Raw genomic sequence first — 997,500 nt, 5'->3', positions numbered from 1 at the left:
GGTAAGTATACCAAACTAGGGACCGTCTGGTTTCCACACACCTTCTTTAATCCCCCTTGCTTTTCAGTTTTGTTATATACAGGGATGGAGACGCTGAGCAGTGCTCACCGGTGTCTCATCTAAAGTACCAAAACTGCCCATTTTTTGTAAGGGACTGTCTAATGCTCACCAAGGATGTTAAATGCCCCAGGTATATCCGCGGGTTCCTTCCAACATCACACTGACATAACCAATGAAGAGTCGCGTGGCCACCTGAGCATCAAACGCGGCCAAAAATTGGAGCCAAACAACTCCTCGCACAGCAGCCAGGATGTTCAATAGACAATGTGGGCTATGTGGGACTTTAAGTGAGACACCAGCAGGTATGCCCAGCGTCTCCACCCCTATATCGGAAAAAACAAATTGAAAAGGATTAAGAGAGGTGCATGGAAGCCAGCCAGCCCCAGTCTGATGTACTCACCCTCCAGTCTGCCACCAACCAAGTAGACCTGTCTCATGATATAAATTAAGAACAGGGGTTTAGTTGACACGCATTTGCAAACGCGTGTGTAAGCTGCAGAGCCACGACACGGCACCCTGTTTTATCTGCAGTCCTAACACTTTTAAATTTGAATGTCTCCACTCTGGGAGCACATGGCTGCTAATGGATAGATAGGAGGCAGGTGAGAGGGAGCAGCCCAAACTTTCCCCAACCTACCTCCATCCATGACTGGTCTAGTATCTCATTGCTCTAATAGCAATGTTCTTAAGATGGTACAAACTGAAAACGACCAGCTGAGAAGCATACACCTCCAACCCCTTGGTGGATGCAGTGCAAAACACAGATTGGGACTTTATTTGAGGCAATTTGGCTGTATAGCACAGTGCCTCCATCCCTAATTTCATAAAATATTTGGGACTTTACATGAGACAAGCAGGTCATGCTATGGATGTTCAAAAGAACCGGGCCGGCGTCATGATGCTTAAGGGGTTGGCGTCATGCAATACGGCACGAGGCATGAAGCCGATGTGCAAGAGGAAACACCCGCCCAGTCTCCCTCGTCATGTGGGGGAGGAGAGAGGGAGGGCGCCCAATGCGCATTGCAGCTCCCAGGTTAAGACAACAGGCAGCTCTCCCCACACAGCCAGACCGCATGGAAATAAGTTGACAATCTGACCATCCGTATGCAGCAGTGCTAAGAGTATATATAATTCAAATATGTCCTTATCTAATGTTCCTTAAGTTTTCCAGACTCAAAAAGGGGTCTGTCATCCATGGTAAGGATGCATGTGAGTACTTGAGTAGTAGAAACGCTACATATCAAACGGTCAGAAACCCCCCCATCCCTGAATTTGACAAGCTACATAAAAGAGGGTTGTGGGACTTTAAATGAAGCGCATGACGCTGTCATGCACCTCCATCCCTAATTTTAAAATGAAAGGAGAGGGTTGGGACTTTATATGAGGTATAGGACACGTGAGTAGATAATTGGCAAAAACATGATGACATATTTATTTGGGTACAAAAACAGGTAAATTAGCACATTGCAATGATACACACATGGAAATTGGAAAATTCATATATATACAGTGCCTTGCGAATGTATTCGGCCCCCTTGAACTTTGCGACCTTTTGCCATATTTCAGGCTTCAAACATAAAGATATAAAACTGTAATTTTTTGTGAAGAATCAACAAGTGGGACACAATCCTGAAGTGGAACGAAATTTATTGGATATTTCAAACTTTGTTAACAAATAAAAAACTGAAAAATTGGGCGTGCAAAATTATTCAGCCCCTTTACTTTCAGTGCAGCAAACTCTCTCCAGAAGTTCAGTGAGGATCTCTGAATGATCCAATGTTGACCTAAATGACTAATGATGATACATAGAATCCACCTGTGTGTAATCAAGTCTCCGTATAAATGCACCTGCACTGTGATAGTCTCAGAGGTCCGTTTAAAACGCAGAGAGCATCCTGAAGAACAAGGAACACACCAGGCAGGTCCAAGATATTGTTGTGGAGAAGTTTAAAGCCGGATTTGGATACAAAAAGATTTCCCAAGCTTTAAACATCCCAAGGAGCACTGTGCAAGCGATAATATTGAAATGGAAGGAGTATCAGACCACTGCAAATCTACGAAGACCTGGCCATCCCTCTAAACTTCCAGCTCATTCAAGGAGAAGACTGATCAGAGATGCAGCTAAGAGGCCCATGATCACTCTGGATGAACTGCAGAGATCTACAGCTGAGGTGGGAGACTCTGTCCATAGGACAACAATCAGTCGTATACTGCACAAATCTGGCCTTTATGGAAGAGTGGCAAGAAGAAAGCCATTTCTTAAAGATATCCATAAAAAGTGTCGTTTAAAGTTTGCTACAAGCCAACTGGGAGACACCCCAAACACGTGGAAGAAGGTGCTCTGGTCAGATGAAACTAAAATCAAACTTTTTGGCAACAATGCAAAACATTATGTTTGGCGTAAAAGCAAAACAGCTCATCACCCTGAACACACCATCCCCACTGTCAAACATGGTGGTGGCAGCATCATGGTTTGGGCCTGCTTTTTTTCAGCAGGGACAGGGAAGATGGTTAAAATTGATGGGAAGACAAATAAACATATCCAGGTGTTAGAATGGCCAAGTCAAAGTCCAGACCTGAATCCAATCGAGAATCTGTGGAAAGAACTGAAAACTGCTGTTCACAAACGCTCTCCATCCAACCTCACTGAGCTCGAGCTGTTTTGCAAGGAGGAATGGGCAAAAATGTCAGACTCTCGATGGGCAAAACTGATAGAGACAGCTGTAATCGCAGCAAAAGGTGGTGCTACATAGTATTAACTTAAGGGGCTGAATAATTTTGCACGCCCAATTTTTCAGTTTTTTATTTGTTAAAGTTTGAAATATCCAATAAATTTTGTTCCACTTCATGATTGTGTCCCACTTGTTGTTGATTCTTCACAAAAAATTACAGTTTTATATCTTTGTTTGAAGCCTGAAATGTGGCAAAAGGTCGCAAAGTTCAAGGGGGCCAAATACTTTCGCAAGGCACTGTGTATATATATATATATATATATATATATATATATATATATATATATATATATATATATATATATATATATATATTATACATACATACACAATAAATACCGTAACATTTATTATTTCATGTATATACAACAACGCTATCATAACACTGCGACACATGGTGATGGGAGCCATATCATATGATCAAAGTATAACAAATATTGTCCTATAATGAAACGTAGATGTAAAAATATATAACTACATCCATAAAGCTCTACTCCTTTTTTTTTTTTGTGGCTTCTTCCCACTTCCTCAGGAGCGGATGAATGAAATATATCTCTATCTTTGATTAATGGTGTATGAGTAGGGATTTTTCTTCATTTGGAGGAATGTGTAATTCCCATTTCACAAAATCCAACTTTCTATATGGATATGAAAAGGGATTCCAGCCATTGAAATCGCCAGTCAGGAAAACAGCCTCTGCTCCTGGGGCCCACTTTTTGCAATAGATCCCCCCCCCCCATCTGGCTTGGTGTGGATAACAAAAGATTGGTAACTTCTGGAGAATTTTTCCAGCCCACCTTCAAATTGTCATTATTTTTCTAACGTTTTTGAAACACAGCATACCTTCTTTTAAAATCCTCCTTGTATGGTGCGAGGTATGGGTCCTGCTCCACTAGCTTGTGCAGTTTGGGCACCAGCACGTCATCTGTGTCAGCCATGTTGTCCTCTACTTCAGTGGTTTTCAATTCCGGTCCTCGGGACCCACTAACAGGCCAGATTTTAAGTATTACCTTGGGGGATGCAGACTAGAATACTGCAATCACTGAGCAGCAAATTAGATCACCTGTGATGTAATTTAGTTATCTTGCAAACCTGGCCTGTTGGTGGGTCCAGAGGACCGGAGTTGAGAACCACTGCTCTACTTTAGCACAACGGACACCTGTGGCCCTCTTGCCGTCCATGCTGTTGTCACGTACCTGGTAGGTAGAGCCTGAATGTGCGGAGGAAGGCCTCTCTTACACCTCTGACTCAGAGCCCCTGATAGAGTAAACAGGAAGCGCAGAGTGCAGAGTCGCACGAGTGCCGGTGGACGTGCAGGCTGCAGGACTGCTGGTAGCGTAGAGTTCCAGACGGAGGCAGGTGTCCTGGGAGTAGTTGGATCAATGCAGCAGCTAGGGAGCCTCGAGGTATACTGGAAGGTAAGCAGAGTCAGACAAGCCGGGTCATACACAGAGAGATCAGATCAGGTACAAGTGGAGAGACTGGAGAATGGTCAAAGGACAAGCCGGGATCGGTGCAGGCAGAGAACTGGAGTAGTCAAAGGCAAGCCGGGTCAAGATCTCAGGAGCAACACAGGTAACAGGAAGCAGGACTGGCACGGAACGCTGTAGACGAGACAGCACTGATCCTGGGAGCAGATCTAGCTTAAATAGGCCTCTTGATGCTTAACTGTCATCAGGTGCGCAGCACACTCAATTCACATGCTGGGGCTTTCACATTTGGCAATTAGCCAATTAGCTTTGGGAAATTCAAGGGGCAGGGCCTTGCCTGCGATTGCCAACTTGTCTCCTGGCAGGACCTTCCTGACATGGCCCCCTCCCAATGGGCAGCCTCCGGATGCCCAACTGGGCCATCTTTTCCGGATGGGACCGTTTAAACTTCTGAAGGAGTCTTCTGGCGTGGATGTTATTTTCGGGTTCCCAAGAATTGTCCTCAGGGCCATATCCCTTCCATTTTATCAGGAACTGGATTTGGTTACCTCTTTTCCTGCAGTCCATAATTGCCTCAATTTCATATTCCTCTTCTCCCCTTACTATTGTTGGCTCGGGTGGGCCAGAGTTTCGTTCCGGGAAGGGGTTGGGAGAGGCAGGTTTCAGAAGGGTCACATGAAAGACCGGGTGGATCCTAAAGGAGGCTGGTAATTCCAATTCGTAAGCCACATTATTGATCCTTCTCTTTACAGGGAATGGCCCCACAAACCTAGGTCCCAGTTTCCTTGATGGACATGCTAATTTTAAGTTGGTGGTGGATAACCACACTTGATCGCCAGGTTCCAGAATTAATTCGCCACGCTTTTTCCTATCAAACATTCTTTTGTTGTACTCCTGTGCCTTGGCTATTGTTTCCTGTAGTAGCTTGTTGTTGGTCTCCAGGAAGGTTACGGTTTCTAGCACAGCTGGCACAGAGCTTTCCGGGATAGTGCTGGGTAGGAAGGATGGGTGGAAGCCATAGTTGGCAAAGAATGGGGATTGTTTGGTAGCAGAGTGGTTGGAATTGTTGTAGGCAAATTCAGCTAGAGGAAGTAATGATATCCAGTCATCTTGGGAAAAGGAAGAAAAGCAGCGCAGGTATTGCTCCAGGGTTTGGTTGGTCCTTTCCGTCTGGCCATTAGTTTGGGGGTGATAGGCCGAAGAGAAGGATAGGTCAATTTCCAGGGTTCTTGAGAGGGCTTTCCAAAACCTTGAGGTGAATTGAACCCCTCGATCAGATACAATGTTAGCTGGGATTCCATGGAGCCTCACTATCTCCTTGATAAAAATCCGTGCTGTCTCTAGAGCAGATGGTGTGCCTTTCATAGGAAGAAAATGTGCCATTTTGGACAGCCGATCAACGACTACATAAATGGTTGTGTACCCTTCTGAAGGAGGGAGTTCCACGATGAAATCCATTGAGATCATTCTCCATGGTCTGTCCGGGATTGGCAGTGGTTGAAGCAGACCCCATGCTTTGGTCCTGTTACCCTTGTTTCGGGCACAAGTGTTGCATGTCTCCACATACTTTCTGCAGTCCTTATCCAGATGAGGCCACCAGAAGGTATGCTGGACCAGCTCAATTGTCTTACTAGCTCCAAAGTGACCTGCTAATGCGTGGTCGTGGCATAAGCTTAAGACAGGGACACGTACTTCTTCTGGGACAAAGATTTTGTCTTGATGCCATAAAAGTCCATTCCTTACTTGCAAGGGTGTTTCGGAAGAAGCGGAGACTCCTACCGAAGCTTGCCTGATTTGGGAGAAGATGTCCTCTTGCAATAAGAGAAAGTTTCCAGAGGAAAGAATGGTGTCAGGAAGCTCTATTTCCTCAGGTTCACCAAACATGCGGGAAAGAGCGTCGGGTTTAGTATTCTTCGACCCAGGCCTGAAGGTTATGTGGAAGGAAAATCTTGAAAAGAACAATGCCCACCGGGCTTGACGTGGTCTCAGACGTTTTGCTGTCCTCAAGTATTCAAGATTTTTATGGTCTGTAAAAATTAGTATGGGGTGAGCTGCCCCTTCCAAGAGATATCTCCATTCCTCTAGTGCAGCCTTTATTGCAAGAAGTTCACGGTCCCCTACGTCATAATTCTTTTCTGCCGATGACAGTTTACGAGAAAAGAATGCAACTGGGTGCAGAAGGGCTTTGGCTCCCCGGCGTTGAGAGAGTACTGCTCCTACTGCCGTTTCTGATGCGTCAACCTCCAACACGTATGGTAAGGTTGGATCGGGATGTTTAAGAATAGGTGCAGATGTGAACAGTTGCTTAAGAGTCTCGAAAGCGGATTGGGCTTCGGGAGTCCAGGAAAACCGATTGCTATGCTTGGTCAACTGTGTGATGGGAGAAATGATGGCCGAAAACCCCTTTATGAATTTTCTGTAGAAGTTTGCGAATCCTACAAAGCGTTGTACTCCCTTCTTATCTGTGGGAGCTGGCCAATCCAGAATGGCTGTGACCTTTTGAGGATCCATCTTTATACCCTCTGTGGAGATTATTAGTCCCAGGAACTGGATGCTTTGGCGCTCGAACTCACATTTCTCTGGTTTGGCGTACAGGCCATGTTGTCGAAGGCGGGTCAGCACCTTTCTTACGTGTCCTTGGTGAATTTCTAAAGAAGGGGAAAAGATCAAAATATCGTCCAAGTAGACGATGACAAAGAGATCCAGAAAGTCCCTAAAAATGTCATTGACAAAATGCTGGAATGTGGCAGGGGCATTACATAGGCCAAAAGGCATCACCAGGTACTCAAAATGTCCGAATCGGGTACGAAATGCCGTCTTCCACTCATCCCCAGCTCGTATGCGGACCAGATTGTATGCCCCTCGGAGATCCAGCTTTGTAAAGATTGTGGCTGACCTGAGATTTTGAAAAAGTTCGGGTACCAAAGGTAGGGGGTACCTGTTCTTGACCGTGACTTTGTTAAGTTCACGATAGTCGACACAAGGTCGGAGAGAATGATCCTTTTTTTCCACAAAAAAGATGCCTGCTCCAGCTGGAGAGGTTGATGGGCGAATGAACCCTTTCTTTAGGCTCTCATCAATGTAGTCCTTGAGAGCTACGAGTTCCAGTTCAGATAAGGGGAAGATTCGTCCAAAAGGCACCTCGGCCCCTGGGAGTAGCTCAATGGGGCAATCATAGGATCTATGAGGGGGGAGAGTTTCTGCTCCTTTTTTACTGAAAACGTCTGAAAAATCCAGGTACGTGGTAGGGACAGATTTGCAAACCTCAGGGTCTGTATCCATATATAACAAGGCTGATGGGGAACATGGTGGTCCTGGCATGCAATGTTGTTTGCAGTAGGGTGATTTGAACTGGATCTCCTGTGTAACCCAATCAATGTGAGGGTGGTGTGCCTGCAGCCAAGGCATGCCAAGGATAATTGGGAACAAAGGTGAGGCTATGACATCCAAACGTAAGAGTTCCTGGTGGTTGTAAGTGGTGGTGACAGGTAAAGGGCTGGTCTCTTGAGAAACAAGTCCAGATTTGATGGTGGACCCATCTGCCAGATGAACAGAAAGCTTCCGGGCCTTGGACTGTAAGGGTATCCGGTGTACAGCGGCAAAGGATAAGTCTATGAAGCAGCTGCAGGCCCCGGAATCAATTATAGCCGGTACTTGAATAGTTCCTCCTGGAAGCTGTAACAGAAGAGAGAGAACCAGATGAGAAGAACCGTTTGGCAGGGCTGGGGACTTGGGAGAAGAGATAGACAACCACTTACGGAGTTTGGCTGGGCAATTTCTCACATAGTGGCCTGGTTCCCCGCAGTAAAGGCACAGATTGTTCTGTCGCCTGCGTTGTCGTTCCTCGTTGGTAAGCGAAGGACGGAGTAGGCCAAGCTGCATGGGTTCAGGCACATCCTGAGCAAGTGCTGAGGGTTCAAAAGAAGCTGGGCCTGGTGAGTTAGCTACACGAGGCAACATCCACACAGGACGATATGGTCCGGCAGATCTCTCCGCCCTGCGTTCTCTCAATCTCCGATCAATCTGGATGGATAACTTTATGAGATCGTCCAGCGAGTGTGGGACCCCAACTCTGGCTAGCTCATCCTTTAGGGCTTCTGAAAGGCCCATGCGGAACTGGTAGCGGAGTGCCGCATCATTCCAATTTGTGTCTGTACTCCAACGCCTGAAATCGGAAACATAGTCCTCGACCGCTCTGTGGCCTTGCTGGAGGGAATGGAGTGCGGCTTCTGCAGTGGTATTTCGCTGAGGGTCTTCATAGATCTGGGCCATGTCGCTGAAGAAAGAGGACAGGGTGTCCAGTGAAGAGGCTTTCTGCTCTAGAAGACGATGAGCCCATGCTTGGGGTTCCCCCTGCAGCAGGGAGATGACAAACCCAACTTTCGTGGTCTCCAAAGAGAAGGTGCGGGGCTGTAAGGCAAAATAAAGTTCGCAAGCGGTGCAGAAAGCCCTGAACTTGCTGCGATCACCCGAGAATCTTTCGGGGGTAGGTACTCTGGGCTCCGGGGGGAGCATCACAACTGTGGATGGTGCAGGGTTCCCAGCAGAAGGTGAGGACGCAGCATTAGAAGCTGTGGATGGTGTTGACAGCGTCTGAACACGTTCCTCCAACCGTGTATAACCTTCCTGCAGGCTCTTGACGGCCTGTGTGAGGCCGGCCAGGTGTAGGCATAATTCATCCAGGGGAGAGGTTCCTCGCTCAGGCTCAGACATGGCTGTCTCGTACTGTCACGTACCTGGTAGGTAGAGCCTGAATGTGCGGAGGAAGGCCTCTCTTACACCTCTGACTCAGAGCCCCTGATAGAGTAAACAGGAAGCGCAGAGTGCAGAGTCGCACGAGTGCCGGTGGACGTGCAGGCTGCAGGACTGCTGGTAGCGTACAGTTCCAGACGGAGGCAGGTGTCCTGGGAGTAGTTGGATCAATGCAGCAGCTAGGGAGCCTCGAGGTATAGTGGAAGGTAAGCAGAGTCAGACAAGCCGGGTCATACACAGAGAGATCAGATCAGGTACAAGTGGAGAGACTGGAGAATGGTCAAAGGACAAGCCGGGATCGGTGCAGGCAGAGAACTGGAGTAGTCAAAGGCAAGCCGGGTCAAGATCTCAGGAGCAACACAGGTAACAGGAAGCAGGACTGGCACGGAATGCTGTAGACGAGACAGCACTGATCCTGGGAGCAGATCTAGCTTAAATAGGCCTCTTGATGCTTAACTGTCATCAGGTGCGCAGCACACTCAATTCACATGTTGGGGCTTTCACATTTGGCAATTAGCCAATTAGCTTTGGGAAATTCAAGGGGCAGGGCCTTGCCTGCGATTGCCAACTTGTCTCCTGGCAGGACCTTCCTGACAGCTGTTCTCTAGACATCTCCAAAACTGACTGTCACTGTGCTCCCTCCCCCTCCCCGCAGACACACTCTGAGCTATTTCTCTGACGCTCTGACAATCGCGGTGATACCTCACATGTGTGATTTGAACACCGTTTTCATTTGCGGACACGACTTGCGTATGTGTTTTCATTTGTATGCAAGCTCATGGTGACAGGGGCACCTTTAAAAATTTTTAGTCTCTGCTCTAATGCACAACAAAGGTGCTTTATTAGGTTGAGGTCAGGACTCTGTGCAGGCCAGTCAAGTTCCTCCACCCCAAACTCACTCATCCATGTCTTTATGGACCTTGCTTTGTGCACTGGTCCAAATCATTTGGTGAAGTTGGGGATTATGGTGTGGGGTTGTTTTTATGGGCTTGAGCTTTAGTTCCAGCAAAGGGAGCTCTTAAGGCGTCAGCATACCAAGACATTTTGGACAATTTTATGCTCCCAACTTTGTTGGAACAGTTTGGGGATGCCCCCTTATTGTTCCAACATGACTGTGCACCAGTGCTCACAGCAAGGTCCATAAAGTTATGGATGAGTGAGTTTTGGGTGAAGGAACTTGACTGGCCTGCACAGAGTCCTGACCTCAGAACACCTTTGGGATGAATTTGAGTGGAGACTACAAGCCAGGCCTTCTCGTCCAACATCAGTGCCTGACCTCACAAATGCGCTTCTGGAAGAATGGTCAAACATTCCCATAGACACACTTCTAAACCTTGTGGACAGCCTTCCCAGAAGAGTTGAAGCGGCAAAGGGTGAGCCAACTCAATATTGAACCCTACGGACAAAGACTGGAATGCCATTAAAGTTAATGTGAGTGTGAAGGCAGGTGTCCCAATACTATTGACCATAATAGTGTATATTTGGTATTTCAGTTTTGTCTTTTCTACTTCCCTCTTACAATCTTCTTTAGGATAAGATGGTCCCTGTGTGCTTTATATCTCACTATTGGGGTGTTCTATTACTTGTCAGTACCATAGTCCCTGTACATGCACTGTGTTTTTTTCCTGTCACGCAGATTGTTCGCAGCCTAGCCAGTTCTCCCCCATACTGCCGGCTATATAGTGTTCTTCCTTGCTCAGTAGAGTCTTTTAAAAGGGACGGGGCCCCCGAAACGCATCTGCCTGCCCACTGTTCCCATTGTGAAGGTGCCTGCTCTGAGTGTATTGATGGCCATCTGTCTACTGCTACTTCAAAGTTCACAAACTTAAATAAGCAATTGTTTCTGTCCTAGATTTGGTTGAGTGCTGGTTTAAAGTTTTTTTTTTTTTTTTTTTTAGGTTCTAGGTGTATTTTTTATGGTTGTATCCCTTTACCTACTCAATTCTTCATCCCCTGCACCCCTTGTCCACCACTCACCACTGTATCCCCTGCACCCCTCGTCAACCACTCGCCACTATATCCCCTGCACCCCTTGTCAACCACTCACCTCCATCCCCTGTAAATGTGTGAATGGGGTGCGTAGTGAGGCAAAGTTTGTTAGGTCTTTTCTCAGAAAATGTGTTTTGGAAGTCCAGTGTTTAACCACTTCCCGTAAAACTATGTACCGGTAAGTCGACTTGAAGAAGTGGTTGTACCGGGATGATGCCTACCGGTACCGTTTTTTTTTTTTTTTTTTAGAGCTGGTGGTCGGCTTTCAGGAGATAACAACTGACGCGGCCGTTATCCCAGCAAGCGGGAGGGTTCCGCGGCTCTGTCTGGGTCTCCCTTCCCAGCAGCACGTCTGCCGGCTGGTTGGAGTCCTGCACCAAGCCAGATTCGGCTTCAATCGGGTTATGTAACCAGGAAGCAACGTCACTTACGGTTTACTCGGCTGCCAATGACTCTGATTAAAAAACATACAGTATTCAAAAATTCTGAAGTGCAATGGAGGGGTTTGGGGTCTTAGAGCCCAGATCCCTCCATAAAGAGTACCTGTCACTGCCTGTTACTGTCACAAGGGATGTTTACATTCCTTGTGACAGCAATAAGCCCCGGTTCACATTTGTGCGATCACGGAGATTGCATGTAATTCGGAGTGCATTGCTCCTAAATTACATGCAATCTCATGTGCGGTGCAAATTTCAGCCATACACTTTGTATGGCTGAATTTGCACCGATTCCGCACTAAACACGCACCTGACCCTTTTTTGTTATCCACAGCAGAATCGGATCGCATAGTGGTTCACACAAGTGCGATCCGATTGTGTGCGAACTTGCAGATCGCACTGCGATATGCGATCGCAACTGGGGTTGTCGTTAACTTTTAATTGACACCCCCTGCGTATCGCATATGACAGTGTGAACTGCCAGGGGTGCGGATGCGATGAGGGATCACGCTGCATATTCGCAGCGTTCCCGCATCGCACAAATGTGAACCGGGACTTAAAGTGATCAAATATATTTTTATTTTTTTAAACAGTGTTAAAAAGCAAAATAGGAAAAACAAAATTTAAAGCGCCCCCGTCGCTGTGAGCTAACACACAAAAAAAAAAAGGAAACTTAAGTCAAACCTGCAAATGAAAACAGTGTTCAAATCACACATGTGAGGTATCGCTGCGATCGTCAGAGCGAGATAAATCATTCTAGAAAAAGAACTCCTCTGTAACTCTTAACTGGTAACCTTTAAAAAATTTTAAAGCATCACCTATGGAGATTTTTGAGTACCATAATTTGTCACCATTCCACTACTTTGCGCAATTTTAAACCATAACATGTTGGGTATCTCTTTACTCTGCATGACATAAACTTTCACACTATACAGAAATTGGGTTAACTTTACTGTTTAGTTTTTTGAAAAATTAAGTGAAATGTATTTTTTCCAAAAAATTGCGTTTGAAAGACCGCTATGTAAATACCGTGTGAAAAAAATATTGCAACAACCACCATTTTATTCTCCAGAGTCTTTGCTAAATCTATATACAGTATATAATATTTGGGGGTTCTAAGTAATTTCCTAGCAAAAAATACTGATTTTAACTTGTAAACAACATGTGTCAGAAATAGACTTGGTCCTTAAGTAGTTAAAACCCCACTCCACCTTAGAGAATTAATATATTTCCCATAATTTTTTATAACAAAAAGTAGCTGGCGTTGCAATACTCGCCTCCTTTCTGATACTAACCCCGGAGACTCAATGCTCCCTTTCAGTGCTGCCTCTGGTCGTTGAAGTTGAATAATGCCTGGGTTCATTCAATCCCTCTTTGAGCCTAGTGTGACTTGCCCCCTGGAGTTTTGTATACATGTTGTTAGAACATGCAGTCCACCTTTAGGTTTTCCTTGGATAAAAGGTTTGATGTGTGTGTAACATCTAGCCATCACACCCTACTTAGTGGTAGTATGCTTATTTTTTTTACTTTTACCTATTGGTAAGCCTATAATAAGGCTTACCTGTAGGTACAATTAATATCTCCTAAACCTACATGGTTTAGGAGATATTTGCCCTGCATGCAGCCGCTGACGCTAGCAGCGCATGCGCTCTGAAGGTCCGGCGGACCTTCAGAGTTCCTTGCCGGGCACTCCCGCGCATGCGTCATTGCGGCTCCAGCCACTCACAGCGCTGGAGCCGCCAAACCCAGAAGAGACGCCGAGGGAGCATGACAGCTCCCACAGCGGTGTCCGGGGGTCCGTGTCGGGGCTTCATTTTAAGGTAAGTCATAATGAGCAAGTATGCGATGCACACTAGCTCATTATGCCTTTGTCTTGCAGGGTTTGTTTTTTTATTTATTTTTTTTATTTTTGGCAGTATACAACCTCTTTAAAGTCTAGTTCCAGCCTCAAAATGAAAATTTGACATCCGCTTGCTCTAAGTAACCTGAAAAAGAATTGGATAATCAAAAATTTTTTTCTCTTACGTCCTCCGACAGTCGCCGCCCACTTCATATTCATCACCAATGGGGGTTATGTCCTCTATTCCGTAGGAGTAGCTAGGCAATAGAATATGTTAGTACAAAGACTTTTAACATATCCCACCCCCAGGGGGTGGTCCCCTCAGTACATAACCCTCCACTTCCTGTATCCAACTCAGTTTCATTTGTCTAGCTGTCAGGAGTAGCTGGAAGTTTCTGTGCTGGGGCACCTTGTCTCAGCTCTCTTTCCTTTCTTTGGATTTTATTTGAGTTTTTTCTCTCTTTCTTGTTAGCTGTTATTTTACCAGCGTTAGTTAGTTCTTCGGAAGAAGAGGATCATGCGGGCTGCGTCTCGGGCTGACCCCCCTGGTAGCAGGCTGTGGGTCGGTGGTTTCTCAGCCCGCCATCGAGCGTTCAGTCAGGTATCGCTCCTGAGTTATCTGAACGACCCATCCCTGTTCCGTGCAGGGATGCTAGGTGAGGTGGCTACCTCACCGGACGCTGTGCGGTTTCTCAACCCACCTTCTGATGCGTCCTGGTTGCGACTCTCCCTGCCTCATGTGCAGCGGTTTGTTCGCCTGTGCGGGTCCCCCACGCCATGTAAGAGGTAAGTGCATTTATGTGGGGACCTGTCTGTCTGGGGGGTGTCAGTCTGGGACTGTGTACCTTGCCCTGTGTTCACACTATTAAGTTTTCCCTATCTCTCACATTGCATGCTGTGGGCTGCAGGAGGGGGGGCTGGCTGCACTCTGTGTCAGTTTTCTGTCTGTGTGAACGGCTGTGTGCTGTGGGGCTTGAGTTTCTCATGCTTGGGGCACATTACAGCGCCGCTGCGGCGGTTTACCATGTTCCTTTTTTGGGCAGATGGTGTGTTTTACTTCACCCTCATGGGGTGTGGGAGCGGCGGTTTCAGCGCCAAAACTGCGCCATTTTGGCTGCGATCGCTCCGGCCGCATGTTTTACATGCATGGCGGCCATTTTCTTGTAGCCTCCATAGGCTTTAGTAGAGCGCCCTGTATGCCAGCACTTCCTTTCCTTCAGGAGCACCGCAGGCAGCAGCAGCAGCACCGATCTCTCCAGGTTCATTTCTCTCTATTCCCTGTATCCTGCCTTGGTATACTTGTCCCTGTGGGGGTCCCTTGTGTGGGGTGCTTAGTGTGAGTGGGCTACGATCGCTGCGCTCTCTTAAAGGGGCGGTCACCCATTTATTTTTGCTACTACAGGGGCATGGATTCTCAGGAATGCTAGTTTCCTGCCAATTTAGTGGGGCCAGGGGACTGCGTTTCCCCCCCCCCGGGGGGGTTTTGGCTGCGATTGTGGCTAGCCTTGCGACTCAGGTGCAAATGCTGGTGGCTGCTCAATCCTCTAAAAGGCCCAGAGTTTCAATTTCCTCTGATTCAGAGGGTGATGGTACTGGGGCTGCTGTGGCAGAGATCTCCTTAGCGGGGTCTCGTTCCTCCCTGGACCTTATAGGGTCAGGAATGGAGGCTGAGGTAGAGGGGGTTGATAATTCTCCCCCTGGCTCGTCTGAAGAGCTTGCACTCATGGATGAATTGGTTGCTTCTATCAAGCAATCTCTGCGTTTGGAGGAGGAAACATGTCCTCCAGCTGCCTTGGCGGCTTATGGGACGCAGAAAAGGCGCAAATCATCGCAGATGTTTCCATGCACTGATGATTTTCAGTGCGCTGTGAAAGAACGATGGCGTAATATACGCAAACCTTTTGCTGTACCAAGTAGGTTTAAGCTGCGCTATCCTTTTACGCCCGCTACTGATGGGCGTTGGTGTGTCCCGCCTCCGGTGGACCATGCGTTAGCAGTTTTGAACAAGTCCACTGCGATTCCTGCTGAAGACACCCCGGTGTTCCGGGATGCCACGGACAAGAGGATGGAGTCCCTTGCCCGTCGTCCCTATTCTATTATGGGTTCTATGTTGAAAGCTTTATTTGCTTCACTTATGGCGGCCCAGGCGGTCGCGAGCTGGACGCAGGTGCTTAGGCGTGTCCTGGTGGCTGATTCTGCCCCCCAGGCGACTTTGGATATGGTGGATCAAATCCACCAGGGTGTCATGTATTTGTGTGATGCGGACCTGGATATGGTTCCGTTGGCTGCACGTGTACACAGTGTGGCGGTGTTATCTCGCCGCCTGGTTTGGTTGAAGTGTTGGTCTGTGGATCAATCTTCACGTAAGACCTTGGCCAATCTGCCTTTTGATGGTTCTCGCCTTTTTGGCGAATCCCTGGATGCCCTAATTAAAGGGGTCACGGGGGGTAAGAGCACGCTCTTACCTCAATCCCACAAGACTGAGACGGAAAAAAGAATGCTTTCTTTCGGCCCCCTCAGGGGTCCTTTCGTGCCTTTCGGTCACACTTTGGGGCAAGCCGTCCAAGGGTCAAGGCTCCCGCAAGGAGCCGTGGGCAGGTAAGCAAAAGTCCGGCCAATCCGGTTCTGCGGCCCACAACAGTGCGGCCTGAAGGGGCGCCCTCACCCAATTCACAGGAAATCGTTCGATCTGGCTACTAGATCGAGTTTCTCTCTCGGCCGGAGAGCAGATTTTTTCCCTCAAGTCTTCTGTTATCCCCGGAGCGTTTGCGGGACCTGCATCTAGCGGTGCAGGACCTGAGGGCTCAGGGAGTGGTGGTCCCGGTGCCTCATCGGGACAGATTTCGAGGGTTCTATTCCAATCTGCTCGCCGTGCCCAGGAAGGAGGGCAAGGTGCGTCCGATTCTGGACTTGAAGGCGCTGAACCGCTTTGTGCGGGTGCGCAAGTTCCGCATGGAATCCCTGCGGTCGGTGGTGGCTGCCCTGGTTCCGGGGGAGTTCATGGCTTCCATCGACTTGAAGGATGCGTATCTTCACATCCCGATTTTCGAGGGTCACCAGAGGTACCTTCGATTCGCCATAGCGGAAGATCATTACCAATTTGTGGCGTTGCCTTTTGGTCTCGCCTCGGCTCCGAGGGTGTTCACCAAAGTGCTGGCACCGGTTCTGGCTTTGTTGAGGGCCCAGGGCATTTCGGTTCTGGGGTATCTGGACGATATTCTGGTTCGGTCTGCGACCAGCCAGAGTCTGGAGAAGGATCTGTCCGTCACGTTGCAGACTCTGCAGGAGTTTGGTTGGACGATCAATTTTCCAAAGTCGACATTGTGCCCATCGGTTCGGATTTCTTACCTGGGTATGATTCTGGACTCTGTCCAGGCGAAGGTCTTCCTGCCGGAAGAAAAACTCGCAGCTCTTCAGGAGGCAGTCAGGTCCCTCAGGGACGTTCCATCTTCGTCCATTCGGACGTGCATGCGGTGTCTGGGATTGATGGTCTCGGCTTTCGAGGCGATTCCCTTCGCCCAGTTTCACACACGGGATCTCCAAGCGGAGATATTGTCCAAGTGGGACGGGCGTCCGCGGTCTCTGGATCTCCAGATGTCATTGAGTTCTCAGACCAGAAGGGATCTTCTGTGGTGGCTTCAATCCCCCTCAGTATCGGGGGGCAAGTCTTTTCGTCCCCTTTCGTGGACGGTGATCACCACGGACGCCAGCCCGTCGGGCTGGGGTGGTGTTCTGGGCGTTCTGTCCGCCCAGGGTGTTTGGTCGACGGAGGAATCCTCCCTTCCGATCAACGTTCTGGAACTGCGAGCGATACTCCTCTGTCTTCGTCGTTGGACGGACAATCTTCATGGCTACCCGGTTCGGGTGCAGACGGACAATGCCACGGCGGTGGCTTACATCAATCACCAAGGGGGCACCAGGAGTGCCCGGGCGGCTCGAGAAGTGGCCGCGATTCTGTCTTGGGCCGAGACGCATGTCCCGGCAATATCGGCAGTTCACATTCCGGGGGTGGAAATTTGGCAGGCGGTTTATCTGAGCCGCCAGACCCTGGACCAGGGGGAATGGTCCCTTCACCCGGCTGTCTTCCAGATGTTGTGCGCGAGGTGGGGTCTTCCGGAGGTAGACCTGTTCGCGTCTCGTCTGAACAACATAGTACCACGGTTCGTGGCAAGGACGCGCGATCCTCGGGCAGACGCGTCAGACGCGTTGGTTGCCCCGTGGCATCAGTACCAACTGATGTATGCGTTCCCACCGATTCAATTGCTGTCCAGGTTCCTTCGCGGAACCGACCACGGTGATTCTTGTGGCACCGGACTGGCCTCGCCGGTCCTGGTACGCAGACCTCGTAAATCTGGCAATCGACGCCCCGTGGCGTCTTCCTCTTCGAGAAGATCTTCTGTCGCAAGGACCGATCTTCCATCCTGCTTTACAGTCGCTGGCTTTGACGGCCTGGCTGTTGAAACCGAGGTCCTGAAGAACAGGGGTCTTTCCCCTGAGGTCATTCACACCTTAATAAATGCGAGGAAGTCTTCCTCGGGGAAGGTTTATTACCGTACTTGGAAGGCATATTTTGCCTGGTGCGAATCCAGGGGTTTCTCTCCTGACACTTATTCGGTGTCTAGGGTGTTGCCCTTCCTTCAGACGGGTGTTGACCAGCGTCTGGCTACGATCAAGGGTCAGGTGTCTGCTTTGGCCGTTCTTTTTCAACGGCCTGTGGCATCTGATTCTTTGGTTAGCACTTTTGTGCAGGGGGTACGTCATCTGATCCCTCCTAGGAGGGACCCTCTTCCCCCTTGGGACTTGAATCTAGTTCTATCAGTATTGCAGCGTGCTCCTTTTTGATAGGATCAGGGAGATCTCGCTGTCTTTGTTATCCAAGAAGGTCGCCTTTTTGGTGGCTATCACCTCGGCTCGTCGAGTGTCGGGGCTGGCAGCCTTGTCCTGCAAGTCTCCGTATCTGGTTGTGCATTTGGACAAGGTGGTCTTGCGACCTAACCCTTCTTTTCTTCCAAGAAGGGTTTCGGACTTTCATCTCAATGAGGACATTGTCCTACCTTCGCTTTGCGCGAAACCGAAGCATCCGACGGAGGTGTTGCTTCACTCCTTGGATGTTGTCTGGGCGATTAGAGTCTATCTCAAATCGACTGAGTCTTTTCGCAAGTCGGATGCCTTGTTTGTCCTTCCGGAAGGTCCTCGGAAGGGCATGGCGGCGTCGGCTTCTACAATCGCCAAATGGATCAGACAGACCATTGATCAGGCCTATGCTTTGAAGGGGAAAGTTCCCCCTGTACCTGTGAAGGTGCACTCTACCAGATCTCTGAGTACGTCTTGGGCCTGTCGTCATGGGGCCTCTGTGGCCCAGGTGTGTAAGGCGGCGACTTGGTCGACCGTACACACTTTCACGATATTCTACAGAGTAGATGTTCAGGCATCGGCTGATGCTTCCTTTGGCCGCAAGGTTCTTAGTGCGGCAGTTCCCTAGAGCCCTTGTTACGGGTTCTTTGGCTTTTTGGGATATTTGTTTTTTCCCTGGGTTTTCTTGCTCCTGTTGAGCGAGTGTTTTTGTTCTTATGCCCTACTGGTTTCCTTCCTTTGGTAAGGTTCCTTTCTCTGTTGGGGAGACGGCGTTGCCTTGGGCGCGGCTGCGTTCTTCCCACCCCTCATGTTTACACTGCTTTGGGACATCCCCATTGGTGATGAATATGAAGTGGGCGGCGACTGTCGGAGGACGTAAGAGAAAACGGAATTTTTGTAAAATCTTACCTGTAAAATTCCTTTCTCTGAGTCCTCCGACAGTCGCCGCCCCCGCCCCTCTTTTGGGGTTTTGATGTACTCTCTACTGCTATTCCACTGAAACTGAGTTGGATACAGGAAGTGGAGGGTTATGTACTGAGGGGACCACCCCCTGGGGGTGGGATATGTTAAAAGTCTTTGTACTAACATATTCTATTGCCTAGCTACTCCTACGGAATAGAGGACATAACCCCCATTGGTGATGAATATGAAGTGGGCGGCGACTGTCGGAGGACTCAGAGAAAGGAATTTTACAGGTAAGATTTTACAAAAATTCAGTTTTTTGCTTTACTTACCTTGTTTTTGAAGAAAATATACTTGCCTTCCTTCCACTTCCTCCCTCTGCGCCGTCTCTTCCAGCTTGCATTGACTCCTGGGAGCTGAACGTCATCGCTCCCAGGAGTCAATGTGCCTGCACCGGCCCCGCTTGTCACTTCCGGTGCAGACACATAATTCCCTGATAAAGAGCTTTTGAGCATGCCCAGAAGCTGTGCAGGGATGACGCGCCTGCCCTGGAAGTGAGGAGCAGGGGCGGTGCAGGGCATTCTTTGGACTCAGACGTCACCGAAGAGGACACTCTGGCTTCAGCTGCCCACACCTGAGATGGCAGCACTGGACAAGACATTTTCAAGGTAAGTATTTCTTCTAAAAGGTAAGTGAACCCGGGGACAGTTCAGAGGCCATCATTGCTGAAATGCACTAGCCCTGACTGTCCCGGGGGTATTTTTATCGGAAAAATTTTTTTGAGGCCGTAACTCCGCTTTAACAGGGATCTTCAGGCTGTGTGAAAAAAATGAGGTCAGCAGCTACAAATACAACAGTTGCTGACTTTTAATAAAAGAACTTAAAGAGGTTGTAAACTCGATTTTTTTTTCTTTTTTTCACCCTGCAAGAGAAAGATATAATGAGCTAGTATGCATCGCATACTAGCTCATTATGCAATACTTACCTTAGAACGAGCCCCCGCCGTGCCGCTCACTCACCTCTATGTCCAGTCGCCCGTCTTCCGGGATCGCGGCATCCGGCCATCTGATTGGCCGGAGCCGCGGTGACGTCACTCCCGCGCACGCGCGCGAGAGCCGACAGTCACGGCACGGGACTCTGAAGGAACGGCACGAGTGGCCGTTCCTTCAGAGCTCATGCACCAGTGACGTCACTGGCTGCATGTAAGGTAAATATCTCCTAAACGGTGCATGTTTAGGAGATATTTACAGTACCTATAGGTAAGCCTTATCATAGGCTTACCTATAGGTACAACTTGCAGAGGAGGGTTTACTTCCTCTTTAACCACTTACCGCCCGCCCGCCGTCATATGACGGCGGGACGGTGCGGCTATTATCCTGGGCGGACGTCATATGACGTGACCCAGTAAATGCACGGCAGGCGCGCGATCGCGGGCGCGCCGCCGTGCACTGCCGGTGTCGGCGTGTCCCCGGGACACAGCCGGTCACCGGCAGGGGGGAAACAGCCAATAGGCATGGCTGTTTCCCACGTGATCGGCTGTGTTCCAATGACACAGCCGATCACAATGGAGGCGGCCGGGAGATGACCGCGCATGCGCGATCGGGAGCGCGCAGCGCGGTCATGTCGGTGGCACTGTGTTCCGTAGGAACACAGCTGTCACCGGCGGTAGTAAACAGTCACTGACAGTGACTGTTTACTAAGTGATCGGCTGTGAATCCATTCACAGCCGATCACAAAATGTAAACACAGAGCAGTAACTGACTGTTACTAGCTCTTCTCCCCTCACACAGTTTCCAGTATGAGGGGAGCAGAGCTAGAAATAGTGAGTTACTGCTCTGTACACCTGTAAAAAGTAAAATCACACTAAAATCACAGTAATAAAGGTCCCCACACAGTCCCCAGCCCCCCCCAATGTCACCTGTCACCCAACAGTCACCTCATCAGTGCCCAGAAATTGACACCCATAACGTTCACATGTGAGCGCAGCGATCGCGGGCAAAATCACCGCGATTCTGCCCGCGATCCGGAAATCATTGCAAATTGCGGGACGCCTGTGCGTTGCCCGTGATTTGCAATAGCACCCCAAACGCTGTGCGATGTTGCCGCCATTTCCGCCTGCCAAATCGCAGTAACATCGCGCAAACATCGCATGACGCCCAAAAAAGTACAAGAGTTTCTTTGGGGCGTCATGCGTTGTTTGCGTGATGTTACCGCGATTCGGCAGGCGGAAATCGCAGCAACATTGCACAGCGGGCAACGCACAGGCGTCCCGCCATTTGCAATGATTTCTGGATCGCGGGCAGAATCGCAGTGATTCTGCCCGTGATCGCTACGCTCACATGTGAATGTAGCCTAAAGTTCACCGGTCACCAGAGACTGCCATCAGTACCGCCGTGCACCATCGCCCGTCACCTGTCACCCATCAGTGACCATCGCCCCGTCACCTGTCACCCCATCAATCACCGTCACCTGTCACCCCATCAGTCATCGTCATCTGTCACCCCATCAGTCATCGTAACCTGTCACCCCATCAGTCACCGTCACCTGTCACCCCATCAGTCATCGTCACCTGTCACCCCATCAGTCACCGTCATCTGTCACCCTATCAATCATCGTCACTTGACACCCCATCAGTGATCGTCACTTGTCACCCCATCAATCATCGTCACATGTCACCCGGTCAGTGATTGTCATCTGTCACCTCATCAATCATCGTCACCTGTCACCTCATCAATCATCATCACCTGTCACCCCATCAGTCATCGTCACCTGTCACCCCATCAGTCATCGTCACCTGTCACCCCATCAGTCATCGTCACCTGTTTGCCATATACATGCAATCACTTACTGACCGCCTAACGACTATATGCGTCGGCCATTAAAAGCTAAATACTGGGGTTATGGCAGAAGATAGCCCCCATAACCCCGGTATTTTTTGAAACGGCGGGCGGTCGGCTTTCAGATAAGGGTGGTCCCAGTGGCGGATTCGCCGCGGAATTACCCTTACGGTGCAGGGGAAGAGGTGCCCCCCCCCCCTCCTGCCGCGTCCCAGACGTTTTCCCAGCTTACCGGACCCGCCGGCAGCGGGGAAAACTATCCGGTCCCGGATCCTCAGAGACAGGAAGTCGAGTGAGGGCAAGATGGCCCTCACTCAACTCTATGGTCTTGGAGGACCGGAGCTACGTCAAAAGATGTTGCCTAGCAACCGGTTTAAAGGGCCGCTTTTTTTTTTTGCTTTTTTTTTTTTCCTCTTTCAACAATTTTTTTTTTTTTTTTCTTTTTTAGTGTAGTTGTGAGGTGTGAGGTCTTTTTGACCCCAGATCTCACAATAAAGAGGACCTGTCATGCCTATTTCTATTACAAGGGATGTTTACATTCCTTGTAATAGGAATAAAAATTATCAAAACATTTTTTTTTTTAAACTGTGTAAAAATAAAAAAATAATAAATAAAATAAATAGGAAAAAAAAAAAAAAAAAAAAATTAAAGCGCCCTGTCCCCGTTAGCTCGCGCGCAGAAGCAAACGCATACGCAAGTCCCGCCCACATATGTAAACGGTGTTCAAACCATACATGTGAGGTATCGCCGCGATCGTTAGAGCGAGAGCAATAATTTAAGCCCTAGACCTCTTCTGTAACTCTAAGCTAGTAACCTGCAGAAATTTTTAAAATGTTGCCTATGGGGATTTTTAAGTACCAATGTTTGGCGCCATTCTGTGAGCATGCGCAATTTTGAAGCATGACATGTTGGGTATCTAATTACTCGGCGTAACATTATCGTTCACATTATGGAAAAAAAATTTGCTAAATTTACTGTTTTCTTATTTTTTAGATCAAAAAAGTGATTTTTTTTCAAAAAAATCGCATTTGGAAGACTGCTGCGCAAATATGGTGTGATAAAAAATATTGCAACGATCTCCATTTTATTCTCTAGGGTCTCTGCTAAAAAAAAATATATAATGTTTGGGGGTTCCAAGTAGTTTTCTAGCAAAAAAATGATTTTAGCTTGTAAACACCAAGTGTCAAAAATAGGCCCAGTCTTAAAGTGGATAAATGGACAACTTTGTGTAAAGCGCTACTTGGATGTTAAGCCTATGTATGTGGCCAGGCTGTGAAAAAGTGTTACACATGTGGTATCGCCATACTCAGGAGGAATAGCAGAATGTATTTTGGGGTGCAATTTTTGCTATGTACATGCTATGTGTTAGAAATATTGCATAAATGGACAGCTTTGTGTAAAAAAAAATGTGTTTTCATTTTCTTTCCACATTTTCCAAAAACTTGTGGAAAAAAATGACATATTCAAAAGACTCATTATGCCTCAAAAATTATACGTTGGGGTGTTTGCTTTCCAAAATGGGGTCATTTTATAGGGGTTTCCATTGTCCTGGTGCTCCAGGGCCTTCAAAAGTACGATAGGTTGTCAGGAAATTATATGTGAAATTTGTGCTCCTAGAATGCCGGACGGTGCTGGTTGGATGTTAGGCCTCTGTATGTGGCCAGGCTGTGAAAAAGTCTCACACATGTGGTATCGCCATACTCAGAAGGAGTAGTAGAATGTGTTTTGGGGTGTAGTTGCAAGTATACATGTGCTGTGTGAGAGAAATAACCTGTTAATACGGCAATTTGTAAAAAAAAAATAAAATAAAAAAAAAAATCTTCATTTTGCAAAGCATTGTGGGAAAAAATTACAACTTCAAAAAACTCACCATGCCCCTTATTAAATACCTTGGAATGTCTACTTTCCAAAAAGGGGTCATTTGGGGGGTATTTGTACTTTCCTGACTTTTTAGTGTCTCAAGAAATGAGATAGGCCTTCAGTACATCAGGTGTGATCAAGTGTGATCAATTTTCAATGATTCACACCATAGCTTGTGGACTCTATAACTTTCACAAAGACCAAATAATATACACTTACTTGGGTTATTTTTACCAAAGATAAGTAGCAGTATAAATTTTGGCCAAAATTTGTGAAGAAAAATTACTAATTTGCAAAATTTTATGACAGAAACAAAGAAAAATGCGTTTTTTCATAATATTTTCAGTCTTTTTTTATTTATAGCAGAAAAAATAAAAAACCCAGTAGTGATTAAATACCATCAAAAGAAAGCTCTATTTGTGTGAAAAAAAGGACACAATTTTTGAATGGGTACAGTGTTGCATGACTGAGTAATTCTCAGTCAAAGTGTGAGAGCGCTGAAAGCTGAAAATCGGTCTGGGCAGGAAGGGGGTGAAAGTGCACTGTAGGTAAGTGGTTAAAGTAGAACTATAGGAAAAACTATTTTTTTTTTTCAATTTGAATAGAGTAATGGGCCATACACACTATAAGATTTTCTGAAGACTTTTTCCTTTAGATTTACAAAAACCATATAATATGAGGTCAAACCTAAACACTTTCAATTTGTATGCAATCTGGCAGGCCCTTGCACTACATAGAAAAGGTAAATCTGAATGGCCCTTTAAGCTGGATACACACTATCCAACTTTTGTGGTTAGATTTCCTTCAGATTTACCTTTTCTATGTAGTGCAAGGGCCTGCCAGATTGCATACAAATTGAAAGTGTTTAGGCCCATAAGGGAGGGTTATAACCCCTGTCAGGTCTTTTTTTGGCATCTGTGTCCCATTGTAGAGATTTCCCTTCACTTCCTGTCCCATAGCCAAACAGGAAGTGAGAGGAAATCCCTGCAAATGAAGGAAATTCCTTGGGGACCCCCAGGTTACCAGAACTAGTGTGCCCATTGGAAGATTTCCCCTCTATTACTTTTCTGGGGACAACCCAAAATTTGGAATTTTCTTTTACTTTCACTTTCAAAAATAATGGTAAACCGGACAAATCTCCCTAATAGGGATACAGACAAAAAACTATATTAGAAATTTGTGTTAAAAATATAAACAACGCTTAATAAAATGTTACTAAACCCAGGACCCTGCATTCACTATATGTGGTCCCACAGTACACAGAACATGGACATGCTATTATTTTAGTAAATATAAACTGCTAAATGCCTTTTTTTTTTTTTTTTTTTTTTTTATATAAATCTTTTTATTAAATTTTCATCACAGAAACATTGACAACAGGGGAATACAATTCCCAAGGTAAACAAGGATTGCAAGTAATACTGTATCACATAACATATGCAAACATAGCATTAGTTGAATTGATAACAATGAGTAGAAACGTAACTATATTCATGAACCTGTAGTCATAGGACTTCTTTCAAGGGAACCAGATAACACACAAAGTAAAAATCATCCTAGCTGCCACTATATGTCGTCAAAAGCATATCACAGTAAAAGTATACCCCTTTGTTAGATTAAACACTTCCGATACCCCCACGACCCAGGAAAGGACACCCCCATTGGGATCCATACTGTGTCCAAGCCTGGGCCACCAGGGCCCGGCCTGCTAGACTTGAAATTCTTCAGTAGATTCGGGGCGGGTTTATGATCTATTAAGCCAAGAAATCCACTAAATGCCTTTTTTCATCAGCAGTTATAGCAGTCTTGTAACTTCTTGAGGCGTTGCCTCAATATTAAAATAAAACTAAGCCCCTACGCACTTCAATTCATCCAGAATCTTCATCAGGGATAATAAAAGCATGGTAATATAAACTATGTAAATGCTTTACAGTGCTTTCAAGTAGAGATGAACAGATATTGTTCTTTTGCCAGCGAGTACTGATACTTTTGGTCAGGTACTCACCGATACCAAGTACTGATACCTTTGCAGGGCTGTTTGAGCCCATACAAAATGAATGGGCTCAAATCGCACTGCAAAGAATCGCATGCAATTTCCTGTGTGAACCAAGGCTGAAGTCACTATGACAAGCTGTTCATTTCCTCCTTTTTCCTATTTGTGCAGGTTAGAGTCACACATGTGGGCATATACTCTCCGGATAAATGCCAGCCCACTCTTTCCTCCTCCATGCTCACTAAACAGCTAAAACAATGTAGGTGGGGTATTACATGTTGATTTGTGGAGTCTTCACATCCCTGTAGTTCTAAGCACATACAAACCATAGATACAGGTTGGAGGGGCATTGAACAGGCTGTGATTGGCAAAACCTGCCGCAAAATAGCTCACACCATGTTTTTGCACAAAAATAATAAAGATTTAAGTTCAAAAATATTTTTTTTGCATGAAGATCTAAAACATTTATTTGATCTCAATTATGTATTTATGTTTTTCTCCCCTGTATTCTAAAGGCTGTTTCCTCCTTTTTTTTTTTTTTTGAGAACAGCCGGCAGCAGAGGAATTAAAGCTCCTCCCGCTGCTATTTCCCTGCAAATAGGCTGGGAAAGAGCTGGGTCACGTGACAGCTGTATATTGATTATGAAAAAAGGTACTTAGATTTTTTTTTTTTTTAACCACTCCAGCCCCTGTGGGGGTTTATGTAGTTATACCGGGATGATGCCTGCAGGTATCATCGTTCTCAGGCGGTGATGGACTTTCATTGTAAAAGTGATCCTAGCGGCTAATTACCTGCTGGATTGGCTCTACAGGTGGCAAAGCCTCGCTCTGCCACCTTCCTGGGCACTCCCATCCCGTTGGGGAGCATAGGACTGCAGCCAGCTGACCATAGAGATAGTTGAGCACCGGAATTTCCCTGATCATCTCTATAGTCTGAGAAACCAGAAGAATGAGTATTTCATCACCTACAGTTTGGCAGGATGTAAACAAGCAATTAATGGCTCGGGAAATCAGAATTAATCAGTATTATACCCCAGATCTATCAGTAAAGACTAAAGAGTACCTGTCGCTGCCCATGCTATCACAAGGGATGTTGTCCATTCCTCGTGATAGCAATAAAGTTGCTAAAAAAAAATGTAAAAAGACAGTATAAAAATAAAAAATGATGTAACCTAAAAAAAAAGTTTTAAACCCCCCCCCCTGCCCGCCCACTCACAAAGGCGAACGCATGCGCCAGTCCCGCGCACATACGTAAACAGCGAATGCACCTCACATGTGAGGTATCATCGCAAATGTCAGATCGAGAGCAATAATTCTAGCACCAGGCCTCCTGTGTAAATCTAAAGTGGTAACCTGTAAAAGCTTTTAAAGCATTGCCTACGGATAATGTAATGTACAATAGTTTGTCATGTTCCATGGGCATGCTCAATTTTAAAGTGTGACATGTTTGGTATCTATATACTCGGTGTAACATTGTCTTTTGTGTTTTGCCAGAAAATTGAGTAGAATATTGTATTGTGCACTAAAATTTATTAAAGTGTATTTCTTTCAAACAAAATTTGTATTTAAAAAACTTCTGCACAAATACCATGTGAGACATAAAATTTCAACATCAACCATTTTACTCTCTGAGGCCTTTGCTTAAATATTATGGAATGTTTGGGGTTTCAAAGTAATTTTTCAAGTAAAAAAATGCTGATTTTTCTTTTGTTCATTGACATACACAGCTCCATATGTTCTTTGACCCTTGGGTTATGCTGCTCTCTCTAGGAGTAGGAGGACACGAGGCAGAAAAGAGTTAGGAGTTTGACTACGCCCATAGGGCAGTCTCAGGGGTTATACTCTATACACTATCTGCTCTAGCTCTTCTGTTTTTTTCTGCTTAGTCAGTAGTAAGGACCTAGTTCCCTGCTGGGATCTCTGCTCCTGGCATTTTTTCCTTTTTAAACTGAGTTTTTTTTCTTCTTTTATTTTCTGTTCCTGTGAGAACTACAATCAATTTGGTTCCTGTGAGAACTATAATCAACTACCGGACCGAGCGACGGGCTGGATATTCTAGATCCTTACGGTTTTCCCAGTCTGGCCAGCGAGCGCGTGCAGGCCTCAGCTCCGAGCTAGGTCGGCCGCGACAAAGTCCCACTGGACAGGGACTGGCTGGCGACTTAAGCGCCTCCCGAAGATGCATATCCCTGGTCATGACCCTGGTCATGACCTGAGTCGCAGCGTACCTTTGGCTCGCAGCACCCCCCCATTCCAAGATGGGGAGGTGGTCTGCCCAGAGTGGTGCCCACACGGTTCCTTGGTGTGGTAAGTAGTGTCTCCCTTTGTGGTTCCTCGGGGTAAACGTGGGCCCCTCCCTGGGATGGCCAGACCCCTGGGTTCCCTTCCATTCCCCCCAGCCCCTCTAACAGTCACGGTGGTCTTTTGGCCCCAACCACGGTGGTTACTGGGCTGAGGGGGGAGCAGATATTTCATCACCTGCAGGTCTGCTCCTCACGTGGCCAGATTGGGCTGAAAATTTAGACAGCTGCGTTGCTGCTTACTCGGGGCTGGCCAAGTGCCTGACCAAGCTGTCTGAGCTAATGATATAGAGGCTGGTACTGCCAATGGATGTGCACCTCACGAGGCCGGATCGAGCCAAGAATTGAGGCGGCGGCTTTGCAGCCTACTCACGGTTGTCTGAGTGCCAGACCAAGCTGTACGAGCTGCTGATATAGCGGACGGTACTGCCAATGGATGCCCGCCTCGCACGTCCAGATCGGGCAAAAAATTTAGGCCTACGGCCTACTCACAACTGACAGGATTAGCTGTCCAAGCGACTGACCAAGCTGCCCGAGTGACTGACCAAGCTAACAGAGCTGCTGATTTAAGCTAACAGAGCTGCTGATTTAAGCTAACAGAGCTGCTGATTTAAGCTAACAGAGCTGCTGATTTAAGCTAACAGAGCTGCTGATTAAGCTAACAGAGCTGCTGGCAGACTCGCAACTCATGCGGCCGGATCGGGCCCCAAATTTAGGCCGCTTTGCGGCCTGCTCGCGGCTGGCTGCCTGAGCTGCTGGCCAAGCTGTCCAAGCTGTAGACCAGGCTGTTTGAGCTGCTGACCGGATTAATAGAGCTGTGGACGGGCGTCCGCTTCCCCCCCTCTTAGGGGGGGGGGGCATACGGTGTGCCTGGGGGTGAAGCAGCCATTATTGTGTAGGTGAGGGTACTCTGCCTGCGTGTCTCCTTCACAGCGGACCCCCTCTCCCCCATCTAAGGCTACGTCCTCTATGGAGGGCAAACCTTGGGTCTGATAGATGGTCCTTTTCATGACCTTTAGCACGCGTCTCCTTGCGGGACTGTTTTCTGCGACCTCCCCTGCTTGTTATGTTCTCAGGGTGAGCTTAGCATATAGCGACTCTACTGGGCCTTCATCCACGCACTTCAGGTGCTCTGATGGTGAGGATGATTCCTCTTTTACTGCACATGCGCATGCAAAGGCGCTGGTGGATGTACTGGTTGTATCTGTGCAGGAAACTTTAAACATGGGGGATGCAGCTGCTTCTGCGCCAGAGGCGCCGGTCCCCTTGGGGCCCGCAGATTGTCTAAAGCGGCAAAGGTATTTCCTTTTTCCCGCCTATTGTGACAAAATTGTCACGAGTCTCTGGAGTTCTAAACGCAATATGGCAGTACCTAAGCGTTTCTATAGACGGTATCCCTTGAGGAGTATATGTTGAGTACGTGGGCATTTCCACCTAGTGGACTCTCAGATCTCCAGGTTAAATAAATCCACCCTAATCCAGGTGAAGGAGTCTCCGGTTTTAAAAGGTCCTTTTGACAGGAGAGCTGAGACTTAGGTCCGTCACATGTTTACTGTGGCCGGTTCGGTCCTTAGGCCGGTGTTCACCATAGCATGGTGTCCCTGACTTTCCTCAGTGGACAAGGCTTTTGCGCCAGGATCTGGAGGGGGAACACATTAATCCTGCCTTTGCAGAGCTGGCGGACTAGTTGGTCCTCTCTGGATGCGGCTCCCTTAGTCTCTGTGCTGTCCATGACAGCAATGATTCTTGATATGGCTGAAATGCTGGTCTGCGGACCAGACTTTCCAGAAGGCCTTATGTGATCTTCGCTTTGTGGGGAATTGTCAGTTCGGAGCCTCCCTGGAAAGACCCCCTCCAGAGGTTCCATGAGGACCTGGTCTGGTATGCCGAGAGCGGGTCCTTCCAGACCTGCAGACAAACACCCCTTCTGCCTGAAGGGGTGCTCTCACCTGTATCTGGGTTTGGGGAGGACGTCTTCACTTCTTCCGGACCCATGGACCTCCCCGATTAAAGAGAAGTGGGTCCGGCTACAAGATCGAGTTTTCTGTCTTCTCCTCCAAAGAAGTTCTTTCCGTCCAGCCTGCGTTATACCCAGACTGCCTGCAAGGTCTCTTCGGGGTGGTGCAAGACTTGCTACTACAAGGGGTGGTTGCTCCGGTCTCAGAATCAGAACGTTTGTTTCATGTTTGCAAGTCCCAGGAAGGGAAGCAAGGTATGTCCAATCTTGGACCTCAAGCTCTAAACCACTTGGTGCGGGTACAGATGTTTTGAATGGAGTCTATTCGTACGAGCATTATCAAGAGGTCTCACCTCAACCCCTCGGATATAAGCTATAACAGAAATGGACCATCTGCTAGTTATTATAAAGAGTCATCTGTCTCTGTTAAAGTCCTCACGAGGGGCTCCAGAAGGATAGTGCCAGATGGGAAGTACTGTACTAAGCTGATTCAGGGGTCTTCACCACAGCTTCCTCTCTTCGAAAAACTCTCTCAAACAACCTTCACTCGAATCCCTCTGAAGCCAAGCTTACAGCTCTGGAAGCAGCTGTTTGATGAGGCCAGAGCATCCAGAAGCTCTCCTTCTGTTGCGGCTTCCGCCGATAGAGGGAGGGAGGAATCCAGACGCCGAGTGGCCATGGAGGCAGGCTGGAGGTGGGAGAGAAATCCGCGCTTTCAGCATCAGCGGCGGTGGGAGGGGAGTCAGAAGGCCCAGGAGTCAGCAGCACAGAGCTCCTGCCTGCTCATGAGGACAAGACACTTATGTCCCCACATCCAAAACTTCTGCACCCTTCTCTCACAGATTGTCTCTGCAACCACCTCCTAACTCTTTCTCTACAACAGCTAAACTCTGCATGCAATCTGCTCACCTCTCAGGAGCATCCAGTCTTGGGGTTCCACAGTCCATTTGCAGCTCCCCTCTCTCTAACACTGGACAGCAGTGGCAAAGATATCATCAAGCAAGGGGCATCGGCATCTGAGCACCAGGCTGTTTCTCAGCCAGCATGGGATGCTCTCTCCGAAGACCATAAACACACACTGTGCCCTGGCAACTGTCCCTCTCTGTCTGCCAAGTGCCATGCAGGGAGGTTCTGAGGGAGCTGCCAGGAGCGCGCTGTCACTTGTAGCACAGAAGCTGGGCTTCTATGTTTAGAAATGACAGTAAACGGCAGTGACAGAGCTATTGCCGGCTGAAAAAAAGCCCTGGCTGGGCCTATGTTAAGGTAGGGGGCCTTAGAACTGCAGCTCCAATAGGCTCTACATTATTCTGGCCCTGTTTTCAGCAGGTACAGTGCCCCTTCAAATGAACGTGCTGCTATGCCCACGCAAATGTGGCCATGGGGAAACCGCAATGGTGTGAACCTAGACTAAAGCTGGGTACACGGGATTGAAATTCAGCCTCTTCAGCTGAAACTGGCACTTGATCTGTGTGTAGCCATCTATGTTCAACATAAGTCAATCATTAGACGCTTCTGTCAAACAGTTTATTCGTGTATTTTGATAGGAGAGGAGTCCCGCCTGCCAGAATACAACGCCACAATGGGGACTTCTTCCCTGTCAAAATACACTGCTTGTGTGGATGCAGGAATCTGAATTTCTTTTTTGTTCAACCAGCAGACAAAAAAAAAAAACTCAGTGTGTACCCAACTTTCCACTTTTAGAGATGTATACAAACATACAAACCAGTAACTTTGGTCAAGAGTAAATGCCAGGCAAATATAAAAAAATTACCAGTCTGTAAGTCTGTAATCTCTACTACATTAGGTATTTTTAAGGTAAATGCAGTGCTAAGATGTGACGTAATAGAAGCCTTTAGTCAAAATGCAAGTTGCTTTAAATATTCTTTTGCATGACTCCTAAAGAGCCCCAGGGACTCTCCGCACTCATGCTATACATACAGTAGATACTCTTCAGAAGTATATTTTGTTCTTTTCCTCCCACCACCTGAAAGTTTACTGAAGACTTTTATCTTATGTATTAAAAACCTCCGTCTGGAGAGTCTCAGAATATGGCAGGAAGTCTTTTGCACAGATCTTGCATTAGTACTCGTATACAATTGTTTTGTGAAACTTTCTAGTGGCATATGGCAGAAGTTCATTTGCATCAGAACTTATACTGGTTTACCTTTTTCTGTACAGCAATAGACCAACCATGCCACTTCTGTGCATTGTTTATTAAAGAAAGGTGTAGTGGTTTTGCGCACACATTCTCTTGTTACAAATTATGGTCATGACAAAAAATGTTTCATTTTTTTTTTTTTTAAATATTGCATATGACCATTTTGTAGTTTCAATCCAGCCAACTGTTGGAGCTCCTTTCCATTTTTCACATTTTCCTGGGCCATGTAGGACTGACAAAAAAGCTGTTTTTTTCTGGCTCAATTGCAATAACTACACCTTTTTGTCAGGGCAGTGACCTATCTCTTAATAAACAGCAGTGCATGAGCACCCACAGTACTCTAGGAATTCTTTGTCACATAATTATCCTCTTCACCAGGACTGGCCTAACATGCCATGCTTCACTCCATGTCTCTGTGTGTAAGTGGCTATATTAGAGGAGAAGAGCTTTGAATCATCGTATTGGACCTGTGCTTCCCCAATGACTGGTGGTCTGATAAAACGATAATGGGTGGGGGAATTATGAAAAAGCAGCAGGAGATGTAGATATGATGCAGATCCAAGAGTTAAATCAGGTCGTATTAAGGAGTGTTATAGATTGTGTAACTTGGTAAAGGAATTATTATTGCATTGTTTCCGGTCATTTACTGATTAGAGCTGAATAAGCACCTAGGGAGGGAATATACTGGCTGCAATGGCCACACAGTAAGTACCAAAAGGGTGAAGGTTGGGCACCAGGGCCCTACAACGCCGCATGTGCATTTGTTTATTGTGCCCCACTATGATGTATTCATTGACTGGTATATTTGTGCTTAAATGTACATATGAAGTAGAAATTAACAGGGAACATAATTCTACAAAACGCTTTGCCTGTCATTTGTCTAGAACAGGTTTTACTGAATTATTATACAGGTTATTTTTATCCAGCTGCTATTGAAATTTGTAACTTGAAGATTATCTGTCCCTACCACAGTGCACACTTACCCACAGATGAACTTCTCAGTTATTTATTCTACATGGCTGAGAATCAATCTGTGTAGCGTACCATCAATCTACTTTTGTAGCGAATTGGGGACATCTAGTAAATTCTGGCTTTTGTTTCAATTACAAATGTTTTGGGTGGAGTCGATGTGAACATTTGTGTGCTAATCTGTTCTACACCCCAGCATGAATAAAGTACCTGTACACACAGAAAAACAAATATGCATACTCGTGTGTTAAATGTAACTGTATCTTGTCAGATCTCATTGTATGCACTGCCAAGCAGTGTTGAGCAATGCTGTTCCTGTTCTTGGGGAAGGGCTTCCATGTTGAATATGATCAGCAGTAAACTTTGTTAGTCAGAAAAAATTCCCCTGAGATAGTTATGGGTATGACTATGAAAACCTCTTCCTTGTTTCCTAACTTTGCAAACAACTGTGCATTGCTTCACTGTACTTAATATAAATGAGTTGTATGCAGGCAAGCTTGAATTGGCGAGGGACTGGAAATGAATCTGTATTTCTTGTTGCTATTAGCTGATTGGTTTGACAGTTGGTTTGTAAAAATGGATTGTGTTGCAGTATGATTAATAGTAAAATTCATTGATAACAATCTATTGGTTTGCTGATTTATATTAAAGCCTGAACAGTAAAAATGGAAGGTAAAATGAGTTGCTGTGGGCAGGCATCATGTTTACACAATGCACACTCAGTGAAGAGGTTTTAGCAGTGCAGGTGGTTAGACTGAGTTCATTGCAGTCTCACACGTCTGCACAGCGCACAGCCTTATGTGTAGACTCAGATGTTTTGTTTCCTGCTTTGTAAAAGTGGGTGTTGCTGTGGCAGTCACATGACTGTGATGTCACTTCTCACAAAGCTGGTATTTTAGGGACTTTCCTCTGCTGCTCCAACTTTCCTGGGGCTCTTCCCCTCCCTTTATTTTTGTCCTTTCCCTGCACGAAGCACTGTCAGCCCTTTGTACTCCTTCATATTGCAGTTTTCCCCTGGATATTTTCACACAAGTCACTCGGGCTAGTTTTCTGTAAGAGAGGTTTACAAAATCTGCCTGTCATATCCTTACATGGGCACACTACAAGCACAAGAAGTGTGGCAGGCTCTGTTGGACTAGATTTGCTAAATGACCAGCCTTTGAATCCTCCTCCTTGTCTTTACCCAGGACCCCTTTTCTGATTATCCTACAAGGCTGGAAGTGAAAAATGAACAACGGACTCAAAGTGGAACCATTCGATCATGTAAGTACTTTGACAATCCTCTTGATCTGGTTTGAGACCTGTAAAGATTTGGCTATTTGCACTGTTATATTGTAAGACATCTAAAACAGTCTAATAGCTACTAGTGAAGGGCCATGTTTTTTTACATTTTCAGTGCTGGAGCAGTACATTGATGCATCCTAAGGGCACTGCTTTTCCAGCTATTGCTGGATTAGTTTCATTTTGACAGTGAGATTGACATCAGTGCATACACAGAGCAATTGGCTGTTGTGCGTACAGATTCTGTTACTGTTCTGCTTGATGTCACTCGAGTTCAGTTTTACAGAGCAGGGGCCATTTCCAGCCACCTTGTGAGATCATGCAGCATGTATTGTATATTTGCAGGAGGGTGTCAAATGAGCATAAACACTTTACCCTTTAAATGTAGAGTAACACATAACAACCCATCTAAATCCATCCTGTACTGATCTTACTTTGACAAAATGAATTCTGAATTGCTGCTGTGAGTCACTGCAATTAGCTCTGAGGATTAAGAATTATCTATTAAATAAGCACACTTTATGTTTTTATTATTTGTAGAAGTACATGCAATAAAAACAATTTACTTAGTCTATGTAAAATTGGTTTATACTAGTAATATGAACAGCTGTGACCATGAAAATATATATTGTGTAATCACATACATACACAAATACTCGGCACAATACTTTCTGCCCCTCCTTTTTCTAAAGAAGTTCAACTGAACCAAGATGATTGAACACTTTGCTGGGAGTTTGAACTGATGCTTGTGTGATCATTGAGTTGCCTTCATGGCAAAACATTCAGTTTTCTATAATCCCCCATTCCTGGCAGCATATACTCCCCTTTCCTTTTCTCCACTGTTACTCCATTCATTGCTTCTTGCTGAAATAAATACACATTACATCCTAGTATGGAGGACCATGTGAGTCAATCCATGTATCAGTGCTGGCCAATCAGTGCTGCTGTAGGGGAGACCATAGTCCTCTGTAAGCTGCAACCCCAGTGGCTCAAAGCTTACACATGGTTTTGTGAAACCAAGAGAAATATTATAGTATATGTAGGTTTGCTTTAAAGTTAAAGCGTTGCTTTGCCATGCATGGGGAAAGCACATATTCATTTTAAGGGTATATGATGATATGTAGAGGGTATAATCCAGTCTTTTTATTGTGATTAAGAAAAAGATCTAAAGTCTGTGGAGACCCCTGACCCTGCCAACCACAGTGGGCAATAACTAGCGATTGCATAGGCTAGAACAGTGTTTCTCAACTCCGGGCCTCAGGGCAAACTAACAGGCCAGATTTTAGGTATTAAATGTAGGGGATGCAGACTAGATTACTGCAATCACTGAACAGAAAATGATATCACCTGTGATGTATTTCAGTTATCTTGCAAACCTGGCCTGCTAGTGTTCCCTGAGGACAGGAGTTGAGAAACACTGGGCTAGAAAACTTCTTCCAAACAATAATTTGGATTTCAAACATCCTTAATAAAAAATGATTGTGGCCCAGCTGTGCTAAAAAGCTTTGATTATCATGGTCTGAAGAATCAGTTCCCTTGGAAGATCCTTTGTACTTTGGGTAAAGGAAAGAAAACCTCAAAATGGCTTGTCTGCGGGACCACAGGCTGTTTGAGACTGATTACTTTGGATGCCTTCATGTACATGACTGTTAAGGCAGAGACCAGCTTTGTGTCCTATCCCATTGCAGTGGAAACTTGATTTACTTGGTCCCACTTCCTTAATGACACTGTCATTAACATCAGTGTTTGTTTGACACTATTAGGCATGCTAGCCATACACGGTTAAAGGTTTAACCATTATCTAACTGGTTTTGCCGTCTACACAAATGAGGTGGATAGAGGAATCCCCTCCCTCTGAGGCACCTTATTCTGACAGCGGCTCCCACTGCTCCCGGAATAGACTGATCAGTGGCTGCAGCCGTTGATCAGTAAAAAATTTCCAGCATGTCCCTTCGACACAAGGAACCCGCTGAACTGGCTGAATTTCAACTAGTGATCGCTTTTCAGAGGGAAGCAGAGGAGTGGCTTGCAGGTATTCAGTAGGCAACTCTACTGCCTCCTGAATGGCTCAAAAAATATATATATATTTTTTTGCACGCAGCTATTTTTAATTGGATTACCACACAGCAACTACAAACCTAGCTTTTTTGGCTCATGGCTTCGTCCTATTGACTTCTATAGGCATGTTTGATAGGCAGTGACATCCTGACTGCAGCATGTGTACAGCCCTGTCTGGCTGTATGTTCTCTTTTGGGTGGGCAGGAAAACTTATATTTCTCTTTCATTCGTTGACATAAATCGTAACTATTGGGTTATATTGCTTCCTACTCCTCAGCTTGGTATATAACTCCCCTATCTGCTCTAGGTAATCAGTTTTAATCTCACTCAGGGTATTGTAATGAAATCAAAGGTTTCTTTATTCCTCAAAATAAAGTAGACAGAAGTGTACAGAACACACAGTGTGGTTATGAGTAAGCGACTAACAATGTCGTGAAACGCGTCAACCGGACACGTCTGTTCTGTACACTGTCTACTTTATTTTGAGGAATAAAGAAACCTTTGATTTCATTACAATACCCTGAGTGCCGTCTCACATTTGGATTTTCATACTCCTGGACGGCGGATCTGACCTGCACCGGGTCCGGAACCTACACCTGAGCAGCTCTCTCCTCTACCTTTAATCAGTTTTAATCTGTTAAGTCAGGAGTAAGGACCTAGGCTCCCGGCTGGGATCTCTGGTCCTAGCACTTTTCTCCTTCCTTACATCTTTTTTGTTTTTTTTCAACTGCCGGGCTGGGTGACGGACTGAATAATCTGGATCTAATGGTCCCCCCAGCCCAGCCAGAGAGCAGACCGCATCTAGGCGCCAGGTCGGCTGCAACATAGCCTCAAGGACAGAGGCTGGCCCGCAAGTTAAATGTCCCCCAGGGTCGCATACGACCAGGCTTGGGTCTGAGTTGCAGCGGTCCCTTGGCCTACAGCTCCCCTACTTCGGTGGCGAGGATTCTGTCTAGAGCATTACCCGCACCATGGAAGGGTAAGTACAGTCCTCCCTCTCCCCTTTTTGGCGTTTTTTTTTTTTTGGGGTGGACGCGGGTAACCTTCAGAAACGATCAGACCTGCCTGTAGGTTCCCTCCCCCCATCCTTAAATCCCTCAGTGAGCTGGGCTTCCCCCACTCCATTTTCCCCTCTCTGGACCTGGAGTCTGGTGGGGGTCCCAGGGTAGAGGATGCAGCAGAGACCCCTGGGGTCTCCCCCGCTATCCCCACTCTCCAAGGGTCCTGGGATAGTGTGCGTCATGCCCTTGCAGTCTGGAGGGGTCCCAGTGTGGGAGACCCCTAGGTTCATGCCTTCCTGTTTTCAGTGTGGGTATAATGCAGGGGGGTCCCAGTGCAGAGTGCGCAGTGGAGTCTCCCCTAAACACTAGTTCTACCTTCAGGAGGGATTCTCTTGCAGAGGGTGCAGTGTGGCAGAGGGCGCAGGGAAGATCCTGGCAGCATGCTTCAGCGTTTGCAGCTGATGGTGGCCAATTTTACCTTAGTCTCGGAAGATGCTGGAGATGACCGAAGCCTTGTGGGGATGCCGAAGCTCCTCCTCTTCCTCAGTTTCATCTTCCTCTTCCTCCTCAGGTTCCTCTTCCTGTGCCCGGGACATATGAACAGGTATGGCATCCATGATGCTGGGTTCAAATTCTCGGCGCTCCTCCGGTCAGTAGGGTGAGTCCTTGGGGGTCCCTGTTATTTCTCTCTCTGCTGATAGGTACCCTGAGCCTTGAGGGGATCCTTTAGCAGTGCCATAATATTGTTTTTGTATTGCAAAATCTTCCTTTCCTTATGGAGCCTCAGGGTCACATCTCCTCCACTGGACCCCCTCATGGAGGTGGCAGGTCCCTTGGATCCCCAGCTTCCAATGGTTGCTCTGACAGCGGTCCTGCAGTCCTTAGTGTCCCAAGTGGAAGTAGCGTTTGGGCAAAGGCCCAGGAGGAAACATCCCCAGCCTTCCCCTGCTTAGTCTGTCTCATGTGATTCTGAGCCTGATGCCGCCATGGACAAGGCCTGTTCAGGGGGACTTAATATCACACTCCCAGATCCATCCAATAGTGAGTATGATTCCTCCATGGTCGCAGCAAGGAATGAAAAAGCGCTGGTAGATGCACTTATCACTGCAGTGCGGGAGACTTTAAAAATGGAGGATGCAGCTGATGTAGCCACGGACGTGGCTGTGTCGTTTGGTACGCATAAGTCACCTTGTACTCCAATGGTGTTTCCTTATGTGCCTTATTTTAACAGGTTTTCCTGTAAGGAATGGTAACAACCAAAATTATACTTTGTGGTCCCCAAAAGTTTTGCTGTACGTTACCCTTTTGAGGAGTCACTTTTAAAAAGCGAACTAGTTCACCAGCGGTGGACCCTCCTGTTTTCAGGTTGAATAAAGCAACCATGATCCCAGTAGAGGAATTCCTGTCCTTTAAGGACCCGGCTGACAGGAAAGTGGAGGCTGTGGTACGCAGCATGTTTACTATGGCTGATTCGGCATTGCGGACAGTCTTTGCCTCAGCCCTGGTGTCTCAGACCCTAACTGAATGGGCCAAGCGTTTGCGCCAGGGCCTGAGGAGTGAGCAGTTCCCCGCTGCTTATGTTGATTTAGCGGACCAGTTGTTCCATGGGCTGCAGTTTATTTGTGATGCAGCTTTGGATACAGCTCCTGTGCTGTCCATACTTTGTTTCAGCGTTGGTGATAATCACGTGCTGTGGCTTAAGAATTGGTCCGCACACCAAGTCTCTAAGAAGGCTCTCAATGATTTGCCCTTTCAAGGCGATCGCCTGTTTGGGGCTACCCTGGAGGACATCATTAAGGGTATCACGGGGGGCGTGGTTAGAGTATCTTCCTTCCACAGTCAAGGAAAGGGAAGGAGCCTTGTCACAGACGGGGCCCTCCTCCTCCTCAGCCCATAGAAAATTATTTTGTGCTTCTGGGGGAATAAGGTAAATAGATCTTTTAAATCTTCCCCGGGAGGTTCCAAGCAACCTTGGTCTGGTAAGCCTAGAGCTAGCTTTTCTGAACCAGCAAAGACCCTTTTAGCAGGAAGGTCTGCCCTCACCCATTATTGGGGTGGGGGGACATCTTCACTGGTTTCTGGCCCTGTGGACTTCTTTGAGTGTCAAGGAGATCCGCAAAATGTTTCTTTTGGGGGTACCCAGAAAGGGGGGCAAAGTTTGTTCTTTTCAGGTTTTTTAGGTCCAGAGTCTCCTTGTGTGGATTTAATCCCTGCAAAGGTTCAGGTGATGTCCAAACTACCTAAGGTCCCCCCTATCTCTGTCCAGGGAATTGATTTACCTAGGTCTGATTTTAATTCTGACCGGGGTGTTCCTTCCCCTGGACAAATTTCAGGAACCACAGGCTGTGATTCACCGGCGGCTGTCACAGAAACAGTTCTCTCTCCCGATTTGCATACAGGTTCTGAGTCTGGTGATATCCACCTTCAAGACAATAAGGCCAGTATCATCCTTGGCTCAGGCTTCTTCCGCAGTTCCTGCGAGGAATCAAGAGCGAGAAGACCAGTTGTCCCAAGGGCTAATCTACTATCCTGCTTTACAGTTGCTTGTTTTAATGGCTTAGCTATTGAAAGTCAGGTACTTGAGAGATATAGGTTTGCCTGGATCAGTGAACCCTACTATGGTAAAGGCGAGGAAGTTGTCTTCCAACAAGATATACCATCGTACACGGAAAGCGTACATTTCTTGCTGTGAGTCGATTGGTGCTCATCCTCGATCCTTTTCTGTGGCTTGGATCTTAACCTTTCTTCAAGGCCAGGTGTCTGCCTTGGCAGTCTTCTTTCAGCGACCCCTAGCCATGCACTCTTTAGTTCATACCTTTTATTCAGGGGGTTCGACATGTGGCTCAACCTGTACGGTCTCTTTTGCCACCATGGGATTTAAATTTAGTGTTTTCAGTTCTCCAGAAACCTCCATTTAAGAATATTCTGGAGATTCCCTTGTCTATGTTATCCCAGAAGGTTACATTCTTAGCGGCTATTACCTCGGCCCACAGGGTATCTGAATTGATGGCATTATCTTGACGCAGTCTCTATTTGGTGGTCCATAGGGATAAAATGGTCCTTCATCCCTGTTCATCATTCCTGCCCAAAGTTGTCTCTGACTTCCATTTGAATGAGGACATTGTGTTGCCTTCCTTATGTCCCAACCCGGCTCTTTCCAAGGAATTTGCTTTGCATACCTTGGATGTGGTTTGTGCAATTCGGGTGTATCCTTCTAGAGGTCAGACTCACTTTTTGTGGTTACGGACGGACCAAGAAAAGGGCTCGCTGCTTCTTCGGCTACCATCTCCAGATGGGTCAGACCGATGGTGACTCAGGCCTATTCTGTTAAAGGTCAGGTTCCACCTTTCCTTGTCACGGCACATTCTACTCGGGCACTGAGTGCTTCTTGGGCCTTCTGTCATCAGGCATTTATATTGCAAGTTTCCAAGGCAGCCACTTGGACGTCGGTGCATACTGTCACAAAATTCTGTAAGGTAGATACTTTGGCATCTGCGAATGCTTCTTTTGGCCGCAAATATTTGCAGGCTGCTGTCTAAGAGGGGCTGTTAAGAGGTGTTTTTCTTTAAACTTTTATTTTTCAGACCTGGTTAAGGCTCCTGTGTTCTGGTTAAGGGCACTTAAGTTTAGCCTTGGGTTATTTTCCTCACCCCTTTTTTTCCTTTTGGCACTGCTTTTGGACGTCCCAGTAGTTGCGATTTATGGAGCACTGTGTCCGTTGATGAACGAAAGAGAAAATGGGATTTTTCTTATTTACCGTAAAATCCATTTCTCTGAGTTAATTAGACGGACACAGTACCCACCCCTCTATGTAGTCCAGATACTTCTAAAACTGCTTGGTACTAAACTGATTACCTAGAATTGGGGGGGGGTCCCAAGCTGGGGATGACCCATGGGCATAGCCAGGTGTTTTTAGTTTTGCCTAGTCCTACTGTTGGAGGGAATATAACCTAGTAGTTAGCGCTGTGTCCGTCGATGAACTCAGAGAAATGGATTTTACGTTAAGTACAAAAATCCAATTTTTTATTGCCCCCTTGACACCCATCAAAACAAGGCCTTTTTTTGATAGTAAATATTTCAGGGAATGAAGGAGGAAAAAGGATTAAGATTAGGTTTTAAGAGTTTTTACACTGCAATAGTGTAGCTATTGCCACACTGCCACACGGTTGGCTGCTTGTTGCACCGAACTGTCAAGAGCAGTGCATTTTACCCAATGTGTTATGTACAGTTTGGTATGGTTTGTTCTTATCCTTCACTGTGTGGCAACTACAGTATTGATAAAGTAAAAGCTAAACTGAAAAATCCCCCCCCCCCCCAATTCCCTTACATAGATCTAATAGACCAGAGGAAGATAAAATTTCCAAGCCACTGCTGAAAAAGTACATTCTGTCAAAATGATCTCTGGTGCTCTCACACTGAAACTTGTGTACTGATTTCCAGATTTCTATCATTTACTGGAGTGAAGAAAGGGCGAAGCTGTTACATATAGTAATCACAAATTTGGTTTCATTTTGTCTTTGTGAGATTAGCCATATTGTACAAGCCTATTTCTTTGCCTCCAATTTTTCGTAAATGTGCCTCTAATTAGTTATAGATGTATATTTTTGTTAATTTAGTTTTAACATTAAAACAATGGACCTATTACAAGGTAAAACACTGGGATATAACATGACCAGATTTACCTAATAAACAATACTTACACACGGGCCAAATGTCTGGAGACACCGGTCGGTTCAGTAAAAACCAGCCGACATTTGGTCCTTGTGTATGCCAGCGGGTGCGACACAAGCTTGTTGGACCAGCATGCTGGAAAACAAATGGCTGAGAGCGCTGACTAGAGTGTTCTGGTGGGAGGGCTGTCCCCCTGTCTGAACACAACAGCTCAGCGGGGGAGATTACTGTACTAATGTTAGATCGCTAGCACAGCGGCTCCCACCGTAGCTGTCCGTCCACTGGGTTGAACAAAAAAAAAAACTATTAGTGTGTACCGGGCTTTAGGCTGGCCATACATGGTAAGAATTTGAAAGAAATTTGCACAATTCCCCCATCAACAGACAGGGTTGACAGGAGAATTAGCAATTGTGATTATTGCTGGCAGCTATAGTGATAATCGCAAAAGAATCCAGCAATCTGGATGTACCCAAGTTGATCGATCAACTTTGTAAGTTCAGCCTGCCAATTAACGGTTCGAATCTCGGCTGGTTCCTGCTGAACTGGCCGAGATTCGAACCATGTATGGCCTGGCCTTAGCTGAAGTCCCATAGCAAATATGTATATTTTATCAATACAGCTGTTATTGTGGTGATGCATAAAAACAACATTACTTGTTCATGGACAGTGTAGGATTGGTCTCCTTAACCACTTACCGCAAAGTGACGTACCCGTACGTCGGCTGACTTTGCGTGGTTATACCGGGATGATGCCTCTAACTAGAGGCATCATCGCAGTACCGTTGTTTAGAGCCGGCGGTTGGCATTCCAGCGGTAACGAACGATGCGGCTCAGAAGCAGCTCGATCGTTACCCCGGCGAGCGGGAGGGAACGACTCCCGCCGTCTTCCCGTTCTCCCGTCCCACCGAGCAACCAGCCGGCACCTCCGCCGGCTGGATGGAGTCCTGATCTTAGCCCGATGCGGCTTCGATCGGGCCTCCGATGACGTGACCCGGAGGCGGCGTCCATTACGTCACATCCGGTTTACTCGGCTGCTAAAGGCGGCAGATTCAAAAAGTGAGTGTATTCAAAAATGCCGTTTTTAGGTTTTTGAATACATGGAAGTGTAGTGGAGGTGTTTGAGGTCTTTTAGACCCTCGATCCCTCCATAAAGAGTACCTGTCACTGCATATTGCTGTCACGAGGGATGTTTACATTGCTTGTGACAGCAATAAAAGTGATCAGATTTTTTATTTTTTTTGAAAACCTGTGTTAAAATAAAAAAAAAAAAATAAAATAAATGAATAGGAAAAAAATAAATTAAATGTAGTCGCTCCCGTCGCCGTTAGCTCCCGCACGAAAGAAAACGTATATGGAAGTCGAGCCACGAATGAAATCACTGTTCAAACCACACATGTGAGGTATCACCGCAATCGCCAGAGCGTGAGCCATTCCAGGGGTGTGCGCAATTTTAAACTGTAACATGTTGGGTATCTATTTACTTGGCGTGACATCATCTTTCACAATATACAAAACAAATGGGCTAACTTTACTGTTTAGTTTTTTTTAAATGCAGTGAAATGTGATTTTTCGTAATTTTTCCAAAAAAATGGCGTTTGAAAGACTGCTGCACAAATACCGCGTGATAAAAAATATTGCAATGACCGCCATTTTATTTTGTCTTTGCTAATTTTCTAGCAAAAAATCCTGATTTTAACTTGTAAACAAAAAGTGTCAAAAATAGGCCTGGGGCTTAAGTGGTTAAGTTATCTTTGGCTTATGTCTGTTATCATTTTTTTTAATTTCTTTATTTGAACTTTGATTTTTCATACACAAAATTGATAAATAAAAAAAAAAAAATCACATATATCAAATATACATACAACCAATTCCCCCCCCCCCCCCTTCCCTCTCCTCCCATTCCCCCAAGTCTCCTCTTTTTCCTCTTTTAACTCACTTCCTCTCTTTCTTCCTCCCAGTCTCCCCCCCCCATCCCCCCGTCCCCCTGTCACCTGTTCAGCCCATATCTCCGCATATTTCCTAGTTTTCTTTAATTTTATCCAGCTTTCCCAGGTACTAGTGAATTTTCCTATATGGTCCTCATCCCTAATACTCGGGTACTCCATTTTGTAAATATATTCAAGTCTTTTAAACCATGCTCTTATTGTGGGACTTTCTGGATCCTTTTTTTTTTTTTTTTTTTACCTCAGTGAAGTAAGTGGAAGAGGGCTTTGTTTAGTTTCACATTTTCTATAGGAAATCACTTGCAAATTTTGTGGCTATTCTACGTCATCCTTTTTTTTTTTTTTTTTATCTCTGCTGCTTCATTCTTGAATTTGTTTCTGAATACTAACTAGGATAACACAAGTAGAACAGGGCAGCTCTTCTTATGAATAATAACCTCAGGACTTCCCATAATTCAGCAAAAACTGATTAATCACAATTATATACACATACACATTTTGGTAATCTACTAGTAGCTGCTGAGTCTGTATTAGTAGGATAACTATAAGCATATTTTGAAAGTAAACAAATAGGCACTTGTGTGTGGAGCAAGACCAGTCATTCTCAACCAGGGATCCATGGAATGATGGGGTTCTTCAAGAGTGCGCTAGGGGTTCCTTGAGCTGTGGCTGACTGACCCTCCATCTGATGGTGCCTGCCTGGTTCTGGGTTCAGTGTCACTTAGCAGAGCCAGCTGCACAACACTTTCTTATTATCTTATCTGTAAGGGGGGGGGGGGATTCTTCCCACTGACCACCAATGTAAGAATCATTATTCCTACTGACCTCCTTAAATTTTATTAGGGGTTTCCTGAAAATCGTTTGAAGGGTTACCCTGGGGAAAAAAGGACGAGAAAGGCTAAACTAGACATTTTGTTGCAAGAAAGTATCAAAGAATTAAGTGAATTCCTGTACTTGCCAAAGAAGGAATGCCAAAAACAAGCAGGCAGGTAGCCTGGGACAGATCTTGCTGTCCTATGTGGCACTAGGTACCAACTTGAAACTACTTCATATGATGGTTCCAGGGTGAAGATGTTTGGGGAGACTCTATGGTCTGCATGCAAAATGTCTGCCCAATCTTCAGGCATAAGGTCCAAGGCTAAAGCTGGTCATACACTAGCCGAAAAATAGTTTGAACTCATTTTCAAAACACAAAAAATCGGCCGTGAGAGCAGACGATAGTGCCATCATGTAATGACCAAATTTCGAATGATAAATCGTTCAATGGAAGTTTTTCGTTCAGTTTGTCACATATGCCTAGTGCAAACAGTTCGGCCTGAGAAACACAACCTTTCAATTTATCGTTCGTTCGGCAGAAATTTCCAAACTGTTCTTTCGATTTTTCGGCTCTGAAAATGTAAAAACTATTTTCTATTTGTGTCCATTAACTGGACGAAAAACTAACGATCGGGCCAAATGACAGATTTTTTTTTTTCGGCTAGTGTATGGTCAGCATTAGTCAGTTGCCCATTTGGAGACCTACTGTAGGCTGGGAGAGATGGTTTTGGAGTGGTAAATAAGGTGATCTAGAGAGTGGTAACTACTCTCCTGGCATGCAGATATGAGATGCGCAGGTGTTTGTACATAGTCGTTATGTTAGAGCATGTGCCGGCAGTATTTTGGCAGTATAGAAATGTTTTATCTGAAGGACTTGGAAATTCTTGCAAGCTAGGAAAAGGCTTAAACTAAGCATGCAGAAGAGACTAGGCGGTATAGGTGTGGTTTATGCTTCAATCTGTTCCAGAAAAGCAGGAAGTGCTGAGTAAGAGGGTTACAGATCTGTCCCCCTTAATGCAAGGTGAGCCAGAGTATATGGTCTATGGTGTGGGCATCCGCATTAATAGCCTCCAATCTGACCCGAAGGGGAACTTCCTGGTGGCAAGATATTTGAGGAGCAGTGCTAACTGCACTGCCCGATTTTAATATTTAGAAAAATAATCAATTTCTAGACCCCAATCCAATTTAGGCCAGGGTCGTGTGGATTTTGGTAGCAAAACATTTTAAGCTTCACAAACATGGGTAAACCGTTTGTTTTCTTATGGGTATATATTCCAGACATGCCAGTTATGTGTTCCCTGGTTCTACTGTTACCTTGCTCTTGTAAATAGTACAGGAAAAAGTTAGAGAAAATGAAAAAATGATGACAAGATTAGGTTAAGTCTTGAGCTGTAACTTTTCTGAATGTGTGGGTCAAACTTTAATTGGATTTTGTGCTTCCCCCTAACCAGTATTTTTGCAATGGAGATCCAGATGGTGGTTTTGATTATACCCCATTTATAGAGTCTCAGGATCCTGAGCAAGAAATACGTAAGTATTCTTTTTTTCTATATCAGTATCAAAGTGTTAATTAAGCAGCCAATCAGTTAGCATTTTCAGGAGGTCAGGTAGAGCTTTTTCTAAATTGTTTTGCAGTGATACATAGTTACACGTGTGTACTATTTGCATACCTGAATGTGAGGTATTATTTGATTGGGTGAGGTGGAGATTGTGGTGTCACAGCCCCCGTCTCTCCACCTCATCCAATCAGAGAATGATTCATCCACCATTGAGAAAAATGCATGGCGCCCGTGCTGGGTGTGAGAAAAAAAACTTTATCGGATACCTTGCAACAATATCACATGAGCTGTTTCCTAATAGATGGTAGGACAGCATCTGGGAAGCATGTCCTTTTAATTGGTTTTATTTATTTATTACTTTTTGATTTATTCATGCTTGGGACAAACATAAATTTACAGTACACTTGGGGGGAAAAAAACAAAAAGTGGCAAACTCGATGGACCACTTGGTCTTTTTTTTGCTGTCACTCTTCTATGTTTGCATGTGCTATGTTACTTTAACCCTTTTGCTGCCAGGCACTGTCCTCCACTTTTAAACTCATGTGGCCAGACCATTTTTTGCAGTGTTTCCATTCATTTTTATTTTTTCCTCCCAGCTTTCATAGTTTGGGAAAAAAAAAAAAACCCTAAACAATACATTTTCTGAAAGCACATGACCAGCAGATAAAAATCAGTAGCGCTTTTTTTAAGACCCAGTGATATTTGCGCAAATGTTTATCAAAACGGTATTTTCACTAGAAATGAAAAAAAATAAGAAAATTATTTGAAGCCACCATCTTAGGATTGGTAAGATGCTATATTTATATTTTTGGTTTTGGGTTTAAAGTCATTGTAAACCCATATTTATTTATTTTTTTAAATGGCAAATGTCCAACAATAGTTTTGCACAGATCATCCTTGATCCTCCTATTCTCGTGTCACCTACTGGCGCTGTAGGCTCCACCCCCTTTGCTGAGTGGCCACCATAGCAAGCCGCTTGCAATGGGGGTACCCATGCAGGCTCATTTCCGAGCCACGCTCTGTATGTCTATTGTAATTGGTAGCTGCGGGAGCCAATGGCTCCCAATGCTGTCTCTGAGCTATTGAGGAGGGAAAGAGCGAAGGGAGCGAGATCCGGTTTAAGTAAGTAAAGGGTTTGGTTGGAGGGGAGCTGCACTCAGACGGTTGTTTATCTTGTGCAGAAAATTCATTAAGGGTAAAAAAAATGAACCTTCACTCTTTAGAAAACACTTTAATACTGCCTTAATTTGGATGTACAAATCAAGATATTCCAAAGTATATAATACTCATTTAATCTTGGCACTTAAAACTGCACCTTGGCTACTCCTTTTCATCAATTTGTAGGATGTTCTTTGCAGAATCACATACTAAAACGGCTCCATATAGCCAGAAATATAATGAGTGCAATTTAAACAAATACTTTTAACACATGCTTTATTTTTTATTTTTTCCAAAACACATGCTCTTTATTTTGCTAATTAGGTTTCATTTTTCCTTGAGCTTGTGTTATCTGACTTTTTTTCTCTTTTCCTTTTAAGCAAATGGTCCACACCTGGCAATCATAGAGCAGCCCAAACAGGTAGGTAAATTACTGTACAGTCACATTGATCACTCATCTTTTTCTCAGAACATATTTTGCCAGCATGAAAGTGAGTGCATTTCTGCATCTTTGCTAATGACACTTTAGACATAGACCTAAATCTAACTCCCAAAAAAGTGCCCTTGACACTTCATGCTGTTAATCCCTTAAATTAATGTTTGCCTCTGTTCATTAGGTGTTGTATTAGATCTTTACGTTCAAGAGGCCGGGAATTATTATTAAATTGTTTCTTTAAAATGGACCATGAACTTTCATCATAGTATCTATTAGAATTAATTTGGACCCTTTATCCTTGTGTGGTCAGAGCCATGGTATAGATGAAACCCACAACTCTTTCATGCAAGTTAATTCATTTTAGATTTGATTCCCTGAAGACACTCCTCCTGCCAATAACATTTTGCTTTTGATGGCATTGGCTAACCAACACAAATAAACTTGTCCACTAGCATTCCCTTTTTGGAGTTATTTACAAAGGGAACTGCAGACCCAACAGAGGGTGCTTGGTCAGCACTGGTTCTACCAAAGGGTGTGCTCCTGTGAAAGGTTTAGAAATGTTGGTTTTCTGTATTCCATGCTAATGTATTGACCTTTACAGCGCGGCTTTCGATTTCGCTATGTATGTGAAGGACCATCCCATGGTGGACTACCTGGGGCATCCAGTGAGAAAGGGAAGAAAACCTATCCAACAGTTAAAGTGAGTTATTCTCATTTTGCGTACTAGCTTGTATGTCTCAGGAATTCCAGTGCAGGGAATACATTCAGAAATCCCAGTTCTATCAAGTCACCACAATCATCATAATCATTTAAAGACTGCTTACTAGATAGGTTTTTCCTCTTGTGATATACACAAATAAATTGGGAATCCAGCTTCATCAGAGTGATGCTTTATGACCTAATGGAGGAGTATAGGCACACTATATTGGATATAGGAAACTGGGGGTTTGTCTCTCCACCAGTATATACCCAGTGTCGGTTTTAGGTGATGTTGTTGAACAGAGCCTTATCGTTGTATAATACGCGTATCAGCCTTTTTCAAACTATATATTAAATAACAATTTTCTTGATGAGGTAAGTCCTAAATGGTAGCATACTGAAGGGAGCAGCTCTCTATCCTTGAGTGGGTTAACTTATTACCTACAGTCTCAGGTAAAAGTGCTTTCTGATCATTTTTTTGTTTTTCTCATATTTTTTTTTTATATCTTTATTGCAGATCTTTAATTATGTTGGCATGGCCAAGATTGAAGTGGATTTGGTTACTCACACAGACCCACCACGTGTTCATGCTCACAGCCTTGTTGGAAAACATGCCAATGAGACAGGAAGTTGTGTGGTGACTGTAGGGCCTAAAGACATGACTGCTCAGTACGTTTGTGCATAAATCAGATTTATTCTCCCTAACCTCTCCTACCTTCTCTTCTCCCTTTATAGATGATACAGAGGACAATTCACTAATGTTTTATTATATGCAATTTTAGTGTCACATGATTGATTTGCATAAATTATGGCATATGATCACTTAAGAACCAATTCATTAATTCTCAATTTTGAGATGAATAAAGACAAAGCTTCATTACATTTAATTCACTAAAAAATATTTATCTTTTGGTTCAGGCATTCAATATTTTAGGAATGTAGAAACTAACAATCAGGAAAACCCCACACTGGCCAGTAAGTGCAATACTATTTGCACAGGAATGTAAATCATTTGTAACAATACACTAGAGGGAGATCATTCTGTGAATGAAGGCACACTGAGGGCTTGTTTACACCTGTGTGGGCGAGTTGTAAAAACAGGTCATTCAGCTGCATTTTTACTGTCCCCTTAAGCTGAAAAGACAGCCAATAGTGTGGCATTTACAGGACTGTCAAACGCCTCTGAAAAGTGAACCACATGTTATAGTTTCACAATTCTTAGAGCCGGTTCACACTGCCACGACTTGTCAGGCGACTTGGTCGCCTGACAAGTAGCGCTCCATTTTGTGCAATGGAACCGTTCTAATCAGAGCGACTCAAGTCTCTCCGACTTAGAAAAAGGTTCCTGCACTACTTCTTTGCGAAGCCGGAGCGACTTGCGTTGACTTCTGTTATGAGAAGTCGTTTGCAAGCTGCGATGAAGTTGTGCTGCACGGGCGAACCGACTCTTAGTGTCTTCATTGATCTCACTCTCATGCTGTGTAAAACCTGTGAAACAAAAAAAAAAATACAAAATTTAGTACTACATATCACAATATAGAAAATGTTAACTCATTCTATAGGACCTCATGCACACTGAACATTTTTGCAGTTGCTCCTAGGGGCGTCAGGCCAATGAAATTAATTCACTCCCAAGCGCATGACGCCTGTAAAAGTGCCTTAACCCATTACACAATCTGGCAAGCATCCAGCGTTTTTAATGCCAAAATGCTACTGCTAGGAGGAAAGGCTTTTAAGAGAGTTTGCAAAACGTCCTGTGTGCATCAGGTGTAAAATAGGCTTTTTTTTAGTGAATTGAATACTTGAGATAAATAATATATAGTTATTTTAAGGCAAAAATTATTTTTGTTATTAAACTCTTAGTGAATTGATCCCACAATGTTGTGTTCTCTTATGTTAAAGAATTTTTTTAGTAATATTTATTTATTGTTTCTGTTGTTAAGAAAATCCCAAATTTTGGGTTGTAAACCGCAACAACCAGGGATTCCCTCACTTTGAAAGACATTTCGTCTCACCTGCTGTTTTGCTATGGGACAGGCTCTTGTTAATGGGACACAGCAAGAAAAAAAAAAAAAACCTGACAAGGGGTTTAAACTCTCCCTTACTCTATCCAAAATGGAAAAAAATGCCCTTAGTTCTACTTTAATGCTAATTGTGTGATTACCTAGTGCTTCTTTGTAAAATAGATTTCTGCAAACTTCATATGATCATTGCTTTCTGTCTATGTGGTCACCAGATGCAAAAATTTAACTTAATATGTTCTGTATTTGTGTTTAGGTTTAATAACTTGGGGATCGTTCATGTCACAAAAAAGAGTCAGCTTGAAATCCTGAAGGAAAAGATAAGACAGCAAATAATGAGAACCCGTTGTCTCACAGGTAAAACAATGAACTGTGCAGCAACTTTTTATATAGGCTGCTGTTATTGTTTCTATTCTCAGTTATGTTTAGTTTACAGTTAGTTTTTTTTTTTTTTTTTTAACAGTACATGCAAACATTTTAAAAATGCTGTCATATGTGCTCTGAAAATTAAACAGACTTTTTTTTATCAACTGAAATGAAATCCAAAACTGAAGCATGTGGAAATGTGACCCTGTTTCTTATCATGATGGATTTATCCTTTTGCAGAACAAGATGAGAAAGATATAGAGGCAGAAGTAAAAGATCTGAAGAAAGTTACAGACCTGAGCATTGTCCGGCTTCGGTTTACAGCATATTTGCCAGACAGCACTGGTGCTTATACTCTCCGTTTGAAGCCAGTAATTTCTGATCCCATCCATGACAGCAGTGAGTGATTTGATTTATACACTGTGTAATACAGAATATAGAGGTTAAACTAAATCCAGGCTGTTCATCAGATTTGCCGTTTGTTCTGGTCAGTTCCTCTTCTTTTTCATTCTGTCTATGCCAAGCATGGTAGCAGATGGATACTGTTGTAGTCAGTTTGCGTCTCCCTGATTCTTCTTTGAAGATACAGGAGTCTGTGCGGACACAAATGTGTCTATAGCCTCTATAGTCAGTTAAGTAGCCACATCCCTCCATGGCCAGCCCTGCAGTTGTGGCTTCCAGCTGAAGCCTCCTTTCATATAGCAGCTGCTGATTGTAACTGAGCTCTGAAGAGGGAAAAAGAGTTACATGTGGCTGGGTGCAGTACATCGTTAATGTTCACCACAAGAAAACTGTAAGAGACCAGGAGCAGCATCAAATGGAATGATCTTCTCCCTAACCGTGAGATGGAACTTTAACCACTTCTGGACCGGAAGGATTTGCCCCCTAATGACCGGGCCATTTTTTGGGATTCGGCACTGCTTTACTTTAATGGAAAATTGCGTGGTCGTGCGACACTGTACCGAAATAAAATTTATATCCTTTTTTTCCCCACAAATAGTGCTTTCTTTTGATCACCTGTGCAATTTTTTATTTTATTTTTTTTTTTATTTTTTGCGCTGTTAATAAAAAATGACCGACAATTTAGGGGAAAAAAACCCAATATTTCTCACACTCTGCTATTAAACATCCCCCCCCCAAAAAAAATTTTTTAAAAACCTAAATTTTTCATCCTTTTAGGCCAATTTGTATTCTACTACATATTTTTGTTTAAAAAAAAAATTAGCAATAAGCGTATTTTGATTAGTTTGTGCAACAGTTATCGCGTCTAAAAATTTGGGGAAAGATTTGTCATTTTTATTTATTTATTACTAGTAATGGCGGCGATCTGGGATTTTTAGCGGGACTGCGAGATTGCGTTGGACAGATCTGAACCTAACTGACAGTTTTGACACTTTTGGGGGGGGGGGGGGGGGAGTGACCAGTGACATTACTACAGTAATCAGTGCTAAAAATATGCAGTTACTGTAATAATGACTTTGGCAGGGAAGCGGTTAATCTAGGGGTGATCAAAGGGTTAAGTGTGAGCTTAGTGGAGTGTTTACTAACTGTATGGGGGATGGGCTTGTGAAATGACCACAGAGACCTGTGATCCTATATATCCTATACCTGTGATCATTTCAGAGAGAAGAACGGTCAGCTGTGTTTACAACAGCTGACCGTCGTCCTTTGCAACCCTGCTGCCTAGTGGGGGCAGAAGCGTTCGCCCCCCCCCCCCCCCCCCAGCACCACATGTGCGACCAACGTAGGGCCTACGTTGGTTCGCGTAGGAGAGCCAGCCTTCCGCCCTTCCAGGGTGGTTGGGAAGGTGGTAAAATGATCAACGCAACAGATTTATATACAAGTGAAAGAACTATTCTCATGGGGTCATTGCTGCTCCAGGGGAACTGCAATCCACAGGTGTGCCAAGAGTTGTACATCCAATACCTGACATGAGAGGTTCCTATTAGGGATCGACCAATTATCGGCAACACCGATATATATCGTGAGCCAATATGCACTTTCCCTGGTATATCGGAATCGGCCCCTGAGGTTACCGATATTGCCGATATTTCGGGAAAGGGCTGTACCGGAGTGATGCCTGCAGCTAGAGGCATCACCCCTGTAACCGGCGCCACTCGGCTGTCATTACAAGGAGCGGTAGGGGACATCTCTCCCCTCCTACCGCCGTCCGCGGCTCGCCGAAAATATTTTATTATATCTTTTCATGTGACAAAACTGAAGAATTCCACTTTGCTACAATGTAAAGTAGTGAGTGTTCAGCTTGTATAACAGTGTAAATTTGCTGTCCCCTCAAAATAACTCAATACACAGCCATTAATGTCTGAACCACTGGCAACAAAAGTGAGTGCACCCCTAAGTGAACATGTCCAAATTGGGCCCAATTTTCCCTCCCCGATGTCATGTGACTTGTTAGTGTTACAAGGTCTCGGGGAGAATGGGGAGCAGGTGTGTTAAATTATTTGGTGTTATCGCTCTCACTCTATCATACTGGTCACTGGAAGATCAACATGGCACCTCATGGCAAAATCTCTGAGGATCTGAAGAAAAAAAATTGTTGTTCTACATAAATATGGCCTAGGCTATAAGAAGATTGCCAAGACCCTGAAACTGAGCTGCAGCACGGTGGCCAAGACCATACAGCGGCTTAACAGGACAGGTTCCACTCAGAACAGGTCTCGCCATGGTCCACCAAAGAAGTTGGGCCCAATTTGGACATGTTCACTTAGGGGTGTACTACCTTTTGTTGCCAGCGGTTTAGACATTAATGGCTGTGTATTGAGTTATTTTGAGGGGACAGCAAATTTACACTGTTATACAAGCTGTACACTCACTACTTTACATTGTAGCAAAGTGTTATTTCCTCAGTGTTGTCACATGAAAAGATATAAAAAATATTTTCAAAAATGTGAGGGGTGTACTCACTTTTGTGAGATACTGTAAAGGCACATAATGTCAATAGTAATGTCATGTAGGTGTCATTAGCAGAGAACACAGGAAAAGTACCTCTGTGCCTTGTGATGGGAAATCAGATTAAACACTGTTTCTCTTTCGTTCATTGACAGACACAGCTCCTGATCTTCTTAACTATTGTGTTATACTTTCCTCTACAGGAGTAGGACACTAGGCAGAAAAAAGTCTGGCTATGCCTGTGGGCAGTCCCAGGGGGTATATTCCCTCTCTCTGCTGAAGGTACTTTTGTCTGCCTAGTCAAGAGCTAGGACCTAGTTCCTTGCTGGGATCTCTGGTCCTGGCAGTTTATTATATTTAGATTTTTCTCCTAGTTTCTTCCTGTGAGATCTACAGTCAACTGCTGGACTGGGCGACGGGCTGGATAATCTAGATCCAGTGGTCACCCCAGTCTGGCGACCGAGTGTGTGCAGACCTCAGCTCCGACAGCCCCCCTTTTCGATGGAGAGGAGGTTCTGTCTGGAGCGCCCCCCCGGGTTCTCATCTTTCCCGCATCCTACCCCTCCCCTCCACTTATGCTGGGGCTGTGTGGGTGGTCTGGTCCACCTCCTGGGGTGGGGGAAGGGCGCTATGCTGGTGATGGGATTGGGGGGGGGGGTGGTTGTGCTGCTGGCAACCGGACGAACGGCTGTGGGGGGTGTACCTGGTGGGGGGCTCCTGCCAGGCCTGTCTTTGAGGCCTAGGGATTCCTCCTGGGATCCTGGTGGTGCTGCCATTTTCTTGTAGCCTGTGTGCTGAATGCATGGCTGCCATGTTTGTGTAGTCCGGCAGCCATTTTGCGGTGGTTTGCCATTGAAAATAGCAGCTGCCATGACAGTGGAGGTCTGTGTGCGGCAATTTAGGCAGTGGGAGCCCCCCCCCCCCCCCCCCTTATCCCCTGGTGCTGACTCCTGGATCTTTTTACTTCCTGATCACCACGCGTGGAGTGCAGATTATTCTGGTGGCTGCAGGTGCCTGTTTCTGCTGGGTAGTGAGTCTAGTGGGGTCCTCTCCCTCTCTGCTGAGGATCGCTTGGTGCTTTGTGCCTGGCGACGGGGTGGTGCTGCCAGAGCGGTGGGTGTATTCCCTTTGTAGTGTTTTTCACTTTTTGTGGGGTCCCCTTTTCGTGGAGTCTTTGGAGCACATCTCCCCACCTGATCCCCTCTCTGAGGCTGCAGGGCCCTCCGGGTCCTAACCATCCATCGATGCACTGACGGCAGTCCTGGAATCCTTTGTGTCCTGGGTAAAGGAGACTTTCGGGCGACGGGCTAGCAAAAAGCGCCCCCCGCCTTCCCTGCCTCATCTGTGTCATCAGAACCTGAATCTGATTCGGCCACTGCGGACGTGGGTCACCCTGTTGGGTCTGCGACTGCGCCGGGAATTCTCAGATAGTGAGGACGATTCCTCCACATCTGCAAGCGCGCACGAAAAGGCGCTGGTGGAAGCACTGATTGTATCTGTGTGTGAGACCTTAAAGATGGAGTACACAGCTGCAGCTGCGACGGAAACGAAAGGTTCCCTTTGGCACTCACAAGGCATCCAGAGCGGCAAAGGTTGTTTCCTTTCCCGCCTATTTTTACACAATTGTTGCTGTAGAGTGGGGATGACCAAAGCGTCCCCTTGGGGTCCCCAAGCGATTTGCTAGGCAATACCCCTATGATGAGTCCCTTATTAAGAAGTGGACTGTTCCACCGGTGGTGGACCCTCCAGTTTCCAGATTTACCAAGGCAACTATGATTCCGGTTGAAGAGCCCCCGGCCTTTAAGGATCCGGCTGACAGGAAGGCGGAGGCTGTGGCCCGCAAAATATACACTCTGGCTTGTTCGGCACTGAGGCCGGTATTCACCATTGTCCTGGTGTCACATACTCTGACTGAGTGAGCTAAGCTTTTACGCCGTGACCTGGAGGGAGAACAACTCCCCCCTGCCTTTGCTGAGCTGGCGGACCAGCTGGTCCAGGGGCTGCAGTTTTTCTGTGATGCCTCTTTGAATGCGGCTTCCCTAGTGGCGTGGCTCTCTGTTTTCGGAAGTGGTCCTTCGGCGTATCTTTTGGCTCAAATGCTGGTCTGTGGACCAGACTACTAAAAAAGCCTCGACAGATCTTCCCTTTCAAGGAGATCGCCTGTTTGGAGCTGCCCTGGATGGCATCATTAAAGGTCTCACAGGGGGAAAGAGTACATTTCTTTCTCAGGCTACTAAGGGCAAGGACCCTCGTCGTAGACGTGGACCCTTCTTCTCAGCACATACGTTTTTTCGTCCCTCAGGGTCGACTGACAAGGGCTCGAAGCCTTTCAGGGCCTCCTCTGGAGGATCCAAAAGAACCTGGTCTGGCAAGCCTATAGCGGGCTTCTCCAGACCTGCGGACAAGGCTCCTTCAGCATTAAGGTGCGCCCTCACCTGTATCGGGGGTGGGGGGATGTCTTTGTTGGTTTTGGACCAGTGGACTTCCCTGGTACAAGACAAGTGGGTCCACAAAGTCATTTGGCCCGGCTACAAGATCGAGTTTTGCTCTTGTCCCCTAGCAAAGTTCTTTACTTCCAACTTGCGCCTGTCCCCCGGACTGCTTACAGGGTCTGTTTGGGGCAGTACAAGACCTGTTACATGAAGGGGTGATTGTCCCAGTTCCAACTTCAGAACATTTTCAGGGTTTTTTCTCAAACCTGTTTACAGTTCCCAGGAAGGAAGGCATGGTGCATCCAATTCTGGACCTAAAGGCGCTGAACTGATTTGTGCAGGTGCAGAAGTTCAGAATGGAGTCCATTCGCACAGGGGTGGCATCCCTGAATCGGGGGGGGGGGGGGGGATTTTCTTGCCTCTATTGACATAAAGGATGCTTACCTTCACATTCCAATATGTGCCGGTCACCAGCGCTTCCTACGCTTTGCCGTGGGAGAGGAGCGTTATCAGTTTGTGGCGTTACCCTTTGGTCTTGCCTCTGCTCCTTGGGTCTTCACAAAAGTGTTAGCCACAGTGCTAGCATTGTACGCCAATGGGGGATCGTGGTACTGGGCTTCTTGGACGACCTCCTTCTGTGAGTCTCCTACTGCTCTGGTGGAAAACCTGGAAATCACCATACAAACTCTGAGGGAGTTCAGCTGGATTCTGAATTGCTGGAAGTCTGTTCTGGTTCCTTCCACAAAGCTGGACTATCTGAGTCTGACTCTGACTCTGGACTTAGCCAGAGTGCTCCTTCCTCTGGACAAACGCCTGAAATTGCAGGTTGCAATCCGTCTCCTGCTGTCCAGCAGATGGTCATCCCTCTAGATCTGCATGCGGGTGCTGGGCCTGATGGTGTCTACCTTCAAGGCGGTCCTGTTTGCACACTTCCATACAAGATCCCTGCTAAGGGAGATTCTGGCCAAATGGGACAAGACTCCGCAGTCTCTGGACATTTAGATCCAGCTGAGCCGGGGAACAAAGGAGTCCCTAATATTGTGTCTTCGTTCTTCGGCACTTTGGTTGGGCAAATCCTTCCTCCCCTTGTATTGGACAGTGGTCATCATGGATGTCAGCCTGTCCGGCTGGGGAGGCTTCCTCTGCAAAAATTCTGCTCAAGGGCTCTGGACACTGGAAGAAGTGATTTTTACCTTAATGTGGGGAATGCACCCAGACTTTAGAACCACTTTAAATAAAATCTGATTTGTCCTTATTGGCTTTTCATCTATAGCACATAGAAAGCAGTTGGTGGAATGAGAGTCACCCTCCTTCTGCGAGGCATCATTGCAAAAGAAAGTGGCTAATTTTGCAGAACAGGACATTTCATTTTTGAGGGCTGTGAAACAAGAGTTCTAATAAGAATCCATACTAATTCATCAGTTTGTCTTGAGTGACCTCTAGGGGCTGTATGGCTAAATGCAGCTGAGATTCTAGGAAACAACACAGTGATGATACAAGCAGTATTTTCTCTTGCATTCTCTTTAGTAGATATAATTTTTCTTACATACTGAAGTACTTTAAATATGAGCAGTGATTTTATGCTTTTGTGTCACTGTGTAAGAATGTATTTTAAAATGTATTGTTACTTTATTCCCATTTTATTTTATTTAGAATCTCCTGGAGCCTCTAACCTGCGTATTTCTCGAATGGACAAGACTGCAGGGTCTGTAAAAGGAGGAGACGAGGTGTACTTACTTTGTGATAAAGTGCAGAAAGGTACCTTTTTACTTTCATTTCCTTCACTTTTAAGGTCTAAGTGATTTTCACATCCCAAAGTTTTGCTTTTTTCAACCACTTCAATACCGGACACCTACTGCTCAGGCAAATTTTCAGCGTTGTCACATATACAATGACAATCGTACGGTCACGCAACACTGTACCCATATGAAATTTTTGTCATTTTTCACACAAATAGAGGTTTCTTTTGGTGTTTTTTAATCACCGCTGTTTTTTTTTTTGCTAAATAAATTAAAAAAAGAAAGCTGAAAAGTTTTTGGAAAAAAAAAACAAACCTGAATTTTTCTTAGTTTCTGTTATAACATTTTGCAGATAAATATTCTTTCCTCATAAATTTAGGCAAAAATGTATTCTTCTACATTTCTTTGGTGAAAATAACCCAAATCAGTGTATATTATTTTGGTCGGTAGGAAAGTTAAAAGTCCACAAACTATGGTATATATATCTGAAAATCGATCAGTACTAATGGCCTATCTCATTTCTTGAGGCTGGAAAATGCCAGGACAGTACAAATATCCCCCAAATGACCCCTTTTTTTGGAAAGCAGACAGTCAAGGGAATTTAGAAAGAGGCATGCAAGTTTTTTAAAGTTGTAATCTTTTGTGATTGGCCACAGCTAATTACATGGTACAGATGGGCTGTGATTGGACCTGTCTGTACCATAGGATCACAGTGATCAACACAATAGTACACAATAAATGGCATAAATCAAAACCATTCCTTGTGTACAATTGTCATGTTATCTGTTGTGATTAGTCACAGCGATCACATGGTTACTGGCAGCGGGCCAGTACACTCATCTGTCTTCTGCTGTGTCCGGTGGAAACAGCAGGTGACAGATTGCTCCGGAGCGTGGGCTGATCCTGGGAGGACGTAATATGACGTTCTCCAAAAATAACACAGCAACCGTCTGGCCCACTGTAGAATGGGGTTTAAGAACGGGGTCAAGAATTGGGAAGGGGTTAGGAATTAACTTATCATTTTTTTAATGGAATATGGGTTTCTAATAACTTCTTAATCTGGTGAAGAGGGTTTACTTCCTAGCAGCCATGTGTATTGGCCTTTTGCCACAATACAGGTATGTTGCATGTAGAGCTAGAGAGGGTTTATCATATGGCAGGTAAGAGTTCCTTCCTGGTCTTCAGTGTTGCACAAAGCCTAAGGCCTGTCAAATAGTACCAGTATTTGATATCAATTCAAGGTACCTGAGCTTTACTAGCCAAAGTCAGTGGGTGAATTTATTAACAAACAAGCAGTAGTCATCGTTCTGGTCTTACAGCAGTCTCCATGATCAGAGAGTTATCAGCTTCTTGCATATGACTTTCTCTTCAAAGGCATAGAAAATAAAGATATATTCTTGTTTGCTGTTGGAAACATATATTATTTATTGGTTTGAATTCTTGTGTAAGTGCACCTTTTATAAATACCTTTAAACAAAATGATTGTTTGAAAGAGAATATGGCATTGTCTTGAGAGGTGTATAGACCTAAATAGTTTGCGCATTGTTGCACACTGGCTGTGGTTTATTACTGTGTCCCAAATGTTTACATTCTTCTCCTCTTCTGCAGATGATATAGAAGTGCGGTTTTATGAAGATGATGAAAATGGCTGGGAGGCATTTGGGGACTTTGCACCAACAGATGTCCATAAGCAGGTATGTTAGATTCCGATACAGTATTTCCAGATTGCAAGTTTGTGCTGGTGCTGTAACTGGCTGTAAGACAGAAGAGTAGGAAGTATAAACTTGCACATATTTGTTTTCTAATGTACCTTTTTTAAGGCTATTTCAAGCAAATGCCATTTTCATCAAGAATTCAAGCTGAATTCTTTTTAGTTTTGGACTTAGTGGACAAGGGTTAGAATCCCGATTAGATTTGTATTGCTATTTTTTTTAGCCATCTGGCAAATTGTGTGTGATCACTTAAGGCTCATACACACTATAAGAAAATCGGTCTAATGTTTTAGTCTGAGGAACTTTCGTACAATTTTCGTATAGCTGGTACACATTTTCTACAGCCGATTCCGACATTCTGAATGAAAGTTTCCAAGGGGACAAACTCCAAAATTTTTCTCGTATGGGAACAGAATGAACAATTTTAGTTTAAAGTGTTTTCGTTCGAGAAAAATCGGATCCTGATCAGAAAAAAATAAACAAAAAAACCTTTGTCGTACGAGAGTTTTTGTACGAATTTTCCTTCACCGGTTCCGATTTGCAGTGAAACAATGAGGAAAAGCGGACAATCGTTCGCCCAATTTTCTTATAGTGTGTACCCAACTTATGGCACAAAGGAAGCAAAATTTCTCTATCAGTAAATCACAGACAGTAAAATATTTTTTTTGTCAGTAAAATGGAAAGGGTAAGGACTTCTGATTTTATTGGTGTCTATTTGCCATTGGGGAGATCTCACATTGTGTTTGTTCACCAGGAAGTGAATGAAAACTTCCCAAACAGGGACACAGCAAATAAAAGACTAACACATTTTACAACCCTTTTCCACTATTTAAAAAAAAAAAAGTGTATATGTTGACAGGCTTAGAGCACAAGGTATGTTTATCCTGGTTTTCAGCTCACAGTCTGCTAGTACTAATACTGAATTTTATTTCATTGCATAGTGTTAGGGATCTAATAATCAAGCTAGTAATTTGGATGCTGTCTCTGGTAGTGAGGTTGACTATGTTTTTACAACAGAAGTGTAAAGGCTGATTGGTTTCTTTTATTGTTTAGTATGCCATTGTGTTCCGGACCCCTCCATACCATAAGCAGAAAATTGACCGCCCAGTGACAGTGTTCTTGCAGTTAAAACGAAAACGTGGCGGAGATGTCAGTGACTCCAAGCAGTTTACCTACTACCCTTTGGATCAAGGTAATTGATCATGTTGTCATGCACTAAGAAAATAAAATTATTTGTTAGCGGCTCTGATAACCTCTTGTTCTGTAGACAAAGAAGAAGTGGAGAGAAAAAGGAGAAAAGACATTCCATCGTTAAACCACAGCTTTGGTGGAGGAGCACCTATGGGGGGTGCAGGAGGAGGTGGAGGCTCTGGAGGTTTTGGGCATGCAGGAGGTAGGTGTGCTCACTAGTTCAGATGTTTTGTTTCTTTCCAATGCCTTCCTATGACACATCCACATAGCATGCTGCTCTAAAACCATTACCTCATTATTCACACCTTCCTGGCCCTTAATGTGTTATAAATGTAGTCAGAAATATTTAATGTGTTTAAATATTTATTCATTTTAAAAAAAACACTTTTATTGATTCAAGAGAAGGTTCTTTGGTTGCTCTGACTGATTTTTTTACTTCATAATTCACAAGGGAATAATATGAATTACTCCTATGGAGGCATACATAGTGGTTTCTTTACACACACCGGTCCGGTCTATCAGGGTGGATACGGGATGAAAGCTGACTCCTCTGAGACTTCACACCAGCCAGTAAACATTAAGAAGGAGGCAGACAAGACCACAGGCAGCCCCACACAGGAAAATGTTCCATCTTTCCAGAGAGAATACCAAGAAACCATACGTCAAGGTACAGAAAAAAAAAACATAGTCTTGTCAGAGTTTAAATGTATATATTATAGATATAGTGTTTTTTCCTTTTATTGTAGATTACCTGTTTAACACTGAATGTAATTGTTTACTGCAAAAATAACTATAAAAATTGGACTTACTGGTACCAGAGAAGAACGTCCACAAAGAATATATAAAAAGTATACATTTTATTACAAAGCATTAAAAAAGGTAGATAAACATTGATTCCAATATCCTGTGCAATTTGACCATACTAATAAACCAGCGTTATTATATTTGCAGAGGTAATGCAAGAGGTCATATTAATAAACCATCATTCTGCTTTGCAGAAGTGATGCAAGAGGTCAATGGATTTCGCCTATTAGTTTCCGCAGGACCTCATCTTCACAGCAAAGATAAAGTGGCCTAGCCAAAAGAAAAGGCACAGTAAACATAAAATACATAAAGCATCATAATATATTCAACATTTAAAATCTCTCTGTGTCAACTTATACATTGCTTAAACAATTAGCCTGGAGATAGTGGTATCATATGTGCTGTGACATGAAATATTAGAGAGTTGGATGCAACAGCAGATGTAACAAAATGTAAATGTGGACTGTTTGGAACTAGGACCTATGTATGAGACAGTATGGAATAGTGAGCAAGTAGCAGGCAATTCAATGAAATGTCAATCTGGGTGGCCTATATCGCCTAACTTACTTTAACCGCTTGCCGACCGCCGCAAGTAGATATACTGCGGCGGTCAGCCCCTCACAGGCAAAGTGACGTATATATACGTCACTAGCCTGTGAGGCTCTGGGGAGCGAGCGCGCGCCGTGCTCCCGCTCGGTCACGGACCCCCCCCCCCCGCGCGTGTGACCGGCGGACCCGATGTCCGCCGCTCACTCTGCGATCGTCAGGGGAGAGGGAGAAAGGCAGGCAGCTTGTGTAAACAAGCTGCCTGTCATTCTCCCCTGTGTAGAAACACTGATCATACGGTTCTACTATGTAGGACCGTTGATCAGTGTAACTACAGCTCAAGCCACAGCCAATCACAGTTAGAATCACGCCCCTAGGGACACACACAGCCCCTCCCTCTCAAATAAAGTTAACCCCTTCACTGCCAGTGTATTTTTACAGTAACAGTGCATATGTATAGCACTAATTACTGTAGAAATGTCACTGGTAACCCCAAAAGTGTCAAAAATGTCAGTCAAGGGTCCGATCTGGCCGCCCCAATGTCGCAGTACCGCAAAAAAAATCGCAGATTGCCGCCATTACGCGTTAAAAAAAAAACAACAAAAATGACAAAAATCTTTCCCTTTGTTAGTAAACGCAATAACTTTTGCGCAAACCAATCAAAATACGCTTTTTGCGATTTTTTTTTTTTTTTCACCAAACATATGTAGCATAAAACAAATTGGCCGAAAATGTTAAAAAATTTTGATTTTTACTTTTTTTTTGGGGGGAATTTCATATAAAAAATGTGAAAAATATTGTTATTTTTGCAAAATTGACGCTCTTTTTTTGTTTATAGCGCGTGATCAAAAAATCGCACAGGTGATCAAATACCACCAAACGAAAGCTCTGTTTGTGGGAAAAAAAGGACGTCAAATTCGTTTAGGTACAATGTCACACGACCGCGCAATTGTCCGTTAAAGTCACGCAGTGCCGAATCGCAAAATACCCCCTGGTCTTTTAGCAGCCAAATCCTCCGGGGCTTAAGTGGTTAATGGAAACCAGACAAAAGACCATTCAATTTTAGAAGAGGAACACGTGAATATCCTATCCCAAAATCCAAATCCCAAAGGACCAGACAGTTGGTATCAGCCTATAACAGCAATAACTAGGTTAAAAGCCATATAGTATATTCAAAGAAAAGTAACATCAAGCCAAATTATTCACATAGATCTCAGGCTACTGGGATGGCAGGTAATATTTGATATTACTTCTCTAAGAAGCATGTGTTCCTCTGCAGGTGTGTATATACAGCCAAAGACACAGTTCATCCACCCTAAACACATAAATTATGCCAGATCTAGTAGTTCCCAAAAGGAAAGATAGTACTACTATTTGCTAAACCACAGAGCCACTTATCTAGTGTATGTCCAACATCCATATCCCACCATCTGCAAGCAAGATCAATCATTTATCACATTATATATCCAGCTTGGCACCTCTTGCATCACTTCTGCAAAGCATAATGATGATGGTTTATTAGTATGGCCAAATCGAACAGGATATTGGAATCCATATTTTTCTACCTTTTTTTTTTTTTTAATGTTTTGGAATAAAATGTATACTTTTTATATATTCTTTGTGGTCATTCCTCTCTGATACCGGTAAAGTCCAATTTTTATTTTCAATAGTTTTATTGAGTTTTCATAAAGAAGGATACAGACAAATAACGACAGTGTTACACACTGCACAAGTAGATTATATACAAAGTATTACTTGTTGGAATACAATGCCAAATAATAGTCACATGTAATCTTGAATTAGGAGATAACATCAGTTCTAGACTTATAGTTGGGGTGCTATTCCCCATCCCCGGATACCCCATTTGATAAAAACTGTATCATGGGGAGGGTGACGACAGTCAACCACAGCTAGGTGTCAAAATTTTTACATTCAAAGATTATTATTTCTTTGAGGAACAAAAGAAGTATGCCAAGATAAACAAGTCAATGTAAAAAACGTCAAAAACAAAAACATGATGAAACTAATAATATCTAAAACATCCATTCATTTTGATAGCGAGCAGATTTTATACTGAGGACTGGAGAGGGCAAAACCCACCCGGGCCAAAATAAGCCCGAGAGGGAATGCACCCACAGGTCCCCCTGCCTCTAGAGCAGCTAATTTGAGGAACAATAACACAAGGAGAAGTGAATTGTCATGTTAACAACAATATGTCCTAAGAAGCTTAGTATCTTGGAAGCTGCGCACATACGCCCTCCTAAAGTCCAATTTTTATAGGTTTTGCAATAAATTGTTACACTGGATGTGGTATCTCTCTAAACAGCCAGAAATCACTCTTTTTTTACTGAATATAATTGATCAACTTTTTACAAAGAAGTAGTACTCATGTTTCTTCTCTCATCACAGCTCATATGTGCAGTATGCGAATGCTGTCCCTAGCCCAGCGTACCTCCAAGGCCTTAATGGACTATGCAGTAAGTGCAGATCCTCGCATGCTGCTGGCTGTGCAGAGACCGCTGACTGCCACTCGGGATGAGAATGGAGACACGTAAGCATTTTATTTCTTCTAGTAAATCCAAACATACACACCAGGTGAAAATGTTAGTTTTTGTACATGCAATAAAAGCATTTTCCTGGAGTCCATTGAGCAAGACAGGAATTTTTAAACTATTAAGATTTCCAAAAGCAATCCAGCTGAGGACTGGAATACACCTCAAATGCCAACAGGCCCATAAAACAAGAAAACTGGGGACCGCCTGCAGCTCAAAGAGGTGCTGGAGGGACCTATAACCAAAGCTGATATCAGATGGGGACAAAATAGAGTGCACCTTGGCAGGAAAAGGTAGACTTGGAACGTGGAAACAATAAGCTTGGATAATGGTCTGCCTGATCACCTTGGTGGAATGAGAAACCAAAGCACCCTTCAGGGGTTCATCCAAGATGGCAAAAAGAGAATTGGTTTCCTGAAAAAAACAGAGCGAGAGAGATTCTCAGAGCCTGAACCACAACCAGGGACATTTCCTGTTGGTGAACTGGAACAAGACAGAGGAACATAAGTGCAATGTCCTAGTTAAGGTGTAAGGCAGAACCTACCCAGGCAGAAAGTCCTGGGCCACAACACTACCTTAGTCCCTTTACAAACCACGAGGGGTTTAATGCTGGATAAAGCAATCAGATCATACACTCGCCTCAGAGAGGTAATGGTTACAAAGAATTTGACTTTATCCTGATAGTAGAGAAAATAATATACTCAGTGGTGGTTTCTAAAGCACAGAGGGAACAGGATTCAGGTTCCATGGAATCACAGAAAAACAGATGGGCAGAGCTACATGAGACCCCCTTGTACAAAGGTCCAAATCAAGGAGAGAAAGCTAGAGATCAGCGGACTCTGAAACAAAATCGAATTGACAGAAACCTGATCCTTGATAGTACTGAAAGCCAAATGCCAGTCCAAACCCAATTGTAGGAAGGAGAGCATTCATTCCACAGATTAACTCAGAAAACAGAAGCCCCAAATGAAGTATGTCATGTGGGAGGTAGACTTTCTAGCTTTTAGCAGTATAGGAATCAATGAAGAGATGTCCCTCTTCCCTAGAACCTAGATTGCTAAAGCTATCTAATTAAAGCCAGCAACCAGGAATCAGAATGGTAAATTGGTCAATAAACACAAGATCCTGATGATCCAGTAGAGCCCACAGAGAATCTGTCAGGAGTCTTTATGTCAGCATACCACATAAGCATTGGGAATTACTGGAATGCTCTCTATCTCAAGCCTGAGAAGAAGTCAAGAAGAGAGTTTGGGGGGGCAGGGGAGACAGAAATCAGTGAGTACTGATCCCACAGAGTCACAAGAACACAGCTGACATAAAAAAATACAGCAGCTTGTCCACGCATACTATAAGCAAGATATCAGTTATGGTAGAGGAGAGATCTCTTTAAAGGGAATTTGCCTCAAAGCATGTGTGTGCGCTCCTGTGTAATTCTGTGTAAAGCCCTGCAGTGTAATTGGCTGGCATCAATCCCCTATTGTAAAGGCAGGCACCAGCATGTATGCTTCCTCCTGATTTTTAGCTTTGTGAATTGAGCCTATTTTTCTCTGGTTTCAGTACAGACCAGTATTGTTGATTGTTGTTCAAGCACCTATTGGCCCATACACCTGCAATTGTTAAGTATTTGTGGTGGACCCCAGACCATAGAACACTGATGCAAACTAGTAGATGGGTCTTATGAACCCCTTTGCCTATTCTCTTCTATGTCAGTAGATCAAAATATAATCTGCCCTGGTCAACCTAGACTTGATTTGGTGCACAACTGATGATTCATTAGGTTACATTTACTTGTTATATAGCATTTTAGTCATATACAGATAACAAGAATTTTGTATGCATATAGAATTTCCTAGTGTAAAAGAAGCTCAGTCTTTTATTTTTTTCAACCAGGCCCCTTCACCTTGCTATTATACACGGACAGACAGCAGTCATTCAACAGCTGGTAGATGTTATAAGGGGGGTTCCAGATAAGAAAATCCTCAACATATGTAACAATCTTCACCAGGTATTTATCACTTCTGTCATTTTTGTTTTATCACTGGTTATTATGCTTTTCCCAAACTATATTTTAGTTTAGTTTAGTATGGATATTGTACTTTCTGTTTAGAGTACAGACTGTTTATTGATCGTCCAGCATTAGTAATGAACGTTAATGGATATGTATTCACAGCTAAAAATCTTGTCACTTGAAAATCTTTTCACATCACTACTAATGGCAAATTTAGCTGCAGCTGTATGTTGGACAGTTGTGGTTAGAGAATACTTTGGAGTGATCAATGTAAAATCATCCTCTAGTTCTGTGAGGTTACATGTAATTAGGCATTGAATGGCTTTCTATTAAGGACTTGCACAGCACATTACATTGAGGAAACCAAGATTGTATATGACTTTCATAAAGCAATAAAGTACCAGTAAGAAAAAAAACTAAGCCCATAAGGCCTGTCCACTGAACGAAGTACATTGAAAAGACAAAAATACTAATTATATGTTATATGGAATTCAGGGAAAAATGTAACAGAATGTTCAATTGTTTTTATAGCTGCTGTCTTCTACTTATAGCAGTTAGTTGCTCCATATCATCATATATTTCACTATGTTAAACAATGAAAGAAGCTGTTAGGCATTCTGCGGTCTCAGGGGCCCAGGGGGCTTATTTCAGCTATATACCTCCATTTATTATCCATTACAATTAACAGAACCCCATTGGCAGTCCGCACTAATTGGCAGCAACTTATCCCCGATCTGTCTGATGAGGACTGGGTGGGAGGAAGCTTGCTCCTCCCATCTCTCAGTATCTCTGGCTGTCAATAATAAATTGATTCATTTATACATGTTACATCAATCCTATTTGACTCCGGTTAGGCTGCACGCAGTGCACCACTTACCGGCCCCTGCATGTACTAGATGTACTTGTCTGTGCGTGTACTTTGCCCATGTCATGTGGCTGTGTCAAGTCATAGCTAGGTACTGGCAACCGGTGACCGGTGTATTTTCTGCGATCTTGTCTCCCTGTCTTGTGCACCCCATTGATTTGTTTGTTTGGGGTTTTGGATGAAGAGCAGTGGCCGAGGCATACTAGAATTATGTTAATGGAGACGCTATTCTTGGCCCGTAAGGCCGTGGCGCTTAAGTGGATGCAATTGGTAAATCAAATGTTGCCTTATGAAAAGCTTGTATTTGAACATAGAGGGTGCCGGACTAAGTACAATAAGGTCTGGGGCATCTGGTGCTCTTCTACCCTCACTGTATCCAGTGCTTAAAGACATCACTGAGAGTACTAATTATCTCACTGAGAAGGGTATTGAACTCGGCAGACTATAGGGCTGTTGGCTTTGCTACTTCTTGGCACTTATGACTTTGAATCTATCTGTTACTTTGCATTTTTACTAGCTCTATAATGATATGGAACGCTGCATATTTGCTGTTTTGATATGTATTTGTACTGTATTGTACCTTATTATTTTATGCGCTCATATTGAGCGCTTTGTTTACTGTACCAAATGTCTTATCTCCTTTAAAAAAAGGGATTAAAAAAACAATAAAAGAATGGTGTGGCTTTAGCCAATGTATAGCAATTGCTGTGCTAAAGATGCTTGTAAGATTGGTTTGTTGGGTTTAAATGTTCCCCCTATAGAATAGTAGAAAATAGTAAGATTTAAAGCAGTGACTTTAAAGGTGTAATATACCATGTGCAAAATCTATAGAAGCGATACATGAAAATAAAGAGCTATAGTATAATGCTACAGGTTAAGCGCCTTGCCATTTATGTCAGAATAGGTTACACGTTAGATTTTAAAGGATAAGTTCACCTTTGGGAGCATGTTACATGTTCCACCCAATTTTAACTTGGAACATGTAACTTGTTCCCTGTGCTGCAGCCGCCACCCACTGCTCCCCACTCCCTGTGGCAGCAGTACAAGGAGAAGTTCCCTGTACTAGCTGCCAGTTTTTAAAAGCAGCGCAGCTCCGCCCACATGGCCACATCATTCATACACAGAGCTCAGTGTTTGAATGAACTACACGTCCTGACAGCCTTAGTGGCTGTTGACTTTTAGTTCTCAATGAACTACCATGGTGCTGTGGAATGCCATGGTAGTTCATTGAGTGTTCCTGTCAGGAAGTATCAGCCTACCCGTATGAGTTGTAGGGGTAAGCCCATACACTGACTCGCTTCTCGGCCTTTTGGCTAAGATCAAGTGTAGTATCTGTTCTTATCAGTTGGTATGGGCCTTAGCTAGTACCAGTATGACCGAAACCCGGAGCGCTCTGAGTATTGAGGTATGGGGAGTAGGTCATCTGGGAAAGCATGTGGGGCCCGCCGCCTTCTGATTCGAATGGGTTGAACTGTCCTAACCAGTTTGAAGGGGGCGGGAAGCCGGTTCGGGGGGGCCGGTGGAACTGCTCCTGGATGTAATGGACTGAGGAATGGGATGGCGAGGGGGGTGCTTTCTCTCCTGGGTTGATCTAGCTTGTAGAGGGCCTGTCCCCAGTTGTAGGTAAGCTCTCCCCAAGCTGTCCAGGTTCTGATGTCTGCTGGTGGGGATAGGCTACATTTGGTCTGGCCGGGGGCTGAGATTGAAAAAGCCCGTAGTGTAAGTGCCCCTGGGGTGGCAGCCCAGGGGTGCCTTAATTTCTCACTGGTGAGGGGCAGCTCGCTGTGAGTTCTTTTGGCACCTTGGTCACTGCACACCTTTTTCGCACCTGCCTCTTGGGACAGGCCTTTTGGCTTGCACCAGAGGAATTTTTTATTCCGGCTGGAAGGCCTGCCTTGGTTCCTCACATGGCACCATAGCACTTTCCCCACTTCCCCTTCCCCACCTCTATGTTTTGTTTGTCCTTTTCTTTGGAGTCCGTCACCTGCACTGTCACCTTTGTTTTCTTTATTTGCACAGACTGGAGTGTGTGGGTCCTCGGGCCCTGCCTTAAGTCTTGGGAGGGGGTGGATATGGCCTTTTGGCTTAGTTCGCCCTCTCCCATGGGGTCTCCCTTCGGGGGAGCCCTACTTAGTACTCGGTGGGGGCTGTTTCGGCAGTCCCCCTGAAGAACGGGGTCTGTCTGGTTTCGGCCAGTCAGACCATGAGTACCTTATGTCCCTGTCAGGAGTCTTGCGCCCCGGGGGATTGAGGTTTCGGGTCCTACCTCTTCGGAGGGAAGACCATACGTTGTCGCACACCCTGTGCTTTTTTGTGTTCTCACTTTGTGTGTGTGCACTTTTTTATGCACCGGGTGGAGTCTTTTGAGTGTGTTGCACACGCTACGGGCTTTAAAAAAAAAAAAAAAAAATAAGCCCATACACTGACAGTGTGCAGGAGACCTGCATGGCATCAGCGATCTGCTGATCGCTGGTGTAATGCATTCTAGGCTTCTGCAACAAAAAATAATAAATGCACATTTTTAACCTGCAAAAAAATGTGCATTTATTTTTTTTAAAGTGAACTTATTCTTTTTGAATATGGAATAATATAAAATGTTTAAAAATTTAAGTTTTACCCTAGACCCACTTTGTTTTCTTTCACAGACTCCTTTGCACCTTGCCGTGATCACCAAACAATATCCAACAGTTGCTTTCCTGATAAGAGCTGGAGCAGACCCTACTATCCTTGATCGTTTTGGAAACTCTGTGCTACATTTAGCTGTTCAAGCCGGAGATGATAAAATGCTTCAGGTGCTCTTAGATCACCAATTCAGTGGCTACAAAAATCTCCTCAACATGCCAGATTATCATGGTAAGGACCATAGGCACTATAAAGTGGGAATTAAAGTGGTTCTAAAGCTGAAGGGCTTCTTTTTTTTTTTTTTTTTTACCTTAATGCATTCTCTGCATTAAGGTAAAAAACCCTCTGTGTGCACCTCCCCCCCAGCCCCCCTTAAAGTTATCAGAGCCCGGTCTTGTTCCAGCGCTGTGCACAAGAGCTGTGTCTCTCTCTGCTCTCCCCTCCCCATAGGCTCAGAGACAACAGCGGGAGTCATTGGCTCCTGCAGCTGTCAGTCACAGCCAGTGAGCAGAGAGTGGGGCAGTGAGCCAGAACCACACTCTGTGTGTCAATGGACACACAGATCGTGGCTCAGGATCGAGCCTGTACACGTGCCCCCCATAGCAAGCAGCTTGCTGTGAGGGCATTCTGCAGTGGGGAGGCGCCAAGAGCACCAGCAGGGGACCCTAGAAGAGGAGGATTGGGGCTGCTCTGTGCAAAACCATTGCACAGAACAGGTAAGTATAATATGTTTGTTATTAAAAAAAAAAAACCGTAAAATTCAAACCTTTTACAATCGCTTTAACAAAGAGTGGCCCAGACACAGTTACTTTCCAGTTCACCAGGTCCAATCTGGGGAGAATCATTGGCAGTTTTCTAAATTGAAATCTGCTGCAATATTTTTGTTAATTCGGCATGGAATTCGTGTCATTTTCTATTTCATTCTGATGATGCGGGTGGCGCAGATCAATCTGAAATAGGTATATCTGCTTTGTTAATGTGGTGCACGCCACTAGTGCTAGTTTCCTGCACCACTAAAATGGTGCAGGAAAGTTATTTCCTCCGCTTCTGTTTAAATCAGTTTTTTTGTCTTGGCAAGTTCTATTTTTTACTTTTTTTATGATTTCGACAGTCTTTTTTTTATTTTTTTTATTTTGATGCCCAGGTAAAAACAATTGTATTGCATCCATTCACATATATTTTTAATATAAATTAAGCCAATCATATACCCTGTGACATGACGTGATCCACTTCTACAGCGTCACTTGTCCAATGTCACCAGGGTCATTCAGGGGCTAACAAAGGTGGTGTAGTCAAGTGTTTGTACAAGAATGTCCTAAAAACTAGCTTTACCATTGGAAAAAATAGAGGTGTGTGGGGTGTTTCTTTTAGTAGTGTCTTTGTTGTTATGCACAGTAACTGTGCTACACAAAAACAGCTATATATATGTATATGTGTGTATATATGTATTTTTTTTTTGTTTGTTTATCTACACCGACTAAAGCAAGGCTGTGTCCTCTAAATAAAATTACAATCCAATAATTTTTTTATTTGTATACCTTATTTAGAAGTATATAACAAGGTATAACAAAACCATTTAACAACAATAAAATTATAACTGATATTTGGTGTCTCCTATTAGTTGCAGCATTGTGTGTGGCTTTAATGAATATGCTTATTTTCAGGTTTGTACCCAGTTCACTGGGCAGTAAAGGTGAAAAATGAAAAATGTTTGGAGCGGCTGGTGAAAAGCGGAGCTGACGTCAATGCTGCAGAGCGCAAAAGTGGGAGATCCCCACTTCACATTGCTGTGGAAATGAACAATCTAAATATAGCTGTTACTCTAACCAAAAAAGTAAGAAAAAAAGCTCCCTTCTATTTGTTGTTTGTAGGGATCTGTCAGTTGTACATAGCAATATAACCACACAGTGTGGTTGCTTTGTTTACTATCAAAAATGTGTTTTTTGTTTTTTTTCTAGCTGGGGGCAAATGTAAATGCTCAAACATTCGGAGGAAATACACCACTGCATCTGGCTGCTTGTATGGGTTCTCCAGTGCTAACAAAGATGTTGGTTAATGCAGGTATTTCAGACATGTTACTTAGTACATGGTTATTTTAATTAGCAATGTAAAGGTAACAAATTTTTGGTTGCTTTTAGGTCTAAAGCGATATTCTTTGACGTATCTTGGAATTTTATAGACAGCGAATACTACCTACTTTATATCCTTGAATATACCGTATTTGCCGGCGTATAAGACGACTGGGCGTATAAGACGACCCCCAACTTTTCCAGTTAAAATATAGAGTATGCATAAAACAGTGCAAGTGGATTAAACTTTTACAAATTCACTCTAAAGCTGAAAGGAAGTATAAAACAATAAATCCATGGGAGCTGCCATGCTCTACAACCCCCCTCCTTGCATCCCAGTCCCCTCCACAGTACCCCTCCTTGTTTCCCAATCCCCTCCACAGTCACCCTCCTTGTATCCCAGTCTCTTCTACAGTTGTCCCCCCCTTACTTGCATATTACTCCCTTTCACAGTGCCCTTTACAGCCCCTTACCTTACACAGCAGATAGAGGATGCAGCATGTCCGAGCATAAGGCAGGAAGTGTCCAACTTTCTATTTAACAGGCAGATTGGTTGCTAGGACCGCCCCTAGCAACAACAAATCACAGGCGTTTTAACTTAGACAGCGGCAGAGGTAGGGGCGGGGGAGCCTGGATGGGAGTTCTGTTAGCTTAGGCAGTCTGTGTGGCAGCATAGCTGAAGTGCTGTCACTCCCCCACCGCATATTCTCCAGTTCGGCTCCAGCATCCGCCGTATAAGATGATACCCGGCGTATAAGACGACCCCCGACTTTTGAAAAGATTTTCCTGGGTTAAAAAGTCGTCTTATACGCCGGAAAATACGGTACACCTTTTGAACATTACACAATTTTTTATATTGTGGCTGGTCCAGTTTTGAAATACTGACACCATAGATTATCTTCTTTAACACCATGTCTACTGATTTTCAATTATTGGTTTAAACCAACCAATATGTGGCAGGCAGTGTCACGACACAGTATAGATCAGCTTTTTGAATAGTGATGCTTTATCATTTATCTGGATTTCTTGTGATTCCTAGGTGCAAATGTCCTAATAGAAAATGATGAGCCTGTAGATAGCACACCATGCAGTGACAGTGATGAAACAGACAGTGATTCTGATGTGGATATGGATACAGACTCTGACCAGCAAGGAGACAGCGATTCAGAAGACAATGAATCTTTAGATACAAATCAGGGGATTGAAAGAATACACTACGGAGCTAAGCGGCGTTATCCGGGACACACTCCACTGGATCTAACCAAAAGTCAGAAAGTAAGACTTCATTTGTTTTTCATCAGATATTCTCAAATATTTTTTATAGAGTTCAGCTTGCAGGAAATAATCTGATCAATTTGTGTTAATGTTTTAAGAACTTTCTCTCTATGTATACTTTGTAATTTTATATATATTGTATAGTTGGGGGTCAGCTATACATTGTTGTGCATTAGTGCCCCTCATCAAAATGTAGGTCTATACATCTACACACCCCATGTGGCTGATATGTTATCACAAGCGTTTTTAAGTAGTCATTATAGTTGCTAATCTGTCCAGCCTAAAGAGGACATATGATCACTGTTTGTTATATGACTTTCACATCTTTAAATTATTATTCTTCTATATTTTTACTACCGTGATCAGTGTAAAGATTAAAAGTGCAGGAGGTGGATTACAATAATCTGGATATACACTATCCCTATATAAAGAAAATTTCAACATGTAACATGTTCCAGCATCTGCAGCTCACTCCCCCTGCTGCTGCCGGGGTTCCCTCATCAAGGCAACGTCATTCATTCACAGTTTCCTGTGAGTGAATGCCTACATGTACCATCAGCCATTGTGGATGACGGCTTGTATTATTCAGTGAGCTGTGAGGGCACTGGTGAGTAGTTTAGTTTATTGTCGCTTCTTGCTCTCAGGTAAATGCTAAGAGTCTGCAAGAGCTAGACACTGCACCTATGATCTGCTGATCATGGGTGCAAAGCTCTACAGACTACTTAGAAAAAAAATAATACATGCACATTTTTTTACCTGCAAAAAAATGTGCATTTATTTATTTTAAAAGGTGAATCTATGTTTTATAGGATAATTTCACCTTTTAAGAAAAAAAACTAAATGCACATTTTGTTGCATGTAAAAAAATGTGCATTTATTTTATTTTTTTTAAAGGTGAACCTGTCCTTAAAAGGATAATATCACCTTTTGGTAAAAAAATAATAGATGCACATATTATTACAGAAAGTATTTTTTCCCACAGAGCCTGCAGAGCATTGCACCCATGAATCAGTGAATTACAGGTGCAATGTCAGGCTCCTGTAGACAAGCATACCTTTGTACAGGCTGTCCGTTTGAAAGCTGCAGGACTTGTGAATGAACTATGAGAGCGCTCATCAGGGCCCTTGCACTTCGAGAACCACAAGCTGCCTGCCACGATGAAAGATGGGACTTGTGCTTCATTTATTCACAGATCAGGGTGGGGGAGGTGGAATTCTGGAGCTTGTTACACTGTAAATGTGGGTGTAACATGTTCCTAAAGATGACCAAAGGGTTAAGCATTAGTGTTCTCACAAACGTTTTACTTTTACAAAGAATATATACTCTCCTTTAAAATGTGCTATATTTGAAACTCACATTAAACATGGTCCTAAATTGTTTTTCAGGTGCGAGACATATTATCTAAACGCCCACCTGGTGACGCAGCTTTGAAGTCACATGGACAAGCACCAGGTAGAGCCCATCATCTTCTTTGTTCTGTGCTTCAAAGTAAATGATTACTAATTACAAATTTGCAAAAGGATTATTTGCACATAAAGTGGTTCTAAAGGCAAAAGTTTTTTTTACCTTAATAAATTCTCTGCATTAAGGTAAAAAAAAAAAACTTTTATTAGTGCCCCCACCAATTTTTGTCTAAAGTTTACCAGTGGCTGACCATCACTGCTCAACAGAAATAATCATTTGATCGACCTAAGGGACATGTTGGAAAATGTTGCTGCAGCCACTGACCAGTGTACTCTGACAGTAGGGTGTGTTGCTGTCGGAATATAATGTCTTAGAAAAATAAAAACTGGCTTTAAAAAAACGTGTTTGAATGGCCAGCTTTATTTGCTAAATCTGAAATGCCTAAAAATATTCCTGTTACCTAATTTCCCAAACCAGCCCTCCAATGAATTGCTTGACTGTGTCTGTCTTGGTTTAAAGCTTCACTCCAAGCTGCTCCAAACTTTTTTTCACGAACACATCCAGTGGCTGACATCATCCACCCGCCTCTCTGCATCAGCCAGTCAGCAGAAGCCTTGTATTCATTCATGTAATACAAAGCCTCCTGTGAATGGCTAAGCTGGATCCCCATCCCACTGCCAGAACACAGTGCTGTATACTGTAAGTAGCTGAAGCTACATACAGTTAATACACCACTAACGTGCTGTATGTGTTAGTGATGGAAATAGTCTGGACAAGCTTGGTCCAGACAAACTATTTAAAGTTCACTAAAACATTGAGTTAGGTTTTAAGATATCACTGGGAGTTAGTGGGTGTGCTGCATATGTGCCCCACCCCTGTTTTCTATTTCTTTTTTATATTTTTCCATGTGTATGACTGTTGTGCCAATATTGATATATTTTTTTTTAATTTACTTTGGAGACTTTTATGAGGTCAATTTAGATGTAAATTGCACTTATCTAAACTTGTAAATGTTAAATAAAAGCTCTCCTAAGTAATCAGGAAAAGCTCTGAATAATATGCTTTGTTATATTGCAGCCCAGCTGGAGGCTGTAATGAAGTATTGAAATGACCTTTTCATGTTGCATTCTAGTGAATGTGCTTTCTCTGGAAACCAATACTGTACAGCGCCTTGAGAAATTACTGAATGAGGGCCAGACAGGATCAGACTGGACGGAACTTGCTTCACGGCTGCGACTTCAGAGCTTGGTTGACACTTACAAAAACACACCGTCCCCTACAGAGAACCTCCTACGTAGTTATGAGGTAGATGTTCTTTTCAGCCAGGCTATTTTTTTGTGTGTGGTAAACTGTCTTTGATAAGTCTGCCTTGTCATTTTTAAAAGTAATGGATGTGCTTAGTAAACAGTATTCATTGTGGTATTTTTCCCATAGCTTGCTGGTGGAAGTCTCGGCGGGCTGATTAAAACACTAGAGTCCATGGGAGTGAATGAAGGCGTGCAACTTCTGTGCAGCTCAGAGACGTATGTGAAGCAGGCAGATCAAGGTATGCCTTTGCACAAACAGAAACTAGGCCATGTTTTCAATTATATGCTGTATAAAAAAAAAAAACAAGGAGCATGCCGATGGAAAAAATGTATCAACAATAGCATCCTAGAATACATTCTTACCATGGTAAACACGCATGGAAAAATGTCCACCTCTTTTTTCATGCTGACGCAGAATTACCCATTGCACCCAGACTGCAATAACTAAATCCGCTAATATTACATAGTTAACAGCAGTTACCCATCCTAACAAGGAACCCTGATTATCTCTCAGCAGTGTCCACAAGTCCTGCACAGATCTCTGAATGATTGTGTCTGTTATACTAATATAGAAAATTTCAATAAAGGAAGTATTGAGGCTGCCAACCTCCTCTCCTGAAAATAACATTTTCCTCACTTTTATGATGATGAAGTAGCTTTGGTACTTTATTAGCCACAGACCTGGAATAAGTGTGCAGATTAGATTTAACTCTGTATTTCTGATCTGCATGCTTGTTCCCAGTCAGTTTCTCAAGCCAAAGACTGGCAGGGGAGTAGCATTTTCAGGAGGAAACCAGCAATGGCAGCCAAAAGTTTCCTTTGAACGTGGAATTCCAGGAAATGTAAATTTCACCTTGCAGTGTACGATGAGTCCCAAATCTAATTGCAATCCTGTCTCTGACAACAAGATCCCTATAGATCAGGGTTTCTCAACCAGGGTTCCTCCTGAGGTTGCTAGGGGTTCCTTGAGCAATGGGCATTTTCTGCCTCTTAGATAAGTTTCCAATGACACTATTGTTCATTTTAGCTATCTGTAAGGGGGTAATTCTTCCCAATGATGACAAGAGTAAGGAGCATTCTTCCCACTGACTGTCACACTAATGTGTCATGAGTTGTAGATTTTTAACAGGGGTTCCCCAAGACCAGAAATTTATTTCTGCGTTGAAAAGGTTGAGAAAGGCTGCTATAGGTGGTAGAAGAATATGCATCTATTTGTAAGGCTTTGCTCCCTCACTAGTGGGATGAGTGAGGTGTCACTTGGTGGTGAGGGAACAGCATTTGTAAGTGAGGAAGCTATTCATTGCAGGTGAGTATGTATCCTATCCATACAGTACAGAACACAAGCAGAGTATTCACACAACTTGGGTTATAGCATACCTTTAGGCGATTGGTCACTGGCAAAGTTTTACAGTACATGCTGGCTGGATGCTTCTCCTATATTCTGGCCCCAAACCATAAGTTCTCAGTTTTGGGCTAGTGACTGAACATGATTAACCTTTTCTCAGAAAATCATCCTTGGCTATCTTATTTTGCCTTCAGATTCTTCAATCATTCCCTCACTGTATTTTAATGCCACCATAGAAGCAGTTTATCTAAATTGGCACAACCTTGGTGAAACCTTAGACCTTAACACCCCCCCCCCCCCCCAGTGGGGGTAGCCTGTAATGTTGCTTCGGGCACTGGATCCTGCATGGGTGCGTTGAGTCAGTTGTAGGGTGCTATACAGGTTCAGGGGCTCTGGTCCTTTTCTATGGGACCCAGTCCCTGAAAGCCCCTTTCAAGGGTATGAAGTAAACTTTTTTTAATTTGGTGCCTTGGTTACATCACACCACTGGTCGCCCACTTTACAGCCACCTCCTTCTAGTGCTCTAAATAAGGTACTCAGCCCCTTCCTCCACAAGGATTCGTTCCAGGATGGTCTACATCTGGGTTACCGGTGTTCTCCTTACAGACACACTTACCCAATATGCTACACACTTTTCTGTGAGTACCCCACATGTTTCAGCAATGGTGCGGACCAGGCAAAAGAGAGCCAATGCAGAATTGCAGGTGAACATTCACTCTGCCAAAGGCCCACACAACACTCAGAGTAACGATGCGTGCCCTTGCACCAGAGCAGGATCCAGCTTTAGTACCAATCTCTGCGTCTGATTTTACCTCTGTTTCAGGCATGAAACAAGTGGCCTATTTGAATATAGCATCTATATCACAATTCCTCAGGAAGACAGCCTTAATACAGCCATTTTTCCAGGGCTCACAAATGTCACACTTCTCTAATTCTGTTTCTCATTCTGCATCAGATCCAGATATGCAGATTCTAGAGGTCTGGCGCGGAAGGAAATGAAGAGGCTATTGAGGCAATATTGGAGGAAGCTTCAGAAGACTGTTCACCTTTGGACCCGGTCCACATATATATGCGAATTGGATGCGTTTTGAACCACATACAATTCGCATGACATGTGAACCTGCAGCCTTTTCAATGGAGCCAGTTCATATATGTGCGGGCCGGCTGTAGCATGTTTTTAAAAATACTCCAGTATGATATTGATCACCGTTCAGGTGTGATTCCCATTGTCGTATACTTTTGAGAATTTGGCCTGAACTGTTGAACAAAGTTGAACCGGAGGGGGCTGAAATACTGCTGTCAAAACCAGACCGCTCATATGTGAACCCTGTCTAAGACTGCCCCCAGATTAAAGAGGGAGCTTCATGCAATATCCTCGCTATTGTTGAAAAGCTCATTACCTTTGTCTGCAAAAGCCTTGGCATTGTACAGTCGGACTCTCTTCTGTCTCGCCATGCTCCTTTAGTTACAAAGAGATGTACTAAATCCTGTAAAACATTTTTAATAGTTTATGAAGCAATAAAATGTGCAGTCTGTGATGACTGGATCACTCCAGAAAGGATTGTCACTTCCCCAAAATCCTTGCTGAACTCTATCAAGTGGAGAGTTTACAAAATATTCAGTTCAGACTACTTTATGCCTTCCCTCCAGTGCGAATTCTGTTTTTGTCTGCTCCTGAAAAAAGAGCAACAGAGGAAACTGGTGATTTAATTAAACCAAACTGGCCAAGGAGAACCTGGTACACAAACATCCTTAAGCCTCGTTCACACGCAACTAATTTCCGCCGACCGGTCGTCCATCTTTTGTCCAGAGTGGTGTTTTGTTGGTTGGAATGTGCCTAGACTGCACACAAATTTTCTCGCCCGACAAAGTTCTACTTTAGAAGTGATGTCATGTGTTGGTTTGCTATCTTTGTGTTCTTTCTTCACTGAGCATGCCCAGACTTGCTCATTAGATTTTTCCCTGTCGAAATCTGTACTGACTGCACGAAAATCGGCCGTGTTTTGACGGCAGACAAAAATTTTATAGCCTGCACACCAGATTTTTTCGGCCGAAAAGTCGGAGTCGGTTGTCGGAAGCTTCATACGAACCAGCCGAAAATCGGCAGATCGGACGTTGGATGAAAATTCCCTGCCGATTTTCGACACGTGTGTACGAGGCTTTAGACTTGCAGCAGACAACCCCTGGCTTCTTCCCAACAGGCCATATCGGCAATCTGCACGTCCTCTCTTCTACAACCCCAATTCCAAAAAAAGTTTGGACGCTGTGTAAAATCTTCATAAAAACTGAATGTAATGATTTGCAAATCTCATAAACCCATATTTTATTCACAATAGAAATAATATCAAATGTTTAAACTGATAAAATGTCTAATTTATGGAAAAAAAAAAAAGTAATTTTGAAATTGATAGCAGGAACACATCTCAAAAAAGTTGGGACAGGGCAACAAAAAGCTGGCAAAGTAAGTGGCACTACTAAGAAAAAGCTGGAAGAACATTTTGCAACTAATTGGGTAGGTCAATTGGCAACAGGTCAGTAACCTGATTGGATATAAAAAGAGCATCTTAGTTGTAAAGATGGGCAAAGGTTCACCAATCTGTGAAAAGCTGCATCTAAAAATGGTCAAACAATTTCAGAATAATGTTCCTCAACGTAAAATTATAAAGACTTTAAATGTGTCATCTACAGTACATAATATCAAAGAATTCAGAGAATCTGTAGAAATGTCGCAAGGGACAATTCCCGAAACACAATATTGGGTGCCTGTGATCTTTGGGCCCTTAGACATGATTATGTGATGAACAACAGTGCTTGGACTCAGGGATATTTCCCAGAAAACCCGGTCTGTGAACACTGTTTGCCGTGCCATCCAAAAATGCAAGGTAAAGCTCTATCATGTAAAAAAGAAGCCATATCTGAACATGAACCAGAAACACCACCATCTTCTCTGAGCCAAAGTCAATTTACAATGCTATGTTGCAAAGTGGAAAACTGTCCTGTGGTTAGATGAATCGAAATTTCAAAATTATTTTTGGTAACCATGGACACTGCATCCTCCAGACTAAAGAGTAGAGGGACCTCCTAGCTTGTTATCAACACTTCGTTCAAAAGCCTGCATCTGTGATGGTGGTATGTGGGGTGCATTATTGTGGATGGAATGGTCAGCTTGTACATCTGGAAAGGCATCATCAATGCTGAAAGATTTATCCAGGTTTATAAGCAGCATATGCTCCAATCCAGACAACGTCTTTTTTAGGGAAGGCCTTGCATATTTCACCAGGACAATGCTAAACCACATAATTCATCTATGATAACAGCATGGCTTCGTAGTAGAAGAGTCCGTCTGCAGTCCAGACCTTTCACCATTTGACGATATGTGGCGCATCTTGACACACAAAATACGACAAAGAAAACCCAGGACTGTTCAGCAGTTAGAGTCCTATATCAGGCAAGAATGGGACAACATTCCTCTCCCAGAACTCCAGCAACTGGTCTCCTCAGTTCCCAGATGTTTATAGAGTGTTGTTAAACGAAGAGGGGATGCTACACTGTGGTATGCATGGCCCTGTCTCAACTTTTGTGAGGCATGTTGCTGCTATCAATTTCGATACTACCTTATTTTTATTTAAATAGTACATTTTCTCAGTTTAAATATTTAATATGTTTTCTATTGTGAATAAAATATTGGTTTATTAGATTTGCAAAGCATTGCATTTTGTTTTTATATAGATTTTACAGTGTCCCAAGTATTTTGGAATTGAGGTTGTATTTATTGTTCCTGGAAATTTTTTTACCCGATATGAACATGGACACTTCAAACCCAGGGATTATGTGCCTGGCATTCTGGTCTTCCTACAAACAGATCTTAACCAGAACTTGGCCTTAAGCACTCTCCACATCTATTGTTTTTTAAAATCCCCTGGCTTCACTCTCCCTTGTGAGCACCTTTCTTCACGGTGTATCTGGTAGTAGGTCCCTAGTGCAGCACCCTGTGTTTCCTTAGGATCTCAACTTGGTTCTCTCTGTCCAGCAGAAACAACCCTTTAAAACCTATCATAAATATTCCTTTAGAGTAGCCTTTTTGGTCACCTTACCGTCTGTCAGAAGTGGCTCTTTCCTGTAAAGAATCTTTTCTTACCCATTCCACCAGATCAGTGGGAGTTTCCTGGACATTTCAGCACCAAGGTCTTCTGTTCATACTTTTTCAAAGTTTTACCAGGTGTGGATGTACAGTCTTCTGAGAATGCAGCTTTTTGCCTCATTTTTGCCCATCCTTCTTATTTATTGCTTGAGGATACCCCATGGTGTTTGAATACTCTGCCTGTGTCCTGCACTGTACAATTAAAGTAAGAGGAATTTTGACTTACCGGTAAATTCCTTATCTTGGAGGACAGGACACAGACCACCCTCCCTTACATTCCTTGGTCTACTCTGATTTACTTGCTACAAAACTAAAGACCCACATACTTAGGTAGTTATAAGGAAGGCACCCAGGGGACTTGTCATCTACAGTTTTGCCAGTGTTCAATCACCTGACGTTACATGCCTATAAACCCATGGTGTATATTCTGCCTGTGTCCTGTACTATCCTTTTTTTTTTTTCTGCTAGCAACAAGATCGCAAGTGTGACATGGGCCTAACACAAACTAAAACCCCCTAAAACCCTGACCCCAGCTAAGAAAACCTAATCCCTAATAGTAAACTATGGCAGAACACTTCTCTTATCCTGTGCTGGGTGTAGCAATGCTCAGGCCCTGGATTGCATGACTGGTCATATATTTTGCAAAAGTGTCTTGCATGCATTCTAAAAGTAGTTCAGCACATGTACCTGTATAGAACTTGTATTTGAATTTAGTGCACACTGCGCCACTTTTAAAATCTGTGCAAAACACTTTTGCAAAATCTGTCTGCACGAGGGTTGCCCTATGCACATCAAAAAAAAACAATTTGTCTTTTATTAGCTCAACTTTCGTAAGATACGAACTGTCTGTTTGAAAAAAAAAAGTTTGTATCTATTTTTGAAATTTGCCGCAGACATTGAGCCAGAATGCAAAAGTGGTGCATTTTAGAATGACCTGAATTTGGCGCATTAGTCGATGTCGGAACCAAAAGTGTCGCAGATGCTTCATGAATTTGTCGCAACACATTACCAAGACAGATTACCGCCAGAAAAGTGGCACAGCAGCTTTATTGAATTCCCTCCAGTATTTACTGTTCTGAAATGAGCAGTAATGGCCCTGAATTTATTATCTGCGATAGAGAATCTCTGAGGCTCTATCTAGAATAAATGCCTAGCCTAAGGGGTGTCAAACTAGCGGCCCTCCAGCTATTGCAGAACTACAAGTCCCATCATGCCTCTGCCTGTGGGAGTCATGCTTGTAACTGTCAGCCTTGCAGTACCTCATGGGACTTGTAGTTCCGCAACAGCTGGAGGATGGCAAGTTTGACACCTGTGGAAGGTCCTTTTTCCAGATTAAGCAAGGGTAGTAATAATAACACTTAATGAAAATGAATGCCAGAATACATAATTTTAAAACCATTCATTTCATTTAAAAAGCCACATTCCAACACTCCAGAGCAAGAAAACAAAATCTTGATTAAACAAAAAAAAAAAAAAAACCTGCATAATAATTGACAGGGTGAAAGATCACTCCAGGGACGACTTAACACACCCCTTTCCCTGCAGACAGGACATCTGGAGATCTGGAAGTAGGTTTCAGCTGACTGCTGCTGTGGATACATCCTAATAGGCACATTCCCTGTATGTAAAATATTCTGTTCACCACTTAAGGTCCAGAAGGTTTTACCCCCCTTAATGAACAGGCCATTTTCTTTTTCATTCGTTGACGGACACAGCTCCTCATCTTCTTAACCATTGGGTTATACTGCCCCCTACAGGAATAGGACACTAGGCAGAAAAAAAGTCTGGCTACACCTATGGGCAGTCCCAGGGGGTATACGCCCTCTCTCTGCTATATAGGTACTCAATTTTTTTTCTGCCTGGTCAAGAGTAAGGACCCAGTTCTTTGCTGGGATCTCTGGTCCTGGTAATTTTTTCTTTTTAAATATAAATTTTTCTCTTGGATTTTCCCTGTGAGATTTCCAATCAACTGCCAGACTAGGCGACGGGCAAGATAATCTAGATCCAGTGGTCATCCCAGTCTGGCCAGCGAGCGTGCGCAGACCTCAGCTCCGCGCTAGGTCAGCCGTGCCCCACCAGACGGGGGCTGGCCTGCGAGTTAAAACGCCTCGCGAGGTCGCATACAATCAGGTCTCGGCCCAAGTCGCAGCATTCCTCCTTGCCCCCGTTTCAATGGCAAGGGGTTTTGTCTGGAGCAGTGCCCGCCTGGTTCCTGGTATGGCGAGTAGCTGTCCCCCCTCTCCTCCTGGAGGATTTTGGGGTGGACCCCCCCTTGGAAAGGTCAGACCTCTGGGTTCCCCCCTTCATCTGTCCCCTCATTCTACCCCCCCCCCTCCACTTTGCCCCTCCAGAGCGGCAAATGTGTTTCCTTTCCCTGCCTATTTTGACAGAATTGTCGCTAAAGAGGGGATGACCAAAGCGTCCCCAAGCGATTTACAAGGTGATACCCCTATGAGGAGTCCTTATTAAGAAGTTGCCTGTTCCACCGGTGGACCCTCCGGTTTCCAGATTGAACAAAGCAACCATGATACCAGTTGAAGAGTCCCCAGCCTTTAAGTATCCAACTAACAGGAAGGCGGAGGCTGTGGCCCGCAATATGTACACTCTGGCTGGTTCGGCACTGAGGCCGGAATTAACCATTGCCCTGGTGTCACAAACTCTGAGTGAGCTAAGCTTTTATGTTGTGACCTGGAGGGAGAACAACTCCTCCTGCCTTTGCTTAGCTGGCGGACCAGCTGGTCCAGGAGCTGCAGTTTATCTGTGATGCCTCTTTGGATGTGACTCTCCTTGTGGTGTGGCTCTCTGTTTTGGCAGTGGTCCTTCGGCGTGTCTTTTGGCTCAAATGCTGGTCTGCGGACCAGACTTCTAAAAAGGCCTTGACTAAATTTCCCTTTCAAGGAGGTCGTCTGCTTGGATGACATCATTAAAGGTCTCACAGGGGTAAAGACAAGGAACTTCGTCATTGAGATGAGCCCTCCTCCACTCATAAGAAGTTTTTTCATCCCTTAGGGTTGACTGACAAGGGCTTGAAGCTTTTCAGGGCCTCCTTTGGAGGATCCAAATAAACCTGGTCTGGCAAGCCGAGAGTGGGCTTCTCCAGACCCGCGGACAAGGCTCCTTCAGCATGAAGGTGCGCCCTTACCCATATCGGGGGTGGGGGGGGGGGGGACATCTTCACTGGTTTCCAGACCCGTGGACTTCCCTGGTACAAGACAAGTGGGTCCACAAAGTCATTCAGTCTGGCTACAAGATCAAGTTTTGCTCTTGTCCCCCGGCAAGGTTCTTTCCTTCCCACTTGCGCCTGTCCCCGGACTGCTTACAGGGTCTGTTTGGGGTGGTAGAATACCTGTTACTTCAAGGGGTGATTGTCCTGGTTCCGACTTCAGAACGTTTTCAGGGTTTTTACTCAAACCTGTTTACAGTTCCCAGGAAGGAAGGCAAGGTGCGTCCAATTCTGGACCTCAAGGTGTTGAACTGCTGTGTGCGGGTGCAAAAGTTCAGAATGGAGTCCATTCGCACAGTGGTGGCATCCCTGCATCGGGGGGATTTTCTTGCCTCTATCGAAATCAAGGATGCTTACCTTCACATTCCAATATGTGCCAGTCACCAGTGCTTCCTCTGCTATGCCGTGGGAGAGGAGCATTATCAGTTTGTGGTGTTACCCTTTGGTCTCGCCTCTGCTCCTCGGGTCTTTACAAAATGAAGTGCTAGCATTGTTACGCCAAACGAGGGATCGTGGTACTGGGTACTCCTTCTGCGAGCGGTGTCTCCTACTGCGGTGATGGAAAATCTGGAATTCACCATATCAACTCTGAGGGAGTTTGGCTAGATTCTGAATTTTCAGAAGTCTGCTCTGGTTCCGTCCACAAAGCTGGACTATCTGGGTCTGACTCTGCCCAGAGGACTCTGGCTTAGTTCAAACTCCAGAAATTGCAGGCTGCAACTTGTCTCCTGCTGTCTAGCAGATGGTCATCCCTCCAGACTTGCATGCGGGTGCTGGGCCTGATGATGTCTACCTTAGAGGGAGTTCTATTTGCACAGTTCTATACGAGGTCCCTGCAAAGGAAGATTCTGGCCAAATGGGACAAGACTCCGCAGTCTCTGGACAATCAGATCCAGCTGAGTCGGGGAACGAAGGAGTCACGGATATGGTGACTTCGTTCTCCGGCTAGGCAATACTTTCCTCCCCTTGTATTGGACAGTGGTCACCATGGATGCCAGCCTGTCCGGCTGAGGAGGCGTCCTCGGCAATAATTCTGCTCGGGCTCTGGACACTGGAAGAGTCCAGACTACCTACCGATCAATGTCTTGGAATTAGACTGTGCCTGGACCATTGGACGGATCGTCTTCAGAAATGTCCAGTGCGCATTCAATCTGACAATGCCACGGCCAAGGCTTATGTCAATCACCAGGGGGGCACAAGAAGTTTCCTGGCGGCTTTGGATGTAGCCGGAATTCTAAAGTGGGCAGAATGGTTCGTTCCAGCCCCTCCACCGTACACATTTTCGGGGTGGAAAACTGGCAGGTGGATTACCACCGAGGTGTTTGATCAATTGTTTCTCTGGTGGGGCATCCCCGAGGTGAAATAGAACATTGCAGAGGGTTGTGGCTCAGTCGCAGTATCCTCTGGCGGATGCCACAGACACCCTGGTGGCTGTATCATCTGATTTATGCCTTCCCTCCTTTCAAGCTTCTGCCAAGACTTATATGCAGGATCGAGAAGGGATCTATGCAGGATCGAGAAGGGATTACGGTCATCTTAGTGGCCCCGGACTTACCTTGCCTGGCTTGGTACACCGATCTGGTGCGGCTGGTCGCTGGCCTTCCTTGAAAGCTTCCTCTCAGGGAGGATCTGCTGTCCCAAGGACCAAACTTTCATTCTGCTTTAGTCGCTGGCTTCAACGGCTTGGCTGCTGAACGTCAGGTGCTGATGAATAGAGGTTTGGTGATTCCAGTGCTGTTAAAAGCTAGGAAATCTCCTTCTAGGAAGATCTACCATCGTATGTGGAAGTCGTACTTTGCGTTGTGCGTGTTTCTTGGGGTTCATCTTCGCTTTTTCTCGGTGGCTCGGGTCTTGACCTTCCTTCAATGGGGGGGGTTGAGCAGAAACTGGCCTTGAGTATTATCAAGGATCAGGTGTCAGCCTTAGCGGTATTCTTTCAACAGCCCTTGGCCACACACTCCCTGGTGTGTACTTTTCTTCAGGGAGTTAGGCACTTGGCCCTTTCAGTGCGGTCTCTGTTGCCGCCTTGGGATCTCAATTTTGTGCTCTCAGTCCTCCAGAAGCCTCCTTTTAAGAATCTTCGGGAGTTTCCCCTGCTAACGCTGTCCCAGAAGGTGTGGCCTTTGTGCCAGCTATCACCTCTGCATGCAGGGTGTTGGAATTGGCGGCGGCATCCTGTTGTTCACCTTACTTGGTGGTTCACTGAGATAGGTGGTCCTTCATCCCTGTCCATCGTTCATTCAAATTAAAGTCAGAGACAACCTTTGGAAGGAAGACATTGTGTTGGCTTTCCTTTTCCCCAGGCCAAAAACATCTGAAGGAAACTGCCTTGCATGCCTTGGATGTGGTCTGGGCAATTAGGGTGTAGTTGGCAGCTACAGTCTTTTCGAAAGTTAGACTCACTATTTGTGCTCATGGATGGGCTTCAGAAAGGGTTGTCTGCTTCCTCTGCGACCATTTTCAGATGGATCAGACAGACGGTGATCCAGGCCTATTCCATCAGGAGTCGGGTTCCTCCTTTTCCTGTCAAGGCGCACTCTATTCGGGCGCTCAGTGCCTCCTGTCAGTGATGTAGGTTTGCAAAGTTCTATAAGGTGGATGTGTTGGAGGCTGCTGTTTAGAGGATCTGGTCCTCTTTGAGTATGTATTGTTGTTTTTCAGGCGAGCTCCAGTTGTTTTGGTTGAGCTCCTGTTTACCTGGTTGGCTATAGTTAGCCTTGGAATTTTCATTTTTGCTGTTCCACCCCTCATTTTTAACACTGCTTTGGGATGCCCCAATGGTTAAAAAGTTCAGGAGCTGTGTCCGTCAATGAACGAAAGGGAAATGGGATTTTTGACTTACCGTTAAATCAATTTCTCTGATGATTATTGATGGACACAGCACCCACCCCTCTGTGGAGTTGTAATTCTTCTGACACTGCTTGTAACAAAACTAAGTGCCTATAGCAGAGAGGGGAAGTATACCCCCTGGGACAGTCCATAGGCATAGCCAGACTTTGTGTCCTACTCCTGTAGGGGGAAGTATAACCCAATGGTTAAGATGATCAGGAGCTGTATCCGTCAATGAACATCAGAGAAATGTTTTTTTTTTACGGGAAGTCAAAAATTGTATTTTTTGCGATACACACTGTGTTAATTTAACTGACAAATGTGCGGTTGTTCGACGCTGTACCCAAATATAATTGATGTCCTTTCCCCCCTCCCCCCGCCCATAAATGGAGCTTTCTTTTGGTGGTATTTGATCACCTCTGCCGTTTTAAATTTTTTCACTATAAACAAAAAAGGAGCGACAATTCTGAAGAAAAAAAAAAAAACAATATTTTTTTACTTTCTGCTATAAAACATTCCCAATTAAAATAAAAAAAAAATCACATTTTTTTCGCTAATATGTATTCTGCTACATATTTTTGGTAAAAAATATCCCAATAAGTGTATATTAATTGGTTTGCACAAAAGTTATCGCTTCTACAAACTAGGGGAAAGATTTGTCATTTTTATTTATTTTATTACTAGTGGGACTGTGACATTGCGGCGGACAGATTGGACGCTTAATTTACACTTGCGGGGGGACCAGTGACATTACAGTAATCGGTGCTAAAAATACACACTGTTACTGTACTAATGACACTGGCAGGGAAGGGGCTAGCACCAGGGCCAATCAAAGGTTTATGTGTGCCATGGGGGTGCTTTCTATCTGTGTGGGGGATTTACTTACTGGATTAACACAGAATCCCTGTGTTCATCACTGACAGAACAGCAGTCTTACTGCGGCAGATCGTCGTTCTGTCTCCATGGGGAGCGATTGCAGGTGCCTGGTGGACATCGTGTCCGCTGGACCCGCTGATTAACTCCCACTAATTGCTACACGAAAAAACGTACAGGTACGTCGTTTCGCGTAACAGAGCTGACCTACCACAGTATAACTATGGTGGCTGGTCAGTAAGTAGTTAAATACAAACTATATGATATTATTCACTATTTTTTCTAACCCACAATGTACAGACTTGGAAGGCTAAAGCATTACATATAGCAGTATCAATATTATTTTACAATCTTCTGTCGCTATCAAAACCAAAGTTACCTTTCGATAAATAAGCCCCAAAGTTTTGAAGCCAGGCAATTGACATTTTCAGGAGGTCAGCAATGACCACCTTTTGTCATACACACACTTTCAATATATATTTAGTACAGATTCTCTGTGAAAGTATAGATTATTTTATAAATCATTTTCATCAGTGCACTCATTCCAAATAAGACAGCGCAAAAAGCTCATCGCAGCAGTAGAAAAAAGAAAAAAAAAAGATTTTTAGCTAGGGGAAAAAAATGAGCAACACATCTCAAATGTGTATGTCTTTCCAATCAGTTCAGGCTATGACACAGCGACCAATAAAAAGAGAAAATGACACTTGTCTACTGCATAATTGTCAGGGGAAGCTTCCTCCCGGAGCTATTGATCTCATTTGTTTGAACATGTTGTACTACATGGAAGAGTCTGTATAAACAGATTCTTGGCTGATTCCATGAGAGAAGTGCCGACCGCTACAAGAATTCTCCACCCTCTTGTGTAAAACAAACATGCAATACTTGCATTTCACAAAGATGTGTTCCCTGTAGGGCAGTAAGATACCACTTCAATAGTAACAGAATTGACATGCATCTGTCATGTGTCAGACCAGTGAGTCCCCACAGAGCCACCAGACATGCAATTAGATTATACCCACTGATTGGGGTGCCTCAGAGCCTCTCTAAAATTCCAGAGGTGGAGGATTTGTGCATTACTTAAACTTTAGGAAAAAATCAATAAAATTACACACATGATAGAAGCATGACATCCGTGACAAAGTAAGCAAGCAAAGCATCTATATCCTACACAACTGCTGCTGACATTCAGAAACATGCAATGCTAATTTTCTACAATATACACTCTGTATTCTGTGCAAGCATGATACATTTCTTTAAAAGGAAGGAGCTAAAACCTTCACCTTATAAAACCAAGAGATGATCCACACATTCAGGAACACAATACACCTATGACAAACACCTGTAGAGTTGCTACTGGGCAATCTCTGATTTTGGGACATATAGAATGTTGGATTAGAAAGCAGATATAGGTGATAAAACTGGCAGCATGATGCAGTTGTTCTCAAAGAATTGCAGCTCCTAACCTTCTAGTCATTTAAACACAAGAAGAAAACACACTGTTTTTGGTGAGAATAATGAGACCATGCATTTGCAATTCTTTTTTAGCTAAAGGGATCATGGTTGATAGTGCCTATGGAAGTGAGTCTGTGGATATGGAAAAGTCTGCAGAATCTGAACCTCAGAAGCCTGTCCTCCTCGGGACCACCAGGTTGTCTCCAACACAGGAATTAACTCCAGGAAATGAGCCACCAAGCGGCCAGTGAAACAGACACTGAAACGGGAATCTTGGATTCTTCCCACTAACATTCTAAAGGACACAGTTTGGTGCTTTAAATGTTATCTGATAAAGTGAGCCACTGATTTTCATTTTTATTTGTATTTTAGTTCACTGCTTACATTGATCTAATGGGTATATTTCTCGCAATCACTTACCCGTGCTGCAAAGAAATGTTATTCCCAGCACCAGTGGATGGACACATTGGGACACAAAGTACTAAGTGCGGCACATTGATAAATATCTGGAAATCGGTCTTCAATTAATGATTTTTTGCTCTATTCTTCATCTGCGAGATGCTCAATGGAAAAAAAGACTTGTGAACAGTTGGTGAGATACTTGTACAGATAGCTAGAGGTGTAAACAGACACTTTTTATTCCCCAGGTAATGTTGGACATTTATCCTTCTCTCCATGTTTATTTGCTCTTAATACTATTATTTAAAATATGTCTATTTTTATTGTAAATAAATGATGTATATGTTTTTTTGCGGGTACTTTCCTTTCAAATCTTGCATTGGTAATCTTTTATTTTCCCTGTACCATCCTTGCAAAGGATAAGATAAGAATGTACTCTGTGACCCTGCCTCACAATGTAACAGCTGTTAAATACAGTATTTTCATGATAAACCATTACATAAGCCCGCTGCAATGACTCGCCTCAGGTGGTAAACACTCATGATGCAAATCCTCCCACATAAGCCTCATCACTTTAGCTGCAGCCCTCTCAAGTATACAAAGCAGATCTTTTTTTTTTTCTCAGTTTCCAGGAGGCATGGGGTGAGGAAGAACTTGATGTCACACTCCACAGTACAGGGCTGAGTGTAATCTGACACCTGAGTAGAAGGAATAGACACACTCCTGTCTACACAATCTCACTCGGAAACATGCGCATGGTCAGATCAGCAAGGCTGCCAATCACCTCCCGTGGGGGCCTTCCCTGTGGATTACCTGGTGTCTGAGAAAACTGGTAGAAGTGACACATGGAGATTACAGAGGAAGGAGAAAACGATTGAGGCATGTGCATGTTATAGGAGTATATTCAACACTTGTCTGCAGTGTTTGAATGTAACTGTTGTGCTAATGTTTGTGGATGTACGCTATTTACAGCCGCTACTATTCAGAGCCGACATGTAAAATAACAACAGTGTGTAATCAGCTACACCTGAATGTTTACACATTGTTTAACCACTTAAGCCCCAGAGGACTTGGCTGCTCAAAGACCAGGCCCTATTTTGCGATTAGGCACTGCGTGACTTTAACGGATAATTGCGCGGTCGTGCGACGCTGTACCCAAACTAAATTGACGTCCTTTTTTTCCCACAGAGCTTTCTTTTTTGGTGGTATTTGATCACCTCTGCGATTTTTATTTTTTGCACTATAAACAAATAAAAAGCGACAATTTTGAAAAAATAACAATATTTTACACATTTTTTTTATATGAAATTTCCAAAAAAAATGTAAAAAACTAATTTTTTTAACATTTTATGCCAATTTGTTTTCTGCTACATATTTTTGGTAAAAAAAAAAAAATCGCAATAACCGTATTTTGATTGGTTTGCGCAAAAGTTATTGCGTTTACTAACTACGGGAAAGATTTATGTCATTTTTGGTGTTTTTTTTAACGAGTAATGGCGGCAATCTGCGATTTTTTTAGCGGGACGGCGACATTGCGGTGGACAAATCGTACCCTTGACTGACATTTTTGACACTTTTGGGGGGTACCAGTGACATTACTACAGTAATCAGTGCTATACATATGCACTGTTACTGTAAAAATGACACTGGCAGGGAAGGGGTTAACTTTATTGAAGATGCAGGGGTTAAATGTGTCCCTAGGGGCGTGCTTCTAACTGTAAAGGGGTGTGGCTTTTTATGTAACCACAGAGACATACGATCCTACATAGCTGGATCGTATGATCTCTGCAGTTACACCAGGGAGAATGACAGGCGGCTTTGTTTACATCAGCCGCCTGCTTTTCTCCCTCTGCAGCGGACGATCGCGAGTGACCGGCGGACATCATATACAATTGTATAATGTATGGCCAGCCTTCGCCTCAGGCTTAGCTTATCTAAAATTTTTTTTTTTTTGCATTTAAATTTTTTATTAAATTTGAAAGAGTTACAGAGTTTAACATGACAAAAGGACACATTGCAACACGGATATGAACATCGCTTAGGGTTATTGAAAGAGATGAGGTTCATACATCATAGAGCAACCAATCAAGCATCACAGCACTTATCCGGTGTGGAGATGGTTGGAGGTAATGATTGCTGGTCTAGGGGGAGAAGGGGGAAGTGGTAGGAAGGTCATGTAAGAGATGAGGAGAAGGTAGCCAGAGGAAGGAGAAGAGGAAGAAGAAAAGGGAAACTGAGGCCGGAAGAGGGGAGACCCATAAGAGGAAGAGAGAGGAAGGAGGAAATGAAGAAGGATGTGGGAAGGGGAGGGGGAGGTGGAGGGGATAGGAAGGGGGGAATGGAGGAGGAGAAGTAGGGGAAGGAGGGGAGGAGAGGGAGATGTGCTTGGGGGGATAAGAGGAAGAAGAGGGGGGTAATGAAGGAGAGGAGAAAGGAGGGGGGTAAAGAGGGAGGAGGAGGAGAAGAAGGGAAAGAGGAAGAGGAAGAAGGAGGGGGAGGGATGAGGGGAGATGGAAAGGGAAGGGAAGAAGCAATAGAGGGAGAGGAGTAAGGGAAGGAGAGACCAGAATAGCAGGAGCAAATATGTTAGTAGCATAGTTGCACAATGACAAAGTGTGCCATGAGATATTACCATTACAGGGAGCCATATACAGCAATAAACAAGGAAAGTGAAGAAACTGTAAGTAACAAATTAACAACAATAACAGTAGGTCAGCAGAATAGTAAACAATCAAGCGTTATTCAGCAGGTTAGCAATTCAGCATTTACCAGAAATCCAAGAGGACCACAAGGACCAAGCTCGGTTAAACCTGGCGCCGTGGCCAGACTTGTGGGCAAGAAGACTTTCATAGGTGTAGTTAGTTTTTACCAGGGCAATGACCTCCGAGGCATTGGGCACAACATTGGACTTCCATTTCCTAGTTATGAGGCTGCGAGCAGCCAACAGTACGTGAGTAACTATGGAGCTGCAGTCAGTGAGAAATCTATCAATCCCAATATTCAATATTGCCAGTGCTGGAGAGGGACGGGTCAGCATCCCAGTGATATCTGAGATTATAGAGAGGATTTTATTCCAAAAACTAGTTAGGTGTCTGCAAGACCAAAATACATGAATGAGATGGGCTACCTCACCGAAACCTATCCAGCACAGGGATGAATAGTCGGGTACAAATTTAGACAAGCGGTATGGCGTGAGATACCAACGCAAATTAATCTTCTGTGACAATTCCCAGTGGTTGGTGCAAGAGGAAGACTGTCTAACTGAACGAAAGGCTGCTTGCCACTGTATGTCAGTAAATGATTCCCCCCAGATCCACCTCCCATTTCACAAAGGGGACAATTTTGCAATAGTCCAATTTGCGTTGGAGGAAGTTGTAGAAAAGGGAGGTTCCCTTAACTGAGCGTAAACTGCCCAGCAAGAACGTCCATCCCTGTGAGGACAAGTGGATATGTGGGGATGTGAAAGAGCGAAGAAAATGTGTGACTTGTAGGTACCGATCAGTGATCGGAAGAAGGAAGCAAATAGTCTTCCTGTAGGCGAGGGAATGATTTCAAAACATCACCCAGTAGTATATGATCTACAGTGGTTATGCCCCTGTCAGCCCAGCTTTTAAAGGAGGTATGGGGTATAACAAGTTCCAGCACACTTATAGGGATAGGGACCGGTACCTTCAAGGGTGGTAGTAGCACATGAGCTGTGAACTCACGCCACACCAAAAGCGAGGCTCGGACCGAGATAGGAAGCTGCCTTAATGGCATAGGGCGCCATACGTCTGCCAAAAGCACTGTCCGCAAGGGGAGGGGAGAGCAAAATTCCAATTCCATGGCACTCCAAACTGTATGGGACCCTGGGGCTATCCAATGTTTCAACTGGGCTAAGTGCGAAGCAAGGAGATAGTCCTTGACGTCAATCATACCCATACCCCCTGCGGACCAGCACTTAATGAGGAAGGAGTGGGCGCTCCTCGGTCTCTTACCCTTCCATACCAACCCCTTCAATGCTGTTTGCAATGAGGCAAGAATGTTACGGGGAACTGGGATCACCAGAGACCGAAATATGTATAGAATCTGGGGCAAGAGGAGCATTTTGAAAGAGGCAAGGCGGCCAGACCATGTAAGTTTCGTTTTCGAGATTCTATGACATTCTTGCGTTATTTTAGTTATCAAAGGAGGGAAATTGGCTTCAGCTAATTGATCCACCCTAGGGGTCAGTAAAATCCCCAAATATGGTATACTGTGTTGCTTCCAGGAATAGGGATAGGAATTTTGTAGCTTACGACAGTTTTTGGGAGATACCCAAGGGAAGGATCAATGATTTTGTGAAGTTAACTTTGTAGTAAGAAGCCAGGCTGAATTGTTGCAACAATGAATGCGTGGCTGCTAATGATTCCTCAGGGTCCGTCATGAAGATAATGACGTCGTCTGCGAACAGATTTATGACGTGTGTCCTCCGACAGCCGGTGCTTGTTCTTTACAGGGCTTCTGGACATCTGGGTAGAGGCCGCAGGGGACCGTGGTTGTCTCGCTTTCTGTGCTGAGGAAGGTGGAGGGCTGGATGAGGAGTGAGAGGTCCCGCTGGACGAGGCCGGAGATCCGCCGCCGCCATCTTGGCTGCGCTGCTTGTCCTGGGCCATAAAGAAATGTTGGAGCTGCCGTGGCTGGCCGGTCTCCTTCTTTTTGACCATTTGTTATGAAGGCAGGGACTTCCAGCATTCGATCGGTGGGGAACAGGTGTTATACGGAGTGCAGGGGCGCCGATGGATGCCAATTCTCTCCCTGGTCTGGCGGAGCTGTGTGCTCAGACGTCCATGCTGCTACATGGCGACCACGCCCCCTCAGCTTATCTAAAATTTTAAATGACAGAGTTACTGGTTTTGAAATTGTTATTTGTAGTAAGGTAATACAGTCAAGTTGAGCTTAAGAGTTCTTTGTAGGGTTTGCATTAAGGCATGGCTAAGGCAACTGTTTATTTGAGCTTGCAGCGTTTTAGTTATCCTTAGCTTAGAATGATCAGATTTGCTTTTAGCAGTGGCAGACCTCTGTCCCTCACCTACAGATCACTTTGAAACCTTCACCACTGACAGCTGAATGTTCCTAAGCAGTGTGCAGAACTGTCATCATTTCAGGACCGTAGTGATTGGAACTGTTCCTGTTATGTGCTTGGAATCTCACCAGCTGTAATTTCTGGAGCAAGTGAGCACCAACTACAAGCCACTGTGGTAGGCAAGGACACGTGTTCAGCCCAGCACAGAGAAGTAAAGTGGTCATAATTCAATTCTAATCTCCTACCTAATGGACCTGTTTGGCGATAATATTGTTATTACAGACCTAGAAGGGACTTAAGAGGACCCAGGGGCAGCGTTAGAGAAGGACACAGAAAATATGTCACCCCGGGCTCCTATACACCTGATATTAGAGCTTCAATAGGCTTGCCAAAATAATAAAATTAGAAAAAAAAAAATGAGCCCCCATTACCCTATGTGAACACACGCGTAGATCATATGTAAACAGCGATTGCACCACATGTTTGAGGTACTGCTGCCAGTGAGAGTAATAATTCTAGCATCAATGCTCCCGTTTAACACTAAACTGGCAATCTGTAATGGCTTTTAAAGCGTTGCCTATGGAGATTTTTAGGTACCATAGTTTGTTGTAATTTCACAGGCGTGCAAAACTTTAAATCTTGACATGTTTGGTATCTCAGCGCAACATGATCTTTTATACTTTACGCAGAAACTTGGTATTAAAATGCATTTAAGTGTATTTTATTTCTGAAAATTTGCATTTGATAAATGGATGCACAAATCATGCAGCATAAAAAAACTGCAACAATGACCATTTTATTCTCAAGGGCTTCTGCTTTCGAAAAATATATACTGTTTGTGGGTTCAAAGCAATTTTCTAGAAAAAAAAAAAATGCAGATTTTTAACATGTATGTCAAAATTGGCCTGGACTGGAATTGGTTAAGATAGGAGGAATTTTGATTTATCTGTAAAAAACATATATTGGATTGATACATATGATACAGGACACCTTCCGTTCCATTGCCTTTGGTAATCTCTATTGTTTGCTAAAAAACTGGAGACTCGCAGAGTGGGGTAGGGTTACGGGCACAGAGGAGGCATGTCCTCAAAAGCTTTACCGGTGCTAAATCACCTGATGGCAAGTGCCTACAACCTATGCTGTACTGTACAGGTAAGTCAAAATTCCTCTTTTTCAAGTGTGACAGTGTAGTTTTGTATAAAAACCTACATTTTATTCATGTAGAATTGTATGAGAAAACTGGCCATGCATGGCCAGTTTTCTCATTGATCCAAAATGGCACAAGAATTGTTGTACTGTGCAGTTTAGAACCCAATTCCATGCTTAATATTCCACTCATGCCTGAGAGTTTCCCCTCATATAAATGTAAATTTTGTTTATCATTCATCACAGACAACATCACTTATCCCACAGAGAACTTTCTTGGTGAAACAACTTCTTGCACCAAGTAAAGTACTCTTACCAAGTTTGATGGAAGACCTTACAGGAAGATGATTTCTTAGGCTTAAGCAAGGTGGGAATAAAAAAAATCAGGAAGTTCCTTGCCTTTCAGAACCTGAGCCTCAGCAGACAAACTATCAAAACCAGTGACCATGAAGCAGGATAGATCTTGAGATAAGGTCTGGACAATCTGGGAATCCTTGAAGAGTCTGCCAGAGTACCATGTCCCCCTGGACAAATTTGGTACAACGAGGATCACCAGAGTGCCCTCCCTCTCTATCCTCTGGGGCAGCCAAAGATCTTAAGGTATAAATCAGGTTCACTGAGTCAAAAGGGCATCTACTACAAAGGCCCAAGGATTCCTGGTCCTTGTCAGGCATCATCCACCTAAGAAAATGTCTTTGATGGCATGTGCATGCGCAATACATTCTAAAAGGTGGACCTGTGCAGTTGCAGGGTGCTAATTTTGAGCAGGGCACCTATGCCAGTTTCATGTTTCCTACAGCTACATCTAGTGGAAGTGCATCAAGTAGTGGCACTTACAAATGTAGTCTTCTGATGCAGATCTGCAGGTTCTATGGACAAAGCTCAGTCTTCCCTTCTAGTCTTGGTCAGGGGGTCATCAGGATCTGGGATCCACATCCTGGACTTGTATACCACCAAACTCTCACACTGTGGAAGTGGTTCTTTCTGGGTCAGTGCTTCCAGTGGGGTTCAATGCTTTGCTAGCCATATTAAAGGCCTTCTCTGCTGATACCTGAAATAAAATAATAATAAGTACCTGAAATAATAATAATCCGTGTAGTCCAGGCACAGTCCCGCAAACAGCTTTGAGGCAAGAGAGGTAACTGATCTGGGTAAATGCTGCTGTAAAATAAGCCTTCAGGGCAAGCAGAAGACCACCAAAGAGACTTGCTAGAAGGTCAATTTCAGTAGAAAGGAAACAATCTTTCTGAATACACAGAAATGCATCAGCTACAGAGCCAAGCAAACATTTAAGGCATGCTGTAAGTGGGTCTTGCAGGGCTGGGTTTCAGTTTGCTATTTGCTAGTGTCCAGTCACCTGGAAGTGGATCATAATCCACAGGTCTAAAAATGCCAACCCTTTGTCCTGTGGACCAGGATCACACCACAGAAAAGAATTCCAAATATGATTTTGCTGCCTTCTTTCTGCACTGGAATTGACCATACTGGTGTGAACTAGGCCATTAGAACCCAAATAATCTACTGTCCATGTGTTTTTGATGCAGAAAAAAAAAAAAACCCTCTAGTGTGAATTTCTGGGACTTGGTAGCAAGAAACCTAGGACAATCGAAAAGCAATTCAAACTAGGCACACCCAAACAACACAGGTGAGCCAGCCCAACATGAATATGTCAAAACAAAAAGGAAAACCAATAGCAATAAATAGCCATCTTCAGGACCTTTGATCCGAAACTAGCCTCTGCCCTGGCAGACACGTGAAACTTTGTAAAACTTAGAGAAAGTATGTTCAGAAGGCCTGATTACAGCCTTCTGTTACACTAAGGACTGATGAAAACAAAACAGAGTCCCTAAAGCCTCGTACACACGCACCGATTGTCGGCCGACCGATCTGCTGTCTTTTGTCCAGTGTTGTTGTGTTGGTTGAAATGTGCTCTAGACTGCACACGAATTTTGTCGGCCAACAACAACCAACTGCAGAAGTGATGTCATGTTCTGGTCTACTTTTCGTGTGTTTTTTTCTTCACTGAGCATGCCCAGTCTTGATCATCACATTTTTGTCGGCGAAATCTGTACTGACTGAGGAACAACTGCTGACGGCCAACAAAAATTTTATAGCCTGCACACCAGATTTTCTTCGGCCGAAAAGTCGCAGTCGGTTGTCGGAAGCATCATACTAACAAGCCGACAATCGGCCGATCGGACGTTGGCCGAAAATTTACGGGCAACAATCGGTGCGTGTGTACGGGGCTTTACTGTGTAACTTTAAGAGGAAAAGAAGGCACTTCATCTTGTAACTAATAGGCCTGCACAATAACTTCTGCAACAGTAAACAAGGAATCAGTCGGTCTACAAGAAGCAGTGGCAGAAAGATGGACCCTGATGGCCCTTACCACCTCCAGGGCAATGGAGAGAAATCTCCTTCGAGTAAAGCGATACCGGGCGCAGTGAATTAGGACATAGAAAAGGAACAGACAGTTACTTGTGAAAAAAAGAAAAGGAACAGATGTCTGACCTTTTGATAACCTATATTCAACCCCAACTGGTGAAACAAAAGAACTTGGCCTACTGAAAAGACCTGGAAACCCTCAGAGGCTCACATTAACCACTTGCCGACCGCCGCAAGTACATATACTGCGGCGGTCAGCCCCGTGCAGGCAAAGTGACGTATGGGTACGTCACTTGCCTGCAAGCCAGTAGGGGGCGAGCGCGCACCGCTGGAGGCACGCTCCCGCCCCTGCTCATTCACGGACACCCCCGCGCGTGTGCCACGCGCGATTGTCCGTTACAGAGGGAGAAAGGCAGGTGGCTAATGTAAACAAAGCCGCCTGTCATTCTCCCCTGTGTAAGTGCAGAGATCATACAGTCCTGCTATGTAGGATCGTATATCTCTGTAGTTACACAAACAGCCACATCCCTTCACAGTTAGAAGCACGCCCCTAGGGACACACTTAACCCTTCCTTCTCCAATAAAGTTGACCCCTTCCCTGCCAGTGTCATTTTTACAGTAACAGTGCATATGTATAGCACTGATTACTGTAGTAATGTCACTGGTACCCCCAAAAGTGTCAAAAATGTCAGTCAAGGGTCCGATCTGTCCGCCGCAATGTCGCAGTCTCGCAAAAAAAAAATCGCAGATCGTCGCCATTACTCGTTAAAAAAAAAAAAACAACAAAAATGACAAAAATCTTTCCCTTAGTTAGTAAACGCAATAACTTTTGCGCAAACCAATCAAAATACGCTTATTGCGATTTTTTTCTACCAAACATATGTAGCAGAAAACAAATTGGCCAAAAATGTTAAAAAATTTTGATTTTTAAATTTTTTGTTGGGGAATTTCATATAAAAAATGTGAAAAATGTTATTTTTGCAAAATTGTCGCTCTTTTTTTGTTTATAGCGCATGATCAAAATCGCACAGGTGATCAAATACCACCAAAAGAAAGCTCTGTGGGGAAAAAAAGGACGTCAAATTCGTTTAGGTACAGCGTCGCACGACCGCGCAATTGTCCGTTAAAGTCATGCAGTGCCGAAACGCAAAATAGGGCCTAGTCAGGAAGGGGGTAAAATCTTCCGGGGCTTAAGTGGTTAATATAAATACGTTTTCGTTCAACGACAACCTTGCAACAAGTAGAGTTAAGCATGGTCAGGATTACATAATCTGAAATGCTTAAGTCTCCCAAAAGCTCAACATGAAAGTCAGCAAAAGAGAATTGGAGTGGAAGATCAGACCTTGGGATAACATTTCTGCCTAATCTGGTAGAGGCCACAGAGCTTCAACTAATAGACAAACAAGGTCAGTATACCACACTCTGAGGTCAATCCAGAACTATGAGAATGACTGGAATGCCCTCAGCCTTGATCCTTCTAAGTAGATGAGGCAGTGGTTTAAACAGAGGAAAAAGTCAAGAGGTTGTCCCCAAGCAGGAAGTGGCGGGAAATGTCTTAACAGCAACACAGACAATAAGAATCATAATGATTAAAGATATTTGTGTGGGTGTGTATATGTATATATATATATATATATATATATATAACTATTGCAGCTAAAACACACCAATGTTTTGTATCAGCCCCAAAATTTAGGCACAAAAATCCATTAGAGAAATGGGGAGGAGGGAGCACTAGGACTTTGCGATACCAGGGAAAAATGTAACACGTAATGTAGCATAAAACACAAATGTTTTATTGAAAAATATTAAAATAACCCCTATGAACAACACAATTAGGGGGAATGAGGGAATGAGTATAACAGTTATAAGCAAACACATTGGACATTAAAAAAAGGTTTACTATAACATATAGCTAAATTCATGATTTGTAAGATTCCAAGAAGCCCTGACGCATTTCGACCTTGATGGTCTTCCTCAGGGGGATACCGTTAGATAAGTCAAGAAGCTCTAAAGTTTCTGATTTTTTTTTATCACAAACAGATAATGTGTGATGCTGGAGGTCCACAGAGAAAAGAGGAGGTGTTGGGAGGGATAAATTCATGCCCTGTGTGTGTGTGTGTGTCCCAAACGCAATAAATTACAGCCGGTCTGATAAGACTGCCTTTTAAGGTAGAGCTGGTGGTGCATGGAGGGGTTCTGACAACTACTTGTTTCCTTGGTTCAAATGCAAGTGTTTCATGCTGATCCTGTACGGTGAGCATGGATTTTTTTTCTGGTCTAGTAGAAGGTGTGTGCCATATCTTGTTTCCACTATGTGGTTACTAACCTAACCAAATGTTTTCTTTTTTCATACTATAAAAGGCAGTTTTACACTATCAAACTGGCTGTTATTCTTTGTGTTTGGGACACACACTGGGCCATAAGGTTTATCCCTCCTGGCACCTCCTTTTGTCTGTGGACCTCCAGCATCACACAACATGTTCTGTTTGTGGTAAAAAAAAATCATAAACTATAGAGCTTCTTGACTTGTTATCCAACAGTATCTACCTGAGGAAGGCCGTCAAGGTGGAAATGCGTGGGAGCTTCTTGGAATCTTACAAATCAGGAATATTGCTATATGTTGTATGAAAACTTTTTAATGCCCAACATGTTTGCTTATAACGTATATACTCATTCCCCCTAATTATGTTGTTCATTGGGACTTTTTAAATATTTTTCAATAAAACATTTGTTTTTTTATGCTACATTACGTGTTACATTTTTCCCTGGTATCGCAAAGTCTCAGTGTTCTCCCCTTCCCATTTCCCTAGTGGATTTTTGTGCACTGAATAACTGGGATGTACTAAGACCCCTCAGGTGTGATCTGAATGCTGGCAAATCTCTCTGACACCCAGGACAGGAATAGCTAGGTTGTTCATTTTTTTTTCCAACATTATAGCCCTGAATGCTGAAATGTTCCCTATAACCACTTAAGCCCGGAAGATTTTACCCCCTTCTTGACCAGTGTTTTTTTTCGATTTTTTTACTGCGTGACTTTAACGGACAATTGCGCAGGTCGTGCGACGCTGTACCTAAACTAATTTGACGTCCTTTTTTTCCCACAAACTGAGCTTTCTTTTGGTGGTATTTGATCACCTGTGCTATTTTTTGATCATGCGCTATAAACAAAAAAAAAGCGTCAATTTTGCAAAAATAACAATATTTTTCACATTTTTTTATATGAAATTCCCCCCAAAAAAATGTAAAAATCTAAATTTTTTAACATTTTCGGCCAATTTGTTTTATGCTACATATGTTTGGTTAAAAAAAAAATTGCAAAAAGCGTATTTTGATTGGTTTGCGCAAAAGTTATCGCATTTACTAACAAAGGGAAAGATTTTTGTCATTTTTGGTGGGTTTTTTTTTTAACGAGTAATGGCGGCGATCTGCGATTTTTTTTGCGGGACTGCGACATTGCGGCGGACAGATCGGACCCTTGACTGACATTTTTGACACTTTTGGGGTTACCAGTGATATTACTGCAGTAATCAGTGCTATACATATGCACTGTTACTGTAAAAATGACACTGGCAGGGAAGGGGTTAACTGTATTGGAGAGGGAGGTGTTAAGTGTGTCCTAGGGGCGTGTTTCTAACTGTGATGGGACATGGGACATGGCTACTAGTGTAAAAACAGAGATCAACGGTCCTACATAGTAGAACCGTCTGATCTCCATTGTTTACATTAGCCGCCTGCCTTTCTCCCTTTCCCGGCGAACGATCGCGAGTGACCGGCGGACATCGGGTCCGCCGGTCACACGCACTGACTTGTTAGGGAACGAGCCGGTGACAGCCGGTGACAAATCAGTCCGGCACCCCCATAAAGCGGTCACACTGCTACCACACGCACTGACTTGTTAGGGAACGAGCCGGTGACAGGCTAGTGACGTACCGGTACGTCACTTTGCCTGGCCGGGACTGACCGCGGCAGTGTGTATAATCTGAGTGTACCAACACATGGGGTTGTTTTCTTATCTTGTGTGGTTTTTATTTTCTCTTTCCCCTTGGTTTTGTTACTAGTTGTTTTTGCACTTGGATATACCCGATAAGCTCTGTTTTATACTATTCATAAAACTTACAATAAAAATAATTTGAAAAAAAAAAGATATCCACCTGTGCTTGGGCAAAAAGTTGTAACGGAGTTCCATGCTGTAATACAATCCCCCTACGTCTTTTAATGACAAAACACGAAGGGTGGAGCTAGGGTGTGTGATGTCATCACGTAATAGACCATGGCCAGCTTGTTGGATTTAAACTTTTACCGCTATTTGAAATGCTGAATCTGCTTACACTTATGTGAGTGTATTACGTTTTAACAAATGTGTGAACTAGATTTTGTTACACTATGATGCGGTTTTGTTTCCTTTTTGATTGATATATTCTGCAGAGTTAAACCTTCACTTTGGCGGAGAAGTCCTTTTTTTCCCCTAGGGGTGTGTTACAGCATACAAGTACCAGTGGAGTGGGATCCCAAAAGTCCAGTCATTGCTATATGACATGAGTACTTTTTGACCTCTTGGATTCTGGTGGTCAATGTTATGCAGTAAGGGGCTGTGTGCGCGGACTGAAGGTGCAGGATATTTTCTCTTGTGGGCATGATTACATTTTAAAGCACACTTTCAGGTGGTCATTCACTGGATAAGGTAAGCTTTAACGAGCAGGGTCCTCTGATTCCTACTGTATTAAAGTGTATTGTATTTGTACTGTCTAACCTCAAGTTGTAAAGCACTGCGTAAACTGTCGGCGCTATATAAATACTATATAATAATAATAATCATTCAGGACATCCCGGCTGACTTCGTCGTGGGGGCGGTGCGTGCGTCAGTCACTCACCGTCCGTCACCTTCCCGCCCACCGTCAGAGCGAGGAGGAGCAGCGGCGCACGTGGTCGGTCGAGAAGTCTCTCCAGTCTCGTCTTCAGCAGCACACAGCACAGCAGTCGGTCCGGTCGAGTGAGTCAGCCAGAGCCAGCCCAAGAGCAGGTAAGTGATGAAGCAGCCGCTGCCTCAGTGCCTCCGTCTCTCTCCTCTCTCTCCGCTCTCACCCAGGGCAGCAGCGGTGACTGTAAGGTGTCCATGTGTCCTCCTGTGCACGCTGGTCTCTGCATTGAAGGGGGAATGTACGCTGGCCACTGCATTGAAGGGAGCACGTACGCTGGTCACTGCATTGAAGGGGGCACGTACGCTGGTCACTGCATTGGAGGGGGCACGTACGCTGGTCACTGCATTGGAGGGGGCACGTATGCTGGTCACTGCATTGAAGGGGGCACGCACGCTGGTCACTGCATTGAAGGGGGCACGCACGCTGGTCACTGCATTGGAGGGGGCACGCACGCTGGTCACTGCATTGGAGGGGGCACGCACGCTGGTCACTGCATTGGAGGGGGCACGCACGCTGGTCACTGCATTGGAGGGGGCACGCACGCTGGTCACTGCACTGGAGGGGGCACGTACGCTGGTCACTGCATTGGAGGGGGCACGTAGTACGCTGGTCACTGCATTGGAGGGGGCACGTAGTACGCTGGTCACTGCATTGGAGGGGGCACGTAGTACGCTGGTCACTGCATTGGAGGGGGCACGTAGTACGCTGGTCACTGCATTGGAGGGGGCACGTACGCTGGTCACTGCATTGGAGGGGTCGCGTACGCTGGTCACTGCATTGGAGGGGGCGCGTACGCTGGTCACTGCATTGGAGGGGGCACGTACGCTGGTCACTGCATTGGAGGGAGCACGTACGCTGGTCACTGCATTGGAGGGGGCACGTACGCTGGTCACCGCTTTGAAGGTGGCATGCTGGTCACCGCTTTGAAGGTGGCATGCTGGTCACTGCTTTGAAGGGGGCACGCTGGTCACTGTGCATTGAAAGGGGGCACGCTGGTCACTGTGCATTGAAAGGGGGCACGCTGGTCACTGTGCATTGAAAGGGGGCACGCTGGTCTCTGTGCTTTGAAAGGGGGCACGCTGGTCTCTGTGCTTTGAAAGGGGGCACGCTGGTCTCTCTGCATTGAAAGGGGCACGCTGGTCTCTCTGCATTGAAAGGGGGCACACTATACCCTAATTACTTAAGGCCCCTTTCACACTTTTGCGACCTCAAAGCCATGCAATTTTTTACAGCTTTTTTTGCCGCAAAGCAATGTCTATTACATTTTTCTGTTTGCGACCCCCAAAAATTTTGAGCACCGGCCACCACTGCCTAGCATAGTACAGAAGAAGTGTCAAGAGCGTGCGTGTAGCTTTTTTATGGGCTAAACCATCCACTAATACCAGAAGGCATATCTCTGCTTGTGGTTGCACTATAATATCTGTCACCTCTGCTATACCATCCATTACTCCCCTCCAAAAAACTGAATTTCATCGCATCTCCAAAAAATATGATCGAAATCTGCATAGGTGGCAGAACACCACCAACAATCTGGGGGCTGACTGTGATATAATTTCGCCAGCTTACCTGGTGTATAATAGACCCTATGTAGAAATTTATATTGAATAAGCTGATCTCTAGATGAGACAAGTCTGGACAGATTAATATCCCATACTTCCTCCCAGTCGTCTCCATCTAATTGTGGGAGCAATATCTTCCACGCTGCCCGGCAGTGAGCGAGATGTTCCAAACCATCCTTAAACAGATTTTTATAGATATTAGATAATTGTTTAATCAAGTGAGATTTCCTAAAAAGAGATTCCATCTCTCCTATTTTGATCTGAAGCCCTGTAGCATCAAATTGGGCCTGAAAAGCATGCCTAAGTTGTAAATATCGAACAAAATGAGAATTCGGAAGGTTAAATCTATTTTTAAGTATCTCAAATTGGAGGATTCCCCCTTCCCCCACAATATCACCGACCGTCTTTATATTATATCGAGTCCAGATACACGGATCAAGATGTGAGGAAAAATGTGGAAGACGGGGGTTCCTCCATATTGGCACATGCGGTGAAAAAGCTCTGTCGCACTTTGAATGACAATTGCACGATCATGCAACACTGTACCCATAAGAAATTTTTATATTTTTCACACAAATATAGCTTTTTTTAAGGTATTTAATCACCATTAGGTTTTTTTATATTTGCTAAATAAACAAAAAAAGACCGAACATTTTGAAAAAAAATGTTTTTCTTCATTTCGGTTATAAAATTTTGCATATAAATAATCTTTCTTCATAAATTTTAGATCAAAATGTATTCTGCTACATTTCTTTAGTGAAATTAACACAAATTAGTGTATATTGTTTAGTCTGTAGGAAAGTTATAGAATCCACAATGTATGGTATATATAGATCTGAAAATTAATCAGTCCTAAAGTAATGATGGCCTACCTCATTTCTTGAGATCCAAAAATGTCAGGACAGTACAGATATCCCCCAAATGATCCCTTTTTGGAATGTAGACAGTCCAAGGTATTTAGTAAGGGGCATGGTGGGTTTTTTGGTTTTAAATTTTTTGGAAAATTAAGAAATTGAAAACTTTTTTTAACATACTGTCACAAGTGCAGTACAGCATTTTCATATAACTGGTGTGTTGTAACTGGTTTTCTCTTTTTTTATTTTATTTTAATTACATTTGTCAAGATTCTTTAACACACTGTGACCAAAGCAATACAGTGTTGCCATAATAGCACTTGTACTACTCTGGGGAAGCGATGAGGATTATTTTTTTATTTCACACACATTATTGCTTATACCAGTGAATTTCATTGGTATAAGCAACCATTTTTACTGAATGAAACAGATTCATTCAGTGTCTTATTTTATCTGTGATTGGCCAAAGATAATCACATGGCACATTTGGGCTGTGATTGGCCCTGTCTGTACTATGTGATCACTGTGACCACTTACAGCTAGCAACACAATTGTATACAATAGATGTAATGAAAGGAAGCCATCCGTTGTTTACAATTGTCATATAATTGGTCACAGCGATCACATGATAATGGCAGCTGGCCAGTATAGTGATCAGCGTAGCCCCTTCAAGGAGGACACCATATGATGTCCACTCAGAAGGACGAAAGGCCCGCACTGCCATCAATCTGATATAGGCTGGGCGGGAAGGTATTCATTTGGGAAATCTCTGTATAGCAGCCTCTGATAGCAGTAAAAGCTGATAGGGTTTCTAACATTTTCTATTCTATATATAAAAAAAAAAAGTTTGGGTGGAGATTCACACTCTACAGAAGCTTATACCTGACTGCTCTAGGGTTCTTTAATATAATCTACACATTCCCTTCCAAGGAATTTTCCACCTAAAAATATATTTTGAATGGAAAGCAATTTGTGTTCCTATTTCACCAATGAAAGTCTCCTTCTGAAAGCTGTCTTCTTGCTGTTTATGCTGCCATTACCATCAGAATAATGTATTAGTCCTATTGATTCTTCAAATGTATAGGTACAGCAGGGCAAGCAAACTGAAGGAGAATTTCATAAGCTATTGTGTAAAATGCAGCTTTATATACTGGTTGGGTTGCCTAGTAGCCAACAACCTAGTATAGAAAACATATGGTATTCTTAGCCCTACATACAGTTTAAGTTTTGGAAGTTGGGAATGGTTTAGGCCTTGCGTTGTGTTTTTAATTTTATTTTTTTGCTGTCTGTGTATTATTGGAGACATTTCCTCTTACTTCCTGCTGTGTCTCTGGGATACAACATTAAAGGAAATCTCCCCAAAGACAGGTGACATCCCCACTTAGACAGGTGTTATTGGAACAGACGTCCTATTGGCAGATATCATCTTACCCCTTCCTTGTCCCTATATCAGCTCTAAAACTTTTTTTTCAGTCTAGGGGCTATGGACTAATATAGAGGGGAAATTTTCCCAGTTGTGACAGAATGCTGGGAAGTGTTTTGAAACTTTCACAATCTGTCCAATAATGTAAAACATTTTTTGGCTTTATAAACATTTTACCTTAAGGCTCCATTCACACCTGGGCGTTTTTGTTTCAGGCGTTTTTTTCAGGCGTTTTTATGGGCATTTTTGCAGGCGTTTTACAGGCGTTTTTTGTGCAGGCGTTTTTAGATTGACTAGAGATCAATGGAAAACGCCTGTAATCTGCCCAAAAAGAAGCTCATGTACTTTTTTGAGCGTTGGGCGTTTTGCTTCAGGCGTTAAAACGCTCAGATGTGAACAGGGGCCATTTAAATGAATGGGGTTTTACTTGTTGGGCGTTTTGGAAACGTTTCTTTTGAGCGTTTTTGGAGCTGAAAACGCCCAGGTGTGAATGGAGCCTTACAAATTAAATATACTGATTTGTATTAATAATATAAACAAATCTTTTACCAAATTAAACTGAACAACAATTATTTCAGTAATGATAAACATTCTAAAGTGAAAAAGTACCACTGACTGGAGATGTCAACATAACTCACATAAACTATTATTTGAATATATAGGTGTGACAGCAGAGGTAATAATTTAATTATGAATAAAATATTCTCTTTCCCAGCAAACATCATTGCTAGGAAAGCATCAATTCTGGCGAGGTGGAAAGTGCATAGCGCATTCTTATCCTAATGCTACCTATAAATATGTGCTGTACTTTTAAGATTTAATTCTACTTACCCATGTAAGAAGCAAGCATTCCCAAACAATGTCCATGTTGTCTTCAACATAAAAATCTTTTTTTTTTTTTTGTTGTATTTTGGTGGGTCGAGAGAAGAAATGAGTAAGGAACATACACACATCTTGGCTTAGGATCTGTTGCTTTAGATACACAGACAATAGACACCTACATTTGAAGAGTCAATTTCATTTAATAAATGTATGGAAAATAAAACAACACAAATTTTTTATGCAGAAAACAGTTTGGCATTTCAGATGCATAAGTTACAATCAACTGAATTTACAGAAGGAAAGTTAAAAAAAAAAAAAAAAAAAAAAACAAAGTATTTAGCATTATTCAAAGATGCACTAAAGATGACCTTCAAGTGAGACAGAGGCAGGCAGCAGCCTGATTCAGCTATTACCAATGAGTCATTGCAATGAGTTTATTACTCCCACCTCTCAAGAGAGCAAAGGAATGAACAGATTAGGAAAGGAGAGAGAAAGGTACAGAACTATTGGAGGTTTTAGTGCTGTAGGGCTTGCCAACAATGGTAATGGATTGTGTGCAGGAAAAAAAATAGGTAACAGTAATGTGTCATACTAGATAGCTTTGTATCATAATGCCCCATCCTAGTGTGACGCAAGTTCTAGAAGCATGCAGGATATATCATGGTTCCGAAATTGAAGACAAAGTAAAGTGATAGAATTCCCTGATGGTGACAGAAAGATGAACATTTGGCTGAAGGAATGGCATTTTCTATAAAAGGGAATATCATTCAGTCTAGAGATATACTGACCCCAATATGAATGGATTCAGTAAGCAGCACCAGTTCTAAAATATGCAATGCAAAAAAAGAATTATTGAAGACCCAATATGTGATCTTTATTGAAAGGAAACAAAAAATTGTATCTATACATTTGCTGTCCACCTGTTAGCACAGCTTCAGCACTGTTTATATGCACAATGTATCTGGGTGTCATTTTCAGGAGTACACTCTCACACTTATGCATGCTGTATAAAACAATGGTTTGCTTCCTTTCCAGAATATACTGTATTGCAGTATATGACCTTACAGTGAGTGCATCCACATAACTGCTAATGCAGATTTTGAGGAATTTATCTTCCAGCCCTAAAATCAAGCCAATTACTCCTATTTGGAGAATACACAGAAAATAATTACCAACAAAACATAATGGCCTTCTGAAGCAGTAGCCTGGAAAATTGAAAGAAATATTATTCACAGTATCTGTTCTCTCAGTATAAATGTTGAATACTGTACAACAAGTGCTGTGCTGTTGCTTGGTAACCTGAGAGAAAAGAGTTTGGGGTTGGGTGTACCATGTTCTCCAATTTACTGCTGATCATGTGACTGTTGAGGTTAGAATGGCAACTAAATATATTGATGTTGCCTATACATTATATCGCACAACTCTCCCAGCAACCCGATAACATTTTTACAGTGACAACACAAAACCATTCACGCACATCTTATTTTCTAACCGTTGGCGCTGTGATTGTATTTGTATTAGCAAATACTGAAATTTCACTGTGATACCTACATGTAAAATATAACAGTTAAATCAATATTTTTAGGAAATTGTCATTGCAAAGTATTTAGTATCTTAGACAATAGCTTTAAATACGAACAAACAAAACTATGCAATCTAATATTTTCAGCCAATTAGTATTACAAATTGATTTCGCACAGAAAAAAAAGACAAAAAACTGATGTAAAGGGGCTTTTAGATACACTTGTTTGCTTTATCGCATATATATATATATATATATATATATATATATATATATATATATATATATATATATATAGCAAGGTTTCAATTGGGGTGCCTCCCACAGCCACCATACATACAGTACAACAAGTAAGACAGTTGCATACAGTACTGTTTTTTCTTCCAATACTGACCTGTTTTGGGGTGTTCATTATACACAGTGAAATGTTCCACTGCCATTTCCATTCCAACTCATTATCAGATTAGCAAAATTTTTTCTATTCTATTTTATTTCTATTTTAATTCTATTAGATTTGTCTGTTGTTTGTTAATAAATAAGTGATGATTGCATTTAATCTAGGACAGCCCTCTTTTTTTTTTTTTTTACATTAATAGGGACATATTTATGCACATAGAATGCAAATATGTTAGTCATTTTTAATGGAGAAGCAGTTTTTCTTTTTTGGAGGGACATTTGATTTAAACTTTCCAGGAATGAAATTCTGGCATAAAAGTAAAAAAGTATAAACAAAAACTAAAAAAAATTTAAGTCAAGATAATTTAAAGTCTTTAAAGTGTGTGTGCGCATACATATATAAATATACATACACACGATTATTTACAAATGTGAATAGGAACTTGGTGTTGGGAAAGCATAGGTATGTGCTGAACAATAATGAAAATATAGAACAGTGAGCATGTAGAAACATGGACCTCACATAAAAAAAAAAAAAAAAAAAAAAAAATTAGGTAAAATCAGTCAACCTTCACAATAACTGTGCTGTGAGCGGTTTCCCTATGCCTGGGATATCGGAGTTCATGATCAGAGACAGTAGTTAAAAATAGAGATGTCAAATGATCAATCTGACATGCTGCACTTCTGTAAAAGATACACTCCAATCAAAGTGAAAGCTAAGCCCTTGATATGCTTACAAATAGCCAACCTGCCCAAGGCATCCATTTTTCATTTAGGCATTCCTGCAATGTTTTGTATTACTGTGGCCTTGCTGACAGTAATTTTGTATTTGAGAATATCATTATCCCTTCAGCTTGAATATGTACTTGGGTATTCCTAAGTGCCCAGAGTTCTAAGGTTAATGGGAGGGTTCTGGGGCTTCTGCTGTCTTTTCTCTGGTCTCTGGTCCCTGCGCTCCGACTCTTCACTATACTCTTCTTGCTCCCCCGCACACCAATCTATGGTCCCTTTTAATGGCTGCTCTGCCCTCAATGCTGTCAAATAGGTAGCCAACTCTGGCCTGCACCAGTTATTCTGTAGAACCAGTTTTCCAGAGTGAGTAAATGGTTTGCTTCATTGCTTCATTTGTACACCAAGCAGGAGGCAAACAGAATAGATATCTGAGATACACTCAGTTGCAATCATTTTTGCGTGACATTAGCAGCTTAATGCCTTATTGTACCTAATGCCTGGGTTTGCACTTCCACATTTCTTAGAAAAAAGCACAGCAGATCTGTTGAGCCTCTTCCAGTCAATACTGATATGAATAAGAATCTCTCTACCCTGTCATACGATCATGTAAGGATAGTTAATTTAAAGCTACTGTATGTATCCCACGCCTGAAAACACTGTCAACTCTAATAAGGCTAGTTCTATACAAGGGCTATTCATGTCTGTTGTCCCCTTACGAGAGAATCTGCCCCAAACACCACATCTACAAGTCTGACAGATCAGAGTGCTTCTTGTATTTTTACAATGCATCCACCTCTCTGGTGACTATACAATACACTTGGAGCTAGTTTACACAATCACATTTAGTTTCAGGAATAGTGGCATCTTTTTTTTATATATGAAGATGATTATTTGTACTTTCCCATCAGGTTCTTACTAGTTGCTCTTTTATACTCCTTGTTCATGAATAAAAGCTGTGGAATATAATTGAAGATATATGCATACACGCATAGGAGTCTCATTAAGGTGGAACTTCACTCCCCCAATCAACATTGATTTTTTTTATATTAAAACTTTTATATTTAAACTTTTTTTTTTTTTTTTTTTTACATTCCTTCACTTACTTACATCTCAGGAGTCTTCAGTAGGGGAGGAGGGGTTTTCTCAGCTAAGCTCACTCTCCAGAATGCATGCTTGAGCTGAAGGCAGATGGATTCCAGGAAGTAAATGCTACATTAATAATTTGCCATTTCTCAAGATGGCCACGGCCAGAAATGCTAGGGGGGCGTTTATCAAAGTGATCTCTCAACAAAATAAAGTATGGAGACATGGATGGATGGATGGGGGGGGGGGGGGTTGCATTCAATAGTAAACCATAATTAAATAAGGCGCTTTTCCACTGCATAGAACCGTACCGGCTCGGCGCGCTTTTGTGCTTTTCCACTGCGGTACCGCATGGTATAGGGTCGGAACGGTTCGGTATAGGTTTGCTTTTCCACTGCATGGAACCGAACGGTACGGTACGGTACGGCTCTGAAAAAACAGTACCTACTCGATTGTGGTTCCAACAGGTACCAAACTGGTACCATATCCCACAATCCTTTGCATGCAGTCACTACTAGCCACTGATTGGTCAGAGAATCACACCCACCCCGTTGTTATCCCACCCACTTAACTTTAGTACTACTTTAGTGGAAAAGCAAACCTATACCGTACCGTTCCGACACTATACCATGCGGTACCGCAGTGGAAAAGCAAACCGGGCCAAGCAGGGCCGAGTAGAGCCGAGCCGGTACTAGCCGGTACTTGCAGTGGAAAAGTGCCAATAGTGGTTCTTGTTTGTGGTGCCCAGACACAGTGAAGATCCACTTTAAACTGATCATTATAGAATCAGTACGTGAATGGCCACTCGATATGACCTGATGCTAGTCATCACAGTATTCCTGGATATAATTCAAAAAGACGAATCGGCCTGCATAAAATTAGAATATCTACCAAGACAGATAAAATCTAGACATAATTATCCCCATACCTATATGTTTAGCTGAAATTCAAATAAAGAGAAAGCAATATGCAGCTGTCATACTTCCATTTCCAATCCAATCGCCTTGTCTGTGGAGACACCTATGATTTAGGGGCAGAGTTGTGTGCACGGAGCACTAGTGGTTCCTCTAATTATCAGAGATGCATTGCAGTCTCTTGGCTACTTATTATTCGATTATTAGGATCTCAGAAAGACATAATAACTTGTACATACCCAAGAAAATTGAATGTTTTTATGGCATCTTTAGGTACACTTAGGAGATTAATTTAAAATAATGTGCAGCCAGTGGCTACTGTGTTGCCTACAGCATAGTGCTGAGTAGATCAAGGAATATCCCCTCATTTCCAACATTGAAAAAAAAAAATCCCTGTAAAACACTATACCTCTTCCTGATTTATCCACAAGACGTAAACTCTACATACTGTACATTAATTAGACCATTTATAGTACGTTATTCTCCTTCTTTCACAAATGGCAAATATCTTAAAAGTAGTAAAACATTTTGCCTATGTCAATTTTATTTTTTTTTTTTTTACAGACCACACAGTATACAAACATGATACTGAAAATTACTTACACTTTTTTTCCCTCAAGAATAAAAAGACCCACACAAAATAACTAACCATGAACAGGTTATGGAGAGTTTTTCTCAATGCAGGTGGAATACTTAGAATATGTCTCTCTCAAACATTTTCACCAAACATTCAGCATGACTATCCACTATGTTTATTTTTATGTGAGATTATGCTATGCCTTACCAGCGATATTACACTGTTTAAGAACACTATATCTGCAGCCTCTGTTTGCCATGACAGTAGATGCAAGGGGACAAACAGCCAAGGTGGACATTCTATAAAGTGAACCCACATTAGTGTCTCTGAAAAAGTATCATAGCACTGACCTTTATTGTCTTTCAGACGTTAGTGATGCCACTGCTTCCCAGTGGTTTAATAAGCAGCGTTCTAATCACTGGTTCAATTGTGTGCTGTATAAATAATATTTCATATTCATTACCTCCTGTAAGAAAGACAAGACTCCTATCTGCTGGAAATGTTTAGTGCCTCCTCAGATGAGTCCCATTTCTTCTGGTTCAAGTCTGCATTCACTTGTATGGTTTTAGAGCATGTGCCTTTATAGAGCAACTGGTCTTCTTTACTTGACCGAGTTCAACACAGGCAACATTTCCAAACTAATAAGACATGAGACTAAAGTACGAGGTGTGTCTAAAAAGTTCAGTGAATGGTCTGATATCTCAATGGCAACATGGGCCAGGTCCAGAGACATATCAAAAAGCGCCACCTAGCGTGGAGTACATGTGACTGTCAGTGTAAACCCACTGTGGGCAGTCGAACGTAGTCATTGTGAGAGGTAGGGTCGCAGTGCAATGGAGCAATGAGTGAGCATAAAGTTCTGCAACAAATTGGGGAAATCAGCGATGGAGATGCATGAAATTGTGGTGAAAGTGTAGAAGACAAAAGCCGTGAGCACAAAATGTGTTTACGACTGGTTCACACACTTTTGCGATGAGACAGAAACGTCAAAGGATGAGCCACGTTTGGGTCAGCCGTCAACAAGCAGAACCCCAGACATGATCAAGCAAGTGCGACAAATGCTGGCACAAGATCGGCAACTGACTCTACGATTGATGGTGAAGGAATTGGGCATTAGCAAGGACATGGTGCGCACCATCGTCAGCGAAGGTTTGGGTAAGTGGAAGATCTGTTCCTGGTTTGTGCAGCACAACCTGACAGACAAACAGAAAGCAAAACAGATGGAAACCTCTGAAAGTTTCATTAATATGTGTGACCAGGAGCCATCCTTTCTGCAAACCATCGTCACAAAGGATGAGACCTGGTGCTACCAGTTTGATCAGGAGTCCAAGCCTAAATTCGATGGAATAGACGTTCACTCCCCTGATTCTGGCGCCTGCGTATTTCTTTCTGTTTCCCTGACTGAAGAGCATAATGAAAAGCGCACGTTTTGTGGACGTGGCAGCAATCCTAGGTTCTGCGATCAATTCCTAAAGAGGCCTTAGCTGACACTTTCCAGAAGCTTTAGGAATGTTGCCAAAAGTGTGTTGTGAGGGATGGCGATTATTTTTAAGGCCAATAAAGGTAATTTGTTGTATCTTCTATTTTGTTTGTTTTCTCATACCATTCACCAAACTTTTTAGACACACCTCAAGTATCAAGTAACTAGACTAAATATTTTGCTGAGTAGGACAGTTTGTCAAAACTAGAAGCTTGCTTTGGAGATAATTTAATAATGACTTTGTCAGGAAACCATTTCTCCTAATCATTTTTAAAATTTAATGGTGAAAGATGTTTTTTCCCACCAAATAAATAAATCTGATGAGTGTGTGGATTTGCCTCTGCTATAGCACCCAAAAAAAAAAAAAAAAAAAAAACATTATACACATATTTCTTAACAACCTAAGCTTGGGTTCATGGATGGAATTTATAATACATTTCACAGCAGGTTGTAAACAGAATTATGTTCTTTTAAATGCATATTTTTAACTAGATCACAATATGCTTATAACTCATGCAGTGTGTCAAATGTAAATATAAAACGGTGTGACTATTTGGTGTGTTTTTTTTTTTTTTATCTTATAGAAAATTTGCTAGAAAAAGACACTGTGCAACTGTTGAAAATTAATTCAATTAAAAAATGTTGTTATCTACAGCCTTAACTTATAGTGAATATATTGTTTTTAACAGTACAATAAGTATAGTAAACCAACGTTGTAATATTAATTCAATAATACAATCCCATATCATCAATACTTTTCTTCATGCAAAAAACGCTTAAATTCTCACAGAGTCTTGTAACCCCTAATGCACGTGAGAGTCAAATAAAGCTTTTGTTTATAATCCAGATGTCCATGAAGAAGAGTAATTGTTGCATTTTATTAGCACAATAAATGTGAGCACAATCACTTATCAGAATATTGTGGTTTGCTTTAGTACATATCAAAGTGTATGGTTTTGTATTTTTCCCAATTTTTCTGATACATTTGGAGGGGGAAAAGCACATTGTGAAAGGAGGAAAACCTGGACACATGGATTATGACAAAAAGCTTTATTTGACCCTCACGTTCTTTGAGGGTCAAAAGATTCAGTGAGAATTAAAAATAATGTTTTAAAGGAAGAATAAGACTAATGAAATGGAACTGTATTATTGGGTTAATATTAAAGCTCTGGTTTACCTATACTTACTGTTAAGATACCCGCCTGGAGTGGGCAGAGTAGTTACAGCTGCTAAGGTAATCGTATAGTTTCACCTGAGCGCTGAATATCTATCTTATAAAGTGTATAGTGTTTATTTCCTTCTATGAATCCAGAGATAGAGTCATTGCATGGAGCCAGTAATAACTGTTTTTCCTAATAAAGCAAACATTGCCTTTGTGCGACTCCACCAAGTACTGTTGTATCCTTATTCTTATAACAATTTTCTTCACAGCAAATTAAAAAAATTCAATTGAGGTTTTGTTTTAGCCATTTTAGATGTAGTCGGTGCTTGAAATGGCTACCATAAAGTAACAACTTTGGCTTTTAAAGCAAGAAATAGAGAAAGAAATAGAGCAATAAAGAAAGAAAATAGAACAATGTAGCAGAGGAGAGGAGGTCAAGGACCAGATAAAAAGAAATAATAGTTAAATCGATCTATTTAGCATTTCCTTTTTAAAAAACAATATCCTGCAATTAAGTTAGGCTAGGTTTATTTTTTTATACAATGCATCAAACAGGCTACAGCTTTTTTTTAAAGCTGTAAATAATTTCTCTTGAATTAAATTCATCTTTACACCCAAAGTACATTTTGTGATCAAGAGAAAAAAAAATAACAAAAAAAGAAAAGAAAAGAAAAGAAAATTACTACTGAGGCTAATGAACAGCTCAAATTGGTTCTTTACAGCAATATCACATTTAAACATGTGGTTAACCTACTGGCTTGGATTTCATAACGTATAACTATCACAAATGGATTATTAACCACATATAGATTATTATCAATAGCAGGCACTTCTATGAATATGACTTATGTGATTTTAAATTCATGTGATCATAAAACTATAAAAAAAAAAAAATCCACCACTTTATATTGCCCTGTGTCCTCATGAGCTTGTTACCATAAAACCACCTCCTGAAAATAAAATAATCTGCAATAAATTTACATAATAGGTATGCACTGGGTATAGCATTGCCCGGCTGTAGAAGCTAATGCCCTCATAGGTACATGATTAGGGCATTATGCTCCAATAACCTTACACATTCACATATATATTTGTACATAATCAAAAATGTTCATTTATGATTGTTTACAATAACTGATAGATGATTGCATGTATACAAATTGCCATAAAGGATGCATTCTGCTGCAGCTGCAGAAGGCATTATAAATACCCACAGCGCTCACGTGTCAAGATCATAGCTCTTCGGTAAGATCAGCTTAAAAATGATATAATGTACATCCAGCTACAGCATTAATTAACCTCTACGGTAATTTTTTTTGCCTTGTTTGGAAACATACTTCTGTTACAAAAACCTTTGGGTGTTAGCCATCATAGTCATATACACAGAGAGGGGAAAATGCTTAAAGAAGAGAAGTGTGTTTATTAAGCTGCTGAGCAGCTACTAATGAATGAGTGACACAGTCCTCTCAGGGTTTCCAGCTCTTAGGAAATCTCTCCTGCTAATGAGCAGTTTGTACTGTGGAAGATTAAAGTATTTACTTTGATGTCTGGATAAAAGGAGACAAAGAGGAGAATCTATCCTTAACATGCTAAATTTGCTATACAGGAAAGATTAATTATTTGTGAGTGGAGATGAATGTTTTCACATTAACAACATTGTTAAAAAATAATGTGGTGAAATACAAAATCAGTCTGCCTCTACCATGTGAGGTGGTAAATGTAAGATTTTAAAGTATGCTCATTTTAAAGTAGAAAGCACTGGATTGCAAGTGTGAAAGCTTATTATGACAAGTATAGCTGGGCTAAGGGACAGAAGTGGGAGGCAGCTGACTTACATGTACAGTCAGGTCCATAAATATTGGGACATCGACACAATTCTAATCTTTTTGGCTCTATACACCACCACAATGGATTTTAGATGAAACAAACAAGATGTGCTTTAACTGCAGACTTTCAGCTTGAGGGTATTTACATCCAAATCAGGTGAAAGGTGTAGGAATTAAAACAGTTTGTGTCTCCCACTTTTTAAGGGACCAAAAGTAATGGGACAATTGGCTGCTCAGCTGTTCCATGGCCAGGTGTGTGTTATTCCTTCATTATCCCATTTACAAGGAGCAGATAAAAGGTCCAGAGTTCATTTCAAGTGTGCTATTTGCATGTGGAATCTGCTGCTGTCAACTCTCAATATGAGATCCAAAGAGCTGTCATTATCAGTGAAGCAAGCCATCATTAGGCTAAAAAAAACAAAACAAACCCATCAGAGAGATAGCAAAAACATTAGGTGTGGCCAAATCAACTGTTTGGAACATCCTTAAAAAGAAAGAATGCGCCGGTGAGCTCAGCAACACCAAAAGACCCGGAAGACCACGGAAAACAACTGTGGTAGGTGACTGAAGAATTCTTTCCCTGGTGAAGAAAACACCCTTCACAACAGTTGGCCAGATCAAGAACACTCTCCAGGAGGTAGGTGTATGTGTGTCAAAGTCAACAATCAAGAGAAGACTTCACCAGAGTGAATACAGAGGGTTCACCACAAGATGTAAACCATTAGTGAGCCTCAAAAATGGGAAGGCCAGATTAGAGTTTGCCAAACAACATCTAAAAAAGCCTTCACAGTTCTGAAACAACATCCTATGGACAGATGAGACCAAGACCAACTTGTACCAGAGTGATGGGAAGAGAAGGGTATGGAGAAGGAAAGGAACTGCTCGTGATCCAAAGCATACCACCTCATCAGTGAAGCATGGTGGTGGTAGTGTCATGGCGTGGGCACGTATGGCTGCCAATGGAACTTATTCGATTGTATTGATTGATGATGTGACTGCTGACAAAAGCAGCAGGATGAATTCTGAAGTGTTTTGGGCAATATTATCTGCTCATATTCAGCCAAATGCTTCAGAACTCATTGGCCGGCGCTTCACAGTGCAGATGGACAATGACCCGAAGCATACTGCGAAAGCAACCAAAGAGTTTTATAAGGAAAAGAAGTGGAATGTTATGCAATGGCCAGGTCAATCACCTGACCTGAATCCGATTGAGCATGCATTTCACTTGCTGAAGACAAAACTGAAGGAAAAATGTCCCAAGAACAAGCAGGAACTGAAGACAATTGCAGTAGAGGCCTGGCAGAGCATCACCAGGGATGAAACCCAGCGTTTGGTGATGTCAATGCATTACAGACTTCAGGCTGTAATTGACTGCAAAGGATTTGCAACCAAGTATTAAAAAGTGAAAGTTTGATTTATGATTGTTAATCTGTCCCATTACTTTTGGTCCTTTAAAAAATGGGAGGCACATATACAAACTGTTTTAATCCCTACATCGTTCACCTGATTTGGATGTAAATGCCCTCAAATTAAAGCTGAAAGTCTGCAGTTAAAGCACATCTTGTTTGTTTCATTTCAAATCCATTGTGGTGGTGTATAGAGCCAAAAAGATTAGAATTGTGTCGATGTCCCAAAATGTATGGACCTGACTGTATCTTCTTTTATTTTTTCAAAGTTGTTGGCTTCCTCTAAAGTTCCTCCAATAATCCATCACAGTAGGCCCTCTCATAACAGAACATATATCATTTCTATAAAACAAGGGGTATTTTTCTAATTTTAGGATAGTTTATGTAGCCATCTTTCTGCCATTGGACCAGTGGAACAGGCTGGCGCTTTCTGTATTAGGAAGGCTCTACTAAGCTTTGCACTGTTCAGAGGAGGGCTCACCATAAACAATCTGGTTATATTGTTCCATTATAGTCTAAACAACTGGGCTATACAACTGTACTGTCTCCAAAAAGACCAAGAGATACTAGAAACCAACCACAAGTATCTATAGTGGGTAATCAGCAAGGTTTTCTTTAAACATGCCTGGAGTAAATTAAAGGAACATAGTTGGAGTTTACCTGATAGCATCCTATGTCTCCAAAACTGGGTTTGTAAAGAGTATTTTCAATTGTTCATGACTGAAGTCAACCCCTAATTTTCCACCTTACATAGTATCTACTGTTACAGTGGGTACGGAAAGTATTCAGACCCCCTTAAATTTTTCACTCTTTGTTATATTGCAGCCATTTGCTAAAATCATTTAAGTTCATTCTTCTTCCTCATGAATGTACACATAGCACCCCATACTGACAGAAAAACACAGAATTGTTGACATTGTTGCAGATTTATTCAAAAAGAAAAACTGAAATATTACATGGTCCTAAGTATTCAGACCCTTTGCTGTGACACTCATATATTTAACTCAGGTGCTTTCCATTTCTTCTGATCATCCTTGAGATGGTTCTACACCTTCATTTGAGTCCAGCTGTGTTTGATTATACTGATTGGACTTGATTAGGAAAGCCACACACCTGTCTATATAAGACCTTCCAGATCACAATGCATGTCAGAGCAAATGAGAATCATGAGGTCAAAGGAACTGCCTGAAGAGCTCAGAGACAGAATTGTGGCAAGGTACAGATCTGGCCAAGGTTACAAAAAGATTTCTGCTGCACTTAAGGTTCCTAAGAGCACAGTGGCCTCCATAATCCTCAAATGGAAGACGTTTGGGACGACCAGAACCCTTCCTAGAGCTAGCCGCCCGGCCAAACTGAGCTATCGGGGGAGAAGAGCCTTGGTGAGAGAGGTAAAGAAGAACCCAAAGATCACTGTGGCTGAGCTCCAGAGATGCAGTCAGGAGATGGGAGAAAGTTGTAGAAAGACAACCATCACTGCAGCCCTCCACCAGTCGGGGCTTAATGGCAGAGTGGCCCGACGGAAGCCTCTCCTCAGTGTAAGACACATGAAAGCCCGCATGGAGTTTGCTAAAAAACACCTGAAGGACTCCAAGATGGTGAGAAATAAGATTCTCTGGTCTGATGAGACCAAAATAGAACTTTTTGGCCTTAATTCTAAGCGGTATGTGTGGAGAAAACCAGGCACTGCTCATCACCTGTCCAATACAGTCCCAACAGTGAAGCATGGTGGTGGCAACATCATGCTGTGGGGGTGTTTTTCAGCTGCAGGGACAGGACGACTGGTTGCAATCGAGGGAAAGATGAATGCGGCCAAGTACAGGGATATCCTGGCCAAAAACCTTCTCCAGGGTGCTTTGGACCTCAGACTGGGCCGAAGGTTTACCTTCCAACAAGACAATGACCCTAAGCACACAGCTAAAATAACGAAGGAGTGGCTTCACAACAACTCCGTGACTGTTCTTGAATGGCCCAGCCAGAGCCCTGACTTAAACCCAATTGAGCATCTCTGGAGAGACCTAAAAATGGCTGTCCACCAACGTTTACCATCCAACCTGACCGAACTGGAGAGGATCTGCAAGGAGGAATGGCAGAGGATCCCCAAATCCAGGTGTGAAAGACTTGTTGCATCTTTCCCAAAAAGACTCCTGGCTGTATTAGATCAAAAGGGGGCTTCTACTAAATACTGAGCAAAGGGTCTGAATACTTAGGACCATGTGATATTTCAGTTTTTCTTTTTTAATAAATCTGCAACAATGTCAACAATTCTGTGTTTTTCTGTCAGTATGGGGTGCTATGTGTACATTCATGAGGAAGAAGAATGAACTTAAATGATTTTAGCAAATGGCTGCAATATAACAAAGAGTGAAAAATTTAAGGGGGTCTGAATACTTTCCGTACCCACTGTACATACAATCTAATAGAATTATCCAATCCAACTGTTTTTTTTTAACCCAAAGAATTGCAGCATGTGTATTGTAGCTCTCTGTTTATGTTTAGCTAAGGCTCCATTCACACCTGAGCGTATCGTTTTCAGGCTTTTTTTTTGGCGTTTTTCAGGCGTCTTTTTTGGGTGTTTTTTCAGGCATTGACATCTTACAAAAATGCTTCTAATCTGACAAAAAAGAAGCTCATGTACTTTTTTGGGCTTTAAGCGTTTTGCTTAAGGCGACAAAACACTCATATTTGAACAGGGGCCATAGAAATGAATGAGATTTTGCTCAGAGATGAGCGTTTTATGAGCTGAAAAACATTAAGGTGTGAACAGGGCCTTAAGGTCCCACAACATGTCCTAAAATACTGGGTGCCAACATACAACAGTATGAGCTGCCAAATAATGATCCTAAAAGTCAAAGCTTTCTTTCTCCATGAGAACTCATTCTAAAGCCTCGTACACACGATCAGATTATCGAACGATCTGTCGTCCGTTTTTTGTTGCATGCTAGTCTCATGTGGAAAGTGAAGAGGTTACTTTCATATGAAAATTCCTGTATGACAGAATTCAACTTCAGAAGTGATGTCATGTGTTGAATTGTTTTGTATGTGTTCTTTCGTTTCTGAGCATGCCTAGTCTTGCTCTTGTGATTTGTTTTCGGATGAAAACTGTGCTAATTAAATGAAAATCGGATGTTGTGTTGACGTACAATAAAAATTTTATAGCCTGCACATCCAGTTTTTGTTGCCCGAAAATCCGTAATCAGCTGTCAAAAGCACTATACTAACAATCCAAAAATCAGCAGATCGTTCGTCGGATGAAATTTTCCTTCCAATTTTCGTATCTTGTGTACAGGCCTTTAGTCTGGATACACACCATACAACTTTTGTTGTTTGATTTCCTTCAGATTTATCTTAAACTAGGAAGTGCAAGGGCCTGTCTGATTGCATACAAATTGAAAGTGTTTAGGTTTGACCTCATTATTATATGGTTTTGGTAAACCGAAAGGAAAAAAATCTAAAGAAAATTGTATAGTGTGTATCCAGCTTTAAGCCTCAATGATCACGGCAGCAGCTGGTAAGAGATCACAATTCAATCACACCTCACCTAATTTTCCCAAGTGTGAGCAGACTGTATGGCAATCCTGTTATTTAGCTTTGAGAAGAGACCATAATAACACTTTATCTGCATTTTCTTACTAGGTATATGCCTAGCCCAGGTGTAATCCACTGCAAAATCTAAAGGTTGAGACAACCCACATCAATAAATGGGCCTTGTCAAATTATCAGATATTGAGATAGCTGGTGATAGTGATTTTTGTGTACGATCAAATATTAGTCAAAGTAAAGAAAATGATATGTCACATTTGTACTTTTGCAGCAAACAATAAAAGTAATACAGTGAGGTTACTCTTGTAAGATTAATTATCATTGAGATATGACACCTCAGAAATCAAATAATAGATCCCATAACTGTAGCTGGTCTTGGTTTAAGTACAACATAACTAAATTCAAGATAAGAGTGGTACTCCTGTCTATTGTGCTACTAAGATAAATCGTTAAGTAAACAAACTGAAATTTCTCTATCGTTCATTGACGGACACAGCTCCTGATCTTCTTAACCACTGGGTTATACTGCCCCCTACAGAAGTAGGACACCAGGCAAAAAAAAGCTTGACTACACCTATGGGCAGTCCCAAGGGGTATACTTCCACTCTCAACTATAGGCACTCAGTTTTTTCTGCCTAGTCAAAAGTAAGGACCTAGTTCCTTGCTGGGATCTTCAGTCCTGGCAATTTTTTTCCTTTTTAATGGATTTTTCTATTTTTCCTGTGAGAATCTACAATTAACTGCTGGACTGATCAACGGGTTGGATATTTTTCAAAATCCAGTGGTCACACCAGTCTGGCCAACGAGTGCGCGCAGGCCTCAGCTCTCTCTGCCGCGACATAGCCCCAAAGGACGGGGGCTGGCCTGCGGGTTGACATCTCGCAAGGTCGCATACGACCTGGCCTCAGCCTGAGTCACAGCGTTCCTCCTGGCCAACAGCCCCCCCCCCCCCATTTTGATGGAGAGGAGGTTCCTACCCTGTTCCTGGTATGGTAAGTAGCTGTCCCCCCTCTCCCCCTAGAGGGTTTTGAGGTGGATGTGGGCCCCTTCCTGGGACGGTCCGACCCACCCGGGTTCTCCTCCTTCCCATGCAGCATCCCCCCTCCTCAGTCGTCCCTGCGGACACTTTGCCCCTCATCTGCCTACCCCCCCTTCCCCATGGGGTGGCCATACCACCTTTTCAGGTCAGTCTAGGGTGCTGAGCTAGCTATGGGGGGGGGGGGGGGGCGAGCCGCATCCCCCGCCTTCATCTGCCTCATCAGATGCTGAATCAGATTTGGCCGCCATGGACGCGAGTCACCCAGCTGGGTCTGTGTCCACACACCCTGATTTCTTTTTCAGATAGCGAGGATGATTCCTCTGCTCCTGTAGCCACATGAACAGGTGCTGGTGGATGCACTGATTGTATCTGTGCGTGCGACTTTAACAATGGAGGATGCGGCTCATAACGCATTGAAGGTGTCGGTTTCTTTTGGCACCCACAAGCCCTCCAGAGCGGCGAGGGTGTTCCCCTTTCCCACTTACTTTAAAAAAATTGTTGCTAAACGGTGGGGCTGTCCAAAACGCCCCCTTGTGGTCCCTAAGCATTTTGCTATGTGGTACCCTTATGAGGACTCCCTGGCTAAAAAGTGGACTGTCCCACCTGTGGTGGACTCACTATTTGTGCTCACGGATGGACATCAGAAGGGGTTGTCTGCTTCTGCTGTGACCATTTCCAGATGGATCAGACAGATGGTGTTTAAAGCCTATTCCATTAAGGGTCAGGTTCCTCCTTTCCCTGTTACGAGGCACTCTACTAGGGCGCTTAGTGCCTCCTGGGCCTTCCGTCATCAGGCGTCAGTGATGCAGGTTTGCAAGGCGGCTACCTGGTCATCTGTGCACACCTTTACAAAATTTTATAAAGTGGATGTGTTGGCATCTGCGGATACTTCCCTTGGCCGCAAGGTTTTGCAGGCTGCTGTTTAGAGGACCTGGTCCTCTTTGAGGGTGTATTGGTTTTTTGAGGTGAGCACCAGTTCTTGGTTTAGCTGCATGTTACCTGATTGGCTATGGTTTAGCCTTTGAAAAAAAATTTCTGCTGTTCCCACCCCTCATCTTTAACACTGCTTTGGAACATCCCAATGGTTAAGAAGATCAGGAGCTGTGTCCGTCACTGAACAAAAGAGAAAATGGGACTTTTGTCTTACCATAAAATCATTTTCTCTGATGTTCATTGACGGACACAGCCCCCACCCGTCTGTGGAGTTTGATTTCTTCTGACACTGCTTGTAACAAAACTGAGTGCCTATTGCTGAGAGTGGGAGGGAGTATACCCCTTGGGGACTGCCCATAGACTTAGTCAAGCTTTTTTCTGCCTAGTGTCCTACTCCTGTATTGGGCAGTATAACCCAATGGTTAAGAAGATCAGGAGCTGTGTCCATCAATGAACATCAGAGAAATGGGTTTTACGGCAAGTCAAAAATCCAATTTTTCTCATTAAATCTGGCACAGAACAATTCTTCATTATTTTTATACACTTCTGATTGCCTGCACTGTAGTATGGCTTTAATAGTTGGCATATGTTTTCAGCTGCAGTTTATAAAATTATGTTAGAGAGGAGGTCCACTAAAAGTGACCCTGCAGTTTTAGGTAAATTCTCCAGAACAATTAATCTGACTTCTTATACCTCTTTGAGACTCCAGCAATAACATTTCACTTCCACAGTGCGTGGGCACTTTGGAGCTCCTACCTACCTCCTGGGGGGTGTTACCACTTCTCTTGTTGTACTTTCTTTGATCAACAATAAATTCAAATCTAACGTGAAAAACAAGAATCTCCTCATAATTGCGGCGACAGGTGTATTTACTAGAGAACTCAAGCACAGAGATCATATTTTAGAGAAATAAGAAGCCCTAGTTTTCTCTCTTAAAGTAGAACTAAAGGCAAAACCTTTTTTCCATTTTGGATAGAGTAAGGGGTGAGTCCATTTTTAGATATTTTGCTTCACTTCTTGTCCCATATCCAAAACAGGAAGTGAGAGGAAATGTTTCCAAAGCGAGGGAATCCCTGGTTGTCACTGGAACTTGTACACCCATAGGAAGATTTCTTCTGTATTCCTGTTCTGGGGACAACCTAAAATTTGTGATTTTCTTTTCTTTTTCCTTTCAGGGATAATGGTGTACACGACAAATAAAGTTGGAGAAATTCCCTAAATGGGGGAACAGATAGCAGCAATAAAAACCTGACAGGAGGTTTAATCCCTCTCTGCTCTATCTAAAATTAAAAAAATAAATAAATAAACATTTGCCGTTAGTTATACTTCAAGTATTTATCAAAACCTAAACACCTGAAAATCTGTTTTGAGGGGACCAAGCTTGTCTGATGACAGATCTGTCTCAAATTCTGACTTCTGCTTCCAATGCCTTAAGTATTAACATCATTCCAAAGACTGTGATACACTGAATTTTTGCTGGTATTCATCATTCATTATTCACAAGATATGATTGGCTAGATCAAGTGCCCATGCTGAAAGAGTCACTACATTTCTGAACCATGCAGACAATGTTGCGCTGTTGTCTATTTCCTTAAAGTGTAAACCTCCATTTACAGTTTTAATGACAACTGACATTCAATTTTTTTTTTTTTTTTTTTTTAGTTTTTTTCCTTTTTTGTTTTTTTCAGCATGAAAGCAAATAACTTCCAAACCTCAAAAAGAGCATTAATACTACAAAATATCAGCATGACAATCTTGAATTCAATAAAGTAGTAAAAGTGCAAAAATATGTCACAAAAATGGAGGAAACCAGTTAAGAAATGGCACCATCCTGAATTGGGGAAGCCATTTTGTCAAAGCCCTCAGGAGAATCCGAGTGTTTTTGTCAAGTTCTGTCACTGCAAACTGTTCTCTCCTTTCCATGGCTAGAGCAGCCAGATCGCATACAAAACAAGAATAGAAATTCTGTACATGGCCCTTGTAAGTTTAGAACAGGAGGCATTCATCTCTTCATTGTCGCCATAAAAAATATTTGATTGTAGCAAAGTTTATGTGCTGTACTTTTTAATAGTAAACTCCACTTCAGTATGCAAGGAAACTTAGAATTTGTTATCGTTTTTGGTTTCCATTGATAAAATTTAAAAAATATGGTCCCGCTGGATTTGAATGGCTTACATATAAAATAAAAGATTTAAAATTGTTATCTAGACAGAGAGAAAAAAAAAACATTTTGAAAAGCTTTCACTCACATGCAGTTCTCTCTTCTTGCACAATTCAAGTTGACTCTTACATATAGGCAGTGTTTGTAGTAACTGTGCTGCTTGTCATCCCTTAAAGGAATCCCACTGCTCCGTTCAAAAACTCTGAGGTTTCAGCCTGTCACAATATGTACCAGCGGAAAGTATTAAATCATGCAATACTTATTGGTACCAGCTTAGAACCCAACATACCAGCTATAGAAGAAGTAGGGGCCTCAAACATTTCTTTCACCAAGATCTGAAGAGGCAGACAGCTCAAGACTTCTGCCTGGTGCTGCTGTGTGTCTGTCTGGAGCTGCCTCGTGAAGACGTGTGACATTTAGCTTTGGTGGCTGAAACAGGTGGGTCGAGATTTAGAGAGGGACTAGAACGTGATTTTTTTAGTCCATCCTCATCGTTTTCTGCTGAGTCAAATAAACTGTTTTCAAAAGCTTCCAAATCTTCCGTACCCGCCTTCAATTTGGCTCGAAGAAGCATGGCGTAAGTACCGTAACGAGATTTCTGTGCAAAAAAAAAAAAATATTTATAATACATACAAGAGGCTAAAAGATTTATTTTGTAACCCGTTGACAAGATAAAGGTGTACCTTTATTAAACAGAAGCTTTCTCTCAGTTCAGTTCTCGGCAGAAAATTATCTTTGCAGCCAGATTATAAAGCTGAAAACGTCTGTTCTCAGAGGGAGAACAAATGAGAATTTTTTCCTCTAAAAACAGCTGACCAGAGTAAAAGGGGATGGGCTGCCTGTAATCGCATGAGATTTTGTAAGATTACAATGCAGCCGAGATTAAAAAAATGAAACCAAAATTTAAAAAAATATGTAATTACATGGAAGATAATATGCATTATGCACCATGTGTAGATAACTACATACCATTATGTATGTTAGTACACCCCTCACATTTTTGTAAATATTTTTTTTTTTTTCCCTAAGTATTTTTATTGAAAAATTCAGAGAACAGCGTACAAAGAAAAAAAAAAAAAAAAACAGCCAGTACAGAAGGCGTCAAGTCATCAATAACAATAGCACGGTGACAAAGTATAGTAAAGCATTCAACTTGTGTAGAACAAACACAAAACAAAACAAAAAAAAAAGGAAGACCAGCAAACTTGGGCATGGTTATACATCCAAGCGATGGAGACAACATACACGATGTAGCAAGCCAAGATATCAAGGATCGTAAATGGTGGTAGGGTTGCAGAGTAGAGGCCCCCACAGCCAACCTACTGAATAACGAGTAACAGGATTTATGTGCCACAGCGGCACCATCAAAAAGTAAAGGTCAGCCAGGTTGATCGAGTACTTTGGAGAAATACGATCGCTATGAAGCGGTGTGCCTAGAATGTGGGAGGATCAGACTTTGGAGTAGCCTGCAAAGTATAACATAAGCCCAAGGATGAGTCACAGGAGAAACATAAAAGAGAGAAGAAAGAAGAGTAAGAGAGTTAAAGAGAATCTGCAGATGTAGACATGGACAAAGAAGAAAAGAGAGAAGGAGGAAGGGAGGTTAAAAAAAAAAAAAAAGGGGGGGGGAAGGGGGGAGGAGGAGGGTTAACGCAGGAGGTAGGATTGGTAAGTAAATATTTTATTATATCTTTTCACGTGACAACACTGAAGAAATTACACTTTGCTACAATGTAAAGTAGTGAGTGTACAGCTTGTATAACCGTGTAAATTTGCTGTCCCCTCAAAATAACTCAAAACACAGCCATTAATGACTAAACCGCTGGCAATAAAAGTGGGTACACCCCAAAGTGAAAATGTACAAATTGGGCCCAATTAGCCATTTTCCCTCCCCTGTGTCATGTGAGTTGTTAGTGTTACAAGGTCTCAGGTGTGAATGGAGAGCAGGCGTGTTAGATTTGGTGTCATCGAGCTCTCATACTGATCACTGGAAGTTCAACATGGCACCTCATGGCAAAGAACTCTCTGAGGATCTGAAAAAAAGAATTGTTGCTCTACATGAAGATGTCTTAGGCTTTAATAAGATTGACAAGACCCTGAAACTGAGCTGCTGCACGGTGGCCAAGACCATACAACGGTTTAACAGGACAGGTTCCACTCAGAACAGGCCTCGTCATGGTTGACCACAGAAGTTGAGTGCACGTGCTCAGTGTCATATCCAGAGGTTGTCTTTGGGAAATAGAGGTATGAGTGCTGCCAGCATTGCTGCAGAGGTTGAAGGGGTGGGGGGTGGGGGGGGTCAGCCTGTCAGTGCTCAGACCATTTGCCCCACACTGCATCAAATTAGCCTGCATGGCTGTCTTCCCAGAAGAAAGCCTCTTCTAAAGGTGATGCACAGGAATGCCCAACAGTTTGCTGAAGACAATCAGACTAAAGGCCCGTACACACGCACCGATTGTCGGCCGAACGATCGGCCGTCTTTTGTCCGGTGCTGTCGTGTAGGTTGAAAAGTGCTAAAGACTGCACACAAATTTTGTCGGCCAACAACAACCGACTGCAGAAGTGATGTCATGTGATGGTTAACTTTCCGTGTGTTTTTTCTTCTCTGAGCATGCCCAGTCTTGCTCATTTGCTGTTTGTCGGCCGAATTCTGTACTGACTGAGGAACAATCGGCCGTTCTGGTGTTGGCCAACAAAAATTTTAAAGCATGCACATCAGATTCTGTTCGGCCGAAAAGTCGCAGTCGGTTGTCAGAAGCATCATACTAACAAGCCGACAATCGGCCGATCGGACGGTGGCCGAATATTTACGGCCGACAAACGCTACGCGTGTACGGGCCTTTAGGACATGTATTACTGGAACCATGTCCTGTGGTCTGATGAGACCAAGATAAACATATTTGGTGTCAAGCGTGTGTCGCGGAAACCAGGTGAGGAGTACAAAGACAAGTGTGTCTTGCCTACAGTCAAGGATGGTGGTGGGAGAGTCATGTTCTGGGGCTGCATGAGTGCTACTGGCACTGGGGAGCTACAGTTCATTGAGGAAACCATGAATGCCAACATGTACTGTGACATACTGAAGCAGAGCATGATCCCCTTTCTTCGGAGACTGGGCCACAGGGCAGTCTTCCAACATGATAACGACCCAAACACACCTCCAAGACGACCACTGCCTTGCTAAAGAAGCTGAGGGTAAAGGTGATGGACTGGCCAAGCGTGTCTCCAGACCTAAACCATATTGATCATCCTCAAACAGAAGATGGAGGAGCTCAAGGTCTCTAACATCCACCAGCTCTGAGATGTCGTCATGCAGGAGTGGAAGAGGGCTCCAGTGGCAACCTGTGAAGCTCTGATGAACTCCATGCCCAAGAGGGTTAAGGGAAATAAGAGTGGCCACACAAACTATTGACACTTTGGGCCCAATTTGGACATTTTAACTTTGGGGTGTACTCACTTTTGTTGCCAGCGGTTTAGACATTAATTGCTGTGCGTTGAATAATCTTGAGGGGACAGCAAATTTACACTGTTATACAAGCTATACACTCACTACTTTACATTGTAGCAAAGTGACATTTGTTCTGTGTTGTCACATTAAAAGATATAATAAAATATTTACAAAAATGTGAGGGGTGTACTCACTTTTGTGAGATACTGTATATGTAGTTATCTACACACAGTGCATAATGCTTATTATCTTCATGTAAATACATTTTTTTTTTAACTTTGGTTTCATTTTCTAAACTTGGCTGCACTGTAATCTTACAAAACCTCAAAAGAATATAGGCAGCCCACCCCTTTTACTTAGCTCAACTGTTACACAGAGACACATAGACAACTGAATATATATAAATATATATATACACTATATTGTTAAAAGTATAAAAGTATTGGGGTTCCTGCCTTTACACGCACATGAACTTTAATGGGCATCCCAGTCTTAGTCTGTAGGGTTCAATAATGAGTTGGCCCACCCTTTGTGGACAGCTTTGCCAGAAGAGTTGAAGCTGTTATAGCTGCAAAGTTTAGCAGTGTGTTTATGGGAATGTTTGACCATTCTTCCAGAATCGTATTCGTGAGGTCAGGCACTGATGTTGGACCAGAAGGCCTGGCATGCAGTCTCTGCTCTAATTCATCCCAAAGGTGTTCTAACGGGCTGAGGTCATAAAGCAAGGTTCACAAAGACATGGCTGAGTGAGTTTGGGGTGAAGGAACTTGACTGGCCTGCACAGAGTCCAGACCTCAACTCGATAGAACACCATTGTGGGATCAGTGCTTGAACTCACAAATGCGCTCCTGGAAGAATGGTCAAACATTCCCATAGACACATTCCAAAACCTTGTGGACAGCCTTCCCAAAAGAGTTGAAACTGTTATAGCTGCAAAGGGTGGGCCAACTCAATATTGAACCCTACAGGCTAAGACTGGGATGTCATTGAAGTTTTTGTGCTTGTAAAGGCAGGTGTCCAAATACTTTTGACAATATAGTGTGTGTATATATATGTATTTATACATACATACATACATAATCTAGATAGATAGATAGATAGATAGATAGATAGATAGATAGATAGATAGATAGATAGATAGATAGATAGATAGATAGATAGATAGATAGATAGATAGATAGATAGATAGATAGATAGATACTTTTATTATTTATATTAATGTTTAACCCACCATTGCTGATATGTAGGAAGAAAGAAGTGTTCTTCCTCTAATCGCACCAGCTTCTCTCCCAGCTTCTCCACCTCTGAGCTGGAGAATCTGGGACGGAGATATTTCAGAGTAACGGCCAGTAAGATCTTCAGATCTCACATTCATAAACTGGACGTTTGTGACAGAACGGTCATGTACTGTGATGAGACGTCGAGAACGTGTTCTGTGCTCTTCATTTCAGCTTCATAAACTGGTATACAAGAAAGATCAGCCGTGATCATGAGGATCACGGCTTTTCTCTGTTTCATAAACAGACACCAAAATAAGACATTAACCATCATTTTGACATCTTTGACCTTCCTTGCCAGTGGAACATTTAGTCAGCTGCCTGTACAATTGTTCTCAGGGGTCATACTTCCAGATCAAATGGTTAAACAAATTTATTTGGAAGGCACTCTATGAACAGATACATGTAAATTAAGTGTAAATGTACAGTACTTCATTATTTTCTTCTGAGCATCCCATATTTTGTGTTCTAATTAAAGCTCATAACTGATTATTCACAATCGTCAGCTAAAAGTCAATGTGTCCTAGAACAAACATCTTGTACTGGCATCTACTGTAATGTGTGATGAGGAATTCTTGATGCATTTAAGAGCATCCTTCTTTCTTAAGTATACCACTAAGGAATGCTTGTTCCCATATATAGAATGTTAAACAAGGTTGAGCATAAATATGAATAATATGCAAGGGAGTACTAGATCTAATTTAACACGTATTTATTGAAGGAAAAACAAGATCAGGTAGGGAAATACAAACAATGTACATACCTTCCTGCAATTATGAGAAATATCATAATTACAATGATTCCAAGCATTCCAATAAATGAAAATGGTGGCCTACAGTCTATGGCATTATTTTCTGAGCAAGGGCCCTCTTCTTACCGCAGACAACATTACCTCCCAATCAGGGCTGGATTTCCCATTAGGCACTGTAGGCATGTGCCTACAGGCGCCCTTCATAGAGGGGAGCCTGTCTGTACATGGCCAGATCTAGGGCAGTGCTCATCTCCTGTATATCTTTCTCAGATTTATTTTGTTCAGCAGTTTTTGCAAACCTTAGCACAGTGTCCGGTCATTGTATATGATAGGTATACCCCCTCCCTGTATTTTTATTTACGTGTTCAATAAAAACTTTGCGTACTGCAATATTGTTTTTCTTGCGTCCTTTTCTTTTATTATTATTTAAATCATTTGGAATTCCCATCTAAGTTTAAGGGGGGCAGCAGCTGAACTTATTTGTAGTGTCAAGTATTGTTTATTTAATTTCTGGGCATAATCTCTGAGCTCTATGTGTTAAGTTACAGTCTGTTACAAGGTTATGTTTCTGTTACTTTTATCACAAGTGGAGGAAAACCTTTTTCAACTGAAGTGTTTGAGCTAGTGGGTGCTGACTAGCATTCTAATTACTAAGTGCCTTCTGGGCATTTTTTTTTTCCCTCTCGGGCCTGGTGTAGGAGGTGGCCCCATTAGGAGAAATGTTAAGGAAAGCCAAACTGTTAAGGTTCCTGTATAGAGGAGAAGTCAGTGTTACGATTGTTGCTAGTCACAGGTTCCCTTCTGTGCAAGAATTATTTGCTTATCTGCCTTTTGCTGGCAATATATGACTTGAATTTCGGGTGTTTCCTGTTAAACTGGTGGAAATTTGAGTTGCTTAACAAACTTTGATCTCAAAATTGAAGGAGCCGGGTAGGAATTTCTCAGCCAAACAGTGACTGCAGCCAATCAGAAACAACGGCTGCCAGAATACAATAATTGGCAGAGGCTATTCCTCCATTCACGCTGTTTAGAGTGGATGGGGTAATTCATTGATTTCTCCCATTCAGCCCACTGGGCGGAATGTGAGAAATCTTACCATGTATGACTAGCCTTGGCAGTGTAGATTTACTGCCCTCTTACCTTCTGCTGCAGACTGAAATTACCCCAATATGCTGATTAATTTTGTTTACTACAGTTACAACTTTTATGCTCAACACTGGTCCCTTGAAGTGTACTGACTATGCTTACAGATTTGCTGTTGCCTATCCTGGATTTAGGCATACTTATGTTAAGATCAATGATACCTACAGTCACAGTTGACACTGCAAGCTGCTACAGAGAGAGTTAGCCAGGGAACCCCATCATATTTTTGTTACTGAACCCTGTAATTTGTAGCAACACCCCTGACAACACCTGTTAATGATACACATGTTATACAAAATGAATATGTAATATTCAAGGCATGATAAGGCTACATTCACACTAACAGTGAAAACAGGGCGTTTGAGGGGCGTTTTAAACACTCCTTAAATGCCTGCATAGTGCTGTTCACATTATCAAATAATGAAGCGTTAGCATGCGAAAATACACTGGCTGAATTATTCAATTGCTAGTGTCATCATTGTCATCAGTGTCAACATTACTCTCTTACAATAATTCCCAATCTATGCATTAAAAGATTGTGCTACAGTTGTGCAAAGAATATTTGTATCTTGCAATAATCTCTATGTATAGCTAACCTAACACCTGAATGACTTGTGCACTCAACATGCCTGGATCTAGGGAGACAATACTTCATATGATGGCAGAATACCATATTTTATCACACATCTTCTAAAGGGAGAAAATAATAAAAAATTATGATTTTGGTGTTCTACAACATGCATAGTTATATAGGGGTGTATGGAACTCTGCAACCATTAGATTTGTGACTAAATGAAAAGAGATAAGAAATTAGCAGTTGGTGGCAAGTAATTGAAACCTGACCCTTTCTATAGTAGAGGAGGGGGAAAGAGGAGAGTTCATCCCCACTCATGCATACACTTTAAGATAAGGAAGTTAAAGGAAGTCAAAAAAGGAGAATATCGTGTCGCCGTCTAGGTTTAGAAAAAGTGAGTTACATGCCTCGTTATCGAGATTTACACTTTGGCAGTTTGAAAGAGCTATACCAAATTAATTATGTGTAATATGTACCTCAAATTCTAGGTAGTCTTCCTTCTGTTTAAATTCATCCATTTCTTTTCCTTTCACCTTCTTATCTGGAGGAGACGTACGATGTTCTATTAAGCTAGATGACATATTCTTGAACTTAGCTTCATGTGTTTTCACCTGTTCTTCCTAAATATAAAAACAAATCCATTAAACAGTTTGTGATGTAAATCAATGTAATACTTCCTAATCAATATCTTAATATTAAAAAAAAATATTTAAAAAGGGTCATAAAGTTTTGCACAAGATTACAATTTACAACAAACAGTTTCAAATTAAAATACATTTCAATAATATTTTCCCAATAACACCGCCAGCCTGCTTTACAAGCACTGATAAATATTTGTTGAAGATTGTTGCTTTGTTATATAGGACCCATAGAGTGCCATAATAGAACTGTTGTCAGTATTTATGTGAATTAATAAAGGTGAACCATTATGACATTACATGGCTGTAAAGCATTGCAAGCAAACCATGTACTGATAGATCTGCATGAAAAAGGCTGTTTGAAAAGGTGTAAATATGTAGGCTGAAAAGCCCACTTCCTTGTTTTGCATGCGAATGCTAGGTCTGCTAAATTTACATTTGAATCTGTTTGACAAGTAGAAAAGATACCTGTTGATTCTGCCAGAAATATTGTGAGTTGATAACTTCCTATGCTCTTTGCCAGTGTACAAAGAAAAGGTTATGATATGGAGACGAGGGCAGAGTTCTTTTTAATTAATCAGAAATGAAGTAGGCAGGGCTGACACCTCAATCTTAAGAGTTTTAGAGCTCAAAACATGCCGTGTTGTCAGCTCAAACGAGAAGGTAGGCGCACACTATATTTCTGTCATATCAACAATTTGTCATCTCCTAGATCGTAAGCTCTAACTAGCAAGGGCCCTCTGATTTCTCCTGTATTGAATTGTATTGTAACTGTATTGTCTGCCTTCATGTTGTAAAGTGCTGTGCAAACTGTTGGCACTACATAAATCCTGCATTAAAAGAATAATAATCTTCTGTACTTGCAGTGTATTTAAAAGGGACAACTTGGAAAATGTGCATGCATTGCAGGAAGGTAATATATATATATATATATATATATATATATATATTTTTTTTTTTTGCCTCGACATACACTATAAATACCTGGGACAGGCGTGTGAGGGCACTTGGAAGAAGTGGTCGGCTGAATTTCTTATGAGATCCAATTGCAGCTGGAAATGGAGGAGCAGAAAACATGGCTGCCACCACATTAATGCGTGTGATCCATGAATGCATCTGCTCTGTATTTCTGGGGGGAAAAAAACATTTGCAACATTCATCAAATAAAGCTGTCATACATTCTACTGCATCATCAGCCACATATACATTATTTTACTGAATGTTATACATCTGATGGCACTGCCAACAGTGACTACATTTGATAGGATGCAGTCACTGTTCATCTTATAAATTTCCATCTTGTTCAGCCACTTTTATAATCTTTTGTGGAGTCTGCTTGGTTCTTAGGGCCACCCATGGTTCATATTTTGGCAAGATTCAGGTGGAATCATCTGAAATTTGAGACGTCTTTTGGGGCCTCTACTGTCTTCTGTTCTTTTATCTAATAAAAGGACAAAGACACTGACTGCAGAATGCATTATTAGTAAGGAGGATATGGGCGTTTCTGTGAGACAGTAGCTTGGTCTGGGTAGGTGGTGTCAGCAAACACTAGGGAAGCACTCAGGGAGAGAAGCAGCTCTGGGGAAATATGAGGGAAGCACAAGGCGCCTCTAAGTGCAGCACTGACCATTTATTGTAACACAAGGGTTAAAAAAAAAGTTTCCATTCTAATAAGGCAAGGGTCTTCAAACTATGGCCCTCCAGTTGTTCAGGAACTACAATTCCCTTCATGCCTTGTCATGTCTGTGAATGTCAGAGTTTTACAATGCCTCATGGGATGTATAGTTCCGCAACAGCCTGAGGATCCCTGTAATAAAGCATAAAAAAAAGGTTAAAAACACTTACAGGGGTTTCCATTATAATAAGGCATATCACAGAGCCTATCCTTTTAACACCACACTGTCCTATATGGATGTGTGGAGGAGAGCCAGCCTGCAGCTGTCATGTATCCAGGACGACGCCAGCGAGTATGGGAGCAGAGAGACAGTGGTGCGGCCGGGCTTTCGAAAACCATGCTGGAACGCACACAGCCAATGTCGGGTGGTGGTGAATGGTAACGCATTTCGGAGCAGGCATGGCTCCTTCAGCAGATTTACGACCACTGGAAAGCCACTGGTTTATGAGCGCCGGGGATGCGGAGAAAAGGGAGGTGCTAAAAAGCTCAGGAATAGGCTGTGCATGGCTCTTTTGACAGGTCAACACCAACTGGCTGGTGGGTGGCGAGGTAGGAGTAGGAAAGGGAGGTACGAGTGTGAGATGTGCAACGGGCTGACAGATAGTAGCGTGACAATAGCCAGGGGGATGTTTATGATGTGCTCTGGTCGCACATGTAGTTGTGGTGATCGTGGTGAAAATGACAGAATGTGGAGGAGTTTGGAGGGCTTTGAGAGTGTTTAGAAAAGCAATAACAATAGAGATAAAAATAAGGAATAACATAAAATAATAGATAATAAAAATATATAAACGATAAAGATAAGAACAACAATCAGGTTTCTACAAAAGGGAATCTTTAGTATATATATATATATATATATATACACACAGTGCCTTGTGAAAGTATTCGGCCCCCTTGAACTTTTCGTCCTTTTGCCACATTTCAGGCTTCAAACATAAAGATATAAAACGGTAATTTTTTGTGAAGAATCAACAAGTGGGACACAATCATGAAGTGGAACGAAATTTATTGGATATTTCAAACTTTTTTAACAAATAAAAAAACTAAAAAATTGGGCGTGCAAAATTATTCAGCCCCCTTAAGTTAATACTTTGTAGCGCCACCTTTTTCTGCGATTACAGCTGTAAGTCGCTTGGGGTATGTCTCTATCAGTTTTGCACATCGAGAGACTGAAATTTTTGCCCATTCCTCCTTGCAAAACAGCTCGAGCTGAGTGAGGTTGGATGGAGAGCGTTTGTGAACAGCAGTTTTCAGTTCTTTCCACAGATTCTCGATTGGATTCAGGTCTGGACTTTGACTTGGCCATTCTAACACCTGGATATGTTTATTTGTGAACCATTCCATTGTAGATTTTGCTTTATGTTTTGGATCATTGTCTTGTTGGAAGACAAATCTCCGTCCCAGTCTCAGGTCTTTTGCAGACTCCATCAGGTTTTCTTCCAGAATGGTCCTGTATTTGGCTCCATCCATCTTCCCATCAATTTTAACCATCTTCCCTGTCCCTGCTGAAGAAAAGCAGGCCCAAACCATGATGCTGCCACCACCATGTTTGACAGTGAGGATGGTGTGTTCAGGGTGATGAACTGTGTTGCTTTTACGCCAAACATAACGTTTTGCATTGTTGCCAAAAAGTTCAATTTTGGCTTCATCTGACAGAGCACCTTCTTCCACATGTTTGGTGTGTCTCCCAGGTGGCTTGTGGAAAACTTCAAACAACACCACTTTTTATGGATATCTTTAAGAAATGGCTTTCTTCTTGCCACTCTTCCATAAAGGCCAGATTTGTGCAGTATACGACTGATTGTTGTCCTATGGACAGAGTCTCCCACCTCAGCTGTAGATCTCTGCAGTTCATCCGGAGTGATCGTGGGCCTCTTGGCTGCATCTGTGATCAGTCTTCTCCTTGTATGAGCTGAAAGTTTAGAGGGATGGCCAGGTCTTCGTAGATTTGCAGTGGTCTGATACTCCTTCCATTTCAATATTATTGCTTGCACAGTGCTCCTTGGGATGTTTAAAGCTTGGGAAATCTTTTTGTATCCAAACCAGGCTTTAAACTTCTCCACAACAGTATCTCGGACCTGCCTGGTGTGTTCCTTGTTCTTCATGATGCTCTTTGCGCTTTAAACGGACCTCTGAGACTATCACAGTGCAGGTGCATTTATACGGAGAATTGATTACACACAGGTGGATTCTATTTATCATCATTAGTCATTTAGGTCAACATTGGATCATTCAGAGATTCTCACTGAACTTCTGGAGAGAGTTTGCTGCACTGAAAGTAAAGGGGCTGAATAATTTTGCACGCCCAGTTTTTCAGTTTTTTATTTGTTAACAAAGTTTGAAATATCCAATAAATTTCGTTCCACTTCATGATTGTGTCCCACTTGTTGTTGATTCTTCACAAAAAAAATTACAGTTTTATATCTTTATGTTTGAAGCCTGAAATGTGGCAGAAGGTCACAAAGTTCAAGGGGGCCGAATACTTTCGCAAGGCACTATATATATATATATATATATATATATATATATATATATATAAAAAGAGACTATATAAAGTATATATGCAGCAGTATGTTAATGATAGTGGGGAGGCCGAGGAGACAGTGCCTGTCAGTCATCATTGAAGGGCCAACGTAGCATGGTCGGTAGTTATGTAAGCCTATAGTGTACTGTTATTATAGTATGCTTTTCAATTCGAATTCAAATTCATCCCCCCTGGTGACAGAACATCTAAGACATATTTCCAGTAGGTTTCCCTGCAGCAGAAGAGTTGGAATCTCTCTGCCTCGGGGAAGCTGCCAGGGACAGACTCAATGGCCCACACCCTCAGGCCGGTGGTGGATTTGTCGTGGTGTTCGGCATAGTGTCTAGGGACACTGTGTTCATCACCACAACCCCAGTATCCCATACACGTGCGATTAGAGCACATCTTTAACATACATTTGGCTATGTTGCGCTACTATCTGTCAGCCTGCAGCACATCTCACTCCTGTACCTCCCTTGAATGTGCCTACAATGGGGTTGATTTACTAAAACCGGACAGAGCAAAATCTGGTGCAGCTGTGCATGGTAGCCAATCAGTTTCTAACGTCAGCTTGTTCAATTAAACTTTGACCAAAAAAAAACCTCAAAACTGATTGGTTTCTGTGAAGAGCTGCACCAGATGTTGCACTCTCCAGTTTTAGTAAATCAACCCCAAAGTGTCAAAACACATTGCATCTGTCAGAATTAGTTAGAACCATACTAAACATCTAAATCACTGTAGCACTGCCCCCGTGAGGACTGCTAGATATTCACTCTGCGGGTCCCCCTGGTTACCAGCACACAGCTTTAAGCAATGCAATTTCTTACATTCCTCTTGGCTCGGTCTTTTCATTAATCAGTCCAGGGGTATTTGATAATTTTGTTACTTATTTTGAGATGGGGATAGGAGAAGGAAATAGTGGTATACTCCAATTTAACTATTCACAGTATCTTCTCTATGTCACGTTTAGGTATGGAACAGCCAGGCTTGGTGATTCATCCTGCCACATCAGATGAATAGGGATTGAGTCTCTTTTTTTCCTTCAAGACGACTTGAACAATCTCTTATCTTCAGGACACTCTCCCTAGCATTCTTTTTCTGCTGACACCTGTCCACTGATTATCTTATGAGCAGGGGTAGCCCCCCTTAGGTCAGACCCCTTGACACGAGTCCCTGTACTCATGATACTGCAGCCACAGGGTCTCCAGTGTCTCCCCTCTCAGTCAGCTTCCCTGGACCTCTGGGTTCAGCTCCTCTCAACCGCTCCTCTGGCCCTCAGGACAAGCTCCTGGGTCCGCATGGCACCTCTACAGAGGAGGAGGCCGCTGCCCCCTCCCTCCGGGGCTCCGCTCTCCCATGAAAGACCCCGAGCACATGTGCTCCTGGCTTTTTATACAGTATCCCCGCATGCACCAAGTCGACCTGCCCTCTGCCAATCATCAGGATTGTATCAAAGCTATACACCCATTCGTCATGTTTCCTCCCACTATCCAACATCCCTCCCTTTAGGACCAGCGTGAAACACCCTCCAGACTGAATAAATCTCCCACACTGAGCAGACCTCACTAACAGATCATGCTCTCTGGTAGGCAGAGAACAATATAGATTTACCTGCAGCCCCTCTGGTAAGCAGACAGAGCTCAAAACTATACCTTCTCACTAGCACATACCTAGGAGGGTGCCACACCACTAACAAATGTAACTGTATGATTTACCAGAATGAACCAACAAATAAGTGGATTGCAAGGAGCCAGGTAAAGTGGTCTGCACACTTAGGTAAAGTACAGTAATATATCATAGAACCAGATACTGAAAGCATGGATGAGAAGTACAGATCTGAAAATTATTGAAAGTGTTATTAGTACTCACTGAGCCTGAAAGAGGAATACTCTCCAGTCTGCTGTTCGCAGGTAGAAGACATTTGGCCTTTTGTTATAGTCGGATGCTCTTGTAGCCAAAGAATGATGTATGCTGATTGCATTTTTTAAGTCTTCTTCAGAAATAGGCTTTCCTGGTTTATATTCCTCCTAAAATACAGAGAGTACCAGTATTACTGCACCTAAATGTCAAAAGACCACAGAAAATAGATGTCATGCTATGTTAGATTTATGCCTGGAAGGTACATGCACAGCTACTATTTTATCTTAGTTTGAAAGTTAAGGTCACTTCAAGAGAATAAATAAGCAATTAGTAACATTGAGTAGTCCTATTTTTTCAATGCCAGACAGAGGCAATGAAGGAAGAACTTGATAAATCGAGTTCTCCTACAAACTCCTCCATCACCACACCAAACATCCCTACAGAAATTATTAATACAAGGGTTCTCCAAAATGTTTCTGCCCTTTTTTTCAAGTTTCACAGCCATCATTACCAAAGCATGACAACTCTTATATTATACTGCAAGGTCATCCCACTTGCCAGGCAGATTTGTCACATGACACTCTCAGACAACAATTACTACTCCTCTGGCCCTCACCATTTTCAAGGAAAACATAAAAAGTGCAGAAACTTTTTGAAGACCCCCTCATACTGTATTTTGTTCACAAGATAAGGTGCAAGGGGCCTGCAGGAACCAAAGTCATCTGTGGCAGTTGTGACACAGCAGTGGAAGGCTACCTTTCATGTGTGTTTTTTCTTCTAGAATAAGATTGCCTGTCGCCAAGTGGCACCTTGTGTGTTTTCTGAGTCCAGCTGACTTCTGTGGGACTGTTGTTATCTCTTACTGCCTGGACAGATTATCTGGATGCTGGAGCAGGGAGAGATTTTCTGGACAGAGGGTACATTGAGCGAGTAAAAAACTCCTGCTCGTAACATATCCTTACCTGGAGAGAGAATAGGGTGCAGCTGGAAGAGATCTACTGACAGCTGACACACAGCAAACGAGTGGTGTTCTGTGCAGGATGACACTCTTAACTGTAGTCGGTAAAAAGGTGTTGTAGGTGTACCAGAAGAGATATCAATAGGCATATTCTGACTGCTTAATAATTGTGGGGTCACAGTATCTGGTAAGTGATATTCACAGCTTTGTAAGTTACAGTTTTAGAATAATTTACTGCACCTTCTTTTGATTGCAAAAGCACTATGTTACTTTTGTACAGTTATTAGTACTGCCTTGAAGGAGTGTATGTCTTCCATATTTATATAGAAATGTCTTTCTTTTTTACATAAACAAAAATCCAAACAGTTATCTTCTTATTTAGCAATCATCCCCTGGGAGATGCCATTCTTTACTTAAAGGAAAAAATGCCTAACTTGACAAAAATTTGAATCAGTGTTTCGGAAGAGGAGTGACCAGTTTATAAACTGTACCACATGACTTAACTGTTATTTCCTTACAAACTGAAAAACCTCAGTTGGGAACCCACCAAGAGAAAAAAAAGTACAACAAAACATTTAAATAGTTTCCAACAGGCTTTTGGCAATTTTAAGGTAACAATTTAAAAAGAATATGGTACAAAAATAAAATACGCTGCACTATGGTAAAAACCTCCACACTGTCGACTTCAGCATTAAAAAATGATTCGCTCCGCTACGATTCTAAAATAAATAACTTTTTTGGGATATGTGGATACACAGTATGTTGGAACTGCTGATATGTAAACCTCTTATATTCCAAGAAAGCAATGCTGATGAATACTTTTACTAGTATTAAACCCAAAACCAGAAATGTCATATATTGCAGGCAGCTTACTAATAAGATGTGGTGGCTGTATTACTTTTCTTTTTTAGGCTTTTTTATCCTTCTTTTACCTGGTCATCTGGACAGAAAACACCTCCTGTATTAGGGCCCTATTCACACATTGCAAGTGCTTTTTGAGCACAGGGTAGCCCATTTAATAGTCACAAACCCGCCAAAGAAGCTCACGTGCCAAATTTCAGCACCGAGCCAGGAGCGTTTGGTGACATGCGTTTTGTCATGCAACAAATGCGCCAAAATTACACTGTGCTTGAGATGCCATTAAGAAATAATGGCATCGCAAGCATGTTGCGTACTTTGCTTTGTTTCTGAAAATGATCTGCTTATCTCTAACACATAATGTTTGCAGTATTTTAGTAGGGGTATATTTGAATTCTTTTGAACGCTCACTATAGGCTAACTGGATATTTAAGATCGTACATTTTATTCCTAGAAACATGGTAAGAAACGCCAGTGAATTTTAAGTGGAAATATTGATATATATTACAGAAAGCACAATACCTTTTGTAGATACAGAATCATTCCCTTCAATATTCCATGGAAAGTTTTCCATCCCCTCTTTCCTCTAGGTGCTATCAGAAAAAAATATAAATATTAGGTGCCCAAAAAGCGAATTGATGTCTTTACACGGTTTATGCAGTCAACATGGAGGCTGCAAGCATTACGATCATTAGAGTACTCTTGATACCTAAAAGCACATTTATTTGTGGTTTTAGGTACCTCAACCCCCACCCCCCAAAAAAAAAAAAACAATGGAGGCTTTCACTCAATCATATATCACATATCGTACCATATATTAAAAATACCACTGAGATATACAGTATAGCAGAGGCATACATTACAGTATGTGCAATACAAATGTGATCACGCCAACTGACATCAGTAAGACTGTATTTTTGCCAACTTTTTGAAAACAGTTTTTTGATGTTAGTCTGGAAACACACAGGTAGCAAAATGCAGCTCCCTGGAAGGTGGTACTAGCCCCAGCCAAACACCCCATAAGTGATGAATGTTATATACGTTACTGAGACCAACAGCTTAGAACACATGTAGACAGCCAGTCTAGCACTATGGCACAAATAACTTAATTTCATCACTTCAGGTTTCGGTTTGTTGTTTACAACCTGTTACCATTTGTAAAGCATTTGATCAAACTGATCTGTGGTCTTTTCATAAAGAGGACCTGTCATGCTTATTTTTTTTTTTACCATAAGGAATGTTGTTCATTCCTTTTGATAGCAATAAAATTATGAAAACATTTTGTAAAGTACCCCCCGTGTTTATGCACAAATCGGAATGTGTACATAAGCCCAGCACACATATGTAAATGGTAATTCCACCACACACGTGATGTTTCGCCGTGAGCGTCAGAGTGAGAGCAGTAATTCCAGCACCAGAACTCCTGTGTAACTTTAAACTGGTAACCTGTAGAAGCTTTAAAAGCATTGTCTATAGAGATTTTTAGGTACCATTCCTTGTACCCAATTTCAAAGCGTGACAAGTTAGGTATCAATTTAGTCAATGTAACATCTTTTATATTTTAACAAACAATTGGGTATTATATTGTGTCTGTGTGCACTAAAATGTATTAAAATGATTTTTTTTCCCCTAAAAAATAGCTTTTTAAAAATGGCTGTGCAAATAGTTTGCGACATAAAAAATTTCAACAACCATCATTTTATTTTCTATGGTCTCTACTTTCAAAAAATATTTAATGTTTGGGGATATTTTTTTTAGCAAAAAATGCAGATTTTAACATGTATGTGAGAAAGGTCAGCAATGGCCTGGGGGTAAAGTGATTAAAAATCCTACATGCTAAACCTGCTTTGTAATGTTTGGGAGAGGCTGTGGAGTTAATGTTTAACATAATTAACCCTGTCTGTACTGGGTTTGCAGTTCTTCATTATCAGCTGTAAACCGGATTTCAATGCTGGCTGTCCTAACAAAGGTTACAAATTTGGAAACCACCCTCCTGCATTCTGTATCAATGAGGGATAGCTAGAGTCTGCGTTGGGACAGAGCCACTGTGAGACTTTTCTAGAATTAGCCACAACATTTTTTCCTTATGCTGGCCATACATGTATATTTTGAAAGTTCAGCAGGAACCAGATGGCCTCCTGGCTATAATCAAGTGTAGTATCTGTTCTTATAATTTTCGGAAGGAAGAAAGCTGGCTCCCTTTGAACAGGGATGAAACCAATTAGTATTTTACTGATGTAATTAGGGGGGACTGGTGGGAGGGGAGCTTTTTCTCCAGGGTTGACTCTAGCCTGGTTTACCAGGCTTGTCTCCGGTCGTTGGCAGGGCTCTCACTAAGTTTTAATGTCTTTCTGATCCGAATAGGGCTGCATTTGTCTAGCCTGGGATTGGGAGGACCCCAGCTTCCAGTGATGTGCCCCCAGGGGTGCCCAAAAAACACTAAAGGGTTGCACCACACAATTAGTGCTTCACTGGCACAAGGATACGTTACTTCATTCTTTACTTGAACTTCACTTTTGGATATGGCCTTTTGGCTAGCCAGGGCAATTTTTACACTGGTCAAAAGTCCCACTGCTAAACTGGCTGTCTACTACACAGAGCACTTTTTTTGTTGACGTTTGTCACTATTTATTTACGGGCACTTGCACTGCATGTGTGTGTTGTCATAATGTTTTTTTGCACAGAGCTGGAGGGTGCCTCAGAGTGCATGCTGTGATGTTGGGGGGGTTCTTTGGCTTTTGGGAATATTGCCTCTCCTCATCCAGAGGGGGTCTCTTTTCAGGAGAGCTCCTCACCAAGTACTTGTTGAACCAGGTTAAGCTGGTCCCTAAGGAGAGAGGTCCACCTGGCTTTGGCCTAGGTAGACCATAACAGCATATCTTGAATCTATCAGGAGCCTTGCGGCCTGGGAGGTTCAGGGTTAGAGGCCCTTTCTCTTCAGAGAATTGCTCATACTGTACCCTGTGCCCACTTTTTTGTTCACAGGGGCTCAACAAACCAAGGAGTTAAACATGTATAGCCACTGTGGTTGAATAGAAGTGGATCTACTGACTGACTGACTTCTGTTCAACCACCCTGTCAGATTTTAGTTATTCGAACAGAGCTGCAGGCTAAAGCCTACACCTCTGATCTGTGTACTCTGATGCAGGAGGAAGTATCCCCAATGTCAGATTACAAAAACACAGCAAGGAGCATTCCCCATCCACCTCGAATGTGTGGATAGGGGAATCGGGTAATTTTTTTTCATACAACGTGCTGGTTGAATGAAAAAAAACAGATTCATCTATGACCAGCTTCAGAAACAATTTAAAGTAAGCAATATAGGTATGCCGTGTGCATAAAAAACAAAGTGGGGGTTTGTAAAACTGGAAAAACCCTTTAAATCAGAATATACAAAAATGTGTGACAATCTCACGATACGTGTGGTGCTTATAATTGCAGCTGACAACTTAGGAAGCCTAACAGTGTAAATTGCAAGTAAGCTGCAAAACCTAAAGAAAATTAGTCATGGCCTCTAATGAAAAACCCAGAATATGAATTTCAGCGGCTATAAGGAGCTATATATTTGGCTTAAAAAAAAAAGAAGATTACAAGGATCTGAGGTTTCAGCATTAAGAAATGATGTAGCCAGTGCTAGGACAACCAGTACTAAAGAGATCTTTACTGCATCTAATATGACTGCTGTCTTTATGCAAGGTATGAAAATAATGCTATGCAGGATATGAGGGTATTATTATTGACAAGCAATGCAATCTACTCAGTAATGTAGACTTGCATGAGTCAGCATTTAAAAAAAATATATATTGCAGAAATGTGTGAAGGCAACTACTGTGTAAAGAAACAAATTTAATCTACTTCTATTGTATTACACAGAATAACCCATGCTGACCAGGAGGAGGCCTGGTCTAACGATCTACTAGTTTTTCTGAAAATGAAGCATAAAAGAAAAATTGTTACATTAAAATATGGGAGGGCTTTCAGAAATACCTATGTTATGATAGGAAGAACAACATCTAAATCAATCAAAATCTTTAAGTATTCTTAGGCTATAACCAAGAAAAGATTAATGTGTAAATGCTATGTCATCTTGTTGGTGACATCATTGCAAATACCATTATCAAGAATTTATTGTAGGGAACACCATCATATAAGAAACAATATGTGGCTACTTAAAAGGTACCTTGGCTATCTTAAAAAGCTATTTGCAGTACTATGTACCAGTATAGGAATAAAAGAAGGACAGTTAAGACTCCTGTAAACCTCTACAGTAGTGGAAGAAACAGTAAGAGGTGCTGGAGACCAAGGAGACTGACACTCCTGATGTATTGGTTTCCCAGTGGACTTCATTGGATGTTTTTACTGCATCAGATCATGTTTGACAGCGCTAACAAACGAGTCCCGCGGTCAGAAAAAATGTCTCAGTGTAGAGGATACCTCCATCTCCATCCTCCTCTATGTGTGTGGATGGTGGAATCTGTGTTTTTTTTAATCTTTGCTTGGTAACTCTAGTCTAGCTACAGGGTTACTTTATGCAAAATAGATATAGAGTTTCAAATTGCAAATCATTTAAAGTGTTACTAAACCCAGGACCCAACATTCACTATAACTGGTCTCCCACAGTACACCGAACATGGAAATGCAGTTATTTTAGTAAATATTAGCTGTTAAATACCCTTTCTCATCAGCAATATATAGCTGTCCTATGACTTCTATCAGTGTCTGCACGAGCACTGGTTAAAGCTTGTAGGAGGAGTTTTCATTCTCCTATGAGGCTGCATGACCCCTGACCCTCTGTCTGATTGGCCCTGTGCTTATCACATGCACCTTCCCAAGAAAAAAAAAAAAATTCTCTAGCAATACACACCAAACTGCAGAGCATGTGAAAAGTGCCTCCAGGGCTCTGTACTATCAGGAGATGGATTGGGTACAGTAAAAGAAGGGGAGGATCAGAGAAGACAGGATCAAACAGCCTTTTTACACAATTTAGCGCATTAACCCCTTCGGTTTCACAGTGAGTATAGCAAGCATAAATCACTGCATATACAAACTGATTTTACTGATGTGTGTTTAGTAACACTTTAATCAGCACAACTAAACGCTATCAGCAACTGCAAAAACAGGCAAATTCTTGAAATGAAAAAGGGAGAAAAAAATGTGATACCAATACAACATTGCCTCTGTATAAAAATAATTGCAGACCACATCTAAAATGGGGTCAAGTTTTGAGTACCACATGGTTAAAATGTACACTGAAAAAGTTGAAATGTTAAGCATGTTCAGTTTGGAGAAAATATATGTTTTAGGCAACTTAATTAAAATGCTCAAGTACTGTATATTCAAAGCTAATATAAAGATTTGGAAAATGTACTTCCTATCTGAATGGCCACACAACAGAGAAGGGGGGTCATTTGTGGATGGAGATGATTTGTTCATGAGTAGAAGAGATTTTTTTGATTAAGATATACCGTGGAATACAGTATGTTACATGCAAAGTAATGGCAAAATGGTAAATATTGAAATTTTAAAAAAGACTGAATGATGAAACATATTTTAAATAGATTAATTGAGCTGACTCATTAGGGGCATGAAGGAATCAGAAACAGTTCCCTTCCCCCAGACCAAAGCTGCAGCACTTGAGAGAGGCTAACGTGATGAATACCACTCTATGCTACAAAATTTCTTTAAACAATAGTGTATGTTCTCTGAAAGTGGGACGTTAGAACAGAACAAAATAACTAGCTAAAAAATTACTGCTGGTAGATTCATACTCCCTATATCCTGCCCAGTTTGGGGTTTGACAGGTGCCAGCCATAACAGCCAGTCTTCACTGCTTTATCTATATCTAAAGGGCCACACTTTGATCACGTCACTCCTTCAAAAGAAACATTATTCTAGGTTGAAAGGTTGCAAAACAGACCTGGAATAAAGTCTCTTTTGAATGAGTGACATGATCAAAATGTGGCCATTTGTACATAGATATTATACAGTGGATATAAAAAGTCTACACACCCCTGTTAAAATGTCAGGTTTCTACGATGTAAAAAATGAGACAAAGATATATAATTTCAGATTTATTTCCACCTTTAATGTGACCTATAAGCCTATAAACTGTACAACTCAGTTGAACAACAAACTGAAATATTTTAGTTGGAGGGAAGTAAAAATAAAAAACAAATACAGTATCTAATGCCTTGGAAATTATTTTGTACCCTTCTCTTGACTGATACCTTTTAACAATGAGATCCCTCTGATGCTTTGGAAGCTCCCAACAGACCATGGCTTTTGCTGTAGGATGCGACTATGAAAATATCAGAACCGCTGAACTTTATTTGGGGTTAAACAGAGGCACTTTAAATGATGGCAGGTGTGTACTTACTCCTATTTACCGTGAGTTTAAATGTGGTCGCTCAATTCTGAACACGGCTACATCCCTAGTTATAAGAGGGTGTGCACATTTATGCCACCACATTATTTTAGTTTTTATTTTTACTCTCCCCCCCCCCCCCCCCACACCTTGAAAGATTTCAGTTTGTGTTTCAATTAAGGTAAAATTAAAGGTGAAAAAAGTTCTGAAATTATTTATCTTTGTCTCATTTTTTTACATCACAAAAACTTGACATTTTCCAGGGATGTGTAGACTTTTTATATCCATTGTAGCTAGAAAATAACCTAGAAAAAAATTAGCAATCACGGATAACAAATATAAATAAATGCTGGAATGCCTGTATTCTAGGCTGTAAAATGTAATTAATGTACATTTGACCTCAAAAGAGAAGCTTATTGCTAATACCAGAGCATCACACTGTAGTCATTATCAGCATTTACGTTCCCATATTGAGCACTATCCTCTACAGTAATTTGTTATTAGAGATCGCCCCTCTTCTAGGTTGAATGACACTGACTGGTATTCAACTAGGAAAACTAGTCATAAAACATGACACAGTACCAAGTCCCTTTGACCCCTGAAACTCTGATATAATATAAAATTGAATCTAGACTTTATATGTTCTACTTTTGCCGCTTAACATTTTCACATTAAAATTTTAAGTGTGAATGCAGCCTTACGCAATATGCCTGCTGATACCGGATAACTTTTCTTAGGATTGCAACTTGAATTTGCAAGGTTTCCCTAAATTCCATTCTTAACAACAGACATAAATATTTAACAACAGTGGATCTGAACAGGAAAGTAATACATTCCTGATACTTACTTTTTTTGCAGTCAGGATCTGCATGAATTTTGCGCACAAGCAGTCCATACTTGTATGTGGTGATATTGGGATCTTGAGAAAAGTCAAGGAATGGCTTCCCACAACTATTTATGCGTTTTATGGATTTAGGGTTTGGATCTGCAAGTTCTGAAAGTGATTTCCTGAGTTCTTCTTCATCTCTGCAGAGAAAAAGAACAAAAAATCTTAATATACTGTGAAATCACATTAATCAAGTAAAGGGGTAAGGCAATGTTCATATTCACCATTTACTTTTCTATTAGACATGGCAAAACATTCTTAATACACATAAGAAAAATTTAAGCACAATAGGTGGTTAAGATTGGCATAAAGACAGTAGAAATCCACTTTTGGGACATGGAACATATTTTAGTGTACTAACCACTGCCTAGGATATGAACTTAGCAACCACTCAGCAGACATTCTGTATCTTGCGTTATATACACCTGCTGTGTTTTAAACTTCTGTTAAGCAAGGAGCACAGGCTGCCAAATCTCCATAATTTGCTCAATTAATATTCATTGCATTCTATGGTAACATTTTATTTGTATTGTATCTACTAGCTAACACTGCATGCAGTGTCAGGTGCCCCTCATAAAGCTGAGATCATCATGTCATGTGGATTGGGGGGGCTGACAGGTCAATGTACCTTAAATGCACCTGTGCCTAGATTATGGGCGTTAAAATATTTTCATTTTTTAAGAAGCAGTAAAATAGCTTTAAACAAACCATCCCTGTAGCTGCAAAGATCCTGCGGCAATAGAAAGTAATAGGGAATAAGGTAAGATTTCAGTACTTCTGCTGAGGAAGTTCTCCATAATCCATAAAGCTAATCTATAATATGCTTGTTTGCAAATTGTAATTATAAATTCTTTATTGTACATAGTTTGAGCACAGGTTTACATTAAGGCAGGGGCATTGTGTTACACCAGGCATGCCTGCATCTGCTGATGAGAGCCCCAGGTTCTGACACCCCAAGCTCCTGCAATTTAAGGCAAGTACTCTGAAAAAATTATCCTCAGATCTGTACAACAGGTTTGATGGGCTGCGGGCAGAGACAGAAGCTGGCAGCTGCATAACCAATACATTGAAGAAAATAAACATGTGCAATTACTGCAATGACAAAGTCTGGTAAGTACATTTCAAGGAAGGAGGGGTTACTGTTTTGGGAGGAAGGCAAATTTTTGCTTGAGAGGGACTCTATGTATTACATGACCTTTGCAGTCTGTGAGTTATCTACTCTTGAGCTCTGCACTTTTTTATGCAAGGCATATCCAACTCCTGCATATTATGCATTCCTGACCTCTACATTGTGTGTTCTCTTGACATCCTAAATCTAAGCAATAGCCACCTGCAACCTAGCAACTGAGGACGCTAGGTGATATAACTGAAGGTGTCCTAGCGAGCTAGGAGGCAAAGCAGCCTTATGCTTCAACAGAGGACACAAGGCTGCAATAGCTGCTTGTGTTCTAGCAATTTAGGATGCTAGGCAGCAGGGCCAGGACAAGGGATGGGCCGGAGGGACGGCTGCCCTGGGCACAATTGTTTATTGCAGGGATAGGGGCACCCTGACCCTAACCCTAAGGAAAAGAGAGGGGCGCAGTTTGGCATCTTTGCCCTGAGCACTGGATGACCTTGTCCCGGCACTGCTAGGCAGTAATGGCCACCTGCTTCCTAGCAACCAATAGGCTGCATTAATGTTGTACATTTATATACATGTAAACAGCGTTCAAAGATTACAGGCATACAATATAAGAGCATTTTTATGCAGGACCTTGCTGCCAGAAAGATCTTGTGAACTAGTTGTTGTACCGTTATATGACCATGTACAGTACATGTATCTTGATGGCTCATTCACACAGATGCAGAGTCCTATACAGCATAAGGAGTTGTTGAATTAAAGGCTGTATGGACTCACAGGCATGGCCCAATTTGACAGGCGCAGTGACTGATGCATGGCACCCCGCAGACATTGTGCTTTGGGGCCATGCACCCATCCCTGCTTGCTTGTCAAACTGGGCTGTGCTGGTGAGCATGTATAGCTACCACATCGCTATTCACTTATTATGTCTGCATTAATCTCCACGCTAGTCTAAAAGGTTAAGCAAATCGCTCTTCAATGATGTACAGGGTTCTTCGCCTGTGCAAATGAACCCTTTTTGTGCATTGCAATGCGCTGTGCTACCACAGCCCATTCAATTTAAACTGACTGAAACGCAGGCAAAATTGCTCCTCCTCTTTATATTTTTTACTGCAGCGATGGTAACTTCTGTAGATGTGTTGGGTGCAATTCAAAATAAATCAACCATTTTAAAATGGACAGCATTGTGCTTTGCAATAACAAAATGCAAAAGCGTGAATTACCCTTTTTATGAATTATGACACAGATAGAGTGGAAACATCTGCATATCTGCACAGCTGGAGGTTCCCAACAATAATGAGAAGCCAGTAAGTGGCAAAGCAGGCCACCTGTTTTACTTTCTGATTACATAAATGCCACAAATCTTCTTTAGGTTTTCTATATAGAGGGAGGACCTAATAAACATTCCATTTAGTCTGAATCCAATCAAGCTCTGCATGCACCGTTATATGTAAATCTAAAGGAGATTGTAAAACCAAAGTGTAATGTCCTCATTGGTGGGTACTATATAATCTGTTAAAACAGCACAGATATATTATAATAAAGTAGATGCCACCACAAAACCATGCAACATGTGCACGCACTGTCTGTTGATCTAACCAGTAATTAGTTTGACAAAAATGAGTATATCATGCCAAAAAATATGAAGCATTTAATAACACCATCTGACGATTTACGTGTATAGAAGGAAATCAACAGCTCTAATCAAGCTAAAAATGAAGAAAGCAGTTCAAGGCTACAAATATCCCCACAATAATCCAAAAGCTGAATATAGAATTTCCTTCTATCGATGGTGAATATGAAGCCAAAATATGCTTTGTTTGCATTGATTTTATTTCCACTGACAGACTGACATGCTTTGTCATAGCTACTGGCATGTCTCTAACTTACAGCCAAGTAAAGGATTTATTTTAAACACAAATATGTGTTTGTCTCCATCATTTGCACAGCATGTAAAAAATATAGCTAATATCCTGTTTTATTTGTTTAAAGCATACTACTTCAGATGTATGACAATATAATCAAAGGCATTAAAAAGACTGTACTATGCCATCAGCTGTGATATCATTTCTGCAGGCAAAGCATGTGCTTTGCAGTGTTTAAATACATACACACACATATGCACAGAGAATGAGAAAGAGCGTAAAAGAGTGATAAAAGAAGAATGAACGCAAGGGAGAAAAAAAGAGAGATGGAAAAACAGAGGGCAAGAAATAAAAGAAAGTGAAAAGGGAAAGTAAGTAAAGGAAAAGACAGAAATAGCAGGAAAAAAGAGAGAGAGAGAGAGAGAAAAGAAGCCTTACAAATTAAATCCAATATGATGTTTTAATAAAGATAAGCCCGGAGGGCTAGAACTTTGGGCTTATATGATTTCCCTTTACTTATATTATAATGGCACCTTCGAAACACTCCTCCACTTCCTGACCAGCAAGGTTTTCTTGGGCAGAAAAGCTACTTCCTATTCATGTTAATGAACGCATTTATAGGATAACTGAAATAGGATACCTTATGCAAAATTACAAGATGTGAACAGCAACGGATAATTTCAAGAATGACTGTTAATAACTGATAATAATTAATTTCAAGCCTGTTAAAAAAATATATATATATTTTCATGGTTATTTTTGAGAAATTCCACAATGTTGGTTTTGAGTGCAGGACAATTGCAGTAAAAAAAAAATCTTAGTGATCAGAAAGAAGCACCTATCAAACATTTACAACATAAAACCATTTGCAAAATATATTAATGATCATGCTTTACAATTCCAAAACAAGGATATTTACAAATGATAAACCCAAGAAAATTACATTTTGGCTCCTTTCACACGGCCGCTCCGTGTGAAAGGTCCGCTGCGGGACTTTTTTTTTTTTTTTACCACGGAGCGGATGACATTTCTGTCATCCGCTCCGTATGCCCGCATATCATCCCATCCATTTGCGGATGATATGCGGACATAATGTATGTCTATGGCACTGCGGATGTCAGCGGATGACACCGCTGACATCCGATTTTCCTTCCTTTCCGTGTTTTACACGGAAGAAAAAATGGGTTCTGTTCCATTTGTAAAAACGGAACAGAACTGAATGGAGGAAAATCGGGTGTCAGCGGGTGGTATTCCGCTGACACCCGCAGTGCCATTCACTTACATTATGTCCGCAAATCATCCGCAAACGGATTGGATGATTTGCGGACACACGGAGCGGCCGTGTGAAAGGAGCCTTTCAATCCAGAACTATTTTTAAAATATATTTACCAATATATTCTAACCTCAACCTTGCCTAGCTAAGCATAATCTTTAAATTTTAACCACCTCAATACCACCGTACATATTTGTGGCATTGCACTTATGTAGTTATACAGGGATCATACAGCACCTACCATTTTATTCTCCAGGGCCTCTGCTTAAAAAAAAAATCTATATCATGTTTCGGGGTTCTAAGCAATTTTCGAGCAAAAAAATAAAAATAAAATGCAGATTTTTACATTTATGTGAAAAAGTGGTTAAACTAAACCTTAAAATGGAAAACTCAAAAAGGAAACTTCTCTAAGGCTTGGTTTACACTAATGTGATTTCAGATGCAACTTTAATTGCATGACAATGGAAATCACATTATTGTGAGCATTCACATTGATAGAGCGCTTTTGCGAAAAGGTACATGTGCTACTTTTGTGCAGCTTCAGCAAATTTTGGCCTTATAGACTTCAATGGAAACACACCAAAATGCAAGTACATGCATTTTAAAAAAGCACAAAGCTTTAAAAACGTACTACAAAATCACACTGAAAATTGGATCATGCTGCAGCTGCACTAGTCTGAAACTAGAATTGTCATTTATGACAACTTAGTAATACATTTGAAAGGGTATTTTGCAAATGGAGAGGAGCTACAAACTGATATATATATATATTTAAATGTATTTATTTACTTTTTCTTTATGTACAGTGCCTTGCGAAAGTATTCAACCCCCTTGAACTTTGCAACCTTTTGCCACATTTCAGGCTTCAAACATAAAGATATAAAACTGTAATTGTTTGTGAAGAATCAACAACAAGTGGGACACAATCATGAAGTGAAATGAAATTTATTGGATATTTCAAACTTTGTTAACAAATAAAAAAACGAAAAATTGGGTGTGCAAAATTATTCAGCCCCTTTACTTTCAGTGCAGCAAACTCTCTCCAGAAGTTCAGTGAGGATCTCTGAATGATCCAATGTTGACCTAAATGACTAATGATGATAAATAGAATCCACCTGTGTGTAATCAAGTCTCTGTATAAATGCACCTGCACTGTGATAGTCTCAGAGGTCCGTTGAAAGCGCAGAGAGCATCATAAAGAACAAGGAACACACCAGGCAGGTCCAAGATACTGTTGTGGAGAAGTTTAAAGCCGGATTTGGATACAAAAAGATTTCCCAAGCTTTAAATATCCCAAGGATCACTGTGCAAGCGATAATATTGAAATGGAAGGAGTATCAGACCACTGCAAATTTACTGGCCGTCCCTCTAAACTTTCAGCTCATACAAGGAGAAGATTGATCAGAGATGCAGCCAAGAGGCCCATGATCACTCTGGATGAACTGCAGAGATCTACAGCTGAGGTGGGAGACTCTGTCCATAGGATACTGCACAAATATGGCCTTTATGGAAGAGTGGCAAGAAGAAAGCCATTTCTTAAAGATATCCATAAAAAGTGTTGTTTAAAGTTTGCCACAAGCCACCTGGGAGACACACCAAACACATGGAAGAAGGTGCTCTGGTCAGATGAACCAAAATCAAACTTTTTGGCAACAATGCAAAAGGTTATGTTTGGCGTAAAAGCAACACAGCTCATCACCCTGAAAACACCATCCCCACTGTCAAACATGGTGGTGGCAGCATCATGGTTTGGGCCTGCTTTTCTTCAGCAGGGACAGGGAAGATGGTTAAAATTGATGGGAAGATGGATGGAGCCAAATACAGGACCATTCTGGAAGAAAACCTGATGGAGTCTGCAAAAGACCTGAGACTGGGACGGAGATTTGTCTTCCAACAAGACAATGATCCAAAACATAAAGCAAAATCTACAATGGAATGGTTCACAAATAAACATATCCAGGTGTTAGAATGGCCAAGTCAAAGTCCAGATCTGAATCCAATCGAGAATCTGTGGAAAGAACTGAAAACTGCTGTTCACAAACGCTCTCCATCCAACCTTACTGAGCTCGAGCTGTTTTGCAAGGAGGAATGGGCAAAAATTTTAGTCTCTCGATGTGCAAAACTGATAGAGACATACCCCACGCAACTTACAGCTGTAATCGCAGCAAAAGGTGGTGCTACAAAGTATTAACTTAAAGGGGCTGAATAATTTTGCATGCCCAATTTTTCAGTTTTTTATTTGTTAAAAAAGTTTAAAATATCCAATAAATTTCGTTCCACTTCATGATTGTGTCCCACTTGTTGTTGATTCTTCACAAAAAAATACAGTTTTATATCTTTATGTTTGAAGCCTGAAATGTGGCAAAAGGTCAAAAAGTTCAAGGGGGCCGAATACTTTTGCAAGACACTGTATACAATCTTTGCTTTACAAATAAACATTGAACACAAGAAAAATGATTGCAAGAGACTAAAGGCTAGAAAAAAAACTTGCACATCAGTAATTGTCTATTTCCAGGCAGGTTGGTTCAAATAAAACCTCTACAAAGTTATCCAGTAACGGATAATGACTCTGTGTGTGTGTAAATTCCACCTGTTGAGCTGAGCAAAAGGGGGGCTATTTAAACAGCAGGTAAGAAAACTGAAAAATTAGTCAAAGGTAATCCAAAGCACCACCTGCCACAAAGGATACAAAATACTAATATGCAAGATTTCCTATGTACTGGGCTAAAATGAAAAGAGAATAAAACCTGTACGTCAAAATACTACGTAAAAAAAACACAATGTCGCCTGTTGTTACCGCTTATGTTCATAATCATTCTGGAACTCTTTCTGAGAACAATAAGATCCCACCCTGACATACAAGGTCTACACACGAAATAAGCTGACCATAAAGTAGCCCCCCCATGCTTCACATTCAATATTTTCTGTCACCTTCCCCCGAATATCCTTAACCAACCTTCTGTCAGAGCTGAATATAGAGTCCTTTCAAACTTCAAAGTGAATTATTCCAAATCAAAAGCTATGGGTTTTGAAATCTCCAGCAATCTCAAAAAAAAAATCTGCACCAATTTTCATTTCAAATGGACAAACTCCTATATGATCTAGTTTGGAAAAAACATTCTCAGTATTTTTTAGCTTAATTTCAGTCCACTAATCAGAGCATTCAACTTCTTGCTTCAGTATGTTATAGTATATGTTGCCATTCATGGTTCCCTCAATGAACTGTAGCTACCCAGTTCTTGCAGCACTCATGCAGCCCCAGACCATAACACTCCCACCACCATGCTTGACTGTAGACAAGACACACTTGTCTTTGTACTCCTTACCTGGTTGCCGCCACACATGCTTGACACCATCTGAACCAAATAGGTTTATCTTGGTCTCATTAGACCACGAGACATGGTTCCAGTAATCCATGTCCTTAGTCTGCTTGCCTTCAGCAAACTGTTTGCAGGCTTTCTTGTGCATCATCTTTAGAAGAGGCTTCCTTCTGGGAAGACAGCCATGCAGACCAATTTGATGCAGTGTGCAGCTTTTTGATCTGAGCACTGACAGGCTGACCCCCCACCCCTTCAACCTCTGCAGCAATGCTGGCAGCACTCATTCGTCTATTTCTCAAAGACAAACTCTAGATATGACGCTGAGCACATACAATCAACTCCTTTGGTCGACCATGGTGAGGCCTGTTCTGAGTGGATCTTGTCCTGTTAAAGTGCTGTATGGTCTTGGCCACTGTGCTGCAGCTCAGTTTCAGGGTCTTGGCAATCTTCTTATAGCCTAGACCATCTTTATGTGGAGTAACAATATATTTTTCAGATCCTCAGAGAGTTCTTTGCCATGAGGTGCCATGTTGAACTTGCAGTGACCAGTATGAGAGAGTGAGAGCAATAACACCAAATTTAACACACCTGCTCCCCATTCACACCTGAGACCTTGTAACACAAACAAGTCACATGACACAGGGAGGTAAAATGGCTAATTGGGCCCAATTTGGACATTTCCATTTAGGGGTGTGCTTACTTTTGTTGCCAGCATTTTAGACATTAATGGCTGTGTGCTAAGTTATTTTGAGGGGACAGCAAATTTACACTGTTATACAAGCTGTACACTCACTACTTTATATTGTAGCAGTGTCATTTCTTCAGTGTTGTCACCTGAAAAGATATAATAAAATATTTACAAAAATGTTTGGGTTGTACTCACTTTTGTGAGATACTGTAAATGCTGTAGTATCATTTAACAACACCACATCAGCATCATAAATCACCCATAAAATAAAGTCTACAGATGAGTAATTTCCCCAACCACCTTGCCTTTAATTTTCCCAACCACCTTGCCTTTAAATAATAGTGACAAGTAATTCTTCTTTAGATCCCACCAAAGTCTTTTCACCACATGTGGTAGAAATGCTCACTCACCAATCATAAATGGCATAACGAGCTGGCAGACAAAGTCAACTGGATGGAATGGATGGGATGGATCCAGTATCCTCATAAGCTCCAATGCAAATCCTCTCTTATCAATGACACAAACCAGAAGCCCAAAGGGATAAAATCCTCATAGTGCAGTAACTTTATTTAAAATAGAGAATCATATAAAAAAAAACATATTGCACTCACATTTTCAGGGTGCCTAAAAGGCACCTTCACAAACAGCTCTCACTCAGTACCCTCTTAACGCCGCTCACTACTTGAGAGACGGTGTGCGTTCCACAGGCCTGGAAATGACATGGGGGGCAAACCGGAAATGATGAGAGCAATGTAGCCTCAATGCATTTCGCACATCCATGCATCTTCAGGAAGCTTCGGTAGAGGTATTTAACCACTTGCCTACAGTGCACTTTCACCCCCTTCCTGCCCAGACTGATTTTCAGCTTTCAGCGCTCTCACACTTTGAATGACAATTACTCAGTCATGCAACACTGTACCCATAAAAAATTTGTGTCCTTTTTTTTCACACAAATAGAGCTTTCTTTTGATGGTATTTAATCACTACTGGGTTTTTTTATTTTTTGTGCTATAAATAAAAAAAGACTGAACATATTTTCTTTGTTTCTGTCATAAAATTTAGCAAATGAGTAATTTTTATTCACAAATTTTGGCCAAAATTTATACTGCTACTTATCTTTGGTAAAAATAACCCAAATAAGTGTATATTATTTGGTCTTTGTGAAAGTTATAGAGTCCACAAGTTATGGTGCTAATCATTGAAAATTGATCACACTTGACCACACCTGATGTACTGAAGGCCTATCTCATTTCTTGAGACACTAAAAAGTCAGGAAAGTACAAATACCCCCCAAATGACCCCTTTTTGGAAAGTAGACATTCCAAGGTATTTAATAAGGGGCATGGTGAGTTTTTTGAAGTTGTCATTTTTCCCCACAACTCTTTGCAAAATGAAGATTTTTTTTTTTTTACAAATTGACGTATTAACAGGTTATTTCTCTCACACAGCATGTGTATACTTGCAACTACACCCCAAAACACATTCTACTACTCCTCCTGAGTATGGCGATACCACATGTGTGAGACTTTTTCACAGCCTGGCCACATACAGAGGCCTAACATCCAAGTAGTACCGTCCGGCATTCTAGGAGCACAAATTACACATATAATTTCCTGACAACCTATCGTACTTTTGAAGGCCCTGGAGCACCAGGACAATGGAAACCCCCATAAAATGACCCCATTTTGGAAAGCAAACAGCCCAACGTATAATTTTTGAGGCATAATGAGTCTTTTGAATATGTCATTTTTTTCCACAAGTTGTTGGAAAATGTGGAAAGACAATGAAAACACATTTTTACACAAAGCTGTCCATTTATGCAATATTTCTAACACATAGCATGTACATAGCAAAAATTGCACCCCAAAATACATTCTGTTATTCCTCCTGAGTATGGCGATACCACATATGTAACACTTTTTCACAGCCTGGCCACATACATAGGCCTAACATTCAAGTAGCACTTTTCACAAAGTTGTCCATTTATCCACTTTAAAGGCCCGTACACACGTACCGATCGTCGGCATACAAACGTCGGTGGACGAAGGATCTGCCGATTGTACGCGTGTTAGTATGGTGCCTCCGACAGATGTCTGCGCACAATCCGCGGACAAAAGTCTTTCTTGCAAACATGAAAATTTTTGTATGCCGACACCAGAACGGACGATTGTTCGCCTGTCAGTACACAATTCGGCCGACAGACCGCAGATTTGCAAGACTGGGCATGCTCAGAAAATAGAAAACACAGGGAAAGTTAACCATTACATGACATCACTTCTGCAGTCGGCGGACAAAATTCTTGTGCTGTCCTTGTGCTGTCTTTGCACTTTTCAGCAGACACCGACATCCCGGGGAGAAAAGAGGAACATTTGTATGCCGACCATCGGTACGTGTGTACGGGGCTTAAGACTGGGCCTATTTTTGACACTTGGTGTTTACAAGCTAAAATCATTTTTTTTGCTAGAAAACTACTTAGAACCCCCACACATTATATATTTTTTTTTAGCAGAGACCCTAGAGAATAAAATGGAGATTGTTGCAATATTTTTTATCACACCATATTTGTGCAACAGTCTTCCAAATGCGATTTTTTTGAAAAAAATTCACTTTTTTTAACTAAAAAATAAGAAAACAGTAAATTTAGCCCAATTTTTTTCCATAATGTGAAAGGTAATGTTACGCCGAGTAATTAGATACCCAACATGTCATGCTTCAAAATTGCGCATGCTCACAGAATGGCGCCAAACATTGGTACTTAAAAATCCCCATAGGCAACATTTTAAAAATTTCTGCAGGTTACTAACTTAGAGTTACAGAGGAGGTCTAGAGCTCAAATTATTGCTCTCGCTCTAACGATCGCGGCGATACCTCACATGTATGGTTTGAACACCGTTTACATATATGAGCGGGACTTGCGTATGCGTTTGCTTCTGCGCGCGAGCTAACGGGGACAGGGCACTTTAATTTTTTTTTTCCTATTTATTTTATTTATTATTTTTTTATTTTTACACAGTTTAAAAAAAAAATGTTTTGATCATTTTTATTCCTATTACAAGGAATGTAAACATCCCTTGTAATAGAAATAGGCATGACAGGTCCTCTTTATTGTGAGATCTGGGGTCAAAAAGACCTCACACCTCACAACTACACTAAAAAAGAAAAAAAAAAAAAATTGTTGAAAGAGGAAAAAAAAAAAAGAAAAGAAAAAAGCGGCCCTTTAAACCGGTTGCTAGGCAACGTCTTTTGACGTAGCTCCGGTCCTCCAAGACCATAGAGTCGAGTGAGGGCCATCTTGCCCTCACTCGACTTCCTGTCTCTGAGGATCCGGGACCGGATCGTTTTCCCCGCTGCCGGCGGGTCCGGTAAGCTGGGAAAACGTCTGGGACGCGGCAGGAGGGGGGGCACCTCTTCCCCTGCACCGTAAGGGTAATTCCACGGCGAATCCACCACTGGGACCACCCTTATCTGAAAGCCGACCGTCCCCGCCATTTAAAAATATACCGGGGTTATGGCAGCTATCTGCTGCCATAACCCCAGTATTTAGCTTTTAATGGCCGACGCATATAGTCGTTAGGCAGTCAGTAAGTGATTGCATGTATATGGCAAACAGGTGAGGATGACTGATGGGGTGACAGGTGAGGATGACTGATGGGGTGACAGGTGACAATGACTGATAGGGTGACAGGTGACGATGACTGATGGGGTGACAGGTGACGATGACTGATGGGGTGACAGGTGATGATGATTGATGAGGTGACAGGTGACGATGATTGATGAGGTGACAGGTGACGATGATTGATGAGGTGACAAGTGACGATCACTGATGCGGTGACAAGTGACGATGATTGATAGGGTGACAGATGACGATGACTGATGGGGTGACAGGTGACGGTGATTGATGGGGTGACAGGTGACGGTCACTGATGGGTGACAGGTGACGGGCGATGGTGCACGGCGGTACTGATGGCAGTCTCTGGTGACCGGTGAACTTTAGGCTATGTCCACATGTGAGCGTAGCGATCGCGGGCAGAATCACGGCGATTCCGCCCGCGATCCAGAAATCATTGCAAATGGTGGGATGCCTGTGCGTTGCCCGTGATTTGCAATAGCACCCCAAACGCTGTGCGATGTTGCAGCGATTTCCGCCTGCCGAATCGAGGTAACATCACGCAAACAACGCATGACGCCCGAAAGAAGCTCTTGTACCTTTTTTGGGCGTCATGCGTTGTTTGCGCGATGTTACCGCGATTCGGCAGGTGGAAATCGCTGCAACATCGCACAGCGTTTGGGGTGCTATTGCAAAAAACGGGCAACGCACAGGCGTCCCGCAATTTGCAATGATTTCCGGATCGCGGGCAGAATCGCTGTGATTCTGCCCGCGATCGCTACGCTCACATGTGAACGTTATGGGTGTCAATTTCTGGGCACTGATGAGGTGACTGTTGGGTGACAGGGGACATTGGGGGGGGGGGGGCTGAGGACTGTGTGGGGACATTTATTTGTGTGATTTTACTTTTGCAGGTGTACAGAGCAGTAACTCACTGTTTCTAGCTCTGCTCTCCTCACACTGGAAGCTGTATGAGGGGAGAAGAGCTAGAAACAGTGAGTTACTGCTCTTTGTTTACATTTTCTGATCGGCTGTGAATGGATTCACAGGCGATCACATGGTAAACAGTCACTGTCAGTGACTGTTTACTACCGCCGGTGACAGCGACTGTTTACTACCGCCGGAACACAGTGCCACCGACATGACCGCGCTCCCGATCGCGCATGCGCGGTCATCTTGTGGGCGCCTCCATTGTGATCGGCTGTGTCATTGGAACACAGCCGATCACGTGGGAAACAGCCACGCCCATTGGCTGTTTCCCCCCTGCTGGTGACGGGGGGTGTCCCGGGGACACCCCGACACCGGCAGGGCGGCGCGCACGCGATCGCGCGCCTGCCCTGTTTTCTGGGATCACGTCATATGACGTCTTCCCAGGATAATGGTCGCACCGCTCCGCCGTCAATTGACGGCGGGCGGGCGGCAAGTGGTTAATGTACAGTAGAAAGAGGTAATTCACAAACAGCACATAAAACAAACGCCTCCCACCATGCACTCGGCGGGCATGATAACATCACAGGTTAACCCTTCACCCAATGCGCTTTACATCAAACAGTGTAGTCAGGGAAACAGGAGCACAACAAGTGATGTCTGCTAAGGTTTAAATAGACTCTCCTACCACTGCTGCTAGTTAGCTGGCAAGACTAAAGAGAACAATCCTGTCCCTCCCTAAGACGAAAGGGGAGATCAGGTTTCCTGACCCAGTGAAATATCATGAGGCAACCCATTTGACCAGAGTGGTTAACTGGCGTATGCAATGTGATACGAAACCTTGGATTACATTTGAACAAGCCTTTTTAGACCTCTGCTTAGCAGGCCTGCCTTGGCTCCCAGATAGATCAATCTCAGAACACACTAAACTACATCCACTTATAAAGGCCTTCTGATCCCCTTCTCTTTCTCTTAGTTCTATGTTTCCTATATTAGGTTCTTCAGACTTCAAACATACCTGGGATGACCGCCAATTTAACACCCTTATCCATCAGGTTACCTTTCAGTTGTTGTTCCTTTAATGCCGCCCTACGAATAATTGAGAACTGGAGCATAAATTCCCAAATACTCTAGACTTTTTTCATCATGCTCAATTGGGAGCTGTGCACTCTACCTGATAAATATAAAGATGTGAGAAAACTGTCCTAATCTGAGCAAACTTGTCCTAACAGAAAACCAGTGAGGTATACCCTGTAGCAAATGTATGCTTAGTTAGTAGAGACAGGGAGCCGACAAGATCTCCCATTCACACAGCGCCGGGAAGAAAATCTAAAAACGACATTCTCTTAATCACAAAAAGATAAGATAATCCATAAAATAATTAAAAAAATAAGATAATCCATAAAATAAGACACTGTGACTCACTGAAGCAGAGGGAGAAACAACCCCCTCTTACCATTACCCTAACCCTCCCCCTTTTCCTCTCTCCCTCTCTTTTCTTCTTCACCATCTTTGTTTCTCTTCTCCTCCCCTTCTGGTTTGTAGCTTTTCCAATAAATATATATATAAAAAAAGTTATTCAAAAAGTTTAGTTTAGCTCTCAGTTACTATGAAAAGGTTACAAGACTCGTGCTTTTGACATACGCATGTTCAGCTTTGCAAGCCCCAGCAGCTTACCTGTTTTGAGACAATACTGATTTTTTTTCAATATATTTGGTACTTTGGGATACTATGTGTAGCAGGAATCCCAGCCATTTTGCTAGATGTGGGTCCGCCTGGTTTACCTCTAACAACAACAGCACATTTAAGCATGTTCTCCAAGTGTGAGCAGTGAGACAATGACCAGTCCAGTATCTTTGGGTTTTTATATTTATTGAGAACTTGGATGGGAGAAGGGATGAGTGGGATACTCCTTTGGCTCAACTTTGCAAAATTTGCTGGGGACAACTGAAAAATGCTTGTTGGCGCTGACTTGATGCTGGCTTGATGCCGGTCAACGCTACCTGTTAACACTGAACTGACTTCTTATCACCTCTTTGTGACTCAAAGTCCTTTTGAAGCTCCCTTTGGCACTCCTTGCTGAGGTAGCTACTTTATCACTGCTGCACTGCTGAACACTTGTACGCTTCAGGGCCCGCACCGGCACCCTCTCTCACACACTTATCTTCAGGGCTTAAACACTGGCACCCCCTTTTCTAAGCCTTCTCTACTGATTAGCTGGCTCCCGGATTCCTCTGACCTTCTGGAATGGTCCCCTATACTAGGCAGACCCCTGGGCAGTTTACAGTACTCACGACACTGCTTTCCTAGAAACCTCTGCCTAGCAGTTCCACTCGGTTCACAGCACACCGGATCCCTCTCTGCAGCTCAGCTCAACCTTCTGTCCATTAGGCCGACTGCCCAGGACACTTTCCTTACACTGACAGAAGGAAAGACAGCCGTCACCCTCCTCCTGGGACTCTGCTTCCCACCAAAGATGCTCTGTCATGTGTGCCCTCCCTCAGACTTATACCCCATCCCAGGATGCATTGCGGCAGATTCTGCCCTCTGGGATAGATACAAGCCCAGGTGTGCTATTGGCCAGGTTTCCCCCACTGTCCAATAAGAGCCCTCATTGGACATAGCGGGGAGACTCCCCAAACTCAACAGGCACACCTGGAAACACATAACAGTCTAGCTGAACAATCAGGCCCCCCTGATAAGCAGACAGGGCCTCCCTTATGGTTTTCATAGCACCTACCAAGGAGGGTGCTACATATGTATATTGGTATTCTGTACTGCCGCTTTTCCTAAACATAGAATTTATAAAGCAAAACAAAAAACATCATCATCATAAATCTCAGAGCAGAGAGTCCAATTCCCAAAATCCTTGCCCAAATAATCACACCAAAAATTGCTCTCCCACTGTAGGTGCATAATGTGATAAAACAACCCACATGATATCCACATACAAATCCTTCCAAAATGATGTTGATTAAAATGAATGCCACCTTTCAGACCAAGTTTCATGTTACACCTGTTTTTAGTGTAACATGAAACACAATCTGTGTGCACAGCCCTCCACCACCAAACTGGCCCTAAAGACAAGATTGCAGGGTTCTTCCCCTCACAAGCTTATGTAATATTAGAAATTGATTCCTCTATGCATGGCTCCACCTGCACAGCCAAGTCATTCATTCACAGGAATATGTGAAGAACTACGAGTCCCAAGAGCAACAGCAGCAGAGGGGCTGTAGTTCTCAACGGAGCACAAATGTGCTGATGTCACCACACTTGCAGTCTATTGATACTTCCTCCAGTTCCATAGCTGAAGGCCCATACCTCTGTACAGGAGCTGAAGAGTCTGCAGGAGCCAGAGAATTGCAATCCTTGCCACTGATTACAGTTGTAATGCTTACCAGGTTCAAATATAAATGCACATTTTTACTTTTTGCAAAATGGGTGCATTACTATTTTTTTTTTTGCAAAAGGTGGAATTCTGCTTAGGCGCACATTCGTCTTGAAACATTTTAGTACCATCTCTTATTTACACACCGATCAGTCATAACATCATGACCACTGAGAGGTAAAGTGAATAACATTGATTATTTTATTACAATGGCATCTGAAAGTGGGTGGGATATACTAGGCAGTAAGTGAAAAAAATGGGCAATTGTTAGCCTTCCAGTGACAGATTTTGAGCCCTTGTGAATGTTTACCATCCAATCTCCAATATATATATATATATATATATAAATAAATGTAGTCCAATCTGCAACACTAGATTTATTTTAGAGAGTTATAAACTCATTAATATACAACAGTCTTTTATTTACTGACAGGAGAGGAACAATGGCTGGAGATGCAACATTAGCTTGCTCACAGAGGTTATCCTTTGAGAGGATGCAGGGGTTATTATGAGAGGTAATCAATCATGCAAACAGAAAAAAGAAAAGGATTCCTTTTGTGTTACAGTACCACCACAATTCAGGGCAGATCTTTTCAGCCATTAAAATACATTGGAGAATTTAAGGTGAGGGTTATCCCTAAGGCTCCATTCACACCTAGCGTATCATTTTCAGGCGTTTTTTTCTGGCTTTTTTCAGGCGTTTTTTGCAGGTGTTTGGAGGAAGGCATTGACATCTAACAAAAACGCTTGAAATCAGCCAAAAAATAAGCTCATGTACTTTTTTAACCTTCAGGCATTCTTCTTCTGGAGATAAAACGCTCAGATGTGAACAGCGGCCATTGAAATAAATGGGATTTTGCTTGTTAGGCATTTTGAGACTTTTTTTGAGGCATTTTACAAGCTGAAATAAGCTCAGGTGTGAACAGGGCCTAGATTGAGAAGTTCCAAGTCCTTCCTTTACCATCCTACAGGAAAGGTATAACTATTAGGGTCCATGCACACTGGCTTAAAAATTGCTGCTACTACAGGAGTTTTGTGCTTTGCCTGTAGAAGCAGCTCAATGTTAACCTATGTGTCTACGCACGTTATGACAATTACAGGCATACGCTCAAAAAAAAAACCTTTGGTTTGCATTTCTGATTTGAGCTTTCTGGCAGAAAAAATGCTAAACTCTGCTAAACGCATCTAAATAACGTAAAAAAAAAAAGCTCTATATGGGCGTTTTTTTTCTGCCAAGGGAAATGGTGTTTTTTTAAAGCACAGTGTACATGGAGCATAAGGGGTATGATCATTAAAGCAAGAGTTCCAGGGTGAAAACACAGAGAGTTACTAAATTTTTGAGATTTAAAAGAAATGGTTTCTTTCCCTGTTTGTGATGTATACAATGCTCTAGTATGAAAAAAGGCACAGGGTTCATACATCTACAATCAGGGAAATCAATAAATATAAATGGTTTTTGCACATGTCAATGCATACATGTAGTTTACATACTTAAAAGAGAAGTTTGAAAATAGCAAAAAAAAATAAATAAAAAAAATCATACTCACCTAGGTGGCTGCAGCACTAATCCCAGCGCTCAGTTCTCCCACTCCGCTCTAAGCAGAGAGCGGTGACTGTCAGTCAGCAGCTCTCTGCTCTGCCCCTCTAGCGCTCACTGGAGCGCTGGGCTGTGAAAGGGGCAGGAGGGGGTGGCTCAGGCTCTCAGAAGCATGCTGGGAGGCTGAGCCAGCTCCCTTTCAAGGCATCTGGGTCAATCCAGACTGTACAGTGTAAGTGTAACATTCATCAAGTAGGGAAATAGGAAACAAGTGATTCAATTGAATGAAAATGAATCAATCCAACTTAATTACAAAGTGACAATACTGTCAGCACTGTGGGACCCCCACCACCATCCATCACACTATATGAATTGACCTTACTAATATGAGGTCATTACAAAGCATCAAAGAAACCATAGAAAAGCTTTGAGAGCTTGTTCAAACCACAATTTCAGTGTTCCGGATGCATTTTTGCATAAACATTTACAATGTTTTTTTATGCATTTTCAATGCAGTCTAGTGTGTTTTTTCCTCTTTTTTATTTTGACACTTGAAAAATCTTTATTTTTATTAGAACAATGTGCATTCTGGTGTGGTCCAGTGCATTTACACATGTTTTGATGTGTTCTGGATGAAACAAATGCAGCAAGTTGTACTTTTGTTAAAAGCACTGGAACTGTCCACACTGGTGTGAACTAAGGTCATTGGAATACATAGCAAACACTGTGCATGCAGTCTGGGAAAGTTAAAAAAACACACACTGGAAAGCATCTGGTGTGAACCAGCCTTATAGAGATTGCAAAGGCAGAATGTTTTTTTTTTTTTAATCCTAATGCATTCTATGCATTAAGATAAAAAACCTCCTGTGTGCAGCAGCCCCCCTCAGCCCCCCTAACACTTACCTGAGCCCTTCTTTATCCAGCGATGTTGCCGTAGTGTCTTAGCTGCCCGGGACTCCCCTCCTCATTGGCCAAGACAGCAGTGAGGTGTGATTGGCTCCCGCTGCTGTCAAAGTCAGTCAGCCAATAAGGAGAACAATGGGGCGGGGCCGAGTCGCAGGTCCGTGTCTGAATGGACACATGGAGCTGTGACTCTGCTCGGGTTCCCCCATAGCAAGCTGATGCAGTGAGGGCACTCAAAAGGAGGAAGGAGCCAGGAACACAGAAGAGGGACCCGAGAAGAGGAGGGTCTGGGCCACTCTGTGCTAAACCACTGCACAGAGCAGGTAAGTATAACATGTTGGTTATTTAACCACTTGCCGACCGCCGCAAGTACATATACTGCGGCGGTCAGCCCCTCACAGGCAAAGTGACGTATGGGTACGTCACTAGCCTGTGAGGCTCTGGGGAGCGAGCACGCACCGCCGGAGGCGCGCTCCCGCTCCCGCGCGGTCACGGACCCCCCCCGCGCTTGTGACCGGTGGACCCGATGTCCGCCGGTCACTCGCGATCGTCGGGTGGAGAGGGAGAAAGGCAGGCGGCTGATGTAAACAAGCCGCCTGTCATTCTCCCCTGTGTAGAAACAGTGATCATACAGTTCTACTATGTAGGACCGTTGATCACTGTTCCTACAGCTCAAGCCACAGCCAATCACAGTTAGAATCATGCCCCTAGGGACACACATAACCCCTCCCTCTCAAAAAAAGTTAACCCCTTCACTACCAGTGTAATTTTACAGTAACAGTGCATATGTATAGCACTGATTACTGTAGAAATGTCACTGGTAACCCCAAAAGTGTCAAAAATGTCAGTCAAGGGTCCGATCGGTCCGCCCCAATGTCGCAGTCCCGCAAAAAAAAAAAGCGAAGATCGCCGCCATTACGCGTTAAAAAAAACCAACAAAAATGACAAAAATCTTTCCCTTTGTTAGTAAACGCGATAACTTTTGCGCAAACCAATCAAAATACGCTTTTTGCAATTTTTTTACCAAACATATGTAGCATAAAACAAATTGGCCGAAAATGTTAAAAAATTTTGATTTTTAAATTTTTTTGGGGAATTTCATATAAAAAATTTGAAAAAAATGGATTTTTGTAAAATCTTACCGTAAAATCCTTTTCTCTTAGCTCATCGACAGACGTAGTCCTCGGTGATACACCACCTTCGGGTTATGTTACCTCCGCAGGAGCAGGACTAGACAGGAAATTAAAAAGCTCTGGCCACACCCTAGGGGCAGTCCCAGAGGGTATATCCTCTCTCTCTCTGCCTCAGCAAATCAGTTATGTGAAAAAGCAGTGCTTAGAGAATTTAACCCAACCCAACTCCAAAACAGAGGGGCGGGGACTACGTCTGTCGATGAGCTAAGAGAAAAGGATTTTACGGTAAGATTTTACAAAAATCCATTTTTCTCTAGCGCTCATCGACAGACGTAGTCCTCGGTGATACACCACCTTCGGGACGTCCCAGAGCAGTATCACAACTGAGGGGTGGGAAAATGGAAATCAAATCCCAATCTAGAAGGCCCAACCGGTGCCAACTAGAAGTTTACAATGCTCATCCTTAATGATGAGACTCAACAAAAAAATTTTCAAACAGAAAAAAACCCTCGAGGTAGACCACCGGTCTCCTCAAATTGCGGCCTGCAAAACCTTGCGACCAAATGAGGCATCCGCCGATGCCGTCACATCAATTTTATAGAATTTAGTAAAGGTATGTACCGACGACCAAGTGGCCGCCTTACATACCTGGACCACTGACGCCTGATGGCGAAAGGCCCAGGAAGTACTGAGCGCTCGAGTGGAGTGCGCCCTAACAGGGAACGGAGGACTCTGACCCTTAATAGAATAAGCCTGTACCACCGTTTGTCTAATCCATTTGGCAATGGTCGCGGCAGATGCAGGCAAACCCTTTCTGGGGCCATCCGTGATCACAAAAAGTGAATCCGTCTTACGGAATGATTCCGTAGCTTTCAGGTATACCCTGATTGCCCGAACCACATCCAAGGAATGCAACGCATGTTCCCGATGATGCTTGGGCTGAGGACACAAGGAAGGTAGTACAATATCTTCATTCAGATGAAAATCTGAAACCACCTTAGGAAGAAAAGATGGCTTAGGATGAAGTACTACCTTATCCCTATGAATCACTAGGTATGGGGACTGGCATGATAATGCAGCCAGTTCTGACACCCTGCGAGCAGAAGTAATAGCCACCAAGAAGACCACCTTCTGGGATAAAGTAAGCAAGGGAATCTCCCTGATGTTTTCAAAGGGAGGTTTCTGTAGAACCGACAAAACCAAATTAAGATCCCAGGGCGGTAAGGGCGCGCGGACTGGAGGAGCCAGGTGCCGCACCCCCTGGATGAAATTCCGCACCAAGGATTTGGTAGCTAAAGGTTTCTGAAAGAAGATTGCTAATGCTGAAACTTGACCCTTGATGGTGCTCAAGGCTAGCTTCTGCTCAACCCCTTGTTGCAAAAAGGCCAATATTCCTAACTAGACAGAAAATAACTGATTTGCTGAGGCAGAGAGAGAGAGGATATACCCTCTGGGACTGCCCCTAGGGTGTGGCCAGAGCTTTTTAATTTCCTGTCTAGTCCTGCTCCTACGGAGGTATCATAACCCGAAGGTGGTGTATCACCGAGGACTATGTCTGTCGATGAGCGCTAGAGAAATATTGTTATTTTTGCAAAATTTACGCACTTTTTTTGTTTATAGCGCATGATCAAAAAATCGCACAGGTGATCAAATACCACCAAAAGAAAGCTCTGTTTGTGGGAAAAAAAGGACGTCAAATTCGTTTAGGTACAGCATCGCACGACCGCGCAATTGTCCGTTAAAGTCACGCAGTGCCGAATCGCAAAATACCCCCTGGTCAGGAAGGGGGTAAAATCTTCCGGGGCTTAAGTGGTTAAAAAGCAAAAAAAAAAAAAAACTTTACAATCACTTTAAATCGTTCTATAGGTAAACAAAGCAAAATGTAACAATCACTGTATGACAAAAACACATCAAAAAGTTTCTCTTCAATAGCAGGAAACATTGGATACCTCCAAGATTGGTCTATGAATCCTCTATGAAAGCAAGAATGGACTCTTTTTGAAAATCTGAGTTAATCAACCAATCCAGTAAACATCGGGTATGTCTAATCGCCTGTTTGGGCATGTGTTGGAAATTGGAAATACAAGGATAGAGTATCTGTAATAAGAGGCAATGTTCCTTAATCACCCCAAAGACTGGACAACTGTGAGCAATACATTTAGTTGGGAAAGATATACATTTAGGTCTGCCATCATTCCTCTTTGTTGGCCCCTATTGCAGAAAGTGGTGTGTGGGTGGTGGGTTCCCCCAGTGTAAACAGAAGGGTTACTTTGCAATGAAGGTGTTTGGGTTAGTCTGTATTCATTTGAACACATTTCCTGTTACCCAGCGCTTAACTCATGTGCAAGTGATTTCCTGTACAATTTTTGAATTTGAAAGAGGGTGGCATGCTCAAAACAGTCATTCTACAATTGTACACAGTGAACTGTTGAAATATTTCCCTGATAGGCATTAAAGACTTGTGTATGTGCATACTATAGTGTCACATCCCTCTTTATGTGTTGACACAAATCAGGTCCAAACCAGCTCCCACTTTTATATATAAACACATACAGACGCACAAGATTGCTATACGGACCTTCTATACATGTCTGTGCAGAGTAGATGTGCACGAATGCTGTAGATGAATAACCAAAACTCCTGGAAAATATATTCCAAGGCTGGCAACAATTCTATCAAAAAATGTGATGCTTAATTAAAAGCTGAGTGATCTTATGTGAAAACATTTATAAACAGAACCCTAAATGTTAAATTCACTTACCATATTACATGAAAAGAAGCTAGCACACGTTTTAAATCATAAATGGTAAGGCATGATGACTCTGCAAGAAGGAAATAACCCATACTACATTTAAACAAGTATTGAAATTAGTGATGACCGAATTGGGACAGTCAGCTGAAGATTTGCATGCAGGAGAATTAGCGACTGTCCTAAATGTCTGACCTGTGGAGAATTATACAACTCATAAATCCAGGCAGTCATGATTGTGAACTATAAAATTATTTGCATAGAGAAAACTGCACAGATATATTAAAAGGAATCAAACATTTACAGTTTTTCTGTATTCTCATCACTACTTGTAATGTATTTTGGTTGTATATAAGTTGTCCTAAAAATATGCTAATAAGGATTTATAGTGGCTGGCATTTTTTTTTTTAATTAAAAAAAAAAAACCTGCTATACTTACCTGCTCTGTGCAATAGTATTGCATAAGGTGGCTCAAACCTTCCCCTTCTGGGGTCCCCCACTGGTGCTCTAGGCTCCTCCTCTTTTCTGATTGACCCATAGCAAGCTGCTTACCATGGGATCACTCGTGTCGGCTCAACTCCGAGCTCAGCTGTATCTATTGACACACACAGCATGGCTTGGCCCGCCCTACATTCCCTTCTTGCTGGATTTGACTGATAGCAGCAGGAACCAATAGCTCCCCCTGCTTTCAGCTAAGCCTGTGAATGCAGGAAGAAAGAGCAGAGAGGTCCCACCAGTGGGGACATCCCTGAATCAACAGTGGTGTCAGGTAAGTGCTTGGAGGTGGGGGGTGGGGGAGGGGCACAAATAGTGGAAGGTTTTTTACCTTAATGCATAGAATGCATTGAAATAAAAAAAAACTCTGCCTTTGGAATTACTTCAAATGTGCAGTTTGTAAAAGCAGGGTGGCTATGTGAAAGAATATCAGGATGCAAGAGAAAAACAACAAAAATGTGTCAATGTCCATGCAGACCCTACCAATCTAAATAGGATTTACACAGAATGAAGTCTACACTGGTAGAAATTAAGTTTTTTTTCTCTATCACAGCATGGAATGCTCCTTTCGCATGGGTTGGCCTGCCAGCAGCAATACAGTGTCCCTGTCACCTTTGTCTGATACAAACATGTCTGCATGCACAATAATATATTACAGATATTGCAGAACAATGTGCATTGAAACAGCGATCAGAGTTGTTAGTGTTGGCATAGTCAGCTTGTATGCAGGGTTTTTTTAAAACAGGTTATTGTAATTTACAAAGTAATTTTCAATGTTTTTGAATGTACAGATTTTATTTAAAATAATATCTAGTGATCCTGACTTGACTGTCACTGAAGAAGATTCTTCCCAAAAAAAGCAGAGGACAAAGAACTGGTCCTAACAGCACTTGATTGCATTTGGCTTCTGCTGCTGCCCTAGGCCTTCTTTAAAGAGGAAGCGAAGGGAGACGAGATGCATATGTGCACTGCACTGTATTAATAGAGGACTCAGGAAAGTATTTAGGGGGTGGAGGAACAGAAAGCTGTAAACCATTTTTACTCTAATGCAGGGAATGTATTAAGGTAAAAAAAGTTTTTGCTTTAATAAAAATATACCATTACCAATTTGAAACCACTTCTTATAATACTGCTCAAGGTGCTCTGCTGGTAAAGAATTCAGCAATGTAAGGGTGCAGGCTGCCTTGTGCTTGATCTAACAAGCAGTGAAGCATTAGGGGATGTGAGAAACTGTACACCACTAGCTCAACAGGTGGAGAGGAATGTGAATGGCTTCAGCCTCAAACTCCTCATAAGCGCCGGCCCTCTGATGCATTTGACCCCTCCCACCAGAGCTTATTTATAGAGCCCTTCTTGAACAAAACGAATAATTTAAAAAAAAAGATGATAGAAATTGTCACATGATAAGCTCATCCAAAATATGCTTTCTTGTTCAGTACACAAAATTAACATGCACAACCCGCTACAAAAATATCACCCCCAAGAAAAATTAAAAAGGTAACAACGTTGACTCCCAACATCACACTTCCAAACACACACAAAGCACGTCCCGCAATACCAGTATCTTACCAAAGTGCTCTCACTTCTTTATGGCTATCTGGCTGCACCCATTGATGATCCATATCTGGAATTTGTGTGCCAATGGGAATTGGAAACCCAGTTCACGCCTCAACAAGCAAAAAAAATAAAATCATTCTCTTGTCCCACAAATTATCTATTGCTAACCAGTACCAGGAAATAGATTACAAAATGCTTTCTAGATTGTATTGCATACCTTATGTGCTCCACAAAATGGATGATCGAGTTCCAGACACTTGCCGGTGCTTCAACCAAGTTGTGGGCATGATGTCGCAAATTTTCTGGCACTGTCCCAGCCTAAGGCCTTTTTGTGAGAATGTGACAAATACTATCAAACATTTGACCTTTGTTGATCTTAGGGAGAACTCGGCTGCATGTCTCCTTCACGTGATGGAAAGACCCATCAGGAAATATAATCAATCACTCACTATCCATCTTGTTAATGCAGCCAAGGCCTGAATCCCATTGCTTTGGTGGCTGACACAGCCACTGACTCGAGTCCTGTGGTACTTCAAAATCAACGACATCCTCTGTATGGAGTAACTGACTGCCGCCCTTAACTCAGAGGAAAACCTTAGGGAGAGGTAGAGGTCCTGGGGATACTTCACTTGAGGGCACCAGAATCAGGGTGATGTCATCCACCCAACCTATACTAGGGTGAAGGGGAATAGAACTACAGGACGGCTGAACACAAACACAAACACATTTTGTCCAAGACCACATAGACGTTTTCAAGGTATAATTGTTTTTGCAGTCAAGTCAATGCAAACAACCCATGCAGATTTAAAGAAGCAGAGTTAGGGCTCTTTCACACGGTCCGCCTCCGTAGGCGGATCCACGCTGCTCAGCGGGGATGGATCCGCGATTCCCGCTGAGCCGGCGGATGACAGCTCTGTCTCCGCTTGCTTGGGAGGTGTCACAGCCCCCGCTGCTCTCTATGGGGAATCGGATGAGAGCAGACTGGCCATCTGATCAGATCCCCAGGACGGATGGAAAATAGGGTTTCCATCCGTCCGGATTTCACGGACAGGATCAGATGCGGATGGCAGCGGACATGTCACCGCTGACATCCGCTGCTCCATAGGGCTGAATGGGGCATCCGATCAGATCCGCCTAAAAAACTGACAGGCGGATCTGATCGGACCGCCCGTGTGAAAGAGCCCTTAAACATAAATATTTTTACATTATGTCAGTCTGGTTAGATTAAAGGTGCTTTAACATGCAGACTTTTACAGACTCGACAGATGCCTTAGTTGCACAGTCATCACTGGGGCCCAATAATACCTCAGAGTAATGTAAACTAATAAACTTCCAGGCAAGTAATATAAAACCTAATAACACACTGTTCCGTATGTGGAGAGATTTAATCTCCTCATATGGAAAGGCTTCTTGGGAGTAATAGGACTATGAATACATTTCCTCAAGAAATAGTTCTGGTCAGCTTAGTAGGTTGTTTAAAAAAAAGAGATGGATGAATTCCTAAATGCACAAAATATAACTGGTTACTAACATTTATAGGTAAAAATAGCAGATTGTTTATCCAACCTTCATGGGATCAGGAAGGAATTTTTTCCTCAATGAAGGAAATAGGGCAATACTTCTTGTTTTTTTTTTTGCTTTCCTCTGGATCAGCTGAGAGTATAGGGTTCTCTATATGGAGATTTTACATTTATTTATCTTTCATTTATATTTATCTATTGTTTAAACTAGACGAACTTCTGTTTTTATCAACCTGCCTATGTAACTGTATGTAATAAATTGTAAAAAAAAATGTAATCGAATACAAGCATTGAGTGAAAACAAATAAAAACCTAAGGTGTGGAAAGCAACATTTATTCAACAGATACTATGTAATATATTAGCAATACAAAGTGCAACCCTATAACTAAACATGAAAATCCATCTCACTGTCCCAGGGTATAATCCACATTGTTTCCTTCCTAAAAAATCCCTGATCACCTTGTTGTGAGGTCCAATTAGGGTGATAAATCCACTTTATCTTTAGGCTTTGGAGAATTAAACTGTGGTACTGTTCAAAATGCTGTGAAAGTTGGCTTGTGGGATTTTGCATACAATATAATGGAAATTCTAACCTGCCCTAACTTGAAACTCACTCTTAGTCTTTCTAATGTAAAGTTTGCTACAAAAGCAACTAAATTACATAATCAAAAGGAGCATGATTCCCAATTGGAAAAGGTCTTGGTTTTCTCAAAATAAGCACAAATAGAAAATGAACCACATCTATCTGTAGCACATAATTTACTTTTATTAAACCATGGCTCTTTCCACCGAATGTACTAAGATCTCACCAAGTGGTCTTTTAGATTTTTTGCCTGTAGTGCAGTGATCGGTGGCCTAAGATCTACAATCTTTGCCACTTGGGGATTTATTGTTAGTATATGCTAGTGTTTCACAAGCATCCTTTACAGCTAATCCCATAGATGTTCGAACAAAGTAATAATTCAAGATAAAGAAGTACCTTTATTAGAGGAATTTTTGGCTGTAAACTTATGCACGAAATATTTTCTACTTTCAATAAATGCTCTAAACTTAATAGCCGTTCAGTTTGAATAATACTACAAAAAGCTATACAATATACAGAGCGACTTAGAATGTCCATTTACCTTAGGAGAGTTGACCGAGGCGATTGCCCAGATGAAAGTTGGAAAGAGCCCAGGCCCGGATGGGTTCACACTACAATACTACAAAAGTTTCCAGGCAGTTCTCTCGCCAAAATTGCTTTTAGCTCTAAATGCGATTCCCGACATGTCGACACTCCCTACCAGTGTTCTGGAGGCCCACATTGCAGTAATTCCCAAGGAGGGCAAAGATCATACGAGAGTTGAAAACTATAGGCCAAACTCGCTGTTAAACGTTGACATCAAACTGTACGCTAAGATGATGGCTAATAGAATCCTGCCCTTGCTTCCCTCATTGATCAATCTTGATCAAGTAGGTTTCATTCCAGGTAGGGAAGCTTGTGACAATACTGTCAAGGCACGCAACATTCACCACTGGCTGTCGAGTAGTGGAACTTAGGGATTCATTCTATCCCTTGACGCTGGTGTTTGATAGAGTGGCCTGGGATTAAATGGGGGGAAGTTTTGAAAGCTTTGGGCTTTGGTTCCCATATGCTCTCAAGCATTATGGCCCTGTATACCATCCCCTCGGCCCGAGTTCGGGCGAACAGCCACCTATCAGACACCTTCACCATTAACATTGGGACAAGACAAGGCTGTCCCCTTTCACCCTTGATCTATGTGCTTACAGTCGAACCCTTCCTCAAAATGATTAGGGCAAATAATCGGGGGTTCAGAACACTGAATATAAAGTAGCTGTGTTTGCTGACGATCTACTGTTTTTTCTTACAAAACCACATACTTCCCTCCCTAATCTACTTAAAGATTTATCCCACTTTGGCCATCTATCTAATTTAAAAATTAACTATGCGAAATCTCAAGCCCTCAACATCTCTCTTCCAGGTTCCTGGGTTGTAAGAACAACTTTCCTTTCACATGGGCAACCGACAAAATAACTTATCTAGGTATCCAAATACCATTCAGACTGGACAAACTCTTTGACCTTAATTTTATGACACTTCTTGCAAGAGTTCAGGAGGACTTGAAGAGATGGATGCACCTCAATATTTCTAGGTTTGGGCGCTCTGCTCTCCTCAAAATGAATGTCTTCCCGAGATTGCTCTATTTGATGCAAACTATTCCTATTGCCCTACCGACGATTTTCTTTTCCCAATATAAATGCATGTGTATGAAGTTGATCTGGAAGGAGTCCCCACCTTGCATCGGCTACTCCAGACTAGCTCTGCCGAAGATGAACGAGGGAGTCGATCTTCCTGATCTTTTCAAGTATTACCTAGCTTGCATCTCACCCGAATTCTTGACTGGAATGTCCATAAACATAGAAAAGCCTGGGTATCGCTAGAGTAGGCCCAGGTTCCTATACCTCTCCACATACCCCCTTGGCTGTGGCCTTCACACCTTCCAGCCCAAATTGATAGGCCCGACATTTTTTTTGTTTTAGAATTGCATGTAAATGTGATGCCTTTTCATCTTCCCCAGGTCCCCTTACTCCTTGTAGGGTAACCCCGATTTCCCCCTGGGCCTGGAGCCTGCATTCCTGATTAAGGAATGGCCCCACAGGGATATCTTAGCACACCAGTTCCTAGAGAAAGGCAAAGTTCTTTCTTTATCTATAAAGGAAGCTACAGTGGGTACGGAAAGTATTCAGACCCCCTTAAATTTTTCACTCCTTGTTATATTGTAGCCATTTGCTACAACAACTTTTTTTATATGAAATTTTCAAAAAAAAAAATCTAAAAATAAAAATGTTTTAATATTTTAGGCCAATTTGTTTTCTGCTACATATTTTTGGTAAAAAAAAATCGAAATAAGCATATTTTTATTGGTTTGCGCAAAAGTTATTGCGTTTACCAACTACGGGAAAGATTTATGTCATTTTTATTGTTTTTTTTAACTAGTAATGGCGGCGATCTGCATTTTTTTTTGCGGGACTGCGACATTGCGGCGCACAGATCGGACCCCTGACTGACATTTTTGACACTTTTGGGAGTACCATTGACATTACTACAGTAATCAGTGCTATAAATAAGCACTTTTACTGTAAAAATGACACTGGCAGGGAAGGGGTTAACTTTACTGGTGATCAAGGGGTTAGGTGTGTCTCTAGGGGCGTGATTCTAACTGTGGAGGGGTGTGGCTTGTGATGTAATCACAGAGACATGCGATCCTACATAGCAGGATCCCATAGCCTCTGTGATTACTTTAGTGAGAATGACAGATGGCTATGTTTACATCAGCCGTCTGTCCTTCTCTCACTGCAGCGGGAGATCGCAAGTGGCCGGCCGGACAACGAGCGGGGGCGCGCCTCCGGCGGCGTGGGATTGCCCCCTAGCTCCTCCCAGGCTAGCGCTGTACATGTACGGCACTTTGCCTTGGAGCGCCAGACTGCCGCCGTACAACTGCGGCGGGCGGTCGGCAAGTGGTTAATACTTGGTTGCAAATCCTTTGCAGTCAATTACAGCTTTAAATCTGGAACGCATAGACATCACCAGACGCTGGGTTTCATCCCTTTTGATGCTCTGCTAGGCCTCTACTGCAACTGTCTTCAGTTCTTGCTTGTTCTTGGGCATTTTCTCTTCAGTTTTGTCTTCAGCAAGTGAAATGCATGCTCAATCGAAAACAGGTCAGATCATTGACTTGGCCATTGCATAACATTCCACTTCTTTCCCTTAAAAAAACTCTTTGGTTGCTTTCGCAGTATTCTCCGGGTCATTGTCCATCTGCACTGTGAAGCGCCATCCAATGAGTTCTGAAGCATTTGGCTGAATATGAGCAGATAATATTGCCCGAAACATTTCAGAATTCATCCTGCTGCTTTTGTCAGCAGTCACATCATCAATAAATACAAGAGAACCAGTTCCATCGGCAGCCATACATGCCCACGCCATGACACTACCACCACCATGCTTCACTGATGAGGTGGTATGCTTTGCTTTCATGAGCAGTTCCTTTCCTTCTCCATACTCTTCTCTTACCATCACTCTGGTACAAGTTGATCTTGGTCTCATCTGGTCATAGGATGTTGTTCCAGAACTGTGAAGGCTTTTTTATATGTTGTTTGGCAAACTCTAATCTGGCCTTCCTGTTTTTGAGGCTCACCAATGGTTTACATCTTGTGGTGAACCCTCTGTATTCTCTCTGGTGAAGTCTTCCCTTGATTGTTGACTTTGACACACATACACCTACTTCCTGGAGAGTGTTCTTGATATGGCCACCTGTTGTGAAGGGTGTTTTCTTCACCAGGGAAAGAATTCTTCGGTCCTCCACCACAGTTGTTTTCCGTGGTCTTCTCGGTCTTTTGGTGCTGCTGAGCTCTCCGGTGCGTTCTTTCTTTTTAAGGATATTCCAAACAGTTGATTTGGCCACACCTAATGTTTTTGCTATCTCTCTGATGGGTTTGTTTTGCTTTTTTCAGCCTAATGATGGCTTGCTTCACTGATAGTGACAGCTCTTTGGATCTCATATTGAGAGTTGACAGCAACAGATTCCAAATGCAAATAGCACACTTTTATCTGCTCCTTGTAAATGGGATAATGAGGGAATAACACACACCTGGCCATGGAACAGCTGAGCAGCCAATTGTCCCATTACTTTTGGTCCCTTAAAAAGTGGGAGGCACATATACAAACTGTTGTGGTTCACCTGATTTGGATGTAAATACCCTCAAATTAAAGCTGAAAGTCTGCAGTTAAAGCACATCTTGTTTGTTTCATTTCAAATCCATTATAGAGCCAAAAAGATTAGAATTGTGTCGATGTCCCAATATTTATGGACCTGACTGTATTTCTTTCATGTATTTTTAACTCCAGACACAAATCTATCTAGTTGGTCATGTCATTGATATAGCTCAGGTGAAAGCAAGCATCATATGGGCATATGCCATCCCCCAAAGAAGTGCCACAGACCTGATAAAAGTATTCGTAGTATTTATTAACCCGCATATAGTCTGTCTCCTGTTTCTGTTTCCTGTTTTAATTACCACCTGTTGCCACCCATGAGCCAACAGTTCATTGATTTTAGTGACAAGGGAAGGAAAAGACACAGAGGCATAATAGCATATATCTCTTAATTGTCTGCCTCACAGCCTCACAATACTCAGCTATCATCATAAAATTCCCACCCTTGTCACTAGGTTTAATCACTAAATTTTTCAATGATTTCAATTCGTCCATGGCTTTCCTTTTACTAACAGTGAGATTGTCTTTCCTCTTTATAGACCAATTTGTTCCATGAATAATTGGATATACTTATTATAGCTAAAGAGAGGAATTTTCTTAGATTTTTGTTTGAAATTAAGCCATACAACATCAGCAGCATTTCTTTAACTTTCAGTTACACTTACCTCCCTATTTCAGAAGAGCCTCTAAATTTTTAAACTCTGGAAAAAAAATCTAAAAAGTCAGCAGCTACAAATCCTATAGTTGAGGACTTTTAATAAAAAGACAATTACCTGTCCAGAAATCCAGTGACATCCTCACTTGGACTGGTTATTCCTCTGCCTTTGGGTTCCTGGAGCTGGCATCCTAACTGTGGGCAGCCGGCTATGCTGCTTTTGGCTCCACAGCTGGCTGCCCACTGCACATGATCGAGTTGCTCTGCACTTTGTGAATGGTCCTGCAGTCTTCTGGGACCTGTGAAATGTCCCAGAAGACTGCGGGGAGGGAGTGAGAGTGGAGAACTTCCGTTGGGATCCCATAGAAGCAGGAACATGTCAAAACTCGGTACCCGCCCCCCCCCCCCCAAAAAAAAAAAATTGACATGCCAAATGTGGCAGGGGAGGAGGGCTTAAAGTGGAACTTCCCCTCTTGGATGGAGTTCTGCTTTAAGTACCAAGGTGATTGTTCATACCTGACCTCTTGTTGGAAATACATTAGATTTAATCTAACTATGTAAAAAATAAAGCATTGTCTTTGTAGACCATAAATTTATTGCTGCAGCACATTAACAAGGATAGTCTTTTATTCAATACATAGATGTGATCAGTGTTTTGTTGTATATTTGTGAGGTTAATGACATTTATACTAGTTACTGGGGGCTTGCCAACATCTCTTGGTTGCTCTTCGTTTTGTCTGACCTTTGTTGGAGCGGGGGTCTTCCTGTTTTTTTTTTTTTTTTGGGAAACAAGGTGGCAGTGTTCTTTAAGCCAGCCATAGAATCAAACTGCTGAACCAGCCAAGATTTGAACCATGTATTGGCAGGCTGATTGTACCAAAGTTGATTAAGCAATGAACTTGGGTACAACCAGCATGTGGGATTCTTCATGTGATTATTTCTAGCAGCTATAATCGCTAGCAATAATCACTGTGTGTTCTCCCTGCTGGGGTGGCTTCCCTTGCCGGGAAAACACAACAGCTCCCCACTGCATTCCCTCACTGACTGTGTTGATGGGGGAACTGAGCAATTTTCTTTCCTGCAACTCGTGGTTGCAGGACAGAAAATCACAATGTCTATGGCCAGCTTCAGGCTTAAATTTACATGATTCCCCCATCAACACAGACTGTGCTGATAGGGGAATCCCTCTTGCCCATCAATTGTCTGCTCCTGGTGGGGGAGCGGGGGAAGCCTCCCCCTGCTGTAAGAAGATCGTGAATATCGCTAGCGGCTATAGCATATATAACTTCCTGTGAGTTAGCTGCACTGAATGCAGTTTGGTGGGCTTTCAGAAAGTGCACAACACCTGCAAGATATAATAGTGGGTAAACATCCAAAGGGGATTGGCCCCACCGAAAATTATGATCCTGATTGTTGTTCAAAATCTCCAATATTCTATTCAAAAGAAAAATGTAAAATCCTGAACCAATTAATTTAATTGTGGCCCCTGACCGGTTACCAAATCACTTGTGGAGTGGCCCTCGCTCTTCAAAAGGTTGAACACTCCTGCTGGTAATGGAAGTTAAATGTCCCTGTGAGTAGCTTTATTCCAGTTTGTGAACATTCTGAACCTCTTTGGCTGCTTTATTACTCTACTGCCACTTACTGTGTGCTTCTCTTTTCTTACAAAGATTGTCATTAACCGCTAACATCTGCTGCCAGCTTCTATGTAGAACTGTGTGAACTGTCAACTTTATATATCTGTGCTTCACTTTACCTGCTGTATCCTACTTATAGGTGCTGGATGTTCCTTTTGAGGATGATTGCTCAGCAGAATACAAGTTGCCTATCACATGTAGTGTTGTTACTGGATGCAGATCTAGTAATGGAGCATCTCAGCCACCCTGTTTGCAGGTCCTGTGATGCTTATTCAGCTTCAGTAGCACTTTAGTAAGGCAGGCCATACATTATGCAATTTTCTTTCCTTCAACCACTTGATTCCTACATCAACACAGTCAGTATTTATGAGGAAATCTGTACCACAGTGCTATTGTATTCTGCCGGCAGAGAGGCTTTCCCCCCAGCAGAATACAATGATCAGCTATAGCTGTTGCCAGTCATCAGGGAAAAAAAAAACAAGACAGGGTGGTTGTACTGTTGATCAATGGATTGACTTCAATATTCAGTACAACCAGCCTGCCGATAGATGGATCGAAGTTCAGCCAGTTCAGAAGGAATTTTGATCTGTTTATGGCTGACTTTAGATACCAGTATCACAAGGTGTGATCAATGATTGTTGAGCAGTATGACTCAGGATTGAGAGACGTGTTGTCACCTTTTTCATTTTTCTGGTGGGAATTATTTTGTATGGGGTTGTGCTTATTGAATTTTGTAGCAAACAATAAAGCATTTTTAGATTAAGCTTTACATGTGACCATTTCTGTCTTTTTTAACTTCGATTTCAGAAATACTCTATAATATGCTCAATATTTGAAAAGAAAACAGAGAAGCATTAGTATATGACAAATGTATATGTACAAATAAAAGAAATGTCTGAACTCAAAAATATAAATAAAACATGATGTGCTAGAGAGTAGTGACCACATGTGAACCCCTAACCTTTTCAATTTACAGGATTGTACAGATAGTTAACCACTTTACCTCTGCCTGCAGTAATATTACTGCGGCAAAGTGGCTCGTTATCGTCTGACGACGTAGTACTACGTCGTCAGACACTCCCTTTTCTCGGCGGTGCGCGCGTGCCGCCGGAGGCTCGCTCCTGCTGTATTCAGTCACAACGGGAGTGGGGCCAGGGGAGGAGCAGCGGCGATCGCCGCTGCTCTTCCCCGATCATCGGGGATCTAGTGTGGAGATCCGCCTGCTTGTGTAAACACAAGCGGGCGGATCTAAGTGACAGGCAGGGTCAGATTGCAGGGTTCAGCATAGCTGAACCCTGGATCTGTCCTTGTGTCACATAGTCCCCTCCCCCCACACACGTCAGTAAGCACCAGGCATACATTAACCCCTCCCTCTCCAATAAAATTAACCCCTTCCCTGCCAGTGTCATTTTTACAGTAACAGTGCATATATATAGCACTGATTACTGCAGTAATGTCACTGGTACCCCCAAAAGTGTAAAAAATGTCAGTCAAGGGTCCGATCTGTCTGCCGCAATGTCGCAGTCCCGCAAAAAAAAAATCGCAGATCGTCGCAGTTACGCGTTAAAAAAAACCCACCAAAAATGACAGAAATCTTTCCCTTTGTTAGTAAACGCAATAACTTTTGCGCAAACCAATCAAAATACGCTTATTGTGAATTTTTTTTACCAAACATAGGTAGCAGAAAACAAATTAGCCAAAAATTTAAAAAAATTTTTGATTTTTACATTTTTGGGGGGAATTTCATATAAAAAAATGTGAAAAATATTGTTGTTTTTTTCAAAATTTACGCTATTTTTTTGTTTATAGCGCAAAAAGTAAAAATTGCACAGGTGATCAAATACCACCAAAAGAAAGCTCTGTTTGTGGGAAAAAAAGGACATAAATTTTGTTTGGGTATGGCGTCGCACGACCGCACAATTGTCAGTTAAAGTCGCACAGCGCCGAATCGCAAAAAGTGGCCCAGACGTAAGACAGCAAAATCCTCTAGTGGTAAAGTGGTTAAGTGATATTAGGTGTTTACATGGGGTCAAACCCCTCTAGCACCACATACTGTATGTAACATATAAATGTTGTTCGTATTTGACCAAAAACATTTTTTCATTTCTATTGTGCAGGACAAGGATGTGACCAGACCTGGTTCTGTAGCCTCCTTCAGCTCAGTCAGTTTATCTAATTTAAGTAATCTGTGTGCCAGTATGCCTTTGGTATTTGCTAGTATAGTGGCGACTGTCCAGGATGGCATTACTGGACAAACCTAGTAAGCCTAAATATGTATTGCAGTATATACAAACAAAAATAAGTTTCCGGAACAAAAAAAAAAAAAAATGTGCTGAATTAGGACTGTTCTTCAGATAAGAAGTGTAAATGTATATGTACAAAATACAGTTACCTAAGTAGAGTTTTCTTTCATGCACACCAGTTCTTAAAGGCTAAATCCACCTTTTACAGGAAAAAAAACCCTAAATACACATATATTTGCAGGAAAAAAAAAAGTGCAATTTTTGTTTTTGCAAATTAACCTATAAAATCCCAGTATACAGTGCTAGTTTTTTTTTCGTTCGACCCAGTCGGCTGAATAAAAAAACGGACAGATGGCTGTACCAACACAAGCGATATTAATGTGACAATCTTCCCTGCTGTGCCTTTGTATTTCCGCCAGAACACACTGATCAGCGCTCATAGTCACTGGCTGACCGTCAGACTAGCTTCTACCGAACAGGCAGCTATACACATTGAGCTGGCTGATTTTCGACCGTGTGTACCATGCTTTATGGTGAAGACGCAGTGGTCGTTGGGATCAGAGCCGCCTAGTTTCATGGGAGAAAGTGCTGTCTTGTTCTTATGGGGCGCACATGTGCAATGTGCACTCTCTCTTGTTGCCTATGCTGAACTCAGTGTCTGTGGTGGCATCAAGCTAGGGTTTTCTACTGAAATCTCTCTTCAGGGGAAAAGATTATGCCTGCAGGTACACAGTCACAAATTACCATTAGTCAAAGAGGTGGCTTTTCTCAGTATAGTTATCAATTACCTGTTTTTTCTCCATCAGTAAAAATGTTGTCAATAGAAATAAGCTGATTTACACACTGTTACACATTTCTTAACTCAGCCTTTTTCAACCAGGGTGCCCAGGCACCCTGGGGTGCCTTACTGTTTCTTCAGGGGTGCCTTATCAAAATGCCTAAAAATGTATCAAAATTTGTATACACTATTATGACTTTCTAGACACTGCCATCCTAGCAACCAATGACATCTTTAGTTAATAGTGAGGATGTCTGTTGCCTCCACAGCATCCTTGTTTGACCCTCCCGTGCCCCTTTAGCTTAGCACTGGGTTGACATTAGCTGACTGATGGAGAGAACTTGAGGGAAAAGAGAAACATTGGAACACTAGTCAGTACCAGTGTGCAAAAGTGTATTTGCTTTGGAAGTATAAATCACCTCTATTGTTGGGTGTCCTACATATGGATGTTGCTGCATTGTGTAAAGCTATTAGAATAGTTTGTTAAATTTTAGAATGGGGTGCCTCAAGACTGTCCAGAATTTTAAAGAGTGCATTGACTGCAAAAAGGTTGAGAAACACTGTCTTAACTTACTGGAATGGATAAAACAAGAAAATGTTGCATGTAAAAGTGATCTTAGCAGAGGCATTGCTTAGGGTGCCAAAAGTTAAAGGCTCCAATTCAGCACTCTGCGTGTACAACAGCCAAATTTAACATCCTTGGTTATAGCATCACACTGCTGTGGGACATTGCAATGTTCTCTTCAACTCATCCAGAGGGTACCAACGGCAGATGAGGAGCAACACAGTTGATCCATGTTGTTTTCACAATGTGTGCTTGCATGCACAAAAAGCTACAAAATCTGTGTGAAATAAGGTGTGCTTCTAATGGTCAAAAGAATGTGTTTTTCTGCCCAATTATTGCCAATAAAGATTTAAATCAGGTATATCACATGCATTGATGTAGCCTTGCACAGGGCCTACAACAAAAACTGTTCTGTAACAAACACAGCACTCATACAGTCTAGAAGATGGATCCTATAGTAAAAATGAATGCATCTCTTAATTCTATGTGTCTTTGGTTACTATATAACTGACTGTTTTGTGGTAAATCTGAATTGCAATAGACAGCTTTGATTACAGCTGTTGTTTGAAATACATGGTAACGATGAGCAAATCTTTACCATTCTTATCTACCCCTAATCCACCAACAAAAATCTTGTTGATTCACTTAAATCTGGATTTAAACAGCTTAAACAACTGATCTTGCATTTATTTGCAATCAAAACCTATGGTTAGACATTATACTGTTGAGATCTTGAATACGTCAATATTTTATTTCACATGTTTTCCCTGGAATTCCAAAAATAGGAACCATCACTGTAATCTAATGAGAACTTTAACACAGTATACGAAGCAAGTTTTGTTACAATTGGTCTGATCCCATCCTGGTCCAAAAGCTGAATGGGATGAAGGCAGGGTTGTTTAGTCACACCCCTGGAAGGTAGGTTATCATACAAGCTACGTAGAAGCAATGATAATCGTTTTTTGGGAAATGCACATGAGAACAGGTCAGGGCCAGCATACAGGTAGCCTGAATGTGCCCCTTGCAGTCCATCTGGCTCACCATACAACAAAGAGTGGCAGGATCAGAGTCTACAGATGATATGCAATTGTCTCCACCAATCAGGGGAGGAAGGATATCTATCTGTCCTTAAACAGCACAGATGACCTATTACATACTTTAGTGGACCCCTTTAAAGCAATAAAAATACTAATAATATATATAACCAATCTATCCTACTTTGTTTATTTTTACTCACAAACTCCCTTGAAATAGATGCTTATTAGGAAAGCGCCCAGCATCTGTTCTGTGTCGCCATAGCAACACTGACTAGGACAGCTGAATGCATAGATTACGTGGCAGTATCTCTAATCCCACCGAAATGACAGGCTGCCGTACACAATGAAAGGACTGGACAAAGACTATAGCCATCTGAACTTTCATCTCCATCCATGCTATCAGCCTCTAATACAGATAAATGACTCCATAATCTACTTGCAGAAAATATTTGGTACTCTCAAGTACTATGCTCATATTTTGCTAGCTGACATTGAATATTTTTTTTTTTTTTTACACCTAATAAATAACAAATAATACCTCCGCTCAAAACTTAGATTTCAGTAAATGTATTGTTCTTTATGCCGCAAGGACTCCGGTGGCAACATTTTTATGCAGTAGTCTGTGTCAGCCTCATAATTGATGTGTTAGTGCTCATTCACAAGGGTGCACATATTAATATACCCATGCAGACAGCCGTGTTTATCTGCCCGGGAGGCACAGGTAGTACATGCAAACAGCCTGTTAAAGCCCAAAATCTACCCTTGCAGCGTTAACCCCCCCCCCCAAATTGTGTTTAGGGGGCAAACAGGCAGGATTATTACCCTATCTCCTAGTCCGACGCTGTGCTCAAGCTCTTGAAGTTCCTGTTTATGGGTGGTCCTTCAGCAATAATCACATACAATGCAGGACTATTAACTCTGCATTGTGCACGGGGTTGGGGGGGCTAGTACTGATGTAGACTTCCATCTGGATTCCCCAGGGCTATTAACTCTGCATTGTGCATGGGGTTGGGGGGCTAGTACTGATGTAGACTTCCATCTGGATTCCCCAACTATACAGTGCAGTCAGAAAGTATTCACAGTGCTTCACTTTTTCCACATTTTGTTATGTTACAGACTGATTTCAAAATGGATTAAATTCATTATTTTCTTCAAAATTCTACAAACAATACCCCACAATGACAAAATGTTTGTTTGAAATCTTTGCAAATGTAATAAAAAAATCACATGTACGTAGGTATTTTTAGCCTTTGCCATGACACTCAAAATTGAGCTCAGGTGCACCCTGTTTCCACTGATCATCCTTGAGATGTTTCTACAACTTGGAGTCCACCTGCGGTAAATTCAGTTGATTGGACATGATTTGCAAAGGCACACACCTGTCTATATAAAGGTCCAACAGTTAACAGTGTATGTCAGATCACAAACCAAGCCATTAGGTCCAAGTAATTATCTGTAGACCCCCGAGACAGGATTTTATCAAGGCACAGAAGGGTACAGAAAAATGTCTGCAGCATTGAAGGTCCCAATGAGCACAGTGGACTCCATCATCCATAAATGGAAGAAGTCTGGAACCACCAGGACTCTTCTTAGAGCGGGCCGTCCGGCCAAACTGAGCGATCGGGGGAGAAGGGCCTTAGTCAGGGAAGTGACCGAGAACCTCAGTAAAACGCACATGACAGACCATCTGGAGGTTGCCAAAAGGCACCCAAAGGACTCCCTGACCCTGAAAAACAAAATTCTCTGGTTTGATGAAAGAAAGATTAGGCTCTTTGGCCTGAATGGCAAGCATCATGTCTGAAGGAAACCAGGCACCGCTCATCACCTCCCCAATACCATCCCTACAGTGAAGCATGGTGGTGGAAGCATTATGCTGTGGGGATGTTTTTCAGCGTCAGGAACTGGGAGATTAGTCAGGATCGAGCAAAAGGTAAATGAAGCAATATACAGAGACATCCTTAATGAAAACCTGCTCCAGAGCGTGCTGGACCCTAGACTGGGGCAAAGGTTCATCTTCCAACAGGACAACGCCCCTAGCCAAGATAACAAAGGAGTGGCTATGGGACAACTCTGTGAATGTCCTTGAGTTGCCCAGCCAGAGCCCAGGCTTGAATCCGATTGAACATCTCTGGAGAGATCTGAAAATGGCTGTGCACAGACGTTCCCCATCCAACCTGATGGAGCTTGAGAGGTCCTGCAAAGAAGAATGGGAGAAACTGCCCAAAAATAGGTGTGCCAAGCTTGTAGCATCATACTCAAAAAGACTTGAGGCTGTAATTGGTGCCAAAGGTGCTTCAACAAAGTATTGTGCAAAGACTGTGAATACTTATGTACATGTGATTTGTTTTGTTTTTTCTATTTTTAATAATTTTGCAAAGATTTCAAACAAACTTCTTTCAAGTTGTTATTATAGGTTATTGTTTTTAGAATTCTGAGAACAATAATAAATGTAATCCATTTTGAAATAAGGCTGTAACATAACAAAATGTGGAAAAAGTGAAGCGCTGTGAATACTTTCTGGATGCACTGTATCTTCAGTAGAATTTTGTGGCTTAAGTACTGCTTGAGTAATGACTTGTAACAAGGATAGTCTTTCAGGCTTATTCAAAGAATACATAGAAGTACAGTAAAGCAGAGCAATTCATTTAATGTAGTAAGCTGCTATAGGTTACTGCACTTTGCACATTATTATTACTCATGTAGCACTGCGCCCTAGAGGACTGCTGAGAATTACACTTTTCGGATTCCTCTGGGTTACCCTTAGCAACTGATAGCAGACAAACAGCATTGAAAGTCCTTGGCTCAGTCAATAATGAATCCAGGGTATGTTGGTTTTTGTGGTTTTATTTAGAGCTGGGATGGGAGAAGGGATAAGTGGGATACTCCAATTATGAACTATGCACAATCTTGAGGACAACTCACTGTAGAATGCGGCAAGGCCACTACTTCACCCTGCCACTGAAGTGAAGATAGTTTTAAATATTCTTGCTTGATTATCCTCTTCAGGGTTCTAAACTTGGCACCCCCTTTACTTTCACTGCCTGTGTGTGCTGACTCTATCCACTGGAGTGGTTCCCTTCCTGGGCAGACCCCTGGCAAGCTTCCCGGTACTCACGGACACTGTTTTTCCAAAGGTTGCTCTGCCTTCACCTTCACCAGTCAGCTTTCCTGGACCTTCGGATTCAGCACCACACTCCTGGTCCACAAGGCCGACCGCCTGTGACCACTATCCTCAACAAACAGAAGGAGAGACAGACGTCATCCTCCTTCTGGGACTTGGCTTCCCACCCAAAGACCCCCCTGCCACATATGTCCTTTGCTTTTATAGCCTATCCCAGGATGCACCACTCTCTGTGCCAACCCACTGGGACAGCTACAAAAGCCTGTGTGTCACTGGCTGGGTTTCCTCCACTGTCCAACAGGCCTCCCTATTGGATTCAATGGGGACACTCCCTCAGGCAACAGGCCTGACTAGAAATCCTGCTCCCTGATAAGCAGGCAGAGCAAATTACACTCCCTACCTAGCACCTATCTAGGAGGGTGCTACACTCACAACCTTGCAAATTATTATTACTCACAACCTTTCTTTACATAATATTCACAATAATATTCACAATACACCACCATGTTCCATTTCCATGTTCTGTAACAAGTTCCATTATCAGCATTTTATAAATGTGTGTGTGAAGGCAGAACCACAAAAACAAAACCACAAATCGTAAGGAGGTAGCTGCTTTGCTAGTGAGCACCTGTCTCCGGCTCCCAGCATTTGCCTGAAAAAAGTACTGGCACAAGGAATGCATTCTTCTTTACCACTTCTGGACCAGAAGCTTTTACCCCCTTAATGACCAGGCCATTTTTTGCGATACACACTGCATTACTTTAACTGACAATTGTGCGGTCCTGCGATGCTATACCCAAATAAGGTTGATGTCCTTTTTTCCCCACAAATAGAACTTTCTTTTGGTGGTATTTGATCACCTCTGTGATTTTTATTTTTTGCACTATAAACAAAAAAAGAGCGACAATTTGGAAAAAAACAAAACAATATTTTACTTTCTGCTATAAAGCATATCCAATAAAAAAAATTAAAAATCAAATTTTTTCATCATTTTAGGCCAATTTGCATTCTGCTATATATTTTTGGTAAAAAAAAAATACCAATAAGTGTATATTGAGTGGTTTGTGCAAAAGTTATCGCATCTACAAATTAATTTGTAGAAGAAACAAAAAACAGTGTCCCTGGGGAATTTGAATGGACCAGGCTGGAAAGAGTAAGTATAATGAAAGAGTATAGAAAAAGTAGATAAAAAATAGCATTTATTAAGCAATTTAAAAGGAACATATAATGACAAATCACATATATAAAGATAAAATATTGGAGAACATGATAATGTAAGCACGTTCAAATGGTATTACATATATCCTGATGAGCACCCTTGGGTTATTGCAGCGGCAGTCTGTGCGGTCTATACAGGATTATATTCCCCTGTTTGTGGGTGTTGAACCATTCCCCTCTATGTGCTCCTTGTGACCACTGCGTGGATACGGCTTCTTGGGAGAGACAGGACCAACAGTGGGGATTTCCAGGACCACTTTGACGTGGGGGGGACCATGCTCCCTTGCATATTATACCACACCTAGTGGCCCTCTCTATACAGTTTTTCCTTTTTTCTTTCCACCGGTGCAACACAAGTGGGCTATACTAACGGGTTTTGCTGAATGGTTGGATAGATACTCGCTCCATTTTCTGGCTCATTGTCGCAAGAATTTATGCACATGCATCCTGCCGGATGTTGATGCGGTGATTGTATGGCTGTGTACATTTTCCCTGAAGAAGGAATTTTCAAATTCCGAAACATGTTGGACACACACACCTGTTTCAAGAACCTTTGATCTACAATCCTCATCAGGATATATGTAATACCATTTGAACGTGCTTACAGTATCATGTTCTCCAATATTTTATCTTTATATATGTGATTTGTCATTATATGTTCATTTTAAATTGCTTAATAAATGCTATTTTTTTATCTACTTTTTCTATACTCTCTTATTATACTTACTCTTTCCAGCCTGGTCCATTCAAATTCCCCAGGGACACTGTTTTTTGTTTCTACTACGAATTAGTTTGGGGAAGGGATTTCAGGCTGGGTTTGGCATATTTCCGTATCAACCCCCCATTTTCGCATTTACAAACTAGGGGAAAGTTTTTTGTTATTTGTATTTATTTTTTTACTATTAATGGCGACAATCAGCGATTTTTAGCAGGACTGCAACATTGCGGTAGACAGGTCGGACACCTAACTGATATTTTTGACACTTTTGGGGGGACCAGTGACACTACTACAGTAATCAGTGCTAAAAATACACTGGCAGGGAAGAGATTAACACCAGGGGCGATTAAAGGGTTAAATGTATCCCTACAGGGTGCTTTCTAACTGTGTGAGGGATGGGCTTGCTGCATGAACACAGAGACCTGTGTTCCTAAGTAGGAGGAACACAGGGTCCCTGTGATCATTACTGACACAGCGGTCTGCTGTGTTTACAATGGACTGTCTGCGTTCTGTCTCCACGGGAAGCGGACATCGCAGCCACTGGATTGGCTCCCCCCTGTGGCCAATTGGTGAGCCCGTGACCCCACCAGCGGTCCCGCGAAGCGATGTACATGTACGTAATTTTGTGGGAAACAGTGTCGACCTGCTGCAGTAAAAACTACGGCCGCTGGTCAGCAAGCGGTTAATAACACAAATTAAGAAAGCAGCAGCCATCTATCAGAATTAATTTTTCATACATCTGACACTGTCCATGTATCCACTACTATTTTGTACTGCCTTGTGAATCTACATGTATTCTATATCTATTTGGTCATAATTTCTTAAAGCAAGACTTTAGTCATAACAACTTAAAAAAAATAATGTTCTTCAGCAAGGACATACATTCCCATTATTAATTATGCTACCAAAATTAGTGTGTGCTGTAAATTGCCTCAAGCATTGCTCCTGTTTTTTTATTGCTTGAGGCTGCCATTTTGCTGAAGCCCAGAGCCCCTGAACAGCAGTAAATCATAAAGCGGAACTAAACCCATTGATTCAGCAGTTTCATAAAACAGTTACATTCCTGGAATGGCGGGATTGCTAACTGTCACGTTTGCTTGTGTTCTCAACTAGACTGTCAAACCATCGAATGGCTGGAGTCATAACTGATCATATGTGCAGCACCATTGCAGTTGCAGATCAAACAGAAGCAGCTCCCTTGGCTGTAAAGGATAGGAGGGTTTAATTCAGCTTTATATGATGACAGCACCGGAAAAATCCATCTCAGAGCAAATTAAATCAAATAAGATAACATAAAAAAGTAAATCACAACATAGCACATAACACACTGAATGACATACAACAATATAAATATAGCTCTGCTGGCCCAGAATAATATTATCGGCACACAATGTTGTCAGACCTATTCAAGAATCCTATTGTTTGCCTGCTATACAATATTGTTTTCAGACTCTGCAGCCTTGGTATGCGGATGAACAGGCACGTGCCTTAAACTAAATTCTTTTTTTTTTTTTTTAAAGGACACGGTCAGGATCTTCTAGTACTGAAAGCAAACGCACTGACTTCACTGGTTGCATTTCATGAGTGGACAAACATGCAAGCACAAGAACCAAATTTATGCTTTTTGTTGCTAGGCAACAAGTGAACCTTGCAGTGTATTTTACATAATGTCTAACAAACGTTTCCAAGAGAGTTCCACACAGAACAAACGATGCATGATAACAAAATGAACTAGTACAAAGAAATGAAATAGTACAATACAGGATCTCCTGGAGAGACTGGTAAAAAGGAATTAGCTCAGAATGGAAAGGGACTGACTTGAGGACATTGGCTGCTGCCAGGAAAAATTGCTTCAGTGTTAGAAGTGACAACATTCCACACAAGAGTAGAGCTACGACCCCAATGCAATCTGCAAACTGTTTTTGTTTGAAGCAAAGTATTTTATACATGGTATATTATATACCTTACGGAAAAGAGAACAACATTGTTGAAAGGTGTTTATTTAAATTTTTGCATAACAGTAACAAAAAGAAAACACAAGGGCAACATTGCCCATAAAACAAGTGTAAGGCAAGCATGTAAATTACACAAGGGTATCAGAAAACATTCTAACCTAACACCCCAGAAGGGGGGGGGGAGGGGGGGGGGAACAGAGAGGGGCCAGAAGGCCCAAAACAAGGGGGGGAAGGGGAAAAAACGTGATGCATACCACAAAGAGCCAGGAGGGCCAAGCAACTGCGAGGCTACACTCCCAACCGGTTGTCACAGAGATGGGGGGGGGGGGGGGGGAGGAGAAGGAACACACCAACAAGACTAACCATACCATACACACCCACACATCCACATTCACACACCATCCCCTACCTCCAGGTACCCACCCCCCAAGATAAGGGGGGGGGGGGTATAGAACAAACAACTCATGTAATAAAACAAATATAAATCGCATAACATCCGGGGCTACTCAGACTCAGTCGAGAGATAAGCTGGAGGGCAGAGGGGCATCTGCCCAATACGAGTCTTCCACATCAAGCCAGGGCTGCCAGACATTAGTGAACTTTTTAGGACACCCTCTACTCTTATAAATTAGCTTATAAAGCGGAACATCACTGCGCACCAAAGTATAGAACTCCTGCATGGTAGGCGGTTCAGCCCTCCTCCAATGTAACAAAATAAGTTTCCTGGCATAGAACAGTAAGATGCGGAGCAGGATCCTAGGGCGTACACGATGTATAATGTCATTCAACACTCCCAGCAGGCCTACCTCAGGAGTAAGAGGGACCGACAGGTGCAGTTTATTAGTAAAAAAGGCAAAAATAGATGTCCAGTAACCTTTAACATGGGGACAGGACCAGAACATGTGGAGCAAGTCCGCAGCAGGACAGCCGCACCTAGGGCAAGCGGCTCCCGGGGCTACCCCCATACGGACCAACTTCTGGGGTGTATAATGCAGATGATGGATAAATTTAAACTGTATTAACCTATTATTCGAACTAATAAGATCCTGAAAACAAACCTCCGTGGCCTCCTCCCATGTCTCCTCTGTCAGGCCGGGCAAGAGCGCGACCCACCGGCCCATGGCCGTTTTAAACGGGTCAGCACCCGCCGCCTGCAGCCTCATATAAAACGTAGTGACCATTTTATTAATCCCTTCAATAGACAATAACAGCTCCATCGGGGATTCCCCGAGCTCCAGGGTCAGTCCCGCAAACTGTGCACGGGCGGCGTGGCGTAATAACAGGTATTTAAAGAAAAAACGGTTGCTCACACCATGGTGGGCCTTCAGGTCATCAAAGGAAACAAAATGAGACGACCGAAAGACGTGAGAGACATGGGTCACCCCAAGTCCAGACCACCAGCCCGAATCCGGATGACCATAGAGCTCGGGGAAGTTATGATTATCCCATAATGGGGCATTGGGAGACACAGCAGGCGTCCCCACTAACAACTTATTACCAGCATGCCAGGCCAACCACCCTACCTCCATAGGAGAGTTACGGGAGCAGCGTCTAGGGACAGATCTGTGCAGGGCATCCGTAGCCTGTGCCTGCGAGCCATGCATGGCCAATACGAGAATGGTGGAGGAGTTACCCGGAGAATCGCCGAGGCCATCATACAAGTACGTAAGCTGGGACGCAATGAAGTACTTATAAAGGTCTGGACACGCCAGGCCCCCCTGGAATTTGGAGGCCTGGAGAGAGGACCTGGCTATGCGAGGGCGGGAGCCCTGCCAAAAAAAGGAGGTAAGGGCAGAGTCAATTTTGTTGAACAACCGCCTAGGTAGAAAAACTGGGGAAGCCCGAAAAACATAAAGGAATTTAGGTAAGTAAATCATCTTAAAAATGTTAATCCTGCCAATGAGATTCAGTGGCAGTGAAGACCAGGTACGCAACCGAACCTCCATGTGGGCGATAATAGGCTGTACATTCAAAGAGCTATAGACCTGGAGATCCGTGTGTACCCGTATCCCTAAGTATTTAAACGCTGTAGAGAGGGAGACGCCAAAACGCTGTAAAAAACTATAATCCGCGGGTGGGCCAAGCGGAAAAGCCACCGATTTATCCCATCCCACTCTAAGGCCGGACACCCCGCCGAACTCCTCCACCACCCCCAGCAAGGCTTCAAAGGAGGACTCGGTGCCATCCAGATAAATGAGGGCATCATCCGCGTACAGCGAAATTTTCTCCTCCAGGCCGCCACAAAGGATACCACCCACCGTCACCGTCTGCCGCACCGCCAGAGCCAACGGCTCAATGGCAAGGGCAAACAGTAGCGGCGACAGAGGGCAGCCCTGCCTAGTACCACGGTGGAGGGAAAAGGTCGCAGACACATCCTTATTCGTACAAATTCTGGCTAGCGGCCTTGAGTAGAGCAGACGCACCCATCTGATAAACTGGAGGCCAAACCCCATCTTCGACATAACCTGCCAAAGGAAGTCCCATCGCACAGTATCAAAGGCCTTCCGAATATCGAGTGACAACACCAGGCCACTCCTCGCCTCCTTAGTTGCAGTGTATTGGTGTACATGGAGCCTGCGAATATTATCATACGTGCTCTTCCCAGGCATGAACCCATTCTGATCGGGATGGATAAGGGTAGTGATAGCTTTAGCGAGGCGGGTAGCCAAAAGTTTTGCAAGAATCTTCACATCACTGTTAAGCAGCGAAATGGGTCGATATGAGTCACACAGTAAGCCGTCCTTGTCCGGTTTGGGGAGTACCACGATGAGTGCCTCCCGCATAGATGCCGGGAGTTCACCCTCATCCAGGGCCACCTTATATAGGTCCCGCAATCTACTGGCAAGATCCCCGGGGTACTCCTGGTACCATTCCGCGGGCAAGCCATCGGGTCCAGGTGTCTTATTAGATGGCAGGGAGCCAATAGCCGTCTCGATCTCCTTAGTTGTCAAAGGAGCGTCTAACATCAGCATTGTTAGTGAAATGGAAATAAGTTACTATCATATACACTCACCGGCCACTTTATTAGTTACACATGTTGCTTTATAACACAAATTGGGGACAAAGAGAAGGCAAATGTATTAAATACTTTTTTCAGCTCTGTGTATAAAAAGGAGCATGGGGGAGTTCATGACCATAATGAGGATGGTATTGACACAGCCCCAAATGATCCACAATGGTTTAAAAGTGATATGGTCCAGAAATATTTATACAGGAAAAAAAAAAGGGGGATAAAGCGCCTGGACAAGATGGAATACACCAACGCATCCTAAAATAATTGAGTGCTATAATTTCAAAGCCTTTAGTTACATAGTAGTTGAGGTTGAATAAAGACAACAGTCCATCCAGTTCAACCTGTGTAGGTGTGCATGGACATATTCATTTCCCATAACCCTGCATGTTGTGATATTTGAGATGCAGGTCCAAGAGTCTTTTAAAAGTAGCTCTATTCCCCACAGTTACCACCATTTGTGGAAGAGAGTTTCACAATCTTATTGCCCTTACAGTAAAGAACCCCTTACATAGCTTAAGGTTAAACTGCCTCTCTTCTATTCTCATTGTGTGGCCACGTGTTTCTAATTTTTTGGGACTCGTTAGGACTAGAAAATTACCACTGGATTGGTGTAGGGCCAATGTGGTGCCTATATTTAAAAATAGATCAAAGTCTTTGCCAAGTAACTATAGACCTGTTAGTTTAACTTCTATAGTCAGGGAGATACTGGAGAGTTTAATAAAAGACCACATAGATGAGTTCTTGCTGAAAAAAAATATATATTTTAAGCAACACACAGCATGGATTCATGAAAAAAGTCAGAAGTTAAACCTTGGACTGAGGGGTGGCTGTGGATGTAGTATACTTGGATTATGCAAAAGCATTTGACGCAGTTCCCCACACACGGCTAATGTGTAAGGTAAAGTCTTGGCTAAAAGATAGAATTCAGAGAGTAGTGGTTAATGATTCTTACTCTGAATGGTCTAAGGTTATCAGTGGTGTACCCCAAGGTTCAGTGTTGGTACCATTACTTTTTAATATCGTTATAAATGATATAGCATCTGGGATTAAAAGTACCATTTCAGTCTTTGCAGATGACACCAAGCTTTGCAGTGGAATAACTTCCTTACAGGATATCTCCACCTTACAAGCTGACCTCAATGCACTGTTTAATTTGGCAACTATGTGGCAAATGAGGTTTAATGTTGATAAACGTAAAGTTATGCACTTGGGGGCTAAGAATATGCATGCATCATACATGCTAGGGGGAGTAGAACTGGGGGAATCCATAATGGAGAAGGATCTGGGTGTTCTGGTTGATCCAAAGCTTAATAATAGCATGCAATGCCAAGCTTTCCAAAGAAAGCAAAGTCCTTTCTTGTAGTAACAGAGGCATGGACTCTAGAGAGTGATATCATTTTGCCCCTGTACAAATCATTAGTAAGACCTCATCTGGAATATGCAGTTCATTTTTGAGCACCAGTTTTCAAAAAGGCTATCGGGGAACTGAAGAAAGTGCAGAGAAGGGCAACCAAACTGATAAGAGGCATGGAGGAGCTCAGCTATGAGGAAAGATTAGAGGAACTGAATTTATTCTCTTTTGAGAAGAGGAGAATAGGGGGGATATGATCAACATGTATAAATACTAAGGCATCCATATAGTGAACTTGGTATTGAGTTATTCCCTTTAACCACTTAAGCCCCGGAAGATTTTACCCCCTTCCTGACCAGGGCGTATTTTGCGATTCGGCACTGCGTGACTTTAACGGACAATTGCACGGTCGTGCAACGCTGTACCTAAACAAATTTGACGTCCTTTTTCCCCCACAAACAGAGCTTTCTTTTGGTGGTATTTGATCACCTGTGCGGTTTTTTGATCATGCGCTATAAACAAAAAAAAAGCGTCAATTTTGCAAAAATAACAATATTTTTCACATTTTTTTATATGAAATTCTCCCCAAAAAAAAAAAATGTAAAAATCTAATTTTTTAACATTTTAGGCCAATTTGCCATTTTAGGCTACATATGTTTGGTAAAAAAAAAAAAAAAAAAAAATCGCAAAAAGCGTATTTTGATTGGTTTGCGCAAAATTTATTGCGTTTACTAACTAAGGGAAATATTTTTGTCATTTTTGTTGTTTTTTTTTTTAAGAGTAATGGCGGCGATATGCGATTTTTTTGCGGGACTGCGACATTGTGGCAGCCACATCGGACCCTTGACTGACATTTTTGACACTTTTGGGGTTACCAGTGACATTTTTACAGTAATCAGCTCTATACATATGCCCTGTTACTGTAAAAATTACACTGGCAGTGAAGGGGTTAACTTTTTTTAGAGGGAGGGGTTAAGTGTGTCCCTAGGGGCGTGATTCTAACTGTGATTGGATGTGGCTACTGTTGTAAGAACAGAGATCAACGGTCCTACATAGTAGAACCGTGTGATCTCCATTCTTACACAGGAGAAGAGAGGAGGCGCCGCGTCATCACATCTAGACCAGGCAGCGGTCCGCACTGCAGGCGGACCCCGCCATACAGCTCCTCCGTGAGGGAACTCGCTATTATTGTCTTCACAACTGTAAGTGCAACCATTTGTTTTTAATAAATATCTACTGTTGGTAATGCACTATTGCGGTCCCCTCTGTTGTGTCCCCTATTATTGAGGTCAACCAGACTAAGGAGTTACAGCAGCCAATCAGAGTCTAGTCACCTTTGGCAGGATCTTCTTTCGTCAGGCTTTCTGACTGGGTCTGTTCCTCTTGGACACAAGCACTACATCAGCCATCCTAGAGTCCAGTAACCCCCGGCAGGACCACTCATCACCATAGAACCAGGCTTCTTGTTTGGCTTTTGTCCGGTAAGAGTCTAGGGAGCACGAGTGTGTCAGAGTGCCTTCTGTATTTCTGGGAACTTTTCTACCTGGCTGCATGACCTTTGGAGCGGTCATATTCATATATGCCCTTAACGTTTAACTTCTGGTAAGAGGCCAAGCTGGTGGTGGGACTTTGCACCTTCCAATCACAGTTCACCTTTCCCCAAGCTGGAAGTTTATGTCACCATTTTTTGCACTTTATTTATGGACTTATAACATGGACGTTTATTGCACATTGGTGTATCACTAGTCACCTTCTGTACATTTTTTGTTTTACACGAATTGCATACGTTTTCATTTTTTTGCATTATTATTGCATTTTTGGTTTATTTGTTTGCATCATTTTGTATGTTGCACATATGCACTAGGGCAGCGCACCTGATTTCTTTACATATTCTAAGAATGACAGGCGGCCTTGTTTACATTAGCCGCCTTGCCTTTCTTCCGGTGTAACGGACGATCGCGAGTGCCCGGTGGACATCGGGTCCACCAGGCACAGGCGCGGGGGGGGGGGCGTGACCGTGCGGGAGCAGGAGCGCGCCTCCGGCGGCGCGCACTTGCTCCCTAGAGCCTCACAGGCTAGCGATGTAGCCCTACGTCGCTTTTCTTGTGAGGGGCTGACCGCCGCAGTAAATAGGCGTGCGGCGGTCGGCAAGCGGTTAAGGTCAACACAGAGGACAATTGGGCACTCTTTACATCTAGAGGAAAACAGATTTCATCTCCAAATACAGAAAGGTTTCTTCACCGTAAGCTGTGAAAATGTGGAATAGACTCCCTCCAGAGGTGGTTCTGGCTAGCTCACTAGATTGCTTTAAAAAAAGGCCTGGATTCTTTCCTAGGTGTACTGTACATAATATAAATGGGTACTAACATTTATAGGTAAAGTTGATCCAGGGAATGTCCGATTGTCTCTCAGGGGATCAGGAAGGAATTTCTTTCCCCTGCTGTAGCAAATTGGATCATGCTTTGCTGGGGTTTTTCGCCTTCCTCTGGATCAACTGCGGGTATAGGATTGTGTATATGGGATTGTATGGTTGGGTTTTCTTTACTGCTTTTTGTTTTTTATTGGTTGAGCCAGATGGACTTGTGTCTTTTTTCAACCTGACTATGTAACTATGTAAATTGCTAAGCAACCAATCACATGGCAGCAACTCAATGCATTTAGGCATCTAGACATGGTGAAGATGACTTGCTGAAGTTCAAGGGGAGCATCAAAATGGGGAAGAAAGGGGATATAAGTGACTTTGAACGTGACATGGTTGTTGGTGCCAGATGGGCTGGTCTGAGTATTTCAGAAACTGCTGATTTACTGGGATTTTCACACACATCCATCTCTAGGGTTTACAGAGGATGGTCGGAAAAAGGGAGAATATCCAGTGAGCGGCAGTTGTGTGGAGGGAAATGCCTTGTTGATGTCAGAGGTCAGAGGAGAAAAGGCAGAATGGTTTGAGATAATATAAAGGCAACAGTAACTCAAATAACCACTCGGTACAACCAAGGTATGCAGAATACCATCTCCGAATACACAACACATCGAACCTTGAAGTAGGTGCCACTCCTGTCAGCTAAGAACAGGAAACTGAGGTTACAATTTGCGCAGGCTCACAAAAATTGGTAAAGAAGATTGGAAAAAAGGTTGCCTGGTCTGAGTAGTCTTGATTTCAGCTGCGACATTCAGGTGGTAGGGACAGCATTTGGCATAAACAATAGGTTGGTGGTGATGGTTTAATGGTGTGGGAGATGTCTTGGCACACTTTGGGCCCCCTTGTACCAATTGAGCATCTTTTAAATGCCACGGCCTACCTGAGTATTGTTGCTGACCATGTCCATCCCTTTATGACTACAGTGTACCTATCTTTTGATGGCTACTTCCAGTAGGATAATGCATCATGTCACAAAGCTCATATAATCTCAAACTGGTTTCTTGAACAGGACAATGAGTTCGCTGTACTCCAATGGCCTCCACACTCACCAAATCTCAATCCAATAGAGCATCTTTGGGACAGAGTGGAACGGGAAATTAGCATCACGGATGTGAAGCCGACAAATTTGCAGCAACTGTGTGATGCTACCGTGTCAATAAAGACCAAAATTTCTGAGGAATGTTTCTAACACTTTGTTGAATCTTTGCCACGAAGAATTAAGGGAGTTCTGAAGGCAAAAGGGGGTCCAATCCGGAACTAGCATAAAATGGCCGGTAAGTGTATGGTAAAGGGACACAATGTTTCAAATGTTTTCAAATGCTATTCTGCCTATTTTGTACATGGCTGACATGTAGATTTCATTTGATTGGTGACATTTTCTAAAAGTGACCAACAGAAGATGTCTATAATAAAATGTGTGAAACATATGATAAAATATATAATATATAAAATAAACGCAGGATAGTATTACAGTAATGTTGTTCAGTATAAACTATAGAAAAACATTTTGTTGAGTATTTTCGTAAGTAACAAGCAATGTAACTTCCTCATGATGTTTTACTTGCACACCGGAAAGCTACAGAATACCCTATTGTTTATAGACAACTGCTTTTTTAAAACGTTTATTAAAGAGGTCCAGAACTGTGAAAGATGTGCCCAAAAAAGGGCAAGGAGAGGAAAAAGGACCATCTCCAGTATTGCCTGTAGAATTCCTGCAGCTGGTCTTTTCCTCATTACTATTTTACCATGGTTTTATATGCACTGTGTCTGTGCCATAGAAATTAGTATTAATATATGCTTTTTTTTTTTATTCCCACACTTCTCTTTTAAGGAGGGACTTAGAGTAGATGCTTAGAAGACAGTCTACTTTAAAATGAATGTTCAGAAAATAGCATTCCTTCAAAGTGCAAAAATTAACTCTAAGTGCCGGTTCACATTTGTGCGATGCGGGAACGCTGCGAATATGCAGCGTGGTCCCGCATCGCATCCGCACCTCTGGCAGTTCACAATGCCATATGCGATACGCAGGGGGTGTCAATTAAAAGTTAACGACACCCCCAGTTACGATTGCATATCGCAGTGCAATTTGCAAGTTCGCACAGAATCGGATCGCACTAGTGTGAACCACTATGCGATCCGATTCTGCTGTGGATAAAAAAAAGCCTCCTGTGCGAGTTTAGTGCGGATGCGGTGCGAATTCAGCTATACAAAGTGTATGGCTGAAATTTGCACAGCACATGAGATCGCATGTAATTTAGGAGCAGTGCGCTCCGAATTACATGCGATCTCCGCAATCGCACCAATGTGAACCGGGGCTAAAGTGCAAATAACCTATAGTGTTGCTATGCATTTATGTGTGTATTCACCATAGTAAAATAAAAATCTTTTATATTCAAAATTGCCTATGTGTCAGTCTTTAAAATAAATATAAAGATTTGTTAACAGAGGTCTTGTCATTTTGGTGAGTGATCCATTTCGGTGGGGCAGAGGCACGTGAGCACTGATGATCTGCACTGAAGGAATGTAAACAATTGTGTGGCACTTTACTTCACGGGACTGTTAATAAATGGACTTGAAATTAAAGTGGTTGCTAATAGTGTCCCTATAAAGTGTGTTCTAATTTTGTCACCTTTATATATTTTAGAGCCTAGCATAGAGGCATTTTTAATTGTAAAAAGGGTGGATACATACACACACATATATATATATGTGTGTGTGTAGTACTGTCCCCATAGGGCTTGCTGTGTGATGACTTTTTGGGCCTACTCTGATTACCTGCAGACAGTCACTCACCCATCCTTACTCCCAATAGCTTGTTACTCAATAAACAGTCCAGGGGTTTTGGATTTGATTTTTATTGTGGAACTTGGATGGGAGAAGTGTATAGTGGGATACTCCAAAATTATTAACAGTTGACAAGGATAACAACCAGGATACTGCTTTTACCATACTGCCATGGGTATGGAAAGGGTTAAGTCTCCTTGCTCTCTCTCCAGCAACAGACTTGATGAACTACATTATCTTCAGGACACTCTCTAGCATCCCCTTTACTAACACCCATCCACTGACTCTTCTAGCTGAAGGGATGGCCCCCCTCTGGACAGGCCACTGATCTGTACTCACTGTATGCAGAATCAGATCCTTTTCAGTGTCTCCCTTCCAGTCAGCTCTGCAGGACCTCTGAGTTCAGTTCCTCTATACTCTTTAGGCCCACAGTTTGACCACCTGAGGCCACATGGCATCTTCTACAGAGGAGGCAGCCGCACCCTCCCTCTAGGACTTTGCTCTCCAGCTGAAAGACCCTGAGCACATGTGCTCTTGGTGTTTATACAGTATCCCAGCATGCACCAAGACATTGTCCTCTGCCAATCACCAGGGCTGTACTAAATGCCTGTGCACTCATTTGTCAGGTTTCCTCCCACTGTCCAATATGCCTCCCTATTGGACCAGTGGGAAACACTTCAGACAAACTGAGCTGCACCTCAGCACAATGAGCAGACCTCACAAGCAGATCCTGATCTCTGGTAGACAGAGAACATAGATTTACCTGGCAATCCTTCTGGAATACTGTAAAATCAGCCCTTATTCCTATACATTCCCATCAAAAGCTTCTGCTCGTTTCTGTGTCATTCTGGGTCATTTCAACTGCATCCTGTGTCTGCCTCTTGTCTAAAAGCAAACTACAAGTCCCATGAAGCCTAGCATCGCATGTATAATAAGGGCTGCTGTTTCTTCTGCTTCTTCCTTAGCTCCACAATGTAGGAGAGGCTGGCAAAATAGAGAGGTAGGTGGGGATGTGGGCAGGACATTCAGGAGAAGGTGTTGAGGGAGTAGTTTCTGAGCACAGTGTTTCTGCTTGACTACAAAGGCAGTCAAGAAATCAATGGGAGTGTGTTGAGAGCGATCACTGCAAGCTCCCTTCACACTGACCAAACTTTTCCTGAGCAAAACTTCTGATTAGGAGCCAGGGAGACGGGTTCCAGATCATGTGACTGCTGTGACAGCCCTCAGAGTGACCACATGATACAGAAAATGTGTCAACCCCTAGCCATTAAAGCATACTTTATGGGCCACTTGGAGGCAGCGTTAAGGGGTTTAATACTGATAGTTGCCAGTGAAGAAGATATAAACAAACAAAAGCTCTTTCATGTTCATTAAATTGGGAATCACAAAATGTCCAAGATTGTTTCAGATATATATGCTGGTCCATGAAGACAGCTGGTTACAATCTGCAAAGAACATATGGATAACCCCAGGTGGCTTGTTTCTGCACTATAGGTTTTGATTACATGTGATATTTAGGTAATTTACCCTCGTCCATTTTTTTCCCATTTAGAAGATTATTACTGTAAAATTACAAACAACAAAGCCCACAGTGATATAACGTGACAAGCAGAGTTATTATGAAGAGAGAAGAATCGCCTACTGACTGCCAGATGGGACATGTCTAGCTTTGGTTGTGTGCTTATTCTCAGAAGCCTGAGGATACAAATGTGTATGCAATCACACAATGAACAATTAAAGCGGTTGTAAACCCTATAACAAAAAAAGTAAAAAAAAAAAACCTGCAAGACAAAGGCATAATGAGCTAGTATACATCGCATACTAGCCCATTATGTGTAACTTACCTTAAAACGAAGCCCCGACACGGACCCCCGGACATCGCTGCGGGCGCTGCCATGATCCCTCGTCGTCTCTTTCGGGTTCGGCGGCTCCGGCGCGCTGATTGGCCGAAAGAGACGGCTCCGGCGCGATGATTGGCTGGAGCCGCGATGACGTCACTCATCGCGGGAGTGATGTTTCCGGCAAGCTCCCGGCAACTTAATTGAAGGTCCCCCCGGACCTTCAGAGCGCATGCGCCGCTCGCGCGAGCGGCTGCATGCACTGTAAATATCTCCTAAACCGTGCCGGTTTAGGAGATATTATTAGTACCTACAGGTAAGCCTTATTATAGGCTTACCTGTAGGTAAAAGTGTCAAAAAGCGGGATACTATCGCTTTAACAAAATGATCTCAGCTACTTTTGGAGAACTATGCCAAATGTGCACATGATAAGAAAAATGGGTCCTCCTGTGTAAATGTATGTACAGTTTATCTTACTAGTCTGTGAGGTTCCATTCACACCTGAGCGTATCATTTTCAGGCGTTTTGTTTGGGCGTTTTTCATGTATTTTTTCAGGTGTCTTTTGCAGATGTTTGGAGGCAGGCATTGACATCTGACCAAAAACGCTTGTATTCTGCCAAAAAAGAAGCTCATGTACTTTTTTGAGCTTCAGATGAATGTGAACAGGGGCTATTGAAATGAATAGGATTTTGCTTGTTGGGTGTTTTGGAACTATAGAGGTGAGCATTTTCCGAGCTGAAAAATGCTCAGGTGTGAACACGGCCTAAGTAGAACTAGCTTCAATGGTTTGGGACTCACCATGCTTTGGCATGTCTGGTTCAAATAAAGAGCATACATTAAATAGCAGACATTCAATATACAGTCAGGTCCATAACTATTGGGACATCAACACAATTCTAAATTTTTGGCTCTATAGACCACCACAATGGATTTGAAATGAAACAAACAAGATGTGCTTTAACTGCAGACTTTCAGCTTTAATTTGCATCTATTTACATCCAAATCAGGTGAACGGTGTAGGAATTACAACAGTTTGTATATGTGCCTCCCACTTTTTAAGGGACCAAAAGTAATGGGACAGGTTACCAATCATAAATCAAACTTTCACTTTTTAATACTTGGTTGCAAATCCTTTGCAGCCAATTACAGACTGATGTCTGGAACACATAGACATCACCAGACGCTGGGTTTCATCCCTGGTAATGCTCTGCCAGGCCTCTACTGCAACTGTCTTTAGTTCCTGCTTGTTCTTGGGGCATTTTCCCTTCAGTTTTGTCTTCAGCAAGTGAAATGCATGCTCAATCGGATTCAGGTCAGGTGATTGACTTGGCAATTGCATAACATTCCACTTCTTTCCCTTAAAAAACTCTTTGGTTGCTTTCACAGTATGCTTCGGGTCATTGTCCATCTGCACTGTGAAGCACTGTCCAATGAGTTCTGAAGCATTTGGCTGAATATGAGCAGATAATATTGCCCAAAACACGTCAGAATTCATCCTGCTGTTTTTGTCAGCAGTCACATCATCAATAAATACAAGAGAACCAGTTCCATTGGCATCCATACATGCCCACGCCATGACATTACCACCACCATGCTTCACTGATGAGGTGGTATGCTTTGGATTATGAGCAGTTCCTTTCCTTCTCCATACTCTTCTCTTAACATCACTCTGGTACAAGTTGATCTTGGTCTCATCTGTCCATAAGATGTTGTTCCAGAACTGTGAAGGCCTTTTTAAATGTTGTTTGGCAAAATCTAATCTGGCCTTCTTGTTTTTGAGGCTCACCAATGGTTTACATCTTGTGGTGTACCCTCTGTATTCACTGTGGTGAAGTCTTCTCTTGATTGTTGACTTTGACACACATACACCTACCTCCTGGAGAGTGTTCTTGATCTGGCCAACTGTTGTGAAGGGTGTTTTCTTCACCAGGGTAAGAATTCTTCGGTCATCCACCGCAGTTGTTTTCCGCGATCTTCCGGGTCTTTTAGTGTTGCTGAGCTCACCGGTGCATTCTTTCTTTTTAAGGATGTTCCAAACAGTTGATTTGGCCACACCTAATGTTTTTGCCATCTCTCCGATGGGTTTGTTTTGTTTTCTCAGCCTAATGATGGCTTGCTTCACTGATAGGGACAGCTCTTTGGATCTCATAATGAGAATTGACAGCAACAGATTCCAAATGCAAATAGCACACTTGAAATGAAATCTGGACCTTTTATCTGCTCCTTGTAAATGGGATAATGAGGGAATAACACACACCAGGCCATGGAACAGCTAAGCAGCCAATTGTCCCATTACTTTTGGTCCCTTAAAAAGTGGGAGGCACATATACAAACTGTTGTAATTCCTACACCTTTCACCTGATTTGGATGTAAATACCCTTAAATTAAAGCTGAAAGCCTGCAGTTAATCACATCTTGTTTCATTTCAAATCCATTGTGGTGGTGTATATAGCCAAAAATATTAGAATTGTGTTGATGTCCCAATATTTATGGACCTGACTATATACTGTGGTTAGGGTCACTACAGCCTGCAAAATATGTGGATGAATGCTTGCAAGTGATAACCCCCCAAAAAAGGGGCAATAATCTTATACTTAGTTTCTCAGTTTGTAAAAATGTTTGGTTACAAAGGTTTACCCTTACGGTACAGGCCGAGGATAACAAACTCTCAGCTCAAGTCACATGAGAGAGTCGTAAAAACAGAAAGCGTGCATTGACTAATGCTGCTGTATCATCAGCATTTATACTTTAAGAGGCTATGACTAAAAATAACCATCTTATCTGTGTTTGAATGAAGTATCTTATTCACTCTCAAAATTTCCATGTCTGACTTCACATGACATGTGAGATACATTTTAGAGTCAGTCCTTCAAGCGAGTGATATGTGTTTACTTTTTTGAGTATTGCTTGGGTTTCTTTTCTATACTTAACACCACAGCTCAAAAAAGTTGTTTTCCAGCCCTCATGCTTTCTTAAAGTCTATCACTTACTGGCATATGTTACTTTTGGAAAGATTTGAGTTGCTAATGTTGCTTAACAGCAGTTTTATTTCTAGAACAATTTCGGGACAGGAAAAGGCAAAAAAGAAAACCCATGTTATACCCAGGGGGTCAAGTACCAACAGGTGGACAGTATCCTTGTACCAGCCTGCCAGAACACACTGATCAGCACTGATAGCCACTGACTGCCAGTGCTGATCAGATGCTGGTTGGATGGTGGTTTTTCAGCATACACATTCGACAGAAGCTGGTCGTGGCACTTGCTTCTGTAGAAAAGACAGCTGTACACACGAGTGTTAATTTCGTTGATGTAAATATTTTTTTCAGCTGCATGTTTTCAGTGACGAAAAGGAAACAAAAATAAAATTAGAATTGAGATGATTGATGAAAACTATGATGAAAATCATTTCCAATTTTCATCAACAAATGAAAACAGAGGAGTGATGTTTACCAACCTGAACTTGCTTTCCTTGGAGCTCTGTCTGTCTGTTAAAGCCCCAGCCTTCTGACTCTATCAGAAAGCTATATTGGCTGAGAGACGCAGGCTCCCATCAATCAATCCTTCTTTCCCTGCAGTTCCACAAAATCTCTTTTGTGCCTTTTGCTGGCCTTTTCTAAATCCATTTCTAGACTATAATAATAGTACATTGAGGTTAAAACATGTATTACACTATTGCACTACCACATAAGAAGAAGTAGGGGGCATCTATTAAGCTGCTGAAAGAAAAAGGTTTTTCCTTTTTTTTTCTTAACCACTTAAGAGGATTTGGCTGCTCAAAGACCAGGCCCTATTTTGCGATTCGGCACTGTGTGACTTTAACAGACAATTGCGCGGTCGAGCGACGCTGTACCCAAATGAAATTTTTTTCATTTTTTTCCCCACAAACAGAGCTTTCTTTTGGATGTATTTGATCACCTGTGCGATTTTTATTTTTTGCGCTATAAGCAAAAAAAAAGCGACAATTTTGAAAAAATAACAATATTTTTCACATTTTTTATATGAAATTCTCAAAAAAAAATGTAAAAATCAACATTTTTTAACATTTTAGGCCAATTTGTTTTCTGCTACTTATTTTTGGTAAAAAAATTGCAAAGGGCGTATTTTGATTGGTTTGCGCAAAAGTTATTGCGTTTACTAACTACGGGAAAGATTTATGTCATTTTTATTGGTTTTTTTTTTTTTAACTAGTAATGGCGGTGATCTACGATCTTTTTTGCCGGACTGCGACATTGCGGCGGACAGATCGGACCCCTGACTGACATTTTTGACACTTTTGGGAGTACCAGTGACATTACTACAGTAATCAGTGTTATAAATATGCACTGTTACTGTAAAAAATTACACTGGCAGGGAAGGGGTAAACTTTATTGGTGATCAGTGCGTTAAACGTATCCCTAGGGGCGTGATTCTAACTGTAGCAGGGCATGGCTTGTGATGTAACCACAGAGACATACGATCCTATATAGCAGGATTGTATAGTCACTGCAGTTACTTCAGGGAGAATGACAGACGGTCGTGTTTACATCAGCCGTCTGCCTTTCTCCCTCTCCAGCGGGAGATCGCGGAGTGACCGGCAGACATCGGAGCCGCCCTGCAGGCTACTGGGCGAGCGACGTAGTCCTACGTCGGTTTGCCCAGGAGCGGCTGACCGCCGCAGTAGATAGTCGTGCGGCGGTCGGCAAGTGGTTAATATTTAATGTTGGAAATATATTCAGAAAATATCTGCAATGGCATTACAGCCAATGGAGTTTACAGTTTTTTTTATATATTTTAAAGTTGCACTTCTGTTTTTCAAAAAGCAATATTTATGTTTGTTTATGAAACGTGGTTTTATTTAGAGAGACATTATATATCACAATGGGTAAATCTGTGTCTGTAGTGTATGTTCAAATCTTAATACCATAAGGCTGCATTCACATGTCAGCGTATGGATCGCGGCGCGATTCCGCCCGCGATCCGGAGATCATTGCAAATCGCGGGACGCCTGTGCGTTGCCCGTGATTTGCAATAGCACCCCAAACGCTGAGCTATGTTGCCGCGATTTCCGCCTGCCGAATCGCGGTAACATCGCGCAAAAAAAAAATAGCGGGAAGCATTACGCCCAAAAAAGTACAAGGAGCTTCTTTGGAGCATATTGCGTGCCGCAATTTTTTTTGCGCGATGTTACCGCGATTCGGCAGGTGGAAATCGCAGCAACATCGCTCAGCGTTTGGGGTGCTATTGCAAATCACGGGCAACGCACAGGCGTCCCGCGATTTGCAATGATCTCCGGATCGCGATCCATACGCTGACATGTGAATGCAGCCTAAATAATAACATGTTATTAGGTTTTTACTCATGGGGTATATAAGGAATTTGAACATTCTAGAGAAGTGCTTAAATAATGCTAAAATAATTCAGATGGCTAAAATACAATTTAAATTAAAATGGCATTTTAATCAACAGGCTATGACTAAAACGAAGTCTAAATTTCATGTCAACATTAACACTGGTACACACGAGCCTGAAAGATGGCCGGTTACTGCTGAACCGGCTGATTTTGGTCCGAGTACACAAGGCTTAAGGGAGGGTTATAATCCCTATCAGATTTCTTTTTGCTATCTGTGTTCCTGATCCATAGCCAAGACAGGAAGTGAGCAGAAATCCCTGCAAATTAGGAGACACCCAGGTCGCCAGAACCAGTATTCCCAGAAGAAAAATGGGCTTTTCTTTTACTTTCACTTTAAAATTACAATGGTAAGCAGGGCAAATAGGGATGGGGAATCTCCATAACCTAATACAGGCGTGTCCAACCTGCGGCCCGGAACTGCAGGCAATGCGGCCCACTGCCCCCTGGTGAGGCTGCATTGGATGGGCACTGATCAGGCTGCATTGGATGGGCACACACTGGTGAAGCTGCATTGGATGGGCACTGTTTAGGCTGCATTGGATGGGCACGCACTAGGCGGCAAGTGCCCTGCGATCTCCCGGCTGCTGCGGGAGACTTAGGATGTCTGCAGTCAGTGACAGAGCCGCTGCTTCCTGTATAGTTCTCGCTCTGTCACAGGCGGAGTGATATGAAATGCACTCGGCCTGTGACAGGAGCCATACAGGAAGCAGCGGCTCTGCTCTCTACTGCAGCCGCTACTTCCTCCAGCAGTACCCGCATGACCAGCAGTACCCGCCAGCAGTAACCGCACCAGCAGTACCCGCCAGCAGTCTGCAAAATAAGTAGAAAAGGTATTTGCATTAGCGTGTGTAAATTGTTGCAATATGTTTTTTAATAACTAGTTGTGTTTTGTCATATGTCATGTCCTTGTTCATACATGTATGAGTAAGGACATTACATTTTCTATGTCACATGTGCTAGGGGTGCAACCAGCTCCCAGCACATAACTGTAAATATTCCAGCATGTGCAGTGTTTCTGACTTCTACCACCATGACCACTTCAAATCACGGAAGTGGTCATGGTGGTTAGAGTGTTCCTTTAATATCTCTCAGAAGGAGCAAACCTCTGTATACTGATTGCATTTCATTTGATCATCCTCTAGTTGTGTTAAATTAGTGCTGGATGACGGGGCTCGGCGGCGCGGGAAGGCCACTGCAAGGTTTTATTACTTATATACCTTAACTATAGTATATATTTTACAGTGGGTACGGAAAGTATTCAGACCCCCTTAAATTTTTCACTCTTTGTTATATTGCAGCCATTTGCTAAAATCATTTAAGTTCATTCTTCTTCCTCATGAATGTACACATAGCACCCCATACTGACAGAAAAACACAGAATTGTTGACATTGTTGCAGATTTATTAAAAAAGAAAAACTGAAATATCACATGGTCCTAAGTATTCAGACCCTTTGCTGTGACACTCATATATTTAACTCAGGTGCTTTCCATTTCTTCTGATCATCCTTGAGATGGTTCTACACCTTCATTTGAGTCCAGCTGTGTTTGATTATACTGATTGGACTTGATTAGGAAAGCCACACACCTGTCTATATAAGACCTTCCAGATCACAATGCATGTCAGAGCAAATGAGAATCATGAGGTCAAAGGAACTGCCTGAAGAGCTCAGAGTCAGAATTGTGGCAAGGCACAGATCTGGCCAAGGTTACAAAAAGGTTTCTGCTGCACTTAAGGTTCCTAAGAGCACAGTGGCCTCCATAATCCTCAAATGGAAGACGTTTGGGACGACCAGAACCCTTCCTAGAGCTGGCCGTCCGGCCAAACTGAGCTATCGGGGGAGAAGAGCCTTGGTGAGAGAGGTAAAGAAGAACCCAAAGATCACTGTGGCTGAGCTCCAGAGATGCAGTCAGGAGATGGGAGAAAGTTGTAGAAAGTCAACCATCACTGCAGCCCTCCAACAGTCGGGGCTTTATGGCAGAGTGGCCCGACGGAAGCCTCTCCTCAGTGTAAGACACATGAAAGCCCGCATGGAGTTTGCTAAAAAACACCTGAAGGACTCCAAGATGGTGAGAAATAAGATTCTCTGGTCTGATGAGACCAAAATAGAACTTTTTGGCCTTAATTCTAAGCGGTATTTGTGGAGAAAACCAGGCACTGCTCATCACCTGTCCAATACAGTCCCAACAGTGAAGCATGGTGGTGGCAGCATCATGCTGTGGGGGTGTTTTTCAACTGCAGGGACAGGACGACTGGTTGCAATCGAGGGAAAGATGAATGCGGTCAAGTACAGGGATATCCTGGACAAAAACCTTCTCCAGAGTGCTCTGGACCTCAGACTGGGCCGAAGGTTTACCTTCCAGCAAGACAATGACCCTAAGCACACAGCTAAAATAACGAAGGAGTGGCTTCACAACAACTCCGTGACTGTTCTTGAATGGCCCAGCCAGAGCCCTGACTTAAACCCAATTGAGCATCTCTGGAGAGACCTAAAAATGGCTGTCCACCAACGTTTACCATCCAATCTGACAGAACTGGAGAGGATCTGCAAGGAGGAATGGCAGAGGATCCCCAAATCCAGGTGTGAAAGACTTGTTGCATCTTTCCCAAAAAGACTCCTAGCTGTATTAGATCAAAAGGGGGCTTCTACTAAATACTGAGCAAAGGGTCTGAATACTTAGGACCATGTGATATTTCAGTTTTTCTTTTTTAATAAATCTGCAACAATGTCAACAATTCTGTGTTTTTCTGTCAGTATGGGGTGCTATGTGTTCATTCATGAGGAAGAAGAATGAACTTAAATGATTTTAGCAAATGGCTACAATATAACAAAGAGTGAAAAATTTAAGGGGGTCTGAATACTTTCCGTACCCACTGTATATGCGGCCCGAGAAAATTTCTGTACACTCAATATGGCCCAGAGAAGCCAAAAGGTTGGACACCCATGACCTAATAGGTGTTCTAATCCATCTCCACTCTATCCAAAACTATACAACAAAAGTTTTGCTGCTAGTTATACTGATAGTAAATGATCACTTTATAAAACAACCCATTTTGTTTAAAATTGAATTGAAAGGCAAAACATTTGTGTATAAATATAAAAAAACATTATACCTAAAAATAAATACATTTTTCCATTTTTTATATTTGATCAGCTGCATAGGAGCTGGGGAAGGAGAAGCAGCAGCAGCAGCACACTGAGCTTCCCAGTGAATGGCTGTGCAGCGAGATGATGTCAGGACAAGTCTGATCTTTGGAGGAGAGCAGGTTGAGGCCCCAGCATAGCTAAAGAACTAACCACACTGTACTCTCCTGCTTAGTGTGGTCAGTTTCTAATAGGAGAGCAGAAAGACTGGCAGGAACACCAGTGATTTCACATAAAGGAAGCAATACAAACAGAACAGGATACATTTTCATACATGTACATGGTGCAGCAGGCACATATCTGGAATATTAAATGCTCGGGTAACAAACCTGTATGTCTATAAGACAGCTGATTACTTGAAAGCAATGAACAACCTTTGATATATGTTATCCTATCTTGATGGCTAAGACAGAGAGGAGTAATTGCACTAAACCACTGATCGCTCCTTATAACAACTAACATATTTATCTAGCTATAACAGTGATAAATCTCTAAACTGTCATAATAAAAACACGAAAGATCAAGCTTGTAAAAAATGCTATAAAATGCATGTAAAAAAAATGCTACATTAATGTCTTCAAACAAGCATTCCCTTAAAATATATGATCCTTTCCCTTTAACCTTATCGCTGCTAGGGGCTTCACACTCAAGCTGCAGCCACGGGAATCGTGTGTAAATCTGACAGGCAAACTTCGGGCGGCTGCGCAGGCCCCCCACCTCTACATATACGCATGTATGAACATAAACACATGCGTCGAGGCACCTATGTGTGAAAAACATTGATTGCAATATACGTTTCATATCACCGTGCACGCAGGAGTGAGAGCAATAATTCTAGTACCAGACCTCCTCTGTAACACTAAAACTGATGCCTACAGGGGGCTTTTGAAGCGTCGCCTATAGAAAATATAGGGTATTGAAGTTTGTCGCCATTTCATTGGCGCACGCAAATGTAAAGGTTTGACATGTTGGGTATTTACTCGGCGCAACCTCGTTTTTTTTTTTTAAGTGTTAGCAAAAATTTGGGTAATTTATTGCATTTGCTTGCCCTAAAATTCACAAGTGTGTTTTTTACTGAAATTTTGCATTTCCTAGACCTTTGCGGTAATATCGTTTGACAAAGAATGTGAACTACCACTTTCTCTTACGTCCTCCGACAGTCGCCGCCCCTCATAAGTCATCACTATTGGGTATTGACTTCCGCTCCGCAGGAGTAGCTAGGCATAAGATTTTGTTAAAAGACAAAAGCATTTAGCATAGACACACCCATGGGGGCGGTCCCACTGGTCAGTACCCCCCTGCAGTAATCCCTCCCAACTCAGTTTGTCTCTGCCTAGCGTCAGGAGTAGTCAGGCTTCCCTGTGCTCGGGCTTCAATCTCAGCCTTTCTAATCTTTTCTTTGATTTTTATTTTCAAAATGTCAGTTTTTTCTTTGCTTTACTAGCTGTTTATTTTGTCAGCCTTAGTTTAGTTGGATCTTCGGATGAAGATAGATCATGCGGAGCTGGGAATCGGACTGGCCGCCCTGGCTCTCCAGGGCAGAGGGTCAGATGGATCCCCAGTCCGCCATCGAGCGTTCGGCTATGGTTCGCCCTGGCGTTATGAACGACCCATCCCTGCTCCCGGCAGGGATGCAGCCTGTGAGGTGGCTACCTCACTGGACACATCTGCGGTCCTGTGCTGCAGTGTCCTGCGTTTTTTGGCTGACGGCATTCCCTGTCATCTGAGGACAGAGGCTTTCCGTTCATAGAGGCACTCCACGCCATCCGGTACAGGTAAGTACTTTCTGTGTGGGGACCTCTGTCTGGGGTGGCAGTCCTGTGTTGCTGTGTGTCTCCTCATGTCTGTGCGTTTGTAGGGCTCCCTGATGCGATCCCTGCGGGGGTCTTCTTTATTACACTGCTGGCACTGTGTGGTGTGGGGGCCCCTCTTCTGTGTCACTTTTAGTGTGTGAGGCGACCGCTGCGGCTAAAAACCGCGCGGTCCGCCATTTTCGATGTGGGCAGCATGTCTGGCTTCACGATGGGCTTTTACAGTAGCTTGCTATGTAGTGTTTTGGCGCCATCTTGTGTGTGGCAGAACGATCGTTCCGAGCACATGTCGGCGACCATCTTGCCGAAGCCTTCAATTCACTTCTATGGGCAGCCATTTTCCCTGGGCCTTACAGCATATAGTTCAGCTTCTGGTGACCTCACTTCCTTTTCCTCTGGAGCAGCAATCGGTGTGGTAACACTCTGTGGGGCTCTGCAGACTGTCTCGTCCATATCTCTCTGTTCTGTCCTTCCTGGCTCAGTTTTGTCCCTTTTGGGGGGTCTGTGTACACAGTGATTATAGCGGTGGGCTGCGCTATCCGCAGTGCTTTTAAAGGGCCAGTACTTTTACTCATTGTTTTGGGCAATGGATTCTCAGGAAAGCAAATTCCCCCCAGACTTGGTGGCGGACCCCAGTTCTACTGAACCCCCGTGTTATGCCTAATTTGGCCGCTGTGGTGGCGTCTTTGGTGTCAAAAATGGAGGTGCTGATGGCTGAACGTGCTGCTAGGAAAAGGCCCAGATTATCTTTCTCCTCTGATTCAGATGGTGATGTGGCTGCTTTGGCTGGCGTGCCCTTTTCAGGGTCTCGCTCGTCCCTGGACCCTCTTGGGTCTGAGGGGGAGGCGGAGGTGGAGGGGGTTGATGATTCTTCCCAGGGGTCGCCTGAAGAACGCCCACACATGGATGATTTAATTTCTTCTGTGAAAGAAACACTACATTTGGAGGATGAGCCCACTCCTACGGCTATTGTGTCCCTTATTTGGTACACATAGGGCCCGCAGGTCGGCGCAGGTTTTTCCCTGCCCTGCTGAGTCTCATCACACAGTGAATGAACAATGGCGCAGTTTGAAACGCCCCTTCACGGTGCCTAGTCGGTTTAAACTGCTGTACCCCTTTGCGCCTTCTACGGATGCGCGCTGGTGCGTGGCCCCCAAGGTGGATCACGCTGTGACCATGTTAAACAAGGCTACTCTGGTTCTCACTGAGGTTACCCCGGTGTTCCGGGATCCTACAGACAGGAGGTTGGTGTCTCGTGCCCGCCATGCCTATACGGTGGCTGGCTCTATGCTCAAACCTATTTTTGCTTCTGTCATGGTGGCTCAGGCGGTGGCGGTGCTTAGACGCACTCTCGTGACTGATTCTGCCCCACCTGCTACGCTGGAAATGGTGGACCAGATTCATCAAGGGGTCATGTTTTTGTGCGATGCGGCCTTAAATGAGGCCCCTTTAGCTGCACGCCTCTAGTGTCGCGGTGCTTAACCGTCGACTGATCTGGCTGAAGAGCTGGTCGGCTGACCAGATGTCACGGAAAACAGTGGCTGACTTTCCTTATGCTGGGTCTCGCCTTTTTGGCGAGGCTTTGGATACTTTGGTGAAAGGAGTCACTGGGGGCAAAAGCACTCTGCTGCCCCAGAATCCGAAGCACAAGTCCTTTCGCGGCAAGCGGGGTCCCGCCTTTAAACCCACTCAGGGGTCCTTTCGTGTCTTTAAGTCACAATTCAAGGGCAAACCTTTCAAGGGCCAAAGTGGCCAGAAGAAGCCCTGGGCGGGTAATCAAAAGTCCGGCCATGCCGGCACGACGGCTCAGCCCGCCTCTGCCTGAAGGGACGCCCTCACCCGTTTCAGGGGTGGGGGGACGTTTGCGCGGTTTCCTCCAACCTTGGCTGCTCCGTATTCCGGACAGGTGGGTTCAGGAAATCATTCGATCAGGATACAAGATCGAATTCCTTTCACGGCCGGCGAACAGATTTTTTCCCTCAAATCTTCAGTTGACCCCAGGGCAGTTACAGGACATGCATCAAGCGGTGCAGGACCTCCTGGCCCAGGGGGTGATTGTCCCGGTGCCTCATCGGGACAGGTTTCGGGGGTTTTACTCCAATCTGTTCACTGTGCCCAGAAAGGAGGGCAAGGTGCGTTCTATCCTGGACTTGAAAGCTCTGAATCGATTCGTGCGCGTTCGGAAGTTCCGCATGGAATCCCTCCGCTCAGTAGTGGCCTCCCTGAGTCCAGGGGAATTCCTGGCCTCTATCGACCTGAAGGATGTGTATCTGCACATCCCCATTTTCGAGGGTCATCAGAGGTACCTTCGGTTCGCCATTGCGGAGGACCATTATCAGTTTGTAGCGTTACCTTTCGGTCTCGCTTCGACTCCAAGGGTCTTTACCAAAGTGCTGGCGCCTGTTCTGGGCCTGTTGAGGGCACAGAGCATTGCGCTCTTGGGATATCTGGACGATCTCCTGTTAACCGCTTGCCGACCGCCGCAAGTACATATACTGCGGCGGTCAGCCTCTCACAGGCAGAGTGACGTATCGGTACGTCACTAGCCTGTGAGGCTCTGGGGAGCGAGCGCGCGCCGCTGCGCTCCCGCACGGTCACGGACCCCCCGCGCGTGTGACCGGTGGACTTGATGTCCGCCGGTCACTCTGTGATCGTCGGGGGAGAGGGAGAAAGGCAGACAGCTGATGTAAACAAGCCGCCTGTCATTCTCCCCTGTGTAGAAACACTGATCATACGGTTATACTATGTAGGACCGTTGATCAGTGTTCCTACAGCTCAAGCCACAGCCAATCACAGTTAGAATCACGCCCCTAGGGACACACACAGCCCCTCCCTCTCAAATAAAGTTAACCCCTTCACTGCCAGTGTAATTTTACAGTAACAGTGCATATATATAGCACTGATTACTGTAGAAATGTCACTGGTAATCCCAAAAGTGTCAAAAATGTCAGTCAAGGGTCCGCCCCAATGTCGCAGTACCGCAAAAAAAAAAATCGCAGATCGCCGCCATTACGCGTTAAAAAAAAAACAACAAAAATTACAAAAATCTTTCCCTTTGTTAGTAAACGCGATAACTTTTGCGCAAACCAATCAAAATACGCTTTTTGCGATTTTTTTTACCCAACATATGAAGCATAAAACAAATTGGTCCAAAATGTTAAAAAATTTTGATTTTTACTTTTTTTTTTGGGGGAATTTCATATAAAAAAATGTGAAAAATATTGTTATTTTTGCAAAATTGACGCTTTTTTTTTGTTTATAGCGCGTGATCAAAAAATTGCACAGGTGATCAAATACCACCAAAAGAAAGCTCTGTTTGTGGGAAAAAAAGGACGTCAAATTAGTTTAGGTACAGCGTCGCACGACAGCGCAATTGTCCGTTAAAGTCACGCAGTGCCGAATCGCAAAATACCCCCTGGTCTTTTAGCAGCCAAATCCTCCGGGGCTTAAGTGGTTAAGATCGAGTGCCAGTCAGAGCCTGACGTGCGATCTGTCAACTACGGTAACGGTACAGACGCTAAAGGAGTTCGGTTGGACCATCAACGTTCAGAAGTCGACGTTGTCTCCTTCGGTTCGTCTTCCCTATCTGGGAATGGTTCTGGACTCTGCCAAACGAAGGTTTTTCTGCCGGAGGACAAGCTCCGGACCCTTCAAACCGAGGTCACGTTCCTCAGGGACAACCAGTCCTCATCGCTCAGGACCTGAATGCGGTGCCTGGGGTTGATGGTATCAGCCTTCGAGGCGATCCCATTTGCTCAGTTTCACACTCGGTCTCTTCAAGCAGAGATCCTGGCCAGGTGGGACAGACTTCCTCAGTCCTTGAACCTGAGGGTTTCGTTGAGTCGCCAGACCAGAATGGATCTTCTGTGGTGCCTTCAGTCTCCGGCTGTGTCAGCAGGAAAATCCTTCCGTCCGTTGCTGTGGACGGTGATTACCACGGATGCCAGCCTGTCAGGCTGGGGTGGAGTCCTAGGCAACCTGTCTGCCCAGCGCACTTGGTCAGGGGAGGAATCCTCCCTTCCGATCAACATATTGGAATTGAGAGCGATCAAACTCTGTCTCTTCCAGTTGTCGGATCGACTTTGGGGCCATCCTGTTCGGGTACAGACGGACAATGCTACCGCGGTGGCTTACAACAACCACCAAGGGGGCACCAGGAGTGCCCAGGCGGCCCAGGAGGTGACCGACATTCTGTCTTGGGCCGAGACTCATGTCCCGGCAATATCGGCAGTTCACATTCCGGGTGTGGAGAATTGGCAGGCCGACTATCTGAGCCGCCAGACCCTGGAACAGGGGGAATGGTCCCTACACCCGGAGGTCTTCCAAATGCTGTGTGCGAAGTGGGGATCCCCGGACGTGGATCTGTTCGCGTCTCGGCTAAACCACAAGGTGGAAAGGTTCGTGGCAAGAACGCGCGATCCGCGGGCGGACACCTCGGATGCGTTGGTGGCCCCTTGGCATCAGTATCGTCTGATGTATGCCTTTCCTCTGATTCAGTTGTTGTCCAGGTTCCTTCGCAGGCTAGCCTCGGAACCGCACTTGGTGATCCTGGTGGCGCCAGACTGACCACTCCGGTCCTGGTATGCCGACGTTGTTCACCTGGCGGTCGAGCCTCCTTGGCGGCTTCCACTGCGGGAAGATCTACTGCCTCAGGGACCGATCTTCCATCCTGCTTTACAGTCGCTGGCTTTAATAGCGTGGCTGTTGAAAGCCAGGTCCTGAAAGACAGGGGTCTCTCCCCAGAGGTCATTCCTACTTTAATCAAGGCTAGAAAAGCCTCGTCTGGTAAAATTTATTACCGCACCTGGAAAGCCTATTTTGCCTGGTGTGAGTCCAGGGGGTTTTCTCCTCGCTCATACTCAGTGACAAGAGTGTTGGCTTTCCTTCAGACTGGTGTGGACCAGCGCCTGGCGCTGGCCACGATAAAGGGCAAGGTTTCTGCACTGGCTGCTTTTTTTCAATGCCCTGTGGCGTCTCATTCCTTAATTCGCACCTTCCTTCAAGATGTGCGACATTTGGTCCCTCCTCGGAGGGAGCCTTTACCTCCATGGGACTTGAACTTGGTTCTGTCCGTGTTACAGCGTTCTCCCTTTGAAAACATCCGGGAGATATCGTTTCCTCTGCTGTCTAAAAAGGTTGCCTTTCTGGTGGCGATCACTTCAGCTCGCAGGGTATCGGAGTTGGCGGCGTTGTCTTGCCGCTTCCCTTATTTGGTGGTTCAGAAGGATAAGGTGGTCTTGAGACCTCATTCGTCTTTTCTCCCTAAGGTGGTCTCTGATTTTCACCTTAATGAGGACATTGTTTTGCCTTCGCTCTGTGCGAAGCCTAAGCATCCTAAGGAGGTTGCATTGCATTCCTTGGATGTTGTCAGGGCGATCAGGGTATACCTGTCATCCACTGAATCCTTTCGTAAATCGGATTCCCTCTTTGTCCTTCCTGAGGGACCTCGGAAGGGCATGGCTGCGTATGCAGTGACCATTGCCAAATGGATCAGACAGACCATTGAACAGGCCTATGCTTTGAAGGAACGGGTTCCACCCTTCCCTGGTAAGGCGCACTCTACCAGGTCATGGAGTACGTCCTGGGCCTACCGGCATCAGGCCTCAGTGACCCAGGTGTGCAAGGCTGCGACTTGGTCGTCGGTGCACACCTTTTCTAAATTCTATAAGGTGGATGTTCTACAATCAGCTGATGCCTCCTTTGGCCGCAAAGTTCTCAGTGCGGCAGTGCCATAGGGGACCCTTGTTTTTTTGTGGGTCCCTGGCTGTTGGGGTTGTTTATACCCTGGGTTATTTGCTTTCCTGGGCTGTTGCTCCTGTTGAGCCTTTTCTGTTGCCCAGACGGTTCTCTTACTGTGTGTGTAAGGTTCCTTTCTCTGATGTGGGTACTGCGTTGCCTTTTATACGGTTGCGTCTCTCACCCCTCATGTCTACACTGCTTTGGGACATCCCAATAGTGATGACTTATGAGGGGCGGCGACTGTCGGAGGACGCAAGAGAAAACTGAATTTTTGTAAAATCTTACCGTAAAAATTCCTTTCTCTGAGTCCTCCGACAGTTGCCGCCCCCGCCCCTCTTTTGGGGTTTTTTCTTGTACACCTACTGCTATTCTACCAAACTGAGTTGGGAGGGATTACTGCAGGGGGGTATTGACCAGAAAGGAATTTTACGGTAAGATTTTACAAAAATTCAGTTATTTAATTCTCTAGGGCAGAGGTCTCCAAACTATGGCCCTACAGTTTTTCAGACAATTCCCATCATGTCTAGTCATGTCTGTGAATGTCAAGAGCTTTACAATGCTTGTGGCCTGTAACAAGGGATGTGAAGTTCTACAACAGCTGGAGAACCATAGTTTGAAAAACCCTACTATAGGGCATAGTTACTCAACCTGTGGCCCTGCAGCTTATGTGGAACTACAAGTCCCCAAGAGGTATTGCAAGCTGCTGACAGTTACAAGTATGACTCCCAAAGGCAGAGACATAATGGAAACTGTAGTTCAGCAACAGTTGGAGGGCCATGGGGTGTCTGCTTTCAGAAAATATGTAATGTTTGGGGGTTTTACATCATCTTCAGGGCTAAAATTATTTTTTTAAACATGTGTGAAAAAAACCCCCGCAAAAACAGCTCTGGAAGCGAAAAGGTTAAACAGTTCCTAGTGTCCACAATTCTAACAAAATAAATCTACTTCAACAATATTTGTTAACTTGTTTGTTCCAAGACTCTGTAATGGGCAAATGGCACAAAATATACTTTGGAATAGTTGTTAGAATACATTAGTTCCCCAGCAATATGAACATCAAAAAGATGCGGCCTGAATGAATGAATATATCACTAATTAACCTGGAAATTATATTCAATCCCCAAGAAGGAGTGTAAGTTTGTGGCCAGGCAAATGGAAGTCTGTCATCCAATGACTCCCCGTCCTTTTGGCAACTGTGTGAAAATGGATGATGCCAAGATGTGAGCAAGTTGCTTTTTTTTGCAGGTGAAAACACTAATGAGTATTTGTGACATTGCAGCAGTTTGCTGCTCAATCCAAAAGCAAATTGAATAATTGATGGCAATATCATGCTTGGGTTTTATATTAGCCTAGCTGACAGCCAACATGCACACTCTCTCAGTGCTCAACAAAAAGTTTACACAGTTAAAGGGCTCAAAACACATTAAGTACTTACCAAAGCATTCAGTAATACTGTTTGCTGCATTCTGATGAAATGAAGGATGACTGCAGAGTGTAATAGGAAAAGATCCTGCAATATCAATTTGTTCTAGTGGAAATAAGTGGGTTCTCCCCTGGGAGAGTGGCAACAAAGTTAGCACCTAGGATATAGAAATAATAAAGCAGCAGGTGCTCCTTGCTGGTTGTACCTGGTACTCCAGACCGAGTAAGGTTAAATGAAAGCTGAGCAGAAAATCAAATATCCACTTCGAACTGATCAATAACTGCTGCACAGCAACTACAGTCCAAGCAAGACAAACATGATGAAGCACAAGAAGCTTGTCTTCCTCAGGAAAGGCCTTTTTAAAATATAACTTTGTCCCTGTGAGTTCATTTTAGAAGCCTCAAGAGTGCTTTTGTGTGTGTGTATATATATATATATATATATATATATTTACACAGTATCTCCCAAAAGTGAGTACACCCCTCACATTTTTGTAAATATTTTATTATATCTTTTCATGTGACAACACTGAAGAAATGACACTTTGCTACAATGTAAAATAGTGAGTCTACAGCTTGTATAACGGTGTAAATTTGCTGTCCCCTCAAAATAACTCAACACACAGCCCTTAATGTCTGACCCGCTGGCAACAAAAGTGAGTACAACCCTAAGTGATGTAAGGTTCTGGCACTCTCAGTGCCTCCTATCACATAATTTCCGGGTGCGTTCCATCTACCTAGATAGATGAAGCACATATAGGTGTGTTTCCCTTTAAGAGTGCTGACATCATCATGAGGCGCCGGACTGAACAGCTATTTAAATCACCAGCTTTCACTCACATGTGTTCGTTCAACCTGCTGTGTGCCTAGATGTGTTTTGATGCTTATATGCCTTGATGTCCACCTTACCTTGTCTTGTTGCCGGAGCTTCCAGCTTTACCTTTTGCCTGTATTGAACCGGAACCTCGCTACGGATCCCGTATCTCGCTACCGGATCACTCCTTACTACTGGACTTTGCTACTGCTAGACTATCTAGTGATAAGTACCCCACAGGGGATTCCTTACTAAACCTATACTTTCACTATCATCTGTTGCATATACAAAGCCTATCTCTATCTAAGCTATTTCTGTCATCTGCATATACAAGGACTAGCTCTATCTAAACTATTCCTGTCATCTGCATATACAAGGACTATGTCTATCTAAGCTATTCCTATCATCTGCATACTACCATCACCTATCACTCTCCTAGATACTATTACTAAGTGCTCACCATATCATAGCCTGTCTCTCATCTATATACTCTCTCATATTCTATCACTCCAGGAACATTTTATTGAGTGTGTATATTTGTATGCTGAATTGAGACTATCCACATATGATGAGTCTTGGGAGTTGGGATTGGTATCTCAGCGTTTCTCTACATGACTACTGAAGTGGAATATTTCTGCAGCTGCAAATCCACATTATACAGAAAACGCAGGAGCGTTACAAGTGACAATGTCCAAATTGTGCCCAATTCGCAAATCTTCCTTCCCAAGTCATGTGACTCGTTAGTGTTACAAGGTCTCAGGTGTGAATGGGGAGCAGGCGTGTTAAATTTGGTGTTATCACTCTTATTTTCTCATGCTGGTCACTGGAAGTTCAACATGGCACCTCATGGCAAACAACTCTCTGAGGATCTGAAAAAAAGAATTTTTGCTCTACATAAAGATGGCCTAGGCAATAGGAAGACTGCCAAGATCCTGAAACTGAGCTGCAGCACGGTGGCTAAGACCATACAGCTGTTTAACAGGACAGGTTTCACTCAGAACAGGCCTTGCCATGGTCGACCAAAGAACTTGAGTGCAAGTGCTCAGCATCATATCCAGAGGTTGTCTTTGGGAAAAAGATGAATGAGTGCTGCCAGCATTGCTGCAGAGGTTGAAGGGGTGGGGAGTCAGCCTGTCAATGATCAGACCGTACGCCACACACTGCATCAAAATGGTCTGCATGGCTGTCGTCCCAGAAGGAAGCCTCTTCTAAAGATGATACACAAGAAAGCCCGCAAACAGTTTGCTGAAGACAAGCACACTAAGGACATGGATTACTGGAACCATGTCCTGTGGTCTAATAAGACCAAGATAAACTTATTTGGTTCACATAGTGTCAAGCGTGTGTGGCGGCAACCAGGTAAGGAGTACAAAGACAAGTTTGTCTTGCCTACAGTCAAGCATGGTGGTGGGAATGTTATGGTCTGGGGCTCCAATAGTGCTGCTGGCACTGGGGAGCTACAGTTCATTGAGGGAACCGTGAATGCCAACCTGTACTGTGACGTACTGAAGCAGAGCATGATCCCCTCTCTTCAGAGACTGGGCCTCTGGGCAGTATTTCAACATGATAACAACCCCAAACACACCTCCAAGATGACCACTGCCTTGCTAAAGAAACTGAGGGTAAAGTTGATGGACTGGCCAAGCATGTCTTTTGACCTAAACCCTATTGAGCATCTGTGGGGCATTCTCAAACAGAAGGTGGAGGAGCACAAGGTCTCTAACATCCACCAGCTCCGTGATGTCGTCATGGAGGAGTGGAAGAGGACTTCAGTGGCAACCTGTAAAGGTGAACTCTATGCCCAAGAGGGTTAAGGCAGTGCTGGAAAATAATGGTGGCAACACAAAATATTTACACTTTGGGCCCTATTAGGACATTGCCACTTAGGGGTGTACTCACTTTTGTTGCCAGCGGTTTAGACATTAATGACTGTGTTGAGTTATTTTGAGAGGACAGCAAATTGACACTGTTATACAAGCTGTACACGCACTACTTTACATTGTAGCAAAGTGTAATTTCTTCAGTGTTGTCACATGAAAAGATATAATCAAATATTTACAAAAATATTAGGGGTGTACTCACTTTTGTGAGATACTGTATATATATATATATATATATATATATATATATATATATATATACATACATACATATACACTCACACACACGTGCATATTTCATTTTGGTATTGCTATGTGGAAGGTAGTTTCATTCAAAATGTACCTTTGCATATTTACAATGCAATTTAATTCTGATGGCTTAACATTTTTAAGCTTTAAGTTGCCATGCAACAGCCTTTGCAATAAAAAAAAGGAGGGCAAGCAAGAAGGCACAAAGCAAAATGTATCAGTTTAGATATAAAATATTGTTTCCTTACATTTACTAAGGTCTTTGCTGTTACCACTTCCACTTGCAAAAGCCTTGAGCTTTGATGAACTGAGCTTTCTAAATCATTAATGTCAGAGCTGTGAGTTATAACAGTAATAATAGGGTTCTGGGTACATTGACATTTAAAATTAAAATAAGGACTACAGTATATTTTGTGCTGATGATAAAAGAAGTGGTCATATGCAGAAACGGTTATGCTAAACCACTAATACTAAATCAGTTTCACAAACATCTGACCTGTCAACAAATAACTAAACTCCAGTAAAAGACACTGCAAATTTCACAAAAAAGTGATTAAAGATTTTGGTTGTCAGAGAAGGGGGAGGAGGAATGTATTGATAGCTGACATCTAGAGGTACCTGTACATACCTGCAGCAGTCTTCTAAACTTACCTGTCAAAGCCAAAGCAACATTTTCGAGTTTCTGATTTTAGAGTTTGCCGTTAAACCACATGTTCCCAATGGCCCATCACTATGATGTGCAGCCTTATATAGCAAATACACATTTAGAGAAGGTAGGGCTGGCAAGCTATGGCACTATAAGGCAGTGCTGACACTTTGTCCAAATGGCCTTCAACCAAGACTTTATAGGATATTGCAGGAATTTCATACCTGTAGCAGTCCAAATAACTTCCCTCCAACAGGATGCTATATGATAGAATAGGCACATATTTGGAATATGAAGTATTGGAGTAACATATTATTTAAAAGAGATCTGCTTAAAGACAACCTGTGAGGATAAAAGTATAGGAGCCACCACAGCCAACATGTTTTTTTTAGAGTGCAGGCTACAGAGCCGATGTCCAGATTCTGGCCTCACTACCTAATGAGTTAATGGACTGGAGCAAGCATGTTGGATAAGAATTTGGACTTTCTGGATATCACTGGCTGAAAAACAGTTGTTCCAGATCAGTGAAGCAAACATTGGAACAACAATCACAAACTTGCAGGTAAGCAATAAAATAAGTAAAAAATAAGCATGGCCCCCAAGTTGCCATGGTTTTAGTTTACTTTAAAGTCAAAGTAAAAACGTGGTCACTTTGTTTTATTTTGCAGCATAAGGTTTTATTAGCTTTGCAAACATAGAAAAACACACAGGTTTTAAATATAGCAAGAATTTGAGGCTGGGAGAGGCACTTTAGTCATTAGTATCAATCCATCAATATAAGTCCACTAATCAATATGTTCACAGTATAAATAGTCCATTGTATCCTGCGGCATTGAAGCCTTATCAAGAGATTGTATGTATCATAGACCAACAGGGTGCAATCTAGTCTTGTCACCGTACCAATGGTATTAGGACCTAAGCATGTGCAGAACCATTGCCTTCAGCAGAGAAAAAGGTAGAAAATAACAGTATAGAGAGAACTCTTGAATGAGAATGTCGTGAGAACCTCCATCAGCACAACTGAGCTTCTTTGAGTTGTCATTGAAAGGACTGGTTTGGAAGATAATAGAAAAGTTGATCCAAGAGTACCACAATGGCACAAATTTCAGATACCTATCATAAAGGCAAGCAGTTAGTCCCTCCATCCTCGTATTTGAATGAAGCTCCTCTACCTATTCATTAATGGTAGAAGTGGTAGTCTTTTTCCAATTGCTGTATATAAGTACACACGCTTCAGACAGGAAAATCAGAGAATACCTTATTTAAGCCCAGAAATGAACCCAAGTATAACCGAAGAGTGCCACTTCTGGGGGTTCTGGCCAGGTACAACTAGTGATCCGATGGCACAAAGTAAAGATGGTGTTTCAAAAGGGTCTAATGCGAGAACAGGTACGCCATAAATGTAATAGAGTACCCTCCAATTTTGCACATTGCCAGCACTGGTCGGAGATTAAAGAGATGATCTTGTATAACAATAGTAACAATAGTTTACAAAGCCATCCACAACTCTGCCCCCAGCTACTTTACTAACCTGATCTCAAAATATCAACCAAGCCGCTCTCTTCGGTCCTCCCAAGACCTCCTGTTCTCTAGCTCCCTTATCACCTCTTACCATGCTCGCCTCCAGGATTTCTCCAGAGCTTCTCCCATTCTTTGGAACTCTCTACCCCAATCTGTCCGACTGTCCCCTAATCTATCCATCTTTAGACGAACCCTGAAAACTCTTCTCTTTAAAGAAGCCTACCCGGCTACTAACTAATAACACTGTTTCACTTGCTCCATCAGCTCATTAGTGGGGTAGTCCAGCTCCCTCTCCCAGTCTCAAGTGTAAAAGGGGCATTTTGAAAAGTCATAGGAGAGCAGGACATTGTATAACTGAGACACTACGTGCGGGCAACCCAAATTATGCAGAGGTTCAAAGTGCCTCAGATCCCTATGGAGAAGTCCAGTCCAGCTTTGAGTAAAAGTGTTTCTCAGTTTCAAATACTGTAGCCATCGACTATTTCCTGTGTCTTCAGCGGGAAGAATTTGCACAAGGGATTTCAGTCCAGATGAACTGACTGCCACCTTTCTGATTGGTGAAGGACCAGAAGCTGACCAGCAAAAAAAGCTCTGGCTGTGGAGCCCTGGGAAAAACGTTGGAATGCCCGGGATCGATGTAAGAGGCCCAACATGGGATGAAATAGCATATTTCCGAACAACAAAGTCCCAAACATGTAGCAGAGATGCTATTAGAAAAGGAAGGGATTGAAGGGATGGCCAGAATGCGGGGCAAATCCAAAGTAGACTAGGGACGTCAAGGGCACAGGTGAAATACCTTGTTTGATACATAACCAAAGAGTAGGAGAACCAAGCAGGGATTCTACTAGGACTGCCGTTATATAGTAAAACTTAAGGTAAGAGAGGAGGCGTGTCGCGCCGCCACGTGACGTCACACACAAGCCCGGTCTGCAGACGGGATCTGTGTATTGATTCGAATACAACGCTCGTATCCCCTGCATTAAAGTAAGTGCAACACTTTTTCAATAAACATTTTTCTCGGGGTATTATGCTATGGTCTTCTTTCTTTGCCCCACATATGTTCATTTGTGGAAGCCATAAGAAAATAAGAACCGATAGCTGGAGCGGGATTGCATCATCTGATAATTGATCCATGCATGAAGTTTACAACAGTGGATTCAGTTTGTGCCTGTTAAATCCTAGAAGTTGGTAAGAGGCCATTCTTATCTTACCACGGGGTGATCCATACTAGATATCTCCCTCGTGCCATCCTATAGTGAATTTTTCTGCACACGATTATAATACCTTTTGGTAAGGAGGCAAGCCTTTTGGTGGCGGGATCTTCAGTCACGGAGCACTGGATTAAGCACTTTCAGTTTTCATTGTTTTTCAGCACCTCGTTGAGAACACATTTTGGACTTGATTATTTGAATAATTTTGGGACTTTTTGTTCATTTGTGCACTCATCCATATACGTGGTCTATTCACGTCACTGTGGATGTTAACACATTGGACATCATTGGTCCTAATTTTGAAACGCACACTTTACAACATTTGTTACGTGCACACTGTGATTTGTCACTTTGGACAGTGGTCCTTTATTTCAATCACATTCACTGTTTCACACTTTTGTGTACTCACCATCAATTTGCACTATATTGCATATGTTTTGTATATATACTTTGTATATTGTTGATTTATATTTAGCGCACCTTTAAATTTATCAAAACTTAAGGTGCGGCAAGCCCACAGTGTTTCCTTTGACCAGAATGTCATGGCGTAGCCGTATGTAGGCAAGCAACGTAATTTTCACAGACTGAAAGAACAAAAGAGGGACATGTATAGATAAAGTCTTAAAAAAAAGTGTACAAGAAGCAGGGTAGAATGTCAATTTTATAAAGAGACATCATCCCTAGTCAGGAATCACACAGGGATGACCACTGGTGATAACTGTTTTATTTTTAAAATGTCAACCAGAGATGCAAGTAGATAGTCTTCAGAATTTGAATAGGATTTATAACTTGCATAACCCTCAATAATCTAGCTGAAATATGAAAAGTTAAGTAATAGAAGAATTGGATTGCTGACCTGACAAACAAATACATTTGTCTTCTTTTTCTCTAGGAAAGGGGAAACCAGAAATCAGATTGTTTGCTATAACTGTCATTTTGTACTGCTGCAATTTTCATTAATAAACCCAAGTGCCTGTCCTCTAAAACTTACAGAATTCCTGGGAGTGATGAACAATGCAGAAGTAAATTATTTAATGTAACATTAAACATTCTGTGACTTGTATAGTACAAATATCTATATATGTAAACAAGTAGGTTAACAGCTCACTGGCTGCATCTCTTGTTCTGGATTTTTACACATAGCTCCCAAGCTCCCAGCAGATACCTGATAACATATTGTGTGCTTGGCACAGGAAAGCAGTGCAAGAAATCCCTGGGTAATGGGATTAGTCTGCCCCTATGCCAGAGAGTCTGGTGATGCATAGCTAGGCAATAAGCAGCTCAGCCCCTGTGGCACTGAAGACAGTAGATGTATGTCTAATCCCTGCAAGGGCTGCCTAATAACTACAGAAAGACGAAGATGACTTACTGCAGCATTTAAACCGAACAAGCGACAATCTATGCTTAACTATACATAGTATGCTGCAAATTGTCTAATGTTTAAATGTTATTGGGATGTGTAAAAAAACAAAAAGGAGAGTAAGAGGGAAAAAAATCCTCTCTATGCACAGGTGTAAAGTGGGAGGCTCATTAAAATTCACTTGTCACATTAATCAATTAAGAATAAATCAGCAACTCCAAATCACATTCATATTTGCAACAATAAATTATAAATAATAATAAATAATGTTCTTCCCATCCTAACTTCTGACCTAGGAAACTTAGATCACAAGGTTTGTAGCTACCAATCATTACTTCAATAAAATAAGTGGATCAAAAAGCTTTACCAGTGTACATAAAATAAAAGTAAGAGAAATTTCCAAATTTTGAGTTGTCATTATATCAGGGACAGAGGGGAAATCTTCGAATAGGGTTACTAGATCCGGTGACCCTGGTGACAGATTCCCATCACTTTGGAGGAATGTTCGTACCTCCTGTTGGGGCTTTGGGACAGGAATTAAAGGGAAATCTCCCCAATGGGCCACAGATGGCAAAAAATAAATGGACAGGGGTTATAACCCTCGCCTATCCAAAATGAATAAACAATTTATTTTGGATCTACTTTAATACATCTGTTGTGAGAATGCAATGGTAGAAGAAGGCAAAGACACAAAATGCCCTTCACTGAGGGTCCACTTGCAATTGCCCTTTATCTGTAGACTGCGAAGACCATTTCTTAGTGCTGCTAAAGGGGCAAGTAAAGTTTAGTGATGCAGGTTACCATGCACCTTTATTGAGTTATCAAAGACATTTTCTTGTTTTATTGCAGCTTTCTGCAGTGCTAGATTAAACAAACATGCATTGCAAAGCTCAAATAGTAAAAAAATAATGCATGGTACTGCATGTAAATACAAACCCGATTCCAAAAAAGTTGGGACACTGTAAGTAAAAAAGGAATGGACTAATTTACAAATCTCAAACTTATATTTTATTCACAATACAATATAGATAACATATCAAATGTTGAAAGTGAGACCTTTTGAAGTGTCATGCCAAATATTGGCTCATTTTGGATTTCATGAGAGCTGCACATTCCAAAAAAGTTGGGACAGGTAGCAATAAAAGGCCGGAAAAGTTAAGTACATATAAGGAACAGCTGGAGGACCAATTTGCAACTTATTAGGTCAATTGGAAACATGATTAGGTATAAAAAGAGCCTCTCAGTGTGGCAATGTCAATCTCAGAAGTCAAGATGGGCAGAGGATCACCAATTCCCCCAATACTGCAGCGAAAAATAGTGGAGCAATATCAGAAAGGAGTTTCTCAGAGAAAAATTGCAAAGACTTTGAAGTTATAATCATCTACAGGGCATAATATCATCCAAAGTTTCAGAGAATCTGGAACAATCTCTTTGCGTAAGGGTCAAGGCCAGAAAACCATACTGGATGCCCGTGATCTTTGGGCCCTTAGACGGCACTGCATCACATACAGGAATGCTACTGTAATGGAAATCACAACATAGGCTCAGGAATACTTACAGAAAACATTGTTGGTGAACACAATCCACCGTGCCATTCACCGTTGCCGGCTAAAACTCTATAAGCCAAAAGAGAAGCCATATCTAAACATGATCCAGAAGTGCAGGCATTTTCTCTGGGCCAAGGCTCATTTAAAATGGACTGTGGCAAAGTGGAAAACTGTTCTGTGGTCAGAAGAATAAAAATTTGAAGTTATTTTTGGAAAACTGGGACGCCATGTCATCCGGACTAAAGAGGATAACGACAGCCCAAGTTATTATCAGCGCTCAGTTCAGAAGCCTGCATCTCTGATGGTATGGGGTTGCATGAGTGCGTATGGCATGGGCAGCTTACAGATCTGGAAAGGCACCATCAATGCTGAAAGGTACTGTATATCCAAGTTCTAGAACAACATATGCTCCCATCCAGACGTGGTTTCTTTCAGGGAAGACCTTGCATTTTCCAACATGACAATGCCAGACCACATACTGCATCAATTACAACATCATGGAAGAAGGATCCGGGTACTGAAATGGCCAGCCTGCAGTCCAGGTCTTCCACGCATAGAAAACATTTGGCGCATCATAAAGAGGAAGATGCGACAAAGAAGACCTAAGACAGTTGAGCAACTACAAGCCTGTATTAGACAAGAATGGGACAACATTCTTATTCCTAAACTTGAGCAACTTGTCTCCTCAGTCCCCAGACGTTTGCAGACTGTTATAAAAAGAAGAGGGGATGCCACACAGTGGTAAACATGGCCTTGTCCCAACTTTTTTGAGATGTGTTGATGCCATGAAATTTAAAATCAATGTATTTTACCCTTAAAAGTATACATTTTCTCAGTTTAAACATCTGATATGTCATCTATGTTATATTCTGAATAAAATATTGAAATTTGAAACTTCCACATCATTGCATTCTGTTTTTATTCACACTTTGTACAGTGTCCCAACTTTTTTGGAATCGGGTTTGTAAATGCGATGGGCTCTGACTACAACTGATTGAAATATGTTGTAAGAGCAACAAATCGAGGAAGAAGAAAAAATAAATATGTATGTAGGATGTTCTCTTTGCCATTGCATTTGGGCTAAAAATTCATACTTTGCTTTTTTTCAGCAGTATTTATTCATTAAGGGCTCTTTCACACTGATACATTTTTCTGCATTTTTACATTGCAAGAAAAAAAGTGCAAGAAAAAAGGCCCCTTTCACACATGGGAGTCCGTTGGAGGACTCGGTTTTACTCAGTGGGGGATCGATCCGCCGATCCCCCGCTGAGCAGGCGGATGGCAGCTCTGTCTCCGTGCTGTGTGCGGAGACAGAGCTGTCAGGTCCCCGCTGTTCTCTATGGGGGAATCGGAGGAGATCCAACCGCCTGTCCGTTCTGATCCGATCCGCTTTACGGATGGAATATAGGGTTTTCATCCATCCAGGTTTGACGGACCGAATTGGATCGGATGTCAGCGGACATCCGATGCCCCATAGAGATGCATGGGGCATATGTTCAGATCCGCCTGAAAAACTGACAGGCAGATCTGAACGGTCCGCTAGTGTGAAAGGGGCCTAAATCCTATGGGACTCTTCACACCACTGCATTATGGGTGTGGTGCATTTCGAAAAGTCCTGCATGCTGCATCTTTGGTGCGGTTTTGAAAAATGCACCAAAAATGCAGCTCCCCACTGAAATGAATAGAAAAGGCAACAAAAAATGCACCAAAAACACACAGTGTTTTGCGTTTTTGGTGTGTTTTCTAGTCACTGACCAATTTTTCACGGGTGAAGGCAACTAAAAAACGCACAAGAAATGCACTGGAAATGCATCTAAAGGCCCGTACACATGATAAGAAAATCAATAGGAAAAATTCGTCCGACGACCGATCTGTCGATTTTCGGATTATTAGAATGGTGCTTTCGACAGCCGACTCCGACTTTTTGGCTGACAAAATCCTGATGTGCAGGCTAAATAATTTTTGTCGTCCGTCAAAACAAAGTCCGATTTTCGTCTCATAAAAAAATCTTAAGAGCAAGACTAGGCATGCTCAGAGACAAAAGAACACATACAAAACAATCCAGCACATGACATCACTTCTTAAGTAGAATTCTGTCGTACGGGAAAATTCGTATGAAAATAACCTCTTCACTTTCCACATCAGACTAGCATGCCACAAAAAACGGACGACAGATCGTTCGATAATCTGATCGTGTGTACGGGGCTTTAAACACAAAAAAATGATGGTAAAAACCCATACGTGTTTTAACAGTGATTTTGCTACAGAGCAGTGTTAATGGGCTATTATTTTATTATTATTTTTATTATATAATGCCGTCATTTAGGCAGGATGTTTTTGAAGTGAAGGAGGAAGCCAATGCAAGCACAGGTAGAACATGCAAACTCTATACAGATAGTGTTCTACTCGAAATTACACACATTTCAATGTTGAGCTTTAGAGACACCAGAAAAAAATCAAAATGCTTTTATTATAATTATTTAGTAGATATCTCTTAGTACTCATAGTGAAAGCTTGACGTAGATGGAATAAAACAAATACAGTAGGAAGATACCTGTAGACTAATTCTCTCTCACTCTCTCTCTCTCTCTCTCTATCTATATATATATATATATATATATATATATATATATATATATATACACACACACACACACACACACACACACGTGTGTGTATAAATACATACATAAATATGTATTCATATGCCTTAAAAATTGATCTTTTGTCATGTCGACTATACCGCACAGGGTCTATAGACGGTTTCATCCGATAATAACCGCTTTCCATTCACCCAGCTTAGATGAAATGTATGTATGTAGTGCGTTAGCTTCTAATTGCCAGCTCAAGTACACAAGCATATGGTGGACTCATTTTCTAGCTGTGACCATTCTGCTACTCTGCAGTGACCTCCTATTATTTTGGAAGGATTTCTTTATTTTAAAATTAAATAGAAGCTCGTCACAAATCCACATTGGATGCTTGAGTGCACTGATAATATTGAAGAAAAAAGGACACCTATTTACCCTGAGCCTTACAGCAGCTTTGCCTTTTCAGCAGAGTTAACATGCACAAACTGCTGTAGAGTGACTGTCAGAGCAGGGACCTGCCAAAATGTCACCCTAGATCTCCTCTCTGCTCAGTCAACTATTAATGTTATTTTTTATACTGCACAAGGTACTGTAAATAGCTTCACATTGTTTTTCTATAAATTCTTTATTTTAATCACCCTTCGAGCAGAGCAGATAATTTCGGAAAATAATATCACGGTAGTAGACAGATCATGCATTGTCCATAAGGGGTATACAGTAGGTATCAAATGCGCCTACAAATTTACATTTATTGAGATCTGTGTCATGCATAGTAAACAAGTTAATTTCATCTAGCAACTGCTGATCCATCTCACATTTTCTGTTTTCTCACGGGAAGGAAGGGTACATATATGAGAAAGTGGCTGGGTTGGGATAGGACAAGAAGGGAAAAAAAAGGGAGAGAAGAAAGGGGGAGAAGGGGAGGGGTGGAAACGAGAATGGGGCATCTCCCACAGTCTGTCACCCATAGGTCCAGTCTATGTGTCAGCTCTCAGGGTTTCAGAGTCTGTGTAAATGAACCAGGGGATTCAGATTTTGAAATGTTTTTCTTTACGTTCTCTCAAATTGGCCGTTAGCTGCTCCATCAACTGTATGTCAGCTACTTGGTCCAGCCATTTCTCAAAAGTAGGTGGAGAGGATTTCTACCACATAGCTGGTATACAGGCCTTAGCAGCTGCACTCAGAAGGTGTTCAGAAAGGGAATTTTTGCAGTGCTTTACAGACATCGATGTAACCTGCAACAGACAGAGCATGTCTCAGAGGGGTTTTGTCCAGACATAAACGTTCCAGAGGAGTGAGTGGACATAGGGTCTGGTTGCGGTGGAAAATTGATCTTAGATGTGAGCCCAGTTGTTTACATCTCATGAAGTGCAATTCAGATTTGAATACTGCCTAAATAGCCAATTCTGACATCAGCTTATTTTGATTTGCAAAGTGGGTTGCTCGAAATAGGCCATTTGTATTTAAGATGTAAAAATAAGGGTCCGTCACACTGTGGGAGAATTGTGGAGTGCCCAGGACCGGTACCATAGGGCTAGGAGCTGGAGAGAGACTTGTGCTTTTGTAAAGGGTCTTGAGTAATAAGATGGCAGCACTTGTAAGCAGATGATCAGATATGGCACTGGAGAGTGTGGTTGGGATCGCTGCCCAGGGTAAGCCCTCAATGAGAAATGAGAAGCAGGATTATTCCAGGTCAGTCCAGGGCTTACTGTTTTTTTTGGATACAGGTCCAGGAGTCTGGTCATGTGGACCGCTATGTGGTATTTTTTTAAAGTTCTTTATTTAAAGGCCTGCCTTAGGTTAAACAGAGCCAAATAAAAAATAGCACATATTCTGTTCGAAATGCATGCCCTAGCAAAGTCAGGGTGGCTCTATTGATCCTGGCCTTCTTCCCTTTCCAAAGATAGGAAAGAAATCTGGCTCTCAAGTCCCCCAGGAAGCTAGTTGGAAGTTTAATCAGAAACGTCTGCAGGAGATATAATAGGCGTGGTAGAATATTTTAATTTTCAGGACGATATTGCACCCAAACCAGGTAAAGACTTCTTTGTCCCATTGCTGGAGGCCCATCTTTATAGCTTTTGCTAGAGGGTTAAAATCAAGCTCAAAGATTTACTCTAAGCATGAAGGTATATTTGTCCTGAGGTATCTAATATGTGATTCAGACTATTTAAATGGGAAGGTGTATTTGATACTTAGGTGTTGAGATAAAGCAACTGTAATATTCATCACTTCCAATTTAGAGATAATAATAACTTCACATTTTTATCCTACAATACCCATACAAGGATACGAGTTACCTAATATATTGTGATACAGAGAAAAGATTACTTGAAAATAAACCACGTTAAATTCAGTTTTGTAAACAGTGAAAATAATTGGATTAAAACCATGTGTTAGGTGTCAGGTTGCTAAAAGAACATGCAACCATGCTGTGCCATCGGTTGCTAGGATGCAGGCAGCGCTGGCCAGCTTGTGTCAAATTGTAAACAAGCTCACGGCCTTTCTTGGTGCCATTAACCAAATATGGTCATGGACATTCAACAGCCATATGTGGAGCTGTCATTTGGTGCAAGACTGCAATGGGAGAGGACTGTTGCTTGTGGGTCATCATGTTTGTGTCAGTGGGACATAGGTCATCCTGATTAACTCTAGATTGTAGAAATTGTAGATTGTAAATCTAGACTGTAGATTGGCTCTACATCACTGGATGAAAGTGATTGAAGATGGATTTTCAGTGTGTGTGTGTGTGTATATATATATATATATATATATATATATATATATATATCAGACATGGGAGTAAGTCACACATGTGCAAGTCACAAGCAAGTCTCAAGTCCTAACCTTCAAGCCTCAAGCAAGTCCCAAGCTACTGGGGCGAAAAGCAAGCAAGTCAAGTCGAGTCCCTGCTAGAAGTCAAGCAAGTCAAGTCAAGTCATTTATTTTGGTCAGGTCACAAATCAAGTCAAAATACTGATCTACCCCAATTTTCACCTTTAAATCAGTTAAAAGTCAGTGGTCAGGAAAGGTTGTGTTTTATTTTCAACATTAACAAAACTGCTTAGTGCTTTTTTCTTGGCATATTAAAGAAACACTTTGAATGCCCAAACAGCTCAAAATCCTTTGTCCGGTCATGTTTCAACACCACAGTCACTAAAAACATGTTAAGTATTTCCATTGTTAAACAGCCAGTGTCCTAAAAATCAGAACACACTGAGGTGTTTTAAGTGACTGTGGTGTCAGAAACATAACAGGCACATTAATTTTGCTTTAACACATTTTGAGAAAATGCAAATATTTAATAACGTAAAAAAGTAAAGTCATTTCGAGTCATATGTCTCAAGTCAAAGTCAAGTCTCAAGTCATGAATACCAAGTCAAAGTCAAGTCGAGTCTTTTATTAATTTTAGTCAAGCAAGTCTCAAATCCTCAAACTGGTGACTTAAGTCTGACTTAAGTCAAGTCATGTGACTCAAGTCCCCCACCTCTGATATATATATTGTGACAGGAAGTCAGGTAAATCTGGGAATGTAGTCACTGAGAGGAGACACATTCCCACCTGCTTTGAAAGTTCACTGATACTATAGGGTGTTGGCTGCAGAGAGAGCCAGCAGGAAGTTGAAAACCATTCAGCTGTTCAGAATGAGGAGATCAAGGACTCTATAATTTGTCCAGAGAAAATCTATTGAGTGCTGCCTCCTGTCGCTGTGTGAGCTGGGAAGAGGAAGACAGACATACGTGTACCTCCCGACGCCGTGTGGGCATGGGAGAAGGACTGCTGCCGCCTGTCGCCGTGTGGGCTGGGAGAGGGGGACAGTCGGATGTGTGCCTCCCGACAAGCTGGTGAGCATGGGAGAAGACCCCCTACAGCGATGTGAAGCTAAGGAGGGTAACCACGAGTGAAGACGTCTCAAAGGTGAGAAGACAAAGTGTTCCATGTGAAGAGTGTGAAGAGAAGTGTTCCATGTGAAGAGTGTGAAGAGTAAAGGGACCTGTTAAATGAACTGTGTTCAATGTGAAGAATCTGAAGAGTAAAGGATCCTGTTATAAATGAACATGTGCTGTGTGAAAGAAAACAAAGGGACATGTTCAATGGACAATGTTTGTGCTGTGTGAAAAGCAAACAAATGTCCATTTGTTTGCTTTTCACACAGCACAAACATTGTCCATTGAACATGTCCCTTTGTTTTCTTTCACACAGCACATGTTCATTTATAACAGGATCCTTTACTCTTCAGATTCTTCACATTGAACACAGTTCATTTAACAGGTCCCTTTACTCTTCACACTCTTCACATGGAACACTTCTCTTCACACTCTTCACATGGAACACTTTGTCTTCTCACCTTTGAGACGTCTTCACTCGTGGTTACCCTCCTTAGCTTCACATCGCTGTAGGGGGTCTTCTCCCATGCTCACCAGCTTGTCGGGAGGCACACATCCGACTGTCCCCCTCTCCCAGCCCACACGGCGACAGGCGGCAGCAGTCCTTCTCCCATGCCCACACGGCGTCGGGAGGTACACGTATGTCTGTCCTCCTCTTCCCAGCTCACACAGCGACAGGAGGCAGCACTCAATAGATTTTCTCTGGACAAATTATAGAGTCCTTGATCTCCTCATTCTGAACAGCTGAATGGTTTTCAACTTCCTGCTGGCTCTCTCTGCAGCCAACACCCTATAGTATCAGTGAACTTTCAAAGCAGGTGGGAATGTGTCTCCTCTCAGTGACTACATTCCCAGATTTACCTGACTTCCTGTCACAATATATATTTATAATTTTATATATATACACACACATATATATATATTCAAAATTATTAGCCAGAATACCCTTTATTTTCTGATTTCTTTTGAAATGTTACTTTTGCTTTTGTACATCCTTTAGGTGTGACACTTCACAGGCATATTAAAGGCATTCTCCCAAGCATGTTATTAAAAGTTATTATATATGTGTGCGTGTAGGAAAATTTCGGCTTAAACCTGTGAGTCTTTAATTGGTGCAGGGTTTATTAGAGTTCAGGGCAGCATGACTCATACAGACAGCTCTCTGGTGCCCTCCACTCTCCCCAGTTCTGGAAAGTTGGAGAACATTCTGGAAACTAGAGGGTGGGGGCTAGGAGGGCTGTTCTGCATATTTAGGGGAGCTTTGCCAAATCCCCAGGAGGTGGGCATGGCATGGGACTAAGTGAGCTCTTAAATAGGAATGAGTCATGCTGGGAAGGGAGAATCAGTGGAAGATGGAGATGCAGTGCTGAGGGGACTGTTGGTGGCCCTTGAGGGACCCCTTCCGGGGAGGGCTCTACCCCTGGCTGGGGCTCAGGTGCTGGCCTGGGAGGATCCCGACAACAGGAGAAGTTTTCAGCCAGAGAAAGTGTGAGTACTACAGCACGGTGCAGGGACCTACAAGGGGGGAGACTGCCACATGTAGCAGGTCTTTCTGGAATAAAGTGGTGTGCTTAAATCTTCCCTACCTTGCTTACAACGCATTGTACTACTTTATTAGAGTTCAAGCACTGATGTGGACAAGAAGGCCTGGTTCGCAGTCTCTGCTCTAATTCATTCTAAAGGTGTTATGTTGGGTTAACTATCAGCCTAATCCTCTTAAACTGAGGTAACGGTGCACTTGATGTTGCAAGCATTGGACCACGCAAGATTTGTTTCATTATCACAGTGGTGGATTTGGACTTCGATATATTTGGGACTGTCAGTAAAATTTTATTTCTCTTTCCAATTGACATGATGGTACACTTCTATGAATTTCTGGTTGTCACTATAAGCGCACCAATGTGATTTTATATTTGTATACAATTTGTCTAGTTGTTTCTTGCCAGCTGCTAATATCAGATCTACCAGTGTGATTTCTGTTTAGTTTAAGAAACTGAGACCCAAACGGTCACCTTTTATACAAAGCCTGGGAAGAGCTGCTAAAAAGCTGTCACATCACCTCTAGAGTCTTCCTCCTATTGGCACTGGCAGGTCTTATTTTGGCTGATAAAAAGTACATTGTGTGCTTCCAGTTAAAGCTGACCAATCAAAAACGGATTGTGGGTGCACAGGGCAAATCCTATCAATCAAGAGGAGAATGGCAAGAAAATTGTATGAAGGATTGAAGAGACCTGCACCATTCAAAGGCATTCAGAATGATCCTGGGATCCTTATAACTGCCTTTCCTCAGCAATCATGAAAATAGATGAATAATAGGAAAAAGCTGGAGGGGGATCTGCAGACTCTGGAGGCTCACTGCACAGAGCATTGACATTGTTCTTCATTTGTTTACTCTTTAACCTTAACCCATGCACAGCACATCATTACCTATATCAACTGCAGACATAACCATTCGTTAGCGTTCACTTAAAGTGTAACTATAGAAAGTTTGTAACAATTTATCAGTGAATGATTATGAAGCATACTGCATCATTTTAGGACAATTTGCCTTTTCTGTCTGAATAAAAAGAGCTTGCAATTCTGCCAGTGTCAGGCACTTTAACAAAGTGACAGTGCAAGTTTCCCTACACTAAAACTCATGGAAGCGTTTTTCTTTTATTGAGGTTTGTGTAGTCTTTCAGGCAGAGGAGGGTTTTCTGCTGCATCACATCTTTCCTGGAATGTTGTTACCAATGAGAAACCATTTCTTCTGTGCCAGTCAGTGCTGAACAAAACAATCTCCTCCCCTGGCATTGTGATTGACAGCATGGAGCTGTCCACCAGGCCTAGGTAAAAAGATCAGTGTAAGGCAGACAGTGCTAATTTCTTTACTGCAACCACGGGTTGTAAGCTGTCCCCACCGGGAGAAGACAGTGATTATTGCTAGCAGCTGCTAGCCATAATCGCAAGTGTATCGGGCAGGATAGTTGTACCCAAGTTAATCGATTGATCAACTTGGTACATTCAGCTTGCCCATACAAGATTCGAATCTCGGCCAGTTCCTGCTGAACCAGCCGAGATCCAAACCATCTCTGGCCAGCCTAATTGACATAGGGCGGCTTCTCCGATCCTTTCAAGATGACATCCTAATGGCTACACAGAGGATTTACAGCTTTCTTGAATAAGATAAGTAAAAGAAAAAAATGCAGTAGACAGCAAAAAGAGCAGGGGGAGCAGAGTATCTCAATGTATTCTTAGAGTAGATCTACTTTAAGCATTTGTCTTCATATTTTATATTCATACACATTTTTAGATTTATACAATATGAACAGCACTGTAACAGAAAAGGTTAAATAAAATATTTTATTAAAAATGCTGATATTTTATAGCAGTAGCGTCTAAACAGTGGCCCGAGTGTGACCTTATGCTTGCCTCCAACTGGCACCAACAATGAGATACCATTCCTTTCACTGATATCAGCAATGAGCTACCATTCCATTCACTGACTTCAACAATGGAGCTAACATTTCTCCCTTTGACACAAGGGGGCACTTATACTCCCACTGATACTATTGTAACAGGAATAAATGCTACTGGACTATGAAGGACTCCTTTTCTCCGCAAGATGGCAGCAGCAGGTGTGCTTTTTGTAGGGATCCAACAAAGACTGCAGAATGCTGGGAAAAGTAGGTTGAGCAGGGGGCAGAGCCATTAGCACTGATAGGAAAATAATACTGTACCCAAGTGCACCTGAGAGCAGGAGGAGCTGACAGAAAGGGGGTATTAAAAAAAAAAAGCCCAGGAAGTGAAAGGGAGGAGTTGAAGATAGCGGCCATCTGGAGAGCTGTTGTTGAGTAGAAGTGCTGTTTGTGACTTACTCGGGGAAGGAGGAGCCGGCAAGTTGATTCTGTGCTAAGCACTGCTGTACCCTGACACAGATTGCTGGACTGAGCTATACAAAGCCTGCACTGTTTGTTAGCTGTTTCAGTGGTCTGAACAGCCAATCAGTGATCCAAGTCACAACTGCCCAGGCCTGCTGCAGGAGCAAGGGAGGTGTCTCGCTGCCATGGTATACATCGTCTTTTCCACCAGAAAAAGTGCATCTGGCCCTCCAATGTCTCAGCTAGTCGTTGACAGAAGTCCCTGGGAGAGTAGTGAGAGGGCCACAGACCCACAGTCAAGCTGGAAATACTGACATTCTTTATATTGTTCACTTGCAAGAAGTTTGTGTTAGATTCAAAATACTACACACAACTACCTTCAAATCATTTAGTGGAGGGGGGGGGGGGATTATGGTGTGGGTGGTTTTTCAGGGGTTGGGCTTGGCCTCTTAGTTCCAGTGAAGGGAAGTGTTAAGGCGTCAGCATAACAAGACATTTTGGACAATTTCATGCTCCCTACTTTGTGGGAACAGTTTGGGGATGGCCCCTTCCTGTTCCAACATGACTGCGCACCAGTGCACAAAGCAAGGTCCATAAAGACAAGGATGAGTGACTTTGGGGTAGAGGAACTTGACTGGCCTGCACAGAGTCCTGACCTCAACCTGATAGAACACATTTTGGATAAATTAGAGACTGTGAGCCAGGCCTTCTCATCCAACATCAGTGCTTGACCTTGCAAATGGGCTTCTGGAAGCAGTGGCGGCTGGTTCTCAAAATTTTGGGGGGGGGGGCGCAAAAAAAAAATGTAATAGGTATTGCTTCGCGTCAGAAAACACGGTAATAAATTGCGTGACTTTGAGGTCATGGTACAGGCATGGCACAGGTGATGGTACAGGCATGGCACAGGTGATGGTACAGGAGATGGTATAGACATGGCACAGGTCATGGTAAGGGCATGGCACAGGTCATGGTATAGGCATGGCACAGGTCATGGTATAGGCATGGCACAGATATGGTATAGGAATGGCACAGGTCATGGTACAGGCATGTCACAGGTCATGGTACAGGCATGTCACAGGTCATGGTACAGGAGATGGTATATGCCCCCTTTCAATGCAGAGACCAGCGTACATGCCCCCTTTCAATGCAGTGACCAGCGTACATGCCCCCTTTCAATGCAGAGACCAGCGTACATGCCCCTTTTCAATGCAGAGACCAGCGTACATGCCCCCTTTCAATGCAGAGACCAGCGTATATGCCCCCTTTCAATGCAGAGACCAGCGCACATGCCCCCTTCAATGTAGTGACCAGCGTGTGTGCCCCCTTCAATGCAATGAACACTGTGCTGTGCCCCCTTCAATGCAATAAACACTGTGCTGTGCCCCCTTCAATGCAATAAACACTGTGCTGTGCCCCCTTTAATGCAATGAACACTGTGATGTGCCCCCTTCAATGCAATGAACACTGTGCTGTGCCCCCTTTAATGCAATGAACACTGTGCTGTGCCCCCTTCAATGCAATGAACACTGTGCTGTGCCCCCTTCAATGCAATGAACACTGTGCTGTGCCCCCACAATGCAGAGTTCAGCGTGCGTGCCCCCTTCAATGCAACTGTGCTGTGCCCCCTTCAATGCAATGAACATTGTGCCATGCCGTGCTCCCCATCAATGCAGAGTTCAGCGTGCATGCCCCTTTCAATGCAGAGCGCCACAGCATTGTCCCTAATCATTGCAGAGCGCCACAGCATTGTCCCCAATCAATGCAGAGCACCACAGCATTGTCCCCAATCAATGCAGAGCGCCACAGCATTGTCCCCAATCAATGCAGAGCACCACAGCATTGTCCCCAATCATTGCAGAGCGCAACAGCATTGTCCCCAATCATTGCAGAGCGCCACAGCATTGTCCCCAATCATTGCAGAGTGCCACAGCTTTGTCCCCAATCATTGCAGAGTGCCACAGCATTGTCCCCAATCAATGCAGAGTTCAGCATGCGTGCCCCTTTCAATGCAGTGTGCTACCTAAACCCCCCCCCCCCCGAGACCAGTGCACTTACCTGGAGCAGGTCCCGGACTCCTGGTGAGCGGCTTCTTCTTCTCACTCCGGCTTCGGCGGGCGGCTTTCGGCGGGCGGCTTCCGGCAGTGCGTCTTCTCGAGTCCTCCTCCCGCTCCCTCCTCAGCTCGGCCAATGGCATTGGGTTTGCCATGCGGCCAATCAGGAAGCCGGTATTAGACCGGCTTCTTGATTGGAGGAGGATAGGTGTGACAATAGCGAATTTTAATTCGCTATTGTCACACAATGGGTGGCCTCGGGATGCACTGCTCTGCGCCCCGGGACCACCCTTTCCATCGCCCTATTAGAGCCTCTGGCTCTAATCAGGTGATTGAAAAAAAACCCCATTGCACTCCATGCGTCCTGTGCCCTGCATGCAGATTAGGGGGCCGGACGCATGGATGGGGGGGGGCGGCGCCCCTGTGCCCTCAACACACCAGCCGCCACTGTCTGGAAGAATGGTCAAACATTCCCATACACACACTCATAAACTGTGTGGACAGCCTTCCTAGAAGAGTTGAAGCTGTTATAGCTGCAAAGAGTGGGCCAACTCAATATTCAACCCTATGCACTAAGACTGGGATTCCATTAAAGTTCATGTGCGTGTAAAGGCAGGCATCCCAATACTTTTGACAATATAGTGTATATGGATTGGGCACTAGAATGTTAAAATGCATGCACTGGAGACTGGGCCCTAAAGGGTTATGTGCTGGGTACTGACTGCTAAGCGGTTAATGCTAATGCACTGCAGGCTGGGCTGTAAAGGGTTCATGCGCCGTGGCAGGGCACTGCAGGAGACACTGAAGGGTTAAAACACATGCAGAGAGAATTGGGTGTTGAGGAGTTAATGCACATGAACTGGGTACTTAGGAATTGAGAGACATGTGTTGGGGTCTAGGCACAAACCGTTGATGCATATCATTTTGGGAATGAATGATGAAGGTTTATTGCTTATAGGGTGGGAACTTGGCATTGAGCGGTTAACATACATGTCCCCATTGGTTTGGACAAGGATTAATTGACGTGCACTGCTGCCTGAAGAATTATTTCACATGCTGGGGGCTGGGCATCAAGAGGTTAACAGATGTACTGGGATGTGAGCAGCCTTTCTCAACCTTTTCAACACAGGAACCCTTGAAATTATTTTCAGGTCTCAGTGAACCCCTGATAAAAATGACTATACAACTCATCATACATTAGTGTGATGGTCAGTGGGATGAATGCTTCTTACACTTGTGGACATTGGGAAGAATTACCTTCTTCTTCTAGATAGCTAAAAAGATCAATGGTGTCAGGAGAACTTATCTGAGAGGCAGAAATTGCTCATTTCTCAAGAAACCCCTAGCAACCTCTGGGGGAACCCTGGTTGAGAACCACTGGCTTACAGATTAATGTGCATGGCTGAGGACTAGGCTCCCAAATGGTAAATGGACTTGAGCTGCAGAGTGGTCTTTTTATAAGGTAATATTCAGGAGATGAGGCCTGGGTGGCGATTAACACACATTAACTGGGCACTGGGAGATGATTGGTTAACATATTGACTGACGACTGGGCACTGAGGGGTAATGTGCATGCTTTGGGGAATGGAGCACCAAGGAGAGTTTTATTGAACTTTTTTGAAATATGGCTGCCATGGATAAAAACTGTACCCTGTACTAAGGGTTGGGCACTAAATATAAAGGACTATATTACCTTTAGATAGGCTATTCACCCTTCAGTCCATCATGAATGCTGCCGCCAGACTCATCCACCTTACCAACCGCTCAGTGTCTGCTACTCCTCTCTGCCGATCCCTCCACTGGATTCCCCTCAACCAATCAATTAAATTCAAACTGGTAACAACAACTTACAAAACCATACACAACTCTGTCTCCAGCTACATCACTAACCTGGTCTCAAAATACTAACCAAAACGTTCCCTTGATTCCTCCTAAGACCCCCTGCTCTCTCTATCTCCCTCTTCACCTCCTCCCATGCTCGCCTCCATTACTTCTCCAGAGCCTTTCCCACCCTCTCAAACTCCTTACCCCAATCTGGTTATCTCCTACTCTGTTCACTTTTAGAAGATCCCTGAAACCCTTCTCTTCAGAGAGGCCTACCCTGCCCCCACCTAACAACTGTACTTTTATTTTCTCCATCAGCTCATCTACCACAGTTATTAACTTTTGCATCTCTTGACCCTCCCTCTTAGATTGTAAGCTCTAATAAGCAGGGCCCTCTAAATCTTACTGTATTTAATTACATTGTAATTGTACTGTCTGCCCTTATTTTTGAAAGCGCTGTGTAAACTGTTGATGCTGTCTAAATCCTGTAATAATAATATGCAAACCAACCATCAAATGTAAAATTGTATCATTATGGTGAGGTCTGCTGCCTTTTCCCCTTCCTCATTCCATATATTCCAGTGACAGATTTCTAAATATAACCTATTAACAATTTGGGCTAAATGCTTTCATGTAGTTTATTAACAATTTGGTTTCAGTATTTAAGTCAACAACTGATTTCCTAAGGCAGACACCTTCTGCTTAAGGTCACTGTAAATCAGCGGGAGGTGTGCTATGCCTGTGTGCACCATCGCCAGTGACATTTATGACATGCGGACATGCAGGTGCTTCTACATATGTTGTGAGCAGCCTAGACAAAGGCAGTTTTATGTTTGATTACAAAAAGAGTTGTTTTTTTATAAGATGCATAGGTTTGTTGTTTTTTTATTAGATGCATCTCGTTACTCTTACATGCTTATTTTAGAAGCTCTGTTTCACTGATTTGAACTGTACTTTCCTTGTCATCAGTAGCCAGGACCGCTGATAAGGCAGTACAGCCAGCCCTACTGTACTGGGCCCAGACCTCATCAGTTCAAAAGGGGGGCTGAGGCACCTGCTGAGTAGGAGGGCCACCTGCAATGTCTTATTGCAGACACCAATCCTCTTCCGTCTCCCACTGGAGCACTGCCAGCTTCTTCACCTCTCTCTCCCTCTGGCTGCACTACATGGAGATTGGTTCTAGCACATGTGCCCCTTCCATCTGCCACCTGGTTCTAGCACATGCGCCCCTTCCATCTGCCGCCTGTGTCAAACTGTGTTTACTATGCTTTAGTTTATGAATGAGCTGGAAGCTTCAGAGTGCTTCCTATTCATTCATCAGTTTAGCTGAGGCTGTAGAGAAAGGGACTGATAAATCTATGTCCTCAATCACTTTCGGAGGGGCCTGTCAGGTAGGCTTAATGGGGACCTGTGATTTCTAACAGAAGCCCTGTCTGTAGCTATTGCAGACCTAAGACAATCAAAGCGTGTTGTGAATGGATATAACCTGGTTTTGATAATTTGCTTATTTTTACTATCTATATTATGCATCTTTTCAAATTTATAATATAGGAAAATACAGTAAAGGAATACTTCATATCGTCAGGATTAATAGAAAAATGTATCTTCTCAGTAGTGATTATAGAAAAATAAAGCATTTATATACTGTACTGTATGTATTAATCTGTTTAGAATACCTATTGCATTACATTTTACGTGTACAGATAAATAGTGCAGCAACAAAATCCTTTTTGTTTCATTTTTTATTACATTTTGGCTTATCCTTAAATTTATACATTAGAATTGAATTTTATTAAATAAACTATGAGCATTTAAGTGTATTTGCAATTTGTTCACCGCAAATATGCAATGCCAGGGATGCCTTAAGCATGATTCTTCAGTCATGGTATAATGCATACATTAATGTTTAACAGGACAATTAAACTGGCATAGCCCCAGTAACACATACTAAGCAACATGCTGGCCTTTTCTCTGCGATACACTGCAACAATTTATTATGGTTCATAGCTCCCCAGCATCTTTAAAGGGTAACTCCACTTTCGTAGGGAAAAAAATCAGCAAATAAAGAAAAAACAAGATAGCATATACAATTGCGACACAAATCATATTGTGATTGAATGTTATTAAAAATCACCTTTCCTTTTTAATCTGCAGCTGTTGTAATTTTCTGAAAAGGGAGGGAGGAGAGAGAGAGAGAGAGAGAGAGAGATGCATGCTGTCTGGAAGACTCCACAAGTAAAGTATGACCTGCTGGGGTGAGCTGGCCTGTAACCAGGACTTTGCAAGGTTTGTTTGGTTGGGATGCTAACATGATTTAAAGGACTTGTGCTATACTGAAGAGCAGAGCACCTCGTGTTGTTGGTAAGAAAGACAAAGTCTGTCATTGTTTGTGTTGCTTTTGCTGAAATAAGCCTTTCTAAGTTGGCTGAACTGACTCACAGGGGGGAGTAATAGAAATTGACCAAATAAAAAATAGAAATATCCACGCTCAAAAAATAAAAATAAGAAAGCAGCCATTTATAAAACTGTGATACCAGTCAAGTAATTAGGTGAAACAAAATGAAGCAGCGCTGCTTCATTCAGTAAAAGAAATTAGTCCAGGTTTTCTAAACTATCTGTTATTCTCCAAAATTCAGCTGGTAGCTTTGGAAAGAATACACATATAAATCATTTCTCCTGATCTGAAAACAACTTTACCATGCAGATGTCATCTCAAGGCTATAGGTACCTTGAGAGGAAAGTACGTTGTAGCAAATACATGCTACATTTTGTATAGAGATGTATACATCAGACCAAGAGGAGGGGCAACTGAGGCTGCATAAGGAACAGATTTGGTCTCAAAAGAGGGATGGTCCCTCCAAATGAGGGACAGTTTGGTGTTATGTAGTTATCCTTTTCACTTGCTAGTGACATTATTGGATTCCACTAGAAGCAAATCAGCAAATAAAAGCACACAAAGCTGAGCCTTTAACAACTATTTTACAGATTATCTGCAGCTTTTCTGCACACACCATGTGTTGAATAAATCTTAATGCTTGCTTCAAACATGTAGGGTGGTGGAGCTAGGATTGCATACAATATTGGTGGTCAAGATCTAATGACTTTGCAGATGCTATATCTTGGCTACCTTTCTGCTTGATTATACACTGGTGGTCGGCACAAGACCACATAAAAGATGTAACGCAGTCTTCGAGTATTTCTTTAACTAAAAAGGCACACATGGGATGGTAATGCAGCACAAATTAATGATGGCAGATTTAAAAACACAGTTTCCCAATAATTTCTGAAAGGCGGACAGGCTTGGACTCTGCCATGCCAAAATTGGTATAATTAGATTTGCTTCTAAACTAGAGTCTCCTATAGCAAGCACAGGCTGCTCATATTAAGAACAGCATACAGGTAAATATGAGGGATGATATTAATAATGGAGCTAAGGACGAGGCAGAATCCCTATGGGTAGAGCTTCAAAGGGATGGCACGGCGGGGAAGGTAATATTGGGCGTATGCTATAGGCCCCCCAACCAGAGGGAGGAGGGTGAGGCGGACCTCCTTTTACAGATAGGATTGGCAGCAAGGATGGGAAATGTCATTATAATGGGGGACTTTAATTATCCAGATATAGACTGGGCAGAAGGAACCGCGCACTCAGCCAAGGCTAGGCAGTTCCTAAATGTTTTGCAGGACAATTTCATGGGTCAGATGGTGAATGCACCGACAAGAAACAATGCGGTACTTGACCTACTGATTACCAACGATACAGACCTGATCACGGATATAGAAATACGGGACAACTTGGGAAACAGTGACCATAGGTCAATAAGTTTCAGTATTAATTACAGTAATAGGAAGCAGAGGGGTAATATAAGGACACTGAATTTCAAAAGAGCCAATTTCCCTAAACTGCGCTCACTGCTAGAAAATATCAATTGGGATAGAACCCTGGGAACAAAGAACACGGAGGAAAAATGGGAGTGCTTCAAGAGTATACTAAACAGGGTGATTGACCAGTGCATTCCAAAGGGAAATAAATTTAAAAGAGCAAAAATAAACCCTGGATGGCTAAACTCCAACATAAAAATGCATATTAGTGCTAAAGAAAAGGCCTTCAAAAAATACAAGACGGAGGGGTCATTGGCAGCATTTAAGCACTACAAAGAGTGTAATAAGAAATGTAAAGACGAAATCAGGGCGGCTAAAATAGAACACGAGAGACATATAGCGGAGGAGAGCAAAAAGAACCCCAAGAAGTTTTTTAAGTATATAAACAGTAAGAAAGCGAGGCCAGAACACATTGGCCCCATAAAAGATGATAAAGGAAATATGGCCACTGAGGACAGAGAAAAGGCGGAAGTGTTAAATCATTTCTTCTCTTCAGTCTTCACAAAAGAATCGGGGGGCTACACGAACCCAGCTTGTAAGGCCGAACTAAATAATACACCTCAGGAAGTGCCACCATGGCTAACAGAAGATAGACTTAGAGCCAAACTAGAGAAACTTAACATAAATTAATCCCCGGGACCGGATGGCTTGCACCCGAGGGTTCTTAATGAGCTCAGCCAGGTGATTGCCAGACCATTATTCTTGATCTTTAAGGATAGTTTACAGACGGGTATGGTGCCAGCTGATTGGAAAAAAGCCAACGTGGTACCAATATTTAAGAAGGGGCCGAGATATATCCCGGGTAACTATAGGCCGGTCAGCCTAACATCTGTAGTCTGCAAAATTTTGGAGGGGATGTTAAGGGACCACATACAAGACTTTAGTAATGAAAACGGTATTATAAGTAGTAATCAGCATGGATTCATGAAAAATCGTTCGTGCCAAACCAATCTATTAACCTTCTACGATGAAGTGAGCAGCCACCTAGATAAAGGTAAGCCAGTGGATGTGGTGTATCTGGACTTTGCAAAGGCCTTTGACACCGTTCCCCACAAACGATTACTGTAAAAACTAAGGAAGGTAGGTATGGATCAGAAGGTGAGTACCTGGATAGAGAACTGGCTCCAGGGGAGACTACAGAGGGTGGTGATTAATGGGGAGTACTCGGATTGGGCCGGTGTGGAAAGTGGGGTCCCCCAGGGTTCTGTCCTGGGACCAATCCTGTTTAATTTGTTCATAAATGATCTAGAGGAGGGGATATCTAGCACAATCTCAGTATTTGCAGATGATACTAAACTAGGCATGCCAATATCTTCTATGCAGGATGTGGAAACCTTGCAAGCAGACCTGAACAAAATAACGGGGTGGGCAACTACATGGCAGATGAGGTTTAATGTTGATAAATGTAAAGTAATGCACTTGGGGGCCAGAAACCAGAAAGCAAGCTACTCACTAGGGGGGGAACCTCTGGGTGAGTCTAGGATGGAAAAGGACTTGGGGGTACTGGTAGACAACAAGCTTGGCAGTGGCATGCAATGCCAAGCCGCCGCAAGCAAAGCCAACAGAATACTGGGATGTATAAAAAAGGGGATTCACTCCAGAAATAAAGAGATTATTCTCCCACTCTACAAGACTCTGGTCCGGCCACATCTGGAGTATGCTGTCCAGTTCTGGGCACCGGTCCTCAGGAAGGATGTGCTGGAACTGGAGAAAGTCCAGAGAAGGGCAACAAAAATAATTAGGGGAATGGAGGACATCAGCTATGAGGAAAGACTACAAGCCCTGAACCTTTTCTCTCTGGAGAAAAGACGATTGAGGGGGGATATGATATCAATGTACAAATACTGTACTGGTGACCCGACCATAAGGAACAAACTATTCAGAGAAAGGAGATACAATAAGACACGTGGCCACTCACTAAAACTAGAGGAAAGGCGGTTTAACCTTAAAGTGCGTAAGGGGTTCTTCACTGTAAGAACGGTAAGGATGTGGAATTCTCTTCCACAAGCAGTCATATCAGCAGGGAGCATTGATAGTTTCAAAAAACTATTAGATGGACACCTTAAAGACCACAACATACAGGGGTATACAATGTACGGTTAAAAGCAAACACACACACGCATCATAGGTTGAACTGGATGGACTGATGTCTTTTTTCAACCTCACTAACTATGTAACTATGTAACTATGTAACAACTTCCAAAATCCAAAAAACTGGCACTTTCCAGAAAGATCCTGGTCCTACCACAGTTTATCTTCTAATCCAGCTGGTCTTAGTTTCTTTATGTGGTCTGTAATCACTCTGTGGTGCTCCAAGCTCTTCTTCCCTACTTCCTGCTTCACTCCGAGAATTTACTAAAGCCAGCCATACATAGATCTAAATTTGCCTGGTTCTGCAGTGACTTGGTGAATTTCAATTTATGTATGGGCACCCTGATTGTACACAAATCAATTCACTGATCCACTTGTGTACAACCAGCCTGTCATTTTTTTGCAAATGACTAATGCCACCAGCTAAGCCAGCAACACTAATCATTGTGTTCTACCATCAGGGAAGGCTCCCCCATGCTCCCAACTGGCAGAACACAATAGCCCTATGGGAGGGATTCCCTCATCAACACTGACTGTGTTAATGGGGAAATCAAGCAATTTTCTTTCATCACTGGTAGAAAGATAGAAAACTGCATAAAAGTATGGCCTTTTTTAAGGCAATAAATTGGAATTCTGATTGGCTGCTATTGATTAATACAATTTGCCCACTGGATAAGGTAATCAAATGAATACAGACCACAAAGTCCCCATATAACTTTTTTGCGCTATCTCTGTATGGGTCCCATAATTGCACTTCGTTCACTAAACATAAAAATAATTCTTCCTTGTAACATTTTCAAGTTTCAATAGCATCAAAATATATTAAATATGACACACACTAATCAGATATGACAGACTTTAAAACTATTTAAAATCTTCATTGCAGGACATGTACATATACCTGGTAATGCCTATACAGCATATAACAAAAAATATCAGTTATCGTCTTTGTATATGAATCGTTCATTTTCAGATATTACAATATAAATGTATTGTGACAATGCAACCATAGTAGCTGTATACTGGGTGCAATATTGTATGCTAACAAATTCAAGGTTGTCATGCCAAGTCGTAGGTTGGCCATTGGATAGAATTTCAAACAATTCTTATTAAAATTTGCATGAAAATTCTCAGAACATTTGATTGTCATTTGAAAGATTTAGTTTGCTTTTAACATTTGATTTTGGAATGAATAGACTTTACTGAATGAAAACTACATAGACTGTTAGAAATGTATTAGTTCGAGAAAAAATTTCTCATAACTGTGGTCAGAAACGAACATTGATTTGATCCACTAATAAAAAAAAAAAGGTACGGCTGAATCACCTGTTGTTTATTAAAGTGAGATAAAATACTACTCTAATGCCGAACACACAATGAGATTATCAGATGAATGATTGTCTATTTCTTTGCATGATAGTCTCCATATCGAAAGAGCTTGCTAAAATTCTTGTATGACAGAATAAAAATTCAGAAGTGATGTAATGTGTTGTATTGTATTTGTATTATATTTTCGGACGAAAACTGTACTGATTAAAAGTAAATTGTACGATCTGGTATCGTACGTGAAACATTTTCCTGCTTATCCCAAAGAATAATTTTGCATGAATTGTTGTGATCGGCTTTCAAAAGCTGTGTGCTAATGATCAGATTATTGTACAATCGCTTTAAAAGCATTATTTTTCGTACAATTTTCTGATTGTGTGTATGGGCCCTAAGTACACTCTGCATTTAAAAAGAAAGCTAGCCAAAACAAAAGCTCTAACAAAGATTTATGCAAATTAAAAATGTCATATTATTCCTAGTTTTCTGCAAACAAAGGCCGAAAGTCTTTGCCAATAATACGTTAGCGTGTTATCTAGAATTTCAGCTCAGCAGCATGGCTTTATTGTGAATTATCACTGCTGAATCTTTGCAGGTTTCTACAGAAGTAATCAAGCAAAGAAACAAAAACTGCACATAATGTAATCTCAAGAATAGGATGTTTAACACCAGGTCAGTGAATCTCTACATCTTATTAAGCACTTGCCGACCAGCCGCAATTACTTATACTGTGGCTCAGGTCGGCTCTGTCCAGGGAAACAATGTACCTGTACATTGTTTTGCGGGACAGCTAGTGGGGGGCGCACGCCGATTGCCCACAAGGGGAGCCATTTAGTGGGTCCAGCAGCTGGGATGTCCGCCGGACACCCACGATCGCTCCCCGTGGAGAGAGAACGGCGGTCTGCCATTGTAAGCATGGCAGACTGCTGTTCTGTCAATAATGAACACAGGGATCCTGTGTTCCTCCTAATTAGAAACAGAGGTCTCTGGGTTCATCCAGAAAGTCCATCCTCCACACAGTTAGAAAGCACACCCTAGGGACACATTTAACCCTTTGCTCTCCCCTGTTGTTAACCCCCTCCCTGCCAGTGTCATTAGTATAGTAACAGTGCATATTTTCAGCACTGATTACTGTAGTAATGACACTGGTCCCCCCCCAAAAGTGTAAAAAATGTCAGTTAGGTGTCCGAACCCGCTGCAAAAAAAAAAAAAAAAGACATACAGTATCTCACAAAAGTGAGTACACCTTTCACAACATTTTAATAAATATTTTATTATATCTTTTATTGGGACAACACTGAAGAAATGACACTTTGCTACAATTTGAAGTAGTGAGTGTACAGCTTGTATAACAGTGTACATTTGCTGTCCCCTCAAAATAACTCAACACACAGCCATTAATGTCTAAACTGCTGGCAACAAAAGTGAGTACATCCCTAAGAGAAAATGTCCAAATTTAGACCAATTAGCCATTTTCCCTCCCCGGTGTCATGTGACTCATTCGTGTTACAAGGTCTCAGGTGTGTAACAGGTGTGGTAAATTTGGTGATATCGCTCTCACCCTCTCATACTGCTCACTGGAAGTTCAACATGGCACCTCATGGCAAAGAAGGATCTGAAAAAAATAATTGTTGCTCTACAAGGCCTAGGCTTTAGGAAGATTGCCAAGACCCTGAATCTGAACTGCAGCACGCTGGCCAAGACCATACAGCGGTTTAACAGGACAGGTGCCACTCAGAACAGGGCTCGCCATAGTCGACCAAAGAAGTTGAGTGTACATGCTCAGCGTCATATCCAGAGGTTGTCTTTGGGAAATAGACATTTGAGTGCTGCCAGCATTGCTGCAGAGATTAAAGGGGTGGGGGGGTCAACCTGTCAGTTCTCAGACCATAAGCCACACACTGCATCAAATTGGTCTGCATGGCTGTCATCCCAGAAGAAAGCCTCTTCTAAAGATGATGCACAAGAAAGCCTGCAAACATTTTGCGGAAGACAAGCAGACTAAGGGCATGGATTACTGGAACCATGTCTTGTGGTCTGATGAGACCAAGATAAACTTACTGGAACAGAAAATATTGGACCCACACTGTGAATTGAGTACACCTCAAGATAAACTTATTTAGTTCCGATGGTGTCAAGCATGTGTGGCACAACCAGGTGAGAAGTACAAAGACAAGTGTGTCTTGCCTACAGTCAAGCATGGTGGTGGGAGTCTCATGGTCTGGGGCTGCATGAGTGCTGCTGGCACTGGGTAGCTACAGTTAATTGAGGGAACCATGAATGCCAACATGTACTGTGACATACTGAAGCAGAGCATGATCCCCACCCTTCAGGGACTGGGCTGCAGGGCAGTATTCCAACATGATAACGACCCCAAACACACCTCCAAGATGACCACTGCCTTGCTAATGAAGCTGAGGTTAAAGGGGATGGACTGGCCAAGCATGTTTCCAGACCTAAACCTTATTGAGCATCTGTGGGGCATCCTCAAACGGAAGGTGGAGGAGCGCAAGGACTCTACTAACCACCAGCTCCGTAATGTCATCATGGAGGAGTTGAAGAGGGCTCCAGTGGCAACCTGTGAAGCTCCGATAAACTCTGTGCCCAAGAGGGTTAGGGCAGTGCTGGAAAATAATGGTGGCCACACAAAATATTGACACTTTGGGCCCAATTTGGACATTTTCACTTAGGGATATACTCACTTTTGTTGCCAGCAGTTTTAGACATGAATAGCTGTGTGTCGCTCTTTTTATGTTAATTGCTTAAAAAAAAAAAGCAGAGGTGATCAAATAGCACCAAAAGAAAGCTCTATTTGTGGGGAAAAAAAGGACATGCATTTTATATGGAAACAGCGTCGCACTTGTGCAATTGTCAGTTAAAGTAAAGCAAAAAATGGCCTGGTCATTAAGGGGGGTAAAATCTTCCGGTCCAGAAGTGGTTAAACAGAAAATGATTGTTCTTACTAAACTGATAATAGGTACTGAGATACCTACATTTTTGGTAGGTATAATTTTTGTATCTTTATTATAAATGTTTAACGTAAACTTGTGGTCAGCCTAAAGACATTCAAATATTTACATATTGTATTTGGACATACTGGTAATGATGCCTATATGTAGGAAAACGGGTAGGCTATCATTGTTGACCTCCTTCTGAAATTGCTAGTTTCTTGGCAGTCTCTGAATTCAATACGTTCTATGTTACTGACCTGAGACAAGCATGCAAATCAGAAAAATTATAGTAAAGTCAGAGCTACTTTGCATTTTTGTTTAGGTCAGAAACTCAAAACACACTGAAGCTACTTATTCAGCATAATTAGCCAGGCAACTAGCTTTTTTTTAGAAAAGGAATAAAGAAAGGCAAATTCCAACGTTTCTTGGTACTGGTCTTCTTTAATAATGCTACTACTTCAATACAACTAATTGTTGCAGAGACTTGTACCCTTAACACTACTTATATACTGGTGCCTGCAGCAGACATGTAAAACGGTTTCCATCCTCCAACATGAGGCCACATACACAATTACACACCTAACTACTTTCTGAGACAAGGAGGGGATGAAGAGGAATGTTTTTTAGCCAAACATTTTCTTTGTCAAATGAGAACTTTACCAGAGCCCTGATAACAGTACAAGGGAAAATTAAAATTGTCGAGAGGGACGGTTGGGATATATGCACATATGATACATATGATACAACTTTGGGTCCTCCTAAGGATGCATTCCTTATTCCCTACCCCGTACACATTATTAACGATATACTCTACTACTATACCATGTTCACATTCTATGTACCATTATATTTCTGTGTGGCTAGGGGGGAGGAAAGGGCTAAAAATATTCCGAGGGCTTTGACCATCTGTATTTCTAATCCAGAATTATTACATTTATCATGTAATACAATGTCAAAATCAAGGTGTCTAAAAAGCACAATCATATTTTCAGTCATATACCTCTAACCACCCACTTCAACACATTCTGTACTATATTTTCTTCCTTTACGATGCCAAACCTCCTGTTCGATTAAGTATTACAATACCAATATTGTATAAACTATACAAATGCAAAACTAAAAACAACCAAGACAAAAACTGCAACAACCAAGCACTAATTCAGTTCTTGAACACACTCATACAGCTTAAAGAGAAACATTACTTACATTGTCCACTGTAACTTCTCATTCTTAATTGAGCTGTATAAGGCCTGAAAATAATACAGAAAATAAAACATAAATATATGTTTAATACGCAAAAGCATTAGGTATTGTGTGAAATGCAGTAACATTGAAAGTCTTTTGTTTTTAACGTAGTAACTACAAGTCAGAGATTGATAAAATGCAATTAAAAACATAGACTCTCAAATATTTTGAAAAACTAAGTAATAGGAATACACTGTTACTAGCACATTTATACGGATAAATAAATTTGGACCTACAGTAGGGTCTATGGCTTCAGTTTCTCTTCCAAAAAAAGACAGGTTCAAAATACCAGGCCATTAAATGAACTCCAATCTATGCCAAGCCAAAACTTTTTTTTTGCTTAGTATTGAATGAAGGATTAAAAGCCCTGGCAGATTAGAATGCTATCCAAGGCATTATAATCAAGATTTCCAATCACTTCCTGTTCTGCTGACAACGTTTTTACTAGACAGTAAAGCCTCATACACACGATATAACTAAAAAAAAAGAAACTGACAGCTCAGGTCGGAGCCGCTGTACTAACAATCGGTAATTAATGCAGTGACCTCCCCTGCTGCGCTATTGTGTTCTGACCCCCCCCCCCGCCAGAAAACTCCAGTCAGCACTCTCACCCATGAGAGCTCTGACTGGGAGCCGGGGGGGGCCCTTTTTGGTCATGTCCTGTTGACAGAAGCTGGTCTGACTCCAGTATACACGGCCAATTGTCGGCAGGTTTTTTTTGTTTTTTTTTTCCTTTTCCAATAAAATTTTATTGAGAATAGGTGTTTAACATACAGTAACGATAATAATACAGATAAATCTTATGTAACACACATCTTGTTAACCACTTTACCACGGGAGGATTTTGCTGTCTTCCGTCCAGGCCACTTTTTGCGATTCGGCGCTGTGCGAATTTAACTGACAATTGCGCGGTCGTGCGACGCCCTACCCAAACGAAATTTACGTCCTTTTTTTCCCACAAACAGAGCTTTTTTTTGGTGGTATTTGATCACCTGTGCGATTTTTACTTTTTGCGCTATAAACAATAAAAAAAAAGCTCTTATATTGAAAAAATAACAATATTTTTAACTTTTTTTATACGAAATTCCCCCCCAAAAAAATGTAAAAACCAATTTTTTTAAAAATTTTTGGCCAATTTGTTTTCTGCTACCTATGTTTGGTAAAAAAATCACAATAAGCGTATTTTGATTGGTTTGCGCAAAAGTTATTGCGTTTACTAACAAAGGGAAAGATTTCTGTCATTTTTGGTGTTTTTTTTTTAACGCGTAATGGCGGCGATCTGCGATTTTTTTTGCGGGACTGCGACATTGCGGCGGACAGATCGGACCCTTGACTGACATTTTTGACACTTTTGGGGGTACCAGTGACATTACTGCAGTAATCAGTGCTATATATATGCACTGTTACTGTAAAAATGACACTGGCAGGGAAGGGGTTAATTTTATTGGAGAGGGAGGGGTTAATGTATGCCTGGTGCTTACTGACGTGTGGGGGGGAGGGGACTGAGTGAGTCATGGACAGATCGGATGTCCAGCTATGCTGAACAGTCCGATCTGTCACTCCCTGTCACTATGGAGATCCGCCCGCTTGTGTTTACACAGGCGGGCGGATCTCCACACTAGATCCCCGACGATCGGGGGAAGAGCGGCGGCGATCGCCGCCGCTCCTCCCCTGGCCCGACTCCCGCTGTGACTGAAAACAGCGGGAGCGAGCCTCCGGCGGCGCGCAAGCGCCGCCCAGAAGGGGGAGTGTCTGACGACGTAGTACTACGTTGTCAGACGATAACGAGCCACTCTGCCGCAGTAATATTACTGTGGGCGGTGGTAAAGTGGTTAAAGCAAACATTTTAACTCAAGAATAATGCATATCAAAAATACAAGAACGGTTAAGGGAAAAATCAACGGGAAAGAGGACAGAAAATTTCCAACAGCAAAACAGACAAAAAAAAAAATGTATATATATATATATATATATATTTTGTAGAGTAAGGAAGGGTAGAGTCCCTTTTAGATCTTTTTTTGTTGTCTGTGTCACAGTTGCAGTATTCCCCTCACTACCTGTCTCATAATCACCACTGTAATGGGGTTGCAGCACGGTGGTGGTTGTGGAGTAGATTTGCACAAGCATGTCTAGTATTTTTTTCTGAGTACTGTGTTATAAATGATGTAAGCATAATTGCTTTTGTATTACACTGGTCAATATAATATGCTACATTATAGATGTGTTTTTTTTTGGTTTTGCCATGAAACACTGAATGCCACAAGGGCAGTGGAATATCTGGGGAGTATCGTTGAGAAGGAGGGAGACATCTGAAGGCAAGAAAGATATCTGCTTCAAGCCTGATTTGACCCATTGTCAGGTGTCAGAATATCTGGTGAGCATAGAAACAAAGGGGAGATTTAAAGAAGGATTTACATGTTGTGGGGACTATAATGTGTTTTGATTTTCACGCTTACATGGACTATAAGTCTATTTGATTATACCAGGGAAAGTGCTTATAGTATACTTTTGGTTTTAGGAAAAGTGTGCTGGTTTCTGGTTCACTCTGTTATACATATACAGGGGGATAAGATACTACCAGCTGCTGATAGGATAGTTTGGAACTGGAACTGGAAGGCTGGATAACTGAAAATTCTAAATGTAACATGTTCCACCCTAAATACACATGTAACCTTTTACTAAAGCTAAGAAAATTCTCATAAGAATACAACTTCGTAAGTAATGTAATGTGTTGTATTAGTTTCTGAGCATGTGTGGTCTTAGTCATATAATTTTTATACAAATACCATACCAATTAAAACGAAAATCATTTGTTCTGTTATCGTACGAGAAAGATTTTTGTGCTTGTCCCTATTTTTGCATGAAGTGTCATGATTGGCTCTCAAAAATTGTGAACTAATAATCAGATCCGTATCTCTCCAAAAGTGGTATATTTCATCTGATTTTTTTTTAATCAAGTGTACTAGACATTAGACTTTAAAAATATCTGACAGGGGTTTTAATCCTTCCCCACTCTAGTTGGAAAAAAAGTTTTCTGGTTTGACATAAAAAAAATTACTAATGCGGCTAATAATATCTTGATCTGAAAATAAGCCTGTGGATGGGCAAGCATCATAGAGGCTCATTAGTTGTATATCCTAAGCCATTTTTATTCACTAAACTTCCTTTTTTTTTATTGCCTTTTTTAAATGACAGCCTGGTAGATTTAAAGTAGGTCAGGTGCTGAAACTGTTGGCTTCAAAAGACACCTGAGGTCTGCAAAGGTTCTCATTTATCATAATAAATAAATAACAAGTTTGGGTGTTCATCTTTATATAGGACAGTGTAATTGTGATGTTGATGCTTAAAATTGCTGGTTGAGACCTATTTTGTTTACAGACCAAAAGTGAGGTTTGTAATACAATATTAATAGTAAGGTGTTTTTGTTTTTTTTTTTTTTTTCATCAACATGTTGCATGGCCGTTTTAGCTTATGTCATACTAGAAGCTATGGCTATTGGTAAAGTGCAGTGGTATATAGCAAGCAAAACCCATTTTAAAGAAAGGTAATCTAGAATCTGATTGGCTTCCATAGGTTACAGCACTTTATATGTCTTCACATTTCTTTGTACTGTCTAGTTGTTTAAGAGCATGCTGCCCTAGGCAATTACACAGTTGCTTAGAAACAGGGCTCACAACATCTACAGCCACAACGAGGACTAAAACAGCTACACATATTAAAAGGACTGACAGTGTCACATGTTTTACACAGTGACATACCCAGCTCAACCTTCACATCTGCATTAGCATCTCGTGACAAAGAGCAATTTTAAGCAACAAGTGACAGCAATTAGTAAGCGAATATTATTATCCAGCAAACACTGCAACTGTGCTAAAATAAAAGGAAAAAACAAACATTTTATCCTAATCTAAGCTTTCTGTAAGTCACTGCAGCCAATATCCAGAGAGCACCTCACGTGGATACAGAGGAGTTTCTTCTTTAAGTCTATGGTGCATTAGATTTGTGTCTCTGCTTTTTGCATCACCAACTACATTCAGGCTTCCAATGCATTTTTGTATCTGACTGTCGAACCAGTACAACAGAATGTAACTGCTGCCCCAAATATGCGCAACAGCTTATGTGTTTCAAGGGCATACTATCTTCTTGAGTTCCAATCCCAACCAAAAATAAAAAAAAATACATCTAATGCAGGCCTCACATGTAGAGAATTAATAAACCGCAATATATAATATTTTTGTACGGAGGTTTATATATGCTTTACCCTCCTTAGCATTAATCTAGAAGTGCTCTACTCTGAGCATTTATGGTTTAAGGCTGTCAGATTCTGGCTACAGGCAGCCAGAAACCTAGAAAAATAAAAAGAGTACTGATTTGTTTGCAAGCAATGCAAAGGAGACATCAGGGGTCTAATAGACTCCTGATGACTCCATAAAAAGTGGACCTTTTACATATAACATAACATCACATATGGGCTTGTCACCCTCTTTGTGATAATAAGCAGGTAAAAAATAAAATGTTAAAATACAAAGTAAATAATAATAAAAAAAAAATTAAAAAAGGATACCAGTACCCCATGCAGGCACATAAACAGCAATCGGGCAACACATATTGTGTATTGCTGTGTATGCCAGAGTGAGAGGAATACTTCTAGTCTTTTCTAATCTTTTTTAGTAATTAAGTAATTCTAAACTGATGAGCTGTAAAGGTTTTAAAGTGTGGCCTATGGACAAATATGAATACTGTAATTTTTGTCATTTTGCAGGCGCACAATTTTTAAGCCTTACAGATCTGATATCTATTTTCTCCAAAAAGTCTTGTCTTTTAAGTTTTCAAAAAATGCAAATAATGTTGGATCCGTGCACTAAAATAAATGTAGTTTTTTTACAACAATATATTTGAAAAACAAAAATGCACAAATATTGTGTCACAGAAAAATATGCAACTGTCAACATTTTATTTTACATTTTTTTGCATTCAGAAATAAAGAAGGTTGTGTAAATGGGCTTTTAGGTCCTTTTTAGGTCAAACATATGCTTTAAAAGTGCACCTTTTTCTGCATATTTTTTTCCAGGGGGAAACACAATGTCAAGGGAGTTAATGTATTTTATATTAGTTGAGGAAAGGATAGGCCTTACTTAATTTTTCCAACAAGGTGGAAAATAATGTCCTAAAATGATGGTTTCAACCATCTGAAATATGCTTTACTGATTCCAGAACTAGTGTAGCTCTGAAGGAACTAAAAGACTCCTGAAGATCACTGTGGACCATTTAAAGCCTTTACTAAAGCAGAAAAGAAGCCATTACAACAGTAGAAAAAACTGCTGGATTTGATAGCAGTTGGGAAACATACAGTATGCCTTGCTATTAGTAATGTGTGGCTGTTCAGATACTCTGACCTATTAGACATATTTTTTTTTTTAATTCAGTCAGTTTGAGAAAATAAAGGCTGTCATAATTGGTTCTAGTGCAGGAATTTCTGTAGTGTGGAATAGAAAAATGGCCTTTTACGAGCAGTTTGCCCTGAGTTTAATTTATACCTAAGGTACTTATTATACTAGGAAAACTCCATATATATAGTGAAGTCGACATCTCATACATGTGAAAAAAGGAATAAGTAGAAACAACAAATGAAATCATAGATCAGATTTCTAGCTACCTCATGCTCTCTTTCAATTACTTCCACTCCAACAATATAAAGAAAAAAAAAATCATTGTTCTCTGTGAAATAAACGTGCTTTCTTTCCTGTGTTATTATCACGTGCCTGTCAACTTGCCATGACGCTCATTGAACAATAAAGAAGTCAGCAATGGTTTGTGTAAACCACGTGACTGCATTCTACCTTCTGCATCTTAATAAAGCACATTGAAGAAAGTGCTCAGTTTGATGAAACACTAAGTACAAGGAAAGCTCTGTGGGCTCTCATCTATACCGTCGCTAAGCAACTTTCTCCAATCTGACGCACTACATAATGAACTGATATTTTACTCATTTACTTAGAATGCATGTATGTTCACACTGACCACTATGAATAGGACTGTTCAATGCCAAATGGAAAAGATTGCTCTTGACAAAAACAAAACATTTTGGCTTAAAACTCATTACACACTATTTTTTTCCTCTTACAAAGATTTAGTAGGGGTCTATTGTTATTGTCTATTTTGGGTCTAAGGCAAACTGCTACATCATCACCAAGCTAGTCTTCATTAACAGTTACCTTTTTGGAGTTTTATAAATGCTCAATTCACTTTAAAGTATTACAACCAAGAACATAAATGCATTATTGTGCAGTTTTCCAGTCCTGTGGTGGCTACAATATTTTTCAGGCATTTTTCCTTTAATTTCACTTAGTGACCCTTCCAGTAATATACTTACTGTCCTAGGGCAACTTTACTTATTTTCTGTATTGTAATTATAGAGGAGCAGCATTTTCACCATAAAAACAGAAGTAGGTTTTGATTACAGAACATCTCCCTCTCTCCACATCTTCATACCATCAGGGGTCAGGGGTTCTGTGGCTCAAACTGTAAAGGGCTGATAATACTGCATTGTGGACAGGACAACACTGGATTTTTTGGCAGAATCAGGCATTTTTGAAGTTAGGCTGGCCATACACTATACCATTTTCTTGTTCAACTTTCCTTTAGATTTACCAAAACCATGTAATATAGGGTCAAACCTAAACACTTTCAATTTGTATGCAGTCAGGCAGGCCCTTGCACTACATAGTTTAAGGTAAATCTAAAGGAAATGGAATAAGAAAATTGTATAGTGTATGGCCAGCCTTATTAAATAAATACAACAAAATGCTTTAAATGGTATATTTAAGGCTGAGCCAGGGGCTATAGATAGAAACTAACTCTTATAGTGGGTCCCCTTCCAAGGATGCTGCAAGGATTAAAATGCTTGTTTTGTTTATGGGGATAAGAATAAGGATTGAAAAGCCAGCATTAGCCTATGCAGGATGCCAAAGGCTGACCCACATGCTGGAAGTTTTTGGCAGGGAAGAAGAGTCCTAGCTGCCAGGGGAGAAAGGAAAAAGGTATGTAATTCACTAATAAGGAAAGTAAATAATTCCAGGACAAAATGAGGATCTTAACTCTTGCAGTGTGCAGGGAGACACATTTTAAGGGTTACTTTACCTACAAGTTCAGCTTTAACAAATCAAAAGGGAGCAAAGAGGAGATGATCATATATATATATATATTTTACACATACACAGTATATATATATATATATATATATATATATATATATATATATATATATATGCGCATAGTAGTTTTTCTATAGCGATATGAAACAAGACCTAAAGTAGAACTTTGATCCAAAAACAGCAGGAACTGCTGAGATTCGAACCGTTAATGGGCAGACTGAATGTATCAAGTTAATCGATTGATCAAGCCTAATGGATTCTCTTGCAATTATTGATAGCGGCTGCTATAGCCACACGCCATCATCACTGTCTTCTCACACGGGGACGGCTTCCCCCGCTGGGAGAAGACAATGGCCACATTAACGCAGTCTGTGTTTATGGGGAAATCAAGCAAATTTGCTTTGTGTATGGTTGGCTTTAGGGTGTCACCCGATACACACTACAGGTCCCAAAGTTTAACTAAAGGCAAAACTTTTTATTTTCGTTTTGGACAGAGTGGGGAAGGATTAGAACAACTGTTAGGATTTTTATTGCTTTCTGTGCCCCTGTTAGGGCAAATCATCCTCCCTATTTGCACTATTTACCTTTATCACTGAAAGCAAAAAAAATTAAGGAAAATCCCAAGTTTTGGGTTGGCCCTAAAACAGTAATAAAGAGGAAATCTTCTGCTGGAGATGCTAGTTCTGGTGACAACTCACCATTTCACTTTGAAGGGAATTCCCTTCACTTCCTGTTTTGGCTATGGGGCAGGAAGTGAAGGGAAATTTCCACAATAGGACACAGATGTCGAAAAAAAAAATGACATGAGTTATAACCCTCTTTTACTCTATCCAAAAAGTTAAAAGGGTTCCCCTTAGTTCTACTTTAAGGTGGATCTTTAATTAAGCAAATGTGAACAGGCAGGTATTTAATGCAGACAAGGCATCACATCTAAGGATTAGTAAGCTGCAATATAAAAAAATTGCTGCTCTTGGGTTTAGATACACTTGAAGTTTAGTCTGAAGTCTATACTTCCAGTTGTATCAAGTTCTGGTGTCCCCCGCAGTGCTCATTGGTTCCTCTTGCCAACCCCAATACAACTACAGGGTCTTGTAGGAAGAAGGCACCAATGATCTCAGAAAGGGACACAAAAGATTGTGAAATATTCAGTTTCAGAAGAAAGTTTTTTGGAAATGTTTCATCAGTGGAGCAGTAGAAAAGGGAAGTAAGAAGTAAGGGGTGAAACAGTCACACACAAAAATGATTGTCCAAGTTGGGATTGGAGTCTGAATTGCTATGTTTGCTATGATCATAATAGGCTAAAACCTTCCAGTTTTGGTTACTTCTTAGCTTGCCCAACATTTCACCTTTCAGTATATCCACATTAACCCTTCTCCAGATTTCCAGTGTTCAAGCTCTGACTGTATTATGTGAATTTCACAGTAAACCTAACATAAGAGATATTGCACAAAAATTTTGAAATGGGGCAAAGTCCTTTGATTCTCTCCCATGTGTTAACGTTGAACTTAAAGCGGAGCTTCACCCAAAAGGGAAAGTTTTGCTTTAAGGCCCCCTCCCTCTGCTCTTGTTTATGAAAAAAAACTTTTGGGGAGGGGGTACGTGATTTTGACAGGTACCCACTCCCACTTCTGCTCTGACCGCCTTGGCGATCAGAGCGGAATCCCCCCTCCTCACAGTCTTCTGGGACATGTCACAGGTCCCTGGAGACTGCTGGACCATTCACAATGCACAGCACATCTCACGCATGCGCAGTGTGCACCCAGCTGTAAAGCTGCAAGCTGTCCCAGACAGGTAGCCACAGTTAAGATGCCATGGCTGGGGACAGAAGACAGGAGATGAGAATGGCTGGGGTAAACACAGTGCTGGATCGTGGGACAGTCGAGTTGCTTTTAACGGTTTTTTAGCTGCTGACTTAAAGTTTTTACACAGGAGACTGGAGCTCCTCTTTACCTAACTAGTATGTTTTCAGAGCTTTTGGTTGTTACTAAAGCATATGAAGTTAAATGAACCAGCTTCTCTGGCATTTCCTCCGCACTGCTCTTCTCTCTCATCTGCCCCCCCCCCCACACTTCTATGCCAATCTTAAACCTATGCTTCTGTGTCCATTAATTATGCATCTGCGCACATTAGGTCACAGTGCACCATCTGTACATATCTGCCTAAATAGTTTGTCTCAACCCTCCAACTTCCACTTTTGCTGGACAGCTTGGTCTGTTAAAAGACATTGAAAAATAACACTTACTGACAGAATCAACAGATAGTACAGCTATAATACAGAGGGCTACGTTCTATTTTATTTTTTACAGGTACTTATAAAGACCTGCAATTTCCATATATTAGTCCCTGCCCTCAAGGAGCTTACAATCTAAGGTCCCTAACTCACATTCATACATACACATACTAGGGCCAATTTAGACAGGAGCCAATTAACCTACCAGCATGTCTTTAGAGTGTGAGGAAACCCGGAGGAAACCCATGCAAGCACAGGGAGAACATGCAAACTCCAGACAGGTAGTGCTGTGGTTGGAATCCATTATATGCCATTTTTGGTTTTGACCAGAATTCCACATTTAACTGGCAATTCCTCTTCAATGTGGCAGTGCTCAGCACCACAAGTGGCAGGAGAGGTAAGTGTATACTTTCTCGGTTGCAGTGTTGGATTTGGAAAAAACTTCATCCTGCGATTTCCCTTCAGTGAAATGGCAATCAGTGGCAATATTGGTAAGTATAGTATACTGTATTCTCTCGTTAGGAGGCACATCATTTATGGGGATTTTTCCCTTTAAGCACATTGTTTGCAAACCATTTGGTACACGCAATAGCAACTGACAGCATATTTTATGGACTTACTTTTATATCAGATTTATGTGTGTAGAATGTGTTAAATCATTCCTTCTGTAATATCGGTAACCACAGGATCACATTCATGAATGATGAAGTAAAGAAACATTAATTACATAAGCATTAGAAAAGAAAAAGAAACCAGCCCCCTCCCCTTCTCTGTTTTTTTTTTGGGGGGGGGGGCGGGGGGGTTCACATGTCTCAAGCATAGTACACAAGCAAGAATATAAAGTTCTTTGTGTCCATGTCTTAGCACAACACAGTTGTACTTGGTGGGGCACAGGAGAACCTTTCCAACTAAACACTTATGTGGGCACAAAATATTCTACTTCAAAAGCTGAATTAACATCTGTAATATGTTAAATCTAAATATTTGCCATATCATATGCTATTAGAAACTAAAGGATAATATTTGTTTCCACTCTGTTTTTAAGGAAACATATTAGAGGACAATGAAGGTTACCATTGCAGACCTCTACGTCTGAATACACTAGTTGTCTGGTCATGCTGACCCAACAACTTTATTACTTTTTTAGTTACTGAATAAAAACATTCATGTAGATCATTTTAGAACCCCAATTCCAAAAAAAGTTGGGACGCTGTGTAAAATCTACATAAAAATAGAGGGTAATAACTTCTCATCAAGATATAGAAATATTACAGAATGACCTGAACAAAATAACAGAGTGGGAAACTACATGGCAAATAAGGTTTAATGTACAGAAATGTAAGGTATTGCACTTTGGGGCAAAAAACATAAATGCAAATTTTGCTCTAGGGGGGGAACCTCTGGGGGAATGCAGGGTTGAGAAAGATCTGGGGGTTCTAGTGGAAGATAGACTAAACAATAGCATGCAATGTCAAGCTGCAGCTGCCAAAGCCGGCATAATATTAGCATGCATGAGGAAGGGGATATATTCCAGAGATAAAGCTATAATCCTGCCACCTTCAAAAACCATGGTCTGCCCACATCTGGAGTATTCTGTCCAGTGCTGGTCACCAATCCTCAGAAGGGATGTGCTGGAACTGGAGAGTCCAAAGAAGGGCAACTAAACTAATTAGGGGATTGGTGGACCTTAATTATAATGAGTGATTACAAGCGCTAAATTTATTCTCCTTGGACAGGGGACACCAGAGAAGGGACATGATAGCGATTTACAAATACCTTAATGGTGATTCCAGCATAGGAAAAAAACGATTTAAGCCTTGTACACACGCACCGATTGTTGGCCGTGAATTTTCGGCCAACGTCTGATCGGCCGATTGTCGGCTTGTTAGTATGATGCTTCCGACAACCGACTGCGACTTTTCGGCCGAACAAAATCTGGTGTGCATGCTATAAAATTTTTGTTGGCCATCAACAGAACGGCCGATTGTTCGTCAGTCAGTACAGATTTCGGCAGACAAAAATCAGATGAGCAAGACCGGGCATGCTCAGAGAAGAAAAAACACACGGAAAGTAAACCAGCACATGACATCACTTCTGAAGTTGGTTGTTGTTGGCCGAAAAAATTTGTGTGCAGTCTAGAGCACATTTCAACCAACACAACACTGGACAAAAGATGGCCGATCGGTCGGCCAACGATCGGTGCGTGTGTACGAGGCATCAGTCTCAAGGAGTGTAAGAGGACACGTGGCCACAAAATGAGATTAGAGGAGAGGCGGTTTAACCTTAAGCTGCGTAAGAGGTTCTTCACTGGGTGGTGAGAATGTGGAACTCTCTTTCACAATTGGTGGTAGCTGCGGGGAGTATGGCTACTTTTAAAAGGCTCTTGGACGTACATCTCACAGATCACAACATTCAGGGTTATGGGAAATGATCTGGATGGACTCTTGTCTTTATTCAACCTTAACTACTATATAATTTTTAAAACTCAAACTCATATTTTAGTGCTTGGGCACAATTACTATTTTCAACAAACCAATCTCTTAGCATTCTACGAGGAGGTAAGCTGTGAGCTAGATAGGGGGAGACCAGTGGATGTGGTGTACTTGGATTTCGCTAAGGCGTTTGATACAGTTCCCCACAAGCGCTTAATTTATAAAATAAGGTCTGCAGGTATCGAAAGCAGGGTTTGCTCTTGGATACGGAATTGGCTTAAAGGGCGTGTCCAAAGGGTGGTAATAAACAGCGCATACTCAGACTGGTCTGAGGTTGTAAGCGGGGTGCCCCAGGGCTCAGTCCTGGGACCAACCTTGTTCAATTTATTCATAAACAGCATTGAGGACGGGATCAGTAGTGCGTTATCAGTTTTTGCAGATGACACAAAATTGGCCAGGGCAATAACTGCACAGCATGAAGCAGATATCCTACAGAATGACCTGGACAAAATTACAGAGTGGGCAACGACATGGCAAATGAGGTTTAACGTGGAGAAGTGTAAGGTTTTGCACTTGGGGACTAAAAACATAAAAACACAATACACGTTAGGAGGGGAACCCTTGGGGGAATCAAAAATGGAGAAGGATCTGGGAGTCTTGGTTGATGATAGATTAGGCAACAGCATGCAATGTCAAGCGGCAGCTGCCAAAGCCAGCAGAATATTAGCATGCATAAAGAAAGGGATGTATTCCAGAGATAAGACTATAATCCTTCCACTTTATAAAACTCTGGTCCGACCGCATCTGGAGTATTCTGTCCAGTTCTGGTCGCCAGTCCTCAGGAGGGATGTGTTGGAGCTGGAGAGAGTCCAGAGAAGGGCAACTAAACTAATTAGGGGATTGGAGGACCTTGACTATGAAGAGCGTCTACAATCGCTTGATTTATTCTCCCTGGAGAAGAGACGTCTGAGGGGGGACATGATAGCAATTTATAAATATCTTAATGGGGATCCCAGCTTAGAAAAAAAGCTGTTCATTCGAAGGGATTGCATGAGGACTCGAGGGCATACAATGCGATTAGAGGAGAAGCGTTTTAACCACAGGCAACGTGGGGGGTTCTTTACTGTTAGGGCTACAAGATTGTGGAATTCTCTACCACAAGAGGTGGTTTCTGCGGGTAGTATGGTGGCTTTCAAAAGACTCTTAGACTTACATCTCAAGGATCAGAACATTCAGGGGTATGTGAGATGAGTACAGCCACACACACCTACACAGGTTGAACTGGATGGACTATTGTCTTTATTCAACCTCACCTACTATGTAACTATGTAACATTCTTTGAAACAGAGCAAATTTTTACATTTTAAGCTCAGTTCTACTGTAACCACAAAATATATAACTTTGAACTATTTCTCAGTATGTTTACAAATTATAAACAATAAAAAACAAGGCAAAACTAAAGAGCATTTGAAGCATAAGGCTCCATGTACACGGGACGCTGGAAATGGCCGTTTAGGAGCAGTTGGGCGTTTTTTTTCAGAAGCCCCTGAACGCAGCTCCATGTTATCTTATCTGTCCATGTACACATGGTCGTTTACAGTCATTTGCAGGCAGTTGCGTTCAGGGACTTTTTTTAGAACGCAATTATTTGCATTCGAACGTGTGTTTCCCGGCGTTTCAAACGCACAAACGCGTCCGAACGCGATGACCCGCGTTTAGCGTTCGCGTTTTTCCATTTTAAAGGGGAATAATTTTTTTGACCTCTAGGAACGGTTCTAAACGCAAACGCCTGCAAACGCCCGCTAAACGCGGGTGCAAACACGACCTAACGGACGTTTCAAACGTCCTAAAAATTCCAGCATTCAAAGGGACTTTTAACAACGTCCCGTGTACATGGAGCCTTAGTATTCACAATAGTGTAGGGCTAAAGCATTAATAAACCCCAAAACAAACATTATATTGCAACTTACTAATTCTTAGATGTGAAGGCTGCACTAGTTTTCTTTTTTATGATTTCTTCTGTTGATCCAGCCAGTAAGCTTGTTGTTTTCAAAAGAACAAGCTCTTCTGCAGATTGTATCAGTTACAGAGATGAGACAACCCCTTTACCACTAACAGGGGTGCTAAAATTGATCAGCATTTATGTATTCATGTATCTCAAAAAGGGAAAAAAAAAAACAGCTATAACTGCTTTTAAATTTTGCTCCAATGTTTATGTATTTAAATCTGCTAGTATAGGAAACACTACCCTCCCCCAGCCCAGCCTGAAAATGCTGCTGTCCACATGTGCCCCCTGTGCTCCTTCATCCAAAGTGGGGAACTCTAATACGAGAGGTGTGTTATTAGCCAGATCACCAGGTGAAAACAGAGGGGGAAAAAAAGCATAAAGCATAATGCAGCCACCACGTCAAAGGATTGGTAAGCTGAAATAAATTACATTTTTGGTTTTGGATTTAATACAGCTTTAAGCAACTGTCCTACTACAAAAGCTACAGCATCATAGATGGATTGCCGGTATTTTGTTTATAAAAAAGAGGCAATTATGGGAAGTAAGCATCAGTGTCCATTCACACTGGTACTACTTGTCAGGCGACTTGGTCAGCCTGACAAGTCGTGCACCGTCGCTCCCACTGTGTAGTACAGGAGCCGTTCTAATAGGAGCGACACAAGTCGCTCCGACTTAGAAAAAGGGTCCTGTACTACTTCGGGGCGACCTGGAGGCGACTTGCATTGACTTCCATTATGTGAAGTCCGTGCAAGTCGCGCCGAAGTCGCGCTACACGCGACTTCACAGGTCGCCCCCTAAGTCGGAGCGACCTAATGTGAACGGGGACTCAGACTAACATAACCCAAAACAATGATTTTTAAAGCTTTTTAAAAGCTCAATGCATTTGCTTACCATATATTTTAGTAGTGGCTAGCACAGTAGAACCTTCTTATTACAGAAGGTATTCATATCTCATTTTATCACATTAATCCAAAAGTAAGAGTATTATTCTTCATTGCAAGATAGTAGAAGGAGCCATGCAAAAAATATATATTTTTTTGCCTAATAGTCAACTGTACATCCAGTATATAGTACAGATGCAGTTTAATATTATAAATCCATTCCAAATTACCTAATATCATAGAGCCATTCCAAATTACATAAAGTTGTTTCAGGCTTTTTGCCCATCAGTTGAGTGTATTGAAACCATGGCTTCTATGGAGTAGGGCTTGGGGCCCAATAAAAGGAATAGTTTGCATGACTCCACCCATCTAAAAATACTAATTCTCTTATTTTTGGAATATGTGATGGAATCAGACATGTAAATATGTTGCGTTAAAGAAGACTCTTCTGGATTATACTTTATTTGTATTAGTGGCTGAAACACTGGTTTCACAGAGTGTCCCTGCCATTGACATTCTAATGTTTCTTTTACAGCATCAACACTCTAATGGATAATGGAACCTGCCAAAAAGATTAACTTTTATCAGTACACTCTGTTCTCCAAAGGCTTACACATTTGGGAGCATTTTTTGCTACACAAAGGCCATACTGCCCCCTCCGGTATAAATTATAACAGTTTAATTTAAAAAAGACGCATGACAGAACTTTTTTTTTTTTTTAATTATCAAATGTTACTAGGGTCAAAAAACATCATCTTGTTTTCAATAAAGAAAAAAATCAAAACTTGTGTTTCATGTTCTTTAAAACACTAATATACAGTATCTCACAAAGGTGAGTATACCCCTCACATTTTTGTAAATATTATATTATATCTTTTCATGTGACCACACTGAAGAAATGACACTTTGCTACAGTCTAAAGTAGTGAGTGTACAGCTTGTATAACAGTGTACATTTGCTGTCCCCTCAAAAGAACACAACACACAGCCATTAATGTCTAAACCACTGGCAATAAAAGTGAGTACACCCCTAAGTGAACATGTTTAAATTGGCCCAAAGTGTCAATATTTTGTGTGGCCACCATTATTTTCCAGCACTGCCTTAACCCTCTTGGGCATGAAGTTCAACAGACCTTCACAGGTTGCCACTGGAGTCCTCTTCCACTCCTCTATGATGACATCACGGAGCTGGTGGATGTTAGAGACCTTGCGCTCCTCCACCTTCCGTTTGAGGATGCCCCACCGATGCTCAATAGGGTTTAGGTCTGGAGACATGCTTGGCCAGTCCATCACCTTCACCCTCAGCTTCTTTAGCAAGTCAGTGGTCATCTTGGAGGTGTGTTTGGGGTCATTATCATGTTGGAATACTGTCTTGCGGCCCAGTCCCTGAAGGGAGAGGATCATGCTCTGCTTCAGTATGTCACAGTACATATTGGCATTCATGGTTCCCTCAATGAACTGTAGCTCCCCAGTGACGGCAGCACTCATGCAGCCCCAGACCATGACACTCCCACCACCATGCTTGACTGTATTTGTCTTTATACTTCTCAACTGGTTGCAGCCACACACGCTTGACACCATCTGAACCAAATACTGTAAGTTTATCTTGGTCTCATCAGACCACAGGACTTGGTTCCAGTAATCCATGTCCTTAGTCAGCTTGTCTTCAGCAAACTATTTGCGGGCTTTCTTGTGCATCTTCTTTAAAAGAGGCTTCCTTCTGGGACAACAGCCATGCAGACCAATTTGATGCAGTGTGCAGCATATAGTCTGAGCACTGACAGACTGACCACCCACCCCTTCAACCTCTGCAGCAATGCTGGCAGCACTCATACGTCTATTTCCCAAAGACAACCTCAGGATATGACGATGAGCATGTGCACTCAACTTCTTTGGTCGACCATGGTGAGGCCTGTTCTGAGTGGAACCTATCCTGTTAAACAGCTGTATGGTCTTGGCCACCGTGCTGCAGCTCAGTTTCAGGGTCTTGGCAAACTTCTTATAGTCCAATTTACCACACCTGCTCCCCATTCACACCTGAGAAGGCCTTGTAACACTAACGAGTCACATGACACCGGAGAGGGGAAATGGCTAATTAGGCCCAATTTGGACATTTACACTTATGCCCCATACACACGTGCAGATTATCTGCAGACTTTTGTCTGCAGACTTACCTTTTCTATGTAGTGCAAGGGCCTGCCGGATTGCATACAAATTGAAAGTGTTTAGGTTTGACCTCATATTATATGGTTTTGGTAAGTCTGCAGACAAAAGTCTGCAGATAATCTGCACGTGTGTACGGGGCATTAGGGATGTACTCACTTTTGTTGCCAGCGGTTTAGACATTAATGGCTTTGTGTTGAGTTATTTTGAGGGGACAGCAAATTTACACTGTTAAACAAGCTGTACACTCACTACTTTACATTGTAGCAAAGTGTCATTTCTTCAGTGTTGTCACATGAAAAGATATAATAAAATATTTACAAAAGTGTGAGGGGTGTACTCACTTTTGTAAGATACTGTAAAATAGGAAGATGCAAACTTAGGCTGGCCATACGTTATACAATTTTCTGTACAATTTTCTTGAAATTTATCTTCAACTATGTAGTACAAAGGCCTGAATAATTGGATACAAGTGAAAGTGTTGTTTAGCTTTGACCTCATATTATGTGGTTTGTGGTAAATCTAACAGAAAATTGTACATGTATGGCCAACCTAAAAGTACACATTAGGCGGAGAGACCATTGAGTGGAGCTGGATTTCAAGTAGAGGCTGTGTCGATGAGCCATACATTTATATAAAAACACAAGATTAGGAGCAGCTTGGCTTATAAGCAATGAGACCTATCTCTATAATGCACCATTTTAGCAAAGCTATTTTATTCATTTTATTAAAACTAAACCAGTTAAAGAAAAAACTAAATACCAAAGAAAGCACAGAATCTGCAAAATGCCCTAATAATTTGCTGAAATTTATAAACAGTGCTGTGGAAATCTTCCTTGCAGTGGTGTGACACATGGCACAACAAATGCAGACAGATTTATGTACTTGTTGGCAAGGTACATGAATCTGTTGCATAGTTGTCTGAGACAAAATATCTGCATTTGCAATAAAATTTACACCAGCAAAAAAGAAAAAAAAAAAGGTCTTGGTTACCACCACTTCCCTGATCACTTATATGGCGGTATTTCTTTAAGAATTTGTCTCAGCGACAGGCGGTAAAAAAAAAGTGTTGCAAATAGGAACTGCTCGAATTTGGTGCACACATTGGTACTAACCGTAAAACTGTCGCATAGGTTTCAAAGATTTGGTGCTGGGCTTCTGGATAGCACCAGAAAGGAGACTCAAATGCCATACCTTATCAGTCTTATTACATTTACCTTTAAAATTCTACCTATGCATCATATATTTGTAGACAAAGTGCCCACTATGCAAAGCAAAATTTTATGTAGAGCTCACAGTATTTATAATGGCAGACAGACAATCTTTCCATGTTGATGACAATGTCCAATTAACCTGAGCCTGGGCCACATGAATTCACTTCTGCAGAGGTTGCCTTGGCAACAAAAAGACCACAAAGTGGAGCTAAAGTATGTATTTCATGTCATTCAGAGAGGAAACTATACATATAGAGGGATTTTTACTTACATAAATATTGGGTTGATCTACAAAAGGTCATTATGAAAACTGCTTCATTATTTGTCATTATTGTTAACTAACATAGTAAATATGAATTGTGCATGTACCATGTATTATATATTCCTCATTTGATTATTAGCTGCAATGCAATACATACAGTACATGTGCTAAAAAATGAAGAACACCAACTGAAAAATAAAGTTTTTGTCATGCAAAAAGCTTTCTGGATCTCAGCTTCTAACAATATCATTATCTCCACGTGTTGGTTGATTACCAGAGAGAATAGGCAATTTCTAGTCACCTGCCATTAATCACAGCCAGTGAAAAGAAGTGTTAAATAGATGCAGGCGAAGAATATAGCTCCATGATGTATACAATCAGTAAGTTCTATTGTATTATAAGCAACCACAAAGTTCACATTGTTAAGCTAGTGATACATTATACAATTTCCTTGTACAGTTTTCCTTTAGATTTACCAAAACCATAGAATATGAGGTCAAACCTAAACACTTTCAATCTGTATGTGATCAGGCAGACCCTTATGTAGTTGAAGTTAAAACTAAATGAAATTTAATAAGAAAATTGTATAATATATGGCCAGCTTAAGACAAGTTGTATAGCAAAATCAGTTAATGATCCAGTAGCCCAAGTTGGGTCAAGTAGTTATACTGTATGGTATATGGACTAACTTATGCTGCGATAATGACAAACTAATTGCATGAAATAATACACAAGTTCCTAAGGAAAAATAGAAGCTGGGGCATTTCAGGACTAGTGATGGGTGACCTGGTTATAAATGCATTTGCCAGAAAAGTAGAGGACATGACATTGTTAATCTTAATAATTAGCTTCAGGAGTTTGGAGAAATAATTCAAAATTGATAAACAGGCTTAAATGAAAGAGGACAGCTTTGTCTAAAAGTCATATTAACTGTAACAATAGCAACAAGGTGTAGTGGGGGCTAAGCCTTAAAAGAACACATATGGAGGAAAAAAGAGAAAATGAAAGTAAAAAACTATATTTATATATAAGTTAAGAAAGAAAATGGGATTTTCTGGGCATTTAATAAATAGGAAGAGGGTACATGTGTCAGTTGGGTTCAGTGGTGATTACCTGTTTAATACTGAAAACCAATAGACTATTATGCTAATACATAGTACATCAGTGTGTATCCTAACTTTTGATGAATAACAAATCACAGCATTCCCCCACCTGTTGCTCTGCAAGTAAAAAAAAAAAAAAAAAAAGTCATCTTAAAACTAAAAAGTGCAATTTTATTGTTTAGGATAGACATCACTGTTAAAGGTTGTCAAAATATCAAGCAAAATAAGGTTCATCTAATGAAACTTTACTACTCATCTAAAATACAGTATATAACAATCCTTCAATTTCAGCAGTGATAGAATTTCTAACTTTCTAACAAAAAAAAAAAAAAAAAACTTGGATGGCTTAATAGTTAGATGACACAGAAACATGTTATAGAGGGAGCACTTCCTGTTGAATGTGAGCTATTTCCCATTGAGAGATTCTTTATTAAAAAGATGGCGTTGAAGGCAGTGTTCTTACCTACAAACAAAAGGAAAGGCTAATGGAGATGACATGAGAAAGTGAAAACAGCTGACAAATAATATACCATCCAAGATCCTACACAATATAAAATGGAACTGAGGACACCAAAAAATACATCATAGCCCGAGGGGTCTTTTTAATAAGGACAGAGCATGGCAAGACCAGCAATAAAATTGATACCTGTTGTTACAGATAAATCACTAACATATATATATATATATATATATATATATATATATATATATATATAATATATAGGTTCGGAATACGGAATTTTGGCAAAAAGCCCTACTTGTTCTGCAAAGCACCAAAAAAAATCACAGATCTCCATTTAATGAACACAAATATCTATAAAAAATAGCTTCAAAATATGTCAAGTAATCCTTGTCCCTGAATTGCTAGAATTCTTAAAAGAAAAAAATAATCCAGAAAGAATGTTTATGTTGCACAGAAACCAGATTGATGTGTCTACTAATGATAGCTTCAAATCACAGCCTGTCTTTGAAGATAGAGACATACACAATCAATCTCCTGGGACAACAACTGGCGTGTAAAAGAGAAGCTTATTTATAAATGATGCCGATGTACTTGTTTAAATTCTATGTAGCAATCTCTCATGTTAGTTCACACTAAATGTATTAATGGGATTTTTTTGCATTCTCTGTCTTACTGAAAGTAACATTATCAGCTGTATGGACTCATTCCAACAAACTGTCAATAGGAGCCACATGGCCAATGTGCCTATTTTACAGTGACTTTCTCTCGTACAACAGGCATTTATGTAAATACAGTGATGCTTTTATAGTATATCATTTTATTGTGATACAAGCACTATGTCTAATGTAGACTAAAACTAGTAACTACAGTAGGTATATACAGTAATAGCATACTCTGGTGGTTTTTTGGTCATTGTACATTACCAGACAAGACAGGTTTATTGGCCAGACACACTGGCAAAATGCTTCAGTAGATTAGGTGAATGGGAGTAATGGTAAGATAGAAACAAGAAAGATAAGCTAAAGGAATAGACAGAGAAAAGGGAGGAACACAGTAGAGAGGGACATGATTTCAATCAGGCAGCTGAGCACAGAAAATGACAATAATACTGATAACAAGCAAATAAAATGTTACACAAAACATAGAAGAAAAGTCAGCGATCAATTCCTCACTAGGATGACAGACAGACCCCCACGGCAAAAACAAAATTCAGTCATTTACCGGTTTCTTTTTCCTTCTGTTTTGCATTCGGCTCACAACTAGATCAGTGTATAGCACAGGTTTTAGGGTCCGGGAGCGCTGGGGCCAGCCATAGCACAATGTCTCCATTCCCCTGTAATTACGACCATAGCGTACTGAGCACATGGACCGAGAACGCAGACGTCCAGCGCTGCTGTTGATGCTGTTCACCCCAATCATCTTTACGATGAGATCAAAATCTGTGTGTAATGTTTCTTAGCCCTTACAAACTAGCCAAAGGGAAAACGCAGAGGATAAAAAAAAAAAAAAAAATAGAATCCTTTCCTGCAGAGATGCTGCTGCCCTACAGATGAAGATTTACCAGAGAATCCTTGACACTGACGTTACACTAAGATATTATATTGGCATCCACCATTAGAAGGCAAGGGACCAGGTTGTTGCCTGTTGAAAATCTCCCTTCTTCATTGCTACCATACAGCTCGCAAGTGCTTTCAAGTAGATGATATATTTTTTTTTTTTTTTTTATCCTCCTGTGCTTCCCTTCCACAGCCAGTCACCAATGACAACAGGAACAAGCTCTTGTGTGGATAGAAACTATTCCTCCTCCCCCTCCCACCCTACGCTGCTTTCTGCTGCAGATGAAGGCCAGCTGTGATCTCTATAAGGAGTGAGTCAATCTCACAGAGCAGGGCAGACAGGAGGAACAAAATTACACTCACTGCATTCAGCCAATGGCAGGCCTAGGCTAGCATCTCCACAGAAAAGGCAATTAGTATTCACAGCAGCAGAAGCTTTGTGGGAAAGAGTGGGACAAGTAACTCAGTAATGCTGCATAGCCCCAGAGTGGTAAACAGGAAATAATGGTCATGAAAAGAAAGGGTTAAGTGGAAATCAGCAATTGGACATTGGTTTCTAAGCTATCATGGTAAACACTGTGCGGTCATAGGCTACAGTCTAATAACAATGCAGACATGAACAAGTAGAGATGTTTCTGGTATGCAGGGTAACCAATATAACTATTAGTCTACTGTTTATTTACAAATTATCCATAGCTGGCAATAATTTGGAACAGATTTAATTGACAGAAGCTATAGGGATGCCATTCTGCTGTACATGGCTCTGTTTCTCCATGTAGAAGTTTGAGCGAACTGCGGAGTTCTCAAGCCAGTTGTCATTATTCGTTTATTTACTACCAGACCTTAAATTGGTTAACCACTTGACCGCCGCAAGGTTTCACCCCCTTCATGACTAATGCTGACCATACACTAGCCCGAAAAATCATTCCAACTCATATTCCAAAAAAACAAAAAATCAGCCGTGAGAGCAGACAATAGTACCATCATGTAATGACCGAATTTCGAACGATAAATCGTACAATGGACGTTTTTCGTTCAGTTTGTCAAATATGCCTAGTGCAAACAGTTCAGCCGAGAAACACATTAACCTTTCAATTTATCATTCGTTCGCCAGAATTTTCCAAACTGTTCCTTCGATTTTTTGGCTCTGAAAAGTTAAAAACGATTTTCTATTTGTTGCCATTAACTGGACGAAAAACTAACAATCAGACCAAATGACAGATTTTAAAACATTTTTTGGCTAGTGTATGGCCAGCTTAAGGCTAGTCATACATTATACAATTTTCTGTACAATTTTCTTTAGATTTACTTTCAACTATTTAATACAAAGGCTTGCCTTATAGGATACAATTGAAAGTGTTGTTTAGTTTTGACCCCATATTATATGGTTTATGTATGGCCAGCCCAAGCCATTTTTTTGCTATTCAACACTGCGTTGCTTTAAGTGGTGATTGCATGATGGTGAATCACTGTGCGTAAGTGAAATTTTAATAATATCTTTCACACAAATATAACTTGTTTTGCTTGTACTTGATCATCGCTGTTTTTTTTTTTTATTTATTGCGATACAAATAAAAACCAGTCTGAAAATTTGGGAAAAAAACACCAATACTTTATAATTTCAATTATAAAACATATCCAATATATGATCAAAAAAACTAAATTTCTTCATAAATTTAGCCAAAAATGTATTCTGCTACATGTCTTTGGTAAAAAAAAATAAAAAAATCCCAATACGTGTATATTAATTGGTTTGTGTGAAAGTTGAAGCATCTGCAAACTATGGTATATATACTGGAATTTATGCAGCTATTACTATACTGGTAATGGCAGTGAGCAGCAACTTATAGTGGGACTGTAATAGCATAGCGGGCAATCTGGCGCTAGTTGACCCCTGGCTGAGAGTAACACTAACTGACACTGACATGAATAGTGACACCAATACAGTGATTTGTGGTAATACTGTACACTGTCACTGTACTAATGACACTGGCTGGGAAGGGGTTAACATGTAGGCACAATCAAAAGGTTAACTGTGTACCTAACAATGTGTAAAATATGTGCTGCTTTTACTTTACTATATGTTTTTTCTCTGCTTTGCAGGGAAAAGAAACAGACATATCGCTGTTCCCTTTACACAGAGTTCTGTGCTTTTGCAAACACAGAACTCTGTGTGTGACTGGCCGCGGCAGATTAGCTGACCTCAGCAATATCAACCGTACAGAAAGGTTGTGACGTGCAGGTATGTCGCTCGTTCTGCAGTTGCTGCCTGCTCGCAGTACAACTACTGCAGGCAGGTGGCAAGCGGTTAAACAGTTTATATATGATAACACAACTTTTCAATCCCATTTGGGACACATTTAAATGCAGGTATGTATACAGTATCTTACAAAAGTGAGTACACCCCTCACATTTTTCGTAAATATTTTATTATATCTTTTCATGTGACAACACTGAAGAAATTACACTTTGCAAGTAGTGAGTGTACAGATTGTATAAGTGTACATTTTTTGTCCCCTCAAAATAACTCAACACACAGCCAATAATGTCTAAACTGCTGGCAACAAAAGTGAATGTGTCAAAATTGGGCCCAACGTGTCAATATTTTGTGTAGCCACCACTATTTTCCAGCACTACCTTAACCCGCTTAGGCATGGAGTTCACCAGAGCTTCACAGGCTGCCACTGGAGTCCTCTTCCACTTCTCCATGACATCACAGAGCTTGAGGATGTTAGAGACCTTGCACTCCTTCACCTTCTGTTTGAGGATGCCCCACAGATGCTCAAAAGGGTTTAGATCTGGAGACATGCTTGGTCAGTCCATCACCTTTAGGCCCCGTTCACATCGGGGCGACGCTATTTCGCACCGCGACCTCCGAGATAACATTGAAGTCTATGGCGGTCGCCTCCTGGTCGCCCCAAAGAAGCTCCGGACCCTTTTTCTAAGTCGGAGTGACTTGTGTCGCTCCTATTAGAACGGGTCCGCAGCTTCCCTATGGGAGGCGACCTACGGTGACCTGTGAGGCGACCAGGTCGCCTCACAGGTCGCCTCAGTGTGAACCGGGGCTTACCCTCAGCTTCTTTAGCAAGGCGATGGTCGTCTTGGAGGTGTGTTTGGGGTCATTATCATGTTGGAATACTGCCCTGCGGCCCAGTCTCCGAAGGAAGGGGATCATGCTCTGCTTCAGTATGTCACAGTACATGCTGCCATTCATGGTTCCCTCAATGAACTGTAGCTTCCCAGTGGCGGCAGCACCTATGCAGCCCCAGACCATGACACTAGCACCACCATGCTTGACTGTAGGCAAGACACACTTGTCTTTGTGCTCCTCACTTGGTTGCCGCCACACATGCTTGACACCATCTGAACCAAATAAGTTTATCTTGGTCTCGTCAGACCACAGCACATGGTTCCAGTAATCCATGTCCTTAGTCTGCTTGTCTTCAGCAAACTGTTTGCAGGCTTTCTGGTGCATCATCCTTAGAAGAGGCTTCTTTCTGGGATGACAGCAATGCAGACCAATAGTGTGCAGCCTATGGTCTGAGCCCTGACAGGCTGACCCCCCCCCCACCCATTCAACCTCTGCAGCAACAAAAAAAAATCAGTATTTTTGAAACCACTAGAGATGAACAAAAATATTTGCATAGATCATAGTTTAAAAAGACTAGATGAGTGCAAAAAATTCAAAGTGAAAAGATGTGAGTATCTCAAATTCCACAATGAAACAAAAAATCATTAAAATAAACTTACTGTAAAATACAAATTTCAAATTGATTCCACAAATCCATTCATGTGAGAAGAGAGGTTCACCACCCTTTTAAGAGATCCCAGCTGTAAAACCACCACCTCAACGATAAAGATGCAGGCTTACCAGCTTCACATGACCTTCTAATTAAATAAAAGGTCAATAGGGCATGCAGCCATACAACCCAGGCCATGGTTTTCCCCAGATTAATTCTAAAAGATCTCCTCCCAGGTAAAAATGTACAGAACTGGTCCTCCAAAACTTGCTCCTAGAGATCAATTCCATGGATGTACACCCAAGACATACAAATAATGTTCCACAAAGTGTAAAATCCTTACTGAGTGTTTATTTAAAACAAGTGATTGCACTTATATTAATGTAGCAGAAAATTGCATAAAAACAATGTTTGCCGGCCGGCATACAGCAATGCAACCCGCACTTCCGGGAACAGGGACATGCAATGACGTTAGCATGACGCTCCGCCCTACGTGTTTTGTCAACAGTGAAGTCATCCAAATTATTTTCCTTTAGTGCTCTTTCACATGGTCCGCATTCCGTTGTGGACCGTGCTCTGCTCAGCGGGGATCCATCCGCCGATCCTCGCTGAGCCGGCGGATGACCGCTCCGTCTCCGCACTGTGTGCGGAGAGGGAGGTGTCAGAGCCCCGCTGCTTTCTATGGGGAATCGGATGAGAGCGGACCGCCTGTCCGCTCTCATCCGATCCCATCTGATCCGATCCCCAGGACGGATAGAAAATAGGTTTTCTATCCGTCTGGATTTCACGGACAGGATCGGATGCGGATGGCAGCGGGTGTCAGCGGACATGTCCCCGCTGACATCCGCTGCTCCATAGGGCTGAATGGGGCATCCGATCAGATCGGCCTAAAAAACTGACAGGCGGATCTGATCGGAACGCCCATTTGAAAGAGCCCTTAGAGTTAATAAAGTATTCTGGATTTGAATTACTTTGAAAAAGGCTATTCAGGCTTTTTTTTTATGAGCAGAGGCTTATACAGTATCAAAAAGACTTACATCTGTGGTGCTCGCTTGTGTACTTTGTGTGCATTAAATCCTGCATTTGCCAATATTGGCACGTGCTGGCTATACACACTCATGTATCTTACCAGATCCATGTTTATACCTGCTGCCCAAATGTGATTTAGACACAGCACATCAGCTTGCCACATGGCTGGCTATGGGAGGGGTGGGGGTTTAGGCATCATGTGCCTCTTTACTTTCGATGTGATTGGCCCCCAGGGCTCTCCTACACCCCCCTACATCCCCCAGTGCTCTCCTACACCCCCTATACCCCCAGGGCTCTCCTACACCCCCCTATACCCCTCAGTGCTCTCCTACATCCCCCAGGGCTCTCCTACACCCCCTACACCCCCCAGTGCTCTCCTACACCCCCAGGGCTCTGCTCTAGGGTCTATTGTTGCTGGAGGGGGAGGCATTTTGTGGCAAGTAGTCTATCATTGCTGTGGGATCTATTGTTGCTCGGGTCTATTATTCTGGGGGATCTATTGTTGCTTTAGGGGATCTATTGTTGCTTCAAGGTACTTTACCTTGATTACTGAAGGCCCCTTTCACACTTGTGTGACCTTAAAGTCACGCAATTTTTTGCCGTGTTTTTTGCCGCGAAGCAATGCCTATTACATTTTTCTGTTTGCGCCCCCCAAAAAATTTGGAGCACCAGCCGCCACTGGTACAATGTACCTCATACTCACATAGGCAGGGAACCCCTTGCCAGGCTGCATGCTCAGATAAGGGTCTGGTATGAATTCTGTTTTCATTTTGGTGCAGGTTTCCCCTTAAAATCTACTCCAGACCCGAAGGGCCTGGTATGAATTTTTGGTGGGACTCCAATGCTGTTTTTTAACAGTGGCGTTTTTTTCACAATTTTTCATTGCCAGCTGATAGCTGATGACTCATCCATTGTGAAGGATGCAGTGGCTGGCTTGCTGGCCCACTCCTTAACAACCAGCTACAGCATTCACTGGTTGTTAAGGATGCCAGTGACCCCACTCCTTTACGCTAACGCAACTTGACCTTAGCAAACAATGCTAAAATATTAGTGTTTTTTTGTCCAGCATTTTTTAAAGCAGTTTTTAGCTTACTAGTGTGCATGAAACCTTAGACCAACCTTTCTCAACAAGGGTTTTGTGGGTCCCTAGGGCTGCTCTAAACGTTTCTAGGGTTTCCTTGAGCAATGAGCTACTTCTGCCTCTCTGAGTATTAACCAATGACAAGAATAGACTTTTTAGCTATCTGTAAGGGTGGGATTATTTCCAATGACCAGAAATGTAAAAAGCCCATTGACCATGACACCAATGTACTGTAAGCTGTAGGTGTAATAATTATTAGCAGGGGTTGCCTGCGCCAGGAAAGTTATTTCAAAAGGTTCTTCAATGTTAAAAAGGCTGAAAAGGCTGCCTTAGACCATTGGTCCTCAACCCTGGCCTACAGGGCCCACTAACAGGTCAGATTTTCAAGATAACTGAAATACATCACAGGTGATATCATTTGCTGCTCAGTGATTTCAGTACTCTAGTCTGCATCTCACCAAGGTAATACCTAAAATCTGGCCTGTTAGTGGGCCCTGTAGGCCAGGGTTGAGGACCACTGCCTTAGACTGTTTCTTTTCCACTCACTTTAACATGCAAAGCTGGGTGGGAAGACACAGATCTTCCAAGTGGAGAAGAATAGGGTTGACAAACTTGTTGAATTATCTAATGCTGGTCCTACACCATTTGAACGTTTGGATGAGAAAGTATAACAATTGATCATCTGACCTTTCGATAGTGCCTTCATAGACTCGTTGGATGACTTTTCTTTTCGGTATCATGGCAATTGCTTGATTTTAATAGAACATTCTACTTCTGGATGACTTTGACAAATGCATGCGTATAAGACCTAAATCAGTATTAAACCCAAAACCAGAAATGAATTATATTGCAACTTACCAATCATTAGCTGTAGTTTTCTTTTTTTTTAGACTTTTTCCTCTGTTGTCACCTGGTAATCATGCCAGTAACACACCTCCCGTATTAGTGGGACACATGATGAATGAGCACAGGAGGTGCAGCAGACCGCAGCATTGTCAATTTAGGAAGGGGCTGTTAATTGCAATAGCAGATTAAAATACACTAAGTAATTGAAGCCAAACTCCAGCTCACACTTTATAATCACTTAGAGCAAACTGTTTTGTTTCCTTTTGGAATAAGGGGTTTTATATGAATAAATAAAAGTTGATCAATTTAAGCACCCCTGTCAGTGTTAAATGGTTTGTCCCATCTGTGTAAACTGATACATTTTGCTGGGGAGCTTTTGCCCTTGCAAAACAACAGACTTGCTGGCTGGATCGCCAGATGAAAATAGAGGAAAGAAAGCCTAAAAAAGAAAATGAATGCAGCCATCACATCTATATATTAAATATTTGCTTTTGGGTTTAAAACTACTTTAAGAGTTATTCTCTGCTGGGAGAAAATTCAACTATTTAGAATTTGTTAATTCCCATTAGATTAAAAAAAAATATTCCATCATTGTCCTTGACTTTTTACGCTTGCTTTGGTCAAAACCAATTGTCAAATCATCCCTTTTAACTCTTAGTTAAAGCATCTTACTCTTAGATGTGATGTCTTGCATTCCTTTTCTATTTTAGGCTTTCTTTATTTATTTTCACCTGGTGATCTGGCCAGTAAGTCTGTTGTTTTAGAACAGAACAAGTTATGCTGCACATGTAGCAGCTAGGAGGGTTGAGAAAAAAATTAACACTGATAGGGGTGCTTACAATGCTAAGCTTTTTTTTAATTTCTGTGAAACCTTTATTCTAAGAAAAAAAAACTGTTGTTATAACTGTTAAAAAAAATGAGCTGGAGTCTGGCCTTAATTTGCTAGTGTATTTAAATCTGCTAGTACATCTAACACTCCCTTTCCCCTACACTGACAATGCTGTCATCCAAAAGGTGTCCCAGTTGCAGTACTGGCCAGATCACTAGGGTAAAATAGAGGGAAACAAACCTACGTATTACATTTTTGGTTTTGGGTATAATACTGCTTTAATCTCGATTGAATGTTCTGAAAATGACACATTTCAAATGAAATTCATCATGTGCAAGGCTAGCTTAAGCTATACAGATGCCAGGGGCTGGCTCAGTCCACTGTGCTCCAGCTATTACTAAAATATACATTTTTTTGTGGACTGACCTTTTAAGTAATTGATAAACTCACATCATACAAAACTATCAATAAAGGCTGCATTACATGCTGTTCATACTCACTAAGTCACTATGAGATAAATTTTTTATATTCTGCAAAAAAACTGGTTGATCCTGCTGTTCTCTATCTCCGTCTTCTGTTCACGTATCCAATTCAGCTAGGGAGTTTGCAGAGCAGTGTTGGCAGCTCTGCACATACTCACTTTTCAGTGAGTTTCTATGCTGAGCATTTCCTCCCAATCACACCTGTTCACCCCATGTGCCTATAGAGCAGGTGTCTCCAAACTTTCTAAACAAAGGGCCAGTTTACTATCCCTCAGACTTCAGGGGCTGGACTGGAGCCAGTGGGAGTAAAAAATGTCCTGGCGTTGGTAACAATGCCCCATTCATTGGTGTTAGTGGGAGGAATAGTGCCCCATCGTTAGTGTCAGTGGGAGGAATAGTGCCCCATCATTGGTGTCAGTGGGAGGAATAGTGCCCCATTGTTGGTATCAGTGGGAGGAATAGTGCCCCATCGTTGGTGTCAGTGGGAGGAATAGTGCCCCATCGTTGGTGTCAGTGGGAGGAATAGTGCCCCATCCTTGGTGTCAGTAGGAGGCATAGTGCCCCATTGTTGGTGTCAGTGGGAGGAATAGTGCCCCATTGTTGGTGTCAGTGAGAGGAATAGTGCCCCATTGTTGGTGTCTGTGGGAAGAATAGTGCTTGATTGTTGGTGTCAGTGGGAGGATTAGTACCTCATTATTGGTGTCAGGGGGAGGAATAGTGCCCCATCGATGGTGCCTGTGGGAGGAATAGTGCCCAATTGTTGGTGTCAGTTGCAAGAATTATGCTCCAGTGTTGGTGTCAGTGGCAAGAATTATACTCCATTGTTGGTGTCAGTGGCAAGAATTATACTTCATTGTTGGTGTCAGTGGCAAGAATTATTCTCCATTGTTAGTGTCAGGAATAGTTCCCCAAGGGCCAGATAAAGGCAAGCAAAGGGCTGCAGTTTGGAGACCACTACTATATAGTCTCACATGTAGGCGTAGTGGTAAATGACAGCCCACTCCCTCCCTCCTCCTCCATGCGCACTAACCAGCTAAACACAATGGGGGCAGGATATTACATGTAGATTAATGGAAGCTTCACCTTCCTCTTATTCTAAGACACAGACTGGAGGGGCATGACATACCCTGTGACTGGCAGAAATCCACCCACACACACCATGTTATTGCCAAAAAATAATAAAGATTTGATTTCAATTTAAAACAGTTTATTGATATTCATTATTTAGGTTTACTCTGTATTACAAAGGCTGTAGGAAGGAAGAAATACCAGAAATCGCTGGCAAGTAATTTGCATAGCACAGTCAAACCCATATCCCAAGAGAATAAAAACAAAATAATTTACCTAGGCTAAGCCAATGGTTTGCAAAAGTTAACATAATGCTCCCACTTCACCTGATCACTCAGGGGGTAAATCTTTCAGAAAGAGTACCATACCTGCAGAGTGAAGTGTCTCTGCAAAGAGAAGCCCCAACCCCTATAAAGTCACTGTAAGGCCTGGTTTATACCTATGCAGTTTGCCTTTGATCTGTTTCTGTAGTCCTTTTTGCGATGCACTTTGCGTGTTTTGCACACTCGTTTTTGGCTTTATTTCCTAAAGACTCTTCTGCCTTTGACAATATAACTTGACGAGTGAACAGAGTTTAGGGACCCAGTTATACCCCTCAACCCAGAAAAAACACTCACGATATACATAAGCAGTTATACAGAAATGTTGTCATTATTATGCTAACATTTATAAACAAACAACAACTTAAATAAGACCAGATAAACATTGTTTTGCCAAAATCCCCTGAAATTCATAATCATATTGTATGTAGACCTGGAATGGAGACATCAGACAATCTCTCTAGTGGGGCCCCCTAGTAGCTGTGTGGGCTGCTATGGCAATTTGTTTTGCCAATGCTTAAGAAAGAAACTGGCAATTTGTCCATTCAGAGCCAGAAGGAGCAACAGCAAGGTTAGTATCAGTGGGCAGAGAGCCAGAAGGAGCAGTGGCAAGGTTAGTATCTGTGGGCAGAGAGCCAGAAGGAGCTGTGGCAAGGTTAGTATCAGTGGGCAGAGAGCCAGAAGGAGCTGTGGCAAGGTTAGTATCAGTGAGCAGAGAGCCAGAAGGAGCAGTGGCAAGGTTAGTATCAGTGGGCAGAGAGCCAGAAGGAGCTGTGGCAAGGTTAGTATCAGTGGGCAGAGAGCCAGAAGGAGCTGTGGCAAGGTTAGTATCAGTGGGCAGAGAGCCAGAAGGAGCAGTGGCAAGGTTAGTATCAGTGGGCAGAGAGCCAGAAGGAACAGTGGCAAGGTTAGTATCAGTGTGCAGAGAGCCAGAAGGAGCAGTGGCAAGGTTAGTATCAGTGGGCAGAGAGCCAGAAGGAGCAGTGGCAAGGTTAGTATCAGTGGGCGGAGAGCCAGAAGGAACAGTGGCAAGGTTAGTATCAGTGTGCAGAGAGCCAGAAGGAGCAGTGGCAAGGTTAGTATCAGTGGGCAGAGAGCCATAAGGAACAGTGGCAAGGTTAGTATCAGTGTGCAGAGAGCCAGAAGGAGCAGTGGCAAGGTTAGTATCAGTTGGCTGAGGGTCCTGTTGACAATGAGACTGTAACTTGGCCCTGAATGAACAAGATGGTAGTGTCTCTTCAACTAAATATTCATTATTATCATCATCATAGATTATTATTTTAAAAAATTACCAACAATTCCACAAAGGTAATAAAGTATAATTCACTGCATGCAACAGAAATTAACATTGGAAATAATACTTTTTCGTTTTTTTTTTTTTTAATAACAGAACTGGCATCGGCTTACCACCTACCTACCACAAATTGGCAGAATAATAATAATCAAGCTCCATGATGTCCCAATTAAGATTTCCAAAAAGAATGAGTCACTGCTTTACATTATACTATTATTTTATTAACTGCTGTTAAGCAACCAGCTACAGTTCGAATAACAATAATTTTATAAGGTCTACAATGGTACATTTCCAGTAGTATATCAAATCTTACACAAAATCACCTTAAAGCTGCTAAAATTTCAGTAAAGATGAATTACTGCTTTCCTGCTTGAAGTGAATACCAACAATTAGCCTGGCATACTGTTATGCCAAAATGAGGCATTATTGAAGCAAGCAGTGTAACCATCTGAGGTTTTTGTTGTACCATGCTATTATCAATGGTGCTGGCATGTACTAGCAATATGTGACTGAACAATGTTATGTTCTTAGGTTACTTTTACATAAAGATTATGGTTTTACACTACTGTATCTACAATTTTCCTCTAGCTTTACAATTGCAGAGCTGTGAGTTGTCAGAGAAAGTAAGGAAATCCTAAAACGAGTGGAATCCTCCAGGAGAGGTTTGACCTTTTCACATCTGTAAGCACATTTACCTTTACCACTATAGTAAGATAAAAGGGTGGGTGCATTTCCTTAGAGGTAGAAGGATTGTGTGTGTGGTTTTTTTTTTTTGTTTTTACGCAGCAAGTTATTGAATTTGCTGAGATATGTGGCAGACTGGTTGCTTTCCTGCCCAGAAATAATTCCAGATCACCAGTTATAACATCCTCTCTTTCATCTGTGAATATTGAAATGACTGCCACTTTGTTGGTCCTGTACCAATCCTACACTTTAAACAAAACCCTATACTGCTTAGAATTAACTCTTAATACAGAATCTAAAACTATCTTACCTCAATAATTTTACTCTTCAATTAACTGCGCAAGCTAAGTTTGGCTTTATGAAGGCTCCTGTGACTGTGGAAGGAGTCCAAGAGACAACAATATATTTTCCAGGTTCAAAATTACAGTTGGCAGGCCAGGTTCAAAATTACAGTTGGCAGGGTTTCTGGTTGCAGAGCTAGAGTGGAGCTTCAATTAGAATGGGGCTAATCTCCCAAGTATGAAGCTGGAGCTGACATTCTGGAGCTGCTCTTTTCAGTGCTTTTTTCACATTACTGCTTATACATTTAAAAAAAATCATAGGTCAACGTGTAATTCAATTTGTAGCAGCAGATGTCTGAATAATGGAATAAAGTATTACTTAAATGTATTCACTACAGTTAGGCCCCTTGCACATCAACGTCATCATTTACCGATGTCTACTCAGGCACTTGTGACACCCATACACAAGGGGCCAAAAGCTGTGTGTAAAGACCTGAGTAAAATGGGAGTAAAGGTAAGTGTATAGAAGAGTACAATTCTTCTTCATTGCCAGTATTGTAATATACTCATTTATACTCGTGTAAACAAGCTTATAGATGAGGAAACACGTGTATGCGAGTAAACTACTGCATTCAAATGTTCTATTTTGTTTTACTGCTCTGTACTCATCACTGTATTACTGATCTTTACTCAGCTGTGTGCAATGTCCTATAGACAACAATGCATCTCATTTCATATCAGTAAAAAAGCTCAGCGTTTTTTACTCCCATATGCAACAGAGAATAACCATGAAGGTACAGAGAGAGCATGCAAATTCCAGGCAGGTAGTGCCATGGCTAGGTTTCGAACTGAGAACCCTAGTGCTGCCAGGCGGAAGTGCTAACCACTTAGCCACTGTGCTTACTTGCTTGGACTTTTTTTCCTAAATATTCAATATTAGTGTACATCCTGTGATATACCGTTTTTATCGGCCTATAACACACACTTTTTTCTCCTAAAATAGAGTGCAAATAATGCGTGCGTGTTATATGCCAATATTTTTTTACCAAAGGAAAAGGGGAATGGGCCTTTCCTGGCCCTGGTACCAGCCCTGCCAGCAAACTCTAAAGTTAAGAAAAAATTACTGCCGGCCCCTGTTTTAGATTGTTCCTATATTGTGCCAGTGTCATTGTAAATCAATACCTCTAAATACCTTATAAGCTCTGTTCTTTCCGGCCACTTTCCTCCTTCAAGTGTAGCTTTAGATTGGAGGAGGAAAGTGGTCACGTGACTGAACATGAAAAATCAAAGGAGAGCGGTCACGTGACCGGCCATAAAAGAACAGAGCTAATAAGGTATTTAGAGGCATCAGTTTACAATGGCACTGACACAATATAAGTAGGATCTATGAAAAGGGGCTGACAGTGATTTTTATTTTACTTTAGAGTATGCTGGCAGGGCTGTTGTAGAAGACTGAGGAATCTCCTGGGAGTGCATGGGGGGCTGTGCAATGTAAAGGGGGCTGTATAAAAAAAAAAAGCGCTGTGTACTCTGCGTGGGGGGGGGGGTATGTATAATGAAAGGGGCTGTGTACTGTGCAGGTGGAGGAGGCTGTGTAATGTAAAGGGGGGAAGGGGGTGATGTAATGTAAAGGGGAGGCTGTGTAATGTAAAAGGGTGCTATGTAATGTAAAGGGGGCTGGGCAATGTGCAGGGGGATGTGTAGTTTGCAGAGGGTCTGTGTAATGTAAAGAGGTCTATGTAATATGCAGAGGGGATGTGTAATGTGCAGGGGGTCTGTGTAATGTGCAAGGGAGCCGAGGAATGTAAAAGGGGCTGTTTATGCGTTAATATTGCTTTATTTACCTTATAAGTGGTAAAAATATGCATTAAGGGAAGAAAACCTGCTGCAAGCAGTTCCCTCCCCAGCCCCCCATACTTACCTGAGCCCGATTTCGATCCAGCGATGTGCATGAGACCTGAGGCTCTGTTGGTGCTCTCACTCCTCATTGGCCCATACACAGCAGCAGGAGCTATTGGCTCCTGCTGATTTCAATCATAGCCAGTGAGGAAGGAGCAGGGGGTTGGGCCAGTGGCGCTCAGTGTGTCTTGTAAACACACAGAGTCCGCTCAGGGGTAAGCACACACAAGTATCCCCATAGCAAGTGGCTTGTTATCAGGAGACTCAATGAAGGGGAGGAGCGCCAGCAGGGGACCCAAGAAGAGGAGGATCGGGGTGCTCTATGCAAAACCATTTCATGGAGCAGGTAAGTATAACATGTTTGCAATTTTAATTAAAAAAAATTGTGCATGTACAATCACTTTAAATATATCAAATATTCTGGATCTCTGGGCACTTGAAGTTCCCATTGGTTCCAGCAACTGACTGGAGCAGTAATGTCACTGTCACTACTGCAATCATGCAGTGGCAAGAACAGCAAGCTAGGGCTATAGAGGAAGAAATAGCGGAGAGGAGGTAAGGGCTACGCTCTCTCCTCTGGATTCTTTCTCTGAACACTATGCATGTGTTTGGCTAGAAGGAGATAGAAACTACAGACTTCTGCTGCAATGAAGGTCTAAAGCAAAAAAGAAAGGTAAGAAAGGTGAGAAAAGGGGGAAGGAGGTAGACTGGACTCCAGGTATTATCACTTTTATTGTCATTGCCTGCATATTGTAACAGATACCCATTTCTTGCATAATGTAATAATTGTCTACTTGTTGCCTATGTAATGCCACAACTTTTATACCTTTGAGGTAAAGAATTTACATAAATAAATAAAAGCTGATCTTTTCAAGCGCCTCTGTCAGTAGTAAATGGTTTGTCTTATCCCTCTTACTGCTACATCTGCAGGACAGCTTGTTCCACTGGCTTTATCACCTGGTGGAAGAAAGTCTAAAGAAGAAATTGAATGCAGCCACCCCATTTTAGAACTGGAAAGCTGCCATAGAATAATTGTTTGCATTTGGGTTTAATACTGCTTTAATGTTTGTTGCCCATTTGCTGCCTATGTATTGTCAGGATATGTGGACCATATTACTATGTCCTGAAGATCTATCACTGTTAAACCACACCCCTAATATTTATCCCTACCTCCAAGTCACTGCCAACTACAGTGCTAATATTCCCACAAACATATTCATGATAGCTTCTCCACAATCACAGGCTCATAGCATTCTAAAAAAATGATCAGCTATGCTATCGGGAGGACAAGGACTGAGGTGGAATCTCCCTGAAGGGGAGATTTCCTGATTGCTGAATGAAAAGCATAGCCATGAAAAATATTTTAATAATTCAAATAAAAGACTCAAAATGTATTTATTTTTTTTAAATCAGCAAGGTCTTAGTTTTTACTAAGTTAATAAAATAAATGGATTTTTGTAAAATCTTACCGTAAAATCCTTTTCTCTTAAGCTCATTGACAGACGTAGTCCTCGTTGATTAATAACAACTCGGGTTATACTGCCCTCTACAGGAGTAGGACTAGACGGGAAAGAAAACATTCTGGCCACACCTTAGGGGCAGTCCCAGAGGGTATATCCTCTCTCTCTCTGCTACAGCAAATCAGTTATGTCACAAAGCAGTGTTTAGAGAATTTAACCCAACCCAACTCAAAAACAGAGGGGCGGGTACTACGTCTGTCAATGAGCTTAAGAGAAAAGGATTTTACGGTAAGATTTTACAAAAATCAATTTTTCTCTGTCGCTCATTGACAGACGTAGTCCTCGTTGATTAATAACAACTCGGGACGTCCCAAAGCAGTACCACAAATGAGGGGTGGGAAAATGGAAATCAAAATCCAATCTAGAAGGCCCAAACCGGTGCCAACTAGAAGTTTTAAAGGCTCATCAATCACACGATGAGACTCAACTGATATTCCAACGGAAAAAAACCCTCGAGGTAGACCACCGGTCTCCTCAAATTGCGGCCTGCAAAACCTTGCGGCCAAATGAGGCATCTGCCGATGCCATCACATCAACTTTATAACATTTTGTAAAGGTATGTACCGACGACCAGGTGGCCGCCTTGCACACCTGGACCACTGACGCCTGATGGCGGTAGGCCCAGGAAGTACTGAGCGCTCGAGTGGAGTGCGCCTTAACAGGGAACGGAGGATTCCGACCCTTAATAGAATAAGCCTGTACCACCGTCTGTCTAATCCATTTGGAGATAGTCGTGGCAGATGCAGGCAACCCCTTTCTGGGGCCATCCGTGATCACAAAAAGCGAATCCGTCTTACGGAACGTTTCCGTAGCTTTCAGGTATACCCTGATTGCCCGAACCACATCCAAGGAATGCAACGCATATTCCCGAGGATGATTGGGCTGAGGACACAAGGAAGGTAGCACAATATCTTCATTCAGATGAAAGTCTGAAACCACCTTAGGAAGAAAGGATGGCTTCGGATGAAGAACTACCTTATCCCTATGAACCACTAGATATGGGGAATGGCATGATAATGCAGCCAGTTCTGACACCCTGCGTGCAGAAGTGATAGCCACCAAGAAGGCCACCTTCTGAGATAATGTAAGCAAGGGAATCTCCCTGATATTTTCAAAGGGAGGTTTCTGCAGAACCGACAAAACCAAATTAAGATCCCAAGGTGGTAAGGGCGTGCGGACTGGTGGAGCCAATTGCCGCACCCCCTGGATGAAATTCCGCACCAGGGAATGAGTAGCCAAAGGCTTCTGAAAGAAGATTGCTAATGCTGAAACCTGACCCTTGATGGTGCTCAAGGATAGTTTCTGCTCAACCCCCTTTTGCAGAAAAGCCAAGATTCGGGTCACCGAATAGGTACGTGGGGGAAATCCCAAAGATTCACACAACGCAATATAAGTCTTCCATGTACGATAATAGACTTTGCTGGAAGTCGCTTTCCTTGCTTTAATTAGAGTAGGAATAACTGAAGCTGACAACCCTCTGCCCTTCAGTACCTGGGTCTCAATGGCGAGGCCATTAAAACCAGCGACTGTAAAGCACGATGGAAGATCGGTCCTTGAGACCGCAGATCCTCCCTGAGAGGAGGTCTCCAAGGAGCGTTCGCGACTAGCATGTCCAAGTCGGCCCGACGAGGCTAGCCTCGAATTTCCAGGATAACTGGAGTTCCCTCCATCTCTATCCTGCGGAGAAATCTCAGCAGCAACTTGAGAGGGGGGAAGACGTATAGTAGCTGATACTGCCTTAGTAGGCCGTTCAGCGCGTCTGATGCGTCCGCTAGAGGAACGCGGCCGCGCGTTACCAACCTCCGCGCCTTCCTGTTGAGCAGATATGCCAACAGATCCACCTCCGGGATGCTCTGATGAAGACACAGATGGTGAAATCCTTGGTGATCAACCTAAGTCATCACCCTGATATTGTCTGACTGGATCCGAACCAGGCTGCCCTAGAGCTGCTTTGTCCAGGCAATCCGACAAAGTCTGATCGCTCTCTGTTCCCACACATTTATCAGAAACTTGATTCTTATCAGGAGTGATGATTTCTCCTGGTTGAGCATTAGAGACCGAAGTCCCCAGACTAGAGGCTCCTTGGTCTGTTTGCTCAACCGGATCCGATTCCTGTAGGGAACTGAGACTAATCTTTGGAAAAGGTAAAGAAAATGATCTGTTCAGGGAACGGTAACTACCGCTCCCTGTAGCACCTAAATGTTGGAAGGGAAGAATCGCACCGGTAGCAGTGATCGATACTCGATCTTGTGTCACGATCAGTATGATCTCCTGAACCCCTTAGTCAGAGATTTAGGAAGGCTCTAGCTCTGAATACCGGTGAAGACGTCCCCCCACCCTCAAGCCGGGTGGGGGCGCACCTTCAGGCTGTATTAGCCTTAACTTCAGGTTTGGCTGAGTCGGCCTTTTGTTTGCCCGACCAGCGCCTCTTGAACCCTCCTAGAGGGGCTTTGCCTTTCCCGCTCGCCCCAGCGGAGCGAACAAACCCTTTATGAGCGGCAAAGAAAGGTCCACGCTTGTTACGAGGTCCTTTAGCTTTAGCAGCCTGCGGCAAAAAAGTGCTCTTGCCCCCAGTGACATCCTTAATGATCTCATCTAGGGTGGCCCCAAATAGGCGATTCCCCTGAAAGGGGAGATTCGCCAAGGCTTTTTTGTAACCTAGATCCGCTGACCAGCATTTTAACCACAGCACACGTCTGAGGATTACCGCTGACATAGATGCATGCCCTAACAAGGGAGTGGCATCCAGGGCTGCGTCACAGACGAACTGCAGTCCTTGTATAATTTGTTCCATCAAATCAGATGCTGCCTGGGGGATACCTTTCCCCTTTAGGTCATGGCGTACCAATCTTGCCCATTCCGTTAATGTCTGTGAAACTAAACTAATGACAATCACTGGTCTAAAGGCTGACCCTATCAGGGAAAAAATAGTGCGGGACTCCGCTTCCATCTTCCGATCCACCAGATCCTTAAAGGACGGAGCGTCCTCCAACGGGATAACAGTGGCTTTATTCAGTCTGGAAATAGGTGGATCCACCACTGGTGGTACCGTCCATTTCTTAATGAGGGATTCCTCAAACGGATAGCGTCTAGCAATGCGCTTGGAAACAGCAAAGGTACGTCTTGAATGATCCCATTCTTCTTTAATCTTATTACCAAAACATTTGGGTAAGGGAAAAACCTTCGCCGTCTTGGTAGGTTTACTAGTACCAAAGGGAATTTCCATCTCAGTTGCCTCTGCCGGTAAAACCTCAAGTCTTAAGGTTTCCCGGACCGCCACAACTAGTGCGTCCACCAATGCTTCTTCTTGTGCTATGGCGGAGGCAGGAACGTCCTCCTCACTGTCTGAGGGAACTTTACCTGAGACAACAGCCCCTGCAGAGGGACCTGCAGCTGCAATGACCATCTCAGAATCTGAATCTGAAGTATCAGATGACATAGGGGTAGGCGGGGGTCGCTTTCTTGACCCCCGTCCCTGACAGGCCGTCTCCACCCGAGACACCAAAGACTCCAAAACTGCTGTGAATGCATCCATACTCTGTGAACTGGAGGGTCCTGCGGCCACTTTGAGGGAAACAGGTGGGGGTACCTGTGTGGCAGGGTCCATGATTATTCTAGACACTTGCCGGAAAAAATTAATTTGCCAAAAAAAAATAAAACTTTTTTTTTTTTTTTTCTTTAGACCCCCAGCGCCACAGCTCCCCTCAGTGTTACCTGCTTAGGGACCCCTACAGAGCGAGAGAGAGAGACCCCAAGGCTCACCACTTGATGCTCAGAAGTTTCAATACAACCTGTTCCAGCACTGTCTATTACAGACAGGAAGTCTTTGGCTGGCTTTCCCGGGTAAAAGGAGGCGGCTCCGCCCCTTTGCACGCCTTCCGGCGCCTCCCCTTAGCTCCTCGAGGTGTTTGGTCACCTCAAAAATGGCCGCCCCCATGCTGGAGACACGAGGCTACGCCGGGTAAAAGGAGGCGGCTCCGCCCCTTTACACGTCTTCCGGCGCCTCCCCATAGCTCCTCGAGGTGTTTGGTCACCTCAAACATGGCCGCCCTCCTAACTAGACAGAAAAAAACTGATTTGCTGTAGCAGAGAGAGAGAGGATATACCCTCTGGGACTGCCCCTAAGGTGTGGCCAGAATGTTTTCTTTCCCGTCTAGTCCTACTCCTGTAGAGGGCAGTATAACCCGAGTTGTTATTAATCAACGAGGACTACGTCTGTCAATGAGCGACAGAGAAATATAATTATTCTAACAAAACAGTAAACAAAACCATCAGTTAAATTAGGACCTAAAAAGGCAGGCAAAGGACTAATCATAAGTATTGCATGTAGTTTCCCTGTAGCTGCTGTTTCCCTATTACTAACCTATTATGCTGAGTTCTGCAATGTGTCTTTGTGTGGAGGTGTCCATCTTGTTAGGGGCAGGGCTTTGCTTCCTCATGTCAGATTCTCCAGCAAGGAGAACAGTGAGCAAATTGTGCGCAAAATCTCTTGATACTAGAGGTCAAAGAGACTGGGGAAGATTTACAAAAGATGGAGTGTGCAAAATCTGGTGTAGCTATGAATAGAAACCAATCAGCTTCCAGATTATTTTTGTCAGAGATTAATTAAACAGAATTAAAGCGTCTGTTACCCCAAAATGTCATATTCCTGATGTATGCCCGTTGTACTATGTACAGGGTCGGTGCTTCCACAAACTAGGCAGCGGCCTAGGGCGCACTGCCACCTAGGGCACACTGCCACCTAAGGTACAGCCACAGGCCAGCACTCTCTGGCAGTGAGGAACGTCATGAATGATCCTTGTGAGCTGAGGGGAGGGGCGGCAGTGGGGGAGAAAGACGGGACAGAGGAAGATGCCGGGTGTCTGGGGGGGTGTTTCCCAGCTTTAAAAAGGCAAGACACGTGTCAATGAAAGATCATCAGGTGAGGTGGGAGGTCTAAACCTTGATCGGATCGCTGAGTGTAGCGTAGCAGTTGCCTGTCCTTACAATCTTCCTCTCAGTCACTTACTGCAAGCAGGCTGGCGGCTGCTCAGAGACACCAGGGAGTTCCAGTCCAGCCCTTTTTCCCATGTGAAGCTGTGGAGGAAGAAACAGTCTCATGCCATGTTTGTGAGTGTGACCCGGCCATCACATGTGCAATCACAATCCCGAAGCCTGCTCAAGTTCTAGTGCATGCTGGCATTGCTAATCTGTCAGTGTTGCTGGTGGTTGTGCCAGAGCGATCAGTGACAGGATATCCTCTGAGCTGTGTATCTGTCACTGTGTGATCACTAAGTTCGGGTGTTCTCTGTGTGTGTGTGAGTTGCCTGCTGTCACAGTGTTTTATCTTCCCCTATTGCCTGAGGAATTCAAGCATGTCAGAGTGTGAATCCTCCACTCACTGCAACGGTCACCTTGCCAGCCACAGATACAGTTTGTGACACTGATTAGCAGAACCTGGGAGGGAGGCAGACTTTACCAGGGGACATACCTCAGTCCCACACTGACAGCTGAATGTGCCTGCCTGTGTATGGGCTGATAGTGTGATCATAGGGTTTGATTATTCGATACCGACCCATGACAGTGACAGCATTATTCTCATTTAGAAATGAATTCAGCTTTGTACTTAATTATTTTGGTAACTTTAATATCATTGACCGAAATCAAGGGTATGGGGTGAATTATGTATCTGTGTGTTTTAGATAGTACCACCAATACCTGGGACTTACAGATAGTACACTGCGAAAGCTGGATCAGTATGCCGGATAAAATATGACCTTCTGGAGCCCAGTACCGCAGACAAAATATTTGTGCTGGTGGCATCTTATGGTACTTATTTTTGAAAAAAAAAAATATCAATTTCAAGTTGTTTTAATGTTTTCTACTATTTTTAAAAATGTTGAAGTTTTATTTTTTATTTTTTTTAGGGGGGCAAGTAGCTGGTCTTGCCTAGGGCACAAAATAGTCTAGCACCGGCCCTGCTCGGCAGTGACGGGGGGTTCTGTGGGCAGGTCCGTCCGACGCCCCCCCACCGATGGAGCACCAGCCACCACTGGCTTTAACCCCTTCAGCAACTTGGAAAGGGGGGTGGGATGGCAATTTTTATTTTGCCTAGGGTGGCAAAAATCCTTGCATCGGCCCTGACTATGTATGCGGTTATATGAAAAAGTATCCTGTTCGCTTTGTATGCTTCCTTTATGTAAAATCACTGGTGTTCCTGCTAGTCCTGTTTTCCTATTAAAAATTTACCAAACTAAGCAGAACACACTGTGTTCAGTTCCTTAGCTATGCTGGTAACTCAGTGTGCTCTACTCCAATATTCAGACTTGTACTCACACGCTCCTGCTGCACAGCCATTCACTGGGAAGTTCAGCGTGCTGCTGCTTCTCCCCCCCCCCCTGCTCTTATGCAGCTGAGAACAGAGGGAATGTGATCACTTACAAAAGGGAAAACATTTATTTAAAGTATTTTTTATAACTATCCAAAAATGTTTTCCCTTGTAATTTTATTTTAAACTGAATGGGTTTTTTACAAGGGGATCATTTACAATCACTGGTTTCTATGCAGAGCTGCAGCAAATTTTGCACTCTCCAATTTTAGTAAATCAACCCCACAGTGTCTTAGATCTAACACTGCAGCCTAAGCACACTCATGTACCAGGAAGTGTGTGTGTGTGTTTGTTTTTTTTTTTAAGGAAGAATTCAATAAAAAGGTACATTTTCAGGGTATTGCTTAGGCAGAATTAACACTTCTAAATTTTCTTTACAACATATTAAAATTTCACTTTTGAGTTCAGATCCACTTTGAACATGTAGTATTTATTCACTAGCTATGTAAAACCTGCCAAAACATTTGCAGCAACAAACAAATGCCAGGCAACTAAAGAAGGTTCACCCACATCCAAAATCAAGTAGGACCCCAATCACCACCCCTCAGGCAGGAATAGCTAAAAACAACGGTCTGTGACATAAATTATTTTTCAGATAAGGCGAGTAAGCTTCTTTTGTACATGTCATTCTTCCATCAGCCAGGGCTTGTATAAAAATCTAAATCAAGCAAGTGTAGCACCCTCCTAGTATAGGCGCTAGGATGTAAATAGTTAGGTTAGTGTAATTGGTCCTCCACCTAATGGGGGAGCTAGAGGCAAATATATCTTTTAGCATTCGGTTTATCAGATTACAGATCACTTCCCCTAAGGCTCCATCTTAGATCAGTGTGTGAAAAGTTTTGTTTCTACTGCAAACTCCTAACCCAATCCAAGTTCCTCTAAAATAAAACTACAAAATAAACACCCCTAGACTGGTCTTTGACTCCAATGATCTGAAGTGTATGTGTGTGCATCTGGCTGCAGAAATACCTTGTGCCTGAGGGGGTGAGGCTGCATTGGATGATGGGCACAGGTCAGGCTGCATTGCTGGGCACTGGTAAGGCTGCACTGGATGGGCACTGGTGAGTCTGCGTTGGATGGGCACTGGTGAGGCTGCGTTGGATGGGCACTGGTGAGCCCTGCATTCTTTATGTAGCGCACTCCTGAACCCTGCATTCTTTATGTAGCGCACTCCTAAGCCCTGCATTCTTTATGCAGCGCACTCTTGAGTCCTGCATTCTATTTGTAGCATTCCCCTGAGCCCTGCATTCTTTAAGTAGTGCACTCCTGAGCCCTGCTTTCTATACGTAGCACACTCCTGAACGCTACTTAGCCCTGCATTTTGTATGTAGCGCGCTCCTTAGCCCTGCATTCTTTATGTAACACACTCCTTAACTTTGCACTTTGTAAATAGCGCACTCCTGAACTCTGCACTCTGTTTTTTTCTCTATCTTATCTTCATAACATTTGGTAGTCATATCTCAAATTCTAAGAAGTATCTTTTTTGTTTATCTCATGGGCGAAATGTGAGAAATATGGTATATATCATACAATCATTCCATAAACACATACACTGCATATATAATTTGAGTGAAATATGCTTATTTAATGTTGGAGTGGGCTTCCAAAAAAAAGCAACAATGGTAATGTCACTGGTTGCTCAGGAAGCTCACACAGTGTGCAGACATCAATTTATTTCGACGTTTGGCGTCATCAGGAAATCCGGTTAACTGTGGAGCTTATGTTCTCTGGTAACTCTTTAACCATGGTCCACACTATGTTATTTTGCTGCTTTCCACCTACAATCTGCACTAAGTCTCCTGGCAGCTCTCTACCACACTACAACCCCTGGTAGCCCTTCCCCTACCATCAACACCATGTTATCTGGCAACCATTGTTCACACTATGTTCTCTTACAACTGTCACACCGCTGTACACATTACACTTTCTTATGTATCTCTCTTCACTGTTCACAATGCACTAAACCTTAGCTCCTTCTTAATTCAACTCAGTAACTCAGAAGTATGGAAGAGGACCAGTGTGACAGGCACTAGGCAATCAGCATTTTCCTAAGGAAATGTCAGAATCAGAAATGGAAGCCTCCAGGTTTCTTTCCGAACATATTTTCTTCATATATAATGTTACTTAGAGACATAAGGAGGCCCTCATTATGAAACAGCCAACTGCTTTGTTGCCACAATGTATCTTTGGCTTCAAAACCTGGAGGTATGGGCCAACAACAGGCATGCAACTAGCAAAGTCAAAATTTCTGAACAACATAACTAACGCCATTGGATCAGCATGCCCTCCATGCAACTAACATTTTCAGAAGGAGAGCCTTAGGACATTCTAAAGATGTATTTGCAGTAATAAAATACTCTTAAAACTTTATAAGATCGGAGCAAAATCATGTTTATTTTCTCATTCACATGGGGCCATTGCATCCATGCCCTGTGCAGGGCCATGTTTTACCAGCACAAGGATGCACAGGTGGGGTGTGCATACCTGTTCCGGTGCTCTTATTGTTGTCTATTGGGACACAGCTGCTACTTCCAACCTAAAATCTGTGCAGGTGCATAGCCTCAAACGCCTGTGCATCTCCGAGCTGGTAAACAAGACCGTGCATGTGGCGCAAATATAATCGCCCGTGTGAACGAGGCCTTATGCATAAGAGAATGTGGTCCACAGACTGCAAATATGTTCCATTAACAGGTATGCAAAGTAAAAAATTCTAAATACTCAAGAACAGTAGGCTTTCTGAAACAATCTCCACTAAATCATGATTTTATAACTGCCTACTGCATTTAAATGACTATTTGAAAACTAATATTACAGTGTTGGTGATTGTGATGTTCTCACTTGTTCAAGGTAATTATGAATTATGAATATACCAGGGTATAAAACACGTAAGGATAAACTTTAATTCACAGTTCAAACACCCACACAATTATTCTTGATTAATTTAACCACAGTTTGTGTCACTGGTTTCAAATATGAACTTATATTCAACTTATAATGGGAAAAATAGTATGCTCTTACATGACTAAATAGTCCTTTCCCGAAGCACAGACGTAATGTACTTATTCAAAAAGCTTTCCTTTCTGTTAAAGCTTTAGAGTATAATACAAATAAAAGCATGAGTAAAAGGGAGGTTTACAAACAGCTGCAGTCTTTCGTTATATTGCATCAACATGATTGCCAGAGGGGTGCTTCTGAATCCTCAAATAAATGGATACTTTCTTGAACTGTAAGGAGCCTATTACTCGTATAGTAATTTTTCAGTTTGTAATTTTAAGGCAAATTTACCCTAAGAAAAACGCAGCAAAATATTTCCAGAGTCAGTGCTGAGTTACATAGTTACATAGTTGGTGAGGTTGAATAAAGACAAAAGTCCATCCAGTTCAACCTGTGTAGATGTGTGTGGCTGTAATCATCTTGCATACCCCTGAATGTTCTGATCCTTGAGATGTACGTCTAAGAGTCTTTTGAAAGCCACCATACTACCCGCAGAAACCAACTCATGTGGTAGAGAATTCCACAATCTTGTAGCCCTAACAGTAAAGAACCCCCCACGTTGCCTGAGGTTAAAACGCTTCTCCTCTAATCGCATTGTATGCCCCCGAGTTCTCATGCAATCCCTTCGACTGAACAGCTTTTTTTCTAAGCCTAGATCCCCATTTAGATATTTAAAAATTGCTATCATGTCCCCCCTCAGGCGTCTCTTCTCCAGGGAGAATAAATCAAGCGATTGCAGACGCTCCTCATAATCAAGGTCCTCCAATCCCCTAATTAGTTTAGTTGCCCTTCTCTGGACTCTCTCCAGCTCCAACACATCCCTTCTGAGGACTGGTGACCAGAACTGGACCGAATACTCCAGATGAGGTCGGACCAGAGTTTTATAAAGTGGAAGGATTATAGTTTTATCTCTGGAATACATCCCTTTCTTTATGCATGCTAATATTCTGCTAGCCTTGGCAGCTGCCGCTTGACATTGCATGCTGTTGCCTAGTCTATCATCAACCAAGACTCCCAGATCCTTCTCCATTTTTGATTCTCCCAAGGGTTCCCCTCCTAACGTGTATTGTGCTTTTATGTTTCTAGTCCCCAAGTGTAAAACCTTACATTTCTCCACGTTAAACCTCATTTGCCATGTCTTTGCCCACTCCGTTATTTTGTCCAGGTCATTCTGTAGGATATCTGCTTCATGCTGTGCTGTTATTGTCCTGCCTAATTTTGTGTCATCTGCAAAAACTGATATTGAACTACTGATCCCGTCCTCAATGCTGTTTATGAATAAATTGAACAAGGTTGGTCCTAGGACTGAGCCTTGGGGGACCCCGCTTACTACCTCAGACCAGTCTGAGTATGTTGTTTATTACCACCCTTTGGATACGCCCTTTTAGCCAGTTCCGTATCCAAGAGCAAACCCTGCTGTCGATACCTGCAGACATTATTTTATAAGTTATGAATTATGAATATACCATTTGTATTTCATAAAAACAATGTGTAAAGGCACCTAGTCCCAAATCGGTGCTAAACCTCATTAACTGCTGCCCCTTTAAATATGATTGCACATTACATAACTGAAATAATTGTAAAGTAAGGCGCTGTTAAATGTATACAGGTGTATCTTAAAGTGTCTATGTGCATTTGTTAAATTAAATAAAAATATCTAAATTCATAACTCTAGATACAAAAAATCTAATCAAAGCAAACCATAAATATATAATGATGAAATTGTATACACACAAAAAATTCCGTGCATGTGTATACCAAAGTGCTAAGTGCTTAAAAAACAATAAATTGCAAAAATTTCTGATTATACAAAAATACGTAAATAGGTGAATCCATCACACTGGGGAAGAGGATTCCCCCATCAATATCAAGGAAGAGGGAGAGACCAACATTCCATGCCTTATTATCAGGATGAATATAGGAACCCCCATTATGACCTTCCTTACCCCCCAGAAGATTGGAGTCACACCCAATCAGGGCAATTCCAATGCCAGGGGGAAGAGAGGGGATAGAATGACAGCTATTGGATATGGCCCCAAGAAAGACAAACACTGGAAGATGTAGGAAACGAGGATGTAGAGGAGAGAGGAAGAAAAAGGAAAAGAGATGGGTAGATATTGGCATATTCAATCTGGCTGGGGTACAATTTTCTAAGTCCAAATTGGAAGTTCTCCAAGAAGGACTGAAGTTTGCTCCCGCCAAGTTTTTAGATACATTTGAAGCTTTCATAGATGTAGAGAAGTCTTAAGGAAATTAAATATAAAGACATTTTTTATGAAACACAGTAAAAAAAGAGGGGTTGAGAAACCCCTGGAGTATGAACATAGTGGACTAAGGAACAAATCCATCTTTAACCCGAAATCAAACACTTATCAGTACATACAAGTTTTCAGAAATATGGTATAGCAGGAGGTTAAGCAATTGAGAGTGAATAGGATTGGTGAATGCCTAGATGTGTTCTTGCAATCGTTAGCAGCTGGAGGTAGATCCTTTTTGAAGGATAGTAAAGACACTATCTTGTCATTACAGAAAATAGAAGTAAATGATTCTACTATACTGACAACGGTGGACGTGGAATCTCTTTATACCAACATCAGACAGGGTGACGCCATGTTGGCAGTCAGGTGGGCACTAGAGGGCTTTACAAACCTCAAACAGATCCAAATAGAATTTCTGCAGGAAGGCCTACAGATGGCCATGTCAAACAATTATTTTTGGCATAGGGGGGACTTCTTTAACCAAATTAAGGGGGTAGCAATGGGGGCCCGTTATGCCCCCAGTGTTGCCAACATTGTTTTGGCTAAATGGGAGGAAGAGCAGATTTTTACCAGCCCAACTAAAATACTACAGGAGATATATAAATGATATCCTAATAGTATGGGAGGATGACCAGCAGGGACTCACTGGTTTCCTAGATGACTTGAACCACAACCAATATGGAATCAGGCTTACAGGAAATATGGACAGGGAGAGCATCTTGTTTTTGGATCTTGAAATCTATAGGGATAAAAGCAGATTAAACACCAGAACCCGGGGGCGTGGCCTGAAGCTCAATGGAGTAGGACGCATAGACCGTGAGCTCCGCCGGCATCATCCTGATTAAACGATCCTGCTCCCTTCCCGACGATCGACTTACCTTGCATCGGTCTCCTGTCCTGCACGGAACCGGTGGCTACATGTCTCCTCCTCGGCAGAAGTCGGCGAATGGCGCGGCCCCGTCTACATCCTCGGATGTTCCCGCCACTGATCTCGACCTGCCAGGCGACCCTGACGGCGAAAATCGAGGAGGTGAAGGTAGATGTCTCCCTCATCCGGCAAGACATGCAGCGGCTCCGGGAGCGAGTGTCGGAGACGAAGCGCCGCCTGGGCCACGTGGAAGACGCGGTCCCCCCTCTGCAGGCCTCCTCTGACCAGGCCGAACGCCACATCTCCATGCTCCTAGCTAAGCAGAATGACTTGGAGAATCGCATGCGTCGCAACAATTTGCGATTTGTTGGCTTACCTGAGGGTGCTGAGGGAGCCTCCCCAGCCACATTCCTTGAGGATCTACTGGTTGCTACTTATGGCCGCGAACCCTTCTCCCAGTCATTTGTGGTGGAGCGGGCCCACCGAGTGCCGTCCAAGCCGCCGCCTCCGGGAGCTCCTCTGCGGGTGTTCATTGCTAAGTTCCTGAACTACAGGGATCGAGATGCCATCCTTCGCCTGGCCCGGGACAAAGGCAATATCCCTCATCTCAACTCGCAGGTGTTGGCCTTTCCTGACTTCTCCGCGGAGGTACAGCGTCGTCGGGGCAAGTTTGTGGATATCAAGCGGAGGCTGCGGGCCTGCAACTTGAAGTATGCTATGTTGTTCCCGGCCTGGTTGCGGGTGGTCGGGGAAGACCGGGTGCACTTTTTTGAGGACCCGAACGAGGCCGTGGCGTGGCTGGATAGACTGCGCCCTGCTTGAGCTGTAAGTACTTTGCCTCTCCCATGGTTCTCGCCCATTGCCTGCCCTTTGCTTGCCCATGGCTACTCTGGATTACCTGGAACCTTTCTCGTTGGGGAATGTATTACACTCTTTGTGCCTAATGGGGGGTCTTTGAAACGTTTACCTGATGTTACCTGTGACTCTTGCTCTTACTCTTGGACCCCCCTTCTCCACCCTTGATTGCTGCTTGGAAGCCGCCTTTACTTTTTTCTGTGTATCCGGCCTGACTGCAGAACTTTCAACAGACTGCCGTGCGGACTCATCTCCGGTTTGCTCCATCCACATGGCCCCTGGGTGCCGTGTCCCCTGGGAGCTATTAACCGGAGGCATCCACTGCTCTCTTTTGTTTTTCAGAGAATGTTTGCCCCCCTGCTGCTACGTGCCCGTGTTGCTGCCACATATTGGGCACTTGCTTTTTCAAGTTTGGTACCCCGGCCATGGATGTGTTGGATCCTCCGGGGTCTTCGCCATGGCTGGGATTTTTGTTTTTTTTGTTTTTTATGGCTGTTTTTTGTGTACTGTATATGACACGATTGCACTATAACTATGTATGCATATGTCTGTGTAATGCGCTATATTTCTGTTTTTTTATTTTCTTTACCATGCATCTCTCTGATATGTCGGATGGTTCTTTGCTGTGTCCTCCAGTAGGTTCGGTCTCCACTGACAGGTACCCTCCTTCTATCATACTTTTTTGTCTGTTCCCATGGCCCCACTGAAGGTACTGCTTTGGAATGTCCGGGGCGCAAGGGACAAAATTAAGCGAACAGCCCTTTTTACTTTTTTGAAGGCCCAATCGGCCGATATTATTGTATTGGTTGAAACGCATGCCACTGGCTCTTTGGTTCGTGCACTCAAGAAGCCGTGGATGGGCTGGGCCTTCCATGCCACGTACAGTTCCTATTCCCGTGGCGTTTCTGTGCTGGTGGCTAAGTCCCTCCCATTTGCTGTTTGCTCAGTGGAGACCGACCCTCAGGGTCATTATGTTTTTTTACAAGTGACTCTGGCAGGTTCCCCTCTGTTGCTCATGGCATATTATGTGCCTCCCCCATATACTGGTACTGCCCTGGGGGCGGGCCTTGATTTCTTGGCCCGTCACCCTTCGGTGCCTGCGATTTGGCTTTGAGATTTCAACATGACTATTGACCCCATGCTGGACAGGGTGGGCTCCGACTCCCCTGCTCGACCATCGGGTGGATTGACTCGATTTGGGCGAGTTGTAGCTCAGTTCTCCCTTGTTGACACATGGCGCCACCTCTATCCCACCAAAAGGGCTTACTCCTGTTTTTCTGCGGCTCATGCATCCATGTCCCGCATAGACTATATTTTTATTTCACCACAGCTTGCTCCCTGTCTGCTGGCAGCGGGCTTTTGTCCTCGTATCCTGTCCGACCACGCCCCTTACTGGGTGGTCCTGGACGTTTTGTCCAGACCCCCGCTCAGTAACTGGCGTCTCAATCCGTTCTGGCTTGATGTACTCCCTGACACCGACCCCTTGGGAATGGAATGGGACTCGTTTTTTGGGATTAATGACGGCACCGCGGATGTCCTGACGGTATGGGATGCGTTTAAATCACATGCCTGCCTACATATTTCGGCCGCTATCTCTGGGTTCAAGCGCCGGTCTCGAGCCTCCTATGCCCAGGTATTGGAGGATCTAGCCTCGCGTGAGGCTCAGTATGCCCTAGCACCTACCCAGGAAGCTCTGAGTAGCCTTCGGCTACAGACGAGGGTGGCTGAACAGCTTAGCTATGAACGAGCCCGCCATAAAATGTTTTTTGCTAGACAGCATATTTTTGAACAAGGTGAACGCCCAGGCAGGCTTCTAGCGTACCTGGCTCATTTTGACGCTCGTCCCCCCGTTGTTATCTCCCTAGCCGCCCCTGATGGCTCTCTGATTAGTGATGCTGCTCGGGTTGCTGGTATGTTTGCCGAATTTTTCCGTGACACATACTCCTCCAAGGTGGCCTATGACCCCCCTGAACTGTTTGCTCTGTTTAATGATATTTCCCTCCCTCAGCTCTCGGCGGATCAAGTGGCGGCCCTTGAAGCCCCCTTCTCCGCGGAAGAGGTGCAGGAGGCGATTTCTAGTTTTGCTCGCTGTAAGGCACCGGGTACCGATGGACTCCCGATCGAGTTTTATACTAGTTTCTTACCTATCCTGGTCCCTAGGCTTTTGGCCCTGTATCGATCTATTTTTGAGGGAGCTGCTTTGCCGGACTCTATGCATGAGGCCCTCATAATACTGCTCCCGAAGCCGGGGAAGGATCTTCTCCAACCTGAGTCGTACAGACCTATTTCTCTCTTACAGACTGACGTGAAAATCTTGGCCAAGATTTTGGCTCTCCGCTTGAACCAAGTTATCCTCACGCTAATACACTCTGACCAAACCGGTTTTATGCCCACGAAAAACACTGCGTACAATACCAGACGACTTTTTATGAACTTACAGGCCTCGCACAATCGGATTGGGTCTCGTGTGGTGGTCTCGCTTGATGCGGCTAAGGCCTTCGATTCTGTCGAATGGACCTATTTGTGGCATTGTTTACGCTCCTTTGGCTTTGGCCCGCGTTTCATCAAGTGGTTGACCATCCTATACGATGCCCCTCGAGGGCGCGGGTGTTGGCGAATGGCTGGACTTCTGATGTGTTTCCCCTTTCTCGGGGCACGCGTCAGGGATGCCCTGTCTCTCCTCTATTGTATGCGCTTGCGGTGGAACCCCTGGCGGCGGCGCTCCGTCCGCTCGCATCCAGACATCACGGGACTCTGCGTCGACCCTCTAGTGGAGACAGTTAGTCTGTATGCCGACGACATGCTCTTGTACCTCTCTGATGCGGGTCCTTCCCTGGCTTCGGCTTTACAGGTGATCGAACGGTTTGGCCGGTTTTCTGGCTTACGCATCAACTGGGATAAATCCCAGATCCTTCCCATTGATGTTTTCCCCCCCACGTTACACCAAGCCTCTTCGCACCTGCAACGGGTGAGTAAGGTCAAGTATCTGGGAGTCTGTGTCTCTCGCGATCTGTCAGAATATATCTCGCTTAACATTGAGCCAGTAATTGCTCTACTTAAGGCCAAATTGCAAACATGGGCTAGGCTTCCTTTGGGGGTGATGGGGCGCATAGGTCTCCTTAAAATGATTTTGCTGCCTAAAAGACTGTACGTCCTCTGGCACTGCCCGGTGTATGTACCTCTACGCTATTTCAAGGTCCTGGAGTCCCTTTGGAACTCCTTCATTTGGGGCACCTCCCAGCGCAAGCTGTCCTCGCGGGTGCTCCGACTCCCCACCTCCCTGGGGGGCCTTGCCGTACCGGACCTCCCTCTGTATTACTTAGCTGCCCAGCTGTCCCATTTTTTCCACCTGGACAAACAGGATAATTTGCGGTGCCGTCTTTTGGTCTGTCAGGATCCGGGTGCTGATGCCCCTCACCCGTTTTGTGACCTTTTTCGGGGGGTGCGGGGTTCTCCTAGGTGTCCTCCTAGAGGGGGACTCCTCTATAACTATAAACGGATATGGGATGTGGCATTACAGAAACTGGGATGTGAATCTCTTCATGCTGATACTCCGCTGTGGTTGAATAGAATGTTGCCTAACTCCTGCTGCGCCCTGATCCGAAGGTTTGGATTTCTAAGGGTGTTTTCCTGCTCTCTCATGTGCTACAACAGGGATCAGTGAAAACGTATAGTCAACTTAAGCGGGAATTTGACCTTCCGCCCAGCATGTTCTTTCGTTACATGCAACTTCACCATGCTTTGCGGGCCCAGTTCCCGGTGACGTGTCCGGCTGTGGAACCACTGGACCTGTCTAGGGTTCTCATGGGGACGGATCACTGTAAACTGATTGCCCTCTTGTATGAAATGTTGGTGACCCCTGCGGCTACTAAAGCTGCATACCACCTTAAATCTAAGTGGGAACCCATGCTGGGGGAAGTTCTAGATGAGGACTGGGAGGATGTGTTGCTCTGTGCCAAATTTGTTTCCCCCAAGATGTCTGACCGCTTTACTCATGTGTGTATCCTCCACCGGGCATACCTTACTCCTGTACGCATGGCTAAATTTTGTCAGACCCGGGCTTCCCACTGCCCTAAGTGTCTGTTGTCGGCTGGCACATTTGACCATCTTTTGTGGCATTGTCCGCGTGTGAGGGGGTTCTGGGCCCAGGTTGTCCAATTCCTCCACGACCAGATGGGTGCTCCTGTGACACTCGACCCCAGGCTGTGCCTTCTTGGGCTGTTCCCGGACGTTGAGCTGAATAAACACATGGTTACCTTTTTACATGAAACTCTTTTTTTGGCTCGGAAACTTCTGGCTAGAGGTTGGATCCAACAGGCGGTGCCCACTCTGGCTGCCTGGATCAATGAAGTGAATGTTACACTCCCGTATAAGAAGATTATCTATGTCAATAGGGGATGCCCGGGCAGGTACCATAAGGTGTGGGACCGGTGGGACAGACTAGCAATTTGATGCTATCTTTTTGTTTCTACTGACTTGTACCATGGCACTTGTTTGAGATGATTTACGTTTTGTTTTTTCTGTCTTACTGCCTGACACTATATGTATGTATGCTATTGTTCTCTGGTTTTGCTGTTTACTGCCCAGTGTTTGCCATAACTGTATATGTTTTGTGTTGTTTTCAGTACACAATAAAGTTGTTTTGATTTAAACACCAGAACCCATTTTAAGGAAGTAGACTGCAATTGCTATATTTCCAAAAGAAGCTGCTATCACCCTTGTTGGGTAAAAGCAATCCCCGAAGGCCAACTTACAATATAAAGAACTTGAAAAATGCATTAGAAAATATTGGGCCATCCTCTTGAAGGATAACACCCTTAAGGGCATATTTCCCAGTCGCTCAATGTTCATATATAAATGGACATCGGGCCTGAGGAATATGATTTCAAAAAATGTACCAGACCCACCCAAGAGAAACAGGACCTTCTTGGAGAGAAATGGTTTTTACAGATATGGTAGGTGCAGAGCATGTCGAATAAGTAGATTCAAAAGGAGAAAAGAATTGTGTTTTTCTCCCTCAGAGGGCAAGGAATACACTATAGACAAATCTGTCACATGTGGAACTAGATATGTCGGATATCTGTTGATCTGTCCCTGTGGCTTCAGATTTGTGGGTCGTACTACCCCGCACGTGGGCCACATGGATGGGGGAACACATGACTAATATTCAAAAAGGGTACAAACAACATAGCGTTTCAAATAATTTTAGATTATTTCACAACAGAGATCCTTCTCTGCTGTGGTTTTGTGGTATAGACAGAGTCTTTAAACATTGGAGGGGAACTGATATGTGGGAACAAGTATCTCAGAATGAGACCTAATGGGTTCATCACTTAAATACACTTAGTCCAGGAGGGTTACATTTGTATAAATGATTTTTAACATGCTCTCTGGGAAGGGTAGGTGTTATATAGAGATTTGGCATATTAAGGAAGGGCGGCCATCTCGGCACCGAACTTGCCCACTAGGGGAGGAAGTGGGGATATTGGCCCAAATTTTACTTATTCCTTTGGGGTCAACAAGTAAATTGTAATCCATAAGGTGAGTAGAAAAGTCCATCAAGGAGATAGGGTGTTGTTTACGGGAGTCTTCCTATGTCCCCTTGAACTATATATATATATATATATATATATATATATATATATATATTGTAGAGAGTCTGAAGAGAGGGTTAATTATAGAGGGCAGGTACTTCCCTTGCAGACCTGCTTATTAAGCACCTGATCTGAAAGTGTCAGTGGAGCTGTGTGTGAAGCTGTATGAGAAGCTGTTTTTTGAGAGCTGCATGCTAGGAGTGAAGATACCAGCACGCTGAGAGGGAAGCGCCATTGTTGTCTGCGACCTGTATTGGGTGAGCCAAGTCTTAGGAGAGACTGTAGCTCTGGCTAGAGTTGTGTTTGAAAAGTTGCCTTTAAAGCCTGTTTGCTGCAAAGACTGTGCTTTATCCTGCTGTGGAACATTATTTCAAGACAAGCCTGTCATTTTCTGTTTTGTTTTGCTGAATAAAAGCACATTTAATTTCATTGGACTGTCTCTGAGCCGGCTGTTCACCCCTCTGATCCCGTACAATATATATATATATATATATATATATATATATATATATATATATATATGTATATGCATATTTTTCTTAATATAGATGCATGAGTCTTGGACTATGGGTACTCATTGTTTGTCCCAAAAGGATGTTTTTAAGAAATATTAGATATCTATATAGGTTTTTAAAAGGGATATATAGGTTCTCCTTGGTTACGGATGATCTTTTATAGATACTATCCCCCATATTGGAGGAAGGAGATGATTTTCCATCTCTCTTCATATATTGTGCACCATTGTCATTTAGAGGATTGTATTTTTAACATACCATATACATTTCCTTTTTTTATTTTAATTTTATTTTTAATCCACATTCACTTTCACATTGCATATATAATGTTATATTTAATAATTTTATTATCTTTACTTACATTTATATTTGAATTAGTTTACATTTGTATTTTTAATTTTTACTAAATATTTTAAATATTAAACGTTTTTTAGCTGAGGATATGAATAAAGGCAAATAAAGGATGTGAGTGCAACATTCTGTAATTCTGTTGGGTTGTATCTATAAATAAATTGTAAGAGCGTCACCAGTGAGACAGTAGAAATTACATCCTGCTATACGAGCTGAAAAAGTATAATGAGTCAGTGTATAGCTGTTTATTGAATAAGCAGGACAATAAAGTTGATCTGCGCTACATGGAAGCTATCCAATCACATGAATCTATTGGCTATTTTAATCCCATAGACCAGGGATCCTCAGACTACGGCCCTCCAGCTGTTGCGATACTACACATCCCATGAGGAATTGTAAAACCCTAACATACCCAGACATGATGGGAATTGTAGTTCCTGAAAAACTGGATGGCCATAGTTTGAAGACCCCTGCCATAGACAGACATTGAACCGAACACTGTCTGAGCTTCCTGAGCAACCAGTGATGTAATTTCCTACATCTCTGTGGAATACACGCCTGTCCGCAACCTCAGGGGTATGGTGAAGGGTGATCTTGTCATCTGGTGGCACAGAGGGGATGCAATTTCTGTCCTGCCTCTTTAACTGGTGCCGGTCTGGGCACAATTTTTTGTAAGCAATACCATTGTTGCTTTTTAGTGGAGGCCCACTCCAACATTAAAACGAAGTTGCCCTATTATTGGTTTCTGTTTCTTGCTTTTTTATATCATTTTAGTTATCTCAGAGGGAAGCGAGCAGTTCCTGGATTGGAAATCCAGACTTGTGAAAAGGCTGTGTTGGTCCCAGGGACTTTTGATGAGCGTAACTGTGAACTGACCCACAAGGAGGAACGGCAGTGACTCTTCAGGCACAGTGTTGGTGTTAGGGGCTGCAAAATTTTCTTTGTATTTAAATGGTTTATGGACTGCTATATCTGCTAAATTCACCTATTTTTGTATAAGAATTTTCTGCAATTCATTGTTTTTTAAGCACTTAGCACTGTAAGATGCACATGCACGGAATTATTTGTGTGTATACAATTTCCTCATTATATATTTATGTTATGTTTTGATTAGATTTTTTTGTATCTAGATTTATGTATTTAGACATTTTTATTTAATTTAACATATGCACATTGACACCTTAAGATACACCTGTATACATTTACCAATGCCTTACTTTACACTTATTTCATTTATATTTTATATCAGGGGTACTGAATTAAAATTCACGTAGGTCCGTTTAGTAAAATCTTCTTCCAGCGGAGTTCCGAATCGCATGTTTGTGATTTGATACAGATCCTTTACATTACAACACCCTCTCCTAAGCGTTCCCATCTGTGCAGCTGGGGAAAGCAGGTGAAATTGCACATGTTCCCGCCCGCAGAGAAACACGCCCCACTTCAGCAGAGCTTGGTGCTGCGCAATTTAAAAAAAGGGGCAGGGACTTGTTTCCCTGCATTTCTCATAGGTAGTGCAGCCCATTAAAATGAATGGGCTAACCCACCTGTGACATGCGAAAGCAAATGCGCATGCACAGATCTGAACTGAGCCCCATATCACAATCCCATCCTTACATCAGTTCCACAGTGTCCACTGCACATCACAGTTCTCTTCCCTTCACATCAAGATCCCCCCTTTGTGTTCTCATACCCCCTTAACATCAACACCCTTCTTAGCCCCCTCATTACAGTACTCATATCAACCACATTGTCCTCAGCCCCCCATTACAGTCCCCAACTCCCCCACATTATTGTCCTCAGCCCCCCAATAAATTATTTAGCTCCCCCACATTCCTGTCCTCAGCCAATCACATTCCTCTCCTCAGCCCCCACATTCCTGTCTCCAGCCTCCTCCATTACAGTACTCAGCCCCCTATTACAGTACCCAACACCCCTACATTACTATTTTCAGCCTCCCCATCACAGTATTCAGCCCACCAAATACAGTACTCAGCTCCCTCACATTATTGCATTATTGTCCTCAGCCCCCAAATATGGTATTCAGTTCCTCCATATTACTGTCCCCCGCCCCCCACATTACAGTTCCCAGGCCCCCCATTACAGTACTCACTTCCCCTCTTTACAGTACTCAGTCTTAACCCCCACACACACATTAGAGTACTCTTCTTTGCAGTACTCCGCATCTCTCCCCCTTCCTACATTACATCCGCCTACCTTACACAGACAGGAGGATTCGAGACACAGCAGGTCTGAATGGAGGACGGAAGCTGCAAGATGGTGATTGGTTGCTTAGACTGCCCTTCATCTTGGCAACCAATCACCGGCTTGTTCACCTCGGGGAGTTCCCGCCCTCCCTCCAGAACGGTCCCGCCTCCCCCTGTTGGCTCTGCAAGGCTGCAAAGAAAGCGTGACAGCTGAAAGGAGAACAGGCTCCTAAATGACGCGACCGCTGCGGTCCGGGAAAGATAGTGATGGGGGCCGGACTCGGACCGCGGGCCGCCATTTAGTGATGCCTGTTTTATATAATATATACCAGTTTTTTGTTTTTTTTTATCCAAACAAGAACTTTATTGATTTAGGAATAACAGCAATAACAATTAACAGCAGTCCAGCACCAGTGTTAAACAACTATACCAGTTTTGTAATTTCAACTTGAAAAAACAAAACAACCTTACCTTGGTGTAACATAAGAAACAGTTCTTGTGTTACACCAAGGTAAGGTTGTTTTGGGGCCTAGAGCCTCCTTTTCTTCCCAAGATGGTTTCTTCATTTCACTTTACCTGGGGCAATAGCTTATCTTTTTATCCTGCTATGTTAATCCTACCAACTGAGAAACACAACATGCAGAAGTAATGGCGAGGATAAAGGCAACCATGTGAGTGTAAACAGGGGAATATCCCTTATAGGCTCAAAGGATGATCTCTGAAAGACCAACATGACTAGATTGAGATCCCATTGATTCAAGGGACAATGTGAGTGACACCCTGTATAAAGGCCTTCACTAATGAGTGGAAAGCAAGTGGCCTCTGAAAGAGAACTAATAAAAGTACTTCCTGGCATGGAACTTCCTATCTTCACCACAAGCGAAGTAAGCCTCCTAACTGCGATGATGGACCTTGTGAGAGCTCAATTTCCTGGGTTTTAGTAATAACTAAACAGGCCTTTGTCCTTCAGGACTTGAGCCTTAAAAACCAAGCTAGTAAAGCCAGTGACTGAAAAGCAGGATCACAGACTGATCCCCTGGGACAGAAGATGCAGAAGATCTGGGGAGGCCCACAGAGAGTCTTCAAGGAGCCAGACAATGGTCAAATACCATGATGGTGCAATGAGTATCACTGGAATTTCCCTTCCTTTTGATCCTGCAGAGAAGGTGAAGAAAGAGCGTCAGAGGGGGGAAAGCATAGATTAGGTTAAAATTATATCAAGTTGACGAAACATCCACTGTGAATGCCTGGGTATCTCTGGTCTTAATGGCAAATTTGTCTAATTTGCTTTTTAACCTGGAAGTCAAGTGGTTCACTACCGGCATTCCCAACACAGAAATTACACTTTGCTATAATGTAAAGTAGTGAATGTACAGCTTGTATAAGAGAGTACATTTGCTGTCCCCTCAAAATAACTCAACACACAGTCATTAATGTCTAAATCGCTGGCAACAAAAGTAAGTACAACCCTAAGTCAAAATGTCCAAATTGGGCCCAAAGCGTCAATATTTTGTGTGGACATCATTATTTCCAAGCACAGCCTTAACCCTTCTGGGCATTGAGGTCCCCAGAGCTTCACAGGTTGCCACTGGAGTCCTCTTTGGCTCCTCCATGACAACATCACAGAGCAGGTGGATGTTAGAGACCTTGCACTCCTCCACCATCCATTTGAGGATGCCCCACAGATGCTCAATAAGGTTTAGGTCTGGAGACATGCTAGGCCAGTCCATCACCTTTACCCTTAGCTTCTTTAGCAAGGCAGTGGTTGTCTTGGAGGTGTGTTTGGGGTCATTATCATGTTGTAATATTGCCCTGGGGCCTAGTCTCCAAATTGAGGGGATCATGTTCTGCTTCAGTATGTCACAGTACATGTTGGCATTCATGGTTCCCTCAATGAACTGTAGCTCCCCAGTGCCGGCAGCACTTATGCAGCCCCAGACCATGACACTCCCACCACCATGCTTGACTGAAGGCAAGACACACTTGTCTTTGTACTCCTCACCTGGTTGCCTCCGTACACGCTTGACACCTTTTAAACCAAAAAGGTTTATCTCGGTCTCGTCAGACAACAGGATATGGTCCCAGTAATCCATGTCCTTAGTCTGCTTGTCTTCAGCAAACTGTTTGCAGGCTTTCTTGTGCATCATCTTTAGAAGAGGCTTCCTTCTGGGATGACAGCCATGCAGACCAATTTGATGCAGTGTGCGGCATATCGTCTGAGCACTAACAGGCTGACCCCCCCACCCATTCAACCTCTACAGCAATGCTTGCAGCCCTCATATGTCTATTTCCCAAAGACCACCTCTGGATATGACGCTGAGCATGTGCACTCAACTTCTTTGGTCGACCATGGCGAGGCCTGTTCTGAGTGGAACCTGTCCTGTTAAACCACTGTATGGTCTTGGCCACTGTGCTGCAGCTCATTTTCAGGGTCTTGGCAATCTTCTTATAGCCTAGGCCATCTTTATTTAGAACAACAATTATTTTTTTCAGATCCTCAGAGAGTTCTTTGCCATGAGGTGCCATGTTGAACTTCCAGTGACCAGTATGAGAAAATGTAAGCGATAACACTAAATTTAACACACTGCTCCCCATTTACACCTGAGATCTTGTAACACTAACGAGTCACATGACACTGGGGAGGGAAAATAGCTAATGGGCCCAATTTGGACATTGTCACTTAGGGGTGTACTCACTTTTGTTGCCAGCAGTTTAGACATTAATGGTTATATGTTGAGTTATTTTGAGGGGACAGTTACACTATTATACAAGCTGTACACTCACTACTTTACATTGTGGCAAAGTGTCATTTCTTCAGTGTTGTCACAAGAAAAGATCTAAAAAAAAATATTTACAAAAATGTGAGGGTGTACTAATTTTTGTGAGATACTGTACATGGCAGTCAGGCTGGATCGTGAAGTACTGTTCAAGTCAGAATCAGATATGCATTGCTTTGACCTGCGTGACTTCTGGTACCCACCTGTTGACTGTGGCGTTGCCTGACTCAATCTATGTCAGGTGACCTTGAAACTGAAAGGTCAAGTGTTCCAGAACAATGATTGAGAGCTGGACTTCCTCCTATCATGTACCAAGAAATGATCTACAATGGCTTAAAAGTCAAAAGGTAAAGAAATATTTAGAGAAAATAAAGGTGGATAAAGCAGCTGGACCAGATGGCATCCACCCACGGATCCTAAAAGAATTGAGCTCTGTCATTTCAAAGCAATTGTTTCTAATTTTTAGGAACTTGTTAATGACTGAAATAGTAACACTGGATTGGCGTAGGGCCAATGTGGTGCCTATATTTAAAAAAGGATCAAAGTCTTTACCAAGTAACTATGGACCTGTTAGTTTAACTTCTACGTATAGTCGGGACAATACTGGAGAGTTTAATAAAAGACCACATAAATGAGTTCTTGGTGAAAAAAAAAATATTTTAGAGTGGTTGTAAAGCCAGAAGTTTTTTTTATCTTAATGCATTCTATGCATTATGATAAAAAGCCTTCTGTGTGCAGCGGTCCCCCTTCACCCCCTAATACTTACCTGAGACCCCTCTCGATCCAGCGATGTATATGAATGCCTTGGTCATCCAGGACTCTCCCTCCTGATTGGCTAAGACAAAGCAGCGCCGCTATTGGCTCCCACTGCTGTCAATTAAACTCAGTTAGCCAATGAGGAGAAAAGGGGCTCTGTGTCTTAATGGATACACAGAGCTGCGGCTTGGCTCAGGTGCCCCCCAAAGCAAGCTGTTTTTTTGTGGGGGCATTCAACAGGAGGGAGGAGCCAGAAGCTCCAGCCAGGGACCTGAGAGGAGAAGGATTTGGGCTGCCCAAAGCAAAATCACTGCACAGAGCAGGTAAGTATAACATGTTTGTATTTTAATAGAAAAAAGACTTTACAATCTCTTTAAGCAACAGACAGCATGGATTCATGAAAGTCAGAAGTAGTCAAACAAACCTGATTTCTTTTTATGAGGCGGTAAGTAAAACCTTGGACAGAGGGCTGGCTGTGGACGTAGTATTCTTGGAATTTGCAAAAGCATTTGACACAGTTCCCCACACACGGCTAATGTATAAGGTAAAGTCTATAGCAGGGGCGGACGTACAGGGGTCGCAAGAGTCACCATCGTAACAGGCCCCCTGTATGCCCGGAGAGGAGGAGCGGCAAGAGAGGCTGAGACCGAGCTCCCCGATCTTCAGCCGAACTGTATATCGGCACTGAGGGAACTGCTCACACATTGGAAAGTGAAAGCACAGTGTGTGCTCTCTGCCTCCCTCTACAGTGAAATACCGAGCAGGAAGTTAAGGTACAGTACTCTCCAGTTTATTAAAAAGGCTATCTGTATGTGTGTGTATTTATATATGTATGTGTGTACATGTATGTATGTGTGTCTGTACAGGTACGTGTTTATATGTGTGTGTGTGTATGTGCTTATATATGAGTATGAATATGTGTGTGTATGTGCGTACATGTGTGTTTACATGCGTGTGTGTATGCACATTACTTTTGATCCTGACCCCCTATATGTATACATTCAGAAGTGATTTTTTTTGTTTATGGCTTGTGTTTCTGTGCCCCACAGAAACACAGGGAAAAACAATTCCCTTATCTTTTTTTTTCTTTAATTGTGCTGCACCAAAAATGCACCATGTTTGTCAATATGTAGGGGTACCATTAAGAATGAATGACACCCCTGCATGTTTGTCTGGGTGTCAGGAACACGCGCAATTTTGCGCGTATTACGTGACACAGAATAATGTGAACCAAGCCCTAGACTGGGGTGCCTCCAGACTGAAAATAATTTCAAAGGCGCCCTGACTGGAAAAAGATTGAGAAACACCGGCATAGAGAGACCCATCTCTCCATTTTCCCCCTGCAGCTGCTGAATGCCTATGGGAGGGAGAGGAGGAGAAGCAGGGGGAGGGAATAAAGAGATCAGTTCTGTGATATGCATCTAGCCCCACAGCTCCTCCTATGCAGCTTCTTTCTGCGCCCCCCCGTGTGCTCTCCAGCCCCCCTGTGCTTTTTCCTGCCCCCCCCTCATCCCCACAGCTCTGCAAGGTCCCCCCCTCACCTCTCCCGCTGGCTACTGCTGTGGGGGGATCTGTCAGGATGAAGCCTTTTCTGAATGGAGAGTCAGTGATCCGTGCCAATCACTGACTCGGTCTATTCATAACTGAAACATAGTAAACTGTGTTTACAATGCTTCACAATGTGAACGAATGGGAAGCTCTGTACAGTGCAATTCCTATCCATTTATTCTGTGCAGCTGAGGCTTCAGAGAAGGAGATGGAAAGCTGTGTCCTCCATCTCCTTTCTCAAAGGTGGAACATCAGAGGTCTGTTTAGACTCCTGATATTTCACCAAAGCCCCCCAACAAGGCTCCTAAAAAATTGTAAAAAAAATTAAATAAAAATAATGTTGTAAAAAAATGAATACAAATGGTAGAAAAACTAAATTAAAATAAAAAACTACTGACACCAGTGGCAGAACTACCATACAAACATCGCACTTGCGACCAGCCCTGGCGTTCCGCCACCGGGCTGGGAGGGAAGGGCCCCGTCCGGGGGTCAGGGGGCCATTCTTGGTTTCTTGCATCAGGGCCCTGAAGGTTCTAGTTAAGCCACTGGTCTATAGGCTTGGAAAGATCAGTTTGTAAATGGATAGAAAACTGGCTAAAAGACAGAATTCAGAGATTAGTGGTTAATGATTCTTACCCTGAATGGTCTAAGGCAGCGATGGTGAACCTTGGCACCCCAGATGTTTTGGAACTACATTTCCCATGATGCTCAACTACACTGGAGAGTGCATGAGCATCATGAGAAATGTAGTTCCAAAACATCTGGAGTGCCAAGGTTCGCCATCACTGGTCTAAGGTTATCAGTGGTGTACCCCAAGGTTGTGTTGGGACCCTTACTTTTTATTATATTATATATTTATTTTTGCCTTAGGGACAGTGAACAGATTTGAATTAAAATTTCCAGGACAGGGGCAATGACCTTTTGAGAGAGGAGTTGCTCCAGTACAACGAGAAGGTCCATCCACTTTCAAGGAGAGAGTTTAGCAAATTTGACAGCATGAAACGAGGAGAAGGCAGAGATCAAAACACTAATTTGTAGTTCCTGGGTAAAACGTTCTGGGCCCAAGCATCTGAAATGTCTGGGACCACAGATGTCCCCCCAATTTATTAAGATGAGGGCTCTCATGGACTTGGCATGTTCTGGAGGCCAGGGCTTATGACAGTCCCAATTTCCTGGCTTTTTTTTTTATTTCAAGAGCAGAGGGCTTACCTGCTAGAGATTTTACCTTATTGATTTGTAGCAAAAAGGCAATCTTGCTCCCTGTAAGTTACTTTATTTAGATATCTAAGGATTTGCCAAACAGGTTCTCCCATCTAAGGGCATCAGCTTGAGACATTTCCTGCATAGGAGCTCTGCAGATCAGTATTTGAGCCAAAGGACCCATCTCATATGAACAAAAAGGAGATCTATCCTGGGTTCCTGACAAAGACTTTTGGCCAGACCGTCTACATAATAATGCAGGGCCACAAGAAAAAGCTTGAAGTGCTAAAGTATGTATCTGCAGTCCAGAGACATTGATTTGAGCCAGACAGCTATTGTATGGAACTACCATAGTGACAATGGAGGTTGCATAGCAGGGCCTGCCAGGGCAAACAAGGCTTCAAAGAGGTCTTCTAAACTCTTGTTTTTGGGGTTCTTGAATATAGGAACATGATCAACAGGGACCATCAAGGTTTGGTTGAGGCAGGAAATGGCTGGGTGTACAACAGAAACAGCTCACTTCTTCAAGGACCCCATTTAATAGGACATTGCTGAGCAAAACGTTTGGGAGGGATGACAATTTTTTTTTCTTTATCTTTTTATTACATTTTTATGTATAGTACAGCAAACACAACATATAGAACCAAACAAAGAATATTTGTATGTTGCCCACACAGGGGTCAGACAGTGAAGGCACAAAATATCTAAAACAGTTAGGAGAGGCAACACCAAAAGGACAATAGTGTGAGAGTAACTTTCACTATTAGATAGCGATAAAGGACCGATTGTTTCTCTCTGACTTGTGTGCTGACTGACGACTGCTCCTCTGCTCCCTGCTTGCCAGGAATCAAAGCACAGCAATCCTTGGTTGTACTGGGCCCCTTTGTCTGCAGTGACTATTACAGAATGCGCACCTTTCCTGCACTGCAGTAAAGGTCATCAATATCCCTAGTGGTTTATCCCTCACAACACATGATGGAGCATATGTTCAAGGTGTCTGGTTTTGCAGGCTCTGCCAACTCTAGACCAGTAAATGGATCAGATGGGATCTATAATGTTGAGCTAGATAGTCCCGTTTCTTTTTTTCAACCTGACTAAGTAACTAATGTCTCCCTGTGTGGCAGACACACACACTGTATATACTCTGGATGTGTATAGCACACTGTGGCTAGCTAAACACGTGTGCCAAGGTGAGCGTCCAATGCGGGATCCCTCGCCCACAGCAACATTACAGGCTGGTCCAGCATGTTGTTCCTGGCAAGGCTTAGGTACGGTCCCCCAAGGCTCAGTATATGAAAAGGGGTTGCTTCTTTTGGAGCAGAGAAATCCTCAAGAGACTAGCAAAAAAACTGAAGGCATGCTGGTTGTTGGGGGTGTTATACAGGGCTGTTCTTGCAGCTATGCTTTGCCAGTGCTTAATCGCCTGAAGGAAGGTAGGTACATAACCTATTGGTTTCAAATTTACCATTCTGTATCCCACTGGTGGAACTACCAGGGTTGTAGCGGTCATGCTTGCATGGGGGGTGCATATGTATGTATACTATTATTATAGAGGATTTATATAGTGCTAACAGTTTGCACAGCACTTTACAATTTGGAAGTTCAGTTTTAAGGTGGAGGTGGAGTAGGCTTCCCTAAATAAATGTGTTTTCAGGGACTGCCTAAACTCAGACAGGGTAGGAGCTAACCAGAACCAGAACCAGAAAGGTTCTGCAGAAGTCTCAGAGATGAGCAGAGGAAGAAGTAATGAGGAATCTAGAGAGCAAGAGGTCTTGGGAGGAGTGAAATGGGCAATAGCTTGAGATGTGGTTGGTGATTTTGCTAGGGGCAGTGTTGTGGATGTCTTTCTTACATATTCAGCTGGAGATATTGGTAGTTGATTATTGATGTTTCAGGGAAAGATGGGATTAAAAAAAAAAAAAAAGTGTGTTCTTTTACATGACCAGACATTTACAAAATACAGGACAGCTGAGCTGATGTATACAAACTCTTTGTATAACAAATACTGGATTAGAAACATTTGCAATAACATCAATTCACAAAGGTTTTTAAAAGCTATGCTAGGTTTATCACAGACCAACTAACGTACCCTGAACAGCAAAATTTGTACTATGACTGTGATCTGACAATATTATCTTACAGACTACATTAGCATTAAATTGCTATCAGACATGCACATGATTTATTAAGCATATAGCTGTTGTATTCATGGTATACCCTAAACAGATGATAACTGTGTAAGCAGGACTACTGCAACAAGACCTATTCCTATTTGTAAGTGGAAAAAAAAGATCGTCACAGTATGATCACTGTTAAAAATGAAACAAGTCCCTAGCTCATGTGTCACAGTCATACAGAGTCATTGGTTCTTTGTAAAACCTATTCAGCCAGATCCCTGAACGTCGTACGCAATAGAATGTCTGTTTCCATCAGAACCTAATCAAACAGGTGTTTTGCTTCATAACAGTTTCTTTGGTGTGGAAAGGGAAAACAGCTGCTAGCACAGGAAACTAAAAAAACAAAAACAAACAAAAAAAAAAAAAAAACTGCTATGATAATGTCCTTTTCTCAAAGTCAGGAAAAAGTGCTCACTAGTTCCAATTTTTTTAAGTCCATTTAACTGTCTGTACAGTCTCAGTACTGAGACTCACTTGCTAAAGGGTGAAATGGTAAAAAAAAATGGAAGTTATGAATCAGTTTCACTGAATAGGAGAGTATGCAATCAAAGTATATCTAAAGAAAAAACTGTTTTTTTTGTTTTGTTTTTTTAAACGGAATAGTTAAACATGTCAAGATGTTTTTTTATGTTTTGCAATCTGTGTGCCTATGCATTCTGGGATATACGACCTGTGCTCTGGGCATAGGTCCCTGAGCACATCCGGCCCTAAAATGCGAGTACACCCGGTACAGTATCCAGCTGCAGTGTATTTCAGCCTCTAATAGACTTTTGCAGGCTACAGGTAGCGGGAGCTGAATGCTGCACCTGTGCCTCCTGGGCACATGAAAAACATGCCGGGATTTAATGCACAGGCTCTAAATGCCCAATGTGCACGCGGTCTTACACCATTTCAGTGTAATTATTTTGCAAAAAATGTTAGCATCAAGTGTATTCTAATTAACCTATAATTGCTCTTTCAGCATACAGCAAGAAATTCCACATTAGGAGCTGCCATATTTATAGCCATATACAGTACGTGAGTGTTTGTACATAAAGCATCGGTTTGTAGACATGCATTTTCAGTATAATCATGTATTCCCATAGTATCTTGTGTGGTGTATTCTCTTTCAAAAGCAGGAGGTTGCAGTGGTTATTATGGTTGCCCCTTTTATGAAAGGTATGATTTGAGTGTCAGTTGTATACAGCTTAAATAATAGAACTGTCTGAACAAAACTGCCCAAGTACCATGCTTGTGATGAGCATAATCAGTTGTCAATGTAATAGTTTTTACCAAATCAATAAATCCTTCATTCATACCTACCATTTCAATAGGGTGATGAATTATGGAGAGTTCAGCTGTTTTCTACATATAATTACATTGCTAGCTCTACTGAGTCTACCTAAACTGATCTTTTGATTGAATCACTATTTTTGTTAGTATACCAAAATAAAAACCTAACAACAAAAATGTGGACATTTAAATGCTATATATATTTCCCCATTGTACAACATGCCCTAGACAATGCAAAGTACACATCAAAGGATGTAAAGGTCTGTCAAACTGGAGATGTTTCAGGATAAGAGTTGGGAGTTTCTTTGAAGTGACCCTATAAAGAAAGGTGTATGGGAGCCGCCACAGTTAAGTTGTTTTTTTTTTTCTTTTTTAAATACGGTGCAAGCACCTGGTTTAAAGGTGTGTGCTACTGTTTATAATTTAGATCCCAGTGAGTCACTAACTTGGAACATGCATATAGCATGGGTTTATGACTTTCCAGATTTCAGCAGCTGCATGCTTGTTCTAGGTCAATGATTTACTAGATGCAGAAGTCTAAATGCCGGCAGACCTGTAGCATCTTTGAAAAAACAAGTCAGCAAAGACAGCTTCCATATTTCTATTCTTACAACTCCATTGTCTAATCTAAATAATGATTTAACTAAATGTCTAAAATCAAATTTAACTAGGTGGCTACTAAAAATACTAATGCACTTTGTCTATTATCCAAATACAAACAACAATGCAAACAGTGCTGGGATTACCCTAGGCCTATCTGTGTTCAACCCCCTACACTAGCTGTTTCAATTCAGGAGTTTACCGACAAAAACTGGATTTTTGACTTGCCTGTAAAATCCCTTTCTTGGAGTAATTCCCAGAACACAGGATAGTTAATAGTTTGACCACTGGTTATGTTCCATCTCCAGATGATTGGACACTGACATATAGCACAGCTTTACCCAGCTCTGCATAACCCCTCCTACTACAGGCATTGCCTAAATGTTGTCAGCAAGCAATATCAGATTGAAACCAGAAGGGAGGGACCTGTATCCTCTAATGAACTCCAAGGATTTTACAGGTAAGTCAAAAACTCAGTTTGCCTAATCACTCATCACAGGACACAAGAGGTAATTCTTAGACCACTGGGATTTCCAAAATCAATCCCACGAGGACGAGCAACAATAAAAAGCAGCTAATATGCTCACTGCAAAACCTCTTAACGTGAAATGAGGAAGAACAGAAAACAGAAAAGGCCCTTACAGATTCATCTGGAGGACTTTCTAAAGGAGCCCAGCATTCACTGAGGCCCGAACATCCACCTGCTAAAACTCATTAAACATCTGCAGAAGACCAAGTGGCAGCCTCACAGGCCTAAGAAACTGAGGCCTGTTACTTCTGATTGAATGGGCCTTCACAGGAAGGGGGACCAATGATTTGTAGAATCAAGCTAGTGATTATAGTTCGAGAGGCAGCCTATCCCTTCTGGAAGTCTTTAGGCAACGCAGAAAGAGAAATAAATGTAGATTGTTCCCTAACCAGTTGCTATGGTAGCCTCTGAAGGATCGACAATGCCAGAATAAGGCCCCAGATGGTTAACAGAGAGTGTACCGGTGGTACAATATGAGCCAACCTTTGTACAGAGGCTCTGAACAAGGAATAGGAAGCTAGTATTCTCTGGAAACGAAACCCGATATTTGATAGCCCTCAATGCTAAGAACCTATCCAATCCTGGCTCAAGGAAGGATAAAATCCATCCCATGGAGTATTTACTGGTATGAAACCTCCTCTCTTTCCAGGTGCAGTTTTAAACCATGTATAAAGAGGGTTTTTCAATCCTGGAAGTCAGTTGGCCCTGTGGAGCACAGGAGCAGTGAGTAAGGGTGCGAGGTGGTTGTGCATTTGCACTGGTGGCTGCTGGGTATCCGTGCCCCACCGTGACATCACGCTCTGATGGGGTAGGAGAGATATAAATGCTGACAGGCCGGTGATCATCTTGCCAGAGTCATGAGGCTGCCTATAACTGCAGTAGCTGCAAAGTGTCATCCATGTAAGTGCTATTACATTTTGATTTTTTAATAAATCTGCAACAATGTCAACAATTCTGTGTTTTTCTGTCAGTATGGGGAGCTGTGTGTACATTCATGAGGAAGAAGAATGAACTTAAATGATTTAAGCAAATGGCTGCAATATAACAAAGAGTGAAAAATTTAAGGGGATCTGAATACTTTCCGTACCCACTGTATATATATATATATATATATATACACACACACACACACACACACACTGAAAATTTCTTATCAAATGCTCACCGTAATTTTCCTTTCCTGATGGACTCCATGCCAGCATACGTATGGGTTAACCCCACCTCCTCTCCTACCCTATAGGACCCCACTCCCATAAATCTTTGCTCCGGGCCAGCGGCCGTGTTCCGTAACTAAATATGTAAAATGCACCGCGCTAACGTTAGTATAAAAAGCTGCCACCACTACAATCGACATAAGATTGTCTATAAAACATATACATAAATGTACAGTGCGAAATATAAAGTGAGTATATATAACTGTGATGAAAACATCAATAATCATACAATATCATAAAAAATTAGTCCATGAATCATGTAATACGGTAAACCAACGTGGAAAACACCAAAGTGAAGCTGAAATGTTCTGGTGTCCAAATTTATTAGTGAAGTCAGACCCAGCACCAAAGTAAAGAGGCAAATACGCTCACCAGATGGTATGGACCCAGATACCTTACAGTAGATGGGTCATGCAGGCTAAAAATTCCTCCACATAGAAAAAGATTGATCATGGAGAAGGGTGATCGAATGAATCCGTAGAGTTCTGGATTAGGTGGTCTCATTCTCCGGATGGCACACCGACATGGGAAATAAGACAGAATACACAAACATAGTGTAAAACTGCTAAAATAAAATGTATTCTTAAGGTTAAAAACACTTACAGACATCTGTGAATAGCCGGCTTGTATAAATCCAAATGTTAGACAACAAGAAATGACGGCCATAACGCGTTTTGTCACAAATGACTTTTCAAAGGAATGATCCCTAGGGTCAAGACCAACTGGAATACCTCCGCATGGAGAGCCAACTCGTTGTCTAGCCGAACTCTGAACAGGAAGCTTGCCTGTAAATTCTGAACTCCTGGGACATAAGTTGCGGATATGCTGGTTAAATTCCTCTGGGCCCAGGACATAATTGGCTCCACTTCTCGCAGAAGGTACCGACTGTGGTTACCCCCTTGCTTCCTTATGCAGGCCACTGCCGTTATATTGTCTAATCTGAGCATCACTGATGTTCCCAGCGCATGGTGACGAAAGGCTCGGAACAAACAGAAGGCTGCCCGGAGCTCCAGGATATTTGACACTATCCCCTGAGAATAGAAATCCTATCTGCCCTGTGCCATCTCTGACAGACAGTGGGTTCCCCAACCTGTGTTGCAGGTGTCCGTCGTTCTGATGACCCATGAAGGGGGGGCAAGGGAGTGGCAGTTGAGCAGATTCTTCCATTAAAGCCACCAAGGAAGGCTCTCCTTCATGGACAGAGTTATGAAGATACGTTGGTGCTTGCTCCCTGGTTTCCATTGTTGTTGAAATCCCCTTGGGAAGGGCTGCATTCTCCACTGTGCCCATTTCACTATGGGTATTGTGGCCACCATGGTGCCGATGACCCTTAAGCACTGTAGGGCTTGGAGATGAGAAGAAGAAAGAGCTGGCCGAATTCTGTCCCAAATCATAGAGATTTTCTCCAAGAGAAGAGAAATGGTACCCTCTATCGTGTTGAATTGGGCCCCGAGGAACATGAGGTACTGCGTGGGCACCAAGTAACTTTTCTCCAAGTTAAACAGCCATCTGAACACCTGATGACTTGATCCCTGTGTTCCAATAGCTGTTCCCTGTCTCCAGACAGCACCAGAAGGTCGTCTAGATAGTGATGCAGACGAATACCTCTGGATCTTATCAGGGCAACGACAGCCAATAGGAACTTTGAAAATACCTGTGGAGATGTCAAAAACTTGAACGGGAGACAGGTAAACTGGAGGTGTGTCTGACCTATGGCAAATCGGAGAAACTTTTGGAAGTCTTCTGCCACAGGAACATGGAAATGGGCATCCTTTAAATCAATGGACACAAGCCAGTCACCTATCTGGATCGACTGCTGGATTGTGGATAGAGTCTCCATTGTGAACCTTTCCTTCTTGATGGAGAGGTTCAGATAAGTGAGATCTATGACAGGTCTCCATGTGCCAATCTTCTTGCGAAACATGAAAATGGACGAATAAACCCCTTGGCTTCTTTCGTGGACCGGAGCAGGGATGGCGGCGCCCTGAGCTAGCAGAGAGTCTATGTAAGAAAGAAGTGTTTGCCTCTTCTCTTCTGAATGCGTTAGGGACCTGGGCACTAACCTGAACTTGGGGGCGCTGCTGAAGAGCCAAGCATGGCCCGAGGAGACTGTTTTGACGGTCCAAAAGTCCCGGATTGAGGCTGCCCAGACATGAGGGAAGTGGAGGTGATGAGCCCCCACCCAACATGCCTGGGCGAGCCAAATCTCAAAAAGTCTTAGTAGCCTCCTGGCCGGGAGCTGGAGTGCCCTTAGAGGACATCTGAAATGATGATGGCTTTGTCTTCCAGTTTCTTCCAAATTCACACCCAAGCCTGTAGCTGTGTGTGTCCCTAGCACGATCTAAATTTTGCCTCCTGGGCTGAGACCTCTTCTAGTTCATCAGGCGTTTGTCCTGGGGAAGAAAACCCGACTTACCCCCATGTAGCCCGGGCTATTGCATCATCCAACTTATTGCCAAAGAGTGAGGAGCCTCAAAGGGGATTCTGCACCACACCTGCTTGGTGGCAGGGTCAGCTAACCAAGGACGCAGCCATAGGGCACATTTGGCAGTGACTGAGGCAAGCATAACCCGAGCCACCAGGTGGATAATGTCAATGGAGGCCTCCCCCTGGAAGGCCAACGCTAGCTTCAACTCTTTAATAGCCAAACCACTGGCCAACTCTTCAGAGACACTCTTCAGGGACTCGTCAACATTATCCATCCAAACCCCCTATTACTTTGGACAAAATAGCAAGAGCCAGAGCTGGCTTGCCTACTTTACATTGTAGCAAAGTGTAATTTCTTCAGTGTTGTCACATGAAAAGATATAATAAAATATTTACAAAAATGTGAGGGGTGTACTCACTTTTGTTAAATACTGTACATAGAACATATATACTGTGGAGGTCATAGAGGCTGGGTCCTGGATGGGTGTTACATTTCACCAATATTTGGGCTGTGGTCCCTTTAAGGGAAGTATGGGATCACAGGAAGGCAAGGGTTAAGCCCTCTCCCAGAGAGACCAGCTCTTAAAAGACAGGAAGTAGTGTCAGTGGGGGTGGGAGAGTAGGAGCTGGACATACACCTGGGAGACTGAGCTGCTAAAAACAAGTGTGTTTGTGTGCTGCATGGAGGCTGGAGACAGGCAGCTGCTTGGGACTACATACCTGGGGTAAAAGCGCCTGCCAAAAGCCGGTATCGTATTATAATTTACCATTTATGCTGGAGTTAAGTGGACTTTTAAGTTATACCTGTTTTCTGAACTTTTTGCTGCTGGAAGCTTTATTTCTGTTGTGGAAGAAAATAAACCACGTCTTGTTTAAGTTTACCTGGCTTGTGCACTCGATCCTTTGAAGCTATCACCCCAAATATCACAATACACATACTTTATATTTACAGACAGAACTACTAATAAATACAACTTAAAAACATGTATACATTTTCCTTTATGTATTTCCTATATTTAATGAATATGCACACTTTTGCTAGTAATTACATTTCTAAATAAAATGTAATGGACAATATAAACAAGACTGCACCCAAGACATACATTTTGTCTTGGATTGAGAATATTAGGATTTAGCTCTGAATCTGCTACTTAACTTCAAAAGCCTTTTTTTTTTTAATAACAGAATGGTTGGCATGTTCCATCTGAAGGGTGAAGCTAATATTGAAAACAGCAGCAGTTCTGATCATCTGTCCATATTTGTGTTCCAGTTTTCTTGAAACACATAATATTTTAACCCAGTCACAAAAATTTACAATAGTATGGAAAGTCATATGAAAGGACTTACTGGGCACAGTATAAACCTGTTATACTGATGACATGTTTCTAAACATACAAAGAAAGATGCGTTGTTATATGCACTGCCAAAACAATTTACACAATGACAATTATCTAAATTGATGTTTTAGGGCATGGGGGTACTACATATGGTCCACTGGCTGTTGCTTGCCCTCACTGTGCTTTTGTGCTTCCCAACATGCTAAACCAAGTCTTTAGATTGGGATAGGAAAGGCGTGCTGACGTCACCACGTGATACCCGGAAGTTGGGCGGCTGCGTCCTGTGGATTCTGCCGTTTACAGCGCTGTTCTTTTTTATACATGTGAGTTTTATACCTTGTTTAAATAAATATTTGTTGCTACATACTTCACTATGGTGACCCTTATCTTTATATGGTGAATTGCGGGGGAGTTGGCTGCCCGTGCTACTTCTGAATACTGTGGTATATACCTATCTGGCTCGGCTTAAAGTGGAGACTCGTGAGGGATCCTTTAGAGCGGATTGGTTTCAGAACCCCCATTATATACTTTGAAGAGCTTGATTATATACTCCATCTGGTAAGCGCATTAGCGTGGCTTTTGGCACTTTGACACCGTGGAGGAAGACTCATTTAACTGTGGTGGAGGATTTCTTTTCCCTACACATTCAACACTTACTGTTTTGGACTTTCTTTTCCTTTATATATTTAAGGCTTGATTTGGTTTAGCTACCTCATTTATATACGGGGACTCACATTACCTTATTTAATGTGATCCTCTGTTACTTGATTGTTTATTGTTATTTATCCTTTGTTGCTTGATTGCTTTTTGTTATTCACATCACAATATATGTATATGTTGCATTAACATACATCACCATTAGCGCAGCTTTATTATTGATATTGTTGTTTTGGTGTTTCCCACTGTAGCTGCAGCTTTTTATTTTCATTTTTATTTTGTGTTTAGCGCAGTTATTTTTGTTATTACTGAAGTCTTTAGATTGGTTTAGCCTTCCAAAAAAAGTGTGTTGAAAGAAAAGATTGCTTCTTGTTCCTGGTGTTTTGCATACTGTAGAACTGTTATGTTAAGGAGGTTATTCTGATGTATCCTCAAAAAAATGTCACTAATACACCAATACAGTGGCAAGCTAAAGTGATCCAAAGTACTGTACCACAGATACTGTGGTATTGTGGCATAGGAAAAGGAACAATATATGTCGTAAAAAATTAGAATATAGATGCATGTGCTGGCATAGGGGTTTAACAGACACAGGAGCAGCACAATGCCATCATGCTTTAATTGAGCTAAATGTGTTGCTTCCCATTTAGCAGTTTATTTATTTTAATGCAAGAAATATAGTCTGACAATGTTTCATTAAGGACGTAGCCAGACTTACTATCAATAAAAATGTATTTTCCTTCCAAGGTGCCTGACCATACACAGCTGCAGCGTGGAACATGTTGCTGTGGTATGTGATATACTTCTTGGGTACAATGCCTGAAGTGGTTCAATGACAGAAGTAGTTTGTTAATTCTCCGTGTAAATTGGCATCACATCAGCCTACTAAAACATACTCGTTTTAATTAAAGCATTATCTACGCAATAACCACTAATAAAATGATATCATATCATTTAAATCTTGGCCATGCATCTCTAGTTTAAAATATAAAAAAAAAAAAGCAAAACTTTTTTTTTTTTTTTTTTTTTTAGTTTTGGATATAATGTAGAGGGATTAGGACAACGAATACATTTTTTTTTGCTGTCTGTGTTCCTTTTAGGGAGATCCACCCTCTCTGACTATCATCGTTACTATTATCATTTTAAAGTGAAAGTAAAGGAAAATCCCCACTCCCCAGAAAAGTTATAGAGGGGAAATCTTCAAATGGGGACACTAGTTCTGGGGACCTGAGGGCCCCAAAGGATTCCCTTAGAGCCGGTTCACACTATTACGACTTGCCAGGTGACTTGGTCAGCCTGGCAAGTCGGGCACCGTCGGGTCCATTGAGTAGTACAGGACCGGTTCTAATAGGAGCGACACAAGTCGCTCCGACTTAGAAAAAGGGTCCTGTACTACTTCGGGGCGACCTGGAGGCGATTTGCAAAGACATTCATTATATGAAGTCCGTGCAAGTCGCGCCGAAGTCGCGGTGCACGCGACTTCACAGGTCGCCCTCGAAGTCGGAGCGACCTAATGTGAACGGGGGCTCACTTTACAGGCATCTTCTTCCACTTCCTGTTTTGGCTAAATCTTCCCAGAGGGACACAGATGGCAAAATGAACTGACAGGGGTTATAACCCTCCCTTACTCTATCCAAAAAAGAAAGCTCCCTAGGTAGGCATAGTCTCGTGACATCTTGTCCGGTAGTGTGCAGGCACCATCTTAGATTATATAAAGTGAATGTACACTCGTGGCTTACAGCCACTATATGCAATCTCTAATGAAAAACCTGTCAGTGTAATTTGTTATTTTATTTTTTTTAATACATTTATCAGTTTTACACTATGGAGCTTTTTCTACTTTTGTTACTCTGAGTTGCCTAACTTACTATATTGCCGATCTGGAAATTGATGAGTTGTCAGCCCTGGAAAAATACTTGGAGTAGAGTTGCAGGATTGATCCTGAGCTTATATGACCTCCAATTATAATAGTGGGATCCAACTATGAAGGGTACACCCATTATTGAGCACAGTGGTAATATTTGAACACGGTGCAGATTTTAACATTATGCACGTATTTTTTGTGTGATATTATTGGGACTTTTATATATGGGCTACACACATGGATTTTTGATTGTTTGGACACTTTATTGATCCCATGCTATTGAACTTTCTATACACATTACACATTCTTGTATTGTATTTTTGAAAACGTCTTCTAGGACGAAACGTCGCTAGGTCACGCCGTGCTGACGTCATCCCTGGAAACGTTCCAAGCGAGCGGATGTGCCTTGCCGTCCGGCCGGCGGCTTTACATGCTCTTTGTTTTTAACGATATGTAAGTGTATCTCTTTTTTTATAATAAATTCGTGGTTACGATATCACACTATTGGCGCTTTTTTCTTTATATTTGGGTTTGACATTTTGCCCATCTGCTGGGTACACTGGCTCATCTGTTTTGGATCATCATCCAACTTGACCCTGCTATTTGAGATTATCTGCTATCGGCGGTGAATGTTGGTGGATTGGATCTGGTCTGATTCCTATTTGAGCAATTACTATTTCTATCTGGTAAGGGGCCCAAGTTGTCAGTGTTGGTGGTCCTGTTGTGTTTGGGATTTCTCTTTATCTGCCTTGTCCATCCTCAATCTGGTAAGCGGCTCAGAAATCGGTGGCGGTTTCCTACTATTTTTCCTCAATTGTCTTCCTTGTTCACCTTTGGGGAGTGTCATTTATGCTTGTACACAAGTACACTTCTGGTAAGCAGTTTCACAGCTGGTGATGGATACATACACCTTTCATGTGGTGCACTCTTAGGGTGTATAAGGAATAGCACATATTGTTACGGTATTATGCTATGGCGTGTTCTCTTTTTTCCATGACCCTATGACACAATTTCTTGGGAGTTTAACACATGAGTTTCTACAATCAAGTCATCTTTGAGATTCATTTCTGCAATCACTTACTGTTTGACTGGTAAGCACAATACCTAAGGGATTTGGATTCCTTGAGAGCGGATCACATTATTCACACTATTTTGGGATTTATCTTTACACTAGGACTTGATTTATTTTTGGACATTGATTTGTTTCACATCATTTAGAGCGACTTATTTGTGTATATATATATATATATATATATATATATATATATATATATATATATATATATATATATATATATATATATAGGAATTTACACATCTATGTATATATGCACTTGCACATTATTATTGTTAACACATGTATGGTGTGTTTAGGTTTAATGACGCACATATTTTTTAGTTGAATGTTAAGGAGTGCTTCATTATATATATATATATATATATATATATATATATATATATATACATACATACATACACATACAATTGCATACATTTCAGTGATTTTAGAAGACATCAATGCTAATTCTTAACTGGCTGTTTTCTTAACAGAGGCAGGTCATTGCATTATTTTTTTTTGTGCTTGGAATATCTAATATGTAAAGCTCTGTGTAGACTTCTGGGAAAAGTAGTGGCCCAGTCTCACAGGTAGGAAATTCATTTTCTGGAAGTGTTTTGACCTGTATGGGACACCCCCAGTGTTGTTGGCTGCCATGTGGTGCCCTACTATATTAATGTGATTGGCTTGTGGTTCCCTCAAAGTGCTTCTCTAATTACAAAACTAGGACTGACCATGTGCTTATAATAGACAGATCCTCAAGTACTACTTCGCAATTGTTTGCGCTTCAGTTTTAGCAAGGTATTGCAATGGCTTGTCTAAGTTTGTTCTGAATCAAAGTAGCCAAGTATTTTGAGGATCTAGAAAGTCTTGCAACATAAACATCTGACCTGGAGAGAGGGGGAGTAACATTTTTAAACCTTTTAAGGTTTTTTTTCCCCGCAAAAAGGTGGGATTTTAACTTTGAATCATCACTTTCCTACACATCCAATATGATCCAATTTCATCTGTCACAAAAGTGCACTATTTATTAATTCTTTTACATTTTTGCACAAAATCTCTACTGTGCATACTTCACTTTTTTTTGTTATGAATATAGCTTTACAAATTAAAGACTGGTCAACGTGAAATGTACTTCCTTTTTATCCATTCTAAAAATCTGGAAAATAAATGCATTTGCATTTTGAAATTTAACTAGCTCTGCACAGGTTTTGACATTTACAGATGGTGGTGCTGTTGGGGGGGGGGGGGGTGACTGCCACCTCAAAATCCCAGATGAATGCTATTGGGACAGTTACACCATCTCATCTACCTTGTTTTTTTTCAATCAGATCATTTTTATTAAAGAAAAAATGAACACTACAACAAGATAGGTACAATAATCAGAACTCAAACACACACACATATACACATATAAAAATACCTTCAACTCGTCACATGCATATACTCCAGCATATAACTATTTTTTCCATTTTACATCCTAACAAACTACATTCTTAACACATACCAGCCCCCCCCCCCCCCCAAAGAAAAAAAAAAAAAAGCACCTCTGCCAAGATCGGTATATACTCGAAAATCAATATAGTTTTCTCCTAACACATTACATTGGTCTACCTTTTAGGGTCTCTGAGAGTCAACAGTTTTATAAACTTAAGGAGGTGTGCCTCCAAAAATCCTAATAGCGGCCATCTGTGCCGGGGCCAACCCCGGGCCAGCTAGCCATTGTTCCCAAATACGATCAAATTTTTTAAGGCTGCCTCTATGTTTGTATGTAAGATATTCACGAAGTACTGTTCTGTTTACCTCCTCAACCCACTCGGAATGACTGGGCAGAGAAGGAGAAAGCCACTTTCTCGCAACAAGCTTTCTGGCTAAAAAAAGCACTCCAAGAATTGCCGTCTGTATATTTGAAGAATAATCCTTCCCATTCAAGCAACCTAACAATCCTATTTTTGGTTCATAAGGGAGAGTAATATTCCATGTATTATTAATAGTTAATATAATTGTTTTCCAGTATCGGGTAAGTTTGGGGCATTTCCATAACATATGAATAAGCGTACCATTATGAATTTTACAATGAGGGCATAGCGGAGAGTCCCTCCTTTGCCATTTGTATAAACGAGTAGGAGTATGGTATGTACGATGCACAATAAATAGCTGTGTTATCTTCTGTGTGGATGAGAGGGAGACCTTAGTCACATTTTCCAGAATATTGGACCATTCCTCATTAGACATGGGACCAATATCCTCCTCCCATCCCTTCCTACATGTTAAAGACATCCCATTGGATATTTGATTCAAAAAGGAGCTATACAAAAATGAGATAGTACCTTTTTTAATATTCTTTCCCAGAAGCCTATATAGTATCACCGGATTAGACAGAGTCCAGAGGGAAATCTTTGCCTGTGCAGATATGGCATGTCTTAACTGTAAATATTGGAAAAACACAGCATTTGGAAGTCCAAACTCCATTTTAAGTGACTGAAAATCCTTCAGTGTTGTACCCTCATATACTTGTGGGATATATCGCAATCCATATTCAGACCACGTAGAAAAACCTTTCAATTTAAATAATTCAACAAAGTTATAATTATAGAAAAGCCAAGAATATCTCGTATATCCCTCGTATTTGAAGTGTTGCTTTGTTTTGATCCACAATCTATTTAGCAGGAACAATGTAGGACACATTGTCAGTTTCCCCATTTCTCCTGCCTCCAGACACTCCACTACATCTTTATTAGCCAAAATAGAGGATATAATCTCCCTGTTTGGTTCCCGACACTCAACATTTCCCCAGACTGCTAAATGCTGAAGCTGAGCAGCCATATAGTAAAAGTAAGGATTAGGGACTGCAAGACCTCCAGCCTCATTCACTTCCTGTAGCTTTTCTAGTTTTATACGGGGAATTTTTTTCCTCCAAATCAACGCACGAAATAAGGTATTACACCTCCTAAAAATATGTAGGGACATTATGTAGAGCATACAACAATTGTGGATTCCAAATCATTTTAATCAGGTTACAACGACCCACTACCGAGAGAGGTAATTTAAGCCAACTGGTGGTTTGTTCCTTGAACTTAGCCAATAGAGGTTCAATATTGAGTTTGACATAATTATTAAGGTTGGAATGGACAATACCCAAATACCGAAACGGTTCCACTACTCGGATCTGAGATGCCATTTGCGGCAGTGGAGCAGTGAGGGGGTCTAAAGGTAATAATACAGATTTATCCCAATTAATTTTAAATCCAGAATAGGATCCAAAAGTTTGTATAAGTGTCATCAGTGATGTCAAAGACCTATTTGTATCTCCCAAAAATATAAGAGCATCATCTGCATATAATGCTATTTTTTCTTCTAAGTCCCCTCTACGGAAACCAGTAATATGGGGATGTGCCCTAATGGCTGCTGCTAATGGTTCCACCGCAAGGGCAAATAGTAATGGGGATAAAGTGCATCCCTGTCTTGTCCCCCTATAAAGTGTAAATGAGGAAGAAAGTGTATTATTTACCCTGATACGAGCTTCAGGGGCTCTATATAATAATTTAATCCATGATATAAATGAGTCCCCTAATTTAAATTTCTCCAATACCGACCATAAATAATGCCATTCCACACTATCAAATGCCTTAGCAGCATCTAAAGATAAAACAGCTCTATGTCCCTGATTGGTAACAGGTATTTGTAAATTAAGATACATTCTACGAATATTATTAGCTGTAGAACGGTTTGGAATGAATCCAGATTGATCGGATGTATAATTTTGCTTACGATTTTTGACCGTCATATAGCAAAGACCTTAGTGAGTAATTTTAAATCAGTTGTTAAAAGGGAGATAGGTCTATATGACTCAGGATATTCAGGGTTCTTCCCAGGTTTCAATAGTAGCACGACCACCACCTCCTACATTGAGCTCGGTAGTGAGCCACATTTTTGGGCTTCTAAGAAAGTATCCAAGAGTTCTGGCAATAATATGCCTTCAAATTTTGTATATAGTTCCATCGGTAAACCATCAATACCAGGGGCCTTAGAATTTGGGAAAGTGGCCAAGGCACACCGCAGTTCCTCCAATGTAATGGGGGCGTTCAGATTCTGCCTATCCACCTCACCAACTGTTGGTAGGGATATACCGTCCAGAAACCGTATTAGGTCTGGGCGGGTATAGGATACCTTACAGGAGTAAAGGTCCTGAAAATAGGACCTGAACTCCTGTACAATAGATGGGAGTGTCACTAACCACCTCCCCCGTACCTGTCACTATCCTATGTACTACCACAGATGGACGCTGTGCTTTAGAAATAGAAATAATAGATAACATATGTCCTGTCCGCTCCCCCTCCTCAAAAAATGCTTGTGACAAGAATCTCTTATTAGATGCCTGTTGAAGCTGTACCTCCCTATATACCTTTAGTGCCATTGTCCATTAATTTTCTGTATCTGTAGAGGGCGCCTGTATGAAGTCTCTCTCCGCTCTATCTCATCATCTCATCTTCCTTGTTGAGTAACATTTTGAATGGCAAGGGTCTATTTAAATATCTCATCTATATAAAGGTGACTTGTCAATCCCTAAGTGGAACCGTCAGCCCCCTTATGACAATAATAAATGTGACTTAAAAGCTAAAGTAAAAATAGGTCAAATTCAATTAATTATTTAAATACAGAACACAATGGCATCGTAGACATATCATACACATATGCACAGGATGCCCAATTGACCCCTGCTGCACTACATTAAATGAAGTAGAAAAAGATTTTAGTGTAAGTTGCTAACTTACCTGTACATTTTTTCAGAGATTTGTTTTTTACTGTTTCACAAAAAAAAAAAACTGGTAATGTTCACATTACCAGTTACCTTCAATATAGTTTTATAATAAATATTTAGTATGAGCTATGCTTTTTTAAGGTGCATAAATAACAATTTATGTTTTTTTTTTTAACTAAGTACTTAAAAAGACTGCATATCTCATTAAACTTTGGAATACTGAAAAATGAGTGGAGTAATCAAAGTACTAATAACTCTACCACTGTGTGTATGTTTTATAAGGCCCCTTTCACACAGGCTTTCCAATCAGGCCCACCTGTCAGTTTTTCAGGCGGACCTGATCGGACGCTCCATACACCACGGAGCAGCGGATGTCAGCGGTGACATCTCCGCTGACACCCGCTGCTATCCGATCTGATCCTGTCTGTGAAATTCAGATGGATGGAAACCCTATTTCCCATCTGTATGGAGGATCGGATCGCCTGTCCGTTTTAATCTGATCTCCCATAGAGGAGAGCCGGGATCTGACAGGTCCGTCTCTGCACAGTGAGTGGAGACGGACCTGTCTTGCGCCTGTTCAGCAGGAAACAGCGGACCGATCCCCGCTGAGCAAAACAGAGTCCGACAGGCGGAAAGCCTAACCCTAACTCAAGCTTCAAATGTGCAGGAATAAACTGTAAAGAGTATTGTCAAGACTGTAAGCACATTTTGCAATGTTGCATAACAATTTGTAATACCACCTATGATATAGTGGATCTAGGTAAATTGTTTGTATAAAGCACATTTCCCTTTCAGTGTTTACCATGACATTTTTACAAATATTTAGTGTAAACAGGAGAGATCTCATCATTTGCTTTCCATTAAACCTTTACAAATGTTTCTTTCAATAATACAGCAGACTAGAACATCAATGCGTATTCTAAAGCATGTCTTTACCGAACAAGAATTCATCATCCTGCCATAGATTGAGAAGGTCTGTTTTTAAACCTCCTGAATGTGAAAATTACATATTCTAGTTTGGGTCTACATTGGTGATTCCAATCTATTGCTACTAAGACATTTAAAGTGGAACTAAACCCATAAACTTAACTGTTTTCCCAAAACAACTACATACAAAGCAAGGTGTGAATGATAACTGTCACACGTGATTGTGCTCTCAACCGAACTGTCAAACCATCAAATAGCTGGAAAGGGAAAAAAGTGGAAGTAAAATCTATTACTGTATACCCAAGGTTTAAAAAGCTGCTTCTCCCCTCCTTTTACTCATGATGCATACTTCTTGTAAAAAACTCTGTGTAAATACCTTCTTTTTATCTCTTTTAGTAAAGCCACATGATCTCTAAGCTGCAGATCACCCTTTGTTTATGTGAGCCTCTACTTCATCTTTAATACTGCTACTAAAGCTGCTAGTGATCAAAAGTAGAACAGAAGGAAAAAAACTTTTTTTTTACTCTTTGTAGAGTAGCATAGGGTTATACCCAAGTTGGGTTTTTATTTTGCCATCTGTGTCCCATTGGGGAGATGTTTGTTCATTTTCTATACAATAGCCAACCTGTGTCACCAACAAAAACAAAAGAAACGTGTAAAAATTACATAAAACATTCAGCGCTCCTCTGTATTATGTAATGACAATTAATCCATGGATAAACCCACTGAGAGTCTGTGGTATAACATCAATGCTAGCAATAGTAGATGAATGATAGAGGGGTGGGTGAAGAATGGATGGTTGGATGATGGATGAATAAAAGGTGGGTGGATGGATGGATGGATGAATGTAGAGATAGATGAAATGTTGTTCATTTCGGCAGCTCCCGTAAGATTTCGGCAGGATCACGTCATGTAATACTGAAAAATAATTTAAAAAGGGGGCAACGTTCTTGGTATGAACCTCAGAACCCTGCTTTTTGCTATGTCCAACCTATGTCACCAGAACTATGTCCCAATTGGAAGATTTCTCCTCTATTCCTATTCTACTGACCACTCAAAATTTGGGATTTTACTTCCAATCTGGGTAATAACAGTCACCAGGACAAATTAAAAAGGTGAATCCCTCTAACGGGGACACAGACAGCAATAAAACCCAGAGAGGTGTTCTAATCCCTCTCCACTCTCTAAAACTCAAAAAAAAAAGTTTTGCCCTCAATTATACCTGAATCCCTAGGTGTAGCAAATGGTTGCTACACAAATGGAACAGATTACACAAATGTGGTAGCATCTTGTAGTGATCAATTGCACATGAATAGAGCATTGTAAGTTAATGCAAAATTTGACATGCTTCTTGTGTAGGCTGCTCCACAGGAACCATTTGTTAGCTAGAGATTAAATTGCTAGCAATTTTAATAGCAATATTAACCTACTAAATCACCAGCCTATTTAGGTGACTGCTGGCAAATAAGAAAATGTCTTCTTAGCAAGAAATAAATTCACCGGTGTAGCCCTCGCATTATTTCCATGATTAAAACATTCAACCTTTTCACCACTCGCAAGTCCACTATCCGCAGTCAGAGAGAATACCAAACTATAAATTGGAGTTAGCACAAACTTTCATTAAACAAATGCACATTTTGGCACATCTATCTTCAGAAATTTTCCATATGTCCCACGCAGCATTTGGTACTCCATCAGTAAATTAAATGTCAAAAAGAGCTAGAAAAGCTGAAAGGCTAAGCTTTCACCACACACATTTATAAAATTTCACAGTGAAGCACTTCCAAGAACCATCCCATAGCAGCTGTGCATCTTGTATCTTCCTTGTGGTTTTATCTGCATAGCCCTAAATTCCCAGCATGTTAAAATGTTTGTTACCCCAGCATTTCATATTTCTGTGCTGGGAACTCAGCCTGTTCTCCAATGACCAGACTTGTCCTGACACCCCCACCCCCCCCTGCACAGTCATTTACTGGGTAGATCAGTGTACTGTTGCTTCTCCTCCCCCAGGTTGACAACAGAGGGAATGTGATCACTTATAAAAAAGGCGAAAAAAGTGTTTATGTTTTTTTATATCTATACGCAAATGTTTTGCCTTTCATTTCTATTTTAAACTGAAAGGGTTGTTTTAAAAAGTGATCATTTACAATAACTTAAATGTCTGGGCATGATGATTGGCTGCAGAAACATTAAGTACTGCATATTCTCCCCAGATTTCCACCACAAGGTGGTGATAGCTCTTTGTTTGGCTCCAAGTCCCACTGTGTTGTCAGACCTCACAAGTAAAGGTATACGGCAAGCTAAGGGCTAGATTACACAGGCATTTGAGACGTGCTGAGCATTCATACTGACTTAATGTAAAGTATTAATATTATTATTATTATATAGGATTTATATAGCGCCGACAGTTTACGTAGCGCTTTACAACTTGAGGGTAGACGGTACAAATACAATACACTTTAATACAGTACGAATCAGAGGGCCCTGCTCGTTAGAGCTTACAATCTAAGAGATATAAAAGCAAAAACACAATTTGAGCTCAAGCTGACCTTAACTGACCCCAAGGGCTTGGGCACACTAGCCCTAATACTTTATCATGCATATGTTTACTTTAGCTACACAGACATATTTTATTTCCTTCAACCATAACAATTTCAAAATATATTCTGACTTTTCTGTTCTCCTAAAGGGAGCCAGTCACTCAATCTTAATCACCTCATAAAAGGTTACCTTTACGCTCCATTTACACTAGTACGACTTGTCAGGCGATTTGTGTGCCCTCAAGTCGCCCCAAGTCGCTTGTCATAACAAATGCAATGTAAATGAATGAGAGCCGTCTTAATATGCACTACTGAAGTCGCTTCGACTTCAGAAAAGGGTCCTGTACTACTTCAAGGCGACTTGTATCCGACTTGTGCCAATAGACTTCAATGGGAGTCGCCTCCAAGTCGGATCCTTATCTTTTGTCAAGCGACTGTGATCCGACTTTCAAGGAAGAAGGAAAATTAGCCAGGCATTCCCCACATTGCAGCCATGCCTACAGTTCCTATATACCATTATCTCTGCCTGGTCTGTGTGAGTGGCACAGGTGGACACAGATAAGTGGCACTGGTGGGCAGTGGCACTGGTGGACACTGATACGTGGCACTGGTGGACACGGATACGTGACACTGATACGTGGCACTGGTGGACACTGATTCGTGGCATTGATACGTGGCACTGATATGTGGCACTGGTGGACACTGATTCGTGGCACTGATACGTGGCACTGATATGTGGCACTGATGGACACTGATTCGTGGCACTGATACGTGGCACTGGTGGACACTGATTTGTGGCACTGATACGTGGCACTGGTGGACACTGATATGTGGCACTGGTGGACACTGATTCGTGGCACTGATGGACACTGATTCGTGGCACTGATACGTGGCACTGGTGGACACTGATTCGTGGCACTGATACGTGGCACTGGTGGGCAGTGGCACTGTTGGACACTGATACGTGGCACTGGTGGGCAGTGGCACTGGTGGACACATACGTGGCACTGGTGGGCAGTGGCACTGGTGGACACATACGTGGCACTGGTGGGCAGTGGCACTGGTGGACACTTACGTGGCACTGGTGGGCAGTGGCACTGGTGGACACTGATACGTGGCACTGGTGGACACTGATACGTGGCACTGGTGGGCAGTGGCACTGGTGGACACTGATACGTGGCACTGGTGGGCAGTGGCACTGGTGGACACTGATACGTGGCACTGGTGGATACTGATACGTGGCACTGGTGGGCAATGAGGAAATAAGTTAAAAAAACAGAAAAGGGGAATTAGGTCACAACACATCATATTCTGATTGGCCAAATACAAAGTCGTCTATCATATAAGTCGCTTTAAAAAATTCACAAGTCGCGCTGAAGTCGCGGTAAAGTTGCAGTAAAAAGTCGCTCTGTCATGGGGCAACTTATGGTCGCGGTAGTGTGAGCCGAGTCTAACCTCAAATTAAAAGTAAACCTCACAACTTATTTAAAAAACAAACAGTGTGGAGAGCAGATTTACCATCAGCATGGAAATTGATTGGCATTGCAAGTAAAGCAGAGAGGGATGTTTAGACGTTCACCAGTAGAGGCTCCTCCAGTAGAGGCTTTTTACTTCTTTTGAAAACTGTTGCTGCAATCTTCAATGCAACACAGTCTAACATATAATTCACTTGTTATCCAGGTTGTTTTTTTTTTTTTATTGGAAAAAAAAAATACAGTTTATTTCACCTAAAATAAATGTTAGACCAAAACGTATTTTCTTGTTTCTAGTGGGGAAGTATTAGAACATCTGTCAGGTTTGTCTGCTATCCAGAGTTGCATTGAACAAAAGTTTCATCAGTTTTTCTGACAACAGTTTTATTAGACAGTGCCAAAGGTTCTAGCCCTTCCTCACTCCAACTTAAACTAAGTAAAAAAAGTTTTTGCTTGATATTTACCTTAAACCTTTTATTCCCTATTCATGTTATGTTCCAAACAATCTGTGACAACCACCAGAAAATAATTTGCAACTCTTGCATTGCCTGACTGGTACCTAATGCCTAAACAGGTGTACAAATTGTCAGAACATTTAGAAGAAATATTTTTTGCCACATTGTTTTCCAAATAAACATCCTAATACTCTCCAGATATCTGTCAAAGATTTACCTTGAGAAGCTCCCGTGGAAAGTCTTTTCCTCCATTTAATCCTTCCAAATTTCCAATGAATTCTGAACACGACATTCTTTTGCCAATGTTCTGAAAGATAAAACAGTATTGGGGTAATAAACACAATAATTTGTAGAATGAATTGGAGCTTGGTTCCTTGAGAAGCATTACAGAGCATGGAAAGAGGAGACGTTGTAGTAAGCCTTTAACCTGCTGCCTGTCTATTTATAAAAAAACATGCTGTCACAGAGTACCTGTATACATTAACAGCCTATCAGTTTGTTTGTCCCTCAGCCAATAAATTCCACTTACTTTCTTTAAAGTAAACAGGGTGTTATAAAGCAAGGTTTTTGCTTCTCATTAAATTGCAGCGGGTAGAAAAACAAGGCTACTCTGAAGAAAACAAAAAGCGCTAAACTATTGTTAGCACTTGATCCAAATATGCATTATTTTCACTGATCATGTTCATTTATGTTTACATTGAATTTACTTTTTAAACTATACTTGAAGTCCAAAGCAAGTTGAAAAAAATCTAGGGTTGTGACAAAAAAAAAAAAAATCATTGCTTTCTAACTTTTAAAGGCCCCTGCAAGCCCTAGAGCACAGGGTCCTCAATATACAAACATCTACTAGAAACGACAGCGTTTTTTTTCTCTAAGGCTCCATATTGGTTAGAAGGACATTTATTTCACTATTTGCTTTGAAGTAAATCTCAGTGTTCACCAGGGATATATTTCTAGAGTGTAAAATGTATTAAAATATAGAAAATCAAAAAAATGTAACAATATTATGTACAATGTCAATCAAATCACATGGATTTTCTAAACTTTGTTGCTCCCTCTATGTGAAAGTAGCAATGGTAAAGGGCCTCATTTTACTTTGGAACTGTGAATAATAATGGTGGCATTAATGCATTCCACAGAGAACCAAGCATACATGTTTAGACTATTTGTTGAATCAAATTGAATTATCTCTAGGATTGCAAATTTAGAAAGTGTCTTGGATATAATGATTGTTTTTTTATAACCCTGTTTTAGGACTCTTGCACACTGCAGGTTGAAAACACTCAGGATAGCGTTTTTTTTTTAATGATCTAAAATGCAGTCCATTGTTTACAGACCAATGTGCCTATACACAAAGGCACGTAAATAAGTGCTGCATTTTGATAAGTAGAAAATATGCAATGAGTTCACGGTCAGTATTTTGAGTGAATACGCGCAAATATGCCTAACCCTAAACACCCGAATATAATATAATCGAAAATGTTGATGCTCAAACATCAGTATCATGTGCAAGAGGCTTTTATGTATTTTTCAATTTTCCTTAAACTTTTACCTTACATAAAATATACCTTTTATATCTACAATGCCAGCTGAACTTACATGTCCATGTAGGTCTGTGTTTAACAGCATCAGTGCACATGTCAAGGTATGAACTCCATCTGAAATCAAAATAGAGATATGAGAAACCAGAGAGCCAATATTTAAGAACATACTGCTTTCACAATCCATTTATAACTATTAAACTAAACATAAATTACTGTATCTTATATACTATTGAAGTAAATAAAACAGAAAATGAGGACATAATAAATAATTAAAAATAGTATCTAAACCCAAAAATGAAAATGATTAATTCACCACATCTAAGTATTGATAAGCTGTAATGTTTTAGTTCTCTCTATTTTCACTTTGGTCATCCTTCAACCTAGAAACTTCTGACAGGATAATAAAGAATGTATCTGAAATAAATTTGCTTAACCTGAAAAAAACTATTTGAGATACCATGACAAAGGACTGGTAAGCTTAAATAAACTAACCTTTCTTCTTCGGTTTTATTTTAACTTTGAAGATACATACATGCTACAGAGAATACGGAAGTTGAATTTGTATTCAATAATAAATATATGGAACTGGGGAAGGAAAAAGGGAATCAGGTCACGTAGTAGGACGAAAATGAGTACAGACAGCCAAAACTAATATGAAAATAAAATAACAAATATTAAACCATAATGTAAAAGACCTTGAAAGTACGACAAGAAAAAAAAAAACACAACATAAGAGTGACTGCAAGAGAGAAAAATTAAAGTAAAGAAAAATGGAAATCTGAATATAAAACAAATTCAAGTAAATTGACTAACAATGCACGGAAACACAGCCAATGGATCTCAGGGTAAATCAAATTGATGATGGGCTTCTGGTCTTTTTTATTTCACTTGACATTGAATAAGTGGAGAATAGGTGTCATCTGCTAAATCAGGTCAGAACAAATGTCACTCAGATCAGTAAGCAAGCTTTACGCAACCTGCCTATGACTATACACATAGATGAAAAATACATAGTCAAAGAGTAAGGCCAGCCATAGGCAGATTAAAATTTGGCTGGTTCAGCAGGAACCGGCCGAATTTCAATCCATCTATGGGCAGGCTGGTTGTACTGAAGTTGACCAATCGACTTCAGTACAACCAGGCTGTTAAACTTTCCTTGTGCGATCAGTGTCGGCGACTATAGCTATCAGCAGCGTTCATTGTTTTCTGACAATAGCACAGCGGGAGAGATTCCCCAATCAACACAGACAGTGAGTTTTGAGCAATTTTCTTTCCTACAATCTCCAATGGAGTCTCAGATTTTTCCTCAGATTTTAGTCATACAAGTTTATGGGTTTAGTAAGGGAGAGATGCGGGCAATTGCTTTGTTTGGTTTGCGCTACATACTGAATCTGAAAAGAGGAAAAAGCAGCATTAGAAAACAACTTACTGAAAGAGCAGCTTGCAGTGGCGACCAAGTGTTTAGAAGACACTGCAAGTAAGACAAATGATTTAGAAATTAGGGCACTCAAAGTCAAACCTACAGTGGCTTTGAAGTGTGTTCAAACCCCTGTAGGCAAAGCTGAAGATTTGAATGAGCAGTGCACAGACCTCATGATCAAATCTAATGATGCTCTTATAAAGGACAAAGGCCCTAAGTCTGTAAGCAGTAGTAGGACATGTGCCACTAATATTTCCCATAAATGGGAAGCTGGAAATCTGATCAGCTCAAATAGAGATGGACGAGCTGGATTAGATGAAAGGAAGGAAAGACTTAGGTTTTTTTGTAGTCATAGACTGGGGCACATTGGTAGGGAGTGCCATGTTGTCAAGAATGGACAACAGCAGGCCAGTGTTCCCAGGACAGCCCCAGAGAGAAAGATGCAGGTTTATTCTTTCTGCTGGAAATCTATGCCTTTTCGTGGAACAGTGGTCACCCTACAAAAGTTTTGCATTTTAAAATGGGCAGATAGAGAAATGTGAGCAGTGAGCTATGCTTTTGGCACAGTAGAAAGGAACATATAATTTGCTTTGTCTCTTACACTTTTAAGGTAATAAACATTTGAGAGGTAGAGCAGGCAGAGGAGATGACCAGGCCACAGGGGATGAGGCAGACCAGAAGAGGAGATGAGAACCTGAGGAAGACGCGGATGATTTCCTGATGGTGGCTGAATTTGAGTGGACTTTCATCCGAGCATTCCTTATGACCAGGAGGACAAGGGACTTTCATCTACTTTCTTTCCATCTATGTTACACAAACTGCCAAAGACATTGTAACCCTGCTCAAAAGAATTTTCCAGCTTGTCCAGGGACAAGTCTTATCGCCCAGAACATACTAGGGTTGAAAGAGATTTTTTTTCTCTCATTTACAATACGGGGGGGGGGGGGGGTTATTTTGCCCTTTCCTGCACAAAAGCTATGAAAGCTGCTGAGAATTACTAAGTTTCCAGTTTTTCACATATCATGCTATAAAATCAAGAGGTGGAATGTGTTATGGATTTTTTTTAGGTGATTTTATAGCATAGTTAAATGCAGGAAGCAGTCTGGAAGATCCTGGATCCTAGAAGATAAATTCATCATAAAGACAAAAAAGAAAAAAATGATCTGATGCATCAAAAGCGAGATGCCTCCATCCAGTGGCGGCTGGTGCATTGGGGACGCAGGGGCGCTGCCCCCCCTACCCATGCGTCCGGCCCCCTAAACTACATGCAGGGTGCTGGACGCATGGATTCCAATGGGTTTTTTTTTTTTTTTTTTGCAGCACGTGATTATAGCCAGAGGCTCTAATAGGCTTCAGAAAGGGTGGGCTCGGGCGCAGCGCACTGCTCCCTGAGCCCACCCAGTTGAGTGACAATAGCAAATTAATATTCGCTATTATCACACGGATCCTCCTCCCAGCCAATCAGGAAGTGGGTCCTGAGACCTGTTTCCCAATAGGCCGAAAGGAGAGGCCAAGCTATTGGCCAAGAAGGAGGAGGAGGAGGGAGGAGACCCAGGGGAAGCCACCGCCGCCTGCTCTCCACTTTAGTCCAGGGTGAGTGAGCCAGCGATGGCGGGAGGGTGAGGTATGTTGTGCGAGCGAGCTGGTGTGGTCCAGGGGGGGGTATGGTGTGGTCCGTCTGTCACCCCCCTGGCCCATGGAGCACCAGCCGCCACTGCCTCCATCCCTAAATACAATAGAATAGAAAATACATGGGTCATGTTACTTTAAATGAGGCAACACACAAAATAAACATATTAGTAATCTCTACCACCACATGGGGCCAGTAGGCTGACTTCTCTGTCCTGCAGGGAGCGGCCGACTCTGTGCTCTGCTGCGCCCAGCCTTTGCGTGGCGTTTTGGCGGTCACCCATCCGTAGCCTCTCTTCACCAATGGGCGATATTTACCAGATTACTGGGGCTTTTTTTGATCTCATTCGGATGGTATCTTTATTCACACTTATACTATGGGTCTTTACATTAACACCATTCAAATAGATATAGCCTGGAGGCGCTACTACACATTCTCATACTTTGGACACTTGCTAACTGATCTGTCCTCTGTTTGCCCGGGAATCCGGTTGGGTTACTCTGCCACAGTCCCCGGGGTAGGCATGTCAGGAAAGGAATCAGCATTCAGCAACAATAGAATGCTGGATGCAGAGCAGGTGTGTCACCACGCCCATCTCCCCAGCCCTGGCCCTATATAAGACACTCTCTGGCTGTGCTTCAGTGCTGGTTTATCATCAGCTCCTGTACCCGTGACCTGTTCGATTGCCTGTTGTTCCTGTTTATCCCGGCTAGCTCCTTTGACTTACCTGCATCTCTCCTCCGTTTGACCTTGGCTTGCCTGACCACCCCTTACTCTAAAAGACACCTCTGCTGGATCTCCTGTGTACTGACCTTGGCTTGGATCCCACGGACCCTCTCTCTTGTGTGGCCCTCTGTACCTTCATCTCCTCGGACTGATTATCTGTGTATGACCCTCGGCCTGGCATTAACCTTTGTCTCTTTTCTCTGAGCATCTATAGATCTCCTGGAAGCGGTCCTGAATCACCATCCATCCATCCATCCGGGATCCATCCGCATCCAGTGCTCCTTGGGACGTGTCATCTCCTGTTTCACCACCAGGGGTGATCAGCACCGAGCTGCAAGGGAAGCCCTCTCAGCACTTCGGCCTCCACCAAGGTAACTGACAGCATAAACCAGCCATGTCAGAGGCCGACAGAGGTGCTTCCCCGCTCGAGGCTCTGTGCCAACAGGTTTCAGCCCTGACCCAGGCCGTACAAAGACTACAAGATGGTTACTTCCAGCTGGAAGGTCGGGTACTTAACCTAGCCGGCTCCTCCTCCCCGACGGACCCTACTCAGCCTGCCACTAGCTCGCTATCGGCTCCGTCCCAACCGGATCAAGCTAGCTCCGCCCATTCAGTTTTAGCTCCGCCACCAGAGCCACGGGTGCCCACGCCAGAACGCTTCCGTGGGGAGCGAAGGAAGTTCAGGGCCTTTAAGAATGCCTGTTTGTTATATCTGGCTCTCCAGCCTAGGACCTTCTCCTCTGAATCCATTAAAGTAGGGTTTATAATTTCCCTATTGGCTGACGAACCTCAGACTTGGGCACACAACCTCCTGGAACAGAAGAGCCCGATCCTAAATTCCGTAAGCTCCTTCTTTGAGGCTATGGCCCAATTATATGAAGATCCCCAGCGCACGGTCACCGCAGAGTCTGCCTTACATGCCCTACAACAGAACAAACGCCCGGCCGAGGACTACACTGTAGATTTCCGTAGGTGGGCAGCCGACACGGACTGGAATGAGGCAGCATTGAAGTATCAGTACCGACATGGCCTCTCTGAAGCTCTAAAGGACGAGCTTGCTCGAGTAGAGACACCAGCATCCTTGGAAGATTTAATCTCCCTTGCCATCCAGATGGACAGGCGTCTCCGGGAAAGACGCTCAGAACGCCTCCAGGGGGCTCGAGCTACTTGGGTCATGCCTAAAGTTCCATTTGCTGCCTCTCCTCTTCCTGGACCAGCTGTCAATGCCTCTGCAGATTGTGAACCCATGCAGATTGGGCTAATTCGTTCCTCCCTAACCCCCGAAGAGCGACAACGTCGCCGCCAGGCGAACCTCTGCCTATACTGTGGAGCTCCTGGCCATTTTCTCCGCAACTGTCCTGTGAGGCCTAGTAAGTGCTATTCACGGTCTGTTCTGAACTGTCAGGTCTCTGAGCCATCCCCTGCTCACCTTACCCTTCCTGTCTCCCTACAGGTAGCCAAAGAGAGGATCCAGCTGACGGCAATTATTGACTCCGGAGCTTGTAGTTGTTTCCTGGACTGCACTCTAGCTAAGAAACTAGGAGTCCCCCTGCAAGTTAAGGAGCAACGGCTTCAAGTCTTTCTGGCCGACGGGTCCTTGCCTATCTCCGGACCCGTGACCAAAGAGACCTATCCGGTTCTTACTATCACAACCCCGGGCCATCAAGAGTTCATCCGCTTCAATGTCTTGTCCTCTCCCTTATTCCCGGTAATCCTAGGCCTACCTTGGCTCCAGGCTCACAATCCCCAAATTTATTGGGTAAAGAAGAAGATCTCCTTCTCATCCAAATACTGCCAGGATCACTGCTTCCCTCCTGGACCCAATGCCCCTGCCGCTTGTCTAGCCGTCCAGCCGGTCCCAGACCCCCTTGAAGACCTTCCTGAAGCTTATCGGGACTTTAGGGATGTATTTGACAAGAAAAAGGCTGATGTTTTACCCCCTCACAGGCCCTACGACTGCCCTATTGAACTTCTCCCAGGGGCAGAGATCCCTTTCGGAAGAATATTTCCCCTGTCTGAGAAGGAATTGGAAACTCTTCGAACCTATGTCAATGAAAACTTGGAAAAGGGGTTCATCAGGCCCTCATCCTCTCCAGCGGGTGCTGGAATCTTCTTTGTTGAGAAGAAAGATGGCACATTAAGACCCTGCGTTGATTACCGGGAGCTCAACAAGGTGACCATCAAGAACCGCTATCCTCTCCCTTTGATTCCAGAGTTGTTTCAGCGCTTCCGGACTGCCCGGGTCTTTACTAAATTAGACCTCCGAGGGGCATACAACCTTATCCGCATCCGAGAGGGGGACGAGTGGAAAACGGCATTCAGGACCCGGTTTGGCCACTTCGAATATATGGTCATGCCCTTCAGGCTGTGTAACGCCCCGGCCACTTTTCAACATTTGGTGAATGACATTTTTCGAGAGTTTCTGGACAACTTCCTAATTGTGTACCTAGATGACATCCTGGTCTTTTCTTCCACTCTGGAACTCCACCGGATCCACGTTAAGAAAGTACTAGCCACCCTGAGGAAACATGGGCTCTATGTGAAACTGGAGAAGTGTGAATTTGAGAGAGAGTCCATCCAGTTCCTAGGGCTCATTATCTCAACAGGGGGTGTATCTATGGACCTGCAGAAGGTGAAAGCAATTCTGGAGTGGCCAGCCCCCACAGACAAAAAAGGAGTTCAGCGATTTGTGGGTTTCGCTAACTTTTACAGAAGGTTTGTGAAGGGGTTTTCAACAATTATTACACCCATCACCCAACTTACGCGCCAGCAGATCCGCTTCCGCTGGTCACCGGAGGCTCAGTCAGCCTTCGATGAGTTAAAGAACCTGTTCGTGACCGCACCTATTCTCCAACATCCGGACCCAGCTTTACCCTACATCCTCGAAGTGGATGCCTCGGAAGTAGCCACAGGGGCTATCCTGTCCCAGCGACAAGGCCCAAAGGCCTTACTACATCCGGTAGCGTTCTTCTCTCGGAAAATGTCACCCCCAGAGAGGAATTACGATGTGGGAGACCGGGAACTCCTGGCCATTAAATGTGCCTTAGAAGAATGGAGGTACCTGCTGGAAGGTGCAATGCACCCTATTATGATATTCACGGATCACAAAAATCTAGAATATCTCAGGGCCGCTAGACGCCTAAGACCTCGGCAAGCCCGGTGGGCTTTATTTTTCTCACGCTTCAATTTCCATATCACCTACAGGCCAGGGTCGAAGAATGGAAAAGCGGATGCCCTGTCCCGGATGTTTCCAGACTCTCCCAGCACAACGGAGCCCAATACCATCTTGTCAGCTCAAAACTTTTTCCTGATCCACGCTGACCTACAAACCTCAATTCAACAAGCCTCTACCCAATGTACAGGACTTGAAGCAAAGTCTCTAAAGAAACGGGATGGACTCCTCTGGTACCAGGAAAAAATTTTTGTTCCCGCACAAGTGAGATTGATGGTCCTCAAAACCTTTCATGACCACAAACTTGCCGGACATTTTGGGGTGAGAAAAACCTACGAACTTATTCAACGCCGCTTTTGGTGGCCTCAACTGCACCAGGACTGCAGAATGTATGTGAATTCCTGCATTACGTGCCAACGGAGCAAAGGGGCAAAAGTCAAGTCATGGGGCCTGTTGAGGCCATTACCGATTCCAGAGCAGCCCTGGAAAGGTTTATCTATGGACTTTATAGTTGAACTACCGCCCTCAGAAGGGTTTACCACCATCCTAGTAGTCGTAGATCGACTTTCAAAAATGGCTCATTTCCTGCCCATGGTGGGCACTCCTTCTGCCTTGGAAACAGCCAACGCATTCATCAAAGAGGTGGTCAGGTTACATGGACTTCCGAATAATATAGTATCAGACCGAGGCGTTCAATTTACCTCTAGATTTTGGAAGGAGCTCTGCAAGGCCTTGGCGGTTGGAGTGTCCCTGTCCTCTGCCTACCATCCACAAAGCAACGGGCAGACGGAAAGAACAAATCAAACTCTAGAACAGTACCTCCGATGCTTTTGCACCAGCTCTCAGGACAACTGGGTCTCCCTGCTCCCATGCGCAGAATTCGCTTACAATAATTCTGTACACTCCGCAACCAACCAAACCCCGTTTTGGGCTAATTATGGCTTCCATCCTTCTTTCTTGCCCAACTTGGACCAGGAAATCACGGTTCCCGCAGTCCTGGATCGTCTGGCTGCCATTAAAGCTAATTTTCAGTTACTACAGGACAATATTGAGAAAGCCCAACAGGATTATAAGAAATTCTTTGACCTCAAACGGAAGGTGAACCCTGCACACAAGGTGGGAGATAAGGTCGGGCTCTCGTCAACTAATTTAAAACTTTCTTGCCCATCCAAGAAGTTGGGGCCAAGATTCATTGGTCCTTTCGAGGTCAAGAGAGTGGTGAACCCTGTGGCCTTTGAATTAGTCTTGCCCGGTTCTTTCAAAATTCACCCGGTGTTTCATGCCTCGCTACTGAAGCCCGCAATACCGAGCCCATACCCGGGGAGAGAAGAGGTACCACCTCCTCCAGTTGCAGTGGAAGGGGAGCCTGAATTTGAGATTGAGACTATCTTAGATTGCCGACGGAGAGGCAATCGCACTCAATACTTAATTAAATGGAAAGGATACCCCCCAGAGGACAATTCCTGGGAACCATTGGGTAATATCCATACTCCTAAGCTTCTGAGAGAATTTCATAGCAAATTTCCGGAAAAACATGGTCAGAGGGCATCCAGAGGCTGCCCCTCGGGGGGGGGCACTGTCAGGAAAGGAATCAGCATTCAGCAACAATAGAATGCTGGATGCAGAGCAGGTGTGTCACCACGCCCATCTCCCCAGCCCTGGCCCTATATAAGACACTCTCTGGCTGTGCTTCAGTGCTGGTTTATCATCAGCTCCTGTACCCGTGACCTGTTCGATTGCCTGTTGTTCCTGTTTATCCCGGCTAGCTCCTTTGACTTACCTGCATCTCTCCTCCGTTTGACCTCGGCTTGCCTGACCACCCCTTACTCTAAAAGACACCTCTGCTGGATCTCCTGTGTACTGACCTTGGCTTGGATCCCACGGACCCTCTCTCTTGTGTGGCCCTCTGTACCTTCATCTCCTCGGACTGATTATCTGTGTATGACCCTCGGCCTGGCATTAACCTTTGTCTCTTTTCTCTGAGCATCTATAGATCTCCTGGAAGCGGTCCTGAATCACCATCCATCCATCCATCCGGGATCCATCCGCATCCAGTGCTCCTTGGGACGTGTCATCTCCTGTTTCACCACCAGGGGTGATCCGCACCGAGCTGCAAGGGAAGCCCTCTCAGCACTTCGGCCTCCACCAAGGTAACTGACAAGGCATTTTTCCTTGATCCCCTGCTCCAAGGCTGCTGATTTCATTATTTTTTTCTTCAGTTTTTTATTCTTTTTGAGTTGATCTATATATTTCTTGCATCTGCTCTTGATGAGTGGACCAGCTCCACGAAACGCGTAGAGTGTTAGGATGACAAGCGATTTTATACAATGCGATAACATTAATGCCTATACTGCGATGAATATGAAATTACATTTTCTACCTATTTATTGATTGTGAGTGTTAGGATGACAAGCGATTTTATATAATGCGATAACATTAATGCATATACTGCGATGAATATGAAATTATATTTTTATACCTATTTATTGATTGTGGATTAGCTCATTATATATAATAATTTTATGTCTGTTATATGATTGTACCATTAAATCAGTTTTTTTTCTACCATGTAATAAAAGTACTAATATGTTTATTTTGTGTGTTGCCTCATCTACAGTCCCATGGCCCATGTATTTTCTATTGAATTCATCATAAAAAAGATACAAGTTAAGTAGCTGATTAGTATACTTATGCTTATCCCATACATTGTCCAGTGCATCCGGAAAATATTCACAACACTTCCATTTTTTTTTCCACATTTTGTTATGTTACAGCCTTATTCCAAAATGGATTAAATTATTATTTTCCTCAAAATTCTACTAACAATACCCCATATTGACGTGAAAGAAGTTTGTTTGAAATCTTTGCAAATTTAGTAAAACTAAAAAAATGAAACAAATTACATGTACATAAGTATTCACAGCCCTTGCCATGACACTCAACATTGAGCTTAAGTACATCCTGTTTCCACTTATCATCCTTGAGATGTTTCTACAACTTGATTGGAGTCCACCTGTGGTAAATTCAGTTGATTGGACATGATTTGGAAAGGCACACACCTGTCTATATAAGGTCTCACAGTTAACAGTGCATGTAATAGCACAAACCAAACCATGAAGTCCAAGGAATTGTCTGTAGACCTCCAAGACAGGATTGTATCGAGGCACAGATTCGGGAAAGGGTACAGAAAAATGTCTGCAGCATTAAAGGTCCCAATGAGCACAGTGGCCTTCATCATTCATAAATGAAAGAAGTTTGGAACCACCAGGACGCTTCCTAAAGCGGGCCATCAGGTCAAACTGAGCAATCGGGGGAGAAGGGCCTTAGTGTAACGCTCCTGCGTTTTATGTATGATGTGGATTTTCAGCTGCAGAAATATTCCACTTCAGTAGTCATGTAGAGAAACGCTGAGACACCAATCCCAACTCCCAATGACTCATCATGTGTGGATGATCTCAATTCAGCAAGTAAATACACACACTCAATAAGATGTTTCCTAGAGTGACTTATGTATATAGTAACACAGTGATGATAGGCTGAAGAGACAGGTTGGGTAGAGATGGTAGATGACAGACACTTGAAAGGAAATGTTCTTGGAAGTAAGATAGTAGCAGATGGGATGCAGATAGGTTTAGCAATCATGTATGGTAGCAGATGACAGAGTAGCAGGTGGACATACAAGAGAGATCAACCCAGTGCAAGAACAGGTGGTAGTAGGCTCAAGAGCTAGCAATCTTAGATAATGCAGATGTAGTAATAGTCCTTAGTATGCAGAGCTAGATAGTGTAAGCTTTAGTATGAAGGTTATAGAGGTTTCCCCTGTGGGGTACTTATCACTAATAGCAATGTAGCAGAGAAGAGGTTCGGCAAGAGCGGATGATCCGGTAGCGGGATACAGGGATCAGCACAGCGTGGTTCCGACAGCGAGGTATGCTTGCAAGCATGAGAGCTTCAAGACAGGTTTAAAGCAGGTTGAACGAACACATGTGAGTGAGAGCCGGCGATCTAAATAGCCATCCAGTCCGGCGCTCAGTGATGACAGCATCAGTCTTAAAGGTGTATGCGCACCTTACCAAAAGAGAATGGTGGGGCGCATACACTTATGAAAGAGTAATTAGGGTACCCAAAGGTACCAGAACATTACACTTAGTCAGGGAGGTGACCAAGAACCTGATGGTCATTCTGACAGAGCTCCTGCATTTCTCTGTGGAGAGAGGAGAACCTTCCAGGAGAACAACCATCTCTGCAGTACTCCACCAATCAGATCTGTATGGTAGAGTGGCCAGACAGAAGTCAATCCTTAGTAAAAGGCACATGACAGCCCCCCTGGAGTTTGCCAAAAGGCACCTGAAGGACTCTCAGAGCCAGAGGAAACCATATTTTTGTTCTGATGAAACAAAAATTCAACCCTTTGGCCTGAATGGCAAGCGCAATGTCTGGAGGAAACCAGGCACCCCTCATCACTTGGCAAATACCATTCCTACAGTGAAGCATGGTGGTAGCAGCATCATCCTGCAGGGATGTTTTTCAGCGGCAGGAACTGGGAGACTAGTCAAGATTAAAGGAAAAATGAATGCAGCAATGTACAGAGATGAAAACCTGCTCCAGAGCACTCTGGACCTCAGACTTGGGTGAAGGTTCATCTTCCAACAGAACAATATCCCTAAGCACACAGCCAAGATAACAAAGGAGTGGCTACGTGACAACTCTGTGTATGTCCTTGAGTGGCCCAGCCAGAGCCCAGATTGAACCCGATTGAACATCTCTGTAGAGATCTCAAAATGGCTGTGCACCGACACTTCCCATCCAACTTAAAGGAGCTTGAGAGGTCTTTCAAAGAAGAATGGGAGAAACGGTCCAAAAATAGGTGTGCCAAGCTTGTAGCATCATACTCAAAAGTACTTGAGACTGTAATTGGTGCCAAAGATGCTTCAACAAAGTATTGAACAAAAGCTGCAAATACTTATGTACATGTGATATTTTTTGTTTTTTATTTTTAATAAATTTGCAAAGATTTCAAACAAACTTATTTCACGTTGTCATTATGGGGTATTGTTTGTAGAATTTTTAAGCTCTTCAAGCTAAAATACACTGCAAAATCCCAATATGACAATGAAGAAAAACGTCCCTCAGAGTCAACATTCACATCATATTTCTGATAATCTAAGGATTCATGTACCAGTACACTCAACCCTCGAGAGAATGAGGTGTAAGCATAGGCGTGTGCAGGGGGTGTGTCAGGTGTGCCCAGGCACACCCTAATCAACACCTGCATCAGTACGTTGGTTGCATGTGTCATGGCTGTGTGGCTCTGACATTCTCTCAGAGCCTAGCCAGTGCAGTCCCCCCCCCCCCCCATCCCTCTGCACAAACAGGAGAGCAGAAAGCCTTGATCTACTCCTGCTTCTGCTCCTCCCCTCTCACTCCAAATCCTGTGGCTGTGCTATGCATGTGAAGAGAAAGTGTGGGCGGGAACTTTGAAACAGAATAGCCGGCAGCAATCTCCTTTACATTGATTCTCTGCCTGAGCCTCCGGGGATAAGCCTATGAGTAAACACTGTGACCGAGCTCTCCCTCCTTCCTTCTGTCTCCCAAATCTCTTACCCCCATTTGCTCGCCCTCTCTCTTTTTTTTTATTTTGTGCTTCAACAGTAACTTATCAGAACCTCAATATGAAGGTAAAAAAAAAAAAAAAAAAAAATTTCTAATCAGTGCAATAAATTTCAATATACATGCTTCACATACTTTAAATGGTCACACAGAGTTTTTTTTTTTTTTTTAAAGCTATGGCAGAAGAAATCCAGCTCAGAGGGGGGCAAACTTGGTATTATACATTGCAAAGCAAGCTTACTACAAGTTGTTTCCTTAGTTTAGTTCCCTTAGTTAGATTTTTAAGTTTTGCAGGTACTGTATGTGTTTTGTGTTATAGGTTCAGGGCTGGTTGACACCACACTTTTTTCGTGATCCAGATGGGTTTCTAAATGCACGTGTTTTCAATGCATTCCAGTGTCCCCCCCCCCCCTCGTTTTTTCTTTATTTGACAAAGTTTCGGTATTTTTTTTTTTTATGCGTTCCAGTGTGTTTTGCCATGTTCCAGTGCAGTTCCATACAGAAAAAATGCAGCATGTTCTACTTTTGTTGGCTGCACTGGAACACACTGCGCAGGTGTGAACTTGGGACATCAGAATCCATGTAACATACTGTCCATGTGTTTATTGATGCAGAATAAAAAAAGCAAAGGACTGTATCTGATGTGAACCTGTCCTTGATCATCTGCCATCACCAAAAAGCAACAGAAATTTCTCAGTGAAGCAGAAACTCTTGCAATGTCTGGTTGTGAATCTCAGAATTGTCCAATGTGAGGAAAATTGCACAGGTGATCAAATACCACCAAAAGAAAGCTCTATTTGTGGGGAAAAAAAAATACATCAATTTTATTTGGGTACAGCTTTGCACGACCGCACAATTGTCAAAGTAACACAGTGCCAAATCGCAAAAAATGGCCTGGTCATTAAGGGAGAAAATCTTCCAGTCCAGAAGTGGTTAACAGGGCTAGAAAGGTTAGGCTTAGATTGTGGTAGCCAGTAGATTTAGAGATTTTAGTATTAGGATGAACTTCCACATTAATGTGGACACTGATATCAGATATATACAGAATGTCAGTTTAGGGTGGAGTAATAATTGATGTTATTTTTATGAACATTGTACACCTATTGTTAGTCATGTTGTGGAGTGCATCAAGATAGCACAGGGTAACACACCTAAATTTGTTTAGGTTTAGCGCAGTAAGCAGATGATATGCGGTCTAATTATAAGAAATAAACAATTAGTGAAGTCACATTGGAATTCCTAGCTTGTAACAATATCATGTCCCCCAGCAAAATAGGAATGTACTTGAAGAGCAAACGGATAAACCAGGGGGGGGAAAAAAAAACCTACACCAAGTGACTTTTGACAGCCATGTGTGCCGACAAAGGATTCCACATGGATCAGTCACCTGCCTCACCATCCTGGCGATGGCGTACAGCTTGCTCATTACAATCTAGCCACGCAGAGGCCTCCCTGGCAGATTCGAAGAAGTGTGCCTGTCCGGCAGCTGCGACTTGTAGTTTTGCAGGGTAGAGCATAGCATAGGGGAGTTTCAAGTGACCCAAGCGTCTCTTTACATCAGCAAACTTAGCACGGCGTCGCTGCACTTCTGCAGATAAATCAGGATAGAAATAGTGCCATTATATTGAATGGTAGCATGTTCCCATGCACAATGCAAGACCGACTCTCTGTCTTGATAGTAAAGAAGGCGAGCCAATATCGGTCTTTGGGGGGGGGGGGGCCCAAGGGGAGCGTTGGTAATTACACCAAATTACTGTACTATCATTACTACTAGAAATAAACTTTAACAATTATAACCACCACCAGATCACATATAATACAATAGTTTGCTAGTTTTATGAATGCCTGTGAAGAGAAACCTGATTTGGCTAATGTTTCACTAGGTATCACAGAATAACATTTTCCCCTATATAGAATTGCACGATTCTAGATAAAATGAGAATCACAATTTTTTTTGCTTAGAATAAAGGTCACAATTCTCGGCATAACATCTTTTACATTATACAAAAAAAATTGGGCTAACTTTACTGTTTAGTTTTTTTTAATTAATTAAAGTGTATTTTTTCCACCAAAAACTGTGTTTAAAAGACTTCTGCACAAATACAGCGAGATGTAAAAGATTGCAACGATCGCCATTGTATTCTCTATTATTATAAAAGGAATGTTTGTTGGGCGCTTCTGCTGAGAAAGCAGTCCTCCAGCTGCAGAGAGATAACACAGGTAGGGGAGCCCAATCAGGAACGATGGATAAATCCGAGGCTGCGGTGGAACGCATGCCTTGCTTGTGGACCGCACCGAGCGTAATGACGTTAAAGGGGCGGTAATGCGTTTTGGTGCATGCGCAATAGTACTCCATCAGTCCGATCTGTGTCATCTCTCTGCTGCTGGACAGCTACAGGATAGGATGAGTCGAGGGACCAGGAAGAGACCCCGAGCTGTGACGATACATGTTATCCCTTCTGTAAGTCTGCTTGTTGTGTGTACAATAAAGTGTTGCTAGCTGCACTGAGAGGCGCCTTTCTTCTTCCCATTTTATTCTCTAGGGTCTCTGCTAAAAAAAATATATATATAATGTTTGGGGGTTCTAAGTAATTTTCTAGCAAAAAATACATAATTCAACTTGTAAGCAACAAGTGTCTGAAAAAGGCTTAGTCTTTAAGAGGTTAAACTACCCTCACTTACAGACCGAAGTTCATTCCTTTGATCTAAAACAGGGGTGTCAAACTCAATTTCCGTGCAGGCCGCATCAGCAGTATATTTGCTGTCAAAGGGCCGGTTGTATCTGGGGTGCGCTGTGCAAAGAGTGCTGGGTTCAGGAGTGCATTATGTACACAGTGCAGAGCTTATGATTATGGTATGTACAGAGTGCAGGGTTCAAGAGTGCATTACATATAGAGTGCAGAGCTCAGGATTATGATATGTACAGAATGCAGAGCTCAGGAGTGCGCTGTGTGCAGAGTGCAGGGTTCAGGAGTGTGTTACGTACAGAGTTCAGTAGTGTGCTATGTACAGAGTGCAGGGTTTAGGGGTGAAATTCACGGTGTGCAAACCCAACCCCCCTCCCTGAAGCTTCCTCACAGCCCTCTTCCCTACCTTGCCTGGCTCTAGTACCTCCCTGTGTAGGTGGCTGTGCCTAAATTGGCAGGGAATTGACGGTGAGAGATGGAGGTGGGGGAATGGAGTTCTGACACATTCTGGCTGAAAAACTGGGTGCGAGGTTCACATGACAAGGCCTGGAGAGCTGGCCAAGTGTTTGACATATGTGATCTAAAAGAACGAAATTATACATTGTAAAGCATTGTGTTTATTGTTATCTAGCTGCCTTAACAATGTTGATAAACATGCACTGGAGGCTCTTTTTTTTTTTTTTTGACAGCTGTGAGTGAACAGCTCTGTAAGAATCGAGGACATGCCATTTTAAGATCATGAGGGGGGTGAATCGAGATTTTTTTTAACGAATAATTATGCAGCTCTACCCCTATAGTACCCAAGTTCCAACCTGTAGCAGAAAGTAGGATAACACTGATGTTCGTAAATCAAGGTCTCAAACACCTGCAGTTATTGGTTGTCCATTGAATCACCTCAGTCATTTACCTCAAACACTGCTTACCCTCAGCACGATCTGTGTGCATCTGACTTTGCCCACCCCTCCTTCATATACCTTTTCAATCACACATGTCTGCAGAATGCTCAAACATTGTTCGACTTCAAAGTAAGGAAAAAAGGACAGCATGGCTCCTTTATTTGTTCGTTATGTGAAAGGATGTATCCTGTTATATCATTCTCTCTAATGATCTTTTTGTATAATAAGTACTTGGATTGGAGTCTGAGGCTCTATGGGCGTTGTGTACGACATATTCTATACCCATTGTCCTTTTATTATAAACAGAAAATGTCAATAAAACATTGAAAAGAAAAAAAGGACAGCATAAATACTGACATGTTAAACATTTCAAGTAATAAATAAATAAACTATATGATCAGAAATCAATATATTTTTTTCCACATTAGGAACTGTTCAGTTTAACCACTTGCCTACACAGTGCACTTTCACCCCCTTCCTGCCCAGACCGATTTTCAGCTTTCAGCACTCTCACACTTTGAATGACAATTACTCAGTCATGCAACACTGTACCCATAAAAAATGTGTGTCCTTTTTTTCACACATATAGAGCTTTCTTTTGATGGTATTTAATTACTACTGGGTTTTTTTATTTTTTGTGCTATAAATAAAAAAAAGACTGAAAATATTGTGAAAAAACGCATTTTTCTTTGTTTCTGTCATAAAATTTTGCAAATTAGTAATTTTTCTTCACAAAGTTTATACTGCTAATTATCTTTGGTAAAAATAACCCAAATAAGTGTATATTATTTGGTCTTTGTGAAAGTTATAGCGTCCACAAGTTATGGCGCTAATCATTAAAAGTTGATCACACTTGATCACACCTGATGTACTAAAGGCCTATCTCATTTCTTGAGACACTAAAAAGTCAGGAAAGTACAAATACCCCCCAAATTACCCCGTTTTGGAAAGTAGACATTCCAAGATATTTAATAAGGGGCATGGTGAGTTTTTTGAAGTTGTAATTTTTCCCCACAATTCTTTGCAAAATGAAGATTTTTTTTTCAAATTGACGTATTAACAGGTTATTTCTCTCACACAGCATATGTATACTTGCAACTACACCCCAAAACACATTCTACTACTCCTCCTGAGTATGGTGATACCACGTGTGAGACTTTTTCACAGCCTAGCCACATACAGAGGCCTAACATCCAAGTAGCACCGTCCGGCATTCTAGGAGCATAAATTACACATATTATTTCCTGACAACCTATCGCATATTTTTGAAAACTGTGGAAAGAAAATGAAAATGGATTTTTTTTTTTTACACAAAGTTGTCCATTTATGAAATATTTCCTGACAACCTATCGCACTTTTAAAGGCCCTGGAGCACCAGGACAATGGAAAACCCCATAAAATGACCCAATTTTTGGAAAGCAAACAGCCCAATGTATCGCTGTGATTCTGCCCGCGATCGCTACGCTCACATGTGAAGGTAGCCTTATGGGTGGCAATTTCTGGGCACTGATGAGGTGACTGTTGGGTGACAGGTGCAATTGGGGGGGGGCTGAGGACTGTGTGGGGACGTTTATTTTTGTGCTTTTACATTGACAGGTGTACAGAGTAGTAACAGTGAGTTACTGCTCTGTGTTTACATTTTGTGATCAGTGACTGTTTACTACTGCCGGTGACTAGCTGTGTTCCTAGGGAACACAGAGCCACCGACATGACCACGCTGCGTGCTCCCGATCGCGCATGCGCGGTCTTCTTCTGGGCTTTCCTATTGTGATCGGCTGTGTGATTGGAACACAGCCGATCACGTGGGAAACAGCCATGCCCATTGGCTGTTTCCCCCCTGCTGGTGATGCGCTGTGTCCCGGGGACACAGCGCGGTCGCGCACCTGCCCTGCCTGAATGGGCGGACGTCATATGACGCCCGCCAAGAACAATGGCTGCACCGTCCGCCGTCATTTGATGGTGGGCGGGCGGCAAGTGGTTAACAATACTCCTGCAGCAGTAGTGTCCAAAATTAACCACCTTTGTAAAGTGAATCTTTTTATAAAAGCACAAGATATTATAGTTTGCTTATTAATGCAACGCAAGTTTAACAGGCCTATGGCTCTGTTCACACTAGTGCAGGCTTTGCGGTCTGCTTTGCTTGGGCATGGCAGCCTATTTATTTGAATAGGCTGTTGAGCTGTGTGAACCACAGAAAACATGGGATTTTTGACTTACCTAAAATCATTTTTTCTGAAGTTCATTGACAGACACAGCTCCTGATTTTCTTAACCATTGGCTCATACTGCCCCCTACAGGAGTAGGACACTAGGCAGAAAAAAAGTCAGGCTACGCCTATGGAGAGTCCCAGGGGGTATACTTCCTCTCTCTGCTATAGGTACTCAGTTTTGTTACAAGCAGTGTTAGAAGAATTAAAACTTCACAGATGGGTGGGTGCTGTGTCTGTCAATGAACATCAGAGAAATGGGTTTTACAGTAAGTCAAAAATCCCATTTTCTCTTTCGTTTATTGACGGACACAGCTCCTAAGCTTCTTAACCATTGGGACGTCCAAGGGCAGTGTTAAACATGAGGGATGGGAAGAGCATAAAAGAATTCCCAAGGCTAACTATAGCCAACCAGGTAAACAGAAGCTCAACCAAAACTACTGGAGCTCCCCTAAAAAAAACAATATGCCCTCAAAGAGGACCAGATCCTCTAAACAGCAGCCTGCAAAAACCTTAGCCAAGGGAAGCATCCACAGATGCCAAAACATCAACTTTATAGAACTTTGTGAATGTCCCCTCTCCGGTGGGGCTATGTTGTGGCTGTCCTAGCGTGGAGCTGAGGTCTGGGTGCGCTCGCTGGCCAGACTGGGGTGACCACTGGATCTAGATTATCCAGCTCATTGCCCAGTCCAGCAGTGCATTGCAGATCTCACAGGAAAAAAACAGGAGAAAAATTTCTATAAAAAAAAAAAAAAAAAAATTGCCAGGACCAGAGATCCCAGCAAGGAACTAAGTCCTTACTCCTGACTAGGCAGAAAAATCTGAGTACCTATAGCAGAGAGAGGGAGTATACCCCCTGGGACTGCCCATAGGCATAGCCAGACTTTTTTTCTGCCTAGTGTCCTACTCCTGTAGGATGTAGTATAACCCAATGGTTAAGATTATCAGGAGTGGTGTCCGTCAATGAACGAAAGAGAAAAGGTCTTTTTGACCATGTGGATTCCCTGCGGTTACTGCACCTGTGATTGTGCAGTGCAATTCAGCTGAGGGGGGTGGCAGGTATCGATCCCTGCACCCACAACAGAAATGCGCGGCCTGCAGTAGTGTGAACCAAGCCTAAAGCTGCCTCAGTCTTTCACAGTTATATAAGCTCTTCTACTGTACTGAAATTACTTACTCTGATTTCACTGCATACTGTGAGCTTTCAGAGTGTGCAATAAAAGCTGCAACAAGTCAGATAGAACCCACCTCATTCCTGCTAGAGGATGGCGTACATGGTCTAGCCCAGGGATGACCAACCTTTTGACTTTCCTGGGCCACAGAACAGAAATGGGAATTTTTCAAAAAATACTTTATGCAAACTCACTGCAAAGTATATTCCCATGGGTAATAAGTTTAAAAGGCTAAAAATAAAACCTATGTGGTTCACGGCAAACGTTAAAAAAAAGCTATAGATGAAAAGAAAAGCGCTTTTAAAAAAATATAAAAATGAGGGAACACTATCATTGTTTAATTGTTGCAAAGAATATAACAGAATATGTAAAAAGGAAATCAGGGACGCAAAAATTCAAAATGAACGACAGATTGCAAAAGATAGTAGGACAAACCCCAAAAAATTCTTCAAATATATTAACAGTAAAAAGGTTAGGTCTGAGCATGTAGGCCCTTTACAAAATAATCAGGAGTGGGTGACTGGGGACAAAGAGAAAGCAAATGTATTAAATACTTTCTTCAGCTCTGTATATACAAAGGAGCATGGGGGAGCTCATGGCCATAATGAGGACGGTATTGACACAGCCCCAAATGATCCACAATGGCTCAAAAGTGATATGTTCCAGAAATATTTAGACATAATAAGGGTGGATAAAGCACCTGGACCAGATGGTATCCACCCACGCATCCTAAAATAATTGAGCGCTGTAATTTCTAAGCCTTTGTTTCTAATTTTTAGGGACTCATTAAGGACTGGAATAGTACCACTGGATTGGCGTAGGGTCAATGTGGTGCCTATATTTAAAAAGGGATCAAAGTCTTTGCCAAGTAACTATAGATCTGTTAGTTTAACTTCTATAGTGGGGAAGATATTGGAGAGTTTAATAAAAGACCACATAGATGAGTTCTTGCTGGAAAAAAGCAACAGACAGCATGGATTCATGAAAGACAGAAGTTGTCAAACAAACCTGATTTCTTTTTTTGAGGAGGTAAGTAAAACCTTGGACAGAGGGGTGGCTGTGGACGTAGTATACTTGGATTTTGCAAAAGCATTGTAAGATTCTGGTACCTTCGGTACCCTTCCAGCCCATTTCTTCCGCATTGCGTTCCACCATTTAGGTAGGTGGAACGTATATAGCTACCTGTCCCTTTAATTCTCATGACGTCATCACTAGGCGCCACTCTGAGCGGCTATTTCAATCGCCGGCTTTCACTCACAAGGTGTTCGTGCAAACCGCTTGTTATACAGCCTTGTCTGACGCTGCCGAAGCCTCCAGCTATTTCCCCAGTATCTGGATAGACCGGAGTCTCGCTACTTGATCCTGTATCTCGCTACTGATCCTGTATCTCGCTACCTGATCCTTATCTCATTACCGGACCCCTCATCTCTCTAAACCAACTAGTGATAAGTACCCCACAGGGGATTCCTTCCTATCAATTTACACTATCTACTCTTGCATACTAAAGACTGTTGCTATCTATGCATTACTATTTCTATCATCTGCACTGTTACATAGATTGCTAGCTCTTGAGTCTACTACCATCTATATCCTTGCACTGAGTTAGCAATTCCTGTACACTTCATCTGCTGTCCCCTACCACCTGTTATTTGTACATGATTGCTAACCTATCTGCATACTATCTATCACCATCTGCTAACACTCCTGAACATTACTATTGAGTGCCTATAATTGCTATCACTACTCACGCCTGTCCTTTCAGCACATCACCTCTATACTATCGTATACAACCTATCACTCCAGGAACATCTTATCTGAGTGCCTGTATATTTGCATGCTGAGGCAGGCTGGGCCACAATGATGAGTCTGGAGAGTTGGATATGGAGATTCAACACATCTCTACACGACTACTGAGTGGAAATTCTGCAGCTGCAAATCCAGTTCACTAAACAAACGCCGGAGCGTTACAGATTGCACGAACCTGAAAAAAAAAATGGATTCAGCAGAACTAGCCACTCATGTGTTACAACTAACACAAAAGGTAGATGCATTAATCCTTTCCCTTGCCGAAGTGAAAAATGAAAATCAGACTTTGAGACAGCAGATAGCCCGTGTTTCACAGCTCACTGCTGCTCAACCTCGTGAGCCAAAAATAAACCCTCCTCTAGTGTTTACAGGTGATCGGAAAAAATTTAGTGAATTTAAAAACGCATGTCAAATGCTTTTTAATTTAAAACCTCGTATTTACACTACAGACCAAATTAAAGTCTGCACCACTATCTCATATTTGTCGGGTGATCCACGAGCTTGGGCAGACTCTCTCTTTGAGAAAAATGACCCTCTTCTTAACTCCTATCCTTTATTCTTAGCAGAACTCGCTAGCTTATATGAAGACCCAAATAGGCAGAGTACTGCTGACAGCCAATTGAGGGCTTTAAAACAAGGAAGGAGACCTGTTGAAGACTTCGTAGCAGAGTTCAAAAGATGGACCCTTGATTCAGGGTGGAATGATGCATCTTTGCGAACCCAGTTCAGACTCGGGTTATCAGAAGCCGTTAAAGACGAGCTCGCCCGAGCGGATTTACCTGGCACTTTGGATGCCTTAATACAACTCAGCATCAATATTGACAGGTGACTGCGAGAAAGAAAGGCTGAGAAAATGGGAGTACCATTATCCAATCCTTCTCGGGTTTCGCCCGTTGACCCTACTCCTATGGAGGTAGGAACCATACGCCCACCATTATCGTCTACTGAACAAGCCAGGAGAAGATCTGAAAATCTCTGCATGTACTGCGCCTCCCCGGATCATTTGATAAGCGTCTGTCCCCTTGTCCGCAAAAAAGAGGGTGAGTGTTCAAATGTCTTGCTGGGGGGATTAACAACTTCTTTTTCTAATCCCTATCTTTTTATTCATTTGACCTTACAGTGGGACCACAATAGGATCACCACCAAGGCTATGATCGACACAGGATCTTGTGGGAACTACATTGACACTAGTTTTGTTGCTTTAAATAAAATACCTATTATTTCAAAATCTAAACCTGTCTCTGTTAGTTTTATTAACGGTATTCCGTTATCTTCTGGTCCAATTACCAATCAGACACAAGCACTCCTTGCTACTGCTAACGAGTCTCATGCTGAGACCACCACTTTTGATGTATTACCTTCACCACATTTTCCCATTATTTTGGGACTTCCCTGGTTACACATACATCAACCAATCATTGATTGGAAAACACGGACTTTAACCTTCCCCTCTCACTACTGCGAGACCACGTGTAACCTTCAATCATATAAAAAAATCCTGTCCATGGTGTCAGATGAAATTTCACCACCACCATGTTATCAGGATCTATCAGAAGTCTTCCTTGAGAAAAATGCTCAAGTATTGCCTCCCCATAGGGACTACGATTGTTCTATTGATCTACTCCCTAATAGTAAACTACCTTTCGGTCATGTTTATCCTCTTTCTCAGGATGAACTTTCTCATCTCAAGGAATACTTGGATGAGAATTTAGCGAAAGGGTTTATTAGACCCTCTACTTCTTCCACAGCTGCAGGACTTTTCTTTGTCCGCAATAAGGATTTAAGTCTCAGGCCTATTATTGACTATAGGCAATTAAATACCATTACGATAAAGGATCGCTATCCTTTACCTCTCATTCCCGAACTCATTGAACAAGTGCGCGGAGCTACCTACTTTTCAAAATTGGACCTAAAAGGGGCATACAACCTCATCCGAATCCGTAATGGGGATGAGTGGAAGACGGCATTCAGAACCAGATAAGGATTATTCGAATATCTAGTGATGCCTTTTGGGTTGTGTAATGCTCCCGCAGCATTTCAGCGATTCATAAATGACATCTTCAGAGACTTACTTGATGTTTGTGTTGTGGTATATCTGGATGATATACTCATTTATTCTCAGTCCTTGTCCGAACATGTAAGACTTGTGCTATCGAGATTACTCGCACACAATTTATACGTAAAATTGAAAAAATGCCTATTTCATAAGGAAGAAGTACTATTCCTAGGATACATCATATCTAAGAACGGTATCAAGATGGATATGAGCAAGATATCGTGTATACTGGATTGGCCTGTACCAACAACTCGTAAGGCATTACAACGATTCCTTGAATTTTCAAACTTCTATAGGAAGTTCATCAAGAACTTCTCTTCTATTGTGAGACCGCTCACACAACTTACAAGTGTAAAGAAACCATTCAAATGGTCTGAAGAAGCAAATAAAGCTTTCCGCTTGTTAAAATCAAGCTTCACTTCTGCTCCTATACTACGCCATCCAGACCCATCCCTCCAATACATCCTGGAGGTAGATGCGTCAAATATGGCTGTAGGAGCAGTTCTTTCCCAACGACCAACGAATACTTCACCACTCCACCCAGTTGCTTTTTTCTCTAAATCACTAAGTAGCCCAGAGGTGAATTACCCAGTGGGTGAAAAAGAGTTGCTTGCCATAAAACTGGCACTAGAAAATTGGCGACATTTACTTGAAGGTACTCGATTGCCAATACTCATATATACAGATCATAAGAATCTCCAATACCTTCAGACCAACAAGACTCTTTCCCACCGGCAGGTACGTTGGTCATTATTCTTCAAGATTATAGATTCAACTTCCTAGTGACCTACACGCCTGCAGACAAAAACAAAAAAGCGGATGCGCTATCACGGCTAACCGAAGATAACTGCGCCGAAATCCCTTCACTTCCTATAATACCCCATGACCGTATTATTGGTGTTGTTCGTTCCTTGAAGGAAGAGATTCTGCACAGTATAGGACTGGATTCACCACCACCACAACTAAGTGCTGATGCAGAAGGCTTCCTCTACTTTAACGACAAACTCTACATACCTCCTGGTATGCGTACCAAGATCTTGGAATTATCACATGACGTACCTATGGCAGGACATATGGGTATGACTAAGACATTCAATTTGCTCACCAGGCAATTTTGGTGGCCTGATATGAAGACGTCTGTACAAAAATTTGTTTCCTCATGTGACATCTGTGCAAGGTCCAAAATTGACACTACAAAACCATCTGGTCTACTTTGCAGTCTACCAATACCCAAAGTTCCATGGGAAGTTGTGTCCTTAGACTTTATAGTAGAATTACCACCTTCCAAAGGATTTACTACCATTCTAGTGTCAGTGGACCATCTGACAAAGATGGCACATTTCATTTCTATTCGCAGACTACCTTCATCTAAGGAAACAGCGGAATTACTAGTGAAACATGTGTTCAAGCTACATGGAATTCCAAAGACTCTTTTATCTGACCGAGGTTCACAGTTCATCTCCAAGTTTTGGCAAGCTCTATGTCATATACTACGAATTGAGCGAAAACTTACTTCTCCCTACCACCCTCAGACCAATGGACAAACTGAAAGAGTCAACCAGTGCATTGAACAATATTTGCGTTGCTACACCTCATACCTACAGGATGATTGGGTGGACCTCCTCCCTCTGGCAGAATTTGCTTACAATAACGCAACCCACAGTACTACTAAGCAAAGTCCATTCTACCTAAACTATGGGTTTCATCCCACACTTCTTCCACCACGCATACTGCCATCAAGTAACCCAGTAGCCTCTGACTATCTTACCCAAATAAAAGACTCTCTGGGTTTACTTAGCACCACCATCTCACATGCTCATAGCCAACAAAAAAGGTACTACGACCTCCGTAGAAGACCTTCTCCTCAATATGCTATTGGGGATCTCGTTTGGCTATCTACGAAAAACTTAAGGTTAAAGATCCCCAGTAAAAAGCTTAGGCCTTTGTTTCTAGGACCTTTCCCAATTGAGAAGCTCATTGGGAGAGCTGCAGTTCAACTCACCTTACCGGCAGATCTTAAAATACACCCCATCTTTCACGTGTCGCTACTGAAACCACATGTTCCCAACCAAGGAATAAGACCTACCATCTCGCCTCCACCTCCAGTACAAGTTGAGGGCGGAGAAGAATTTGAGATTAAGGAGATTTTGGATTCTCGTATCCACAGAGGGAAACTCCAATATCTCATAAGATGGAAAAACTATGGACCCCAAGACGACACCTGGTTGGATACTTCTGACGTTCACGCTCCCAGGCTTATACGAAGGTTCCACTCCAAATACCCGGAGAGACCAGTGCTATAGGCCTTCCGGAGCCGGCCTTAAGGGGGGGTACTGTAAGATTCTGGTACCTTCGGTACCCTTCCAGCCCATTTCTTCCGCATTGCGTTCCACCATTTAGGTAGGTGGAACGCATATAGCTACCTGTCCCTTTAATTCTCATGACGTCATCACTAGGCGAAGCTCTGAGCGGCTATTTCAATCGCCGGCTTTCACTCACAAGGTGTTCGTGCAAACCGCTTGTTATACAGCCTTGTCTGACGCTGCCGAAGCCTCCAGCTATTTCCCCAGTATCTGGATAGACCGGAGTCTCGCTACTTGATCCTGTATCTCGCTACTGATCCTGTATCTCGCTACCTGATCCTTATCTCATTACCGGACCCCTTATCTCTTTAAACCAACTAGTGATAAGTACCCCACAGGGGATTCCTTCCTATCAACTTACACTATCTACTCTTGCATACTAAAGACTGTTGCTATCTATGCATTACTATTTCTATCATCTGCACTGTTACATAGATTGCTAGCTCTTGAGTCTACTACCATCTATATCCTTGCACTGAGTTAGCAATTCCTGTACACTTCATCTGCTGTCCCCTACCACCTGTTATTTGTACATGATTGCTAACCTATCTGCATACTATCTATCACCATCTGCTAACACTCCTGAACATTACTATTGAGTGCCTATCATTGCTATCACTACTCACGCCTGTCCTTTCAGCACATCACCTCTATACTATCGTTTACAACCTATCACTCCAGGAACATCTTATCTGAGTGCCTGTATATTTGCATGCTGAGGCAGGCTGGGCCACAATGATGAGTCTGGAGAGTTGGATATGGAGATTCAACACATCTCTACACGACTACTGAGTGGAAATTCTGCAGCTGCAAATCCAGTTCACTAAACAAACGCCGGAGCATTACAAGCGTTTGACACAGTTCCCCACACACGGCTAATGTGTAAGGTAAAGTCTACTGGCTTGGAAAGATCGGTTTGTATTTGTATAGAAAATTGGCTAAAAGATAGAATTTAGAGAGTAGTGGTTAATGATTCTTACTCTGAATGGTCTAAAGTTATCAGTGGTGTACCCCAAGGTTCAGTGCTGGGACCCTTACTTTTTAATACCTTTATAAATGATATAGGGTCTGGGATTAAAAGTAGCATTTCAGTCTTTGCAGATGACACCAAGCTTTGCAGTGGAATAACTTCTCTACAGGATGTCTCCAACTTACAAGCTGACCTCAATGCACTGTTTCATTAGGCAACTATGTGGCAAATGAGGTTTAATGTTGATAAATGTAAAGTTATGCACTTGGGGGCTAACAATATGCATGCATCATACATACTAGGTGGAGTAGAACTGGGGGAATCCATAGCGGAGAAGGATCTGGGTGTTCTGGTAGATCATAAGCTTAATAATAGCATGCAATGCCAAGCTGCTGTTTCCAAAGCAAGCAAAGTCCTTTCTTGTATTAACACAGGCATGGACTCCAGAGAGAGAGATAACATTTTGTCCCTGTACAGATCATTAGTAAGAGCTCATCTGGAATATGCAGTTTAGTTTTGGGCACCAGTTCTTAAAAAGGATATCGGGGAACTGGAGAAAGTGCAGAGAAGGGCAACAAAACTAACAAGAGGCATGGAGGACCTCAGCTATGAGAAAAGATTAGAGGAACTGAATTTATTTTCTCTTGAGAAGAGGAGATTAAGGGGGGATATGATCAACATGTATAAATACATAGGGGGTCCATAAAGTGAACTTGGTGTTGAGTTGTTCACTTTAAGGTCAACACAGAGGACAAAGGGGCACTCTTTACGTCGAGAGGAAAACAGATATCATCTCCAAATACGGAAAGGTTTCTTCACCGTAAGAGCTGTGAAAATGTGGAATAGACTCCCTCCAGAGGTGCTTCTGGCTAGCTCACTAGATTGCGGTGAAAAAGGCCTGGATTCTTTCCTAGGTGTACATAATATAAATCGGTACTAACATTTTTTTTTTTTAGGTAAAGTTGATCCAGGGAATATCCGATTGCCTCTTGGGGGATCAGGAAGGAATTTTTTTCCCCTGCTGTAGCAAATTGGATCATGCTTTGCTGGGGTTTATTTTCACCTTCCTCTGGATCAACAGCGGGTATAGGATTCTGTATATGGGATTGTATGTTTGGGTTTAAAATACTGTTTTTTTTTTTTTTTGGTTGAACCGGATGGACTTGTGTCTTTTTTCAACCTGACTAACTATATAACTATGTAACATTGGAAGAGAAGGAATGGTCTTGGACCAGACATAAAATACACTATCAATAGCTGATGAACAGAAAAATTCGGGCAGATCAAAAGTTAACGATCACTTATATAGATAATGTACTGTACCAATAGTATCTCACAAAAGTGAGTACACCCCTCACATTTTTTTCTTGAGTACAGTCTTGTTTATATTGTCCATTACATTTTATTTAGGAATGTAATTACTAGCAAAAGTGTGCATATTCATTGAATATAGGAAATGCATGAAGGAAAAAAATGTAAACACGTTTTCAGTTGTATTTATTAGTATTTCTGTCTGTGAATATAAAGTATGTGTGTGTATGTGTATATGTGTTATATGTACAGTATCCCACAAAAGTGAGTACACCCCTCACATTTTTGTAAACATTTTATTATAACTTTTCATGTGACATCACTGAAGAAATGACACTTTGCTACAATGAAAAATTAAGGTATATTCCACGCGCCCAGGAGTTTTAGAAATAGTGGGTATATTTAATATAAAATAGACTCTGGCTGAAAGGAATAAAATTAGCAGTCGCTGAATGTATGGGAAGTGATTGAAATATATATGATCTCAAGGAAAGATCAAATACAGCGCTTGCTTAGAACTCTGTATTCTATGTATGTATTGCCAATATAAATATCAAAGCATCAGATTCCCACAAGACATCAACTTAAATTCCACTAATTGGTACTGCAAATCAGTGCAGAGTTGTGCAAAATCAGTGCAAGATGACACAGCATAAATATATAAATACTAAACTTTTAACTTAGAGGTGTGCTCACTTTTGTTGCCAGGAATTTAGACATTAATGGCTATGTGTTGAGTTATTTTGAGGGGACAGCAAATTTACACTGTTATACAAGCTGTACACTCACTACTTTAGATTGTAGCAAAGTGTCATTTCTTCAGTGTTGTCACATGAAAAGGTATAATAAAATATTTACAAAAATGTGAGGGGTGTACTCACTTTTGTGAGATACTGTAGCATGAGTATTAAAATTTTTTTTAAATTATTTTTTTTATCATAAAAGTAAAAGAGGACAACATAAAACTAGTGTGACTGTTTATGGTAAACTAAAACATCAATAACTGTTTGATGGATGTAGTAGCAATTCTCAATTAATTCCTAAGGTGCTTATTTAGATATTTTGGTTCTAATTTTTCCCTTTGCATGCTTCATCCTTGAAAATGGTGGATCAAAAATATACTGTAGGTGCTGCTGAAAACAGATGACATGTATAAGGCGTGATTATGAAGAGTGGGATATTTTTCTTTGGAAAGATAAAACTTATAAAAATCCAGTAAAGAGATATTGTGTTGACTAAATGTAAATGCATTTTTACAAAAAATTCCCCCAAAAAATCAACATTTTTAGGTTTCCGATTTTGTGTTGGGCCACATTCATAGTCGTTTTGGGTCCCAGGTGGGACATCCCTGTTTTACAGTGTCTTGCCCACTGCATCTAATAAGTAAGCTTTATATGTTGCCTGCGCTCTTTACTAATGCAGCTGTCCAGCGACACTGTCAAGTTTTTCTACAGCCATGTGTGTACACTTTAAAGTAAGTTTACAGTTTTGTCTTGGAATGCATTCATATTGGTCTTGGGCAACAGGTTGGATACCCCTGATCTAGCCATTTCCCTTTGCTGCTTTATTGTCCCTGGCTTGCTCCATTTATTCAGTGGATTTCAATACTGATAATGTTATGACTCTTCTGTATTGAAGCTGATCTCCATATTTTAGTAAAGTTTAAATAGTTTGTTTGGAAAAATTTGGTCCAAACTATTCCAAATACTACTAGATGTGTCAACTGTGTGCATTGTATAAACTGTATGTAGGTAGCCTCAGTCACATACAGTATATAGGGCTGGTCTCTGGCAGCAGGCACATCTAGTACTGAAGGTAATAGTTCCCTTGGATCAGCATTTTTTTAAACAAACTATTTAAAGCGGAACTTCACCCAAAAGGATAACTTCTGCTTGTTTGCATCCTCCCTCCCTCCACTGCCACATTTGGCACTTTTTTTGGCGGGGAGCAGGTACCTGGTTTTGACAGGCACCCAACCTCATTTCCTTGTCAGATCACCATGTCAATCTATGAGAATGTTTGGCCCCTCCTCCTTCCCCCCCACACCCTTCTGGGACACACACAGGTCCCAGAAGACTGTGGGACCATTCACAAAGTACAGCGCGGCTCGTGCATGTGCAGCAGGAAGCCGGCTGTCAAGCCAGAAGGCTTCACTCTTGGTTTACCTTACCTAAGATGCTGGCCCCTGCACCTGAAACCAACTGAATGAAACAGCTTGGATGTGGACATCTCTGGATCCCTGGACAAGAAATGCCTCGTTTCCACTGAGTGGTACGGTACGGTTCGGTTCAGTACGGTACGGTTCGGAACGGTACACATTGCGTTTCCACTGCCAATAGTACCCTTTCATGATAGGCGTGGTGTAGCAGGAAAGCTGTGATAGACGATTCTCTGTCAACCAATCAAAGTTCTGCAGAGTATAGCTCCACCCTGTTGGTACGGTACTAATGTGCTGGTACCCCAACGAAAGGGTACCAAAAAGTGGTACGGTACAGTTTTGAATTAGGGTACCATTACTGGACCGAACCGTCCCAGAAAGCTCAGTGGAAACAAGCCATAAGTGTCCTTATAATAAAAGTCAGCAGCTACAGTATTTTTAACTGCAGTGCTGACTTTTAAGTTTCTTGTTTTTTTTTTGGGTAGAGACTGGAGCTCCTTTTTAAACTTCACTAAAAGATGGAGATCAGCTTAGCCACTTAAGCCCCGGAAGATTTTACCCACTTCCTGACCAGGGTTTTCTTGCAACGCTGTACCTAAACGAATTTGACGTCCTTTTTTTCCCCACAAATAGAGCTTTCTTCTGGTGGTATTTGATCACCTGTGTGATTTTTTGATCATGCGCTATAATAAAAAAAAAGCGACAATTTTGCAAAAATAACAATATTTTTCAAATTTTTTTATATGAAATTCCCCCCAAAAAAATGTAAAAATCTAAATTTTTTTAACATTTTTGGCCAATTTGTTTTCTGCTACATATGCTTGGTAAAAAAAATTACAATACGCGTATTTTGATTGAATTGCGCAAAAGTTATTGAGTTTACTAACTAAGGGAAAGATTTTTGTAATTTTTTTTTTAACGAGTAATGGCGGCGATCTGCGATTTTTTTTGCGGGGCTGCGACATTGCGGCGGACAGATCGGACCCTTGACTGACATTTTTGACACTTTTGGGGGTACCAGTGACATTACTACATTAATCAGTGCTATAAATATGCACGGTTACTGTAAAAATGACACTGGCAGGGAAGGGGTTAACTTTATTGGGGAAGGAGGGGTTAAGTATGTCCCTAGGGGCGTGTTTCTAACTGTGATTGGCTGTGGCTACTGGTGTAAGAACAGAGATCAACGGTCCTACATAGTAGAACCGTGTGATCTCCATTTTTACACAGGGGAGAATGACAGGCGGCTTTGTTTACATTAGCCACCTGCCTTTCTCCCTTCACGGCGAACGATCATCGGGTCCGCCGGTCACACGCACTGACTTGTTAGGGAACGAGCCGGGGCGCGCGCGCGCTCGCCCGCTATTGGCTCACAAGCTAGTGACAGGCTAGTGACGTACCGATACGTCACTTTGCCTGGCCGGGGCTGACCGCCACAGTATGTACTTGCGGCGGTCGGCAACCGGTTAAAGGGTCTAACTTGCCTGTCCTCACTGTACACTGAGCACTTGCAGGTCAGTAAACAACTTTGGCATCTTCTGAGATAAATTAACTCCTTTGCATGAGCAGGAGTTATGCCACCTTGGCCGGCCAAACAAAATGGCCAAAGTAGGTAGAAAATGGGTCATCAGTTGCTGGGGAGGGAGAATCAGGACATTGCAGCATTGGAGTGGAGGTGAGTGTACTTCTGCTTTAAGCCTAATCCAAGAATATGGCATACTTCCCCTACCTTAGGTCTGTCTCTTCCTTGCTGCCTGTAAGTACCCGTTGTTACAATCTGACTGTAAATCTACTTTAGAGCTACCAACAACTAAAGTACAAGGGCCTGTCTAATTGGATATGAATTAAATTGATAGATGAAGTAGGTCATCATAATACATAGTTTTGGTAAATCTAAAGGGGATTGTACAAAGACTGTACAGTCAGTTTATAATCTGTATAATGAGCTCATTCACGCTACCGCATTGCAGTGCATTAAAGCATAGGTGTGCGCAGCCTATTGCATTAGGGTGTGCACCCCAAAGTTTAAATACACATGCATGTGTTTGCCTACATGTACATGGCCCGATACATTACTCTACCTGCTGGCAAAGTGAAATAGAAGTGTGTGGCACTTCTTATATGGCAGAGCAGGTCCGAGGGAGATCTTTCCCATCTCCTCACTGGCAAACAGAGCGATAATGCTAATGTGCCCTAGGTGATTAGGGTGTGCCCAGGCACACCCGGCACACCCTGTGCGCACGCCTATGCATTAAAGTGCACATGCTACCACAAGCATTTTGTTAATAACATCCTAACACATATCTACAATGCACAATGCCAAAAAAATAAAACTATAGACCACTATAGACTCTGTTGCACAATTTACATATTTAACTGCATGTCAACATTCTAATGGTTAGACTATATGCCATTTTTTCCCAACCAATTTAACAGGGTTTGTCCCAACACAACAGCCTTCAGAGATCAATTGGATGGTAATAAACATTATACAACATGCAAAATAGTTTTATTTTCAGCTTAGATTTTGAAAAAGCATGTAATTCTATCTGCTGGTTCCACTAAAGCAGGGTTTCTCAACCTTTTCACCTTGAAGGAACCCTTGGCAAAAAGTTTGAGATCTCTGGGAACCACTGAAATAATTTGGATATTTACAGCTCATGGGACAATAGTGTGATCAGCCAGCTGTTGATATAACAATAATTATTCTTAGAAACAGCAATAAAAAAATAGAATAAATATTAAAACTTACCTCCTTAATGTGAAACTTGTGCTTGCTTTTTGTGCACGGATGCTAAATTCTGTATGCTGGGCGGAGCAGTGTACAAGGGGCAGCAGGGCAGAGAACAGGGGGTCCAGAAGTTCACAGTACAGGAGGGCATCAGGGCACAATATAGGGGGGTCAGGAGGACACATTAAGGGGGGGGGGTCAGGATGGCAGAATACTGGGGTCAGAAATACACAGTAAGGGAGGGGGGTGTTAGGGGAGCACAGCGGGTGGGGCAGGGGGTCACAATACAGGAGAGCCAGAAAAGCATAGTTTGGGGGGGGGGGGCACAATACATGTAGGTTGGGAGAGCACAGTATGGGGGAAGGGAAGAAAGCAGGAGGGTACAATACAGGGGGCAGGAGGGCACAGTATAGGGGTGGCAGGAGGCAAAAGTATTGGGGGCAGGAGGGCACATTACAGGAAGGCAAAAAGAGCACAGTATGAGGGAGGTGTCAGGAGGGAACAGTACAACAGGGCACAATACAGGAGGGCACGAGGGCACAATACAGGAGGGCATGAGGGGATTATAGTACAGGAGGGCACAAAGTACAGGAGGGCATAGAGTGCACAAGGTACATAAAGGTACAGAGTACAGGAGGGCACAGAGTACAGAAGGGCAGAATACTGGGGTCTGTAGTATGTAGTGCAGCAGTGGTTTTCTCATGCAGAGCAGTGCAGTATCGAATCTAGTGGGCTGATCCCTGCCCGCCTTCCTCTCTCGTCCATCAGGTGTGGTGTCCCACAAAAATACATGGGATGGGCAGGAGGAAACGGCTGGCTGGGATCGGTGCAGGATAATGATGTATGTTGCTTCCTGAGTGGCTCTGCAGTGGGAGGAACAGATGGAATGTTGGCTATGTGGGGACGCGATCTACCTGTCATCTGCTTGTGATGGATGGGTAGTTTGCAGTGGAACCCCTGGGGCTTCTACTCAGAAACCCTGTTTGAGAAACCCTGAAAGAATGGCTTTGGCCAAGAATTTTTAAACAATATACGGAATTTACCCTTTACGCACTATAGGGTGAAAACTATAGGCTGAAACAGTATTGTTCACAATTGCAAATATTTCTTGGTATTTCCGAAAGCCTTCCCATCCTCCACATTTACTTGGTGAATACAGCAAAAATTCTGTGTATTATACTATCAGTATCTTAGAGATACATTTATCCAACTTTGTCTCTTTCAAATTATTAAGCATGTTTTCATAACTGAATATTTTAGGTATAAAATTTGTTTTTTCTGGACCTCCCCAATGCCCCTCCCCCCATTTCCCAGCCCTGTATCACTTGTCAAATGTAGAAAAGTTTAACATGGATCAATATCATTCCAATTTACTTTTACATTATCTGTCACACTCATCTGTTCTGGGTTTAGCATGCTTCGGCTGATGCTGCACTCAATCAATGAGGGGGCGAAGTCAATGTTCAAATGTATTAATGTTAGCAGCTGGACCCCCTGTGCTCTGAGCAACTCCTTTATGATCTTCAGTGGTGTGCCTCCAACGATCCCCAGTGTTCCCAGCATTCCTCCAGCCTGTATCCTATTCCAGTGTGACCTCATGCACTCCAGCCTGCATACTGTTCCAGTGTGACCCTGTGCACTTCAGCCTGTATCCTGCTCCAGTGACTCTGCACAACCTAGCCTATATCCAGCTCTGGTGTTAAGACTCTGCCTGCCAAAGACTGTTACTAACCTGCATTCCCAGAGCTGAATGAATCTCTTAACTGCTTAGCTGTATTCCGTTTCCAGTTGCTGCCTGGCTGAGTGGGTCAGAGGGCTGCAACCTAGAAGCCATCAACAAAAAAACTAGCACCCCTTGTAGGGTGCTCTGGTGAGTGCCAGATGGCCCCTCAGACCCTGTGCGTTGCTGCTTCCAAAGGCCCTCACTGTTGCCACATACGTGCACATGCTGAGTTCATCTCTTGTGGAGTTACCAGGTATCCTGCCCTGCAGAGGCTCCACTAGAATTTCACCTACCTTGTGGCCAACACCACTGCCTAGTCCCAGCTGCTACAAATAAATCCTGGTTAGCCAGTCTGCCCCCTTGTGGGAACAGATGCTGGTTCGTTACATTATCAAAATCATCACAAATAATAAAACAACATTTGTGAAAACATAGTAGAACTGGGTTTGTAGAAATTAGGAAACAGCAGACTGGATTCTGAACATTAATGAAGGTCTCCTATAGCTTCCAGGTTAGAAAGACCTTCCATATGGTCCTTGCTAGATGGTTTATGTCTAAATTAAGAATTCATAAAGCTAATTTAACTGTATCTTCTGCATGTTTCTGAGAGTACCAGCCCACTGGAGATTTCTGAAGTGGGATTGCCAGATATAGTTCCATCTTATTTAAGATAATTATTTTATAAATTTGTTTCAAGGCACAGAAAATGATTCCACATACTTTATATTATCAGCACTGTGGACCATAGCTATAAGTTCCCGTCAACAAACTTTGGCATTTGAACAAACTATTACCAGCGTCATCACTAAAATGAAAAGAGCCCAACCGAAGTCTCTGTAAAAATTACTGAAGGACTTTTAGCATGCAGGAAAATGGTAAGTGGTATAATTTTTTTAAAATGTCCTGTTCTTTGCCTGTAACCTTGAGGTGAGGACCACTGCCCTCTGTAGTGATTTGACAACTCTCCTGCGAGAGCAGCAGTCCGAAACAACTCACAGACTGTGGCATAACTACAGATCATGGGACCCCATAGCAAAATTGTTATGACCCCCCTTCCCTCCCAGCAACCTCCCTACTCCCTACGTCATCGCTCTTAACATAAAGTATGTCTAAATTAAGGACAGGTACAAGGAGAGCAGTCAGCATAGTCAAAACATTAATAGGGACCAGGGCCATGGACAGAAGTTGTCAGGGATGAGGGGACAGTGCAAGAAATTCACTTTTAAGATTAATTTTCCAGCTAACCACTCTGTCTTCAGTAGCAACCCAGTCTTTTTCAGCACCTCAGATCTCAGTGCCTTAGAGTAAATTCTAAGCCCTCCCATGGCCACAGTAAGTGCTGAAAGAGGCGGTCTATTATTCAAAAAAAGAAAAAGTTATGGTAGCATTAATAATGATCATCACAATATTTTATCATATCATAATTATTGCACAAAATGAGTCTATACCCTTAAGGGCTCGTTTACACCAGAACACGGTGCAGGAAATCCACGCGCTGTGTGGGTTTCCCACATCTCTTCTTCTTTCAAAACGTACTGGGTGTACGATCTGCTGCGGGTGTCAATATAATCCTAATATCACTCCAGACACAGATCACAAATGCAGTAAATTGTACTTTAATACCATGTTATCTGGTGCAGTGCGTTTTTGAAAAGTAGCGCATGAACCACTTTTGGTGTAGTCCAGTGCAATTTTAGCCCATTTAAATGGGCTGAAAATTGCACTTTACTAAGTCACATCACACAAGAACATGGACCGCTTAGGACAATAAATCTTAATAAACACAGATAAGACAGTTAAACACATCCATCTTACTGCACAGTCTGCAAAGGGGAATCTGTGACTTGTAACAATTACAGGTAGTCCCCGGGTTACAAACACCCAACTTAGAAACGAATCCTACTTACAAATGGAGGGAGACAACAGGAAGTGAGAGGAAATCTGCCCCCTGGAAGGGAAATTCATTCCTGTATGAGTTATCATGGCAAAAAGGTGTCTCAAATGAAGCTTGATCACCAATCCTTGTTTCCCCAACAACCCAAAATGTTCAAAATCCAATTGTCATAGGGAGAGAAAGTGAGGTGAAATCTTTTGAACAGAGGCACAGACAGGAAAAAAATGTTACAGGGGTGTTAACCCTTCCCTATGCTATCCAAAAAAACATAAAAATTTTTTTTGGGCTGGAGCAACACTTCAAAAATTTACCTGTTCCGACTTACAAACAAATTTAACTTAAGAACAAACCTACAGACCCTATCTTGTTTATAACCCGGGGACCGCCCGTATTCTGAAGTCTCCTCCAATGTGTCTAACATCTGCTCTTTCACTGCTTGCTAAATTCGTTTCCCAGTTTCACATTTTATGGTTCATAGGCTATAGTACGGCTTTCTTAAAGAAAATTATCCTGGCGGAGTTCTTATGCACACCTCTTTGCCCTAAATATTGCCCCTTTTTTTACCGCCTAACTTTTTTCTGATACAACACTTTGATTAACCACCGTGGTGCTGTACAACCATGAAATATTATATTTAAAGGCTTGATATGTGCCATGTATGTTTATATTTTTTATTTAATCTTATAAAAACATGCAGTTCTCTCTTCTCTTGGATGAATGGTCCATTGTCTTCTGTTCCAAAGGGGCATAATTTTGTAATGTCGCTGTATATATTTTGTTGCAGTATGATAGTCAGTAACAGATCATACAAATAATATGGCGCTTTATTTAGTTCCACAATGGTGCCGCAGGGTGTCTCAGATCTTGAGGAGATGTGAAGCAAAGGCCAACATACTGAATCAGCACAGCACACTTGTGCTGCTGACCATGCAGAGCCTTATCTGCTGATTCGCTGCCCTATTTCCTTTACATTCTGTATTACTCAGTTCCTCAAAAAGCCTTTTCAAACATGAAATTCTCCTTGTCATGAGTCACCAACTTGTGGGATGAACAGGAGAGTAAAGAAACTGACAGTGAAGTAATCTCCATGGCAAAATAAGTGGGAAGGCAGAAGCAGTGACATCATCCACAGTATGTGCTGACATCCAGAAGAGCGGCTAATAATGGAACTAAGCTGGTGCAATAGATATACTGAGTGTTCTTAAGTCAGTGGTTAGTAGTGACTGTATTGGTTTCCGGTAATCTTTTTTTTTTTTTTTTTTTTTTTTAAGAAAGGCATAGGATAAACATAGTCACGTGTCATTATCTGTAATATTCTTAACAGTTTCTACCTGCAGTAGAGCATTTTCAATACCTACAGCCTCTACTAAAGTCAGAAATTCAACACTTCTAGGTGTGTCGAATGCCTCCACCCCTCACTGCTTGCCATGGTTCTTTCATCCAACCCCTATGTCACTGTTGTGTCGTGCAGTGATAAAGGGGTTGGAGGAAAGAACCACCGCAAACATCAGGGGATCCAGATATTCGACACTCCCAGAAGATATCGCTGCAGGGAGTTCAGACTCACTGCCCTCAGGAGAGGTAGCTATATGAAATCTTGTATGGCATGCAGGCATTCAGATTATTGCATTAAAATGTTGCTTTACGTTTTTAAAAATGGTATGTCAAGGAAGTTGTTGGTTTCCCTGGGAGTTGATAAAAGAAATATCCAGGAAAGTCCATAAAAATGTTGGAGATAAAAGTCCTGACTGCAATGGGGTGATTTCTCATCAGATCAGAGTTGGATGGAGTGGTGGGAGCCAGGCCATATTATATATAGTACATACAGTATAAACATACAATATATTTTACAGGATCAAATATTGGAACACTGTTGTATGGATTTGTAAGAATCCACTAAATGTTAGATTTTGTGTAGATCGACTGCAAAGTAGTTTATGGCAAACCACCAAAATAAAGAGAATTAGTAAACTTTGAGATAAACCTCTGTGTTCATTGTACCAACATTTCCATCCCATCACTAGAATAGTTCATAAAAAAACTTGGAAGAGACTTGCTACTTTTTTTCTAACCTGTGTCTGAGAGAAGATGGCAGATGTCTGCCATGACTGATACTTTGATTTGTCTAGTCTAAAAGCACTTTATTTTCTTTAGGATTCTGAACTAAGAAAGAATCCTCCTATTCAACAAAATAAAAATGAATATAATCCTCTTATTTTTGGGAGATAATGAAACGTGCAAAAACCTTCTTTTTTAAGAATGCTCTACCGTACTATGTCCCTTCCTACGATCACCATAATGGTTATACTTTTTCATTGGGTCCCAAACCTTGCTTCATAGAAGCCATGGTTTACATACATTGAACTGATGATGGGCAAAAAGCCTAAAACAGCTATTGTATATGCAGTTTGGAATAAATGACTTTATAATTTTTGGCTATATTTGCACTATACAGTGGCTTGAAGAAGTATTTATACCCCTTGAAATGTTTCAAATTTTGTCAAGTTATAACAAAAAAACATATTTTATTGGGATTTTATGTGATAGACCAACACAAAGTGGCACATAATTGTGAAGTGGAAATGATAAATGGTTTTCAAACTTTTTTTTTTACAAATAATTATCTGAAAAGTGTGGCATGCATTTGTATTCAGCTCCCTTTACTCTGTGAAGCCCTCAGAGGTATGTTAGCGAACCTTAGTGAACAAGAAGCATCAAATAGGCCAAGGAACATATCAGACAGGTCAGGGATAAAGTTGTGGAGAAGTTTAGGGTTAGGGTTAGATTATAAAAAAATATCTCAAGCTTTGAACATCTCACTGAGCACTGTTCAATCCATCATTTGAAAATGGAAAGAGTATGGCACAACTGCAAACCTACCAAGACATGGCCGTCCACCTAAACTGACAGGCAGGGCAAGGAGAGCATTATTAAGAGAAGCAGCCAAGAGGCCCATGGTAACTCTGATGGAGCTGCAGAGATCCACAGCTCAGGTGGGAGAATCTGTTCACAGGACAGCTATTAGTCATGCACTCTACAAATCTGGCCTTTTTGGAAGAGTGGCAAGAAGAAAGCCATTGTTGAAAGAAAGCCATAAGAAGTCTTGTTTGCAGTTTGCGAGAAGCCATGTGGGGGAACACCGCAAATGCGGAAGACGGTGTTCTTGTCAGATGAGACCAAAACTGAACTTTTTGGCCTAAGACCAAAACTCTGTGTGTGACGGAAAACTAACACTGCACAGCACCCTGAACATGGTGGTGGCAGCATCATGTTGTGGGGATGCTTTTCTTCAGCAGGGACAGGTAAACTGGTCAGAGTTGTTGAGAAGATGGATAAAGCCAAATTTAGGGCAATGTTAGAAGAAAACCTGTTAGAGTCTGCAAAAGACCTGAGACTGGGGCAGAGGTTTACCTTCTAGCAGGACAACAACCCTAAATATACAGCCAGAGCTACAATGAAATGGTTTGGGTCAAAGCATATTCATGTGTTAGAATGGCCCAGTCAAAATCCAGACCTAAATCCAAATGACAATCTGTGGCAAGACTTGAAAATTGCTCTTCACAGATGCTCTCCATCCAATCTGACAGAGCTTGAGTTATTTTGCAAAGAAGAATGGGGAAAAATGTCACTCTCTAGATGTACCAAACTGGTAGAGACATACCCAAAAAGACTTGCAACTGTAATTACTGAGAAGGGTGGTACTAAAATGTATTGACTCGGGGGGGGGGGGGGGCTGAATACAAATGCATGCCACACTTCAGATATTTATTTGTAAACAAATATGAAAACCATTTAACGTTTTCCTTCCACTTCACAATTATGTGCCATTTTGTGTTGGTCTATCACATAAAATTCCTATAAGATAAATGTACGATTTAGTAACATGAGCAAAATGTGGAAAATTGCAAGGGGTATGAATGCTTTTTCAAGGCACTGTACACTAGTGTTTCTAGATGTGCAACTAGCCATACAGAAATTATTTGCTTAGCTCTGCCCACTGTCCTGAAATTATAAATAATCCTCTTATTTTTGGGAAATGTAATGGAATGGGACATGTGAATACCTTCTTTTCCAAGAAGTCTCTACTGTGCTACACATTGATTCATTTGGATGGTGTTTTGAGTCTTTTATTAATTTTTCACTGGTTACTAATTCAACTTAACCTTCAAATATAAATGATTATCCATGTTTGTTTTAAAACTACTGTTAAAGAGGAAGTAAACCCTCCTCTGTAACTTGTACCTCTAGGTAAGCCTATGATAAGGCTTACCTATAGGTACTGAAAATATCTCCTAAACATGTACCGTTTAGGAGATATTTACCTTACATGCAGCCAGTGACGTCACTGGCGCATGCGCTTTGAAGGAACGGCCGCTGGTGCGGTTTCTTCAGAGACCCGTGCCGTGACTGTCGGCTCCCGCGCGCGGGAATGACGTCACCGCGGCTCTGGCCAATCAGATGGCCGGATGCCGCGATCACGGAAGACGGGCGACTGGACATGTCGCCCGTCATAGAGTTAAGCGGGCGGCACGGCGGGGGCTCGTTCTAAGGTAAGTATTTCATAATGAGCTAGTATGCAGTGCATACTAGCTCATTATGTGTTTCTCTTTCCGGTTGCAAAAAGAAAAAAAACATTTTTTTCTGGTTTACAACCTCTTTAATGCAACAGAACAAATATCTGACGTGGAGTTGTTGCCCATTGTAACTAGATTATCAATTTTCCAGTGCGGGTTGAAAAAACTAAAAGAAACATGATTGCGAGGGGGAAAATAAAAACAGATGCTTTTGTTAAACAGCACAATATGTTATATTTGTTATACAGTATGTAAGTCCACATTGTTCTTTGAATAAAAACATTTGCAGACATTTTTTTTTTTTATTCATCGTGAAATATTGTGAGTTGTAAAACTAAAGTGAAGCTAGATTAGCAAGTATTACAGTAAGATGGCTTGCTGTTCATAACTGGCCGGGGAGAACATTTACTGCCTATATGAACATATTTCATGCAAGGCTGAACTAAATTAACATGACAAATTATTATGATCTGCTTGGTCTTGCTCTGCTTGGAGCGCAAAAACTGTATTAACCCCTAAAGATCTCTGCTGCTCGATAAAAAATTACACACGTGGGACTAAAATGCCTCCAAACCCCAAACTCTTAGCCCCCGTTCACACTGGGGCGACCTGTGAGGCGACCTGGTCGCCTCACAGGTCGCCGCAGGTCGCCTCCCATAGGGAAGCTGCGGACCCGTTCTGATAGGAGCGACACAAGTCGCTCCGACTCAGAAAAAGGGTCCGGAGCTTCTTTGGGGCGACCAGGAGGCGACCGCCATAGACTTCAATGTTACGAAGTCCGTGGCGGCCGCTCCGAGGTAGCGGCGCGCTGCTCGCACCGCGACCTCGGAGGTCGCGGTGCGAAGTAGCGTCGCCCCAGTGTGAATGGGGGCTTATAAAAACACAACAATGTACACAACTTCAAATACTAAAATGTATAAATAATTTTATTGATAAAAGGAAAAAAAATACAATGATTATACTTCTAAAACTGAACTCCAGGCCTATTGAACATTACATATAAGAGTATATAATTGTGCTTGTATGTCTTTCAGCTTCCACAGATAATTGTATTACCATTGTAATGTCCCTGGGGCAATGTTCTCTGAATCCTAAAGTCGGCCATACATGAATCGAAATTCAGCTGGCTCAGCAACCTGTTGTAAATTTCTGCACGATTAGCGCCTCTGGTTATAGCCTGTGGTACTAATCAGCATAAGGCTCCCCAGTATCAGAACGCAAAAGCACAGCAGGAGCTATTCCCCCATCCACGTCGAGCGTGTGGATGGAGGAATCGGATCCTTTTTTTATCATTCAACCCGCGGCTTGAAAGAAAAAGGAATTACTAATGTGCGGGCTGCCATAGACCATTCTACCTTATAGGCTTTCAATGCATCAGCAGAGTAGTCTGACTACAGCCCTCAGGACCAGCAAAGGACTACAACAAGACATAATCACTTTCCATATAATGGTCAACTTTAACGTTTTCTATTATTCATTTGGCCACTCTGTCCACGACCCCTTATTTGATTAATTGATTATTAAGTACATACAACTACTAAAAACACGGCCCAAGCCATCCCATTATGGAGCACCACACCAATGCGTGCCAGGAGAATTGTTCCACAGGTGGACATCTGTGTGTGGGCCTAAAGCACCACATATGGCAAATTTCAGTGGTCAAATAAAACAAAATCTGTTATGAGAAAAACAGGGACTACCATTGCCAACCTTGCCTTTGAGAATGTTAGTTCCCTGGCTATTATGCTGATGCTTTAGCATCAGTGCTTTGGGAGTTTCTGACCTGGAACAAAAAAGAGATCAGCAACTTTAACACTCAGTTGCAGCATGGTTGTTTCACATTTGTGACTGAAAAATATTGTAAACAAAGAGCAGACAGCTAGCACTTGTAAAAGAGGGTCAACCCCCATATGTTTCTTAGGACAGTCCCTTAAAGGAACTACAAACACTACATTGAATTCTCTACCTTTGGAACAAAATAAGAGATCAGCAACTTTGACACTCAGTTGCAGCATGCTCGTTTCACATTTGTGACTGAAAAATATTGTAAACAAACAGCAGACAGCTAGCACTTGTAAAAGAGGGCCAACCCTCATACGTTTCTGAGGACAGTCCCTTAAAGGCACTACAAACCCTACATTGACTTCTCTACCTTTGAATTGTGTTTCGCTTGGTCCCTCACTAAAGGTTCTCCAAACTTGAAAAAGTAAATGTCAAAAGGCTCTGGCCACTTCAAAGTTTTTTGCTTTTCTTTTTTTATTTTATTTTATCAATCAATCATATAACAGGTGCTCACTTCCAATATATTATGCCTTAAATAATTATGCCCTATATAATTTTGCCTTAATACATTCCCTGCATTACGGTAAAAAATGTCCTAGCATTTGTATCGCCCCCTCATACTTACCTAAGCCCTTTCTCGATACAGCGCTGTGCCAATTTGCATTGGTGCTGGTCCCTTTCTCCTCAAATGACAGAAAGGACGCAGCTCCTGCTGCTGTTGATCAAATCCTGTGAGGAGGGAGCAGAGGGCAAGTTTAGGCATGCTTTGTATGCCTACGGATGCACACGGCTTGGCTTGGAAGCAGGTCTGTGCGTGCGCCCCCCTAGCAAGATGCTTGCGATGACGGGGCACGCAGAGGAGACAAGAGCGCCAGAAGGGGACACTAGAAAGGGAGTTTTGGGGCTGCTATGTGCAATATCATTGCATACAGTAAATAACTGCAACATGTTTATTATTTTAGGAAAACAAATTTGACTGCTGTAACTCAGTTTTGTAAAGGATTGTAAACCTTCCACAGTTTATGCATATGCAATACAATACCTTAATAACTTTCCAGTTTTTTTTCTATAAGTAAATGTAAACACAACTATACCATACTACTAATGTATAATATTCTTTGAGTTATGTTCATAATTTTTAATCTTGCAGGGGTTAAAGCCCAACTAAACTTTGAGTGTAAACTAGCTAAATACATTCCATGGGCATAAAAAAGTTGTACGAAGTCCTACCGTTTTTCTGTAAAATTAAATACAGGTTATCTCTTTTATCTCTTTGCAAAGACCCTGACACCCCCCTGCTGAGCCAGAGCTCTCAAATCTGCAGAAATCATGAGATATGCTGATTGCTTCCACACCGACAGCAAGGGTCCTAATTTGTAGCTGCAGGGGAATGGTGTTTTGTTTTGATGCATGGGTTTGTTGACACCATGTGTAATAACAAAGTCACTGCATAGGGCACATAGGAAACAGTAGTTTTCTATGTGGCACATTAATACCTCAATGTTGTGTACATATGCGTATCAGCATGTTGTGTTAAAATGCAACATGTCTACATTTTAATGGTAAACAACACACATGCAAATAAATGCAATGCAATTGAAAGTAAATGATAAAACATGCATTGTTAGTATTTTGACTCTTCTATGGACCTTTCGTTTCACAATGGATGACATGAAAACGCATGACAGCGCTTATTAGAATGCAACAAAACACAGTGCGCAAGGAAATACATGGTAAATCAACACATGCGCATTTTCTTATTCAAACTTTTTATTAAGACCCCGTTCAGACAGGGGCGACGCGACCTCGGCGCGACATGCACGGACTTCATATCATTGAAGTCAATGCAAGTCGCCTCCAGGTCGCCCCAAAGTAGTACAGAACCCTTTTTCTAAGTCGGAGCGACTTGTGTCGCTCCTATTAGAACGGGTCCTGTACTATTCAATGGCAAACGACCCACCGCGACTTGTCAGGCTACCAAGTCGCCTGACAAGTCGCGCTAGTGTGAATGGGGTCTAAGAGTTTAACAAGCACGAACAGAAACAACCGCATAATTTCGCATATAGGATATTGAATTGCCTGACAAGGGGCAACAGCATTTGAAGCATAGCACATACAAAGATACAATACAAAAGATATGCTGGATACATCCAGCAAAGAAATAGGCCAGAAAAACAAAGAGCATCAAAAACACACATGCATTTTCAAAGGGCTGCAGTGATTTTTCATGTGCACTCTGATATGAAATGCCCCTGAACCTTGGTATTTTGTTTTAGATTTCACCTTTACCCAAAATGCCCATAAGTTGTTACAGAATGAGATTACATGGTAAAGCATAACTCTGTTCATAGAGACATGACAACGTATGTGACTGGTAAAAGGATTTGACTTGTAAAGGTTAACCAGTTGCAGACTCTGGGTGTGTACTAGACATGCCCAAAAAAATATCAGTGTACACAGGGCGTGTCTAGTACATCCAGTCGTTCTCTCTGCTGCCGGGATCTTCCCTGTCCCAGTACATGCCAATTCAACTCCGATTAATCACAGCTGCATTGCCGAGTACACAGAGAAGGTCCCAGCAGCAGGAGCTGTAAAAAAAAAAAAAAAAAAGAAAAAAAAAAGTCTGGCAATGTTTATCAACATCATTGCACCGTGAATACAGAAAGCTGCAATGAAACATTGTTTCATTTTGCAACTTTCTGTTTATTCATTTACAGATCAACGGGATGAACTTCGATCTGCAGATCAAGGTGTCCATTTAAAAAACAGAGAAAAGCCGTGATCCTCAGGATCACAGCTAGGCTCTGGTGTCTACCAATTTATGTAGCTGCGATGAGGAGCAGAGAACATATTCTCAGCCTCATATCACAGCACACAACCATTTTGTCCCAAGCCACCAGTTTGAATATCTCACTTTACTTTTCACTGAAATATCTCACTCCCAGATTCTCCAGCTCAGAGGTGGAGAATCTGGGAAAGAAGCTGGTGTGATGAGAGGAAGAAGACTTCTTTCTTCCTATATATCAGCACCAGTGGGCTAAAATGTATATATATATATATATATATATATATATATATATATACACACACACACAAACAGATGAGAGGAAAGGAATATATATACACACACACACACATATATATATATGAACATATCTCTATCTATCTATCCACACCCACACAGTGTACATATATATTAGTGATCGACCGATATCGCTTTTTTGTTGTAGATACCGATACCAATTTTTTGCCGATCGTATATCGGTATCGGCCGATATTGGCTGATATTTTCACACATTTAAAATTTTGCAAAACAAACACAAATTTCAACACAAATCTGTTCATAAACATGTTAATCTTTATTTATTAACATTTTTAGCATTCTTCACACCTTAACTGCATGAAAACTGATAGGAAAAGTGCACTTGCAGGGACATCAGTTTAACATCATCTGATTGTGCATTAATGGAATGCATAATAAATAAACTGCTGCAGTACTGCACTCACTCACTGCAATAAATCCCTACTGCAGTGCAGTCAGTCCAAAACTGCTAGAAAAAAAAGCTAGACAACAGCTACACAGTGGATTTGAATGGAGTCAGTGGACGACTTCTGCAGTCGGGCACTCACTGCAACTGCAGCAGACAGTGCAAAACTGCTGGAAAAAAAAGCTAGGCAACAGCTATACAGTGGATTGTATTGGAGTCACTCAGTGAACTACCTCTGCAGTAGGGCACTCACTGCAACTGCAGCAGTCAGTGCAAAACTGCTAGAAAAAAAAGCTAGGCAACAGCTAGACATTGGATTGGAGTCAGTGGACTACCTCTGCAGTAGGGCACTCACTGCAACTACAGCAGTCAGTGCAAAACTGCTAGAAAAAAAAGTTAGGAAACAGCTACACAGTGGATTGGATTGGAGTCAGTGGACTACCTCTGCAGTAGGGCACTCACTGCAACTACTGCAGTCAGTGCAAAACAGCTAGAAAAAAAGCTAGGCAACAGCTAGACATTGGATTGGACTCTTTGCAGTAGGGCACTCACTGCAACTACAGCAGTCAGTGCAAAACTGCTAGAAAAAAAGCTAGGCAACAGCTAGACATTGGATTGGATTCTTTTCAGAAGGGCACTCACTGCAACTACAACAGTCAGTACATAACTGCTGGAAAAAAAGCTAGGCAAAAGCTACACAGTGGATTGGATTGGAGTCACTCAGTGGACTACCTCTGCAGTAGGGCACTCACTGCAACTACTGCAGTCAGTGCAAAACTGCTAGAAAAAAAGCTAGGCAACAGCTAGACATTGGATTGGACTCTTTGCAGTAGGGCACTCACTGCAACTACATCAGTCAGTGCAAACTGCTAGAAAAAAGCTAGGCAACAGCTAGACATTGGATTGGATTCTTTGCAGTAGGGCACTCACTGCAACTACAACAGTCAGTGCAAAACTGCTAGAAAAAAAAGCTAGGCAACAGCTAGACATTGGACTGGATTGGACTCTTTGCAGTAGGGCACTCACTGCAACTACAGCAGTAAGTGAAAAACTGCTAGAAAAAAAGCTAGACAAAAGCTAGACAGTGGATTGGAGTGGACACTACTCTTTTCAATACTCCCAGTTAAGTAGAACAATATTATAATGCAGAAAGCAGAATATCACCTGTTAAAGGTCTTCTGTTTTGTTCATACAATGCTGCCAATTCATAAACATGCTCAGGTGGAGTGAAGGACAGAGGAGCAGAGAGTGAGAGGTATCTTCTAGCATGGAAAGCAAGTTTTTTTGTAGCATGCCTCATTTTCTTTCCACCACTGAAGAGGATGACTTCTTTTGTCAATTACTGCTTCTTTCAAATAAAGATGAAGTTCATCATCCAGGCTCATAGTTGCAGATTCAAAAGAAATTGAATCCTCTGCATGAGGTCCCAATAAAACACTGAAAATGTTCTGATCAATTCGATGACGATGAAGAAGATTCTCTTCTGTTTGTTGATGTACTTTTGGACATTTTTCAGTTTTTGCAGCATGCTGCTCTTTATAAAAATAGTGTTCTGGACTTGTCTTTTCGGAAGGAACCTCCTGCACCACCTGTGAGTATCTTCTATCAGCCATTGTTTTGCCTTAGTCAATACATCCTCAGAAGAGAAAGCATGGTTCTTGTATCGAGGATTCAAATGACTTGCAAGAACAACATTTTTAATCTCTTCATGCTTCTCAAAACATATATCAATCAAAGCTCTTTGGCTTGACAGACCATCATTTGAATATTTGAGGGTGTTGTGTGCCAGGATGGCACAGAGGTCTGACATATCAGCAAGCCTCATTCCTTTCCGCATGTTTGCTCCACTGTCTTGAAGTTGCACAAGCATCACTCAGTCTTTGTTGATTCCCCATTCCTCAAGCATGCCTAGAAACATTTCTCTACTGTACTCCCCAGTGTGGGATCCTTGCATCACTTTTGTATTCAACATCAATTGCCTTTTAGTCCATCCACTGTCAATGAAGGGGCATGTAAGAATCATTAGTGACTCTGACTCTGTTTGTGACCAGCAGTCTGTCGTGAATGTTAGTGAGTTGCCAGCATTCTCTGGTTCCAGCATAGCCTTTACTTTGTCAACGACCTTTTGGTGAAGCTTTGCCAGCATTTCGGTTTGATAATACTTCTCACTCTTCAGTGTGTAGCTTGGCTCAAGTATGGACATCAACCGCTGAAAAAGAACCCATTGTAAATGGCTGGTTATCAATGACAATCCTCTCTGTGATTACTCTGTCCAGCAGTTGGGATCTTCCATCTGAATCTAGACAGTGACGTGTTTATTTTCACAAACATATCTGTTATTGTTGCCTGGGATAGTGGAGGAGGTATTGAATCAAAATCACATTGATATTCATTTTGTTTTTCCTGTGCTGCATGATACAATTCAATATGATGAACTCTTAGATGGGCCCAAAGATTTGACGCATTTTTGTTTTTTGCAGTTACTGATCCCATGCTTATGTTGTTTGTACGTGCTTTGCAGACTGCTGCTTTTCCTGGAGAAGGTTGACACAAGAAATAGTCTCAGACCACACTTTTACTTTTTCTATCCTCATCCATCCCCATTTCAATTTGAAAGACACAAAAAAAGATTTAAAAAATGGCTTGCTGAAGTTGCTGCTGCTGCTGGCACCCTGTTGTGGGATGGTGGCTGACGCCTGGCAGTGTGAATTGCTTGCTACCACACTGTTGTGGGTTGGTGGCTGATGCCTGGCAGTGTGGGTTGCTTGCTGGCACCCTGTTGTGGGTTGGTGGTTGACACCTGGCAGTGTGGGTTGCTTGCTGGCACCCTGTTGCGAGTTAGTGGCTGACGCCTGGCAGTGTAGGTGGTTGCTTGCTGGCACCGTTGTGGGTTGGTGGCTGATAACTGGCAGTGTGGGTTGCTTGCTGGCACCCTGTTGTGGGTTGGTGGCTGACACCTGGCAGTGTGGGTTGCTTGCTAGCACCCTGTTGTGGGTTGGTGGCTGACGCCTGGCAGTGTGCGTTGGTGGTTGACGCCTGGCAGTGTGGGTGGCTTGGTGTCACCCTGTTGTGGCTGGCTTGCTTGCCGGAACAGTGTGGTGGGTGGCTGGCTGGCTTGGTGTCACCCTCTTGTGGGTGGCTGGCTTACAGGAACACTGTGGTGGCTGGCTGGCTTGGTGTCATTCTTTTATGGGTGGCTGTCTTGCAGGAACACTGTGGTGGGTGGCTGTCTTGGTGTCACCCTGTTCTGGGTGGCTGGCTTGCAGGAACACTGTGGTGGCTGTCTTGGTGTCACCCTGTTATGGGTGGCTGGCTTGCAGGAACACTGTGGTGGCTGGCTGGCTTGGCGTCACCCTTTTATGGGTGGCTGGCTTGCAGGAACACTGTGGTGGGTGGCTGGCTGGCTTGCTTGCCCCCCTGTTCTGGGTGGCTGGCTTGCAGGAACACTGTGGTGGCTGGCTGGCTTGCAAAAACACTGTGGTGGCTGGCTGGGTTGCTGTCACCCTGTCATGGCGGTCATTCCCCATCCGGGGGTATCGGTCTGCGGTCCTATGAGGAGCATCAGGAGCACTTTCTTGCACGTTTCCTTCTACCGGAGGAAGTGCCTTTGACTAATCCCTATACCTTATGCTTGGCTATGTTACTGATTGGTTTATATCTTATTTGTTCCTTTATTTTGAACAATTGATATTTTCACAATTGGCCACAGCAGCGCATGCTCCTTTGAGTTGCCTCAGCAGGTCGTCCCTCGTGATTACTTTACTGTTACTGGCTTGCACCGTGCCTGGACTGCAGCTGGCTGTATATGAGGCTGTCTGAGGCGTGGGAGGCGGTCCTAAGGTAGAGAACGTGTGCAGTGCGCGGTGAAATGGCATCACGTATGGGCCGCGCAGGCGTGGGAGGCGGTGTTAGAAGGCAGAACGTGTGTGCGCAACATACGCAATGACGTCACGAAAATATTGGCAATATCGGTAAAGCCAAAGGCCGATTCCGATATATAAGGGAAAGTGCATATAGGCCCCCGATATATTGGTGTTGCCGATAATTGGTCGATCTCCAATATGTATATATATATATGCAGAGGCGGCTCTAGGCTTTGTGAGGCCTAAGGCAAAACTTGGACATGAGGCCCCACTCACGCTCATAATGGGAAAAATAATTCAAGCAATAAAAATTAACTGTATAAATTGCATATATTAAGAGCCTTAACCTTTGTACTATGAATTCACAGTTTCTAGAATTTTCTCTAACCAATTCTTCTTTAATCAAAGATCATTAAACATCGGGTATGTATGTATATATATATATGTCTGCTCTTACATCACAGTCTCCAGCATTTCCCTGTAGGTCATGATTCCCTGAGTCCCTCCTTACATCAGAGTTCAGTGTCCCCCCTTACATAAGAGTTCTTCTTTAAATCAGATTCCCCCCCAGCATCTCCTCCTTACATCAGAGTCCACAGAATTCCTCTTTACATTAGAGTCCCCCTCTTAAATCAAATTTCACAGAGCCCCCTTAACATCAGAGTCTCCAGAGTTCCCCCCCTACACTGTAAGAGGTAACTCTGAAGACTCTGATGTAAGAGTTTAGGGGGAATGTTGGGGACTCTGAAGTAAGGGGAGTTCTGGGAACCCCAATTTAAGGGGGAATGCTGGAGACTCTGGTGTAAAATGGAACTCTGTGGTAACCAAAGCTCCCCCTTGCATCAGAGTTTCCAGAGACCCCCTTACACTTCCCTTCCTCAGTCCGCCAAAGTCTAGGGCATGACAAGTCCCACTGAAGAAGGCTGCCATACCTGAGTCCCCACAGAGGGCACTGTAAATTCCAGTATAGTGCACTGCCATTCCTCCCTGAGGAATGGAAGCCTGCTATGCTTGGACTTGTACTGCTCTCTGTAGGGGACTGAGGCATGGCAGCCTGCTATTCTGGAACTTGTAGTGCCCTCTGTGAGGGACTGAGGATTCCTCAGTCCTCCACATTCTAGGGCACTATAAGTCCCAGCATAGTGGGCTGTCATTCCTCAGTCCCTCACAGCTGGGGGGAAAAACAACAGAGTTAAACATCTAAATGACAACTCCAACCAAAACTACCAATAATTTATAGAGTCCATATGCTATATAATGTCACAGCCCCGCTACCCCTCACCTTCCACCTCGGGTGCTGTCATTGTGTAGGGCAATGGGGTTCCAGCTCCACCATGTTTGGCTTTGATGTCAGATATGCAGGACTGGCTCAGCTCCACTCTCTTCCCTGGCAACTGACTCTGGCGTCACGGGGGGCCTCTCCTCCTCCCCCAGCCACCCAGGGGCCCTCTCCTTCTCCACCAGCCACCCAGGGGCCCTCTCCTTCTCCACCAGCCACCCAGGGGCCCTCTCCTTCTCCTCCACCCCCCCAGGTACCCTCTCCTTCTCCTCCAGCCACCCAGGGGCCCTCTCCTTCTCCTCCAGCCACCCAGGGGCTCTATCCTTTTTCTCCTCCAGCCACCCAGGGGTCCTCTCCTCCTTCTCCTCCAGCCACTCAGGGTCCCTCTCCTTCTCCTCCTCCAGTCAACCAGGGTCCCTCTCCTTCTCCTCCTCCAGCCACCCAGGGGCCCTCTCCTTCTCCCCCAGCCACCCAGGGGCTCTCTCCTTCTTCTCCTCCAGCCACCCAGGGGCTCTCTCCTTCTTCTCCCCCAGCCACCCAGGGGCCCTCTCCTTCTCCTCCAGCCACCCAGGGGCCCTTTCCTTCTCCCCCAGCTACCCAGGGGCCATCTCCTTCTCACCCAGTCTCCCAGGGGCCCTCTCCTTCTCCCCCAGCCTCCCAGGGGCCATCTCCTTCTCCCCCAGCCACCCATGGGCCCTCTCCTCCCTCAGCCACCCAGGGGCCCTCTCCTTCTCCCTCAGCCACCCAGGGGCCCTCTCCTTCTCCCTCAGCCACCCAGGGGCCCTTTCCTCTTCCCCTAGCCACCCAGGGGCCCTTTCCTCTTCCCCTAGCCACCCAGGGGCCCTTTCCTCTTCCCCTAGCCACACGGACCCTCTCCTTTTCCTTTAGCCACCCAGGGAACCTCTCCTTCTCTTCCAGCCACCCTCTCCTCCCCCAGCCACCCAGGGCCTTCTTCTTCTCCTCCTCCTCCACCAACCATTCTAAGACTCTCCCAACTTCCCTGGGGCTACTCACGTAGTAGACACTACAAATCTATGACCAGCCTGCAGAGTGACAAGTCTGGGCCTGGTTACCTGTATGTTCCTGGGCCAGGGCAGATCTCAACTCCCAGAGCAACAACCGATGATAGCAGAGTGAGCTGACCGGGCAGTCACTTCCTACTGATGTAGGTACACGCCCACCGATTCCTCCACATCTTAGGATTACATGATCAGACGGCCAATCCCCAGGCAGAGAAGTCGGAGTAAGTGTCAGTGGACAACAGACACCTGGCAGCCGCAGTGAAGGGACTGCAGCACACTGCTGCAACTTTTATATCCGAGGATTTAAAACAATCTTTTACTTGGGAGATTTCCCTGACTGCGCCCTTCTAAATGTTGTCGCTCCGCCACTGGCCGCGAGGCCCCTGTAGGTGTGAGGCCTTAGGCAACCGCCTAATTTGCCTAATTAGAGAGCCGCCTATGTATATATGTGTTAGCTACCATGTGTCTGTACATGTCATTAATGCTCTTTTTATCTTTGGTTTCACGTTTTAAACTGGACGGCACTATAATCTCACAATATCCCCCCAAGATTACAGGCTGCCCATCTCCTTCTTTACAGATCTGTTTTTAGAGGAAAAACGTCTCCTCTGTTTTCCCTCAGAGAACTGAAGTTTTCGACTTCATAAACAGGCTGCAGGGGGGATCATTTTCCTCTGAGAACTGCTGAGAACTGAACTGAGAAAAAACTTCTCCATTTAATAAAAGGTACACCAAGGCCAGTTTTTTTTTTTTTTATAAATATTTAAAAAATGTTTCCTGCTTTTTTCATTAATATACACCTTATCACACTGAAAAAAAACCGCAAAATTTAAAAAAACCTACGTTACTTCATTGGAAAATAACTTTGCAATGCTTTGTACCAGAATCATAATTTTAGTGTTGTTTTAAACAGGACAAATTACAGAATAAAATGCTTTCTTTTTATATGCAATAATACTATTTATTTTTAACTAACGCTTCTCAAAATAAGAAAAAGTGCCTTTTGTTTAACTTTATTACGTTTAATTGTCTAAGGATTGCGAAAAAAAATCATTGTTGCAGGACAATATTCACTAAAAGAAAGCCTTGTTTATCCTTAAAAAAAAACAATATATGTACTACGTTATCTTAAGTAATGACATCATAGTCACCAAATAAATAGGCTCATAGCAGAAGTTAGAAAATTGCTTTGGTTAATAAGGGGTGAAGAGGTGTGAGAGCCAAAGTAGTTAAGAAGGGTACATTCTAGTCTATGCTTGAATTTGCAATTTTGACTCTGGCAGATATGCAAACCTGTTCCAGGTGTACCTGTACTCCAGAATATCCCTTCCTTTATTTTGGAAAACCTTTTATATGTGCATTACATGCTATGCTTGTACAGTGTTGTAGGTACAAGAAAGGCACGTAGGGCAAATTGGGCAATTCAATTTGGTAAATGTTCTTGCATTATTATTAGAGTTGAATGTTAAAGTGAACAAATTTCTTCAGCATGTCAAAGCTCTTGCAATCCAGACAACAGTGTAATGAGACAATTTGTCACATTTGTCAGCACTCATGCACATAATAGTCTACACAAACTTACAACACATATTGTAACCGCATTTACTTGACACACTGGCACACTGAGCAGACAGTTGGGGGCTGTGGTTCAGGTGTTTTCTAGCTTCAAAATTCATCAAGATAAATAAAAAAACATAAAAAAAAAACATAAGCCAGTGACCGAGAGGTCATAATGAATGCACTTTATCACAGGTAAGCACAGGTTAAGAAATGGCATATCCAATGGGCAATTCACAAGGGTTTCCCACCATTCTTTATCAAGGCACTAGGGGTTCTTGATTACCTGAAAAAAAAAAAGGATTCAATCTAAGAGCATCATGGCTTAGGTTTTGTCTGTATGGGCAGTGGGTGAGCAATTGACTTTCTTCCAATGGCAGGGTTTTCAATTCTGACTAGAGAATATTAAAATTGCCTATGTTCACCGCTATTTGCCTGGGTTGTTAAAGTCAACAAATCCAAACACTTCCAAAACTATGCCAGTTGGTTGGCTTATTCTGTCTCTAGTAGGTGAGACTGTGGTTATAATATTAGTTTGAAAGATCATTTAAGGAAGGATATAAAAAGTTAAGTTCTGTAAAATATGTTGTTGCTTTACAAATACAGTAAGTGGACTGATGGGCAAAAATAAACTTTTCATTTTTGCCATGTCCCAATGCTCTCATAATCAAATCTTCAATTTAACAGATACTGACCTTCAGATGAAATACTGTTGGTGTTGCACTGATGATAACGTTGGGAAAAATGAGCCAAAATTCTCTCTCTCTCTTGTGTCTCACCCATAAGAGCCAACTCCTTCAAAAACATCCTAGGAGTAAAAAAAAAAAACACTGCATTATAGTCTCACAACAAAAAAAACAACTGTGAAAGGAGGAAGTACAGTCAGAAATGATATATTTTGTGTCTTGTAGTCTGCTAACCTGCTGGCATCTTATATTGCTAGGGGGCTTCAGCGGTGTGATCTTACCTCCTATTTCCTAGCTATGATTATACCCATCACAGATATTTGGGTGTTCTCACTCTTTCCTTGCTTTCTCCACAATATATAATACAAAATTCAAAAGGCAGGTTGGGATCCCTAGTTATGGCTACAGCCGCAATGCAGGCCTGGGAAATTTTGCACTTCATCTTGTTACTGGAGGCACATGTTAAATAATAAAAATACTAGATTAAACTCTCCAGCATCCATCAAATATGGAAATATCAAGTAGTGTTTGGTGGTTGGTACTTTCAATACTGCCTTTATATTTTCCCCATCTATTGTTTTTGTCTCATGAAGAACAGAGACGGACCAGCCAAAAACAAATCAAGGGCAATAGGCTAGATAGATATTGTAGAAATGTTGCATATCCTATAACTCTAAAAACTGAAAGAAAAATAGTGGCAGCCAGCACAAAAGGAAAACCATATCCAGAAATGCAAAATAAAAAGAACAGTGAAGCGCCTAATAATAATAATGGTAACTAGTACACATATGCACAAAAGAAATGTGAAAGAGATGTAATGACAACAATCTTACAAAAAACCATACATAATTGTGATTGATGTACACATGAATGGTGAAACAGGACAATCCTGGTAATAAACAGTCTCTAAATCTGATGATAAGGAGAAGTGATCATAGGAAGCCGCTCCCACTGTAGAGCAATAATCCACCACCGTGAAGAAACAACAGGGGTACTCTTACGAAACGAGGTGGACCCTCAAATTAATGAAAGGTCAATCGAGCATTGAATGAGTATCTGGTGTCAGATCAGCAGGTATCCAGTCACTATAACTCCTTTATCTCATAAAACGGAATGGAAATAAACTTTTCAGTTGGAAATGTCCCCAACTCCTTCAAAAGTACCAAGCGCATTATCCCGCAGTGTGGTAAATGTGAAGAGCAAATTGGACATCATCTGTGTAGTCGTCATTGTCTTCCAACTCTTGCTGACCCGGAGTGAGAGACCAGAGATAGAAGCAAGGATGATTGCACTTTAATTGGTCAGTATATCCTAAATTGTTATTTAAGTTTTAGGTATCTGAGCTTGGGTTTTCAGGTCTGCACACCTGATGTTGCCTTCTAGGTAGGGTGCCTTTCTTCCTGTTGGTTTTTTAGAATGCTATATATTTTGCACAGCGCAGACACCCAAAATCCAAGGTGGCTGGGAAAGAAGCTACAAACTATGGCAGGGAGGGCTCACTGCTTAAGTCCCTAAAAATACAACCCCAATTCCAAAAAAGTTGGGACACTGTGTAAAATCTACATCAAAACTGAATGCAATGATTTGCAAATCTCATAAGCCCGTATTGTATACACAATAGAAAAAAGAAAACATATCAAATGTTTACACTGAGAAAATGTACCATTTTAAGAAAAAATTAGGTCATTTTGAAATTGATAGCAGCAACACATGTCAACAGAAGTTGGGACAGGGCAACAAAATGCTGGCAAAGTTGGTGGTACTAACAAGGAAGAGCTGGAAGAACATTTTTCAACTAGTTATGTTAATTGGCATCTGGTCAGTAACATCACTGGGTATTAAAAAAGCACCTTAGGGCTGGCCATACACTAGCCAAAAAATCGTTCAAACACATTTTCGAAAAACGAAAAATCGGCCGTGAGAGCAGATGATCGTGCCAACTTGTAATGACCGAATTTCGAGCGATAAATCGTTCAATGGACGTTTTTCGTTCAATTTGTCACATATGCCTAGTGCAAACAGTTTGGCCGAGAAACACATTTACCTTTCAATTTATTGTTCGTTCGGCAGAGTTTTCCAAACTGTTCCTTCGATCTTTCGGCTCTGAAAAGTTAAAAACGATTTTCTATTTGTGCTCATTAACTGGACAAAAAAACGAATGATCCAACCAAATTATAGATTTTTGAATCATTTTTCGGCTAGTGTATGGCCAGCATCAGAGTGTCTCAGGCATAAAGATGGGCAGTTTCACCAGTGCAAATCTGCACCTAAAAATTGTCGCACAGTTTCAGAATAATGTGTTCCTCAACTTATAATAGCAAAGACTTTAAATATATCATCATCTACATTACATATGCAAGGTAAAGCTCTATCACGCAAAGAAAAAGCCATATCTGAACATGATTCAGAAATGCTGCCATCTTCTCTGTGCCAAAGTTCATTTAAAATGGTCTGTTGCAAAGTGGAAAACTGTTCTGTGGTCAGACGAATTGAAATTTGACAACCATAGGTGCGGCGTCCTCCAGGAGAGGGACCTTCCAGCTTTTTATCAGTACTCCATTCAAAAGCCTGCATCTCTGCTGATATAGAGGGTGCATTAATGCATATAGAATGGGCAGCTTGCACATCTGGAAAAGCACCATTAATGCTGAAAGATATATGCAGGTTTAAGAGCAGCATATGTTCCCATCGAGATGACGTCTTTTTCAGGGACGGCCTTGCATATTTTAGCAGGACAATGCTAGACCACATACTGCATCTATAATAACAGCATGGCCTCATGGTAGAAGAGTCAAGGTGCTTAACTGTCTTGCCTGCAGTCTAGACTAGAAGAATGGTCAGAACTCTGGCAACTGAAATTTAATGTGGATAAGTGCAAGATAATGCACCTGGGGCGTAAAAACCCAAGGGCAGAATATAGAATATTTGACAAAGTCCTGACCTCAGTATCTGAGGAAAGGGATTTAGGAGTAATTATTTCAGAAGACTTAAAGGTGGGAAGACAATGTAATAGAGCAGCACGAAATGCCAGCAGAATGCTTGAATGTATAGGGAGAGGTATAAGCAGTAGAAAGAGAGAAGTGCTTATGCCGCTGTACAGAACACTGGTGAGACCTCATTTGGAGTATTGTGCGCAGTACTGGAGGCCATATCTCCAGAAGGATATAGATACTCTAGAGAGAGTTTAGAGAAGAGCTACTAAACTAGTACATGGATTGCAGGAAAAAACTTACCAGGAAAGGTTAAAGGACCTTAACATGTATGGCTTGGAAGAAAGAAGAGACAGAGGGGATATGATAGAAACTTTTAAATACATAAAGGGAATCAACTCGGTAAAGGAGGAGAGCATATTTAAAAGAAGAAAAGAAAAAAGAGGACACAGTTTTAAATTAGAGGGGCAAAGGTTTAAAAGTAATATGAGGAAGTATTACTTTACTGAGAGAGTAGTGGATGCATGGAATAACCTTCCTGCAGAAGTGGTAGCTGCAAATACAGTGAAGGAGTTTAAGCAAGCATGGGATAGGCATAAGGCTATCCTTCATATAAGATAGGGCCAGGGACTATTCATAGGATTCAGATATATTGGGCAGACTAGATGGGCCAAATGGTTCTTATCTGCCGACACATTCTATGTTTCTATGTTTCTAGACCTGGCAACAACTGAAATTGGTGCATCTAGAAATGCCAAATGTATTAAAGAAGATCCAGGACTGTTGAGCAGTTAAGTCCTACATCAAGCAAGAATAGGACAACATTTGTCTCCCAAAATTCCAGCAACTGGCCTCTACAGATCCCAAAAGTTTGAAGAGTTTTGTTAAAAGAAGAGGGAATGCAGCACCATGGTAAAAATGGCCCTGTCCCAACTTTTTTGAGACTTTTTGCGAACATCAATTTTAAAAATAACCACATTTCTTTCTTTAAAATTGTACATTTTCTCAGTTTAACATTTGATATGTTTGCTATTTTCTATTGGGAATACAATATGGGTTTATGAGATTTGCAAATCATTGCATTCTATTTTTATGTAGATTTTACACAGCGTCCCAACTTTCTTGGAATTAGTGTTGCAGACCCCTGCTTTATTCACCCTACCAGTCTCCTCTCAAAAACTTTTGGATTAAATGCATTTTTAACAATCAAGCTTTGGAGCTGCAGCAATTCTTTTCTCCATGTTGTTACAGGTACACCGCAAATTTGTTGGGAGTCTGTGGAGACATGCAAATATCTTCCAATGTTAAGTTAAAACTATGTAGAACAGGAGGAGGCAACCTTTTGAACACAGTCTACAGAAAAATGTTTTTAAAAGAAACAGAGTGTCAGTTATATAAAAAAGTAAAGTTCACACTCTCAATGATGAAAAATAATTTTTGCACAGTAAACTCTGTAAACTATTTGCATTAATTTACCACTTACCGACCAGCCACGTAGACCTACGTTGGCTGACTTTAAGTGGTTGTACTAGCTAGAGGCATCCCCCCGGTACTGTTTTTTAGAGCCAGCGGTCGGCTTTCCAGCGGTAATGATTGCTGTGGCTCGGGAGCCGCTCGATCGTTACCCCAGTGAGCGGGAGGGAACGCCCCCCCCTCCCCCTGCCTTCCCCGGCTCTGCCAGGGTCCCCCGTCCCACCGGGAGACCCGAGCAACCAGCTGGCGCGTCTGCCAGCGGCGTCCATGACGTCACATCCGGGTTACTCGGCTGCTAAAGGCGCAGGATTTAAAAAGTGAATGTATTCAAAAATGCAGTTTTCGACGTTTTGAATACATGGAAGTGTAGTGGAGGGGTCTAGGTCTTTTAGACCCCCGATCCCTCCATAAAGAGTACCTGTCACTGCCTATTGCTACAAGGGATGTTTACATTGCTTGTGACAGCAATAAAAGTAATCAGTTTTATTTTTTTTTAAACAATCTAAATAGAGAAAAAAATTTTTTTAGCCGCCCCCGTAGCCGTGAGCTCGCACATGAAAGAAAACATATACGGGAAGTCGTGGCGCAAATAAAATCGCTGTTCAAACCACACATGAGGTATCGCTGTGATCGCCAGAGCGAGAGCAATAATTAAAAAAAAAGAGCTACACTCTAACTCTAAACTGGTAACCGTTAACATTTTTAAAGCGTCGCCTATGGAGATTTTTATTTGTCGCCATTCCGCGGGTGTGCACAATTTTAAACCGTAACATGTTGGGTATCTATTTGCTCGGCGTGACATCATCTTTCGCAGTATACAAAAAAAAGGGCTAACTTTACTGTTTCATTTTATTAAATGCAGTGAAATGTAATTTTTCAGAATTTTCCCAAAAAAATGGCGTTTGAAAGACCGCCACGCAAATACCGTGTTACAAAAAATATTGCAATGACCGCCATTTTATTCTCCAGAGTCTTTGCTAAAAAAAAAAAATATATATATATATATATATATATATATATATATATATATATATATAATGTTTGGGGGTTCTTAGTAGTTTTCTAGCAAAAAATTCTGATTTTAACTTGTGAAGAAAATTTGTCAAAAATGGGCTCAGTCCTTAAGTGGTTAATTGAAGTAATAAATGAACACCAAGCTTTCAAAGATGGTAAATGGTAACTTACTCTTGTTCCAGAACACATATGCTGCGATGTAAGTACAGTAAGGATGAAAGGATTATGTCAGCCGAGGACTTCAAGGAAATATACAGTTGGAAGTAAAGTGTGAGGTGACTGTGGTCGTCCTAATAAAGTTCCCTTTAGATCAGACCCATTTTCTCCAACCTCAGACCCTAAATCAGCCCCAATTCCTGCACCTTCACCCCTCAGATCAGCCCAGTGGCTGCACTTTCGTATCTGAGATCAGTCCAGATTCCTGGACCTTCACACTTCAGATCAACCCCAATTCCTGCACTTTCACACATCAGATCAGCCCCAGTTCCTGTCCCACCTGGCATAAATGGACCAAGCTGTTTCCACATAGATACTCCAGAAATGAACCCCAGCCAATGCTCCGGTTTAAGACAGTGCTGCCTGCATCATGCAGTAGAATTTGAGAATAATGGTGTCTCAATTCCTGCATTTCCAACTTTCTTTCTCTGAGTTGATAGTTACCAATAGCTGTTTGGAAGTTGTAGTCCCAAACAAAAGTTCTAAAATAGTAGCTACCAAACCTTGTTTTAAAGTAGTAGTTCATTTTACTGGGAACTACTACTTTAGAACAGAGTTTGGTAACTGCTACTTTATAACCAGGTTTGTAACTACTACATTAAAAGTTTTAAAGGGAGCTACTACTTTAGAACAGGGCTGTGGTGATTACTACTTTATCACTTCTGTTTGTCCTTGAGTACTAGTTACCAAACTCTTTTCTAAAGTAGTAGCTCCCAAACCCTGTTCTAAGGCTACATTTGCATGGATGTTTAGCTACAGTGTGATTGGCAGCAGCAAGACTGCTGATTCTTGCTGCTGTTTTTGACACCAGTAAGCAGGCATCACTTCAGCCCCAGTTCCTGCACCTTCACACTCCAGATTCGCTCCAATTCCTGGACCTTCACATTCCAGATTATTTGCAATGCCTGCACCTTCACGCTCCAGATTAGTTCCAATTCCTGCACATTCACAGTCTAGATTAGTTCCAATTCCTGCACATTCACAGTCTAAATTAGCTCCAATTCCTGCACATTCACACTCCAGATTAGCTCCAATTCCTGCACCTTCACGTCTCAGATCAATCCCAATTCCTGCACTTTTACACAGCAGATCAGACCCGATTCCTTCACCTTCACACCCCAGATTAGCTCCAATTTCTGCACATTTACACTCCAAATTAGCTCCAATACCTGAACCGTCAAACTCCAGATTAGCTCCAATTCCTGCACCTTCACACTCCAGATTAGCTCCAATTCTGTACTTTCACTCAGCAGATAAACCCTATTCCTGTTTCTTCAAGCCTCAGATTAGCCCCAATTGCTTCACCATTACACCGCCCAATTAACCCCAATTCCTGCTCCTTTAGCCTACCTTCTCATGGCTGTTTAACCAAGGTGTGAATAGCAGCAGCAAGACTCTGCTGATTCCTGTTGCTGTTTTTAACACGAGTGAGCAGCTAGCTGAGGTAGCTGAGCCTGTACAGTACACTTTTATGACAAGCTGTCGGCGGCCGTAGCTATTGGTGGCTGTTCACACAACCAGCAATTACCTGTAGTGATTACTGCTGGATGCACAAAAAAGCCATTCAGCAGCCATCTGGTAATCACTGGCTGTGTGGACAATCAAGAGTAGCTGCAGCCCCTAGCAACCCATCATGATAGTGTACTGTACAGGCTCGGTGGCTGCAGCTAGCTGCTCACTGGTGTCAAAAATTACAGCAGAAATCAGCAGAGTCTTGTCACTGCCATTCACACCATAGCTAAATGCTCAAGTGAATGTAGCCTAGATTAGTACTTGCCATTAGTTGTTATGTCAGAAAAGCTTTTAAAACCTTCCTCCCTCCACATTAAATCCTCTATTACATTGAGGTAATGAGGTCTTTTTTGGAAGGGGTTAAAAGCCATTTGCAGAGAAACTTCTCTGGCTATAATGGCATCCTCTCCAAGCTGAGCCAGGCACATGGCAGCTGAGGGAGAGAAATGTTTAGAGGGAGAGCAGGCACACTGATAGTAAAAGCCTGGTTATGAGCCAGCTCAGGCTAAATAAGTACTGTACCACAGATGAGGAAAAACACTGAATATAATTAGCCCTCCAAAGTGAGTACAAGCAGCCTGGGAGCTCTGACTGATCCGGTCTAGTCTGTTCTTCAGTGTGGAGAGAAGGCAGGAACCCGCACTTGCGGGAAAAAAGGTGGGCAGGAATAAAGATGTGCAGGCACAAGTCGCTCTTAACCCAGCAGTGCTGTGTCCTACACATGCAGCTGTGGCTTTGGCGGAAGCCAGCTAGTTATAATGTGTGGAAAGTGGGTCTCCAAGATTTCACTTGCGTGCTGTTGTAAATACTGTAGCGTGCCACCTCTGGTACGTGTGCTGGGGGTTGCTGACCCCGATGCAGAAAAAGAAAGTCTGTCTAAAGGGTAATCGATCATGCATTTTTAAATATAATGTATTATCTTACAGCATTTGATTCTAAAACTATTACATTAAAAGTTACTAAAAATTTAAAAAATATCTAGAAGTGTACACAAACCTCGTTTCCTCTACATGAGCTCTCTATGTTTAAGGAACACATGGCAAGCCTTTAGCTATGCAAGATGCAATAATAAAACTGGTTGAGCGGAATGTTAATCCCTTTGGAAGATAAGCACCGATGTTATAAGAAAAAAAAAAAATAATAATTTGTCCGTGTCTTATGGTCTATGCTCTAAATGCCACTCAAAAAAAAAAAAAAAAAGTATTTTCTCTCATTGCACACACAAAAGCCTCATTAAGACAAATTTCTCTTTTAAACAAGGGTATCAAATTTTTACGGAACATCTGTGTGTATTGTTCATGTTACTTAATAAGAACACATTTTAGCGATACAGAACTGGGGCTTGAACCCAGAGGTTTGCTTTGATTCTGGATCCTACTCACATTTGCCATTTTTTTCCCTGTAAAACAGGATCTGATCTCAAAAACTGAAGATTTTCTATATTATAGAGGACATCTGCAAATAGTATTCTGCCTAAGCACTCTAAAAAACATACTGCTTGTCTGGAATTTCTCCTAAAATTAGCAGTGCACTTCCTGGTATGTGAATGAGCCTAGGTATTCCTGTGCCTATAGCCTCAAAGCTGTACACTGTATTTGCAGTGTGAGATCCAAGACACAGCTGCATGTGACTGCTATTCTCAAAAGATTTGGTGATATCACTATTATACTGCTCAAATGTTTTCCTTGCTGGAGGCTCTAACATAAGGAAGCAAAGCACTGCATTTAGCAAGCATGGCTTCCTCCACTGGAGAAAGTGCAGAACAAGACATAATAAGTTAGTAATAGGCAAACTATTAGTTGCAGGGAGACCAAAGACAATGCTGAAGACTAGTCCTCTGCCTATCTTTGTTTTGGACAGAGCTTCCAAAGTTTAGTTTCTCTGAAGGCTACATCTACACTAGCCTACCCTGACCGTGATAAACTGAAAAACGCAGCGTTTTTGTTGCGTTTTGGGTTTTCTCGTGGCCAGCAGTCAAAACATTCCGAATTCAAGAGAGGGAAGTTTAGCCTAACCTAAACGTGGCAGCTCCTAAACTATACATGGGCACATCGTTTTTTTATGGAGTTGAGTTTAGGAGCTTTGGCAAAGAAAACGCCAAAAGCTCCTACACTCAACTTTAGGAGCTGCCAGTGTACATGAAGCCTTAAGGCTATGTTCACATCTTGGCGTTGCTATTTTTAGGCGTTTTTTAGGCATTTTTTCCAGGAGTTTTTATGGGCGTTTTTTCAGGCGTTTTTAGGTTAACAAGTGACCAAATGAAAAAAATAAAAACACCTGTAATCTGCCCAAAAAAAAAGCTCATGTACCTTTTTGAGCATTGGGAATTTTGCTTAAAACGTCAAAACGCTCAGATGTGAATAGGGGCCATTGAAATGAATAGGATTTCTCTTGTTGGGCGTTTTTTGAGCTGATCCTAGAGCAGAAAAAAAGCCCCAAAACGCCTACATGTGAACTTAGCCTAAAAGAGAAGTAGAGGATTTTTTTTCAAAAATCATACCTAGGTGGATGCAGCATCAGTCCAATGCTCCATCTATCCTACCCCCCCCCCCCCCAACACTGAGAACCGAGTTACTAAACACTGCTGATCGCTTGATTCTCAGAGCTCTGTGAGCAGAGAGCTGGTGACTGTCAGAGCTGTCTGCTCTGCCTCCCCTGCGCTCAGTAGAGTGCTGAGCTGTGGAAGGGGTGGGAGGGGCTGACTCAGGCTCTCAGGGTTCTGGGTGGATCCTGACCATATGGTCACTATCTTTACCTAGCCTAGACCAGCTCTGTGACGTCAGCTGACAGCGGCCCCAGGAGCGCATCACCTTTAATGGTGATCTAAAGTCACAGCTTACACTTTCATTTTCTAACATCAGCTGCATAATAGAAATACAAATGATTGTTATTTTGACAATCCAAAAAAAGCTTAATTGAAAAATCTCCTTTCATGATGTAATTGTTTCCTGCCTGATGGCCATCTCTCTCAACAACTTCCTGAACTCCCTGCATTCTTTGGAGCTTCTCCTTTGCTCATTCCTTTGGTTTACCTTTGATTTCTAAGGACTACATATTACATGAAATCCTGTACTGATTCCTGAAACGTCTCCTCTCATCACCTCCGTAGTTCAGACAGCAGACTTGTGTGGCATAAGAACACGTCACAAAATTCAGTGAAGCAAATGTGTGCTTGATCATTAAAGGGCATCGGCTTGATATTCATAGACCCCAGGTTATATGCTGGTAACTTCAGGTAATTGGACACTGGCAAAGCATTTGAGGACATGTGCCCCAGGCCCACCTAAAACCCTACCCCACTTTGTGAGTCCTAGTTTTTTGCTAGTGTCCAAAAGTGATGCACCTCTTTCTCCCTTACGGAGAAATCACTCTTCGCTTATCTAGTTTAATATTTTACTTTAGATTCTTTAATCAGAAGTGACATCTTCACTGCCTTCTAATAAAATAATAGAATTAGTGCATCTGAGTGATCTCTGTAAACCTTGGAGGTCGTACCTGAACCCCACACCGTAGGGATAGCCTGTAATGTTGCTCAAGGTTTCTGGATTCTGCTGGGGCACTCACCTCGGCTCTTGGTGCAACACATATAGTTAACCGCAGGGTGCTATACAGGCCCGGGGCTGAGGTCCATTCCTATGGAACCCAGACCCTGAAGATGAAGACCCCTTCAGGGGTATGCCCACCTTGACAGTATCATAGGTGGGATACTCATTCTTTACAGGACACGGCTCTGACAGTGTTGTGTGTCTGCTGACACATATTGAGATATCATCTCTATTTTTGACAGATTTTCTAATCTAGTCTTGGTTTATCCCCACATGCTGGCCCTGCTCTGGGGTTTTTGGCTGCTCCAAACAAAACAAGGTGGATAAACCACCTATCTCCTGGGCTCAGAAAAGCCGACTCCTTGACTGCTCTGACCACGGGACTTTCCAAATGGCGTCTTGGATGGCTAGGATCCTGCTGCCTTAAAGGACTGGGGAAGTCCAACAATACTGCAAACAAGAAACACAAAGAAAGGCACACCGACCTAGCGCATTATCCTCAATATAGGCTTTATTGTTAAAACAAAGAAATGGCTACTCACAAGCAAAGGTATAAATCAATCACATTGGACTCAAAATCTTGAGTATCAAGAGCTCTGAGGAAGAGGCGTATGCCTAGAAACGCGTCAACCGTCATCCTAATAGGACAAGGGACATTCATATGGACTACTCTCGATACTCAAGATTTTGAGTCCGATGTGATTGATTTATACCTTTGCTTGTGAGTAGCCATTTCTATGTTTTAACAATAAAGCCTATATTGAGGATAATGCGCTAGGTCGGTGTGCCTTTCTTTGTGTTTCTTGTTTGGGGTTTTTGGATCTTGTTGGAGGAACTGTTTTGTGGGGGGAACCCTGGGACTCCCTTTCCTTGTTTATCTCCCCTTCGCTGCTGCCAACTATCCGGTCCTTTGATTTTAAAATTCTGATTGTTAGATCTTTCATTGGCTTCCATGATGTGACTACAAGACGTTTGGGTTTCACCTTCTGTCATCATATTTCTACGCTTTTGATATTTAATCTATTTAATAAAAAAATATTTTCTAATAGCTATGAAAAAATGCGAAAGGAGTTGCTAAGAATGGCTCAAGCAAAGGTATTGAAAAAATATTGAAAATCGTACTTTATTGATTGGAGGATAAACAAACATTCAAAATATTTTACATACAAAGTATGTGTATAAAATTGAGATATCAAATGAGTGGTTCAGAAATAAAAATGGAAATTGTTCATGGGCCCATGAGCTGCGTACCAATTGTAATGCGTCCAAACTCATAAAAACACACACACTGGGGATGGCCTCTAAGGCACCACCCCACACCCAGACCGCCACCCACCAATGGCCATTGGTCTCAAAACTGCTGATGATGACCAAAAATCCCCTCTTGCTGTGGAGAGACAGTAGGGACCGGAAAAAAATATAATGATCAATCAATAAATAAATAAATTGATGGAAAACTTGCAAAAATTGATGAAAATTAAATTATGTGGTAACCAATAAATGGGGGCTGCAGTCCATGTAATGAAGGAAGAGCTGAAGCCACCTCAGCAATCTTGATGTCAGACAGGATCAAATGTCATTTGTCATTCAAATATTCACCACTAAGGCAAGTGATGGGTCAAGATAAAGCTGCTGAGCTCCTAAGGTAAGGTGCAGTTCTGTTAGCATCAGATGTCACCTGGTAGTGAGAGCAGGCTGATGAAGGTACACACATGGAATCGTCAGTTTAAAGCCAGTAACATGCAAATATTGCAATAGATTGACCTCATGAACTCAACTCATGCCCTGGATCTGGCAACAAATGGAAATAGTCCAAGATTCACTTTAAGGCAAAGGTAAATACAGCGCAGTCCAGTAAGTCTTCTATGATGGGGAGCTGCATTTCTAGAGTTGCTTTACAGTGAAATTAAATCATGTAGTTCCTTACCAGGGGTAGGGTCAATGAGGAGGAGGTCTATTTGCAGATGCAAGTTATGGCATCAATATTACAGTCCCATCCGTTGCTAGTAACTCATCATACCATACCAGGGTGTCACAATCGACCTTAGGGGCAGGTTGGCTTCTGGAGCTCGTACCAAATGCCACAGAATGGGCTAAGCATCCGAGGTGAGGATGAAGCACTCTGGTGTAGAGGGGGGAAAAGTCGTGTAGACCGAGGGTCTTGTTTCACCGCAGCGGCAGGAGCGATGCCGTGTAGGTCCGGGCAGGGGGCAGAGCCGCGTGTGACGTCAACGCATTTCACGTGACCCAGCACGCTTTGCCCTTCACAATATTTTTTTGACTTCCACTTGTAGGTCGCTATAGTCCCACCCTGTGGGGAACTTTTCTCTTTTTTCTTGTATATCAGGGATGAGATCTACTCTGTAATCCAAACCTATATCCCCCCGATTTTCCCTTTTTCTTTATTCTAGACACAGCCCAAGCAAAAGTCTTTCTTCCAGAAAACAAACTGTTCTCACTCATGGGCTTCAAGGTCAAAATGACATGCCATTCACCCAGTTCCATTCAAGGCCTCTCCAACACAGCATCTTGTTGACATGAAACAAACAATCTCCTTCTCTTGACCTCCCTATGTTTTCACAGATACCAGCTTCTCAGTTTGGGGAGGAAGGTTCTAGTTCCTCACAATTGAGGGAACATGGTTACTGGGGGAAGCCCTGCACCCCATCAACTTCTTGGAGCTCAGAGTAAAAAAACTGTCTTTGCATCACTGGACTCCCCTTCTTCAAGGACAGTTGATTGTCCTACATCAAACACCAGGGGGGTACCAGGAATCATGCAGCCTTGAAGGAAGTAAACCTGATTATCATAATTCTCTTCACTCAATTCAGGCTATTTCTGCCTTTCCTCCAGTGCAAGTTCTGCCTCAACTGCTCCACAAAATAGAGTAAGAGAATGAACCATTGATTCTAATTGCACCAAAATGACCCAGAAGAACCTGGTACACAGACATATTCAGACTTCTAGGAAATAACCAATGACCTCTTCCAAACAGGCCAGATCTGTGTTCTCATGGTCCCATGTTCCATCCTGCTTCTCAGACTATAACTTTAATGGCATGGCTTTAAAACCCAGGTCTGCAAGAACAGAGGGGTCTCTGAGTCTTTCATTACCACATAACCACAAGCAGGGAAAGCTACTTCCAGAAAGATCTACTATTGTACCTGACAATCCTTATTTGCCTGGTTCAAACACAGGCACTTTAACCCCAGTGATTACTGTGTCTCAAATTGTGGCCTTTCTACAATCGGGACTGGACCAGAACATGGCCTTGAGTATTCTTATTGACAATTTTTGGCCTTGTCCATTCTTTTTCAAAGGGCTCTAGCTTCACTCTCCCTTGTAAAACCTTTATTTAAGGTGTATTTGGCATCAAATCCCCCTTGCAGCAGCCTGTGCTCCCTTGGGACCTCAATTTGGTTCTCTCTACCTTGCAGAAACCACCCTTTGAACCTGTCAGGGAACTCCTTGGATGATCACTCCTTCAAGGTAGCCTGCTAGGTAGCTATTATGTCAATAAGATTGGTCTTTCAGGTAGCAGTTCTCTCTTGTAAGCAGCCATTCATCATTCTTCACAAGGACAAAGTGGTCTTGCACCCAAGAGCATCCATTTTTTATAAGGTGGTGTCTGCCTTTCACCTCAAGGAAGACTTTTCTTCTTTGTTCCCTGCTGCTAAGCACCCAAAGGATATTCTTGTCCACTGTCTGGACATGGTCAGAGCCATCAGAGTGTACCTAAGAGCTGCATCTTCTATCAGAAAGACAGACTCCCCATTTGTCCTACCTCCAGGAATTTGCAAGGGACATCCTGTTTTAAAATTCACCAATGCTAGGTGGATAAGAGAATGAATCTCAAGAGCTTACACCACAGTTTTGTAGGGCGCCACCTGGTCTTCTGTTCATACCTTTTCCAAGTTCTAACAAGTGGACATCCAATCCTCTGTGGATACAATAAGGTTCTTGCAGCAGCACTCTGAATAGGTCAATTGACTCTGGTTATTGTTGGGCCTGTTGGCATAGTTTTGTTTGCCTAATTGTTCCTCATCTTTCTTATTCATTGCTTGGGGACATCCCAGGGCCTATGAATATAAAGCCTATGTCCTGTACTGTACGGTTAATCTAAAAGGAGGTTTTACTTACCTGTATATGTAATATCTTGGAGTAAAGTACAGGACACAGGCCACCCTCCCCTCTTTTCCTGTGCTACTCTACATTTCTTGCTAAAAAAAACTGAGGACTCAAGGAGTGGGGTTGGGTTATAGGAGGGGGTCTAGTAGCAGTGTCCTGATAAAGCTTTGCCAGTGTACATACATCTGAAGATACCAACCTATAACTCAGGGTCTAGAAAATATCAAGTCTGTGTCCTGTACTGTACTTCAAAAATTTTTATTTTTTATTTTTTTATCAAACTTCAAAATTGTTTCAAATAATAGGAGTAGGCTAGAAATAATTGAAATACAATGTGAAGATATCGGTACACTGTAGTCATAAAGGGATGGACATGGTCACCAACAATACTCAGATAGGCTGTGGAGTTTAAACAATGTTCAGTTGGTACTAAGGGGGCCAAAGTGTGCCAAGAAAATATCCCCCACACCATTACCCCACCACCAGCCTAAACCGTTGATAAAAGGTATAACGGATCCATGCTTTCATGTTGTTTATGCCAACTTCTGACTCTACCATCTAAATGTCGCAGCCTAAATCAAGACTCAGCAGACTAGGCAACGTTTTTCCAGTCTTCTATTGTCCAATTGTGGTGAGCCTTTGCGAATTGTAGCCTAAGTTTCCTTTTCTTAGCTGACAGGAGTGGTACCTGGTGTGATATTCTACTGCTGTAGCTCATCTGCTTCAAGGTTCGATGTGTTGTGCTTTCAGAGATAGTATTCTGCATACCTTGGTTGTAATAAGTGGTTATTTGAGTTACTGTTGCCTTTTTATTATCTCAAACGAGTCTGTCCATTCTCCTCTGACACCAACAAGGCATTTTCTGCCACACAACTGCCACTCACTGGATATTTTCTCTTTTTCAGGCCATTATCTGCAAACCCTAGAGATGGTTTTGCGTGGGAATCCCAGTAGATCAGCAGCTTTTGAAATACTCAGACCAGCCCATCTGGCACCAACAACCATGCCACGTTCAAAGTCACTTAAATCCCCTTTGTTCCTCATTCTGATGCTCGGTTTGAACTTCAGCAAGTCATCTTCACCATGTCTAGATGTCTAAATGCATTGAGCTGCTCTATGTGATTGGCTGATTAGCATTTTGCGTTACCAAGCAATTGAACAGGTGAACTTAATAAAGTGGCTGGTGAGTGTATATATATGTACACTGCTCAAAAAAATTCAAGGACTTTTTAATCAGAGTACAGAATCAAGTCAGGTAAACTCCTGGGATATTGATCTGGTCAGTTAAGTAGCGGAGGGGGTTGTTAATCAGTTTCAGCTGCTGTGGTGTTAATGAAATTAACAGGTGCACTAGATGGGCAACACTGAGACAACCCCCAAAACAGGAAAGTTTTACAGGTGGAGGCCATTGAAATTTTTTTCCCTACTCATTTTTTCAGACTGTTTTTCACTAGTTTTGCATTTGGCTAGGATCAGTGTCACTACTGATAGCATGAGGCGATACCTGGACCCTATAGAGGTTGCACAGCCAATCCAACTCCTCCAGGATGGCACATCAATGCGTGCTATTGCCAGAAGGTTTGCTGTGTCTCCCAGCACAGTCTCAAAAGCGTGGAGGAGATTCCAGGAGACAGGCAGTACGCTAGCAGAGCTGGACGGGGCCGTATGAGGTTTTTAACCCATTAGCAGGGCTGGTATCTGTTTGTTTGTGCATGGAGGAATAGGATGAGCACTGCCAGAGCCCTACAAAATGACCTCCAGCAGGCCACTGGTGTGAATGTCTCTGACCAATCAGAAACAGACTTCATAAGGGTGGCCTGAGAGCCCGACATCCTCTAGTGGGCCCTGTGCTCACTCCCCGGCACCGTGGAGCTTGATTGGCATTTGCTATTGAACACCAGAATTGGCAGGTTCACCACTGGTGCCTTGTGCTTTTCACTGATGAGAGCAGGGTCTCCTTAAGCACATGTGACAGATGTGAAAAAGTCTGGTGAAGCCATGGAAAACGTTATGCTGCCTGTAACATTGTTCAGCACAACCTGTTTGGTGGTGGGTCAGTGATGGTCTGGGGAGGCATATCCATGGAGGGATGCACAGAGCTCTACAGGCTAGACAATGGCACCCTGACTGCTATTAGGAATCAGGATGAAATCCTTGGACCTATTGTCAAACCCTACGCTGGTGCAGTGGATCCTGGGTTCCTCCTGGTGCATGACAATGCCTGGCCTTATGTGGCAAGAGTATGCAGCCAGTACCTGGAGAATGACCCCCCACTCTCGTCTGACCTAAATCCAACAGAACACCTCTGGGATAATTTGTTTCGGTCCATCCGACACCGCTAGGTTGCACCTCAGTCTGTTTAGGAGCTCAGTGATGCTCTGGTCCAGATCTGGGAGGAAATACCTTAGGACACCATCCGTTGTCTCATTAGGAGCATGCCAAGATGTTGTCAGGCATGCATACAAGCAAGTGGAGGCCATACAAACTACCATTGAGTTGCTGCAATAAAATTTTAGCAAAACAGACTAGCCTGCTGCATCATTTTGTCACTTTTATTTTGGGGGCGTTTTTGAATTCAGTTGTCTTAAGGTTGATCATTTTCAAAATATATAGTGTCTTCTCTTTAACTATTCACCCATGCACACCATCCAAGGCTGCTTGTTCACCAACCTTTCAATGGAAGTAGAGGTGTTCTAAGAATGCACCCAGTATACCTAGTGTATAACTCTTTCACGTACCAGTAAGTGCATTGCTGTTTTTCAGGAAGAATTCATGACAAAAGGTAAATCTCAGGGTACTGCTTAGGCACAATTTTCATTTCCTAATGTTCCTTAGAACAAATATTCACTTTTATGGTTCAGGTCCAATTTAAAAAGGAACCTCCCATGTATTTACAGACTATACACAAAACTATGTAACCATGTGAATAGAATAACTGCTTTCAGTACTATTCAAGTGGTGTTTTTCTTTTTCTTCCATTCTGGAAAAGCATTATTTAAAAAGTTACAGAATCCAGTAGAAAATATATTGTTAAAATCTATAAAATGTGTTGCATAAAAAAACAAAAAAAACTGTTCTCCTAATATCATGACATTGGCACTAAAAAATTGGCAAGAATTTTTTTCACATGGTCCATCAAATTACAGGAAACCCATATTTCAATGATCCCATACACCAAGCATAAAGGATCCCTTACCTATATATAGTATCTAAAATGAAATACATACATTTGCAAAATGTTTATGATTTTGCTAAACCTCATTATAATTCATCTGTGCTTTCCAAAAGATCCAGCAAAACAGCATTACTCGATATGATGCCAGCATTCTGTGGACTGGAGATATTTCATAAATATTCATTACAATACTTGAAATATTTATAGAGAATGGGAATTTATTTGTACCTCTAAATAAACATGATTCATAAACCGGAAAACATTTTAAATAAGTAGAAATAAATGACAAAACATTGTTTTTAAATAGAGGTCATGTAAGTCTAGCCTTGTTATTTCCATCCTGCTGTAGGAACAGGTGGAAATTTTAACATATCTTTAATATTTATCACAAGCTGATGAGGGTACAGCTTCCATTTGCCACCACCGAGAAACAGACTTTGTTATTGTTGCTTGTTTGTACTTATTATTTAGCCTCCATTTAATCTGTGCGGGTCTGCGTTCAGCATGTAGGCAGCCTATTAATTTCAATTGGGCTGCCCTACCCGCAGAAACAAGGAAAAAAAATCCACAAAACTTTTTTTTAGAATTATGCTGCATTGAATCGCGTGACATCATAGCACCATGTGGGGTAGTGCATGCAAAAATTAGCCCCAGTTCCTGATGTGTGGGGGTTCCATTACTTATTAATGTAATATGAGAACTGAACATGTCTCTTTCACTCCCGGTAGTGGACAGAATAAATGAGGCACAAAATAAAGGCTTGCATATGCAGGAGTAGGACCAGGCATTACCAAACAACAGGTTTCCTTTATAAAACTTTATCCACGTTTTTTTTCTAGTCTTGGATAGAGTGGATACTCCCATTTTCTCACTGCAAAATGAGAAGAAGGAGCATGGATACCTGCTAATAATCATCAAAGTCAGGATTAATATTTGCTGTGGGAGATTTATGCCACTTTTTGTTGTGTCCATGAGACAGGATGAGAAGTGAAATCTCACCAGAAGGGACACAAAGAGCAACAAAAATCAAACAGGAGTTCTAAAATTGTCCATTGTATCCAAATTTAGCTAAATAAAGTTTTGTCTGAAGTTGCATTTTAGCTTTGTAGTAAACACAGGGCATCTCGACAAGAACAGTAAAACAAGTTTAAGTTAACTGCATGCTGTTACGCTGAGGCAAACTAGCAACAAACATTGGCCAGCGCTTATTATTAAATGCGAACGCTGGTAATGCAGATTGTATAATTGTGGCAATTTTAGAATGATTGAAGATATAATTGCATGGAATTCACTGGTCCTCAGCAGTTTATACTTTTCATTGTTTCCAGATTTTGAGTGATCAGTTTCCTAAAACTGTAGGGAAATTTAAAAGGGTTTGGTCTCCCCTGCAAGTTGTCCTGTCTGACTGGTTTACCAGGTCTCCTCTACCATAAACCATTCTGCTCTCCACGCTGTCGGTCATTCTTCCTGGCACAGCTCAGATGGTCCCCCATGCCTTGCTCCGCTTGAAATACTGTTTCCAGGGAAACACAGATGCTTCCCTGTTTCCTGTTCTCCTCCCATTAACTTTGGTGTCTGGTTGACCAGACAAAGCAGCCTTGATGCTCAGCACCTTGTTGCCTGGCAATGTGGATGTATCCTAATCCTGTCTCATTTCCCATTGGTCCTCTGTCTGTTAGCGCCTAAATTAAAATGTGTAAAAATAAATTTCTTGCGCAACCACTGTGAAGTCCCAAAAAAATTAGTGCCATTTCAAAATATCCCAAATACCTGCTGCTGCTATAATCTTAAAGTGTTCCATACCCCACATATAAAATATTAAATCTGATACTGTGCTGCAGTTATATACACATATTTGTTAACATGGAAAAAACAACCAAGGAAAAAAAAACAGTCCTGTGTAATTTCAGAGAATTTTGACAGTCGCAATGTATTATTTGTGCCAATCTTGTGCTTCACATCAAATCTTCAACAGTGAAAACCACCATGTGCTGCACACTCCACCACCTCTAACTACTCACCTGATGCTTAGACCTATTAAGCTAGGTCAAGGTGCCCCTCCCAATTTAAGGAGATATAGCCTAAATTACTGTTGTAAGCCTAGATGAATCCATATACTTCTACAAACATCTCATACACCTTGAATTTTGCCCAAGATTTACTTTATCATATTAAAATCTCCAGAAGTGCTTAAAGCATTAAGAACTAAACCCTCATATTGTTTTCTGTATGAAAATATAAACCTTAAACTTTTAGTAACAAACACACTCACATGGTACTGTGCACTAGACTAGTGCACTACAGGTTAACCGCCTATACTGTCCGTATAAGGCATAAATGACAGCCGCACTTCATCTGCTCAAGTTTGCACTGTCCCCTTAAGGTGTGGGTGGAAGACGCAATATTTGCCACATGAACCTCATACCGTCCCCTTAAAGTATAACTAAAGGCAAACCTTTTTTTTAAAGCTTTAGAGTTGAGAGAGATTAGAACACTTGTGAGTTTTATTGCTGTCTGTGCCCCTGTTAAGGAGATTCACCATGATACTTAACTATGCCATTCACTATGATAATTAAAAGTGAAAGTAAAAGAAAACCCTAAATTTTGGGTTGTCCCCAGAAAAGTTATAGAGGGGAAATCTTCCAATGGGTACACTAGTTCTGGTGACCTGGGGGTCCCCAGGGAATTTCCTTAATTTGCAGGGATTTGCTCTCACTTCCTGTTTGTCTATGGGACAGAAAGTGAAGGTAAATCTCTGCAATGGGACACAGTTTCACTTTTTTAATTGAATTTCTGAAATTAATTAACTTTTTGATGATATTCTAATTTTATTAGATGCATCTGTATAGGATCAGAATATTGCGTTTGATAGGGAAAAATATGTGGCTAATAACTATACAGGAAAAATTTACTTATTTGCCTCCTATATGCATTGGCCTGTTATGCTTCATGGAAAATCTGTCCCTGCTTGTCCATACTAATGGAAATCCTGTGTGAATTCCATCATATTTGTTTGATAGGCCAGAGGAAATGCAGTAGCGCTGTGTTTGGCTTCGGAAAATAAGGATGAATCCCAAACAGACAAACCTGAGGGCTTGATCCAGAGTCATTCCCGTGAAGACAAAAAACTTCAAATATTCTTCTGCGACCATCTTACTGAACTCATTGCTGTAAATTAAAAACAAAATTATTACTGGCCTTTTGGTCATATAGAAGGAAGAAGGCACAAAACATATGCACAAGTCCAATATTTTATACAACCAAGTTTCCAAAAGCATGGCAAGGCAAGGCAATGCATTGTAATGAATGTGAGGAAGTGATGTGTTTCACTATCATAGCAAAAACACAATTCAAACGCATCAAGAAACATTTATACAGTCTTTTTTCTACTTTTGCTTATTTCATGTTTTGCATTTTACACTGTTCATGTAGCACAAAAGCCTTGGTACAACCTCAATAAAAGGCTTAAGACCTAGGAACATCCCCAATTAAAAAGATGATAACAACAGTTTGAGGCCCCTTTCAACACTTAGGCCCTGATCACACCTGAGAGTTTTTCAGCTTGTAAAACGGTCATCTCTGAAGTCTCAAAACGCCCAACAAGCAAAATCTCATTCATTTCAATGGCCCGTTAACATATGAGCGTTTTGCCTCCTGAAGCTCAAAAAAGTACATGAGCTTCTTTTTTGGCAGATTACAAGCATTTTTAATAGATGTCAATGCCTGTTCCAAACACCTGCAAAAAACACCTGAAAAAACGTGAATGGAGCCTTACTACTGCTTCCATAAATACACATTCTCTAGTCATTGTGTCACCAGGGAAAAGTCGGTCTCTGTCAGACACTCACAGGGCACCTAGAATATACGGTTACTGAAAGCTATTTTTGTTTATGCTCCATTTTATCATTCAGTACCTCGTTCACTTTCACAATCATCATTAGGCATAATTTTACATTACGACCGGACCCATCCTATTTCTACAGCTGCTAAACAGCTACCCATCCTTATCAGAGATCTGTTTTCTAGAGGGTAAAGTACAATCAATAGAGAATGCTTTGGGGCCAATGTTCAGGAGCTCAGTATGTCAAGTCCCATCAACTGTTCTGGTTGTAACATTCCTCCAGTGTACAGATATGGATGTATTCTTGTGCATGATGAGTGTAGCACCCTACAGGTAGGTGCTAGGCAAATGTATAGTGGGCCTTGTCTGCCTAACAGCAGGGCCATGATTTATTTTTGTCAGGGTGTCATGGCTTCCAGGTGTGCCTGCTGAGAGGGGAGTCTCCCCACTGGTTTCTGTGAGAGGCTTCTCATAGGGCAGTGGAGGAAACCCAATCAGGGGACACATTCAGGCTTGTAACTACCCCAGAAGGCAGGTTATGCAGCAAGGGATTCTGGGAGTGGGTATAGGTTTGAGGGAAGTGCGGGATTGGGTGTCTTTGGCGGGAGCAGAGTCCCAGAAGGGAGAGAACGGCTGTCTCCCCTCCTGTTTGAGGAAGAGGATGTCTCGGGTGCTGCCTGAGAATCCAGAGAGTGCTGATTTGAGCTGAGGGGGATCCGGTGTGCCGAGAACCAGTGGAGAGCGAGAGTCCAGACCCAGGAAAGCCTACACAGGTCGTGAGTACTAAGGATTGCCCCTGGGGGTCTGCCTGAAGTGTTAGAGGGGACCACTCCAGAGGTTCTGGGATTCAGATATTAGCTAGCGGACAAAGGGGGTACCTAGGTTGAGGACCCTGAAGTGACAGAGGGGGTACCTAGTCAGGGGGCCCTGAAGAGTTAAAGGGGGTACCTGCAGTTTTGGCCCTGAAGAGACAGTGTGCAGTGTCTTAGTTAAGAGTTGCAGCCACACATGATTCCACAACAGTCTACCTCAAGCCAGTACAAGGCTGGAGGAAGAAGTCAGTGACCTTGCGGTACAGTAGTGTTTGTAGTTCATTGTTCAACAGTCCTAGATATTCTGGACTCAAGGTTGAGGATCTAGCACTTCTATCAAGTTAGAGTGTGTTCTGAGTGTCAGTGAGCGTTGGCTAGCGTCCGCTGGTGTCAAGACAGCATTAACAGACGTTTCCTGAGAAAGTCCCAAGTTGTACTTAGCTGAGCCTAAAGGAGTATCCCACTCATTCCCTTCTCCTTAATTACAATAAAAGAACAAAACAAAGATGCCGGAGTTGTCAATGTCTCAGTTCTCACACCCAGGGTCGCTCAAATGGGCTGGAGAGGTAACCGGTAACAATGGCAGACTCACATCAGGCCCAATGCCTGGAAAACCTGCTACATGAGATTTGCATATTCCCATCCATGTCAACATGTTAGAGAAGTGTGCAAATATGATGTTCTTCCATGTTCAGTAATGATGTGAGGAAACGTCTGACCATCACCTGTTGTGGCAATATGATTTTAACATGAATCTGTGGGCAGATTATGGACATTCATGTATTTATTTAATATTACCAAGCAGTAAAAGATTCTAGACAAGCCTCCATTGACTTTAGAAAATGCATAAACTGTGGAGCAATTTACAACATATTCCCAAATACAAAGCAGAAGCACTCTTGTTGGTTCTCTAGGAGGGGAGGGGGTCAGATTGAGCTGAGCTGTGTCAGTATTAGGACTTGTGTTAGCCCTTTGTGGCTGAGCAAAATGCACCTGGGACAGCCTTTACCCAGAAACAGCAGTGATTGGCAAGCTCCTTGCTGCCTGTGTTTAAAACATCTATTTAACACACCATTAGTGCTTGTGATAACAAAGCCTGACTGGTGTGCTCTTTCTTGATCCAGCCTGTATTTTTCTGTGGATATCCATGCATGACCCAGCTTTTTCTGAACTTGCTTTCTCCTCTGTGATTCTGTACCACTTTGGACTCTGATCGACTAGTGGGTGACCCCCCTCCCCCAGGCTTGGATGTTTAATGTGGAACCAAACCATTCAGCCCTGCAAACAGTAGATGCCTTCTTTGAAGCATTGGGCTTACTATATGGTGACCCAGATTGTGCTGCTGCTGAAACAGCCCAGAGTAACTTACAATGACTCCACTGAGATATTGTGTTCAGATTTTGACAGGAGGGCCCTGGAATCTGGATGGAATGATGCATCACTCCACAGGCAATTCCAAATTGGCCCTTCAAGGCAATTAAAAATGCATTGGTTAACTACCTCTTTCCAGCTTCTCTGCAGGAGGCCATGAAATTGGCCATGAGAATTGACCATTATTAACAGGAGAGGAGACTAAAACTTGGCACAGCTGACACGAAACCTGTGACTTCCTTGACATTAAGTTCCACCCTCTTCAGTGCCATGTTTGAGGATCAACCTATGCAGCAAGGTTCCTCCTGTTTATCTGCTCAGGAACACATTTGCCATCGCAACTTGGGGCTTTGTATTGTGGCCTCAAAGCTTCACTCTTGCCCCACATGTCCAGGAAATGCCAGGATTCTAGGTGATTGTAAAAAGGTAACCCTAGGCTGGCTTTCATCACTGCAAAAGGACAATTGTTTAAGGATCCCTGCTGTTATCCGCTATTGGTTTGGGTCTCATGAGCTATTGGCCTTTGGGGATTCCGGAGCCACGGAAATTTTATTGATCAAGCTCTAGTCACCTGATTGTCTCTGAAAAATTATGCTCTGGAATGTCTGGTCCACCTGTTTTCTTTGGATAATCCACCTCTCTCACAAAACTAAGTGCTATGGGCCACTGATCCTTTCCAGCTTCAAGTAAGCACTTCGCACAGGGAGACGTTCTCTCATCTTGTCATTAATTCTCTTTGGTTCTAGGCCTTCCATGGCTTCAGGGTCACAATCCAGTGATTGATTGGAGCACAGGGACTATTTTGGCATGGTCCGATTAGTGAGTACAAACCTGCATGCCACATTCTAACCAGATTGCTGCCCTGCCAACAGATTTTGCCTTGTTACAAGGACTCCCTGGATAGATCTCCCAAGGTTTGAGTGACTCTTTACCACCTCATGACAGTTATGACTGTTCCATTGATCTCTTACCTGATGCTACAACTCTTTGGGGGTAAGTACTGCCATTGTCTGCCCAGCCAGTCTAAGCTCAGCCTGTGCTTACTGCCTTTATTCAGGCTACCCCTGTATCAGCAGTTCCAGTCTGGCTTTGCCATGTGCCCCCTGTGGCACTCAGGCCAATTCCTATGCCAGTTGCTCCAGTTCTGTCTCTTCACCTGCCACCTCTGCTCAGCTTGTCACAGTACCAGCTGTAGGTTTTCTGTCCTAAATCAGCCCCAGCTTGTGAACCTCACACTGTTCAACTCAAAAGGGAGTCCCATCTTCATCATCCAAGTAAGCATGGGAGTGTAGGAGTTACCCCACAAAGAAGGGGTGGTAATGTCAGTTACCAGACTTGCGCTGGCCCTTTAAGGACCCTGGTCCTGAGAAAGTCTTTACTCGGAAACAACAGTGATAAGCCAGCTTCTTGCTGCCCATGTTTAAAGCACCTGTTTCACACACCACCAGTGCTCCTGATGGGGGACGATACCTGGTGTGCTCTTGCATGATCCAGGTTCTAGTTGTTCTGAGGATATTTGTGCATGCACTGACTCTGCTGTCTCCACTGTAGTTCTGTACCATTTTGGACTCTGATCGACTCGTGTATGACCTGGCTTGTCTAGAATACACTTCTGCCTGACCCTGCTGTAATATCACACTCTGTTACCCTTTAGTTTGCACCAGTCCTTGTTGCCCTGCTTACATCTGCGGTGGTGCACCACAAGTACCAGTCAGCCTGCTCTGCCTACTCTTCTGTTTATGGTATATGCCATCTATTATTGAACTGTCTGCTTTGTAGCACTGTTGAACTTTTTTCAGACATCTATTCTCCTAAACCTGACGAGCTGCTGACAGAATTACTTGAATTACATTGGGGCCTCTGTTGTGAACCTTGAAGGATTAGTTGTGATAGAGATCAATGAGTGCTTGTTTTCAAACTCATTTAATGCTTGTTAGGAATTATAAATACTGAAATGTCCATACCCTTGCACATGTTCACTCTAAGTAAGGTTGCTTCTGCCTATAGCTCTGCAGCTACTTAGAACATAACTCATAACCTGACCTACACTTAAATGAGAAGTATAGCCAAAGCTATTTTGGCTGTACTTCTCCCATTGATCACAGGAGTGCGGTTTGTTCTGCACTGCTGTGACCCGTTCTCAGCAGACAGTGGGCTAAATCCTGCTGTCAGCTGACATCACAAAGCCGGTCCAGGCTCTGAAAAGATCCCAATCATATGGCTGGGATCTACCCAAATACCTGGCAGTTGGCTCAAGGTCTAAGCGAGTCAAGAAGGATGTGAGCTAGCTGCTTCTGCCCTTTGCACAGTCCAGCACTCTTTAGTATAGGCATCAGCTCTCTACAGGCTGAAGACAGGGAACTGAGTGATCAGTGGTCCTTGATAGCTCAGTTCTCTGAGAGGCGGCGGGGAACAGCCATTTGTACGGAATTTGTTAATAACATGAAAAGCAGCCACCAACAAAAGACCTCCCCAGCAACATTTAGTCATCTGCAACAAACCCCCCCCCCCCCCAGAAATACTAGACCCCGGACAGCAACAACAGATTCCCCCACAGACAGCATTAATAGATCCTCCACCAGCCAGCTACAATTGACTGTTCCCTCCCAGGATGCAACAGTCCCTCCCAGGAACAATTGACTCCCCAGCAACATAAGATCAACTAAAGCAACAATAGATCCCCCACCAGCAGCAATAGACCTCCCCAGCAAAAATAGACCTCCTTCTGCAAAAATAGATCCCTTTCAGAAACAAAAGGTCCCCTAGCAGCAACAATAACCACCCCACAAAAATATATTCCCCCCAGCAGCCAGCATGAATAGACACTGTAGCCCATCCCTGCACCCCTTGCCATTACATACATTTAGTGCTGGAGGTGCCGCAACTGTGTTCCCACTAAAGAAAAGCCCTGCAACTGAGTATGATTTTTTTTTTTTAAAGCTATGCCTCTCTTAATATTTCACTAGACCAAAAAATGTGAACTTAATAAAGCAGACTTTATCTTGAAAAGTATTTGCTGGAAAGATTGTTATGTTAACAAATTAACAGTATAAGTGTTGTCTCAGATGACAGAAAGAACTTTAAAGCGGTATTAAACTCAAAAGCAAACATTTATTATATTGCAGCTTACTAATTCTTAGACATGGTGGCTGCATTATTTTTCTTTTGTAGCCTTTTTTATTTTTGCCTTACTTGCTAGTAAGTCTGTTATTTTTAAACAGAACAAGCTCATCTGCTAATTTAGCAGTAAGGAGTGTTAAAAACAAGCTTATATTTATTTATGCAAAACCTTTATCTCAAAAGAAAACAAAAACTGTTGCTGTAACTACTTTTGTAACTGCAGTGTGAGCTGGAGGATGGCTTTAATTTGTTAGTGTATGTAAATCTGCTAGTCCATCTAACATTTCCCTCCCCTTAGAATAACAATGCTGCTGTCTGCTGTGCCCCTATACTCCTTCACCCAGAGTGGGGACATGCTAATACAGGTAGTGTGTGACTGGCCAGACTAAGCCTAAAAAAGAAACGAATGAAGCCACGAAATCTAAGGACTGGTAAACTACAGAACATTACATTTTTGGTTTTGGGTTTATTACCACTTTAACATTGTGCCACAAATGCTGTTCTTACATGAAATCTTGTTACAAATGACAGATGTCTGATATGAATTTTGGTGCACTTGGGAAAGCATATGTTTGCATGCAACCTGTAAATGCAGACATGAGGTACTAAAGAACTGCTGAAGGTACAACATTGGGGTTGATCGGAGATGAAGTCGAGGTGTCACCACATGACAGATACTGGGTAACAGATCTTTGTTATATATAGTCCTTACAATACCCACACGTACTTCTTCCCTAGGTGCCTTGCTACATCAGCTTTCTTGAACCCATCAAGATTGTAAAGTCTCTTTGCCAAGCGTTTAGCTGCTTCCTGATCAGCCTTATGCCCGTTGGACAAAGTGTCTGTACTTCCTAATGCCAGTCGTTCAGTGCTGTCCATCTCCGAATCAAAATCTGATGCCATATTGCCAAGAGGTGGTTCACTACATGAGGAACAAAAATTATAAAATGTAGAAAAATAAATTCTTATATGTTTAATATAAATTATATAGCACAGTTAAGCATCAAAAATCTAAGAGGAAAAAGACAACATTTGATCAATTAGGATTCCAGGCATTTACCATTTAAACCTTTAATTATTGATTTAAAGTGTCATTAAACCCAAATCATCAAAAACGGTCAATACATGCTATATTAACTGTGTTCATACTTACTCATCCACTAGAGCATCTGTTTGCTGTAGAATGCAAAAAATTCTGGTTGATCCTACTGTTTACAGTCCCTCCCTCTTTGTCTGTGTCCTCACTGTAGCCTGAGAGCTTGTAGACCAGCTGTTGATATCTACAGAGCATGCTCCAGTTTCAGTTTCTTTCTATGCTGCACATTTCCTCTTTCTTTTCTGTGCAGCCCATGTGAGTGTATACATAGTGGTAAATGAGACCCCCCCCCCTTCCTCCCTCCTTCTTCATGTCCTAATATTGCTAAACACTATGGGGGTGGGATATGAGATGGTGATTGATGGAGGCCTTACCCAGTGGCGGCTTGTCAATAGGGGGCACAGGGGCGCCACCCCCAAGGCTAGTCATCACCAAATTCACAAAAAAGAAAAGGGTTCCCTTGTGTGCGCGGGGCGCCGACACACTGCTGTCTATGGAAAGGGAAGGGGTTTTGCCAGCACGTGATTGTGTCTGGGAAAGCTTATTGGCCGCCTTAGAATTGTCCTTGGGGCACAGAGTGATGCTCCCTGAACACTCCCACTGTACATTGGCTTTCGGTGATTGGTCCAGGACGGTGCTTTGGGCGTCACTGTCTTCTTCCCATAGTGGAAGCCGAACGTAGAGCCTGTCTGAGCCTCACCGCATGCAGACGTCGCTCTACTGGCTCTCTGCAGTGCACTGTGCTATTGTGGACTGGAAACTCTACAGCTACACCTACAAGAGCACAGCTTTGATAGTCCGAGGGAGCCCTCAGCCCAGGCCCCAGTCGGTCCCAGACTTGTTGGACTCTGTTGCTGACTTGCTGCTGCCTGAAACAGAAAAGGTAAATGGAAGCAACCCCCCCCCCCATCTCCAAGCTCACTTGCCCAGTCACTGCTGCCCCATCAGGCAGGATCTCTCTGAGCACAGGGAGCTGGGAGGAGCTGGCATTTATACTCCCTGGGCGTGACCAGGAGCTCAGGGGATGCTGGGAGCCAAGATGATTGTGGGGAGCTTAGTTAAAGGGGCTTTCACCTGAATCTGGATAAAGGGGCACCCCACTACAGTAGAACTTGGAGAATGTGTGAACAGAGCACCAGATGGAGACCTTGCAAATCTGGGAAGCAGATGCTTGATGCTGAAAAAGTCTAAGACACCAACAGCCCTGGTGGAATGGGATCTGATAGGGTAGGGAGGACCTCTGCCCCTAAGGGTATAAAGCCCTGAAGATGAGTTGCCTGATCCACCTGGCAATAGAGGAAAAAAAAGCAGGATATGCCCTAAAAGGACCCACAGGCAGGATAGATGGGGAATCAGCCTTGAAAAAAAGGCTGTGGCTGCAAAGTAGTCTCTGATAGCTCTGACCACATCCAAGCACTGTAAGGCAATTTCCCTGTCATGATATGGGACAGGACAAATATACTGTATTCCCATTGACAATATGTTTAAAAGGCTAAAAATAAAACCTGTGTGTCTCACGGTCAAAGTTAAAAAAGCAATGAATAAAAAGAGCTTTTAAAATATATAACAGTGAACACTATCATCATTTAAATGTTACAAAGATTATATCAGAAAATGTAATAAGGAAATCAAGGCCACAAAAATTCCAAACGAACGACAGATTGCAAAGAAGAGTAGGACAAACCTAAAATATACTTCAAGTATATTTATAGTACAAAGGTCAGGTCTGAGTATGTAGGCCCTTTACAAAATAATCTGGAGTGGGTGACTGCGGACAAAGAGAAGGTAAATGTATTAAATACCTGCTTCAGCTCTGTGAATACAAAGGAACACGGGGGAGATCAAGTCCATAATAGGAATCATATAAACATTTTAACAAACCACTATGGCTCGAGATTGATATAGTCCAGAAATATTTAGACAGATTAAAGGTGAAAAAAGCACCTGAACCAAATGTGGCATCCACCCACGTGTCCTAAAATAATTGAGCTCTTACATTTCAAAGCCATTGTTTCTGATCTTTAAGGACTCTTTAATGACTGGCACAGTATCACTGGATTGGTGTAGGCCAATGTGGTGCCTACATTTTAAAAGAGATCAAAGTCTACCAACTAACAACAGACCTGCTAGTTTAAAGAGGAGCGCCAGTCTCCCCCCAAAAAATTAAAAGACAGCAACTACAAATACTGCAGCTGCTGACTTTAAATACAAGGAAACTTACTTGTACAAGGATTCAGCAATGTCTGCACCCGAGCCGATTCTTTCCAATCGGCATCTTAGGTAAGGAAAACCATCAGTGAAGCATTCCTGGCTTCACAGCCAATTTCCTACTGCGCTGCACTTTATGAATGGTCCTGTAGTCTTCTGGGACCTGTGTGTCCCAGAAGGCTGCGAGGGAAAGGAAGAAGGAGAAGGGGCTGAACATCCTCGTAGATCACTGCAGCAATCTGACCAGGAAGTGGTAGCAAGTACCTGTCAAAACCAGGTACTCGCTCCCCCCTCCCCCCCAAAACATACCATTGTGGCAGTGGAGGGGTAGGGAGGATGCAAACAAGCTGAACTTTGCTTTTTGGGTAAAGTTCCACTTTAACCTGTATAGTTGAGAAGATACTGGAGAGTAATAATAATTAATAAATAATGAATTAATAAAAGACCACACAAATGGGTTTTTGCTAGAAAAAAAAAATATGTTAGGCAATAGACACCATGGATTCATGAAAGACAGAAGTCAAACACCTGATTTCCTTTTATGAGGTCAGCCAAAACTTAGAGAAAGGAGTGGCTGTGGATATAGTATACTATATTACTGTATATACTACTATACTATTATACGCTTAAAAAAGCTTTGACACAGTTCCCCAACATGCAGCTAATGTTTAATGTAAAGTCTACAGGTTTGGACAAGTCAGTTTGTAAATGGATAGAAAACTGGCTAAAAGACAATATTCAGAGAGTAGTGGTTAATGATTCATACTCTGAATGGCCTAAGGTTTTTAGTGGCATACTCCAAGGTTCCATATTGGGACCCTTCATTTTAAATATATTTATAAATTATATAGGGTCTGGGATTAAAAGTACCATTTCAGTCTTTGCAGATCACACCAAGCTATGCAGTGGAAAAACGTCTTTGCAAGATGTCTAACTTACAAGCCGACCTCAATGCACTGTTTAATTAGGCAAGTATGTGGCAAATCAAGTTTAATGTTGATAAATGTAAAATGATGCACTTAGGGGCTAAAATATGCATGCATTATACATACTAGGAGGAGTATCAATGGACAATATATTGGGGAGAGGCCTCAAATAACTTAAACCACAGTCACTTACAGGTTAGGACCCCTAGTTTACCTTGGAGGTCAAGGCAAAAAAGGTACATCAAAATGTGGAAAATGCAATTATTGCAACTGGATATGAGTCACTAATAGGATACATCTACCCAATGGACAAATATGGTCCCCCCTGAGAATTGTCAAACAATAGGAGTTGTTTACTTCATGGAGTGCCTATGTAAGGCATTCTATCTAGGAAAAACAAAAAGACCTTTCCATAAGCGTATCCGGGATTATGCATATGAAATTAAAATTGGCCTGATGGAATCAGCCATTAGTCACCACATCGGCTTATACCACAATTTTAATTTGAACTATATGAGGTTTTTTGCTTTGGAGCATGCGAAAGAGTCACAGAGGGGAGGAGATATTGACAAACGACTGTTACAGCTGGAAACTCAGTGGATTTTCCAGCTGAACGCTACTAGGCCTCCAGGTCTTAATAAATACATTAGCTATAAATGCTTTCTGTGATTCATCTATCCTCCAAATTGTTTTTCAGATATCCTGGATCTGTTAGACCTCTGTAATATAATTATTTGAGTTCCTCCACAATAATTTATCCAGTTATTGATTGTCTAAAGATATTTATGTTTCATAGTATTTTAGAGTAATTTCGGAGGATCAGGCTTGTCTCATCAGGAAAAAGATATTCAAAAGGCCCGGGACAGAGGATGGTTTTTGCATCATGGGGGGGGGGGGGAGTCTGTCCTTTGGCATCTAATTCGGAATGTGTAAGCCCTTCTGGGGGGCCTCATTTATGGGAAGCTAATGGCCTAGGCATGCATGGTTGCAGTTGGTATAAAGCTATATTCTAGCATCTGTGTAGGGTTGCTGTAAATGTTGCACACTGTGTTTTTCATAACCTAAAAACTTCTTGCTGCTGGTCTAAATGCCTTGATGGGTAATAACGGGTGGATATATATGGCTGTCAATGTTTATCCATAACAGGATATTGAATTGTTATTTGTTATAAATCGCCATTTATATGCTATTTATTCTTTATGCAAGTTGGTGCCCCATCCATTTCACCTATGGGCTTTCTTGATTTACTAATTATACATATAGGGACCAGAGCAGTATATAGTATATTTGTGTGGACCTATGATGTTCGGTGTTGTAGATCTATATTTCAATTACAAGATGGGGTTTTCACCTGTTTATCCTCTATGGAGATAAGCATTTGTTTTTCCTCCTAGCAAAGGAGGGACAACCCTCTTTTTGAATAATGTCCATTTGCCCTGTATGTCTGGTCTCTGATTTGGGCTTGTGGTGGGACGTGGTGGTATCCCTTTCCTGTCCCCCTGCCTCTTTCGTTGCAGTCCGTTGCTGCGGGCGTAGTGAATGACGTGGCGGGTGGGCGGGGGGCGGTGGCCGCGCATCCCCCCATTATCGCAGCCATCGTGACGGCTGAGTAAGAGGGGACTGCAAAAAGTGTAAAGAGGTAATATACTTGGTTGCTCAGATGCAGTTAAAGGAACATATCCAGAGTAATTGTATTGCCTGATGGGCATCTCTCTTTTTTTGTGTGTTTTTTGCTGCCTACTCCAATAGATGTTTACTGAGCTTAATGTAGTGATCTCTCTCCCTTTGGAATTAGTCGGGAATTTATCTGAAGTTTCCCTTCCTCTCTGTGTTGGAGTTTAGGTATGTTTATGAATGCTCTGTTTGGGTGGTAGATAGTGTGGATTACACGTAGGAATGAGAGGGTAAAGAAATATGTGGGATTTTTTCCATTTCCATTTTCGTTTTTCTCATCAGTACTATTTGAATTGTGTTATGGTGGAAGTGGAGCCGTTTGTCTCCTCCTCCTTTCCTGCCCTTTTTTAGATGCCTGATGGATGCCCCCCTTTTTTGTGTTGGTTTTGAGTTAACCCTTGATGTTCCTGGCTACTAGTGGCTATTTGACCTGATCGATAGGAGTACACTGTGACTTTCTCTGAAATTGCTTTTATTCTCAAATGTAAGATGGTATAAATTAGAGTGTAAATTATGAAAATGATTCAAATGAAATATTCTTTGTACTAGTTTGTTTTTTCCTTTATATTTTTAGTAACTCATCTGAACCCTCTATCTAAGCACCCCTAAGGAAAGCCATAAGATATAACGCGCCAGAAGGAGTCCCGCCCTCATCACATCTTGGCTTTACTGTGCTACATAGCAGATTTGGAAGGGGAGGAATCTGTAGCTTTGAGGGTGTTATCAGTGCTTTAAGTGGCCCAAAAGAGGTGCCGGTACTCTATTAAAGCCTATAAATTTTGTCCCCCCCCCCACCCCACATCAGGGTCCCTACAGAGCACCCCCCTCTGGCCTGGGCTAGGACTCCGGAGCAGGGGGACTCACTGGTGGTGACTGATCTGGCTCTGGAGTGGGAAATATTCTTGGGGGGGGGACAATTGAGGCCGCAGATGTCCAAAATGAGCGTACTGGTATGCTAAGGCGCACGGAGAGGAGGCGGTATGCTCAAGAGCCATATTTGGAAGTGGCGGTACTGAGTACCATTTGGCCCACTTAAAGCACTGGGTGTTATTATGCGTTACCTTGTATAAAATGCAATATCGTCCTTTGATTTTAGGAAATGTCATTTTTCAATGACTGGAATTTTTATTTATCAATGTTTGTAATTCAATAAAGAAAATATTTTACTAAATGTATGTGTCCCGCTGTTTTCTGCTCTTGTATTTCTATCAATGGACAACTGGGAGAATCAATGGTGGAGAGGGATCTAGGTGTTCTTGTTTATCATAGGCTTAAGAATAGCATGCAATGCAAAAGCTGTGGTTTCCAAATCAAGCAAAATCCGTTCTTGTATAAAGAGGTACGGACTGCAGAGAGAGACATAATTTTCCCCTTTGCAACTCATTAGTAAGACCTTATCTGGAATATGCAGTTCAGTTTTAGGCACCAGTTCACAAAAAGGATATTGGAGAACCCGAGAAGGTGCAGCGGAGGACAACAAAACTGATATTAGGCATTGGGGAGCCTATCTACGATGAAAGATTAGATAAATTGAGTTTACTCTCTCTTGAGAAGAGGTGATTAAGTGGGGGAGGATATAATCAACATGATAATACCATAAGTGGTCCATATAGTGAACTTGTGTAGAGTTATTCACTTGAAGGTCATTACAGAGGATAAGAGGGCACTCTTTACATCTGGAAGAAAATAATTGTAACCTTCAAATATGAAAAGGCTTCTTCACAGTTAGAGTTGTGAAAATGTGGAATATACTCGCTCAAGAGCTGGTTCTGGCCAGCTCAGTAGATTGTTTTAAAAAGATCTGGATTCTTTCCTAAATGCACAACATTTAACTGGATACTAATATCTATAGGTAAATACGAGGTACTGATATCTATAAGTTGCTCCAGTTAATATCCAACTGTCTCTTGGGGGATTAGGAAGGTAGTTTTCCCTTCGCTGGAGCAAATTGGATCATGCTTTATTAAGGTTTGTGATCTTCTAGATCAGGGATCTCCAAACTGCGGACCTCCAGCTTTTGTAGAACTACACGTCCCATGAGGCATTGTAAAACTCTGACATTCACAGACATGACTAGGCATGATGGGAATGGTAGTTCCTGAACAACTAGACGGCCAAAGTTTGGTGACCCCAGCTCTAGATCAACTGAGGGTATAGGATTGTGTATATGGAGGTTTCCTACTTGTGTGTGTGTTTTTTTTCTCTGTGGGTTTAACTGAATGAACTTGTGTCTTTATTTCAACCAGACTAACTATGTAACTATTTAACAAAGAGAAGGAAGAAAAAAAGTCTTCATTGAGGAGGAAAGAAGAGATCACCTTAGGTATAAAGGTTGGTCTTGGTCTCAAAACCATTTTTTTTTTTTTTTTGTACAAAACAAGAAAAGGCTCTTTACATAAAAGTACCAATTCAGAAACATGCCTAACACATATAATTGCTAGCAGGTGGCAACCGTACAAGTGAGGATGTCCAACAGAATATCTCTAATTGGTTCAAAATGAGGTCCACAAAGTAAAGAGAGGTTCTGAGAGGCAATGGTTCCTGGAAGAGAATGGATAAAGCAGAAACCTGATCCTTAAGGGTTCTCAAGGCCAGATACTGTGTACCACGTTCTTCTGGGAGAATTTGGTGCAATGGAAATCACAGGAACCCTTTCCTCCTCCATCGTTTGCAGCAATCATGGGAGGCACCTTATGATTGAAAAGGCATAAATCAGCTTTGAGTCCAAAAAATCACCAGAGCATCCAATGAGAAGGCTACAGGATTCCTGATCTTGGCTACAAACCTGTTTAGCTTGATGTTGAATCTGGAGTCCAGGATGTCCACATCTGGTTTTCCTTTCCTTTGACAGAGATTTAGAAAGATATCTGGTTGAAGAGACCACTCCCCCAGTTCTAGACACTGATTGCCTTGGAGGGTCACCTACCCATTGTCCACTCTAGAGTTGTAAAAGTCCAAAAGAGTTGGAATGTGAGTTTCTGCCCAGGAGAGTATCAAACTAGTTTGTTTAGGGCAGCTTTACTTCTGCAAGGTCACCCAGTCAGGATACAGACCAGTCAATGCCACAGCAGTGGCCTACATAAACCATCAGAGGGGCATCAGGAGGTCAAGTGTTGTAGAGATAATGTAAAGGCTTTTAGTTCCAGAATGTTGATGGGAAGTTTTGATTCAAGTGGGGGTGGGGACCATGTTCCTTGGGACAGTTAGGGAGCTGTAAACACTGTCCCTGCCTATATGGCTGGCATCTGTTGTCAACAGGCATGTGAAAGAAAGACTTCACCAATTCCAGGGCAGAACTGGAAATACATTTCATCAGGGAGAGCTTTGTCTAGCAGGACAGAAGGTCTGAAGTAGAATTGGGTAAAGAGAACTGCCTCAAAGGAGGCTAGCTTTTATACGAGGCTATAAGTAGTATATGCGCAGAAGTTTAAAGAAATTCATCTCTTTCATGGATACTCGGGGTGCAGAGGGAGACCCAGAAAGTAGTGCTACCATTTGGAAGTGCTGGTCCCCCACAGCAAAATGCAGAATGTGTTGATGTGAGGGTAAAATGTAAATAGGCATCTTGTAGGTCTACTGATGCCAGAAATTCCCCTTGTCTGAAGGAAGAAACTAACAGATCTCATTGGTTCCATCTGGAATTTTGGTACATAAAGAAACCTGATTAGAGATTTTAAGTGGAGTATGGGGTGGATGCCCCCATTGGTTTTGGGACTGTGAATAGAATTGAATAGAAACCTTGAAACTGGTACAAACACTTCTTTATTTAAAGTTGGTGCAAGGCGGTCATTAAATTTGCCTTCTTTTGGTCTGAATCTGGCACACTGGAAGGCAAAAAGAGAGAAAACTCTATTTTGTACTCCTTTAAAATGACAGATTGGACCCAGAAGGTTGGGTATCATAGATAAAGCTTTAATAGACATTACTCTGAAGAGTATGGGTTACCCTTCACTGTGAGAAGGGCTTCTGCGTAGGCTTGGTGGATTAGGCAGTCCAAGGCTTTTTTGTGGACAGCCCAAAATTTGAGATTTTCTAGTTTGTGATAGCCTGGAAAATAGGTATGACAACAAGAGGTGGTTGTAGGACTGGGACTGCAGCAGTAAAAAAAAGGGTAAAAAGAGGGCTTCAAAACACCTCCTTAAAAGAGGGAACATGTACCACCTTAGGGTTGAGCCAGTCCTCATAAAGTGCACAATTATTCAGAGCATGTATTGAAAAAGTCTTTTTTGAATTAGTCAGTCTCTTGATGCCCATAGGAGCCTTAAGCTCTTGGAAAGTCTATTGCTGTTAGGCAAAGACTAGTGTGTACCACGTCAATTAGTGTATCCACAATAGAAAGTATTTGGAGTCAAGAGGGAAGACAGCGCAGCGCCTTCTAAGTGCAGCAAGACATTTATTGAAGTATATGCAGCAGTATTACACTCACATTTAGTCGGTGAATAAGAAGGCCTGAAGAAGGAGCTCATGCTCCGATAATGCGTCGCCGTAGCATCCCGCATCACCGCCAGGAGTGACGTCAGGATCCCAGGACCCACGAGTGCCAGCGTTCCACCAGTTGACGAGGAGCCCACGGACACCACCGAGGCCATCCCTGTACACACGGAGGAACCCCCCTGCCGCTCTCACCGGGATCCACTGCCTCCACCACCAGGACCCGCTCCAGTGATGCTCAACATTATTTGACTAACTGCATCTTATTCACCGACTAAATGTGAGTGTAATACTGCTGCACATACTTCAATAAATGTCTTGCTGCACTTAGAAGGCGCTGCGCTGTCTTCCCTCTTGTTTCCCCCCAGAGATCTCTTCTGTCTCTTCCGCCGGCAGCCGCTACAGTGGACAGCTACCCCCTGAACTGTTTGGGGGTCCCCCCACCCCTGGTGTTTCCCTTCTCCCTTCCCCCCCTTCCCCGGGTCCCCAGGACCAGACTTTTTTGAGAGCTCTTCTTGCGCCAATTCACCACCAAACCATTGAAAGTATTTGGAGTGAAACCCTAACTTGTGTCTCATAAAATGCAGGGGAGGGAGAATCCTCAAGTAGGGAGGTTCTTTGCTACAAAACGAGGGTCATTAAAGTAGAACTATAGGCAAAACTTTTTTTTTTTTCATTTTGTATAGAGCAAGGGAGGACTATAACCCGTTAGATTTTTTTTTTTTTTTTGCCATCTGTGTTTATGCCATCTTTATTCCAGAGATTTCCCTTCACTTTCTGTCCCATAGTCAAGCAGGAACTGAGAGGAAATCCCTGCAAAATCAAGGGAATTCCTTGGGGACGCCCAGGTCCCCACTGGAAGATTTACACTCTATTACTTTTTTGGGGACAACCCAAAATTTGGGATTTTCTTTTACTTTCTTCAATGATAATGGTAAACAGGACAAAGACGAAGTGTAAGTATTCTTAACGGGGCACAGACAGCAATAAAAACTGACAAGCATTCTAATCCATATGCACTCTATCCAAAGCTAAAAAAAAAAAATAATGTTTTGCCTTTAGTTACAGTGCATCCGGAAAGTATTGACAGTGCTTCACTTTTTCCACATTTTGTTATGTTACAGCCTTATTCCACAATGGATTAAATTTGTTATTTTCTTCCAAATTCGAAAAACAATACCCCATAATGACATGTGAAAGAAGTTTGTTTGAAATCTTTGCAAATGTATTAAAAATAAAAAAAACATCACATGTACATAAGTATTTACAGCCTTTGCCATGACACTCAAAATTGAACTCAAATGCATCCTGTTTCCACTGATCATCCTTGAGATGTTTCTTCAACTTGATTGGAGTCCACCTGTGGTAAATTCAGTTGATTTATCATGATTTGGAAAGGAACATACCTGTCTATATAAGGTCCCACAGTAAACAGTGCATGTCTGAGCACAAACCAAGCCGTAAAGTCCAAGGAAATGTCTGTAGACTTCCGAGGTAGGATTGTATCAAAGCAAAGATCTGGGGAAGGATACAGAAACATGTCCACAGCATTGAAGGTCCCAATGAAAACAGTGGCCTCCATCATCTGTAAATGGAAGAAGTTTAGAACAACCAGGGCTCTTCCTAGAATTGGCCGCCCAGCCAAACTGAGCGATTGGCAGAGAAGGGCTTTAGTCAAGGAGGTGACCAAGAACCCAACGGTCACTCTGACAGAGCCCCAGCGTTTCTCTGTGGAGAAAGGAGAACCTTCCAGAGGAATAACCATCTCTGCAGCATTCCACCAATTAGTCCTGTATGGTAGAGTGGCAAGATGGAAGCCACTCCCCAGTAAAATGCACATGAAAGCCCGCCTGGAATTTCCAAAAGGCACCTGAAGGACTCTCAGGCTATGAGAAACAAAATTCTCTGGTAAAGTGAAACAAAGATTGAAGTTTTTGGCCTGAATGGCAAGCGTCATGTTTGAAGGAAACCAGGCACTGCTCATCACAATACCATCCCTATAGTGAAGCATGGTGGTGGCAGCATCATGCTGTGGCAATGTTTTTCAGCGGCAGGAACTGGGAGACTAGTCAGGATCGAGGTAAAGATGAATGCAGCAATATACAGAGACATCCTTGATGAAAACCTGCTCCAGAGCGCTCTGGACCTCAGACTGGGGCAAAGGTTTATCTTCCAACAGGACAACAACCCTAAGCACACAGCCAAGATAACAAAGGAGTGACTATGAGACAACTCTGTGAATGTCCTTGAGTGGCCCAACCAGAGCCCAGACTTTAATCCGTTTGACCATCTCTGGAGAGATCTGAAAATGGCTGTGCACCCATGTGCCCCATCCAACCTGATGGAGCTTGAGAGGTCCTGCAAAGAAGAATGGGAGAAACTGCCCAAAAATAGGTGTGCCAAGCTTGTAGCATCATACTCAAAAAGACTTGAGGCTGTAATTGGTGCCAAAGGTGCTTTAACAAAGTATTGAGCAAACGCTGTGAATACTTATGTACATGTGATTTTTTTCATTTTTAATAAATTTGCAAAGATTTAAAACCATTTTCTTTCTCATTGTCATTATTGGGTATTGTTTGTAGAATTTTGAGGAAAATAATGAATTTAATCCTTTTTGGAATAAGGCGGTAACATAACAAAATGTGGTAAAAGTAAAGCGCTGTGTATACTTTCCAGATGCACTGTATACTTGAATGATTTTCTTCATAATATCCTCAAGCAGGGAGGTTTCACCTCTGACTCCAGAAGAGGGTCAGGGTGAATAAGGGAAGTACAGCTATTCTGCCTCTGGAAAATGAAGGTTCTAAAAGTACACAGTTTTCTGAAGAATTCAGACATAGTGCAAAAAAAAACAGTTTTAGTCAGACAGGCCACATGGTGCATGCCTGAGATGGAGCTAGAATCAGATGAGGGGAGAGATACCATAATAGGATGTTGCTTCGGGACAAAGGGACAGCTATCACCATGAGCTTCCTGTAGGCTGCCTGCAGAACATATGCTATTTGTTTATTTTGTCCTATATCCCTTGTGCCTATGATCTGCCATAACCGAGGCAATGACTGTATTCCTGTGGCTTTGTCTCTGTAGAAGATGGCAGTAGGAACGCAGCAACAAGCTGTGTGCGTTTTTACCGCAAGAGGAGGATGGGAATGCATAATCCATAAGGTGTGACACAGTTGCCTAATTTTTTTTTAGACTAAGTCTAGATAGGAGGTGAAAAACATCACATTTAAAATTACTTTAAAAATTATTTCAAAACATTAGAGACAAAATGATCAGCGGTACCATAATAAAATGAATAACTCCTGGCTAACTGAATTCATTGCACTACTTGCCAAGGCGAGTTCCTAACACAGGATCCCGCGCCTGAAGCAAACTTTACCAGCCAACCCCACATAGCTGCCACACCAAGAGGAACTGATAGAAAGTCCAGGGCAATAAGCAGTCAGATCTTGATAGAAGCTTCAGAGTAAAAAATTGAATAGTTTAAAAAAAAAATATATATCACCTAAGGACATTACTGAAAAACTGGAGTCTCACATAGTGGATGGGGTTATATGTGTATGCTCTTGGGGTGGCCCTAGCAAGGTTTTTGCCAGTGTCCAATCACCTGAAGGTAGCTGCACATAAGCCATGCTCTACGAATACAAGCTCTGTGTGCTGTCCCCTGTGACCAATGCCATTAGCTGTATTTTTCTTTTACTGTGTTTCCCTGAAAATAAGCCCTACCCTGAAAATAAGACCTAGCGTGATTTTCGGGGAGGGCTGCAATATAAGCCCTACCCTAAAAATAAGACCTAGTAAAGTCCTTGTAAAATCATGTAATCCGTTTTGTAAAAAGATTACTGTATTTACCGGCGTATAACATGCACCTCAATTTTAAGAGGGAAATTTTAGGAAAAAAGCTTCAATTTGAAATAAACAGCTTTGAACTCAGAACTTTTTTTTTTTTAATCAAATGCAGCCTCATCAGCGCAGTGTCCATAAATGCAGCCTCGCCAGCATAGTGTCCAACAATGCAGCCTCGCCAGTGCAGTGTCCTGTGTTGCTGCCTCGCCAGCGCCGTGTCCAGTACTGCTGCCTCGCCAGCGCCATTGCACAGAGCAGGGCCAAGGAGAAGGGAGGACGAGCGGCCACTGTCATCTGAAGTCCCGGCTAATATGATAGATGTCACACGTCCTGGCATTGGGCCACTGTGCTGTCTATCATAGGAGGCGGGATTTCCTATAACAGCGACCGCTCATCCTTCCTGCTGCTCGGCCTGGCCCACCTCTGCCTCTCAGCGCTGCCTGGCCTTTTTTTTAAATATTTTGGCGTGTTATACGCCGATAAATACGGTATATAATGTCCAGTGTGTCTCCTTTTGTAACTTTATTGTCGAAAATACCTTTTTTACAGTGCCGCTGGGTGCTCACGTGACCCACCAGAGATCTTTTTCTCTCCTCCCAGCTGGTGTGAGAAGCGCCTCCGTCTGCAGTGCTTGGAGCGGGACTGATGTCAGTGGGGATCTCGGCCCCTCCCTCGTATTCGTAGTGGGGAAAGAAGAGCTCCGGAAAGGTCACATGAGCATTCAGTGGCTCTGTAAATCAGGTATTTTCCACAATAAAGTTTCAAAAGGAGACACACTGCACATTATATAATCTGTTTACAAAATGGATTACATCATTTTACAATTAATTTAACCTAAGGTTTATTTTTGGGATTACAGAATGTCATAAAGCTGTTTCCTGAGCTGACGGAGAGAGAAGAGAGGGGACACAGGAACTTTTTTAAAAAACATTTTATTCATTTTTTTAGAACATAGAGAGGGGTAAATGACACAGCATAAATAAATAAGACATCCCCTGAAATTAAGCCCTAGTTTGTTTTTTGTAGCCAAAATTAATATAAGACCCAGTCTTATTTTTGTGGAAACACGTTGTGTATGTTATGCTGTTGTGGTCTGGTCTTGTGTACCATTTGGTTACAGGTTTATGCTGTCCTGTACTGTACAAACAAGATAAATAAAATGCATGCAAGAGTTTTAAAAGCTTATAGTAGAACTATACAAATAAAGTAAAAGCACAAACTATTAAATAAACTAAAACTAGTAAACAAACTAAAAAGCAACTTTTGCTGCAATATTTACTATCAATCCATAGCTGAATAAACCCAGTGTCAGGGTGCCAGGAAACCAGACCACACGGGGATGCAGGTAAAATAAAGCAGTTTAATGGAGCAAACAACAATAAATGCACAGCGAGAGTGAGGAAGTGAGAGCAGGAACTAACCGGGGTCAAGTCCAGAAGTTGGTAGTCATCCAAGCCGGGGTCGAGTCCAGAAGCGGGTAGTCTGCCGATGTCAGGTCATCTGCCGATGTCGGGTCGAGAGCCAGCAGAGTCCTCAGCCAGGCTAGGTCATACATGGCGGAACACAGAGAACAGAAGACTGCTAGCAGGGATGCACCTTGGAGCACAAACAGAAGGGCAAGGACTGCAACCCATCAGGTGATATAGTCAGGTGTGCAGCTTCCTCATTGTGAGACACCCAGGCAAGTGATGATGCAATCAGAGTTTATAAGAGGCAGCAGTTTGCACATGTCCAAGATGGCTGTCAACAGGAGGGCAAGGTAAGACCTTGACAGTACCCTCCCCTTAACGGACGCTCCTCCGCAGAGCAAAAAACGATTTCTGAGCAAAGCGAGCATGGAAAGCACAGAGAAGGGTGGGAGCATGAACATCAGTGGAGGGAATCCAGGAGCGCTCCTCAGGACCATAACCCTTCCAGTGCACCAGGTATTGAACCTGACCTCGGAACAGATGAGAATCTAAGATGCTGCTAACCTCATACCGTGGGGATCGAAAGTTTTGGCACCCCAGGTAAAAATTTATATTAATGTGCATAAAGAAGCCAAGGACAGATGGAAAAATCTCCAAAAGGCATCAAATTACAGATTAGACATTCTTATAATATGTCAACAAAAGTTAGATTTTATTTCCATCATTGACACTTTCAAAATTACAGAAAACAAAAACATGGCGTCTGCAAAAGTTTGGGCACCCTGCAGAATTTATAGCATGCACTGCCCCCTTTGCAAGGCTGAGACCTGCCAGTGTCATGGATTGTTCTCAATCATCGTCTGGGAAGACCAGGTGATATCAATCTCAAAGGTTTTAAATGACCAGACTCATCTGACCTTGCCCCAACAATCAGCACCATGGGATCTTCTAAGCAGTTGTCTAGAAAACTGAAAATAGTTGACGCTCACAAAGCTGGAGAAGGCTATAAGAAGATAACAAAGCATTTTTAAATGTCAATATCCTCTTTTCAGAATGTAATTAAGAAATGGCAGTCATCAGGAACAGTGGAAGTTAAAGCAAGATCTGGAAGACCAAGAAAAATATCAGACAGAACAGCTCGCAGGATTGTGAAAAAAAGAATTCAAAACCCACGTTTGACTGCACAATCTCTCCAGAAAGATCTGGCAGAAACTGGCGTTGTGGTACACTATTCAACTATAAAGAGATACTTGTACAAATATGGTCTTCATGGAATAGGCATTAGAAGAAAACCTCTTCTACGTCCTCACCACAAAAATCAGCGTTTGAACTTTGCAAATGAACATATAGACAAGCCTGATGCATTTTGGAAACAAGTTCTGTGGACCGACGAGGTTAAAATTGAACCTTTTGGCCGGAATGAGCAAAGGTACGTTTGGAGTAGAAGGGGCACAGAATTTAATGAAAAGAATCTATGTCCAACTGTTAAGCATGGGGGTGGATCAATCATGCTTTGGGGTTGTATTGCAGCCAGTGGCACAGGGAACATCTCACGAGTAGAAGGAAAAATGGATTCAATAAAATTTCAGCAAATTTTGGATGGTAACTTGATGCCATCTGTGAAAAAGCTGAAGTTACAGAGAGGATGGCTTCTACAAATGGATAATGATCCTAAACACACCTCAAAATCCATGGGGGATTACATCAAGAGGCGTAAACTGAAGGATTTGCCATGGCCTTCACAATCTCCTGACCTCAACATAATTGAAAATCTATGGATAGACCTTAAAAGAGCAGTGCGTGAAAGACAGCCAAGAAATCTCAAAGAACTGGAAGACTTTTGTAAGGAAGAATGGGCAAAGATACCTCAAACAAGCTGTGATACTTGCCAAAGGGGGCAGTACAAGATATTAACTCTGCAGGGTGCCCCAGGGTGCCCAAACTTTTGCAGACACCATTTTTTTTGTTTTCTGTTATTTTGAAAGTGTAAATGATGGAAATAAAATCAAACTTTTGTTGACATTATAAGAATGTCTAATCTGTAATTTGATGCCTTTTGGAGATTTGTCCATCTTTTCTTGGCTTCTTTATGCACTTTAATACAAATTTTTACCTGGGGTGTCCAAACTTTCGATCCTCACTGTACTCCTCATGATTGCCCACAGGAATGGGATGAGGGCGAAGAAGTGAAGAAGTATAGCGATTGCAAACCAGTGGCTTCAAAAGTGATACATGAAAGCCATTGGAGACACGCATGCCAAAGGGAAGACCAAGGGCAAAGGCCACCGGGTTAACCATACGGAGGATGCGAAAAGGCCCAACAAAACGGGGTGTCAGTTTTGGAGTGGGCACCCTGAGGTTGAGATTATGGGTCGACTACCACACACTCTCCCCAACCTGGTACAAAGGAGCAGATAAACATCTCCAGTCTGCCTGGAGCTTCTGACGCTGTGCAGAGACCCATAAAGACTCTTGAATCTGTACCCAAGAGGAACAGAGGGCATGAAGATGATCCTCCACAGCTGGGATGTCCTGTGGCGAGAATGACTCAGGCAAGACAGCAAGTTTGAACCCATAATTGGCCATGAATGGAGACATTCTGGAAGATGAGTTGATGGCAGAGTTCCTGGCAAACTTCGCCCAGGGTAGCAAATCAACCCTATTGTCCTGATGGTCAGAGATAAAGCAGCAAAGAAATTGCTCCCGAGCTTGCTTGGAATGCTCAGCGGCACCATTGGACTGCTGATGTTAGGCCTGAGGAGAAGGATAGTCGAATACCCAACTGGGAGCAAAAGGTGCACCAGAACCTGGAGACAAACTGGCTCCCATGGCCTGAGACCGGTTCGACAACCATGAAGATAACTGTGTAACCTTGAGACACGGGAAATTCAACAAAATCCATGGCCAAGGGAGAGGGACGCTCCCCATTGGGAATGGGATGCAGTTGGCCCAAGGGAAGTTGCCGTGATTTGTTCTGGGCACAGACCGAACAATCAGCTACATAAGCAGCAATATCAGTGTGACGACATGGCACCAGAACTGAAAAGTAATAGCCCAGGACATCTGGTTCTTACCAAGATGACCAGCAGTCTTGGAATTGTGGTACATGCGCAACAGTCTGATACACAACCCCTCAGGTACAAAACATTTGCCAGCAGGTCTCTCAGTGGGAGCATCAGGTTGGGCAGCCAAGATCTGTTCCCCGAGAGGAGAGGTTAGGTTGGTGCGGATGGCAGCCAGGATATGATCTGAAGGTATGACCGATGTCAGCACGGAGTCCTCCCTGGACAACTCAGAATACTGGCGAAACAAGGAATCAGCCTTAACATTCTTGGAGCCGAGCAAATAGGAGACCACATAGTTAAAACTAGACAAGAATAAGGCCCATCTGGCCTAACGGTGTCTGAGCCTCTTGGCCTCTGAGAGATACGTTAGATTCTTATGACTGGTGAGAATGAGAACTGGAACCACAGAACCTTCGAACAAGTGTCTCCACTCTTTGAGAGCCAGAATAATGGCCAAGAGCTCTCTATCTCCAATCTCATAATTGCATTCAGCTGGAGTCAGCTTCTTGGAGTAGAACCCACAAGGAAGTAAGGGTCCATCAGGTGTCCAACGCTGAGACAGGAGGGCACCTACTCCTGTCTCAGATGCATTCACCTCTAGGACCAAGGGCAAACCAGGATTGGGATGAGACAGAATGGGAGCCGAAGCAAAAGCAGACTTGAGGGCCTCTAAAGCTTGGATGGCAGCAGGCGTCCAATTGTGGGAATCGCTGCTCTTCTTAGTCAGATATGAGAAAGGTTTGGCCAAAGAGGAAAAGTTACTGATAAATTTCTGATAGTAGTTGGCAAACCCAAGGGAACGCTGAATGGAACGGAGACCACTGGGGCAAGGCCATTGTAGAACAGCCAAAACCTTCCAAGGGTCCATGGAGAACCCTTCAGCAGAAATTATGTAGCACAAGAAAGCAACCTGAGACAGGTGGAATTCACATTTCTCAAGCTTACAGAAAAGCCCATTCTCACATAACCATTGCAGCACCCGACTGACATCCAAGTAGTCTGATTCAATGGAGTCAGAGTAAATCAAGATGTTGTCCAAATAGACTACCATGCATTGCTGCAACATATCAAGAAAGACATCATTGATGAACTGGAAGACAACGGGCGCATTGCACAAGCCAAAGGCCATCACCAGAGATTCGTAATGATCAGTTCTGGTATTAAACGCGGTCTTCCACTCGTCGCCCTCCTTGATCCTTACAAGGTTATACGCGGCCCTTAGGTAAAGCTTTACCGTTGCTCCCTTGAGGCGGTCCAACAATTCAGTAATCAACGGAATCGGGTACGTATTCTTGACTGTGATGCGATTGAGGCCCCTATAATCAATGCAAGGTCTCAACTCACCCCCCTTTTACTTTACAAAGAAAAAAAGCGGCACCCGCTGGAGAAGTACATTTGCAAATGTGCTCTTGGGCAAGTGCATCTGCAACATACTCCTCCATGGCCTTATTCTCCACAATCGAGAGAGGATAAGCCCTGCCATGAGGGGGAATGGCACCAGGTTGCAAGTCTATGGCACAATTGTATGGACGATGAGGAGGAAGAGTACCAGTGCATACTTTGCCAAATACATATGATATTCAGTAGGCAACACTGAATCAGAGGAGGTACAAAGTACCTTAACATGTCCATGGATACAAACAGCGCCACACTGTGGAGTCCAAGAGAGGATCTCGCCGACTGCCAATCAAAGGTCGGATTGTATTTCTAAACCTACGGGTACCCCAAAACAACAGGGAAGTGTGGGGACGAAATCACCTGGAAACAGGTTGACTCCCTGTGAACAGCCACGATTGCCATTTAAACCAAAACAGTCTCGTGGGTAACCTGTTCCGGTTGCATGGGTCTGTCATCAATCGCCTCGATAACTAGTGGAGAAACACGAGGCTTAAAGGGTATGGAATTCACAGTAGCAAATGTACTGTCCATAAAATAACAGCCAGCACCGGAGTCTACCAATGCCTGAGTAACTGCCAAACCCACTGCCCAGGGAAGGACAACTGTGATTAGCGGTTTATCTTTACGGGAAACCAGGGACGAGGAAATTCCACCTAAGATCTGCCCCCAACAGGACCTTAAGTGCGAGCATTTCCCGGACGGGTAGGACAAGTTTTCAGGAAATGGGTAGATGTATAGATGCGCTAAACCTGGATGATAAAAGCAGCACCTGAATTCCTGAACCTTTGGAATAGAAAATAAACTGATATATGAAGGTGCGTAAATAGAAAAGGCGATCAAATACATAGACTATATAGTGACACAAAAAATTAGTCATAAATTGCTACAAAGCAAAATACATATAAGAGAAAAGTGTTGCAAAAACAACATATTTTCAATTAAACCAAAATTAGTAAAGGAATAAAGTGCTGAGTGAGGTGAAAAAAGTCCAAAGTAAGAAGCCTCTTAAGCCCCGTACACACGTACCGATTGTCGGCCGTAAATATTCGGCCGAAGACCGATCGGCCGATTGTAGGCTTGTTAGTACTCTATGATGCTTCCGACAGCCGACAGCGCATTTTCGGCCGAACAGAATCTGTTGTGCAGGCATTAAAATTTTTGTTGGCCAACACCAGAACGGCCGATTGTTCGCCAGTCAGTACAGATTTCGGCCGACAGACAGCCGATTAGCAAGACTGGGCATGCTCAGAAAAGAAAAAAGACAAGGAAAGTTAACCATCACATGACATCACTTCTGCAGTCGGCTGTAGTTGGCCGACAAAATTCGTGTGCAGTCTTTTGCAGTTTTCAACAGACACGACAGCCCTGGACAAAAGACGGCCGATCGGTCGGCCGACGATCGGTACGCGTGTACGAGGCTTTAGAATGTGAAATCTTCAGGCAAGTCCATAGGATTTCAAACTGCAATCAGGTTAAAGGTGGCTCACTTATTTAACCCTTCGAGTGCTGCATGAAGATCCCCTGTGTCCACACAATAAGGTGGCTGTTAACCAGATACAGAGTATCAATGGGCTCATAGAAACATAGCCTCAATAGCCAAGCTGTGGGATGTTCATTAATACAGCAAGTATCACTCAGAACTGCAGGACAAAAACGCCACTCCTACACCACGCCGTGATCAGGCAGTAGCTTTCAGCGTCAGCCACATACTCTTCGCAATAACACCAGGAAAACCAGATGGAATGCAAATAGGAAACAGAGCAGCTGATAGTGCATTACCTTTTAAACAAAACGGTTGCACTTACATTTAGTTGATGAAAACGTCGCTAAACAGACAGATTATTGTATGGATTGCTCGGCCTCCTGCAGTGCGGACCGAGCAGCATGAAGGTACAGCCCTTCACCCTTGGTGAGTAAACCCCAGCTGCATGGGTTCACAGCCAGACGCACCATCCCCAGGAGGCGTGGGAGGAATGGGTGGGAAAGAAAACACAGGAGCCAATCTGGTAGGAGGTCTCCACCGGCGCTCAAACGATGGTCTCTCCCTGAGCCTGGGGAGCCTGGTATTGACCAAAATCAGGAAGGAAATGAGAGCATCGAGCTTGTCAGAGTGATCCTTGGCCACAATCTCGTCCTTCATCGCATCGGAGAGACCATGAGAGAAGACAGCCACCAGAGCCTCATTATTCCAGCCCACCTCTGCTGCAAGGGTACGAAATTGGATGGCATAATCAGCAACAGTTCATATACCCTGTTGAATGGACAGGAGCAGCTTAGCAGCAGAGGCAGAGTGAGCAGGCACATTGAATACCCTACGAAAGGAGGCAACAAAACTCGGGTAATTGAGTATGACAGGATTATCGTTCTCACATAAGAGATTCGCCCAGGCCAAGGCCTTGTCTGAGAGCAAGAGATTAGGGAGCCCACCTTGGACCTGTCAGAAGGAAACGCCTGAGGAACCATATCATAATAAATGCCCACTTGGCTTAGGAAACCACAACACTGACTCGGTTCACCCCCATAGTGCTGCGGGAGAGGGGCTGAACCAGTCATCCCTCTGGTAACAGCGACTCCAGCTGCAACTGCAGGAACAGCAACAGGAGCAGCAGCAGGTGCAACAACAATAGGAACCACCAGCCTAGCAGCACAAGGAACAAGGTGTGCTGTGCGTGCAAGCAACGTCTGAGCGAACTGACCTAAAAGGTAATCTTGTTGATCGAGCCTGGTAACCAGCATGGGGAGTGTAGGAGCACCTGCATCGTCAGGATTAATGGCCCTTATGTACTGTCAGGATGCCAGGAAACCAGACCACATGGGGATGCAGGTAAAATAAAGCAGTTTTTTGGAGCAAACAATAATAAATGCACAGCAAGAGTGAGGAAGTGAGAGCAGGAACAAGCCGGGGTCAATGGAACTATAAAACCAAAAGACTTGTCTTGAGGATTCTTTGTTATTAACTTTTGCAGCCCAATCCTTCCCATAGCTTGTAGTTTTAAATAACCTAGGCTGTACCTGTTTTTGCACCATATCATTCACGTCTTGTGGTTTATTACTGTCCTGCTAAAATATACAAGGCCTTCCCTTAAAAAAAAGTAGTTGTCTGAATGGAAGCATATGAAGCTCTAAAACCTGGATATGTGTTTCAGCATTGATGGTGTCTTTCCAGATGTGAAAGCTGCCCATTCCTTTTGGGTTTTCTCCTTTTCTGATGTGTACCACATTTACAGTATCTCACAAAAGTCAGTACACCCCTCACATTTTTGTGAATATTTTATTATATCTTTTCATGTGACAACACTGAAGAAATGGCACTTTGTAAAGTAGTGAGTATACAGTTTGTATAACAGTTAAATTTGCTGCCCCCCTCAAAATAACTCAACACACAGCTATTAATGTCTAAACTTCTGGCAACCAAAGTGAGTACACCCCTAAGTGGAAATGTCCAAATTGGGCCAAAAGTGTCAATATTTTGAGTGACCACCATTATTTTTCAGCACTGCCTTAACCCTCTTGGGCATGGAACACTTGTGCAAAAGTGCTTACATCATACAAATAAAGTGTCCAGTGCTTCAAAATATTAATTAAGTTTTCATTCATCAAATTTTTGGCACACTCCTCTTTGCAGATCCTCTCCAAGTCATTAATGTTTTGAGGCTGACGTTTGGTAAATCGAACCTTCAGCTCCCTCCACATATTTTCTATGGGATTAAGGTCTGGAGACTAGTTAGGCAACTCCATAACCCAAATGTGCTTCTTTTTGAGACACTCCTTTGTTGCCTTGGCCGTGTGTTTGGGGTCATTGTTATGCTAGAATACCCATCCGCAAACCATTTTCAATGTTCTGGCTGAGTGTTCTTGGGGTCATAGGCAGCATTCCTCCTCTTTAAAACACAGTGTGTTGAGTTGATGCCAAAGAGCTTGATTATGGTCTCATCTGCCCACAACACTTTCACCCAGTACTCCTCTGAATCATTCAGATGTTTATTAGTAAACTTCAGACAGACCTGTACATGTGCTTTCTTGAGCCAGGGGCGGATCCAGAGTCTAGTCTTGGGAGGGGCACTGCCAGAAAAGAATGTGTTGCTTACAGAACTGTTTTTAACGTATTATACGGTCCTAACCTTGTTTAAAACAGTGACACATTTATCATTCCAGATTAGAATATTACATTACAAACAGACAAACAGACATGATACAGGAGATGGTCAGAGACTGCAGATATGATACAGGAAATGGTCAGAGACTGCAGACATGATACAGGAGATGGTCAGAGACTGCAGACATGATACAGGAGATGGTCAGAGACTGCAGACATGATACAGGAAATGGTCAGAGACTGCAGATATGATACAGGAGATGGTCAGAGACTGCAGATATGATACAAGAGATGGTCAGAGACTGCAGACATGATACAGGAGATGGTCAGAGACTGCAGACATGATACAAGAGATGGTCAGAGACTGTAGACATGATACAAGAGATGGTCAGAGACTGCAGACATGATACAGGAGATGGTCAGAAACTGTAGACATTATACAAGAGATGGTCAGCGACTGTAGACATGATACAAGAGATCAATGTATCAATGCAGCCTCACCAGTGGTCATCAAATGCAGCTTCCCCAGTGCCAATCAAATGCAGTCTCATCAGTGGCCATCAAATGCAGCTTCACCAGTGCCCATCAAACGCATTCTCACCAGTGTCAATCAAATGCAGCCTCATCAGTGCCCAACAGTAGTAAAAAAAATACTTGTCAGGGATTCCAAACCATATATCTCTATCCAAAACTACATACACTTGCAGCACAAAAATTAGCCAGATGATAAACAAAAAAATACATGTGCTCGTAATAAAAAGGTGATATCAATAACCAAATAGGAGCAGCCAGCACAGTTTCCTGGTAAAAACAATATCAATAATAATAAATACATTTAGCGCTTTAAACGTGAGTAAATAAAGTCCATAACATTAGGAGATGAAAAGTTGATAGATAGGGATCCAGTAACTGTGGTTCCACACGACAGGTGTTAGTGAAAAGCCGCCACTGGTAGAGGGGACACACACTGACCCTTACCCCAAATGTTGGACTACTCAAAAGTAGTAAATAAAGCGTTTATGTAATGAACTTCAAGCTGTCGTACCCCTGGGGTCTTTTGGTAACTGTGTCCAATCAAACTATAACACACTCCTTCCAGGACAATACTCTATTCTTTTTTGTTGAAAATGTGAAACCAGGGTTCTTAATTCTCTCCTCAGCTCGCGCCTCACTCTTCAAATTTTTGGCAAAAAAGAATAGAGTATTGTCCTGGAAGGAGTGTGTTATAGTTTGATTGGACATAGTTACCAAAAGACCCCAGGAGTACGACAGCTTGAAGTTCATTACATAAACGCTTTATTTACTACTTTTGAGTAGTCCAACATTTGGGGTAAGGGTCAGTGTGTGTCCCCTCTACCAGTGGCAGCTTTTCACTAACACCTGTCGTGTGGAACCACAGTTACTGGATCCCTATCTATCAACTTTTCATCTCCTAATGTTATGGACTTTACTCACGTTTAAAGCGCTGTGCTGCATTAATTTTGAATGAGAAACAACCATTCCCAAAACAACCATTCCCTGCCCTTTGCCATTAATGTTAAAGCGGAGTTCCACCCATTTATTATGAGATGAACTGACTGAATCCCCTTTAAAAATGCTTTTACCAATGCAAACTATTTTTTTTTTTGTAAGGAAATACTGTTTTTCTTCGTTATTCATCCGCACTTCCGGGTCCTGTTGCCTATAGGTGATTGCGTCACTCGGCGATTCGCAAGGGCTCCTGGGATAGCGGAGTCATGTATCCCAGCAGCCCTTGCGAATCGCCTAGTGACGAAATCTCGCATTATTGCCAGACCAGCATCAGCTGTTATCAGGGATGTATTGCATTCAGTCCGCGCTCTGCCCCGCCTCCTCTCAGTGACCTCTACGGCATTTAATGCTTTCAGTCCGCGCTCACAGAGAGGAGGCGGGGCAGAGCGCGGACTGAATGCAATACATCCCTGATAACAGCTGATGCTGGTCTGGCAATAATGCGAGATTTCGTCACTAGGCGATTCGCAAGGGCTGCTGGGATACATGACTCCGCTATCCCAGGAGCCCTTGCGAATCGCCGAGTGACGCAATCACCTATAGGCAGCAGGACCCAGAAGTGCGGATGAATAAAGGAGAAAAACAGTATTTCCTTACAAAAAAAAAAATTGTTTGCATTAATAAAAGCATTTTAAAAGGGGATTCAGTCAGTCAGTCAGTTCATCTCATATGGGTGGAACTCTGCTTTAACATTAATGGCAAAGGGCAGCCTGGGCAGGGCGCATTTTTTTTTTTTTTCTTACATCCATTAAATTGTACTTACTGCTCAGATTCTTCTCCTTCGGTCAGGTGCTGGGCTGCTGGCTGCCTCACTGCCTGGCTACTTGGATAGAAGCTGCTGGAGCCTGGAGGGGGGAGGTGGGTGGAGCCAGCACTCAGCGCGCGAGGAAGGACTCGGAGGCTCCGCTGTGGATGCTGGGGCATCGCTCTCCTCCACTCCTTAGGACCGGTGAGGTGACGTCACTGATTGCTAGACGCCAATCGGCGATTGGCATAGCAACCAGTGCACTCACTGCGGCGGGCGGGCCGCGGCTGCTGTATAGGCCAGCAGCGCGGCGGCGGGACTACAAGAGAAGCTTTCAGCTCCGCCGCGCTGCTTGCCTGCTCCTGCAGTAAGAGTGCCGTGGGTAATATGTTTTTCGGGGGGGGGGGGCAATTGACCCGATGCCCCCCCCCCCTGGATCCGCCACTGTCTTGAGCAGGGGGACTTTGTGGGCGCTGCAGGATTTCAGTCCTTCATGGCGTAGTGTGTTACCAATTGTTTTCTTGGTGACTTGAGATCATTGACAAGATTCTACCGTGTAGCTCTGGGCTGATTCCTCACCGTTATCATCATCACTGAAACTCCTCAAAGTGAGATCTTGCATGGAGCCCAAGACCAAGGGAGATTGACAGTTATTTTGTGTTTCTTCCATTTGCCAATAATCACACCAACTGTTGTCACTCTCTCACCAAGCTTCATGTAGATGGTCTTGTAGCCCATTCCAGCCTTGTATAGGTCTACAACCTTGTCTCTGACATCCTTGGGCAGCTCTTTTGTCTTCTTGACCATGGTGGAGAGATTTGAATCTGATTGATTGATTACTTCTGTGGACAAGTGTCTTTTATACAGGTGAAATGCAAATCAATTTATAACTTTTTTTAAATGCATTTTTCTGGATATTTTTGTTGTTTGTCTCTGACTGTTAAAAAACCCTACCATTACAATTATAGACTGATCATTTTTTTGTCAGTGGGCAAATGTACAAAATCAGCAGGGGATCAAATACTTTTTCCCCTCACTGTAATTAGTACAGCGGCTTCGACTGGAGCTGACAGTTTGTTTTAGTTTAGCCCGCTGGGTTGAACGAAAAAAAAAAACTCAGTGTGTCCCATGCTTAAGATGATCTTTTTAAACATTATCATGTTACTAACCTGTTGCCAATTAACCTACTTAGTTGCAAAATGTGCTTCATTCTTCCAGCTCTTCCTTGTTAGTACCACATAGCTTTTTGTTGCCTTGTCCAAACTTTTTTGAGACGTTTTTTTTCCATCAATTTCAAAATTACCTTTTTTTTTCTTGAAATGGTGCATTTTCTCTGTTTAAACTTTTGATATGTTTTCTATTTTCTATTGTGAATAAAATATGGGTTTATGAGGTTTGTAAATCATTGCATTTTGTCTTATGTAGATTTTATACAGCGTTCCAACTTTTTTGGAAATGGGGTTGTATATATGTGCATATTTCTATATTTTTTTTCCTTTGGGAGGGGGGTGGAAGACAGGGGTTTTAAAATACTAGACTTGTGTTTTAAGAAAGGATATTATTTGCCTTTGGGTTCATGGGAGAACATATTTTCCAGTAAATATAATTTGTTGCCTATTGTTGAATATAGTGTTTTGCACATTTTTCTTTTTTTTTGTAAAAAACACACACAATATATGATTATCTTCCCTTTAAAGGGGGTGTTGATGAAATGTTTGACGCTTTCCAGTTAATTGCAAACTACAGTTGAAAACTGTTCGCTAGACTTTCAAGTTTCCATAGCAACAACATCATGCACTTTAACTATGACTGTTATCTTGCATGCAGTAAAGAAAATGTCCTTATAACTTTTTAGTTAATAAAGTCACTGAAAGCAGCTGGAAAAAGTAGTTTCATGAATCTTTCCAAACACAAATAAACGGAAGTAAAAATTACTACTGACATAATAAACATTTATTTTTTGATCTACATACACAGTATCTCACAAAAGGGAGTACACCCCTCAAATTTTTGTAAATATTTTATCCTATCTTTTCATGTGACAACACTGAAGAAATTACACTTTGTTACAATGTAAAGTAGTGCGTGTACAGCTTGTATAACAGTGTAAATTTGCTGTCCCCTCAAAATAACTCAACACACAGCCATTAATGTCTAAAACTTTGGCAACAAAAGTGAGTACACCCCTAAGTGGAAATGTCCAAATTGGGCCCAAAGTGTTAATATTTTGTGTGACCACCATTATTTTCCAGCATTGCCTTAACCCTCTTGGGCATGGAGTTCGCCAGAGCTTCACAGGTTGCTACTGGAATCCTCTTCCACTCCTCTATGACGACAACATAGAGCTGGTAGATGTTAGAGACCTTACGCTCTTCCATCTTCCATTTGAAGATGCCCCACAGATGCTCAATAGGGTTTAGGTCTGGAGACATGCTTGGCCAGTCCATCACTTTTACTCTCAGCTTCTTTAGCAAGGCAGTGGTCCTCTTGGAACTGTGTTTGGGTTCATTATCATGTTAAAATACTGCCCTGTGGCCCAGTCTCCGAAGGGAGGGGATCATGCTCTGCTTCAGTATGTCACAGTACATGTTGGCATTCATGGTTCTCTCAAAGACCTGTAGCTCCCCAGTGCTGGCAGCACTCATGCAGCCCCTGACCATGACACTCCCACCACCATTCTTGACTGTAGGCAAGACACACTTGTCTTTGTACGCCTCACCTGGTTGCTGCCACACACGCTTGACACCATCTGAACCAAATAAATGTATCTTGGTCTCATCAGACCACAAGACATGGTTCCAGTAATCAATGTCCTTAGTTTGCTTGTCCTCAGCAAACTGTTTGCGGGCTTTTCTGTGCATCATCTTTAGAAGAGGCTTTCTTCCGGGACGACAGCCATGCAGACCAATTTGATGCAGTGTGCAGCGTATGGTCTGAGAAATGACAGGCTGACCCCCCACCCCTTCAACCTCTGCAGCAATGCTGGCAGCACTCATACGTCTATTTCCTAAAGACAATCTCTGGATATGACGCTGAGCACGTGCACTCAACTTCTTTGGTCGACCATGGCGAGCCCTGTTCTGAGTGGAAACCACTGTATGGTCTTGGCCACCATGCTGCAGCTCAGTTTCAGGGTCTTGGCAATCTTCTTATAGCCTAGGCCATCTTTACGTAGAGCAATAATTAGTTTTTTCAAATCCTCAGAGAGTTCTTTGCCATGAGGAGCCATGTTAAACTTCCAGTGACCAGTATGAGAGAGCGAGAGCGATAACACCAAATTTAACACACCTGCTCCCCATTTACGCTTGAGACCTTGTAACATTAACGAGTCACGTGACACCGGGGAGAGTAAATGGCTAAATGGGCCCAACTTGGACATTTTCACTTAGGGGGTACATTGCAGCAAAGTGTCATTTCTTCAGTGTTGTCACATGAAAAGATATACAAAAATATTTACAAAAATGTGAGTGTACTCACTTTTGGGAGATACTGTGAATATATATATATATATATGTATATATATATATTTGTCAGGTCATGCAATGTGTATAAAACTAGCAACACAGTGAAACTGCAACTACTTTGGGAGCTTGACAAACACCTGCATTTGTACTTTAAAGTGGTTGTAAACTCCAGACACAAAAAAAAAAGGAACAAAGCACATCTGCTAAAGTGTTTACTAGCATAAATCCAAAGTACTGAGTGTGGTTCTTTTCTGATTTCTCTGTGCTGTCTGCAGGAGTCCCTTCTGACAGTTTTTCCCAACACCACAGCCTCCCGGGCAGATGGCTGCCTCCTCCAGCCCACAGCAGGTGACTCCTAGTCCTAGCTTTGTATATGAATAGGCTAAATGAGCCCGTAAGCCTGTGTAAAGGGATGTGGGGAGGGAGGTTGTCCCTTCCTTCTACTCAGCTGCTCTAGCTCTGAAGTGTGTGACACCAGATCCCCATCTGCTAGAGCTGATAAAAATCCTTTGATCTGTGTTGTTTTAGAATGATCTGCAGAAAAAAATGACTGCAAATAAACAGGTGCAACTTATGAAGAAGGGTTTGTTACATCTCTGTGTATCATTTGAGGCTAGTAACTTTCCTGGGTATATGTGAGTAATTACAACCTTTTTACCAATTATTGCTTGCCTAGGGAGGTCCATGAATGCCTTTCCAAGGCTGTGTACTTGACCTTTCAATAGTATTCACAACCTACTTGAGGGAGGATGACACGGAAATGCTAAAGCATGCATGCATCACTTGCCCTATAGTTACAGTAGAAATATACAAAGGACTATATCCTACATGATGACCAAAAAGCTGAAATCTCAGTTGTACCACAGCAGGAACTGTGGTGGGACAACTGGCTTGGTGACAGGGAATATTCAATGAAGGTCACTGAAGACTGTCCTACTCAACTCAAAACCAAATAAAGTCAAGTTATCCATTAAAGGGATTGTACACCTCTTTTTTTTGAATAAAATAAAAAAAATATTTATACTCACCTGCTCTCTGCAATGCTATTGAATATAGCGGCTGCTTACCTTCTCTTCTGGGGTCCCCTGCTGTGTGTGCGCCCATGGAAAGCTGCTTGCTATGGGGGCACACGTGCGGGCATACTCCCAAGCTAGGCTATGTGCATCCAAGGACACATCGATCTCTACCCCCCTTCTCACAGGATTTGCTGACAGCAACAAGAGGTTATAGCTCCCTCTGCTTTTAGCAAAGCCTGTCAGAGCAGAGATTGGGGAGAGAAGACTTGAAACTGGGCACAGAGCTGGTTTGATAGAAGACACAGGTAAGCTTTAGAGTTTAGAGTCATTCTAAAGTGTAACTAAAGGCAATTTTTATTTTTTTTAATTTAGATAGATTGGAGAGGAGTTAGACCCCCTGTCAAGTTTCCATCTTTCCTGCGTATAGTTATCATTAAAAGCAAAAGAAAAAATCACATATTTTAGGTTGATACCAGAACAGTAGTTATGGAAATTTCTAAATGAGGACATTGGTCCTGGTGACACCCTGGGATTCACTCACTTTGGAGAGTTTCTCTCACTTCCTGTTGTTGTGACTATGGGACAGAAAATGAATGTAAAGCCCCCCCCCCCCCCCCCCCAATAAGACACAGATTGCAAAAAAAAAAAAAACAGAAAGGGCTTATAATCCTCCCTTACTTTATCCAAAATGAAAAAAAAAAAGTTTTGCTTTTACTTTAAAGCCGATGTCTCTTAGAGGAACTGAACTCTGGAAGCTGGGCCCAAAGCAGGACAGGCAGGGAGTAAAGAAATAGTCACCAGTACCATTACATGTTGGCTCTTTGGAGCAGATTTTTTCCTTGTTACTGAATTACCTTGGCCTGTTCAGCAATGTGTTTCTGTGTGGATGCAGCTATCTTTTGTTTTCATATTAGAGCCTCCAGGATGGATAACAGTGAGTAGAACAGTAAGGACATCACTGAATCTTACTGTAAATTTCCTGAAAAGAGTGGTCAGAAACAAAAGAGCTTTAGATCTCACAATGCAGACATACAGCCATGAGGATGTAGGACATCCCAGCTCCACAAATCCCAGGCACCAGGTAGCCATGGCAACTAAAAATTGCTTCCTGGCGCCTGGGCTTTTGTCAGCCTATCAGTACAGCCTCATCAGTGCCTCCTCATCAGTGCCCATTAGAGCAGCCTGTCAGTGCCATCTACCAGTGCCCATCAGTGCAGACTATCAGTGCCTATCAGTGTCCATCACCATCAGTGCAGCCTATTAGTAGCCATAAACGCGTCTTCATCAGTGCCCAACAGTGCTGCCTATCAGTGCCACCCTTAATACCTCCACATTAGTGGCATCTATCCGTTCCCATTAGTGCCCATCAATGCCACCTATCAGTGCAGCCCATCAGTGCCTCCTCATTAGTGCCCATCAGTGCTTCCTTATCACTGCCCATCAGCCCTGCCTATCAGTGCTGCCTATCAGTGCCCATCAATGCCACCTATCAGGGCCCATCAGTGCCCATTAATTCTGCCTATCAGTGCCGCCTCATTAGTACCAATCAGTGCCCCCCTAGTCAATGTCACCTATCAGCGCTCATCAGTGCATCCTCATCAATGTCACCTATCAATGCCCATCAGTGCAGCCTCATCAGTGCCGCCTATCAGTGCGGATAAAATTATTTTTTGTTTTCAAATATTCGGCCTTTATTTTTTTTTTCATTTGCTTATCAAAAAAAAAAAAATCCAGTGGTGATTAATACCACCAAAAGAAAGCTCTATCTGCCTAAAAAAAAAAAAATGCATGACAGTGCAATTATCATTCAGAATTTGACAGTGCTGAAAACTGAAAATTGGCCTGGGCAGAAAGGGGTGAATGTGCCCCACATTGAAAGTAGGCAAGTGGTTAACATCTAAAAAAAATAAAAAATAAACTTTAGCTCTGCTGCAGAGCTAAATTTTTTTGCTCTTCTTCACATACCGGCCCCTCCTTGTATTCCCCGTGTGTAAACCTGTGTTGTGCATCTGTAAAGATAGACATAAGGGGCCAGGGCTACATAAGAGAAGGGGTTTTGTCGTTGAAAAGAAAGCTTTGTTAGTAAAACTGGCTCCTAACTTTTTCAGCTGGCTCCTAGATTCAAAGCAAATTTGTCACGCCCTGTTTGCATACTAAGAAGCGCACTGTCATATTTCACACAAAACTAATTTTCAGGGTACTGCTCAGGCACTACAACCTAGCTCTAAACTGTCCCTCATTTGGAGAGATTGTCCCTCTTTGGAAACCAAACCTCTCTTGTCCCTTGTGCAACCTCAGTTGTCACTCTTTTGGTATTATGTGCATATCTCTATAGGAAATGTACTATTTTACTTCCAAAAGCATTAGGGTTCATTCATTTTTCATCCATACGGGATGCACAGGTCTTCCATGCAGACCTATGTGAGCAGCCTGTTAAAATAAATCACAGACCTGCCTAAATCACAGACCTACCTGCCTGGTAGACAGACTGCCTTCTGATTCATACATCAGATCCACAGATATTGGGAGTGCATGTGGGGATCCATGCAACCTGCCTCAGATAATTCATTTGAACAGGTTGTCTACACAGCTTTACATGAACACCTGTGTATTCTGCGTGAGTGAAGATGGCCCCTTCACACGGGCACAATGTACACCCGTGTGAAAGAACCCTGATACTGCACTAAAAATCTTATCCAATCTTCATTTTACTACATTTGCTATTTTGAAAAGCTGATATAAAGGAAGAATAGAGGTCAAAAAAGCATGTGTGTAGTTTAGCCAATCTTATTCTTTATATTAGATCTTTGTGGACCATGGCCATGTCTTTTGCTTACATACTGTGTGCCAAAAGGTGTCCTGCTTTAGGATTTTTGAAAGTTAGGAGGTAAGCAAATACCATATCTAGAAGTTCTATATGGCTCAGCAAACCTTTACTTTTTGTGCTCAGGTTTACTGTAAGATGAAAAAGAGTGGATGGCTTTATCCAATTACCCAATATGTGTGTGATAGCAGTGTGTGGACCAGTGACACCAATACAGTGATCAGTGCTAAAAACATATGCACTGTTACTGTACTATTGACACTGGCAGGAAAGGGGTTAACATCAGGGGCGATCAAAGGGTTAAATTTGTCCCTAGGGGGGCTTGCTAACTGTGGGGAGGTTGCTGTGACTGGGGGAAGACAGATTACTGTGTTCCTGCTTAGCAGAAACACAAGATCCCCATCGTCTCCCCTGTTAGAAGGGCGATCTGCCTTGTTTTCATAGGCAGACCGCCGTTCTGCCTCTCTCAGGAACGATTGCTGGTGGCCGGACACGCTGGTTGGCTCCGCCCCTCTCTAATTAGTGCGCGATCTGATCTTCAGCGCCACCGAGAGGCTATTGCACAAAATGACGTACACATACAGTGCCTTAAAAAGGCATTCATACTCCTTGAAATTTTCCACATTTTGTCATGTTACAACCAAAAACGTAAATGTATTTTATTGGGATATTATGTTATAGTCCAACACAAAGTGGCACATAATTGTGAAGAGGAAGGAAAATGAGAAATGGTTTTCAAATTTTTTTACAAATAAATATCGGAAAAGTGTGACGTGCATTTATATTTAACCCCCTTTACTCTGATACCCCTAACTAAAATCTAGTGGAACCAATTGCGTTTAAAAAACACCTAATTAGTAAACAGAGTTCACCTGTGTGTAATTTAATCTCAGTATAAATACAGCTGTTCTGTAAACAAACAGGATAAAAAACATCCCAAGCTTTGAACATCTCACGGAGCACTGTTTAATCCATCATCTGAAAATGGAAAGAGTATGGCACAACCACAAACCTAACAAGACAATGCCATCCCCTTAAACTGACAGGCGGGGCAAGGAGAGCATTAATCAGAGAAGCAGCCAAGAGGCCCAATGGTAACTCTGGAGCAGCTGCAAAGATCCACAGCTCAGGTGGGAGAATCTGTCCACAGGACAACTATTAGTTGTGCACTCCAAAAATCTGGTCTTTATGGAAGAGTGGCAAGAAGAAAGCCACTGCTGATGAAAGCCATAAGAAGTCTTGTTTGTGAGAAGCCATGTGGGGGGACCAGGCCCGGACTGGGACAAAAAATAGGCCCGGGCATTTTGGACTGAGCAGCCCGCGAGGGGGGGGGGGGGGGGGGCGTGGCGTTCGTCGGGATGGTTGATGACAGGTTTTAATGTTCCAGGATGTGTGGATTCGATTACGGTACCTTTTTTAGTTTAATCTTCAATTTAGATCAGAGCTGCCATATGATGCTGTTTTTTTTGTCTTACTTTAAATTCTGTTTTGATGGTTGAGTCCTAAAAATAGTATGAAGCAGATCAGTCCCAATTCCTGCACTATCACACCTCAGATCACCCCCAATTCCTGCACTATCATACCTTAGATCACCCCAATTCCTGCACCTTCACACCTCAGATCAGCCCCTGGTAGGCTGGCACTGGCAGCAACAATTTTATTCAAATCAGGATTTCTTCTGCAAATAGGCTGACCTGGCACTGGCAGGCATAGTACTAGACTAGTACTATGCCTGGCTGCCAGTGCCAGGCCAGCCTATTTGCAGAAGAAATCCTGATTTGAATTAAATTGTTGCTGCCAGTGCCAGCCTATTTGCAGAATAAATCCTGATTTCTTTGAATAAAATTGTTGCTGCCAATGCCAGTCCAGCCTATCTGCAAAAGAAATCCCTAAGTAGAAGTCACTCCTCTCTCCAGTCTTCCACTTACCTTGGGTGTGCTGTGCGGTGTGGCTGCAGAGTGTTCCCGCTGGACATAGTACAGGAGATGGTCAGAGACTGCAAACATGATACAGAAGATGGTCAGAGACTGAGGACATGATACAGGAGATGGTCAGAGACTGAGGACATGATACAGGAGATGGTCAGAGACTGAGGACATGATACAGGAGATGGTCAGAGACTGAGGACATGATACAGGAGATGGTCAGAGACTGAGGACATGATACAGGAGATGGTCAGAAACTGAGGACATGATACAGGAGATGGTCAGAGACTGAGGACATGATACAGGAGATGGTCAGAGACTGAGGACATGATACAGGAGATGGTCAGAGACTGAGGACATGATACGGGAGATGGTCAGAGACTGAGGACATGATACGGGAGATGGTCAGAGACTGAGGACATGATACGGGAGATGGTCAGAGACTGAGGACATGATACGGGAGATGGTCAGAGACTGAGGACATGATACGGGAGATGGTCAGAGACTGAGGACATGATACGGGAGATGGTCAGAGACTGAGGACATGATACGGGAGATGGTCAGAGACTGCGGACATGATACAGGAGATGGTCAGAGACTGCGGACGTGATACAGGAGATGGTCAGAGACTGCAGACATGATACAGGAGAGACTGCAGATGTGATACAAGAGAAGGTCAGAGACTGCAGACATGATAGAAGATAGGACACTAGGGGGGCTGGAGAGCACAGGGAAAGCAGATAGCACTGGAGTAGCTGAAGGGCAAGGGGGGGGGACTGGAGAGAATTAAGGAAGGCACAGGGTGTGGATAGCACTGGAGTGGGGGGGGGGGGCGGGCAGGGAAAACCAGGGGGATGGAGAGCACGGGGTAGGGGGACTGGAGAGCACTGGGGGGAACTGGAAATCCCTTAGCCAGGGAGCACAGGGGGGTGGAGAGCACTGGGGGAGCCAGAGAGCATAGGGGGAGATAAAAAGCACTGTGGGGACTTGAAGAGCAGGGGGGGCTAAAGAGCACAGGGGGGCTAAAGAGCACAGGGGGGCTAAAGAGCACTGAAGGGGGGGTTGAAGAGCACTGGGGGAGGGTTAAGATCACTGGGGGGGCAGTAAAAAAAGTTGAATAGGAGGGGGATGGGACAGCTCAGCTGCATATAGAGAAATTGATATTTCTCCTGCAGCCGCAGAATGCCTGCAGAAGGGAGGAGGAGAATCAGGCATCCATCCAGCGGCAGCAGGATCTGGAAGAGGGAAACATCAAATCCTCTATATGAAGCCGCCCCATTCCCCTCCTATTCAGTAGCAGTACACACGGCCGGTGACACAGGGGCTGCACAGCACTGAAGACACTGGCGTCGTAAAGGAGCCGCACTTACCTTCTCTCCCTGGCCGCCGCCGCCGCCCCCGCCCCCCCCCCGCGAGCAGCCCGGAGTCAGAGTGAAGGAGCTGCCATCTGCAGCTGCTTGCTTCGATGGCCGATGCTGCGAGTGCGGGCTGTGCTGCTGGCCGCGCCAGGCAGGACACCGGCGCGGCGGGAAGGAGCACACAGACACTGACACAAACTTCAGGAACATACTTCTCTTCACTTCCGGCTCCCTAGCCAACCAGCCTCCTGCTCAGAAGGCTGATTGGCCGCGGAGCCGGTGTAGCTGGCAAGTACACCGGCCGCCGCAGTGAGGGAAAATGAATGTCTGGCTTCTACATTCTACTATGAGGAGTCCGACTGAGTGCGAGCCGGCGCCGCGGCCCACCGGGAATGTGCCCGGTGTGCCCAATGGTCAGTCCGGCCCTGGGGGGGGACACAGAAAACAAATGGAAGAAGGTGCTCTAGTTAGATGAGACCAAAATTGAAATTTTTGGCCTGAAAGCAAAACGCTTTGTGTGGCAGAAAACGAACACAACACATCACCCTGAACATACAATCCCCACCATGAAACATGGTGGTGTCAGCATCATGTTGTGGGGATGTTTTTCTTCAGCAGGGACAGAGAAGCTGGTCAGAGTTGATGGGAAGCTGGGTATAGCGAAATACAGGGCAATCTTAGAAGAAAACCTGTTAGTCTGCAAAAGACTTGAGACTGGAGCGGAGGTTCACTTTCCAGCAGGACAACGACCCTAAACATACAGCCAGAGCTACAATGAAATAGTTTAAAGCATATTCATGTATTAGAATGGCCCAAAGTCCAGACCTAAATCCAATTGAGAATCTGTGACAAGACTTGAAAATTGCTATTCACCGATGCTCTTCATCCAGTCTGACAGAGCTGGAGCTATTTTGCAAAGAAGAATGGGCAAAAAAGGAACTCTCTAATAAGGACGTACCTAGAGCATTTGGCACCCGCGGCAGATCCTGTATCTGGTACATCCCCCACGGATCCTATATCTGGCACCCCCTCCTCATTCCCCCCCCCCAAAACTTTACAAAGTAAAAACACCCCACTGTGCCCTCTGCAACCCCCAATATCTCTTTGTCACTACTGTGTACCCCCTCTCCTCTGCAGCAGACAATAGAGACCAAGAAAGCATGCTGTGCTGCTGATGGGGGGGGGGGTCAGGGTGTGGTTTTGTTTCAGCTCCCTGCAAGGATTGGAGTCTGACTGCAGGCCCACCCAGCCTCCTCAACAAATAAAAGTAATGCAGCGGCTTCAGCGTCGGGTCACCATGGCCAAAATAAACAGGTAGGAAAAATGAATATGTCCAAGTGCCAGCCCAGACACCCCCAATGAATAAGAGGCACAGGCCTGAAACACTGGGGCGGGCGCCGCTGCTCTTTAGATGTGCAAAGCTGGTAGAGACATACCCAAACAGAAGTATTGACTCAGGGGGGCTGAATACAAATGCACACCACACTTTTCAGATATTTGTAAAAAAAAATTACCTGTTTATCATTTTCCTTCCACTTCACAATTATGTGCCACTTTGTGTTGATCTATCACATAAAATCCCAATACATTTTAGTTGTAACGTGACAAAATGTGGAAAAATTTTAATGGTTATGAATACTTTTTAAAGGCTATGTATGCACAACAAGAGATATTAGATATATTCAATACAGTACTGAAATGCTTCTTGATGACATATACTGTAAATACAGTACATGCCATTGCAAAATTCTATGATCAGATTTTGTTTACCAAAACTAATAAAAATACAATATGAAAAAAATATTTTTGCTAGTATGTGGCTCTGAAGCGATTCAATGCACAAGAAACTTGACCTTTTGAACAGCAAGAATAACAGGTCCTCTCTAATGTCTTTTTTCAACCTGACTAACTATGCAACTATGTAATACAAGGCCTGGTTCATCTCTTGACAAGCTTCTGAGCGCAATAGCTGCAAACATCAGATTTCACAAATCAGTGGTCAGTGTCATCTGAGGCTATTTTTATTTTATGTGCGTATGTGGCTGTGTTTATTTGAGAGGCTGTGAGCATGGCTGTGTGGTTGCATGCAAGAAAAAACACACACACTCATCCAAGCTATGTAAGGATTGGGTGGCTGTGTGTAACACTATGACACAAGGGAACAGAGTGGTTTGACATATGCTGAGTAATGTTTCCAGATGCTGCTATTTACAAAATTAATCCCACAGCTGTCTTCTGTCTGTAGCACCTATTACACACAGACCTAACAGAATCACAGGCTTTACATTGCTTTTCCTTATGCTACTTACAAATTTTAATCAACTCCTAATGAAACACGCTACAGAGACATGCAGCTCTTATTAGCTGTATAAAATCAATGTCATATATTTGTGTTATTATCTGCGGCAATTGCTGGTATTTTAGACATTTGTTACCAGATGAGCGATCACCAAGGACCAATGACTTTTCATGTCGTTAGTTTATCTTAAAGCGGAGTTCCACCCTTAAAAGACACTTTGCCCCATCTGCTTGATCTGTGTCACCTGAAAAATAAATGGATAATCACGATTTTTTTTTCTTTACTTACCTTGTTTTCGAAGAAAATATACTCACCTTACTTCCTCTTCCTCTCTCTTCGGCCGTGGCCCACGCTGTCACTTCCTGCTTGCATTGATTCCTGGGAGCTGAGCGTCATCGCTCCCAGGAATCAATGCGTCTGCACCGGCCCCGCTCGTCACTTCCGGTGCAGACACGTTATTCACTGCTAAACAGCTTCTGGGCATGCCCTTAAGCTGTGCAGGAATGACGTACCTGCACCGGACATGACAAGCGGGGCCGGTGCAGGGCATTCTGGGACGAAGAGGACACAGAAGAGGACGCTGAAGAGGACGCGCTGGCTTCAGCTGCCCACACCTGAGATGGCAGCGCTGGACAAGACATTTTCAAGGTAAGTATTTCTTCGAAAAGGTAAGTGCGACCTGGGACAGTTCAGAGGCTATCCATTGTGGAATGCACTAGCCCTGACTGTCCCGGGGGTATTTTTAGTGAAAAAAACTTTACGAGGGTGGAACTCCGCTTTAATGCATTCAATAGATCTTTTTTTATGTAAGATTTGCATCAAATAAAAACAGAATTTTAAAGCAGAACTTCACTCTCTCAATCAACATTGACAATTAGTATTCCTTATGCTGCTAGCATTAATAAGTATATAGGAAAATATATCATATTTCCTTGTTTTAAACTTTTTTTTTTTTAATTTCTTTAGTTATTTCCTGGTGTCAAGACCAAGGCAAATGATGCCATGCAATGCAGGAGTCTTCAGGATGGGTTTTCTCAACTAAGCACACCCTCCTGTTTCCATGCTTGAACCAAGGGCAGATGGATGCCAGGCAGTAAATGGTACGTGAATCCTCTGTCCTTACTCTAGATCAGGGGGTCTACAAATTTCTGAACAAAGGGCCAGTTTACATTCCTGGAGGTTTTAGGGGAGCCAGACTAGGGCACGTGGGTTTGAAAAACACCCTGGTGTCAATGAGAGTTAACAGTGGCTCATCATTGGTTTTAGTGGAAGAAATATTGCCCTATTGTTGGTATCTGTGGGAGGAATGGTGCCCAATCATTGGTTTCTGTGGGAGGAAAGGTGCCCCACCATTGATGTCATTGAATGGCATGGTGCCCCAAGGGCCAGATAAAGACAAGCAAAGGGCCACATCTGGCTCATGGCCACAGTTTGGAGACCACTGCTCTAAATGGCCACAACCAAAAATTCTAGGGGGTGTTTTTAAAAGTGATTTCTCAGCAGAATAAAACATGGAGAAATGGATGGGTGGGGGAGTTTGCTTTGAATGCCAGTGTCGTTTATACAGTAACAGTGCATTTTTTTAGCACTGATTGGTGTCACTGGTCCCCAAAAAGTGTCACTTAGTCTCAGATTTATCCGCCGCAATGTCGCAGTCCTGCTAAAAATCTCTGAACGCTGCCATTACTAGTAAAAACAATAAAAAATAAAAATTCCATAAATGTATTCCATGGTTTGTAGACACTATAACTTTTGTGCAAAAACCAATCAAAATATACCTATAAGGATTTTTTTTACCAAAAATATGTAGCAGAATACATATTGGCCTAAACTGATGAAAAAGTTTGATTTTTTTTAATTTTTTTATTGGGAATATTTTATAGCAGAAAGTAAAAAAAAAAACATTTTTTTTTTTCAAAATTTTCGGTCTTTTTTTGTTTATAGCGCAAAAAATAAAAACCGCAGAGGTGATCAATTACCACCAAAAGAAAGCTCCATTTTTGTGGGGAAAATTGGATTTTTGACTTACTGTAAAATCCATTTCTCTGATGTTCAATGACAGACAAAGCTCCTGATATGCCTAACCATACAGGAGTAGGAGACTAGTCAGAAAAAAAAGTCTGACTATGCCAGTTCCAGGGGGTATACTCCCTCTCCCTGCTATAGATACTAAGTTTTGTTGCAAGCAGTGTCAGAAGAATTACAACTTCACAGAGGGGTGGGTGCTGTGTCCGTCAATAAACATCAGGGAAATGGATTTTACGGTAAGTCAAAAATCCCATTTTCTCTTTCGTTCATTGACGGACACAGCTCCTGATATTCATAACCATTGGGACGTCCCAAAGCACTGTTAAACATGAGGGGTGGGAACAGCAAAAAAATTCCCAAGGCTAAACAATAGCCAACCAGGCAACAGGAGCTCAACCAAAACAACTGGAGCTCACCTGAAAAAGACAATAAAAGCTCAAAGAGTCCTCTCAGCAGCCTCTCAGCAGCAGCCTGCAAAACCTTGCGGTCAAAAGAAGCATTTGCAGATGCTAACACATCCACTTTATAAAACTTTGTGAAAGTGTGCACTGATGACCAGGTGGCCGCCTTACAAACCTGCATCACTGACGCCTGATGACAGAAGGCCCAGGAGGGACTAAGCGCCCTAGTAGCAAACCTGCATCACTGACGCCTGATGACAGAAGGCCCAGGAGGGACTAAGCGCCCTAGTAGAGTGCGCCAGGGAAAGGAGGAACCTGACCCTTGATGGAATAGGCCTGAATCACTGTCTGTCTGATCCATTTGGAAACGGTCACAGATGAAGCGCACAAATAGTGAGTCTGACTTCTTGTAGGACTCTGTAGCTGCCAGGTACACTCTAATTGCCCGGACCACATCCAAGGCATGCAAAGCAATTTCCTTTGGATGTTTAGGCCTGGGACACAGGAAAGGCAACACAATGTCTTCATTCAAATGAAAATCAGAGACAACCTTTTGAAGGAACGATGAACAGGGGCGAAGAACCACCTTATCTCTGTGAATCAGCAGGTAAGGTGAATGACAGGATAACACCGCCAGTTCCGACACCCTGCGCGCAGAGGTGATGGCCACTAAGAAGGCTACTTTCTGGGGCAGCATAAGCAGGGGAATCTACCAAAGATTTTCAAAGGGATGCTTCTGGAGGGGCAAAAGCAGCAAATTGATGTCCCAAGGCGGCAACGGAGACCGCACTGGAGGAAACAAATGTCGAACACCCTGAAGAAAGGTACGCACCAGGGAGTGTGTGGCCAAAGTTTGATGGAAGAAGACCGCCAAAGCCGACACCTGCTCCTTGAGGGTACTCAAGGCCAATTTCTGTTAAACCCGAATTGAAGGAAGGTCAATTTTCGAGCCATCATGAAGGAACCAAGATGAACTCCAAGAGACTCACACAACGAAATGTACATCTTCCACCTATGATGGTAGATCTTCCTAGAGGTAGGTTTCCTAGCTTTTACCAGTGTAGGAATCCTTAACTCAGATAAACCTCTATCCTTAAGCACCTGGCGTTCAACAGCCAAGCTGTCAAAGCCAGCAAGTGTAAGGCAGGATGGAAGATCGGTCCTTGGGACAGCAGATCCTCCCTAAGAGGAAGCTTCCAAGGAACATCAGCGACCAGCTGCATCAGACCGGCGTACCAAGCTCGGCGAGGGCAGTCCGGAGACACTAAGATGACTGGAATCCCTTCTGCCTCAATCCTGCGTAGAAGTCTTGGCAGAAGCTTAAGAGGAGGGAAGGCGTAAATCAGACAATACTGACCCCATTTGGCAACGAGTGCGCCTGTGACATCTGCCAGAGGATTCCGTGACTGAGCCACAAACCTCTGCACCTTTCAGTTGAGCCAAGACGCCAACAGACCCACCTCGGGGGTGCCCCACCAGAGAAACAACTGATGTAACACCTCCGGATGAAGGGACCACTCCCCTTGGTTCAACGATTGCCACACAATCTGAGTTCTAAGACATTGATCAGTAGTCTGGAATCTGGAAGAGTCCAGATTCCCTAAACAGAATGCTTGCCGAGGATGCCTCCCCAGCCAGACAGGCTGGCATCCGTGGGGACCACTATCCAATAAAAGGGGAGGAAGGATTTGCCCAGCCGAATGAAGCCTCCATATCAGGGACTCCTTCGTTCCCTGACTCAGCCGGATCTGATTGTCGAGAGACTTGTCCCATTTGGGCAGAATATCCCTTTGTGGGGACCTTGTATAGAACTGTGCAAACAGAACTGCCTCGAAGGTAGACACCCTCAGGCCCAACACCCACATGCAAGTCTGGAGGGATGACCATCTGCTGGACAGCAGGAAATAAATTTCAGACTGCAATTTCTGGAGTTTGTCCACAGGAAGGAGCACTCTGGCTAAAGCCGAGTCCAGAGTCAAGCCCAGATAGTCCAACTTTGTGGACGGAACAAGCGCAGACTTCTGAAAATTCAGAATCCAGCGGCTCCCGCAGAGTTTGTGATGTAATCTTTAGGTTTACCACCAGAGCAGTAGGAGACTCCGCTCGCAGAAGGAGATCATCCAAGTAGCCCAGCACCACTACCCTCATTGGCGTAACAAAGCTACCACCAGGGTTAACACTTTTGTGAAGACCCGAGGAGCAGAGGCGAGACCAAAGGGTAACGCCACAAATTGATAATGCATCTCTCCCACAGCAAAGCTGAGAAAGCGCTGGTGACTGGCACATATTGGCACACTTTGGGATCCCTCAGGCCGGGGGGGATTAAATAAGGATTTGGAGATCCTTGGGGTAGTTCATTGACCCGCTTAAAACACAGTCAGTATTCGGAGTCCAAATTTATGAACTCGTCAGTCTTTTGGTTGGCAGTTAGCTAGTTCCCCTGCCAAATTTAAGTAATAAGTTAAAATCGGGGAGACATGAAGTGGTTGTGTTGGAGGTATAGTATTTGCAATTTGATCGCATATTAATGTATGATCATGCGATGCATTACCATGCAATTACCGATTTTAGAATTCTCTTATTAATTATATACATTTATTTACATATATACTTTTTTTTATTTTTTATAATAATGATTTTTTAACATTGGGGACAGTGAAGGTGGAACCTCACTGTAGCCAATAAGAAGAATCTCCTCCACTGAGGGGGTCATGTGTAGTAAGTTTAGGTCCTGAGAATAATACTCTATCCATCAAATAGCAGATTAATAGATGGTATGGATAAGTACTAATATAAGAAACACGTATTCGGGCGAATGATTTGAAAGGGCACTAATAAGCACAGAAAATACTTTTTAATCTCAACCCCCTCCTACCCACCCTCCAAACCTCTTTTTTTTTTGCTATATATATATATGTGTATTTTTATTGTTATTTTTACTTTCACTTTCATTTTTATTTCTTTTATTTTTAATTAAATCTTGAATCCTATTTTACTTTTATTTTTTAAATTTATTTTCAGGTACCTTGGTCTCCGTATCTCACCTAGAGTGGGGGATTATATGTCACTAATCCTGCTCTCGTTGCTCGCCAGAGTCATGACACATCTCTAGGCGTGGTGACACCTACCTCTTTCTTTAATAGGTCGAGTAAACCTAATAAAAATGAAAATTCTTCCTGTATTTTTGTATCTTCTGCGCAATTCTCCAATTTGGGTTCCTTGTTCATATTTCAAGCGTGTGAATAGTCTGTTTAGCCCTTTCCTATGGCCATCCTCTCATCCCAGGATAGGGCTCAAGAGCCTTTTGGGCAGGGGGGACTGGCTTTGCCAGACCTCTTCAAATATTTTTTAGCGGGCCAAATGGTGGTCGTGAGGCGCTGGCTATTACGTGATGACAGCGATGCAGCAACTGTGCTTGAGGCTGCTCTCCTGGGATCATACGAGAGCCTGTTCTACCTGGTCTACAGTGGCATCACCCTGAACGGGGTCGATGCGCGCTACTATACGTGCATGGGATAAAGTACAGACACTCATGCTATCTGGGGTTCAGGCCCATTCCCCAGATACCTCATTATGGCACAATACCCCATTTTGAATCCATCTCAATATCACCTGCCTAAATGGTATTTATTCCGTTTCCTGCAATTGCGGCATGCTTTTCTGGTCCAATTTGGCTACGAAACACTAGAGGTTAGATCCTCTGCTATAGAAGGCATGCTACAGGATGAGTCACTATGAAAACCACTGTCACAGGTTTATAAGGAACTATTTGGGGAAAGGCGAAAGCTCTGGTTAAATGTAGGGACAGGTGGTTGGCGCTGGTGCCCGATCTTCAGGGGGAGGAGTGGAATGACATTTGGGAACATCCGTTCCAGGTGCTGGTGTTGGCCAGGGATCAGTACATACAATTTAAATTCCTTCACAAAGCCTATTACATCCCTGCCGGAATAGCTTCTATGTATGGCACGGTTTCTATATATATATATTTTTTTTTTCTTTGTTTTGTTTTGTTGTGCTACCATATACATTGTATTAGTATTTACGTCCAAGGGTTGGGGAAGGGAGGAGCCACCCCCCCCCCCATTTTGGACCGTTCGGCAACACCCATACCTAAAACCATTTCCTGTCATAAGCTTGTATAAAAGAAGGGTGCTGGTAGTCTTCTCCTGTGGCTCTGAAGAAGAGGAATTCTTCAAAATGCATCAGCCAACGGGGTCTTCGGTTTCTGTTGTATATCTTGATACAATTGGATGGATATTGCTTAGATCTGTGATACGCTTTTAATCACTAGCAACATTGTGAGTATAATACTTACCATGTTTTTTTTTCAATAAATAATCGTTTCGGGATAATGCACTAGGTCGGTGCGCCCTCTGTGTGTTTTTATGGTTGCAGTGATTTAGACTTCCACAAGTCTTTGAGGGCAGCAAGGCCGTGGTTATCCACTTCCAAGTATAATGGAGATCTAAATTCATCCATTTGGAGTGGCCATTTTCCTAAGCGCAGGAGACTTGTGTTTGTGACTGTTTTACATATTGGAATGTGTAGGCATCTTTGATGTTGATAGAAGCAAGGAAATCCTCCTGAAGCATGGATGCCACCACTGTGTGAATGGACTCCATTCGGGAATTCTGCACCTGCACAAAGCAGTTCAGCACCTTGAGGTCCAGGATTGGACACACTTTGCTTTCCTTCCTGGGAACTGTAAACAGGTTTGAGTAAAAACCCTGAAAACATTCCGAAGACGGAACCGGGACAATCACCCCTTGAAGCAACAGGTCTTGTACTGCCCCAAACAGACCCTATAAGTGGTCTGGGGGCAGGCGCAAGTTGGAAGCAAAGAACCTTGCTGGGGGATAAGAGAGAAACTCGATCTTGTAGCCGGGCCAAATGACTTTGTGGACTCACTTGTCTTGTACCAGGGAAGTCCACAGGTCAGGAAACTAGCAAAGACATCCCCCCACCCCCGATACGGGTGAGAGCGCACCTTCATGCTGAAGGAGCCTTGTCCACGGGTCTGGAGAAGCCCGCTCTCGGTTTGCCAGACGGGGTTCACTTGGATTTTCCAGAGGCGGCCCTTGTCAGTCGACCCTAAGGGATGGAAAAACGTATGAGTATACCACAAGGTTCCTTGCCCTTAGTAGCCTGCAGAAGAAAGGTACTTTTCCCCAGGGCCGCTGATAGGGGGAGACCACCGGTTCCTCCTGTATGGGGCCCGAGCACACAGGGAGGCCCACACAGGGAGGGGGATTAGTGATGAATGACATTTACAGAAATCTTACTCAAGCAGCTGAAAGCTGATTTCTCCCCCTCTCCCTGCTGCCAGCTTTTATCTGCTGAGAAAGAGACAGTTGTTCCTCACTAATGGCCCTCCCTGTGTGGGTTCTCTCTCCCAGCCCTGGCTCTAATGTTACAGAATGTTTGTACAGAAGTTTGGTTGGTGCCCATTGGAAGACTGGCACTGTGTAGCGGAGGGGACAAGGAGCATCTTGAGCTGGTATGTAGCGGATTCTGGAATGTGTCCATGCAGCTGCAGGCCTAGAGCCAGTGTGGCCACTGTGCTGACTTTCTTGTGCAGGCGGTGCGGAGTGAATGTCGGCTCAGGGAGTTGAGTAAGACTTTCAGCAAGGCAGAGGGGAATTTATGGGCTCCTGAGAGGGAGGCCTATAGTGTGTCCAGTGAAGGGGAGGTTTGAGCCTTTGATATAGGGTCACCCCACTTCCAGCATCGATTTGGGTCCTTGGAAGAACGAATGGATGTGTGGAAGTCCAAAGAGGGGACAGAATGGGACTGGGGATCAGAGGAGAGGAGCAGCTCTGCAAGTCCCAGTTTGCCTGATGAGGAAACAAAGGAGGCTGTGGTACACATGCAGTGTGCCAAGTACTTGGGGTTCTGTGGGGCCAATGCCACGAGGGTCCCAGATTTGTCCCCACCTCGTACCTACAACTGGGCTCGGGATCAGAGCGAGGCCTATGCGAAACGCATCAGAGGGGAGGAGACCTTATAATCCCCACCTGGGAGAGGGAACAGGTAGACCCTTCCCAGGTTCTCAAGATGCCAGCGTCTTATCCAGAGAAAAGTGGCCCTGGAGTATGGGTATGACTACCCCTACGCTCCTCCGGAGATCATGCAGGAAGTTGAGGCCAAGAGAGTGGAGTGGTGTGACAATGCGATTTGGGAGTTTCTATATATCCCCAAGCCATTTCGTAACAAGGAGAGGCCTGAGTTGTGGAACACCTGCTCTGTGAAGGCGAACTGGAACCTAGAGTGGGCCATCCACATAGATCATGTGGAAGTCCGCGCCCAAACGGAACAGGCCATGCTTGGTCTGCTCACATCAAGGACTCTAAGGGGAAGGCTGTCCGGATCCCTTATCCTGATCACTACTGTTAAGTATGTAGGATCCCACCCCTGCAGAGACGTTTCTATGTTACAAGGCTGGCTAGCCTAGGAGTTCCTTGAAAAGAAAAGGGGCTGGAGAGCCCGATGTTCAAGTTGTTGTTGGGGCTAATAGCTCCATTTCCATATTCCCTTCTATCCTTGCAAGAAGGATTGGGAATCAGAACTACTACCACTGTGTAGCATCATCAATGAGGGCCAACCCTCTAATCCACAAAGACTTTCTGTTTAGAGAACTTCAAAAATCACTTAGTTCTATGCTCCAGCTGCTATAGGGAGCTGTTTTTGCCGAATGTTCTACCGGAGATCCTTTGGGCCAATGGGCCAGGATCACTCATTGGAAGGCATTAAAGGACACTTTGTGACAAAACTTGGGCCAATGGGCAGAGAAGGTTGTAGTACAGAAGAAGAGGACAACTTTACAAAGATACTTTGCTCAAAGGACACTCTGTGAAGATCCTGTTAGGCCAGGGGGCCAGTTGGAGGAACATTGTGTGAGTTGCCATCTTCAAAGAGGAGGTAGAGGCTCATTGTCTCTTCAGAGGAGGGGATGCCAGTGTGATGGACCCCTTGAAGAGACTAACAAAGCTCACAAGTTCGACAAGCTTGCTCAGGCTCCAGCAAAAATAGCTGGTCACATAAGAAAATATGTTACCTCTGTGTTGCAGGAGGAAAGGACACTGTGAACACCAGTCGGGTGGACTCTGCATGTCTTTATTATGAACTTGTGGGTCTGACTTTATTAGGAAGAGAGTCAGTGCCCTAGTGTCGGATAGGGACTGTGCCTGTTATTCAGTCAACAAAATGGTTCTTAGTAGGAACTGATATGGAAGTGTTAGATAGTCAGCTTGGCAGGGTTTGTTGTTATCTGTTTCAGGAATAACAATGGAACTTCGAGTCAAGTGTGCCCTTAGGGGGCCGGAACTGAAGAGAATCTCTACAAGAATGTTCAGTTAGAGATAATATGGTGAGAAGGTCGCCTCTGAGGAGAGGGCAGTCTCACTGCTGTAAGTAGCAATGCATCAACTCATGCTTAACCCAATTTCCTTTGAAGGCTTGCTTGGGATTTCCGGGTCTGGCTAGGCCCTCCACTAGTTAATGCAAAATTCTCATGCAATGTAGATACTGTTTTTAGTTAGCTAGACAGGATGAAGTTTACCTGTCCAAGCAGATTTTTGTTTGGCAGGGGGTCCATTGGTTTAAATGCACCTGCTATGTGTACATAAATGTGTAAATATTTGTACAGCAGAGTCATATATTTTTCCACGTCATTTATTGTATCCACTGGCCACATACGGGGTATGCCCCATGGCCCTGTACATTTGTTACTTCCCTTTTCCCCTTTCCAGGTTTGTGGGATACTCCATTGAACTTTTTGGTAGAAGTATTTTTGCAGGGGGGGCTGCCCAGAGCCATTGAGGACATTGGCGGGGGTGAGTGTAGCACCCTCCTAGGTAGGTGCCAGTGAGAGAGTATAGTTTTTGGCTCTGTCTGCCTATCAGAGGAGCAGCAGGCAAATCTATATTGCTCTCTGCCTATTAGAGTGCAGGATCTGTTAGTGAGGTCTGCTCATTGTGTTCAGTATGTGATTCATTATGTCTAGAGAGTTTTTCACACTGTTACATTAGGGAGGCATGTTGGACGGTGGAAGGAAACCTGATAAATGGATGCATAGGCTTTGGTACAGTCCTGGTGATTGGCAGGGGCAGGTCGCATCGGTGCATTCTGGGATACTGTATAAAAGCCAGGAGCACATGTGCTGCAAGGTCTTTGGCTGGAGGGAAGAGTTCCGGAGGGAGGGGGGCAGCTGCATCCTCCTCTGTAGCCGTGGCACATGGTCACAGGAGGTTGTCCTGAAGGCCGGAGGAATGGATGAGAGGAGCTGAACCCAGAGGTCCAGGAGAGCTGACTGAAGGGGGGACACTGGAGACCTTGGAAAAACAGTATAGTGAGAACATGGACTTGTGTCAAGGGGACCTGAGGGGGGCCACCTCACGTGTAGGATAGTCAGAGGACAGGTGTCAGCAGTAAAGAGAGAGAGAGGATGCTGAGGAGAGTGTTCCGAAGATAATCAATAGTTCACCATGTTGTCCTAGGAAAGAGATTTAATTCTAATTCCCCTTTAGTGGCAGGGTGAATCAACAGCCTGGCTTGAACTGAAGATAAGAGTCCTCAACCAATTGTGCATACTTAATTTGGAGTATCCCACTATTCCCTTCTCCCATCCCTAATTTATCAAATAAAATACAAAACAACTACATTCCCCTGGACGGATTATTGACTGAGCCAAGAAGTGATAGACTGTGAATGTCAAAGTTGCTATTGGTAACCCAGAGGGACCCATAAGTGTGAAATTCAGCCGTCCTCAAGGGGGCAGTGCTACACATATCAAATGTTTAAACTGAGAACATGTACCATTTTAAGAAAACAATAGGATATTTTTGAAATGGATGACAACAACATGTCTCAAATTTGTGACAGGGCAACAAAAAGCTGGCAAAGTAAGTGGTACTAATAAGAGAGCTGGAAGAAAAATGTTCAACGAATAATGTTGATTGGTAACAGGTCAGTAACATGATTGGGTATAAAAAGAGCATATTAGCGAGTCAGAGTGTCTCAGGAGTAAAGCTTGTTAGAGGTTCACTAATCTATGCAAAGCTATGCCTAAAATTGTCAAACAATTTCAGAATAATGTTCCTCAATGTAAAATTGCAAATAATTTAAATATATTATAATCTACAATATATATCATCAAAAGATTCAGAGAATCTGGAGAAATCTCTATGCACAAGGGACAAGGCCAAAACGGCATATTGGATGCCCATGATCTTTGAGCCCTCAGACAGCACTGTATTAAAACAGGCATAATTCTGGGATAGACAACACTGCACGGGCTCAAAAATAATTAAAAAAATCACTGTGTGTGAACACAGTTCGTCATGCAAAAATGCATGGTAAAGCTCTATCATGCAAAGAAGAAGCCATGTTTGATCATGATCCAGAAACACCACCGTCTTCTCTGGGCCAAAGCTCATTTAAAATGGTCTGTTGCAAAGTGGAAAAATGTTCTGTGGTCAGACTAATCAAAATTTGACATTCTTTTTGACAACCATGGGCGCTGTGTCCTCCAGGCTAAAAAGTAGAGGGACCTTCCAGCTTGTTATCAGGCTCAGTTCAAAAGCCTACTTCGCTGATAGTATGGGGGTGCATTAGTGCATATGGAATGGGCAGCTTTCACATTTGGAAAGACACCATCATTGCTGAAAGATCTATCCAGGCTATAGAGCAGAATATGCTTACATCTAAACTACGTCTTTTTCAGGGAAGGCTTTGGATATTTCAATAGAACAATGCTAAACCACATACTGCATCTTTTACAACATCATGGCTTTGTAGTAGTAGAGTCCGGGTGCTTGACTGGGCTGCCTGCAGTCCAGACCTTTTACCACCTGAAAATATTTGGTGTAACGTAAAATTAAAAATACAACAAAGATGGCCCAGCAGTTAGAATCCAATATAAGGCAACAATGGGACAATATTCCTCTCCCAAAACTCCAGCAACTGGTCTCCTCAGTTCCCACATGTTTACAGAGTTTTTTTTTAAAAGAAGAGGGGATGCTACACCATGGTATGACATATGTCCCTGCCCCAACCTGTTTTGAGACATGTTGCTGCCATCAATTTCAAAATGACCTTATTCGTTTTCTTAAAATGGTACATTTCCTGAGTTCAAACATTTTATATGTTTTCTATTTTCTATTGTGAATAAAATATGGGCTTATGAGATTTCCAAATTATTAATTTCTGTTTTTATGTAGATGTTTACACAGTGTCCCAACATTTTTGGAACTGGGGTTGTATATTCAATAAGTGTGAAGCCACCTAAAATACAGCTAAAAGCACCAACATTACAGTCCAAACAAGTCCCTGATCAAGTTACTATGTGATACACAAGCTTAAAAAAAATAACTTTTATTTTCCCTGTTTAAGCCAAATCTTCCACTTATGTCTTACAAGCTCCCCCTCCGAGACACAGCAGCACGCAGTGGCAGAGTTTCAGCAACAGATGCAGTGCTGTCAATCCAGAAAATAGTGGGTAGGCCTAGATGTGGCCAGGTGCTAATTTGACCAGCTATAAGCTTGTACATCAGCAATGTCAATGTTAAAAGCCATGCTCCCTGCAAAAATGTTCATCCCATTGTAGTACAAGCAGGCATAGACTACATGAGGGTGGCAACTCTGCTCACAGGAAGCTGCAGGAAACACAAACGGGCTCAACATGCTCAAGCGAAAAGATTAAAGGCTAAATCCACCTTTTTGACCATGTTTTATGTTACACCCATATGCAGGATGTGGCATGAAACATAGTGAAATCCTGAAATCCCCTCATCCTTAAACCACCCTCTCCCTCTTACCTAAATCCCAGGGTTCTTCCCTCTGCAGCATTCAGATTTCCGATTGAAAGACTATAAAACCCATCTTCCACCGTGGCAGTGGGACACTTAGATCTCAATAGACTACGAATGCAGCGACATCACTACACTTGTAGTTCATTGATTACCTCCTCCAGCCTCAAAACAGTAGGTCCATTCCTCTGTAAGGACCTGGGGCTAAAGAAATAGTCTGCAGGAACTTGTGCATTACACCCGCAATCCACTGATTGCAGCTACAATACTTTGCGGACTCCTATACTTTGCAGACTCCTATACAAAAAAAATAATTACTATACATCTTTATTTTTTAATATTTATTAATAAATACATTTATTATTATTTTTTTACAAAAGGCAGAACATACCTTTAAGAAGCACATAAACTGTACCCTAGGGCAATGTTATAAAGAAAGAGGGTTCCCGAGTCATATTTCATTCAATTTCATGAATCCAGATGGATTTATGAAATTGAATGAAAGCCATGGCATGCTTTCAACTTACACACCCCTAGATGTCTGAGATATGTAATGGGATTGGCAGACAAGAGAATCATTAGGCCTGACAATTGCTCTTCTTTGTGGTTGCATAATGGAAATTCAAAGCCAATTTATAAACCTAATAAAAAAAAGGCCTTATAATATCCCCAATATGATACAGCTATACAAACTAAAGATTGGTTTTGAAAACACTACAATAAAATCATGTCTTCCATTAATCCCACTAGATCTAATCAAAATTTTATAAATAAGGGTACATTTTGGTCATATTGAATTCCTTGCTTCTGAGCAATTTAACCTTATATTGGCAATCACCTGTTAGCAGATCATAGAAATCAACGTGCAGCCTATGAGGCGAACGACAAAAACATGGATAAATAGCTCAGTTTGATAATAAATCACCCTTGTACTTTACCTAAAAGCTCAGTTCAATGCAAGCAAACAAGATAACAAAACACACACGTGTACAGTCATGCACTGGAACAACAGAGCACAAGTCCTGTTTAAGTACCACATCCTCTTTTGACTTTAGCATAAAAAAAAATACAAACAAAAAAAAAAAAAAACAGGTAATGGTCAATGTTAAAGTTTACAGAATCTCTATATAAGATGCCAACATCTAATGCAAGAAAATGCTTCCTCGTATTCACAGCTCCCTCCAGTGGAAATATATGGATTTGTGCTGTTTTTAGGCACAAATAAATCACAAGTTAGCACTGCAGTCCACAATACGAAGACTTATAAAAGATTATCTACAAATATTATGTATTATACTGGAACTTGTGTAAAATGTATAAAGTGCAATGCTGTGTCTTCTTTGTAGTTTGAATGGCTGTATCCCTTTTATATACGTTATATACAGCGAACGTTTAAATATTATACAGGATTTATATAGCACCAACAGTCTGTGCAGCGCTTTACAACACAATTAACACAGTTACATATTGTACACAGTTACATATTGAATAATGTACATTTTGTGTGAAAAAATGTTAGCATTTTTAAGCTGTTTTGCTCCAAACTGACAGATTTAGTTTTTTATGATAGTGTAGCCAAAATAACATCTGTCTGCCTCTTTTCTCTGTTGTGCTACAACCGTCAGCACTTTACCAACGATATTGAAGCTCAGAACTGTTGCAGAAATTAGAAGTGCTAACGTTCATATTTTTAAACACAAGCAGATATGTTAATTTCATTAAATGCTAATTTATTACCCTAATTGTGCATCCATAAATTAAGGAGGCAACAAGGAATTTAAGACTTTTGGGTTATTTTAACATATCACATACATTTTTGACATTTGGGCATCTAAACAAAACTAAGAAAGGGGTACCTGTGGCCACTGATGATGGACTTTTTGCCAACTTCAAATCTATGTGACCACTGTCATAGAGACAAAAGCTGTGGGGAAAATCTAACCAACAGGGACACAAATAACAGTGTGTGTGTGTGTGTGTGTGTGTGTGTGTGTGTGTGTATCCCCAGCCAAACCTTTTTTCTTAGTTATGGAAAGAGTAGGGAAAGGGTTAGCACACAGGATAGGATAGCCCTGTCAGATTTTTTTGCCGTTTGTGTTCCTGTTGTGGATTTTCCCTCACTTCCTGTTTAGTACAAATGTTGTCAGAGGAACAGAAAGCAGGGGGAAAAATTCTCTAACAGGGTCCCAATTAGCATTAATCAGACACTACTTAATCAAAACTGAAAAAATTTGATTTTTCTCGGATATTCTATGATGGACACAGCTTCAGATCTTCATAACCATTGAGTTATACTGCCCCCTACAGGAATAAGACACTAGTCAGGAAAAAAAGTCTGGCTACGCACATCGGAAGTCCCAGGGGGTATACTCCCTCTCTCTGCTATAGGCACTCAGTTTAGTTACAAGCAGTGTTAGAAGAATTACAACTCCACAGAGGGGTGGGTGCTGTGTCTGTCAATTAACATCAGAGAAATGGATGTTACAGTAAGTCAAAAATCCCATTTTCTCTTTCGGTCATTGACGGACACAGCTTCAGATCTTTATAACCATTGGGACGTCCCAAAACAGTGTTAAACATGAGGGGTGGGAACAGCAAAAAATTCCCAAGGCTAAACAGCAGCCAACCAGGCAACAGGAGCTCAACTAAAACACTGGAGCCTACCTGAAAAAAACAATACACCCTCGAAGAGGATCAGGTCCTCTAAACAGCAGCCTGCAAAACCTTGCGGCCAAAAGAAGCATCCGCAGATGCCAACACACCCACTTTATAAAACTTTGTGAAAGTGTGCACCGACGACCAAGTGGCCGCCTTGCAAACCTGCGTCACTGACGCCTGATGACGGAAAGAAAGGTTCTCAAAGAGAGGCTTCTGGGGGACCGAAAGCACCAAATTGAGGTCCCAAGGCGGCAACTGAGACCGCACTGGAGGAACAAAATGTCGGACACCCTGAAGAAAGGTACGCACCAGGGAGTGAGTGGCCAAAGGTCGTTGGAAGAAGACCGCGAAAGCTAACACCAGGCCCTTGATGGTACTCAAGGCCAAATTCTGTTCAAAACCCCATTGAAGGAAGGTCAAGAAGGCCACCGAGATGGAGCAAGGATGAACCCCAAGAGACTCACACCATGCAATGTACGTCTTCCACGTATGATGGTAGATCCTCCTAGAAGTAGATTTCCTAGTTTTTAACAGTGTAGGAATCACCGACTCAATTAAACCTCTAACCTTCAGTACCTGGCGTTCTACAGCCAAGTCGTCAAAGCCAGCGACTGTAAAGCAGGATGGAAGATTGATCCTTGGGACAGCAGATCCTCCCTGAGAGGAAACTTCCAAGGAACGTCGGCGACCAGCTGCATCAGATCGGCGTACCAAGCCCGGCGAGGCCAGTCCAGAGCCACTAAGATGACCGGAATCCCTTTTGCCTTGATCCTGCGTAGAAGTCTTGGCAGAAGCTTGAGAGGAGAGAGGGCGTAAATCAGATGATACTGAACCCATGGGGCCACCAGCGCGTCTGTGTCCTCGGCCAGGGGATCCCTTGACTGAGCCACAAACCTCTGCACCTTTAAGTTGAACTGAGATGCCTACAGATCCACCTCGGGTGTTTCCCATCGGAGACAAAACTAATGGAACACCTCCGGATGAAGGGACCACTCCCCTTGGTCCAACGCCTACCAACTGAAGTAATCCGCCTGCTAGTTTTCCACCCTGGAAAACGCCAGAGAGGGCTGGAGGAATGAACCATTCTGCCCACCTTAGAATGCTGGCTACCTCCAAAGCCGCCATGACACTTCTTGTGCCCCCTTGGTGATTGACATAAGCCCATGACACTGTCGGATTGAATGCGCACTGGACAACCCTGAAGACGATCTGTTCAATGGTCCAGACACAGTCTGAGTTCCAAGACAATGATTGGTAGTCTGGACTCTTCCAGCGTCCAGATCCCCTGAGCAGAATGCTTGCTGAGGATGCCTCCCCAGCCGGACAGGCTGGCAAACTGTTTTGACCACTGTTCAATACAAGGGGAGGATCCAGAGACTACGGAGTCTTGTCCCATTTAGTCAGAATCTCCCTTAGCAGTGACATTGTATGAAACTGTGCAAACAGAACCGCCTCGAAGGTAGACACTATCAGGCTTAACACCCGCATGCAAGTCCAGAGGGATGACCATCTGTTGGACAGCAGGAGATGAATTGCAGCCTGCAATTTCTGGAGTTTGTCCAGAATCAGGCCTAGATAGTCCAGCTTTGTGGACGGAACCAGGACAGACTTCTGAAAATTCAGAATCCAGCCGAACTCCCGCAGATTTCGTATTGTGATCTCAAGGTTTTCCACCAGAGCAGGAGACTCCGCTCGCAGAAGAAGATCATCCAAGTAGCCCAGTAACGCGATCCCCCATTGGCGTAGCAAAGCTAGCACCGGGGCTAACACTTTTATGAGGACCCGAGGAGCAGAGGTTACCAAAGGGTAATGCCACAAACTGATAATGCTCCTCTCCCGCGGCAAAGCAAAGGAAGCGCTGGTAACTGCCACATATTGGAATGTGAAGGTAAGCATCCTTGATGTCGATAGAGGCGAGGAAATTCCCTTGATGCAGGGATGCCACCACTGTGCGAATGGACTCCATTCTGAACTTCTGCACAAAGCAGTTCAGCGCCTTGAGGTCCAGGAGTTCGGTGAGTAAAATAAGTATTTGATCCCCAAGCAAAACATGACCTAGTACATGGTGGAGAAACCCTTGTTGGCAAGCACAGAGGTTGGACATTTCTTGTAGTTGGTGACCAGGTTTTCACACATCTCAGGAGGGATTTTGGTTCACTCTTCTTTACAGATCTTCCTTAAGGTTTCTTGGTTGTCTTTGGCAACTCAAAGTGTCAGCTCCCTTCAAACATTTTTTATAGGATTTGGGTCTGGAGACTGACTCGGCCACTACATGACCTTAATTTACTTCTTCTTGAGCCACTCCTTTGTTGCCTTGGCGGTATGTTTTAGGTCATTGCCATGCTGGTAGGCCTATCTTTAGTGATGTGGCTGAGGGAAGAAGGTTCTCATCCAAGATTTTACAATACATGGCCCCGTCCATTGGCCCCTCAATGCGCAAAGTCGGCCTATAACTTTACCAGAGAAACAGCCCCAAAGCATAATGTTTCCGCCTTCATGCTTGACTGTAGGGATTGTGTTCTTAGGGTCATAGTCATCATTTTTCTTTCTCCAAACACGGCGAGTCGAGTTAATTCCAGAGCTCAATTTTGGTCTCATCTGACCACAGCACTTTCTCCAAATTCTCCCCTGAATCATTAGGATGTTTATTGGCATGACTGTACATGTGCCTTCTTGAGGAGGGGGACTCACCATGTTTGGACATCAACTGTTGGGTAGCATGTGCAGCTATTTAACTATCCACCACCGTGGAAGATTCCACTAGCTTCTTGGTCCAGACTCTTTCATATAATCCTTGGGGTAACCTCTGTGAAAATATGTATCTTTATAGCAGGGCAAGGCATTGTTAACTTTCATTTTCCAAAAAGATATAAGAGGAGGGGTCAGTTTTTTCCAGCAGAGCGTAACAGCTTTTCTGGCATGAAATAATCTGAGGCCAATCATGGTTCTCTCCGCCAGCCTAGGTACTAGATCCTCTATCAGGCCTAGCAGGCACACCCTAGGGAGGGAGCAATGGAGGTGCTGGCAAGCGAGTTCATTTCTGAAAGTACTTGCTTCCAATATATAGTTATTGCAGGACAGGACCAAAATATATGAATAAAGTCCCCCCCTGGGATGGTCACATCCCCAACATGCTGAAGAGTGGGCAGGCCCCATTTTGTGTAATATATAGGGAGTGAGATCATCTCTATGTACAATCTTGAACTGAATGAGACGATCTTGCAAAGAAATATAGATTTTCCTACAGCTTACCTGTATAATCCGTAGCCGGCACAAAGGGATAAAGTAACTTAAACCGACTAGGTACCGTGAATGGACGTTTTAAAGTGCGCCACAGTTCATTCACAGTGTAATGAAACTCAGCGGGGCAGGGAAAAACCTGCCCCGACTTGCGGGTCCTGTGTGTACCAAAAGAGGACACAATACCCGGAGGACTGGACTCATCCTCCAAGAGTAGTGTTTCTTTCACAGAAGAAATCAACTCATCCATGGTCGCGCGTTCTTCAGGTGACCCCGGGGGAGAATCATCAACCCCCTCCACCTCCCCCTCAGACCCCAGAGGGTCCAGGGATGAGTGAGACCCTGAAAAGGGCACGCCCGCCGCAGCAGCCACATCACCATCTGAATCAGAGGAGATGGATAATCTGGGCCTTTTCCTAGCAGCACGTTCAGCCATCAGCTACTCCATTTTGGACACTAAAGACGCCACTATGGCGGCCAAATCAGGTATAACAGGGGCCACAGCGGGACTGGGGTCCCCCACCAGGGCTGGAGGGAATTTGCTGTCCTGAGATTCCATTGCCCAAGTCAGAAAACAACAGTGCAATAAAAGGTACTGGCCCTTTAAAATCGCTGCGGAGTGCGCAGCCCACCGCTATATGTACAGTGACCAAAAACCCCCAAAAGGAGAAGAAACTGAGCCAGGAAGGACAAAACAGAGAGTTATGGAAGAGACAGTCTGCAGAGCCCCCACAGAGTGTTACCACATCGATCGCTGCTTCAGAGGAAAAGGAAGTGAGGTCATCAGTGTAAGGTTCTGGCACTCTCAGTGCCTCCTATCACATCATTTCCGGGTGCTTTCCATCTACCTAGATAGATGAAGCACATATAGGTGTGTTTACCTTTAAGACTGATGCTGTCATCACTGAGCGCCGGACTGAACAGCTATTTAAATCACCAGCTCTCACTCACATGTGTTCGTTCAACCTGCTGTGTGCCTAGATGTGCCTTGATGCTAACCTGTCTTGAAGCTCTCATGCTTGCAAGCATACCTCGCTGTCGGAACCACGCTGCGCTGATCCCTGTATCCCGCTACCGGATCATCCGCTCTTGTCGAACCTCTCCTCTGCTACATTGCTACTAGTGATAAGTATAAACAAACTGAATATCTGCGCTACCAAAATGAGCAGCTGGCATAAACCACAATGTGATACAAGGAAATTAAATATAAAATGCAGCGCTGTTGATTGATTCTGTATATAAATATAATATTTATATACAGAATCAATCAACAGCGCTGCATTTTATATTTCATTTACTAGTGATAAGTACCCCACAGGGGAAACCTCAATAACCTTCATACTAAAGCTTACACTGTCTAGCTCTGCATACTAAGGACTGTTACTACATCTGCACTATCTAGATTGCTAGCTCTTGAGCCTACTATCATCTGCTCTTGCACTGGGTTAGTCTCTCCTGTATGTCATCTGCTATCCTATCATCTACTACCATACATAATTGCTAACCTATCTGCATCCCACCTGTTACTATCTCATTCTCAAGAACATTCCTCTCAAGTGTCTGTCACCTATCGTCTCAACTCAACCTGTCTCTTCAGCCTATCACCTCTATACTACTATATACATAGATCACTCCAGGAACTTCTTATTGAGTGTGTGTATTTACTTGCTGAATTGAGATCATCCACACATGATGAGTCTTTGGGAGTTGGGATTGGTGTCTCAGCGTTTCTCTACATGACTACTGAAGTGGAATATTTCTGCAGCTGTAAATCCACATCATACATAAAACGCAGGAGCGTTACAGATTGAACGAACCAGATAAAATGGATTCAGCAGAAATGACCACTCAGGTGACACAGTTAACACAACAAGTAACTGCGTTAATACACGCACTTACTGAATTAAAAGAAGACAATCAGGCTCTGACGCAGCAGGTGGCCAGACTGACACAGCCTACTGCTGCTCAACCCCCAGAACCTCTTGTCCTTCTACCAGACAGGTTTGATGGTTCCCGTTCCTCTTTTCTTTTTTTTCGTATGGATTGTGAGCTCCTATTTATCCTTAAGCCTAGGACCTATCATAATGACTTTATTAAAGTGCATGCTGCCATTAATTTGCTTTCTGGCAAAATGAAAACGTGGGCATACCAGAAACTGCAAGAAAAAAGTCCGATCCTAGACAATTGGGAATCATTTGCAATTGCAATGCACTCCCAGTGTCTCACCTCCCAAAAATCTACTCCTAAACCTGCTCCAGGTAACCGCAGACCCCGGCTACCTAGGGAAAAAAGGAAACCAAATGAATATGGTGATCCTGCCTGGTCATGGTCCAAGCCTGCCTTAAACAGTCAGCCTTGTCACTCTGACACATCTCATTTGAACCCTGATCCTACAGAGATGGATGAGGAGCCTATGGAGATTGGTGCCGTACATACTAAGTTGTCCTTACAAAAAAAAAAAGATCACAGGAGAATCTGTGGCCTTTGTTTTTATTGTGGAGAAGGGGGACATTTCATTACATCCTGCCCAACCCGACCCCATAGGCCTAAGGCTCTCCCAATGGAGGCCAGGCGAATCCGAACTGTCTTCCCTGAAAAACAGCCTGGAAATTACCAAGGCTGTTGCCAGCCCTGTCCCCGTTCTATATCAGAAAAGGACACCCAGAAATTGGCAGATGTTGGTATAGATACTGCTATTTTTGCAAGCACATTTCTAGCTTCCAATGAAAACATTGAGATTCTTGCACCTGACTGCGTACGCGCTTCTAATGGCACGGTGGTATGTAGGAAGGATCTGAGGATGTTTGAAGAAGCATTGGTTGCTAGGACTACTAGGATTACTTCGGATGGTTATGCGTCCGATTCTAGTGAGGGGTTCATGTAGCAGACACCCTAACAGCAAGTGATCCGATTCTCAGATCGGTTACCAACCTGATCCGATTTTCATATCGGCAACAAGTGATCCGATTCTCAGATTGGTTACCAACCTGATCCGATTCTCATATTGGCAACAAGTGATCCGATTCTCACATCGGTTACCAACCTGATCCGATTCTCATATCGGCAACAAGTGATCCGATTCTCAGATCGGTTACCAACCTGATCCGATTCTCATATCGGCAACATGTGATCCGATTCTCACATCGGTTACCAACCTGATCCGATTTTCATATCGGCAACAAGTGATCCGATTCTCACATCGGTTACCAACCTGATCCGATTCTCATATCGGCAACAAGTGATCCGATTCTCACATCGGTTACCACCCTGATCCGATTCTCATATCGGCAACAAGTGATCCGATTCTCACATCGGTTACCAACCTGATCCGATTCTCATATCGGCAACAAGTGATCCGATTCTCACATCGGTTACCAACCTGATCCGATTCTCATATCGGCAACAAGTGATCCGATTCTGACATCGGTTACCAACCTGATCCGATTCTCATATCGGCAACAAGTGATCCGATTCTCACATCGGTTACCAACCTGATCCGATTCTCATATCGGCAACAAGTGATCCGATTCTCAGATCGGTTACCAACCTGATCCGATTCTCATATCGGCAACATGTGATCCGATTCTCACATCGGTTACCAACCTGATCCGATTTTCATATCGGCAACAAGTGATCCGATTCTCACATCGGTTACCAACCTGATCCGATTCTCATATCGGCAACAAGTGATCCGATTCTCACATCGGTTACCACCCTGATCCGATTCTCATATCGGCAACAAGTGATCCGATTCTCACATCGGTTACCAACCTGATCCGATTCTCATATCGGCAACAAGTGATCCGATTCTCACATCGGTTACCAACCTGATCCGATTCTCATATCGGCAACAAGTGATCCGATTCTGACATCGGTTACCAACCTGATCCGATTCTCATATCGGCAACAAGTGATCCGATTCTCACATCGGTTACCAACCTGATCCGATTCTCATATCGGCAACAAGTGATCCGATTCTCACATCGGTTACCAACCTGATCCGATTCTCATATCGGCAACAAGTGATCCGATTCTCACATCGGTTACCAACCTGATCCGATTCTCATATCGGCAACAAGTGATCCGATTCTCACATCGGTTACCAACCTGATCCGATTCTCATATCGGCAACAAGTGATCCGATTCTCACATCGGTTACCAACCTGATCCGATTCTCAGATCGGTTACCAACCTGATCCGATTCTCGCATCGGCAACCAGTCTCATCCGATTCTCGCATCGGCAACCAGTCTTATCCGATTCTCGTATCGGCAACCAGTCTTATCCGATTCTCGTATCGGCAACCAGTATTATCCGATTCTCGTATCGGCAACTAGTCTTATCCGATTCTCGTATCGGCAACCAGTCTTATCCGATTCTCGTATCGGCAACCAGTCTTATCCGATTCTCGTATCGGCAACCAGTCTTATCCGATTCTCGTATCGGCAACCAGTCTTATCCGATTCTCGTATTGGCAACCAGCTTTTTTCCGATTCTTATATCGACAACAAGCCTTAGAGGCCTTCCGGAGCCGGCCTTACGGGGGGGGGGGGGGGTACTGTAAGGTTCTGGCACTCTCAGTGCCTCCTATCACATAATTTCCGGGTGCTTTCCATCTACCTAGATAGATGAAGCACATATAGGTGTGTTTACCTTTAAGACTGATGCTGTCATCACTGAGCGCCGGACTGAACAGCTATTTAAATCACCAGCTCTCACTCACATGTGTTCGTTCAACCTGCTGTGTGCCTAGATGTGCCTTGATGCTAACCTGTCTTGAAGCTCTCATGCTTGCAAGCATACCTCGCTGTCGGAACCACGCTGCGCTGATCCCTGTATCCCGCTACCGGATCATCCGCTCTTGTCGAACCTCTCCTCTGCTACATTGCTACTAGTGATAAGTACCCCACAGGGGAAACCTCAATAACCTTCATACTAAAGCTTACACTGTCTAGCTCTGCATACTAAGGACTGTTACTACATCTGCACTATCTAGATTGCTAGCTCTTGAGCCTACTATCATCTGCTCTTGCACTGGGTTAGTGTAACGCTCCTGCGTTTTACGTATGATGTGGATTTTCAGCTGCAGAAATATTCCACTTCAGTAGTCATGTAGAGAAACGCTGAGACACCAATCCCAACTCTCAATGACTCATCATGTGTGGATGATCTCAATTCAGCAAGTAAATACACACACTCAATAAGATGTTTCCTAGAGTGACTTATGTATATAGTAACACAGTGATGATAGGCTGAAGAGACAGGTTGGGTAGAAATGGTAGATGACAGACACTTGAAAGGAAATGTTCTTGAAAGTAAGATAGTAGCAGATGGGATGCAGATAGGTTTAGCAATCATGTATGGTAGCAGATGACAGAGTAGCAGGTGGACATACAAGAGAGATCAACCCAGTGCAAGAACAGGTGGTAGTAGGCTCAAGAGCTAGCAATCTTAGATAATGCAGATGTAGTAATAGTCCTTAGTATGCAGAGCTAGATAGTGTAAGCTTTAGTATAAAGGTTATAGAGGTTTCCCCTGTGGGGTACTTATCACTAATAGCAATGTAGCAGAGGAGAGGTTCGGCAAGAGCGGATGATCCGGTAGCGGGATACAGGGATCAGCGCAGCGTGGTTCCGACAGCGAGGTATGCTTGCAAGCATGAGAGCTTCAAGACAGGTTAGCATCAAGGCACAAAGCAGTTTGAACGAACACATGTGAGTGAGAGCCGGCGATCTAAATAGCCATCCAGTCCTCAGTGATGACAGCATCAGTCTTAAAGGTGTATGCGCACCTTACCAAAAGAGAATGGTGGGGCGCATACACTTATGAAAGAGTAATTAGGGTACCCAAAGGTACCAGAACATTACAGTACCCCCCCTTAAGGCCAGCCCCTGAAGGCCTCTGGAGCTGGTTTGTCTGGGTACTTCGCATGAAAATTGCGGATTAATCTAGAGGCATGTATGTCAGAGGTGTTTAGCCAGGTGTCGTCTTGGGGCCCATAGTTCTTCCATCGAACCAAGTACTGAAGTCTTTCTCTGTGGATACGAGAATCCAGAATCTCTTTTATCTCATATTCTTCTTCACCTTCAACTTGTACAGGAGGAGGAGGTGGGATAGTAGGCCTTATTCCTTGGTCAGGAACATGGGGCTTCAGTAGCAACACATGGAAAATGGGATGAATTTTGAGGTCTATTGGCAATGTAAGCTGTACTGCAGCTTTTCCAATAAGTTTCTTGATTGGGAAAGGTCCCAAGAACAGAGGTCCAAGCTTTTTGCTAGGGATTTTCAGTCTTAAATTTTTTGTTGAGAGCCAAACGAGGTCCCCGATAGCGTACTGAGGAGAAGGTCTTCTGCGAAGATCATAGTACTTCTTTTGTTGACTATGACCGTGTGCAATGGTAGTATTAAGCAAACCCAGAGAGTCCTTTATTTGGGTAAGATAGTCTGAGGCTACTGGGTTATTTGAAGGAAGGATGCGTGGTGGAAGAATAGAGGGATGAAACCCATAGTTCAAGTAGAACGGACTCTGCTTGGTTGTACTGTGGGTTGCGTTGTTGTAGGCAAATTCTGCCAGAGGGAGAAGATCCACCCAATCATCCTGTTGGTAAGAAGTGTAACAACGTAAATATTGCTGGATGCATTGGTTGACTCTTTCAGTCTGTCCGTTGGTCTGCGGATGGTAAGGAGAAGTGAGCTTCTGCTCGATCCGTAGTATGTGACATAGTTCTTGCCAGAACTTGGAAATAAATTGTGATCCACGGTCAGACAGAAGAGTTTTTGGGATACCATGTAACTTAAAGACATGTTTCATCAGGAGTTCTGCCGTTTGTTTGGACGAAGGTAGTCTGCGAATAGCAATGAAATGTGCCATTTTTGTCAGATGGTCCACTGACACTAAGATGGTATTAAATCCTTTGGAAGGAGGCAATTCCACTATAAAGTCCAAGGACACAACTTCCCATGGAGTTTGGGGTATTGGTAGACTGCATAGTAGACCGGATGGTCTCGTAGTGTCAATTTTGGACCTGGCACAGACATTGCATGAGGAGACGAATTTTTGTATAGATGTTTTCATGTCAGGCCACCAGAATTGCCTGGTAATCAGATTAAGAGTCTTTGTCATACCCATATGTCCTGCCATAGGCACATCATGCGATAATTCCAAGATCTTGGTGCGTATGGTAGGTGGTATGTAAAGTTTGTCGTTGTAGTAGAGGAAGCCTTCTGCATCAGTATTTAGTTGTGGTGGGGGTGAATCCAAACTTATACCATGCAAAACCTCTTCCTTCAAGGAACGGACAACTCCAATAATGCGTTTGTGAGGTATTATAGGAACGGAAGGGATTTCGAAGTAGTTTTCTTCAGTTAGTCGTGATAGTGCATCCGCCTTTTTGTTCTTATCTGCAGGTGTGTAGGTCACTAGGAAGTTAAACCTTAGAAAGAATAGTGACCATCGTACCTGTCGGTGAGAGAGAGTTTTGTTAGTCTGAAGATATTGGAGATTTTTATGGTCCGTGTATATAAGTATTGGTAATTGGGTGCCTTCGAGTAGATGTCGCCAATTCTCCAGAGCCAATTTTATAGCAAGCAGTTCCTTTTCACCCACGGGGTAATTTATCTCGGGACTGCTTAGGGATTTAGAAAAAAAGGCGACTGGATGAAGTGGTGAAGTGTGAGTTGGTCGTTGGGAGAGTATTGCTCCTACTGCCATGTTTGACGCATCTACTTCCAGAATGTATTGGAGGGATGGGTCTGGATGGCGTAATATGGGAGCAGAAGTAAACCTTGTCTTTAACAGGTGAAAAGCTTTATTTGCTTCATCTGACCATTTGAATGGTTTTTTTAATGCTAGTGAGCTGTGTGAGGGGTCTCACAATGGCAGAGAAGTTTCTGATGAACTTCCTGTAGAAATTCGAAAATCCAAGGAATCGCTGTAGCGCCTTGCGTGTGGTTGGTGTAGGCCAATCCTGAATGCAGGATATCTTACTCATGTCCATCTCGATTCCTGTTTTGGATATGATGTAGCCTAGAAACAGTACCTCTTCTTTATGAAACAAGCATTTTTTCAGTTTCACATAAAGGTTGTGTGCAAGCAATCTCGATAATACTAGTCTTACATGTCTTATGTGTTCAGACAGGGATCGTGAATATATAAGTATATCGTCCAGATATACCACAACACAGACATCTAGTAAGTCTCTGAAAATATCGTTTATAAATCGTTGAAAAACTGCAGGGGCGTTGCATAGCCCGAATGGCATTACAAGATATTCGAACAATCCGTATCTGGTTCTGAATGCAGTCTTCCACTCGTGTCCAGCACGGATTCGAATGAGATTGTATGCTCCTTTCAGATCCAATTTTGAAAAATAGGTAGCTCCACGCACCTGCTCAATGAGCTCCGGGATAAGCGGTAGAGGATAGCGATCTTTTATTGTAATAGCATTCAATTGCCTATAGTCGATGATAGGCCTGAGACTTGAGTCCTTATTGCGGACAAAAAAGAGTCCTGCTGCTGTGGAAGAAGTGGAAGGTCTAATAAAACCTTTCTTCAAATTCTCATCCAAATAGTCTTTGAGATGGGAAAGTTCATCCTGTGAAAGAGGATAAACATGACCGAACGGCAATTTGCTATTTGGGAGTAGATCAATGCTGCAATCATAGTCTCGATGGGGAGGTAGTGCTTGAGCATTTTTTTTCAAGAAAAACCTCAGAGAGATCCTGATAACATAGTGGTGCAATCTCATCTGTCACCACAGACAGGATCTTCCCGAAAGACGGGAGGTTACACGTACCCTCGCAATAGCAAGAGAGGAAGGCCAGGGTCCGTTCCTTCCAATCTATGGTTGGTTGATGTGTGTGCAACCAGGGAAGTCCCAACACAATGGGAAAGTGGGGTGAAGGTATTAGATCTAAGGTAGTGGTCTCCATATGAGACCCGTTAGTAGTGACTAGGAGTGCCTGTGTCTGATCAGTGATTGGACCAGAGGATAAAGGAACACCGTTAATAAGACTTACTGAGACAGGTTTAAGTTTAGAAATAATAGGAACTTTATTTATGTCATCCGCGAACAAGTTGATAGTGTGGGATTGTCGGTTCAATTTGAAACCAGTTATATGTGGGTGTGAACGCACGGCTTCAGCCAGTGGTTCTATGGCCAAATTGAAGATGGACGGTGACAGGGGGCAGCCCTGACGGGTCCCGTTTGTAATGGGGAAAGCTTTGGAGAGCATACCGTTGGTCAAAACTTTAGCCGAGGGGCAGGAGTAAAGGGCCAGGATGGATGACATAATTGGGCCCTGGAACCCAAATTTGTGCAGTACTGCCCTGAGATACCCCCAGTGGACCCTGTCGAACGCCTTCTCCGCATCTATGGACAGAAGAAGAGAAGGCGTCCGACCGGCCCCAGCATGGTGGATCAGATTAAGCATACGTCACGTAGCGTCCGATGGCTGTCTGCCCTGCATAAAGCCGGACTGGTCTGGGGCAATCAAAGAAGGGAGAATACGTTGAAGTCTGAATGCCAAGAGTTTGGCATAAATCTTAACGTCAAGGTTGAGGAGGGAGATAGGGCGATAATTGGAAGGGGAGTCTGGGGATTTGCCAGGCTTGGGGATAGTAACCACATGGGCCAACAGCATCTCCTTGGGGAAGGAGCCACTGACAGCTGCGGCTTGGAACGTCGTTAGGAGGTGTGGGGACAAAATAGGGAGGAAGGACTTAAAGTATTCCGAGGATAGGCCGTCCGGGCCCGGAGATTTGCCAAGGGGCAAGGAGCGGACCACAGCCGAGATCTCCTCGGTAGTGAAGGGTTGGTTCAGGGATTCCAATTGCGTGGAGGATAGGGAGGGAAGACGTAGCTTGGACAAAAAGGAGTCTATAGTGGTGTTCGTGGGTTGGGGTGTAGAGGTGCAGGACCCTAGATTGTACAGGGAGGAGTAGTAATCAGCGAATGCATCAGCAATTGCTTGAGGGTTAGTCAGAGTATCGTGGGTATGTGGGTGGGTAAGGGACGATATCTTGGTCTTGGTTCTACGGGCTTTCAGGCGGTTAGCCAAGAGCTTGCCAGCCTTGTTGTTGTTAGCATAGTAGTTAAGCTTCAGCGTGCGCATGTAGCGGTCATGTTGGGAGGACAAAAGTTCCTTAAGCGAGTTGCGAAGGTTAGAAAGTTTGTCGGCCAAGGCAGGGGAAGGGGAGGATTGATTCTGGGCATCAAGGGCACGGATATCTGTAAGGAGGGTATCAAGTTTGGAGCGGAAGGACTTACGGAGCCTGGAGTTCAACTTCAGGAGGATACCCCTAATAAATGCCTTGTGGGCGCACCAATTATTAAGGGGGCTCGTGTCTGAGGGTAAGTTTAGGGAAAAGAACTGCTGTAGGTGTTGGGAGACCTCATCGCGAGTGGCGGGATCATGGAAGAGAGATGCGTTGCATCTCCACACTCTTGCTAGGGAGAGGGAGTTACTATCCTCAAGTGTGAGGGAAATCGGGGCATGATCCGACCACACGATGTCGTGAATAGAAGAGCCAGAGACTATTTGTAGTAACCATTTGTCCACTAGGAAGTAATCTAGACGGGAGTAGGAATTGTGACTGGGGGAGTAGTAAGTGTACGACCTATCTGTGGAATTTAGACAACGCCAGACATCGTACAAATCCTCAGACTCAAGCAGGTCCGCCAAGGCGGCGGGCCTCCTGTTGTGAGAGGAGGAGGTGTCGAGGTCAGGGTTGACAGGCGCATTCAAATCCCCACATAATAACAGGTTACCATAGTTGGAGAGGGAAACTTTTTTCAACAAATTACGCAGAAATTTCTTTTGACGCATGTTAGGGGCATATACAGCTACCAAAGTGAGAGGCATGTTATTAATGACACATTTCAAAACAATATACCGACCGTTCGTATCAATGGTAGAATCTGTGAGGGTGAACGTGACAGTGTCTCTTATCGCTATGAGAACTCCTCTCTTCTTCTCTGCGGCGGAGGCTCGGAATACATGGGGGAAGGCTGGGTGGGAGCATTTCGGAGATGACTGGCTGTCGAAGTGCGTTTCCTGAACTGCAAGGACATCCGCATGGAGGTCTAGAGCTTCCTGCCAGAGGGACCTCCTCTTTGCCGGGTGGTTGAGACCACGGGCATTTATCGAAACAAATTTAACCCCCATGGGGAGAAGCCAACAAGAGATTTAGCAGCCAAAGGTGGTGGAAAACATCAACTTGCAGCAGGCCAATAGTTCGCAGAGCACAGGCAGGCCGGTCTGAGGAGTAGTAGTGGATCGGAAGGATGGCAGTCCAGTAGTGACGGGGTATGAGCAGAGCTACAGTCCAGGAGATAGGGACAAAAGGTAGAGCATAGTCAGCAAAAGGGAGGGTGGTACCAGAACTGTGGTGGGTAGGATACAGGCGTGGGAGCAAGGGGTAGCCATAATGACCTTGTATGGTACATCCAAAAAAGATTAGGAACAACCAAAAAAGGGGTAAAAAAGTGGCCCCAGTGAGGCCAGAGCAGTAATCACTGCGAGCAACGGGGGGGGAACGGGTACATCAACAAGTACCCGCAAAACACTCAGGATTCAGGTCGGTGGTGGGAGGAAGGAAGCATTCCTGGTTCCCTTGGTTTTCTTGGGCGGTTTCTTGTAGGAGACTGTGTGCCATTCTTGGCGGAGATGTTCTGGAGAAGGAGCAACAGAGTTGTCGCGGGCAGGTTGCTCTTCAGGCAGAATGTTACAGGTCCGCAATAGGCGGATGCCGTCTTCTAGGGAGGAAACATAATGTCTCGAGCCCTCACGGGTGATTTCAAGCTTGGCCGGGTACTTCCAGCGGTAAACAAGCTGGTGGTTCCGCAATGCCTTCGTGATAGATGAGAGGTTGCGGCGCCTCTGCAGGGTAAACTGGGAGAGGTCCGGCAGGACTTGGAGATTCGCAGCCTGGGGGGGTAGTTCCGTGCGTTTGCGGAAAGCTGAGAGGAGATGTTCCTTAACTTGGAAAAAGTGGACACGCAGCAGCACGTCACGGGGAATCTCAGAAGGCAGAAAAGAGGGTTTGGGTACTCTATGGATCCTATCAATCGTGAGATCCGCAGTGGAGAGGGATGGGAGTACCGCTAGGAAGAGGTCCTTGGCAAAGTGTGGGAGTTGGTGAGGCAGGATGGTCTCCGGGACTCCCCTGATTTTCAGGTTATTCCTGCGGGACCTATCTTCTAAGTCCGCGATCTTTGCTTGCATGGAGGAGATGATGTTATGGTGAGAGGCATGAGAGTCCACTAAGGTGTTGAAGGAAGAGGTGAATTCTCCCATATGCTGCTCAACAAGGTTAACCCTTTCACCAAGGTGGGAGATGTCTGCCTTGCATTCTCTAATACAGGATTGCATGTCCAACTGGATGGATGATCTGAGGGTTCTCAGCATGTCCAGCATGAGGGTCACTGAGAGAGGCTGGTCAGATGGGGTGAAGTTGCCAAAGGGATCTGGAGAGGGGGCCGCAACCGTGTCCATAGGGGATGAGTAGGCCTCATGGAGCTGGTGGTCAAACCGCGGCCTAGATTTGGCCGGGCTCCTCGATGTAGGGGAAGACGGCTCAGACGTGGGGGAAGGAGAGGAGGGCAGAAGACTTGCCTGGAGTAGAGGATGCCGTTGCTCCTTGTCCGGTCCGTCCATGGATGGATGCGCCTGTGAAGTCTGAGGCGGAGGGCCGGCCGCGGCGCCATCTTGGCAGCGATCGCGCTGCATGGGAGAGAAGAAGGTGGACAGCTTCGGTATGTGCAGCGGATCGAGGCGGCGTCTCCGCATAGCAGGAGTCCCGGTAAGCGGAGGGTGTCAGGCAGCAGCAGCTGGCGTGGAGATCGGGAGCTGGAGGCTTGATATGTGCCGATATGGTCCTGAGTGGAGCGGAGCTCAGAGACTATGCGGCCATGCTAGACGGCGGTCGCCGTGCCCCTTAGGAACTTTATTTAAAGCAGCAAAACGTATGTCAATATAATTTCCACAAGATCCTGTGTCAATCATGGCCTTAGTAGTAATCCTGTTCTGGTCCCACTGTAATGTTAAGCAAACAGAAAGGTAAGGGTTAGTGATTGAAGTTGTCAATCCCCCTAGGAGGACATGTGAACACTCACCCTTCTTTTTGTAGACTAGGGGACAGACGTTTATCTTGTGATCCGGGGATGCACAGTACAAGCAGAGATTACCAGATCATCTTTTGGCTTTCCATAGTTGATAGAGGTGGGCGTATGGTTCCTACCTCCATAGGAACGGGGTCAACGGCCGAAATCCGAGAAGAACTGGATAATGGCATTCCCATTTTCTCAGCCTTTCTTTCTCGTAGTCTTCTATCTATGGTGATACTGAGTTGTATCAATGCATCCAGGGTTTTTGGCAGATCCGCTCGGGCGAGCGCGTCTTTAACGGCCTCTGATAGGCCAAGCCTAAATTGGGTTTTCAGAGATGCATCATTCCATTCTGAATCAAGGGTCCATCTCTTGAATTCTGCGACAAAGTCTTCTACAGGTCTCCTACCTTATTTCAAGGATCTTAATTGAAGATCGGCAGTACTCTGCCTATTGGGATCATCATATAGGCTAGTGAGTTCTGCTAGGAACAAGGCATAGGAGTTGAGAAGCTGGTCGTTTTTCTCAAAAAGAGAGTCTGCCCAGGCCCGAGGATCGCCTGTTAGGTAAGAAATAATAGTACAAACCTTAATGTGATCAGTAAGGTAGGTACGGGGTTTTAGCAAGAAAAGTAACTCACATGCGTTTTTAAATTCACGAAATTTTTTGCGATCGCCTGTAAATACCAAAGGAGGATTTATTTTGGGTTCAGGGGACTGAGCAGTGGTAAGTTGTGTCAGTCTAATTACCTGCTGCGACAGAGCCTGATTGTCTTCTTTTAATTCAGCAAGTGCGTGTATTAACCCAGTTACTTGCTGTTTTAATTGTGTCATCTGAGTGGTTATTTCTGCTGAATCCATTTGTGGTTCGTTCAATCTGTAACGCTCCTGCGTTTTACGTATGATGTGGATTTTCAGCTGCAGAAATATTCCACTTCAGTAGTCATGTAGAGAAACACAGACACCAATCCCAACTCTCAATGACTCATCATGTGTGGATGATCTCAATTCAGCAAGTAAATACACACACTCAATAAGATGTTTCCTAGAGTGACTTATGTATATAGTAACACAGTGATGATAGGCTGAAGAGACAGGTTGGGTAGAAATGGTAGATGACAGACACTTGAAAGGAAATGTTCTTGAAAGTAAGATAGTAGCAGATGGGATGCAGATAGGTTTAGCAATCATGTATGGTAGCAGATGACAGAGTAGCAGGTGGACATACAAGAGAGATCAACCCAGTGCAAGAACAGGTGGTAGTAGGCTCAAGAGCTAGCAATCTTAGATAATGCAGATGTAGTAATAGTCCTTAGTATGCAGAGCTAGATAGTGTAAGCTTTAGTATAAAGGTTATAGAGGTTTCCCCTGTGGGGTACTTATCACTAATAGCAATGTAGCAGAGGAGAGGTTCGGCAAGAGCGGATGATCCGGTAGCGGGATACAGGGATCAGCGCAGCGTGGTTCCGACAGCGAGGTATGCTTGCAAGCATGAGAGCTTCAAGACAGGTTAGCATCAAGGCACAAAGCAGTTTGAACGAACACATGTGAGTGAGAGCCGGCGATCTAAATAGCCATCCAGTCCGGCGCTCAGTGATGACAGCATCAGTCTTAAAGGTGTATGCGCACCTTACCAAAAGAGAATGGTGGGGCGCATACACTTATGAAAGAGTAATTAGGGTACCCAAAGGTACCAGAACATTACAGTTAGTCTCTCCTGTATGTCATCTGCTATCCTATCATCTACTACCATACATAATTGCTAACCTATCTGCATCCCACCTGTTACTATCTCATTCTCAAGAACATTCCTCTCAAGTGTCTGTCACCTATCGTCTCAACTCAACCTGTCTCTTCAGCCTATCACCTCTATACTACTATATACATAGATCACTCCAGGAACTTCTTATTGAGTGTGTGTATTTACTTGCTGAATTGAGATCATCCACACATGATGAGTCTTTGGGAGTTGGGATTGGTGTCTCAGCGTTTCTCTACATGACTACTGAAGTGGAATATTTCTGCAGCTGTAAATCCACATCATACATAAAACGCAGGAGCGTTACAATCAGAGGCTGAACTATAAGCTGCAAGACCCAGGGAAAATGGCTGCCCATAGAACTGAATGGAAGGCTTCGGCAAGATGGCCGCCAAACATGTGTTTGGAACTATCGTTCTGCCACACACAAGATGGCGCCGAAGAGACAAGAACTCACTGCTCAAGGTGGTATAATTGCCTGATGACTCACACCGGTGCATGCCCCGGCTCGACTTCGTGAAAACTTGATAAAGGAAAAGGAATTGGCAGCAATCCAGGTTGAGTCAAAATCCAGATTTATTGACTGGACATCCAAATATGACAATCGTGACAAGGTAGACGCGTTTCACACACTGACTGTGTGCTTAATCATTACAAAGAAAAATGGATATAACATCTCAACACACAAAAATCCAATCATCAATTAAAAAACAGGTGATACAAATAAGGGGTAAACCATTTTCCTAATTACCGAGGACACTGATAGACCCATAAAACATCTATGAAACCAGTGAAAAATCGAATGTGAATGCTGTGACACAAATGTGTATGAAAAAATATGTAAATGCAAAAAATCTGAAAAAATCTAAATATGTATAAATTATGTATGAAAATGAAATGTGTTGTGATTAAAGATGTGGATAAATTTACCATTGTTTAATATGTGTCAATTATAAAATGAGAATAAAAGCGCAAAATAATGCACAACAAATATACAAAAATACAAGGAATAGTGAATATATATATTGATATCTGTACAATCCGATTATGTGAATATAAAACTATGAAATAGTTTGTTATTAAATTTTCAATTTAAAAAAAATTGTCAAATATATAAATCTATTCGTGCATATTAGTTGTATAGGTCAGAAGAAAATCGATCGTATAACAGATGGCGCCAAAACAGCATGCAGTTAAGCCCATAGTGAAGCCAAACATGCTTGCCCATACTTAAAATGGCGGACCGCGCGGTTTTTACCCGCTGCGGCCGCCGCACATGCAGTCTGTACCCCTAAAAACACCGAAGTGACACAGGGGAAGGGGCCCCCAAAAACACACAGCACCGCAGCCCATGTACAAGCGACCCCCACAGGGATCGCATCAGGGAGCCCCACACAGGCACAGACATGGGGGACACACAGCAACACAGGACTGCCACCCCAGACAGTGTATGGTTATGAGTAAGCGATTTAATTCGTGAAACGCGTTAACCCGGCACGTCTGTTATGTGCATTGTACTGTCTGTCTGCTACATCGAAGAAGAATAAAGGAGTTTTGATTGTTTTCATCTTACTTTCCTGAGTGCGGTCTTTTTTGGATTCTTCATAGCTTGGACGGCGGATCTGACCAGCACCACCCATTGAACTGACACCTGAGCGGCTCTGCTCTTTGTTGCCAGGATGAACACATGGCCGAACGCTCGATGGCGGGCTGGGGATCCCTCTGACCCTCTGCCCTGGAGAGCCAGGGTGGTCAGTCCGATTCCCAGCTCCGCAGAATCCATCTTCATCCGAAGATCCGACTAAACTAAGCTGACAAAATAAACAGCTAGTAAAGCAAAGCAAAAACTGACATTTGTGTTTTTAAAAAAATCAAAATCAAAAGAAAAGATAAGAAGACTGAGACTGAAAGCCCCAGCACAGGGAAGCCTGACTACTCCTGACGCTAGGCAGAGACAAACTGAGTTGGGAGGGATCAATGCAGGGGGGTATTGACCAGTGGGACAGCCCCCATGGGTGTGTCTATGCTAAGTGCTTTGTTCTTTTGCTAAGTCTTATGCCTAGCTACTTCTGTGGAGCGGAAGTCAATACCCAATAGTGATGACTTAGAGGTGGCGGCGACTGTCGGAGGACGTAAGAGAAATTGTATATTTGTTTATTTATTTATTTATTATTGTTATCAATCAGACACATATCACTTTATAGCATTGAAGTCTAGCACCCCTTGTGCCGATTTTGTGTTCCTTATCCTGCTGCTGCAATCATTTTTGTAGTCAATTGGCAGCAGGTGTATACTTCTTTGCTTGGAAAATAGCTTTAAACCTCCTTGACGCTAGTTCCATTTTTCTATCAATTTTCCCTAATAACTTCATGCCAAAACGTACAGAAGGATACTTTTTTCTTCTTACTGATTGAGCCAGATCCTTCAGGTCTGTGACCTTTCCTGTTGGCAAGAATAGCTTTGCCTGTATTGTGTCCAAAAGGAAGCCTAGATATTCCAGACACTGGACCGGCTGTAATGCTGACTTTGCCAAGTTCAGAATCCAACCCAGATGTTCTAAGAACTGAACTGTCCGCAACACATTCCGGGTTAGAGCCAAAGCCGATCGGTCTATTATTAATAAATTGTCTAGATATCTTATCACAGATATCCCTTGAAACCTTAGAGCAGCCAATACTGGAGCTAGGATCTTTGTGAACACTCTTGGAGCAGTGGCCAAACCAAAGGGCAGAGCCACAAACTGAAAATGACGGTTTTCTACTGCAAACCGTAAAAACCTTTGATGGGCCTGAAAGATAGGCACGTGAAGGTATGCATCCTTGATGTCTATGGTTGCTAGAAATTCCTCTCCTTGCAGGGAGGCCATGACTGAGCGAAGTGACTCAATTCGGAAAAGTACAAATGTTTAGAAACTGGTTCAGAGCTTTGAGATCCAGAATAGGTCTCACGTTTCTGTTTGGCTTGGGGAATACAAAAAGGTTTAAATAAAAAACCCTGAATCTTTCATCCAGAGCCAGAAAGAGAGAACTTCTTTTTAGAGGATCTGCTGGTATGTTTGACTTTACAAACCGAGGATGCGGGAACACCCAAAATTCCAGTTTGTACCCCTGCGAGATAGTGGAAGTAACCCAGTTGTCTTGAGGTATTTCTACCCAGACCTCTGAGAACAGTTGCAGCTTTCCCCCCACCCGACTGAGTGGGGGCGCACCTTCACAAGGTAAGTTTAGAGCTAGACTTGGTAGGTCTCTGGGCCCAGGGTTTCTTCTGCCCTTGCCCTGAAGGCTTGGTTCTAGATCCAGATGGCTTGGGCTGTCGCAACTGCCTGAGATTAGAAGCACTAAGAGTCTGAGTGCTGGGAATCTTAAAAGAAGGACGTTTGCTTTTCCTTTTAACAGGTAGCAACGCACTCCCCCCCCCCCCCCCCCGAATCATTTGGATATACAGTGGGTACGGAAAGTATTCGGACCCCCTTAAATTTTTCACTCTTTGCTATATTGCAGCCATTTGCTAAAATCATTTAAGTTCATTCTTCTTCCTCATGAATGTACACATAGCACCCCAAACTGACAGAAAAACACAGAATTGTTGACATTGTTGCAGATTTATTAAAAAAGAAAAACTGAAATATCACATGGTCCTAAGTATTCAGACCCTTTGCTCAGTATTTAGTAGAAGCCCCCTTTTGATCTAATACAGCCAGGAGTCTTTTTGGGAAAGATGCAACAAGTCTTTCACACCTGGATTTGGGGATCCTCTGCCATTCCTCCTTGCAGATCATCTCCAGTTCTGTCAGGTTGGATGGTAAACGTTGGTGGACAGCCATTTTTAAGTCTCTCCAGAGATGCTCAATTGGGTTTAAGTCAGGGCTCTGGCTGGGCCATTCAAGAACAGTCACGGAGTTGTTGTGAAGCCACTCCTTCGTTATTTTAGCTGTGTGCTTAGGGTCATTGTCTTGTTGGAAAGTAAACCTTCGGCCCAGTCTGAGGTCCAGAGCACTCTGGAGAAGGTTTTTGTCCAGGATATCCCTGTACTTGGCCGCATTCATCTTTCCCTCGATTGCAACCAGTCGTCCTGTCTCTGCAGCTGAAAAACACCCCCACAGCATGATGCTGCCACCACCATGCTTCACTGTTGGGACTGTATTGGACAGGTGATGAGCAGTGCCTGGTTTTCTCCACACATACCGCTTAGAATTAAGGCCAAAAAGTTCTATTTTGGTCTCATCAGACCAGAGAATCTTATTTCTCACCATCTTGGAGTCCTTCAGGTGTTTTTTAGCAAACTCCATGCGGGCTTTCATGTGTCTTACACTGAGGAGAGGCTTCCGTCGGGCCACTCTGCCATAAAGCCCCGACTGGTGGAGGGCTGCAGTGATGGTTGACTTTCTCCCATCTCCTGACTGCATCTCTGGAGCTCAGCCACAGTGATCTTTGGGTTCTTCTTTACCTCTCTCACCAAGGCTCTTCTCCCCCGATAGCTCAGTTTGGCCGGACGGCCAGCTTTAGGAAGGGTTCTGGTCGTCCCAAATGTCTTCCATTTGAGGATTATGGAGGCCACTGTGCTCTTAGGAACCTTAAGTGCAGCAGAAATCTTTTTGTAACCTTGGCCAGATCTGTGCCTTGCCACAATTCTGTCTCTGAGCTCTTCAGGCAGTTCCTTTGACCTCATGATTCTCATTTGCTCTGACATGCATTGTGATCTGGAAGGTCTTATATAGACAGGTGTGTGGCTTTCCTAATCAAGTCCAATCAGTATAATCAAACACAGCTGGACTCAAATGAAGGTGTAGAACCATCTCAAGGATGATCAGAAGAAATGGAAAGCACCTGAGTTAAATATATGAGTGTCACAGCAAAGGGTCTGAATACTTAGGACCATGTGATATTTCAGTTTTTCTTTTTTAATAAATCTGCAACAATGTCAACAATTCTGTGTTTTTCTGTCAGTATGGGGTGCTATGTGTACATTCATGAGGAAGAAGAATGAACCTAAATGATTTTAGCAAATGGCTGCAATATAACAAAGAGTGAAAAATTTAAGGGGGTCTGAATACTTTCCGTACCCACTGTATATGACAAATTATTGTCCTATGGACAGAGTCTCCAACCTAAGCTGTAGATCTCTGCAGTTCATCCAGAGTGATCTTGGGCCTCTTGGGTGCATCTCTGATCAGTCTTCTCCTTGTATGAGCTGAAAGTTTAGAGGGACGGCCAGGTCTTCGTAGATTTGCAGTGGTCTGATTCTCCTTCCATTTCAATATTATCGCTTGCACAGTGCTCCTTGGGATGTTTAAAGCTTGGGAAATCTTAATGCATCCAAATCCGGCTTTAAACTTCTCCACAACAGTATCTCGGACCTGCCTGGTGTGTTCGTTGTTCTTCATGATGCTCTTTGCGCTTTAAACGGACCTCTGAGACTATAACAGTGCAGGTGCATTTATACGGAGACTTGATTACACACAGGTGGATTCTATCAATCACCATTAGTCATTTAGGTCAACATTGGATCATTCAGAGATCCTCACTGAACTTCTGGAGAGAGTTTGCTGCACTGAAAGTAAAGGGGCTGAATAATTTTGCACGCCCAATTTTTCAGTTTTTTATTTGTTAACAAAGTTTGAAATATCCAATACATTTCGTTCCACTTCATGATTGTGTCCCACTTGTTGATTCTTCACAAAAAATTACAGTTTTATATCATTATGTTTGAAGCCTGAAATGTGGCAAAAGGTTGCAAAGTTCAAGGGGGCGAATACTTTCGCAAGGCACTGTATGTTCAAACAAACAAGGTGTGCTTTGACATAGATAATACACCTGCTGTCTTTTGTAGAGACCCAACATGGCACTGTATCTGTTATACGTAAAGGGAACAGTGCTTAAAAATATTTTTACAAATATTTTTAAAGTGGACTTACCTGTCCCGCCGCAGGATTCTGTCTTATACCAAGAACCCAATCTTCACCCATCACGGTGAGTTTCTGTCACTTACCGACCTTCAAGGACTGGGTTCCCTTGTATTGAGGGGCCACTCCCTTGGACCTGTAGAGCACCCTGCCGGAGCATCTTTAGGGTTTGGTTTTACCAAGGTTCCGGATCCCAGGGTCTAGTGCCTAAAAAGGACAACATTATAGGCAAAATCTTGCATCGCCTTTCCCGAGGCTCAGGTATCATCCTTTTAGTCTTTTACTTTTTTGGATGGACCTGATTGCTAATCACCTTAGATTCAGAGATCTTTGATCAGGGTTTGTAGGATAATCTTCCTCTTTGAAGAAAACATAAAAATATGAACAGCTTCTCCACCATGACCATCACCTTTAAGATGCTGGCTAAAAAACGGAGGTACTTCCTGTATGGGAGTGGTTATAATCCAGTGTCCATTCACCTATATGTGGCGTATAACCATATAGTAATGAATATGGCTGCTCTGTGTCCCATGATGTACAATAAAGAAATTAGAGTTTTGAATGGAAAGTCTCATACATCCAATAGGTCCTTGGGATCCAACTCAGGAGCATCCATGGACCAGCTCTGGCGAAGCACCGATAGCTCCGGAGAGGATACCCTGAGGAAATGCCCATAGAGGGTAGAGGTGGGTTTCTCCGAACATTCATAACTGTAAATTCCTTCAAGATCTGAGGACACTATCTGAGCCTCCCCAGAAGGGAATTGACTCCTGAAAGCATGGGATAACTGTAGATACCGAAAAAAGGTACGTAGGGGGAATGTTGTGGTTAGAGACAAAGTAATCAAAGGGGTGTATTGAGAGATCCAACGTGACATCTTTCCTCTTTAAAATCTTCAGCTCATTTTTTAGCTAAAAGAAGTAATAAAATATTTCAAAGAATCTTTAAACATTTTGGTACACCATTTGAGGGGTTTGTTTATTAGATTTCTACCAGGACCCTGTAGGTTTTTACATCTCTGGTGCTGAGGGTCCTACAGCAGGGCAACCTAATCTAATTCAATGGTGTAGACCAGAACTCATGAGTTTCTCAGAATAGAACTGGATGATCTAAATGCTCTGTAGTTGATGAAAACTCTTGACCAACTTTGAGATGCTACACTGAGATAATGGTGTGGTATGATTTAACATGTGTACATAAGGGTGGAAAGAAGTATTTTAAATAAAACTGTAAACAATGTTTTAATATTTGGTAAAGAATGTAATAATATTTAGGGTCCACGCGCACTGAGCTCAAAAAACGTTGCTTCTACAGGGAGTTTTGCGTTTTGCATGTAGAAGCAGCTCAGTGTTAGCCTATGCATCCATGGACATTAGGACTTTTAGAGGCAAAATTTAAGCTCAGAAGCAGAAAAAGAACCCCTCTGATTATCAATTCTGAGAGGAGTTTTCTGGCAGGAAAAAAAAAAAAAAACGCTAAACACTTCTAAACACCTGTACAAAAATGCTTTATATGAACATTATTTTCTGCCATTAGAACTGGTGCTTTCTAATCCCAGTGTGCATGGGTGCATTTTTGGATGTTACTGGAGTTCCAGTTATAGAAAGGAAGTTTCGCTTATGTGACTGACTGATTGTGATCTTGTACATGCATTTATGCTGCACATGATTGGGCAGCCTGGATCTCTGGTGAGTTGGCAATTTATCTGACTAGGACTTAGGAGGATTGCTATTACCAGGGCCGTCTTTAATTCAGGGCAAAAGGGGCAGCTGCCCTGGGCCCAATCATTGCTCTGGGGCCCAAAGTAGCTGCCCCTTGAGCTTGCGCTGCTGCCCACCAGGTCTTTCTTTCAGCAGGCGTTCAGCCTCCTGAGTTGGACACTTCAGATCCCTCGCTGCTCTACACATCTCTATATGAGAGCAGAGGAAGGAGAGGGGAGGGGGCGGGAAGGTACACAGACACAAGCTGCTGAGTGAGCTCTCTGTGAAGCCAGCAGCCTGCACGGATGTCCTGTGTAAGTTGTAGCTGCTGTTTAGTAGCCCCATTCTGTGAAGTCTTCCAAATGTAGGGAGAGGATTGGGGCCGGAGAAAAGCTTTGTACTGAGGGGGCGGATTGTCGGGGGTTAGAGCTCTAAACTGGGGGGGGGGGCTATGTACCTTGGGGGGGAGAACTTGGATGTACAAAGCACAGCCCTCAACCCTGTACTCTGCACACAGAGGTCCCCCAACCCTGCACTATGCACGCCGAGGACCCCCAACCCTGCACTCTGCACACAGAGGACCAACCCCTCAACCCTGCACTCTGCACATAGAGGACCAACCCCTCAACTATGCACTCTGCACAGAGGACCACTCAACCTTGCACTCTTCACACAGAGGACCCCTCAACCCTGCACTCTTCACACAGAGAACCCCTCAACCCTGCACTCTGCACAAAGAGGTCCCCTCAACCATGCACAAAGAGGTCCCCTCAACCCTGCACTCTGCACAAAGAGGACCCCTCAACCCTGCACTTAGCACAAAGAGGACCCCTCAAAACCTGCACTCTGCACACATAGGACCCCCAACCCTGCACTCTGCACACAGAGGACCCTTCAACCCTGCAATCCTGGTATATAATAATGCCTCACTGTTAGTGCAGTTTAGCCACACCTACAATTTAATGCAGAGGTAATTAAGTGCCATAACCTCAAGCAACCAATCAGTTAGCTGTAAGGGTGTGCAGTAATCTATAGCAACCAGTCAGTGAGCAGTAATGATGTGCAGTAACCTGTAGCAAACAATCAGTGAGTAGTAATGATGTGCAGTAACCTCTAGCAACCAATCAGTGAGCAGCAATAATGTGCAGTAACCTTTAGCAACCACTTAGGAAGCAGAAATGATGTGCAGTAATCTCTAGCAACCAGTAAGTGTGCGGCAATGATATGCTACAACCTCTGGCAACCAATCAAAATCGCTGCCTAATCTGCTGCAGTAAACTGATTTTCAGTATAGATGCTATTTATTATATGTCTCAGGGGTGGGGGCCCAAGAAAATGTTTGCCCAGGGTCCAATCAATATTAGAGATGGCCCTGGCTATCACTATTACCCAGTTTTATGAATGACATTAACTTTGCTATCAATTTTATATTTGTGAACGTCATAACACTATGAATGCCTTAGTGTTACTCCACACTGCAGCCTGCATTTCAGCTTTCATTCATACAAAAAGCAGGCCATGGTGTGGAGTAATGTCCCACTGAGTTCTCTCCAATTAACTCATGATCGGTGGTGAGCCCAGTTACATAACTTTGCAAGTTGTGTAAGTGGGCTAGCCTCCCTGCATTTTTTTAAAACTCCATTTATTTGTACAGTGCTCTGCCTACTTTGTGTTCCTGCTAAGCACATTTATGAGTTACCTGACTTCGCTTTATACAGTGCTTCAAAGCAACAGTATGCCTGTGGTAAGACCATAATATTTAGAGCCCTAATAGATAGAATATGAACAGAATAAATTATATGTAGATCATGTAACAAAAACCTACCTGTGTATAATGGCATCGGCAATGATTAAACTGTCCTCGGATGGGGAGGGGCTAAGCAGCTTGTCTTTCCCAACTCCAATAACATGTACTGTCTCTTCCTCTTTCTCACTCCAGGCTGAATCAGTGGTGGAACTCGTCCCAGAGTCCAGCTCTAGGTGAGCCAAGGGTGCAAAGTTGTCTTCAATAAGCTGAGCATTCTTACATATCTGCTTCTGTGTTTCAGAGGTTAATGTGGGAAGGTCAAATGTGAAAAAGCTATTCTGGTTTTGTACAGAGGAAGAAAGGATGTCAATGGAATCCAAGCTTGAATAGGATGTACCCTTAGCTCTGTGAGATTCCATGATGCTCTCAAAATGCTTGCTGAATGAGTCCATGCCATCTTCTGACAGTCGATGACATAGACGGAATGTAACTGGAGATCGAAGGGGGATCGGTATAGCCTCCCTAAGAAATGAAAAATAAACAAATGCACAGCATTACAATTAAATTGCAATTTAACTTGGAATATGTTAGTATATTTTATAAATACATTATACATTAACCATGAGATCTCCTACTGTACTAAAAAGTACAATTTAAACAGATCATAGATTGAAACTAAAAAGTATTGTAAGTAGTACCCCTGTCTTTGTCCTGCTAAATAAAATGTATAGCTCTTAGACATTCTTTTAAATATATTGCCAGAGATGAGAAATGTTAGAGGCACCACATCCCTGAATAGAAATAGATACAATTGGAGGGGCAAAGTGGGACTTTGAAGGTGCAAATGATGGAGAAAAATCTGGATTCTCATAAAAAAATCACATTTTATTCCACATGAAGGACAAAAGACATAACAGACAATACTTTTAAAATAGTAAAAACACAAGAAAGCACTCGATTATGTCAACTCTACATGTTTCGCCATCTTCATAATAGCTTATTCAGGAGTTTGATAGACATTTCTCGAGAGTGAACATTCTAAATTTACAAAAGAAAAAAGTGAAAATAACAATACGAAAAAGCAAAAAAGGGGCATATATCAATGGTCCTATATTGAACGCCCAAAAATTGTAATTTCAACAAAAATGACATTTATACATGAACAGAATATACCTTGAGAAAACCTGGACCCTTAAATGCCGGGGATAGCAATGACGTGGATACAAGGACAGGGGTGGGTGGAAGGGAGGGAAGGCGGAGAAACCTGACCTCTAACGTTGACCCATAGAGGAGATGCGAGCCAAGCCAAAAATGACAAAAAGGAAACTGCGGCTGAAAAATGGGGAAAAAGAATTTCATAAGTTTCATAAACACATAGAGTATGAACGAGATATATTCAAATTTTGGATTAACAATGAATTTACCCTTTACTTCAAAATTTGAAGAGATGATAAGCTTGAAGGGGCCTTTTTGGTGATCATATAGTAATTAAGGCCAACTCCCTACCAAATTAAGGGAGGATGATCCCCTTTGGGAAGAGGTATCAATATTTCCTAGGAGAATTGAACAGAGGAATAAGGGAGAGGATGTAAGATTCTGGTACCTTCGGTACCCTTCCAGCCCATTTCTTTCGCATTGTGTTCCACCATTTAGGTAGGTGGAACGCATATAGCTACCTGTCCCTTTAATTCTCATGGCGTCATCACTAGGCGCCGCTCTGAGCGGCTATTTCAATCGCCGGCTTTCACTCACAAGGTGTTCGTGCAAACCGCTTGTTACACAGCCTTGTCTGACGCTGCCGAAGCCTCCAGCTATTTCCTGTATCTCGCTACTGATCCTGTATCTCGCTACCTGATCCTTATCCTCATTACCGGACCCCTCATCTCTCTAAACCAACTAGTGATAAGTACCCCACAGGGGATTCCTTCCTATCAACTTACACTCTTGCATACTAAAGACTGTTGCTATCTATGCATTACTATTTCTATCATCTGCACTGTTACATAGATTGCTAGCCCTTGAGTCTACTACCATCTATATCCTTGCACTGAGTTAGCAATTCCTGTACACTTCATCTGCTGTCCCCTACCACCTGTTATTTGTACATGATTGCTAACCTATCTGCATACTATCTATCACCATCTGCTAACACTCCTGAACATTACTATTGAGTGCCTATCATTGCTATCACTACTCACGCCTGTCCTTTCAGCACATCACCTCTATACTATCGTATACAACCTATCACTCCAGGAACATCTTATCTGAGTGCCTGTATATTTGCATGCTGAGGCAGGCTGGGCCACAATGATGAGTCTGGAGAGTTGGATATGGTGATTCAACACATCTCTACACGACTACTGAGTGGAAATTCTGCAGCTGCAAATCCAGTTCACTAAACAAACGCCGGAGCGTTACAAATTGCACGAACCCGAAAAAAAAAATGGATTCAGCAGAATTAGCCACTCATGTGTTACAACTAACACAAAAGGTAGATGCACTAATCCTTTCCCTTACCGAAGTGAAAAATGAAAATCAGACTTTGAGACAGCAGATAGCCCGTATTTCACAGCTCACTGCTGCTCAACCTCGTGAGCCCAAAATAAACCCTCCTCTAGTGTTTACAGGTGATCGAAAAAAATTTTGTGAATTTAAAAACGCATGTCAATTGCTTTTTAATTTAAAACCTCGTACTTACACTACAGACCAAATTAAAGTCTGCACCACTATCTCATATTTGTCGGGTGATCCACCGGCTTGGGCAGACTCTCTCTTTGAGAAAAATGACCCTCTTCTTAACTCCTATCCTTTATTTTTAGCAGAACTCGCTAGCCTATATGAAGACCCAAATAGGCAGAGTACTGCTGACAGCCAATTGAGGGCTTTAAAACAAGGAAGGAGACCTGTTGAAGACTTCGTAGCAGAGTTCAAAAGATGGACCCTTGATTCAGGGTGGAATGATGCATCTTTGCGAACCCAGTTCAGGCTCGGGTTATCAGAAGCCGTTAAAGACGAGCTCGCCCGAGCGGATTTACCTGGCACTTTGGATGCCTTAATACAACTCAGCATCAATATTGACAGGCGACTGCGAGAAAGAAAGGCTGAGAAAATGGGAGTACCATTATCCAATCCTTCTCGGGTTTCGCCCGTTGACCCTACTCCTATGGAGGTAGGAACCATACGCCCACCATTATCGTCTACTGAACGAGCCAGGAGAAGATCTGAAAATCTCTGCATGTACTGCGCCTCCCCGGATCATTTGATAAGCGTCTGTCCCCTTGTCCGCAAAAAAGAGGGTGAGTGTTCACATGTCTTGCTGGGGGGATTAACGACTTTTTTTTCTAATCCCTATCTTTTTATTCATCGACCTTACAGTGGGACCATAATAGGATCACCACCAAGGCTATGATCGACACAGGATCTTGTGGGAACTACATTGACACTAGTTTTGTTGCCTTTAATAAAATACCTATTTTTTCAAAATCTAAACCTGTCTCTGTTAGTTTTATTAACGGTATACCGTTATCTTCTGGTCCAATTACCAATCAGACACAAGCACTCCTTGCTACTGCTAACGAGTCTCATGCTGAGACCACCACTTTTGATGTATTACCTTCACCCCATTTTCCCATTATTTTGGGACTTCCCTGGTTACACATACATCAACCAATCATTGATTGGAAAACACGGACTTTAACCTTCCCCTCTCACTACTGCGAGACCACGTGTAACCTTCAATCATATAAAAAAATCCTGTCCATGGTGTCAGATGAAATTTCACCACCACCATGTTATCAGGATCTATCAGAAGTCTTCCTTGAGAAAAATGCTCAAGTATTGCCTCCCCATAGGGACTACGATTGTTCTATTGATCTACTCCCTAATAGTAAACTACCTTTCGGTCATGTTTATCCTCTTTCTCAGGATGAACTTTCTCATCTCAAGGAATACTTGGATGAGAATTTAGCGAAAGGGTTTATTAGACCCTCTACTTCTTCCACAGCTGCAGGACTTTTCTTTGTCCCCAATAAGGATTTAAGTCTCAGGCCTATTATTGACTATAGGCAATTAAATACCATTACGATAAAGGATCGCTATCCTTTACCTCTCATTCCCGAACTCATTGAACAAGTGCGCGGAGCTACCTACTTTTCAAAATTGGACCTAAAAGGGGCATACAACCTCATCCGAATCCGTAATGGGGATGAGTGGAAGACGGCATTCAGAACCAGATACGGATTATTCGAATATCTAGTGATGCCTTTTGGGTTGTGTAATGCTCCCGCAGCATTTCAGCGATTCATAAATGACATCTTCAGAGACTTACTTGATGTTTGTGTTGTGGTATATCTGGATGATATACTCATTTATTCTCAGTCCTTGTCCGAACATGTAAGACATGTAAGACTTGTGCTATCCAGATTACTTATACAGACGCACACAACTTATACGTAAAATTGAAAAAATGCCTATTTCATAAGGAAGAAGTACTATTCCTAGGATACATCATATCTAAGAACGGTATCAAGATGGATCTGAGCAAGATATCATGTATACTGGATTGGCCTGTACCAACAACTCGTAAGGCATTACAACGATTCCTTGGATTTTCAAACTTCTATAGGCAGTTCATCAAGAACTTCTCTTCTATTGTGAGACCTCTCACACATCTTACAAGTGTAAAGAAACCATTCAAATGGTCTGAAGAAACAAATAAAGCTTTCCGCTTGTTAAAATCAAGCTTCACTTCTGCTCCCATACTACGCCATCCAGACCCATCCCTCCAATACATCCTGGAGGTAGATGCGTCAAATATGGCTGTAGGAGCAGTTCTTTCCCAACGACCAACGAATACTTCACCACTCCACCCAGTTGCTTTTTTCTCTAAATCACTAAGTAGCCCAGAGGTGAATTACCCAGTGGGTGAAAAAGAGTTGCTTGCCATAAAATTGGCACTAGAAAATTGGTGACATTTACTTGAAGGTACTCGATTGCCAATACTCATATATACAGATCATAAGAATCTCCAATACCTTCAGACCAACAAGACACTTTCCCACCGGCAGGTACGTTGGTCATTATTCTTCCTAAGATTCAACTTCCTAGTGACCTACACGCCTGCAGACAAAAACAAAAAAGCGGATGCGCTATCACGGCTAACCGAAGATAACTGCGCCGAAATCCCTTCACCTCCTATAATACCCCATGACCGTATTATTGGTGTTGTTCGTTCCTTGAAGGAAGAGATTCTGCACAGTATAGGACTGGATTCACCACCACCACAACTAAGTGCTGATGCAGAAGGCTTCCTCTACTTTAACGACAAACTCTACATACCTCCTGGTATGCGTACCAAGATCTTGGAATTATCACATGACGTACCTATAGCAGGACATATGGGTATGACTAAGACATTCAATTTGCTCACCAGGCAATTTTGGTGGCCTGATATGAAGACATCTGTACAAAAATTTGTTTCCTCGTGTGACATCTGTGCAAGGTCCAAAATTGACACTACAAAACCATCTGGTCTACTTTGCAGTCTACCAATACCCAAAGTTCCATGGGAAGTTGTGTCCTTAGACTTTATAGTAGAATTACCACCTTCCAAAGGATTTACTACCATTCTAGTGTCAGTGGACCATTTGACAAAGATGGCACATTTCATTTCTATTCGCAGACTACCTTCATCTAAGGAAACAGCGGAATTACTAGTGAAACATGTGTTCAAGCTACATGGAATTCCAAAGACTCTTTTATCTGACCGAGGTTCACAGTTCATCTCCAAGTTTTGGCAAGCTCTATGTCATATACTATGAATTGAGCGAAAACTTACTTCTCCCTACCACCCTAAGACCAAAGGACAAACTGAAAGAGTCAACCAGTGCATTGAACAATATTTGCGTTGCTACACCTCATACCTACAGGATGATTGGGTGGACCTCCTCCCTCTGGCAGAATTTGCTTACAATAACGCAACCCACAGTACTACTAAGCAAAGTCCATTCTACCTAAACTATGGGTTTCATCCCACACTTCTTCCACCACGCATCCTGCCATCAAGCAACCCAGTAGCCTCTGACTATCTTACCCAAATAAAAGACTCTCTGGGTTTACTTAACACCACCATCTCACATGCTCATAGCCAACAAAAAAGGTACTACGACCTCCGTAGAAGACCTTCTCCTCAATATGCTATTGGGGATCTCGTTTGACTATCTACGAAAAACTTAAGGTTAAAGATCCCCAGTAAAAAGCTTGGGCCTTTGTTTCTAGGACCTTTCCCAATTGAGAAGCTCATTGGGAGAGCTGCAGTTCAACTCACCTTACCGGCAGATCTTAAATTACACGCCATCGTTCACGTGTCGCTACTGAAACCACATGTTCCCAACCAAGGAATAAGACCTACCATCTCGCCTCCACCTCCAGTACAAGTTGAGGGCGGAGAAGAATTTGAGATTAGGGAGATTTTGGATTCTCGTATCCACAGAGGGAAACTCCAATATCTCATAAGATGGAAAAACTATGGACCCCAAGACGACACCTGGTTGGATACTTCTGACGTTCACGCTCCCAGGCTTATACGAAGGTTTCACTCCAAATACCTGGAGAGACCAGTGCTATAGGCCTTCCGGAGCCGGCCTTAAGGGGGGGGGGGGTACTGTAAGATTCTGGTACCTTCGGTACCCTTCCAGCCCATTTCTTTCGCATTGCGTTCCACCATTTAGGTAGGTGGAACGCATATAGCTACCTGTCCCTTTAATTCTCATGACGTCATCACTAGGCGCCGCTCTGAGCGGCTATTTCAATCGCCGGCTTTCACTCACAAGGTGTTCGTGCAAACCGCTTGTTACACAGCCTTGTCTGACGCTGCCGAAGCCTCCAGCTATTTCCTGTATCTCGCTACTGATCCTGTATCTCGCTACCTGATCCTTATCCTCATTACCGGACCCCTCATCTCTCTAAACCAACTAGTGATAAGTACCCCACAGGGGATTCCTTCCTATCAACTTACACTCTTGCATACTAAAGACTGTTGCTATCTATGCATTACTATTTCTATCATCTGCACTGTTACGTAGATTGCTAGCCCTTGAGTCTACTACCATCTATATCCTTGCACTGAGTTAGCAATTCCTGTACACTTCATCTGCTGTCCCCTACCACCTGTTATTTGTACATGATTGCTAACCTATCTGCATACTATCTATCACCATCTGCTAACACTCCTGAACATTACTATTGAGTGCCTATCATTGCTATCACTACTCACGCCTGTCCTTTCAGCACATCACCTCTATACTATCGTATACAACCTATCACTCCAGGAACATCTTATCTGAGTGCCTGTATATTTGCATGCTGAGGCAGGCTGGGCCACAATGATGAGTCTGGAGAGTTGGATATGGTGATTCAACACATCTCTACACGACTACTGAGTGGAAATTCTGCAGCTGCAAATCCAGTTCACTAAACAAACGCCGGAGCGTTACAGAGGAAAAGGAATCTTTAGATATATAATCCATAGGTAAAATACCTATGGTAACACATGATGAAAAAATATATGTGTACAAGATATTTACCCTGGTGGTCCGGTGTTGCAAAAGCATTGGCACAGATATAGCATAAGGAAATCCCATGTGGGTTGCCTAATTGCAAAAGACCCCCTCCGGTATTCACTCCAACAAGGAGCTAAAAGAGGAAGAAAAGGCAAAGTTTATCCTTGAAAAATGGTGGATAGCAATCAAAGTGAATGCTTGAAGTAGAAGAGAATCGCCATTACCGCATGTTTGTCCGTGAATCGTCCTATTCCCCTAATAGGACGATTCACGGACAAACATGCGGTAATGGCGATTCTCTTCTAAAAATCGCACAGGTGATAAAACACCACCAAAAGAAAGCTATGTTTGTGGGAAAAAAAGGACGTAAATTTCGTTTGGGAACGGCGTCGCATGACCGCGCAATTGTCAGTTAAAGTCGCACAGCGCCGAATCGCAAAAAGTGGCCCAGACGTAAGACAGCAAAATGCTCTAGTGGTAAAGTGGTTAATGGCTATGTGTTGAGTTATTTTGAGGGGGACAGCAAATTTACACTGTTACACAAGCTGTACACTCACTACTTAACATCGTAGCAAAGTGTCATTTCTTCAGTGTTGTCACATGAAAAGATATAACAAAATATTTACAAAAATGCGAGGGGTGTACTTACTTTTGTGAGATACTGTAGTTTCATTGATTTGTTTTAGAATTTGTTTCATTTAGTTTCCATTATTACTTTTCTGACTTATTCCGATTTTCGATTCAAATTCAGTTTGGTCGAAAAATGATCGACTGATTCAAATTGTATGTGAAGAATAGCTGTTTGTTAAGGAGTGGGCTGGAAAGCCGGCTGCCGTGTCCCTAACAACCCGCTGACAGTTGAGATGTCGGCAATGGAAAATGCAGAAAAAAAAAAACCCAGAGTGGGTCTCCCACCCCCCAATCCTCCCAAAGTCCTTAGGTCTGGCATGGATTTTAAAGTGTTACTAAAGTCTCGTTTTTTTTTTTTTTCTTTTTTAATAAAATAACAAACATGTTTATACTTACCTGCTCTGTGCAATGGTTTTGCACAGAGCAGCCTTGATCCTCTTCTTTTGGGTTCCCCTGCTAGTGCTCCAGGCCTCTCCTTTTTAGCAGGTGCCCCCATGGAAAGCACTATGGGGTTTCATGGAGGCGTGTGTGCTTGCTCCCGAGTCCCGCTGCTGCCTCTATTGACACAGACAGCAGGACTCGGCCCCACCCCCCGATCCTGTGTCACAGTTTTTGATTGACAGCAGCAGAAGCAAATGGCTCCCGCTGCCATCAATCAGTCCAATGAGGAGGGAAACAGTGGCTGGAGCTGCTGCTCTCGTGCACGTCGCTGGATTGGAACACGTTCAGGAAAAAGGTGGGGTCTGTAGCCAGCTGAGCTGCAAACCTCTGGTCAGGTTTATCCCTAAACTTGGTGGGTGATTGCTTCTGCCTACGTCTGGAGGAATTTTCAAGAAAGTGTGGAAGGCTCAATGCCTGTGTTATGAAAAGTTATCTGACCCCAGCCAATCCCTTGGAGGTTGACTCAGGAGTGGTTGGAAAAAAGATAAATATTTAGGAGGATATGATCAGTCTCTCTCTTCCTCCTGGGCTTCCCCCTGGGAGGGGGCCTTTGTGTGTTCCAGAGAACTACTGCTACGAGGCCTCAACATGGGATATGGGCTGAGGGCCTGAAAGAAACCTGCTTGAAGGAAATGTACCTGTGGAAGCTGGGCTGGAGAGGGAACCCTTTCACTAAAGAGTGTTGCAAGGGAACTGGGTCAAATCTGCCTCTGGACACTGTGAGTAGGACCTTTCACCTATAGCTCAAGGTATGGAAGTACTTCTTGAGGGTTGCACTCCAAAACTTGCTGCAAGGACTGTTACTGCTGTCATAGGGTCTCAAATTTACTGGCTGCCCCCTCTTTTTTTAGCATTACTTTTGAGGCTGCTACTATAGGGGCTTATAGTGCTGGAGCAAGGATTTTTCAGGGAAGCTGTTCTCCCAAGGTTTTGTGCCTTGAGTGTGCTGCAACCATCAACCCACCTCCCTGCATTTTGTTCCAAACATTAAATAAATCTTCAAAAGACACCCCTAGACTGAGTCTGATTTTGTTGGTGTGCCTCTGGCACTGAACACTGGTGGGCAGCCTCTGAACAGGTAAGAGGAACCCACGTTATTTCCGGCAGCCACTCCAGGGGTAAACGCTACATGTAAAAGAAAGAAAAAGATATACTTGAAACTACAGTATAGTACAAAAAGAATGATACATTGACCTATTACAAGCAAAATTTATTTTTAATCAGTTACGAGTTGTTGCATGCATTCTGATTGGTTAAGCTACCTTACTTTGCATACTATTTACAAAATCCCAATTATTTTTTGCTATTAAAGTGGGAATATGGGAAAAGGAGACAAACTGAGCTAGTTTCCCCCTTGCATTTCAATCCATGATATCCCAAACTGTAGATGGCACTGTCATTCTACCCATCTTTTACAGGTCCCTCTCAAAAAATTAGCATATTGTGATAAAGTTCATTATTTTCTGTAATGTACTGATAAACATTAGACTTTCATATATTTTAGATTCATTACACACAACTGAAGTAGTGCAAGCCTTTTATTGTTTTAATATTGATGATTTTGGCATACAGCTCATGAAAAACCAAAATTCCCATGTCTAAAAATTAGCATATTTCATCCGACCAATACAAAAAAAGTCAATCTTCAAATAATTATGTTCAGTTATGCACTCAATACTTGGTCGGGAATCCTTTTGCAGAAATGATTGCTTCCATGCGGCGTGGCATGGAGGCAATCAGCCTGTGGCACTGCTGAGGTGTTATGGAGGCCCAGGATGCTTCGATAGCGGCCTTGAGCTCATCCAGAGTGTTGGGTCTTGCGTCTCTCAACTTTCTCTTCACAACATCCCACAGATTCTCTATGGGGTTCAGGTCAGGAGGGTTGGCAGGCCAATTAAGCACAGTAATACCATGGTCAGTAAACCATTTTCCAGTGGTTTTGGCACTGTGAGCAGGTGCCAGGTCGTGCTGAAAAATGAAATCTTCATCTCCATAAAGCTTTTCAGCAGATGGAAGCATGAAGTGCTCCAAAATCTCCTGATAGCTAGCTGCATTGACCCTGCCCTTGATAAAACACAGTGGACTAACACCAGCAGCTGACATGGCACCCCAGACCATCACTGACTGTGGGTACTTGACACTGGACTTCAGGCATTTTGGCATTTCCGTCTCCCCAGTCTTCCTCCAGACTCTGGCCCCTTGATTTCCGAATGACATGCAAAATTTGCTTTCATCCAAAAAAAAGTACTTTGGACCACTGAGCAACAGTCCAGTGCTGCTTCTCTGTAGCCCAGGTCAGGCGCTTCTGCTGCTGTTTCTGGTTCAAAAGTGGCTTGACCTGGGGAATGTGGCACCTGTAGCCCATTTCCTGCACACGCCTGTACACGGTGGCTCTAGATGTTTCTACTCCAGACTCAGTCCACTGCTTTCGCAGGTCCCCCAAGGTCTGGAATCGGTCCTTCTCCACAATCTTCCTCAGGGTCCGGTCACCTCTTCTCGTTGTGCAGCATTTTCTGCCACACTTTTTCCTTCCCACAGACTTCCCACTGAGGTGCCTTGATACAGCACTCTGGGAAGAGCCTATTCGTTCAGAAATTTCTTTCTGTGTCTTACCCTCTTGCTTGAGGGTGTCAATGATGTCCTTCTGGACAGCAGTCAGGTCGGCAGTCTTACCCATGATTGCGGTTTTGAGTAATGAACCAGGCTGGGAGTTTTTAAAAGCCTCAGGAATCTTTTGCAGGTGTTTAGAGTTAATTAGTTGATTCAGATGATTAGGTTAATAGCTCGTTTAGAGAACCTTTTCATGATATGCTAATTTTTTGAGATAGGAATTTTGGTTTTTCATGAGCTGTATGCCAAAATCATCAATATTAAAACAATAAAAGGCTTGCACTACTTCAGTTGTGTGTAATGAATCTAAAATATATGAAAGTCTAATGTTTATCAGTACATTACAGAAAATAATGAACTTTATCACAATATGCTAATTTTTTGAGAGGGACCTGTAAGTCCTGTTGCATTCAACTACAGAAAATCTCCAAAATTTGCCCTTTCCTAATTCTGGAGACTTCCAAAGCCTTGACCTCATTATTTCTTGCCTTAACTACTGCAACATCTTTCTCTCTAATCTTCCACAACAAGACACTTGCCTCTACAATACATCAATAATACTGATACAAAACCCAGAATACAATATACAGTACTAACAAAGGGCAAGAATCAAGGAGGCCTAGCGGTTCCGGACTTCAAAAAATATTACGATGCAACACTACTTTCACGAGTGATGGAATGGGGGAAGTTAAAAAATGAAAAAGGTTGGGTAAAAATAGAATGCACTATGAGTTGCACCCAATTAGGGAAAATTATATGCATCCCTTCACAATATAAGAAACTGAATATGAATACACATTTGATTACACATCACGCAATAAGAATCTGGGATATAATTCACAAAAAACTTAAATGGAAATACAATTCACCATTAATTCCTTTAAGAGATACAATTTTTTTCCCACCAGGTCAAAAAAAGATGGGAGGAAGTTGGATCACAGATGAGGACGCATGGGTTAGGGACATTATAAAAAAGGGGAAGTTGTGCACAATAAATAATTTAAAACAAAAAAATGGAAGATAAATGAATGGCGGTATTGTCAGCTAAAACATTTCGTGTCCATCCTACTAAAACCGTTAAGATCGGGAGATGAATTGCTCCCATTCGAACAAATCTGCTCTTCTGAAAAATACAAGAACAGTATTTCAAATATATATAAAATATTGGTGGACATGATGGGTCCGAGGGTACCGCCATATATTGAAAAATGGGAAAAGGAAATAGGAATACGGAATAAAGATGATCACCTAGGAAAAAGTCTTAGATTAATACACAGTTCTTCAGTAGATGTGAACACAGCGGAAATGAACTATAAATGCATCGCAAGATGGTACAATACCCCAGATAGAACCCACAATTATCAAAAAGAGAAATCAAAATACTGTTGGAAGGGTTGTATAGCAGTTGGCACAATGGCCCATCTATGGTGGGAATGCCCAAAAATAAAAAAATTCTGAAAGGAGGTTCAAGCTCAAATTAAAGAAATTACGAAAATAGAGATTAAAGAAGATCCTTGGTTCTGTTTATTCCACGGCACAAAGTTCAATAAAAAAATATAAAGCGACATTAATTCCCCATTTGATGAACGCTGCAAAGGGTCCGAACCCATTATTCTGGCAGAGAAACGAAGCACCGACATTAGGCGATTGGGTAAGAAGAGTAGAAAAAATAAGAATATTGGAATACCTAAAAGAGTGGGAGGAAGATGAGACTATAGAGTGGGAAGACACCTGGGAGGATTGGATAGACTTTAAGAAAACAAAGGGATATACTAAGTGGAATAAAGAATAGGCAATAAGAAAAATAGATTCAAGGAAGTAGTCGGGGGGGGGGGGGTAAAGGGTAAAATAGGGAGGGTGGGGGTAGGGAAATAGTTGGGTGATGTACTGTTTTATATATGACACGAATTTGTGTTTTTGTATTTTAAAAACAATAAATAAATTTATTAAAAAAAAATAATACTGGTCTAGGACTTTTCCATCTTTCCCAAAACAACTCAGTCTGCTCGTCTTCACTGCCTCTCAGTCACACGAAGGAAAAACGTTAATATGCTTTACATTATAAAGCTGAGCTCCAGGCAAAACAATTAGGCCTCATGTACACTTTAGTTAGAAAAAGCTGCTTCTACAGGTGTTTGAGCTTTTTTTTTTTCTCTGCATGTAAACTCCCTTACATGTAAACCTATGTATCCATGCACACTATAGGCACTTACAGGAGTTTAGAGGCAGAAAAACAAAAACATCATTTGTATGCTCAGGAGAGGAGCTTTTGATTGAGCATAACACCTTAATTGCCTAAATGCGTGTATTAACGTGTCCAAACATGCGGTAGGGCTAGGCACTTTTAGCACTTTTGCGCATTTCTTTAATTTCAATGGTCAGAATGGCCAACAAAATGAATAAATGCCCAAGCACTTCACACGCTTAAACAAAAAACAGCAGCTTGCAAACAGTGTGAACACCAGTGAAATATTAATAAAGGTTGCAGCGCTAAATCAATATTATAAAAAGTATGTGAAAATCCAGTCCATCAATGTAGCAAAAAGTCCAATCGAACCATAAATCCAAATGGATGGCGATATTCTGTGTCAATGTACTTCAATACCAACACCAGCTAGTGTTCCTCCACCAAAGTAAAAAGTGAAAACTCACCAGACCCATCTGCTGTCTTATCAGGACAGCTGAAAGCGTGTAAGATGAAGCCAGAGAAATTAAGTGGGGAATGATCATCTTATCCCTCCACCGGACATACTTTCCTCAGTTGTTAAATCCAGAAAACCAGTATGGCGAATTACCAGGCAAGAGAGAAAAAAGATGTCATATAAAGCCACCAGACTAAAAAGAATGTTGGCTTATGGACCTCTGGCATATAACCCTGCTCAGCTGGCTTAATATGAGCAAAATGAGGTTTAATGTGGAGAAGTGTAAGGTATTGCACTTAGGGACTAAAAACATAAATGCAAAATACGCTTTAGGGAGGGAACCTCTGGGGGAATCAAAAATGAAGAAAGATCTGGGAGTCTTAGTAGAAGATAGAGTAAGCAATAGCATGCAATGTCAAGCTGCAGCTGCCAAAGTAGGCAGAATTTTAGCATGCGTAATAAAGGGAATATATTCCAGAGATAAAACTATAACCCTACCACTTTATAAAACCATGGTCCGACCACATCTGGAGTACTCTGTCCAGTTCTGGTCGCCTCAGAAAGGATGTGTTGGAACTGGAGAGAGTCCAGAGAAGGGCAACTAAACTAATTAGGGGATTGGAAGACCTTACTTATGAAGAGCACTTACAAGCGCTTGATTTACTCCCTGGAGAAGAGACGCCTGAGAGGGGACATTATAGCAATTTACAAATACCTCAATGGTGATCTCAGCATAGAAAAAAAACGATTCAGTCGCAAGGAATGTAAGAGGACACAGGGTTTTTTTTTTTACAGTAAAGGTTATAAGATTGCGGAGCTCTCTACCAAAAATGGTGGTAACTGCCGGGAGTTTGGCTACTTTTAAAAGACTCTTGGACGTACATCTCAAAGATCAAAGCATTCAGGGGTATGGGAAATGAATACGCCCACACACACCTACACAGGTTGAACTGGATGGACTATTGTCTTTATTCAACCTCAACTACTATGTAACTATATGTAGCTTTGGAGAGAGACAAGTAAACACTACAGATATACACTATATTATTAAAAGTATTGGGATTCCTGCCTTTACACGCACATGAACTTTAATGGCATCCAAGTCTTAGTCCGTAGTGTTTAATTTTGAATTTGCCCACCCTTTGCAGCTTCAACTCTTCTGGGATGGCTGTTTACAAGGTTGAGGAGTGTGTCTATGGGAATGTTTGACCATTCTTCCAGAAGCGCATTTTTGAGGTTAGGCACTGATGTGGACGAGAAGGCCTAGCTCACAGTTGTCACTCTAATTCATCCCAAAGGTGTTTTATTGGGTTGAGGTCAGGACTCTGTGCAGGCCAGTCAAGTTCCTCCACCCCACACTCGCTCATCCATGTCTTTATGGACCTTGATTTGTGCACTGGTCCAAAATATTTGGTGGAGGGGAGATTATGGTGTGGGGTTATTTTTCATGGGTTGAGCTTGGCATCTTAGTTTTAGAGAAGGGAATTCCTAACTGGAACTTTGTGGGAACAGTTTGGGGATGGCCCTTTCCTTTTCCAACATGACTGTGCACCAGTGCACAAAGCAAAGTCCATAAAGACATGGATGAACAAGTTTGGGGTGGAGGAAATTGACTGGCCTGCACAGAGTCCTCACCTCAACCCGATAGAAAACCTTTGGGATGAATTCGAGTGGAGACTACGAGCTATGCTGAAAAGGGTGGGCCAACTCAATATTGAACCATACGGACTAAGACTGGGTTGCCATTCAAGTTCATGTGCGTGTAAAGTCAGGTCTGCCAATACTTTTGGTAATATAGTGTATGTGCTTTGTTCAGTATAGTGTATGTGCTTTATTCAGATTTAATGACTGAGGTTTAAAACCACTTTAATTACACTGGTTAGGAAGGTTCTCAGACACATTGATGTTTGCATACCAGAGAAAAAAAAAAAAAAACATTGTTTGTTTGATAAATTACTGAGCAACAGAATAATTTCGCAGCATATGTCTGGTCTCATCTATCGAACCAATCTATTCACCTTATACTTCCCAGCTAATGTGCTACCTGCTCACAATCTCATCCTGTGCACATCTCCCTAATTGTCTGGAATTCTCTTTCTTTTTGTATTAAGCTGGTCATGCAAATAGATTTTGTTTTATTCAGCCTGTAGGCTGAACAATAAAACTTTTACAGATTCCTCCATCCACGCTAAACAGAGAATACCCTACTGGACAAATATCCCACCGGCTGTCACAAAACCCAAACAATATAAAATATACAGTCAGGTCCATAAATATTGGGACATCAACACAATTCAATTTTTTTTGGCTCTATACACCACCACAATGAATTTGAAATGAAACAAACAAGATGTGCTTTAGAGCCGGTTCACACTGGGGCGACCTGTCAGGCGACCTGGTCGCCTGACAGGTCGCCTGCCATAGAGAAGCTGTGGACCCGTTCTAATAGGAGCGACACAAGTCGCTCCGACTTAGAAAAAGGGTCCGGAGCTTCTTTGGGGCGACCCGGAGCGACCTGCATTGACTTCAATGTTATGAAGTCCGTGCCGGCCGCTCCGAGGTCGCGGTGCGAGCTGCGCACCGCAACTTGTGAGGTCGCCCCGGCAAGTCGGATCGCTCTAATGTGAACCGGCTCTTAACTGCAGACTTTCAGCTTTAATCTGAGGGTATTTACATCCAAATCAGGTGAAAGGTGTAGGAATTACAACAGTTTGTATATGTGCCTCCCACTTTTTAAGGGACCGAAAGTAATGGGACAGATTAACAATCATAAATCAAACTTTCACTTTTTAATACTTGGTTGCAAATCCTTTGCAGTCAATTACAGCCTGAAGTCTGGAACGCATAGACATCACCAGACGCTGGGTTTCATCCCTGGTGATGCTCTGCCAGGCCTCTACTGCAACTGTCTTCAGTTCCTGCTTGTTCTTGGGGCATTTTCCCTTCAGTTTTGTCTTCAGCAAGTGAAATGCATGCTCAATCGGATTCAGGTCAGGTGATTGACTTGGCCATTGCATAACATTCCACTTCTTTCCCTTAAAAAACCCTTTGGTTGCTTTCACAGTATGCTTCGGGTCATTGTCCATCTGCACTGTGAAGCACCGTCCAATAAGTTCTGAAGCATTTGGCTGAATATGAGCAGATAATATTGCCCGAAACACTTCAGAATTCATCCTGCTGCTTTTGTCAGCAGTCACATCAATAAATACAAGAGAACCAGTTCCATTGGCAGCCATACATGCCCATGCCATGACACTACCACCACCATGCTTCACTGATGAGGTGGTATGCTTTGGATCATGAGCAGTTCCTTTCCTTCTCCATACTCTTCTCTTCCCATCACTCTGGTACAAGTTGATCTTGGTCTCATCTGTCCATAGGATGTTGTTCCAGAACTGTGAAGGCTTTTTTAGATGTTGTTTGGCAAACTCTAATCTGGCCTTCCTGTTTTTGAGGCTCACCAATGGTTTACATCTTGTGGTGAACCCTCTGTATTCACTCTGGTGAAGTCTTCTCTTGATTGTTGACTTTGACACACATACACCTACCTCCTGGAGAGTGTTCTTGATCTGGCCAACTGTTGTGAAGGGTGTTTTCTTCACCAGGGAAAGAATTCTTTGGTCATCCACCACAGTTGTTTTCCGTGGTCTTCCGGGTCTTTTGGTGTTGCTGAGCTCACTGGTGCGTTCTCTCTTTTTAAGGATGTTCCAAACAGTTGATTTGGCCACACCTAATGTTTTTGCTATCTCTCTGATGGGTTTGTTTTGTTTTTTCAGCGTAATGATGGCTTGCTTCACTGATAGTGACAGCTCTTTGGATCTCATATTGAGAGTTGACAGCAACAGATTCCAAATGCAAATAGCACACTTGAAATGAACACTGGACCCTTTATCTGCTCCTTGTAAATGGGATAATGAGGGAATAACACACACCTGGCCATGGAACAGCTGAGCAGCCAATTGTCCCATTACTTTTGGTCCCTTAAAAAGTGGGAGGCACATATACAAACTGTTGTAATTCCTACACCTTTCACCTGGTTTGGATGTAAATACCCTCAAATTAAAGCTGAAAGTCTGCAGTTAAAACACATCTTGTTTGTTTCAATCTTAAATCCATTGTGGTGGTGTATAGAGCCAAAAAGTTTAGAATTGTGTCGATGTCCCAATATTTATGGACCTGACTGTATATATCAGAGCACTCTGGGTAGGGTTCCTCAAATTATTGCAGCAGCTGAAAACCTCTGCCACTGCAGCAGAAAACCTTTTAAAATCAGCACTAAAAAACTGAATTTTTGTAAAATCTTACCTGTAAAATTCCTTTCTCTGAGTCCTCCGACAGTCGCCGCCTCTTCATATTCGTCACAATGGGGTTATGACCTTTGCTCCGTAGGAGTAGCTAGGCAACAGAATATGTCAATATTAAGGCTTTTAACATATCCCACCCCCAGGGGGTGGTCCCCTCAGTCAATACCCTCCTACTTCCTGTATCCATACCTCAGTTTCAGTGGAATAGCAGTAGAGTACACAACCAAACCCCAAAAGAGGGGCGGGGGCGGCGACTGTCGGAGGACTCAGAGAAAGGAATTTTACAGGTAAGATTTTACAAAAATTCTGTTTTCTCTTACGTCCTCCGACAGTCGCCGCCTCTTCATATTCGTCACAATGGGGACGTCCCAAAGCAGTGCAAACATGAGGGGTGGGAAACGCAGTCGCGCCTAAGGCAACGTCGTCTCCACATCAGAGAAAGGAACCTTACCAAGGGAAGGAAACCAGCTGGGTAGCATGAAAAAAAGGTGCTCAACAGGAGCAACAACCCAGGAAAAAACAAATAACCTAGGGATAAAATCATATCCCAAACAGCCAAGGGTCCAAAACAAGGGACCCTAAGGAACTGCCGCACTAAGAACCTTGCGGCCAAAGGAAGCATCAGCCGATGCCTGAACATCCACCTTGCAGAACTTCGTGAAGGTGTGAACGGACGACCAAGTCGCCGCCTTACACACCTGGGCCACAGAAGCCCGATGATGACAGGCCCAAGACGTACTCAGAGATCTGGTAGAGTGCGCCTCCACAGGCATAGGAGGAACTTTTCCCTTCAAAGCATATGCCTGTTCAATGGTCTGTCTGATCCATTTGGCGATGGTAGAAGCCGACCCCGCCATGCCCTTCCGAGGACCCTCTGGAAGGACAAATAAGGAATCCGACTTGCGAAAAGATTCAGACCCTGATCGCCCGACCAACATCAAGGGAGTGCAAATCCACCTCCTTCGGATGCTTGGGCTTCGCGCAGAGCGAAGGTAGGACAATATCCTCATTGAGGTGAAAATCCGAAATCCTCTTCAGAAGAAAAGAAGGGTTAGGTCGCAAGACCACCTTATCCAAGTGAACGACCAGATACGGAGACCTGCAGGACAAAGCTGCCAGCTCCGACACCCGGCGAGCCGAAGTGATCGCCACCAAAAAGGCAACCTTCTTGGACAACATGGACAACGAGATCTTTCTGATCTGTTCAAAGGGAGCATGTTGTAACACGGACAGAACAAGATTCAAGTCCCAAGGAGGCAGGGGTTCCCTCCTAGGAGGGACCAGATGTCGCACCCCTTGGACAAAAATGCTAACCAAGGAGTTAGATGCCACAGGACGTTGAAAAAGAACGGCCAACGCAGACACCTGACCCTTGATCGTAGCCAGCGCCAAACGCTGGTCAACACCCGTTTGAAGGAAGGACAACACCCTAGACACCGAGTACGTGCGAGGGGAATGCCCCCTGGACTCACACCAGGCAAAATAGGCCTTCCAAGTATGGTAATAGACCTTCCCCGAGGAAGACTTCCTCGCGTTGATCAAAGTGTGAATGACCTCAGGGGAGAGACCCCTATCCTTCAGGACCTCGGTTTCAACAGCCAGGCCGTCAAAGCCAGCGACTGTAAAGCAGGATGGAATATCGGTCCTTGAGACAGGAGATCTTCTCGAAGAGGTAGACGCCACGGGGCGTCGACCGCCAGATTCACGAGGTCTGCGTACCAGGACTGGCGAGGCCAGTCCGGTGCCACAAGAATCACCGTGTGCGGTTCCGAGTTCAACCTGCGAAGGAACCTGGACAGCAGTTGAATCGGTGGGAATGCGTACAGCAGTCGGTATTGATGCCACGAAGCTACCAACGCGTCTGACGCGTCTGCCCGAGGATCGCGTGTCCGTGCCACGAACCTTTCCACCTTGTTGTTCAGACGAGACGCGAACAGGTCCACCTCCGGAAGACCCCACTTCGCGCACAACATCTGGAAGACATCCGGGTGGAGCGACCATTCCCCCTGGTTCAGGGTCTGGCGACTCAGATAATCCGCCTGCCAGTTCTCCACCCCCGGGAATGTGAACTGCCGTTATCGCCGGGACGTGTGTCTCGGCCCAAGACAGAATGTCAGCCACCTCCTGAGCCGCCCGGGCACTCCTGGTGCCCCCTTGGTGGTTGATGTAGGCCACCGCTGTGGCATTGTCCGTCTGCACCCGAACCGGATGGCCCTGCAGCCTGTCTGTCCAACGTCGAAGGCAGAGATTTATCGCTCGTAGTTCCAGAATGTTGATCGGAAGAGAGGATTCCTCCACCGACCAAGTTCCCTGGGCGGACAGAACGCCCAGAACACCACCCCAGCCCGACAGGCTGGCATCCGTGGTGACCACCGTCCATGAGAGAGGACGAAAAGACTTGCCCCCCGACACCGTCGGGGACTGGAGCCACCACAGAAGATCCCTTCTGGTGCGATTACTCAATGAAATCTGGAGTTCCAGAGATTGCTGTCGCCCGTCCCACCTGGACAGGATCTCCGCTTGGAGACCCCGCGTGTGAAACTGGGCGAAGGAAATCGCCTCGAAAAGCTGAGACCATCAATCCCAAACAGCGCATGCATATCCGGATGGACGAGCACGGAACGTCCCTGAGGGACCTGACCTCCTCCTGAAGAGACCTGAGTTTGTCTTCCGGCAGGAAGACCTTCGCCTGGACTGAGTCCAGAATCATCCCCAGGTAGGGAAGACGAACCGACGGGCACAGCGTCGATTTTGGAAAGTTTATCGTCCAACCAAACTCCTGCAGAGTCTGCATTGTGATGGACAGGTCTGACACCAGACCCTGGTTGGTCGCCGACCGAACCAGAATGTCGTCCAGATACCCCAGGACAGAGATGCCCTGGGCTCTCAACAAAGCCAGAACCGGTGCAAGCACCTTGGTGAACACCCACGGAGCCGAAGCGAGCCCAAAAGGCAGCGCCACGAATTGGTAATGATCCTCTGCAATGGCAAATCGAAGGTACCTCTGGTGACCCTCGAAAATGGGGATGTGAAGATACGCATCCTTCAAGTCGATGGAGGCCATGAATTCCCCCGGAACCAGGGCAGCCACCACCGACCGCAGGGATTCCATGCGGAACTTGCGAACCTGCACAAAGCGGTTCAGAGCCTTCAAGTCCAGAATCGGACGCACCTTGCCCTCCTTCCTGGGCACGGTGAACAGATTGGAATAGAACCCCCGAAATCTGTCCCGATGAGGCACCGGAACCACTACTCCCTGAGCCCGCAGGTCCCACACCACCAGGTGCAGATCCCGCAAACGCTCCGGAGACAGTTGAAGATTTGAGGGAAAAAATCTGCTCTCCGGCCGAGAGAGAAACTCGATCTTGTAGCCAGATCGAACGATTTCCTGAACCCACCTGTCCCGAACACGGGCCAGCCAGGGTTGAAGAAAACCAAGCAAGCGCCCCCCCACCCCAGAACCGGGTGAGGGCGCCCCTTCAGGCCGCACTGTTGTGGGCAGCGGATCCGGACTGGCCGGACTTCTGCTTACCTGTCCACGGCTTCTTCTGGGAGACTTGGCCTTTGAACGGCTTGCCCTTATAGTGCGACCGAAAGGCACAAAAAGGAACCCTGAGAGGGCCGAAAAGAAGCGGTCTTCTTACCATGAGCCGCCGTAGCCTTGTGGAATTGGGGCAAGAGCGTGCTCTTACCACCCGTGATCCCCTTAATCAGTGTATCCAAGGAATCGCCAAAAAGGCGAGATCCGTTATAGGGTAGATTAGCCAAGGTCTTGCGCGAAGACTGGTCCACAGACCAACACTTCAGCCAAATCAGGCGGCGTGACAACACCGCCACACTGTGCACACGTGCAGCCAACGGTACTATATCCAAGTCTGCATCACACAAATACATGACACCCTGATGGATTTGATCCACCATAGCCAATGTCTCTGGAGGGGCAGAGTGAGCCACCAGGACGCGCCTAAGCACCTGCGTCCAATTTGCGACAGCCTGAGCTGCCAAAAAAGAAGCAAAAATAGCTTTGAGCATAGAACCGGTAACCGAATAAGTGTGACGGGTAAGAGACTCCAGCCTCCTGTCCGTGGCATCCCGGAACACCGGCGTATCCTCAGCAGGAATCGCAGTGGACTTATTCAAAACCGCTACCGCGTGATCCACCGGAGGTGGCACACACCAACGTTCATCAGTAGCGGGCGTGAAAGGATAACGCAGCTTGAACCTACTTGGCACAGCTTCCGCAGATTGCGCCACTGTTCACTAACAGCACGCTGAAAATCATCAGTGCAAGGAAAAACCTGTGAAGATCTGCGTTTCCGCTGCGTCCCATAGGAGGCTAAAACAGCAGGAGGACATGGCTCATCCTGCAAACGCAGTGTTTGTTTGATAGAAGCAACCAACTCATCCATGAGTGCAAGCTCTTCAGACGAGCCAGGGGGAGAACTATCAACTCCTTCCACCTCAGCCTCCACTTCTGATCCCACAAGATCCAGGGAGGAACGGGACCCGGATAAAGAGACCCCAGCCATAGCAGCCCCATCACCCTCACCCTCGGAATCAGAGGAAATTGAAACTCTGGGCCGTTTAGTGGATTGAGCAGCCACCAGCAGTTGCACCTGAGCAGCAAGGTTAGCCACAACAGCAGCCAAATCACCCCCTGGGGGGGAAGCAGCAGCCCCTTGGCCTCCCACCAAAGTGAGAGGAAATTTGCTTTCCTGAGAATCCATGCCCCCAAAAAATTTTGCAGGAGAATAAAGGGTAACTGCCCCTTTAAAAGCGCGGTCAGCGCAGCCCACCGCACTCACACACCAGCACAAGCCGACCCCCACAGGGAAAAGCACAAACTCAGGCAAGGATTCAGGACAGAGAGGATAAAACCTGCAGAGACTACCGCTGCTGCTGCTGCCTCGATCGGTGCACCCAGGAGAAGAGGAAGTGATGCAATACAGGGCGCTCTATTAAAGCCTATGGAGGGCTACAAGAAAATGGCCGCCTGCAGTGCCAGCATGAGGCCGGAGCGATCGCCGCCAAAACGCCGCTCCCGCACACAGTGAAACACCAGTACACATGCAGTACAGTAAAAACAATGGCGGACCGCAGCAGCGGTCGCCGCAAGTATGCACAACATGATCCACATCATGCCCCGCAGCACACAGCCTGTCACACAGTAAAAGACAGCACACATTCTGACACAGAGACAGTGCAGTATAGCCCCCCTCCTTGCATTCCACAGAGTGCAGCTAAGACAGATAGGGAGTCCAACAGTGTGAACAGGGGCAGGGTTACACAGTCCCAGACTGACACCCCCCAAACAGACAGGTCCCCACACAGATACACTTACCTCCTAAATGGCGTGGGGAACCCGCACAAGCGATCAAGCCACTGCACATGGGACAGGGAGAGTCGCAGCCAGGACGCAGGAGAACTGCGGAGCGATACCGCAAGGCGTCCAGTGAGGTAGCCACCTCACCATAGCATCCCTGCAGCGAACAGGGATGGGCCGTTCATTGTGCCAGGAAAAATACCTGACTGAACGCTCGATGGCAGGCTGGGAAGCCACTGACCCACAACCTGCGACCAGGGGGGTCAGCCCGAGACCCAGCCCGCACTATCCTCTTCATCAGAAGAACTAACTAATTCTGACAAAAGTAACAGCTAAGTAAAGAGAGAGAAAAAAACTCAAATAAAATCAAAAAAAGAGAAAAGACTGAGACAAAATGCCCCAGCATAGAGACATCCAGCTACTCCTGACAAGCTAGACATTGAAACTGAGGTATGGATACAGGAAGTAGGAGGGTATTGACTGAGGGGACCACCCCCTGGGGGTGGGATATGTTAAAAGCCTTAATATTGCATATTCTGTTGCCTAGCTACTCCTACGGAGAAAAGGTCATAACCCCATTGTGATGAATATGAAGAGGCGGCGACTGTCGGAGGACGTAAGAGAAAAGTAAATGTCCCTTTAAATGTCAAAAAAATCCTCATAGACTTTGGATCCAATAAAGTACATCTGCTAAAAGAATCATTTCTTTATTCTTGAGCTTTTGATAGAACTCCTCCTGATGAAATAAATGTCAAAGGAAAGAAAATTAGGAAACCGTATTGTGTAGTATGCTCTACTCCATATGTGCAACACCTAAAACCATGTATTGTGCTCACATTTAATTACCTCTACGTGCTCCTTTTTATATATATAACCTTACCCTCCAAACAATAATGCAAAAAGATCTCTGATTTGGAGAACTGATCTATAGCTTCTGTTGGTGGTAGAGATTTTTACAGGGCACATTTGGATTTGTTTTCATTAAGGAAGAAGCCCATTGGACAAAACGCGTTGGGGGTGACATCAGACATTGGAAGAGATGTGATTTCATTCGCTGGAAATGCCCTGGTGGCCATTTTGAGTATGGTGGAAAGGCCTTTTAATTCTGTCTGTTTGTAAGTGAATTGGTATTGTAATAAATGGTAATAAATGTAATAAATGGGCTGCGCTATGGAGCCTTTTGTAGGTGCAAGGTGAGGATTTTTCCATAGAAGAGTGATGCACAGCAATTGAACAATAACAGAAAATTGAGATGGATGGAAGGCATGCATTATTTTTTGGCGGGTAAGGGTGTAAAAAAAAGGGCACATACATTTTTAATTAAATGTGAGCACAATACGTGATTTTAAGTGTTGCAAATGTGGAGTAGAGAATACTACACTATACTGTATAGTTTCCTCTTTTTCTTTCCTTTGAGATTGCTTTCTTTAGGATTAGTTCCATCAAAGGCTCAGGAATAAAGAGACAGTTCTTATAGATGTACTTTATTGCATCCAAAGTCTATGTTGATTTTTTTTGAAAGGACATTTAACCACTTGCCGACCAGGCCATACCCGAATGACGGCTACAGCGCGGCTGGCTTATTCTGGGAGGGAGTACAATGATGTCCTCCCAGAATCATGCTTCCCGGGGGGCGCGCACACACAGAAGTGTCCGAGCTCGCCGGGTTCAAAGGACTCGGCATATCATGGATCATGTTAATGGGCCACTGACAGCCACCCTATACTATGTGATCGCTCCATCCAATGACAGAGCGATCACAATGTAAACAAACAGGGGTTCAAGCTGTCTCCTCTCCTCACACCGATACTGCATATGTGGAAAGGAGAGAGATTTTGTTCAGAACAGTAGGTCCAGTGCTTTTTACAGTGCCCAACAGTGCCACTACAGTGCTCATCTATGCACCATCAGTGCCACCTGTGCTACTACAGTGACACTACAGTGCTCATCTGTGCCATCAGTGCCACTACAGTGCCCATCAGTGCCACAATAGTGCCCATCTGTGCCATTAGTACCACTACAGAGCTCACCTGTGCCACTTCAGTGCCACATTAGTGCCACTACAGTGCTCATCTGTGCCCTACAGTGCTATCAGTGCCACTACAATGCTCTACAGAGCCACACCAGTGCTCATTAGCACTACTACAGTGCCACTACAGTGTCCCTCAGTGCCAATACAGTGCCCATCAGTGCCATCCGTGCTCATCTGCACCACTACAGTGCTCTACAGTGTCAGTCAGTGCCAATACAGTGTCAGTCAGTGCCACTACAGTGCCCAATAGTGCACATTAGTGCCCATAAGTGAGTGCTCATCAGTGCCACCCTATCAGTGGATCCTCATCAGCGCCCATCAGTGCCAGCTATTTAGTGCAGTCTCAGTGCAGTGCATTAGTGCACATCAGTGCAACCTCATCAGTGCACATAAGTGCACCCTCATCAGCACCTATCAGTGCAGCCTCATCAGCACCCATCAGTGAAGCCTCTCTTCTCATCAACATGCCAATCTTCTCATTCATTATGTCAAGATCAAGATACCTAATGAATATGCGGTTCCTTCATTACAATGACAACACCCAGTGCCCTCCCCGAAATGACCCAGCATACAACAAATAATTAAAAATTTGGCCACTTCTAAATTTTTTCTCTGAGAAATTTCCCCAGTTATTTACCCCCGTCCAAAATATTTCTGTGGATGAGCCATTTGTCCATTTCACAGGACGGCTGGGCTTCAAGCAGTTTATCGCCAGCAAAATGGCCCGATATTGGGTTAAACTCAACAAATTATGCGACAGAGCCATGGTGTACATCTACGCCTTCTTGGGAAGGACACCCAGCTGGATCCCCCTGAATGCCCAGAGTACATTGGAGCCAGCAGAAAAAGTTGTTTTGGAGTTTGTATATCCACTCCTGGAAAAGGGTTACCATCTATACAGTATGTGGATAATTTCTACACAAGCTTGCCCCTCTTCCGCAATCTTCACTGGAAGAAGACTCCAGCATGTGGGACAGGGGGAGCCAATAGGAAGGGCTTCCTGCAAAGACTTGTTAATGAAACACTGCGATGAGGGGAGACAGCGAGTTTGCGGACTGATGGGATATTGGATATCAGGTGGAAGGACAGACGAAACGTCTACATGCTCTCATCCATTCATAATGACACCTATGTGGAAATCCCCAGAAGGGAACGGCCCAATCAAGAAACCATGTGTCCATGACTATAATTTGTTCATGGCGGGAGTCGACTTCAATGATCAAACCCTACCTTCACACAAGAAAAACCCGCCATTGGTATACAAAAGTCAATTTATTTTTTCAGTTTGTATAATAGCTATATTATTTACCGTAAATCTACCGAGACCCCGAAATTATCACCTCCTTTCATACACCGAAGGCCCACCAGAAAGTATTCGCTCAGACTCAGTGAGCAGACTCCAGGAACGTTATTTTCCTGAGAATACCCCCCCCCCTCGTGAAACAGTCCAAAGACGTCAAAAGAAAATACCGAATACTGAAAATACATATGTGAGGGGCTTCAGAATTGTTTTTCTGGATAAAGAAAGCTGGATTTTTGTAAGAACTTACCCTAAAATCCTTTTCTCTGAAGTTCATCTACAGACGCAGCTCTGCTTAATCATAGACTATAGGGTTATGCTCCTCCCACTAGGGATAGGCACTAGGCGGAAAAAAAGCTTGTCCACACCTATAGGGGCTGTCCCAGCAAGCATATCCCCTTAGGCTCTGTTATACTCAAACTGTTGTGTTGCAAGCAGTGACAGAAAAAAAGACCCCATAACTCAAAAGTAGAGGGGCGGGTGCTGAGTTCGTCGATGAACTTCAGAGAAAAATGGATTTTTGTAAAATCTTACCGTAAAATCCTTTTCTCTTAGCTCATTGACAGACGTAGTCCTCGGTGATACACCACCTTCGGGTTATGTTGCCTCCACAGGAGCAGGACTAGACAGGAAATTAAAAAGCTCTGGCCACACCCCAGGGGCAGTCCCAGAGGGTATATCCTCTCTCTCTCTGCCTCAGCAAATCAGTTATGTGAAAAAGCAGTCTTTAGAGATTTTAACCCAACTCAAAAAAACAGAGGGGCGGGGACTACGTCTGTCAATGAGCTAAGAGAAAAGGATTTTACGGTAAGATTTTACAAAAATCCATTTTTCTCTAGCGCTCATTGACAGACGTAGTCCTCGGTGATACACCACCTTCGGGACGTCCCAGAGCAGTATCACAACTGAGGGGTGGGAAAATGGAAATCAAATCCCAATCTAGAAGGCCCAACCGGTGCCAACTAGAAGTTTACAATGCTCATCCTTAATGATGAGACTCAACAAAAAAAGAGAAAACAAATTTTTTTTTTTTTTTTTTTCAAACAGAAAAAAAAAACCCTCGAGGTAGACCACCGGTCTCCTCAAATTGCGGCCTGCAAAACCTTGCGGCCAAATGAGGCATCCGCCGATGCCGTCACATCAATTTTATAGAATTTTGTAAAGGTATGTACTGACGACCAGGTGGCCGCCTTACATACCTGGACCACTGACGCCTGATGGCGAAAGGCCCAGGAAGTACTGAGCGCTCGAGTGGAGTGCGCCCTAACAGGGAACGGAGGACTCTGACCCTTAATAGAATAAGCCTGTACCACCGTTTGTCTAATCCATTTGGCAATGGTCGCGGCAGATGCAGGCAAACCCTTTCTGGGGCCATCCGTGATCACAAAAAGTGAATCCGTCTTACGGAATGATTCCGTAGCTTTCAGGTATACCCTGATTGCCCGAACCACATCTAAGGAATGCAACGCATGTTCCCGATGATGCTTGGGCTGAGGACACAAGGAAGGTAGTACAATATCTTCATTCAGATGAAAATCTGAAACCACCTTGGGAAGAAAAGATGGCTTAGGATGAAGTACTACCTTATCCCTATGAATCACTAGGTATGGGGACTGGCATGATAATGCAGCCAGTTCTGACACCCTGCGAGCAGAAGTAATAGCCACCAAGAAGGCCACCTTCTGGGATAAAGTAAGCAAGGGAATCTCCCTGATGTTTTCAAAGGGAGGTTTCTGTAGAACCGACAAAACCAAATTAAGATCCCAAGGCGGTAAGGGCGCGCGGACTGGAGGAGCCAGGTGCCGCACCCCCTGGATGAAATTCCGCACCAAGGATTTGGTAGCTAAAGGCTTCTGAAAGAAGATTGCTAATGCTGAAACTTGACCCTTGATGGTGCTCAAGGCTAGCTTCTGCTCAACCCCCTGTTGTAAAAAGGCCAATATTCGAGACACCGAATAGGTACGTGGAGGAAATCCTAAAGATTCGCACCACGCAATATAAGTTTTCCATGTGTGATAATAGACTTTGCTGGAAGTCGCTTTCCTTGCTTTAATAAGGGTAGGAATGACTGAAGCTGACAAACCTCTGTCCTTCAGTACTTGGGTCTCAATGGCCAGGCCATTAAACCCAGCGACTGTAAAGCATGATGGTAAATTGGTCCTTGAGACCACAGACACTCCCTGAGACGAAGTTCCCACGGAACGTCTACGACTAACATGTCCAAGTCGGCCAGGCCGGCTTGAGGAGGCCAGCCTAGAATTTCTAGGACCACTGGCGCTGATTGGATCTGAACCAGGCGTCCCTAGAGGTATCTGGCCCCGACCATCCGAGAAAGTCTGGTCGTTTTCTGTTCCCACACATTTATCAGATACCTGATAGTTATCAGGAAAGGTGATCTTTTCTGGTTGAACCTCAGGGACCGAAGTCACCCGACTAGAGGCTACTTGGCCTATCTGGTCAACCAGATCCGATTCCTGTGAGGTATCGGGACTAATCTTAGGAAAAGGTAAAGGAAAAGATCTATTCAGGGAACGGTAATTACCGCTTCCTGTAGTACTTAAATGTTGGAAGGGAAGAATCGCACCGGTAGTAGTGGTTGATGCTCGATCTAATGTCCTGAATACCGGTGAAAACGTCCCCCCACCCTGAAACCGGGTGGGGGCGCACCTTCAGGCTGTGTACTCCTTTGCTTCGGGTTTGGCTGGGTTGGTCCTTTGCTTGTCCGACCAGCCCTTCTTGAACCCTCCTGGAGGAGTCTTGCCTTTCCCGCTAGTACCAGCCGGGCGCCCTTTATGGGCGGTAAAGAAAGGTCCTCGCTTGTTGCGAGGTCCCTTAGCTTTAGCAGCCTGTGGCAAAAAAGTGCTCTTGCCCCCAGTGGCATCCTTAATGATTTCATCTAGGTTGGCCCCAAATAGACGATTCCCCTGAAAGGGGAGATTTGTCAAGGTCTTCTTGGAACCTAGGTCAGCTGACCAGCATTTTAACCATAGCACACGTCTGAGGATCACCGCTGTCTTAGATGCATACCCTAATAAGGGAGTAGTGTCCAAGGCTGCGTCACAGATAAACTGTAGCCCTTGTATAATCTGTTCCATCAAATCAGATGTCTCCTGGGGAATATCTTTTCCCCTAAGATCTTGGCGTACCATTTTCGCCCATTCCGTAAGTGTCTGGGAAACTAGACCAATAACAATTACTGGTCTAAAAGCTGACCCTATCAGAGAGAAGATGGTGCGGGACTCTGCTTCCATCTTTCGATCCACCGGATCCTTAAAGGACGAAGTGTCCTCCACTGGAATAACCGTGGCTTTATTTAGCCTGGAAATAGGCGGATCCACGACTGGTGGTACCGTCCATTTCTTAATGATGGATTCCTCAAACGGATAGCGTCTAGCAATACGCTTGGAAATAGTAAAGGTACGTTTAGAATGCTCCCATTCTCCTTTAATCTGATTACCGAAACATTTAGGTACAGGAAAAGCCTTCATCGTCTTGATGGGCTTATTAGTACCAAAAGGAATCTCTGTTTCAGTTGCCTCTGCCGGTAAAGCCTCAAGTTTTAAGGTTTCCTGCACTGCCACAACTAGTGCGTCCACCAATGCTTCTTCCTGAATAATAGCAGGAGAAGAAGCGTCCTCCTCACTGTCTGAGGGGGCTTTACCTGGGATAACAGCCCTTGCAGAGGAACCTGCAACTGCCGTGACCACCTCTGAATCTGAGTCAGAGGTGTCAGATGGTATAGGGGTAGGCGGGGGTCGCTTCCTTGACCCCCGTCCCTGACAGGCCGCCTCCACCCGAGCCACCATAGACTCCAAAATTGCTGTAAATGACTCTATACTCTGTGCACCGGCGGGTCCCGTGGCCCCCTCGAGGGAAACAGGTGGGGGAATATGTGTGGCAGGGTCCATGATGACTCCAGTTACTTCCTGGATAATATAATTCAAAAATAAAACTTTTCTTTTTTTTTTTTTTTTTTCGACCCCCAGCGCCACAAAAGCCCCTTAGTGTTACCTGCTAGGGATCCCTATCGATCGAGAGAGAGAGAGATAGACCCCCAGGCTCACCACTTGATGCTCAGAGTTTAACTGCAACAGGTTACAGCGCTGTCTTAACAAACAGGAAGTCTTTTGGCTGGCTGCCCAGGAAGAAAGGAGGCGGCTCCGCCCCTCTGTACGCCTTCCGGCGCCTCCCCCAAGCTCCACGAGGTGTTTGGATCACCTCAAACATGGCCGCCCCCATGCTGGAGACACGAGGCTACGCCAAAATGGCGGCTCGTGCGATCCAGCAAAAAAAATGGCGGCGGCCCGTACTGAATAGCGGTGTGCTGCAGGGCACACAACACTCTCACTGCATGGGGATATGGCGTGGTTGGCGGTACCGGCCCTGGCGGACCGCATGGCCGTTCGGGAGGCCTGCTAATAGCTGGAGATCTGATTAGGAAGGCAGTCTACATGTCCGTGGCTTCTGACTGGTAGGTAGCTTATTCTTAAACCCATAAGATTCCCAGAATGCCACAGATTACATCTTTAAAACATGTATACAATTAGATTGTTAGCTCCCAAACCAAGCCTCCTGGCTTTTTGCACACATAAAATCACACTCAAAGTAGGAGGATCTGTGTCATGTTGTAGGATAGAAAGGGACTCTATCTTACCATACAGAGAGGGGCCCGCGTTCACCACAAAACCCGTCAGGGGGAAAATACTACTCACCATACCGGAACCAGGCGGGCACCAACTCCTGACAGTACCCCTCTCCACCGGGGCGGGAGGGCTGTCGACCGATACGGATGCCGTGACTCATGGTCTTTGGCGTTTCAGCGAGACGTTTAACTCGCGTGGACAGTCCTTTAATGGGACTTTGTCGCGGCCGACCCAGCGCGGAGCTATGGCCTGCACGCGCTCGTAGGCTGAACTGGGGTGACCACCGGATCTCAACATCCAGCCCGTCGCCCAGTTCAGCTTTCTTGCTTGAAGATCTCACAGGAACACTGGAGAAAAAAGCTGTCTAAAAAAATCCTTTAAGAAAAAATTCTTGCCAGGACCTAAGATCCCAGCAAGGTGTCTAGGTCCTTACTCCTAACTAGACAGAAAATAACTGATTTGCTGAGGCAGAGAGAGAGAGGATATACCCTCTGGGACTGCCCCTGGGGTGTGGCCAGAGCTTTTTAATTTCCTGTCTAGTCCTGCTCCTGTGGAGGCAACATAACCCGAAGGTGGTGTATCACGAGGACTACGTCTGTCAATGAGCGCTAGAGAAAAGGATTTTATGATAAGTTCTTACAAAAATCCAGTTTTCTCTATCATTCATCGACAGACGCAGCTCTGCTTAATCATAGACTATAGGGATGTCCCAAAGCAGTAAAAATATGAGAGGTGGAAACAAAACAGGAACAAAAAACCTGAATGCCCCAATGGCCAAACGTAGCCAACCAGGTAAAACAGAGCTCAATCAGGAGCTCCCCCAAAACAACGAACCGTCAAAGAGAAACCAAAAAAGGAGGTTCTCTCTTAAACTGCAGCCTACAAAAGCTTGCGGCCAAAAGAAGCATCCGCTGATGCCAGCACATCTACCTTGTAGAATTTTGTAAAGTTATGCACAGAAAGTTGCCGCCTTGCAAACTTGTAGCCCCAACGCCTGATGGCGAAAAGCCCAGAAGGCACTTAGCACTGTAGTAGAATGCGCCTTCACTGGAAAAGGAGGAATCTGACCCTTCAGTGAACAGGCCTGTACCACCGTCTGTCTGATTCATATGGAAATGGTTGCAGCAGACGCAGCCAGTCCAGTACTAGGTCCATCCGTAAGGACAAAAAGAGCGTCCGATTTTCTAAAGGAAGCAGTGGTCGCTAAATAAACCCTGATAGCCCAGACCACATCCAAAGAATGTAAAGCATACTCCTTAGGATGCTGAGGTTTAAGGCAAAGGGAAGGCAGTACAATGTCAAATGTTAAATGAAAATTAGAAATCACCTTAGGAAGGAACGACTGATTAGGTCGAAGTACTACCTTATCTCTGTGAACCACCAGATAAGGTGAGCGGCAAGACAATGCCGCCAATTCAAATACTCTGCGGGCAGAAGTGATCCCCACCAAGAAGGCAACCTTCTGAGACAAAGCAAGCAGCGAAAACTCCCGAATTTTCTCAAAAGGAGGTTTTTTAAGAACAGACAGCACCAAATTGAGATCCCATGGCAGTAACGGGGATCGCCGTGGAGGCGCCAAATGGTGCACACCTTGAATAAACGTCCGGATAAGGGGCGTTGAAAATAGATAGCCAAAGCCGAAACTTTGCCTTTGATAGTACCCAAGGCCAACCGCTGTTCAACTCCTTTCTGTAGAAAAGCCAAAACCCTGAAACAGGAAACAACCAAGGGTGCACATTCAGCGATTCGCACCATGAAATGTACGATTTCCACGTGCGATGATATATCTGTCGAGAAGTCGACTTCCTAGCTTTCAAGAGAGTGGGGATTGCCGGTAAAGCTAGCGTCTGTAAAGCAGGATGGAAGATAGGACATTGGGACAACAGATCTTACCTGAGAGGAAGCCTCCAAGGGGTTTACCGGTGGCCAATCTTATGAGGTCTGCATACCAAGACAGACGAGGCCAGTCTGGAGCCACCATAATGACCAAAATGTTTTCACCCTCTATCCTGCGCAGAAGTCGTGGCAGAAGTTTCAACGGGGGAGATCCATAAATAAGCCAATACTGACCCCCAAGGAGCCACCAGGGCATCTCTGGTGTCGGCCAGAGGATCTCGAGACCTGGCTATGAATCTCTGCACCTTCTTGTTGAGGCGGGAGGCAAACAGATCGACCTCGGGGGTCCCCCACCGAACACACAGTAGGTGAAACACCTCCGGTTGTGGGGACCACTCCACTTGATCAAACACCTGACGACTCAGGTAATCTGCCTGCCAGTTTTTAACACCTGGGGTGTGTACAGCAGAGGGGGCTGAAACAAATCTTTCTGCCCAAGTCAGAATCTCGACCACCTCCTTGGCTGCCAGGACACTCCTGGTGCCCCCCTGGTGATTGATGTAAGCCACAGCCGTGGTGTTGTCTGATTGAACCCGAACTGGACAATTGCATAGACGAGTAGTCCAATGACTCTAAGTTCCAAAACATTGATCGGAAGTTTTGACTCTTCCACCATCCAGGTACCCTGGCATCCAGGTATCCCAGTATCGCAATCCCCCTCCGGCTCAGCATTGCTAACACCGGAGCCAGAACCCTGGGGGAGGGCGCCCCTTCATGCAGATGAGGGCTTGTCTGCGGGTCCGGATTTTTCACCCTTGGACTTACCGGGCCATGGCTTTTTGGACCCCCCCCCCCAAAGATCTAAATAGTTTACCTTTTTGCTGTGACCTGGTGGCATGAAAAATAAGTTTATGAGCAGTAAAGGAAGGTCCACACCTAGGGCGCGGCACTTGCCTTTGAAGGATTGGGGGAGATTAGTGTTCTTACCCCCCATGATACCTTTGATCAACTCGTCCAGAGAGGCTCCGAATAGCTTCTCCCCCATAAAAGGGTAATCAACAGCTTTTTTAGAAGCCTGGTCAGCTGACCAGAATTTCAGTCATATCAGGCGTCTAATAGCAACTCCCACTGCTAACGTCCTGGCCACCAATAAGGCCAAGTCCAGGGATGTATCACACATGAACACCAGGGCTTGGACCAACTGGTCTAACAGTTCCAGAACTGCAGAGGGAAGCTGTGTCGTATCCAAGTTACTCTTCAGCAACTTCACCCATTCAGTAGCAGTCTGTGCTATGAGAACATTCACAAAGTTAGCTTTTAACATGTGACCCGTCACCACATGTACATGGCAGGATAAGGATTCCACCTGTCTATCCACGGGATCCTAAAAGGTCGGCGACTATTCCACCAGCACCAAAGTCGCTTTATTCAATCTGGCCACCGGGAATCCACCTTCGGTGGTACAGCCCACCTGGTATCCACCGCCTCTGCAAAGGGAAAACGGCGTGCAAAGCGCTTAGGCACCACCAGCATGTGCCTAATGCGTCTCCATTGTTCATCCAATAGAGTGAAACAAGTCAGGACAAGGGAATACTTTATTTGCGATATTTGCGGGAGCCAAAAGACACCTGCGTACCTGACACTGTGGGTTTAATCAGCCAGTTTAGGAGTTTACCGCACAGAAACAAATTTTCCACCAAGGGGCGTTCTCGCATGACAGTGGAGGAGGACAGGTCCTCTTCACCATCAGAATGTGAAGACATGACCCTTCATGTCTGCCTCATGTCTGCATCTGTGGCAACCATATCTGTGTCAGAATCCGAAGATCCTGCAGATGGAGGGTAGTATGGAGGACGTTTGCGGCTAGCAGCACCAGAACAAACCGACTGCACTTTTGACATCAGGCTTTGCAGAAAAAACGCAATCTCTGGCTGCAACTGCGAGCCGGAGGGTCCCACAGTGATTTCCAGGGGATCTGCAGGTGATATTTTATCCTGGGACTCCATTTGTAAACAAAAATTTTTTTATTTTTTTAATTCGTTTTTTTTTTTTGTGCACGGTCCCTTTAGGACCGCGAAAAACGCGGTCTCACCGTTATTACTGCAGACTCCAAAAACCTGAGCAATGTCTAAATATAGAAGAACAGGAGAGGAAAACCTACAGGGGACCCCCAGAAACTTTACCAGCTCCATATAAAAAAGTGCAGTCCTAGTCAGTGTCAAAAACGAATGCAACACAGAAGAAACAGGAAGAGGAAGCAACTCTGCCTCAAGCAGAGAAAAAAATGTCCCGCCTCCAGACCACAAGAAAACGGCTGCTATACCTTCTCAATGGGGAAAATGGCTGCCCATACAAACTAATGGGGGCACAGAAGTCATGAACCACAGCAAAATAGCGGCCCCCATGCCTGCCATGCGGTCTCCAGGACCCCCAGAGGGGTCCCAGAACAAAAGGCAACTAAGGGTCCCCATTCAATGCCCCCCCCCGGACGATCCATCCCCAGCAAATATGTGCCAAAAACTGGCCGCATTATTACCGCCCCCCCACAGTAAAAACCCACAGGGGGGGGGAGCAAGGGGTACGCCAGTAAGGTAGTGGGGGGACATGTTACTCACCATACCACTGTACCAGGTGGGCGCCACTCCGAAACAGATCACCTCCCACCCAGGATGGGGGTGCTGTTAGCCAAGGGGGGGCTGCGACTCAGGGCATTGTTCCAGGTCATCTGTGTCCCGGCGAGATGATCCACTCGTGGGCTCGTCCACCTCCATTGGGGCACTGTCGTGGCGAGGCCTAGTACTGGACTATAACCTGCTCACACTTGCAGGCCAGGCTGGAAGACCTTAAGGATCTATATTATCCAGTGCGAAAACCACAGCCGGCTGTTGCTTGTAGTTCCTCTGGATCTTGGTCCTCAGGAACCAACTAGAAAAATAAAAAAAATCACATTTCCCTGTTAGAGCTAAGACGGAAGTCTCAGCAGGGAACTAGGTCCTATCCCTGTCACTATGCAGAACAAACTGTTTGAGTATAGCAGAGCCTGAGGGGTTATACTTGCTGGAACAGCCCCCTATAGGCGTGGACAAGCTTTTTTTCCGCCTAGTGCCTATACCTAGTGGTAGGAGCATAACCCTATAGTCTATGATTAAGCATGTGATATGTTGTCGGGAAATTATATGTGTAATTTATGCTCCTAGGAGGTGCAACTTGCATGATGGGCCTCTGTATGTGGCCAGGTTGTGTAAAAGTCTCACACATGTGGTATGGCTATACTCAGGAGGAGTAGCAGAATGTATTTTGTGGTATGCTCATGCTTTGTCTTTGAAAATTCTTATAAATGGACAACTTTGTGTAAAAAAATGCGTTTTCATTTTCTTTCCACATTTTCCAAAAACTTGTGGAAAAAAATGACATGGTCAAAAGACTCATATTGCCTCAGAATATATGTTGGGGTGTTCGCTTTCCAAAATGGGGTCATTTTGTGGGTGTTCCCATTGTCCTGGTGTTCCACAGCCTACAAAAGTGTGATAGGTTGTTAGGAAATTATATGTGTAATTTATGCTCCTAAAAGGCATGGAGGTGCTACTTGCATGTTGGGCCTCTGTATGTGGCCAGGCTGTGTAAAAGGCTCACACATGTGGTATCGTCAGGAGGAGTAGCAGAATGCATTTTGGGGTGTAATTTGTGGTATGCACATGCCATGTGAGAGAAATAGCCTGTTAATATGACAATTTTGTGAAGAAAAGAAAAATCTTCATTTTGCAAAGAATTGTGGGGGGAAAAAAATGACAACTCACCAAAAATGAAAACTCACAATGCCTCTTACTAAATACCTTGGAATGTCTACTTTCCAAAAAGGGGTAATTTGGGGTGTATTTGTACTTTCCTGGCTTGTTAGTGTCTCAAGAAATGAGATAGACCAGTACATCAGGTGTGATCAATTTTCATTGCCCCTGTAGCTTTGAGACTCTATAACCTTCACAAAGACCAAATAATATACACTTATTTGGGTTAGTTTTACCCAAAAAATGTAGCAGTATAACTTTTGGCCAAAATTTATGAAGAAAATTTACTATTTGCAACATTTTTTAACCACTTAATCCCCGGAAGATTTTACCCCCTTCCTGACCAGGGCCTATTTTGCGATTCGGCACTGCGTGACTTTAACGGACAATTGCAAGGTCGTGCGATGCTGTACCCAAATGAAATTGACGTCCTCTTTTCCCCACAAACAGAGCTTTCTTTTGGTGGTATTTGATCACCTGTGCGATTTTTTGATCATGCGCTATAAACAAAAAAAGAGCGAAAATTTTGCAAAAATAACAATATTTTTCACATTTTTTATATGAAATTCCCACCAAAAAAAATGTAAAAATCAAAATTTTTTAACATTTTAGGCCAATTTGTTTTCTGCTACATATGTTTGGTAAAAAAAAAAAAATCGCAAAAAGCATATTTTGATTGGTTTACGCAAAAGTTATTGCGTTTACTAACTAAAGATAAGATTTCTGTAATTTTTATTGTTTTTTTTTTTTAACGAGTAATGGCGGCGATCTGCAATTTTTTTGCGGGACTGCGACAGTGCGGCGGACAGATCGGACCCTTGACTGACATTTTTGACACTTTTGGGGGTACCAGTGACATTACACTACAGTAATCAGTGCTATACATATGCACTGTTACTGTAAAAATGACACTGGCAGGGAAGGGGTTAACTTTTTTTGAGAAGGAGGGGTTAAGTGTGTCCCTAGGGGCATGCGTCTAACTGTGATTGGATGTGGCTTGTGATGTAACAGCAGAGATCTACGGTCCTACATAGCAGGACCGTATGATCTGTGCTGTTACACAAGGGAGATTGACAGGCGGCTTTGTTTACATTAGCCGCCTGCCTTTCTCCCGGTGTAACCGACGATCGCGAGTGAGCGGCGGACATCGGGTCCGTCGCTCACAGGCGTGGGGGGGTCCGTAAGCGAGCGGGAGCGCACCTCCAGCTCGCTCGCTCCCTAGAGCCTCACAGGCTAGCGACGTAGATCTACGTCACTTTGCCTGTGAGGGGCTTACTGCCGACATAGACGTTAGGCAGTCGGCAAGTGGTTAACAGAAAGAAGAAAAATGCATTTTTTTTTCATAAGATTTTTGGTATTTTTTCTTATTTATAGCGCAAAAAAAAAAAAAAAAACAGTGATTGGCTGTGGCTCTAGCTGCAAGGACACTGATCAACGGATCTACATACCAGATCCGTTTTATCAGTGTCTTTGCAGCGAGGAGAATGACAGGCAGCTTGTTTACACAAGCTGCCTGACATTCTCCCTCTCCCCCGCCGATCGCCGAGTGACCGGCGGACATCGGGTCCGCTGGTCACACGCGCGGGGGGGTCCGTGACCACGCGGGAGCGGGAGCGCGCCTCCGGGGGCGCGCGCTCGCTCCCTAGACCCTCACAAGCAAGCAACGTAGCCCTACGTTAGTTTGCCTGTGAGGGGCTGACCGCCGACGTAGATAGTCGTGCGGCGGTCGGCAAGTGGTTAAATACCACCAAAAGAACGCTGTATTTGTGTGGAAAAAAAAAGGCAAAAATGTCATATGGATACAGTGCTGCAAAATGAGAAAGCACTAAAAGCTAACAAATTGGCCTGATTAGGAAGGGGAGTTTAAGTGCCCAGTGGGTAAGTGGTTAAAGGGACATTGACTCATTAGCGCTGATTTTAAAATGAGTACTCAAACAATGCCTACATCTCATTGAATGCAGTCGTCATTGGGCCGACAATTGTCCAATCAAAGACTATAAGGCAGGAAGATGCCGATAGGAGCACCCACGGAGAATATTTTGGCCCAATCTTTAGGAACTAGCCAAAATTTGCTCTGGGTATGGCCAATTTAGAACAGGCTACCACCTGTAGGACTTTTTTTTAAACTTGTTTTATTATTTTTTTAAACAGCCCATTCACACTGCAGCGGCACGACTCTGTACTACTTCGGGGGCGACTTGTGAAGTCCCGTGCACCGCGACTTCGGCGCGACTTGCACGGACTTCATATAATGAATGTCTATGCAAGTCGCCCCGAGGTTGCCCCGAAGTAGTACAGGACCCTTTTTCTAAGTCGGAGCGACTTGTGTCGCTCCTATTAGAATGGGTCCTGTAGCAGTCAATGGACCGCGACTTGTCAGGCTGACAAGTCGCCTGACAAGTCACTCTAGTGTGAATGGAGCCTAAAGGTTTAACAAGATAGTTACAACATTGTAACCAAAAACATAAAACATTAAAAAAAAAAAAATCACAATAGAAATCACAAGAGCAAAAACTCTCCTAATTCACAAGCCTGGAGGCCAGTTCCAGGTCCCGCAGGACAGTACCGCCCATAAACTAAACAATCTCTCTCTCCCCCCACCTCTCTCTGTAGATTAAGAACCCATTAGGAGACCTGTGTAGTTTATACGTCACAAAAGCAAGGCCCTGAATGGACAGTAAGAACTTCCAGTATCATCCCCCCCCCCCCCCCCCTACAGCCAGTGCAGCCAATGAAATTCATGTGAATTAAGAACCAAACCAGGATGGATAACTTTGTGGAGCCTCCATAGGCTTGAGCTGAGGTGCAAAGTCCTATCACATAACATATACATTCTTAGTACCTCCCAACTCCTCAAAAAGGATGAGGGAATTCATAGTCGCAAAATCCACCTTTTCAAATTGCCTACCTTAACCATTTTTTTATTGTGCAATCAACTTTCTGCCCAGACTTATTTTTTTATCTAATGTAACTAGTATTTCCCATCTCCTGGGACCCATTTTCATTGTTGCAATTTTCCTGCAAAAAAAACAAACCACACAGGAACAGCAAATAAACAACCTTACCCTTGTATTGTATGGTACAATTTCCATCTATGCATTTCTGTGGGTTGTGTTATAGGAATATGCAGTTTTCAGTAAAAGCATGCTTATTGTTTTCATTGGCCGAAAATGCAAGCCAGAAGCAAAACACATGCAAAGCAAAATGCATATATTAAAAATACTACTTGCCTCTCAAAATGAATGGAGATATGTACATATTGACTTGTTATGTGACTCCCCTTTAATTAGCGATATATGGAAGATAGCTGAATAGCATATTTGTTCACATATGTGAGCACCGAGTAAGGCTTAGGGGTCTAGTTATAAAAACAAAATCTGTGGTGCAAATGTTGCCTCAGCTGTCACAGGTAATCCCCGTATTGTGTCTAATATGTTTATTTTCTTATGATCCTCAGCTCCATGTAATGGCCTTAATGTGCTAGTTTCCTGAAATACCTCAATCAGGAAAGTACAGCATTATAACCACTAGATGGTGTTGACAATCATATGAAAATAAAAATATTAGACACAAAATAGAGATCATGATGGCTGGGAGAATGCTTAGCAATTTCATTATAAATAGACCCCCAGTGTTTAGCACAATTGATAGTTCACAGATATCCTAAGATCATGATCTAATTCAATCTTTCTCAAACTTTTTACAAGAAGCAACCTACGATACCTGTTAAAAATTGTCATAGACAATATAATAAAAAAACAAATGTTTTTGATGAGTACTAGACACCCAGGTCTGATATTTCTACCACCCCCTTGTCCTATACAACAAATATATTTACAGTAACAATAGTTAGAAATGGAAAGAAATGAAACATGGGTAGTGAAGCAGTGGGTAGTGTCCCTTTATACTTGTCAGTGGAGAAATGTGTCCTCATATTAAAGGTAAGTACAGTGGCTAGTTGTATAATACACCCTTACCTTGAAAATTACCGTAGGGTCCACTTACATTGCTATTCAGTGCAAGAAATGCCTCCTTACATTTATGGGGAGTAAGAAAAGGGTAGAGCAATAAGGAAGAATAAAATATAAATTGCAATTGAGAGGAAGAACATACCCTTACATTTGAGGTTAGTGGAAAGAACACCCTACTACACTAATGGATTAGTGGGAAGAATGCACCATTGCAAGGAGAAAGAATGCTCTATACATTAATCTGTGCCACTCAAGCTTGTTTGATAAGGGTACCCAAATAAAATTGATGTCCTTTTTTTCCCCAAAAATAGAGCTTTTTTTGGTGGTATTTGATCCCCACTGCGATTTTTATTTTTTGCGCTATAAACATAAAAAGAGCAACAATTCTGGATTTTTTTTTACATTCTGCTATATAACATTTGCAATAAAAAAAATGTAAAAATCATTTTGGGCCAATATGTATTCTGCTACATATTTTTTCCCAATAAGTGTATATTGATTGGTTTGTGCAAAAGTTACCGCATCTACATACTAGGGGAAAGATTAATGTCATTTTTATTTATTTATTTTTACTAGTAATGGCTGCGATAAGTGTTTTTTAGCGGGACTGCGACATTGCGGCAGACAGATCGAACACCTAAATTACATTTTTGATAGCTTTGGGGGGGGGGGGGGGGCAGGTGACATTACTACAGTAATCAGTGCTAAAAATAAGCAATGTTACTGTACTAATGACACTGGCAGGGAAGGGGTTAACACCAGGGGTGATCAAAGGGTTAAATGTGGCCCTAGGGGGTGCTTCGTAACTGTGTGGGGTATGGGCTTGCTGCATGAATACAGAGACCCGTGTTTCGAAATAGGAGAAACACAGGATCCCTGTGTTTAATACTGACAGAACAGCGGTCTGTGAGCGGTCTCCACAGGCAGCGCTCACGGTAGCCTGGTGGACATTGCAACCGCCAGACCCACAGATTGGCTCCCTCTTTGGCAAATCAGCACGTGCGTGCGTACCCACTACCGGTCCCCCGAAGCGACATATAGGTATGTTCTTTTGGGGGGCAGAGCCGACCTGCCGCAGGAAAACTACAGCGGCTGGTCGGCAAGTGGTTAAAAAAACTATACGGTATATCACTTTAAAGGAAGTGCTGTGAATATCAAAAGGAACAATATATTATTCCAATATAAAGCCATACACATAATCAGAAGCCCATAAACGTAAAACACCCTGTGCTGAGTTTCATGAGAAAGATAAGTGAAAGCTCTTTTAAAATTTTGTGGAATTCTTCCTTATTCCAAGGACTAGTTTCAAACCACCAAATCAAGTGCAGCAAGTGATCCCGCTTCCAGTGGATGGCAAACTCACCAGCTATTGTTGCCTTCCATTCGCATGGTCGGCATAATCGCTTGTTTGTTAGTTAGACAATTCCAAGACATGGCGGTGGTCAGTCGGCTGCAGCAGGAGCGCTTCTCCCTACAGGTGTAATATTCTATGTCTGAGATACTGAATTTTGAGTTTTCACTAACTTTAAGCCATAAACCTAAAAAAAGAAATGCTTAAAATATATCACTCTGTGTGTAATGAATCTATATAATATATGAGTTTCACTTTTTGAATTAAATTACTGAAATAAATTAACTTTTTGATGATACTCTAATTTTTTGGGATGCACCTGTATAGGCAGAATCAGGTGAGATGTAAATTGGCCATTGCTTACTACTGAAAGAATCCCACTTGGAATAACTCTAGTGTTTTCAAGTGCATGAAGGCATTGTCAGGGAGAGTACTGTGATCTCTGTGAGAAGTATAGAGTACACCTATGAATGTTACACTTCTACAATACTTAGCAGGCATGCACTTAACTAGAAAAGATATATCAAATGCTATGTCCCCTTTAGAATTTAACAGATGATTCTGATTACCACGTTTTTCATGAGAAAACTAAGAATTGAAAACTCTGCAGCACCAACTGTTGGTGAAGCTGGTATTGAAGTTCATATATCATGTTTAAACTATTATATCAGCTGAATTATAGTATACCAAGGGGGAGCCCACATAGCAGTATAAACAGCATCAAGAATATGTTGCTTAAAAACACATTGCACTGAAAAGCCTCTCCCTGATACCAAACCTTGGCATCTGTTCAAGATCTGTTCAAAAAAAGAAAACATTTAATTCTCCAATCTAAAAATGTAAGAAATCATCTTTCCTTATAGAGTGTAGAAATTACATTCTGTTAGTACAAATCAGCTATCAAAAAAAATGGGAATGTATTATATTATAAATAATATGAACTCCATTATTATTCATGGAAAAAGCACACATTTTTACCTAGTTTACGTTACATAATATTTAAATTTACCACCAAAGAAAAACTGTCATGGGGTAAACAATAGTTTTGGGGCACGAGGTTTGTTTTAGTCTGCGTGATACTCTCCCTGGGACAAATTAGCTTGATTGAAAAAGAAAATGATTAGACACTTGCCATAAACACTCATTATGCCATCAAGGTACATTATTTCTCCTCACAATATATATAGGATGTATTTTTATGGGTGCATGTAAAATCTGTCACTTAGCCTATTCTGATATTAATGTATCAAAAGCTTGGAGCATTTTTTTACCTCTTCATTTCTCCAATCTTAGTTGGTTCAAATACTTCATCTTCATCCTCATCAGCATTGTCTTGAACTATATCATTAGGAAACCCAGGAATTTCAGGAATGGCAACCTCTTCTTGCTGTTCTTGTTTCTCTGCACTGGTATCGGTGATGCTCCTGTTGCTTTCACTGTCTTTTTGGCTGCCAATGGCCGAATCTAGTCCTTCATTTTCTGCCAGTATATCATCAATATTGGTTTCGCGATAACACCTCAATGGTACAGCGTCCAGATCTGTTTCAGAGTATTTGATAGTTCTGCGTATAATGCCTGTCTCACAGACTTCGTGGATTTGATCAGACGAAAAGGTTTTCTCGATTTCAACTTCCACATGGCACAGACTATGCTCACACACATCAGGCTCTGTAGAGGTATGGGTGTTCCTTGAACTGCCAGGGCTAATTGGTGAACATGGAAGTGATGAATACTCAGGTGGCTGCACGCCTGAAAAATTAAATGTGTACTTAGGATTTAGGACAACAGCATATTTATTCAACCGTTCAAGATACTGAAATAAAAGTAATGAAATAATATTTTTTCTTACAGTTTTTCTATTACTTTCTGCTTTTTCAGGATGCTAAACAAATACCATATAGGTATTTAAATGCTAGAATGTCTTTGATGGAACCCTTTTTTTACTGATAGACATCTCTCATGACTGGTAGTCTATAGTTAAACATAAAATATTGGGATAAGAAACAATTGGTTGAAGTTCAGCTTCAAATACCCTGACCCCATTATAAAGAAACTAAAATGGCTTTTGGTCAGTTTTTATTGCTGATTTATAATCTTTATTTTACAAACATTTAGAACAAAGTGCACTCATGCAATTGGTGTAAGCCCTGGTTCACACTTACTCGGGCTGTGCGGCCTGCATTTTCCACAAAAAAGGTGCTTTTGATCATGCGATTTCCCTGCAGTTCTGGCACCTGCAAGTGTGATGTGGGTTGTGATGTGTGGGGGTGCCAAAAAAAAAAATGAATGGCAGCCCCGTGCATCTCAGCAGAGCAGTGCGATTTGGCTGAGGGTGCGGGAACAAGTGCGATTCCGCACCCACAACCACCCGCTCACATATGGGCAAGTGTGAACCTAGCCTTACAGAGCATTATGGGGTTCCTACAGAGAAAGCACAGCAGTAGCAGTTTGTTTCCTGTCTCTCTCCAGATAAAAAAGACTATAGAGAGTCCTGCAGAGCATGCAATAGAGAGTCCTACAGAACATGCAGGGATGAGGTATCAGCTATCTTTGGCTTTTTTGCTTAAAGGGTAACTCCACTTTCATGGGGAAAAAAAAGCAAATAAAGAAAAACCAATATAGCGTATATAATTGTGACACAAATTATATTGTGTTTGAATGTTTTTAAAAATGACCTTTGACATTTGATGTATCACTGAACCACACCAAAGGAAGAAGGATAGCACAAGATTTGATATCACCCCACCGACAGTTTATGGACACTATTTATTTATTTATTTTATTTCTCATAACTAACTTAATACTATTTGTTTGGCGCCTACCTTCAAGGTTAGTTTGAAGGTTTGGTGCCTCAGGCCAAGAATGGGTGGGACTTTAAAGGCGAGTGACAAGGATTTTTGTAAAATATAACAATTTATTTAAATAAATAAAATAAAGCGCAAGAGCAAAAAATAAGTAGAGTTCAATATTGTGTATTGGGTTAACCACTTTACCATCGGAGGATTTTCCTGCTTTATGTCCAGGCCACTTTTTGCAACTTGGCACTGCGCAAATTTAACTGACAATTGCGTGGTCATGCAACGCCGTACCCAAACAAAATTTATGTCCTTTTTTTTCCCCACAAACAGAGCTTTCTTTTGGTGGTATTTGAGCACCTCTGCGCTTTTCATTTTTTGCGATATTAATAAAAAAAGAGCGAAAATTTTGCAAAAAAATTTACATTTTCTACTTTGACAGTTAAAAAATATCCAATATATTAAATTTTTGTCATATATTTAGGCCAAAATGTATTTAGCTACATGTCTGACAAAAAAATTCTCAATGAGCGTATTTTTAACTGGAAGATTTTACCCCATTCCTGACCAGGCTATATTTTGCGGTTCGGCACTGCGTTACTTTAACCACTTGCCGACCGCTCACGTTGAGCCTACTGCGGCAAAGTGGTTCGTTATCGTCCAGCGACGTAGACCTACGTCGCTGAACTCCTCCCCTTGTGGGCGGCACGCGCGCGCCGCCGGAGGCTCGCTCCCGCTGTATTCGGTCACATCACCGCCGCTCTTCCCCGATCGTCGGGGATCGAGTGTGGAGATCCGCCCGCATGTGTAAACAAAGCGGGCGGATCTCCCAAGTTACAGGCAGAGACAGATTGCAGGATTCAGCATAGCTGAACCTGCGATCTGTGCCTGTGTCACACAGTGCCCTCCCCCCACACACGTCAGTAAGCACCAGGCATACATTTAACCCCTTGATCACCAATAAAAGTTAACCCCTTCCTTGCCAGTGTCATTTTTACAGTACTGATTGGGGGTACCAGTGACATTACTACAGTAATCAGTGCTATAAATATGCACTGTTACTGTAATAATAACACTGGCAGGGAAGTAGTTAACTTTATTGGTGATCAAGGGGTTAAATGTATGCCTCATGCTTACTGACGTGTGTGGGGGGAGGGGGTTGTGTGACACAGATCGCAGGTTCAGCTATGCTGAATACTGTAATCTGTCCCTGTCTGTCACATAGGAGATCCGCCCGCTTTGTTTACACAAGTGGGCGGATTACCTCACTCGATCCCCGACGATCGGGAAGAGCGGCGGTGTTTACCGCCTCTCCTCCCCTGGCCCGACTCCCGCTGTGTCTGAATACAGCGGTAGGTCTACATCGCCAGGCGATAACGAGCCACTTTGCCACAGTACCAGCTCAGTGAGCGGTCGGCAAGTGGTTTTAAAGATTGCGCACGCAGCCCTACTAGGCGCATGCTCATCAGGCACACAGCCGAATCATTTTTTTTTTCTGGCAGTGTCACATGGTATTACACAGTGCTACTGAGCATGTGCGAACCGCTATTTAAGGCCGGGGAACTGAACAAGGAGTCACTTCCCTCTTGGAGAGGGAGACGAGCACACCAGCAGAGACGCTGCTCCTGGAGTACCTTCCTTCTGATGACCAATCTTGGACACCTGAACAGTGAGTTTAGTTGAACAACCTTGTGGAGCTCCTCCACAAGCTTAGGAGGAACCCACTCAACACTCTTTCTAACAAATAAATTATTTTTGAAAAACTGTCACAACTTTTTTTTTTTTTTTTTTTTTTAGTCACCTTTTACATTTGGATGAAACCAGGGAAATACGTGGACCCCACTAGTACAGCTGCGAACATTCTGCAGCTTGTGAGTACATAATCTGAATATCATTAATATTATTTAAAGAGACATTTTATGTGAACTATTCATTAATACACTATATAGCATTGCCAGAAGCAGCACTCATACAGTTCTCGTTGCAATTTGAGGATCAGCAAAAGTCTTTTCAACATAGATCAGGCAAACACTTAAAATGCATGTACTACTCACTATGCTACAATAGGAAATTGCCCCCTTGCTTGCATATGTTTTTGACTGAATACATTCTATTGTAATTGCAGATATGGTGAATAATCCTTGATAAAGGCATACTACCATAACCAGCTGAAACGCGTTGAAATTTCTAGGATATTTCTTCTCTGCAAAATTCCAGGCTGAACTACACGCATGGAACAGCAGAGAACAATATTCAATTAAGTCACCATATCACCTTGTCACAAACTTTCAGTACTTACTCACTTTCACCAATGGGTCTTTAACCCAATACACAATATTGAACTCTACTTATTTGTTGCTCTTGCGCTTTTTTTTATTTACTTAAATAAATTGTTCTATTTTACAAAAATCCTTGTCACTCGCCTTTAAAGTCCCACCCATTCTTGGACTGAGGCACCAAACCTTCAAACTATCCTATACCCAAGGGATGTTGGCAAAACCAACTACATAGGGGTTCTATTAGAGAATCGCAACCCTTTATCCCATTTTCAAGGTTGTTCTTTTTAACCAGTTAACGACCGCCCACAGCAGATATACTGCGGCAGGCAGCCGCTGTTGGGCAAAGTGGCGTAGGGGTACGTCACTCGCTCAGCCGCCCCCGCTCGTTCACAGGCATCTTTGCACGAGTGACTGGCGGCTCCGATGTCCGCCGGCCACTCGCGATCTCCCGCTGGAGAGGGAGAAAGGCAGGCGGCTGATGTAAGCACAGCTGTCTGTCATTCTCCCTGGTGTAACTGCAGAGACTGTACGATCCTGCTATGTAGGATCGTATGTCTCTGTGGTTACATCACAAGCCACACCCCCCCCACAGTTAGAATAACGCCCCTAGGGATACATTTAACTCACTGTTTACCAAAAAAGTTAACCCCTTCCCTGCCAGTGTCATTTTTACAGTAACAGTGCATATGTATAGCACTGATTGCTGTAGTAATGTCACTGGTACTCCCAAAAGTGTCAAAAATGTCAGTCAAGGGTCCGATCTGTCCGCCACAATGTCGCAGTCCCACAAAATAAATTGCAGATCGCCGCCATTACTAGTTAAAAAAAAAAAAACAATAAAAATGACATAAATATTTCCCGTAGTTAGTAAACGCAATAACTTTGCGCAAACCAATCAAAATACGCTTATTGGGATTTTTTTTACCAAAAATATGTAGCAGAAAACAAATTGGCCTAAAATGTTAAAAAATTTTGATTTTTACATTTTATTTTTGTGAATTTCATATAAAAAAATGTGAAAAATATTGTTACTTTTTCAAAATTGTCGCTCTTTTTTTGTTTATAGCACAAAAAGTAAAAATCGCACAGGTGATCAAATACCACCAAAGAAAGCTCTGTTTGTGGGAAAAAAAGGACATCAATTTCATTTGGGTGGAGTGTCGGACGACCGCGCAATTGTCCATTAAATTCATGCAGTGCCGAATCGCAAAATAGGCCCTGGTCTTTGAGCAGCTAAATCCTCCGGGGCTTAAGTGGTTAAGGATATTTTCTGATACTGCACTGAACACTTTGTCTTTAACCCAAGCACTTTGTGTCACGGCCCCATTTTGTACATTCAGTTCATACACTCCACGTATAGCACCAGTACCCACTTTAATTGTCATCGGCTATTTTATATATGCATGACACCATTTTATATTTTGATATTTTTTCTACAGTGCACTATTTTTATCTAGCATGCATTGTATAACAGCACATTAGCACTGTTTTATTTATATTTACATATTTCCATTTTCTGTTTATTTCACTTTGATTTATTGTCTCACTTCACAGTGGGTGAAATTCTGTAGTTGAGACTGCTATTCGTGCAGGTCTTGTATTCTATTGCATTTATTGCAAGGTATTCTTATGTGCTCATGGTTAAGTAGTAGCGCCTCATTTTCCATTTCACATTTAGGTTTTTATAGCTGTCTGTGCCTATGTTAGGGAGATTCACTCTCGATTTGTCCTGTTTCACCTATAGGTTAAATTTATGATTCAGGGGATTTGTACCCTTTAGTTGTAAAACAGCTATTAATAAAATTTAAAAATTTGTACAAAAAGATAACTTTCTCTTAGTAGTTTCTTAACATGGTATGTGGCATGTGTGTCAATGTGATTGTTTAGTGTTTTTCTATCTGTTTGAGACTCAGCTTTAAAGGCTAAGTTCACCTTTTATTTCTAAATTTTTGCTCCCCTGTGTACCATTATACCATTAATGTACCTCTTTTGCCAAAAAAATAAAAGCTTTCTTGGATTTTTAGAACAAGGCTTTACCTTAGCCCTTGGTGTGTTCCATAGAAAAGTTCATGACATCCTGGTATGTAGATTTGGAATGTGAAAACCAGTAAGACACAGGAAGCAGTTTACCGGCTGACCTCATTAGCACACACCCTGCACCCATCAGCTATGCTTCCTGTGTCTTCCTGGTTTTCACATGCCAAATCTACATACCAGGAAGTCATGAACTTTTCTATGGAACATACCGGGGGCTATGGTAAAGCCTTGTTCTAAAAACTCAAAGAAGGCTTTTATCTTTCAGCAACAGAGGTACAGCAATGGTATATTAGTACATATTGGCTGGAATTTTGGGGGAAAAAAAGGTGAACTTAGCCTTTAATGTTGTACCCAGACATGTTTGGTTTTAAATATCAAAGAATTTTTTTTTTTTTTTTCTTCTACAGGTATTATTAGCCACTTTTATTTTGAGTTAAACTTTAGCTAAACACAGGCTTTGGAACAAAACGTATGCCATTTCACTTTTGGATAAAGCTGCTTGTAAGCTAAATCTTTACCATGTTATTTATAAGAATGACACACTTAAAAAAAAACAAAAAAAAAAAAAAACCTTCTGCATTTTGACATACAGTATCTTACCAGTAGTTTCCATGCACGGTGTATTGCATGTGCTGAATATAAAAGTTCCATTAAAATGTGCTGTCAACGAGATTTTTTTCTACTGAATTAGAAACCAACCTGTGATTAGGCAGTGACAGAAACTGCACCAAACTGTGATTAGACGGTGATCAGTAGTAATGAGCTGAACACCCCCCAGTTCGGTTCACACCAGAAAACCGCGAACAGAGGAAAAGCTTTTTCGAACAGTGCCGAATCGCAAAAAGTGGCCTGGACGTAAGACAGCAAAATCCTCCGGTGGTAAAGTGGTTAAGGAGCACTGATTTACTGATTTTAATGAGGCTTAAAGTGAAACTATAAAAATGAAAAATTCCTTCAAATATCGTGCCTGGGGGATCCCCTGAATGTGCCTGTAAAGTAGTGCATCTCTACGATGTATGTTAGCCTGCTGCAGCTACTGACATTTCTAAAGCAAAAAATGTCATATACAAACATACATACAAGTTTCAAATCGCATGTACTTGTCATACAGGTGCAGAAAAATTGTGCCTTGCTTGTTGATGGTGCCTGAACACCATAACCCCTCGCAGTTACTCTTGCTGGGTGCAGGAATGGGACATGCTGCTAAAAATTCCATGCAAATTTGAAATTGCATGTGCTATACAACTGCCAAAAATTGGGCCTTTGCGGAAGGTGGTGCCTGAGCACCGTAACCAAGACCTCGCAGTTACTCTTGCTGGGTGCAGGAATGGGACCTGCTGGTAAGAATTCCATGCAAATTTGAAATCGCATGTGCTATACAAGTGCCAAAAATTGTGCCTTTGCAGAAGATGGTGCCTGAGCACCGTAACCAAGGCCTCACAGTTACTCTTGCTGGGTGCAGGAACGGGACCTGCTGGTAAGAATTCCATGCAAATTTGAAATCACACGTGCTATACAAGTGCCAGAAATTGGGCCTTTGGTGTTGGCAGAGTTGTATAAAGTACTCGAAACCCATACTTGAGTAAAAGTACAAGTGCTCGATCAAAAAGTGACTTGAGTAGAAGTGGAAGTGCTCGATCAAAAAGTGACTTGAGTAGAAGTACTAAAGTATTCCAAATTTTTTGTACTTAAGTATTGCAAGTAGTTTTTTTAAAGATTTTGCTACTCAAAGTAAAAAGTACCAGTAGTTTTGAAAAAAAAATTGCTACTCAAGTACTGAAAGTAAAAGTACAAGTACTGTGTTATGTAGTTATTAAAGAAAGAAGTCAAAAGTTTGAACATCATATTGTTTTTTATTATTTCAAATGCAGCTTTTATTTATACATACAGTAGCATTTATTTTCGTATGCGCTGATAATACACATGTTTTGAGCTTCATGAAACCTGCCATCTACTGTTCTGGCAGTGGTAATTTTTATAATAGTAACAAGTAACTATGCAGCACAAAAAAAAAATATCGGAGTAGAAGTATTGAAATCATTGAAAAAATGTAGTGAAGTAAAAGTGGAAGTAGGAGAACAAAATTCTATTCTAGGAAAGTACAGATACCGCCTTTCGGTACTTAAGTACAGTAGTGAAGTAGTTCTACTTAGGTACTATACATCTCTGGGTGTTGGTGGTGCCTGAACACCGTACCCCTCACAGTTAGCAGGGCACAGGGACAGGGCCTGCTTTTAAAAATGACATACAACATTTAAATTGTATGCACCTGTCATACAAGTGCATAAAAATTAGGCCTTGGGGGTTGGTAGTGACCTAAACAAAAAACATTATTGGAAGCTAGCAGAATCCAGGTAGAGGAATAGGATAGGCTGCATATGCAGTCTTCAAGGGATGGCAGACCCCTAGCAAATTCAATCTGTTACATCAGCATCAGGGGCCTGATAGCTCTTGTTGATCCAGGACTGGTTCATTTTGATGAAACTCAGCTGATCAACAGAGTCTGTGGACAGACGCACTCTATTGTCCGTCACAAAACCTCCAGCAGCACTGAACGTCCGTTCGGAAAGCACGATGGAAGCAGGACAGGCCAGTAGCTCCCCTGCATATTGAGTAAGTTCTGGCCAGGGGTCCATCCTCAAGACCCAGTAAGCCAGTGGATGCGCAGCTGGAAAGGTCTCCAAGTCTGCTCTTGCGCCTAGATAATCATGCACCATATGATGAGGACGCTGGCGATGGTTGCTTAAACCTAACAGCCCTGGGTGCTGCTGAGGACAAAAGAACTGTTAAAAGGCATTGTTCAGCTGGCCGCCTTCTCCACCGCTCCTCCTTTGGCTGGACGATGCCTCAGAAACACGTCCGGAGAATGTTGACCTCACAGTGTCTGGAAAGGCGGTACTGAATTTTTTTTTCAAGGCCTCCTCAAGATGTTTTATCCCCTGCTTCCTCTGCAAAGGCAGGATGAGCTCTGCAACTTTACTCTTGTAACGTGGATCAAGAAGGGTTGCCAACTAATAATCATCCCTCTCCTTGATAGCACAAATCCTCAGGTCCTTTCGCAGGCTTTGCAGAGTCAAGGAGCCCATGCAATGTAAGTTGGAGGAGGCATGAGCTTCTGAGTCCTCTGGGTCACTAAGGATGACATTGTCAGCAGGAGCAACCTCTCCCCAACCATGTACAACTCCTGGGGTTTCTGGGGAATCAAAACTATCCCTTGAAGACTGCTGTATGCTATCCTCTTCCTCTACATCCATGCTGCCGAAATCCTCCTCCTCCTCCTGTGTGTTTTGTGGCCCTGCAGGAATGATATCTGCATAAAGAGGGCCATGTGAGGAAAGGAAGTCCTCTTCCTGCCGATGTTCTGCCTCAAGTGCCCTGTCCACAATTCCACGCAGCGTGCTCTAGCAGGTAGACTAGCGAGATAGTGTCACTGATGCATGCATTGTCCCGGCTCACCGTCCGAAAGGCCTCCTCAAATGGTGACAGGACGATGCATGCATCCTTAATCAAAAGCCACTGGCGTGGCGAAAAAAAGCCAAGCTCCCCTTACCCTGTCCTTGTGCCATACTCACACAGGTACTGGTTAATGGCCCTCTGCTGCGTGTGCAGCCGCTGCAGCATTGCCAACGTTGAGTTCCACCTGGTGGGCATGTCACAAATGAGGCGTTTGGTGGGCAGATTGAATTCCCATTGAATGTCAGATAAGCGAGCACTGGCATTGAACGAAGGGCAGAAATGGCCACAGAATTTCCTGGCCTGCCTTTCTTGAGTATCTGCTCAAGAAATGCTGCACCACCAGATTCAGAACATGTGCCAAGCATGGAAGATGTGTCAAGTGTCCCTGTCGGAGGGCGGAGAGAAGGTTGGTGCCATTATCGCATACAACCATTCCTGGCTCAAGCTGTCGTGGCATCAACCATCTCTGAGCCTTCCCTTGCAGAACTGACAGAATCTCTGCACCGGTGTGACTCCTATCCCCCTAGTCAGACCAACTGAAGCACAGCATGGCATCTTTTAGCCTGACTGCTTACGTAGCCCCTTGAACACTTAGGGAGCACTGCTGCCGCAGAGGAGAATTGCGCAGAAGAGGACATGGAGGAAGAGGAGGTGGTGGTGGAGTAGCCAGATGTGGCAGAACCAGCGCCAGCTTTTTGGAGGCGTGGTGGCAAAACAAGCTGCAAGACCGAACCCTATCCTGCATCCTTCCCAGCTGCCAGCAGAGTTACTCAGTGCACCGTGAAAGAAATGTAATGTCCCTGTCCATGGACCAGGAGTCAGCAGTGCCTTTTTGAGACCTGCCCCTGTGGTGCAGCACATTCCACAAATTTGCAAAAGGGAGCCCGAGTCTACCAGCTGAAAAGGCAGCAACTGTAATGCTAGCAATTTGGCCAAGCTAGCATTAAGACGCTGAGCACGTGGATGGCTGGGACAGTATTTCTTACTACGGTGCAAATACTGGAGTAATGAAATTTGCCTGCTGCTCAAATTAAGCGGTGGTGTACTGCAAGCAGATTGGGTGCAACTCTCTGTGCCACTAATTGCTATACCATCATCCCTCTCAATGCTGGTATTTGAGAAGGCAAGAGGTATAGTAGGTTTAGAGATCGCAGATGAGGAGCAAAGTGATGTATGCTTGTTTTCATCTGGTGCCTCTTTCAGGTGCTGTTGCCAACGGACTGCATGGCAGGTAGTCATATTGCCTTGTCAAGCATGGGGTGCCCAATCGGCTGGTGTTCTGGCCGCGCTTGATCCGCTTTAGACAGATGCTGCAAACAGCAACGCTGCGGTCTACGGCACAGGTGCTGAAAAAAGCCCACACTAATGAACTTTTTGGAGTCCGCTGGGAATTTGCAGCACCCTGCACCTGTGGAGCTCTGTGCTGTGACGCAATAGGTTGGCTACTGCTAGGCCGGCCCATAGAGCACATCCTGCCTCGTTGCAGTTGTGCGTCCACCTCATCCTCCCACTCCTCCTCTATCCTGTCAGGCACCCAAGTACAGTCAGTGACCTCATCATCCCCTTCCTCCTCGTCACTGGACCAAACTTGGCAATATGCTTCAGCTGTGGCAACATGACTGCTGGTCTTTTGTCCGTCGTTGTCACCCCCTCTCTCTAGGCTCATGTTATTCCCTTCATCAACCTGGGAAACAACATCACAGCTTTCAAATTGCTGCACATCCTCCAGGAGCATGTCCCTGACACTATGATCAAATAGTTCAGGTGACTCCTCCGTGCACGATGGTGGGGCAACTGAAGGAGTAGCTGTCGAGAAGGAGCCTGTGGAACGGCCGCTTTGGCAGCTGCGGTGGATGGCAAACTACAGGGAGCGTGGGTGTCAGAGGAAGAGGAGGATGAGGATGGCTTATTGAACCACTCCTCCAACTCTTCCACGTGTTGTGGATGAATAGCACGGGCAGCACCGGAAATAAAGGACAGGCGTGCCCCGTCTGCAAAGAATTGCACGAGGAAGATGTCGAATGTGACCACCACCACGTTTCACAATGGACACAGAGGCTGCTTGCCCTCTTTTCGTGGCCTGTGAGCGTCGGCCTCTCCTTGTCGGCCTTTCGGACATGATGTTGACACAGATCAATATAGGGTATACGCAACTGACCAATAGATACTCAATGACCTGATATGATGTAATTGATAGCCCTATAGATGAGCTGTGGTGGTTATAGATGTACGCAAGTGACCGATTATCAATACTCTCACTGATATCTGATGTAAACTATAATCCTATAGATCAGTGATGGCGAACCTTGGCACCCCAGATGTTTTGAAACTACATTTCCCATGTTGCTCAACTACACTGCAGAGTGCATGAGCATCATGGGAAATGTAGTTCCAAGACATCTGGAGTGCCAAGGTTCGCCATCACTGCTATAGATGGATGATCTGTGATCCTATAGAAAGATCTACAACTGAGGAAAGGTTACTTTGGCTTATATCTGCAGTGATCTCTACTCCTACAGGTATGTGACCCCTATAGAAAGATCTACAACTGAGCAAAGGTTACTGTGGCTTATATCTGCAGTAATATCTACTCCTACAGGTATGAGACCCCTATAGAAAGATCTACAACTGAGCAAAGGTTACTGTGGCTTATATCTGCAGTGATCTCTACTCCTACAGGTATGAGACCCCTATAGAAAGATCTACAACTGAGCAAAGGTGTCAGGGTTCAGCAGCAGCTAGGGAGACCAGACACATGTAGCTATACATCTAAACGGAGACCAAACAATATAGATAACGTTAAAGTGAGATTTATTACAGTGAACTACACAAACAAGCATACACAGCAATAGTGAACTAAGGAAATGCCAGCAAACAAAACCCAACCACAAAGACAAAATAACTAAAGAACCTAAGAACCAACTATCTACAAGTATATACAATATAAGAGACAAGGTTAACAGGGAAGCAAGGAAGAGGGCAAGCAAGACTGAATACTAGGCAGAGAGCAGGAACAAGGCAAAGGGGGTACAGGATGGATCAGGATCACAGACACTCGGTTAGGCAGCAAGGAGGCAATCAAAATAGTGATGCACCTGGGAAAGGGAGGAGCAGCCTTAAATAGCCACCTGGCAGCTGAACACAGTTTAAGTGATCATAGACACCTGCTGGCTTCTGGGAGACACCTGCTGGTGGACACTGGAAGTGCAGCATTCAGCCTAGGGCAACACAGTGCCACCAGCAGGTGAACTCAATCCTAACAGATTCCCCCCCTTAAGGAGCGGCTTCCAGACGCTCCATAAGGCTCCACCACTGGGGTCTGCAAGCTGACCCACTGCCAAGGTCTGAAGGCTGGCTGAGAACCACACCACCGGGATCCCAAAACTGTCTGGGTTTCCTGCTTGTCAGATCCTTAAGGAGTCGCAACACCGAAGGCTTATTCTTAAAAGCAGCCCATGTCCCAATGTTGAGCCACTGAAAGATACCTGAATGCTTATGGCCAAAGTCCCTGGTCCATGCAGGTACCCTGACACAAGGGTGTCCCATCACATCTGGACCTCCTCTCACACTGTTAGAGACTGATCTGCATTTTACCTGCCACTCAGGTCTACCCAAGGCATAGGTTACCCTACTCGGGTCCCCAAATGCATCAGGGATCGCAGAGGTGACCCCTGGGTCAAGACAAAGTTCACATGGAACACTGTCCTTTCCCATAGGCCCTCTACTTCTGGGGCTGTAACATCAGATGCAGTTCTCATATTCAGAGTGGATATCTGGACCTCTATCTGGACCTCCTGGCCTTGGCATAACAGGATCAGCTGGCTGCGAAAAGAACTTAGAAAGAGCAACAGTAGGGATCTTAACCCACACAGAAAACCCATTTGGACCACATAACACTGGAACTTCAGAATCCTCAGACATATTAGCAAGTGGGAGTTTAACCCAGTCAGAGTCCAGCTTAACAGCAAGTGGTAAATTGACATAGTCCGGCGGGACAGCGGCCCCGGTGTCAGCATAGTCCGGAGGGACAGCGGCCCCAGTGTCAGCATAGTCCGGCGGGACAGCGGCCCCGGTGTCAGCATAGTCCGGCGGGACAGCGGCCCCGGTGTCAGCATAGTCCGGCGGGACAGCGGCCCCGGTGTCAGCATAGTCCGGCGGGACAGCGGCCCGGTATCTGCATAGTCCGGCGGGACAGCGGCCGGCAAGTCACCCGTGGCAGGTTTGGCAACAAACGGCAGGTCAATATCGGCAGGCGGCAGCATGGAGGAGGTCTGGACACCATCGGCAGGCTGCAGCATGGAGGAGCACTGGATCTCACCAGCAGGCGGCAACATGGAGGAGGTCTGGACACCATCGGCAGACGGCAACATGGAGGAGGTCTGGACACCATCGGCGGGCGGCAGCATGGAGGATGTCTGGACACCATCGGCGGGCAGCAACATGGAGGAGGTCTGGATCTCATCAGCAGGCGGCAGCATGGAGGAGGTCTGGACACCATCGGCAGGTGGCAGCATGGAGGATGTCTGGACACCATCGGCAGGCGGCAACATGGAGGAGGTCTGGACACCATCAGCAGGCGGCAGCATGGAGGAGGGCTGGATCTCATCAGCAGTCAGCAGCATGGAGGACGGCTGGATCTCATCAGCAGTCAGCAGCATGGAGGACGGCTGGATCTCATCAGCAGTATGGAGGACGGCTGGATCTCATCAGCAGTCAGCAGCATGGAGGACGGCTGGATCTCATCAGCAGTCAGCAGCATGGAGGATGACTGGAGCTCATCAACAATCAGCAGCATGGAGGACGACTGGATCTCATCAGCAGTCAGCATGGATAGTGGCAGAGTTGTAAGAGCAGGAAAAGAGTTCTGTTCATTTTTGGGCTTAGATACTGGAGTCCTGTGAGTATTTGCATTGTGCTGACCAGAGTGTACTGCTGATGGAGATGTAGTAACAGTACTGAGGGGAATAGAGGGAAGAGTAGCAGAAGTATAGGAAGAGGCCCGAGACATTGCTATGGGTAACAGAGGAATAGATTCTTGATTTCTTTCAGCAGATATAACTTTATGTGACTCATCTAGAACTGGGGATAGGATCTTTGACCAAGCTTGTAGCAGAGGGTGAACTAGAGGCAGTTTGTCTTTCCTTCCCGAGCTCACTTTGCTCAATTAAAGACTGCACAGCAGCAATGCAATCCAACAACACCTGCTGTGAATAGGCTGAATACTGATGGAAGAAAGAACCTGCACAATATTTCAGCAACCATCCCAAAAATCCAGCCTGGAACATAGTAAATGGAGGAGTGAAAACATCCTGGCCCTGTGAGATCGACCAAAATACTAGCTCAGAACAGACCTGAATTAAAGGCTGAACTTGTCTAAAGCCTAGTACACACGCAACGATTATCGGCCGACCGATCGTCCGTCTTTTGTCCAGAGTGGTGTTTTGTTGGTTGGAATGTGCCTAGACTGCACACGAATTTTCTCGCCCGACAAAATTCTACTTCAGAAGTGATGTCATGTGTTGGTTTGCTTTCTTTGTGTTCTTTCTTCTCTGCTGAAATCCAATTGGGAAAAGACCGCTCCAGGTGGGCTGGATGTCAGGTGCTGGTCGGATCCGTCAATCCGGAATCACATGAAGCAAAAAAAGGAGATGACCGCACTCCGATGTAAATCAAAAATTGGAGTAAAATTTATTCCACATCAAACAAATAGGCAAACTGGAACAACACACTGTGGATGCAGGACATGCATCCACAGTGTGTTGTTCCAGTTTGCCTATTTGTTTGATGTGGAATAAATTTTACTCCAATTTTTGATTTACATCGGAGTGCTGTCATCTCCTTTTTTTGCTTCATGTTCTTTCTTCTCTGAGCATGCCCAGACTTGCTCATTAGATTTTTCCCTGTCGAAATCTGTACTGACTGCACAAAAATCGGCCGTGTTTTGATGGCGGACAAAAATTTTATAGCCTGCACACCAGATTTTTTTCGGCCGAAAAGTCGAAGTCGGTTGTCGGAAGCATCATACTAACAAGCTGAAAATCGGCAGATCGGTCGTCGGATGAAAATTCCCTGCCGATTTTCGACGCGTGTGTACGAGGCTTAAGGGAGAATCTGCCCTCAACAGCTAAAGCATGTGCTGTCAGAATGTTTTCCAACAGTTCCTCCTCAGTGAGACTCAAAGCCTGCAACAATGAACGACAAAAATCTTTATCTTCTGCTGCATGCACACGACAAATAACCTGTGCTCTAAGCATTTTCACAAAAGGAAGATAAAGTCAAAAGCAACTGGCTTCCAGCTCCAAAGTGTAGCTGATCTGGTCGTAGTGGGCGTCACTATTATGTCAGGGTTCATCAGCAACTAGGGAGACCAGACACATGTAGCTACACATCTAAACAGAGACCAAACAATATAGATAACCTTAAAGTGAGATTTATTACAGTGAACCACACAAACAAGCATACACAGCAATAGTGAACTAAGGAAATGCCAGCAAACAAAACCCAACCCCAAAGACAAAATAACTAAAGAACCTTAAAACCAACTATCTACAAGTATATACAATATAAGAGACAAGGGTAACAGGGAAGCAAGGAAGAGGGCAAGCAAGACTGGATACTAGGCAGAGAGCAGGAACAAGGCAAAGGGGGTACAGGATGGATCAGGATCACAGACACTCGGTTAGGCAGCAAGGAGGCAATCAAAATAGTGACGCGCCTGGGAAAGGGAGGAGCAGCCTTAAATAGCCACCTGGCAGCTGAACACAATTTAAGTGATCATAGAAGCCTGCTGGCTTCTGGGAGACACCTGCTGGTGGACACTGGAAGTGCAGCATTCAGCCCAGGGCAACACAGTGCCACCAGCAGGTGAACTCAATCCTAACAAAAGGCTACTGTGGCTTATATCTGCAGTGATCTCTACTCCTACAGGTATGTGACACCCTATAGAAAGATCTACAACTGAGCAAAGGTTACTGTGGCTTATATCTGCAGTGATTTCTACTCCTACAGGTATGTGACCCCTATAGAAAGATCTACAACTTAGCAAAGGTAACTGTGGCTTATATCTGCAGTGATCTCTACTTCTACAGGTATGTGACCCCTATAGAAAGATCTACAACTGAGCAAAGGGTACTGTGGCTTATATCTGCAGTGATCTCTACTCCTACAGGTATGTGACCCCTATAGAAAGATCTACAACTGAGCAAAGGGTACTGTGGCTTATATCTGCAGTGATCTCTTCTCCTACAGGTATGTGACACCCTATAGAAAGATCTACAACTGAGCAAAGGTTACTGTGGCTTATATCTGCAGTGATTTCTACTCCTACAGGTATGTGACCCCTATAGAAAGATCTACAACTTAGCAAAGGTAACTGTGGCTTATATCTGCAGTGATCTCTACTTCTACAGGTATGTGACCCCTATAGAAAGTTCTACAACTGAGCAAAGGGTACTGTGGCTTATATCTGCAGTGATCTCTACTCCTACAGGTATGTGACCCCTATAGAAAGATCTACAACTGAGCAAAGGGTACTGTGGCTTATATCTGCAGTGATCTCTACTCCTACAGGTATGTGACCCCTACAGAATGATTTACAACCGAGCAAAGGTTACTGTGGCTGATATCTGCAGTGATCTCTATTCCTACAGTTCTATAAATATTTTAGAATGTTGCAGAAACTGAACGATGAACAATACTGTGACTGGTAACTGATGTAAAGAAAGAAAGCTCTCTACCTCACACAGGAACCTTGGCCCTCCCTACACTGCTACTCACTCACTGGCGCTATATTGTCTAATTTGATGTAAAGAAATCAATCTATCCCTAACTAACACAGGAACCTCGCCCTCCCTACACTGCTAGAAATGTCTCTCTGCACTGTCTGACTCCAAAAAAAAAAAACGACTCTGTCCCTGCCTTAATCGCATGCCTGTCCCTGTCTGATCGCCCGCACAATCACACTACACACTGCGGCTGCGTGAGCAGCCTTTATGTAGTGTGGGGCATGTACTTGGCCCCTGTGCCATGATTGGCTAAAGGCAGCCTGCCTTTAGTCCAATCATGGCAGAGATCATTTGATTGGCCAAAGCATGAGGTCAGGGTGCATGCTTTGGCCAATAACATAACGCGCTGCACGCGTGGCATGCGTGCAGTGCATTATGGGAAACTCAAATTTCCCAGGAAGTAGCACATTTGTTCGTCATTCGACGAACGATCGAATTGGCGATGTTCGAGTCAAACGTAGCCTCGACTCTAACTAAAAGCTCATCCCTAGTGATCAGCAGCAAATTGATTTAAGAATCATCACTCTCATCCTATTAGCATTTGTGATTACATGTACACTGCTGCATCTGATTTGCCCCTATTGCTGCCAATAGGTTAAAATACCTTATTAGCCTGTCTGCGGGGAAACATAAGCAGGAGGAGCATCTAAGTCTTCTACTGCTGGTCACATGTTCAAAAAAAAGAAAAAAGAAAAAGTATTTGGCATACAGAGTAAAAAAATAATTCATATTTATTTATTTTTTGGCAATAACATGGTGTGGGCAGATTTCTGCCAGTCACAGGCTGTATCACGCCAATCCAGCCTGTCTTAGAATAGACAGAAGGAGAAGCCTCCATCCATCGACATGTAATATCCCACCCCTAATGTGTTTAGCTGGTTAGTGGGATGTCATTTACTGCTCAGCACAGAAACTCACTGAAAACTGAGCATGTGCAGAGCTGCCAACATTGTTCTGCAAAATCCCTAGCTCCATTGGGGACTTGGGCAGAAGGTGGAGATAGAGAACAGTGGGTATAAACAGCATGTAATACACCATTTATTGATAGTTTTTATGATGCGGTTTTAGTGACACTTTAATTTTGACACTTAACTTACCTGCCCTGTGTGACTCTGGAGATCCATAGAAGAACTCCCATTTTGCCTTTGCAGTCTTCTGTGCATGAAGAGAAGCCTCCTTTGGATATCCCCATGTGTCTGCCTAAACACATTAAAGAAAAACACACCACAGTTGAATTGTTGTTTCAACAACATCTTTAACAATTACCAGTGCTGGCGCCAAAAATCAAAACTAGTACCTGCTGGCTAAGTTCTAGTCTCCCTGGACTTCTTGGCAGTTGTTCATTATGTCCTTCTGGAGTTGACGATGTAAGCTCATCTTTACAGAAATTAGAATCTCCTGCAAGCCGTTTGAGCAAGGGACTTTGAGAAGGACTCAAGGGTTTATCTGAAGATGATGTAACATTTGGTGTAAGACTCCTTTTATTAACATGTTTATTGGGAGAATCACTATGAAGGCTCAGGTGACAGTCTGGCACACTGACAGAGCTGGGACTCTCTCTACCTGATTCATTGTCTAATAGCCTCCGGCATATTTGAGGACTGTCAGAAACCAGCTGCGCTCTACTCCCTTGGGGAGAAGCTGTAAACTGTGGTGATCCAATATTATCACTATTTTTATGAGCATCTGTCGTCTCCACGTTTTCTCCAGGGCATGCTTCTGGTTCAGTGGCAGTGCTAGCAGAGCATTCTACACTCTGGGGTTTGCCTTCCTGTAGCACACTTGGACTGGAGTCAGGCTCTGCCTGGATCCCGTTTAATGTCTGTACACTTGATTTCTTAACAAAAGTAAACGTTACAATAGAACTTTGTCCCACAGTCTGAGGAAGCACGAATGGTCTCCTGCTACCTGGAGAGTATAAAGGATTGCTTCTCAATGGGCTGCAGGGTGCAGTAACCCTTCCAGACTTATGTACCACATCTGAAACATTGCAAACCAATGACCCTGTGCTATTATACATTCCTAGGTGAGCTCGTCTGGCTTCTGGTGTAAGGCTCTTTCTCAATACTTGAATTCTGCGAGAGTTGAGGTCTGGAGTAAAACAGCGTTGAGGACTGAAAGCTACACCAGAATTGAAAGACTGCAGCCATGGTTTCCCTTCCACTTCTCTGAGCACTCTTGGAGATGAAAGTATGCAATCTCCTTCAGGGAGGAAGCGCACAACTCCACTTGTCTGAGCCATGTTCCACGTTATAGCAGATCAGTTACATTCATCTGGCGTAAACTGAAAGGTTCATAAAATGTACATTCACATGTAGATCTTTGCATCTTTGTTGCATTCTGAGAAAAAAAAAAAAAAAAGTAAACATGAAACCATCTCTCTTTAGGTGTTAAACATATAGGGGTCTATGTAAAAAAAAAATTGCTTTGTAAATGTCTCAGCATAAACAATTTTAAAAATCAAATTGCTTAATGATTTTTGGCCAAAATGTATTCTGCTACATGTCTTTGGTAAAAAACAAAATCTCAATAAGTGTAAATGGATCGGTTTGCGTAAAATTTATAGCGCCTACAAGCTATGGCATATACACTGTATACTGGAATTTTTATTTATTTATTTTATACTAGTAATGGCAGTGATCAGTGACTTATAGCGGGACGGTGGGCAATGTGACATTTTGTGGGAACTAAATAACTGCCACTGACATCACCAGTGCCAGTATTACAGTGATTAGTGCTGATAATGTGCACTGTCACTGTACCAATGACACTGGGCAGGAAGGGGTTAACATCTAGGGTGATCAAGAGATTAAATATTTGCCTATCAAGTGTTTGTGTGTGTAATATGCAGTGCTTTTACTGGGGATTTAGTAGTTTTCATTCCCTGCTTAGCAGGAAATGAAAAACCAACTAGGCGCCCAATAACTTTTACAGCGCTTAGAAGAGCAGAGCCCAACCCACTCCACCTCTGTCGCCACCCACTGCTGTAAGCAATTGGGTCGGCTACACACAGAGGAGGGTTCTTACTTTTCTGGGGCAAATTAAGCCAGAAGTGTTGAGAATTTTGTCACTTCCAGTCATGATTTTTTGTTTAGGGGAGGCAACCAATCAAACATTGGAAGGCAGAAGAGGAACCACAGGTACAGTAGACCCCTGATCTCTCAATAAAGAGTACCTGTCAGTGCTCAAGCTATCACAAGATACATCCCTTGTGATAGCAATAAATTTGAATAAAAAGAAAGTGTGAAAAATACATTTTAAATAAAATAACTAGCAAAAAAAAAAAATGGTAATCTATAAAAGCTTTTAAAGCATCACCTATGGGGATTTTTAGGTATTGTAGTTTGTCTCCATTTTATGGGCCTGCAAAATTTTAAATCTTGACATGATTGGCATCTATTTACTCAAGGCAACATCATCTTTTATATTTTACCAAAAAAAAGTGGGCATTATATTGTGTTTTTGTACACTAAAATACATCTAAGTGTAGTTTTTCCGTTTAAAAAAATCAGCCGAGTAAATATTGTAAAAACTCTGCTTGGCGACATGTCTTTTTTTTTTTAAAGGTATTTTATTGAACAAACAAAACAATACATAACAGAGAAATAAAAGGAAGCATGTCAATTGAGGAGCCAATAAAAAAAAAAAAAAAAAAAAAACCCCACACACAAGACTCCATTTTACATCAAAAGCCATGACAAATAATATACACAACTGTCAGCTGTAACATTAGTAGAGAGCCCTCCCAGCTAAAAGAAAAAATCTCCCAGAGGCAGTAATGACCATCGACTATGTAGAGTCAGAAACCGAAGAAGTAGTCCGGTCAGAGTCCACCCAAAAAGCCCAAATTTTCCGGAACTTCTTAGGGCAGCCTCTGGCCTCATACGTCATTTTATACAGAGGTAATGCCTGGTTAATGAGCGCAATCCATAATGGAACGTCAGGGGGAGCAGCAGATTTCCATCTAGTAGCTATAGCCTTCCTAGCATAAAAGAATGTTAAGCGGAGAAACAATTTAGTACGAGCAGGGGCGTCCTCGTCATCCACATAACCCAGCAGACAACGAAGGGGGCTGCAAATATTGGATAGTTGAGAGATATCAGCAATAAAAGCTGTGACTTCCGACCAAAAGGCACGGATAGGGGGACATTCCCAGAACATATGGAAAAATGAGCCATCTGCAACAGTACACTTGGAACATAGCGGAGAAGGCAATGTACCTATTTTGTGCAAAAATACGGGGGTGTAGTATGCTCTATAAAGAAGCTTCAATTGGATAACCCTATCCCTAGAGGAGATAACAACAGGTATTTGTTCCGGAAGGACGTCTTGCCACACCTCCTCCGACAGTTCTGGGATATCCTCCCGCCACCGAGACTCAACCACCGCCAGCCTTTTGGAATGAGAATGTAAAAGTCGAGTATAATATGTAGAGATCAGCTTCTCGTGCGAAGAGTCAGAGAGAAGGTTTTCCAAGGGGGTAGGTTCAAGCGAGACATCGCGAAGGCCAAACTGGGCGGCCGCCGTGTGTCTCAGTTGCAAGTATCGGTAATAAGCCGTGGAGGGCAGGCCAAAAGTAGATTGGATGTCCGCAAAGGACCTAAAGGTTCCCCGGGTTCCCCAGAAAAGACCGTCATCCCGACCAAAAAACTCCTTCAGCCGCGGGTTGCACCAAAGTGGTGCAACCATCCAGGGTTGCAGCCGCAAAAATTCAGAGGGTGACAGAAACAAGAGCAGCGTTCGGTCTGCCCATAACGGATCTACGATGTATCAAGTTTTGCAGGGATTCATAGGAGGTGAAAATAGCTGCTTCCAAAGTAGCCGCAGCATTAGCATCCTCCGGGTGGAACCACCAATGAGCATGGGCCAATTGAGAAGCAAAGTAATACAGACGCAAGTTAGGCGCAGCCAGTCCACCCGCGAGCACCGGCAGCTGTAGAGCATCTCTGGCCACACGCGCCGCCTGACCCCCCCCAAATAAAGGAAGTCAAGAGCGAGTCAATGGCCTGAAAGCGGCGCTTGGGGACATAAACCGGGGAATGGCTGAGCACATATAAGAAACGGGGGAGAAAAATAATTTTAAAAATGTTAATCCGGCCTAGCACCGTAAGGGGAAGCGTAGACCAAAGCCGCAGCGAGGACCTAAGACGGGCAACCAGGGGATCCAGGTTGTTGAGAAAGAATCGAGACAAGGGGAGCTGAATCTCAATCCCCAAATATCGAAACCGGTCAACAACCTGGAGAGGACAAGAGGCGAGGGAAGGGGGCAGGGCCTGGGGGTCCAGGGGGAACAGAGAGCACTTACTCCAATTCACCCTGAAACCAGAGAAGTGACCAAAGCGTTCGATAACAGTCAACAGAATAGGGAGGGATTGATGGGGATCCGCCAGGTATATCAACATATCGTCCGCGTATAGGGAGACCTTTTCTTCCAAGCCATTGAACACAAAGCCCACAATACCCTCACAAAGGCGGATCTGCGCAGCCAAGGGCTCAATGGCCAGAGCAAACAACAGCGGGGATAGCGGACACCCCTGCCTAGTGCCCCGAAAGATGGGAAAGGGGTCTGACACAAAGCCGTTCACCCTAAGACGAGCACGGGGCAAGTAATACAGAAGACGGACCCAATTTATAAATCCGGGCCCGAAACCAAATTTCGCCAATACTTCCGATAAATAAGGCCATTCCACGGAGTCGAAAGCCTTATGAGTGTCCAGGGTCACTACGACCCTGGACCCCACAGAGGCATGAGTCGTCTGGAGGTTAGTAAAAAGTCTACGCAGGTTGATCAACGTAGAGCGGCCAGGAATAAATCCCGACTGATCCTCACCCACCAAATCCGTGACAACCGTATTCAGACGCCTCGCAAGTACTTTGGCAAGAATCTTTACATCAGTATTAATGAGTGAGATCAGGCGGTATGATTCACAGAGAAGGGGATCTTTACGTGGCTTGGGGATGAGCACAATGAGAGCTTCTGTCATAGAGGGTGGCAGACGTCCTTCCTTCAGAGCACAATTGAACACCGTCAGCAAATGGGGGACCAGCAATTCCCTATAGTGCAAGTACCATTCAATAGGAAAACCATCCAGGCCGGGTGTCTTATTGTGTGCAAAAGTGGCTAGGGCCTTGTTTATCTCATCCGCAGTCAGAGGCGAATCCAGAAAACTAGATTGGCCGGCCGACAACTTAGGCAAAGTAATATCATATAAGAAATCATCAAGTTCAACAATGGTATAATGAGCTCTAGATTGGTACAAGGAGGAATAGAAAGCAACAAAACTGGCCAGAACATCAGGGGTTTGTTCCACAATGACACCGGCCTGGCTGGTAATCCGAGGAATGACACAGGGCTGGAACTCCGGCCTAGCTAAATAAGCCAAGAGGCGACTGTTCTTATCACCTAGTTCAAAAATGCGCTGATTTTGATACAGGAGTTTCTTCTGTGTACTTTCAACAACAACCAGATCCAAGTCTCGGGCCCTAGCTCGCCAAGAAGCATGATTCTGGGGGGTAGGGTCATCAGTATATTGTCGTTCAGCCCCATGCAGCGCCAGTTCGGCGTCAACCAACTTGGTCTGGCAAGCCTTCCTGGCACCGCCCACGGCAGACAAAAAGGTACCTCTCATGGTCGCCTTAAAGGCCTCCCAGGTCAACAATGCAGAGCCAGACTGTTTATTAAGTGCCAAATAGGAGTTCATCTCTGCCAGCCCCTGGTCAGTCACTGCCTGGTCTGCCAACCACAGGGGGCTGAGCCTCCAAAGTCTATAATTAGGGGGGGACCCTAAGGCGAGATCCACCAGCAAAGGGGAGTGATCGGACACTGCACGGGGCAGATACCTGACACCCGACAGAAGACTCAGCAGTTCCCGAGGGAGCAGGCAGAGATCAATGCGGGACAACGTGTTATGAGAGCTAGAGTAACAGGAATACTCAGTAATCCCCCCATGTTTCCACCTCCAGGCGTCCAGGAGATCCAACTTGTCCAAATAGGAGCATAGTTGAGTTGGTGCGGAGGAGATAGCACCAGACCTGTCCAAAGCAGTATCGAGGACCGTATTAAAGTCACCCGCCATAATAAGGGGGCCCTCAGCCATTTCCAAGACTAGACCCAGCACACGGTCGAAAAACTGTCTAGTAAATGGCGGAGGGACATAAACGTTGCACCTCTTTTAATCCTTTTCAATTTGGTTTTTCATAAACGTTAACCAGAGTGTAGGGTTTACCCAGAAATTCGAAGACAAGGATAATAAAGCACCCAGAAGGGTCAGTCTTCAAATGCTTGATGGTGACAGGGGCCGATTTTGCAATCAGAATCGAAGTGCCACGGGCATACGAGGAGTATGTAGAGTGTAGCGCGTACGCCACATGCGCCCTCTTAAGGGCCATCACCCTAGACCCCTGGAGATGGGTTTCCTGTAATAGAACAATATGTGGGTTATGACGTTTCAAATATTCAAAAACCAGGGAACGCTTGACTTTAGAATTAAGCCCCCTGACGTTCCAAGAGATCATTCGGAGAGTAGACATAGTGATACAATAGAAATCAGCATTGGTGTCCGGGCGGGTCCCAAAAAAGGGGGAGACCCCCCCGAGCACCAAAAGTACATAGCATGGCAGGCAAAACCAACGGCAGACAATATGCATGGGAGGAAAATGCAGACACAAGAACCATAATAATATCGAGTACAGCAAGGCAGAAATAAAAATCATCATAGCACTGAGTCGTGAGAATAATCCCTGATAAGAGTCCAAAAAGACATGACGGAGCAAACACAAATCAAAAAAAGGGGGAAAAAATCCCCAAAACCCCAAACGAGCACAGGAACAGTAGTAACCAAACACCCATCCCACCCTAACCCACCCGGCCCTCAGTCCCCAACATTTGAGAGCTTCAAATCCCATAACCAAGGACAGTGTAGTTCAGGGAAACGTGGATCTGCTCGTCCTGAAGCAGACAGAAATGATAGCAACTGAAAAAGGAAGAAAAAGGGGAAGGGGGAGCAACCGACCCCAAAAAATGCCCTTCCAGAAGAACAAGGAGGGTCCCCCATATTCAGGAGGGCACCCGACGACCAGGAAAAGAGTTGCAAGGAGGATCACAAAATGCAGAGGTGCATCCCTACGACATCCAGAAGGAAAAAATGTAACCCAGCAGCAGTGTCAGTACACAGACCAACGATCACCGAGGAGGAGACCTACGATCCTGGGAAAAAATAAACAAGGAGGCTGGCGCTCTGAAGCACTGGGAAACAGCTAGTGTGCAAGCAAAATCATAAAGCGAATAAAAACAGAAAACAATATATAACACAGATACCTATATAGCAATAGGCTGGGGTGAAGTCCATGTAATGAGGGAATGAAATGAAGGTCTGCACGAAGGGCCGGCTCTGCTGCACAGGAAGTCAATCTGTCAAAAGGATGAAGCAAAAAAACAAGCGGAGCGCCTCTAAGTGCAATACGTTTAATGGAAGTAAAACATACAACAGGTGGTAACTCACTAGATGTGGATGAAGTAAAGGCTCAAAACAAACGTCCTGGGGTCAAGCTGTCCATGTGGCTACTGCCGGGAGGAAGGATGTTGAGAGGATCTGATCCGGTAGATGAAACAGCGGGGAGATGCCGGCTCTATCTTCCCCGGGACCGGGCTCTCAAGGCAGGCGGGGACTCAGCTTCAGCCGTAGGACGTAAGCACGGTCAGGGGTGCACACGACGCGTTTCAGAGCGTGCGCCAAGCTCGTGGAGAGCGTGCGCGCTCTTTTTTCAAGTGTAGATGCGGTGACCGCTGTGAGCCAACAGATTTGTGAGCCTTTACTTCATCCACATCTAGTGAGTTACCACCTGTTGTATGTTTTACTTCCATTAAACGTATTGCACTTAGAGGCGCTCCGCTTGTTTTTTTGCTACGATCCTGGGAAGGAGGCGAGCGGCGTCCCAAGGAATCCACCCATTGCGCAGCATCCTGTGGATCTTGAAAAAAGTGGACTTTACCTTGATAGATGACCCTCAAACGAGCAGGATACAGGATACTATACGGCAATTGCAAGTCCCGCAGTCTTCTCTTAACTGCCATGAAGGAGGCCCTCTGCTTCTGGGTAGCAGCAGAGAAGTCCGGGAAGATGGAAATAGCTTGGTTATTATACAGGATTCGGCCCTTGTCCCTAGAGGCCTGGAGCACAGCCTCCCTATCACGGAAATGCAGGAGCTTAATGAGAAGAGGACGGGGCGGGGCCCCAGGTGGTAGGGGGGCGCAATGGCACTCTGTGCGCCCTTTCAATGGCAAATAAGGGGGAGAAAACCTCCTGTCCAAAGGTATCAATAAGCCACTTTTCCATGAATGATTCAGGATTTTTCCCCTCCGATCCCTCCGGAAAGCCCAGAAATCGCAAATTATTGCGCCGGAGGCGGTCCTCCATGTCCGTTAGTTTGTCTGTGGTAGCAGCATGACCTCTCTGTAACTCTGACACATTGGATTGCATGGGGCGGTGGGCATCTTCCATGTCACTAATACGCTGCTCCGCGTTGCCCACCCTGTGACGAAGGTTGTGCACATCTTGTTTAAGGAACGACATGTCCATCCGGACAGATTCAATCTGTGTAGCAAGTGATGCCTGACAGTGCTGGATGGCGTCCATTATGGCAGACAGGGTAGGTTCAGGCCTATCCACAGACAGATCAGGGTCTGACAGCACAGGGGAGCCCAGGGGAGGAGAGGGCGCGCTACTCATAGTCACCGTCGACGGAGACGATCCTGGAGGGGCCGCTTCACCATCCGCAGAAGCCGATGTCGTCCGTGCAGCTGAGGAGCGATCGATCTGGGAGGAAGGACCCGCAGCGCACTGAGGGCCGGCGCCATCTTGGCATCGTGGCAGCGCGAAGTCCGGCGGATGGTAACCGGGCGCGTCTGGACCGGGAGGACCAATTTTGACCATCGCCGCGGGTACACCAGGATACCCTGGAGTCTGGGGATGTCTGATTCGGGTGAGTAGGATGTCGGGTTCCAGCAGGATCATGGAAGGATCAGGGCATACAGGACGGAGCTCCGGAGCCGCGCTGCTTTCACATCCGAGTCCCGGCCACGCCCCGCTTGGCGACATGTCTGAACCAATCTCTTTACGCCTGTAGAATGACACTTCCGATCCTGTCACTTAACTCCTGCCAGATGACATCCCCGATCCCCATAACGTCATTGACCAAACACAGTCATCACCATATTTGGTCAGTGATGTCACCCCGGGACACGCAGACCCTTTGTTTACACTGCGGCGGCAGGAACTTGGAGATGTTATTTGGCAGGAATGAAGCGAAAGGACTGGAAGCGTCAGCTGACTTTTTTCCTTCAGCGGGTCAGGGGCCATCGTTCATCGTGACTGATGTGGATCTGCATAGCTGACAGAGGATTTACATTGTGTGTGTTTTTTAAGGACTTTCAAAAACAGTGTGTATTCATTTATTTTTGTGAGTGAGTAGGGGTATTGTGCAACCCTTACTCATTCACATAGGGGAGAGGCAATATTTGGGCCCCCCTATTTTGAAAGCCTGCCACCCACAGACCCTACAACCACTGGGCCAAGGTTGTGGGGAAAAGGCCCTTAACCTCATCAACATGGTAAGAAGGCGGTACCCTTACAAGGTACTCCCTCATGTGGAGGGCATGTGGCCTTGTATGGTTGAGGTGGGGGAAGGGCAATGTTCATCTTTCCCCTTTTTCCTGGCCAGCCAGGCTGCATGCTTGGATAGGGGTCTGGTATGGTTTTTTTTTTTCCCACTATCCCCGCCCCTTTGTTTACATTCACCTGTTTGCTTGGAATCCCTAGCTGACAACTGAATATGTCGGACGGGGATAAGCCAATTGTTGTTAGGATGCAAACAACCAAGAGCCATGAGTAGGAACCTGTCGCATTTAGCAGCAGTAGTAATACTGCTGCTAATTGTTTCACATCCCACTGCAGCTGGAGAATTGCTCTGCCAATTACGCTTTAATTTGGCTGTTTACACAGGAATCTCCATACTTGTAGAGGTCTCCCTCATATTGTTTCTTCTCATGGTCAAATGTTCTTCAACTCTTCTGGGATTAGGATTGAATATTAGGGAAAGTTAGACTTGCCCAGCGAAATACCACAAATAAGCGAAATACAACAAATAGAAACTGACATTACACCCATTACAGGTATGACTTGTGACTCTTGCACTAAGCTGAGACATTCACAAAGACATTCTTTAATATAGATAAACCCTTTAAAGAAAAGTATTGGACACAGTAAAATCATCACGATGCAGTGTGTAAAATCTATATAAAAACAGAATGCAATGATATGACACCCTGACTCTGTAAGATGGTCTTTTTTTATCCAATCATGTTAATGACCTGTTGCCAATTGTTCTAATTAGTTCCAAAATGTACTTCCAGCTATAACCCCAAAAAGCAACATAAAAACAAAATGCAGTGATTTGCAAATCTCATAAACCCACACAATAGGAAAAAGAAAATTTATGAAACATTTAAACTGAGAAACTGTACAATTTTAACAAAAAAAATAAGGTAATTTTGAAATTAATGGGAGCAATATGTCTCAAAAAAGTTTGGACAGGGCCACGTTTAACATGGCGTAGCATTCCCTTTTCTTTTAACAATACTCTATAAACGTTTGGGAACTGAGACCAGTTGCTGAAGTTTGGGGAGAGGAATGTTGTCCCAATCTTGCCAATCAACCTAATTAGTTGCATGTTTTTCCAGGTCTTCTTTGTTAGTACCACTTACTTTGCCAGCTTTTTGTTGCCCTGTTTCAGCTTTTTTGATATGTGTTGCTGCCATCAATTTTATAAAAATGTCTTTTTATTTTTTTTCAAAATTGTACATTTTCTCAGTTTAAACATTTTATGTTTTCTAATTTCTTTTGTGAATAATATAGGAGTTCAAGAGATTTGCAAATAATTGCATTCTGTTTTTATGTTGATTTTTGGGGTTGTAAGTGGTACTAACAAGGTAGAACTGATAGAACATTTTGCAACTAATTAGGTTATTTGGCAACAGATCAGTACCACGATTGGATAAAAAAAAAGCATCTTAGGGCTCTTTCACACGGGCGGTCCGATCAGATCCGCCTGTCAGTTTTTTAGGCGGATCTGATCGGATCCTTCATGCAGCTCTATGGGGCAGTGGATGTCAGCGGAGACACCTCCGCTGCCACCCGTATCCGATCCTGTCCGTGAAATCTGGACGGATGGAAACCCTATTTTTCCATCCATTCAGGTATCGGATCGGATGAGAGCGGACAGGCGGTCCGCTCTCATCCGATCCCCCATAGAGAGCAGCGGGGGCTGTGACACCTCCCTCTCCGCACTGCAAGCGGAGACGGAGCTGTCATCCGCCGGCTCAGCGGGGATCGCGGATCGATCCCCGCTGAGCAGCACGGATCCGCCTACGGAGGCGGACCGTGTGAAAGAGCCCTTAGAGAGTCAGGGTGTCGCAGAAGTAAAGATGGGCAGAGGGTCACCAATCTGTGAAAAGATGCATCTAAAAACGGTTGAACAATTTCGGAATAATGTTGATCAACATAAACTTGCAAAGACTTTAACCACTTCCCCAAATGGATCCATACATCCTTGAGGTTCAGTGGCAATACATAGTATGAGTAAATAGATACTATTTACTCGGTGTAACATCATCTTTCACATTATGCAAAAAAATTGGGCTAACTTTACAGTTTTGTTTTTTTTTAATTAATGAAAGTGTTTTTTTTCCAAGAAAAAATGCATTTGAAAAACTGCTGCGCAAATATTGCGTGATATAAAAAATTGCAACACACACCATTTTATTCTAAAGGGTCTCTGCTAAAAAAATATATATATATATATATATATATAATGTTTGGGGTTCTAAGTATTTTTCTAGCAAAAAAAAAAGGAGATTTTTATATGTAGGAGTGAAGTGTCAGAATAGGCTTGGGAAAGAGGTTGTTAAATATCATCATCTACAGTACATAAAATTAATGAAAGATTCAGAAAATCTGGAGAAATCTCTGTGTGCAAGGGACAATGCATTATTAAATGCCTGTAATATTCGGGTCCTCAGACAGCACTGCATTAAAGTGTTACACAACAGTAAAATCAGTCTGTATATGCAGTAAAGCATGCTTGTTATACTCAGTGTGGAACCTAAGAGGTTAATACTCTGTATTGTGTAAAAAGGCTGCTTGAACCTGTATGCACAGATCTTCCTCTTCTTCCTAGCTGTGTATTGCTACAAAGTTTTTTGTTTTTTTTCTTAGGAGAGTGCATGTGATCAGCATAGGGCCAATTGGCTCTGTCCAAACAGAGGGTCAGGGGTCATGCAGTCTCATAGGACAGCTCAGTGCAGTATGAAAACTCCTCCTACAAGCTTCACCAGACACTGATAGAAATCACAAGTCTGCTATATACTGCTGATGAGAAAAGGTATTTATTTAGCAGTTTATATTTACTAAAATAACTGCATTTCCATGTTCTGTGTACTTTGGGAGACCAGAAATAGCGAATGCAGTGCCTTGGGTTTATTACCACTTTAAAAACAGGAATGTTTCTGGGATGGACATCACTGCATAGGCTCAGGAATACTTTCAGAAATCGCTGTCTGTGAACAAGGTTCACTGTGCCATCCTAAAATGCAGGGTAATGCTCTATAATGCAAAGAAGAAGCCATATCTGAACAAGATCTGGATATGCCGCCATCTTCTCTGGGCCAAAACCCATTTAAAACGGTCTGTTGCAAAGTTGAAAACTGTTCTGTGGTCAGGCGAATCGAAATACTGTACAACATTCTTTTTGGAAATAATGGGTGCTAGGTTTTCCATACTAAAGAGGAGAGGGACCTTCTAGCATGTGTAGCAGACTGTCATTCTTTAATAATGCAGACTTACCCTCTGCTCCTTCAGGCTGTCTGTGCACCTTTAAGACTGCTTGCAGAAGGGATCAGCCTCTCACAGGAAGTGGAAGAACAGAATTGTGGGAGATATAGTTCTGTATTGAGAGCAGACTTATCTGGATTACTGAGGAAACTGCACTCCAAGAAAGCAACGGGGGAAGGGCAGGACCATAGCAGAGCCTATAAACTTGTCTGCTTCACAGCGCGCTCTCTCTCTCGTTCCTGGGACTCGTGGAGGACGGATCAGCCTGAGAGGTGTTTGAGGCCTGGTGCATGTGCATGTGGCCTAGAGAGAGCGCGGAGCCCATCCTCAGCAGCGGTAGCAGAGCCAGTGAAGCCGAACGAAGAGCGGCGGACACTGAGCTAAATTGAATAACCGGAACAGTGAGAGCCAAGTACTCCTGGTGACGCAGCATCGTGAGGAGAGATCCCGCCTGGGGAACGGACAGTCACGAGTGGACACTGCTGTTTTGCAAGAGTGCCTGATGACACCTAAAATCGCAAGTATAACCCTGCATCCATAATACACTGACAGCAGCCAGATAGGATCTCATAGCCATCACTATATGTGGATATCACATAGAAGAGTGATGAAGAGCTCCAACTGCCGGCGAAGATTCTGCAAGGCCTTGCTAAAGCAGGAACTTCACTTTTACAATTCTTAAAGGGGATCCCCTGATATAATGATAGAACCTTATTAGTCAATTCTGAGATATTGCTAGTACTGACTTTAGTAGAAGTAACATACGTTTTATGGTTACTACATTTAATCATAGCCCTGACATTTAAAGCAGATACTTATTTCAGTTACTCCCTTTTTTTTTTTAAAACACTACTTTGTTGGTTAAACACTTATTCCTGCAATGTCGGTCTTTTAAGCCCCTTTTGTATTATTGGGGTTTAGTGGATTGACACTGTAACATACGTTATTACAGAATTCTATGCGTCCTTATTAAGTTGTTTGATCTACCCTTTCTATCCCAGTAAACAGTTAAACTTGTATTATATGGTATCAAAGTGTATTTTTAAACGTGCATACACCTGAAAAATTACCAGGTGTGCATGTGGGGCTGAGCTTGATCTTGGGGGTTGAAAGGCAGAGCAAGGGACCTCTTTTACTTTAGCGGCTCCTGAGGGGGTAGCGCTACACATGTTATCAGCACTCAGTTCAAAAGCCTGCATTTCTGATGGTATGTGGGTGCATTAGTGTGTATGGAATGGGCAGCTCTGCAAAAGCACCATCAATATTGAAATATAAATCCAGGTTTTAGAGCAGCATATGCTCCCATACAGACATCTTTTTCAGGGAAGGCCTTGCATATTTCAGCAGGACAATGCTAAACTGTATACTGCATCAATGACAACAGCATGGCTTCATTGTAGAAAACTCAGGGTGCTCAACTGGCTTGCCAACTGAAAATATTTGGAGCATCTTGAAACAAAAAATACAAGAAGAAAACCCAGGACTGTTGAGCAATTATAATCCTATAGCAAGCTTTAATGGGACAACCGTTCTCACCCAAAACTCCCAGTAGCTGGTCTCCTCGGTTCCTAGACATTTACAGAGTGTTGTTAAAAGAAGAGGGGATGCTACACCATGGTAAACATAACCTCATCCTAACTTTGTTAAGATGTGTTGCTGCCATCGATTTCAAAATTATCTTTTTTTCTAAAGGCCCGTACACACGATAAGAAAATCAGAAGTAAAATTTTGTTTGACGAACGATCTGCCGATTTTCGGATCAATAGTATAGTGCTTTCGACAGCCGATTACGAATTTTTGGACAAAAACTGGATGTGCAGGCTATAAAACTTTTATTGTACGTGAACACAATGTCCGATTTTAGTTTAATTAGGTGTCCTTTTATGAAATGGAGATGAGCAGTGATCCTGCTGATCACAGATCATTTCCGATCATTCTCAGTTTATGAAACAGAAATGATCTGGGGAGAACATGTTCTCTGCTGATCATCTCTTCACACAGGAATCTGTCATTGACTGACACAGAAACAGCCAGGTCATGAAGCTGCGATCCCCGCACTTCACTGGCGATCTGTGCCAGAATTCACACTCCCAGATTCACCAGCCTGGAGCTTGTGAAGCAGGGAGTGAAGACAGAATCAGGGGAGAACTGAGGAGGAAAAACTATGATTATGGACTTCCTTCTTCCTCGTTCAGACCCCCAACACAGTAATCATGTCTCCCTGCCATATTTATGTATATATATACATGTATATATATACACACATACATGTAGATATACAGTAAAACCTTGGTTTGAGAGTTACTTGGTTTAAGAGCGCTTTGCAAGACAAGCAAAATTTTCAAATAAATTTTGACTTGATATACAAGCGATGTCTTGATATACAAGTAGCCTCAAGTCACAGCTGAGTATAAAAGAAGAGAAGAGAGGCGCCTCTAAGTGTAGCAATATGGTTAAATTTAATGAAGGTACAACATTTAGCAATTCACATGGTTGATGATTGGAACAGGCACATCTAAGATGCAGGCATCCGGGGTAAAGCTGTCCACGTAGGACCATCCTCCGCACTGTCATCTACGTCATCCTTTCCATGCTGCCCCTCGCTTTCAGATCGCTTTACTGCAGGGTGGTCTTCCCGGTCAGGATTACAGACTAGCAGCCGGCAGTGCAGAAGATGGTCTATGTGGACAGCTTTACCCCGGATGCCTGCATACTTAGATGTGCCCGTTTTATTCATCAACCATGTGAGTTGCTAAATGTTGTACCTTCATTAAATGGGAACCATATTGCTACCCTGTAGCTCCTGCTGGATTTTGCTTCCAATCCCCTTGTGGAAGCGGCTATTTGTGGATGGACATTGTATGGTTACACAAACTATTACAATGCTATAATCTTTTTATATGGACTATAAATTGAAGGATTTATGAATAAATGGTTGTGGAAGGAATCATCTGAGTTTCCATTATTTCTTATGGGGAAATTCACTTTGATATAAGAGTGCTTTGGATTACAAGCATGCTTCCGGAACGAATTATGCTCGCAATCCAAGGTTTTACTGTATATTTAATGTGTATATATATATATATAATGTATGTATGTGTGTATTCAGTGTGTATATATATATATATATATATATATATATATTTATGTAAGGGGACAATTATTTATTAACCTTAGGGGGGATCGTGTACTCAGCAGTGATAATTTATCAATGCTTGTTAAAGCGCGCCAGGGATTTTCTTACTACCGTAATCTCGCTTTGTCTCATGAGATTACAGGCGCTCCATTCACTTCTACACAGATCTCGGCGAAAACAGTTCACCTCTGATCACCCTGTTCTCTGCTTCATAAAAAGGGTGCCAGAGGTGATCATTTTCCCCGGAGAACTGCAGAGAAGCCAACAGAGAAAAAAATTCACCCGTTCATAAAAGTACACCTTAGTACAGTTTTCGTCCGAAAAAAATCATTAGAACAAGACTAAGTATGCTCAGAAACTAAAGAACACATACACAACAATTCAACACATGAAATCACTTCTGAAGTTGAATTCTGTTGTACGAGAATTTTCGTATCAAGTAACCTCTTTACGTTCCATATGAGACTATAATGAGATAATCTGATCATGTGTACGAGGCTTTTTTTTCTAAAATGATACAGTTTCTCAGTTTAAACATTTGAAATGTATATATTTTTTATTGTGAATAAAATATTTTAAGAAAAAAATGAGGTAATTTTGAAATGGAAAAAAAGTTGAGATAGGGAAACAAAAAGCTGGAAAAGTACAACCCCAATTCCAAAAAAGTTGGGATGCGGTGTATACTTTACACAAAGAATGCAATGTACACTGCTTAAAAAATTAAAGGAACACTTTGAAAACACATCAGATCTCAACGGGGAAAAATATCATGCTGGATATCTATACTGATATGGACTAGGTGTTAGGAACGAAAGGATGCCACAACGTTGGATGGAGGGCTGAATTCAAAGACACCCCAAAAATCAAAGTGAAAAAATTATGCAGCAGGCTAGTCCATTTTGCTTAAATTTCATTGCAGCAACTCCAAATGGTACTCAGTAGTTGGTATGGCCCCCACGTGCTTGTATGCATGCCTGGCAATGTCGGGGCATGCTCTTAATAAGACGACGGATGGTGTCCTGGGGTATTTCCTCCCAGATCTGGATCAGGGAATAACTGAGTTCCTGAACGGACTGAAGTGCAACCTGGTGGAGTCGGATGGACCGAAACATAATGTCCCAGAGCTGTTCTATAGGTCAAGTGAGCATGGGGGGCCATTCAATGGTATCAATTCCTTCATCCTCCAGGAACTGGCTGCATACATTTGCCACTTGAGGCCGGTCATTGCCGTGCACCAGGAAGAACCCAGGACCCACTGCACCAGTGTAGGGTCTAACAAGGGGTCCTAGGATTTCATCCCAATACCTAATGGCAGTCAGGGTGCCATTGTCAAGCCGGTAAAGGTCTGTGCATTCCTCCATGGTTATGCCTCCCCAGATCATTACTGACCCACCACCAAACTGGTAATGCTGAGTGATGCTATAGGCAGCATAATGTTCTTCACAGCTTCTACAGACCCTTTCACGTCTGTCACATGTGCTCAGGGTGAACCTGCTCTTATCTGTAAAAAGCACAGTGTGCCAGTTGCAGACCTGCCAATTTGGGTCTTTAATGGAAAATGCCAATTAGGCTTCACGGTGCCGAGCAGTGAGCACAGGGCCCAATAGAGGATGTCGGGCCCTCGGGTCAACCCCGTGAAGTCCTGTTTCTGATTGTTTTTCTGAGACATTCACACCAGTTTGCATGCTGGAGGTCATTTTGTAGAGCTCTGGCAGTGCTCATCCGGTTCCTCCCTGTACAAAGGAGCAGATACTTGTCCTGCTGATGGGTTAAGCACCTTCTACAGTCCTGTTCAGCTCTCCTAGAGTAACTGCCTGTCTCCTGGAATCTCCTCCATGCTCTTGAGACTGTGCTGGGAGACACAGAAAACCTTCTGACAAACGGCATGTATTGATGTGCCATCCTGGAGGATTTGGACTGCCTGTGCAACCTTTATAGGGTCCATTTATCGTCTCCTGCTACCAGTAGTGACACTAACCCTAGCCAAATAAAAAACTAGTGAAAAACAGTCAGAAAAGATGAAATTTCAGCAAAATGGACTAGCCTGCTGCATAATTTCTCTATCGTTCATTGACAGATGCAGCTTCATATCTCCTTGACCATTGGGTTATGCTACACTAGGCACGAAAAAGCTTTACCGTGCCTATGTGGCTGTTCTTGCAGGCATAACCCCACAAACCCTGCTACAGCCCTCAGTTGGTTTCTGCCTAGTTTAGGCCTACATCTTTCTTCTAAGAGGGCCCAAGAGCATCTTGGCGGCCCGGGAGGTGGCCGAGCTCCTGGAATAGGCAAAGAAGTTTGTCCCAGCCCTTTCTGCTGTGCACGTACCAGGTGTGAAACTTGGCAGGATGTTTTCCTGAGTCAATCTGTTGACTCCAGACTTGCTTCGCCGGTCTTGGAATGCAGATCTGGTAAAGCCAGTCGTCAATGCTCTGCTGTCTCAAGGGCCAATCTTATGTCCTGCTTTACAGTCACTGGCCTTAACGGTGTGGCTGTTAAAAGCTAAGTATTGAAGGATGGTTCCTCCGTGGAGATCCCCGTTATTCCGTGGGATCTTAATAGGGTTTTATCTGTGTTTTTCAAAAAACTCTTTTTGAGTACATCAGAGAGATTCCTCTGCTTACATTGTCACAGATTGCCTTTTTGGGTGGCTGTTGCTTATGTCCACAGAGTGTCGGCATTGGCGGCATTGTCCTGCCGCTCATCTTATTCGGTGGTCCACAGAAATAAGGTGGTGCTTCGACCTAATCAGTCTTTGCTTTCTACGGTGGCTTCTGATTTTGAACGTATGACATTGTGCCGCCTTTACTCTGTCCCAAGCCCGCGCATCCCAAGAAAATTGTTGTGCATTCTTTGGATGTGGTTCGGGCAATTAGGGTTTACCTGGTGGCTACTGACTCTTTCAGAAAATCAGACACTTTCTTTGTCCTTACTAAAGGACCTCGTAAAGGATTGGCTGCGTCTGTTGTGACCATATCCAGATGGATCAGGCAGACGGTAGTTCGGGCTTATTTTACTGAGGGGTCAGATTTCTCCTTTCCCTGTGAAGACGCATTTTACTAGGGCGCTAAGTGCCTCTTGGGCTTTTTGCCATCAGGCGTCAGTGTTGCAAGTTTTCGAGGCGGCAACTGGGTCATCGGTGCACACGTTCACAAAATTCTACTAGGTGGATGTGTTGGTATCTTTGTATGCCTCTTTTGGTCGCAAGGTTTTGCCGGCTGATGTTTAAAGAGGACTTTTTTCTCTTTGAGGGTGTATGTTTTTTCTAGGTGAGCTCCAGTTGTTCCTGGTTGAGCTCCTTGTTAACTGATTGGCTACATTTAGCCCTGGGAAATTGTGTTCTTCTTTGCATTATTTTTTCCCACCCCTCATGCTAATACTGCTTTTGGACGTCCCAATGGTAAAGATGATATGAAGCTGCGTCTGTCAATGAACTTCAGATAAAAGGTTTTTACGGTAAGTTAAAAAATCCATTTTTTTCTCACTTTGATTTTAGGGGTGTCTTTGAATTCAGCCCTTGGTAGGTTGATAATTTGCATTTCCATCAAACAACGTGGCATCCTTTCATTCCTAACACATTACCCAGTCCATATCAGTATAGATATCCAGCATTATATTTTTCCCCATTGAGATCTGATGTGCTTTCAAAGGGTTCCTTTAATTTTTTTGAGCAGTGTATATTGGTTTATGAGATTAGAAAATCATTGCATTCACTGCATTTTTTTTGAGCAGTGTATTTTCTCAGTGTAAACATTTGATATGTATTTTATTTTCTATTGTGAATAAAATACAGGCCTTTGGGATTTGTAATTCAATTGGGATAACATACTAAACATTTTATATAGCAATAAAGACAACTTGCATAATAAAGAAATTTGCAGGTGAATTATTCTTTATGCCCAGATACATACTAAAATCAGTTACAAATGTAAGAATTGTATTGTCCACAGGAATAGGTAAACATAAGAAATTATAAAGGAAATAATTCAGAAATTTTGTGAATATGATATTCCAGAAGATCCTATATTTTTCCTTTTTCATGCACAAGAAATGCCAGATAGACAATATAAAAAATTTAAACTAAAAATTTTTTTTTTCTTAACGTGGTGATGTATTAAAATAAACTGGAAATATGAAAGAAAGAGTGGGGAAAGAGGAGCACGATAAAGAGTTTGACACCAAGGAGTTAATAAAGAGGGGTCATGGCACACATATACACAACTGAGATAGAAAAAAATCTTTTTTTTTTTTTTTTTAATCTCTCTTTTTCTTCCGACCTCTCCCCTCATCTCCCGCCCCCTTGGATTCCCCTCCGCTTGGGCTCCCCCTATCGGGTGAAATTTTCTTCATGAGGAGGAAAACATTATGAGGACTAATAGAGGAACATTAGCAGGGAATATACAACAGAAACGAATAAACCCCTCTAGAAGGGGTATTGATGTGCCCTCAGAAGAGGGAATAGTTGGGGCTTGGGAACCAGTAAGGGGGAAATCATTTTTTTTTATTTTATATCTCCTCTTTTTTTTTATTTTATATCTCCTCTTTCTCTTTTTTTTTTCTTCTTTCTTTTCCTTTTCCTATTTTTTACTTTTTCATTCTTTCTTAATTACCTTTTTCTATTGATATAAGATATCTTTAGGCGAGTAAAAAGGAGAAAAATGGGAGAAACAGAGGGAATTAAGGTAATTTATTAATACGGAAGGTCACAATTCAAGAATAAAAAAAAAAAAAAGATATGGTTAAATTTGACGAATAATGAATGTAAACGGGATTGTATAAGGAATACGTTGTATTATTTGTAAAATGTAAATAAGAAATGTCCCCTTTTGTTTCTCTGGCATAAATAAATAAAATTTATAAAAAAAAAGAAAAGAAATTATAAATGTTTGCATTATACTTTTCTTTTTTAGGTTTAACTTGATGTGCTCTCTTTTTTTTTCTTTTTACTAAACTGTGTAACTATGCTACTTATTGACCTTAAAAAAAGAGTAAAAATACCAAGCTGTGTATTATACATTACATACACTTCAGAAACAAAAATAATCCACTGTGAAAAACAACATGACTCAGTGTATGGTAATTGGTCAGTTTCCATCCTGCACAAGTTATAAACATCTCTGGTTGAGTTTGGTTTCTATAGACCAGGGTTTCTCAACCGGGGTTCCTTGAGCAATGGGAATTTTTTGCCTCTCAGATAAGACCCCGCTGACACCATTTATCTATTTAACTATCTGTAAGGGGGTAGTTCTTCCCAATGACTACAAGTGTAAGGGGTAGTCTTCCCACTGACCATCACACAAATGTATCATGAGTTGTAGATAAGACATTTTTAGCAAGGGTTCCCTGAGATTGGAAACTTTTTTCAAAGGTTCTTCTGTGTTGAAAAGGTTGAGAAAGGCTGCTATAGACAAACCTATACTTTGAGCATATTTCATTATTTGGAAGAACCAGTAATTTAACTGTATAGTATGTGGGAGCCTTAAGGGTTCATATACAGGAGCCTTCCTGCAAATGAGACATGCATTGGCTCTGGAAGTTTAGCTCCTGGGTAAATCAAAACTAATCTTGACAAGCACTGTTAAATCCAGGTCACAAAACCAAGTTTAGCAAAAAGTGTTTATTAAACTCTCCTGCGGTTACATAACATGTTGTAGTTCCAAAATATGGCTACTTATTCTACATCACCTTATGTCTGTTCTATTTACTGTGATGTGGAAGTCATAATGCATCTTTAGCAATCTATACAGCTTGCAAAGTAGATGGCCAAATTAGGCCTGAATAAATTCAAAGAAAAAGCAGAAAACAGAAATTTTAACTTACTCTAAAATTCTTTTTTTCTTATGCTTCATACACATAGGCAGAAAAAAACAATGTTTTTTAGGGTATTTTTCAATTTTGTATGCCACTGAATGCAGCTCAATTTAAGCCAACATTGTGACATTTAGATTTGTATTTTAGAGCAGTGTTCAGGGGCATAAAAAAGTCCCAAACCTACACTCAGAGAGGCGCTTACTAGCATATTTTACGTGCAAAAACGCGAGTTTATGTAAATTCTACAGAAAAGAATAGTCATTTATTCTAGCCACTAGAATGAATTTACGCTCATACGCTTCTACATGCCATCAGTCTGTAAACACGCATAAACGCAAGTAATTACATACCCCATCGGTCATTTTTTACACTTGATTTGCCTGCCAGCTCCTGGCAGGAAAATTAAGCGTACATAGGAGTATTTTATTACACCTGAGTGGATAATGCATTAAGCTGGCCATGCAAATTTTTGTTGTCAAGGTGAATTAAAAGATTTCCCCCATCCACCTTGTTTGCCAGGACATATTTACACTCAAAGAAAATTTACCAACATGTCCCTTTGACAGAAGTTCACCAAATGATTGACTTCTGTCACGTGGGAAAGGACACACACTGATCAAAATTCGGGCCAATCCCTGCTAAATTGTCCAAATTTCAATCAATGTATGGCCAACTTGAATACATTAAGGGACACAGGATTAAGTATTCCAGAACATTGTGTTATGCAGCTGCCTTCAGGACTGTCAAAAAAAGCTGCAAAGAGTTTAGCATAATCCCTCCTTCTCTTAGTCTGCCTCGGTTTTGTAGCAAGCAATAGAAGAAATGGATCAGAAGAACAGAGGTGAAGGACCTGTGTTATATCCTATATATAGGATTATATGCTGCTACCTTTCAGTAAATGGATAGTGGGAAAAGTTTTACTAGGACTGCCTCTCAATGTCCCGTTATAACCCTGCCCAGTTTGTGAGGCTCTTTTCTTCTTTTTAACAAGCAGCAAGGAGATCACTAAACTATACTCCAAGATATGGAATTTAAAAGTACATCAAAATTAAATTCATGCTGATTGTACAGAAGACGACACAGGGATTGATTCTTAGACCATGGTACATTCCTAAGCAATAAATCAAGGGATGGGCAGCAGCAATAGGCCCACAGGAAAAAAAAGAGCAGGCAGCAGACCTGAAAAGGCAGTTTATGGTAGAAGCACCTTACAGCCAATGTATGGATCAGTGGCCTCTGCGTCTGTGCCTTGTGGGGAGAAAACAAGACAGCCCAACTGTAGACGGGCACACCACTAGATCAAAAGAGGACTCATGTAAGTATAAGGGGAGTGAGGGGGCGATGCAAATCCTGGAACATTTTTTACCTTAATGCAGGGAATGCATTAAGATAAAAAATGTGTCGCCTCTTCAACGACTTTACAACCAAAAAAAAAATTCTCAAAAAATACACAATTAATTTGGGTAAAGGGTTGCATGACCAAGTAATTGTCAGTCAAAATATCACAGTGCTGAAAACTGGAAAATGGTCTGGACAGGAAGGGAGTTTCACATGCCAGTCTTCAAGTGGTTAAGCTCTGGAGTAACGCCAGAAGACTGACTTTTCACATACCTAGTCATCATATAGATAAGGTACATTCTTCTTCATTTTTAGCTGATTGTGTAAAAGCAACTGCAGCCAGAGGGAAATCAGACATGGACTCTGAAGGGGACAGGGCATAAATGCATGCTTGCGGCCCCTTTGTTCTCTGTTGGCTAACAATCTTTGCTGAAATTTTTCCTATTCACTAAAACATAGTTGCTGAAATTTCCTCCCTGGATAAAGAGAAGAGCCCGCACTGAAAAGGTTAAGGAGGACTCTGAAGAGTGTTGATACTCAATCATGGGACAGTGGCCTGGGCTTTCAAAGTCAGGTCTAGATGTCAAACAGCAATCCCCCCCAGGACTGTTAGTAGATCGTGGCCAAGGCCCACAGGACCACTGCCCTTGTGCCTATGATGCGCCATACTAAATATGCAAGTGAGGTATTCATTCAAGGGGTGCCATGTGTGATCCAGTCACTGTAAGGCAGCAACAAGGAGGAAGTATCCAGGACCTTGTGGGGAGCCAGCTAAAACTTAAGCAGTAATGCAAAAGGAAGTGTGCCTACCTGACAATTTTCTAAAAGCATTGTAGCACCAAAAATGTGTGTCGCAGCCCCCAGGACAAGCGTGACAAAGGTAAAAATGTGTCATGGTGCTCCAATGGAGTTTCTGTAACACAATTTAAAGTGCCATAGCAAAGTGTAATCCCCAGAGAAGGAATACACTCAGAAGGGTTACAGCTCCTTTAAAATCAGGGATAAGCCCTGTTATTCACCAATTGTAGACTGCATGGGCAACAGTAGCACATGCTGGGCTTTGAGCGTATAGCAAACAGACTTCGCGCCTCCAGCACCCAAGCCCCCTAGGGGTCTTCAAGGACACAGCAATTAAAAAAATAAAATAATTTGTCCACATAAAACACTTGCTTGTGAATAATAGTGGAAGGGACAACTGGTGAAAGCAGTCCATTCTCAAAGCTTGAGAAAGAAGGAGTTTTTGAGAGGGTACAGTCTTCTACACTGTAAGTGTGGTATTGTTACTTAAGCCTATTACACACTACTAGTTTTTCAAAAACTGACAGGTCCAATATAATGTTAGTACATCAATCTCCCCTGCTGTTCTATTGTGTTCTCCCAGAAGGATGCCACCCTGCCAGAACACTCCAGTCAGTGATCTCAGCCAATGGCTGAGAACGCTGATTGGGAGCCGGTCCACTGCTGGTTTTCTAGCATGCTCATCTGATAGAAGCTGGCCAAATGGTTGGCTTCTGTCGGACCGGCTGCCATACCCACGGGCCGTATGTTGGCCTGGTTTTATTGAACCGGTCAATGTCACCCGACATTCAGCCCCTGTATACTAGGCTTCTCCACCACTGGGGGCAGCGTGGCCACAGACCTGAAAAGCACTCTGTGGCTGTGTTACACTGAGAGGGTCTATGAGAGCACGTAACACAGAGTTCGATTCACAATTACATATTATAGGAGGCCCCTTTTTCACTCAGCAGGGTTCAGGTACGGCCTCCAAGGCTATGCCGAGTACCAGCCAATCTGGAAAGCTGTAAAATGAGCCCTAGTGCTGTGTAGCAACTGAAGAATCTTGCGAGTAAAAAAAAAAAAATATTTTGATAAAAAGGTAGAAAAAAGTAAGAAGTAGGTTGCTTCTCTCAGAGGATAGAAGACATCTGTTCTCCTAGGATATTAGCAATAAACAGAGGCAGGCTGCGAGTAGGAGGGGTTATACTGAGCTGTCTTCACAGCTTTGTTTGACAGTATCCAATCACCAGAAACCAGCACCTGAATTCTTTATCCTTTGTATGTTTAGGAATAGAAATGTGCACATTCATGAATTCGCAAGCATTCAGTGATAAAAAAAATAAAAAACTTTCTATACAAACTAAACACTACCATGGTTTGAATCAGTCTGCTTGAATGGACATGTAACATTATTGATTGCCGGCATTCAATAATTCTAAAACCTTTTTTTTCTCTTTTTTAATCACAACCAATATTTTGTATTTTTCCTCTATCTGATCAAATGCTAGATGGACTGGTGTCTTTTTTCAACGTAACTATGTAACTGCCTCTCATCCCAGTAATGTTTACTCACCTCAGGCTAGACAAAAAATGTTCATACTTTCTTCTGACCCCACTGAAACACACTTTTCCAGATTTTCTCTTGGCCCACTACATGGCCTGCTTGGCACTGCTAGATGCCTGATCTCTACAGGTTGCAGAGCTGTGGCTAAGTCCGTTACACATCTGCCTTGTAACTGCAAAGTTCTAGGCTCGGCTCTCAGGATTTTTTTCCAAGCCAAACTGTTACACAAATTTTAAATTTGCATGGCAACATGAAAGCTGCTACTGCCAACAGCTTCTTATGTTAGCTCCCTAGCTGACATGCTTGTTCTCTTACTCAAAGGAAAAGTACAAAGCTCATTTGACTGTACTTCCGTGGATCACACGAGTGCAGTTCATTCTGCACTCCTGTGACCCGTTTTCAGCAGACAGCGGGCCGAAGCCCGCTGTTGGCTGACATCACAGAGCCAGTCCAGGCTGAGGAAAGATTGCAACAATATGGTCAGGATCTGCCAACAACCCTGGACTGGCCCCTGGCTCAGCCTCTCAGCGAGTTGCTGAGAAGCTGAGCCAGCTGCTCCCACCCCCTCCACAGCACAGCAGAGAGCCAGTGACTAACAGTCACCGGCTCTGTGCTCATGGAGTACTGAGAACTCAGCGATCAGTGGTGAATATATATACACCTGACTGAGCCTACACGTGCTGCAGTAAATGTACTGTGGTTAAAAAAAGTTTTGGTCAGAATTAGAAGGTAAACAAAGCAAAGCAAAAATACTTTTTCATCTATTTACTAAAACCTATATGAAACACACCCTCTGCCAAATCCTACCACTTTCTTAGTCAAACTTGTCCAGAATAGATTTCCTCCACTACTTTCTTCAACAGCTCAACCCAATCTCTTCTGACCTACTCCATATTCCCTTCTGTACTCTGGTCCTGTACTGATATTTTCCTTCTCTACTCTGTCCTTATCTCCACTGCATTGAAGAAACACAGCTTGACTAAAAAAAAAAAAACCTGATGAGGTAATCCCAGTACTTACAATGTTGTGGGGGTAGCTGTGGAAATGATTAAAGGAAGCTTCAATAGAGGTAGATTCATCTACTTGTATCTAAAACTAAAGTGTAATTGCTGTTAGTAATACATAAAAGTGTTTATTAACTGCATTTAGCTCAATTTTAAGCATGAAACCATACTTCCTATACTAAAAAGGCCACTGTTCAATCCTCTATGCTTTCCACTTGTTACCCTATTAATTTTCTCATACACACATTTAAACTGCTTGAGCCCTTGTCTATAAACAAAAACTTATCCCAATCCTCATATGCAGCCATGCAAGCACCTGAACATGTACTCACAAAAGTGGTGTGCAGCACCTTCCTAGGTAGGTGCTAGGATAGTTAGGTAAGTTTTAGTGTGTGTTTTTAATAGGAAAATTTAGTTGCTACACTGTAGTCAGTGTGACTAATTTTGGGTTAGGTAAAAGCATAGTTTGGCTCACTGTACTTAGTGAGTTTGATTTTTTAGTTAGGTCTGCTCTGTGTGCTCTGCTGCTGCCAGTCTGCTGGATAGCTCCCTCTGTATTCAGGTAACTTGAGAAGTTTCTGGATGACAGGCACAGAGTTATGCAGATGGCAGCTTGAATATGGATGCGGCCCCTGCCTATCCCAGAGAGGCAGGCTCTGTTGACATGCTGGGAGATTGTTTTTTTTTTTGGGGAGCACACAGAGCTCTGGGTTTTTCCCCAGAGTGGATGAGTCCAGCCTGGAAGCACGCTGCCCTCCCAGGCAGAAAATGCTGTTGGTGAGACCAAGATGCTAAGAAGAAGCTAACTGAGGTGAGCTTTCTGCCAAAGATCTGTCTGGTATCACTGGAGGGTGTTTTTTTTTCCCGAAGATTGGGAGGAGGCTACCATCTGTCCCTGGGCCTTGTGAGTACAGACACAGAGATCTTGGGGACCTTGTGCTCCAGCCAACCCTTTGTGCCTTATAATCAGCTGTGGGTCTGTTAAAAGGGACACTGGGTGGTGTGCTGAAGAGCACTGTCCAAATAATCTCCTATTTAAAGTGACTTTGTTTTTGTGGCTCTTACTACTTCTTAAGCTGAAGTCTACATTTTCTTTTAAGCCTGGACTTTGTTATAGCTTGCTCAGAAGGAATACCAAGTCCTCAAGTTGTACAAAGTTCTTACCTTTGAAGTATACAACCACTTCCCTCAACCCTATCCAAGTTCTCAAAAAATAAAAACCACAAAAACAACATCCCCTAGACTGGCCCTTGAAGATAGAGTATATGAGCCTGTTGTGTGCCTGGCTGCGGGGCTGTTTAGGAAGACCTAGACAGCAATAATACTGCGGCTCCTCTGGGAGAAGCCCTACAGCGGTATGGCTTCTTTAGATCCAAATCAAAAGTTGATTTTCCCTGCATCTTTACCTTGACAACCGCATTTAAAAACCTGAACTGTCTTTTGTGGTAAGAGAAATATGTAGAATTCCATTGCCAACCAAACTGTCATGCTGATCAGTTGGCTGAAGGAAAAAAGAACTAACAGATTCCTATATGCACACAAAAGAGGTGGATGGAGAATATCCCCACCCTGCCAGGACATTAAATTCTGACAATGGCACCAACCTCTGTCAGAATACACTGAGCTGATGCAACCGCTGATTGATGTCCCATCAACAGAAGTTGATTAAACAAACAATTGACCACCCTGCTGGACCAGTCAAATTTCAATGAGTGTGTGGCCAGCTTAAAAGAGAAGTACAGGTTTTGGCTTTTTTAAAGATAAATACTTATCTAGGTGGATGCAGCATCGGTCTGATGTTGCATCTGTCCCCTGGCACCTCTACACTAAGAACCAAGCGATTGAACACCACACATCATTGGTTCTGACAGCTCCCCAAGCAGAGAGCTGCAGACTGTCAGTCAGCAGCTCTCTGCTCTGCCCCCTCCTCACTCACTGAAGCGCTAAACTGTGGAGGGGCAGGGAGCGGCTGGCTCAGGTTCTCAGCAGTTCGCTGAGAGGCTGAGCCTGGGTGTCGGTCCAGACACCTGGTGGATCCACTCCATTATCATGATGATGCGGTGCCTGGACCGACTCCTGGGACGTCAGCAGAGAGCGGACTTCAGCCCGCTCTCTGCTGAAAATGGGTCACAGGAGTGCAAAACAAATTGCAAACAAGCTTTGGCTATACTTCTCCTTTACTGCTTTAAAGCAAATCTGCTACAAACCAAGGCAATTACAACTGAGCATATGATAAAATGCATAAACAGATATTACCTTTAATGAAAACAAAAGTATATTCAGAGATATAGACAGCCGTAGTTATATACTCTTTTTGTTCTGTAAAATATAAGCTAACCCCCCACTGCCTTTGTAAGTTAATACGTTACCTATCATTAGGGTAACCAATAGAAAGAGGCTTGGTATATGTTTAAATGAGTTGCTTGAAAATTATTACAGATAATTCTTTTTTTGATATACTCATTTTGAATTGTCTACATTTGTGAGAGGCTTATTTAAAGTCATTGACCTTGAACATCCATGTAGTATGTGAAGTCAGAATATGATCTGTATATTTGTTCCAGGTCAGTGACACAGAAAGGATTGAAACCAGAGGATCGAAATGCCAGGAAATCAGCATTTTCAATAGGTGAGGTTAGTATTGGCAGCTTGCTATTTCTATCTCCATTTCTTTTAAAGTGGATGTAAACCCCATTCATGGGCAGGCACATATCTGTAGTGTTTAATTGTCTCTCTCCAAAGCCCTAAGTAACGTGCCTTTCTGCTGCTCGGTTCCTCTGTTATCAGCATGATAACTTCTGACAAGTTCTCCGACACAGGATGTAAAAGGGGTGGGAGCACAGAGATAGATTAGCAGAGAGCTGGTCTATTCACAGCACAGCTCTACATATGTTTCTTCCTTCCTCTGCCTATGTGGAGGGGGGGGGGGTGTGTGCCCTTTCTCTAATCAGCTGTCACACAGTGTATGCCAAGACTCCTGCTAGAACAGGAAGAACAAATTCTAACACAATGTTCACTTTCTAAGTGTAGAAAACTGAAGACAGCAGATATACAAACGACATTTATGTAGGGAAATTTTTTTCCTCTCTGTGTATCATCTGAGGCTGGGTATATGAGAGGGTTTACATCCACTTTAACGTTCTGCTTGTACTAACTGGACAAAAAGTGAGTATCTGTAGAATAAACTGTTTTTTTTAGATGCAAAAAGTACTTTGCGGAGTTCCTCTTTAGGTGCCAATCCTAAAGCCCTGTTTAATTATTGCTGAGGACAACCATTTTTTTTGTGAACATCTTTCAAGGCTTCTATTCCAAGTAATTCTACTTTTTACTTCTCGTCTGCATGCTAAATCCTCAAAAGTGAGTATTCAGGATATGCTATATAAAAAAAGCAAATGACTGCAGATTTCACAGTTCAGATAAACCTATTTTGCAATGTTTGGACAGAAATAAATACTTTATCATGTCTGCACAGCTGACTGCTGTCCAAATTTTGTTGAGGTCTGGCTGAGCAGTGTGAGGGGATATTCAGTACAATATATTTCAGGCTGGGCCACTCTTTTTAGAGATCAACACTTTCTTAGTCTGAAAATTACCATTTCACCTGCATTTGTCCTTCTGTTATACATAGCATAAATATGCATGGCTTCAGTATGGATAAACTGCTTTTTGAAGATGCTTTTACATTAATTCCACATGAAAAAAAATACTGAAATGTAAAAAGGTACACATGGACACTGCATTTTCAGTGTTCATTCCTGCCAGCTCTATCAGGGTTTTCACAAAAATCTTTGTAAATGAGGCTTCAGTAAACAATTATAAGCATATACCTTGAGAAAAAACTGAATTTTTGTAAAATCTTACCATAAAATTCCTTTCTCTGAGTCCTCTGACAGTCGCCGCCCACTCATACAGTCTTCACCAATGGGTATTGACCACTTATCCACAGAGCAAGCTAGGCATAAGACTTGTTAAAAACAAAGTAATTTACATAGACACACCTGTAGGGGGCTGTCCCACTGGTCCAATACCCCCCTGCTATCAGCATTCCCAACTCAGTTTGGTAGCAAGCAGTTAAAGTCCAAAAAACCCCAACAAGAGGGACGGGGGCGGCGACTGTCAGAGGACTCAGAGAAAGGAATTTTACGGTAAGAATTTACAAAAATGTAGTTTTCTCTTATGTCCTCTGACAGTCGCCGCCCACTCATACAGTCTTCACCAATGGGATTTCCCAAAGCAGTGTAGACATGAGGGGTGGGAAACGCAACTGTCACAAAGGCAACGCAGCACCCAAGTCAGAGAAAGGAACCTTATCTGAACAGAAAGGTAAATCCTCTGGATAACAGAAAAGCTCAACTGGAGCAAACAACCCAGGAAAGCAAATAAACAAGGGGGAAACAATCCCAACAGCCAGGGACCTGCAAAACTAGGGCCCCCTCAAGGCACAGCTGCACAAAGAACTTTGCGGCCAAAGGAAGCATCAGCAGATGCCAGAACATCAAGTTTGTATAATTTTGAAAAAGTGTGCACAAACGACCAAGTCGCAGCCTTGCACACCTGGGCCACCGAAGCCTGATGCCGGAAAGCCCAGGTAGAGTGTGCCTTGACAGGGAAGGGCGGAACCCGTTCCCTAACCGAATAGGCCTGCACAATCGTCTGTCTGATCCATCTAGAAATGGTTGCCGCAGACGCAGCCATTCCCTTCCGAGGTCCCTCAGGAAGGACAAAAAGAGAATCCAACTTTCTGAAGGATTCAGTGGACGTCAGGTAGACCCTGATCGCCCCAACAACATCCAAGGAATGCAAAGCACACTCCTTAGGATGCTTAGGATTCGCACACAGCGAAGGCAAGACAATATCCTTGTTAAGGTGAAAATCCGAAACCACCTTAGGAAGGAAAGATTGGTTAGGACCACCTTATCCCTATGAACCACCAGGTAAGGGGAGCGGCAAGACAAGGCCGCCAACTCCGACACTCTGCGGGCAGATGTGATCGCCACCAGAAAGGCAACCTTTCTCGTCAGCAGAGGTAGAGAAATTTCCCTGATGTTTTCAAAGGGAGGACGTTGCAAAACAGACAAGACCAAGTTTAAGTCCCAAGGAGGTAAAGGTGCCCACCGAGGAGGAGCCAAATTAAGCACACCTTGAATAAAGGTGCGTATCAACGAATCAGACGCCAAGGTGCGCTGAAAAAGGATAGCCAGTGCAGATAACTGGCCCTTAACAGTGGTCAGCGCAAGACGCTGGTCCACACCAGATTAGAGGAAGGCTAACCCCCTCGCCACCGAAAAGGAGCGAGGATGGATGCCCCTGGATTCACACCAGGCAAAATAAGCCTTCCAAGTACAGTAATAGATCTTACCGGACGAGGCCTTCCTAGCCTTGAGCAGGGTAGGAATGACCGCCGACGAGAGACCCCGATCTCTCAAGAACTGGCTTTCAACAGCCACGCCGTTAAAGCCAGCGACCGTAAAGCAGGATGGAAGATCGGCCCTTGAGACAGCAGATAGTCCAGTAAGGGGAGTCGCCACGTACCAAGACCGGCACGGCCAGTCTGGGGCCACCAGAATCACCAACTTCTGTTCCGAGACCAGCCTGCGAAGGAACTTGGACAACAACTGAATCGGAGGGAAGGCATAAATCAGGCGATACTGATCCCAAGGCACCACCAGCACATCCGAGGCGTCTGCCAGAGGGTCGCGCGTTCTTGCCACGAACCTTCCCACCTTGTTGTTCAGCCGAGATGCGAACAGATCCACATCTGGGGTTCCCCATCTCGCACACAGCATCCGGAACACCTCCGGGTGTAGGGACCATTCCCCCTGGTCCAGGGTCTGGCGGCTCAGATAGTCGGCCTGCCAATTCTCCACACCCGGAATGTGAACCGCCAAAATCGCCGGGACATGAGTCTCGGCCCAAGCCAGAATCTCGGTCACCTCCAGGGCCGCCCGGGCACTCCTGGTGCCCCCTTGGTGATGGATGTAAGCAACCGCAGTGGCGTTGTCCGTCTGCACCCGCACAGGGCGACCCCGAAGCTGATCCGACCAACGGAACAAGCACAGCCTGATCACTCGCAGTTCCAAGATATTTATCGGCAGGGAAGATTCCTCCTCCGACCAAGTGCCCTGGGCAGACAGAATGCCCAGCACCCCAGCCCGACACGCTGGCATCCGTGGTGATCACCGTCCACAACAACGGGCGGAAGGATTTTCCCCCCGTCAGAGCCGGGGACTGAAGCCACCAGAGAAGATCCACTCTGACGTGACGGCTCAGAGATATCCTCCTTTCCAAGGATTGAGGAAGCCTGTCCCATCTGGCCAGGATCTCCGCTTGAAGAGATCGCGTGTGGAACTGTGCAAACGGTATCGCCTCGAAGGCCGATACCATCAACCCCAGGGACCGCATGCAGGTCCGGAGTGATGAGGAGTCGTTGTCTCTGAGGGATATGACCTCGTTCTGCAGAGTCCAGAACCATTCCCAGGTAAGGGAGACGAACAGAAGGGGACAAGGTTGACTCCTGCACGTTGATGGCCCACCAGAACTCCCGGAGCGTCTGAACGGTAGTTGACAGATCGCGTAATAGGCTCGGGCTGGCAATCGATCTTAACAGGAGATCATCCAGATATCCCAAGATCGCAATTCCTTGTGCCCGCAACAGGGGCAGAACAGGAGCCAGCACCTTGGTAAACACCCTTGGAGCCGAAGCGAGACCGAAAGGCAACGCCACAAACTGATAGTGTTCCTCCGCGATTGCAAATCGGAGGAACCTCTGGTGACCCTCGAAAATGGGGATGTGTAAATACGCATTCTTGAGATCGATGGAAGCCAGGAAATCTCCCGGGCTTAAAGAGGCCACCACCGAACGGAGGGATTCCATGCGGAACTTCTGAACCCGCACGAAGCGGTTCAGAGCTTTCAAGTCCAGAATCAGACGTACCTTGCCCTCCTTTCTGGGCACAGTGAACAGATTCAAGTAAAACCCCAGAAATCTGTCCCGATGAGGCACCGGGACAACCACCCCCTGGGCGAGGAGATCCTGAACCGCCCGATGAAGATCACATAACCGATCTGGGGTCAAATGAAGATTTGAGGGAAAGAATCTGTCAGCTGGTCGCGAAAGGAATTCGATCTTGTATCCCGACGGAATGATTTCCTGAACCCACCTGTCCGCCACCCGGAACAGCCATGGTCCTAGAAAACCGCGCAGACGTCCCCCCACCCCTGGAACGGGTGAGGGCGTCCCTTCAGGTCGAGGCGGCGGGACCCGCCGAGCCAGCGTGGCTTGGTTTTGGCTTGCCCGCCCAGGGCTTCTTCTGACCACCGTGGCCCTTAAAAGGTCTACCCTTGTCCTGCGCCTTGAAGGCACGAAAGGACCCCTGATTTGGTTTAAAGGAAGGGCCCCGCTTACCGCGGAAAAAACTTTTCCCTTGGGGTTCTGGGGCAGCAGAGTGCTCTTGCCCCCAGTAACTCCTTTAACCAATTCGTTCAGGGATTCTCCAAAGAGACGATTCCCCGCATAAGGAATGTCAGACACCGTCTTCCGGGAGGACTGGTCAGCCGACCAGCTCTTCAGCCATACCAGACGACGGGTCAGCACCGCGACACCAGATAGTCGTGATACTAGAGGAGCCTCATCCAAGGCCGCGTCACACAGGTACAGAACCGCCTGACGCATCTGATCCAACATCTCCACAGTAGTCAGAGGGACGGAATCCGCCTCCAGAGTGCGTTTGAGCACCCGGGCCCAATCAGCCACAGCCTGAGAAACCATAACAGATGCGAAGACGGGCTTCAGCAAAGAAGCCAGTGATTCCACCCGCCTATCTGTAGGGTCCCTAAACACCGGAGAATCCTCCGAGGGCATAAGAGTGGCCTTGTTCAACCTGGACACAGTGTGATCCACTTTAGGGGACACCGTCCAGCGCAAATCCGTAGGAGACGCGAAAAGGTAACGGAACCAAAACCGTTTTGGTACCACAAAAGGGCGTTTTAAATTACGCCATTGTTCGTTCACCGTTTCGTGAAACTCAGCGGGACAGGGAAAAACCTGTGCCGCCTTCTGGGTCCTGCGAGTCCCAAAGGAAGACTGCTTACCCGGCGGGTTGGGCTCATCCTCTAAATGTAGTATCTCCTTAATAGAAGCAATGAGCGCAGCCACAGCAGCACGTTCTTTGGCCGTTTCAGGGGAAAAATCATCACCATCATCCTCTTCCACCTCCCCATCAGAAGGAAAGGACTGAGACCCCTCGGGGGGGGGGGGGGCACTCTCCAAGGAACCATATCAGATTCAGAATCAGAAGGCGGCGAAGGCCTAATGCGCTTTCTAGAAGCCCCTTCTGACATCAACAAGTCCACCTTGGATGCTAAAGTAACCAGTGCAGCAGCTAAAGAAGGAGAAGAATCAGGAGTGCCTGATTCATTAACCAAGGCTGGGGGAAATTTGCTGTCCTGGGACTCCATGACAAGCAGGGCTTTTTTTCTCAGAGAATAGGTGCAGGAACTCCCCCGTTCTAAGTCACTTTGTGTCTCCGCCCCCTACCTACCTCTGAGCACCCTTGTTTCCACCCCCCCTACCCAGCTCCCAGTACAGCCCCTTTTGGAGAATATAGGTCCAAGTATCATTTCATAGTATGGAATTTGGTAATGAGAAGAAGAAAAGTAATAAAATAGATCCCCGCAACCAGCAGCAATAGACCCCCAGCAGCAACAATAGATCTCCCAGCAGCAAGCATCAATGGACCCCTCCCTAAACAGTAGATCCCTTCCAGTAACAATTAACCCCCAGTAACAAAAGATCCTCCCCCAGCAACAATTGATTGGCATGCAAAAATAGATCCCCTCCAGCAACAATAGATCCCCCAGCAGCCAGCATCAGTAGACCCTCCAGTACACCCAAGAACCCTTTGCCATGGCATACATTCAACACTGGAGGTGCCGGAACTGCGTTCCCCGCATTCCAGCTGAAAAAAAGCCCTGATGACAAGTATAAGGGCGCTGGCCCTTTAAGACGCGATCGCGGCGCTCACTGCAATGTACTGCAAGTAAAAGTATCCCACTGAGAGAGGAAAGACACCGAAAGCAGAGAAATACCCCCAGAAAAAGCAAAAAAGGCCCCCAGGAATGTTACCACGCTGCTCCACGATCTCTCCTCATGTAGAAAAAGAAGTGATGTCACACCGACAGAGGACTATTAGATTTGGTCTAAGGAAGAATGGTTGCCAATGCAAAAGAATGGGAGGCTCCGGGAAAATGGCCGCCGAACATGTGTAAAAAGGAAGTACCTTGCCACACACACAATATGGCGCCCGAAGGCGCCAAAAACACTAGAGAAGCTGCAGCAGTGCCCACAGTGAGGCCAAGCAGCTGCCCACACCAAAAATGGCGGTCCCACGGTTTTTACACCGCAGCGCCATGACTGTACCCCCAATTACACCAGTATAGTGCGGACAGGGTTAGGGACCCCCACACAGCAGAACATGCTCAGAAGCCCCCGCAGGGACCGGGAGGGATGCGAGCCCCGGACACAGCCATGAGGGGAGACAGACACACAGAATGTAATCCCCAGACAGAGGCCCCACACAGATAGCAATACTTACCGCTTCACAGGGCGTGGGAGCCTCCAGAACGTGGGAACCCCCCACCCCAGACGGCGGGGTGTCAGCCAAGAAGAGGACGCGTCTCACGGTCAGAACCGCATGTTGAGGCATCCCAGCGAGGCTTGTGCCCCTGAGGACAGGGGCAGGTTGTTTGCGAGGCCAGGGCGCACATATAGCCTGCTAAACGCTCAATGGCGGGCTGGGATTCCCTAAGATCCTCTGTCCTGAAATGTCAGGACGACCAGTTCGATTCCCAGCTCCGCAAACGCTGTAGTCTTCCGGAGAACTGACTAACTAAGCGCATATCAAATAAAAAGCTAGTAGTGTAAAGAAAAAACACATTGCAGCAAATAAAAGTATTAAAATAGAAGAAAGGCTGAGACCGTAGCCCCAGCACAGGGAAAGCCTATCTTACTCCTTAACTAGGCAGAAGACAAACTGAGTTGGGAATGCTGATAGCAGGGGGGTATTGGACCAGTGGGACAGCCCCCTACAGGTGTGTCTATGTACTTTACCCCCTACAGGTGTGTCTATGTATTACTTTGTTTTTAACAAGTCTTATGCCTAGCTTCCTCCTGTGGATAAGAGGTCAATACCCATTGGTGAAGACTGTATGAGTGGGCGGCGACTGACAGACGACGTAAGAGAAATAAAGGCTTATCCTGGAACAAAATACCATTTCACATAGGTTATGTTGCACTCACCCCCCATAAGGGCCGGTGGTTTGCCACATGTTTCTTTCCCAGGGTAATGCAACAGCACCCAGGCACAGAGCAACATTCTTCTGGCTCAATAAACAGTCCAGGCAGGGTTGCCCTTTTTAAAATATATTGCTGAGTATCTCGGACAGGGCATAGGGAGTTGTGGTATGCTCCATGAAAGCTAAACAGTAATCAAAGAAAACTGTTTATTTTGTCCCTACTCCTTAGAACAGTCCCTTTAGTAGTGATGGCACTGATGCATGAAGGATAGCGGCAGCAACACTGACCAAGATCCTATACTCAGGTCGGTACTCACAATATGCAACCTTCTATCCCACAGTAAAATACGGGGCTGAAAGTGATGTGAAAAGAAATGCCCTGGCATGGGCGTGAGGAAAAACTACCTGTGTTGGCGATGTCACTGGAAAGAAAAAATGCCCCTGCATCTATCACTAAAAGTAAAAGAGGCAGAAGTGATGGCAGTATCACTCTGGTCATGTAGGCAGCTCAAGAACCTGGGACTAACATCTTTTGAGCACCCCCTTCTACATGATAACATGGTGCTCCTCCTTTCCCTTTGTCCTGGCCCTGTATACAGCTGTCTAAAAGTCCAGTTCACACCAGAATGCAGTGTGGTAAAGGCTTGTTCCATGCAAGTTTCCGAAAACTCTTAAGGGGGCTCAGTTATTTCCGGTTTTCAACAAACCTTTCTTTTGTACTCCAGGTTTGAAACATTATCGTTTCTTACATGAAGGAATTTGAATGTTGTGTTGCAATTTATTGGATATAATTAAAGGGTGATTTTCTTGACCATAAGAACAATCATAGCGGCTGTTCAGCTGTTTGATCGTTCTTACAGGCGGGAGGGGACTCCAGCTACCCTTTGGTCCTTCTACCGGCTCGCCTGTACGATAGGCGAGCCGGAGAAAGAATAGGCCACCGGCGGAAGTGTCACCATAGAGACTGTGAGGACCAGTTGGTCCCCGCAAGTCTCTATGACTCTCAGAGGCCCAGGCGCGACGTGATGACGTCACACCCAGCCTGGCAGTTTTCTTTTTTTTTCTTTATTTCAGGCTTTCTAGCCTTTAGGAGAGATCTGAGGTCTTATTGACCCAAGATCTCCCCATAAAGAGGACCTGTCGTTCACTATTCCTATTACAAGGGATGTTTACATTCCTTGTAATAGGAATAAAAGTGATCAAAAAAAAAAAATTAAAGGGAAAGTGTAAAAATAAAAAAATTAAATAAACAATAAAAAAAAAAAAAGTAAAGTGCCCCCGTCCCCGTGTGCTCGCACGCGGAAGTGAACGCATGTGTTCGTTGCGGCCACATATGTAAACGGCGTTCAATCCATACATGTGAGTTATCACCGGGAACGTTAGAGAGCAACAATTCTAGCCCAAGACCTCCACTGTAACTCTAAACTGGTAACCTGTAAAAAAAATTTAAAGCGTCGCCTATAGAGATTTTTTAAGTACTGAAGATTGGCGTCATTCCACGAGTGTGCGCAATTTTAAAGCGTGACATGTTAGGTATCTATTATTCGGCGTAACATCATCTTTCACATTATACAAAACTTTAGGCTAACTTTAGTGTTTTGTTACTTCATAAAACATTTTTTTCCCAAAAAAACACGTTTAAAAAATTTCTGTGCAAATATCGTGTGACATAAAAAGATGCAATGTTCACCATTTATTCCCTAGAGGCTCTGCTAAAAAAAAAATACATAATGTTTGGGGGTTCCGAGTAATTTTCTAGCAAAAAAAAAAAAAAAAATGGATTTTTGACTTACCATAAAATCCTTTTTTCTTAAGTTCATTGACGGACGCAGTCTCTGATGCATATCAGTAGGGTTATACTGTCCCCTACAAGAGTAGGACACTAGGCAGGAAATAAGTTCTGGCTAAGCCTATGGGCAGTCCCAGGGGGTATACCCTCTCGCTTTCTGCATAGGATGCCAGTTTTGTATCAAAGCAGTGTCAAAGAAATAATACCAACCCAACTCAAAATAGAGGGGCGGGTACTGTGTCCATCAATGAACTTAAGAGAAAAGGATTTTAGGGTAAGTCAAAAATCCAGTTTTCTCTATCTCTATTGAGGGATGCAGTCTTTGATGCATATCAGTAGGGACATCCCAAAGCAGTGCCATAAAATGAGGGGTGGGAACAGCAGAAAAAACAAGTCCCCAAGGCTAAACATAGCCAAACCAGGCAACACAGGACTCATCAGAACAACAAGATGAGACCCACCTGAAACAAACAGTAAACACCCTCAAAGAAGGCCAAAAAGCCCCCTAAACAGCAGCCTTCAAAACGTTACTGCCAAAAGAGGTATCCGCAGATGCCAGCACATCCACCTTATAAAATTAGGTAAAGGTGTGAACAGATGACCAGGTAGCCGCCTTGCAAACCTGAAGGTCAGATGCCTGATGGCGAAAAGCCCAGGAAGCACTAAGCGCCCGAGTAGAATGCGCCTTAACAGGGAAAGGTGGAATCTGACCCTTAATTGAAGAAGCCTGCACAACTGTCTGTCTGATCCATCTGGAAATAGTCACAGCAGACGCAGGCAGCCCTTTCTTTGGACCATCCGTGAGTACAAAGAGCGAATCTGACTTTCGAAAAGTAGTCGCCAAGTACAACCTGATTGCCTGAAACACATCCAGAGTATGCACCGCAAATTCCTTAGGGTGTTTTGGCTTAGGACACAAAGAAGGTAACACAATGTCCTCTTTTAAGTGAAAACTAGAAACCACCTTCGGAAGGAAGGATGGATCCGGACGAAGTACCACTTTATCCCTGTGAACCATTGGGTAGGGAGAAAGACAGGATGCCGCCAGTTCAGACACGCGCAGAAATGATAGCGACCAAGAAGGCCACCTTCTGGGAAAAGGTAAGCAGGGAAATATCCTGAATACTTTCCAAAGGAGGTTTCTGAAGAACTGACAGCACCAAATTAAGATCCCAAGGCAGCAACGGAGGTCGTACCGAAGGCACCAAGTGTCGCACCCCCTGGATGAAGTTACGTACCAGGGAATGGGTGGCCAATGGCCTTTGGAAGAAAATTGCCAAGGCCGAAACCTGACTCTTGATAGTACTCAAGGCCAACTTTTGATCAACTCCCCGTTGAAGAAATGCCAAGATCCGAGCCACCGAGTAAAAGTGAGGGGGAGCCCCAAGAGACTCACACCGTGCAATATACAACTTCCACGAATGATGATAAATCTTCCTAGAAGTCCCTTTCCTTGCTTTAAGCGGAGTGAAAATCACTGAAACAGACAATCCCCTGTCCTTCAGCACCTGGCTTTAAACAGCCAAGCCGTCAAAGACAGCAACCGTAAAGCAGGATGCAAAATTGGCCCTTGAGACAGTAAATCCTCCCTGAGAGGAAGTGTCCAAGGAGCATCTGCGACTAGACTGACCAGGTCGGTGTACCAAGCTCGGCGAGGCCAGTCCGGAGCCACAAGAATGACCGGAATCCCTTCTGCCTTGATCCTGCAAAGAAGTCTTGGCAGCAACTTGAGAGGAGAAAAGGCATACATAAGCTGATACTGACCCCATGGGGCCACCAGCGCATCTGCGGCGTCTGCCAGAGGGTCCTGGGCCACAAACCTCTGTACTTTTCTGTTGACCCGAGATGCCAACAGATCTACATCTGGAGTGCCAAAACGAAGGCACAACTGCTGGAACACCTCCGGATGGAGAGACCATTCCTTCATCCAAGGCCTGTCGACTGAGGTAATCTGCCTGCCAATTTTCCACTCCTGGAATGTGAACAGCGGAGAGAGCAGGAACAAAGCGTTCCGCCTAACGAAGGATGCCTGCCACTTCCAAGGCCGCAAGGACACTTTTGGTACCCCCTTGGTGATTGACATAAGCCACGGCCGTGGCATTGCCCGATTTAATGCACATTGGATAACCCTGCACGTACTCAGTCCAGTGGACTAGGAAAAGCCGGATCACTCTCAGCTCCAGAACATTGATCGATAACCTGGATTCCTCCAAGGACCAGACTCCTTGAGCAGACAACCTGCCGAGAACTCCCCTCCCCCACCCGGACATACTTGCATCCTTGGTGACAATTGCCCAATATATAGGGAGGAAGGATTTTACTTGCTTGAGCATCGGGGACCGAAGCCACCAGATCAGGGACTCCTTGGTTACCCGGCTCAGCTGGATCTGAATGTCCAGGGAATTTGGATTCTTGTTTAATTTGAGAAGGATTTCTTTCTAGAGGATCCTCGTGTGGAATTGAGCGAAGGGGACCACCTGGAAGGATGACCACATCAGTCCCAGAACTCTGCTGGGACGACCATTTGCTGGACAGCAACAGATGAACCGCAGTCTAGAGTTTTTGGAGTTTTTCCAAAGGAAGAAACACCCTGGCTGAGGATTCCTATGTCCACAGGAGTCCAAAGTCAGGCCCAGGTAGTCCAGTCTCATGGAAGGGACCAAGGACGACTTTTGAAGGTTCAGAATCCACCCAAACTCCTCCAGGGTTCTCATGGTGTTTTCCAAATTTGTTTCTAGCACCGTAGGAGACTCCGCACAGAGAAGCAGATTGTCCAGATAACCCAGGACCAATATCCCCGCTGCTGCAACAGCGCCAGGATCAGAGCCAAAACCTTTGTGAAGACCCAAGGAGCAGAGGCGAGACCAAAGGGCAACGCCGCAAACTGATAGTGATCCTCTCCCACAGCAAAACGGAGGAACCGTTGGTGTCCTGCACAGATTGGTATGTGAAGGTAGGCATCTTTGATATCTATGGAGGCCAGGAAATCCCCCTGATGTAGGGAGGCCACCACTGTGCGAACCAATTCCATCTTGAATTTTTGAACTCACAAGCAATTTATTGCTTTCAGGTCCAGGATTGGACGTACCTTGCCTTCCTTCCTGGGAACCGTGAACAGGTTTGAATAAAAGCCCTGAAAACGTTCCGCACACGGAACCAGAACTATTATCCCCTGTTGTATCAGGTGCTGAACTGCCCCAGAGAGCGCCAGCATACGATCTGGGGACAGTCGCACATTGGAAGGGAAAAAACCTAACGGAGGGACGGATCGAAACTCAATCTTGTATCTGGATCATATGACCTCCTGAACCCATTTGTCTGGTATCCGGGATAGCCACAGGTCCGGAAATCGGCAAAGACGTCCCCCCACCCAGATATGGGTGAGGGTGCACCTTCAGGCTGAGGTGGTCTTGTCCACAGGTCTGGAGAAACCAGACTTTTGTTTGCCAGACCAGGGTCGCTTAAAACCGCCCGAGGGAGCCTCAAAGGGCTTCGCCTTATCGACTGACCCTGAGGGACGAAAAAACTTCTTGTGTGCTAAAGAGGAGGGACCCCGTCTACAACAAGGGTCCTTACCCTTGTTAGCCTGTGGAAGAAAGGTACTCTTCCCCCTTGTGAGACCCTTAATGATGTCATCCAGGGTAGCTCCAAACAGGAGATCTCCTTGAAAAGGCAAAACAGTCAAGGCCTTCTTTGAAGTCTGATTTGCGGACCAGCACTTCAGCCAAAGTATACGCCGGAGGACCACTGCCGAAACCGGCAGTTGGTCCAATATGGGAGCAGTGTCCAGCGCAGCATCGCAAACAAATTGCAGCCCCTGCACCACCTGGTCCAACAGCTCCTCAAAGGCAGGAGGGACTTGTCTCAGCTCCAGGTCATGGCGTAGTAACTTAGCCCATTCAGTCAATGTTTGCGTGACAAGGGCAACCATAATCACCAGTCTCATTGCAGACCCCGCCAGGGAGTAAAATTTGTGGGTCACAGACTCCACCTTCCTATGCTCCAGATCAGATGAGGCAGGGGTAGGCGAAGGGCGTTTCTTAGCACCTTGCCCTTTAAAGGCCACCCGGGACTAGTGATGTCGCGAACCTAAAATTCGCCGTTCGCGAACGGCGAACGCAAACATCGGCAAATGTTCGCGAACCGGCGAACCGGGCGAACCGCCACAGACTCTTTCTGGCCACAATAGTAATGGAAAAGTTGTTTCAAGGGGACAAACACCTGGACTGTGGCATGCCGGAGAGGGATCACACAAAAAAAAAGTTCTTAAAAATTGTAATTTTTTGATAGAGAGCCAATTATTGGAAAAATTAAAAAAAAAATAAAAATAAAAAATGTCTTTGGATTTCATGTCTGGGGGGTCTAAAAGGTGTACCTGTGAAGTTTCAGCTCTGTAGCATGTCCGGAACCAGAAAAAAATACGAATTAGGGTTAGGGCTAGGCTTAGGGTTAGGGTTATTTTTATGGCTAGGCTTAGAGGGTTAGGGTTAAGGTTAGAGGGTTAGGGTTAAGGTTAGAGGGTTAGGGTTATGGTTAGAGGGTTAGGGTTAGGTTTAGTGTTATGGGCTAGGGTTAGGGTTACGGTGAGATACTTAGGGTTAGAGTTAGTAGCCCTACCCCTACCCCTCTAACTCTAACCCTCTAACCCTAACCCTCTAACCCTAAGCACTAAAAATAACCCTAACCTTATCCCTGACCCTAGCCCTAACCCTAATTCTATTTTTTTTCTGGTTCTGGACATGCTACAGAGCTGAAACTTCACAGGTACACTTTTTAGACCCCCCAGACAATAAATCCAAAGAATTTTTTTTTTTAAGTTTTTTTTTTTTTTAAGTTTTCCAATAATTGGCTCTCTATCAAAAATTACAATTTTTAAGAACTTTTTTGTGTGATTTAGTGTATAGGGGGTCTAAAAAGTGTACTTGTGAAGTTTCAGCTCTGTAGCATGTCCAGAACCAGAAAAAAAAGATACATTTTCAGTAGAGCAGGGATGGTGGGAACCCCTTTTACACCTATATGAATTTTTTTTTCTGGTTCTGGACATGCTACATATATTAAAAAAATACTCAAATACCAGCACTCAAAGGGGCTTTTGGGGACTATATATATGTATATATATATATATATATATATATATATATATCTCTATCACAGAACAAAAAAAATTACACAAATACCAGCCCTCAAAAGGGCTTTTGGGGACAATATATATATATATATATATATATATATATATCCAAAAAAAACCTCAAATACCAGCCCTAGGGCTTTTTGGGGTGCTGTCCTTACAGCAGGAGTGTACCAAGAACACTGGCTAACAAGACTGGGAACTGTCCCCAGCTATAACAGCAGCAGCAGCACCAGCACTTTCCCTGCTCTCAGTAACACAGAAATGATCTAAAATGGATGCTGCCCTTGCTTATTTATAGGAGGTGGGAGGGTGTGGGAGGTTAGGTATGCTGATTGGCCTGGAATGTGTCTGCTGACTGTGATGTTCAGGGTCAAAGTTTGCCTCAATGATGATGTATAGGAGGCGGACCGAACATCGCATATGTTCGCCCGCAGCGGCGAACGCGAACATGCGAAGTTCGCCGGGAACTGTTCGCTGGCGAACAGTTCTATACATCTCTACCCGGGACACAAACGCTTCCAGGACTGCCAAAATTGCTTCTGTATATAGCTTGGGTCGGGAGGGCCCTGCGGCCTCCCAGAGGGGGTCAGGAGGGGACACAAGGTCAGTAGGATCTATGTTGCATCAGGGGAACCCGTCAGCAAAGGCTGAAAAAGTTGACACACAAAAGTTTTTTTTTTTTAAAGTCCCACCGCGCTACAGGGCCCCCGGAAGGATAGGCAAGCGCACTGGAGACCCGCAGCAGAGAGAGAGAGAGAGACCCCCAGACTCCCTGTACCCAGATGCAGCAGGCAGCCCAGAACATCTGCACAGCATGTGTCAGCAGCAGCTCGATCCAAAGAAGGAAGGATCTGAGAAACAGCCCAGGATATAGGGAGAGGCTCCATCCACAAAAAAAAAAAGCCTCCAGGAACTCCCATTCTAATTCCTACAGAGAGAACCACTACAAAATGGCCATGCTGGGTGTACCAAGATGGCCATCAATCTCCTCAGCACATGAGGCTACAAGAAAATGGCGGCCCCGCAGGGCCTGCAGAGCAGCTGAGGACCCTCGTGGGGACCCCCCAGACTCCAAAACGGGATTGATCGGCAGGTGGGCCCTGGAGGAACAGGCAGAGACCCCCACCCGCATGATTGTTTGTCTGGCGCCGGCGGTGCACCCCCCGCCCCCACATCCAGCCCGGAGCGCGGTCCCAGTCCCCGGGAGTAGGCCCAATCCCAGTGTGAGGTGCGGGGGAGGGGGGTTAGGTAGAAGAGGGGATGCATGACATTACAGAGGGGAACCCGGGAATGTGAGGGTCGGACCGTCCCAGGGAGGGGCCCGCGTCCACCCCAAAATCTGCCAGGGGAAGAGGGGAGAACATTTCCTCACCACACCGGAAAAGGCGGGCGTCATCTCCTGACAGAACCCCTCTCCGCCAAAGTGGGGGGCTGTCGGCCAAATAGGAACGCTGCAACTCGGGCCTAGACCCGGCCGTATGCGACCTGGCAAGACGTTTAACTTGCGGGGCCAGTCCCCGTCCACTGGGACTATGTCACGGCCGACCCAGTGCGGAGCTAGGGTCAGCAGGTGCTCGCTGGCCAGCTGGGGTGACCAATGGATCTATACATCCAGCCAGTCGCCCAGATCCGGCATAGCTGCTTGTAGATCTCACAGGAAATCTGGAGAAAAATCTAACAAAAAAAAAGTATCTAGAAAAAAAAAAACTTTACCAGGACCAGAGATCCCAGCAAGGAGCTAGGTCCTTACTCCTAACTAGGCAGAATAAAACTGACACCCTATGCAGGAAGAGAGAGGGTATACCCCCTGGGATTGCCTATAGGCGTAGCCAGAACTTTTTTTCTGCCTAGTGTCCTACTCCTGTAGGGGGCAGTATAACCCTACTGATATGCATGAGAGATTGCGTCCATCAACGAACGATAGAGAAATTATGATTTTTTACATGTAGGAGCGGAGTGCTAGAAATTGCATGGTATGAAGTGGCTAAAAGACCACTGTGCAAATGACCTTATGAAACATTAATGCAGAACTTCAGTGAAAAAAAAAGTAAGCAGGTAGGCTTTTATTGCAGAAGAGACCTGCACTGTCTCTTCTGCCAATAAAAGGGCCCTACCTGCCTGTTTGCTGTCATTAAGTTTAATAGGGCAACGACACAACCCTGACTCAAAAGCTTGCTCACAGTTGTGGCATTGTCCTGCGATGTAAAATTGTCATTTGGCAACTAGAAAAAAAAAAAAAAAAAAAAAGATACCCCGCCCCAAAAAAACAAACAAACAAACAAAACAAACAGGTGTTCAAGAGGTGACAGTACCGCCTCCTGAAAGCCCATCAGTCACTGCCATACTGCCCTCTGCATTCCACCAAGAATCACTTTTCAGAGGGCAGTAAACAATAATGCAGGTCTGGAAGAGACCTAGAAAACCAGAAATCTCAAGTACATTCTTTACCAAATTACTGCTGCCCGAATGTGTGTCCCCAATCCCTCGGTACCTTCTGTTCTGCTAGAAGTGAAGCAGCTCTCCTTTTAAATCTCCTGCCTCCCCAATGGCATTGGCTGCAGTATGGTCCACATCATGGGTGAAGTACACCAGTGTGTCCCGCCCACCTTCACCAGTGTGTTCTGCCCTCCTTCACATCTTGTTTCTCTGCTCTCCAGGAAGGAGACGTTTGCAGTGTTACCCTGCATACTCTCTTCCACTCACATCAGACAGACGGCTGTTGGAGGGAAAGAGAAGAATCCTCTACTCCACCAGCTGTTGCGGCCCCTTCTTTCTCTAGCTCTATTCTCTAGTTGAATGACAGGACTGGTGGCAGCAGCCTTACCCCTGTCATTCAGGCATCATCAAGCTCCCAGCGCACCCTCTCTTAAAGATGACACTGTGCCCAGAGCAGGAGCCCCTTTGACCCCCCCCCCTTTGTCCCGGCCCTGATTGCTAGCAGTTCAGATAGTCATGAGCACTCATACAGGTCTGTACTATGTTCTAAAGTTGTAAGAATAACAATATTCTGCAGAAAAATGCTATTATTAGTTGCATTAAATCAATTTGTAGCAATCAGTTGTTACACAGAACACTGGTAAACCATATTTCTTTGCCCCTCACGAAGCTCATAGTAATTACTGTTATGTCTCCAAACTCTGTAAAGGGTAGTAAATATTTGGTGATGCTGCCAGTCTCTTTCTGAAGGTCAGCCTTCCTATTTCATACTGACTTATTTTGTTTTTACTTTTTTACTTGAAAGCTACAGGATGCCATGCTGATGCATGGTATGGCTGTAGTACTGAAGTAAAGATTACTGCTGTTATGCCCCCCAGCAATCCCTTTACAGTTTTAGTGGCACCGACTCCTGGCAAGAGTCATGTTGTCTGTATAGCAGTTGCAGATGCTGAGTGTAATTTTTCACAAAATGATCATGACTTTCAACAAAAGGATGTGATCAATGATTATATACTATTTACTACTAATGTATAGAATAAAGCAAAACCCCTAAACATATTTACTGTGAACATTGTGTGGTAAAAATAACAGGAACTGCCCCTTACAACTTATTTAAGAAAGTAGTGCTGCCTTCGCCATTTATTAGGTTACTAAACTGCTACAAATATTCAGGTCAGGCAATCTTTTTTTTTTCCCAAATATGGCTTATTGAGGTAGAAAAACAATATAACAAGTGCGGCTGGCACAATCAGAACAGCAATATACAATAAAATAACATAATTAGTACAGTGTGTTGGGTCAGAGCGGCTAAAGCCGTGACATCAGTGCACTTAGTGGTAAAAGACAAACAAGCAGGAGATATGCAATCACCAGCAGGTAATACATATGGCAAAACCAAGGGATGGTATTGGTACAATTCAAGGATTCCATTAAAAAGCAAAGGAAAGGGTGGGGAGGGGGGTGGAAGGGGGTAAAGAGAGGAGGGGAGAGCAAGGGGGAGGGGTGGCAGAGGGACCAAAGGTGGGATAGAATAAGACAATAACAGGATGAATTCCACATCAAGTACCCCAGGAGTATATCCATGCCATCCAAATGTTGTCAAATTTTCAGGGGCAGATCAGGCATTCTTACTTCAGTATTTACCTATTTACAGTATTCTGGGTTAGTGACTCATGAAGTTGGCAATAGACAGGATGAGTGAGACAAGTAAAGAGATACCTTCTAACAAAAAAAAAAAAAAAAAACAAAGTTGCCAATGGTGGTGCCTGTATTTCTATCAGGACTAGTTCACTTTACCTTGCTATCTGCTTAATTAATTGAACAACATTGTTGGATGTTATTATGAATAGGCTACAGAACATAGTAGGCCCTGGAGGCAGTCAGAGAGTTTGGTAGGTAGATATGTTCATCTAATAATTACTTTCAAGCTCAAGTAATGATGCTAGTATTGTCAAGCGATAAAGGACTGTTATATTGGAAAGGTAAATGGAGTTTAATCCAGTGGAGTAAACAGAAGGTCCTGCCAGATTTTCAGCAACAAACAGGACTCTTCTGTTCTCAGCAAGGATCAGATTCAATTAAATGTGACATAAACCCCTGAGTTATGTCCCAAGGAAAAAGAACAGTGACTGTGCAAACACATTCAGCTTCCCAAGAAAACATAGAAGAGGAACTCCAAGGACAGGACTATTCCTTTCAGCTCAATCCAATAAGATTTACCCTCCAGAACAATAAACATCTACATTTTACTGGCCATGCTGGCTTTAGTCAATGTCTGTTTTTTGTTTTGTTTTCCTCTATTTAATGCAGTTCAAATGGGCTTTTGAATATATTGTGGATTTTTTTCTTAAATTAAATTGAATATTTTGAAAAAAAAAAAAAAAAAAAACCAAAAAGAAAAAAACACGTCATCAAGGCACCCTAATGGTCTGTACACACGATCCAAAAATCGGACAACAGATCGTCCTTATTTTTTTTGCATGCTAGTTGCATTTTGAAAAGGGACAGGTTACTAAAGTTACGAAAATTCTTGTACAACAGAATAAGAAAATTGGAAGTGATGTAATGTGTTGTAGTATATTTGTATTGTATTTTCGGATGACAACTGTACTGATTAAATGAAAATTGTACGATCTGGTATCGTTCGAGAAAAATGTTCGTGCTTATCCGATCGGGTAATATCGGATGAACAGTTGTGATCGGATCTCGAAAGCTGTGTACTAACGATCAGATTATTGTACGATTGTTTCAAAAGCGGTATTTTTCATTCGATTTTCGGATCGTGTGTATAGGCCATTAGTGTAGTGCAGGGGTCTCCAAACAATGGCCCTCCAGTTGTTCAGGAACTACAATTCCCATCCCTAGTCATGTCTGGGAGTGTCAGAGTTTTACAATGCCTCAAGGGACGTGTAGTTTTGCAACAACTGGAGGGCCGTAGTTTGGAGATCCCTGGTATAGGGCATGCCTTTTTAGTTTTCTCCATGAACTCACAGAGGATTTAATTAGCATTATTAGTACATTGTTAGCTAAAACTAGGTTGAAACACTGAAAAAAAGATACTGCCCTAATTTACCAAAAGAAGCATGTCTGTATTCTGCAACAAATAATGTGACATAAATTTAACACAACTCTCGTTTCAATTCTCATTTGATTTCCTTACTCTGGACTTAAAGTGGTTGTAAAGTCAGGTGTTATTTTTTACCTTAATGCGTTCTCAGCATCATGGTAAAGAAACATTCTGCGTGCAGTCACCCTCTCCCCTCGAATACTTACTCGAGCCTGATCTTGCTTCCTCCGCTCTCTCTCCTCACTGACCATAGAGGCAGCAACGGGAAACATTGGCTACTGCTGCTGTCAATCACAGTCTGTGAGGAAAGGGTGGGGGGGCAGCTTGCAATGGGGGCACTCATAAGGGGGAAAAAGCGCTGTTTCAGCCCGCCTAGCTGAATGACGTCAGTGTCCCCAGGGCCTTCAGGGATATGTGACATGCATATCTCAGGAGGCACGGGAAGCCCTGCATGTCACCCCTTTCATTAATAGCAGATGGGGCGGACCTGGAGGTGCTCCATCAGTATGCTGCACCAATACTCATAAGAGCCAGTGCAGTCTCTTGATGACGTCACAGATGAACATGGCGGCGTGGAACCTGGCGGCAGCTGCAGAGAAGGGGATCTCAGCAAGACAACACTGGATCCTCTGTATGGATAAGTGTGTTGCTATGGATATTTTTGGGTTATTTTATAGCATATTTATTTGTTAATTGTTAGATTTTAAGACCATGTGCTGTTTTAAGTAGCTAGGGCTCTCCCTATTGATATGCAAATGAACCACAAAGAAGATTTAATTAATGAAAAGCCCAACTTGAGTAACTGTTTACTTATTGCATACATATTGTACATGCTTGTTTTGCTAGAAAGAATAATTGCCTTGTGTATGTTGTAGGCATATTTTGTTATTCTTTGCATACTATAAATTGTGTATCCTGCAGTTGTACGTATGTGTAGTTTTCTCTGTTCAGTAAAGCACATTATTACACTACAGAGGTCTAAGCTTCCTTGGCTTTTACAGCAAGAACCTTTACTAGACACGCAAGCACAACAGTAAGTATCTGAAGTGTGGCAAACTCAACATCAGGTTAAAAAAAAAAAAAAATAGGAGGGAGGGTGAAATTCCTCTTTAACCCTTTGGTGCCAGCTGCACGTAAATATGCTGCCTTTCGGCATCTGGACCTTGGTGGCGAGAAGCCGCATATTTACATAAATTCGCCATCAATAGCGCTGTGCCGAGAGTGCGCACCCTGCGCGCTCCTGGCACAGTGACCGGAGCCTAACCTAAAGCTGCTGATCACTGCTTGCGATCTGGAATTTTTGGATTATGTAACCACCGTGACAGGCAGTCACATGATCTTAAGCCACGCCCCCACCTTCCGTCATCTTAAACCTTATAAAGAGCTGGGAGGTGCCGCACGAAGAGGTTATAAAACAGTAAAGAGCCTTAAATAATATTGTATTAGTATTGCTGTAATGACAGCAGCAGTTTTTTAGTATTTCTTGCTTTTCAGAGCAGCCAGTACGAGGGTGATACATCAGCTTCCTAATAGCCAAAGTGAAAAAACACATCTCTGGACACATTATAGAAGTGCAAAGAGAGAGAGCTGGCCATTGAATGTTGTAGACTTTAGCTGTGCAGTCTGCCAATCAGTCACATGATTACATTAAATCAGATCTGCTTCTGGAACTGTAAATGGCAACTGATCAGCACAGAACAACTAAATTCTGTACCATCCTAGTGGACAGCAGGGAGGATTATATAATATCGGCTGGTGTGTACAGCAACCTATCTGACAGAAGCTGGCCTAACATCAAGCTTCTGTCGAGTAGTCGTGCTGGAAAACCAGCAGTCGATCAGCATCTGATCAGCGCTTGCAGCCAAAAGTCCCCCTGTCAGAACACAATAGCTCAGTGGAGAGATTGCTAAACTAACATTGCATAATTAGTGCAGCAAGCTCTTTCGTTTTTTTTTTTTTTTTCTTTTCTGTTCAGTCTGCTGAGTTGAATTAAAAAGAAAATTACATGTGTGTACCAGGCTTTACTCTCTGCTCCCAGTGCATCTGAATAGATGGCCACAAAGGGTGATAATGAGAGAGGAGAATGAATTGTACAAACATGCATAAAGGCTATGAATGCAGATGGGGATCTCTGGAATGATTCTAAAGTATTTATTGGGAGTAAATGTAAAAATAATTTTAAAGAAACAGAATGAAACAATTGAGAATTTAAACTCAAAGCATATATGTAATTTTCGTTTTGTTTTTTTTTACTTTAGTTACATTTTGTGCTCCCTTAGCTGTTAAAGCAAAAAGCATTTAAGAAGATGTGCTACAGACCTTTGGTTCAGCTAACCAAAACATAAGCTCAATTCACTAAGCTGTAGCACAAGTTTTTTTTTTTTTTTTAAAGTACATTGGAGCTATAATTAGTCATGTAACATACACACACTGTATTGTCAAAAGTATTGGGACACCTGCCTCTACATGCACATGAAATTTAATGGCATCCCAGTCTTAGTCCGTAGGGTTCAATATTGAGTTGGCCCACCCTTTGCAGCTATAACAGCTTCAACTCCTCTGGGAAGGCTGTCCACAAGGTTTAGGAGTGTGTATATGGGAATGTTTGACCATTCTTCCAGAAGTGCATTAGTGAAGTTAGGCAGTACTGTTGGAGAGAAGGCCTGGCTCACAGTCTCTACTCTAATTCATCCCAAAGGTGTTCTATTGAATTGAGGTCAGGACTCTGTGCAGGCCAGTCAAATTCCTCCACCCCAAATTCACTCATCCATGTCTTTATTGACCTTGCTGCATGCACTGGTCCAAATCATTTAGTGGAGGGGGGATTATGGTGTGGAGTTGTTCTTCAACTGGGGCTTGGCCCCTTAGTTCCAGTGAAGGGCACTCTTAAGGCATCAGCATACCAAGACATTTTGGATAATTTCATGCTCCCAACTTAGTGGGAACAGTTTGGGGATGGCCCCTTCTTGTTCCAACATGACTGCATACCAGTGCACAAAGCAAGGTCCATAAAGACATGGATGAGCAAGTTTGGGGTGGACAAACTTGACTGTCTTGCACGAAGTCCTGACCTCAACCCGATAGAGCACCTTTGGGATGAATTACAGTGGAGACTGCAAGCCAGGCCTTCTCGTCCATATCAGTGCCTGACCTCAAAAAGGCGCTTCTTGAAGAATGGTCAAACATTCCCATAGATACACTCCTAAACCTTGTGGACAGCCTTCCCAGAAAAGTTAAAGCTGTTATAGCTGCAAAGGGTGAGCCAACTCAATGTTGAACCCTACAGACTAAGACTGGGATGCCATTAAAGTTCATGTGCACGTAAAGGCAGGCATCCCAAAACTTTGGGGAATATAGTATATATATATATATATATATATATATATATATACATATATATATATACACACACACACATATAAACACACAGGGCTTCTTTTCAGCCAGAATGGTGTTTTCCACCACCTCTGATGTTAGTCGTATACCCACCGCTCACTGCTGTCACCCACACACAGAAGCTCGGCTTCTGTGTGCACAGTTAACAGGCTCCTCTTTCTGTGGTGTGCACAGCCCTCCCTGCCCTGCACTTTGAAGACTTCAACTCTTCAGTCTACATTATTTTAACAAATTCTGTCAAACATATCATTGCTTTTCTTGGGAATATGAAACTCGCATAAACACAGCATTATGTTACTTCTTGAAGTTTTATCCCAATCACATAAAATTATTTTTAGCGGTCTATATTCAACGTGAAAACCTTTAACAATATGCAGCTTTGAAACAAAAATAGGCACCATCCACTCTTTCAGCAAGAAGCCAAAGAGCAGGTTCATTACTCACAGCGCAAAGGCTTCAAGCTGGATTTCAGGCAGGTATAATAAAATATATATATATACGGTATATCACTTCTTTTTCCAGTTGCGTCTTTTTAATGTGGAATTGAAAAATGAAAATAATGCTAGGATTAGTGTTTTTTCTTTTGTTTATTTTTTTGTTAGAAGAGACTTTGTACATCTAAATGTCCAAAAACTACATTCCCTTTTTTTCTAGCAATTATTTCTTATTTTATGAGGAGTGCAGTGCAGTGTACACTAATCATCTGCAAGAGAGGTCATCTAAGCACCAGGACAATGCAATTAATGTCACATATTCATTGTCTGTTTGTCTTTCATAGTTTTGTTCCTACCTCACTCCATGGCAAGGGGATTTTCTATGTACAGTGCATTGCGAAAATATTCGGCCCCCTTGAACTTTTCAACCTTTTGCCACATTTCAGGCTTCAAACATAAAGATATAAAATTGTAATTTTTTTTTGAAGAATCAACAACAAGTTGGACACAATCATGAAGTGGAACGAAATTTATTGGATATTTCAAACTTTGCTAACAAATAAAAAACTGAAAAATTGGGCGTGCAAAATTATTCAGCCCCTTTACTTTCAGTGCAGCAAACTCTCTCCAGAAGTTCAGTGAGGATCTCTGAATGATCCAATGTTGACCTAAATGACTAATGATGATAAATAGAATCTACCTGTGTGTAATCAAGTCTCCGTATAAATGCACCTGCACTGTGATAGTCTCAGAGGTCCGTTTAAAGCGCAGAGAGCATCATGAAGCATAAGGAACACACCAGGCAGGTCCGAGATACTGTTGTGGAGAAGTTTAAAGCCGGATTTGGATACAAAAAGATTTCCCAAGCTTTAAACATCCCAAGGAGCACTGTGCAAGCGATAATATTGAAATGGAAGGAGTATCAGACCACTGCAAATTTAAGAAGACCTGGCCGTCCCTCTAAACTTTCAGCTCATACAAGGAGAAGACTGATCAGAGATGCAGCCAAGAGGCCCATGATCACTGTGGATGAACTGCAGAGATCTACAGCTGAGGTGGGAGACTCTGTCCATAGCACAACAATCAGTCGTATACTGCACAAATCTGGCCTTTATGGAAGAGTGGCAAGAAGAAAGCCATTTCTTAAAGATATCCATAAAAAGTCCTTTTAAAGTTTGCCACAAGCCACCTGGGAGACACACCAAACATGTGGAAGAAGGTGCTCTGGTCAGATGAAACCAAAATCGAACTTTTTGGCAACAATGCAAAACGTTATGTTTGGCGTAAAAGCAACACAGCTCATCACCCTGAATACACCATCCCCACTGTCAAACATGGTGGTGGCAGCATCATGGTTTGGGCCTGCTTTTCTTCAGCAGGGACAGGGAATATGGTTAAAATTGATGGGAAGATTGATGGAGCCAAATACAGGACCATTCTGGAAGAAAACCTGATGGAGTCTGCAAAAGACCTGAGACTGGGACGGAGATTTGTCTTCCAACAAGACAATGATCCAAAACATAAAGCAAAATCTACAATGGAATGGTTCACAAACAAACATATCCAGGTGTTAGAATGGCCAAGTCAAAGTCCAGACCTGAATCCAATCGAGAATCCGTGGAAAGAACTGAAAACTGCTTTTCACAAACGCTCTCCATCCAACCTCACTGAGCTCGAGCTGTTTTGCAAGGAGGAATGGGCAAAAATTTCAGTCTCTCAATGTGCAAAACTAATAGAGACATACCCCAAGCGACTTACAGCTGTAATCGCAGCAAAAGGTGGCGCTACAAAGTATTAACTTAAGGGGGCTGAATAATTTTGCACGCCCAATTTTTGAGTTTTTTATTTGTTAAAAAAGTTTGAAATATCCAATAAATTTCGTTCACTTCTTGTGTCCCACTTGTTGTTGATTCTTCACAAAAAATTACAGTTTTATATCTTTATGTTTGAAGCCTGAAATGTGGCAAAAGGTTGAAAAGTTCAAGGGGGACGAATACTTTATGCACTGTAGTTAGTCCCACTCTGCTTCTTCTTCATGCTTTAGCCTCCATTCACAACATGTACTGTATTCTGTTGGAGCTAGACACACTATAATTTCTGAGATTCAAATGTGTGGGTTTTGGGACTTTACAGTACTCAATATAACAGTCATATGTCCAAAGGTACACAAAATAGGAAGTATATATATATATTAAAAATATACAAAAGTTTATTTCATACAAAGTTTTTTTTTAAAACGAAGCACACACATTTGTCCAAGTATTGGCTACAATTATTTAGGTACAAAGTATTTAACTGAACTTCAATTTCTGACCAGTTTTGCCAGATCGGCTTCTTCAGGGAAATGAAGATGTACATATACACTAATACACTCTTCCCCTTTTATTAGTGTATATGTACATCTTCATTTCTCCTGAAGAAGCCGATCTGGCGAAACCGGTTGGAAATTGAAGTTCAGTTAAATACTTTGTACCTATATAATTATAGACAATACCTGGACAAATGTGTGTGCTTCTTTTTAAAAAACTTTTTTATGAAATAAACTTTTGTATATTTTTAATATATATATACTTCCTATTTTGTGTACCTTTGGACATATGACTGTAAGGCTCCATGTACACGGGACGCTGGAAATGGCCGTTTAGGAGCAGTTGAGCGTTTTTTTTAGAAGCTCCTGAACCCATCTACATTTTATCTTATCTGTCCATGTACACCAGGTCGTTTGCGGTCGTTTGCAGGCAGTTGCGTTCAGGGACTGTTTTTAGAACGCAATTATTTGCGTTCGAACGTGTGTTTCCCGGCGTTTCAAACGCAAAAACGCGACCGAACGCATCCGAACGCGATGACCCGCGTTTGGCGTTCGCGTTTTTCCATTTTAAAGGGGAATAATTTTTTTGACCTCTAGGAACGGTTCTAAACGCAAACGCCCGCTAAACGCGGGTACAAACGCGACCGAACGGACGTTTCAAACGTCCTAAAAATTCCAGCATTGAAAGGGACCCTTATATTGAGTACCGTTAAAGTCCCAAAACCCACACATTTGAATCTCAATTCATAGTGATGTTGGTACTCAAAAACTTTTATTATTTGGTTCCATCCACAGTTTTTTCACTATAATTTCTGACCTATCTGATGTTGATCTGTAATGATATGCACAAGTTTATGGGTTAAAGCTTTTTACGATCTGCAAGATGTCATTTGGATCGAGTCACTCTCTGCCAAGCTAGCGAGACTGTAAGTTAAGTTATCTCACCACAACTGAATCAGTTATAAAGATCACACTTTCAGTGCTTAGATTGAGGAAACAAAGGTAAAAAAAACAATTTAGACTGCCCATAGACAGAGCTCATTTCCTGCCTGCAACCATGGGTTGCAGGAAAAATTCACTTAATTCCCCCATCAACACAGGCAGTGTTGACAGGGGAATCCCTCTCGCCAAGCCATTGTGTTCTCTCGGAGGGGGAGAACACAATTATAATTGCTAGCAGCTATAACAACTATAATCGCATGTAAAATTCGGTAGGCTGGTTGTACCTAAGTTGATCAATGGATTCTAACCATCTTTAGTTCCAGAAAAAAAAAATCAGCCATTTCTCTGGAATATACTGTGAGATGTGATATAGGCATACAGCAGCTTTGAACATAGCAGCCACTGTCATACAAGCCTGTACATGTCTGCAAATTAATCATGGCACAACATCTTACAGCCTACAATACCAATACTATAGGGATTGCCTAATGCACAGGTGTCAAACTGGCGGCCTTCCAGCTGTTGTGGAACTACAAGTCTCATAAGGCATTGGAAGGCTGACAGTTACAAGCTACAAGCATGACTCCCACAGGCAGAGGCATGATGGGACTTGTAGATCCGCAATAGCTGGAGGGCTGCCAGTTTGACACCCCTGGCCTAATGGGACTGTTATACAAGTCATTTGTGCATAATATATATATATATATATATATATATATAGTAGAAGCTGCCTGAATTACTATTTATTTCAGGTACTTATATAGCCCCCAACAATCTACGCAGCTCTTTACATATACAAGCCTGATTCCAAAAAAAGTTGGGACACTGTACAAATTGTGAATAAAAACAGAATGCAATGATGTGGAAGTTTCAAATTTCAATATTTTATTCAGAATACAACATAGATGACATATCGAATGTTTAAACTGAGAAAATGTATAATTTTAAGGGAAAAATACATTGATTTTAAATTTCATGGCATCAACACATCTCAAAAAAGTTGGGACAAGGCCATGTTTACCACTGTGTGGCATCCCCTCTTCTTTTTATAACAGTCTGCAAACGTCTGGGGACAGAGGAGACAAGTTGCTCAAGTTTAGCAATAGGAATGCTGTCCCATTCTTGTCTAATACAGGCTTCTAGTTGCTTAACTGTCTTAGGTCTTCTCGCATCTTCCTCTTTAGGATGCGCCAAATGTTTTCTATGGGTGAAAGATCTGGACTGCAGGCTGGCCATTTCAGTACCCAGATCCTTCTTCTACGTAGCCATGATGTTGTAATTGATGCAGTATGTGGTCTGGCATTGTCATGTTGGAAAATGCAAGGTCTTCCCTGAAAGAGATGACGTCTGGATGGGAGAATATGTTGTTCTAGAACTTGGATATACCTTTCAGCATTGATGGTGCCTTTCCAGATGTGTAAGCTGCCCATGCCACACGCACTCATGCAACCCTATACTATCAGAGATGCAGGCTTCTGAACTGAGCGCTGATAACAACTTGGGTTGTCCTTGTCCTCTTTAGTCCGTATGACATGGCGTCCCAGTTTTCCAAAAAGAACTTCAAATTTTGATTCATCTGACCGCAGAACAGTTTTCCACTTTGCCACAGTCCATTTTAAATGAGCCTTGGCCCAGAGAAAATGCCTGCGCTTCAGGATCATGTTTAGATATGATTTTTTCTTGTCATATAGAGTTTTAGCTGGCAACGGCGAATGGCGCGGTGGATTGTGTTCACCGACAATGTTTTCTGGAAGTATTCCTAAGCCCATGGCAGCTGCCATAATCCCGGTATTTAACGTCAAAGGACCAACTTAAATACATGGTGGGCGGTCCGTAAGTGGTTAAAAGGTTCAATGGAATTATGAAGCTGATGAAGAAAAACTGCTGGTTAATGTCAATCAGCTATGGTCTAGAACAGCCTTTTTCAACCAGTGTGCCCAGGCACCCCAGGGTGCCTTAGCAAAATGACTAAAAATTGTATACAAGCCAGCATGTGGATGAAGCCTGCCTTTTAGTTACACTAAGTCACAGCTTTTCATTGTGCACGATAACAACCTTGTAGCTGCCGGCGTCATAACAACCAATGACATCATCAGCTGATAAAGAAGATGTCAGTCACCTGCATAGCATCCGTGTTTGACCCTCCCCTGCCCCTCTCCATCAGCTGTGGGGTCACATTAGCTGAGTGATGGAGACAAACTGAGGGAGAAGATAAACATCGGGATACTAATCAGTCACAGTGTGCAAAACTATATTTGCTTTTGGAAGAATAAATCAATTCTAACGTTGGGTGTCCTTCTTAGACTTATGGATGTTGCTGCATTATGTAAAACTATTAGAATAGTTTTTACATTTTAGAATGGGGTATCTTGAGACAGTCCATGATTTTTAAAGGGTACCTCAAGATTTCCATAATTTTTAAAGGGTGCCTTGACTGAAAACAGGTTGCGAAACACTGGTCTAGAACATGGGTGTCCAAGCTTTTGGCTTCTCTGGGCCACATTGAGTGTAGAGAAATTTTCTCGGGCCGCATATAAAATAGATACTATTAGTTAAGGTATATAAGTAACAAAACACCGCCTCACCCTTCCCGTGCTGCCGCGCCCCCCCCCAGCAATAATTTAACACAACTAGTGGATGATCCCCTCCGAGGCTGCCTCTGTGGCCGTGCCCCCGACTCGACTTCCTTTCACACCAGCAAAAAAAAAAAAAAATTGTCAGGGGGCAGTGGGCCGCATTGCCTTAGGGTTCCAAGCCGCAGGTTGGACATGCCTGGTCTAGAACTTTTGATTGCATATCATCCCTTTCTAAGCCTTCTCATAAAGTACTGCAACTAGATATCGCGCTCTCAAACAATTGATTGCTACCTATGAGTAGAAACTCCTCCATATCTGCCAAGTCTCTACAATCAATATCTTACATTCTCAGCGAAAAACTTATTAAAGCCTTTGCCCAGAACAAAGCAGAAGCTGCAAAAAACTGCACTGAACTGCAAAAACTGCTAGGAATCACAGATAAAAGAAGAGATGGAAGCAGAAACTGCACACAAGAAAACAGAGATGGAAGTAGAAAGAACAGATAGAAGCAAAGGTGAAAGCAAAGGCTGCATGCAAGAAAGCAGAGATATAAATTTTGGAGATACAATGTGAGCTTGCCACAGCCATGGCATGGTTAAATGTTTTAGAACAAGCTGCTAGGGAAAGTTAAGGTTGTAACTACAGCAGACACTCAGTTGCATCGTATGCATCATATTTCCCATACTATCTCCCAAACTTCAGCTCCCAGTCACAGCAGCTGCATCCCTCAACTAAGTACTCTGTGTCTACCACCTCTCAAGACAATCTGCCCATTCATCCCTCAGTGCACCACAGCAAACTGTAGACACTGCTATGCAGAGATTAGATAATACACCTTACCATGGGGCTAATTACCTCCTACTAAGTACACTGCTCCACAGCAGCAACCCAACATTACAATTAACTCTAAGCCATTGTCAATTTTGAACACCTTTGCACCACTGTTCTTCCCAAAGTTACTCAATCTTAGCACACCTTTTTAATGTAACTGACTTTGTTTCGCATGTAGCTGTACATCCAAAGTCTGAAAATATAGACATATCAAAGTTTGCTAAATAAATGCTCAACAAAACTGCTCGCAAAGACTGGTGTCACTGTGTTCGATGACAAACCCGATAACTACAGAGGCTGGAAATCCAGCTTCAAAGCCACCATCAGTGAAGTAGATGTAACAACTACAGAAAAACTAGATTTGCTTATCAGGTAGCTAGGTCCCCAATCTGCTGAATGTATCACAAGACTTAAAGCTGTTCACATTGACAACCCTGTTGCAAGTCTTAACGCTACTTGGAAAAAGACTTCAATATAGCTGTAGAAGCCCAAAAGCCATTGAGGATGCTTTATTTAGAAAATTGTAAAGCTTCTTTAAAATATCTAGCAGAAACAATCTAAAGTTGCAAAAGTTCAGTGAGCTCTGCTATACAAAGTACTTTCTCTTGTTGTTCATTATGCAAAGATAAAACCTCTGAAAATGTAAGCGTACACCCTAACTGATGAAGATCCTGGCCCAAATTCTGAAAATCCTTCTGTACAGAATGCACATAATTCTGGGATAAATCATTTGTGCCAAGGTGCACAACATCAACATTGCACTCTTCACTAGCTTTTTTGACAGTTTTTAAAATGTGCCTTTAAGCTCTCCTAACAGTAGCACCAGGTAAACACCCAACTTTCTTCAACACTTCCACATGATTTCCTCAAGAAACGCCTTTTACAACTGAATCACCAACAAGAAAAGGACTTCTCCTTTTAGGAGCCTCATCCATAACACTTGCCTAGTTTTCATACTCAGATAAAACAGTTACTTTTGGCACACCAATTTTTTCTCAGGGTCCTCTATGCTATGCAGAGAAGGGTTGCCAACCTTTGTATCTGTTTCTAGCTTAGAAGGAACACTATAGGGGTTATGAGGTGTCAGACCATAAATTACAAGTTTATGGTCCATAGGCTTCACGCTTCTCGACCCAACAGTTTTCCATGCTGCCATTCTACTGCGCAGTGTTTGAGGAAGAGATTGGTTTTTGCAGGGCAGCTCAACAAAACAAATTGACATTTTTCTGATCTCAGACTGCAGAGTACAAACCAAGGAATTCAGACAAACAGTGTCATCATGTAGACTAGAAATCTGCATACAAATAGCAAAGCATCCCAACTTCCCATCAAAAATGAATGTCAAATAAGTACTGCACTGAACTAAACCAGGCATTTTTTTTTTTAATTGGATTTTTGTCTTACCGTAAAATCCATTTCTCTGATGTTCATTGACGGACACAGCTCTTCATCTTCTTGACCGTAGGGATGTCCCAAAGCAATGTCATACACGAGGGGTGGGAACAGCAGAAAAAACAAGCTTCCCTAAGGCTAAACATAGCCAACCAGGTAACTTGGAGCTCAACTGTCAACAACTGGAGCTCACCTGAAAAACACACACTCAAAGGAGGACAAGTCCTCTAAAGAGCAGCCTGTAAAACTTTGCAGCCAAAAGAAGCATCCACAGATGCCAACACATCCACTTTATAAAACTTTGTGAATGTGTGTATAGACGACCAGGTAGTTGCCTGCAAACCTGCATAACTGACGTCTGATAAAAGAAGGCCCGGGAAGCACTAAACGCCCGAGTAGAGTGCGCCTTGACAGGGAAAGGAGGAACCTGCCTCTTAATAGAATAAGCCTGAACCACAGTCTGTCTGATCCATCTGAAAATGGTCACAGCAGAGAAGCAGCCAGCCCCTTGCGAGGTCCATCCATGAGGACAAATAGTGAATCTGATTTCCTAAAAGACTCCGTAGCTGCCATACACCCTTATTGCCCGAACCACATCAAGGGAGTGCAAGGCAACTTCCTTAGGATGCTTAGGCTTGGGACACAGGGAAGGTAATACAATGTCTTCATTCAAATGATAGTCAGAGACAACCTTCCGAAGGAACGACTGACATTGACACAGAACCACCTTATCCGTGTGAACTGCCAGGTAAGGTGAACGACAAGATAACGCCGGCAGTACAGACACCCTGCGTGCTGAAGTAATGGCCACCTTCTGAAACAATGTAAGCAGGGGAATCTCCTGAATATTTTCAAAGGGAGGCTTCTGGAGAACTGACAACACCAAATTGAGGTCCCACGGCGGCGATGGAGACCGCACTGGAGGAACCAAGTGTCCCACCCCCTGGAGAGTGTGACCAATGGGCATTGAAAGAAAACCACCAAGGCCGAGACTTGGCCCTTGATGGTACTCAAGGACAGGCGCTGCACAAACCCTCGTTGAAGGAAATCCAAGATCCGAGCCACCAAAAGGAACGCGGGTTAACCCAGAGGCAGAGGAATTCACACTACGCAATGTACATCTTCCACGTACGATGCTAAATCTTCCTAGAAGTAGATTTTCTCGCTTTAAACAGCGTAGGAATAACTGAGTCAGACAACCCTCTGTCCTTCAGCACCTGGCTTTCAACAGCCAAGCTGTCAAAGCCAGCGACTGTAAAGCAGGATGGAAGATTGGCCCTTGGGACAGCAAATCTTCCCTGAGAGGAAGTCTCCAAGGAGCATCGGCGACCAGCTGTACCAGATCGGCGTACCAAGACCGGCAAGGCCAGTCTGGAGCCACTAGGATGACCGGAATCCCTTCTGCCTTGATCAGGCTAGAGGAACCCGAGACCATGCCACAAACCACCAAACCTTCCTGTTAAGGCGAGATGCCTACAGATCCGCCTCTGGAGTACCCCACCGGAGACACAACTGATGAAAAACCTCCGGATGAAGAGACCATTCTCCCTGGTCTAACGCCTGTCGACTGAGATAGTCCGCTTGCCAATTTTCCACCCCTGGAATGTGCACAGCAGAGAAGGCTGGAACGAATATTTCTGCCAACCTTAGAATGCCGGCTACTTCCGGAAGCCACCAGGACGCATCCTGTGCCCCCTTGGTGATTGCCATAGGCCACAGTCGTGGCATTGTCTGATTGAATGAGCACTGGACACCCCTGGAGACAACTAGTCCAATGATCCAGACAAAGTCTAATCGCTCAGAGCTCCAGTACATTGATTGGTAGTCTGGACTCTTCCTGAGACCAGACCCCTTGAGCACAAACTGTGCCAAGTACGCCTCCCCATCCTGACAGGTGCGTGCAAGTCTGAAGAGATGACCGTCCTCTGGCTGAGGATGAGCCCAGAACCAGACCCAGATAGACTAGGCTTGTAGACGGAACAAGGGCAGACTTCTGAAGATTCAGAATTCAACCGAACTCCCGAAGCATTTGCAGAGTAATCTCCAAGGTTGTCCAACAAGGCCGACGAAGACTAAAAGCAGATCGTCCAGGTACCCCAGTACCGCGATCCCCCACTGACGCAGTAATGCTAGAACTGGAGCCAACACTTTCGTGAAGACCCGAGGAGCCTTGATGTAACAAATCTTGCACTGCGCCATAGAGATACTTTAAGCGATCTGGGGACAAGTGCAGGTTGGAAGAGAAGAACTTTTAAAGAGGATATGATCAAAACTTGATCTTGCAGCAGGAGCGAATTACTTTGTGGACCCACTTGTCCTAGATCAGGGAGTTTCATGGATCCGGAAAGCAGCGAAGACGTCCCCCCACCCCAGATACAGGTGAGGGCGCCCCTTCATGCGGAGGCATTTTTTGTCTGCAGGTCTGGCAGCACCTGCTCATGGTTTTCCCAACCAAGACTTTTTGGAACCCCCAAGCGGAGGCCCGAAACTTAAAACTTGTCTTAAAACTCTGAGGGACGAAAAAATTGCTAGTGAGCCGAAAAGGAGGGTCCCCGTCTGCGACGGGACTCTTTACCCCTGGAAGCCTGAGGAAGAATAGTACTCTTTCTCCCTGTGAGGCCCTTGATAATGGCATCCAAGGAAGCTCCAAACAGGCGATCACCCACGAATGGAAGATCATACAAGGCCTTCATAGAAGCCAGATAATGCGTCACAGGACCAATGCTGAGACAGGCAGTCTAGAAAGCAGGGGAGTGGCTGATCCGCCAGCTCCACCAAGGCTGGGGGAAGATGCTTCTCCTCGAGGTTCCGACGTAAAAGCTTAGCCCACTCAGTCAGACTTTGCGACACCTGGGCAATAGTAATTACCGGCTAATCACCGAACCAGCCACAGCCACATATGGTGGGCCAGAGCCTCTGTCCTCTTATTAGCTGGACCTGTAAAGGTCGGGGACTCCTCAACCAGAATGAAGGTAGCTTAATTTGACGTGGAAACCTGCCAGTCGACTAAAGATGGAACTGTCCACCTGTAACGCAGTCAATCGCAGGATACTGCAAGGATACTGCAAGCAAAATCGCTTAGAAACCACTGCGTTTTGGACAACCCCACTGTTTTGTGACAATGTTGTCAAGGTAAGCCGAAAGAGGAACACCCTTGCCGCTTTGGAGGGCCTGAGAGGGGCAAAAGGAACCGGTTCCTCCGACGCGGCATCAGCCTCAACCTCCATTTTTAAAATTTCACGCACTGACACAAACAGTGCGTCCACCAGCGCCTATTCAAGCGCGGCTAGAGGAACAGAGGAATCATCCTCACTATCTGAGCACTCAGAGTACGTGGACACAGACCCAGTAGGGTCGCCTATATACTAAGCTCACCCTGAAAAACAATCAGGGGAGGCCGCCGACTGCGATCCCGCAAAGGGGACAACAGCCAAGGGTCCACAATGGACCACCTATCGGACCCTGGAAAAAAAATAAGGGGGTTGCCCCCTGAGCCCTCAATAGAGGACATACTGTAGCCCTCTTAAAACCCTCACTAAAACAGGGCAGGTGTCCCACACAATAATGGCGGCAAAGCTGTCTTAAAAAAAATGAAGTGCCCTCACAGCACTACCCCTTTCAAGGGAGGTGCCAAGCTGACCACATGGCCTAGCAATCTAAATTTTTGTGGAGGTCCAGCCGCAATTGCAATGAATCCTTAGCTCGGCAGGTGCCCAAAAAAAGAGTGGGGGCCTTAGCTACACAAACTGAGGCCGCCCCTCAACGGTGGCACCCAACTTGGCTGCATGGCCTTGTAGGGCGCGGCCTAAGTTTTTGAAGGCGCCCAGCCACCAGGATGCAAGCCCTAGTGAAGCCGACCACCCAGAGGCAGCAGAGGGGAAGGCAGATGCCCAAGCAGGAGGCAGTGGCATCAGCCACCCTCACAGGGGCCGCCTCCCATAGTTTCCAGCGAGAAGGCTATGAGTAAGACCCACAGTGACCGAAATTTTAGAGGAGCTGGAGGGGGAAGGATGGGAACCTGGGGGTGTGACCATCCCAGGGATAGTGGCGGACAGCTACTTACCCCACCAGGAACAGGGTGGCCATCGCTCCGGACAGGACACCACTCCATCGTAATGTGGGTGCTGTCGGCCAGGAGAAAATGATGTGACTCAGGCCGAAGCCACTTCATATGTGCCCTCACGAGACGTTTGCCCGACCTAGCGCAGAGCTACGGTTTGCATGTGCTCGCTGGCCGGACTGGGGGGACCCTAAGGTTCTATATTATCCAGTTTGTCGCCCAGTCCAGCACTTGATTGTAGTTCTCACAGGAACAAAATAATAAAAAGAGGAAATAATTCCATGTACTGTAAAAAGAAAAAATTGCCAGGACCAGAGATCCCAGCAAGGATCCTTACTCCTGACTAGACAGAAAAAAAAACAGAATACCTATATCAGGAAGTGAATTATACCCCCAGGGACTGTCCCATAGGTGTGTTCAAGCTTTTTCTCTGTCTAGTATCCTACTCCTGTAGGGGGCACTATAACCCTACAGTCAAGAAGATGAAGAACTGTGTCCATCAATAAATGAAAGAGAAAGAAAGGTTTACCTAAATTCAAACACAGGTACTAGCCAAAGATAGTTGGCTGTCCTCCAAACTCCTGATGTTTTCAAACTACTGCTGTTCAAACTATGCACTTCTGAACTGCTGCACTTGCAAAGAGCAAACTCTACAGAGTTGCTACACCACCTAAATACAACACTAATGGGGCTCCAATTAGGACAATAGCTCACCTCTCTTACATATGTTAATTGAAAACACTCAGTACTCAACACCTCAGCAGCACAATAACAATTACTCCAGTACTTCTTAAACAATCACCAATAGCAACCCAGCCAAAAAATACTTTAAAAATTTAGAAATTATTTAAACTTACTATATCCTGCTACTGCTTTCAAACTATGCACTTTTGTCCTGCTGTACTTCTGTACTGCTGCACTTACAAAGAGCAACCTTTACCGAGTAAACTCTTGCTACCGCTCCTAAATACAATACTAATTAGGCACAAATTTGCTAGAAAACTACTTAGAATCTCCAAACATTATATAGTTTTTAAGCAGAGGCCCTACAGAAATGTTGCATATATATATATATATTTGCATATTTTTGCATCACACGATATTTGCACAGTGTTTTTTCAAATGGGGTCATTACACCCCCTTCCTGCCAAGGCCAATTTTAAGCTTTTAGCGCTGTTGCATTTTGAATGACAATTGCGCGGTCATGTAACACTGTGCCTAAACCCAATTTCCTGACCGACTCCATGGCAGCATACGTTCGGGTAGGCCCCGCCTCCTCTCCTACCTCATAGGACCCCACTCCCATAAATCTTTGCTCCCTTTCAGCATCAGTGTTCCTTTTTCGTCCTCCTCATACATACGGTGTTATGTTCCTACTATTTCAGTCCTATACCTGGAAGCAGAATGGGGCAGAATGGGGCGAGGCGGCGTATTTAAAGCCTTTAGCATGTCAGAGCTGGTGGGAAGGTCGGCACATATATACAGCCTCCCCCAGACTCTGACTGACGTTTTTTAAGGTAAGAATCCTATTTTAAAGACTTATTGGCGGTTTTGGCTCTGCTTGGGGAAAGGCTTAGCACAATATGTATCCTTTTATATTAAGCTGTGAAGAGTTTCTTCGCCCCTTCTGTTGTATCGATCATGGACGCATCTCCGCCCCCTAGTGGCCAGCCCGCTCATACCAGGTATGTGCTGGGCATTTAGGGGGGGGGAAGGTCTGTGTGTTTTCTCTTATATATCGCTACATGTGTCTCTCTCCAGCTCTTCCAGGTCTGATCAGCAGCCTAGCGCACGCAGCGATGACAGACGTTCAAAGTCGCATCACCGGCACTCCTCATCTAGGTCCAGGCGCAGCTCCCCCCATAATAGGGGACGTGATGGCAAATCTTCTGGTTCAACACATCATGGACGTTCGGAGCACCTGCACAGGAAGAAATGCTGGGGATGTGGTACCATAGTAACAGATGGTTCATCTCTGTGTAAACCCTGTTATGCCCAAGCCACGGGTGAAAGGGAGAAGTCGAACCATCATATTGAGGAGGTGGTGCGCAGAGTCCTCAAAGACTCTCTAGCTGAGTTACAGAAGCCAAGTACTTCTGCAGGGCCATCCCGCTCTCCGGAAAGAGATCTTCTGGTTCAGGATCCTTTTGAGTCCTCCCAACCCAGCCATCCTTCTATCCTTCCGTCAGAGTCCGAATCTGATTCAGATGACTCCGGTTCAGGATTTGAGTTCAGCCTCGTCTCCCCTCTAGTGAAGGCGGTGAGAGAAGCCCTTGAATGGGAAGAACCAGCTGTTTCCTGCCCGAAACAACGAAAATATTTCAAGCAGCTAGGCAAAGAACGCTTGGACTTTCCATTTCTAGGGGAGCTGGGAGATATAATTTCCGAAGAGTGGAGCAAAGTGGAAAGGAAAAATTCCCTGACCACAAAAATGGCGAAGTTGTATCCATTTAAACAAGAAAAGGTGAAGTACCTGGAATCTTCCCCAAGTGTGGATGCAGCTGTGATGCGTTTGGTCAAGCATGTCACCCTTCCAATGGAGGATACAGCCTCATTTAGGGATCCGTTGGATAGGAGGATCGACGCTGACCTTAAACGAGCATACCTTTCAGCCGGCATGGCCTGTAAGCCAGCTTTGGCTACGATTTCAAAAGCCATGGAAGTCTGGATCAACGCCCTGGAAGGCACTCTTGGAGGAGTTTCGGAAGAAGTACTCCAGAGCTCCCCAATCCAGGAACTGAAGATGGCCATGGGCTTCTTGGGGGAGGCGTCTCTAGACACCATTCGCCTTTTGGCTCGAGTTATGCTGGCTTCTGTTACGGCTAAACGTGCCCTTTGGCTTCGTCCTTGGGTTGCCGATGCTGCTTCCAAACAGGCATGGTGCCGGATTCCCTTTGAGGGTTCTTCCCTCTTTGGGAACAAATTGGATGCAGCCATAACTCGGGCCACGGGTGGAAAATCTGGGTTCCTCCCTCAGGATAAACGCCCAGGCGCTCAGAAGCGCTCTTTCCCAAGAAGACAAAACACTAATCGTTCCAGGGAAGCGCGCAGCTACAGACCAGGCAAGTCCTACGGAAGAGGATGGAAGTCAAGGCAATCCACCTTCCAGAAAGGCTCAAAAGGCTCTTCGTCTGGTGACCGGGAGGCCACCAAATCCTTTTGAGGTTGGGCCCGTCCAGGCCTTCCCGGTAGGGGCCAGGTTGCTCCAATTTTGGGATGTCTGGGCGGCCTCGATCCAGGATCCCTGGGTTTTAAATATCGTGTCCCAGGGGCACTCGTGGGCGTTCGACAACGTTCCCAAACCCAGGTTTGTCGCAACCTCACTTCCTCCTTCAGCAGAAAAAAAGAAGGTTCTTCTCGCTTATGTGGACACCTTACTGGCTCAGCGAGCCGTTGTGCCAGTTCCCGATGCAGAAAGAGGTTTGGGAGTCTATTCACCTCTGTTCCTCGTCCAGAAAAAGAACGGCACCTGGCGCCCGGTAATAGATCTTACATATCTCAACAGATCTATCCATCAAGAAAGATTCAAAATGGAGTCCCTAGTCACAATACAGCATTCGATTCTCCCAGGAGACTGGCTGGCATCGATAGATCTAAAAGATGCGTACTTCCACGTTCCTGTGGCAAAAGAGTACCATCAGTTCCTCCGGTTTGCTGTAGGTCATGCTCACATGCAATTTACGTGTCTTCCCTTCGGGCTCTCAACTTCGCCTCGCACGTTCTCCAAGACCTTGCTGGCGGTTGTGGCTCTCATCAGGACCAGAGGTGTCAGATTGCATCATTATCTGGACGATCTCCTCCTTCTGTCCCAGGACAGACTTCAGTTACTCTCGCATCTGGAGCAGGTGATCTCTACGCTCCAGGAATTCGGCTGGATTCTGAATCTAGAAAAGAGCCATCTGGTGCCTACGCAGTCGCTGGTGTTTCTCGGTGCACTGTTCAACACGGTGAAGTGCACCATTTCCCTGCCAGAAGAGAAAATTCCAGTAGTTCAGAACAGGATGGCTCTCGCTCTCGCTGCCTCCCGTCTCACTGCTCGTCAGTGTCTAAAGGTAGTAGGGACGCTCGTAGCTACCTCACCCATGGTGAAGTGGGCTATGTGGAAACTGAGACCCTTCCAGAAGGGGTTTCTCCAACAATGGACGATGGAGAACTTGTCACAAGTTATTCACCTGACCCCATTCATGAAGGGGTGCCTTCCCTGGTGGTTACGCCGTACGAATCTAACCAACTGCCACTCAATCGCTCCAATTTCCTGGATTACGATAACCTCCAATGCCAGCAGTACCGGTTGGGGAGCCCACTGTCTGTCAGAAGTGGCACAAGGCAGATGGAACTTTCCCGGTCAACGAGTGGTGTCCAACATTCTAGAACTACGAGCTGCCCTCAAAGCCCTTCAGGCTTTTCACCATCTAACGCAAGGGGCCTCAGTGCTGCTAAGGATGGACAACACCACGGCAGTGGCTTATGTCAAGAGGCAGGGAGGAACTCGCAGCATGTCTCTCCTCCAAGAAACAGAGCCGATTATGACATGGGCTCAGCATCATCTGGCCAATCTTTCAGCGGTCTTTGTTCCGGGAGTGTTGAATGTGGAAGCAGACTTCCTATCCCGTTTCCAACTAGACAACAACGAGTGGTCCCTCCATCAGGAGGTGTTCAACTGGGTCCTGTCCCTGGGGATATCGCCAGAAGGGGATCTGTTTGCGAGTCCACGCAACAAGAAGCTTCGGAAGTACTACACGAGGTTCAGAGATCCTCGAGCCTTCGGAGTGGATGCCCTCACGGACAGATGGAACTTCCAGTCTGCTTATGCTTTTCCACCAGTACCAATAGTACTCCAATTCCTGCGGAGACTGAAGATGGAGGAAGTAGAAATTGTAGCAATAATTCCCTTCTGGCCCAACAGGCCCTGGTTTCCCCTGCTGTCCCTTCTCAGCTTCAGGGATCCAATCCCTCTACCTCTCAGGTCGGACCTTCTATCTCAGGGTCCTACTCTGCACCCATGCCCTGCGCGTCTACACCTCAGGGCTTGGTTCTTGAGAGGGGGAGGTTGGAGGCTCTCGGATGTCCAGAAGAGGTGATCCCGACTCTCATGAGTTCAAGAAGAGCTAGCACCAACAGGGTATATGAAAGGATCTGGGCTAGGTTCGTGAGTCATCAAGCCCAGAGGTCAGGTCCAGTAGGTACACCTACTATTCAGCAAATTCTAAGTTTCTTGCAATCTGGTCTGGATCTGTCCCTCTCGGTTAGTTCTCTCCGGGTGCAAGTCTCTGCCATTTCAGCCTTCACCGGAATTCAGTGGGCAAGTCATCATCTGATTCAACAATTTTTCAAGGGCGCAGTCAGGCTCAGGCCTCAGAGAAGGCCCAGATTCCCAAAATGGGATCTTCCATTAGTTTTGGACTTTTTCTCTTCAAAGGAAGTTGCCTCCATGTCAATCAAGGAGCTTACGTTGAAGACAGCATTTTTGGTGGCCATTACCTCCGCTAAGAGGGTCTCTGAGATACATAATTTAGGTCACAAAGAGCCTTTTCTGACCTTCTTTCAAGACAGAGTGGTCCTAATCCCTATGCTGGTGTCAAATCCAAAAGTGACCTCTGTCTTCCACGAAAACTCTGAGGTAGTCCTTCCCACCTTCAGAACTGATGAGGAATCTTCAGTCCATCCTCTAGACGTGGGCAACACTCTAAGTCAATATTTAGAGGCCACATCCTCCTTCCGACAATCGGATTTCCTTTTTGTTCTTCTCCATGGCAAAAAGAAAGGAATGCGTGCCTCTTCTAGAGCAGTGGCTGCGTGGATCGTTCAGGCTATCCAATGGGCGTATAGAGCAAAGGGCTTGGCTCCTCCAGAGGCGATTACAGCTCACTCTACAAGAAGCATCGCTACGTCTTGGGCAGCTTCCAAACACGTCGCGCCTGATGTGATCTGCAAAGCAGCATCCTGGTCATCTGTCAATACCTTCCTTTCCCATTATTGTATTGAACCTGCTGCCTTATCTTCCGTTAATTTTGGCGTTCAAGTCTTGTCAGTTGACAGTGCCAATTAAAGTTTTCTTTGTTCAGCATCTTCCCACCCGGGAGTGTATAGCGAGTTATTTCCCGAACGTATGCTGCCATGGAGTCTGTCAGGAAAACGGAAAATTGATATCAAATACTTACCGTAATTTTCCTTTCCTGATGGACTCCATGGCAGCAGGAGTCCCCTCCCAATTCCTGAGTAGGCTAGTTACAGAACACTGATGCTGAAAGGGAGCAAAGATTTATGGGAGTGGGGTCCTATGAGGTAGGAGAGGAGGCAGGGCCTACCCGAACGTATGCTGCCATGGAGTCCATCAGGAAAGGAAAATTACGGTAAGTATTTGATATCAATTTTCCATTTTATGTCATTTTTTTCCCACAAATAGAGCTTTCATGCTTTCATGCTTTCATTTGATGGTATTTGATCACCACAAGTTTTTTTCTTTTTTGCTACACAAATAAAAATAGACCGAAAAGTTTGAAAAAAAAACTTTTTTTGTTTATGTTATAAAATTTTGTAAATAGATCAGTTTTGATGAGGCCACACTGACAGGCACTGATGGGGAGGCAATAATGGGGTGGCACTAATATGCAGCATTGATGGGCACTGATAGGCGGCACTGATGGGTAGCACTGATAGGCGACACTGGTGGGCAATAATGGACACTGGTGGGCATCACTGATAGATGGCAATGGTGGGTAGCACTGATGGGGAGGGCACTGGTGGGCTCCCTGGGCCCTGATTGCCATCCCTGGTGGCTATGGTGGGAATCCCTGGTGGCCATGGGTGGGCATCCCTGGTGGCTCTAGTGGCACCCCCCCCCCCCAAGGGTCTGCGCTGGTAATCAATGGTCTGATTACCAGCACAGACCCCCCCCTGTCAGGAGAGCCGCAGATCAGCTCTCCTCAACTCGTGCCTGTCATTCAGGCACGAACTGAGGAAAGCCGATTAACGGCCCTTCCTTTTTACTATGTGACCAGCTGTGATTGGTCACAGCTGATCACATGGTAAAGTGCCTACATCAGAGTGACACACCGCAGCACCGATCGCTGCTCTGCGCAACCCCCTGGGGCACGCAGATCGCATTATCCTGCCCGCCATCATATGACGGCGGGTCAGGATAATGCAACCACCTTCCCGCCGTCAATTGCCTATAGGGCGAGCGGGAAGTGGTTAAACAGCCTAAGGACAGCATGTGGTTAAAGGTTTTGTACGTTTTTAATGCTTTCCCTCAAAGCAGGATGAAAAGACCCTCTACTCACTATATATGGTATTTGTTTCTTTACATGTTTTGGTACATGCCCCCCCCCAGGGTTGCTAACCGTCCGTAAATTTATGGACTGTTTGTAGATTTCAACTGATTTATAGACCTTTTCGTAAATATCCATTATGGACGGCGGCCACCTGTAAAAAATATGGCCACGGGCCAGCTTCAGAACTGCGCATACAGGTTTTCCAGGGATGATGTTTGCACTCAGAATCTGGTGCAGCTGTACATGGTAGGCAATTGGCTTTTAACTTCAGCTTGTTCAATTAAACTTTGACAATAAAAAATGGAAGCTGATTGGTGTTTTTGCAGAGCTGCACTAGATTTTGCACTCTCCAATTTTAATAAATCTCCCCATGTGTTTAACTCTGACCCCTGAACTCTATGCGTTACTTAATTCTGACCCCTGAATTCTGTGCATTTTTTTAAAACCCCACTCCAGGATTGATTTTGATGAAAACTCTGAAATCACCCGCTGTCTTTCATTGCCCCTCCATTCCGTTCTCACTCCCATCATCAGCAGCAGATGCTCGCTGACACAGGAGAGTCACAGCTTTGAATGCCAGTTCACATTTCTGTGATCACAGAGATCGCATGTAATTCGGAGCGCACTGCTCCTAAAATTACATGCGATCTCTGTGCGGTGCAAATTCAGCCATACAGTTTGTATGGCTGAATTCGCACTGCAATCGCACCCAACTCACAAAGGATCATTTTTTTGGTCCGCAGCAGAATTGGATCGCATGGTGGTTCCCACTAGTGCGATCCGATTCTGAGCGAACTTTCAGATCGCACTGCGATATGCGATCTGATCTGGGGGTGTCAACTTTTAATTGACACCCCCAGTGTATCGCATATGGCAGTGTGAACTGCCAGGGGTGCGGATGCGATGCGGGAACACGCTGCATATTCACAGCGTTCCCGCATCGCAGAAATGTGAACCGGCACTTTGATACACTAGAATGAGGAAGGGGAGATCAGCATTTTAAACATTTTTTCTGTTTAATCTTTACCTCTGCACTGTTTTCTCCTGACCCCTGAATTCTGTGTGTTTCTTAAAGTAGAATTAATCCCACACTATCCCAACAAAAAAAAGTTTATTGCAGTTTAATAATTCTTAGATGAGCTGGCTGCATTAATTTTATTTTTTACATTTTCTTTTCCAATTATTTTCACCTGATGATCCGGATAGTAAGTCAGCCAGTAACTGTTATTGTTTAAAGTGGTTGTAAAGCGTTACATTTTTTACCTTTATGCACTTCCTCACATGTTGTAGAATAAGAAGTGCCTGTGTAATAAAACACTAATGCTGTCATCAGATGGTGATCCATCAGGTGGTATAGTTATGGGCCATACACACTATACAATTGTCTTTAGATTTTTTCCTTTAGATTTACCAAAACCATATAATGAGGTCAAATCTAAACACTTTCTTTTTTTTTTAATCAGATAATTTTTATTGAGAAAAAAACTTTTTCACATACAATACAAAACCAACATCAAACTTACAAGACAAAAACAGACGAAGAGGTCTCCAATTCCCAAAAATCCTACTTAGAGAGGCATAGACTATGTATATGCGGCAGTGGAGGATCCGCCGCCTCGGACACCACAGTACGTTAATACATTATCTAGCAAGAAATTGCAGTGAGGTATCAATAATCTTATACTTTAAGCATCATACATACAGCACAGATTTCTAGGAGAAGACGCCCCCCCGTCACTGACAAAAAACAAAACAAGACACTGAAATTCCGGTGAGCTACTCCATGCACGTGCGCTACGGGGAACCCCCAAGTACCAGCCGCAAGGAAGATGTGGTAGACAGTTCGAGGAGCCCCCCCGGCGCCGACCCAGAGAAAAACCCCAGGGTCGCAGCCACCTTATGTTGGAGGTCGTCAAACCCCACCCATAATCCTATTGGACACCAGGTGAAGTGGGGCTAGACCCGGGACATCCAACCACGGGCCCCATATGCGCTCAAATTTCATTACATTCCCTCTGTGTTTGTAAGTGAGATGTTCCCTGTTTAAGAGTACCTTAACCTCCTCAATCCAGGCGTCACGCGTAGGAGCCTGAGCAGAGATCCATTTCCGGGCTATCAGCTTTCTAGCAATAAAAAGTACTCTAAGGATTGCAGTGTGTATCTCGGGGGGGTAGAGTTCCTCATCCAGCCATCCCAGTATACACAACTTGGGTTCCACAGACAATGTCAATTTCCAAACATCGTTAATAGAGCGTATGATCTCATGCCAGTAGCGATGCAACTTCGGACAGCGCCACAGCATGTGCAATAGATCGCCCGTGTGAACTTTGCACCGAGGACAGAGGGGAGTGTCCCTCCTCTGCCAACTGTGCAACCGCTGCGGGGTCTGGTAGGTGCGATGTAATATAAATAATTAAATGAGTCTTTGCGAGGAAGACAGCGAGACCCTGGGAACATTGTCCAGGATGCCGGTCCATTCCTCAGCGGATATGGGACCCACATCCTCGGCCCAGGATTCCCTGCACTTAAATGCCATAGCTCTTGATATCTGTCCCATGAAGGCCGTATAGAGCGAGGAGATCTGCCCTTTCTTGCTTGTGGTGTTAACCAGACTCAGGAGGATAGTTGGCCGGCACAAACCCCAGGGAGAGACCTTAGACTAAGTGTCTATGGCATGACGCAACTGCAGATACTAAAAAAAGAGGGAGTTAGGCAGTCCAAATTCGGTGCAAAGAGACTGAAAATCTTTAAGCTCAGCCCCCCTATACAATTGGTAAATAAAGCGGATGCCATAGTCACCCCATCTCAGAGAGGTCCGCAATTTTTCTAACTCGGGATAGTTAGCGTTATTCAGGATACGGGAGTACTCGGAGAATCCAACATAGGTAAAATGTGTCTTAGCTCTCTGCCACACCCTGTCAAGAAGCGTGAGAGTGGGACAGCCAGGCGAACCTCGCTGGGTGCCCGACTCCAGCGCCTCGACAAGCGACCCACTAGCCAGACGAGTCTCAAGGATCCGTCTGACAGGATCAGTTGCGTCATCCAGTAACCATCCCATCACATGCTGTAGTTGGGATGACAAAAAGTAATAGAAGGGGTTCGGAACGGCCAAACCACCACTATCCTTGGTCTCCTGCAAAGTTTCTAAACGAATCCTGGCGGACTGCTTCCTCCAAATGAGTGCACGGTAAACCGTGTTGAACCGCTTGAAAACATGCACGGGGATCCATACCGGTGCCTTATGCAAAACATATAAAAGTTGTGGATCATCTTGATCAGATTACATCTGCCAACCACTGACAGAGGCAACCTGACCCAGCTAGTCAACTTATCACGAAACCTATGCAAAAGGGGAGAATATTAAGCTTAACATATTGCCCCAGATCAGGGTGGATCACCACTCCCAAATAGCGGAACTGGGTCACCACCTCAATCTGCGACGCAACTGGGGGCAATACCACCTCTAGGGGGTCAAGCGGCAGCAAGACAGACTTATCCCAATTTATCTGGAAACCCGAGAAGGATCCGAATCTATAAATCAGGTGCATTAAAGCGATCAGTGAGCCCGAAGCGTCGCCCAAAAATAATAGCGCGTCGTCAGCGTACAATGCAATCTTGTCTTCCTGTTCCCCCCGTCGGAAGCCCACAATAGCCGGGGCAGCCCTTACTGCCGCCGCCAGAGGCTCCACCGCTAGGGCAAACAGCAGGGGGGACAACGGACACCCCTACCTAGTGCCCCTGCGCAGCAGAAATGAGTGTGAAAGTGAGTTGACGCGGAGACATGCAGTAGGTGCAGCATATAGGATTTTCATCCATTTGATAAAGGAGGGTCCCAGGCCAAAGCCCTCTAGGGCTGCCCACAGGTACTGCCATTCCACGCTATCGAATGCTTTAGCAGCGTCAAGTGATAGTATAGCTCTTTGGCCACAATTATCCGGGGGGACCTGCATATTCAGATCTAACCTACGTATATTGGTAGCTGTGGACCGGCCAGGTATAAAACCGGACTGGTCACCATGCACCAATTTGGCAATAACTTTCGACAAGCGAGTGGCCAGCACTTTAGCCAGCAATTTCAAATCAGTGGGTAATAGAGAAATCGGTCTATACGATTCTGGACGAGTCGGATCCTTCCCGGGCTTCAGGAGAACAACCACCACTGCCTCATACATGGAGCGCGGGAGCTCCCCCGTCTCATAAGAGGCCTGTAAGACAGTAAGCAAATCAGGCAATAAAACCCCTCCAAAAGTTTTATACATCTCTAAAGGTATCCCATCCGTCCCTGGGGCCTTAGAATTGGGGGAAGAAGCCAAAGCCTCCTGCAGTTCCTCCAGCCGGATAGGAGAATCCAGCATTGCCCTATCCCGGGCAGACACCCTCGGTAGCCGAAGTTCCCCAAGGAAGGTCTGTAGGTCCTCCGGGTCATAGGACACCTTGGAGGAGTACAGATCTTCAAAAAATGACCTAAATCCCTGCAAGACTTCCGCAGTGTCCCTGACCTCCTGATCTGCAGAAAGAACCAGCCTGTGTATTATGGATGGAGGGCGTTGTGCTCTAGAAATCAGGGCAAGCATGTGACCCGTCTTCTCCCCCTCCTCAAAGTGAGCCTGGGAGGTGAAGAAGCGCTTGTGGTCTGCCTGCTGATGTTGTACAGATCTATAGAATCGTTAAGCTTCCAACCAACGGCCCTCCGAGGCCGCCGTGGGGGAAGCTAAGTAGTTACGCTCGGCCTGAAGCACCGCCTCACCAGCTTCTTTTGCCCAGCGCCTACTATTAGATTTAATAGACGATACCTCCTTGATGCACATCCCACGTAAATATGCTTTCATAGTGTCCCACACAATCCCGGGAGCTGCAGAGTGCCTGTTCTCGGTAAAAAAGTGCGTCAGTTGGGTGGTAAATGCTGCATGGTCTGGGAACAATGAAAGCCAGAATGGGTTCAGCTTCCAGTGCATGGGCAATCTACTTCCTGGAAAGCTGAGCTGGAGCTGGAGTGGGAAGTGATCCGACAATCCCCTAGCTAAATAGGTAACCACCGGAGAAAGGGCATGGGTTAGGTCCGAGCCAAAGGCAAGGTCAATACGGGATAGTGAGGAGTGAGACAGGGAATGACAGGAAAAACCAGCATCGAGCGGATGCAAACTGCGCCAGAGATCCACCAGGCCCAGCTCCCCCATAAATCGAGCAAACAGAGTGGGCCTCCTGGAACCCCCGGGGCAGTACTTTCTATAGACATCCAGTGTCGGGTCCAGCACGTTATTAAAATCACCCAACACTAGTACTGGCACTTGGGGGTCTTTCCCGATAAACCGAGACAGGCACTCTAGCACCTCAAAGGAGAAGGGAGGTGGGATATATACATTAGCTATAATACACTCAAATGCGTTCCATACTCCAACCAAGAAAATAAATTTGCCCTGAGAGTCCACCAGGGAGTCCCGCAATTCAAATTTGGTAGATGCTGAAAGTAAAATTGAGACACCCCTAGAGTATTGGCTGTGATAGGAATGAAACTGGATCGGAAACCACCTAGAGCGGAGTCCGCCAGAAGATTCTGGAGTAAGGTGGGTTTCCTGCAGGCACACCATCGCAGGACCTTGGTGCGACAAGAGGGGCATTACAGCAGTGCGTTTACTAGGGTCCCCCAGTCCCCGTACATTCCAGGAGAGCAGAGAGTCATTAATGGTCGCCATGGTAGCTAAGCAATGCAGGAAATTGGTAGGACGAGCCTACAGGTAAACAGTGGGGAGGATCCCATAGGGGAAATCCGATACTCAGGAATCGCAGAGGAGGCCCAGGGGCACAAATGTCAGTATAGGTAGCACAGAAAACAGGGCGTGCAGGTAGAGTTCCATGGGGCATGTCACCGGAAAAAAAAGCAGACAAAAAAACAAAAACCAAAAACACATAACGAAGAGCAGGAACAAACAAACACGGTGAGTTGTAGCCGGGGAGGCCACATTCACCCATGCCCCTCAGGGAACAGTTATCCAGCCCAAGATGGGCGAGGGGGTAGTAGAAGAGGGCCCGAACTTGCACAACTATAGAGACCCGGTTCTTCCCTTCCACGGGCTCCAGAAAGTGAGACAACAGTTGCACCATAAACTCTGATTAGTGCACGGCTCCGTGAGCTCTCAACAGGAGATTAGAAGACCCATACATCGTAGAAAGACCCTTGCTCCTCGTGGGGGTGATCATTCCGCCGCAGCTCTAAGCTGCAGCTTCTGGCGGTCCAGCCAATTCGTAGCAGAAGTGGGGCTTTCGAAGAAGTGCACCGTTCCATTCGCCACCACGCTTAGTTTGGCCGGATACATCATGGAATACACCAAGGGGATGGCGCGCAGGCGTTTTTTAACTTCGGTAAAGCGCGCCCTCTGCTTCTGCAGAGCGGCAGAAAAATCGGGATATATGGAGATTTTAGCACCCTGAATCTCCATGCGAGGCTGTTGCCGGGCAAGTCTCAGGATAATATCTCTATCTTTATAGTGAAGCAACTTCAGTAAAAATGGTCAATCAGGGCCACCTGGTGGAGGAGCCCTGAAAGGCACCCTATGTGCCCGCTCCACAGAGAAAAATGGGGAGAGATTGTCTTTCCCAAAGGTAGTTAGTAACCATTGCTCGATAAATTCCACCGGAGTTTTACCCTCCGCTTTCTCAGGGATGCCCACCAGGCGCAGATTACTGCGACACAGCCGGTTCTCCATGTCCTCCAGTCTATTCATCGCTTCAGAGACCCCAGAGGAGTTCATGCGCACATCTTGGATCAGGGGGGGTAAATCATCCTCAACAGCGCTCACCCGGCCCTCCAAGGCCGTGGTCCGCTCTCTCATCTTTTGCATGTCTTGCCTGATATGTAGCAGGCCCTCCTTCATACTCTTAACTTCCACAGACAGCTCAGATAGGGAGGCGCCATAAGTATGTACAGCCGTTAGGACATCCTGTATAGTGGGGACGGCCTGGGGGACATCATCCATCGGAGCTGCGCCCTCTGCACCCTCCGGCTGAGTACTCACTGTGTGCCCAGGAGGAGATCCGGCCTGGATAGCCTCGTGCGGAGACAGCGCGGCCACGGGCGGAGAGGGAGGATTCCTGGAGGACAGTGAAGGAGCCGAAGGAGAAGATGCCGGCTTGTGCTTAGCAGGGTCCTGGGCAAACTTTCCCAGCTTAGCTATGGCAGTCGGCGGCGGTTTCTCACGAACTGCACGCTGTGGGAGCGGGCCGGCGCCATCTTGGATTTGCCTGTGCTGTCTTCTTTCCTCCTGGTCATGGCGGAATAAGGCAGTAAGGAGCACCAAACAGCCACCGGGATGTGAGGAGCAGCGGTGCGGGTCGGTTAGGCACTTTCAGCGGGTGTTAGGGTCCGATCAGCAGGATAATGATAGGCAGGATAGCGGAGCCGACTCGAGACACATCCGCTCACATCGGCAGTTCAGCCACGCCCCCCAAACACTTTCAATTTATATGCAATCAGGCAGGCCCTTGTACTACATAGTTGTAGGTAAATCTAAAGGAAATCTAACAACAAAAGTTGTATAGTGTGTATTCAGTTTAAGAGTCCAGTCCATACTACACCAAACAGAATTACAATCTGATGACAGCCTTAGTGTTTATTACAGGTGCTTCTTCTACAACATGTGAGTGGCCAATTACCTTTTAATAAAAAATGAATATGCTGCACTTAGGTGCATCCTCTGGTGTTATTTTGTGTTATTACAGATATTTCTTCTATCTGCTAAACAGCTGCACTAAGTCTGTGTAAAGCCAGCTAAATTACCCCCAATTTACCTTTGTGGATGTGATGAACTTTCATCTAGGACTTGGCTAATTTAGAGTTTAATGGTTACTCTTGCTCTATAACTGTTCTCTTGTTTATTTAAGAATACTAATTTAAGCCCTACTCACTGTAACCCCAATTTGTCCACACCTACAGTTCACAACAGCACGCATAGCGTGCCACATCATTTCCCTTCTCATGGCTTCCATGTTTTTTTGTCGTAATACCTTAAATGTTTGCTTCTTGTTCTAAAAATCTGTGATTATTATTTTCAGGGCATGTTAAAAATTGGGGCATGGTTTTGTGGGTGCGGGTTTAAAATGGGTGTGTGGTTTCGTGAGAATAGTTTAAAAGTGAGTGTGGTCAATAGTGTGTTCCCAGATTTCTATTTTGAAAACCTTATTCTGAAGGTGTTGGCTAAACAGAATAATTTAGAAGGTAACATAGTTCACATAATTGAAAAGAACCATTATCCTTTATCGTTCAGTTTAACATATTGCACACTATCTATTGATAGCTAAATTTTTGGACTAAGCTGTGAGAACTGCAGACTGAAATTAGGTGTTGATTTTAATACAACAACCATTTCCCTGCAGAAATAGTGTAACTGTCCGTGTAACATTAAATCTAATAATATCAAAGCTCACTTTTTCCTCTATGCTAGCCTTATAATTTCTATTTTAAATGATGACATTATAAGTCCATCCTCCCACTGGCAGAAAAGAATACGGCAGTGGATTTAAGACTAGTAAAGTCCACTAATCCTTTTCTCAAATTCCAGCTCAATCAGCTAAGTACCTCAAGCCTATACTACTTATATCCCATATAGCACTGGCAGGATAACAAGACTAATTCATCTGCTAAGTCATAAAGGCATTAAATAAAACTAGGAAACTATAAAAAAAAGTTAAAATGATACATTTAGGATGTACTTGAAGTATCTAGATACTACATTTAGGAAATAATCCGCTGTCAGACAGAGGTTTACCTAATTGCACAGTGCAATAAATAAAAAAAGTAAGTCATTATGCATAAATTGTTATTCATAACTTTTGGAGCGGAACTTTACTCTGTAAATAAAGTTTGGGTCCATGCCAAAGCCCCTTCTCCTTCCCAGTGCAATAATAACAGCAGGTTATTTTTTCAAGGGCCTTTTCTGTTTTTTTTTTTCTGTTGGCTCTGCTCCCTGCCGCCCTTATAGCCACCTAGGCCAGAATGACATATGCAGCTTCAGCCGCCCCTCTCCAGAAACCCCCGCCACATATCCCAGGAGGCTATTAGACCCTGTACATAGATTGGCCGGGGAGGCTGGAACATTGAAGAAGCATTCAGCTGAAGAGAACCAAGATGACAAAGTCACAGATAGTTAAACAGCAGATCACTGTAGGACAATGCTTGATCTTGGACCGGTGAATGCATATTTTAAAATTAATTAATTCAAAATTAATTATCTGCTAAGGGGTTTGGGTAACAAATAAATGATTATTCTGGTCAATGAAATGAATTAACACCCAAGTGCTTGACGCGCCTAAACGTGTTACACGCGTTTACAAGCTTTAAAAAACACCACTGCTAGGAGGAAAGGCATCTAGGAGAAATGGCCAAAGCATCCAGTGTGCAAGAGGCCTAAGACTATCAAGCTCAACTAAGTGAATCATTTTCAATTTCTCATTTTCTAAATACGAGACTTGGATTAAACAGACTGCATATTGCATGCTAACATCTCTGTTCAGACAGGTCTTGAAAATTTCAGCTCATCAGCATTCACAGAGTAAGCAAGAGAGAGACAGACATGTTTTTTAAGCATTCTTCAGAAGCCTGTTGCAGTGACTGAAGGTGAAGCCATTGCTAGAATTAAGAAAACTAAAGCCTTTTTAAAGCAAAAAAGGAATGAATAACTGAAAAGTTTTGGTTTTACCTTTTTCTTTTTTATGTGGAAAAGAAATCACCAGTACATACAAATGATGTTGGTTTATAGTAATATGAATTTTTAAATTGCTTTTACAACTGATGCCTGCATGCCTAGTAAACATATTTGAGGGACAGTTCATTGAGGTGAATGTAAACCCTAAGAATATAGTGTGTTTTTATTTTTATTTGCTCTCCTTTTCATCTGTTAAATATACCACTGAAAGTGTTTTGTTATATCTTCAGTAAGTATAAAAAACTGTTGGAACTGGCAGAAGTCTAATAACCTGGTAACTTCCTATACACTCTGCCACTGCAGCACTGTTCTCAGTTATCAGTCTTGTCCAGTTCACACATTGGGTCCTAGGGCAACAACTCCCCTCCTATATACATAGTACTGTAACAGAAATGAATCCTAAAACAGAAAATGTGTAACCGGCACAGTCATCAGGTGAAAAGAAAGGTAAAAAAACAGAAAAAGTAGCCAACACATCTAGGGACCAGCAAGCTGCATTATATATATATATATATATATATATATATATATATATATATATACAGTGGGTAGGGAAAGTATTCAGACCCCCTTAAATTTTTCACTCTTTGTTATATTGCAGCCATTTGCTAAAATCATTTAAGTTCATTCTTCTTCCCCATGAATGTACACATAGCACCCCATACTTACAGAAAAACACAGAATTGTTGACATTGTTGCAGATTTATTAAAAAAGAAAAACTGAAATATCACATGGTCCTAAGTATTCAGACCCTTTGCTCAGTATTTAGTAGAAGCCCCCTTTTGATCTAATACAGCCAGGAGTCTTTTTGGGAAAGATGCAACAAGTCTTTCACACCTGGATTTGGGGATCATCTGCCATTCCTCCTTGCAGATCCTCTCCAGTTCTGTCAGGTTGGATGGTAAACGTTGGTGGACAGCCATTTTTAGGTCTCTCCAGAGATGCTCAATTGGGTTTAAGTCAGGGCTCTGGCTGGGCCATTAAAGAACAGTCACGGAGTTGTTGTGAAGCCACTCCTTCCTTATTTTAGCTGTGTGCTTAGGGTCATTGTCTTGTTGGAAGGTAAACCTTCGGCCCAGAGTACTCTGGAGAAGGTTTTTGTCCAGGATATCCCTGTACTTGGCCACATTCATCTTTCCCTCGATTGCAACCAGTCGTCCTGTCCCTGCAGCTGAAAAACACTACCACAGCATGATGCTGCCACCACCATGCTTCACTGTTGGGACTGTATTGGACAGGTGATGAGCAGTGCCTGGTTTTCTCCACACATACCGCTTAGAATTAAGGCCAAAAAGTTCTATTTTGGTCTCATCAGACCAGAGAATCTTATTTCTCACCATCTTGGAGTCCTTCGGGGGTTTTTTAGCAAACTCCATGCGGGCTTTCATGTGTCTTACACTGAGGAGAGGCTTCCGTCGGGCCACTCTGCCATAAAGCCCCGACTGGTGGAGGGCTGCAGTGATGGTTGACTTTCTACAACTTTCTCCCATCTCCTGACTGCATCTCTGGAGCTCAGCCACAGTGATCTTTGGGTTCTTCTTTACCTCACCAAGGCTCTTCTCCCCCGATAGCTCAGTTTGGCTGGACGGCCAGCTCTAGGAAGGGTTCTGGTCGTCCCAAACGTCTTCCATTTAAGGATTATGGAGGCCACTGTGCTCTTAGGAACCTTAAGTGCAGCAGAAATCTTTTTGTAACCTTGGCCAGATCTGTGCCTTGCCACAATTCTGTCTCTGAGCTCTTCAGGCAGTTCCTTTGACCTCATGATTCTCATTTGCTCTGACATGCATTGTGATCTGGAAGGTCTTATATAGACAGGTGTGTGGCTTTCCTAATCAAGGCCAATCAGTATAATCAAACACAGCTGGACTCAAATGAAGGTGTAGAACCATCTCAAGGATGATCAGAAGAAATGGAAAGCACCTGAGTTAAATATATGAGTGTCACAGCAAAGGGTCTGAATACTTAGGACCATGTGATATTTCAGTTTTTCTTTTTTAATAAATCTGCAACAATGTCAACAATTCTGTGTTTTTCTGTCAGTATGGGGTGCTATGTGTACATTCATGAGGAAGAAGAATGAACCTAAATGATTTTAGCAAATGGCTGCAATAACAAAGAGTGAAAAATTTAAGGGGGTCTGAATACTTTCCGTACCCACTGTATATACTGTATATACATATATATTTTTTTTTTTTTGGGGGGGGGGTCGGGTTTAGATAAGCTTTACCTTATATCATATGTAATGAGAGATTGATGCACGTTATTTTTTTGTTTAGAATGTTTATGTTTGTGACCCTTGGGCCGTTTATAAGAAAGGTTAGAATAAACCCAAATATCCACTCTTTCAAACTTTAAAATGGATTCACAAAAATCTTTCACAGGGACTAATGCAACAAGGGAGGGAGAAGAGGAAAGGCTACTATCCAGTGGTTGCAGGAGGAAAATACAGTGGATCACTACCAATAAATGATACCCCTGCTGCACCTGTGAGTCAGCAAGGAAGGAATCAGATCAGGGTGTTCAGCCCCATGCCATACAATTCCATCCTATGCCACAGTTGCCACTGCGTTCCGCAAACCAATTTGGGGGGTGCCATTACCTTTATATTGACACCGGTCAATATAGCGGTTCGCAGAGCGCAGTGTGAATTGCACAGGAATTGCTGTGGTTCCCGCACCATATCAGTGTACACCCAGCCTAAAACAAGTAAATATATCTGCCTAAAGTATCTATTTATATCTGCAAACAGCATAAGATTTAAGATTTAAAAATAGTTAATGTTGTTTGAGAGAGTTTAGTAATGCTTTAATTACTTTTTTCTTCTACCACCTGCATTCTTCAATAAAAATGTTTCAAGTAAATGGGTTTGAAAATGATAACATTACTTGGTGCACAAATTCCAGAAGATCTCATTCAAGCCAAAGTTTTTAAGTTCTCTCTCCTACTTTGCACTTCACGTTTTGAAAAATAAAAAATTGAAGTATTTCTAAAGGCAAGATTTAATAAACCCCAAACATGTCATACAGTACTTACCTGCTCTGTGCAATGGTTTTATACAGAGCAGCACCAATCCTCTTCCTTTTTGGGTCCCACCTGATGGTCCTGGCTCCTCCCCCCCTGCTAAGTAGAGTGCCCCAATAGCAAGCCTTTTGTTATGGGGATCACTCGAGCAGGCTCGCTCCCAAGCCATGCTTCTCTGAATTGATATTGCATATTCACATACACCCCCACTCTCTCCTCATTGGCTCACACATCAACATGAGGTATTGGCTCCTGCTGCTGTCAACCACAGCCAGTTAGCCAATAAGGAGAGAGTGGGGGTGGGGTAAAGCCGCACTCTGTATGTGAATATGCAATATCCATTCAGAGAAGCATGGCTCGGGAGCGAGCCTGCTCGAGTGCCCCCATAACAAAAGGCTTGCACGTAACAAAAGGCTGCATGTAAGCAAAGCCCAAGAGCCGCTGCTTACATGCACATCACTAAAACAAGATGGGGCTAGGGTAAGTATAAGGGCGGCTGGGAGGGGGGCGGGGGCAGCTGCACCCAGAGGGTTCTTTACCTTAATACAAACAATGCATTAAGGTTAAAAAAAAAAAAAAACTTGAACCACTTTAACATGATGACCAGATTATTGTAACTTCTATAAACCCTACCCATATTGATAAGAAATGATTTCATGAAAATATATTACAGGGCCATTAAGCAGTTGAAGTATTTGGATTATTTTTGAGGAATAAGGATATTGTTTAGCGTCACTCCATTCACACTTCTCTGTTCCTGTGCTATGTGTTAGCGAATGCATACTAAGTCACATGTTGCGTTAAAGCAGCCAATTAATTTTGCTGACACAGGAACTGACTCAAAAAACGGACCTGAAGCATTTTTCTTAGATGCAGCACAGCACAATGCAAGGCAATGCATGTGTGCCACAGCTGTGTTGCCTTTCAAAGTGAATGGCACCAGAACACATAAATGCGCAGTACATGTTGCCATAACAGGGGCGTTACTTTCATGCATTGTATGACAAAGATGTGTTGCCTCAAATAATTTCTCACTGTATTCAAAACCACCAAAACACCCCTGCATCCATCATCTGTGACACTTGTCATAGATCACTCCTTATTTACTCCTAGCCAAAAAAGGAATTCAAGTTAACAAATATTATGCTGCTTAATTCCAGTAGTCTTTGCACCAAAAAATATGCGCTCCCACTAAGTTAGGTGTGAATGGGGCCTGAAAGTGAAATTGGTGTGCTTACACAAGAGAAATGAGGCTCCATTCACATCTGTGCGTTTCTGAACAAATGGCAAACCACACAGAAAACACATGCTGCTGCACGTTTCAGAAATACGCTGCAAATGCGGATCATGCTTTCATTGTCATTAAATGTTAAAGGCACCCGAGCATGGATAGCAAAGCATGAGTTTTCTCTGTGACATACGCTACAAAATGCGGAAAAAACGCATGTGTGACTGCGAGTCCCCACTACGCGGAGATGTGCACGGGGTTTGAATGTCCATTGCACTACGTAGACAGGCCCTTGCACTATGTAGCTGATGGGAGATCTAAAGGATATTGTGCAATCAGATTGTACAGAAGGTGGACAGAAATAACACAAGAGGTGTAATGATAGTAATGAGGGAGGTCTGGCCAAGAGTCAGGCAAACACTCCCTAACACGCCCTCTTCTGTGATGCAGCAAGGAAGTGCACGCTCGGATACGATCTACAAGAAGTGATTGAATCTAGAAACATTTTTAAAAATCCAAATAGACAGATGTGAGTGATGAGCACATTGGGGCAGCTAGGCCATAAATGACAATAAAAAAAACGCTTCTACTTAATATGAAAATTAAATTCTACCCAAAAAGGTGGACTTAGCCTTTAAGTAAATACAATTCAGGGAGGATGGCAGAATTTGCACATGGAGGTGGTTTTTGTCATGGACGAGGGGATTGTATTGGGACGAGGGTATAATTTTGTATTGGGACGAGGGGATCATTTTTGCTTAGGAGTGCATTATTCACTCTTGACCTATTAACTCTGTGCGTGTGTGAACCACTATGCGATCGCCGTGGGTCGCCTGCCATAGATTAGCACAGGACCCGTTCTAATAGGAGCTACACAAGTCGCTCCGACTTAGAAAAAGGGTCCTGTACTACTTTGGGGCGACCTGGAGCGACCTGCATTGACTTCAATGATATGAAGTCCGTGCATGTCGCTCCGTGGTCGCGGTGCGCGCTGTGCACCGCTACTTCACAGGTTGCCCCGGCAAGTCGGATCGCCTCAGTGTGAGCCGGCTCTTAGTAAAGTAAATTTGTAATACAATTTTGTTGTTAAAAAATACACACGCAGAAATATTTACTAATTACTACATAATGAACCTCTGCATTTGCAATTGTGTTTCAGTAATCTTTATTGAGTTTTACAAAGTTACAATAAATGGTAACAAACAAACCATTAAGTATCCACATTGCTTGGTTTGAATGTTCATGTTAAATCACTAATAGGAAAAAGGAAAAAAAACAGGGGAAGGAAGTTCTCCTTCTGGAACAGTATAGACCCCTCTCCAATTGTCAACTGTAGAAATAAAGTGGAAGTAAAGGCAAAAGCTAACTAACTCTACTCCCACCCATATTCTAAGCTTAACCACTTTAGCCCCGGAGGATTTTCCTGCTTAACGTCCAGGCCACTTTTTGCAACTTGGCACTGCGCGACTTTAACTGACAATTGCGCGGTCATGCAACGCCGTACCCAAACTAAATTTACGTCCTTTTTTTCCCACAAACAGAGCTTCCTTTTGGTGGTATTTGATCACCTCTGCGCTTTTCATTTTTTGCGATATTAATAAAAAAAAGAGCTAAAATTTTGCGAAAAAATTGACATTTTCTACTTTGACAGTTAAAAAATATCCAATATATTAAATTTTTGTCATATTTTTAGGCCAAAATGTATTTAGCTACCTGTCTTTGACAAAAAAATTCTCAATGAGCGTATTTTTAACCAATTTAAGACCGGAAGATTTTACCCCATTCCTGATCAGGCTATATTTTGCGATTCGGCACTGCGTTATTTTAACGGACAATTGCTCAGTCGTGCGACGCTGTACCCAAATTAACTTTATGTCTTTTTTCCCCCACAAATAGAGCTTTCTTTTGGTGGTATTTGATCACCTGTGCCATTTTTAATTTTTGAAAAAAAGAGCGACAATTTTGAAAAAAAAAAAAAAAACCCCAATATTTTTTACATTCTGATATATACCATTCCCCCCCAAAAAAATGTATAAATCAAAATTTTGGCCAATTTGTTTTCTGCTACATATTTTTGGTAAAAAAAAAATCACAATAAGCGTATTTTGATTGGTTTGTGCAAAAGTTTACTAACTACGGGAAAGATTTGTAATTTTTATTGTTTATTTTTTACTAGTAATGGCGGCGATCTGCATTTTTTTTTTGCGGAACAGCAACATTGCGGTGGACAGATCGGACCCCTAACTGACATTTTTGACACTTTCAGGGGGACCAGTGACATTACTACAGTAATCAGTGCTATAAATATGCACTGTTACTGTAATAATGACACTGGCAGAGAAGGGGTTAACTTTATTGGTGATCAAGGGGTTAAATGTATGCCTCATGCTTACTGACATGTGTGGAGGGAGGGGGTTGTGTGACAGAGACACAGATCGCAGGTTCAGCTATGCTGAATCCTGTAATCTGTCACTGCCTGTCACATAGGAGATCCGCCTGCTTTGTTTACACAAGCGGGCGGATTTCCTCACTCGATCCCCGACGATCGGGGAAGAGCGGTGGTGATCACCGCCTCTCCTCCCCTGGCCCGACTCCCGCTGTGTCAGAATACAGCGGGAGCGCGCCACCGAGAGGGGGCGGGATCCAGCGACGTAGGTCAACGTCGCTGGACCCAGGAGAGCCACTTTGCCGCAGTACCCTCAATGTGAGCGGTCGGCAAGTTGTTAATCTATCTATCCCTGTAAAGAAAAGATCATTATATTTACCTATTTTGCAGCCGCCCCAATCTGGTCCCAGGTTGGGCTGTCAGCGGTGGCTTCGGTGTGTAGGAGAGGCAGCTGACAACGGAAGCTCCATAGTAACTCTATGGGTGACGTCACTTCCCAGGCATTTCCGGACCATAGTTGCTTTCTCCTGCACATAGAAGGTGCTGCTGGAGACCCGACCGGAGCAGCTTTAAAATAGGTAAGTATATAGATCTTTTCTGTAGAGGGTTATATAGCTCAGGTTTAGAACGTGGGTGGGAGTAGGTTTAGAGTTAGTTAGGTTTTGCCTTTACTTCCACTTTAAATTTGGCCCACATTTCTGAGGTGTTAGGAATGTTGAGAGGAGGGCAGAGACATACAGTATGGCACAGTCTTGCAGATCCTAGGGTGTCAAAGGCATATGAATTAAATAAAAGAAGAAAGAATAAAACAAGGGTAAATAAAAAAAAAAAAAAAAGAAGAAGAAAATAAATTTAGGTAGGTTAAAGGTTCCAATGTGGAGTAGCTAGAGGCTTGTGACCTTCGGTGGAATTATAGGCATGTAGAGGCTGATAAAAGAAGGAATGAGAGTGAAGTGGGGGGGGGGGGGTGAAGGGGAATATCTCCATACAGTTAGCTACCTAATTTCCTAAATTTACAGTCATGCTTACAAACATACATCCATATACTGACTGCCATTCTAAACAAATGAAGGTACAGTAATGTAGCCAATGCAGCCACTACATCTAATGATTTGTAAGCTGCAATATATTACATTTTTCCTCTTGGGTTTAATACCGCTTCAAGTACAGGGATAATATAATTATTTTCACTAGACTTAGTCAGCATAATAAGTATTATAGGGTCACAGTTTGGCTACCAGGGGTAAATACAAAGCTAAATCTGATATTAATTATTTTGTTTTCTCTTTTTCTCCAGTGACTGACCCAGAAAAATGTATGGCAGTGGGCATCCAACTACACTGTTCAAAAAAGTTAAAGGAACACTTTAAAAACACATTAGATCTAATTGATGCTGGATATCTATACTGACATACCCTGACATCACTGAGTAATGTATTAGGAACAAAATGATGCCACATAGTTTGATGGAAATGAAAAGTATCAACCTACAGAGGGATTTCAAAGGCCCCCCCGAAAATCAAAGTGAAAAAATGATGCAGCAGGCTGGTCCATTTTGCTGAAATTTTATTGCAGCAACTCACAATGGTACTCAGTAGTTTGTATGGCCCCTACGTGCTTATGTGCATGCTCCTAATGAGAAGACAGATGGTGTCCTGGGGTATTTCCTCCCAGATCTGGACCAGGGCATCGCTGAGCTCCTGAAAAGACTGAGGTGCAACCTGGCAGTATCGGACGAACCAAAACAATGTCCCAGAGGTGTTCTATTGGATTTAGGTCAGACGAGCATGAAGGGCATTCAATGGTATAAATTCCTTCATCCTCCAGGAACTGGATGTATACTCTCGCCACATGAGGCCAGGCATTGTTGTGCACCAGGAGGAACCCAGGACCCACTATACCAGCATAGGGTCTGACAATGGGTCCAAGGATTTCATCCTGGTACCTAATGCCAGGGTGCAATTGTCAACACTGTAGAGATCTGTGCATCCCTCCATGGATATGCCTCCCAGACCATCACTAACCCACCACCAAACCGGCCATGCTGAACAATGTTACAGGCAGTAAAATGTTCTCCAAGGCTTCTCCAGACCTTTTCAAGTCTGTCATTTGTGCTCAGGGTGAACCTGCTCTCATCTGTGAAAAGCACAGGGCGCCAGTGGCGGACCTGCCAATTCTGGTGTTCAATGGAAAATGCCAATCAAGCTCCACGGTGCCGAGCAGTGAGCACAGGGCCCACAAGAGGACTTCAGGCCCCCAGGCCACTCTCATGAAGCCTGTTTCTGATTGTTTGGTCAGAGACATTCACACCAGTAGCCTGCTGGAGGTCATTTTGTAGGGCTCTGGCAGTGCTCATCCTGTTCCTCTTTGCACAAAGGAAAGATACAGGTCCTGCTGATGGGTAAGGACCTTCTACAGCCCTGTCCAGCTCTCCTAGAGTAGCTGCATGTCTCCTAGAATCTCCTCCATGCTCTTTAGACTGTGCTGGGTGACACAGCAACCCTTTTGGTAATGGCACATATTGATGTGCCACCCTGGAGGAGTTGCACTACCTGTGCAACCTCTATAGAGTCCAGGTGTTGCCTCATGCTACCAGTAGTGACACTGCCTTAGTCAAACGCAAAACTAGTGAAAAACAGTCATAAAAGATGAGTAGGGAAAAAAATGTCAAGGGGTTCCACCTGTAAAACCATTCCTGTTTTAGAGGTCGTCTCATCGTTGTCCATTTAGTGCACCTGTTGTTAATTTCATTACACCAAAACAGCTGAAATTGATTATCAACCCCCTCTGCTACTTAACTGACCAGATCAATATCCCAGGAGTTTAATTGACTTGATGCTATACTTTGATTAAAAAGTGTTCCTATAATTTTTTTTGAACAGTGTATATTCCAAAATGTATCTATCCCCCTACTAGCTTTTTAGTCTGCAAGGGCATTTCAGATAAGCAAGCATCCCTTATATACAGTAATTACACAGGTTGTTTTTAACTTACATTTTCACTGCATTTTACAAAAGTGGTACACAGTACATATAATTTGAAACTGATGATTTTATTTGTGGAACAAAACTGCATGTAGTAAAATCTGAAACAAGAATCAGATTCTGTGCCAATGCCCTGAGCCAATTTTTTTTGCCATCAAATGCTAATGTGTTATAACTGTTTCTATAATAAGATACCGAGGAATAAAAAAGACATGTAGACATTTTTGTAGCTGCATAAAAGCAAAATCCTGGGCTAGATAAACATTTGCAATAGATGCATGTTTATGGTTTTACATGTCAAAGGATTTTTAATTCTGTTCAGCCAATCTTGATTTATACAAAACGCACAGACACATAACAAACATGGTTATATCTTGGGTCACTGTAACTATGCATAGCTCTAAAGGATGGAAATCACTGTAGTAGACACCAGTACTACAGTAATCACCAGCTTCTGGGTCCCATGCGCATGGCTGCCCTGCTGCATTGTGAACACAGAAGGTCACCTGCTCAGGACAGGCACTATTTAGAGAATGCTTTGTATTTTCTCAATGAATGCAAAGCATTCTCTGATTGGGCAAGGTGTAGAGTGTGACGTTCACCTGATCCATTTTGAAAGGAGTACCTCTTATCAATTGACAGACACACTTGTACTGGTCAAAGTACAAGGTAAAATACTTTATATTTACTTTACAGGAGGAATTTTATGCATCCGACACTTCCCTTCACTGCACTTAAACCCCCCCCCCCCCATCCCTCACCCTAATCCGCTGTCATGTGGTTCAAGATTGCTGTGTAAAGCTGGCCATAGATGGATTGAATCTCAGCTGGTCCAGCAAGAACGGCCTAAGATTCGATCCATGTATGGGCATGCTAATTGTACCCAGGGCTGAAACTAGGGGGGCAGGGGGGTAAGTGCCCCAGGCGCTACCTTGAGAGGGGTGCCATGGCTGACAGTGTATCTCGGCAGGTACTCAGAGAGGGAGCAGAGCAGTAGGTGAGTTGCCTGTCTGGCTATGCTGTGCTTTGCTCAGGAAGACACATGTGCCCCCTCCCCACTTGTGTCAGATCTGAAGGCTGGCAGTGTCCCAGGTCAATGACCCCAGGGACCCCAAAGTGTCAGAGGAATTACAAGATCTTGTGCGAGTAGGACCAAGCATAGGAATGTGCCTGGGAGACAGCAGATCCCCTGGGCTGAACAGGAGCTTCGAAAGTATGTCCACCCACGTGCCACATTGATGTTAAAGGGAATTGATGTGAAAGGGGACAGTGATATAAAGGGGCAAACTGATGTAAGAGGAGGCTCTGGAGTGAGAGGGGAAACTAAATTAAGGGGGCACACTGATGTCAGGAAGGGCTCTTATGTAAAGTGGGGAATTGATGTAAGAAGGGGCCCTGAAAAAGGGTGGGACACTGATGGCAGGGGGGAGGGGTGGCTCTGATGTAAGAGGGGACACTAATGTAAAGGGGGATTCTAACGTAAGGTGAGCCATTGATATAAGAGGGGGACACTAATAAAAGAAAGGACACTGATGTAAAGTGAGGCACTGATGTACTGGGGGACACTGAAGGGGGGACACTGAATGGGGGGACTCTGATGTAAGATGGGGCATTGATGTAAGGGGGGACACTGATGTAAAAGGGAATACTTATGTAAGACCGGGCATTGATAAAAAGGAGGACACTGATGCAAGGTTGGACTTTGATGTAAGGGGGGATTCTGATGATAGGAAGGACTCTGTTAGGGGGGATTCTAAAGTAATGGGGAAACTGATGTAAGGGGAACACTAATGTAAGGGAGCATTGATGTAAGGGGGACACTGATGTAGCGGGGGCATTGCTGTAATACAACAATATTGTAAAAAAAAAAATTTCAAATGTAAAAAATAATGAAAGATTGGAAAAGAAATGATAAAAATAATAAACTACTGACATCGTCCTCTTTCAGGGAAGGTGGGTGCCAAACTTAGTTTTTGCCCTGGGTGAAAGATTGTCTAGCTTCGCCGCTTATTGTACCCAAGGTAATCCGTCGAACGACTTGGGTATAACCAGCATTTTGGATTTTTAGCATGCGATTATTGTTTTTAGCATGCGATTATTGTCAGCGAATATAGCCGCAAGCAGTAATCGCTGTGTTCTCCAAGCAGGGACGGCTCCATGTGCCTCCCGCCGGGAAAACACAATAGCTCCCCGCTGGAGCGATTCTGCCATCAGCAATCTGCCATGAGCAATTTTTTTTCCTGCTAACCATGGTTGCAGGAAAGAAAAATTGCATTATCTATGGCCTGCTTCACTAGTTAGTTGAAACTTATTCAGGGCTACATCCCCGCAAGTATTGGCCACTCAGGCACCAAATACTCCGCTGTAGGGAGGCAGGAGGGTGTTATGTGTTTATCCACACACACAAAAGTACTGGGTATTTCCGAGACAGTGAAGGAGTGTGGGGGAGGTAAATTAAGGTTGCTTAAATTCCCTTACGTAATTATACCTGTTATTTGTCAAGTAAAAGGCTTACATAAAATTTTCTTTGCAGGTTAAAAAAGAAGCTACAAACACTGTATTAATATAATAGAATTATAGTTTTGAATGGTAAATGTTTTTTTAAAAAAAAATCTTTAGCAATTTCAATTAGTAATATATTATCATTTTAAGGTGCCAAAAGAACCAATCAATTATAACTACCAGGGCATTTTAGACAATAAACACATACACACACTTGAGTTTTTTTTATTCAGTACTATGATGTTTTACTGAATAATCCTGAAAATGTTTAAGCATTTGGCTAATATGCATAACAGCAAGACTTATAAACTACATAGTACTGCTAAAAGCACATTGTCTGCTAAAGACTAACTGATGAAAACTGTAAACAAGCACTAAGTACCATTTAATTGTATAGATAGTTAAAAATCAGACATCATTTGCTACAGCAAGGCAATTGCAACAGTTTCACCAAATCACCTTATTAGCATACAGTACGAATATCATATTTACAGGTATCTAATTATATACATGAAAGTGGTAAGAATGTCTCTGGGGCGAAAACATTCCAAAAGCACAATCAAGACGCATTATTATCTGGGAAAACGTTTTGGGGAAAATCCCAAACCTCAGTTTTAAACATGCTGTACAGTGTGCATACAGCCTTCTCTGATCTCTGTTAGCCTCACAAACACCTTGCTTTGTCATCCTTGCAAGGTTTTTTTTCATTCCCACATTCTCAATAAACAAACACATACAAAATTCCTCTAGAACAAGAACATAGGTTTTAGGAACCAGTTGTTCTAAATTAGCTAATATATTTGAATAAAAACAAGCCTGTTGGATTTTTAATCTCATCTATTAATGTGTGACAGGTTGACGGGCAATGAAGGGTTCAGGGAAAAATAAAATGCAGGCATGTCATCTGTACTAATAATCTAGCAAGATTGCCCTGTGATTGAACAAGACTTCTTAGCCACATTTTTATCCTTCATGCCTATTGTATAAAGCAAGAAAAAGAGAAGCTAATTAAGCTTGCACAGTTCATTACTCACCCTTGGTGCTTTAAATATTCCATTTTGTATCATCGCGTTTGCCTTTTTCCTTATCAGCCTGACAAGAAAGATATCTGCGGCCGATAGCTGTGCCTGGACATATAAATTAACAGTATTAATTCTTTTCCATTCAGCAGTTATTTTGCTGTTAGAGTTTACAGCCTTCTACTGCAGGATTAATCTCAGTCTTTCCTCACTCCCTCATCCATTGTCATTCAAAGCCAGAACGCTACTAACAGCCAATCAGCTGCTGCTCACCATACTGGGGGCCTGCTTTGTCAGTTAAGACTCTAGGTGGCAGATGGAAGAAGTGCTTTTGTCCTGGTGGCTGATGGCAAGGTCATAAACAAGTACCAACAACTCTCTATTGAGAATGTAACGAGCAATAGCTAATTTCTCGGCAGCTACTAAAAGTGAAATACTGCAATTTTAGAACACTTTGAAGAACAGAAACATAACCATGTATTTTTAGAACAGGTAATTCATGTCCTAGGAATTCTATAAAATCCTACTGTATGATAGACAGGCAGAAATGGTATTTATACATGCTATAAGTAGGCAATCTAAAAGAAATGTATCAAAGTACAGAATTGTTTACTTTACATAAGTGTGTCACAGACATTGCTGTTTAAGGTCAAATTGTATGCAAGACTATGTACTGCAAAGGTGGTTTGCTTATTGGTTGGAGCAGTGTTATTAGGTACAGAGGTTCTGTCCTTGGCTGTGCCTCTCTCTGATAAGACTGGATAGTTGAATCAGGAAAGAAATATTCCATGCAAACTGTTCTCCTGTGAATGACAAGAACTGCTGGACAGCAGGCAATGTAAGAGTTATAAAAAGGGTTTCAATCTCAAGGTGAGAATCAGGAGTCTGGGAATATATGCTGCTGTACAAGCAAACCCTAAAGAGACTGTAATTTGCAGTTAAGTGTTGCATTTATGATGAACAAACTCAACAATGTAATAGGAGTAGGTGAAATTAGGGGGATTTTATTGAGAAGTAGCTGAAATTAAATGGGAAACACTCATTAAAACAGGGGTGTAACTGGCAGGAATGTTCCTTCCAGAAACAAGTAACCCTTCCAATTGGTGTGCAAAAAATATTTTGGGTAATGTGTTCTGTCCATAGTGACAGCATTTTAGTTACAGCGTGTTATTACTAAGACTATATTAGACTTTATATTGGGGGCCAATTGTGCCAACAGGCCTAACAATATCAAGGGTCAAAAGCTCAACCTTCAGACTGCCACTGCAAGAACCTTGCAACTGAAAGCTGCACCCACAGAAGACTGGATGTACATATGGAAAAAAATTGAGGACCAAGTGCTGTCCTTACAAAGCTGGGCCACAGAGGCCTGGTGCCAGAATGCCCAGGAAACACCCACCAACTTGGTTAATCTGTCATTTAAACACAAAAAAGGAGTTTCCTCCTTTAGTGTGTAAGCTCTAGCTATCAGTTGTCTTATCCACTGAAGGATAGTAGACCTAAAAGCAGGAGGTACCGTGCGAGGTCCTGAGGATAGGACAAATGGGGAGTCTTACTGATAGAAGCTGTTGCTTTGAGGTAGACTCTGATAGCTCTGACCTTATCCAGACAATGAAGAGCAATTTTCTTTGGGTGTTTTAAAGCGGAAAACAAAGATGGAAGGACTGTGTGTTCATTGTGGTGAAAGACTGACACCACCTTAGGAAGGAATGATAGCCTAAGGCATAGAACTACTTTGTCATTGTGAAGAATTAGGAAATGCTCCTTACAAGAGAGAGTTGTCAGTTCAGTGATACATCTGCCAGATATGATAGCAACCAAAAAAGCCAAGGGCAAAGACAAGCAAGTTGGGGTCCCAAGGAAGCACAGCGTTAAACCAAAATCCCAGACACACCTTAAAGTGGAACTTTTTTTTTAGAAAATTTAGTCCTGCTAGGTCAGTTCAGGCTGGTCCCTTTTGCAGGTATAGCTATGTAAAATATTAAAAATTACATACTTTCTTTCTGCACATACTCAGTTCCCCTCTATTTTTAGGCACTGAATTCGTAGAGGCCAATCTGCTGACAGCCTAAAGAATTACGGCTGTTCAGGGGCACTGAGCGTTAGCAAAAATGGCAATTTTTAGCACACACAAATTTGGTAGCAAAAATATTAATGTGGAATTTAGTTTTTTTGCTAAAGAACATTATTTTTCTCAAGTTGTTATGAATAAAGTTCCACTTTTTTTTCAAGTATTGGACAGGGCTAAAATCTGTCTTTTCAGAGTGCTTAAAGCTAAGTTCTGGTCAACACCCATTTGTAAGCAGGCCTGAATGCAAGGCACAGAGTAATCTCTGATTAGGTGTTTTAGCAGAAGGGGATTCCAGTTTTGTAGAACCATCCTTATTGCTCTCAGCTCCAGTATGTCGATGGGGAATTTGGCTTCCACACACATACATTGTCTGGAGGTTTGAAAGACCAGCAGTTGTTCTTCTTACTTTGCAGTGACAAGGAAGGAAAGACTTCCCTATTTCTAAGGTTGGGCTGGAAATCCACCACGCTAAGGAATTTCTTACTTACAGGAGCATAGGTAGATTAAGAGAAGGAGGTCTATAGGATGTTGTGCTGGAGAGAAACTGTGTGAATAGCACAGCCTTGTAGGCCTGGAACTCTTATGGAGAATCTCAATTTGGGATCTCTCTTTGACCTCCATTCCCAAGCGTGAGCTATGAGAGAGCAGTTTCTTCTCTGGAATCAAAATATTTGCTTGGGATGTGTCCAAGACCAGACCCAAATATTCCAGGTAAAGAGAAGGCTGGAGAGGCAATTTTTGGAAGTTTATCACCTAGGTTTGCAGCATCTGAATTGTCCTGTGGGCGTTTGCAGATAGCTTAAAAGGGAGACGAGTCGAGTCCATAAGAAGAAGGTCACCAAGATAACCTGTGACCTGGATGCCCTGAGTTTTTAGGAGGGCAAGAAGATGTGCTAGGACCTTTGTGAATACTTTGGGAGTAGAGCAGGGATATGTAAAGTGTCACCCTCCAGCTGTTGCAGAACTACAAGTCCCATGAGGCATAGCAAGACAGCCAAAAGCATGACACGCAGAGGCATGATGGGACTTGTAGTTTTGCAACAGCTGGAGGGCCACAGTTTGCAAATCCCTGGAGTAGAGGATAGGCCAAAAGGCAGTGTGGTAAACTGGAAATGATTGTCTAACTACAAAGCACAGAAAATGCTGATGAGGTGAATAAATGTGAATATAAAGATAGGCATCTACGGATGCCGGGTATTCCCCTTGTTCCAGAGAGGCAATAACTGACCTTGTGAACTCCATGCAAAATTTTGGTATTTGAACATATTTGTTGAGTGATATTAAGTCCAGAATAAGTCCACTGAGTTTTGATACAGTGAACACGTTTGGATAGGATCCTTTGAGTTTGTTTTGTGGGGGTATTGGCACAACTACTTCCTGGGACAACAGATGTTTCAGAGCAATCTGCAAATCTGACCGTTCTTGGACAGATTTTGGTTGATTTAAGAGAAGAAAGTGGTATGAATTTTTAACTATATGTTGTACATCTTTGAAAACAGTGATAACTGATTGCAGAGCTGGGCCTGCAAGTGTAAAGAGAACCTTTAAGATCATCTCAAACTTACTATCCGCAGACTATTTGAATGAAGGAACATCTTCAATTGGTACAGTGAAATGTTTGTTTAAGCCAGAGAAGACAAGGTCAACTGCGGATGCAGACCACTACTTACCAAACTCTTTTTCCACTGTATAGAGTTCAACAATGATTAATTTGAGGGTATGTACATCCTAATCGGAGGAAGGGTTTCGGAATTACAGTTCTTAAGACTAGCCTCCCCCCCCTCTATTCAAGGGACCAAAAGTAATTGGACAATTGATCCAACAGCTGTTTCATGGACAGGTGTGGGCTACTCCTTTGTTATTTCTTCATTAATTAGGCAGGTAAAAGGTCTGGAGTTTATTCTAAGTGCGGTATTTGCATTTGGAATCTATTGCTGGGAAGCTACATCATGCGTTCAAAGGAGCTGTGAATGCAAGTGAAACAGGCTTCAAAAACTAAGAAGAAAGAAGAACACTCTGGTGAGCTCAGCAACAATATAAGACCTGGACGTCCACAGAAGACAAAAGTGGTGGATGCTCTCTTTGGTAAGGAAAAACCCATTCACAACATCCACAAAAGTGAAGGTCACTCTCCAGGAGGTGGGCGTATCATTGTCAAAGTTCACAATCAGAAGATGACTTCACGAGAGCAAATACAGAAGGTTCATTACAAGGTGCAAACCATTCATAAGCCTAAAAATTAGAAAAGACAGTTTAGACTTTGCCAAAAAACATCTAAAAAAAGCCAGACCATTTGTGGAAAAGCATTCTTTGGACGAATAAAACTACATCTGTACCAGAATGACAGGAAGAAAAAAGTGTGGAGAAGGCTTGGAAGAGCTTATGATCCAAAGCCATCTGTAAAACAGAGTGGAGGCAGTGCAATGGCATAGGCATGCATGGCTTTCAGTGGCACTGGGTCATTAGTGTTTATTGATGATGTGACAGAACCAGCCAGAGGAATTCTGTAGTGTTTAGAGATATACTGTCAGCCCAGATTCAGCCAAATGCAGCAAAGTTGATTAGACGGCGCTTCACAGTACAGATGGACAATGATCCACAGCACACCGCAAAAGCAACCCAGAAGCTTTTGAAGTAAAAGAAGTGGAATATTCTGAAATGGGCAAGTCAATCACCTGATCTCAACCCAATTGAGCATCCATTTCACTTGCTAAAGGCAAAACTAAAGGCAGAAAGACCCACAAACAACAACTTAAGACAGCTGCAATTATAGCCTGGCAAAGCATCAGAAAGGAGGAAACCCAGTCTTTAGTAATATATTGGGTTGGTGAAATTCTCGCGCTGTCACTCTATATGAATCCTAAATTCCTTTAAAGCTGCAGGTACTGTTATTGGTAACCTACGCAATTCAGAAATTTATAACAGGGGGGAGTACCGCGCTTAAAAGGTGCTTAGTGCATGTTATTCATACTAATTACATTTAATAATTTACTTTCAGTGCTTTCAAATGTTTATAATAAAATCCCTTGTGCTAAAATTATATAGATATTCTCCAGTGCATAAAATTATATAAATATTCTCCAGTGCATAAAATTTAAAAAAATTCTCATTAATAAATAAAATATTTCTTACAAGTGATGTAAATATGTGCTATAAACAATCCTTAAATATATCAAAATTTGTTAAAATAAAGTGCCAGTGATAAATTATGTGCTTATAAGTTTCCAATAATTAAATAATTCAAAAGTGAAAAAGTGCCAAAGTGTCCTTATATATATAAATAAAATGGTGTATATTCAGACGCCTTTTCTTTCAAAATTCATGCAGGTGCTCTTCCATGCAGTGGCCACTAGGTGTCCTAAGCGCTCACCTCAATTGGCTTTATAACCAGCTTTGTATGGTATCATATGTAATGTTTCCTCCTTTTCTATGGTTGATGGGTCCGGTCACTAATTCTCACACTTATCCCTTTTACCACGATATTCCAGGGGGTGTGTGTGGAGCCTTTGAATCTCCAAAATAAATGGGGCCACAATAGTGAGGTACCGTTTGGTGATTTTATTAAAAGAGATTAAAAATAACAGACTCACATTTTCCTTCGTCTTTGCCAATGCATAACAATTGTAATGTCGCTACGTCACTTCCGGTTTGGCGTCCTACGCGTTACGCTGCGTGCCCACACAGCTTCTTCCATTGGCAAAGACGAAGGAAAATGTGAGTCTGTTATTTTTAATCTCTTTTAATAAAATCACCAAACGGTACCTCACTATTGTGGCCCCATTTATTTTGGAGATTCAAAGGCTCCACACACACCCCCTGGAATATCGTGGTAAAAGGGATAAGTGTGAGAATTAGTGACCGGACCCATCAACCATAGAAAAGGAGGAAACATTACATATGATACCATACAAAGCTGGTTATAAAGCCAATTGAGGTGAGCGCTTAGGACACCTAGTGGCCACTGCATGGAAGAGCACCTGCATGAATTTTGAAAGAAAAGGCGTCTGAATATACACCATTTTATTTATATATATAAGGACACTTTGGCACTTTTTCACTTTTGAATTATTTAATTATTGGAAACTTATAAGCACATAATTTATCACTGGCACTTTATTTTAACAAATTTTGATATATTTAAGGATTGTTTATAGCACATATTTACATCACTTGTAAGAAATATTTTATTTATTAATGAGAATTTTTTTAAATTTTATGCACTGGAGAATATTTATATAATTTTATGCACTGGAGAATATCTATATAATTTTAGCACAAGGGATTTTATTATAAACATTTGAAAGCACTGAAAGTAAATTATTAAATGTAATTAGTATGAATAACATGCACTAAGCACCTTTTAAGCGCAGTCTTTAGTAATGCCCATGGGGTTCCAGACTTCAGGCAGCTATTGCCAGTAAAGGATTCTCAACAAAATATTCAAAATTAACATTTTATATAGGATTATATTCATTTGTACAATTACATTTGAGCCCCTGAAAATGGGGGGGGGGGGGTTGGGGGCTGTGTATAAAAGTGGTTGTAGTTCCTACCATTTCTGCTTGATATTTATGTTCAACCCCTTGCATTAAAGCTGGAAGTCTACACTTCAAATTCATTTGGATTGTTTTGTTAGTTTTCTGGTGGCATACAGAGCCAAAAGTATGAAAATTGTGCCTGTGTCCAAATATATGTGGACCTAACTGTATATGTGCTTTGCTCAGATTCCATGACTGAGGTTTACAACCACTTTAACCACTTCACCCCCTTAATGACCAGGCCCTTTTTTGTGATACGGCACTGTTACTTTAACTGAAAATTACATGGCCGTGCGACGCTGTACCTAAATAACATTGATTTATTTTTTTCCCCCATAAATAGATCTTTCTTTTGGTGGTATTTGGTCACCTCTGTGGTTTTTATTTTTTGCACTATAAACAAAAAATAGCAACAATTTTGAGAAAAAAAGCAATATTTTTAACTTTTTGCCATAAAACACATCCAATAAAAAAATGTAAAAAAATCTTTTTTTTTTTTCATAAATTTAGGCCAATGTACTACATATTTTTGGTAAAAAAAAATCCCAATGAGTGTATACTGATTGGTTTGCGCAAAACAAAATGGACACCTTACTGACACTTTTTTTGGGGACCAGTGACAATATTACAGTGATAAGTGCTAAAAGTATGCACTGTACTAATGACACTGGCAGGGAAGGGGTTATCAGGGGCGATCAAAGGGTTAAACGTGTCCCTAGAGGGGGCTTGCTAACTGTTAGGGGGTTGCTCTGACTGGGGGAAGACAGAGATCAGTGTTCCTGCTTAGCAGGAACACTGTTCCTTCAAATAGAGATTAAGTTCATCATCCAGGCTCATTATTGCAGACACAGAAGAATCCTCCGCATGAGGCCCCAATAAAACACTGAACATAGCATTTATTTGACCACGATAAAGTTTTTCTGTCCGTTGTCTTTTTGGACATTTTTCTCTTTTTGAAGCATCCTGCTCTCTTTCACATTAGAAACCTGCTCTTCTTGACTTTTCTTTTCAGCAGGAACCTCCTGCACCTCCTGTTGAATATCTTCTGTCAGCCATTGATTTGCCTTGGCCAATACATCATCAGAAGAGAAAGGATGGTTCTTGTATCGAGGACCCAAAAGACATGCATGCACAACATTTTTATTCTCTTCATGCTTCTCAAAACGTTTGGCGAGGCTGTCCCTCATGGCCTGCCTACATGTTTTAGTGCCATGTGTGTCGGGTCCTTCATTCTGTTGAAGAAGCATCTTCAGCACTCTCACACATGGGATGACAGATGACACAGATGAGTCGTAATGACTAACCTCTATTGTCACTTCCTCTATGGGGAGGAGAGTGTCATGTACCTGGGTGTCCTTAAATCGGGAGCTTCCCTGTTCCATAGCTTGCAGCCTTATCTGTTGTGCCACAAAGAAGCTCTGGAGTTTGTGCAGTGATTTTCCAGCCTGATGCTTTACTTTTGGACTCATTAGCTCCACCTGCTGCCAGCTGCAAACAATGTACAATTTACTCAGCTTTCAAAAAGCAGCACTTACTGTTCCTCAATGCCCGTTTGTTTGGACTATCTTCCTGTTCCTGGGTGTGCTGCTTGCTCTTTGATAGACTTTCGTGTATGAACTTTTGCCTGTATTCTTGACCCCTCTTCAGCCTGCTGAATCTGTACTTCACCGCCAGCTTGTGTATGACTTCTGCCTGCCTGACCATTCTTTGGATTACCTTTGTATACCGCTTTGCCTGATCTGTTGCCAGCCTGATCCCTGACTATGTTTTCGCCTGAATCCTCAGCACTCAAACTCCACTTCAGACTTTACCTAACAAGTACCTAACAGAGAGTCTCAATGATATTGGCTACAATGTCCCACTGATCAGCAGTAGGACAAGAAAATCCTCCATATTCCCCTGAATAAATGGTAAGAGCTCGCTTCTGCTCCAGAATTCTTTGCAACATGTGAAGTGTTGAGTTCCATCGTGTTGGAATAGCGTTAATCAAGTTGTTTTTGAGTAGGCCAAGGTCTTCCTGAATGCACATCAGTCGCTGTGTGGCAAGGATTGAATGGTGGTAATAGCCTGCACACCTTTCAGCATGCTAATTATGTCAAGCAAAGCTCTCTGGTTTGACAGACCATCATTTACCACAAGTTGGAGGGTGTGTGCCATGCAACTGAGGTCTGACTCTTCAGCAAGTCTCATTCCTTTCATGTTCGCTCCGCTGTCTCGAAGCACAAGCATCACTCGGTCTTTGGTGGTTCCCCATTCTTCTAGCATGCCTAGAAACATTTCTTCAATGTACTCCCCAGTGTGGGATCCTTGCATCACTTTTGTATTCAACACCAAATGCCTTCTTGTCTATCCGCTGTCAATGAAGTGGCAGGTAAGACTCATTAGTGATTCTGTTAGTCCTGACCAGCAGTGAGTTGTGAATGAGAGTGAGTAGCCAGCATTCTCCGGTTTCAGCATAGCCTTTACTTTCTCAATGACCTTTTGGTGAATCTTTCCCAGAATTTCAGTTTGATAAAACTTGTCACTCTTCAGTGTGTACCTTGGCTCAAGTATGGACATCAACTGCTTATGATTACTCCGTCCAGCAGTTGGGATCTTCCATCCGATTTTAACCATCTGTTTTTTTTCTGAAACATATCTGTTATTGTTGCCTGGGATAGTGATGTTTCACCTTGTGATTCATTTTTTTTTTGTGCTGCATGATACAATTCAACATGATGAACTTTGGGCCCAAAGATTTGACGTATTTTTGGTTTTTGCAGTTATTGATCCCATGCTTACATTTTTTGTGCACGTGTTGCTGCTGCTTTTCCTGGAGATGGAGATGAGAAATAGTCTCAGACCACACTTTTAATTTTTCTATCTGCATCCATCTCCATTGAAATTTGAAAGTATAGGCTTAAAAAAAACTGGCTGGCTGGCACCCTGTGGTGATGAGTGGCTGGCACCCTTTGGTGGGTGGGTGGCTGGCTGGCACCCTTTGGTGGGTGGCTGGCTGGCACCCTTTGGTGGGTGGCTGGCTGTTGCTAGCACCCTTTGGTGGGTGGCTGGCTGGCACCCTTTGGTGGGAGCCTGGCTGGCTGGCACCCTTTGGTGGTAAAACTGTTTTCTGCCTAGTGTGCTACTCCTGTAGGGGGCAGCATAACCCAATGCTCAAGAAGATTCTGGAGCTGTCAACGAAAGAGAAAGTGTATTTTTTCCATAAAAATGTAAACTGAAAAAACGCTGCGCAAATAAACATGTGCCATAAAAAATTGTTACATGTAAACAAAAAGTGTCAGTAAGGACCTGGAGCTGAAGTAATTAAAAAAAAAAAAAAACATCCTTTAGAGCAGAAAAGGTGGTCCTTCAAACCTTCAAAATGAAAAAGTACAGGGTTTACATGGTTCTGCAAATAAGAGATAACAAGAGAATTTGGGCAAGGAGTTAGGAAAATTGACAGATGTTAACTGGGGAAACAAGCCAAGGGTTACATCCTCCACCCTTCTACCCTCTCTAGTAGGGTCACTTCTGATACATTTACTGAATGCAGGGTATGTAAACAAAACCCTCTGGAGGCAGGAAGTTCCCCCAATGCTCAATGTATGGGTCTCTAAAATAAATGAGATCAGGAGCTTGAAAGGCTCTCTCAGACACCAAGAGGAAAAAAATATATCTAGGGATTGAAACAATTAAATTTCTGCTAACAGGGTTCCCAACAGGGCTTCTATTGCATACCACCGCTCCCCAGCGTACCTTGCCTCCGTAACCCCTCCCACCCATTCTTTACTCTCTCCTTTTTCTCCCATCCTTTACCCAAGTAAGTTCTTATTTTATCTATCTTTTCATGCCCCGTTCCGCTCTTTCAGCTTGTTTACTATTGAACTTATTTACATAGATGCATAAATATTAAAACCACGCATAGTATGTGTAACTTTTTTTGTCATAAATATACCTTCTTCAAATGTACTTACCATACAGGCTCACAGTGTATCTTTGTGATCCATACCCTAATCAGTGCTAAAAAATATGCACTGTTACTGTAATAATGACATTGGCAGGGAAGGTGTTAACCTAGTGGGTGATCAAAGGGTTAAATGTGAGCCTAGGGGAGTGTTTACTAACTGTGGGGGAGGGGCTTGTGAAATGACCATAGAGACCTGTGATCCTCTATAGAAGGATCACAGGCGATCTGTCATCATTTCAGAGAGAAGAACGGTCAGCTGTGTTTACACGCCCCCAGCACCAAGAATGCGACTGACGTAAGGCTACGTCGGTTCGCGCAGGAGGGCCAGCCTGGTAAAGTAAATGTGTGGCGGGCAGTCCGGAAACAGTTAATCCCACAAAAAAAAAAAGGTATAAAATATGAAATCTTGAAGTTTCAGTTCCCTGGAATAAAAATTCTCTCCAGTGATACTATGGCTTTTCTTAAAGTGAAGTACCAAAATTGTATCACATATTTCAAAATGTGATCTTATATGTGATTTATAAAGAACTAATGCTGCCCATAATGTTTGTCTTCCATCTTTATTACTTTTTTTTCATTATAGAAAAGGAAAAAAAATTCTACAGTAAACGGGCCTCTATAAAAAAAAAAAACTATGAGATGCTTAAAAAAATAAAAGAGAAAGATCTGCCACATAGATCGTCTAGATGTATGTCTAGTTGCCTCCATCCCTGAATATGTGTTGCAAAAGGAAGAGAAATGTGGGACTTTAATTGAGTGCAACTAGGCATATAAGTTTCCAGAATGAAGAAAATCATATAAAACCCTAATAAGGGGGACCTGTATAGAGCTAAAATAAACTCAGATGTACAGTTTATAATATACCGTATTTATTAATCACATATACATTTATTGCAAATAAGGATAAATACACAATACATATACAATAAAAATATAGTAGATTACATATGACACCAAATTCTCTATAGGTACATGATCTGGAAACATAAAAACACTTAAATTTAATATCTGAGTAAATGTAGGCTCGACGCGTTTCTTGGACCTCTTGGAAGCTCCTGATGAATGGACGGAGGTCCAAGAAACGCATCGAGCCTACATTTACTCAGATATTAAATTTAAGTGTTTTTATGTTTCCAGATCATGTACCTATAGAGAACTTGGTGTCAGATGTAATCTACTATATTTTTACAGGAAGAGAGGATTGGGGGAAGGAGGACAGAAGAGGACACAGGAGACAGAGAGCAGGGCTGTGGCTGACGGAGGCACATAAACTGACCACGAAATCAGGGTTCAGCAGCCATGTGCTCTTGTGCACTTGGTATCACTTCGCCTGGGACAGGAGCTGGCTCTACAGAGGAAGCATCATGGCTCCTGCTTCCGCAGGGGAGTGTTTCCTCTTCTGCTGACACAGAGTCCATGCACTCTGACCCGCTAGGATGGTGGGTTGGCAACCTGTTTATCACGATCAATGTGCTTCCTTAGTTTGAGGTCGACGGTCCCCTAAAAAGGCTCCGCGGGCCACAGGTTGAACAACCCTGCTATAAATGTTTTCTGATAAACATCTACACATTGGAAACCTTATTGGCCACAACAGAGGGGTTCAGATTGTCTGAAAAACGCAACATTTTCTATTATAAAGTAAAACAAGGCAGATATCAAAATCAACTGACTTCAAATCTGTTTTATTATTAGTGGTCTAAATGTGGACGTCCTGTTTAAACTATCGGATGGCTACATTTTCAGAAAAGGACAGTTTTGTAGCTTGCTCACAAAGAAATTGGTTAGCTGTGTAAATAAGAGGCCAATGTTTATCTGCCCATCCATATAACACATCAGCAATAACATTTTAGCTTTTCTGACATAACACCTTCTGATATTTGTTTACCCTCATTCATTTGGAATGAAGTATTTAGGCAGAAAGGAAATTTAGAAGCATATGGCCTGGTTTAACCTGTATTGGTACAGACTGATTGTGTAGCAGTTTGTTTGGCCAGCACGACTCTTAGTTAATATTCCCTGTTTGTATCTTACATCCATTTTCTGCAGCAAGCACAGTACTGTGTACCTCTAATTACAATCAAACAGCAGGTTCCATTTTCTAGGTTGCACTAGGCAAGATATAAGAAAAATGCTATTTTTATCTTATGTTTTACCCATACATTTAACTCCATGCTTACACAAATATGCACCACAATAGTTTTACAGTTTGATCTATATGTATTTGTCGATATGTTTTTTGTCAAGCATAACAAGATAGTAAAGAAAGCAGCCATTGAAGCTCCTGTTTGCACTAAGAATATTCTATTTACTTTTTTTGTTATCTAAAACTGTGTATCTGATGTAAAGTAGAAGGTATACCATCAATTATCCATAATGGCAAAGATATTCAGAAAGTATTTAGCGATGCATGTGACAGGTACAAATCAAAATGTAAATGGTTAAAAAATGCAAACATAATGGCTAAATGTTTGTGGACATTTGCCCACAACACCTTTATGAGCTTGCTGGACATCCCATTCCAAAACTATGGATATTAATATGGATGTGGCATTCTCATTGCATCTATAACTGTCTCCAAACTTCTGAGAAGGCTTTACACTAGATTTTGAAATGTTTCTGTGGGAATGTGTGTCCATTTAGTCAAAACAGCATTTGTGAAGTCAGATACTGATATTGCACGAGAAAATGTCTTACAATCAGCATTCCTATTTAGCCCAGAGGTGTTTAAAAGGGTTGAGGTCTGTGCTTATGCATGCTACTCAAGTTCTTTTACACCAAACCCAACAAGTCATTCCTTTAGGGTTTGTGCACAGAGGCATATCTTTGTATGCTGTAGCATTAACAGCACTCCAGACTGGGAACATGTAATCATTTGGTTTATCAGTAAGTGTGATGTCAGGTGTCCAAAACCTTATTAGCGGTGACTTTAATGCCATTTTATCTTCTAACACAGACAGTTTGCATCTCTTAAGGGTCATGTCGGCAGGTCTTGTTACCTAGGCACAGACAATTTTTCTCACAGAGATCTGGATATGGAACAACCTGTGGTAAGAACCTTTTCCTGCTACTCTTCCACCCATGGGTCAGCCTCTTCTAAAGATTTGGCATTTGTCAACCCAACTGTCCTGCCTGACATATTAGCAGATATCTGCCCTCTGGTTTCTCTGGCCAATGTCCTTAAAGATTGTACCACAGATCCCCCACAGTTGTATGGGATGCCTTTGAGGCATCGGCCTGAGGACTGTATATTTCTATTATTAAGGGAATACATTCTGCCGATGCACACACTCTCCATGAGCTAAAGAGATCAGTTCAGGAGGCCAGCACCTCTCATGCTTCTAATTTTACAACACAGAACTTTGGTAACTTGATGGTCAAACAGCACAATCTTTTTTGTATGAAACAGATGTACTTTGAATAAAAAGATAAAAGTACAAGTTGCCAACCCTACAGAATCATAATGATCATCCTGGTGCAGCTATTCCAAAGTACCTTGCTCCAGAGGGACAGGAAATTACTGAGCCTGCTGACATCATAGAAGCCTTTCCACAATATATAAAAACCTAAATTATAGCTCCCAGTCACAACAGTCCCAGTCGCCTTTGATAGGTCTGTAAGATGAGATAACATTGGGCTGGCTACCTGATGCTAAGCATACAATCTTGACCTCTGATGTCTCTGAAACAGAAATCAGCTCCTTGCAAACTGGGAAGTCATCTGCCTTTAGATTATCTCACTATCAAATTCTACAAAAAGTATGCCACTGTATTAGTCAATAAGCTTAAAGTCATCTTTCATTATTGCCAGAATTATTCACTACCTCCCATTATGACCAAGAACCTATGTGGCTCTTATTCATAACACCTCAAAAGACCTAGTTCTGTTCCTCTTACAATCCCAAAAATATTACAATTCTGTCTCAACAACGTCGTCCCCTCAATCATTGATCAAGACCAAGCTTGGTTTATCTTAAAAGTGATAATAAACACACTGTTTAATTTACATTGTCCCTTCTATTCCTGTATGTGGATGATGGCACTTTAATTTAGTGGAAAAAAAAAGCATCACAGTACCTTTTTTTCCTGATCGATATACAGCTGTCATATGACCCAGCTCTTTTCCAGCCTGTCTGCAGGGAAACATAAGCAGGGGGAGCTTCTAGTCCTCTGCGACTGGTCACATTCAAAATAAAAAATAAAAACAGTCTCTGGAATACAGAGCAAAAATAAATATTAATAAATTGTTAAAAGTTGGCATACAAATATATATTTGAAAACAAATCTTTATTATTTTGTGGAAATCACATGGTGTGGGCAGATTTCTGCCAGTCACAGGCTGTCACACATCCCTCCAGCCTATGTTTTTTAGAGAGAGGTGAAGCAATTAATTATCTGCATGTAATATCTCATCCCCATTGTGTTAAACTGGTTAGTGGGCACGGAGGAGGGAGGGAGTGGGCCAATGCCACTTCTGCTTTCCTGAAACGCAGGAGGGAACGCATTACGGCGTCCCCTGGTTTTTGATAATGCTTGAGATTACTTACTCAATGTAAGTGTGTTTTTTGTATACATTTTTAATAAAATTTTCTGTACATACTACACTATGAGAGCCTTCTCTTATACCTTTACATGGGCTGCCATGAGCATTTAGATATACAGGAATATCACCATTGACAGTCGTCCCTGGATTGCCTTTCTCCAAGTGGAAACTTACATTTATGCCTATTTTGATTACCTGTAATGGGGGTCAATATGTTCTGGTGAGTGTGTTGCATATATGAATGTTGGTGGAGAGGAGACACACCAGGTCACGGGTGATCCGTAATTTTGGGCATTTGGATGCTACTAACCACTCATGGGACTGTTATATATGCTATCAATTGGTTTTGTGGGACTTTCGTGCACTTTAATTCACTTGTCACTTTATTTTGTGGTCAGCAAGTCTAATTTGTTGCAGACACTTTTCTACTGAGAGTGCGATCAATTTATTTTTGTTTTTTATTTGTCAAGCTTTGCTTTATGACGTGCTGCTTTCACTGTATATATTTTATGTAATTCATTTTTGTAGTTTTGCATTTCTGTAATTGTAACTTTATTTGGGTATTTGAGCAGGTGTTGGGGTATTCATTTATTTGTTCACACTTTAAAATGTTAATTTACAAATATACATACTTCCCACACTAACTCAGGCAGGAGAGTAGTAGCTTTCCTAGATATAGAAATGGCTTTTGACACTTTAGAGGGGTCTTACCTGCAGACTGTGGTCTAGGTCTTGCTCATTACTGTGAAAAGGTACAGGTTTGTGATTCACCAGTGACAATGCAGGCAGATAGCCACCCCCTTGCAACTTATTTTTGATCCCACTGTAGCACAAGTGGGCACAGCCTACATGAAAGTGGCAGATTAGCTCTGAATTCCAAAGTGTACTTCACTGTACTTCATTGTTGTGACCACAGCTAGGGGAGTCAATAGTGGAGAAGGATCTGGGTGTTCTGGTAAATAATAAGCTTAGAGTGAAAGAAAAGTTAAAAGTTAAAGATCTGCTGACAGGCAGGGTTTATATAACAGAAGAGACCCTAGAGGTATCTTCTGTCGTAAATCTCCCTCTTTCCTGTCAGCGGTAATGTGATCTGAGCTTGCGCATGTGCATTCAAACAACAGTTACAGCCCGCTCCGTGTGCCACTGCAATGTAACTCCCGCGCATATAAGCGGGAGTGATGTCACCGTGGCCGGGCCGTTCAGGTAACCGAACTTATGACACCCGTAAGGAAGACCAGGCGAAGATAGAAGCGCTTATTAGGATATTACCAAAAAGTCAATTTATTTCAGTAATTCAATGCAAAAAGTGAAACTCATATGTTTTATATAGATGTGTTACACACAGTGCGTGATATAATTCAAGTATTTCTTTCTTTTAATTTAGATGATTAAGGGCTTACAGCTAGTGAAAACTCAAAATTCAGTATATTCAGAAAATTAGAATATTACATAAGACCAATAAAAAAATGATTTTTAATACAGAAATGTTGACTTACTGAAAAATCTATGGGGACCCTGCTCTAAAGGGGGATATATGGGGACCCTGCTCTAAAGTGGGATCGATAGGGACCCTGGCCTGCTCTAAAGGGGATTTATGGGGACCCTGCTCTAAAGGGAGATCTATGGGGATCCTTGCCTGCTCTAAAGGGGGATCTATGGGGACTCTAAAGGGGGCGGTCCTATGGGGCGGTAGGGGCGTGACCTAGGAGGGGGGGTGAGTTCCTGCACCTTTTCTCTGAGAAAAAAAGCCCTGTATAAATCATATAGTAGGTAGGTAAGGTTGAATAAAGACAATAGTCCATCCAGTTCAACCTGTGTAGGTGTATGTGTGTCAGTGTTAATAATTATTTCCTATATCCCTGTTTGATGTGTTCTTTAGGATGCACGTCCAAAATGATTTAAAAAATTTCCATACTCCATGCTGACACAACCAATTGTGGAAGAGAGTTCCATATTATTATCGCCCAACAGTGAAAAACCCCCTGCGCAACTTAAGGTTAAACGGCTTCTCCTCCAATCTCATTATGTTGCCCCCTGTCCTCTATCACTCCCTGACAGTAAATAGATTATTTCCTATGCTGGGATCACCATTGTGGTATTTGTAAATTGCTACCATGTCCTCTCTCAAGCGTCTAAAGTGAATAAATTTAGTGCTTGTAGTCGCTCCTCATAATTGAGGTCCTCCAATCCCCTTTTTATGCCCGTTGCCCGATTTTGGACTCTCTTGAGGTCCAGCACATCCCTTCTGAGGACTGGTGACCAGAACTGGACCGAATACTCCAGATGTGGCCTAACTAGAGTTTTTTTAAAGTGGCAGGATTATAGTTTTATCTCTAGAGCACCTGTGTCAAACACAAGGCCCGGGAGCCGAATCCAGCCCACCAGGCCATTTCATGTGGCCCTCACACCTCTCCTGCAGCTGCACCCCCCCCCCATCTCCGCCCTCACCTTGACAACAGAGAGGACGACAGAACTCCTTCCACAGATCCTGCACCTCTCTGTGCCGCTGCAGCACCCCTCTCTGCCTCCCTTGGTGTCAGCATTCAGCAGACTCTGGCAGCTGACTCCAGCCCTCCTCTGGTCCTCCTCCAGATCCTGCACATTATACTTCCCAGCTCTGCCCCCAGCTTCTTTCTGGAAGCAGAACAATATAAGGGGGGTGGGCTGTGATAAAAGGGAGGATGGGGAACTCTTGACTTTTGATAGTGGAGTGCTCTGGACATCTAGTCTTACAGATACAATTGGCCCTTTGAGGGAAACCAAAATGCTGATGCAGTCCATGCCCACATTTAGTTTGACAGAGTATATCCTCTATTTTATGCATGCTTATATTCTGCCAGCTTTGGCAGCTGCAGCTTGACACTTCATGCTATTGCTTAGTCTGTCTTTCACTAGGACCCCCAGATCTTTCTCCATCCTTGATTTCCCCAGAGGTTCTCCTCCTAGTGAGTAGTTTGCATTCATGTTTTTTAACCCCCAAGTGCATTACTTTACATTTCATTAAATCTCATTTGCTATGTAGTTGCCCAATCCATTATTTTGTTCAGGTCTTTCTGTAAAATTTCTATATCCGGATGTGAAGTTATTGCCCTGCTTATTTTTGTGTTGTCTGCAAAACAGATTGAGCAATGTATCCCATCCTCTATATCATTTATGAATCAATTAAAAAGAATTGGTGCCAAGACAGAGCCCTAGGGTACCCCACTTATCACTCCAGACCAGTCTGAGTACACGTTATTTATCACTACCCTTTGGACGTGCCCCTGTAACCAGTTTTCTATTCAAGAATAAACCTTATGGTCCATGCCTGCAGAACTGTATCGAATGCCTTTACAAAATCCAGATATACCACATCTACAGGCCTCCCCCTATTTAGATAGCAGCTCACTTCCTCAAAGAATATTAACAGATTTGTCTGGCAAGAACGACCCTTCATAAATCCATGCTGATTACTACTAATGATACTGTTTTCTTCAGCGAATTCTTGGATACATCCCTTATCATCCCCTCCAATAATTTACATACTATTGATGTTAGGCTGACCGGCCTGTAGTTTCCAGAAATATATTTCTGCCCTTTTTTTGAATATTGGTACCACATTGGCTTTTCTCCATTCAGCTGGTACAATTCCTGTCAGTATGCTGTCCATTAAAAATTTAGGAATAGCTACAACCTAGCTGAGTTCTTTGAGGACTCAGGTGTAAGCCATCTGGTCCTGGTGATTTATTTGTGTTAAGCTTTTCTATTGACCCAGGCCTCTGTTAGCCACAAGGGTATGTCCTCATGTGTTATTAACAATCCTGTCATGGTCGGTATATCCCTCCTTTTCCTGTGTAAAAACCAAGAAGAAGAAAGCATTTAGTACAGTTGCCTTCTCTGTGTCATCTGTAACCATCCTCCCATTATCATCTTTTATATGGGCAATGAGCTCTGATCTTGCTCTCTCCTCTGCTATGTGTCTGATTTTGTTCTTAAACTTCTTGTTGCATTCCTTGTAGTGTTGGAATGCTGACAATGCCCCCCCCCCCCCCCCTCGCTTTATATTTGTTAAAGGCCACTTTTTTCTCTTTAATAGGACTTTTTACGTTACAGTTTAGCAAACCCGGTTCTGCCTTTGCTATTCTATACATATTGCCCATTGGAATGCACTGTGTGATACATTTGTTTAACACGTTCCTAAAGCATTCGTATGTTTCTTCCATGTTCAATGTTTCTAGGATTTGGTCCCGATTGATGTCTTGTAGTATTGAATGCAGTTCAGAAAAGTTTGCTCTTTTGAGATTTAGAGTTCTTGTGCAACCCTCATGCCACCTTTTCTTATGATTTACGCTAAATGTGGTCATCCTGTGATTGCCAAATCCCAAGTTGCCACGTATTGCCGCATCTGAGATCAGACTTGGATCATTCACAATTAATACATCAAGCAATGCATTCTTTCTAGTAGGGGGATTTACCAATCTATTCCCAAAGTCCCTGAAATCATTTTTTAGGACTCTCTACCTTCCTCTTACTTTGTCATTGGTACCAACGTGTACCATGACAGCTGGGTCCTCCACAGTTCCACCTAATAATTTGTCCACACGATCTGCCAAACCTGAGCGCCCGATATAAGATACTGTTCAGCGACCACAGTCTTTGTGGCAGATTGCCCTGTCTGTCCTCCTAATAATTAAGTCCCCTAAGGCTACCACCAATATAGTCAATATTAAGGGGGTTGGTTCATACACTGGCCTCTATACATATAAATAAATCTCTGTATATAGTATCTGAATAGGTACCTATTGATCCCAGTATGCGATATCTGAAAAAATCAGGGGATGTGACTTGGATGGACCCAGAGATGTGGATCCTATACCAGTTCACAAGAAAGGGTGATCACATATAGGTACCACAGATATATAATAGTGATGACAGAGATACAAAAAACTAGTGAAAAAATAGAATAATGTTTATTGAGCACTTATGCCCGGTGAAGGAACACATCACATGAGTGAAAACAAGACATAATAAAATCAATTAAAAACACATGAAACAGTGGATATACATCAACCGCTCTGATGAAACCGATGCAAGGTCGGTGAAACTAGTCAGCGGCAGCGTCAGCTGGATTTCCTCAACTGAACCTACCTCCCTGGTACACTCCAGACCCCCAAACACCGGCGCAACCTCAGCTCTCCCTGCATATTGCTCGCCATACCGGAGTTGACGTGGGGCCGGCATACACGGACCCACACGTCGTTATTCTGAAGGAGGCTTGAGACACGCATTGAATGGAAAACGCCGACGGAGGACTGTAAGAGCCAGCGGGGGCATGTTACCCAGCATCGAGGTATGAACTTTGTTTTCACCTAGCCCGCACTCACTACGGTGCACGCCGCCTCCCCTGCCCAGCATGGAGGAGTTCAACTTGTTACATCTTGTTACAGCTCTGTATACTTCTGTGGCTCGGCATTTCATCACTCTACGGACAGGCTGCATTACATTTAGTTTCAATAGCGGCTTTTACTGAAAGGGAGTGCACTTTCCACGGGCTGTTTGCACCCTTAAGTAACACCATCATTAACTGTACTTCCACCATTATTCCTGGAAATTTCCTTTCATCACGTTACAATTATACAAGCTTATCATCGGATAACCAGACATTTTTTATCTAAATTCCGGATTTTTCCTAAGTGGAGTTTATATCACTTTCCAGGCCTGTTGGTCCTGCCACCGCATTCCAGTCTCATGACTTCTCACCTGTATGATTATCATCTGCTGTGCCATTGACCACCTCAGGACCTGTGTAGTGTTCCATCGTTCACTTTACATGATAGGTTGCTTTATGTGGTGCACCGCATGATTCCTCATATGTTCACGGTTCAGTTGATGTATATCCACTGTTTCATGTGTTTTTAATTGATTTTATTATGTCTTGTTTTCACTCATGTGATGTGTTCCTTCACCGGGCACAAGTGCTCAATAAACATTATTCTATTTTTTCACTAATTTTTTGTATCTCTGTCATCACTATTATATATCTGTGGTACCTATATGTGATCACCCTTTCTTGTGAACTGGTATTGGATCCACATCTCTGGGTCCATCCAAGTCACATCCCCTGATTTTTTCAGATACCACCAATACAGTGCCTTGCGAAAGTATTCGGCCCCCTTGAACTTTTCGAACTTTTGCCACAGTTCAGGCTTCAAACATAAAGATATAAAACTGTAATTTTTTGTGAAGAATCAACAACAAGTGGGACACAATCATGAAGTGGAACGAAATTTATTGGATATTTCAAACTTTTTTAACAAATAAAAAACTGAAAAATTGGGCGTGCAAAATTATTCAGCCCCCTTAAGTTAATACTTTGTAGCGCCACCTTTTGTTGCGATTACAGCTGTAAGTCGCTTGGGGTATGTCTTTATCAGTTTTGCACATTGAGAGACTGAAATTTGTGCCCATTCCTCCTTGCAAAACAGCTTGAGCTCAGTGAGGTTGGATGGAGAGCGTTTGTGAACAGCAGTTTTCAGTTCTTTCCACAGATTCTCGATTGGATTCAGGTCTGGACTTTGACTTGGCCATTCTAACACCTGGATATGTTTATTTGTGAACCATTCCATTGTAGATTTTGTTTTATGTTTTGGATCATTGTCTTGTTGGAAGACAAATCTCCGTCCCAGTCTCAGGTCTTTTGTAGACTCCATCAGGTTTTCTTCCAGAATGGTCCTGTATTTGGCTCCATCCATCTTCCCATCAATTTTAACCATCTTCCCTGTCCCTGCTGAAGAAAAGCAGGCCCAAACCATGATGCTGCCACCACCATGTTTGACAGTGGGGATGGTGTGTTCAGGGTGATGAGCTGTGTTGCTTTTACGCCAAACATAAGGTTTTGCATTGTTGCCAAAAAGTTAGATTTTGGTTTCATCTGACCAGAGCACCTTCTTCCACATGTTTGGTGTGTCTCCCAGGTGGCTTGTGGCAAACTTTAAACTACACTTTTTATGGATATCTTTAAGAAATGGCTTTCTTCTTGCCACTCTTCCATAAAGGCCAGATTTGTGCAGTATACGACTGATTGTTGTCCTATGGACAGAGTCTCCCACCTCAGCTGTAGATCTCTGCAGTTCATCCAGAGTGATCATGGGCCTCTTGGCTGCATCTCTGATCAGTCTTCTCCTTGTATGAGCTGAAAGTTTAGAGGGACGGCCAGGTCTTCGTAGATTTGCAGTGGTCTGATACTCCTTCCATTTCAATATTATTGCTTGCACAGTGCTCCTTGGGATGTTTAAAGCTTGGGAAATCTTTTTGTATCCAAATCCGGCTTTAAACTTCTCCACAACAGTATCTCGGACCTGCCTGGTGTGTTCCTTGTTCTTCATGATGCACTCTGCGCTTTAAACGGACCTCTGAGACTATCACAGTGCAGGTGCATTTATATGGAGACTTGATTACACACAGGTGGATTCTATTTATCATCATTAGTCATTTAGGTCAACATTGGATCATTCAGAGATCCTCACTGAACTTCTGGAGAGAGTTTGCTGCACTGAAAGTAAAGGGGCTGAATAATTTTGCATGCCCAATTTTTTAGTTTTTTATTTGTTAACAAAGTTTGAAATATCCAATTAATTTCGTTCCACTTCATGACTGTGTCCCACTTGTTGTTGATTCTTCACAAAAAATTACAGTTTTATATCTTTATGTTTGAAGCCTGAAATGTGGCAAAAGGTTGAAAAGTTCAAGGGGGCCGAATACGTTCACAAGGCACAGTATGTATGCTACTGAGTTGGCTTCATTAAAACAGGTTGAGCACTATTTGACATTGACTCTTAATGCAATTAACAGAATTGTCAGGACTATGTAAAGTGCCCCCCTTAAACATTGCCGTTACTGGTGTGTGCTCCATTTGGTGGCGGGTTCAGCCTTGCCAGAATTATGCAGGAAACTTTGGGCTGGATAACCCTATGCTCAATACTGCCTGCACACACCAAGTAATGTCAATAACAGTCATGGACTCTGTTTGGGTCTAGATAGAACTAAGGTAAATGTCCCAGGTGTCCAGGTTCATTGACACAAATGGTATATGACATGGAATAAGTATGTAGATCTGAAAATTTAGACTAGTTATATGCATATTTCCTGGAGTCAGTGGTTTAACCACTTGCTGACCCCCCTATAGCGGTGTTACTGCTAATGGGCAGCAGCTGTGCACCGGATCATGTATATATACCGGATCCCGCACTTTCACCTGCAGGGGAAACACCACTTCTGTGTTTATTCACAGCAGAAGTCGATCTGTGGGTGCTGGGCACTTGATGCCCGTCGGCACTCGCCGAACGTCGAGCAGAGACTCAGAACAGAGCTCTGCCTTTGTAAACAAGACAGAGTTCCTTTCTCCTGGGGGGGGGGGGGGGGATGGATTCTGTGTTCCACCAAAGCAGGGACTCAAATGCATCTCTTCCCCTAGTAAAATCAGCACATATAGTAAACACAAACACTGTCTAGGCACACATTTAACCCTTTGATCACTCTAGATGTTTAGTACAGTGACAGTGCATATTTTTAGCACTGATCGCTAGTACTAAGTGATGGGTTACTATATATGATCGCTGTATTAGTGTCACTGGTTCCTGCAAAGTGTCAAAAGTATCAGTTAGTGTCCGCTTGTTGGCTACAATATCGCAGTCCCACTATAAGTCGCTAATAACCACCATTACTAGTATAAAAAAATAAAAATAAATACGTAAAAATTCCAGTATATATCTTATAGTTTGTAGATGTTTTAGTGTTCATGTAAACTACTCAATATACGCTTATTGTTTTTTTTTTTTTTTCTACCAAAAACATGTAGCAGATCATATATTGGCCTAAATTAATGAAGAAACTTGATTTTTTTCCTATTTTTTATTTTATGTTTTATAGCAGAAAGTAAAAAAAAATATTGCTTTTTTTCAGCATTGACAATCTTTTTTGTTTATAGTGCAAAAAATAAAAAACACAGTGGTAATCAAATACCACCAAAAGAAAGCTCTATTTGCGGGGAAAAAATTACATAAAATATATTTGGGCACAAAGTTGCATGACCGTCAGCTAAAGTAACGCAGTGCCGTATTGCAAAAAGTGGCCTGGTCATGAAGTGGGGTAAATGTTCTGGAGGTCAAGTGGTTAAAGCGGTATAAATACACTGGCTGTAGGGAAGGAGAAAATATCATGGAATTAAAATAAACCAGCTTTTAGTCTAACTGGTTGGTTACTGGAGTTGAAAATCTGAAACAGTTATGAAGAAATATTAAAAAATAAGCAGTCTTCCTACCAAAAAGCAAAGTTAGAAATAAATACAGTATATATTATGAAATAGAAATGCTTTACCTTGTATGCAACCGTAACATGAAAAAAATAACACTAGCAGGAAACATGAAAAGCATGCATTAGGAAAACTGAAACCTAAAACAAGTGAAATCTAAATAAAAAAGAAAATGTAACTTATCTTATTGATTTGTGCTTTACAATGTACTGCTCGGTTCATACTCAGTTCAATAACAAAGGCAGGAATATTTTGGGAATGAGATCATCCATTAACAAACTGGTGGCAAGCATGAAAGCGGGTAAGGGATGGGATAGACACAACACGCAATCGCATGCAGCTAGTAGAATAGATTCTTCTATATCTAATACCATTTAAAGTGGAGTTTCAGCCCAGGGAAAAAAAAAAATTAAAGACAGCACAAATACTGTAGCTACCAACTTTTAATATAAGGACAATTTCCTGTCCAGGGAGCCCGCGATGTCGGCACCCCAAGCTGATCCCTCCATCAGCTTCGGGTGCAGGCACCGGCATTGCAAGTAAGGGAAAACGGGCTTCACAGCCAGTTTGCTACTGTGCACCTGTGAGTCATGCGGTGCTTTCTGAATGGTCCGTCGTCTTCTGGACACACACAGGTCCCAGAAGGAAGTGGGGGGGAAGGAGGAGGGCCGGATGCAACCATGGAAGTGACGTACCTTGCCGTGGCGATTATAGGATGGAAGCCCTGAAGACAAAATGCAAAAAAGGTACCAAAAAGAAAATATCCAAAAATGAAGGGGCCTGGGATGGTCAATTGACACGAGATGTCTTTTTGCCTGGAACTCCGCTTTAATATGGCCCCCATATCAGTTATTAACAGTGTTACTTTGTTAAAATTTAAGCCATTAAGAACCACTGCTTTTGACTTGATAATGGACAAAAAACAAAAAAATGTAAAATTGATCTAGATATCTACTGTGCATCTGGGCTAATTAATCGTATTCATCTTGAACAGAAAAAGCGAGAAAACACCAAGAATAATTTAGATACTCAAACCCATTTCTACATTTCCAAGAGATGGCACAGGAAGAAAATATTGGCAGTCATTTTGGCAACCAGTCACAGATAAGCTTTCATTTAGTTAATTATACAACTGTTAACACTGATTTCTAATTTGTTACATGTTTTAAAGGACAACACTCAAATTCCCCATGTTATAAACTATGCACACTTTCCTATACATGTAGCCAGTCTGGTGTTAATTGCCCAGAAGAGAACTATGATATTAAATGAAAAACAAATTTGGCACAATCTCCAAAGGTTTCATTTTGTAACGCTTAACTTAAATAGTAAGTCCACTTATATTGAGAAAAAACATTCCCCTCTGGTTGATCTACTGTATGAACATTGCTGGGATTTTACTAAAGTTAAGCTGGCCATTCATTATACAATTTTCTTATTTAATTGCCTTTAGATTTACCTTCAACTATGTAGTGCAGGGACCTGCCTGACTGCATATAAATTGAAAATGTTTTGGTTTTACTTCATGGTTTTGATAAATCTAAAGTAAAATTGTAGAATAAAATTGTATAATGTATGGCCAGCCTTTGTTGCAGAGTCCTACCTTGTGTTTCTCTGAAGGAAAAACAGTCTGTTTGTTCGTGTCAATGTGCAAAGTGAATGTGAATGGGAGAGACATTTTTAATTATTAAGCAGCTGATGCTCTTGCTGAGTTCTAATGAGGAATATTGGAGTTTCTGAATCCCTTTAGACGTGATTAAACTGGTATTAAACCCAAAAGCAAACATTTATTATATTGCAGCTTACCAATTCATAGGTGCGAGGGCCGCATGTGTTTTCTTTATTCTAGGCTTTCTTTCCTTTATTTTCATCTGGTGAGCCAGCCAGTAAGGGTGTTATTTTTTCAAAAGAACAAGTTCTCCTGCAAATGTAGCAGTTAGAGTGTTGAGACAAACCATTTAACACTGACAGGGGTGCTTACAACGATCATCTTTCATTAAGGCCTATAAAACCTTTATCCCAAAAATAATTGTAATTGTAATGTATGAAGTGTGTTACTGGCCAGATCACCAGGTGAAAACAGAAAGAAAAAAGCCAAGAAAAAAAAGAAAACAAATGCAGCCACCACATCTAAAGATTGGTAAGCTGCAATAGATTACATTTTTGTATTTGGGTCTAATACTGCTTTAACCCTTTGGGAGTATCTCATAAAAAATAAAATTGTGTTGAAGACGCGCCTAAAATCTGATTTGTATCTTAGTACAGACTTCTGGGAAAATCAGAGAGCCAATCACACAAGTAGTAGCTAAGATCCAAGATCGACTGCCATGTTAATGTCTTACTTATACAGTGTTAAAACTCAGCACTCGTGTGCATCCTGCAACACAGTACAATTTTCTGTCCAGCAAGTCTAATATTCTCTCTTATTATATAGATATTTTCCATAGTGAATAAACATATCTAGACGGGCTGAAGGGTTGCATTACAAATGCTACACTGAGAATATTATACTTGCAAATGGTCATTATTATTGGATGCAAACCAGACATGCTTGCTCTTTTCTATTTTTTTTTTCCTTTGTTTTCCCTTTTTTCGTTATTCTTTTGTTTTCCCCTCCTGAGATTATGTCTCCTTTTCAAACATCTTTATCTGTACCATGCTTTTACCTTGTGCTTTTGTACAAGTTGTATGTATCAAAATGTTAATAAGCATACAATAAAAATAAATTTAAAAAGTACGATTGAATCCTCATTGTGATACTCTTCTTTGCAAAAAGTGCTATCTAACCTGTAGCTAATTTAAAGCGGTATTAAACTCAAAACTAAATATTGAATATATTGCAGCTCATCAATCATTAGATATGGTGTCTGTATTAGGCTCCATGTACACGGGACGTTAGAAAAAACGTCCTGCAAAGCTATTTCTGACGCCGGGAAAAAGCAGCTGTTAAACGTGCTTTCAGTAGCTTTTTCCATTTGCGTTATTGCACGTTTGGCCACGTTGCTTTTAGCAGCGTTTTTCTGCCTCCATTCAAAATCAATGGCTCCCTATGGGAGCCTATTGATTTGAATGGAAGGCGCACCGCAAGTCAGATCAGGATGATCCGACTTGCGGCGCGACCTGCACTGTGAGAATCTTGAGGGGGAACTCCACCCAAAAATGGGAAAAAAATTGCGTGGGGTTCCCCCCCAGGTTCCAAACCAGGCCCTTCGGGTCCGGTATGGAATTTGAGGGTAGCCCCACGCCGAAAAAACGGCATGGGGTCCCCCCCAAAATCCATACCAGACCCTTATCCGAGCATGCAGCCCGGCAGGCCAGGAAAGGGGAGGGGACGAGCGAGCGGCCCCACCCCCCCTGGACCACACCAGGCCACATGCCCTCAACATGGGGGGGTGTTGGTGCTTTGGGGCAGGGGGAGCTCTGCACCCCCCACCTCAAAGCACCCTGCCCCCATGTTGATGAGGACAAGGGCCTCATCCCCACAACCCTGGCCGGTGGTTGTGGGGGTCTGCGGGCAGGGGGCTGATCGGAATCTGGAAGCCCCCTTTAACAAGGGGGCCCCCCAGATCCCGGACCCCCTCCCTGTGTGAATGGGTATTGGGGTACACTGTACCCCTACCCATTCACCCCATAAAAGATAGTGAATGTAAATAATGACAGGAGACGTTTTGGAAAGTTTATTAAAAATCTTCATCCGGCTCTTCGGGGTCTTCTCCTCTCCGGGGGTCTTCTGCTCTTTTGCTGAGACCACGCCCCTTGTGTCACATGTGACGTCACATGTGACACAAGGGGCGTGGTCTCCCGATGACGTCATCTGGCGGCCACGCCCCTAATGGCTATATAATAAGCTGCAGAGACCAGAGGCCGGCATAATCGCTGGAGACGTCGTCGGAGGAGGACCGGAGGAAGAAGGAGAGCCGACAGCCGACAGCACAAGAGCAGAAGACCGGAGAGGAGAAGACAAGAAGAGAGGACATCAGAAGGGCGGACAGCAAAAGAGCAGAAGACCCCACGGAGAGAAGACAGCAGAAGACCCCCGGAGAGGAGAGGACAGCAGAAGGGCGGACAGCAAAAGAGCAGAAGACCCCACGGAGAGAAGACAGCAGAAGACCCCCGGAGAGGAGAAGACAAGAAGAGAGGACAGCAGAAGGGCGGACAGCAAAAGAGCAGAAGACCCCCGGAGAGGAGAAGACCCCGAAGAGCCGGATGAAGATTTTTAATAAACTTTCCAAAACGTCTCCTGTCCTTATTTACATACTCTATCTTTTATGGGGTGAATGGGTAGGGGTACAGTGTACCTCAATACCCATTCACACAGGGAGGGGGTCCGGGATCTGGGGGGCCCTCTTGTTAAAGGGGGCTTCCAGATTCCGATCAGCCCCCTGCCCGCAGACCCCCACAACCACCGGCCAGGGTTGTGGGGATGAGGCCCTTGTCCTCATCAACATGGGGGCAGGGTGCTTTGAGGTGGGGGGTGCAGAGCTCCCCCTGCCCCAAAGCACCAACACCCCCCCATGTTGAGGGCATGTGGCCTGGTGTGGTCCAGGGGGGGTGGGGCCGCTCGCTCGTCCCCTCCCCTTTCCTGGCCTGCCGGGCTGCATGCTCGGATAAGGGTCTGGTATGGATTTTGGGGGGGACCCCACGCCGTTTTTTCGGCGTGGGGCTACCCTCAAATTCCATGCCGGACCCGAAGGGCCTGGTTTGGAACCTGGGGGGGAACCCCACGCAGTTTTTTTTCCCATTTTTGGCGTGGAGTTCCCCCTCAAGATTCTCACAGTGCAGGTCGCGCCGCAAGTCGGATCCGACTTGCGGTGCGCCTTCCATTCAAATCAATAGGCTCCCATAGGGAACCATTGATTTTGAATGGAAGAAAAAAACGTATAACGTGGCTGAACGTAGGTTCATCACGTTCAGTCACGTTTAGTCACGTTCGGCCGCGTTTCTGCGTTTGAAACGTCGGGAAACACACGTTCGAACGCAATATAATTGCGTTCTAAAAAAAGTCCCTGAACGCAACTGCCTGCAAATGACTGTAAACTACCATGTGTACATGGACAGATAAGATAACATGGAGCTGCGTTCAGGGACTTCTGAAAAAAACGCCCAACTGCTCCTAAACGTCCATTTCCAGCGTCCCGTGTACATGGAGCCTAAGTTTCTTTTTTATTCAATTTTTCCCTTGGTGATCTGGCCAGTAACACATCTCCTCTATTATACAGACACTACTCTGGATGAATGAGAACAGGGTTCCGTTTTAGATTAGAAGTAATGGAAGATTTATATACAGAGACAAATTGAAGCTGAACTCCAGCTAATGCTTTATAATCGGTTATAGTAAACAGTTTTTTCTTTTTGGCATAAGGATTTTACATAAATAAATAAAAGCTGATCCTTTTAAGCACCCCTGTCAGTGGTGAATGGTCTGTCTCATCCCTGACTTACTGGCCAGCTCACCTGGTAAAAATAGGATTTTTTTCTACAGCTTACCTGTAAAATACTTTTCTTGGAGTACATCACAGGACACAGAGCAAGTAATAATGGCTATCTGGGTTATACGCTACCTTTAGGTGAATGGACACTGGCAACCAATAGACAGGAAGTTCCTCCCATATAACCTCTCTTCCATACAGGAAGAACCTACGTTTTTGAAGCAAGCAATGAAGATCCCAGAAAAAGAGGGGAGGGACCTCTGTGTCCCGTGATGTACTCCAAGAAAAGGATTTTACAGGTAATCTGTAGAAAAAAATCCTATTTTCTTTATCGTACATCATGGGACACAGAGCAGGTAATAGTAATAATGACTATCTGGGATGTCCTAAAGCAATGCCCTTGAGGGGAGGGGGCCCAAAATCCTATAATTGCCCCTTGGCAAAGAACAATAGGAACTTATAGTGCTGCTTCCAACATGCTAATACCAAACTGAGCCCCTAACATCCTACGGTGCGGAAAACTAATTACGCTGTGGTGGTGAGCATAAATCCATAAATGAGTGAAATGGCCGCTCACCTCCAAGACACTCTAAATGAGTGTTTGTACCAAAGGTAACAAGGTCTCCGCTGTAGAGATAGAGGTCCAATGATGGTTCCTTTAAGGCAAACTCGTTAGGTCCTTTTTGGAAAGCCGGCATCAAACATCAAGGGGTAAAATCCTAAGTGGGTATTGAAGCCTTATTACTGTGTTTTCGAGACATCTTTGTTAGAATATGTTAGGAATTCAAAGCAAGAAGTTTGCCTGTCCACAGGCTTAGCTTGACAATGTTTTAGGACTTTGGTGCCAGGAAAGTGAATAAATGCTGCCTTACATCACTTGGGCCAGTTCCTTCCCTTCCAGCGCCCGAACGCGGCCCTTCGTCCCCTTCCTGGGGTGCCTGCATGAGCAAGCTGCGCCGAACCAGCCTCCCGTGTCCTCCCGAGTGGCAGAGGTGGAGAATCTTCACAATAGGGGAGGAGCTATGTCCACCCCGGGCTGAAGCGTAGCTCCTCCCCTATTGTGAAGATTCTCCACCTCTGCCGCTCGGGAGGACACGGCACCGGAGACACGGGAGGTTGGTTCAGCGTAGCTTGGTCACGCAGCCGCCCCAGGAAAGGGACGAGGGGCCGTGTTCGGGCGCTGGAAGGGAAGACGTGTGGAAGGAACTGGCCCAAGTAATGTAAGGCAGCATTTATTCAATTTCCTGGCACCAAAGTCCTAAAACATTGTCAAGCTAAGCCTGTGGACAGGCAAATTTCTTGCTTTGAATTCCTAACATATTCTAACAAAGATGTCTCGAAAACACAGTAATAAGGTTTCAAACCCCACTTAGGATTTTACCCCTTGATGTTTGATGCTGGCTTTCCAAAAAGGACCTAACGAGTTTGCCTTAAAGGAACCATCATTTGACCTCTATCCCTACAGTGGAGACCTTGTTACCTTTGGTACAAACACGCATTTAGAGTGTCTTGGAGGTGAGCGACCATTTCACTCATTTATGGATTTATGCTCACCACCACAGCGTAATTAGTTTTCCACACCGTAGGAGTTTCCAGCTCTTCCGGCAATATTTCTTCACCAGCACTTTCTCTATGAACTTTTTTGTTCTTTGTGAACTGATGAACATTTTTCAACGTTTTTTATCTTCATTCATTTTTTCTTTTTTTGATACCTCCACCCAAATTAATATTTTTTGTTTAGGCTTTATTGTTTATTATCTTGAATATTCATCAAATTGTCATTGTTTACCACTGTGATTATTTATATTGTGCACTATTATCACTTTCAGTGGGATCAGACCAATGTTCTCTTTTTTCCTTATTTATTGGATCTGATCTTTTTTATAGCACGGTACACTTTATTAAGTTCACTCTCACTATACTATATTTCTTCTTAGTGATTTTTTCATCACTTATATTATTGTGGTTATTTATGCACTTTTTTGCACTATGCACCTTACCACATCTTTCTGATATTATTCAGTATTTGTTATTATTCATCATTTTCTTATTTATTTATTTATTTCAGGTACTTATATAGTGCTGTCAATTTACGCAGCACTTTTTTACATATACATTGCACATTCACATCAGTCCCTGCCCTCAAGGATCGTACAATCTAAGGTCCCTAACTCACATTCATACATATACGTAGTAAGGCCAATTTTATACACGATACAATTAACCTACCAGCATGTCTTTGGAGTGTGGGAGGAAACCGGAGTACCCGGAGAAAACCCACGCAGGCACAGGGAGAACATGCAAACTCCAGGCAGGTGCTGTCATGATTGGGATTCGAACCAGCGACCCTCTTGCGCTGCTAGGTGAAAGTGCTAACCACTACACCACTGTGCCGCCCTTATGATATTTATTTCATCTATTTATTTCTACTCATTTATATTGCTGCTTATTTTTATTGTGATATTTTTGCACTTATTGTCACTGTGCACAACACTATATCACCTTATTTACATTGATTTGCTGTTGCTTTGCTTAGTATTGTTCTAAGATGTGTATTCATATTTATTCTTGTGATTTTTATACTTATTGGGGTTGATTGAGCGCCGGTTCTATTTATTATTTTAATTTGAAAGATCAGCTGAAACACCTCGGGATGCAGGGACCATTCCCCTGGACACAATTGCTGGTGACTTAGAAAGTCTGGCTGCCAATTGTCCACACCCGAGATGAATATTGCTGACAGACAGGGAACATACCTCTCTGCCCATGTCAGAACGTGGTTCACTCCTTTCTGAACCAATTGGCTTCTGGTGCCCCCCTGATGGTTAATATAAGCCACCAGGGTCGCATTGTCTGACTGAATCCTGTCAGGACACTCCTGCAACCTGGTTGTCCAATGACACAGCACCAAACGGGCTGCCCTGGTTTCCAAGATGTTGATGGGCAAGAATCTCTCCACACGAGACCATGTCCCTTGGACAGAAAGACCCTCCAAGACAGCCCCCCAGCCGCTCAGGCTGGCGTCTGTGGTCACAACCTTCCAGGTTACTGGCAAAAAAGATTTTCCCTTGCTTAGGTTGATGAGAATCATCCACCAAGACAGATCCTGCCTGACCCTCGGGGGAAGAGACATAGGGAAATCCAACGCTTGGACCTTCTTGTTCCAAGCAGAGAGAATACTGTTCTGAAACAGTCTGGAGGGGAATTGAGCATAAGGGACTGCCTCGAAAGAGGCCACCATTTTGCCCAACAGCCTCATGCATAGACCTATGGAGGGAAACTTTTTTCTCTCTATGAACCGAACCAAGCTTCTTAAGGCCACAAGCTTTTTTTGAGGGCAAAAAAACTTTTGCCTGAACTGTGTCGAGAACCAGACCCAGATATTTCAAGATTTGAACAGGCTCTAAAGTGGATTTTTCTAGGTTGATAATCCGACCTAAACCCTCTAGAAACTGGATCGTTCGGGGCACATCTTGAGTTAGACCTAAGCCTTGGGACCTAAGAAACGCTAACACCGGGGCCAAGATGTTTGTAAACACTCGGGGAGCTGTAGCCAGACCGAACGGTAGAGCTACGAACTGGAAATGGCCCTGCCCTACTGCAAACTGCAGAAACCTCTGATGCGACTTGAAGATTGGCAAATGGAGGTATGCGTCCTTGACATCTATGGAAGCCAAAAAATTACCTCTTCCAAGAGAGGCTACCACCGAGCTAACTAATTCCATCTGGAACGACCGAACGGTCAGGTACTGGTTCAGTGCTTTGAGATCCAGAATCTGTCTTACCTCCCTAATTGGTTTTGGCACTGTAAAGAGGTTTGAGTAAAACCCTGTGAATCTTTCACTGTTTGGAACCTCCACAATTAAACCCTGTACCCACAGGTGTTCCAGAGCCCGTAACAAGGAACAAGGGTTCCCTTTTTACCGGGCACACAGGGATATTTGAACCGAGAAACCGAAAAGGAGGAAACTCCCTGAATTCTATCATGTAGCCCTGAGTTACAGTGGATAAGACCCATTTATCCTGAACCACCTTTTCCCAAGCTCTTGAGAAGAGCAAAAGTCTTCCCCCCTACCTGAATGACTGGGGGCGCCTCTTCATAAAGCAGACTTGGAGCATGCTTTGCCAGGCTTTTGGACCCAGGATCTTTTTTGACCTTGACCCTGAATTTTTCTTAAACCTGGCAGCTGAGGCCGTCAAAACTACTTAGATACCGATACTTTAGAGGGAACAGTAACGCTAGGAGCCTTAAAGGATGGACTTTTATTCCTCCTTTTTACAGGCAATAGGGCACTTTTCCCCCGTGAGATGTTTTGGATGTATTTATCCAGATCCTCCCCAAAGAGACATTCCCCATGGAAGGGGAAGGATGTCAGCAGTTTTTTTACAAGGTAATTCTGCTGACTAATTTTTAAGCCATATAACTGGAGAGAGAGAAGGGCTACCCGGGAAATCTGATGGATGGAATCTTTGAAAGCATCAATCACAAAACAAAAAGCTCAAGGAATTTCTGCCAATTCTTCCACAGATTCCTCTTGGACAAAACCTTTAGTCAGCTTTTTAATATTATCTTTTTTAAAACGTAAAGATTCCTATAGCTGCCACGGCTGGCTGAACAGCAGATCCGGCAACAGAAAAAGAAGCTTTAAGCAAGGACTCCAGCTTTTTATCAGCTGGGTCCCTAAAGGCTTGAGCATTGTCCACCGGACAGGTTAAATTTTTATTCACAGAAGAAATAGCAGCATCAACAGATGGCATACCCCATTTCCTTTTGAATTTCTCCTCCATTGGATATAGCAAAGAAAATCTCTTTGGAGGCATAAACAACCTGTCAGGGTGATCCCAATCCTCATACATAAACTGCTCTAGTAGAGAGTGTAAGGGAAAACCCTGGGAACTCTACTGAGGATGCAAAGATCCCAGAGAGGAAAAAGAGGCCTCTGATACCTCCATTTCAGTAAAGGAACTGGATTAGTAACCTCTGAGAGTGGGATGCCGTAAACGGTACCTCAGAATCTGAATCTTCAGAAGAGGCATCATCTTCGGGCTGCTCCCCCTCCAAGTTACCCATAGCTACCTCCTCAATGTCTTCTGGCTGTAAACCAGAGGCCCCTGCAAGGTTTTGAGAGCATGGAGGCCCTGCTGTATCCTTGCTGGGCCCAGGTACAGGAGAGGGGGATCTACCCCGCTTGTTTCCTCCCTGTGAAACAGAAGCAATTATGCCGACTATTCTACCTTCTAGGACAGCCAAGGCAAATGCCAAATTGTCCTTAGTAACATAACCAGACACAGAGGGATTGGGGTTAGCAACCATACCTAACAAGCGTAATGGCTCAGACTGGCCAGTAGCTTCAGGTCTATCAGGGGAGGAGAGTGCAGCGGGAATCAGACTAGGACTGTTCAATCCTGATGTGGGGACACTAGGCCCCTTCCCTGCTGCACCCCCCCCCCCACTTCTCTTTCTGGAAGACATTGCTTTTAGTAAAGTAAGACCCATAAGTTACACAAGGGTAGAGTATACTGTGATCCAACACTATACAGCTATCACAGAACTACCATTCTTCTAACCTGTCCCGCGGTCACTTACATGCCCAGACAGTCTGATCCACCTGCTCTGTGTCCCAACAGATCCCGGTCAGCAGCTTCCAGCAGCTTGTTCCAGTGCGATCTAGCCAGGAGCCTGCTTAAAACGATGTGAGAATGTTCACATGCAGGTCTGTGACATCAGCAGCAAGCGCCGCTCTCATAGCCACGTGGAAAGCTGGCCGGGACTCAGAAACAGGTAAAACCAAAACTGCAGAACAGCGCCATCCAGTGGCCAAAAAACTGAAAACTACAGCTAGGAGAAAAATGTGCTTTTATTCCTTCCCTTAAACCTCTTTCTAAGAGAAAGACAAGGAATAACTTACCAGTCCAGCCGCAGGGTCCTCAGCAGGACCCAATCTTCACCTTTAAGGACCGGATCCCCCTTTTCTTAATAGGGTCCACTCCCTTGGACCTGTAGAGCACCCTGCTGAAAACTCCTTGGGATAATAAAAAAAAAGGGTTTTATTACTAGGGTCCAGTGCCCAAATGGGTCACATTACAGGCAAAGTCTCGGATTTTCTCTAGCCGAGGTTCAGATATCACTATTTTAGCACTTAGCCCTTTGAATGGATCCAATAGAACGCCCAATTACTGGAACTGGGACCCCCCTGTGACAAAGTCAGAAGTGACGAAACGCGTCAGAGCGCTGCTACATGGCAAACCGGAGTGTCAGTCGTAGAAGCAGAGGACGGCTCCCGGGAGATTCTAAACCAGCGTGGAGGAAGTGAGGACTCGGGGAGCGCTCTGACCCTCCTGTTTTAGATGTTGTAGCGCTGTTAACTTGTATTCCATGTGTGTATTCCAAGGAAGAAAAACTCTGATAGTGAAGTATGTAAAACTTTAATGACTAATGGTCATTCAAGTTTTACATACTTCACTATCTGAGTTTTTCTTCCTTGGAGGTCTGTATTGTTGGTTAATTACCCTGCCTGCATGCTAAAGGAGAAAAGTGGGACTGGCCATTTGATATATCATTTCCGATCTGAGCATGGTTTTCTGCCATATGAGAGGATCTGGTGGATCGCTGGCTTCATTGATGATTCGGGAAAATTTCACTACATGCTGCTTTTGACCACTCTATAGTTTGAGGGTCAATTTATTCTGGTAAGCGGTTTACTTATCTTGAGCACTGTAGTGGAGTGACCGCTGGATTTATCATCTCTCCTTGGTGTGGGATTTTTCATCTCCTTCTCACTGAACATGCAGAGTGGACTTACCTTAACTCACTTCACTATCATTTATGTGACTGTGTTATATCATTGTGTTTTGTGGCGCTGCACCCCATTACCTCTTCTGCATTTGTGTGCAGGGATTGAGAGGGTCTTGTTGGGCTCTCGCTGGAGGAGCGGATTGCGCGTCCTGAGGCCTGAGAGGAGGCCTCTGTGACTCTGTGCAGGGTCCAGAATAACTCTGGGATGTTACGGCCTAACTGAGTCCCGGATTCCTTGGTTTCCCCATATTTAATCGGGCGGTTTTCTCCTGCAGATCTGGAGTTAGACCTCTATGTGCTGGAGCGAGAGGACTAGGCAGCCATGTCTGTCCGAGTCCAAGCCACGCCCCCTCTCCTCACTCCTTACCTTTCAGGTCTACCCCCACTATATCTAAAGACCTCTCCTCTCCACTGACAGGGATAATGGTATAATGAAGGGTGTCACAGGTTCTTGCAGCATATCTGCCAGCAGCACACTAACAGCTGTAGACTATAGCAGGCAAATTTCTCTGCCCCAGCTGCAGCAAAAAATAGCATTTTTGTAAGATCTTACCATAAAAATTTTTTTCTCTGAGTCCTCTGACAGTCGCCGCCCACTCATACAGTCTTCACTTATGGTATTGACCTCTTATCCACAGGAGTAAGCTAGGCAGAAGATTTTGTTAGAAACATTAACAAAACTTTGCATAGACACACCTACAGGGGGCTGTCCCTCTGGTCCAATACCCCCGGCTAGCCTCATTCCCAATTCAGTTTGGTAGCAAGCAGTAGATAGTCCATGAACCCCAAAAGAGGGATGGGGGCGGCGACTGTCAGAGGACTCAGAGAAAATAATTTTACGGTAAGATCTTACAAAAATTCTATTTTCTCTTACGTCCTCTGACAGTTGCCGCCCACTCATACAGTCTTCACTTATGGGATGTCCCAAAGCAGTGTAGACATGAGGGGTGGGAAACGCAACCGTCTCAAGGTAACGAAGCACCCAAGGCCAGATAAAAGAATCTTATCTGAACCAGAAAGGTAACCCACTGGGTAACAGGAAAGCTCAACAGGAGCGAACAAACCCAGGAAGGCAAAATAACCAAGGGGGAAAAAACCCCAACAGGAGGGAACTGGCTAAAAACGCCATGTCTCCCCCCAAGTACTGCCGCACACAGCAAAACGGACAGAACTAAATTCAAGTCCCAAGGGGGTAAGGGTGCCCTCCGAGGGGGGGCCAGATGACGTACCCCTTGAATAAAGGTGCGCATAAAGGAATTTGACACCAAGGGGCGCTGGAAAAGAATGGCCAGCGCAGATAGCTGACCCTTAATAGTGGTCAGCGCAAGACGTTGGTCCACACCGGATTGCAGGAAGGCTAACACCCTCGCCACCGAAAAGGAGCGAGGATGGAAACCCTGCGATTCGCACCAGGCGAAGTAAGCCTTCCAGGTACGATAATAAATCTTATCGGACGAGGCCTTCCTAGCTCTAAGCAAGGTAGGAAGGACCGCCGACGAGAGACCCTGATCTCTCAAGACCTGGCTTTTAAACAGCCACGCCGTCAAAGCCAGCGAATGTAAAGCAGGATCGAAGGTCAGCCCCTGAGACAAAAGATCGTCTCGTAAGGGGAGCCACCAGGGAGGCACGATGACCATTTGCATGATGTCTGCGTACCAAGACCGGCGCGGCCAGTCCGAGCCCCGAGGACCACCAACCTCGGTTCCGACACCAACCTGCGAAGGAATCGTGACAACAACTGGATCGGGGGGAAGGCATAAATCAGGTGATACTGATTCCAAGGCACCACCAGCATATCCGAGGCGGCTGCCAGAGGATCGCGTGTTCTTGCCACAAACCTTCCCACCTTGTTGTTTAGAGGAGGCGCGCCATTGCGCCACAGCATCTGAAACACCTCCGGGTGTAGGGACCATTCCCCCTGGTCCGGGGTCTGCTGACTCAGATAGTCGGCCTGCCAGTTTTCCACACCCGGAATTTGAACTGCCGAAAACGCCGAGACCCGCGTCTCGGTCCATGGCAGAACCTCGGCCACTGCCTTGGCCGCCCGGGCACTCCTGGTGCCCCCTTGGTGATTGATGTACGCCACCGCAGTGGTGTTGTCCGTCTGCACCCGCACAGGGTGGCCCTGAAGACGATCCCGACCAACGGAGAAAACACAGCCTGATGCTCTCAGTTCCAAGACATTTATCGGTAAGGAGGATTCCTCCTCCAACCAAGTGCCCTGGGCAGACAATTTGCCCAGAACGCCACCCCAGCCCGACAGGCTGGCGTCCGTGGTGATCACCGACCATAACAACGGCCGGAAGGGTTTCCCTTCCGTCAGAGCCGGAGACTGGAGCCACCATAGAAGGTCCGCTCTGACCCGGTGACTCAAGATATCCTCCTTACCAAGGAGTAAGGATGCCTGTCCCACCCGGCTAGGATCTCCGCTTGCAGAGATCGCGTGTGGAACTGTGCAAACGGCGCCGCCTCGAAGGCTGACACCATCAATCCTAGGGACGGCATGCAGGTCCTGAGTGCTGAGGATTCGTTGTCCCTGAGGGATCCGGAGTTTGTCCTCCGGCAGGAAAACTCTCGCATGGGCGGAGTCCAGGACCATTCCCAGGTAAGGGAGATGAACAGAAGGGGACAATGTCGACTTCTGAAAGTTGAAGCGATACCGAAAGGCAACACCACAAACTGATAGTGCTCCTCCGCGATTGCGAATTGGAGGTACCTCTGATGACCCTCGAAGTTAGGGATGTGTAGATACGCATCCTTGAGGTCGATTGAAGCCAGGAATCTCCCGGGCTCAGAGAGGCCACCACCGATCGGAGGGATTCCATACGGCATTTCTGAACCGCACAAAGCGGTTTAGAAACCGTAGGTCCAGAATCGGACGCACCTTGCCCTCCTTTCTCGGCACCGGAAACAGATTTGAGTAAAAACCCCCGGAACCCATCCCGATGTGACACCGGAACGATCACCCCCTTGGCGAGGAGATCCTGAACCGCCCGTTGGAGATCTTGGAAACGATCTGGGGACAAATGAAGATTTGAGGGAAAGAATCTGCTGGGTGCGATCAAAATTCGATCTTGCAACCCCGACCGAATGAGTTCCTGAACCCATCTGTCCTGAATGGCGGACGGGGCTGCCGTGCCAGAGTGGGCGGCTGTAGACTTGCCTGCCCAAGGTTTCTTCTGGCCACCAGAAGCCTTAAAGGATTTGCCCTTGTCTTGTACCTGAAAGGCACGAAAGGACCCCTGGTTAGGTTTAAAGAAAGGGCCCCGCTTACTGTGGAAAAAACTTACCCTTGGACACATGGGGCAGCAGAGTGCTTTTACCCTCAGTGACCCCCTTAACCAACTCGCCCAGGGAGTCCCCAAAAAGGCGATTCCCTGCATAAGGGATGTCAGACACCGTCTTCATAGAAACATAGAATGTGTCGGCAGATAAGAACCATTTGGCCCATCTAGTCTGCCCAATATATCTGAATCCTATGAATAGTCCCTGGCCCTATCTTATATGAAGGATAGCCTTATGCCTATCCCATTCATGCTTAAACTCCTTCACTGTATTTGCAGCTACCACTTCTGCAGGAAGGTTATTCCATGCATCCACTACTCTCTCAGTAAAGTAATACTTCCTCATATTACTTTTAAACCTTTGCCCCTCTAATTTAAAACTGTGTCCTCTTGTGGTAGTTTTTCTTCTTTTAAATATGCTCTCCTCCTTTACCGAGTTGATTCCCTTTATGTATTTAAAAGTTTCTATCATATCCCCTCTGTCTCTTCTTTCTTCCAATCTATACATGTTAAGGTCCTTTAACCTTTCCTGGTAAGTTTTTTCCTGCAATCCATGTACTATTTTAGTAGCTCTTCTCTGAACTCTCTCTAGAGTATCTATATCCTTCTGGAGATATGGCCTCCAGTACTGCGCACAATACTCTCACCAGTGTTCTGTACAGCGGCATAAGCACTTCTCTCTTTCTACTGCTTATACCTCTCCCTATACATCCAAGCATTCTGCTGGCATTTCGTGCTGCTCTATTACATTGTCTTCCCACCTTTAAGTCTTCTGAAATAATTACTCCTAAATCCCTTTCCTCAGATACTGAGGTCAGGACTGTGTCAAATATTCTATATTCTGCCCTTGGGTTTTTACGCCCCAGGTGCATTATCTTGCACTTATCCACATTAAATTTCAGTTGCCAGAGTTCTGACCATTCTTCTAGTTTTCCTAAATCCTTTTCCATTTGGCGTTTCCCTCCAGGAACATCAACCCTGTTACATATCTATGTGTCATCAGCAAAAAGACAAACCTTACCATCGAGGCCTTTTGCAACATCACTTATGAAGATATTAAACAAAATTGGTCCCAGTACAGATCCCTGAGGTACCCCACTGGTAACATGACCTTGTTCTGAATGTTCTCCATTGACTACAACCCCCTGTTGTCTGTCACTCAGCCACTGCCTAATCCACTCAACAATATGGGAGTCCATGCTCAATGACTGCAGTTTATTGATAAGTCTTCTATGTGGGACAGTGTCAAAAGCCTTACTAAAATCTAGATATGCAATGTCTACTGCACCTCCACCGTCTATTATTTTAGTCACCCAGTCAAAAAAATCTATAAGATTTGTTTGACATGATCTCCCTGAAGTAAACCCATGTTTTTCATCTTGCAATCCATGGGATTTAAGATGTTCCACAATCCTATCCTTTAATAGGGTTTCCATTAATTTGCCTAATATTGATGTCAGACTCACTGGTCTATAGTTGCTCGATTCCTCCCTACTACCTTTCTTGTGAATGGGCACGACATTTGCCAATTTCCAATCTTCCGGGACGACTCCTGTTACTAAAGATTGGTTAAATAAATCTGTTAATGGTTTTGCCAGCTCACCACTAAGCTCTTTTAATAATTTTGGGTGTATCTCATCAGGACCCTGTGACTTATTTGTCTTCACTTTAGACAGTAATCTTAGAACGTCTTCCTCTGTAAAGACACATGCATCAAACGATTCATTAGTCATTCTTTCAAGTGGAGGTCCTTCTCCTTTTTCTTCTGTAAAAACTGAACAGAAGTATTCATTAAGGCAGTCGGCTAGCCCTTTATTCTCTTCTACATACCTTCCATCCTTTGTTTTTAATTTAGTTATTCCTTGTTTTAATTTCCTTTTTTCATTTATATATCTGAAGAATGTCTTATCCCCCTTTTTCATAGACTGAGCTAGTTTTTCTTCTGCCTGCGCTTTAGAAGTTCTTATAACTTGCTTGGCCTCTTTCTGCCTAATCTTGTAGATTTCCTTATCTTCATTGCTCTGGGTTTTTTTATAATTACAAAATGCTAGCTTTTTATTTTTAATGATTTGGGCCACTTCTGCTGAGTACCACAGTGGTCTCTTCCTTTTTTTGCTTTTACTGACAAGTCTAATGCAATTTTCTGTTGCCTTCAATAATGCACCTTTTAAGTAGTCCCATTTCTCCTGGACTCCGTGTAATCTGTTCCAGTCTGATAAGGACTCATTTATGAATAATTTCATTTTTAAAAAGTCTGTTTTTCTAAAATCTAAAACTTTTGTTTTTGTGTGGTGTGACTCTTTCACAGTTCTTATATTAAACCACACTGACTGGTGATCACTAGATCCCAAGGTTTCGCCTACAATTACATAATATACCGAATCCCCATTTGTGAATACCAAATCCAAAATGGCCTCCCTCCGGGTTGGCTCCACAACTAGGGTTGAGCGGACACCTAGATGTCCGTGTTCGACGGGTTCGGCCGAACTTTAAAAAAAAGTCCGGGTCCGTGTCCCGGACTTTTACCGAACTTTTCCCGGACACCGAACCCCATTGAAGTCAATGGGGACCCGAACTTTAAGGCACTAAAATGGCTCTAAAACACCAAAGGAAAGGGCTAGAGTGCTGCAAATGGCAGCAAAACGTAATTAAGAGCATGGCAAGTGCTCTGCAAACAAATGTGGATAGGGAAATAACTTAAAACAACAAAAAAAAACAGAAAAATAAAACAATGTTCTTCTTCATCTCTGAAGGACGAGGCCCATATGGAGTAGGAGGGAGGTTGAGGTGGTGGTGGATGTGGCGGTGACATAGGCGTGCGCACAGGGTGTGCTGGGTGTGCCTGGGCACACCCTAATCACCTAGGGCACATAGCATTGCCAGTGAGGAGATGGGAAAGATCTCCCTGGGACCTGCTCTGCTCTATTTCTCCTTGCCTACAGGTACATGGCCCCGATACATTACTCTCCCTGCTGGCAAACACATGCATGTGTATTTCAACTTTGGGGTGCACACCTTAATGCAATAGGCTGCGCACACCTATGGGCGGTGTAGGTGGAAGCGGCGGTGGAGGAGGACCAGGGCCGGATTAACAGCATCATGGGCTTGGTGCTGAGGATTTTGAAGGGCCTTAAGGGCCGTGCCTTGCCATGCACCCAGAGGAGGAAGGGTGCAGCCATGCATGCCTAATTCAACATGGGATGCTGTCTCTGAAGCCCATAAACACATCCATGCATCGCCAACTGTCCCTCCTTGTCCGGCCTTCACGCTGTGTGGGGAGGTTCTGAGGGTGCTGCCTGGGGAAGCGAGCATAGAAGCCAGACTTCTGTGTTTACAAGTGACAGAAGAGCGGTAACAGTGAATATGGCCAACCCGGGGCCTATATAAAAGGTAGGGGCCTGGAGCTGCAGCTCCAATAGCCCCTACATTAATCTGGCCCTGAGGAGGAGGACGAGGTAGCCAACACTGCTTCTTTTCAAAAATTTTAAATGAGGGTACACCCCAAAAGAGTGAGAAAGAGCAAAAATGGAACAATGGGTGGGTAAGGTCGGTATCCATTGCTATTCTGCATAAGGTACGGAAAAGTCCCGTGGGATCCATGCCTGGTTCATTTTAATGAACGTGAGCTTGTCCACATTGTCTCTGGACAGGCGGCTGCGCTTGTCTGTTATAACGCCCCCAGCCGTGCTAAATACCCGTTCAGATAATACACTGGCTGCAGGGCACGCCAGCACCTCCAAGGCGTAAAGGGCAAGCTCAGGCCATGTGCCCAATTTGGAGACCCAGAAGTTGAAGGGGGCAGACCCGTCATTCACTACATGTAGGCGTGTGCACACATACTGCTCCACCATGTTGGTAAAATGCTGCCTCCTGCTAAGACGTTCCATCTGAGCTGCTGGTGCTGCTGTTTGTTGTGGCGTGCTGACAAAGCTTTTCCACATTTCGGCCATGCTAACCCTGCCTTCTGAGGTGCTGGCGGTGCCCTGGTTGCGTTGGCGACCTCCTCCTCCTCCTCCTCTGCCTTGTGCTTCCACTGTGGCCCCGCTGTCAGATGGGAATGCCAGCAGCATGGCGTCTACCAGCGTGCGCTTGTACTCGCGCATCTTGCGATCGCGCTCCAGTGAGTGAATTAAGGACGGTACGTTGTCCTTGTAACGGGGATCCAGCAGCGTGGCCACCCAGTAATCAGCACAAGTTAGAATGTGGGCAACTCGGCGGTCGTTGTGGAGACACTGCAGCATGTAATCGCTCATGTGTGCCAGGCTGCCCAGAGGCAACGAAAGGCTGTCCTCTGTGGGAGGTGTATCGTCCGTGTCCTCTGTATCCCCCCAGCCACGCACCAGTGATGGCCATGAGCTGGCCTGGGTGCCACCCTGCTGTGAACATGGTTCCATCTCCTCCTCCAGCTCCTCCTCCTCCTCATCCTCCAGAACTGTGCCCCTGCTGGACAATTGCGTCCCTGGCGTTTGCGTGTGCAGGAACCCACCCTCGGAGCCCCTTGCGAATGACTGCCCTGAAAGCCTTGGAAATGTTACCTCTTCATCCTCCTCCTCCTCCTCATCCTGCGCCACATCCTCTTCCATCATCGCCCGAATTGTTTTTTCAAGGAGGCATAGAAGTGGGATAGTTAAGCTGAGAACGGCGTCATTGCCACTGGCCATGTTGGTGGAGTACTCAAAACAGCGCAACAAGGCACACAGGTCTCGCATGGAGGCCCAGTTATTGGTGGTGAAGTGGTGCTGTTCCGCAGAGCGACTCACGCGTGCGTGCTGCAGCTGAAACTCCACTATGGCCTGCTGCTGCTCGCACAGTCTTTCCAGCATGTGCAAGGTGGAGTTCCACCTTGTGGGCACGTCACATATGAGGCGGTGAGCGGGAAGGCCGAAGTTACGCTGCAGGCAAGTTGTAAAACTGCCTGCTGTCGTTTACCCCTGGCCGTGCTGAAGTTGGTGGTGAAGGTGTTACGCTGTCCGGATGAGGAGGCGGTAGAGGATGAGGAAGCGGAGTAGGAGGAGTTAGGAACAGGAGGCAAACTGAAGCGCCCTGCAATCCTCGGTGGTGGAAGGACATGCGCCAAATTGCTATCCGCCTCAGGCCCATCCGCCACTGCATTTACCCAGTGTGCCGTTAGGGAGATATAACGCCCCTGACCGTGCTTACTGGTCCACGTATCCGTAGTTAGGTGGACCTTGGCACAGATGGCGTTGCGCAGTGCACACCTGATATTTTCCCCCACTTGGTTGTGCAGGGAAGGGATGGCTTGCCTGGAAAAGTAGTGGCGGCTGGGCACGACGTACTGTGGGACAGCCACCGACATAAGGTTTTTAAAACTGTGCGTCTCCACCAGACGGAATGACAGCATTTCAAAGGCCAATAATTTTGAAATGCTGGCATTCAGGGCCAGGGCTCGAGGGTGGGTAGGGGGGTACTTCCTCTTCCTCTCAAGTGTTTGGGAGATGGAAAGCTGAACGCTTCCACGGGACATTGTGGAGATGGTTGTTGGTGACCCAGGTGGTGGTGTTGCTGACAGATCGTCTGTTTGCGGGGTGGCAGGTGCCGGTATCACTACAGATGTGGCTGGAGCGGCCGAGACTGCAGCAGAAGAGGAAGCAGGATGAGCCAGAGACGTTTCTTGGTTTTGAAGGTGTGTACTCCACTGCAGCTCGTGCTTTGCACTTAGATGCCTGATCATGCAGGTTGTGCTCAGGTTGAGAAGGTTTATGCCTCGCTTCAAGCTCTGATTGCACAGGGTGCAAACCACTCGTGTCCTGTCATCAGCACATTTTCTAAAGAACTTCCACGCTAGAGAACTCCTTTGAGCTGACTTTGGTGCGCTCGTTCCCTTGCTGCGTTGGGCAGTAGCGGGCGTAGTGTCTAGGGCACGGCCGCTCCGCTTCTGCACCCTGCTCCCTCTTCTGCTGTGCTGGTGGCTCTGTGCGACCACCGCCTCTTCCTCCAAACTACTCAGGTCACCTGCATGACGTTCATTCCATGTGGGGTCGAGGACCTCATCGTCCTCCACATCATCTTCCACCCAGTCTTCACCCCTGCCCTCCTTGTCGGTCTCCACAATGCTGAACGCCGCAGCAGTTGGCACCTGCGTTTCGTCATCATCGGAGACGTGCTGCGATGATCCTTGCATGTACTCATCTTGAGAAATAAGTGGTTGGGCATCGCTGCACTCAATCTCTTCCACTTCTGGGGCAGGGCTAGGTGGATGGCCCTGGGAAACCCTGCTGACAGAGTCCTCAAAAAGAATAAGAGACTGCTGTATGGCTTGGGGCTCAGACTGCTGGCCTGATTTGCAAGGGGGTGAGGTGAAAGACGGTTGGACATTGGCTGCAGGTGCCAACTCTGACCTTTCTGCAGTAGACTGGGTGGGAGACAATGTGAAGGAACTGGAGGCACTGTCAGCAGCAAACCAATCTACTATCGCCTCAACTTGTTCTGGCCTCATCACTTCTAGGGGCGTTTGATGCCCTACCAAATACTGATGCAGGTTCTGTCGCCTACTCACACTTGAGGAAGGTGTTTCACTTGTGCGTGTAGCTGGCACAGATCGACCACGTCCTCTCCTTGCAACAGGAGCTCTACCAGCAGCACCACGACCCAGGCCACGGCCCTTATTTGACGGTCTCCTCATATTTCTGTATTTTAAGATCTTGCCCTAGAAAGGTTTTTATTGAATAGCGGAATAGGAAATATGATCCAAAAAAGTGTATGTATCTCGCACGTACAAAACCACACTAGGCCCCAATTACTATTGTTTCTACCCCTAAAAGGATGGGTGAGGAGTAGGAGGAGTATGGAACAGACAGCACCCTCAAATCTTCAGAAGTATGAGATGAACCCCAAAAACTTGGAAAGGTGGATCTCACACGTACCGACACAGACTATCCCGCAATTCAATTGATCCTCAAAGGTTTTTATTGAATAGCGGAATAGGAAATATGATCAAAAAAAGTGTATGTATCTCGCACGTACACAACCACACTAGGCCCCAATTACTATTGTTTGTACCCCTAAAAGGATGGATGAGGAGTAGGAGGAGGAGTATGGAACAGGCAGCACCCTCAAATCTTCAGAAGTATGAGATGAACCCCAAAAACTTGGAAAGGTGGATCTCACACGTACCGACACAGACTATCCCGCAATTCAATTGATCCTCAAAGGTTTTTATTGAATAGCGGAATAGGAAATATGATCAAAAAAAGTGTATGTATCTCGCACGTACACAACCACACTAGGCCCCAATTACTATTGTTTGTACCCCTAAAAGGATGGTTGAGCAGTAGGAGCAGGAGTATGGAACAGGCAGCACCCTCAAATCTTCAGAAGTATGAGATGAACCCCAACAACTTGGAAAGGTGGATCTCACACGTACCGACACAGACTATCTCGCAATTGAATTGATCCCCAAAGGTTTTAATTGAATAGCGGAATAGAAAATATGATCAAAAAGAAAGTGTATGTATCTCGCACGTACACCACCACACTAGGCCCCAACTACTATTGTTTGTACCCCTAAAAGGATGGTTGAGCAGTAGGAGGAGGAGTATGGAACAGGCAGCACCCTCAAATCTTCAGAAGTATGAGATGAACCCCAAAAACTTGGAAAGGTGGATCTCTCTCACACGTACCAACACAGACTATCCCCCAATTTAACTGATCCCCAAAGGTTTTTGATTAAATAGCGGAATAGAAAATATGATCCAAAAAAAGTGTATGTATATCACACGTACACAACCACACTAGGCCCCAATTACTATTGTTTGTACCCCTAAAAGGCTAGATGAGGAGTAGGGGGGGTATGGAACAGGCAGCACCCTCAAACCTTCAGAAGTATGAGATGAACCCCAACAACTTGGAAAGGTGGATCTCTCTCACACGTACCAACACAGACTATCCCCCAATTTAACTGATCCCCAAAGGTTTTTGATTAAATAGCGGAATAGAAAATATGATCCAAAAAAAGTGTATGTATATCACACGTACACAACCACACTAGGCCCCAATTACTATTGTTTGTACCCCTAAAAGGCTAGATGAGGAGTAGGGGGGGTATGGAACAGGCAGCACCCTCAAACCTTCAGAAGTATGAGATGAACCCCAACAACTTGGAAAGGTGGATCTCTCTCACACGTACCAACACAGACTATCCCCCAATTTAACTGATCCCCAAAGGTTTTTGATTAAATAGCGGAATAGAAAATATGATCCAAAAAAAGTGTATGTATATCACACGTACACAACCACACTAGGCCCCAATTACTATTGTTTGTACCCCTAAAAGGCTAGATGAGGAGTAGGGGGAGTATGGAACAGGCAGCACCCTCAAACCTTCAGAAGTATGAAGTATGAGATGAACCCCAACAACTTGGAAAGGTGGATCTCTCTCACACGTACCAACACAGACTATCCCCCAATTTAACTGATCCCCAAAGGTTTTTGATTAAATAGCGGAATAGAAAATATGATCCAAAAAAAGTGTATGTATATCACACGTACACAACCACACTGGGCCCCAATTACTATTGTTTGTACCCCTAAAAGGCTAGATGAGGAGTAGGGGGAGTATGGAACAGGCAGCACCCTCAAACCTTCAGAAGTATGAGATGAACCCCAACAACTTGGAAAGGTGGATCTCTCTCACACGTACCAACACAGACTATCCCCCAATTTAACTGATCCCCAAAGGTTTTTGATTAAATAGCGGAATAGAAAATATGATCCAAAAAAAGTGTATGTATATCACACGTACACAACCACACTGGGCCCCAATTACTATTGTTTGTACCCCTAAAAGGCTAGATGAGGAGTAGGGGGAGTATGGAACAGGCAGCACCCTCAAACCTTCAGAAGTATGAGATGAACCCCAACAACTTGGAAAGGTGGATCTCTCTCACACGTACCAACACAGACTATCCCCCAATTTAACTGATCCCCAAAGGTTTTTGATTAAATAGCGGAATAGAAAATATGATCCAAAAAAAGTGTATGTATATCACACGTACACAACCACACTGGGCCCCAATTACTATTGTTTGTACCCCTAAAAGGCTAGATGAGGAGTAGGGGGAGTATGGAACAGGCAGCACCCTCAAACCTTCAGAAGTATGAGATGAACCCCAACAACTTGGAAAGGTGGATCTCTCTCACACGTACCAACACAGACTATCCCCCAATTTAACTGATCCCCAAAGGTTTTTGATTAAATAGCGGAATAGAAAATATGATCCAAAAAAAGTGTATGTATATCACACGTACACAACCACACTGGGCCCCAATTACTATTGTTTGTACCCCTAAAAGGCTAGATGAGGAGTAGGGGGAGTATGGAACAGGCAGCACCCTCAAACCTTCAGAAGTATGAGATGAACCCCAACAACTTGGAAAGGTGGATCTCTCTCACACGTACCAACACAGACTATCCCCCAATTTAACTGATCCCCAAAGGTTTTTGATTAAATAGCGGAATAGAAAATATGATCCAAAAAAAGTGTATGTATATCACACGTACACAACCACACTAGGCCCCAATTACTATTGTTTGTACCCCTAAAAGGCTAGATGAGGAGTAGGGGGGGTATGGAACAGGCAGCACCCTCAAACCTTCAGAAGTATGAGATGAACCCCAACAACTTGGAAAGGTGGATCTCTCTCACACGTACCAACACAGACTATCCCCCAATTTAACTGATCCCCAAAGGTTTTTGATTAAATAGCGGAATAGAAAATATGATCCAAAAAAAGTGTATGTATATCACACGTACACAACCACACTAGGCCCCAATTACTATTGTTTGTACCCCTAAAAGGCTAGGAGTAGGGGGAGTATGGAACAGGCAGCACCCTCAAACCTTCAGAAGTATGAGATGAACCCCAACAACTTGGAAAGGTGGATCTCTCTCACACGTACCAACACAGACTATCCCCCAATTTAACTGATCCCCAAAGGTTTTTGATTAAATAGCGGAATAGAAAATATGATCCAAAAAAAGTGTATGTATATCACACGTACACAACCACACTAGGCCCCAATTACTATTGTTTGTACCCCTAAAAGGCTAGATGAGGAGTAGGGGGAGTATGGAACAGGCAGCACCCTCAAACCTTCAGAAGTATGAGATGAACCCCAACAACTTGGAAAGGTGGATCTCTCTCACACGTACCAACACAGACTATCCCCCAATTTAACTGATCCCCAAAGGTTTTTGATTAAATAGCGGAATAGAAAATATGATCCAAAAAAAGTGTATGTATATCACACGTACACAACCACACTAGGCCCCAATTACTATTGTTTGTACCCCTAAAAGGCTAGATGAGGAGTAGGGGGGGTATGGAACAGGCAGCACCCTCAAACCTTCAGAAGTATGAGATGAACCCCAACAACTTGGAAAGGTGGATCTCTCTCACACGTACCAACACAGACTATCCCCCAATTTAACTGATCCCCAAAGGTTTTTGATTAAATAGCGGAATAGAAAATATGATCCAAAAAAAGTGTATGTATATCACACGTACACAACCACACTAGGCCCCAATTACTATTGTTTGTACCCCTAAAAGGCTAGATGAGGAGTAGGGGGGGTATGGAACAGGCAGCACCCTCAAACCTTCAGAAGTATGAGATGAACCCCAACAACTTGGAAAGGTGGATCTCTCTCACACGTACCAACACAGACTATCCCCCAATTTAACTGATCCCCAAAGGTTTTTGATTAAATAGCGGAATAGAAAATATGATCCAAAAAAAGTGTATGTATATCACACGTACACAACCACACTAGGCCCCAATTACTATTGTTTGTACCCCTAAAAGGCTAGATGAGGAGTAGGGGGGGTATGGAACAGGCAGCACCCTCAAACCTTCAGAAGTATGAGATGAACCCCAACAACTTGGAAAGGTGGATCTCTCTCACACGTACCAACACAGACTATCCCCCAATTTAACTGATCCCCAAAGGTTTTTGATTAAATAGCGGAATAGAAAATATGATCCAAAAAAAGTGTATGTATATCACACGTACACAACCACACTAGGCCCCAATTACTATTGTTTGTACCCCTAAAAGGCTAGATGAGGAGTAGGGGGGGTATGGAACAGGCAGCACCCTCAAACCTTCAGAAGTATGAGATGAACCCCAAAAACTTGGAAAGGTGGATCTCTCTCACACGTACCAACACAGACTATCCCCCAATTTAACTGATCCCCAAAGGTTTTTGATTAAATAGCGGAATAGAAAATATGATCCAAAAAAAGTGTATGTATATCACACGTACACAACCACACTAGGCCCCAATTACTATTGTTTGTACCCCTAAAAGGCTAGGAGTAGGGGGAGTATGGAACAGGCAGCACCCTCAAACCTTCAGAAGTATGAGATGAACCCCAACAACTTGGAAAGGTGGATCTCTCTCACACGTACCAACACAGACTATCCCCCAATTTAACTGATCCCCAAAGGTTTTTGATTAAATAGCGGAATAGAAAATATGATCCAAAAAAAGTGTATGTATATCACACGTACACAACCACACTGGGCCCCAATTACTATTGTTTGTACCCCTAAAAGGCTAGATGAGGAGTAGGGGGAGTATGGAACAGGCAGCACCCTCAAACCTTCAGAAGTATGAGATGAACCCCAACAACTTGGAAAGGTGGATCTCTCTCACACGTACCAACACAGACTATCCCCCAATTTAACTGATCCCCAAAGGTTTTTGATTAAATAGCGGAATAGAAAATATGATCCAAAAAAAGTGTATGTATATCACACGTACACAACCACACTAGGCCCCAATTACTATTGTTTGTACCCCTAAAAGGCTAGATGAGGAGTAGGGGGGGTATGGAACAGGCAGCACCCTCAAACCTTCAGAAGTATGAGATGAACCCCAACAACTTGGAAAGGTGGATCTCTCTCACACGTACCAACACAGACTATCCCCCAATTTAACTGATCCCCAAAGGTTTTTGATTAAATAGCGGAATAGAAAATATGATCCAAAAAAAGTGTATGTATATCACACGTACACAACCACACTAGGCCCCAATTACTATTGTTTGTACCCCTAAAAGGCTAGGAGTAGGGGGAGTATGGAACAGGCAGCACCCTCAAACCTTCAGAAGTATGAGATGAACCCCAACAACTTGGAAAGGTGGATCTCTCTCACACGTACCAACACAGACTATCCCCCAATTTAACTGATCCCCAAAGGTTTTTGATTAAATAGCGGAATAGAAAATATGATCCAAAAAAAGTGTATGTATATCACACGTACACAACCACACTAGGCCCCAATTACTATTGTTTGTACCCCTAAAAGGCTAGATGAGGAGTAGGGGGAGTATGGAAAAGGCAGCACCCTCAAACCTTCAGAAGTATGAGATGAACCCCAACAACTTGGAAAGGTGGATCTCTCTCACACGTACCAACACAGACTATCCCCCAATTTAACTGATCCCCAAAGGTTTTTGATTAAATAGCGGAATAGAAAATATGATCCAAAAAAAGTGTATGTATATCACACGTACACAACCACACTAGGCCCCAATTACTATTGTTTGTACCCCTAAAAGGCTAGATGAGGAGTAGGGGGGGTATGGAACAGGCAGCACCCTCAAACCTTCAGAAGTATGAGATGAACCCCAACAACTTGGAAAGGTGGATCTCTCTCACACGTACCAACACAGACTATCCCCCAATTTAACTGATCCCCAAAGGTTTTTGATTAAATAGCGGAATAGAAAATATGATCCAAAAAAAGTGTATGTATATCACACGTACACAACCACACTAGGCCCCAATTACTATTGTTTGTACCCCTAAAAGGCTAGATGAGGAGTAGGGGGGGTATGGAACAGGCAGCACCCTCAAATCTTCAGAAGTATGAGATGAACCCCAACAACTTGGAAAGGTGGATCTCTCTCACACGTACCAACACAGACTATCCCCCAATTTAACTGATCCCCAAAGGTTTTTGATTAAATAGCGGAATAGAAAATATGATCCAAAAAAAGTGTATGTATATCACACGTACACAACCACACTAGGCCCCAATTACTATTGTTTGTACCCCTAAAAGGCTAGATGAGGAGTAGGGGGGGTATGGAACAGGCAGCACCCTCAAACCTTCAGAAGTATGAGATGAACCCCAACAACTTGGAAAGGTGGATCTCTCTCACACGTACCAACACAGACTATCCCCCAATTTAACTGATCCCCAAAGGTTTTTGATTAAATAGCGGAATAGAAAATATGATCCAAAAAAAGTGTATGTATATCACACGTACACAACCACACTAGGCCCCAATTATTATTGTTTGTACCCCTAAAAGGCTAGATGAGGAGTAGGGGGGGTATGGAACAGGCAGCACCCTCAAACCTTCAGAAGTATGAGATGAACCCCAACAACTTGGAAAGGTGGATCTCTCTCACACGTACCAACACAGACTATCCCCCAATTTAACTGATCCCCAAAGGTTTTTGATTAAATAGCGGAATAGAAAATATGATCCAAAAAAAGTGTATGTATATCACACGTACACAACCACACTGGGCCCCAATTACTATTGTTTGTACCCCTAAAAGGCTAGATGAGGAGTAGGGGGAGTATGGAACAGGCAGCACCCTCAAACCTTCAGAAGTATGAGATGAACCCCAACAACTTGGAAAGGTGGATCTCTCTCACACGTACCAACACAGACTATCCCCCAATTTAACTGATCCCCAAAGGTTTTTGATTAAATAGCGGAATAGAAAATATGATCCAAAAAAAGTGTATGTATATCACACGTACACAACCACACTGGGCCCCAATTACTATTGTTTGTACCCCTAAAAGGCTAGATGAGGAGTAGGGGGAGTATGGAACAGGCAGCACCCTCAAACCTTCAGAAGTATGAGATGAACCCCAACAACTTGGAAAGGTGGATCTCTCTCACACGTACCAACACAGACTATCCCCCAATTTAACTGATCCCCAAAGGTTTTTGATTAAATAGCGGAATAGAAAATATGATCCAAAAAAAGTGTATGTATATCACACGTACACAACCACACTAGGCCCCAATTACTATTGTTTGTACCCCTAAAAGGCTAGATGAGGAGTAGGGGGGGTATGGAACAGGCAGCACCCTCAAACCTTCAGAAGTATGAGATGAACCCCAACAACTTGGAAAGGTGGATCTCTCTCACACGTACCAACACAGACTATCCCCCAATTTAACTGATCCCCAAAGGTTTTTGATTAAATAGCGGAATAGAAAATATGATCCAAAAAAAGTGTATGTATATCACACGTACACAACCACACTAGGCCCCAATTACTATTGTTTGTACCCCTAAAAGGCTAGGAGTAGGGGGAGTATGGAACAGGCAGCACCCTCAAACCTTCAGAAGTATGAGATGAACCCCAACAACTTGGAAAGGTGGATCTCTCTCACACGTACCAACACAGACTATCCCCCAATTTAACTGATCCCCAAAGGTTTTTGATTAAATAGCGGAATAGAAAATATGATCCAAAAAAAGTGTATGTATATCACACGTACACAACCACACTAGGCCCCAATTACTATTGTTTGTACCCCTAAAAGGCTAGATGAGGAGTAGGGGGAGTATGGAACAGGCAGCACCCTCAAATCTTCAGAAGTATGAGATTGTGTTCACTGTACCCCACAAAGATTGAGTTCACTGCACCCCACAATGATTGTGTTCACTGCACCCCACAAAGATTGTGTTCACTGCACCTCACAAAGATTGTGTTCACTGTACCCCCCAAAGATTGTGTTCACTGCACCCCACAAAGATTCTGTTCACTGTACCCCACAAAGATTGTGTTCACTGCACCCTAAAAGGATGTTGTTCACTGCACCCCACAAAGATTGTGTTCACTGCACCCTAAAAGGATGTTGTTCACTGCACCCCAAAAAGATTGTGTTCACTGTACCCCCCCAAAGATTGTGTTCACTGCACCCCACAAAGATTGTGTTCACTGCACCCCAAAAAGATTGTGTTCACTGTACCCCCCAAAGATTGTGTTCACTGCACCCCAAAAAGATTGTGTTCACTGTACCCCCCAAAGATTGTGTTCACTGCACCCCACAAAGATTCTGTTCACTGTACCCCACAAAGATTCTGTTCACTGCACCCCAAAAAGATTGTGTTCACTGTACCCCCCCAAAGATTGTGTTCACTGCACCCCACAAAGATTCTGTTCACTGCACCCCACAAAGGATTTTGTTCACTGCACCCCAAAAAGATTGTGTTCACTGCACCCCAAAAAGGATTTTGATCACTGCACCCCAAAAAGGATGTTGTTCACTGCACCCCAAAAATGATTTTGTTCACTCCACCCCAAAAAGATTGTGTTCACTGCACCCCACAAAGATTGTGTTCACTGCACCCCAAAAAGATTGTGTTCACTGTACCCCCCAAAGATTGTGTTCACTGCACCCCACAAAGATTCTGTTCACTGCACCCCACAAAGATTGTGTTCACTGCACCCCAAAAAGATTGTGTTCACTGCACCCCAAAAATGATTTTGTTCACTGCACCCCAAAAAGGATTTTGTTCACTGCACCCCAAAAAGGATGTTGTTCACTCCACCCCAAAAAGATTGTGTTCACTGCACCCCAAAAAGATTGTGTTCACTGCACCCCACAAAGGATTTTGTTCACTGCACCCCAAAAAGATTGTGTTCACTGCACCCCAAAAAGGATGTTGTTCACTGCACCCCAAAAAGGATTTTGTTCACTGCACCCCAAAAAGATTGTGTTCACTGCACCCCACAAAGGATTTTGTTCACTGCACCCCACAAAGATTGTGTTCACTGCACACCAAAAAGGATTGTGTTCACTGCACCCCAAAAAGATTTTGTTCACTGCACCCCAAAAAGATTGTGTTCACTGCAGCCCAAAAAGATTGTGTTCACTGCAGCCCAAAAAGATTGTGTTCACTGCAGCCCAAAAAGATTGTGTTCACTGCAGCCCAAAAAGATTGTGTTCACTGCAGCTCACACACAGAAAAATGGATGTGGATCACTGACACCTGCCTATCTCCAATCCCACACCACACAGCAATATCGATTGTAGTTTGTAGAACACAGTTTCCCTAAAATTCAGCAGACTCTGTCCCTAACAGGATTGAGAAGAGATCGTAGATCAGGATTGAGTGCAGATTCACCCCACCCCCCACACAGCAATATCGATTGTAGTTTGTAGAAGACACTGACCCTATAATTCAGCAGACTCTATCCCTAAAATGCCTACAACTCGCCCTGCCTAAACACTCCGACCTGTCCCTCAATTCTATCCGGACACAAATGGTTTTTTCCTGCCTATCTTTCCCTAATCAGCAGCCAGCACATTGAAGTGTGCTCTGTCCCTTAGCTAAGCAGGAGAATGACGCTGCTGCGGCGGCTGCCTCGAACTTATAAAGACTTGGTCACATGCTTCAGACGGCCAATCACAGCTACTAAGACATTTGCAGGCATGGCTGGGATGGCTTAAGGCACACCAGTTAAACGATTGTTGATTGGCTGTTGAAAGCCCGCCATGAAAAGAGCGCCAAAGCATGCAAAACCCGGAAATAAAACGACCGAACACGGATTTTTACCCGAACATACAGTAAAGTGTCCGGGTAAAAAAAATCCAATTATTCGGTACGAACACGAATAATACAGTCCGTGTTCGCTCAACACTATCCACAACCACTTGTTGCAGAGACAACCCCAGTAGGGAATTTAGAATATCTGTACTCCTGGTAGAACTTGCTATTTTGGTTTTCCAGTTTATATCTGGAAGATTGAAATCTCCCATAATGATAACTTCTCCTTTCATTGTCATTTTAGCTATTTCTTCAACTAGTAGATCATCTAGTTCTTTAACTTGACCAGGTGGTCTATATATCACACCTACACGAGTTACTGCATAATTAGCAAACTGCAACGTAACCCAAATTGACTCTATGTTGGCCTCACCAACTTGTATTTGGTTAGATTTAATGCTATCTTTCACATACAGGGCCACTCCTCCTCCTTTCTTGCCTTCTCTGTCTCTTCTGTATAAAGAGTACCCTGGTATGGTTATGTCCCAGTAATTTCTTTCATTAAACCATGTCTCCGTAACAGCCACTAAATCTACATTCTCAAATGCCATTATTGACCCAAGTTCATTGATTTTTTTACCTAAACTGCGAGCATTTGTAGACAGGACTCTGAGCTTATCATTTCTTAACCTCTGTGCTTCTGACCTGTTCTGGCATTGTTTCGGGGGGCAATTGGACCCTTGTATTTCCACTCTTTTGCCCCCCCTTCCTAGTTTAAATACTCTTTCGCAAATTCTTGGAGTTGTTTACTAAGTACATTTGTTCCTTTGAGAGAAAGATGCAAACCATCTTTTTTGTACAGTTCCTTTCTATTCCAAGTAGAGCTATCATGAGAAACAAAGCCAAATCCTTGCTCTTGACACCATTTACTATAAGCCATATGTTGAACTCCTTTATGCGCCTCTGTCTATCATTCTGAACATTATGCACAGGCAGAACTTCAGAAAATGAAACGGTGGATGCAAAATCCTGTACGTCATTACCAAGTGTGATAAAAGATTTTTTCACCTCTGACACTTCATTGAAAGCCAGGTCATTTGTCCCTAGATGGACAAGAACATCCACGTCCCCTTCCTGCTTTGCTTGCTTAACAATATTAATAATAGTAGCACCAGGGAGACATCTCACAAAACCCTTTTCTTTAAGCTCCACACTTCTTATGATTGAATCACCCAGCAACAGCTGCTTCCTTTGAGACTTCACTTTATCTTTTTTGTCCTTGGCTGCAGTCTTGCATACATTAGACATAGGAGTCGATGGTTTCTCACCCTCTGTGCTTGAGTCCGTATCCATGTTGTCCTTACATTCTGAGAGTGCTGCAAATGAATTTTGGAGAACCACCGACTGTGGGACATGTCTTCTATCCACCACTTTAAGTCTTCCAGAACCTACAGTAACCCATCTGCCATTTCTGGGGGTCCTCTGTGGCAGTGGCATTGCAGCAGTCCCAGCTGGAGTTTGTTGAACAGATAATTTAAATATCTCTGATTTCAAAAATGAAATTTCCTGCTGCAGTAAGGAGAATTGTCTACAGATCTGACAGCATCCGAATCTCCAAATAGTGAAACATGAAATAAATGCACAACAATTCCTGCACTGAACCAAGTCTGCCATTTTAAAGAGGAGAAAAAAAAAAAAAAAAGAAAAGAAAAAAAAACAATTTGTAAATTTAAGTCAAACAAATCTTACCTTTTTTTTTTCTTTTTTCCACCTTCCAGCCTACCTCCTGACTATCTCCTGCAATATCTCTTCACTGTACTTAAAATGTTGTACTTGAATGGAGTACTTGCAGTCTACAATGGAGTACTTGGAAGTCTGGTCGGCTGACCAGCTCTACAGCCACACAAGGTGACGGATTATCATTGCAAGAGCAGATAAGCGTGAGACTCAGCCAAGGCCGCATCACACAGGCATAAAACCGCCTGAATAATTTGGTCCACCATCTCCAAAGTAGCAGGAGGGGCGGAATCAGCCACAAGGGTGCGTCTGAGCACCTTAGTGCACTCCACCACAGCCTGAGAGACCATTACTAAGGCGAACACGGGCTTCAGCAAGGAACCTATCACCACATAGGAGTGGCGGGTAAGAGATTCCACCCGCCTATCCGCCGGGTCTCTAAGCACCGGATAAGCCTCCGTGGGCATCAAATTGGTCTTGTGCAATCTGGATACCGTGTGGTCCACCTTGGGGGCCACAGTCCAGCGCAAATCCATTAGAGGCGCAAAGGGATAACGGTAATGAAACTGCTTAGGTACCACAAAATTGTGCTTTAAATTGTTCATTCACCGACTCGTGAAACTCAGTGGGACAGGGAAATACCTGACCCACTTTCTGCGTTCTGCGGGTCCCAAAGGAAGACCGCTTACCCGGCGGGTGGGGCTCATCCTCTAAGTGTAGCGTGTCCTTAACAGAACTAATAAGCGCGGGCATAGCAGCGCATTCTTTGGCCGACCCAGAGGGGGAGTTGTCCCCCTCATCATCCTCCTCCCCTTCCGACTGAGAGGACTGGGACCCTTCAGGGGGCACACAGTCCATGGCAACCATTGTAGCTCTGAATCAGAAGACTGAGAAAGCCTGGGCCGTTTTCTAGAGGCCCGCTCAGACATCAACAGATCCACTTTAGATGCCAAAGTCGCAATGCAGCAGTAAGGGAGCCCATCACAGAGGATTCAGGCGTACCTGAGCCCCCCACCCGAGCTGGGGGAAATTTGCTGTCCTGGGACTCCATAAAACACGCTGGCCCTTTAAATAAGTGACAGCGGCGGATTCCACCGCAATGAGGACTAGTCTATAGCGCTAAGGCACCGAACATAAAACTGCCAGCAAAGGTAGTACCCCAAAAAAACAGCACACAGCCCCCCAGAAGTGTTACCACGCTCCCAGCACGATCGGATCGTCAGGATGAAGGAAATGACATCACGCCGCTAGAGGCCCAACAGTGGTCTGATCTAAGCAAAAATGGCTGCCAATACAAAGTAATGGGGAGGCTCCGGGAAAATGGCCGCCGAGCCCTAAGCAAAGAAACATTGCCACAAGCAAGATGGTGCCCGAAGGGCGCAAATTACACTAGAGAAAATGGCTGCTGACTGCCCATACATGAAGCCAGAACAGCCTGCCCCCATCCAAAATGGTGGCCCCACAATTTTTTCACCGCAGAGGACCCCACAACCATGCCTGTACCCCCAAAGTGACAACACACTCCCTAGGGACTCAGGGATCCCCGCAAGCCCCCCACAGCACGGCATGACCGCAAATAGCGCCCCAGCAGGGACCGTGAGGGAGACACAGGGACCACACAGACAGACATGAGGGGGATCACACAGACTCTAAACAGACTGCCATCCCCATTAAAGAAGGCCCCACACACACACACCCCCGGGCATACAATGTCAATGGCTTTGAGGACAGGGACAGGTCATTTGCGAGGCCAGGGCGTACGCGTAGCCTGCTAAAGGCTCGATGGCGGGCTGGGATTCCTTAAGGCTCTAGTACAACCAGTCTGATTCCCAGCTTCGCAAACGCTGTAGTCTTCCAAAGTCTGACTAACTAAGCCCAGGAACAAATAAAAAGCTATCAGTGCAAAGAAAACACACTTAGCATAAAATAAAATGTAAGAAAACAGACGAAAAGGAGACTGTAGCCCCAGCACAGGGAAGCCTATCTTACACCTAACTAGGCAAAAGACAAACTGAATTGGGAATGAGGCTAGCCGGGGGTATTGGACCAGAGGGACACCCCCTGTAGGTGTGTCTATGCAAAGTTTTGTGAATGTTTCTAACAAAATCTCTCTGCCTAGCTTACTCCTGTGGATAAGAGGTCAATACCATAAGTGAAGACTGTATGAGTGGGCGGCGACTGTCAGAGGACGTAAGAGAAAAACAAATAGTCACTGCTACCCACATGCCCAGCATCTAAATTCAAGCTTGTCAAAGCCGCTAGCTTTACAACTCCTGTCTTTCTGCCAGATAGATTCTGCCCCCTTCCGTGAATTTGCATAGTGTGCTATACCACAATGGCAGGTTCTCAGTCGCTATTTCTTTGCAGTTAAGGCCATTAGAGCTCTGTACCATCACATGGAAGGCAATGTTGTGGCATAGTTCGGCAAGGCAGTCACCTTCAAGGTCCAGGTTACTGCTTACACGTGGTTCAGCAAGCATGGTCAGGGGCGATATATTTTGTTTACTGTACACTAGGTAACTCTGCTTGCAACTCGGAAGGATGCAGGACAGAGCTCAGTGCTGGTGCTTGTTTTGCCACCAGGTCTCCATACAACTGGTGGTGATGATGCAAGATTGTTAGCTCCACCCCTTCCTCCTCCTCCCCCATGCCCTCCTCTGCTGAATTGTCCTATGAAAAACCAGTACCCCCCAAGTGTTCAAAGGGCTATTCAATGAGTCAGGCTAAAAGATGTCATGCAGTGCTTCAGCTGGTCTGTCTAGGGGACAGGGGCTACACCGGAGCAGAGATTTGTTCAGCTCAGCATGGGCAGGCCCAGAGGTGGTTATTGCCACGCCAGCTGGAGCCAGGAATGGTGGTGTGCAATAATCGCACTAACCTCCTCTCTGCCCTTAAACAGAGAAAGTTAATACATGTGCCTTGCCTGGCACATGTCCTCAATTTGGTGGTGCAGCATTTCTTAAACAGGTACCCAGGGTTGGAAGATCTGCTTGGGCAGGCCAGAAGAGCCTGTAGCCATTTCAGGTGGTCAAACACAGCCAGTGCTCGGTTGGCTGAAATTCAGCGGGAATTCCACCTGCCTGTAAACCCCCTGTTTTGTGACATGCCTAGCAGGTGGAACTATACTTTGACAATGCTGCAGTGGCTGCACATGCAGCAGAGGGCCGTCAATGAGTACCTGTGTGAGTATGGCATAATAGGCTCAGGTTGGCTCTGCTTTTTTTCCTCACACCAATGGCTGCTGATAAAGGATGCATGCATTGTACTGCCACCATTTGAGGCAACAAGGATGGTGAGCCGTGACAAGGCATGCATCAAAGACAATCCCTGTTGTGTTCCTGCTGGAGCAGACTCTGTGTGCAATTATGGACAGGGCACTCGGGGCAGAGCTTTCCTCTCAAGGGCCCACTTTATGCAGATACCATTCTTGCAATGCCACAGAACACACAAGAGGAGGACGAGGATTCTGGCAGTTTTGGCGGCATTGAAGCAGAGGAAGACAAATGTCAAACCTTAACCCCTTCCCGCCGATGGAAATCAAATATGTGGCCTCGGCTTGAAGGGGCTGTATCGGGGTGACGTCTGCAGCTAGAGGCATCACCCTGGTACCGTTGTTTAGAGCCAACGGTCAGCTTTCTTGAAAGGACCACCAATGCAGCTGAGCAGCCGCTCGATTGTCATTACAAGGAGCGGGAGCGGATGCCCCTCCCCCCACAGGTCACCCGAGCGACCAGCAGACAGGTCCGCCAGCTGGCTGACGACTCAAACAAAGCGGAATTCAGCTCTGAGTCTGAACAAGTTTCCAATGTAAAAACCCGGAAGCGTTGTCATGACCTCACTTCCGAGTACTGGAGCCCTAAAGACGACAGGTTTAAAAAAAAAAAAAAAGTAAAGCATTCAAAACAGCCAAACTTGGCGTTTTGAATGCTTTTAAGTGCAAAGGAGGGATTTGGGGTCCTTTAGACCCCAGATCCCTCCATAAAGAGCAATTGTCACTTTCTAGTACTGTCACAAGGGATGTTTGCATTCCTTGTGACAGCAATAAAAGTGATCACATTTTTTTTTTAAATGGATAGTGTAAAAATAATAAAAATAAAAAATAAAATAAGGAAAATAAAAATTGAATGCGTCCTTTCCATCCATGCTTGCGCGCAGATGCGAATGCATATGCAAGTCGCATCCGCATAAGTACACGGTGTTCAAACCACACGTGAGGTATCACTGCGATCATTAGAGCGAGAGCAATAAATCTAGCACAAGACCCTTTCTGCAACGCTAAACAGGTAACCATTAACATTTTTTAAAGTGCCATTCCATGAGTGTGCGCAATTTTAAAGCATGACGTTAGGTATGCGTAGCATCATCTTTGACATTATAGAAAAAAATTCAGGCTAATTTTACGGTTTTAGTTTTTTTAGTTTGTGAAAATTTATTTCTTCCCATAAAATTGCATTTAATAGACTGCTGCGCAAATACCGTGTGACATAAAATATTGCAACGAATGCCATTTTATTCTCTAGGGTCTCTGCTTAAAAAAAAAATATATATATATATATATATATATATAAAATGTTTGGGGGCTCTAAGTAATTTTCCAGAAAAAAATACTGATTTTAACTTGTAAGCAACATATGGCAGAAAAAGGCTTAGGCTTCAAGGGGTTAAGAGATGGTTTTCCGTCCCCAAAAACCTTGGAAGTAGCACGTGGCTGGGAGGAGGCAGTTCTAGATGCTGTAATCTTCAGTAACCCCGAGGACTCTGCTTCTAATGCGTCCGCACACTTGCAGTGCATGGGCTCCCTCATTCTTCAAAGACGGCAAAAGGACCAGAGAATTCGTGGCATCAAGAAGAAGGATTACTACTGGTTGGAATTCCTCCTTGACCACCGTTAGCAGGGGAAAGTCTCAAAACGCATCCCGTTCCCACAAAAGGGAGCAGAGGATAAAATATCTTGAGGACACCTGAAAGAGGCGTATATGAAATGCCCTCCAGACTCTACTAGGTTACAGTCTTATGAAAAAGGTAGTTTTGAGGCTTTTGTTGGTCAAGAAAGAAGCAGTGGCGAAGAGAGCCACCTCAGCGATGCATTTCAGAATTTTTTTTAGTCCTCAGCGCCCAGGGCTGTCAGCTTCCACATCCCATCGGCACTGCCTGCATCATATACTGGAAGATTATCAAAGGGCGAAACAGACATGGAGGGCTTTTCAGTTGATGATCTACTGGATTACTGGGTTATAAGAATAGACTACTCGCCAGAACTTGTTCAGTATGTAATTGAACTGCTGGGCTGCCCTGCGTCCAGCGTTCCTTCCAAATGGGCATTTAGTACTGCTGGAGGTTTTGTGACAGATAAAAGAGCACGTCTGCCACAGACTCTGTTGACCAGCTTACATTTATCAAAATGAATCAGTCCTGGATTAGCAGCAGCCCCTGATGTCGATATCACAGATTAAGTGTTTTCTGGATCTGGAATCTCTGCAAGACTGTCTACGCTGCCTAGCTTTGTGGGTGTTGATCTTATCTGGAAGACATTTTTTGGTATTTTGGTATAGTTTTCATGGGCACAATTAACACCCAAGAACCAATTTTTCAGCACCTGTTTTACAGGTGCATATCATTTCAATTTTTTACAGCAAGGCCAATTCTTGATTTCATCAAGAGTACCTCTATAGGGTTACGGTGTGAAGGCCACACCAACAGCCAAAGCCTAATTTTGCCGAGACTGTTTGGCTGGGCATATTATTTAAATTTTTGATCGCAAGGCCAATTCTTGCTTTTGTCAAGAGTACCTGTATAGGGTTATGGTGTAAAGGAAACACCAATGCCCAATTTTTCCACAGCTGTTACTTTTACCCAAAGTCTGCGAAACAGAATCTGTAATTTATCCAAAAAAATCTTGAATCTTGTACCGAATGCACTTAATTGTGGCCTCATCATACAGACTGGCTCCCCCTAAGCCACTATTTATAAAAGAAAGAGCGCTTGATGGGAAAATGTCATTTTTTGCCTTAATAAATATCATTTTTGCAGCAGCAGGTTCTATACAAGGTACAGATGCGCCACTTTACAGCCAGACAAAGGGCCCCAGCAGGAACTATATTTAAAGGAATCTTTAATTTTTTTTGCTTCACTTTAAGCATCAGTAAGTCACTGCCCATTTAGAAATGATGTTTTTTACAAAACCTTTTTTCATTGATACATGTCCCTCAGGGCAGTACACGGACCCCCATACTCTTTGTATGCCCAATATCTTGCATCCAAGCCCTCAAAATGGGCACTTCAGACTTTTCCAGTTCAGGTCCCATAGACTTAAATGGGATTCCTTATTTGGCTCTGAACTTTTTCAATGGGGTCCGTTATTCGGCTTGTGATGTTCAAAGGTTCTGGCGCAAACCGAACCAGGGGGTGTTCAGCCCATCTCTACTGACTGGATGCTTTCTCATTTTTTAACCTTTTATGAATTGTGTACTATCAAACTGGATATTTTTTCATACTAAATTGGGTGTGGTATCTTTAAAGTTCTATAAGGTTGCAATGGTGGGGTTTTATAGACATACTTAGAGGCATACTGAGTGCTTGGAAGATTTCATTTTCTGCCACACGTTTTTGGAAAAAAATCACATTTGTTTTTTTTTTTTAACACAAGTTTGGCACTTTAATGAGATATTTCTCACACATGCCATGGGTATATGTGAAATTACACCCCAAAACAGCTTATGCTACTTCTCTTGAGTATGGTGATACCACAAATGTGAGATTTTTTCAAAGCCTAGCCATATGGAGGGGCCCAAAATCCAAGTAAGCGCCTTCAGGAGTTCTAGGGGCAAACATTTTGCATTTACAGTTGGGATAGAAAAGAATTTGCCCCCCTTTAAAATAATCACATTTTGTTACTTTGCAGCCTGAAATGAAGACAGACACAGTTTGTGCTTTATCCAGCTGTATTGTGACACTGCATTTGCTCTGACAAGATTATATATATATATATAAAATAAATATATATATTTCATGTGACAACACTGAAGAAATTACACTTTGCTACACTGTAAAGTAGTGAGTATACAGCTTGTGTAACAGTGTAAATTTGCTGTCCCCTCAAAATAACTCAACACACAGCCATTAATGTCTTAAGCGCTGGCAACAAAAGAAAGTACACCCCTAAGTGAAAATGTTCAAATTGGTCACTGGAAGTTCAACATGGCACCTCATGGCAAAGAACTCTCTGAGGATCTGAAAAAAATAATTGTTACTTTACATAAAGATGGCCTAGGCTATAAGAAGATTGCCAAGACCCGGAAACTGAGCTGCAGCAGATTAACAAGACAGGTTCCACTCAGAACAGGCCTTGCCATGGTCGACCAAAGAAGTTGAGTGCACGTGCTCCGTGTCATATCCAGAGGTTGTCTTTGGGAAATAGATGTATGAGTGCTGCTAGCATTGCTGCAGAGGTTGAAGGGGTGGGTGAGTTGGCCTGTCAGTGCACAGACCATGCGCCGCATGCTACATCAAATTGGTCTGCATGGCTGTCGTCCCAGAAAGCCTTTTCTAAAGGTGATGCACAAGAAAGCCTGCAAACAGTTTGCTGAAGACAAGCAGACTAAGGACATGGATTACTGGAACCATGTCCTGTGGTCTAATGAGACCAAGATAAACTTATTTGGTTCACTTGGTGTCAAGCATGTGTGGCGGCAGCCAGGTGAGGAGTACAAATACAAGTGAGTATTAAAATATTTGCATGCGGCACTTGTATAGATCAATCTTATTGTCCATTGGGGTGCAATCCAAACTGCTTACCAGACGGAAAGGGGAAAAGAGCCTGTCAGTAGACAATATTCGATGTATATCTTTGCTGACATCAGCGGGATCCACTGTGAGTGAGAGAGACATGGTGTATAGAATCGCATACGAAAACCAAAAATGAATCTCATAGTGTAGTATATTAGGCAAATGGGAGACAAACCCAGAAAGGCCACCACCAGAAAAACCTGTGATATCAGGAGCACTCAACACCTCTGTACGTCCTAACAGGCTGCTTACCGGACAAAATAAACTTGCGGACATAATGGGTGGACATAAAATTCGTCCTAACAGGCTGCTTACCAGACTCAGTAATTATGCAGAAAATACAGGTGGGCATAAAATTTATCCAATTTTCTGATTAAACTCTCATCAAGAGTGACACCATAGGTCAGATGACAAAGCCAGAAGTCTCAGCACAAAAAAAAGGTAATCTCAAACCTATTCAGAGGGAAAAAGGCATAGCTACCAAACAAAAATGAAAGTGGTTCAGAACTCGATAGGCAGCCAAGTGAGTATTGCCTACAGTCAAGCATGGTGGTGGGAGTGTCATGATCTGGAGCAGCATGAGTGTTGCCGGCACTGGGGAGCTACAGTTCATTGAGGGAACCATGAATGCCACCATGTACTGTGATATACTGAAGCAGAGCATGATTCCCTCCCTTTAGAGACTGGACCGCAGGGCAGTATTCTAATATGAGAACGAACCCAAAAACACACCTCCAAGATGACCATTGCCTTGCTAAAGAAGTTGAGGGTAAAGTTGATGGACTGGCCAAGCATGTCTCCAGATCAAAACCCTATTGAGCATCTGTGGAGCATCCTCAAACGGAAGGTGGAGGAGCGCAAGGTCTCTAACATCCACCAGCTCGGTGATATTGTCATGGAGGAGTGGAAGAGGACACCTGTGAAGCTCTGGTGAACTCCATGACCAAGAGGGTTAAGGCAGTGCTGGAAAATAATGGTGGCCACACAAAAAATTAACACTTTGGGCCGAATTTGGACATTTTCCCTTAGGGGTGCACTCACTTTTGTTGCCAGCGGTTTAGACATTAACGGCTGTGTGTTGACTTATTTTGAGGGGACAGAAAATGTATACTCTTATACAAGCTGTACACTCACTACTTTACATTGTAGCAAAGTGTCATTTCTTCATTGATGTCACAAAAAAATATATAATACATTTTTTACAAAAATGTGAGGGGTGTACTCACTTTTGTGAGATACTGTGTATGTATATATATATATATTTACAATCTGATTGCTTATTACAGTGATGATCAGTTGATCAGTGTAATAAACTATCTGTAACACTGTTAAAAGGTTTCATTTATGAAACCTTGCTTACTATTGTGATTGGTCACAGCTATCACATGGAGGGGTTCCATGTGATTTGGCCCTGACCATTCAGACAGTAGTAAACAAAGCATCATGAATGACAGCCTTGCTTACCATTGTGATCAATGTGATTGGTCACAGTGATCACATGGTACCAGGGCTGCTCACAGCAGCCTAGTACAGTGATCAGTTATCGGCTAGGTTCGGTGGACACAGCGGTAATATATTGCGCCACTGTGCACGTGTCAGAGAAACGGCCATGCTGCAACTGGCAACTCCGCCAGTACTTCCAATGGCCGCAATGGACTCAGGCCATAGACTCATTGTCAGTGAAATGGCTGTGCTGCAACTGGCAAATTTGCCAGTACTTCCCATGGCTGCAATGGACTCAGGCCATAGACTAATTCACTGGCCTATAAAAGGACTCTGCTCAGCCCATCAGATTGCTGGATTGTCTTCAGCTCTTCCTGTTTCCTGTGCATTGCTACTTCCTGGATTCCAGTTTGACCCGGCTTGTTTCTGACCTGTCTGCTCTCTCTCCTGGCTTTGACCCATGGCTTCGTCTGACCCTTCGATCCTGCTCCAGTGTTTGACCCTCGGCTTGTGTGACCATCCTTGCTCTCTTGTCCTCTGACTGACTTTTAGTGTACCGATCCCGGCTTGCTTCTGCTCAATCCCCTTGTCTTGGTGACCTGTTTGGACTGATACCTGTGTATGACCCTCGGCCTGGCTTTTACCTGCACATTGCTTGATTCCCTGGAGGCCCTGCAAGTTGTTCCAGGATACCCTTGTGAACCTTTACCTGCACTCCACAAGCATCCAGTGCTCCTTGGGACGCGTCACCTCCTGTCCCACTTCCAGGGGTGATTCGCACCGAGCTGCAAGGGAAGCATTTCGGCCTCTACCAAGAAGTGATCTGACAGCACGCTTCTGGGAGGATGTCTGGGCACTTTCCCCTGTAACAACAAAGCACCCTCAAGGCCATTTATGCACATTGGTTGGCTGGGAAGCAGTTAATGCAGTGAAAGCTGTGTCATAAATGTCAAATGGTGCTGGTAAAGTATATAAAATATGCTCTCCTGTTCCCAGGCAGTGAAAAAGTAAAGCACACTTTCTAGATTAAGTATCTAATTCTTAAACATATGAATCCAAACAGTAAAAGATATTATAAGCTCACTAGTATGTGGGAGAAAAGGTGCAGGCTACATTAGAGATAGAATAGACATTTTTATCATCAATCATAATGTGTCCTGTAGTCTGGGAGGCAAACTAGTTATAGAGTTCTTTAATACTAAGTTCAGGCATCCATAAAAAGGAACAGGAATTAACTTGTGTATAGTATAGAAAGTATTATACATGTAACAACTGTAAATAGTGACATCTACAGGGCAGATGTATGAACACCACAGGATTCCATTGGAGATATTCATCGCTCTGTCTCAGGGACAGTGCATAGTAAGAGTCGGGCAATCTCCCCAGTGGGATCACAGATAGTAACAAAAAACAAAAAAACAAGAGGTTGTAATCTTTTCCCAGTCTATTAAAATAGAAAGTTGTGGAAGGACTTGGATTTTACTAAGAGGTAATGTTTATAAAATTCTCCTTGGTTCCATCTACCTTGCTGAGAAAGGTATCCTTTCTGAGCAGTCAGAGTTCTTTATTTAAACAGTGACTGGCAAATACAGTTCACTCAGAATATGTTTAGAAGAAACTGTATCAGTTTTTAGTCTGTAACTACTTAAAAAGCTTCTTGCTGACAGTAGCTTGTCTGTATGGTATTATAGACAACAGAAGAAAAAGAATAAATACCAAAGCCAGCCACAGATGGATTGAAATGTAGCTGGTTCAGCACGAACTGTCCGAATTTCGATCCATCTATGGGCAGGCTAGTTGTACTGAAGTAAATCTATTGATCAACTTCAGTAGTACCAGCCTGTTGATTTTTTTTTTTTTTTTTTTTTTTGTACGATCACCGCTGCTGGCTACAGCTGGCAACAATAATCATTGTATTCTGACAGCAGGGAAAGCTCATGTTGTCAGAATACAATAGCTCAACAGCATGTATTCCCACATCAACATTGACAGTGTTGATGGGGGAATTAAGTAATTTTCTTTCCTTCAGCCCATGGTTGAAGGAAATAAATTTACATAATATATGGCTAGCCTTAGGGATGTTTAGGTGTGGAAAAGTCAAAACATTAACATCTAGTATATATGAATAAAATCAATGGCAACTTTATTGCATATACAAAACAAAGTGCTTAAACAAGTTAAAAACAGGATAATGTAAACATAACACTGTTGAAATCATTGCCCCACTATCTAAAACGTTCCATGTTCCAAAATATTCTGTAGATGTTGATACATTAGGGTTGTTTATCCAAATGCTCTAGTGTGCATCGTATAAATAATGACTTCATTTTGACATCTCCAATCTATAAAATGGGAGGTGTCGGAGTAGGAAATTTGGCTATGGCTGGAATTAATTTTGACCATTTGTATACCATTGATGTGTGGCTACTCTTTATCCTTTTTCTTCTGTTATTTTTAATTATGTCAGGGATGATGAGTGGAGGGTGATGGAAAAACTCCAATCCCCATTTTGAAACGATGGGTATTGTGGAAGAGAACTAATTCTAAAAGAAGAATTTTACTCCAAATGTTCTTTTTCTCACTACAACCCTCCACCTCCACAAAGTGTTTACATTAATCTGACCTGGCCTCTGTGCCATGGACAGAATGATGTGTCCTGCTCCTGCAGGGAATAACCCTGTCACATATCCCAGGAGGCTGCAGGAGCAGAATCTTGGGCTAACTGCCTGAACCTGGGAGAAGCAGCCTGCTCCTGACGACGTCAGAGATGAAGATGGCACTGCGGAACCCAGGCGATGACAGTTGCCCCTAGCCGAACAGTGGATCAAGGACAACTCTTGATTCCATGGGTACATGAGTATGTAAATCAAGGACAATGCTGCATAACATTTAATAGAAAAAAAAAAGAAAGGGAAGAGAAATTCTTTACTAAACTCTCAACTGATCATTAATCTTTCCAATGTAGGTATTTCTGGAGCTGATAAAAGTTTACTGATGTTATTATGGACTATCACTAAAGTCCGCCTTGAACCAAAACACTTTCTTTTGCTTAGAACACAAGTCCCAATGCCCCTCCATCTCACACATCACAAATTTCTCTGTATCTATCATCAAAGGCAGCCACAATGCCCCTCCATCTCCCTCAACACAGGTTCAGCTGCTATCTTACCTATACCTTCCTCATCCCTGGAAGAAGGAAATACAGCTGGTGCATGGAACTTCTTGAAAGGTAAAGAGCAGGCCCTGTACTTCCTGAAAGTGAAGCAGGCTGGAACCTGAAAATACTAAAATATGTAAATCCACTTACTAAATCCTAGCCCATGGTCTTTCTTTGCTTGTCACCTAGCTATTTTTTGGTGTATAGGCACTTTCCACCTCACACTATACAAAACCAATATACTCTGCAACCATGTGACTCCAATAACAAGGAAAAAAAAAACAAAGTTAACAAAACTGTTGGGCGTTTTGCTTGTTGGACCATTGAAAATGGAGGTAAAAAGCTCCAGGTTACAATTTGCTAACCTGTAACCAACAGAAAAGCATAGCAGGAAAATAAACAACAGAATACATAACAGGCATTTTTGCTTTTGCTGTATGGTCTGGTTTAGAAATGGGCCTTGAAAGATGTTTGCTCAGTTGATGTAATTTCATTGGGAAAGATCTGCAAAGAATACATCCTGTTCACAGATGTGATATGTCAGTAGGCAATGCTGTGCAGAGAATGACTGCAGGCTTTATGCAATGCACAACATGATACCTTGGGATTTTGGAACTGGGAAAAAAAAAATCACAGCAGTTTCTAGGACGCTCGATGAAAATATCTCATTGATTTTCACATCACAGCAATGGAATAATGCAGGACCCCAGTACACTTTTTGCACAAAGAAAGCTGAGCTGCATTGTGAACAGATAGAAACAGCATAGCTATAGCTTAGTTGTCGGTTGTAGACATCAGACTTGATGGTAATTACAGTGCATGTGCAGAGGTGAAATGCACCATAACAAGTGATTGGACATTATTATTCTGACTGTTGCATTGGTAACTAGCATAAAAAAACTTGTTTTTAAAGCACAGGTTAATGTCATGGGACATACAGTATATCTGCTTCACAAAAGATCAACTGACTACTAGTTCTAGCTAAACCGGGTTTGCTAAAAATGATTTAAAGCAGCACTTGAAAAAAAACAAATTGGTTGTGGACATACAGTCAGGTCCATAAATATTGGGATATCGACACAATTCTAATCTTTTTGGCTCTATACACCACCACAATAGATTTGAAATGAAACAAACAAGTTGTGCTTTAACTGCAGACTTTCAGCTTTAATTTGAGGGTATTTAAATCCAAATCAGGTGAACGGTGTAGGAATTACAACAGTTTGTATATGCGCATCCCACTTTTTAAGGGACCAAAAGTAATGGGACAGATTAACAATCATAAATCAAACTTTCACTTTTTAATACTTGGTTGCAAATCCTTTGCAGTTAATTACAGCCTGAAGTCTGGAATGCATAGACATCACCAGACGCTGGGTTTCATCCCTGGTGATGCTCTGCCAGGCCTCTACTGCAACTGTCTTCAGTTCCTGCTTGTTCTTGGGGCATTTCCCTTCAGTTTTGTCTTCAGCAAGTGAAATGCATGCTCAATCGGATTCAGATCAGGTAATTGACTTGGCCATTGCATAACATTCCACTTCTTTCCCTTAAAAAACTCTTTGGTTGCTTTCGCAGTATGCTTCGGGTCATTGTCCATCTGCACTGTGAAGCGCCATCCAATGAGTCCTGAAGCATTTGGCTGAATATGAGCAGATAATATTGCCCGAAACACTTTAGAATTCATCCTGCTGCTTTTGTCAGCAGTCACATCATCAATAAATACAAGAGAAACAGTTCCATTGGCAGCCATACATGCCCAAACCATGACGCTACCACCACCATGCTTCACTGATGAGGTGGTATGCTTTGGATCATGAACATTTCCTTTCCTTCTCCATACTCTTCTCTTCCCATCACTCTGGTACAAGTTGATCTTGGTCTCATCTGTCCATAGGATGTTGTTCCAGAACTGTGAAGCCTTTTTTAGATGTTGTTTGGCAAACTCTAACCTGGCCTTCCTGTTTTTTTACTGTCAATGGTTTACATCTTGTGGTGAACCCTCTGTATTTACTCTGGTGAAGTCTTTTCTTGATTGTTGACTTTGACACACATACACCTACCTCCTGGAGAGTGTTCTTGATCTGGCCAACTGTTGTGAAGGGTGTTTTCTTCATCAGGGAAATAATTTTTCGGTCATCCACCACAGTTGTTTTCCGTGGTCTTCCGGGTCTTTTGGTGTTGCTGAGCTCACCGATGCATTCTTTCTTTTTAAGGATGTTCCAAACAGTTGATTTGACCAAACCTAATGTTTTTGCTATCTCTATGATGGGTTTGTTTTTTTTTTTTTTCAGCCTAATGATGGCTTGCTTCACTGATAGTGACAGCTCTTTGGATCTCATATTGAGAGTTGACAGCAACAGATTCCAAATGCAAATAGCACACTTGAAATTAACTCTGGACCTTTTATCTGATCCTTGTAAATGGGATAATGAGGGAATAACACACACCTGGCCATGGAACAGCTGAGCAGCCAATTGTCCCATTACTTTTGGTCCCTTAAAAAGTGGGAGGCACATATACAAACTGTTGTAATTCCTACACCTTTCACCTAATTTGGATGTAAATACCCTTAAATTAAAGCTGAAAGTCTGCAGTTAAAGCACATCTTGTTTGTTTAATTTCAAATCCATTGTGGTGGTGTATAGAGCCAAATAGATTAGAATTGTGTTGATTTCCCAATATTTATGGACCTGACTGTATATTAAAATTTTACATTTACATGTGCCAAATATATACAGCTACAAAAGTCTCTTAGTTTATTCAGCTTTCTGTGTTAATTGGTAGGACAGTTAATTTTATTGGTTGGACAATTTATATATGTATTGCATACAATATATTCTGTTACTTAAAATATGCTAAAATGATCATCCTTTTTAAAGTGAACCTGTTTAATGCATCAAACATTATTTCCTAACTGCCCTATCAGGGAGAGCTTGTACCAAGAGAAATATGGTGGTGTTCACTGCTGGCCTCTTCCTAAAAATTCTACTAGCCTGGCTGTCTCTTTCTTCAGTCCAAGAACAAACATGCAAATCAGAAAAGTTGCAGTGAAGTAAGAACTTCTGATTTGGGGGAAAGGGGGGGGGGGTTGTTCTATCATTACTCATAGATAATGTGTAAATATTGTAGAGGTCTGAAAATTCTTCCCATTGTTGCCACATTTCTGGAATTTGTTTACTCGCTTTCTCTTCTATTAAGATCAATTCCTCCAGGGATCTTGTTCATTTCACACACCCATTCTGCTGTTAAGGGGCATAGCGTCTTTCGCCACTTTTGGGCTATTACTGTCCATGCTGCTTTAAGCATATAGCGTAAAATATCTCCCTTAATGGATTTCATTGACCCTAGTATAATTGATAATACTGCAGTACAGATATTTGCTTGTCTGTTAGATTTTGTAATCCATTGATAAATATGAAATAGCTTTACCCAGAAATCTAACACCAATGGGCAGTAATACAATAGAAGCGCCATTGTACCCCTTTCTTTGAGACATCAACAAATTTTCTGGTTACTTCCATTTATATTGTGTGGGTCTACTGGGCATCGATACCATCTTATCATAATTTTATCATTTCTTTCTTGGTGTTTAGCGGATAGTGATAATTTATGTGTCAAGAGAAATGCCTTTTCCCAATCTGACCATGAAATCGGTCTCTCTATCTCAAATTCCCATTTTTTCATATATTGCATTTCAGTAAGAGGAATAGTAGGAAGCGAGAGTAAATATATTGTTAATAAACTATGTGTCGGTTTCTGCTCTTGCACTAATAATTGCTCAAAATTTGTTAAAGGTCTATCTACTAGAGAGCATTGTAACAAAAATGTAATATATATATATATATATATATATATATATATATATATATATATATATATATATATATATATATATAGCTGTTGATATTGCATCCACTTAGATCCATGCTCAGGCCCCCGGTTCAATTAACAGGGGAAGTTTACCATCCACTTAAGTCTGAGCAACTCTAGTATCTTCAGAACTATTCCACTTAATAAAGTCAATGCCACAGCAGCTGGTGGAAATTCTGGATTAGAAAATAAAGGAGTCATAGGCCCGATTTGTGAAGAAAGAATCTTTTTCTTTAACATCAAGTCCCATATCTTTAGCGTTGAAGAAACAAAAAGCGACATATCATTCCGTTGGGGTCGAAACTGAGGCTTAACCCATAGAAGTCATTTTAGTTTCACAGGGGCTATATCTTCCTCTAGTGTCACCCACTGTTTAGACTTTACATTATGAAACCAATCAATGATCCTAATTACAGATGCTGCACGTAGATATAGTGTAAAGTCTGGAAACACAAGGCCCCCTTTTTTTTTGTCCTAATTAATGCTTCTCTTTTGATTTGCTGGGATTTCAGAGCCTGAATAAACCTACCTATGACTTTTCTGTAGTTGACTCAGGAGAACATTTGAAGGAAATATTGGAACTGTTTAGAAAACATACAGTAGCTTTGGCAGTATGTCCATCTTCATTATATTAATCCTCCCAATCCAAGAGAAAACTGATCCATTATACTTTTGAAGTAGTCTTATGGCATTATGAATTAGAGGGGAATAATTGAACTCCTGCAATTTAGTCAAATCTCTTGGGATATAAACCCCCAAATATTTAATGGGCACTTACTGCCATTTAAAAGAAAAATGTTTTTGGAGAAACTGTTGGACTTTAGTTGATAGCGAAAAATTTACTGCCTCTTATTTATCATAGTTGACCTTAAAGTTACTTACTTCTCCGAAGCAGTTAAGTTCATATATAAGATTTGGTACTGTCACTATCGGATAAGTAACGTATATTAGTAAATCATCCGCATACACTGACATTTTATGCTCCTTTCCTTTAACTCAAATCCCTTGAAAATCCATATTATTGCTATAGTTATTTGTTTCATTACTATTATATATAAAAGAGGAGACAAAGGAAATCCCTGTCGGGTACTGTTTGAAATCCCTATAGGGTCTGAAAGAACGCTATTTATATGTATTCTAGATTTTTGATTGGAATAGGGGGCCATAATCTTCTGAAGAAGTTGAGGTCCTTTTCCCAGCTGTCCTAAAGCGTCCTCAAGAAAACACCATCCCACCCTGTCAAATGATTTTTCAGCGTCTACTGATAATAGATATGAGGGGATGGTGTATTTCTGGGCATATTCCATTATCGTAAACATTTTTATTGTATTGTACTTTGTTTCTCGACCCTTTGTAAAACCTACCTAGTCTAAATGAATATGTGTTGGAAGAATGGGCGTTAGTCTATTTGCAATACTTTTAGAATAAAGGTGGCAATCTGCATATTGTATGATCTTTACCAGGTTTGGGGATTATCAAGATATGTGCTTCCATGCTCTGTGAGACAACTGACTGTAAGGCAGAGATGTGCCTTTTATGTGCCATAAAAAGTGATCTTGCGATAGCCACTATCTGGTCATGATACAGGTTATTAGAATTTATATACTCTAGTAGCCATTGAACGGCATCGGAAGTCAGCGCAATGTCATTTACAGAATTAAACATATCTAGCACTTCCAGACAGCAAAAATGTAGATTTGGACATCTTCATAATAGATACTGTACATAAAGAAGCCAGGAGATTGAGTGCATCTTACAAATTCAGAATTTTCTCTCCTGCCTACCCCATGCAGCAGCTCTAGAGTGTGGTAAGTCCTATACAGGATGAAAAGCTGGGTTACCCAATGAGTTGGCGATAGCAAAACCGGCTGTACACTGCAATATTTGGTCCTACATGGCTTCCAAAGCCACATCAAAATCTGCCTCTCATTTTTGCCTACATGGAATAGGAATATTAGAAAGGAATTCATATAGCAATCGCATATATACCATAGAAAAAAGACCCTTAGTGGTATTTGCTTAAACTATACTATATATAAGATAGGAACAGGAGAAAAAAAACAGTCAAGGTCAGGTCTTGGATCTTCAGAGCATGTCTCAACTGAAAATATTCAAAAAATACCTCTCTAATCTAAGGTAAACACAATAGTTGTTGATATGTTTTCAAAACCCCACCGGAGTATAAGTGCATCAGTGTAGTTATTCCTGCTCATTCCCACCTGGAAAATTCTTCCAGTTTGGAGATTTTGGAAAATCCTCTATTTGAGCATAACAGCATAAATCTGGTATACCGAGATGCCCAGTATTGTTTTAGTGGCCTGCTAGACCTTGTATATCAGATACAGTGTGGGCTAGGTGAATTGAATAAAGGTGGGATAGTGAAGTCCAGAACTAAGAGAGATTATTGTTATGAAGTAGAGTAGCAAGTATATTATAGGGAGATGTATTTAAGTCGCCATTTTCCCACCCTGAAAGCTGCTGGGAGGTGGGCCGCCACAAAGTATACCCAGGGGTTTGGTGCAGATAGGCCCCTTGGTGGTTTGGATGTTTTAAGAATTCATATTTAAATCTAGCAGGCTTGTTACGCCATATCAAATTCAGAAAAAATCGTACTCAGTTTTTTTAAAATATTTATGCATAATCCAGTAGGCGAATAATGTAAATAATACATTACCTGAGGCATCGATATCATTTTTAAAAGATTGGCATGTCCGGCCACAGAAAGTGGCAGTCTATTCCACCTTGCATTGCCCTGAGATCTAAATTTCTCACATAGAGATAGCACATTTTGAGAGATGTAATCCCTGGGGGAGGTGGGAACAGTTACCCCAAGGTATTTCCTTTTTTCATCCACCTTAGTCTGTCATGCTGCAGACAGAAGAGGGCCCTGAAGAGGGTCCAATGGAAGTAGTACAGGCCTACTCCAATTGCTACAATGTAAATGAATGAGTGTACAGCTTGTATAACAGTGTATATTTACTGTTCCCTCAAAATAATTCAACACAGCCATTAATTTCTAAACCGCTGGCAACATATGTGAGTACACCCCTATGTTTCAATTCCAAATTGGGCCCAAAGTGTTAATATTTTGTGTGGCCACCATTATTTCCCAGCACTGCCTTAGCCCTCTTGGGCATGGAGTTCACAAGAGCTTCACAGTTTGCCACTGGTGTCCTCTGCCACTCCTCCATGAGGACATCACAAAGCTGGTGGATGTTAGAGACCTTCTATTTGAGGATGCACCACAGATGCTCATTAGGGTTTAGGTCTGGAGATATGCTTGGCCAGTTCATCACCTTTACCCTCAGCTTCTTTAGCACGGCAGTGGTCGTCTTGGAGGTGTGTTTGTGGGTCTTTATTATGTTGGAATACTGCCCTGTTGCTAGTCCTCGAAGGGAGAGGATCATGCTCTGCTTCAGTATGTCACAGTACACGTTGGCATTAATGGTACCCTCAATGAATGATAGCTCCCCAGTTCCGGCAGTACACGCTTAAAACCATCTGAACCAAATAAGTTTATCTTGGTCTCATCAGACCACAGGACATGGTTCCAGTAATCCATGTCCTTAGTATGCTTGTCTTCAGCAAACTGCAGGCTTCCTTGTGCATCATCTTTAGAAGAGGCTTCCTTCTGGGACAACAGCCATGCAGACCACTTTGATGGAGTGTGCAGTGTATTGTCTGAGCACTGACAGGGTGACCCCCCCACCTCTTCAACTTCTGTAGCATTGCTGGCAGCACTCATACGTCTATTTCCCAAAGACAACTTTGGATATGATGCTGAGCATGTGCACTCAACTTCTTTGGTTGACCATGGCGAGGCCTGTTCTGAGTGGAACCTGTCCTATTAAACAGCTGTATGGTCTTGGCCGCCGTGCTGCAGCTCAGTTTCAGGGTCTTGGCAATCTTCTTATAGCCTAGGGCATCTTTATGTAGGGCAATAATTCTTTTTTTCAGATCCTCAGACACCTCAGCCATGAGGTGCCATGTTGAACTTCCAGTGGCCAGTTTGAGAGACTGAGAGCGATAACACCAAATTTAACACATCTGCTCCCCATTCACACCTGAGACCTTGTAACACTAATGAGTTACATGACACCAAAATGGGAAAATGGCTAATTGGGCCCCAATTGGACATTTTCACTTAGGGGTGTACTCACTTTTTATTACCAGCGGTTTAGACATAAATGCCTTTGTGTTGAGTTATTTTGAGGGGACAGCAAATTTACACTGTTAAACCAGCTTTACACTCACTACTTTTTTCAGTAGTTTCAGCCTAATATACCTCCTGCCTACTATTAGATTTAACCACACTAATTTCTTTGATGTGGTCTGAAATATGTCTTTATGGTGTCCCATATAATTATAAGGAAGGCAGTGTTTAAATCAGTTTCTAAAAATAAATAAGAGCCCTTTGTATGGATGAGAAGGAATTTATCTGAAGCCAAAATGGATTGAGCTTCCACAGGGCCCGATTAGGCCCATTATTGCCCCCTAGGGTAGCCAGCAAAGGGGAGTGGTCTGACATGCCCCTGGCCAGAATATTAATAGAAACAATGTACCTAAATAATTCCAGGGATCCCAGCATCAGACCAATGTGTGATAAAGTTTAGTGAGTTTTTGAAAAGCTGGTGTATTGCGTTTCTACAGGATGCAACTTGCGCCAGAGGTCATGCAAACCCAACTCCCCACATAGCTTACCCATAGGGGTCAAAATTTGTCTTAATTTGCTTGGATGGAAAAAACAGTCCCATATAATATTGAAAACATTATTCAAGTCTCCCATCAACATGACAGAAAGAGGCTGTATATCAACTAAAACTTTTGCAAACAGCCAAATTACCCCACATGAGTACGGAGGCAGATTATACACATTAGCAATTACAAAGCGCCTATCAAAAAGTCTGCCACACAAAAAGATATATCTCCCATATTTTATCTCCCCTTTTTTAATAGAAGAAGCTGCCACTACCATATACTAAAATGGATATCCCCCTAGCATATGAGGAGCACGTAGAATGAAACTCCTTATTTACAACATGGTGTGTCAGGAACTGCACTTTATCTGGGGTAGTGTGCATCTCCTGTAAATAGAAAAGGTCAGGTTTCAAATTCATAAGCATATCAAAAAATGACTAACGTTTCAAGGAGCTATTAACTACCTGCACGTTCCAAGAAACAATTGTGCTTATGCTTATATGAGTAATATGTAGATTAATAAAAAAAAATTAATTTGCTTTCACCCACTGTTAATAAACCTAGTACACTGTAGCATCCAAAAACCTTTAAATAAGTGCAACTAGTTTTCTGTAATTAAATTCATCTACTGTAATGGAACAACCAGAGAAATCCAGTCAAGTTACATCAAAAGAAACCTCTTTTATGAAGTGCGAGTGCTTCAAATAATTGCAACTGATTATCTGTGAATAAATACATCTATATACAATATAATATAATTATTCAAAGTGACAATGAAAAAGTCCAAAATTATTTTAGAAATAATTCTCTTTGTAAAGTGCCAGTGCTCAAAAAGCAGCTTGAGGAATGCTTTCAACCGCCAACACCCCAATCGGTGCAAGTTTTGCCCCAACCCCAGTGGGTCCACACTCACGAAATGGAGATGAACCCAATTAGCATATGCTAAAAGTGGGTCTTAAATGCTTTTTCACAGATCTGCTGTGCATGGCAGCTTTCCTCTGCTTTCAACCCCTCTGACTATGGGACAGCTCATATATGGGGGAATGATCAAACAGAAAGAGATTCCATAGCACATACTATTTTTATTGAAATCCATGAAAAATAACATATGAAAACACATTCACAGTTTCCAGTGCCTACCCTGGCATTCCGGAATCATCTGCTGGTTTGTATGTATGAACCACTTCCGCTTTGCTGCAAGAGACGGCATGCTTTAATCCACACCTTGAAGACCAAAAAAACATACCCGCGCATACGTGTACGTGTTTCGTCATAGCTTGGACATCATAATCATGTTGGAGTGTTTGGGGTGGCTTTATTTTATATAGAAGAAAAGCATCACTCAAGGACCTTTTTGAGCACTGGCACTTTACAAAGAGGATTGTTTCTGATATCACTTTGGACTTTTACGTTGCCACTTTAAAAGAAATGCTGCATCTGTCCCATGCTGGCTCTAACACTGAGAACCGAGCGATCAAACACCATCGATCGCTCAGTTCTAACAGCTCCCTGAGCAGAGAGCTGGTGATTGTCAGTCAGCAGTTCTCTGCCCTGCCCCTCCACGCTCACTTGAGCGCTGGGCTGTGGTGGAGGGGGAAGCGGGAGCAATCAGCTTATGCCCTCAGCGACTCGCTGAGAGGCTGAGCCGGGTGTCAGTCCAGGCATGTGAGTGGATCCCAACCATATGGTCGTGATCTTGCCCGAGCCTGGACAGGCTCTGTGATGTCAGCCAACAGTGGGCTTCAGCCTGCTGTCTGCTGAAAATGGGTCACAGGAGTGCAGAACGAACTGCGCTCCTGTGATCCACAGAAGGACAGCCAAACGAGCTTTAGCTGTACTTCTCCTTCAATTAATTATATTATATATAGATGAATTTATTCAAAGATAATCAGTTGCACTTATTTGAAGCACTGGCACTTTATAAAAAAGGTTTCTTTTGATGTTACTTTGGGGTTTTTTTTTGGCTGTTACATTTTAAATAGATGAATTTAGTTACAGAAAACTAGTTGCACTTATTTGAAGGTTTTTGGATGCTCTACTATAGGGGTGTCAAACTCAATTTCATCACGGGCTGCATCAGTATTATGATTGCCCACAAAGGGCGGGTTATGTCTGTAAGTCTAAATGTCCAGAGTACGCCTCCCTTCCTTACACCAGATGTCAAGAGTACCCCCACCATCAGCAGTCAAGAGTCCTCCACCCTCCCTTACATCACAGTGATCCTCCTTACCTTATGCTGCTGCTGAGAAGCCGGGGACATTTCTGGGAAGCAGAAAGTGCAGATTCTGGAGGAGGACCAAAGAAAGGCAGGAGCTCTCCTGCAGCTGCATGAGATGGCCTTGAGGGCTGGAATTGGCCTGCGGGCCTTGTGTTTGACACATGTGGTATACTAGGTCTTGTCGGTGGGTGAGCGCGACTTTAATAATAACATTCATCGTTCAACATGTATACATTGAAAAAGTGCAGCTGCCCACAAGTATATATTTTTTTTTATCCTGATGCGCATTACTATCATCTAATAAAAAAAATATGACCTGTCACAGTTTCCCTGGAATATGTAAGTTTTCCAGCGCATCCTGGGATATAACATACCTCCAATCATTCCAAAACCAAGCGAAGCTAACTCTGAATAAAAGCCTCTCAAAAGTTGCAGGTGCTGTTAGCGAGCTTTGTCATAGACTTCTATGAAGCCTTTGGAGACGCATTGAAGCATCAAGAAACCCTAAACAGGGTATAATTTTTAAAGCAAAGCAAAGGCAATGTGTGAAAAGAACTTTAAAGTAGTTGTAAACGCTCTCCTATACCCAGTGAAGTGAACAGCCTCAGATGATACACAGAGATGAAACAAATCTCCTTATATATATTTTACTTGTATATCTGCTGTCTTTCCTATTCTACACTCTTTGGAACGCGCAGATCATGTTAAAAATCTTTCTTCCTGTTTCAGCAGCACATAGGGGTGGGTCTGGAGTCTGGACTTACACTGTATGAGAGCTGATTGGAGGAAAGGCACACACACCCACTCCACATAGGCAGAGGAACGAAGGAACATGCAGGGCTGACTTATGAATAGACTAGCTCTCTTTTAATCTACCTCTAAACTCCCTCCCCGACACAAATTTTCAGCTGCTGTTATATCATGTGTCGGAGAGCTTGTTAGAAGTGTCTCTGCTGATAACAGAGGAATGGAGCAGCAGAAAGACATGACACTTAGAGCTTTGGAGAGCGATAAGTAAACACTACAGAAATATGTGCTTAGGTCAAATTTCATAAATGGGGTTTACAACCACTTTAAAACTTACCATTTTACTTAGTGACAGGAGTTTTGAATGGCATTTAGTGCACTTTAACCTGGACTTTGAGTGGAGATATCTGAAAGATGCCTGCAGCAATAGATTCAGTATGAATCCAATAAGAAGGATTTAAAACGCAAAGATTCATTGAGTCCTGGATATTTAGTAGCTTTAAGGGAAAAAATCCAATTAGTTTTACGCTGTAGGAGTAGACGGTCTACGTCACCACCCCTTTCATGAATAGGTGTGTGTTCTAATGCATGGAACTTAATATTAGAAGCATCATAGTTGTGGTATAAGCCAACATGGTGGCTTATAGGTGTTTCAAGTCATTTCCTGAAGGTGTGAGCAGGTTATCTAAAACATATTAGGGCCCCTTTCTCTTTTTTTCACAGTCATTATTTTATCTTGACCTTACCTACCGTGTTTAATGCATGAAATTACTGTCACCCCCAACTATCGTCGTAGTATACTTTACAAACATTTTTCTGCCACTTTTTTCTGCCATTTGTCAAAGGCAGAGGATGGGTAACAGAGGGTTAAAGGTTTTGGCCGTCATCCCTGAGATTTGGAGCGGGCCCTTCTCCCTGTCCTCCCAATATCCTACAGCAGTCGATGATATCAGTTTGGCTCCCCGATGTGCATGTGTGTTTGCAGGTCCAGTTTGTGGTGCTCTGTGCCCACAGATCAGGATTTACATGGTTGCCACCCATGGGCAGGACTAGGCGCTCCCTTGCATCCGCGTCATGCCACGGCGTCATCAGGCTGGGCATGGTGGGAGGGGTTACTTCAGGAAGCCGCCCCGCCGGCTCATTTGATCGACAGGGAAGCTGGGACACACAAAAGCTGAACTAACACAACAGGGGAGAACTCCTAGGGATAATTTCTGCCAGAGTATGCTATCCTTTTTCTACTCACATCCTGGACACATTGTATGTATCTCTCAGATTCCTGTGGGGAATTCTCTTCTCCCTCCTCCTCAGTGGCATTCTGTGAGCGGATCTGGGAAGTAAACATCTCCACAGGGGAGAGTTGTGTATTTGAGGAATGAGTCGTTTTTCTGGTGGAACCAACTCACGGGTATTCTTATTGATTGCTTTTTTGATTTTTCATTGATTTATTGAATATTTATGAATGTTTTCTGTTTCATAATCTATCCCCTTAGGATGTTTCTCATCAGTGTTATCAGTATCAAACCCAGCACTCCCAATCTCTCTATTAGATTAATGTTGCTGGTATATACTTATCTATCACCTGGGTTTTTCAGGGCTTTGGGAGATTTTTGAATTGATTTATCTATGGCAATAGCTCTTGAATACACAGTTTAAAATAGGATCTGAATTCTCCCTCCTGCGGTCGGCACATGAATGTCCTGTCCCACGACCTACTGTTGTGTTCTCATCTGAGCTAGTCTGATTGGGGATTATTAGATTTCACTTTTAAAAACAAGCTGCAATCTGGATGAAAATCTATTCTCTCAATGAACAGCGGTAAGAAGCCCATTATCAATTTTTAATTTTAATTATATTGTATATTATATATATATATATATATATATAATTATATTGTTTTAATGTACCAATATATGCAATGTACCACACATATGTATCATTTTAAATTTTTGACATTTGGTATATCTACATACTCTAATGTATATTTTCTACACATTTGAATTGAAGGAACCAATCTGAATTGATTAGAATTTTCATATATATATTATTGATTATGCTTTGATTTATCCATTGACATAGGTGGGATAGAAAAATTCCCTGAGGAAGCGGAATCCACCGGCGAAACATGTCGGGATTATCACCCTAGAAGTATCACCAACTGTCGAGCATATTGACTATTCTCCGGAATGCTAAGATGGAGTGATTTTAATATAAATATATGTTTCAATATGTTCTGTTTCTAAAAAAAAAAAAACTAAAATTTTACCAATCAAATAAAACATGTTAAGTAATATTTCCTTTGTAATTGGCAAATAAAAAATCCCACCTCCTGAGGGAGCAATTTTCTTGTGTTCATTAAAGGGATGCAGTGCCTGTGAGCTTTCCTCTTATAATTCCCTTCTTGATTATGGGGTGTTGTTGGTAGAATTTTGAGGAAAATAATGAATTTAATCAATTTTGGAATAAGGCTGTAACATAACAAAATGTGGAAAAATCTGATTTTTGACTTACCGTAAAATCCATTTCTCTAATATTCATTGACGGACACAGCTCCTGTCATTCTTGACCACTGGGTTATACTGCCCCCTACAGGAGTAGGACACTAGGCAGAAAATAATTCTGGCTACACCCATGGGCAGTCCCAAGGGGTATACTCCCTCTCTCGGCTATAGTCACTCAGCTTTGTTACAAGCAGTGTCAGGAGAATTATAATTCCACAGAGGGGTGGGTGTTGTGTCCGTCAATGAAAATCAGAGAAAGGGATTTTATGGTAAGTCAAAAATCCCATTTTCTCTTTCGTTCATTGACGGACACAATTCCTGTCATTCTTGACCATTGGGACGTCCCAATTCAGAGTTAAACATGAGGGGTGAGAAACAGCAGAAAATTCCCAAGGCTAAACAGTAGCCAACCAGGCAACAAGGGTTCAACCAAAACAACTGGAGCCCACCAGAAAAAAAAACAATACACCCTCGAAGAGGATCAGGTCCTCTTAACAGCAGCTTGCAAAACCTTGCAGGCAAAGGAAGCATCCGCAGATGCCAACACATCCACTTTATAAAACTTTGTAAAAGTGTGCACCGACGACCAGGTGGCCACCTTGCAAACCAGCGTCACTGATGCTTGATGACGGAAGGCCCAGGAGGCACTAAGGGCCCTAATAGAGTGCCCCTTAACAGGTAAAGGAGGAACATGACCCCTGATGGAAACGCCTGAACCACTGTCTGTCTGGTCCATCTGGAAATGGTCGCAGAGGTAGCAGACAACCCTTTTTGAGGTCCATCCGTGAGCACAAATAGAGAGTCTGACATCCTGAAGGACTCCGTAGCTGCCAGGTACACCCTAATTTCCCAGACCACATCCAAGGCATGCAAGGCAATTTCCTTCGGATGTTTAGGCATGGGACACAGGGAAGGCAACACAATTTCTTCATTCACATGAAAGTCAGAGACCACCTTAGGAAGAAATGATGGAGAGGGGCGAAGCACCACCTTATCCTTGTGAATCACCAAATAAGGTGAGCGACAGGATAACTCTGACAGTTCCGACACCCTGCACGCAGAAGTGATAGCCACCAAAAAGGCCACCTTTTGGGACAGCCTAAACAGGGGAATCCCCCGAATATTTTCAAAGGGACGCTTCTGTGGAGCTGAAAAAAAACAAATTAAGATCCCAAGGCGGCAACGGAGCCTGCACTGGAGGAACCAAATGTCGGACACCCTGAAGAAAGGTACGCACCAGGGAGTGTGTGGCCAAAGGTCGTTGGAAAAAGACTGCCAAGGCTGAGACCTAGCCCTTGTTTGTACTCAAGGCCAAATTCTGTTCAATTGGTTCTTAGGACAGCAAATCCTCCCTGAGAGGAAGCTTCCAAGCAAAGCCACTAAGATGACCGGAATCCCTTCTGCCTTTATCCTGAGTAGGAGTCTGGGCAAAAGCTTGAGAGGAGGGAAGGTGTAGATCAGACGATACTGACCCCACGGGACCACCAGCGCGTCTGTGGCGTATGCCAGAGGATCCCTTGACCAAGCCACAAACCTCTGCACCTTTCTGTTGAGCCAGGACGCCAACAGATAGACAGATTAAACTCAGGAGTGCCCCCCTGGACACACAGCTGTTGAAACACCTCTGGATGAAGGGACCCCTACAGTCTAACGCCTGCCGACTGGGGTAGTCTGCCTGCAAATTTTCCACCCTGGAAATGTGTACGGCAGATAGGGCTGGAACGAACCATTCTGACCACCTTGGAATGCCAGCTACCTCCAGAGCAGCCAGGGCACTTCTTGTGCCCCCTTGGTGATTGACATAAGCCACAGCCGTGAATATCCCAATCCGTCCAATGATCCAGACACAGTCTGATCGCTCAGAGTTCCAGGACATTGATCGGTAGTCTCGACTCTTCCATCGTCCATATCCCCTGAGCAGAATGCTTGCCGAGGACACCTCCCCAGCTGGACAAGCTGGCATCTGTGGTGACCACTATCCAATACAAAGTGGGGGAAGGATTTTCCCAGCCGAATCGCAGAGAGCGAAGCCACCATATCAGGAACTCTGTTGTTCCCCCGACTCAGCCAGATCTGATTGTCCAGAGACTGCAGAGTCTTGTCCCATTTGGTCAGAATCTCCCTTTGCAGGGACCTTGTATGGAACTGTGCAAACGAAACCACCTTAAAGGTAGATACCATCAGGCCCATCACCTGCATGCAAGTCTGGAGGGATGACCATTTGCTGGACAGCAGGAGGCGAATTGCTGCCTGCAATTTCTGGAGTTTGTCCAGAGGAAGGAGCAATCTGGCTACAGCCGAGTCCAGAGTCAGGCCCAAATAGTCTAGCTTCATGGACAGAACCAGGGCAGACTTCTGAAAATTCAGAATCCAGCCGAACTCCTGCAGAGTTCATATTGTGATCTTCAGGTTCTCCACCAGAACAGAGGGAGACTCCACTCGCAGAAGGAGATCGTCAAAGTAGCCCAATACCTCGATCCCCCATTGGCGTAGCAAGGCTAGCACCGGAGCCAACACTTTTGTGAAGACCCAAGGAGCGGAGGCGAGACCAAATGGTAACACAACAAACTGATAATGCTCCTCTCCCACAGCAAATTGGAGAAAACGCTGGTGACTGGCACATTTTGGAATGTGAAGATAGGCATCCTTGATATCTATAGATGCAAGGAAATCCCCCTGATGCAAGGATGCCACCACCGTTTAAATCAGACTCCATTCTGAACTTCTGTACCCGCAGTTTAACACCTTGAAGACCAGGATTGGATGCATTTTGCCTTCCTTCCTGGGGACTGTGAACAGGTTTGAGTAAAAACCCTGAAAATGTTTCGAAGTCGGAACCGGGACATTCACCCCTTGCAGGAACAGGTCTTGCACCGCCCCATATAGACCCTGTAACCGGTCTGGGGACAGGCAAAGGTCGGTAGGAAAAAACCTTGCCAGGGGACAAGAGCAAAACCTGATCTTGTAACCCGACTTAATGACTTTGTGGACCCACTTGTCTTGCACCAGGGAAGTCCACGGGTCTAGAAACTAGCGAAGATGTCTCCCCACCACCTCTCTTTAATGAAGTCCAGGGAGAAGCTTTTTCTCCTCCACAAAATGAATAGTATTTTGCATGTCATATGAGTGAAACAAAGCACATGACATTAGATCTCCCAGTTTAGGTACAAGATTTTCCTGAAGGAAATGGTGACATTGCCTTGCCTGGGGACATCAGTACAGCCAGGGCTATGTCACCACTGCCTTCAGGGAAACTAGGAAGCGGAAAAGAAAAAAGGAAGTAAAACAATTAAAAAAACAAAAAAACATTAAAAAAAAAAAGTATTTTACATCAGTATGCAGAGATACATGTTGACGTGAAATTTATAAAAGGGGGGGTTCTTTAACACATGGTGTCAGCCCTGCCTACATAACTTCTGATATTATTACAAAGAAAACTGAACTCTTCGGAACTTTTCTCCCTTTCTTATCTTATCTCCTCTTCTTGTCCACAGGCAGAGAGAATAGAAGTTATCAGCTCACATGATTTATGGCAAAATCAACAGATATTTTTGCACTTTCAAAGGTAAATTTAGTAGATCAAAAAGGAACATATAAGAGGACATTGTTAGAGTTTACATACATTTCAAATACATTTATACAATTGGAACAAAATGATTATCTTAGACGGAAAAGATTTAACTTACCACTTGTATTATAGCTCATATTTCATTGTAGAGTACTGCTAGAAAGGAACAAGAAAAAAATCCTTCAGTTGAATCAACATAACCTACTGCAGAAGAAATTATTTTAGAATTAATAAAATGAAATACAAACATACAGTAAAAAAGGACATGTCACTAGTTTTTTGGTGGTTTTATATTTTTTGGCAAAAAACTGAATTTTTGTAAAATCTTACCTGTAAAATTCCTTTCTCTGTGTCCTCCGACAGTCGCCGCCTCTTCATATTCGTCACTATTGGGTTATTGACCTTTGCTCCGTAGGAGTGTTAGGCAACAGAATATATTAATATCAAAGCTTTTAGCATATCCCACCCCCAGGGGGTGGTCCCCTCAGTCAATACCTCCTTGCTTCCTGCATACCAACTCAGTTTCAGTAGAATAGCAGTAGAGTATATAAACAAACCCCAAAAGAGGGGCGGGGCGGCGACTGTCGGAGGACTCAGAGAAAGGAATTTACAGGTAAGATTTTACAAAAATTCCGTTTTCTCTTACGTCCTCCGACAGTCGCCGCCTCTTCATATTCGTCACTATTGGGGACGTCCCAAAGCAGTGTAGACATGAGGGGTGGGAAAACAGCAGCCGCGCCTAAAGCAACGCAATACCCACATCAGAGAAAGGAACCTTACCAAAGTAAGAGAACCAACTGGGCAACAGGAAAACGTGCTCAACAGGAGCAACAACCCAGGAAAAAACAAGTAACTCAGGGGTAAAAACACCCCAACAGCCAAGGGCCCAAATAAGGGACCCTAAGGCACCGCCGAACTAAGGACTTTACGGCCAAAAGAAGCATCTGCCGATGCCTGAACATCCACTTTGTAAAATTTGGAGAAGGTGTGAACGGACGACCAAGTCGCCGCCTTACACACCTGGGCCACAGAAGCCCGATGATGACAGGCCCAAGACGTACTCAGAGATCTGGTAGAGTGCGCCTTCACAGGCACGGGAGGAACCTTCCCCCTCAAAGCATAGGCCTGTTCAATGGTCTGTCTGATCCATTTGGCGATGGTAGAAGCCGACGCCGCCATGCCCTTCCGAGGTCCCTCAGGAAGGACAAAGAGAGAATCCGACTTGCGAAAGGATTTCGTCGACGACAGGTAAACCCTGATCGCCCGAACAACATCCAAGGAATGCAAAGCCACCTCCTTCGGATGCTTAGGCTTCGCGCAAAGCGAAGGCAAGACAATGTCCTCATTGAGGTGAAATTCAGAAATTCTCTTCGGAAGAAAAGATGGGTTAGGTCGCAAGACCACCTTATCCAAGTGAATCACCAAATACGGAGACTTGCAGGACAAGGCCGCCAGCTCTGACACCCTGCGAGCCGAAGTGATCGCCACTAAGAAGGCAACCTTCTTGGACAACAAAGACAACGAGATCTCCCTGATATTTTCAAAAGGAGCATGTTGCAACACGGACAGAACAAGGTTCAAATCCCATGGAGGCAAAGGCTCCCTCCTAGGAGGGACCAAATGTCGCACCCCTTGAACAAAGGTGCTAACCAAAGAGTTAGACGCCACAGGACGTTGAAAAAGAACAGCCAGCGCAGAAATCTGACCCTTAATCGTGGCCAACGCCAAACGCTGGTCCACGCCCGTTTGAAGGAAGGCCAACACTCTCGACACCGAGTATGAGCAAGGGGAATACCCCCTGGACTCACACCAGGCAAAATACGCCTTCCAAGTACGGTAGTAAATCTTCCCTGAAGAGGCCTTCCTGGCCTTGATCAAAGTGGGAATGACCTTAGGGGAGAGACCCCTATCCTTCAAGACCTGGCTTTCAACAGCCAGGCCGTTAAAGCCAGCGACTGTAAAGCAGGATGGAATATCGGTCCTTGAGACAGAAGATCTTCTCGAAGAGGCAGACGCCACGGAGCGTCGACCGCCAGATTCACGAGGTCTGCGTACCAAGAACGGCGAGGCCAGTCCGGTGCCACCAGAATCACCGTTTTCGGTTCCAAGGCCAACCTGCGAAGGAACCTGGACAGCAGCTGAATCGGTGGAAAGGCATACATCAGACGATACTGATGCCAGGGCGTCACTAACGCGTCCGAGGCGTCTGCCCGAGGATTGCGCGTCCTTGCCACGAACCTTTCCACCTTGTGATTTAGATGAGACGCGAACAGGTCCACATCTGGGGACCCCCACTTCGCGCACAACATCTGGAAGACATCTGGGTGAAGGGACCATTCCCCCTGGTCCAGGGTCCGGCGGCTCAGATAATCCGCCTGCCAGTTTTCCACCCCCGGAATGTGGACTGCAGAGATCGCCGGGACGCGCGTCTCGGCCCAAGACAGAATGCCGGCTACTTCCCGAGCCGCCCGGGCACTCCTGGTGCCCCCTTGGTGGTTGATGTAGGCCACCGCTGTGGCATTGTCCGTCTGCACCCGAACTGGACGGCCCTGAAGCCTGTCTGTCCAACGCAGAAGACAGAGATTTATCGCTCGCAATTCCAGAAAGTTGATCGGAAAGGGAGGATTCCTCCTCCGACCAAGTTCCTTGGGCGGACAAAATGCCCAGAACACCACCCCAGCCCGACAGGCTGTCATCCGTGGTGATCACCGTCCACGACAAGGGACGAAAGGACTTGCCCCCCGACACCGCCGGAGACTGGAGCCACCACAAAAGACCCCTTCGGGTGTGGCGGCTCAACCGGATGGCGTGGGGAGCCTGCTCCAGCGACCAAACCGCAGTACCGAGGACAGGGAGTGTCGCAAGCATGACGCAGTGGAGTTGCGGTGCGAAACCGCAATGGCGTCCAGTGAGGTAGCCACCTCACCGATAGCATCCCTGCAGCGAACAGGGATGGGTCGTTCAATGTGCCAGGGCAAAACCTAAGCTGAACGATCGATGGCAGGCTGGGAAGCCCCTGGCCCTGAGCCCTGGGATCCAGGGTGGCCAGACTGAGACCCAGCTCCGCACGATCATCTTCATCAGAAGAACTAACTAACGCTGGAAATAAACAGCTAAGTAAAAGAAAGAGAAAAAACTTCAAATAAAATCAAAAAAAGAGAAAAGTGGCTGAGACTAAGAGCCCCAGCACAGGAACAGCCTGCACTCCTGAGCTAGGCATATGAAACTGAGTTGGTATGCAGGAAGCAAGGAGGTATTGACTGAGGGGACCACCCCCTGGGGGTGGGATATGCTAAAAGCTTTGATATTAATATATTCTGTTGCCTAGCACTCCTACGGAGCAAAGGTCAATAACCCAATAGTGACGAATATGAAGAGGCGGCGACTGTCGGAGGACGTAAGAGAAATGGCTTTTTTCAGAGCAACCTCTTTTTATAGACATAAGATTAGTCTACATGCCCATTTATAAGCTAGACATGTGCAGTTCGTTTTGTTACGAATAAATATCCGGAAAAGTTTTAGTTGGTGATTCGGATTATCTGAATACCAGAACTGCAGTATGAACGAAGTTTACCGAATGCTTTGAATAACGAAACAAAATTCATCCGAATTTCGGAGATTCTAATTATAATTCAAATTTAATTTTACATCAAATTCCAGTCGAATTCGAACTGTAAACATATTTCTGAAATCCAAGACTCTGTATTAGAGTACCATTTCAAAATAATGCTGTTTTTGTTAAGCCAAAGATGATTTAAATAGTCATTGTAATAATTTGATGAAGATTTTTCTATTGTTTGTTCACTTTGCCACATTCGAATCGATAAAAAAAATCTAAAATTTTAGATTCGACCGATTCAAAATTTATCGATTTGACTCATTTGAATAAAAAAAAAAAGTTGTTAAATACAAAAAAAAATTGAAAAAAGACAAAACGAATTCCGAATCTGAATGCTGAATCTGAATCAACCGATTTTAGGGAAACAAAATAACGACATTAACTAATCTAAATGAAACAAAACAAAAACATTTTTTCCTCATTCACATGTCTATTAGAAGCATTCCTCCTATATGGCTCCTTTATGACAGTCTAACTTCCAATGTTTTCCTCCTCTGAGGGGGGCAGCATACAAGATGCCCCCTAAGCTGAGTTAACTCAAGAGAATAGAAAGAAATACAAAATAAATTTACTAAGCACTGCCATAAAGCAGATTAGCCGTTTCAGCTATTGATCTATAATGCAACCAACGGGTTCAAGCTTTAATGTAGTGGGTAAATCTGTCCTGAGTGGTATGTATCAGATTCTCCATATCTGCAATTTTGTGAAAGTGGTATTAAAGGCAGAAGGTTTTTTTTTTTTTTTACCTTAAAGTGGTTGTAAACCTCAGTCATGAAATCTGAACTAAGCACATACAGTATCTCACAAAATGAGTACAGCCCTCACATTTTTGTAAATATATTTTTTTATATCTTTTCATGTGACAACACTAAGAGTCGGTTCACACTAATCCGACACAAAGTCGCCCCGACTTCGGGCGACTAATAAAGTCCCCCGTGCAGCGCGACTTGCAACGACTTCTCATAATAGAAGTCAATGTAAGTCGCTCCGACTTTGCCAAAAAATAGTGCAGGAAACTTTTTCTAAGTCGGAGCGATTTGAGTTGCTCTGACTAGAACGGTTCCATTGCACAGCATTGGAAGCTACTTGTCAGGCGACCAAGTCGCCTCACAAGTCGGATCAGTGTGAACCGGCAGTGAAGGAATGACACTTTGCTACAATGTAAAGTAGTGAGTGTACAGCTTGTATAACAGTGTAAATTTGCGGTCCCCTAAAAATAACAACACACAGCCATTAATGTCTAAACCGCTGGCAAAAAAAGTGAGTACACCCCTAAGTGAAAATGTCCAAATTGGGCCCAAAGTGTATATATTTTGTGTGGCCACCATTATTTTCCAGCACTGCCTTAACCCTCTTGGGCATGGAGTTTACTAGAGCTTCACAGGTTGCCACTGGAGTCCTCTTCCACTCCTCCATCACAGGGCTGGTGGATGTTAGAGACCTTGCGCTCCTCCACCTTACAGAAACTGCAGCTCTCCACTCCCTCTTCTGTGATACTGACAGATCCAGAAGGATTTTATCACATTTCACCACTTTTGAATGGCTATAGAGAAGAGAAAACTGCAGATAAAACTAATATAAGAGGATTTGCTTAATCTCTGTGTATCACCTGAGGCTTTTCACTTCACTGGGTAGGATGAGAGGATTTACATCTGCATTAATGCAGCATTCTCTGTATTAAAGTAATACAGCCCCTTATACTTATCTGAGCCCGATCTTGATCCAGTGATGTGCTTGAGAGCAGAGACTCTCTCAGCTCTATTACTCCTCAGTGGCTCATTCACCATATGTATCGCTAGAGATTTAAAGAGGATCTCAAGGCATCTGTCAAAAAAATAAAAGTCAGCAGCTACAAAAAGTGTAGCTGCTGAATTTTAAAAAACAGCCACTCAAAGTCCAGCGGTGAGCTTACCCCAGCTGTCTTTTTCCTCTGTCCTCCCTCAGCGGTGCTGGAATCTTCACAATAGGCACCTGGCTATAACAGCTTGTGGCTTAAAAGTTGGGTGCCCTTTGCGCATGCGCTAGTCACGCTGGGCATACTGACTGGTGGATGCAGTCTTCTGGAACCTGTCAGTGTCCCAGAAGACAGCGGGGGGTAGGAAAACTTCCATTGTACCTGCTCCTCAAAAGTGGCAATGCTAGAGGAGCGGGAGACAAGTCCTTAAAGCGGAACTTCCCCTTTTGGGTGGAGATTCGCCTTAACTACTTCCTGCCCGTAGGACGTCCATGGATGTCCTTGGGTTTTAATAGTTATACCGGAATGATGCCTGCACCCACAGGCATCATTCCGGTGTAAAAAATTTTAGCTGGCGATTCCCTTTCTAGCAGAAGCTAAATAGCCACTCGATAATTTCTGCGGGTGGCAGATTGTGGTCCCACCCGCCTCTCCCGGATCCCACCGTATAAATCACAGAGACTGGGAGCGATGTGACCGGCAGCATCAGCTGCACAGAACTGACGTCTTTCCCCTCTTTCTGGGACTCCAGAAACAGGAAGCACCGACATTCTGTCACTTCCGGTTCCGCCTCTTTGTTTACCTGGCTGTTAGTGGCCAGGAAAGCAGCCAATCAGGCCGATCTGTGTCTGATGGGCTGCACTGGAGGCCAGAGGAGAGATCTGTAATTTGGTAATAGACCCCAGATCTCTCCATAAAGAGGACCTGTCATGGACCATGCTGTCACAGGAGATGTTGATTATCCTGTCATAGCAATAAAGTTGATCCAAAAAAAAAGTGTAAAAAATACAGTTTTGTATAAAATAAATAATAATAACAAAAATATAAAGCACCCCCGGGCTTATGCGCAAATCCGAACGCATATGTTACTCCCGCACTCATATGTAAACGATAATTGCACCACACGTGTGAGGTATTGTTGTGAACGTCAGAGCACGAGCAATAATTCTAGCACCAGACTTACTGTGTAACTCTAAACTGGTAACCTGTAAAGAAGTTTAAAGCAACGCCTATGGGGAATTTTAAGCACCGTAGTCTGCTGCCATTCCATGGCAGACGCAATTTAACCTCCCTGGCCGTATGATTCTTTCCGATTTTAGGTGCTGAATGCGGTACAATTATTTTGCTAGTAATTCTTCAGGACGAGCAGCCCAAACCAACTATTTACATACGATTTTCTTTTACTGTGCGTTCTTCTTTATAACATCTCGGGTATGATAAAGTTTGAAACACAAAATCAAAAATTATAATATAATAAATAAGTTAAAGTATACATATATAATATATATATATATATGTATACATATATAATATATATACATTTATATTATATATATATATATATATATATATATATATATATATATATATATATATATATATGTGTGTGTGTGTGTGTATATATATCTATATACACGTACATATATATATATATATATGCTATATAGACTATATATTGTGAAGGTATGCGAGGTGAGGTAGTAGATAATCGCTATATTTCACCTCGCATACGTTCTATAGTGAGAGACTGAACCGGAATCCGGCCCGGGTTTTTCCAGCCTCCGTGACAGGCTAGGTTCCGGTCCAGAGATTGTGAGTTACCTGAGTCCATGCTCAGGTGAACTTTAAATGAACAGGAAAAGAGCACAGAAATGCTCTGGCCTGAGACTCAGAAGGGGATCTGAGAGAGGAGCTCGGTTTGGACTTTAAAAGGTTTGCTTTGCCATGTGTTTTTGTGGGTGATGGGGACCAGCCCCACACTGTATAGTGAGGAAAATTCCTGTATAGTTTAGCGCCGGACGGCAAGGATTTATTTTACTGTTTTGTTGTTTGTTTCATATTTGCAAACCTCTGCTGAATAAAGCTGGCAACCCACCAGACTTTTAAGAAATTACCTGCATGCTGGCCTTACTTTCCTGGAAAAGGTGATCCCTGTGAGCTAATCTCCCACAATATATATATATATATATATATATATATATATATATATATATATATATATACAGTGGGTACGGAAAGTATTCAGACCCCCTTAAATTTTTCACTCTTTGTTATATTGCAGCCATTTGCTAAAATCATTTAAGTTCATTCTTCTTCCTCATGAATGTACACATAGCACCCCATACCGACAGAAAAACACAGAATTGTTGACATTGTTGCAGATTTATTAAAAAAGAAAAACTGAAATATCACATGGTCCTAAGTATTCAGACCCTTTGCTCAGTATTTAGTAGAAGCCCCCTTTTGATCTAATACAGCCAGGAGTCTTTTTGGGAAAGATGCAACAAGTCTTTCACACCTGGATTTGGGGATCCTCTGCCATTCCTCCTTGCAGATCCTCTCCAGTTCTGTCAGGTTGGATGGTAAACGTTGGTGGACAGCCATTTTTAGGTCTCTCCAGAAATGCTCAATTGGGTTTAAGTCAGGGCTCTGGCTGGGCCATTCAAGAACAGTCACGGAGTTGTTGTTGTGAAGCCACTCCTTCGTTATTTTAGCTGTGTGCTTAGGGTCATTGTCTTGTTGGAAGGTAAACCTTTGGCCCAGTCTGAGGTCCAGAGCACTCTGGAGAAGGTTTTTGTCCAGGATATCCCTGTGCTTGGCCACATTCATCTTTCCCTCGATTGCAACCAGTCGTCCTGTCCCTGCAGCTGAAAAACACCCCCACAGCATGATGCTGCCACCACCATGCTTCACTGTTGCGACTGTATTGGACAGGTAATGAGCAGTGCCTGGTTTTCTCCACACATACCGCTTAGAATTAAGGCCAAAAAGTTCTATTTTTGTCTCATCAGACTAGAGAATCTTATTTCTCACCATCTTGGAGTCCTTCAGGTGTTTTTTTAGCAAACTCCATGCGGGCTTTCATGTGTCTTACACTGAGGAGAGGCTTCCGTCGGGCCACTCTGCCATAAAGCCCTGACTGGTGGAGGGCTGCAGTTATGGTTGACTTTCTACAACTTTCTCCCATCTCCTGACTGCATCTCTGGAGCTCAGCCACAGTGATCTTTGGGTTCTTCTTTACCTCTCTCACCAAGGCTCTTCTCCCCCGATAGCTCAGTTTGGCCGGACGGCCAGCTCTAGAAAGGGTTCTGGTCATCCCAAACGTCTTCCATTTGAGGATTATGGAGGCCATTGTGCTCTTAGGAACCTTAAGTGCAGCAGAAATCTTTTTGTAAGCTTGGCCAGATCTGTAACTTGCCACAATTCTGTCTCTGAGCTCTTCAGGCAGTTCCTTTGACCTAATGATTCTCATTTGCTCTGACATGCATTGTGATCTGGAAGGTCTTATATAGACAGGTGTGTGGCTTTCCTAATCAAGTCCAATCAGTATAATCAAACACAGCTGGACTCAAATGAAGGTGTAGAACCATCTCAAGGATGATCAGAAGAAATGGAAAGCACCTGAGTTAAATATATGAGTGTCACAGCAAAGGGTCTGAATACATAGGACCATGTGATATTTCAGTTTTTCTTTTTTAATAAATCTGCAACAATGTCAACAATTCTGTGTTTTTCCGTCAATATGGGGTGCTATGTGTACATTCATGAGGAAGAAGAATGAACTTAAATGATTTTAGCAAATGGCTGCAATATAACAAAGAGTGAAAAATTTAAGGGAGTCTGAATACTTTCCGTACCCACTGTGTGTGTGTATATATATATATATATATATATATACTGTGTATGTGTGTGTGTGTGTGTGTGTGTGTGTGTGTGTGTGTGTGTGTGTGTGTGTATGTATGTATGTATGTATGTATGTATATATATATATATATATATATATATATATATATAATATAATCTAATATCAATTTATTTTATTTTGTAATGAAATTAGTGTGTTTGTGTTTTTTACTTTTCAAATTTGCCACCAGTTTCACCCCCCCATGCGAGCGTCACGTCGCAGGAGACGAAAGCCGGGGCTCACAAGCATCGGGCGGAAGATCCGGCCGCCGTATGCCGAAGGGACACATCGCTGGATCCCGGCGACAAGGTAAGTAACCCTCTACAAGGATCCAGCGACGCTCCCTGGCGGTGCCCCGAGTGTGGCTCGGGGTTACCGCTTATGGCAGTGAAATCCCACCCCGAGCCACACTCGGGAATACCGCTAAGGAGGTTAAAGCCTGATATGTTAGGTATCTTTTTACTGGGCTTAACATCCTCTTTCACGGTATACAAGGAAATTAGGGTAAATATTGTGTTTTAATTCATTAAAGTGTATTTTAAAAAAAAAAAAACTATTTAAAAAAACACCAATCAATTTATTCTATAGGGCCTCCTCTGCTAACAAAATATATATATTGTTTGGGGGTTCTAAGTAATTTTCTAGCAAAAAAGTACCTTATTTATCAGCGTATAACACGCACTTTTTCTCCCTAAAAATGGGGTGCAAATAGTGGGTGCGTGTTATACGCCAATGTTTGCATTTGGCTGCCTCGGAGGGGAAGGAGGGGGGGAGGAGAGCGTCATCAGATTACATAGAGCAGGAATCTCCTGTTTACTCAGCGGGCTCTGTAATACGAAGTCCCATCTCCAGGACCGGCATTGGACAAGTGTTCTGCTTATTATAGAAGCGGGGACTTTCTATTAAAGAGGCAGCCGAGTAAATGGGAGATCCCCGCTCTTTGTAATCTGACATGAGGCTGCAGAGGGGGCACAAATCAGGATGCAAAAATGGTGAGGCTGCAGAGGGGGCACTGATCAGGCTGGGACAATGGTGAGGCTGTATTGGGAGCACTGATTAGGCTGGGACAATGGTGAGGGAGCGCTGATCAGGCTGCAATAATGGTGAGGCTGCAGAGGGGGCACTAATCAGGCTGCAACAATGGTGAGGTTGCAGATGGGAAATGATCAGGCTGCAACAATCGTGAGGCTGCAGATGGGCACTGATCAGGCTGCATTAATAGGCACTGACCCCTATTTTGCTTCAAAGTTCTTTTTTTAAAATTTAAGTTTTTTTCCTCAAAACTTCCCTCTTAAAATTAGAATGCATGTTATACGCATATAAATACGGTAGAATGTGTCAGAATTGGCCCGGATACTAAGTGGTTAAAGTACTGACGCTTGGACAACCTAGTATAGTCTAATAAGTAATGGACTAGAGATAAATCCAAGGAGTAACCCAACACAGACAAAATGATAGTGTACATCCTCGCAGAAAAGAGGGGCACTGCCACCAAATGTGGATCAGGGTTCCCACCTCTGCATTGCAAAGCCAACATTTATCAGTTTCTTCAGGATAGAATTTGTGTATTGTGGAAGGTGTTCAATACAATCTGGTTCTTAATTTAAAATGGTTCTCCTGTATGTTTACATGTAAAGAGCCTCATGTTGACTGAATACCGATATTCCTCCGACAGTGAAGCTCCCCTGGTGTCATTCACACTGGAGGCCCGCAGCATTCCCATATGAATAAGAGGTTAGAAATAAATTAAGCTAGTTGAAAGAAATCATGTGCTTTTGGGTAGCACTCAACGTTAATATTAATTTGAAGAGGCCATGGTTCCTGGCATGCAAAACTCTAGCATTTAAAAAATGGGGCATTTAAAAAATGTCTGGTTTAAAAGTAGGTCCCCTAAGGTATCAAATGATTAGATGAGAGAAAAGGTAGCACTATACGAACCAAGAAGTAGGACTTATCAAAAAAATTACCAGCCAACATGTTAGATTTAGACCAATATTTTTCCAATTAGCCAAGAGAGAATCTGGGTTATATCTAAGTGGCAAGAGATGACCTCCAGCTGAATAGATGAATGATGTATTGCATGCAAGTTGAAAAATGCTTAGCATAGGACCTATGAGTGAGTGAGTTTTCAGAACTCGGCAAGAGGAGGCCGACGGTAACCATGGGGCATTGTCCAGTCGGAGTGTTGAGAAAGACTGTTCCAGTGATATCCAATAGCCAATGCAGAGACCAGTCTACAACTCTCATCAGATAGCAGGCCCAGTATTTCCTGATGTCTGGAAGGCCAATGCCTCCTCTATCTTTAGGGAGAGTCAGAAGTGCAAAGCTTAATCTATGCTAAGCTTAAGCTATGAATTCTCCCCTGCCACAACAATGTACTCCTTGTGGCCTTCAGGGAGGAAAAAAAAGGCAGTGGGCAAAGAGACAGGAACTGTTTAAAGTACATAAAGTTGGCAAGGTAAGACATTCACTTCCAAAATTGTGTCTCTCCTGAACCTAGAATAGCATGTTTTATCCAAGGCTTTAGGTCTTGTTGGATTTGTACTAACAAGGGTTAATAATTACGACTGTAAAGATCTGACAGGACAGATTGGAGTTGGATCCCCAGATAGGGGAAGTGACGCTCGCAGCTCAGCCAAAAAAAGCAAAACTTAATCCGCAAAATCGAAAATTTATAATCTCCTCAAAAAACCCTGCTCCACCAGACTGGCATGTAGGCTCCTAAGGAAGGGTTCTAAAATATGACAAATTGAATAGGTGATAGGGGGCTCCCCTACCAATGTGGAAAGGCATCTGATAGGTGGCTGTTTACTTTCATTTTGGAATGAGGAGAGGTATATAAAGACAGTAGCCATGAGCAGACCTTGTCCCATAGGCCTAAGAAGTCAAGAGTCATCTCCATGTAATCTCAGGCCACTCTATGAAAAGCCTTATCGGCATCCAGGGAGAGGGAAAAGCCCTGCTGTCCCCTCGTGGTTAACCAATGGTGGATATTTACTGCTTTTAACGTGTTATCCTGGGCTTACCTGCCCGGAATAAACCCAACCTGAGATGCATTTTGGATGGAAAGTAAGCAATCTATTGGCAAGGATTTTGGCATACAGCTTAACATCCACATTTATCAATGAAATGGGCTGATAGTTATCCACTTGTGTCACATCCTTACCATATTTGGGAATTATTAAAGGATAATTTCACCTTTTTGAACATACACCCGTATTATGGTGCAACATGTAATATGTTCAGCAACCTCCCCCTGCATCACTGATCCCCCCTTCCTCATGACAGCAGGCGGGGGATCTTCTCGCCACACCCAATGTCATAATTTAAAAACATGGCAGCTGTGAGGGGCTCTGCCCGTACAGCCGCATCATCCATTCAGAGTTCTGTGAATGAATAAGCTATGATTCCCATCTGCCACTGCAGCAGATGACTTGTAATTCTCAATGAACTGTGAGGGTGCTGCTGAAGCGCGTTTATAGTTCATAAATTCTTCCTGTTCTCCAGTAGCTGTTTGCATGTAAGAGATGTAAGGGCAGACAGTAGTACTTAGTCTGCAGAAGCCTGGCATTGCACCCATGATCTACTGATCAAGGCTGCAATGCTCTGAAGGCTCCTAAAAAAAAAAAAAAAAAAAAAAAAAAAAATACTATTACTTGCAAAAATGTGCATTTAAAAAAAAAGAAAAAAGCCTGGTGGAAACATTTATAATGTTGTCCTGGCAACCCGTCAGAGCCTGGTCTCTTCTCAGGCAGAATGTTTTAGAGCCATATCAAACTTTTAATAGGGGCTTCTAACAGCTGGATGTCTGCATTTCACAGAGGCTGTGGGCTGTTTTTAGCAATGAAATTTTTAAGTATTCTCTATCGCCAAGTGACCCAGAGCCATGATCGGTGAAGTGGAAATTATATACAGTGCATCTGGAAAATATTCACAGCGCTTCACTTTTTCCACAATATGTTATGTTACAGCCTTATTCCAAAATGTGTTAAATTCATTGTTTTCCTCAAAATTCTCTAAACAAAACTCTATAATGACAATATAAAAGAAGTTTATATGAAATATTTGCAAATTTATATATAAAAAAAAAAAATCACATGTACAGAAGTATTCCCAGCCTTTGCCATGACACTCAAAATTGAGCTCAGGCGCATCCTCTTTCCACTGATCATCCTTGAGATGTTTTTTCAGCTTGATTGATCTTACCACAGGTGGACTCCAGTTGCTTGGACATGATTTGGAAAGGCACACACCTGTCTATAGAAGGTCCCACAGTTAACAGTGCATGTCAGAGCACAAACCACAAACTGTCTACAAATCTACAAACTGCAGACCTCTGATACAGGTGTAGCACCCTTGTCCTAAGCAGGGTTGCAAGTACGTTTAGTTGTGCTAGGTGGTAGCTAGCCTGGCTGATTTGTAGTCTTTGTGATCATTGGAATTTCTCCTAATCCGGGTTTGGCTGTATTTCTCCCTTTTGTCAATAGGTGGCACTGTTACCTTTGGCATTAGTGTGATGAAATACAGTGAATCAGGTTATGAATATGTGTGTTTCTCTCAGCCAATCACACTGGTCGCTAAGCATGCTGGGAGAAGCTATTTATTTGGAGGAAGTCAAGTGATCTGTGTCCTTTCCATCCAGGGTCTCGGTGGGTAAGTGAGGAACAGCTGCTGCTGGGTAGGCCTGAAGCCTAACCATGTGCTCAGGGCTCTGTAAGGGAGAGCCTGCACACTGCCTGGAAGCATGAAGGAAAGGATGGAGATCTGAGATGAAGTACCAGAGGTGCCTCATCTTCTCAAAAGAACAGAAACGCAAACCTCTGCCTTGTTTTCTGGGTTTAGAAGCACAGGCACAAAAATGCATCAAAATTTAAAATGCAGACATCCACAGATCCACTCATTTAGCTTCTTGAATACCACCACAACACAGCAACCTTGGGTGCTCCATTATGTTAATTCCAATTTTACAAATGAAAGATGACATCCTTACATACTATTTATAGTATGGGGCATGCTCAGCTGGTATTGGTAGCAGTAAATTATGCACAACATGGGCAGAGTTTGTGGGCAGTGACATCATCACACTGTGTGAAACTACTCACTAGGAGGATTTGCTACAGAAGTTGTTGTACTTTTCCCTTTATATGACGAGGATTTTATCTATGTCTCAATGCTCACTCCTGGATACTGCACATATCAAGGAGTGGCATTCGGTATCTGAGTTCTGCACCAGCAAACGGATGCAGATTATCATCAAACAGAGGCAGTTCAAACATGAACAATTGGTCCATCTAATCCAGCTACTTAGTCATGACATCATGGAATTAGCATCTCTATTACCTTCTAGATGGTTGCATACTCTCAAAAAGAATACCAAAAGGAAGGAGGACTTCCTGATCCGTATGAAATTGGGAAAATTTCGTAGAGATTTGGATGACTATAATCGGAACACCAAATTTTCATGGAAACATAATCCAGTTAGTTTCCCCTCCCTATCGCAGCCTCTTCCTCTCATGTCCTTCCACACTTTTCCACCCAAATTCCAGCATATTACATCCAACACATCCAATATAAACTAAAGCCATCATGACAAGGCTAGAGCAAAAGACCCTATCCAAAATACATCTACCTGTATGACAGGGACATTCCTGAACACTGCTGGGACAGGGACACTTCCTAACACTGTTTGCTATCCCACACCAATATGCACTTTGAACACTCCAGACAATAAAGAGATGGATATAAATAGAAATTAAAACAACCATAAAAACAAAAATAAAAATAAACCTATAAATAATAAAAAGATTAATAGAAACATGGGTAACTAGGTGTCAGATTCACACATACACAAGAATATAACACCTAGTGGCACAATATCTTCACCCAAGTGTTGTGCCTATGTCAGACATGATGTAGAACCTGTATCTGAACCTGTCCAAAAATGGGGTAACAATAATAAGGAACATCCTGTCAGATTAGATCCAGGATTCAGGGGCTTTTCACCTTGCATCATGGCCCAGGCACAGCCAGTCAAAGTCATTCAGATTATACCCCCTAATCCTTCACCTGTTGGCCTTTCCAATAGTGACACAACCAATAATCCTGCGGTCTCTTTTTTAGGGCCAAGCCTCCTGCCCAATCGGCCACGAAAAAGAAAACGCGACATAGAGGCTATAGGGGAAGAGGAGGCAGACACAAATTCCCATTTAAGGTAACCACGCCTTCTACTACGAACGATCGGCCGATTGTCGGCTTGTTAGTATGATGCTTCCGACAACCGACTGCGACTTTTCGGCCGAACAGAATCGGGTGTGCAGGCTATAAAATTTTTGTTGGCCGTCACCAGAACGGCCGATTGTTCGCCAGTCAGTACAGAATTCGGCCGACTAACAGCAGATGAGCAAGACTGGGCATGCTCAGAGAAGAAAAAACACACGTAAAAAGGTAATCATCACATGACATCACTTCTGCAGTCGGCTGTTGTTGGCCGACAAAATTCGTGTGCAGTCTTTAGCACTTTTCAACCGACAGGGCATCACCGGACAAAAGACGGCCGATCGTTCGGTACGTGTGTACGGGGCTTAACTTGCAATTTTGTCACACATGGTCAAAAGGAATTTACTATTAGAGGAACCACATATGGGATCAATGAATTCTATACTTGTTCCTCTGATTTTGTAGTCTATTGTCTCATATGCCCATGTGGCTCATATTATGTGGGGAGGACTATACATGCACTGCGAGCATGCTTTGGCCAACATAGATGATGTCCCTAGACATTTCCTAAAACATCATGCAAAATCCGCCAAAGGTCTGCGTGCGTGGGTCATTGAGTCAATACAGAGGGGTCTTCCTATGGCAGAGAGATTCAAGTGACTCTGCCAGAGGGAGAACTACTGGATCTATGCCCTGGATGCACATTCGCCAGGACGACTCAATGAGGACCTTGAGATTAGTACTATTCTGTAATATTGTTTTTCCATGTTGTGATCCCTCCCCCTTTTCCTTTTTTTATAATATATTAAATAAATGTTATTTATAATATATTAAATATATGTCTTAAAATAATTTAAAAATATTTTTTTGACTCCTGTATGCCTGTCTAGGTAACGGTCTCTTTTAAATTTGTACCTTTATGTGTATAGAAATTATATACATAATCGTGGAGTTATGGATACCGAGTTATAAATTCTCCTATTGTTTTTACTGAGTTTTTAAGCTGATTTAGAATCTTTTTATGTGTACATACTGTATAGCTTTTTATTATTCTATGTTGTTAGCTGTGACCTGCGGCTCTTCCTGTTTCCGTGTTTCTCCTCCCCCTGGCTGTTCCGGTCTTTTATCAGCTGTCTCTTCCGGTTTATAGTTCTTAAATTCCTGTCATTTCTTTTTCCCTATTGGTCTGACGAAGGAGCACCACTGCGCATGCTCCGAAATGCGTTACCGCCCCCTTACGTTACCATGCTCGGTGTCGTCCACGAGCCAAGCATGCGTTCCATCGGAGCCTCGCATTGACTCAACGCTCCTGATTGGGCTCCCCCATTGGCGACAGCTCCCTGCTGCTGGACAGTCAGAAGACGGGACGAGCCGCGGGATCAGGAAGAAACCCTGAGTCGTGAGGACGCATGTCATCCCCAGTGTAAGTCTGCTCAGGAAGGAAGGAGGAAAGAAAGGACTATAATTCCTTTGTGTTTCTCTTGAGTTAGAGCAGTAATCTAAGGGAGAATGAAGGTTGGATGCCTAAACCCTTGGAGGAATAAATGCTGGCTTAACCACCTGAAAACAGGGGTCCATCAATAGAGGCACACCCAAAAGGGTCACTGAAGGTGGAAGATTTCACTATTGCTGGAAACTACATGATGGTGGTGTTGATATTCAGGATTTCACACAAGACATCAGTGTTCTCCACTTGCTCCCCGGTCCTATGCTGAGTGGCTGTCCTGATGCATTGTGAATACAGGAGACTGGCTGCTTGGTACAGGTGCCATTTAGGGGAATGCTTTGCATTTTGGAAGCAAAACCTGGAAGCAAGTGAAGATCATCGAAGTAGCATTGTCTACTTTAGTGATTTCAAGCTCCCAGGGGCATCCAACAAATATGGTATGTACACAAAATTACACACTCTAATGGCAACAGCCTTGACCTCATGTTCTCCTACCTATGCACCCCTCGCAACCTCTTCAACATTCCATTCCCTCTCTCTTATCACCACCTCATTAGTTTCAGTCTGTCCTTGTCCTCCTCCTTACCTTCCAACTACTGAACAATTACCCGTAGAAACCTTCGCCATCTTAACCCTTCACTTCTTTTTTTCTGCTACAGATTGTCTCTTCAACACAATCTCATCCCTTTCCTGCCCCAACATGGCCACTTCTGTCTACAACAGTTCACTGTCATCTACCCTGGATGCTTTGGCCCGCCTCACTACACACAGAATCAAGCCCCGACCGCTACAACCCTGGCAGACAGACAATGCCAGAAGCCTCAAAAAACGTAGTCGCGCTCTTGAGCGTCTGTGGCGTAAGACTAAGTCACAGCAAGATTTCAGCCAATATAAATCTGCCCTCCAAAAATACAATTCCTGCCTACTCATTGCCAAACAGACCTACTTTATCACTCTCATTAACACCCTCTCACACAGTCCCCGTCAACTCTTTTCTACCTTCAACGCTCTACTTCGTTCTCCATTGCTTCCACCCACTAACTTACTCACTGCCCAAGAGATTGCCAATCACTTCAAAAATAAGATTGATACAATTCGTAAAGAGATCTTTATACTACAGATATCTCCTTCCCCTTACACACCTTGTCCTCCTGCACAATCAATACTTCCCTTGTTTAACCGAAGTACTGTAGAGGAAGTCACTAAATTTTTTTCTAATGCCCACCTAACTTCCTGCCCCCTGGACCCTGTTCCTTCTCAAATACTACGGTCACCCTCTGACTCTATCCTACACTCTTTAACTCATATCTTCAACCTTTCCCTCTCCACTGGCATCTTCCCCAACTCTCTAAAACATGCGCTAGTAACTCCCATACCAAAGAAAGCCTCACTAGACCCCACCAATCTTAATAACTTAAGACCCATCTCCTTACTCCCTTTTGCTTCCAAACTCCTTGAACGTTTAGTCTACAACCGCCTAAGCAAGCACCTCATTGAGAATAACCTCCTTGATCCCCTTCAGTCTGGATTTCACCGGCAACACTCCACAGAAACTTCTCTCCTAAAACTTACAAATGACTTACTAACAGCTAAAACCAATGGTCCCTACTCCCCTCCTCTGACCACCCCCTCCTTCTCAAAAAACTCAGTTTGCTCAGTCTCCGTGGCTGTGCTCTCCATTGGTTTGAATTTTGCCTATCTCTGACCTTCAGTGTCACTTACAATTCCACTTACTCCCCTGCAACTCTTCTTACTGTTGGGGTCCCCCAAGGTTCTGTCCTTGGACCGCTACTATTCTCAATCTATACCTCCTCCCTGGGTCAGCTAATAGCCTCCCATGGTTTCCACTACCATTTCTATGCTGATGACACCCAAATCTACCTCTCTACCCCTCAGATCACCCCATCAGTCTCCTCCCTCATCACTGATCTACTAACAGACATATCAGCCTGGTTGTCTCACCTCAAACTGAATCTATCTAAAACTGAGCTCATAATATTTCCTCCTCCACGTGCCCCTTCCCCGGAATGCTCTGTCAAGATCAATGGAACAACTATCAGTCCTTCCACACATGCCAGGGTGCTAGGGCTAACCCTGGACTCTACACTGTCCTTTCAGGCTCACATCCAATCCCTGTCCAAATCATGCCGCCTTAACCTCCGCAACATCGCTAGAATACAGCCATTTTTAACCAATGACACCACCAAGCTTTTAATTCACGCCCTGGTTATCTCTCGCCTCTACTATTGCAACTCCCTCCTCATTGGATTACCCTTACATAGATTATCCCCCCTTCAATCCATAATGAATGCTGCTGCAAGACTTATCCACCTTACCAACCGTTCAGTGTCCTCCACCCCTCTCTGCCAATCCCTTCACTGGCTTTCACTCACCCAACAAATAAAATTCAAAGTGCTAACAATAGTTTACAAAGCCATCCACAACTCTGCCCCCAGCTACATCACTAACCTGATCTCAAAATATCAACCAAGCCGCTCTCTTTGATCCTCCCAAGACCTCCTGCTCTCTAGCTCCCTTGTCACCTCTTCCCATGCTCGCCTCCAGGATTTCTCTAGAGCATCTCCCATTCTTTGGAACTCTCTACCCCAATATGTCCGACTGTCCCCTAATCTATCCATCTTTAGACGATCCCTGAAAACCCTTCTCTTTAAAGAAGCCTACCCGGCTTCTAACTAATAACACTTTCACTTGCTCCATCAGCTCATCCCCCACAGCTATTGCCTTTTGTATCAATTGACCCTCCCTTTTAGATTGTAAGCTCTAACAAGCAGGGCCCTCTGATTCCTTTTGTTCCAAATTGTATTGTAACTGTAATGACTGCTTTCATTTTGTTAAGCGCTGCGCAAACTGTTGGCACTATATAAATCCTGTATAATAATAATAACATACAGATGCCTGGAATTATTCTTTAATAAACATTTGCAAAAATGTTTCAATACCATTTTACTCTGACTTTCAGGGCGTTTTCACAGTAGCACTTTTGGTGCGCACCCGGTTCGATTGACGTCAGAATTAGGTTCTTTTTGATGATGTGAACACTGTCTTTGAACTCGGGTGCGCACCCGCAAACCGTACCCAAGTCCACTTAAAAAGGGTGGTATGGGGTATGGTTCATGTGAACTCCGGTACGGTTCGCTGCTGATGAGAACGCAATCGTACCAAAGCGAGCAATTCTATCCATTTTGGCACCTTCTCGTTTACAGCGGTTGCCAAGCAAGATGAGTATGCGCCGGCTGCAGCTTGATGACACAAGTGTACCGCGGTTCGGATACAAAAATAAAACGTGAACACAGTCCCATCGGGGGCAGGGGGAGTGGGGCGCAATCGAACTCGGGTTCGGACCAGGCAATCGCACCAAGTGTGAAAACACCCTTATTTTCTTTTTTTTTTCTACTTACTGAAGAAAATCCTAGGAAAACCCTGATATATGAAATTATGGTGGAAAGCATTACTGCGACCCCCCCCCCCCAACCTACCAATAGCCTACATTTTCCCCTGCTTAGTGGTTCAGATTTTGGCCCAACCATAGCTGTTGTGCACTGGGTCAGCTGCAGTGTGGTTTATCAGTGATTTGGCTCCCTCTTATGCAATGCATAAGAGGCTTTCCTTAACACATCCACTACAGGCTCCTCACTGTTTCCCAATTACATAAAGACTATTGCATTAGTATGTTAGCACTAAGAGGTGTCTCACAGACGCAAATCACATCCAGACCTGCCTAGGAAGGCTGAATCTGATGGCAGGAATTGAGCAAACTGATAAGAACCTGAACAACACTGGCTTTAGGAAGCAGACCCCACATGCGTGGAGCTGTTTTGCATCTAGCGACAATGCAGTAAATGTCACAAAATTTATAATAAAGCACAATTTAGTGCAGCAGCATTGTTTCCTAGCTGGCACCAGCAGATCGGTGATTGTTTTCACTTGTTGAATGGACTTGATCTGAAAGAAGATATCTGAAAGGTGAAATTGTAGATCAATAAAAATTAAAAAAAAAAAGGATTCTTAAGATGCAGAGATACAAATCAAAGGTGGTTTTAGGTTTTATAGAAATTTGATTTAAATCTAAAGCTTCTGAATGCCATATATACTGTACATCACCAATATACTCTTTTATACATAAAACAGGACAAAAAGGCCAACATCAAGTAACATTAAACCTAATTTCCAGCCTTACTGTACAGGCTTCTGTACTTAAAACACCTACTCTAATTTCTCTACACACTGTGAACTTTTCACAATGTGCATTAGAAGTTGCAGAAGACAAGGTTGAGCCTGCCTCATTTCCTGGCTAGTGGATGTCCAGTATTATATAGCCCCTTCTTGGCCAGTCTTACTGCCCTTGGAGACTCAGCATCATATGTGGGTATTACCTGGGTGGTCTGCATGCTAATGTAGCCTGTCTAGAAACACCCAATCCTTCAAACTTTCATCCTATAAATCAAGGCAATTGTTTTTATTTGTATAGCGCCTTCCAAGAGTTAAGGCCCATACACACAATAAGAAAATCGGAAGTAAAATTTAATCCGACTAAAGATCTGCCGGTTTTCGGATCGTTAGTATAGTGCTTTCGACAGCCTGTTACGAATTTTCGTATGACAAAACTGGATGTGCAGGCTAAAATGTTTTTATCCTCTGTGAACACAATGTCCGATTTTCATTTAATTAGTACAGTTCTCGTCAGAAAAAAAATCATAAGAGCAAGACTACCATGCTCGTAAACGAAAAAATGCATTCAAAACAATTCAACACGACATCACTTCTGAAGTTGAATTCTGTCGTACGAGTTCGAATTTTCGTATGAAAGAACCCTCTTCACTTTCCACATGAGACTAGCATGCAACAAAAAACTAAAGAAAATTCATCTGATAATCTAATCGTGTGTACAAGGCTTTAGTCTGCTGTTTGCATCAGGGCTGAGGGCTCTGGGAGTAGTGCATAGAGCAGAGTGCCATGTCCCACCAGCCATGATCTGCTTGCATTGAATAGATAAGCACAAATGACGGCGGTTCCCCATCCGGGGAGGATTGGAGATGCCTTGTCCGGAGCCTGTCTGGTACTGATTTCAAGTTATCCGTGCCATTATATGGACTAGTGGGCTTATTCACCTTTAGGCCCGCATACTCAGTTCATATATGACCGGATGGTTTAATCAAATCAATGCGATTTCCTTATAAACACTTATTACCAGCTCCTTGGACAATTTTGGCATCATACTCCACCTCCTCGTTACCAATCTTTTATTTTATTGGCTTTCTTTGAACCATTATTTGGATATATCCAGAATATATGTACTAGTAGCTCCAGACAAAGCTGTGTTCTAAGCAAAACATGTAGAACATTCTGGCTGCATAAACCATCTACAAATCAGATGTCACACAAGTGGACCTCAGGGACGACAGTACAAGTTTTTGTCATCGTCTATGAGACCTATATGAAGTGACGTATACATTCAGTTATACACTGTATCTAAATAATTTTGTATATCTCTGCATCAATTTTGTGGTTGTTGAACTACTGTCATATATGCCTATGCGAGGCAAGTCATTTTATGTATGTTTATGTTTTTTCTTTTTCTTCCCTTCTTTTAATTGTCAATCAATAAAAATGATAATTTTTAATTAACCAGTGCCTATAAAGTCCATAATTTTCCAACAATTTCCAATTCTAGATAAGCACAAAGACACAGTAATGATGTCACTGAGTCTAAAATAAGGTGTGTAATGAAAAATGAAACCTTTTAATTTGAAAACTACATTAGCATGCTGATAAAGTGAAGAAATGAGCCAGGGATAGCAAAATATACAGATTACATAGTTAGTCAGGTTGAAAAAAGACACAAGTCCACCTGGCTCAACCAATAAAAAACAAACAATTAAAAAAAAAAAAAAAAAAAAGCAGTAATGAAAACCCAACCATACAATCCCATATACACAATCCTATAGCCGCAGTTGATCCAGATTAAATTTTAGCTTCAAGCAGTACAGGAGACTACACAGGAGTACATTTGTCCAGTTTCACCTGAGAGAGAGAGACCCAAGATTTTTGCAGTGGAAAAAAGCATTAGGGCACTTATAGTAATAACAGCCCTCACCAATTTCTAAAGTAAAGAATGCATGATATATATTGGATTTCACACACGTTTTATATAGACTGCATTCCAACCTTATTCTTCTTCCGTACTAGATCGTTCTTCTGTTATGCATTCCCCCCTGAGGATTGCCTGCTATAATTTATCTTCATTTGGTCAATTACTGTAATACACACAGTGGGGCAGTGTTTTACTCATGTTTAAGAACCAAAGTGGCATTCTAAAAATAAATTCAAATTGGGCACATGCCGTTCTAGCCTTGAGAAATCTTAGCTCTGTTCTATATATTTCAAAGACATTGATCTAAAGGAAAAGCCTATATTCAGTTCAGTTTGTCATCTTCATGCAGGGCACATATTACCTCTTTCTAAATGATTCCAAACCTGACAGATTTGCTACGAAAAATACAAGTCTGTCTAGCACATTGGAGCCCATGCAGAGTGGTACTATTTAGGTTGCCTAGCAACTACCGGAAGGCATGTCAGAGAGCACAGAGAGCGTGTGGAATAAGACTGGGGGATTGAGAACATATTACTGCTCTCCTACACCACCAACTGCTCTGTCCTACTCAACGTTTTTCTGCACTAAGGCTTAGGCTGGTCTTGTGAGAATAGCTTATGTAAGATGCTTGAAATCTTTGACTGGAGTTTAAATAACTGTTGTCTTACACGTGTGTATTCGTCTAGAAATACAGAAAACAAAAATATCTTCAGCATTTCAAGAGTATAAGTATATTACACTATTTTAGGTGATAGTATACAAGAGAATTAAATAGGGGGAAAAAAAAAAGAAAAAACACAAACACATCAGGATATTTTCTTGTATGGTTTAGTTTCCTACCATACATTATCAACCATGTATTTGCATATACAATGTGTTCCCAAGAATATCCCTTTTAAAGAAGGGGTCCCTTTTAACCACTTCCTTACCGGGCCATAGACAAATGACTCCGGCAGGAAGTCTCCCTCGATCCGAGCGGGCGTCATATGACGTCCGCCGGATCCGCTGCTCTCTCCAACCCCCCCGGGGGCGCGCTGCGCGGCGATTGGGGATGCGGCGTGTCCGTTAGGACACAGCCCATTGCCGATCAGTGTAAAGAGCCATTAAAAAAATGGCTCTTTACCATGTGACCGGCTGTGTCCAATCACAGCCGGCCACATGCACTTCCCTTGTGCACGCCGCTCGCGCGCACCCACAGGGGCGCGCAGAGCAGCGATCGGGGATGGAGAGTGTCACTCTGACACAGTCCATCCCTGATCAGGGTAATCAGAGTACCCGAGTACCCGAGTACCTGTCACCAGAGTACCTGAGTGCCTGTCACCAGAGTACCTGAGTACCTGTCACCAGCCCATCACAGTACCCGAGTACCTCTCTGTATCCCATCAGAGTACCTGTCTCCAGCCCAGAGTACCCGAGTACCTCTCTGCAGCCCATCAGCATACCCAAGTACCTCTCTGCAGCTCATCAGAGTACCCAAGAACATGTCATCAGGGTACCCAAGTACCTCTCTGCAAGCCCATCAGAGTACCCAAGAACATGTCATCAGCTTACCCAAGTACCTGTCACCAGCCCATCAGAGTACCCAAGTACCTGTTATCAGAGTACCTGAGAACCTGTCACCAGCCCATCAGACTACCCGGGTACCTGTCATCAGAGTACCCGAGTACCTGTCTCCAGCCCTTTAGAGTACCTATCTGCAGCCCATCAGAATACCTGAGTACCTGTCTCCAGCCCATCAGGGTATCCGAGTACCTATCTGCAGCCCAATAGAGTACCTGAGTACCTGTCTTCTGCCCCTCAAAGTATCCGAGTACCTGTCTCCAGCCCATGAGAGTACCCGAATACCTCTCTGCAGCCCATCATGGTACCCGAGTACCTCTCTGTTGCCCATCAGAGTACCCGAGTACCTGTCTCCAGCCCAGAGTACCTATCTGCAGCCCATCAGATTACCCGAGAACTTGTCTCTAGCCCATCAGAATACCCAAGTACCTCTCTGAAGCTCATCAGAGTACCCGAGTACCTTTCTGAAGCCAATTAGTGTACCTGAGTACCAGTCTGCAGCCCATCAGAGTACCGTAGAGTACCTATCTGCAGCCCATGCCTCCTAGATTATGTGTTGGGGTGTTTGCTTTCCAAAATGGGGTCATTTTATGGGGGTTTCCATTGTCCTGGTGTTCCAGGGCCTTTAAAAGTGTGATTGGTTTTAATGAAATTATATGTGTAATTTATGCTCCTAGAACACCTGACGGTGCTCCTTGCATGTTGGGCCTCTGTATATGGCTATGCTGTGACAAAGTCTCACACATGTGGTATCGCCATACTCAGGAGCAATAGCAGAATGTATTTTGGGGTGTCATTTTTGCTATGTACATGCTATGTGTTAGAAATATCTTATAAATTGACAACTTTGTGTAAAAAAAAATGCGTTTTCATTTTCTTTCCACATTTTCCAAAAACTTGTGGAAAAAAATGACATGTTCAAAAGACTCATAATACTTCATAGAATATACATTGGGGTGTTTGCTTTCCAACATGGGGTCATTTTGTGGGCAATTCCCTTGTCTTGGTGTTCAAGGGCCTTCAAAAGTGTGAAAGTTTGTAATGAAATTATGTGTGTAATTTATGCTCCTAGAACACCTGACGGTGCTCCTTGCATGTTGGGCCTCTGTATTTGGCTATGCTGTGATAAAGTCCCACATATGTGGTATCGCCATACTCAGGAGGAGTAGCAGGATTTATTTTGGGGTGTCATTTTTGCTATATACATGCTATGTGTTAAAAATATCTTATAAATTGACAACTTTCTGTAAAAAAAAAATGCTTTCATTTTCTTTCCACATTTTCCAAAAACTTCTGGAAAAAAATGACATGTTCAAAAGACTCATTATGCCTCATAGAATATACGTTAGGGTGTTTGCTTTCCAAAATAGGGTCATTTTGTGGGTAATTCTATTGTCCTGGTGTTCCAGGGCCTTCAAAAGTGTGATAGGTCGTTAGGGAATTATATGTGTAATTTATGCTCCTAGAGCACCTGACGCTGCTCCTTGAATGTTGGGCCTCTGTATGTGGCCAGGCTGTGTAAAAGTCTCACACATGTGGTATTGCTATACTCAGGAGGAGTAGCAGAATGTATTTTGGGGTGTAATTGCAAGTATGCATATACTGTGAGTGAGAAATAACTTATTATGACAATTTTGTGTAAAAAAAAAAAAATGATTGTTCATTTTCCCATGAATTGTGGGAAAAAATTACAACTTCAAAAAACACACCATGCCTTTTACTAAATGCCCTGGAATGTCTACTTTCCAAAAAAGGGGTCATTTGGGGGGTATTTGTACTGTCCTGACATTTCAGGGCCTCAAGAAATGAGATAGGCCGTCAGTACATCAGGTGTCATTAGGTGTGATCAATTTTCAATGATTCGCACCATAGCTTGTAGACTCTATAACTTTCACACAGACAAAATAATATCCAATAATTTGGGTTATTTTTACCAAAGATATGTAGTAGTATAAATTTTGGCCCAAATTTATGAAAAAAAATTACTTATTTGCAAAATGTTATAATAGAAACTAAAACAAAATGGTTTTTTTTTTTTTTTCAAAATTTTCACTCGTTTTTCACATATTGCAAAAAAAATAAAAACCCAGTGGTGATTAAATACTACCAAAAGAAAGCTTTATTTGTGTGAAAAAAAATTATAAAAAATTTGATTGGGTACAGCGTTGCATGACTTGATTTTTGGGAGCTAAACTGTGGCAGGCAGAAGTAAAAAAAAGAAAAAAGAAAATTTGCCTTGGCATTAGATATCAGTGGAAGTAAAAATGCAAGCAAATAATACACAGGCATTGGAAGTCAGTGTAAGGAATAAATGTCTGGCATCAGTGGTCAGTGGGTGCAATACTTTCAAAGCCTCAGTGGGTTTAATTAATGCCTGGCATCAGTCATCAGCTGTAATAGGTCATTGGTAAGTGGAAGTAACTGTCCTTATGGCTAATGTTGGTTTATGGCAACACAGAGACCGTAACAAGCCCACATGCCATGGTTCGGGGGCCGCTGTCTTGTTAACAGTATTGTTTTAGTAATATAATAAGATATGTACCCTTCAGAGGATATTATGTGACCATACCAATAGATCTAGAACAGTTGCCAACATTTGAAAAAAATTTCCAGGGACACTTTGCAGCACAGCTATCAATTACATACCACACCCACTTCCCTGAAGCTCCGCCCACTCCACATAATTAATCTCTGCCTACTTATCAGATTATAGGGTCTACTCAATAAAGAGAGAATTACAGAAAATTGAAAAGGGAATTTCAAACTTAAGGCCAAAGTAGCAGAGTTGCAATAATTCTCCCATTCAGCTGCACTACTTCTGCCAAAAGTTTAAAATTCTCATCACATTTCCCTGCAATTCTAAAGTGTCAAATGTGCTCAGGTGTGACCATACAAAAAATGTAATATGTAAATATAAAGTGCAAGGTGTAAATAAGTACGATAAAACCTAATTATACTATATAATTATGTTTTTTTGTGTACACTTTTGTTTGTTTTGGCTCTCTTGCTGACAGAGTCTGTAGAAATAAAAAAGAAAAACTCCAAATGTGACAATATAAAGAATATGGATGTATACAGATCAGGCAGGATGTGTGATGGAGCCAGGTAGGAGCTCTTCCTGTGACACCATGTATACAGATCAGGCAGCAGCACCATTGTGGAGGATCCTGTACACTCCTATTCTTCAAGATAAAAGCAATAGGGCAGGGCTGACACCCCCAGCATTGTGTATCACCATATGGAACCATACACTAATCGATCCTATGGAGAGCAGACAGGACTGGAATACATCTCGGGCAGGTGTTGGGGAGGCTCTTTAATACTCCTCCCCAGCACAAAAAGCACTCAACATCTCCCCTCAGATAACACAAGCCACCATGATCCCCACCTAATCCCCTTCCCACCCCCTGGTGTCACTCACCGTGGGCCCCGGTACTCATCTCCCCACCTGTAATCTCCGTACAGCTGACTTCCGCCTTCTCCTACGTCATCACCGCCCCACACTGAACACCGGCATCCCGCTACTAGAGGAAAGGCTGTAGGGTGCGCTAAGCTCCAATTCCGCACTCATCCCTGTGTGCTGTCTCCAGAGTGGAAGCCATTATTGAGAAGTTCTTGACACTTGGCCGATGTAGGAAATAGCCTGCATTCTCTGGCCTCTAGAGGCTGGAGGAAGAGACTGGTGTAATACCATAATTCTCCCATTGATCGGCAGAGGGAGGTGTTTAGAGTCAAGGAAAAAAAAGAAAATGGTAAGGGGCAGCCCGATTAACAAGGCGGGACAAGGTAAATTACCTGGGACAGGCTTCTATTTGCCGGGATTGTCCTGGCAAAAATGGGACAGTTGGCAGGTATGCTATAATTAACACAAAAAAGAACCCAAAGTAGTGCCTTCTTCAGGGAAGGCAAGTACTGATCTTCTACTACCGGGAAGGCAAGTACTGATCTTCTACTTCCAGCAAGACTGTTAACATTTGATTATAGGCCCACTTTAAGCATTCCCTCCCCCATCTTGTTTTTAGCTGGCCCGAAATGTTACTATATAAAGAATGGTTTTCACAGTAGACAGCCTGTTGTGTAGGGAAAAAAAAATCTCTAACCCCAGTCCACCACAAGAAAGCACACATTTGTTCTGACAGAATTTTCCAACTCCCACTATTTTCAGAACAACGTGAAACAGGCAACTTTAGTCTACACAGCTTTATCTGTTAGAAAAGTATTGCCATAAACGGCACCATACTGCTTCTGTGCTGCCAACTCAGGAGGAACTCCCAATACTCAAATTAGAGAAGCAGTTAAAGAGAGTTGAGGGGAAAAAAAGAAAACCATGTTTATTTGTTTGGTCAAAAGCTTGGTGCTTGCTGCTTGAAGTAGGACTACAGGCAAAACTTTCTTTTTTTTTCATTTTGGATACAGCAAGGGAGGAATAACATTAGTCAGATTTTTTTCCGCCACCCCCATTCCCCCATTCCATTGCGGAGGTTTCCCTTCAATTTCTGTCCCATAGCCAAACAGGAAGCGAAAGAAATTCTCTGCAAATTAAGGAAATTCCCTGGGTTCACCAGAACTAGTGTCTCCATTGGAAGATTTCCCCTCAATTACTTTTCTAGGGACTACCCAAAATGTGGGATTTTTTTTTTAAATTACACTTTTAATGATAATGGTAAACAGGACAAATAGAGAGGGTGATCTCTTTAACAGGGGCACACACAGCAATACAAAATGACAAGCGTTGTAATCCCTCTCCATTCCATTGCTAAAAAAAAAAAAAAAGCTTTCCCTTTAGTTATACTTTAAGACTGCTTGTGTTGCTGTGAGTCCATAAAACAGCATCTTTGTACGTGGACCATAGTTCAATGTGAGCTAAATGAATCAGAAAATCCAAACAGCACCAGCCAGAACAAAAGGGTGTGAAACCCTACTTGAAAGAACATCTACTGTATGTCCAAAAGCACTTACTTTGCTCAAGGCCTGCACTTCCATGTCCCCACCACAAACTTTGCTCCCCACTTATAGCTCTAAACCTGCAAGCATTGACTTTGCACAAGACCTGCATTTCCATGACTGCAAAACTTTGCTCCAGTCCTCTTCATATTTGAAGCACTGTATTTTTTCAAGGCCTGCACTTCTATGTCTACAAGATTTCACTTTGCTCCAAACACGTGCCCTTTTGTGTCCACAAACACTGGTTCACTTTAATTAATTGCTGTCCAGGGCAATTTTTTACAAACATTAAAATTAGAATTTTATGCTAGAACCCCAAACATAATATATTTTTTAATGTGTAGGCCCTGAAGAATAAAATGGTGGCTCTTTCAATTTAAAAAGTTTTTGTTTTATTAAAATTTACTTTTTTATCGCTATCACAAGGAAGCTAAGAAGCCCCCTATGTGATAGCTTTGGGCAGGTGACAGATACTGCTTAAGTGGACCTCATCTTTGGGCAGGTGACAGCTGAAGCAACCAAGGAATAACAACTGGATGCCAGATTGTGTACCGCAGTCCCAGGTCCCCAGAGAAATGTGAGATCCCAGCCCTTCTCAGGAGCTTAAAAGTGATTGGGTGGCTGTAGAGCCGTTTGAATTACGTTTACTAAACAGCCAATCACTGGCTGTAAAAAATAACATCAAGCTCATGGCTGCAGCTGCTTTGTATAACCACTTTCGGACATGATTATACACACACACACACGATAGATAGATATATATATATATATATATATATATATATATATATATATATATATATATATATATCATTATTATTATTATTATACAGGATTTATATAGCGCCAAAAGTTTACGCAGCGCTTTACAACATGAGGGTAAACAGTACACATGCAATACAATTTAATACAGTAGGAATCAGAGAGCTTGTTAGAGTTTACAATCTAAGAGGGAGAGTCAAGAGATACAGAGGTAATAACTGTGCGGGATTGGCTCATGGAGAAAATACATCTGAGGTTTTTAGTTGGGGGCCAGATAGGCTTCTCTAAGGGGATGACTTTTCAGGGATCATCTGAAAGTGGGCAGAGTAGGAGATAGTCGGACAGATTGGGGTAGAGAGTTCCAGAGGATGGGAGAGGCTTTGGAGAAGTCCTGGAGTGGGGGTGGTATAAGGTGACATGGGAGCTAGAGAGCAGGAGGTCTTGGGAGGAACAAAGAGAACGATTTGGTTGGTATTTTGATACTAGGTTAGCGATGTAGCTGGGGGCCAAGTTGTGGATGGCTTTATAAGTTATTGATAGTGTCTTGAATGTAATTTGATGGGTGAGAAGAAGCCAGTGGAGGGGACGCCAAGCTCCTTGTAAGGTGGAAACCAAAGGCGCAGCAAACCAAGGGCACCGGGGTAGGTTAATAGTGAATTATAGGTTAAAGTTTAGGTACATAGATAAAGGGGATACCTGGTTGACTCTATATATTGTATATATACACTCACCAGCCACTTTAATAGGTACACCGTGCTAGCACCGGCTTGGACCCCCTTTATCCTTCGAAACTGCCCTAATTTTTCATGGCATAGATTCAACAAGGTGTTGGAAACATTCATCAGAGAATTTTGTCCTTATTGACATGATAGCATCACGCAGTTGCTGCAGATTTGTTGGCTGCACATCCATGATACAAATCTCCCATTCCACCACATCCCAAAGGTTCTCCATTGGATTGAGATCTGGTGACTGTGGAGGCCATTGAAGTACAGTGAACTCATTGTCCTGTTCACGAAACCAGTGGTGAGATGATTTGAGCTTTGTGACATGATGCATTATCCTGCTGGAAAGAGCCATTAGAAGATGGGTGCACTGTAGTCATAAAGGGATGGACATGGTCAGCAACAAAACTCAGGTAGGTTGTGGTGTTTAATTGATGCTCAATTGGTACTAAGGGGCCCAAAGTGTGCCAAGAAAATATCCCCTACCCCAGTACACTACCAGCCTGAACTGTTGATACAAGGCAGGATGAATCCATGCTTTCATGTTGTTTACGCCAAATTCTGGCCCTACCATCTGAATGTCACAGCTGAAATCAAGACTCATCAAACCAGACAACATTTTTCCAAGCTTCTATTGTCCAATTTTGGTAAACCTGTGCGAACTGTAGCCTCCGTTTCCTGCTCTTAGTTGACAGGAGAGGCAACTAGTGTGGTCTTTTGCTGCTGTATCCCATTTGCTTCAATGTGTTGTGTGTTCAGAGATGGTATTCTGAATACCTTGGTTGTAACAAGTGTATATTTGAGTTACTGTTGATGTTCTATCATCTCAAACCAGTCTGCCCATTCTCATCTGACATCAACAAGACATTTTGCTCCACACAACTACCAGTCACTGGATATTTTCTCTTTTTTTTGACCATGCCCTGTAAACCCTAGAGTTGGTTTTGCATGAAAATCCCAGTAGAAATACTCAGACCAGCCCGTCTGGCACCAACAATCATGCCACGTTCAAAGTCACATAAATCCCCTTTCTTCCACATTCTGATGCTCAGTTCGAACTTCAGCAAGTCATCTTCACCACGTCTAGATGCCTAAATGCATTGAGTTGCTGCCATGTAATTGGCTGATTAGCAATTTGTGTTACCAAGCAATTGAACAGGTGTGCCTAATAAAGTGGCCTGTGAGTGTTTATAGTGGTGAGCAAATGGTTAAGGAATACAGTGGTGCCATTTCTGCACCTACAATCTACTATTAGACAATATAGGAGAAGCAACACACTGATAAGCCACATTTTCTGCTCTTTCTTCCTGTCTACATGTTCTGTCAGCACATCTGCATGCAGCAAACAAAGGGCATATGGGTGGGTTAATAGTAAAATGTAAGTTAAAGTTTAGGTACATAGATAAATTGGTTGACTCCCAATGGGTTACCACTGCTAAACAGGTTGAGAAACACTAACTTACAGTAACTGGCACGCATACCCTGCAAAGGAACCTATCAGAAGGGAGCATTTTCTGTTAAGAGATGTATATTTTAACAGTAAGTAGAAAGAGAATAGATGTGAAATTGATGTTCAACAGTGGCCTGTTCCTAGAAAACATAGACATACATGTACTGTATGCAGCAATTTCCCACAGGCCACATGTGAAAACAAGTTCAATTTTAAATACTACAGAATTACTTTATCAATCTGGTAGGGGTATCTGAACTTCAAATGTTATCATTCTATTTGAAATCATTTCCCAAATACCGTTGCTACCTGAATAAATTCTTAAACCTCCAGGTAGTACCTAGCCTTCTATACTTTTTCCCTAAGCGGGCAAACAGATGTAGGTCTTCTCTGAATTTTAGATTTTAATCGAAGACTGTCATCATGCCTAGCAGCTGGAGAAAGCAAACTAACAAATTACAAAGTATGTTGGAGGCTCTGGGTCAGCAGTCAATGGAAGTACCATGGCTGAGCTCATTTTAACCACTTGAGTTGCAGACTGTTTATAAATGGCCTGTGGGTGGCAAGTGGTTAAAGTATCACTAAACCCACATCATAAAAAAAACTATTAATAAATGCTGTATTACATGCTTGTTCATACCCAGTCACTATGGGATTCATTTTTGTATTCTGCAAAAAACCTGGTTGATCCTACTTTTCTCCATCTCTACATTCTGTTCATGTCCCCAATTCAAGTGGGGGATTTTGCAGAGCAGTGTTGTCAGCTACTGCACACGCTCAGTTTTCAGTGTGTTTCTATGCTGAGCATTTCTCCCTATCACATCTGAGCAGCCCATGTGACTATAAAGTCACACATGTGGGCGTATACACAATGGTAATTGACAACCCTCTCCCTCCCTTCTCCTCCATGCCCACTAACCAGCTAAACACAATAGGGGTGGGATATTACATCTTGTTGACGAAGGCTTCACCTCCCTGTTTTTCTAAGACACAGGCTAGAGTGACGTGACACAGCCTGTGACTGGCAGAAATCCACCCACATCATGTTATTACCAAAAAATAATATTTGATTTCAAATATATATTTGTATGATGAATTTAAACAGTTTATCAATATTATTTATTTTTACTCTGTGTTCCAAAGGCTGTGTTTTTTCATTTTTATTTTGAACATGTGACCAGCAACAGAGGACTAGAAGCTCCTCCTGCTCATGTTTCCCTGCAGACAGGCTGGGAAAGAGCTGGGTCATGTGACAGTTGTATATGGATTGGAAACAAAGGTACTTAGGTGATTTGTTTTTGTTTTAAAATAAAATAAATACAGTGCCATCATCCATATACAGAAATAGAAGGAACACAGGGTTAGAAGGAATTCTGAGACAGCTGGCAACTGCAATATACTGTTGCCTACAGGAGAACTGGACAATGGCAAACGAAAAGCTATTAGCCTGCCAAATATAACCCCTTCCAATCTCATCATTCTTCAGTCATGTGGAAAAAACAGTAATGGGAGTGTTTCATACAGGCAGAGAGGTGGAATATGTGTTCCTTAATGAACTCCAAGAAGAGGATTTGGTACACACAGTGTCTCAGTACTCAATGTCTCAGTTACCCACAGTTATCTCCCAACTTTCTGAAATGGGAAAGAGGGACAACTATTATCAAAAGTATGTAGGTATAGGACATGCCCCTGCCACTCCCCCTTAAAGGGGTATTGCACAAAAAAAAAAATGATTGTTAAACCCACAAGTACTTTACTACTACTATTCCTTTATATCGGCTTTTGGAATTTACAAATGCAGCAATTTAGAAATTGGATGAAACTCTTTTTGATAGGTAAGTAGTGCATTTTATATACAACTATATAGATCAGACCAAAGTGAGCGACAATGAAGAGAAGGGACAGAGGGACTTTGTACTAAATGATGGACAGTCCCTTGAAATCAGGGACAGTTGGAAGGTATGAGTATAGTTATAAGGGGAAGAGGGAAGAGCGTTGAGCTAGTCCTAAGTTGATACATCCCAATAAAAATGTAAGGTCGAGGTTGCATGAGGTTGGGAAATTAATTTAGAAGTGGCATTTCTGGAGCAGACTCCCCTAGCTGCCAGGAGAATGACTGCTCTGGTCAGGATGGGGGCAAGGTCACAGGCAAGGATAAACAGATACTGGTAGTAGGGCACACAATTATTAGAAGGACAGATAGGGCAATCTGTCTCAAAGGCTGTGATCCCCAAACAATATGTTGTTTACCGGACACTTGTCAGCACATCGTGGATCAGATGGACAGATTCCTGGGTGGGGCTGGGGAGTACCCAGCTGTCATGGTACATACTGGTACCAATGACAAAGATAGAGGAAGATGAAACATCCTAAAAAATTATTTCAAGGACTTAGGAGCTATATTGAAGAAAAGGACCACCAAGGCAGTATTGTCAGAAACACCAGAGAGGCAGCAGGATCTCAGGAAAATTAAAGTGATAGTAAAGGCTCATGCTTTTTAGAAAAAAAATAAACATGTTATACCTACCTGCTCTGTGCAGTAATTTTGGACTGAGCAGCCCTGATCCTCCTCTTCTCGGGTCCCCCGCCAACGCACCTGGCCCATCCCCCTTGCTATGGGGGCACTCGTGCATGCTCACTCCAGAGCTGCCTGTGTGTGTCCGTAAGGCACACAGAGCACAGCTCGGCCCTACCCCCTGGCTGTGACTAACAGCAGCAAGAGCCAATGAGGAGGCAGAGACCTGGGAGAGTTGCTGCTCTCATGCACATAGCTGGATCAAGATGGGGCTTGGGGTAAGTATTAGGGGGTCAGTGGAGGAAGCGTCACATAGAAGTTTTTTTTTACCTTCATGTATAGAATGCATGAAATTAAAAAGCGTTTAGACTTTACAACCACTTTAACAAGTGGCTAAGGAACTGGTGCTGGAAGAAGGGTTTCAGATTTACCGGCTGTAAAGCAGGGAAGAACTGCACCCTGCATGTGGAGGGTGCAGCTCTGTTGCTGGAGAAGGTGGCCAAAAAGTTAGAGGAACTTTTAAACTAGGTGAGGGGGATCAGAGAAAGCTAATGCAGGCAGTGAGCGAGGGGCAGAAGTGCTACTGTGGTCAGTGTTGGTAGTATAAATGGAGACCAATACGCATAAGCTGGCAGAATCCTACTGCAGCCTCAGAACAAACAAGGATAAAATAATATGTGCCCGGTCAAAATTAAAAGGCATGTTCACAAATGCTAGAGGTTTGGTGAATAAAATGGAAGAACTAGAACTACTGATACATGAGGAGGATTTCAACTTCTTGGGAGTATGCGAGATCAGGTCTGACAGCTCACAGGCCTGGCTTGTAACCATCTAAAGGCATTCCCTGTATAAATGGAACAGGGTAGGTAGAAAAGGGGGAAGAATGTGCTTGTACTTCAAGAATGATTTGCTGATGAACACAAGGGATTACACTACTTACAGGGCAAGGGAGGAGATAAAATACTTGTGGCTGGAGCTTTAAAGAGAAGAATTAAAATGGAAATAAATAGTGGGTGTACGCTATAGGCCCCTGTACCTGAAGAATGAAGAGACCGATCTCCTCTCACAGTTAAAAATGGCAGCAAGGTAGTCCAATGGTATTATCATGGGGACTTAAATTATGTGTATGTGTGGAGGGGGCGAGGGGAGCAACCTGGAACACAATAGAGGGTCCCACAATGCAAAGTGGTTTTGTGTAAGTAGTCAATCAGCCCATCAGCCATATATGATTTGGGGGGGCACTCAAGTTATGGCCTGTCATCTACGACCTTAGAGTCTGAGGAGGTCAGCATACATTTGTAGGTAGGTGAATGAGTGAAATTAATCCATGGAAAACTGGACTCATTGCTTGGTAGTAACAGTGACGACGCCAATTGACCAAAGTGAAGTGCTTTTCAGTATTGACATGCATCAGTTAGGTCAATGCATTTGGGGAGAGTAAGTAAAGAGAAGTGCATTTAAGGGGTCTTGTAATCCCAAACTAATGTCAGTAGCAGGGAGCATAAATGGGAGAAATCAGATGTATTATTAATGTCTGGATCTGGTGTAATATTTGAGGTAAAGTGGTCTTCTTGAATGATCTGCTGCTCCTGAACCATATTAACAGCAGTGATTGGAACTGTTAAAGGTCCTTCCAAAACTCGACGAGTAAGGCACAAAAGTTGGCCTATTATAGTTTGCTGGGGTCAGGTGTGATCCTATTTTTAATTTTACACTGGACTGTGCCTAACAAAAAGTAAAGTCTCTTTTTAGTGTGCTCATCCGGTCTAAAGAGAGACAGTGAGGGAGGGAAATGTGAAGCACCTAAGATTCAGGATAGATTATTTGGAAGCGTAAAAGTTCTCCATACTGCTTAAATAGCATTAGGTCTGTACGATCTGTAGGATCTTTTTCTACTGATATATGTGTGTGTGTGTGTGTGTGTGTGATTAAACTGTAAAGGTACTTTGCAGTCACGGATTCATATGAATGGTTGAACAGTATTTGTAAAGTTGTGATGAACAGTGTCAATTTAAGTCAAGTTTTGTTTGGCTATATATCTAAAGAGTCTAGGAGAGTTAAAACTGCTTTTAGTTTTTCCTAACTACCTACTGCAGGTGTCAGAGAAATTTTCCTTCACTTCCTGTCTTAGTGACCCAACAGAAGTACAAGAACATCTTTAAAAAGTGAGGCAAATTCATCTTTTAGACAGTTATCACAGGTATGAGTCCCTCTATTGAAAGATTTATCTTCTTTTCTTCTCTTTGTAAAATGTACATATCCCTTAAAATTCTTTAGAGGTTACAATGGTAACCAGAACAAAGGCTGAATCTCCTCAGCAGGGACACAGAAAAAGAAATGTTTCTAAGATGTTCTAACTTTTCTACTTCATCCAAAGTTAAAAGAAAAAAAGTTCTGCCAAGAGATACACTTTAGGGCATGCTAAAATAGCATTTCCTGCAAACTGAAATGACATATAGAGGTACTGAGCAAGAGGAAACTAATGCAGGACCCTCAATTCCCCTCACTGCTGACTGATGAAATCAGGGCCATTGAAGAGAAAGAAAGTACAATTAAACTACACAAGTAAAAAAAAAAAAAAAACTGAATCAAAACAGGGCACAAAATAAAAAGTACAAATCTGGTATATATACTATAACAGGACATGACACTAACACACTTTTCAAATGAGCAAAAATGTAGCAGAAGTTTGTTATTAATATTAGTATTGCTTTTTGTCTTATGTATTGTGTTAGTCCACTGTTTTAAATATTTTATTTATAAAACAGAGAAAAGAAATGTAGTCCTAAAAAAAGAGCTTTAAACAATTTTTTGTTTCACATACATAATACACTTTATACACTACCTGGGTTTGAAAGCTTACATAGATGCGTGACACTGTTGTATGCAAAATTATTAAAGACCTTTACTCAAAACATGACTACAAGATAGAAAAATATAACTGAATCCAACACATTTGATTTCCTACTACCATATCCTTAAACAGTATTACTTAGTGACTAGATGAAGCGAGCTACCACCTCATGCATGCTGATCAGTTGAGGCTGTTCCCAGCTTCTACATAATCCTAAAACGATTTTTATTCTGACATAATTTGATTATATTACATTCTAAAAACAACATAATTTAGACCCGTAGGACATACTGACTGGTTTTAAATCTGCTGTGATTTAAGTTTTGGAATATGTAACACGATACCCTTTAGAGGAAGGTAAAAACAAAGCAATAGGTTGTATTTAAAAAGACAGATCTGTTGTTATGGTAACTAGAGTAATACCATGGTTTTCAATTCTGTTTTCTATGGCAAAAGACTATAGCTTCTAACTGGCATGTGTATGATACTAACATAAGCATACTGCAGTCCTAACAAGCTCGACAGATGCTACATTCCAGGATGTTCTCAGTGTATTTCAAGGTGTCCTTTAGAAGGCTGCAGGGAAGACTCGGTAACAGGCAGACCCACCCTGTTATGTCTATTCCAGTTCACCAGTCATGCAGAGAGGTACAACAATGACATGGAATACCCAGTTCTTTTACTCACCATCACAAGAAGCAGCTTCCGAGGGAATGGAGCAGACTCAAGGAAACAAATCGGGTGGCTTGCAATCTTATGGTGCTGAAAGGACAGCTCCAAGATAAAACCTTGGGTAAGACTGAGCATGCTCACAACTGCAGAAAAGACTGTCCCATTGACGAGGCTCCAGTCCTGGCTGAACAAAGGGGAGACAATAAATCAGTGTCCACATACAGCTGGAGATAAACGCCTGGGAATATCACACTCCTACCCTACCACCAGGAAAACAAAACAAAATTGTGGCTTTATGGGATAGTTAAATTAAAAACATGTATTTGTCTTTCATTCAAAAGGAGGAATCGGAAGAGAAAGATTTGTCATTTTGCAACATGTATAGAATAAATATTAGATAACTATTTATATTAGATAAATTATCAATTCATTTTTAGTACTTAGCTTATCACTATCAACAAAATCGCTCTGCACTGATATCTGTTTTCCCATTCCAACCACTCCTCAGGGAGAATAAAAAAAATAAAAAATAAAACAAAACAAACACATACATAAATGTGTTTGTGTAAATATATATACACTGCTCAAAAAAAATTAAAGAAACACTTTTTTATTCAGAGTACAGCATCAAGTCAATGAAACTCCTGGGATATTGATCTGGTCAGTTAAGTAGCAGAGGGGGTAGGTAATCCGTTTCAGCTGCTTTGGTGTTAATGAAATTACCAGGTGCACTAGATGGGCAACAAGGAGGCAACCTCCAAAACAGAATGGTTTTACAGGTGGAGGCCACTGAAAATTTTTTCCCTACTAATTTTTTTCTGACTGTTTTTCACTAGTTTTGCATTTGGCTAGGGTCAGTGCCACCACTGGTAGCATGACGTTATACCTGGACCCTATAGAGATTGCACAGGCATTCCTACTCCTCCAGGATGGCGCATCAATATGTGCTATTGAAAGGTGTGCTGTATCCCCCACCACAGTCTCAAGAGCATGTAGGATATTCTAGGAGACCGGCAGTTACTCTAGGAGAGCTGGACATAGCCAAAGAAGGTCCTTAACCCATCAGTAGGACCGATATCTGCTCCTTTGTGCAAGGAGAAACAGGATGAGCACTGCCAGAGCCCTACAAAATGACCCCCCCCCCCCCCCGGCAGGCCACTGGTGTGAAAGTCTCTGATCAAACAATCAGAAACAGAGGGTGGCCTGATGTCCTCTAGTGGGCCCTGTGCATACTACCCGCCACCATGGAGCTTGATTGGCATTTGCCATTGACCACCAGAATTGGCAGGTCTGCCAATGGCGCCCCAAGCTTTTTCTGATTTTCACAGAGCAGGTTTACCCTGAGCACATGTAACAGATGGAAGAGTCTGGAGAAGCCGTGGAAAACGTTATGCTGCCTGTAACACCGTTCAGCATGACCGGTTTGGTGGTGGGTCAGTGATGGTCTGGGGAGGCATATCCATGGAGGGACACACAGACCTCTACAGGCTAGACAATGGCACCCTGACTGCCATTAGGTATTGGGATGAAATCTTTGGACCCATTGTCAGACCCTATGCTGGTGCAGTAGGTCCTTTGCTCCTCCTGGTGCGCGACAATGCCCGGACTCATGTGGCGAGATTATTCAGCCAGTTCCTGGAGGATGAGGGAATTGATACCATTGAATGGCCCCCACGCTCCCCTGACCTAAATCCAATAGAACACCTCTGGAACATTATGTTTCAGTCCATCTGACGCCACCAGGGTTCACCTGAGTCTGTTCAGGAGCTCAGTGATTCCCTGATCCTTATCTGGGAGGAAATACCCAAGGACACCATCCGTCATCTCAAAAGGAGCATGCGCTGACATTGTCAGGCATACAAGCACATGGGGGCCAAACTACTGAGTACCATTTTGAGTTGCTTGAATGAAATTTCAGCACGGACTAGCCTGCTGCATCACTTTTTTCACTTTGATTTTTGGGGTGTCTTTTAATTCAGCCCTCTGTAGGTTGATAATTTTCATTTCTATTGAACGATGTGGCACCCACTCCATATCACTATAGATATCCAGCATTATATTTTTCCCTATTGAGATCTCATGTGTTTTCAAAGGGTTCCTTTAATTTTTTTTTGAGCAGTGTAGATTATATATATATATATATATATATATATATATATATATATATATAGACACACACAAAGTATAAAACATATACACATTTTTCAACTTATAGCAGAAATGTAAATCTAATCAATTTTCATCAATATCCTGCTGTGTACATTCTGGAGGACCTGAAAGTCATTGCACACAATGCAGCTTAATCCATCACTGATATGCATTTGCATACGTGATACAGGTGACACATTTATTCTACTCCAAAAAGGTTTTCCACACAACAAAAAGGTAATTCTAAGCATGTTAATGACTCTTTAAATCAACGCAACGCCTACATCAAAATTTAACCCATAACCTTAACCCAAGAGCAACTCTTAAAACGAACCTTTAATGAAACACTTATGAAACCCGATCTTTGCCATTCTTGTGTTTGTATTAGTGCGCACACGTTAAGTCGGCCTGTTCACTTTGAATGGGCTGCCAATGTTCAAGAACAGCCAAAAAAAACCCTATAGTCATGCAGCATTTTTTCCCCAACACAATGCGGGTTACTATGTTCTGTGTTGTTTTAAAACGCATGTTCATCTGAGCTATATTGTCTGTGTGTTGGGGTGCCATTTAAAATGTACACATGCCCTCAATGTAAACTGTTTATATCCTGTTTCCATCTCCATCAGATATCGCTGATATCATACCATTGTTAATGCTAATATTTTAACAATAAAGTGTGTAAAAAAAAAAAAAAAGTGACAGAATTCCTAACTTGATTTGTTAAGGCCAGCGAGTCAGAAGCCAAAGAATAACTAGGACAGCCTGGCAGCTAGCATTTTCAGGAGGTCACTGATACGTGCATACTTCACACATGGCAGGTTTCCTTCAAAGAGTATGTTCAGCTATTGTATTGTCTGGATGGAATCCCTCCAAATAGGCATGATAGGCCTAGGCACAATCAGAAAGCATATATTGCGAGATGTCTACCCATATGGATAAACTGGATATATAGATCTATCCTGCCTATCTAATTTGATATATGATGCCGGGATTTGTCACTCAATAGATATATCTCCCTGGTTTACCAAAGGCTGAATTGGATCTTCCTGGCTAGCATCGCCACCTGTCTTGATGGTCAATCAGCTGCTTTTAACACACACATGTAGCGCTATTGCTTAGCAGGCTGGACCCAGCAGACACAGCAGGAACATTGCAAGGAAACCAAGCAGCAGGATAGATATACTGTATATATCCAGTTTATCCATATGGATATACATCTCGCAATATATGCTTTCTGATTGTGGCTAGGCCTATTGTGCCTATTTAGAGGGATTCCATCCAGACTGGACCTATTAGATTCAAGGGGGGAGCAAGGATTGTAGCGAAGAGGGTTTATAGGGGAATGGTAGGTTCTGAGAACAGGGAGCGGGGTGGGAACCAGAGGGATGAGATAGAGGGTTTCTTGGGGTAATTTGAACTGATTGAGAGCATCCCCAATGAGGGGGTTGGTCTCTGCAATGTTATTTGTTATGAATGCATATGTCCAATAAATTACTTGTTTTTGGTGTATCCTCTGTGGTGTTTTTGTTTTGTACTGTTTTATCCCACTGATGCCAGAAAAAAATGTATATTCCCACTGGCCACAGTCAGGTCCCCATAAAGAAACTGGCCCTTTATTTAAAAAGTTTGGATACTCCTCGCCTAGGTTGTCACAGACCCTCCCCTAGAGGTGTGTTGTCACAGCCTGGGCTCTCAATATTCTTGGACCTGGAAACACTAGTATGTCGTTAGGTTAACTGCCACTCAGTACAGAAGGATGGACCATCCACTGTGCACCCATTGTAAGCTACCTTCATGACTAAGCCCCGTTGGAGGGGCAAAATATGTTGGGGGCGTAGCCTGGATGGCTGAGGCTGTTATCACCTATTACACGCTAGGCTTGTATGGTGTGCTGTGGCTGAGATTTCTTTCTCCTTGTTGTGCAGAATAAATGGAGTCAGGACGGACTTCTAGCCTGACCTGCACCCTCAGTGGAATGCACTGAATGGGGAACATAGATGCCCGAGCGGAGACCTTAAAGTTCATGCTCACTTCCCCTTTGCTTACTAGTGGCTGATGCGGAGAAAGCATTTGATATAGTGAGCTGGATATTTTTACAGTTCTCTCTACTTCATTCTGGATTCCCCTCAAACTTGAAACGTTCATACAATAATGGCCCTTTACACTGACTACTGCCAGAACCCAGGTTAATGGGCTTCTTCCAGACACCTTTACAACTCAGAACAGGATGAGACAAGGTTCCCTCCTACACCCTATTTACACATCTTGGTAATGTACAATTTTTTCAATGCCATCCGTCAAAACCATTCACATCTAAGGCATTACTATTGCAACACGCACTCACAAATTTTGGCCAAACACAGATGACCAACTTGTATATTTGTCAGCTCCCAGGATAAGGCTCCCTTGACAAGAATACAAGAATAAAAAACAGTGCCCTCAGTAGCTACAAAGTAAACTTACAAAAAACTGAGGCACCTAATGTATCTTTACCCATAATAAAGTGTCACTAAGCCCATATCATAAAAAACTATCAATACATTGTGTACTACATGCTGTTCATATTCACTCAGTCACTATGAGATTTGTTTTCTGTATTTGGAAATAAACCTGCATGATCGTGCTGCTCTCTATCTCCAACTTCTGTCCATCTCCCCAATTCAGCTATGGATTTTTCAGCTGTGGTTGAAACTCTACACATGCTCAGTTTTCAGTGAGTTTCACTGAGTACTTCCTCTCTATCACATCTGAGCAGCCAATGTGACTATAGAGTCACACATGAGGGCGTATACACAGTGGTAAATGACATCCCACTTCCTCCTCCATGCTCACTAACCAGCTAAACATAATGGGGGCTGAATATTACATGTAGATTAATGTAAGAGTACTTAGATGTTTTTCTTATTTTTTTTTTTAATTAAAATAATTACAGTGCCATCATCCACATACAGAAATAGAAGGGGCAATGTAAATTAAACAGTGTGTGTTTAGTATTACTTTAAATGCCCCTAAAAGCTGCTTTTTTTGACACCCAGTGTGAATGGCCTCTTATGCATATGTAATGGAGCTGCCCTTTAATTAAGCAGCTATAGGAAAATGTAGGTCAGATACATTCTAGGGTAACATTAAACACACGTATAATAAGCCCAGAAATCACCCTATTTTCAGCACTCCCCAGATGGATTTCAACAGCCAAAAAAACACTACTAAGATTTGTTATCTGCACCAGAATATTAATTCCTAGACATTGGCATACACTTATAGCCCCCATTATTAGGGGATACATAGCTGAAGTATGCCATAGGATGAGGATGGAGGAAATTACTGCCCAACAACAAGATAGGTACGAGTCACTTTTAAAGCATATGGAGGTACAGGAGTAGGTAGGTAGCTGGGTGACAATGAGGAGAAGGGGTAGGGGGAAGAGCCTTAGGGAGGCCAGTCCTGAGTTAGTACATCCCAACAAATATGCAAAGTTTTTTGATATTGAGAATATTAGCTCAGGGGCGGTATTGCTGGAGCAGCCTTCCTCCCCTAGATGACAGGGAAATGACTGCTCCGGTAAGGAGGGGGGCAAGGACACAGGCAAGGTTAGGCAGATTCTGATGGTAGGTTCACTCAGTTATTAGAAGGACAGATAGGGCAATCTGTCACAAAGATAGCAATTGCCAAATAGTATGTTGTTTACCAGGCGCTCAGCTTGAGCATATCACAGATTGGATGGACAGATTATTGGGTGGGCCTGCGGAGGACCCAGCTGTCATGGTAGACGTTGGAACCCATGAAGGTGGAGGAAGGTGGCGTGTCAAGCTCAAAGCCACACCAGAGAGGCAGCAGGAGCTTACGGAACTTAACAAGTAGCTGAGGAATTGGTGTAGGAAGAAGAGTTTTGGGGTTCCTGGAGAACTGGGCTTACTTTTCAGTCAGTTACTGGCTCTTTAGTAGTGATGGGCTGCACCTTAATGGGGAGGGTGCAGCTCTATTGCGGGAAATGATGGCCCAAAAGTTGGAGGGGCTTTTAAACTAGGTGGTGGGGTGGGGGGGAATTCAGAAGAAAGGTAATAGTGGAGGAAGTAGTGATATTATATCCATAACACCTAATCTCTGGGTGAATGCATGGGCAGATCATAAACGCAGCCTCAGAATATTAAAGCAGAAAATATTATGCACCCGTACAAAACATAGGGGCATGTTTACAAATGCTAGGAGCCTAGGTAACAAAACTGAGGAACTGGAGCTGCTGTTACACAAGGAGGATTTGGACTTTGTGGAAATAACAGACACTTGGTTTGACAGCTCACATGATTGGCTGGCAAATATCAAGGGGTATTTCTTGTATCGGAGGGAGGTATAAGAGGAGGAGAGGTGCGTCTATATATATATATATCAAGAATGATTTAGGGGTGGAAGAAAGGAATGACATTGCAAATGGGGCAAGGGGATAGGTGGTATCTGTGTGGGTGGAACTCCAAAGGGAAGAAGTAAGTGGGGAATTATTAGTGGGGGTATGTTACAGGCCCAGTAACCTAAAGGAAGAGGAGGAGTTGGATCTCCTTTCACAGTTCGAATTAGCAGCAAGGCAGGGAAATGTCACTATAATGGGGGAATTCAACTATCCCGATATTGACTGGGCAGAAGGAACAACTCACTCATTAAAGGCTCGTCATTTCTTGAACGTCTTACAGGACAACTTCATCTCCCAATAGGTGGATTCCCTGGCGAGAAATGATGCATTGAAATGAATCAGATCTGGTCGCAGATATGGAAATACATTACGTGACAACTTGGGAACTAGGGATCACAGGCTAATTACATTCAGCATAAATCACATGAAAAGGAGGCACGAGGGTAGTACAACACTAAAAGAGCCAAATTTTCTTAAAGAGGAAGTAAACCCTCCTCTGACACTTTTACCTATAGGTAAGCCTATGATAAGGCTTACCTATAGGTACTGTAAATATCTCCTAAACATGTACCGTTTAGAAGATATTTACCTTACATGCAGCCAGTGACGTCACTGGCGCATGTGCTCTGAAGGAACGGCCGCTGGTGCCGTTCCTTCAAAGCCCCGTGCCGTGACTGTCAGCTCCCGTGCGCGTGAGTGACATCACCGCGGCTCCGGCCAATCAGATGGCTGGATGCCGCGATCCCGGAAGACAGGCGACTTGACATGTCACCCGTCATAGAGGTAAGTGGGCGGCGCGGCGGGGGTTCTAAGGTAAGTATTTCATAATGAGCTAGTATGTGATGCATACTAGCTCATTATGTCTTTCTCTTTCAGCTTGTTAAAAAAAAAAAAAAAAAAAAAACGGCACTGAGTTTACGACCTCTTTAACTGTGCTTAATACTAAAAGACGTGAATTGGGAAAAATCCTTGAAACATTGAACACGGAGGAAAAATGGGAGTGCTTAAGGAACATATTAAATAAAGGTATCACCTAGTGCATTCCAATCACCAATAAATATAGAAGAATGAAAGTTAAACCTGGGTGGCTAAGCCATAACATAAAAAGTCATATTGAAGACAAAAAATATTGTCTTTAAAAAATATAAAGAGGAGTCATTGTTACCATTCCAACACTACAAGGAATGCAATAGGAAATGTAAGAACGCAATCAGGGTGGCTAAAAAAGACTATGAGAGACACATAGTGAAGGACAGTAAAAACAATGCTAAGAGATTTTTAAAATATATTAACAGTAAAGAAAAGTGAGGTCGGAACACATAGATGCCAAAAAAAATTATGAAGGGAAATTCGTTACAGGTGACAAGGAAAAGGCAACTGTACTAAATGCTTTCTTCTCCTTAGTCTTTACAAAGGAAAAAGGAAGAAGACAAAGGGCGCCAGGTCACAATATAGTATGAGAAATATGACAATTTATTGTAGTGACTTACATGTACAAATGATCCAAAATACAGCCAGTAAACCATGAACAACGGTACTCGCAATGGGACACATCCGGAATGATCAGATCCGGGGACCTGCTGAACGATCCTGTGCTGTGTGGCAGTGTCTATGATACAGGTGCCGGTTGCTGCTGTAGGTGACGCAGGCTCCCTGGATGGGCAGCCTTGCAGATGTCTGTGTACAGCAGGGTCGATGAAAGCAGTGACCCGGAACCGGAAGTGATGTCAGCGACCTGTCAGTTCCTCCACGGAGTCTGACAGGAACCAGAGAGCTGGATAGAGTGTGGAGGGCGGGCCGCAACGTTGTTTCGGAGGTCCTCCTCCTTCAGCAGGCAGTTGTTTACAAAGGAAAGGGAGGGGGTGTAACAACCACGACTGTATTGTTAATAACATGCATGCAAGGATGTACTTTTGTGGTTTACAGTAGCTGGTGTCCAGGAAAGACTAGAAAAGCTTAACACAAAAAAATCACCAGGAACAGTTGGCTTAAACTTGAGAGTCCTCAAAGAACTCAGTCAGGTTATAGCCAGACCACTATTCCTAATCTTTATGGACAGCATACTGACAAGAATGGTACCAGCTGATTGGCGAAAAGCCCAGATGGTACCAATAATCAAAAAAGGGAAGAGATATATTCCTGGAAACTACAGGTTTGTCAGTCTAACATTGATAGTTTGTAAACTATTTGAGGGGATAAGGGACTATATCCAAGAATTTGCTGATGAAAACAGTATTAGTAGTAATTAGCATGGGTTTATGAAAGGTCATTCTTGCCAAACCAACCTGTTAACATTTTACGAGGAAGTGAGCTGCCATCTAGACAAAGGTAGGCCTGTGGATGTTTGGTGTATCTGAATTTTTAAAAAGCATTTGCTACAGTCCCCCACAAACGTTTAATCTACAAACTGAGGTCTTTAGGTATGGACCATAGGGTTTATTCTTGGATAGAAAACTGGCTATAGGGGCTGTCCAAAGGGTGGTGATAAGTAATGGGTACCCCAAGGCTCTGTCCTGGGACCAATTCTGTTTAATTTATTTATAAATGATATATAGGATGAGATAAATAGCTCAATCTCAGTTTTTTCTGATGACATAAAAATAAGTAAGGCTAAAACATCACAGCAGGATAGTGCCTTGAAAAAGTATTCATACCCTTTGAAAATTTTCACATCTTGTCATGTTACAACCAAAAACATAATGCATTTTATTGGGATTTTATGTGAAACACCAACACAAAGTGGCACATACACTGGGGAAAAACTGGATTTTTGTACTTACCGTAAAATCCTTTTCTCTGAATTTCATCGACAGACGCAGCTCAATATGTTCTTGGACCATTGGGTTATGCTCCTCCAATCAGGAATAGGACACTAAATAGGAAAAGGCTTTACCACGCCTATAGGGGCTGTCCCTGCAGGCATAACCCCACACACTCTGCTACAGCAGTCAGTTTCATTGCAAGCAGTGTTTAGAAGACAAATCAACCCCATACACTCAGAAGCAGAGGGGCGGGTGCTGCGTCTCTCAATGAACTTCAGAGAAAAGGATTTTACGGTATGTACAGAAATCCAGTTTTCTTTATCGTTCGACAGATGCAGCTCCATATCTTCTTAGACCATTGGAATGTACCAAAGCAGTATTATTATGAGGGGTAGGAAGACAATGCAAAGGAAAAAAAGTACCTCCCCAAAGGCTAAACATAGCCAACCAGGTAATATGGAGCTCAACCAGGAACAACTGGAGCTCACCTAGTAAAAACATATCCCTCAAACAAAAAAGATTCTCTTTAAACAGCAGCCTGCAAAACCTTGTGGCCAAAACAAGCACCCGAAGATGCCAACACAAACTCTATAGAATTTTGTGAATGTATGCAGACGACCACGTCGCCGCTTTGCATACTTGCATCACTGAAGCCTGATGGGGAAAAGCCCAAGAGGCACTCAGCGCTCTAGTGGAATGCGCCCGCACTGGGAAAGGAGGAACTTGACCCTTCAGTGAATAAGCCTGAACAACCATCTGCCTGATCCACCTGGAAATGGTCGCCGCAGACGCAGCCAATCCCTTACGAGGTCCCTCAGTAAGGACAAAAAGAGCATCTGACTTTCTAAAAGACTCAGTAACCGCCAAGTAAACTCTGATCGCTCAAACCACATCCAAAGAATGCAAGACAATTTCCTTAGGATGCTTGGGCTTGGGACAGAGTGAAGGCAGCACAATGTCTTCAATCAAATGAAAATCGGAAAAAACTTTCCAGAGAAAAGATTGATTTGGTCGGAGTATCACTTTATCTCTGTGGACCATCAGATAAGGCGAACAGCAGGACAACGCCGCCAATTCAGACACTCTGTGGGCAGAAGTGATAGCCACCAAAAAGGCAACCTTCTGAGACAAAGAAAGCAGAGAAATCTCCCTAAAGTTCTCAAAAGGAGGTTTTTGAAGAACAGATAATACCAGATTTAGATCCCACGGAGGTAGTGGGGACCGCCTCAGAGGAGCCATATGGCACATTCCCTGAATGAAGGTGCGAATAAAGGCATGCGTAGCTAACGGGCGTTGAAAATATATCGCTAAGGCCGACACTTGGCCTTTGATAGTGCCCAAAACCAACGCCTGTTTAACCCTTTCTGCAGAAAGGCCAAAACCTTAGCAACCAAAAACAAGCGAGGGTGCACCTTTAGCGATTCGCACCAAGAAATGTACGATTTCTCCGTACGATGATATATCTTCCTGGAGGTCGACTTCCTAGCATTCAAGAGCGTAGAAATCACAGAGTCAGCAAGATCTCTATCTCTCAACACCTGGCTTTCAACAGCCATGCTGTTAAAGCCAGCGACAGTAAAGCAGGATGGAAGATCAGACCCTGAGACAGCAGATCTTCCCTGAGAGGAAGTCTCCAAGGAGCATCGGCAACCAACCTTACTAGGTCTGCATACCAAGACCGGCGAGGCCAGTCTGGAGCCACCAGAATGACTGGAATCCCTTCCACCTCTATTCTGTGTAGAAGCCTCGGTAGAAGTTTCAGCGGAGGGAATGCATAGATCAGCCGATACCAACCCCAAGGAGCCACCAGTGCGTCTGTGGCGTCGGCAAGAGGACCTCGAGATCTGGCTACAAACCTCTGCACCTTCTTGTTGAGACGAGAAGCAAACAAATCGACCTCGGATGTCCCCCACCTGACACACAGGAGATGAAACACCTCCGGCTGTAGGGACGACTCCACTTGATCTAACACCTGACCACTCAGGTAATTCGCTTGCCAGTTTTCCACACCTGGGATGTGCACAGCAGAGAGGGCTGGGACAAATTATTCTGCCCAAGCCAAAATTTTGCTTGCCAAGACACACTTGGAGCCCCCCTGGTGACTGATGCAAGCCACAGCTGTGGCATTGTCCGATTGAATCCGAACCAGGCAATCTTGCAGATGAGTTGTCCAGTGACTCAGACAAAGCTTTATTGCTCTGAGCTCCAAAACATTTATCAGTAGTTTGGACTTTTCTACTGTCCAGGTTCCCTGGGCACAGAACCTCCCCAGCACCCCGCCCTAGCACGACAGGCTGGCGTCCATGGTTACCACCATCCAAAACAACGGGAGGAAGGATTTGCCCTGGCGTAGTGCTGGACAGTGAAGCCACTATAACAGCGCAGCTCTGGTGTTGCGGCTCAACCGAATCAAATTGTCGAAAGACTTTGTATCCTTGTTCCATTTGACCAGAATCTCTCATTGCAAAGGTCTGGTATGGAACTGAGCAAACGGAACTGCCTCAAAGGTTGATACCATCAGACCCAAGGCCCGCATGCAAGTTCGCAGAGAGGACAGATTGTTTGCCAGCAATGACTGGATCGCCCCCTGCAACTTTTGCCGCTTGTCCGGGGGAAGAAAGACCTTCGCCAAGACTAAATCCAGAGTCAGGCCCAGATAAGCCAGTCTCAAGGAAGGTATTAGGGCCGATTTCTTGAAATTGATGGTCCACCCAAACTCCTGCAGGGAGGTGACAGTGATCCTCAGGTTGCCCTTTAGGGTGGAATGAGAGTCTGCTCTCAATAGAAGATCGTCCAGATACCTCAGTACCGCAATCCCCCCGTTGGCGCAACAATAAAATCACCGGGGCCAGTACTTTGGTAAACACCCTGGGAGCGGAGGTGAGACCAAAGGGTAATGCCACAAATTGATAATGTTCCTCTGCTATGGCAAAGCATAGAAACCGCTGGTGACCAGCATAGATAGGGATGTGTAAATATGCATCCTTGATATCTATGGAGGCCAAAAAGTTCGAATGGATTCCATGCAAAACCTCTGTACCCGCAAAAAGCGATTCAGAGCCTTGAGATCCAGAATTGGACACACTTTGCCCTCTTTTCTGGGCAGAGTAAACAGGTTTGAATAGAACCTTTGAAAGGGTTCCTGAGAGGGAACTGGTACAATCACCCCTTGGAACAGCAGATCTTTTACCGCCTCCCGTAGATCCCTTAACCGGTCTGGAGAGAGGCGCAGGCTGAACGGGAAAAATTTGTCCGATGGACGAGACCGGAATTCAATCTTATACCCTGATCGGATCAGTTCGTGAACCCCTCTGTCCTGAATTAAGAAAGTCCAAGGTTCCGGAAAGAAGCAAAGACGTCCCCCCCCCCCGAGGATTTGTCCACAGATCCAGACTGGCCGGTCTTCGATATAACTGACCATGGCTTCTTGGAACTTCCAGAAGACCTGAATAGCTTGTCTTTTTCTTGCGACCCGGAGGTACGAAAAAGCCACTTATGAGCAGTGAAAAAAGGCCCCTGTCTAGGATGTGGCACTTTGCCCTTAGAGGACTGAGGAAGAAGAGTACTCTCCCCCCCCCCCCCCCCATAAGACCTAAGGCCTTCCATCACCTTGTCCAGAGAGGATCCAAACAACGCTCTCCCAAATAGGGTAGATCTGTCGAAGCCTTTTTGAAAGCCTGGTCTGCGTACAAGCTTTTCAACCACACCATGCGTCTAATTGCAATCCCCACTGCCGACTCTCTGGGCACTAGGGGAGCCACATACAGGGATCCATCACACATGAACACCAGGGCTTGAGCAATCTGGTCCATTAGTTCCAACATCTCTGGGGGGAGCTGCTCAGCTTCCAAGTTACCTCTTAGTAACTTCACCCATTCAGTAATGACGTCTGTGACACCATGACATTCACAAATATTGGTTTCAAATTGGAACCTGCAAGCACGTGCGAATGACGGAAGAGACTCCACTCGCCTACCCACAGGGTTCGCGAAGATCTGGGATTCTTCCACTGGAACCACAGTAAACATATTCAGCCTGGAAACCAGGTAATCCACCTTAGGTGGCACAGTCCACCTAGTGGAAACTGCATCTGCAAAAGGATAACTGCGTATAAAGCGCTTAGACACCACTAACATGTGCTTGATGCGCCGCCATTGTTCACTGACAATATCGCCCAAAAAGTTCTGGACAAGGGAACGCCTTGCCCAATTTTTGGGATTTGCGGGAGCCAAAGGACAACTGCGAACCCGATGCTTTAGATTCATTTGCCAATTTTAAAGTTTCCCACACTGAAACTATAAGTGCTTCCACGTACGCGTGTTCCCACGCAGCAGCAGACGAGGACAGGTCCTCTTCACCGTCAGAATGTGACGACACCGTCCCCTCAGGGATCCCACCGCTAAATTAGCGTCTACCCAATTCCAATGCAATACAAGCCGATAGAGTGGGGGAGTAAAACCTGCAGGGGAACCTAGGAAGGGACCCCACCAGGACAAGGCCACCCCAGAGGAAATAGGCCGCCACTGCCGAAATTTTTCCACCCCCCCTGGAGGTAAGACCTACTATGGGTAGGGGGAAAGATGGAGGGGGTAGGCCCAATATCCCAAAGGCCAGGGGAACCGAGGGAGCCCCGAAGGTCCGACTATTTCAAGGAGGGGGCCCACGTCCACTCCAGAGGATTAGGGAGGACAGCATTACTCACCATACCACAGTACCAGGTGGGCGCTACTCCGCACAGACCACCTTCCACCCGAGGTGGGGGTGCTGCCAGCCAGGGGGTACGCTGCATCTCAGGGCGTTTCAGGTCAATTGCGTCCCAGCGAGACTCATCCACTCGCAGGCTCGTCCCCATCCATCGGGGCTCTGCAGTGGCAAGGCCTAGTTCTGGACTATAACCTGCTTAAGCTCGTTGGTCAGGCTGGGAGACCATAATGGTCTAGATTATCCATTCCGAAACCTCAGCCGGCTGTTGCTTGTAGTTATCCAGGAACTATAACTAGTAAAATTAAAAAATCACAAAATAAAAAATTCCCCTATAGCTAAGACCGAAGTCCCAGCAGGGAACTAGGTCTTATTCCTAAACTAGGCAGAAACAAACTGGCTGCTGTAGCAGAGGTTATGCCTGCAGGGACAGCCCCCATAGGCATGGTAAAGCTTTTTCCTGTCTAGTGCCTATTCCTGATTGGAGGAGCATAAACCTATGGTCTAAGAAGAAATGGAGCTGCATCTGTCGATGAACTAAAGAGAAATAATTATTTGATCCCCTGCACATTTTGTAAGTTTGCCCACTTACAAAGAAACGAAGGATCTATAATTTTTATCATGTGTATTTTAAATGACAGAGACAGAATATTAACCAAAAATACAGAAAAAAAACGGGATAGATATGTTATTAATTGAGTAGCAGGTCAGTGAGTAAAGTATTTGATTCCCAAGAAAAACATGACTTAGTACTTGGTGGAGAAACCCTTGTTGGCAAGCACTAAGGTAAGACATTTCTTGTAGTTGGTGGCCAGGCTTGCACACATATCAGGAGGGACTTTGGTCCACTCTTCTTTACAGATCTTATCTAAATCCTTAAGGTTTCTTGGCTGTCACTTGGCAACTTGAAGTTTCAGTTCCATCCATAAATGTTCTATAGGATTAAGGTCTAGCCTAATGTTTTAGGTCATTGTCATGCTGGAAGACCTATCCACAACACATTTTCAGTGTTCTGGCTGAGGGAAGAAGGTTCTCATCCAAGATTTTACAATACATGGCCCCATCAATTGGCCCTTCAATGCGGCAAAGTTGGATTGTACCTTTAGCAGAGAAACAGCCTTTAAAGCATATTTTTTCCACCTTTGTGCTTGACTGTAGGGATGGTGTTCTTGGGGTCATAGTCAGCATTTTTGCTCCTCCAAACACAGCAAGTCGAGTTAATGCCAAAGAGCTCAATCTGACCACAGTACTTTCTCCCAATCCTTCTCTGAATCATTTAGATGTTCATTTGCAGACTTCCGACGGGCCTGCACATGTGCCTTCTTGAGGAGGGGAACGTTGTGGGCGCTGCAGGATTTCAATCTACGGCGGCGTATTGTGTTACCAATGGTTTGTTTGGTGATTGTGGTCCCAACTGCCTTGAGATTATTCACAAGCTCCTCCTGTGTAGTTCTGGCCTGATCCCTCACTTTTCTCATGACAATTTTTACCCCATGATGAATCTTGCATGAAGCTCCAGACTGAGGGCAATTGATGGTTATTTTGTATTTCTTTCTTTTGCAAATAATCGCTCCAACAATTGTCTCCTTCTCACCAAGCTTCTTGTTGATGGTCTTGTAGCCCATTCCAGCCTTGTGCAGGCCTACAATCATGTCCCTAACGTCCTTTGACAGCTCTTTGGTCTTGCCCATGATGGTGGGTTTAAATGGAAAAAAGATTCCGTGGATAGGTGTTAGTTATACATATAAGTTGTCGCTAGGAGCACCTTCTTAATTGACAGGAATAATCTATGTACCACATAGGCACATACTATAACCATGGGAGCCGGAATTATTGTTGGTTGGTAGGAGATCAAAAACGTATTTTACACGCTAAACTGCAACTCAATTTATAACATTTCTATAATGTGTTTTTTCTGAAATTTTTTGCTTGATATTATATCTCTATCATTTAAAATACACCAATGATAAACAATATAGACCACATTAGATACAGTTGACCAAGCATACAAGGTTGTTGACAACTTGTCAATTAAAAAAAAAACCTTTAGGAACATGTTCCATCCGTTTTTAGAGTGGAACATGCAACAAGTTCCCAATGCTGCAACTGCTGCCCATTCCCCCACCCATCCCTGTGATGGCAGTACAGGGAGATGTTTCCTGTACTAGCTGGTACCTTTTGAAATCCACACGGCCGCGTCATTTATTTACAAAGCTCTGTGTGTGAATGAACTACAAGCCCCAACATACTTTACGGCTGTCAGCTTGTAGTTCTTAACTTCTTCCCGTCCGCGCTATAGCCTATATACGGCTGCAGCGCGGACTTGAATTTTTGGGAGGCCGTCTTTAAACGGCCTCCCAGTAACGTGCTCCCGCGAGCGCGCATCGGGCAAAAGCTGTGTTGGTCGTGTCCCTTAGACACAGCCAATCACAGATCGTGGCGAATGGCCAATCACAGCGGCCATTCATCACTCGATCGAGGCATCCAATGAGAGATGTAAACATATGAGATTATCTCTCATTGCCTCCTAGTAACAGTCTCCCCGCGCGCTCCCGCGAGCGCGCACCGGGGATAATCTGTGTTGGCCGTGTCCCTTGGACACAGCCAATCACAGATCGTGGCGAATGGCCAATCACAGCGGCCATTCGTCACTCGATCGAGGCATCCAATGAGAGATGATCTCAAATGTAAACATATGAGATCATCTCTCATTGCCAGCTCTCCTTCCTCACACACAGACTGCAGTGTGAGGAGAGGAGAGATCGTGAGTTGCTCACAGTGCCCACCAGTGTGCCCAGTGCATATCAGTGTGCCCAGTGCTCATCAGTGTGCCCAGTGCCCACCAGTGTGCCCACCAGTGTGCCCAGTGCATATCCGTGTGCCCAGTGCTCATCAGTGTGCCCAGTGCTCATCAGTGTGCCCAGTGCCCACCAGTGTGCCCATCAGTGCCCGCCCAGTGCTCATCAGTGCCCGCCCAGTGCTCATCAGTGTGCCCAGTGCGCCCACAGCGCTCAGTGTGCCCACAGTGCTCATCAGTGTGCCCACAGTGCCCATCAGTGTTCATCAGTGTGCCCATCAGTGTGCTCATCAGTGCTCATAAGTGTGCTCATCAGTGTGCCCACAGAGCCCATCAGTGTGCCCATCACAGTGCCCATCAGTGTGCCAGTCTCACAGTGCCCATCAGTCTCACCGTGCCCATCAGTGTCACCAACGATGGCAAAAACATTTTTTTCAGCCGAGGAGGCCTTCAATATCCTCAGTGTGGACATGGATATCAATAGGGAGCTTTTTGCTTCGGAATCTTCTTCGGAGTCAGAGTCTGACTCCGAAGTAAATTACGAGCCGGTCATTAGCAGCGGGACGCAGACCGACTCCGACGAGGAAGAATACTGCGCGCCTGCCAAACAAAGGCGTTCTGGTGAGGAGGAGGCAGTGCCATCCACCAGCTCCGCAGTGCCATCCACCAGCACCACAGTGCCTCGGCAAGAAAGGACAAGTTCAAGTGGGGTGTCACCTCGCCCCCAAAGGGTTAGGACCAACGCCAGCCTTCCCTATGCCCTTCAGAACCCCTTGTGGCTTCCTCCCAACTCAGGAGAAGCCATCATCCCCCCTTTCACTGCCCAGCCAGGAGTCCAGGTCAACACGGAGAACTTTGCCCCAATAGACTTCTTCGGTTTAATTTTTACGGAGGACCTGTTGACGTCCATTGTGGCCCAGTGCAACCTGTATGCACAACAATTCATTCGGAGTAACCCCACGTCATTTTATTCCCGTCCCTTTGAGTGGAGAGACCTAACGGTGGAGGAGTTCAAGATCTTTTTAGGCCTCACCTTCAACATGGGACTCAATAAAAAAAATGAATTGCAAGCATATTGGTCAACCAAACCTATCTACCATATGCCCATCTACTCTGCAGTAATGCCCAGGGCCAGGTATTTGATGATCATGAGGTTCCTCCATTTTAATGACAATACCCAGTGCCCTCCCTGAAATTCCCCAGCATTTGACAAGCTATATAAAATTCGGCCACTTCTAAATTATTTTTCGGAAATATTCCCTCAATTATTTACCCCAGACCAACATGTATGTGTGGATGAGTCCCTGGTTAAATTTACCGGCAGGCTGGGCATCAAACAATTTATTCCCACCAAACGGGCCCGCTATGGGGTGAAGCTGTACAAATTATGTGACCGAGCCACAGGGTACACATATGCCTTCAGGGTGTACGAAGGGAAGGACACCCAGCTGCATCCCCCTGAATGTCCGGACTACTTGGGATCAAGCGGGAAAGTAGTTTGAGACCTCATTTACCCTCTCCTGGAAAAAGGCTACCACCTTTACGTGGATAATTTCTACACCAGTTTGCCCCTGTTCCGAAACCTTCACAGAAAGAAGACTCCTGCATGTGGCACGGTCCGAAAAAAACGGAAAGGCTTTCCTCAAAAGCTCGTTAACACCAAGCTGAGAAGAGGGGAGACGGCGAGTCTGAGAAATGAGGAAGTTCTGGCTGTGAAGTGGAGGGACAGAAGAGAGACGTCTACATGCTGTCTTCAATCCACAATAACAACTATGTGGAATCCCGAAGAAGGAATGGCCCAATCCGAAAGCCAACATGTGTACATGAGTACAACTTGTTTATGGGGGGAGTGGATTTCAACGACCAAATGATGGAACCCTATCTACCCACAAGACGTACATATCATTGGTACAAAAAAGTAGCAATTTTTCTTTTTCATTTGGCCACCTACAATTCGTACATAATATACCGCAAGTCCACCGAAAGCCCCCAACCCTTCCTTTATTACCTGGAGGAAATCTTCACTGCCCTTATATTTCCAAACGGCCCACCAGAAAACATTCGATCTGACGTAATCAGTAGACTGTCTGAACGCCATTTTCCCAGTAAAATCCCTCCCACACAAACAGACCAAAAACGGCAGAAAAAATGTAGGGTGTGTACCAAGGCAGGAATTAGAAAAGACACCCGTTATTATTGTCCCCGGTGTCCTTCCCAACCAGGCCTCTGTGTAGAAGACTGTTTCCGCCGTTACCATACTTGTCTAAATTATTAGTATGGTAAACGTAGTCCTCCGCCTTCACCCCTTATGCCACTGTATGCTCCTGAAATGACCCTGGCCTGTTATTCAACGACGCCTTTGCCTGCTGATTTTGTACCTATGTCTGCCTGCTCCGGAACTGACCCTGGCCTGTTTTTTGACCATGCTTCTGCCTGCTGATTCTGTTCATACCTCTGCCTGATCTGGAACTGACCCTGGACTGTTATTTGATCACGCCTTTGCCTGCTGATTTTGTACCTACCTCTGCCTGCTCTGGAACTGACCCTGGACTGTTTGACCACGATTTTTGCATGCCTCTTGAAGTAGTGGGATTCATACCACAGGGGTCTCGCATATGTGAGGGGACCAGAATTGTTTTTCTGGATGAAGAAAACAATTTTTTTGGTTTTTCTTCTTCTCCGATTAGGGTCTGGATCCCGGAGGCTTCAAAAGCGATTTGGGTGGGAGAAGCCTCTACCCCTGTCCCCATTTTATCCCGACAGAGGCCCTACTAGAGGACTTACTACCATCATGCCTCTGCCTGCCACATGCACTGACACTGGACTGGTATCCTTGCCTGGAGAATTGCATGCACTGTTGCTGACCAAGTCCCTGCCTGCTGCCTGGACTCAACTCCTGTGGACAACTGCGCTTCTAAAACTACAGGTAAGCTTTTGTTTACCCTTTGCTCAGCAGAATGTATTTTGGGGTGTAATTCATGGTATGTGCATGCTATGTGTCTTTGCATGTTGGGCCTCTGTATGTGACCTGACTGCGTAAAAGTCTCACACATGTGGTATCGCCATACTCAGGAGGAGTAGCAGAATGTATTTTGGGGTGTCATTTTTGCTATGTACATGCTATGTGTTGGAAATATCTTATAAATGGACAACTTTGTGTAAAAAAAATTGCGTTTTCATTTTTTTTCCACATTTTCCGAAAGATTCTGGAAAAAAATGACATGTTCAAAAGACTCATTATGCCTCATATACGTTGGGGTGTTTGCTTTCCAAAATGGGGTCATTTAGTGGGCTTTTTCATTGTGCTGGTGCTCCAGGGCCTTCAAAAGTGTAATAGGTGGTTGAGAAATGAAAAGTGTATTTTATGCTCCGAGAACGCCTGGAGGTGCTACTTCAATGTTGGACCTCTGTATGTGGCCTGGCTGTAAAAAAGTCTCACATATGTGGTATCGCCATACTCAGGAGGAGTAGCAGAATGTATTTTAGGGTGTCATTTTTGCTATGTACATGCTATGTGTTGGAAATATCTTATACATGGACAACTTTGTGTAAAAAAAAAAATGCGCTTTCATTTTTCTTCCACATTTTCTGAAAGATTCTGGAAAAAAATGACATGTTCAAAAGACTCATTATGCCTCATAGATTATACGTTGGGGTGTTTGCTTTCCAAAATGGGGTCATTTAGTGGGCTTTTTCATTGTGCTGGTGCTCCAGGGCCTTCAAAAATGTAATAGGTGGTTGAGAAATGAAAAGTGTATTTTATGCTCCAAGAACGCCTGGAGGTGCTACTTCAATGTTGGACCTCTGTATGTGGCCTGGCTGTAAAAAAGTCTCACACATGTGGTATCGCCATACTCAGGAGGAGTAGCAGAATGTGTTTTGTGGTGTAGTTGTAAGTATGCATATGCCATGTGAGAGAAATACCCTGTTGAATATGACAATTTTGTAAAAAAATAAATAAAAATTTAATTTTGCAAAGAATTGTGGGAAAAAATGACAACTTCAAAAAACTCACCATGCCTCTTATTAAATACCTTGGAATGTCTACTTTCCAAAAAGGGGTCATTTGGGGGTCATTTGTACTTTCCTGGCTTGTTAGGGTCTCAAGAAATTAGATGTCAGTACATTAGGTGTGATCAATTTTCAATGATTAGCACCATAACTTCTAGACTCTCTAACTTCCACGCAGACCAAATAATATACACTAATTTGGGTTATTTTTACCAAAGATATGTAGAAGTATACATTTCGGCCAAAATTTATGAAGAAACATTAATAATTTGCAAAATTTTATAACAGAAACTAAAAAAAAAAACGTTTTTTTTTTTAAATTTGCGGTATTTTTCATTTATAGCGCACAAAATAAAAAGCCCAGCGGTGAATAAATACCATCAAAAGAAAGCTCTATTTCTATGAAAAAAAGGACGAAAAATGTATATGGGTTCAGTGTTGCATGAACGCGCAATTGTCATTTAAATTGTGAGCACTGAAAGCTAAAAATTGGTCTGGATGGGAAGGGGGTTTAAGTGCACAGTAGGCATGTGGTTAATGAACTACCACGGCGCTGTGGAGCGCAATGGCAGTTCATTTATTCTTCCCGTCAGTGTATCTGCTTGCCCATATAGGATGTTCAGGTATACAGATACTCTGACAGATCTGCAAGAGACCTGCATGGCACCAGTTATCTGCTGATCGGCGGTGCAATGCTTTACAGGCTCCAAAAAAATAAATAAATAATAAATGCACCTGCAGAAAAATGTGCATTTATTTTATTTTTTTTTTTTTAAAAGTGAACCTTTCTTTTAATTAGTAAAAGACGAAAGATTTATACGATCTGAAGAGAAACCTCTCTTTTAATTAGAGAGACAAAAATGTTTTTATTGTCATTTTTCATGCGCTCAAAGATATCTAAGAGGTATATGTTTAATTTAGTTGTCATAAGTAAATGACATGAATGCAGTACACGCTAAGTTATATTTTTTGTGGTGTTAGACACTTTTTAGCTTTCTTAAGAAGGAGTTTTCGCTGCCTATGCCATAGTTACCCAGAGACATCTATGGGCTGAAAAGTTACACATCCTTTATACCCCCCATGCAACGTCAAGAGGTTATGCTACAGTGGTCTATAGGTTGTTTGTTCTCTTTAAAGGGACGTACTTTTAACCTTCAACCCTGTGTACAGGATTAGGAGGTACTGCATACACTGCACAGCGTCAAGTATGGTTGCACTTCACTTATTTTGTGAAAAAGTAAAAACGAAATAGTTTGTTAGATTGGTTACCATAAACCCTTTTAGTAAAAGCCTCCTTGCTGCCCTCTTGTGGTGATAGGCTATATTACAGAAAGCATTATTTCCACACACGGACAGCACTGTAGCTGAAACGGAATTCAAAATGTACTGAAAACACAAATTGGCAAAAAAATGCATTATTGGTCATGCATTTGATGAATCAACATGGACTAAACAGGCTATATACTTTGTAAGTGAACCATAACTGATTTATAACTGTCAATTTTAGCTGTATGCGGCAGATTGTGCAGATCATAGTAACTGGGATTTTTGATTTACATGAGTTCCTCAGAACTACATGCATACACCCAAATAGCAGAACTTAACTAAAATATTTGTAGGTCCATGAAAACTCGCAGACGTAGTTCACAACTGTCCTTCAGCGAGTTCTGTAGCTGTGAAAAAAGATTTGGTTGCAGCGCTGCAACCAAATCTTTTTTCAAATGTTTTTAGTGTTTGTATATTCACACTGTTTTGCAAGCTCCTAGTAGAACACTTTAAGGCACTGACTTCACTTTATTATTTGAGTTCTGTAGCTGATCTGTACACTGTTGGATGGCTGCATGCTTCCAGGGGCATGGACCAGCAATAGAAATTAATTGAATGAGTGACACTCGTGTATTAGGAGCTAAACATGGCCATTAGCCACAAAGTGAGGTCTGGGTCACACCTATGCAGGTTGCAGTCTGTATATTCCAGGTGCATTTCTCATTTTTCAATACACGTTTTTGGATCCATTGCTCTGGAACCAAAAACCAGAAAAAAAGTCCCTGGCTTTTTTCCACAAAAGGCACAGATGTGAACGCGAACCATGTTAAATGGACTGTAGTGTTTTTCTAGATGTAGGAGTGGGGATGTAGGCCAGGGCTCGACAAACCCCAGGTGCCAGGTCACCATGGCAACTAGAAATCGCGTCCTTGCACCTGGGGTTTTGTCAGTGACAAGTGCTTCAGCTGAAATTGCAGGGCGGGCATCATGGGGAATGCGATTAGCAGTGGGGATAAAGATGACCCAGATGGAGCAGGAAGAGAGCAGCGTGGCAGCTGCTGACATGGCGGGAGAAATGAGTGGCCAGCAGAGTGCAGTAAAGCTAGAAAATTCCCGCCGGCCCGTCATCCATGCTGCTGCTCCCGCCGTCTTTTCTGGGGTATTGCTGGAGCAGGCCGTGGGAGGCAACGGCCCAGCTCAGGGACATGGGCACCAGACCAGTGCTTTTCAGTTTCCCGCATTTGAGCTGTGGCTCCCTGACACCTGCAAGCACCGCACGATATCTCAGCTGTCAGAACGGAGCCAATGCTTCCTAGATAGTTCTGGCTCCGTCTTGTCACAGGCACAAATGCACTCCGAGGGTGAGAGTCAATGGCTGAGAGCAGTAATCTGATGCCAATCAGCAGACCATTTTAAGTAATGCCCCTTCGACAGAAGCTGGAGATTCGGCTAGTTTCTGGCTAAATACGAAAAGGGGTTTTGTCGTTGAAAATAAACATTTGTTAGGTTAAAAAAAAAAAACTGGCTCCTAACTTTTTTAGCTGGCACGTAGATTTAAAGCAAAATTGTCAAGTTCTGATGTAGACAAGTATTTTACTACTTAAGCTTTAGGCCTGGTTCACACTAGTGTGATTTCAGATGTTACTTTAGTCACACAGAATCACTTAAAGCAGTGCTCCTGCCCCATTTACCTGTCCTGGAATCCAGCGATGTTTCCATCGGCTCTCGGATGCTGCCGCCATCACAGCCTGTAAGTGAAGCCTTGCAGCTGCACAGCAATTTCCTGCTGTGCATGCGTGAAGCGCGCTGTGCTTTCTGAATGGCCTGGCCGTGGAGAAGGAGGAGGAGCCGAACTTCTTATGTACCTCACCTCTCCGAGGTCCGACAGATGTGGGGACGGGTATCTGTCAAAAACAGGTTCCCTCTCCCCCGGAAAGTTGCCAAATGTGGCACCGGAGGGCGGGGGGAGAAGACCGATAAGCGGAGCTTCCACTTTTGGGTGGAACTCCACTTTAACAAGGTAAATTGCATTGTTTTCAATAGTGCCTGTTCATATCAATGGGACTTAACACAAAGCCATTTTGGAAAAGGTTCCTGTTATACTTTAGTGCGATTCCGGCTGCATAGATTATAAAAAAACCTTATTAAAGTTGCATCCAAATAGCACTATATATTCGAATGGAGTTGGATCAAAATCAGATCACACGAGTGTGAACCTAGCTTAAGAAGGAGGGTGGAAGGAAACAATAAAGGACAACATTAAAGTGAAGTTGTCCTTTAGGCCCCTTTCCCACTTGTGCAACCTGAAAATCGCATGACATTGACTTGAAGCAATGCCTGTGTAATCCAGAGGTCTTTGGACCTCAAGTTGCATCAAAGTTGGAACAAAGTAGTGCAGGGACTACTTTGAAGTCGCATAGATATGAACGGTACTCATTGGAAATCATGGGGTACGACTTGTCATGTAACTTTGCAGTCTCAAGTCGCACAAGTGTTAAAGGGGTCTAAACTTATTCAACTGTAAACATGTTTGTAGGCTGGCAAATGCAACAAAGTATTTTTAGTGTGTATCAGAGAATAGTTTGAGATACTTATGAGATTCTTCTGAGTTCCCTTAGAGGTACTTCTGACTCGCATTTAAAGGTAAATAAATTAGCTTTTGCATTCCCATTGACTTGTATAGGATAAAACGGAATTTTTGTAAAATCTTACCTGTAAAATTCCTTTCTCTGAGTCCTCCGACAGTCGCCGCCTCTTCATATTCGTCACATATGGGGTATTAGACTTTGCTCCGAAGGAGTAGCTAGGCAACAGAATATGTTAACATTAAAGCTTTTAACATATCCCACCCTCAAGGGGTGGTCCCCTCAGTCAATACCCTCCTACTTCCTGCAACCATATCTCAGTTTTAGTGGAATAGCAGTAGAGTATACAACCAAACCCCAAAAGAGGGGCGGGGGCGGCGACTGTCGGAGGACTCAGAGAAAGGAATTTTACAGGTAAGATTTTACAAAAATTCCGTTTTCTCTTACGTCCTCCGACAGTCGCCGCCTCTTCATATTCGTCACATATGGGGACGTCCCAAAGCAGTGCAAACATGAGGGGTGGGAAACGCATCCGCGCCGAAAAGGCAACGCAGTTTCCGCATCAAAGAAAGGAACCTTACCAAAGGAAGGAACCCAGCTGGGCAACAGGAAAAAACAGGTGCTCAACAGGAGCAACAACCCAGGAAAAGACAAATAACCAGGGAATAAAAAACTTATCCCAACAGCCAGTGGTCCCCACAAGGGACCCTAGGGCAACGCCGCACTAAGAACCTTGCGGCCAAAGGAAGCATCCGCTTCCTTTGCATCTACTTTGTAGAATTTTGTGAAAGTGTGCACGGTCGACCAAGTCGCCGCCTTACACACCTGGGCTACAGAAGCCCCATGACGACAGGCCCAAGACGTACTCAGATCTAGTAGAGTGCGCCTTCACAGGCACAGGGGGAACCTTCCCCTGCAAAGCATAGGCCTGTTCAATGGTCTGCCTGATCCATTTTGCGATGGTAGAGGCCGACGCCGCCATGCCCTTCCGAGGACCCTCTGGAAGAACAAACAAGGAATCCGTCTTTCGAAAAGACTCAGTCGATTTAAGGTAAACCCTTACCGCCCGAACAACATCCAGAGAATGTAATCTCACCTCCTTTGGATGTTTAGGCTTCGCGCACAGCGAAGGCAAGACAATATCCTCATTAAGATGGAATTCCGAAACTCGTTTCGGAAGAAAAGAAGGATTAGGTCGCAAGACCACCTTATCCAAATGAACAACCAGATACGGAGACTTGCAGGACAAAGCTGCCAGCTCCGACACTCTGCGAGCCGAAGTGATCGCCACCAAAAAGGCGACCTTTTTGGACAACATAGACAACGAGATCTCCCTGATCTGTTCAAAAGGAGCACGTTGCAACACAGACAGAACGAGATTCAAGTCCCAAGGGGGCAAAGGATCCCTCCTAGGAGGAACCAGATGCCGCACACCCTGAACAAAAGTGCCAACCAAGGAGTTGGAAGCCACGGGACGTTGAAACAGAACGGCCAGCGCGGACACCTGACCCTTTATCGTAGCCAGCGCCAAACGCTGATCGACACCCGTTTGAAGGAAGGACAGCACTCGGGAAACCGAGTACGTGCGGGGTGAAAACCCCCTGGACTCACACCAGGCGAAATAGGCCTTCCAAGTACGGTAATAAACCTTCCCCGAGGAAGACTTCCTCGCGTTGATCAAAGTATGAACGACCTCTGGGGAGAGACCCTTCTCCTTCAGGACCTCGGTCTCAACAGCCAGGCCGTCAAAGCCAGCGACTGTAAAGCAGGATGGTATATCGGTCCTTGAGACAGGAGATCGTCTCGAAGAGGCAGACGCCACAGGGCGTCGACCGCCAGATTCACGAGGTCTGCGTACCAGGACCGGCGAGGCCAGTCCGGTGCCACAAGAATCACCGTGCTGCGTTCCGAGTGTAACCTGCGAAGGAACCTGGACAGCAACTGAATCGGTGGAAATGCGTACATCAGCCTGTACTGATGCCACGGGGCCACTAACGCGTCCGACGCGTCTGCCCGAGGGTCGCGCGTCCTTGCCACGAACCTTCTCACCTTGTTGTTGAGACGAGACGCGAACAGGTCCACATCTGGAAGACCCCACTTCGCGCACAACATCTGGAAGACAGCCGGGTGGAGAGACCATTCCCCCTGATCCAGGGTCTGGCGACTCAGATAGTCCGCCTGCCAGTTCTCCACCCCCGGAATTTGAACCGCCGTTATCGCCGGGACATGAGTCTCGGCCCAAGACAGAATGTCGGCCACTTCTCGAGCCGCTCGGGCACTCCTGGTGCCCCCTTGGTGGTTGATGTAGGCCACCGCCGTGGCATTGTCCGTCTGCACCCGAACCGGGCAGCCCTGCAGCCGGTCCGTCCAGCGATGAAGACAGAGACTTATCGCACGCAATTCCAGAATGTTGATCGGAAGGGAAGACTCCCCCTCCGACCAAGTTCCCTGGGCGGACAGAACGCCCAGAACACCACCCCAGCCCGACAGGCTGGCATCCGTGGTGATCACCGTCCACGAGATAGGACGAAACGACTTGCCCCCGGACACCATCGGGGACTGGAGCCACCACAGAAGGTCTCTTCTGGTGCGATGACTCAATGAGATTTGAAGATCCAGAGATTGAGGTCGCCCGTCCCACATGGACAGGATCTCCGCTTGGAGACCCCGCGTGTGAAACTGGGCGAAGGGAATCGCCTCGAAGGCCGAGACCATCAATCCCAGACATCTCATGCACGTCCGCAGAGACGAGTGCGGAACGTCCCTGAGGGACCTGACTTCCTCCTGAAGAGTTCTGAGTTTGTCTTCCGGCAGGAAGACCTTCGCCTGCACCGAGTCCAGAATCATTCCCCGGTAGGGAAGACGAACCGACAGGACTCAGTGTCGACTTTGGAAAATTTATCGTCCAACCAAACTCCTGCAGAGTTTGCATCATGACAGACAGGTCCTTCTCCAGACCCTGGCTGGTCGCAGACCGAACCAGAATGTCGTCCAGATACCCCAGGACAGAAATGCCCTGGGCCCTCAATAATGCCAGAACCGGTGCAAGCACCTTGGTGAAGACCCGCGGAGAGACCGAAAGGCAACGCCACGAACTGGTAGTGATCCTCCGCAATGGCAAATCGAAGGTACCTCTGGTGACCCTCGAAAATGGGGATGTGAAGATACGCATCCTTCAAATCGATGGAGGCCATGAATTCCCCCGGAACCAGGGCAGCCACCACCGACCGCAGGGATTCCATGCGGAACTTGCGAACCCGCACAGAGCGGTTCAGAGCCTTCAAGTCCAGAATTGGACGAACCTTGCCCTCCTTTCTGGGCACGGTGAACAGATTGGAATAAAACCCCCGAAATCTGTCCCGATGAGGCACCGGAACTACCACTCCCTGAGCCCTCAGGTCCCGCACCGCCAGGTGCAGGTCCCGTAAACGCTCTGGAGACAGTTGAAGATTTGAGGGAAAAAATCTGCTCTCCGGCCGAGAGAGAAACTCGATCTTGTAACCAGATCGAACGATCTCCTGAACCCATCTGTCCCGCACGCGGGCTAACCAGGGCTGAAGAAAACCGAGCAAGCGTCCCCCCACCCCAAAACTGGGTGAGGGCGCCCCTTCAGGCCGCACTGTTATGGGCAGCGGATCCGGATTGACCGGACTTCTGTTTTCCAGACCAGGGCTTCTTCTGAGAGCCTTGACCTTTGAACGGTTTGCCCTTGTAGTGCGACCGAAAGGCACGAAAGGACCCCTGAGGGGGCCGAAAATTAGCATGCTTCTTCCCAGAAGCCCCCTTAGCCTTGGGGAAATGGGGCAAGAGAGTGCTCTTACCTCCGGTGATCCCCTTAATCAACACATCCAAGGACTCCCCAAAAAGGCGAGACCCATCATAAGGCAGATTGGCTAAGGTCTTACGTGAAGACTGGTCCACCGACCAACATTTCAACCAAACCAGGCGGCGAGACAACACCGCCACGCTGTGCACACGTGCAGCCAACGGGACTAGGTCCAAGTCCGCATCACACAGATACATGACACCCTGGTGGATTTGATCCACCATATCCAGGGTCGCCGGCGAGGCCGAATCGGCCACTAGGACGCGCCTAAGCATTTGCGTCCAACTTGCGACCGCCTGGGCCGCCATGAGAGAGGCAAACAGAGCCTTAAGCATAGAACCCGTAACAGAATAAGTATGACGGGCAAGAGACTCCAATCTCCTATCCGTGGCATCACGGAACACAGGGGAATCCTCTGCAGGAATCGCAGTGGATTTGTTTAAAACCGCAATTGCGTGATCCACTGGGGGTGGCACACACCACCTTTCATCAGTGGAAGGCGAGAAAGGATAACGCAGCTTGAACCTACTTGGTACAGCAAAAGGTTTGCGCAGATTGCGCCATTGTTCCTTAACAGCGCGCTGAAAATCATCATTGCAGGGAAAAACCTGCGGCGTCCTGCGTTTTCTCTGCGTCCCATAAGCCGCCAAGGCAGCGGGGGGACACACTTCATCCTGCAAACGCAGCGTTTGTTTTATGGAAGCAATCAATTCATCCATGATTGCAAGCTCTTCAGGCGAGCCAGGGGGAGAATTATCAACCCCTTCAACTTCAGCCTCCACCTCGGACCCCACTAGATCCAGGGAGGAGCGGGACCCCGATAAGGAGGCCCCCGCCATAACAACCCCATCACCTTCACCCTCAGAATCAGAGGAAAGAGCAACTCTGGGTCTTTTAGTAGATTGAGCAGCCACCAGCATCTGCACCTGAGCAGCAAGGCCAGCCACAATAGTGGCTAAATCCCCCCCTGGCGGGGAAACAGCGGTCCCCTGGCTTTCCACCAAGGCGGTAGGAAATTTGCCCTCCTGAGAATCCATTGCCCCTATAACAAATGCCGGATAATAAAGGGTTAACTGCCCCTTTAACACGCGCGGCGAGCGCAGCCCACCGCACCACACACAAGCACAATGAGACCCCCACAGGGACAATAAAACTGACACAGGCAATGGATAGGAAGGATATAACCTGAGGAGACCCTCGCCGCTGCTGCTGCCTCGATCGGTGTTCCTGGAGAAGAGGAAGTGATGCTGCCAGGGCGCTCTATGAAAGCCTATGGGAGGCTACAAGAAAATGGCCGCCATGCATGTAGAACATGCGGCCGGAGCGAGTGTAGGCAAAATGGCGCCGTTTGGCGCCGAAACCGCCGCTCCACAGTACAGTAATGCACACATGTCTGTATATAAAAATACATGTCAGATCGCCGCAGCGATCGCTGTATAATGCCCAAACATGCCACAAAACATGCCCCACAGCACACAGCTTCTCACACTGACAAGGCTGACACACACAGTGTCACACAGCTCCCCCCCCCTTGCAGCCCACAGCATGCAGCCGAGAGATAGGGAGACAAACAGTGTGAATAGAGGCAGGTTATACAGTCCCAGACACCCCCCCAGACAGACAGGTCCCCACATAAATACACTTACCTCACAGTGGCGTGGGGGACCCGCACAGGCGAACAAGCCGCTGCACATGAGGCAGGGAGAGTCGCATACAAGACGCACAGAATGGGGGTTAAGAAACCGCACAGCGTCCAGTGAGGTAGCCACCTCACCAATCATCCCTGCACCGAACAGGGATGGGTCGTTCACTGTGCCAGGAGCGTTACCTGGCTGAACGCTCGATGGCAGGCTGGGAAGCCACTGACCCACGACCTGCGACCAGGGGGATCAGCCCGAGACCCAGCCCGCATGATCCTCTTCATCCGAAGAACTAACTAAAGCTGACAAAAAGAACAGCTAAGTAAAGGTAGAGAGAAAACTCAAACAAAAAAATCAAAAAAGAAGAAAGAGTCTGGGGCACAAAGCCCCAGCACAGAGAGAGCCAGCCACTCCTGACAAGCTAGACATTAAAACTGAGATATGGTTGCAGGAAGTAGGAGGGTATTGACTGAGGGGACCACCCCTTGAGGGTGGGATATGTTAAAAGCTTTAATGTTAACATATTCTGTTGCCTAGCTACTCCTTCGGAGCAAAGTCTAATACCCCATATGTGACGAATATGAAGAGGCGGCGACTGTCGGAGGACGTAAGAGAAAAATAATTTAAAGAAGAGCTTCACCCAAAAATAGAAGTCCTGCTTTAAGTCGCCCCCCCCCCCCCCCAAGCCTAGGGAAGAACTAGCCTGGGTGGGGATAGTGCTTGATCCCTGGACAGGTAAGTGTCCTGTTATTTAATGTCAGCAGCTACAGGATTTTTTTCTTGCAGAGAGAAGAACCTCTTTAATGAACAAACTTTAAAACTGTCCATAGGCGGGGAGATTTCTGGCATGATCCTAGTACCCTCAGGCTAACATTTTTTTCAAGGCACTCCCTAATCTTGTATACTTGGCTCTGTCCAATCTACAAGGATGTTGTAGATGGGGAAGAAATTAAGAAGGGCACATCTGGTGTCTGCTTATTAGTGGGTAACAGGAATCAGAATAATATTTTAACTTTTCCAGTCTTACTTCATCTCCAACACTGTCTGTGTGGCAGTTTTTACAAAAACCTATGTATCCACACAATTAGGAATACCAAGTTGTGTTTCAAATTCATGCGTATAGTTCGTACAACATGCTGGTTTTCATAGTGCAGTTGTAGGCAGAGGCAAAGTGAGGCTTTCTCAGATAATGTTACTGCACCCGGCTGAAGCAGGAACAGCACAAATTGTGGGGATACTTCTGCTTGCTAAATCTGCTTATGGGTTTCAATCTTGCTGTATAGGCAATTTACAGCTTTTAAATACAAAAAATGGTTGGAAAAAAAAAATTTGGCATAGATTACAGCCTCTACATACTAAATGTGGCATGTGTTAACTAGGATTTAGATGCACAAAGACTAGAGAACAGTCTACTAAAGAGTAACAGTGCGGCTGACTTTACCAGCATTTTAGCATTTGTATCATGCTTCAGGCATTTGATTTCTGGGCTGGGCTGGGCAAGTGAAGGAGAGCAGTTCTACAGAAGAGTTGTTCAAGCAGAAACTTAGTAAAGAAGCCAAAGGTCAGTAACAAGTAGTTGCAGCTATGAATAAAGTGGAGCTCTACCCAAAAGGGGAAGCTCTGTTTGTTTGCTTTCTCCCCCCTCCCCTGCTATATTTGGCACCTTTTAAGGGGGAGCGGGTACCTGTTTTTGACAGGTATCCATCCAGACTTCTGGGAGACCTCGCTGCAGGAGGTCCCCTGAAATGTGGGCACCTCTCCTCATTCCACCACCACTGGGCCATTCAGAAAGCACAGTGAAGCTGCAAGGCTTTACTGCCGGTTTCCCTTACAAGGAATTGCGGCGTCAGCACCCTAGAATCGACTGAAAAATCGGCTGGAGTGCCAACATCACGGGAGCCCTGGACAGGTAAGTGTCCTAATATTAAAAGTCAGCAGATACAGTATTTGGAGGGGGGCTGGAGCTCCTCTTTAAGCACCAAGTATGGTGTGAAACACGTCAGCTGTATTGTATGCTGTATCTCCTTCCCTCGTTTGCTGTATGGAGTGTTGTATGTTTTTGACTTAACAAAGGTAATTTTATTGGAGTGTGGCCATCCAGACTTTTCTTCATACCAGATCATCTGCTACGCGCAAGGCCAGCACCCTTTGTTTGTGCAGGGGAGGTGGAACACATAAGGGTAAGTATTTTGAGCGGTGTGCTACTTCATAAAGTGGTTGCAGGTTGCATGGCTTAAAAAAAAAAAAGTCCATGGGAGGAGAAAACTAGGGTTCAAGCTTCAAGAGAAATAAGACACAAGGCAAGGTTGTTTAAGAGTCAGGCAGGGAGCTGTCCAACATCTCAGGTTGCTCAGCAAGAAGAGACCCTGCTAGACACAGCAGAGGTTGCAGGTTCAGATCAAGGCCCTGACAATACCTGTGGATGCCTCATGACTTCCTGTGTATTGAACTAATATCTTAAACTATTTCAATCAGCTATCCTCTTGTCACCCTTTTGACAGGAAGTGGCAGTTACTGGCAAAATCTCCAGGTGAATTAAAGGTGAAAAAAGGATTTTTGACTTACCTGTAAAATCTGTTTCCTGAAGTGCAGTACAGGAAACGGGCCTAATTTTAGAGGACTGGGTATTAGCAAGCAATAGAGGATAAACTGAAAGAGAGGGGAAGGCTCTCTGTCCAGTTCTGTACTCCAAGAAATGGATTTTACAGGTAAGACAATTTTCTTAATTGTACAGTTTTCTTAATTGTACAGTACAGGACACAGGCTTAATCTTAGACAACTGAGAAGTCCAAGAGCAATACATAAAAAAGTAGGGATGCACCGAATGTTCGGCGGCCGAACATTATTCGGCCGAAAATAGAAAAAATAGCACTTTCGGTGTTCGGCCGAATAAGTAAAAAGGCCGAATAAATTTGTGCCGAACAATGTCAGCGGCGGTCACTAAATGGCGGCCCGCGCAATGCTTTTCCGCTACCTAGGAGTCCTTCAGTCCCCTTCCTCATTGCGGCTCCCGGCTCCCTGCTCACACGCCGCCGGTGTCCTGTCCGGCCGCGAGTAGGGGGTGCGACGTCACGCGCGCGTCCCGCCCCCTGCTCCTGACTGCAGCTCCTTCACACTAGGTCCAGCGAGCGTGACACTATGTGCACGCCCCGCCCCCCTGTTCGCAGCTTTTGGCTCCGACCTGGCTGCAGTTCAGGTATGTGGAGCACATTTGGGGGAGAATACAGTAGCTGCACAAGCATTAGTGTGCAGACTGGCATATTTTGCCATATGTTGCCACTTGCCATGCTCATTAGAGTGCCCTATAAAGTGCCCCTTAAAAAAAAAAGAAAAAAAATGTGCCCAACAGAGTGCTCCCTTGACATAAAATGTGGCCATCAGCGTGCCCCTTATTTTATGCTAAGGGACATGCTGATGAGCATATTTTATGTTAAGGGGCACTCTGATGGGCATATTTTATGTTAAGGGGCACTCTGATGGGCATATTTTATGTTAAGGGGCTAGCTAATGGGCATATTTTATGTTAAGAGCAACGCTGATTTAAATGTTTTGTTTTGCCCATCAGAGTGCCCCCTAACATAAAATGTGCCCATCAGCGTGCCCCCTAAAAATTGGCAAAATAAATGGAAAAAATGCGAAACACCGCGTTCGGTATTCGGCCTTCGGCCAAGCATTTCATTATTATTCGGCTTCGGCCAAGAATTTCATTTCAGTGCATCCCTAAAAAAAGGGATGGGCAACAGAACAAACTGTTAATTGGCCCACATAAACAAGGCTTTATGATGCTAACTAGACAGCTGCTTGTAGCACCTTATGGGTGAAGCTGGCATCAGGAGCTTGAACACCCTGTAAATCTGCAAATTAGTTTCTTGATCTTGAAAGGCCAAAGAAACCCCCAAAGGCCAAGTGGAATGGCCTTTATAGGAAAGGGGGAGCCTTATCCTGGAGGGAATAGACTCAAAAAATGACCTGTGGAATCCACCAATTTATGGTGGAATGAGAAACAGGTAGCCTTCGGCGAGAACCTTCAAACACGGGACCACTTGCCTTGATCTAGCCATTGAAGACTGAGGAATTCAGCCTGCCAACTGGTTGATGTATGCCACAGCCATGGTGTTTTCTGACTGAACCCACATCGGAAGTCCTTGAGGCTGAGAGGTCCAATGCTGAAGGAACAGTTGAATGACTCTTGACTTGAGCACTAAAATGTTTATAGGAAATTTGGTTTCCTCTGCTGACCAGGTTCCCTAAACTGTCAACATTCTGAGCACTTATCCCCAGTCCGACAGACTGGCATATATTTTGAGAATCTCCCAAGCTGTGGGAAGAAACAAATTCCCTGACTCCAGTGCCAGATCAGAAATTCATCAAGTCAGGGAGAAGCAGGCTGAGGGAGACATATGCATGGGGTTGCCCAGAAATTGCTAGTCTACAGTCTTGAGTGGAATTGGGCTTGAATGAGTCTCAATACCCTCATGCAAAAGCGTAATGAGCAGCAAGGTCTGCATAGGAGTATGTGTGCTTGAGAGTGCAGGGACCGGATCTTTCTGAGGGAAAGAAAAAGACTCAACTCAGACTGACGGTTGAGGATATACCTGAACAGTCCATTGCTTGTTTGTATTCATAGCCTGGATTGTTCAATCTTTCAGGTACAGGTCATCCAAGGTAGCCCACAGCATGAGGGAAGAAGAGCCAGAACAGGGGCCAAGACTCTTGTGAAGACCTGGGGATCAGTGAATAGATGGACAGAGCTACAAGCTGAAAATGACAAAAAAAGAATAACAAATAAAATACTGACAAATACCCCCACTAAGAGTGTACTTTAGGGGTGAAAGAACCTCCCCTCCTGGACCCACAGGCAGAATGAGCACCCGAACGCCCCTTAATTTCACCATCGCTCTGCCTGGAATGCTCCATATTATGAGGTAAAAGCTACTAGGGCAATTACTATAGCTATGGCAGGAGGGGTTAATAACCGATTAGAATATCCATGGGAAAAAATATATTGCCTTGAGTTCTGTCTGCTATATGCCAAATAAGATCAGAGCGCCCTCAATATCTTCTTTGGACAGCGCCAGTCTGGTCCCTCATGTGGGAAAAAAATGCTGTCAAAGGAGAATTTTCCAGATGAGTGGTGCTGGAAAAACGTTCAAAAATCTGACCACCAGCAGGCACAGCAGCTATACAGTGCTGTGTCAGGCGAGGAGAAAGAGGTCACTGACAAGTTTGCTCCACAGCATCTCTTCCGATTCAGCATGGTAGCGCATAGAAAAAAAATGAATGTGACAGCAGCAAATCCAATCCAGATACATACCAAAAAGGCAGGAAAAGGATGGATAAGGGATATAAAAGGGAAATTTTAGAGGGAGAGGTCTTGATTCAACGCCAGTAAAGAACATTGCTGCAATATTTAAGGAGGAATGCAGCATCCCCACTTCACTCACTGCCAAAGTCTGAATGGGTCCTTAGAGATTGGTTCACACCAGCATGGATTACCACTGCCCTTGACCTGTACAGCACCCTGCGGCTAAGTCCACATGCTGTACAAAGTACCAAGGAGGAGTGCCTAACTAGGGATCCTGTGCCCGAAGCTATTTTGTAAGTTGACTCCACATCTTCAATCATTGGCAGGCTCCATCTACGGTCTCAGTGACGTGTCTAAGGTACCAATCCAGAAGCTGTGCAATAGCTGGGTATAAAGAGCATAAATACATATAGAAAAAAAAGGTCCAGAAAAACAAAACAGCAAGCCCCTTGAGTTGAGACAAGTCATCCATCGACTAAAAACACTAGCAAAATAAACAGAGGATTACTAACAGTTGGAGGGGCTATATGGGGATCGTAACAGTTCTGTTTGCCAGTGTCCAATCACCTGAAGACACTAATATAATATTAATATTAAACCTAATCATCCATAACTAAGCCTGTGCCTGTATGATAAAGAAAAAGGTGGTAAATATGAAGCGAATGGTCAGTTAAACAATGACTGTGGACTTAAAGCAAGCAGTGTGGTGAGCCAAACATAACATGGGTGGTCCAATCAGAAGGTCAGATTCTTTACACAAACAGAAAGGGTTGCATCAGCTAGGTCAGTAATATTAAAGGGAGAGTTTTAAAAGAGAAGTATGGGGTTTAAAAAAAACCCCCCTTATACTCACCTAGGTGGATGCAGCATCAATCCGATGTCCCTCGCCTCCTCTGCACTGAGAACTGAGCGAACAAACACTGCTGATCACTCAGGCATTTGGGTGGATGCAGACTGTAAAGTCTGAATCTTTCCCCAGCCTTGACTAAAGGTGCTGGTAAATGTGTTTACCAGCCCCCTTTTTTTTCCTGAAGGAATACAGTCAGCGATCAGTACAGATTGCTCCTGTATTCTTTTATCACAAACACATAGTAAACTGTGTTTGTTAAAGAAACTATGTTTCATTTTATGAATCAATAGGAGTCTATACAGACTTTTATCCATTCATCTACAGCGCAGTTCAGGCTGCAGAGAAAGGGACTGTCTCCAGTCCCTTTCTCTGTTTCAAAAAAGAGGCATCAATTGGGACGCAGCAGCTGCATCAACACTTCTCCCGACTTAACAACCATGTAGGTGTCTGAACTCACACTATCTGCTTTTGGGGCCATGCACCTGCACAGATGTCAGATCTGTCCTTGCAGCTGAGCTGCTGCCTCCCATTTAACAGGCAAAGGACTGCCTGCAAAGGGCTGCACAGTGTTCAGTGCATCCTTGTGCAGGTAAATGTGGCCCCCCATGGGCATACGCTTTAGCACACCCCATTGAACAAGGCCTTAGTAGGAATTTAGAAAGGAAATGTATAAGATATGCTGTGGTTTTGTGAGCAAATAAGGATTTTAGTATTTTTTTTTTGTGAAAATAGAGATTTGATAAACATTTGCACAAATATCGCAAGGCCTCAAAAATAAGTTGTACCTTCTTTTTATTTTTACCATTTTGCAAAAAGGTGCAATTTAAAAATGTACAAATATTTATAAATTAATTCAATACAGGTTAAACTTTTATACTTAGTAGGAATTTAGTAGGAATTTCATAAACCTTGCTGTGTTTGTATTTGCTAATAATGAATTTAGTGTATTTTTATTACCTGTTAACTTGATTTCCAAGAATCTTCCAGGACAGCTTAATAAAAGATAGGCTCCTCCCACCTAGCACAGGAAACACAATCCATGTTACAGGCGAGAGACAGAGACCCTCAGTAATAACAAATAACCAAAGGCATATCTAATTTCATACCTACCACCCATACTAAAATATGTATAATAGGGCGGGAAGCAGCGCCGTCCTGGAAGATACCTGGAAATCAAGTTAACGGGTAATAACTTAGTTTTTCCCCAGTCATCTTCCAGGATGGCTTAATGAGAGTGACATTATAGAAACTATACCTGCTACGGAGGGACCACAGCCTGAAGCACTTTTCTCCCAAAAGCCTGGTCGTTAGCGGCTAAGAGATCCAGACGATAATGTTTGACAAAAGTCTGGAAACTCGACCAGGTGGCTGCTTTGCAGGATTGGATCATGGTAGCACCTGCTCTTTCAGCCCAGGATGTAGCCAGGGCCCTAGTGGAATGGGCTCTAAGATTTTGGGGAGCTTGAAGCCCGGAAGTGGCATAAGCCTCAATGATCGCCACCTTCAACCATCTAGCGATGGTAGTTTTAGAAGCCGCTGAACCTTTTTTTGTGTTCCGAGCATAGAAGGAATAGATTAGGGACTTTCCTGCAGTCCTTGGTGCACTTGATGTAACATAACACTGCCTTGCGTCAATTTTATGAAACTCTTCTTCTCTAGGGCTACTATCTTGCCCACAAAACTAAGGGGTAATGATTTCCTGTGACCGATAAAAGTCTGTCGATACTTTGGGAAGAAAGCCCGGGTCCAGTGATAGAATTATCAGTCAGAATGGAGCAGTATGACTCTGCTATGGACATCGCTTGTAGTTCGCTGACTCTTCTAGCCGTGACCAGTGGCACTAAAAGCACTGTCTTGTAGGTTAATGCTTATAAAGTACTTTCCTCTAACAGTTCAAACGGCTGTTTCGAGAAACTTTGAAGGAACGTAGACAAATCCCATATGGGAAAGTTATTGGACTGCGGCGCTCTACTCCTTGAGACGACCTTGATGAATCTTCTTAATACAGAATGTTCCGCCAATCTGATATCTAGAAAATTAGACAATGCTGCCACTTGTACTCTCAAAGTATTGGGGGCTAACCCTAGGTCAGATCCATTTTGCAGAAAGTCCAATACTGTCAGAATAATAGGTCCAGAAATCCTGTTATTGTCCTTCCCCCAAAAGCAGAATTTCTTTCAAACTTTATTATAGATTCAATTTGTTGATTTCTTCCTGCTGTTTAAAGATCGTGTCAATTACTTTTTCTGACAATCCCTTGTTTTTTAACAGGTGCCGCTTAGGAGCCAAGCCATCAGAGAAAGACGGCTCACCTGTGGGTGACAAATCTCCCTGGACTCGTAAATTGATCCTCTCTGGCAGTCTTCAGGGCGTTGCTATTGACAGTTTCTGTAGAGTGGCAAACCATGACCTTTTAGGCCAAGCTGGAGTAATCAGAATTACTTTCGCTCTTGAGAATTTGACTTTCAGAAAAACTTTTGGTATGAGCCTGAATGGAAGGAAAGCGTACAGGAGACCCTCTGACCATGGAAATGCAAAAGCATCCAGACCCAGACTGCCAGGGTCCCTGTGAATTGAGAAAAAGTTTTCTATTTTTGCATTTTTGGATGAGGCGAACAGGTCTATCAGAGCTCGATCCCACATCTCCGAGATTGCCTCAAACACTTCCTGATTTAAACTCCATTCCGTGTGAAAAATCTTCTCTACTCAAGAAATCCACCAGAGAATTCAGCTCCTCTTTGAGGTGAATGGCTGCCAGAGAGAGGGTGTTTTCTTTCACCCATGTAAAGACCAGTTTTGGCACCTCCATGAAGGAGGGGGCCCACGTACCCCCTTGTTTATGTAGAATACTGCCACCACATTGTCCGATAGAACCAATATAAGTCTTCCTTTTATGTTGGGTCTGAAGGAGAGAAGAGCTTTACATACTACCTTTAGTTAACTTACATTAGAAGAGCGGACAGCCTCTGATCTCTCCCATTTTCCCTGAGTAGCCAGATGTTCCATATAGGCTCCCCAACCCCACGCACTCACGGCCGTTGTTATCTGGACTCTGATCTCTCCCATTTTCCCTGGGTAGCCAGATGTTCCATGTAGGGCTGCACGATATTGGGGAAAAAAGTATATTGCGATATTTCGTTTTTAACGATATATATCGCGATATTTCTCCAGATCAGGATCAGTTAGCAGAGCTCAGCTTTCTGCCAGGGGATCCACCACACTCGTAGTTCTCCCGCCCGAGCCTTGTGTCGGAGCCAGAGTGTCGGTAGCAGCCTGCCTTTGTCCCGCGGTGCTCCTCCGGCATTGCTCCCGACGTCTCTCCCCCCTCTCCTGTTGCATGTAGCCTCTCCGCCGCCATACAATCCGCCCCGTACTCCAGCCCTCCCAGCTCTCCCTCTTAGTCAACAGCCGACCATTACTCCGCCCTGCTCCGCCCATTGTCTCTCCATTGAAAAACATTACAGCCTGATCCCGCCCCCGATGCAGCCAGGAGAGACAATGGGCGGAGCAGGGCGGAGTAATGGTCGCTGGATACTAGAGGCAGAGCTGGGAGGGACGTTTGGGATGGATGCAATCACTGGGAGTCCTCCTCCTCCCCCCCGAGTCCGGACTTCTCCCCGCCCTGCCTAATGCCTGAAATATCGTGGCTTCGGCGATATGCATATCGCCCGTACCTGCAGAACGATAGTCGATATCACATCGACTATCGTTCAGCCCTAGTTCCATGTAGGCTCCCCAACACCACGCACTCACGTCCGTTGTTATCTGGACTGGATTTTCCTGCGTCCAAGATCTTCCTTTTGACAAGTTGTCTACCTGCAGCCACCAATGCAAAGATTTTTACTTGCTCCGGGAAATATATGGTTAGGGGTTTTTTTTTTTTACAATCTCTGAAAGCTGGAAGTAAAAAATGAAAACCTCCAGATGTTTCAAGAAATTTGGTTATTTAATGTTTTGCGTACATTTGATTTCTCAAAAAGGCGCACTTTAAAATTTACAAATATTTTTTATTTATTACCTCAGTACAGGTTATGCTTTTATATTTAGCAGGAATTTTGTTAAATTTGCTGTGTTTGTATCTGCTAAAAATAATTTTAGTGTATTTTTTAGCAAAGATATTGTTTTGATAAACATTTGTGCAAATATTGTGGGTCCCTAAAAATTTTAAGCACCTTTTTTTTTATTCTACTGGTCAGGTGTTTTCAGAAAATACATGGTTTGGGGGGGGGGGGGTCTTTAACAAACTCTGAAAGCTGCAAAAGTAAAAAAACAATGGAAAAAATAGCAAAAATTGTCAACCTGGCTTTAAAAGTGGAGCGCAGGGCCTGGCAGTGGAAAGGTTAACTGTCCTCAAAATTGACTGATTCATGGCAGTTTATAAAAAAATACTACTAAAATGATTCTGTGTTAGATCTGTTGATTTCAAGTGACACAGAGGCCACTCCAAATGCTCATTTTAAAGTGAACATTTGAAGCTCTAAAAAAGGATCCTAATCCAATCAAGAACATAATTATAAGAGTGAAAAGAACTTGAGAACAGGCTGTTCTTTCCTCCAAGACTCTTCTGTTTGATGATGAATAAAAAAAAAAAAAAATGTTGCTATGTAAGGCGTGGTAAACACAAGCCTCTGCACTTCAACCCTGAGTTGCAAATACCTGTGTGGCCAGGATCCTCATTTTTTTCAATAGATGTATAGAATTCATTAGCAGTTTAGCACTGACAAATGCCCTGAGCTAACTGCTATAAGGAAAGGATAATCACAAAGGTTCCTTGTGTGTTTCTGGAAAGGAAGCTTTCTGGAAAACACTGATCCTGAAATGTTGGTCTTACTTTAAAGTGGAGTTCCACCCATTTTTGGAACTTTAGATCTATGTAATCCCCTTTAAAACGGCTTTTACCAATGGAAACTTTTTTTTTTTTTTTTTTTTGCTAGTAAGTACCTTAATTTCGGCATTATTGCTCCTCTCCTCACTTCCTGGTCCGATCGGCGATGACGTCATTCGGCGATCCGCAGTGTCTGCTGGGATGTATTCTATTCCAGAAATCTCACAGTAGCTGTATCTGTACTGAGCCGTGCCTGCCCCGCCTCCGCCTCGCCTCCTCTAATTGAGTTGCATTGTATGAATGTATTAAGGCTGTTCTCTGCCCCGCCTCCGCCCCGCCTCCTCTCATTGAGTTGCATTGTATGAATGTATTAAGGCTGTTCTCTGCCCCGCCTCTGCCCCGCCTCCTCTCATTGATTTGTAAGAGGAGGCGGGGCGGAGGCGGGGCAGAGAACGGCCTTAATACATTCATACAATGCAACTCAATGAGAGGAGGCGGGGCGGAGGCGGGGCAGGCACGGCTCAGTACAGATACAGCTACTGCGAGATTTCTGGAATAGAATACATCCCAGCAGACACTGCGGATCGCCGAATGACGTCATCGCCGATCGGACCAGGAAGTGAGGAGAGGAGCAATAATGCCGAAATTAAGGTACTTACTAGCAAAAAAAAAAAAAAAAAAAGTTTCCATTGGTAAAAGCCGTTTTAAAGGGGATTACATACAGCTATGTATTCCAACCTATTAAAAATGGGTGGAACTCCGCTTTAATACCAAAGATCTCTTCATCGCTAGATTTGGAGGTAATGAGGTGTCCAAGAACAAGATCTTTCTCCACCATTCCACACTTGGACAACTTTCATCATCCTTCCCAGCTACAGAAACAAGTCATAGAAAAAAAAACACTGCATAAGCTTTCACGAACACCAAACCTAGAAAAACCTAATCTTAGCCCATTATATAAAATATGAGTCTTAGACCATGAAGTGGACTTGGCGAGTCAGAACATAGGGCTGACAGAAGGCAAAACTGGTGAAACTGATCTCATGAAGAAGTAAGATCAAGTTAGGTTTCCATCAGAAAAACCATTATGTTGGATACCTGGTAACTCAACTTCCAGGAATCATCCATTACTGCACACACAAGAAATGGCTCCATTCACTATACAGGAAACCCAACCCCCAGAACATTTTTGAAAGCAACTCTCCTAACTGCTGCCTCATTCTTTAAAAAAAAAAAAAAAAAAGGTATTAAAAACAGGCAACAAATATATCTTCAACATTAATATAACATTACAGAGGGAGGGAACGGAGGCTGTCCTGGATGATTCTTAGAAATCGACTTACCAGGTAACTAACTGATATTCTTACGCCACCTTCCAGGATGGTATACATGAGAAGATAAGCAAGAAATTATAGAATGGTTGAGAAACCACACCAAAACTAGAAACCATAGGCCTGGGAGGTAAAAGGTCAGCAAGCTAGTCATCCTACATAGGCAATTTTTATAGGAATACACAATTTGCCTACATGAAGCAGAACAGATCCCCTTCCATCTGTGTTTTTTAGTGGACCTGATTCGAGGTAGGGGGGTGTGCATGGACACAAGTCCATTTACATCCGCCGGTCCATAAGAGTGAATGGACTGTCTGGTAAGGTCCACCTGGAAAATTGAAAGACCTGACCGAAACAGTTGTGTAAAAGGAGCCTAAAGCTGGATACACACTATCCAACTTTTGTGGTTAGATTTCCTTCAGATTTACCTTTTCTATGTAGTGCAAGGGCCTGCCAGATTGCATACAAATTGAAAGTGTTTAGGTTTGACCTCATATTATATGGTTTTGGTAAATCTAAAGGAAAAAGTCTTCAGAAAATTTTATAGTGTGTATGGCCCATTAGTGCCAGGATTTTCTAAAGATGACACTAGGCTTTTCAGGCAAACTGGTGAAAGGAACAGAATCCAATTGGAAAATGTTAATATTTTTAGGAAAAACAAGTTTAATGTCAAAGGCTCGGTTATTAAATCTGGTAGAGAAATCTATGCGATAATCTTCAGAAGTGGGTTTCTTTATACATGAACACACCTGGATGTTCATTATAGTCAGGTTCGTAGCGCAGTCTATATTTAGAAATCGCTTTCTTGATAGCATTATCTCTATAACTTTTCTTTAAAATAATAAGGTCCTGATCTTCATAATCCTCCAGCTCGATTGCAAATGAGCCGCTGTTGCCGGCTTTAACCACTTGCCGTCTGCTCACTCGAGCACTACTGCGGCAAAGTGGTTCGTTATCGTCCGGCGACGTAGACCTACGTCGCCAAACACTCCCCTTTCTCGGCGGCTCGCTCCCGCTGTATTCAGTCACAGCGGGAGTCGGGCCAGGGGAGGAGCAGCGGCGATCGCCGCCACTCTTCCCCGATCGTCGGGGAATCGAGTGTGGAGATCCGCCCGCTTGTGTAAACACAAGCGGGCGGATCTCCTAAGTGACAGGCAGGGTCAGATTGCAGGGTTCAGCATAGCTGAACCCTCGATCTGTCCTTGTGTCACTCAGTCACCTCCCCCCACACACGTCAGTAAGCACCAGGCATACATTAACCCCTCCCTCTCCAATAAAATTAACCCCTTCCCTGCCAGTGTCATTTTTACAGTAACAGTGCATATATATAGCACTGATTACTGCAGTAATGTCACTGGTACCCCCAAAAGTGTCAAAAATGTCAGTCAAGGGCCCGATCTGTCCGCCGCAACAAAAAAAATTGCAGATCGCCGCCATTACTCGTTAAAAAAAACCACCAAAAATGACAGAAATCTTTCCCTTAGTTAGTAAACGCAATAACTTTTGCGCAAACCAATCAAAATACACTTATTGTGATTTTTTTTTTACCAAACATAGGTAGCAGAAAACAAATTGGCCAAAAATTTAAAAAAATGTTCATTTTTACATTTTTTTGGGGGGAATTTCATATAAAAAAAAATGTGAAAAAATATTGCTATTTTTTCAAAATTTACGCTCTTTTTTTGTTTATAGCGCAAAAAGTAAAAATCGCACAGGTAATCAAATACCACCAAGAGAAACTCTGTTTGTGGGAAAAAAAAGGACGTAAATTTAGTTTGGGTACGGCGTCGCAGGACCGCGCAATTGTCAGTTAAATTCGCACAGTGCCGAATCGCAAAAAGTGGCCCAGACGTAAGACAGCAAAATCCTCCAGTGGTAAAGTGGTTAAAATGGGTTCTTGAGATGATTTTTATGTCACTGTCAGACCTCAGTTCCAGATCTAAATATACTAGACCAGGGGTCCTCAAACTTTTTAAGCAGGGGGCCAGTTCACGGTCCCTCAGACACTGTTGGGGTGGGGGCCGGACTATAGTTTGAAAAAAAATATGAACGTATTCCAATGCGCATATTTTATTTGTAGTGCACACAAAAAAAACAGGAAATACAATATTTACCGTTTTATTTATATATATATATATATATATATATATATATATATATATATATATATATATATATATATGACCACAGTGTGCCCCCTTTCAATGCAGAGTGACCACAGCGTGCCCCCTTTCAATGCAGAGTGACCACAGCATGCCCCCTTTCAATGCAGAGTGACCACAGCATGCCCCCTTTCAATGCAGAGTGACCACAGCGTGCCCCCTTTCAATACAGAGTGACCAAAGCCAGGGCCGGACTGACCATAGGGCAGACCGGGCACTTTCCCGGTGGGCCGCGGCCCCGCGAGTCATCACGATCACGGTAGAAGTAAGTTCCCTCACTGCGGCCGCCGGCCGTTGCCAGCTACACCGGCTCCGCGGCCAATCAGCCTTCTGCTCAGGGGGGGGGGGGGTGTGAGTCACACCCCCCTGAGCAGAAGGCTGATTGGCCGCGGAGACGAAAGTCAAGTAGTCTAAAAGTCAACAGTGTACTTCCCGCCGGCCGCTGGTGTCCTGCCCGGCACGGCATCGCTCTCAAGCAGCTGCAGCTCCTTCAGTTAAGTCCGACTCCGGGCTGCTTGCGGGGGGGGGGGGCTCCTTCAGTGAGGGCTGCTTGCGCGGGGGGGCTCCTTCAGTGAGGGCTGCTGGGGGGGGGGGGGGGCGTCGCGGGGACTCAGGGAGAGAAGAGAAGGTAAGTGCCTGTCTGCAGACAGTGCTGCTGTGCACTGTGTACTGAGATTACACTGGCCGTGTGTGTATGACTGCTCAATAGGAGGGGGATGGATGGGATGGCTGCAGCCTGCATATAGAGGATTTTTGATGTTTACCTATTCCTCCTGCTGCTGGATGGATGCCTGATTCTCCTCTCTGCAGGTATTCTGCAGCTGCAGGAGAAATATGGAAATATCAATTTCTCTATATGCAGCTGTGACTGTCCCATCCCCCTCCTATACAACTTCTTTTACTCCCCCCCCCCCCAGTGATCTTGGCCACCCTCCCCCAGTGATCTTACCCCCCCCCCCAGTGATCTTACCCCCCCAGTGATCTTACCCCCCCAGTGCTCTTGACCCCCGCCTCCCCCAGTGCTCTTTAGCCTCCCCCCTGTGCTCCTTAGCCCCCCCGTGCTCTTCAAGTCCCCAGCCCACATTGCTTTTCATCTCCCCCTATGCTCTCTGGCTCCCTCAGTTCTCTCCACCCCCCTGTGCTCCATGGCTTCCCCCTAAGTGATTTTCAGTCCCACCCCCAGTGCTCTCCAGTCCCCCCCCCATGCTCTCCATCCCCCTGGTTTTCCCTGCCCGCCCCCCCGCCCCGTGCTATCCACACCCTGCGCCTTCCAACCCCCCTGCAATGCTCTCCAGTCCCCCCCCTTAATTCTCCCCAGTCCCCCCCCCTGCCCTTCAGCTCCTCCAGTGCTATCTGCTTTCCCTGTGCTCTCCGGCCCCCCTAGTGTCCTTCTATCATGTCTGCAGTCTCTTGACCATCTCATGTACTATGTCTGCAGTCTCTGACCATCTCCTGTACTATGTCTGCAGTCTCTGACCATCTCCTGTATCATGTCTGCAGTCTCTGACCATCTCCTGTATCATGTCTCCAGTCTCTGACCATCTCCTGTATCATGTCTGCAGTCTCTGACCATCTCCTGTATCATGTCTGCAGTCTCTGACCATCTCCTGTATCATGTGCTCAGTCTCTGACCATCTCCTGTATCATGTGCTCAGTCTCTGACCATCTCCTGTATCATGTGCTCAGTCTCTGACCATCTCCTGTATCATGTCCGCAGACTCTGACCATCTCCTGTATCATGTCCGCAGACTCTGACCATCTCCTGTATCATGTCCGCAGACTCTGACCATCTCCTGTATCATGTCCTCAGTCTCTGACCATCTGCTGTATCATGTCCTCAGTCTCTGACCATCTGCTGTATCATGTCCTCAGTCTCTGACCATCTGCTGTATCATGTCCTCAGTCTCTGACCATCTGCTGTATCATGTCCTCAGTCTCTGACCATCTGCTGCATCATGTCCTCAGTCTCTGACCATCTGCTGCATCATGTCCTCAGTCTCTGACCATCTGCTGCATCATGTCCTCAGTCTCTGACCATCTGCTGCATCATGTCCTCAGTCTCTGACCATCTGCTGCATCATGTCCTCAGTCTCTGACCATCTGCTGCATCATGTCCTCAGTCTTTGACCATCTGCTGCATCATGTCCTCAGTCTCTGACCATCTGCTGCATCATGTCCTCAGTCTCTGACCATCTGCTGTATCATGTCCTCAGTCTCTGACCATCTGCTGTATCATGTCCTCAGTCTCTGACCATCTGCTGTATCATGTCCTCAGTCTCTGACTATCTTCTGTATCATGTCTGTAGTCTCTGACCATCTCTTGTATCAGGTCCGTAGTCTCTGACCATCTCGTGTATCATGTTTGCAGTCTCTGACCATCTCCTGTACTATGTCCAGCGGGAACACTCTGCAGCCACACCTCACAGCACAGCACACCCAAGGTAAGTGGAGGACTGGAGAGAGGAGTGACTTCTACTTAGGATTTCTTTTGCAGATAGGCTGGGCTGGCACTGGCAGCAACAATTTTATTCAAAGAAATCAGGATTTCTTCTGCAAACAGGCTGGCACTGGCAGCAACAATTTAATTCAAATCAGGATTTCTTTAGCAAATAGGCTGGCCTGGCACTGGCAGCCAGGCATAGTACTATGCCTGCCAGTGCCAGGTCAGCCTATTTGCAGAAGAAATCCTGATTTGAATTGGTCATGTCATGTGTCTGAGATTGGTTTTGGTAATTGTCTGACTCTGATGCCAGCCTATTTGCAGAAGAAATCCTGATTTGAATAAAATATTTGCTGCCAGTGCCAGCCTGCCAGGTGATCTGAGGTGTGATAGTGCAGGAATTGGGACTGATCTGAGGTGTGATAGTGCAAGAATTGGGGTGATCCGAGGTGTGAAGGTGCAGGAATTGGGGCTGAACTGAGGTGTGATAGTGCAAGAATTGGGCTGATCTGAGGTGTGATAGTGCAGGAATAGGGGTGATCTGAGGTGTGAAGGTGCAAGAATTGGGCTGATCCGAGGTGTGATAGTGCAAGAATTGGGGTGATCTGAGGTGGGAAGGTGCAGGAATTGGGGGGTGATCTGAGGTGGGAAGGTGCAGGAATTTGGGGGCTTATCTGAGGTGGGAAGGTGCAGGAATTGGGGTGATCTGAGGTGGGAAGGTGCAGGAATTGGGGTGATCTGATTTGTGAAGGTGCAGGAATTAGGGGGTGATCTGAGGTGGGAAGGTGCAAGAATTGGGGGGTGATCTGAGGTGTGAAGGTGCAGGAATTGGGGTGATCTGAGGTGTCATAGTGCAGGAATTGGGGTGATCTGATTTGTGAAGGTGCAAAGCTCACTTGATTTCTTACTATTATTCAAGTGGTTTACAGCAGTTACTTTATATGAAGCTGATAGTTGTTTTTTATGTATCTGGCACTCCCAATTTCTTTGAAAACATTTTTCGGCACACTGTGCCCAAAAAGGTTGTCTACCCCTTGATTAGAGTAACCCTCATCTTGTGCTGCTTCATACTATTTTTAGGACTCAACCATCAAAACAGGATTTAAAGTAAGACAAAAAAAAAAACAGCATCATATGGCAGCTCTGATCTAAATTGGACCCAGTCTGTCAGATTAAACTAAAAAAGGTACCGTAATCCAATCCACACATCCTGGAACATTAAATCCTGTCATCAACCATCCCGACGAACACCACGCCCCGTCACGCCCCCCTCGCGGGCTGCTCAGTCCAAAATGCCCGGGCCTATTTTTTGTCCCAGTCCGGGCCTGACCAAAGCGTGTCCCCATCAATGCAGAGTGACCACAGCGTGCCCCCTTCAATGCACAGTGACCACAGCGTGCCTCCTTTCAATGCTTCCATGCCATTGGGAACCATATAGCCAACTCTCCATGCGTTTCTGCTGCAGAAACAAACCGCACTGGACTGCACGCGGTGGGAATCTGTCCTCAGGCCCCTTTCATATGGGCTGGACCCGTTTTTCTTAGCAGGGGAATTTGTCTGTTAATCCCCTGCTGAGTTGAGCGAAGTGGGTGGATTACAGGTCTTTGTCCGCACTTATGCAGAGTGGACACGGACACAGCCCTTTCTGATTAATTGGCAGTGCAATGTAAGGGAAGAAATGCATGTTTATTAACCTTTTCACTGCCAGGGCCGGTTTTGCAATTTTTGCACAGGTTTTTTCCTTCGTCCCCAGACCGCTGTTTGGGGCGGCACTAAACTTGTTCCTTCAAGGGGTGAATGTCCCGGTTTTGACTTCGGAACGTTTTCAGGGTTTTTACTCAAACCTGTTCACAGTCCCCAGGAAGGAAGGCAAATTGCGTCCAGTCCTGGACCTCAAGGCGCTAACTGCTTTGTGTGGGTACAGAAGTTCATAATGGAGTCCATTCGAACGGTGGTGGCATTCCTACATCAGGGGGATTTCCTCGCCTCTATCGATAAAGGATTGTATTGTACATTGCACTTTATTGTTTATTGTACATTTGTAGTTAGTATAGGTTGATTTAGCACTGGCACTTTGTAGAAGGTTCCATACCAGTAGCGCTGACACCTATATTTTATTCAATGGTGAACACCAGCCTCATTGCCGAACCAGCCAGTGTACATACGGCAGGCGACAGCCTCTGCCTTCTGGTCAGCCAGATCATTAAAGGCCATGGACTCTTGCACTGGAATCATGGTTGCTTTGTTTAATCTGGAAACAGGAGGGTCCACAGTCCACTTCTTAAGAAGGGTCTCCTCATAGGGGTAAAACCTAGTAAAGCGCTTAGAGACCCCACGGAGATGCTTTGGTCGTCCCCACTTATTCTGACTCCAATTGTTGTAATAGCGACTTATCCCTTGCTGAGACCTATTCCTGGGCCTGTATAAGCAGATGCAATCACAGTGGACAATTGTTATCAGACAGCTGAACTCACCAGACACCGTTGCTTTACATCCACATAGGTTTTATTGCAAGCAGTAGGTATAGCAGACAACAAAATGTGGCAGATGATTGAAAGATGGTATCTGCAGGTCAGAACATGGTAATGTGTTCCCAGATGTAAGCAGATTGTATGAAAGGCCTGGACAGATGTGGCCATCTCTATTCCCACAAGCATAAAGAAAACAGAACAGGAAATACATCATAAAAGGGAGAGGACAGGAGGGAACACAGAAGAGAAAGACAAAAAGACAAGTGCAACAACCAAAATAACCACAAGATGGTAGTATAATAACCAAACATATAGACATTATCATAACTATGCATTATATTGTATCTTACATATTGGTTTAACAGCAAACTCCCTGTCTGGTATTGTAAATTCCACCATGTTAATCCTAACAGAAGTTACGCAAATGCAAAAAAAAAAGGGCAATTTGCAGTTGTCTTGAAGACCTGAAAGAATATGCATATATATGCAACAACAATAACTGCATAAGGCATGAATAAGTGTCAATCAAAGTCCAAGGCACAGTCTTCTTGTGACAGAAACTGTATCCAACAAACCCAGGAAGGAAGTTCTGTCTCCAAAGACAAGAGTAAAACAAGTTCTGTAATGGGTCTGAGGAAAGTTTTTACAGTTCCTTGTCTGGCAATCTTTACCTCTACCTTGCGTACCATACCATACCATATCTTTTCTCTAACTTGCAGCAAGGGAAGCTAAAGCGTAGCAGCGTATTATGTCAATTCCGTCTAAGGCATGTAGAGATTGTCTCCAGGACTCCCACTTTGAATATTTGTCTGTTGGTAGTGGAGCATCCCAATCTTGAATAGTCTCTGATAGCTGTCTTAATAGGGATTTACCTTGTATGGTGATGGGAGCCATAAATCCCAGTGGTTTGTATAGACTGTTCACTGCTGACAGAACACCATGTTTGGTGAATGGCTTGTCTGCAGTGCTGACTTGAAAGCCGAACGTGTCTTTTAATAAGTTCCACCATAACCCCAGACTTCTCTGAACAGGAGGCATGTACATTCCCAGATTTATATCCTTAAATCCTGTGGCATGATTGCCTGGCTGAAAGGCTTTCATCACAGCAGCACTGTTTGAGGCAATCCTATGGAATCTGAGGTTGGCCTCAGAAAGCATACCTTGAGTCCTTTGGAGCAGGTCTATTGCTTCTTCATCTGTGGTTAAGGATTTGAGTCCATCGTCCATATAGAAGTCTCTCTCAACAAAGTGTTGAGCATCTGCGCCATACTCCCTTTCACCATCAAGAGCAGTCCTTCTGTCAGAGAAGTTTGGTCCATAGGATAGATGGAGTTCCTCGGCGCGTGCATACACGCATGCGCAGACCAGCAACTGGTCAAGCAGACATTCTTGTTCGTGGGTTAGGGAGCACGCATATGCGTACGCACACTCGCGCATCAATGCGCGCACCCGTCACTAATGTTGGTGCTAGGTTGGCTATTTAAACTTACTCTGCATCCTGCTTGCTACAACTTTCATCCCAGCAAGTCTTGCTTCCAGCTACCTTCTACCAGTCTGTTTACTGCAGCCATGCAAACTACTGGACTGATTACAGGCACTCCTACATCATCGTGCTCCTGTGGCTGCTGTCTCGCTATCAGTGGTCCTCGAGCTGGAGTTGTACAAGAGGCCCTCTTCTACACGTCAGGCTCACTGACCAGGTACGTGACAGTAACAAACCGCCATGTCTGGGTCTGCAAGAGGACCCTCTACATTGGATGAAATCTGTCAGCACCTTGCTGCTCTTTCACAAGCGGTTAAGACGCTACAGGAAGAAAATGTTCATCTGTAGGAACATGTTCCGTCCTTGGCTACACCAGAAACCTTTCCTGCTTCTGCCTCTGCTGCATCTGCTATTCAAGCAGGGACTGTAACCAATCCTACAATAATGATATTATCCCCTGAACCTCAAGTACCAATCCCTGAGAGGTTCTCTGGTGACAGGAGAAAGTTCAGAGCATTCCAAAATGCATTTCAACTCTTCTTTACTCTACAGCCACAAACTTTTTCCCTGGAATCCACCAAGGTGGAGTTCATCATTTCCCTGCTTCAAGGAGAACCACAATCCTGGGCCCACTGATTATTAGAAGAGAATAATGCATAATTAAATACCATGCAATTATTATTTGATGCCATGCCACAATTATACGATGACCCACAGCGAACCACCACTGCCGAGGCAGCTTTACATGCACTCCAGCAAGGCTGCAGGGCGGTCGAAGACTATGCCACTAATTTTCGATGCTGGAGTGCAGATACCAGTTGGAATGATGCAGCCCTGGGTCATCAGTTTTGTTTGGGTCTCTCAGAGGGTCTTAAGGATGAACTTGCCTGGGTCGGTGTGCCAAGTTCTCTAGAAGGGTTAATCGCCCTTTCGATCAGTTCCACCCGGTATGAATGTTATCCAGGATTCCTGTTCCTCCCAACCCGGTTTCTGGAAATATTGCTTCATCTGCTCCAGAGGCACCTGAACCCATGCAACTGGGATTGATCTGCCCTTCATTAACTCCAGAAAAACGTCAACGCCAACATGTAAACAACCTTTGCTTATACTGCGGAGAAGACGGCCACTACGTGCGCACCTGCCCAGCTAAGCTGCGTGTCTTTCCCTTTCTTCAGTTAACCAGTCTCCTTTGCCTGCCAAATCAGCTCAGATTGCTCTGCCTGTTTCCTTCCAGCTTCTGGGAATAACCGTGTCGGTGACCGCTATTATTGATTCAGCTATTATTGATTCAGGAGCTTGTAGCTGTTTCATCGACCTGTCCTTCGCAGCTCAGCAATATAGCCCATTATAAACCAGAGGACAAGGTCTCACCGTATTCCTGGCTGATGGGCCTTGCATTAAACCAGGACTTGTAACCAAAGAGACCCCACCAATCCTGACCATCACCTCCACCAATCATCAGGAACTACTGCGTCTAGACGCAATTTCATCACCATTATTTCCCATCATCTTGGGCCTACACTGGCTACAGGCGCACAACCCACAGATTGATTGGAACTCTGGAAGTGTCCAGTTCTTGTCACTATATTGCCAGGAACACTGCATAACAGCATCAGCTTCATCATCAACTGCCATGTTGTGCATGGACTCAGACACAGAATTGTGCCAAGTGGTTCCTAAGCCTTACCATGAATACTTAGATGTTTTCAGCAAATGGGTAGTAGATACTCTTCCTCCACACAGACCCTATGATTGTCCCATCGAGCTTCTTCCTGGAGCTGAAAATTCCTTTTGGACGCATCTTCCCCTTGTCCGAAGGGGAACTAGGGGCCTTGAAGGACTACATCGATGAAAACCTATAGAAAGGATTTATCCGTCCTACCTCACCGGCTGGTGCAGGTATATTCTTTGTAGAGAAGAAAGATCATTCCCTGAGACCATGTGTAGATTACCGCGACCTAAACAAGATCACAGTGAAGAACCGCTATCCTCTTCCCTTGGTCCCTGAACTATTTCAAAGACAAAAATCTGCCATTGTCTTTACAAAACTGAACTTGAGAGGGGACTACAACTTGGTCCATATCGGGGAAAAGGGATGAAAGGAAGACTGCATTCTAAACTCGATTCAGGCACTTTAAAGTACTTAGTCATGCCATTCGGGTTTATGCAACGCACCAGCCAACTTCCAGCACTCCATCATTGACATTTTCAGAGACTTCCTCAATATCTTTGTCATTGTCTATCTGGGCGACATCCTGATATTTTCTGTTTCACTAGAGGAGCACTGGGGCATGTTAAAAGTGTGCTATGTCGGCTGCGCCAGCATGCACTTAATGCCAAAGCCGAAAAATGCGACTTTGCGCAATGAAGCATCCAGTTTCTAGGGTTAATTATTTCCACTGACGGGTCAAGATGGACCCACAGAAAGTCTCAGCGATCCTAGACTGGCCAGCTCCCACGGATAAGAAATGGACCCAATGATTTGTAGGGTTCACTAACTTCTATCGCAAATTCATCAGGAACTTTTAAGCCATCATCTCTCCTGTTACACGTCTTACCAAGCAGGGTTTTTGTTTTTGCTGGACTACTGAGGTGCAAGCCGCTTTCGAGACATTAAAGAAACAATTTACTGTTGCTCCTGTCCTGAATCACCCAGATTCCACCTTACCCTACGTTGTAGAAGTGGTTGCATCAGAAAGCGCAGTGGGAGCGGTCCTGTCACAACGTCAAGGATGTGATTCACCCGGTCGCATTCTTTTCAAGGAAACTTACCCCAGTGGAGAGGAACTGTTGATGTGGGAGATTGAGAGCTCCTTGCGATTAAAGCTGCTTTAGGGCATTGGAGGTATTTGCTGGAAGGAGCCACCCACCCAATACTGATCTACACAGACCATAAAAAACTAGAATATCTGGGATCGGCAAAATGCCTCAAGCCAGGTCAAGCCCGCTGGGCACTCTTTTTCTCAAGATTCACATTCCACATCACTTACAGACCTGGGTCAAAGAACACCTAACCCGACGCCTTGTCACGCATGTTTGAGGATCCTAGAGACTTACCAGTACCAGACATTATTTTGCCATCCAGGAACTTCCTACAGTTACAATCTGATCTTCTGTCACAACTGCAGGAGGCTTCTGCAGGAACACACAGTGCTCCAGGGGTCACGTTACAGGCAAGAAACGGACTGTTATGGAAAGGTGTACAGATTTTTGTGCCAGAAAATGTTCAGGTAATTGTCCTAGGAATTTGTCATGATCATCCTCTGGCAGGCCATTTCGGGATTCACAAGACTTCTGAGTTGGTGCAACGCACATTCTGGTGGCCTGGGGCTGGAGAAAGATTGCAAGGCCTATGTAAATGCATGTACAACTTACATCCGGAGTAAGAGTACCCGTAATAAAGCCTGCGTACTTGACAGACCTTAGAAGATGATTTCCATGGACTTTATAGTCGAACTGCCACCATCTGAAGGTTGTACCACTATCTTTGTGGTAGTGGATTGCCTATTAGAGATGGTTCATTTCTTACCCCTGAAGAATACGCCATCTGCTGTTGAGACTGCTCGGGTCTTTGTTAAAGAAATTATCAGGCTCCATGGAGTCCCTGCAAATATTGTGTCAGACCGGGGTGTCCAGTTTACATTTAGATTTTGGAAAGCATTGTGCAGGACTTTAAAGATTGAACTTCCCTTATCTTCGACTTACCATCCGCAAACCAATGGACAAACAGACCTGACTAACCAAACCCTGGCGCAGTACATCTGAGGTTTTACTTCCTTTGTCCAAGACAACTGGTTATCGCTATTGCCGCTAGCACAGTTTGCCTATAACAATGCCAGTCATTCTGCCACCAAGCAGTCCCCATTATTCGCTAATTACAGATTTCACTCTACCTTCTTACCGGATCTTGTCTCAGAATCCTCTGTTCCAGCCGTCCAGAGTGCTCTGTTTTTTTTTTCTTCTTGATAACATGTTGTTACAGGAAACCGTCGCAAAGGCAAAGGGTGTTTGACAAGAAAAGGAAGGGGGAGCTACTCCTACGGCCAGGAGATCAAGTATGGCTCGCTACAACAAACTTGAAGATGGCTTGTCCCTTAAAGAAGCTGGCACCGAAGTTCGTAGGACCATTTCTGGTAAGAAGAAAGATTAATGATGTTTCTTTTGAGCTAACCTTACCAGAGTCCTTTAGAATCCACCGGGTGTTCCATGTATCTTTACTAAAGCCTGCACTGCCAGATCCCTTCCCTGATCTTAGATTGAGACCCCCCGCACCTGTTATTAATAGGGATGAGGAATTTGAGATCGAGGCTATCCTAGACTGTAGGAGGAGAAGGGGTCAGATACAGTATCTGATCAAATGGAAGGGGTATGGTCCAGAGGAGAATTCCTGGGAAGCTGTAAACCTGTACATATTGTGCATACCACAGACTTGATTTGTGCTTTTTTCCGCAGCCATCCCCAGAAGAAGAGCCAGTTGGGCATCCGGAGGTTGCCCATTGGGAAGGGTCAATGTCAGACGTCTGGTCCATGGGATAGATGGAGTTCCTCAGCACGTGCATACGTGATGCGCAGACCAGCAGCTGGTCAAGCAGACATTATTGTTCGTGGGTTAGGGAGCACACATATGCACATGAGCACTCGCGCATTGGCCAACGCGCATTAATGCGCGCATCTGTCACTGATGATGGCGCCAGGCTGGCTTTTTAAACCGACCTTCTGCATAGACGCATTGCTGTTTGGTCTGCAGCTTTTGTGTAACGTTCCTGATTCCGTGTGACCTCTGATTTTGAGCCGGCTTATCCCTAACCTGTGATTGTCTGCTTCATACCCTGACTCCAGCTTGTCTACTTGATTTTGCTTCTGCCTTCTGATCCTGCCTTGCTGTGCTCCTGGTACTGACTTGGCTTGTGACCCGACCATCCAGCTGTCTACCGTCTATGTCCCTTCTGCCCGACCATTACAGACCTGGCTTGTCTGACCCTGCATCCTGCTCATCCGGCCTGGTACAACTTTCAGCCCAGAAAGTATTGCTTCCAGCTATCTTCTACCAGCCTGTTCACTGCGGCCACGCAAACTACTGGACTGATTACAGGCACTCCTACATCACAGTGCTCCTGTGGCTGCTGTCCCACTATCAGTGGTCCTCGAGCCAGAGTTGTATGAGAGGCCCTCCTCTACAAGTCAGGCTCACTGACCAGGTACGTGACACCTTCGTAGACCATATGTTGCAACAGTAGGCACGGGACTGTTTCCGAAGACATGTGCTTTCATGCGGTATTCAATCACTTCATGTTTATATTGTTGTCATGGTGCCACAGAAACCTTAGGAAATTCCTATGGTCTTCTCTCACCATGAAACAATGGAACATTTGTTCAATGTCAGCAGTTACTCTAAATGACTCTCTTCTGAACCTCATAAGTACTCCTGCAAGGTTGTTGGTTAGGTTAGGACCAGTGAGAACATCATTCAGGGATACCCCTTGATGCTTGGCACTGGAGTCAAACACTACTCTGATTTGCTTTGGTTTATGTGGACGATACACTCCAAAGAAAGGCAGATACCAGCACTTGTCATGTTCTAGAAGAGGTGGAGCTGGCTCAGCGTGATCATTGTCAAAGATCCTTTTCTTAAAGGCAACAAAGTGGTCCTTCATTTCAGGCCTGTTCTTTAGTGTTCGCTGAAATTAGTTAAATCTGGATAAAGCTTGTCCACAATTGTTTAGAAGTCTAACTCTTGCAGCACGAAGAGGTAATGGTGCAACACAGCTGTTAGATTCATCCTTGAAGAACTCACTGTCCATTATTGTGATGAACTCTCTACCTTCAATTGACAAGGCTATTCTGTTGTCATCACATGTAGTACAAAACACTGTGCTACCTAAGTTGTCACCACAAGGATCGGGAATAACATCAGATACCTGGATGATGTCAAGCGGCTTCTCCTTTACTTCATAATGCTGAGGGCATTGTCTGAAGTGAGATGAACGCCCATTTCTTAGCACATGAATCTTAAAGGAGTTAATCTCAGGTGGCATGCGCATTCTGTTCAAGCATACAGCGCCCACTATGACCCAGCCTAGATCAAGTCTTTGTGCATATGGGGCATTGTCAGATCCATTGCACTGCTAGCGTACATTATATACTCTGAGAATGTATCTTCCCAGCAAGACTAAGATTTTGGCATCCATGTCCATTGGAGGAAACTCTGTAACCAGGTGCCTTAAGTGGGGAAGGTGATACGCAGCTTCGGGGGTAGAAATCTCCTCCCTGTTGTCTGGTATTTGGTCACACTCAACTAATTTTGGTAAGGGTATGCCCTTCTTCGCCTTGATATGGGAAACCATGAACCCATCGGTTCTTCTACCAGAGGTTTCTACATGACCAGAAAAAGTGTTGAGAGTATATGGTGTTGCATGTCCCTTTATGCCAAAGATCTCAAAGAATTTAGGTTTAACCAGGGATCTGTTGCTCTGCTCGTCTATTATGGCATACATCCTGGTAGCTTTCTCAGATTGTTCCTTTGGATATGTTTTGACTAGGCATACCTTGGCACAGCATTTGTGGCTTGATCCTTCTCCACAGCTGGAGCATGGCTTTGTTGCTCCCCACCATGATTTGAAGCAGAGTTCAATGTAAATGGCTGCTGTTGAATGTCTGGAAGTTGTGTAGGATGCATAGCTGTCACGTGTTTGTCACTACTGCAGTCTGTGATCTTTCAATGGCTTCAAGGCTACAATAGGTTTGCTTAAGTATTGCCCATACAGCAGCAAGACCTGCTTCTTTTCTTGGTAGTCAACACAACATGTTCTGCTCTCAGTCTTTTAACACGAACTGCAGATTCTGGTCCAAGCCATTTTATAAGCAAATCAAGTTCCTGCTTGGCAGTAAGATTGAGATCAACAACAGAGGCTTTACAGGTTGATCTCCAAGCCCTGTAGTTCTCTGGACAGTCATCAAACTTTGAGAGGCTAATTTAAATGAGCTCACAGCGAATCATATTTCTGACAAAGTCAGATAGGTCTGCTCTCTCACTCTTTGGTGCCAAAGTAACTTGTGGGACCCCTCAGTCATAAACGTTCTCTGGTGAATAAGGGTGAGGTTTACCAAGATAAAATGATGTTGCAAGAGCATTTAGCTCAGTCTCTAAGGCTTCTGCTGGCTGTTGCTTGAACTGTGGCTTGTCGCTTGGAGTCGAAACAGTGGGGGGGAGAAGCCGCTCAGGTGTATGTTCCAAAACCTGGTGCAGGTCGGATCCGTAAGCCAGGAACTGTAGAAATCCAAAATTTGAGACCGCACTCAAGGAATATGCTGAAATCAAAAGATATCCTTTATTCTTCATAAATGAAATGGACAGACAGTGTGCAGACAGACGTGCCAGGTTGACGCGTTTCACTACACTATAGGTCGCTTACTCATAACCACACGATGAGATCTCGAAAGTCGGCAAGCTTTTGTAAGTAAACGGATGGGTGGAGACAAGGCGGTGTAATCACACACACCTCGAGCCAATTTAATTGATGAAACAAATGAGTGCCAGACTATTCGAAATGTCAAGGTGAACAATGTTATTGACACATAGAATCCCACCAAGGGGAAATGTTAGACATTGTGAACGAGCAACAAATAAAACATTAAATGAACTCACGTAGCATTGTAAAAAATGGGAAATTGCAATGGGGACACGTATGAATCCTACTCCTTCGATATCAGTAAAAAAGGGGAACCATCCATATAACAAGTGTATGAAAGAACATTTAAAAGAAAAATGTGTAAATGGATCCCTCTATGTGAAGCAGAAAAAGGAAGAGGAAAGAAAGCAAAATGTGTAGACCAATCTTGTGATAATGTAATGAAAAAAATGAAAAAATAAATAAATAAAAATAATAAACAATTAATCAAGATGGTGAAATACAAAAGAATGTGTGGAATGAAAGTGTGTGTATAAGGTATGTGTATATTAATGACATATGTGAAATGGCGTGATGGGGAAGAAGTCCTAAAAAATATGTATATATATGAATAAAAATACAAAGTAATCATGAATAAATAATTAATCATGAAAAAAAAAATTTATATCATGTGTATGTGTAAAAAGTGAAAGGAGTGAATGAATGAATATTTTGTGTATATATATCATATATATATGTACATGTGTAAAAAAACACATTAAAAAAAAAAAAAAAATTATTATATACAGTGGGTACGGAAAGTATTCAGACCCCCTTAATTTTTCACTCTTTGTTATATTGCAGCCATTTGCTAAAATCATTTAAGTTCATTCTTCTTCCTCATGAATGTACACACAGCTCCCCATATTGACGGAAAAACACAGAATTGTTGACATTGTTGCAGATTTATTAAAAAAGAAAAACTGAAATATCACATGGTCCTAAGTATTCAGACCCTTTGCTGTGACACTCATATATTTAACTCAGGTGCTTTCCATTTCTTCTGATCATCCTTGAGATGGTTCTACACCTTCATTTGAGTCCAGCTGTGTTTGATTATACTGATTGGACTTGATTTGGAAAGCCACACACCTGTCTATATAAGACCTTCCAGATCACAATGCATGTCAGAGCAAATAAGAGTCATGAGGTCAAAGGAACTGCCTGAAGAGCTCAGAGACAGAATTGTGGCAAGGCACAGATCTGGCCAAGGTAGCAAAAAGATTTCTGCTGCACTTAAGGTTCCTAAGAGCACAGTGGCCTCCATAATCCTCAAATGGAAGACGTTTGGGACGACCAGAACCCTTCCTAGAGCTGGCCTTCCGGCCAAACTGAGCTATCGGGGGAGAAGAGCCTTGGTGAGAGAGGTAAAGAAGAACCCAAAGATCACTGTGGCTGAGCTCCAGAGATGCAGTCAGGAGATGGGAGAAAGTTGTAGAAAGTCAACCATCACTGCAGCCCTCCACCAGTCGGGGCTTTATGGCAGAGTGGCCCGATGGAAGCCTCTCCTCAGTGTAAGACACATGAAAGCCCGCATGGAGTTTGCTAAAAAACACCTGAAGGACTCCAAGATGGTGAGAAATAAGATTCTCTGGTCTGATGAGACCAAAATAGAACTTTTTGGCCTTAATTCTAAGCGGTATGTGTGGAGAAAACCAGGCACTGCTCATCACCTGTCCAATACAGTCCCAACAGTGAAGCATGGTGGTGGCAGCATCATGCTGTGGGGTGTTTTTCAGCTGCAGGGACAGGACGACTGGTTGCAATCGAGGGAAAGATGAATGCGGCCAAGTACAGGGATATCCTGGACAAAAACCTTCTCCAGAGTGCTCTGGACCTCAGACTGGGCCGAAGGTTTACCTTCCAACAAGACAATGACCCTAAGCACACAGCTAAAATAACGAAGGAGTGGCTTCACAACAACTCCGTGACTGTTCTTGAATGGCCCAGCCAGAGCCCTGACTTAAATCCAATTGAGTATCTCTGGAGAGACCTAAAAATGGCTGTCCACCAACGTTTACCATCCAACCTGACAGAACTGGAGAGGATCTGCAAGGAGGAATGGCAGAGGATCCCCAAATCCAGGTGTGAAAGACTTGTTGCATCTTTCCCAAAAAGACTCCTGGCTGTATTAGATCAAAAGGGGGCTTCTAAATACTGAGCAAAGGGTCTAAATACTTAGGACCATGTGATATTTCAGTTTTTCTTTTTTAATAAATCTGCAACAATGTCAACAATTCTGTGTTTTTCTGTCAGTATGGGGTGCTATGTGTACATTCATGAGGAAGAAGAATGAACTTAAATGATTTTAGCAAATGGCTGCAATATAACAAAGAGTGAAAAATTTAAGGGGGTCTGAATACTTTCCGTACCCACTGTATATATATATTCTTAATCATGTGTATATACACATAAACACACAGCTGGTAAGAATTGTCAATGGTGACTAAACATCATGGTATATGTCCTTTATAATTCCAAATGGATATAATGTAATTAGCTTGGTAACACAGACCAACCATGAATAACAAACTGAAAGAAGGAGGAGGATTCTAAAAAGTCCATAAGTATAGGCGCCCCATATGCAATATGTCAAAATTTGGGAGTTGATCTCAGATCTATGTAATATTAACATCAATATCTTGTCAATAAACATACACAATATAGGATATAAAAAATATATATAAAATATAAAATACATATCCTAGAAATGTAAAACGCACCATGATAAGAAAGAGGGCACAGCAGGGGGTGTATACACACTAAAGATCGCAGTAAACAAAGCATCCTCCTTATATATACAAACATATATCCGGCACCCATAAAGAGTACATATAAGATCTATTAGTGCGTAAAAATGAGAGACCCCCCCGCAAAACCATAGTTCCAAGATCATTCGATGTTAAAACTGAGACCAACTCCCAAAAACAAAACAAGGAAAACCCCTAGTCTTAGCGCCGGTTCACATACACGCGACGCTACTTCCCGGGACGACCTCCGAGATCGCGGTGCGAGCAGCAACATTGTGTCCCTAGTGTGAACCGGGACTTAATATTGTAATTAAAAGCAACACTCAAAGCAACAACCAAGCACAAGAGATCTAATAAAGAACTCGTAAATACGAGAACCATGTAAAGTGTCAAGTGCGAATCGATACAGAATAGCACAAAGAACCACAAAAATCTAATTTCGCTATATAGCAGTAAAATCGAAAGATACTGAAATAGTGTGCTACGAGCAGAAAAAAGATGATGATGAATCGTGTGTATGTTGCCATACACCAGACGATACATGCATAACATCGGTGCAATGAGCTAAACCTAGAGCAACTCAAAAAAGGGGGGGGGGGGGGCGGATATTGGTATCTATTGGTATAGCTATGCTATATCTCCCGGTAACTCCAGACCCAATAAAAAGAAATTTTTAAAGTGTTTTTTTAATGTGTTTTTTTACACATGTACATATATATGATATATATACACAAAATATTCATTCATTCACTCCTTTCACTTTTTACACATACACGATATCATTTTTTTTTTTTTTCATGATTAATTATTTATTCATGATTACTTTGTATTTTTATTAATTCATATATATATACATATTTTTTTAGGACTTCTTCCCCGTCACGCCATTTCACATATTATGTCATTAATATACACATACCTTATACACACTTTCTCATTCCACACATTCTTTTGTATTTCACCATCTTGATTAATTGTTTATTATTTTTTTTTTTCCCATTTTTTTCATTACATTATCACAAGATTGGTCTACACATTTTGCTTTCTTTCCTCTTCCTTTTTCTGCTTCACATAGAGGGATCCATTTACACATTTTTCTTTTAAATGTTCTTTCATACACTTGTTATATGGATGGTTTCCCTTTTTTACTGATATCGAAGGAGTAGGATTCATACGTGTCCCCATTGCAATTTCCCATTTTTTACAATGCTACGTGAGTTCATTTAATGTTTTATTTGTTGCTCGTTCACAATGTCTAACATTTCCCCTTGGTGGGATTCTATGTGTCAATAACATTGTTCACCTTGACATTTCAAATAGTCTGGCACTCATTTGTTTCATCAATTAAATTGGCTCGAGGTGTGTGTGAATACACCACCTTGTCTCCACCCATCCGTTTACTTACAAAAGCTTGCCGACTTTCGAGATCTCATCGTGTGGTTATGAGTAAGCGACCTACAGCGTCGTGAAACGCGTCAACTTGTCGCTTGGAGTTACATTGACGTTGACGGGAGGTGATGTGGTTTGCTGTGTAGGTGCGTTGTAGACTTGAAGAGGCTCAGGCTTTTGTAGATTTGAGGTCTCTGTGTTAAGAGTCTGAAGAGTCATTTTAGCAGGCGGTACAGGAGATGATTCTGTATCATTGCAAACACTATGCCTTCGCATTTATTCACTGGTGCATTCAACTGGATCTTCCATTTCTGCTGGAATAGAACAGTCCAAATTAGTAGCATCTCCCATTGCTTGTTTAAGGACCTTTAACCTTTCTAGGGCAGCTGCTTCCTCCCTTTCCATTCGCAGCATCTTTATTTGGAATTTTGTCTTTGACGAATTGCCTCTCTGCTTGAAGAGCTTTGCCCTAAGCTTCAATTTCAGCTTCCTTTCTGGCAAAGGAGTTTGGCACTTTGTTTGCTTTGACTTGCACTGTCCGCTATTAGCTTATCGCTTAATGTTGAGCTTCTAGAGCGAGAAGATCTAGAAGAATGTGCTATGAGCTTAGTAGATGTGGATTTATGAGATCTGGTCTCTTGCAGTTAAGCGATGCGGAGTTCTGCCTTATCCTTAGCATCTTGCACTAAGAGATCTCTTTATTGGTTTAGTTCATCTGTCTTATTCAGTTCTGCTAAAGAGCCCTCTATATTAGAGTCCTTTAAGAAAGCGGTGTATTTAGCAGGCAGCTGCTGGTAGCGTTGGAACACTTCAGATAGGTGATCTATAGAGTCTCTCAATTTAGCTGGTTGATCATTAAAGCGTGGAAAAACTATCATGCGGTATGTAGTTCTGTCCCACAGATCTTACAGATGGCTGGAGAACTCATCTATAGTGGTTTCGTAGTTTTCTCTAAGTTTCAGTGTTGGTATTATTGTGCATTTGTGTCTTACACTTTGCTCTGCGATATCTGCAGAATCTTCTCCCTGTACATCTGTGTGGCCGGAGGCATGATGTAGCTGTGTTGATTCAGCGATAAGAGTGCTCAGAGCCTTGTGTAGACATTTTTAAATTTTTGCAAAAATTGGTTACTGTCTTTTTAAGACGAACAGCAGCTTAGACAGGTTGGATAACAGTCCAATGCAGAGAAACAGTTTCCAACATTCACAGTTGATTTGCAGTAAGCTTGTGCGACCATGTACTCTCACAAGATGGCAGATTGAGCTTGATTGCAGATTAAGCATACACATCTACACAGCAGGCTGTAGGAATTGTACAATATTTTGACTATTCTGACTCAAATTGTTGTAATTGTGACTTATCCCTTGCTGAGACCTATTCCTGGCCTGTATAAGCAGATGCAATCACTGCAGACAATCGTTATCAGATAGCTGAACTCCCCAGACACCGTTTCTTTCCATCCACATAGGTTTTATTGCAAGCAGTAGGTATAGCAGACAACAAAATGTGGCAGATGATTGATAGATGGTATCTGCAGGTCAAAACATGGTAATGTGTCCCCGGATGCAAGCAGATTGTATGAAAGGCCTAGACAGATGTGGCCATCTCTATCCCCACAAGCATAAAGAAAACAGGAACAGGAAATACATCATAAATGGGAGGGGACAGGAGGGAACGCAGAAGAGAAAGACAAGTGCAACAACCAAAATAACCACAAGATGGCATTATAATAACCAAATCTATAGACATTACCATAACTATGCATTATATTGTATCTTACATATTGGTGTAACAGCACACCACTCTTTAGCGACAATTCTATCAAAATAGGCAGGGAAATCAAACACCTTTTCCACTCTGGATGGCTTGTGAGTTCAAAAGGGTACCTGCACCTCTGTCGCAGCTGCAGCTGTGTCCTCCATCTTCAAGATCTCATGCACAGATACAATCAGTGCATCCACCAGTGCCTTTTTTGTGTGCACTCGCAGACGTGGAGGAATCATCCTATCAGAGGATTCCAGATGCGTGGTTGCAGACCCAGCAGCGTGACCCACATCCGCTGTGGCCGAATCAGATTCAGGATCTGATGAGACAGGCGAGGCAGGGGGCCCTTTTTGCTAGCCTGTCGCCTGCAAGCCACCTCAGCCCGGGACACAAGGGACTCCAGGAATGCCATCAGTGCATGAATGGATGGATGGTTGGGACTCATAGGGCCCTGCAGCCTCAGAGAGGGGATCAGGTGGGGAAACGTGCTGCAAAGACTCCATGAGTCACCAGGGGGACCCCACAAAAAAGTGTAAAACACTGCTAAGGGACAACCCCCACCGCATTGGCAGCACCACCTGGTTTCCAGGCTCAAAGCACCAAGCGATCCTTAGCAGAGAGGGAGAGGACCGCACACAGACTCACCACCCACAGAGACAAGCACCTGCAGCCACTAGGATAATCTGCAATACATGTGCGGCGATCAGGAAGTAAAATGATCCAGGAGTCAGCACCAGGGGATGAGGAGGGGCTCCCACCTCCGAAATTGCCACCCACAGGGCTCCACTGTCATGGACGCTGCTATTTTCAATAGGAAACCAAAGCAAAGTGGGCGCTGGACTACACAAACATGGCCGCTGTGTATAGAACTCACAGGCTACAACAAACTGGCGGCCCAGCGTGGCACCACAAGGCATACAGGAACCCAGTATTGGGAGACCAGGCCTCAAAGACAGATCAAGGCAGGCCGGGGGGGGGGGGGGGTAGAAGCCCCCTCCAGGTACAACTCCCCCAAACAGTCACCAGCGGCACACCCCCCTGGGCCTGCCCCTGGAAACTGGCCAGACCACCCAAACAGCCCCAGCATATGTGGAAGGGGGGGGCAGGATGAGGGACACGCCAAGGGGGAGTGCCTACGGGAAGGGAACCCGGGGGTCCCATCGTTCAAGGAGGGGCCCACGTCCACCCCAAAACCCTCCAGGGGGAGGGGGGGGACAGCTAGTCACCATACCAGGAACGAGGCGGGCACCGCTCCAGACAGAACCCCTCTCCAACGAAATGGGGGGCTGTCGGCCATGAGGAATGCTGCGACTTGGGCCGAGACCCGGTTTTATACGACCTCACAAGGCGTTTAACTCGCAGACCAGCTCCCGTCCAGTGGGGCTATGTCGTGGTCGACCTAGCGCGGAGCTGAGGTCTGACTGGGGTGACCACTGGGTCTAGTTATCCAGCCCATCACCCAGTCCGGAAGTTGATTGTAGATCTCACAGGAAAAATCGAGGAGGGAAAAATTTTCTATTGAAAAATGTTTTGCCAGGATCAGAGATCCAGCAAGGAACTAGGTCCTTACTCCTGACTAGGCAGAAAAAAACTGAGTGGCTTTAGCAGAGAGAGAGAGTTTACCCCCTGGGACTGCCCATGGGTGTAGCCAGAAATTTTTTCTGCCTAGTGTCCTACTCCTGTAGGGGGCAGTATAACCCAATGGTTTTGAATACCAGGAGCTGTGTCCATCAATGAACGACAGTTAAATATGCATTTACTTTTTTATTTTCTAGTAACCTGGAAAGCATTGCAATCAGCAGATTGCGGATGCCATGCAGGACTCCTACAGACTGTCAGTGTAAACTCTCTACCCGTACATCGTACAGACAAGCAGTTTCACAAAGACTGGGTGACTCAATAAACTACCACAGTGCTCAAGTGCGCCCTGGTAGTTCATTGAGAACCACATGTCGACAGCTGCAAAGGCTGACGATACTTTTAGTTCAGGGATCTGTGAATCAATGAGGTGGCCATGTGAGCAGAGCCCTGTGCCACAACACTTTTTTAAATAGTGACAGCAGTTATGTGGAGAAGATCCCGGGCCTGCTATCACAGGGAGTTTGGGGATTGGCTGCAGGAACATGTTACACCCTAGAACACAGGTGGACCGTGTAACATGTTCCTGAAGGTGAACTTATCCTTTAGGCCCCTTTTACACTTGTACGACTTGTCCTTCAACTTTGGACTGCAGAGTTGCATGACAAGTCGTACTGCATGATTTCCAATGAGTACCGTTCATATCTTTGCGACTTCAAAGTAGTCCCTGCACTACTTTGGTCTGACTTTGATGCGTTTTGAGCTCCATAGACATCAAGATTACACAGGCACTGCTTCAAGTCCAGTCAAAATCGAGCCACAAAATCACGCGACTTTTAGGTTGCACAAGTGTGAAAGGGGTCTTAAAGTGTTTAAGTTAACACAATAAAAACATCCCATCCCCTGTAACATAACGTTATGTCCCCGTCTGTGTTTCATAAAAAATATGCCGATCTGTACCTATATGAGAGCGTCTCCCGGCACTCACGTGACTCCTTAGCTCTCTCCTCTGCTGGGCTGACAGCTATAGCGGTCGAGGCCGAGCACTCCTGCTGACGTCAGCCAGGGAGAAGAGAAAGCCGAGTAATCATGTGAGCGCCGGGAAGCACTCTGATATGGGCACAGATCGGCATATTTTTTATATAACACAGACACAGGGAAAACATAACGTTGTTACAGAAGGGATGGGATGTTTTTATTGTAGTTATAATAGAAGCAGGAGGGAAGGGGTGGGCACTGACACAGAGCAGACAGGCAGGAAGGGGAGGAGAGGATAGAGCAGGGCTGCGGATGACGGAGGCACGTAAACTGACCAGCAGCCATGACAAACCGTGGTCAGTGTACAAGAGGGGGGTGATATAGCCAGGTAGGATCAGACAGGTTTTTTTAGGTGATAGAAGGGGCCAAATTACACAGCACAAGCACTGTGCTGTTATTCATGCTTTAGGGAACAGGATGTTTTTTTTTTTTTGGGCAACTTTTTAAGCTTCAGGTGATTGTTTTCTGGGTTGGGCCAGGGGGAAGCTTTTCAGGAGCAAAAACGCACATTTTTTTTTTGGGGGTGACTGAACAAACAAGTGTGAATAAGGACAATTGGAAAGAATGCAATTCTGCATGTTGAGTGCAGTAAGGCACAAGAAAACAAGCTGAAATATGCTCACATGAATGAGGGCTAGGACCACATGCACATTGGATGTTTAAGACCACGTGCATCCAATCCCATCCTTTTCATGAACCAGGAGGCAATGGTACAGCATCCAGCCCTACTGCCTTCAGCCTGTTAAAGTCTACAACAGGGTGAAACATGCTGCGGCTGGAAGCTGTACTGGGCGACATTTGTGTTTAGGGCTGTATGCCTGGAACACAAGTATTCTGAGCAGACATCCATAAGCCCTGGTTCACACTAAATGCGTCTTTGAAATTGTGCTACTTCACTTGTAAGTAGCATGATTTCAAAGCAGCAGATCAGTGCAATTTCAGGTGCCACTTGCCTGACGTGCGTGCGACTTCATGTACAGATGTCTATTCAAGTCACACCTGAAATCGCAAAAAATAGTGCAGGAACATTTTTTTCAAAGTGCTGCGGCACCGCAAAGTCAGAGTCGCACCAATTTGAACAGTGTGATTGCCGACATTAGGGTGCGACTTGTCATGCAGTTTGGAACTGCAAAATCTCATGACAAGATGCACTGATGTGAATGTGGGGGCTTAATGGGAGTACACAAAAATGGTGGAATTGGATGCACACAGGTTAAAAGCCCAGTGGGTATGTGGCCTAAAGCAGGAAAAAGTGATCTTGGAAGCATAAGACCTCATTCACACAGACATTCATTGATTGGCCATTTGTTTATGTAGCTGGAGCTACCAGGGGCTGTGGGCAGGAGGCCTATGTAAATCTAAGGGGATGCAGCGAACACAGGCAGTGTGCATTTGGGTCCTCCCACCCATCAAATTCTGATGAACGGCTGTCTGTACAGCCACTCCGTCCTCATAGGCTAGAGCCCCATACACACGAGTAGAAATTCGGCCGGGAAATTTCATCCGACCTGCTGATTTTCAGCTTGTTAGTATGGTGCTTCCGACAACCGACTCCAACTTTCGGCCGAAAAAAATCCTGGTGTGCCGGCTATATAATTATTGTCGACCGTCAAAACACGTCCGATTTTCATCTCATTAGTACAGATTTCGATGGGGAAAAATCCTATGAGCAAGACTAGGCATGCTCAGAGATGAAAGAACACAAAGAAAGCAATCCAACACATGACATCACTTCTGAAGTAGAATTCTGTCGTGCGGGAAAATTTGTGTGCAGTCTAGGCACATTCCAACCAACAGACACCACTCTGGACAAAAGACGAACGACCGGTTGGCGGTAATTTGTTGCGTGTGTACGATGCTTTAGGCTAGCTTCACACTGTTGTGGGCCCTGCATTTGTGTAAGCACAGAAGCCGATTTGTTTGAATAAGCTGCTGTTCCTGCAGGAAACATTCCTTGACTCTTTTTCCAAAATACACCCACAGGGCAGCTGCAGGGAACTGAACGATGCTGCGGCACTATGTGGTTTCATGTACCTGAAATTGCACTGCATTTTCAAATGCACGGGGTGCCATTAGGAATTATTTGCACCCCCAACACATCTCTTAAAGTGATAATTCACCTTTACCACAAAACTGCCTATGCAGATAAGGAGCATCTATAGATAAAAACAAACTGTGCAGCTCTGACTTAAGTTTGAATAAAGCCCTTGCTATAGGTGTGGGCCCTTTATATACCGTATAAAGATGGGCTCGGGCGTATTTGTGTTCCCACGCGCCCGATCCCGCCAGGAAGCCGACACTGCACTTCGCTAATCACAGGCACTGAGACATTTCCTGATCTGTGCAGCTGTGGATTGGGAAACGTCTTACTGCCTGTGATTAGGGGAGTGCAGTGCTGGCTTCCTGGCGAGATCAGGCACGAGGGAACTTTATCACACACCCAAGCCCATCTCTACTTAAAAAAACCTGACTGGAATACTCCCATGATGTTGCTTAGTTAGGCCCAGTAATCACTGCTCACACCCACCATCACTGGAGTGAGTTCTCACAAGCGGAGCTCAGTGCTACTGCATCAGAGGAGAAAGAGCATGTGAGGGGGCTTGAATAAAAGAAAGAGCTCACTCCTGTGATGGTGGAGGAGAGCAGTGATGACTAGGCCTCACTTAGCAACGTCCTCAGAGTATTCCAGTCAGGCTTCATAAGGTATGTAAATAGCCCACACCTATAGCAAGGCTATTATTCACCTTTAGTCAAAGCTGCAGCTTGTTCTAATCTATAAACATCCCTTACCTGCATAGGCAAGGCTATTTGTAAAGTAACACATGTGATTTAAACGTTCTCCTGCACCCACATTAGCATGAACCAAACATTAGGCTGCCTGCTGGCAGCTCCTGGTGCCTCCAACCACATAAAAAAATAGCTAAGTCACTGCCCATATTTCCCATAGGACGTCTATGTTTAAAAAAAAAGAATCCAGTGTTAATGTAATGCAACTACCAGAACCTCGCGTGAAACAAGCAATTATTCCTGATTAGGACATATTTACACAGCTTTCATATTCGATGAAACTCTTACAACACTCAGTTGTAGTCCTATTCCCTATGGATCGCCTCAGCGCCCACAGCAAACACCGTCTACCACAGGAGATTCACTTAGAATTCCCGCGCTGACGTCACTTCCGCCTCTACCAGCATGGCGGAGAGTCCGTGCCTGACGTCCAAGTTCTGCGACAGGCAACTGTATGCGTCACTTGCGGTTGCCATGGGAAACCGGCAGATTTGACAGGCGGCTTGGAGACTGGGTTTCGGGCAGCCATCGTTGGGAGGAGGCGATCGCTGTATGTATATAGTGACATGCCGAGGGGAGATTCAGAATGGGAGCTTGGCTGCTTTGCTTGAAATTGTGTGTGGAAGTGTCACTTGCCCTTTGCCTCATTGCGGGCAGCCCTTGTTGTCGTCCTACATCCTCCCCGGCCATTTCTAGTCATAGATCTGTATTGTGTGTGAGGCGGGAGCACTTATCTCCAGCATCCGATCAGTGAAATAAAACCCCCCCAGGGACACTGGTGCAGAGGTTGTGATGTGATGTGACGTCACACAGCGATCCTGTCATGGCTTCTGTGGATTGTTTTTTTTCTTATTGAATGTACAGCTTGGAATCCTGTCCATAGACCTGAATGGACCATTCCATCAATGTGGATTTCATTGTTCAATCTTCTGTTTCTGGGACAACATTCCTGCTGACAGATCTCTACCGGTAGCTATGTGAGGATAAAATACTATAAGTGGCCATACAGTCTGATTGTACAATCTCCCTTAAACTGGCCATACACTGTTCATTCCGATCCTTTAGATTTACCAAAGCTGTGTAATGTGAAGACGAAGCTAAAGCATCCATTCATATTGTATGAAATCCGACCACGCCCCTGCACTGCATAGCTAATGGTAGATCTAAAGCTGGGCATACACTATGAAATATGATTGTACAAAGCTGGGCATACACTATGAAATCTGATTGTACAATCTCCTTTATCAAGACTATGTAATATGAAGACAACCCGTTCAGTTTATATCTAATCAGGCAGGCCCTAGCACTATACAGTTGATGGTGTATATAAAGAAGAATGTACAGATCAGAAGTTTGTATCAGATTGTATAGTGTATGGTCAGCCTAGGATCTAAAATTAACTGTGTTGTCCAAGGGCCTGCCGGATTGGATTGAACGGATTGTTTAGGTATGCCCTTATATTACAAGGACCCTGAACGCAGACAGTGTGCATTCAGGGCAGTGTACCTGCAGGGCTGTCAAGTTGGGAGCAGCCGCTGCACCCTAGACATGAATGAGACTGCCTGCTTGGGGGATGCACAGAACACCTGAGCATCCCCGTATGAGAAAAGACAGCTCTCGCACAGACCTACGCTGTAATACGCCTGTGTGAACGAGGCCCTAATAATACTATATAAGGATTGTATAGACCATTGGTAGTCAATTTTCTTGATATAGGGCGCATCAAGTGCAGCCCCTGACATTGCACACATAATATTCAGTGAATATAATGCTACACAAAGCTTCCAGAGACTGCAGATGTGCAACAGGCTGAGATTGCAGGAATGTTGCAAGGGACGTCATAGACTACAGGTACTCTGCAGGAGATGGTCAAAGGCTACAGGCACAGTGGCGGAGCTAGACTTTTATAACAGGGGTGGCAAAGGGGTGGCAAGGTATTATTTTGGGGGGTCAATAATAATAAGTTGTATTTGGGTACAGCGTCACACAACCTCACAATTGTCAGTTAAAGCAATGGAGTGCCGTATCGCAGAAAATGGTCTGGTCATTAAGGGGGAGCTGAAGTAGTTAAAGGGTCAGTTTTTTCAGATAATTTTGCCCATTTAAGACTTTTTTCTGAGCGGTCAGGGGATGGTAAAAACAGGCAACTCGAAATCTAGATCACAGCTGGAACCCCTCTACATGTGCCACAGCTGCGATGGTTTATGTTAAGCCTACGTGAAATTTGGCTATCCAGGTCAATGGGGCCATGCCACAACCATAAGCCATACACTTGGCTTGCTGTTGTGGCTTATTAGCCCCATAAAAAATCTGCCACTCTGCTAAAAAAAAAAAGCAGGATTTTGGAGAATTATTATAAATAATTTTGCCCCCTTTATTAAATCGTAATGCCACCCATATTCCTGTCCTTTTAAACAGGGTGACTGACAGTAAGCTGACACTAATAATGCACAGGTGTTAGGGTACTTGTCTTTCACCCTGGAAAAAGGGCAAGAATATGAGTGACATGATTACAATGACTTTTTAAAGGGGGAAACATTTTTGGTAAGGAGCAGCATAGATTGTACAGGAACAGGGCAGCCTGGGCAGGCGCTTCTACTACTTGGGCAAAAGTACTGTCCCTCACCTCAGTCACTGCAGGCTGCCCAGGAACTCTCCGTTCAGAGCTGATCCATTCCATCCATCCCACACCAAGACAGGAAGACCGCGGGAATCAGGATGAAGATTAAGGCATGTGATTGACAGACAGACACCACTTCCGATGCACCCATTGGCTGTGTAAGTAGCAGGAGGCGGTGCAGCCTGCAAGATTTAGGCTGCACCACCTCCTGCTGCCTCCCCAGCCAATGGGTATTTGAGGTTTGAGTCCTCCCTCCCTCTGCCTACCAGCTCTCCATCCGCCTCCCGAGTCCCTCTGCTCCGCAGCCCTGAGCTCTCATAGTACGGCGATCCCCTGTGATTCCTCCGCTGCCATGCACCCACCCAGGATCGGGGTGGCAACAGGGGTGGCAAGGACGTCGTCTGGGGTGGGGTGGATTGCCAACCCAGCTAACCCTCTGGCTCCGCCACTGTACAGGCAAGAGGCATGCTGCATGGTTAGAGGCTGCCAACTACTCTGTGAACATACTGTAGGAGATTGTCAAAGACTACAGGTATGCTACTACAAGAGCTGGTTAGAGGCTGCAGGAGATGGTCAGAGATTCCAGGCATGCTACTAGAGACAGAGGCTGTAAGAGATGATCTAAGCCTACAGGCATGCTACTGGCGCCTAGTCTTTTTTTGGGTTTTGGACATACTACAGGAGATGATCAGAGGCTGCATGAAATTAACAACAGGTGCACTAGACGGACAGCACTGTCATTTTTTTTCCCTACTCATCATTTTCTGACTGTTTTTCACTAGTTTTGCATTTGGGTAGGGTCAGTGTCACTACTGGTAGCATGAGGCGATACCTTTAACTTATAGAGGTAGCGCAGGCAGTCCACCTCCTCCAGGATGGCACATCAATACGTGCCATAGGCAGAAGGTTTGCTGTGTCTCTCAGCACAGTCTCAAGATGATGGATGAGATTCCAGAAGACAGGCTGTTACTCTAGGAGAGCTGGACAGGGCTGTAGAAGGTCCTTAACCAATCAGTAGGACTTGTATCTGCTCCTTTGTGCAAGGAGGAACAGGATGAGCACTGCCAGAGCCCTACAAAATGACCTCCAGCAGGCCACTGGTGTGAATGTCTCTCACCAAACAATCAGAATCAGGCTTCATAAGAGTGGCTTGAGGGCCTGGCATCCTCTAGTGGACCCTTTGCTCACTGCCCAGCACCATGGAGCTCGATTGGCATTTGCCATTGAACACCAGAATTGGCAGGATATCGCCACTGGCACCCTGTACTTTTCACAGATGAGAGCAGGTTCACCCTGAACACATGTGACAGACGTGAAAGGGTCTGGAGAAGCCATGGAGAACATTATACTTGTAACAAGGTATTAGGATCAAATTCTTGAGCCCATTGTCACACCCTATGCTGGTGCAGTGGGTCCTGGGTTTCTCCTGGTGCAAGACAATGCCTGCCCCCATATCGGCGAGCTTATGCAGACATTTCCTGGAGGATAGAGGAATTAATACCATGGAATAGCCCCCATGTTTGCCTGACCAAAATCCAATAGAACACCTCTGGGGCATTATGTTTCCGACACTACCAGGTTGCACCTCAGTCTGTTTAGGAGCTCAGTGATGCTCTGGTCCAGATCTGGGAGGGAATACCCCAGGACACCATGCGTCGTCCCATTAGGAGCCTGCTCCGACATTATCAGGCATGCATACAAGCACGTGGGGACAATACAAACTACTGAGTACCATTTTTAGTTGCTGCAATTACATTTCAGAATGGAAAAGAATAGACCGTACTGAAAAAAATAAAATGGTGTGCAAAAACAAACCAGTCTAAAAATGATTGTCCTTCACTGGCCTACGTAAGCATCAAGGGAAAGGAAACATACACTAATGTTTTCAGGAACCCTGAGGGGTATAGGCCAGTGGTCCCCACTTTTTCTATTAAGGGCCCTTTCACACGGATGGACTCCGGCAGTGGATCGAACTGCTCAGAGGGGAATCTATTTGCTGATCTCCGATGAGCAGGCGGATGACAGGTCACAGCCCGCTTTGCTCTTTGGGCAGTCAGATCCCACTCTTCCCACTGTCGTCCCCCATCCGCCTGTTTTCAGTGGATAGGATTGGTTCGGGTGTCAACAGATGCTCTTTAGAGGGCAATGGATGGCCTGATCAGGTCCGCCTGTAAAACGGACAGGCGGACCTAATTGGCCTGCCCGCGTGTCAGGGGCCTTATCTTTCCTTTGTCTTATTAATTTGCCTATTCATATATACAATATTTTTTATAGTATGTAATGGCGTATACAATTTTTTATGATCTGCAACTACTTCTTGTTATCCACATACTTATATATACCAAGATGTTTTGTCTTCCCTTAGAATGTTAAAATTGAATATAGAGTTGTTACAAAAAAAAAATAATAATGCAGTCTACAGAGGTGCAGACAAGATTGTAACCCTGTAAACATATACAGTACTTTGATATTCATGAAGGTCCTTGGCAGTTTTGTAAATACTAAACTCACCTTTTCAAAAAGTTTACTGAATACTGTATGAAGTCAAAGAATTAAACTTGACGTTGGTCACATAACTGTCATCTGTAATTAATTTATCTGAACAGTCCAGAATGTATATGAAAGCTTTCCATGGTTTTTTACAACAGACACCTGACCATATGTGCCAGAAATCACATGTATCCGTTTCACAATTTAGTTCCGGAATCACATTTTATAATGAATTAGTGTTGTCCAGAAACACATGGTTGTAAACAGCTGTCAAAGACCTTTCTGTATGTTCCTGAAATGTAATTATTCGGTGCATTATCAGAGCAGACTTTTACTCTGCTTTTGGTATCCTACTACATCTTTAACACTATAATGTAAAGTGTTCATTTTTCTGTTTTTACGGAAGGTAAGTACATTTGCAGCTTCAGACATTTACGGTTTTGGTCAATAATGCTAGATTACTTAAGCCTTTCTTTATATGTTTTTACAGAAATGTCTTTTTATTTAGGTCAGCAACTGCTAAGATTTTGGCACAGGAGATATTGCTGTGTTGATGGTCCAGGTGCCTGATAAAGTAATTGTCAAATTAAGGTTAGGGTTAAGGGTTTAGCATTTTAGCATTTTAGCATTTTATGTTGCAGTTAGGCTAAATCTCTTAGGGTCCTTTCAGACGGCCGCTCCGTGTGAAAGGTCCGCTTCCGGATTTTTTTTTTTTTTCCACGGAGCGGATGACATTTCTGTCATCCGCTCCGTGTGCCCGCATATCATCCCATCCGTTTGATGATATGCGGACATAATGTAAGTATATGGCACTGCGGATGTCAGCGGATGACACCGCTGACATCCGATTTTACTTCCTTTCCGTTTTTTACACGGAAGAAAAAATGGGGTTCTGTTCCATTCGTAAAAACGGAACAGAACTGAAAGGAGGAAAATCGGGTGTCAGCGGATGGTATTCCGCTGACACCCGCAGTGCCATTCACTTACATTATGTCCACAAATCATCCGCAAACGGATGGGATGATTTGCGGACACACGGAGCGGCCGTGTGAAAGGACCCTTAGACATACAATACAGGACACGGGCTTGATATTTATAGAGCCTGGGTTGTAACTCTGTAACTCTAAACTTGTAAACTGTAGACATTTTTAAACATTGCTCATGGAGATTTTTAAGTACCAAATTTTGTCACCATTCCACAAGCGTGCGCAATTTTGAAGCATGACATGTTAAGTATCAATTTACCCGGCATAACATTATCTTTTACATTATAGAAAAAAATTGGGCTAACTTTACTGTTTTCTTATTATTCAATTCAAAAACGTGTAATTTTTCCCCCAAAAATTGTGTTTGTAAGACTGCTGTTCAAATACGGTGTGACATAAAGTATTGATCTCCATTTAATTCTCTAGGGTCTCTGCTAAAATATATATATATATATTTATATATAATGTTTTGGAGTTCTAAGTAATGTAGGAAAAAATACTGATTTTAACTTGTAAACAACATGTCAGAAATAGGCCTGCTCCTCAAGTGGTTAATAAAGCTAGCAGCTTAAGGATTAAAAATATTTAATGTTCTTTGAGAGAGTTTAGTTCTGCTTTAAAAGTCCCTTAGTGCCGGTTCACACTTCCGCGTTTGGGGAGATCGCATGTAATTCGGAGCGCACTGCTCCTAATTACATGCGATCTGATGTGCGGATGCGAGTTCAGCCATACACTTTGTATGGCTGAATTCGCACTGTATCCACACCAAACACGCACATAAGGCTTTTTTTGATCAGCAGTAGAATCGGATCGCATAGTGGTTCACACTTGTGCGATCGGATTCTGTGCGTACTTGCAGATCGCACTGCGATATGCGATCGCAACTGGGGGTGTCGTTAACTTTTAATTGACACCCCCTGCGTATCGCATATGGCAGTGTGAACTGCCAGATGTGCGGATGCGATACGGGAACAGGCTGCATATTCGCAGCGTTCCCGCATCGCAGAAGTGTGAAGCGGCACTTACTCTTTCCTATATACTGTTTATACCCATTATATACATTGTTATTTTGTTATACGCAAAATCTATACACCAAACATAGGTCTGTATATACATTTTTAGTAATGCAAACAAAGTTTAATTTAATAGAACTAACTAAAGACAATTTTTTTATTTTTTGGATAGTGTGAAGAGGGATTAGAACCTGTGTCAGGGTTTTTTTGCTGTATGGGTCCCCATTAGGAAGAATTACTATCTTTGTCATGTTTACTGTTATCATCAAGAGTGAAAGTAAGGAAAAATTTCAAATTTTGAGTTGTCCCTGGAACAGTAATTGAAGAAAAAGCTTCCAACTGTCACACTAGTTCTGGTGACCATGGAGACAACCCAGGATTCCCTCACTTTGAAAGGATTTCTTCTTCCTGTTCTGGTTATGAGACAGGAAGTGAAGGGCAATTTGCCCAATGCAGCACAGACAGCAAACAAATCTGACTTTATAATCCTCTCTTACTCCATATGGGTTTTATAAGGGTAGAGATAAGATTTTGTAAAGACTAAACTTATCAAACAGGCCTCTAGCAATCATTAAATTCATATGTTGGTCTCATTAAATTAGGCAAGGAAATTACTTGTTTAATACCCTTTATAGAATTCTTTTCAACTTGGTCATTTGACTGCAATTTCCTAGCAGATTGGAATGTGTGGCTGTTGGGTGTGTAGGACCGAGCTGTTCTAAAATCACTGCTAGACGTGGCATGGGACAGCTGGGACATGGGATGGCACAGAAACTTATCAGAACATGTGCAATGCTGAGGCTTTTGAGTGCATTAGAAAGCAGGGGCATGCATGGAAAAATGATTCTGCAAATAAGGAATTATATAGGCCTGGGAAAGTAAAACTATATTGTACAACGTTGTATAAAATACACTTTTTTTTTTTTTTTTTATGTATTTTTTTGTATTTTGTATATCTGTGCCTATAGAAGGAAAAGTAAATGATATAATTATATTTTTTGTAGGTGTTTTCGATAGCCATATTGAACATTTAAGGCTGCCATTATGATGTCTAAAAACAAGAGCAGTAGCAGGTAAATTTATAACGTATAGTATATTGTGTCAAACAGATAACTAGTGATTGTGTTGATGAAATGTACAGCGTGCATTAGACGTGCAGTTTATTAAAGTAGCCTTTGCATGCATGCTCTAATTGCCCCAGAACATATACTATATATATATATATATATATATATATATATATATATATATATATATGTGTGTGTGTAATGTATGTATGTATGTGTGTGTATATATATATATATATATATATATATATACATACAGTATCTCACAAAAGTGAGTACACCCTTCACATTTTTGTAAATATTTTATTATATCTTTTCATGTGACAACACTGAAGAAATGACACTTTGCTACAATGTAAAGTAGTGAGTGTACAGCTTGTATAACAGTGTACATTTACTGTCCCCTCAAAATAATTCAACACAGCCATTAATGTCTAAACCTCTGGCAACAAAAGTGAGTATACCCCTAAGTGAAAATGTCCACATTGGGTACAATTAGCCATTTTCCCTCCCTGGGGTCATGTAACTCTTAGTGTTACAAGATCTCTTGTGTGAACTGGAAGCAGGGGTGTTAAATTTGTTGTTATTGCTCTCACTCTCTCATACTGGTCAACTGGTGTCAAGCGTATGTGGTGGCAACCAGGTGAGGAGTACAAAGACAAGTGTGTCTTGCCTACAGTCAAGCATGGTGATGATAGTGTCATGGTCTGGTGCTGCATGAGTGCTGCCGGCACTGGGGAGCTACAGTTCTTTGAGGAACCATGAATGCCAACATGTACTGTGACATACTGAAGAAGAGCATGATCCTCTCCCTTCAGAGACTGGGCTGCAGAGCAGTATTCCAACATGATAGCGACCCCAAACACACCTCCAAGACGACCACTGCCTTGCTAAAGAAGCTGAGGGTAAAGGTGATGGGCTGGCCAAGCATGTCTCCAGACCTAAACCCTATTGGGCATCTGTGGGGGATCCTCAAACGGAAGGTGGAGGAGCGCAAGGTCTCTAACATCCACCAGCTCCATGATGTCATTATGGAGGAGTGGAAGAGGACTCCAGTAGCAACCTGTGAAGCTCTGGTGAACTCCATGCCGAAGAGGGTTAAGGCAGTGCTGGAAAAAAAATGGTTGCCACACAAAATATTTACACTTTGGGCCCTGTTTGGACATTTTCACTTAGGGGTGCACTCACTTTTATTGCCAGCAGTTTAGACATTAATGGCTGTGTGTGGAGTTATTTTGAAGAGACAGCAAATTTACACTGTTATACAAGCTGTACACTCACTCATTTACATTGTAGCAAAGTGTCATTTCTTCAGTGTTGTCACATGAAAAGATATAATAAAATATTTACAAAAATGTGAGGGGTGTACTCACTTTTGTGAGATACTGTGTGTGTGTGTGTGTGTGTGTGTGTGTGTGTGTGTGTGTGTGTGTGTGTGTGTGTGTGTGTGTGTGTGTGTGTGTGTGTGTGTGTATATATATATATATATATATATATATATATATATATATATATATATATATATATATATAGAATTATTGTATACAAACTGTTTATTTTAGAGTATCACAGATACAGGTAATACAAAACCAAAGATGTTTGTGCAGGGATACATACACATTGCGAAAAAAAAAAAAACCATTAGCAATTAGCATTTGGCATGTCATTTTTTGGGGGGATACTTTTGACAGGTACCGCTCCCACTTCCGCTTGGGCGGCCTAGCCGTAGGCAGCTCGAACAGAAGTTCTCCTCTCTCCCTCCCTCCCTCCCTGAAATCTTCTGGGACACGTCACACTTCACACGTTTACTTTCTGCTATAAAACATATCCAATAAAAGAAAAATAAATCAAAATTTCTTCATAAATTTTGGCCAAAATGTATTCTGCTAAATGTCTGTGGTAAAAAAAAATCCCAATTAGTGTATATCGTTTGGTTTGCGTGAACGTTATAGCGTCTACAAACTATAGTATATATACTGGAATTTTTTTATACTACTAATGGCGCTGATCACTGACTGATAACGGGACTGTGATGGTGCTGCAGGCAATCTGACGCTGGGGGGGAACTGACTAACTGCCACTGCCATCACCAGTGAAACTAATACAGTGATCAGTGATAATACTATACACTGCCATTGTACTAATGACAATGGCTGGGAAGGGGTTAACATTTAGGGCAATCAAGGGGTTAAATGTATGCCTAATTATGTGTAAAGTGTGCTGCTTTTACTGATGGATCTCTACGTTCCTCATCCCTGCTTTGTAGAGATGAGAAACATAGAGATTGTTCCCTGTGTACAGAGCTCTAAGTCATGGGCGTCCAACCTTTTGGCTTCTCTGGGCCACAATGAGTGTGGAGAAATTTTCTTGGGCCGCATATAAAATATATACTATAGTTAAGGTAGATAAGTAATAAAATGCCGCCACTCCCTTCCCGCACCGCCACACCCCCCGCACTAATTTAACACAACTAGAGGATGATCAAATGAAATGGAATCAGTATACAGAGGTTTACTTCTTCTGAGAGATAATAAAGGAATACTCTAACCACCATGACCACTTCAGTGACTTGAAGTGGTCATGGTGGTGGAAGTCAGAAACACTGCACATGCTCGCCTCCCCCTCCCCTCCCTCCCCTCCCCTCCCCTCCAAGGCAGCCTCTGCCTACAGTTGGAAGCTGCTGTGGCCTTGCCCCCGACCCGACTTCCTTCCTCCCCAGCAAAAAAAAAAAAATTGTCAGGGGGCAGTGGGCCACATTGCATGCGGTTCTGAGCCGCATGCGGCCCTCGGGCCGCAGGTTGGACATGCCTGCTCTAAGTTAAATGTCAACACAGAGCTCTGGGCTGTGAATGTACACAGCCGATCAGCAGGTACTGGTTGTAAATCATTGGCCGGGACTTGTTGACTGGCTCCTGCTCTATACAATCACAGCGTGTGCCGGTTAGGGGGCACACATGCTCGCGCCCGATAACCGGAAGTAGGCAGTGACATTACGGGTACGTCGCTTTTCCTACAGCGTCTGCCTGTCTGCAGTACATTGATTATTGATATAATGATATTCCCTCCCCCCCCCCTTAATGAAGGATAAAGGTTGGAGACACCACAAAGCTTCAAGATAACGTTCAAATGTTTTATCAAAGTGATAAGTGCAGTGTTCCTGGGCTGTGCAGGAGCCTTTTGTTACATGGGCGTTATCTTGATCCATGGTGTGTACTGGCGATATATGATTTGACCTGTGTTCCTGTTGCTAGTACAGTTGTTTGAACTCTTAAAGCTGAACTTTACCCATAACCGCTTGATTAAAAATAATGTTCTTTATCAAAGTACATATATTCGACATTAACAATTATGCTACCAAAATTAAGGTGTGCTGTAAATTTCCTTTAGCATTGCTCCTGTTTCTTTTTGCTGGAGGCTGCCATTTTGTTAACCACTTTACCACCGGAGGATTTTGCTGTGTTACGCCTGGGCCACTTTTTGCGATTCGGCACTGTGCGAATTTAACTGACAATTGCGTGGTCGTACCCAAACGAAATTTACGTCCTTTTCTTCCTACAAACAGAGCTTTCTTTTGGTGGTATTTGATCACCTGTGCGATTTTTACTTTTTGCGCTATAAACAAAAAAAAGCGTAAATTTTGAAAAAATAACAATATTTTTCAAATTTTTTTTATATGAAATTCCCCCCCAAAAAATGTAAAAATCAAAATGTTTTTAAATTTTTGGCCAATTTGTTTTCTGCTACCTATGTTTGGTAAAAAAAATCACAATAAGCGTATTTTCATTGGTTTGCGCAAAAGTTATTGCGTCTACTAATGGCGGCGATCTGCGATTTTTTTTTTTTTTTTTTTTTGCGACATTTCAGCGGACAAATCGGACCCTTGACTGACATTTTTGGGGGTACCAGTGACATTACTACAGTAATCAGTGCTATACATATGCACTGTTACTGTAAAAATGACACTGGCAGGGAAGGGGTTAATTTTATTGGAGAGGGAGGGGTTAATGTATGCCTGGTGCTTACTGACATGTATGGGGGGAGGTGACTGAGTGACACTAGGACAGATTGCAGGTTCAGCTATGCTGAACCCTGCAATCTGACCCTGCCTGTCACTTAGGAGATCCGCCCGCTCTGTTTACACAAGCGGGTGGATCTCCAGACTCGATTCCCCGACGATCGGGGAAGAGCAGCGGCGATCGCCACTGCTCCTCCCCTGGCCCGACTCCCGCTGTGACTGAATACAGCAGGAGCGAGCCGAGGGGAGTGTCTGGCGATGTAGGTCTACGTCGCCAGACGATAACGAACCACTTTGCCGCAGTAGAGCTCTAGTGAGCAATGGCAAAGTGGTTAAAGCCCAGAGTTTTAAAAAACAGTTACACTCCTGTTAAACCGTCAAATGACTGGTGTCATAACTGATAACCATGGCAGTTGCAGATCAAACAGAAGAAGATTCCTTGGCTGTAAATGAGTTTTATTTTTATTCAGCTTTAAGGCTGTCAGCAGATCGGCCTCTACAAACTGAGCAGTGCCAGTGTTTTACTGGAGTTTACACAGTATAGGCACTTATTATTTTTTTATTTTTTTCAATAATTTTTATTGAGAGTTTTATGCATAAACATTATAACAATGACAAAGAATGCCATTTAGGGGCAAGGCCATTACTGCAACAAGCTGTAATATTCCCCAAGGCAAACAAAAAGATACAGTGGTTACCCACACAACTGTCGAACAGAAACACATAAGATAGGCTATACAAGCGTAAATTCCTGAGCGGGTAAAAGTGCATATGCATGCAGCAACATGCCACCCTGAGGGAGCCCCAGTGATAAGTAGAAAAGTGCAAAAGAGACGAAGAAGAAAGGTAGAAGGAAAAGAAAGAAAGAAGAAGCAGTAGAAAGGGAAAAGAGTCGACCCAACTCCGCGCCTCGCCCCCCCCCCCCCCGCCCCATGGACCGCCCTCAAGCCGGCCCTGTCAGATAGTTGAGCCATGGCTCCCATACTTTATCAAATCTAGGCACTTATTTTTAATGTTTTACATAGCTATACCTGCAAAAGGGGCCAGCCTGAAGTGATCTAGCAGGGCTCAAGTTTTTGACTAAAGTTCCGATTTAGGGCCCGTTCACGCTATGTGCAGTTAGCTGCATGTTTCCTCATGGAAAACAAATACAGGTAACTGCAATGACACACAGAAAACAATAGTTTTCTATGTGTCATGTTCACACCATAAAACAGTGTTTCTCTGTGTTTTAGCACTTTATGTATACTATCGCCCCTCTCTGGATAGCCCTGCACGTCATCACACAGGAAGCTGAGCGCACCATGTTGCTGTGCGGTGACATGAAAGAAGTGGCACTTTGTATTAAGTTTAAACAAAAATAAAAAAGCTGTGTAAAGCGCACAGCTCTGCAGCCCAAAACAGCTTCTACCCAGCACGTGGGCTGATGTGAACGGGCCCTAATCGGTTATTATAGAATACATGAAAATGGTTTAATAGCAAAAAATTCTAGCCAACAATTTCCATGGAAAATTAGCATTTTCTGATTTATTTTTCTGATAGGCTTTTCAAACATTCTTTTTTTGTTATGTAAGTGTGACTAAAATTTGAAACATGTTGCACATGGTGGAATATTCATGATCTTCTGTTCTGGATCATGGCGAGTAGGCAAAGCGTTTATCATGAATCATGTTTTTCTAGCTCATTAAATAAAAGCAATTAATCTAATTAGAGCTTGAGGAACAGTGTCACTGTAAGATATTTCAAAGTCTTATATAAATAGACTAATTAATACACTGCCTACTGAATCATTCTTGGTGAGAACAAGACTTGGTGACATATGAATAATCTTTGCTTTTAGCATTAGATTGCCATTATGCGGTTTTGTTAAACTAATTCTCATAGGTGATAGCTACACTGGGTAATAGTGGATTTGGGGTCTCGGCTTCTTTTGTTCCACAGAGTTCTGCTAGTCATGGCACTGACTGTATGCAATTACCAAACTACTAGGCGCTGGCCATGTGTACTCAATTATTAAGCTTAGGCATTATTCTGTGCATGGGGTGCTTATGGACTGATCGGAGGAAAATGTATCAAAGGAATCATTAAAATGTATCTCTAGGTGATTGGATCTCCTGTCAAGTCCTGCTGACCTGCTGACCATTGTCGCCTAGAAAGTGAGGAGAAATCTTAAAAATGTAGTTGTCCCCAGAAATCTTCCATTGGGGAATACTCTTTAACAGGGGAATTCCTATCACTTTGGGAAATTACATTTAACTGCCTTCTACATCTCTGGGACTGGAAGTTTAGGGAGATTTCCTCAATGGTACAAATAAGGCAATCAATAAACTGACAGGGTTTTAATTGTTCCCTATTCTATAAAGGAAAAAAAAAAAAGATTTTGGCCATGTAGACACTTTAAAGTTAAACTATGGTTAAAATATAAAATGACATCTATTATGCAGTCTTTCCCTAGAATTAAAGTGACGCTAAACAATAGCTTTAGGGCTCTTTCACGCGGTCCGCCTCCGTAGGTGGATCCGTGCTGCTCAGCGTGGATCGATCCGCCGATCCCCGCTGAGCCGGTGGATGACAGCTCCGTCTCCGCTTGCAGTGCGGAGAGGGAGGTGTCACAGCCCCCGCTGCTCTCTATGGGGGATCGGATGAGAGCGGACCGCCTGTCCGCTCTCATCCGATCCGATACCTGAACGGATGGAAAAATAGGGTTTCCATCCATCCAGATTTCACGGACAGGATCGGATGCGGATGGCAGCGGGTGTCAGCGGAGGTGTCTCCGCTGACATCCGCTGTGCCATAGAGCTGCATGGAGGATCCGATCAGATCCGCCTAAAAAACTGACAGGCGGATCTGATCGGATTGCCCATGTGAAAGAGCCCTTATTCTCCGAAAAGAATCCATACTTTTCCACTGCTTAAAGCGTTTGTTGCACCTGGAAAAAAATAAAAAATGGTTACTGTTCCTCTAAAGCACGTTATACAGCACAGTGTTTGTGCTGTATAATTTGGCCACTTCTATCACCTGAAACACCTGGCTGATCCCTCCTGGTTCTGCCCTCCCCTTGTACACTGACCAGGGTTTATCAGGCTGCTGAGCCCTAACACTGTGGTCAGTTTACGTGCCACCATCACCCGCTGCTTCCCTGTCTCTCCTCTGTCCTCCTAAACCCCCCTCCCCCATTTGCTCTGTGTCAGTGCCCATCCCCCCTCCCCTTCTGCTGCTGAAATTACATTTATTCTTTCATATACTCCTCTGTGTCTCGTTATGCTATGTGCTCCTCTCTGTGTTTTATTTAAAAAAAAATGCTGTCTATACCTGATTTCAGAGTGGTAATCAGCGCTCACGCTCTCATTCCGACTGATGTAATCTCAGCCCCACCCCCTGCAGCTGTCAGATCAAGAGGGGAGAGAAATGGCTGGTCATGTGAGCTCTGAAATCGGGTATAGACAGCATTTTTTTAATAAAGCACAGAGACAGGAGCACATAGCATAACAAGACACAGAGGATTATATAAAGATGTCACAGTGGGTTAACAACCCTTTTAAAGTGTTACCTGTGGTTAGGGATAGATGACCGTCTCTCGATGTATATGGTTTTTTAATTTTAAAATATGAAAATACCCCATCTACTGGCAAATTTAACTCTGTTACAAAACTTAGTACAAATAGGTTATATTTTAAAGCTCTGTATGCAGAACCTTCTACGATTTTTTTTTTTTTTATTTGAGTAGTATTATTTGCATTCAGCAGTAGTTGCTACACTCCTTATCTCTATGCAATACAATATCCCTAACTAAAACCATAGTGTGTACTTTGTCACTATAATTACAATTTTAATCAGATAAATACAGAGAAGGGAATTTACTAAGACTTGGAGCAGACCTCTGAAAGTCTGAATTTCCATGCACACGTAGGCGTTCACAGGCATATTAGAAGAGGAGCATATACAGGCAAAAAGAAAAAACACCAAAGGCATGCTCTTGAGTGTTTCAGCAGAAAAAATGCCTTAACGCGAGACATGCAAAAAGTATGTGCAGAAATGCATTCCAATGGCCAGAATAAATTCATATTTATATATTTTTTTTAATACAAATGCTAGACATGCATAAATGTGTGTGCAGTATGTGGATTTAGGCCATTTTTTTGTGCCACATTTTTCTGATGGCAGTTTTGGTGTTCAAAGGAGCTTTTGCAGATGCTCCATGTGCATAAGGCTTTTGGTAAACTTTCAAGGTAACTATTGTGAATAATGTTATTCTGAAAATTGTTTGCAATTAATACATGTAGTGATATTTTTCAGTATATGTCATGTTTTTGGTTCACTTGCCTTTTTTTATATATATATATATATATATATATATATATATATATATATATATATATATATATATATATATATTTACTATCACCTTTAGATGCTGGCCAAGCTGTCTAGCACGGGTAAAAGTGGCAGAGGTCGGGGCAGACTATAGTACCCCCAGGGTTGCCTGAACAGTTGCAGTGATAGCTTCTTTATAAAAAGATGTAATACTAACCTCTAGGCAGATGTACCATGCAAAGATTAATGCAGCTCTGTATTCAATACTGGATAATTAAATGTACTTTAAAAATATAGAGCTTGTGCTACAAGTACCTACATTTGTCTTAAAGTATATGTAAACCCTCACTTTGTAAAACAACCGATTAAAATAGAAATGAAAAGCAAAACGTGCGTGTGTGTATGTATGTATGTATATATATATATATATATATATATATATATATACAGGGCTTTTTTTCTCAGAGAATAGGTGCAGGAACTCCCCCCTTCACTTCTCACATCTCGTCTCCGCCCCTACCCACCTCCGAGCACCGTCCCTTAGTACCGCCCCCTACCAACCTCCCAGCACTGCCTCATTTAGAGAATACAAAGCCAAGTATCATTATGTCGTGCTAATTAATTTGTATGGAAATGGTAGTGGTAGTGATAACAAGAAAAGCAGTAAAATAGATCCCCTGCTGCCAACAACAATATACACCCCCAACAACAATAGATTCCCCCAGCAATAATAGACCTCCCCAGCAACTTTGAACCCCTGCAACAAAATATCACTCCAGCAACAATTGACTCCCAGCAGCAAGAACAGATCTCCCAGCAGCCAGCATCAATAGACTCTCCAGCAGCCAGGAACAATAGACCCCTCCCTCAACAGTAGATCCCTTGCAACAACAATTGACCCCACCAGCAACAATAGGCCACCACACAAAACTGAATTCTCTCCAGCAACAATAGATCCCCCAACAGCCAGCATCAGTAGACCTTCCATCACACTCCACTCCAGCACCCCTTGCCATTACATACATTCGGTGCTGGAGGTGCCGGAACTGCGTTCCCCCGCGTTCCTGCTGAAAAAATGCCCTCTATATGTATATATGCACACACATATATATATATATATATATATATATATCATTCAAAATAGTTTTTTTTTTCCCATTTCCCATAATGCGTAATGTTCTACTTCCATTCCATTAAATGTATGCGCTTACATGCGTTTACATGCATGTGTAAATTACTGAGTTCAGGCACAGATGCTTCTTTTTTAATTCATGAGTCGTTAGCCCCCATTCACACAAGTACATTTTCTCCTATGTTTTTGCTGTGTCGCTGCACCGCATGATAATAGAAATTACATTATTCTCTATGGTGCCCATTCAGTGCAGCTGCAGCCTGTTTTTTGAAAAGGTGCAGGTGGTTTTTTGGTGCAGTTGCAGTAGGTTTTGCCCCCGTAGACGTCAATGGAAACGCACCAAAAACCTATGTAAAATGCATGTACATGTATTTTTAGTGAATTTTTGGCAGAGATTTGTGTATAAAATCCTTTGGTTGTTAAGGAGCTGCCACACGCCAGAATGCTAGCAACCAGTGGGTCATCCCTGCACTGCTAAGTCAGCTGTCCTGGCTGCCAGGTAAATGTGAAAAAAGGAGCCGGGTCTGTTAATATAAAAGATTATTAAAAAAAGACTATTCAGGTCTGGTAGGAATTCTAAGGGGGAACCAATTTAAAAAAAAAAAAAAAAAAAATGGCTTGAGGTCCCCCCCTGAATATGTACCTCCCCACCAGACCATATCAGGTCACATGCCCTCAGCGAGTACAAGGGTCTCTTCTGCACAACCACTGCTATGTTTCACTTCTTGATGCAGCCAGAAGGTTTACTCTGCAATAAAATAAGGTGCAAAAAAAAAAGAAATAGTGAATTAAGCCCCTAGTCTACTTCCCTACAAAAAAACACATGAAGCATGAAAAATATCTCAAAAACATGTGATGTTACACTACAAAACGCATTGAAAAAAGCATCATGCTGCAGCAGCAGTGGTGCGAACCAAGGCATAGGGTAAGTGGATGGAAGGCAAAGTTCTCTGTATTATGTACATGCTGCATGTGTAATATTTCATTTATTTGATATGTTAGGCTACTTGTTCTTTTCAGTCTTTATTACAGGGTAATCTAAATAATAAATACCTCTTGCATTGTTCTAGTTCTTATTGTTATTCTGTTTATCTCCAGTCTCCATCTGTTGGATCTGCCTTGGGAAGATGTGTTGGTCCCTCATATCCTGTCCTATTTACCACTACGACACATCATAACTCTGCAGAGGGTCAGCAAAGCGTTTCAGTCCTTAGTGCAGCTCTATCTGGCCAACTGTCGTAGCTTTGACTCCACACAGGTATTGTTTGTGTTCAGTTTTGATGGATTGAATGTCCTGTAAATGTTCTTTAAAGTGATATTCAAGGCTTTTTATTTCTGTAAAAAAAGAGGTTATACTTGCCTGTTCTTTGCAATAATTTTACACCAAGCAGTCCCTTACCTCCTCTTTGGCAGTCCTCCACCAGCGTTGGGTGCTTCCTTAGCAAGATGGGTGCTAAGGAGGTACCTGTACTAAAGAGGCACTCGTGAGCCAGGCTGTGTACATCCATAGACACACATAGTTTACTATCACTGTCAATGATAATGGTAAACAGGACAAATAGAGAGGGTGAATATCCTCAATGGGGGTACAGACAGCAGTTATAATCTGTTAGGTGTTCTAACCCCTCTCCACTCTATCCGAAACTTAAAAAAAAAAAAAAATAGCCTTTAGTTATAGTTTATTGCAGAGAACACATTCGAATAAAATAAATCAGACTATCAAACCACTTTAACCACTTCCAGACTGCCCGCTGCAGTTTTATGTCGGTACTTTGACGTTAAATACCGGTGTTATGGCAGCAGTATTCTTTTTACAGCGCGGACGGTCCTCTTTCATATAAAAGTGGTCCCAGCGGCGGATTCTCCGCAGGATCACTTTTATGGGTGGCGGGAAAGGTGCCCCCTCTCACCGCTTCCCAGTCATTTTCCCCACTTACCAGAGCCGTCGGTAGAAAACAATCCTGTCCTCTCAGGTTTTGTGCATGAAGTCAAGATGGCCCCCACTCCACTCTATGGCCTTGGAGGACCGGAGCGACATCATACTTTGTTTCCTCCCAACGGCCTTAAAGCGGAGTTCCACCCATTTTTAATAGGTTGGAATACATAGATCTTTGTAATCCCCTTTAAAATGGCTTTTACCAATGGAAACTTTTTTTTTTTTTTTTGCTAGTAAATACCTTAATTTTGGCTTTATTCCTCCTCTCCTCACTTCCTGGTCCGATCGGCGATGACGTCATTCGGCGATCCGCAGTGTCTGCTGGGATGTATTCTACTTGCAGTAGCTGTATCTGTACTGAGCCGTGCCTGCCCCGCCTCCGCCCCGCCTCCTCTCATTGAATTGCATTGTATGAATGTATTAAGGCCGTTCTCTGCCCAGCCTCCGCCCCGCCTCCTCTCATTGAATTGCATTGTATGAATGTATTAAGGCTGTTCTCTGCCCAGCCTCCGCCCCGCCTCCTCTCAATACAACTCAATGAGAGGAGGCGGGGCAGGCACGGCTCAGTACAGATACAGCTACTGCAAGTAGAATACATCCCAGCAGACACTGCGGATCGCCGAATGACGTCATCGCCGATCGGACCAGGAAGTGAGGAGAGGAGGAATAAAGCCAAAATTAAGGTATTAACTAGCAAAAAAAAAAAAAAAAAAGTTTCCATTGGTAAAAGCCATTTTAAAGGGGATTACAAAGATCTAAAGTTCCAAAAATGGGTGGAACTCCACTTTAAAGGGCCCGTTTTTTTTTTGCTGAAAAAAAAATGAAATTGTTTTTTTTTTTTTTTTTTGCTTCTAAGGGTCTAGATGTGAGATCTGAGGTTTTTTTGACCCCCAGATCTCACATTAAAGAGGACCTGTCCTGCTTATTTCTATTACAAGAGATGTTTACATTCCTTGTAATAGGAATAAAAGTGATCCAAAAAAAAAAAAAATTTAATGGACATTGTAAAAATAAAAAGTAAAATAAATAGGAAAAAATAATTTTAAGCACCCTGTCCCTCCGAGCTCGCACGCAGAAGCCAATGCATACGCAAGTTGTGCCCACATATGTAAACGGTGTTGAAGCCACACATTTGAGGTATCGCCGCAATGGTTGGAGCGAGAGCAATAATTCTAACCCTAGGCCTCCTCTGTAACTCTAAACTAGTACATTTTTAAAGCGTCACCTATGGAGATTTTTAAGTACCAATGTTTGTCGCCATTCCACGAGTGTGTGCAATTTTGAAGCATGACATGTTGGGTATCTATTTACTCAGTCTAACATTATCTTTCACATTATAGAAAAAAATTTGGCTAACTTTACTGTTTTTTCTTATTTTTTTAATTTAAAAAATGTGCATTTTTTTTCCTAAAACATTGTGTTTGTAAGACCGCTGAGCAAATGGTGCGACATAAAGTATTGTAACAATCTCCATTTTTTTCTCTAGGGTCTCTGCTTAAAAAAAAATATATATATATATATGATATTTGGGGGTTCTAAGTAAATTTTTATCAAAAAATACTGATTTTAACTTGTAAACAACAAGTGTCAGAAATAGACCTGTTCCTTAAGTGGTTAAAGAGTAACTCCACTCTTGTTGAGAAAAAACAAAATTCTCCTCTTGGCTATCTACATACAAACTTTGGAAGAATTTTAACAAACTTTGTTGCAGATTCCTACCTTTTTGTTGTTCTTAATAGCTGTTTGTTTGTCTGTGTGCATGACGTGCAAAGTGCATGTGAATGGGAGTGATTTTACAATGATCAGTCACCTGCTGCACTTGCAGGGGTCTAATGAGGAAAGTGGAAGGATCTGTATCCCTTTAGATGTGATTAACCCTTTGGTAGTATCCCACCAAAACGAAAATTTTCGTTGCACAGGATGTGAAGATGCCCAAAATCTCATTTGTATCTTAATGCAGAGCTCTGAGAAAATCAGTGAGCAAATCACACAAGCAGGAAATGACACTTCGGGAGGGGTTGGAGGGGGGGGGGGTTGTTTTGTTCTGTACAGCATCTGTCTATAGAACGCCTCCATGTTGCCATGTTGCAAGGCATTTTGCAGTAAATGACAGTGCTGCAAGTGGAAGAGGAAAGGTAATTTATTATATTACAATATGGCTTGCGTTGCAATTGTTAAGGCTATAACATTTTTTTTTTCTTGATTTTGCAATCTTTATTTCTCAGGAACATGAAATTACCCTTTAAGATCAGTGGGGGCACCTAGTACTAGTACATGCCATTTATAGGCAGTTTGCAGCATACATCCTGTCTGGGTATGGTTTATCCATCTGAATTATTATTATTATTATTTTTTTTCCTTATGGTCTTACCTTGGTTAATGAAAACACTGCTTCTCAGTTCTTATGTTACAGTGCAGTAATGAGGAGCCATTAATTTGGCTCTTACACAGGACTTCAATTGTGTTGGCTGGTCATAATGTTTACTGTATTTTTTAGCAAAATAAACTTTTCTGTATGCCTTTTTTATATGCCACAAATGGGAAGAACTTACTATGAGCCTCCCTGGCTTGAAAACCTGTGCTAAAAAAAAAAAAAAACAATCCTTAAAAAAAAAAAAAAAATAGCTTTCTTAGCCCCCGTTCACACTGGGGCGACCTGTGAGGCGACCTGGTCGCGCCGCAGGTCGCCTCCCATAGGGAAGCTGCGGACCCGTTCTGATAGGAGCGACACAAGTCGCTCCGACTCAGAAAAAGGGTCCGGAGCTTCTTTGGGGCGACCAGGAGGCGACCGCCATAGACTTCAATGTTATGAAGTCCGTGGCGGCCGCTCCGAGGTCGCGGTGCGAAGTAGCGTCGCCCCAGTGTGAACGGGGGCTGATCGTACAATATATAAATATTTGTGTGTCTTGATGTACATCTTTAGTGCTGGTTCACATACAGTATATGTGATCCACTGCAGGTTCCCGCCCTCAAATCGCAGGCAGTTCACACTGCCATATGCAAATTGCTGGGGGTGTCATTCCAATATAACGACACCCCCAGATCAGTTCTCATATCGCAGTGCGAACTGTCAGTTCAGACATGAATCAGATCGCATTGGTGTGAACCACCATGCGATCCGATTCTGCTGCGGACCCAAAAAAGGGTCCTGTGCATGTTGTGTCCAAATCCAATGCAAATTCAGCCATACAATTTGTATGGGTGAATTTGCATCACACAGACTTCGCATTTGATTTTCAGAGCAGTGCGCTCCGAATCACATGTTATGTCTGTCATCGCTTTAGTGTGAACCGCGACTCATGGAGAGAATCCTGTAGGCTACCAATGCAGACCTCCTTCTCTTTCTGGCTTCAGTACTTAACTAAAGGCGAATCGGCTGTTCATGTTGCAAGAGAAGATGCTCTTTTAAAGGGAATTTTCCCCAGAGCTTAGTGAATGTGGTGACATTTCAATGTACAAAGAATCTTTAATCACGTACAAGGGGAAAAAAAACAAAAAAAAACACCACAGGGGCAGGTTGGTGTATAAAGATTTGAAATGTATTTGCTGATAATTGAAGGTGCTCACTTCTTTGCTAAGTTTTTTCTTTGTTCAGTGATAGAAAAGGTTATCTTTAATGTTACATTCAAGATTTTGGAAGACTGAGCCAACTTTTCTTCACAAGTCTGTGGGAATAATCACATGCAGTGTCACAGGACTGTCAGCCTACGCCAGGCGCTTATGTAAACTATGCCTATTAGCAGTATGGCATGGGCTGGCAGCGCAGTGCTATACATAAAGCTTTGCATGATCTCAACTTTACTTAGCAGGGAGGCTTTGCTGATTTCCATCAAGGAAGCTATGGGGCACATTTGTAAAACTAGAGCTTGCTGAAGAACAGGACATTTTCTTCACTTTGCCTATGTTTTTCAAAAAGTGCTTGTTAATTTGTACCATACAACTGCATAATTTTTACTGTGAACTCCGTAATTAGCAAAATTGCCATCGCCATATTTAGCAACACTCACAAAGTCCAAGCTTTTAGCACGTGTATTTTGTTCTAGATGTACTTTGCAAAAAGGCTTTTCCTTTACAGTGTTTTTTTTTTTTCTAACAGCTGGCCATATATGTATAGATTTCTTCCATTTGCCCTGCAGACTGAATTAAAGAAATCAAACAGATTCCTCCATATGAATATAGAAAACCAGGAAATCAGCGCAATCCCAAATAAATACAAATAGTGATAATTGAAAGGCTGCTTACATTAAGTGCTTCCACTACACCCAAATGATACTAATAAATACAATGCAGCGCCACCATGAATATTTGAGTGGCTGCATTGTATTTATTAGATTCCTCCATCCACTCTAGCAGCGCATTTGGACAAATTCCCCCTTTTGGACTATTGTATTTCAGCATAAAATATAAAAAACGTGTGCCGTGCCACCAGTCTCAAACTTATAAATGTGCAATACCATGTAAAACAAGTACCAACCTAATAATAATAATATCCTTCATATACAGTGGGTAAAATAATTATTTGATCCCCTGCAGATTTTGTAAGTTTGCCCACTTACAAACAAATGAAGGGTCTATAAATTTTACCATAGATGTATTTCAAATGATCGAGACAGAATATTAACCAAAAATCCAGAACAAACACAATACAAATGTTATAAATTGAGTTGCAGTTCAGCAAGTAAAATAAGTACTTGATCCCTAAGCAAAACATAACTTAGTACTTGGTGGGGCAACCCTTGTTGGCAAGCACAGAGGTAAGACATTTCTTGTAGTTGGTGACCAGGTTTGCACACAACTCAAGAGGGATTTTGGGACACTCTTTTTTTACAGATCTTCTCTAAATCCTTAAGGTTTCTTGGCTGTTGCTTGACAACTCGAAGTTTCACCTCCCCCCATAATTTTCTATAGGATTAAGATCTGAAGACTGGCTAGGGCACTCCATGATCTTAATGTGCTTCTTGAGCCACTCCTTTGTTGCCTGGGTGGTGTGTTTTGGGTCGTTGTCATGCTGAAAGACCCATCTTCAGAGTTCTGGCTGAGGGAATAAGGTTCTCATCCAAGATTTTACAATACATGGCCCCATCCATTGGCTCCTCAATGCGGCAAAGTTGGTCTGTACCTTTAGCAGAGAAACAGCCCCAACGCATTATGTTTCCACCTTCTTGCTTGACTGTAGGGATGGTGTTCTTAGGGTCATAGTCAGCATTTTCCTTCCTCAAAACACGGCGAGTTGAGTTAATGCCAAATAACTCAATTTTGGTCTCATCTGACCACAGTACTTTCTCCCAATTCTTCTCTGAATCATTTAGATGTTCGTTGGCATGACTGTGCATGTGCCTTCTTGAGGAGGGGGATTGGCTATGAGTGGAGGAAGAAAGATGCTGGCTATGACCCTAAGAACACCTGCAACTTAATTTATAGCATTTGTTTTATGTGTTTTTCTTTCTAGATTTTTGGTTAATATTCTGTCTCTATCATTTAAAATATACCTAAGATAAACATTTTAAATAACTTTTTATTTCTTTGTAAGTAGGCAAACTTACAAAATCTGATGAAGCAAGTAAATATTAAAAATTAATAAATAAAAAATACAAATGATTTAAATTCACAAATATTCAAAATTTTGTTTATCACAATAATTTTTCATCAAGTTTGCGCAGGTTGAGGTTTTTTTCACCCATTTTATAAACGTACAAAATTTTCGGGTCGGTGGTGGCGGCGGGTGTCGTGATTGACGATGGATCTTCACTGTTTGTTTTTTCTTAATAAGGAATTGTCAAATCTGTCTCTGTGTTTCTGTTTATTTTTTACACTTTTTAGTTAGGGAGTATGGGTACAATGTACCTTATACTCATTCACATGGGGGGGGGGCTTCCAGATTCCGATAAACCCCCTGCCTGCAGAACCCCACAACCACTGCCCAGGGTTGTGGGGAAGAGGCCCTTGTCCCCACCCCAAGCTGCCTTGACCCTTGACCGGATAAGGGTCTTGTATGGATTGTCATTTTTTTCACAATTTTTTATTGCCGGCAATTTTTTTATTTTTTTTTACATTCAGCTGTCTGCAGGGAATCCCACTAACAAGTCATCCGTTGTTAAGGACGTGGCAGCCGGCTTCCCGGCCTGCTCCTTAACAACCAGCTAATGTTAAAGACGCCAGTGGCTACCAGCTCCAAAAAGACATATCTGAGCCACATCCAAATCACAGCTGAACCACTGAATAGCTGCTTTGGAAATTCACACTGGACATGTGTGAACCTAGTCTTAAGGTGAGGGAACTGTGAGCACAGTGTGATCGGGAAGAAGTGGTTTAAAATCCTATGAAGATCTTTTGGATTTGAATCTTACATTATGCATTTTTGATGAATTGTCATTATTATGAACTGATTTATCTAACACTTGATGTATATGAAGGATATTATTATTATTAATATTATTATTAACGTGTTACTAAACCCACAACAGAAAAATCAGTCTGTATATGCAGTAAAGCATACTGTTGTACTCACTGTGGAACCAAAGGGGTTAATCATCTGCATTGTGTATAAAGGCTGTGTGATCCTGTCTCTCTGATCCTCCTCTTCTTTTACTGATTCCAAGCCATCTCTTGATAGGACAGAGCATTAGGAGTCAGGCTGCACATGCTTTATTTGGAGAGTATTGCTAGAGAGTTTTTTTTTTTTTCTTGGGAGAGTGCATGTGGATCAGCACGGGGCCAATCAGCACTGTTCAGACAGGGGGTCAGGGGAGAATGAAAACTCCTACAAACTTAAGCAGACAGTGATAGAAGTCACAAGACTGCTATATACTGCTGATGAGAAAAGGTATATAGCAGTTTATATTTACAAAAATATTTGCATTCCCATGTTCTGTGTACTGGGGGAGACCAGATATAGTGAATGCAGGGTCCTGGGTTTAGTAACACTTTAAATTGGTACTTAGTTTTTTTGAATGGTATTGCACATTTTTAACTGCTTGCCGACCGCCGCAAGTACATATACTGCGGCGGTCAGCCCCGGCCAGGCAAAGTGACGTATCGGTACGTCACTAGCCTGTCACTAGCTTGTGAGCCAATAGCGGGCGAGCCCCCGGAGGCGCGCCCTTGCCTCGGCTCGTTCCCTAACAAGTCTGTGCGTGTGACCGGCGGACCCGATGTCCGCCGGTCACTCGCGATCGTCCGCAGTGAAGGGAGAAAGGCAGGCGGCTAATGTAAACAAAGCCGCCTGTCATTCTTCCCTGTGTAAAAATGGAGATCATACGGTTCTACTATGTAGGACCGTTGATCTCTGTTCTTACACCAGTAGCCATGTCCAATCATAGTTAGAAACACGCCCCTAGGGACACACTTAACCCCTCCTTCCACAATAAAGTTAACCCCTTCCCTCCCAGTGTCATTCTTACAGTAACAGTGCATATGTATAGCACTGATTACTGTAGCAATGTCACTGGTACCCCCAAAAGTGTCAAAAATGTCAGTCAAGGGTCCGATCTGTCAGCCGCAATGTCGCAGTCCCGCAAAAAAAATCGTAGATCGCCGCCATTACTCGTTAAAAAAAAAAAAAAAAACAACAAAAATCTTTCCCTTAGTTAGTAAACGCAATAACTTTTGCGCAAACCAATCAAAATACGATTATTGTGATTTTTTTTACCAAGCATATGTAGCAGAAAACAAAAATGGGCAAAAATGTTAAAAAATTTTGATTTTTACATTTTTTTAGGGGAATTTCATATAAAAGAAATGTAAAAAATATTGTTATTTTTGCAAAATTGTCACTCTTTTTTTGTTTTATAGCGCATGATCAAGAAATCGCACAGGTGATCAAACCACCCAACGAAAGCTCTGTTTGTGGGAAAAAAAGGACGTCAAATTTGTTTAGGTACAGCGTCGCACGACCGCGCAATTGTCCGTTAAAGTCACGCAGTGCCGAATCTCAAAATAGGCCCTGGTCAGGAAGGGGGTAAAATCTTCCGGGGCTTAAGTGGTTACGTTTGAGACTGGTAGCGCGGCACACATTTATTATATTTTATTCATGAATTGTGCAAACACAATTTTGTGCATGCAGCAACCTACAGACCATTATTTAAAGTGGTTGTAAAGTCTGAAAGTTTTTTTTATCTTGTTGCATTCTTTGCATTAAGATAACAAGCCTTCTGTGTGCAGCAGCCTCCCTAATTCTTACCTAAACCCATCTCGATCCAGCGATGTTGCAGGAGTGTCTTGGCTGCCCGGGAGACCCCACCGCATTAGCTGGGATGGTAATGCAGCACCACTGGCTCCTGTTACTGTCAAAGTCAGTGAGCCAATGAGGAGAGAGAGGAGGCGGGGCCGGGCGGCAGCACCATATCTGAATAGACATATGGAGCTGCGGCTTGGCTCGGGTGCCCCCATAGCACTCAGCAGGAGGGAGGGGCCAGGAGAGCCATAGAGGGACCTAAGAAGAGGAGGATCTGAGCTGCTCTGTGCAAAACCACGGCACAGAGCAGATAAGCTTGACATGTTTGTTTTTTTTTTTTTTCTTTTTTAAAAAGAGACTTTAATATCACTTTAATTAGGCCCATTTGTTATAATTTGAGGGTATCACTTGGTAGCGCAGGAGTTATTCACTAAGGCGTATTTCAGCATACCTCGATACTGTTCAGACAGTGGTTTACTAAACAGACTCTTGAACAGAGCAGTGACAGCAGTGCTCTACGCTGCTTGAATTGCTGTTAAGCCAGAGTAATCTGAGGAAATTCGACCAGTATAAGGCATCTCTACACATGTAATAACTGTGTGGCTTCTAGAATTCTATGCTGTAGTACATTTTACTATGGTTGCATTCCCACTAGTGCCAATGGATTTAAATTTAACTTGGTTACCAAAAAAAACCCCATAAAACGAGTGCATGGTAGAAAATAAAGTTAAGCTGGTAAGTAGCTATCAGCATCTAGAACACTTTGTTCCTGTTTAATAAGCGAGAATGCAAGTAGCAAACATTAGGCTACAACATTCAGCCATTGAGAGCCGGTTCACATTAGAGCGATCCGACTTGCCGGGGCGACCTCACAAGTCGCGGCGCGCAGCTCGCACCGCAACCTCGGAGCGGCCGGCACGGACTTCATAACATTGAAGTCAATGCAGGTCTCTCCGGGTCGCCCCCAAAGAAGCTCTGGACCCTTTTTCTAAGTCGGAGCGACTTGTGTCGCTCCTATTAGAACGGGTCCACAGCTTCTCTATGGCAGGCGACCTGTCGCCCCAGTGTGAACCGGCTCTGAAAGTCATGAAGCAGAAGACAATGGAAGGGTCACCACATCTGGCCAATCGCCAAATTTTATAGCTGAGGCTTTTCATAGACATTAGTCAATTTTCACTCAATCTGGCTAATAAACATTTTCATATGATTGTAAATATATATTGACATACAGTTATCTCTGCAGACACTCCACAGATAAATGACTAGATCTTATTACTTTTTTACATTTTTGTCTGTGTTCTTATTGCAGGTTTTCACTCGAAGTGAGAGAAAAATATACTTGTAGCACTGCCCCCTAGAGGGCTGTTGAGAATTGCACTTTCTGGATTCCCCTGGGTTATCCGTAGCAACAGTGTAGAAACTTATCCTTCTAGACACTTGGCTCAGACAATGAACAGTCCAGGGGATTTGGTTTTTGTGTTTTATTATAGAACTGGGATGGTAAAAGAGATGAGTGGGATACTTCAACTATGAACTATGCACAAAGCTTGAGGACAACTGACTGTAGTGTATGCGGCAAGGCCGCTGCTTCACCTTGCCACTGAAGTGAAGATAATGAATATGATCCTGAATTAGTTCCTCTTCAGGGTCCTAACTTGGCACCTCCTTTCTCACTTTCTGTGCATGCTAGCCCCAGTCCACTGACTCTCCACTGGAGTGGTCCCTTTTCTGGGCAAACCCCTGGCAAGCTTCCCGGTACTCACGGACACTGTTTTTCTCTGGGTCGCTCTGCCTTCAGCTCCACTTGTCAGTATCCACTGGACCTCCAGACTCAGCACCACACTTATGGCTCACTAGGCCTACCGCCTGTGACCACCTTCCATACAGACAGGAGGAGAGACAGCCGTCACCCTTCTCCTGGGACCTGGCTTCCCGCCCAAAGACATCCTGTCACATGTGCCCCTGGCTTTTATAACATATCCCAGGATGCACCACTGTTCTGCCAACCCACTGGGATAGTCATAAAAGCCTGTTTGTTACTGGCTGTGTTTCCTCCACTGTCAAACAGGCTCCCCTATTGGATACAGTGGGGACACTCCCTCAGACCAGATGAATCACACATGGACACATGCAACAGGCCTAACTACTGATCAGGCTCCCCTGATAAGCAGATGGAGCAGACTATAGTTTACCTGCTGCTCCCCTGATAAGCAGGTAGAGCAAACTATTTACACTACCTAGCACCTATCTAGGAGGGTGCTACATACTGTATCTAACAGAGCCACAGAAAAAAAGTTTAAACCTTATACACTCTATCCAAAACTTAAAGAAGAACCCTGGGAAAAATGATATTTTCCCATGCAGTGGGGCTGTGCACTGCAGGTTAACTGCTCACTTTCATCTAGGGGATCGCGGAGCAGACATATACTTACCTAATCCTCCGACCGTAAGACCGGTCCCTACTGCCTGCTCTCCCCCCCGCACGCTAGTGATCTTGTGAATGGACTGTTCCTGATGTCCTCACGCCCATAGACCAGCTCTTGATGTGATGACGGCACCTCTGGACGTGGTAGAGTGCAGTTTTCCAGGGAAAGGAAGGACCAGGTAAGTACAGCTTTCCCTTGCTCCTCTAGACTAAGTGCGGGCAGAGCCCCACTGCATGAGAGAATAAAAAATGTTTTCATGGAGTTTTGCTTTAAAGTGGAACTCCAGTCAAATTCTAACTAAGGCGAAATCTACTCTCACCCCCATTCTATGACTATTCCATCTACCCTGTAAAAGAAAAGATGGTTATACTTATGTACCATAAAGCCGTTCTGGTCTGATCACATGATCGGGTCACAACACTGAAGAACCAGCTGTGGGAGGACACCTGTGGACTTCAGGTACTGGCAAGTACCTCATTTTTAAAAAGTTAGCAAATACAGTATTTGTAGCTACCGACTTGTATTTATTTTTAAGGGTGAAGTTGCTCTATAAGGTGGCCATTACCAGCTGGATAATAAACATGGCACCTGATTTCAGGCATTGCTTGTGATTATTATTATTAGACTGTTTCTAAACTGCTAGGAAGCAATAATGGGTACAATAATAAGATTGGTGGTTAGATGCACTCCTCACACATATACAGAACTTTAGAAAACAAGCTACTCTAGATATTGAAGATATGCCTTGTTTGGTAAAAATTTGATCTAAAGAATCATTTTTATATTAACCTCATTTTTGTTTCAGCTTTGTAGTTTCTGAGTAATCTATGTTTTATGGAAAAGAAGTGTATTGAGGCGTGGATGGACTTTATGGTACCGTATAAGAGCTTTACACATATACTTTTCTGTAAAAAAGATTCCTGTGACAGTCAGACGGGACATAGGCTGCAGCCAGTTTTTGCTCTTTCTCTGTGTTCTGCTATAAAGCTCCTGAAGAAGTGGTGAAATGTTTTCCCGCGAAACATGTTGAGCATCCAGCCTTCAAATGATGTTAATCAACGGATATGAATTTGAGGTCATCCTATGTAACAATTCATATTGAGCAAATAATACTAAAAATGTTTATTGCTGATGTTTTTTGCTGATTTAAATATATTTTGAATAAAAATCTTTTTTTAAAGAAAAGTATACGTTTAAGGCCCCTTTCACACATAGGTCTGTTCAGTTCATCAGTTCAGTCACGTCAAAATGTATCAGTTTATCATCCGTTTATCATCCGTTTTTCGTCAGTTTGCATTCGTTTTTCATCCGTTTTTCGCCAGTTTGCATCTGTTTTTCATCTGTTTTCATTAGTTTTTCATCAGTTTTTCATCCATTTTTCATCCGTTTTTTTTACATCCACTGACCATTTGTCTGTTTGCATCCATTTTTTGTCCGATCCATTTTTTTGACGGATGAAAAATAGGGCATTCATCCTTTCCAAAAAACAGACATTGACGGAAGCGGATGAAAGCGGATGATCATCCGTTGTCATCCGTTTTTACATAGAGATGTATTGATGTCCGTTTTTCATCCGCCAACGAATGGATGAAAAACGGACAAACGGACCGTATGTGGTCCATAAAAGTCCATCCACGCCTCAATACACTTATTTTCCATAATTTTTAGGACGAAGGTACTTTGAATATATTTATTTATTATGGCACCCAATCTCTCGAATTTAAGTTTTAAAATGTTGTAAGTTTTCTAATTGTGCAGGTTTTTTTTTTAGCTCTAATGCATGATCTGTCATGTCAATAAATTGGACTAGGTTTTGTTGCTTATAAAAAAATTACGCCAAGGTTTTTCATCTGCTATCCAGCTTGGACACAGTAGTAATTTGAATTTGATACCTTTATAAATTTGCTTCATACAGTAGTGTCAATTGTGCAATATAAAGCAGTCAGTAATATTTCCGAATCGGTCAGGTAATTGGGTGTTCACACAATAATATTCATCATCTATGGGCTCACAGGATATGAATGAAGATGTTGTATGAGTCAGACATTTCTCTCAGAGAAACGCTGACCTTTTATATATTGAGCAGTAGGTGGCATGGCTGGCTGAAAAATTATGTGACAAAGCGAATTACATACAAAGGGAAACAATTTCCAAGGTAGCCTTAACGTAGCAACACCACCTAATAAAGTTCAGTTTGTGCATTTGTTAATTGAGCTAGAAACAACAACAAAAAATCCTAGTACCCTATCAGTTGCATCCCTGTGAGTTTGAATGGCATCTGTGTTTCTTTGTTGTTAGGCCACATGCACAGAGGCGGTTTGGTCTGTCAGCGCCAAATCCTGGGCACCTGGGAGGCACAGATGCAGCATCCATCTCGGATATTAGCAGCCTGTGGTGGTTAGATGCTGTACTGAGGAGTACTTACCTTACGGGTCATATATGTTCGAATATAAATGCCCAAAATTCTAAATTCCTATGTTCTGGGGGCATGGGCGCTGCATGTAACGTTGCATCCTTGCATGACAGATCATGCACAGTTCTGCTAATGTGTCTTCTTACAGCACGGATCAAAGGCAGAGGTTTCTCTTTTGTTCATTGACAGACACAGCTCCTGATATTCTTAACCATTGGGTTATACAGGATTAGAAAAAAAGTTTGGCTACACCTATGGCCAGTCCCTGGGGGTATACTCCCTCTCCCTGCTATAGGTACTTAGTTTTTTTCTGCCTAGTCAGGAGTACAGATCTAGTTCCTTGCTGGGATCTTTCGTCCTGGTGATTTTTTATTTTTGGATAGAATTTTTTTTTCTTCTGCATTTTTCCTGTGAGATCTACAATCAACTGCGCACTAGGTCGGCCGCGACATAGCCCCCCTGGACAGGGGCTGGCCAGCAAGTTAAACGCCTCGCGAGGTCGCATACGACCGGATCCCAGCCCAAATCGCAGCATTCCTCCTCGCCGACAGCCCCCCCATTTTGATGGAGAGGGTGCCCGCCTGGTTCCTGATATGGTGAGTAGCTGTCCTCCTCTCCCTCTGGAAGGTTTTGGGGTACACTCTAAAAGAAAAGAAATCTGTGTACATCATACTTACAAACAAAGGACTTGTTCAAGCGTGATAAAAAAAATATATATACACACGGTGATGCATATATATGTGTATAAAGCAGTCCACCAAAAGTCCATGCAGCATAGTCTATTCTTTTGAAGCAGTAGTGGGATGTAGTTGTCCAAATGCAGCTGATGCATTTTGAGGGTGACCCCTCTTTCTCAGAGCTCAGAGATATATATGCATCACCGTGTGTATATATATTTTTTATCACGCTTGAACAAGTCCTTTGTTTGTGAGTATGATGTACACAGATTTCTTTTAAATACATTTTTGCAAAGGTAATGTGCTAGGCTGGTGCGCCCTCTGTACTTTTATTATCTTTTAGAGTTCACCTGGGTTCCCTGGCCTGTTTGGAGTGGCAGCACAGCCGAAACAACGGCTAGACAAAGGGGATTAGGAGCACCTACTCCTCCACAGGATAGGCAGATTCCTGTTGAGAATGTGTACTGACAAGAAACGCGTCCAGGATTTAGCCTACACACTGGCATCTGTCCTCTGCATCCATGCTGAGGAGCGGCGGACTTTTTGATGTGAGTCTAGCTCTTGCTTTTTATATAGAGTGCCTTGCGAAAGTATTCGGCCCCCTTGAACTTTGCGACCTTTTGCCACATTTCAGGCTTTAAACATAAAGATATAAAACTGTAATTTTTTGTGAAGAATCAACAATAAGTGGGACACAATCATGAAGTAGAATGAAATTTATTGGATATTTCAAACTTTTTTAACAAATAAAAGACTGAAAAATTGGGCGTGCAAAATTATTCAGCCCCCTTAAGTTAATACTTTGTAGCGCCACCTTTTGCTGCGATTACAGCTGTAAGTCGCTTGGGGTATGTCTCTATCAGTTTTGCACATCGAGAGACTGATTTTTTTTGCCCATTCCTCCTTGCAAAACAGCTCGAGCTCAGTTCTTTTCACGGATTCTCGATTGGATTCAGGTCTGGACTTTGACTTGGCCATTCTAACACCTGGATATGTTTATTTGTGAACCATTCCATTGTAGATTTTGCTTTATGTTTTGGATCATTGTCTTGTTGGAAGACAAATCTCCGTCCCAGTCTCAGGTCTTTTTCAGACTCCATCAGGTTTTCTTCCAGAAGTCCTGTATTTGGCTCCATCCATCATCCCATCAATTTTAACCATCTTCTCTGTCCCTGCTGAAGAAAAGCAGGCCCAAACCATGATGCTGCCACCACCATGTTTGACAGTGGGGATGGTGTGTTCAGGGTGATGAGCTGTGTTTCTTTTACGCCAAAAATAACGTTTTGCATTGTTGCCAAAAAGTTTGATTTTGGTTTCATCTGACCAGAGCACCTTCTTCCACATGTTTGGTGTGTCTCCCTCCCAGGTGGATTGTGGCAAACTTTAAACGGCACTTTTATGGATATCTTTAAGAAATGGTTTTCTTCTTGCCACTCTTCCATAAAGGCCAGATTTGTGCAGTATACGACTGATTGTTGTCCTATGGACAGAGTCTCCCACCTCAGCTGTAGATCTCTGCAGTTCATCCAGAGTGATCATGGGCCTCTTGGCTGCATCTCTGATCAGTCTTCTCCTTGTATGAGAGTTTAGAGGGATGGTCAGGTCTTCGTGGATTTGCAGTGATCTGATACTCCTTCCATTTCAATATTATCGCTTGCACAGTGCTCCTTGGGATGTTTAAAGCTTGGGAAATCTTTTTGTATCCAAATCCGGCTTTAAACTTCTCCACAACAGTATCTCGGACCTGCCTGGTGTGTTCCTTGTTCTTCATGATGCTCTCTGCACTTTAAAAGGGACTCTGCGACTATCACAGTGCAGGTGCATTTATACGAAGCCTGAAATGTGGCAAAAGGTCGCAAAGTTCAAGGGTCCGAATACTTTCGCAAGGCACTGTATATGAACATGTACATGTTTTTAACTATTTACTCGAATAAATCATACTACACTATGAAAAATCTTTCTGGCTCCATGTGATGAGCGATTTATTTAGTGCACCTACTCAGTAGACAAGGGTGTCTCGATACCTGTAATATGGTAACCCTGTTGCCCGCAGGAGTTTGACTCAAGGCTTGGCTTTTTAAAGTCGCATAGATGGGACCGGGTGCCCATCTATGCCCATAGATGGGAACAGATGCCCATCAAAGTCGCATAGATGGGAACAGGTGCCCATAGATGGGAATGGGTGCCCATCAAATCAGTGGGCTATGACTTATCATGTGACTTTGTGTGTCCAAAGTCGCATGACAAGTCACACTAGTGGAAACTGAGCTTTAGTCTATGTTTACACTTTTGCGATTGAGTGTACAACTTTGATCCAACTTTACTCTCTCTGGATCAAAGTTGCATCAAAGTAGTGCAGTTACCTTTCCAAAGTCGTTGGGTTTCAAAGTCGCATTGATGGGAATGGTTGCCATTGAAATCACTGAGCTGTGACTTGTCTTGCAATTTTGTGTACCCAAAGTCACATGACAAGTCGCACTAGTGGAAACGTAGACTTAGTGTGGTTGACTGTACTATCATCATTGTAGACTGTGAGCTGAGACCCCAGAGCACTTCAAGCTACACTGACCGCACCCCCCCTCCTCCTTATGTCCAGCTTCTTTCTCCTATGGTAGTCTTCATTTAAAGCCCAGCACAGCTATACTGTATATGTGCCCCCCTTGTTCCTGTGTGGATGGATCTTTTTTTATTTCTTAATTTTTCCATGAATTAGGATGTACAATGCATCCTTACTGATGAGATAACACTGGGCTTGAACCTATGATCAGCTCCTCCTATCCTGTATATGCCCACTGGCTAGTGCCACAGGAACAGTGTCTTTTCCTGGAAGTGATTTCACGCTCTTTCAGTAACCACACCCTCTTGCTGCTCTTGGACTTAGCAGGAAGTGGAATTGAAGTCCTGTGACAGCACTGAAAACTGCAAAATAAAGGTAGAAAAAATGGGATTTTTTTCATTTTGACACATAAAGCTGAACTCCGTTCACAGTGATTGCAGCGGAGAATTTTAAGGTGTTAGGCTGTACTTCCACTTTAACTCCACTTCTGGGACTACCTTCTTCTGTCACTTTGGCTTTTATCTTCATAAAGGAGATCTTTTGTCTTCATGGTATGTCCTCGCACATCATCTCTGATAGAGAAGTTCAATTTACAGCTCACTTCTGGAGGGCTCTTGCCACATTCACTAGAATCAAGTTGGACTTCTCTTTGACCTTTCAGTGCCGGTTCACACTGGTGCGATAGGGGAACCCTGCGAATCCACTGCGGGTTCCCGCATTGCACCCGACTCGTAGGCAGTTCACACTGCCAAATGCAAACTGATGGGAGTGTCAATACAAAGGTAATAACGCCCCCAGATTAGTTTGCATATTGCAGTGCAAACTGTCAGTTCAGACAGGAATCAGATCGCATAGGTGTGAACACCCATGCAATCCAATTCGGGTGCGGGCCAAATAAAGAGTCCTGCACGACTTTGGTCTCAAATTCAGCCATATAATTTGTATAGCTGAATTTGCATCGCACAGACAACGCATGTGATTAGCAGAGCAGTGCGTTGCGAATCACATGCGCTGTCTGACATCGCTATAATGTGAACCGGCACTCACCCTCAGTCAAATGTGCAAACTGAAAGGGTCAACCAGAATGTTGAACGGTATCTTCATGCCTTCATTTCTGCCCATCAGGATGATTGGGTGGACCTTCTATTCTACCGTCAATAACCATGCTAATGCCAGCACTGGGGAGTCTCCCTTTTTCACGGTGTATGGTCGTCATCCTTCAGTATAATTCCCATTCCCATCTCTCCTGAAATGCCAGTGGCTGCAGAGACTCTGTGGTCTTTCAGTTCCATCCGGGCAGATTTTTCCAAGAACTTGCATTAAGCAGCTTCCAGGTACAAAGCAGCTGCAGATTGTCATCACTGTGTGAGTCCCTGAGATTTCTTCCTGGTGATAAGGTTTGGCTCTCTACTAAGAATATTCATCTTAGAGTACCCTCAAGAAAACTTGCTCCTTGTTTCATTGTTCCCTTTACAATTCTTTGCCAGGTTAAATCTGTCGCTTTCAAGCTCTGTCTTCCTTCACATTTAGGGATTCCTATTGTCTCCCATGTTTGACTCCTGAGACCGTACATCATCAATAGGCTTTCTCGTCCTCTTCATCATCCTTCTCCAATGGTCAATACTAAGAATCTGTATGAAATCAAGCAAGTCTTGGATTCCAGGGGAAGACCTTTATATCTAGTTGACTGGAAAGGATATGTTCTTGAGGAAAGATGTTGGATTCCTTCTACAGATGTTTCTACTCCCCTCCTTTCTCTCAAGCCTGATACTATTAAAGTCGAGCTTACATTTTTCTCTTTGTGTAATTCCTACCTCTTTGCTGCAGTGGTTCTGCTAGATCAGTGATTCAATTTACATGTGCTGCTGGCTTCTCTGTTCACCAAGGTAGCCATCAGAAATTTTACACAGTATTAGGCCTGGGCCCCACAGGCCTGACCACCAACATTCCCCAAGGCCAGCCCACTGGCTGTCCCACTGAATCCACCCACTGGCCATCCCACAAAGGACCATCCCATGTCCTCCTTCTTCTCCAGTCCTATCTCCTCCATCCCACATCCTCCTCCTCCTCTTTCAGTCCAATTTCTTCCATCCCACGTCATCCTCCTCCTGCTGCAGTCTCATCTCCTCCATCCCATGTACTCCTTCTCCAGTCCCATCTCCTCTATCCCACATCCTCCTCCAGTGATATCTCCTCAAATCCGTGTCTTCCTCCACCTCCAGTCCCATCTACTCCAACCCATTTCTCTCCCAGTCCCATCCCCTCCATCCCATTCCTCCTCCAGTCCCATCTCCCCCATCCAATGTACTCCTACTCCAGTTCCATCTCCTCCATCCCACATCCTCCTCCTCCATCCCATGTCCTCCTCCAGTCCCATCTCCTCTATCCCACTCTTCCTCCAGTCCCAACTTCTCCATCCCATGTCCTCCTCCTCTTCTAGTCCCATCTCCTCCTACCACAGGAGGGGGGAAGTGGGACAGGTGCGGGACAGTGGGTTAGGAGGGGGCAGGCACACAGGAGGGGGGCAGTGTGACGGGGGGACACACAGATCAAAGTGGGGAAAGCAGCACAGAAGGGGGGCAGTGGGACAGGAGAGGGAAATGTCATGGAAGAGGGTCAGCAGAACAGGTGGAGGAGCAGCATCACAGGTGGGGGGCAGCGTCGGAGGTAGTGGAACAGGTGGAAGGCAGTGTCACACACACCTTGGGAAGCACCAGTCCTCCCAGCTCTCACCTGTCTAGCAGTGCCAGGAGGAGTAGCTGAGCCTGTGTCCCATCTCCACCAGGATCTCCGGCAGCAGCTGCAAGAAACAGCAGGTGGGGACTCCTCCACCCTAACCTCCTCCTCCATGGGCTCCTCCGCTGGCACTAACTGGCCTCACCTACCCCGCACAGCCCGACACACACTGTGGTACTTAATCAGAGCGGAGCCTGCCTGACAGCGGGCCCCAGCTGACCTGCACACACATGGGATCCACCCTCCTCTGTATTCTGGCAGCCGGGCCGCTCTGACAGCAGCTACCCTGTGTTAAAGATGGGTTGTGACCCGTGGTCCGGTCCCCTCAGGACGCCCAGGCCCCATACTTGTGTACCACCTGTACCCTCCTGATGGTGACCCTGCTGTTCACCTATGGGCATCACCTGCACTATTGTAGGTTTATATCCTTTTCCTTTCTATCACTTCCAGGCCTGCCTCCCAGTCTGCTTCTTTATTTATAGACATGCTCAGTGCAGCCACTGTTGCCTCTCTGAGCTCCTGTTTGCCTAGTATTACGTGTATTCAGTGTCTGACTTCCCTTGTACCAACCCCGGCTTCATCTACCATTTGTGCTTGCCTGCTGCCTGCCTTGACCTCGGCTTGTTTCCTGGATTTTATTCTGTCTCTTGCATTTGTACTTTGCACACACAAGTGGCCTCCACATCCTTAGCTGGGCGTACCTGAGGGCTGCCACCTGGTTTCAGCTTTCTCCAAGTCCACCCCCACCATTAGGGGCCCTGGTGCAGAAGCAAGCTGAGGCTTAGACTCCTCTTACTGGGGAACCCCAAGTTTGTGTTCTATAAAGGCTCACCACCACTGAAATCTGACACTAGGATTGAATGAGAGTTTGTCCGTTTATGTAGAAAAAGTGTAACAAAAAAAAGAAAAAAAATACTTCTGTTTTAAGCAAACCGCATATTTAAACTGTAAAAACCTCTGAAAATAGAGGTTCTGGATCACATTAATGGATTATTCCTACTGGCATTATACGATTAAAGTGGTCATAAAGGCTCAAGGTTTTTTTTACCTTCATGCATTCTATGCATGAACGTAAAAAGCCTTCTGTGTGCAGCGACCCCCAAAATAATTACCTGAGCCCCATTTCAATCCAACCATGTGCACAAGAGCAGCGGCTCTCCCAGGTCCCTTCCTCATTGGCTGAGACAGCAGCAGGAGCCATTGGCTCCTGCTACTGTCAATCACAGCCAGTAAGCCAATGAGGAAAAACCAGGGGCGAGCCAAACCCCGATCTGAATGTGAATGGACACACAGAGCAGCGGCTTGGGAGCCCCCAGAGCAGGAGGGGCCAGGAGCGCCGGCGGGGGACCTGAGAAGAGGAGGATCGGGGCTGTTCTGTGCAAACTCACTGCACAGAGCATGTTTGTTATTTGGAGGAGGGTGAGGCGGACCTCATGTTACAGATAGGACTGGCAGCAAGGATGGGAAATGTCATTATAATGGGGGACTTTAATTATCCAGATATAGACTGGGCAGAAGGAACCACGCACTCAGCCAAGGCTAGGCAGTTCCTAAATGTTGTGCAGGACAATTTCATGGGTCAGATGGTGAATGCACCGACAAGAAACAATGCGGTACTTGACCTACTGATTACCAACAATACAGACCTGCTCACGGATATAGAAATACGGGACAACTTAGGAAACAGTGACCATAGGTCAATTGGTTTCAGTATTAATTACAGTAATAGGAAACACAAGGGTAATATAAGGACACTGAATTTCAAAAGAGCCAATTTCCCAAAACTGCGCTCGCTGCTAGGAAATATCAAATGGGATAGAACCCTGGGAACAAAGAACACGGAGGAAAAATGGGAGTGCTTCAAGAGCATACTTAACAAGGGGATTGGTCAGTGCATCCCAAAGGGAAATAAATTTAAAAGAGCAAAACTTAACCCTGGGTGGCTAAACTCCAACATAAAAATGTATATTAGTGCTAAAAAAAAAGGCCTTCAAAAAATACAAGACTGAGGGGTCAGTGGCAGCATTTAAGCATTACAAAGAGTGTAATAAGAAATGTAAAGATGAAATCGGGGTGGCTAAAATAGAACACGAGAGACATATAGCGGAGGAGAGTAAAAAGAACCCCAAGAAGTTCTTTAAGTATATAAACAGTAGGAAAGAAAGGCCAGAACACATTGGCCCCATAAAAGATGATAAAGGAAAAATGGCCACTGAGGACAGAGAAAAGGCGGAAGTGTTAAATAATTTCTTCTCTTCAGTCTTCACAAAAGAATCGGGGTGCTACACTAACCCAGCTTGTAAGGCCGAACTAAATAATACACCTCAGGAAGTGCCGCCATGGCTAACAGAAGATAGACTTCGAGCTAAACTAGAGAAACTTAACATAAATAAATCCCCGGGACCGGATGGCTTGCACCCGAGGGTTCTCAATGAGCTCAGCCAGGTGATTGCCAGACCATTATTCTTGATCTTTAAGGATAGTTTACAGACGGGTATGGTGCCAGCTGATTGGAAAAAAGCCAACGTGGTACCGATATTTAAAAAGGGGCCGAGATATATCCCGGGTAACTATAGGCCGGTCAGCCTAACATCCGTAGTCTGCAAAATTTTGGAGGGGATGTTAAGGGACCACATACAAGACTTTAGTAATGAAAACAGTATTATTAGTAGTAATCAGCATGGATTCATGAAAAATCGTTCGTGCCAAACCAATCTATTAACATTCTACGATGAAGTGAGCTGCCATCTAGATAAAGGTAAGCCGGTGGATGTGGTTTATCTGGACTTTGCAAAGGCCTTTGACACCGTTCCCCACAAACGCTTACTGTACAAACTAAGGAAGGTAGGTATGGACCATAAGGTGAGTACCTGGATAGAGAACTGGCTCCAGGGGAGAGTCCAGAGGGTGGTGATTAATGGGGAGTACTCGGATTGGGCGGGTGTGGAAAGTGGGGTCCCCCAGGGTTCTGTCCTGGGACCAATCCTGTTTAATTTATTCATAAATGATCTAGAGGAGGGGATATCGAGTACAATCTCAGTATTTGCAGATGATACTAAACTAGGCATACCAATATCTTCTATGCAGGATGTGGAAACCTTGCAAGCGGACCTGAACAAAATAACGGGATGGGCAACTACATGGCAGATGAGGTTTAATGTTGAAAAATGTAAAGTAATGCACTTGGGGGCCAGAAACCTGAAAGCAAGCTACTCACTAGGGGGGGAACCTCTGGGTGAGTCTAGGATGGAAAAGGACTTGGGGGTACTGGTAGACAACAAGCTTGGCAGTGGCATGCAATGCCAAGCCGCCGCAAGCAAAGCCAACAGAATACTGGGATGTATAAAAAAGGGGATTCACTCCAGAAATAAAGAGATTATTCTCCCTCTCTACAAGACTCTGGTCCAGCCACATCTGGAGTATGCTGTCCAGTTCTGGGCACCGGTCCTCAGGAAGGATGTGCTGGAACTGGAGAAAGTCCAGAGAAGGGCAACAAAAATAATTAGGGGAATGGAGGACATCAGCTATGAGGAAAGACTACAAGCACTGAACCTATTCTCTCTGGAGAAGAGACGATTGAGGGGGGATATGATATCAATGTACAAATACTGTACTGGTGACCCGAGCATAAGGAACAAACTATTCAGTGAAAGGAGATACAATAAGACACGTGGCCACTCACTAAAACTAGAGGAAAGGCGGTTTAACCTTAAAGTGCGTAAGGGGTTCTTCACTGTAAGAGCGGTAAGGATGTGGAATTCTCTTCCACAAGCAGTTGTATCAGCAGGGAGCATTGATAGTTTCAAAAAACTATTAGATGGACACCTTAAAGACCACAACATACAGGGGTATACAATGTACGGTTAAAAGCAAACACACACACACATCATAGGTTGAACTGGATGGACTGATGTCTTTTTTCAACCTCACTAACTATGTAACTATGTAACAAAAATCTACCTTTATTATCAACCAAGCAAAAACTCCAGTCAAGATCTAAATGGCTATGCTTATATGTAGCATGGGTGTGCATTTGATCCCTGGAATTCAAACTGAAGTATTAGGGAAATTCAAATCTTTGATAAGTAATTTTGCAGTCGAGAAGCAGAATTTACTCCTCAGGGGAGAGCTGCGAGGTGGAAATGAACACAGGAGAGCAGACAGGAAGGTGGAGCATGCTTGCCAGACTATGACGCTGAATGTAAAAAAGCCTCCTGCCCTTCCGATAGTAAACTGGAAATTCTTTCTTTTTTTTTTTTATATATTATACAGGATTATTTTTTTTTTCATATTCAAAACACACAGTCTTTACTTCTCATAGAAAACTGACCACTGAATTAATCTTACAAGATTACTTGATATCCAAATAAAGCTGGTGAAGTAATTTATGTTGATCTGATTGATTTAGCATGAGAGCAAGTGTATATTTTTTACATAGGTTTGTAATATATTTCTCTATATATTTACATAAGTCTTTCTATTTTTACAGCTTGGCTCACAATTACCGAAAAATGCTTTTTGCAGTATGCTTAAACACAATTCAGTATTACAAAGACTTGACTTACGAAGCTGTTCTGATTGGTTAACTGACAAGGAGCTTCTTCCCATCATTGGACAGAACCATCATCTTCTTCATATCAATCTTAACAGTTGTGTGCAGCTGAGCCGGCAGTCCCTGGTGGCCATATCAATCAGTTGCCCTCACTTACAGAACATTTGCCTTGGTCACTGTGAATGGGTAGATTGCCTTTCTCTTCGCAGCCTAGCCGATCACTGTAAACATTTGGAGGCTGTGGATGTGACAGCATGCCGTCAGCTGAAGGATGACGCAATATGTTTTTTGGTGCAAAAGAGCAAACAGATGAAATGTCTTTCACTAGCTGTCAATGCAAACATTAGTGATGTTGCTGTAGAAGAAACTGCTAAAAACTGCCGGGATCTAGAGCAGCTTGATTTAACAGGATGTCTGCGGGTGAAGAATGAATCCATTAGGTAACAAGTTTTCACCGTTGTCGCATTTGTATGAATGTGTGATTAAGGAAGCTGTGTATAGATTTGATATATAGCTTTATTTTATAACATACCGTAAAAATAGTGATGCTCAGTAATAAGCCATTCATCCTAACTATGCTAGAGCCCTTAAAAATCAAATTTCTAATTGTCTGCCTTGCTTTTTACCCAATTCTGTTTCTACTTCTTGAAACAAAAGACCTAGTAATCTGTTCTGGAGTCATGGCATTCCTGTGCTTTGCTCACAAATGAATCATGGGTCCCATCTCCCCTAGTAAATTGCCTGACCTCACTATATCCCTTAACCTGCTCGGAATTACATTAAGCGGGTCGACTGCAAGGAGGAAAGAACTGTGGCATGTAGTCGAGGAACTGCTATATGATAGTATCTAGTGATTTATTTCTATGATTTACTTAACAGCTTGAGCAAATAAGCTATAAGCACTAAACTGAAAAACATTTAATTGCCTTATTACATTTATTAAGCAGTTTCATTTTTGCAGAAGCACAGTAGATGATTTGTACCCTGTGACAGCAAACCAGGAGCTGCAGGCACAATCTTTCTTCGTTGCTTACTGTGCAATTCTGGAATATCATTAAAAAATAATCACAAGGAAGGTAGACACAAAATCCAGTGTTTCTCTCTAGGAGAATTATCTATTTATATAGCTCATTAGAATGATTAAAAATTATTATGGAGTGTTTTACTTTAACCTGCACGCCTGAGGTGGGGCCACTGTAATCCTGTACTTGAGAACATCAGTCTATATGTCAACAAGCTGTTTGACCTCACCTCCCTGTAAGTTCCATATATCAGGAGTCCTAAAATGAAGACCCATTGCTTGCTGTTTACTGGCCCCTGAAATAAGAAACGCCAGAACCACTGCCTCCAGAGGTCCAACACCCACAGTTCCTTAGCTCTCAGTGTTGGATAGAGTCACCTGTCCAGCTGTGCTTGTATATTTTTGGCTGTAAAATCATCAGGCCAGTAGAGGAGTAGTATAAGACACTGAACTCATATAGACCACTGAACTCCTATGTGGGGGGCTTTGCAAATTTCACAGTGAGAAGGCATAATTTTATTAACACCAAAGATAGCATACTATTCCTCCCACTGGCACAAATGAGAGGTGACTATTTTTACCACTGACACTAACAGTAAGGCACTATTCCTCAAGCAGAAACCGACAGAGCACTATTCTTCCCACTGGCACCAACGTTGAGGCACTATTCCTCCCACTGACTTTAATATTAGGGCACAATTCCTCCCACTGACACCAATGATGGGACACCATTCCTCCCACTGACACCAAAGACGGGGCACTATTCCTCCAACCGACACTAAAAACAGGGTCCTAATCCTACAGACATCAATAATGGGAAACAATTCCTCACACTAAAAATCGGGTCCTTTTTTTTCTCCCACTGACAACAAGGCACTATTTTCCCACTGGCACTTCCAATTCACTATTCCTCCACACTGACACGAATGCGACATTAATGTTCCTACTGACATCAATAATGGGGGCCGATTCCTCCTACTGACACTAATGACAAAACACTTACTTACACTGCGATCAACGTTGAAACACTATTTCTCTCACAGCTACTACAGGATGCTATCAATAATGGGGCAGAATTCCTCACACTGACACCAACAATGAGGCACTATTCCTTCCACAAACACAAATGGCAAGACACTATTCCTCCAACTGGCACCAACCATGGAATTTATTCCTCCCCACTGACATTATGAGGCACTATTCCTCCCACTGCTACCAACAATGGAGCACCATTTCTCTCACTTACAGGATACTATTCCTGCCACTGACACCAATGATGTAGCACTGTTTCCCATTTAAAATGAAAATAGGGCACAATTCCCCATACTGACACCAATGGGGCAATATTTCTTCCACTGACATAAAAAAATGGGACACTATTCCTCCAACGACTAACTGCTAGGGCATTTTTTTACTTCCAAAGACCAAGAAGTAGGAGCATTTTTACTCCTGACTAGTGACACTAGGGTTTTTTTTTTTTTTTTTTTTTTTTACACCCACTGATACCTGTGCATTTACAAACTTTATACTTCCCAGATCAATTTCTTCTGCATTTACAGTATAACCAGGCCTAATAGTTCCTAGATGTGCAAATTTTATGTGTAAACGCAACTACACAGAATAGATCTAGATGCTGCTGAATGTCTAGGTGCATTCAGTCAAAGTTAAGCCCCGTACACACGTACTGATCGTCGGCATACAAACGTTCGTCTTTTCTCCCCGGGATGTCGGTGTCTGTTGAAAAGTGCAAAGACTGCCCAAGAATTTTGTCCGCCGACTACAGCCGACTGCAGAAGTGATGTCATGTAATGGTTAACTTTCCCTGTGTTTTTTCTTTTCTGAGCATGCCCAGTCTTGCAAATCTGCGGTCTGTCGGTAGAATTCTGTACTGACTGGCGAACAATCGTCCGTTCTGGTGTCGGCATACAAAAATTTTCATGTTTGCAAGAAAGACTCTTGTCCGCAGAATGTGCGCAGACAGCTGTCGGAGGCACCATACTAACAAGCGTACAATCGGCAGATCTTTCGTCCGCCAACGTTTGTATGACGACGATCGGTACGTGTGTACGGGGCTTAAGGCATTACATGCTTTTATAAATTGTCACCAAGCATCTCTGTTCACGTATTTTAATGCTTGTGTGAATGAAGAAATATTATAGATCTCTCCAGCTATTTGTGCTCACAATGCAGTTAAATTACCTACAAAACTGCAATGCTATTTTTTAAGAATGATATTGAGATACACTTTCTTTTTTCTCCTGCAGAACCTTAGCTGAGTACTGTACAAAATTGAAATCCCTTAAAGTGAAGCACTGCCACAATGTGACAGAATCCAGTCTAGGAATCCTGCGGAAGAGAGATGTAACATTGGACGTGGAGCCTCCATTACAACGAGCATTGGTTCTCTTACAGGACGTTGTTGGTTTTGCACCGTTTATTAACCTTCAAATATAGCAGTATTTCCAGATCCTGTTTAGCTGCCATGATCACATTCTCTACCGCTGCCAAATAAGAAAGCAGTCATATCCCATAACATTACCACACGGGCATGCTGCAGCCAGATTTTACAGCAGCTGTAAACGTTTTAAAGGTGCTGTGAGGACGGAGGACATTACTTGGTGTCTGGAGGCAGCCCAGTTTTACTGCCATAATTCAACAGGAGGTTGATGGTGATTATTAGCACATCAGGATCTTTGATTTGTTGACCTTTTTACGGAGCGCAAAGCGGCAGGCTGCCCCGCTGGTGACACTACGGATGGGTTTATTTATTACTGCAGAACCAGATAAGACATATTTATATTGTATCATACACTCTAGCTAACATCATGCTGTGAATGAAACCTGGCTCACTCAGAGCCAAGACACAAGAATAAACCTGTCTGTATATGTGTGTGTATGTGTATATATATATATATATATATATATATATATATATATATATATATATATATATATATATATATACACACACACACACACACACATTATACATATATTGTGTGTATATATATATATATATACGCACAAAATATGAACTAACAGCTTTGTGTTCTGTGGTTATATATTCAATCAAAATGTGATTCAATAAATTAAGTAACTGTTATTAAGTTTGTTGTTTTTATTTACATACATTGAATAACTACAGATTGAGATCCCAAACAATCACAACACACCAAACAATGGGGGAGATTTACTAAAACTGGAGCACTGAGAATCTGGTGCAGCTGTGCATGGTAGATAATCAGCTTCTTACTTCAGCTTGTTCATTTAACCACTTAAGCCCCGGAAGATTTTACCCCTTTCCTGACCAGGGCCTATTTTGCGATTCAGCACTGCGTGACTTTAACGGACAATTGCGCGGTCGTGGGACGCTGTACCCAAATGAAATTGACGTCCTTTTTTCCCACAAACAGAGCTTTCTTTTTGTGCTATTTGATCACCTGTGCGATTTTTTTTTTTTGATCATGCGCTATAAACAAAAAAAGAGCGACAATATTTTTCTAATTTTTTTTTTATATGAAATTCCCAAAAAAAAAGTAAAATGTAAATATCAAAATTTTTTAACATTTTAGGCCAATTTGTTTTCTGCTACATATGTTTGGTAAAAAAAAAAAATCGCAATAAGCGTATTTTGAATGGTTTGCACAAAAGTTATTGTGTTTACTAACTAAGGGAAAGATTTGTCTTTTTTTTTTTTAACGAGTAATGGTGGCGATCTGCGATTTTTTTTTTTTTTTTTTTTGCGGGACTGTGACAGGACCGTATGATCTCTGTTCTTACACAGGGGAGAATGACAGGCGGCTTTGTTTACATTAGCCACCTGCCTTTCTCCCTCTCCACCCAACGATCGCGAGTGACACGCGCGGGGGGGTCCGCGAACGAGCCGGGGCGGGAGCGCGCTCGCCCCCTAGAGCCTCGCAGGCTAGTGACGTACCCCATACGTCACCTTGCCTGTGAGAGGCTGACCGTGCCTCTTCCTCAGTACCTGGTGGGGGCTCCTGCCAGGGCCCCCCATCCTGCCTGGATCTGTCCCCGAGGCCCGGTCTCCCTCCCTGGTTTACTCTATGACTTGTGGTGCCGCACAGGGCTGCCATTTTGTTTTAGCCTGTGTATTTCTATACACAGTGGCCATGTTTGTGTAGTCCGGCGGCCATTTTGCTGTGGTTTGCCATTGAAAATAGCAGCAGCATTGACAGTGCAGCCTTGTGGGCTGCGATTTCGGCGGTGGGAGCCTCTCCTCATCCCCTAGTACTAACTCCTGGATTATTTTACTTCCTGATCGCCGCACATGTAGTGCTTGTTTCTGCAAGTGGCGAGTCTGGTGGATTCTTCCTCCTCCCTGCTGAGGATCGTTTGGTGCTTGTGCCTAATGACCGGGTGGTGCTGCTGCCATCGTAGTGGGGGTTTTACACTTTTTGTGGGGTCCCCCTTGTGACTCATGGAGTCTTTGGCGCACATTTTTCCGCCTGATACCCTCTCTGAGGCTGCGGGTCCCTCCAGGTCCCAACCATCCATCCATGCACTAACGGCAGTCCTGGAGTCCCTTGTGTCCTGAATGGAGGTGGCTTTCGGGCGCCCCATGCCTCATCTGATCTTGAATCTGATTTGGCTGGGTCTGCAACCACGGGCCTGGAATCCTCTGATAGTGAGGATGATTCCTCCACGTCTGCAACTGCGCACGAAAAAGGCACTAGTGGATGCACTGAGTGAGTGAGACCCTAAAGATGGAGGACGCACCCGTATTTGTGAGTGAGACCCTAAAGATGGAGGACGCAGCTGACGGTGCGACTGAGGCGCAGGTGCCCTTTGGCACTCACAAGCCATCCGGAGGGGAAAGTTTCCTTTCTCTGCCTATTTTGACAGAATTGTCGCTAAAGAGTGGAGACGAGCACTTTGCCAGGCGTTACCCCTATGAGGAGTCCCTTCCTAAGAAGTGGACTGTGCCACCGGTGGTGGACCCTCCAGTTTCCAGATTAAACAAGGCAACAATGATTCCGGTTGAAGAGCCCTCTGCCTTTAAGGATCCGGCTGACCGGAAGGCGGAGGCTGTGGCCCGCAATATGTACACTCTGGCTGGTTCAGCAATGAGGCTGGTATTCTCCATTGCCCTAGTGTCGCAAACTCTGAATGAGTGGGCTAAGCTCTTACTCTGTGACCTGGAGGGGGGGAACAGCTCCCCCCTGCCTTTGCCATGCTGGCAGAACAGCTGGTCCAGGGGCTGCAGTTTATCTGTGATGCCTCCCTGGATGCGATGCCCCACCTCTCGGTTTTGGCAGTGGTCCTTCGGGTGTCTTTTGGCTCAAGTGCTGGTCTGTGGATCAGACTTCAGAAAAGGCCTTGACTGATCTTCCTTTCCAAGGAGAACTTGCGCCTGTCCCCAGACCACTTACAGGGCCTATTTGGGGTGGTACATGAGACCTGTTCCTTCAAAGGGTGATTGTCCTGATTCCGACTTTGGAACGTTTTCAGGGTTTCAGGCAAAGTGCGTCCAATCCTGGACCTCAAGGCACTTAACTGTTTTGTATGGGTACAGAAGTTCAGAATGGAATCCCTTCAAACTGTGGTGGCATCCCTGCATCAGGGAGATTTTCTTGCCTCTATCAATATCAAGGATGTCTGCCTTCACATTCCAATATGTGCCAGTCACCAGCATTTTCTCAGCTTTGCTGTGGGAGAGGAGCATTATCAGTTTGTGGCGTTACCCTTTGGTCTCGCCTCTGCTCCTCGGGTCTTCAAAAAAGCTTTAGCCCCGGTGCTAGCTCTGCTACGCCAATGGAGGATTGCGGTACTGGGCTACTTGGACGATCTCCTGCGAGCGGAATCTCTGTCTGCTCTGGTGGAAAACCTAGGGATCACAATACGAACTCTGCGGGAGTTCGGCTGGATTCTGAATTTTCAGAAGTCTGCTCTGGCTCCGTCCACGAAGCTGGACTATCTGGGCCTGACTCTGGACTTGAACTTAGCCAGAGTGCGTCTTCCTCTGGACAGACTCCAGAAATTGCAGACTGCAATTCGCCTCCTGCTGTCCAACAGATGGTCGTCCCTCCGGACTTGCATGCGAGTGCTGGGCTTGATGGTGTCTAGCTTCAAGGTGGTTCCTTTTGCACAGTTCCATAAGAGGTCCCTGCAAAGGGAGATTCTCAATAAATGGGACAAGACTCCGCAGTCTCTAGATAATCAGATCTGGCTGAGTCGGGGAACGAGGGAGTCACTGATATGATGGCTTCGTTCTTCGGCTGGGAACATCCTTTCTCCCCTTGTATTGGACAGTGATCACCACGGATGCCAGCCTGTCTGGCTGGGGAGGCGTTCTTGGCCAACATTCTGCTCAGGGGATCTAGACACTAGAGGAGTCCAGACTGCTAATCAATGTCAATGTCTTGGAACACTGAGCAATCAGATCAGGGTTGTCCAGTGCGAAAATCAATCAGACAATGCCACGGCCGCGGCTTATCTCAATCACCAAGGGGGCACAAGAAGTGTCCTGGCGGCTCTGGAAGTAGCTGGTATTCTAAGGTGGGTAGAAAGGATCGTTCAATCCCTCTCCGTTGCACACATTCCCGGGGTGGAAAATTGGCAGGCGGATTACCTCAGTCGGTAGGCGTTGGACCAAGGGAAGTGGTCCCTTCATGCGAAGAAGTTTTATCAGCTGTGTCTCTGGTGGCGCATCCCAGAGGTGGATCCGTTGGCATCTTGGCTCAACAGAAAGGTGCAGAGATTTTTGGCTCGGTCAAAGGATCCTCTGGCGGACGCCACAGATGCGCTGGTGGCCCTATAGGGTCAGTATTGGCTGATTTACGCTTTCCCTCCTCTCAAGCTTCTGCCAAGACTCCTCTATGCAGGATCGCGCAGAAGGGATTCCGGTCATCTTAGTGGCCCTGGACTGGCCTCCCTGGGCTTGGTATGCTGATCTGGGGCGGCTGGTCGCCAATGTTCCTTGGAAGCTTCCTCTCAGGAAGGATCTGCTGGCCCGAGGACCGATCTTCCATCCTGCTTTACAGTCGCTGGCTTGGCTGTTGAACGCCAGGTGCTGATGGATAAGGGTTTATCTGAATCAGTGATTCCTACGCTGTTAAAGCTAGGAAATCTACTTCTAGGAAGATCTACCATTGTACGTGGAAGACGTATATTGTGTGGTGTGAGTCTCTTGGGGTTCATCCTCGCTCCTTCTAAGTGGCTCAGCTCTTAACCTTTTTCAACGGGGGGCTGAATAGAAATTGGCCTTGAGTACCATCAAGGGCTAGTTGTCGGCTTTGGCGGTCTTCTTCCAATGACCTTTGGCCACACACTCCCTGGTGCATACCTTTCTTCAGGGTGTCCGACATTTGGTCCCTCCAGTACAGGCTCCGTTGCCGCCTTGGGATCTCAATTTGGTGCTTTTAGCTCTACAGAAGCCTTTGAAAATATTCAGGAGATTCCCCTGCTTACGCTGTCCCAGAAGGTGGCTATCACCTCTGCATGCAGGGTGTCAAACTGGCGGCGTTATCCTGTCGTTCACCTTATTTGGTGATTCACAGGGATAAGGTGGTTCTTCGCCTCTGTCCGTCGTTTATTCCAAAGGTTGTCTCTGGATTTTAATTTGAATGAAGACATTGTGTTGCCTTCTCGGTGTCCTAGGCCTAAATATCCAAAGGCAATTGCCTTGCATGCCTTGGATGTGGTTCGTGCAATTAAGGTGTACCTGGCAGCTACGGAGTCTTTCTTGAAGTCAGACTCTCTATTTGTGCTCACGGATGGACCTCAAAAAGGGTTTTCTGCTTCCTCTGTGACCATTTCCAGATGGATCAGTCAGACGGTGGTTCAGGCCTATTCCATCAGGGGTCAGGTTCCTCCTTTCCCTGTCGAGGCGCACTCTGCTAGGGCGCTTAGTGCCTCCTGGGCCTTCTGTCATCAGGCATCAGTGACCCAGGTTTGCAAAGCGGCCACCTGGTCATCGGTACACACTTTAAGAAAGTTCTATAAAGGGGATGTGTTGGCATCTGCAGATGCTTCCTTTGGCCACAAGGGTTTGCAGGCTGCTGTTTAAGAGGACCTGATCCTCTTTGAGGGTGTATTGTTTTTTTCAGGTGGACTCCCGTTGTTTGGTTAAGCTCCTGTTGCCTGGTTGGCTAATTTTAGCCTTGGAAATTTTTTGGTTGTTCCCACCCCTCATGTTAAACACTGCTTCGGGATGTCCTAATGTAATCAATACCAGAAGCTGTGTCCGTCAATGAACGAAAGAGAAAATGGGATTTTTGTATTACCGTAAAATCCATTTCTCTGTTGTTTATTGACGGACACAGCCCCTGCCCCTCTGAGGAGTTATTAGTCTCTAACACACTGCTTATAACAAAACTGAGTGGCTATAGCAGAAGAGGGAGTATAGCCCCTGGGACTGCCCATGGCTGTAACCAGAATTATTTTCTGCCTAATGTCCTACTCCTGTAGGAGACAATATAACCCAATGGTTATTAAGACCAAGAGATGTCAGTTGAACATCAGAGAAATGGATTTTACGGTAAGTCAAAAATCCCATTTTCGTCTTTAATTTAGGACAACATGTATTCTGCTACGTCTTTTGGGAAAAAAAAATCCCAATAGGTGTATATTGATTGGTGTGCGTTAACGTTATAGCATCTACAAACTATGGTATATATATATATATATATATATATATATAGGATTTTACTTTCTGACTGCCTATCACACTTCAGTTGCTAAAATGCCAGACATATTTCTCACACGTGCCATGGGTATATACAGAATTACACCCCAATACACATTTTTCTACATCTCCTGAGTATGGGAATACTGCATGCGGGAGACTTTTTGGGAGCCTATCTACATACGGAGGGGCTCAAAACCAATGACCGCCTTCAGGTTTTTAAAGGGCGCAATTTCCTCATTTTACTGCCTGGCTACCTATCAGTTTTGGAGGCCCTAAAATTCAAGGACAGTTCAGACACCCCCAAATTACCCATTTCTGGAAAGTAGACACGCCAAGGTGTTTAATGAGGCATAAGTATTTTTCAGATCTCTTTTTTTGTCACAAGGTTTTGAAACATTTTTGTTTAATCTATTCATTTTCCAAAAACTTGTGGCAACAAATGTAATCCACAAACTACTCGGGGGGGGGGGGGGCTTGTACTATCCTGGCAGTTTAAGGACTCCAAAACGGATAGTCACAAAAATTAAGTCACAAGTTGCACCCTTTGAAAGCCTAAAGGTGATCATTGGATTTTGGGTTCCTCCCAAAAAGTCCCACACAGCGCAATGTGTTTTGGGGTGCAATTCCATGACTCAGGACTTGTTAGAAATATCATGTGTATACCCTGAACCCTGCTGCTGTCAGAAGACACAGATCAGTGCTGGAGCTGATTGGCCTTACTGCAAAGCAAACAATAGTTAATAACACACAGTGACAAAATAACATTAACAACAACTCAATAAAACCACTTTTTAGAACCATAACATTTCCAGCCTTTGATTTTAGGGTCTCAAAATGAGATAGACAGTTTCCTGACTAACATCTTTCGAGAACCTTCTTGTGCAGACTTGTGTACCTTAGACTAACACTGCACTAGTCTGGTAGCGACAGCAGCAGTCTTTGATGACAAGACCAGGTTCGCCAAGGCAGGTGAGACAAAAATACTGGGTGTTTTGTCTCATTCCGTGTTTGCCACATACATGCCATCTTTTTTGGGGTGACCTCTGGGCTAGGGTGCCTGAGAAGACATCTGGAAAATGCCCTTTATGTAGCCGGGTAACTGCATCTGGATTTGAGCTTTGGGCCACATCGCCATTTGATTACAAAAGTGCTGTAATGAATGCTTTCTGAAATTTTAGTTTGCTTTGTATTTTACAAAAAACATATAGAGCCAATTGAACTAAATATATATAGACACTTTTTTTTTTTATACCAGCGTGTAGCTCCACGGGACACTAAATACAGCTTCATCATTTGGTCATTGAAGTTTACGCCTCCCATATAAAGATTATAGTCGCGGACACAGAGAGGCCTTTCAACAATACGTGTGAATGGAAGACTAGATGAATAGATCCTGCTTGTCTTTCCACTTCACTGCGAGTAGTTTTCCATAGCACATACAAGCTTTCTCCCTCTTTCCAAGTGTAGTGATGATAAACCATCGGAGGAAGCCCCTGCAATTATGTTGCATGGTACCACAGGAGCCAATTCTGAGAGTGAACTCCTCTAAAATGCGGCATGCTTGCATAAAAGTTGTGCGAATGGTACCCTTTAAGGCAACGAGTCCCATGCTATCCTGCCACTAATCACACATAGTCTGGGCATTCTGGGGGCTCCACTTCACAGTCTTTTCATCCGTAAATTTTAAAAGGATATGTTCAGCCTGTGGCCCTTTCACAGAGCTTATGCACTTTCACCCCATATCTGGCATGTTTGCTGGGGAGATATTGCTTGAATTTAAGCCTGCTAGTAAAATATATCAGGGATTCGTTTATGCAGATGTTTTATTGGGGCAAATTCAAATCTGCAAATTTTTGGGAGAGGTAAATTACGAGGGGCTGAACTTTTTGGAGCCGGTCATAGTGAGGGCCACTTATGACAGAGTATTGTCACTGAACACGTAGAGAACGCAATGTGATGAATCTGGTCTGTGGCCCAATATGACCGCAATTCATTATTTTTTGGATTGCCCATGTTCAGGGTTAGATCCAAAATGTCTAAAATTCAGAAACCGTGATAGGTCCTCACTCGAATTTCCTTGGAATGAATTTGGATTGGCAGCAATGTATGGTTGGGCTTAAACATTAGTTTGGTCCACAATCAAATTGTAGAGGTCTTCAGTAAAAAACAAAAAGGGGGATTGTTAAGTTTGCAATTTCCACCTGAACCCTGGTCTGGGCTGTGAATAGGGGGGGATAACGGGTGCTGCTAAACCAGGTAATCTGGGTTCGGAAGGACACTATGGGCCTGTACTCTAATTCTTGGTGGCTGCGTTTTCATTCTGCTGCTAGTGCTTACCACCTCACCAGGTTGTACTGCATTTCTGGCGCTCGCCACTTCACCATGAGATACTACAGTGCTGGGGTCTAAAAGGCCAGGATGTACCAAGCCGCTGGTGCTTGCCAGATCACCAAAAAGTAGTGCAGCTCAAGTACTGGCACTCTGCTTCATATGAGCATAATCATGCCTTTCTAGCATCTCAACAACCTGGGGTCGGGTACACCTCATCTTAGCAGGGACCCCTTCTCAATCGTCTGAGCTAGCTGTCAGGGAGCCGGCTGCTTTCTAAAGGTTTGTTTTCTATGACAGATTTGGTCAGTGAAGACTCAGAATCCTGTAGGCCAGTGGTCCTCAACCCTGGCCCACGGGGCCCACTAACAGGCCGGGTTTGCAAGATAACTAAATTACATCCCAGGTGATATAATTTGCTGCTCAGTGATTGCAGTATTCTAGTCTGCATCTCCCCAAGGTAATACTTAAAACCTGGCTTGTTAGTGGGCCCCGAGGACCGGAGTTGAGGACCACTGCTGTAGGCCTCTTCACTATTGTGCCTTTATTGGGACATTTTGGGCACTAAATTATAGGGATGTAACGATATTGCCGCTATCGCGGTGGTTGACGTGTCCCGATATCGTCGTGGTTGGGTTGCACGGTTGCAGGCGGCAGATGATCAGGGGCGGCCGCTAGAAGAAAAAAAAAATAATTGCCACACACAGACAGTAAATGTTGCGGCTGGCAGCCGCGGCTGGGACTTGTCTCGGAGTATTCAAATTGACTGGTCTGGCCGCCGTCTCTGTCTCGGCTCCTGTCTGTCACGGTCACTCACCTCCCTATGCTGCAGTGCTTACTGGCCGAGCCGAGGCGAGCGGCTGCGAGTTGGTTTGGAGCAGTGTGGGTGGGCGGGCTTGTGGGGCGGAGGCAGAGCCAGCGCACAAGAGCAGCAGACTCGGCGGAGCAGCTTCGAGGCAGGCACCAGGCAACAGCACCACTAAGGCAAGAGCAAGACACCAGACCGCCGGTGAGTGTAATGTGTAAAGATAAATTAAATGAAAAAAAAAACACAGACGCCAGTGCCACTAACGTAACATACTGATGGAATTCAAGTAGTGTTTATCTGTGGTCATTCATTAAACAGGAGGATTTGCAACATAGGTCATAGGTCATGGTTTTAGGGGGAAAGCATATCATATTTTTACTTAGTGAGTAAATATATTTCAAAGTGATTTTTTATGTGGCTTTCACATATTTGCAAACTTATTTCTTCAATAGTATTAAAGACAGAGATTTGTTCTAATACTGCCTGCAGGCCTCATTGATGATCCCTCAGGCTGGATGTTCTCTCACTCTGGGCTGTCTGTGTCTGGGCGACTCCAGTCTGCAAAGTAACTACTACTTTAAGGGGGGGCATTCTTCTCACTGACCATAATGTTAGGGGCATTTTTATCACTGACACACAACTGTTGAGGGGGTTCACTGAAGGCCCATAAAGGACAGAGAGAAGCCATTACACTCAAGCACTCTTTCAGTGAACTCAGCACATTTTATATTTGCTGCCTGGTGATGTTGGAGGTGTTCGTACTCCAAAGCAGAATTCTCTATTAATGTACCAGACTGAGACTCTGAACCCAACCCACCAGCTATTTTTGTGCTCTATGATATACAGAATATATTGATGTTCCTGACTACAACTTGCACTTTAAGCACTATGTGATCAGTGTTTTATGTTGTCATGGATCCATATATACAACAATAAATTGCCTGTTGACTGGCAAAAGCAGAATAAATGTCGGTATTTTTTCGCTATTATCATCACAAACACTATTGTGAGCTATTTAACAATACCGTGAGCTTTTCCACAATATCGCAATAAATATCGTACCGTGAGATTTTGATATCGTTACATCCCTACTAAATTATCAGGTACCTGGTGCGACTTTGAGAAAAAAAAAAAAGTACCTGCTAGTGCAAGCAGAGATCGGGCCTGATCTTGCCGACACCACAGTTTTATGTACAATGCATCAGAGATGGCAGGGACTGAAAATTATACTCACACTGCACTTGTTAGGGGTGGGGGCTAAATGCAAGTGTTGGCAGCAGACAAGGCTGATCCTGCCAACACTGTGTTTTTGGGGACACTAGTATAGTTCTGATCGTGATTAAAATACTGATATGTTCAGACACTATACTATGGCAGTAATCAGCAACTTATAGTGTGCAGGCAATCTAACGGGGACGCTATCTCAAGTAGCCTGTGGCACTAATACAGTGATCAGTAAAAAAAAAAAAAATGCTATTCAATGTACTGATGTGACAGGGCACTCAAATGGTTAACTGGAGGGCAATCAAAGGGCTAAATGTGCAAAGGTGTGTGCAAGTGTAGACGTGCTGTTTCCACTTACACAGGTCGTCTTTTTTTCTCTCCTTGAACTGAAAAGGGCTCTGGGAGAGAACAGTGCAGTTCCGATCAGCAGATTAAGGGCCAAAATCATTGGTTGGAAAACTTGTGCTGTAGCGAATCACAGAACATAAAATCGGGCAAGCTCCTGAAACAGGCTCGATGTACAGGTTCATGATCCAGCCTGGCCATTCCACACAGTGATTAAAAAAAAACATACATACATACTCACCTCTATGCTGCAGCTATCCCACGTCGCTCAGTCAGTTTGGAGCAGAGAGCAGTGACTGTCAGTTACCACTCTCCGTTCTTCCCCTCCAGCACTCACTGGAGTGGCGGGCTGGGGGAGGGTTTGGATGTACCAGATTTTGACTCAATGCCATGTGCTGAGTGCCGGAGCCAGCTATCAATCAGGCAGCTGGGTAAATCACTACAGTATGGTCAGATCAATGCTTGCACACTTGTAAACAGTCATTAGCTAGCCATAGCAACTATACCTAGTGCCTTTAAAACAAAATAATGGTAGAAGGCTCCAGCGCACAATTGCCTTGCAGTTCCTATAGTTAATTCTAAGGTCTCACTATATGGGTGGGCTGCAACCACCAAAAGTAATTGCTATATGTTCCTCCAGTAGCATCTGGACACCGTTAGCAATTTATGGAGAGATGTCAGCCAGAATCCATCAGCACTACTGATTAGTAGTCCTCACAGCAGCTGTTTTTGGCATGAAGCCAGTAGCTTACTTACTTTCTTATGAAGGATTTGCTGAAACTTCCCAACCTGGTAGCTAGTGGTTGATCTATCGCATGTATGCTGCCATGGAGGCACCAGGAATACAGAAAATTGCATCATACTTACCGTAACTTTCTTTTCCTGGTGCTTATCCATGGCAGCATACCGAACCCACTTCATTTATTTCTAGAGATGTACATGGAATGGGCTGTTGTGTAGGTGTTAACTCTTTATAGCTATGCACTGGTCTTGTTGGTGGAAGTATGTCGGGCTACTATCACATGTATGCTGTCATGGATAGGCACCAGGAAAAGAAAATTACGGCAAGCATGATACAATTTTCTGTTTTATTTGGCATTTGCATTTAAGCTAGTTTTAGTTTATTTGTAAGCATCACCTAAAAGAAAATAAATTCACAAAATTGAAGAAACATTTTTATTTCATTTTTAAATTCCTTCAACAAGATATGGTCAGTATAAAGAGGATAAATCACAGAATAAAATGTGAACTTTTTATCTACAGTAAGGCCTATTTCACACGGGCGTTCCGTATGTCCGTATATCACCCCATCCGTTTGCGGGTGATATATGGACATAATGCATGTCAATGGGATTGCGGATGTCAGCGACCCTAGAAAAAAAAAAAATGGCGGTCCTTGCAATATTTTGTCACAAGGTATTTGCACAGCGGTTTTTCAAACACAATTTTTTGGAATAAATACACTTTAACGGAGTAAAAAAAACTAACAAAGTTTGCCTAATTTTTTTGTATAATGTAAAAGATGTTACACTGTGAATCATGAGAGAATCGTGACCTTTATTCTAAGCAAAAAAAATAGTGATTCTCATTTTATCCAGAACCGTAAGGCATAAGCTCAGAATTGTCTGATACTTCTGGTCTCAGCATAGGAATATTATATTGTACTTTGAATTCAGCCCAGACCTCAGCCCCCAAATTGTTGGTGCTGAGGTGTCTGGCTTTATCCTGGTATGGGATAGAATGTCTGTGCTAACTGCTAAGAAGACTGGTAATTCAACCCACTGTGTGGGCATAGAAACTCGTAGATCAATTATGCAGATAAACTGACTTCTTTACACATTGCCTCTCTGGATTAGAAGATTTACAAACAAAATCCAATTTCTGACCTGTGTTAGAGCTTGATTACACTGTTGTGGTGTGTTTTTTCCATTAAGGCAGCCTATTCATTTGAATGGGCAGCCTAATGCGCTAAAACACACAACAGTGATGTACTAAAATGCATTATGGTGTGTTGCGTTCGTGAATGCATCTTTTTTGGTCCCTTAGGCAGCCCAACAGTGTGAACCCACCCAGAGCACCTACTATATTATGTACAGTGCCTGTATGAATGAGGACATTGGTAGAACTTGAAATATGATTATGATTACTATGAAAATTTGATTTTGGTTATTTGGTCTGTGCAGTTTGAAGAACTTAGCAAAATGCAGCAAACCTAGAATGTCAGTCCATTTAAAACTTATTTCAGGTTTTGGTAGATGTCAGCCCTACTTATTCCCATAGAACACTGCATTAAGCAAGAAAGCTGGAATACAACATGCCCATGGATAGGCTACTTTTCCCCCCAGGCTTTGATAAGTCTCACCTGGAACCATAAACACTGGTTGGTGGGGTTCCCTATATTTTGAACTTCCCTCATGCCAAATAGCCGCTCCCCCAGAATTTTCTCCTTATTCCTTCCTGACCTTTCCCACCCCAGTTTTTAAAAGATTAATCCTTCAAAGTTATTAATTGCCTCGGCTATAATCCCTACCTTTGGTGGCTGTTACCAGTATCTCAGATGTTGGTGATACCCAGACCTACCTGTTCAGAGATGTCTTATGTCTATAAACCAAACCAAAATGTACAAATTAGCACATTGTTCAGTTTTGAATGTACCTCCTCTGTACTTAATAAAATTCTTGAAACAAAATAGTCATGGTACACAAGCTCAATAAGGGACAGGCTCTCTATAAGTGAACTTGTCCTTTAAACTGCCTGACAGTTTTCATAGTTTCTTATAGGGGGACTCTGTTGTGAGATATCCATGTTTGCGCATGTGCTGTGACCAACGTGTTCAATGTTTTTTCTACATAATTGAGACTGCAACAGGAGGTGCTGGAGCAAAGGTGGATGCTGCCAGCCAAAACACCCAGGTTATTACCGTAAGAGCAGAGAGCAGAATTATGAGAGGGAGAGGACACTGGTATCCAAGACAAAGAAGCATCCAGGAGCCAACTAGACTCCATTAACCAAAAACATCACCTTTGGGTGGACTGACCCATAGATGTAGAATCTACTTACATGTGTACAGTGCAAATACCAGGCATTAGACAAGTTAGACAATTTTTTGCTCATCCATGTCTACTGGCACGCATTGCTCTCCACAGGCTATAGTTGTCTCTGTGCAGACTGAATTATACCTTGAAGCAAGTTCGCACAAATAGCTTTACCATCCTAACAGGAGAAACAATACATATATCTTCACACTGACATGGGCAGTAACAAACTTAGATATTTACATATTGAATTCAGACCTTCTTTCTGAGATCAAATGACATGACAAGTAGTACACTATATACAGTTTTAATAAAACTAAGTACATGCACTTTCATTTTAACAAACACCAAATTAATTTTAGTATTCAAACAAAGCTAATCAACACAATAAAAAGATAACATCTTCAGATATTCCTTCAATCATGTCTGAACTTAAATCATCTGCCTACAGTAGCTAAAACAATACAATTACCGTACAAGAAAAACAAGAAAAAAGCTGCCTATACTGAAACAGTCATGTTTAAAGTCAAGCACTCAGTGTAAGCTATCTTTAATACGGGACTGCATTGCAGTTAATCTGTGTTGAAACACCATACTTTGTTTAAAAAAAAAAAAAAACACTTTCTAAATCAAAAGTTCCCCTAGCATTTAACATCCTTATGTAAAAGTAAACCTACCACAAGCTTATGCAAAACAAGAATATGAGGAGTATATGAACAATTAGATTGGCTACGATAGCTTTCAGTAAAAACTGCATGCCAAAATGATCCAGGGATATAGGCAGCCGATTTCCAGTAACAATGAAGCTTTGGTCCACCCTTTGCTGCTACTGATCTTAAGGTGGTTGTAAAGGTGAAATGTTTTCACCTTAATGCATTTACTGCATGAAGGTAAAAAACCTGTAATCTGCTCCCCCTCACCTGTGCCAGGGAGCAGTGGCTCTCTCCTCTCACTCGCTCCTCACTGCACATGAAAGCAGCAGCAGGAGCCATTGACTCCTGCTGCTGTCAATTAAATCCTGTGAGGAAGGAGCAAGGTGCAGGGCAGTAACGTAGGGTGTGTTAACGGTCACACATAGCCCAGCTTGGGATCGAGCCCAAACAAGTGTCCCATAGCAAGTTGCTTGCTATGGGGACACTTGAAAGGAGAATAGGGGCTGCTCTGTGCAAAACCAATGCACAGAGCAGGTAAGTATAACATGTTCTTTAAAAAAAAAAAAAAAATACCTTTACAATCACTTCAAATGCAATGGGTGATCTTACGGACCAATAGAGTAGCTCAAAACCTGGATTGTTCAAGCTTGACATTTACACAACGTTTGAGATGTGCATGTAGATTTAGCTGCTAGATGCACTGAATCTTCTGGTGTTTTTTTTTCCCAAAACTATGATCTCCTGTACAACTTTCCTCATATACCACATTTGAAAAGCCAAAATGTGACAGGTTTGCTAAAATGATTACCAGATCATGGGCTATTTGATATTTCTCTTTATCCTGTGAATTGCTTAGTTTATGTGTGTGGCATCCATTCGGAGTTGACACACAATTGGCAATAAACAAGAAGTTAAACCTAAAAACCTTCAAAATAATCCGCAGTTATGAAAAAAAATCTATAAATAAACATGACAAGCTGTAAAGGTTACTGAAATTTTTAAAGCAGTATTAAAATCAAAAAATGTAATATAGGGCAACTTACCAAGCATTAGATGTGGTGGCTCTATTCATTTTCTTATTTTTAGGCTTTTTTCCCCTCTGTTTTCACCTGGTGATTTCGCCAGTAACACAACTCCTGTATTACAGTGCCCGCACTATGGTTGCAGGAGCGTAGGGGCACCTTTGAACAGCAGCATTAGAGTTAAATGTACTAGCCAATTTAGATACACTAACAAATTGAAGCTGAACTACAACTCAGAGCAAACAGTTTTTTTCCTTTTGAGATAAAAATGGATTTTTGTAAAATCTTACCGTAAAATCCTTTTCTCTTAAGCTCATTGACAGACGTAGTCCTCCTTGATTAATATCAACTCGGGTTATACTGCCCTCTACAGGAGTAGGACTAGACAGGAAAGAAAACGTTCTGGCCACACCCTAGGGGCAGTCCCAGAGGGTATATCCTCTCACTTCCTGCTACTGCAAATCAGTTATGTCACAAAGCAGTGTTTAGAGAATTTAACCCAACCCAACTCAAAAACAGAGGGGCGGGTACTACGTCTGTCAATGAGCTTAAGAGAAAAGGATTTTACGGTAAGATTTTACAAAAATCCATTTTTCTCTGTCGCTCATTGACAGACATAGTCCTCCTTGATTAATATCAACTCGGGACGTCCCAAAGCAGTGCCACAAATGAGGGGTGGGATAACAGAAATCAAAATCCAGAAGGCCCAACCGGAGCCAACCAGAAGCATCAAGGACTCATTGAGCAAAAAGATGAGACCTAAGTGAAAAAAACCCAACAAACCCTCGAGGTAGACTAACGGTCTCCTCAAATTGTGGCCTGCAAAACCTTGCGGCCAAATGAGGCATCCGACAATGCCATCACATCAACTTTATAAAATTTTGTAAAGGTATGAACCAACGATCAAGTAATCGCCTTGAAAACCTGGACCCCTGACGCCTGATGGTGGAAGGCCGAGGAAACACTAAGCGCCCGAATAGAGTGCGCCTTAACAGGGAACGGAGGATTCCGACCCTTAATAGAATAAGCCTGTACCACCGTCTGTCTAATCCATTTGGAGATAGTCGCGGCAGATGCAGGCAACCCCTTTCTGGGGCCATCCGTGATCACAAAAAGTGAATCCGTCTTACGGAACGATTCCGTAGTCTTCAGGTATACCCTGATTGCTCGAACCACATCCAAGAAATGCAACGCATATTCCTGAGGATGATTGGGCTTAGGACACAAGGAAGGTAGCACAATATCTTCATTCAGATGAAAATCTGAAACCACCTTCGGAAGAAAGGATGGCTTCGGATGAAGAACTACCTTATCCCTATGAACCACTAGATATGGGGAATGGCATGATAATGCAGCCAGTTCTGACACCCTGCGTGCAGAAGTGATAGCCACCAAGAAGGCCACCTTCTGGGATAATGTAAGCAAGGGAATCTCCCTGATATTTTAAAAGGGGGGTTTCTGAAGAACCGACAAACATCAAATTAAGATCCCAGGGCGGTAAGGGTGCGCACTGGCGGAGCCAAGTGCCGCACCCCCTGGACACCAAGGAATGAGTAGCCCAAGGCTTCTGAAAGAAGATTGCTAATGCTCAAACCTGACCCTTGATAATGCTCAAGGATAGTTTCTGCTCAACCCCCTTTTGCAGAAAAGCCAAGATTCGGGTCACCGAATAGGTACGTGGGGGAAAATTCCAAAGATTCACATATAAGTCTTCCATGTGCGATAATAGACTTTGCTGGAAGTCGCTTTCCTTGCTTTAATTAGAGTAGGAATAACTGAAGCTGACACCTTTGTCCTTCAGTACCTGGTTCTCAATAGCCAGGCCATTAAAACCAGCGACTGTAAAGCACGATGGAAGATCGGTCCTTGAGACCGCAGATCCTTCCTGAGAGGAAGTCTCCAAGGAGCGTCCGCGACTAGCCTGTCCAAGCCTGCATACCCGGCTTGACGAGGCCAGCTCGGAATTTCCAGGATAACTGGAGTTCCCTCCACCTCTATCCTGCGGAGAAATCTCAGCAGCAATTTGAGAGGGGGGAAGACATATAGTAGCTGATACTGCCTTTACAGGCCGTTCAGCGCGTCTGCTGCATCCGCTAGAGGATCGCGGGTGCGAGCCCTGTTGAGCCAACCTACCAACAGATCCATATCCGGGGTGCCCCAATGAAGGGACAGCTGGTGAAATACCTCTGGATGAAGAGACTATTCCTCTTGATCCAGAATCTGACGGCTGAAATAATCTGCCTGTCCACCTCCGTGATAAATATCGCGGAGAGAACTGGAACAACTGTTCCCCCAAAAAGAATGTTGGCCACTTCTATGGCCCGCCAGGGCACTCTTGGTGCCCCTTGGTGATCGACATAAGTCATGACCGTGGCATAGTCCGACTGGATCTGAACCGGGCTGCCCTGGAGCTGCTCGGTCCAGTAAATCTGATCGCTCTCAGTTCCAACACATTTATCGGTAACCTGGAATTTATCAGAAGAAATGACTTCCCCTGGCTGAGCATCGGAGACCGAAGCCACCAGACCAGAGCCTCCCTGGTCCGCTCACTCAATCGGATCCGATTGTCCAGGGAATTGGGATTCCGATTCCATATGGGAAGAATCTCCTCCTTGGAGAATTCGGGTAGGAGACTGGGCAAACGGTACTGCCTCTAAGGAGGCGACCATCAATCCCAGCCAGTTGACGTACAGCAACATCCGAATCATTGACAGAATCTTCTGGAGTTCTCCGTATGGAGAAACACTCTTGCCAAGGATGTATCCAAAATTAGGCCCAGATAGTTCAGTCTCCTGGTGGGAACCAGGGATGATCTTTGGGAAAAGCAACGAAAACGCTGATGTCCTGCGAAGATGGGGATATGAGGATAGGCATCCTAAATGTCTATGGACGCCAGGAAATCCCCCTGATGCAGGGAGGCCACCACTGTATGGATGGACTCCATCTCCTCCAAGACCAAAATTGGACGCACCTAGCCCTTTTTCCTGGGCATTGTGAACAAGTTCGACTAGAACTCCTCCAAGTAAATGGGAACTACCACTGCTTGTTGTATCAAGCTGTCCCCCGCAAAGCTTTTTAAGCGACCCGGGGATGTTGAATATTGGAAGGGAAGAATCGCACCATGGAAGTGATCGAAACTCGATCTTGTATCCCGACCATATGACCTTGCGAACCCCTTTATCTGGGATTCTGGAAAGCCCTGGATCCGGAAACCGGTGAAGACGTCCCCCCACCCCAGAGATGGGTGGGGCCCATTCTGTCAATCCAACGGGATAACAGTGCTTTTATTTAGTCTGGAAATCGGTGAGTCCACTATTGGTGGTACCGTCCATCTTTGAAATGAGGGATTCCTCAAAATGATAGCGCCTAGCAATACGTTTGGAAATAGCAGGGCTCATTTACGGACGACCCTATTTGGGCAAGGGAAACCCTTCACCATTTTTGGTAGGCTTGCTAGTACCAAAAAAGGAATATGAGTCTCAGGGTGTAACCTCAAGATTTAAGGTTTCCTGGACAGACACAACTAGTGCTTCCACCAACGCTTCTTGTGCTATGGCGGAGGCAGAAGCGTCCTCCTTACTGTCTGAGGAGACCGTACCTGAGACAACAACCCCAGAAAAGGGACTGCAATGACCAGCTCAGAATCCGTATCTGAGGTATCAGATGACATAGGGGTAGGCGGGGGTCGCTCTTCTTGACCCCCGTCCCTGACAGGCTACCTCCACCCGGGATACCAAAGACTCCAAAACGCTGATAATGCATCATCACAAGTGGGGTACTGGAGGGTCCTGCGGCCATCCTGAGGGGATCAGGTGGGGATACATGTGTGGCAGGGTTCATGTAACAAGACACTTGCCAGCAAAACACAAAAAAATTAATTGCAAGAAAAAAACTTTTTTTTTTTTTTTAACTTAGTCCCCCAGCGCAGTAGCGCCCCTCAGTCTACCTGCTTGGACCCCTCAGAAAGAGAGAGAGAGACCCCAAGGCTCACCTGATGCACAGAAGTTTCTTATCAACCTGCTTCCAGCACTGTCTGTTACAGACAGGAAGTCTTTGGCTTGCTTTCCCTGGGCCAAGGAGGCGGCTCCGCCCCTTTACACGCCTTCCGGCGCCTCCCAATTACTCCACGAGGTGTTTGGTCACCTCAAACATGGCCACCCCCATGCTGGAGACACGAGGCTACGCCAATATGGCGGCCTCGTGCGATCTGCAGGAAAATGGTGGCGGCCTGTGTAGGATAGCGGCGGCTTGCCAGCTAGCAGCGGCCTGCGGGATGTGTGCATTCGGCCTGTGCGGCCTGCGGAAGTGCCTCGGCCTGCAGGAGGTGTCCTCGGCCTGTGGGAGGCTGTGTGGCCTGTGGAAGTGACCGGCTTTCTGGAGGGATGGCGATCTGTGGCTGCAGTAACTCAGGCATAGGCATCGGCCTGTGTACACACTAGACAAGGTAGGATACCTCTATACCTCAATAGTATTGCCTTTTAGTAGTCTGCCACTGACTTCAGTCACCCTTACAGTCATATAGTGACTTTAGATCATCAGCTCCCAAACCAAGCCTCCTGGTTTCTATTCACAAAAATCACACTCAAATTGGGGGATCTGTGACCTGTTATAGCATAGAGGGGAGACCCAGAAAACCGAGTGTCCGACCATCCCAGAGAGGGGCCCGTGTCCACCAACAAACCCGACAGGGGGAGAGGGGGAACATTCTACTCACCATACCGGAACCAGGCGGGCGCCAACTCCTGACAGAACCCCTCTCCACCGGGGTGGGGGGGCTGTCGACCAATACGGACGCCGTGACTCTGTTGGTCATTGGCGTCCAGGCGAGACGTTTAACTCGCAGGGTCAGTCCCCGTCCAGTGGGACTATGTCGCGGCTGACCCAGCACGGAGCTATGGCCTGCACGCGCTCATAGGCTGAACTGGGGTGACCACTGGATCTCAACATCCAGCCCGTCGCCCAGTTTCAGCGTACTTGCTTGAAGATTTCACAGGAACACTGGAGGAAAAAAAGCTGTCTAAAAAAGTATTTCTAAAAAAAAAATCCTGCCAGGACCGAAGATCCTAGCAAGGAATCTAGGTCCTTACTCCTAACTAGACAGAAAAAAACTGATTTGCTGTAGCAGGAAGTGAGAGGATATACCCTCTGGGATTGCCCCTAGGGTGTGGCCAGAACGTTTTCTTTCCTGTCTAGTCCTACTCCTGTAGAGGGCAGTATAACCCGAGTTGATATTAATCAAGGAGGACTACGTCTGTCAATGAGCGACAGAGAAAAGGTTTTTCATAAATAAATACAAGCTGACCATTGTAAGCATCCAGTCAGTGGTAAGTCATTTGTCTTAGCTGCTATATCTGCAAGACCACTTGTTCTGTTGAAAAACTAGACTTACTGGCTGGTTCACCAGATGAAAATAAGGGAAAGAAAGCCTAAAAAAGAAAACGAATGCAGCCATCACATCTAAGAACTGGTAAGGTGCAATAAAATAAATGTTGGTTTTTGGGTTTAATACTCCTTTAACATTCCCAGCAGACTGAAAATGCAAGTTCATTTTTTTTTTTTTTTTAAAAGAGCTTCACATGCCCCCCTCACCCTTCTCAGGAAATTAATAGAAATGAACACAAATCTAAGATGCTTACTGAATCTGATTACATTAACTTTGTGGGAGTCAATTATGAGCCACACATCTCCCCATCTGCAAATCCAGACATACATCTGTGTACATTGGTGCTTCCAGATTTTAGGTGGACACTGGTTGGTTTGGATCATTTCTGGGGTCTTCTATCACTCAAAGTTACTAGTGCTGATATTTTCCCACCATAACTTCTTGGAGGTGGTGGAAAAAAGGTAACAAAAACAGGAGTACCATTTCTGGCAGTAGCAATCCCAAATGATTTAAAAGAATTAAAGAATCTGGTGGGTTGAACATGTAATCGTCATATATTCTGGTGGAGATATATCAGCACTGAGGTCCCCAAAAGCTAGAAGTGGTTTAAGTAGCCAGCAAGTTGTGGATAAAGTTGGCATTTAAATTGAGCACTGAAAATACAAAGCAAAGAAAAGGGCGCACCAGCCTAGCGCATTATCCTCAGCGAGTTTATTTAGATAAAAATAAAAATCAGCTACTCACAAACAATCGTAAAATTCAGGCACATCAATTCCAGTATCTTGAGGTTAATAGGATTCCTAGAGGCCTCAGACTTACCAAGACTTGCTTCTGGTTAGACGAGGACCTACAAACCAATTGGCTCAATAAGCTAAGGGAGTGCAATAAAATCCTCCTCGAATCTATTGTGATACAAAGGAAAAGCAATCTGGACAACATCCGTGAGGAGTTGAAAAACATACAAGAAGAACTGGCCCCCTTTGTAGATTTGCCATCCTTTAGTAGTTGGGATGGCAAGGTAAATGACCAGATTGTCAATTTCGAAACAGAACTAATTGGTCGTAAATCAGGAAAATTCGAGAGGGACAGACTTGATTACCAGGAGGGGAGAGAGTTAAACTGGAAAAGGGATTCATTTATTAATAGGGCCCCTGATAACGATCTCAGAGCAGGTGATAATGTGAATCACTTTAGGCCCAATAGATCCCAGAGGAAAAAGAAAAAGAACAAACGCCACTACCAACGGCATAATAATGTCTATAATAGGGGATACGGTAACCCTAACGATATTAGAGAAGTTGGTAGTGTCGGGTCCAGTAATCAGGCCCCCCTAAGGAACAATATAGAGAGTACATCAGATTTAGCCCCTTGTGAGGATAGAGGTGTCTCTGATCACATGATCACAGAACCTCCCCTCGCTGGTTTGGAGGCCAATAGGGTAGACACCAGTGATAGACCCGGGCCCGTACGCCACTCTGGCCACTTACCAGCTGGGGATCAGCAGCCAGATTCCCGTTTTTTAGGGAGAGGAGCTGTGGGGGGATTCACGCCCACGGCAGCAAAATATCAAAACTCGCTCCCTGTAAGACAGTCAGTAAGAAAGATGGAACAAAGGGAAAGAGAAAGAGAGGTACGAGGGGAGGAAAGAAGGCCCAGGGGAGGAAGAAGGTGATGGCTGGCAGGTCAACTATAAAGATCTTTAACTTGTCTGCTTCGGTCTTTTCCGAGACTGAACTAGACCTGTTACGAAAGGGGCTGAATTTTGCGCCAGACAGCCAGCCTAACCTCTTCAACCTCTTTGTAGACTTGAACAGGTACATCCGTGGACTAACAGTCCAAAGATATTATGCTATGAAAAAGGACATGGTGGAACCCTGTAGCAATGAAATGGCTAGAGTACCAACTCAGTCCCCTAAGAATTGTGTGACAGACGATGAAGCTCTCACCATTCTAGAAGACCTATTTCAGGAAGGGGGGTGTGAGGATTTTACGATGGAACTTCCCGTATCTGAAGATGGCGAGGAAATCATCCACACTAATTTTAGGCCTAAGTCAACGTTTTTTCCCCATTGGGCTAAGGGCAATTTTATTCCCGTCTTCTATGAGGTAGTCCTTGGGGAACTTAGACAATTATGCACCAGAAGGGACCACAGTAGGTCCAATCTCAGGCGTAATATCCTGACCCAGGAGGCTCCTACTGTGGGGGATGTGATTAAAGAACTGAAGGGCAGGGATGATGTCATTATTAGACAAGCTGATAAGGGGGGCAGCCTGGTAATACAGGATAGGTCTGCATACCTAGCAGAAGCCTTCAGGCTATTGGGCGATGAAGCAACGTATGAAAAGCTCCGGAAGGATCCTTTGAGCGACTATAAAAGGTTGCTCAAGGTCCTTCTCGATGATGCACTGTCCAAAGGCATCATCACGAAGAGTGAATATCACTTCCTGTATGTCCAGCATCCCAGAACCCCTCACTTTTACCATATCCCCAAGATACATAAGAATGAGACCAATCCCCCCGGTAGACCGATCATAGCTGGCATTGATAGCTTGACAAGCAACTTGGGTAGTTACATCGATTCCTTCCTGCAGGATCTAGTGATGGCACTACCGTCATACGTTAGAGATTCAGGACATATGCTCGATATCCTGGCACCTATACAATGGGTGCAACACTATAAATGGGTATCATTGGATGTATCATCTTTATACACGTCTATTAGACATGATTTTGGCCTTGCAGCAGTTGAGCATTATTTAAAAACTAGCAATCTACACCCCTTCCAAGCGAAGTTTGTGGTTGACTGTATAGAATACACGTTGAATCACAATTACTTCGTATACTTGGATGAATATTACAGGCAAACCAGAGGCACAGCCATGGGAGCTCGATTTGCCCCAAGCTATGCCAATCTATTCATGGGGTACTGGGAGGACCAGTATATCTGGAATAATAATCCCTATAGAGCCCATTTGGCCTTATATTCCAGATATATTGATGACATATTGATCATCTGGGACGGTACTAGTGAGGAGTTGGACGGGTTCATCTCACATTGCAGTAGCAATCCCTTTGAGATATCCTTCACCCACGTTGTAAGTGATAACCATCTGGTGTTCCTGGACCTTGAACTGCGAGCTACTCAGGACGGAGGCATAATTTCTAAAACACACTTCAAACCGAGTGGAGGGAACTCCTACCTCCACGCGGAGAGTAATCATCACCCGAGGTGGATTAGAAATGTCCCTTTTGGCCAATTCTGCAGATTACAAAGAACCTGTACTTTGGTCGCAGATTATGAAGAGCAGGGCCAGGTACTGAAAAGTAGATTCCTAGAAAAGGGCTACCAGGTTAGTCTTATTGACGAAGCCTACAACAAATATTTACAAAACTATGGGGGAGAGGGTACCAATGATGGTGGTATCCAAGCCAGGAACGCATGCTTAGGTGCCAAGCCCAAGAAATTGCTTGCTAAGTCATCTGGAACAAGGATCACCAGGTTTAGCACTATGTATAACAACAAAGCCTTTAGCATACAGCGTACTCTGAAACGCAATTGGAACATCTTGAAACAAGATCCAGTCTTAGGTTCCCTCCTCCCCCCGGCCCCAGAGGTGGTCTTTAGAAAACCTAGGGACCTTAGGAGTCAGATTGCCCCCAGTAAAGTTAGGAAGATCAAGGAGCGCGGCGGTATTACCCCGAGTAACCCGTGGTTCACTGTGTTCGACCAAAAGGGCAGTTTTAGGTGCGGAGTGAGGAATTGTGGAACCTGTTCATATATGTGGCATAGAAAGAGTGAGGTCCTCGGGTTGGATGGCCGCAGTAGGAGTATCAAGCAGTTTATTAATTGCGGCACCAACTATGTAGTCTACGGTATAGTCTGCCCGTGTAACCTACTCTATGTAGGCCGTACCATACGGCCCCTTAGAGTAAGGTTTGGTGAACATAAGTGCAGCATACTGAACAGGAAAACGAAGACAGGAACGAAGGACCGCAACAGCTATTCGATACCTCGCCACTTTGAGCAGCATCATGATGGGGATCCAACGGGCCTACGGGTCTTTGGCATTGAGTTAATAGCTAAGGACCCTGATGAGGGGGCTAGGTTTCAGAAGTTGTGCAGAAGGGAGTCATACTGGATCTTCACCCTAGGGTCTATGTCCCCTGGGGGATTGAATGAAGATCTCGAAATCCAGGGCGTACTGTAGTTTCTTACAGCGCATTCCTTTCCCTCCTTTCTGTATGTGTTCCTGTCCCCCCGGCACCTGTTCTAGCTACTACTGCCCCTTTTCTATGGCTCCATCCTAGTATCGTATTACTCTCATTTTCTTTCGGGGTCCACACGCATGTGCTGGTGTGCACAGGTTTAGGCTGGCGTATGTGCAGGTGTGCGCCCCCCTCTCCCTCTCTCCATATGTGTGTGTGTGTGTGCACAGCAATATGCACATACATACACACACTGATTGATATTCCATCTTCTTTTCCCCCCTCAATTTATTTGAAGTGTATAGCCTTTAGTATAGGTCCCATACCTAATGTTTTGTACAGGCTTACTGAGTTAAGTTTCCCAAATTCTCCAAGGTCTGTTTGTAGAGGAGGTATAGCACGCGTAAATTTGCGTGGAAGGTTCTACACGCCATATTCAACGAGTCACATTATATGCACACATATATATATGGTTTTAATATAGATTTTATACAATGTATTATTTTAGTCCAGTATCTATATAAATTTAATATTTTATATATATATATATATTTTTTACTCATTACTGTATATATTGTAATTGGATTTTGAGCAATTTTCTACCTATTTATTTATATATGTGATTTCATTTTGGCTCAGCAAGTCACATCATTGGTGCACAAGTACCTATTAATTTTGATATTATTATTGTTATTATTAATGTTATTGTTAATTTTAGTTTTAATTTCACTGGTTCAGGTTATTTAATCTGATGTTATGTATGAATATTTCTATTGCTACTACAAGTATGTGTGACCACCATTGTTTCCACTTTTGGTGAGCTCTCCAAGTAATTTCCACCAGAGTAGACTCTGTATTGTGTATCTAAATACGAATTTTTCTGTATATGGTCCACCGATCTGCTCCACTTTGGCTCGTATGGTACAGTCTCCATGCATTATGGGCGGAGCATATACTTGTCCTCTCCTTGCGGTTACCGTAGGAACGGCTTGCCGGGGGCGCCGTCTGACTGGATGGCTTCCCCTTACCTTCCGGAACCGGAAGTTGCGTTCCACCGCCCGGATAGTGAGACGGGCGGAAGTCGTCACTGCCTGGACGGGCGGAAGTGACGTCATGCGGTGGTGCGCACGCCAGTTCCGGGACGAGCGGCGTGCGTTCCACCGCCGCTCTGCTACTATGGTGTAAACTCTTTCCAATATTCGGATAGCCAAGCCAGTGGTGGACACCACTAGACCACCAGGTAATGTGCCTAGTATGAATATCTTCCCCGATCACACTTGACAGTTGTAGTTTATCACAGTAACCCCTAACAGTCTGTAGTGTATGATTATAGTAACTTCATACACTATCTACCTACAAAGAGTGCGTGCATGCACATCTCTTTGGATATGCATAAGCAATGGTCTGTTTTCCACTATGCGCTGGTTTGTCCCTGTGTCACTGCATGAGGAGGATGTGATGTTCTGATTGGTTTGGACCGAGACATGCACAGGTCTGTTTCACTACACCAGCTTAAATATAACATTTGGCCTGTATGATATATGTGCAGTAGAGTCTACGATGAGATGGGAAGTTTTGATTGATTGGACAGCTCACCAGTGGAATAAATGGTTGCTTAGGGCTAGTGAAGTGAAATTGTAATTATAATTGTGTTCTGTAATAATTTTGGGCAATCAGCTGTGTAGTCACGCCCACTTGGGCGATATCTCCTCCCACATCCCCAAGGGCCATGTGGAGGCCTGGTCTTCCATATCATACTTAAACTACGGACTTGACCATGGCCTCCAGGCTCTGAGGAAGAGGCACGGCCTCGAAACGCGTCAGCCCTCTGCTTCCAGTAAAGGACGTTGATCTTCTGGCAAGAGCCAGATGTATGGAATTGATGTGCCTGAATTTTACGATTGTTTGTGAGTAGCTGATTTTTATTTTTATCTAAATAAACTCGCTGAGGATAATGCGCTAGGCTGGTGCGCCCTTTTCTTTGCTTTGTATTTTCAGTGTTTGGTCGACCGCCCTGGTCGTAAGGGGCAGCAAAGCCTAGCCATCATGGATGCCTAATATTAGCACGAGTTCCGGGATTGAGGCAGCCTGAGGACCAGGTTCCGAGCGCAGGAAAAAAGGGGGTGCTATATAGCACTTATCTTCTTTTGGAATTTAAATTGAGCATGCTGTTCAAAAGGATTTGCTCCCCTCTACTCCCTGGGATCCAGGACGCACCATAAGCAAATTGCAAGCTGAGGTAGCTAGCATTCCATTTCCCATTTTTCCACCATAATTCTCAGCACACACTAATCATGTAGCATGTTGAGGGACAAAAAGCCTGAAATATATTTCTAGTCATCCACCCTGTCAGCACACTGTTTACCCATAACTATGAATCATACTAAAAGAGCTCAGGCCGAGCTATTTTTATCAGAAACAAATCACAAAACTATATACTGCAATATTATATGTATGCACACACACATACATATACACACACCGGCTACTTTATTAGGTACACCTGTTCAATTGCTTGATAACACAAATTGCTAATCAGCCAATCACATGGCAGCAACTCAATGCATTTAGGCATCTAGACGTGGTGAGGATGACTTGCTGAAGTTCAAACCTAGATGCGGAATGGGGAAGAAAGGGGATTTAGGCGACTTTAAATGTGGTATGGTTATTGGTGCCAGACGGGCCTGGTCTGAGTATTTCAAAAACTGCTAATCTACTGGAATTTTCACGCACAAACCATCTCTAGGGTTTACAAAGAATGGTCTGATTAAAAATATATCCAGTGAGCGGCAGTTGTTTGGGCTAAAATGCCTTGTTGATGTCAGAGGTCAGAGGAGAATGGGCAGACTGATTCGAGATGATAGAAAAGCAACAATAACTCAAATAACCACAACCAAGGTATGCAGAATACCCTCTCTGAACGCACAACACATCGAACCTTGAAGCAGATGGACTATAGCAGTAGAAGACCACACCAGGTGCCACTCCGGTTAGCTAAAAACAGGCAACCCGAGGCTACAATTCACACAGGCCCACTAAAATTGGACAATAGAAGATTGGAAAAACATTGCCTGGTCTGATAAGTCTCAATTTCAACTGCCACATTCAGATGGTAGGGTCAGAATTTGGCGTAAACACATGAAAGCATGGATCCATCCTGCCTTGTATCAACAGTCCAGGCTGGTGGTGGTCTAATGGTGTTGGGAATATTTTCTTGGCACACTTTGGGACCCTTAGTATTAATTGAGCATCATTTAAACGCCACAGCCTACCTGAGTATTGTTGCTGACCATATCCATCCCCTCCAGCAGGTTAATGCATCATGTCACAAAGCTCAAATTATCTCACCACTGGTTTCTTTTTTCCCCAAAACTATGATCTCCTGTACAACTTTTTGGAGTACAATGAGGTCACTGTACTCCAATGGCCTCCACAGTCACCAGATCTCAATCCAACGGAGCACCTTTGGGATGTGGTGAAGTGGGAGATTTGCATCATGGACGTGCAGCTGACAAATCTGCAGCAACTGCGTGATGCTATCATTTCAATATGGACCATAAACTCTGAGAAATGTTTCCAACACCTTGTTGAATCTTTGCCACCAAGAATTAAGTCAGTTCTGAAGGCTAAAGGGGGTCCAACCGAGTACTAGCAAGGTGTACCTAATAAAGTGGCTGGAGAGTATATATACTTTTCCGAGTGGATGCAAAATAATTCTTGGCAGTTGACGTTAATGCATACAATCACAGTGGGTATTCTATGACATCGATATAAACTCTGCTACAGCACAAGTACATATGATTGAATTGATTAGAGGAAAACCACTCAATTCTTGTATAGCAATTTGCATCTTAAAAAGGGTCATTTATTTATTTTTACAATTCTATGCATTTTGCTTATACAATTTTTGATGTAGCAGATGAAAAGTTGTCATGTCCGAGACCCGACAATTTAAAGGGCAAATTATCAGACAGAACGAATTACGAATTGCATAAAAATGTGTTTCTGTTCTTTGTTCTCTTATGGTATTTAAATAAAGGGTATTCAAAAATTATTCTAATCATCCAGTCTATGTGCAGTCTTATGAAGGGAAATAAAAACATTAAAAAGGCACATACAGTATTTAAAAAATAAATATATAAAAATAAAAAAATGGTACAGAGGGAGTGGTGTGAAATATAGGAAAGGTCTCCATACTTAACTTATATAAATGGTAATGTTACAGAACACTTTCTATTGGAGGTTTCTGTATCTTATCCACATTTTTCATACAAACAGCTAATCTGTACACTGTAGCAATTCTTATCCAAAATACACTGACTTTTGCTCTTTGTCTCTATCCTGTGTGACAGCGCTGGCAGAGGACAGACTTCATAACAGTACAGCTCAGTTGCCAAGATGTTCCAGTTACACATCTATTGCCATTTGTGGTTTGGCAAGTATGGGAGCAGCAAAATTATACATATGCCAAAAAGCAAAAAAAAAAAAAAATACCTGCAAACAAAAAATTGACAATATTAAAATAGATACATCTGTGGTATATTTATATACGTGTGCTTTGTCACTCTTTCCCTGATGTTGTGTATTGCTTATTTTAGGAAGAGAACACCTGCTCCTCACCCATAGTATACAATGAATCATTATAAAAAAAAAAAAAAAAATTGTAGCATACAGTGCAGTTCTCTGGAGCTGCCAGAACAGGGTTTCTACCTATCCAGTGCACATAATTCAGGTTAGACGTAGCCAGAAAAGGTTTCAGTGACTTCAGCTGTCAGTGGAACTTGTACTTCCTAGCAGGTTTGAGATTTATGTAGGTTTTCTTCATCTCTTCGCTCTCAGGCTTCTTCATATCCTTGTAACGTTCCCCCTTTGTGCTCACTACCTGATTGTCAATGTATCGAACCATTTTCTTTGGGGCCTGTAATTACAAGAGTAGAAAGCTGTTGCAAAATCTAGAATATGTAATTAGAAGGTTTATACTGGAAAACATTCAAGTTTGAAAAGACAGAATAAAGACTGAGGGTTAAAAAAGCCTTCTACTGAAATTACTGTCAGACAACACAGGCCTGACATGCAGCTGAACCAATCAGACTGCTTTAGTGGCCCAAAAGGACAGTGACCATGGATTGGGATTGCAGTTGGTGAAGTCATGCCCAGGAAACAAACTGAAGTAAGAATTTTAAACAGGGATCTAATGGGTCATAAAAAAAGATCCATCTGCTGCTAAAGGTTTAAACTTAGACCTCATGGTGCCTAGTCTATAACTCCAAATCTAATCTAACTTTTGGAGAAATTTTGCTTTAGGCTCCATTCACACTTGTGTTACACTTTGGAGTGCAACTATGGATTGGTGCGACTTGGATGTGACTTGTCCCTCTGCAAAGTCGGAGCCACTGTTGCATGTAAAACATTTAGGTATGACTTTCATGCAACTTTTGAGGGTTAAGAAAGTCTACGGCCCGCAACTTGCATGAAAGTCGGACCAAAGTAGTGCATAAACTATTATTAGGTCACACATATATGAATGGGTATGATTGGAAAACATGGAGTACAACTTGTCATAGGACTTTAATGTCCAAAGTCACATTACAAGTTGCACAAGTGTGAACAGATTGTTAGAGTAGAACTAAGGGCAAAACAACCCTCTGGTGCCACCTCATTGGTTTTCCCCTTGGGTCACCTTCCACTACTCATGTGTCAGACACTGAGCAGTGATCACCATTTGAAGGCGCTATGTTTCATCAAGTTCCAAGGTGGTTTGGAAGTCCCTTTTTAGAACATCAACATGTAGGGGGGTGGTGGAGGAACCCCCCCCCCCCCCCCCGCCTTTCTAGGGAGTGCTTTGATACAATTTACGCATCTGTTTTTAGTATAAGGTTCTGTTGTTGGAAGCATCCTGATGAAGTGAAAGTATTCACAAAACGTGTCAAGGTAGAAGATGCATTCCTCTCCTATATTGCAATCATCTTGGTTATGTAAAGCATGTACTTGAAAATATACCAGCTTGATGTACATTATATGTTGTTACGTGTAACCCATTTGCTCGGTATGCCAAACATTTTTGTGTGTACTTCATACATTTATGTGTAATTGATATTTAATGACCTTTATATTAGGCCTCATTTAAAGTCCCATGGGTGAATATTGGTTGTGTGTATGTTTATGGGGATGGAGGTAGGATAGATCACCTAGTCACAGTTCTTTTCTACAATAAGGGCACATTTTTCAGATTGGGTAGAGAGATGGATAGTTACAGTGCATCTGGAAAGTATTCACAGCGTTTTACTTTTTCCACATTTTATACGTTACGTTACAGCCTTATTCCAAAATGGATTAAATTCATTATTTTCCTAAAAATTCTACAAGCAATACCCCGTAATGACAACGTGAAAGAATTTTGTTTGAAATCTTTATAAAATGTATTAAAAATAAAAAAACAAAAAAAAAATCCCATGTTCATTAAGTATTTACAGCCTTTGCTCAATACTTTGTTGAATCACCTTTGGCACGAATAACAGCCTCAAGTCTTTTTGAGTATGATGCTACAAGCTTGGCACACCTATTTTTGGGCAGTTTCTCCCATTCTTCTTTGTAGGGCCTCTCAAGCTCCATCAGGTTGGATGGGGAGCATCGGTGCACAGTAATTTTCAGATCTCTCCAGAGATGTTCAATTGGGTTCAAGTCTGGGCTCTGGCTGGGTCACTAAAGGACATTGACAGTTGTCCTGTAGCCACTCCTTTGTTATCTTAGCTGTGTGCTTAGGGTCGTTGTCAGGTTGTAGGATGAACCTTCGGCCCAGTCTGAGGTCCAGAGTGTTCTTTCTTGAGCAGGTTTTTATCAAGGATATCTCTGTACATTGCTGCATTCATCTTTCCCTCGATCCTGACTAGTCTCCCAGTGCCTGCTGCTGAAAAACATCCTCACAGCATGATGCTGCCACCCCCATGCTTCACTGTAGGGATGGTATTGGCCAGGTGATGAGCGTTGCTTGGTTTCCTCCAGACATGACGCTTGCCATTCAGGCCAAAGAGTTCAATCTTTGTTTCATCAGATCAAAGAATTTTGTTTCTCATGGTCAGAGTCCTTCAGGTGCCTTTTGGCAAACTCCAGGCAGGCTGTAATGTGCCTTTTACTGGAGGAGTGGCTTCCCTCTGGCCACTCTACCATACAGGCCTGATGGTGGAGTGCTGCAGAGATGGTTGTTCTTCTGAAAGGTTCTCCTCTCTTCACAGAGAAATGATAAAGATCTGTCAGAGTGACCATCGGGTTCTTGTTCACCTCCATGACTAAGGCCCTTCTCCCCCGATCACTCAGTTTAGCTGGGCCGCCCGCTCTAGGAAGAGTCCTGGTGGTTACAAACTTCCTCCATTTAGGGATGATGGAGGCCACTGTGCTCATTGGGACCTTAAATGCTGCAGAAAACTCTGTACTCTTTCCCAGATCTGTACCTTGATACAATCCTGTCTTACAGACAATTCCTTAAACTTCATGGCTTGGTTTGTGCTCTGACATGCACTGTTAACTCTAAGACCTTATATAAACAGGTGTGTGCCTTTCCAAATCCTGTCCAATCAACTGAATGTACCACAGGTGGACTCCAATCAAGTTGTAGAAACATCTCAAGGATCATCAGTGAAAACAGGATGCACCATAGCTCAATTTTGAGCATAATGGCAAAGGCTATGAATACTTATGCACATGTGATTTTATTTTCGTTTTTTTTATTAAGAAATTTACAAAGATTTCAAAACAAACTTCTTTCAGGTTTTCATTATGGGGTATTGTTTGTAGAATTTTGAGGAAAATAACGGAATTTTTGTAAAATCTTACCTGTAAAATTCCTTTCTCTGAGTCCTCCGACAGTCACCGCCTCTTCATATTCGTCACTATGGGGTAATTGACCTTTTCTCCGTAGGAGTAGCTAGGCAACAGAATATGTTAACAAAGCTTTTAGCATATCCCACCCCCAGGGGGTGGTCCTCTCAGTCAATACCCTCCTGCTTCCTGCATTCCTACCTCAGTTTCAGTAGCATAGCAGTAGAGTACATAAACCCCAAAAGAGGGGCGGGGGCGGCGACTGTCGGAGGACTCAGAGAAAGGAATTTTACAGGTAAGATTTTACAAAAATTCCGTTTTCTCTTACGTCCTCCGACAGTCGCCGCCTCTTCATATTCGTCACTATGGGGACGTCCCAAAGCAGTGTAGACATGAGGGGTGGGAAACGCAGCCGCGCCTAAGGCAACGCAGTACCCACAGCAGAAAAAAAGGAACCTTACCAAAGGAAGGAAACCAGCTGGGCAACATGAAAAAAACTTGCTCAACAGGAGCAACAACCCAGGAAAAACAAATAACCTGGGGATAAAAACATCCCAAACAGCCAAAAGGCCCAAAAATAAGGGACCCTAAGGCACTGCCGCACTAAGAACTTTGCGGCCAAAGGAAGCATCTGCCGATGCCTGAACATCCACTTTGTAGAATTTCGAGAAGGTGTGAACGGAAGACCAAGTCGCCGCCTTACACACCTGGGCCACAGAAGCCCGATGATGACAGGCCCAGGACGTACTCAGAGATCTGGTAGAGTGTGCCTTCACAGGCATGGGGGGAACTTTTCCCTTCAAAGCATATGCCTGTTCAATGGTCTGTCTGATCCATTTGGCGATGGTAGAAGCCGACGCCGCCATGCCCTTCCGAGGTCCCTCCGGAAGGACAAATAGAGAATCCGTCTTGCGAAAGGATTTAGTCGACGACAGGTAAACCCTGATCGCCCGAACAACATCCAAGGAATGTAAAGCCACCTCCTTTGGATGTTTAGGCTTCGCGCAAAGCGAAGGTAAAACAATGTCCTCATTGAGATGAAATTCCGAAATCCTTTTCGGAAGAAAAGACGGGTTAGGTCGCAAGACCACCTTATCCAAGTGAATCACCAAATACGGAGAACTGCAGGACAAGGCTGCCAGCTCCGATACTCTGCGAGCCGAAGTGATCGCCACCAAAAAGGCGACCTTCTTGGACAACATAGACAACGAGATCTCCCTGATCTGTTCAAAAGGAGCATGTTGCAACACGGACAGAACAAGGTTCAAGTCCCATGGAGGCAAAGGCTCCCTCCTCGGAGGGACCAGGTGTCGCACCCCTTGAACAAAGGTGCTAACCAAGGAATTAGACGCCACAGGGCGTTGAAAAAGAACGGCCAGCGCAGAAATCTGACCCTTAATCGTGGCCAACGCCAAACGCTGGTCCACGCCCGTTTGAAGGAAAGCCAACACTCTAGACACAGAGTATGAGCGAGGGGAAAACCCCCTGGACTCACACCAGGCAAAATAGGCCTTCCAAGTACGGTAGTAAACCTTCCCCGAAGAGGTCTTTCTAGCCTTAATCAAAGTGTGAATGACCTCAGGGGAGAGACCCCTATCCTTCAGGACCTCGGTTTCAACAGCCAGGCCGTCAAAGCCTGCGACTGTAAAGTAGGATGGAAGATCGGCCCTTGAGACAGGAGACCTTCTCGAAGAGGCAGACGCCACGGAGCGTCTACCGCCAGATTCACGAGATCTGCGTACCAAGACCGGCGAGGCCAGTCTGGCGCCACCAGAATCACCGTGCGCGGTTCCGAGACCAACCTGCGAAGGAACCTGGATAGCAGCTGAATTGGTGGAAATGCATACATCAGTCGATACTGATGCCAAGGAGCCACTAACGCGTCTGACACGTCTGCCCGAGGATCGCGCGTTCTTGCCACGAACCTTTCCACCTTGTTGTTTAGACGAGACGCGAACAGGTCCACATCCGGTGAACCCCACTTCGCGCACAACATCTGGAAGACATCCGGGTGAAGGGACCATTCCCCCTGGTCCAGGGTCTGGCGACTCAGATAATCCGCCTGCCAGTTTTCCACCCCCGGAATGTGAACCGCCGTTATCGCCGGGACGTGCGTCTCGGCCCAAGACAGAATGTCGGCCACCTCCCGAGCCGCTCGGGCACTCCTGGTGCCCCCTTGGTGGTTGATGTAGGCCACCGCCGTGGCATTGTCTGTCTGCACCCGAACCGGACGGCCCTGCAGCCTGTCCGTCCAACGTCGAAGGCAGAGATTTTTCGCTCGCAATTCCAGAATGTTGATCGGAAGGGAGGATTCCCCCTCCGACCAAGTACCCTGGGCGGACAGAACGCCCAGAACACCACCCCAGCCCGACAGGCTGGCATCCGTGGTGATCACCGTCCACGATAAAAGGTGAAAAGACTTGCCCCCCGACACCACCGGGGACTGTAGCCACCACAGAAGATCCCTTCTGGTGCGATGGCTCAATGAAATCTGGAGATCCAGAGATTGCGGTCGCCCGTCCCACCTGGTCAGAATCTCCGCTTGGAGACCCCGCGTGTGAAACTGGGCGAAGGGAATCGCCTCGAAAGCCGAGACCATCAATCCCAGACACCTCATGCACGTCCGGAGGGACGAGCACTGAACGTCCCTGAGGGACCTGACTTCTTCCTGAAGTGTCCTGAGCTTGTCGTCCAGCAGGAAGACCCTCGCCTGAACAGAGTCCAGGATCATTCCCAGGTAGGGAAGACGAACCGACGGGCACAGCGTCGATTTTGGAAAGTTTATCGTCCAACCAAACTCCTGTAGAGTCTGCATCGTGACGGACAGGTCGTGCACCAGACCCTGACTGGTCGTAGACCGAACCAGAATGTCGTCCAGATACCCAGGGACCGAGATGCCCTGGGCTCTCAATAAAGCCAGAACCGGCGCAAGCACCTTGGTGAACACCCGCGGAGCCGAAGCGAGACCAAAGGGTAACGCCACGAATTGGTAATGATCCTCCGCAATGGCGGATCGAAGGTACCTCTGGTGACCCTCGAAAATGGGGATGTGAAGGTACGCATCCTTCAAATCGATGGAGGCCATGAATTCTCCCAGAACCAGGGCAGCCACCACTGATCGCAGAGATTCCATGCGAAACTTGCGAACCCGCACAAAGCGGTTCAGAGCTTTCAAGTCCAGAATTGGACGTACCTTGCCCTCCTTTCTGGGCACAGTGAACAGATTGGAATAGAAACCCCGAAATCTGTCCCGATGAGGCACCGGGACCACCACTCCCTGGGCCCGCAAGTCCCGCACCGCCAGGTGCAGATCCTGCAAGCGCTCCGGAGACAGCTGAAGATTTGAGGGAAAAAATCTGCTCGCCGGCCGAGAGAGAAACTCGATCTTGTATCCGGATCGAACGATCTCCTGAACCCACCTGTCCCGAACGCGGGCCAGCCAGGGTTGAAGAAAACCGAGCAAACGTCCCCCCACCCCAGAACTGGGTGAGGGCGCGCCTTCAGGCCGCATTGTTATGGCCAGCGGACCTGGACTGGCCGGACTTCTGCTTACCCGTCCACGGCTTCTTCTGGGAGCCTTGGCCTTTGAAGGGCTTGCCCTTATAGTATGACCGAAAGGCACGAAAGGACCCCTGAGAGGGCCTAAAGGAGGCAGTTTTCTTACCACGAACAACCTTAGACTTGTGAGTCTGGGGCAAGAGCGTGCTCTTACCCCCGGTAACACCCTTTATCAGAGTATCCAAGGAGTCGCCAAAAAGGCGAGATCCCGCATAGGGTAAATTAGCTAAAGTTTTGCGAGAAGCTTGGTCAACAGACCAACATTTTAGCCAAATCAGACGGCGTGTCAACACCGCCACGCTTTGGACACGCGCAGTCAAAGGGACTAAATCCAAGTCCGCATCACACAAATACATGACACCCTGATGAATTTGATCCACCATGGCCAATGTTGTCGGCGGGGCAGAGTCAGCCACCAGAATGCGCCTGAGCACCTGCGTCCAATCCGCGACAGCCTGGGCTGCCATAAGGGAAGCAAAAATAGGTTTCAGCATTGAACCAGTAACCGTATAAGTATGGCGGGCAAGAGACTCTAATCTCCTGTCCGTGGGGTCCCGGAACACCGGGGTATCCTCCGCCGGAATCGCAGTGGACTTATTCAAAACTGCCACCGCGTGATCCACCGGAGGTGGTACACACCAACGCTCATCAGTAGCGGGCGTATAGGGATAACGCAGCTTGAACCTACTCTGCACAGCAAAAGGCTTCTTTAAATTGCGCCATTGTTCATCAACAGCGCGCTGAATTTCCACAGAGCAAGGAAAAACCTGCGATGTTTTGCGTTTTCTTTGCGTCCCATAAGAGGACAGCAAGGCAGGAGGACATGGTTCATCCTGCAAATGTAGTGTTTGCTTGATAGAAGCAACCAACTCATCCATGAGTGCAAGCTCTTCAGACGAGCCAGGTGGAGAATTATCAACCACTTCTACCTCAGCCTCCCCCTCAGACCCCACAAGGTCTAGAGACGAACGGGACCCTGAGAAGGGCACCCCAGCCATAGCAGCCCCATCGCCCTCTGAATCAGAGGAAATTGACACTCTGGACCGTTTTGTGGATCGATCAGCCACCAGCATCTGCACCTGAGCAGCTAGGTTTGCCACAATAGTAGCCAAATCAGCCCCCTCGGGGGAAGCAGCAGCCCCTTGGCCCCCCACTAAAGTGGGAGGAAACTTGCTTTCCTGAGAATCCATGCCCCAGTGTTGTAAGAAAAAAGAGGAGTACTGCCCCTTTAAGATTGCGGCGAGCGTAGCCCACCGCACCCACTGAACACACTGACCCCCAAAGGGACAAGGAATACTAGGCAAGGAATACAGGAATAAGGGAAGATAAAATCTGGAGAGGTCACACAGGCTGCTGCACCGATCGCTGTCCTCAGAGCAAAAGGAAGTGATGCAAGACTGACCGCCCCTATAAAGCCTATGTAAGGCTACACAAACATGGCCGCCGGCTGATGGCTGCAGAGGCAGATACACTAACATGTGGCCCGCGCAATCGCCGCCAAAATGGCGGCGTTTGGCGCCAAAAACGTCCCGCTCACCACACAGGATCGGCCACCACAAGCTTGTTGTAAAAAAATGGCGGACCGCAGCAGCGGTCGCCGCACAGTATGCACACAACATGTCTCTGTCATCCACAGCATACAGCATGTCACACAGCCTGTTACACAGAGCAGAGTAGGAGAGCCCCCCTTGCAGCCCACAGAAAGCAGCTATCCTGACAGGGAGCTCAACATTATACACAGACATGCAGGGTCCCACAGTCCCAGACTGACACCCAAAACAGACAGGTCCCCACACAGAAATACACTTACCATCCGGATGGCGTGGGGAGCCCGCACAAGCGATCAAACCGCTGCACTAAGGACAGGGAGAGTCGCAGCCAGGACGCAGTGGAACTGCGGTGCGAAACCGCAAATGGCGTCCAGTGAGGTAGCCACCTCACCGCAGCATCCCTGCAGCGAACAGGGATGGGTCGTTCATATGTGCCAGGGAAACCTGAGCTGAACGCTCGATGGCAGGCTGGGAAGCCACTGGCCCTGAACCCCGGATAACCAGGGAGGCCAGCCCGAGGCCAGCCCGAGACCCAGCTCCGCACGATCATCTTCATCAGAAGAATCTAACTAGAGCCTGAAATGAACAGCTAAGTAAAAGAAAGAGAAAAACTCCATAAAAAAAAAAATCAAAAAGAGAAAAGAAGCTGAGACTGAAAAGCCCCAGCACGGGAACAGCCTAACTTACTCCTGAGCTAGACAAATGAAACTGAGGTAGGAATGCAGGAAGCAGGAGGGTATTGACTGAGGGGACCACCCCCTGGGGGTGGGATATGCTAAAAGCTTTGTTATTAACATATTCTGTTGCCTAGCTACTCCTACGGAGCAAAGGTCAATTACCCCATAGTGACGAATATAAAGAGGCGGCGACTGTCGGAGGACGTAAGAGAAAATTAATTTAATCAATTTTGGATTAAGGCTGTAACATAACAAAATGTGGTAAAAGTGAAGCACTGAATACTTTCTGGATGCACTGTATAACTCCTGCCAGTTTCTTTTTTGTCATCTCCCTTTGAGGAGATTTCCGCTCACTTCCTATCCTATAGCCAAAACAGAAAGTGAGAGGAGACCCCTCAAAGTGAGGCAATCCCTAGTTGTCACCAGGATCACCAGAACTAGTGTTCCAATTGGAATATTTTGTTACAAACAAGATAGGGACTGTAGGTTTGTTCTTAAGTTGAATTTGTTTGTAAGTTGGAAAAGATACATTTTTTAAGTGTAGCCCCAGCCAAAAGAATCATTTTTAAGTTTTTTAGATAGCATAGGGAAGGGTTAACATCTCTGTACCATTTTGTTTTGCTGTCTGTACCCCTGTTCAGAAGGTTTCACCTCACTTTCTGTCCCTATGAGAACTAGATTTTGAAAAATGTGGGTTGTTGTGGAAACAAGGATTAGTAAAAAAAAAAAAAAAAAAAAAGCTTCAGTGGAGACACATTGTTCCCATGAGAACTCTTGCAGGAGTGAATGTCCCCTCCTGGGCTAGATTTCTCCTCACTTCCTCTTTTCTCCCTCTGTTTGTAAGTAGGAGTAGTTTGTAAGTCGGATGTTTGTAACCCGGGGACCGCCTGTATTGCTTTTACGGGGACAACCCAAAATTTTTTATTTTTTTTTTTAACTTTCACTTTTGAGGACAATAGAAAAAAGGACAAATAAATAGAGAGGATGAATCTCACAGGCAGCTATACAAATCCAACAGGTGTTTTATTCTCGCTACACACCATCGAAAAAAAAAAATTTCCTTTAGTTATACTTTAAGTTTCAGTAAGCATACCATGCAAGTGCCCAGTACATGAGGCCAGTGGTGGTGCACTCTCCTGCAAATATGCATACAGGTGTGTTCAGACTATACAGCAGGAATTACCCAGGGAAGATCTAGGTTTCAGTTCAGCAAAGTATTCACATACCTCCTTTGGCATTAGTGGTCTGTGAGTCTTTTTATCCTCGTCATTGTCAACTAACATGTATCTAAAGTTAAAAATTAAAAAAAAAAAAACAATTTAACAAAAAAACAAAAACAAAGGTTAGTAGATTTTCTCTGCTACTATAGTTGACAAATACTTGCCTTGCAAATTCTCAATCTATACGCACCCCTCAAAATTTTAAGCCATTGTAAAAGATATATATTAGTTTTAATAAACATGATTTACTTGCCTGCTCTGTGCAATGGTATTGCACAGAGTGGCCCCAAACCTCTTTCTTGGGTAACCCTGCCAGCGCTGTCTGCTCCTCCTAGTCTCTGTCTGTCCCCATATCAAAACACTTGCTATGCAGATGTATGGCACCACCCCTAACAGGATTTGATTGACAGCAGCAAGAGCCAATGGCAGGCACATCGCTGGATCAAGAATAAGACTGTACTGTGCACTTCTGTGATCCAAAATCAGCCGACAATGGGCTAAAGTCTGCTGTCGGGTGACATCACAGACTTGTTCTGGTCTCTGAGAGGATACCAACAATAATGTCAGGATCTGCCCAGATTCCTGACCGGCAGCTGGCTCAGCCTCTCAACGTGCTCCCACCCCCTCTCGTACTCGGTGCTCTCATGAGCGCTGGAGGGGCAGAGCACAGAGCGTTCACCGATAGTCACCATTGAGTGAACTGAGCAATCTGTGGGCACATGATCGCTCAGTTTTTGGGTTTAGAGGCGGCAGCGACCAATGCTGCATTAGGTAGGTAAGTATCTGTTTTTTTTTTTGGGGGGCTTTAGGGAATGCAATACTGTAACACACGTCTTGCCTTTACAACCAACCACTTTAGAGCGGTTTTTCACGCTGTTTGAAAATAAATAAATAAAATTAAAAGCAAGTTCATATGTTTTTCAAAGTACAGTGGCATACACAGGGGAAGATCTGATGGATAGGTGGTACTTATGGGCACTGATAGGTGGCACTGATGGATCAAACACAGAGGGGTGGGTCCTGTGTACCTTAATGGTCCCCCAAAAAAAAAGATTTTAAAGTGAGCACAATAATGGGATTTTTAACTTACTGTAAAATCCATTTCTCTGATGTTCATTTACGGACACAGCTCATGTCATTCTTGACCATTGGATTATGCTGCCTTCTACAGGAGTAGGACACTAGGCAGGAAAAAGGCTCTGGCTACACCCATAGGCAGTCCCAGGGGGTATACTCCCTTTTCCTGCTATAGTCACCAGTGGCGGCTGGTCAATAGGGGGCGCAGCCCCCCCAAGGCTAGTCACTGTGTAAAATCAGCATAAAAAAAGTGTACCTTTAATATGGCAACGGGGCGCCGGACACATTGCTGGCTATGGGAGGGGTGGGGGCTTTGGCATCATGTGCCTCTTTACTTGTAAGGTGATTGGCAGCCTTTTAGAGTGTCCTCGGGTCGCAGAGCGATGCGCCCCGAACACACCCACTCTCTGTCTGCCGTCTTGTGATTGGTCCAGCCTGGCAGCATAGCACCAGGCTGGACCGTGAAATGCTGCATCCAAGTAGTGGGTAGCCTGCAGGTAAGTTGACATTCAGCAGATAGTGAGGCTTGCCAGAGCCGCTCAGTGTGTGCGACACTGTCAGGTAATATAACTGCTTGCAGGGAGAAAGACCAGCTGTCAAAACTCAGCGGTGATGTCGGGGGTGGGCGGGACCGAACAGCTATCAAACACCAGCCAATGAGATGGGGTCTAGGCGACCGCTTCGTTTATGTGGCCCCAACTCTTAAGCAGCCCAATCATTGGCTGGTGTTTGACAGCTGCTCGATCCCGCCCACCCCCAACATCACCGGTGAGTTTGGACAGCTGGTTCTCCATGCAAGCAGTTACATTACATGACAGTGTCACATACACTGAGTGGCTCTTGCAAGCCTCACTATCTACTGAATGTGAAACTCCCCCTCTCCCTTGTTAGTGTCCATAAGTGGTGCCTATCAGTGCCGAATACTGTCACCTATCAGTGCCCACCAGTGCCCCCTAATCAGTGCCCATCAGTACCACCTATCAGTGCCCACCAGTGCCGCCTCATCAGTGCCCATCAGTACCACTTATTGCCCACCAGTGCCGCCTCATCAGTGCCCATCAGTACTCCCCATCAATGCCCACCAGTGCCACCTCATCAGTGACCATCAGTACCACCTATCAGTGACCATCAGTGCCACCTATCAGTGACCATCAGTGCCACCTATCAGTGCCCATCAGTGCCACCTATCAGTGCCCATCAGTGCCACCTATCAGTGCCCATCAGTACCACTTAGTGCCCACCAGTGCCACCTCATCAGTGCCCATCAGTACCGCCTACCAGTGCCACCTCATCAGTGCCCATCAGTACCACCTATCAGTGCCCACCAGTGCCACCTCATCAGTGCCCACCAGTGCTGCCTCATCAGTGCCCACCAGTGCCACTTATCAGTGCCCACCAGTGCCACTTATCAGTGCCCATCAGTACCACCCATCAATGCCCACCAGTGCCACCTCATCAGTGCCCATCAGTACCACCTATCAGTGCCCATCAGTACCACCTATCAGTGCCCATCAGTACCACCTATCAGTGACCATCAGTACCACCTATCAGTGACCATCAGTACCACCTATCAGTGCCCACCAGTGCCACCTATCAGTGCCCATCAGTACCACTTAGTGCCCACCAGTGCTGCCTCATCAGTGCCCATCAGTATCACCTATCAGTGCCCACCAGTGCCGCATCAGTGCCAAGTAGTGCCACCTATCAGTGCCCACCAGTGCTGCCTCATCAGTGCCCGCCAGTACCACCCATCAGTGCCCACCAGTGCCGCCTCATCAGTGCCCATCTATCAGTGCTGCCTCATCGGTGCCCATCAGTACCACCTATCAGTGCCCACCAGTGCCACCTATCAGTGCCGCCTCATCAGTGCCCATCAGTACCACCTCATCAGTGCCCACCAGTGCCAACTCATCAGTGCCCACCAGTGCCAACTCATCAGTGCCCACCAGTACCACCTATCAATGCCCACCAGTGCCACCTTATCAGTGTCCATCAGTACCACCTATCAGTGCCCACCAGTGCCACCTATCAGTGCTGCCTCATCAGTGCCCATCAGTACCACCTCATTGCCCACCAGTGCCACCTCATCAGTGCCCATCAGTACCACCTATCAGTGACCAGCAGTGCTGCCTCTTGAGTGCCCATCAGTACCACCCATCAGTGACCACCAGGGCTGCCAATCAGTGCCCACCAGGGCTGCCAATCAGTGCCCATGAGGGCTGCCAATCAGTGCCCATGAGGGCTGCCAATCAGTGCCCATGAGGGCTGCCAATCAGTGCCACCTATCAGTGCTGCCAGTGCCACCTCATCAGTGCCTATCAGTACCACCTATCAGTGACCACCAGTGCCACCTCATCAGTGCTCATCAGTACCACCTATCAGTGCCCACCAGGGCTGCCAATCAGTGCCCACCAGGGCTGCCAATCAGTGCCCACCAGGGCTGCCAATCAGTGCCCATGAGGGCTGCCAATCAGTGCCCATGAGGGCTGCCAATCAGTGCCCATGAGGGCTGCCAATCAGTGCCCATGAGGGCTGCCAATCAGTGCCACCTATCAGTGCTGCCAGTGTCAATCAGTGCCACCTATCACTGCTGCCACTCATTGCCCAACAGTGCTGCCTATCAATGCCCATGAGTGCACGGAAGAAGGTGTATGGTGGAGAGGGCTGGAACTAACAGTTCTATCCTCCTTAGAATGCCGACTACCTCCAGAGCCGCCAGGACACTTCTTGTGTCCCCTTGGGGATTGACATAAGCCACGGCCATGGCATTGTTCGATTGAATGCGCACTGGGCATCCCTGAAGACGATCCGTCTAACGATCCAGACACAGTCTGATCGCTCAGAGTTCCAAGACATCGATTGGTAGTCTGGACTCTTCCAGCGTCAAGATCCCCTGAGCAGAATGCTTGCCGAGGATGCCTACCCAGCCGGACAGGCTGGCATCCATGTATAAAAATATATTAAATTAAAACCCGCGCTAAAATATATGTGAATCTGTGTTACCTGAAGCAGCTGTTCACTTAGGCAAAAGCTGAGATGGAATAAAACATTATAAAACACAGCGCTACCAGGAAAGTGATAAAAGTGATAGATATACTTCAATAAATAAATATTTATGATTGGATGCACCAGTTGCCAGTCTTGTATAAATAGATCTAGCCGTGAACAAGAAGTGATGTCTATGATAACGCCCATTATAGGCAGGTGAAACGCGTCGACATACTTCCTGCGGACGGCTTAACCACATGACGTCACTTCCGTCTACTCGTGGAACGCATGGCGGCTAGCGATCCCGGAAGTGGACGAAAGATATGTTTGATGTGGTGTTTTCTAACGCTGTCTGATACTTCTACTTTTGCGAGTAGCTTTTTAATGATATTGATTTAAATAAATTCTTGCGGGCTTCACTATGTCTGGCTCCTTCCCTCTTTTTTTAAGCATCTAACCAAGAGGGGGCTATTATCTAAAGTTGGAGGCTTGCTTGGTGGTGTGCTGATCCATCCATTCCCTGGGCCATCTTGGAGAACTTATTGCTTTTGAGGCTTGATTATTCCTAGCATCTGGTGAGTGGATCCCCAAAAGGGTAGTTTTGGAGCACTTATCACTGTGTGGAGCACTTCAAGCACTTTTTGTCCAGCACTTTATTTGGCAACTGTGAACTTGTATTTTTTGGACTGCACTTATTTTGCACAATTTCACTTTAGCATTTATTTGATGTATTGTGAAATTCCTTTTTATATATATTATTGATATATTTTTTTTTTTCATCATTAAGTGCACTTTATATTTTTACATATTTATTTATTGAAGGATTATATCTATCACTTTTATCACTTTCCTGGTAGCACTGTGTTTTATAATGTTTTAGGCTGGCATCCGTGGTGACCACTGTCCAATACAAGGGGAGGAAGGATTTTCCCAGCCGAAGTACCGGAGAGCGAAACCACCGTATCAGGGACTCCTTTGTTCCCGAATCATTCGGATCGAATTGTCCAGAGACTGCGGAGTCTTTTCCCACTTGGGCAGAATCTCCCTTTGCAGGGACCTCGTATGGAACTGTGCAAATGGAACTGCCTCGAATGTAGATACCATCAGACCCAGCATACGCATGCCAGGCCCGAGGGATGACCACTTGGACAGCAGGAGGCGAATTGCAGTCTACAATTTCTGGAGTTTGTCCAGAGGAAGGAGCAATCGGGCTGCGGCCCAGTCCAGAGCCAGGCCCAAACAGTCCAGCTTTGTGAACGAAACCAGGGCAGACTTCTGAAAATTCAGAATCCAGCCCAACTCCCACAGAGTTTGTATTGTGACCTCCAGGTTCTCCAGCAGAGCAGAGGGAGATTCTGCTCGCAGAAGGAGATCATCCAAGTAACCCAGTACCGCGATCCACACCGTTTGAATAGACTCCATTATGAACTTCGGTACCTGCACAAAGCAGTTTAGCTCCTTGAGGTCCAGGATTGGACGTGCTTTGCCTTTCTTTCTGGGGACTGAAAAGGTTTGAGTAAAAACCCTGAAAACGTTCCGAAGTCGGAACCAGGACAATCACCACTTGAAGGAACAGGTCTTGTACCGTCCCAAACAGACCATGTAACCAGTCTGGGGACAGGCGCAGGTTAGAATGAAAAAACCTTGCCGGGGGACAAGAGCAAAACTCGATCTTGTAGCCAGACTGAATGACTTAGTGGACCCACTTGTCTTGTACCAGGGAAGTCCACGGGTCCAGAAACCAGCGAAGACGTCCCCCCACCCCCGATATGGGTGAAGGCGCACCTTCATGCTGAAGGAGCCTTATCCGTGGGTCTAGAGAAGCCCGCTCTTGGCTTGCCAGACCAAGTTCGTTTGGATCTGCCAGAGGAGGTCCTGAAAGTCTTCCAAGTCCATGTCGATCGACCCTGAGGGACGAAAAAAACTTCTTACGAGCCAAGAAGGAAGGTTCATGTCTACGAGGTTCCTTGCCCTTAGTAGCCTGCGGAAGAAAGATACTTTTCCCACCTGTGAGATGTCATCCAGGGTAGCTCCAAACAGGCAATCTCCTTGGAAAGGAAGATCAGTCAAGGCCTTTTCTGAAGTCTGATCCGCAGACCAGCACTTGAGCCTAAAGACACACCAAAAGGAGCCTAAAGACACACCAAAAGGACCACCGCCAAAACAGAGAGGCGAGCCATCATGGGAGCCGCATCCAAAGAGGCATCACAGATAAACTGCAGCCCCTGGACCAGCTGGTCTGCCGGCTCAGCCAAGGCGGGGGGGGGGGGGCCTGTTCTCACGCCAGGTCATGACAGGAGCTTAGCCCACTCGGTCAGTTTGCGACACCAGGGCAATAGCAAATACTGGCCTCATTGCCGAACCAACTAAGGTGTACATAGTGTGGCCACCGTCTCCGCCTTCCGGTCAGCCGGGTCCTTAAAGGCCGCGGACTCTTCAACCAGAATCATGGTTTCCTTGGGTAATCTGGAAACCAGAGGGTCCACCACTGGTGGCACAGTCCACTTCTTAAGAAGGGACTCCTCATAGGGGTAACTCCTAGTAAAATGCTTAGGAACCTCACAAGGACGTTTTGGCCGTTCCGACTCTTTAGGGACAATTCTGTCAAAATAGGCGAGAAAACGAAACACCTTTGCCGCTCTGGACGGCTTGTGAGTGCCAAAGGGTACCTGTGCCTCTATCGCAGATTTAGCTGCGTCCTCCATTTTCAGGGTCTCACGCACAGATACAATCAGTGCATCCATCAGCTTTTTGCTAGCCCGTCGCCCCAAAGCTGCCTTCACCTGGGACACAAGGGACTCCAGGACCGCCGTCAGTGCGTGGATGAATGGTTGGGACCCGGAGGGCCCCGCAGCCTCAGAGAGGAGATCAGGTGGAGAGACGTGCTCCAAAGACTCCATGAGTCACCACGGGGACTCCACAAAAAAGTGTAATACACTGCTCAGGGACAACCCCCACTGCGCTGGCAACACCACCCGGTAGCCAAGCACAAGGCACAGAGTGATCCTCAGGAGAGAGGGCGAGGACCCCACCAGACTCCCCACCCACCGACACAGGCACCTGCAACCACCAGGAGAATCTGCACTACACGTAAAGCTAAATGTTTCAGGAGTCAGCACCAGGGGATAAGGAGGGGCTCCCACCACCGAAATCACCGCTTATAGGGCTCCACTGTCATGGCCGCCGCTATTTGCAATGGCAAACCACAAGAAATTGGCCACTGGACTACACAAACATGGCCACCGTGTATAGGAATGCATAGACTACAACAAAATGGCCGTGCGGCATACAGGGACCCATAATTGGGAGACCAGGCTCCAGGACAGATCCAGGCAGGAGCCCCCACCAGGTACAACTGCCACCCCCCCCCGCACAATTGATCGTCAGCCCGCACCCCCCCCCCTCCCCGATTGCCAGTTAGCTCCCTGTTCCCACCCTAGGAAAGTGGCCAGATCACCCAAGAAAAATACATCCGTATGTGGGGGGGGGGGGCAGGATGAGGGACTTGGCAAGGGGGGTGGTGCCTGCAGTAAGGAGGGGAACCCGGGGGTCCGACCGTCCCAGGGAGGGGCCCATGTCCACCCCAAAACCCTCCATGGGTAGAGCGGGACAGCTACTCACCATACCTAGAACAAGGTGGCCACTGCTCCAGACAGATCCTCCTCTCCATCGAAATGGGGGGCTGTTGGCCAGGAGGAACGCTGCGACTCAGGCCAAGGCCAGGTTGTATGCGACCTCACAAGACATTTAACTCGCAGGGCCAGCCCCCGTCAGGTGGGGCTATGTCGCGGCGGACCTAGCGTTGAGCTGAGGCCTGCACACGCTCGCTGGCCAGACCGGGGTGACCACTGGATCTAGATTATCCAGCCAGTCGCCCAGTCCGGCAGTTGATGATAGATCTCATAGAAAAAATCCAGGAGGAAAAACATTTTCTATCTAAAACATTTTACCAGGACCAGAGATCCCAGGACTAGAGAACTAGGTCCTTACTCTTGACTAGGCAGAAAAAAACTGAGTGACTTCAGCAGGAAGAGGAAGTATACCCCCTGAGACTGCCCATGGGTGTAGCCAGAAGTTTTTTCTGCTTAGTGTCCTTCTCCTGTAGGGGGCAGTATAACCCAATGGTCAAGAATGACAGGAGCTGTGTCCGTTAAAGAACGAAAGAGAAAATCCTATTTTTTTTTTTTCCATTGAGGGAAATAGGAAGCATCAAACTTCTATAAGCAGTCCAACCAAGGGGTAGGCAACACAGCAAACAACTGCTAACAGGCCCAACGCAAAGAACACCTGGGAGCTGCCTGTAGCTCAAAGAGCCACTTAAAAAACTTTAAAGCTGAAGTGGACATCATATGAGGCAGTGTCATCTGCCTGGTAGAACTTGCTTAAAAAAAACCAAGCAGTGGTCAGACATAGTGGAGTGAGCTTTAACGGAAAAGAGGGGAACTTGATCAATAGCAACTTAACAATGCCCTGTCAGAACCACCTAGGAATGGGGGAACAAGAAGCTGGGGTTCCCTTTCTGGGCTGATCAGGGATAACAAAAGGCAATCAGTCTTACTGGAAGAGGCAAAGGCTTGAAGAGAGATTTTCTTAGACCCATAGGAAGTCCAGGAATGCAATACCACCTTGAGCAAGAACAAAAAGGGTACCTTACAGGATAAAGCGGGCAGGTTAGACACCTGCCTAGCCAAAGTGACAGCCATAAGAAATACAACCTTTGGGTCAAAGTAGAGAACAAAGTATCCCCTTAGGTAACAATGAGGGCTTCTGAAGTGCCAAAAGAACCAGATTCAAACCCCATGGAGACAAGTGGAATCGAACTGGGGAGACCACATGAAGAGAGATAAAGGGGACAAAGGCCCTAAAGCGGCATTAAACCCAAAAGCAAGCATTATTATATTGCAGCTTATTAATTCTTAGAGGTGGTGGCTGCATTAATTTTTCCTTTAGGTTCTTTTTATTTTCACTTGGTAATCCTGCCAGTAAGTCTGTTGTTTTTTAACAGAACAAGCTGTCTTGCAGATTAGAGGTTTGAGACAAACCATTTTAACTGCCAGGAGTGCTTACAATGGTCATCTTTTATTTAGGTAAAACCTCCAACCCAAACCGAAAAAAAAAAAAAATATATGTTTCTATAACTGCTTAAGGCTAGGTTTACTTCTAAATCCATTGTCCGAGTCACGGGAGTATTACCGTGCCTTGGAAAATTATTCATACCCCTTGAAATTTTCCACATTTTGTCATGTTACAACCAAAAACGTAAATGTATTTTATTGGGATTTTATGTGATAGACCAACACAAAGTGGCACATAATTGTGAAGTGGAAGGAAAATGATAAATGGTTTTCAATTTTTTTTACATATAAATATCTGAAAAGTGTGGCATGCATTTGTATTCAGCCACCTGAGCCAATACTTTGTACAACCATCTTTTGCTGCAATTACAGCTGTAAGTCTTTTTGGGTACGTTTCTACTAGCTTTGCACATGTAGAGCGTGACATTTTTGCCCATTTTTCTTTGCAAAACAGCTTGAGCTCTGTGAACAGCAATTTCAAGTCTTTCCACAGATTCTCAATTGGATTTAGGTCTGGACTTTGACTGGGCCATTCTAACACATGAATATGCTTCGATCTAAACCATTCCATTGTAGCTCTGGCTGTATGTTTAGGGTCGGTGTCCTGCTGGAAGGTGAACCTCCGCCCCAGTCCCAAGTCTTTTGCAGACTCTTAACAGGTTTTCTTCTAAGATTGCCCTGTATTTGGATCCATCCATCTTTCCATCAACTCTGACCAGCTTCCCTGTCCCTGCTAAAAAAAAAAGCATCCCCACAAAATGATGCTGCCATCACCATGTTTCACAGTAGGGTTGGTGTGTTCAGGGTGATGTGCAGTGTTAGTTTTCCACCACACAACGTTTTGCTTTTAGGCCAAAGGACTTCTTATGGTTTTCTTTCAACAATGGCTCTCTTTTTGCCACACATTCATAAAGGCCAGATTTGTGGAGTACACGCCTAATAGTTGTCCTGTGGACAGCTAATCCCATCTGAGCTGTGGATCTCTAGAGCTCCTCCAGAGTTACCATGGGCCTCTTGGCTGCTTCTCTGATTAATGCTCTCCTTGCCCGGCCTGTCACTTTAGGTGGACAGCCATATCTTGGTTGGTTTGCAGTTTGGCTATACTATTTCCATTTTTCGAATGATGGATTGAACAGTGTTCCGTGAGATGTTCAAAGCTTGGAATATTTTTTTTTTTTTTTTTTTTTTTTTATAACCTGACCCTGCTTTAATCTTCTTCACAACTGTATCCCTGACCTGTCTGGTGTGTTCCTTTATGATAGTGTTTGTTCACTAAGTTTCTCTAACAAACCGCTGAGGGCTTCACAGAGAAGCTATATTTATACTCAGAATAATTACACACAGGTGGACTATATTTACTAATTAGGTGACTTCTGAAGGCAATTGGTTCCATTGGATTTTAGTGAGGGTTTTCAGAGTAAAGGGGGTTGAATACAAATGCACACCACATTTTTCTCATATTTGTAAAAAATTTTTGAAAACCATTGATCCATTTTCCTTCCACTTCGCAATTATGTGCCACTTTGCGTTGGTCTATCACATAAAATCCCAGTAAAATACATTTACGTTTTTAGTTGTAACATGACAAAATGTGGAACATTTCAAGGGACCGTACCTAAGCCCAGACAATCAAAATTCTAAAACTTGCTGTCCATGACAATTGAGAAGCTCCCAAAGACATGAGTATGATAAGTGTCGAACTAGATATTTATTGAGGAGAGCTTGATAATTAGTGGAATCACTATATACTTGCCAACAAGTCTAAGTAGTGCAGACTTTAGGATCTGCACTGTCCTCAGCCACCAACATTTCCATCGCCATTATGCCATTAAGAACCCTGGGCCTATTCCACAAGCAAGGGAGGGAAGGCGGACTTCCAGTGATGAGAAAAACTCTAGCGGCCAATAGACAATGCCATAAGATACCTTTTTTTATTTTGGAAATGGGTTCAGGGATCATAGACAGAGGAGCAATTTCAGGAGTAGCTGGGACATCTGAAATACACATAGATTTATATGCAATAAAAAAACGTTCCCCCAAAACTGCGTAAGCAGACAGCAACTCCACCTTATGAGAAAGTATGTGCCCACTTCCTTCAAACACTGCCAACAAGACATTTTTTTTTGTTTTCAAGTGGAAGAATTAGTCTTTAAATATCAATGTCCTAAATGTATTTCTTTCAGATTTGTGCAATTAACATGGAACAATTTCTTCACTTTGTCTATGTGCTGGAGTTTTCTGACATGAAGACAAGTCACCGCTGTTATTTCTTCTTTGCAAGGGCGACTGGTCTTGTAGGTGGCACCCCTTGCAGGAAGCCTGTATAGACTTACTGGGATCCCTTCAAAGATCTGCTCTCTGCACAGACTATGTGCAACACAGTGATGATGTTGCTATATTTTCCAAGGTAATATTTGGGTTTGGAAAGGCATTTGGTGTACACAAAGTAGAATTATATCCTTTTTGGTTACTGAGGCATATATTCAAATTAATTTTTTGTGCATGGAGATTAGCTTAAAAGTCCTTATATTCATTACATAAAATTCAGGCTGTAATTTACCACAAGCAAGAAAAGGCTCCAATAACCTCTAAATCTGAGAAAATACTGTAAATTCACTGGCTATAGTTATCATTATGACCGCAAGATTCTCATCTTTCACACCACTGTACCTCAAGCTTAAGTGAATGAACGAGCAAAGAAGGCAGCAGCCACAGGTAGGTAGGTTCAATGATTTTTGATTTTGGTTATAAAAACTATTGGACCAGTAAAATAGGCTTTATGGACAATATGAGTAACCTTGAAAATATGCAAGCCTCTAGACTGTGTCAGATACTGTATCTTCAATAATATAGCAGTAGGTATTGTGTATTGACGCATACATTTCCTGAAATATTAGACCTGAAAATCAACAATAAGACATCAATATTACCTGACAAGACTGATGACTTACTTCTGTAAAATAAAGTCTTTCAAGTCTTCCTTTTTGGGAGCTTTCTGTAATTCCTTAAATTGCAAAATCAGAAAAAAATGGGTTAGACAAAGCAATACACAAACTATTATGGATTCAGATGTTCATAACTGCAGCGCAAAGGAAAAACTGATTTATAAAAGGCAAGTTTCTTTTACTTTAGGTTACATAATAAAATTATTGTAGAATCCGTAAATTCATTTTGTCCTCTGAAGGCCATAGGAAGTCTGAAACACTTTAGATCATACTGCTACCTAGGGAAGGATTGGTCACTGGCAAAAAATAAATAAAAAAATGTAGGCCAGCCCAGTATATAACCCCTCCCGCTGCCTCAAATTTGTAGCAAACCAGTGCTGAATGCAAAAATCAGACTGGTGGAACCTGTATCCCTCAATGGCCTCTAAGAAAAGGATACATAGTGAGTAGAAAAATCCTGTTTTCTTTCTTGATCATTGAGGAACACAATGTTTTAAACCACCCAATTGCAGTAAGCAACACAGCAAACAACCACCAACAGGCCCAATATAAACAAAAGGAACTAGGGACTGCCTGCAGCTCAAAGAGCCACCTGAAGGTCCTTGCGCCCGAAGCTGGCATCAGAGGAGCCAGAAAATTCCACCTAGTAGAACTTAGAGAAAGTGTGAACAGAAAACCAGGTGTCATCCTTCCAATTCTGGGAAAACAGTTGCCTGATGCTGAAAAATCCAAAAGGCACTCATAGATCTAGTAGAGTGAGCCTCATTAGGAAAGAGAAACCAGATCCTTAAGACCACGAGATTGAACAATAGCTCAGACTATCTAGGAATTGTGGAATGAGAAGCCAGGGTGCCATTTTGGTCCATCCAAAATGACTAAAAGGGAATCAGTCTTCCTGTAAGAAGCAGTGGCTGAGAGATAGAAAATGTACACCCCAAACCACATCCAGACAACTAAGGCAAGAAGGAATTCCTGGGCACCTAGATGTCCTTGTTCCTTTGTAAAATATTTTCTTTGCAAGAAAAAGGTTAAGGGGTTCAAACACTTTCCTCACATAGATGATAGTTACAAAGAAAGCAACCGTGTGGGATAGAGAGAAATATCTCTTATGGGTTCAAATGGCAACTTCTGAAGCACAGAAAGAAACTGATTCACATTTCACAGAGTCACAGGGGAATGTACAAGGGACCCGCATGGGAGACCCCTTTGCACAAAAGGTCTTCATTAAAAGAGTGAGGGTCAGGTCAGCTGTCTCAGAAACAGAATGGAAAGAGCAGAGACTTGATCTTTGATGGTGCGGAGAGTCAAATGCTGGTCCAGACCCACTAGACTCAAACCAAGTGAACTATGCCTTCAATGTCTGATAATAGGCCTTGCAAAAGAGAACTTGTTATTAGCCTTAGCATTGTATGATTCCCCTATTTCTTAGAGCCAACAGCCATGCCATTAAAGCCAAGACCAAGAAGCAGTAAGGCAAATAGATCCCAACAGTCTAACAGGGCCCATGGTGTGTCTGATAGAAGTCTTACAAGGTCGGAGTACTACATTTGCCTAGGCTAATTTAGAGCAACGAGGATCACCCTGTCCACTATCTGTATCCTGCGGAGCAGGAAGGGAAGAAGCTTCAGGGGAGGAATGGCATTGATCAGGGTGTACTGATTTGACAGAGCTACCAGGCACTGGTCCTGGATCTTCTCCTGGGTCCAGACACTGCCAGCTGATGAAATTTGTCAGCCAATGGTCCTTAATGGCAATGCACACGGCTGACAAGGGTAGAATGTGTAGTTCTGCCCATCCTGTCTTTGTGCAGCAAAACTTCTGGTTCCTCCATGAAGGTTGATATGCATAACAAAGAAGGGTCTTCCCTGACTCCAAAGCTGGATTCCATCAAGCCAGGTTCAGTCTCATCCTTGGTGTCAATCGAATCAGCCTGTCAGGAGATAGGACCAATTTGTCCCACAATTAGATGATGTTGCAGAGTCTGGAGTGAAATTGGGCAAAAGGAACTACCATCAGCCCTGCAAAAAAGCAGATTCTGGAGTCTAAAGCTTTTCCTGGGAAGGAACTGGTTTGAGAATTGTCCAGAACCAGACCTAGGTTATTTAAATAGATATTGTAGGTTCCAGCAACGCTTTTTGAATGTCCAGGATCCAACCGAACTTCAGTAAAGTCTAAACAGTCAGAAACACATTGTCTGCCAAAGCCCTCACCAACTGCTCCCTCAACAAAACAACGTCGCACTCTTGTATTCCACAATGGGATTTCCATGACAGATGCAACAGAGGAGCCAGCACCTTGGTGAACATCCAAGGTTCCAAACAGAGGTCAAAATGGCAGGGCCATGAACTGGTACTGCAGAGGTCCTACAGCAAATCTCAGAATATGTTGGTGACTTGAAAAGATGGGTACATGCCAGCCAGCATCTTTGATGTCCACAGAAGCCAGAATGTCTCCCAAATTATGAAAAGCAACGAGAGATGTGTTTGATTCTATCTGGAATTTGCAGACCTGAAATTAATACATTGAAGGCTTTCAGATGACAGAAAGGTTTGAGGGGAGAAAGCAATAATTAAGCAGGTAACAAAACTTAAGTTTGTAGCCCAGGGACACCACCTTCTGCACCCAACCATCTGGAATTCAAGATGCCTAATTGTCCACAAAGGCAAATTGATGTTCCCCCCTACTCTGGAAAGTGGAGATGTCTGAGGATTTGTCAGATAGGGTGCCAGATCCTGCAGACAGATAGAGAGCCAAGTTTGAGGGTTTGACATTGAAGAAGTGGAAAAATGAAAGGGACGCTTCCTGACCGTCAGAGAGGCAGACGACTTTTCAGTTTGGTCCTTAGGCTTCCTCTGCTAAGGTAGGTGAGTGCTCTTACCACTAGTAATAACTTTGATGAGAACATCTGGGGCTAGTCCGAAGAGGATTTGTCCCTTGAAGGGCATGCAGATCAAACGCTCCTTACCAGATCGCTCCAGTAGCCTGCAGTCCAAAAGTTTAGCCAAAGAACCCTATGCATATATACTGACAGGAGTTTCATGTGGCTGCACTGCGAATCTGTTCCTAGGAAGCTCACGCTTTTTCGGCCCAGGAGGTTGCCAGTGCTCTGGTTGAGTGCGCTTTCAGTTTTGCTGGCACAGGAATACCTGAAACCTCATAAGACATGGTAATGGCTTGCCTGATCCACTTAGAAACTGAAGGTTTTGACGCTTGCAGTCCCTTTCTTGGTCCAGAGTAGAGGATCAAAAGGTGATTAGATCTCCTAAACTCCCTGGTCCTCTGTAAATAAGTGAGGAGGCATCTCCTCACATCTAAACAATAAAATGTAATTTATTTTTCATTTCTAGGATTATCACAAAAGGATGGTAAAATTATCTCCTGCTTCCTGTGAAAGGAAGATGCTACTTTGGGCAGATATAGAGGATCTGGCCTGAGGATAATCCTATCTGGGAAGATCAACATAAATGGTTCTTTAATTGAAAGACCTTGTAAATCCCCTACCCTTCTGGCTGTCGTGACAGCTAAGAGGAAGGCTAGTTTTAGGGACAAAAAACCTAAAGGGAACCTCTTCTATAGGTTCAAAAGGGTTTCTAGACAACACCTCTAGAACCCTAGTCGGGTCCCAAGGAGGGAACCTGTCTCTAATGACAGGGGGTAGCTCTATCCCTGGCCATCAAAAATCTTAACTAAAGGTTCTTTTGCAAGAGAGAGCTGCCATTTGTACCCTTCGGCCAGCCTAGAATTTCCTGGGCTAGTACCAACAGGGGTCTTGACCTGGTACCCCCTTGGTGATTCAGGTAAGCTACTGTTGTAGCATTGTCGGAGCAGACCTGAATTTCCATGCCTGAAATTGAACTCTTAAAGGCTCTTAGGGCTTCGCCCACTGCTCTGAGTTCTCTGAAGTTGGAGGACTGGGCTACTTCCTTGTCCCAGATGCCCTGGGCTTGGGCTCCCTCTAAAATGAGCCCCCCACCCCCAGGTGCTTGCGTCTGTGGTGACCTTCAGAGGGCTCCACTGACCCCAAGGTCTGCCCTTTTCTAAATTGCTTGGTATTGACCACCACTCCAGGGAGATTTTTACCTGAGGGGTGAGGATTACACTTTCGACCTTTTTGCCCCAGGAGGAAAGGTGGAAAAATTGAAGCTCTCGAGTGTAGCTGTGCCCAAACTACTGCTCGGATGCTGGCTGACATGAGCCCAAGAACTCTCAGGATCTCTCTCCTTGTGCACGAGGGAGCAACCATCAACGCTTTTACTGAAGAAACTACCTTTTCCACTTTTTCCCTAGAAGGAAAGGACCTGTAGCCGCGAATCTATCCGGTGCCCTAAATAGGTCTGAACCACGGATGACTTTTCCATGCTGATCAACCAGCCTAGTGTTTGTAGGACTGTTAACACCCTCTGGGTGTTTGATCTCACTTGGTCCGCTAACGGACCAAAAATCAGTAGATCGTCCAGGTAAGGAATCAAAGCTATTCCCTGGAAATGAAGATAGACCACCGCCTCTGCCTGGATCTTGGTAAACATCCTTGGAATGGCTGCTAGACCAAAGGGGAGTGCCCTGGACTGCCACTGTGCAGTCCCCTCCTCGGTGACCACCGCAAATCTCAGAAAGGCCCGGTGTTCTGGATGAATTGGAACATGCAGGTAGGCATCCCTGAGATCCAGAGTAGTCATAAACACATCTTTCAACAGGTTTTTGCGGACTGTATAAATACCTTCCTTGGAAAACCTGTTGTACTCTAGGAACTTGTTTAAGTTTCTGAGGTTTATGATATGGAGGTATTTTCCAGAGGGCTTTGGTACCTTGAACATGTGGGAGGAAAAGCCTTGGTAAAGCTGATCTTCTGGCACGGGAACTATCACTAGTTGTTCCGCCAGTTCTTGAATCCCATACAAAAGGGCTATTCTTTTTAGTACATCCTTTGGAGGATGAGTTAAAGTCACTTCTAGTGGGGGTATGGATGAAAAGTCTAGGCGGTAGCCTTCCTGAATGAGGTGATAAATGTATGGACTGACTGAAATTTCCTCCCATTGGGAAATTAAATGAGACAGTCTGCCCCCCACTTTGACTCTGGCGTCACTTAGTATCTTTGGCGCTTGAGCCTGGAGAGGGGAAGAGCAAATTACTTCTTTGCCTACCTCTACCAAAGCCCCACTTCTTATTGGGCTCTTTTTTGGCTATCTGTTGACCTTGTCCCAGGGGGGGGGCCCACAAAAAATTTCCTATATCTCTCCTTTTTGGGCTTGCTAGGAAATGTCTTCCCTTTCTCAGAGGACCTGGACAACAGTTCATCCAGGCCTGAGCCAAACAGTAAGGACCCTTCAAAAGGTAGCCCACAGAGCTTCACCTTTGAAGAAAAGTCACCTTCCCAAGCTTGAACCCAAATGGCTCTCCTAGCTGAATTAATGAGAGCGCCGGTTTTAGCTGAGGCTATCACTGACTCAACCGCTGAGTCAGCCAAATTGGCAACAGCTTTCCCTATAACTGAAAGGGAATCCAGCACCTCCTGTGACTTACTTCCCTGTGAAAGGTGTCTTGTAAGTTTTCTATCCAGAAGTCTGCATTCCTAGCTACACAGGTTGCAGCCAGTGCTGTAGCCATAGTGGATGAGTTGGCATTCCAGGCTTTCTTTAACAGAGATTCTGACTTACGGGTCCATGGCATATCGGATATTCCCTGTGTCCTCAAAAGAGAGGTCAGACCTCCTAGTCACTTGAGAAAGGGAGGCGTCCAATTTTGGACTCTTTTAGGAATTTTTGCACCTCTTCCTCATTAAAAGGGGAATCTCCTTTTCCACGTCTTTGGTCTAACCAGACCTCTTTCAGGAAACTCCCATTCTTGAAGAATGAAATCTTTCAAGGATTGGTGAACAGGAAATACTTTTGGATTAGTTTTTAACCAGTCCTTTATACATCTTATCCTGTGCCGAGGTCTCCTTGGGGGGTTCTGGGATTTCTTCTGTAGCATAAAACAGCTTGAAGGAGTCCCTCCAGATTTTCCAGACCAAACAGATTTCTTTTCAATTTGGTCTCCTCTGCCTCACTATCTGGGTCCACATCAACCTCCTCCCCAGAGCTAAGCCTGGCTTTCTGCGTTTTCTACGCCTTCCTCTTCCCTTGCTTGAGCAAGGGGAGACCCTGCAAACCAGGCAGAAAAGCAGACGGGCCTGCCTTGGAAAGTAAACTCTCCTAAGAAGGGCCCTCTTTAGGGGTTAGCTCACGCGGCTGTTACCTGGGGGGAAGCTGCAGAGGTGCGAAAGGACTGGATAGTGGCTACCATTTCCTCCTGCACAGACTTAAGGAAATCTTTCATCAACCCTGAGGCCTCGTTACCAGCCAGTTTGTTAATATACCTGTAACAAAAGGGCTTTGTGTGAGATCTAGGCAGTCTCTCCCCGTAATTATCACACTTCTTAGAGGAGCTAGTGCTAGCGGATACAGGGGGTGGTTTATCAGAGGCCTCCTGGGTTCCACTTGGGGATTCTGCAAGAGAAGAGGAGCTAAACTCCAGATCACTCTTCCTGCCCCACAATAACTTGGCTACAGGCCCCCCGATGGGGAGAGCATGGGAACTACCAGGGACTAAGCCTGACACTGGTATTGGCCCCAACAGGGAAAACGGCACTTACCGATCTGCTCTTGCCTGTAGCCACCTGCACCGACCTGCCTCACATGGGGACCATCCAACACACAGTCTTCAAATCAGAGACAACAAAAAAAAAAAAAGTTTCGCTGTAGTAGAAACACATTCAATACTGGAGGGACAAGGGGAAGGGTGGGGCCTTTTAACAGCTGTGAACTGATTGTGTTTCCTTTAGGGTGGAGCCTCTCATCTCTCATGTGTTGCCGTCATGGGAAGGTGAGAGGAGAAAAAAACATTTCAGTGCAGTGGTTTGATACAATTTAAAGGTTTAGTCCAGCTTTTAGAAAAAAAAATGACAAAATTCACATACAAAAAATTTGCAGCAAAAAAAATAAAAATAAAAGTGCATTTATTATTTTTTTGCATTTGAGACTTTAACCACTTGCCGACCGCCGCACGACTATCTACGTCGGCGGTCAGCCCCTCACAGGCAAACTAACGTAGGGCTACGTTGCTTGCTTGTGAGGGTCTAGGGAGCGAGCGCGCGCCCCGGGAGGCGCGCTCCCGCGTGGTCACGGACCCCCCCCGCGCGTGTGACCAGCGGACCCGATGTCCGCCGGCCACTCGGCGATCGGCGGGGGAGAGGGAGAATGTTAGGCAGCTTGTGTAAACAAGCTGCCTGTCATTCTCCTCGCTGCAAAGACACTGATCACATGGATCTACTATGTAGATCCGTTGATCAGTGTCCTTGCAGCTGAAGCCACAGCCAATCACAGTAGAAAGCACGCCCCTAGGGACACACACAGCCCCTCCCTCCCAAATAAAGTTAACCCCTTTACTACCAGTGTATTTTTACAGTAACAGTGCATATATAGCACTGATTACTGTAGAAATGTCACTGGTAACCCCAAAAGTGTCAAAAATGTCAGTCAAGGGTCCGATCTGTCCGCCGCAATGTCGCAGTACCGCAAAAAAAAAAAAAATCGCAGATCGCCGCCATTACGCGTTAAAAAAAACAACAAAAATGACAAAAATCTTTCCCTTTGTTAGTAAACGCGATAACTTTTGCGCAAACCAATCAAAATACACTTTTTGTGATTTTTTTTTACCAAACATAGGTAGCATAAAACAAATTGGCCGAAAATGTTAAAAAAATTTTTCATATTAATAAAAATTTCATATAAAAAAATGTGAAAAATATTGTTATTTTTGCAAAATTGACGCTCTTTTTTTGTTTATAGCGCGTGATCAAAAAATCGCACAGGTGATCAAATACCACCAAAAGAAAGCTCTGTTTGTGGGAAAAAAAGGACGCCAAATTCGTTTAGGTACAGCGTCGCACGACCGCGCAATTGTCCGTTAAAGTCACGCAGTGCCGAATCGCAAAATACCCCCTGGTCGGAATGGGGGTAAAATCTTCCGGGGCTTAAGTGGTTAAAGCACTGCAGCCACGATCGCTTTAATTCAAATATGACATGAGCTGTGGGGAAGAACCTCCCCTGCACACTATCAAGGGAAAAGGGGGCAGAGTCTCTTGAAACCGTGTTACACTCTAAGTACGGGTGTAATATGGTGTAAAAGATGGAGTTCACCTTTAAATCGCATCTTATCTGTAGAGAAGTTATGTAGAATAATAATTATAACATTGTCATGGCACTGTAATGTTTTCTTTAACCGCTTTCCATACAGTATACATATATCAATGTCCTGGACGGGAAGTGTAGAAAATGTTTTCAGGTGGAGATCTTCCTATACTGTCAAACCCACACCGCTCCCATTCCAGGACTGCTGTAAGCGGTCACATGAGCTCATCCGTTCCCCCCCCCTCCTCTGTGACGAATGAAGTCAGTGACAAGGACTTTGTCACTTTCAGTTTATTGTTTACCTGGCCAGAACGAGACAGCCGATCAAACCGATCTGCGCTTGAACAGCTGCCTAGGGTGACAGTAGAGGGATCTCTCAATAAAGAGTACTTGTTGCTGCCGGAAAACTATCAGAAAAGCTGTTGTTCATCCCTTGTGATAGCAAAAAAACTGCCACCAGCAGTGAAAATTGTATTCTGATGCCTGGGAAACATCCCGCTGTCAGAATACAATAGTGCAGCAAGAGGGATTCCTCCATCAGCATCGACTGTGTTGATGGGGGAATCAGGCAATTTTTCTTCCATCAACCCATGACTGGAGGAAAGAAAATTGCATAATGTATGGCCTGCATGCCCTCTTGAACCATTTTATAACTATACTCCCTCTTCTTATTTTGTAAAAGACTGCACAAATTGTTGGCACAATATAAATGCTGTATAATAGTAAATTAGACTCATTACTACAGATCAAAAGCAGGCGTAGCCGCCTGTCATAGTTGGTGGGACTAACCTGTGACTCAGAAGCATTGTCAAACTGCCCCTCACTGTCAACTATGATCTGAACTGCATCTTCCAGATTTCCTTTAGCCATAGAGAGAACTTTCTCAGCTTGGAGCAAACTGCAGCATGGGAACATTTCTAGCAGTACATCAATATTTTTCTTCAAATCGCTTTTTTCCTGTAGAACATATAAAAGTGGAAAACTATTTGTTTCAGTTTCTATAAACACTGAATATTTCAAATATACTTGTCAGTTAAAACCAAAACAGAGGGAACTATTTCATTAGCTAAGCTAACATTTCCCTTTTTACTAATATTTGGGACAGTGGGGCATGCCCACCACATTGAATTTATATAATAACTATCCTTCTGGTTTAATGCATGCATTCTGGAGGGAACAGACACTCCATGGAGAGTTCTGACTTTTGATTCTATTAGATGGCCTTAGTAAATTCTTCCACTTGGCACTGTACAGCAGTGGAGACACCGAGTTACAAATACAGTCTAGTCTACTTTACTCATGCATGATTTTCCCACTCTCCCTTAAAGTCTAAAACTGGCCATATTCAATTAGAATTTTGTTTGAAAATTCTCATCTTCATAACATTCCCAATTTTCTAATTGGTACTGAGGTCAAATCAAAAAGTTAATTTTCTACCACAATGACGAGAACATTCGAAGGAGAAGGATACCATTTTCCTTTCATTTCTTTTTCATTTCTAACAGTGAATGTGTTTGATTGGCAAGGTCCAATCATTACAAAATCGAATGGTATGATGCAAAACAAAAGCCAGTCAAAACAGGCAGTTATCCTTCCAAGTGTCCCCCTAACTTTGAATGCAGTGAAAACAACAAAACCATTTTTCTTCCACCTTGTTGAGTATTATTGCAGCAAAAAGCCTGATTCATAAATTAAACTTTGTTTCAGAGTACCTGGGCCTCTGCTCCTTCCAGTGGCACTTGTAATTTATTTGGACAGGGTTCACTGCCATTAGATTCCGGAACCACTTCTGAAGTCTCCGATGATGGTTTACAAGAAAAATTTTCTAAAAATAAATTAAACAAAATTTTTATTGTCACAAAAAATCCACTAGGTCTGTAAATGCCATCAAACTTCAAACCAACCTCTAATTCCCCCTACTACAACTGTACTCTTTCCGGTGAGCAGGCAGGTGACACAGGAAGCTGTAAACCTGAACCAGGATATAGTCAAGTCCTGATCCTGGCTGAAAAAAAAAAATCTAAATCCTTTGGCAGTGAAAACAGTTCATTTACAGTATATGTATTTCAACTGTGCATTTAGCTGGCTTCCCAGAGTCCTTCTTTTAAAGGATTAGTTAATCTTCACATACTTTCCCCAAAAATGCACCTTTGCATTACAGTGTCCTTAAAACACTAAAATTCTGTGCTCTGTTCTGCAAATACATGCTTACTTTTCACCTGCTATTATTGTCCTCCTTTCACCGTCCTGCAGATAGCAGGATGTACCCAGCATTGGATGCTCAGCCTTGGAAACTCATGGAAAAAAAAACTTGGCATTGTTCCCTACCCTTGCAGGTGCAGTCTGCTCTTTTCCACTCTCGCGTGCGTGGGTAGGGAACAGAGCACAACATTTTATTGTATTAAAGACAAGCATAGGGATGCTTTTCGCAAAAGAATGTAAAAGTGAACTAAGCCTTTAAATAGTCAGTCATTTTGTTCTCCACTGCATACGAAGCTTGCTAATTTATCACAACATTGCTGCACTGCACATAACCTGATGTATAAATCTCAGTATATAAGGATAAAAAAAACAAAACAAGAAAGATGGAACCGGGATTCATCCGTGAAGAGAACATCTCTTCAAAGTGCCAGACACCATTGAATGTGAGCATTTGGCCACTCAAGTCAGTTACGATGAACTGCAGTCAGGTCGAGACCCCTATGAGGACGACGAGCTTGCAGATGAGCTTCCCTGAGACGGTTTCTGACACTTTGTGCAGAAATTCTTTGGTTATGCAAATCGATTGTTGCAGCAGCTGTCCGGGTGGCTGGTCTCAGATAATCTTGGAGGTGAAGATGTTGGATGTGAAGGTCCTGGGTTGGTGTGGTTACACATGGTCTGCGGCAACAGCTCTGATGGACATTCCTGCAGTCAGCATGCCAATTGCCCGCTCCCTCAAAACTTGCGACATCTGTGGCATTGTGCTGTGTGATAAAACTGCACATTTTAGAGTGGCCTTTTATTGTGGCCAGCCTAGGGCACACCAATGCAATAATCATGCTCTCTAATCAGCATCTTGATATGCCACACCTGTGAGGTGGATTGATTATCTCGGCAAAGGAGAAGTGCTCACTAACACAGATTTAGCCAGATTTGTGAACAATATGCCTTTTGTGTACATAGAAAAGTCTTTGATCTTTGAGTTCAGCTCATGAAAAATGGGGGCAAAAACAAAAGTGTTGCGTTTATAATTTTGTTCAGTATATTTTAATTTGCAGGCAAAAAAAAAAAAAAAAAAAAAAACACATTTCCACGTACCTTTATTACGTGCTTCACTTAGTCTCCCAGACAGTTCAAACATCATTTCGTAAACTTTATCGCTGCAAAGGTAGCAAGACATTACATGATTATCATGATTTCCAGTTTACGCTTAGAAAATTAGAAGTAATAAGATAAAATATATGATGTTCCATCGCTAAACCTCTGCTTCTGGCAATTCTTGATCCCTGTCTGTCATATTAATGCGTTGGGCTAAATACTTTGAGTTACTAACATAGAACAAATATAAAGAAAGACGATATTTTGACTTTATTACCTGCTCCAGTACATGACTCACTAGTACTAAATTCAGGCACACTAGCAGTTCTAAAGTGCATTTTGAAAAACAAGAATATGATCAGTACATTAGATACAAGCGGATTACAAAAGCCAACCTTGCAAAAATATGGAAAAGCCCGACAAAATGATACACATGAAGGCAAGACACAGCATATGACATTTCTGTAAGTACCTTCTTATTTGATTTACTGGCCCCTCACTACTGGCATTCCCACCTTGGTGAGAACAACATACTCACTTCTCCCCACAGCCTCCAGGGATACTCATGCCAAACATCCCAAGAGGCTTGAGGGCCATTTTTAACATGATGAGCATGCGCTGGGGAGTCAGGGGGCTGGCTTCAGGAACCTAGAAGAGACATCCAGCTGCCAATGACATCAGCAAAGAAGATGGCCTGGGACCTAGCATCCGCTGACAGATTCGGAGTCAGATTACAGCAGGACAAGTCTGGATTTTCTGGGGGTGTGAATATGGGTAGGCTGGCCCCTTCCTGCGCGAAGTGCATCTTTTTATGTATTGTCAGCTCCTACCCAGTTTGCCTTTAGGTGATCCCTAAAAACTCATTCATTCAGAAAAGCCTACCCCACTTCCACCTAAATAGCTGTAACCTCCACCAGATCATACCCTGCAGCTTTTACCTTTTGTACCATTTCCCCTTCACTTTAGATTGTAAGCTCCATGAACAGAGCCCTCTTGTCCCTTCTGTATTGAACTGTACTGTAATTTAATTTTCCCCCTTATATGGTAAAGCAAAGGCACAAACTGTTGGCTCTAAATAAATCCTGTATAATAATAATATTGTGTCCGCAGACACCCACCTGGCATCCGATCCGACAAGATCCCCTGAAAACAGACGTATGGCAATACGTTTGCCATCTGTCCAGCAGGTCAGATGGGATCAGATGAAAACAGACAGGATGTCCGTTTTCATCCGATCTCCCCATAAAGGAGAGCGGGACTCCGATAGGTCTGTCTCCACTTACTGTGCAAATACATGTCATCCGCCTGCTCAGCGGCGATCAGTGGAGCGATCCCCGCTCAGCAAGCGGAGTCCATCAAAACACATCCGCCCCATGTGAAAAGGGGGCTAAGAGCACAATCAGGCAGCTAGAAAAACTTCCAAAGAGTATCTATCCCACAGGCAACACAGCAATATCTAAGAATAGTTGGTTGACTGAATTAATTAATGTTCAGCAGAGAATGAAACTGAACATTCTACTGCTCATCAAATTGACTGGAAGAATTGCCTGCAAAATATTTCAGGCTAAACATGATAAACTGCAAATAGACAATGGACTAGAAAATAAAATACATGATATGCCCTTTCTAGCAGATTAGACTTGCAAACCTCTTTCATGGCAAATAAAATGTTTAAAAATTGAGACGAAACGGACACCCTTATTATATATATATATATATATATATATATATATATATATATAAAAAAATAAATAAATAAATAATATAATATAGTTTAAAACTAGATTACATCTAATAAATGTAATCTTCCATAGTCAGTGTTCAGAGTGCAAAATGGCACAAGTGGCCAAATACAGAATACGAGAACAGTACAGATAAATGGCATCAAATGACTGCTCCGAAAGCAGCTCTCTAGCACCGAGTGTTAATATGGTTAGAGACTTTCTTATATTTTTTAAAACAGCTGGGCCTGGGAGGATTAAAACCCCTCTCAGGATTTGTGTGCCATCTATGTCCCATTGTGGATTTACTTCACTTTCTGTCTCGTAAACACAAGATGTAAGCAGAAATCTCTCTGAAATTAGGGAAAGCCCCTCTTAAGACAAGTGTCACTGTAACAAATGTCCCTAATTCAACATTTCCATATTCCCTTTTAGAGGTCTCCAGGACACATACAACAATGAAACCTGCCAGAGTATTCAGCCCTTCCCTACAGAACCCCCCAAAAATGTTCCTTTCTTCAGCTTTAGATACAGTGTAAGAAACATAGAAAGTGCTGCTACACACCTCCCAATTTCTGCAAAACCAGGAATGTAGCCCTCCAACATTTCTATAAATGTTTCCATCTCAAAATCATCTTCTGAGGACTCTTGTGATCCCAGCTCTTCTAACACCCCGGTTACATATGAGAAGAAGACTTCATCCATGGAACTGTGGAGATGAGAAAAAAGTAATTAATCCTGCACAGAAACAAAAGCTGATCCCTGGAACCATCTACTGAACGAACATTTCGAGGCTGCCTTTTTCTCTTTGAAAAATGTGATATGTGTTTGTGCTTTTGAATACGGCTGCTTCAACCAGAAGCTTTTGAGACAGGAGTTTAACTATGTGACAGATCCCCTTTAAACAGTTAAAATAGTGACAACCGCCTTCTTTCACACTTATTTAATTCGTAATGCGTGTTGTATTTACCTAGTCTAAAAGTTAAAAGATGTGGCTGTGGTCAAAATCCTAATTCTATATTGATAGTAAACGCACACACCAAGCTGCTAAGGGCACCGCCTGAGCCGGGGAAAACACAGGCAGGTGGGTCGGGGCCAAGACTACAAACGACCATCTTTCACTTCAAACAAAAGAACCTCTGGTGAGGAAACAAGAAAATCAAGACATGTAGGTAGTAGCCTTAAAGTATGTCCCTTATGCCAAAAAAACAAACATTTCTGGCTGGAGAATTGCCACTACAGCACACCACTTACTTCATTTGACATTCTTGCCTGTGGAGAAAACGGTTGAGAAACTTAAGATCCATTATCGAATGAACCTTATCATTCAGCTTTGGAAACGTAATAAGGTTTGAGAAAATTCAAGTTAGACTTACCGGTAACTTGTTTTCCAATAGTCTTTCAGGACAGCACCTTAGAGAGATGGCTCCTCCCTCTCCTCATCAGGAAACACCCCATCCACCAGATTTTAAAAGGAGGCTTCTCCCACCATTCATCAGTTTGTAGAAGAGTACCTCCGGCCCATGCTGGAACACATAAACAGATATGGTTAATCACAGCAATACATTTTATACAATAGGGCGGGATCCTCCTGCTGTCCTGAAAGACTATTGGAAAACAAGTTACCGGTAAGTCTAACTTGAATTTTCCCTAAAACGTCTTTCAGGACAGCACCTTAGAGAGGATTATCGAGACTTACTCAATTTAGGGAGGGACCACAGCTTGCAGGACCTTTCTGCCAAAAGCCTGATCTTCAGCTGCCAAAAGGTCCAACCTATAGTGTCTTGCAAATGTAAAGTAGCTTGACCACGTAGCCGCTTTGCAGATCTGATCTGGAGTGGCACCAGCTTTCTCTGCCCATGTAGTGGCTAACGCTCTAGTAGAGTGAGCTCTGATCCCCTGTGGGGGAGACAATTTCATTTGGGAATAAGCCTCTGAAATAGCGGATCTGAGCCATCTGGCTATTGATCCTTTTGATGCCTGGCGACCTTTTTTGTTGCCAGAGAAAAGAACAAAAAGAGAGTTTGATGATCTAAACTCTTTAGTAACCTCCAAGTAGTGTATAAGAACCCTTCTTACATCTAGGTAGTGAAAGCTTTCTTCCTTATCTCCTGATGGATTAGGGCAGAAGGTAGGTAACACAATTTCTTGTGAGCGGTTTCTCGTTGAAGCTACTTTTGGGAGAAACCCTGGATCCGTCTTGAGAATTATCCTGTCTGGATATATGGACAAGAAAGGTTCGATAGCTGATAAAGCGTGTAATTCACTGATTCTTCTTGCTGATGTTATTGCCACCAAGAAGACCGTCTTGAGGGTAAGGTTTTTTAGTGTAACCGTTTCTAGTGGTTCAAAAGGTTCCTTTGTGAAGGCCTGAAGGACCACCGACAAGTCCCATTTGGGGAAGCTTCTGACAGGCACTGGTCTGGAGCGGGTAAGGGCCCTGAAGAATCTGATGATTAAAGATTCTGAAGAAATGGGCCTTTCCAAGAATACCCCCAGGGCTGTAACTTGTACCTTGAGGGTACTTACTGCCAAACCTTTTCCTGCGCCCTCCTGTAGGAACTCCAAAATTGAAGTAATACTGTTCAATTTTTGATCTTTCGATTCACACCAGGTATTATATGTCTTCCAAACTTTTGCATATATATTCCTTGTGACTTTTTTCCTACTGGAAAGTAGAGTAGCAATTAATGCGTCTGAAAATCCTTTCCTTTTCAGCAGTTGCTCCTCAGATACCAGGCGGTGAGCTTTAGCTTTTCCACTTCTGGATGATAGACTGGACCTTGAAGCAGTAGGTCTTGACGAAGAGGGAGCTGAAAAGCAGGTTTGACTGATAGTTGAAGGACAGTCGAAAACCAAACCCTTTTGGGCCAATAAGGTGTGATCAGGATCACTGAGGCTCTTTCCATTTGGATTTTTCTCAATACCAACGGAATGAGCTGGAAGGGGGGGGAAGGCATACCCCAACCTGAACCTCCAGGGATGTGCCAGGGAATCTACTCCCAGAGAGTTGTCGTTTCTGTGGAGTGAGAAGTAAAGTGGAAGTTTTGCATTTTCTTTCGTTGCAAACAGATCCACCTCTGGCTTTCCCCAAGTCTTGGTTATCAACATGAAGACTTCTGGGTTCAAGCTCCATTCTGCTTCTCGGATCTTCTGCCTGCTTAAATAATCCGCCACACTGTTTAGTGTACCTTTTAGGTGGATTGCTGACAAGGAAAGTAACTGCCTTTCCGCCCATTGCAGAATTTCCGTTGCCAAAAGCTGTAGGGTTTTGCTTCTTGTGCCCCCTTGCTTGTTTAGATATGCCACTGTAGTGGCGTTGTCTGAAAGGACTTGAACATGAGTCCCCTGAAGATTTTGAGAGAAGGCAGTTAGGGCTAGGCCGACTGCCTTTAATTCCTTCCAATTTGAGGATTTTCTTGTCTCGGTCTGAGACCAAACCCCCTGTGCCAGGTTTTGGTTCCAGTGGGCTCCCCACCCCCACCTGCTGGCATCCGTTGTTAACCTCTGGTCTGCCGGGAAGGACCAGGCCAAACCCTGAGACAAGGTTATCCGATTTCTCCACCACCAAAGGGACCTCTTGACCTTGGTGGGGATTTTTACCTTTAAGTCCAAAGTCTCTGGATTGTGATCCCAGATTCTGAGGAGGAAATATTGGAGTGGTCGAAAATGCAGCCTTGCCCATTGGACAGCTGGAATTGACGCAGTCAGGTTTCCAAGGACTGACATGATCTCTCTGATCGACCACCACTGATTTGTTTGTAGCCTTGCTACCAAATTCTGTATTTTGACCTGTTTGTCTTCTGGTAGGAAGATTCTTTGTTCCACAGAGCATAACTGAAACCCTAGGAACTGAACCCGCTGAGCCGGTGTGAGATTCGATTTCTTGATGTTCACTATCCATCCCAGGGCTTCTAGATGACCTCTTGCCTTGTGCAGGTCCTCTTGAAGTTTTTCCTTTGACGGGGCAAAGAAAAGCAGGTCGTCCAGGTAAGGCACCACAGAGATTCCCTGAAGGCGGAGGGGAGCTAGACACTCTGCCATTACCTTCGTAAAAATACGAGGGGAGGATGATAGCCCGAAAGGGAGTGCTTTGAATTGGATATGGAGCATTTCCTTTCCCAGATTTACTGCCAACCTTAGGAATCTCTGTGAGTGAGGGGCAATAGGGATATGTAGGTAAGCATCCCTTAAGTCGATTGATGCCATGAAGCATCCTTTTGTTAACAGGGTTCTGACTGTAAGAATTGAGTCCATTCGAAACTTTTTGTACAGAACTGACCTGTTTAATGGTTTCAGATTCAGTATAAGACGAAAATCCCCCGATGGTTTCTTTATCAAAAATATGTGGGAATAAAATCCCTGATGTTGTTCCTCCACTGGAACTGGACAGACAACTCCCTGTCGCCTCAGGTCCTTTAACAGGTCCATCATAGCCAGGGCTTTTTCTGCATCTCTTGGGAGGTTTGTGACAAAGAACCTTTCGGGTGGCGTCTCTGAAAACTCTATGTTGTAGCCTTGGGACAGCATACCCAGAATGTATTGATTTTCTGTTATGGCTGCCCAATAGGGGAGGAATTCCCTCAATCTTCCTCCCACCGGCAATGTCTTGTCATTGTGTTTTGTTGGTTGACACAGGAGGATGGAAGAGAACACCTCCTTTCCCTTTGGGTTTTTGTGTCGACCAGTTTCTTCTCTTCTCCTGGGGTCTGCTATTTTGCTGAGCTTTTTGAGGTCGAAAAAGCTTCTTTGCTGCCTGTTTCTTCTTCACAGGAAAAAGACTTCTTTTTGTCTGCTGTTCTATCTAGAACAGAGTCTAGCCCAGGCCCGAATAGTAGATCCCCTTGAAAAGGAAGTCCACACAGCTTATTTTTAGAAGCTGTATCTCCAGGCCATGTCTTTAACCAAAGAGCCCTTCTGGCTGAGTTGGATAAAGCTGCAGATCTTGCTGTCATCTTCACTGACTCTGCTGAAGCGTCAGCAATGAAGGCTATGGCCGTGGAGAGCGTGGAAAAGGAATCCAAAATTTCCTGTTTAGGTGAGTCTGCTGTGATGTGTGCTTTTAGCTGGCTAAGCCAGTATTCCAAATTCCTGGACACACAGGTTACTGCCATGGCAGGTTTCAGACTCCCCATGATGGATTGCCAGGATCTCTTAAGTTGCTGGTCCATCTTCTTATCCATGGGATCCCTCAGTATTCCCATGTCTTCAAATGCTAGGTCTGTTGACCTAGAAACCTGGGAGAAGGCTGCATCAATCTTTGGCATCTTATTCCAGGGAGCTCCTGGGTCCTCATCAAAAGGAAATCGCCTTTTAAAGGCTTTAGGGAAGAAGGTTTTCTTTTCCGGATCAGTCCACTCATGTTTAATTGCATCTGAGATGGTCTGATGCACTGGGAAGATACGGCCCTTAGGCTCTTCCAAGCCTGCATACATTTTGTCATGTAGGGACAGTTCCTTCTTTTCCTCCTCTAGACCCAGGGTGATGTAAACTGCCCTCAGGAGACCATCCACTTGCTCTAAGGATAGTTTGTATTTAGTGGGCCTGCTTTGTGCCCCTCCCTCCTCTTCTTCCTCTGAATCCTCCTTGGAATGTGAGGGGGAATTATCTCCTTGGGTGGAAGGAACCCCTTCTGTCCCCACCGAAGGAAGCAATTGTGAACCCTGAGAGGACAGTGAGGCTGATGGCTGACTCAGGGCAGGGTCCTGTAGGGATGACCGAAAAGATTGGATGGTAGCATCCAATTCCTTCCTCACAGATGCGACTAAATCGCCACAAACTGTAGATGCTTCTTCCTTTACTAGTGCATCAATACATCCCTGGCAAAGTGTCTTTTTCCAACTTTCCGACAACTTTGCTTTGCATGAAGGACACTTTCTCTTGAAAACAGTTTCAGAGCTTTTAGCCTGGAAGACATGAATGGGAAAACATACACATGCTTCTTAAAAGTCAGCCTGATTCTCAGGGCCACCAAAGGTGCACAGAAAGACATTTAAGGGAAGTCCCATGTGCCCTGACAGGCCCCCAGCCACCGGGGGGAAGATAAAAGGGATGGAGAGAGACCCCACAGTAAGATAGGCCATATAAAGATACCCCTTACCTGGGCCTTACTGGTGCCTGTGCCTGTCCCACTCGCTGAAGAAGCTTCCATCGCTTGGCAGCGGTATCACCCGTGGCTTCGGTACCGGTTCCGGAGACCAAAGCGCACCTGCACTGGACCGGATCCGGAATAAGGCACCAGCTTGCTCCTCCCTTCTTCCTCTGCGTCCGGCGGAAATGACGCCATACGCCCCCTGCAGAACGCTGCCCTTTCCGGAACCTCACTTCCGGTCCGGACGAGCGTCACTCGATCCGGAGAAATGGCGGCAAATTTGAAAAAAAAAAAAAAAAGGCGGCGGACCTAAGAAAAAAACGTTCCGCTCCTCCAAGATGCCTTCCCAGGGCTGTGCTCTGCGGGGTCTTGACTCAGCCTAGAGCACTGAAGAGGAAGAAGGAGCCCATGCACTGCAGTCGGTCGCGTGAATGGGAGAAGCAATCGTCTCCAAAAAAGGGTAGGTGGACGTAGGAAGCCCGGTCTCTCAGGATAGCACCTTAAGAGCCCAGCTCCCCACAGAGGTGTTCCTCGGCCGGAGGAAACACAAAAACTGATGAATGGTGGGAGAAGCCTCCTTTTAAAATCTGGTGGATGGGGTGTTTCCTGATGAGGAGAGGGAGGAGCCATCTCTCTAAGGTGCTGTCCTGAAAGACGTTTTAGGGAAAAACCTTCTTTAGAACTGGCATAATCACTTCACCAAAGGTGATGGAGAGCCCGCAGCAGCAACAGTGTGGATCCATAAAAACGCTTAAAAGCCTGAAAATGTGGAAAGGAATTCCTGGAAATTCAACTTGCAACCGTGAGCAATTGTATAAGGTACCCATACATCAAGTAATAGCCATATCAATGGTTCTACAAATGCTTGCAAACATTCTTCCACTCACACAGAGTGCCCCTCCATAGCGAGGGAGACCTAGCATCCAGCATTTTAGTCAAAAAATTGTACGAATGTGGTTGGGCACAGCTCTAAGCGCAAAAAATTGCTGAATGGAATCCTTTAAAGCATCCACAGTAAGACAGGAAGCCAGAGGGAATCTGCTAAACCTTCACCCAGGTCAGCCTCAAAGTCAGTGGTGTCCAACTTTTATTAGCCGCTTCATCCTACCCTTAAGACTTTGGTAGACACCAATGGCTAATACTGCCGGCTGCGTAGCAGACCCAAATAAAGCAAAAGGATGCATTATCTATATTTCCAAATGTTAAATCAGTTGGAACCTTAAGACTGAAATGTCACCCACCTCTTCATGAATATTTCCTCCATAGGATATAAGCTGAGCAATCCTCTTTAGAGGAGGAAACATCTTCTCAGAGTGAGACCCTTCCACATATCACTCCCTCTAGAGGATGATGTAAAAAGGAATGACTGGAAACTTTATGGTGGCTGCCATGGACACAGGGCCGGCCTTTGGGGCCATCACAGCTCGCAGATGATCAGGCTACACATCGGGAGGCAAGCGGCGACCGCGGCCTTAACAGGGCAAACACAGGCCGCGGCCACCACTTACCTCCCGATGTGCGGCTTTACCTGCGTTTCCATTCCGAGTCCAGACTGCAGGGCTGAGCTGTGTATCTCACACACTGCTCAGCCTCAGGGACGGGAGAGAGAAAGAGAGATCATCAGCTCCTCCTCCTCCCACCCCTCTCCTCCTGGTTCTGCCCTGCCCGCACTCTCCGGGGATGTGTGGACGGGAAGTTTAACACAGAAGAAAAGCTGCAGACTGCCTGAGCCTTCATCCTGGGGTAAGTAAGCTTACCCCCTTTCCTGCCCCAGTATGTAACAAATGTAAGGGGGGCCCTGCGGGGGGTCTCTGATGTAAGGGTGGCTCTGTGGGGGGTCTCTGGTGTAAGGGGGGCTCTGTGAGGGGTCTATGATGTAAGGGGGGCTCTCTGATGTAAGGGGAGCCCTGTGGGGGGTCTCTGATGTAAGAGGAGCCCTGTGGGGGGTCTCTGATGTAAGGGGGGGCTCTGTGAGTGTCTCTGATGTAAGGGGGGCTCTGATGTAAAGGGGGGCTCTGTGGGGGGTCTCTGATGTAAGGGGGGGGCTCTGTGGGGGGGTTTCTGATGTAAGAGGGGGCCCTGTGGTGGTCTCTGATGTAAGGGTGGGCTCTCTGAGGAAAGGGGGGGGGGCTCTAATGTTAGGGGGGCCAAGTTATTAGTGAACATAAAGTTCCAAGAAAAGTCCAATGAAGTGCAAAAAAGGTGCAGGAAAATGTGCAAAAAAGTGCAAATATTTATGGTGACAAATCTTCAACGGAAGGTGTGCGCCAAAAAAGTACCCTATGTGCTGTTTCCGCCAATCACCCCAAACTGACTCACCAGACTAAAATAAAAGCCTATGTATTTTATGGAATCACGCTATGTTGATTCATTTTTTGCACATTGTAGAGGTTATGAATATTTTTTATTTATTTAGTAGAGGTTATGAATATTTGTTATTTATTTAGTAGTGGTATATGATATGTATATGATATGTATACTGTAGGAGCCATGCAGATTTCATTAATAATTTTGCACTGTGCACTTTTTACAACAGAAACAGATTTGGGTGATATATTTATATATAATTTTAGGGTAAATACTTTATTTTTGCGCCGATTTTTTCTTGTTTTTATTTTGCTGCTGCACCCACTTGCAGTCAATTATCAGCAATTATACTCTTTAATAGTTTTTCAATAGATACAGCCATGTTTTAGGGGGGCGAGAGGTGAGGATGGGAGGGGGGGGGGGGCGGCACCACAGGATTAGTTTACACAGGGCACCTGAACACCTAAGGCCAGGTGCATGCTGCATGCACCCGAGGGTAGAATTTTCATAAAATGCACAACCAGGAAGTGGCAGTTTCAAATCAGTGCTGATCATTTTGGACAGTGAATTTACTAAACCTTTTGGGCCTGAGCACACCCTAGGTCCTGCATCATCTGCTTCTTCCTCACTGTCCACCCATTTCTCCTTTAACCAAGAAGAGAGGACAGGAGAAAGCAAATGTGCCCACTTTCTACCACCTTGCTCCACAGAGGCAATCATTCCAGTGAACTTATTTTCTAAGCTTGCTCAAGTGGATGACCAATCCTTTGTACTATGATGCACAGAGTCCACAGAAGAGGAAACCTCACTACGTCTTCCCATGTCCCAAAGGAAAGGGGGAGGAAAATGCCACCATTTCTGATCCTCCTGCCACTGGCGGGTATCCTGGAGAGATGTTGTCGTATGCCCTGGGTATCCTGCACTGTTGCAGGATGCTGCCATTTGCCAAACCAGGTTTCCTGCTGCATTATTCCTCCTGTATTGAGTTGTATTGTAACTGTTCTATGTGGCCTCATGTAAAGCATTGCGAAAACACTTGGCACTATATAAATCCTGAATGAGAATAGTAATAATTATTGGATCAGTGTTCAAACCAAAAACATGGCCACCACAATGGTTCCTCACCTCTCTGACGTCTAGTAGGACAAGTACACAGGCAGCATCCAACAGCTCATCTCTTAAAAAGAGACCCAGCCACGAGGCTCAGAGGGGACAGCCACGAACCCAATAAGAAAAGGTGCATCCCTAGTACATGCGTATTAGTAGGTTGCCTGGGCACCCCCAATCCCACAGCAGGATCCGTTCATAAGATCAGGATCCAGCCTACACTAATCACTGTAGGTAATACCTCTAAGAAACGTCAAGCACCCGATACCCTTTTAGGGTCTACTGCCCTAGTATAGCAGCACATGATTGCATTACAAGCTGTTCCTGTGTCCAGACTTCTTCCATCAAAGTGGGGTCCAAGTAACATCCCTTTAAGAGCAATAGCCATAGGAACAGATCCGGCTGATACCAAGCTCTTGAACCCAATCTGAAATCATCTGAGCACATGGCAGCATGTGTGCAGTTTCATTACCTTCTGAGGTACTTCCTGTATGGGAGGGGTTTATATAGGGAGGATTTCCTGTCTTGTTTACCAGCGTCCAGAAACCTGTAGGTGGCCCATAACCCAGATAGTTATGAGTTATAGCTGGCTCCTTGTCCCGTGATGTACTATAAAGAAAGTTTTCAAACTTCAAGATCACTCAGATTAATAGATGCCAGAAATAACTGAAATTTAGTGTTGAAATAAATGGGATTTGCCATTTTGACCATAGATACACTAACTACAAGTGCAAACCTCATGTCTGCTCTTCTCCAATGCTCCCCATCAGTGTGCAAAGTGCCTTTAAGTGCCTGTGTAAGCAAGCGGTGCTATATGTACAGTTTTGATGAGAGGAACACAATAGAGGATATTACTGATCTTCCTCTAAAAATCCTAATTGGATGGCTGTGCCAAGCTTCAATGCATTTTGGGTCAATGATTTGGAGCAAACCTGCAGCCGAATGTAGTCTGAACCTCCAATTTGCATACTTGTTCTAGACCACTGACACAGAAAGCAATAAAACCAGAAAACTAGCATTTTCCTGAGAGTCCAGAATACCAGCATACATACATACTACAGTATAAATTGGTTTGACGAAAAAGTAAACATTTGCATCAAAAAGATGTCAATCAGACTGAACATACCCGAGATCAGCATCTGGAATATGGGACTGTATAAAGCTTGATAGGGTATCTCGAATAATCTTTTCCAGCGACATGTCCAATTATTCCTAGAAACAAATAGGACAAGACTTGTAAAAGGACGTCCATACTGATTTTCCAACTTGCTAATGGTATTACTAAGACTTATAGCTGAGAAGCAATAAATATAGCCCTTCACACTAGAACTTTCTCCTTAGAAACCGTCAGGTTCTAAATGAAGCAACTTCTTATTCTGAGAAACAGGGAATACAGCAGAAATAAAGAAGCAGGCATAAGAACTTACAAACTGAATTACGTGTTAAGCGCAATATATATTCGTAAATAGGACACAAATTGCAGCATGTGAAAAATGGAAAGGTTAGGTTTGAGTTTTTTTTGCCACAGGAATATCAGCATTACATTTCATCATCAAGAATTTACAACAAAATAGGAACAGGAGTAAATTTCTTATACATTCTCAGCACTGACACTGGTCATCACGACACAAACAATGTACTGTATTATGGCACAAATCGACCTCACATCTTACATATTATACTATGTAAATCACTCAATCACGTCTAAACCCCTAGAGTGCTGGGATATTACACAAGTCCAACCTGTAAACCTATCCCTTGACCTCAACCCAACCCCAAAAGGGCATTGCAAAAACAGGTCCTGAAGCGCTAAAAACAGTACGTTTTTTTTCCATACAAGTTAATTTTTACACAGATCAGTGTCTCTGCAATTGATACAAAGAAAGAAATGGCTGCCCACTAAGCCTAAGCCCATTTATTGAAATAGCTTAGTGACACACACACGAGACGGTAGCAGGTACAGATGGTTGACGCGTTTCACACAAGACTGTTGTGCTTATTCATAACCCAGGGATGTTACACTTAAATAGTTCCTTCCGCAACATTAGAATTATTCTTTTGCTTTTCATGTTCTTTATTTTTCATTTTTCCTTATTTTTTAATTCTTGCATCATGCAAATGTTTTTCTGATTTCCAGTTTTTGTTTCGTCTTGTTCTGTATATCTGTCCTGTTTCATTTGTTTGGAAATTTTTCTTTTTTTTTTTTTTTTTTTTTAAGTAGAATTTTTGTTCATTTTTTTATGGACTATTTGGACATTTTTATCTGTGTCGAGTAATACAGTCACTGCTTGTATTGGTTAATTGTTCACTTTCTGACAGTGTAGGCAGGGGGGAGCTATAACTGGTACTGCCCCAACACCTGGGTTAAGTCCAGCCTATCCACCAACATCATCTTCCAGCCCCTTATCGAGTTATAGAGGCTGCTGGCAGAGAGGCAGGATGGTGCCAACGTGCCTTCTGCCCACATGAAAAAAATCAGGATGTCATGTACAGGAGCTAAAAGTTCAATGCGCATGAGGCTTAAAGCTAACCATACACTAAATAATCTGACTTTACAATCGCGTTTAGATTTACCAAACTTTATAATAGGAGGTAGCACCTAATCTATCTAATCAACCCGTATTCAATCTGGCAGGCACTTGCACTACATGCGATGGTAGATCTAAAGAAGATTGTACAATCAGATTGTATGGTGAGCTTAACATCTACCAACCACTATATACTGGAAAGGCATGTTGTATTGGTTTGTCCTCATATTCCATAGTTTTGGTAAATTTTACTAGGATTGTAGAGGGATTTGAAATAAAATTGTAATGTGTACGGCCATCCTAAAAACTACACTCTATCAATAATGCCTTGTACATAAGAGCTTCAGCTTAAATAAGAGCAGGATGTACAGAATAACTTTAAAAAAACATTTGCAAAGCTCTCAGCAACCCTCAAGCATGCCTTTATAGTATTCTTCAACTCTTGTTAGGGTAAAATTAAACACATCTGAACTATGTACTTGCTTTTTTTTTTTTTTTTTATCTGGTCAAGTTTCATGACATTTCGGTAGCTACGGCTCCCCTGTGTCATGTAGGGATTGTTTTTGATTTTTTTTTTTTTCCTGACAAGTTGGCATTCTATCTTTCACTTGGATGTTATATGCTGCACTGAGTAAAGACAGCTGGATAAAACAAAAAAACTGTCTTCATTTCAGGCTGCTAATCAACAAACTGTTTTTAATTATTTTAAAAGGCAGGTGATTTATTTTCTTTTCAATAGAGATCTAACCTCTATATTATAAAGAGATCTGCAGCACAAAAAATAGTAAACGTCACATCCATGGTCAGCCGACTCAAAGCCAACACAGAGAAAGAACAAGGACTAGCCAAATTGTGTAATACCACTTTAGACGAACAGTTACTCACAATGTGTATGAGACCAAAGCACCACTGTGATGCTGCCAGTGGGCATAATGGTTTCACAAGCTAGGCTCTGCTCAACTCATTTCATCACACAAAGGACGTTGTCAGAGAAAGGAAGAAAGTAAACTGACTATAGGAGACACCGGCACGGTATTCTACATCTCCGTACACTAAGCCTAACGACATAAACTGACCACAAACTAACCACAGAAGTACATTTCTGTTCCTGTGCTTGCCATGGTCAGTTAATATCAAGGAAATAGGGGACAGGCAGGATGAACCAGGCATTGGACATAAAAGGAAGGAAATTAATGCAGACTATAGTGGGAAGTATGGACAAACACAGATTTTATGTTAAATTGTATATTACCTATAAAATAAAAAGTTTTAACATTTCCAAACTGTAGTGAACTGTTGCTTTAAAGGCTTATAAAATAAAGCTATACATTTTTTTTTTAAAGTTTGCCGCACACACTGCTCACTTACTAAAGCACGTGAAAACCTTTAATAAAATAAATATAGAGGCTTCCACTACTGACCTCTCCTGTTGAAATTTTAGTTTAAAAGAGATGTATGGGATTTTTTTTTTTTTTCATGCTCACCTAGGTGGATTCAGCATAAAGCCCCGTACACACGTACCGATCGTCGGCATACAAATGTTCGTCTTTTCTCCCCGGGATGTCGGTGTCTGTTGAAAAGTGCAAAGACAGCACAAGGACAGCACAAGAATTTTGTCTGCAGACTTCAGCTGACTGCAGAAGTGATGTCATGTAATGGTTAACTTTCCCTGTGTTTTTAATTTTCTGAGCATGCCCAGTCTTGCAAATCTGCGGTCTGTCGGCCGAATTCTGTACTGACAGGCGAACAATCGTCCGTTCTGGTGTCCGCAGACAAAAATTTTCATGTTTGCAAGAAAGACTTTTGTCCGCGGATTGTGCGCAGACAGCTGTCGGAGGCACCATACTAACACGCGTACAATCTGCAGATCTTTCGTCCGCCGACGTTTGTATGACGACGATCGGTACGTGTGTACGGGCCTTTAGTCCGATGTTCTATCTGTCCCCTGCCCGCTCTAACACGGAGAACTGAGCGATCAAAGACTGCTGATCACTCAGTCTCCAGAACAGAAAGCTACTGTCAGTCAGCAGCTCTCTGCTACACCCCCCCCCCCCACGCTTACTGGAGCACTGGGCTGTGGAGGGGGCAGGAGCAAGCAGTTCACGAGAGGCTGAGTTGGGTGCCAGTTCGTTGTCGCAATCTTGTCCGAGTCTGGACCGGCTGTGTGACTTCAGCACACTGTCTGCTGAAAACAGGTCACAGGAGTGCAGAACGGACTGCACTTCTGTGATCCACAGGAAAAACACAGCCAAACGAGCTTTGGCTGTACTTCTCCTGTAAATTTGCCTGTCATGGTGACCTTCTGGTTTCCAAAATTTGACTTGTATCTGGAACATGCAATTCTTCTGATTTTTCTAATTTGTAGTATTTTTAGAACGAAGTCAGCGATCATAGACCGTAAATGTATTTTTATCCCGATAACACCAATGCATTTTAATGCAACTTAACACATGCACAGGTTAACCCAAGGGCTCAACAAACCCAAGGTGCCAGGTCGTCACGCCACTCCCACCACCCAGACATGAAGCTCTGGGCAAATAACTCAGTTCCAACATCCAAAAAAAAAAAAAAACTCCAGCTCGCCAAAGCTCCTCCTTTCTTTCTCACACACCGACACCTCGCACTCTCGGTCCCCTACCCCAGCAGATCCACCACCATTATGCAGAAAGGCCCCATCCACACTCCCTCCTCCCTCGGCATCAGCCAATCTGACTCTTCATCCTTATAATCCACACCAATGCCGGACGCGGTTTGGAAGCAGAAAGTCATGTGATCCTTCACCTCTGATTAGCAGGAGTAGGGGCGCCTGTCTGTGTGATTTATAATGAAATTATGTCCTGCAGGAGCCTGGGTACAGAGTTGGGTATGTACCATTTTGGGTGAGGAGGAGGAGCACAGTGCTAGGTATATACCATTATGGAGGAGGAGGGGGGCACAGAGCTGTACATGTACCATTCCTGGGAAGGAGGGGGAACACAGATAGATGTATAAATGTGGTAGCAGCGCACTGCCACCTATTATAGGTAGAAATTAGAAAATGACAGGGTGCAGCTGCTGCAATTACCAAATGTGTTACCACATCGGCAATAAATCAATATTAAAATGTGTGATAGCGTGATCATACATTTTAATATTGACAGCTAGATATATAATACTATAGAGAGGAAGGAGGCACAGTACTGGCCATGTACCACTATGGGGGGGGGGGGGGACAGGACTGGATACACACCATTCCAGAGAAATGGAATGCTGTATGGGGGAACAGAGATAGTTATGTATCACTATGGAGGTGTATGGAGGCTTTCCAGAGCTGAGTATGTGCCATTCTGGGAGAGGAAGGTGTGCAAAGCTGGGTGTGTATTACTATGGGGGTGGAGGGAGGCACAGATTGGGTATGTGCTATTCTGGATGGGGTACAGAGGTAGGAATGTACAAATATTGAAGAGGAGGGGGCACAGGCTGTACATGTACAATTCTGTGTGTGTGTGTGTGGGGGGGGGGGGGGTTGGGTATGTACTATTCTAGGGGAGAAGGGGGGCATGTACCACTATTGACTAGGAGGGGCACCGAGCTGAGCATGTACCATATGAAGGAGGCAGGGCACAGGTTTGGATATGTATCATATAGAAATATATATTGTGTCAACATATAAGATGACATTAAAAGAGGGGACCACCTTCCTGAAGAAGCCTGCAGTCACGGTACTTGCTATGTACTGTCTAATAAACTGAGTCTTTGTTGGCATTGCTTCACTGCACACATGATGATCCATACTACTACAGTTGGAATGGATTGATCCAGCACTTACAGCACCTGCGGTTAATCAGTAACACCCACATCTTCCTATGCTTGGAATGAGGACAGGTATAGCGTGTCTGATCGGGCCAGAACCGAGGGATAAGAGAGTCTGTTTGCATCCCTTGTCATATGTTATTCACTGGGGTCTATACCCCCCCCCCCTCCCTAACAAACCAGACCAGCTGACCTGGGATAGATCTGTGTGGATGCGCCTTAATAAATAGCAACTATAGTACTGTCTGTTCATGTGACACCCCAAAACGTCTTGGTTAAGGATTGTTTGATCTGTCTGCGTTTTACATCCTAGACTTAATACAAGTGGGAATCTTTGCTTGAACCGCAGCACACCCCTCTCTAGTTTGGCTAAATACATTGCTGGACTTGCTGTTAGGCAAGCGTGTGTTTGGATTGTCACAACATTTGTTGCAATCAGTCTGATACGAAGTTTAAAAAAATGACTGTTCCCACACAATGTACCAAGGAATTTACCTTTTTTATTAATTTTTTTGTGCCTTGTGAGGAAGGAACATTTTCTTTGTTTACATGGTACTATTAAGAACAAGGTGTATCTCAAGCCCTTTATACTTTTCAGTGTGGCGATCTGCATAGCAAAATAAATAAATATGTGATTGCGCTGCCCAAATAATACAATTAAAAAATTTAAATAAAACGGTCATCAATCTTCATTCCATAGTGATTCCTACCGAATTAGAATATAAACAAGTGCCAAATGTTGAAAATAATTCTGTGAAAAAATGCATAAAACACTGAAAATAATGTCCCAAAAAGTAAAAGAAAAACTCCCAGCAATCCAAGAAAAAGTTTTCTAATAATGTTTTAAACGTTTTATAATCGTTGGATCCACTCAGTGCTCCACTACACCATTGTATAGTGCTCCGCCACCTGGTAAAGTGCACACTCACCCTAATTATAGACCCATAAACGGGTCAGTACTGCATATGTGTAATAATCTCACATACCAGGTAATATTCCTCCACACAGATACTTCTTAATGGTTTAACCTTCTCATAGGGGATAACTCCATATAGTATAGTTATTTTGTGAACACAAAAATGCACCAGCCCAGCTTCCAGAATTGCACTTACGTTAGGTATAAAATGGGCATAAAGCATGAAGTAGATTGAGCAGTATCTCACAAATAGTGCCAATAAGACATAGACACTCACGCCACCTGGCTCTGCCTCCACCCGTTACGCCACCCTCCCACGTGGCTTTGTCAGGAAGTAAAACATTTTGGAGTCAAGTAGTAGATTCCTAATCTAGTGGCGCAAACATCCCTGCTCCTTATTAGTTATTTCAGATTCGATTTTGAGGTTGCTCAAGGTCTGCAGGTTTTATGAGCTGCTGAAGGCATTCACTTCTTGCTTTCTAATATAACAGCACTCACATTATGTTGGTTACTTTTGTCCAATCCCTATATGCTCTTTGTGAGCTTTGGGTTGTGGTCAGTGGCGATTAAGCATAAGTGACCTGTGTACTGGCCGAGTCCAGATTCTGTTTATATTTAACTGACAACGTTGTCAATTTTAAGTGGTGGGTAGAGGTGATAATTTAGCTTTTTTGCGATTTGTTTTGTAATATAGTGTAGTTCCTAATAAAATATATATTTTTATAGTGTTATAATCTTATGGTCACATTTAGTACCCATTCTCCTTGGGGGGGGGGAATCTCCCCCAATTTAGTTTTTTGGATATGTATAATTCTGAGGGAAGAGGGGACACAGAGCTTTGTATGCAAAATTCTCGGGGGGCGCGCAGAGCTGGATATGGACCATTCTCAGGGAGAAGGCACAGAGCTGGGAGCCACACCCACTGTTCACTACGGCATGCTGCATTACTGCTCTCCCTGGGGCACCCAAAAGGTGTCCCAGATCTTCTAAAATCCTATAATGTATACTTCAGAAAAAAAAAATGCTGTGCGCCACTAAAGTGTTTGGGTTTGGCTTGAAGAAAATGTGTCAACCCCACACTGGAGACAAGCAGGCAGGTGAACAGAGTCCAGCCCACACAGCACACACACCAAAAAACCCAGCCCAAACCACCACATGTGTTAAATCCTCACACCCGAGAGCCCCAAAAGGGACACATCCCCTGAAACCACCCAGTGAGAGCAATCCCACCCAGCAACATGTCCAGCTCCAGTCACCTCCATGTGCACATTCAAGATCTGCCACTTCCGTCAACTAAAACAAAGCCTTGCTAGTTTAAAAAAAATAAATAAAAAAACACAACTGTCTTTAAGCCCCCGTTCACACTAAGGCGACCTGTGAGGCGACCTGGTCACCGCAGGTCGCCTCCCATAGGGAAGCTGTGGACCCGTTCTAATAGGAGCGACACAAGTCGCCCTGACTTAGAAAAAGGGTCCGGAGCTTCTTTGGGGCGACCGCCATAGACTTCAATGTTATGAAGTCCGTGGCAGCCGCTCCGAGGTCGCGGCCCGCTGCTCGCACCACGATCTCGGAGGTTGCCCCGGGAAGTAGCGTCGCGTGTATGTGAACCGGCGCTTAGCTAGCTCCTAGATTCAAAGCAAATTTGTCAAGCCTTGTGTTAGCAATTGATCCAAATAGGCTGAAAAAATAATATCTGTTTTCATGCACTGGCAATCATTAAAGGGCCTATTGAAGACCACCTCAGTGCAAGAGAAGCTTGGCCAGGCACAGAGAATAATTAGATACTCCCATGGGATGGGACTGTGGGCTATATGGAGAGAGAGAGAGAGAGAGAGAGAGAGAGAGAGAGAGAGAGAGA

At 43.6% G+C, this 997,500-nt stretch overlaps 4 protein-coding genes across 6 annotated transcripts in view; 2 read left to right on the top strand and 2 right to left on the bottom strand.

The window, feature by feature from the left end:
- NFKB2 (nuclear factor kappa B subunit 2) overlaps positions 1-90,697 on the top strand; it is a 94,550-nt gene extending 3,853 nt beyond the window's left edge. The window contains exons 2-23 of one of the 2 annotated variants that reach the window (XM_082267405.1): positions 34,259-34,334; positions 46,292-46,370; positions 47,938-47,978; positions 48,595-48,693; positions 49,210-49,361; positions 50,970-51,070; positions 51,320-51,478; positions 58,075-58,179; positions 59,769-59,854; positions 60,926-61,064; positions 61,140-61,265; positions 61,515-61,730; positions 64,823-64,964; positions 66,856-66,970; positions 70,484-70,691; positions 72,125-72,294; positions 72,419-72,521; positions 73,569-73,804; positions 75,190-75,256; positions 76,341-76,513; positions 76,643-76,754; positions 90,472-90,697. In XM_082267405.1, the coding sequence (XP_082123531.1) occupies positions 34,299-34,334; positions 46,292-46,370; positions 47,938-47,978; positions 48,595-48,693; positions 49,210-49,361; positions 50,970-51,070; positions 51,320-51,478; positions 58,075-58,179; positions 59,769-59,854; positions 60,926-61,064; positions 61,140-61,265; positions 61,515-61,730; positions 64,823-64,964; positions 66,856-66,970; positions 70,484-70,691; positions 72,125-72,294; positions 72,419-72,521; positions 73,569-73,804; positions 75,190-75,256; positions 76,341-76,513; positions 76,643-76,754; positions 90,472-90,629 (2,823 nt within the window). In that variant the 5' untranslated portion in view covers positions 34,259-34,298 and the 3' untranslated portion in view covers positions 90,630-90,697. Of the gene's footprint in view, positions 1-33,967; positions 34,335-46,291; positions 46,371-47,937; positions 47,979-48,594; positions 48,694-49,209; positions 49,362-50,969; positions 51,071-51,319; positions 51,479-58,074; positions 58,180-59,768; positions 59,855-60,925; positions 61,065-61,139; positions 61,266-61,514; positions 61,731-64,822; positions 64,965-66,855; positions 66,971-70,483; positions 70,692-72,124; positions 72,295-72,418; positions 72,522-73,568; positions 73,805-75,189; positions 75,257-76,340; positions 76,514-76,642; positions 76,755-90,471 lie in introns of those variants that run through there. The other variant, XM_082267404.1, reaches the window with a different exon arrangement.
- A 36,253-nt stretch (positions 90,698-126,950) lies between these two features.
- Positions 126,951-670,774, bottom strand: PSD (pleckstrin and Sec7 domain containing). 2 transcript variants are annotated; one of them, XM_082267402.1, is made up of 17 exons: positions 670,594-670,774; positions 575,592-576,634; positions 575,392-575,494; positions 557,215-557,692; positions 513,595-514,038; positions 431,581-431,781; positions 424,803-424,883; positions 403,732-403,844; positions 348,996-349,054; positions 347,614-347,703; positions 259,243-259,286; positions 150,618-150,796; positions 143,929-143,999; positions 141,600-141,757; positions 136,516-136,660; positions 135,370-135,513; positions 126,951-128,301 (listed from the first exon to the last, which is right to left on the bottom strand). In XM_082267402.1, the coding sequence occupies exons 2-17, from the start codon at positions 576,534-576,536 to the stop codon at positions 128,056-128,058; spliced, it is 3,501 nt and encodes a 1,166-aa protein (XP_082123528.1). In that variant the 5' UTR covers positions 576,537-576,634; positions 670,594-670,774; the 3' UTR covers positions 126,951-128,055. The 2 variants fall into 2 exon arrangements, with proteins under 2 accessions (XP_082123528.1, XP_082123529.1); XM_082267403.1 differs by having other exon boundaries at positions 431,587-431,781.
- Positions 670,775-875,140: 204,366 nt separating this feature from the next.
- FBXL15 (F-box and leucine rich repeat protein 15) lies at positions 875,141-914,011 on the top strand. Its single transcript, XM_082266856.1, has 4 exons — positions 875,141-875,209; positions 885,763-885,922; positions 910,072-910,574; positions 913,420-914,011. The coding sequence occupies exons 1-4, from the start codon at positions 875,181-875,183 to the stop codon at positions 913,607-913,609; spliced, it is 882 nt and encodes a 293-aa protein (XP_082122982.1). The 5' UTR covers positions 875,141-875,180; the 3' UTR covers positions 913,610-914,011.
- Positions 914,012-943,461: 29,450 nt separating this feature from the next.
- Positions 943,462-989,619, bottom strand: CUEDC2 (CUE domain containing 2). Its single transcript, XM_082268495.1, has 8 exons — positions 989,533-989,619; positions 979,467-979,610; positions 977,181-977,242; positions 975,593-975,705; positions 974,670-974,837; positions 965,719-965,771; positions 953,634-953,694; positions 943,462-943,725 (listed from the first exon to the last, which is right to left on the bottom strand). The coding sequence occupies exons 1-8, from the start codon at positions 989,604-989,606 to the stop codon at positions 943,579-943,581; spliced, it is 822 nt and encodes a 273-aa protein (XP_082124621.1). The 5' UTR covers positions 989,607-989,619; the 3' UTR covers positions 943,462-943,578.
- Between the last annotated feature and the right edge of the window lie 7,881 nt (positions 989,620-997,500).

The sequence above is a fragment of the Pelophylax lessonae genome (genome assembly GCF_965119305.1).
Source record: "Pelophylax lessonae genome assembly, chromosome: 9".
NCBI classification, from domain to species: domain Eukaryota; kingdom Metazoa; phylum Chordata; class Amphibia; order Anura; family Ranidae; genus Pelophylax; species Pelophylax lessonae.
The sequence above is the reverse complement of the archived record's forward strand: the minus strand, read 5'-3'. Positions and strand labels throughout refer to the sequence as shown.

What these genes read in the sequence shown, in the direction of transcription:
- PSD (XM_082267402.1), bottom strand. Translation starts at nt 576,536, where the DNA reads ATGGCTCAGACAAGTGGAGTTGTGCGCTTCCTCCCTGAAGGAGATTGC. An exon ending in TTCCACGGGAGCTTCTCAAG is followed by an intron (nt 259,287 to 347,613) that starts GTAAATCTTTGA and finishes TATTATTTTCAG; the next exon opens with GCCTTATACAGCTCAATTAA. An exon ending in AGATCCTGACTGCAAAAAAA is followed by an intron (nt 144,000 to 150,617) that starts GTAAGTATCAGG and finishes TTTTTCTGATAG; the next exon opens with CACCTAGAGGAAAGAGGGGA.
- CUEDC2 (XM_082268495.1), bottom strand. Translation starts at nt 989,606, where the DNA reads ATGTCGCTGGAAAAGATTATTCGAGATACCCTATCAAGCTTTATACAG. An exon ending in AAGTGAAGCACGTAATAAAG is followed by an intron (nt 975,706 to 977,180) that starts GTACGTGGAAAT and finishes ATTTATTTTTAG; the next exon opens with AAAATTTTTCTTGTAAACCA. An exon ending in GACCACTAATGCCAAAGGAG is followed by an intron (nt 943,726 to 953,633) that starts GTATGTGAATAC and finishes TTGTAATTACAG; the next exon opens with GCCCCAAAGAAAATGGTTCG.
- FBXL15 (XM_082266856.1), top strand. Translation starts at nt 875,181, where the DNA reads ATGATGTCTAAAAACAAGAGCAGTAGCAG. An exon ending in AAAAACAAGAGCAGTAGCAG is followed by an intron (nt 875,210 to 885,762) that starts GTAAATTTATAA and finishes GTTTATCTCCAG; the next exon opens with TCTCCATCTGTTGGATCTGC. An exon ending in GTAGCTTTGACTCCACACAG is followed by an intron (nt 885,923 to 910,071) that starts GTATTGTTTGTG and finishes CTATTTTTACAG; the next exon opens with CTTGGCTCACAATTACCGAA.